At 43.0% G+C, this 1,105,144-nt stretch overlaps 13 protein-coding genes, 3 long non-coding RNA genes and 3 other non-coding genes across 68 annotated transcripts; 12 read left to right on the forward strand and 7 right to left on the reverse strand.

The window, feature by feature from the left end:
• The first annotated feature begins 1,192 nt into the window (after positions 1-1,192).
• CPA6 (carboxypeptidase A6) lies at positions 1,193-112,459 on the forward strand. Of its 3 annotated transcripts, XM_006131487.5 has the most exons (11): positions 1,198-1,956; positions 54,906-54,981; positions 63,616-63,740; positions 67,779-67,893; positions 71,950-72,051; positions 72,930-73,034; positions 85,516-85,626; positions 85,872-85,962; positions 95,325-95,527; positions 108,529-108,613; positions 110,701-112,459. In XM_006131487.5, exons 1-11 carry the CDS (start codon positions 1,841-1,843, stop codon positions 110,886-110,888), a joined length of 1,317 nt encoding a protein of 438 aa, XP_006131549.3. In that variant the 5' UTR covers positions 1,198-1,840; the 3' UTR covers positions 110,889-112,459. The 3 variants fall into 3 exon arrangements, with proteins under 3 accessions (XP_089632359.1, XP_006131549.3, XP_089632360.1); XM_089776233.1 differs by lacking the exon at positions 67,779-67,893 and having other exon boundaries at positions 1,193-1,956; positions 63,597-63,740; XM_089776234.1 differs by lacking the exons at positions 63,616-63,740; positions 67,779-67,893 and having other exon boundaries at positions 1,200-1,956.
• Positions 112,460-154,791: 42,332 nt separating this feature from the next.
• Positions 154,792-319,294, forward strand: ARFGEF1 (ARF guanine nucleotide exchange factor 1). 2 transcript variants are annotated; one of them, XM_006131486.5, is made up of 39 exons: positions 154,792-155,559; positions 205,099-205,129; positions 213,758-213,914; positions 214,862-215,008; positions 229,444-229,623; positions 233,609-233,882; positions 234,443-234,553; positions 235,222-235,394; positions 237,196-237,326; positions 251,899-252,133; positions 258,815-258,914; positions 259,071-259,210; positions 259,329-259,437; positions 260,560-260,761; positions 262,037-262,148; positions 263,320-263,525; positions 263,612-263,696; positions 265,219-265,390; positions 268,574-268,725; positions 275,593-275,721; positions 277,293-277,451; positions 279,252-279,402; positions 284,617-284,707; positions 285,983-286,023; positions 286,116-286,285; positions 287,312-287,463; positions 287,637-287,809; positions 289,354-289,514; positions 290,226-290,356; positions 293,726-293,855; positions 296,188-296,323; positions 296,410-296,548; positions 303,948-304,020; positions 305,812-305,941; positions 309,440-309,579; positions 310,280-310,448; positions 314,133-314,271; positions 316,842-316,959; positions 317,882-319,294. In XM_006131486.5, exons 1-39 carry the CDS (start codon positions 155,436-155,438, stop codon positions 318,050-318,052), a joined length of 5,544 nt encoding a protein of 1,847 aa, XP_006131548.3. In that variant the 5' UTR covers positions 154,792-155,435; the 3' UTR covers positions 318,053-319,294. The 2 variants fall into 2 exon arrangements, with proteins under 2 accessions (XP_006131548.3, XP_075776691.2); XM_075920576.2 differs by lacking the exons at positions 154,792-155,559; positions 205,099-205,129; positions 213,758-213,914; positions 214,862-215,008; positions 229,444-229,623 and adding an exon at positions 229,902-230,154.
• Positions 319,295-320,360: 1,066 nt separating this feature from the next.
• CSPP1 (centrosome and spindle pole associated protein 1) lies at positions 320,361-489,611 on the reverse strand. 13 transcript variants are annotated; one of them, XR_016348750.1, is made up of 32 exons: positions 489,347-489,611; positions 480,758-480,869; positions 470,639-470,735; positions 456,656-456,756; positions 455,630-455,653; positions 450,796-450,876; positions 448,396-448,497; positions 442,041-442,486; positions 430,812-430,903; positions 423,128-423,221; positions 421,414-421,471; positions 412,884-413,050; positions 404,436-404,554; positions 400,865-400,943; positions 400,547-400,664; positions 399,242-399,389; positions 395,501-395,653; positions 389,822-389,934; positions 386,647-386,796; positions 383,925-384,077; positions 374,290-374,394; positions 370,033-370,099; positions 366,716-366,836; positions 364,262-364,407; positions 362,799-362,939; positions 349,397-349,422; positions 345,915-345,978; positions 336,515-336,624; positions 335,642-335,730; positions 328,317-328,478; positions 327,955-328,023; positions 321,127-321,264 (listed from the first exon to the last, which is right to left on the reverse strand). XR_016348750.1 is itself a non-coding variant. In XM_089776236.1 (30 exons), exons 2-30 carry the CDS (start codon positions 480,857-480,859, stop codon positions 321,038-321,040), a joined length of 3,543 nt encoding a protein of 1,180 aa, XP_089632362.1. In that variant the 5' UTR covers positions 480,860-480,869; positions 489,347-489,611; the 3' UTR covers positions 320,361-321,037. The 13 variants fall into 13 exon arrangements, 7 of the variants coding, with proteins under 7 accessions (XP_089632362.1, XP_089632361.1, XP_075776696.2 ...); XR_016348747.1 differs by having other exon boundaries at positions 335,642-335,783; XR_016348751.1 differs by lacking the exon at positions 328,317-328,478.
• A 3,069-nt stretch (positions 489,612-492,680) lies between these two features.
• Positions 492,681-518,994, forward strand: COPS5 (COP9 signalosome subunit 5). Of its 2 annotated transcripts, none has more exons than XM_089776238.1 (8): positions 492,681-492,855; positions 493,185-493,419; positions 496,085-496,213; positions 500,287-500,352; positions 502,870-502,955; positions 508,151-508,262; positions 510,074-510,222; positions 517,927-518,994. In XM_089776238.1, the coding sequence occupies exons 1-8, from the start codon at positions 492,758-492,760 to the stop codon at positions 518,009-518,011; spliced, it is 960 nt and encodes a 319-aa protein (XP_089632364.1). In that variant the 5' UTR covers positions 492,681-492,757; the 3' UTR covers positions 518,012-518,994. The 2 variants fall into 2 exon arrangements, with proteins under 2 accessions (XP_089632364.1, XP_006131545.1); XM_006131483.4 differs by having other exon boundaries at positions 492,689-492,909.
• A 13,034-nt stretch (positions 518,995-532,028) lies between these two features.
• PPP1R42 (protein phosphatase 1 regulatory subunit 42) lies at positions 532,029-587,636 on the forward strand. 4 transcript variants are annotated; one of them, XM_025188872.3, is made up of 9 exons: positions 532,029-532,651; positions 534,345-534,560; positions 538,177-538,343; positions 541,515-541,653; positions 549,106-549,222; positions 559,633-559,750; positions 562,420-562,551; positions 567,778-567,946; positions 586,929-587,636. In XM_025188872.3, exons 2-9 carry the CDS (start codon positions 534,432-534,434, stop codon positions 587,011-587,013), a joined length of 1,056 nt encoding a protein of 351 aa, XP_025044657.1. In that variant the 5' UTR covers positions 532,029-532,651; positions 534,345-534,431; the 3' UTR covers positions 587,014-587,636. The 4 variants fall into 4 exon arrangements, with proteins under 4 accessions (XP_025044657.1, XP_025044655.1, XP_014433256.1 ...); XM_025188870.3 differs by having other exon boundaries at positions 532,032-532,464; positions 586,926-587,636; XM_014577770.4 differs by having other exon boundaries at positions 532,034-532,651; positions 586,926-587,636.
• A 2,913-nt stretch (positions 587,637-590,549) lies between these two features.
• LOC142827042 (uncharacterized) lies at positions 590,550-621,321 on the reverse strand. Its single transcript, XR_012901412.2, has 3 exons — positions 620,607-621,321; positions 593,782-593,866; positions 590,550-590,599 (listed from the first exon to the last, which is right to left on the reverse strand). It is a non-coding gene; the product is annotated as an uncharacterized LOC142827042 (long non-coding RNA).
• Positions 598,346-608,152, forward strand: TCF24 (transcription factor 24). The gene is made up of 2 exons (XM_075920586.2): positions 598,346-598,819; positions 606,930-608,152. The coding sequence occupies exons 1-2, from the start codon at positions 598,346-598,348 to the stop codon at positions 607,041-607,043; spliced, it is 588 nt and encodes a 195-aa protein (XP_075776701.2). The 3' UTR covers positions 607,044-608,152.
• Positions 621,322-621,400: 79 nt separating the features above from the next.
• On the forward strand, positions 621,401-633,242 carry LOC102452332 (uncharacterized). 8 transcript variants are annotated; one of them, XR_012901411.2, is made up of 6 exons: positions 621,498-621,512; positions 622,485-622,528; positions 626,985-627,111; positions 627,646-627,759; positions 628,857-628,956; positions 631,666-633,202. It is a non-coding gene; the product is annotated as an uncharacterized LOC102452332 (long non-coding RNA). The 8 variants fall into 8 exon arrangements; XR_001368828.4 differs by lacking the exons at positions 621,498-621,512; positions 622,485-622,528 and adding an exon at positions 621,401-621,419 and having other exon boundaries at positions 631,666-633,200; XR_001368825.4 differs by lacking the exon at positions 622,485-622,528 and having other exon boundaries at positions 621,405-621,512; positions 631,666-633,199.
• LOC112547184 (small nucleolar RNA SNORD87) lies at positions 627,479-627,560 on the forward strand. Its single transcript, XR_003090933.1, has one exon. It is a non-coding gene; the product is annotated as a small nucleolar RNA SNORD87 (small nucleolar RNA).
• Positions 628,695-628,777, forward strand: LOC112547185 (small nucleolar RNA SNORD87). Its single transcript, XR_003090934.2, has one exon. It is a non-coding gene; the product is annotated as a small nucleolar RNA SNORD87 (small nucleolar RNA).
• A 2,398-nt stretch (positions 633,243-635,640) lies between the features above and the next one.
• On the reverse strand, positions 635,641-652,302 carry MCMDC2 (minichromosome maintenance domain containing 2). Its single transcript, XM_075920583.2, has 14 exons — positions 652,113-652,302; positions 651,853-651,983; positions 651,699-651,758; positions 651,179-651,374; positions 649,423-649,545; positions 649,171-649,278; positions 647,597-647,725; positions 645,177-645,414; positions 642,049-642,254; positions 640,635-640,801; positions 639,380-639,556; positions 637,935-638,077; positions 637,222-637,331; positions 635,641-635,807 (listed from the first exon to the last, which is right to left on the reverse strand). The coding sequence occupies exons 1-14, from the start codon at positions 652,210-652,212 to the stop codon at positions 635,641-635,643; spliced, it is 2,055 nt and encodes a 684-aa protein (XP_075776698.2). The 5' UTR covers positions 652,213-652,302.
• A 13,227-nt stretch (positions 652,303-665,529) lies between these two features.
• Positions 665,530-750,841, reverse strand: SGK3 (serum/glucocorticoid regulated kinase family member 3). Of its 20 annotated transcripts, none has more exons than XM_075920590.2 (21): positions 750,458-750,839; positions 728,656-728,739; positions 725,530-725,598; positions 722,501-722,552; positions 719,458-719,549; positions 712,158-712,365; positions 707,581-707,664; positions 703,156-703,228; positions 701,897-701,972; positions 691,012-691,099; positions 685,366-685,415; positions 683,198-683,255; positions 682,239-682,322; positions 682,026-682,157; positions 675,461-675,573; positions 674,465-674,501; positions 674,250-674,336; positions 671,463-671,558; positions 670,426-670,581; positions 668,199-668,288; positions 665,530-666,186 (listed from the first exon to the last, which is right to left on the reverse strand). In XM_075920590.2, exons 6-21 carry the CDS (start codon positions 712,233-712,235, stop codon positions 666,016-666,018), a joined length of 1,473 nt encoding a protein of 490 aa, XP_075776705.1. In that variant the 5' UTR covers positions 712,236-712,365; positions 719,458-719,549; positions 722,501-722,552; positions 725,530-725,598; positions 728,656-728,739; positions 750,458-750,839; the 3' UTR covers positions 665,530-666,015. The 20 variants fall into 20 exon arrangements, with proteins under 20 accessions (XP_075776705.1, XP_075776703.1, XP_075776707.1 ...); XM_075920588.2 differs by having other exon boundaries at positions 719,448-719,549; XM_075920592.2 differs by lacking the exon at positions 750,458-750,839 and adding an exon at positions 750,124-750,412 and having other exon boundaries at positions 719,448-719,549.
• Positions 692,027-748,362, forward strand: LOC142827044 (uncharacterized). Of its 2 annotated transcripts, none has more exons than XR_012901414.2 (3): positions 692,027-692,164; positions 718,828-718,969; positions 748,226-748,362. It is a non-coding gene; the product is annotated as an uncharacterized LOC142827044 (long non-coding RNA). The 2 variants fall into 2 exon arrangements; XR_012901416.2 differs by lacking the exon at positions 748,226-748,362 and adding an exon at positions 735,384-735,517.
• A 31,627-nt stretch (positions 750,842-782,468) lies between the features above and the next one.
• On the forward strand, positions 782,469-805,033 carry VCPIP1 (valosin containing protein interacting protein 1). The gene is made up of 3 exons (XM_006131473.5): positions 782,469-785,566; positions 792,514-792,600; positions 799,391-805,033. Exons 1-3 carry the CDS (start codon positions 782,911-782,913, stop codon positions 800,263-800,265), a joined length of 3,618 nt encoding a protein of 1,205 aa, XP_006131535.3. The 5' UTR covers positions 782,469-782,910; the 3' UTR covers positions 800,266-805,033.
• Positions 805,034-827,882: 22,849 nt separating this feature from the next.
• Positions 827,883-827,968, forward strand: TRNAY-GUA (transfer RNA tyrosine (anticodon GUA)). Its single transcript is given in 2 exon segments — positions 827,883-827,919; positions 827,933-827,968. It is a non-coding gene; the product is annotated as a tRNA-Tyr (tRNA).
• A 491-nt stretch (positions 827,969-828,459) lies between these two features.
• MYBL1 (MYB proto-oncogene like 1) lies at positions 828,460-862,371 on the forward strand. 2 transcript variants are annotated; one of them, XM_006131469.5, is made up of 16 exons: positions 828,460-828,889; positions 836,397-836,502; positions 836,584-836,655; positions 842,867-842,959; positions 845,050-845,270; positions 846,039-846,222; positions 846,842-846,916; positions 847,705-847,806; positions 849,801-850,034; positions 850,747-851,112; positions 851,614-851,756; positions 852,131-852,245; positions 856,097-856,213; positions 856,312-856,416; positions 857,164-857,343; positions 859,709-862,371. In XM_006131469.5, the coding sequence occupies exons 1-16, from the start codon at positions 828,870-828,872 to the stop codon at positions 859,835-859,837; spliced, it is 2,262 nt and encodes a 753-aa protein (XP_006131531.3). In that variant the 5' UTR covers positions 828,460-828,869; the 3' UTR covers positions 859,838-862,371. The 2 variants fall into 2 exon arrangements, with proteins under 2 accessions (XP_006131531.3, XP_006131532.3); XM_006131470.5 differs by having other exon boundaries at positions 847,708-847,806.
• A 29,476-nt stretch (positions 862,372-891,847) lies between these two features.
• On the reverse strand, positions 891,848-911,214 carry VXN (vexin). Its single transcript, XM_006131468.5, has 6 exons — positions 910,869-911,214; positions 905,395-905,450; positions 898,883-899,030; positions 897,717-897,778; positions 896,339-896,427; positions 891,848-894,386 (listed from the first exon to the last, which is right to left on the reverse strand). Exons 1-6 carry the CDS (start codon positions 910,933-910,935, stop codon positions 894,200-894,202), a joined length of 609 nt encoding a protein of 202 aa, XP_006131530.3. The 5' UTR covers positions 910,936-911,214; the 3' UTR covers positions 891,848-894,199.
• A 14,626-nt stretch (positions 911,215-925,840) lies between these two features.
• On the reverse strand, positions 925,841-964,689 carry ADHFE1 (alcohol dehydrogenase iron containing 1). Of its 3 annotated transcripts, XM_075920606.2 has the most exons (14): positions 964,431-964,689; positions 962,560-962,597; positions 959,724-959,767; positions 959,510-959,563; positions 955,305-955,459; positions 954,575-954,771; positions 952,154-952,231; positions 946,843-946,948; positions 944,093-944,245; positions 940,945-941,043; positions 939,543-939,621; positions 939,319-939,415; positions 935,740-935,897; positions 925,841-929,980 (listed from the first exon to the last, which is right to left on the reverse strand). In XM_075920606.2, exons 1-14 carry the CDS (start codon positions 964,484-964,486, stop codon positions 929,897-929,899), a joined length of 1,398 nt encoding a protein of 465 aa, XP_075776721.1. In that variant the 5' UTR covers positions 964,487-964,689; the 3' UTR covers positions 925,841-929,896. The 3 variants fall into 3 exon arrangements, with proteins under 3 accessions (XP_075776721.1, XP_075776722.1, XP_075776723.1); XM_075920607.2 differs by lacking the exon at positions 959,724-959,767 and having other exon boundaries at positions 964,431-964,688; XM_075920608.2 differs by lacking the exons at positions 959,724-959,767; positions 962,560-962,597 and having other exon boundaries at positions 964,431-964,688.
• A 6,037-nt stretch (positions 964,690-970,726) lies between these two features.
• RRS1 (regulator of ribosome synthesis 1) lies at positions 970,727-972,095 on the reverse strand. Its single transcript, XM_075920609.2, has one exon. It carries the CDS (start codon positions 971,997-971,999, stop codon positions 970,947-970,949), a length of 1,053 nt encoding a protein of 350 aa, XP_075776724.1. The 5' UTR covers positions 972,000-972,095; the 3' UTR covers positions 970,727-970,946.
• Positions 972,096-1,105,144: the final 133,049 nt, after the last annotated feature.

A 1,105,144-nucleotide genomic window follows, 5' to 3' on the forward strand; every position in this document is an offset into this window, starting at 1 on the left:
GCACAAAAGGGAATAATCCTGCATTAGCAGAGAAATGGACAGGGATGACCTAGTAGGTCTTTTTCATCTCTAACTTCTATTGTAGATTAGTGTTGGATTCCAGTGCCACCATGGAAGAAAACAAAGGAAAATGTTAACTTGCCTTTCAATCATTGAGCACAAAGTATGCATAATTTAATACAATTATTTTCCAAAAGTTCCCACTTCCCCAGTGAAGCATCAACAGGGATTGAACAACATTTTTTTCATGTTCAAATCTTGACTGTTTTTATTATTTAGTTTGCTGAGCTCTCAAACCTGTGTTTCAGAAGAACTTTGTGATCTCTTTAATATTTGTATATTGACTTGCATAAAGGGACATATATTTCAGAATTAACTTCTTACCTAATATTTTGCAAGGAACCTCTGAGGTTTCTATAATTGAAAAAGATTTGAAGAGAAAATATTGTTTTTTTCATTACTTATATTGTCCATTTGATAGTTCTCTAGTTTCCACTGTCTTCTCTGAATTTCCTGTTTGAGTGGGTCCTTCCCACAAGGGAGATTAAAACAGTTCAAAATATAGGAACTGTAATGATAAAGTTTTGGCAGGGAGACTCAAGGATGACTTTTAAACTATTTTAAAATCCTCTTTTTAAAAAACTGTGGGTGACATTAATTTTACTACTGTAAGTTCTCTTCCAGACCCCAACACCTTTCTAGTCCAAGTCATCTTTATAAATGTATAATTATCCAATGCATCTCTCTGGGCCCTTCACCACCTCTAATCACCTTTCTCCGCCATTGATGCTTTATGGAAGTTTCTCTTTGAACAAACTCCCCATCAGGGAAAACAAACTCCAGTAATGACACTTCCGCTGTGTTAACCGTCTCTCTGGTTTGCAGTCCAAGCATTGCTGGATTGATTTGTGCCAGCACCCTGAGAGTAAGTTGGGGGGGGAGGCCGCATGGCAGCCAGACAGGCCTACTTCTAACACGCGGTATTGCTGCCAGCACTGGGTTCGGATCCGTCCCGCAGGAACATATCGCCCCAAATCACTCCTGACTGGGGGGCGGGCGATGTAATTTAGGCTGGTACTTGGACAGCGCAGAGAGTGAATGAACGCGCGGCCGGGCCTTGCCCAGTTGCCCTCCCCAGCAGCTCGCGGTGTTGGCGGGCCGAAATGCCACGTGCTGCGCTCCCCGGGAAAGCGCGCTCCTCCCAGCGACGTGGTGCTCGCCTTTGCCTGAGCAATGCCCTCGGCTGCGCGCCTACCGGAGCTCTCCAAAGCCGGTGCCCAGGGGTTAACCCCGCACGGCCCAGGCCTGCACCGCACGGGCCCTGCCCTGAAACGGGCAGCTCGTGCCAGGGGGACGCTCCTTCCCCGGTACCTGGCGGGGGCGCGGAGAGCCATCGCCGGCCTGATGCCGAGGCGCGCTCCGAATGGAGGCCGCTGAGATTTGGGAGGGTGAGGCAGCCCCTGCACCCCCGCACAGCCCGGGACCCTTCTGATGCAGCTGCTCGCCCCGCGCTCCAGCCTCTTGGCCCCAGCCCCGCAGCCCTCCCCCTGCACCGCTCCCTGCCTCCCCAGCTGTGGCTGCGCATCCCCTCCCCTTGCAGATCAGCGCCCACATTGGGGCTGGGCCCGCGGGCTCACACTGGCGGGCGCCTGCCTGGTGCCCCGCTCCTCTCCCGGCCAACCTCTGCCCGCAACTTTCTTCCCCGCCCGAGCGCCTGGTGCGGAGCAGCGACCCCTCCCCCCGGGGGATCGGCGCGGGCCGCTTTGTGCGCAGGGGAGCTGCCAGCCACTTGGCCACGGGGCGCTTGCTGCAGTCGGGCGCTTCGCGGCATCCTCGCACCATGAAACTCCCGGTGACTCCCACGGGCCAGAGAGCGGCTCTTCTGCCGCTGTGTCTGCTCCTCCTCAAGACCGGGCTGCCAGTGCAGAGCTACAGCTACAACAACCGCTACTCCGGGTAAGTCCGCTACTCGCGCCCCTCGTCTGTGCACTTGATGGATAAACTCCGGCCGGGGCTCGTCCTTACTGGTTAGGGTGTTCGGCTCGGACCTCTCTCCCCCTAGCCCGTACTAAGACAAGACCCCTAAAATACTCCGATCACCTTTTTCTTTCTTCCTCTAAGATCGAGCCAGGCTGGTGGTGGGAATCTGGCAGGTTTCCTCGCTGCAGTAATTTTTTGCCTTACACTGGATTTTAAATGCATGACGCCCCTGTTCTCTTTTTGGTAATAGTCCATCTTTTGGAGTGAGTGACTCTGCGTGTGTCACACTAATACTTGCATATGAAAGATGCTACCTCCAAAGCAGTAGCAGTACCAGACTCTGACCAGTCTATTTAGAAACAAGAACTTTACTTTTCCAAGAGGATTTTGAAAAACAAGAACTGGAGGCCACATTTAATTCTGAAGCAATAGTGAAGTTGGTCTTGTGAAAGTTAATGTAAATGTTTTCTGAAACTGAAATGGATAAGAGAAAGCTAAATCATTTTATTGAATGCAAAAAAATCAAATCCAAAATATCAAGAGACTGATTAATTTTGCCATAATAGGTTTTGATGATATTTTTACTCAAAGATTAGATCTTTGCTCATTTAAGGACAATCCTTGTGTTAGAAAAGGAATGGTATGGTCTAAATATAAATGAAAGACTTTGTAATATCATTGAGCCATGGGTGCTTTTACTGTGAATGACTTTTTAGTAAGGACATATACACAGCTAAATAAACTTTTTGAACAGGGTAAAGCTGAATAAGTATTTAACAAATAATGTTAAGAGATATGGTAATTAATTTATAATCAAAGAAATTAGGTAGGATGGTTGCTAAACATTCTTAGGGACCACTGGAAGCAAACATTCCTAGAGACCACTAGAAACAAAATGGTGTATTTTTCACAACTAGTATAAAATTCATTAAAACTGACCTACAAATTCTTTGGTCAGTACAAGTAACCCTGTAAGTAAATTTTATTAAGGCAATCGGACTAGGCATATTAATTCCACTACTGAAAACATAATCACTGAAATTTTAAGAGCCAGATCCTTGGCTCCAGGGAATGGATGGCCATGGGAACTGGTAACGTGATATGAAGCCTTTCACCCCTAGGTCACCAGTTGTGACAGAAAGTACTTAATGTGACAGCTGTTTTTCAGTCTTATTCCAATTGCACCTGGGGTACAAGCATCAACATCTCAAAAAACAAGCATTTTTGTTGTCAATATAAGAGAGGAATGGCCAGGAAGACGGAATCCTCTGATGCCAGGATCATACAATAAGCTGCATGGGCATGGGGGTTCCACCCACATGGTGCTCACTGAAGGATTTATGACTCTGTATGGCGGGGGGGAACCTTTTTTGGGTCGGGGACCACTGACCCAGAGAAAAATCAGCAGGGGGCTGCATACAAGCGAGAACCTTCCCCTCCTCCCCCCACCAAAAAACTCCCCTCATTGATGTGGCTCCTGACTGAGGAAGAGAAAGACACTCCTCACACTCCCCTCACATGCTCTATGGCTTCAGCCACAGGTGATGGTTTGTAGGTTATGGCTGTGTTTGTATTTGTTTGAAGTTGCATATGTTATAATATACTAGAAGATTTACCATCATTGCTTGGGTAGTCACTGATTTTTAGAAAAGAAAATGTACGTGCTTTGTCCAAGTCATTGCTCAGGGCTGGGGCTGAGGATGAGGGATTCAGTACGCAGGTTGTTCCAGGGAGAGAGGATTACCCCTGCACTTTTTCTCCACAGCAGCTTGGGGCCAAGTGAGAAGCACCTTTACATGTCTGCTGCAACTCCAGCAGGCACAGCCAGGGCAGGGGTGTTTGTCCCCCAGGATGGTCAGGTCTATGTTTGTCTGCTCCCCTGTGTTCCTCCATCCAGAGTGAGGAACCCAGCAAACTGCACTTTCCCCTCACTCCCTGATGAAGGGGAACAGCCAGCAATGTCCCCAGACAAACTGGAGGGAGCCTCAGCCCCCCCCCATCCTTCCTGCAAGGCCCCTGGGAGGGTGGGAGGCCCAGGGCTGGAACAATCCCAAAGGAAGGGGGCATGGAACCCCTTTCACCTGCCTGGTGAGTCTGTCTCTTTTCTGTATGGTTTTCTGAGAAGCAGTCCCATTCCAGGCACATCCCATTTTCCTAGCACAACCAAACCCTTATCTTGCTTTTAAGTTATGATAAGAGGAAGCAGTATACTGAATTTGGTGGTCCTAGCTCTTACAGTTTGGGAGGAGTTCTTGGACAGACAGACAAACTTAAATATATAGTAGATTGAAAATGTCTAGCTGTATTTTCTTTGCGTAAATGAGACAGTCTAGTTGAAGTTTACTCAGAAAAGAGGAAGTTAAAAGTACTGTGTTTTAGCATATATAACCTCCACTCGTGTATAACCCGCAGTTGTGTATAACTCACTGTTGTTCTTTGCTGTGTAAAAAAAAGCCAACCTTAGATTACCTGTGGATGTGTATTACCCGCAGATTCTATAGGCTAATTCACGGTAATTGCACATAACAGAATAAACTGCCAATGTTCTGCATTCCACCCATCTTTTGTTAGGTAGCCATCCTGCTGCTAGCAGGGGGAACGGAGAGTGTAGTGCAGCCTGTGGGTGGGGAGCCTCATTCATGCCCAGGCCTGCGCAGCCGCAGCCAGGCGCAACCCACCCTCCTCTGGGCAGGGGAATGGAGAGCACAGCGCAGGTGCGCTGGAAACTCGTCAGACCCTCCCTACAGCGGAGCGGAGCTGACCAAGTTTTAATGGGGCAGAGCTGCTTATGAGTAAAAATAAACTTGTATACCACAGACATGTATACCCCGCGGAGGGAGCGTGGGCGGGGTTTGTAAAAACACGTATAACCCATGGGTTATATATGCTAATTTACTGTACTTTCAGGTACTACTTGGCTTGGCAAGCCAGTCAATTGATCAGTCACATAATATCAATTGACTGGCTTATTTTTTTAATCAGTCAAATATTGTCAGATATTCCAGAGAACGCCCTGACATAAGCAGTGCTCCTTTCTGAGTGCAGCATGTCACCATTCTTTCATTTTTTAGAACTTCATTTCATTGTGTTTCACATTTTTAGGAGATACAATAATTCAGTAACTTGTGTTTTGCAGTTATGCATAAGTATCTAAGGCTAAGCCTATTGAAGACCACTACATCTTACTGTCATTCAAATAAAGTAGTGTGTTAAACTATTTGACAGTATTTTACGTTACTTGACCAATATGACTGGTCAGTTATCCAGATTGATCATTCCAAAACTAATGGCCAACACTAGGTACAGGACCCTCCCTAAGGAGTTGTAGGCCTGGGACAAATCAGCCTGTGTTTCTAATCTGACAGGGGATGCTCTCTTCAGCTTGGCCTAGACCCTGCCCCCACTCCATCCTTTTCCCCCCCCCCCCCAATGCCCCATCCTTCCCCAGGTTCTCCCCACCCCTGCCCTCTGTTGGGATGTTAAAGTTAGATTAATTGGCTATTTGATTAGTCAGTAAGGGCGCCTCCGCCTTTGAAGTGTAGCAACAGCCCTAGGAGAGCTACAGGGAGCACAGTGCCAGTGGAGGACTCAAGCAGTCCCCTGCTGGCTCCATGCTCTCCACGGCGTTTCAAAGTGGCAGCACCGCATAAAGCCCAGGGTCAGCGGGGGAGTCCCCAGCAGGCCCCAGGCTCTCCACAGATAGAGGCAGCAAAGGGGGAAGAGCGATTAGTCAACTAGTGTCGACTGTCCAATAAGCATTTGCTTATTGGATAGTCAACTAGTTCACATCCCTAGTCTTCTGCTTTGCCTCTTCCCACCGCTGCCTGACTTCTTCCTGCCCAGTTCCACTTCCAGGGAGGAGAATTTGAAAAGAGAGAGAACTCTTTTAAACCAAAAATATAAAATTCATAGACATCAGGTTGCATGAAATTTGCTTATTTCAGATTGGTGTTTTTAATTGTTCCGGATATGAGTAACTTCGTCTTACAGATGAGCAGCAGCTAGCAAGTTGGAACATTCAGTCCAAGATCAATCAGCTTAATGAGTATTACATTTCAGTACCATGCTTTGCACACAACGGTTAATGGAATTCTCTTTCTTATGGAAGAAGGTATGAGAGGACATCCTGTTGTCAAAGATGATGAGAGAAGTGTATAATTCTCTTTGGGGCATGTTTTTTCCAAATTTTGATTAAGAATAATAAAACAAACCACCTCAAACACAAGGAGTCATTACAGGGGCTGAGGTATATCCCAAATAACTATGTTTGGGTATGTCTACACTACCACCCTAGTTCGAACTAGGGTGGTAATGTAGGCAACCGGAGTTGCAAATGAAGCCCGGGATTTGACTTTCCCGGGCTTCATTTGCATCTCGCCGGGCGCCGCCATTTTTAAATGTCCGCTAGTGTGGACTCCGTGCCGCATGTAGCCGCGCGGCGCGGACATTTAAAAATGGCGGCGCCCGGCGAGATGCAAATGAAGCCCGGGAAAGTCAAATCCCGGGCTTCATTTGCAACTCCGGTTGCCTACATTACCACCCTAGTTCGAACTAGGGTGGTAGTGTAGACATACCCTTTAACAGCTGTACACAAACATGCAAGCTACTAATATACTATGGCTTTGGCAACTTTTCAATTATAGGACTCCGGGAGCACAACTAGAGGGCTTGCGTGGTATTTGAAGCATCCCCTTCTAGAAATCTGGCCTCAAAACCTACTATTTTCTCTGAGATCATTCTGAATCGCTGGGATTCACAATAGATCTGGGAGCAGTAGACACACTCTGGCTCCTAGCAACATGACTGATTTTTTATGGCTTATCATCTAGAATCCCCATGCATTGTAAGTTGCCTGACATTCAGTTAATCTTCTTCTGAAGGATGAAAGGTGGAATCAGTACAGCCAAGATTTGAAACTTTTGCCTTTAAGTCTAGGCATTTCAGATTTAATGCTTTATCCACAAATATTTTCTACCTAAAAGAGATATTTGATTAAATCAACCTTTTCAAAATTTGTTAGTGAGCTTTCGCTCCTTTGTACTGTAATTTTATATAACTGTTCAGAATACAATGCAGGAAAGTGGGGGAAGACCAAAAGTTTTATGGTTTTCCACAAAGAGTGGTTCTTTAAGAAGTATACAGTCGGACCCTGCTGATCTTCAAATGTGTCTCATTTATATAAAAAGGAATATTAAAATATAACTTTCTATGTGTGGTACTGAGCACAATATATATTTTTGCAAGAACAAGTATAAGAAACTTTCATGATGAGTTTTAGATACAATTCTAAAAAAGGAGAAACTTTTTGTTTCTTGAGCCCCAGTCCTGCAAGATCTGTGCTTAGTACCAAACCCAGCAGTTTCTGCTCTCCTTTTGTGGAAAACTGTAGCACCAGCCAGGAGGAGTTCATAGAGGGCATGTTGTGGCCTTCCCTAGAACTAGCACCAGTTACAACCAAGCCAGTGCCTTTGCACCATACCCCAACACACGCACATACAACCCTTGGATTTAGTTCCTAAGTTCCATTTTTCTAAGTTCCATTTTGTCCCACATCTTTGGCACCTGTTGCAAGCCACTAGCAAGGGAATAATTCTGAGCCCTACTGTAATATCAATGAATGTTTATGGAAATGTATGTTGGAAAAAAATAGTGTCCAAGTATTCCCCTGAAAGATATGAATCATTTCCCACTGAAGACGATGGTTGTTACTTGTAACCTGCAAGGGAAGAGGAGAATACAAGGAAGAGCAAATTTCTTTGCGGAAATCAAGGGCTTAGGACAGAGGCTTATGGAGTGAGGAAAAGAAAATTCTATGCTTTATCCATTGTTTATTAGTAAGTAAGTTGGCTACCTGTGGTGAAATAAAATCCTACTGCACAATCAGCATGAACCTGAGTTTGCGTGGAATCCTGACAGGCATAAATATGACAATCCCACTGTTGCCATAAGCCAGCCCTTGGCTATGTCGAGACTGAAGGCTTCTTTTGGAAGGAGCTTTTCTAGAAGAGATCTTCCGAAAAAACTTCTTCCAAAGGAGCATGTCCACACTGCCAAAGCGCATCGAAAAAGCAATCGGCTTTTTTGAAAGCTAGTATACACACTGAATGGACGCCATCTCGCATTAAAACTGATTACTATGGACGGAGTGGCCACCAGGGCACCTGTGCTTTTTCCTCTTCTTCTGTAAGAACTCCCCATCCGCATATGCCTTTTTCTGAAAGAGCTCTTTTGGAAAAAGGCTTCTTTCTCACAGAAAGAGGAATACTGATACCAGAAAACCCCCTCTGTTCTTTCGAAAGAAGTGAAGTTCAGAAAAACAGCCCTTTCCCCCCAAATAACCTCTGTAGTGTAGACATACTCTCTGTGTGCAGTCCAGAGAAGACCTTACACCCACAGTACCAAGAGCACCCTTTCTCATTTGAATTTCACCTGGTACAGGACAACCAACTGAGTGGTCCAGTATAGATAAGGCCTTAGAACAGTGTTTCTTAAACTATGTTCCGAGGAACACTGGTGTTCCGTGAACAACTCACAGGAGTGCCGTGACCTCTTCTTTGTCTTTTTTTGTCATCTGAATTATTTTTTGTTGAAGAAAATTCATAGCTGTTCCGCATAAAAAAATTATGGTTTGGTGTTCCGTTGTCTCAAAAAGTTTAAGAAACACTGCCTTAGAACTACATAGTGCAGGAAGTTGAAGTTTATAAATGATATCATCAATGACATGTACTCTATAAATGCAGCAAATGCAACTGTTAATCAGTTCTTAATATCTGAGAGTTAAAGCTCATCATCAACATTCTGCAGAAGTTGTGCCTTAACGTACTTCCCACCCCCTTTCACACCTTATGCAATTTTACATCTATGAATATAAAATCTGTTCTTTTTGTAGTAAAAATTTTTAAAATTAACATGTTTAATTGTATCTGCACAATGACAAGACAAAGGATGAAGGAAGAAATCAACATTGTCACAGTTTGGTGATCTGTCAAAAGGTTTACATAGCACTGGAAGCACACCGCTTTGATCTAACACTGCATCTTTTTTGCTGCCAGAGAGGAGATAGACAGACATTCCCTGCAGTGTAAGTCATGTGCACCCATGTCACCAGAAACACCCCTGATCATTCTTCTTCCCCCCCCCCCCGCCTTCTTCTCCCAATTAGCCTATAATTTTTCCCTATCAATATTGATTTTCAGTGAATCCTACATCCTTTTTTTTAGGTCAAGAAGCACTACAGTTGCCACAATGAGTGCTGACACCAGCAGACGCGCACATCAGAACCTGTCCTAAAATCCTTGTTTCAGGCAAAACTCAGTGAAGATTTTTCTGGTCTCAGATCTGCAGAAGCAGGCCTGTAATGAACAAAGACAGTTAAGCCTGATCCTGCAATCATCATTCTGGCAGAGTTTTATTGACTTCAGTACTTTTACCAAAGTAAAGGGCCTCACTGAGCATACCTGAGTGGAAGGGTCTGAGTCTGATCTCACTTTGGTGTTACACCAGTGTAACTCCATTGAAATCAACGGAGTTCCTCCTAGTTTACACTGGTGCAAACGAGAGCAGAAGCAGGGTTTACATACGCAGTGTTTGCAAAGGAAGCATCACCAGATGAGACTAATTATTTTGTCTCTCATTCCAAAGATCCCAAAGCACCTGAGGATGTGTGAGCCTTTGGACTGGAAATGAAAAGCACCCTCAGATCAGGCAGCAAAGCTCACCAATAGAAGGGGAGATGATATGTTCCATTCATTCTAATGTGTACCTTTTGAGTTTGCCAAACAAAAAGCAAGACAGGCAGCCTTGCTGCATTTTGTTGAACTGAAGTCCAGACTTTGGGCTATTCAACAGCAGCAAAAGTGCCTGAATGGTTGGGATGGGGTATGGCCCAGCAGACATAGTACCAGGCATGGTGGAAACATTCAGTGCTCACTTCTGAAGCGCAAGTAAGGACCATGGCCCACAGCTGAATACATTCCTTTTAGCAGTGTCTTCCCTCAACAGATTGAATGATTTGAGGAACCAGAATCCTCTGCAGGGAGAAATGAGAAATTGACCCCAATAGGACATTTATTTAAATGAAAGTTGTATTGTGAAGTTATTCAACCCTTCTGCATACCTTGGCACAGCATGGCACTTCCCAAGAAGAATAGCACATGTCTTCCAGTATTGTTTTTCTAATGCTTCTCGAACTCTTGAAGGACTAACATCACTTTGAATGGGGGCCTCAAAAATAGAATAATTTATCACATCAAAATATTTCCTTCTGTGTACTGCATCCTAAAAAAGGCTTTACAAAGTGCAACTATGGAGATAAAAGCTAATACAGGTACACTGTACATATGGTATGTAGTACTTAAAGTTATTCTGCAGCAGAAGCTTTTACAGTCTGCTATACCAAAACTTCAAGAGGTATTACAAACAGCTCACAGCGCTTTAATAGTCAGCAGTGGTGCCACGCAAATGACTGAGAAAGAAGAGCCAAATAGGGTGTCTTTGGCTTTGATTTAGAGTTGGAATAGGACACCACTAATGACCATTGGGTATTAAATGTCTGAAGAAACAGATAGGTAGCAAAGCACATTTAACATACAAGACAATGCAAAGGTGTTGCATGGTGAGCACATTGCATGGAGTAGGTTGCATGCATACTAAAATTGTGTACCAGAGACAGGATTTCAAATGTAAACACTATGCCTACTTTGTTTTTCTTCCCCAATGCAGTAAAGACAAAAAGCTACCTGAAAAATTAACGAATTAACAAAAACTATCCTTGTCCTGCTTGAGTCAATTGAAAAAAAACAAAACAAAAAACCAACACCAGACAAAAAACATTGTGAGCCTAACAACAAGTCCCATTTTTCAAGGATAAATTGTCACATTGTATGTGACAAAGGCAAGCAAGAGTCAGCATTTTTAAAAGGTTCATTCCATTAATTCTAAAATATTTATCAGCTTTCAGATTTATCTAAAAATATTGTCAGATAATTGCTCAATGATCAGTGTCTCTTTTAAAAAAGAGCCAAGAGTTGTATGAATTCGGGGAGGGGGAAAGACCAGCATTACCCACTTTGGCAGAAAAAATCATGGTAAAGATATACTCAGCAATTAGTAGTTTATCCATCCTGTTTGGAAACATGACTTGTTCAGAGACAAAAAACAGCTCAAGCTTTGGAGAAACAAAGAAAGAATTTTTAAAATTCACTGTTGTAAAAAGGACTTTACTGCTTGCAAAGATAGCTAACTAAATGGACAAACTGAAAGAAGGGGGTTTTAAACTTATCAAATTGCAAGTATGGTATTTATCTTTAGACTAGGTGCAGTAAAGTACCAGATGTTACACAAAAAAAGGAATGTAAGAGCAAGACAGGGCCATAATGCCCAAGAGGAACAGTCAAAGGCTTGTTTGTAGTAGTTTTCTTGCTTGTAAAAACAAGAAACTTTGCATTCAATACAATAAACACCATCAGATACATTCAAGACTTGCTGGTCTGTAGCCTGTGGGGTTTTTAGTTCTTTGAAGCTCTTTTCTTTATTGCTAATATTGCATAAAGGAAAAAAACCCAGAATGTGTGTGATGGAACCTTTAAAAATTATTGTCAACATTCTTAGCTTGTAATAGCACTAGCTGAGAAAAGTGTGTGGCTCATTGGATGGAGTAGTGGATCGGGAGCTAAGAAAGTGATGTTCTCTTAGGCTGTGTCTACACTGCACCCCTTTTCCGGAAAAGGGATGCAGATTAGACACTTTGGAATAGCAAAATCCGTGGGGGATTTAAATATCTCCCGCGGTATTTGCATTAACATGGCTGCCGCTTTTTTCCGGCTTGGGGATAAGCCGGAGAAAAGCGCCAGTCTAGACGTGATTCTCTGGAAAATAAGCCCTTTTCCGGAGGATCTTTTATTCCTACTTTGAAGTTCAGATTAGGCTTCCTATTCCCAACTACCGGTACACCTCGTTCCACGAGGAGTAACGGTAGTTCGGAATAGGAAGCCTAATCCGAACTACCTAGTTTGTGCCGCGTGTAGCCACGGGCACGGAGTCCGAACTAGTGGACATTTAAAAATGGCGACGCCCGGCAATATGCAAATGAAGCCCGGGAAATTCAAATCCCGGGCTTCATTTGCAACTCCGGTTGCCTACATTAACCACCCTAGTTCGAACTAGGGTGGTAGTGTAGACATACCCAAAGTGTACTTTAACATAGAAAGGTGAGAAAGTCACGATATAAAAAGCTAATGTTATCACCACAGAATTGGGTTGTTTTTATACATAATATAGGTTTCTGACAGGTTATATATCTGAAGTAGCTAGGGGGTATAGTCTGTTTTTTTTCTCAATTTTGAATAAGGGTAATTTTTTCAGGGACATAATAGAGATGCAAGGAGCTAGTTTCTGGACTTCAAAGCAGTTCTGGATGACACAGCCATTAACGGTTTGTATCAATCCTACAAAATGTACACTAGCTTTGTGCATGTTATCTGGGCCTCTATACCTTTATATACTGAAATGATTGCACATGGAAATAAATTAATTGTGTACATGCACTGCAGTGTGTGATGTAGTAATCAATTATGTTTTCATGTGTCTATGTTAACTGAACACTCAGATAAATGCATGGAGTTTATTATTCATTAAATTTTGCTCTAGTACCTAATCAAACAACAAAAATAAACACAGGTGCTGTATGCCTGGTTTTGAGACTGTGTAATGTATTCTACATGCTACTCTTTAGAGTGCGAAGTAGATTACTTTCCACTTTCTCCCAAATATTCATTTTATAGTTTTCTAAATCATATTCCTTTAGCCATGTGGGAGGCAGCTGTCCTCTGATAGGACAAATTCCACAGTAATCTTAAAGTTTAATATTAATATCAGCTTTGAGTAATATAAACTGACTTTGTGTGAAATTTCCTCCCTGTCTTCAGATTTAGAAAAGTCAAATATGGCCAAATAAGATTCAACCCAGTTTACCAAAAAAACCCATAAAAACATAAGAACGGCCGTACTGGGTCAGACCAAAGGTCCATCTAGCCCAGTAGCGTGTCTGCCAACAGTGGCCAGCACCAGGTGCCCCGAGAGGGTGGACCGAAGACAATGATCAAGCGATTTGTCTCCTGCCATCCTTCTCCAGCCTCTGACAAACAGGCCAGGGACACCATTTCTATTCCCTGGCTAATAGCCTTTTACCTAACCTCCATGAAATTATCTAGCTTCTCTTTAAACTCTGTTAGGATATGTCTACACTACCCCGCTAGTTCGAACTAGCGGGGTAATGTAGGCATACCGCACTTGCAAATGAAGCCCGGGATTTGAATTTCCCGGGCTTCATTTGCATAAACTGGGGGCCGCCATTTTTAAATCCCTGCTCGTTCGAACCCCGTGCCACGCGGCTACACGCGGCACGAACTAGGTAGTTTGGACTAGGCTTCCTAGTCCGAACTACCGTTACTCCTTGTGGAATGAGGAGTAACGGTAGTTCGGATTAGGAAGCCTAGTCCGAACTACCTAGTTCGTGCCGCGTGTAGCCACGCGGCACGGGGTTCGAACGAGCAGGGATTTAAAAATGGCGGCGCCCAGTTTATGCAAATGAAGCCCGGGAAATTCAAATCCCGGGCTTCATAAGTGCGGTATGCCTACATTACCCCGCTAGTTCGAACTACGGGGTAGTGTAGACATACCCTTATAGTCCTAGCCTTCACAGCCTCCTCTGGCAAGGAGTTCCACATGTTGACTATACGCTGTGTGAAGAAGAACTTTTTTTATTAGTTTTAAACCTGCTACCCATTAACTTCATTTGGTGTCCTGTAGTTCTTCTATTATGGGAACTAATAAATAACTTTTCTTTATTTACCCTCTCCACACTACTCATGATTTTATATACCTCTATCATATCCCCCCTCAATCTCCTCTTTCCTAAACTGAAAAGTCCCAGTCGTTTTAATCTCCCTTCATATGGGACCCGTTCCAAACCCCTAATCATTGTTGTTGCCCTTTTCTGAACCCTTTCCAAGGCCAAAATATCTTTGAGGTGAGAAGACCACATCTTGAATACTGTGTGCAGATGTGGGCATACCATAGTTTTATACAGGGGCAGTAAGATATACTGTCTTATTTTCTATCCCTTTCTTAATAATTCCTAGCATCCTATTTGCCTTTTTGACCGCCGCTGCACACTGTGTGGACGTTTTCAGAGAACTATCCACGATAACTCCAAGGTCTCTTTCCTGATTTGTCGTAGCCAAATTAGCCCCCATCATACTGTATGTATAGTTGGGGTTATTTTTCCCGATGTGCATTACTTTACACTTATCCACATTAAATTTCATTTGCCATTTTGTTGCCCAATTACTCAGTTTGGTGAGATCTTTTTGGAGTCCCTCACAGTCTGCTTCTGTCTTGACTATCCTAAACAGTTTGGTATCATCCGCAGACTTAACCACCTCACTGCTTACCCCTTTCTCCAGATCATTTATGAATAAGTTGAACAGGATTGGTCCCAGGACTGACCCTTGGGGGACACCACTAGTTACCCCTCTCCATTCTTAAAATGTACCATTTATTCCTACCCTTGGTTTCCTGTCTTTTAACCAGTTCTCAATCCAAGAAAGGATCTTCCCTCTTATCCCATGGCAATGTAATTTACACAAGAGCCTTTGGTGAGGGACCTTGTCAAAGGCTTTCTGAAAATCTAAGTATACTAGATCTACTGGATCCCCCTTGTCCGCATGTTTGTTAACCCCTTCAAAGAACTCTAATAGATTAGTAAGACAGGATTTCCCTTTACAGAAACCATGTTGACTTTTGTCCAACAAATTATGCTCTTCTACATGCCTCACAATTTTATTCTTTACTATTGTTTTGACTAATTTGCCCGGTACTGAAGTTAGATTTACCGGTCTGTAATTGCCAGGATCGCCTCTAGAGCCCTTTTTAAATATTGGTGTCATGTTAGCTACCTTCCAGTTATTAGGTACGGAAGCCATTTTAAAGGCTAGGTTACAAACCACAGATAATAGTTCAGCAATTTCCCATTTGAGTTTTTAGAACCCTTGGATGAATGCCATGAACACCAAACTGAGGATTGAGGCAGGGTAAAATACCAATGCCAAAGCCACAGGTGGAGCTGCAGTTGGAGTTAGGGGTCAGAGCTAGGAGTGATAGTCTGATCAGGAGCAAGGAGGAAGTGCAGGAACTGGAAAGAGGCAAGGATGAGGAGCAAATGGGGAGCTAGGAGTGAGGAGTGAATCAGACGTGAATCAGGAATCAGGAACAGGATTTAATAGGAATTGCAGAAGGCAGGCAAGAGCACGGTCCGATGTGGCAGTAACAGGAAGTTTCCATAGTTATTTGAACTGCCCCAACTCCACCTCCTTCCACCACCAGGTCTCTCTGATTTAGTTGGCAAGTGTAAGCAAATCAGCTGCCATATGCTTAAAGTGCTCCAATAGCACATTTTACAGGTTCAAGAATGTGTCCCTGCAACCCCAGTTCTATACCTGTAACCTCAGAGCCTTACAATAGCATCATGTCATTTCAGCAAGGAGACTACACAGTCCATCTTTTTTAAAACAAAAAACTATAAATACTTAGAGAAAATATTTTCCCTGCTGTTAGGGTAGCCAGGTGTCTGGTTTTCTACCGGACAGTCCGGTATTTGCACCCTCTGTCCAGTAGAAAAATTCAGAAAATACTGGACATGTGTAATGTCCGGTATTTTCTGAATTTCCGGCTGGGCGGAAGCCTGACGGGGGAGCGACTGGGAGGTGGGCCGCAATTGGCGCTGGGAGCCCTGTGGTCGCGTGCAAAGCCGGGCAGGGCGGGGGCAGTGGCTTCCGGCTCCCCTTCCTCCCAGCCAGCCCCACAGCCCCTGATACCCACCAGCCCCGCTTCCCGGCCGGCCCCACAACCCCCCCACCCCTCCAGCCCTGCTTCCCACCCCCTTCCTCCCAGCCAGCCCCGCCCCCCTCCCGGCCAGTCCCTCTTCCTCCTCCCCCCCCCCGCCTACGATCAAGTGTGTCCTGTATTTGGGGGGGGTCTACCTGGTAACCCTATCTGCTGTATCAAGTGTCTTGAACATTACAGTAATTAGTCTGAGATGATTTGGAAACAAGACATGAAATATTCTTATGGTTATTACAGAATGTCCTAGGCATTTACTCTTTACCTGCTACTATGCAAAACATGTTTGCACTACGTTTCATAAAGTTTAACTTCTGCAGAATGGAGGGTTTTCTTTTAAAGAGCACAACAGGGAATTGTATATAAAATAAATGACTTATCCAGAGCAATCATAAAATCTGATAGGAATTATTTGATATTTCAGTAGCAACTTAAGACTAGATATTTAAAGAAGGTTCCTGCGCTGTGGGGGGGATATTCTTTATCAACCATGATTTACATGAAATTTGAATTAAAAAAAAAAACAGTAACCTTGTTAATCCTTTCATTTTGAAACTTCAAACAGTATGAAATATAAAATATTAAAAATTAAAGATATGGCTCAAAGAATCAGTTAAAGATATTGTAGCAATGCATGCAAGTTAATATCTAGTTGCTATTTGGGATGTTAAAATACATTTATTTTTGTAAACGTGTAACTGCTGAAATTTGCAGTGGTTACACATTAATACATAGGGGGGCAGGCAGGAGCCAGTGCGCGTGGGGAGCAGAGGGAGCAGCACAGGGCTCAGACAGCTCGGCAGAAGCCAATATGCACAGGGAGCTGGTGTTCATAATCTGAGAATGAATAGGATTCAACAAATCAAGTACAGGGAGCCTGCTATGTTCTTCCATTTCTATGTACTCTTCTCATTCTCTGCTGTATCTGCTGACTGGCTCCAGTAGAACCACCAACCTTTGGACCACTAACATCCGTTACTCAATCCTTCTGAGTTCTTAGCCACCCCTTCAACCCTAATCCATACTTTAATTTTCAAAATATAATATTTATTTTCCATCTGGAATTCTAATGGGACTATGTCAAGGGGCAACCTACCTCAGAGGCCCCTGAATCTAACTCCTTTTTTGGAGTGACTTGACCATCCACCAAGACTGTTTACAGGTCCCCTCAATGGCCTAAGTCTATACCTATTACCCCTTACTTAGAGTAGTGCATCCCAGTGGCCTGTCAATACACAAGGCTCTTTGATTCAGGGTAATGTGGCCCAAAGGCTGGAGTTCATACAAAAGTCCCTTCTATTTGGGGTAATACAGCCCAATGGCCTGAGTCCATACACAAGTTTCTTCTATTCAGAGTAATATGGCCCAGTGGCCCGAGTCCATACACAGATCCCTTCTATACAGGGTAATGTGGCATAGAGGCCTAGTCCATATTCTAGTAGGAAAGCTCCCCTATATGGGGTAGATACGGAGAGGGTAGGGAGACCCGGGCCCTCACAGTCCACTGGGTCCCAGCCCAGGGCCCTGCTGGCATGGTATAATCCACTGCCTGCTCAGCAAGAAATCCTGCTGCAACACAGTGAGAGCCCTGGAAACAATTGACCTCCCTGGGATACTTCCTACCGTCCCTTTACAGATGTTTTCCCCACTGTCTCACTCCGAGGCTGTGGCTCCTCAGGTAGCCTCTTAGCGGCTGCTGGGTGGTCTGGCTGCATTTCCACTTTTATCTCCAGAGCTCTGTCTGTGTCTCCTTCCCTTTCAGCAATCAGCCCTGACTGAGTTGCTCCAGAGGCTTTTATAGTCAGTCTCCTGTTGGAGCATGCCCAGCAGGACTGTGGGGGTAGAACCCTCTCACCAGCTGGGCCAAGGCCGCTCCTTCAGCTTCAGTGTGGGGAGCTTCACCACCAGTGAAATCATAATCAGGTTCTACATAGAACACTTCTAAAAGAAAGTCATGAAATATCATATCTGCTTAAACTCAAAGTATTATTCTTGGACACTGCAAGTACTTTGGTCTTCTGAAGTTTTAAAACACAGCAGAATGCTACCAGTCATTGAGATCTGTCTGTGTGTTTGTTTGTTTAGTTTCTTAAAGTGAAAGATTAAGAACATGTATTATTTAACGTGGCCCGTCAATACAGGTGAACTAGGCGATCGCCTAGGGTGCCGAGATAAACAGCCTTTGGAGGTGGGGGCGCCAGTTGCCGGCAGCTCGTCTAGGGCCACTCCTGCCAACACCTATTGTCTATCCTACAGTCTTCAGACCAACAAAACACTGTTGTATACATGGACATTTTTCCTGTGTAAGGCCCATCGAGCTAATCAGTGCAAGTACTTTGCATGTCATGTATCCATTGACATAAATGGGAATTTTCTGTGCAAAACCCCTACAGAGTCAGGGTAAAAGACAACAAAGCTTCTTAAAAATGGATAATAGCTAAAAAAGAGTAAATGCCATATAGAACCTAGTGTTTTATTCCTATCCTCAAAGGTTTTTTAAAAGTTATTTTTGCTTCAGATTTCTAACTTTGCTGGTTATTGACTTATCCTTTGCTTCTTGCTACTTCTGTAAAATACAGAATTATTATTTTTGGTTGGAATGCCTGCTGGACAATCTAGGGGAAATGCAGATATTGATTTGAAAGTCTGAATTATTCAGAGGCACACTGGCTCAGAAAATTTAAGATTTGGTCAGTTGGCCGTAATAATGATTGTTCTTCCTAAAACTATAACATTCTCCAAAGGGAATGGAATTGGAATGCTTTTTAATTCAGCCTGTGACCATGGCTACTCAACTTCACCTCATAATTGTACAAAAATATAGGTATCATCTAGCCATAGAGGCAAACTTTATTAGACCAAATCTGAAAACTTCATAGATACCATGCTGCAAATTACTCCCCATAAATTAAGGACTATTAGAAATAGATACCAATCCACTGAAGTCCAGCACACCATTTAAAGCGCATTTATCAGTTTAACAAAAATAAAGGATTTTTGCAACCTTAAGCATATAGATTAAAAAATTAGATCAGAAATTTTTCGATGAACATGGTAGCACACAGACTATGGCAGGTTGTTAATACCTCAGTGTATTATGTTCCTTTTCCTCCTTAGGTGAAGAATTAAAGCACTCAGAAGCAAAGATTCAGTGTGTGGTAGGAGCGTCTTCCATCCAAGAGACATCTGGTTCCTTGGCAGCCTTCACAGGCTTTTGTCTCCTCGGCTCTAAATTAGTCCTTTGAATCTGCCATGTGCTTTAACTACTGATGGGCCCTCTGGACTGCCATGTGCTCCTGGTTGCCATTGCTTTACACATTTACCTATTACTTTAGCCTTATCCCGAATGAGAGAGGATCTCTGCAAAGGCAGAAAGTCATCGTCATATCCTGTGGCCAGAGCATTTCCTCCTCTGCCCTCCTGTCCCCCCACAAAACAGAATTACCAGGCATGGGCAAGTCAAATGCTAGATTTGCCTTTTATAGATTTCATAGATGAACAAGAGCATTCTAATCAGTCAGTGACTGGATTTAACTTCTCAGTCACATGGCTCCCTTCAGCCAAAATAGTCAACAGTGATCTTTAATTTTACATGCCCATCTTGATTTAGAGGAGCACATAGTCATCTAAAGTCCTTTGAAGGAGAAGCAGTGGTGCAACTCTGAAAATGAACTCTTACGTGTCAAGCTGGGCCACCAAAAACCAGAGACCATTTTGACCCAAAACATCTGCAGATGTTCTTGACTTGTTTTGTTGAGTAGATGGAATCAAGTTGGTGAGTTTAGAGGGATATCTTTTATATCCTATATTACACACAAATAAAAATGTTATCCTGTAGCCATTTACCTGACTATTTCCAACCATATTACAATACCAAGCCCTTGGAATAAAAATATCCAAATATAGTTATTAACCCATTCACAAGAGCCACTCACATGATATTGTTTTTTGTTGCACTTTGTCTTCACTTGAAGATGAATCTTCAGAATTAAAGTGCATAGGCTGTGGCAAAAATGAGTCTTCAGATTCTACAAAATAATTTAGTGTAATCTAAGTCATTAAGGCAGTGTTCCCCAACCTTTGGGGCTGCTGGGCACCTGGGGGCGGGGCAGCGCATGCACCGCACACCCAGGAGCGGCACTGCGCATGCGCTGCACACCTGAGGTGGGGGCCGCGCATGCACCGGGGGCCCGGGGTGCAAGAATGGCTCGGGTCGGCCCTGGTCACTAGGCGGGCGCACATAAATGCCCCAGTGGGCGCAATGGCGCCCACAGGCACCGCGTTGGGGACCACTGATTTAAGGTCAATCACAGCTGCATCCTAATTTTATGGTGAGATTTAAATTGAATTTGTGTGACTAACATAACCAACACAAGTACCAACAAGTGAAAAGGGTCATACGAGAAGGGTCAGAATTATATAAAAAAAAAAATCTTCAGTTTTCAATTGTGACGTACTTAACTAAAAATCTGCAATCCCTAAGAATAGGAAATATACTGTTCTCTGAGAGTTCCTTAAAAAGTTATGTTCTGTACTAGTCATCTAATTAAAATATTTTATTGAGAAGTTTAAGATCCATCTGAGTCACTAGCAGTCACTCAGAACTATAACAGTTCACATATGATTTTAATGTAAAGCTGACAAAGCATATTTCACTCATTTGAGTATGTTCAGACTTTCATAGCATTCAGATTTCACCACTGCTAGTCATTAACTCAGTTTTCTCTATGAACAAAACAGCTGCCAATGTCTTTTCAACAAAACAAATTTCTGCAAGGAGCTTTTTAGTTTTCCATCGAGAAAATTAGTTTTCAAAAGATTACAGATATTTAGAACCAACAAAAAGCCATGAAATCAAAACAAATATTGACAATTTTGTCAATTGTCACTTAAAATATATTTCCTGATCAGTTATTAGACAAACCAGACTAATGATAAGAGGTAAAATTCTGCTTGCCTAAAAACAAGAAGACTGTTTGTAGGCTTTGCTTATCAGGAATCAGTGGAAAAAATTGCTTTTCACAAACAATTCAAAATGGATACAGACTGGCTAACCTGATGAGGTGAGCTTTAAACTAGATCATATAGGAGCAGAAGACAAAAGCCACATAGATAACTCAAAAACATGGAGACCTTCATGAAGGCTCAGGATCTGGATGTACATGGGTAATCATAGCAGGGACAAATTAGAGATTATAGGGGGGGAAATCAAATCAGTATCTTAGATGACAAATATGGAAGAACTGGTTGAGAATTTGGAAGTGGAAGGCAGGTTGGGTGAAAATCATCATAAAATGGTAGATTATAAGGAATGGTAGGAGGGAAAACAACAGAAAAAAATGGAGGTCAGACTTCAGCTAACGCAGGGAACTGATAGGTAAGATCTGTGGGGAAGCAAGTCTGAGAGGGAAAACAGTTTGAGAAAGCTGGCAGTTTTTCAGAGAGACATTATTAAGAGCACAAGAACAAATATCTAACTGCGTATGAAAGGTAGGAAGTATGGCAAGAGATATTTATATATTAACTAGGAGATCTTTAAAAACCTGCAACTCAACGAAGTGTCATGCAAAAAGTGGAAAGTAGGTAAATGTATGAAGAATGAATAATTAATTTTAAAAATCTATAAACATGAAAGGACAAAATTAGAAAGGCCATGGCACAAAAATGAGATTAAACTAGCCAATGACAAAACGTAACAAAAAAAAATTTATAAATACGTTAGAAGCAAGTGGAAGACGATGGACAGGACAGGCCCATTACCCAGTCAGAGGGGAAAGTCAATACAGGTTGAACCTCTCTAGTCCAGAATCCTTGGGACCCGACCAGTTCTCAACAAGATAATTTTCTGGATCACAAGAGGTCGATATTTTCTAGCAGCATTACCAACACTTCCACTGCCTATTGGACCTTAAGAGGACATTTGGAGTAAATTAGACCTAAATAATAGCACTGAACACTGAATGTTAGAACAGGTGGCTGTAAAAGAACAGTTACTTACTTTGTAACTGTGATTCTTTGAGATGTGTTGCTCATGTCCACTCCAGTTAGGTATGTGCACATAGCGTGCATGCGTCGTCGGAAGTTTTTCCCTCAGCAGTACCTGTAGGGCCAGGGGGGAGCCCCCTAGAGTGGCGCCGGTATATCGCCACATATATACCCCTGCTGGCCCCCTCAGCCACTCAGTTTCTTCTTACCGGAATACTCCAGAGAGAGGGCGATGGGCAGTGATTTGGAATGGACATGAGCAACACATCTCAAAGAATCACAGTTACGAGGTAAGTAACTGTTCTTCTCTGAATGATTGCTCATGTGCATTCCAATTAGGTGACTCCAAAGCAGAACCTATGGAGGAGGGCCGAATGTTGAAACTACAGAGGAGTGGAGGACCGCCCTGCCCAGGCAGTGTCTTCCCTGGCTTGATGCATTAGCGTATAGTGATTGGCGAAGGTATGGACAGAGGACCATGTAGTGGCTCTGCAGATGTCCAGGATGGGAACCTGCGTTATGAAAGCGGTGGAGGCTACCACAGCTCTCGTGGAGTGAGCTCTAAGGGGTAGAGGCGGTACCCCGGCTAGGGCAGAGCACTCCTTGATACAAGTGGTTATCCAGGAGGAGATCTGCTGGGAGGACACGGGTTGACCCCTTTCCCGTTCGGCAATGGCCACAAAGAGTTGCAGTGACTTCCTGAATAGTTTTGTCCTGTCTAAGTAAAAAGCTAATGCCCTGTGCACATCTAAAGTATGTAAAGCCTGTTCTTTCCCAGACATGTGCAGCTTGGGATAAAAGACCATTGCCAAGACTATAATGTAGGATAGGTCCATTAATGGCTATTAGCCAAGATGGGCATTGATGGTATCCCTAGCCTCTGTTTGCCAGAAATTGGGAATGGGCAACAGGGATGGAACACTTGATGATTTCTGTTTCTGTTCGTTCCTTCTGGGGCACCTCACGTTGACCATTGTTGGAAGACAAAATACTGGGGGACTTGCCTCATGGGGAGCCAAGCCATTGGCTTATGTTCTCTTGCCTCATGGGGAGCCAAGCCATTGGGGGACATTTATCTTGCAGCAAAGAGGAACCATCATGCTTCCCCCCTCCATCTCTAAGGACAGCTGATTGGGCTAATGGACTCCAATACTTCACTCACCTCTGCTCTGGTTAAGCAAGGATATAGTTATCACTCTAAGGGTATGTCTACACAGCAACATTATTTCAAAATAACTAGTGTTATTTTGAAATAACTTAGTCCGCATCTACACAGCAGGCAGTTATTTCAAAATAATGTTGAAATACTGTCAAGCTGGAGGATGTCTTACTCCAACTCCTGGTACTTTCATTGTATGGGGAGTAAGGGAAGTCAGAGGAAGAGTGCTCTATTTCAAAGAACTGTGTAGACACTCCCAATTTTAAAATAAGCTATTTTGAAATAATCTATGCAATTGACGTTAAGCCCTGCTGTATAGACCCACCCTAAGCGTGGCCCAGTGCCAGAGAGCAAAGGCTCCTGGTATATGTTATTGAGTCTCAGCTACACTGACCAGCTCAGTGTACCCCAATTCACTTTTGTCATAATCTGTCTAAAAGGTGTCATGTAAGGCATCATATGTAAACTGGTAACAGCCTGGCTATTAATATTATAAACTTAAAAAACAACAAATGGTCTGGTAGCACTTTATAGACTAATAAAACATGTATATGGTATCATGAGCTTTCGTGGGCACAACCCATTTCTTCAGATGACCGGAGTTATGAGTTTAGGATGTGCAGACCCAAAATACATAGGGGAGAGGAAGTGGGGAGGGGAGAGGAAAAAGAGAAGGGGACGGGAAACAAGGAGCAGAGGGAATGAAAATATCAAAGGGAAAAACAAGTAGGCAGAGTTGGTGCCTATAAGCACCTGAAGATTGGATACTTAAAAGGAAGCAGATAAGGATCAAAGGGAACTAACACAAGAATCCACACAGACAGCTGTTGACACCTTCATTGAATGTTAGGTTGGTAAAGTCCCAGCCAGCCATTGTCCCGATTGAGGAGATGATGATCAGAGTGAGAATTGAATTTGTGGATGAATTGTAATTCCAATGCCTCCCTGTGTATTTGACTAGTAGAACTGGTTTGTGACATTATTATTGCCAGTTATATGTACAGGGGATATGGGAAAAATTATCAGTGTGCTGGAAATACGTTCTTAACATGTGTTTGGGACAAAGACCTTAAGGCATGCGTCCTAGACCAAAACTTTGGTTCTAGCTGCTGGAATGTGTCTCTAATGTAAACTGAGTGTAGTCCCTTACTAAAGGTGCCTCTGACTTTTTTCTGGGAGTGCTGCAGTCTAGCTCTAGGGACTACAATTACCATAAGCCCTTGAGGAAACCAGGAAGTGAAGTTTTTTTGTCTGAGGCTCTCTATGTGGAGAGAGGGTCTCAGCAGTCTGGGGGCTCTCCATTTTGGAACAAAAGGAGCCAGGCTTCTGTGGAGGAGCCTTATCCAGTCCAGGAGCTGTTATACAGACTGGGACTGAGAGCCTTTGGGACTTGGATCTAGTAGGCTGCTTCTGGGGCAGCTGATTGCCCTAGAGGGGAGAGACTCTGGCGGTGCCTGTGGCTCAGAAGGACTACACTACAACCAGCACACAGAAGGAAGCTGTAAGTAAATGAGCTTTTTGGGAAAGTACTGCCTGGGACAGACCTCAGAGATATAGACTAACTCTGGGTCCAAAGAGAGGCAGAATGGCCAGCCCGGTGAACCACAGCTGCTGGCATTTGGTGGAACCTGCTCCAGCGACAGAGGGAGTTTGCAGCTGGCTGCATAGTATAGAGTCTCTCTCTCTCTCACACACACACACACAAAACACCTACAGAGAACCTCTACTACAGCTGCAGATCTTCAAGCGCACTCACACAAGCAAGTGTCTGGGACTCTGAGGCCAGAGGAATGCACATTCTGGGGTGGAATAAATGGTGGCAGTGCAAATGCCAGCTAGATAAGTTCCTATTACTTCTGTGTACTTTGTTAATTGATGTTGTTCACTGTTAATCTGTTAAACCCTATTTCTTTAAGTTGTTAAGTAAAGGTGTGTTCATTATAATGTACCGGTAATCAATTAGATGTATATTATTTATAATTGTTGTCCTAGAGTTAGATCCAGATTATTGCTGGAATAAGTTTATTTCTGGAGGCTCCTAAGGCACACCATTTCTGGAGACTCCTAAGGGCAAGCTAGGTGGAGGCACCACCATTGTATATTCTTTATGAGCAAGGGACTGCAGTAAGGGGGAGGTGGATAGGGTTTCTCCAACTAAACAACATCACCACCGGGGTACTCAGGATCTCCTTTTATGTTAAAACCATCAGGCGCCCCGGCACACCTGTGAGTGTGACCTGCTCCCAAGTAACCCGGGGAGGAAAAAGGGGGTTACGTGAGCAAGGAGAGAAAGAGAAAGAGAAAGTACATTTATAGAAAGAAAAATAAACTAGGGAGAATTTCATACTGAAGGACACAGGAGCCGATTCCGTGGTTGCTTCAGTCTGGAATACCCACAGAAGATTAGTGGGTGCTTTGTACCCACCGGTAGCCAAGCTCCCTTCCCGCTTAGCCAGTGACCCCACCAGTCAACCTCTCCTCCCTCCCAGTGCCTCCTGCCCACCATAATCATTTATTCTGCATCATGAAGGAGGCGCTGAGAGAGGAGGGTGGAGCGCTTCCTTCATGCTGCAGAATAAGTGATTGTGGTTAGGTCAGAATAGGACTACAAGGAGGTGCAGGAGAGGCAAGGAGGGGTGGAACCGGGGAGGGAAGAGGCTAGTCAGGGTTGAGAGCTTTGGGGTAGAAGGCTGAGTGGGGTTGGAGCGTGGGGCTGAGTGGGGATTGAACACCCCTAGGGAAAGTTGGAAGCTAGGGCTTGTGCTCAGCCAAACAAGCAGGTTGGTGCAGTATACTGTCTCTTTAAAGGAACAACAAACTTGATTCTATCTATGAGTGCAACAGTGGGAGGGGCTGAACACCAGGGGAGATGGTTTGACAAAGACTTGGGTCTGGAAGGGCTGTTAGTGTCAACCTGCAAGGGATTACCAGGCTAATGGAAAACAAGGAGAAGGTATTGTGCTGTGAGCAGGTGGCTGGTGTACTGTACCTGGATTCACATAGTCACTATTACAGTCCCATCTTATTATTTATATTGTAACACCAAGGAGCCCTAGGCTCAGTCCAAGTCTCCACAGTGTGAGGCACTGTACAATCTAGAACTGTCCAGAGGATAGTTTCATTTTATGGCAACTTTTGAGGTTTCAACATTTTGTCTGTGAAAACAGAATTGTGTCCAAAAGTCCATCTTCAGAACAACACTTCAGTTTTTCCATTACCAAAGGCTTTTGCATCCAGAACTTTCTGATCACTTCTGACCAAAAAGAGAGGGATTGGCCTGCAACATGAAAGATCCAGCTTCAAGTTCCTGCTTTGCTTCATTTGTTTTCCTCTCAGATCCCTTCAAGTCAGGCAGAGCAGGGACTTGAACCTGGTCTCTTATATCTCAGATCAGTGGCCTAACCACAAGACGTCAGCCAGACACACACTCTCTCCTGATTCTTCCTCACCATTACCCCAGAGAGCCTCCCATCCCAAAAAACCTTTGATGAAAATGTTCTTGAAACTGACCCTATGACCACAAAACATATCAGCTCCAATGAAACTTATTTCAACAACATGAAATATAAGTGAAATTGTTTTAACCTGCACTAACAAATACATCATCAAAGAATGCACGGCTTCTGCCTGAAAGAGTGTTTGAAAACTACAGCTCCATTCCTGGAAGTGCCTCCAAACGTATTTAACTTTAGTTAACTAAGCTCAGTTAAATCTGCATGTGTTTTTGCAGGATTGGGCCTAATGTAAGCAAAGGCACAAGTGCAACAAACAAATGGAGGAACACGGGAGAAAAATCCCTATTGGGCACTCACCTTATTATTTTTTGTGAAGGGGAACTGATCTTGTTAAAGGATGGGTGGGTTGTTTATTTTGATTGAGGAGTAGCTGAGTATTAGCATCGCTAAGGACAGAGACAAGTGAAGAAGTCCCATAGTGCCAAAGGTCAGCTCTATTTTCATAATGCTGTTCAGTGCATACACCATCATTCCGGTCACCCTCCATTCAGTGAGCCTGTCGTTCACATATGCTGTACTATCACAGTAAGAACCAAGCTTTCAATCACTTCCTAATCTGATATGTCCAATATTTTTCCCCCAAATTAGGATTTTCAGACAGAAAAAGCCAACAGTTATTCATCATGACTAGAAATGCTATCATTACTGCTGTACTACAGAGAGATTTATTTGCCTGTGGAAGGTTAAGTGTTAAATACATACCAATAATAGACTCCTTGATTGCAGGGCAATATACATTGAGCACTAATGTCTGCAGAGCACAGTTGCCAGCAAACATAAAAACCTAAAAATCAGATTCTCACTTAAAGTAAATAGAAATAACTTTTGTTGATTTGAAGGAAGCATTGGAAATTTTCACCAGCTAAAAATCTAGTTCTAAACTCATGTAGAACATAAAATGTAAAAACAAATAGTGATGTCAATATTGAACCTTTCACTAACATTGGATTATGATTACCAAAGGGTGACACATCCTTATAGTTGTGCTGTTTCTGGACCCTATGTTAATTTATTATCTGGTAAACTTAATCTATCCCTATTTATCATCATTATATATTTTTAAAATACTGTATATACAATATAAAATCGAATGTTGGATAGGAATAAAAACCATTCTCAACTGATTCAGATAAACTTATTAAAATGCATAATGTTAGTGCAAAAATAGTCATAAAATGCCCAACAGCAGCTGGCTTTTTCTCATAAAACAGGAAGTTTGGTTTTCTTAAAGGCAGAAAAAGCCAGAATAAAAATATCCCAGAAGAAAAACTGCCAACAAAAGGGATAATAGTCTATGCACAGTTTGCAATGCAATGGATTTGGCTTCCTGAGAAGAAGCTTACATTGAAACTTCTGTTGAGCTTACTGTGATCACAGTAGCTCAAAATCCAGAGGAGTATTCTTGGGAGGAGATGAAATGCATCATCTCCTCAGTTAAACAAGGACTGCCACCTCACAGAAAGAAAAGGGAGCAATTTTCCCATACGTCCAGCAGGATTTTAGCACAAGCTAGTTATGGCATCCTCTCTCTGCCCCCCAGCGAGGCTGGTCCCTGTGCTGCCATTGCCCCTGGCCCACCCTGGGGGGCTGCCCATTCTAAATCCCTGCTGCAACAATAGTCAGTACTGTGGAGGGGTAGACTTTTACTGCTTCTACTACTGTTAAAGTCCATGGTCATTTGTCAGACTTTTTTGGCTGGCTTTCCAGCAGAGCGGGTTGTGTACCCTGAGCTTCACCCCCTACAACTAGCCAACTTTATACAGTTACAAGCATCTTATACCTGTAAGCCTCCCCCCAGGACGCATTCCTAGAGAAGCTCTGCCAAGGGCCAAGGCAGGCATCAGTTCCAATCACATGTAAGTTCTGCTGCCATTCATGAAGACTGTGCGTCTTTAAGCATTAAAATGTAAAAGGTGGATGCAAAATTAATTTCCAGATTTTCCTGTTTTAAAACACCATCACCCTGAAATGAAGGTAATGTGCATTAGGCCACATCGTTCAGAGACTCATGCATATGGTTAACTTTTACATATGCCACTAGTTCTACTAACTCGTGTGCATAAGGACTTTGGGATGTCAGAACTTATGCCTGCCTCAGCATGAGGAGAATTACACATTGGAGTCATACATCCAATTTTAAAATGATTATAATATTTCTTGCATACAGTGGTTTTTGTCTGTAGATCTCACAGACTTTTCAGAGAGGTCGGTATCATTTTTCCTATTTATAGATAAAGTAACTGAGATACAGACAGGAGAAATGAGTTGCTCATTGAAGTCTCCTGTGTACACTCCAGGTGAGTGCTTCTGAAAGTGAAGTTATGCACATGCTTAAGAATTTGCGTGATGAGGATGAACTTTCATAATGAAAACTTCCGGCATGCAAAATAATACACAACACGTTCCATTAACAGTTGTTTTCCAGCACACTAAGTCATTCATAAATCCAATATTGAAAAAGAATCAAATATTATTTAAGTGAAAGAAAGTCTGTATAACCAATTACAAATCCACAGAGCATAAAACTAATATCAGAGAGGAACGATGAATTACTTTTACATAGCAAATGAAGTCTAACTTGAGAACTAAGAGGATTCCAACAAATGGAGCACCCAAGCATTCAGAAACAGTGCTCAGGGAAAGGGAGAAGATGCTTGGTGACCAAAAATCTCCAGTGAGATTTATTTTTAATAAAAAGCCTTGTAGGAACAAAATGGGCAAACTAACTGATTCATACACGTCCTGAGAAAGGAGTGTCAAATCTGACAATATATTTTCAAATATGAACATTGTTGAATTGATTCTGCCTAAGATTGTGTAAGGTAAATATTCAGATTTAGGTACATTTGAGATGCATCATAAAATTAAGGTGACCATGCATTTGATCTCTCAGGAATTAAAGGTTTAGTCAAGCAGTTGGTCTGCACATAGATGACTGTATATGAAAGCTGTAGGATTTGGTTGTAGTTTAGGCATGCAAGCTATATTTTAGATGTACATAATAAATTTAGAAGAACTGACCAAAAAACCTTTCATCTGGAGGAGCTTTTGTTTATAACAAAAACAAATGGCATTTGTTGTCAGGCCATCTGGCAAACCAAGACGCTTATGAGGATCACCACTCATATCACCCAAATTATGGCTTATGCAACAAAAGAGTAAAACTCAAGTCCCATCCTTGCTGAATATATTCCCCATACATACAGCTATTACCAAACATCAGATAATTATTTTTAACAAAACTGTTAGAGGGTCAAATAATCTGAAACAGAAAAAATACATTCCAAAAAGCTAATGAAAATGTCAAATGACATTTCCTGATTATCTGATATAACTAGCTATTAGAAAACATCTTCAGAAAATAAATAGCTTCATTGTCATTGAAATTCTTAAATACTATTTCTTTCCCAGAGCTTCAGATGATGTGCCGTGTATGTTTGTTCTTCTGGTCTTCTGTAACTGATCTGCAAGCTTTCTTTTTAGCACTGATGTTTCCATTATGCACTTGCAGAGTTGAGCCTAAATGACCCAATAGGTCATCTCCATCTCTAAACTGTGCAGTTTCCCCTCTGCTTATGACCTGCTTTCGCCATGATATCTTGATTTCAGATAAACCGATAAGGTTTCGACAATAGTTCAGATTTTCACATACACACACTCTCTTTCTCTTTGTCTCTCTCTCTCTCTGTGGCTATGTCTACACTGCTGTTTTTTTTTTTAGAAAAATGTATGTAAATTGCAGACCGCAATTTGCATACCTCTTTTCGATTCTTTTTTCAGAAGAGGCGTTTCCGATATTTGGCCCATCTACATGGGGTCATATGTTAAAAAAATCTCTTTCAGAAAAGCCCTTTTTCCTCATAAATTGAGGAATACAGGACTTTAGGAAAAGCAGACGTGTTCCCTGGAGACAGCGGAGTTTTTCTGGAATACTGGTATCCCGGAAAAACTCCGTAGTGCAGACATAGCTTGTCTCTCTAAATTAATAGAATCTGGATACATGAAGTTATGTTCAGCACTCTTGGGCAACTTCGTGATCTTATTACGGTTGTTGTCTTCTCCCCGCCTCCCTTCCTCATAGTTGTTTTATACACTCACTTATGGCTCTGTTACCCGGGGTTCTTTCAACCCAAATCTCTCGGTAACTTTTACTCTCTGCAAGGTGGTGTCAGGAAATAATTCAGGGGAGACACGGTCGTCCGACCGATAGATGGATGGTACAAATAGGACAACACAAGATTGCTTTCACTTAAAGCTAAACTTTACTTAGTCTCAAGCACATACACACGTCCGCAACAGGTTAGTAAAACACCCTCGCCCTCAATAATTACCAAAGTTGAGTGTGGCTCTCGAATGATACCGAGCAGGCTTCCGATGGCCAATCGTTCATCTGCCGGTGGGGACGAAGATGCATCCAGATGTGAAAAGTCCTCAAGAAGCCCTCAAGGCGTTCCCCCCAACTCAAACTTCCATTCCCTATTTATCCATTAGTATTACAATAACATGTCACTCAAAAACTTGTTAGGCAAGAACTTTTTAAAGGTTAGACAAGAGGTTTTCTTCTGACCATCATTTTTCATCCTTGCTAAGTAACTTCAGGACAGCAACAGCACAAGACCAGAACTTCCTTGGCTCACCTTTTTGTTTAACATGGAACCTCCACTGACAGCACTGGAAGATTTTGAAGTCTTCCTTTTCACTTCCCTATCCAGCTGTCTAATTCCTTACTTTCAGCACAAAGAGAAATAAAACAAGTGCAGAGCCAGTTGACTGAAGAGCAGATTATGGCCCTAAAACTGCAAAGGACTTGGCCTGCGCAGACTTCCAAAGTCACCAAAATCTTCCAGTCACCAAGATTCTGCAAGAACAGAAGGTTCTACATATGGGGATTCTCTTGCAGGATCAAAACCTAAATCTGCTGCTCTAAGCGTACAAGTGCTTGACAAAATGAAGTATCCTGCTGGGACAGACAAGCATAAAAGCTAGTCAGACCCTGTGGGAGCCAACATTAATGAGCTCCATCTGCAGCAAAATAAGCAATGTTTCTTTCACATACCTACTGTTAAATACCCCTGATCTCACACAAGTTCCATCTGGTGTGCAATCCTTAACTTCATGTTTGGACAACACTAAAACGTTTAAAGGAACAGCACATTCAAAACAGAGCACCATCAAATCAAATACCTTGTTGGGGTAACCGTTATACTGACTTTCAGACCTTATTAAAAAGGTAATAATGTATTTAAAGGGGCACAACTTAAAATCACACTTCTCTGTGAATTGTTTTTAAGCCTAATATTATTGCAATTAACATCTAATGCCCAGATCCTTGCAAGCACTTATGCCTAACTTCAATTATATGGATAAAGTTACATGTGTGTTTGTTTTACAGCACTGGGACCTAAGCTTGCTTTGCCTGAGACATATATTCTGTATTTATTTATTCTGCCTTAAAACATATATTCTGTATTTATTCAGTACTTTGTGCATCTGACAGCACACTGTCCCTACATACAGAATATCCCTGCTATAAGTCCTCCCATTCTGCACCCTTATGTTGAGCAAAAAAAGAACCAGTTTGCACAAACGTAAGTCAACTGTGAGGAAAAAAAATTCCCCTCTTTACGTTGTTTCACTATACATTCCAAAACACATGGACGAATCTTGGACACATAGTGGGGTTTCTCTTTACACAAGTAACTGTGTACATGTGAGAAGTCCTAGTTAACTCAAATTACTTACATGCATACATGTCAGTGGGCTCAGATCCTTTGTGAGTAGTCAGTTCCTCTCTTAGGGTATGTCTACACTACAAAGTTAATTCGAACTAACAGACGTTAGTTCGAATTAACTTTGATAGGCGCTACACAGGCAAACCGCTAGTTCGAACTTAATTCGAACTAGCGGAGCGCTTAATTTGAACTAGGTAAACCTCATTCTACGAGGACTAACGCCTAGTTCGAATTAACTAGTTCGAATTAAGGGCTGTGTAGCCACTTAATTCGAACTAATGGGAGGCTAGCCCACCCCAGCTTTCCCTGGTGGCCATTCTGGGCACCACCAGGGAAACTCGTCTGCCCCCCTCCTGGCCCCAGAACTCTTAGAGGGGCACGGTCTGGCTACGGTGCCTGTGCCAGGTGCAAGCCTGCCAGCACCCAGCCAACAGACTCTGCACCTGGCACGGCACGAACCAGCTACCCGCTGCCACCCAGCCTTCCGCCTCTTCCCGGGACCAGGCTGGCGGCTCCCGGGAGCCTGCCCAGGTCTGCAAGAGGTGGGCGCCCACCAGGTCTAGTGCGGAGATCGTGGACCTCATCCACGACCTCCGCACTAGGCACAGGAAAGTGGCCGTTTAGGGCAGGATAGCTGCCAGCCTGGCCACCCAGGAGCAGGTTTGCATGAAAATCAGGGTGGTCTAGTGAGACCCCTGACCCTGAGCCCTGAGCTTAGAATGGCCGTACTGGGTCAGACCAAAGGTCCATCTAGCCCAGTAGCCTGTCTGCCGACAGCGGCCAACACTAGGGACCCTGGAGGGGATGGACCGAAAAAATGACCAAGCCATTTGTCTCGTGCCATCCATCTCCAGCCTTCCAAAAACAGAGGCCAGGGACACCATTTCTACACCATGGCTAATACCAACCTCCACGAATTTATCTAACTTCTCTTTAAACTCTGTTATAGTTCTAGCCTTCACAGCCTCCTGCAGCAAGGAGTTCCACAGACTATTTGCTTTGTGAAGAAGAACTTTCTGTTATTAGTTTGAACCCTGCTACCCATTCATTTCATTTGGTGTCCTCTAGTCCTTCTATTATGGGAACTAATGAAGAACTTTTCTTTATGCACCCTCTCCACACCATTCATGCTTTTATAGACCTCTATCATATCCCCCCTCGGTCTCCTCTTTTCTAAGCTGAGAAGTCCCAGTCTCTTTAGCCTCTCTTCATATGGGACCTGTTCCAAACCCCTGATCATTTTAGTTGCCCTCCCGTCTCCCACCCTCTCTCTTTCCCTCTCCCACCTCTGTTTCCCAGTCTCCCCGAGTTTTGTTCTATAAAGAGAGTTTCTATTTTTGAACACACGTGTCCTTTATTTTGTACATCAGGAAGGGGGGCTAGGGAGGAGTAAGTGGAAGGAGGTGAGGGAGGAATGGGGTACGAGCCCCCGATGGGGAGGACTGGGGTGGCTCTGCGGGCTCCTTGGGGTGGAAGCTCTCCTGCAGCCCCCCGATTGAACCTCCCTCCCCCCCGGATGGCAGCCTGCGGCAAGTGCAGCCGGGCTGATGGCCGCGTCCTGTGATATGCCGAGTGTGGGCATTCAGGGCACTCCAAGCCAGGACTGCTTTGCTGTCCCTCATCAAGTTAGACAAGCGAGCGGGGCACCCCTGAGAACTGTCTGTCTGGGGTGGGGGTCGGGTCCCTTTAAGCACAGCCCTCGGCTAGCCTGAGACAGCAGCTCCACGCTCTAAGTCCTAATCTGATGCCCTGCCGGCACTGCTTCCGGCCATCCTTAACCTCAGTTCAGGGTCCACTCAATGTAGACATGCTAGTTCGAATTAGCAAAACGCTAATTCGAACTAGTTTTTAGGTCTAGATGCACTAGTTCGAATTAGCTTAGTTCGAATTAACTAATTCAAATTAAGTTAGCTCGAATTAGTGCTGTAGTGTAGACATACCCTTAGTGTGTCCATGGCAATCATGTGTAGCATCTTAGATGGGCACATACTGGAACAACTAACCCCCTTCTGCCACTCAGCAGCTACCTGAGGGTGCTACCATTAGCACTCTAGCTTGATCAAGACTAACATAAGTAGGGTGACCTTCCGTTCCATTTTTAACGGGACTGTCCTGTATTTAAGCCCTCCTGAAGATGTCCTGACTTTTTTTAAAGAACACTATATTTTCATCTCCAGATCTCCCCCTGTTGGTCAGTTAGTGTCAGCGCAGCCAACAGCCTCCTGTTTGTGGCTGGCAGTTGAATGTGGAAGATGGTGGTAGAGGGATGTAGAGGCAGAAAGACAGGCAGCCAGTAGGAGAGGCAGCCTGTGTGTGATGGAGGGGTAAGGGTGTGGGGATGCATGAGGGGTATGTGTCACTCCTACCCATGTGAACCCTAACGCAGGCTTTCCCAAATGGGGGAGGTCTGTCAGCCCTTTCAGATTGCAGGACTGAAGCCATGATCCCTAGCTCCTGCTGCAGGACTTGAAATCTTGATTCCCAGTGGACCCTCCCACACTGAATTTCCAGCACCCCCAGGCTGAAGCCCTGATCCTCAGTGCACCCTCCCCCAGAGCTGAAGCCCCAATCCTTCACACTCCTCTCCCTCAAGGGCTGAAGCCGCAAGTCCTGGCAACCCCTGCAGGGTGAAATCAGGTGCTGTGGGGCTGAAGTGCCGATCCTACCCCTTCCCCCCCCCCCAGACTGAAGCTAGGCATGATAGTTTTGAATCCTGGACCCCAGCTCTCCCCATGCAGCAGAAACTCCCATGCCCATAGGCAGACCTGGGGGGCGCTGGAGATGTTTCAACCCCCCCCCCCCCAAACTTCAGTGGAAGAGCAGGGTACAGTTTGGAGGCAGGAAGCCAGAGCCGGGCAGGGTGGGGCAGCTGCTCCTCATGCTGAAGCCATTTCACAGGCAGTAGTGCTGTTTCCTCCTCTCCTATCACTGCCCTCGTGCAGGCGGTTGAAGTTGTCCCTCAGCTCCCCAACCCCCTTTGTTCACATAGCCGGGAAGAGTTGCAGGGGTGGAGGACCTGGCTCTATGGATTTCAGAGCACTCAGGGAACAGCGGAACCATAAAGCCCTCCTGGGGCCCAGTCCTGTCCGGTTCCAAGAAACCAGCCACAGATCCCAGGTCAATATACCCTCTGGATCTTACCCACAAACCACGCTGAGCCAATCCATTAGAATCTAAACTCTAAAGGTTTATTACTACAAGAAAGAAAAGCATGAGATTAAGGTTGTTAAGGTATCATACATTACATGCATCGAATCTCCCAGTTCTCGATGCAGGCTTGCAGCAGAGATGTTATAACTCCGTGGCCCCCGCCAGGTGCTCGGGGCTGGCCTGGCCCCGGGCACATGGCGCGGCGCTTGCGGGGAGTGTCGGCCCCGGGCGCGCGGCGTTTGCGGGGGGGAGGGGAAAGCGCCGGCCCCGGGCGCGCGGCGCTTGCGGGGGGGGGGCACCGGCCCCGGGCGCGTGGCTATGGGGGGGCCCCGGCCCCCCAGGCTCGTGGCTATGGGGGAGCCGCCCCCAGGCATGCGGCTATGGGGGGGGCCGCCCCCGGGCACGCAAGTGTCCCCGCCTCCTGGCGCCCGGCGGGCGAACGGCCACGCCCCCTGGCGCCCGACAACCTCAGAAGGTTGGGGACCACTGTTATAACTGCTGGCTTAAAAGTCTTTGGTGAACATCCAGCGTCAGGATGGGTCCATAGCTCTTTCCGGCTCTTCGATCCCTGCACTGCTGCCTCTGGGATGAATGGCAGTCAGCCACATGGCATATTTATACTTTCTTCCCCGTCTCTTCTTGGCTGCAGCAGGTCACCTGGCCAGCGGCCTATCCCTGTCTTCCCTGCTGGTAGCCCTTAGGTGTCATTCCCCATACTTGAGGTATGTTCTTGGCCTGTTGAGGCTTATTGTTCCACAGAGCCTTTCTAATTAGCATGTCGATATGCCGAGCTCTGCCCATGGCTCAACCACATACAGAGAAACATTCAGTACTCATACAAAGTACGTGCTTATAACTTCACAAACAGACATTATACAATTACATGAATAGCATATATAGAATCAGCAGACAGGAAGCTTCTATTTGATACCTCACATGGCCTCTTTTATTCTACTTTTGGGGCCAATACCCTCTCCCCCTCATGGGTCAGCAGTGATCTGGCTGCTTCCCTCAAATTCAGTAACGTGACAATGAGTTGGAAGGGTAGACATACCCCACGAAAGCTCATCACCTAAAAAACTATCTTGTTAGTCTTTAAAGTTCTATATAACTGCTTTTTTTGTTTTACCTAAGTGAAGGTTATAGTACCTGAAACTAATTTAAACATATCAGTAGTCAGTGGGACTAATCTCATGTTTAAAGTAACATACCTGCATACGTGTTTGCTAGAGCAGGGCCTTCAAGTTTTAAAAAATCCTATTCCCCAGGCGGGCTTTAAAATGTATGTCCATAAATGCAGCATAATGAAACAGCTCTTAAAAGAGAAAATATTACATTAGTCATGAAGGGTTTCCCTTTGAAATATGTCTGACCCCTATAAAATTGTTTTGAATTGGATACTTTTTAAAAAAGTATCTGTCTTCCAATCCTATCTGTATAACTTGAAACATTTCAATATTAAAACTTACATTGAGCACTAACATAAATAACAGATTTTCACTTAAAATAAATAGGAATAACTTTGTTGATTTGAAGGAAGCATTGGGAATTTTCTCTTCTAAAAATCTGGTTCTAAATCCACATAGAACATAAAATGTAAAAACAAAAAACAAATAGTGATGTCAATATTTCACCTTTCGTTTACATATGGATTATGATTACTGAAGGGCTAGTCATCCTTATAGTTGTGCTGTTTCTAGACCTTACGTCAGTCTATTATCTGGTAATCTTATCTATCCCTATTCATCACCATTATCTCTCGCTATATATAAAAAAAGTTTTTCCTGCTGAACAGAATGTTACTGCCGAGCAACAGAATTACATCATCAGCGTCAACAGGCTCTCAGCGAAGCACAAGTGTCCAGAGAGAGGGCTGTAGTGAGAAGAGGGCACAACCCCGTAGTATTTTTATATTATTTTGTTTTTTATCAGATCTACTTTGCAAATATAAAAGCCCTTATCGCAAAAGAGAGATGCCTGTGGTTAACTGTCACATAGTTACAGGGCCGGACTAAGGGGTGGGCTAGCCAGGCAGCTGCCCAGGGCACCAACCTATGGGGGGCGCCCGGCTCCCGGTGGGCTGCAACAGCCGCCAGGGGCAGGGGCCGTGTTAACTCCCGCAGCACCAGCCAGCAGGACCTTTCCCCCTGCGGCCGCAGGGCCCTGCACGGCCAGACACAGCCCGCCCCGGGCGGCCCCGGGTTGCGCGCCATCAGCGGTGGCCGGGCCGACGGGGCAGTGCATGTGCTGTGCGTCCTCCCATGCGTCTCGGGGACGGGCTTGCACATGCATCATGTGCCCGGAGGCGAGGCCACGCATCCCGGGGGTGGGTCCGTGCATGCGCTGTGCACCCGGAGGCAGGGCTGTGTGCCCCGGGGGCGGTGCCGTGTGCCTGGAGCCCGGGGCGCCAAAATAGCTCAGGCCAGCCCTGCATGGTTAGTACTCCCACTGAGTTCAATTACTTCAACTTAACCACTTACAGTGCATAAAGTGAAGCACATATGTAAGCCTTTGCAGGATCAGGATAACATAAAACCCAAGGGAAGTACATCTTATTTCCAGTCAACAGATGAAGAAAATGTGGTAGAGAGAATTAAAGGTCCAGTCTTACAAACCTGGCAAGCTTACATCCCAGTCCTGCAAGCTGTTTTGCATATGCTATTGCATGTCAAGGCAGAAGACCTACTTGGGTGCAGAGATCTGCCTGTCCAGATCAAGGATGAGGCTTGAGACCAAATAAAAAAAATGACTGCTGTACCCACATGGAATATCACAGAGATCAGTTGGGCTCTGCACAGATGTAGCAGTAATCTGATCAGACACTTTTGGGACTAAGACATTATTGTTTCCTGCCATATGGGATCCATTTAGGAGAAGTACAGTTTCCTCCTCAAGACTGCATAATTAGTATACAAGTCACTTGACCTGTATGTGCATCTTGGTTTGCTTCATCTGTAACAGGTAGATAATTCCTCCCCATTTTATTATCTGTCATGAAATTAAAATAAAGAGGCCCCATCTTTTTCTCTTACAATAACAAGATTGAGCAGTAACAACTGAAATCAGTGGTGTCCCACTCAAGTGTTAAATTAATGTAAATCAGAGTATAATTAGGCCCTTGCTTTTCTATACTCAAATCTTAAAGTAGGTTTCCTGAATGAAGTGTTGTGATGCAATTTACCTGCTTTGAAATTCATGATTCCTGTCCACTGGCAAAATTGGACAGGCAAATGACTAGATTTCCTTTATCTGTGGAGTGTACAAGGCTTTGTATTGAGTCACTGAAATAAAAACAAAATCATTCTGTTAAAGCAGGCAGTAAATTGGGTATGACAGAATAGTTTGTGTAGCTTAGCACATCTCACAGACCTTGACATAAATCATGTTTCATAACATTTTGCTTTATTCCACTGAAAAGTCTCGGCTACTATGCTGAAACTTGTGATTTTTTTCCTCCAACTGACGCTAATGGTCACTCTTAGGTTCAAACCCATGATGTTTATGCTTTTTAAAAATGTAACAAGTCGTTTTGTGGCAGCTGCGAGACTAACTAATATATCATGAGCTTTCGTGGATAAAACCCACTCCAGCAAATGAGTGGCATTACCCATGAAAGCTCATGATATAACATATTTGTTAGTCTCACAGGTGCCACAGGACTGCTTGTTTTACAGACAAACATGGCTACCCCTCTTTGACTTTTTAAAATGTGCATGACACATTTCCTTGTCCATTTCCCCCCACCCCTCATATTCACACATATTTGCCAGTGATTTATATTTCTGTGCCAAGTCCTGAAACTAATATAGACTCTTTGGTCTCAGTCCTTTAAGCCTTTAAACACACAAGAGCTTGGGGCCTTAGGCTGGAGCTCAATGACATGTCAGGCAGAGGCAGCCAGTTACCTTTAAGATTTGTCATGCTTGTGCTAAGAATTTCACAGCAGTTTCATTCTCCAACCTCTCAGCCTGGAAATGGGCTAACATCGTTCTCAAGGACTATAGTGAAAAGACTGAGTAGATCAAATCATTCAGAGTACAGGCAGTCCCCAAGTTACGCAGATCTGACTTATGTCGGATCCGCAGTTACAAACGGGGCCCGTCTCCCTGGTCTCCAGCAGACCAGGGAGAGGAAGAAAAGCGGTGGAGCATGCGGGCAGCCCAGACGCGTCTGGGCTGTCCGCTGCCCGCGTGTTCCGCAGCTTTGCTCCCCATCCCCCTGGTCTGCAGACCAGGGAGACGGGGAGCAAAGCAGAGCAAAGCCGCGGAGCCCGAGGGCAGCAGGACAGCCACAGCGCGTCTGGGCTGTCCCGCTGCCCCCGTGCTCCGCGGCTTTGCTCCGGACACCTGTGGTACAGCAGCTGGGGCGCTGCCGGTTGGTCCCGTAGTGCCGCTCTGGTCAGTTTCAGCAGCGGCTGAATCAGGACGCCTGGGGCAGAGCAGCTTGGGTGCTGCTGGGTTGGTTCAGTAGCGCCGAGGAGCGGCAGTGCTACTGGACCAACCCAGCAGCACCCCAGCTGCTCTGCCCCAGGCGTCCCCAAGTCAGCCGCTGCTGAAACTGACCAGTGGCTGACCACAGGAAGCCCCTGCCCCGGGCTTCCTGGAATCAGCCGCTGATCAGTTTCAGCAGCAGCTGACTTGGGGATGCCTGGGGTTCTTAAGTTGAATCTGTATGTAAGTCAGAACTGGCGTCCAGATTCAGCCGCTGTTGAAACTGATCAGTTTCAGCAGCGGCTGAATCTGGACGCCAGTTCCGACTTACATACAGATTCAACTTAAGAACAAACCTACAGTCCCTATCTTGTATGTAACGCGGGGACTGCCTGTAAACATTTACTAACTGTAAACTAGTAAAACAGAAACAGAAGGGGACAATTTCAAGTGACTATCCTGTGACTACCCTTCCTGGGAAACATACAGTACTAAATGGTATTGATGGGCTTTAGGAGATGCCATCTCCAATCTCCCATAGACGGTTGGAGATTAGGACTTTTTAATACACTATTGCAGCATGTATTGACTCTAAAAATAGAACCCAACTGGGCGATCCCTGCGAAAGAAGAAGCTGTCTGAGCTTAAATGGGATTTAAAGGGATATAGCCATGCTAAAAATTATATATTGCAGACGCATGCTGCAGTCCTGCAAAGACTTACCTGTTTAACTGTATTCATGTGAATAGCTCCATTAATTTCCATGGTAGCAAAGTTAAGCACATGCCATTGCAAAAGTGGGCCAAATTAATTTACACTACTTATCACATTAGGTTCTTAAAATAAGTAGAATTTTATGTCAATATTTTTGCACTGTTTATTGTAGCTGGGAGAACAAAATAATTCAATTTTGCAGAAGATTTGGATATTTCAAAGTTTGGTTTCATTCTGATTCAGAACACAACTCCCAATTTGGAAATGTACCTCTAAATGGAATGGGCGCCCATGGTGGGATGCTCCAGACCCTTCAATGACCGTCAGTCTCCAACTGCTGAGCCCAAGTTCCAAGCTAGCAGGAAATCAGACAGGTTTGTCCTGCAATTTCATCAAAATTGGACAGTCTCCACAATAAACAAATAGATAAAAGAACTGGGAAAGTAGAAAAAAAGGTTTCATCTGAATTTTTCCAACACTCTTTGTGTGTGTGTGTGTGTGTGTGTGTGTGTGTGTGTGTGTGTGTGTGTGTGTGTGTGTGTTTCTCTTTCTCTCAACTTGGAAAATGGAAAAAAAATGAAGGCATTTGCATGCTCTCATTTTCAGAGCGCAGTTTGGGTAGCAAGCTTTGCTATGCAATACATGTAATTGTTTCCAATGTAATAAAAAAATGAAAAGAAAACAAAAACTCGTAAACGCAGGAGGTAAAATGTACAATTGTTCCTTCCTTGTTTTCTGGTTCTGACCCTGACAACCTTCCCCTCCCCCTCCGATAATAGTGATTAAAGTTTACAAAGCCACTCACGGGATTTAGACACCCAATTCATATTCACTTTAATAGCAGGAAAGCATCTAAATCCTTTCAATAGCTTTGAAAACCTCTTCCCATGGGACAGTTTTACAGACCAGTAGTGCAGCTGTAAAAAGCAAAATAGTTTTTAAAAAATCTAGCAGACAAATAATGAGTTAGAGAAGATGGGTATTAGTACAATAATTGTAAGGTGGATAAGAAACTAGCTAAAAGGGACATGGCACAGATTAGATTTTAAAAAAGATGAACTGTTGGCTTGTGGGAGTTTATGATGGAGTTCTTCAAGGATGAGTCTTGAGATAATCTTATTGTATATATTTTAGTGATCTTGACTCAAAAAGTAGGAATGTGCTGTGGCGTAGTGGGGGTGCTGTCTGCTCTGTAACCCCGGGTCCCCCTGTGCAGTGATGTGTAATTCCCACTGACTCACCCAAATGTGTATTAACCCAGACACCTAGGCTCAGCCTGAGGACATAACGGGATTCCCAGGGGGAGAGACAGAGGGAGAGAGGCGGAGACCAACACCAGATTTCTGGGGAAGGGGCAGTTGCTGGCTGCAAAACATGAAGGAAGCAGCCTTAGCTGAGGACTGAGGGTCTAGAGATGACAATGAACCCCTTAGTCCAAGGGGTCTGAGGCTTCCTGGCCCTAACTCCTGAAACGGCATCACGTCTATGCTGTTCTCTATCCTGGAGGCGCAATAGTCTTTTTATACTACTGGTTGGTGGAGTCTCATCTTGCTGCAGACAGGGAGCAGGATTGGGGGGTACCTGACGTGCTGCCACATGTGCTAAGGAAGTTTGCTGGTGATTCAAAGTTGGGAAACTTTGAAAACACAGAGGAGGATCAGAGTATGTTGCTGGAAGATCTGAATGTACTTCAATACTGGAGTTACAGAAATGGAATAAAATTCAATAGTACAAAGTTCTAGTCATGCACTAAGGCAGGGGTTCTCAAACTTTGTGATACCGCGATCCCCCTCTAAGTTGCTCGCAACCTCCCTCTAAGTTGCTTGCGATCCCCCGGGGGGTTGGGACCACAGTTTGAGAAATGCGGCACTAAAGGTATGTCTACATTGCATTCCTCTTTCGAGAGAGGAATGCAAATGCAGATGAACAAAATTGCAAATGAAGCGCAGATTTGAATTTCCAGTGCTTCATTTGCATAATCGCGTCCAGATGCTATTTCGAAATACCCTATTTCGAAAAAAGAAACACTGTGTAGACACGGTTATTTCAAAAGAAAACCCTTCTTTCAAAATAACCTTTAAACCTCATTTTATAAGGAGTAAGGGTTATTTCTAGGGAAGCAGCAGTTGGCAGGAACAGAAGCTGAGGGTGACATGGGTATGTTGATTGATCCTAGGATGTCTATGAGCTATTAGTGTGATGCTGCTGAAAAAAATGAAAATGTGAACCTAGGCAGTCAAGACATTTCCAGTAGATATTGAGAAGTATTAATGCCATTGTACAAGGCACCCATTTAACATCTCTTTTGGAATACTGTTTACAATTCTAGTCACCCACATTCAAAAAAGATTAATCCAAACTGTATCGGGTACAGAGAAGCACTAGTAGGGTAATCAGGGGAATGGAGGGCCTGCCTTGTAAGAGGAGACTAAAAGAGCTTGGCTCTTTAGCCCAGTAAAAAGCAGGCAGAGAGGGGATATAACTGCTTTCTATAAAAACACCAGGGCTATGTCTAGACTGCAAGCCTCTTTCGAAAGAGGCTCTTTCGAAAGATACTTTCGAAAGAGCCTCTTTCGAAAGAGAGCGTCTAGACTGCACGTTGAACTTTCGAAAAAGCGGCTTGCTTTTTCGAAAGAAAGCATCCAGTGAGTCTGGATGCTCTCTTTCGAAGAAGCCCTATTTACATTGAAGAACGCCTTCTTTCGAAAGAGGAACTTTCGAAAAAAGGCGTTCTTCCTCGTGAAATGAGGTTTACCGCCATCGAAAGAAAAGCCGCGTACTTTCGATTTAATTTTGAAAGAACGCGGCTTGAGTCTGGATGCAGGTGAGGTTTTTTCGAAAAAAGGCTACTTTTTTCGAAAAAACCCCTGAGTCTGGACACAGCCCAGGAGATAAAAAAACAGGGAATATGAAGAATTATTTAAGCTAAAGGACAGATGATGACGCAAAAAAATGGGTGTAACTGACCACAACCAAAATCATCAGAGGAGTGAAGTTCTAGACAAGCATCACAATAGGATTGGAGGGGGGGAGGGGAGAGGACACAATTATTTTGAGAGTGAGCTGAACAAATGTACTAATATGATTGTATCATGGGGTTTCTTGTGATGGTAGAAGGCAAGGGCTGGGCAACCATAAGTTCACTTCTGTTTTATATCTTATGTTTCTAAAAGCTCGTTCCTAAAGGCTTCAGCCAGCCACATGCAGGGTCCATGAAAGGATTTCTTCTCTCTTTCATGTATCTGGTTTGTGGTTGTGTGTGTTTCTTTCCTCTGAAGTATCAGAGAAAGCCAGGGCTGGAGATGGTTCAGTGGATAGGATGAGCCAATACTCTGAGGTGACATCAAGCACACTCTCTGGTGCTTGGCTGGCTCGCATTTGTTCCCATACTGAGGGTCTAACTCGGGTGGGCAATAAAACAGTGGCGGTTCCCCAGAACTAGCCCCTGGTGGGCCGCTGCTATATTTATCTGTGACTCCCAGGGATTATTTCTGATCAACAGACCCCCCTCACCATTAGATTAAGAGATTAGCAGTTGCATATTATGTAAGGAATTTTGTTATCTGGCAGAGTAACTCATCAAGGAAAAAATTCTTTATAGGGAAAATCACGGTAGTGGTTTACTTGGGCTGCTCTATATCACAGACACCAAAGGGGAAGGGAGTTTATTTTTAGGAAAACAACTTTCTGAATGAAAAATAGTCTATCTCAAGGTCCTCCCGATCCCTCCAAAATCTATATTTAGCTCCAAGATCTCTTATGAAGTAAACTATTGCAAGCAAATGAAAGACAATCCCAGATAGTAGTAGTTTTGTGGGAGCAGGTGTTGGAAACAGCTGGTATGGAACAAATGATCCATGAAAGGACTCGTCACTCAGGTCTAATTTGGGGCCAATGTTGTGGCTATTGTTGCTAGCCTAACCTTCTATCAGGGACAAGGCAAAGGGATTAGAGGCACTTGGCTCAGCTATAGTTATTGCTAGATCAGATATTTCATTCAGATTTGAAGTCAGTGTAATTTGCTCCACATTTATTAGACATTTAAAATGAGTTCTGGCCATTTGTTCTAATTTTTTCTCATTTTGCCATGTATTTAAAATTGTATCTTGTCATAATACCATCTTGTAATAAATATTTTGGCATTACAATGTCCAAAAATTTGACATGTCAATTCTAGGGATCTAAGGGTATGTCTACACTGCAAAGTTAATTCGAAATAACAGCCGTTATTTTGAATTAACTTTAATAGTGTCTATACATGCAAACCGCTATTTCGAAATTAATTCAAAATAGCGGAGCGCTTAATTCAAATTTGGTAAACCTCATTCTATGAGGAGTAACGCCAAATTCAAAATAGCTATTTCGAAATAAGTGCTGTGTAGACACTTAATTTGAAATAGGGGGCCTCCAGCCCTTCCCAGGGAGCCCTGGTGGCGACTCTGGGCACAACCAGGAAACTTATTCTCCTCTCCTCCAGCCCCAGAGCCATTAAAGGGGTAGACCCTGGTCACAGTGCCAGCTCCAAGCCTGCCAGCCCAGAGCCAGCAGTGTCCACCAGGGCCCCTGACCCAGTGGCCCCAAAACATGAGCCAGCAAGCCACTTGCAGCCAGCCCTCCACCGCTTCCCAGGAGCAGTCTGCCAGCTCCCAGGAGCCTGACAGGGGCTGGAGAAGGCGGGCGCCTTCCTGGTCCAGGGTGGAGATCATGGACCTTATTCAGGGTTGGGAGGGATGCCCCCAGTATCCATGATCTCCACACTAAATGGAGGAACGCGGCCATCTATGGCAGGATAGCTGCCAGCCTGGCCACCAAAGGTCACCTGTGAACCCAGGAGCAGGTTTGCATGAAAATCAAGTTGGTCCAACGAGACCCTGATGGGCTACATGTGGCTCTCGGGCCGCAGGTTGCCCACCACTGTTTTAGGTGATCAGTTTGAAACACTGATCCAGCTGAGCCTCATTTTCCCACATACAGTCCTGATATTTGCCATCTTCCTAAAGACATTGTGAGACCTAACTGAGCAATGGCAGGGAATCACCACTGTCCAAGTGCAGTTTTACACAAGTGTAATGTTACGGAAAAATGGACGAAGAGATTACATTATATCCTTTTTTTCTTTTGTTACCAGCAAAAGCAAGTTTACATTTCTGTAATGTTTTACCAACAAGCAGCAGCAAGTCTTGCCTAGTCTTATAATACCACTGTAGACATGACCTAAGTCTTGCCAGAAAGTCTGAAGTCCTTATAGGCTTAAAGTATGATCTGAAGTGCTCCACAGCATCCCAATGTGTGCAGCACCTTAAGGGACACAGCATTGCATGGTTTAGTCAAGAAAATAAACATAAAAATCCAACCTTGCATGCCTTTTAAAATATATATTTATGGTTATCTGGCTGTCCGTGGTATTTATATAGCCCCCATGACATCACCAGAGTTCCTCATAATCTTAGAAGTATTATGCTGACAACACCCCTATGAGGTAGGAAAGTACTGTTGCCTTTTTACAGGTGGCAAGTTAAGTCACAAAGAGACTAAGGATGTGTCTACACTGCACTGTTATTTCGAGATAACTTGCATTTCGGAATAACAATATGAGCATCTACACAGCTATTCTGTTATTTTGAAATAATCAACAGCTTATTTTGAAATCTGTAAACCTCATTCTACGAGGAATAACACCTATTCCAAAATAGCTGTTTCGAAATAAGGCATGTGTAGACACTCCACTACTGCTATTTCGAAATAGCCCCTCACCAGGGCCATTCTAAGTTATTCCTCCCCATGTCTCCTGGGGCTCTAAATCGAGATAGCACGTCTACATTAGGGAAGCCTGCCTCAGACTAATTTTGAGGCTTCCCTGCAGTGTAGACATGTTATTTCGAAATAAGCATGCAGTGTAGACATATACCCTAAGTGATTTGTCCAAGGTCACCAGGTAATTTCCTTCCTTCTCTCCTCTTATCTAAGGCTATGTACTGTGTATGAAGGCAGAGTAGCATCCATTGGGGATTACACAACCCATCACCAAATATAGGTGAGCAGTTCCTTTGAGTAGCTTTACTAGGGCAACCTAATACAGAAGAAGAGAGAGTTTGCCTTCAGGGGACTGCTTGCCACTTTACCTGCAGCAGCAGACACATGTTCAAAGTGGAAGACAGGGAATATCTAGGCCCTGCTGGTTCCTACACACAGTGATCCCCTCCTTTGTCCTGTTTCCAGCTGTACGAAGCTACACACACACACTACAGTGTGGTCGTATATCCAAACAACAGGCACTCCTCTTGCTGCCTCTGACGCAGAGGCAGCAAGCAAGGGAAAAGGCAGGAGCTAGTGCCCATGGAGAGCCGGCTCCTATGTAGCCACTTGCCCCCTTCCACTCCCTGTACTGCTGCCTCTGTTAGAGAAGAAGCAGCCTGAAAAGTGAGGGGGACAGGCGGGAGCTGGTACATGCAGGAAGCTGGCTTTCAGTGCATACTGGCTCCCACCAAACTGTCCTCCCCCCCTCCCCCAACTCCCACTGCTGCCTCTGATAGAGAGGGAGCAGTGTGGGATGTGAGGGAGCAGGCGGGAGCCAATATGTGCAGGGAACTAGTTTTTAAGCCAGCTCCCCACGCATGCCAGCTTTCGCAGAGCCACTGCTCTCACCCCTTGCTGCTGCCTCTGAATCAGAGGCTGCAGCTTGTGTGGGGGGCAGGTGGGAGCTGGTACACGCTGCTTTGAAGCCGGCTCTTTGCATATACCAGCTCCCACCAAGACAACTGGCTCCTCCCTCTCCCCCTCCCCCCTGTGTGTAAATGTTTATCTGCTGAAAATTTCTCCAGGAAAGTCAATGATCTGGCTTCTGCTTCTCATCCACCAGCTTCATCTAGTCAGTCCATTTAATATATTGCTGTTTGCTTATGAGGGTGTGCAAATGGCTTCATTTTTGTTTACACCATTTCAATTCAGCCCATTATATCATAGCTTGAAAATTCCACTTGCCAGTTCCCACTGGTAAATGGACAACTTGTTCTGGTAAGTGTGAGGTCCTACGTCATCAATTTCTGCAAAACATAAGTCTTGTTTGTTTATTTTGTTTAAAAAATAAAGGTGTCTCTATCCCTTATGCGTACAGAGATACCCTTGCAATATAAACTGATGGATTGCTAACTTCCTGCATCACCCAACAGTTCTAGCATCTCATTTGTTCATAGACTTTTCAAATATGTAATGAACACCCTGTGACGGGGTGCAGTCACAGAAGACCCATTGGGGGTTCCCTCCCTGGAGGGCCGACAAGGCCACTGACACTCGCCTTCCTGCTCTCTGGGGCTTCTCACAGCTCGGTCCTGCTGGGCCGGCTCTGCTTGTCTCCCCCAGCCAAGGCACCAAGCTAAGCTCAATGTCCCCCTCCCCTCCCAAGCAGTACAGATGCTGAATCTCTTCAAGTACAAGGAAAGTGCAGTTTAGGGCCCAGCTTCCCGGGATACCACTCCCCAAATGGGATCAGAACCCCAAAGGAATTATTTAGGTATGCCCCCTTTAGCAATGAAAGGGGGAATGTACACACTGATTGCCCCTCCCAGGTAACATTATTTGCCCTGGGCTTGATAGAAAATAAAAGTGATTTTATTAAGTACAAGCAGTAGGAGTGAGAACAGGCAGAGCAAAGTAGATTACAAACTCAAAATCATAGAAAACGCTTAGCTAACTTTAACACTGAAACCTCAGTACACAAACTTATTACAAACTCACCCTAAAACTGTTTTTATTGTACAGTTAACCTTTCCAAACCAGGGATATTCCTCACTCTGGGGTTTTTGGTTCCTTCCCTCAGAAGTCATCTGGCCAGTTGGGGTGGACATGTGACTTCTGCAGACCAACCACTGCTAAGACTTAAGGATAAAAGAGGTTGTTTAACGGTTGGTCATCAAGACATTGAAGGTAACACTCATGCTGGCTTTCATTCACACATCTAAAAACATAAAGCACTCCACATGTCTAATTTCACACACAAGAATGATACATACATGAAAATAAGATAAACAGATCCAGATGACTATGACATGAAGATTGATAGGTTACATGAAGCAATTTGTTCAAAGCACTTCTGAGCTAAATGCATTCATGTCCGTAAGTTCTTTTAAAGCATAGGGGGAGTCTGTCACACACTCTTCTGTCCAGTTTCATTAATCTGAACCTCTCATGCTGCTGTGAAACTGACCAGAGTCATATCAATTGCTGTCTATTGTAGTTTGGGAAATCTAAGGTCAATACAGGAATTATTCATACGGGAGAGCAGTGCTCTGTCCCCAGAAAAAGACAGTAGAGACTGAGAGCCAGGAGGGCAAAGAAGGAAAAAAGCAAATGTTTTTCTCTTCCAACAGCCAGACTAGGGATTTTCACATTATCAGGCATCCACTCTCCAGACAGGGGGAGGGATAGCTCAGTGGTTTGAGCATTGGCCTGCAAAACCCAGGGTTGTGAGTTCAATCCTTGTGGAGGCCATTTGGGGCAAAAATTCATCAGGGATGGTACTTGGTCCTACTGTGAAGGCAGGGGACTGGACTCAATGGCCTTTCAAGGTCCTTTCCAGTTCTAGGAGATAGGCAATCTCCATTTATTTATTAAGAAAGATGGAACTCTCTAGTAGAGTCCCCAGATCACACCCAGATAATCACCCCTCAACACCTCCCTCTTCTCAGCAAATAGTGATATGTACTGGGAATTTCACCTGGGCATTGATTATGAAGCTTATTGAGAGATCCACTATATATCTCTCACATCAACCAATGGCTGATTGACTTTGTCATCTGGCTGGTTTGTGTGGTAGATTTTTGAATCTCTGTATTAAATGCATTGTGTTATAGTAAGGATGATTGCATAGAAAGTATTGAAAATTTTGTTTTGTTGTTAGTGTGAACGATATACAAAGGATCTGGAGTCAAAAATCAACTTCAGGACTGCTTTCTTTGATGAGTAGACACCAGGTGTACTAAAGAGTCTGATACCTGTGCTCTTTTGCAGAAGAGCAATGCTAGAATGCTTCTTGAGAGTTATTGAGCCTTTTGATGTAGCTGTAAAAACTGGTATTAAAATACTGTTTTCAGGAATTGCCACTTTGCATCTGTCAGCCGACGGTCAGGGCAGTGTGTGCGTGTGTGTTACACCCAAGTCTTCAACTGCTGAGACACAGAGTCTCGTTGCAGCGGGCAGCCTAGGAGGCTGGAGGGCACCCTGAAAAGTAGTTTAACGTCCGTGACTTTACTGCTAGGACCGAGGTCCCGTCGCAGAGGGTAGCCAAACAGGCTAACAGACGCCCCAGTGTGTACAGGAAGAGCTTATTACGCTTCAGATTTTAGCTGCTAGAATTTCATAATTCCTTCGCAGCGGGCAGCCTCGGGGAGACTGAGAAGCGCCCCAACTGAATTTTGCCACCTGGGTGTGACACAAATTCAAACGCCCAAGCTCTTCCTATACTATGTGTGTACTATACGCCTAAGACTTTAACTGCTGAGACCGGGGGTCCCTTGCAGTGGGCAACCTGGAAGAGGTTGAAAGGCGCCCCAATAAGTGTACAGGGAGAGCTTATTACGCTTCAGATTTCAGCTGCTAGAATTTCATAATTCCTTCGCAGCGGGCAGCCTCGGGGAGACTGAGAAGCGCCCCAACTGAATTTTGCCACCTGGGTGTGACACAAATTCAAACGCCCAAGCTCTCCCTATATCTGTCCCTTTATGACCGGCTGAAGTTCTTTTGTTTGTGTTCGGTTCGGGTACAGCAGCACGGGTTCAAGTCAGAAGCTTGACACGCACTGGCTTATTTATAGGAGAAAGAAAGAGAAAAGAAATAAAGAAACTTGGTTCAGTGTATATAGATATATATATTTTATAAGTGAATGAGGGCACCCCACTTGTTCCCAAAGTTTATAGCAAAATCACCTTACCAAAGGTGATTTACAATAGAAATGAAGCAGTTTGACTTTAAGAAAACTATAATAAAGTAACTAACTTACAACAGAGAGACAATTAGAGTGTACACATAAAGAAAACACATTGCAGGTACAATTCTCACCCCTGCGTTCCAGACTTGGCGTGGCCAGCGTCTTTCTCTCAATCCCTCGGGAAGAAGTAGGGCGAGGTTGGGCGTCCCATGGACCTCGGGAGACAATCAATACCTGCCAGCAGGTGTAGGTGATTGGAGCTCAAATTGGGTGGGCAACTCAACCCTCTTTATACCCCTTGGGTCACATGGGCTTCTTCCTGGTCTTAAGTGGCCAATCAGGAAAAATGGCTTTGAATGCCAAGTTTCCCACGAAGGGTGCAAAGCATAATTCACACCTGGGAAGATGCAGACAATGGGCACCTCTGGTATGTGATGGGCGAAGATTCCTCTCCCGAGACAGTGCAGGCGTGTCAATTACTGATACTAGCCATCACGGCGACGGGAGGCCTCCCAGTCGTCAGCTAGCCCATTTACTGTCTGGTTTCTGTTTATGGTAGAATAAGGGACAGGCACCACACCTGCGTTCCCAGGGCATCAAAGGCTGACTGCCTTTCTCTTGCTCTCTGGGGGGGGGGAAACAAGATGGGGCTCGTGGAAAAACAGGATGGGGTTTTGTGTCTGGCTACAGCATCTTACATTCACAAAAATGAGTCTGGATTGCTAGAGTGGATTATGCATCATTTCATAAAAATCTGACAGTGTAAAGTAGGCTAAAGTGCTTTCTTTGTACTCTCTAGGAGAAGGCCTGGCCACAGAAATTTTCAAGCACTGTGTCAAGCAATTAATCATTCACAACCAGCCATGTCTGACATTGTCTACACTGACATTTTCCCTTCTCTAGCAGATCTTTAATCAAGTCGGGCATGATGTAGCCGCTGAGGCAAATCCAAAGGCCAGTTTAGAACTCCATGAGTTAGTTCTAAAAAAGGAAAACTACGTCTATACCATGCCAGGTCACTCGGCATTGTAACAACTGATGAATCCAGGTCTAACTATTTTACGTTTTTCAGGGGGTCTATAGCTTAAAAAAACTTTAAAAAGAAAGAGTGGTTCTGTAGCACTTTAGGGTACACATCTGCACAGCAGTGTTATTTCGGAATAACTGAAGATATTCTGAAATAACATAGACCACAGCTACACTACAAGCAGTTATTTCAACATAATGTCAAAATAATGGCAAGCTGGAGGACTTCTTACTCCAATTCCTGTAACTCATTTTATGAAGAGTAAGGGAAGTCGGAGGAAGAGTGCTCTTTCTCAGACTTCCTGCTGTGTAGATAGCACCAAAAGCTGTAATAAGCTATTTCGACTTAAGCTATGCAACTGACATAGATCAGGTTGCTTAGCTTATTTTGGCTTTAGCCCTGCAGTGTAGACGTGCCCTTAGAGACTAACAAAATATAAGTATACATGGTATCATGAGCTTTCATGGGCACAACCCACTTTTTCAGATGAGTGGAGCAAGAGGCACAGAGGGGCACAGAAAACCCAAAATTTACAGCAGAACAAGAGGGGAGGGGAAAGAAAAAAAACCTGTTAATTATAGTGTCCATGCTAAATGAGGCTAATAGAGTGGGCTGTGGCCAATATTTAGCTTTTGATGTCATTTGGGTATTGAATATAATGGCCCATCCAGTTCATGTATTTGTTCAGTCCCAGGGTAAATGTGTCAGATTTGCTTTTGTCATCTGCTTCTGTTTGTCAGAAGCTGGGAAATGGGCAACGGGGTATCACTTAATGATTACTTGTTCTGTTCACTCCCTCTGCGGCATCTGGCACTACATGCTGTCAGAAGACAGAATACTGGGTTTTAGATGGCTCTTTCGTCTGACCCAGTATGGTCATTTGTACGATCTTATCATCTGACCCACTATGGTCATTCGTACGATCTTATCACCACAAAAAAATTCATTTAGTTTCTTCTCAATGGTCTTCTTGTCTTCTCTGAATGCTCCTATAGCACTTCAATCATCCACTGGCCCCACCAATTGTTTAGCAGGCTACCTGCTGCTACTGAACTTCAAACATGTTTTCCTATTAGTTTTAGTGTCTTTTGCTAGTTGCTCTTCAGAGTTTTTGACAGGGTGGGGAGGAAGAGGGCCAGACTTATTAAAATGTTATACTTGACGTGCCAAATGTGTGCGCCTTTCTATTTTCCTCAGGTTTTGAATTCCAATTTTTAAAGGATGTGTTTTTTGTCCCTAACCACCTCTTTTACTTTGTTTTTATCACATGGCAGCATTTTTTTTATCCTCTTATTTAAAAAAAAAAAGGGATACCCTTATAATTTGAGCCTGTATTATGGTGTTTTTAAATGGCTTCCATGCAGCTTGCAGGCATTACACCCTTGTGCGTGTTCCTTTTAATTTCCATTTAACTAGCTTCCTCATTTTTGTTTTGTTCGCCTTTCTGATGTTAAATACTATAGTGATGGACTTCTTTGATATTTCTGCCCCCCTAAGGATTCTTACTGCTATATTCAACCATGCAATTTCTGTCCAGAGAGATTATGTGGTACGCTTTGATTGCTTTAAGATTTTTACTATATTTGACTATATGTTTTCTTTCGCCTATTGTGCCATTCTCCCCAGTGATCTATTCTGCCATTCCTATATACTTTGTACCCTGTTATTACCATGTCTCACTGATTATCATAATTCCACCAAGTTTCTGTGGTGCCTATTGTATTAATATTCTCATTTAATACTAGGTACTCAGATTCACTCCTCATAGTATATAGACTTCTAGAATTTGTATATAAGCACTTATAGGGTTGCCAGGTATCCGGTATTGACTCAGACAGTCCAGTATTTTCACCTCCTGTCCGGTAAAAAAATTCAGAAAATATTGGACACCTAAAATGTCTGGTATTTTCTTTTTTTTTCCCCTGCCAGGAGGCGAAAATACAGAACATCTGGCAACCCTACAACACACTCAGCAACTAGGCCCAGCCCCCGGACCTCTCGCCAGGTCCCCGGACGCCTCCCCACTCCTCTGTTTACCTGGTTCTGTAGGGGTTTGTCTTGTGGCTGGAACAGAAAAACAAACTGGCCACTGGCAAAAAAGCCTCTTCTTAAAGGCGCCATGCTGATTTTTTTTTTCTTAACTGCTGTCAGGGTCCCCCCCTTTTTTTTCTCCTCAACAACTTCTGTCTCTCCCCTTTTTTTTCCTCAACAGAATGTTTTTCCTGGTTTTTTGGGGGGAGGGTGTTCGGTATTTTTGTTTAAACCATCTGGCAATCCTAAGCACTTATAAAATTTGTCATTTTTTAATTGCCTGCCTTCATATGATGCAATCGATTCAGATTCTTTTTCCTTTAACTGTTTCTCTTCAGTTCTCACCTGTATTTTATCGATGTCTATCCTCTCTTCTATACTGAGATATAGATAATCCCATGGGGCATCTCTGTCCAAACCGTGTACTCCTCTGGGCCTATCAGCTTTCCCCAAGATATTCATCTACAATCTTTTTAATTTTACGTGCCAGCAATCTGATTTCATTTTAGTTTAAGTGGTGCTGTGCCAGAGATGGAGGGAGGATGTAGGGCAGAGCTTGTGCAAGCAGTGATGCCAGCCTGAGGGAGGGAGCTCTCGTGTGGGCGACTAGGGCCATTGCTGCACAGTGTCCTGTTTTTCCTTTGGTAAGTATGGTCACGCTAAGTACACAGATCCACACCCAGCCTGGTCTGCAGCAGCCCAGGACTATAAGGAATATCATGGTCTATCCCAGCCCGGAGCATGCTCAATGCAGGTGAAATCTTCAGAAAATTAAGCTGCTAAAATCTAAGTCTGAACTGAACATGTGTGAACTGCAATTTTTCAGCTGGGCCACATTTGAGTAGATTTTTATGAGGCTGGCATAAGACACATTCCTAACACAAAGGTCAAATGTCAAGTCCCTGCTGCACAGAATGCGGGTTCTAGAGCTCTGCAAAGAAAAGGCTGCCAGAATTTTCTTAACACTGGCAAAAGAGTACGTTATTCTCTATCCTTTTTTGCAGGAATGTCTACTATTTTGGCTAGCGTTTTCCAGAAAAAAACCAGCCTGAAGCAGACACATGGCATGGGAAATTTCAGACCAAATAGTTTATAGTATATAAGCAACTGAAAAAAGGGTCTTGTGATGGGAACAAGATGCTACCATCCCCACCTATAATCAGCTTACTTTTGGGGCATGGGAGGTGCATAGTCATGGGAGGTCAGGTTTGAAAGCGGATTTCAAATTCACCTGTCATTTTAATAGTATTTAGAAAGCCAAAAAAAAAAATGAATATGGACAATGTATGATAGATTTACTTCTGAGATCGGTTGTTGAAAAAAGTCCTTAAAGCTTCAATTCAATGTTCTCTTACCAACAGTGATAAAGTAATACGACTTGTTCCAGAGAGCGAGAGAGAAGCACAAGCATTGAATGCCATATTTCACCAGCTCAAGGTGCGTTGACCCTTTGTCACTTCAATACAAGTACTCTTCTCGAGGGCTGAAATGGGTTAATCCACGTGCCTTTCACCCGGGTGACTATTTCAAGCCCTGGGTTACATTCAACTGAAAATACAAGTGGGGAGAACAAAAGGGGAGCACAAGGATAATTGGAGACCTCAGTTTAAAAGCAATAGAGTTGCAAGAATTCCCACTTCATCCAAGTTCATACTCTTCACAGTGATTAAAAATAAAATATTTCCCACCCCCTAAAAAAGAAGAAAATTAAAGTAGGGAGAACAAAGTTTCCACCTGTTTGTCCATATAGCTATTGCCTCAGCTTAGCATAAGAGCACTCTCCAGAATGCAGCCTCTCCAGCAGAGCTTAACAAGGGGCAGCCAGTGAAGGATGAAGGCATGCACAGCACCTTTCTCATAGCCCTCTGTGACACAAGGTAATTTGGGAAGAGGGCCACCACACACATGCACTGAGCTCTGGCACTATGGGTACCTGGAAGAGGATTCTTGTGAATAATCTTGGTCTGTGCCCTGAAAAGCTTACAGTCTGAGTCTGTTTATGTTTCTACAATAGTTACCAGTAGCACAATGGGGCTTTGGTACTAAATAACAATTTTGGGTATTATTGTAATATAGGTTGAACCTTTCAAGTCTGGCACCCATGGGACCTGACCAATGCCTAACCAGAGAATTTGGCGTACCACAGGAGGTCAATATTGTCTAGAAGCATTACTGACACTGACACTGCTTACAAGGTTATAAGACATTTAGTGGTAAATTAGAGTTAAATAACAGCACAGAACACTGAGAACCAGGACTGCTGGCTGTAAGCAAACATTGTAGGGCTGAAGTAAACTTGGCCACTCCAATAATAAGTGGCCATTCAGCTAACTAAAATCATGCTGGACTATGGATGTTGCCAGACCAGAGAGGTTCATCCTGAACAAATAAATGATAAATAAAGCAAATACCAACCTCCACAACTTCTTTGGACTTCTGGGGTTCCTGAATGCATTTTTTTATTCCCTTCTGTGTAAGGGAACAAATGTGTTTTTCTTTCTTCTACTATTGCAGTCCCCAGAAAGCACCTCTCCCAGCTCTCTCTCAGTACACTGCTCCCTTAGACTCTCAGAGAGTGATTCCTTCTCCCATTTCCATCAAAGAGGGATCAATAGAAATTTGAATAACAACATGCTGTAACTCTTAAAACAGGGTAATACAATTCTGGCAAGGTGCACTGGAATCTAACGGGTTAATTAGAAAGTGGTTGATTAGGACAATATAATAAGCTAAAAAGGTTGAAAGGAAGATTCTTTTTAATAAATGGAAATGTACCTGCACATAGTAATATTCACCACAGGGTTAAATCCTGGTCCCTGAACCCAGTTTGTGGAAACAAGCTAAGCTTGGTTGCTTCTGAAGCCTCACAAATGCAGCTCCCTATGCAGCTGCTTCACTTCCCACCTATCTGAGTGGTAAACTGGGGATGTCAGTGAGTTTACATGGTCATGGATATATCCTTGTCGCTGATCCAGTTTTGCCTTTTGCCAAACCCCTTTTCACAGTTGAGGGCCAATTTTAATAAATGCTGAGCACTCACAAATCCAGCAAAAGTCAGTGGCAGCTGCAGCTAGTCAGCCCCTCTGAAAATCAGGCCATAGGAATTCTGCAAACCTTCATGGTCTCTGTGTGAATTTATCATTCACATGGACAGAGATAGACAGAGAGGGAAAGCATGCAAGAGAGCATGCACTGTTTCTCAGAGCAGGGACCAATCTTTTCCTAGAAAGAAACAACTTTCATTCTTGAGCCCTGCATCTATCCATGACCATATTGTTAATACACTCAGAAATTAAAAATAGAAACCAATGTATGAGTAAACATTCATGTACAATAAAAGTAAGAACAAGACACAGACATATTTCTGTCTCTACAAATTCATCAACCCAGTGACAGATGCAAATGAAAACCCGTAAGCTAGAGCATTAATGTACAATTACTTTAATTATGTACTCTTTTATATTGGCCTTCAGGGAATCTCGTATTACAACACTTTAGACACAAGAACTCAGAAGTGTATTCAGAAGCATCTACTTTGAATACTTTTTTGGTCTGGATTGTAAATTTATATCACCCTAGCATCATGTTACTTACATCCTCTTTGCCTCAAGGGGAAAAACAAATGAAGTTGGAACCAACGTACAACATAATAAAACTCAGAATAATTTCAAGACTTAACACGCTTGGCAAATCACAACTTCCTCAGATATATTATTTATTTGAGTTTGGCCTGTGACTTCTTTGCCAGCAGTTCATTGTGAGTATAGGGTTGCCAATCTTCCTGGATTGGCTGAGAGTCTCCCAGAATTGGCCTTGATCTCCCAGAAGCTACTGAAACCAATCAGAGATTTTAATAGGCTACTACAAGGCTAGTAGTGCTCCCCCTCTACCCTGGCTCTGTCCAGCATATCCCTCTGGCTCCTAGGCACAGGAGCAGCCAGGGCATCTCTTTGCATTATCCCCGTCCCGAGCACAGGTTTGTCAGCTCCCATTGGCTGGGAAACACAACCAATGGGCATTGCAAGGGAGGTTCTTGAAAGTAGGGGCAGCGCACAGAGCCACCTGGCCATCCCTGAGCTCCAGACATGCTGGTTATTTCCAGGAGCCACCTGGGGAAGCACCGCCCAGCAGGAGTCCGCACCCTACATCCCAAACCTCTGCCCCAGCTCTGAGCCTCTCTTGTACCCCAACTCTCTCCCAGAGCCCTCACAGTGCACCCCTTCTTACATCTCAATTCCCTGCCCTAGCACAGAGCCTCCTCCCACATTCCAAACTCCTCGGCCCCACCCCTACACCTCTTCCTGCACCCCAAGCCCCAGCCTGGTGAAAGTGGGGGGTGAGGAAGAGTGAGCTACGGAGGGAGAGGGGACTGGATTCAGAGTGAATGGGGGTAAGGGCTTGGAGAAGGGGCAGGGCAAGGGTGTTGGGTTTTATGTGATTATGTGAGTATTCAGTATTGAAAACAGAGTTGGATAGCTTTGACTGGACACACAGTGTTGAGGGGATGAGCAGAACTGTTAATCAAGATTCTAGTAAGAATGCTCTTACAATTCAAAATGTGCTCGCTATAGATTCTCTAATACTTGCTTAAAATTCCCTGTTTATGCCAATAATTCCCACTAGTAAACTTATTCAGAAAGTGAGCACAAGGGAGGCCTCAATACACTACTGCTAATTCACCATTACCTCACACCTGCAATAGGATGTAGTTGAAAGTGGTTGCACTGGGGAAGTAACTTCGGCTCCCTGATCCTTGGTCAACCGGCTCCACTAGAGCAGCAGGGGACCCACATTAACTTCTGCCACTGATATAAGTTCCTTGGACCTTATGCCACTGAAGAGATAAGTAGTGTATGTGTGTTGGGGGGGTCTGTTTCGCTATATACCTGTCCTGTGCACACCTGCTGCCTAGATCTGACCTGTTTGTTCCCATCTTCCCTATGCCAGAAGTGCAGAGAGAGGTGGCTAGTGGTGACGAAGTTGCTTGCTTTAGCTTTCCATCCCTGTGTACTTTCCCTATGCCACATGTACTTTCCACTGGATGTTTCCAGCATTTTTAAATCCATTCTAAACTACTAAGGGAGCATCTGCATTGCACCCATAGCTCGAAATAAGCTACGCAATTTGAGCTACGCAAATTGCATAGCTTATTTCAAGTCAATTTTGCAATTGCTTATTTCATAACTTGGCACTGTCTACACAGTGCCAAATTTCAAAATAACCTGCTATTCCAAAACGTCCCTTATTCCTTGTGCAACGAGGTTTACAGGGCCATCGGATAGTGAGCCCATTATATTTTGAAATAAGGGGGCGCTGTTAAGACGTGGGATAGCTATTTCAGAAAACCTCCAGTATCCCAAAATAGCACCACAGTGTAGACGTAGCCTAAGTGACCTTAGAAGACTAGGGAATCCAGCATGGTGAAAGCAAATTATTTAACAATTCAAATGAAAACTCACAATTTTTGCAGTATATACCTAGCTTACTGGCTACCACTTCTGTCATCCTTCCAGCATTCTTCTGCATTACATATCTCAGTGGTTTGTCCTTTGCCATCTGCTCTCCATTGTTCAGGATAAATTGAGAGTCCTGTTGTTGATGTATAAAATCCTTCATCACTTTAATCCAGTTGACTGATTGGAACAAACGCCACATTCCAAAGTGTTTTCCAGACAATTGAAGTTTACTTTGATTCGCAGAACTATTTTCATCAGCTATTTATCTGCTTTGGGACCCTTTTGGTCAATACCATTCATGAAGAACTACTTCATTTGAAACTTTAAGGCCAATTGCTACTGTCCCCTAAGCCAATGACTGTCTAGCCATTTCTTTATCAGATATTCTGGGTTACATCTGTAAACTAAGTCCTGTAGCTGCTGTTCCATGGTAATTGTGGTATAACAGATGGAGTTGAATCTCCAACAGCTTTTACAAAAATAAACAAAGTGCACACAGATCCTCCCTCGGGTAATGGAAGGGCCCAAAATAACAGACCTAGTGGCCACACCCCCATTCTCTTCTATTTGTCTTGCCTCTACAGCAGCTGCTCACATTGTAATCCCTAAACTGATCCTGGCTCTGCTGTTCAGGGAACTTATGGGAAAAGGATCAGTTGGTACCTTACAGTTCCTAAGGCAAATGCGAAATAACTTTTCAGAGGATAAAAGCCTGCCTGAAAATGCACTCACTAGCAAAGCCCCTCAGCATAAATGCGGCTATGCCTACTTTGCCCAAGGAGAGATTTGCAGAAAAGACATAGTGTGGATCCAGCTCCCTAACAGAGAGCTGTACACATGTACACATGTAGCTAGATGCTGTAGACATCGAATTTGATTCTGATCTAAATTACACAAGTGTAACTCTGGAATCCACACCATGTTTTGCCTTCTCCTTGCTGTGTCATGGAGCCAAGGGTGGCCCTGTGCCTGCTCTGGCCCCACACAGCCATTTTGGAGTGTGTGCAGCTTCTGCTCCATGCTGCCTCACTACTCCTGCACGAACTCAACACCGAGCTCACTCTGGACTCCCTCTCCCTGGATGTGGTGCTTTGCTGTGGCATCCCTACCCAACCGTGGAAAGGCGATACTGGAGACTCAACATCAGTTCCAACTGGTGGGACCGGCTGGGCTTGACCATGCAGTGGGACGACCGGCAGTGGCTCCAGAACTTCAGGATGTGGAAGCAGATGTTCCTGAACCTGTGTGTCTGCGCTCCTGTTATGCGACACCCAGCTGTGACCTGCCATCCCTGTGAACAAGAGGGTCGCCATCGCCCTGTGAAAGCTGGCCACCCCGGACAACTACCACTCAGTAGCACACCAGTTTGGGGTGGGCAGGTCCACAGTGGGTGCTGTCTTGGTGCAGTTAAGGCCCTTGAGAGGGCTGTACTCCGTGCCCGGGGGAAGGGAAGACTCCAGGCTGGCGGGGGGCAGGGGAAGTGGGGGAAGCCCTGTCACCCAGGGGCTTGTGCCTTCCCTCCCTCACTCAGGCCTGCTGTTGTGGGGAGGAACTCTGGAGTGAGGGCATCACGGGGGGTGGGGGGGCACTCCCCAAGGGCTCATGCACCTGCCCTGCCTCATTCGGTGCATTCCCCTGTGTTTCTGTGAGCCCTTCTGCAAGTTGTCTGCACCATCAATGACATCCTGCTCAAGAGGGTCATCCACCTGCGGACGTGGACGCAACTGTGGCTGGCTTCACTGTCCTGGGGTTCTCCAACTGCGGGGGAGCCATGGATGGGACCCACATCCCCATCCAGGAACCAGAGCATCGAGAGGCCCATTTCATCAATTGGAAGGGGTACTTTTCAATGGTGCTCCAGGCCCTCAAGGACCACAGTGGTTGCTTCACAGACATCTATGTGGGGTGGTCCAGCCGGGCACATGACACCCGCATCATGAGAAACTCCAGCCTGTTCGCAGGATGGAGGTGGGCACTTCCTTTCCTCAGTGGGAATTAGCGGTTGGGAACGTCCGCATGCCACTCTGCATTGTGGGGGACGCAGCCTGGCCCCTCATCCCCTGGCTGATGTGGCCATACACCAGATGCATGGACCCCAGGCGGGAACGTTTCAACCGCCACCTGAACTGGGCCCACAACCAGGTGGAGTATGCCTTTGGATAGCTGAAGGCACGATTCTGTTGTCTGCTCACCCAACTTGAAATGGGTGAGCAGAACATCGCTGAGATTGTGGCAGCATGTTGTGTGCTGCACAACATAGTGCAGCGGAAGGGGGAGCCTTCCTCCCAGGGTGGATGGCAGGCAAGGGCCGGGCGTTTGAGCAGCCCCGCGCAGCCGCCCTACGGCAGGCGCACCACGATGGGGTACGCATCCAGGAAGCCATGAAGGAGATGTTCTCCCAGGCCCCACAGTTGGGTCACTTCTGTCTCCCGTCCACATCTTCCTCCCATTCCCAGCCTTCCCCCTTCCCCCCCCCCCCCACTTCCCTCACCTCACAATAAACAAAACAGTTTTTTATTTAAACACGAGTAAACTAATTTTATTTACAATAGGGAAGAAGGGTGGGTAGTGGGAGGGGGCTCTGAACTGGGAGGGGGAGCTATTGATGGGAGGGGTGGCTCCTGCCAGTGCCTCTGTGGGTGCGGAGGCCTCGGCATCCTTCAGGCCGGGTTGGGGCAGGCAGCATGGGGAGGTGGGAAGGACACGGTGCAGCAGGAGGGGGCACGGCAATGGCAGCAGGAGGGGCGGCTGGTGGGGTAGCAGGAATGGTGGCTGAAGGGGGCATGGGCACGGCAGGGAGGCCAGGAGGATGCAGCAAGGCCATTCTGTAGTGTGCTGCATGGCCGATGTGCGATGTGAGGGTGCAGATTGTGTCGTACATCCTGTCACACCTCTGGGAGAACTCCTCCCATTTTTGGTTAAACCATCTGGCAACCCAGTCCCGGGCTCTGTACCCACTCTGCCTCTTCCCCCAAGCATCCTCTCATCCCTCCTCTTCCCTCTTCTTCCCTGAGCTTGAGCACTGCAAATTAGTTATTTGCAGTGCTCCAGAAGCTCTGGGAGGGTGTGGGAAGAGTTGCTGAGTGTAGTTTCCCCCTTTTCCTTGTGAGTGCTCCAGCCCGGGAGCATCCACGTGGATGCCGGACCACAGATGTTGTCAGACTATGGAAGTCCAGACTAGAGAGGTCAAACCTGTACTTGAAATTTCATTTAAGAAATGATGGAATATAAAAATTCTGTCTCGTAATTTTGCCCATTTTCATTTCGCGAACACGTTTTGTTAAAAAATGTCTTAAGGATCTTGCAGTTATTTTGAGCATTTACTTACAAGTCCTTCAATGGAATTCATCACCATAGTGTCTTAAGATGGCTTGTTTTGTTTAGATCCTCATTTGTTAATTATTCTCACCAATGATTTTAACACAGCTCGAGGCACAGGGTTTTTTAAACTTGTGCTCTTTCTACTAGATCTTCAGTAGCTAAGTATAAAATATTTTAGTTTTAAATTGAAGGTGTATGTTTATTATTGTGCTTTGCTGACAGTTGACCATTATACATCAGGTTACAGAACAATTTTAATTATAATCCCTTGTTTTCAAACTTCTATACACTTCTAAAAAGTTTGCAACCTGGGATGAAACTTTCTAAGCATTTTTCAAATTTACCACATTTGCTTGCCAAAAATAGGCTAGCCAAATATATTTAAATTACAAATACTGCATTACGTTCTATTTAGTCATTGGTAGTTCCTGTGTTTAGAAAAAGATTTTTAACTATATCTGCATTACGGTAACCATCTCATTTTGCTATTTCCTCTAATGTTATTGGATGGGCCTCATCTTGCCTTCAAATATGGGTCAAATTCAGATATTCTGATGCCTCACTATCTCTTTTGATGCAACTTCTGTATCATTTTTGTCCTTGTGTACTTGAAAAAATTCAGATTGATTCTTAACCTTGTATGAAACCCTCCTTTCATCCTAATCTCCACCTTTGCATTTCTGAATCATTTTACTCTGTTTCATACTGTAATCTTTTCAAGTCCTCTCCTCAATCTGATGTTTTATATCTTCCACATGCCCATTTCTTAAACATTGATTGCATTTTGTAATCCTGGTTAATCTTCATTGGAAAGCATATTGTACCTCAAACACCGTCTTGATGAACACTTTCCATTTCTCCTCAGTTTTCTTTCCTTGTATTGCCCCATTGAAAAATAAAAATGAAAATAAAAGTTTCTGTCTATAGGGAAGCTGATACAGAGGGAATGTGAAATATTTAGAGGAATTTTGACAAAAAATTATACAGTGCATAGGAATTATGATACAGAAAAGTGATGGATATTTAAAGCTCTCTTGAATTATGATTGCCAGGTAGTTCAGACCAGCCAAAAAATTGTTAAACTGGTAGTGAAACATTTTTGTATCAAAAATAAAATTTGAGTGATCTATCTACTGAGATTAAGTAGTGTTTGTCCAGAGCACTAAACACTCATGATGCTAATAAACGACCTGCCATATTAGATACATAGAAGATAATTACAACCGTGCTATCTCCTGGATTTCCCCACCTACACTGAATAAATATGAATTACAGGTTGGTTCCTGCACTATAGGTGGATCTGTGGCAGCCCAGCAGCATCTTCCACATCTCAGTGGATACAGTCACAGATGTACATGTTCCAAGGAACAGGTCACAAATCCTGCTATCCTACCTGCAACAAGCAAACATCAAATACAAGTAAGCTTCCATTTCACTTTTTGCGAGTTAACCTGGTGGAATGTGGGATCTGATCTTTAATGAATATTTATGTCTTGTATCATGTTTGTTTCAAAAATACTGTTTCAGTACACCATATTTTCAGTTTGCCTGGCAGGTAGCTAGTCAGTCACAAGACAATCATTTTATGGCATAACAGAGACTCCCACAGGCAAACAGTTTAATTAAATGGCCTCCTTTATAGTGCAGAGTAGTGTATGTGAAATGCATGTAAAATTGCATCTGTTGTGAAAAAAATGGCAGTTACTGCTCCTAATTCTATATTCTGCTTTGCTTGTATTTACAATTAACAGGTGTTGAATTTGTTTATATGTATACAGTAATTCCTCATTTAACACTATAGATGCGTTTCTGAAAATGTTCATGCTAAGCGAAAACGTGCTATGCGGGGTCAATTTTCCCATTAAAAATAATGGAAAAGGTGGGGATTGCGTTTCAGGTGGTGGTGGCGGCAAAGTCAGTTTTTTGTTGGTGCTGGGTTGTCAACATCAACATCAGATATCTAGCGACACAAGATATCTACCAACACAAGTCGCCACGGTTTGTTAAAACACAAAGATAAACACGTGAGTGAGCAGAGGAGTGCTGTGGCCACATGTCATCCGCTCATACGTATTACCATTGTTTTAACCAACTTATACCACCGCGCGAAGTAGTCTGCCACTTGATTATTTTTGTGTTATTTCGGGGACGGTCGTGTTATTTGAAAAATGTTCCCTAAAAAAAATCGTGCTATTGTGAAAATGTGTTAAGTGGGCACATGTTAAACAAGTAATTACTGTACTGTAAATGAGAAAGCTTACATACTTCATTAATTATATAAAGGAATACACTGATTTGTCTTATAATTTCTCTGTCCTGCTCACAAACTATAGGTCATGTAGATGAAAGACTGACCTTGTAGTTACAGCCTTGATTCAGCAAGGTGCCTAAATTACATATATATAAATTTAATTGATGCTCATAGACTATTATTCTTAAGCATATGCTTAAGTAATTTGTTAAATCAGGTTCTATATGAGGGTAATTGTACTTATCTCAAATGTGGATAAAATATTATTGTTTATAAAGTGTGGTGAACAGAGCATTTCTTCTTTTGCATTAATCATTGTTGTTTTAAGAATTGAAAAGATTGAACATCACCTTCATTTTATAAAAAATGATGCCTGGGCACATTAGTTGCAATGCTAGAGCAACTCAGTTCAAGAAGGTAGCACCACAGTTCTCAAAGCCTGAATCTGTTCCTAATTTTACACTATTGTAACTCCTCTGAATTCAGTGAAGGTACTCCTGAGTTAACGCAATTGTGTGGTCAGAATCTGGCCATGAGTGTCTACTACCATGTTGGATAGACTTGTTTCCATGAGTTAGTGATCTTTCTCTGCTATTCTTTGATCTGGGCAGAAAAATAGAAAAGCTTTCTTTCTCACACCTTAGTGCTCCAGCATTTCTCTTTCAATATTAGCCTCTTTTTGCTGTCTGTGTCTAAGTGTGTGGCAGTATATTTAGTTTTATTTCACCTTTTTTGCTAGACACTTTTAAAATGGCTGACTGCAAAATTAATATTTCATAGATGAACTGTAGCATAACTATACATGATAAACCAAGGAAAAAATATACACATTCATTTTCCTTTAGGTAGAATATTTCCAATGCCCAAGTCTGGTGTTTTTTTTATGTTTTGTATCTGACCATGTATCTATATATATAGTTTAGGTGTTATGCTTAAAAGAAGCGCATGGGATCTTTTTGCGGGGGATAAGGCAACACGCTGCATTTATTGATAATATAACAAAGTAGCATATGCATTTACACATGCACACACATACAAATCCTGCTGATGGAACAGTTACCAGTCTGTTGCTCAGCCCAACTTATTAGCCAGATAGATCAGGTGCGAGGGAGGGAGCTGGGTTCTTGTCAGTCCGGACTGATGCGCCGCTTGGTCTTAGCAGGAGAGAACCTGAAGAACCATACAAGACACCCCATCCTTTATAGGATTTTCTTTCCATGCAAGTCTATGTTGTTTCCTCTATTTCTCTATTTTTATTTTATTTTATTTTTCATTTGGGAAGCTAGTATAGTGGAATGCTGTTTAAGCCATCTTATATTAATTGCAAAATTCTAGCTCTTTTACTTTTATTTCTATTCTTTTCCAAATCTCCTCTGGATCTCCTTCACACTCAAGGATAGTAGCCCATTCTCTGGAAGTAAGTGCAGCCACTTGCCTAGTAGTGAATTTTTGCCGTAAGTTCATAATAATTGAATCAGAACAGCTATGATCCAGAGGGACTGTACCTTGTTCCGGGGTTAATCTTTTTATCATACCCTGTAAAACTTGATTCTCTTTTTCTAATTTCCCCCTTTTATCAGCCAGTTCTTGTAGGTTTCCATTTAGCTGTTTTAATCTTTGACATTTATTTCTTAAAATTTTTAATTGGCTCTGTGTACCATTGCAAAGTGCCTTCTATTGTCTATTTCCTGGCAAGAAGTTGTATTCTCATCCTTACAGCCTACTAAGCAATAAAAGGTTTCATTAAAAGCCTCCGACAATAATCAAATAGTGGCTGATTCTTTTTTACTGGCTGTGGAAGGTTTATATACCAGGAAATATTTGGCCAATTTATCTTCTAAGTCCGCAAAGGTATGGACATCGGCAAGAGCCTGTCCTGTCCAAGGATTATGTCCAAACTTATGCAGAAGTTGTTTAAAAGGGGTACTTTCTTTTACAAATTCCAAATTTTCCTCTTTTTTTTTGCTTGTGCATTTTTCCTTCTGAGCATCTTTTACTCAATCTCCTACTGTCAATAACCAGTGGTGTGCCAAAAAATCCGATAACCAGAAATTCCTTCCTGCCCCGCCTTGCAGGGGGAATAGAAGACGCTAAGCCTCTACTCCTAAGCCCGGGACTCTATGGCTTGGGGTGTATACACCTTGATTGATCAATGTTTCATATTCAATCTTTAAATTATTTTCTGCCCCGACTTGCAGGGGGAATAGAAGACAGTAAGCTTCTACTCCTAAGCCTGGGACTCTACAGCCGGGGGTGTACATAACTTGATTGATATCAATAAGAAATATTGATATTTCTTAGTTTATACTGCAGGTTTTTTCCCTTTGGATGTTATCCAACAAGTTGGGCGTGATGTCTCCTTTGGCCCACATTCTCCACCAAAATGTTATGCTTAAAAGAAGCGCACGGGATCTTTTTTGGGGGAATAAGGCAGTACGCCACATTTATTGATAATACAGCAAAGTAGCATATGCACACACACATACACATCCTGCTGATGGAATAGTTACCAGTCTGTTGCTCGGCCCAACCTATTGGCCAGATAGGTCGGGTGCGAGGGAGGGAGCTGGGTTCTGTTCTGCTAAGACCAAGCGGAGCATCAATCCGGACTGACAAGAACCCAGCTCCCTCCCTCACACCTGATCTATCTGGCCAATAGGTTGGGCTGAGCAACAGACTGGTAACTGTTCCATCAGCAGGATGTGTATGTGTGTGCATGTGTAAATGCATATGCTACTTTGTTATATTATCAATAAATGCAGCGTGTTGCCTTATCCCCCTGAAAAAGATCCTGTGTGCTTCTTTTAAGCATAACACATGACTCCTACCCAAAGAGAAAACATGAGCAAGATTTTTTCAAATATAAAAGTAGACAAGCGCTGCCATACAAGCATAGCTTGAATACACGTAAAGTACTGACTTTTTCCACATAGGCTTAGTTGTTTACATCATTCTGTATCATTCACTTAAGAACAAGCTGCCTCCATTTTTAAAAGCACTGTTATGTTTCAAAGCAATTGGACTACTTATTTGGCAGTATGCATTGTAATAAGATTGAAAACTTTTATTGTTAAAATAAAAAAGAATAGTGTAACATCAGCACAGTTTTATTGTCACTGTATTTCTCTTTATATCTGATATTTATTTTGCACTGCACTGTTTATTACTCATGCCATTTAATAATGCTGCTTTCTTATTTAATCTAGAATCATCATCTCTGATCTACAGAAAGCGGTAGAAAAACAAAGTGGTTTGCGATCATATAGGCATCGTAGATCAGTACCAGGATATAACTATGAAGTATATCACTCACTGGGAGAAGTATGTTGAAAATGAAGATGAAGTCTGTTATCTAAACTCTCATTCAATTCAGTGAGGCTAAAATTTCACCCTATCTATTTAAAAGTGTGTTCTGATTCTGATGAATAGAGAGGCTAGTAAAAGTTTAAATGCATTTTTATTTTCAGCAAGTTTTCTAAATGTTTTATATAAAATAAAAATATTGAACCTTGAAAGTTTGCTTTTTAATCCATTATTATTTGTAATATTTTCTTTCAAGGCTTGGCATCTCAGAAAGATATACTGGATTGGAAAAGGTACAGAGAAAGGGAACAGAAATGAGTAGGGACATGGAACAGTTTCCATGCAAGAAAAGAGTGAAAAGAATAAGACTGTTGGCCTTAGAAAAGAGACAACTAAAAGGGGATATGATGAAGTCTATAAAATTATGCAAAAACAATGAGGAGTACTGTGGCACCTTGGAGATGAAGGCTACGTCTACACTGTACAGTTATTTCAGAATAAACTATTCCAGAATATTTATTCTGGAATAGTTTATTTTGAAATAGCACGTCTACACTGTAGGGAAGCCTCACAGTTAGTCCAAAGTAGGCTTCCCTAATGTAGACAGGCTATCTTGATCTAGAACCCCAGGAGGAATAACTTAGAATGGCTCTGGTGAGGGGCTATTTCGAAATAGCAGAAGTGGAGTGTCTACACACATTTTATTTCGAAATAGCTATTTCCAAATAGGCATTATTCTTCGTTGAATGAGGTTTACAGAAGTCGAAATAAGCCGTCCGTTATTTCGAAATTATTTCAAAATAACAGAATTGCTGGGTATACACATGCATTGTTATTTCAGAATAATGGCCATTATTCCAAAATAACTTCGCTGTGTAGACACACCCAAAGGGTACATCTACACCACAGGGCTTAAGTAGAAATAAGCTATGCGAATTGAGCTATGTCAGTTGCTTAGCTGATTTTGAAATAGCTTATTTCGAAATAGGGAGCATCTACACAGCACTTATTTCGAAACAGAGCACTCTTCCTGTGTCTTCACTTACTCCTCGTACAATGAGGGTTACATGAGTCGGAGTAAGAAGTCCTCCAGCTTGACAGTATTTCGACATTATTTTGAAATAATGCTAATTATTTCAAAATAATGTTGCTGTGTAGTTATACCCTAAGTCTGCGTCTAGATTGGCATGATTTTCTGGAAATGCTTTTAACGGAAAAGTTTTCCGTTAAAAGCATATTCAGCACAGAGTGTCTAGATTGGCACAGATGCTTTTCTGCAAAAGCACTTTTTGCGGAAAAGCGTCCGCGCCAATCTAGACGCGCTTTTCCGCAAAAAAGCCCCGATCACCATTTTCGCAATCGGGGCTTTTTTGCGGAAAACAAATCTGAGCTGTCTACACTGGCCATTTTGCGCAAAAGCTTTGCACAAAAGGGACTTTTGCCTGAACGGGAGAAGAATAGTATTTCCGAAAGAAGCACTGATTTCTTACAGTAGGAAGTCAGTGCTTTTGCGGAAATTCAAGCGGCCATTGTAGACAGCTGGCAAGTTTTTCCGGAAAAGCAGCTGATTTTCCGGAAAAACTGGCCAGCCTAGACACAGCCTAAGAGATTTATTTGGACATAAGCTTTCATGGACAATAACCAACCATGAAAGCTTATGCTGAAATAAATGTTAGTCTTTAAGGTGCCACAGGACTCTTCGTTGTTTCTGCAGATACAGATTAACATTGCTACCCCTCGGATATAAAATGATGACTGGTGTGGAGAAAATGAACAAGGAAGTGTTATTTACCCCTTCAGAAAACACAAGAGCTGGGATAACCTGATGACATTAATAGGCAGCATGTTTAAAATAAGCAAGAGTGAGTATTATTTCACACAGTGCCCACCCAACCTGTAGATCTTGTCGCCAGGGGATGTAGTGAAAGCTAAAAGTATAACTGGGCTCAAAAAAGAATTAGGTAAATTCATGAAGGCTAAGTCCATCAGTGGCTGATAGCCAAGATGGTGAGGGATGCAAATCCATGTTCTGGGTATCCCTAAATCTCTGACTGCCAGAAACTGGAACTGGACAACAGTAGATGGACCACTCAATAATTGCCTTGTTCCATTCATTCCCTTTGAAGCATCTGGTGCTGACCACTGTTGGAAGACAGGATACTGAGCTAAATGTACCAGCTAAATGTAGTCTGACCCAGTGTGACAATTTTTTTATGTTCTGATGTTCCTTTTCCTTTCTAAAATATAACTAATGACCTTAGAAATGTGTTTCTTTATAAATCAGGCACTGTTAACATGATTTTTTTTAATTCTTTTGACCTAAGAATCTGGGGTCATGGTTACTTTAGAAGTCTCATTGAAGTGTACATGTCTACTTGTGATTACAATTTGCTCACATACTTAAGTGCCTGTAGGACTGATCCCAAAGAGTTAAAAGTATTCAGATAATGATTCCTCTATAAAGGGTCCAACCCTCAAACTTTCCATATGAAGTATTTCCATGGATTTCAGTGGACCAGCAGAGAAAGTGAAACAGGCACTGTTTGTATTAATTAAGTTATTATTAAGGGTCAAATTCACTTCTCATTCAGGTGAATTATATATTGATATTAGTAAGGTTCGTGACACAATCCCACATGCCATTCTCATAAGCAAACTAGGGAAACGTGATCTAAGTGAAATTAATATAAAGTGGGTGTACAGCTGGCACAAAGACTGTACTCAAATTAGTTATAATACTGGGATGGCATATCTAATGAGCCCTCCAGTCCTGGATCCAGTACAATCAGTCTTTTTATTAATTACTTCAATAATGGAGTTGAGAGTATTCTTTAAAAAATTGTGGCAGACACCAAGGACTGGGAGGGATAGCAAGCACTTTGGAACACAAGTTTGGAATTCAAATGATTTTGATAAATTAGAAATTTGGCCTGAAATCAACAAGATAAAATTCAGTAAAGATAAGAGGAAAGTGCTTCACTTAGGAAGGAAAAATTAAACTGGAAAATGGATAATAACCAACTAAGCTGTAGTATTGTTGAATGGGCTCTCGGGGTTAAAGTGAACAATAAATTGAATATGAGTCACCATGTGATGCAGTTACTAAAAAAGCTAATGTCATCTTGGAGTGTATTAAGAAATGTTATATGTAAGTCACAGAAAGTAATTGTCTCACTCTCTGGCATTGGCTCAGTCTCAATTTAGAAAAAATATGGACAAACTTGAAAGGGTATAGAGGACAACAAAAATGATGCAAAGTTCAAATATAAGAGGACAGTAATCAATTGTTCTCCACATTCACTGAAGATAGGAGTTGTAACAGGCTTAATTTGCAGCAAGGGAGATTTAGATTAGATATTAGGAAAAACTTTGTAACTATACATGGCAGTTAAGGTCTGGAATCATTGTCCTAGGGAGATTGTAGAATCTCCATCACCGAAGGTTTTTAAGGACAATTTAGACAAACACCTTTCAGGAATTGTCTAGGTTTACATGGTCCTCCTTCCATGCAGGGGTCTGGACTAGATGACCTCTCTAGGTCCTTTCTAATGCTACTTTTCTAGGATCCTGTGATTCTATGAATCTCTCACTGAAGTCAAAAGGAACGTTCTCTGTCTAGGAGGTTTTGAAATTTCTGCTTTTTTTCTTGTGAAATTTGAGGTGTAGGTGGAAGCCAACCACGGGCTAACCCTGTCGCACCACATCTGGCCCACAGGCCAGTTATTGCCTGCCCCTGGTCTAGAGCATTTATCAGAGAACAGAGATAGTACAAAATGAAAGACCAAATTAAAAACCATACTTGTGGGCTTAGTCATTGTAGTAAAAGTAGTATTAAATAGCACCTAGGAACCCTTTTAAAGGCTCGAGGCCCCACTGTGTTAGGCATTGTACCAACATGGAACAAAACAAAAAAACAGTTCCACATGCTCACAAGCTAAGTGACAGATAGGACACAAGTGGAAAACAACATATTCTTGACAGGTCTCACTATCCTTTCCCTCCCCTCCTTCACTTTAATGACTTTTTCCCAGAAATGTTAATGACTGAGCAGTGATTTCATGCCTGTATTTTCAGATTCAAAGTTGGATGTATCATCTGAACAAAACCCATTCAAATCTTATTCATATGTTCTCTATTGGAAAATCATATGAAGGGAGACCTCTGTTTGTACTAAAGGTAAAGAAAATATAGTTAAAGTTATTATATTTAACACCTGAAACCAAAATCAAACACTTTATTTCACAGAGCACGTTTATATGAGAGGATCTGAGCACCAGATCCATTACATGAAGTCAGAGGGATTTGTGGGAATTCAGCTCCTCTCTGGATCAGGTCCTTAATGAACAATGTAATACACTTTGAGAAAATAGTTCACTTTTAAGAAAGTGAAAAGTCAAATCCTGCTGGCTTTATATCTGCAGATACTCCCATTGCAATTTACTGCATTATTTGCACGAGGAAAGCAAGCAAGATTGGGCTTTAAGGGAGTTGGAAAATGTTGTGTTTATAGCTGACTTCTAGAGTGATTACACTGAAGGAGAAATGGACCACAAGAAACCCTGGACCTCCTCTGATCATTGTGCCACACATAATTCTTGTTGAGCTATTGATGATGAAATGTAGGGATTCTATGCTCAACATTATCCAAGGCCTATAAAGGAAAAGCCACTGCTTTTAAATATGTTTTCCTTGAATCCTTTCTCATTAATTTCTTAAAACTTTGGTTTCATATCACATGCTGATATCAGGGAAATTTAAGATTATTCTCCAATTGTAAGTTGCCCTAGCCCTGCTCCAAGTGACATAAAAGGAAATTTTTCCTCAATATAAGGCTTTCCCTGTGACTTTTGCAGTTTGTAATCTTCAAATGATCGGCATGGTTGATACCTAGAATTCCAAAATAATGATCTGTATCTCTTTTGTAACTGTTTACAAGAAAAGTTCAAAATGTCTATTGTATCTCGTGAACTGTGTTCACTTCTGCTATCGTTGCTCAGTTTATGTCAGTAAGCACTAAAACCTGCTGTGATAACAGTGAACATTTACTATTTTAGTTAGGTAAAAGATCACGGCCTTACAAGAGAGCTGTCTGGATAGACTGTGGCATTCATGCAAGAGAATGGATTGGTCCTGCCTTCTGCCAATGGTTTGTAAAAGAAGTAAGTGTTCAATACCTTACAGTATTTTTTGCGTTAGAGCAGTGCTTCCCAAACTGTGGTTCATGACCCACCAGTACCTCATGGGTAGGTTATAGATGGGAGGCAGGCTCATGCAGGAGAAATAGTAAAGAGATTGCGCAGTCTGTATTCACCCCATAGCACAAAGCTTGGTCCAGCTCTGCACTCTCGGCATTGCAACCTGGTCATAGCATCATTCTGATTTAATCTTGTCACCATTCTGTCATAATAGAGGGACAGCCGAGCTAAACCTGAGTGGGACTGTGACCCCTGCACTGCTACACTAGACAAAGCTAGGCACTCACAAAACCATGCCCTGCATGTATTGGCAGAGATTTGGAATGGGAGTCTGTTCAGAAAGCCCACACTGTGGAAACTGATATGTTAATAATGGTCCAGATGAGTCCATGCCAAATGCAGCACTTACTTTGGTGGAACAATCTGGCAGTATCCATTTCCTTAAAACCTAGAGAGTGAAGAAGACAAATTCATTCTAATTTGAACTGGAGTGAATGGAATAATTAAACTGTAATTAAACTGGAATGAATGGAATAACACCAGGGATCAATTTGGCCCAAAATGATGAATTCTGAGTCCTCTGAACACTCAATGTCTCATGAATTTTTCTTTGGCCCCACTCCACATGATTTTTTCCCTTAACTCTGATTTATCTGGAGTGTAAACATCACGTACATGCTCACAAATAAACTCCACTTCCCTCTGTCATTCTTCAAACAATAAGGCAAGGAAATGAAACCAGCTAAAATTCAGCATTTCATTTCTGTGCTCCAGTACATCAGTATTTTTTTTCATGAAACTACTTACTTTTATTTTCACTCTGAGCTCAGTTCAGGCATGTGGCAAATTTGTAAGACTTTTATTTAAGGCCTTTATTTAAGGTTTTTCCTGCCAAATGTTCGTCACTTTGAATCAGCACAAGTCAAAAAGAGTCAAATAATGCTCAAAATCCTTCATATACATACATATGGGTGAGGGGAGTGCAAATGTCTTCCTATAGCACTTATTTTCCTCCTTCCTTGAGCCTCTCGAGCCCACACTGTAGCAACACTTTGACTTGCTCTGGAAAGTTGCCACTGGTTTTCTGGCCCATTAGATGGTTGTAACTCCTGATCCTGCAAGAACTAACATGAAGTCAGACCCCCACACCCACGGATTAGCCGTGGTGACTTTAAGGGTATATTCACTACACTCACTGCCCCTATTTTGTGCAAAATATATGCAAATGAGGCTAAGCGTGGACTATTGCTGCACCTCATTTGCATAATTAATGAGGCTCCGGTTTTGTGCAAAAAGCCCCTCTTGTGCAAGAGCCATTCTTCCGCATTTTTTCAGGAAGAACAGCTCTTGTGCAAGAGGGGTTTTGCGCAAAAAGGAACCATGTAGACAGCTCCTTTTTGCACAAAAGCCTCTTGCGCAAAAACGGAGCCTCATTACTTAATATTCCATGCTTCGCCTCATTTGCATATTTTTTGTGCAAAACGGGCAATGTAGACATAGCTACAATATACTCTAAACCACAATATACTTTCAGCCCACATCAGGTAACTCAGTCGGGCTGTAGGCTAAAGCCAGAGAGTCAGGCAGGTAATCTGCCCACTTTGCAGTGAGGAAGCAGGCTAAACCATTCAAATGGTGCTAGTCCTCGAGTGCCTTCCCATAATTCTCCCACATGCCTAGAAGGACAGAAAAGCTCTCCCAAAATTCCCTGGGAAAGAATGATAGAACAACTCTGCTTACTGCTGTGGAAAAAACCACGGGCTATGGCTCAAGAAATTCTAGCAGTGCACAGGAGGGAGCACAGGAACCTGTGCGGACCTGATAACACAGATATAACCTTGTAATGTTGCTGCTTATACCCAGTCACCTGAGCTTACTGTGCAGGGAAGGCATACCTTATTAGAACTCCATGCTGGTATAAGAGTTTGCAAGTGCCGAGCAGCCTGCAGGATTGGAAGCCAAGTCCCAGTCTTGAAATGAGGCAAAGCAGGGTATAGCAAATAAGCAATCTGAGGTACAGTACTCCCACCAGTACCTATCTTTTTTAATCTAGTGCTTTAAATTCATTTTACAGTCAGGAAATTAAAATAAGGTTTCTTTTAAAGTTCACAGCAGGAAGTATACTACTGGCATCACTGTTTCTCTAAATATGTAACATATGATTTCTGTGTTTAATTAAAATGTGTATAGCTCGGAATTTATTTAGAGTAAATGAACGTATGAATGTGACTGTCACTCTCTCATGCATCATATTTGTTCACATACTTCATTTCCTCTATCCCTCTTCTTCAGAGCAATGTATAATACCAATTTTTAGAAAAGCACAAAAGGAAAGGAATCCATTATAATCTTTGTTTCTGGCCAGAATAAACAAAAACAAAAAAAATCAACTTTTAAAATATTTGGATTGGGATGTTATTTTCCTCAATAAATAATTAGCCATTTTAACAAGAGCTCCAGAAGCACTGCAAGCTTTAGTAAGCAGAGCTCTGCAAATTTGTGGATATCCGCTTTATACCAGCAAATATTCACATCTGCGGGTGTGGATGCGGATATCCACGGCTCATTTTTGCAGATGTGGATACAAATTTTGTATCTACAACCCTGCAGATTAGCAAACACACATTTTATATCCATGCAGATGCAAATGTTGATAGCAATTTTATATCTTCACAGGGCTCTCTCAGTATGTTTTCAGCTCTTTGCGATTTTTTGTACGTACCCTTTTTAAGGGTGTATGCAGCCAGCAAGCCATCCCTTCTGAAGTTCAATCTGTTTTTAAGAAAACACAGTCCATTAGGAAGGAAGTTTTATGGACATCTATACGCTCTGGCTCAATACTGATTGCAGGCAGAAAGGGCCAGGAAAGCTCCTCCAACTAATGTAGCATTGGTAGAGCTGTGCCCATATCCACTTAAAGGGCCAAAAACTCTGTAACAATTTGCTTTTCCAAAAACAGAGAAGTTATTCTCTATTCTTGCAAGAGCTGAGAACACTGGAGGCAGCAAGAGCAGGCCATATTAAAGGGAGAGCTTCATAGCAACCCATGTGACCAAACTGAGAAAGACATTAATTGGTGCTGAAGGCATCTCATTCAGGCTCTCTTAGCTATAAAAAGTCAGCTTGTGGAATAGACCATCTCTACTGAGGACCGTTTAAGAATTTGTCTTCACTAGAAAATTACATTGAGCTAGAGCACAACCTTGAGTCCTGTTTACTAATGTGATGCTGCTGTCACAGTATACCGCGATAAGTTGTGTTTTAACATCATGCAGCTGGTTGTGAGTAAATCCCACTGGAACCAAGGTTTACCCACAACCCGTTAGCATAATACCATCTGTGGCTGTCTCGTGTGACAGCAAAGTTGTAGTCAATGTTGTGTTAGTTTAAGGTCATATTCTAGCTCTCTAAATTTTTAGTGAACACAAGTCTTTACTGAAGATAAAAAAAAAGTGCAAGTCATGAATAAAAGGGTCTAACCAGTGTAGATATACCAGAGTTATAATTTATGTTCCTTTTTCTAAAGCAGAAAAAAAAAGCAGAATGTGAGGAAAAGAAGGAGAGGTGTCATGTTCTGATAGCGTGGTGTAACCTGCATTACCAAGTTGCTTGCTATTTCTGTAGATAGCAGAAAGACAGATTCTTGTCATCTGCCATTTTTTGCCTCTTCTCCCCCATTTGATTTTATCTGGAAAGAAAATAAAAATTAAACTTGTATTCATGAAAGATGAAGTATTTACTTCTTAAAATGTATTTTAGTGTTAAAAAACTGTCATAAAACTTTATTGTGGTGTACCCTTTCAGTACATTTCTGATTGTATCCTTAAATTCTGGCTAAAGTGGCTGTCACAGTCAATGCTTACTAGGGCTCATCCCTGTGCTACTTAGGCACCTACTTGCATTGAGCAGATGTTGGAGGAATTCTGCCTAAAGCAGACAGACTTTCTCCTGCAGCCCTACAGGAGACTCTTCAGAGGAACTTCTTCTGCATATTCCACTCTGCCCGCTTTGCCTCTTCCCCAGCTCTCCCCCTTTGGGGTGTCTTGTGCCCAATAAGAATGGCCATACTGGGTCCATCTAGCCCAGTATCCTGTCTGCCGACAGTGGCCAATACCAGCTGTCCCAGAGGGAGGGAACACACAGGTAATCCTCAGGTGATCCTCCCCTGTCACCCATTTCCAGACAAAAGTGGAGCACATAGAGAGAGAGCTTGTGGACTACAATAGAACCTGGCTACATAAGTTGATGGATTTTTGCACCCTTCCTGCCTACCCTGCTTACGCTAGGCAGCCAGACACAATCTGGTTCTCAACAATACTAGAGTCAAAGAATACGGTCCTGTGTATTTAAGATGGTTGTTACCAGATTTGCCCAATACTCTGGGGTATGCTCATTTATTAAGGTTACTCTTATGGGGCGCGGGGGATGTTAACAATTCTATCAGTATGCTGCTTGTGCTTACTTGTGCTCTCATATGGAGCTGAATTCTCCCTGCTGCCAATTCCCCCTCCCACTGGAGCTCTCCTGCAGGAACTAGGTTCCTCAGGATGGGGTTCTTCCCACCTTAGCAACACACACAGACACTCACACCCACTAACAGAGCACGCTGAGAGGACTGGATAATCAGCACTCACAAGCTGACCCCTCATATGTCCCTGGATTCAGCAGGCTGGGTTAACAGCAATGCCACACTGCACCCTCATGAGCCTTTGCGCTCAGTGGTCTGGATTAAACAGCACTTTAAGCTGCCATCCTCATAAGCCCCCAGGTTCAGCACCCCCTATCCTCACTTTCACACCACAATCATTCACTGGTAAACCACACGATGAGCAAACCCCACAGGATTTTGTGCACTTCAGGGATCTTTAGCTTGGGTACAAGAAGCATTGTTACAGAGCGAATGGGGAAGCCAAAACAACACCCCTTGAGGAAGAGTGAGCGAAAGAGAAAGAGAGAGAAAAGCAACCAGCTTAACAACGAAAGTTATTTATTTCTGGGTAGTGATAGGAAGCTAAACACACATAACAGTTACAATATTAAATCTAAATTGAAACTGATTACAAATGTTAGGGCTAGCTAACCATATAACAGTTTACATAGGGCAGAGTCAGTAGGCTAGGCTTAGAGAGAGGTAGTGGGGGAGGGGGGAAAAGAGAGAGACCTCACCACTCCTTAGAGCTTGCACTGATTGGGGTTCCTAGATGGTGATGAGAGCTGAGGGTCCAGAGGGCAGGAGACAAGCAGAGCAGAGCCCCCAGCACAATCAGACAGGAGATGAAGAAGTCTCAATGGAACTGCTGCAGTTTAAATCCAGGTATCAGAACCATTTTTCTTACACAAGCGTAGGAGTTTTTATAGAGATAGGACTATAGTTCAAAGAGAAACAGAGACGAGACAATAGAGACTGATCACACCTGGTTATGGGTGATGTTCCTTAAACGAGATCACAATGCAACTAGGCAGTTTCAGTACTTTGGATGTCAATAGGATCATTACTAGAATTGGTCTGATAATCACTAATTTGAGCGAGAGCAGGCCTGGGTTCATTAGCATCTGGAGCAGAGATTTCCCATCAGGCAGTGCTTCTCTGCTTTCGGTATCCCATAGTTCACTGCAGTTCCTGCCTTGGAAGAGCTGGTCTCCATTCTGTATGCTAATGAGATGTCCCTCTGTTCTATCTTCAATACAGGTGTGTCTTCTCTGGCCTTTTCATTGCTTTGTCTGATTCTAGCAGAGGCCATGGGGAAGTGGAGGGTTTCAATGAGTGTCACTCCCTGGCTCCCCAAGAGCACAGGGCTGGTAGGTAACATGGTCAATATTCAGATATCCCTCTATATATAAAAAAGCTTTTCCCACCGGCCAACAGAATGACATCATCGTGCTTTCACACTCTCTGGCAGCAAAAGCCCCACCTCCCAGGAGTCAGCAATTTATGGCTGCTGAGCCAAATACGATTTTTTTGCAGCTCCAGGTCAGCCCCCCCTTACTCTCCTACAGCACGGAGCCTGTGCTGGCACTCCAGCCATCCTCTGCCCCGTGAGGGTGAAGCACCAGCACTGGTTTCCTTTGGGGGAGGGGAGAAAGCCCCAAGACTCCCCACTGGATCTAGCTTGCAGGGAAGAAGCCCAGCTAGAAGCAGCTGTGCGCGCTGCCACTTTCCTTCCCTCTCCCCCAGCTGGGGGAACAGGAGCACAGGGACATGCTTCCTGGAGGTTTTTTCCACTGCTCTGGAATCTGGCCGATAGGAGCAGTGGGAGGCAGTGCCTGGGGCAAGGTGTTGGGAGCCGCGCAAAAGCAAATAAGTAGCCACCTCCCCTCATGCCTAGACCCTGCACCCCCAGTACACTCACACTACCCTGCCAAGACCCACACCCCAGCCCACTCATTCACTATGCTGCTGAGAATTCACACCCCAGCCCGCTCACTCACTACACTGCTGAGACCCTGCATTCCCAGCCCGCTCACTCATCCCCCCCAAGCTGAGACACCACGCCTCCTCCCCCATCACGCACCCCCTCCACCGAGACCCCCACTTCCAGCCCACTCCTGCACCGTCTCCCCTGGCCAGATACCTACCCCCATCCCGCTCCTGTACCCTCCCTCCTGGCCAGACACCTTACTCCCAGCCTGCTCCTGCACTCTCCCTCCTGGTTAGACTCTTCACCCTCACCCCTCCTGTACCCCTCCTCCTGCCTAGATCCTGCATCCCCATCCCTATGCCACTCACTGTCAGCCCTGTCCCGCACTCTTAACATGTCATGTTGGCCCCACCCCAGAACCTAAGAGGGCCCACAAAATCTACTAACCCTGGAACCCCAGGAGATGTTAATTGGCCTGAGGCCTTGAAACCCCCCCGCCCCTGGCCCTCCGCTCACTATAGGGCTGGAGCACCAGGGGAGTGAGGTGTTTTAGTTGGGGGCCAAATCAGTGAGGGTTGGGGTTTTTTGGATGGTTAGAGGGGGGTTGGCGAGCATAGCAGCCAGAGAGAAGAGGGGGTTGACGACAGTGCTCCCTGTAAGATGGGTGCTTCTGCGGGTGCCCAGGAGAGATTCAAATGCCGCCCATCTGATTAGCGGAGCACCCACAGTGCCCAGAACCAGTAACAAGTGTTTCTACTGGTGGTGCACATCTGCAAATGCTTTGGTTCACATAAAATTTATTCCACACATAGATGGAGACGCTTAGCAGGAACATTGGTTGGTGAGCATAGTGGCCAGAGAGAGTTGGGGGTTGGCAAGAGTTGCGGTCAGACGGAGGTGGGGGGGAGTGGCGAGCATAGCGGCCAGATGGGGGAGATTGGCAAGCATAGTAGCCAGAAGGGGGGTGACAAGCGTAGCAGCAAGGTGGATGCAGAGCATAGTGAGCACCGGGCAAAGCCCTAGTTTATTTATATTAATTTGTGCTCTTGGGGTGTGTCTAGACTACATGGCTCCGTCGATGGAACCATGTAGATGAGGCAGGACAACAAAGGGAAATTAAGCGGCAATCCCCGTCTAGACTGCCACGCTGTGCCGACAAACAGCTGATCAGCGTAGCGCGGTGGCCATTTTGATTTAAATGAAGCAGCGATTATTTAAATCACTGCTTCATTTCCCTTTGTCATCCTCCCTCATCTACATGGCTCCGTTGACGGAGCCATGTAGTTTAGACATACCCCTAGAGACCACAGGCCGACTGCAGTTTGCTGGCAATCAGAGAATGCCTCTCTTTGTCTGAGTCTGTCTCTTGGGTGTAAAGATTGTCCCACGCCTCACAATTCAGAATACTGTCCTCTAAATTGTGTTCTTTTTTTCCCTTTGGGAAAGGCTCTTCTAAATTGTGCGTGTGTTTGTGTGTGCGCGTGCACATACCCATGTGCACATGTTTGTGGCTTTTGTTATGCCGGGTCAGAGTAGATATAAATGATTTGTCTCTGACCTTGCTCTGAATATTTTTTCTATTTGAAAATGTGTACGTATAACATACCACGTCAGCCAAAAAGCCCCATGCTATATATTTCTGCCTGATCTTGCAAACACTTCCTACAGTGCTTACCAGTGCAAGTGGATTTCCATTGAGCTAAGCTCTGTACATGGTAGCATGGATTTGCAGGATCATGCCACATTATGAGTGTAATTTTTAATGGATAAACTCTTAAGCAAATGATAAAAAAAAGTAGAGTCTAGTATCTTCTTGTCACCACAATGAGGCATTTGATGATTAAGGCATTTTTAAATAAAGAGCTATGGAAAACATTACTGTGCTTTTAATTTTTTTTTTCTCTTTGGTCCATGGTAAGTCAGTTCTATTCAACAACAACAAAAATGTGTAAAGTATTTTTCCTTTAATATGACATTTGTTCTGCAGGAAAAAAAACGGAAGAAAGAAAGAACATTTCTTTCTTAGTGCTAGCTTCTTAGTGTTGGGAGATATGCTGTTTTTGTTGTATGTTTTAAACTTGTCAGCTGCATCTTCCTGACAAGCTGCAATAATCTTCTGAAGGTAAAAATTACTCTAATTCAGATTGCCGCTATTCATTTTTTATCACATGAATACATTTTGATAAAATAAAAGTATCACTGCAGCTGTGTTGTGTCTGTAGGAGGAGTTTTCCAGTGATACTCACTATTGTAGATGTCTGTGTTGTCAATCACGAGGACATTGAAACACCAGTACACTCAGAGACTTTTCAGCTGCTGAGCATGTTTCTCTTCAATACATGTATCAACTTGCATGGAGGGATGGAGTACCACAGATAATAGGAATAAAGAGTTTAGAGCAGGGACTTGGCTGCTGGTCTGTGTCCACATGTCTGGAATAGTAGCTACAGGCACATCATCTCTGCAAATACCTCTCTTAATAAAGAGCTAGGTTAGTTTTAGAAACATAGGAAAACTCCCATTGTTGCTCATAAATGTCTCTTTACTGAGGAAGAATAGACTCTTATATTCCATGGGAATTAAAGTAACCATATGTCCTGTTTTGGCCAGAATGGTCCCTTTTTTAAGTTCTGTCCCAGCTGTCCTGACTTTTTTCTCAGAGGAGGCAATTTTTCCTATTTGCTTTTGCCAACTTGATCAAAGAGCAAATGGGACAAATGTCCACATTTGTCAAAAAAGTGAGTTGTAGCATAAAGGAAAGTGTGCGGGGGTGGGGAGAGAAGCTATGCCAGCACCTTGCAGGGGCAGAAGGCAGGACCTCAGAGAGGCTAGGCAGGGTTCCAGTGATCCCAGCCTCACATCGGGATTACAGGGGCCTTGGACCATCCCCACACAATGTCCCATTTTCCCTTTGGGACATATGAGAGCCCATTTCTTCAACTCTTACACAGAAAAGTATTTTGATAGTAGACCCTTGATTTCATTGGAACTGCTTATGTGAGGCAGTACTGCTTAGCTTCAAAGGGGGTTTCAAAATGAACTTCCAAATGCTGGACAATTTAGACAGTGAGGAAAATGCATACATTATAGGTGACTGTTTATCCCCTTTCCTATTAGCAGCTGACACTGTGTCTCAACAGCAATTTGAACAGACTCTGAAATCAAATTTTGGGGATGAAAGCACATGGGCAAACATTTCCTGGGGTTAACATAGCCAAAAAAATACAATTTAAGTGTCAAATTTTCAAAAGCTAGGCACCCATTCTGCAGAATTTTAGGTATAAATGCTTGAGTAGCCCTTCACGTGGCCACTTGGAGTACTCCTAGTGGTACAGACTAGGGATGTGAAGGAGTAGTCAACTACCTGATAAGCAGGAGTTTATTGAGTAGCAGTATCGACTATTCAATCACTCTGACACACACACTCTCTCTCTCTCTCTCTCTCTCTCTTAAAGGGACAGAGAGGAGCCGGTGTTATTTGGCAGCATGAGGGCAGCGTGAGGGCAGTGGTGTGGGGGGCAGCCAGCTGCCACTGCTTTTAAAAATGCAGAGTGGCAGCGTGAGGGTGGTCCTGAGACCCGGTGGGGGACCAGAGAATGCATGTTGGCTCCTCTCTGTCCCTTTAAGAGTGCAGAGTGGCAGCCAGCAGTTGTGCTGAGATGCAGCCTGAGTCGGAATTGAGCGCTTAAAATGCCCTTTCTTAATGACTAGTCGAGTAGTCAATGGAAATTCCATCGACTACTTGACTAGTAAATTAATCAATACTTAACATCCTTAGTACAGACTACTTATTCCTCCCTTCTAAGTGCTTCCGAGGCTTAGCTTGGGACCAACGGACCCTGAATCCATTATGGATCGTCTTGCCTTTCCTCTCAGTAAACATGTTGGCTGTGTCTAGACTGGCAAGTTTTTCTGCAAAATCATCTGCTTTTGCGGAAAAACTTGCTAGCTGTCTACACTGGCCACTTGAATTTCCGCAAAAGCACTGACGATCTCATGTAAGATTGTCAGTGCTTTTGCGGAAATACTGTGCTGCTCCCATTCGGGCAAAAGTCTTTTGCACAAAAGGGCCAGTGTAGACAGCAGAGATTTGTTTTCCGCAAAAAAGCCCCGATTGCGAAAATGGCGATCGGGGCTTTTTTGCGGAAAAGCGCATCTAGATTGGCCATGGACACTTTGCCGCAAAAAGTGCTTTTGCAGAAAAACGTCCTGCCAATCTAGATGCACTTTTCTGAAAATGCTTTTAACGGAAAACTTTTCCGTTAAAAGCATTTCCGGAAAATCATGCCAGTGTACATGTAGCCGTTGTGTATCTTCCAATGCTGCTAGAAGCTGAATTGCTGCAGAGAAATCCTGTCCCCAGGACGCTGTGCTTGCCTGCACTCAGTGGATGGCTGGGCATGCAGGCTTTCTGGATTTCTTGCATATGGTTGTTCTGGCATATCAATCTGGTTGCTGACTCTGCAACCCCTTCTCTTTTCCTCTAACCTAACTTCCATACAATCCACATGTAACTTCCCCTTCTGTTCACCATTCCAGTAAGAAATTGTTCCAAGATAGGGCAAGTCTCTCTTGTGGTTTTTTACACAACTTTGCAGTAACAGACCAGAGGTTCCTCAGTGTGCTGCTATTTTGGATCTAGTGCCTGTAGATGCTTCTAGTACATCCCCAAAATGGCAGGGAAAGTTTGTTTGCAAACATTTTTCAGGCATACTTGAAACTCCAATGCCTATATTTAAGACAGCAATGGTCAACTTAGGCTAATGAGTGGGCGGCATGAGAGGCCCTCGTTCCTCTCAATCAACCACAAGGCTATTGAAACCAAGACAGTCTCCCAAGACAGGGTAGTTTTGCTAACTGCGCTTGTGTACTTAGATTTTGTGGTGTGTGCCGATTGAACCAGAGCAGTGTTTTGATTGGATGCAGAGGGAACACACAGATTTTAAAGTCAGCATTGTGTACAGTCAGCACAGACTTCACTTCACATGCCCTTGCTTTATTTATGTGCGTGACATGTTAGTAATACTGATACCAAAAAAATGAGAGACAGAAACCAGTGGAATCTGGCAGTTCCCTAATACTGTAGCCCTAGCATTTGTGAGCAACAATAATTTAAGCTTTCAGTGGTTTTAAATAAATCCTGCTCCCCCACCACAACTCCTCTGTGGGCCTTGAGGGCCCTCAGTAAAATGGAACTCATGTGGGTACATTGCATAGCATGCCTGGGTGTTACACCATCTTCATTCGAAGTTAGGTGCATGCTTAAGCACTTTGCTGCATTGGGGCCTTAACACTGCAGTTAACACCCTGTGATGGTGGGTAGTTACACAAAGATCATACACTTCTGCATACAATGGAGGAGTCTGGCTGGTGAAATTGCAAATACATGGACCGACCAGAACTTTGTTGAGAGCAGCACATTCATGGGCTAATGAATTCTGAATCTGGCAGAGGAGAAGAATTATTTCCTCCACCTTCAATTACTGGACCAACCTAAGGTACACAGGCTTGGAGCAGGCTACAGGATTCTCCCAACATACGTGGAGTAGTAACATGGGTTGATGATTTTGAATTTGAGAGCTTTGTCTCACCTATAAGGTAACCTTTGTCATTTGCCTTTTGATATCTTTTCAAGTACCATGACAATATTAGGTGCTATCATCAGCTGTTGCAAGTTGACATAGCTCCATCAACTTGGTAGGAGCTAAACTGGTTCATGCCAGCTGAGGATGTGGCCCATTGACTTTTATCTCCTTTGCCCAAGTATCTCACCCATGCTCAGTGCACTTGTCCCTGTTTAGAGCAAATAGCTTCCAGAATTCTCCTGCCTGTCTGAAACTGATAAGATGATCTCCTTTAGAAAGTCTTTTCTGAGTATATTCTTATTACTGTGCTTCTATTTGTTTCATTTTTGGCCTCCATTCAAGCACCTTTGTTGGAATAGCAATAACAGAATAAGGCCTGTTACAGAAGTAAACCATGCAGTACTATTAACTGCCTATGGTCGTGTGATTGGCTGTCAATTACAATTCATTTTCAAACTCTTTTTATTATAGAAACTACTTCTATTTTACTTCCTCCTGTAGGCTCTTCACACATACCAGAGCGATCCCGCCATGAGAAGGATGCTAAATCAGCTGTATTTCTACATCATGCCAGTATTTAACGTGGATGGATATAATTTCAGCTGGACCAATGTAAGTAGTTTGGCCCATGTATCTGAAAACATATTAAGATCAAAAGATGGAGTGACTATATGGGAAATCTCATTTGCATGCTATAAGTTCTGATCCACCACTTTATTTTACAAGACCTCGGGATTTAAATTGACTTGTAACAAAGTGAAAATATTGCACTGAGCATCTTCAGCATTTAAGATTTGCTTTATGTACATAGTTTTATTGAGATATTTAATTATTTTCATTATTTTAAAAATAACTAGGACCGATTTTGGAGAAAAACAAGGTCAAAGAACTCACAGTTTCGTTGCCATGGTGTAGATGCTAATCGGAACTGGAAAGTGAAATGGTGTGGTAAGTCTGGAAATAACCTGAATGTGGATAACGTCATCCTGTGTTTAACTATCCAGCGCACTGAGCAGATTAGAGCATTCTACAGTGGCAGGAGCCTCTCCATGGTTAAGATTGAAGTTAGTGTCCTGTTATATCATCGGTGGCCAAACCACAGTTCACAAGTCACATGCAGCTCTTCAAGTTAAAGTGCACCTCATGGCATGCCTCTCTTCCCTCTTCTCTGTGTACCAGACTGGTGATGAGGAGGAGTTCAGGGCTTCTGCCCACCAGTGTGATTGTGAAGCTAAGGATGTCTGCTAGAGACAACTGGTGCCTCTTGAGAGGTGGGAGTCACTATTTAAAGGTTTTCTCCTCCCAGCAGCTTGAGTTCTGTCCCTCCTCCCCACCCCCATGCTCTCAGCAGTCTCTTCCTTCAGCTTCTAGGTGTTAACTCCATGTGGAGAAGCAATGGCAAACAACTGAGAGCTGCCAGAAGGGGCCACTGCTTAAGCTTTGCCCAAAAGGCAGCAGTGAAAGCAGCTGCTCCTCAAGTATCTCCCAGCTGTTTGCCATTGCCTCATTCTGCTGCAGCAGCTGTGGTACAGGGAATGGGCCCTGTGGAACCATGTGACTGAGCAGAGCCAGCAAACCCTGGCAAAAATCTTGTGGGGAAGCAAATGACCCCACACATCCCCCTAAGCATTACCTTTGGCTGCTACTGAGCAGAGAGAAGAGTTTTCAAATATGTGTGCCAGGGTTTGAGGCTTCAGGAGGAGTGAGGTTGAAGCCCCAGCAGGTGCCTCTGGACAGGGCTGAAGCCCCAGACCCCAGCAAGTAAGCCCCAGCTCCTGGGTTTCTGAAGATTGTCATATGTGGCTTGGAAGATCAGTATATTTAGCCACCCATGTATTATATTGTAGACTTGATTGTGAACGTTCTGCCTAACATCTCAAAAAATAAACCAACTTTCCTGAAATTTCAGGTCCCATATTTCACCCTAATGTAGCATTATCCCTGGGAAATTTGGCAAAAGCAGAGAAAGTATGTTCTCCTACTTAAAAACTTCTAACTGCTTTGCACTGCTCTAGTGTTACAAAGCAGCTATAAACCCAGTTTAGACAGCCAGTTAAGCCAGTTTAACAGCTTGCTTGGTGTTGCTGGAATGAGCTGGTGAATGATAGTGAATGTGGCTCATGACATTTTCTGAACTGCTGTTTGTTTGCTTGTTTGGGATTTTTTTTTTAATCCTAACTTTTTTATTTTATGTTTCTAAAATGTTTTGGTTTAGACACTTCAGATGTTTTGCTGGACTTAGTGAGACAAAGTGCCTTTTAGTATTTCAAGGGGTCTGTTAGAAGACATTTATAAAATAATTGAATAGCTGCTTCTAATTGTATAGAGATTAAGTTTAAACTTTATTAACCTAAATCTTGCATAAATATAAAGTTCAAAATAATCAGCAGATTATTAGAAATGGCTCCTTTGAACTGGAAATGGCATTTTTATAATCTAGATTGTAGTGTCTTTACTCATGTATCCCCTTGCATAATATAAACAAGTTGCAGTGTTGTACAATAGGATATTGGACTGGGACCTGGAAGACTAAGGTTCTATTCCTGCCTCTAACTCAGATTTACTGCATGTACTTGGACAAGTCTCTTGACTTGTGTTTCCTATCCTACTCTTTGTCCATATTGGCTGTGTCTAGATTGCACCCCTTTTCCGTAAAAGGGATGCAAATTAGACACAGCGCAATTGCAAATGAAGCGGGGATTTAAATCTTCCCCGCTTCATTTCCATAAACATGGCTGCCACTTTTTTCCGGCTTGAGGCTTTGCCGGCAAAAAGCGCCAATCTAGATGGGGATCTTTCAGAAAATAAAGCCTTTTCCGAAAGATCCCTTATTCCTCTTAACATCAGGAATAAGGGATCTTTCAGAAAAGGCTTTATTTTCCGAAAGATCCCCATCTAGACTGGCGCTTTTTGCCGGCAAAGCCCCGAGCCGGAAAAAAGCGGCAGCCATGTTTATGCAAATGAAGCGGGGAAGATTTAAATCCCCGCTTCATTTGCAATTGCGCTGTGTCTAATTTGCATCCCTTTTACGGAAACGGGGTGCAATCTAGAAACAGCCCAAGTGTTTTATACAGTGTTTATACAGCCCAAGTGTTTTACCACAACAGGGCCATGAGCCAGCTTGGAGCCTCTAGATCAGTGGTCTCCAGCCTTTTTAAGCATGAGATCACATTTTGAATTTAAGTGCAATCCAAGATCTAACGCAAATCCAAATACTCTGGCCCCGCCTCCTTTGTCCCCCTTCTCCGAGTCCTTTCCCCCTGCTCACTCCATACTCACTCCCTCTGCCACCCTCCCTCACATTCACTAGTCTGAGGCAGAGAGTTGGGGAACAGACTCTGGTCTTGGATTAAGGGATTTGAAGTGTGAGAGGGGCTCTGAGCTGAGCCTGGGGCAGACAGTTGAGGTGTCAAAGGGGGTTCTAGGTGCAGGCTCTGGAAGGCTGTTTGGATCCAGGGGTGCTCAAGGCTAGGGCAGAGGCTTGGGGGTTCTTGACTGGGGTAGGTTTTCAGGATGTGGGCACCAGCTCACTGTTTATCTCAGGTGACTCCTGGATGGTGGTACAGTGGGGCTAAGGCAGGCTCACCCCTGTCCTTGCACCACTCCCAAAAGCAGCCAGCATACTCCATCCCAAGTCCTGTTGTGCCTCCCTCTGCTCTGTGGAGATAGGATACAGGCACCCTGACATCAGCACCCCCACCTCTCCTTTCCCTGCCCTGCACAGAAAGCAGAGGCTCCTGAAGGGACAGCTCCAAGGCAAAGGGCAGGAGATGCGCTGCAGTCTGGGGAGAGGGCAGCTGAAGTGCTGGGCTTGATAACGTCTTAGCCAAACCAGTTAGGATTTCCTGTCAGAGGCTCCAAGATCTACCAGTAGATCCCGATCTCCTGGTTGGTGACCAATGCTCTAGATACTGCTCTAATACAAATAATAAAAATAATCTCATTGCTTTCAGTGAGACTAGTTGCATGAGCAAATACACAGTCACTGCTAGGAGGAAGAGCTCCACTGTCTGCCCTCTAGTGGTTTGTCGTTTTTATCTCTACAGATTTTATGGAGAAAAGTAAATTTAAACAAGCAGCATTAATCATGCTGATGGCAAGTCAGGAAGGACAGAAGAGAAACATTTAAAAAATGAGTAAAATACACTTACAGTTTTTTACACCATCCTTTGCATAATATGAGCACTTAAATCTATCTTTTAAAAATGTATATTGTTGCTTTCATGCCTCTTCTCTTGTTAATTCATCTTTGCCATCTCCCTCCTTTCCTCCCTCCAATCCAATTCCATTCTGTTACTTCCCACTTTCTTTTTTGGTGTTCGAGCCGAAACACGTGGGCCCATGTCCTGAACTGCAATAAAAGGGCACTCAACAATGCTCAGGAGGGACAAGGCAAAGGCCATCTGATTTTGGACAAAACTGTACTATTCCCAGAAGCAATTTAGAGCAATTTTATAGCTACTTTAAGACTTGTTTACGTAAAATTTAATGTGGTTTAATTCTCCTGAATGTCCTTGTACAGACAAGCCTTAAGTGGCTACCTGTGGCTTCGAACGGTTTTTCTGCTATCCTAGAATTATTGAGGGCTTGTCTATACTTTAAATTCTTCACCAGCATAGTGGTAGTGCCTCAGCTCTGCCATGGTAGCATGTCACTGGAGACACTACTTATGCAGGCAGGAGAGCTCTCCCATTGGTATAGGTAATGCTCCTTCCAAAGAGGCAGTAACTTCGTCAATGAAATAATTCTCCCATCAACCTAGCACTGTCTACATGGAGACTTAGGTCATTTTAACTACATCCAGCATGGGTGTGGATTAATCTAGTGCTGTAGTGTAGATCACTCCTAAGTTAGAACTCTCATTCCACTTGCTGCAGGGAGGGGGTTTGGTATAAGAGTAGCTACAACTGATCAACGCAAGGTAAGAGAATCCCCTATTTAGGGGAGAGAGATTCCTAAAGCTGGCCGCCACCCCCAGATTTAGGGTAACTTTAGAGTGTTAGGTGCAAAGCTGAATAATTATAAAGGTACAGCTCATGCTGTTTAATCATTCTTTGCTTAAATTTATGACCACCAACCTCAAACAATTTGGACAAACAAATGTATGGGCACAAAACTATTGCTTTCACATTGGAGTGAGTAGTTCTCTTGTTGAGTCTTTAGAGGGATATTTTATTGTATCTTATTAGAATACTTGTGATACCCACAAACATTTTTTTCAGTCCCCAACTGATTCATTTCAGTTTGCCTTTACTTCCTTGCCCCTTACCCTAGACTGAAATACAAATATTTGTTCCTTGATTTTGGAAGACATTTCTTTTTTCTGAATGAGCGAGATCTTTCTTTTCAATGCAGAATAGAAGCATTGCCCTATAACAGGGCCACTCAACTTTCGAAGCCCTGGGGGTCACAATGATACTCTCAGCACATGCCAAGGACTGCAACTTAATTGTGGTTACATATACATGCAAATATATGTGCAAATAGCTTCTTTCACACTGACCGGCATGAATACAAAGATTAAGGCAAGACTACACAACACACAGGACCCATTTAAGTCAGTTCAGCTGATATTAATAAAATGTAATATTTACCTGACTTCCAGCCATACAGCAACACTTTTAATGAGCAATGACAGTCCATGAATTTAACTACTACAATGCATATCAACAGAAGACCATTATATTTACTACTTTTTGGTTTGGCTCCCACTCGTGGGCCGTGTGTTGAGCCCTGCAAAACCCAAACTCACTGCAGGCCTCATGTGGCCCACGGGCCATATGATGAATAGCCCTGCCCTATAACAATGATATCTGAATGTCATTGTGTTTTATTACTATTATTTATTGAGTACCTGCAATGTCCTTTGCCCTGTACAAAAAAATCCAACATATTCCTGCCCTAATGGGTTTATAGTTTAAGAAATAGGCATTTATTCCCCATATTGATTCAGTCTTGCTCCTCTCTCTACCAAATAAACAGGCTGCTCCCCAATGAGCCTCCAATCCATACTTAAAGGGACTTTTGTAGAAATATAAACTTACTGATCTTCAAAACATCCCTTTGAAGAAAATATTTTTCAGAAACTGATAGAAGTTCAGTATTTTGCCCAAGGATACACAAATCAGTCACCTATAGAGACAGATTTAAAACTCCAAAGTTCCTTACTCCAAGTCAGATGCTCAGTTGTTTCAGTACAATGACTGAAGCAGAGGTGAGGAAGGATTATCATGTTTTCATGCTTATGTTGTCCTGATCTGTTTAAAGTTCTGTGCTGTGAAAGTTCTGTGCTGTGAATTCTCCTCTTAATTAAATCAGGTTGTTGTTTTTTTCAGTTTGCAAGCAGGGTTTGAAATTCATATGGGTGCCTCTGGGCAGGTACATTGTGAGCAGAAATCCTAATTTTGTGTAGTTCCTGCCTCAGGCTAGGTCTACAATACAGACTTTTTTCAGGAAAAGCTACACAAATTACGCTCCGCAATTTGCGTAGCTTTTTCTGAGTGCTTTTCCGGAAGAGGCTTTTCTGCCATTTGGCCCGGTCTAGACAGGACCAAATGGCAGAAAAGCCTCCTCTTTCGGAGGAGCCTTCATTCTTTGTAGACCGGGGTATACAGGGCTCTCTGAAAGAGCACTTTTGCTCTTTTGGTATCCCGGAAAACCCCCGCAGTCTAGACATACCCTCAGTGGGGAACACAAATGGCTGGGTACCAGGAACTTCTTCTTTGAGTTAAGAAAGACTTCTGTGCCACCTTCTTTTCCCTTCTCTTCTAGTGTAGCTTTTGATGCTATATTTTACTCTGTTCCTTTGTATTCTATGAAGGTTGGAAAAGGAAATTCATGCGTGATCTTAGTAAATTTCACTTTGTAGCTCATGGGAAACACAATTATTTGTTTAAAGTATGGAGTGGGCATCTAAAGGTGATACAAAAAGTGCAACAGTTTTAAATTATAGAGTATATAGATGGCAAGCTTTTTAGGACAGGGACTGTCTTATTATGTAATAGTGTCCTGATCCTCATGCAGATCCATTAGGCACTGTTTATTTGTAATATTAATACAATATTAATACAATATTAATATTAAAAAACTCAGTATGTTGCCTAAGGATACACAAATCAGTCACCTATAGAGACAGGATTAGAACTCCAAAGTTCCTTACTCCATGTCGGATGCTAAGTTGTCACACTACAATGACTGAAGCAAAAAACAGTAGGCAAGTACTTAGGGACAAATCTTCAGTACATAAACCAAACAATTTAAAGGACTTCACTCACACTTAGCATAGGATACTGGGTGGTAGGGTCAGAATTTCCACCTAAGGTCTGCCATATAGTTGGGTTGTGAAGAAGATTACCTCATAGTGGAAGAAGTAGGAGGAGAAAGGACGTCTGAGGCTTGTGCTGTTCTTTATCTCACCCTCAGTCCTACTTCAGTGCTTCTGTACAAAAATGAACGGTATTGATCTCAACATTTCAGAACTGTGAGAATACAGCATTTCCAGTTTATTTTGGGCTTTGCACATTTTCAGTATGTTCTTCAATGTTTTATTGAGACAGCAAATCTTCCAGGATACAAAAATCTGGCAGATGGTTGACATTTACTGTATTTCTATTTTCTCCTTGTGAGTATAACTTTGACTCTTGACAATAGTTGACAGTTACTGTATTTCTTTTTCCCCCTCATTCTGTCTGTAAGTCAGAAGAACTTTTAATATGGAAATTCTCAATGAGCTCATTGTATTACTCAAAGTCATTCATTCACAGGACAACTTCATTGTAGGAGAGAGTTCAGAAAAATCTATTCTTACCCACAGAAAGAAACCTAGAGCCTGCTCTCCATTCTGTTTTCTGCACCGGTTCTATGAGCGGGAGGAGCTGTTTTTAGGCTGTTCAGTCAGAATGTAGGCATTATTAAAACCAATTTGCAGTATAGATATGGCTTCATCTGGAAGCAGAGGGTCAAACCTAAGATTGTTTGAAATTTTTATTAAAAACAAAAATTACAGTAGTTTCACAAGGTTTATTTTAAAAAAAATCAGACATAGATTTTGTCTAAAACTAACTTGCCAGGGTAGACTATTGAGGATTTTGACTCAACTGGAGTATTGTGTCCAGTTCTGGGCACCACATTTCAGGAAAGATGTGGAGAATTTGGAGAAAAATGATTACAAGTCTAGAAAACATGACCTATGAGGGAAGACTGAAAGAACAGGGTTTGTTTAGTTTGGAAAAGAAAAGTTTGAGAAGGGACATGATAGCTGCTTTCAAGTACCTGAACGTTTTTTTAAAGGAGGAGGGAGAAAAATTATTCTCCTTAACATATGATGATAGGACAAGAAGCAATAGGCTTAAACTACAGCAAGGAAGACTTAGGTAGGACTAGGGATATTAAATTGTGGATAATCAGCTAATTGAGTAGTCAATTGACTAGTCGGTTAGTCTATAAAGGCAGGGTCTGCAGTTTAAATGTAAAAAGGCAGAGGCACAGTGTGTGACTTGGCGCGAGCCAGGACTCAAGCAGTCCCAGCTCATGCCGGGTCCAGATCTCTGCGGCTCTGCCTTTTAAATGTAGTCAGAGCCACTTGGCTCTTAGTACTTTTAAAAGGTAGTGCCGCTGCACCCCTGCCCCTCACTGAGACAGTGCTGTGGGGAACTGCGCCCCTGCCCCTCCCAGCTCCTGCTTCCCCACCCCTCCCAGCTCCTGCTTCCCCACCCACCCACTTGCTGCCTCTGATAAAGAGGCAGCAGGGAGGGGGGAATGTGAGTAGTTGACTAGACTACCCACTAAGCCTAGGATTATCGAGTAGTTGACTGTTGGACTACTCTTTTACATCCCTAGGTAGGACATTAGAAAAAACTTCCTGTCAGGGTGGATACGCACTAGAATAATTTGTCTAGCAAGGTTGTGGAATCTCCATCATTGGAAATATTTAAAAGCCGATCAGAGGTGATCAGACATCTGTCAGAGGTGATCTAGATGGTAATCTAGTAGTTTCACAAGGTTTATTTTTAAAAAATTCAGACACAGATTTTTGTCTAAAACTAATTTGCCAGGGTAGACTTTTGAGGATTTCCCCCTAACATACTAGAATGGCTGAGGTGGCAATGAGCTGTCAGTGGTACCTTCACCAGTCACCCCAACTAGTTGTAGGGGGACAAGGCTAGGAAAAAAGTGCAATGCCTATGGGTCCCTTATGTTAATGATTCTAAACTTCTGGAACTGCCTCTTGGGATTAAATTGATCAACCGTCAGGCTGCTCTAATTTATGCCAGAGACCAAGACGGCTGCAGGATCAGGAAGTGTGAAAGTCATTTCTGTATCCTCCCTCCTGAGTTGTACTGAGCACTTTTTAGTCTTAGCTCAGGTTCTGGGCTTAGCCTGAGGTAAATGAAATGTGTTTTTACATATAACTACACATTTTAACAGAGAGCTGCAGAGCAATAACACCATGTCTACCATATTTCTTGCTGCTACGAGGCTAATGTCATAAGAAGTGTTTCATACATTTCTTTTGTATGTTAAGTGTCTTTCACTTTAAGTGGAAGGAAACCAGGGCTTTGCAGGAATCCTTGATAATACAAAGAGCTACTAAGTTTGATACTTAAAATGTATCAACATTATTACCAAAATGATGAAGAAAACCACCAGCCCCAACTGCATATTCAAAAATAAGGATATAACTCTCAGATCATGAGCATGGATTTGAAAAGCATCTATGCTTAGGCAAATGTGGGTATGCAGTGGTTGTGGTGTTGGCAGATGGTTTGGTCCCTACAGAACAGATGGGCACCACACAAACTAATCTAAGTTTCTAGAGCATCCTGTCTCGCTCCTGTCAAATATTACAGCTACAAGAAATAGCTATTTTCCAGAATCTCAAAGACTTTGCACTTTCTTGATATTTCATCTCCAATTACAGTGTTAAATGAATCATGAAAATAAACATATCTCCTCTAATAAACAGGATAATCCCATAAGATTCTAAATCCTTATTAACCCTATTGTAAACAGTGAATTTCAGTTTGCTGTGAAGAATAAAAGTTCTGAATTGTTCAGTGTATTGCTATGTGCCAGTTACAATTTCAGTTTTGGGGGGAGGCCTGGCTGTGTCATTCTTGTGGCAAGAATATATTCCTTGTGGATAAAAATGTGTTCTGTTCCACTGACTTCTTGATATTTGCTTCCTTCAGTTATTTCCAGGTAGCACGTTCTCTGTGCAGTTCTTTAGGCTTTCTCTAGTTAAATCAGAATTGGACCCTTACATATTGTTTGTGGGCATTCACTGTTGTTTTTCTTTTTTCAATGTGTAGATGAGGGGGCTTCCCTTCACCCATGTGATGACACATACTGTGGTCCTTTTCCTGAGTCCGAGCCTGAAGTAAAGGCTGTAGCTCACTTTCTTCGCAAGCGCCAGAAACAAATAAAGGCCTATCTGTCCTTTCATGCATATGCTCAGATGTTGCTGTACCCATACTCCTACAAGTATGCAACGATTCCAAATTTCAGTTGTGTGGTAAGTTCAATAGTTCTTGGAGATTACACATCATCATGTACTATTTCTGTTATTGTTTTATAGTGAGCAGAAGCAGTTCTCTAATACTTCATATTTAGCAATATTTGTCAGCTCTATTTATAGTTTTATCACTGGTGGTGTAACCTTTATTTTACTAGAATTAATGGTGACTCACTTAGTTTCTTCCATCAATCTATATAAAGTAATTTAAAGGATAATCAGAGGGGGTTTAATAAGTTTTATCATAGTTTATTAAATATTAGGCAAGACATGAGAAGTAATTCTTCTGTTTTACTCCTTGTTGATTAGGTCTAGTCAAGGGACTAGTTGACTGTCCAATAATAGACTAGTAAACTAGTTGTTTGGCTAACTTAGGGATGTAAATGTCTGTCAGGGATGGTCTAGATGTGGCTTGATCCTGCCATGAGTGCACGTGACTGGACTTGATCACCTCTCAAGGTCCCTTCCAGTCCTGTGATTTTATGGTTAATGGAAGCTGTTACCTAGCTGAAAGTCTGTCCCTATACTTTTGAAAAAACTGAAGTTATAAATACTTGATTAAAATTTTAAAGTATCAAATCTTTTTTCTAACAAAATGAAAATCTTTCAACTATTACATTTCATCCCAAAATAAAGCTTTTAACCTTGAATATTGCAACTCATTGAGGTAATGCCATTACCTCCCTTTGATCTGAGTAATCAGCAAATTATTAAGGTTTTGTAGCTGTCTCCTTTAAGAAAAAATGATGAAGAAGTTGGGGTGGGGGGTTGATGTAATCCTGCTTATTTACAAAATTTATATAACTGTCATTTCCCTGAATACATATTCTCTAGGGAACATTTACACAGCAGGGCTAAAGCCGAATTAAGCTATGCAATTTAAGCTACTTCAGTTGTGTAGCTTAAGTCGAAATAACTTATTTCAGCTTTTGGTTCTGTCTACACACCAGGAAGTCTGAGAGAGAGTACTCTTCCTCATACTTCCCTTACTCCTCGTAAAATTAGGGTTACAGGAGTTGGAGTAAGAAGTCCTCCAGCTCCCCATTATTTTGACATTGTCAAAATAACTGCTTGTAGTGTAGACATGGGCTATGTTATTTCAGAATAACGCTAGTTATACCGAAATAACGCCGCTGTGTAGACATACCCTTAGTTGCATGGATCTAGAGTATGGAATGAGGGTCTTAGTATTTCTTTTGGAGTATTAGGATAATTAAAAGATTATTCCTGACACCATTTCTGTTAAAACTTAATTGCACCAACTCCTAAAAGTTTCCTGTATCTGATGTCATGCAGCCAGGAGCTCGTGCTGCAGTTCCAGCCTCAGCCGCACAGCGGCTGGCTGGAGCACTAGCTCCAGTTTCCTGCTGGAAGGAGGAGGGGGTCAGGAGAGGCACATGCATGTCCCTGGGGCTGCCCCTGCCCATCCTGGGGGTGCAGCTCCTAGGAGCTAAGTGATTAACTGTCCCCCTTCCTGGCTACAGGCTTCTTGCTTTGGGAGGGGGCACAGCTGGGTGGCCTGAACACATGGGGTGCCGGGCTGCTCCCCGCGGGCTCTGAGAGGGCTCGGGGAGCCCTTTCCCCAGTGCTCCTCTGCACCCAGCCAAGCTGGGGACAGTGCTGGGAAGCCCCAGGCTCTGCCTGTCCCCAGTTCCGGAGCTGCAGCCTGCTGACAAAGGGCTGGTCCATGCAAGGAAGAGACTCTACTCCCTTCCCCCACCTCTCCTCACCCAGCGCTGTTGCCCAGCCGGTGAGTGTGGGATGTGGGGGCAAAGGAGGATACAGGGGCAGGATGGGAGGGGGCAGGAGTTTCACTGAGGAGGGATGGAGCAATGCAGGGGATCAGGCTGCAGAGGCAGGATGGGAGAGGGCAGTGGTTGCACTGAGGGGGCATAGGGCAATGTAGGGGATCAGGCTGTGAGGGAGGATCATGGGACTGAGGCTGGAGCAGAGGGGTGGGAGGGGGAGATACAATTTTACTTTGCCAGAGTTGCACTTTCCTTTATTCATCACTTCTTTCTCCAACTACCTATTTGGCTGCATTCTCACCCTCTCACCTTTATCTGTGTTACTCCCCCAAACTCCCTCTCATACCTCCACCCCACATCCTCTCCTGCTGCTAAACTGCCTTCCAGATCCTGCCCTCACCCTGTCCTGCATCCCTATCACAATTGCTGGCAGCCGTCCCACACATTGAACCCCTCATTTTTGTTCCCACCCCAGAGCCTAAGGGAGGTCACAAAATCCACTAACTCTGGAACCCTAGAAGAGTTAATCTGGCTTATAGGAAGCCCTGAACCCCAGTCCTCCCTGTCCCTTCTCCTTACCCCATGGGGTCTGGAGTGCCAGAGGAGTGAGGTGTCTCAGTTGGGGTCCACATCAGTGAGGGTGGGGGGGCGGTCTGGAGGAGGTTTTTTTGCTTCTCACTTTTGTGGTCCCCAAATGATTTTTCTGTGGATCAGTCAACCCCAACCCAAAAAAGGTTCCCCACCCCTGCCATAAATAAAGAAAACATTGAAACCTTTTGTGTTGGACATAATATTTTCCTTTATTTAAAATGAAGTTGGATAAACTAACACGAGAAAGTTAAAACATGTAATCTGTTTAATCATTTAAATTAAACTATTCTCCCCAGCTGCAGCACTAGTAAAATAGCTCCAGTGTAATTATATAATTAACAGTGAGTTTCCATTAGCAACTGGCAATCCGCAGAAAGGTTTGCATTGACCCAGATTGTCCACCAGGCACACAGTGGAGAGAGCCTCTCCCCTCCCTCCCAGGAGAATGGCACAGCCCAGGGCAGGAGTGTTACATCTTGGCACCCCACTTTGGAAAGGTTTCTGACTCCTATTCTAGAGGGAATTCTGCCTAAGTAAAATAGTGATTATTCTTAGATCAAAGAACACAAAACTCTAATATTGCATTCATCTGGAGAACAGAGAAAGCAAACCTACATTCACTGGCGAGACAGTGAAGGAGAAGATATAGCATTAGGAACACTTGGTCTTCCAATTCCAAGAAGAAAATTGCAGAATATCCTCAAGGACACATCTGATATGATGTGAGAATGTATCAAGCAAAGACAGAAACAGTCAGTGTATCAAGATATTAACTCTTGAGAGAGAATCTTAAAGGCTTTCCCACATCAGTAAATCTTTAATGCAACTTGCTCTACTCATCTGGATTCTTCATCTAGTCTATGTTGGGGAATCCTGGTCCACTCTCTACCTTTCCCATCTGTAGCATTTACATTAGAGCAGTGGTCCCCAACACGGTGCCCGCGGGCGCCATGGCACCCACGGGGCCATTTGTGTGCGCCCACCAAGTGCTCGGGGCTGGCCTGGCTCCGGGCACGTGGCACTATGTATGGTGCAGGAGCCGGCCCGGGCGCATGGCGCACAGTGAGCGCCGGCCCCAGGAACGTCGCAAATTAGCCGCCCGCGCTCTGGGCGCGCGGCGCTTCGGGGGGCGCCGGCCCCAGGCTCTTGGTGGGGGGGGAGCTGACACTGGGCGCGCGGCGCTTGGAGAGGGGGTCCGGTTCCGGGCGTGGCGCATTGAGGGGGGGGCTGGCCCCAGGCGCGTGGCGCTTGGGCAGGGGGGGGCAGCTCCGGGCGCGCGGCGCTTGGCGGGGGGGGGGGAAGGGCGCACGGCGCTTGGGCGGCGGAGCGGCTTCGGGCGCGCGGCGCTTGGCCGGGGGGGGCGCCGGCCCCAGGTGCGCAGCTATGGGGGGAGCCCCACCCCCGGGCGCCTAAGTGTCCCAGCAGGCAAACGGCCACGCCCCCTGGCGCCCAGCAGCCTCAGATGGTTGGGGACCACTGCATTAGAGGAAGTTGGTTTAACTATTATGGGTCTGTTCATTGGATCAGTGGAAGCCTTTCCATTGACTTCACTGGAGCTTGGATCAGGCCCTTTGAGAACCAGTGAGATATTAAGTGGAGCAGATATTTGAAAAGCAACAAAAGGCACCTTTAACAATAATCTCCAGTTAGGAGCCAACATCTCTGGACAATTATGGCTTTTAAATATAAAGCAATCAAAATAGACTGTATTAATGTTCTATTGACATCTTGGCCTTTGCATCTCTTTGTATTTCAATCTCACTAGCTCCTTGAATATTTTTGGGGGCAAGGAGACAAAAAGTACTTTTATATGGCTGAGCTAGTTCAGCACAAGCAGAAAACCTAGAAGAGAAACAAATGTAAGCGTGAAGCAGTTGGTAGATTTACTAAGGTTCCAGTATGCAAACAGAAGTGAACCATTGCAGGAAGCCTGAGGCACCAGTATGCTGTAGTATCACAGAGAAGGGAATTTGTGCAGAATGGATAGTACTCATATGATAATACAACTTGTATTTTTAAAACCATTTTCCAAACCCATCAGCATTTATGCTCCAGGGCAAGAGTTTGACTGTCTTAATGTACGGACATCAGTGTGGGCAGCTAAAAAGACTGTTTGTTTACATAATGTGAATGTAGTTTCATATTATTTACCTATAGCTAATGGTTAGTGCCATTTTAGCATCAAGATGTATTAATTTAAAGTATCTACCATAATCAAATATGGTAAAGCTTCAGCTCACTTGAACATTTGTGAAGAGCTGTACTGTGGAGGAAGTGGAGGAAAGCAGAATTATAATGAAACTTCTATCCCATTTCCTTCTCCTGTGGTTGACTGAGCGCGCTTTATTGGTTCAGATGGATTCCATGCACTGTGGTTAGCCAGCAAGTGAAAGCTATTCCAGGGACCACCACGTACAGGTGAGATTAGGAACATTTTAGTGTAAATAGGGTCTTTAAGTATTCCTGAGCAGAAAGAAAAGATGTTTCTGTCCAGTCCACTACATGCTAGGGTGCTGTCAGTCACTGTTTCAGTTAAAGTGGTAAATTATTCAGTGATGCTTTGAAATTGGAGTGCAGTATACTGGTAACAACATGAATAAATATTCTACTCTAACTCCATTATTAAGTTTCAGCTAAAGCCCATTAAGATCTTTAAAGGGAAGCTGTACTTCAGTCATTGTTTGGTATATGTCTGAACCAGTTATTTTAATCTGTAGGATTTCTTTTTTAATTTTAATTTACTACAAGTTGAACCTCTCTAGTTTGGCACCTTCAGCACCTGACCAGTGCTGAACCAGAGAATTTGCCGAACTATGGGAGGTCAGTACTGTCTAGCAGCATTACCAACACTTCAAATGTATATCAGAAGAGAAATAAGTCTAAGTAACATCCCCACCCCCTTTCACAGATCTCAAAGAACTACACTGAGTTTCTCTGTATTTTGGGCTAATTGGTAAGGTAGGAGCAGCACTGGGAAATGGCCAGTCTACACAGGATCACTCCTACCTCCAAACCTGTTGAATTTCCCACAGAACCTCATTTTAATATTAATTTAATTTCCTAGCTCCAGGTATTCTTTCCCCCTTGTGAGGTTGGGAGTACGTTTCTTCTACTACAAACCAACAGAAGAAACTATTAGCACAAACCAATAACCTAAGGGATTCTAAATGAGTACAATGGAATTTGTTCTTGGATAAAAATTAGTTTCTGCTCAAGTGAAAGCCACATACAGACTGAGCTCCCTGCCCAGTCCAAAACAAATTTTGTATAACCCTAATTGTTGGACAAATGAAATATCAGAGCCCATATGGGGCATCATTAAACAATTACAACCGATGCTTTGTGGAGAACACATCCTGAAAGGAATCTTCACATCTTCTCAGTCCAGAATCCACAAACTCAAAGTGGTACCAGACTTTGCTAAAATAGACACAAAGGGTGTGTCTACACTGGGCCACTTATTCCGGAAAATCAGCCGCTTTTCCGGAATAAGCCGCGAGCTGTCTACACTGGCCCTTGAATTTCCGGAAAAGCAACGATGCTGTACTGTACAAAATCAGCCGCTATTCCGGAAACCGTACGATGCTCCCGCTCGGGCATAAGTCCTTTTTCCGGAAAAGCTTTTCCGGAAAAGGGCCAGTGTAGACAGCTTTTCCGGAAAAGCAGAAGAAACGTAAAAAAGCGGTTTGGACGGCGGGAGACCCCGTAGAAGCCACGGACTTCCACATTACCCGAGGGCTTAAAGAGCACGCACACTACTGGCCGCACGTGGCAGGAGGCCCTCAGAGACCTCCCTTCCCAGCTCTGCGACGTGGCAAGTGTGCTGCCCAGCCACCTCAGCGGAGGCATGGCAGCTCGAGGTGGTCAGCCACCGTCACCCGGGGCAGAGGAGGAAGCCCCCAGGGGCCGGAAGCGCAGGGCCCCATCCTGGACCCCCAGGGAGCTGGAGGCCCTCCTGGACCTGTGGGAGGAGGAGGAGGGTCTCCATGACCTCCAGTCCTGCCGCCGGAATGCTGAGCTGTACACCCGGATGGCCCGGAACCTCGCCCAGCAAGGGCACCCCAGCCGCAACTGCGAGCAGGTCCGCTCGAAGGTTAAGGAGTTGCGGCTGGGGTACGTGTGGGCCACGGAGGGGAGGGGAGCAGGGCCTGATGCCTGCCCCTATTTTGAGCGGCTGAACTCATTTTTGGGCGAGCCAGCCCCGCAAGGCCCAGCTGTCCCCGTTGACACCTGCCAGCACCCCCCGATCATTCGTCCCACCGAACCGGAGGAGGAAGACGAGAGCAGCGGCACTTCGGGAGAGGAGGCCAGCGTTGCCACCCAGCAGGCCCCCTCCAGCAGCTCCTCTGTGGCCGGGGAGGAACCCACTGGTGAGTCTTTGAAGGTTACACTCCCAGAGGGCGGGGGGCGGAGGGCGGGGGGGAGCGAGACCCAAGTGTCCGGAGGGGGGAAGGGGAGAGCATGTCACTCAGGCCACGTGAGCTGCACGCTGCATAGCATGCGGCAGTTAGCAGCACGTGCAACCACGTGCAGCCTGGTGACTGAGCGGCAGGTGGCCGTGGCAGGCAGCTGCGGGCACGGCTGGGACCGTGCTTCTCACACACATTTCAGCGGGATCAGGGGGAAGGGTGGATGCCGGCTGGAACCGGCCAGGGCCCAAGGGACTCAGCCCAGAGCCTGCTGCTCCACCAAGGGGTGCAGCACAGGGAATGGCACACTGTCCCAGGCCTGGCTGTGAGGCACAGCCAGCTGCTCCTGGGATAAGTGCAGCGTCACAGTCCTGTGACCATGGACCGCCACCGAGCCGCTCACCTGCTCCCAGTGCCTTGGCAGGTTCCCCGAGGGAAGTCCCCACTGCAGCCACACCTGTCCCTGGGCTACCAGGCTTGCGGGAGGGATAGTGGGAGGGAGATGGGCCCCTGAGTTTTGCTGCAAGGATGGGACATCCCCCCACCCAGTCACCCTTTCTGGTTCTGACCAGGAGATATCGCACGCAATGGGATCTGAGAGCCCAGACCGCCACTGACAGGTGTGCTCCCAGGCACTGCGTGGGGATGCATCTCGCTCCCTGTCAAACACCAGTGATTAGCCCTAAGCTTTTCACAGTGTCCACCGGCAGGGAGTTCCACAGGTGAACGCAGCACAAGCACCCTCCTGCCCTGCACGGAGCCAGGATACAGACCGGTGCTTACAATACTGCAGGGAGGACCCTACTCCCAGGGGTGGTCCTTCTTGCCAACATACAACACCCCCCGGGAGCAGGAGGGGAACTGAGTGGGCCCAAGCCACAACTGTGCGGTCACCTGGGGCTCTGGGGTGGAGGGCATGGAGGTGTGGGGACAGTGGATGGCCTGCCTGACTGACCCGTCCTTTCTTCTCTTCCCTGCAGCGGGACCCAGCACCAGACCCGCGACTCCAGCAGCAGCGGCACCCCCAGCTGCCCAAGCCCGGAGGACCAGGCTCCGACACCGGGACCAGCTGCTTCGGCATCATGTCACCGCGGTGGAGGGGATCCAGACCTCCATTGCGGAGCGTGTGCAGGGGGACCAGGAGTGGCGGCAGGAGGGATGGGCTGCGTTCCTGGAGGAATGCCGCGAGATGCGTGCCACAATGGGCACCCTGACGGCACATTTAATACATGCCATCCATTATGGCATGGCCGGACCGCATGCCCCCGCCATCCCTCCGGGAGCACAGCCCATGCCCCCTCCTATCCCTGCTCCTCTCCCAGCTCCTGCTCCTCTCCCTGCTCCTGCTCATGCTCCTGCCCCTGACCCTGACCGTGCTCCTGCTCCTGACCCTGCTCATGCTCCTGCTCCTGACCCTGACCCTGCTCATGCTCCTGACCCTGACCCTGCTCATGCTCCTGCTCCTGACCCTGAAGACCGTGCTCCTACTCGTGCTTTTACTCGTGCTCCTACTCGTGCTCCTACTCGTGGGCACCTCAGCGTGCAGGCTGCCCCAACGCGGTCTGCCCAGCGTGGGCAGGTCCGCCCCCAGAGGGGCGCTCGCAGGGGCCACCCGTCCCAGTAACTGCCCCTCCCTCCTTCTCCCAGTTAAAGGTCCCCCCCCTCCTTCTCCCAGTTAAAGGTCCCCCCCTCCTTCTCGCAGTTAAAGGTCCCCCCCCGTCCTTCTCGCAGTTAAAGGTCCCCCCCCTCCTTCTCGCAGTTAAAGGTCCCCCCCGTCCTTCTCGCAGTTAAAGCTCCCCCCCCCCCTCCTTTGTAAATAAAAAGTTCTGTTTTCATTTCAATCTTGTGTGGTTATTGTGTTCCTCTAGTAACTGTACAGAAATTATGTGAGATGCCAATTAGCCACTTCAATTTAAGAGGGTTACAACTGTGGACAACAAATTCATGACTCTATCACCGGGGGGGGGGAGGGGGGGGGGCTTTTTCAGTGGTCATTGGTTCGCGGCGCATAAAGAAATACTGCGACTTTTCAGTAAAGATGTAAACCAGAAACTATATTTACATAGCAACAAACAAGCAGAAAAAAATGGTTACAAGATGCAGTACAGTACAGATTCAAAAACATAAGTTAGGCGCAGGGAGGACGATTGTGGTGTTGCTGGCCACCTCGATCCTTTGGTCCTTCCGGGCCTCAGGAGAGGAACAGCCAGGAGATCCCTCGACGGATGATTGTGGTGTTGCTGGCCATGTCAGTCCTTTGGGCCTTCCGGGCCTCAGGAGAGGAACAGCCAGGAGATCCATTGAAGATGGCACTGATGTAAGCCTTCCACACAAGTCCCAAATCCTGTTGGCTGTTCCTCAGGACGGCGATGGTGGCCTAAACCCTAGCCTAACTTAAAAGAAAAACCCTAACTACACCCGACGCACCCGACGAACAGACTCGATGACGGCCGCGATGTGCTGTGACCCGACGCTTTACTATACTATGGGGGGGGGGGGAGGTAAGGAGAGGAGGTGGGGAAGGGTAGGAGCTGGGACGGAGTACTCTGGGGTGACCCAAGCGACCCTGCTACGGGGCTTGGGCAAACATGTCCACCAGGGCCTCTCTAATACGCACCGCCTCCTGGCGCGCCTGGCGGATGGCAGCTGTGTCGGGCTGGTCCAAGGTCTGTGCCTCAGCTGCCACCCATGCAGGGAGGAAGGCCTCCCCACTGCGCTCCACAATATTGTGGAGCACGCAGCACGCGGCCAGCACTTCCGTTGCATTCTGCTCACCCATGTCGAGACGGGTGAGCAAACAACGGAAGCGGCCTTTTAACCGTCCAAACGCCAGCTCCACTGGGTTTCGGGCCCGGTTGAGGCGGTCGTTGAACCGGGCCCGGTTCTGGTCCGGCTGCCCCGTGTAGGGCCGCATGAGCCAGGGCATCAGGGGGTAGGCCGCATCCCTGACGATGCAGATGGGCATCGGCACATTCCCGACAGTCAAGTCCCGCTGGGGGAAGTAGGTGCCCGCCGCCAACCTCTGAAATAGTCCTGAGTTCCGGAGGATGCGGGCGTCGTGTGCCCGGCTGGACCAGCCGCCGTAGATGTCCAGGAAGCGACCCCGGTGATCCACGAGGGCTTGCAGGACGATGGAGCAGTACCCCTTTCTGTTCATAAAGTGGGCTGCTCGATGCTCCGGGGCCCGGATGGCGATGTGGGTGGCGTCCAGGGCTCCCCCGCAGTTGGGGAACCCGAGGGCAGCGAAGCCGGCCATGGTCTCATCGACGTCGCGCAGGCGGATGATTCTTGGCAGCAGGACGTCGTTGATGGCGTGGACGACCTGCAGAAGGGTGCAGAGAAACACAAGGGAACACATTAAATACAGCCAGGGGTGAGTGTGCGCTCCCTTGGGTCCCCCCCTTGATTCCCTCTGTCCACACACACACACACACACAGGGCCCCCCACGCCCCCCCCCACCAGTGGGCCGGTGCAAGGGAGGGACGGTCGAAACCCCTGAGTGACCCAGCCTGGAGTCTTGGGTGTCCCTGGGCCTGGAGTGGAGCACCCTCCCCCCATCTCACTCCCCCTGGGACTTACCTGGATGACGATAACGCCAACGGTGGATCTTCCCACCCCGAACTGGTGTGCCACCGAGCGGTAGCTGTCCGGTGTGGCCAGCTTCCACAGCGCGATGGCAACCCTCTTGTTGACGGGGATGGGTGCCCGCAGCCGGGTGGCGGTTCTCTGCAGCGCGGGGGTCAGCCAGGTGCACAGCATCAAGAAGGTCCGCTTTCTCATTCGGAAATTCCGGATCCACTGGTAGTCGTCCCATCGTCCGAGGACCACACGGTCCCACCAGTCGGTGCTCGTTTCCAAAGTCCAAATGGGCCGGTCTATCGTCGGGTGCTGATGCCACGCGGTTGCCAGGACCTCCCTGGTGAGGGAGTCCAAGGCAATCTCTGCCTCCTGGTACATGAACACCAGGGCACCAGCCTGCAGCACGAGCTCCAGGCACCTGTACAGGTCTAACAGGGGCCCGAGCAGGTACATGGCCACCCACGGCTCCATAGCAGACAGTGCAGAGCAGAAAAAATAAAATGCCAGGAAAAGCTGCTGGGGGGCCAAAGGGTGGTGTCCCCAAAACTCACAGGGCAACCACCGACCCTGTGAAGGGTGCCAGTCTCTGGCAGAGGTCACAAGGCACGGGAGCACGAGACAAACGGCTGCCCGGCGAGACCCCTTTAACCACGCGTCTGGACGGAGCTCCGGCCCCGCCCCCGGAAAGGTCTGGTGGCCTTTGCCCTTTTCAAAATGGTTCCGGGCTTTTTGCTTTTCCGGAAAAGCGCATCGTTATCGCGGAAACTCCGTGGCCAATGTAGACGCTCCTTTTCCGGAAAAGCTGAAAACGGAATGTATTCCGTTTTAAGCATTTCCGGAAATTCATGCCAGTGTAGACGTAGCCATTAACTTGCAGATATCTTCACTGCTGCAACAATCAACACATTTCAAGATTCATGGATCCTACTCATGGCTATTAAAATATGCAGGGACATTACCCCAATTACTACTATGTGGGTGAAATCAGACAATCACTACACACCTAATAAACTCACAAATGATAAAATACAAAACCAACTTATCAGTGGGTGAACATTTTCACAAAACAGTCACTCCATACTGGTCTTTTCTGTCCTCCTCCTCCTCAAAGAAAACCAGCACAACACCTTCAAAAGATGAGCCTGGAAGCTTCCATTCATAATTTTGTGACATTAAAAATTATATGACTAATAAAGACACTGAATTTATGGTTTATTACAACAATCCATAACCTACTAACCGCACTTTTTTGTCCTATAACTTCAGAGGTGTCACAATGTGTTTTATGTGGCCAGGTAAGACCTTTCAAGTAAACTACTAGCTTTAAACAAATTATCTGTTCCATCTTGTATTTAGCTTGTGAGGTGTAGTACCATTTTGATCTGAAGAGCAGGTCAAAAGCTTGTCTCTTTCACCAACAGAAGTTGGTCTAATAAGGTGAGTGAGATTGGTTTGGGCATGATATTGACAAATCCAAGTAGGCTCTTTCTTATCACCTTATTATCCTGTAGGGCTACAACTACACTGCCATCTCTTGAGCAAGAAAATATGCAAATGAGGCAAAGCGGAGAATATTGCATGGCCATATGAGCTGCCATTTTTGTGCAAAAACCCCCTCTTGCACAAGAGCCATTCTGCTGCTTTTTTTCAGGAAGATCAGCTCTTGCACAAGAGGGGGGTTTTGCGCAAAAGCCTCTTGCACAAAAATGGCACCTCATTAAGTATGCAAATGAGACGCAATGATATTCACCGCTTTGCCTCATTTGTATATTTTCTTGCCCAAGAGAGGAAAGTGTAGATGTAGCCTAGATGTTCATAAATTGATTATTTAACAATTTCTTCAAATATCTTTCCAGGTATCAAAGTTGAGCTGACTGCTCTACAATTACCTGGGGCTTTTGTTCCCCTTTTAAAGATAAGCAAATATAGTACAGTACCTTATCCAGTACTCTGGGACTTCATGAGTCCTCTGTAGGTTCCTGAAGATATTGGTTCCGAGATTGCTTCAGCTAGTTCTTAAATACCATAGGATAATTTTTAGCAGGCCCTCCCAACTTGAATATAGCTAACCTATCTAAATGTTCATTAACAAGTTATTTCCCTATTCAAACTTGTGTTATTAATATTAATTGTGTTAAGCATCTGTTCACACTAAACTTTTTATAGAAGACTCATGTATTTTGATTTAACCTTTTGGATGTCATCCCTTATTAGCTATTTTTACCTGAATAGTAGTGAAACTACACTTCCATTCATTTTCCTGTTGATCTTCATATATTTATAGCATCTCTTCTTACTGCCTTTTGTGTCCCTTGCTAGCTGTAACTTATTTGTGCCAAAGCCTTTCTGATTTGTTTGTGTTGAGTATTGTTTTGACCTCATCCTTAGTAATTTATCTACCTACCCACTTTTTGCAAGGCTCCCTTTTGACTAGTTCCTGATGCAGCCATGTTGACCTCTTATATTTCCTTCACACTAGGATAGCAGGCTGTTGTGTTTAATGCTGTCTCTTTGAAAGACCACAAGTTCTCCTGAAAATATGCTAAGTTAGGGTCCATGGGACCATCAAACCTAGAATTGCATTAGGAGCACGTATTTTGTAGATAAAGTTCCAGCCCCATTACAGACATTAATGTGAAGTCTAATGTATCTATTTTCCCCCCCTATACACAGGAATCTGCAGCTTATAATGCTGTTAATGCTCTTCAGTCCGCTTACGGTATAAGATACAGATATGGCCCAGCTTCTAGCACTTTGTGTAAGTTCCTCTCATAAACTTTGGTCGGTTTGTTACTTTGACCTAGATATGATATAAAGGGTACTATAAAAAAGGAAGCAAATATTGTCTAAAATGAACTTTGATCAGATTGTACTAAGGAAGGAAGGAAGATGGGAGATATAGCTGATTAAATCCACCTGCACTACTGGTGGAGCTAAATTCAACAGTTTCTGGAGAGAAAAGAAGAAAGATACAAGGAATATGTCCAGTGAACTGCAGGAAATTTTAGCAAACATAAAGATCAATACAAAAGTTCACAACAAGATATTTAATAATTAAATCTTGAGAGCAAATTAGTTTACAGGAAAGACATCCATACTCTAGTTCTCTCCCTTTGTAATTGAGAGATTACTGCATATACTGTTCATTCAAAAACTGAGGTGATCTTTTTGAAAGCTGGGTTTAGAATACCCCAGTTTCTCACTAAGAATAAATAAGAGCAAGCATATCTGTATTTGGAAAGTATGTACAAAAATTGAATTCAGATGCTTATTCTTTCCCCAACAGCAAAGGTTAGAAAGAGAAAAGTTCAGTAGTTTTCTACTACATTATAAACTTTTTGCTGGGACCCTTTGATTTGTTAACCATTTGAAGACCCTTATATAGATAAAAGGTCAAATTAAAATCAATTGGACCATGCAAAGTAAGGATCCACATGGTTGGAGACTTTTGCAGAGCTGAGGCCTTTCATTGTAATCTCTTGAGAACAGGGACAGCATCTTCCTTTAAGTTCTGTACAACAGGGAGCAAATGTTCAGCAAATGAAGTAGGAGAAAAGAGAATGTAAAGAAATATTCCTGGTGTGAACATTTTTTAAAGAATAAGACAATTATTAACTTTCCCCAAATTAAAGGAAGGCCTAATCATATATGATGCTATGCCCATGAACTTCTGTGAGAGATGAGGATGCTCAGTACCATAGAGGATAAGACACTGAGTTTTAAGTATTTACTAAGGCTATGTCTGCACTAAGAAACTATTTTGCAATTATTAAATTGAACTTAAGAACTCCTGATTTAACAAAATCAATATAACATTTCCACACTATGGGGAATCCTCAAAAATAGTCTGAGGTGGGCTCTGTTAATGTGGATGCACTACCTCGAATTAGAGACCCAGGAAACCCTGGGGAGTTCTAATTACAGGCAGTCTCCGAGTTACGCGGATCTGACTTATGTCGGATCCGCAGTTACGAACGGGGCTTTTCTCGCCCCGGAGGACGGGAGCGGTGGGACGCCCAGATGTGCCGCGGTCCGCCGCCCCCGTGCTCTGCGGCTTTGCTCCCCGTCTCCCGACCAGCAGACCAGGGAGATGGGGAGCAAAGCCTCGGAGCACGCCCGCAGCGGGACAGCCCAAGCGCGCCTGGACTGTCCCGCTGCCCGCGTGCTCTGCGGCTTTGCTCCGTGTGTCCCAGGTCAGCAGACCAGGAAGACGGAGCAAAGCCGTGGAGGACTTGGGCGGTCCCGCCACCCCCGTCTCCCTGGTCTGCTGGGGGGGTGCAGCTAGTGCCCCCCCCAGCAGACCAGGCTTTTCTTGCCTACCCCTGGGGTAGAGCAGCTGGGGGCTGCTGGGATGGTCCCGCAGCGCCGCTCCGGACCAACCCGGCAGCACCCCAGCTGCTCTGCCCCAGGTGTCCTGATTCAGCCGCTGCTGGTCAGTTTCAGCTGATGCCAGTTCCGACTTACATACAGATTCAACTTAAGAACAAACCTACAGTCCCTATCTTGTACGTAACCCGGGGACTGCCTGTACTCTGGGAAGTAATTATTTGCACCGGAGTGTCCACACTTCCATTATTTCGAAATAACTATTTCGGAATGAATGTTATTCCTGATGAAAAGTAGGACTACAGATTTTGAATTCCTCAGCCCATTATTTTGAAATAACAGGCTTCGTAATGTGGATGCTCTGCTTATAAATTTGACCTGGGGGATTGGGGAGGTCTTAAATAAAGTCCTAGTGTACTTAAGACTCTTAGCCCTGGTCTACAAAATTCTTGTACTTATTATACCAGTATATTTCTTTCAACGGGACAAACAAATCATGATATTTTTTTCCTTCCCCAGATGTGAGCTCTGGTAGTTCTATGGACTGGGCCTACAAAAATGGCATCCCCTATGCATTTGCATTTGAGCTGCGTGACACCGGCCATTTTGGATTTTTACTTCCTGAGACTCTCATCAAACCCACTTGTACAGAGACCATGCTAGCAGTTAAAAATATAACTATGCATTTGCTAAAGAAGTGTCATTAAGAGTTATATTTAGGATCCAGAACTTAACTAAGGTTTTACTTCAGGTGTTCATTAAATAGACACTGTCAAGTCATTGCAATTCTAAATCTGACATTTTAAAACTGTGGCTCTCAGAAAATGTGGTAATTATTCTACCTTAGAGGGTTGGAAGGTGAAATTCCTTTCAACTTCTACGATCCAGAAGTCCTACTAAGTTAATGTGTCACATCTGTAGTTTGTTCACAGCAAAATACTCTGTCCTTATTAGCAATGTAAGGTTTTGAATCTGAACCACTGAAATAGTGGAATTTTTGCCCCTAACTTCAGTTGGAGAAAGATTCTGTCCACAATACAGTTGTGGAGCCAAATTCTGGCAGGTTCCCCACATTGAAGACTGCAAGGTAACCCACACACATAACTATGGGGCACAATTAGCTACCCTATTCCTTCCATTCTCCCATACATTACAGCATCAGTAGGAACCGTGGAGGAACATTCCAGAGTGCTGTCTATGGGTCAATATAGTTCATAAGTTTCTTACATGTATGTCCCTGAGCAAGGCATTGGACTGTCTACATCAGTGTTTCTCAGCCAGTGGTACAAGTCTGGGGGGTACATCAACCCAACTGAAATTTGGAGAAAGCAGAATTTTTGTTTTAAGTTTTACAGTGTTTCATTATTTTTGTACTTTTTACACCCAAACATTTCATCACCTGCTCTGCTACGATTAAGTTATTTAAACAACTTTGTTGCAATGGTAGAAAAAAATGTTGTGTGTCTGAAAACTGTAGGTACTGGGGGTACTTATACTTTTTTTTTTAAAGGGGGTACTTTATAAAAAAAAAATTGAGAAACTCTGGTCTCCATATATCCTTAGTAGGAATTATCCATATGTGGTACATGGTTGTTGCTGGCCAGATTATAGACAGAATACTGTGTGATTTCTTCACCATATAAGTCTGTACTTTGAAGATCATGTTATGTAGTGCCAGAATTTAACTTCTTGTTTTAAAATAGAGACCAACATATTACCTTGTATAAATATACATTTTAAAAGTTGTGTGTTCCCTGTAATTAAGAATTATAATTGAACATTAATAGATAACAGACATCCATACAGTGGAATATTATAATGAAATAATTTGCAGTGACTGTGGACTTGAACAAGTTTATCAGCTTTTGTATATGGATATAGCTGTGGGCAATGAAGTTACACCAATTTGCACCATCTGAGGATTTGTCACTTAATAGAAACTACAATTTATAGGCTATAACTTAAGTACTTCCAGAGAGTGCCCTGTGGTTACATGGCTACTCAAGGTTGGTTTTTTTAAATGTTTTAAAGGCATGGATAATAGATGTTTAACTGAGTGGGACATAAAATGTGGACGCTTTGAAGCTGACAAGTTTCCATTGAAGAAGCATGATTTTGGAAATAACAATGCTGAAAGCACAGTGTTGTGACTGTGAGATTGGTATTTTCAGAATAGTATTTTTGTTGCTAGAACTTCAAAATTTTAGGTTTCAGTATTTTTGTTTTGAGTTGAATTTTCTGCCATAAAGTTTTAAATAAATCACACTTCTTAATAAAATCTTCAGACGAATTCCTTCCATATTGCTTCCTTGCCCCTCTTTGTAATGTCATCTCTTGATCACAGAAAATATAGTTATTGAAGTCCTTGGATCAGAGAAAGGCACTTATGTGTCTACAGCATCATGAATATCTATGTTATATATAAAAATATCTACAGAACTCAAAGTCAAAAGTACTAGAAGCTGCATTCTGAAACCCTTAATCACATGGAATATAGCCATCTTCAGTGACTAGTTTTATTGTTTTCAGCTGGGCTACTTGTACAGTAAAGATGGCAAAATCTGGTCATGGATAAAATATCATTAATGATTTTTCAGATGTGTAGCTTTGCAAAATATATGTTGTATTGTTTTTATATAGCTTTGGCATGTGTATATATATATATAATATAATGCACATACATACACACATACATATATACACACACACACAGTGGAAAAGCTCTGGCTGTGCTTTCTTGTGGGCCTCACCCTACTAGTAGATAGTATTAGCCTCAGAGGCTTACTGTGTCCCTCCCCACAGCCTCTTTCTCTTTACAAGAGGCAGGGACCCCATCTTACTGAGCCATACTCATCACAGGCTAGTTTATGGTTTCAGGGTGAAAACCTCTCTTTAGTCCAGGTCTCCCTTCTTGGGGCAGTTTCTGTGTTGGTGAGGAGGAGGTTTGGGAGGCTCCTAGGCCCACCTGCCCACTACTCTAGGTTCTAGCCCAGAGACTGTAAGGCAGCAACAACAGACTAGAAGCAAAATAGCTTTTTCCCCTGCATCACTTCCCCAAACAATCCCTCCAAGTACCTTTCCTCTGGTACCTACCTGCTAGCTAGTCCTCAGTGTGTGCAGACACAGCTTGTTCTGTACCACACTTACTCCTTCTGGTCCATGATTCTTTGCCTACCCTTCCCCCCTTTAACTGGAGGGAGCCTTTTAAAGCAGCCCCCCAGGTTTTAATTGGCTGCAGGTGTTGAATTAGTTTGCTCCTACAGGAAGTCATTAATTAGCCTCAGGTGTCCACCTGCCTTCATTTCGTGACAGCAGTGTCTAGGAGCTTGTTTGGGGAAGAGAAAGCAGTTTACCCTGCGTACCTGCCCTCCATTATAGCGCAGCTAGGGTTGCCAGATGGTTGAAACAAAAATACCAACCCCCCCCCCAAAAAAAAAACACCTGGGAAAAATGGCGGGGGGGACCAAAGTTGTTGAGCAAAAAAAAAAACTCCAAGGACTTATTAAGCCAAATTTTTTTTAAAAAAAAACACACCATTAAAACAGCATATCCCCTTTAAGTGCAGGGATAGGAACAGGGGAGTAGTTGAGCACTAAGACCCAGGAGAAAGCATTGCTTCTCCTAGGTCTTTTGTCCAGCAGCCATTTTGTGCCGGCGGCCTTGTGAACCAGGTAAGCATGCGGGTTGGGGGTGTTGGAGGCCAGGTGGGGGGAGATGGTTGGGCATTGAATGTTTGTAGGGTTGACAGGTGCCTGGCATTTTCCCCTCCTGGTCAGGGAAAAATTCAGAGAATACAGGACATCTCAGGTGTCCGGTATTCTCTGAATTTTTTTACCGGGCAGCAGCCGAAAATACTGGACTGTCCAGGTGAATACCGGACACCTGCCATCCCTAAGCGCAGCAGCCTGCTGGTTTGGATCTGTCACAAAATATATATTTAAATTGCGTACACAAACACACACACACACACACACACACATTGCTTTTATGACTGGAAGCTATTTTGCTTGTTGATTTGCAGTTTTGTTTTGTTCTTTCTTTCATGTTTGCATCAAGCTGCTTAAGATGCATGATTCTGATTTAGACATTTTAGATTTAGCTTTTTACTATAGTTATAATATGACACAGCAATGCATCTGATGAAGTGGGTCTTTGCCACAAAAGCTTATACCAAAATAAATCTGTTAGGGTATGTCTACACTATCCCCCTAGTTCAAACTAGGGGGGTAATGTAGTCATTCGGAGTTGCAAATGAAGCCCGGGATTTGAATTTCCCGGGCTTCATTTGCATGATGCCAGCCGGCGCCATTTTTAAATACTGGCTAGTTCAGACCCCGTGCTGCGGGGGAATTAGGCTTCCTATTCCAAACTAGCTGTACGCCTTGTGGGTTCCGAACTAGCTGGCATTTAAAAATGGCGCCGGCCGGCATCATGCAAATGAAGCCCGGGAAATTCAAATCCCGGGCTTCATTTGCAACTCCGAATGACTACATTACCCCCCTAGTTTGAACTAGGGGGGTAGTGTAGACATACCCATAGTCTTTAAGGTGCCACGGGACTCATTGTTTTTCCAAATACAGACTAATATGGCTATCCCTCTGATAGTATGACACAGTCTCTTTGCTTAGTCTTAATTTTGCCTTTTTGTAGTAAATTGGGTTATGTTTGGGTTTTTTCCATTAGAAGAACCATCCCTTTCAAGCTCTTAAATTACATGAAATGCATTTTTTAATATTAAATACACTTTCATTATTATTATTAGCAGATGCTTCCTAAAAAGCGGTTACATATCAGACTTTTTTAATTAAATCAGCACAGAAGTGTGATCTCATCAAAGTCCAAAGGAGAGAAGCAATAAGGAGCTATCTTTCCATTCATAACCTCACCTCTGACCATCATCATAAACTGTTTTGAAGAATGCATCAAGTTAGGCATAATACTGATTAGCTGTGGAAAGTTACTCAATTCACTATCATTGGTGGAGAGTTATATGGGCCTGTGATGCTTGGGAACCAGGAATATTCCTGGCATGGGCCCTGGCTCCACCAACATCCGAGGCCGTTTATCTTCCCCAGCCCTGCTTCTGCTCTTGCCACTCCCCCTGCACATCTTCCAACCCCACTTGCCACTCCCTGATGATTTAAAATGGCCTGGGAGCCCCTGCCATCAGTAGTGCAACAAGGTTAGTGCAGCTCCCTGCCTGCCTGCTCTGCGCAGTGGCTAGCCTATCCCTTCAGCCCCGGGGGGGAGGGCAGGTATCTCAGTCAGTATTCTCCGTAAGCTATGTCCTTGTGCCACCACTCAGAAGCGATTCAAATGCTGCTCAGCTGATTAGCAGAGTGCCCACAGCTGGGTTCTTTGTTTTTACTGGTGGTACAGATTCACATATGCCTCTGGGCACATAAAAAAATGTATACCACATATTGATGGGAAAAAATCCCCACATGGTTAGATAGCCATCTCCAGCTCCTCCCTCCATGCTTCCTTCCCTGTGCCTTTTCTGAGCTAATTAGCCTTTTGGGCCTTCAGCCCACCCCACTCTATCAGTTAGGCATAGCTTTGACCCTCAGGTTTACTCATGGGAAATTTAAATAGTTGTCAAATGAGCAGAATGCTCTGACACGCAATCTCATGGGCTCTGGCAGTCTTGGTAGATCACTCAGGGAAGTAAGGGAAGGTCCTTACACCCCCAAATCCCCTACACAGACACAGAGCAGGGTTCACAATTAAGCCCTTAATAACTATTCTTTTTAAGTCAGCATCTAAAAAGCTAATTGGTCAAATGTGGATTTTTAGAGATGTGCATGATTTTCATTAGAGCTTTGTCATGGTGAGCAGATTTCAGATGAAATAATCTTTATAGCAGGGTTAGCTCAGAAAACGTAATAGGTACATAAAATGTCTAAATGAACGATGTGCAATGAAATGATTCTATATGAGTTATGCTATCATGGTTCCCCATGAAACATCTGTCTTAACACTACAGCAGCTGGCCTGAAGAGCAGTGAAAGATTAATTGAATTCTCTCGAAGAAGTATTATTTCTTCTCTAAATAAATTTAACTAAAATTGGAAATCCAGCTGACCTCTTTGGAAAAAAAAATCATTGCAAATAATTTAACATTTGTGCAAGATGCTTTGGCATTTAAAAACATTTGATGTCAAGAACAGTCCATTTTATGCTACTGTGGCTACATCCTGGAAGGTGTATGTGAATGGCCTGAATAGACAGTCAGTCCCTGTGAGTTTTAAGGGTCAAGATGCGGAGTTGTACTTCTGCCCTTTCATGCCTGCATGGATTCAGAAAAACTAAAATGCATATACAGTAAACTTCCAATAATCCAGCACCTTTAGGACCCAGGGGGTGCCAGATTATCGGACGGGGGGGCTGTGACGGGTCTGGGGTGGCATCCCCCCCACACCAGACCCCTCATAGTTCCCCGTTCCAATAGTCTGGTTCTGCCCCAGGAGTCCCCGATTCAGCCGCTGCTGGTCAGTTTCAGCAGTGGCTGAATCGGGGATGCCTGGGACAGAGCAGCTGGGGTGCTGCTGGGTTGGTCCCGCAGCCCCGAGGGGCAGCGCTGTGGGACCAACCTTGCAGCGCGCCAGTTGCTCTGCCCTCAGCTTCCCCGATTCAGCTGCTGGTCAGTTTCAGCAGCGGCTGAATCGGGGAAGCCGGGCGCAGAGCAGCTCCAATTATCCGGCTGCCCGCACTTCTTGGTTCCCAATGGTGCCGGACCATCAGGAGTGCTGGAGCATTGGATGCTGGACCAATGGAGTTTTACTGTAGAATCTTTGAAGAGAGTCACTAGCAAACCACTGAATTACAAATGATATACTTTATGATGAATCATCAAGAGTTTATTATAAATAGAATAATTTACTCTGAAGAATAAATTCAGTTGATACTGAATTTATTCTTTAAGGTAAATTATTCTATTTATTATCATATTTGTTCTTTTTTTTTTTTTTTACTCACAAATGAAAGCTTGCTGAACATTTCATCTTACTTCAGTAATTACTTACAGCTGTTCCCTTTTTATTTTTTATGGTTACTAGCATTTTATTATGTACAAGATAACTTGACTGATAACCAGCTTTGGAAACATTGATCTTACTTTGCTGTGCATGTTTTGCTGAAAATATTTTATCATCCAAAATAACATCAAATATATTGATGACAGAATTCTGCTGTTATTAATCTTGTAGTTAATAACATCCTAAACGGTGATTATGTGAAATCCTGAAATGACAGTTTTGTTGACTAACAGAATAACTACACTGATTTTGAAACTGAAAATACCGATTAGCCATGATTTTCAGTGGCATTTCTTGCAAAGTCTGCTAAATTATAATTTGTAATAATAATTTTTTAATGTTAAAAGTAATTGATATGTAGGAGACACAAAGCCATCCCTCTCATCAAAAGAACTTGCACCAAATGAGTGCCCGTACCATAACACCAAACTAAGTCAAATGCTAGACTTTAGAGAGTTCAGATAATCTTGTTTTTATTGAGAAATATCCATAACACATATTTGCCTGTAAAACACAGTGGCAATACATTAAATATACTGTATCTATGTAATGTGGAAAATAAAAAGCTTATGAAAAGCACTGCAACTAATACTTCAGATAGAAGGGGAAAGAATTATACAGAAATATATTTCAAAATAAGTTTGAGTTACCAATTTTTGAAATGGAAGCTGATGACCGCCAAATTGAATGTCACATTTATAATTTAAGACACTTTCCTAACTGCTAGAACCAGCAGAATTAATCTGAAGAGTTCAGATTTTGATTTCAGTCTTACCAGAGTAAATTTGGAATAAATTCACTGATTTCAAATTTATAACTCTTTTTCATTGTCTTAAGAAGAAACAAACAGCTAGATCAATACTAAAGTAAATGGGGTTTTTCTGGATTTGCATCAGTATAGTTAAGATCAAAATCTGGGTCAGTGGTCTGTAGGCCAACTGATCCTGTGTCAACAATCTTTTTCTTTACTTTTATTTATGCCACTGATTTTTAGTAATTATTTTAGAAATTCCATAGTATTAATGAATAATTAAGGAACAGATTCTGATTTCTCATGTTGACTAGTACTTTATTCAGGTCCCATTTAAATCAATAGCATCAGTTCTGAAGTAAAGTACTACTTATCTTGTGTAGGCTGTAATATTTATGTTCATTCTCCTTGCCTCTTGTATTGCTTTGTCAGAAGACTTTAATTTCCAGTTTTATTTTAATATAACATCAAATTATATTATGAAAAATGTTTGCCAGCCATATGGCTTACTGTTGTTGAGTTTTACAACTGAAAGTTAGATATTACGATGTCCCTTTGATTCTTAGATGACAATAAAGCACCAGATTATACCTGAGTGGCACTATGATTACCTAACTTGTGGAAAATAGGGCAATGCAACAGACAGCCAAAAAATAATATTTATATCTTTGAAAATATTAAATGGACCTCCTATAGCTGAAAATAGCACAAAGGGTCACCTGAGTAACTTAATTAAGACAATACAAATTAGGTGAACTAACATTTAAAATATGTCTAAAAAAATCCAAAACTTTTTATCCCTTCTGCTAAATTAGTATAAATTGCATCTCATCTCTTGATTTAAAAATCTTCAAGTCCTCTGAAAATGTAGATCATTTAAGGTGTTTTTGTGTTTACGTTAAATATATATGTTAATTTCAGATAAAAGTATAAGACCCATAGAGACTTAATTGTTTTCTTCAGATCAGTTATACAAGAAGAAATCAGTGTGCAGCCTTACTTCCAGTCCAGTTGATTTTACCTGCAGACTTTCATGCCACACGAGCAGCGCAAGGTTATTAATTCTGCCAGCCTATCCTGGCATGAGGTTAGTCAGCCATGGATTCCTGAGAAGAAAAGATCGACAGAGCTTGTAAATGAGTTCCCTTCCTTCTATGATCAATAGCTGAATGTGTCTATCGCCTTAAGACTGCAGCTGAAATTTGAACATTTGAAATTACATTATAATAGAAATTATATTTCCTTGAGGCTGGAGCTATTGCATATGGCCTCAAAAGGATATGTTCTGGGCCTGGCTTAACTACCAATCTTTTTCTGATAAATTATTTGTTTTATATACAGTACATGCAAATTAGAGACTGTTCCCTAACTCCAGTCACTAAAGGGCAGTGAGAAGACACATTCCTTATTGCTGACAAAAAAGTTCTGAGGATGAGGCACTTCAGCTATGTTTTCTTCAGAGAACAGGTGAATCTTTGACCCCATGGGTCCCTTGCTAATGATGGTTGATGGGCAAGAACTGAGTGGACAGGCAGGAAAATCTAGCTGACTTCAGTTTGCAGTTCATTTCAACTATCCCCTGGGTGAATGGCTGTGTCAGCCACAGAAGAATCTGCCCTTGAATTAAGACATCAGGGAATGCATTCATAATTAAGATATTCAAATGGTAATTGAAAAGATCCTGTCATACTCTCCAGCCATGCAGACAGTGCATTCATTACACATGACAAAGAAAGGCCTCCCTCCCACTGCAACAAAGACAATTAGATGCACAGCACAGCTTATTTGTCATATCCATTCTGTACATATGAGGTTTACAGATACTCTTTTCAGTGCTGAACTTACCCATAACAGTGAGTTATTCTAACCTATTTTAAGGCTGTTAGGAGTATATGCTTTACCTAAGCCAATAGGTAATCTAGTCTGAAAAGATGCTGTTATGGCCCTGTGGGTATGCGTGTGGGTGCCTTTATCCTCGATGCAGATTATGGGCCATTCTTTCTGAAAAGTCATATTCCTTTGTATACAAGTACTTCTCTTAATGTAAGTCAGATTATTGGTTTATGCTTTTTTAAAACAAAAAAGTAATGAATCAAGCATTTTTATCATTTCTGCATAAACTCAATGGCTGTGTCTAGATTGGCATGATTTTCCAGAAATGCTTTTAACAGAAAATTTTTCCGTTAAAAGCATTTTCGGAACAGAGCGTCTAGATTGGCACGGACGCTTTTCCACAAAAGCACTTTTTGCGGAAAAGCGTCCATGCCAATCTAGACACGCTTTTCCCCAAAAAAGCCCCGATGGCCATTTTCGCGATCGGGGCTTTTTTGCGGAAAACAAATCTGAGCTGTCTACACTGGCCCTTTTGCACAAAAGCTTTGCGCAAAAGGGGCTTTTGCCTGAATGGGAGCAGAACAGTATTTCTGCAAGAAGCACTGATTTCTTACAGTAGGAAGTCAGTGCTTTTGCGGAAATTCAAGCGGCCAGTGTAGACAGCTGGCAAGTTTTTCCTGAAAAGCGGCTGATTTTCTGGAAAAACTGGCCAGTCTAGACACAGCCAATTTGTGTCTGAAGAGGTTATTCAGAGACAGTTTGAGCAGGTATAAATGTTAATCAGAATTTTCCTATGTAATCAAAATACTGTATACCTATAATGTCTACCAAATATAGAGATAGTGTTACCGTCACGTGTGAAAAGTTGTTTCTACATGGCCTCTTTTTTTAAACTTGTCTTAAGTGATTGATTTCATCATTTATTTTTTTCTAGTTTTAAATAATTTGGTTTGACTGCTTTGGAGTTGAAAACGGCTAAAATATAACAAAAGCTGAGTGTAGAATATTTGTCTGTGCTTAACTGACCAAAAATAGTGTTAATACATGCAAGTTGGTATATCTTTAATTTTTATGAAGGATAAGTTACCTAGTTTGAAATAAAGTATTATATTTACAGAGCTAACGTACCGTGAAAAATGATATATTTTTATTCTCCTGGGAGACAGCCTAAGGGTTAATTCACTGAATTTGATGACATTGTGGTAGGAGAATTAGAATTACATTTGACCTTGTTCCCCAGAAACTGTCAGAAAAGCAGTCTATGTGAATGTATTATGGGGTGAAATTTGCCATATCATGCTTTTTTCCTCCTACATTTCATCCGTTTCAAAAAGGAAAAGAATACTGACAGTGGCACCTTAAAGCTATAATGTATACTAGCCCTTGGTAACAAATTTAAATAATGAATTTGTTACAAAAACATGAACTTTCCCACATACCAATGCAGATTCATTCACACGCAAATGAAATGTCTCTTTGTACAGGCTCGTACGCATGAATTTCTGCAGGGGGTGCTTTTTTTAATAAATGTGGACCACAAGGGTGTGAATGCACCCCCATAGGTCCCCAAGTAACCAGGGAAAATAGCCCCAGCCTTCCCCCAGCTGGTCAGAATATGGTGGAGGGAGGCTCAGGCAGCGCGCTGCTCCTGCCATGCCAGTTGGAGCATGTTTACTTGGGGGACAATGGGAGGGGTGCTTTTGCACCCTTCACAAACTCATGTGGGCCTGTTGTACTATGTACTGTATAGTGCCTTACATAATGGTGTAACTGCAATACTTGACACATCATACACTTGCTGATAACGGGCAGCAAGTTCTTCAAACTGTACCTAGGAGCCCAACTGCTTAGAGAGATACCTAAAGTTCCCTGATGCTAGAAGAGTGTATTTTCTTCATACAAAAATAAAAAGCTCTGCTCAGTTTGCTGCAAGATATTCCTACAGGTCATTTTCAAGGCTGAGCTGCTACTGATATTAATGATGTATTCGTATGACCACAGTGCCTAAGAGCCCTAGCCATGGAGCAGGATCTCAGTGTGCGAGGCAGTGTACAAACACACCACTGCTTTCATGATGCCCTTTCAGCTTTGGGTTGTGAGAGGTAGAGTACCTTCAGCTCCCAGTGAAATCAAAGTAATCAGACAGTGCCCGCCTTGACAGGATATATGGCAAGACTGAGCTGTTAAATGTGCTATACATTAGAACGTCATGAAAAAGCCTATTCAAAACAATGTATAAAACAGGACATAAATAATTTATTGAGTTTGACTGGTTCCTCATAATGTTCATCTGTTTTCTTTTAAAAACTTGGCTGTACTCTAGGCCTGTATTTATGTCTCTTGAAAGTTAGAAAAATTCACACCTTTGAATGCCATAATTAAGCTGACCTAACCACTAGCATAAACATGGCTATATATCACAAGATGCTTCATTTCCGAAATAGCTTGTTGCTCTTGGGAGCCCGGTTTGAAAGTAAACAATATAATCATCATCCTGTTTGGTGAATAGGCTGTTTGGTGAATAGATGGATTCAGTAATACCCTGAATCCACTCCCACAATTGGTACTAATTGGCACCTTACTGCTTGTCTCAAAAAAGGGGCCAAGGATGAAATGCATCTGAAGAATGAACTACTCTCTCATCCTCAGATTTGTTTCCTTCTAGTCAGTTTTGAAGCACATTAATGGGACAATATAGGCCCATGGTTTACCTTTTTTCAGAAGATAATACTTCAAGTCTCTAGGGCTTGCAGGCCACCACCCTATACAAACACACTTTAATGTAAAAAAATTAAAAAGGAATGAGGAAACACTTTCTTTTGCATATTGCCAGCATGTAGATCTGAGCTGGTGCAAACTGGTGTAAGTCCATTAGCTTCAGTGGAAGTGTATCAGTTTACATCGGCTGAGAAGTTGGCCCAGTCAGTGTTATGTGCCTAAACAGCTGATGAACATAGAAACTCAACACAAATCAGAAGTCATCATAATGTCACTTAAAGTGGTTGAAATCAACCTTTTTTTTCTTTTTACTCTATGTATGTTTATGTGAAATCCCATATGCTAACTGGTATCAAGGTCTCAATTTACACAAGAGAGTCCCTACCCTGCTTAGTTGTCTGTGCAAAGATACACAAAAGCTTGCAATAAGACAGTTTTCAGGGTGTTATCGCTTAATACTTATGGATGTCTGTCTTTGAAAATCTTCTTTGGATGGTGACCCGCTGAGAGCTATTTTAAAAAAGCCGGTAAGTAAAATACTTACATGCATATCCTGATTTTAAAAACTGAAAGAAAGATTACATTGCATAGTGGGGATATGCAGAATGAAAATGTCAACTAATATGTTTGGGGACTGTTCTGTCTTTTCAGTCATTATTAAGAGGATTAAGGGACAAGCACAGAGCAAATTCCTAATTAGTGGTGGTGTAAAAGATCTGGATTAAATATGAGTAATGTGTACTGAATGGAGTGGAATTAATCAGATTCTTTGGACTGTTGGAAAAAAGAACAATTTTATCAGGAGATGAAAAACTAAAAATCCAATGGATACAGGGGAAGGTGAAAGGGAAACAATGATGAGGGGTAATTAGGTGACCAAAGGGTCAGGCTGCCTGCTGCGAGAAAAAACAGGAATTAGTGGTAAAAGAGCCAACTGATGATCAAAAGTAAGAAAACAAACATTAGCAAATAAAGAATAGTAATTTTAGATATAGAAGGATTGCATGAGACTTAGAAAACAACCTCTACCCTAAAGAAGTTAAAGTTAATGGATATTAATGTTGGTAGTTCTAAGTTTTAAAGAAGGAAGACTACAGGAGAAAAAAAAAACCTAGAAAAGAATCTGTTATTTAGTATGATCAAGTTTATCATACCTAAAAATTAACGTGTCTTGGAAAGGCCCCATGTATATGATCTTATTTTGAGGAGTCCTGTGTTATTATTTCTTTTTAATGTACATAATGGGAAGGGGGGCAATGGATGTAGTGTCATGCTGTACGACCCAACCTCTCACATGCTGTGTCCCCACTGTATACAAATGTGTACATTTTTGCTTCCTCCTATTTTGAGGCCATGTCCTGAGGCTATACACATGGGCTATGTCAACACTGCCCCCTCTTGCAGAAAAAATATGCAAATGAGGTGAAGCGTGGAATAGTGCCACAGCTCATTTGCATAATTAATGAGGCTCAGTTTTTGTGCAAAAACCCCCTCATGCGGAAGAGCCATTCGTCCTCTTTTTTTCAGGAAGAATGGCTCTTGCGCAAAAGCCTCGTGCAAAAATGGAGCCTAATTAATTATGCAAATGAGGCACAGCGATATTCCATATTTTGCCTCATTTGCATATTTTCCCGCAAGAGGGGTCAGTGTATACATAGCTTTGAAAGGGTAGCTGTTCATGTATAGCTGCTTTATGGAAGAGGGGGAGGGCATAAACAAAGGAGCAAAGTATCCGTATATTAGTCTACACTGCCTGAGTAATACAGATGTTTCATCTATAGTAACACTCCACAGCATAATGTTGGAGAGAGTAAAGTAATGTCTTTCTCCTTCAGAAATGTGAGAGGTTTTGGGAGTATATATAATGAAAATGAAAAACAGTGCTATTCTTGTAGGAAATCTTTCTTATCATAAATACTGTTCAAAATAGAGACCTTGTCAAAATAAATCCACATGGGTAAAAACCCACATACAAAGGCAGCAGTGGGATGCATTTCTCCCGATATGCTGCTGGAGATAACTGTGCAATGATTTCTTTCTCCAGCCCCACTGCATTGCGGTGCATTTTTATGCGTACACACTTTTACTTGGCTTTTCTTCACTTTTTCAGGATAGAGTTGATACTCAAGATATATTTATATATTTATTTGCAATGAGGAATCCAATAAATATTAGGCAATGATGTGTAAAATTAACTCCACCCAATAAATTCCAAATAAAATACAGCCCTGGAACCCTCAATATAAGACTTCCATGGGACCACTTCCAAGCTTCAGCTGAAGGTAGGTAGTCTAAGGCATCAGCTGAAGATCAAGAGGTAGAGTGGGTCACAGTGGCTTACTAGATAAGGCACGAGGCTTTGGAGCCTGGAATTCAGGGTTTGGGCACCCACCACTAGCTTCCCTAAGATCAGTTTTTAGGCATGACAACCAGGATCATGCAAGTCCATTTATACTAAATTTACCATTCTACTCTCACATTCACCACAGTGTAAAAGTTACGGCTGAAAAGTTAAAATATGTTAAATGAAATGCAAAACTACTGGCTAGGAATCATCTTACTCACAATTAGGCATGAGAGATATTTTTAACAAGTTAGAAGCCAGACTGTTTCTCCAATCTATGATGCAAATTAGCTTTTTCTATTAAAAAGACACTCAATAAATAATATTCTTTAAACACTCAGAACTCATTGTCATACAAAACTGATATTATTTCATTGATATTTATGTATTTAGACTGATACACCCACCAGTTAAAATTAGTTCCTATGCCTTGGTCTAAGTATTCACTGTTGATTCTTAAATACGCAACCAAAAACTAGACCAATCCCATGACAGGCAACCACCTAGTATTCAGCATAACCATGGCAACCTGCAATAACCCAACAGCAAAGAACATTCTTGAGATCTTTAAAACTGCCTCCCTGAACCTTGCCATTCTGTCCCAGCTGGGAGGAAAAAAACTGACCTTATATCACATCCCGAAGGTCAATTAACTTTGATTATTATGAAGTGTTGGGGATGTTATAGTTACAGGTCTTTCTGATCTCTCTGAATGCACTCCCGCAAGTTTTAGGCCTTTACTTCTCCCATGGTGAAATTTGACAGTTCTCCCAAACCTAAACCAGGATCTGGGCTATAGTACTGTATGTATCAGGTGTTCCTATCCAGCAGGTCCCACTGACCTTAGGTGCCATCATTTTTTCACATCAGCCATCTGTGACCAATGATGTGTATAGTGATGAAATAGCTTTCATAAAACAAAAGCACTGTTTACTCTTGTAGTAGGAAACAAAGCATTAGAGAGAAAAAGGGCTTTAAAGCAGTGCACACTAGGGTTGCCAACTTGTTGTAATCACACAAAACTGAACACCCCTGCCCCCACCCTCTGCCCGGATGACCCATCACTCTCCTGCTTCTTCTCTGAGGCCCTGCCCCTGCTCACTCCATTCTCCCTCCCTCTAACACTCACTCTCCCCACCCTCACTTACTGGTTCATTTTCACTGGGCTGGAGTAGGAGGTTGTGGTGCAGGAGAGGGTGAGGGCTCTGGTTGCGGGCATGAGCTCTGGGATGGCACCAGAAATGGATTCAGGGTGCACGAGGGGCGCTGGGTTGGGAAAGGAACTTGGGGTGCAGGTGTTGACTTACCCTGGTGATGCAGGTTCTGGGGTGGGCCACGGATGAGTGGTTTGGGATTCTGGAGGGGGCACTAGCCTTAAGAATGGGGGTGAGGGATTCAGGGTGCATGGAAGGGCTTTGGTCTGGGGTAGAGGGTTGGAGTGCAAGAGAGTTGAGGACTCCAACTAGGGGTAAGAGCTCTGATGTGGGGCTGGGAACAAGGGGTTTAGGGTGTGGTGGAGGGTGTGAGCTCTAGGGGATGTTGACCTCTGGCATCTGCCAGGAAATGGTAACCTGTATCTCTGGCTCCAAGGCAGAGGCTTGACCAGGCAGCTCTGTGTGCTGCCCCCACTTGTAGGCACCACTGCCACAGATCCTCTTAACCACAGTTCCCAGCCAATGGGAACTGCAGAGTTGTGGCGTCCCTGGATCAGTTTTCTTCTATAGTTACTTCTTCTTCCCTCCTTCCAGCATATTCTCATTAAAGGCTTGCAAATCTTAAGGTAGCCTGTGAACATCAAAGAAAAACTACCATTTTATAATAAAAAAATCTGAGAACCTCATATGCTTATAAAAGTGTGAAAATTGGAAAATGAAATTAGAAATTAATAAACATAATAATCAGTTTAAGGAGTTGTCACCTTTCTGTGTACTGTTACAGAATCCAGTAGTTCATGGTTTGTGTTAAAGGAAATGATTCTCAGCACTTGAATTAATGAGAAACTGAGGTTCCATTGAAAGTTTTAAAGTGAATTCCATAAGGATTAGACCTTTTCTGATTAATTATATACAGTAGAATTTACCTTTAAAATTAGAAATGTATTCTTGGACATTCTGAATCCAACCTCCCGTGTTTTGTGCATTTGTTTTTTTACATAACAAAATAATAGTTAGACCTCACAAGGGCACAATGGGATTCCATATAATTCTGTTTACCAAATGTAATCAAAGGTGCAAGCCCCTAGCTACATATTTATGCCTGTTCTGGTTGTTTTTTTATACAATGAGTGCCATCAGAGGGCTTTCAGCTATTTTAAGGAACACTATCCAATTCCTTAAAATAGGGAATCATTCCTTAAAATACTTGCAAGCCTTCTCCTCGAACTGTGTTTTATGTTTTAGAAAGCAGACAGAGCAGTCTAATATATAAGAGAAATAACTTTATAACTGTGACTGTATCCTAACATTCTCATAAATTCAAGTGCTGAGTACCATTTCCTCCTTTCAGTGAGAACAGAATTGGATTCTATAGTAGCATATAGAACAAAGCAGAATTTCTTACTCTGAATATTTACTATGTTTACTAATTTTCTAATTCTAGTTTTCTAAGTTGCACATTTTTATAAGCATACGACGTTCTCAGACCTTTTAAAAAAATAAATGGTAGTTTTCCTTTTTTGTTTAAATTCAGAGGCTAAGTTAGACTTAAAAGCCTCTAGAGAGCTTGTGAAATTCAAGAAAGCGCATATCCAGACTTCCTACTTTGAAGCTAGTATTATGATAGACTGGGGTGAACTCCCAAATCCAAATACCTCTAAACTTGAGAAATACAAATCTGGATCCAAACTTTGCAGCTCAGGCCCATCTTTAAAATACTAGTGCAAATGTCCAGCCTATCTTGTGACTTCCTCTGTTAACTAACACTTCTGTAAACTATGAGCTCTGTTGTGAAGGCTGCTACAGGTTACTGAAAGAAGACTGAGGAGCAAACACATTAGTGCTAATGAGCACTCATATGTCCACACTGCTGTGTCAGCCTAGTGACTGGCATCCAGCTATGAGCATGCAAGTTATCCTAGCCCAAGTGTGACTGTACCCACAGCAAAACCCTACCCATGCTATTGTGAATTCAGTTTCTTCACTTGTATAATTTTTTGGGACATATCCCATGGTTCTTTGTGCCCAAAATTTGTTTTTTTCACAGTCAGTTGTCAAATGTGGGAGAAGTTGTTCTTCAGGAAGCAAAGCCTTTTCTCTGCCTGCTGTGGTTACCCCTGTGGACACCTCAGCACTCCTGCCATGGGGCCGGCCCTGCCTCCAAGTAGTCGATGGCTCTTACATCTCACGCTGCACCTCCTGCTGTAGTTACAGCAGGTTGACCTTGTAGCCCTGCAAGAGGAGGACCCCCACCTTATTGCAGGGCACATCCTCACCTCCCTCCAGGTGCAGCTCATGCACCTCGACCCTACCTGCCCTTCCCTCATACAGTGCACCCTGGCTTCTGGCGACTGGACACTTGTTCCAACCAGTGGGACCTGATTGTCATGGAGTGGTGGGACAACCAGCAGTGACTCCAGAATTTCTGCATACAGAAGGATACGTTTCTAGAGCTGTGTGAGTGGCTCATCCCTACCCTCAAGCAATGGAACATCCATCTGAGACCTGCCATCCCCCTCCAGAAGCGGGTCATCATCGCTATCTAGAAGTTTGCCACACCAGACAGCTTCCAGTCTGTGGGGAACCAGTTCGGAGTGGGGAGAGAACCGTAAGGGCCGTGCTCATGCAGGTATGGCGCTCTCGTGCTATTGTCCCAGGAGGGTGTGAACTGCTGGAATGGGGCTCTCTAGGGAAGGGATGGTGGTGGTGGAAGGCCCCTCCCTGGGAGGTTTTTCTATTTCGGCCTTCACAAAGCTGACGAGGGATGGGATAAGTTGGGGTTGCTCCTGGTATGTGTGGGGGAAGGATTGGGCTTGGGGACCTTCTGAGGGTCTTGGCAACCCTGTGATTCTCTGTGTCTCCTTCTACATGTGGTGAGAGCTGTCAACACTGTCTTGCTGCGCATAGTCATCAACCTGGGCGATGTGGACTCCATCGTCACTGGCTTTGCCACCATGGGCTTCTCCAACTGTGAGGGGGGCTATTGACAGCACCCACATCCCCATCTGGGCCCCCAGTCACCAGGCATCCAAATACATCAACCAGAAGGGGTACTTTTCAATGATCCTACAGGCCCTTGTCGACCACCGCATCCATCTATGGCCATCTATGTCGGGTGGTCAGTGAAGACACACAGCACCTGCGTCTTCCACAACTCCAGCCTCTTCCAGAAACTGCACACAAGCATTTTTTACGCTGATCACTCCATAAGGGTACATGCCCATGTACATAGTAGGGATGTGGCCTACCCTCTGCTTCCATGGCTGATGAAACCATACACCCAACACCTTGGCATCACTAAGGAACGTTTTAATGCCAGGCTGAGCAGGGCCCATGTGATTGTGGAGAGCACCTTTGGTCATCTGAAGGGGAGGTTCCGTTGCCTCCTCTCCCGGCTGGACCTTGGCAAGCAGAACATCCCCCAAGTGGTGGCTGTATGCTGTGTCCTCCACAACCTTTGTAAACATAAGGGGGAGACGTTCCTGCCTTCCTGTGGGGCAGAGACAGAGCAGATCAGCAGGGCCTTTGAATAGCCACACACGACTGCCATCCGGCAGGCCTATCGGGGCTGTGCGCATCTGGGAGGCCCTGAGAGACTCTCCCCTGGACCTCCCCACAAGGGGCCTCTGCAGCGGCCCATTGTGCCTTTCCTCCCACACGCATCTTCCACCGCTGCCCTCCCTTCCCCCTCTGTTTCCCCCGCTTTCCCTACAGAGACAATAAACTAGACATTTTTTTTGAACAATAAACTGTTTTTTTATTTGGGATAAATGTAACTGGGGAGGGACTGGGGAAAGATCCTGGGAGGAGGGAGAAGAGAGCTGGAAGGGGGAGGAGGCAGGGTCAGGAGAGGCTCCAGGATGGAGCTGGTCCCACCGTCTCTTGCGCAGGGCCCTTAGTAGCCATAGGTGGGCTAGTGAGAGCAGGAGCGGGATCAGGAGCAGAAGCTGTGACAGACCAGGCCGGGTCTGAGCACAGCTGAGGGAGTCTGCTCAGGGCAAATTGCTCAAATTCGGGGCTTCTTACAGTGCCCAGACTGGAGACCTTCCCAAATAGGCCACAAACCAGTCCCACAGAGTGCTTCAGCTACTTGCCTGAAGCCTCACGAGCAAAACCCCTCCCAACACCACAGCAATATCTGTGCCCCAGATGGCCTCGGGCCTCATACACAGGTGAGGGGTTTTAGAGCCCAATTTCACCTTCCCCAAATAAGTTCTGTCCGGTTCCAAGAAACCAGCCACAGATCTCAGGTCAATTTACCCTCTGGACCTTACCCACAAGATCACACTGAGCCAATCCTTTAGGATCTACAATCTAAAGGTTTATTACTACAAGAAAGAAAAGCATGAGAGTAAGGTTGTTAAAGTATCATATATTATATGCATCGAATCTCCCAGTTCTCGATGCATGCTCTAGCAGAGATGTTATAGCTGCTGGCTTAAAAGTCTTTGATGTACACCCTACGTCAGGATGGGTCCACAGTTCTTTCTGGCTCTTCGATCCCTGCACTGCTGCCTCTGTGATGAAGGCCTGAGCTGAGTACCAAGATGGAGTCAGCCACATGGTATATTTATACCTCCTTCCTGGTCTCTTCTTGGCTGCAGCAGGTCACCTGGCCCGCGGCCTATCCCTGTGTTTCCTGCTGGTAGCCCTTAGGTATCAGTCACCATTCTTGAGGTGTGTCCTTGGCCTATAGAGGGCTATTGTTCCATAGAGCTTTGCTCATTAGCATGTCCATGGGCAAACATTCCTGGCCTATTGCTCTGCCTCAGAGAATCTTTCAGCATCAACACAGAGTACATATTCATATCTTCACACACAGACATTATACAAGTATATGAAGAGCATATACAGAATCAGTAGAAAGTAAGCTTTTGTTTGACACCTCACATGCCCCCCTTTGTATCAACTTTTAGGGCAAACACACACCCCCATGGGTGCAGCAGTAATATGGCTGCACCCCTCAAAATCCAGTAACGGGACAGAAGCGACAGCAGGAACTGCCACCAGGCAGTTGAGAAAGGTGGTGAAAGCCGCACACATGGTCCTGCCCTGTTGCAGCAGTTCCTTCCAGGTGTTGCAGCACAGCTGCAGGTCCTCTTGCAATCTCCAGTCCTGCAGGTCCAGGGTGTGCTGCAGAGCAGACAATGTGCTCCTGCTGGAGGTCCTCCTGGGCTTTCTGCACCTGTGGGTCATGCAAGATCTGGAGGATGTCATGGGATATTGGGTTCGCGCCCCACTCGCTGCTGGTCCAGCTCTGGAGAACAAAGAGAAATCATCCCTGGAGACGCTGTGCCTGATGCCAGCCCTCCTCTCTGAGCAGAGTCCAAAAGGTCTCGGGTCAGACAAAGGTGATGTGCTTCAAGCAAGGCCATCTGTGGCCTAAACTTGTCCCCCACGTCTCAGGGACAAGTAGGCATGGGAAGGTGCCAACCACCCTGGGAGGGGCGCCACGGGGCAGCTGGGCATCCCTTCTGTGTCATGCACATACGCTGGGCCCAGCAGTAGCAGCATTCCACAGGGAGAGGACTTGTATGTCTGCCTGCTGGAACAGAGGGGGGCAGGGTGTTGGGGGGGTGTTGTGTGAGCAGCAGATGCTCCTCTGCCTCTCTGTACTGTGGATGTTGCCCTGAGAGTGCGGGTATGCCTGTGTGCTGTGTGCGGCACTGGTGGGTGGGTTTGTCTGTCTGCCTGTCTCCATGTCCCCAGCTTCCTTCTAGTGGGGGCTTGTGGTGGGTGGATGTCCTACCCCACTGTTGGGAGTAAAGCAGGCCTCTCCAGACACCCTGTGAGCAAGACCACAAAGATCCTCTGTTGCAGCCTCCTGGGGCTGTGCGCCTTGGCATAGGCCTGCTTGAGCTCCTTTATCTTCATGTGCACCTGCTCCCATCCACAGCCAGATGTGAGACTCAGCCAACAGATAGAACAGAAGGTTTATTAGGTCACAGTGATACTGTGTAGCACAGACCTGTTAGCACAGGAACCAGGAGCAGCCAGTACAATCCATCCTGGAGAGAAGGAACCCTGATCCTGGTCCCCCAATCTGCTCCAAGCCCTCTCCAAAAAAAAACCCCACACCCTCAACAATCGGTCCCAGCCTGCAGACAGCCTCATCTCCCTCTGTCTCACTTCCCAGGAAAAAAGGTATCACCTGGCCACATCCTCTCCCAGACTCCACTTACAGTGACCATTGCCTACATGATGGGCTGCGTAGTCTCTCAGGGTATGTCTACACTACCCCGCTAGTTCGAACTAGGAGGGTAATGTAGGCATACCGCACTTGCAAATGAAGCCCGGGATTTGAATTTCCCGGGCTTCATTTGCATAAGCGGGGGGCCGCCATTTTTAAAACCCCGCTGGTTCGAACCCCGTGCAGCGCAGCTACACGGGGCTCGAACTAGGTAGTTCGGACTAGGCTTCCTATTCCGATCTACTGGTACACCTCGTGGAACGAGGCAGATGGCTAATCATTTTTAAATTAGTAAGTCAACTCTTGGTGCTGTGGTGATTGAGGCTTATAAGACAGTGTAATTTACCCTAGGTGTTGAACATTGCTAATGTTCCTAAAATAATGGCTGGCTCGGAAAAAATGGGATTTCCAAACTGTGCTTGGACCATCTGTAACACACACGCCTTCTGGGTGTGGTGTACAATCCCATCTAGTGGCATTGAGACCACTTACGGAGAATAATGAATCTGCTCTACAGCTTTAACCACCAATTAGCTGACTTTTAGCTCAGGCAGTAGAGGCTGATGCACTAAGCTCCAGTGGTGCCAGGTTTGATTCCACTCATAGATGATCAGGGTCTGTCGGTGTGTCCCCCCTTGTAGTGTACTTGAATGTTAGTCAGAAAGGATATTACAGATTGGACTTCCCTGATTCCAGTCCTGAAGGAGGGATTTTAACCAGACCTGAGGAGGTCATTTCTGCCCCTCTCCCACCAGCCCACCAGCCTGGATCTGCTCCTGGCCTGTTGTGGCAGCCCATGGTCCCTCTGCTGGGTGCTCAGCGTCATCGTAGCAAACCACGGCGCCACTGCCAGTGCTTCCAGTCCTACCATCCATGTCATGACAGCACCAGCCTCACCAGCCCACAATCCCGCTTTTGGGACTCCTGCCCCCCACCTCTATGGCAGACTGTTGCTCAGCTGCTGGGATCCCCGACCCAGCCAGCCCTACTGGGGTAGCACCGACCCCACTGTTGGGGCTCCTGACTCCATCAGCCCCACAGTCCCCTGCTGGGGCTCCTGGCCACATCGCAGCAGACTGCTGCCCCACCGGAGCCTGCTGGCATTCCAGATGCCCTGCTATGGGCTCAGCCAGACTCCTGTGGCAGGGCTCCCAGCCAATGGCCTCCCTGCATCCAGCTTGGCTGGGTTCCATGCCCCCACAGGGCTCCTGCCTTCGGTCCTCCACTGGGTCTTTCTGGTCCAGCAACATCTGCGATCCTACCAGATATACATTAATTCAGTGTGTGTTACACTGGAAGGTGCATCATGCTAGGGGACTTGAGAGATCTGTTATTTATCTAGCTGGACAAGAAAAGACTTTATTCCCTCCCAAAATATTGATATCTAGTAGAGGGTGCCTGTGCCCACTATTATTTTAGGAGACCCATTCTATCCTCTACTACCCTGACTCATTAAGCCGTATTTTGATTTCAGAGTGTCTTAGGGTGTGTCTACACTGCACCATTATTTTGAGATAACTAGCGTTATTTCGAAATAACAATGTGAGCATCTACAAAGCCATTCCGTTATTTCAACATAATTTTGAAATAATGGATGGCTTATTCCGAAATCTGTGAACCTCATTTTACGAGGAATAACACCTATTCTGAAATAAGGCCTGTGTAGACGCTCCACTGCTGCTATTTTTAAATAGCCCCTCAACAGGCCATTCTAAGTTATTCTTTCTCTGTGCTTCTTGAGGATGTAAATCAAGATAGCACATCTACATTAGGGAAGCCTGCCTTAAACTAATGTTGACACTTCCCTGCAGTGTAGATGTGCTATTTCGGAATAAGCATGCAGTGTAGACATACCCCCAGAGAAGATTTGCTAAAACATTGAAGTTGCAGGATGGTGATAGAATGTGTATTTGACCAACTCAAAGCAAGCTGACACTGTCTATAAAACTATTTGGATGCCAAAGTGCCAGTGCCATTTGTGATATTAGGATGCATTGTACAATGCATGCAACCAGGACTGAGTTGAAGTCAGTGTTTGTTTACGGGTCCAGTAGAAAATACACTCATAGTAATTGGTGCTAGATCCAAGAAAGCAACAGAAGTAAGGGAAACCTTGTGTGCCCACCTTCTAGCTTTGCATAGGGAAATGTGAAAATTTGTCTGTGGTATATACATATCAATTGTTCAAATCATCAGTTTATATTTCCTACTCCCTCCCCTTTTTTTGTTTTTGCTTCCTATGCATTCACCTTCCAATGGATTGTGCAAACAAATGTTTTATTAAAAACAAACACAGGCAGCACATCTGCTACTAAACAAAGAATGCAAATGTTTATAAAAGTGAAAAGTGCAAACATAATACTATGCTGTCAATGTCACTGCTAATGGAATTGCACATTACCATTGTACTTGTTCATCCCTCATGACTGGTTGTGAATAAGGTAAACAGGGTAGTGCTAGCAGTTTCAGTTTCAGCTTCTGTGGCAGTTGGGACTGAGAGCCTGCCATTGTTCCCTTGATTGCCTCTGATTAGCCTCAGGCTCAGCCTTCCCCTGTGTGACTCAGAAGGGGGCAGGCCTGACCTAGGCAAGCAGGCTTTAAAAAGCCAGAGCAGTGCGACCAGGGGACTGCAGACAGGGGAGTTGAAGAGGGAGAGCAAAGCGACCCCACCGCCGAAGAGGCTACCCGGTGAGAGTACAAGCTGTGGTGTGAGTGTGTGTGTGTGCCTGACTGTTTGAATTTTACAGTTTGAAGTGTGAATTGAGTCTGATTCCAGGGAGTGCTAGCAGTTTCAGTTTCAGCTTCTGTGGCAGTTGGGACTGAGAGCCTGCCATTGTTCCCTTGATTGCCTCTGATTAGCCTCAGGCTCAGCCTTCCCCTGTGTGACTCAGAAGGGGGCAGGCCTGACCTAGGCAAGCAGGCTTTAAAAAGCCAGAGCAGTGCGACCAGGGGAGCGAAGCGGACAGGGGACTGCAGACAGGGGAGTTGAAGAGGGAGAGCAAAGCGACCCCACCGCCGAAGAGGCTACCCGGTGAGAGTACAAGCTGTGGTGTGAGTGTGTGTGTGTGCCTGACTGTTTGAATTTTACAGTTTGAAGTGTGAATTGAGTCTGATTCCAGGGAGTGCTAGCAGTTTCAGTTTCAGCTTCTGTGGCAGTTGGGACTGAGAGCCTGCCATTGTTCCCTTGATTGCCTCTGATTAGCCTCAGGCTCAGCCTTCCCCTGTGTGACTCAGAAGGGGGCAGGCCTGACCTAGGCAAGCAGGCTTTAAAAAGCCAGAGCAGCGCGACCAGGGGAGCGAAGCGGACAGGGGACTGCAGACAGGGGAGTTGAAGAGGGAGAGCAAAGCGACCCCACCGCCGAAGAGGCTACCCGGTGAGAGTACAAGCTGTGGTGTGAGTGTGTGTGTGTGCCTGACTGTTTGAATTTTACAGTTTGAAGTGTGAATTGAGTCTGATTCCAGGGAGTGCTAGCAGTTTCAGTTTCAGCTTCTGTGGCAGTTGGGACTGAGAGCCTGCCATTGTTCCCTTGATTGCCTCTGATTAGCCTCAGGCTCAGCCTTCCCCTGTGTGACTCAGAAGGGGGCAGGCCTGACCTAGGCAAGCAGGCAGAGAGAGGTGCATTCTGGAGGTGAATGCCTGGCTGCGACGATGGTGTCACCAGGAGGGATTTGGCTTCCTTGATCACGGGGTGCTCTTCCAGGAAGGACTGGTTGGCGGAGATGGAGTTCACCTTTCCAGGAGCGGGAAGGCCTTGTTTGGACACAGACTGGCTAACCTTGTGAGGAGGGCTTTAAACTAGGTTTGTCGGGGGCAGGTGAGCAAAGCCCACAGGTAAGTGCTGAATGTGCGGGACTGGGAGATGGGTTGGAAATAGGGGGGACTACGGCCTATAATGGCAAGGAGAAAGGAGGGTCAGGGCACAACAGGGAGGCAAGATCAAATCAGTATCTTAGATGCCTATATACAAATGCGAGAAGTATGGGTAATAAGCAGGAAGAACTGGAATTGCTAACCAATAAATACAACTATGATATCATTGGTATTACAGAAACCTGGTGGGATGGGACGCATGATTGGAATGTTGGTATGGAAGGGTACGGCTTGCTCAGGAAGGACAGACAGGGAAAAAAGGGAGGAGGGGTTGCCTTGTATATTAAAAATGTACACACTTGGACTGAAGTGGAGATGAATGTAGGAGATAGCTGTGTAGAGAGTCTCTGGGTTAAGCTAAAAGGGGTAAAAAACGAGGGTGATATCATGCTAGGAGTCTACTACAGGCCACCTAGCCAGGTGGAAGAGGTGGATGAGGCCTTTTTTAAACAGTTAACAAAACTATCCAAAGCCCAAGATTTGGTGGTGATGGGGGACTTCAACTATCCAGACATATGTTGGGAAACTAACACAGCGAGGCACAGGCTATCCAATAAGTTTCTGGACTGCATTGGAGACAACTTTCTGTTTCAGAAGGTTGAAAAAGCTACCAGAGGAGAAGCTGTTCTGGATTTGGTTTTAACAAATAGGGAGGAACTAGTTGAGAACTTGAAAGTGGAAGACAGTATAGGGGACAGTGATCACGAAATAATAGAGTTCATGATCTTAAGGAAAGGTAGAAGGGAGACCAGCACAATTGAGGTAATGGATTTCAGGAAGGCAGATTTTGATAAGCTCAGAGAACTTGTAGGTAAGGTCCCATGGGAAGCAAGACTGAAGGGAAAAACAACTGAGGAGAGTTGGAAGTATTTCAAAGGGACGTTGTTAAGGGCCCAAAAGCAAACAATTCCGCTGTGTAGGAAAGATAGAAAATATGGCAAAAGACCAGCTTGGCTTAACAAGGTCTCAAAATAAAAAAGGAGTCTCATAAAAAATGGAAATTAGGACAAATAACAAAGGATGAATATAGGCAAGCAACACGGGAATGCAGGGGCAAGATTAGAAAGGCAAAGGCACAAAATGAGATCAAATTAGCTACAGGCATAAAGGGAAACAAGAAGACCTTTTATAAATACATTAAAAGCAAGAGGAAGACCAAGGACAGGGTAGGCCCACTGCTTAGTGAGGAGGGAGAAGCAGTAACAGGAAACTTGGAAATGGCGGAGATGCTCAATGACTTCTTTGTTTCGGTCTTCACCGAGAAGTCTGGAGGTGTGCCTAACATAGTGAATACAAGCAGAGAGAGGGTAAGTTTAGAAGATAGGATACACAAAGAACAAGTTAAAAATCACTTAGGAAAGTTAGATGTCAGCAAGTCACCAGGTCCTGATGAAATGCATCCCAGGATACTCAAGGAGCTGATAGAGGAGGTATCTGAGCCTTTAGCTATGATCTTTGAAAAATCATGGCAGACAGGGGAGATTCCAGAAGACTGGAAAAGGGCAAATATTGTGCCCATCTATAAAAAGGGGAATAAGAACAACCCAGGAAACTATAGACCGGTCAGTTTAACGTCTGTCCCAGGGAAGATAATGGAGCAGGTAATTAAGGAAATCATATGCAAACACTTGGAAGGTAATAAAGTGATAGGGAATAGCCAGCATGGGTTTGTGAAGAACAAGTCATGCCAAACTAATCTGATAGCTTTCTTTGATAAGATAACGAGCCTTGTGGATAAGGGAGAAGCGGTGGATGTCATATACTAAAGTCTAGGTAAGGCATTTGATACGGTCTCGCATGATATTCTTATTGATAAACTAGGCAAATATAACTTAGATAGGGCCACGATAAGGTGGGTGCATAATTGGCTGGATAACCGTAGTCAGAGAGTGGTTGTTAACGGTTCTAAATCCTGCTGGAAAGGGATAACAAGTGGAGTTCCTCAAGGGTCTGTTTTGGGACCCATACTGTTCAATATCTTCATCAATGATGTAGATATTGGGATAGAGAGTACGCTTATTAAGTTTGCAGATGATACCAAACTGGGTGGGGTTGCGACTTCTTTGGAGGATAGGGACATAATTCAGAATGACCTTAGCAAGTTAGAGAAATGGTCGGAGGTAAACAGGATGAGGTTTAATAGAGAGAAATGCAAAGTGCTCCACTTAGGAAGGAACAATCAGTTCCATACATACAAGATGGGAAGCGACTGTCTAGGAAGGAGCATGGCAGAAAGGGATCTAGGGGTCATAGTGGACCACAAGTTGAATATGAGTCAACAGTGTGATGCTGTTGCAAAAAAAGCAAATATGATTCTAGGTTGTATTAACAGGTGTGTTGTAAGCAAAACTCGTGAAGTCATTCTGCCGCTCTACTCTGCACTAGTTAGGCCTCAGCTGGAGTACTGTGTCCAGTTCTGGGCGCCACATTTCAAGAAAGATGTGGAGAAATTGGAAAGGGTACAGAGAAGAGCGACAAGAATGATTAAAGGTTTAGAGAACATGACCTATGAAGCCAGGCTTCATGAACTGGGCTTGTTTAGTTTGGAAAAAAGAAGATTAAGGGGGGACATGATAGCGGCTTTCAAATATCTAAAAGGGTGTCACAAGGAGGAAGGAGAAAATTTGTTCCTCTTGGTTTCTGAGGACAGGACAAGGAGTAATGGGCTTAAAGTGCAGCAGGGGAGGTTTAGATTGGACATTAGGAAAAAATTCCTAACTGTCAGGGTGGTCAAATATTGGAATAAATTGCCAAGGGAGGTGGTGGAATCTCCCTCTCTGGAGATATTTAAGAACAGGTTAGATAGACATCTGTCAGGGATGGTGTAGACGGAGCTTGATCCTGCCTTGAGGGCGGGGGGCTGGACTCGATGACCTCTCGAGGTCCCTTCCAGTCCTATGATTCTATGATCTGTCCATGCACACTTCAGTTACAGGACTGCATGAGTTGGCAAATTCCTCACTTCATCCCAAACTTGTCCATTGGCTACAAGACATGGTAGCATGGAAGAGAACCTATAGGTTATAGCAGCACCAGAATGGTATGTGTATGGACAGGGCTGGGGGGCAGATAAGGGTACTGGGATCTGCTGCCTGCTTGTCAGCAGCCTAAGCAACTGCTGAAACAGTTGCACCTACTGTGATCAGTCCTGCTCCTTCATCACCCTGCTGTCATGTTCAAACTACACTACTAGCAATCTTCCTTTCGTGTCCCTCTCCATCACTTCCTTTCCCTGTTCTTCTCCATTATTTGCCTCTGGAATTCTAACTGCAGGTCTGATGTGCATCCAAAACCTTTCTGCATGTTCGGCAGTGAATCATTCCTAACCCTTTTTCTTTTCTTCTGCTTGTTCAGGGTTCTCTCCCCAAGAAGCACAGGTGGATATTTCAGTCCAGTTGAGACAAAAGGCCTTGCAGAGGCAATGAAAGCATATTATTTCTGCACCAGGGAAAGAAAGAAAATGTCTCCCTTTTTGATGATCTTAGTCACAATAAAGCTACAAGTTGCAATTTTTATCTCTTTAGTATCTATTTCTTCCATCTCTTCACATTTGCCTATTTAGAAGCAGTTGCATCTCAGGCCACTAGCCCATCAAGAGAATGGTAAATTATCCATAATTGTATTTGTAAACCCCCATCAAAATGGTCTGCGGGTTCTGGTGGGGCTCACAAACCAAGGACTTTTTTACACTGACTGTATTTCAGGAAGAAGTGGATTGGAAGATCATGTTAATTTGCTGGAGATTCCAGACTGAAAGAGGGAACAACTTTTCAAGCAAAATATCATCTATCCATACCAAAGATATATTTTGTTGTCCAGTGACTGGTCAGCAAGTCAGGAGAGGGCTAATAAACTCAGAGGGTGGCATGAGAAGTTTGCCATGCCCAGGAATCATAAAATCATAGAAGATTAGGGTTGGAAGAGACCTCAAGAGGTCATCTAGTTAAACCCCCTGATCAAAGCAGGACCAACCCTAACTAAATTATTCCAGCCAGAATCTCACTGACTATCTTGAGTTCCTCCTGTAAGAAAAGTTCTCAAGCATACTAAGCCACGAGTGGACAAAAATTCAGGCCAACATATCCAGGATGCTGAAGTCAGACGCAGAAGCTTGCTCAGAACATATCTGCCTTCCAGAAATGGACCAGCAGTACCATGGTCCCAAGTGCCAACAATACCAATACAAGTTTTAAAGAGCTCGACACTTGGTACAGCTAATGGTCATAGGCTACGTCTACACTGGCCCCTTTTTTGAAAGGGGCATGCTAATTTTAAACTTCGTAATAGGGAAATCCGCGGGGGATTTAAATATCCCCCGGGGGATTTAAATAAAGATGTCCGCCGCTTTTTCCGGCTTGTAGAAAAGCCGGAAAAGAGCGTCTAGACTGGCCCGATCCTCCGGAATAAAGCCCTATTCCGGAGGATCTCTTATTCCTACTTCGAAGTAGGAATAAGAGATCCTCCGGAATAGGGCTTTATTCCGGAGAATCGGGCCAGTCTAGATGCCAGTCTAGACGCTCTTTTCCGGATTTTCTACAAGCCGGAAAAAAGCGGCGGACATCTTTATTTAAATCCCCCGGGGGATATTTAAATCCCTCGCGGATTTCCCTATTACGAAGTTTAAAATTAGCATGCCCCTTTCGGAAAAGGGGCCAGTGTAGACATAGCCATAAAGTAAAACTTAAAAGGTAAGCTCTTTCAGCCTATGCTTCAATATTAGCGACAGTAGAAGAAAAAGTAGATTGTAGCATATAAATAAACAAATGAATGCATGCTTGTGTCACATGCATTTTCAGGCATTGCATATCTTGTACTTCCAGCTCAGCACAGAGCAGTGAAATCCAAGCTACAGTAAAATGATTTAATTTTTTCTCCTATGTAGAAACCATTTTGAATCACACATATCTGAGAGGGGAGAGAGAGGAGAAAGAGGGCCTGGGAAATGAAAACAACAGCCACCTCACATAACCTGTAGTGTTTTGCATAACAATAACTGTATCAGTCATAAACAGCAAAATCCTCCCACTTTAGCCATAATTTCCCCCTAACAATAACAAAGTTGGCAGCAGCGTTTTACCTAGATATGGCTGTGGTTTAGATAACACTTCATCAGTCCATTCCTCAGCCACTTCCCTAAACAGGTATATAGATTTTTAGTTAAGAATGTCCTCCATTCCCTTTGTCCACGTAATCTGACTCAGATCTGCTAGTCCCTTTGTGGTCAAGGTTTTTTCCAGCTACACCAGTCCCACTGAGACTATTTTAAAAATAATCCCTTTTGTTTTCAAAATCCTGCCCAGCATGAGACTGGACTCAGTGCTCATAGTAATGCTAAGCACCCTGTCATACACCTCAGAGAGAGCCAAGTTTTCAGACTTGCTGTTGGCATCTTTTGCCACATGGTATGCAGTCTTCAGATTTTTAATTCGCTGCACTAAATTGCCATCTGCTTAATCCCCTGCTTCCCTTTACCAGATCTGCTCTTAGAAGTGATGATTTTGGGTACATCTCCCCAAACCATGGACCTTACTGACTCTACCCCAGAAGACAGCAGAACCTTAGTACAAGCCCGTGGCCATCTAGCAGCACGCTAGAATAAGGATCTCCCAGATAACAACTCTGTTAGAGTTTTATTCAACAGCTGTGCAGAATTGAAGCAGGCCACATGACATTTGTGCTGTGTTTACATTGGTGCGACCTTGCACAAAAGCGGCCACTTTTGTGCAAAAACTTGCTGCCTGTCTATATTCGACGCGAGTTCTTGCGTAAGTACACTGATGTTCTAATGTCTGAAATCAGTGCTTCTTGCACAGGAACTCTGATGCTCCCACTCAGGAATAAGCCCTCTTGCGCAACTGTTCTTGTGTAAGAGGCCAGTGTAGACAGGCAACATGAATTTCTTGCGCAAGAAAGCCCTATGGTTAAAATGGCCATCAGAGCTTTCTTGCGCAAGAGAGCATCTACACTGGCATGGATGCTCTTGCACAAAAGCACAGCTCTTGCGCAAACACACATGCTAGTGTAGACGCTCTCTTCTAGAAGAGTTTTTGCACAAGAACTCTTCCGCAAAAGAGTTCTTGCACAAGATCATGCCAGTGTAGACGTAGCCTTGGTGTTTAAACACCACCTAGGAATATATAAACTGATACCATATCACAAGTCATCTGTGTAGAAGGGCACAGCTCACAGAAAATTGTGAGAAGGCCCTGTAACCTGAGTTTAAGTCTGAGCCCACACTTCAAACTAGGCAGATCAGAGCCTGTTAAAGTGAAACCTACACTGTAACTATTATCCACATTCAGGTAAACAATCCTAGATTCCTAGCAGATACGTAAACCCTGGAGTGAGAGGGTGTTCATCTCTTACAATCCTAGAGCAGGTTAACAGAGGGTAGAAGGGACCAATTAACATAACATGCTGTACCTGGAGGAGAGCTACAGCTTAATAAGACCTTGTCCCTGACCAACTTGTTTTGTACTAGAACAGGGGTGGGGAACCTTTTTTGAGTCAGGGCCACTGACCAGAAAAATCAGTCAGGGGCTGCACACAAGTGAGAAACAAACAAAAAGTGCCTCACCGGTGTGGGCTCCCCAATGCTGGGGGTGATCCCGGAGTCTTAGAGGCCAGATCCAGGCAAGCCAGGGACTACATCTGTTCCCCGGGCTTAGGTTCCCCACCCCTGCACTAGAGTGTAACTGAAATACCCTTTTCTGCAACCACCTCGGCTGTGTCTAGACTGGCCAGTTTTTCCAGAAAATCAGCTGCTTTTCCGGAAAAACTTGCCAGCTGTCTATACTGGCTGCTTGAATTTCCGCAAAAGCACTGACTTCCTACTGTAAGAAATCAGTGCTTCTTGCAGAAATACTATTCTGCTCCTGTTCGGGCAAAAGTCCCTTTTGCGCAAAATTTTTGCGCAAAAGGGCCAGTGTAGACAGCTGAGATTTGTTTTCCGCAAAAAAGCCCCAATCGCGAAAATGGCAATCGAGGCCTTTTTGCGGAAAAGCGCGTCTAGATTGGCCACGGACGCTTTTCCACAAAAAGTGCTTTTGTGGAAAACCGTCTGTGCCAATCTAGACGCTCTGTTCTGAAAATGCTTTTAACGGAAAACTTTTCCGTTAAAAGCATTTCTGGAAAATCATGCCAGTCTAGACGTAGCCCTCCTGTTTTCACTTTCTGGCTTCATAATCCAAGCTCCCCTCTTCTCTCAGCTGGGCTTCATCAGCAATTAGGCTTTATCAGTCCTTAGCTCTCCTCCAGATGCAATATATAAGTGTAATCCTCCTTTCAGCAGGGTCTTAGTACCTGTATGTTGTGTAAACAGGACAAGACTTCCTCACAGTCTTTAGACAGTTCCAAAGTTTCTGATGCCTAGGCTTATTTCACAGTGCTGCTGATAGGTGCCTGACTCTTCCTTCTCCTGGTGTGCTAAAGAATAAAGTCACTTGACTGTGCCTCTAAGGCAATGGCTAAGAGACTTGAACTTTCAAATAATTCAAAATCACACAAGTAAAGAAGAACAATAACTATAAACTATATGTAAGCATTTGATTAAAGAGAAACATGCAATCAATAAAAAGATTAAAATAATTAGACATTAATAATAAATATTAATTATTAAAGGCTATGCTGGCAAGCACACTAGGTCACATGACCACAAACGCCACACATACACACACACACACACACACACTCTGATGTTCCTACAAGTGCCCCTTTACTCCTCAATTCGGTCTGTCTCCCACATCTCATGTAGCTTCCTGGTGTATGCAGAGACATGTTGCAAGCTTGTAAAGAGATGCTGTTGATGATCCAAGAAGATGAAAGTCCTTTCACAGATGCAGTATATGAAAATTAAACTCAATCAGGTTCTTCTTCTTGCTGAGCAGTCAGAAGTCTGATCCAGACAAGTAGATTTTCCCTAGGGATCATTTTTGGAATGGCTCAGTACCTGCTGGAACTGCACTGACAGTTTTTAAAACTAGGACCTGCAGGTCAGTTCTCTGGATCCAAAATCCCAGATCCAGTGTGGTTGGCTCTGGCAAGCAGACTGCAGGGAGTGGCAATAGAGATGAGCTGTCTCCTCCTTTGCTGGCCAACTGGTGGCAGAGGGAGCAGATTGTCCCCTTTTGAGGTTTTTCTGCAGGCTGAGGTTACAGACAGGCCAATTGCTGGGCCTGGAAGGGCTGTGCTGGCAGTTTTGAAGACCTTCTTTCCCCTCCATCCCCTGCTGGTCTCTGTCACATGGATGGAAAGCTGTGATATTGCAGCAACCCTCCTGCTTTCCCAGACATCTGGGATTCTATACAGGGGCTGACCTCTAATTGGCTGCTGGGACTAATGCTGTCTCCCCTCTTCTCATTGTTTGGGAGAGAGAAGTTTGCCAAAATAACTGGGCATCTCTCACCCCTTTCCTTCTAACATGGGAGGAAATCAACAGAGCCTTGACCCCACAATGGCCCTGTCAAGGCTGTTCACCACTCTGGAACAACAAATGCAGAAGTGGGGGCCCGCAAAAGCACCCAAAACCTGGTCTCTACAGGCTTTGGTACAAAAAACATCCCCCCAAAATCCTAATACTCAGACTTTGGAGAAATCTGCTGCCACCACCCAAGTAATTTCCAGGAAAACCAGGGAAGAGATCACCTGGAAAATCTCCTCCGTAAGGTAAAACTCTTCCCCTGCCCCAACCTCCATTTTACTTGGAGTTGGAAAAAAACGGAGGGGATTCACAGACGACAATGGGCTCTGCCCTTGCAGTTAGGCACTGAGTCCGAGGACACACCAATCAACCAATTCCAGTTAATTAAAAAAAGGAACAAACTTTTATGATCAACTTCAGTTGCAAGCATAGTAAAGTGGCTAGATGGAAAGAGCCACTAATTGATAAAGATTCTCAGGGAAACCCCCCTGGCCTAACTTAGTTACAAAGAGAAAAAAACCAAACACTTTATAAACTCAGATATTATTTCCAGATCCCCAAACCAGGAAAAACAATAAAACCTGACAGACTCTCTAAACTTTGCCCTACTTACACATTATAAGAAGTCTTTTCTTGGAGAGAGACAGGCCTCCCATCTCTCTGTTACTTGAAAGAAACCGCTCTGACTCAGACAAAGGAGGGGAAAGATAAAAATGCCTTATTCCAGTTTGAAATCCCTACCTGCATTGCTATTGGCTGACCAGATACCTGGCTAGGGACAGGAGACATAGTTAACCCCTTAGTCCCCAGGTGCTGGTCAGCACTCCTGATTATGACAGGCCCCAAGAAGGTCTCTTTTCTCTTAGGGCATAGCATGGTGCAGAACTGGCAAGAGAGCAAGTGACAATGTCAAAAATTTCTGAGGATGCTCCTGTTACTAAGGGTTGCAGGATCAGGCCTCACAGGATATGTCTACACTGTGGTGGGAGTCCAGGTACACTAATTTAGTTTGAGCTAGCACACTAAAAAAAGCAGAGTAGACTAGGGATGTAAGCGACTAGTCGAGTAGTCGACTACCCAATAAGCCTAGGTGACTATTCGCTCCCCCTCCCCTTGCTGCATCTGTATCAGAGGTAGCAATTGGGGGTAGGAGGGAGAGCAGGAGCCAGTGCTAGGGGAAGCCTGCTCTAAAGTCAGTTCCACCTAGCACAGTCTTCACAGTGTGGGGGAGGGGCAGGGGAGACAGAGCTGCAGTGGTCCGGAGCCAGTGCAAGCCGGGACTGCTCAGTTCCAGCTCATGCTGGCTCCGGGAGCTACCCCACTGCAGCTCTACAGTTTAAATGTAGTAGGAGATGGGCTGCCTGCATGCCTGGCTCCTGCTACATTTACACTGTAGAGGTGCAGCGGGGGTAGCTCCCAGACCCGACACAAGCCAGGACAGAGCACCTCCCCTTATCGTCTAATCAGATAGCTGATACAAATTGTTTTGACTACACGATTAGCCAGTTACCCACTTCTCAACATTCCTAGTGTAGAAATTATGGTTCAGGCTACATGCAGCTAGAGCTCTCAAGCTCACCTGATTTCCTGGGGCTGAGCTTGGGTCACGAGCCTGAGCTGCTACCCAAGGTGCAATGTCAACATTGACAATAGTAGTCACAAGAACCCGTGTCTAATGCAGAGATTGTCTGAGGGCTTGGGGAAAAAACAAGTATCTTGCAGAGGCTGCAGTTCAGTGTCTCTTGATAGAAGCTAGATAATATCTTGGCCAGTCTACAGCACTTGTTCTCTTTAGCTTTCTTCATTTTATTGGACTATGAATAACAAAGAACTGTGCTCAGTAGCCCCACTAGTAGCTCAGCACTGCTCACTCACAACCCTCATCTCTACCTAAGACTGAGACCTTAAAATTACAGCTTTTATTGAAAGAGAGCAAGAGAATACAAAATTATAGTTATCAAAACTATCACAGGTGTTTCCAAAAACTATTCTAAAAAATATGTTAATTAATATACATTTAGTAAATATTTAACAGGGTAATAGAATGAATCACTTCAGTTTGTCCTTTAATATCTTTTACTAGGTAATAATAAAAGTGGCTTCCCTGCAACTTTCTTTTCTGTTATTCATACTCAAACCCTTTTTTTTCATCCATGAAGTCCACAGTTTATAATGTATATATTGAAATAACAGTTACTGTATTTTTTACAGGAAGAAACCAGCTATGTTTGCTGAAAGAAACAATCAGGAAGATTCAAAGATCACCTCATGGCAGTTAAAAATGGTTGTTACTCCAGTCTCATTGCTTTCCACTTTGATTCACATGACATTTATGACCTCTGTGTCTGAGCCTTTCAACACGGATATTAAAATATCTAGAAAGGAGGAACAACTGAAACCATCCGTGTTATTAATCTGATTTATTATATCTCTAGATTAAAGAGATTTTTTTTTCTACATTCCTATTTAGCATTTTCTAGATTTCTATAGTTTGAGCTCTTCTTTTGTTACTTTGAGTTTCTTATAAGTGGCCTGCAAATGCATTGGAAAAATGCATCAGTTTTAGATTGGTGAGCTGGGTTCACCACATGTCAAACAGAAGAGAATAATTCAGGACATAAAAAATAATTTAAAATGTATAGTTTTTTCCCTCACTACCACCTGAAAACATCCAGGCTATTCAGTTCCCAGTATGTGAGGGTATGTCTACACTACACCGCTAGTTCGAACTAGCAGGGTAATGTAGGCATACCGCACTTGCAAATGAAGCCCGGGATTTGAATTTCCCGGGCTTCATTTGCATAAGCCGGGCGCCGCCATTTTTAAATCCCGGCTAGTTCGAACCCCGTGCCACGCGGCTACACGCGGCACGGAGTAGCTAGTTCGGATTAGGTTTCCTAATCCGAACTAGCTGTACTCCTCGTGGAATGAGGAGTACAGCTAGTTCGGATTAGGAAGCCTAATCCGAACTAGCTACTCCGTGCCGCGTGTAGCCGCGCGGCACGGGGTTCGAACTAGCCGGGATTTAAAAATGGCGGCGCCCGGCTTATGCAAATGAAGCCCAGGAAATTCAAATCCCGGGCTTCATTTGCAAGTGCGGTATGCCTACATTACCCTCCTAGATCGAATTAGGAGGGTAGTGTAGACATACCCTGAGAAACCCCAGCATGCATTATGCTGGTCATGTCATATCAGCCACAGAACCCTATAGGAGCCTGGCGTAGCATGTAGGAGGTAAAGTACCTATTCCCCCAATGAATAAATTATTGTTTTTTTTTTCATTTAAAAACAAAATATTTTGTTTATTATTCATATATGAATATTAAAAACGTGTTTCAATCATGCACCATTTTAAACCTGCCTTACAAAAGTGTTTTGAGAATTAACAAGTTAATGGGCCAGATCCATCCCTACAGGGAACAGCAGAATGTTTTCTAGGGGAAGATAGAACCAAGGAGCATGTGTCCCCAAAGAAGGTGGCAGCAATACAATTGTGGTCCACTCTCAGGTGCTTCAGACAGAAGTCTATCTGCTGGGTTTTCCTAAGAGATGCAATACATCTACTCTTGGGAGAATTCTATTCCACTGCATACATGCAGAATTTTTTTTCTTGGCAGAAAATATATTCTGTCAGAGAGGCACTACAGCAGGGGTGGGCAAAAGGGCCTCTCCAGGCCAGATCCGGCACGCCAAGTGGGTTGATCTATCCCACAGAGGCGCACGAAGTTTCCTCCTCCCTGCCAGGAGTGTGCGGCACTTAGAAGCACCACATGCTCCTGGCAGGGTGGGAGGAGACTTTTCAGGGCAGGGCCTCTGTGGGATGGATCAGCTCTCATTGGCCTGGGGTGGAGGGAGTGCATGAAGTTTCCTCTGCCCTGCTCATGCCACAAGCTCCTAGCAGGGTGGGAGGAGACTTCACACGCTCCCCTGCCCCCAGGCTCTGATTGGCCTTGGTGTAGAAGGGGGAATGCACAAACTCTGGGCACTTAGGGGGAACGTTGGGGTGGGGCAAAGACTTCACTCGCTCCCCCACCCCCAGCCAATTATGGTCTGTGGGTGGGGAATCATGGAAGTATCCTGGCCCCACCCCTTCCGCTTGAGGCCCCTGGCAAAAAATTATTGCCCACCTCTGCACGACAGTTACATCTTTCACCTACTAAGACCTACTGTGGCACCAGAACAAAGAGCAGAAGACTTACCATAGCAGCCATGAGCTGGCTGCATTCCTCTCCACACCTGGCCAGCAGAGCCATGTTAGGAGAAATGGAATATGGGGAGGCACAGACAGAGCAGAGCACATGGGGCAGCTGGATTGAGAAGAGTTAGTAGGGTGGGACACACTGGGAAAGGAGCTAAATGGGAGTGGGAGTGCAGGGCCACATGGGAATGAAGTGATTCTGTGGAGGGACAGAAGGGATGTGTCACTAAGTGAAGGTACAGGGTAAGGGAAGTGGGGGTAAGGGAAGAGGAATGCATGGACACATGAAGATGGGGTGGAGGTGGCTCAATGGGCATGCAGGGACACATGGGGAAAGGGACAGATGTAGCTGACTGAATGGGAGAGACGGGTTGCCAGAGCCTTCTGTAAGGAGCTCCCCAACTCCCTAACAATCCCTCCACCCAAACTGCCCCCTGTTCCATATGTCTCTTACTGACATGTAACAATCCCCTGGTTCACTCATAGACTTATTACCAGCAATTTCTTCACTCTCCCTCTGCTCCCCCATTACCTCTTACTCCTCCAAGGTTTTGTACTGCTTTTGAGATGGAGGAAAATGTTCCTGTATTACAGCTTAAATTAATTACTGTAAGTTCTGTATTGATAAGCCTCATAAGGAATCTATCTGTCAAAAAAAATTCCAGAGTTTTTTGTTATTTGTATTTGTACAGACATACTTGCCAACAGGTATTTTGAAATAAATTACCAAAATAAGTGAAACTGGTGTTATTTTGAGAAATAAAATATGCAGAATTTTAAAATATTGTGTACAAAATTTTAAATTTTTTGGTGCAGAATATCCCTAGGAGTATATTACATGCTCAAACTCTGCATATAAATATAATATAATTACTAATATGAATCCTACTAGCAGGTGGATTCAATTATATCTGATCAGTTAATAGTTCCAATCCTAAAGCGTCTGGCTTTTTTTTTTTTAGAGGCAACTATGGTCTGAGACAGGGAAAATTGTACAAGTAGCCAAGCTTGTGGAAAAAATTTAGGTTTGGGTTTATATTGAGCTATTATTTGAATTACTAATAAAGCCAAACTCAGGAGAGGGTGTATTCTCTGAGAGTGTGTGTATTCTGTAAACAAAAAAGTGGGAACTTTGCAAACTGACATTTTTGCCTTTCTTCTACTCGCTTTCAAAACACGTTTTATGAAGCAAGAGCCATACTCTCTATGGTTGGCCAGGAAGTAAGCCAAATGGGAGGAAACTTGCCAATAAAAAATTCAGTTGAGGAAGTTAAAAACACTGCATGTTAAAGTCACCACTCTGTGACCTCTGTGACATTTATACCTACTTGATGCTTCTTAGATCAATATGTTGAATAAAAGAGAAATAAACTGCAGCTTTATTTCTCCTGTATTATTTAAAGAACTATTAACTGTAATTCATTTAAAAGTAGTAGAAAAGCCCAAAGCCTTTCCAGAATGAGGTCCAGCCTCCAAAGACTTTTAGTAGTGTTTTTATTTTGACTAGTATGTTTGTCTAAAGCAGGGGTGGGGAATCTTTTTTGGGTTGGGGGTCACTGACCCACAGAAAAATCAATTGTGGGTCACACACAAGTGAGAAGAAACAAAAAAAAACACACCCTAAAACCTCATTAATGTGTCCCCCCCCCCCCCACTGAGGAAAAAGACACTCCCCAGATTCCCCTTGCACACCAGAGCCTAGGGTGGCCCAGCCTAGTAGCTTTTGTGTGCTCCAGCCCTGCAGTGGGACAGTGTGGGGGCTGGAGTGCCAGTGCAGGTTCCTCAATGCTGCGGAGGAGGGGGGGGGAATATGAGCCCTGAGGGCCAGATCCTGGCAAGCCGGGGCCCACATCCATCCCCAGGGGTTGAGGTTCCCCACCCCAGTCTAAAACTACAACAGGATGATGCTCTGTAAATCAGTGAATTGAGTGAAGTTGCTCTGACTTGAAGACAGAAACTAGAGATTCAAATAATAAACCTAACAAAAAAGTGTATTTTATTTATATTGAAGTTGGAATGAAACACAGCTGGAATACAATGTAAGATTTTTTACTGCTTTCCTCCTCTCCTTCCTCCTGTCTCAGCAACAACTCTAGAGGCCAAATTTTCAAAACTGGCCAATTAAATTACTGTACATCTATAACATTTGTATAGACATCTTTTGTGTATGGAAATACACATTTACACATGCAAAATGGATAACTGATGCACATGTGACAGTTATATACAGTTGCCTTTTTTTCTTCATAGTTTTAATGGCAACCATCTGTCTTGTCTTGTAAGATGGTGATGTAAACATCAAAGCAATTCAGTTACTATGTATCATGCTACAGCACTGCAAGTGGCTAAAATGTTCAATTCTCAACCCAAAAAAGTCCTTGCAGTGATACTACTGGCATAAGGTATGAAGACCTGAGGATGAAGCCAGTGTACTTACTAGCATGTTAGGTCTGCTTCAATTTTCTCTTCTTTTTTTCTGCTTTCCAGTCTCTCAACCACCTCTCTTTAGCCTCTTTAACTGCATGAGTAGTGCTCAAGTGTAACCTGTTGGTAGTGGCTTCTTCCCAGCGTGCATTGTAAATGTTAAAAGTTTCAAGTCCCTTTTTCAAACAGCTTTGAACCTGAGCCTACGTCGACCCAGTCGCAAGTTCTCTGTACAAGAGAACCTTTGGAATGTGTCCATCATCCATCAGTCACAGATGACCAAATAAATGGAGACATTTATGTTTGAGAATAGTAAATTCGACTTGGGAATTTTGTTTTCTCAGGCCCTTCGGTTTCAGGAACTTTATTTTCTCACGTGATATTTAGAATACAGGAAAAACAGAACATGTGAAAGGTGTTTAGCTTTTTCTTGTGCCTGCTGTCAGTGGTCCACACCATATAGCAGCATGCTCAAAATTCATGTCTGGTAAATTTAGATGTTTGTGTTCAATGCTAGTTTTCTGTTGTCCCACAGAATTAAGTTTGTCATCTAGAGATAAGTTATCTCATACAGATGATCCCATATGGCAGCGCTTGTGCACAGCGTCTAGCATTATGCTAGATATTAAAACCTAAGTGGAGTCAATACATCTTGTACCATAACAATTAACATCTTTAGACTGATGATTAGTCCACATGCATCACAAGTTAATGCAAAGCCTTGTTGCAAAATTCCTGGAGCTCTTCTTCACTCTGTGCAACACACACTACATCTGTCTGTTCAGATACGTAAGGCCTGCTAAGGCGACCACATAACCTAGTATATCCTGCCAGGGATTGAGTACTCAGCAACTAAACTGGGTGATACCCATTGGAATGAAGCCTCCCTCCACCCCCACAAAGGAATAATTCCATCTGGCACTGCTGTCTTGCTGCTGGTTCTTGGTTGACCAAAGACTAGGGGAGAAAACCCTGAACCAAATCTGTTGTGGAGAAAATGTCAGAATCTCCTATAGCTGTGTTGACTTCCAAATATCTTGATCATCAAGCTTATGGACAGTCAGTACTGTCAAGAGAGGGGCTTTGGTTCAAAGTACGTCTCTGCATCCTTATTTTTTATGCCTATGTATATGCATCAAAGGTTCAGGTACAATGGTCACCCTTGTCACATGTACTGGTATGTGTACTGATATATCAAATGACCTGGAGAAGGTCAGTGATCCTAAGCGGACTGCCATTATTGACAGAGAGCTGGGGAATCATGATATCAGCATAACCACTGTCTCTAAATCAGAGTAGGTGACACAGGCTCTCTATACAAGGTGTATTGCATTGTCTTCTTGCATGGGAAAAAGCAAACAACAATGCCATGTACTGAGGGTGATTTGGGGATTTTAGCACCATTGATTGAATGTCTCATTGGACTATCTGAAATTATTATAGCACTAAGAATATATATCACAGGTGACTGCCAACATCATCAATACACATGACCCAACTCTTTCCCCCAGATCTGAAGAGAAGAATTTGTTCTATCAGCAATTCAACAGCATCATCAGTAAGACGCCACTGGATGAGAAACTCTGTTTACTGGAAGACTTGAAAACAAGAGTCAGATCAGCTCATGAGACATGGCCACTAAGCACTGGTTACAATGGAGTGGGAAAAATGAACAATGGGCAATGGCTACTGGAGCTCTGCATGCATGGAAGACTGTGCATTACCAACATTTACGGTATTTCCAAGGTAGTTGTAACTAGAAGGTCTTGTGGGGACACCCCAGCTCTGGACTCTGGTACCAACTTGATTTAATTGTCACATGTAGAAAACAACAACGGAATATTCTCCATACTCAGTTTTCATAGTGCAGACTGTGACATAGACCATATGCATGTATGCTGCAAAATAAGGCTTTTGTTACAGAAATGTCATTGTACCAAACAAAGTTGTTGCCCACACATTAACATGAACAACACAAAAGGTGTCCCAGAGCATAGTAATTTCAAGAAAATAATAGACTGTTTGTGCCAAATGGACTGCGCTAATCAATAGAAAACTCTCTTTTCTAAATACCACTTTGTCATCCATTTATGGCTTTCTAAGGAGATTTGTGTTGAGGCAATTTTTGAAAAACAAACAGTAAGGCACCTGCAGGATTTCTTAGTTTTGCCAATTGGTCACCACTGTTAGGCTTGAAAAGCCAAAGACACTTTGATATCTACAGTGAATGAACCTGTGACTGGCATATGGAGTATCCATATTGTCTGTGTAAGCAAAAGGCTTTTCAGTGAACACAAAGTCAGAAAAAAGTATAATTAACTAACACCACAAAATACTTTTATAGGGCACTGTGCTGCTATAAGTACATTCTTTTGGATGAGGTGTAAACCCAATCTTAACTGCATGAGATCATTAAAGATCCTATGGTGTTTTTGGTACAGTAAGGGTGTTAGCCATTTTAATTATCTTGCTCACTCTCCAATATATTAAATCACATTCCACTTACCTATATTTCCCTTGTGCCTTCAATTAGATACAATATTTTCATTTGTTTCATGCCCTGTACTGTAATATAATGTTTCTGTAGGCTACTGAAACAGCTGCTATGGTCTATCCCAAATTTAGATACATTTCAGTGGCAGGTGACATAGCTATGATAGTTGTAGATGTGATTTGTGATTGATGTAGCTGTGCCAACAAAAGCCTCTAGCACAGGCATAGTTATATTAGCAAAGTGTGCTTTTGCCCATATATTTTATTTGTCTGGGGGGAAGGAAGAGGGGTGTACGGGGGGAATTATACCAGCAAAAGTGCACTTTTGCTGCTATAAACTGCATCCATTCTAGAAGTACTTTGCAGGTATTATATGCTGGAATACCTATGCCAGCAAAATTCTCATCTAATGTAGATCTGGCCTTACTTACAAGTTAAATCCTACAATCAGATACCTATGTTCTAATTCTGAGCAAAATTTGAGCGTACTGTTATTTATTGTTACATAGCATTTGTTGAGAACTCAACTTATGCATGATTCTCTACAGAATATGAAGAAAATACCATTCCTAACCTAAGGGAATGAGGTCTATGATAAACATAGACAAAAATTAAAACACAAAAAGTGCCTTTTAATCACAGGAGGTTTTTTTTAGTTTAGGTTTTTTTTTCGTATCTCACCGTACACTAAAGAGAAGAGAGGCGTTAACATTGATGGCCCTTGCAAAATAACTTTAAGGAGAAAGAGGGTTTCTTTCATGTATTGTTGAGTTAATGCAGTCATGGTGAAGGAAGCTACATTGTGGGGATATTCATTTTGCTCTAGATGACTAAGGTGTTGGTTTTCTTGGCATCAATAGCAAAGAAAAAACTGTTCAGAAAGACCGTGTAAATGCTTTGAGGTCTTTGGCAAAAAGACACTTTATTTAGAAGCACACAGCAATACTATTTAATAAGAAAACTCCTGGGGGTGCTCCTCAGTCCTCATTAGAATCATGAACAAATTGAGTTAGAAAGTGGAGGGCTGAGAGGCTGGGACAGCATGAATGCAAAAGACTGCACTGTGCCATGAGAGAACACTCAGCAGGGCAAGCAGGTCTGTCCAAAAGAGTTCATCCCCCCAGGCAGTGCGAGACCTGGGCAGGCTCCCTGAGGGAAACTATGGCTGTAGTCGGGGTGAAAGTTTGGGGGGGGGGGAGCAGCTTTGCCAGAGGGAGTCTCTCCCGCAGTGACGGGGGGCGCTGCCTGAGGCAGGCTGGCTGGCTCGGCGCCCGGAGGGGGCAGTGCTGCCGCTCCCTTTGCTGAAGTAGCGCCCAGGTGGCAGCGCCTTGCTCTCCCCAGCCCGTTCCCCTCTCCCCGCACCTGTAGCGCGCAACGCGCCCAGGAGGCGAGTCCCTGCTGAGCCTCCGTAGCGCCGCGACTCGGCCCGCGCCCTCCCTCCGCCTTTCTGCCGGGCTGGGGCATCGCGCTGCCGCCGCTTCCTCCTCTGCAGCCCTTCGGCCGCGGCCCTGACGTCGTTTCCTTCCAACATGGCGAGCGCAGGTTGCTGTCGCCGCCGCTAATGGAGGCTGGTCCGGGCGGGCGGCTCCGGGGCTGAGAGCGCCGCGGTCCGAGCGACCTGCCGAGCGGGGCTGCAGCGCCCAGGCCGGGCCCGTCGCCGGGGGCCTCGCTCTCGGCGCGGCGACCTGCCCCGCTTTCTCCCCTCCCTGCCCCCAGCGGCCGGGCGGCCGCAGCCCCGGACCTGCAGCCGCCCGAGTGCCCCCGTGGCCCGGTCCCCGCCGCCTCCCCCCGGCGGGAGCGGTCGGTCCCCGCGATCGCGCCCATGTATGAAGGCAAGAAGACGAAGAACATGTTCCTGACCCGGGCCCTGGAGAAGATCCTGGCCGACAAGGAGGTGAAGAAGGCGCATCACTCCCAGCTGCGCAAAGCCTGCGAGGTGGCCCTAGGTGAGAGCCGGGGAGGGAGCGGGGGCTGGGGTAGCAGGTGCGCCCTCCCCCCTCAATTTATTTCTCTACGCCGGGTGAGGGGGGAGACATGGCGGCGGTGGGGCCAGTGCGTTGATCTGGGAAAGCTACGGGGAGTGATCTGGGGGTGCACAGGAGTGAGGGGCAGAGGAAGGAAGCTGGTGGAGGGATCGGAGGGGCAGGAGAAGGGTTAGCTAGGACTGGTGATTGAACGGCAGCATGATACAGGCCTTTGTGATCAAGCAGAAGCTGTGGCCGTGCTGGTGTTTGTGTAGCGGTGGGTCGGGAAAAGAGACGGGGGGTCCCCAAGCTGCTGATTATCACACTGCGAGCAGGTACGGGTGGGTTTGAATCTCGGAGAGAGAGAGGTTGCGTAGTTGTTCCTTTTTGACAGCGAGCGGAAAGGTGCAGTCGGTTGCTTGGCGGGGTTTCACCGCCCCACACGCCCAGGATGAATAGGCAGAGAAGAAGGTGTGTGTGTGTGTGTGTGTGTGTGTTGAGCTGACCTGGAAGAACAAGGCCGCCGGGGAGGGAGCAGGTGACAAGCAGTGATAAAGGGGGAGGGGACGAGAAAGAAATGGGGGTGATGGAAAACAAGAGACAATGACGCTCAGGCCCCGTCTAAAATTGATGTCTATTCTCAGAATTGGGAAGCTGTTTTGTAGGGAGGAAGAATGAGGACGAGGAGATTGGATCGATAGCTATTTAAAGAGACCCTCAATAGAGCATATGTATGGAGAGGAAAAATAGCTACTAGGAAAAGGGGTTTCTTTCATGTATTGTGAGTTAATGCAGGCACAGTGAAGGGAGATACATTGTGGGTTCATGTTGCTCGAGTCTCAATTAGCAAGGTGTTAGTTTTCTGGCAGTTGAGTGTATAGTGTGGTTGTTTATGTTCATGATGAAAGAAGAGTTAGGTTTGTGACACAGCTGAGTGTATAGAGCTTAGATGAAGTGATATTGAGAAGAAAAGCCAGTTGGGTAGTATGAAAAAATGCATTTTGTTTGAAACATCATGATAGCATAGGGTAGGTCCCAATCTGTGGACTTAGAAATGTCTGCACATTCATAAAGATATTTGTATTATTTATTTGGAAGAAAATCTACCTTTGGTTTGTTTGGATGTAATCATTTTTATCCTTAAATTGGCAATACTGACAGTGTTGTAGACATGGTTTTCATTATTAATTTTTGTTGGTGAGCTGTAATATGTTAAAGTAGATTTATTTAAAGGACATAATTAATCTGAAATGTATTATTAAAATTGAATTACAAATATATTAATGTAATACACCTGCTACTTTTGTGGCTTTAAAATCACATTTTCCCTTTTTTAAATAAAATATGTCTCCTTTGTGATCTATCCTGACCAATAGAGAAAACTCAATGTAGATAAACTAACTATTCACATAGTCCTATCAGACAAAGTAAACAAACTGAATAAAGTATTTAATCTCTAATCTTTCAGCTATAGTTTCTAATTTTTCAGTTTTAAAAAAAAGTGAGTCCGTTTGACTTACAACATAGATTATGCATTTGCCCTCTTAAAAAAAAAAAAAAAAAAAAAAAAGCTCAACTAGATATTAAACATGCTGTTTAAATAACTGACATTATATCTGGACTATTTTATGTGAAATTAATTATACAGTAGGAAAGCTCATGAGATTACACGTTATTTCAGAAATTGAATTATTTATTTGTATCCCTGGAGCATCCAGATGCTACTATCAGGATCTTATTCCCATTGTGTTAGGTGCTATAAAAACATAAACAGTCCTTGTTCTAAAGATCTTGCTGTCTAATGTCCCGATCATGCAGATTGATCTGTGCTGGCAGACCCACACTCTCAATGAGCCCCATGGATTTCTGTGTCTATGTTGAGCTTTGCTGAAACCTTCAACTCTGGCTCTAATTCCAAGACTGGCATCTAAATAAGGACAAGACATGCATGGTCTGAAGATGGTAAAGGACATGAGTGTGAAATAGATAAGGGCAATACAAGATTTATATATTAGCTAATATATAAAACATGAATTCATGGATCTTGTGACTAGGACAATTGAATAAATTAATGCATTATTGTTTTTACTGTAAAAAATGTTTAGACTGGTGCAATAAAAACCTTAATGGGTAATTGTTTGGGGACTCAACATTTGTATGGTCTCATCTGCTATTTATAACACTGATATTTAACTCTTGAGTAGCAGTTCACATCCATAGATATCTAAATGCTTTACAAAGGAAGAGAAATACTGTTTTCCCCATTTCACAGATGGGGAAACCTAGGCATGGAGGTGAGATGTCTCACCCACATTACATCCGTGACAATGTGGTCGATAGAAATGCTCTGACTTCTAATCTATTCCCTTGTTGGTTTATACTGCCTCCATATAGGTTGAACCTCTGTGATCCAGGACTCTCTGGCCTGGCAACATCTGTGGTCTGGAATAGGCATGTAATAGTGTAGTCAATTAACTGATAAGCAAAAGCCTATAGGTTAATGTAGGGGTTCTCAAACTTGTGATATCGCGACCCCCCCCTCAGTTGCTCGTGACCCCCTCTCCATTGCTGCAACCAGCCTTTCAGTTGCTCTTGATCCCCCTCTACGTTGCTCGTGACCCCCCGGGGTCGGGACCCACAGTTTGAGAAATGCTGGGTTAATGGTATATAGACTATACACATTCCTCTCCCCCTTCTGCCCCCCCCAAGTAAATTTTTTAGCAGGCTAGCCAGCAGCCCATCTCAGTCCTGGCTCATATTGGGTGCAGGACCTACTCCTGCTGTGGCTCTGTATTTAAAATGTATTAGTAGCCAGGTGGGCAGGCAGCCCAGCTCAGTTCTGGCTCACACCAGGTCTGAAAGCTCAGCCCCTCCCCTGAACAGGGGCTGCTGCCACCCCACGCTGCTGCCACTTGTTTTTTAAACTGGCTCCTCTTGCAGATCAGCTCCTGCCTGGCACCCCACTTGGCACACATGCTGCTGCCTCTGATACATACTCAGAGGCAGTAGCGTGGAGTGGCAGGGGACTCCTCAGGAGTGGGGCCAGAACACGCTGGCTTATGGCCCCACCCTCAGGAACTATACAATAGTTGAGTAACCGATAAAAATTCATGAGGTTAATCGACTATCCAGTTAACCGATATTTAACATCCCTAGTCTGGAATGACCACAGATGTTGCAGGACTAAAGAGCCTCAGTGGCAGAGGTTGCTGGTGACCTGGACCGGAGCCAGCTGGGGGGCAGCGGAGCCTTCATTTCACCAGAACCCACAGCCAGTGGGGCAGGAAAACTGGAGGGCAGGAAGATCTCGTGGGGCAGCAGAGCCCACAGCCAGCGGGGCCACTGAGCGCTGTGGTGGGGTGGCAGGGCTGTTGGGGGCTGCAGCGGGGCCCACTGGGAGGCTGGGGAGAGGAGCCCAGTGGGGAGGCTAGCACACACCCCTCCCCACCTCTCCCAATTCATCAAATTCCCTTGTCTGGGACCAGTCTGTGGGTGCTGGAACAGGGAGTGCCAATGTGTAGAAGTCTTTTAATTGTAGTTATGTAAATCTCAGTTTTTACTTCTTGCTTATAAAAACAATACCATCTTGAATTTTTGGATGTTGAGTGTAAAAACAATTATTAATGAAACTTTTGTGAGGCCTTGCATAGTGATTTAAATCCCTGCAGGGGATCTGTTGAGGAGTTCATTTTGTTTTTCTTAGTTAAATGAAATTTAGCTGTTACTGAATGTTATTAAAATGTATTGTGTATATTTAAATCAGCTAAAATGTTGTCAGCATGAATAGTTAATCCATGAAGATCTGGTTAAATTATTTAATGCATTTAAAAAAAAACTTTTTTTTTTTACTATTTTGGGATCTTCTCAACCACAGCAGTGTTAGTGATATAATAGGGTATTACCTATTGATAGATTTAAAGAATACAGTAATTAAAATCAGTTGTGACTGAGCCAAACATTAGGTATGTCTGGGTTCTTGTTTTGCTGGATATGTCATAGTTAATGCAAATTTGCATATTAATCAGAAGCAAAAAACATTTTAGCCAAGAGGTTTTAGAATCACCTTTTGCAGAAAGACTTCAATAACAAATACCCATGTGCTATGAAACCAAAGGAGTGTGGGGAGGGAATTATTTTTGGTTTATGAGCTTCTATCTAACTGTTCTCATTGCTAAAGTTCTCTCATGATTAGATGCCTTAGAAATATGTAACACATATGATACTGGTATAATATAAAGGTCCCTAGTTGACTGTTTATATATACTGCTCATTCACAGTGAACAACCCAGATATAAAGAAAGGGGAGGGAGATCCTGAATCTTAACAGTATTATTATAATAGATTCTATCTCTAAAGAGTTTGAAGTGCTCAAAATAGCTGCTGTTTACACTGTTTTTTCATACAGGTACTAGTGACCACTATTAGACAAATATCTTGTTTTTTTTCAATATTTCTTTGTATTATTCAAATTGTCAGGGTTGGGGGGGAGGTCCAATATTTGGTCTACTTAATGTTTCTTATATTAAATCTGTTTGTAAATTTTACTTCTTTGTTTCTAAAAACAATTTTGGTGTGTTCCTTTTGGTCTGCTTTTTTGAACAAATGCGGTCAATGTCAGGAGCCCAGCATATGTAAATAACAAATAAAAACAATTTAAAAAAATCTAGCGTAGTCATGTAATAAGCAAAGAAATTAATAATGAAATATCATTTTAAGATTTCAAGGGTATAATACAAGAGTTTTCTGGGGGCACTGCTCAGTGTCAATTCAGGGTGAATTGCTTAGATACAGGGCTGCTTTAGCTCAAGACTGGGGATCCTTAACTGTAAGGCACACCAAACCATTCACAAAAAGCACTTCTAATCACTAAACCATACAAGAAATTTCCTGAGACACTCCAGTTTTTCTGTGCTACCACCAGAACCACCGCTATACAGATGAATTTATGAAAACCAATCTTACCAAATCCAAAAAGATTCTTCTGATCCCAAAGGATGAGCCATGTTCCCAGGTCAATTTATAATTTAGAATCTTACCCAAAAAGAATACTGTTAGCAAGTCCTTTAGATTCTAAAATCTAAAGGTTTATTCATAAAAAGAAAGGAAGGAAAGAGAGGATGAGAGTTAAAATTGTTAAAGGAATCATATTACATACACTAGTTGCAAAGTTCTTGGTGGAGGCTTTCAGCAGCGATGAAATAAACTGCTGTCTTAAATCAAGTCTCTGGAATACATCCACTGTTAATGGGTCATCAATCCTTTGTTCAAGTTTCAATATATAGTGAAGATCCTCCAGAGGTGAGAAGCTAGATTGAAGACAAAATAGAGGAGCTCCCAGGACCTTTTTTTATATCCTGGGCCATGTGGAGTGACTCCCCTTGTTCTCACTGTGTAAAAGCATGTCCCAAGATTGAGTTTGTCACATGAGTAAGTTGCCTGTCTATTCATGACTCAGTTCTTTGCAGGAGGACACCATTGCTCTCATGCTGGTCTAAAGGTTCACAGAAAAGCTTGTTAGATGTGGATTGACTCCACACAAAGCCCATTGTCAGTCAAGTACTTCTATTTACTTGACTAGTAGTCCTGTCACAGTAGGCTAGCCAAGCCTACTGTTGATGTCTCCCAGAAGCAAACATTTGAAATACAAGTTCATAGCCAATACTCATAACTTCAAATACAGAAATTATACCTGATTCTTTGATTCAGTTTATACTATTCAAATGCCTCAGCGTTTTATAGATACCTCACTTGGCAGCCTGTACAAGGTTCGGTGCAAGCATATAACACTATGCTCCTTTTACAATCCAATAATGTTACAAAGGGGTTATTGTGACCAACAGAATGTAAATCTTTAAAATAGGAATATTTCACTCTTCCTTTTAATCTCTACATATTGCTTAAATTTTTTATTTACTGTTCCATTTTTCTTAGGATCTGACTTGGTAATATGTTTTGCTTTTTGAGTACTAACTATGATTGAGTCTTCTTTCTTCCAGCCAGGATTAAAGAGAGATTCTTTTAGTGTAAACATCTTCATTTACTAGTTATTAAAATATAAATTGAACCTCTTTCATGCACACACAATTATATGAATTATAACTATTCTTTGCTCAGGTTTTCTAATCCAACAGAATTAAAATAAAAGTCCAGTATTTAAATTCATCTTATTTTATTCACTATAGCATTTTTACCAGGATCTTGGTCTAATAGTCCAAGTTCTGTTTGGTTTCACACAGAATGCATTTATTATTTTTTAAAATTTTTATTTTTTTATATTCTATTGTTTTAATGCTCCCAAGAAGCCTGAACATTCCTTATATCCTTTCACATTCCTTTACTATTTCTCAAGCAACATAAGCAACAAAAGAACTGAACATTGTTTACTTATTTGTGCACCAATATCTTTTCAATGTTAGGAATGCATTAATCTTTTGAATTGTCTGTTAATTTGCAATCTAATGCAGAAAATAGAATTAGACTTCCTGTTATTCTTAGAGGGAAGTAGGCAAGTGGTTGGTACCGTTTTGTAGTTGTAATTTTCAATGCCAGATTATTGCATTGTTAAGGTACATTGACATATGCAATCTATTTAGGTATTTTTAACATCAAATTGAAAAATAATTTAACAGAATTTTAAGTTTTAATTGAAATAAAAATTCTGTATTCAGCATTTTGTGTCAGTGAGTGAGTGTGTGGGCCTGAATGGCTGGAGAGGGAGTTGACAGAAAATAAAATTCCTTTCTGGAATTTTGCAACCACAAGTTGGAATGATCTCTAGCCGTGTTCCCTATAACCATCTTAAATCTGTAAACTCCAGATAAGCAATATATAATTAAACAAAACATGAGTAATGGAACTGTTCACGTGCTTGAAATTGCATGATCTGGTGACACTGAAAACCCTGTCTAGAATTTGAGCCCCAGAAATCCATGCCGTTGCTGAGGGTGGCAAAGCCTCCATTTGTTACCCCGTTGGATGAGGTATGACATGGCTGTGGAACATCTTGCATGGAGGTTTAGTCAGCCGTGTTACATACCTACACTGTATATACATTCAGTATAGCTACCATGTCATGTAATTGTTGCAGTGATAAATATCAGCATAGAATTAAGATTTAAGTATGATTCTCTGAAAATGGTGAAAAGCTAATGTAAACCTGCATCTCACTAGTCTTGACTCACTTTCTACCTTAATCTGTTAAGGTAGAGTTCAGCAGGGTGGGTCTCCTCTGCTCTTTTTCTCCTCTTCACCTGTAGAATGTTTTCACATGCTCATCTTCTGGAGTGGGAGGGATAATTTGGATAGATGTGTAGTCATACATATAATGGTCAATACCAAAACCAAAAGGATGTGTCATGAATATGCAGAGCATTTAATAAATACCCTTAAAAACTAGTGCAGTTAAATTAAATCTTTAAATTTATGTGTGTCTTTTTGGAATTATTTGTCTTACAAAGTTATTTTATGAGCTGCAGTTTTTAGTTATTTTTCCGGTATACATTGGCAGGCTTCTTATCTTAAATGACACCTTGTTGTTAAACTTTGTGGTTAATTTTTAGATATTCAGGCCAGGTTTTTGGAGTGATGATATGCTTGGTCAGAAAGATAGTAGTTCTTCTAAATATTGTATCTTTTCTCTTCTCTTTTTGCACTTTTGTGTTGCTATGAAAAGAATAATAAACTTTGCAGTTACCTTGTTTCCATAGCGTCTTCTGATTCAGAGTTTCTTTTTAATATCTCTTAATATTAGTTTATTAAAAGGGTTAGAGACCTCTAGTTTTTATATTGCTTGTGTCATGGATAGCTTGAAGCAACGGAAAATCTCATTGATTAATATTGTCACTGTGTTCCTCCTCAACACTTATTGTTGTAATATTCTTCCAGTTGGGATGTCAAATAGGGATGTAAAATCCCTTTTAACTGATTAAACACAGCACTGGGACAGACCCCCTCTCCCCCTTCCCCCGCTTGCTGTGGATGAAAGATGCTCTGGCCGGGCTGGAGTGCCCCCTGCCCATGGTGAGCCCTGCAAGGTTGGAGCAACCCCCAGATACTGGTTAGCCATAACTGGTAAGCCTCAACCTTAGGTGAAGCTAAATGGTTAACGATTAATATGCCTAATGTCAAATAAGGAGCGTGCAATATTTACAGGCAGTCCCCGGGTTATGTACAAGATAGGGACTGTAGGTTTGTTCTTAAGTTGAATCTGTATGTAAGTCGGAACTGGCATCCAGATTTGCTGCTGCTGAAACTGACCAGCGGCTGACTACAGGAAGCCTGAGGCAGAGTTGCTCTGCCCCGGGCTTCCTGGAATCAGCCGCTGATCAGTTTCAACAGGCTGAATCTGGACGCCAGTTCTTACATACAGATTCAACTTAAGAACCCCAGGCGTCCCCAAGTCAGCTGCTGCTGAAACTGATCAGCGGCTGATTCCAGGAAGCCCGGGGCAGAGCAACTCTGCCTCGAGCTTCCTGTAGTCAGCGCTGGTCAGTTTCAGCAGCGGCTGACTTGGGGACGCCTGGGGCAGAGCACCCAAGCTGCTCTGTCCCAGGCGTCCTGATTCAGCCGCTGCTGAAACTGACCAGCAGTGGCTGAATCAGGACGCCTGGGGCAGAGCAGCTGGGGTGCTACCGGGTTGGTCCCGTAGCTCCCAGAGCGGCGCTACGGGACCAACTGGCAGCGCCCCAGCTGCTGTACCACAGGCGTCTGGAGCAAAGCCGCGGAACACGTGGGCAGCGGACAGCCCAGACGCGCCTCGGCTGTCCTGCTGCCCGCGTGCTCCACGGCTTTGCTCCCCGTCTCCCTGGTCTGCTGGTCTTCAGCAGACCAGGGAGACGGGGAGCAAAGCGGAGCAAAGCCGCGGAGCACGCCGGCAGCGGGACAGCCGCGGCACGTCTGGGCTGTCCGCTGCCCGCGTGCTCTGCGGCTTTGCTCTGCTTTGCTCCCCGTCTCCCTGGTCGGTTGGTCTCCAGCAGACCAGGGAGACGGGGAGCAAAGCCGCTGAGGACCCTGGCAGTGGGACAGCTGCGGCGCGTCTGGGCTTTCCGCTGCCTGCGTGCTCCCCGGCTTTGCTCCCCGTCTCCCTGGTCTGTTGGTCTCCAGCCAACCAGGGAGACGGGGAGCAAAGCTGTGGAGCACGCAGGCAGCAGACAGCCCAGACGCGCCGCGGATGTCCCACTGCCGGCGTCCTCGGAGGCTTTGCTTCCCGTCTCCCCGGTCTGCTTGTCTTCAGCAGACCAGGGAGATGGGCAGCAAACCCCGTTCGTAACTCGGGGACTTCCTGTATACTGTTACATCGGCACTGTGTAATTAAGACCTTTTGCTAAGACTAAAGACTATCTTATCAGTAACACTGAGATTTCACTGGCTCAGTAAAGTATCTACAAGCTTTGCTATCACATCTGAAACTTGATGTAGTATTACCAGTTGGCCAGATTTACAGGATTGAGTAGAACAAATGTGGTTGACAACAAGGCTCCATAATCTTGAACAGATACTCAGTAATTTTTTGACTGTGGAGAATGATAAAACTGACCAATGCTAGTCCTTGGAAGGGAAAAAGGAATATTAATTCCTTTTCCTCTGTAGTTACTTAACAAGGGCCGTGAATTCATCAGCCAGTGTCTTCTATTAGGTTGATTTTTTTTATAAGTATGGATCACATGTGGATAGGGAAAAATTTAACAGATAGGACATGTCCAGTCTTTTGCTTCCTGGTGAAATAAAAAGCCAGATGAAAATTTCACTCTATGTTTTTCAACTGGCACCCTACCTATATACCTGAGAGAATTTGTACTTTGTGTGTCCTTTTATCCATTTGTTCAAGAATTCCTCCTACACGGTAAAAGCTAGGACAGCCAAATTTGGTATGCAGCTTCCTGTTTTCATAACTTAAAATAAGGTCAGGGTCTGGTTGTGGCAGGACAATGGGATGTGCGTGGAATGTGATTGTTTCTCATCAAATGGAAAAGGAGACATGTGATGGTAGGGACAGTTATACTCCCAGATGACCACAAGTGGCAGCAAGCACGAGGGATAGTTATGCCCCAGAATGACTACAGGACTGCAGCATACACCCGAACCCCAGGGAGAAGCCGCCTCATGCTTTCCCTGAGTTCCCCTCTCACTTCCCAGTCCCCCCCACCCTAACTGCCCCCACTTCCTGCACTAACTTCTACACTCCCCACCCCCTGCCGTAAGTCACTCTTCACCTCCCAGCCCTGAGTCCTGCATCCCCCCACACATCACCAGCCTCCTACCCTGAGCCCCCCACATCTCCAAGCCCAACCCTGACTCTTGCTTCACCCCCCCTCCCCCACCTTTTGTCCTGGAGGACCTGAGCAACACCAGATAAGTTTTCTAGTTTACATTGTATTTACTGTCTAACACCAATAGGGATGTTAGATATTGGATATTTGAATAGTTGTGTAACGGCATAAAATCTCATCGGTTACATGACTATTCTGTAGTCCCTGGGGCGGGGCCAGCAGCTAATGTGCTCCTGGCCCCACTCCTGGGGAGTCCCCTCCCAACCCATATTACTGCCTTTGTATCTGTATCAGAGGCAAGGGGAGACAGTTTAAAAACTAGCTTTCCTCGCGGACTGGCTGCCTGCTGCCCTGTGCTGCTATCTCTGATATAGAGGCAGCAGCGTGCAGTGGCAGCTGCCCCTGTCTGCTGTGGGTCAGAGCTCCCTATGGACAGAGGCTGCTCCGTGGGATGCAGAGCAGCCTCTATCTGCAGGGAGCTTGAACCCCAACATGGACAGGGTCTGCTGCTGTGAAGCAGCCTCCCCTCCTCTCTCCCTGCTGCCGCCTAGGCTTATCAGTTAATTGTCTAGTCCAGTGTTTCCCAATTTTATTTGGCCGAGGAACCCTTTTCAGCTTTTCAGAATTTCAAGGAACCCCTAGGTTTGTCAAGCAAAAAAAAAAGGGGGGGAGGGGGAGAGGGAACGGGAGGAGAGAAGGACCCACCAATTCATGAAAATCACATTCCTTCCCCGAGACCACCCCCCCTTCCGTGAGGCCTCATCCGCTCTGTTCCCCTCCTCTCCATCACTTGCTATCCCCAGCCCTTATACCTGTCTCAACCTAGTGAGAGTGGAGTGTCGGGTGGGAATGAGGGATTTGGGTGTGGGAAGGGGGAGAAGTACAAGATCTGGGAGGAAATTTGGATGCAGGAGAAGGGGCTGTTGGCTCTGGGAGGGGGCTCCAGGCTGGGGAGTATTGGGCTCAGATGGAAGGTTGGGGTGCTGAGCAAGCCATGGGTTTGTGGATGTGAGGGTGCAGGAGTTTGGGCTGGATATGTGAGGGACTCAGGGCAAGAAGGTTGTGAGTATGATGGGCTCAGGACAGATTTGTGATGTGTGGATGGTGGAGGAACGTTGTGGCAGAAGACTGAGGATGTGGGGATGCAGGAGTTTGGGGATGTAAGAGGCTCAGGACAGGGGGTTCCAGTGTATGATAGGCTCATATTTGGGGTCAGGTGGTGCAGGAGTGTTATGATGCTGCAGTGAAATGGGGGTTTGGTCCCAACTGGGGGCTTGTTGGCCTGGCTTCATTTTTAAATAAAATATTATGTCAAACTCAAAAGGTTTTAGCATTGTCTTTATATATGAGAGGGGTGAGGAACCTGTTTTGAGTCAAAGGTCACTGATCCACAGAAAAGTCAGTTGGGACCACACAAGTGAGATGCAAAAAACAAACAAACAAAACCCTCCAAAACCCCCCAAGCCTCACTAATTTGGTCCCAAATGTGCTGGTGGGGGTAGGGGACAGAGTGCTAGTGGGTGCTGGGGCTGGGGAGAGGGTGCTGCTGGGTGGAAGGATGCTGGCTCAGGTGGCGGGGTGCTGGGGCAAGGTGCTGGGGCAGGCAGGTGGCTGGGTGCTGGGGTAAGGAACATGGTCCTGCTGGGCACTAGGGTAACTGGCAGGGTGCTGGGACAAGGAACAGGGTGCTGCTGGGTGCTAGCGTGGATGGCAGGATGCTGGGGCCAGGGTGGTGCTGAGTCCTGGGGTGTGAGGCAAGGTGCTGGGGCCAGGGCCAAGGTGGTGCTGAGTCCTGGGGTGTGAGGCAAGGTGCCGGGGCCAGGGCGGTGCTAGGGTGGATGGCAAGGCTGCCAAGGAGCAGGATAGGTATAGGATGCAGGATCTGGGAAGGAGGTGGGGGGGCGGAAGGGGGCAAGGTCTGGGTGGTAGGTAGGGTGCAGAAGCAAGCTGGATGTAGGGTGTCTGGCCAGGAGGAGGAAGCAGGAGCAGATTGGGGGTAGGGTGTCTGGCTATGAGGGAGGGTGCAAGGAAGGGACTTGGGTAGGAGTTGGACCTCCCTGATCTGGCACCCTCTGGACCTGACTGGTCCCAGATGAGGAATTTTTGGACCAGGGGAGGTCATTTCAGGGCTCCTGGTTCCCCCCTCCCCACTAGGCTTCTTTGCACCTCTATCCCCTGCAACCCAACTGAGCTGCCCACCCCTGCTGGTTCCCTGCACCTCCCCCAAAACCATTCTCCACAATCCAAGGGAGTGCAGCACCAGTTCCCTGCAGCTCCTCACAGCCCAGCTGAGCTGCCCGTCTGTTCTGTATGCCCTCCCCCATCCACCTCCGCCCAGCTGAGCCCTGTACTGGTTCCTTGCATGCCTCCCCCACAGCACAGCTGATCCCCGTTTCCCTGCACCTCTCCCAACCCCCACAAAACTGCTGAGCCAAGCGCCAACTCCCTGTCCCTCCCTCCCCTTGAGTCTAGCCCCAGTTCCGGCATCTCCCTCCTCCTGCAGCCAAACTAAGCTCTGAGCTCCACACACACACCCCACCCCGGACCTCCCCACTCTGCAACCCAGCTGAGCTCAATTTCTCTGCACCTTCTCCCAAACCATGCAGACATGCTGAGCCAGTGCTGATTCCCTGCCCCTGCCTTCCTCCCTCCCCTTGGCTGTGTCTACACTGGCACGATCTTGTGCCAAAGCGGCTGCTCTTGCACAAAAATTTGCTGCCTGTCTACACTGGCCGTGTGTTCTTGTATGAAATCAGGGCTTCTTGCGCAAGAACTACGATGCTCCCGCTTAGGAATAAGCCCTCTTGCACAACTGTTCTTGCACAAGAGGCCAGTGTAGACAGGCAACATGAATTTCTTGCGCAAGAAAGCCCAATGGCTGAAATGGCCATCGGCACTTTCTTGGGCAAGAGAGCATCCACCCTGCCATAGATGCTCTTGTGCAAAAGCACAGCTCGCACATGGCAGTGTGGATGTGTTCTTTCACAAGAAGCAACCAGTGTAGACATAGCCTAAGAGTTTCCTCACATGAACAAAATGAATTTTGTGTTGTGCACCAGTACTGAATTCATGTGGCTTGTTTGGATGTGCCACCCAAGTTATCAATAAATATTTTTAAACCTCTACCTTTTCCCTCTGCTGCCATGTCTCCTCCCCTTGCTCCATCAGCTCCCCCGGTGCCTGCTGCCCCCCCACTCCTCACCCTTCTCTGCTGTCCTGATTCCTGCTCTTCTCACTGTCCTCAGCTCTCCTGCAACCTGCTCCCTTCTACCAGCTCTTCTCTCCCCCCGTGCCCACTCCTCCAGTAGCCCCACTCTGATCATGTGAGCTACTTCTCCTCATCCCCTCTTCTAACACCTCCCTCTACAAACCTGCCCCTCCTCTCTCCTCTGGTGGTGGTCCCTCCCCTGCAGGTGTCTGCCTTTCTGCTTCACCCCCAGAATCCCTTGGCACCTGCATCTTCCCTTATCTCTGCACCCTCCTGGTACCTCCCCCTTCCCTCACTTCCCCTGCCCCCTTTGCCCCCTTTTTCCCTGATGCCCACCCCTCACCACCCTCTTCCCCCATTCCCCTCATGCCTCTGTGCCCTCACACATGACTTGCTCCATCCCGGCCTTCCTCATGCCCACCCCTTCTTTCAAGCCTTCTCCCAGCACCTCCCCCTCCCCCCTCCAGCTCCCAATGCCCTTACCCTCTCACCTCCCAGCATCACCCTGTCCCGCTCCCACTGACACCTCCCCTCCTGCCTTTTTCCTAATTGTCTGTACTTGGCTCCCTGCCATTTGTCTCTCCTCCACCCCTGTTCCTTTGGTGCCTTCCCCTCCCCCTCTGCACAAGCACCTTCCTCTCCCAGCCCTTCCCCTTCTGCACAAGCCCCCCTCTCCCTCTCCCTCTCCCTCTCCCTCTCCCTCTCCCTCTCCCTCTCCCTCTCCCTCTCCCTCTCCCATACCTTCTGCCTTCCACTTTGCGGGGCCGGAGTCTGTGCTCTGTCCCCAGACTCCAAACCCGCAACTCAGCCATACAGCACTACACAGTGCCCAGCAGGTTTAAAATCCCGGGCCGTGACGTTATGTCACGTTTGGGCATCTCCCCACCCACTGGTTTGAGCACGCTGCGCAGGGCAGCAGCAGCCAGCAAGGGGGAGCTCAGAGAAGGTTGCGCACGGCAGGGACGGGACTGGGACATGGGAGAGATGCTCTGGGGCCGGGGTGGGAGGACGTGCGGGGTCGGGGGGTTGGGACCCACTCCAGCTCGAAATATTGCTGGAGCATGGGCACCACGAGCCCACACAACTCGCTGCCCATGCCTCTGCTGGCAAGCCGGCTCTCTCTCTCTTTTTCAGAGGGGGCAGGGGAGTGCCGGCTCCTCGTGGAACCCCTAGTTTTGCTTCGCTGAACCCCAGGGTTACGCGGAGCACCAATTGGGAAACACTGGTCTAGTCGGCTACTCGTTGACATCCCTAGTCACCAATAAAAGTTGGTACAATAAAAGGTACCTTACTCACCTTTCCAATATTCTGTGATTGATGTGACTACAACTCTTCATATAATAAAATATATTCTCAATTTGAGATTTAAAAAAAAAACCTCTAAGCCTTATATTAAGTTTTGATATATTCTGAATCTAATTTTAAATTTCTTTGACTTAAATATCTTTATAACACAGAAAGCTGAACGTTTGAAGCTAGTGCTGTGTAATAAACTGCAGTAGGCTAATTGGAATGTTTAAACTGAAATGATAAAGTTGTCTTTTGACCACACTGCATCTGTTTCTTACAATAAATCATCTTTATCTAAGAAAAAGGAAATGTGAAATAATAATCTTCTTTTCTATGTCTCTACCAGCACATTTTCCCCTCTTCATACTCTTCTCTTCTTTGTTCCCCTTTTCGCTCTTATTTTTCCTCTTTTAGTCTTCAGTCTCACTATCTGCTTCTACCGCCTCTGCTTTTTTTCATTTTTTAGAATTATAGTGGCACTGATTGTGGCTATGTTGATAGTGTGTTGGGATATTTTAAATTGGAATATTTTAAAAACTTTGCTCTCTCTCTTAGTAACTGCTGAAATCAGATGTATGATGAGTCAGGTTTTCCTGGAGTTCTTTATTGGAGATAAAGCTTTGTAATAGCTTTGATTTCAAAGTGACTGGATTATTGCCTAGTGTCCAATGAAGACTGACAAACAGGAATGGTAAATTGCAGTTTCAGGTAATATAGCTGTAGCCTTTGTGTTTGGAGATATAGGGTCTTGTTGTTTGATCTGTTGTGTTTTTTTTGTGTGTGTGTGTGTTGTTTATGAGAGTTATCTAGGTGAGCTGTAGGACCTTGAATAGGTCAGAGAGTCTGATCTGTTTGTTTGGGCTGTGTGGTTGGGACCATTTGTTTCTTTGATCAGTTCCAGTGTTTGAAGTTTTTGAGTAGTTAATTCCTCCTTGTTAGTGAGGGTGTGGAGGTGAGCAACAACGAACAATGTTCTGTATATACCAATTGCCAGGAGAAATTGTGACACAGCAAATGGGGAAAAGCGACAAGGAGTCCTGTGGCACCTTATAGACTAACTGAAGTGTAGGAGCATAAGCTTTCGTGGGCAAAGACCCACTTCGTCAGTTTTTGCCCACGAAAGCTTATGCTCCTACACTTCAGTTAGTCTATAAGGTGCCACAGGACTCCTCGTCGCTTTTGCAGATTCAGACTAACACGGCTACCCCTCTGATACTTAGCAAATGGGGAGTTTCAGAAGGTATTTACAAGAGGGCACGTGAGTGGCTTTTTCTCAAGGTGCTGTTCTGTATTTGAAACCATAGTGGTTTAGCTGTGGATTGATATCTGAAACCTGTAGTGGATGTTCCATTATTACTTTCCTTTCTGAAGCTAGAATGGACTTGGAGTTTATGAAGTAAAAATTGGTGACTGTCTTGTTTGTACTTTTCCCCTTACAATCCACTATGGAATTTCAGGGAGACTGAGTAGTTCTTTGAGAGCCACATTGAGGAAACATCATTATCCTAGATTAAAGGACAAAAGGAAATGGTTATCCAGAAACCAGAAAAGAGGTATTTGGAGAGGAGCTTGGCAGTTTGTAACCACCAGAGGCAAGAGGTTGAGATGGCATCTTCACAGCTGCAGGCAGATGACAGTTGACAGTCTCTGAATGCCTGAGAAAAGAGGACCAGGAAGAATTTGACATGGCTAGAATTTACAATTTGTTACCAGCATGCAAATTTGCAGAATATACCTTAGAATATGTAACTGCTTGAATGGAACAGAAAGGTATATGGGACACACCTGAGGTTGCTCAAATCAAACAATAAGAAAATCAAGCATGCCTTCCAAGTAAGACACATTATTCTTGTTGGGAAATTTTATATTAAAAATTGAAATAACATTCTGCAAAGGCCAGGTGGACAACAGAATGCTGTGCTTTCTTTCTGTGGCCAAGCCATAAGACTCGACATTCCACGACTGGATGGTTTCTTAAATTGATGGGCAAAGATCCACTGGAGATGATGCATGTCAGCTCTAATAATGCTGCTTCACATTGTCTCACCGATTATAGATAGGTTGTGGAGTCTCCAGTGATGGAGATTAGAGGCAGGTTAAATAAACAGCTGTCAGGGATGTTCTAGCTCAGGGGTTGGCAATAATTTTTGATTGGGGGGGGCACTCCAAGATTTTGGAAAGTGGTTGAGGGCCACACTCTTCCATGGTATTAATGGAGGAGGTGCAAGGTCTGGGATGGAAGTTGGGTGCTTTAGTTTGTCTTCTAGATGCTTAGATTTGATCCCTTTCCGCAAGTTGGTTTATTAACCAATGTTGCTTCCTGTCCCATTTGTGACTTTTTGAGCATTAGTAAGGTGTTCTTAAGGAATTATTCCCTGTTATCCACATTTTCTCTCACAACTGAACTTGGCTCATAATTGTTTTTAGCGTTGTGAAACTATCCTTTTTCAAAGGTCATCAAACTATCCTTTTTCAAAGGTCATCAAGTCCAGCCCTCTGCTCTAGGCAGGACCAATTCCAACTAAATCAACCCAGCCAGGGCTTTGTCAAACCCACCCCCAGTGCACTCCTGCATGCTCCCTCCTAGACACCACACTCCCAACCCCAATAACAGTTTAAATTCAGTGCATTAAAGATTTATTTTTTGACACGTTGTACATGTACAATATTCTCTAATGGTTTGTACATACAAAAACTTTAGTAATAAACTTAGTTTACTCTTCATTATGGCGCTCACCCATCGCCCCGATAATTCCATAATCTGGGATAGCCTGTGTCCCAGTGTTGCTGGATTAAAGAAGTACAAGTGTAATAAAATTGATGCCAGTCAGCATGGATTATATTTTATCAAACTAGATATCTCTCTTTTGAGATTATAAATTTTGTTGCTATAAATTACTGATGATGTTAAAGACTTCAACAATATATTTGACTCAGTATCACGTGATGTTTTGATAAAAAAATTAGATATGGTTGAAAAACTGTCTATAAGTGATGCATCACAAAATTTAGTTTTTAATGGGGAATCATCAAGCGGTATATTTCTAGTGAGGCTCTTCATGCATCCGTACTTGACCCTGCACTATTTAGTGTTTATGTAAATGATCTGAAAGATTACTGATAAATTTATCAGAGGCCATGCAGACAGAGCTGACCTTAGATGTTTTGATGACCACGACAGAAAATATTTTTGGCATTCTATATGCTACTGAGCATGAAACAACAACCAAAAGCTAAGCATAGTGGCCTGGGGGCAAAGCTGATGAAGAGGAAGAGCATCTATTTACTCTCTCCTCCCAGATGTTGATGACAAGGGCAGCTCTCCCCTCACTCATTTTCCAAAAAGTGGTTAAGCGCCTGTCCATTCCTTTCCCTGGAAGTTGACACCAAAGATGGCTGGTCCTACAAAGATTTTTTTTTTGGGGGGGTGGTGAAAGAGGGAAATAATGAAGAGGATGGTCATTGATACATTGTGATCACTTGGTAATTTGGGCACATATATCAGTGTTTGTTTTAATTTGGCTTTATGTAAAGTTATGCATTTAGAACAAAGAACATCAGCTATATATGGAAGACTATTCTGGGAAGCCATAACTCTGAAAAGGAGTTGGTGATCATAACATATATAATTACCTGGACATGTGCCTCCAGTGTGATTCTAGCCAAAGGGGCTGAGACAATTCTTGGGTGCATAACTAGGATAATATTAAATAGGAAGAGAAATTTTATATGACATGTATTTGGTATTGTAGTGACAAACTGGGATTCTATGTCCACAATTGAAGAAGGATATTGATTAATTGGAAGGGATTCAGAGAAGAGCCATGTTAATAAGGAAAGGATTGGACAACGTACCCTATAGTGAATGACCCAATGTGCTCAATCTGTTCAGATTATCAAAGAAGTTAAGGGTTGATTTGATTACAGTGACTAAGTACAGTACTCTACGGCTGTGTCTACACTGGCATGAATTTCCGGAAATGCTTAAAACGGAATACTATTCCGTTTTCAGTTTTTCCGGAAAAGGAGCGTCTACATTGGCAGGCTGCTTTTCCGGAAAAGCGTCTGTGGCCAATGTAGACGCGCTTTTCCGGAAAAGAGCCCCGATTGCCATTTTCGCGATCGGGGCTTTTTTCCGGAAAAGACTACTGGGCTGTCTACACTGGCCCTTTTCCGGAACAGTGTTCCGGAATAAGGACTTATGCCCGAGTGGGAGCAGAATAGTTTTTCCGGAATAGCGGCTGATTTTGTACAGTAGAGCGTCGTTGCTTTTCCGGAAATTCAAGGGTCAGTGTAGATAGCTCACAGCTTATTCCGGAAAAGCGGCTGATTTTCCAGAATAAGTGGCCCAGTGTAGACACAGCCTACATGAAGAACAAAAATTTGATAATAGAGAACTCTTCACTCTAGCAGAAAAAGGGAAATATCTAAAGGCTACAAGTTGAAGCTAAACAAATTCAAACTAGTATTAAGTGAGGATAATTAGCCATTGAAACCATTTAGTGGGAGCCATGGTGGACTTTCCATCACTGTCCCCTTTTAAATCAAGTTTGTATGTTGTGTGGCTTCATAGAATTTTATTTTAAGTGAAATGAAGAAATTGTCAGAAGTAACTGTTGGCTTTTTTAAAAAACACATTCTAGTTAGTTCTGCTTTCTTCTTGTATGTCACTCAGGTGTCTCTCCTCCAATCAATCCCGTTAAAAAAATGAGGATTTAAAAAAAAAAGACGATTAAAAATTATAATTTGTATAGAATTATGAATTTGAACCAAACCATTATTTATCAGATATTGAGAGGGAGGGGATTACAGCATGTAGGCATAGAAAGAATGCAGCAGTAGCGCTGCTCAGACTTCCAAAACGCTCTTCTTAACTCCCATTTCTTCCCATTCTTTTTTCCCTCTGTTCACTTAGTTCCTCCATATATTTTTACTTCACTTAGAACAATACACACAGTTTTGCAATATCATCTCTTGTGTGGATAAGCAGTACAGTTGTAAAATTATGGGTCATGCTCTACTCATAGCAAATTTCATACATCTAGCATTGACATTGTTTGACCCAGTGCAACAGCACATGGCCCTGGCTCTTATTATTTATTATTTAGTTTTGCTGCTAGATAGGTATAATTGTTCTATCAGTATTAACTACAATATCAATTCTACTTGTTGTAATATTTGTAACTTTTTTTTTATACCAAAAAAGCTTCTATTCCTGTTTTTTAATTTGAGGGACTTGCATTCTTGCAGGTTTGCATCAAATGTATTTTTACTAAATACACTTCCAAAACGTAACCAATATTGTATTAAAGTATACACTTCTAAAATTTTATTACTGTTTGCAAATGTCAGATCTTGAAAATGGTTTTCTTTTTCAGATTTCTCTCCCCTCCACTGCTCTTATCAGTGTGTCCACACTATCATGACAAAAGGTTTCCCACGAGTGCTGGCATTCATGTATTTATCATTTCAGTTGAAAAAGCTTAAGTCACTGGTTTAGATAACTGGTTTTCATTTTGTGGTTTCCTTAAACTTCTGTGATCTTGCATTTTTCCTATGTCATCTATTGGCTTGGTTATAGAAAATGATATCAAGACAACATGACAGTGAGAGAATGAAAATTATCTTACATTACTGAGATGAGTATAGCTGCTTGGTCACATCCACCATCTTTTTATCTGTGTTTATTTCCTCTTGGTATAGAAACCTTCCATTTTTTATTGATGCTAAAAAAAATCCCATAATTGTTTTCAGTTTTCAATGTTCTGATCTCTTTGCATTTTGTTTCTTTAAAATTTGCTACCCCTCCATATTTGGTTCATGTTCAGTGTTTATCTAGATATAGAAGAAGCATCTTCATGAACTAGCAATGCAAGATTCAAAAAAGATTTTGCTGGGGGGGGGGGGGGACGTGTGTGTGTGTGTGTGTGTGTGTGTGTGGCTTTTTGTTTTTTATTTGATCTAAACAGCCTCTGGGAACCATGATTGTTCGAAGACTGACAGATGCTTCATTGCTATGACAGAAGCAACTTGCATTGTGTTTGAGAATAATTGAAGTAAATAATTATATACACTTTCCAAGAAAAAATAATTAAGTATTATTAAAATTGTGGTCTTTGTTACTAGAGCTATTTAATATGACCATCCAACATTTTGACAGATTAAAAAAAAATTACGAAGTCAATTATTCAGTGATGCTTGACAGTAATGTGGGAGAAGAGCCCAATGTATGAATGGCAGACCTTTCCACACTGGCTATAGCATTGGCTACAGGTCCATTCATCAGATGGCAGTCTGGAACACACTGCTTCCTGGTTTGCCTGGGAGCTTCACCTTAGGTTCCCCGGTAGTTCTCCTGATGACTGCATCAGCCTGAACCCAGCTTCTGTAAACTGAGTGGCTGTGGGCAGGCTCTTCCAGTGTCAGTGAGAGTGCTGAATTTCTTGAGACTTTGTTTGACCTTGTTGCTGTATTAAAGTTTTGACAGTTCCTCTGTGTCTTGAGCAGTTCTTGAGTTTTCCATAGAGCAGGGGTGAGCACTAATTTTTGATGGGGGGTGGAGGATGGCACTCCAAGATTTTGGAAAGTGGTTGAGGGCTGCATTCTTCCATGATATTAATGGAGGAGATGCAGGGTCTGGGATGGAAGTTGCGTGCAGAAGGGAGCTTGGGGTAAGGGATTGGGATGCAGGAGGGAGAATGGACTCTAAGAGGGAGTTTGGGTGAAGAAGGCAGTTATGACCTAGGGCAGGGGACTGGAGTGCAGGGGTTTGGGATATGACCTAGGTAGGAGGGGATTGTGATATGGGGCAGGAGATTGGGGTGCCAGGTTTGGGAGAGGGTATGTGTGTAAGAGTGGGGCAGAAGGTTTGGGTATGTTGATTGAGTGGGCAGAAAGTTGGAGAAGAGAGGAGCTGGGGTACCAGAGGCAGGCCCTGCCAGAAGACTGACTAGCCTGCCTGCCTGCAGAGCTAAAGACTTGCAGAGCTTAAAATGTTTTCCAGCCAGTCAGCCTGCTTGCCTGGACATGTGCTTTAGCAAATAACTGAGCCGAGGAAAGGGGACGTGGTTCTTCTTGGCTGCCAGAAATTGGCCAATGGGATTATGTGGAGGGAGGAGAAGAGCTCCTGAAGCTTTCCCCTTCCCCTCCAGTTTTAAAACAAATGGGGCCGGGCAGCTGTGTTTGAGCGGTGTGTTTGAGCAGATGATTGTGACACACATGCTCCATCTGCCTGAGCTAACAAAGCCTGCAAGCATGTAGCACAGGGGTGGGCAATAATTTTTGAAGGGGGCCCACTTCACAAATTTCGAAAGAGGTCATAGGCTGACGGCAGAAGGGGCAGGGTTGGGAGCTACCCTACTAGGAGCTTTGCTTGACCCCTGACTTCTGGCCAATGGACGGGACCTTGAGCAGAGGGGAGGGTGCTGGGAGCTAGTCTCCTCCCAGAGTTGTCGGGGTGAAGGCTTAGAATTCACATAACATGGCTGGCAGCTCCTGGCCCTGCTGCTAATCTGTTACCTGGCAGCCACCCAGTAGTTTGAATAGAAGCAGTTGAAAGGGCTCGCACCATCCGGATGCTTCCCAGGCAATGGATTAGCATGGGGCTGGGAGCCCTTTCATTTTGTTCTATTTAAAGGGCTCGCGCCTGCTGAGTGGCTGCCAGGCAACACAGCTACCAAGCAGATATGAGCCCTTTAAATAGAAGCAGTTGAAAGGTCTTGTGGGTCCCAGCTGACAGGCAGCATGCTAACAGTGGGGCTGGGACTTGGGAGCCCTTATAAGTGCTTTTATTTAAAGGGCACATGCGAGCCCATTAAATAGAAGCAGTTAAAAGCGCTTTCAGCTCCCAGCACTGCTCGTGCATTGCCAGGGAGCCGAGATGTGTGAGCCCTTTCAACCGCTTCTATTTAAAAGGGCTCATACCTTCCCTGGAGATCCCATGCAATGCATTGCCTGACAGGCACGGGGAAGGTGCACGCTCTTTAAATAGAAGCAGTTGAAAGGGTTCGCACATCTCTGGCCCCCAGGCAACGCACTAGCGGGTGGGACTGGGAACTGCCACGTGGCTGGATCAAAGACCTGGGCAGGCCAGATCTAGCACCTTGAGAGGCTTTTGCTTACCCCAATCTAGTAGAGCCTGCATAGACTGCAGCTCAGTTTTCTCAAGGATCTCATTATTAGTGATCTGTTGATCCCAAGTGACTCCAAGGATTTTTTCCCAGCAGGATGCAGAGAAATAAGTGGATGTCACTTGCAAGCTTTCTCCCCCAGCTTTTAGAAGGTCAAGAGGCATCTTATTGCATGCTGCTGTCCCAAGTGCAGTATCTTTGATATCTTTCGCTGTATCTTTAGGAGGTGGTATTAGGCCCAGCTCCTGCATCATTGGAAGTTAGGGGATGACAGCCAAGGTGGTATGAAAGATAGTAACATCCTCTGAGTGAATTCTTTTATAATGCTCAGTCTATTGTTCAAGTTGTTCTTGCGTTCAGGTTTTCTTTCTTTTTACAAATTGGACCAAGTGACTTTTTTATGATATCACAGGTACCATGAAGGTCCCCATTTTCAAAGCAGGTCTGGATTTCAGATCTTGTCAACGTAGTGTGAACATTCCAACAAGCAAGGAAAGAAGAAGATGGAAGGGAGATTTTTTTTAAACTCATTTTTTCTAAGATCTTTGCTGAGTTAGGGTATGCAGGACACCCCTAAATAGGGCTGCGTGGCCATTGAGCTACTGCTGAATGCCCAAGTCTTTTTTCACCAAGATGAGCAGCCATAGAACAAAGACATTCGACTGGTGTGCCTTGGCAAAACAAAGAAAGGAGGGGGTGTCCGTAGGCCCTCCACCTTCTCTTTCAGCAAGGGCTATAGAACTCCAATTGCAAGATGAAGTTCAAAATAATGATTATAGGTACGCTGCAGTTTCTATCCAGAACTCCATTCTGAGTTGAAGGAAATGCTCATCTTATTGCGTCCATAGTTGCGCCTTTTCTAAATCGTGAAAAGTTTCAGGGGGTAGCCATATTAGTCTGTAGCTGCAAAAACACAAAGGAATCCTGTGGCTCCTTAGAGACTAACAGATGAATTATGGCAGAAGCTTTCGTTGGCATTCATCTGATGAAGTGGGTTTTATTCGCAAAAGTTTATGCCCCGATAAAACTGTTAGGCTTTACGGTGCCACAGGAGTTCTCATTTTAATGGTTTTATGTCTCAATGAGAATGCACCTTTGGAAAGGTCGATTAAAATAAATAACTGAAATTGAAGATTTCTACTTAGTGATTTAATTCAGAGTTTGCACTATGGCAGGCAGCCCAGCTCAGTTCCTGCTTGCACCGGGTCCAGAAGCTCAGACACCCCGCCCCCCACCGCTAGACAGGGGCTGCTGCCACCCCACGCTGCTGCCCCTTTATCAGAGACGGCAACGTGGAGTGGCAGGGAGCTAGTCCGTGAGGAAAGGTGGTTTTGAAACTGGAGTGCACTGGTTGCCAGCCCCACCCCTGGGGACTATAGAATAGTCAGCTAACCAATAAGAATTCATGAGGTTAATCAACTATTCAATTAACCAATATTTAACATCCTTAGTATAGGATAAGATTGAAGTATGAGCAGCATTTCATGCTGGGGCAAAGAGGATTTATCAGACTTCAGAAGCAGGTGTCTTACTATATCTTCTTAGCATGCAGCAGAAGCTAAAATTTAGTAGTGTTGGAGGAGAGATTCTCCAAAGAGTTGTCAGCATTTTATAAAAAATTCTGAGTGAGGAGTACTTATTCAGATAGCTTTCACTCTCTCTCTCTCTCTCTCTCTTTTTTTTTTAAATCCCTTTCATGTATACAATTTAAAGGAATAAAGATAGTTGGACACACGAGTTTTTCTGCCAATTCCATATGAGTGTTTGGGACATGGTCTCATTACCATCACAAAAATGCTATATAATCCTGCTAATTCAGGTTTATTCCCTAAATTTTCTTTTCTCCCATTGTTTCATTTAATTTTAACTTTCCAAGTGACAGGAGAACTTTCACATTCTTTGGGAAGCTATTTCATAGCCTAGTGAATATCACTTCTCAGATTTTTCTAAGGACTAGGCTACACTGCAAAGTTGGATCAATGCAAGTCAGTTTACATCAGTCTAGTTTTGCATATGTCTACAATTAAGTTTGCCTCCTAAGGATGCAAGCACTCCATTATCCTGCTAAAGAAACATCACCTCTGCCAGTGGATAGAGCCATGGTCAATACACTTCAGGGAGAAAGCTGAATTAGCTTCTTTTACTGCCACATTGCTTTACAAATTCAAATCTAACTTGCCCATTGTCGCTCCTATTATTTTTTGTATCTGGCATGACTGTGTTCCAGAATTGAATATCAGCTATTTTGGATTATCTCTCCCACATATATATTCACTTGCTTTCATTTTTCCCAGGTTGAATTTCATATTGTGTTGTACCTTTGTTTCCAGTCTAAGACTTTTTCATGGTTTTTCTTTGCCCTACTTAGTGTTCAGTTCCTTCAGTATCATATGTGAGTTTTTCATTTTCTGTTTATTCCTTTTAATAAAATATTTAATAAGAGTGGGAGCAACTCAAAACACTAATATATGACATTATAAATTATCTCCTCACCTCAAATTCAGAACTTCCCCATCTATTCTTATTGCAGACAGGCCCACTCACTGGGGAAGCAAAGGAAGCAATTGCCCCAGGGTCTGGCAATTCAAAGGGGCCCCAAGCTCTGGCAGGCATTGCCATTTCTGCAGATGAGCACTGTAACAAAGTGACTGTCTTTTATCTGTTGATTGGAAGTTGTTCAGCAGCTACTTTTTCTATTCCTCGTTGGCTAATTATGTAATGGTCATAGATTAATTATACTGATTTTTTTTGAAGCAATTATCATCATTCCCACATGAATGTTCTGCCTCTCACATTTCAAAGTCTAAGATTGAGAGTTATTATTGACCCCATGGAGTGGACGAAAGCTTACCAGTGTGCCACAGTTTGCCGTGCTGATAAAATAATTTAATAGTACATTTTAAAAAAAAATCTATCTATAGGTTGCTCTTGACTGGATGTCAATATTCAAACATTTTTGCCTATTTTTTTTCTCCCAAACCAAAAAAAGTGTGATGGAAAACATTTTTCCCCCTATTCTCAGTGATGCCAAGTGACAGTGGTCTTGTTGTTCACCAAATATTTATTTCTTTTTACCTACAAGTGTTATCAGAAAGGTGGTGATAAAGAGTCAGGCTGGTTTGACATGTTGATGGACGTTTGTATAATCCTTGCATAGCATGTACAAATCATTATGGGTATTGTGGTTAAAGAAGTATAATAGCTAGAAATTAGATTTAGCAAATATGTTACTGTGATTTCACATGTCTCAAGAACCTTTAAAGACATGCTTTAAAGCTTGAGTATATTCAGCAAATGAAAAGTGACAAAACAAAAGATTCAGTAATTATTTTAAAAATATACTTTTTAAGAAGGGCATTCTGTCCAATGACAATCTTCATAGTGACTTTTCTAACCAGTGTCATTGATTCATTTGCCTTAAGTAGATTCATTTAAACGTAACTATATTATCCTAAGTGTAATTTCTTTGCTTTCGTATGACTGGAATTACTCAGTTGGAAAAAAAACCACATTTGCCAATAAACATATTTGTATTTGTAACTCAGTTATGATTAGACATGCATGTGTGGATTATGGTTTGATAGCTAGAGGTTTTATTAAAAGTTCAAGATATAAGAATATCCTTATTTTTGCTTTTTGCATACTTGGATCAAATGTAGGTTGCATACCTCACGTTTTACACTAATCTTTAACGTTTTTTATAGATTTATTTATATTTTTATGAAACAGTTTTCATCTATTGCACGGGTATGCCACTACTGGAGAAGCAAGTTTTTTTAAAATTTTTATTGTCCTCTTTAACATTAGGGATATAAGCGACTAATCAACTATCCAATAAGCTTTTGCTAGTCGACTAGTTGCTTCCCTCCCTTGCTGCCTCTATCAGAAGGAGGAAGGGGGGAGGAGAGGAGAGAGTATGGAGGGAGCTGGCTTAAAAGCCGGTTTCCCCCCGCTGCAGCTCTGTGGGAGGAGACAGTGGTGCAGCGACAGTGTTGCAACTTTGAAATGTACAAGAATCATGAACACTCTGTAACAGACCTGAAAGTTGCCATACTTGATCAAAAAAAAGTCAAAAAAGACTGTAGTGTGAAAATGCTGAGTTGAATTCATATGTAAACTTGACACTATCTGACTGGGTCTGAACAGTGACTGGCATGGCTAGCTCACTACAAAAAGTATTTTTGATATTCTCACCTTTTTATTCAGTATTGGGAGTGAGCCACATCCACCCTGACTGAATTGGTCTCCTTAGCACTTGTCCTCCACATAGTAATGTGACACTCCCATCTTTGAATGTGTATATATATCCCTGCCAAACTGAAGTTTCCCCTTCATGCATCTGATGAAGTGGGCTCTAGCCCACAAAAGCTTATGCCCAAATAAATTTGTTGGTCTTTTAAGGTGCTACAGGATTCCTTGTTGTTTTTACAACCTAAATGGAACATTTGTTAGGTGCATAACTTGTTGGAGAACTATTCTCAGAGAGTAGTTATCAGTCATTCACAGACTAACACGGCTACGTTTCTATTATTAAGCTGGAAAGGCATTATTGAGTGGAGTCCTGCAGGAATCAATCATGGACAGTGTTCCCTCTAATCCAGTGGTTCTCAACTCGTTTCAGTCCACGGACCACCAGGCCAATCAAAAAATTTTCATGGACCACCTCCTTTTTGAAACATGATACAAAAGAGCAGACAATGACCATTTTGGTTTGAAATTTATTTCTTACTAACAGATCTTTGGTGCCTGCCTACACCGTGTGATTTTGGACAATGTTCCTGTGGACCACTGAAAAACTCACCATGGACCACCAGTTGAGAACTATAGCTCTAATATGGTGGCAGCACAGCTTCACAGGTGATTCATCAGTCCTGTCCAGTCAGAAGGTGACTGACTTGGCGGGGGGTCTGATGAATCTAGTGTGAAACTGTGCCACTGCGTGGGTTAGAGGGAACACTGGTCATGGTTCCAATTCTGTTCAATATCTTCATCAATCATAGAATCATAGCATACTTGGACTGGAAGGGACCTCGAGAGGTCATTGAGTCCAGTCCTCTGCCCTCGTGGTAGGACCAAATACTGTCTAGACCATCCCTGATAGACATTTATCTAACCTATTCTTAAATATCTCCAGAGATGGGGATTTCACAACCTCCCTGGGCACTTTATTCCAGCGTTTGACAACCCTGACAGGAACTTTTTCGTAATGTCCAACCTACACCTCCCTTGCCGCAGTTTAAGCCCATTGCTTCTCGTTCTATCCTCAGAGGCCAAGACGAACAAGTTTTCTCCATCCTCCTTATGACGCCCTTTTAGATACCTGAAAACGGCTATCATGTCCCCCCTCAATCTTCTGTTTTCTAAACTAAACAAATCCCATTCTTTCAGCCTCCCTTCATAGGTCATGTTCTCTAGACCTTTAATAATTCTTGTTGCTCTTCTCTGGACCCTCTCCAATTTCTCCACATCTTTCTTGAAATGCGGTGCTCAGAACTAGACACAATACTCCAGCTGAGGCCTAACCAGCGCAGAGTAGAGCAGAAGGATGACTTCTCGTGTCTTGCTCACAAAACAGCTGCTAATGCATTCCAGAATCATGTTTGCTTTTTTTGCAACAGCATCACACTGCTGACTCATATTCAGCTAGTGGTCCACTATAACCCCTAGATCCCTTTCTGCCATACTCCTTCCTACACAGTCACTTCCCATTCTGTATGTGTGAAACTGATTGATTGTTTCTTCGTAAGTGGAGCACTTTGCATTTGTCTTTATTAAATTTCATCCTGTTTACTTCAGACCATTTCTCCAATTTGTCCAGATCCCTCCAATTTGATCCAATTTGACCTCTCCCAGCTTGGTAGCATCTGCAAACTTAATAACCGTACTTTCTATGCCAATATCAATAGTTAATGGAGATATTGAAGAGAGCCGGTCCCAGAACAGACCCCTGCGGAACCCCACTAGTTATACCTTTCCAGCAGGATTGTGAACCATTAATAGCTACTCTCTGAGCATGGTTATCCAGCCAGTTATGCACCCACCTTATAGTAGCCCCATCTAAGTTGTATTTGCCTAGTTTATTGATAAGACTATCATGCAAGATCGTATCAAACGCCTTACTAAAGTCTAGGTATACCACATCCACCACTTCTCCCTTATCCACAAGACTCGTTATCCTATCAAAGAAAGCTATCAGATTGGTTTGACATGATTTATTCTTTATAAATCCATGCTGGCTGTTCCCTATCACCGTGCCACCTTCCAAATGTTTTCAGATGATTTCCTTAATTACTTACTCCATTATCATCCCTGGCACAGATGTTAAACTAACTGGTCCGTAGTTTCCTGGGTTGTTCTTATTTCCCTTTTTATAAATGGGCACTATATTTGCCCTTTTCCAGTCTTCTGGAATCTCTCCTGTCTCCCATGATTTTCCAAAGATGATAGCTAGAGGCTCAGATACCTCCTCTATCAGCTCCTTGAGGATTCTAGGATGCATTTCATTAGGCCCTGGTGACTTGGAGGCATCTAACGTTTCTAGGTGATTTTTAACTTGTTCTTTTTTTTATTTTATCTTCTAAACCTACCCCCTTCCCACTAGCATTCACTATGTTAGGCATTCCTTCAGACTTCTCGGTGAAGATCGAAACAAAGAAGGAAATGGCAGATATGCTTAATGATAAGTTTCCTGTTACTGTTTCTCTCTCCTCACTGACCAGTGGGCCTACCCTGTCCTTGGTCTTCCTCTTGCTTCTAATGTATTTATAAAAAGTCGTCTTGTTTCTCTTTATTCCCGTAGCTAGTTTGAGCTCATTTTGTGCCTTTGCCTTTCTAATCTTGCCCCTGCATTCCTGTGTTGTTTGCCTATATTCATCCTTTGTAATTTGTCCTACTTTTCATTTTTTATATGATTCCTTTTTTATTTTTAGATCATGCAAGATCTCGTGGTTAAGCTAAGGCAGTCTTTTGCCATATTTTTCTATCTTTCCGACGTAGCGGAATAGCTTGCTTCTAGGCCCTTAATAATGTCCCTTTGAAAAACTGCCAACTCTCCTCAGTTGTTTTTCCCCTCAGTCTTGATTCTCATGGGACCTTACCTATCAGCTCTCTGAGCTTACCAAAATCAGCCTTCCTGAAATCCATTGTCTCTGTTTTGCTGTTCTCCCTTCTGCCCTTCCTTAGAATTGTGAACTCTATGATTTCATGATCACATTCACCCAAGCAGCCTTCCAGTTTCAAATTCTCAACCAGTTCCTCCCTATTTGTTAGGATCAAATCTAGAACAGCTTTCCTCCGGTAGCTTTTTGAACCTTCTGAAATAAAAAGTTGTCTCCAATGCAGTCCAAGAACTTACTGGATAGTCTATGTTATTTTCCCAACAGATATCTGGACAGTACCTACAGGCTGTGTCTACACTGGCCCCTACTCCGTAATAGGGATGCTAATGTAGCACTTGGGAATAGGCAAATCTGCGGGGGGGTTAAATATCCCCCGCGGCATTTGCATTTTCATGGCTGCCGCTTTTTTCCGGCTTGTAGATAAGCCAGAGAAAAGCGCCAGTCTGGATGCGATCCTCCAGACAATAAGCTCTTTTCTGGAGGATCTCTTATTCCTACTTGAAAGTAGGAATAAGAGATCCTCCGGAAAAGAGCTTATTTTCCGGAGGATCACGTCCAGACTGGCGCTTTTCTCCGGCTTATCTACAAGCCGGAAAAAAGCGGCAGCCATGAAAATGCAAATGCCGCGGGGGATATTTAAATCCCCCGCAGATTTGCCTATTCCCAAGTGCTACATTAGCATCCCTATTACGGAATAGGGGCCAGTGTAGACGTAGCCACAGTGTCTTATTTTTTAAATTAATCTCTGAAGTGATAAGAGCAGGTATATTCAGTAAGTTGGCCACTGTGACTACCAAATGTTTTGCAATAGCTCACATGGCATCAAACCATGAAAAGCTTACAGTCCACATATAAAATATACTGTACTTTTGTATTTATTCAAGTTAACTTTTATCTGTCACCATGCTTTCCAGCCTCATAAAAACATTCTGTATCTTTATCCAAAATTCTTCCTTTTAGTTTGTGACGGGGTGCGGTCACAGATGACCCCTTGGGGGTGCCTTCCGGGGTGCTGACATGGCCACTGCCACTCACCTTCCTGCTCTCTGGGGCTCCTCGCTGCCCGGTCTTGCTGGGCCAGCTCTGCTGGTCTCCCTCAGCCAAGGCCCTGAGCTGAGGTCCCTGCCCCCACCAAGAAGCAGTACAGATACTGAACCACTTCAGGTCCAAGGGCAGTGCAGTTTAGGGCCCAGCCTCCTGAGAGAGCACTTCCCAGATGAGACCAAACCCCAAAGAATTAGATAAGCCCCCTTTAGCAATGAAAGGGGGAATGTGCACAGTGGTTGCCCCCCTCCCCCTACACTGGGTTTGATAGAAAATAAAAAAATAAAAATGGTTTTATTAAGTTGAAGCAGTAGGATTTAAGTAGTAAGAAGTGAAAGTAGGCAGAGCAAAGTAGGTTACAAATCAAAAGAAACAAAACCGCTTGACCAATTCTACATTGAAACCTCAGTGCAAACTTAATCAAACTCACCCTAAAACCTCTTTTCCAGCTGCCACTCTAAACCAAGCCTCTCTACCTCCACTCTGGGATCTCAGGCTCCTTCCTTCAGGTCCAGCCCATTGAAAAGACCTAAGCCTCTGCTTTCCCATTCCTCTTGTTAAGGAGTTGAGGCCACTCCCTACCAACCACTGCTCAGACTTAAGGATAAAAGATTGTTTTAGCAGTGGATCATCTAGAAGTTGCAGATAACACCCTCCATGTCTCCCATTCACACATTTGAAACTCTCAAAGTATTCTCCACTCCATGTGCCTAATTTTACACACACAAATGATGCATACAACAGAGTAAGATAAACAGAATCAGCAGATCATGACATGAAGATTGATGGCTTACATGAAATAATTTGCTCAAACCACCTTTGAGTTATGTATATTCATGTCCATAAGTTCATTTCATAAAGTGTGGTGGTGGGGGGGGGGGAGGGGAGTGCTTTGTCACATAGTTCATCTAAACAGTTTTATTTTTGGCTTATTTCTTGACACTTCAAATGTCTGCTTTCTAAATAACATTAAAAATATAACTAATACTAGTCCTAGCCATTAAGGTTGCTATAGCTGAAATAATGGGTGAGGCAAAAAAATCTTTGTTTCGTCCATTTTACAGTTTTCACCATGTAGTAATTTAATTTTGTGTGTTTCTTTTGGTCTTTCATAGGGTGACTTGGGAGCGAGAAACACCTTTGAAAAAAGAAAACTTTTATTTTAAGGCCACCAAAATTAACATGGAACTTGGGCAGAAGTTGAACCTGACATAATTTAAAATTTTAAAATTGTCACATCAGGGAATAGACAATATAATACAAACTGCTGCCTGAAGACCTAATGAGTATATGATTATGTTAACTGTGGAGAACGGGGAAAATAGCTGTATCTGTTAAACTGAGGGGCATGCGATATTTATTATCTGTATGGTATTAATGAAGGATGTAAAATCCTGTTTAATTGGTTAAACCTACTGGCTAACCAATTAAAGGGGAGAGTAGGTGGGGGGGGGTAGCTTTAGTTTCCCCACCCCCTTTCTTGGGTGCAGGCAGGGACTGCACAAGCCTGGCTGGAGAAGCCCCTTTCCAAAGTGGGCTCTCTCACAAGTTTGGAGTAGCCTCACCAATTAACAGGTTGACAAACTGGAAACATCGATAGGTACAACACATACAATCAATGGACCGCTGGGGCTCCACATAAATTTTTACGCATGTAAAGGGCTCCGGAGCCCAAAAAGTTTGACAACCACTATGTTAAAGAAACAGTTGTCAAAATTCATTAAAATAAATAGTAATAGAGATGTAGCCGTGTTAGTCTGGTCTTGCTGAAACAAAAGGCTGCGTGGTCCTGTCTTTTTTGTTTCATTAAAATAAATATTTGCCTTTCTAACTTAAAACGAAGATTATATGTTTGTATTATTGTATAGAATTTGGGGACGTGTTATTGTTTTGAGAAACACATTTTTTTTGTGGTGTCCCCAACGTTTATTACTAAAACAAAATAAGTATTCCCTTTAGTTGAAAGAACAGTGTATCCCAAACAAGTGTTAGGCTCCTGTGCATAATTGTGAAAATTGTTATTTCTTTGGATTTTAATTGGGGTTACACAAGTAATGAAACAGAATAGATTTGAGAAAAATCATCAGATGAGTATCTTCTTTTTTACATTTTCTTTTTTTGCAGGCATTAGGATCCTTTGTCCAGTTTAAAAACAAGGGCATAATGTGCTTCATCATTATCCTCATTCTTTACTTATGTTGCCATCCTCAAAGGATCTTTGTTGCTTTCTTTAGCCAACAAATGCTGTATACAACTCTCCTGCATCCTGTCAGTGCCACTTCTATGGACTTGAATAAGTAATTTGAAATAGTTGTAAGAAGCTGGATTTATGTTAGATTACAATTTTGCATCATTTGTTTTTTGTTCAAAGATATATTTCTGTTCTCCAATTGCCTTTTTTATTTTTTGTAAATATCAAGCCATCATGTAGAAATTAAATTGATTAGTATTTTAAAGGAAAAAGACCTATAGCGACTTGCAATGCTCATTGGGTGGAATCAGGCCATGAAATATAATTAGTGTTTGTGCTGAATGCTTATCATTAAGGATTTCAGGTTTTGACATTTAATTGAAGAACAAATCTGGGCACCTATCTTGGTATGGTGTTCTCAATCTGTGTTCCCTTGGCATTTAGTCCTGTAATGCCTCCAAGCATGAAATTGACAGGGAGCAGCATATATCTATTGCTTCAGATTTGAAAACTAAAAGGAGCATGCAATAAATTTTTAAAAAATTCTTTGACTGTATGTTCTTTTTTGGACACCTTATATATATTAGAATGTGTTGGGCTGTTTGTGTGTCTGTCTCAGAGTCTGTTTGTTCAAGAACTCCTCCTAAACGGTGAGAGCTAGGGCCACCAAATTTGGCATGCAGCTTCCTCTTCTCTTAACTTAAAGCAAGATAAAGGTGTTGTCGTGCCAGAACAACAGGAAGTTCTGGGCAAAGGACTGTTTTCCATAACATGCAAATGGAGGAGCTGCTGTTCAGAGGACCATGATATGAGGGTGGCCACTGGGGGCAAAGAGCCTACAGGGGAGAGCTATCTTGCATTGTCTACTAGGGGCAGTTGTACCATCCAGAGAGTGTCCAGCATGACCACTCTCTGGGTGGTACGGGTGGTACAACTCTGCCATATTGTCTGCCACAAGAAAAGGTAAGTGGAGCAGAGCCCAGGAAAAAGGGAGAGAGCCTCCCCTGCCCTGGAAGGGGTCCTGGAGAGGAGGGAGAGAGAGACCCCCACCCCCCAATCCAGGAGGAGCCCAAGAGAGTAAGAGCTCCCGCCCAGGCTGGGTTTTTTTCTGAACCTTTTCCAATGCCAATATTTTTTTTTTTTTTCAGATGAGACCACGTCTGAATACAGTATTCAAGATGTGGGTGTACCATGGTTTTATATAGAGGCAATAAGATATTCTCTGTCTTATTCTCTGTTCTTTCTTAAATTGTTCCTAACATTCTGTTTGCTTTTTTGACTGCCGCTGCACACTGAATGGATGTTTTCAGAGAGCTATCCACAATGGTGAAGATCTCTCTCTTAAGTAGTTATAGCTAAATTAGTCCCTGTCATACCAAAATTATACAATGCATACAAAATTATACATTGCTTATATTAGTATTTCTTAAACTTGTTTGGTTCTTTGAATGTGTGTAGTGGTCATAATCATTGACATCTTTACTGCATCGGACTTCACTTTGCCAGGTGCCATCCAACCAATATGCACACTAGGGATGTAAAGGGTTAACTAGTTAACCAGTTTCCTGGTAAGTACCCTTACTGGTATGATTACTATGGTAACTGGTTAGTTGGCAGGGAGCTGCTCTGATAGCACAGGCGGGGATCTGCTCCAGCTTTGCTCAGAGGGTGCTCTATTCTGGCTGCGTTAACTGTGACTGAGGCCTGCTTCAGTCCAGTCATGCTGGAGTAGCCCTCTGCTGCAGGATTGTTACCGTTAATCAGTTAAACATTCTGTTTAACTGGGTAACTTTTTAGCTGGGATTTTACATCCCTAATGCACACACTTCAGCCATCCTAACTTCCTGTCTTTCCTTTCTGTGGTACTGAAGGGCTTCAGTGCTTGTGAGGCACAGCAGAATGAGTTCTCTGTTCCACACCTTGAGTATGTGAATGCTGAGAGAGTAAAATGAGCCCATGTCCAATTAGTGTGGCCTACTGCAGACTTGGGAAATGAAAACACATGAGTTGGGGACTGTTTCACCAAAGCCTGAAATAGGTTACAGGCTGTCAGAAGGTATTTTAAGAAGGGTATATCAGTCCATGTATTATGGCATTATACACCACAGAGATGAAAGGAACTAGAAAGTAAAAGGTAGCGAGAAAATTGTGGAAAGAAAATGATAGGTGGGGAATGTAGACCAGAGAGCAGATTGAGCATGTTTAGAATCTTCTGTTTCAATTTGAATAGAAAGTTTTTTTACATGTGTGTGAATCATCTGTGAAAGTGTTGACAGAAAGTGGGTGGCTGTTTAAGGAGAATTAAAGAGATGATGGCTGAGTGGCTCACAAAAAGTGAAAGGTTGTTTCCAAGGCTAACAGTTGGCATGGAAGAAGGCACAATGAGGACCTAGCACAGGAAGCCAGCAAACAGGAGAACTAGAGCAGTATGGAGGCTTTGGCAAAGGTAGGAGATTTTGCAAAAGATTACTGCTGATGATCCCTTACGGAGGAGAGAGAGAGAGGGTGGATAAGGCTAAAGTCAGTGTAGCTAATTCACTTGTGCATTTGCTGTCATATCTGCCTGCCTCTGTGGTTGGATCTGTTGTTACTATGTCAGCCCTCCTTGTCAGCAGGTTTAACTAACATTGCCAGTAACTACTGTCTGGGCTTCCGCCAATATAATTTATTTTTGTAATATTTCCTTATGTAGATACGGCTTTACTATGTTTAGGGAGGGTTAAAAAGGAATGAATCAGAGTTTCTGTGGATCTTGCAAGGTGAGAAGTTAATTGGGGAAGGATGCTTTTAAGCTTTTTTGCAGGAGGAGACCTTGCCCAATTGTCTTGGAACCCTGAGCATGTTGTGAAAACTCACCAGCCAGCCCCGAGACAATTTTCTGTAGTGATCTGGTTACTGCTCGTTTAGGACCCAATCTCTGGCCATTAGGAATTTTTGCCGCTAGCAGTTGTAGATCAGCCACATGCCATTCCAGGCAGTCTCATTATTCCATCCCATCAGTCTTGAAGCCAGTTAGGTATTTTGCTCTCACAGCTTCCCTTGCAAGCCTGTTCCAGAACGTCACTCCTCTGATGATTAGAAAATGTTATCTAATTTCAAACCCACCCTGGTGCTCTGGAGGCTGGGGAGGCTAGAGCCTTGTGGCCTTCTCCTTCCCTGGTGCTCCAGAGGCCAGGGTGGCTGAAGCCACGTGGCCTCCTCCCTCCCCAGTCTGGGAGCTGGAGGGGCTGGGGCGTGTGCACATACCCTCCCATCTCTCCCCCTCCTCATGGTGGGAGCAAGCACACTGCCCCACTTCCTCCCCTCCCTGTGGTGGGGTGGGGCTATAGGTGGGGCTAGGGGCCTGCCTCCCTCAGCTGCACTGACTGCCCATGCCAAATTGGTTGACAGCCAATTTGCATCTCTTTGCTCTTTTTCATGAGTGTATCCTGTTGGTGGCTCATAATAGATCTGAGATCAATCAATGAATCTAGGTCTTTCCTCCTCCTCCTCTGCTTTTAACTGATACATCGCCAGTTTATAGCAAAAATTCTTGTTAGTCCCTCAGTGTTACCTTTCACTTTGCTCTATTTAAATTTAATCTCATTTCTATTACTCTAGTTTTCAGGTTTGTCCAGATATTTGTGTGTTATTTTGGTCTTCTTCCATGTTTGCAATATCTCCCAACTTTGCATTATCTGCAGATTTTTATTAGCATGCTACTATTTTTGTCCCGCGGTCATGAATAAAAATGTTAATCATTTTTGTGTCCCATATCTGCATCTTTTTCATTCTTAATATATCTCTTTTGAGATGGAATGACCAAAACTGTATGTAGTGTAAGTGTGGATGTACCATGGATTTATATAGTGGCATTATGATATTACTGATCTTATTGTGTCTCCCCCTAACATTTTATTAATTTTTCAACTGCTGCTTTCACATTGAATGGATGTTTTCAGAGAACTATCCACAGACTCCAAAATCTTTTGCTTGAGTGGTAACAGGTAAGTTAGACCTCATAATTTTGTATGTATACTTGGGATTACATTTTCCAATATGCATTACTTTGCATTTCTCTATTTTTGTGAATGACTAGTCTACTGTTCAATAAGCAAATGCTTATCGGTTAGTTGACGTGCTAGTCGACTAGTTGCTTCCCCCCCCCTTGCTGCCTCTATCAGAAAGAGACAGTGCGGGGGAGGGGAGTGAAGAGAGGCTTCTTCAGAGTGGCAGTGCAGTATGGAGCCTGGAGCCAGACCCTAGGCTCCATGTAGTGCTGCTGCTTTGAAACGCCATGTGCAGCCCAGGGCCAGCTGGGGACTCCCAGGCTGCACGTGGCATTTCAAAGCGGCAGCGCTGCATGGAGCCTGGAGTCTGCCACTTTGAAACACTGGAGTCAGCTGGGGACTCCCCCACTGAGCTTGGGCTCCTGTGGCACTGCTGCTTTGAAATGCCGTGGTCCTCAGCTGACCCAGATTCCATGCGGCACTGCCACTTTGAAATGCCATGGGGAGCACAGGGCCAGTGGGGGACTTCTCGAGTCCCCCGCTGCCCCATGCTCCCTGCAGCACTTTCGCCTTTGAAGTGTAGCAACAGCCGAGGCACCCTTATCAACTAATTGAAATTTTACATCCCTACGTTTATCAGCATTGAATTTCATCTTGTTTTGTTGCCCAGTATTGTAAGATCCCTTTGCAAATATTCACAGTCTCCTTTGGATTTACCTCAAATAATTTTGTATCATCTGCAAACTTTGCCACTCATTGCTTATACCTTTTTCCAGATAATTTATGAGTATTTTGAAGAATAGTCATCCTGGTAAATACCCCAGGGGCCACCACAATTTACTTCTCTCCATTCTGAAAACTGACTATTCCTACCATGTGTTGTCTGTCTTTTGATCAGTTACTTATCCATGAGAGCACCTTCCTTTCTTGTGCCATGACTGCTTGCTTTAAGAGTGTTTGGTGAGGAACCTTGTCAGAAGCTTTCAGAAAGCACAAGCATAAGACGTAGAGAGTTTTTACCAAGAGTGGGTTGATGGTTATGTTGGTTTATAGGCTCAGTACAAACAGGAAGTGCACCTCTCATAGCTGGATCCAGAATAGTTTGGGAAATAACTGATGTCATGTGTGTCTACATCCTTTCAGGGAGACTTACCAAAATGGCTGTGTGAGCGCAGCATTACTGAGCTATATTGATGTAGCTGTATGATGAAACTGGTTTAACAATTTTATGATCACTTACGTGGTGTTAATATGAGACTTTATGAAAAGCTTTGCTTTGAAATTCCTATCTTTGTTGTTTAATCCCTTAGTGTGAGTGTATATTAAACAGCAGAAATACTATGTTGCTAATGCTCTTCCAGCTGTCACTCTTTCTATCTTGTGTCATGGTCATGGACATTGTAGCCCCCTGCCGTTTTGTCCTCCATTTCCAGCTTCCTTCCAGCTGCAGCCTGGTTTCTCTTGTCCTGTTCAAGGAGCAGTCTGACTTATTGGAAAAGTTTTTATGCATCTCCTGTAGAAGCTTATCTCTGGCCTCTTCTTTTCAATCAGCAGTTCTTATTGCTTTCATTGACAGTCAATGGCATCATAGGGGAACACCTTATTGGAGTAGATTAGATAACTCTGAAAAGCGGTGAAGCTCTATATTATTTTTCTGTCCACTGACAAGAAAATATGGCCCAGGAAGAATTGTGTGAAGGGATTGGAGGGCTCTTGGCACCTAGGCTTGATTAACCTGTGCTCTTACTGTGAAGTAGTTAGGTTGCCAGGCTGGGCAGAGTAGAAGCTTGGGCTCAAGCCTATTCCCTCAGCCATATATATACTAACCTAGTCTTAGAGCGCACTCCACTCTTGGATAAGAAGTTTTTCTGTGAAGAGGATGTAGAGGATGGAGCAACACCCAGATTAGAGTGGGGGCTATCTCTGCAGTGATATGTATGTCATCTGAAGCAGTGGACTGTGCCCATGAAAGATCATGATTCCATCTACATGTTTTGTTATCTATAAAGTGCTACCGGACTATTTGTTGTGTTTTTTAGTTTATCCTGTACAGACTAACTCGGCTACCCCCTGAAACCTCTGTACCTTGGTTATCCTAAGGAACTGTACAATGGGAATAGTGACTCTTTGGATTACCACGCTTGCAGTTTATATGCAGGTGCTGCTTTCAGCTCAGATTTCCTTTGCTAGTTCTCTTTTGTTTGGACTACTTAAATAAGATTATTTTCGTTCTTCCTGGAAGTCTCTGAGTTGCCTTTCAAGCATTAACATGACTGTTTTGTCCGGAGGAGAAAAGTTTTTAATATTGGTCTTCTTCTCTGCTAATGCTAAGCATTAGTACTCGCAAAGAGCAATGAGTTCAAATGAGTTTTGGTATCTGTTTAGCTACCTTTGCACTTCCATTCTAAAGAAAATAAAAATGTATTTAGCATAACCTGTTTTCATTATTAGTTGTGAGGGTTGGAGACGCTAACATTTTTTACAATGACTAGCATAAAGGACTTAATCAGGTTGGGCCCCATTAGAAACTACCACAGTAAATTTAAATACATAATGAAAATTGCAAGGTTTTTTTCTTTGCTTAATGCTGATGACTTATGTAAATTTTAGATTTCTTAAGTGCAGTACTAGCTGTAGTACAGTGCTTAGCACCTAGTATTGAGAGCTTTGAAATCAGAGGAATTTGCAAACTGCTAGGTCAGGGCTCAAGTATACGTAACAATGAAAAGAACTGCCTCCTACCCACTGTGGTGACATTTGAAAGCTTTCTCCTTGTTCCATAAATGCTGCATGCCAACTTGAGCAATATTGCCATTGTCAAATATTGGAAACACTAACCAGAAAAAATATAGAGGAGCCAGCTAAATCCAGCAAATGCTTTAAAATACACACTTCACAATGTACACTTGTCATGATCATAAGAGATGACCAGCAGCATGGAGACTAAGGGGTTAACTGTACCTAACTCAGGTAGAGTTGGTCAATGGGGATGTAGGTAGGAATTTCGAACAGGGACAAAGGAATGTTTGTTTTTTCCGTCCTTTGTCTCTGGGGAGTTTTTTTCTCCAGCTATTGAAGGGGGCAGGATGTCTCCCTCTAAGTAAATACTCTTCAGTCTGTAAGTGGGATAAAATTTAGATAAATCCGTTTTATTGTTTTATAGTTTGGAAAATGGGATCTAGTGTCTGTGCATTTAAAAATGGGTTTTGCTCTCCTTTTATAACTAAGTTTCTGGCCCATGGTAAATTTCTCCTCCATGAGTATATTATTTTGCTACTGTTCTATCATTATGCTTGCAACAGGAATATTGTGGTGATAATAAAAGTTCTTTCTCATTTTTCTTTTTATTAACCTGGTATTGGTTAAATTTTGTGTCCTAGTTTGTACTTTAGGGTTGAGATTTCCCAAGTAGTCTCTCCCTGGTTGCTTTATTAATATTTGGGTCGACTTATAGTGGCGACTTATTCCCAAAATCTAGGTTAAGATTTTGGGGGGAAGTTTTATACCAAAGACTGGTAGATAAGGTTTTGGGGTACTTTTGCTGGCCCCCACATCTGCATTTATCGTGCCAGAGTGGGGAAGGAGCCATGACAACACTATTTCAGTATAAATATTGTATTAAATGCTTCTTCATTGCACGTTGCCTGGAAACCACTTGCTGTAACTCAAGAGGACTGACTCAGAATTGCTCTGTCCTTTCAAACGCTCATCTCTTATCTTGGTTTTGGATCACTTGTTTGCATATTATATTCTCTAGGTTCCTTGTCCAGCCCCCCCTTCTGTACATTTAGAAACAGTTTTTAAAAAACAACTTATCTCACTTTCACACCTTCCTTGCTTAGAAATTGAGTTCTCTGGGTAACATTAGGCAGCAACCTTGCGCCTATGTGCAACTCCTTGCTGAATCAAGAACTCAGTTCACACTTTCCTTTTAAACAAGAAGGAATGCCATGTGCTACAATACCATGGTTACAGTTAGACAAGCACATCTATAAACTGCTGAACTATAATGGGGAAGAAATGAAGCATGTATCTTTTTGGAAGGAAGTGTCATAAATGAAATGTTTGATAACATTATCATTTTTCCAGTATCATAATCTGATATGATAAATGTACCCACTATTTTCCATGTTATAGTATAAAATATTTTATACTATATGGCTCCGTCTAGACTGGCATGATTTCCTGCAAATGCTTTTAACAGAAAAGTTTTTCCGTTAAAAGCATTTGCAGAAAAGAGCATCTAGATTGGCACGGACTTTTTGCGGAAAAGCGTCCATGCCAATCTAGACGCGGTTTTGCGCAAGAAAGCCCCAATCGCCATTTTCGCCATTGGGGCTTTTTTGCGCAAAACAGTTTTTAGCTGTTTACACTGGCCCTCTTGCACAAAAACATTTCCGGAAAAGGGCTTTTGCCCGAATGGGAACATCAAAGCATTTTCTCAAGAAGCACTGATTTCAGACAGTAGAACGTCAGTGCTTTTGGGCAAAATCAAGCGGCCAGTGTAGACAGCTGGCAAGTTTTTGCACAAAAGCAGCTGCTTTTGTGGAAAAACTTGCCAGTTTAGACACAGCCTACCAGTAAAAATATAGTTTCATACTGACTTGTTCAATTATTAAAATATATATAGTGTATAATATGTATATCCATTTTTGTTCTGTTTAATGTATCTGACTTTTCTTGTGATATTAACTATAGTATTAGATATATATTGTTTTAATGAAGACAGGTAATCTTCTACACAAATCAGTTCAACTATAAAAATAAGTTACTCTTGCCTTCCACTGAATCTTATTAAAATGTGGGTACTGTGCTCAGTACTGTAAAATTAAAAATAAAGGCATGGCATAGCTCTCTGTATAAATCAAAATATTTTCTTGAATTGGGTACAAATGTTTGCAAACCAAAATCGTAGACACCTTTTCAAATACTAGAGTTTGTATCCACAGGGCTCAAAGTCCTGCAAACACAGGTGAAGGAGAATTGACACTATCTTGTATTACTCGATTTACAAGCTTTTTAAAATGGTTCATGAATTGGTTTTGCAAATCTTACAGTTCAGTTAGCCTTTCTGTTGAGCTATATCACCCCTCCCATGCATGTAAAAGGAGCCTGTCAGATGATTCTATTATACCATAGCGGCTGTAGGAACTGGTGTAGAGCTGCTTGAGCTAGGACACTAAAAATAACAAGGTAGAATGGGCAGTAGACTATGGAGAAGATCGATGCCATGGTGGTTGATCTTCTGGCATTCAATTTTGCTGGTTTATTAAAGACCTGCTAAATCCAACACTGAGGGCTCTCCCATCGATGCTGGAACTCGTACTCCTCATGAGGAGTAAGGGAAGTCAGTGTAGGTGTTTCTTCCATTGACCTCACAATGTGAAAACAGCACTGAAGCTTGGCTGATGGTACATCATCTCCAGCGACATAATTTATTTATTTAAAAATATTCTTACACCACCTTGCATACCTTTAGCCAACCTTCTGCTGTAGTGCTAACCTGGCCTGAGTGTGATATCCGCAGCTCCAATTGTTGACTTGGCCTTAGGCCAGGTTTACACTACAGCAGAAGGTTGGCCTATGGTATACAATTCCAGCTACATAAAACATAGGTAGAGTTGACCTATCTCAAGCCAAGCTTTGGTGTTATCCTCAGAGTGGGAGGTTGACAGGAAAAATGCTTCCATTGACTTCCCTTACTTCTCGCAAGGAGTAGGAGTAACGATGTCGATGAGAATGCCTTCAGCGTTCTGTTTAGTGGGTCTTTACTGGACCTGCTAAATCAAATGCCAGAACATTGACTACCACAGCATCGATCTTCTCCAAAGTCTATACGTGGCCTTACAGCTGTTTGTGTGAGGGTCATGGGAAGTGGGATGTATATTTCTACCTCTCTGCCATCCTCACCATCCCATCAAAGTCTGTAGCTCAGTTATCCTCAGGTGATATATTGGACTTTTTTGGGAGCCCCTCTGTGAAGTATAACACCCTGAGGGGTTTTTCCAAAGTAATTCAGTAGCTTCACTTATACAGTGCTAGCAGGGAGTCCTAGGCTTTGTCTACACAACACAGCTCTGAATAACATGGCTGTGTTGCTAAAAGGCAGCATAGACATTTTTTGTTTACGCTTTTGCGGACAAAAAACTCTTAATACCCCACGAGTGGCATTTTTTGTGTTAGCAGGAGAGTACTTGCTGGGGCAAAGGTTTTGTCATGAGGTGGGCGGGTTAAGCACATGTGAATTAAGAAAGCTTTGTTGCTCCATCTCCAGTGTAGACAATGTCCAACAGTTGATGGCCTCCAGAACATCAGTGACTTCTGGAAACTGAATACCTGCCACTTACGTCACATTTTTTTCTGTCCTCCTTCCAACTCTAATTATGTCCACTCCCAATCTGTAATTATGTTGGAGGTAAGTTAGCAGAATTTTCCGATCCGTGTGTGTGTGTGTGTGTGTGTGTGTGTGTGTGTGTTGTCCATTATGGAGCGTGATGGGGAATTTGGCCCTTCATGATTATTAGCCTGTGTCTTCCCATACTGTGGAAATCTCACTCAGATTCATGGGGAAAGCTTTATTTCATTAGCTTCTTCCTTACCATGTCTGTCCTATATTTCTTGAAGCAAAATGCAGGACAATGTAGCACTTTAAAGACTAACAAGATGGTTTATTAGATGATGAGCTTTCGTGGGCCAGACCCACTTCCTCAGATCAAATAGTGAAGAAAATTGTCACAACCATATATACCAAAGGATACAATTTAAAAAAAAAATGAACACATATGAAAAGGAAAAATCAAATTTCAGAACAGAATTGGGATGGGGGGGGTAAATGTCTGTGAGTTAATGACATTAGAGGTGATAATTGGGGAAGCCATCTTTGTAATGGGTAAGATAATTAGAGTCTTTATTCAAACTTAAGTGTAAAGTGTCGAATCTAAGCATGAATGACAGTTCAGAGGATTCTCTTTCAAGTGTAGTCTTAAAAGGCCTTGGTAATCAAGTCGTTGAGACAATGTCTTTTCTGATTGAAATGGCAAGAAACTGTTTTTTCTTTGTGATCCTGTCTAATATCTGTTTTGTGGGCATTGATCCTTTGGCGAAGTGTCTGAGACGTTTGTCCAACGTACATAGCAGATGGACACTTTCGGCACATGATAGCATAAATTATATTTCTGGATGCTCAGGAATATGTGTTCTTGATGTTATAACTCACTTGGTTAGGTCCAATAATGGTATCAGCAGAGCGAATATGTGGACAAAGCTGGCAACGGGGTTTGTTGCAAGGGAAGGTACCAGGGTTGGTATTAGTGTGGTATGTCCTGTGGTTGCTGGTAAGAATCATCTTGACGTTAGGTGGTTGTCTATAGGAGACTATGGGTCTGTCTCCCAGAGCCTCTTGGAGTATAGTATCCTGTTCCAGAATAGGCTGTAGTTTATTGATAATGTGTTGGACAGGTTTAAGTTGGGGGCTGTAGGTGATGACAAGTGGTGTATTGTTGGTTTTCTTGGGTCTGTCTTGAGGTAGATGGTTTCTAGGTATTCGTCTGGCTCTTTCAATTTGCTTTTTTATTTCTCCAGGTGGGTAGTTGAGGTTTATAAATGCTTGATAGAGATCCTGAAGTTTCTGGTCTCTGTCAGTGGGATTAGAGCAGATGCGGTTGTATTGAAGGGCTTGGCTATAGATGATGGATCGTATGGTGTGTTCTGGATGGGAGCTGGAGGCATGTAGGTAACTGTATGAGTCAGTGGGTTTTCTGTTGAGAGTGGTGTCTAATTTTCCATTGCTGATTTGTACTGTGGTGTCCAGGAAATGGATCTCTCATGTAGAATGGTCCAGGCAACTTGCGCTACATCGATGACATCTTTATGATCTGGATGTACGGCCAAGAAACACTGGAGACATTCCACAGAGATTTTTAACAACCTACCCCCCACCATCAATCTCAGCCTGGACCTTTCTACACGAGAGATCCATTTCCTGGACACCACAGTTTCTTGCCATTTCAACCAGCAAGGACATTGTCTCAACGACTTGATTACCTGCATCCTGCTTCAAAGGCCTTTTAAGACTGAAATTAAGACTTTTAAGACTAAAAATGAAATTAATGGGGAGCAGGTTTAAAACTAATAAGCGAAAGTTCTTCTTCACACAGCGTGTAGTCAACCTGTGGAACTCCTTGCCAGAGGAGGCTGTGAAGGCTAGGACTATAATAGAGTTTAAAGAGAAGCTAGATAATTTCATGGAGGTTAGGTCCATAAAAGGTGTGACGGGGCAGGCGCCTTGCCCGCACTCCCCCGCACTAGACCGGGCACCGGGGTGGAGAGCGGACCCCCGGGAAGGTGGGCGGACGGGGGAGGTCCGGCCGCAGGGAACCCGGAAGCCGGAGTAAGAGCAGGGACAGCCAGCAGCCGGGAGGATGGGTCGGCGCGGCCGAGTGACGTCACAGAAAGCGCCGAGCCAGACGCACAGAAGGGCGGGGCCCCGAACGCCGGGAGGAGGCCCGCCCAGGAGGTGGTAGGGCGGGATATTCAAAAGGGCGAGAGCCCAGGCCAAGGGGGAAGCTCCACGAGGTGGAAGGCGGCCAGACCCCTGCCAGAAGAGCGAAGCGCGAGACGCCCCCTGGACATGGACCCCCGCCAGAGGAAGGGACTCAGGGTGAGTCTATCCCCCAGCTGGGGAATCCACGGGGATTGAGTCGGGAAGAAGTGACCCAGGGCGGGGCTGCGGACCCCGCAAGTGGAGGGTTTGGGGAACCTGACCCCCTCCACTGTCAAGGGACAGTCGTCCCTGTCTTAGGGCCCTGGGTCGGGGCTCGGAGTGTGGGAGGGCCCGAGCCCCCTTCCCGACCCCCTCAGGCCCGCTCGAGCCCAGAGTGTGCCAGAGTTATAAGCCTCGGACCGCGGACAGGCGGTCGGTCGTAAGACGAATACGTCCCTAGTGGGACGTGGACTCACCCGAACTCGGGGTGATCCCAGGGGACGCCGTAACAAAAGGCTATTAGCCAGGGGATAAAATGGTGTCCTTGGCCTCTGTCTGTCAGAGGCTGGAGAGGGATGGCAGGAGACAAATCGCTTGATCGTTGTCTTCGGTCTACCCTCTCTGGGGCACCTGGTGTTGGCCGCTGTCGGTAGACAGGATACTGGGCTAGAAGGATCTTTGGTCTGACCCAGTATGGCCATTATGTTCTTATGTTCTTATGACTACACTTGAAAGAGAATCCTCTGAACTGTCATTCATGCTTAAATTCGACACTTTACACTTAAGTTTGAATAAAGACTCTAATTATCTTACCCATTACAAAGATAGCTTCCCCAATTTTCACCTCTAATATCATTAGCTCACAGACATTTACCTCCCCCCATCTCCCTTCTGTTCTGAAATTTGATTTGTCCTTTTCATATGTGTTCATTTTTTTAATTGTATCCTTTGGTATATATGGTTGTGACAATTTTCTTCCACTATTTGATCTGAGGAAGTGGGTCTGGCCCATGAAAGCTCATTACCTAATAAACCATCTTGTTAGTCCTGTTTTTTGTTACTTTTTCTTCTAATTTTTTCAGGATATTGTGGCACAAGAAGTTAGTAGGCCCCAGTTTTAATGAGAGGGGCCTAGCAGCAAAGTGTATTCAGCGATAAATTCTTTAGATTTTTTTTTTTTTTACACAATCCATCTATCACCCACCAATCCTTGTAGTCTGTTGGTTTGGGTCCCTTCACTTTGGAGGACTTTTTGGTTCCTTTGTTTGGATATTAGTTGAAGACGCTGACTTCTTTGTTCCATATCAGGAAGGGAAGAGAGATGACAACTTGTTGAGAGAGATCACTGCTTGTTCAGTTTTTTTTTAATTATTATTATTATTATTATTCCCTACAGTACAGTGTTGTTTTTTTTTCTCGTTGGATGTGTGTTCCTATGTGGACATGAACATATTTTAATGAAAATATCAGATACGTTATTGGTGTTAGATATCACTGGTTATTCATTGGAGTTGATATGTTGTTGTTTTGCTTTACAATATGCTTGTTAACGTTCTGAAATGAGCTGGTGGATATATAAAGCATTACAGTTAATTGCTAGTAGATTTTTTTAAATTCAAAGTTGTAAAACTGCACAAATCATATAGCTTGTCTTCTGTGTAAACCAGATTTTTGTAGAGCTGGTCTAGGTTTGTTTTTAAGCCATTTTGCCCAAAACTGAATTGTCTTCTGCTTGCTCTTGAAATGTAACTTATAAAATGGTTTTACAAATTCTGTATTATAGTTCTGAAATCAATAACATGACAGTGTGGTTAATTTGCATAACTTTACAGGTCAGAACTTCTTTTCATAACGTAGACATAATTATAAAAACTAATATAGAATTAGAAACTGAACATATTCGTTGTGAAGCGAGAGAACGCTTTTCATAGGCCTTTATAAATGATTTAATCTTGTTTTTGACTGCCAAGTTGACAGGATGTCACCATTCCTTATTCTGTCATTTCACTGCACAGGATAATCACATACTTCTTCCCTAGTGTTGCTCAGATGCACACCTAGACAAAGTGGCTTGGCTTTTTTTTTAATTCCCTTGTCACAGTAGGTTAGTTTCACTTTGTATTAAACATTAGGATATTTTAGAAATTAAAAACAAATGAGAAGTACCATTTCTACATACTCAAAACTGTTCAGCTATAAAGACAGGAACTTCAGTTTGTTGTATTTTGGGAGGTTTCAGTGAGTTAGATTTTGTTTGTAAAAAGCTATAATTTAAAGTTTTGCTTTGAACAATATATATAAAATATTTAGTGTGTGCACTATTGAGGAATTCAACTTGAGAATGAATTTAATTTCATTTCTGGAGAAAGTGGGCAGCTGTTCAATTCAAATGATTCAGTGCATGTAAGGCTAAATTAGTCCATTTCTTGGTTAATGATCTTGTTCAAAGGTGAATTATGATTGTAACGTAATGTTTCTATCATTTCTAATTGAAGAAAAATATCATTACTGAATGAAGGTGGGGTTTGGTTTAGTTTTTTTACGCAAATATATGTATGTTGGATACAATTAGAACAGGAAATTTTGCTCTGATAGCTCAGTATTGTTTTCTGTGATGAATATTAGTAAGATTTTATGTACCTATCCTATACATATTTGACTGTAAGTATCTTTCTCTACTATAATCAGAGCAAATTCTGTGGAAATCAGTTTCCTTAATGCTGTAACACCAGGTGTTTCCAAAAAAAGGTGTTATAGTTTACTCACAATTCACAACAAAGTAATGGTATCTGAAGATATATATATTTCTTAAAACTAGCTACAAGCTATACCATTGTTTAATGTTTTGTCACCACGTCTAGCATCTAGACATTTAAACTTTGGCAAAATTAAGCATTGTTTAATATATCTGTGACCTGATTATATAAAGGATGGGGAAAGAATTAAAGTCTCATAAAATTGATTTTTCTGAGTTGCAATAATGAAAAAAAAATCTTTTAATATCATGTCTGAAGTGAAAATGCTACAGGAATACATTTTTTTTGCTTTTGGTCAGTGCTTCAATATGAACAGTTGTTTGCAGCCAATTGTATATTTGGAAGGGAAAAATTGCCTGTGTAACATCCAGGCATATGGCAGGTTTCTTAAGACAACAAGTGAAAGAGTTTTTATAGGTAAAACTGATGGACATTATGAATGTAGTTTTTCTCTTCATTCATAAAACAGACTTGCAAAGTTTGGATCTTGAAGACAGGATATAATGACACTTCAGTGATAGTTATAATTAGATATATTGAAGACAGGATTGATAAACAGTTTAATGTTAGAGTTGTATGTTTTCAAAGGATAAAAAACATTTTATGTATGCTTGTTTTGGTTGCAGTCTACTCCCCCACCCTTTTATATCTTTTGGTAAGCTGTTTGGGACAAAGGCTAATGAAAGGCTATGTGTATTGAAAGTGCTTAACACATAGTGGCCCTTATTTTGTTTAGTAAAACTTGGCACTACTCTTAAATATTAAATAATTTGGAAAATAGAGGTCTAGCTCATCTTGGTTTTGAAACTGAATTAATAATTATATTAGTTGCAAATCACATAAAGTTCTAGAAACGTTTAAATTGCTCATTATGGTGCTTGTTGTTTTAAACTGTCATTAGGTTATAAAACTTGGTAATAGTTCAAATAGAAGTGTGACTTTCCACCTGTTAACATATGCACAAAGTCACTTCTAATTTTATACTTTAATATTTCCATAACTATGATTTTATTATAAGAATTCTAACTTGCTGTTTCCTTTTACAGAGGAAATAAAAGCTGAAACAGAAAAACAAAGGTATGTAATAGTTCTCTTCTCTTACTGAGCAAAAATAACTTGGCTTGACTGTGAAAATAGGAGTAGTATTCATATAGACACTTGTGCAGTATTTATTATACATTTATCCATATGGTGACTCATCTTGATAGGAGCTGAACATCTCTTGTGAGATACATAATGCTCAGGACAGCGCCTGCATCTGCTGCTCCTGTCTGTTGTAGTTGTTGTTTCACTTAGTCGGAGCAGAAAGATTTGGAGGGTTGTGGGAACATGTAGACTTGGACTGGGTATGGTGGGCATGGGAGCCTGGGGTCAAATTGTGAGATTAGATGAGACTGGAACTTACCAGGGATGTAAAAATTAGTTTTAAAATGTAACCTAAATATCCTAGCGGTTACACATGCTGCAGGCTCTGCTGTATAAAGCTTTATATATAAGCTTTGTACTGCAGCGCCTGCAGCGAAGCTTCCCCAGGCTGCTGGCCCTGCTCCCAGAAAGCCAACGTGTAACTGGAATGGAAACAGATAAGCTGAGGCTTTTCAGGGCTAACCATTTAAACAACTACACTTTTACATCCCTAGAATTGGCTGGGTGAGCAGCTCAAAGGAGATGACTTATGGGCTTGAATAGGAGACAGAGGTGGAGATTAGTACTAGCTGTGAAAGGAGACTAGGATGTAGAAATTGGGTAAGCTAAAGGAAGAAACTGGCAATGCATTGAGGGGTTAGGAAGGAGTAGGGAGATAGCAGTAGGACTGGTGGAGTGCGACACATACAGAATAAGTAGAGGCAGAAGGATCTCTGACCATTAGACAGCCCTCCAGAAGTTGGAACAGAATCCAAGCTTCTAGAGCCTGTGTTCCTCTGCTGTTAGGAAATCTGCAAATCTCTGGTAAATTGGGCATTTGCTTTGATAGTCTTTTTAATTACATGATACTTAGAACTCCTGCCTCATTCAGTGCATAGCATGAGCTGTGCCCTAGGTATAAATCAGAGCAGTGTAGTAAAAGAAGCCATTGTCTGTATGACTCCTGCAGAAATTGGATGGTATTTTGTGACTGAGGCAGGGAAAGAGAGGTAATGCTATCACGATTAAAGCAGTTGAATGCTACTCAGGGGATTTGGATCCTATCCCAGCCTCTGCTATAGAGTTCCTCTTGTCAAGTGACTTGAACCAAACTTTTCATAAGCCAGTAATTGTGCATTCCTGATTTCTGGATGTCCATCTTGAGACCCAAGGGTCTGATTTTCAGCAATGTTGAACACTCAGAACTGCAACTGAAAGCAAGGGGGGAGAACTGTGCTTTGGAAGATACGATGTATTGTATATTGATTAGTACTCAATACAATACTAAAAATTAGATCCTAGGCTCCTGAAATTGGGCATCTTAAAATGTGTAGACTTCTTGCCTTAGTCTCTCTCTCTGAGTTCCCTTGCTCACCTCATAGAAATGTTGTGAAAATAAATTAGTGTTTTTGAAGTACTCAGATGAACATTATAGAAAAGTCCATGAGGAAATAATAATTCTGTTCTTATAGCATATTTGAATAGTGTGTGATAAATAAGATATGGCATTCAAAAATGAGGATAGAATAAAATATTGAGTAGCTTTTTATGCAGTGAGCATTATCCATTTTCTGCACTGAATGAGGTAGGAATCCTGGGGAAAAATAGTATATGATCATGTAATTAGAGACTATATCACAATACTGTACTTATGCACATTGGGGCCTCATTCATGTTACATGTACAACCTCAGTTCTGAAATTTTATAGCTTTTGAGCCTTCTGCTTTGCAGCTTTAATGTTTTTAACACAGTGTTTTGTGTGTAGTGGACATATAATCAATATCTATGATGAAATATTCTGAACATAGATTTTTATGTTGTTATATTTTCAGGCATATTTAATTATTCTAACAGTGGGTCTTCAGTTTCCTTTATTGCATTGGAGGCACATACACTGGTTAGCTATGGATGCAGGATGTACCATTCTGACTAGGGAGCTATCAGTTGATTTTAGGAGCAGAGGAAGTAGAAGGCTTTTTTCTGCAGAGTATTAGGACTGAAGAACATTTTATTTTTCTGCAAATTAATTTTGAAATCCTTAACTAACACTGGATATCTAGGTAGTTAGTAATTAACTCCACATTGTGATGAACCTTTTGAAAAATTGTGAGATAATGATTGGTTCTGATCTGCTTTTGTGGCAGATTGGACTGTAAAATCCATTCAAGGAATCAGGCAAGAAATGTCTGTAGTGTTCCTTATTTAAGATTGCTACTAGTCAGGGTGGATTGATTTAAGGACACAGTGTAAACTCTGAATTAAATCACCAAATGTGTAGCCTGAGAAGGAGATTTAGTAAATTTGGATGGGTTAGGCTCGCCTATTTCACCAGAAAGTCTAGGTTCGTCCTCTATCCCAGGCTACAGTTCAGTGGAACCATAATATTCCCCCTCTTGAGAGCTGTCAGGTGACCGACAGCAACCACACTTTAACTCAGGAAATGAAATAGAAAACAATTTTTTTGCCAAAGGGATGATTATGACATTTTTATTGCTAAAGGGACCATCACCGCAAAAAACAGTAGCAAGAACACATCACTTGAATTCCTTCCCAAGATGTCATTAACACAATCAAATTAAAACTTGTCTAAGCATACAAAGAGTAATAATAATACAACAATATTTCCTACACACAAGGACCTGAAGGTTGGATGGAGAAAGGTGGCTTCCCTTTCCCTGGGAGCAAGTGGTAGTGAGATTCCTAAAAGCAAACTTAAGCAAAATTAAGGAAGCAAGAAAGCAGTATAGAAATAAGATAGATCTAAGTATTTAGTTTCTGACCTGAAAGAATAAAACACTCCGGAGTAGACTGTGTTAGCAACAGCTAGGACAGCAGCCCCGATCTCCCAAATCCCTAGGCCTAAATACCCCTTTTGGTGCCAAAATGTTCTGGATGTTCAACTCCTTGTCCATAGTTGGGCCTAGCACCCTAAGATTTCTGAGGGTACCATCTCTGATTGGACAAAATATTCGGGGACCTTATGAATATTTATTAGGAATGACCTCCCAAAACCACTTGGAAAAGGCATGAGAATGCGGTTTTAGAACTTAACATCTGGACCGATTGTGCAGGAGATTTGAGATGGCAGTTATCATCACATTAGATTTTTCTCTGCAAATTCTAGGCAGAATGCAAAAAATAGATTCTTGCGCCAATCACAAACTCTTGCTTCATCCCTTTTATGGAAAATTATAAAGAAAACAAGTATTAACTAACCCCCTACTGCTATAAGCCACCTCACAGAAACTTAATTCTGCAGGCACCTTGCTTTACCTGCCTATTCAAGTCTAAAGGAAAAACAAAATGAAATAAAAACAGTTATCACTTAACTAAAATAAAGCAAATATCATTTTAGTAGGCCGAAATAAAGCAGATATCATTTAGTAGGCTACAAGTAGAAATCCTCAATTTATTTATTTTAATCAAGCTTTCCAAAGGCACATTCTTACTGTGTGATATAACCATTAAAACAATGCTGATTTACAGTTAAATACAAACTTTATGCAAGTTTTGGTATATCTTTTTGCTATATAGGAGGGTATACATTTGTTTATACCTATATATTTATTTAATCAATTTGATTAATATATTCATATTCCTAATTATACATCTTTAGTATATTAAAAATGGTGAATAGCTTATTTACTAGATAATTAACTTTTTGCTTATGATTTCTGTAAAGTCGCATTAGTATTGTAACTGAAGTTTAATTAACTCATGAAAGTGCACATTTATTTTCATTAAGCAAAACCTTTAATGTTTTGGATATATGGACTTCTCTTATCAAAACATATTTCACTTTCAAATGTTTTACTAATAGCACAGAAGGATTAATTGTAATCAATGAATTAAATTTACTATTTTATGTCAACCTGGGAAAAATTTTAAATATGCTTCTGTGAAAGTGACAGGAACAAGTTCCTATTCATCAAACTCTCTTGAAAATGAGATAACAGCCTTCTAAGTTACTTTGGATGTCCTTCAAACTTTTAAAACTAGTAGATATCCTCTTCCTTCTTGATTTATTGATAGACTGGGAGAGAGAGAGATACTTTCGTAATTTTTCACTCCCAATCAGTTTCTCAGCTTTGAATATATCAGTCCAAATGATCTTGTTTCTGTGCCTACAGAAGAACGTACTGCTGTCAAAAGCTGGATTAATACTTTAGCACCTGGAACCAGAGTTTGCTAAGCTAGAGACTTCTACTAATTCAGTGATGAGACGTTCTTTAAAACATCAGCAAATGTACTGCTTGAATGGTTCGCCTTCAGCCCTGAAAATTGATTAAGGATGGCATGTCTGATGGTTGATTATTAGATGCCCATATCATAGCAGCAGCATCTTCATCCATTAAGCATCTACACTAGCACTTTGGGTTGAGAATATTGACAAGTAAATAGATAGAATAAGCACTCAATCCATCCATTTCTTTACTGCCTGCAATTTAACTTTGTTGTTGGATATTTCTTTCTTCAGTGTCTCCGGAAGTTCTTTTCGAATTTCAGCAGCATGAGCGATATTGCAACAGTCTCTCTATAGTTTGTTCAAGGCTATGGAAATTGGTTTCTATATAGTAAGCATATTTTCTGTATTTCTCTGTAGTCCGATGTTGACTAATTATATAATTTGCCAGCATAGTAAGACATGGTAGACAGCCCATACGTTATTTTTGCACCACTGTTTACTAACCAGTTGATGCAGATTGTTCAGATATGTCCACATCATCATCTTAAGTCTTTGCTTTTTAAGGAGCATTTTTCATAACTATTTAATTATACCAGGCTTTGTGTCTTTGTTTTACTGTTTACATATGGCATAAGTTGCTTTTTTTTTTTTTTTTTTAAAAAGCCAGAGATACAGGAATTTCTTAAAATATTCCCAATAGGGTCTTTATTATGACCTGAAGCTGTGGCATTTTTCTCCAATTCTCATTTTTCTCCACTAGAGGCTGCACTCTAAAGAATGTTGCTCCTTCTTCCCATAGCATCCTGCTTTGGCATCAGTGTTGCTCCTTTTCTGGTTGCACATTCTGCTCTTTCTCCCTTGTTACATAATTCTCCCATAAAACCCCTACCACAGAAAAATAAAATGAAATAAAACCCAACATTTCTGCTTGTGTAAGCCATATTAGACTGCTGTGCAATATTTTATTTGTTTAGAGATTTCCCTGCTGGACAAGGGTGTGTGCGCTAACACCCTATAGCAGGTAGGGTTGCCAGGTGTCCGGTTTTAAACTGAACAATTCAGTATTTGAGTTTTCTGTTCAGGAAACAAATTGAGAAAATATAAATGAGAAAATATAACTGTCTGGTATTTTCTAAATAAGATGTAATGTAGATTATGATGTAATGTCAAGCGAGTCCGGTATATTTGTTGAAACCCTCTGGCAACCCTAATAGCAGGAATAGTGTGTACCTTCTTCAGAGGTGGACAAAGGAGAGCTGACATCTTCCTCTTAAGAGGAAACATCCTGCATGGGAATTTCAAATGAATTCAGAATGTGGAGGGATTTCTTAGGAAGTAGCCTCTAAGAAAACAGTAACAGGGAAAACTGCATCTCTTGCAGATTTTATAAAAATCCAAACACTGCATTTTCCTTTTGGTTCTGAAAAATGGCACAGAGAAAAAAATGAAGTCTCACACAAAAGAGCAATCCACCCTAGATGTGCTTTTGCTTTACTCTTATAATTAATCCAAGTGGGGCAGAGAGAACAATATTTCTAGAGCACCAAACTGACCAGAAAGGTTATGGTCTCAGGCCTGCTGAATGTTTTAACTCCTCTAATCCTATTTCCACACAATCAAGGCCTCTTATCTAACACTAATACTTCATCAAGGTTGAAACAGATTGAATTTTGTTCCAACTCCACCCCTTTTCTTTCAAATGAAGGAGATGAACACCTTAACTTGAAGTCATGTCAATCATGCTTTGTTCAAGAAAGATATCCAGTAACCCGCTTCACTTTTTAAATTGGTGAAGATTCAAATATTGATATGTGGACTTCAGAAGTAACCTCTATAACTGGAGCCCCTGCTGGGATTTAAAAGAAGATATCAAAGAATTGGCAACTTTGTTCTCTATCCTGGAAATATAAAGTAAAAACAATATATTAAACCTGAATATTAATTAATTCCTTAAAGCAGCTGTTTAAATAACTTCTCAACAAATGTATAATGTCCTATTCTGATACTTTAATTTAGCTTTAGAAGCACTTCCTAAATATTAATTTGAACTACTTCAAGAAATATCCGTTTCCTTCTAGTTCTGCACTTTTCCCCAGGCTAAGGTAGTTCTGAGGACAAATTCAGCTTTCATCCATAAAAATGAATAGTCTTTCACAGATCTTGGGAACTTGTGTTAACTTCTATTTTTGCCACTCAGTGAGGCCTGGTCTACATTAAAAGGAAAAGTTGACTTAAGATATGCAAATCCATCTATGTTAATTACATAGCTGAAGTTGAAGTATCTTAAATGGCTTTTTGGCATTGTCCACAAAGCAGGAGATTAATGGGAGCACATGCTCCCGTCCACTTGCCTTACTCCTTAGGAGGAACAGGACTACCGGTGCCGACGGGAGCACCCTCTTCACTAGACCTGCTAATTCAAACCCCGGAAGATCAACTGAGGCAATGTTGATCTTCTCCATAGCGTAGACAAGCCCCAGGTCACCTTAAGGAAAAGATGGAGCCCAGATTGTCAGAGAGACATGCACACACCAAAATGTTTAGAAAATCCTGCTTACTTCTTATGTCCCATCCAGCAGTCGGAGACAACAATACTTCTAAGTCTTCTAGAAGTTTAAAGTGAAAACACCTCCATCAAAGCCCAAAATTGGTAAAAACATTTTATATTCTGTATTGAAGACAGATTGGCTGGTCTTATGTGACTTGGATCCCATGGGAGCCATTTGAGATCCCTCAATTAGGGCGATCTACAAAGAATAGTAGAGCAGCCAATCCCCAAAACTCAGGGATATTCTGGTACATAGAGTTACCAAGCCAGCACAAAATAGCCTCTGTGATACCTTACTGGTTACCCAGAAGCAAACAACAGAGTTCCTTTAAAGCAGCCCAGCTGTAGGCCTCTACTCAGGCACCCAAGTCAAATGTGGTGAAAATCACTGAAAATCTTATTCGTCATATAAAAAAGTTCTACCAGTCCCAAAGGATCAGACACAGTAACTCCAAGGGCAGAGAGTATTTCAGCTCTTATCCAAATAAACACACTCAGCCAGTTCTTATTACCTAAACTAAAAATTATTAAAAAAAAAAAGAGAGTATTGGTTAAAAGCTCATATACAGACAGACATGAATATACTTCTGAGGTCAGGTTCATATCAGAGATGCTGAGCTTTGTTGTTGCAAAGAGTTCTTTCAGAATTATTCCATAGTATAACCTATGGACTAGTGTCCAGTGACCATATTCAGGGTGTATCCAGGTTAGGACTTGCAACCCAAACTTCCCCATATGAAACAATATACAATCCTGGAGACTTCCAAATAGACTATTTCCCAGGCATCACTGGTAATTAGCTAAATGGATTAACATAAGACAACTGCCCATTTTCAATCATTCGTGGATGATTTGCTATATACTATAAAGAAATATGAATATTTGATTACATAGTTAACGTCTAACAATATATATGTAAAAACACAAACATTATTTATCAGTATGTCCCTAAAGGTTGAATTTGAGTAATTTATCCTGCAGGATGCTTAAAGCTTTTCTAGCCATTTACTAAATAGTAAATATTAAATTTGTATTTAATACATATTAAATACAAATATTAGTGGATATTTCCTTCAAAAGAAGGTGTTGCATGAAGTAATTTAAAAAATTACAATTTATATAAGAAATTGGATATAATTATTGTTATCAGTTTCATGCCCTTTAAGTGGATACTGCGGTGAAAATCTCACTCTTAGAATCTGTGGACCTGCCTGAGGAAGAGAATAGAACAATTTTTGTTCTCATCTACATATTTTGTTAGATCAGGGAAGTCCACAGATTTGGCTCACATTTTAAATGCTTACATTGCCAAAAGGATATGAGAGATGATAGCATGATGTTCTAGTCATTTAATCTCTATGCTTTGCAATAAGCAATGTGTCTGAGTTATGATTTACTCTAATAGTAGCAAAGTTGTGATGTAGATAATTCTGAGGAGTATTTCCCAGATCTGAGATTTCTACTGTGCAGACTCTTTTCAGTGTGCTGCATTCAGAGCAAACAAGTTTATATGCCTCCAAATCAGCAAGAGCAACTGAAGATCCACTGTTGGAATCACTAGGATCTGTCTGATATAAGAAAAGGACTCTTTCACGTAGAACCAAAGTTTTATATTCTTTCTGAGAATATTTATTGGGTTATAACATGTATCTTTAGTTATTACAAGTTACTGTTCTCTTGCATTTTTTTCTAGAAGTTCAAGTAAATAAAAATTAGTTTTAATATATCATTTCCCTTCGTGAGCTTAAGAACAAGTGGAGAAAACTGAGAGAAATGTGTTGTAATAGAAGGATTTCTTAAGTGTCTATACTTGTAACATTATAATGATCGGACTATTCTGTTCAGTCCCCCTCATGGAGAAGCAAAGCCTGGTTCAAGCACGCTTCCACCAGTGAAATCAAAGACAAGCTTTATTGAAGCTGACAAGTACTTCTTACCATTCGAATTGGCATGCCAGTCTAAGTGCCCCAGGATTGTTAGTACATCTCTAGATTGTTTACAGGTCTGTATGTTACTGAGATTTATTAACTGTCTGAAGGAAAATCTTATTTGGTTTGGAGGGAAGGGGATGGGTAAATGCAACTAGGAAAGAATGTCTTTTTTTGCTACTGTATGGGACAAAATAACCAAAATATATATGATTTTTTCAGACAAGAGTAGACTAATTTTGAAAAACAAAGGAAGAATATCTATCTACCTATCATATTAAATACAACTAGTTAATTGTGCACACATTTTATACATATATATTATAATTTGTGATAAACTTCAGTCTTTTGTAATAATGTGCATGTATAGAAAAATTTTTGAAATACTAAACAAACTACCTAAACAACAATATTATTGTGTAAATTATATTATTAATAATTGCAGTAAAATAGTCAAAGTTTGAGGTTCACAAATAATCTTGTTTGAGCCGATGACATGTGTGTTTCTCTTGTAAGGTAGATTACTCTCTCCATTTTGGTCCTGTAATATTGTTCTGGGGATGGAACCCCTAAAGATGACTACCAGAATTTCTGCCTTTCTTCCCCTAGGTGGCCTGAGAACAATGAACAAGTGCATATATTTGTATTCATAGGCACAAGCATATTTGCCATACAGTCTCACTATGCTGCATGTCTTCTCTCTATTTGTGAGGAGGGAAATTATTGAGATTTATAAATATTCTCATTCCTGGAATTCTCAGAGAACATGAGTAAATGTTTACAGACTGTAAATTGTAATATTTTAGCTAAGCTAAACTGATTGATGTTGCAGTTGTTGGATAAGAACATGAATGCTCTTGAAGGATTTTCTACAAATGCTTGAAATTTACTGTGATTTGAGGTACATTACTGTTAATTATCCGGACTTCATTTGTCGTAAGTTTGAATCTACATATTCAATTGCAAGGTTTGTTTTAAAATTCCTTTATTTACCGTTTCCCTTTCTTTTTTTCCTCTCCAGAAACTTATAGCCTATGGGCACTTGACTGGCAATGCTCCAGATAGTACAGCTCCAGGCAAAAAATTAATCGATAGAATTATTGAGACAATATGTGGCTGTTTTCAAGGTCCTCAAACAGACGAAGGGGTTCAGCTACAAATAATAAAGGTAATTGCTATCCAAATGCAGTTTCAAATGATTATAGTAATGAAAGCAAGGAAGTATACCTATTCTTGAGGATTCAAAACATGGTATTTCTTTGGAAACACAATTTCAGTTTTTATTTTAAGTGCTTTTTCATCTCCCATGCAGCTCTGTTTCATAAAGTATTCCTTTCTATTCTTAGCATACTCATAGTACATGTCTGTTACTCTTTTTCCTCTTTCACTGCATATGGAGTCATGACATGAAACCTTGTCTACAGAGGACTGGATGGAATTTAATTCACAGCCCACGAAAAAAGCTGTGGTTGAATGAGAGAATTGCTGTAGGTAGGGAACATAAAATAGCTAATGAGGTTGGTGGAGGGTGGGGTGTCACGTGGTGCCCTTGGGAGCAATGGGCTTAAACTGCAGCAAGGGAGGTTTAGGTTGGACATTAGGAAAAAGTTCCTAACTGTCAGGGTAGTCAAACACTGGAATAAATTGCCCAGGGAGGTTGTGGAATCCCCATCTGTGGAGATATTTAAGAGTAGGTTAGATAAATGTCTATCAGAGATGGTCTAGTCAGTATTTGGTCCTGCCATGAGGGCAGGGGACTGGACTCGATGACCTCTCAAGGTCCCTTCCAATCCTAGTATTCTGTGATTCTATGGTAAAGGAGGCATCAACTTTCTGAAAGGAGGACTTTTCACTAGCCATTTTATAGAAAGATGGAGAAGAGACTAGAAGCCAAAAAGGAGGTTATGCAGGAGCGGAAGATGGGAGGGGTCCTGGACATCACAGAGAACTCTTAACTGCTCCAGAAGGCTGAGGAAACTGAGACAGAGAAGGCCATGTTGATGTTGCATTGTTTTTTCTGGATCTGCATTTTTTATGTATTGTCAGAAGCAGCGGTTCCCAAACTTTGGGGTGTGTTCTCAACAAGGATATCAGTGGGCCAGAGATTCCAAAGAGTGCCACAGTGAAAGGGCAGGATCAGAAGTTAGGATCTGTGTGAGCAGTCTGTCACTGGGAGCAGATTCCCTGCCTGCCTTGCTTGCCCACAGTCCACATCTGCAAAAGCTACCAATTGGAAATTACTTTCCTCTAAGAGGAGGCTGGCAGGAACTCTGTGAGCAGGGAGTGCAAGGCTCTTCCTCAGAATACTCACCCTCCTGCTGGAAAGAGCTCCCTCCTCATCTTGGTCCTTCACTGCAGTTTTGGGACTTATAGCTCTGTCTGCTTCCCCTACTGAACAGAGCCTGGACAGTGGAAGCAGATGGGATTTTGTTGAAAGGATATGGTTAGGAGGGGGACTCTGTTCGGAAGAGATGCTAGTACTCAACAGGTGCATCTTTTTGCTTCCCCATTAACTCTCTGGCCCTTCAGCCTGGCCCGGTTTGCTTCTCCTGTGCAGGAGAAGAGTGAGATGTGCAGGAACTGGGTCCTGGCAGCCACAGCTGTCCAGCTACTAACGGTAGTAGAAGGCTTCCTGAACTGCCATTTTGGTGAGTACACAATCCCTGTGGATACAGAGCACCTCTTCCTGTTGTGCGCTGTAGATACAAGGAGCCCCACCCTTTGCCCCCCTTAAAAAGAAGGGGCACTCATAAGACATGAATCTCCAAAGAGAAAAGTGTGGGAATCTTTGGGCTTCAAGGAAGGAGTAATTTTATAATTACAACATCTCTGTGTTTATATGCTTTCAACTACCACATGCTCCTGGAAAGATAAACTATAAATCAGTGTTTCTCAACCCCCTTTTTTTTTATATATATATAAAGTAACCTCTTTTCAAAAAAATAATTTAGAAGTACCCGCCAGTACCTACAGTTTTTAGACACGCAATTTTTTTCCTCTATCATTGCAACACATTTGTTTAAACAACTTAATCATAGTCGGGTGGACGATGAAATTTTTGGATGTAAAAAGTACAAAAATAATGAAGCATTGTAAAAAATTAATACAAAAATTCAGTTTTCTCCAAATTTCAGTTGTGTTGAAGTACCCCCCCCCCCAGACTTCTCTTGAGTACCCCTAAGAGTACTCGTATCACTGGTTGAGAAACACTGCTATAAATACACAAGGTTGTAGCTTTGGGAAAGGCTGTGTTAACAACTGGTGTGTTGTGCAGGAGCCTGCACTGAATCTGCAGGCCAAAGGCAGTGGGACTGCAAGGTCCCACTTCCATGAAGGTGTTGCGGAGTTTGTGCCTACGAACTGCACAAGAGAGGCCAAAGAAAAAACAGTACTGAAGTTTTCCCAGATTAAAGAAAGTTTAAAAGTATAGGGATCCATCATGTGAGAGCCAAACAAAGCAATGTGGTTATTTTCCCCTCAGGGAGAGATCAAATAGAGTATTACAGTTAGTGATGTGTTTCAGTGTGCCAGCTTTGTGATTGTGTGTTCAGGAAATCCATTGTTTTCTTCTCAATACTGCTGTAAACTGCACATGTATTTGTATTAAAGGGGTTGCCAAACAGCTTTTCTCATAATTTCAGTAGTCATCTAAGGAGTGCCATTAACAGTGGTGCTGGAGAAGAGCATCTCTGCTCCCATGACAATAATCTCCCATGCTGATGAAGCAAAATAGTTAAGGGGACACACTAAAGAATAAAGAATGGATTACATGTGAGCTATCTAATAGATATTTAATAGACATTTCTCAGGCATAGGCTTCCACTGGTGAAGACTCTACTTTCAATGTTAGACCTGTTCATTTGTTGTAAAGGTTACTTGCTTTCCCATTCACTCTCTGTATCTCCCAACTTCCTTTGAGTTCAAACTTCTCTGTTAAACTGTTGCAGCACTGCTGTCGGACTTGTTTGCTCTGCTATTATCTAGAGATGAGTTTTCAGTTCACCACCCTCTGTGACAGTGTGTTCATTTCCTATCCATGCAAGTAATTAATTTTTTCAGTAATTGGAACCTGTTGACCTTCCTTTTATGGTAGTATAAAGGTACTCTGTTCTGAATCTGTTTTTCTTCTGGATCTCTTGGTATGTATGTCAGTTGCCTTGTCTTCAGCCCTACTCTACTTGGGCTAAGGTAGCATTTGTGGTTTGCCTCTGAAATGTTTTCATCTTTGAAATCTGAAATTCTATTCATACTGTGCTGGGTGCCTTTGGCTCTTTCATAGCCACAATTTCCCACAGCTTCATCTGTTAGTGCATGGCTAGAAGAATTTCCTTTGACTTTTCAAGAGACCTTTTCTGTTATTAGTGATAAGCTGAATGATTAAAATGAAACCACTACCTAGTTTGAGATATAAAAGCAGTTAATGATCTATTGGGTGATAAGATTGCTGCAAAGGAATTGTGCTACATATTCAATGACCTCTGTGGATTCCTGTTGGCTTCATGGTTAGTACCTGTAGGAGGAAGAAGGCCGAAATAAATATTTACTATCAATGTATGTTACATTTTGAGACGGTTCATAGTAATATATTCTTCATGTTTCATTCCTAATAGAGTGAAAATAAATCAGAGCAGTTCATAATTGTTTTCAATAGAAGAATAATTTTGAGAGCTAGAAAAAAGATAGAATGACTGGTAGGGATGTCAGTGTGTAGACAACTACATGATTAACCAATAAGATCGGGATTATCGGTTAATCCTGTCGACTACACGCATTTCTCGCGCCCCTCCCCCCTTTCCCATTGCCTCTGTTTTAGAGGCAGCAAAGGGTGTAGAGGCAGGAGTAGGTGCCTGTGGGGAGCACTGGATCCACCTGCCTTCCCCCCACTCCTGTGCCGCTACCTCTGAAAGAGGCAGCAGTGCAGAGGGTGAGGGGGCCAGACAGGAGCCAGTACATGAGGGGAGCTGGCCTAACCCGCTTTCTCCTACAGAGGTAGCAGGGTGGAGGTTTGTATAGACAAGCAGTTGGTGACCTGATCTTCAAAAGTATTGAGCACCCAGCAGGTCTCCTTCACTTAAAAAAGAAACTGCTGGGTGGTCAGTAGACATTAGATTGACTCAGGAACTTAGCTTTGGATACTTTTTTTTTTAAAAACCTTAAGTATACCAATCTTTGCAGGATTTCTCTTCAAGTTAGTGTTTTCTGTTTTCTGTTTGCCTTTCTGTTGCAGAAAATACCCCAGACAGTTAAACTATGGTAACATAACACTTCTCCTAGACTAAAAGATCTTTTCTGCTGGTCAAATGAAGACACTACTTAGCTTGTCATATCTGATATCACAGTTTATGGGGAGATACTTTTCATAGTGAGTGTTGTTTTGAGAGTTGGGGATGTGGAATGCTCCCAGTTAAAACTAAGTAAATGCATTTTATGTATGTTACATTGCGAGAGTTTAACACAATACATATAGTTTAATTTCACAGCTGAGAATTGAATATCAAAATCAAACTAGGATTTTATACAGTTAAAACCATTTTGTAAGAGGAGCTGATACATATCGAGAGGCATTATGGCTAGTTATTTGAAAAGAATACTCCCTCACATTAGGGATGTTAGAGTATAGTCGAGTAAACAATTAACTGATAATTCTGGGCTTATTCTGATAAAAAGGCAGCAGCACAGAGGGCAAAGGGGCAGGCTGGAGCTGATACTCACAGGGAGCAAGTTTTCAAAGCAGCCCCCCATGTGTATGGGCTTCCGCAGACCCAAATGTCCCTCCCTTGCTGCCTCGTACAGAGGTAGTGAGGGAGGGCAGGCAGAAGATGGTGCTAGGGGGAGTTGGCTCAAAAGCTGGTTCTCCCTTCTCTCCCTCAGCACCAGCTCTGTGGTGCTGCCTGCCTCCACACTGCTGCATCTATTAGAGGCAGCAGCATGGGGGTGTAGGGCAGGGAAGCTTCCTCGAGCAGCCTTGGTCTGAGAGAGGCGATCCAAGCTCCCCGTGGACTGAGGCTGCTCTGCATACCATGGTCTGTGAGGGGAGCCAGTTTTAAACTGGCTCCTCTCGCGGACCAGCTCCCGCCTGCCAACCTGTGCTGCTGCCTCTAATAGAGAGGCAGCAGTGCGCGGTGGCAGAGAGCTCCCCGGCAGTGGGGCTGGAGCACACTGGCTGCCTGCTCTACCCCTGGGGACAATCAAATGGCTGTGTTACTTCGAAAGTTTCATGTGGTTACATGACTATTCAGTTACACAATATCTTAACATCCTTACTTACATCTAACAGAGGAGACAGAGGCTAGGAAACCTGATGAACTGATTAGGGTCACTTGTGAAGATGATAGGACAACTTGCTGATTATTGAAAAGTTACTCAAATGAGAGAAAAAATCATTCAGAATTGAATCAAGAAAGAGGTCTGCTCTGTCGATGAATAATTGTGTCATCCTGAATTCTGGTAATAGGACCCAGGATATGATGTCCATGATTCAATATTTTTTTTTCCTGAATAACAAGAACAATTAGGATACATGTTTTTTGTTTCATTGTTTGTTTGCTTCTACATTTGAATAATAGAATACTAGGACTGGAAGAGACCTCTAGAGTTCAAGTCTAGTCCCCTGCCCTCATGGCAGGACCAAATACTGTCTAGACCATCTCTGATAGACATTTATCTAACCTACTCTTAAATATCTACACAGATGGGGATTCCACAACCTCCCTGGGCAATTTATTCTAGTGTTTGACTACCCTGACAGTTAGGAACTTTTTCCTAATGTCCAACCTAAACCTCCCTTGCTGTAGTTTAAGGCCATTGCTTTTTGTTCTATCCTCAGAGGCCACGATGAACATATTTTCTCCCTCCTCCTTATGACACCCTTTTAGATACCTGAAAACAGCTATCATGTCCCCCCTTAGTCTTCTCTTTTCTAAACTAAACAAACCCAATTCTTTCAGCCTTCCTTCATAGTTCATGTTCTCTAGACCTTTAATCATTCTTGTTGCTCTTCTCTGGACCCTCTCTAATTTCACCACATCTTTCTTGAAATGCGGTGCCCAGAACTGGACACAATACTCCTTTGCGCTGGTTAGGCCTCAGTTGTAGAGCGGAAGAATGACTTCTCGTGTCTTGCTCACAACACACCTGTTAATGCATTCCAGAATCATGTTTGGTTTTTTGCAACAGCATCACACTGCTGACTCATATTCACCTTGTGATCCACTATAACCCCTAGATCCGTTTCTGCCGTACTCCTTCCTACACAGTCGCTTCCCATTCTGTATGTGTGAAACTGATTGTTCCTTCGTAAGTGGAGAACTTTGCATTTGTCTTTATGAAACTTCATCCTGTTTACCTCAGAGTTCATTTTGAATTCTGTCCCCTATCCTCCAAAGCAGTCGCAACCCTTCCCAGCTTGGTATCATCTGCAAACTTAATAAGTGTACTTTCTATGCCAATATCTAAATAGTTGATGGAGATATTGAAGAGAGCCGGTCCCAAAATAGACCCCTGCGGAACCCCACTAGTTATACCTTTCCAGCAGGATTGTGAACCATTAATAACAACTCTCTGAGTACGGTTATCCAGCCAGTTATGCACCTACCTTATAGTAGCCCCATCTACGTTGTATTTGCCTAGTTTATTGATAAGAATATTATGCGAGACCTTATCAAACGCCTTACTAAAGTCTAGGTATACCACATCCACCACTTGTCCCTTATCCACAAGACTTGTTATCCTATCAAAGAAAGCTATCAGATTGCTTTGACATGATTTATTCTTTTCAAATCCATGCTGGCTGTTCCCGATCACCTTGCCACTTTTCATGTGTTTACAGATGATTTCCTTAATTACTTGCTCCATTATCTTCCCTGGCACAGAAGTTAAACTAACTGGTCTGTAGTTTCCTGGGTGGTTCTTATTTCCCTTTTTATATATTTGCCCTTTTCCAGTCTTCTGGAATCTCTCCTGTCTCTCATGATTTTTCCAAAGATGATAGCTAGAGGCTCAGATACCTCCTCTATCAGCTCCTTGAGTATTCTAGGATTACATTTCATCTAACTTTTCTAAGTGATTTTTAACTTGTTCTTTTTTTATTTTATCTTCTAAACCTACCCCCTTCCCACTTGTATTCTTGAAGAAATGGTGCTCTTTAAAAATTGAGTATCTAGCTTCAATTTCACAAATCTGGAAATGGTCAAACGGAGACTGTTGTCCCATTTGTCCTTCCAATGATAATGTAGTTTGGAACACAAGCATTAAATGCAATAATAAAGAAAATATGCCATCAGCCTGTAACAAAATATCAGTATATTTATTTTTGTATAGGTTAAATTTTTGTTGTTGTGACGCTACATTTCTTTCTGAAGTTGGTCCGCAAATAGCTAATTATTGTCTTCTGTAAAGATAAATGTGCCAATTAACTAACTGAATCTCGAATAAAGATTTTCTGTGCTTTCTGCATTGTGTATAAACAAATAACCTCTTAGTTGTTCTCGCAGAAAATCAAATTGTGGGACAGGATGCCAGAAGTACTGGGTAGGACTACTTGTGTTCTATGTTTTGCATTTCTGTTGCAGAAAATACCCCTTTAAGGAATAACACTTCTAGACTAAAACAATTTTTCTGTAAGTCAAATTAAGATGACAAAATCTGTCACCAACACACCAATAATGTTTGGTGAGATTTCACTGAGAAGAAACTATGATTTCTCTGTAAAGGTTCATTCCAAGATTTTGAACCACTCTCAACTTCTGAGTGTGGGGTTGTTTTTGTAAGAGTATTAAGCCAAATCAATTAAGCACAAACATCTTTTTATGGTTTCAAGCTAAAGATTAGAGATTGCCCTTTAAAAACAGTACAGGATTAACCTCTCTTACCTGGGACTCTCTAGTCCTGTAACATCCCCGGTCTGGATGGACCACAGATGTCCCAGGACCAGAGAGTCCTGATAGAGCCCTGATCTTGGGGAAAATAAAGCCTTTTCTGAAAGATCCCTTATTCCTTATTTCATAGAGGGATAAAGGATCTTTCAGAAAAGGCTTTATTTTCCGCAAGATCAGCGTCTAGACTGGCGCTTTTTTCCAGCAAAGCTCCGTGCCAGAAAAAAGCGGAAGCCATTTTTATGCTAATGAAGCGGGGGAGATTTAAATCCCCACTTCATTAGCAATTGCGATACGTCTAATTTACATCCCTTTTACGAAAACGGGATGTAGTCTAGACGTAGCCCTCTTGTATATTTTTGTAACTTGTTTCTCCTGTCCCTGGTTATATTTCATTCTAACATAAGCATTAGGTACTTTTTGTGGATTATTAGTATATACATAGAATGGAAGTTGTACAAATCTATAACCAAATATTTAGTTACAGAAAGTTAATTTTTCATGTGGATTACAACTAGTTCAGCAGTAAACATCTAGTTTATTTACTAGATTTAAAATTGCTGCATCTCATTTGGTACTAAGAAATTGATTAAATGAGGATTAGTTAGAGGTAACAAATGTAAAAACATAGAAATGTCTAAAGGTAAAGGAAAATTATTTGGAATTCATAATAGAATATGAGAATCTGAAATGTAAGAATGATATCTGAATATTCCTACACCTGTCTCCAACATATCCCAGAAAATCTGAAGAAGTCTCTCACTAAGAGATGCTCTTTTGCTGATCCCAGCAGAGTTGAGTGTAACAGTTGCTGTCGATTAACCAGAGTGTTTTACTGCCTTTCCCCTGGTCTGCTACTCTGGTGATTTTTTTTCACATCTGAAGCTAATAATGGTTTGAAGCAAGGCAAATAAGCTTTGCATATCCTGAAGCAAGGAGCCTAGTCAAGAAAGTTTTGAGAATCCAGGCTTATTTCTGGTTAAAACCTACATAGCTCACCTGGAGCTGTTTGATAATCTCTCTCTGACTGAGGAGTTGTGTTCTGTCTGAAACCAGAAGATTATAAAGAAACATTGCTGTTTAGAGTTCTAAGGAAAAAAAATCAGATTTAAATAAGTACTTCAATAGTTCACTTATCTGGATCTGACCTGAGACTATAAATGGAAATTGACACCCATCGGACTAGTTGTATGACCAGTGTAATAAAGAAAAGATCAAGTCTGAACTCCAGTGCCCAAATATGAAGGAGTACAGGATAGAATTCTCATTTGATCAAGAATTGTGCAAGACCTTTTCATCAAAAAGTAATGATGAAAATGGCACCTTGCTCAATAGAAATCTTCCAGAAAGACAAAATTAACACCAAATACATTGTGAAAACTTATTTTGGACAGATTGTACCTCTGTTTAACAGATGTCTGAGGAGCTTTTTTTATACTTTGGCAACACTTCCATAGCTTTTCAGTCAAGAAGTTTTATTGAATTTTGATTTTTTGAACCATTCATCTTAGTCTAAGTTGTTGGTCTTTAATAACTGAGTTCATAAACTGCTTCTCAGTCAGCTTTTAAATACTAGATAAATACCTGGTTTCAGGGAGAGGACTGAAATTACCTTCAAACATCTCTTTGATCTCTGAGCGGGGGGGGGAATCCTTCCTTAGCTAGCTATTTGGGCAGATCAGGTGCCCTTTTTCCAAGTTTTGTTTGTAGATGATTACTTGAAGTGGACCTCCCTCTAGTGTCAGGTTCTATAGGAAAGGAGGGAGAGTCAGGAATTCAACTGTTTATTTCTTCAGATGTAAAAACAAACAGCAAATATAATCCAGTCAAAGCTCTGATTTCCTCGATATTTAAAAGCACCTTTAAAAAAATTCTTAACTGTGTGTGTGCATCACATGTACTACACAGCATCCAAAAGTGTCTGTACTACATTGAAAGCTTTTACACTTAATGTATTTTATTTTAAGTTAATGTTTCCTTTGTTATTGTGCATTAATAAATTCTCTTTGATATCATACACCTCTTGTTGGTCACAGTATATTTGGCAAAAACATATTTTTGCTTTAAATGTTTTTAAGATTATCTGGAGTAAAATAATCCTGATAGCATAAGTAATTGGCTATTATAGTTTAATGTTCATTGTTATATCTAGAAAACTGTCTCTTTAAAATCTTGGGTTTTTTTCTTTGTTTATGGGACTTTCTTTTTATGAAGTTTTATATAAGAACGTAAGAATGGCCATCTATCTAGCACAGAATCTTGTCTTCTGACAGTGGCCAATGCCAGGTGCCCAGGAGGAAATGAATAGAATATATAATCATCAAGTGATCAATCATCGCTTGTCCATTCTCAGTTTCTGACAAACAGAGGCTAGAAACATCATCCCTGCCCATCCTGTCTAATAGCCACTGGTGGATATATCTTCCATGAATTTTATCTAGTACTTTTCTGAACCCTTTTATAATCTTGGCCTTCACCAGGATGGATTTGATTTAAATCATGGTTTAAATCACTAGTCAGGAAGACTCGATTTATTTGTTATTTTATACATAAAAGTGTATTCTTGTTGGTTGTTATAATCTTAATACATATTCTTCACAACTCAGGAATAGATGTAGGTTCCATTTTTAGAAGGCATACACTATACATTTTTAAACTGTGATTATTCTGAAAAATATTCAGATTAGATTTACAGCTATATCAGCAAATGAATGATTGTTTGGTTATTAGATTTACTGAAGGTAATTGAAGCAGATATTTATGAGGTTTTTGGGAGGTGAACTCTCTCTAGTTCAGCAGGTTAATCATTAATATTTGGAGAATTTTCTTTCCATGCTGTACTAGGAGGAGGACATCATGAGACATTTAAATTGTATTGTTTAACTAAAACAACAACATTATATATTCTGGATTTTTTTTTCTTCAACAGAAAACATATATTAACAAAACAAGCATTTGAGATTTTTTTTTTGTTAAATCAGATTTGTTTTTGTTAAAACTGTTTAACTAAAATAGTTAAATATATTTTTTCTAAAAAATAAAAATTAAATCGACTGTCAGCCAGGTCAACACGAGAAATGCAGAATATTGGCTACTGCTGCTAACTCAGTCGTCCTCACCTTCATATTCCTGTTTGTTCATAATATGGAAAAAAAAAAAAAAGCTTTCCTGCTTTCTCAGATTGCAAATGATTTCTCAATTTGGAATGAATTAGTCCAAAGGAAGAAAATATTCTTTCTATGCTGGCAGAAGAAGCTATTAGTATTTAAAAGTGAGACTATCACTTCAACAGTCTTTGAATCCAAGTGTTTAAGTAACTTCCAGGTCACTGGTGTGACCTTTCTTTAAAACATTATCAGCAAACATATATTTCTTGAATGGTTCACCCTTAGCTTTGAAGTTTATTATTTTGGCATTATGGCTTATTGAGAATATTTGCAAGAAAATGAGCTGGAGATAGTGCTTATACCATTTGTTTTTTAATGCTTGTTATTTAACTCTGCATATTTCTCTTTTTAAGATCTCATTTCCTTCCAAATTTCAACAGAATCAGCAATAAAACAGCTGCATTTTGTTCAAGGCTTCAGAAATAAGCTTTAGCATGTGTGCAACATTTCTCTTAAGCACAACGTTGAGAACTTTGGCTGGCACAGTGCTATCTATTTTTTCCACAATTTTGTTCACAAACTTATCAGATTAGGTCAGTTCTTGGATAGTGCTTAAGAGTCCACTACTGAGTTCCATTGTACACCTTGTGAGAAAATTAGCTTTGTTTCTTTCACTTTTTTCAGAGCAGTGGCTGTAGCGTGGTTGTTACAGTAGTATTTTGCAGTTTCAACAACGTTCGCCTTTATTTCTGAAACCTGGAACTCTGTTGAGGAGGTGCATCAAATGAGCATTGTAACCGTATGTTATTAGCTTGGGACTCCCTTCTCAATTTCTTCTCATTGTGGAAACATTTGCACCATTGTCAGTGACCAAGCTGAGTATGAGGCATTTGAATTTTTTTCAGTTGTAGCTTTTACTACTAGTACTTGTAATCAGTGCTTTTTTTATAATGGTACTACCCGGTACGCAGTACAGGCATCTACAGTCAGAGCTCAACATCTTTTCTCCTGGAGTACTGGCACCTTTTTTTTAAAAAAAAAAAACAACAACAAAAAAAGCACTGCTTGTAACTAGTGTGCTGCGTGAACATTTCCTGATGTATCAGTTGTTTCTGTAAGGAAGACATTCCCTTCTTCTTTTGTCACACAAGCACATACGATAGGATCATTGTGGATGGACATTGCTCCACCCATTAAGACTCAGGTTAACAATTATACCCTCGAGACTTTTTGCACACTGCTCAATTTCTCTTTCATATACTTTATCCAGCAGCCTGCAACCTCTGCTCTGTTGGGTGGACTGTATCCTGGTCTTAATGACTGAACCGTGTTAATGAAATGTGGGTTCTCAATCATATGGAAAGGCAAGTTTATTGCATAAACAAACCAGGCAATTTTTTCATCAATTACCTCTTTCTAATCTGCTGATTTTTATCACTGACTTAACTATGGTTGATTCTGGATGATGGAGATATTTTTCTTTTTTGCGACAAGTGATATACTGTGGCTGTGTGACATACATGATGTGACTAAAACACTATCTTTGGCAGATAACTCTGAAACTGTAGAAAATGATGGTGATCTTGAAGGTCGATAGTCTTCAGAATCCTGTATCTTGAAGATGGACCCCCCCCCAACAAAATAAATCAATACAGTTATTTAATTATTATTACCAGAGTGCTCATTTAATATTACTCTTTGCATTCACTGATAGTACAACTTTAAAGGTGAAATTATAAAAGGAAGATTGACCTATTTCAGTTATTAATTTTTTATCATAATTGCATCATAAATGATAGTACCATAGAGAATGAGAATTCAAGAGTAGTCTAGAAGGAAGACAGGCAGTCCTTAGAAATAAGTATGAAATAAAGCTTACCAACCTGAAGATCCTGAATGTTCAAACATGTTCCTTCCATCATCTTCAATGCAGCTTCTTCCTGAAAAAGGAATACTTATCATAATGTTGTTTCATATGGGCAACCAGGCTTTGCATTTCTTAGTCGTATTGTTTACATTTTGCACGCTTGCCTCTCTTACCCATAGGAAGAGGAACTTCATTAAAATATTCCCAAACTGAGTCTATTTTACAGACTGTTGCCATTATACATTTTTCCTTCTGGTGAGAGAATCGTATGGTAGTTCTCAAATCAGTGAAGGGCTACACTGAGAGAATCCTCAAGACTTCTGGAATATGCTGTTCAAACAATTTCACTTTTGTTTCTACTGCCTCTCCTTTCCTCCCTCATATTTATCTCCAGACTGCTTCTCCTTGTCCCAATCTGTTCTGCCCCCAACAATCATTTGTTCATTGAACTTTTTGAAACATTGCACTTTTAGAAAGAGGTAAGGGATTGACTTTTTCATATAAATTTGCAGAGGGACAATGGGGTTGAGGTCTGTTAGTTCTCACCACTCTATATTTGTTTGTTTATTTAAAACATTTTTGCTGTTAACAAGCATGTTATCTCTGGAGACACAAATCCAGGCCTATATCATATCCTTCCCCTCTTAGTCATTTCTCTTCTAGACCGAATAGCCTTGATATTTTTAGTATCTCCTCATATGGAAGGCATTTCATACTCTTCTTCATCTTTGTTATATTTCTTTGAACCTTTTCTGGTTCCATTATATACTTTTTTGAGCTGGGTTGACCAAAACTGAATACAGTATTCAAGGTGTGGACGCATCATGGTTTTACATTAGTGACATTCTTTTTTCTGCAATTCTCCTGATGGTCTATAGTGCATGGTAGCCTTGTTGATTGCTGTTACACACTGAGTAGAAAGTTTCAGGGAACTGTTCTTCCAAGATCTCATCCTTGGGTGATGACGACAAATTTCAAAGTGATCATAATATATGTCTAGTTGAGATTATTTTTTCCAAAATGTATTACCGTGTTTGTACTTTGGCGCTACTCTACATTTGTTGCCCAGTCACTGAGTTTTATGGGTGTAATTTCACACAATTTATTTTGGTCTTAACTATTTAGAAGAATTTTGTATTGTCGGCAAATTTTCCTGCTTCATTTTTCACCCCCTTTGTAGTTCATTAATAAATATGTTGAACATTACAGGATGTAGAACAGATCCCTGGGGACCCCTGTTGCTCACTTTCTTCCACTATGAAAACTGATCCTTTTTTTTCCCCCCCTATTTTCCAACCAGTTACTAGTCCATAAGAGGACCTTCCCTCTTATCCCATTGTTACTTAGTTTCTTCAAGAGCCTTAATCTTGTTGAGTAAATGTTGCATATGTTCTGCAAAGTCATAAGGTGGATGTGGAGTGGAATGATAGTTGTAGTTTGGTGCAGTGGGCTTGGACTCAAAACTAGGGCTTTTATTCCTAGTACCGCCACAAACTTAGAGCAAATCTGTGGCTCAGTTTTTCATTTGTAGAATGGTTACAAGAATACTTCCTTATGTCACAGTGGGTGTTTAGATAATTGGATTGAGTATGGTGTTCTTAGCTATGACTTGATAAGTACCATAGAAAACGTATCACTAAACAAGAAGCGTAAATACATCTGTGTACCTGTTTGTATATAAAAATGTGCATCAAAAATATTTTAACTAGTTTAGTGCTTCAAAAGAAAGTTCTAACTTAATATGTTGTTTTTTTAGGCTTTACTCACAGCAGTAACATCTCAACACATAGAAATTCATGAAGGAACTGTGTTACAGGCTGTAAGAACATGTTACAATATCTATCTCGCAAGCAAAAATCTCATAAATCAGACCACAGCCAAGGCCACTCTCACACAAATGCTGAATGTTATATTTGCACGTATGGAAAATCAAGCAGTGAGTATCCTAATATTCCATATGTAGAAAATAGTTCTTAAAAGATCATTTTAATTATAGACTTTGAGTTGTCCATACTATAAGTTTGCATGGCATTTGTAATTTAATCCTCACCTTTTCATTCAATAAATACCTACTTAAAATTGTTATGATATTTGATCATTCAGATTGTTCTTTGATATTTTGGTATGTAAACTAGCTGATTAATTAAAAAAATTAAAGCAGAAATGTTACTCATCTATTTGGAAAACTGGAAATGGATTTTGGGCTTTGTATTGTAGTGAAGTGCAGGTCATGAAGTACAAACTACAACACATTGTCTTCCAGAATTTGAAGTAGAATGAATGACTCCTGAATCTCAACATTCCTCTGGTCTGAGCAAATAGCTGTGAAACCCACTGGTGTGTCACATCCTCCTCTAGCTGTCAGTTTACGCAGAGGATGACAACTTTCTACGGCTATCAGTTACTCCATTAGCTCAAGTGTCAGAGGTCTTAAGGATCTAAAAATTCAGTCCTGCTTCTGAACCATGTGGGTATCAATGTGATTCTACATTATAGCATTTAGTTTTTTCAGTTTGTTTCTTTAAAAGCCTAGGTAATTACACACAAAAAACATGGTACAAAAAGAATGTTACGGTTGAAAAGTCAAACTTTCAGAGATTAAGAAATGGCAATTTCACCCTGCCTTGCCTTGGGCACATGCTCTGTGACGGTCCTTAATAACATGGTCACATAGCATTTTTTTCTACAGAAAACCTCCTCCATTTGGTGTACAAAGTATAAGATGCTCTGGCTGAATCAATTACGATTATGTAGTGAAAGAGACTATTGTAGGAACCCTATTGTAAAATTTTGAGGATGTGTAGTGAATCAAACAGACCTTGTAGAAAGAACATATGGTGCCCTGGTTAAGACAGTTGAATGCCACCCGGAGGAATTGGACTCTGTCCTAGTTCTGCCACAGAATTCCTGTGATATTAGGCAAATAATTGTTCATAGTTTTCACTAGCAGTGACCTTTTGAGTATCTAACCTGAGACCCTGAACATTCATTAAGGAGAAAACAAAATAATTGAATAGCTGCTCTTTAACTGAGCACCATCCATACTGTGCAATGACTAGGCAGGGATTCTGTGGGGGTGGGGACTATGTGATCGCTTATTTAATGACTGTATCATAATGCATAAATGTAAGGGGGCCAAATTAAGAGTGCATAAGCAATCTTAATTCTGCCATTTTCTAGCTTATGAATGCTTGACTTTGCAAACTTGATGATCTTGTAATGTGCATAATAGTCACCTATAGAGTACTGCCATTGTTTGTTGGGAAAGTGAGAAGCTGAATTTTCTGCTTCTTGTGCCTCATTCTCTGTGCTACTGATAGAAAAGGGATTAATAAAACAAAGAAATGTTTGCTTAATTGCCTCAGGAAGCAGAAGGAAGATCAGACCCTAGAAATGCTCATTGATCTTTTCTGAAGGGACTGGTATTTTTTCTTTTAGTTTGTAGCCAGAAGTTTCCTTTCAGGTGTGTTGGTCATCCAATGATGGAAATTCATTAGTTTGCTTATTAGTGTTTGAAAAGAAACTGCTTATCAATACATAGTATGTCTGCAGTCAAATACTATTGTTACTTCAAGAAATAACTGAGCCATTGAGCACTTATATGAACTGGCTTTTAGGTGTCAGTTACATAATTATAGGTAGGGAATGACATTTTAGACACATGCTACCATAAGATAAAACTAAACACCGATGCTGCCTTACTGAGGTTCAGAGGAAGCACCACTCCTGGATTTAGAATCAGGTTGGGAGAAATAGGTCCTTACTTCTTGCATCAACGTTGGCCAGTTAAATGAGCTTTGTTCCCTTTCTTTCCCTTGCTGGGAAAAAGGACATCATTCCTTACTCCTTTTTCAGGTTGACCATAGGAAGGAACACTTCCTAGTCTCATCTTTCTTTTTTGCTATTGATATTGTTTCACTCCTCAATCCCATTTCAGGGAATGGATGACCAGTGCTCAGAGGCAGGCCTCTACTTCCTTGTTTGTTGAATTCACTCACCAGTGCTAATCAGGAAAGAGCAGTGTTGTGTTCTCACTATGGCTGTCATTAATATGTATGCTCTCTCATGCATATTAAGTTGCTTAAAAGAAGACTTCATATGCCAGGGAAGGTCTACATTAACATTCCATAAATGAGGGGTTTCTCTACATTCTCCATACTCTTTGTACTCTCCATTTGAATTAAACTGATCTTCTACTTCAGATCTTGACTCTTGACACAGAGCTCAACCTGTTTTTTTTAAAGTGATTACAAACAGGCAATTATTAAATCAGTAAAAAGGGGACATAATTACTTAAAACATGCATTGTGCCATAAAGAAATTCTAGGAACTGAAGATTTTGCTTATAACCAAAGAGTCTGGGATAGAGACCATTTGCTGCAAAATATAGGTTATGTTCTGTTTGTAAATAATTGTAATATTTTAAAAATCTTGGTTAATGGTTATAACATTTAGACTCAGAGGGCAGTACTAGTTCTGGACTTCCCATGGTGATTCTATCCCCCAAAAAGCAATACAGGCAGTCCCTGGGTTACGTACAAGATAGGGACTGTAGGTTTGTTCTTAAGTTGAATCTGTATGTAAGTCGGAACTGGCGTCCAGATTCAGCCGCTGCTGAAACTGATCAGTTTCAACAGCGGCTGAATCTGGACGCCAGTTCTGACTTACATACAGATTCAACTTAAGAACCCCAGGCATCCCCAAGTCAGCTGCTGCTGAAACTAATCAGCGGCTGATTCCAGGAAGCCCGGGGCAGGGGCTTCCTGTAGTCAGCCACTGGTCAGTTTCAGCAGCGGCTGACTTGGGGACACCTGGGGCAGAGCAGCTGGGATGCTGCTGGGTTGGTCCAGTAGCGCCGCCGCTCCTCGGCGCTACTGGACCAACCCAGCAGCACCCCATCTGCTCTGCCCCAGGCGTCCTGATTCAGCCGCTGCTGAAACTGACCAGCAGTGGCTGAATCAGGACGCCTGGGGCAGAGCAGCTGGGGTGCTGCCGGGTTGGTCCAGTAGCGCCCAGAGCGGCGCTACGGGACCAACCGGCAGTGCCCCAGCTGCTGTACCACAGGCATCCGGAGCAAAGCCGCGGAGCACGGGGGCAGCGGAACAGCTCAGACGCGTCTGGGCTGTCCGCTGCCCGCGTGCTCCGCGGCTTTGCTCTGCTTTGCTCCCCGTCCCCCTGGTCTGCAGACCAGGGGGACGGGGAGCAAAGCGGCGGAACACGCGGGCAGCGGACAGCCCAGACGTGTCTGGGCTGTCTGCTGCCCGCGTGTTCCGCCGCTTTGCTTCCTCTCCCTGGTCTGCTGGAGACCAGGGAGAGGGCCCCGTTCGTAACTGCGGATCCGACATAAGTCGGATCCGCGTAAGTCGGATCCGCGTAACTCGGGGACTGCCTGTACTGCTATTAAAACACATTTTTAGCACTATACCTCTTTCTGTATTTTCAGTCCTTCTGCTCTCTTGTAGAGTACTGACTGACATGGCTGTTCTCCTTGGAAGTCCGTCTTTGTTCAGTCCCACCCCCAGAGTTCTGCTCCAAGACTTCCCACAACCTGTTCTTATCCCTCCTGCAGGTGTGGTTTAGTCACCTGATCTACCTGTCAGCACTCATCTCCACCACCTGGAGAGGCAAGCTCAGTGTGGCACAGGTAGTGTAGTTTAGCCCTAATCCTTTTAAAGGGCAAGCTCATCCTGTCACAGCAGGTATACAAATACAACATAAAAGTTGATTCACAATGTAGCGTGATAGGATGTAAATAGATACAATAAGATAATATTTGAACATTAACTGTTTACTAAAGATACGATTTTATTATCCAGTACAAATTAAAGTATACTACTCATATTAAAGTGTTTTCTTCAGTTTATAATCAGCATTTTGTTTTTAATTAAATGCGTACTAATGAATACCTAATCTGTTTCTAGCTGCAGGAAGCCAAACAGATGGAAAAGGAACGACACCGACAACAGCACCATCTACAGCAGTCACCCGTAAGCCATCATGAATCCGAATCGCCTCAGCTGAGACATCTTCCAGCACAGACAGTCGATCAGCTACCCCAAGAAAATGAAGAACTTGATCACAGCACAAATGATGTGGACAAGAGCCTTCAAGAAGACACTGAAGCAGAAAATGGATCGGATATTTCTAGTGCAGAAAATGAACAGACAGAAGCTGACCAAGCTGCAGCAGCAGAAAGTAATCATTATGTGATTCAGTCTTAGTGAGGAGGAAGAGGTTGTGGAGTTTTGTGGTACTTGAGGGCTGAGCAACTTCATGGAAGATTGTTCTATTTCCAGTTAGTAAAAGATAGTTAAGAGTAGTGTGCAAATAGCAGTTGCTCTTGCTATCACTCAACATTTTATCTTTATAACATATTTTAGTCACAAATGAATTACATCTGTTACAGTCATCACAATCTAGATGCATGCTTGCATCCAGGCAGTCAGTAATGTGGAGCCACATATTGCAAAATTGGAACATGTCAGCCTTGTTTTTTACTGTAAGCCCATTGAAATATTAACATATATTCTTTAAGTATTTTTCACAGTTAGCACTTTAATTTTCTCTCAGTGTGATTAATGTACTCCTCTCTCCTTCGCTTACCTAACCATATTTGGGTCTTCTTACCTGTAATAAGAAAAGTATATCTGACCATTCAATACTGCTCTCTTGTTCTCAGTTTTTCAATATACAAAATTGTATTTAAAACTTTATTGATTTTGTCTTGTTAATATGTTTCCTGCTTTTTTTTAAAGCTCTATCTAAAAATGATGTGGGAATATATGGAGAAAATAATGAATGTGAAGAAAAGGCACAAGATATTGTACAGAGTATTGTGCAGGAAATGGTGAACATAATAGTTGGAGGTATCCTACTTTTTAAAATTTACATACTGCCAGCTTAATTGTGCAATCACTTTTGCCTAAGCAGTCATTAAGGATTCCTTTCACGTTTCTTTATGTTTAAAATAAAATACAATTCTAAACCACTTTTATTCTGTCATGTTTATTCTGAGGTAGTCTTTCAGCTGGTCCAGTTTAAACTGCACCATTTAACAATAAAATGAACTAAAGTGAGGCTTATTGCTATTTACCTTGACCAAAGGAGATTTTGTTAGGTGTGATAATTTGATTTAATTTACAGCGATAATCAGTTTTTCAGCTATCTGGCTGCATTTATATCTCCACTTCCATTTTGTTTCTACACTTCTGAGATCTTTTCAGCAGGTTTCTTCTTAAGACCATTAATGAAATCTAAACATTCAATTTTTTTGTTTTTTGTCTGAAATTGTATTAAATTCTATTCAAATTCATTGAATAGTTTTGGTATCCTGTAAAATGCAGTTTTTGGTGAATTAGTGAATTTACTATTTACTGAAAAAGGGCACTCAACTTTTTACAGCAGTTACTGTCTGATTGGGCCCTACGCTGCTTTTTAAATGAGCGCACTGAACTTCTAGTTGACGTAGTGTAAAAAAAAAAACCTTTCAAATTTTAAATATAAATATTTTACTTTGTATCCTTTCTCCCCTTAGATGTAGAAGGGATTGCTGAAAGTGGAAGTGCTGATGGCACAATTGGAACTTTAGAAGACGGCAGTGACAGTGAAAATATTCAGGCAAATGGAATTCCAGGGACTCCAATCTCTGTTGCATATACACCATCTTTACCTGATGACCGGTTATCTGTCTCTTCCAATGACACTCAGGTAATAAAGGAAATACAAGTTGAAGCATGTAAAGAAAATAATAATCTTGGGTTTTTTTAAGAGAGCTTGCTTACTTTTGTGCAGACAATGTGTCTGTATATGTATATTTTAGATTGCGTATGTGTGTATCTTTCCGCATGTCCATTGTTCAGGTAAGAGTGAGAGCTATGAAATTTGGCGTGCAGCTTTCTCTTCTCCTAACTTAAAGCAAGGTCAGGGTGCCAGGACAACTGGAAGTCCCGGGAAAAGGATAGAGGGACATGATATCAGAGTGTCCACTGGGGCAGTGAGCCTGCAAAGGAGAGCTATCCTGCAGAGTGTCCACTGAGGGCAGCCATACCTCCAATGCAGTGGCCAGCAGAACTGAGGCTGTGCCATCTTGCCTGCCAGAATATTGCTAAGTAGCTCCCTCTTTCCAAATCCTTTCCCTCCCGCACACCCCTTAGCTGCAGCACTGGAGCGGGGAGAAAAAAAGACCATTGGCAGCTGGGGAGGGTCTAGATGGGGATAGAACAAGCCCCTGGCAGGGTGGGAGGACATAGGAAGGAGAGAATAGACTGATAGTGGCCTGAGTGGAGAGGGCTTTTGGGGGAAGAGAACAGGCCCCTGCCCTGAGACTCTCCATTTACTATATTCTTCCTTGACTACTATTTAAGACTGTTACAAGTAAGTTATATGCAAGACAACTAACGTTTTCACTACAGATGCTCAAATTATAACACAGAATTTAACTTTCTTTGGCTTTATATAAATATGCCATAAAGGACACACATCTGTTCTAGGTGCTGCTTCTGTAACATAAAAATACCTTCAGAAATGTTGGAGAGTTATCAGTACCAATGTATACAATCCATTACTACCTCTGCTTGTACTATTCTCTCTTGTTTTCAAATGTTCATTTAAAAGCAAAACAAAACAACCACCGCACCCAACAGTATGCCCAAATGGTGGTAATTTGATATATGTTATACATTAAATCTATGATTTGGAGGATTTGATTTCGAATTTTCATTGGATAGGATTATTTTCATGCTCTACTCATTTTCTACAAAAGCTTAAAATGAATAGCAAAAAATAAAAGAACTCTCCCTATCTTGCATTGGATTAAAAAAATGCTATATGGGCACAGAGGTATTGGCAGTTTACTATGTGTACTAGTTTAAAATATATTCTTTCCAACCCTAATTATGTTTTAATATTTAAAAGATGCTGTTCTCTTTTAGTTGCACAGCATTTCTCTGATAAAACTTACTGTCCTGTACAGAAAGCAAAATGGCATTCATAGCCTCACCAGAAGTTGGTAAATAGAAAAAAGCGAATATTTTACTTTAAAAGTTCTTACCGTCCACTATATATAAAGACTATAAAAATACATTATAAATTATGCCAAAGGCATTGTTTTTGTGTAAATACTCTCATGTAACCCACTAGTACAGTTATAGTTGATGTCATTTCTTTTCTTTCTAAAAGTTATTCTCTTGAAGCCCTGAATGAGGGCAATAGGGTCTCAGTTGTCATCTACAAATTTGACCTTCCACCCTTTATTTATTAGCTCTGACTTAACACCTTCGAGGATGACACTTTAACTTTACTGAGTTGGCAATTTGTTTAATGTTTTGTTCAGGTCCATTTTAACTAAATTCCCAAACTATGTTTTTAAAACTTAGTCTGGAGACCATAAAGTATATTTAAAAAGTGTTTATCTTTTCATACTATCTTAACTTCTTGTTGCTAGGAGGTAAGAATTTCTCTCCATGCTGCTAAAGCAAAATAAAATTCTGAAATATGTCACCTTCTTTAGGAATCTGGAAATTCAGGGCCTACGCCTGGTGCTAAGTTTTCCCACATTTTACAAAAGGATGCCTTCCTAGTATTCAGGTCACTGTGTAAACTCTCTATGAAGCCACTGTCAGATGGACCACCAGATCCAAAGTAAGTCAACAAGATTTCCTTTTATGAAATAGATGCTAAAAAATGAAAATGATCACAAATGATAAGGGTCTTCAGCTGTTGAGAAACAAGTAGTTAACAATTTTGACAGAAAAGCCTCATCTTCTGTAAGTTTCCATGGAGGTGTACTATATTTTTAATATATCTTTTGTATGTTAAATGGCAGTATCTTTCTTTCTGCTCTATTTGTTGGTAAGTTTTAACCACTTTACATGGCTTTTAAGCCTATGCTTTTCTATCTAGTCATATTATATTGGCAGATTAACTCATTACCTTTTAATTACAAAGCACATCAAAACTATAGTGTCTAATGTTTGATTAAAGGGTTTTTAATGAATGAAAGACACATTTTATTTGTAAGTTTCTGTTACTCCTTCTAGATTGTTGCAACTTGTGAATAATATTATTTCCCTAGACAGTAGAAAGAAAAATAAACTAATCAAAATTCAGATTGTTGTCTGGGAATTAGGGCATATGATTCTCTAAGGAATACTTCGCCAAGTAGTGTCCTTTTATGCGCACACATATGTACTCTACACTGGAGATTTTCATCAGCAATGTCTGTAGGGTTACACCTGTGCCCTAGATATTCTCCTGATGTGATATAAAGGTATGTAGGTAGGGGATGAATTCATTGTCATTCCAGTTCCACATCTTGAGATAGTGTGTCATGTTGGTCTTTAGCTACCAAAGCAGATTTCTACCTGTCTTGAAAAATGACGTGATCCAGTTCTAAGGTGCCTATACATGGTTCCTCATCTTTCAATCTCCCTTCCTTGAAGTACACTCAGAGTACACCCAGCAATGCCCCACCATAGTCAGCTTATTGGAACATGTGGGTCCCTTATGTTAACGAGTACTATAGGGCCCTATGTCATAAGCAGGGACATCAGGAGTAACAGCCCACTGTCCTTTGGTCCTGCTCCACAGCAAGATCTTACACATGAGCTAGAGCCAGTGGAGGAATAAGGAACACCACTTTCCCATAAATCCTTCTCCTGACTAGATGAGATGATCCTGCCACCCCATCATCTTATAGATCTCAGTTCTTATATGCTGAATCTGTACAGTGATATAAATGGTACATATCACACTGCATGCAGATCTTTGCAGCAGACTATCTACCAGAACTGCAGAATACAGTGTCAGACTTTCTCAGCAGGCACATCTGCATTGATCACAAGTGGGAGCTGAAAAAGATACTCAGACAGCTATATCTTATTGTCCACTACATCCAATGTAATATTCTACCTGAGGGGAGGCACAATTGCAACTTTAGAGAGAATGCCTTAGGCATTCCTTGGCCTTGTGTATGGCTGAACTCTTATCCCCAATGCCATTACTGTTTAAAGTGCTAAACAAAATGAAACAGGAAAATTTATTAGTTGCTATGCTAGCTAAACAGGTCAAGGCTCTGTTAGGCCTTGTTCTTTATTGCAAAACAAATTAAATGACAGCCAGTGTCATCTAAACCCACTGTCCAAATATCTTAACCTGTTCTTAAGACTCTGGGTGTGCTTCTCCCCCTTGCCCCTGAGTATAACTGCTTATACCATCAGGAGTCAATCTGCCTAGTTTTTCCTACTTAAAAACATGCTTCTCAGACTCTCTGCAAGGCATCACATGAAGAAGGAGGTTGCTTTGTACAGTAACTGGAGTTCTTCCAGTAACTGAAGTGTGTGTTCCTATGGATGCTCCACTGCCTGCTCTCCTTCCCCTCTGCCTTGGAGTCTTTTGCTGGACTTCCCTGTCTTAAAAGGAACCAGAGTTGTGGTGGGTCTGCCTTCTCCCTATGTATCCTTGTAGTGGAGCATGAGGATGTCGAGGTCACAAGCATGGGTCCATGGGCATGCTGACAAAAAAACTCCCAAATATGCCTGGCTGTGCACCACATCCTGACATGAAACACCCACAGGGACATGCATCTCCAAGATCTCCAGCGACTGTACAAGGTAACTTTTCCCCCTAGTAATTGAGAACAAATTTCTAACAAGCAGAAAAAGAGATGATTGAATTCAGTCTTGTTCCGTACAAAGAATAATCTTCTCCCCTTTTTTTATTTTTGTCTAGGGCAGGATAACTAATAAAATTTAAGCTGCACATATATTAGTGAGGAAATTTCCTTTCTTTCTATTTCTGCTAGATTGTCATGGTACTTTGAGGATGGCACGGGAAGGAATTAAAAGAAAACCAGCTGCTAAAGGCTACTTCAGACAAAACTAACCAATCCACATGTTAATGTCTGGAGCATATACACAAAGATATCCGAGTTAAAGCCTATCAAGTTTCTACAGGTCTCGTAGAGTGAACCTTCAATTTCAGAGTACATAGTTTTGTTAGACTCTAACTACGTTGGGAGAGTAGAGCCTTAAACTATAGGAAAATGTAAAAAATGAGAGGAAAAATATATTAAATAATCTGGACCACCCAGTGTCTTTTATCTTTCATGTTTTCGAAAACCTGGAATACCTACCTGTTGGCCAAGTATTCATTAATATTCTCCTGGTTCTCATTTCTCCCCACATCATGAGTTGTCCTAATCCCATTTCAATTTATTTTTCAAATAGCCATACAAGTTGTAGAGAGCACCACTCTGAGCAGCAGAGGGTATAGAATTGGAAGGGAGTGGACAGTGCATTCCAAATTCTAGGGCTCTCTTGTGCATCTAGGCCTTGCTTTTTCACAGATCTAACTATAATGATCAACCCATAAATCTTTGGAAATGGGATACTATATTGAGTGCTTAGAAAAATGTGGTACTACTGCACCGTGTGTGCATGCAATATTCTTTGAAAATAATATCCTTTCTAATATATTCAGAAATAGGATTATGAAGCTTTGAATAAAGAGTAACTATTGACTCTTTTAAATGTCTCTTTACATGTGAGTAAGTAATGACCATGCAGTTCAATTTAAAGGAAAGGTGTGCCAAAGAAATGGACGGTCTTTGATGATGAATTTTAAATGAAGCTCTTTGGGGAGAAACAGTGTCAGCAAAAGCGGCTACCATAGTAGATGGTAAACAATACCGTCTACTATAGTAGATGGTAAATGATACCATACTGTATTCTTGGTGCCCTGCTGTTCAGTTAGGACACTTTGACCACTATACTTCAGTTGACAAGGGAAGACATTACTTGTAGTCCGTCTTGAAAACTTGAAAACTTTGAATCAATGATAAACACAAGTGATTGAAAAGACCACATTTTCAAATTGGTTCAGGGAGCCAGTTGTTGTAGAGAAATGCTTTCTTTAATCTTAGAGGAAGTCCACATGTTGATATTTGAGTTCATCATACCTGTGTATGTACCGAACTTTGGTTTTGTAACCTTGGATATAAAATTTGTATATTCTGAGCATTGAGTGTCCCCTAGAAAATTATGTGCTTTTCTTAGAAGGAGCATGTTGGTGCTTTTCTTCTTTTATAGCACAGAAAAACAGATAGAATCATAGAATCCTAGGGCTAGAAGAGACCTCAGGAGGCCATCGAGTCCAGCCCCCTGCCCAAAGCAGGAGCAATCCCAACTAAACCATCCCAGCCAGGGCTTTGTCAAGCCAAGATTTAAAAACCTCTCAGGATGGACATTCCACCACCTTCCTAGGTAATCCATTCCCGTACTTCACCACCCTCCTAGTGAAATAATTTTTCCTAATATCCAACCTAGACCTCCCCCACTGTAACTTGAGCCTATTGCTCCTTTTTCTGCCATCCCTCACTACTGAGAAAAACCTCTCTCCATCCTCTTTGGAACCTCCCTTCAGTAAGTTGAAGGCTGTTATCAAATGCCCCCCCTCACTCTTTTATTCTGCAGACTAAATAATCCTAAATCCCTCAGTCTCTCCTCGTAGGTCCATGTGCTCCAACCCCTTAATTGTTTTGGTTGCCCTCCGCTGGACCCTCTCCAATGCGTCCACATCCTTTCTTATAGTGGGGGGCCCAGAACTGAACACAATACTCCATATGTGGCCTCATCAATGCCGAATAAAGGGGAATAATAACTTCTCTAGATCTGCTGGAAATGCTCCTCCTAATGCACCCCAATATGTCGTTGGCCTTCTTGGCTACATGAGTACACTGTTGACTCATATCCAGCTTCTCATCCACTGTAATCCCTAGGTCCTTTTCTGCTGAACTGCTATTTAGCCAGTCAGTCCCCAGCCTGTAACAGTGCTTGGGATTCTTCTGCCCGAAGTGCAGGTCTCTGCACTTGTCCTTGTTGAACCTCATCGGATTTCTTTTGGCCCAATCCTCCAATTTATCTAGGTCGCTCTGGACCGTATACCTGTCCTCCATCATATCTACCTCTCCCCCAGCTTAGTGTCCTCTGCAAACTTGCTGAGGGTGCAATCCATCCCCTCATCCAGGTCATTAATAAAGATGTTAAGCAAAACCAGTCCTAGAACCGATCTGTGGGGCATGCCACTTGAAAATGACCGCCAACCAGATGCCTAACTGTTGATCATTACCCGTTGGGCCTGACAATCTAGCCAGCTTTCTTTCTACCTTACAGTCCATTTATCGAATCCATACTTCCTTAACTAGCTGGCAGGAATATTGTGGGAGACTATCAAGAGCTTTGCGAAAGTCGAGATATATCACATCCACTGACTTTCTCATGTTGACAGAGCCAGTTTACCTTACCATAGAAGCTAATCAGATTGGTCAGACATGATTTGCCCTTGGTGAATCCATGTTGACTATTCCTGATCACTTTCCCCTCTTCTAAGTGCTTCAAAATGGATTGCTTGAGGATCCCCTCCATGATTTTTCCAGGGATGAAGGTAAGGCTGACTGGTCTGTAGTTCCCTCGATTGTCGTCCTTCCCTTTTTTAAAGATAGGCACTACATTTGCCTTTTTCTAGTCATCTGTGACTTCTCCTGATCTCCACGAGTTTTCAAAGATAATGGCCAAAGGCTCTGAAATGACATTTTTCCAACTCCCTCAGTACCCTCGGATGCATTAATTCCTGACCCATGGATTTGTGTATGAGTAGCTTTTCTAAATAGTTCTTAATCTGTTCTTTCTCCACTGAGGGCTGCCTACCTCTTTCCCATACTTAGTTGCCTTGTGCAATACTCTGGGAGCTGACCTTGTCTGTTTAGACAGAGGAAAAGAAAGCATTGAATACTTCAGCTTTTCCCACATCATCTGCCACTAGGGGCACGCTTAGACAACACGCTTCTTTCGAAAGAAGCTTTTTTGACAGAATCTTTCGAAAAAGCGTCTTTCAAAAGAGTTCGTCTAGACAGCCACAACTTTTTAGAAAAAGCAGTCCGCTTTTTCAAAAGAGAGCACCCAGGCAGTCTGGATGCTTTCTTTCGAAAAAGCCCTGTTTGCAGTCAGGAACACCTTTTTTCGAAAGAGCTCTTTCGAAAAAACTCATTCTTCCTAGTAAAATCAGGTTTACCGCTGTTGAAAAAACCCGCCGCATTCTTTCGATTTAATTTTGAAAGAACGCGGTGGCAGTCTAGATGCAGGTGACTTTTTTTTTTTTTTAAAAAAGGTCTTTTTTTTTTTTCCGAAAAAACCCTGCATTCTAGACATAGCCTAGGTTACCTCCCTCCTCCAGTAAGGGCCTTATGCCCTCTCTGATTACCCTTTTATTGTTAACGTGCCTGTAGAAACCTTTCTTGTTACCCTTCACATCCCTTGCTAGCTGCAATTCCAGTTGTGCTTTTGCCTTCCCGATCGCTCTCCTGCATTCTCGAGCAATATATTTATACTCCTCCCTAGTCATGTGTCCAAGTTTCCACTTCTTATAAGCTTCCTTTTTGTGTTTAAGCTTACCAAGGATTTCCCTGATAGACCAATCTGGTGGTCTTCCATATTTGCTTTTCTAATTGCGCATTGTGATGGTTTCTTCTTGTGCCTTCAATAAGGCTTCTTTAAAATACTGCCAGCTCTCCTGGACTCCTTTCCCTTTCATGTTAGCATCCCAGGGGATCCTGCCCATCAGTTCTCTGAGGGAGTCAAAGTCTGCTTTTCTGAAATGCAGGGTGTGTATTTTGCTGTGCTCCTTTCTTCCTTTTGTCATGATCCTGAAATTGACCATCTCATGATCACTGCTTCCCAGGTTGCCACTGTCAGCCGACGGTCAGGGCAGTGAGTCCCGTATGACCGGCTGAAGTTCTTTTAAATTGTGCTTGGTTCTGTTACAGCAACTGAAGGAGTCAGGTTAAAGCTTAAACAGTTACTATTTTATTGTTACAGGGTAAACTTAGCTGTTAAATGCTACTACTGTGTTACAGATAACACAGCCACTACAAAGAACAGGACAGAAATTACACTAATAAGTCACTTACAGGTACCATGAAACTCTTTTGGTTCTCTGAGCTCTTATTAAATGCATGCAAAATAGACACCTAGCAGGTATAATTCTCACCCCTGCGTTCCAGACTTGGCGTGGCCAGCGTCTTTCTCTCAATCCCTTGGGAAGAAGTAGGGCGAGGTTGGGTGTCCCACAGACCTCGGGAGACAATCAATACCTGCCAGCAGGTATAGATGATTGGAGCTCAAATGGGGTGGGCTACTAAACCCCTCTTTATACCCCTTGGGTCACGTACGTAGGCTTCTTCCTGGTCTCAAGTGGCCAATTAGGAAAAATGGCTTTGAATGCCAAGTTTCCCACAAAGGGTGCAAAGCATAATTCACACCTGGGAAAATGCAGACAATGGGCACCTCTGGTATGTGATGGGCGAAGATTCCTCTCCTGGAACAGTGCAGGCGTGTCAATTACTGGTACTAGCCATCAGGACGGCGGGAGGCCCCGGGTCGTCAGCTAGCCCATTTACTGTCTGGTTTCTGTTTATGGTAGAGTCAGGGACAGGCAGCACACCTGTGTTCCCAGGGCATCAAAGGCTGACTGCCTTTCTCTTGCTCTCTGGGGGGGGGGGCTGAAACCAAGATGGGGTTCGTGTCTGGCTACAGCCATCTACTTCCCCTACTAATTCTTCCCTGTTTCTGAACAGCAGGTCAAGCTGCGCATGGGCCCTGGTTGGTTCCTTCAGCACTTGTACCAAGAAATTATCCCCAACATTCTCCAAAAACTTCCTGGATTGTCTGTGTCCTGCTGTATTGGTCTCCCAACAGATGTCAGGGTGATTAAAGTCCCCCATGAGACCCAGGGCCTGTGATCTGGAAGCTTCTCTTAGTAGTCTGAAGAAAGCCTTGCCTACCTCATTCACCTGATCTGAGGTTTATAGCAGACACCTGTTGCTTCCGCCTTTCAACTGAACCCAGAGACCCTCAACAGTCTTTTCTCCCTCTGTACACTGGAGCTCTGAGCAATCATACTGCTCTCTTACATAGAGTGCAATTCCTCCTCTTTTTCTCCCCTGCCTGTTCTTCATGAACAGTTTATACTCTTCCATGACAGTGCTCCAGTCACGTGAGTCATCCCACCAAGTCTCCGTTATTCCAATCAAATCATAGTTCTTTGACTTAGCCAGGGCTTCTAATTCTTGTTTGTTTCCCAGGCTTCTTGCATTTGTGTACAAACACCTTAGGTAATTAGTTGATTGCCCTACCTTCTCCATTCAAATCAGGGGTCCTCCTTTGTTACTTGTTCCTCCTTGTGTTTCTTCCCGGTATCCTACTTTCCTCAGGTCTTAGGTCACCATCTTAAGATAAATTGAAGTATTTTGAATATTTCTTAACCCCATAATATTAGTTGAAGTGTATATGTGACTGAAAAACTTTGATACCTATTGGAAATACTCATTAAACAAGAAAAAAATGTGTATATGTGTCTATAGGTGTGCAGAGAACAAATACTCAGTTCGTAGACTTTTTACTAGTCTTTATTCAGAACTTCACGGATATATAGCTTCCCTTTTTGGGATCTAAAACTTAGGAATGTATTTTAGTTTCACATGTTCAGAAGATCTTACACTATTAGCTGAATGTTTACTTTTGGATATGTTCCTGAAAGCTGAAGAATACTCAAAAGCTTGTAAAGTGGAAAGTAAATTTCCTGTTGCTCTCAGACATAAAATTGTATGGGCCTGAATTGAAGAATGCTTGCAAAGTCTTCCTCTCTATCCAGAATGAGCCTTTATATGTTCATGCCACAGGAGGTTTGAAGATCTTGACAGAACCTTGAAGGTACATGTTTTCATTAAAATAAAGTAGTCTATTTTCTAAAAACAAAACAACCGTGTCACTTACAGGTGCTCAAATGATTTCTTTCAAACTGTCAGAGCAATAGATTGGAGTACTGTAGTAAAAGAGCAATTCCCAATTTCATTTTAAAACCACTTGCTTTATTAGTAACTGACCAGAAGAAGCTCTTCATGTGCTCTAATCTGTAGGTGAAGACTCTCTACCAGAAGCATTCAAAAGAATTAAATAATCCATTATTTTTTACTAGATGTAAAGGAATAAATAGTATCAGCTGAGAATAGTGTTTAGGTTTTGGTCTCCTAGGGTGTGTCTAGACTACATGCCTCCGTCGACGGAGGCATGTAGATTAGCCAGATCGGCAGAGGGAAATGAAGCCGCGATTAAAATAATCGCGGCTTCATTTAAATTTAAATGGCTGCCCCGCTCTGCCGATCAGCTGTTTGTCGGCAGTTCGGGGCAGTCTGGACGCGACGTGCCGACAAAGAAGCCTTTCTTGATCGGCACAGGTATGCCTCGTGAAACCAGGTTTACCTGTGCCGATCAAGAAAGGCTTCTTTGTCGGCGCGTCGCGTCCAGACTGCCCCGATCTGCCGACAAACAGCTCATCGGCAGAGCGGGGCAGCCATTTAAATTTAAATGAAGCCGCGATTATTTTAATCGCGGCTTCATTTCCCTCTGCCGATCTGGCTAATCTACATGCCTCTGTCGACGGAGGCATGTAGTCTAGACACACCCCTAGAGAATTGGTCTGTATAGATGCCAGAACAAAAACTTAAATTCTGACATATGGTTTTTAAACTGTCTGAGATTGAGAAAGGAGGGTATCACTTTACCAAAGGCAGTAACGGGCTAACCTACTCCTGGAGGGCAGCAGTAGTTGCTGCAGTACTTGGAATCCATCCTTTGAATCCATAGAGTCCTTGACATGCAAATTAGGCCAATTATGCTCTCTGCATAGGGTAAATTGAAGGAAATGACATTTGGGACAAAAAGAAAAACCTGCCAAGGCATGCAGAGATGTCCAACATTTGGAATAATGCCTGGAATTGATCTCTGATTGTAAAGTGTTGAAGTCTTGTCAGACTTTTCAACATGTTTTTAATGTGGGGAGTAATGGATAAGATAATTGTAACATTATAAAAATAAATGCTTTGCGGTGTATCTAAAATCACTTACGAGAATTCCAAAGTGAAAATAAATTGGAAAATCGGGTACCTGTAGTGAAAAAGCAAGACTGAGAACACACATGCAAATATCTCAGAAAATTCCAGTAATGTTTAAAACAAAGAAAAACAACATAGGAAAAATAACTAAAATAAACTGAAAACATGTTTGCTGAAAATGAGACTTCATGTAAATCATCAGAGTTGTTGCAGAAGAAGCCTTGTTAAACATACACACAACTGGAAGTCAAGATCTGGATTCTATTCCTGTCTCTTCACAGATTTCCTGCTTGACCTTAGGCAAGTCATTTGAAACTTCTAACTCATATTAGAATGAAATGAAGAATACTTCCCTGTGATAAAAGGAAGTTCTAAAGTTTAATTGATTTGGCCTTGATCCTTAAGCTTGCTGTACACAGGCAGGTTGTTACTTCCTTTGGAGTCCCACTGAGATTGTCAAGTTGTAGGATTGCAGTTGTAGTTGTAAAGTGATTTGATATCTTTTGATAGAAGTTAATATAAAAATCAGACATGTTGCAACAAATTGCCATTTACATGTAGGCCTGCAGTAAGTGAAAATGAGCAGGAAACTCCTCGGTTTCCAGAAAAAGAGACTGAATTTTTAATCATGAGCTCTGTAGCCCAAATTTATGTTGAAAATCCCAGAATTACTGTTAGGCAATATTTGTCTTCTGTGAATCCTCTGTAAAATCTACTAGATGCCCTATAGGAGAGTTGCACTTTTCTGAAATGGTAGTATTGTAAGATGATGAAATAGGAATTTGTGGTTATTCCTTTACATTGAACCAAGAGTGAACAGAAATTCAGAGAAAATCCCTGAAACAGTCTGCAGAAATTACGTAAAAATATCAAATCTGTTAGTTCTTGGTAGCCAGGGAGATTGTTCTGGTACTTCAATGTTTCTAGAAAGGCAGAATACTTCTTACAAAGGATTTAAAAATTTGCTAACTAAACTCAAGTGGCTTAGTTGAAATTTGGTATTTAAATTATATACTTTCCAATCATATTAATGATGTATTGAACATATTAGATTCATCAGACTATTCTGAAATTAGTTTGTTTCCATAAAGACATTTTGATTCTTTCTCTGCTTTGTCAAACAAAATACATCGTTGCACTTGGTCACATGTACAAATTTAAAATAACTGCACGATTACAAAAATGAATGTTGGAAAGAAAAAAGTTAGGTGAACACTATTGTGTATTTTCACAGTAACTTTAAAGAGCAGGCAAAGGATCTTTTTTTTAGCTTCTCAATTTTAATAAAAAAAAATAGTTCATGAAGACTTGTTCAAAATATTTGTGTATTTCAATGTGCATGTGACATCAGGCACAGAATGTCTGTGTTTTCATGATGATAACTGAGGTGAGATTATTTTTAATTTAGCAAAGGGTGATATGTAAATTCATATCTACCAAAAATGTGGTGATCCAAAGTGGTTTTGAAGTTATCCTAACTTGTTTTTATAACCCTTCTAGTGGGGCAAATATGACACAGTGAAGAGGCTAGAGCAGTGTTTCTCAATGTGATCCATGGGCCTACTCTGAGAGAGTTGCTACTGGGCTGCTCCAGTTTCTTTGTTTACTGATTCAGTAGCCACAGAGCCTTGCAGCTCCCATTGACTGTGGTTTGTTGTTTGCAGCCAACAGGAGATATGGGAAGCAGTGGCCCAGGTAGCAGCTTTCTCAGAGGGGGTCCGCAGACCACTTTGAGAAACACTGGGCTAGAGCTTTTGAGGCATGGAAATAGACTGACTCTGATGAGGGAGCTGCTCTGTGTAGGGGGGTTTCCTGCCACATTTCCCCCAAAGGGGTTGAACTAGAAGCCTATAGTGTTTACAGCCATGTGGAGTTGGGGAGGAGCATGTGTAAGCAATTAGAAGTTTGAGAAGTCTCAAACTGATTTTTGGGGGACAGCAGTACTCTGAATCTCAAGAAAAAGATGTCAGGCAAGCTTTCAGAGGCTGGGAGTGTGCCTGTGGGTACTAGAAAGAGTGACGAGACTTTTCTCAGTTCCAGTTGGCCTGCAAGCAGATGGGAACCCATGATTGGGTCCATTTGCAACAGACTGATGACCATAGAGTGGTCCTGGGCCAGGTTTTAACACCAGTCTCTCTGTGAGCTCTTTGCAGAATACAACAAAATTAGAGGTATTGTGAATCTCGTATGTTTGACTGATAGACCCCTGTACCATATCTTGTTACCTCCCAGATCAGTACTATCTGGTTTTCTCTTTCTAGCATTATTCATATCTGACAAATGGCAGCTAACAACAAATGTTTCTTCAATATAAGCCATACTTTCACTTTGTCTATGTTCTTGCTTTCCATAAAAGCCACCTGCTCATTCTTTCTTGAAGACATCCAAAAATAAGGAGAAACCAGATAAACCTAAAGAGGCATGCTACAATACACGACACTTAACTGATTGAGTCCATCAAATATTCTTAGTTGATTCCCTCTCCCCCCAACAAACACAATCAACATTGTTAATCAAACTTTTCTGACATTTATCCTAAGTTACCTCAAGTTTCAAGATAGCATGTTTCTCTTAAGTATAGTATTAGTTCCCAAGGCAGTTACCAGAATGTTAATTACCACATCAGTCAGTTGCATGTTTAAAAGTCTTGGGGGTAGCCATGTTAGTCTGTAACTAGTCTCTGCTCATCAGAGGAAGTGGGTTTTCCCCATGAAAGTTCATGGTTTGGCCCACAAAAGTTCATGATAATTAATATGCGCGCACATGTGCGCGTGCGCAAACACACACTAATTTTGTTAGTCTCTGAGGCTATGTCTAAACTGCTTTCTTCTCTCGAAAGAAGATATGCAAATTCAGAGCTAATTTGCATATCTTCTGATCATGTTTTCGGAAGAGGTTTTGTTGAAAAAAAAAAAAAGGCAGTTTAGATGCAGTTCTTTTGGGGAAAAAAAACCCTTTTTCGAAAGAATCCTGAACACCTCAATCTTTTAGGAAGAAGGGTTCTTTCGAAAAAGGGTTTTTTCCCCCCAAAAACTGCGTTTAACTGCTTTCTTTTTCAACAAAACCTCTTCCGATAATGCGATTGAAGATATGCAAATTAGCTCCAAATTTGCTTATCTTCTTTTGGCAGAAGAAAGCAGTCTAGAAGTAACCTAAGGTGCTACAGGAGGAGGAAGTTGGTTTTATTTGGCAGTAGTCAAGTCTAAACCTGAAATAGGAGAGGTTTTGACTTTTTCTACACTCATTGCAGTTTATCCCTTAACTCTGTAAATTGCAGGTGTATCTCCCTTATTATATATTTTTGGTCAGCGTCCATATTTCATCTTTATAGTAGTCAAATGTGATTTACCTGAGAAGTGAGAATAAGTTGTTCTTTACTCCTAAAAAAATACTACTTAAATGTGATTGTGTGTACTGGTTTTAGATGCTTCCCTGCAGTGAATTTTGCTAATGTTGAGAAGTTTAAACTAATGGCCAATCCTTTGATCATGGTACAGTTTTCTCTTAGGTTATTATGGCAATAAACAAAGGTTATTTTCAGGGCTTGACAAATGGCGGCGAAACCTACTTGCCAGCCCCGCACTGCGCATGCGCAAGACCTGCATTGTGCATGCGCGTGCCACCAGTGAACGGGGCGATCAGCTGAAATCTACTCGCCATGGGCAAGTAGATTCAGTGATTTGTTGAGCCCTGGTTATTTTGTTAGTCCTAGCTGAGAGTATCATTCTTAACTTGACTTTCCTGTGATTGTATGTATCAGTGGTCTATGGTGGACCTCATTACTTTTCATGCTCTGAGAGTCTGTTTTATGCACATGACATAAATGGTCCTAAGAAGCTATGCCACTTAATGCACACAGTATTTCAACAACTACGTTTGTTTTTTTTCTTATGCCTTTCATCTCTACTTTCCAGAGGATTGTATAGAATAGCCTAGTCAAATTGTTTTGAAAAAGTGAGGATCTCGTGGTTATCTTGGCATTGGAAAAAGTTCAGAAAAGGGCAACAACAATTATTAGGGGTATGGAATGGCTGCTATATGAGAGGATTAATAAGATTGGGACTTTTCAGCTTAAAAAAGAGGAGACTAACAGGAGGTGGAGAAAGTAAATAAGGAAAAGTTATTTATTTGTTCCCATAACACAAGAACCAGGGGTCACCAAATGAAACTAATAGGTAGCAGATATAAAACAAACAAAAGGAAGTATTTCTTCATAAAACACAGTCATACAACACAAAGTCAACTTGTGGAACTCCATGCCAGACAATGTTTGAAGACAGGACTTTAACAAGGTTCCAAAAAGAACTAGATAAATTCATGGACAATAGGTCCATCATTGGCTATTAGCTGGGAATGGGGGACAGGAGATGGATAACTTGATGATTACCTGTTCTCTTCATTCCTGCTGGGGCATCAGGCATTGGCCACTGTTAGAAGACAGAATACTGTGCTAGATGGACCTTTGGTCTGACCCAGTATGTCCGTGCTTATAGTTGCTGCTTTGACTTTATATTTATTTGTTAGTTTTGGAGTTTTTATTGGAGGTGAGTGGGCAGTGTTATAGTTGGTCTGTAGAATTGTTCTTCAGTTTTAGTATCTAATGCAAGCATGCTGTTCAGCACTTCTGATTAATGTGTCATTTAGTTTAACTGCTCTTAATAGAGCAAGTGATGCACTGGTGACAGGATCTCTAACTCTACATATATCAAGAAAAGTGAGACGTCAATGCTAAATGGTGAGAAAAAAGCCTAAATAGATCAGGCAGTGTTGTAGCTGGCCAGGGTCCATTTTTCAGTTTAACATGCTGGAGGAGCATATGGAGAAAAGAATTTGCAGAATTCTGTAACAGTTGCATTTCTCCTGTGTTCCCATTTCTGGGAGTAAAAGCCCATCTTCCCAAGACAGAAGAGGCAAATTCTTTCTTTTCCCCTCATGATCAGAGAGTGGTGAGAACCATTCCATGTCCAGCCTCATTCAGCTATTCAGGAGTGGGAGGGATTGTGTGAGTGCATGAAAGTGGCAGAGGAGGGTCAGGACTACAAAAGGCTGCTGTGGGCTTTGCCTGACTGAAATGTGCCGCACTGTTGTTTGTATCAAAGACCACCTTTTTTGCTACTTTCTTTAACAAAAGTATTTTTAAACAATAGCATGTTATTTCAAGTACTTGAAATGAAAAATAATTGTGTGGCCCACAACAATTTTCCAAAGCATGTATCACACTTCTGACTACAAACTTTTTCATATCTGGTATATATTATTTCATTCTAGGTCACATGAACTGCGATCAAAAATTCTTTCATTGCAGTTGCTTCTGTCCATTCTGCAGAATGCAGGACCTGTCTTCAGGACAAATGAGATGTTTATAAATGCTATTAAGCAGTATCTTTGTGTAGCACTGTCCAAGAATGGAGTTTCATCTGTTCCTGAAGTTTTTGAACTTTCACTTTCCATATTCCTTACACTTCTCTCAAACTTCAAGACACACCTAAAGATGCAGATTGAGGTAAGTTATACAATTTTCAGTGACTTAGAAGACTGTTTTCTTTTTAATTGTACCAGTGTCTATAATCAAGTAGCTCTATGTTTGTTTTACTTGTGGAAACACTAAATTTTTCTAAAGATACAGCTCACCAAGTTTCTCTCTACTGAGTCTCAGCTCTCTAACATCAAAGTATCTGAATTTTTCTACCCCTACAATCCGTGCCACCCTCCAAAAGGCATTTTCCCCCATGGATAATAGAAGCTGTCACTGATATTATCTTAGCTGTTACTGATAATGCCCTTGAAATATCATTCACACAGAGCAGGCAAGCCAACATTCTGTATGGAAAGTATTCTGGAATATTTGCAGAAAATAGACTGAATTTGCAGTTCTAATGTATGTGTTTTAGATAGTTAGTATCAAAGTAACAAATCTCAGTATTTTGACTAGTTGACTTACCAAATAGAAATTATTAGGAAATCCTTTTGGTAGTGACATGATTAATTTGGAGTGACAAATGCATTTATTATTAATAAAAGATTTGTTATTTGGTGGCACTTGAGTTCATTAAGTTGATTGGTGAATTGCTCGTAGGAGTTATGAGTATTACTGATCTCACGGTTACATCTCACAAAGTGGTTATGGCCCATGAAAGCTTATGCCCAAATAAATCTGTTGGTCTTCAAGGTACCTTGTTGTTTTTACGGATACAGTCTAACATTGCTACTACTGTGAGATTAATATCACGATCAAGATAAGCAGAATCTCACATCTAAAAACCAAAATAATAAAATCAGAATTCATATAATATAATCTCAAGAATCCATGAGGCTGCTGGATCCTCTTAGTTAAATTAAGTGTAGTTTGTCACCACCTTGCTCTCTGGAGGTCCTGCTCTCAAGTTTGATTCCTGTTTTATGAACCTATTCCTTACGCCCACCTGTCTTTCAAAACCATATATGATTAAATCTTGGACTCTTGTTCATATTTGTCATACCTGCTACTTGTTTTTGGGATTCTGACAATTGACACACAGATGATTTGTGCACACAGAAGATTTTTGATTCAGTGTGGCTAAGGATGTCTGGCTAAATAAAACCTTTTCACTCTAGACAGTTTCTCACAAGACATATATTGATAATCTTCTGACTCCAGGCTGCTTAGTATTGCTATCTCTTATTAGGCCTAAAAGATACCAATGATAATTTACCTGATCACTTGAGCTCGTGTTATTGGTCAAATATCAAATTTGCTTTTACAAAAAAGCCTTCCTCGTACCATGTATGTGTGTTGATTCTCTGTAAGTCATACTTTCACTTTTTTTACATGTCAAAAGGATTTAATAAACGATAGGAATCCATCAACACACAGCATAGTATAAATGATATTTTTATGATCAAAGTGGAAATTTACAGTATTGTAAATCTTAGCTTTCAAGGGGAAGAAAGCTGTTTATAATCTTGTATTTATGCATTTATTATAAGGTAAATAATGGGTATATATAATTTATTAAATGTATTTTGTATATATTTTTTATAATTTGGGAATAATCTCTAAATTGGAATTAAATAATCTTCTAATTAGTTGTTTCCAACATGGACGGAAGAGGAGAAGGATGGTGAGATTCAGAAGTGGCAAAATCGGCAAATTCTGCTGTCAAATAAGTTCAGTGATGTAAACGGAAGTTTTACTTCTACAGTATCTGGCCAAAAACAAAAATATAATATAATTTAAAAATTGTGTTCAATATAGCATAATTGTATTTTATGCAAATAATTTTAGAATGAAATATGTGGCTTTAGATCAGGGCTACTCAACTTTGGAAGCCCTGGGGGCCAAAATGATACAGCACATGCCAAGGGCCACAACTGAAGTGTGGATGCTTATACATGCAAATATATATGCAAATAGCTTCTTTCACACTGATGGGCATGAATACAAGGCACTTCCCTCAGTGCCCCGGTGTTCCTGGCACTTCCTTTCTGGGGGCTAGAAACTCCAACACGCTGTACCCATCTGTTTCAGCCAGCCCATCCGCTTGCGTCTTTCAATGCCCACCCCACCTGGGAGATACCTCGTCGTTGTGGAGAATGTTCCCAGTGGAGGCCATGTTCAAAGGATCCCACTCCTGGGCCACATATTGAGCCCTGAATAAACCCAAACTGCACCACGGCCCACAGACAAACAGGCTGCGGGCTGAATGTTGAGTAGCCCTGCTTTAGATGGTACTTAGGTTTGAATCTGACAAAACATTAAACTGATGTAGCTACTCTCCTCAAGCATAAAGACACAAATCAGTTAAATTTTGGTGATTGAATAAGATCCCATTTCAACCATGTCTTCAGTTCTCAGCAAGAGTAGACATATTGTTTCACTCCCTGGGGCACAGATACAGAAATCCATCTTCATCTCAGCAGCAAGGGTAGAATTTTTCAAAGTCAATACAGGTACATTTTTCAAAGTCAATACAGCTATTACAATTTTCTTACAAAAGAGCAGATTCTAAGACAAATAGGAAGCAGTCATCTCTATAAGGCCTTAGACTCAGTGAAAGTATATAGTGATTCTGGTGACTTTTAGGCTTTCTGGCATTGGGCCCCTAATCTGTGTCATTCATAATACTGTCTGAATACCCTTCAGTGCTAATTATGAAAGCGCTCTGTCCATTTAAATGTCATGAATATGCTGTTGTTTGTCTTGAATATCTTGAAGAACAAAAGAGAAACATCCCCCTACCTATCTCCTTTACCGTCTTTATTGATAATCAGATCCCTCATGAGTGAGTTTATATGCTGAATCTTTCATGGCTATCTCTCAGGATTGATGTGAATATTAGCAACAATAATGGGGACCTCGTAAGTATATAATATAGATAAGAGTTCTTCCCTGTAATCAAATCTAAAACGGCTCAGTTCTGAGGGACAATGCTGTGGTGATATACCATAGCAGTTGTGAGGGAAGAGGCCAGTTTTAACAGTTCCATTTTAGAAAGCTGTCATACTTTTGAGAGTGGTTAATCTATCATTAAATCACTTTAATAGCTATGTATTTACCTGAAAAAGACATCATTTTAGAAAGCTCCTCAAGCAAGTATAACCATGTATGTTATCTCAAGGAATCAAGTCCGTATTCTCTTTTCCACAAATAGGACATATCCCTGTATTCTTTTGCCATCAGGAAAAAATAAAGGTGTTTCTGGTTCTGTTTCAAGGAAGCTTGGGAGCCAGCATTTTTGACAGATGTATTCTTTCCTGGACTTCAGCTAGAAGTTTCTTTGTGTTCTCTCTATACCGTTGATCCTACAGGTTGTCCATAAGGCAATGGACAGATTGTAATTGCTAGCCCTATATTGGGCTTGGGAGTTGTGGTTTTATGAGCTCCTGAACCTAAGAAGACTCATAAGCTATGCTTTTTATTACATTAAAACTCTTGTCTCAGGATTGGGGCAAGATTCTCCTCTTACTTATGAAATTTCTCAGACTGGTAACTTTATTTTGAGATTGAACACAATGTTCTGTTGGAAGGCTTGGAAACCTGCCTGATTAAAAGGAAGATACTCTCTGCTTGGACTATCTAGACAAAAGATCATATATTATTATCCATCCTTTTTTTATTTTGAACTATTTTATTACACTTAAACATTCAGAATGGCCTCTAGGCTTGATCAGAATTGGGATATCATCACATCTTTTTCCTACCCATGGGAGTTCTCTCTGGCTTCACTCATCTTACTGTAATAATCTTTCTAAAAGGGTCCGTATATTTCATATGTTTTCACTAATGAATGAATCTTCATCGAAGTGATAATTTGATTGTACTAAAAAGAGCCATTGGGAGTGGGAGAAAAGCACTTGAGTCTTTGTCAGCCTGTTCAAATAGCACGTCCATAATATCTTTGAGACTTAATGGGGTTTAGGCCCTGATGATTTATTACCTGTCTCTCCCCACCTATGAATAGCCATCAGGCTTTCCCTGTGATGAACAAAGATGAACTACTACACTTTCCTATCATTACATCTTCTCAGATGGTGGTTTAAAAACTCCCACAACCCTTTCAGCTGACGGTTTTTAGAAAAATAATTTCTCCCCAGACATACTTGTCCAAAGACAATCCAAAAAGCCAGAAATCTGTTCTGTTCATAGATGCACCAAGATCAGGGCATTATAGGTTTATTTCTTAATGACTGAATTCAGTGTGTCTCTTCTTCTGAGAGTTCTCTGGAGAATGGAAAAAGACAAAGTTCATTTTATCCTTGTAGCTTAGGCCTGGGTCTTGTAATTCTCATACTTAGGACTCTTACATTTAATACTGAACTCTCTGAGTTTCTCAGAGAGGGTTATTTACTTGTTCCCAGAATATCTAGTACATTCTCAAACTGCAGGTTTCAACCCCCTTTTCTTGGGATCACCAGGGCTGTCTTAGACTTCTTGGAACCTGGGGCCGAAGCCAGAAGCCCCACCTTCCAGGTTAGAGCTGAAGCCTGAGCCCCATCTCCTGGAGACAAAGCTGAATGGGGCTTCCTCCCTGAATGATAAAGCTCGTGGTACAGGCCACCTGCCTGGGACTGAAGCCTTTTGCCTGGGGGCTCTGGTGGGCTCAGGCTTTGGTCTCCCCCACCCCCTTCCAGGGGTTATGTTGTAATTTTTGTTGTCAGAAGGGAGTTGCAGTGGAATGAAGTTTGAGAACCCTTTTTCCAACATGGATCTATGCTAATACAGAACACAAGGATGCAGTTTGAGAAAATTGTAATCTTGTATGTTCTGCTCTGTTTAGATTCTGCAAAATATGGAACCACTGTGGGTATTACATTTGAAAGTGTCTGTAAATGTTAAAGCAAGCTGTCTCAGTAGGAAGGGATATATGTTCAGTGCAGTAGTGATTTCATTGATTGATTTAAAATCCTTCCAATTGGGCCCTAGTTAATGCTTTTATTGGATAAAATCAACTTCATAAAGCATGTAGTTCTTGGTCTGGTTCTTAATGTTTGTTTGATCTCTCCATATTTCCCAGTAACCTTTCCTTAGTGGGAGTAATAACTAAAGAGTTCTATTGATCTGGGTTTATATACATATACAGTAAAACCTGTGTTATCCGGCACGCACGGCGATTTGGTCGTGCTGGTTTTCTGAAAATTCTGGATATCTGAAGAGGGAGGAGGGAGAGCAGCGGTGTGGAGGCTGGGATGTGGCCTGCTGAGGCAGGGTGGTAGCCAGGAGGGGGGGAGGGAGCCGCCAGGGTGCTGACCTGCAGGGGAAGGCCAGAAGGGGCAGGGCAGGGACGGGGAGCTGCGGGGATGCCAGTTGCTAGCAACCACAGGGGGCTGACCTGCTTGGGGGCGGGGGGCCAAGGGCGAGCAGCCACTCCCTTTCGAGCCACCTGTCCCTCCACCACGGCTATCCGCTAACGGGTTGTAGTTCGCGCCCGCTTTGGGCGTCCCTTTTCCCGTTGTTCACCAGAGTTCAGTGGTAAGAAAAAAAAAAAAAAAAAAGTCCCTCGCAATGTTCCGTCTTCCCAGTTTTACTGGCAGTCAGTTTAGGTTGTGTAGGAGGACTTGGGCCCTCCCCCGCTCCCAAGGTCTAGCCCCAGGACCCTAAGGTAAGGCCGCACAGACCTTACCCAAATGATGAGCCACACGTCGGTCACTCATCCCTCTTCTCGGGGATGTTGCCGTCCTTCTTGACACCCTGTCCTGGATCCGCTTCCTATGGGTTTAGACGCTCTTCCATCGGATGTTTCCTCCAGATGTGGGAGGATGCCGCTCCGGCATCTGCAGTGGCTATCCCTGTTCTGGTGCCTGGGTTCCGCTCTCGACCACCAGGGCTTCTTGCGACCTGCCTCTGGGGCCCTCCGCCTTCCCAGCTGCTTCCTTCCTGACCCCAGCGTGTCCGGCAGCTTCTGTGTCCCTGGCGGCTCCCGTGCTCTGGCCGGCCCCGGCGTGTCCGGTGGCTTCTGCCTCCCTGCCAGCCCCGGCAGCTCTCACACTCCGGCTGGCTCTGGTGTCCCCGGTGTCTTTCCCCTCAATCAGCTGATCTGGCACCACTTTTGAATGCGGCGCGCGGCTCAGGGCACATGCGCAACAGCACCGGGAGGGGGGAAGGCGGGCTGGTCTGTTCCCGGGCCAGGAGTCTCCGGCGCGTCCTGTCCCATGAGGAGGGACGGGCCCAGCCCATCACAAGCCCCACTTCCACTCAAGACTAAGCAGATCTGTTACAGAAAATAGATTTTTAAAAAATGTTAAGTTGTTGTGCTGTACAAGAGTATTTTCTCTTGGATTAATTTGTCCCACTGTACAGCCAGTATCTGGCCTTCTGGGATTTGATAGATGTTTTTAAAGTTATTATCTAGGAATTGTTTTGGATAAGTTCTACGGCCTGTGCTGTATAGGAAATCAGAGTAGAGGATCTGAGTCATCCCTTCTGGTATTAGACTTGATGAATTTATAACTTCTTCTGGAAAGAGCTATACATTTATATGTGTAGTGACTTTTTAAGGTTATGCAGACTGTAAAACCTATTAATCATGAATAAAAACATTTTCCCTCCCAAGAGACTCTCATATATTATCTGTAGGTATTCGGTATTGCATAATCAGATTGTTAGCGTTCAGTGCCAAAGGTGTAATTGAAAAAATGTGTTTATAAGAACTACATATGGTTGAAATTTAATAGATGGCTTTTTTTCTCTTTCTGCAATATTTGCTAGGTTTTCTTCAAAGAAATTTTTCTATATATCTTGGAAACATCTACTAGCTCATTTGATCATAAATGGATGGTTATACAAACATTGACGAGGATATGTGCAGGTACTAACAGCCTCTTCGTTCTGATTTTTTCAAATTAATTAATTATTAGTTTTGTGCTAGACAGGTTGCAGGTGCAAATGTCTTTTTAATTTTGGAATTTTTATTCCTATTTCTATTGCTACCTGAGTTTACTAACATTTCACTTCATTATTACAGATGCCCAGAGCGTAGTGGATATTTATGTAAATTATGACTGTGACTTAAATGCAGCAAACATATTTGAAAGACTGGTTAATGACTTGTCAAAAATTGCTCAAGGAAGGGGCAGCCAAGAACTTGGAATGACTAATATTCAGGTAGGTATTGGGACAAGCTTTATAAAGTTACATGTTTGTAGAAATGATGCATCTTAAAATATTTAAATTCTTTTTTCATTACATTAAAATTTTCTTTAACTTTTGAAATCTCTTGCAGGAGTTAAGTTTAAGAAAGAAAGGATTGGAATGTTTAGTATCAATCTTGAAGTGCATGGTGGAATGGAGTAAGGATCAATATGTTAATCCCAATTCTCAGACCACACTTGGTAAGATGTTTTGTAATATTTATACTTTAGCACTTATTAAGTGGAGTTGTGCTGCTCAGGAGCATCACTGATTTCAGTGGTGTTCTTCAGGTGTTTGGCAGTCACACCTAAATCACAAAAATGCACAGGCTCTTGAGTTTCTAATACTGACTCTCTGAAAAAGTTTCCAGTTGTATAAGCACTTAAGAAAGCCAAATGTATCCTGTTCTGTTTAGCCACAAAGGTCAAGTAAGCTTCGTCACTTAAACACTATTTGTTGTATCAATACCAGAAGCTGCACAAACAAGTGTACAACATGTCCCATTTGCTAAATTCCTTATGAAACATTCAGTGGAAAAATTTGTTTTAAATCTCACTGATTTTGAGTTTTTCAATTCCTGGATTAGTAAAACATTCGAAGCTACTTCATTCTATTATTACACATTTTGATTAGAAAACCCATTGTGAATGGCTGTTTTATAGAGTGCTAACTCTGAGCAGAGGCTTTCAGTCTCCCCTATTTTTAAATATTGAACTTGATGTTATTTTGATTAACTCTAAATTAGGACACAGACTGCTTTTTATGTTTGTTTTTATGGAAAGCCCAGTAGTAACTGACAGAGTCATAGATGATGAAGTAAAAATAGTCACAAACAGTGTTGTATTATTATCCATGACTCCCATTGACATCAGTGGGGAATACCAGCTGCTTAGCACCTCTCAAAACCAGGAAATCTAAACACAAAATTTTGAAAATTGTACAGGCCAAAAAGGTTAAACAGATCTGCAAATTAAGGGGAAATATCTGCGATTAGAGTTCAGGAATTCTAGCACAAAGACTACTATCCCAATCCATGTCCCTGCTTTTGTCAAGAAAACTGCCATCAATATTATATTGAGAAACAATATTTTTTAATGTAAAGCTTCGTTTTAAATACATTTTATACTGTGAAAAAGTCTGTTGATCTTTCCTATGCACGGGTGTCTATTAAATAATAGTAAAGGGACCATTAAGGTTTACAAAGTTACTAGATAGATGTTTCCTTGATTTATTTTTCAGAATTTTTTTTAACTAGTTTTTTGTAGTTTTTACAGTTTAACTTTTTGAAAATAAGATGTGGTTTCCTTTTTTGCTTTTTATAGGTCAAGAAAAACCCACAGAGCAAGACAGCAATGAAACCAAACATCCAGAGACTATTAACAGATATGGAAGCTTAAATTCCCTAGACTCAACAGCCTCATCAGGAATTGGCAGTTACAGCACACAGATGTCTGGCACTGACAACCCAGAGCAGTTTGAGGTCCTAAAGCAGCAAAAGGAAATAATAGAACAAGGAATCGATTTGTAAGTATATTTTGTCATCCATGGAATGGTAGATTCTCAGGCTGCTTTTGAGCTCTGAGGACTTCCCTGGTTTCCCCTCCCCCTCTCCCCCTTTCCTCAGTTACTCTCTTTCATGATCCAAAAATCTCTGGATGTAGCAGATGTTCCTCTGATGGTACAGTGATAGATTTTGCTCCACTTGGAGGCTGCCAACAATGGTTTGTGTCTTACCCTGTTTCCTAACAGTGAGATGATGAGCATTCTGCCTCTGCCACACGCCTGGCATAAAAGCAGGGGATCCAGACTTGGATAAAAAAGTATATTAGATTTGTACAACAAATAGACCAGTCAAAACAATTAACTTACTTTTTTAGTGCTTTATTTGAGAAAAGTCTACATATTAGTTCCTTTAAAGAAAATTCTCTGTCTTATATTTCCTAAGCCTGTTGTAATGTGAACTGCCAGATAGTTAAGACATTCACTAGAGAAGGTTTGGAATTTTATGGTAGAATGATTTTCTGACAGAAAAATGACTTTCTATAAAATTAATTTTTTCCACAGAAAAATTTCATTATTCACCAGAAAATTGTTGCTATTTCTGCTGAGGCTCTACCGCTCCCATGACAGCCTGCTTAGTAGACTCTTTGGCTTCCAAGCAACTCCAGGAGCTTCAAGCATTTAGAAAAATATCAAAATGAGGGGTTTTTACATGTTTTAACTAATTTTTTTAATTTCCATTTGGTGGGAAATTTCATTGTTCCATTTCAGAATTTTTTTTATTCTGGAATTTATGCAGAACACACATTCCAGTTCCAGCCAGTTCAACTCTCCAGCAGCCTGGACTTGTATAGACAATATTGCCCCACTTTAATGTTCAATTGGTTAGAGAGGAGGAAGAATAATTATATTGCCCAATGATTTGAGGACTTAAGTATATTGAAACAATCTGTAGAGAGAGCTGCTCATTTCAATACCTCAATACTGGCAATTATTAGCAAGAGAAAGTGGTTGCAGAAGACTAGAAGGCATCCCATGATGTATGGTTGAGGGTAGGTTTTAAATCCTTCCCGAAGCCTAACCTCTTCAGTCTTTGCAGAAAAGGCAAAGGAGTGGCCTTTCCTTACATTGTGTATATTTTGGCCAGTTTAGCAGAGGAAGAAAACTGAATTAACTTTCACTAGCAAATAAAAAAAAAGTATTTTCATGTTACCTATGATAGCAGTAAGTTGACTATCGTGTGTGTGTGTGAGAGAGAGATTTATTACAGTTAATTCCATATTGACATTGCTTATGCAGATTTAATAAGAAACCAAAGAGAGGAATACAGTACCTGCAAGAGCAAGGAATGCTTGGCACTACTCCTGAAGATATTGCTCAGTTCTTGCATCAAGAGGAAAGATTAGACTCGGTAAGAAAACTGCTCTGGTAATTTTAGCTTATTTGATATTTGTGCTTATTTTGCTACTTGCTCACACTAATTATAAATTGCATAGGACTAGAATGCTCTAGAGCATGGATTCGCAAACTGGGGGGCATGTGAAGAAATTCCGGGGGGGGGGGGGGGCGCGAGGTGACCCAGTCCCCCCCCCCCCCCATCAAGTTTTTCTGCCCTGTTCAGTTCCTTTTTTGGGGGGAGGCGTGAGGGTTTTTCAAAAAGGGGGGCATGATGCCAAAAAGTTTGGGAACCACTACTGTAGAGTGTACTATGCCTATACAAAGGAGTAAGAAGAAGAGGAATTCTCACTTTGGATCTTGTGTTGCCTATTGGAATTTGAATCCAAGAATGTAGGGGTAAAAGAGAACTGCATGCCCACCTACTACACCCTTCCCTAAAGAGATTGGAGGTTGGAAATGTGCAGCTGACTTGTGACAAGGGAGCTTTTGATAATATGGGGCTTTTGCCTTTTGCATGCATGCATGTATCACATAAATGAACAGAATGGACAAGATTAAAAAACGTAGACAGAATAGTGCACGTCAGGAAGCACTGTTCTGATGTGTGTGGCTAAAATAAACATTTGCTATTTAGAGACCAGTGGAGAAACATTTAAAATATTTTTAAAGAACTGTTTTTGTTTGCATATGAACAGAATATTTACTGTGAACAAATGTAGTGTCAGTATGTCTCTCTTTCTAGTTCTCATCTGCTGCTAGCCCACTTTTCCTTCCCTGTCTTCAGAAGCTCTGCAGCGATAAATATGGAGAACTTAGGGTTTGAAGTAGGAATAAGATCCTCTGGAAAAGGGCTTTTTTTCCGGAGGATCGGGGCTAGTGTAGACGCTCTTTTCCGGCTTTTCTAAAAGCCGGAAAAAAGCGGCGGACATTTTTATTTAAATGCCGCGGGGGATATTTAAATCCCCTGTGCATTTCCCTATTGCGATTTCAAAAATTACCATGCCCCTTCCGGAAAAGGGGCCAATGTAGACGTAGCCTAGCAGTATTTTAAACATAGACATTACATGCTAGGTGCAGCAAAAGATTCCTAATGCTATAAATTGGAGATTTTAAATACGCTGTGGCAAAGTTTGCTTACTGTACATAAAAGCAGCATGTTGTTTTGGTATTCTTTCTTATTTTAGACTCAGGTTGGAGAGTTCCTAGGAGACAATGATAAATTTAACAAAGAAGTCATGTATGCATATGTGGACCAACATGACTTTTCAGGAAAGGATTTTGTCTCCGCTCTACGCATGTTTTTAGAGGGATTCCGTCTTCCAGGAGAGGCTCAGAAAATTGATAGGCTAATGGAGAAATTTGCTGCTAGATATTTGGAATGCAATCAAGGGTAAGTAGTACTTTTATTTTTAATGCTTTTGTAAAACCGAGAAATGAGTAAGAATTAGTAATATGTGGCTTTGTTGTTTTTTTCAGGCAAACCCTTTTTGCTAGTGCAGACACAGCATATGTCTTAGCTTACTCAATTATCATGTTAACAACAGATCTTCACAGCCCACAGGTATGTTGCTATAAAGAACTTTTTCGTATGACAAGTTTCTTGTAGATAACATTTCTACTTTAAATGACTAAGTGCATGTCACAGAATTTCTAACATTAAATTCAATTTTTGTGGCAATATATTTGTAATAATTTTGAGCTCCACACAAATGTACTGATTGAAGACTAATATTTTGTCTGTTTCTTCTAAATAATACCAAAAAAGTGTTACTTTTGCTTCTGAAATGTTCAGTGTAAGTCATTTAGGAAATTCTGCCACTGAGATCTCACTTTATTTACTTTAATTGAATTGAGTTATATGGCCACTGGTTTTTATATTATGCTACTCTTCTCGGTAACTGTTTTTACAATCAAAGCCAAAATTTTTGCAGCTACTAGTTAGTGTTTCATCATGATTCTGTCCTGGTTCTATCCGGTTTGAAGACTGAAAAAGATTTGCATAGCTTTACCATTTGGGAAAATTATGCTTAAAAAACACAGTCAGCGCAGCTTATTTATAAATGCAGAACTCTCATCACATTTGAAATTATTAGAGTATTTAGTTTCACCTTTGGTTGAGCTTTGGAAGAGCAATAAACTCTTATCTAAAATAGTTTAGTCTGTGTGCCAAAATAATTTTGTTTTTATGCTTATTGACAGATTTGGATCTTGGCTTATGCCCTATCTTTTGCTGATCAGTATCACATAATGCCCCATAATTTTCATCATTAGGTATACAGGCAGTCCCCGACTTATGTCGGATCCGACTTATGTCGGATCCGACTTATGTCGGATCCGCACTTACGTCGGATCCGCACTTACGTCGGATCCGCACTTACGTCGGATCCGCACTTACAAGCGGGGCTTTCTCGCCCCGGAGCTCACAGGCAGCGGTCAGCCACCTCGAACTCCGGGGCGAGAAAAGCTGCTCCCTGTGCCCGTGGTCTGCTGGGGACCGTCTCCCCAGGGGCATCGGGAGCAAAACCGCAGCCCCGGCGGGTTTGCTCGCGGTGCCCCTGGTCTGCTGGAGACGGTCCCCAGCAGGCCAGGGGCACCGCGAGCAAAGCCGCAGCAGCGGCGGGTTCCCCCGCTTCTGAGGCAAAGCCGTGGCGGGGTCCCACGCTTCTGAGGCTTTGCTCTGGCAAAGCCTCAAGCGGGGGAACCCGCCGCTGCTGCGGCCTTGCTCACGGTGTCCTTGGTCTGCTGGAGACGGTCCCCAGCAGACCAGGGGCACTGGGAGCAGCTTTTCTCGCCCCGGAGTTCGAGGTGGCTGACCGCTGCCTGTGAGCTCCGGGGCGAGAAAGCCCTGTTCGTTTGTCAGAGACTGTAAATGGGTGATAGGGGAGGGATCGCTTGATGATTTACCTGTTCTGTTCATTCCCTCTGCGGCATCTGGCATTAGCCACTGTTAGAAGACAGGATACTGGACTAGATGGACCTTTGGTCTGACCCAGTATGGCTGTTCTCATGTTAAGCCTAGTGTGATTTTCATGAACTTTGGGCCAAATTTTTAAACAGATTATTTACTTCTTTTGGGTTTCTAGGTGAAGAATAAAATGACCAAGGAGCAGTATATTAAGATGAATAGAGGTATCAATGACAGCAAGGACCTTCCTGAGGAGTATCTGTCCGCTATCTATAATGAAATTGCAGGGAAGAAGATATCTATGAAAGAAACAAAAGAATTGGCAATACCCACAAAATCCAGTAAACAAAGTAAGTGCCAGCAGTGTGTCAGTTGCCATAGAATAAATGTTGGCTCTTTTCTTTCATAATACAGTCTTCTGGTGTTAGTGTAGTACATCACATTCCTAACAACCTCTTGTTTAATGTTGCAGTAATAATTATTTGTTTAGCGCCAATAGTAATCTTATATGCCATGCTATACACAAGTTCCTGCACTAAAGAACATGAATATTAAGAGAGAAACACAGGAAAGATGCCATAGGAAATCTCAAATGGAGTTAATGTCTTCCTCTTTTCTTCTTCTTCTTGTTCTTCTTTTGTATTTAAAAAGTGAACCTATAATGATTAATTGTATAGGTTATTACATATTGTACTAAATTGTTCTTTTTGCGAACTTAGTATTTGAGAACTAGAGAACCTCTATGTCCAAAAATTCCTGCCCCCTCAACATTTAATCTTATTCTTACTTTCTGCTTACTCCTCGGTTCCTTTCTTTTTTTCTGAGACGAAGTGGGTGAGGTAATATCTTTTATTGGACCAACTTCTGTTCGGGACAGACACAAGATTTTGAGCTACAGTGATCTCGTCTTCATGTCATCTTCTTTTTGGCTTCAGTTATGTCACCTTTTCCAGTAATTGAGTGACTATATTTATTACCTTTTATCAGTTCCTTTAATTTTGTAAGTCTGTTATCCTCCCTTAAAGTCTTATCTATTAAACTAAAATGGGTTTAGCTTGTCTTGCCCCAGAATTGATATTGTTTAGTCCAGGTATTATCTTTGTTGCTCTATGCAGCACCTTCTAGGCAACATAGCTTTCGCTTTTGTACAGCGATGAATATTGTATACAATATTCCTCATGAGATCTTTATAATAAAGTAACAATCACTTTTTGTTTTGTATCCTATCCATCACCTATAGCAATATCTTTTATTTTAATGTAGTAGTGGTATTTTCCCCACAATAATTCTTCAAACTCTTGTTTTCATTATGATTTATGATTATCACAAGTTCTCTAGATTTGTTAAAAAAATAAGAATAGCCATATTGGGTCAGACAAAGGGTCCATGTAGCCCAGTATCCTGTCTTCCGACAGTGGCCAATGCCAGGTGCCCTAGAAGGATTGAACAGAACAAGTAATCATCCCAGCTTCTGACAGAGAGGCTAGGAACACCATTCCTGCCCATCCTGGCTGATAGCCACTGATGGATCTATCCTCCATGAATTTATCTAGTTCTTTTTTGAACCCTGTTAAAGTTCTCTGGCAAGGCGTTCCACAGGTTGACTCTGTTGTTTGATGAGATACTTTTGTTGGTTTTAAAGCTGCTACATATTAATTTCATTTAGCGACTTCTAGTTCTTGTGTTATGGGAACAGGTAAACAGCTTTTCCTTATTCACTTTCTCCACGCCAGTCATGATTTTATAGACCTCTATTATATTCCCCCTTAGTCGTCTCTTTTCCACGCTGAAATGTCCCAGTCTTATTTTTGTTGCCTTTTCTGAACTTATTCTGGTGTCAAGATATCTTTTTTGAGATGATGCAACCATATCTGCATGTAGTATTCAAGATGTGGACATACTATGGATTTATATAGAGGCAATAAGATATTCACTATGTTATTCTCTAGCCCTTTTTTGATTATTCCTAATGTCTGTTTGCTTTTTGGACTGCTGCTGCTCATTGAGTGGATGTTTTCAGAGAACTATACAAAATGACTCCAGGAGCTCTTCACACCAGGTTCCCTCCACCATCTGAGCCCCAGCCCCTCATTGTTTCCATTGGGACTCCACACCCCCAGTCCTCTTCTGCCCCCTCCACCTCTTGCCCCCTTCCCCCTTGGCCAGACACTCTGTAGCCAAAAACTCTACCCCCCCCCCCCACTCCAGTCCTCTCCTGCCCCCTTTGCTCCCCCCTGGCCATACACCTACCCCCAGAGAACAGCGGTGGCAAATGTTGAAACCAGGGAGCTTAGCCCCCTGTAACTTTTTAACTGTTTGTTTTCTGGACTGTTATTTTAATGATCCAGATATTCTTGAAATTTATGGTTCCTCATTGTGTGTGCACTTAGTTTTCATATATTTTACAAATATGAAGATTTGTTTTTGTTGTTCTAAAGCTACCCAACTTTTTTTGTCATTATATAGTTAATGAAAAGTTCTAAAACTAGCCCCCAAAGGCATTCTGCTCAACTTCCCAACTTCAAATGCCTCCATCTGCAGCTTTTTTTCCTTCTCTTCAGCTTGTTTCTGTCTAGTTCCTTATTTTACCTTTTATAAAGCCATTAAACTCTGATAAATTAAATGTTCTCTGGAAATGTAAGTGGTTGTTTCTTTTTATTATATTTTCTCTGAGTTGTCCCTTACTTCAAGATACAACAGTGTTTCTCAAGCTGGGATCTGGTACTCTAGGATGTCTGCCAGCCTCACTGATCAACTTTTCCTTCCCCTCCTCTCCCAGTGCCTCCTGAACATCAGGGAACAGCTGTTCAGTGGCATGTAGGAAATACTGGGAGAGAGAGGAGGAGGGACAGATGCACTGTGGTGAGGGAATGGAAAGAAGGTATAGGGATGGAACTGGGGATGGGAAGAGGTGGCATGGGATGGGACCTTAAGAGAAAGAGTTGGAGTGAAGCATGGTCTGCTGTCCACAAACATTTTAAACCAAAATGCGCATGGATGGATTGCTCAAGTTGGAAAACCACTGAGATAGAGGTTTCATTACTAGCATGGAAAGTGGTAAGGCACTTCTTCATGTACATTTGAGAGCGGGATAAATAGTGATCTCTCCACATTTAATTCTTTCTTGCTGTGATGGTAGTTTAATATAAAATCTCTGTCTACTTTGTGAAAATATTCCAGCCCATCTACCTTGCTTGGTATTTCTTCTTAAGTAAGATTGCTTTAACTAAGTCACATGCTTTCTTTATTTATAAAATAGATTACCTTAATTTTAGTCTATATGGAAATAATCTGTCATTTAAAAAAGCAAATGTTCCAATACTTGCATACTTTTGATATTAGCATATTGATACAATTTAATTTTATACTACAGTGCAAAGAGGCAAGATAAATTTGCATTAACTTTTAGATGTTGTTAGTTTCCAAATGTATCAGAATATAGCATGTAGAAGATTGAGACAAAATTACTATTTTACTTTTTGTGAGAGGGCCTTGACTGAAACAAAAACGTAATAGGAAAAACGTGTTTACAGATGTTGCTAGTGAAAAGCAGAGAAGACTTTTATATAACTTGGAAATGGAACAGATGGCTAAAACAGCAAAGGCCCTCATGGAAGCAGTGAGCCATGTTCAGGCACCATTTACTAGTGCAACCCATTTGGAGCATGTGAGACCCATGTTCAAGGTAAGATTCTCATATTTGGTATTGAAATTTTAGATGGGTGTATAATGTTAGGCTGGAACACTGTGATTACAAGGCATTGTTCGAAATATTGTTTGATTATGTATTATTTCAGTGATAATGATCGGTTTTTCAAAACTTCCAGAAAAGTAATCTAAATTGATTTGACTTAAATTCTTTTACAACATGAAAAGAAAACCTCAGTATTGTTAAGTTTTTTTTCACATCACATCTGCTCTTGCAGGATAGATTAAATATTGACATAACTTGAGCGGGGTGCTAGCTGCATGAATTTATAACCTCTTTTTGGGCTAAATACCACAGTTTTAGAACTAGGGCTCAGGCTGATAGTGCCAAATCAATAAGAAGCACCATTTAAGTGTTATTTTTCCTTGAAAGATGTTCTTGCTTATTTTTCATTTGCATGAGTAACTTTTTAATACAAATTGCACCTTTATAAATTGGGACACTCTGGTCCAGCATCATCCGTGGTCCAACAGGACCACAGATATTCTAGGATCAGTGTGACCCAGTGCGCTGTGGGCAGAGAGGGGCTGGGGAGCTTGGCGTGATGCGAGGTGGGAGCAGGAGCTTGGCATGCAGTGCAGCTAGGCTGGGGTGGTTCGAGGTAGGGATGTTAAATTTCGTTTAATCAGCTTCTCAAGTAATTGATGCAGTTTCCATCAATTACGTGACTAGCTGATAAGGGGGAAACCACAGAACCACAGCAGGGTCTGTCTTTTAAATGTAGTAACAGCTGCCTGGCTCTTACTCCATTTAAGAGGCAGAGGTGCAGTGGGGGACTGGGCGTGAGCTGGGAATCAGCTGTCCCAGTTCGCACCTGGTCCCAGACGTTGTGCCTCACTTTAAAAGCATTTAATAGTTGGAGGTGGTGCAGGGAACCAGGGTGCTGGACCAGGGAGGTTCAGCCTGTATCTATTTTAAAAGCTTCTTCCCTTCCCCTCTTTATCTCTGCCTCCCCACATTATCCATTCTTGTATGTTCTGTTAGTTTTGATGGTATAAATGGTCCCAGAGAGTCAAAGGTGTAAACTCGATTCTGTCACTGTAGTTTAAGCATAGTTCAGGGTTTCAAATATAGAGCCATTGGCCTGCTTAATACCATGGCATACATCATTAAAAATCTTTTTCACCTTTTAGTAAAGACACAAAAACAAAAGGAAAGGCGGTTAAAGGATTAGAACTATGAAGTATTGAGTAAAGCTTTCATTTTAGTAATATTCCTTGTCTCCTTTCATTTTTGCTGGATAAAGATTTCAGGGGTGAGGGGAAAACAATCCACTTTGACAGTTTCTTAGATGGCTTTAAATATGGTAATAATTGTCCTTTCTGGGTAAAAGAGAAGTTAGTTGAGATGGGCCAGAGCTGTTTGTTGCTGCTATTTAATGTGTGATCCCATTTACTTACAGGCAAATCAAGACCAATACAATTAGGGAGAGAAAAGAACAGCAAAAGATGCAGTTTCTGTCTTTGATGCTAATTTTTAATTGCAGCCACACCCTAAAAAACACAGGCATGGCACAGTTTTAGTAGCAACATAGCAAACATGTACTAGCATTGGACTGTTTAGGGTTTTGCTTTTAGCTGCCTCTTTGGTCTTATAGGAGTATTGCAAAATGTATAGTAATGTCTGGCTAAGTCAGACACAGAGGAGTGGTATAGGAAAGAGAAGAAAAAGGATACATGTGGGGGTTGAGGGGTGAGAGCAGGAGCCAAAATCTCACATCCGGGGTGGTGTTCAGGATTAGCCAAAGCCAGTGGAGTTGGCAGTGTTGACTGGTCTTTAGCCTGTTTAGTCCGAACATCTTTCAGGATCAGGACAATGAAAGCCCTGTGGTCTTCCATTGAATCATGTGGGCCCAGGACACTCGGGGGGAGGCAGCTATGACAGTGAAGTGTAGTTTTTCCAGTCCATCTGTCTTCCAGCCAGTAGATCATCCAGCCTGTGCAATTTCCCCCTGAACATTTCTTTTCTTTTAATGGCACCCAAAAGGGAGTGGTGGATTAAATAGTTCATCCTCTCATTATTTTGCCTACCAGTAAGGTCTAATTTCACATGAGGAGCTGAAGCCCTTTGCTACAGCTAAGCTGAGGAATTGAGGAGAGTGCAGGATAAAGCATGAGGAATGGTTGAGAAACCGTAAGTATTTAAGAAAATAGAGATGGCAATAAAGTGCGAGGGTTTGCATAGGAAGAAGATGACAGTGTAATAGTTGATAACTGAGGTTACTACGGTAACTATTACATGATCTAGCTCTGGTTAAGAATTCCTCTTCATTCTGAGGGAGATTTAATTTGTTGTATTTTGTGTGTTCCTTTATCAGTTGACCAAAGGACATTTTTTTTTGACAAAATAGTCTGTTGCTCTTAGTGGAATTGTGAACTTGTGAGCATTTGGCTATAATGAAGGGGTGTGTCATAACTTAAAATATTCCCTTGCTTTTTAGAGTTTGCAATGGGGGGAGTATTCTGGTGGTTAAAATGCATCTTTGCTAATGTATGGGTTTGAATTGTCCTTACCTTGGTGTGGATCTGAGTAGTCTTTTCACTCCCTCATTTAAAAACTGATCTTCAGATTAACAGCTCCCAAATGAAGAATGTATATTCAACTATGTCTTTGTCTATCATGATAGCACTGTCAAATGCAGAGCAGAGCACCAGATGTCTTTGGTAACTGAGAAGAAGAGTCCCCGAGAAGGTGGCGTAGGCTTTGTCTACACTTAAAAGGTTAAACGCAGCTGTGGCAGTGTTTTAAATTGAAAGTGTGGCCACGCATTCTGCTGGCATCAAGTTAACATTAAAATGGATATACGAACCCACTGTGTCACCAGCCGCATATTTGGCTTTTTGTATGTGGAGATGGGTTCAAATGTCAGGCTCAGTCATGCCAACGAAAGAAAAATTGATGTGTTCATCCCAGGCTTCAATAAGCTGCTGTCCACATCACTCATAAACTGATGCTGTAATAGGTAACATTGAGCAGTCAAACCTGGGAAAGGAGAAAATGGTATGGAGCCAGCAGTGCTGTCACATGAGTCAGGATGGAGACAGTGAGACTTCAGAATGGCCAGTGAGTTGCATGCACTGGCTATGTGAACACTGCACCCGCTGGTGACAGTGTGTAATGTATGTTTAGCACACTGTGTCCACATTAGGGTGTGTGGGTCTTATCAGTGAAAGACTCCAGCAAGGAGGCTGTGGGGAAACGGGTCAGCAGCTCCCTACTGCTGGAATCCTTTTTTATAGTGAGGAAGGTTTCCAGTAGTGGGTAGCTGGCAGAGCCTTTCCCTCCTGCTAGACAGTTTCCCTGTGGTGGGGGAAGGGCACCAGCATTGGAGAGCTTGATAGGGAAAGGTGCTTTCATGACTTTTCAGGAATGAAGAGCAGTTGGCATGATGAAGTAAATTTACTCAGTTTTTAATACATCCAGAGAATTACCATCCTCTGGACAGGCTTGCATAAACTGGTTCAAACTAGATTCTTCAAAGACAACAAAGAAAACTTTTTGATAAATACCCTGAGTTTAAACTGACTTGAGGCCTTTCTTTTTGTTCCCATAATGGACAGAACCTTTTATCCAGGTTGTGGTGGGCAATCTTTAGTCCTATGAAATTGAGAACAATGAGTAGTCCTGTGGCATCTTAGAGACTAATATCATGAGCGTTCATGGGCAAAACCCACTTCAGATGAGCTGGAAGCTGGAGTGGAAATAACAGGAACCCAGAATTTATAACAAAAAGAAGGGAAGGAAAAATAAAGAGGTACCTGTCAATTGTAGTAGTGGTGCTAATGGGGCTAAATTATTGGGCTGGAAATGTCCCATACTTAGCTTTTGATGTAAATGAGGTGTTAAATGCAGGTTTTGATCTCTGGTAAACTTTTCATGATGCATACAGGTTCCTTTGTTCTTTTTAATAGGTTGTCTCTGTAATGCTTTTACTTTGTGTATAAATAGATTTGCTTAGAAAGATCTGTGAAGTAACTTATAATTGTGAGCAGTTATGCTGTTCATATCCTCTGAATCAAAAGGGAAGTATAGACACTGGTCTATCTGGGGCAGTGTTTCCCAACCTATAGGTCAGACCCAAATATGGGTCTCCATTACATTTCAAAAGGGTCGCCAGGTATCTTCCCAGGTGGCTCTTAAGAAGTCATTCACACATGTTTTGAATTGCCTTGGGTCACCAAGTCTTTCTGAATTGTCAAAATGGGTCCCCATCTGTAAAAGGTTGGGAACCACTGAACTAGGGAGTCTGGCTTACTGGGAATAACACAGTGGAGGCAGGGAACAGTGCAGCTGGAGACAAGGGTTTCCACCAAAGAGAGCTGGTGGCTGAGGAGCCAGGAACCTTGAGTTGGTGCCAATACAGATGCAGTTGCCTTGAACTGTAGCAGCCTTTATTTATGCATATGCGAGTGGTGGTATAAGGATTTTTTTTAACTGAAATTGATCCATTTAAATTAAGCAATGTGAAGTCAGTCATGTAGCAAATGTAAAATAGTGAACTTCCTATTTTTATCTATTCAGTTACTTCAGTTACGATACTAACCCCTTTTATTATGAAGTTACCACCCTTTACTTTGCAGTGAATATCAGAACATCCCCAAAGCTGTAGTGTGAACTTCCAGGAGATACGTGTCATCCATTTTGAGTTTCTAATTACTTAAACTCAGTTCCAAGACATTCATCATTTTATCATTCCACGTCATTAACTAATAATAAGAACCAATAATACACTTTGTATTTAGAACCAGAGATCAGTCATAATTATCCTCTTAAGGTGGTGATTACAATGTAGTAAAGAATAAATATTTGCTCACTCCAGCCTTGCTTTTGTCATATCCACGCTCTGGGAACCTTTTCAAATTTGTATACCTATCTTTTCCTGTTAATGAAGTAGTGAAACCCTTGTGATGGTATTTATTGGGATAAAAGTACAGGTGAAATTCACCAACAAGCCTGTGCACCGATTACATCCTCAAAATAGAGTTTGTGCTTCTTAGGAGATGACTTTTACCCAAAATAAGCAAGCGGGTATTTATAAATAAATACATTCTACAAATGTATCATAGTAAGAATCCAACTGTATGTATAACACACCAAAGAGCAAAATTGTAATATGCAAACAGTGCCCCACTAGAAACACTCGTATCAACTTATAGTACTGCTGTTCATATAAACGTTATGGAAAATCCCAGTGTATTTGGGGTGGGGTATATGTGCCACTGTAATAGAAATTGAATCTGTCCTTCTTTGTCCGTTCAAAATACAAACTGAAGTATTGCAAGTGACCAATATCACTGAAGGAATTTTGTGATCCCCTTCTCTGGGGAGTAGAAAAATTCTTTTCTATCTCTACCACTTGCGCGTTGGTAGGGATGATTGTTGTACAGTAAGGTTATTCATTCTTTAAAAAAGACAAATGAGTTAATCAGTCATGCGATGTAACTAATATTAAATCTTCAGTTATATAATAATAAATACTAAAAATAGCTGAGTGGAGCAGCCTATCTTGTGTTCCCTAACAAGTAAAATACATACCATGCTAAATATTTTCATGAGTAGCTTTTCAAGAACTCAACAGTTAGATTTTTGTAAATGGGACTCTCTATGGGAACAATTCTCTGAAGTTCTATATGTAAGAATGGTGCCTTTCAGCAAATTTGAATTGCACTTTCATTGTGCGGTTAAGTTTTGAGACTTGTCAGAACTGATGTCTGTATATATTAGTCCTGGGGAATTCTGCAATTGGTACATTTTAGAGCCATAGTAAAATTGGAGAATTCCCCCAGGATTGATATATAAAATTTGTTTCTGATCATGCAAAGAATTATGTATGCATATGGTATGGAGTACTGTTATCTAAATACAAAAACAAGTTCTTCTAGATATAATTTATACACAGCTTCTCCTTTTTAGAACCCATGGAACTGCCTACAATAAACTTTTGCAATGGAAAAAAAATGCTTTGGAGAAAACTGTATTGTCACTAGAAAGTGTGTGTCAGTATTATAAAATAGTTAGTGACTACCTAGGAAGGAGCACTTCAGAAAGGTATCTAGGGATCATGGTGGACCCTGCCCCAGCCCCCAGAGCAGCGGACCGGCAAGCTGTGGCCGTTGGGAACCGCTGTGTTAACAAAAGTGTTGTAAGCAAGAAACAAGAAGTAACTCTTCTGCTGTACTCTGTGCTGATTGGGCTTCTGCTGAAGTGTTGTGTCCAATTCTAGATGGCACATTTCAGGAAAAATGTGGAGAAATTGGAGAAGGTCCAGAGAAGAGCAACAAAAATTATGAAAGGTCTAGAAAAACATGAACTGTGAGGGGAAGATTGAAACAATTTAGTTTATTTAGTCTGGAAAAGAGAAGATTGAGAAGGGACACGACAACGATTTTCAAGTACATAAAAGGTTGTTACAAGGAAGAGGGAGAAAAATTATTCTCTTCAACTCCTGTTGATAGCACAAGAAGCAATGGGCTTAAACTGCAGTATGGGAGTTTTGTGGTGCTGCCCTGAGTCCAGGGCACCTGGTTTAGTAATCTTGAGATTCCTTCCAGTGCTGTTGTTTGAGTCTATGATTATTATCTTGAAGTTGGTCCAAAATCATCTTGTCCTTGTCTTATAACTGTACTATTATTCCTTTCCCTATTTCCACCTCCCATTTCTTTTTTTTGAAAGTGCTCTCTAAAGTTGTTGTGGATTAAGCATTTTTGTGTTTTATTGTTTTTCAGCAACGTAGAGTGATGATTATTTCTGCTTTCTTGTTGAAATAAAGTATTCTCTTATTGAGATTAACATTTATCAGGTTTGATTAACAATTAATGAAAAGTGGGTGGATTTGTGTTCCAGTTGGCATGGACACCATTCCTAGCTGCATTCAGTGTGGGACTACAAGACTGTGATGATACAGAAGTTGCTTCTCTTTGCTTGGAAGGCATCCGATGTGCAATCAGGATTGCATGCATTTTCAGCATTCAGGTAATGTTACATACTAAGATTATATGAGAATATTTTATTTCAGGTGCTGTTAATGGAATGATAGTATGTTCACTATGTTCTTTACATCGTTATCTGAATATGTAAGTGCTGCAGTACCCAGTGGCTGCCTTGTTCTGAAATTATTTCTGTACCTGATTTTAACTGAGTGCATTGAGTTTATATGAAATTCTAAATTGTTTCATCTGATTGTGAAACTGTTCATGTTGCCATATATAGGATTCCAAAGAAGAGTTTCCAAATAAACTTTTTATTAAAGTTGTTATTAACAAAATCAATCTTTCTTGACTTTGCAGGGATGGAATTTTGCAGGCTAGGTCCATGTTGTGTATATAAAAGGAAAATATATGTCCTTGGATATTACACAGATCAGACTTTCCTGGAGCTATAACCACAAATTAATTGTGAAATCAATTTTAATCTCTTCATGATTACTTCCTGCAATAGATTCACATAAGAAATGGAGTTACAATGAGCTTCTTTTTTCCAAAATATTAGTTTCTGGCCTTTGGCCTTTATATGGATAACATTCACACAAATCAGTTATACAAGTGTAGAATCCTCTTCTCTTGTACTTTGTGTGTCTACTCTATTCACATGGAAGAGAGAGGTCGGTCACGTGCCTACTCATAAAGAGTTATTCCTACACGCAAATACTCTAAAGTTCAGGAATTGGGTTATATCATGTTCCTTTTCATAGTAGTTCTTTCTGAACACAGAGATATAGACTGTATGTGTCTGCCTTCATCTGAAGACTTGTTCTAGTAAAAGTCTGTCAGCAGATCTTGGCAAGGCAGTACTTGGGCAATACTACCACGTGCCTAGGAAGAGGTTGCTGGGGATTTGCATCTTTTTTCTCTACAGTTTTTCACAAAGAGTGTATATCTCATTGGGTGGGATTTCTGGAGTATATGTGTATCTTAACTTGAAATACAAAGAATAGTAGCTGGTATCAAAAGAAATGACTGAACATTACAAGTTATAGACTGCCACTTGTGACACTTTCCCTTTCTATACTTATTGGACATTGCTTTAAATTATTACAATGCTTTTGAAATTCAACTGTATGAAACCTACCTTATTTCCTTCAGTAACATATGAGTCCTCATTGAAAACACCACTGTCTTTAAGTTTCAGTATTGCTTAGCTAAGAAGTTGTGTAGATGAATTTAGCAGCAAATAGTATTTAATTTCAGGACTGTAATGTTTCCCTACTTTTAAATGTAGTTGGCATTGCAACCAACTATTTGAGGCTCAAATCTGTGCCAATCAGAAAAAGTTAGGAATATGGACCATATAAACAAAATAGCTCCTATTACTGCATAGATAGAAGAGTGGGCATATAGAACCGACATTTTTATACTGTATTCCTGATAAGTTTTGAATTGTAGTAGTTTATTCATGTGTGGATATAATAATATTACAGGAGATACAATTCCAAAAGAAAAAATAATGTCCAAATACCTCCATAATATATAAAGAAATCAAAAGCTATTTAGACATTGAGAAGCTATGGAAACTAACAGTAACAACTCATTTTTGTCTCCGTCTAGCTTGAAAGAGATGCTTATGTCCAAGCACTAGCAAGATTTACCTTGCTTACAGTGAGTTCGGGTATAACTGAAATGAAACAGAAAAACATTGACACAATAAAAACACTCATCACAGTGGCTCATACAGATGGAAACTATTTAGGAAATTCCTGGCACGAGGTACAATAGTATTTCATTCGTATGAATGTATGTACATGAAAATAGGTTGATTTTTGTATACAATGTTATTCCTGGGGGAATTTTGTGCTTCTCTGTATAGGCAGAATTCACTTCTGCCACAGATTTATTTGCTTTCCTGCAGAAAAATGACTTTCTGTGGGGAAGCAAAGGGAAACTGCAAGAGCAGCTATGCTCTCCTCCTGAGCAGCACAGGTGCATTGCTTCAGGCATCCAAATCAGTGAGCAGAGAGGTAAATTACTGCAGTGGGGTGAAGGTGGGAGGAGGCTGGGAATGTTCTAACAGGTGCTGGGTCATACTCATCTCCAACACTCATGTATCCAAACCCTACTCCCCACTCAGGTCATATCCACCTCCAGAAACCTCCCTGGCTCTGCACCTGCCCCACCACTCCTTAGCCATGATGAGAGGTGTCATTGTATGGGAAGCTGCGCCCTCATCCACACCATGTATCTGGATGTCCCCACGCTCAGGCATACCCTGCCCATCATCTTGGATTCAGAACCCCCCCCTTCAGCTCCTGACAGCTGAACACCCATCCCCCCATCTCCTCACCTCTCCTGCCTCTAGACTCCAGCTGAGCTTCACAAGCTGGCATCTGTACCTACTCCCCTGCACCCAGACCATCCCAGCCTAGCTCCACCAACCCACATACCTGGACCCCTTCCGTCTCCAAACCTCCCCCTTCATCTGTTACCCTCACCCTTGCATTCATACCATCGCCTTGTGAGCACCTTTCCCCATACTTCAACTCCACCTTTTATGCACTGGGACCAGCCCTAGAAGCATACCTGGACCTGTCACTGAACCTCCAAAACCCAGATACTCTCATAGCTGAGCTCCAACTGCCTTCACTTGGGCCCTCCCTGCAAAGTGCCATTACCCTTGCACCCACAGGCCCTTTTTGCAGTCATTCATATCATCCCTGTAACTGTACCCCTCACAGAGCCACCTGTACCCAGACTATCCTGCATAGAACCCTCTAACCCCCCCTCCCCCCCCCACACACACACACCCACAGACACACACTTTCATACTTTGATCCTATCAGGCTGAGCCTTCCAGCACACACCTGGTCTGCTTGGAGAGTAGCCTGCAGGGCTCCTGGTTGCTTCTGGGGCAGGTTTAGCCCTTGCACTGTGTAAGGGTTAGATGTAGCTTCTCTATTGAGTCTGTCCCCCGGGGTGGGAGGACTGTGGGGTGATCTTCCACCTCCATGCAGACAGTGACTGTGCTCCCCATTGCAATGCTGAAGCCTCCATATTTATTTATTAACATATACAATTTAAATAATTTTGTAAAATTTTTAAATATTGGGAGCAGAATTTTTATTTTTTGATAGAGAATTCCTTCAGGGGTACGGTGTGTTTGAGTGAGTATGTGCTATGCATAATTTTGTATAGCGTGTATGTTTATATGTAGGCATTTATATTATGTCTATAATGTTATTTTGAATATGCACAAATTTGAATATTTTGTACCCAGTTCTTCAGCTTTACATGAATAAAATTGCAGTATTGGGTCCAAGCTAGATGTTTTTCATACAATCAACTAATAGTTACTGTATTTTTAAAAAGATTACTGTTTACTTTTATCATATTCCGTGTATCCATATAGTCTGGGTGTGCAGTTCGTATGTATGTAAATGAGAATTTTATTTTTGAAAACACTGAGATCTGCCCTTTTATAAAGAGTTTTATGAAAGTTAACTGAGAGTTTAAATATTTTTTTAAAACCTACTTCTTACAGTTAAGTGGTTTCTGTGTTTTGTATTAACATAGATTCTGAAATGTATTAGTCAACTTGAGCTGGCACAATTAATAGGAACTGGGGTAAAGCCACGTTACATCTCTGGGACAGTGCGAGGCAGGGAAGGTTCTTTTACTGGAACAAAGGATCAGGCACCTGATGAATTTGTGGGCCTGGGATTAGGTGAGTAATGTGAATGCTCTACGTATTTTAGTGATCCTGCTTCGTATAGATGTAGTATATTTAAATAAAGTTTGTTTTCAGCTTTCCATTGTCAGTGACTTTTTTAAATTAAAGTGAGGCATAATTATGAAAAAGGTCATTTTAATGCTTAGTGTTAAAATGTTTTAAATACGTTAAGTTCATACAAATGCAGAACTGTGCTTGAGATCCTTACTCCTAAATTAAATATTTTAAAGTACTTTTTATTGATTTAATATCATCTTCTGGAGGATATAGGGTGAGAAATGCCATGAAATGTCTTCAGTGCAATATCTGTTAATACTGTTCATTAGCTCACAGACATTTACTCCCCCCCCCCCCCCCTTCCGTTCTGAAATTTGATTTGTACTTTTCATGTGTGTTCATTTTTTTTTAAATTGTATCCTTTGGTATATATGGTTGTGATAATTTTCTTCCACTATTTGATCTGAGAAAGTGGGTCTGGCCCACGAAAGCTCATCACATAATAAACCATCTTGCTACATAGTCCTGGTTTTTGTTTCAGCTACACCAGACTTACACGGCTACATTTCTATCACTATGTTAATACTATAGTAATTTCTAAAAGGAAATTAAAATGCAGCTGATTATAAAAGCACTTCGTGCTAAAGGTATTGTGTTGCTAGATTGAACAATATTACTAATTCACTGTACCAGATATATATGTGTTTGCCAAATTTGGGGTATAGATATGTGAATGTAGATTGATTGGTACCTGTGTGGTCTTTTTGTGAGCAATATGCAGGGTGGATTGGCTTAAATTTCAGTGACTTAAATTTTAGTTTAAATATTATTGACATTATTTAATATTATTGACATTATTTAGCTTAATCTATCACCCCCTTAACTGGTTATTTTGGTATAGAAAAGGGAAAGGTTTGAGACAAATTTGATTCCAGCAGTGAAATTCTTTATATTATGATTAAAGTGAATGTTTATATTTCTGATGAATGAGACAGAAACTTGTATTTCTTTGAAAGATGTGCCATCTTCAATGTTAGAATTAAATAAAACAGTTAAAATCTACATTTTGGAACATTTTCATATATTTGAAAATAAAACTTTTGAATTCACATACATTTCATAGCAGAAAAAAAGCCAAGCAAATGTAATAAAATGTTTGGCTTTGTGACCTGCCTCCATCCACTCTCTCCACATGGTAAGGGTTTTGCTATTGTTGAGAGAGAGTGTTTTAGTCCCTGTAAAAAAAGACTTACATCTTCACTGCCCAGGATATTCCTCTCTTGAAGCATGCAACCCCATATCAATTTACCTTCATTGTGGTTTTATTCTCTTACATTGCAGACTTGCATTTTAATTTGCTTCCCACCATCACTCAAGGTCTCTTCTGGTATAATAGCTTTCCTTCAGTTTTTCTCCTGTTAAATATGTGTGCGTTATAATAAAAATGTTTTGCTAGTATGTATGCAAATTTAAACAGGCATAGTTTTCTTTCAAGGATAAAATATTCATGTCTAAGGCTATGATTTAATCACGAGTATTTTTAGTACAAATCAGGTAGAGTCACAGGCAAGAAACAAAAAATCACAGCCTGAACCTGTCCATGACTTAAAGTATAAATAGCCTCGGTTGAAGCTCCAGATGCAGGAGGGAGTATCATGGGACCTGCAGCAGCTCCTGCCGCCCCCAGGACCGTTGCTCAAGTGGTCCCCAGGGCCAGCCCCGCCAGCTACTTCAGGTTGTCTCTTGAGATCAGCTTCTGCAGGTGGTCCTTGAGGACAGCTGCTGGGGGCCACCAGAGCAGCACACAATGCAGCTGACCCTAGGGCTATGGCTACTCCAGCAGCAACTGATGCAGCTGGCTGCAGAGCCACTCCAGCAGACACCAATGTTGCTGTCCCTATGGCCGCCCGAGCAGCACTGGGGTCAACCATGTTGACCACTGCAGAAACAGAGTAGAAGGATTTGCAGCCCAGTGAAATCAGCAACACACAGTGACCAAAACAGATTGCCTAACATTTGGCATTTACATGCAGTATTTTGATTTGAGATGCTGAGTACCAACAGTTTCCACTGAAATTAGTGGGACATAGAGTTGTTCATTGTCTCTGCAAATCAGACAGCTGCCTAAAATATAGTTGTCAAACTTTAGACACCAACATTCAAAAGTTTTGGCCACTCAGGGTATGTCTACACTACCACCCTAGTTCGAACTAGGCTGGTAATGTAGGCAACCGGAGTTGCAAATGAAGCCCGGGATTTGAATTTCCCGGGCTTCATTTGCATAAAGCCGGGCGCCGCCATTTTTAAATGTCCGCTAGTGTAGCCACGCGGCACGGAGTCCGCACTAGCGGACATTTAAAAATGGCGGCGCCCGGCTTTATGCAAATGAAGCCCGGGAAATTCAAATCCCGGGCTTCATTTGCAACTCCGGTTGCCTACATTACCACCCTAGTTCGAACTAGGCTGGTAGTGTAGACATACCATCATTCTCTGACATTGTCTGCCTCTATCCTTCACTGTTGGTCTTCCTGTCTATGCATAGAAATAAAAAACAAGTCAAGCATTTAAGCTGTGAATCCCAGGTTTAAGTCTTATTCCTTGGGTCCCCACAAAAGTATTCTGCTATGCTCAGCAGAACCAGGTTCAGCAAATAAAGCTTTCCTACAGTGTGTTTTTAGTCTTTGTTTTCAGTTATTTACTGTCTAAAATGATGTAATGGTGATCAGGTTGTTCCTATGAAAAAAACAAATTAAATGTATTTTCCCTCAGGAGCCACTTTGATGGTACTTTGGAAGGAGAACTCCCCACTTGTCTGCAACATTGCAAAATAGTGTAAAAAGCATGATTTCATATCCAAAAAGTACTCAGTTTGTGAAGTAACTTTCACTAGTCTCCAAAGAGAATTATGCCATTTCTTCATAGAGCCCATAGATCCTTATTTTGCCAGAAATTGGAACTTAAAGCCAAACAAGGACAGAGTTCAGAAGTCACCATTAGTGAAACTGACTTTTCATTGATAATCAGAGTCCCTCAGAGCTCAACTCTTCTCTGTAGTGCATCAGCATTAAACCAGTGGAATAAGTGATAAAACATTTAGCTTTAGGAAAAGACATTTAAAAGTAAACACAAGCAGAAAATATTCTGCCATGACCTTGGAGATGCACTGGGAGTTCTGAGTCCTCTTAATACCATGCAAGAGAACTCAGAAGATACTATAGAAACTCTCCATCTTCCTTATCTGTGGATGAGTGGTGACTGAATTCCCAAGTTGGAATAATGTGTTTCTCTTCTAAGAGGAGTTTTTCCTTCTAAGTGAAAACGTGGTAATTTACTAAAAAATTCTAGTTAAATATTGCATCGCAGTATCCATATATACGCGTGCGTTGTTTTAAGAAATCCTAGAAATTTAAACTTTTTTTTCCAGCATTTCTTTTATGAATGGAGACTATTCTGCAGTCAGGTGGTTCTGATGATAATCAGAAGAATGTTTGCCTCTTCCCTCAATCCTAACACATTTTGAGTTGAATCTCGTTCTTGTAAATATCAGAGGTGAACGTCAGATGCAAATACCCCTCTTGCTCCTGTGCCACAATCTCTGCATCTTGCTGTGCAACAAGTGTGGCAGTTAAGTGCTCTTTCCCTTTCCATTAGTGTCCTGATTTGTAATGCTCATTTTTTGGGGCAACAATAAGCAAAACTTGCTTCTTTCTATTTCTCCTTCTCTCTTTTGGAGAAGAGGCTTTCTTGTGCTTTGTTTGCCAAGTGGGACCATCCACTGAGCTTTTTCTTCATGTTCCTGTTCTCGTATCATGGCAGTCCAGGTCTAATGGAGTAAACAGACCACCTTCTGGGTTTTCTGTCTGTGAAAAGGCTTCTTTAGTAAAGAGAGTTCTGCTTTGACTAAATTTTCTTTTTGCATGGGCTGTTCAGCTTCTTGAGGTCCAAAACAGTCCAGGATCTTCCTGATAATTTTTTTACTGTGAAGAATATACAGTAAAGCTATAATCGCGTTTTCTTCCGAGGGGCAGGTTTTCACTGCCTCAGTTCTGCAGGAATATAGAGAGAGTCATTATAAGTCATAGTTTTTTCCCACAGAAGATGAGTTCAAAAGCTAAAGTTTTATATTTGATTTAAAGAACAAACTCATCAATTTTCTTCTTTCTGCAGTTGTATTGGGATTGCACTCTGATCAAAGTGGCACATGCAGTGTTTCCACAATCTATATCTTTCCATTAGGGCAATCAAAAGAGTTAAGCTATAATGCCCAAATTACCTCTCTTTTCTTGGCTTAGAGGGGAGTCCCTCCCCCAGGATAAATATTTGGGAGACTTTAGAAATTATATATATATATATATATATATATATATAGGGTAAATAATGCTCTACTGGAGGAATTGATGCACTTCATTCCCTCCTTTCTCCACATAGAGCCCATAATGGTTTAGTCTGCTGTGGTGTAATGTTTTGCCTGGCTTTAGCTGGTGCTTTTGGTGTGTGGGATGCTGGGTGGTCTGCAATATACAGAAGATCAGAGTACACAGTCTGGTGGATTCCTTCTGGCCTTGGAACTCTGACTCTATCCGCTTGTTTTTCTAATGGAGTATTTTAGAGGAGTTAAACACACAAATTTTGTTAGAACCTAAGAGTAGTGTCTTGGCCATGGTTTCTAGTCCTTTATCAAGAGAAGTGAAAACATGTATTTTCATTTATTTGTAGTTATTTATGTCTGTATATTTGTATAGTAGATACGGTGTACAGGGACATTGCATTCAGGGTTTAGCTTTTTATCATTCATGTGGATCCTTCACCAGTCCTGACAGTTCTTCTTCACTTGCTCCTGGTAGAATATGCAAATGTTTTCTCTAGGCACCCTATGCTAATTATGAGATTAAACACCAAAACTTTCAGAGAGTACTTCCAAAGATGCAAAAATCAGAAAGCTAACTTCAAAATCTCATTTTTTGCTGCTTTGGCAGTGTTTTCTGTGAGTTTTGGCTCCAACAGAGGTGGTATCTGGAGAGAGAATTTCCTTGAAGCAAGCTGGGGGAGTAACTCAACAAAGGATTACTTAATGGAATGACTGTTTTAACAGGTGAAGAAAAAATGGTCAACTTGCTCTTATCATAAATGCAAAGCCGTTCACTTCTCTTGATAATGACATAAATACTCTGTCCTCTCCCATTCCTGATTTTATTTGTTTGTTTCCCGTAGTTGGAGGAAATGTAGACTGGAAGCAGATAGCAAGTATTCAGGAATCCATTGGAGAAACTAGTTCCCAAAGTGTTGTTGTTGCTGTAGACAGGTACAGTATTTAATTCCTTTCCAGTTGGTTACCTCACAGACTTTTCACAATATGTGAACACCGTACATTCAGTTAGCAACAGGAAAAATAAGTAAGTTTATTTGGTTTCAATTTTTAATGACAAAAATACAGTGTGTCTCACCATATTGCTGTGCCACAAGATCCTGGTTTTTATTTGATTTTATTGTGTTACTGGACAACAGGAGCAGAATAGCAGAATGTAGAAGGAAGATAAGGAAAAGAGAAGCAGAAACTGTTACAAAATATTTAGTAACAACTGCAGAGGGAGTATTGAGGAGTTTTAAAAAGCTGCTGTTCCATCATGAAGTGTGGCTCATCTTGATTCTCTACATAAATTTAAGATTAAACACCTTAGTTAAAATGTATAGATTTTTGGTGTCCTTTATGAAGAGATGGAACTACTGGCACTAAACATGTTTGCCTCTCTACCCTGTTAGTGCAGCCTTCCATTTCCCCCAAACTAGTGCTCATTGATAAGAATGCTGTCTTTGATATTTCCAGTGCTCTAGTTTTTCCCCTAAACCACATTCTTTGTAAGTCCGCGTTTTTCAAACTGTGAGTCCCAACCCCCCCGGGGGGTCACGAGCAACTTAGAGGCTGGTCGTGGTATGACAAAGTTTGAGAAACCCTGTTGTAAGTAGAAGTGATCATGCATTATGAATATTATGGGCGTGTGATGATTTTTATTTTCAAAACTGGATCAGATAGGATTCTTTCATAAATCTGGCTGTTTTCGCATACATAGAGAGGTCTGAGGCCCCCCAATGTAAATGGTTGTTAGAATTGACAGCTGTATTTCAAAGTGGTTTTCCTTGACAGGAAAGCACCAGTCCCTAGACATAATACACAAGGCTGATGTGTGACCAGATACTTTTGTCAGTCAACATTATATCTTACTATGTCTTTTGTAACTATTGAAAATTGACTAAAACCTTTCTGGCATAATGGAAAGTATTTTGATTAATATATTTAAAATGCTATTTTGCTTGGTATACTCTACTTTCTTATGAAGCTCTCAAAGGGACAGCAATTCTAAACTCTTATTAAATACAATAAATCATGATTCACTTTTTGGTAAAACTCAAGATTTTGAGAATTTAGCTATCAAGTCTGAAATGCTGTATTAGACAGTTAGATTTAGTCATAGCCAGAAATCTGTTTTGAACAATAATACATTAGTGAAATAGTTGTAGTGTATGGGGGGGGGCAATAGAAGCCACTTAAAAAAAATCTTATAAATTGTGCATTTTGCAGAATATTTACAGGATCTACAAGGTTGGATGGAAATGCTATTGGTAAGTTTTACTGCTTTTTATCTTAATCTACAAAGTAGCTTTCTGATAAAGCTTGGAAAAAATACTAACTTTATTCTGTGATTGTTTAACAGTGGATTTTGTCCGTTGGCTTTGTGCTGTATCTATGGATGAATTGCTGTCTGCTACCCATCCTCGAATGTTTAGTCTGCAAAAGATAGTAGAGATTTCTTACTACAACATGGGTCGGATAAGACTGCAGTGGTCTAGAATCTGGGAAGTTATTGGAGATCATTTCAATAAGGTATATTTTCTAATCATTACACTATTTGAATTGCTTATATTCTCAAAATGATTATTCTTATCTATTTAAAACCTTTCCAAAATGAAATTTGAAACATTTTGCACCTAAATTCAGTTCTGACTATCCTTTTATATAGATAGAAATAGAGCACTAAAGAAGAAAGGGAAAAAGCATAGAAGATTTACTACAGAATGGTTACAGCCAGATCTATATGGCTCGGTTGGACTCCTATTTGAACTGGCTGGTTTATTCTCTGTTCACAAGGCTGATATATTCTATCCTAAATACAAAGGCAGTAATATAAATTGGCGAACTTGTTAATCATGGTTAGGGCCTACCAAATTCATGGCCATTAACAACAAGTCATGGACCTTGAAATCTGGCATCCCCCTCTCCCTCTACTGAAATCTGGTCTTTTGCATGCTTTTTACCCTCAACTATACAGATTTCACAGCAGAGACCAGTGTTTCTCAAATTAAGAGACCTGACCCAGTTGACCCCCCCCCTCCCCCCAGCAGACCAGGGAGACGCGGAGCAAAGCCGTGGAGGACCCGGGCGAGGGACCGCCCAGACGCGCCACGGTCCCCCCGCCCGGGTCCTCTGCGGCTTTGCTTCATGTCTCCCTGGTCTGCTGGGGGAGGTCCCCGGGGGGCCCCCCCCAGCAGATCAGGGAGACGCGGAGCAGCTTTTCTCGCCCCGGAGGACGCGGGCGGCGGGACCACGGCCTGTCTGGGCAGTCCTGCCGCCCGCATCCTCCAGGGCGAGAAAAGCCCCATTCGTAAGTGCGGATCCGATGTAAGTCGGATCCGCGTAACCCGGGGACTGCCTGTACTGAGTCATGTTGCTGATAGGAATTGATTTAATTAATACTGTATTTTTAATATTGTATCTTAAGTTTCACTTTTAAATTTGTGATTTCTGTTCTCCTGTTTTCATCTTCAAATGTAAAGACAATTCAGACTCATTTCTTAAATGTTGATTTAATGCCAGCATGGATATCCTGTGTTTCTACTTCCACACAACTAGGTTGGCTGCAATCTGAATGAAGATGTAGCTATTTTTGCAGTAGATTCCTTAAGGCAATTATCAATGAAGTTCTTAGAAAAAGGAGAACTTGCTAATTTCCGATTCCAGAAGGATTTCTTAAGGCCATTTGAACACATAATGAAGAGAAACAGGTAAATACCACGCAATTAACTGAATTTCTTGGGAACATAAGCACCTGCTTTTGGAATTAATTATTTTGGTTGACTTGCTTCTGTAAAATGAAATTGGTCCTTAGAAAAGACCCATGTTTTAATCAGTACTATAGCTTCAATTATTATTTATTAATGTTTTGTTTATAATTTAGGTCTCCTACCATTCGTGACATGGTTGTACGGTGCATAGCACAGATGGTAAACTCTCAAGCTGCCAACATTCGGTCAGGTTGGAAGAATATATTTTCAGTGTTTCATTTGGCTGCATCAGATCAGGATGAAAGTATAGTTGAACTTGCATTTCAAACTACAGGGCACATTGTCAGTAAGTACTGATACATAATTTACAGATATCACTATGGGGTTTGTGGAGGCAGTTCGCTCTAATTTTATTATTTTCATATCAGAACTTGCCTATTAAAATACTATTTCTTTGCTTTTACTGCTTTTTTAAAAATGTGTAATTCATTGTGAATTTATACTTCACAAAATACAGATTGAACCTCTTTAGTCTGACAATTTCAAGACCTGACCACAGAATTTGCTGAATTATGGAAGGTCAATATTGTAGTGAGGGGTTCTCTTCATTTTTATTTCACCAAGGCAAATAAATAGAACAGCGCTTGCAGTGCTGCTTAATGTGTGATGCTACTAATATACCCTGTGTAAGCCTGCACCTGGGCAAGTTGGTCAGCTCTCTTCATAACACAGTGTTAGTGTTGTCACACATTTTTACCGTATTGGCACAAGGAAATAAGTAAATAAAGCATAAAAAAAAATCTTACGCTTAGGAGAATTATCAACACTTTCACTGCTTGCTGGTCTCTTGGAAGACATTTAGGGGTAAATTAGAGCTACATTACAGAACGCTGAGAACCAGGACTGGTGGCTGTAAACAAACTTTCCAGGACCGTGGGAAACTTGGCTACACCTGTGATATGCGACATCCAGCTAACATAAATCATGCCGGATCACGGGTGTTACTGGACCAGAGTATGCCAGACTAGAGAGGTTCAACCTGTACTCTTTGTAATCTAAAACATAAGTTTTATATTAGATCTGTAACCATTTATTCTAGATTGAAGTCAACTACTGAGAGTGAATTTTTTAAACAAGTTGTACTTTTTCATTTTTGATTGTGAATTTATACTTCCCAGATGTGTTTCTTCAACTATGTTGACTAATAACATTACAGGCACACGTTGCCCTTTTTCTCTGAGTTCTTGTCTAGAGCTCTCTTTTTAAAAGAAGGAATTGAGGCAGTTGGGTCTGTATGAACAAGCTTTTATTCAACGTTTAATGCCAAAAGGGCTCACTTATGCAGCCGCAACATTCAATGCTTTCAAAAAGGTTCTCAAAGCTTTGTGATTGACAACTCAAGTATGAATATGTAAAGGCAATATTATTGAAACAAAAACATCGGGGGAGGAGAAGATCTTTTTACAGTTGGTTCGTGATACTGTGCCAGTCCTGGGGGATGTTGTCCTGCTCTTAGTAAAAATGTGCTTAAATGTAGATAATGTTGAATATCAAGCCTCGTGCCCCATTTTTAATTCTTAACGTATTTAATTGTGGGCTTTCATTGTTATGGAAGGCTACATGAGGAAATGAGTGTCAAATCAAAATATATTATAAACGTACAATGCCCTCAGCATGGGTTCTTGTTAACAGAATAGTTTTATTTTTTAAATAGTTATACATTTAACAGAATCAAGCAGTGACACATCCAGTCAGCTGTTGCGCTCACTTTTGTCTTTTTTCCTATGATGGATTCGCATCTTGGCCTTGACAAAATTATTTTAGGGAACAATTAACATTGAAATTGTTTGAAGGACCCATGTGTTAATTTTATATACGTATTTTTTCCAGCAATTGTATTTGAAAAACACTTCCCAGCCACCATAGATTCTTTCCAGGATGCAGTAAAATGTTTGTCTGAATTTGCATGCAATGCAGCTTTTCCAGACACAAGCATGGAAGCAATCCGCCTCATTCGCCATTGTGCAAAATATGTGTCAGACAGACCTCAGGTACAAATCATATCTGTTAAATCAGAAGTGTTTAATATTGTAATAACATAAAAATGTGCAGTTGTACCAGCCTTAAAAGTTTGTTGCTTTAAATTCTATGAGGGAGACTAAAGTTCAGGAAAGGACTTAGGCTGCAGAAGTGATTATAAACATCTTGATCTAGGCTTTGAACACGTTCAACTTTGGTTAGTTTTCTTGGCACCTTCAATGAGAGCTTTTGGATCATGGAACTTTTCCATATCAATTCCTATCCAGGGTGTGCTCTTGGCTAACATACCTATAGTGACAATAGGTTTAGGTGGGAGTTGAAAAAAAAATAATTATGGTATAGATTTTTATCCTCAAAGATTTGAGAGGTTAAATTAAAAGTTAAATATGAGCAGATCATCCAATTGTGTCTTACAAAATCAGTTTTTCATGCCTTCAATATGGATAATTTAAAAAATTTTCATTTACCGTGACCATATTATAGCTGCTAAATTAAATTAGTTTACCATATTTTTGTGGTATTATTTCTAAACCTTAATACCAGATAATGAAATATTGAATATAATTTTTTAGTATAATATCTATAATGATACTTAAATTGTTCTTTATTAAATAGATATACTCTAATATTATCTTAGTACTTATAAACTTGCTATTTTGGTGGTAGAACTTGTAAATGCTACTTATGCTTCTGCTAGTTTAATCCTGTTTTTGCTTCTCAAGACTTTCAAGGAATACACAAGTGATGATATGAATGTAGCCCCTGAAGACAGGGTGTGGGTGAGAGGATGGTTCCCAATTCTCTTTGAGTTATCCTGTATCATCAATAGATGCAAATTAGATGTAAGAACCAGGTAACAATCAGTATTTGCAATTTAAATTTTCAAGTGATTTTTCTTGTTTATGAGCCTTTAAAATTTAAAAGACAAGTGGAATTAATTTTCTGTTGGCAAACATAACTGATCTGATTAAAATCAGTAACTCACATATTTGACATAATTGCTGTTACTTTGGAATTTTAAACAGGTGCTGAAACAAGTAAAAAACCTCCTTTTGGTTTTCTCTGAAGAAATTTTTTACTTAAGTTAACTTTGTTACATACAGGCCTGTGGATGAGGGTGGGAGGAGGCGGTGCAAACAGGGCAATTTTCCCAAGGCCCAGCGATTCAAAAGGGTGTGGCGCTACCACAGGAGCAGTGGTGTCCAGAGCCTGGGGCCCTTTAAATCACTGCCAGACTGTTGCACAGCATCCTCTGAGTGGCTCTGAGGGCTCACTGCCTCCAGCCCTACCCTTTCTGGGATCACGCAGCCACCCTTCCCCGCCCTCCACCATGCCTAGGTGCCCAGTGAGTCTGTCAGCACCTCTGGTTACTCACATTGATGAAGATCCATTGAATATTGATTCATTCTTTTAGAATTATTATACAATTGTTGAAATACCTGACATGATATGGGGTTCTGGTGTATGGTTATTTCTCTCAGTCTGTGATAATCAATTTCAGTGTTTTTTCCAGTGTCTGTTCAGTAAAAGTAAAACAATAACTTTCCCTCCATGTGTTAGATATTGTAAATTAATCAATTGATCCATTTTAATTTTGACATATTATGGGGGAAGTGGATAGGGGTTGCTGCCGTGGAGCAGCTTCTATCCTCAACAAGCCCAGGCTCACCGCGGACAGAGGCTGCTCCATGGACTGCTGGCATAGCCTCTGTCCATGGGGAGCTTGGACCCCCTGTGAACAGGGGCTGCTGCTGTGGAGCAGCCTTTGTCTGTGGCAAGCCCAGGGCTGCTGCAGACAGAGGCGGCTTTGCAGTATCCATTCCTGCCACGCCCCACCCCCCATTCGTGGGGGGCAGGCGGCACTGCAATGCTGGTTGCTGGGGGGAGCTGACTTCAAGCTATAGGAGGCAGTGGGGGGGGAGGGTAGGCTGGTCCACAGAGCTGGCTACCCTCACGAGGAGCCTGCCTCTCCACATGTATCGGCTCCCTATCAGAGGCAGCAGCATGGGGAAAGGGAGGGGAGCAGATGGATCTGGTGCTCCCCATGGGTAGTGGCTCCTGCGGATACAGAGGCAGCAAAGGGACGGGCAGTGCATCTAATTGACAGGATTAACCAGTAAGCCCAGGCTCGTTGGTTTATTATGTAGTTGGCTATGCATTGATATCCCTATCAAAAGCTAAGTATGGGGCATTTCTAGTCCACTCAGTTAACCTCATTAGCACCAGCATTACAATTGACAGGTACTTTTTTCCTCTTCTCTGCCTTCTTTTTCTGTTATAAATTCTGAACATCCCCCTTTTTGTCTCTACACGGGCTCATCGGAGGAAGTGAGTTTTTCCCACGAAAGCTCATAATGCTATGTACATTTTTGTTAGTCTCTAAGGGTATGGCTACACTACAGCTTTATTTCAAAATAGTTATAGCTTATTTCGAAATAACGCACCTACACACACAATGCATTTCTAAATAGCGTGTCTACACTGAGTGGATGCTGAATTACATTTAAGGCCAGCCAGAACCAGGTCCGGCAGGGCTTCAGGTCAGGAGTAACTTTGTGTGGCTGCTGCCTGAGGCTATCTGAGGCCTGTGCTTAAAGGGACCACCCCCCACTCCACCGGACAGCCGGTTCTCTGGTTTCCCTGCTTACTTGCCTACCTCGATGAGGGACAGCAAAGCATTTTTGTCTCTGCATGCTCTGCTTGCCCTCACTCGGGACACCACAGCACTGCAACATGGAGCTGGTGCTGCCCCTGGGCACTCTGGTGCTTCTCTTGGACGCATTGCTGCGAGCCTGGCTGCACTTTCTGCAGGCTGCCGTCCGGGAGGTCCATTGGGGGACTGTCAGTATCCAGGATGCCCTGCGGGAGAGCTTCCACCCTGAGGAGCACTAACAGTCTCCCTAGTCTGCCCCACTGGGGGCTTGTGCCTCATTCCTCCCTCACGTCTTTCCACTCTACCCCCCAACAGCCTCCCTTCCTGATGTCAAATAAAATACATGTTTTTCATAAACACAAACTGTCTTTATTTAACAAAACTGGGGGGAGGGAAGGAATGAAACTCTGGTGAGACTGGGGAAAGGAGGTGGGAGAGGGGAGAAGAGAGGGTTGGAGAGGGGAGGGGGAAACCTGGGAGGAGGGAGCTGGAAGAGGGAAGCAAGGGGAAGAAGGGGGAGGGGAAGCTCAGGGTAGGAGGGTCTCACCAGACCAACTTTATTTTCATGAGAACCTGCTTCTGGGTTCTCATGTGGCCATTGGTGGCCAGGCTGGTAGCTATCCTGTTATAGACGGACGCATTACTCTGTCTAGTACAGAGATCATGGATGTTGGGGACTTCCCCCCCAAACCTGAATAAGGTCCATGATCTCCACCCTGGACCAGGAAGGAGCCCGCCTTCTCCGGGCCCTGGCAGGCTCCTGGGAGCTGGCAGACTGCTCCTGGGGGAGCGGAGGAGGTCTGGCTATTTATTTCAAAATAGCGGTTTGGCTGTGTAGACGCTAGGAAAGTTATTTCGAAATAAGGGCTGTTATTTTGAAATAACTTTGCTGTGTAGACATACCCTAAGGTACCACAGGACTACTTGTTTTTAAAGTTACAGACTAACATGGCGGCCTCCTGAGATTGGGGGAAAAAAAAGATGAGGCCTGAATTTCTCAATTAAAAAATAAGTAGAATTTTTTTTAAAACTCTGAGCTGTGCCTGTTCTTCACAGGGAATCAAAAAAATCACAACTCCATTTTCCCCCTTCCCACTTTTCCAAGTCACCTTGAATACTTCCTAGCTTCAGGTAACATTTGGAAAAGCTTACTTTTTAAAACATATGTGGGTATCCCCATTCATAATATTTTGCCGTAAATTCTGACAAGTTACAGAAAATTAGAAAAAGTTTATTCAGGTGAAATTTGTGCCCTCAGTTTTCTATACCTTGAAATTTAACAAATTAAAAAAACTATTTAGTTTGAGGTGCCTGTGAGTCCCAAGTGCCTGCTTTGTTTTCCAGGTGATACCTCAGTTTCTAAAACTATATTTTTAAACCAATTGACTTTACCACTCTTTCTTAATATATTGTATGAGAACCATGCAATTATAGATTGTTTTAAAGTACTGCATGGAACGCATTATATACATTTTATTTGAATATTATTATTATTGTATTAGTGTGACATTTTTGGTGTATTGTGTTTCTTTTTATGGTTCCTCATATTTGTGGGTTTTTTTATTACAGGGGCTTAACAGTAATGTTTGAAATAATGAAAACATATGGCCATACTTATGAAAAACACTGGTGGCAGGATTTGTTTAGGATTGTCTTCAGGATATTTGACAACATGAAATTGCCAGAACAGCAGACAGAGGTAAAAAAAAAAAAAAAAAAAAAAAGGCAGGGGAGGGGATTAGGAAGGGGAGAGCAGAGTCTGATGGAGAGAGATTTTCATAAGATTCCCAGCTAGGACAAAAATGTCTGAGTAGGGAAAGAAATGGTCCTCACATGTAAAGCCACACCCACGTGTCTTGTGAATGAGAGTGCTTCACGATGAGACCTATCGTAATCAGTTGTATTACTGTTTTCTTGAATATCCTCAGCATCTCTTTTCTTCTTTGTATTTTAAACTCCATTGGTATAGTGAGGCATAATAATTCCATGTACTAGATTATCATGGGAAAATGATTTAGGAATTGATTATTGCTTGAAGAAAGATAAAATAAAAGGAATGTGTTTGAACTATGTCACGAGTTTATTAATATAAGTAATCTGGGTAGTATCTGCAACAATTCATTCAATGCAAGCCATCCTTCTGTTCGTAAACTGCTTACCAGATGGAGGGCACCTGTCACATGTAGGGATGTGAACAAGTAGTTGACTATCCAATAAGCAGATGCTTATCGGATAGTCAACAATTAGTCAGCTAGTCGTTCCCCTTCTTTGCTGTCTATCAGAAAGAGGCAGCAAGGAAGGGAGGGAAAAGGGGGGTGCTTCAGAGCGGTAGTGCGGCGTGGAGCCTGGGGCCAGACCCCGGGCTCCACATGGCACTACCACTTTGAAACACTGCGTGCAGCCTGGGGCCAGCTGGGAAGTCTCCAGGCTGCATCTGACGTTTCAAAGTGACAGTGCTGCGCAGAGGCCTGACTCTGGGCTCCCCATGGTGTTTCAAAGTGGGGGAGTCCCCAGCTGACCCCAGGCTTCATACAGCGCTGCTGCTTTGAAAAGCTGTGGGGAGCATGGGGCTGGTGGGGGACTGCCCCAGTGGCCCTGTGCTCCCTGCAGCACTTTTGCCTTTGAAGCGTAGCAACAGGGTGTTGCTACACTTCAAAGGTGGGAGGCGCCCTTATCAACAAATTCAACAGTAGATGCAAATTGCATCCATTATTTTATTAGTCAGTTAATCAAAATTTAACATCTCTAGTCACATGATTCCAGCCCATTTTTGGAATCTTGCTGCACTGTATGCATATGAAGGTTATAAGGAGAAAGGATTTGTCACCTCTCTGTACCAGACTTCAGGAACTTCTGACCCATTCCCCAGTTTCATTAGGGGAAATTTTCCTCCATCTTCCAGTTCCTGTTATTAAGGAACCAGCCTCTGTATTGAATGAGTATCTGCACTGGACACCTGCCAAGTTGCAACAACTTGAACATCTAACCTACCCAGTGGGTCCCTGAGTTGCTGTAGGGAAGACAAAAACCTTTTCCTATAATGACCACTTTGGTAGAGAGAGTAAAATTCCTTCTTGGGCTTAAAAAGGCAACTAGTGCAACATCCACAGTAGTTTTAAAGCAAACAAAAACATGTCCTCTTCAAACCCCAGGTTTGGGAGCTGTTGTCCTGGACATCATAATGGTGCACTGGTTGGAGAGAAGAATTTCTTTTCTCTTCCCTTTGGGAGGGAATGCTGTGACCCTCAACGCAGCCTGTAAGCTAAGTGCTGCTTCCAACAGTAGTAATATCTCCCAAATCCTTGAGGAAGATGAGTTCCCAGGAGCAGGATAAGATGGGAGGACTTTAAAGAAGCCACAGAGCCTTCTCCCTGAAGGACAGGACAACAACTCCCACACACCTCTGAGGTTGTGGGGAGTGCTACTTGCTTTTAAAAGCACTAGAGCAAGCTTATATAGGTTTTGATAATTTAATAATTATTTACTTTATACTTTTTAGCTGTGCTATATATTTTTTACTCTAAGGTGGTAGATACAATAAGTTTATATGATCAAGTTAGCTTCTGCTTTTGGAATTTTCTTACCATTGATTTGTGAAAGACCAGATTTTCTTTTTCTTTTTACTGTTTGCTATATGCTTTTTATATCAAGTACTCATCACATTTACATTACTTAATTTCTCCTTGGATTTACATGCTTTCTTTCTTTATGCTTTTTAATGTTGTCAGTGGGTTAGTGAAGCCGATGCTCTCATAACCTCATACTAAGTAAGTAATACTGAAAAGTCTGAGTTTAAACCACCCTCCCAAATCCACTTGTAATTGTGATAGAAGTTGCAATTTAATTTAGGGATAGCAGTGGGGATTAAAAATAGAGGTTAGAGGTGCAGATGGAAGAAGTATCTAATAGTACTCCACCCCCCAGATTAACAGGAATTGCCTACAAGCTGAAATAAGACTTTCACACACTCTTAATAAGATACATTAGAAGCTTTATAGTAGTACACACCTCGCTATTGTTTTTTCTCCTAGAAAGCTGAATGGATGACAACTACTTGCAATCATGCACTTTATGCAATATGTGATGTATTCACCCAATATTTAGAAGTACTTAGTGATGTTCTTTTGGATGACATATTTGCACAGCTGTACTGGTGTGTGCAGCAAGGTAAGATTGTACCCAATTGTATTAGACAGTGCTAACATTTTATTATGTTGGACACAAACAAACAAATGCACTGTTTTCTATTCTAGACAATGAACAGCTAGCACGATCTGGTACCAACTGTTTGGAGAATGTTGTCATTCTAAACGGTGAAAAATTTACCCTAGAAATCTGGGATAAAACCTGCAACTGCATGCTGGATATCTTCAAAACTACAATCCCCCATGCGTAAGAAAACTCTTCTTTTTATTGTTAAATTTGTACCGGTACTATCCTTTTTGGATAACAGCTCTATGGGTTCAAATTAATTTCATCTTACATGGGTTAACAAAAAGTTGATTTAAATATGTTTTTTTCATGTTATTTTTGTTTGTCATCACAAGACTAAAAGTAAATGATATTTTAGAACAGAAAATTCAGAATAAGGGTATTCAGTATACTTTTCTATATATTGTAAATGTTCATCAGTTATGGGTATTTAAAAAGAATTGAAATATTATATGAAGTTTTTTAATGGCAGTTATTGAGATCTGATCAAATTTTTAAAATTGCAGCTTCACTGAAGAAGAACCATGTCTCCTGGTTTTACACGGTCCTTCTCTTAGGCTTATTTATTGGACATTAGACCTTTCAATTTTTTAAATATGCATGAAATAGCGTAACAGGAATTTTGCCATAAAATATAAGTAAAGTGGGCTAGAGTAAGCTGCTTAATTTGCCAAGGAAGCCATATATGATTCATCATCTTCACGCTTGCCCAACTTTAATCTTTTTAATTAAAAAGCAAAAAATTAGCAAGATGTTCTTAGTGTCTTGTGAGCCTTCACTTTTGTGGCCTTTAACCTTTTGCAACCCTCATCCATTTAATTGTCTTTCCTTGTTTTGATACATAATAACTCTGCTTGTAAGCACCTTGGGGAAGGATCTTGCCACTTTGACAGCAGTATGCTTCGCATGCTTTTATTGGTGTGTAAAAAATGGAAAGTCTCTGTTATCTGAGACTAAAATGCTCTAACACTCCTCCTGCCGACTTCCTCCCAGAAGGTGTGCCCTTACTGTTGGCTTTTTTCAGCAGTGTGTAGTGTCCATATCTATGTAGCTCCTCACCAGTGGTATAAAGAACAAGCCAGGCCTCCCCTCTACACTGCTATTTTTGTAGGTTAGTGTCCCACTGCTGGCGCCTTCCCTGCCTCACTGAAAGATGCCACCAGTGGGGAAAGCTCCTCAGCTCAGCTCCTCGTTGCTGGAAAGCTTCTTCCCTACAACAAAAGGTTCCAGCAGAGAGGAGCTGCTGAACCCTTCCCTGACAGCCTGCTTGCTGCTGGAGCCTTTCACTGATGCTTGTAGCCGCACACCTCTATGTGGACGTGGTGTGCTTTTTACTGCAGCACACAGCTAAACATACATTACACACTGCCACCAGGGAGTGCAGGGTCCATAGGCAGCCCATCCTTGCCCATTCTGAAGCCTCATTGTCTCCATCCTGACTCATATGACAGCACTGCTAGCTCCATACCATTTTCTCCTTTCCCAGGTTTGACTGCTTGATGTTACCTGTCCCAATGGAGGGATCAGGAATTAACAGTGGGGAACTGGAATGCATAGAGTTCAGGCTGATATGCAGTGAAAGGGGGCTCTCCTTAGAAATATCTCACTCCACCCTTCTTTTAGTGGCTAGAAAGCTCTTCAACACACCACCCAATAGCATTACGTGGCCCACAGAAATGTAGCCTGTTTCCAATTTTAATTTAATACAGCTCTTTGGGCTAAACCAATAATAATTTTCATACCCTATCATATTTGCTTATGCGTGATGAAGTGATGCGGACAGCTACTTACTGAAAACTGAACGAAACCACCACCTTTCTTTTGTTAGCATGACTGCGAGTGACATTTTAACCCCTGTCTCCGAATGTGAAAAGCCAAATATATTAACCCACTGTGACACCTACTGCGTGTGGTTTTAATATGAACTTATATTAGCAGAATATCTGCATTTTCACCAAAGTATCAAGCTCCTTGACACTTCTGTGCATTCATACAATCAGACATAGGCTGTTCTATAACAATTTCTGTTGTGGACTTCTTATGCTGATTCTTTTGTACTGTCTACTAAGCATCTGTCTCTAACGTATGCATAATGCTTCACAGTTTTCCTTGATCTGACATTTATGGGATTTTATTTTGCAGGCTGGACACACTTTCCACGAATGCTGTGATGTTCCATCATATCATGCATATTTTTCCACTCTTTTTTTTCCCTGTCTTGTCTGTTGTCACGGCTGCTTCAGGTGTATAGTTCATGTTTATTTTAGAGCTTTGGAGGTTGAAATTTTTGCTTTATCAAAAGCATCCCCATGTTTCTGTTTATACAATCCGTTTTCCCAGTGAAATATCATTGTTTCATCCATATTTTTACACACACTTTTCTGATCAGTATGTCATCTGCCCCATCTTCCATGGCATATGAGGATGTTTACTTGGTACTCATCATTGTTACTGACAATCCTGAGCAACATGAAACTGCTCAAAATGTCCAGTTCATTTTAGCCAGGTCTTCTCAGCAACATTAACACTTTCTAGCCAGGTTAGTGGAAATACTGACTCCATTTCCCTCATAAAATGAACTTTTATTTGCAGACTCCTTGTTTTAATCCTGCTTTTTCTGCTGTTTCTGTGCCCCTAAGGTAGCTTATTTTTCTTCCCCCATTCTTGTGGCTTTCTTCCTTTTCCAATGGGAGCTGGGCCTTTTTGCTGTAGCTCTCTTGTTTTTGCCCTGCGGTGCAGCTTGTCTGTAGAGTCTCCTCTTCATGAAGATCATATTTCTCATTCTTGTCTTTTTGTCCATCTCATCCTTGGATTGGGGTTTTCCTGCCCTCACAGATCTTCAAAGAGCCTCAGCTCTCTCCTCTTTCTATTCTACCATGCAGCCCTGACAACCCAGCTTGTTCTGGATGCTGCGCCAGTGCCTGGGTATGAGAAACAACCCCTCCTTGCTCTGCATAACTTCTTTCTTCCTTTCTCCTTGTTCTGACACTGTGTTGTGCTGAAGTGCAGGCACAAGCAAAGTGCTCAGAGGTGTATGTGGTTCTGTTTATTACTAATAGCCTTGAAGTGATTGAATAATTAACATTTACTCCAGATGTAATGACTTTAGTATTAACTCTCGGCGTTTTCCAGCATAAGAACTGGCTGCATTTGACCCAATGACTTAAAAATGAGTGTGCGACTAAAATGCAAGGGAAGGTATGACTGAGGCTCAGATAGATATCTTTAATTTAGATAGCTCAGCTAAAAATAGCAGTGAAGATGAGCCAACATGGGCTTCAGTGCAGGCTATAGATGCCTTCCCAGGCCTCTGGGCATGTACTCGCTAACCTGTGCTGAAGATATGCTGCTGTGATTTCACTACTAGTTTTAGCTGTGTATGTTGGATTGCAGTGGTCTCCGACCTTTTTAAGCACAAGATCACTTTTTGAATTGAAGTGCAATCTAAGATCTACATCAAATATAAATACCCTTGCCCCACCTCCTTCCTGCCCCTTGTCAGAGGCCCCGCCCCTGCTCACTCCATCCTCCTTCTCTTGCCCGTCCTCACTCACTTTCACCAGGCAGGGGCAGAGGTTTGGGGCTCAGGCTCTGGTCTTGGATTAAGGGATCTGGAGTGTGAGAGGGGCTCTGAGCTGAGCTTGGGGCAGGAAGTTGGGGTGCTGGAGGTGCAAGCTCTGGGACGGCATTTGGATGCAGAGGTGCTTGGACTGAGGCAGAGGCTTGGGGTGCAGAAAGGGGTTCATTACTGGGGTTGGAGTTCAGGATGTGGGCTCCAGCTCGGCACTGCTTACTTCAGGTGGCTCCTGAGTGGTGGTGCAGTGGAGCTAAGGCAGGCTCACCGCTTCCCTGGACCACTCCCTAATGTATCCAGCAAATTCCATCCCAAGTCCTGTTGTGCTCCCCGCCCTGCTTTGTGGCAATAAGATACAGAGTTGGAGGGGGCACCTTAACATCAGCCCCCTGCCTCTCTCTGCCCTGCCCTGCACAAAAAATGCAGGGGGAGAGGCAGCTCCAAAGCAAAGGGCAGGAGATGAGCAGCAGTGGGAGGATGGGCAACTGAAGTGCTGGTACTTGATAGCCTCTTGGCTGAACCCATTAGGATCACACGTCAGAAGCTCCAAGATCTTCTGGTAGATCCCAATCTACTGGTTGGTGGCCACTGGATTAGAGTTAGTGAAGGTATGCCTACCGCTTGGATTCAGTGTAGATCAGCGATGGCAACATAAGCTAGTAAGTGAGCAGCATAAGTGGCCCTCCATCTCAGTGGAATGCAAGATTGTCGTAACCAAGATGGTCTTCCAGGATAGGGTAGTTTGGCTAACTGCTTGTGTACCTAGGATTTGCAGGGTGTGCCGATTCAACCAGAGCAGCATTTTGGATGCAGAAAGAGCATATGGCTCTCTGTCAATGTTGTGAGCAGTCAGCAGGAACTGTGTTCTGTTACTCCAGTAAAACGCCAATTGTCCGGCATCCAGTGGTCTGGCACTCCCGATAGTCCAGCACCAATTGGAACCCGGAAGTGCTCTGGCCAGCCGGACAATTGGAGCTGCTGTGAGCCCCATGGGCACTCGCGGCTGGGAAAGGGAAGGGGAGAAGAGGGGAAGGGGATTATACCCCTGTGATGGGTCTGCTGGGACCCACGCTGCAACCAGCCGTGGGGTGAGAGGTGGGCGGGGAACGGCACAGCGAGGGGCGAAACCTCTGCCATTTTGCAGGAAGTCGGGGGAAGCCCCGTGCTGCCGCCAAGAGTTTCCAGGAGGGGAGCGGGCTCCCCACCCACCAGACTGCAGTAGTTATCACCAAGCAGGGGGGTGAGGGGCGGGGCGGCGCTGCGGGACCAACCCGGCAGCACCCCAGCTGCTCTGTTCCGCGCCACTTTCCCAAGTCCGCCGCTGCTGAAACTGGCGAGCTGGCGGACTTGGGGAAGCTGCAGAGCAGCTGGGGTGCTGCCGGGTTAGTCCTGCAGCACCGCCCCTCACCCCCCTGCTCGGTGATAACTACTGCAGTCTGGTGGGGGAGGAGCCCGCTCCCCTCCTGGAAACTCTCGGCGGCAGCATGGGGCTTCCCCCGACTTCCTGCAAAATGGCAGAGGGTTCGCCCCTCGCTGCGCTGTTCCCTGCCCACCACCCGGACGCAGTGCAGGTCCTGGAAGACCTGTCACAGCCCCCCACCGGATTACCTCCCGATACTCTGGCATATACGATAATCCGGCACCACCTGGGTCCCAAAGGTGCCAGATTATAAGACGTCTACTGTATCTTTAAACCAGTCTGCACATTATCTCAGATGGCTTTTAATGTTGGCAAGTAGATGTTGCAAAACCTGTTTTTATGTATTGTGTTTTACATCCTTCTAAGTGTGAGGAGCATAGTGATTGCCTCACAAGTTATCTAATAGCTGAGTCTTCAAACATGGTCCTGGAATATGCCAGAGCTTGATAGTTGTCTTTGGCTACTCCTGTATTTGTAGCTGGATGTGCAAGTCCCAGCTTGGCTAGAAATACTTTTGCTAGCTGTCATTTAGCTAGTATATTAAAAATAGTAGTGTAGCTACTGTAGCATAGGCAGTTGCAAGCAGTGGCCTCTATGAGAGGCAGCAACGGGGGGAGCAGGAGTTGGTTCTGGGGGATCCGGCTTAAAAGCTGGATTCCCCCAGCACTGGCTCCACAGTGCTGGGGGTATAGGGAAGGCTGCTGTGAAGCAGGCTAAGACTTGCCGTGGGCAGAGACTGCTCTGGCAGCAGCCCCTGTCTGTCAGGGTCCCAATGGGAAGTGGGTCCTACCTCAGACAAACACTGCTGCCACCAGCCATCCCAGTTTTGCAGTATCAGCTCCTGGAGGTAGCCACGCTGCAGCTCTGTAGAGCGGTCCTTATCAACTAATCGATTAGCCAGATAACCGCAATTTCACATTCCTAGCTTCCACCAGCTGATGCCCCACGTGACTCTGACTACATTACTCTTTCTAGAATGCTAGCTCAATGAGAGCTGGCAAGAGACTGTTTACTCAAGCTGGGAATGCCATGCTTATCTCCAAATGTGGATGTAGTCATGGTTTTCAAAAGTGATTGCACAGTCCTGAAATAATGCTACATGCCTTTCTTTAAGAAACTTTTGCTGAGATAATTAAGAGTTACTTACACTTTTGTGAAGAATCATGTAGGTAGTCAGGTGAGAGAGGTGTCCTCACATGCTTGCAATGTCACTGGGGCAGTATCTCAATTGCTTCTGCAGAAACCATTGCTCTGCCTTTGCTCCTAGAATTATGCAAAATGCTGACAGTAGAAGAATCCTGCAATGAGCCCAGAAGTAATTGATCTGGAGCATGTGCGACGCTTCCAGGCAAGGACCGAGCGTTGGGCAGTCAGGCGAAACGCCCCGCATATGTCAGGGTACTGACTTGGGAACTGTTATGACGCCAATACAGCCTACTGACCCGACCCCTATCTTTCCGCAAATCGCGCTCCGAGAGCATGTTTACACATCTTAGCCAAAAGGCCGAGAAGCGATCTACAATCTGTACAGTTTATAAAGTTTTAGTTGAAGTCATGCGGTCGGGTGTTCCAGAGCCGAGTTTAGCATAGCTGAGATTGAGACAGGCAAAATTGACCCTCCTCTTATTCTGGAATTGACTGGTGCTGGAAACTAGCTCCTAGCAAAAATGAGAACAGCCTAACTTCTGCAAGCATTTAATGAGCATTGCGCCAGTGAGAATGGTGAGAATTCAGCATGAAAGGAACACTCTTTTTTCATAGCTACTTTTACAGATGGTAGGGAATGGGTAACATAAAACAACTGTACTGACATAAAACAGCTACTCCTTTTATGACAACTTTCTGCCTGCTTTGTGTTGCCTGAAGACTTTTGTGACTGGGACTTTTGACATCTGCATTCTGTTACAAGCTCTTCGATAGATTTTCTTTGTCTGTTCTTGTCTTCTCAAGTCATTTAATTTCTCTAGTCTTCACCAATTCTGTTAAATAGGAAATGCTTCTCCCACTTTCATCTGTCTTGTCTGTTTAGCTAGTAATGGTCTCCAAAGACCTTATGATACACATAGACAGCACCTGGCACAATGGGGCTCTGATCTCACTTATGAAAACCAGGCACTTACTGAAATGCAAATAACTTCCTAAGATGTTCAGGCTTTTTGTTAGTGTTTGCCAAGTGATTTGATATCTTAAGGTGGAAGTTAATGAAGTATAAAGTAATACATAGCAGAAGTGATAGTAATAGTATCAGTTAGAACAGAGAACACCAGAGATTTGTTTTAAAATCTAAAAACTATACTAATTATCATTAGAAAAGTGTGTATCATTAGAAAAAGTTTAAGCATTTTTACTTTTATTTCTTGCTTATAACTGAAACAAACTATAGTTAAAAAACAATATTTAAATTATAGCTTTCTGGAAGTATCTATTAACAGTATATTTTGTCTCCATTTTTATGCCTTTTATCAATTCCATTTATAATATGTTAGACATGGGTCAACCATTGCATACGAATATGTATTTTATATGTGTCTAAATGTGTAACTTGTGTTTCATATCAGCTGAGTGTGTGCTTTTCTGTTTTCAAGGCTGTTGACTTGGCGACCGACAGGTGGAGAGAGTAGCCCTGTATCTCCATCTTCTGTGAGAGAGAAACAGCTGGTATGTTTTGCAAACTGTGTTTAAAAAACGTGCTTATGGCTTTCTTGAAGTATAAATTGTATAGACTGAGATTTTGATGTGGTTTGATTGGAAATGCTTTTTTAGGTAATGTACTTAATAAAAAAAATCAGTTGCCAAGAAATTGAAGATCCACTATCTATTTATGTGGGACTCATAGATTGTGTTGTGCAGAAGTAGGTAGCTATGTTCTAGTACATATGCACATTTCTGATAAACCCCCATATATAGTGGAGGTAAGGCCCCTTGAACAATAGCGTTGAGTTGATTTGATTTAGATCATATTTATCTTTCTAGCCAAGATGGCATAATAAAATCCATTGTATTTAAATCACATAAAATCCTTGCTCTTCATGATTTTTGGGGGTTCTCACAGATCGTATTTCATAATATAAACTTTAATTTAAAAATAAAATTTGTAGTCCATCTAATCTCAGAACCTTGATGGTATAAATTGACATGCTCTTTCTTTGGAGTTGCATATATATGTGACTAAGGGCCTGAATCCCTTGGCCAGCTTCCTAGCAGGAACTTCAGACAAGCTCCCTGCATGCGCCCCCACGCTCTACTCAATGTGGCCGGCAGCGGGGGTCATATGTGTGTCTGTGCACCATGTGCTCCTGGAGGGCTCTCCACTTGCTGCCTGTGCCACAGGCACGGCCCCAGCAGCTCCCAATGGCTGCACATAGTCCCCATAACCAGTTGCTTTGAGCTCCTTGCCGTGGGCGCGACCATCAAGGAGCCTGACTAAGGCTCCTGCTGGGCCATGGGATGGATGGTGGCTGGCTGGATCTGGCCCAAGGTCATATTTTGCCCTCCCTTGTATTAAAATAACACCAAGTTTCAGAATTATATCATAATTAAAATATTGTATTTAATCCATTGAAGTTTGTATTATTAAGCTTTTACTTAACATGCTGGTACGTGGTCCACTGAAGTATTTGAAAATGGAAAAAAAGAATGTTAGTGGAAAGTATTTCCTTGATTTCAGTATGTAATTAATTTTAGTTATTTGATTGTATTACTTGCTTTACATATACATATTTGAGAAGTTGTCAATCCTTGTCTTGGTGAACCTTATTACTTGAATTGATCTTCTCCAATTCTCCCAATATCAAAAAGGCTATACAGGCAGTCCCCGAGTTCCGCGGGTGGCGGGACCACTCTGCGGCTTTGCTCGGGGTGTCCCTGGTCTGCTGGGGACCCTTCCCAGCAGACCAGGGACACCCCGAGCAGACCAGGGACACCCGGAGTAAAGCTTTGGAGGCGGTGGGGTCCTGCGCCTCTGCAGCTTTGCTCCGGGTCTCCCTGGTCTGCTGGGGGGGGAGGGGGGGCGCACTAGCTGCGCCCGCCTCCCCAGCAGACCAGGCTTTTGTTGTGGACGCCTTGGGTAGAGCAGCTGGGGTGCTGCCGGGTTGGTCCTGGGGGGACCTACCCAGCAGCGCCCCAGCTGTTCTGTCCCAGGCTCCAGATTCAGCCGCTGTTGAAACTGATCAGTGGCTGATTCCAGGAAGCTGGGGGCAGAGCAACTCTGCCTCGGGCTTCCTGTAGTCAGCCCCTGGTCAGTTTCAGCAGCAGCGGCTGAATTACAAATTCAACTTAAGAACAAACCTATAGTCCCTATCTTGTACGTAACCCGGGGACTGCCTGTAGTGCAAATAATCACAGTAATAAAATAGAAAATTCCTCTCAAAACTGTTGTAAATAAATTAGTTACATTTTTATTGAAATTGACTACTTGGTAAGCGTCAGTTGTGTTTATTTTATTTTCAGGATACAATATCACAGAAGTCTGTAGATATCCACGATGCTGTCCAGCCAAGATCTTCTGATAGACACCAGATACAGCCCATTGTGGGGTCCACAGCAAGTGAAGAGATCAGCAAAATCAGACCTACAGCAAGTAAGCTTTTCTTTAAATAAAAAGAGCAGTGCTTGATAAGAGGATTTTATATCTGATTAAACAATGTTTCTCAGTGTGAGGGTGAGGGAGGTTTAGGTGGGTCACAAGTCAAGGTACAAAACAAATTGTGTGCCAGATCAAAGTATATTTTGACACAGAAACAAAATGTAAGTTCAATTTTTACAAATAAAGAGTCTTACGAAGTCCTTCAGTGAGACCTTGTGCTTGTTTCGTAAATTACTAATTTTTGTATGTTCTGTTTAATTGAAGAAAGAGCAGCAGGTTATTCTCCATAGATAATTTTATTTCATTGTTTTTGTTGTAACATTTTATGAGAATCCCATTGCACATAAGCATGTTGTTGCAAACAGGATTAAAACTTTCAATTAATGCTTTATTACAAGTTCGGAAGCTTATGCTTCTACACCATTCAAAACATGCAGCATCTTCTGAAAGAAATGAACCATCAAGCTTTTTTGTTAGTTGAAAACGTCATCAGTTTATCTTGCAAGCTTCCTGTAAATTTGGCAGACTCAACTACTCTTTGAACAGATTAGTTATCTCCTGCTTGCCAAGTTCTTAGTCATCAGGTGGGAAGTAGTTCTGGAACTGCTTTTTAAGTTCAAGTATATGTTCAATCATAATGTTTTTTAATTGTTTCATGTCCTCAACTCTGGTCATCAGCAATTGAGTTAATGAATTCCCAACTCAGAGGAGATGACTCAGAGTTTCCACACTTAAGCCAGCTGACCAGGATGGAGGCTTTTTTCCAAAGATCCTCACATTGTCTCCCAACACAATAATGTGTTTGTGCTGTCCTTGAAAACACCTATTCAACTCATTCATGACTGAAGATGTCTGAGTAAGGCAGCTGAATAAGCCATGAAGGATGCCTGACCAATTTAGCAAAAGGAGGCCCTTGATCCTGTGAGATCATAAGTACTTGAGCTCGCAATTCAGATAGTCTGCTTAACACTTTTCCTCATGAGAGCCACCTCAGTTCAGTAGCAGAAAACTTTATCAAGTGTGCCCATTTCATTACACAATGCTGTAAACAGACGAGCTGATAGAAACCAGCTTTTTATGAAATTCTCAACTTTTACAGACTCAAACACTGAACACAACTCAGAAGACATTTATTTTGCTGCAGTGCCTGCTGATGTAAGAAGTGATGGTTCCAAGTTGCATGTGGAATAATTGTTCTTAATCTTGCAACAATCCTGCTGTTCTTGCTAGTCATTGCTTTGGCATCATCACTGCACATAGCAATACATTTTTTCCAAAGATGTAAAAATACAGTAAAACTCCAATTGTCCGGCATCCAGTGGTCCGGCACGAACTGGAATCCGGAAGTGCTCCAGCCAGCCGGACAATTGGAGCTCCTGTGAGCTCCACGCATGCTCACAGGCTGGGAAAGGGAAGGGGAGGAGAGGAGAAGGGGTTATACCCCTCTGACGGGTCTGCCGGGACCCGCACTGCAGTCGGCTGGGGGGTGGGGACGGCGGAGAACAGTGCGGTGAGGGGCAGAACCCTCCACTGTTTTTCAGGGAGGCAGGGGAAGTCCCACGCAGCCGCCTGCTACAGACCAGCTAGGGCTGCAAGCGGTTGCGGAGGAGAGGGGGCGAGGTGAGTGGTGGCGCTGCGGGACCAACCTGGCAAGCACCTCAGCTGCTCTGCCCCGCCACTTCCCTAAGTCCGCTGCTGCCGCTTGCAGCCCCAGCTGGCCTGTCGCCAGCAGCTGCCTGGGACTTCCCCCTCTTCTCTGCAAAACGGTGGACGGTTCACCCCTCACCGCGCCGTTCCCTGCCGACACCCTCCACCCCCAGCAGACCTGTCACAGCACCCTCCCCCCCCCCCCGCCGGACTACCTCCTGATACTCCCGCATATCTGATAATCTGACACCCCCTGGGTCCCAAAGGTGCCGGATTATCGGATGTCTACTGTAATTGGGTAGCTTCAATAAGCATGTTTTCTCTCTAGAGAACTCAGGAGGCTTGTTCTTTAACTGTAGATGTTTACTGTCCAAATGCCAGTTTAATTTCAGAGGTTTCATACTTTCAGCACTTAGCACTTTACCACACACAGCACAATGAAGTTTATTATTGATTGCTATAAAATTGTACATTAAATAGCTGCAGTCGTTTTTTCTGCACTTTGCCTTCTTTACTCTTTCATTCTGTGAAGTACTTGCTTGAGCTCTTTTAAACATGTATTCATTGCACAAAAAGAACTCCCTGGTGAAGGCAAGAATTAATCCTTTTTTCAAGGAGATAAAATTTTGATCTCACAGAATCCAGTGGCAAAAGTACCATTGGTTTCCATGGAGCCAGGATTGCACCCTGTATTTAAAAAACTTGTGCTTTAGGTTGCTAGTAAACTTTTAACTTAAAGCAAGATTTTTTTAAACAGTATTTTGACTCCTTACAAAATGAATATAAATTAATAACTTAAATCTTTCCTTCCTTGAATTAATTTTTTGTAGGGCTGTAACATTATAATTTCAAATTAGCTAAGAACAATTTTTTCATTGAAGAGCTAACAAACTGCAAAGCATGCCTCTGGAACCTTTCTTGCAAATCTCTGTGTAGATCAGCTATGAGCAACATAGGTCAGTGAGTGGGCTTAATGAGTGGTCCACAAGATTGTCATAACCAAGACAGTCTTCTGGGATAGGGTAATTTTGCTAACTGTGCTTATTCATCTGGAATTTGCTGGGTGTACTGGCTGAACCATAGCAGTACTTTGATTAGATGCAGAGGGCTCTTATAGTCAACATTGTGTGCAATCAACATGCACTTCACTTCATGTGCCCTTTGCTTTAAGTGTGTGTCACTTTAGTAATACTGATAGGAAAAAAAAACATTGGATGGAAATCAGTGGAATCTGGCAACCCTATGCATGGGCACCAGTAAACAGAATGTGTCATGGGCCACACATAGAACCTTAATGGGCTGCATGTGGTTCTTGGGCCACAGGTTGCGCACCATTGGTATAGATGCTTGAAGTACTTTTGGCTAATAACCCTGTTTGACTTGCAAGCCTTCTTCAGTATAGAAAAGACAAATGTATTTTAACATTAGACTGTAAGGTTCCTTCTTTATAAGTGAGGGTCACTTTGCCTGTTGAGTTCTTGATGTTTTGCCAGTACTGTCAAGAAGAGTCCCAACATATTTGGTAGTTTTGTACTGATGGACATCTGGCTTCTGCAAAATGAACTAAAACCTGGAAGTTTGAAAATATTTTTTTAAAGCCTTCCGCATTATAAAATACATAGACGACCTTTTTTGGGGGTGGGTGGGTGACAGTTCACTGGATGGATTTTTTACATTTCAGGCTTGGTTTCTAAATATCCACACAATTACCTTCTTTTAAGTGTAGGTCTGTCTTGAAAATCTTCACTAAAATAACTTATGTACAGATTTAAATTGTATTTTATTCTTTTTCCTTGAGTAACTTTTCAGATTCCTAGAATAAGAAATGTTGTTGTTTTTTTAAAGAATTTCCGGAACAGAAGTTGTTTGCTGCTCTGTTAATCAAATGTGTTGTACAACTGGAGCTTATTCAGACTATCGACAACATTGTGTTCTTCCCAGCAACCAGCAAAAAAGAAGATGCAGAGAATCTAGCAGCAGCACAAGTAAGTTTTCATGGCTGCTGTTAGCCTTTTGGGAAGATTTTCACGGGAAACTTAAGATTATAAACTCTTGTAACTTTGTTTAGCTAATAATTTCTTAGAACAATTACATCATTTCCATTAAAGCAGACAATGTGTCTGGTAAAACTTTCATTAGCTCCCCACACATAGGTCTGGGAAGGACCCACTAAATCAAATGCTGAAAATGCACCGGTTGACACTGGCAGCCATTGATTCGCAAGGAGTAAATAAGGGAAGTCGAAGGGAGTGTTTGCTCCTGTCAGCCTCCTGCTGTGGAGACGATGCCAAACTTGGCTTCAGGTACATCAACTCCAGCTACATTATTCATGTTGCTGGAGTTGCATACCTTAAGCTGACCTTCCGGGTGTAGTATAGACTGGCTACAGGCAGACCACTTTGTGGAGTCTTAAACTTACTGGTGTGTTGCTGGAATTTCCTTACCTACTTTGTGTTGTGGTTGGTTTGATCGTTCTATCCAGATGTAAGGTAAAGGGCATAATTCATAGTGTCTACATAACATCTCTGAAAGAGAAATGTATAGAATAATAAAATTTCAACAGCTTTTCACCCTGGAGTTGGCATAATGGGTTGCTAATGACTGATATTGCAAAGCTTGACTGCCATGACCAACAATCAGTAGTCACTACAGTTCTGAATCTGACTCTAAGTCTGTTTTTTAAAGAGAGATGCAGTAGACTTCGATGTTCATGTGGACACACAAGATCAAGGAATGTATCGTTTTCTAACATCACAACAGCTTTTCAAACTGCTCGACTGTTTGCTGGAATCTCATAGATTTGCAAAAGCTTTTAATTCAAACAATGAACAAAGAACTGCTCTCTGGAAAGCAGGTGGGTTACTGCCATTTAGAAAAATATTTGAGAAAACACAAAATTACTGTGTTTGAGCCTTAATATATCACCTTAGGGAGCATCAGCATTGCATTAGTCTTAGCTATCGGTATATTAGTCATAGAGTTCAATGGAGCTTGTTTTCTGGTTGAATAAAGGTAGAGGTTGAACCTCTCTAGTCTGGTACTTTTTGGTCTGGCAACATCCGTGGTCTGGCATGATTTTAGTTAGCCAGATGTCCACTTCTCATGGGTGTGCCCAAGTTTGCTATACTCCCATAAAGTTTGTTTACAGCCACCAGTCCTGGCTCTCAGTGTTCTGTACTGTTATTTAGCTTTAATTTACCCCTACATGTTTTCTAGGAGCCCGGTAAGCAGTGGGAGTGTTGGTCATGCTGCTACACAATATTGACCTCCCATGGTTCAGAAGTTCTCTGGTTCAGCACTGGTCAGGTCCCAAGGGTGCCATACTGGCGAGGTTCAACCTGTATTTATTTGCAGCTCTGTATTTTCCACAAAACATTGTTCCTCATTCCATATTATTCAGTACTTTTTTAATTTATAAAAATGGATTCACCCATTAAAAAAATTCAGCCTTTTGTCATTTTTGTTCCCAGCTTGTAATATTTCTCTTCATTGCCTGATAGACTTCATTATTAATTATTATTATTATTATTTGTATTGTATCTCCTAGAAGCCTCCATCATAGACCAAGATCCCATTGTGCTAGACTCTATTCAGACACTGAACAAATGGATAAACCCTTTTTCTCAGAGTTTACAATCTGTGTATAAGGCAAGAGATAAGATATGTATATATGCCCCGTCACTCTTGCTGTACATGTAAAAATTGAGACAATACCAGTCAGCAGGATACACTCTGGTTTTGGTGCACCAGCAGCCAAGTTGTTTTTTTTTTTCATAGAAGTCATATTAAAGGAGAGTTTGAAGGACGAACAATGAGTTACTGTTACAGAGTTTCTGGGGAGCTGTTCCCAAATCATCATGGGCAAAAGCATGAAGGAGCAGGTTTGAAAATGTAACGAATGTGTGAGTGAAACTGGCATCATGGGCTGATCAGAGAAGGATGATGGCCTTTCAGTTCTGAATAGTGCATGATAGGTTGGGGGGAATGGGCCTTTATGGACCCTGAAGGTGGTGATAAGTAGTTGATTGCATATGAGGAGGAGCCGCCATGGGAGGGATGCACATTGAGGAGTCACATGGCTGAGGCTATTGGGTGAGAAAGGTAGGTACTTGTATCCAGCACACTAGGGTTTATTAATTTGGACCAAAAGCATCCCTTGCTATTACAATTACTGTTAAAGTGAGAAACCACAGACTTATAGAAAAGGACAATGGCAAGTTATCTTCTCCCAGGACATATGCAGTTGTTCATGGCTTTCTCCTACAATCACCTTCACATATTTATACATCTATGATGGCCAGTCCCACAATGTGTGTCTCTCTAGTTGGTTCCTGAAATTACTCTGTAAGAAGGTGGCCACCTTTAAATCCACTAGTGAGTGCCAAGGGAAGCTAAAATATTTCCCAACAAGTTTGTATGTTACCATTTCAGATATCTGATTTGTGTCCATTAATCCTTTGTCGTAGAGACTGTCCACTTTGGCCAATATACATGGCAGAGAGGCATTGCTGCCTTATCACATTAGTGGATGTACAGTTGTATGAGCCTTTGATGTGGTGGTGGCTTATGTGATTAAGTCCTGTGACGATGTCGCTTGTATAGATGTGTGTACAGAGTTTATTGCAGGCGTAGGTTCCTGGGTGAGTATGTTTGAGGTGTGATGTGAGGTTACTGGAAAGAATTAGTTTCAGGGGGATTCTCTGTCAGTGAGGATTGACCTGTCTCCCAACGCCGGTGAGAGTGATGGATCGTTTTCCAGGATAGGTTGTAGATTGTTAATGATACACTGGAGGGGTTTACGTTGGGGGCTGTAGGTGATGACTGTGGTGCTCTGTTATTGTGTTTGTTGGGGCTATCTTGAAGAAGCTGATGCCTGGGTACTTGTCTGGCTCTGTCAATCTGTTTTTTCACTTCCCCGGTAGGTATTTAAATTTTAAGAATGCCCGATAGTGACCCCGTAGATGGTTATCTCTGTCTGTGGGATTGGAGCAACTCTGGTTGAAACTTAGGGCCTGGCTTTAAACAGTAGGTCGTGTGATGTGTCCTGGATGGAAGCTAAAGGCATGTAGGGTAAGCATAACAGTCGGTAGGTTTCTGGTATAAGGTGGTGGAAATGAAGCCATCATTTAATTGTAGTATCAAGGAAGTAAGTGGATCTCTTGTGTAGATTGGTCCAGGCTAAGATTGATGGTGGGTGGAAGTTGTGTATATTCTTTTGTTAGTCTCTAAGGTGCTACAGGACTACTCCTTATTTAAGTTTTTCTTAAGCTACAGACTAACACAGCTGCCTCTCTGAGACTGGATAGGAAAGGCCGTGTCTTAGAGATGTTATGTAGACAAAGTTGGCAAGATATAGACAGAGCCAGGATGTGTGAGGACTTGGAGAGTCCAACATCATGCTAAAGTTACACACCTGACTGATTGGCAGGTTGGTGCGTTGTCCCCAGTGATCAAGAAAGGAAGTAGCAGGAATGAGTTGGATTAGAGGGGAAGAGGAGACAGGCTCTATTTCAGCCATGTGGAACTTGAGTTGATTAGGGATGTAAGCAATTAGTCAAGTAGTAAGCTTATCAGGTAATAGTCATTATTCAACTACTCCCTCCCTCCCTCCCCCACCTCCGCTGCCTCTATATCAGAGGCAGCAATGCCAGGGAGTAGGAGTCGGTGCTGGGGGGAGATAGCTTAAATGCTGGTTCACCATGGCGGGGGGGGGTGAGGGCAGGAGAGGTAGAAGCACAACCTGACAGTCCTGGCTTGTGCTGGGTCCGAGACTGCTGCTGCTCTGCCTTTTAAATGCAGTAAGAGCTGTCTGGCTCTTACTACATTTAAAAGGCAGAGTCATAGCGGGGATAGGTCCAGGACTGAGCAGTCCCAGGCCAGGTCCCAGACCTACCTCTGCTGCGGCTCTGCAGTTTAAATGTGGTAGGAGCGTACCCAGCTCCTACTATATTTAAACTGCAGAGCTGCAACAGGGGTAGATCCTGTACCCCACCTTCCCTTATTGACTAATCATGTAGTCGATACAGACTGTATCAACTACTTGATTAGTCCGTTGCCCGCTTCTTAACATTCTTAGTGTTGATGGTTAGATAGTCTCAGTGTCAGAGAGGCTGAGATTTTTAGCTTGGACAGGAGACACGTTTGGAGTGGAGAGGTAGTAGCAACCTCCCTGTAAAGTGTGTGTTGTTTTTCCCATTTTGCAGATGGGAAACTGATGCATAGAGATTGGATCTGTCAAGGACCAATGAGTCAGTGTGGATGCGAGGACTTTGGAGTTTGTGTTCAGACTTTCAGGCCTTACCTTTTTATTATAGTTACAGACTTCCAACACATTCAGGGTCATGCAGAAAAATGCCAGTCAAATGATTGCAGTAGTTCACAGAAACCCCAAACAATAGCACTACTACTTATTGCAAGATGCAAATAAATGGGTAATTAGTAGTGGCCATTTACTGGCAAAAAAATCATTTAAATAAAGTATAAAGGGAGTTTCAAGATGAAAGTAATAAACTTAGATGGATTCCTTAAATTTCTCCAGGTTTTAAAGGCAAATCCAAGCCCAATCTTTTGAAACAGGAGACTAGTAGCCTTGCCTGTGGATTGCGCATTCTTTTCCGCATGTATATGGATGAAAGCCGCACTGGTGCATGGGATGAAGTCCAGCAAAGACTACTGAAGTAAGATTAAGAGTTGTAACATGAAAATATATAAACACTAAACACATTAATTTGCTCTCCCTGACTGTCTACATGTACATTTGCTAATGTTTATGTAGTGTTTTAAAAGGAAAAAAATACAATGAAAGTTACAGCTGAAATACCCGATGTGTTGTTGAAGAGTACAGTTCTTCTGATCTTCTCCCTCTTCTGTCTCTCCCTACCTCAGCCAGCATGGATTTGTAAAGAACAAATCATGTCAAACCAATCCGATAGCTTTCTTTGATAGGATAACGAGTCTTGTGGATAAGGGAGAAGCGGTGGACGTGGTATACCTAGACTTTAGTAAGGCATTTGATACAGTCTTGCATGACCTTGTTATCGATAGACTAGGGAAATAAAACCTAGATGGGGCTCTTATAAGGTGGGTGCATAACTGGCTCGACAGCCATTCTCAGAGTAGTTATTAACAGTTCACAATCCTGCTGGAAGGGCATAACAAGTGGGGTTCCGCAGGAGTCCGTTTTGAAACTGGTTCGGTTAAGTATCTTCCTCAAAGATTTAGATTATAGCATAAAGAATACTCTTATTAAGTTTGCAGGTGATACCAAGCTGGGAGGGGTTGCAAGTGCTTTGGAGGATAGGGTCAAAATTCAAAATGATCTGGACAAACTAGAGAAATAGTTTGAGGTAAATAGGATGAAGTTTAATAAGGACAAATGCAAAGTACTCCACTTAGGAAAGAACAATCTGTTTCACAAGTACAGAATGGTAAGTGACTGTCTAAGAAGGAGTACTGCAGAAAGGGATCTAGGGATCATAGTGGAGCACAAGTTAAATATGAGTCAACAGTGTGACACTGCAAAAAAGCAAACATGAATCTGGGATGCATTAACAGGAGTGTTGTGAGCAAGACACAACAAGTCATTCTTCTGCTCTAGTGTGCGCTGATTAGACCTCAATAGGAGTATTGTGTCCAGTTCCGAGCACCACATTTCAAGAAAGCTGTGGTGAAATGGGAGTAGGTCCAGAGAAGAGAAACAAAAATTACTAAAGGTCTAGAAAACATGAGCTATAAGGCAAGGCTAAAGGAACTGGGTGTCTTTAGTTTGGAAAGGAGAAGACTGAGGCTATGTCTAGACTACACTGATGTATCGGAAAAAGGTACGCAAATTTTGCTCCACAATTTGCACACCTTTTTCTGATAGTTTTTTCGGAAGAGACTTTTCCGAAATTTGTCCCGTCTACTCTGGGCCAAATTTTGGAAAAGTCTCTTTTGGAAGAGCCTTTCCTCCTCATGAGAGGAGGAAGACCGGGTTTCCAAAGGAGTGCATCTGCTGTTCTGGGGGGGGGAAAAAAAAAAGGCAGAAGAGCAGACACAATCCCTGGATGCGGCGGAGTTTTTCTGGGATACCTCCGGCCTCCCAGAAAAAAACCATAGTGTTAGACATAGCCTGAGAGGGGACATATAGCATATCAAGTATCTAAAAAGGAGGAGGGAGAAAAATTATTGTTCTTGGCCTCTAATGATAGGACAAGAAGCAATGGGCTTAAATTGCAGCAAGGGGGGGGGGGGAGGTTAGGTTGAACATTAGGGGAAAACTTCCTAACTGTCAGGGTGGTTAAACACTGGAATAAATTGCATAGGGAGGTTTTGGAATCTCTATCACTAGAGATATTTAAGAGCGGGTTAAATAGATACCTATCAGAGATAATAGATAGTGCTTAGTCCTGCCATGAGGGTAGGGAACTGGATTTGATGACCTCTGGAGGTCCTTTCCAGTTCTAGTGTTCTATGAGTCTTAGAAAATATAAGAATTCAGAATAATTAATAAGCAACTACCACAAGAGGCTCTGTGTGTCAGTAGGTCCTGAAGTTCAGTGGCACCTGAGCCATTTCTTACAAGTGAAAGTATATAGTGAATTCTCAAAGAAAAATGGTGTTGTGCCTCAGATTTATGGAAAAAGTTGAGCTTCTGTCCCCTTTAACAAACCACAACACAAACTTTAGGTGCAATGGAAATCCTTATCTCCTCCCCCACATGAAAAACAAACCAGAGTTAAGGCTGATACCATCCTATGTTCTGCCATTTTTGCAAAGATTTTTCAAACAGAAAATGTTTAGTCTACAAAACCCTAGCAGGTACCTCTCTGAACAATACAGGATTTGAATATTGTGGTGATGATAGGCAGATTTATAGACTACGTGGGTGACTCTGAAAGACACAGAAATCTGTGGGAGGTCCGTTTTCACACCTGGAAATCCTATGAAATCTAGATGTACTTTATCTTTCTATCATTTTCTGGCACCTCTGAGAGCGAGCCTGCTACTACCATTCTGTGTAATTTGCCTGAAGAAGTCCAGCTCTGTCCTGATCTTCAGCCTCCCTGATGTTAAGTCCTAGGACTCTGTTAAAAGTACAATAGTATTGGGGTTTGAGATTCTCTCCCCCTTCCCTTCTCATTTATTTTGGCTGGGGATGCTTTCCCAAAATGGTGCTTTGCTGTTCAAAGACTCATCCAGTATTTATTATGGTCACAATTGCATTTGCAAACACCTTGCATCTTATGTAATTTTATGTTCTCTGTAGTGTCTGCAGTGAAGCTCTAAGTTACTTCCTTACTCTTACATCAGAAAGTCATCGGGAAGCCTGGACTAATCTACTGCTCCTATTCTTGACTAAGGTCCTCAAAATTAGTGATGAAAGGGTAAGTATTTGCATAAAAGATATTATAAAATAAACAGTATTGCTAATAAGAAGTGGTTCAAAATGTTATCTGAACACTGATAGGTTTAAAAAACTATGAAAATATGAAGCCGACAAAGTACTGAGATATTGTATTAATTTTGTAGTATTAGATCTTTATATGTTCATGCTGCTTTATGGACAATTGAGAAGTCCTGCGCTAAGGTGCTTGCCCTCTAATTTGAGATGGTGCACATGAGGTTTGATTACAGACAGGGAGGGAGAGGAGGAGGAAAACAGGGGGAGGGCAGGGTAGACAAGCATACTGATATAAAACATGAAGACATGATATGTCTGTGTCTCTTTAAAAGTTGCCTCCCACACACAGATACCAGGAGGGAAGCACCAATAGTTAATATATTCTTTTCTTCATTCTTCCCATAACACCTAATTCCTTTATATCCTGTGCAATGTGTAATAACAAATTCCAGAATGAGTTGTTGGACAAATTAGAATATTTCAGCAATTGTACAGCAAGTAATTGTTGTATTTTCATCCAAGACCACCTCTATAGCTCCCACATTGCACTAAGCTTTCTTGGGCTTAGTAAAATTTGATGGTATGCTGCAAATGTAAGCTGACATGGTGCACAAATCTTAAGCAAAAAAGGAAAAACTCCTTCTCAGAATGAGAAATAGTTTAAAACAAATGTAGATACATAGCCATTGCAGAATGCTTCAAAATACTTCACATACAATGAGCCTTCATTTAGCAGCCCAATTATAAAATTGTTTATACTTGAACCCCATTAACTTTTGTCAGAATTTTGTATCTCTCACCTTGATGCATAATTTTCTAAATCCTTCCCTCTAAAGAGCAGACTTGTGGAAGTGTTGCAAGAGGTTTCTGTTTAATAGAATAACATTATCTTTTCCCCCCCTCAGTTCAAAGCCCATGCCTCATTCTACTACCCTCTCTTGTGTGAAATTATGCAGTTTGACCTAATTCCTGAACTTCGAGCTGTTCTGCGAAGGTTTTTCCTGCGGATTGGTGTAGTTTTTCAGATATCCCAACCACCAGAGCAGGAGCTGGGAACAAGCAGGAGCAAGCACTGACTGAATATTGCTTTGTTACGAAACCACATCCCTCAGCTATATAAAAGGACAAGGTAGTGGAGGATTTCTGTCTGGATATCCATAAAAACGGTTTTTTTGGTATGGCAATGTGTATCTAAGGGTTAATGGTACAGATGCTTACAACTGTAATTCTGGCTTGCAAAACTCCAGTTCCTTTCGGTTTTTTGATGGATTATTGCTGTTGGTTCTCCTTCCTGGCTCATGTTGAGCATAGAGCCAGTTTTTAGCACAGTCCTGTTGTCACCATGGGCTACAATATCCTTTACTGTTCTAGATAGCAGTATAGCAACAGATGCTTATGGCAGGTGTGAAACTAAAGCCTACCCAAAGAACTATATATGTAAAGGTTTGAACTTCTGCAAGAAGTACCACTCAGGAGAGCTGTGTTTTGAAGGATAAAATGTTTATAGTGGAAAAAAGAATGGAAATTATTGTTCATGGTAAAAGGTATTTAGCAACTGTCTGATATTCTTATTCTGAAAATTTTTTGCACACTCAGGCTACCTGAGATATTTGGTAATCATCTTTCTGTGAAAAATGTACAGAGATGCAGGTCTGTAATATAAACTATTAAACACTATACAGTTCTTCCTGCATTGTTTTGTTTCTGTATTTTATTGATTTGCTAAAAACCCATAACATTTTATGGTTTACCAAATGCACTAGAAGTTTGGATTTATTTTTTGTCATGATTTTTGTTTTGTTGTAGTCCAAAAGTTAGTGTTGCTGAATTTTTGTCAAGAACAGATGTAGAAAATATCACGACTGACATAACTACCTGTAATATACTTGTTTTAGGGTTTTAAATATAAAGAGCCATTGAACTCTGATGATCCTTCAAGGACTGGAAACTTGAATCACCACAAACAGTCTAGATTGTGTCTGCTGTCACTTTTTTTTTGTTTGATGTAGATTTTTCTTGTGTACAGAATTTAATGTTGAATATATAAAAGTAACAAATCTTGGCATGGTTTGGGGATGGTTAAATTGATTGGAAATGTATTCATACTGTGAATTGTGCCCTGATGGTTAAAGACAAGGTTGTCAAGCATTCTATATTACAGTGGATGTAGAAAATTTTTTCTGATGGACAAAATGTATATGGTACAGCTATGTAAAGTTTTCTATGTAAAAATTCTGTACAACTTTCTGTACAATATTGGTTCTCATCTGGCATATTCTAATCAGGTTATAGGTCAATAAAGTTTTTGAATTCTTTCATCTGTGCAATCAAAACCAGTGTAACCTGCAGCTACTTGTTTCCTTGACCAGTGTGACCTGTCAGCTATTCCCCTCTGCCTACATAAGTTTCACTGTCAATTCTACCCTGCTCCGAGGCACCATTGTGTCTGATCCAGGATCAGCTGGGGAGGGTACTGTGGCACCAGCAGGATCACAGTGCCATCCATCCTGGACCTGTTTGTTGTGGACAGGGTCTTTACTGGTGCTCTGTGCCACCATTGCCTGCAGAAAAGAGGCAGCACCAATGGTGAAGATAAGCAGAGGCAGCATGTTGCCACAAGTTCCTATTCAGTAGTGGGTCCTTTGGTGCCACCCAGAGAGAAACTGATGATGCTGTCAGCCAAGACTTCCCCACTCCAGCACTAGCCCCAGAGTCCCAGCCCAAGACAGTGGAATTGATGGGTACTGCTCCTCCATGACCCCTGTAGGTTGACTCCTCATAATCTGAGGTAGAGCCAGGCAGCCCAGCTGGTGGCTCCTGGTGCTCAAAGATAGGATCCAATAAACAAATGAGTCTATCTCCATTTTGTTTTCAGCCCAATGTGAGCCCTCATTACTGTGGAGGGAGAAAGGCAGCATTGCAGAGTTTATTTCCATCACTCCCCTATTCCCATCCCTCTGCAAGGACCCTTTTCACAAGCAACTTAGCCCAGGAGGGAGGTATAAACTCGCCTCTCCTTGGATCACTTCCTACATTAGCATGTGCTCTGCCTGAGCTCTTAACAAGAGCTCAAACTTCCTCAGAAGCGCTTCTGCCCCAGGATGTTGCATAGCAGCAGCCTGGTTGCCAGTAAATACATTTTCTATCTCTCACCATCATCACTCAGCAGGCTAAAGATAATATGGGGTTTAGTAGAACAATTGCAATCCACATGTCTTAGCTTTCTGTAGGTGTACAAACTTCTGCTTATGGGCTTTTGAGTTAAGCCTTTAACACTTCTCACTCACATTTCCACAAAATGGGACTAAAGCTTTACCTTTGGGTAATAAAATAATTTATTTTCATCAATTGTTTGAAATCATAACCATAAATTAAAAATATTAACAATATTCACTCATAACAATATCTACATTATCAACACAAACAGGAAGAAGTAGAAAGGTATAATTAGTGTTTTAGCACACAACTGATTGATTGGGAAAAGAAAGCAAACTGTTAGTAACTGGAACAGGAATGATCAATTGTTTACACAAATCTTTTGTCCATGTAGATGCACAACAGTGATTCAGTAACTCTTGAATATTGAACATATACAGGCTACTATAACCCTCTCTTATCACTGTTTTTAGATAGCTACCTGCTGCTTTGAGGTAAAAATCACTTCAAGTACCAAGAGTAAAATGAATTCAGCTTTGTTGTTCATTCTAGTATGTTAGCAGAATCATTCTGTTTTGATATTAAAAGTTCTCTGAGCTAATGCTATACTCTCACAAGCTTCAAATCTAAGTCTTGAAATATCTGTAACATACTGACCAGTTTAACTTATAGAAAAGAGTGCAAAAAACCTCCACTTCCCTACTTTGGTTTAATAAAACATCCTATACAGTCTACAGCTTCTGCTCCTTTAACATTTTAATTAAAAACCACCTATACATATAGCTTACAGTATTTACATATAAGACTAGTCTTACAAGAAAATAAACTGAACATTTTAAAAGTGCAGTAGTGATTTACATTCTTTCTTATGATTAAAGGCACAGCTTGTTTCAATATAGATTTATTCAACCATGTGCAGTTGACAGTCCCTGCCAATTAAAAGGTAAAGTGTTTTCAGAAGACAGTTTAGCCTGATTTGACTGTCCAGACATAAATCTTTTCAGGGTCTCTGATGTTCCAGGTCGCAGCCAGGGGTCTGTTGCTACTGTGTCAACAGAAGTAGGCCTTCTGCCACTTTTAGATGGAAACTGCTTCAAAATGTCATCAGCATCTCCCAGGGAAATATCGTCACCTACAGAGGAGGAAGAGCAATAGATATATCATTTCCCTTTAACATAATCCCATCACCACCATTCCACTTTCAAGTTACATTTAATATTTGTTCTTTCTATATATTTAATGATATAAAGCATGAGACAACTGTCACCACCCAAACACTTACCAATGATATGTCTCAAATGAAACAAGTCTGTATAGGAAAATGCCATATCTGTATTAAATTAACAGTTCAATGGCTATGAAGATACTGGAAGTCTTATTTGGGGGTGAGGGTCATGATGCTATCCAATGTTCCGTAGATTTTTTGAGAAGCTGCTGCCTGATAAAATGCTCATTCTCACTAGACAGAACTGGGATTGCAAATACACTCCCTCCATACCTGCCGGTTCACCTTAAGGACTGCTTTTGCTCTCTGATATTGAGCCTGCTTTTGCAGACTGGGGACAAACCACTGAAAAGTCAATGAGTCTGATACAAAAAAAAAAAAGGAGCATTCCAATGAAAAAACAACTCTGTTGTCAAACACCATCTTTTGCCTATATTCACATACTTCTTTTCAGCTTGAGGGTGACTAAAATACCTCAGACCAGATGCAGAGTGGGTGCAAATTTCCTACATGCAAAAGGTACACATATCATCTCCATAACTCGTTACCACAATGTTTTATATATTTTAAACTAGTCTCGCAATATTTTATTAATTTAAGTCACCACGTTCCCCTCTTCCACAGAGATTTGCTCTTTCAAGCTGGTACATTGCTATCGGTACATGAAAAAAAGCATACTCCATTTAAGTATAAGGATTTCTACCAAATGGTGTTAATGTAAAAAAAAGCTTTAAAATAAAGTGTGCCTACATGAATATATCCTTCAACTAAAAATTTAGAATATTCTAAAACAAACTACAGAGATGTTTTCTATATGGCTAGTCTTAACTAAGGATGTTAAAATGTGTATAATGGAGTAATGGTGCCAACGCTGAAAAAATTCAACACAGGGCTGCAGTCTCCTTGTGTACCAGCTCCTGTCTGTTGCTCCATACTGCTGCTTCTGTATCACTTGCACCTTCATGTGTTCAGCTATAGTGATAGTTTAGGGGACTTCCTGAAGAGTTTTGTCCACGGCAGGTAGAAGGCTGGGGCCCTGCAGATGTCAAGGGAGCAAAGGTGACTTTCCTCCACCGAGCTGAGGCGCTTTGGAAATAAAGAAGGCAAGTGTATAAGTTGGGTGAGAGGAAAATTAGAGTTAACTTTGGGTACAAGTATAGGGAAACTTACAAAATGTAGTAAATGGGCATCTGCTATCATGGCCCCCAGTTTGCTAAAATATCATGCAAAAGGTAACCACCAGCAGTATGGCAACCTTCACGGAGAGCGGAGAGAGACAGCACACAAGGCTAGAGGTTCAAAGAATGACTATCAGTGTTGTGAGGACAAGGCTAAGGTCCCACTGGGACCAATGGACTTATCAGGAGGGAAGGTTTGAGGGGGAGCCTACTAAAATGTAGAAGTAAATGAGTGAGTAAAGAGAGAATGCCCCTGCAGCAGAGGGTGCAAGGTAGTGAAAGCAGCCATGTGAAATTTGATGGCGAGCGAGGCCAGAGTTCTTTAGGAAGAGGGTTTGTCTAGAAGAATTTCCACATAGAAGTTGAGGCTCACACTTCCTTTCAATAGGGCCACCAGCAGTCAATCATCAAGATCAGGGAATATAAGGACACCTTGATGTCAGAGGTGGGCCACCACTACTGAGACAACTGTGATGATGATTCATTGAGCAGTGGTGAGTCCGACTGGAAGAATCGGACTCACAGGAAGTCATGAAGTCACAGGAAGAATCGGAATGTGCAGGAAGTCATGACCTGCCATGAAGCTCAGGAAGTGTCTGGGGGAAGGATGGATAGCCACATGCATTACATATCGAGAGCTGTAAACTACATGCGGCTGCCTAAGGAGTCCTGGCTACCTAGGAGACCATACCATTCAAAAACTGGCCTTCATATAAAGCAGCTGATGCAAAAAAACACTTCTCAAAGAACAACAGTTACAAAAGGTTAGTGACCATTTTTGCTTCTTTGAATGCTTGTTCACGTATTTCCAATGAAGGTGACTGCTAAGCTGAACCCAAGGAGCTTGGGTTGGAGTCAGTTATCCACTGAATGTAGGACTACCCTGCCTACTGGGTATGCTCCATAACAGCAACAAAAAGTTGTGATGACTTCCTAAAGGGTTTTATGCGCTGTATATAAAAGGCAAGTGCTCTACAGACATCCAGCAAATGCAACGGTACATGGCTTAGGTTACCTTCCTCCTTGTATTTTACCCTAAGTGAAATATGAGACCACCTGGGGAAGGAAAACAGGGTGAGGTCCGAGCTGGACCTTGTCGTTGTGGAAGACTATACAGGGTGGCTCTGACATGAGTGCCCTCAGCTCTGAGACCCTTCTGGCAGTTAGCCTTTCTGTTGGCAATTATATCTTACACGAGAGGCAGAGAACATAAGAATGGTCATACTGGGTCAGACCAAAGGTCCATCCAGCCCAGTGGCCAATGCCAGGTATCCCAGAGGGAGTGAACCGAACAGGTAATGATCAAGCGATCTCTCTCCTGCCATCCATCTCCACCCTCTGACAAACAGAGGCTAGGGACACCATTCCTTACCCATACTGGCTAATAGCCATTTATGGACTTACATTCATGGAGGTTATCTAGTTCTCTTTTAAACCCTGTTATAGTCCTAGCCTTCACAACCTCCTCAGGCAAGGAGTTCCACAGATTGACTATGCGCTGTGTGAAGAACTTCCTTTTATTTGTTTTAAACCTGCTGCCCAATAGTTTCATTTGGTGGCCCCCTAGTTCTTATATTATGGGAACAAGTAAATAACTTTTCCTTATTCACTTTCTCCACACCACTCATGATTTTATAGACCTCTATCATCAGGGCTCGACAAATCATGGCGAAATCCACTCATCAGCCCCGCATTGCGCACACTCACATCACCAGTGAACAGGGCAACCAGCTGAAATCTACTCGCCACGGGTGAGTAGATAAACGGATTTGTTGAGCCCTGTATATCGTATCCCCCCTTAGTCTCCTCTTTTCCAGGAGTGAGCAAGAAGCTAGTGGTTCAAAAGATGGGAACATTAACTTGGAGAGGACCAGGATAAGGTCTCACAAGGGGAGTGGTTCTCTCACCTGAGGGAGGGATCTATCCAATCCTTTGAGGAAGCGCCCTACCAGGGGCTTTACAAAAACAGAGCAGGTGGTAAAGTGATAGGGAATAGCCAGCATGGGTTTGTGAAGAACAAGTCATGCCAAACTAATCTGATAGCTTTCTTTGATAGGTTAACGAGCCTTGAGGATAAGGGAAAAGCAGTGGATGTCAAATACCTAGACTTTAGTAAGGTATTTGATACGGTCTCGCATGATATTCTTATTGATAAACTAGGCAAATATAACTTAGATAGGGCCATGATAAGGTGGGTGCATAATTGGCTGGATAACCGTAGTCAGAGAGTTGTTGTTAACGGTGCTAAATCCTGCTGGAAAGGGATAACAAGTGGAGTTCCGCAAGGGTCTGTTTTGGGACCCGTACTGTTCAATATCTTCATCAATGATGTAGATATTGGGATAAAGAGTACGCTTATCAAGTTTGCAGATGATACCAAACTGGGTGGGGTTGCAACTTCTTTGGAGGATAGGGACATAATTCAAAATGACCTTAGCAAGTTAGAGAAATGGTCAGAGGTAAACAGGATGAGGTTTAATAAAGAGAAATGCAAAGTGCTCCACTTAGGAAGGAACAATCAGTTCCATACATACAAGATGGGAAGCGACTGTCTAGGAAGGAGCATGGCGGAAAGGGATCTAGGGGTCATAGTGGACCACAAGCTGAATATGAGTCAACAGTGTGATGCTGTTGCAAAAAAAGCAAATATGATTCTAGGTTGTATCAACAGGTGTGTTGTAAGCAAAACTCGTGAAGTCATTCTGCCGCTCTACTCTGCACTAGGTAGGCCTCAGCTGGAGTACTGTGTCCAGTTCTGGGTGCCACATTTCAAGAAAGATGTGGAGAAATTGGAAAGGGTACAGAGAAGAGCGACAAGAATGATTAAAGGTCTAGAGAACATGACCTATGAAGCCAGGCTTCATGAACTGGGCTTGTTTAGTTTGGAAAAAAGAAGATTAAGGGGGGACATGATAGCGGTTTTCAAATATCTAAAAGGGTGTCACAAGGAGGAAGGAGAAAATGTGTTCCTCTTGGTTTCTGAGGACAGGACAAGGAGTAATGGGCTTAAAGGTGCAGCAAGGGAGGTTTAGATTGGACATTAGGAAATAATTCCTGTCAGGGTGGTCAAATATTGGAATAAATTGCCAAGGGAGGTGGTGGAATCTCCCTCTCTGGAGATATTTAAGAACAGGTTAGATAGACATCTGTCAGGGATGGTGTAGACGGAGCTTGGTCCTGCCTTGAGGGCGGGGGGCTGGACTCGATGACCTCTCGAGGTCCCTTCCAGTCCTATGATTCTTCTCCTGGATGGAAAGATGAGATTGCGACTTCCCCTTGAATGGTTCCTTTGAAATATGTACTAATTTACCCGTGCCTATCTCTTTCATCTTCTATTTAGCTTATATTTCACTTTGACACTCTGTATAAAAGTTTCCTTGATCTGAAAAAAAAATCTCTGAAACTCAAAAGCTTCTCACCAGCAGAAGGAGGAACAATAAAAGATATTACCACACCCAACCCCGTCTCTCTAATATCCTGGGGCCAACATGGCTACAATAACACTGCATAAACAAAAGTGGAAGCAGGAAAGACACATCATGGAATCTAATATTTATAGAGCATTAGGGTTCATTTCTCATTAAGGTATCCAGGGCAAAATAGATTCTAAACCTAAGATTCTGTCCAATTCTTGTCAGGTTTAACAAGAATCTATTAAGTCACTCATCTTTAAGGCCCTGTCCTTGCTCCAGGTTCATTTGGCATGAATAGGAAATAGGACCAGCATAAACAAGGGACAGCTCCAAAGAACCATGTAGAGAAAAACACATCCCGCAAATGACGTGAACAGTGCTGGGGTTTCCCTGAGATCTTTTCCACTTGATTTCCCAAGAACTCATTTCAACTCTAGTCTGATCACTCAGGTTCCTTTATTCGGCATACCGCAAAGCTATAGTGGAGTTGATCAGACTTCAATGTATGAGGTGGGTAGAGAGCATGACAAACGATAAAGTGACACATATGGATGTTAAATTTAGATTAATTAACTAATCAAATAGTCAATGGAATTTCCATTGACTATTTGATTAGTCTATCAGGGCTCTTGCTACAGTTCAAAAGCAGAAGCCCCACTGGGAATGCGAGACCAGTGGGAGATTGGCCCAGTGCTCCTCGGGGCACCTGAACCTTTGAAACATATAAGAGGCCCAGTGGGTTCCCACTCCCTGCAGCACCTCAGCCTTTGACTCCCCCGCTGGGCTCTTGCACATTTCAAAAGCAATAGCAGCAGAAGCAGCGCGAGTGGAGACTGCTTCAGTCCCTGCTTGTGCCGTTTACCCCTCCACTGTCCCCTGCGGAGACGGTGCTGGGGGGGAACCGGCTTTTAAGCCAGCTCCCCCCAGCACTGGCTCCTGCTTAGCCCCCTCCTTGCTGCCTCTCTCTGACAGAGGCAACAACGAGGGGAGGAGGGAGAAGCAACTAGTCACATCACTAGTCGACTATCCGATAAGCTTCTGCTTCTTGGATAGTCGACTAGTCGCTTATATCCCTAGTTACACAGAAGCACTTTTCCCTATACATTTTGACCAAGACTAACAACATATGCATCTTTAACTATAAATTGCATCACATGGTTCTGGATCTGGCTTGGTTACTTTGCAGGAACTAATCCCTGTACTAGGGAATATAAAATCCCCATTAATCAGTTAAATGTTATGTTGAACCGGTTAATTGATTAAATGGGGCAGGCAGGTTGGAGTGCCTTCCCCGCTGAAGGTGGGGGATGTTCCAGCCAGGATAGAGTCCCCCTGCCCACAATGATGCTCACATCCCCACCCTGTATAGTGTACTCTAGTCACACATTGTGCAGGCACATGTATTATTTACTTCATCTTGCATTTCAGGTGTATCCTGTGCAGTCTAAATGGTACCAAACTGCTCCCCCCTTATCTTATCCAGTCAAGACAACATGGCTCTAGCCTACTGATCCAGTTATCTTTTCAGTCAGACCCACTATGGAATGAGGCAAATTACTTATGTCAAATTACTTAATATCCAAGCCTACGAAGAGAGGAGTTGTGTGCTGGAAGTCACCACAGTAATCAGGCTACAATTAAGCCTCTCACCTTTGAGCTCAAAACTCTCTCCTCCACCTGAAAGGAGAGGAGAGCACAGACCTCTGACTCTCCAGGCCTAGATTTCTCCTTAATTTGATGAAAGCACTTGTCAGAAGGGATCCTGTTGGTGCATCACACAGGCTCCATCCCCTCCAAAGCCAGAGGGAGTGGTGATGGCATGTAGTGGGAGAGGCAGCATAGGCCTTACTTCTCTTTTTCACACTGTCCATCTTGTACAGATGATCTAACAAAATCTCAGCAGGGGAAACTTTAAGAAAATCCAGGCCCCCTGGAAGCTCCAAAGATACCAGTTTCTAAAGATAAATACATTTTGAAAAAAAGACCAAGTCTGGTCACTTACTCACCCTGACCATCACTTTATAAAAAGCGAGTCAAAATAATTGAGTCCAGAAACTGGTGATGAAAAAACTAACCTATTAAAAAAAATACAGAAGTTTGTGAAAAGGACTTAGGTATCTGATTACTCTATATTAAATTCCCAGGGAAAATACTCCACCAGAAAAACTACAGAGTTACTCATTTTTGTTAATTAACAATAAACGATAGCCCTTCTTTAGTTAATTTTCTTGTTCTATTATTTCTAATCATAGGTTTTACTTGGAAGAAGACAATGTTACTACCCACTATAGACTTAGCTGCATCTCCAGGGAAAAGAAGTGATCTTTCTAACAAGTGAAGAATGGAGGTGCTAACAGCAAAAACTTACCTTACCGTAACTGTGGTTATCTGTTTGCATAGAAGTGGGAAGTAGGAGTCCTACTTAAACAATGACTGCAGGACATCTCTACCAAAGGGGGCATCCAAGCTGGAAGCCTCTACCAAAGAGTAGCATCTTGAAAAGGTGTGGACCAAGCTCCACGTAGCTGCCCTACAGATTTCAGAAATAGAGACATTCTTCAAAACAGGTGTCCAAAGCTGTTTTAGCTCTAGTGGCATGAGCTCTAAAGTGAGCAGGTAGGTTCTAACATAAATAACTCAGAACATGCTCTGAAAACCCATTTTCATAATCTCTCTGAAGAAAATGCCTTACCCTTAATCCTTTCAGCAAAGACAACAGTTTAGGTATGTTCCTTAGCAAATGTATCCTGTTAAAGTAATATGACAATGCCCTTATTACCTCAACTGTATGAAGTTTTCCTTCACCCAGCTAAGACTTGAGGGGGAAAAAAAACAAGAAAAAAATAAATTGGTTCATTTGGAACTCAAACTCCTCCATGCAGGAATCTAGGATGGGATGTGAGAGTAATCCAATCCTTACGAGACACTGTATAAGGTGTACCTACCATGAATGTCAGAATATCCTCTACCCTCAGAGAGGATGCAGTCTCTACTAAAACAACAGTTAGAAAGGTGGTTCAGGGATAAAGGTGTTGTTTTGGTTCAAAATAGGGAAAGAGGCCAATCAACACTGTTAATAATATAATTAGGTCTCAAGAGTAAAGAGGTTCCTCAATGTGGAGGGGAACATAGCTGATATCCTATGAAAGAAAGCTAACGAGTCTCGTGGATAAGGGAGAAGCGGTGGATGTGGTATACCTAGACTTTAGTAAGGCATTTGATACTGTCTCGCATGATATTCTTATCAATAAACTAGGCAAATACAACTTAGATGGGGCTACTATAAGGTGGGTGCATAACTGGCTGGATAACTGTACTCAGAGAGGAGTTATTAACGGTTCACAATCCTGCTGGAAACGTATAACAAGTGGGGTTCCGCAGGGGTCTGTTTTGGGACCGGCTCTGTTCACTATCTTCATCGCCTATTTAGATATTAGCATAGAAAGTACGCTTATTAAGTATGAAGATGCTACCAAGCTGGGAGGGGTTGCGACTGCTTTGGAGGATAAGGTCATAATTTAAAATGATCTGGACAAATTGGAGAAATGGTCTGAGGTAAACAGGATGAAGTTTAATAAAGACAAATGCAAAGTGCTCCACTTACGAAGGAACAATCAGTTTCACACATACAGAATGGGAAGCGACTGTCTAGGAATGAGTACAGCAGAAAGGGATCTAATGGTTATAGTGGATCACAAGCTAAATATGAGCAAACAGTGTGATGCCGTTGGAAAAAAAAGCAAACATGATTCTGGGATACATTAACAGGTGTGTTGTGAGGCTTCAGGAACTGGGCTTGTTTAGTTTGGAAAAAAGAAGATTAAGGTGGGACATGATAGCGGTTTTCAAATATCTAAAAGGGTGTCACAAGGAGGAAGGAGAAAATGTGTTCCTCTTGGTTTCTGAGGACAGGACAAGGAGTAATGGGCTTAAAGTGCAGCAAGGGAGGTTTAGATTGGACATTAGGAAAAAATTCCTGTCAGGGTGGTCAAATATTGGAATAAATTGCCAAGGGAGGTGGTGGAATCTCCCTCTCTGGAGATATTTAAGAACAGGTTAGACAGACATCTGTCAGGGATGGTGTAGACAGAGCTTGGTCCTGCCTTGAGGGCAGGGGGCTGGACTCGATGACCTCTCAAGGTCCCTTCCAGTCCTATGATTCTATGATTCTAAGACACGAGAAGTCATTCTTCCGCTCTACTCTGCACTGGTTAGGCCTCAGTTTGAGTACTGTGTCCAGTTCTGGGCATGGCATTTCAAGAAAGATGTGGAGAAATTGAAGAGGGTCCAGAGAAGAGCAACTAGAATGATTAAAGGTCTAGAGAACATGACCTATGAAGGAAGGCTGAAAGAATTGGGTTTGTTTACTTTAGAAAATAGAAGACTGAAGGGGGACATGATAGCTGTTTTCAGGTATCTAAAAGGGTGTCCTGAGGAGGAGGGAGAAAAATTGTTCATCTTGGCCTCTGAGGATAGAACAAGAAGCAATGGGCTTAAACTGCAGCAAGGGAGGTTTAGGTTGGACATTAGGAAAAAGTTCCTAACTGTCAGGGTGATCAAACACTGGAATAAATTGCCCAGGGAGGTTGTGGAATCCCCATCTCTGAAGATATTTAAGAGTAGGTTAGACAAATGTCTATCAGGGATGGTCTAGACAGTATTTGGTCCTGCCATGAGGTCAGGGGACTGGACTGGATGACCTCTCGAGATCCCTTCTAGTCCTAGTATTCTATGATTCTATAGTATGAACCCTAGAGAACCTTGTCACTGTAGGATTGGAAAATACGGTATGACCCTGTTTAGGAGGGAAAACGGCTTATATTGCTGCTAGATGTACCCTTTTAACACTGAAAGAAATCCCAGATGGCTTAAAGGCTAGTAGATAAGGAAATGAGTGATGTCAAGGGAGAGAGCTAGTGTGATGGACTGGGCCAGGTCTGGGCACAGCTGAGGGCATCCGCTCAGGGCAAATTGCTCAAATTCGGGACTCCTTACTGCCCCAGACTGGAGATCTTCCCAAACAGGCCACACACCAGTCCCACAGAGCACTTCAGCTGCCTGCTTGAAGACTCGTGGCTAAACCCCTCCAAAACCCCAGCAATATCTATGCCCCAGATGGCCCCGGACCTCATATACAGGTGAGGGGTCTAGTACCCAATCTGACCTTTCCTGAACAAGTTCTGTCCAGTTCCAAGAAACCAGCCACAGATCCCTGGTCAATTTACCCTCTGGACCTTACCCACAAATCACGCTGAGCCAATCCTTTAGAATCGACCATCTAAAGGTTTATTACCACAAGAAAGAAAAGCATGAGAGTGAGGTTGCTAAAGTATCATACGTTACATGCATCGAATCTCCCAGTTCTCGATGCAGGCTTGCAGCAAAGATGTTATAACTGCTGGCTTAAAAGTCCTTGTTGCACATCCTAGGTCAGGATGGGTCCACAGTTTTTTCCGGCTCTTCGATCCCTGCACTGTTGCCTCTGGGATGAAGTGCTGAGCTGAGTACAAGATGGAGATGGCCACATGGCAAATTTATACCTCCTTCCTGGTTTCTTCCAGGCTGGCTAGAGTCACATGGCCAGTAGCCAGGTGTGTCTTTGGCCTTCAGAGGCCCATTGTTCCCTGGAGCTTCGCTCATTAGCATGTCCACAGGCAAATCATATGCAAACACTTGGAAGGTAATAAAGTGATAGGGAATAGCCAGCATGGGTTTGTGAAGAACAAGTCATGCCAAACTAATCTGATAGCTTTCTTTGATAAGATAACGAGCCTTGTGGATAAGGGAGAAGCGGTGGATGTCATATACCTAGACTTTAGTAAGGCATTTGATACGGTCTCGCATGATATTCTTATTGATAAACTAGGCAAATATAACTTAGATAGGGCCACGATAAGGTGGGTGCATAATTGGCTGGATAACCATAGTCAGAGAGTTGTTGTTAACGGTTCTAAATCCTGCTGGAAAGGGATAACAAGTGGAGTTCCTCAAGGGTCTGTTTTGGGACCCGTACTGTTCAATATCTTCATCAATGATGTAGATATTGGGATAGAGAGTACGCTTATTAAGTTTGCAGATGATACCAAACTGGGTGGGGTTGCAACTTCTTTGGAGGATAGGGACATAATTCAAAATGACCTTAGCAAGCTAGAGAAATGGTCAGAGGTAAACAGGATGAGGTTTAATAAAGAGAAATGCAAAGTGCTCCACTTAGGAAGGAACAATCAGTTCCATACATACAAGATGGGAAGCGACTGTCTAGGAAGGAGCATGGCGGAAAGGGATCTAGGGGTCATAGTGGACCACAAGTTGAATATGAGTCAACAGTGTGATGCTGTTGCAAAAAAAGCAAATATGATTCTAGGTTGTATCAACAGGTGTGTTGTAAGCAAAACTCGTGAAGTCATTCTGCCGCTCTACTCTGTACTAGTTAGGCCTCAGCTGGAGTACTGTGTCCAGTTCTGGGCGCCACATTTCAAGAAAGATGTGGAAAAATTGGAAAGGGTACAGAGAAGAGCGACAAGAATGATTAAAGGTTTAGAGAACATGACCTATGAAGCCAGGCTTCATGAACTGGGCTTGTTTAGTTTGGAAAAAACTTTGGTGTCATCTGGATAGATATGCTGATTTCAACTATCCTGGAATGGAGTGTATGTGAAGTATGGCAAAACACAGTATGTTGGTCCAGGAAGCCATTTGTCCCAGAAGTCTAAGGAATGCTCTTAGAGATATCTATGGCTGAACTTGAAGTAGACCGATACCACTCTGGGTATCCCAGATGCTCGCAGTCGGGACTATATTCTCATCACCATAAATGTGGCCACAGTGTGTGACACTGTACTAGATGCATCTAGAGGTTCTTGGAGGGAAATGCAGCCACCAGATACCTTTTTTCATTAAAAATCCAACTTTTCCTTATATTCCATAGGAAACTTGTCTGTTAATTGAGATAGCTTCTCTCAGTGGAAATAATGAAGTGCTTCTCACAAAGTACAGTTATCTACTTTCATTTGGAGGGTGGATGAAAAGTAGGCTTTGCATCCAAATAAGACCAACTCTTCAGCATCCTTCTCATTAGTTGTTGGCTTGAAAGGCCCTTGCTGTTTGGACATCTCCTAAGCAGAAGATATAACCAGAGATCCTGGCATTGGGTGACAGCAGAAATACTCAAATCCCTTGGAAGGGACTTGGTACCCTCTGCCTGCTTACTTGGATGAGGATGCTAATATCTGTCACAGATCCTTTGCAGGTTGTAACAGTAACGGACTGACATTTATAGACACAATGAGCCTAGGAGGAAAGACAGGGTATAGAACAGGGGTGGGCAATCATTTTTAAAAGGAGGCCACTTCATAAATTTCTGAAGTAGCCCTGGGCAGAAGGAGCAGGGCCAGGCGTCATGTTCCCCTGTCCATAGATCCCGATTGACCTCGGGGTGGGGGAGCATGTAAAGTCTTGTCCCTCGTCCCCAGCACCTAGAGACAATTGCCAGTTGTTTGACTGAGCTCAGCCGATCAGGGCCTGGAGGCAGGAGAATGCATGAAGTCTCTCGCGCTCTGCCCTGCCAGGTGTGCACAGTGGCTAAAGAGAACCACTAGCTGTTTTAAAACTTGAGATGCAAAAATACCTGAGTAGTGGATGGCACTGGTAAGGTATCTTAGCATATTAACTGATTAAAAGACTTAGTTTTATTTTGCCTATTTAGCATTAAAAGAATCTACACTAGAGGTTCCCAAACTTCTCTTACTCCCAGATCTACCAGCTGCCCACATATCCCCCTTTCTTGCCACTGATACTCTGTATATTTGTCTTAACACCACCTGTCATTCGCTATCTATCCATATTTCATTGTTATGTACAGATATAGTTATAGTGCGGCATCTACAACAAACCCGACCCCCTCCAATTCTGAGTTCAGTTAAACTCGACAACAGAACTCAGGCTGTATAATGGTTGGAGGTGAGGGTTTAGTATGTCAATCTCTGGGTATCTGTGTTTCCACTGGTACTCCTTGAAGTAATTAACTACTTTGTTTTAATATAACTAATTCGTACAGAGTTTTAAAGCTTCATCTGAGTAGCTTATTCAGTAACAGGACAGTGTTTATTGTTAGGAAAGCAAATGGACTCTGCAAGGTTTCTATCTTGCTTTCATAGCGGGAAAGAAGGGACCATGGGACAACTGGACTTTCTCCATCCTTTATGCCAGCGGTTGCCAAAGTGGAACACAAAATGGTCTCACTAGTGGTCTGCAGCCATCCTGTAGGTGGGCCATGGCCTCGGCAGGCGCCCTCCCCACAGCAGGGAGCCCATGCTAGCACTCAACTCCCTCAGTCCCCTTGCAAGGTTGGAGTGCCAGTGCTGGCTTCCTGCTGCAGGGTGGGGAGGGGGAGTAGCCCCAAGCCTCTCAAGTCAGATCCAGCTCTATGTATTGCTGCTACCCCTTCTCTGGCTCCCATTGGGCAGAATCCTGGCTCGCCCTCCCATACCCATTCCTCCTCTGCACCCTCTAATCAAGATCCCCCATCCCTAGTCTGCTCCTGCACCCATTTTGGCTTCATGGGTGGTCCTCAGAAAGGTTTGCACGAGTGGGGACAGCTGTGGGCCAAAAAGTTTGAGAACAACTGCTTTATGCCCTGGCATGGGAAGGGGGTCACAAGGACAATGCTAGCCAAAAGAATCTGATCTTGTATGCATAAGTGTCATGGGCACCAAGAATGGAATCCACATGAAAAATCACCAACAGACAAACAGGCTTTGCTTAGATTACACTAAATGCCATTGTAAAATGCAGCTTTTTAATCCAGTAAAATACTAATAGTTAACATACATGGATAGTAAGAAGGAAGACCTCCATTCAAAGACAAGGAAGTCAAAGTAGCAGAGGAAAAAAAGGTGGAGATTGCATTTAATAAAAGGAAGACCAACCAAGCTATAGATCAATAATAGCAACTTTGTTAACATGATACTAAATGAAACTATAAGGGATGTGTCTGAGCCAGGGCAGAAAAGAAGTTGGCTAGACAGACAGAAGAGGGCTGAATATGGTGAAGATGTATTTGAACTGTATGAAGTAATGAGGGTTTGAAAAAAGAGTGTACTGTGTCCCAACATTCAGACTGGGGGACAAATCAATACATGTAATTAAAGCCACACATTCTCAGCACAAAAAGAAAATGCTTCCCCATACAGTCAGTTTGTGAATTTATTTGTGATAGCAGTTCTGAGTTCAGTACTGCAATTTGAGAATTTTAATCACCAACATCATTTGTAGGTAAATGTGCCAAGACTGGAGTAATGAAACATTATGCTTCATGGCATGTATTGATCTCTATAGAAGGTAATAAAGAATATAGCTTCCATAGCCATGGCTCAATTGGCCAGCTTCATTGTAAGTTTTCTTGGAGGGTTTACTTCTTTCCAAAGCTGCCACAGATATTAGGTTGGATACCACTATACTAGTCACAAGACAAGTCTTGAGTTGATATCCTTTCATTTGCCTCACCTCTCAAAACTTGCAACAAACTTCAATTCAAACTTTTTAACAACTAATTTTCCAGCAAAACAGTGATATATAGAGTATTACATTATGTCAAAATAATCCAAATGTCTCGGCCAATTTCTTCTTATTGTTAATATTAGTTTGATTCTTAATATTGGTTTCTTTAACATCCAAAAAAAAAAAAAAGCATACCTAAGTTAACAGATTTCTTCTGCAATTCATTCAGTCTTCTTAATCGTTCTTCATTCCTGGCTTTCAGTTGGTCAACTCTGAGACTGGAGCTTGAGTGCAAAGAGAAGGTGTCAGGCTGTGACTTGCTAAAAGGAACATCATCCTGCAGATTTAGAAAATATGGGAAGATGTCAGTAAATAAGACAAGCCTGCAGAAGGGCCATTAGGGATATAACCCATTTATACTGTGTGAACATATCATCTATAGCCATGTAATACAACTCCTATTGAAATAAAAAACACAGTAATTGTCATGTAGGTATAAAGTATTCTCTCTGGCTGTGGCCAATACCAAAATACTCCAGAGGAAAATTTAAGCCATTACAAAATAGGCAAATCTCCCTCCAATTCCTAATAGTTATAAACTAATTTGCCCTGAAAAATTAGGTTTAATATCTCTTCCAAAATGAGCACTAGCCACGGTGATTATAAATGTCTAATCCCTTTTTGCATCTTGCTAAGTTTTTGTTCTCAATAACATCCTATGGTAACGAGTCCCACAGTTTAGCTACATATCACATACAAAAATTCTTTATTCAGATTGCTACCTTTTGATTTCATTGATTGTTCCTTTGTTCTTGTGTTATGAAAAGGGAGAACAGAAGCTACCCATTTACCGTCTCTAGACTAATCATTATTTTATATACTTTTATCATGTCCCCTCTTATTAGTCTCCTTTGTAAGATAAACAATCCCAGTTTTCCCAGTCTCTAGATACAAAAGTTTTTTCATACTATTATTTGTGTTAGTCTCTCTTTGCAGAAACCCCTGAGGTTTCTCTTTTAAATGGAAGAGAGAGATATAGCAGTGGAAGGAGAAGCACTTCATACATACAGTAAATTCCATTGCTTTCTTTTTTATTCGTCGCCTCTCCCTTGCAGATTGTGATGGCTGTGAAGATAAATTAACTTCCTCTAAAGCTGGAAAGGTCTCCCCATTAGTGCCTAGAAATGGGAAAGTGAACAAATCTCTTAAGAAAATCAAATCACCACAGCAGTAAGTCTGATTACAGTTTAGTTATTAAACAAGCAATACAAATAGAGAACACTCAACTTGACACAAATAAACTAGAGAAATAATTTTTACCAGAACATCCTATGGCGAACCACTAAGTTCAGTGATATCGCGTAACAATGATTAATATCTAATGGATATTTCTAATGTTTCTTGGATACTCAGTGAGGCTCCTCGCTACCAACTATCCTTAGCATGAGGAAGCCTTGCTATACCTGTCAAAGGTCAGCTTCCCAACACTACTGGCCACTGACAACATAAGCACTGCCCTACAAACTTAACTAGGTCCCTCGCCTCTCTCTCTCTTTCTCTCCCCCCTTCTCTCTATTCCCCCCTCCTCTCCCTCTCTCTGCAACAGGCACATTCCAAGTCTCAAAGTAGGGATCTAAAATCCCTTTTAAACTGATTAAATGTTAGCAGCCCTTGCCAGCTAACTGTAACCCATAAGCATCACTGAATGAAGGTGATGCTTACTGGTTAACTAGTTAATCATTCACATCTCTAGCCTCAAACTCTCCAAATACCCTCCTGGAGCAATTAGCTGCTTCCAAAGCAACAATACACACCAGCTTCCCTTCAAAATAGGGCTCTGATAACCCCTACCACTCAGATAAATTTACATTGCAAACAAGCAAAAGTTTATTTAACAAAGACTAGACATTAAAATAATCACAAGTAGAAATACTGGGAATAAAATGGTTACATGTAAAATAAAATCGTAACATGCCTTCTAGTACTCATAAGTTATACCACAAATATCCATTGTCTTTAATAAAAAAGGATGCCCCCAGCTGTGTTTATTTTTTCCTGCAGATCTTCTCTTATGACAATGCATAATCTGCTCATTAGCAACAGGCTCAGTAATGCAAAAAGTATTAAACTATAAGCCACAAAATACATATTGATTGCCAGAGAGATAAGCATCTACTATCACCTATATAAGCAGAATGAGTTTAAATCACCTTCTAATGACCTGTCTTCACTCTCAACCCTTAAGAACATAGTTTTCAATATACCGGTAGATAACTTAAATATCATTCATACATGTATCTTGCAATGATTAGGATGACCAGTGTTTTACTGGCTGTTGATATAGACTTTACATGACATCCTCTAGCTCTGTGTTATGCAGACATGAGACCCAGGGGATCCCCATAAACAACATTACACCTCTCGTATGCCCTCTGCCAGCTGGCACTTTTGGTATTTCTGTTTATAAGGGAGATGTATTGGTGATTTTGTTCCTTAACAACATTATGCAATCAGGCTAAACTCTTGGTCACATCTCAGTTATTAGTCTGATTATATAATAATATGTTAGATCCCATTTACATTAAAACACCCCCTAGAACTATTACAAGGACACAAATGGGTGTTTATGCCCTTTGCGTGTCTCTCATGCTGATCCGGTCTTCCTTTAACAACAGTTTTCAATCCTCCTTTGCTGTGATACATGCAAAGGGTATGAAATTTGTCTCTACTGTCTGTTTCAGGCTCCTGGTTTATTCCTTCCATGCCCAAAAACTAAGTTTGGTGTCTGGTGTAGGCCATGCTAGAGCGCCAACAGTATGAACTAAAGGCAGTGAACCAAATATGCCTTATCAGAGTTGTAACATCTGGGTATCACCTAAACAATAAAGCACAATCTTGATCCGAAAGAGTGGTATTAGAACACTCAGACCCTCATAAAGATAAGGATGGGATGACAGGATAATGGATGAGGATGCTTTGTTCAAATTATAGGGCACAAGGTGGTAACAACATCTGAAGTGTCATATGTGATGGGTTTGTAACAATGTACAAAAAGAGAAGTCAAAGGAGGGGAATTTTTGTCCTGGCATAGGGGATGACACCAAGTCAAGGGAGCAACTACTTTGTTGCAGACATGTGTTAGTGTAACGGTAACCATTAAGCCAGGGCACTAGGACTGAGCCTTGTCCACAATAAAACTGGCTGAATGGCTTTGCCACCAAACCAAGCCTGTAGTCTTTTTTTTTGGGGGGGGGGGGGGGAACATTAAGGTCTGCTCTATCAGCAAGCTGTCCTCTCTGCTAGTGCAGAGCTCCAGAAGCATCATATCACCAATTCACAGACAAAAATCAGCAACACTAAAAAGATCTTGTAGAAGCTCATAATACCAGCTTTGGGCAGACTGCAGGCTCAGTCTCTATTATATTGCAGTTAGTATCTCGAACACGCTGAGTATCTCCAGTAACACAAAAGATCTCTGCAGCTCCCCAAAAAGCTGCTTTACTATTAAAATGGTAGGATCCATTAATTGTGAATTATTCTTCGCAAAAATGATTTTGACTGAAAGGATTCTACAGTAGCACGATTTAAAAAAATTAACTACAATCATGATTAATTCCATGTTTCTCTCTCTTGCATGAGTTCATATGGTTTTTCTGCCTTTCTTGGTGACATACTAAGATTTTTTAAATGCCAAAGATGTTTTTGGGATCTTTTTTCCATTTTGTAGCATTCTTTAAAACAACATGGAAAGAATTGGAACACCTGAGCTGTCAACATTTTGAATTACTTTTTGATTCCATAATACTTAGCCAGCTAACTTCAGTCTTAAATAAAATCCACAAGAGCTTTGTATAACCTTGATATTTCTCTCTTTCACCAACAAAAGTTAGTCCAATAGAAGATATTACCTCATTATCCTTGTCTATCTAAAAACATGTCATTTACAAAGTCAACCTTCAAAATACCAGTATTCAAAATACCAGTAATCGCCGCTTCATTTAAATTTACATGGTTACCACGCTGAGCCGATCAGCTGTTTGTCGGCTCAGCGCGGTAGTCTGTACGCGTGGGTGTCGACATCAAAGGCATTTGTCGACCACCTAGGTATGCCTCCTGGAATGAGGTTTACCTGGGTGGTCGACAAATGCCTTTGATGTCGACACCCGCGCGTCCAGATTACCGCGCTGAGCGGCCCCCATGTCCCCAGAGGCATGTAGTCTAGACGTAGCCTAAGAGAACAAGATTCAGTTACCACTGGGGTGGGTGCTTCTGAGTAGGAAGGAAAGTCTTTATTAAGCCTTTCCAGAATCCAGTTTCATCGGTACATGAAAATTGAGTAACTCTGAGCAGGTGAATAGTATGCACTAATCACTGCTAAGTGACTTGTAGGAAACTGACGAATACACCTGATGTCTTTGAAGACAGGATACAGTCTACAGTGAGAAGAATACCTACAATCCCTGCCTCTTTGTTGTGTCCAAGATGAGAAGCATTTCCACTTAAGTGGGTAATGTTTTCTAGTGGAGTCTTTTCGACTATTGGAGGGATGTCTCATGCAGATGGGGAGCATGAATGTTCTAAGGATCATGTCCCTGGAGCAGTCGTGGATTGGGGTGTTTTATCTTGCCACTGCATTGAGTCAGGAACCTAGGGAATATTGGGAAGGTAACACTTGGGTGAAATGATACATGCAGGAGGCTGGAGAACCACTACTGCCTGGGCCAAAAGAGGGCAATCAAGTAAAAATTTAGTGTATTGTTCTTGTTAAAAGTAATCCCTGCTCTTAGCTGCATTTTCAGATTGATTGCATGTTCCTCTTGAGAACATACTTTTTTTATCTCTAGATGGAGTATCTTCATACCAGCATTATCTAATGCAGGCCCGTATGCAGGCGGGGTGCAAAGGGTGCAACTGCAACCCCTTAGTCCCCCAAGTCAGTGAGGGGGCTCTATGGCCTCCTTGTAGGTGGTCCACTGCTGGAGCTCAGCCCCCCTCTTTTCTCCCACAGTAGGGGAGCCTGTGGTGGTGCTACAGTTTTGCCCTGCCTCATGAGGGTGGAGCACCAGCAGGGGCTTCCTCCGAACCTCGCTGTGCAATCAGGCTCACAGGGAAAGAAGCGTTTCCACTCCACCTCCCTTTCCCCTTCCTCCTCCTTGCATGGAGCTGTTGCTGCTGCTTCTCTTGCCATCATAGCTGACCTGTGGGGCGTGTGCCTGAGTGGCAGCTAGTGCACTGTGCTCTGCAGGAGCATCTCTCTTTCTTCTCCCTCCATATACACATTGGACAGAAAACCCAGACTGACCACACATAGCAGGGCCACAGGCTGAGCCCACCTCCCTTCCAGCAGGAGATGGAGAACAGGCTGTCCAAGAAGGCAGCAGCAGCAGGTGCTCTGAACCAGGGGGCAGCATAGAACCCAGCAGCAGACCCAGGGGAGCCCCCACCCCCACCCCTGCTCTGGCTGAGGGGCAGAAGGCAGCATCCCTCTCCAGGGCCAAGGAAATGCTGACACTGTAACTGCTGGAGGCAGGTGAAGTGCTCATCCCTTCTATCTCCCCAGCCAAGCAGAGCTCTAGAACAGGGCACCAAAGCCTGGGAGGAGATATTCCTGGCAAGGGCACACCCTGGGGCTTAGGGCATCTTCTCCCAGAAGCACCAGGCCAAGGCTGGCTGAGATCCTGGCAACAGGGTGGATGCCCAGCGTGGTCCTGAAGCAGATGACGGCATGTGTCAGCCAGGCACTAGCAGGACTTCACCCACAGCCCTTGTTTTGCTTTTAACCTCCAGCTCCTTTTTAAAAGCAGTTCCAGACTTCACATGCAGTCTTGGCCCTTCCCCAGATATGCAGGGCCCAGGCTCAGATCTGGGTGGTGTCCTGACCCCTCGGGGCTGACCACAGCCACTCCAGCTATCAAATATCTGGGAGACATGGGGGCCGCTCATAACGGTTCACCACCACCTTAGAGGAGAGCAGGTGCTCCAGGGCAGCTGAATACCAGCATCTCTGTTTACATGCTGCTTTAAAGAGTGACAGCCTGAACCACATGCCCAGTGATGCTGCCTATGCTTTGCCTGGATGTGCTGCCCGGACGCTTTCCCTGCTGCTCCCATTGGCCAGAATCCAGCCAATGGGAGCAGTGGGAGGCAGTACCTGGGACCAGTACGGGGCCTGAAGACAAGTAAGTGTCTCCCGCCCCCTCATGCCCAGACCCCTGCACACCAGCTCCCTCACACACACACCTCGTCGAGACCCTGCACCCCCACTGCTCCTGCACCCTTCCCCCTGGCCAGACACCCTACCCCCCGCCTGCTCCTGCAACCTCAGAGTAGGAATGTTCAATATTGGTTAACTGAATAGTCAATTAACCTCTTGAATTCTTATCGGTTACTTGACTATTCTATAGTCCCTGGGGGTGAAGCCGGCAGCTAGTGCACTCTGGCCCCACTCCCGAGAAGCCCCTTGCCACTCTACACTGCTGCCTAAGTATCAGAGGCAGCAGCACGGGGTGCCAGGCAGGAACTGATCCGTAAGGTGAGCCAGTTTAAAAACCAGGCCTGTTGCCCCACACTGCTGCCTCTGATACAGAAGTAGCAGCACAAGGTGGCAGCAACCCTTGTCCAGGGTGGGTTGTGAGCTCAAGACCTGGCGCGAGTTGGAATTAAGCTGGGCTGCCTGCCCACCTGGTTCCTAATACATTTTAAATGCAGAGCTGCCCGCAAGGATAGGTCCTGAACCTGGCACAATCCGGGACTGAGATGGGCTGCTGGCCAGCCTTCTAAAAACGTACTGGCAAGGGGAAAGAGGGAAATGCGTGTAGTCTATAACATTAACCTATAAGCTTTTGTTTATTGGTTAATCGACTACACTATTACATCCCTAACTCAGAGCTCTCCCCCTCCAGTGTCCCAACACCAGCCATTGGAGATATCTGTTGCTAGCATTTGCAGATTGCCTACACTATGTAACCTGTCTCATCGTACCATCCCCTCCATAAACTTACCCTCCTCACTGCTAACCTTGGACAGCTGTTCCAGAGTTTTCTGAGTTCTCTGTTTTTCTATGTCTGTCTTCTATAAAAGTACTCTCAACATTTGCATTTGGTACAGAACTGAGCATATTTTTAATCACTTAAATAGTAAACAATAAACAACATGAAGGGAGACTGGGTACAGACTACTCATAAAATCAAAGAGATGGAAAAGAATAATAAGATCTTGTCCATTCCCTTGCTCATGTCAGATTGTACCATGGTCTCCAATATTTATATACAACACAGTGAGTTTGAATGTATTTTCTAATTGACACACACACACACACACACACACACACACACACACACACAAAAAGTAGCCATCCTGCAACAAAAAAACCTTCAAAAACAGACTCCAAAGAGAAACTGCAGAGCTACAATTCAAATTTGACACTATCAATTCAGGATTGAACAAAGACTGAATGGCTAGCCAACTACAAAAGCAGTTTCTCCTCTCTTGGTGTTCACACTTCCCCATCAGCTGCTAGAAATGGGTTACATCCTCCCTGACTAAATTGACCTCGTTATCTCTGGCCTTCCTCTTGATTGGTACTCCCTTCTTTTCATGTGCCTGTATATTTATACCTGCCTCTGGAATTTCCACTACATGCATCTGACGAAGTGGGTCTTTGGCCACGAAAGCTTATGCTCCAATAAATGTGTTAGTTGATAAGGTGCCACAGGACTTCTTGTTGTTTATACAAAAATAGGGTTTCTTAGCTTCATAAAACAATCCACAGGCATAAAACTTCTGTATTTGCTCTTTGTCACAAAAAAGTAAATGTTGCAAGCTTTTTGATTTCTTGGAGATAGGAAAGGGGAATCTGTGGCACCCTTATGCCCAAATAACTGAAAATTATTCCTGCTGACATTTATATTGCCTAGCAACTGAAGACCCAAACAGATCACAGACTCAGTTACACTGGGTTTTGTGCATATATTGCAAAATGAGGCATTTACAAGCTAATTTCAAACAAGATGTGATAAATGAACATGACAGAGGAAAAATATAATTTCACTTTTACACATAGATATCACAAGTTTTTAAAAAGCACATATTATACTTGTAACCCTGATGTGCCTCACAAATATTCCTCTATGTAGCATCCTCCAAGATACCAATTGGAGGCATGCCATTTTAAAGAACAATGCATAAAGAGTACAAAAAGCTTGTATCTATATCTAAGCAGCTTAGAACTGCGATTGCATCCCCGTTGTTATTTAACCCTTTTGATCCAGAAATCAGGAATCCCCAAGTTTCACATTCATGCAAAATACATGAACACTGATGGAAGATCTTGACCTTTTCAAGACTATGACTTATTTAGTACTACAACAGTTCAGAATGGATGACCTGTAGTTCGAAATTGCAGCTGCTGAATGAATTGTTCTGTTTCTAGCAAAATAGTAGGATACCTCTATGTATCTGTGATTATAAAGCATTTGCTGAAGAACTGTCATCTTGCCCTCCCCCTTAGTCAAAGAACAGTGCTATAGAAACTAAGCTCATTTACATTATACACATAGACAAACATATATATCTATACCCATTTAATCATCCTAGTTTTGCAGTCCAATTTTCCAAATACAGTAATTCCTCATTTAACACGGTAGATATGTTTCAGAAAATGATCGTGCTAAGTGAAAACATGTTATGCAGGGTCAATTTTCCCATTGAAAATAATGGAAAAGGTAGGGGTTGCATTTCAAGCGCACGTGTGCTTGCAACTCCAGCCTGCATTTGTTAGCAGCTGGGACCGGGACATAAGGTTGGGGGAGAAAGGGGACTGGGTTCTAGCAGGGAGGGGAGGTGTTTGGCTCTGGGGAAGGGAACGGAAGGGAGGGGAAGGACAGGGAAGGGGACTTGCTGACAGCAGCTGGGTTTCCCAAGCTGGCCGGTCACTGGCAGCTGCGCGGGGCTTACCCTGCCTCTGGAGGTTCACTGCTCTGTGCGCCATTCCTCGGCGACCCCTCTGGCCGGACGCCTCGCTCCCTCTCCTCTGCCCCCCGCTTGCAGTGGGTGGCTGGGTTTCCCCAGCTTGCCGGTTACTGGCAGCTGCACGGGGCTTCGTCTGCCTCCTTACAAAGCGGCGGAGGTTCTCCGCTCGCCGCACAGTTACCCGGTGACCCGCTCTGGCTGGATGCCTTGGGGGTTAGGCCCTAGAGGAAATCGTGTTATTGCTGGGGCGGGTCGTGTTGTTCGAAAAATGTTCCCCAAAAAAATCATGCTATCACGAAAACGTGTTAAGCGGGCACGAGCTAAGCGAGGAATTACGGTATAAACCAAGAGCAATGGAGCTTCATGAAACAATAGTTCAGAATTGCCTTATTCAGCTCAAGAGGTTACTTTGGTCTGTTACACATAAAAAATAGATCAGTATAACTACATGGTTCAGGAGTATGAAAAACCCACCCCACTGAGTGATGCAGTTAAGCCAGCCTAATCCCTGGTAGATAGAGCTATCTTGACAAGGAAGAAGATGATCTTTGAGAGCACCTAACATCAGCACAGGTAGGTGGTTCTTCACTCAAGCACTACAGTGGTGCACAACTGCAATGCCTGATTTTTTTCTGAGAAGACAAGGCCTATGAAATCTAACAAAGGAAGTCTAACAATATCTATCAACATTATGTATTTCACTGCTGATCATTTTAGCAGAAGCATCCAGATAATGTGCTTATCCCACAATTTCAAATTGCCTTCCATAGATTTTCGAAGTCCTCATTGTGCATTACCAACTTGCAAAATATCCAGGTTCACTAAATTAATACAAACACCTGAAGTAATGAAAGTTTAACATGGGGAAAGTATAAAATAAATGGAATTTTATAACAAAATAAGCTGTAATATTTAACTCATTTTAAAACTTTGATTCTTAATGCAAATTAAACTTATGGAGAATTCTCATTCAGTGACATCACAATGCTGCAGAATCTGGGGACAATCTAATGGAATTTCAGTGGCTACAGATGTGGTTCATGTAAAAGATAATGCTAACATCCAGTCAGGGGAATCAATTTAGACTGACTGCCTTAATAGTACATGTAACAGAGAATGGACTGCCAAAGTCACATTTGATTTAAGGCCAAGCAAGAATTCTTACAGTTTAATTTTAGAGATATTGTAACCTATATAATGGCACATTAAGGTCTGACAATAGATACTGTAACAACAGAGCTAAGTAGTATAGCATTGATGAAAAAGCAAAACAGGAGGACAAAAAGGAGTAGGCGATTAACACCCATTTTTAAGTTAAAGGACCTACCTAGCACATATCATTAGAACTGACAATACCAACCCCACTGGAAAAGTCTACTGGTTTAAGCCTTTTAAAAAAAGTAGTATAAGTCACTTTTCTTTGAGAACATCACCACCATATCAAATGTAATTTTGCACATAAACATAAATACTGCTAAATACAGAGGCATAAACTCACCAATGAAAGCACTGTCAGATTCCAATTGTGAATTTTTCAAGAATTCATTGGATTCATTTCTGAACTACAAAAGTAAAACAGAAGACACTCAGTTCAGCTGTACTAGTGTCTGAGTGATTATTTTTTTCTGGGATTTTTGCTTGCTGGTTTGTTTATAAGTATTCAAGTGGTTGTGAAAAGTGCCAGATTGACAAAGCTGAAAATTAGAGAAACAAGGTGGGTGAGGTAATGTATTTTATTGGACCAGCTTTTGTTGGTAGGAGGGACAAGCTTTTGAGCTACACAGAGCTCTTCTTTAGGTCTGGGAAAGGTACTAAGAGTGTCACAGCTAAATACGAGGTTGAACAAACAGCTTGGTTCTCAAACTTTTGTATTCGTGACCCCTTTCACACAGCAAGCCTTTGAGTATGACCTCCCCTTATAAATTAAAAACTCAATTTTTATATTAAACACTACTATAAATGCTGGAGGCAAAGAAGGACTTGAGGGTGGCGGCAGCTTACAGCTCATGTCCCCCATGTAACTTTGAGATCCCCCCCAAAGGGTCCCAACTTAAAAACTCTTAAGTAGTTAGCCCATATACAAAGGGGCCATTAATGGTGAAGTGGCCCATGAAGGTCCCTGTGGTCAGAGTGATGCATTGGGGCCACGAGGGATTGCAAGCCCTCCAAACACCATAGGTGGGAGGGGCCAGCCAACAGCCAGCAGGAGGGTTAGTGTGGGGGGAGAAGGGGCTGGTACCTGTTGCAAAGGTCCGGCTTCCCTGCTCTCACCGGCAGCGGCAGAAGGAGAGCAAGGCAGCCCCAGCTTGCTCTTCTCTCCCCACCACCCCTGCACTCTCCAGCAGGAAACAGAACAATGCAGCAAGGGAATAAAAGAGGCTGGAGCTATGTTGCTTCACTTCCCCTGTTGCTGCCAGTGGGGGAAACTGGACCCCTGCTGCTGGGGGAAAAGACAGGGTGGGGGCAGAGAAAGGGCAGGGAGATGTGGAGCCTGGGGCAGAGTGGGGCTGTCCTGGCCTTTCTCCAGGCTGGGGGAGTCATGGGGCTAGTGGCCACTCTGAGTCCCCACTTATAAGACACCTCCACATGTAGTTACATGACAAAAACAGGGATTCATGGGTTACAGGCTTTTGTAGTAAGCAATAAATCCAGTGTCTTTATTAAGGGCAGATCTTCACATAAAATACGGCATTGTTGCAGCTGCACCAATGCAGCTGTACCTTTACAGCACTTAAATGAAGACATACCTACACTCATTGAAGAACTTCTCCTGTTGTCATACTTAATGCACCTTCCTGCGTTTATAGCAGGAGCTCTGTCTATGGCAGATTCAGGGCTACATAACTATGTCACTCGGAATGTGATAAATCCACAATCCTGAGTGAGATCATTATACTGAGATAAGCCCAAAACAATTTGTAGCATCTAGCAAATTTAAGCTCTCAAGCGCATCTTTTGAATGTTGTCTAGGTTCTTTTGAGGATGGAGTCAAAGTCATCTATGAAATGATTGCTTTGTTAAAAGTGTTCTCCTACAGATGATATTGGGGTTTTTTTTTTTTGTCATTTTCTGTGTAAGTTCATTCAAGAGTGTAGTGATTTTCTGGTTTCACCCTCATAGTTATTGCACTAGAAACCCGCACAACCCTTTTTAAAGATAAGCCTGGGAGCTTAAATTCTTAACTTTGTTAGACACTAAAAATCATGATCTTAATAAAGACATGGATTTATGTCTTATTACAATAATTTGTACCCCACTAGCCTCCCTTTTTGTCCTGTGAATACAGGATTAAAAGTCTACTTCACCTTGAATGGTTCCTTAAAATATATGCTAACTACTTACGCTAAACTATCTGTTTGATCTTCTATTCAGCTCTGACACTCTCAGGATCTTTTCCAGATGTGAAAAGCTCTGTGTACTCAAAAGCATGTCTCTCTCTTCAGCAAAAGTTGGTCCAATAAAAGATATTACCTCATTCTCCTTGTCCCTCCAATATCCTGGGACTGACACAGCTAGAACAACACTGCACAACACTGACAATTTACAGTGTTCATAATACAGTGCAATGCTCTGCAATATGCAAGATAGCAATATGCTTTCCCTAACAATTCAAACTTTGGCCATTTTCCACAACAATCCTTGCTACTAAAACTGTCTACATGGGTGTCAGTTGTGACTATGCTTTGTGTAACACGGACCCATGTCCATTAGAAACTAAACCCAGACTAGCAATTTACTTCAAATAAGATACTGGATAACCTTGTCACTTTTGGACTGTATTCAAAATAGCAATCTAAACTGGAAAGATTCAAAAACCTTTATTAATCCCATGACTTCAAGTCCTTCATATTACACAGTTCTAAAATTGTACTCCTATGCAACTGAAACATAGCTTACTATTTGTTATCATACTTTACTACATAATTTAAAGTCTCGGAGGGTTAGCAGTGTTAGTCTGTAACTTTAAAAACAAATCAACAAGTAGCCTGAGACACCTCAGAGAGAGAGAGTATCCTGAGCTTTTTGGGGGAAAACCCACTTTTCAGACGGTATACTTGTTGGTCTCTGAGGTGCCACAGGACTGCTTGTTGATTTGTTTTTAAACAGACTTTAAAAGGTTGAACTTATAATCAACAATATGGTTGCAACAATTTATTACAGAATTGATTTTGTAAAGGGATTTCTCTGTGTTGAAATTCACTATAATTTCTACCAATTTTGAGTTCAAAGAGGAAAGAGATGATGGGAACCTAATAATTTACTACAAATCAACATTCTAAAGGAGAATTTCAGGTATCTTTTTATAACCAAAGTTTACTAACATTATGCTGAAGGTACAACCACCCTGTTATCTATGTATCACAAGGCAGTACAACAATCTGAGTACTGTAATCATTTAAGTGAAATCCTACACACCTGATTCCTCACTCTACTTGTTGTGGCCAGTGTGAATTAGTGGAGAATTTTAATTTGCTAGCACTTGATTCATTTCTTTTCACTGAGCTGGGGAATAGGCTTTATAGCTTCTGTATATCTTGTTGGAAAATGGTGCCTGATTTTTTACTGCCTTGTACCTTGTTTAGTAATATATATCAGTGTAAAGTACTTCCGAATTAGCATTTTCTAACTCACACCGGGTACAGCATTCTACTCCTAACTTTTCATAGTTGTATGAGACTATACAGGGTGCAAGGCACTGAAGAATCCAGCCAAATGTATTAATCAAGATTGACAGCAATGGAGCTTATTTCTTGCCTCAGCAAAGAGACCTGAATAAAGTATTGTATCTGATGAACCTCTAGCTTACCAGTCAACCGATGGCAAACTTAGTTAAATGTAGGGGTTTTTTATTTTACCGGTACTCTAATATACATTCAGTCCAAAATTAACATCTTTACAAGCCACCATACTCTGCACACATGAACAAATGAAAACAGCATACTGGCGAGAAGAGGGAAGGGGAGCTCAGTTTCTTCTTACCAGTCCCATGTTTGATGGATTAAAGTCTGGAACAGAATCATCATGGTATATAGTAGCCATCCCAGCCCAGAGAGGGGAAAAAAGTAATGAACATAAATACTGGTTATAAAAGAACATATAAAACATTTTAGCAGAATATTGTTACATAAATATAGATAGCACAATGAATCACTCCTTATTAAAATATTCTCTTTAAAGTCATATTCACTATATTAATAAATAAACTGGGACTATTTTGATGCAAACTTTATTAAAGCTGTCTTAATATTATTTTAAGTGTAACTAGTTGCATCTAAAATTCAAACTGTTATTGAAATCAGGTAGTGTTGCAAATACTCAGTATTCCCCCACTTACATATTCATAAGTCTCACCCAATGAAGAATAAAATGTAATATATTTGCTTATCAGAACTACATTTCTAAGTGGCAAAAATAACCAATACCAACTAGATTATTTCTTAGCTTTGTGCAAGACATCTGTTGAATTTAAATACGCTATATGGGTTATTATAGGAAGATCTAGATTATCCAGTTTTTGTACTTACTAACAAAACCTTTAAGCATATTCAAGGTTAATCTGATAATATTGGTATTAAAAGTATCAATTTCTGAAAGCACACATCCTTTCTGCCACAGAACTCTTTGTTTGGTAACCAAAGAGCAGATTCACACTGGGTTCCTCAGAGCACATTCTGACAACCCTGGCAGTAAAAATGTGACCTTCCTATTACAGAGCATCAAAATGGACAATATGAAAAGTAACTACCATTTGGGGAGGCAGCTTAGTGTAGAAAATAAGGCAACTGAACCAGGATCAAGAAATGTGCTCTCCGACCCAAGGCTAGTCCCTCCACCTCTCTACAGGTCTGTAATCTCTCCCATCCTTTTGCCTGGCTGCTGTATTTAAAGTAGGGATGTGAACAGGTAACTGGATTACCTGGTAAGCATCACTCTAACTGGGTGACACTTGCCAAGTACCAGTTAACTGATATCTGGGAGCAGCTCCCCACTTGCAGCTCACTAAAGGGCTGCTTCAGTCCCACAGGGGGGCCAGAAGCAGGAGATGGATCCCCACCCTGCAATGGGCTGCTAGCTCTTGCTGCCAGCCACCCCATGCATGGCAGGCCAGGAGCAGAAGCCATTCCCTGCTTTACTCTACACTGATTAGGCCTCAGTTGGAGTACTGTATCCAGTTCTGGGCACCACATTTCAAAAAAGATGTGGAGAAACTGGAGAAGGTCCAGAGAAGAGCAATAAAAATTATTAAAGATCTACAAAACATGACCTATGAGGGAAGACTGAAAGACTGCAGCGCCTGACCCCAGTACATCACCTGACTGGAAGTCAGGAGGTGTGGCCAGAACTATATAAGGCCAGCCTAAAAGGCCAGTCAGGCTCTAGCTGCCAGAGGACCCAGAAGCCCCCCTCTGCGCTCTCAAGCTGTGAGTTGGACTTGAAGGAAACGGAGGACTGGCCTGGATTACAGGGCCCACAGTTGGACTATGGCCTAGAGGGACTGTTCACCTTGCCAGAGGTTCTAGCACTGCCCAGACCAGAGGGCTTGCACTGGAGTAAGGTACATGTTGAGGGGGAGAAGGAAGGAGCCCAGGGACAGTAAACAGTAGTGTCCGCTGCAGTCTGTAGTGCAGCTTTTGTCACTAGCCTCCCCTTACGTAAGAGACCCTGTTCCCCATGGAAAATTGGCTCTGTCCTCCGTGGGAAGCTTATATCTGAAGTCCACAAGCCTGGAATAGTTATTTAAGTTGTATTTCATTAACAAAGCTTAATAGTTACACAAAACTGCAGGCCACAGGTGGTCTATTTCTTAGAGCCTTTATCTGTATTAATGACCCTTTCATAATACAACCAAGCTTTTTCTGTGCCCACCTGTACCACCAGTGAGTTGGAGGCAAGATGTGAAAATTAAAAATTCAGCTTGTTTGGCAAAAACAAAATACTGCTTCTCAGTTCTTTTTGGTGTCAGAGAACAGGATGCTAGAATGTGCCATACCACTCTGGGTACTTCTTGTATGGCCTTATTTATAAGAAGGGCTACTTAATTTGGCTTGTGTGGTTGCAAGATGTCAGGAGCCAGTGCTGATGGTTCCGATCACAACTAATGGGATCTGTAGGCCACTGGCAACTCTAACAGTTTCTGGTGCTGCTGGTGCTCATCTGGCAAAGAAAGCCAAGAAGAAATTACCTCATCATTTGAGGATGAGGAAAAGGCAACCATCAGAAACATGAGTGAGTGGTTCTGGCTCCTGCTCCTTGTAAACTGATGAAACTCTTTGACAACAGGAAGAGGAGTGGTATAACTCCTGAAAAGGGCTGAAACACATACTATAAGCATCCCATAGTTCCCAATAAGCCCAGAAAGAAAGCTTGATTGGTTGTGGAGGACCCCAAGGGAACCAGCTAGGAAACTGAGGGGATCATACCTGGAGAAATGGCAAGTGTAACCCCTCAGCTGTCTGTTGGGAGATACTGGTGCAGCTATCTTCTCTGACTCATCTGAGTCAGAGAACTGTTTCATTGGTAGCAGCAGTGCTCCATTGGTACCAGGGCACTCCTGCAAGATGACTGGAGATGGAATTGCTACTTGGACACTGATACAGATTTCTGCTCTGGAACAAGGTAATTCCTCAGCAGGGCAAGATTGGAAAAAAGTGGAGACTGTGGATAAAGGTGTTCTGAACATGTCTGTATATGCTGGTTTCTGAGGGGTTCCAGCAGTCAAATCTGAAGGATCTAGTGCATCTGCAGTAGCTAGTTTTTAGACAAATGAGGTGATACTGATGAAGAGTCTAGAGCAGCACTCATAGAACAGTTACTGTCTCTCCTTACATTTGAGTACCAAAATGACTAACGGAACCAGTGGATTTTTTTTGTATGTTGCTCTCCAATTTGGGGATCTTTGGTGAAGCCAGTTCCTTAGGTTCCATTTGCAATCTCTCATCCAATTTGGACAGATTTGGGGAGGAAATACATTTTCATGGGCAGTTTCCTTGTGCCAGTGAGAAGGCCCTCTATTCCCATGGAGAGCCCTAAAAGAAGAATCATTGGGCTTAAATGTTTAAGGCACCACACACCAATGCTCATATCTGGAGGGACACGGCTGATCATTTGACGCCAATGATGGGGTGTCTCCCAGGCCCAGATCAGAGAGGGGCTTCATAGCCTTCTCCTCATTATAGACAAAGCTCCCAGGTGTCCGAGTTCTGAGTGAGAAGGAGCAACACATACTGCACTCTACAGAGATGTTCACTTCACCCAGACCCGTACAGGCACTGATGATGTTCATCACCGATGGGAAAAAGCAAAAACAGGAGACACAATTCTGGAATTCTAGACATAGTTCAGGCACTGAGGATAGCGTCACTAACCAGAGGAAAAGAAATACTCTGCCAAATATAAACTTTAGCTACTAATGACTAAGCTAAAAATATAGTACAATTTATAAATATATTCTTTCCTTGCATACAGAGGTGAGAGTTGGTCGGTGAGGGCCAGTGCAGCACACCTGTAAGAACTGGTCACTGGTGTTGATCTACACACAGCTAACTTTTTACTCCCCCTGCCAGTGGCCCTGCTGTGGCAATGATTCATTGCCCCCTTTGAGCAAAAGGCGCATCAATATTAAAGCCAAACCCTACTGGCAGGGCTGCCAACAGAGGGAAGCAAAAGGGGTAGCTTCCCACAGGTCCAGCAATTTCAAAGGGCCTGGGGCTCCCAGCAGCAACCAGGAGCAGGGGTCTTTCAAATCTCTGCCAGAGCACTGGGGACCCTGGCTTCTACCACTGCAGCCCTAGGGCTTCCAACTGCCAGCCATGAAGGACTGGTTGGTGTGGGAGTCTACCTTGAAGCCTGTGCCCTTCCACCTGAGGCCTCACCCCTTCCAGAGCCCAGAGCCACCACCCTCCCACTCAGAACGCCAGGCCCAGTACAGAGCAGCACCCTGGTAAATCCCGACATGTGCTTTCACCCCTGCTTGCAAGTTATACAACAGCATGAACAAAGACACAATTCCAACCAAAACCATGTGGCGAAGAGACCACACTTACACTCTCGCTTGGCATTGACCACACTGCCTCTTACACTCTCACTTGGGAACACAAAGAGAGCAGCAGCACGTGTCAACCACAGACATTGCTTTGAATAATTTTCAGATTCATGTGCACCATACATATAGGAAATGGCCACTCAAGGAAAATCAATATGTTTAGTTATACAAAAATTGTAAATACTTAGTATTCTTCCTCTATCCTGTTATTGTTTAAATTGTCACAGACAGACAAGTTCCTGAGACAGGAATCCGGTCTATCTATGAATCTGTACACCACCTAGCACAACAAGGCTCTGATCTTGATCCATTCTCCTCTGGGCACTAACATAATATACATAATAAGGATTATGTTTACAGCCTTAAACCTACCTCTTACACCAATCTTTTCATTAAAATCAGTGCCTACAGTTTCCATTAACAAGTGCAAATAAAATATAAACATTAAATTAAAATATGCTAATCATATAGCTCAAACAAAAAAGTCCATGTCCAAGTTAATTCAGAACCTTGAATTAGCATTCATATGGAAAGTTAACCTGCCAAGACGTGGCAGAGGACTCGGATTAATATATGTATTGTAATGAAGATGACTTCCACTTCTATAATATTACAATTTTTGTTTTCCTTTCCCTCTCTTCATGAATTAAATAAATGTGTTTTACTTACCTTAAATTAATTGGTGAATTAAAAAAAAGATGTGAGCTAGCCACTCTCAATATTTTATTAATCATTAGGATTAAACAAGCTTCAAGGCTTTAAAATCTATCTATCTAAAGTGAACAGTGTCTATATAAAAGAACCAAATGGAACATGCAAGTAATTGGGCAACTTGGAATTAATGTTCATAAAGCCTGGTTAAGTGAATGAAAGAAACATAAAATATATGTTGTACTATCAACTTCTCAAATATCAGAAAGCCAGAAAACAGTAATTTAATGTTAAATTTAAAAAAGAATGAAACTTGTCCATCACTTCCATATCTCCCCCACAGGAGCATCTTCTAATAAAATGTATTTACTATATCACATCTGGTTCATTATTTATAAAAGCAAGTACTTTGGAGGTCCAACCATATATGGGAAATTTGAAACAGGCCACAAAAATCAAATTAAAGCCATGAGAATCCTTGTATAAACCTATCCGTTAATTAAGACAAGACAGTTTATCTGGAGAAATGGTATGAGGTAAATTGGATGAAATTCAATGAGGACAAATGTCAACGACTCCACTTAGGAAGAAACGAACAGTTTCACACATACAAAATGGGAAATTACTTTCTAGGAAGAAGCATGGCAGAAAGGGATCTAGGGGTAAAAATGGACCACAAGCTAAATATGAGTCACAGTGTGACACTGCAGCAAAAAAAGCAAACATCATTCTGGGATGTAATAACAGGAGTCTTGTAAGCAAGACATAATAGGTAGTTCTTCCGTTCTACTAATTACGTGTCCATTGGAGTACTGTGCCCAATTCTGGGTGCCACAAAACAAGTGGAGAAATTGGAGAAGGTTCAGAGAAGAGCAATAAAAATTATTAAAGGTCTAGAAAACATGACCTATGAAATAAGATTGAAAGCATTGGGTTTGTTTTGTACTGAAAAGAGAAGAGTGAGAGGGGCACAACAGCAGCCTTCAGGTACTTAAAAGGGTATCACAAGGAGGAGGGAGAAAAATTATTCTCCTTAATCTCTGGTAAAACATGAAGCAATGGGCTTAAATTGCAGCAAGGGAGGTTTAGGTAGGACATTAAAAAAACTTCCTAACTGTCAAGGTGGATAAACACTGGAATAAATTGCCTAGGGAGGTTGTGGAATCTCCAACATAGGAAATATGTAAGAGCAGGTTAGACAAACATCTGTCAAGGACGATCTATATCAGGGTTACTCAACATGAAGCATGCGGCCCGTCAGTGTGGAAGAAGCTATTTGCATATATTTGCATGTATATGCAATAACACTTAAGTTGCAACCCTCAGCATGTGCTGTGACTATCATTGTGGCCCCTGGGTCTTCCAAAGTTGAGTAGCCCTGATCTAGATGGTGCTTGGTCCTGCCATGAGTGCAAGCAACTGGGTGTGATGACCTTTAGAGGTCCCTTCCAGTTCTACTATTCTATGATTCTATGATAAAAGACATAGTTTTATGTATTTTTATCAAATGAATAATACCCTTGAACGGAACAAGATTGACAGCACTGAAAGGTAAAGTCCTCTATGCAGTCACATAACAAAATAATACATCATGTGACAATACTAACTTTCCCATACTACATTCCTAATGTTTCAACCTGGACTTCCACTGAATATGATGCCTAATCCTAATTTTGATTTAGAGACATGGCCATTTTAAACTGGATGAAGACCACCAACTCATTTCACACAAGCCAGTGAATAACACTACTAAGCTAGTCCAGTATGGTGTGACATGAAAAGTTCTGTACAGGCAGTCCCCAGGTTACGTCAGTCCAACTTAAGTCAGACCCCTAGTTATGAACTGGGGAGGGAGGCCCGCTAGTGTGGGGTGCCTCCCCCACTATCACCACCTCCAGCGGCGCGGGGGGCGCTTCCCCCCACCAGACCAGGGAGACACGGAGCTAGCGCCCCACCCCAGCAGACCAGGGAGACGCGGAGCGGCTTTTCTCGCCGCAGAGGATGCGGGCGGTGGGACCGCCGAGACGCACTGCGATCCCACCGCCCGCGTCCTCCACGGCGAGAAAAGCCGCTCCGCGTTTCCCTGGTCTGCTGGGGGGGGAGGGCGCAGCTAGTGTGTCCCCCCCCCCCCAGCAGACCAGGCTTTTCTCACTGACGCCTGGGGTAGAGCAGCTGGGGGGCTGCTGGGTTGGTCCCACAGCTCTGAGGTGCGGCTCTACTGGACCAACGCAGCAGCACCCCAGCTGCTGTGTCCCAGGCGTCCAGATTCAGCCGCTGTTGAAACTTGATCAGCAGCTGTTTCCAGGAAGCCCGGGCAGAGCAGCTCTGCCTCGGGCTTCCTGTAGTCAGCCGCTGGTCAGTTTCAGCAGCGGCTGACTTGGGAACACCTGGGGCAGAGCAGCTGGGGTGCTGCCGGGTTGGTCCAGTAGCGCCGAGGAGCGGCGCTGCGGGACCAACCCAGCAGCACCCCAGCTACTCTGCCCCAGGCGTGTCCGATTCAGCCGCTGCTGGTCAGTTTCAACAGCGGCTGAATCTGGATGCCAGTTCCGACTTACATACAAATTCAACTTAATAACAAACCTACGGTCCCTATCTTGTATGTAACGCGGGGACTGCCTGTATTCTGTTATTCAAATCCCAAGACTTAGTCCCCATATACTTTTCTTTAAGAAATTTTGTCTTTTTGCACAGTTTGTGCTTTTGAAAACTATATAACAGAGCCTTCTCCTCCCAGTAAGCCACTTTGCTTCCTTAAATACACACTTGTAAAATGCTCTACATCTGACAGAGCTGGAAGAAGTCTCAGTCCCATGTTCTAATCATTAGACAATACTGCCTTCCTTCTGTATGTATCAACAGAAGAGGGAAAATGTCTCTTTATGGACACATACTTTGACATCCTTTTTTAAAAAATCTTCTCTCTGAATACATTCTTCCCATGGTTAAATTATTGTACAGACAAAGCCTATAACTGCAAAAGCTTAGAGAAAATATTTCTCTATTTTTCAACATATTTAATTCTTACTTCCAAACACCATGGGACTACTCAGTTTCACTGTTGTTCTGGAGAGTCTCTCTCTCCCGCTAGAGCGATCCAAAATTTTTCAACAAATTGTTTTCCTAAAAAAATGCACTTTTTAGGGCCCAAAACTGTTAGCCAATTCAGGCTAAATTTGACAATTTAGTTTCAAGTTAAAAAACACTCAAAAAAGAATGGAAACATTGTGTGGATTGGGCTTCCCAAATTTGAAAGCAAAACATTGTTTCTGATCAATCTGAGCATCCAGAAAAGCACAACTGAATCTGAAACAACTTTTTTTTCAAATTCACCAAAATGCTTACTGTTATTTTTTTCAGTTTTGGTTCAAATCAAAGGGGGTGGGGAATGGTTAGGTGGGGAGAGAGGTTAATTTGGGTATGGGTGATTCTTCAGTTTGTGCCATGAATTGAAAATCCATTATTAACTCAGCTCTATTGTTTGTATGACCACTTTCACACAGCAACAAGAGAAAGGAAAACAATTAAAAACAGGGAAAAGATTGCATCAGTTATGGGCAAATAGTATTTGAAACTATTTTTGTCTTGTTAGTTTCTAAATTTAGGATGCCACTAACATTTAAAATGTTTCTCTCGCATAAAAAACTAGGAAACTACAGTAATAAATGTATATGTTAAGAAGAGTTGCATCATAGTCCACATAATATTTTTTATCTGTTGTTCCTACAGCAACATTAGTAGAATGTCTAGCATTAAAGTAAAAATAGGCTGGTCTTTGCCTGTAGAGCCAATAGCAGTATAATTTTCATACTATTAAAAAAAAAAGTCATTGTTTTTCTTGTGAATGAGACAATAAGAAAAGTGTCTGCTCCATTTTCACTAGAGAAAAAGAAATTAAATTAAATTCCAAGGAAGGTTAATTGGTAAAATAAAAAAGAAAAGGTAAAGAACACATTTCCCTTGCCCAATACTAGAGTATGAAGTGACATAAAAGACTATAAGTAAGTGTAAAATAAAAGCTGGAAAATGAAAGTCACAAGACAAAGGAGGGTAACGAATTGATGGGCTGGAGAAGTGACCTTACAAGGACTATGACACAGTTTAACAATGAAGAGATTTCACAATCTAAACTGACTTGGAAATGGAAACATCTGGCTTTGTTTAGATTAATGTTAATTTTTCATTCAGAATTGACAAGAGATGAAATCGGCAATCTGTACTGAGATTAATGGAATGAGTCAAAATGGTCTTTCATACCTGGCAAAGCACACTCCTCTAAATAAATCAAAGCCTTCTCAAAGGCAATGTGGCCGGTCAATCAGAAACAATCTGATTGGGAAAACTTTACAGTTTAGAAGGTTCCTGCCCCCAATTCAAGGTAGTAAGTTTTATGTGCATTTTATATATTATATATAAACGTTATCGTATACATAAATACCAGAAAAGCCTGTGACACAAACAAAAAACCCAAGAAATATTTATCGTTTTCCTCATTTGATGAGATTGGTTTTCATTAGGGATGTCAACATGTAGTCATGTATCAGAGGCACTGCGAGAGGGGAAGGCAGGAGGTTTTAAGCCAGCTCCCCATGTGCTCCAGATCCCGTGGAACCATCTGCCCTTCCTCCATGCTGCAGCCTCTGATAAAGAGACAGCAGCATGGAAGGTGAGGGGGGCAGGTGGGAGTTGGCACATGTGGGAAGCCGGCTTTCCACGCATGCCGGGTCCACTGAGCCGCCTGCCTCCTCCCCCGCCGCTGCCTCTACACAGAGGAAACAGCACTAGGGGAGGGCAGGGAAGGCCACTCTGTGGGATGCCGGCACAGACTCTGTCCACAAGGAGCTTGCCCCCCCCCCCCACAGATAGGGGCTGCTGCCACCCTGTGCTGCAGAACCAGGTACAGAGCCCTATACCCCAGAGGATCTGCAGGGTCTCTGACCTGCCCATGACCGCAGAGAACCCCAAGCACCTCTGGGCCATCCTCTGACCCAGAGTGCCCAAGATTTAGTCGGGGATATATAGTACAAGTCATGGACAGGTCATAGGTCATGATTTTTTGTTTAATGCCCATGACTAATCCAGGACTTTTACTAAAAATACCCTTGACTAAAATTGTGGCTATACGGAGAGAAATGAATTTAAATAATATTAACCAATTAAAATATACAACAAAGAGAAACAACATTTAGCTGTCAAAGAATTTGACAGTGATTATATTAGGATGACCTCCATCTAATCTACTGTAAGCAGCATCCATTTTGGCATTTCAAGTGAATGCAGATTTGGTATAGATGCGGAATTTGAGAGAATACAACTTGCTTTCCAGGTAAGGTTGTCTTTACCATTTCACAAAGGCTATAGCTGCAAAACTACCACCATGCAGGAAATAAAGCCTATACTAAATCAATCTTTCCAGCTTTATGTATCTATCTATCTTAGGGCATTCTATAGTGCCCACTAGTGTAGTATTTAGGTTCTTCCCAAGTCTATTCAATCTGTATATTGAAGCTTCTCATGGACTTAAGTCTTTTGCTCTTCTCCTTTCCCTGTTAGAAGAAGGTCTGATCAGGATCTATTTTGTTTTTGTCTAGATCTCATTCTTTCTTCTTCCCAATTAACCAAGTTTGAGACAGCTTTTCCAGCAGAAGGAGGAGGATTTTGCAACACTGCCTGAAAGTGGCCAGACCCTGAATTCCATAGCTAAAATCTCTCACAGTACATTCTGACTTCAGTTCTCATGTGCTTTGTCAATTGCACTGTTGCAAAAAAGATGAGATGAGCAGTTTTAGAGCATTATGGAATGCAGAAGTGAACATTATGAAACTGCATCCTAACCCACTGATGGCTTTGAACGCAAGAACCAAGATATTGAAATAATAGAGGGCTGGTTCAAAGATGTTTTGTATGTTTGCACTTAGAAAATGAAGGTTGAAAGGTTTATTTACCAAACAAGAAACAGACAAATCCTCCATTGATTTTCAATAGGGTTATGACAATTTACACCAGCTGAGGGTCTGCCCCACAGTTTTCAGCACTCCAAAAGGGGACCTGCAGTGTAAAGCTATATCAATTGCTAATTCTGACACAGGGCTTCTATGGCAATGGCTAGTTTTGAGATTGAAAATAACAGAACTTTCTCAGCATACTTATCAGCAGGGCTCAACAAATACACTTGCCTGCTCGCCTATGGCGAGTAGATTTTGCCAGACGGCGAATGCAGGGGCAGACTGGCCCGGTGGGCCGTTGTAACAGGATGATTGAAGCCTGATGACTACGGGCGGCGCGGCCCCATCCGATCCGCTGGCCAGCGGAGGAGCAGAGCCTTGTCAGGGAGGGGGAACTGAGGCGGTTCTCAGTGCCAGGCTGCCACGTATAGCTGTGGCGCAAGGAGGCGGGATGCCGGCAGGCGATTTTAAAGGGCTGCGGCAGCTCAGCTCTGGCTGCATGTCCCCAGCAGCTGGCTGCGGCGCAGCCAGGCCCCACCCCGCCGGCTCCAGTCCTGCCATGGCCCCAGCCCCCTCGCCGGCGAGAGACCACTCCTGGCCGACCGCCCGGCTCGATGCGCCCGCCCCATGCCCCATCTGGCTCCCACCGCCCATTCCCCACGCCGCCCCTCCACCCTGTATCCCCTGCTCTCCCTCTGGCTCTGTGCCGCCCTTGCACCCCGAACCCTGCTCCCCCCAGCTCTGTGCTGCCCGCTCCCTGCAGTGCCCCAGACCCCGATCCCTCTGCCCCTCCCGTTCCCCGAGTCCCATTCCCCGTGCCTCCACCGCACCCCGCACACTGCTCCCCCCCACCCCGATCCCTGCGTCCCTCTGGCCTGTGCCTCCCATTCCCCATGCCATCTCTGACCCCTCTCTCCCCCCACTGTTCCCTGCACCCCTCTGGCTCTGTGCTGTCCCTGCACCCTGTTTCCCCTGTGGGTCAGGAGTGAGGGGTGCTTGTCCATTAGGTGGGGCTGGACAGGCCAGGGAAAAGGCTGCTGTGACCCAGCAGCGAGTGAAAGTGGGAGTTCACTTGAAGCGCCTTTGCCTTTATGGAAAAAAATGAATGAAAATGCTATTTGCTATTTATAGGGATAAAATGCTGGGACAAAAATGAACACAAACAAAAAAAAAACATTGCAAAATGCAAACGTGTAAAAGAAAACAAAAGGAGGGGGGAAATGTTTTACTTGGGGCAGCAAAAAACCTAGAGCTGTCTCTGGGGGAGGGGAAGGGGCTGGGCTGGGCTGGGCTGTGGGGAGAAGAGGGGAGGGGAAAAATATGGGGAAGGGTCTTGTGCTGAGGGGAGGAGGTCAGGAGAAGAAGAAGAAGAAAGGGGAAAGCACCAAGGGACAGGGGTGCAGGAGAGACAAATACCAGCGGGCCAAGTGGAGACAATGAGGAAAAGGGCAGGAGGGGAGGTGTCAGTGGGAGGGGAGAACAGGGTGATGCTGGGAGAGGAGAGGACAAGGGCACTGGTGCTAGAGGGGGGAGGAGAAGGTGCTGGGAGAAGGCTTGAAAGAAGGGGTGGGCATGAGGAAGGTGGAGATGGAGCAATGCATGTGTGAGGGCACAGGGTCATGTGGGGAATGGGGGCAGAGGGTGCTGAGGGGGTGGGTATCAGGGAAAAAGAGGGCAAATGGAGCAGGGGCAATGAGGGAAGGGGGAGGCATCAGGAGGATACAGGTGCCAGGAGATTCTGGGGGTGAAGCAGAAGGGCAGGCACCTGCAGGAGATGAACCAGCACCAGAGGAGAAAGGCAGAGCAGGTGTAGAGGGAGGTGTTAGGAGAGGGGATGAAGAGGGGTAGCTCACATGATCAGAGTGGGGCTACTGGAGGAGTGGGCACAGGGAGGAGAGAAGGGCTGACTGAGGGGGGCAGGTCTCAGGAGGGCTGAGGGCAGTGAGAAGGGCAGGAGTCAGGACAGCAGAGGAGAGTGAGGGCTTGGGGGGCAGCAGGCACCAGGGGAGCTGATGGAGCAATGGGAGGAAACATGGCAACAGAGGGAAAAGGTAGACATTTATAAGATATTTATTAATAACTTGGGTGATAGTAATTACTGTTCTTATTCTTATTAGGAATTTATGCCATTAAAAAAACGCTTTTGGGGGGGGGGGGAGGGAGAGTGGCAAGTCCCTTTTTTGTCTGGCAAGTAGCGTTTTCTATAATTTGTCGAGCCCTGCTTATCAGCATACTTTTTCAAAAATAGGGGACTTGTTAGTAGCTAGACTAACTTCAGTGTAAATAATTCTTGGTTTCCAAACTACCTGTGATGGGTGTGGAAGTACAGTTGTCTTGCAGAACTGCTCTGCTAATGATTGAAAGCGGTTTTTAATCGCTTCCATCAAGCTCCTCTTCCACAATGGGAAATTATTTATGATTCCTTAGATTTTCTTTAAGAAACAGAAACTGACATAAACTTCTCCCATATTACTCCCAAAGAACCAAGATGAAGCATCCATTTAAGAATGAAAGTGCTGAAAGATACGTTGGCTTTTTCTTTATTATGTAGTACTAAAACATATAGAACTTCGACAGTAGCTTCGTCTTTCTGTTTTCCAAAAATCTACTATGAGCTTGCATACATTTTTTCAGAGGAAGCCAATAAGTTAAAGGAAATTTTAAATTATAACTGAGGATTATTACAGTTATAGCAAAAACAAAGATAATAAAAACACATCACATTCTCGAGTCACTTTTTTCTTACCTTCTGCAGCTCTCCTCATTTTCATTCTGTTAAGTTGCTTCTGCTGCTCTCTTAGCAATGCCTGCTGTTGAATATCTAAGGTTTGGTCATCTTTTGGAGGGTCAGGATACATATATTTCACATCTGTTCGTGTTTCTGAATCTGTTGCACAAATTGTGAATTTTAAATTTCATTGCATAATACTAGTTCAGAAACATTTACTTTAAAAATATGATCTACATGGATTTAAAAGCATGTAGGACTATCAAAATAATAATAATAATGGCAAACAGTAGATACAGTAAAACTACAATAGTCCGGCACTCCTGATAGTCCGGCATCAAAATGGCAAGAGCCTAGTGAGTGAGCTTCAGCAAAAAATGAGTCACAAGGTAACAGCGGCAGCAGCTGAACTGAGCAAAAAGGGTAAAAAAGGCTTAAAAAAACTAAAATATTATAGTATGCCGTATACAGTATGTACAATAAAAAGGGTTAAGAACACTTTATATACAGTATATAATGTATACAGTATATATATATATATAACCATTTTATAGTACCTCCTGATAGTCCGGCATATCTGATAATCCGGCACTACCTAGGTCCCATAGGTTCCGGATTATCAGAAGTCTACTGTAGCTTGTAATAATGTATGTTAAAATACCACTTCACAAGGGAAGTAAAGTATCAAATGAAGAAAGTAATTATAAGCAATTTCAATTTGCCAGAAAACAAGTCACCTCAAAGATAGTGGCAATGTATATATAAATGCCTGGGATTGTTAGAAGTGGTTGGATTAGGAGTTTTGACTAATCTATTGTAATGATGACAACTAAATTAAAGGTTGACACAGTGAATGTTGATTATGGTTAATAAGAAAGCACAGATAGGTCAAGTCTAAACTGCTCTTACAAACTCAGGGATTTTAAAAATGCCTAAATTGTTTTAGAGCACAAATCCTGTAAACTTTCACTGGGACTTTTGCTCCAATGCCATTTAGGTGTTTTTGAAAATGCCCCTCAGCACCTTTATGTGAATGGATCTTTGCATGCACAAGTGCATTAAAATGCTGCTGAAACATTCTTATATTTTCTTATTTAATGGAAGTATATCATCGTTTGGGGAACCAAAATATTCCGCACTGCAAATTGATACACATGTACCACAAAAAACAACACAGAATGTGTTGCACAATGCCATTAAAAAAATCCAAGAGGTTGTTTTAGCAATTAGCAACCAGATGCATATAAGGGCTGCTCCCTGGCCTTAATCCCTATGCCAAAGTGTAGGAAGCAAGGGAATCCTCAGTTCGCTAGGTAAATCAGAATGCCAGTAAAAAAGAATATATAGCAAGAACCAGTCCTTGTCCTTACTGTTTGTGTTAAGAGCAACTGTGAAAAGATTATTGAATTTTCTTTTAAATGCTGAGAAATGATTTGGAAATGAAAAGAAACACTCAATTAGCAAGGAGAAAATCCACTTGCCTCTATATTTAAGTTCATTGAAGTCCCAGATATTCTGAACATTGACAGGGTCAGCTGTACCCTTTGATGAAGGTCGCCTGACTGGAGCTTGCATCCGAAGCCTGGCCATCTCAAATACATCCATTACATTTTTTTCTCTTTTCCTGCTTGAAAAGTTTGTAAATCAAACATTCAATATGACTAACAGTTCCTCAATCGTAACTTTTTTTAACATGTCACTTGGTATTACTCTAGGTGAAGACTATTGCTTGTATATTGTATCCTGCCACTCAAAGAATAAAACTACCACAGTTTTGAAAATAATTATATTTCTCTGTGTGTTACAAATGGAGGCAATGTGGTATGTAAATCCGGTTAAGTTCATAATAATAACATGGAGATGAGCTGGATATTTCTATGACTGCTAAGTGATGACAGCTGCAAATAAAACAATTTAAAGGAGGAAAATGCAAAATTCATTTACTTAACCAGTGCAGTTCAAATCATTTTTTTGTAAAGATATATAGTACACTGGTAACTGTTCTTGGTATATTTTTGCAAAAGTAATGAAGTATTTTTGGCATGATACCTCTCTACAGCATTAGGCTATTATTGTGCAATTTGAAATGGTAAGATTCTAATGTATGCTTGAAGAAATGCAAGCACACAATAAACCAGAAAATAGCAGCTATTTGTTAGGTCATCTATTTCTTATATTTATGACATACAAAAGGAGAACTCTATTAGTTCAATTTAAATTTAGATAAAATGATAACTAGCATCAGCAATGTACTCAATAGGAGATATAAGAAGGATGTATTTTCTGGGTGCAAATACATACTTTACTGCAATCAATGCAAATGGGAGACCTGCTGGCACCAGAGATTTATATTTTTCTCTTAAAATATTAGGTTAAGAAAGCAATGGATATAGATAATAACCAATCAGATAATTTCTTTGAACAAAAATATATTAATATAATTTATAGATTACAAGGCCAAAAGGAACCACCGATCATCTACTCTGATCTCCTGAATAACAGAGATCACGAGAAGATTTACGTTGCATTGCTCAGGTCCTTGCATATAGCAAATTACTCTCTTTCTGTTTTATGAGAAACAGTTGCATTCCAGGCACATCCCATTGTCCTGGCACAACTAAACTGTGCCCTGCTTTAAGTTATGATAAGAGGAAGCTGCATACCAAATTTAGTGATCCTAAATCTTACCATTTAGGAGGAGTTCTTGAATAAACCAACAGAAAGACAAATTCTCTCAAATATATAGTAGAAGAATGGCCTTCCCTGAATTAATCCATGTTTATAATAGAGCATTTATCTTTTAGAAAATATGTAAGATTTGAACATTTCCAGTGATGAAGAATCTACAACAACCTTAGGTGAACTGTTCCAATGGCTAATTACCTAACTGTTAAAAATTTGCTCCTTTTTCTAATCTGAATTTGTGTTGCTTCACCTTCCAGACGTGAGATCTTGTTATACCTTTGCTTGTTAGACTTAAAAGCCCTATATTATCAAGTTTCTTTTTCCACATATCATATTGCTCTTAACCTTCTGTTTGACAAGCTCAACTGATTAAGCTCTTTGAATCTTTCCCTATAGCACATTCTCCAACCCTATTCTCTTTCCCTATAGCACTTCTCTGAACCTTCTGAAATTTACAACATTTTTCTTCAATTTTGGACATCAGAACTACACACTGTACTCCACCTGTGGTCACACCAGTGCTAAATACAGGGGTAACAGAACCTCCATTATCCTACCAGATATTGCCATTTATACATCCAACAATTGCATGAAGCTGGTGGTGGGTGTCCTGCAGGCATATGTGTGGCCTGTGAGACATTTTGTTTACCATGCCCCATACACAGGGTTGCCACTTTCTGGTGGTTTCCATTCACCTAGGTTTTTTTCCCCCTTCCAGTATGGCTGAAGTGAGAACACATGAAGCAAGGGCACATAAAGTGAAGTGCATGCTGAATGCACACAAACTGACTAGGAGAGTGATGCCTCTACATCTAATCAATTCTAGGCACACAAGCACAGTTAGCAAAACTACTATACCCTAGCATGCCATCCTTGTTACAACAATCTTGCAGCACAGTAAAATGAAGGAGGGCCACTAATGCGGCCCATTCACTAGCGATTAGTGCATTAATCCCTTTTGGCCACACCACCACACTGGGAGCTTTTTAAATAGTGTTCCCCATCTTGTAAGCATGGCTACAGAACTGCCTAAATTATTCATTTTGCAGCATGCCATGCTCATCTATGGTGCTAAATAACTAACAACATATTACTGTACTATGAAACAGCTGGAACATTTTGTATGTAATCCTAATCCCATAAGTGTTTGCATATTTTTTCTTTTGTTCAAGTATATTCTGGCAGGCTAATACAGCTTTAGGCATAGTGTGAGAACTGGCTTTAGAAGTATACATTTAAAAAACTCTCACCTAGTAGTGGCTATGTCATCATCACTGGCAACATTGAGCAATTGTTCCTGAAGTCGTCGCTCTTCACTTCGGAGCTGTTTCCTCATCTCTGACAACTCATTTATCACATTCTTTCTTTCCTCTGGAATTTAACATCAATAATTTTTAAAAAACAAACATGTTAAAGGAACACTTTGGTTTGGCCACTTCAGAAATATCAAGTGCAAAAAATATAATGGTTGCTGCTACAACTAAGGTAATACACATGACAAAAATGCAGGAATGTCACTTTGTGTCTCACTATGAAGATTAAAATGTCTGTAGAATCGGTGCAAAGCTATGGAAATAGCTAAAAGCATAATCAAGAGCCATTCTTATTCAGAATACTGCCAGATTCAATCATTACTGGGTTCTGAAGTCTGTTATTGTCCAATTTTTAAGTAACCTGTCATTCTGACTCTACAAATTACACACATGACACAGCAAGGCATGAATCTGTGCTATGCCAGGAGTCCTAGACATCATGACACTGAAGTAATCCAACCAAACGCTCGTGCTCTACAGCTGATTTGCATGCAACAATTTGATTGGTTTTATGATGGTATGGTGGATTGCCTGGTCCAATTACCACAGTTCTTCAAACCGCTGACACGGCACCACAACCAACACACTCAATAAGAGCACCAAATATCAAAATAAAGCACTATTCTGACAAATCCCCTAACCCTCATAGAATTAGGGTTACAGGGATGCCAGAATAGTGTGCCCATTATTTCAAAATATATTTGAATCAGATATCCCGAAATAGCCCTGCTGTCTAGACGTAGCCCTGGTGTTCCTCTATGCTGGACACAGTCAAACCCCTGTTACTACAGTTAGCTACTAAAAGTTGCAGACCAGTACTTAAACCCTTCCTCTCTATGTTATGTCTTATGTGCCTACCAGATCTGACCTGATTAAAATAAGTTTCAGCAGAAAGTAAAAGACTATTGACCAGATTTTTAAAGGCATTCAGGCACCTAGAGATAGAGACACATCTCATCTCCATACAGCATGTGTTTGAAAATCACACTAAGCACCTACCTGCATCTCTAGGCACCTATGTATCTAGATAAAATGGGGCCCTGTGCTCTTAATATAAAAGTTAAAAAAAGTGTGCTTGCAATGAGTAACTTACAGTGAAATGTGTATACATAATATGAGTGAAGCCAAGTAATTGTAATGGGAGAGAGAACAGAGAGCTAGCTCTCAAATGAGGCTTAGTTTACACCAAAACCTAGCTGTATCTTTCAAGGCTATGAAAAATTTTGTGCTCTATGTGATATAGTTAAGTTATGCTAACCCAACCCCTATTGCAGATGCACCAAGATCAACAGAATAATTCTTCTATCGACTTAGCCACTCTCTCTCTCTCTCTAGGGGATAGATTTACTACAGCAATGTCTTCTGTCACTGTATTATGTCTCTGCACTATAATAATGTAGCTACAGATGTGCTACTGTAGCACCAGTAGTGTAGACACTTCCCTATACATATGTAAGTAATTTACACCAATGCAAATTAGTAGTAAAATGGTATCAAATGAAACAGTATCAAGTCACACCCACTTTGTGTTGGTATAAATTACTGCAAAGATGCAGCGCAAAAAATCTGTCCCTCTGCCACCAGAGCAGTAAGCACCAACATTGCAATGCTTGGTGCAGAGTCAGACAACTGCTCCAATTCTGGAGTGTTGACTCCATCAAGAGCACTTTAAAGCAGTTGCCATGCTCCTTTTTAGTTCTGGTTTGAAAGTTTTTCAATTGCAACACTTGTCACTTATACACCTTTTGCCCAAGCACCTAAAACAGATACTATGGGGATCGCTGATGGGCTCAGGCTGTTTGCAACTATTACAGGACTTGATTATAGAATGACTATGAGCCACCATTGTGACATGGCCGTGAAAAAGTCTAATACGATCTTGGGATGTATTAGGCGAGGTATTTCCAGTAGGGATAAGGAGGTGTTAGTGCCATTATACAAGGCATTGGTGAGACCCCATTTGGAATACTGTGTGCAGTTCTGGTCTCCCATGTATAAGAAGGATGACTTCAAACTGGAACAGGTACAAAGAAGGGCCACTAGGATGATCCGAGGAATGGAAAACCTGTCTTATGAAAGGAGACTCAAGGAGCTTGGCTTGTTTACTTTAACCAAAAGAAGGCTGAGGGGTGACATGATTGCACTTTTTAAATATATTAGAGGGATAAATACCAGGGAGGGAGAGGAATTATTTAAGTTTAATACCAATGTGGACACAAGAACAAATGGATATAAGCTGGCTAGTAGGAAGTTTAGACTTGAGATTAGACGAAGGTTTCTAACCATTAGAGGAGTGAGGTTCTGGAACAGCCTTCCAAGTGAAGTAGTGGGGGCAAAAGATCTATCTGGTTTCAAGATTAAACTAGATGGGCTTATGAAGGGGATGGTTTGATGAGATAACATGATCTTGGTAGCTAATTGACCATTCATTATCAGTGGGAAATAGGTCAATGGAGGGATGATAGGAGTTACTATAGAGAACTTTCTGGGTGTCTGGCTGATGAGTCTTGCCCACATGCTCAGGGTTTAGCTGATCGCCATATTTGGGGTCGGGAAGGAATTTTCCTCCAGGGTAGATTGGCAGAGGCCCTGGAGGTTTTTCGCCTTCCTCTGTAGCATGGGGTACAGATCACAGCTGGAGGATTCTCTGCATCTTTGGGTCTTCAAAGTATTTGAAGGCTTCAATATCTGAGATATAGGTGGGAGGATTATTCTAGGAGGGGTGGGTGAGATTTTGTGGCCTGCACTGTGCAGGGGGTCAGACTAGATGATCATAATGGTCCCTTCTGACCCTAAAGTCTATGAGTCTATGAGGACTTAAAACCTGGAGTTCAGTGGTGCCCGACCTGCAAGTCACATGCAGCTCACTGGGGCTCCACTTGCGGCCCACAGACACCCTCCTCGCCCTCCGCCATGTGTCTCCCACACTTGCCTCTCGCACACGGGAGCCCTACACTTCCCTCCCCCCAAACACTTTCAAAGTACCACAAATCTGCTGATACACATGCCATCCCTGCTCCTCCCCCTCTCTTCCAGATCTGGAATGCCACAAATCAAAAGATCAATAATTTTTCCACTAGGCTAAAATATTGGTTAGAAAAAAAATCAAATAAAAATATTTGTGGATATTTTTGGCATCTAAAAGCATCTGTTTTTTTTTCCTCCACAAGATAATTAGTCAATATTAGAAAAGAAAACAAGAAAGAGGAGATTAACATATAGTTATACTATCATGGAATAAAGAGAATACCAACCATATGCACGCAACTGGTTTCTTCTAGCAGGGACTGGAGGAGACAGAACCCTAGATTGTGGAATATCCTAGCAAACATAACAAATACGTCATTTTTATACTTGACAGTAAGCAAGCACTTCAGACAGAAGAGAAATTAAAATGTACTGAACTTAAAAACTATCTGGTGAAGCTACTGGCAGGATGGGGGAGAAAGAATAAGAATCTGACAGTCTCTGGTCATCTCTATTTCTTAAAAAACTTGCTGTTTAAATAAACTGATTATATTAAAAATATTAAATATATTGATGATACTAAAATCATTATCATCATTTATTTGCACTATGGTAAAATCTATAAGTCCCTATCAAGGTTCAGGGCTTAACTGTGCTATGTTACACAAACCTATAAGCAAAAGTTTGTTTCATTCTGGTTGGGAAGGGGAAGAGGGAGAAGTATCATACAATGCATCAACAACACTTTCAGACATTTAAAGCCTCGTCTGGTACTCTTTCAAAAAGTGTCTTTCAGTATGCTTTCTGAAAGAGTAATGAAAACTGATTTGTCTTGTCCACATTAACATATATACAATTTTCACTTCCAATTTGGAGAGACATATTGCTAAAATCCATTTTCAGCAATGACTCGTTAGTGTAGACTGTTTTTTAAGGTGGGCCGAGGATTAGTTTGTCTATTGCTTCATGGGAGTGGGGGGAGGTGAAATGGCAGCTATGACACAAAAGGTTAGATTAGATGGAAAATCTGAGACTCTTCAGGGCCTATTATCTTATATATAAAGAACTTGTGGATATTGTCATGGAGTGCAAATTATTTATCGTATTTTGGATGAATGTCTGTGCTGCAGTTTCCCCTATGTGTAACATGATTAACTAGGTGGTGAAGGGGGGAGTTATTTACTTTTTGTTGAGACCCAGAGACGACTGATGCCTACCTGCCTGGGCCACCTTGCCCATGGAAATTCCCAGAGGACAACGACCACTGCAACAGCCAGAACATTTAGCACCTAGCAGTGAACAAGCATGGATGCCTCACCCAGGAAACCAGCTGGGTGTGACCATTTGAAGAACAAAGGACTATGGGAGGGGCCAGGTGAGGGTGTTAAGTGTGGGCTGCTGGAGGCAGGGGAGAAGCTGCTGAACTGGGATTCGAGAGGCAATGAGGGCTCTGGGACTGATTCAGATGAACTATGTTAACTAAGCATTTTCTACGCTGTATTCCTGACAGCTCTGCATTTACTGAGTCATTTTGGAGTAAGTAAGTTGGGAGTGCATTGCTCCCTTTGGGTGTGTAAATTTCCCTCAAGTATCCATCACCATCCATGAACCATCACCTCCATACTGGGAAGTGATTATTCCCTTTTAGTCAGCATTGGTGAGGCTACATCTGGACTATTGCATGCAATTCTGGGGACCCCATTACAGAAAGGATGTGGACGCATTGGAGAAAGTTCAGCAGAGGGCAACAAAAATTATTAGGGGCCGGAGCACATGACTTAACGAGGAGTGGCTGAGGGATTTGGGTTTATTTAATCTTCAGAAGAGAAGAACAAGGGGGGAGGGGGAGGATCTGATAGCAGCCTTCAACTTCCTGAAAGGAGGTTCCAAAGAGGATAGAAAGAGGCTGTTTTCAGTAGTGAGGGATGGCAGAACAAGGAGCAATGGTCTTAAGTTACAGTGGGGAAGGTCTAGGTTGGATATTAGGAAAAACTATTTCACTAGGAGGGTGGTGAAGTACTAGAATTGATTACCTAGGAAGGTGGTGGAATCTCCATCCCTAGAGGTTTTGAAGTCCAGACTTGACAAAGCCCTGGCTGGGATGATTTAGTTGGGTTGGTCCTCCTTTGGGCCGGGGGCTGGGCTCGATGACCTCCTGAGGTCTCTTACAGCCCTAGGATTCTATGATTCTATGATAACCTTGGACCCATTATCTTCGAGGACTCATGAAGGATGGACAAGTTCCCCAAAGACTGGAGAAGGACAAACATAGAAGGGAAGGTTACTCAACTTGTGCAGTAACTGGAGTTCTTCAAGATGGTTGTCCCCATGGGTGCTCCACCTTTGGTGCGCCAGTGCCCCTGTGCCCATGGTCGGCAGATTCTTAGTAGCAGTGCCCCTCTAAGTTGGCTGTGCACATGGAATGCTGGCATGTGACAGTTGGAACTATCACCCCATGTGCACAGCCAACTGCCTCCTCAGTTCCTTCTCTGACCCAAATGTAAATGGATCTGAAGCCGAGGGGAGAGGGATGGGTAGTGGAGCACCCACGGGGACAACCATCTCGAAGAACTCCAGCTACTGCACAAGGTAAGTAACCTTCCCTTCATCAAGGAGTGTCCCCATGGGTGCTCCACCTTAGGTGACTACAAAGCAGCGTCCGTGCTTGGTGGTGGGTTCTTCGGTGTGCAAGCTCAGTAGCTGCAAGAAAAGTTTGCCCAAAGCACGCGTCTGTATCGGCAAATGCCTGAATTGCTACCCTCTTAAAAGGTCCTGGAAGGATTTTAAAATCATGTATGAAAGCTAAAAGGTATGAGGGGAAAGGGAACAACTGCTCTATGTGACTGAAGCCGGCAGCGGTCAGAGAAGAACTGAGGAGGCAGTTGGCTATGCACATGGGGTGACAATTCCAACTGTCATGTGCCAGCATTCCGTGTACACAGCCAACTGGAGGGGCACTGCTATTAAGAATCTGCCAAACATGGGCGCAGCAGCGCTGGCACACCTAAGGTGGAGCACCCACAGAGACACTCCTTGAAGAAGAACTTATATTTAAAAAGGGGGAAACAAAGAAGACCCAGGAGATTATGCTCCAGTTACCAGGAAAGACACTGAAACAAATTACCAAATAATCAATTTGTAAGCACCTGGCCTAGAAGATAGTGGAATGACAAAAAATACTTAACATGGGTTTGTCAGAAAGAAAGCATGCCATGCCAACTTACATTTCATTCTTTAACAAGATTATTGGTTTTGGATAGGGGACAAGGAAGTTGCAGGTGTGATATATTTTGAGTCAGACTTTCTATACAGTTCCATAAGACAGTCTCATAAGCATAGTAGAGAAATATGGTCTCATTGTAATTAATATAAGATGGTTGCAGTACTGATAGAAGAGGAGTTATCAGTGGCTTGCTGTAAAACTGGGGAAGACATATCTTGTGGGGTTTTGCTAGGGATCTGTCCTAGGTCCAATACTATTTAATATATTCATTAATAACTTTAATAATGGAATGGTGAATATGTTTTTAAAAATCTTCAGAGGCCACCAAGCTAGAAACAACTGCCAGAACATTGGAGGACAGGATTAGAATTAAAAAGGACTACAACAAATTAGAGGACTGGTCTAAATTCAGCAAGATTAAACTCAATAAATAGAAGTGCAAAGTACTGCACTTAGGAAAAAAATCAAATGCACAACTAGAAAAGGGGGAATAACTGGCTAGGCAGTACTACTGCTGAAAAATATCAGGGGGTTAAAAGTGGATAAATTGATGCAGTTGCAGACTACTCATTCTGGGGTACATCGAAAGTAATTCATAGGTAAGACACCAGAGGTAACTGTCTTGTCCTACTCAACACTGGTGATGCTGCAGCTGGAGCACTGAATGAAGTTCTAAGTACAGGCTTTCAGAAAGATGTGGACAAATTAGAGAGGGTCTAGAAAGGAGCAACAAAAATGGTAAATGGTTAAAAAAACCTCACCTATGATAAAAGGTTAAAAAAAAAAAACCTGAGCACACGTTTAGTCTTGAGAAAAGAAGATTGAGGCCTAGAATTGTGAAATCCTCATCAGAGGAGGTTTTTAAGAACAGGTTAGACCTGTCAGTGATGACCTAAGATTATTTTGTCCTGACTCAATGCAGGGAGACTAGCTCTCCCAGAGTTCTTTCCAGCCCTATATTTCTAAAATTCTATCATGCAAGGGAGAACTCGAGAACTTACAATTATCAGTTCAGACATAGGCTGAACTATCTTAGCAATAAAGCCATTTCATCATCTCAGTTACTGCCTGTATATATTTTATATACAATAGAAAAGTGATTATTGACCCCTTCAGAAAGAACATATCCAGAATACATATAAGAATTTAGACAGAGTAGATGATTTTTAAAAAATACTTTAGAATTCAAAAGTATGGCTATGGCAAGATCATCACCAATTATTTGACTGTTATGTCAAAACTATAAGTAACTGATTACTGATAAATTAATAAACTACCATTTGTACACTAATTATTACATTTGAAATATAAATAATCGTACTTCTGTGTAATAAGATATATGGCTTTCAACAGTAGGAGGCCTCTCTTCTTTCTGCAAAAGCTTGTTCCGAAGAGCAGGAATGACAGGAGAAGTTTGCCTTGAAAACTGGAAAAAAAAAAAATCAAGAAAATGTACAAGATTGTAACAAGTTTCCTATTAATTCTTAGTACTTCATTTTAAAAGAAGGACCTGGTTAAAATAAATACTTATTCTAATTCTACATAAAATGTTTTAATACATTCATCAGCTGTATTTTAATATCCTTTCATTAGTTTGGACTGTACTTTTTTATTTTTAGCATTTATATATTTTGCTTTCAACATTTAACCGTTTGCTTTAACACAACTATTGTATACATAGCTACACTATTTAATTTACATGATAAAGTTTTCAGCCTTTGTAATTAGTTGTTAGATGTATTTTATACTCTACTTATAGTTACTTTTTATAAAATGTATGTAAGTTCTAATTATTTAGTCAGCTAACTAAAAGGTTTAAAAATAAATCAGATATCCTTTTTTCCCTCTAGTCAAATTACCACATTTTTGTACAATATTAATTTATGACAAATTGAGACACTGTCTATATAATCTATGATTTCTGTGTGAGCTCATGAACTCTATGTATCTATCAGGATGCAAACTCAATTTTGAATGTGCAGGCATTTGCCTCCTGTTTGCCTCCACGTTGAGATGAAATTCCAAAGGCTGGTGGCAAACAAAGAACAAAAGAGGATCGATCACTTACTTAAAATGTTGACCCACTGAAACGTAATTGCTTTAGACCAGTGATACTCAGTCCACGGCTCGTAAGCCCCATGTGACTCTTTTGAGGTATAACCTGCAGCTCTTTAAGGCTTACTCCCAGAATGCTGTGAAAGTTCATGCATAGCATTCCTGGAAAGAACCCTCCCTCTTTTTTCCCCCACCTTCTGTAACTGCTAAAACTAGTATTCCAGTTAAAAAACAATTAAAATTCTTTGGACAATCATCCACATTCTTCTTGCAGACATTAATACTGCCTGCTGTGTGCATGAAATTACACATGGCAAAAAACAGTGAAAAAATGCAAGTAGAATGATAAGTGCAGACCCTTTAAAGAGGAGTGGGAACATGAGTATTTCTTTGTGGCTAGTACTGGAGCGAAATATATCTGCTTAATATGCAGCAGTTCCATTGCCCAATTCAAACAATCTCATTTTAATTAGACATTACACTACTACTTATCCGAACATCAGCATTGATTTTCCACTGGGAAGTGAACTCAGAAAAGAGAAACAGGGCATACAGTAGTCATGTGGTTCTTAATTACTGGTAGTTGCAAATGAGTATCACTGCTTTACACAATAAGATAGCCCCTACCCAGGAGATGCTGTTTGTCACAGGAGAGGATGCCTTATAGTAATCCAGGGAAGTTGACAAGACTGGAAGCTTTTAAAAAGTGATAAGCTAATTTACTGAGAGTCTTTTCTCATTTTTTCCAGATAAAGATAAGGAAGAAGCAGTACACAGGGTTTCCTGAGACCCTTCTGAATACAGATAGCTAGAAGGGATATTGGGTTTAGGATGCTTGTTGTATTACATATTATCTGCAATCTCTTGTTCTTTATCTGTTAATTAAAAGAGAAATAATGTGTTAAATGTGGGGCAAAGCATCAGTTTTGATGCAGATCCCACACAATCACATGCTTTCAGAGAGAACTAAACTATGAACCAGAATGCTTACACGTTGGGGAGGGATTCTGGGATGGAGTAGAGTCAAGGAAATCTGAAAGGTCAGTACACTACACACAAAGGGGGCTAGGCAACTACACAGAGCATGTTCTATCTCTCATGAGACAGTGCTGAGAGCATGGCAGTGACTGGATTTCCATTTAAATTCCAGAAGGTTTAAAACACCTGGGGATTCAGAGGCTTAAATTGTTATCACAGGAGTATACTGGGAGGACAGCAGGAGGCACTCACTCATAAGGCAACTCTCTTTCAATTTAGTTAATGTCCACTACTATTAAATGTGGAGGTTTTCTTACATTACTCATAGAAGAGGAAAGGAACTGACTAAGATTTTTAGACCCTAACCAATCAAATTTCAAATGTAAAAGGATAATAAGCTATTATGCCCATAATTTATCCTACTGTATTTTCACTTGCATCCGTATGTCACCGAAGTATAGACTAAGTACACTATGAAAGACTTAGTTCAACCAGGCAGCTAAGCATACAGAGTATAATGGAGACATGAAAAATCTAATCTACAACTCCCATGAGGCACCACAGATACACTTCTATTTTGGTTTTTAATATTCTTGCTAAAAAACCAAAATTGTCCATGAGGGGAAAATTTTCCAACAAGCTACACTATGTGTATACTAGTCCTTAACCATGATGGCAATACGATCAAGGCTAACTTACACTACTCTGACTCAATCCTTACATAATGAGCTCAAAGAACCCACACCACAATTCATCCAGAAATTTTAGAATAGCATCAAATCATTCCCCAAAAAACTCTAGGAGAAATTCTATTTCATCCCCCACAAATCCACCTGAGCATCCTTCTAAATGCTTCCCAAGATATACAAACAAGAGAACCCAGGCAGATCCATCATATTTGGCCATGGCTCTCTAAGGGTATGTCTACACTACAGCGTTATTTTGAAATATCTTATTCAAAATAGTTATTTCGAAATAACGCGTCTACACACAAAATGCATTTTGAAATAGCTTTTTGCTATTTCAAAATAGCACGTCCACACTGAGTGGATGCTGAATCGGATTTAAGGCCGGCCGGAACTAGGCCCGGAACAACATCAGGTCAGGAGTTAGCTTCAGGCAGCAGCCACAAAAAGTATCTGAGGCCTGTACTTAAAGGGATCCCCCCTGGACAGCCAGTTCTCAGGTTTCCCTGCTTGCTTGCCTACCTCACTGGGGGACAGCAAAGCATTTTGTCTCTGCCCTCACTCGGGACACCACAGCACTCTGCAACATGGAGCCAGAGCTGCCTCTGGGCACTCTGATGCTTCTCTTGGACGCGCTGCTGCGAGCCTGGCTGCACTTTCTGCAGGCTGCCATCCGGGAGGTCCATCGGGGAGCTGTCAGTATCCAGGAGGCCCTGCGGGAGAGCTTCCACCCTAAGGAGCACTAAGAGCATCCCTGGTCTGCCCCACTGGGGGCTTGTGCCTCATTCCTCCCTCACGTCCTTCCACTTACCCCTCCCTAACTCCCCTTCCTGATGTCAAATAAAATACATGTATTTTCATGAACACAAACTGTCCTTATTTAACAAAATGGGGGGGAGGGAGAAACTCTGGTGAGACTGGGGAAAGGAGGCGGGAGTGGGGAGAAAAGAGGGTGGGAGAGGGGAGGGGGAAACCTGGGAGGAGGAAGCTGGGAGGGGGAATCAAGGGGAAGAAGAGGGAGGGGAAGCTCAGGGCTCAGGGTTGGGGGTCTCACCAGACCAACTTGATTTTCATGCAGACCTGCTCCTGGGTTTGCATGTGGCCTTTGATGGCCAGACTGGCAGCTATCCTGCCATAGACGGCCACGTTCCTCCATCTAGTTCGGAGATCATGAACATTGGGGGCATCCCCCCCAAACCTGAATAAGGTCCATGATCTCCACCCTGGACCAGGAAGGCACTCACCTTCTCTGGGCCCTGGCAGGATCCTGGGAGCTGGCAGTCTGCTCCTGGGGAGCAGTGGAGGGCTCGCTGCCAGTGGCTTGCTGGCTCATGTTTTGGGGAGGGCACTGGGTCAGGGGCAGTGACTGCTGGCTCTGGGCTGACAGGCTTGGAGCTGGCACAGGCACTATGGCCAGAGTCAACCCCTTTAAGGGCTCCGGGGAGGGGGAGGGAGAGGAGTGTTCTTGGTTGAGGCTGGAGTGGCCACCAGGCCCTCTATTTCGATAGAAGTGTCTACACAGCACTTATTTCGAAATACAGGCAGTCCCCGGGTTACGTACAAGATAGGGACTGTAGGTTTGTTCTTAAGTTGAATCTGTATGTAAGTCGGAACTGGCATCCAGATTCAGCCGCTGCTGAAACTGACCACCAGTTCTGACTTACCTACAGATTCAACTTAAGAACCCCAAGTCAGCTGCTGCTGAAACTGATCAGCAGCTGATTCCAGGAAGCCCGGGGCAGAGCAACTGTGCCTCGGGCTTCCTGTAGTCAGCGCTGGTCAGTTTCAGCAACGGCTGACTTGGGGACGTCTGGGGCAGAGCAGCTGGGGTGCTGCTGGGTTGCTCCAGTAGCACCGCTCCTCGGCGCTACTGGACCAACCCAGCAGCACCCCAGCTGCTCTGCCACAGGAGTCCTGATTCAGCCACTGCTGAAACTGACCAGCAGCGGCTGAATCAGGTCGCCTGGGGCAGAGCAGTTGGGGTGCTGCTGGGTTGGTTCAGTAGTGCCCAGAGCGGCGCTGCGGGACCAACCGGCAGCGCCCCAGCTGCTCTGCCCCAGGGTCCACAACAAAAGCCTGGTCTGCTGTGGGGGGGCACACTAGCTGCGCCCCAGCAGACCAGGGACACAGGGAGCAAAGCAGCAGCGGGGGGTGCCTCGCCTCTGAGGCTTTGCTCTGGCCGGACCGCTTTGCTCCCGGTGCCCCTGGTTTGCTGGAGACGGTCCCCAGAAAAGGCAACCTAAACTTGCTCACAGATTTCCACTACTTTAACAACCATCTTTGACCCATCAATGTTTTCTAGTACATTTCCACACTAGCATCAACTTCCTGGAAACTATGATCAGCTTCAACAATGAAACTCTACAGATAATCATATAAAAGAAACCCACAGATCACACCTACCTTCACAGATCCAGTAACCATCCTAAGTATAGCAACAAATCTTATCTCCAGCCGCAGAATATGTTCTGAGGAGAAAGTCTGGGATATATACCTCAATATACTTAAAATCACCTTCACTGAGGATACTCCACCAGAGATTTAGATTATAGAATGGGACTCCCAAATTACCCAAAAGAACCTCCTTCAATTAAAAAAAATTGCTCCAGTTTCTTGTTACCTTATTTTTACTAAAGACCAACCGAGGTCTTTACACTTATATTGTTTTTATTAAATGCCGCTCTTGAATTAAATGGAAAAGGGATTGAACCTGATCACACACATACATCTACACCCATGGTCCCCAACACGGGCATTTCAATGCGCCCGCCAGGTGCTCGGGGCTGGCCTGGCCCCAGGCACACGGTGCACGGGCGCTTGCGGGGGGAGCGTGCTTGGCGGGGGGAGCGCCGGGCGCATGGCACTCGGCGGGGGCGGGCGCCAGCCCCGGGCACTCGGCAGGGGGAGCGCCGGCCCCGGGCGCGCGGCATTCGGCGGGAGGGGGGGAGCGCCGGGCGCGCAGCACTCGGCGGGAGGGGGCAGTGCCGGCCCCGGGCGCGCGGCACTCGGCGGGGGGAGCGCCGGCCCCGGGCGCGCGGCACTCGGCGGGGGGAGCGCCGGCCCCGGGCGCGCGGCACTCGGCGGGGGGAGCGCCGGCCCCGGGCGCGCGGCCCTTGGAGGGGCCCCCGCCCCCGGGCGTGCGGCTATGGGGGGGCCCCGCCCCCGGGCGCGCGGCAGGGGGGGCCCGCACCCGGGCGCGCTAGTGTCCCCGCCCCCTGGCGCCCGGCGGGCAAACGGCCACGCCCCCTGGCGCCCGGCAACCTCAAAAGGTTGGGGACCACTGATCTACACACTCATATACAAACAAACAACCCCCATCTTGCTTTTGCTTAAAGTTACCAATCTGTTGCTCCCATCAACTCACTGGCCCGACTGGGGAGGAGCGGAGGCGTCTCTCCATCTGGACCAACGCTCCGATCTTGACAAAACGAGACCCGGAGATTCATGAAAGATGTCCTATCTTTTATAGGATTTTTCTCCCATTCAAGTCTATACATTTTGCTGCATCAGTTCTTAATCAATCACCATTTTAACATCTGTTTATCTGGAAGTCATTCTTCTTTGCCAACTCACATCACTATGTTGATGCCTCCTTCCCAGTGGTATTTCAAGGCTGTCTTTTTATAAAAGGGTGCTTGCTCTTGACACTCCAAGGCCATCCATAATATCCTTCATCAGTCTTGTATTGGGCCTCAATTTATGGCACCTTGATGCCTCTTCTCCAAACACCCACATTCCAAACTCATTCACTTCCCCTCCCCAGAAACTACACAATCATTTCCACACATGGCAAAAGGGATACAACTGTCCATAGAAAAGGTATTAATTGATTTTAATATAAAGAGAATAATAAAATATTCATCATATTTTCTTTATAGCACAATCTATATTCTAATTACTTCTAAGAGCAACAGTGTGATCATGCTGAATCACAAGAATCCTTCTGATCACACTCACACTCACACAATGGAATATTACAGAGCTTAAAAGGTTACAAAACCTACATTCACATTATACTGAAACTTGCATTGGGTGGAGGCTTTACACAACATTTCTGATTTCACATCATTAGGTGTCACCTACCATCCCACATTGGAACCTATACATAGTATCATTAAACAATTACAACCCATAATCAATGCGGACCACATCTGGAAAGAAATCTTCTTCAAACGCCCTTTTTCTGGTCTTTAAATAATTCCCTTATCTCCAAACTCATCCTCAGAAGCAAGGCCCCCACAGACCAACACAAAGCTTCAGCAGAGCCTGCCAGAACAACAGATAAAAAGCCTACAGATATATTTCCACTACTACGAAAATCAACAACCCCCACAATACAGCTTTCAATATCAATGGGTTCTATATGTGCCTATCCCAACATGTAGTATACCTCTCCAGTGCACCAAATGCCATATGGGTCAAATGAGCCAATCGCTGCGCTCTCAAATTAACTTATCAAGAAAAATGACAAATCACCAAAATACCTGTACCTCAGAACGTCAAATTCTAAAGCCCATAGAATCATAGAATCATAGGACTGGAAGGGACCTCGAGAGGTCATCGAGTCCAGCCGCCCCGCCCTCAAGGCAGGACCAAGCTCCGTCTACACCATCCCTGACAGATGTCTATCTAACCTGTTCTTAAATATCACCAAAGAGAGAGATTCCACCACCTCCCTTGGCAATTTATTCCAATATTTGACCACCCTGACAGGAATTTTTTCCTAATGTCCAATCTAAACCTCTCCTGCTGCACTTTAAGCCCATTACTCCTTGTCCTGTCCTCAGAAACCAAGAGGAACAAATTTTCTCCTTCCTCCTTGTGACACCCTTTTAGATATTTGAAAACCGCTATCATGATTCATATTCATCATTTATATAGGTAGCTGTAATATTTCATACAAAGCATGCCATGTAAGGTATAATACAGAAGATCACAATCTGCTGAAACCCACAGTTCTGTCAAAATGTGTGTATCATTTGTGAGTATAAAGTTATGACATTGTGCTGTTTCGTTGTTATTGAAATATGCTGTAAATCTGTTAACAGGATGAAAACCATCCCTGTCCACTTTGGTGTTTCCCACCCATTAATCAACTTTGTGCCTCTATTATGCAAGCCCCACACAATGGGAATGGCTTAGTCACTGTGACTTGAGCACTGGTTGAGCACTGAGACTCAGAAAAGGCCACCAGAACATGCCTGGGCTAGTTTCTGCTAGGAATGTTAAAATGTGTTTATTTATGTAACTGTGTAACTGCTGAAACGTTCAGTTATTACACATTTACACACAGTGCAGGGGGAGGTGGCTCCTGCAGAGCCACTACCTCTTCCCCACCGCTGCTACCTCTCTATCAGAGGCAGCAGCACAGTGGGGTAGGTGACTCCGCAGAGCCAGGACGCATGGGGAGCTGGCTTGAAAGTCAGCTCTCTGCATACACAGGCTTATGCCTCCCCCTACACTGCTGCCTCTGATACAGAGGCTACAGTGTGGCAGAGGAGATGGGGAAGGGACTGTGTATAACTGTGCATGTTAACCGATGAGGCGAGTTAACTGTGTGCACAGGTACATGCTTTTATTCCTAGTGTCAGCTGGGTACATGGGACAAAAGTCTAAAATAAGGAACAGGTGCAGGATGAGGGAGCCTTTCTTTCTCCTACCCACCTATGCTGGAAACAACCAAGATTCTGAGAATATGAAGCTCAGAGGAAACTACTCCAAGCTTCAGGAGGGAAGTCTGGGTATTAAGAATTTTAGTATCTAGTGGGGGTGAGAACATTCCTTGAGCTAAATATTATCTAGTGTGATACAGTTTAAGATTTAGATTGTGCACTTAAATTTACTTTCTTTGCTATAATCTCTTTCCTTTTAGGCTTACCTCTTACAATCACTCAAAATCTATCATTCTGTAATAATAAATCTGTTTTATATTTTATAAAAAACAATGTATTTTGCTTTAAGTGCTTGGGAAACCTCTGCTTATTGTTCAAAAGCTGGTACATTTCCTCTCCACATTAAGGGAGGAACAGACTAGGTAATAAATTTATACTGATCAGGCTTCTGATCAGGGCAAGATATTATAGCTCTGGGGCCTAGGGCGGGGGGAAGCGGTATAGAGGAGGAGATTTGGCTGGTGCCTTTTTTGTGTAATTCATAAGAGGCTTTGCGTACCTTGATACAATTTAGCTGGGTGTGGAGCACCACCTACTGTTGTGATGAGTGGTAACAGCTTCCAGAGGAGTTTGCTGTTTATCACCACGGGTATGTCTATACTACAGAGAAGATTGAAGCTGCTGCCGTCAATCTTCCAGGGTTTGAATTAGTGGGTCTAACGAAGATATGCTAATTCGAACTCAGAGGGGCACTCCAGTCAATGCTGGTAGTCCTGCTTACACAAGGAGTAAGGGAAGTCAAAGGGACAGTGTAGACGGTGTCAAAAGTCGAGTTAAGGTACTTCTACTAAAGATATGCAACTTCAGCTACGTTAATTGTGTAGCTGAAGTTGCATATCTTATCCCATAGCATAGACATACCCTAACTTAACGTAGTTGGAGACAGCCCAGGCTGGAGAGTGTAGTCGTCACAGATAGTACTCCAGTTCTAGGTTGTACCCCAGGTATCCTGTCACAGTGGGATACCTCATTCAATGCACTACCCTGTCAGCTCTAAAACACAAAGGAAACCTGCACAATTCTTTCAAAAGATGAGCCTAAGAGTTTCAATTCATAACTTTGCTAGACACTAAAAAATCGTGGAGTCAAGAACAACACTGTATTTATGGATATTTACAATATCAGTAACCCACCCTTTGTCCTATGACTCAGAGGGGTTACGTCCCACTTCACTTTGAATGGTCTCTTGCAACAGGTGTTAATTCCTTATATTAAGTAATCTGTTCTGTCTTGTATTTAGCTGTGACACTCTAAGCAACATTCCCAGATGTGAAGATCTTTGTATAAGCATGAAAATAAGTCTCTCACCAACAGAAGCAGTTCCAATGAAAGACATTACCTCACTCAACCTGTCTCTGTGCATATAATAGGTTTTCCTGTCAAAACTTGCCATCATTGCTAGTATTGGTAGATAAAAAGGGAGCACTATTGAAGACAGTTCCTTCAGCAGCTGCTAGAAAATAGTTGTAGTTTCTTGCCATGATTCAACTTTTCTATCAATTGTCTTCCTAAATATAAGTTAGAAAATTATATTTAGATCTTAGAAAATCCTTAAAGAGTACCACCTTTTTTTCCTCTTCCATCTTAGCTGTTTTTTCTTGCTCATAATATTGCCTAAGTTGTTCATTCTGTTTTTCTTCCTCTTCTTTCTTCTTTTTTTCAGCCTCTTTTCGCCTTTCTTCAGTTAATCGAATTAGCTCTTCATTTTTTAATCTTTGCTGTAAAGGGAAAATTGTAGGTGAATAAAAACAAAAATTATTTTAAAGTCTTTATATTTTACTTGAGAAATTAAAATGATATCCGAGCAGCAAATATCAAAAGAAAAACAACATGGTCAAATTAACAAAGTTTTCAGTTTAGAACTTTAAGGCGTGGCTAATCAACTTGGGAAGCCTTGGGGGCCACAATGACACTCTCAGCTCATGCCGAGGGCTGCTATTTAAGTGTAGTTGCATATACATGAAAATATATGCAAATAGCTTCTTTCACACTGAAGGGCATGAATACAAAGATTAAGGCAAAACTACACAACACACAGGCTCCATTTAAGTCAGTTCTGCTACTGCTAATAAAATGCAATATTTACCCGATTTCCACCCATATGACAGCACTTTTAGGGTGCATCTACACTGCAGGGCTTAACTCTAAATAAGCTACATAAATTGAGCTACATCAATTGCATATCTTATTTTGAAATACGAAGCATCTACACAACACTTATTTCAAAATAGAGCACTCTTCCTCTGACTGCCCTTATTCCTCGTACAATGAGGGCTACAGGAGTCAGAGTGAGAAATCCTTCAGCTTGACAGTATTTGGACACTATTTCAAAATAACTGCCCAGACGGTCTGGGTGCTCTCTTTTGAAAAAGTGGCTCGCTTTTTCGAAAGAGGCTTTTTCGAAAGATTCTTTCGAAAAAGCCTCTTTCAAAAGAGGCTTGTAGTCTAGAGATGTACCCTGACAGTCCAGGAATTTAACTACTAAAATGCATATCAACAGAAGACCATTATATTGACTCACCATTGTAGAGCGTGTTCCCAGTGGAGGCCAAGCTCAAAGGATCCCACCCAGGGGCTGCATATTGAGACCTGTGTAAACCCAAACCGCACCACGGGCCACAGGGCGTAAGTGGCCCACGGTTTGTGTGTTGAGTAGCCCTGATCTAAGGTCAAATCCTGGCTCCAATGAAGTTAATGGCAGAACAGCTCTCCCCCTCATTTCAGAAAGATCAGAATTTCACTTCTTCTGCATTGGTCTCATTTAGAGCTCGATGGAGGCTCAAATAATTACCACTTTGTTCAAAAATAAGTATTTCAGGCTTGTCCAAAAAGAACAGACAACTTTAAAAAAAAAAAAAAAAAAAAAAACTTCTGCAATAATCCCCCCACTACATTTACAAGTATTTCTAAAGTCTTGTGCAACTAAAAGACCAGAGGGAAAAAAATCTGTCCATATTTTTCAGTTTATTTACTTGGTCAATTTGCCAGTACAGGCAGTCCCCGACTTACGCGGATCCGACTTACGTCAGATCCGCACTTACGAACAGGGCTTTCTCGCCCCGGAGCTCGCAGGCAGCGGTCCTGCCACCTCGACCTCCGGGGCGAGAAAAGCTGCTCCCGGTGCCCCTGGTCTGCTGGGGACTGTCTCCAGCAGACCAGGGACACCGAGAGCCAAGCCCCGCAGCCGCGGCAGGTTCCCACGCTTCTGAGGCTTTGCCAGAGCAAAGCCTCAGAGGCGCGGCACCCCGCTGCCGCTGCGGCTTTGCTCCCCGTGTCCCTGGTCTGCTGGGGGGGGCGGGCACAGCTAGTGTGCCCTCCCCCAGCAGACCAGGCTTTCGTTGTGGACCCTGAGGCAGAGCAGCTGGGGCGCTGCCGGTTGGTCCCGCAGCGCCGCTCTGGGCACTACTGGACCAACCCGGCAGCACCCCAGCTGCTCTGCCCCAGGCGTCCTGATTCAGCCGCTGCTGGTCAGTTTCAGCAGCGGCTGAATCAGGATGCCAGGGGCAGAGCAGCTGGGGTGCTGCTGGGTTGGTCCAGTAGTGCCCAGGAGCGGTGCTACTGGAGCAACCCAGCAGCACCCCAGCTGCTCTGCCCCAGGCGTCCTGATTCAGCCGCTGCTGAAACTGACCAGCACTGACTACAGGAAGCCCGAGGCAGAGTTGCTCTGCCCCGGGCTTCCTGGAATCAGCCGCTGATCAGTTTCAGCAGCAGCTGACTTGGGGACGCTTGGGGTTCTTAAGTTGAATCTGTATGTAAGTCAGAACTGGCGGTCAGTTTCAGCAGCGGCTGAATCTGGATGCCAGTTCCGACTTACATACAGATTCAACTTAAGAACAAACCTACAGTCCCTATCTTGTACGTATCCCAGGGACTGCCTGTACTCTGCATTCTTCTTATATGATCAATTTCTTCTGTGTTAATACAGCAACAGGTGAAGAAAAAAATCTTTTCTTAAAATAAGACCACAAAAACTGACATTAGGCTCAGAGACAGGTTTAGTACTTGATAATACTAAAAAAATCTTTTTTTAAATAATCTGACTAGATTTCAAATTGATGCTGTTCTTTTAAGATTAAAGGAAATGGAAGGATTTTGCTCACTACTAGTGGACCCCATCTACTTTCTAGTTTTCCAGTAGGTTCTACAAGCCATCTGACAGTATTTTATGAGCTTTCTTAAGAGTTTGCAAAATGATCTCTTCCTTCATAAACTGGAAAAATTTGAATGCTTCAGTGTGATAGTTAGGGGTAATGAAAGAAATCAAATAATTAAAATTGGATAGCTCACCTCCTCCTCTTTCCTTTTTTTCTTTTCCTGTTCTTCTTCATATTCTTTTTGAATTTTGAGTCTCTGTTCAACTAGTCGCTTTTCTTCTTTTTCTTCTTCTATTCTAATTTTCTCACGCTCTGCCTCTTCCCGGAGTCTCTTTTCCTCAATCTAGAAAGCAAAGCTAACATTAATCTGTGGATACCTTCTTAGTGATCCAATGAAGAATATTTACATGTGTGGCACTCTTGATGTTCAATCCTGTATTTGTAGCATTAAGGAGCATACAAGGCAACTGCAAAGGAATTCCAAAACCTTCCTGCACTATAGCTCATTTTATGTGTTGATTTGTTTAGATCAGCTGTTTGAATTTCCTTAACCTTTGTTGATGTATATAAAAACCTGAAAGCTTCGAAATAGCGCCATAATGCAAATATGCAAATGAAGCACGGGATATTTAAAACCCGGCTTCATTTGCAATTTCGAATGTCTGCATTTGCATCCCTCTCTCGAAAGAGGGTGCAAGTGTAGACATACCCCTCATTTATCCAACAGAAAGCCATGCCAAATTGTGATACAATTTTAAAATTGTTCAAACATTAATATCATACACAATAATAAACAACATACAGTAAAACTCCATTAGTCCGGCATCCAATGCTCCGGGACTCTTGATGGTCTGGCACCATCAGGAACCCAGAAGTGCTGGGGCAGCCGGACAGGATTCCCCCATTCAGCTGCTGCTGAAACTGACCAGCAGCTGAATCGGGGAAGCCGGGAGCAGAGCAGCTGGAGTGCTGCCGGGTTGGTCTCCTAGCACTGCCCCTCGGGGCTGCGTGACCAACCCGGCAGCACTCCAGCTGCTCTGCCCCAGGCGTCCCCAAGAGCAGCTGGGGTGCTGCCGGGTTGGTCCCGTAGTCCCAAGGGGCAGTGCTATGGGACCAACCGGGCAGTACCCCAGCTGCTCTGTCCCAGGCATCCCCAAGAGCAGCTGGAGTGCTGCTGGGTTGGTGCCATAGCACCGCCCCTAGGCACTGTGGGACCAACCCGGCAGCACCCCAGCTGCTCTATTGCAGGCATCCCCGATTCAGCTGCTGCTGAAACTGACTAGCAGTGGCTGAATCAGGGACGCCTGGGGCAGAGCCGGACTATCTAAGGGGGGGGCTATGAGGGTTCTGGGGTGGCATCCCCTCCCACCCCACTCCAGACCCCTCATAGCCCCCCCTTCCGATAGTCCGGCATATCTGATAATCCGGCACCCCCTGGGTCCTAAAGGTGCCGGATTATCGGAAGTTTACTGTACTTTTTTTCTCCATTTTCCCCCTTCTATTCTTTTTAACTATTGCGGCTCTAGTTCATTACACTAAAAACACATTACAGAGAAAAAAATTAGCAGGTGTATTATATACATGCTTTACTAAAAATAACTAGGTTCTTATAGTTATTTTTTCCCTTCCTCTTTGTCTACTTATAATCCTTTGTATCACACTGAATTTAGACAGTTAATTATTAAGGACAAGGTCTGTGCTTTCATGTTTTTATAAGGCTCCTAACAGAGTATAGGAACTCAAAAAATGTTTAAAAACACAACAGAAAATAGGCCAATCATTAATGGAATCAATTTCTGATTCCAGATGGTTTATTGGACACGATCCTACAAACCCTTATGCACGTGAGTACTCCCATGCAATTCAATGGGACTACTCATCTGCAGTAAGTCACTCAGGGTATGTCTACACTACTAAGTTAGAATTAACTTTCATAGCATCGAACTTAAATCGAACTAGTGGAGCGCTTAATTCGAACTATATAAACCTCATTCTACGAGGACTAACGCCTAGTTCAAATTAAGTAGTTCGAATTAAGGGGTGTGTAGCCACTTAATTCAAACTAGTTGGAGACTAGCCCTTCCCAGGTTGCCCTGGTGGCCACTCTGGGCCAAACCAGGGAAACTTTTCTGCCCCCCTCCCAGCCCTCGAGCCCTTAAAGGGGCATGGCCTGGCTACAGTGCTCGTGCCAGTTGCAAGCCTGCCAGCACCTAGTCAGCAGACCCTGCACCTGGCACAGCATGAGCCAGCCACCTGCTGCCACCCAGCACTCCATCTCTTCCCAGGACCAGGCTGGCGGCTCCCAGGAGCCTGCCCGGGGCCACAAGAGGCAGGCGCCCGTCTGGTCTAGTGCAGAGAGCGTGGACCTCATCGAGGTTTGGGGGGAGGCCTCCAACGTCCACGACCTCCGCACTAGGCACAGGAAAGTGGCCGTGTAGGGCAGGATAGCTGCCAACCTGGCCACCAAAGGCCACATGCAAACCAAGGAGCAGGTCTGCATGAAAATCAAGTTGGTCCAGTGAGACCCCCGACCCTGAGCTTAGAACATAAGAACATCAGAATGGCCGTACTGTGTCAGACCAAAGGTCCATCTAGCCCAGTAGCCTGTCTGCCGACAGCAGCCAATACCAGGTACCCCGGAGGGGGTATTTTGTTAAATAAAGAGAGTTTCTATTTTTGAACACGTGTCCTTTATTTTTTTAACATCAGGAAGGGGGGCTAGGGAAGGGTAAGTGGAAGGAGATGAGGGAGGAATGGGGCACGAGCCCCCGATGGGGAGGACTGGTGTGGCTCTGCGGGCTCCTTGGGGTGGAAGCTCTCCTGCAGGGCCTCCTGGATCCTGACAGCCCCCCAAATGACGCCCCCCCCGGATGGCAGCCTGCGGCAAGTGCAGCTGGGCTGATGGTCGAGTGCTGTGATGTGCCAAGTGAGGGCACTCCAAGTCAGGACTGCTTTGCTGTCCCTCATCTAGTTAGACAAGAAAGTGGGGAACCCTGTGAACTGTCTGTCCCAAGGCAGCAGCTCCACACTCCAAGTCCTAACCTGATGCCCTGCCGGCACTGGTTCTGGCCAGCCTTAACTTCGGTTCAAGGTCCACTCAATGTGAACATGCTATTTCGAATTAGCAAAACACTAATTCGAATTAGTTTTAGGTCTAAATGCACTAACTCGAATTAGCTTAGTTTGAATTAACTAATTAGAATTCAGTTAGTTCGAATTAGTGCTGTAGTGTAGACATACCCTCATATACATAAGCCTGTACAAGACTAGGGCCTTCGACAGTATGTACTAGATAAAATCCTTGAAAAGTTGTATTTTAGCAGCTGAGCATTTTTACTTAACAGGGTGATAATGAAACATGCATTCACCTGCAAACGGAGAAAATTCTTGTATGCTTCTTGCCGCATAATCTGTTGTTCAGATGGTGGCTCGACAAATATGTTCCCTCGAGCATAGGGAGAGGTTTGTGTAAATGTGTAACCTAGAGATGACAGTTTTGCAAATGTAACCAAAATTAGTTTTGAGGCAGAAAAGCAGACCAAAGAAACAGGAACACAAACATATCGCTGCCATGATACCGATTATCTAAAGATATTACAGAAAAAGTTTTCAAAAATAATGTTTACATTTTATGTGCAGAATTTAGCAAAGGTTTGCACTGTTCAATTAATATGAGTTAGTTATTTAAGCTTGGACAAAGATATTCAAATAACAAAAGGATTTTAGGATATCAAGCAACAAATAAATGACTACATAGTCACGTTAGTATTCTGATGTTTATGATGAAAAATAGTCTGCCACGACCAAATCTACATAGCTACTTTCATACATGTACCAAGGTTTATAGTTCTATATGTTTTAAATGGACAAAATATTTCTAAATTCAACATTTCATTGTTTATGATCATCATTCAAATCTAATTCAATTTTTCAAAGAACACACATACCATAAAACACATCTCCATTTTACTAATGTTCACGTAATAGGATGATGTGCAATACAAAAAAATGCACAGATTAAAAATTAAGTGAGGTCAAATTCCTCTACTCTAAGGAGCATACCATACTATGAATTTTAAATGTAACACCATTTTCAGCACAGCCGCTCTGTTGTTAGTCTGTTGAAAATAGTACCATTAAGGGTTAGATTGGCAGTTTACTCTCAGCCCCAAATAATGCGAGGATAAGGAAAGCCAATAAAGAATTTGAAGAATAGCTAGCCAAAGACTCAAAGGCTACGTCTACACTGGCATGATTTTCCAAAAATGCTTTTAACGGAGAAGTTTTCCGTTAAAAGCATTTTCGGAAAAGCACGTCTAGATTGGCAGGATGCTTTTCCGCAAAAGCACTTTTTGCGGAAAAGCGTCCGTGGCCAATCTAGATGTGGTTTTCCACAAAAAAGCCCCGATCGCCATTTTCGCGATCATGGCTTTTTTGCGGAAAACAGTACTGTGCTGTTTACACTGGCCCTCTTGCGCAAATGATTTGCGCAAGAGGGCTTTTGCTCGAACAGGAGCAGCACAGTATTTCCGCAAGAACACTGATGATCTTACATGAGATCGTCAGTGTTCTTGCGGAAATTCAAACGACCAGTGTAGACAGCTGGCAAGTTTTTCCGCAAAAATCACATTATGCGGCATAAAAAGGTCCCAGAGGTGACCCTGACAAATTACAAACTAGTAAACCTAACTTCAGTAACAAGCAAACCAACTGGAACTATACAACAGAACAAAATTACTAGACACATAGACAAACATGATTTGTTGGGGAGGAGTCAACATGTTCTTTTGTAAAGGGAAATCATGCCTCCCCAACTTACTAGAATTCTCTGAGGGGGTCAACACGAATGTGGGCAAAGGTGATCCAGTAGATATAGCTTAATTAGATTTTCAGAAAGCATTTGACAAGGTCCCTCACCAGAACCTCTGAAAAAAATTAAGATGCTATGGAATAAGAAAGTTCTCTCGGGAGATTAGTAGCTAGTTAAAAGATAGGAAACAAAGAGTGTGAAAAAATGGTCCGTTTTCAGAATGGAGAGAGGTAACAAGTGGTGTCCCCCAGGGTGTCTATATTTAGACCAGTACTGTTCTACATAATTGTAAATGATCTGGAAAAGGGAGTAAACTATGTGGTGGCAAAATTTGTAAGTGACACAAAATTACTCAAGATAATTAAATCCAAAGCAAACTGCAAAGAGTTACAAAGAGATCTCAAAACTGAATGACTTAAATGGCAAATGAAATTGAATGTTAATAAATGCAAAGAAATGCACACTAAAAACATAATCCTGTCATTACATATAAAATGTGGTGGTCTAAATTAGCTGTTACCACTCAAGAATGAGATCTTGGAGTTTACGTGGCTAGTTGTCTGAAAACATCAATTCAATGTGCAACAGTGGCCAAAAAAAACTAACACAATGTTGTGAAACTTTAGGAAAGGGATAGCTAGTAAAGACAGAAAATGTTGCATCTATATAAATCCATGGTATGCCCACATCTTGAATACTGCATGCAGATCTGATCACCCCAATTCAAAAAAGATACATTAGAATTGGAAAAGGTATAGAGAAGGCAACAGAAATGATCAGAGGGTGGAATACCCTACATATGAGGAGAGATTAATAAAGCTGAAACTTTTCAGCTTGGAAAAAGATATAACTAAGTTGGAGTTGGGCAAACCTGCATTGGTAAACCATGATCCATGGTGACAGGATCTAAAGTGAGACTGGGAGTTAGACCGGGATTTGTGATGGGAGAATCGATGTGCCATGAGGATCCTGCACAAGGGAGATTGTTGCCAGTTACCTGGTAACTGGCAATTCCATTCAAGCAAATGTTCATGTGAGCAGCGCTGAGACATCGGAGACATACAGGAACAGTCTCAATGCTCCTGCTGAAGAATGTGTGCGCCTTAACAGGACTGCGCTGGGTTCCCACTGGGCTGCACTCAGAGCCTCAGTGCCAGTTTCCAGGGACCAACTAGGTATTTGCAGAACCTGACACCCAATGTCCAAAGCATGGTGGCTTCATGCTTGGAGCACTGATGAGAATGCCCCTTAAAGGGGATGTGAAGTTGTGGGGCAGGGATGCTCAAAAGGACACCAAAGCAGGCTCACACACCTGGACTGCGACTCCACTTGAGCTGAGCTGAGGTAGGCAGCACTGGCAAAGTCAGAATTTCCTGCACTGCCTACAGGGCCTCAGAAGTCAACGACATCTCTGTGCTGAAGGCCTTCTTTGCTGCCTGGGGTGGCAAACATGTGGTGGGACAGATCAGACCACTCAGCCTGAGCTGTGGCCTGAAACCTAGATGGAGGTGGTAAGTTACCTGTCACAGGCATTGGCTCTCCTCCAGCCCGCTCCTTTACTTTATGGGAAGTAGGAGATCATCTCCACCCAGACCCCAACAGCTTTCTGGTGGGAGCCAGAATCAGTGCTGGCTCATACACAGTTCTGGCACGTGGCTTTGCACTGATCCTGCGGTGCTTGGGGACCAGTCTGACCTCTGCTTGTGTGTGAGGGTTAGTGCCAACTCCATTAGAAACACCCTGAGGTGAATGTGTCTGTACTTTTTTTGTCCAAGGCTTAAAAGACTTGCAAATACAGCATGTGTGACTAATGTGCCCTTTACCCAGACACCTCAGGCAACTACTATGAGGGTCACTGATGGGCAATAGGATGTTTGCACAAATCATAAGGGTTGAAGTTGGGAGATCAGAGCATACCCCATCCTTTGGCTGAGTTCCATATGGGACAACTACTAAGTAACACTAAATCAACTATGAAAAACTATTTACACTAGAAAAAAAAAAACAAGTTCACATAGAACACCAGATAAAAGCTGGTCAAAGCCACAGAAGTATCAACACTATCACTGGAAGCAAGAATGAACAGAGAGTAAGTGGAGCCATAGGCGCCTCTTATATCATGCCATGCACTTATCACTCCAGAGGGTGGCAGAGGGATATGGCTGAGAGAAAAACATCCCACAATGGTGCATGTGGCATGCAGACACACTTAACCTGAAATGGACATCAGCTAACACTCGAAGAATAAAACTTGTTTGACAAGTCAAACTTTATATAAACATTTCTTCTTCATCTATTCAGTTTACAAAGTAGTATCTTCTTGTTAAGGAACCAAATATCACAAAAGCATAAGAGCATTTTCTCAAGAATTTGCATAACAATAGATTTTTTTAAAACAAAATATCAAAAAAAATTCTCTCTCAAATACCCTGTTTTTAAAAATTAACGTGATAATGATTTAACTGAAATAAACAGTGAAATTACTGGTCTATAACTTTTTGTTTTCATTGGTGCCCTTCCCCCATTCTACGAAATAATTCCTTAAATCAAAATAGATATGATTTAATGTAACAGAAAGTGGAAAGCAAAAAACTGGAAATCATCCCCATTACAGAAGACACTACTTCCTAGCTTTTGTAGGGGTCTAGTGATTTCCCAAACAACTCTCAAAGAAACCATACAAATATTAATAAGAGAGAGCAGCACATGGTGGGGTGGGGTGTAAGGATGGGACATGAACAACTAGTCGAGTAGTCGACTATCCGATAAGCAAATGCTTATCGGATAGTCAACACAGTAGTTGACTAGTCTCCCCACCTCTTGCTGTCTGTATCAGAAAGAGACAGCAAGGAAGATGGGGAGAAGGGGATGCTGCAAGGCAGCAGTGCTGCATGGAGCTGCCGCTTTGAAACACTGCTTGCAGCCCGGGGCCAGCTGGAGACCCCCCAGGTGATCCCGGGCTCCAAGGGCACAGCTACTTTGAAATGCTGCAAGGAGCCTGATGCTGTGCTACCCGCAGTGTTTCAAAGCAGCAGTGCCGCATGGAGTATGAGGGGAAATCCCTTGGGGCTGTTGCTACACTTCAAAGGCAGAGGTGCCCTTATCAATTAATCGATAGTCAATTAATCAAAATTTAATATCCCAAGTGGGGTGGGGTAAAACAAACTTACTTTTAAATAATTTCCCTTTGTCACAATGCCTCTCTTTATTATCCCGTAACCTATAAAAAAGGCTTCTGTTTTGGCTTGAACATCAAAATTTCAACTCCCATCCCAGAGAAATCCCACCTAGCAAGAAGCAAATGAATACAAAGAGCCAAAACCGTGGTCTCTAACATCTAATCAGCTCATTGTCTTTAACAATATGACTACACAGCAACTAGATACCCGCAGCTGGTCCAAGCCAACCTAACTCAGGTTCATGGTATTTGGGCTGCCTGGCTTTTTCATTTCTGGGTAGAATTCCAGTCTCGGCTGGTGCTAGAGCTCTTGTACCCCAAACTAAGAGTCTTGGGGCATAAGAGACAGGTTCTGTTACCTGTAACTTATTTAAATTGATGAGACTCAAGGTGATGTGTCCCTTTAAATGTGTGCAACTTACTGTAAGTAAAATATCAAATTGATATTTGTTTTTTAATTCCAAAAATCACCTCTGTATACAATTTCTCATAACGCTTACAGACTTAAATTATATTTATTTTCACTACTGGCTATAATTCGGTAGATCCCAATTACGGATTACTACTGTAATCACAATCTTCAATGGGGATCATATAATTACATATGATCACAATACATAAAACATCGAGAGTATAATATAGGTTGCATGTTCAGCTGTAAATTTTACATTTCCTAACATCTTACATCACTGTACCATTTAAAAACAAAAGGAGTATAGAATGCCCTTTAGGGCAGGCATCATCTCTGATTATTTTGTATACAGTAATCTAGAGCACAATGGGGCCCTGAAGCTGGCTGGGGCTTTTTAATATTACCACAATATTATTAATAAAAAATAAGCATAATTACTAGTGAAAAAATACAGAGGAGTAAACTAATGTTCTGTGCTTCAACAATAATAAGGCAAGAGGACCAGTAGGAAAGAGATGAGACTGCCTCACACAGTAGAAAGTATTGACAGTTTTACAAGATGACAGAAAAGGATAGATGTACAAGAATTTGAGAATTTTAGCCATTAAAACCTAATAATGTTTATAACTGATAACATTCTTAAAAACCTGCTATTTTATTTGTAGATGCTCCTGTATTCCCAGGTCTTGGGGAGGCAAAACTTTGGTCAACCGATACAAGACCCCTTTTATCTTGATAGTGTCTTGACTCTGGATTATGATACGCATCTTCATTTTGCTTGTGCATCATATTCAAGTCAGCTAAAGGAGAGGGGAAACGGCTATTTATAATATTTTATTCCCACAAGAGGCATGTACACTATATATTCCCAAAAACAAAAAATAATTCACCAGGTCTACTTTCAGGACATACCTACTAAAGGAATAAAGATAAAATTATTGAGCTACAAATGAGAAAAGTGGTAATCTGGAACTCAATGAAAAAGGAAATTAAATTACCAACAACTTTTACTCAGAAAGCTTTTGTCAGCAATGACCCTTCACACAATAAAGCAGAAAACACCACAAAAAGGAAAGGTAAAAAGCTTGAAGCATGACACAATGTTTTGTGACTCTGCTTCCAAAGTCGTCCTCTGTTAAAAAAGTTGTAAAATATTTTATTACTGAGTATCTATACTGTTTATTTCCTAAGAATGTTGAATGGTGTACATCATTACCTGTAAATTAGTTCTTCTCACCTTCATTAATCCTGCTATTTTTATGTATGCAAACAAACATTCACAATATACAGTATGCTCAAAGTTTTATACCAGGACTGAAACTTATCTTCTAATTATTATTTTATAAAAAATTGTCAAACAGAATTTCTACACACTACATTAAATTACTACAAAGACACTTGATAATTTTTTCATGTGTGATGATTATGGGGCACCCAACAGAACACATTTTAAAGAATCTTGATTTTCAGGAAGTCCTATTCTCCTACCCTCTGAAACACTGGTCCCTCAACAGTCCCACAAAAACTGAGGCATCCTAAATCATTATTTATTTTTACAAATCTTGACTACTGTTAATATTTTTGGCTCAAATCTTGCCAATGCAAAGAATTACTACCAATATGCTTGAAGTTTTACAATTATTGTCCTTTGGTTTTTCCTAGGTTGATGGGACACTCAGATAACCGGAATTTTTACCAGAACACTTTAATCTGCGAGCGTGCCAGATAACACAGGTTTTACTGTATATGACTTTTTTTATACGACAATTTAACAAGGCTGTCATAGTGAGCCAACTCAAATATACCCCACTTCCTTTACTGGACTCTTTCGGATTTGCTGTTAGGCTATTTGTCCCAAGTAGAGGGTTCATGATTAAAAGAGATATTGTTGAAATAGTCTGCTCCTGTGGAAACATTTAAAATGAAAGTCCATCACACCAAACACACAGACATAGATATTGCAGGGCCTAATATATTAGAAACCTTTTCAACTTGCAATCCATTCCACTTTGCTTTCTGTTTTTTCTTGCCCTGTAACCTATAGCTATCAGTTTTTGCTGGATAAGTCATGCGTTCAAATTAAGACAGTAATTTAATGAACTTAAAAGGCCTGTAAAACAATAGTTTAGTGAAATAAGCATAAGCCTCAGCATAAGCAGCTTACAAGGACTCGTCTAGATCAGCGTTTCCCAAACTGTGATCCGCGGCCCAGTACTGGTCCGTGGAAAAAAAATACCGGGCCTCAGAAAAATTTTTGCAGGAGAGTCTGCCTTGCTACCCTCAACCCCCAAGGTGGCATCAGGGGGCAATTCTGCAGCTGCGCGCCAGGTCCCGGAAGTGCGCAGGCTGCTCTCCTCCTTGCCCCAACAGCAGGCGCGGTACCTAAAATGCCGATCCATTGCACGCTGGGGACTTTGTTCCCTTGCTGCCTTCCTACGCACGGGGGAGCGGGTGGGGATCCGGGACTGCGCTGGCTCTGGCTGCTTGGGCATGCTGCCGTGGGGAGCAGAGGAGCAAGATGCGCGCTGCCCAGGCGGTTGAGGCTGGCACGGTCCAGGACTCCCCCTCCTCCCTGCGCAGGAAGGCATCAGACGTGCAACAGACCAGTGTGTCAGGTACCACATAGCCCATGCGCTTCCTGGGCCTTGGCAGCTACAGGATCCCCAGGTATCGGTCCCTGTTGCCTTCCCCTCCCCCCAGCACCCACAAGCACCCTGTCCCCTGCCCCAGCACTCATTGGCACCCTTCCCCAGAACTCTGTCCCAGCACACACAAGCACTGTTGGGGCCACATGAGTGAAGTTTGAGGAGTTTGGAGGGGTTTTGTTTTTTATCTCATTTGTGTGGCCGCGACTGACTTTTCTATGGGCTAACGTTGGCACTGGGGGCTTTGGGAGGACCAGAAAATGTATTTGCATATTCATCATTTGCTTAATGAATATGCAAATAAATGTTACCAGTCCTCAAAAACCTCGTGAATGGATTTACTGGTCCCCGGTGTCAAAAAGTTTGGGAACCCCTGATCTGGTTCATAAAGTATCACAAGAAATAACGCTGTAATGACTAAACTGCAGACAGATGATCACAAGATGCTAGCTTATACCATTCCCAACCATAACTCCTGCATTCCCACATACCAACCTCCTGCTCTCAGCCCCTTCTCACCCCCACCCGACTCCTGCACCCTCACACCTCCTGCCCTGAGTTCCTCCTCATCTTCACACTGACTTCTGCACCCCCCACCTCCAGCCCCCTGTCCTGAGTTCCCCACATCCCCCAAGCCCAGCCCCCTCCCCTGAGCCCCTTCTCCTCAACCTTAATTTCTGCATACACCCCCCACACTCCCGGCCACTGGCACATCGCCAAGTCTCTGCCCTGACTTCTGCGCCCTGCCTCCCACATCCCTACTCCCTGCCCTGAGTCACTCCACACCCCCAAACACTCACTCCCCAACCCTCTGCTTTGACTCCCCTCACTGCACTCCACCCCATACCATACTTACATTTCTTACAGGTACTGTTCTATCACAACCCCCCCAACCTTCTTCCCTGAAGGCCCTTCCCAGGGGAAGGGGAACAGTTTGCAATACAATAGTATCTGTAAGAAATTTAAATTACTTTCACCCCTGAACTAAACCAAGATGAGCCAGAAAAACAGGATAAACCTGGAACAGGATTGCTTCTCTGACTTACAAAAAAGATAAAATGGAAAGTCTAGAGTAATGGTCTATTTTAGCACAGCTAAATCAATGCTTAACATTTTCTTATAGTTTTCAAACCACACTGACTATTGCCCTTTTTTGTTAAAACATAGCAAACAACAAGCATTTATTGGGATGAAGAAAAACAATACACTCAATGAAATTCCCATTTTAAACATTTACTAAAAAAATTGAAAACATTTTAACAATTCTTTTTTTTTTTTAAGAAATCCAAAATAAAATTTAACTTCATAAAAATAACACTGTATTTTTGAAAAATACAATCAGTTAAATAAAGCATGTATATTTTCCTGTTATTTAAAAAAAAACCTCCCACCTTAACTGAGTTAAGGACCCAAGCAATGCCAGGTAAATCTCCAAGTAATTAATACACAAGCAATACATCAAGCAATGTTCCTGTTATGTGTTATTTATTTTTAAATTATCCACCAGGTTTGGATTAAGTCCTGTAGTTTTTACTCAAAGCAAGTAGTTCCATGAAGCCAATTAAGCCATTCCCTTAAGTAACGCAAACAGGATTTGATCACTAAGATTGCACACTTCTAAGGGTGCTGGCCAAGTGTTCTTAGTTGCCTGTAAAGTAATGATGCAATATAAAGAACAACACTGTCAGAATAAATCTAAAAACATAGATGTCTTAACGAGAAGACCCACATTTTCAAACATACTTATCAGATTTCCTTTTGCATCTGTGAGAGGAGCACCACCGCCACCTTTTCCCCAAGGATTGTAATTTCTCATTTCAGCTTCTAATTTGGCTTCGTAACGTTCTTTTTCCTCTCTCTCTCGTCTGCGTCGTTCTTCTCTTTCTCTTATCTAAAGAAAGGAAAACAGTTACACAAACTTCTAATAAAAATAAATATATTTGGAAGTAAAGAACTGATAAAGCAAGCTGAGTGTTATTGTTTTCCATTGTGTTGCTAGATATCCACGCCAAATTAGTCACAAAAATTTCATAGTGGATTTCTCCAGACCACATACTATAAATAGCTTCAATGAACACCTCTGCCATAAAGTATACTTACAGATACATGAGACCCTCATAATTCGCTGAATTGCTTTTTGCAATTTCTCATATTCACAGGTCTCTCCCGTCCCCCACCATTGCACCCCAGACTGGAACACGACCCTGGGTTAGAGAGACCTGTTGCCAGATGACAGTGATGGTCAGGGCCTGTCCCCTCACCCCGCCCAGCACGCCCCACAGCATAGCACAGACATGGGAGATATATTTGCTGATGCCTCACTTCTATAACACCTTCTCTTTAGTTTTCTTCCCCTCCACAGACAGTAAGATAAAACTTAGTCCACTAACCTCCACAATGTTTGTGTAACAGATTTTTGAAAGATCAAAAAGACATCAATTTTAAAGCCACGCTTGCAGCCAAATGTTTTTTAGCCTATAATGTTTACACATTTTCAACTACAGTAGAACTAGAAACAGATTCAAGAAAAAATATTCTGTTTTCCAGTATGTTCATTCTGTGCATTTGACAGTACCTGTCTCACTGTTTCTCCTTTAGACAGATAACAGGGTCAGTTTAATCTTTCCATATGGGTCTTTCATACAGCAATGAGACAGCAAACATTTTTGAAGAATATGATCATGTGACTGTGAAACCACAGATATTGCCAAAGAAATGGCAATAGCTGCCTGTTGCAGTTGTATTCAAAGTCATATCTGTTCGATTTTATTAGCAAAGTCTTACCAAGAACCACAGAACTTACATAGTTAAGGGAGAGTGGGCTTAATTCTATTCCACAAAACACATTAACAACTGAATTGTAAACTAAGCCCCAACAATTATGATCAATGACAGCGGGAACAAGAACAAACATAGTTTTACCTTCAGATCTCAATTTGCACAGCTTTTACTTTTTAAGAAACTTTTTACTTGTAAACTGAGTAAATCCATTTTGGAAATCTTTACACACATACACAATTTAAAAGGAACAGTTTCAGAACTTAATACCTGCTGTTGCAATTCTTGTTGGTAAGATAAAGATGACTCTTTAGAGGGCTTTGGTTTTTCTTCAGGAAATATTCCTAGTCCTTTTGGTCTATCACTTGTGTTTCTCTGTCCAATGTTCCTGAGTTAAAAAAAATATAAAAAGAAAAATACAGTTTAATGAAAAAAGTAATTCTACTTTAAATACAATCATGAAACATGAGAATTTTTTTCCTTTCAGTTTAGACAATTTATTTTAATACCCCTCCTTCAAAGATACATTCCTGTTAGAAAATCCACCAGAAGTTAGAACAATATTCAATGAACATAGCTAATACTTACGCAGCCTGATCTGCTGGTATTTTCCCTGGAAGATCTTCAATATTAGGTGCAGGCTGTATTCCCATCATTCCTGTGCCATCTAAATAGTAAAATACAGTCATTGCAATCTATCAGAGACACAGACACATATTTCCATTACCTAAATGAAAACATAATTCACTACCCAAAAACTAAATGCACAGTTAAGGTTGAGCGTTCTTTCTAGAAGTCAAATGAGTCTAATATATAAACCCCTGAAAACCACAAAATCCAGATTTACCACCTGTCCTCAGGGTAATCTAGAGGGATCTATAGAGAATCCACTGACCACAGACAAATTGTATCCCAGCCCATATGGAGGCATATCAGTTTTCAAGACCATCTCCCTATAGATTTTAAAGCACTATTAAAATCAGTTATTTAATGAGTGGGAGTCTGTATTTGAAGAATCCCCTGACCAAATGACTCCAACTTGCATCTTCATTCTACCCCAGCCCTAATGAGGCTCAGCAGTATGACAGTATGACAGTGGGGACAGTAGCAGCATGATTTCCATTTTGATAAGAATGAAAAGGGCATACATAAATTCTGCCTTTTGGGATAGTGGTCATTTTTAAATGGCCATTGATGCACTGCTTGATTTTTATGGCAATTGGTTAAATGCTATTTTGCCCCATATTTTACATGACTAAAGTTTATGTGACTAAAGTTTTCCAGTGTCTGATATTGCTTCTGAACTCCAATTTCACAGGAACTTGAGTGAAACTGACAATTATTAAAAAATGCTGTAAATAGATTGGATTAATGATTGTAGAAATTTGTTTTTCTTTTTTAATTATATATCATAAAGTTACTGTTTTGATTTTCAAAACTATCCAGATGCCATATTGGTCAATGATGACCTTATAACAGTTCTTAGAATAGACCAGTGGTCTCCAATCTTTTTGACCACAATATCACTTTTTCAATTTAAATGCAATGTAAGATCTACCTCAAACCTAAATACTTTTGCCCTGCTTCCTTCCCACTCCTTCTTTGAGGCTCTGCCCCTCCTCCACCCCTTCTCTGAGGCCTCACCCTGTTCACTCCATCTTCCTTCCTTCCCCCATCCTCACTCACTTTCACCAGGCTGAAGTAGAGGGTTAGGGTGCAGGATCTGGTAGGTCTTGGACCAAGGGGTTTGGCATGTGAAAGGGGCTCTGGGCTTAGACCAGAGTGAGGAACTGGGGTCCAGGAGGGGTTTCAGGGTGCAAACTCTGGGAAGGAGTTTGGGTGCAGAGGGACTCACATCTGGGATAGGAGGTTGGGTGTAGGAAGTGGTTCAGGGCTGGGACTAGGGTTCAGGATGCAGGATCTGTCTGGGCACCATTTAACTGAGACTGCTTCTGGGTCATGGAGCAGTGAAGTTAAGGTAGGCTTACTCCTGTCCTGGCCCTGCACCCTTCCTGAAAACAGCTGGCATGTGGAGATGCCCTGCTCTGCCTTTCTCAGAAGCTGCAGGGGACTTGCCAGCCACTACCAGGAGCAGCAATTACCATAGAGACAATTACTCCAGCCATTACAGGTTAGGCATTTAGAAGTCACTACTGAAAGAATTAAATTTAAGTCTAAGAAAGAAATGAAAATTATGAAATGCACAGACTAGTCGAAAACTAAAAATAACCCACTTTGCAAGCAGTTACAGTACTAACAACAACCCTACCACATGTGTGTTGAGTCAAGAGATGAGAGTGAAGGACAGTGTGTTTGTGAGAATGACAGAGACACACACACAGTGTTTGAGAGTGACAAAGATTTGCTCCCTCCATCCCCTTCTCTCTGTGTAGAGATAGGATACAGAAGTGCGGGGAGAGGGACACCCTGACATCACCACCACCTCCCCTCATCTCCCTCCTACAACCTGAACAGCAAGCAGGAGGCTCCCAGGGGGGCAGCTCCAAGGCAGAGGGTAGGAGTAGCATGACAGTGGATGGAGAGGCAACTGAAGTACCAATGCTTGATAGCTACCCGGCCAAATCAGTCAAGATCACCTGTCAGAGGCTCCAAGATCTACCGGTAGATCCCTATCTATTGGCTGGTGACCTCTGGAATAGACCCGCTATTATGGGTACATTTCCTGATGCTTAGAAACCCCTTATCAGCTGATAATTATAAGAATCCTGGCCATTTGCTTTTCTTTGTTCACACTCGACCCATTGTTCAAAACATGGGTTAGGAAGCATGCAGAATGATTAAATCACTATAGTGCTGCTGCTTACTAGATTATTCCATCTTCCCTCTACATAGCCTGTTTACACTAGAGACATTACAGTGGCACAGCTGAACCAATGCAGCTGTACTGCTGTGAGGTCTCCCATGTAACCACCCTACTTTAAAAGGAACAAGTCTTCAATGTGCAGTGATAGGTATGTTAGTGAGAGATGCTCTCCCACCAACATTACATTATCTGCGCCAATACTTCTGTTGGTGTAACTTACATCAGTCAGGGGGGTGTTTTACCTACAAAAGTGCAAGAGTAGACAAACTAAATTAAAGTGATTATTCTTGAGAACACAGCTAAAATAAAATCTGAGTTTTCAGACTTTGAAATAATGGCTCTTAAACAAGAAGCTTTGCTCCCAGGAACATCTTCCAGAAGGAGTCCTTGCAGAATGTAGTCAGAGAGCAATTAATGTGCACAACACACATTTTCAGAAAGCTGCCAAGTGCAGAACTTTTACTCGTGGTACATGCGTGCTGCTGAGGGAATCACCCATTTACTGTGACCTCCAAACCCTCTGGTATACATCAAACCCCATCCCGCACAAATGACTTCCTCTGATTCAGCAATTTCACTCAAATTTCCTCAAAGGGATAAAGGGTTCTGTACAATAGTTAAAATCAATCCCAAGCAGGTGATAGGAGATTGAGAAGAATAAGAGCCAGAGTTTGAGTCCCATATGTGTAAGAGTTATAAGAACTATAACATTTTGATTTTTTTAGGGACGCTGTATACTGGGAATCCGTTGCTCTCTCAATCTTGACCACTAACCCCATATCCCAATGAGGCACAGCTGTTTTCAAGCTAATCCAAATGTGTGTGAATTTTAGAGCACTTAGATAAAATGACTGTCAAACAGTAAGCTTGTCTCAAACTTAATTATAGCATGCTATCAGTCCACAATGTAATGAAAAAGTGCTTCCAATTTTTTTAAAAAATCTGATCTCAAACACAAATGGATTTCTTGTGGAATAGTCTTCATAAATAAAATTCTACCATAAAGAAATGGCCCTATATTTATCAATATCTTAAAATATTCCAAAACCATGCACAGTCAGACTTCACAGTGAGAAGAGATTTACAGTGAAAGTCAATGGAGTTGTTCTCCTAAATCCCTCCCGCACTTTTGAAAGTCATCTACCTCTGACTGATACAAATTGATTTTTAAATCCACTAGTAAATACATGTGTTATAGGACATTTTCCTTCCTACCAAGACAATTTTTCCTACTCCAAGCTATTATTTTTCCTTTTATTTCTTCTTCCATCCAGAAAATAGTTTTTGCTTGTATTTTGGTTCATCAGTTAGATGTTTGTCAAGCAGTGAACTTACAGTATGCAAGACTAGGATCTAAAGGATTTCTAGCTCCATAAAAATAGTATGCATCATCATAAGGAGTTCTGTAGTTGTCCGTCAAAGTTGGGGGTTGAGGTAGAGGCAGTGATGCAATCCTGTATCAAAAGAAAGGGACAACGCCTTTTTTTTATTTTAAGTAACTTACTGATGAAGCAGAACAAAAACAAAATCAGCGTATGGGAGAATTCTAAAATTAGATTAGTTAAAGCTTCTGAAGGATGACTTGATTGTGCCTTATAGGCACAACCCTGAATAGTCCTAATCAAGGAGTCCTTGCATAAACATACATCCCCATGCACAAGGGCTGCAATGTTCCCTGTAAGCTGAGCATTTGCATGGCCACCCAGGAAAGAGTCAAAGGCTGCCCAACTGATTAGCAGAGCAAGTGTTTCTACTGGTGGTGCACATCCTCATATGCTTTGGTGCACATATAATTTATTCTACTCCTGGATGGAAAAAATTAGAGGGAACATTGGCTGCAACCCTATTTAGCCTTTACAAAGTCCAGGTATGAGTAATGGGAAGGCTCCCGGTACCTTCTCCATATTGCTTACCCATTTAAGAGCCAGGCACTACCTGGTCTTCAGTTAGGACTGTTTATTCCACAATCTCCAAATGAAACAGAAAACACTGAGTCTCCATTTCTTAAATTTGAGATTTATATTCTTTTTATCTAGTGCAGCGGTTCCTAACCTTTTACAGATGGGGATCCATTTGACAATTCAGGAAGACTTGGTGACCCAAAGCAATTCAAAAATGGGGGGGGAAGGGGAGCCACCTAGGGAGACACTTGGAAACCCTTTTGAAATGTAATGATGACCCATATTTGGGTCCCGACCCATAGGTTGGGAAACCCTGATCTAGTGTTTCAACAGGAAAGCAGCAATACATACTTTTCACATTTAAAAAATGGGGCTCTATCACACTGATTCATTTCACTTAAATGCCCCCACAGTATGAAAATGCCTATATAGACATAATAAATCTACAGATCATGACTAAATAACTCAGCAAAAACATTCACTAAAGAAAAGTTATGAAATTCACTAAAATAGCCTCCCAAAATTTTTCAAATCAGTAAGCATGTCTAAAAGAAAACAAAGACATACACCTAAAAAGATTAAGGCCGTGTCTATACTACAAAATTACATCAGCCTACCTTATGTCGATTTACAACCACCACATTTATTAAATCGCTTGTGCACGTGCGCACTTGGCTTATTGCCCTTGTTGGAGGAGCATGTCCTTACCAGGAGCGTTTGAACTGCTTGTACTAAAAGGGAAGGGCACTGTGAGACAGCTCCTGAAGACCATTAACAATCTACATAAGCAATGTAGTGTCTACACTGACGCAGCACTCACCTAATTACATCCAGTGTCACACTAAACTGCTCAGGGAGAGGCACTTAAGTTGTCAGGAGCCAAATTTAAGTGAAGACACTTTTACAGCTAAGCTGATGCAAGGCAGCTTACAACAACCTAACTGTGTAAATGTAGATCAGCTCTAAGTCAGACAGAAGAGAGAAAGAATGCATACAGTATGACTGTTTGTATATATGTAAATAAAATGAGCTCTAGAGACATAAGCACATTCATCATAAGCCTAATTCTTTTGATAACTAAAAAATAAAAAAATTTAAATATTTGCTTTCACTCTTAAAAGACAGTTATCTGTTCGGTAACTGGTGTTCTTCAAGATGTGTTGCTTATGTCCATTCTGCATTAGAAATGTGTATATTCACCACATGCACCAGTTTCAGAAGTTTTTCCCTCAGCAGTATTCATAATGAAACAGCTCTGGCAACCCCTGCAGTGACACTCTCATGGGGCCATTTACAGGGTGCCACATTTTCTTCCAACCACAGTTCCTTCTTGCTGGAAACTCCAACATTGGGAAAGGAAGGCAGGTCATGGAATGAACAGGAGCAACACATCTTGAAGAACACCAGTTACAGAACAGGTAGCTGTCCTTTCTTCTTCGAGTGCTTGCCTGCATCCATTCCACATTAGGTGACTCCAGAAAATACCATGGAGATTCACAGACACATTGACTGTAACACAAGTCTTCCAAACCCAGTGTCAATTCTGCAGAGTAATAGTGTAGTGAGATGTGAATGGGTAGGACTGAGGACTACATTGCGGTTCTACAGATGTCTTGAATTAGTATGTGCACCAAGGCAACCACAGATGATGCCTGCACTGTGATCGAATGGGCCCAGACAATTGATGGCAGCAAGAATTTTGCCAGCTCATAGCAAGTCCATATGCAAGGAGTGATCCAGTTGGAAATCCTCTCCAACAAGACCGGAATACTCTTTTTCCTATCAGCTGTAGCAACAAATAGGTGAGTCTACTTGCAGAAGGGCTTGGCACGTTCCAGATAAAAGGCCAAAGGCTTCTGGACATGCAGGGTGTGTACATATCTCTCATCTGCTGTCTTAAGAGGCTTGACGCAGAACACAGGCAGGAATATGTCCTAGTTCATGTGGAACAAAGAAACCACTTTTGGCAGGAAGGTCAGGTGAGGCCACAGCTAGACCTTGTCTTTGTGGAAGATCATGTAAGGCAGTTTTGAAGTCAAAGTTCTGATCTCAGAAACTTGCCTCGCCAAGGTCTCAGCCACCAGGAATGCAACCTTCTGAGACAAGTGGGAAAGGGAACAGGAAACCAGTGGCTTCACGAGTGGGCTGGTAAGCCTGGAGAGGACCAGGTTGAGGTCCCACCACGGGGCACATTCTCAAATCTGCGGGTAAAGCCACTCAAGAGCTCCCAGGAATATGATCATTGAGTCGTAAGAGAATACCATCTGCAACTTAATTGGCTGATGGAATGTGGAGATGGGTACAAGGTGCACTCTGATGAAAGAATTCACCAGAACCTGGTTCCTGCAACGCAGCCAGTAGTCTAAGACAGGCTGCACCAGACAGCATGAGCTGAAGATACTGCATTCCGATACCCAGTGGAAGTAAGGCCAGGTAAGTCAGTCTCACAGATAGCTTCGTGCTTCCCAGAAAGACCTGATGGACCTCCTCTAAGCAGGTATACTCCTCCAGGCTCCTCAATGGAGCATACACTTTAAGAGGTGCAGAAACTCAAGGTTAGGGTGTAGGAGCCAACCATGGTACTGACAGCAGGCCCAGACAGTAGGGAAGAGGCAAGGGAGAGCCCAATAACATGTGCTTGAGTGTTCCATACCAATGCTGGTGAGGCCATACGGGGGCAATCACAATAATCTATGCCTTGTCTCTTGATCCTTACCAGGACCTGGCTGAGGATAGGGAATGGCAGGAATGCACACAGCAGATCTTTGGCCCACAAAGGAGGAAGGCATCAGAGAGGGAGCCTCTACCCAGTCCCTACCAAGAGCAAAAATGATGGCACTTTCTACTTTGCCTGGTGGAAAACAAGTCCACTAAGGGAGAACCCCAGCTCTGGCAAATTGTTCAGGCCACCTCTGGGTGAAGCAACAACTCATGAGAGAAGTTCGTGCTGATATAATCCAGTAGAGCATTCCTGACCCCAGTAGATGACCAGCTTCCAAGATGGATGTCATGGCCGATGCAGAAGTCCCAGAGGCCATATTGTCCATGGAGACTCAGACCACTTTGTCTGATACGTGCAGCAGAAAGACCTCACAGGCTAGCTGACCTGCTCTCAGCCCCCTGATGTTTGTATATAACACCACTTTCAGGATGCACGGTACCTGGGTACAGAGATCTCCAAGATGCACGCTCCAGCCAAGCTCTGAGGCATCCAACACCAGCTCAAGGGAGGAAGTGGGATTGTCAAAAGAACTCCATCTCCGGTGTTCAATGGATCGATGCACCACTGGAGAGAAGTAAGAACCATGGGAGGAATACAGGTGATCCCTGGACTAGGAATATGCCAATGTCAGCCATTGCTGGAGAGGTCAAATACAGAGTCTAGTATGCTGGACTGCATATGTGCCTGCGCTTGCTCAGGTATGTGGTGATATGAACACCCTGGTCGTAGTCAGAGGAAACTTGAACATGGCCTGCAACCTGTCTAATGACAGGAACACTTTTTCACAGGTAAAACTGAGCACCACTCCAATGAATTCTATTTTTTGAAGTGGTGCTAATGTGGACTTTTTGTCAATGACCATTAGCCCCAGGGAGGAGCACATGGCTTGCAAGATCCTTGCCACTGCCTTGGACCTGTGCTTTGGAGCTGCCTTTGACTAGCCAGTTGTCGAGGTATGGGTAATGTACCTGAGCTAAGCTGCAACTACCTCCAGGCAACTGGTAAACAATGCTGCAGCCAGGCCAAATGGGAAGCCCGCAGAGTGGTAGTGGGCCAAATGCACTGTAAAAATAAAGAAAGCGTCTGTGCCCTGAGAAGATTGCCATGTGGAGGTATTTATCTTTCAGGTCAATGGTGGCATTCCCATCTTCCGGATCCAGAGAGGGAATAATGGAGGCCAGGAGACTATGTGAAACTTTAGTTTCTGTAGGTACTTGTTGAGGTCTCACTGGTCTAAGATAAGATGTAGACCTTGGTCTTTGGTATTAAAAAAAAAATACTGGGAATATAAACCTTTGTTCTGGAATGGAGTCATGACTTCCACTGTCCCCAGATGCAGGATTCCCTGAACCTCCTGTATGAGGAGACTTTTGTGAGAGGAGCCCCTGAAGAAAGACAGGGAGTGGTAGTGGACAATAAATAAACTGAAGGGTGTAGCTATGCACTACTGTACTGAAGACCCAGTGGTTCAAAGTTATCACAGAACACACAGAGGAAATGGAAAATGTGATTGCCAAAAACTGGGTCCAGGAAAAGAGCCAATATGTCATCCTCAAGCATACTCTCAAAATGACTTTTTAGCCCCTTGCTTGGGACAGGCTGAGCCAGAGTTAAGGGAGCGGGCAGGTGGTTTGAGCACCACCTGTAGCTCTTGGGCTTCTTGTGCAGTGGATCCTACCAAGACCAACTCATTTGTCCCTGAGCTGGTTGCAGTTTAAACCACTTACTCTATGGTATATAAAGGCCTGAGTTTTTAAAAGTGATACAGGCAGTCCCCGGGTTACGTACAAGATAGGGACTGTAGGTTTGTTCTTAAGTTGAATCTGTATGTAAGTCGGAACTGGCGTCCAGATTCAGCCGCTGCTGAAACTGACCGCCAGTTCTGACTTACATACAGATTCAACTTAAGAACCCCAAGCTCCCCAAGTCAGCTGCTGCTGAAACTGATCAGCGGCTGATTCCAGGAAGCCTGGGGCAGAGCAACTCTGCCTCGGGCTTCCTGTACTCAGCTCTGGTCAGTTTCAGCAGCGACTGACTTGGGGACGCCTGGGGCAGAGCAGCTGGGGTGCTGCTGGGTTGCTCCAGTAGCACCGCTCCTCGCTCCTTGGCGCTACTGGACCAACCCAGCAGCACCCCAGCTGCTCTGCCCCAGGCGTCCTGATTCAGCCGCTGCTGAAACTGACCAGCAGCGGCTGAATCAGGACCTGGGGCAGAGCAGCTGGGGTGCTGCCGGGTTGGTCCAGTAGTGCCCAGAGCGGCGCTGCAGGACCAATCGGCAGCGCCCCAGCTGCTCTGCCCCAGGGTCCACAACAAAAGCCTGGTCTGCTGGGGGGGGGGGGGCACACTAGCTACGCCCCCCCCCCCCAGCAGACCAGGGACACGGGGAGCAGAGCCGCAGCGGCAGCGGGGTGCCGCGCCTCTGAGGCTTTGCTCTGGCAAAGTCTCAGAGGCGAGGGACTCCGCCGCGGCTGCGGCTTCAGTCCTGGTGCCTGTGGTCTGCTGGGGACCGTCCCCAGCAGACCACAGGCACCGGGAGCGAAGCCGCAGCCGCGGCGGGTTCCCGCGCTTCTGAGGCTTTGCCTGAGGCTTTGCCAGAAGCGCGGGAACCCGCCGCGGCTGCGGCTTCAGTCCCGGTGCCCCATGTCTGCTGGAGATGGTCTCCAGCAGACCAGGGGCACCGGAAGCAGCTTACGAACGGGGCTCTCTCGCCCCGGAGCTCGCAGGCAGCAATCCGCCACCTCGACCTCCGGGGCAAGAAAGCCCCGTTCGTAAGTGCGGATCTGACGTAAGTCAGATCCGCGTAAGTTGGGGACTGCCTGTACAGGCATCTTTCACCCATGTAATTTGGTATCCATCTGCTCCACAAACAGAACCTAGCTATCAAAGGGAAAGTCCTGAATCAACTGCTAATCCTCGATGGACAACCCAGAGAGGAGCAGCCACAATGCTTGCCACATGGCGGATGCCATGGTATGAGCAGCAGAATCCACATAATCAAATGCTGGAGAGCCACTCTTCTGGTGGCAACGCCCTCGTCTGGGACCACCCAGAACTGCTTATGAGAGTCAAGGAGGGCACTCTCAAACTTGGCAGCAGCCTGTCACATCCCCAGGAAAGCCTAGTGATTATAACCCTCAGTTGCAGGCTAGATGAAAAATAATCTTATTATGTCCAGGTAAGTCCAGCCTCTTGGCATCTTTATTTTTGACACCCATTTAGTAAGGGAAAGGGTGATCCTAGTAAGAGCTGGGGAGGAGAGAACATCAAACAAGGAGTCTGTCGGCTCCTCCAATTCCTTCATCTGAAGACCGAGGTTGCCAGTAACCCTCTTCAATCATTCCTGGTGTGCTTTAGCATTATCCTGAGGAACAGGGTGAGGTGTACACATGATAGTCTCATCCAGTGACGACGAACAGAAGGTCAGTATTGCAGGGTCCATGGTGCCCACTGGCGGTACAGTAGTTTGAGCTCCTTCATCCACATGGACTTAAGAGGAAGTCTTACCTAAGTCTTCAAGCACTGCAGAGGGATCGGTCATTGAGAGCACTGGCCTATCCAAAACTCCTGACACTGAGCATGTAAATTTGGAGGGCTGAGTGAATCCCCATAAGGTACCAAGGTATCACAAAACTGGATACTGGAAATATTTTGGTATCAACGTCAGAGTCAGCACCTAAAGTCTGGGAGGCTGTTCCACCGAGATTGAGTCCTGCTGTGTACCAGAATGGTTGGTACTCAGCAACCAGGATCTACTGGAACGACAACTATGCATGAAGTGGTGCCCTTGGTCATGTCTAGAAGAGCAGTCTGAATGGGCCAAGTACTGCCTTGTGGATCTCAGTGACTAACAGTGCTCAACAGATCTATGGGTGGGAATCCAGCGAACCATACCTTGCATTTTGAAACCAGTACCAGAAGGAGAATAGAGGCCAAGAGATATCATAGGCCGGTTGCTGGGGGACCTCCTGGTATGTGGTGACATCCGACTTTGGAACGGACAGCAGGTGGTTTCTATGGTTTCTGTGCTCTGAACATTCCCAGGGACTATAACATCAGCCGGGCTACAACGTATGACGGTCCCAACACTCATGCCAGGGGCTACATGCCTCCAAGGTACTGTATCAGGTAACTGGCTAAATCCATCACAGCTCCTTCTTCCAGTGCCCAGAGTTTGGAGAGCAGAGAGGGCTCTGCTGCAACTGCCTGCCCTCGTCCAAGGTGTACTGGTTTCTAGCGAGGGACAAGTACTGCACCACTCAGCAAGAGCTGAGCCCAACTTCCCAAATGGGGAGGTGAGCTGCCTACCACAGGTCTCAGCTCACTCCATCCCTGTCTTTTCACTTACATGGAGTAAGAGATCAACTCTATTGGCCTTACTAACTTTCCTGGACAGAACCGCAAATGGAGATTGGTGCTGGCGAGGTGCTGCGCACCAATGCCACAGTGAGGGGAGCTAAGTCAGACCACTGTTCCAGTGCCAAAGTGAACACCGATTTCAACAAGAGTGCTCTAGGTCTAATTTCATGCTCCTTTTTAGTCTTTGTTTTGAATATACAGTGCAACCCATATCACTTAAGTGCCCTTCATCCAGACTCCTAAGACAGCAACTGTGCAGGTCACTAACGGATATAGGACATTTACAGTGACTGCAGGGTATAAATCCAGAGGACCAGGCCACGCCCCATCCCCTAGTCAAGTTCCAGGTGGGACCAACACATTCTAACTACTGCTAAGGTACAAACACAAACTATTTACAACAACTTTACAAAGTTTCTCTGAACAAAGCCTACGCAACAATAGAGAAGCAAACATTCTGTGCACCATCACTGGTGGCAAAAAGGAAATAAGAGTGGAGGGAACGCCCGGTACCCCTCATATCGCCCCATGGGGGCACAATTCCAGGGGTCACCAGAACTGCTCCCCTCTGGATATTGCTGAGGAGAAAATGTCTGGCACTGGTGCATGCAGCAAGCACGCACACCTGCTGTGGAATAGACATGAGCAAGCACTCAAAGAACTAGTTATTAGGAGGGAAAGGAAAAGCACCCAATGGTCTGCTTTGCAGATGTTCTGAAAGGTAATAATTTGTGTAACCACAAAATTCCTATTTAACTAACTTATCAAATATGCAGTCACAAAATAAACATTATATACAAGCACCTGGGAGCCACTATTTCACCAAGGGTGTTGGATAATCCTCTATGGAAGTCTTCATTCACTGGTGAAATAGTAGGTACAGGAGTTTGGAAGGCTACTCTGGGCCTTTCAGGTGGTACCTTCTCTTCAGAAGCTCTTGCTGTCAAACCAAATTGCTTCAGTCTGTTAGGCTACAGAGAAAAAAATGTGTTTGATTTATTATGTCCATAGGTATTTTAAACATCAGTGGTGTATAGTGCTAAATAGGGATGTTAGATATTATTTAACTGACTAGTGTAAGCACATGAAATTTTAGCGGTTACACAATTATTTGACAGTTTCTGGGGGTGAAGCTGGCAACCACTGCAGCCCAGTCCCACTGTCAGGGAGCCCCCTGCCAGCCTGTGCTGCTGCCTCTCTATCAGAGGTAGCAGCGCGGAGTGGCAGGCAAGACCTTGTCCGTGATGAGAGCCAGTTTTAAAAACATCTCCCCTAGCAGACCAGCTGCTCATGGCCCTGCGCTGTGATTTCCAATACAGAGGCAGCAGCGTGGAGTGGCAACAGCCCCTGTCTGTGGAGAGGTCTGAGCTCTCCACAGACAGAGGCTGCTCCACAAGATGTGGAGCAGTCTCTGTCCACAGGGAGCTGGACCCCCCATGGACAGGGGCTGCTGCCATGAAGCGGCATTTGTCTGCAGGAAGCTCGTACCCCCCGTGGACAGTGGTTGCTTCATAGCAGCCTCCCCGCCTTCCTTTCCCCTTCCCCACACAGAGAGGCAGTAGCAGTGGGGAAGAAGCTGGGGTGCAGGCAGCACCGCAGAACTGGGAGGCTTTTAAGCCAGCTTCCTCCAAGCACCGGTTCCTGCCTGTCCCCACTCGCTGCCTCTGTAGGGGGGACAGGAGGATCTGTGGGAGTCAATACATACGGGGAGGGGGCTGGCTTGAAAGCCAGCTCCCTTTGTGTATCGGCTACAGCCTGCCCTCCTCACCCTCCATGTTTCTGCCTCTCTATCACAGGCAGCTGTGTGGGAGGTGAGGGAACAGACTGATCCGATGCTCGTGGGGAGCCTGCTTAAAGCGAGCTCCTCACGGGCAATGGCTCCTGCTTCCCCTGCCTGTGATATAGGGGGTGGGGGGTGCATGTAGTCAGTAGGATTAACTGATAAGCCTAGGCTTATCGGCTAATCATTTACGTAACTATATGCTAACATTCCTAGTGCTAAACTCTCCTGTACTCTCCAGCTGTTACATTTCTAGTAGTTACCAGCAACGGTACACTTCTCTTTCAATTATTTGTAAGTAAAGGAGTACAATTTATCTTTTCACAGGATGGTTAAAATAGCTAACTCTACATTTACACACATTTTCACAGAATCTCAAGCATCAAACTTTTGTGGATTTTCTAGGAAACAAATTATTGTAATGTCCAGAATGCAAATATTTTCAGTCACCTATATTAGTATATAAAACTGCTAGATTTCTATTTTGACTGCATTTTTATTCCTGTTATGTTTCAGTAAATTCTTGAAAAAGAGCTTCAAAGAAAAATACCAGCTCTGTAACCGTTCAATTTCCTTAAATAAATAAGTAAAAAAATAAAATAAAATAAATTAAAATAAAATATTGAGACTTTTAACAATAAACATTTCAGCACACTAGCATTTAAAGAGAAAGGAATATCACACATTCTTTCTTTGTTATATTTGCAATAGATTTTTAAAACAAAAGATACAGCAATTTTTTAAAAATATATCAAAAACATTTTTAAATGTTTATTGGTAATTGATAGCCTCAGAGAAAAAATGAGGGAAACATGCAAATACAAAAAGCATGCAAGCTAGTTTCAAAACTATCCTAATACACCCAGAAAACATTTTCCTACCAGCTGCTATGCACTTTAGAAATATTTGATTTTGTTGGTCCTTAACACTGAGCTACTTCATTACACATGCATTTATGGACCAAGCAGTGCCAGCAGCTATTGAATACTATATGCCCCAAGGGATACAACCAACTTGGTATAAAAATATTTAAAATAGCAGCAATATATTAAATGTTTACCTCCTCATCACTTAGCTGCAAGACAGTATTACAATGACATTAGTACTCTCATCTACATATGAATAGAACTGGAAATTCAGGTGTAAATAAATATGTTAAATTCTTAAAACCTATTAGAATTTAACTTTTAAGCTTACCATATTTAACTTTAAAATTACAAGATATTGTTATCATACAGAAGATATCATTTATACATATTTTAGTTTTAAATTAATTGTAAAGCATTCCATACTCTTCAACACTTTTTTTTCCCCTTTTAGCATCTTGATCAGTGGTACATTTAAACAGACTTTCACATGAATAGGTTCGTTGAGAATTGTTCCTTATGTTCCTAGAACCCCATACCAAACTTATCAGATCCACATTTTAGCCAACCAGCAGCTTTTATTTTACTCAAGACATGACTAAGACATAATATATCTGTTGGCCATTCTATATCTAGAGACAATCTAAATTTTAATAGTAGACCAGGGCTCAGGATCTGCTATTGTAGGCATATTAAACTCACACTACTTAACCTCCAAACATTGAACCTCTCTCTGAGAGCTGATCTAGTAATATTTAATGGCATAGGCAATCCTTAATAAAGATAGTCATTCTATTTTATCAGGTTGCCTTCAGCTGAATTAACAGTGCTAGGGTCATCTTGTGTGTCTCAGACTCATGCTAGTTGAGGGATAGCTCAGTGGTTTGAGCATTGGCCTGCTAAACCCTGAATTGTGAATTCAATCCTTGAGGGGGCCATCTGGGGCAAATCTGTCAGGGATGATACTTGGTCCTGCTGTGAAGGCAGGGGACTGGACTCAATGACCTCTCAAGATCCCTTCCAGTTCTATAAAATAGTATATCTCTCTATATTATTATATTAGCTGTCTGCGTCAGTTTGCTCTTACAATAATTATTATTCAGTCCCTCTAACAGAGGGTATACGGTGCTTCACTACTGCAGTACTCCCACTGCTATTTTCCTGTTTCCATACCAACTATATTTAAAGTAAAAAAACCTACATTAGCACAGAGTTAAGGTTGCTTGGTGGTATGTTGTCCCCTTGCAGAACACTTGTTGAGAAAAACTCAAATTTTTGAAAACCTAGAAATGCAGAGTTGGGGTTGTACACGTGACCTTAATTTCGCCCTCTTTCAGCAGTGTCCAGTATGCCCTATTAAAACAAATTCAATTACTCTGCAATCTTACAGTTGCTGAAATATTCCAGTTCTTTACCTCCTTTTACAATCCATTCACTCTCAGCCGCATGATTCCATCAAACGCTGTTAAAGGACAAATAGGAAAAGAAAAAAAGAATTGCTCAAGCCACCATGCCTTTGGTGCCCTGGAGCTGGCAGTAGCAAATAGTCATTATTTGCATCTAGTTGCAGTTAGTAGTAAACGTAAAAGAATTTGTAAAAGGCTATTAAGAATTAAGGCCTTGTCTATAGAAATTCTGGAGGTCAATCTTCTGGGGTTTGACTTAGCAGATTTAGTAAGGACCCACTAAATCAAACGCTGAGGGCACTCCCGTCGAGCCTAGTACTCCTTGGAGTCATGAAGAGTAAGGAAAGTTGATGTGATAGTTTCTCCCATCAACCTCCCATAGTGGGGCATCCCCAGAAACTCAGTTTAAGGTATGTTGACTCCAGCTACGCAATAATCATAGCTGGAATTGCATATCTTAAATTGAATTTTTGGCGTAGTGTAGACTTGGACTAAGTTTCTCACATGGTATTCTTTCTGGGGAGTTGTTTAAGTGTGTGAATGTATGTCCGGATATGCTGAAAAAGGGCAACGTTAAAGGTTGCATTTCCTGGTTTTCAGAAGTTTGAGTTTTGCTCAACAAGCGTTCTGCAAGATGACAACATACAACCAAGCACCCTTAACTCTGCACTAATGTAGCTTTTTGCCATTGATTCTTAAAAGACAGGTTTGTTGGTGAGAGTTAGTAATCATTTAGGCAGCTGTATGAATGAAATCCTGCAATTTGCATACGAACCCAAAGCAGCCTGTGCTGAGCAGCCCTTGCATCATGCTGTACTCCTTGCTCTCCTACACACTTCATCAACTTCATATGTTTCTTTTACTTCAGTGGTGACTGTGCCTTTGCTGTTAGATCCTAAGCTCCTCAATGTGTCTTTGGAAAATGCCTCGCTAATCTGCCCCAAGATCAGGAAGTTGCAACTTACTTCTTCTCCCACCCTCCAAAATCTAATTACTTACCTTATAACTAGAGGTTCTTTGAGATGTATGATCTCTATCTGTATTCCATTGTGGGTATACATGTTCTCCATATGCCCCGAGCCACAGAATTTTGAAAGCCATGTCCAGTGGACCACACATGTGCTACACCTGTGCCTCCAACTGAGAAGATAAAGGACAGGGCCAACCAACCATCTCCCCAGTTCCTTCTGTAACATGAATCAGAGAAGATCCAAAATGGAAGGAAAAACTGGTGAGTAATGGAATGCAGACATCTCAAAGAACCTCCAGTTACTATAAAATAGATAACTTTCACTATTTCTTTCAGTGCTGGTCCCTATGTGTATTTCACAGTGGATGACTGACAAGCAATACTCAAGTAGGAGAAAGATGTGAGATAGGAAAGCCAAACGAAGGAGTACCATTCCAAAAGATTCTTCAGCAGAATAGTCCTCTACCAAAGCAGTGTCTCAAAAACATGGATGGAACTTCACATTGATGCCTTGAAATTATCAAGTAGAGTAACCTCTTGAAGCAATGCCACAGATGCTGCTTGTACTTTTGTAAAATAAGCTCTGATCCCAAATGGAGGGGGAAGATTAGACAACTGATTGCAGAGCAAAATACTGTCAGAAATGCATTCTGAGATTCTTTGAGAGGAATCTCAACTCATTCCGTTATGGTGACAAAACCAGTCTAAGAGACTTCCTCGTAGGTTTTATTCTCTGCAGGTAGAAGGTTTAGGCTAATGTGAAATTTTGAGACTACTTTTGGGAGGAATTTATGGTGTAAACATAATAAAACTTGTCCTGATGAAATATGGTATAAGCAGGAACCACTATAAGTGCCCCAAGCTCAGCAATACTCCTGGCTCAGATGATGGCTACCAGGAATGTGACCTTCGTAGATAAGAGAGGCAGGAAGCTAATGTTTCAAAAGAAAGACTTAGTGAGTACTGAAAGAACTGGGTCCCATTGATAATTAAGCTTATTTATAGGTAGAAAGGCTCTTAATAAGCCTTTCCAGAATATGCAACTCAATGGGTGCGCAAAGATCAAGTAGCCCTGTGACAGTGAATGGTATACACGGATTGCTTACCAGTGGATCCATAAGAAGATGATGAACAAACCTGCTCTTTTTAAGGAAAGACTATAGTCCAGAATGAGAGGAATATCTGCAGCTTCTGGGATTATATATCTTTAATGCTCACAAACAAAAAACTGCTTACACTTGGCTAGGTAATATTTTCTAGTGGAATTCTTCCTACTGTTAGAAAAGGATGTTCTATACAGCTTCAGAACATGATCTCTCTAAAGAATATGCTCATGAATAGAGCCCTGGTGAATACAAAATTGGTATCTGCATCCTCATCTGCAAAAGTGATCTGCAGATATCTGAATCCACATACAGTAAAACTCCAATTGTCCGGCATCCAGTGGTCCGGCACTCCCGATAGTCCGGCACCAACTGGAACCCGGAAGTGCTCCAGCCACCTGGAAAATTGGAGCTGCTCTGCACCACTTCCCCAAGTCTGCTGCTGCCGCTGCTGAAGCTGACCAGTGGCAGACTTGGGGAAGAGGCGCACAGCAGCTGGGGTGCTGCCCAGTTGGTCCCGCAGCACCACCCCTCTACCCCCTGCTTGGTGCCAGGCAGCACCCCAGCAGCTCTGCTCGGTGCTGCTACCACTGCTGAAACTGACGAGCGGCGGACTTAGGGAAGCTGCGGAGCAGAGCAGCTGGAGTGCTGCCGGGCGCCAAGCAGGGGGGTGAGGAGCAGCACTGCGGGACTAACATGGCAGCACCCCAGCTGCTCTGCCCCATGGCTTCCCCAAGTCCGCCTCTGCTGAAACTGATGAGCGGCAGGCTTGGGAAAGCCAGGGGCAGAGCAGCTGGGGTGCTCTGCCCCACGGCTTCCCCAAGTCTGCCGCTGCTGAAACTGACTAGGGGAGCTTCCCCAAGTCATTGCTGCCGCTTGCAGCCCCAGCTGGCCTGTCGCCAGCAGCTGCGCGGGGCTTCCCCCGCCACCTCCACCCTCCCGACCCTTCATAGCCCCCCTTCCGGAGTACCTCCTGATACTCCGGTATATCCAATAATCCGGCACCCCCTGGATCCCAAAGGTGCCGGATTATCGGAAGTTTACTGTATGTAGATACCTGCAGATATAAAGCAGATACCCAAAAATTTGCAGGGTTATAGATATAAAATTTGTATCCAAATTCGTATCTGCAAAAATGAGCAGTGGATATCAGCAGCCACATCCAGGGATGTGACTGTCCATGCATATAAAGTGGATATCCTTGGATTTTCAAGTCCTTACTCATAAAAAACACAGGCTCTGATATAAAGCAGACATTGATTAGGATGATTGATTTTGCCATTCCCTTGATCATGAGATTGAGAAATGGAGAATAATGATTGGTACCCAAGATGACATAGGTAAGAATTTTAGGAACCCAAACTGTCTAGGCCAATTTGGGACAATGAGAATGACTCATATTCTGAGCTGCAGAATCAGGCACAAAATTTCAGGCATGAATGGAGTGGAGGGAAGGCATATTTCAGATGGTCTGACCATGGAAGGAGCAGAGTATCATGTTTTGAGTGGCAATCTGGGTCTGCTCTGGAAGAGTATGGGTTGCATTTCCTGTTTGTTCAGGAGGCAAACTGGTCCCTGGAGAGGGCTCCCAATCTAGTACAAATATTTAGAAGCTTCAGGGGGTAGCCAAGTTAGTCTATTACAGGAAAAAAAACCAACAAGTGGTCTGATAGCACTTTATAGACTAACAAAACATGTAGATGGTATCATGAGCTTTCTGGGCACAGCCCACTTCTTCAGATTACCGGAGTTATGAGTTTGGGATGTGTACACCCGAAATAAATAGGAGAAGAGGAGGGGGGAGGGAAGAAAAAGGAAGGAGGGTGAAAGACAGAGCATCAGTAAGTATCTGAAGATTAGATAGTTAAACCGAAGCAGATAAAAATTGAAGTCAATAGACAGACTCCCATGTCAGGAAGGATACAACACAGAGAGCTGTTTGCACCTTCAATGGTTGTTAAATTGGTAGTGTCCCAACCAACTTTCATCAAGATTTAATCCATTAGCACGTGACTATCCGCTAATTCAATTCACCAAGCAAGGCACCTGGGACTTCAGGTTATGTCCCTAAGGGCTATTTACACCCCTACATTAAATATGTCTCCTCCATGATATACACTGCATGCAGCATGTTATTCCATGTATTTCCACTTTCATCCAAATGTCTTAAAATTCCAATTCCAACTTTTTCCTTTAAGCAGATTTGACAATTCTCGTATATACCTTAGACTTAGGTTTATTTTTGTTGTCATTAATGCCCAATTAGAAAAGAGAGATTTTTCTTATCATAGGTTTACAGCCTAAGGCCACTAGATCGTCATCTAGTCCAGGGTTGGGTAATCTCGGGTCTGCCTGGATCCGGGCACCAAGGTTCAGGGATTCCCCCATACTGGGGAGTCGGCACTGGCACTCCAGTCCCCTTGCTACTCCCCCTACACAGGGCTGGAACATACAAAATCTAATAGCCTGGGCCCCCCTCACCTCTGGTGTATGATGGGAATGTGAAGAGAGTCTGTTTCCTTCTCAGTCAGGGACTTCTCATTTTGTTTCTCACTTGTGTGCGGCTCCCAACTGATTTTTCTATGGGTCAATGGCCCCCCAACCTAAAAAAGGTTCCCCACTCTTGATCTAGTCTGACATAGTGTATATATCAGGCCACCATCACTACCCTAGCACCGAAACAGTAACACCCTCAACCAAACTGAAAGCAAAGTATTACAACCCACAGGGGATTATATGCTACAGACAGAGATCAGGCAGGACCAAGTTACACGACTGCACAAGGACACACAATGGCAGAGAAATGATTAAGTGAGATATACCCAAATAATTCTGGCAAGTGACACTCACCCATACAATACAGAGAAAGGTGAAAAAACTCCCCAAAGTTACTGCCAATCAGAAGCAGAGGAAAATTCCTTTTCTGACTCTACAAATGACTATCAGACTCTGAGCATTTGAGCAAGAACCAGCCAGAAAATGTCTCATCTCCAGCTGTGGCTGTTGTTAATGCTTCAGAAGGAGTTTAGGGGGGGGGAGGGAGAAACCTTCCACAATACACTGGGGAAGGAGATGGGGAAAAAAAGTAGCCTTCTGATCCTTCTTTTGCACACAATAAAATCCTGCTTTCAGTATAATGGTTCACTGATGATACACATTATTTAATAAAAGGTCTGTTTGAATAAAAAGTGGATACTAGAATTTCTTACCTCCTTTTCTGGGTCCAGAGCTCCAGAAGCAGCAACTGAGAGTTCAAGCTCCTTTTCACTATTAAAAAAATTAACAAGATGAAGTCAGAAAATGAGCTGTTGAATGACTCACTAAACTTACTCTTAAAAAAAAAAAAAAGAGGCCTAATGCACCTTACTTAGCTATATAACTGGAGTTTCTTATTGTGGAAAAGTTAACATCAGATAACACCTCATCTGATTCAAAAACAAAATCACATTTATATCCAATGGAATGCAGATGTAGCAGAATATACTGGTGTTTTATTATTTTTAGACAATATCACAATCATAACAACAGTGACTCATGCTATATGAACAATTAAATGCTTTTTGTTGAATTGTTTTTTCATTATAATCTTTCCCAATTTTTCTTGAGAGCAAACTTTTTTCAGAATTTTGATATGAAAGACTATTAAAACATATTCAAATCCAAACTGGCACACTCAAAGGAATGTCAAGCAATTGATTATAGATTTGGATCCCAGGCTTGGTGTGCCTCTACAATTTTCAATCTGACAATGAATGTCCTCAGCTCCGATAACAGCAACTTTTTTCCCCTACCCTTTCACCAAGACTTGTGCTTTCTTTGCTGACAGTCTAGATATGTGAAAAGGAAACAAAAGGAAGCAAGAAAGTCTTATGTTTAATTATGCTACATATGCCAGAAATTCTCAAACTTTTTAAAGACAAAGACTTCTTTTCCAATTTGGAAAACAGGGACAAGTATCACACATTCCTTATCAAATGTGAGGCGGGGAAAAAAAAAGGTTTTTGTGGACCTGCCACTCAACTACTACCCATTTACTTGGACTTCTGTCAGAGAACCTGACCTATAAAACAAAGGAAAAACAAGTGGCAGTGAAGTTAACAGAGAAACAAATGTTCTCATTAAGTCTCTAAAAAGAGATACTATAGATTGAACCTTTCTGGTCCAGCACCCTCAGAATCTGACTAGTCCCAGAGGGGGGATTTTGCCCCCTCCCCCTCTGCCACCAGGCACCCCAGACATAGCCTGGCTGCTAGCCTCCCAGTTGGCTCCCCCTCTGTCGCTGGCACCTCTGTGCCCAGGGATCCCAGCCCCACCATGGCACCCCTGCTATCAGAAAGCCCTGCTGTTGGGGTCCAGCTGCACCAGTAGGCAGTGTCACCACCGGGTGGCAGCTCTATTGCCTGGCTCCCAGTTTCACTGCTACAGGGTAGCCCCTCCTTTTGGGCTCCAGCCCCACTGCAGGGCTCCCAGCCATCAGCCCTCCATTGGGACTCTCTGGTACTGGAACATCTGTGGTTCTGCTGGACCAGAGAGTCCTGGTTTAGAGTGATTCAAACTGTATAAAGTAGAGGGAATCAAAACTATAAAAGGTATTTAAAGTGGTCCCTAAAGAGGTTTATAGGGTATATACTTGTATGAAAAAATGACAGTGAGAGAAGTCTAGATCAGTATAAACAACCACAAAGGGCAAAATGGGGAAAAGAGAAAATTTCCAAACAGCAAAGGAACTTAAAATATAAATTTCTGAAGGGTAAAGAAGCTTCCAAGTAAGTTTAATTTTAATGAAAATTTTTCACATTATAAATAAGCTAATTAATTTTACTTTTTTTTTTTAGAAAAAAATGTTGTATATATTTCACAATCAGTAACTCCACTTTAATTTTCATTTAAGTATTTGTCCAAATTACAATGACTTTCCATTACCGTTTCTTATTTTTCTGTTGCTCAGCAATCTGCTCCATTAGCTCTTGTCTGTATTTCTCTTTTTTCCTCTGAATAATTTCTCGATCTTGACTGCCTAATTGGAAGGAAAGGTAGCATAAATATTCCATGAAACAAATACACATCTATATCTTCCAACATCTTCAAATTTCAGGTGAATAAAAAAAAAGTAGAGACAAAAACACTTCCATGAAAGTCACAGGATGACACTGACCATTTAAAAGAAAGCAGGACCAGAGCACCTGTGACTCCTCAGCCACCTCCTAACAGAGTTTAAGAGAAGACACCTGGAGCATATAAATGGAACAGCTGACTTAGGGTCCAGTCAGAAAGACAGACAACATGGGTGAGGTAATATCTTTTACTGGACCACCTTCTGTTGGTGAAAGAGACAAGCTTTCAAGATACACAGAGATCTTCTTCAGGTCTGAGACTATACCACCTCTGCAAAACAAAAAGTCAAGGAGTCATATAAAGGAGGTTTCTGGTGAAAGCTGCAGCGTTCTCCCCAAGCCCTCCCTGGAAAGAGGGTGAAATTGTCAAGAACCCAGTGGAGGGGCTTCTGAATAGGGTTGCCAGATGGTTGAAACAAAAATACCAAACACCCCGCCCCCCCCTAAAAAAAACGGGAAAAAATTCTGTTGGCGGGGGGGGGGGGGGGGGGCAGAAAGGGACTCCAAGGACTTATTAAGCCAAAAAAATTAAAATAAAACAGCACTGAGTGTTTGTAGGGTTCCCAGGTGCCCAGCATTTTCACCTCTTGGCCGGGGGAAAATTCATCCCAGGTGTCCAGTATTCTCTGAATTTTTTTTTTTTAAACCAGACAGGAGGTGAAAATACCCGTCTGTCCAGGTGAATACCAGACACCTGGCAACCCTACTTCTGACCTTCCTGAGCCAGAGAATGCTGAAAGCAGCAGAGAAAGAAGCCTGCTAACCCTTTAAGCCAGAAAGCTGAAGTCAGAGGCCTGAAGGCTGGGAGTGAGGCATGGTGAGAGGTGCCACAGATTTACTAGAGAGCCTGAGTGTGGTGAGAGACGCCAGGGCTATACTTCGTGTCTTGCATGTACTGTTTGTGCAATGCTGGAAATTAAGAACTAGAGTCATGATTTATGCACACAGAACATTTGTTGAAAACTAATCCACATGATATACTTAGAAAGCCTTTAGAAGCTATTTCTGGGGGACTCTAAAAAAGGAACTTGAGACAGACTTCAACATCAAGCCATTGTGTGCTACAGGATGGCACTGCAGACAGGTCTACCTTATGACAAACTTCATACAAAAACTGATAAAAATCTGGTTATTATGCTTAATATTGTTTGAGATATGATCTTCTGACCGAACATAATTGGTCACTATTATCTTCTGTTTTTAAATAGTCACTGAGTGGACTATTCATTTAAACTGAACATGAATGCAAGAGTAAAAAATGTAAGAACAACAAGCAGTTTTCCCATTAAGAGTTAGTTATAGTGAAAACTAAGGATTAAAGATGTACTAGCAGATGACACATGCACACAGGAAGCACTTTCAAGGTTTTAAAAAAAAAAATCACTTAAAAACTTTGGCAGTTCCCACTCAACCTTATGCTGGAAGTTAATTCCCAGAAATGAGAATTAAGTTCACAGGGTATTTTTAAAAAGTGGAGTTTCTAAGTGAAAGTTCCTGTACACTACAATTATCAGACATATTGCCCATAAACACACTTCCCATGCCTTCCATAAGTCAACATGGTTCTCTGAGGAAGCAAAATCAATTGAAAGGGGGGGACGCTGGAGCATCAGAGAACCATGCAGCAAACCACTGCATTAAAAAAGAAAAGAAAAAAAAAAACCAACCACATACAATTTTATGTTACAACCACAAGAAAGATGGTATTATGATTAAAGCACTGGACCAGAGCTCTGGTGACCTAGATTAAACTTGCAACTCCAACAAAGACTTTCTATGTGATCTTGGCCAATTTACTTAATTTCTCTGTGCCTCAGTTTCCCACCTGCAAAGTGAATCTACTAAAGTTCCCTTATGTCAAAGGCATGTTATGAAGACAAGTTAATTGCTATTCATGAGGCACTCCAATGGGTCACAAACAGATGAGTAAGTCTGTCTAAAGAGATAGCAGCTGCAGAACAATTACATTAGCATTGTTGACCAGGAAATGTAGTCAAATGACAGCCACAAGGATCAAATTAAGCAGCAGGCTGCAATTTTAATTTAACACTAAGAGGGGGTTCTACCAACCTACTCCCTGCTGTCGAGCATTAGGTATTTAACTATGTCCAGTTACAGAGTAGACTCCTCTTTATCCTATCACTAGAACTCCCACATCAGTGTGGGGAAGTAGAGGTAACCAAGGAGGAACCTCAGTCAGTTAACACTTCAGGTCCCCCATTCTCCAGTACATTCCTGATCCACCAGTGAATTCTAAGGCAGGCCTGGACAAAATACAAGCCCATGGGCCAGATCACCAGATCCAGCCTGTGGACGCAACAGGGAGTCCTAAGCAGTCTCCCCCTGCTCGCACGGTAGCTCCACACACTGCTCAGAAAAGTGGCTGGGGATCCATTTCTCTTTCAAAACTTTTCCTGGAGGGGAGGGGGAAAGGCTGCCCATGGGAGCTATCTGTTTGAATAATAGGTAGCACACAAAGCACCAGGCCCTGCCCTCTGGCTCAGTTATTTACACAAGCACATAGCCCTGCAGCCTGTGCAGGTGCAGGGCAGGCAAGCAGGCTGGCTGGCTGGCTGGCTGAGAAACATGTTAAGCTCTGTAAGCATTTCGTTCTGCAGGCAGGCAAGCTGGTTGGACTGCTGGCTGGTAAGTCTCCTGGCCGGTAAGTCTCCTGGCCAGAGCCTGCCTCTGGCACCCAAGCCCCTCCCTTTCCCAACCCTCAACCCCCCCCACTCAAGATACCCCAAATCTCTGCCCCCCTCCTGTCCCCATGTCCTCTCCCAGATTTGGCACCCCAATCCCCTGTCCCAGATCACAATCCCCTCCTACCCTAGGGCACATTCAAAATCCCTGCTCATCAGTCCCCTGCTATAGGTCACAACTCCCTCCTGCCCTACGTCACATTCCAAAACCCTGTACCTCAGTCCCCTGCCCTAGGTCACAACTGCCTCCTTCACCCAAATTCCCTCCCAGACCGCACTCTCCCTCCTGCACCCCAATCCCTTACCCCAAGCTTCATCCCAGACGCCGCACCTCCTCCATTAATATAATGGAAGATTAAGGTCCTCAACCACTTTCCAAAATCTTGGGAGTGCCCCCCATCAAAAATTATTTTCCACCCCTATTCTAGGGTCCCATTTACCTCGTGGAGTTGGACCTTTTTAACTTTATCTGCATTAGACACCAGCTGGAAGCTGCAACAAGCTAAAGAGTCATACCCTTATTGGTACTGAATTTTCAAGTACTATTGCTAAAAACCAAGTGTGTCTACATAACATTGCAGGGAAAGTGGGGGGTCAGGAGTGGAGGGGAAAAACTGGATCTCTGCCAATTTGTCCCAGTGGGGAAAACTCATTCCTGATCTGATCCCCAAACAGGTCTGTCACAGCAATCTGAAAAACATAGCTCTTATGCTACACCTGGGGGTGAAGAGGGCAGAGCAGCTAACATTTAAAAAAAAAAGGGGGGGGGGAGGGGGGAGGGAATGCTCAAGAATCAATCATTCCAGTTCTCCCAACCACAGCTGAGGCAGAGGACTTGAAGAAGGGTTTGGGCCAGCTGCCATCTCGCCAAGCATGTGTTCTCACATTACCCCTCCCCTTTTTCCAGATATGGTGGCATCATTTTCTTGCCTCCCCTTCCTCACACATACCACACAAGAAACATAAAAACACTGTGCATAAGCATTTCACCCAAGTGTGTGCCTGTAAAATTAAATGGAGTAAGAAAATACAATTTCTTAACAGTTTCACTCTAATCTGTGCTAAAAAAATACCTTTTTATGTGTTAGCGCAAAAGGGTAACAACTCCTATCTCCAACATTAGCATAGGCACAGGACTTACATACCCGTATATACTCGAGTATAAGCCGAGTTTTTCAGCACATTTTTTGTGCTGAAAAATGCCCCCCTCGGCTTATACTCAAGTCAGCCTCCTGCTCACGGGCGGGCTCAGCGCGTCTCTGCCGCCGGCCGGGTCTAGCCGCGTGAGCCCGGAGCTCCGACCCCGGTAACCGAGGCGCTCGGGGCGGGGGGCGCTGCCGGGAGCGGGCTGGGCTCTGTGTGTCGGGGGCCGTCGCTGCGCGGGGCGCTCAGAGCCTCTGCCGACCGCTTGGGTTGCGGGTGCGCCCACAGGTGCTGCTCGGAGCCAGCGGCCTCGCCCCGGGGCCGCCGGCAGGGAGGCTCGGGGAGCAGCCGAGAGGGGCTCTGGCCTGGGAAAGGTCCGGGCGGGGGCGGCGGGGGCTGAGCTGGTTGGGCCGAGTGTCCGAGCGTCTGTTCCTGTGTGTGACTGGTGCTGGCGCTGGGCGCTTTCTTGCAGGCGGCCCTTCAGGGGCTCATTGGATTGGCGGGAGGACTGTGAGCGGGAGTTACGGTATTTTTGATACCATATTGTTTTTGTTGACCCCCTTTTCCACTTACAGAGCTAGGTTATTGTTTTTCTTTTAAATAAATATTCATGTAATTTTATTGGTATCTATCTTCATTTTTTACATTTACCAGTAGCTGCCTCATTTCCTACCCTAGGCTTATACTCGAGTCAATATTTTTTCCCAGTTCTTTGTGGTAAAATTAGGTGCCTCAGCTTATATTCGGGTCGGCTTATACTCGAGTATATACGGTATCAAGTCCCAAAAGAAGTTATATTCTTTCTAGGTCCTCATCTAACTTTAGGGACCATCATCTCAAGTACTACTACAGCTAGACATCATTGCTTTAATATCTTTTAATGTAGATGGGATTTTATTTTTCAGAGTGTAAATCAAATATTTAACTTGAGGTTTCTGCAATATTACTTATTAAATATTGTGGATATATTTAAGAAGGGAGGGAAAACATGGCAATCAAAATTACCCAATTTTAAAGCATTGATGTCAATTTATTAAACACGTTCCAATATTTTTAAGATTTAACTTTTTAACTCTGTAAAATTTCTAACGGATTTATAATGCTTAGAAGTAAACATATCTCCACTGATTCACAGACCCTTAGAAATCTGAAGATACATTTGAGCCCCATTCTCCTACATGCATCACAAGCAGTTACTGTTTATATGTTCAAGAGGAGGCAAAGGTCCAGTGAAGTTAAGTTTTATTTTTTCTATTTAACTAGATGCTTATTTATCAATATCAGGGGTATATTTAAAGAATAAATTAAAAAATTAAAGAAGAAAAGCATTAATATACTGAATGTTCATATATAAATAGGGCTCTACCAAATTCACAGCCATTCAAAAATGCATCCTCTGACGAAATCTGGCCTTTTGTGTGCTTTTACCCTATACTACATAGATTTCACGGGGGAGATCAGCATTTCACAAATTGGGCATTCTGACCCAAAAGGGAGTAGCAGGGGAATCACAAAGTTATTGTAGGGAGGTCACAGTATTGCCGCTCTTATTTCTGTGCTGTCTTCAGAGCTGGGCAACTGGAGAGTTATGGCTGTGTGACGGGGCACCAAGGCCCCGCACTGAGACCCCAGGAGTATGCGCCCTGGCTGTAGAGCCGCGGAGCCCGTACAGGCCGTGCGCCGGCTGCTCCCGGGCAGCGGCTCAGCTGGGGAGCGCCGCGGCTCAGCTGGGAGCCGCCGCGATTCACCAGGGGAAAAGCCCCACCGGACGCAGGAGGGCAGGGGGATCCCAGGTGCCGGACAAGCGACGCAGGGGGCGGGACGCATGGCAGCGTCCCGACGCCGCGGGGGTAATAAAACACTCCCATCGGCAGAGATGGAGGGAAGGCAGCAGGAGAGGGACGGACCCGCCAAGATGGGGGTGACCGCCCAGGACGGCCTTCCGTGAGGGAGTAGAGACGAGGAGCAGAGGTGAACAGAAAGGGGAGGAAGGAAGCAGCCCAGGGCAGGGCGGTGAATTAGCCCGTGGGCTGACGAGTTTAGGGTCACAACCCCGTCAGCCGGACTGAGACTGCAAGACAGTCTAAGTCCTTAGGGCCCTGGACTGGGGCCCGTGAGTGAGGGCGGGCCCAGACCCCCATTCCTCCCCTGTGTCCCCCGAGACCCCGGATTAGGGGACCGTGAGGGGGCATTATATGCCATTAACAGGGCAGGAGTTCCTAACTGAAGGAACTACAGTGACCGTGAACAGAAGTGATGGACAGGACGGCCTAGGAGGGTCCGCCCCATGCCCCCTTGCCAAGGGGACGAGACCCGAGCCCGTCACAGGTTGTAATGTTACCCAGATGCCCCACCCTGAAGGCAGCACCCCACCAGAAGCAATGCAGAAGTAAGGGTTTTACTACCATACTCATGCTGCCCTTACTTTTATGCTGCTATTTTCAGAGCTGAGTGGCCCGAGAGTGGCGGGTGCTAATTAAGAGACTAGATCTGCAGACAGCAGTGTAGAAGTAAGGGTGGCAACACTGTACCATGCAATCCTTACTTCTGTGCTACTGCTAGCAGTTGTTCTGCCTTTCGAGCTGGATTCCTGACCAGCAGCCACTGCTTTCTAATTGTCCAGCTCTGAAGGCAATGCTGCTGCCAGCAGCTGCACAAAAGTAGGGGTAGTAATACCCTACAATTACAACACCATGACATTTCAGATCTGAATATCCAAAAGCATTAAATTTACCATTTTAAAAATCCTATGACTGTGAAATTTATCCAAACAGACTGTGAATTAGGGAGGGCCCTTTCAAGGCAGTTCCCCACTCTGGCACAACGAATGCAGAAGTTGGGGGCCTGCAAGAGCACTCCAAAACCTTGCCTCTACAGGTTCTGGTATAAAATCTTCCTTCCCAAAATCCTAATACCCAGATTCTGGGGAATCCTCTGCCACTTCCCAAGTAATTCCCAGGAAACCAGGGAAGAGATCACTTGGGAAATCTCTTCCCTAAGGTAAAACTCTCTCCCTGCCCTAACCTCCATTTTGCTCAGAGTTGGGATAAACAGAGGGGATTCACGGACAACGGACTCTGCCCTTGTAACTAGGTGCTAAGTCCTAAGGACAACAATCAATCAATCCCAGTTAATTGGAAAAGAAAACAAGCCTTTATTATCAAAACAAAACTACAGTTGCAAGCATAGTAAAGAGGCTAGATGGAAAGAGCCACCAATTGCGAAAGATACTCAGGGAAACCCCCTGGGCTAAAACTTAGTTACAAAGAAAAAAAACTCTTAAGTTCAGACTTTATTTCCAAATCCCTATAAAAGGAAAACAACAAATCCTGATGGACTATCTAAACTTTTCCCTACTACACATTTTAAGAAGTCCATTCTTGGAGACAGAAGTGTCTCCCATCTTCCTCAGTCTTGTAAGAAACTGCTCTGCCTCTCAAACACAGAAGACAGAGAGGAAAAAACCCTCTCTTCCAGTTTGAAATTCCTACCTACATTGTTATTGGCAGGTCACCCGATACCAGGGTAGGTACAGGAAGCATTAGTTAACCTTTTAGTCACCAGGTGCTAGTCAGCACTCCTGATTATGACAGGCCCAAATGTAAAATATCATAATATAGCCATCATTAGCTGAGCTTCTATACATACCAAGAATGAGCCCTGTTGCATATGGAACATCATCTTTACCAGTGGCAGACTTTGCCTGTTCATTTATTGGAGAATTACTTTGTGCTGTATTTCTGTAAAAAACAAATGTTCAAAACTTAAAATATTGCAGTGTCAAGCATAAAACATACACTTAAATTACTATATGAACTATTTATGAGAAGAAGCTCTTATGATGTTGCACATTACATCACAGGTCATAGCTACTACAATGAGGAAGGGACAATTATCAAAAGTGGGTTTCTATTCTTCTGTGCTTGAAACATCTGTAGCTACCACAGGCACTAATTCAAAGCACATAGACAATCCCGCTGAAGTTGTACTATTCACATACTTAAAGTTATGCATGGGCTTAAATCTTTTGCTGGATCAGGACTATAGCTGTATCCCACTTGCATCTAGTCTGAATGCCAACTAGAGCTCAGAAAAAAAAGTGGGAAGAAAATAATCTTTCTAAAATAAACTCTCATCAAAAAGGATTTGTTTTCCATCCCATCACAAAATTAACCCTCAACCCAAGATGAGCAACAAATTATCTCTTTCTACCAAAAAGAAAAATAAAGCTTCTGCAACCACTTCAAAATAATGACTTTTTTTCTTGTTTTACCAACTTCTAGCAAGAGGACAGAATATCACAATTCTGAGAATATATTAGGGATGTACAAACAGGTTTTTTAAATCATTCATTCATTTTCAGTTCTGTGATTTCTGTGGTCTAGTTATTTGGAATCACATGTATAGAGTAATACACATAACATAATATTTCCTATAGCTGTTGAAATCTGTAGTATGTTGGAACTTCCGTGTATTTCATCTTTGTAAAAGATGTGTCTCTTACTCTATTTTGGCAAGTCCTTAAAGAAATAGAAAAAAAAATGTATCCATGTACCCTAAAAATATCTTATTCCAGCCAAAAGATCCACAAATCCTATTCAGTAATTTTTTAGCCTGTATGTAGCTCAGAAGACAGAACCAGATCTGTCAGTTACATGCAAATAGGGAGCGGCCAACTCACTGAAGCAAAGTTGTTTAAATCCCTCTGAACACTTGTCATGTAGTTTCTCGAATAGGTTCCCTCTCCAGCATTGTCAAGCTGATTTTCCACATGGGATTTGGGAGTGAAATCACAGATGTTATGTCTGCCATATAGTCTGCACCTGGTTTTGCTAGTTGAGCAGAGCTTAGCCACCCAGAAAGCGAAGTTACTCACCTTCGGTGCAGTAACTGTCATTCTTCGAGGTGGTGTCCCCTCCACTAAGGGTGCTGGGCTTGCACAGAAGCTTGTGATGAGCAGTGTTCGGCCGGACTGCGCATGTACCACGGGCTTGCAGCTTTTGCGCTCTTTTCTGTCTCGCGCGGGCCAGCCCCCCGCCAGTTCCTTGAGACCACCCCGGAGTCTGTAAGGGTATGTCTATACTACCACCCTAGTTCGAACTAGGGTGGGTAATGTAGGCAACCGGAGTTGCAAATGAAGCCCAGGATTTGAATTTCCCGGGCTTCATTTGCATAAAGCCGGGCGCCACCATTTTTAAATGTCCGCTAGTGCAGACTCCGTGCCGCACGGCTACACGCGGCACGGACTAGATAGTTAGGACTAGGAACAAGAAGTAATGGTTCCTAGGACTAGGAAGCCTAGTCCGAACTACCTAGTCCGTGCCGCGTGTAGGCGCACGGCACGGAGTCCGCACTAGTGGACATTTAAAAATGGCTGCGCCCGGCTTCATGCAAATGAAGCCCGGGAAATTCAAATCCCGGGCTTCTTTTGCAACTCCTGTTGCCTACATTACCACCCTAGTTCGAACTAGGGTGGTAGTGTAGACATACCCTCAGAGACAAGAGCAGAGAGAGAGAGGACTCCGAAGCGGGGAGGAGGGCGGGTAGTGGAGCACCCGCAGGGACACCACCTCGAAGAACAAGTTACTGCACCGAAGGTGAGTAACTTCGCTTTCTTCTTCGGGGATGTCCCTGCGGGTGCTCCACTATGGGTGACTGCGTAGCAGTAGTCATCAGAACAGAAGGAGGGCAAGGAGTCCCTATTTATCCACTATGGAGAGCACGGCAGTCGCCACTGCCCCATCTGAACGAGTGCCTAGAGAAATAGAATAGTGTTTGGTGAAGGTCTCATGTGAGGACCAGGTCGCCATCCCGCAAATGTCCTTCAGGGCTACCCCTCTATGGAACATATAGATGTGGCCATGGCTCTAGTGGAGTGGGCACGTGGTTGGGATGGGAGAAGTAAGCTTTTCGCTGCGTAAGATTGCATTGAGGTTATGAGATTGGAAATCCTTTGGGAAGATAGGTGTTGACCCTTCCACTTCTGTGCCAAGGAGACGAATAAGTGGTCTGTACTCCTGAAAGGTTTAGTGCGATCTATGTAGAATTCTAAGGCCCACCGGGTGTCCAAGGAGTGTAGGGCCACTTCTCGTGGTGAGGCATAGGGCTTCAGGAAAAAGGTTGGCAGGATCACTGGTTCGTTGACATGGAAATGGGAGACGATTTTGGGTATGAATCTTGGGTGTAGTCTCAAGACTACTCCATCCTTACGGAAAATTGTATATGGTGGCATGGCCATCATGACAGAAAGCTCGCTCACTCTGCGTGCTGATGTTATGACAAGCAGGAAAACGGTTTTCAAAGTGAGGAAATGCAAGGATACAGTCGCCAGAGGCTCGAACGGCGGCCTCAATAGGGGATTGAGGACTACATCGAGGCTCCACACTGGTGGGATTGGGTCGTGCGGTGGGGCCATGTTGGCATGGCCCGTGAGAAATCTCTTAGTAGTAGGATGGGCGAAGACAGAAACACCATCTATCGGTGATGTGAATGCTGATATTGCTGCGAGATGCACCCTAATGGAGACTAATGAGAGGCCTTTGTCCTTTAGGTGCAATGAGTAGTCCAGTACGGAGGGGATTGACGGACAGGTCAGATCGTGGTGGTTCAAGGTACACCACGAGGAGAATCTGCGCCACTTGTGAAGGTAAGTTTTTCTCATGGTTTGTCGTCTACTGTATACTAGGACGTGTTGGACTGGAATGGAGCGGAGGGATTCAAATGGAGTCAGCCAGTTAGGAACCATGCTGTTAGGTTCAGGGTTTGTATCTGGGGGTGTTTCAGGCATCCTCGGTCTTTTGTGAGGAGATTGTGGAGAGGCGGAAGGCGGATCGGTGTCCGTGCAGAGAGACGGTGGAGAAAGGTAAACCAGTGCTGGCGAGGCCAGTCCGCGGCTATGAGGATTAACGTTTCCCTCTCCGCCTTCAGCTTCTGGAGGACTTTGGGGATCAGAGGTATGGGGGGGAATGCATAGAGGGAGGGTCCGCACCAAGTCATAAGGAAGGCGTCCCCCAGGGATGCGCGGCCTAGGCCTGCCCTGGTGCAGTACTTGCGGTATTTTGTATTGGCGGCAGTTGAAAAGAGGTCGAGGAGTACCCCAACGTTGGAAGATCTTGCATAGGACGCCATCGTGCATTTCCCATTCGTGTTTCACATGGAAGTGTCTGCTCAGGAAATCTGCCATCACGTTTGTGGTGCCAGGTAAGTAGGATGCCGAAGGTGTTATTCAGTGGCGAATGCACCACTTCCAAAAGTGGATGGCTTCTGTGCATAGGGAACGGGAGCAAGCACCATCCTGGCAATTCACGTTATGCATGGCTGTGATGCTGTCCGTGAGTATCCTCACCGTGGTATTTCGAATGTAGATGAGGAAGGATTTGCATGTGTTGAAAATGGTGCGTAGCTCTAGAAGATTTATGTGTAGGCGTGTGTCTTGTGGGGACCATTGGCCCTGGACTGAGAGGGAGCCCATGTGAGCCTCCCAGCCTAGTAGGGAGGCATCCGTTGTGATTTGGTGGAGTGGCTCCTGCTGATGGAAAGGTATACCTGACAGCAGGTTTCTGTGGCTGGTCCACCATAGGAGTGATTGGAGAACGCCAGGTGGCGGCGTTACCGGCCTGTGGAGATTGTATCTGGTGTGGTCGTATACGAAAGTCAGCCAGTACTGAAGGGCGCGCAGATGTAATCTGGCATATTTCACCATGTATGTTGTAGCCGCCATATGGCCCATCAGTCTGAGGCATGTGATGAGTGGAACGGTAGGGCTGACGGTGATGGTGTGAATGAGGTCTTGGTTGGCTCGAAACCTCTGTAAGGGTAGGAACGCTCTGCCGGCAAGTGAGTCCAGGCGGGCCCCAATGAACTCAATGTTCTGAGTGGGGTGCAAAACGGACGTTTGCTCGTTGAGGAGGAGTCCAAGCGATTGGAAGACTTGCCTCGTGAGGTGAACTATCTGGGAGACCTCGTGTGCAGAAGGGCCCTTGAATAGGCAATCATCCAGGTAAGAGAAGATGAATACCCCTTGGTGCCGGAGGAAGGCCGTGACCACGGATAGAACCTTTGAAAACACCCTGGGGGGCTGATGATAGCCCGAAGGGGAGGACCTTGTATTGGAAGTGGTCCTTTGCCAAAACGAAGCGTAAGAACCGCCTGTAAACTGGATGGATAGGGACGTGGAAAAAGGCATCCTGGAGGTCGAGGGCGGCAAACCAGTCCTGTGGAACTAATGCAGGGATTATGGCAGCTAAAGTCATCATTTTGAATCATTGTTTCTTGAGATATTTGTTCAAACGGCGGAGATCTAGGATGGGGTGCCAACCTCCAGACCTCTTCTGGGTGAGGAAATAATGTGAGTAAAAGCCCCTGTTCCTGAAATCCTTTGGAACTGGCTATGGTACCCAGAAAGTAAAGACGGTCGACTTCTAGTTGGAGGAGGGTGTTGTGAGAGGGTTCCTCGTGAGTTGGAGGGATGGTTGGTGGGATGGCTATGAAAAGTATAGAGTAGCCAGATTGAACAATCTCAGAGGACCCATCTGTCTGTAGTGATTTTTGCCCATTGATGTAGAAAGGGCCTCAACCGGTGGTGAAAGAGCTGGGTCGTATGATTCGTGGTGCTGCCTGTGACTGTCTGCTCGCCCCCGACCAACGAATCAAACCTGTTGCTTGTTGTTGGGAGGCATGTTCGTCCTGCCATTTGGGTTTCGGCGTCGCTGAGGCCTCTGGCGAGAGCGTTGATTGTCTAAGGGCCTCTGTTGCTGGTGCCACTGATGTCTGATGTAGGAGTAGTCATATACGCGCTGGTATAGTGAGTACCAGCATCTCTTAAAGGGGAGACTGTACATCCCCAGAGTTCACAAGGTTGTTCGGGAGTCTTTAGAGGAGTGTAAGATTGAGTCCGTGGTCTCTGCAAAGAGCTTACCCTTGTTGAAGTGTAAGTCCTCGACTTTGACCTGTAGTTCCTTCGGAACTCCCACTGCTTGAAGGAAAGAAGCTCTGCGCATAACGGTGGCAGTAGCAGTAGAGCGAGCAGCGGTATCAGCGACGTCCATAGCTATTTGGAGGGACATTCTCGCTGATGTGTAGCCCTCTTGGATTGCTGACCTCAGGTTCGATTTCTTAGAATCAGGGAGATTATCCATGAGGGGGGTGAGGCATGAAAAGGTGTCAAAGGTGTGGTTGGAGAGATGCACCAAGTAATTGGTGATTCTGAGGAGTAGCATTGCTGAAGTGTAGACCTTCCTGCCCAAGAGTTCAAGTCTCTTTACATCCTTATCGAAGCCTTGTTGTTTGAGGTGTGGAGCTCTAGCCCTCTGTTGAGCTGCGTCAACTACTAGGGAGTTAGGTTGTGGCTGGGCAAAGAGGAATTGCATGCCCTTCGGTGGTACGAAATATTTCCTGTCGGCCCGCTTGTTGGTCGGAAGAGCAGACGCTGGAGCATGCCACACTTCATCAGCCAGTTCCAGGATGCCTTCGTCAAGAGGAATGGCCAGGCGTGACCTATGCTGCGGTTGGAGATTCCTGAAAAGCTTGTGTTGCTTGTCCTTGAGTTCCTGCAGCGGGATCTCGTGTGATAGCTACTCGTTTAAACAACTCTTGGAACTGACGGAGGTCATCTGGTGGAGAGCTGTCGCCCGGTATGAATGCCTCATCTGGCGGGGACAAGTCTGGGATGGAAGTCCCTGGTAGGTGGTCCCCGAAGGCGGTGTGAACCGTCTCTGATGGAGGATGAGGTGGTGATGCTGAATGGAGCGGAGGGGTAAGGAGAGCCAGAGTTAGAGAGCATCTGTGTGATACATAATTGTAGGCAGAATGTGATCAATAAGAGTAGCCGCTGCGGGAGTCTCAAGAGTGGTGATCGCCATGATGATATTTGTCATGTCGCAGTGAGCGGTTGTCGTGATAGTTGGAATGGGCGTAATATCGATAATGGTACAGAAAGCAGGGCGAACAGGAGCGGATGTCTGATGCCCTGGAAGAAGCAGGAGACATAGAGAGCTGCCTGTAGTGGTGTCTGTGGTGGGAAGATGCAGCAGACAGGAATGGTGAAGGCAGCCTGGAAGAGGCATGGGGGGACCCATGCCAATGGGTATAGTGGCGTGGAGAACGAGGCACTGGGAGAGGCGAGGATGGTGCCGGTGAGAGAAGGTGGGAGCGAGAGCAACTCCGGCGCGGCGAGATCAAAGGAGCAGGACTCAGAGCTTCTGATCTGCCGGTGTGTGCTGAAGAGACAGCCTGTGCGGTGTTCATTGGCGCCGGAGGCTCAGAGGCAGCAGCAGCAGCTGGCGCCGTGCCGGCAGGGAGGCGGATCGGCGCCGCATAGTCCAGCACCACGCGGAGGCTTAGGAGCGATGCGGGTGCCGTGATGATTGGCTCCGGGTCCGATCTTGGAGCTGGCTCAGCGCTGTGCAAGGGAAGCAGAGGCGGCAGCTGAGGCAATGCTGCCTGAGGAGCCTGCATATGTGAAGGCTCCCGCGGTCGCTTCGGCTTTGGAGCCGCTGAGACAGGGCGACCTGGCTTAGCTGCACCAGAAGTCCCCAGTCTTTCAGGATGGCTTTCCCTAGTGTTCAGGGCAGCTGGTAGGGATCTCACGGGAGAGATCCTGGGCTTTTTCTGAAGCCCCATAGTCAGGGAGGAAGCCCGGCACTTGTGGGGCTGTTGGTCCGCATCTGTTTGCTGGGGCTGCAGGGCTCTGTCAAAGAGAAGCATCTGAAGACGCCTCTCTCTGTCCTTCCTGGCCCTGGAGGTAAGTCTGGTGCAGTGGGTACATTTCTGGGGGACATATGATTCCCCCAGACACCGGATACATTCAGAATGGCCGTTAGAGGCTGGCATTGCCTCCCGGCAAGAGCCGCATTTTTTGAAGCTGGCAGCTGACTCTTTGCCAGGTTCCCTGAAGTCGTCATCGTTGTCTGTAGTTGTGTGACAGCTGGCAAGACAGGGGCTCATGCAGTGACCACATTTTGGGCAACCCCCCATGTGCTGGGAGAGAGCAGCTTTCCCTTCCCACAGAAACATGCGGGTAGAAGTGGGGAGAAGGTGGTCCAAGCATGGCAGAAGTGCAAAGGCTCAAGCCATGATTCACTGGGCATGAGCAAACAGAGGTTTGCTGCAGAGGCATCCATTAATAGCCTCTCCTGCTTCATCCAAGTTGCCATGAGTGATATCAGTCTTCTCCAAATCACACAGAGTTATAAGGAGTCGATACTGAATGAACGTGGCCAGAAACCTGGACTTTATGGCACGATGCTTTGTGCTACAATAATGTCAGTTTAATGGCTTGGAGTGGAAAGGTGTACTACTGTGGAGGATGAAATAAGGCAGGTCTCCCCAGAAACCTTGTGAGAAGGATTTAAAGGTTCCTCTATAAAAGCTTTATGGAGATGTATAGGCAGGATTCCCGCTCTGTTTTCAGACACATTTACAAGCTGTTCCAGGGAGTCCCCGCTATGTAGGCACAATGGCTGCTACAGATCACACTCAATTGCCTTACCCCACTTGTAGCACGAAAAAAAATGCAAACACACCAGAAGTGCACACAGTAAATGAAATTCAAATTTTCCCAGAGCTTTTCCAGTTCACCCAGAGAGCAGTAGAGTTGAAAGTCCTGGCCAGAGCAGTCATCACAGAGCACTTTGGAACACCTTCCAAAGGCTAAGAACTTTGACTTTTACAGCGCTGCATCTTTACTGCCATAGTCGACAATGCAAGGTTAAATTTAGCGTTACTCCTTGTGAAAAGCAGGAATACGGAAATCAACTTTAATAGCCCTTAAAGTCAATGGAATGAGGTTGGTCATGTGGACTCTTTGTCTGGAAAATTGACCTAATGTGGTTAAGTTTGACCTAAACTCCCCATGTAGACCAGGCCTACATTTCTACCCACTGAAGAACCTGTCTTCCAGTCTGTTGATTCTTGCGCAAGAAGAAACCTTCTGCAGTATTGGTGGTGGTCTTAGTTAGCAACAAGGCTCCAAGCAGCACATAAAATGTTTTTGGAATCCTTTCCTGGTGATTAGTTCTGTCTAGGTTTTCATAGGCTGCTCCAATGACATCCTTGTCAACTCACAGAGCCAGAGTCTAACAGGGTTGTAGATTTGCTTCAACACAGAGCCAATTAGGGATAATGTACTTTATTAAGCTTACTACTCCACTGCTATTACACTTCACAGGGTACACTCTAGCAAGCAAAATCACTACAGGGCAATGCTTAAAGGAGTAAAAAGGCTCTTTGGAATGCTTACATCCCTTCAGGTCATACTCTTGAAAAAAATAGTTTATAATGATAATGCTAAGAGAAAATTGTCTTTACTTATATAGCTACTCCTAACAACATTCCAGTGTTCTAATTTAAAGCACACTAACTTAATCCGTGGTATAACTTTCTTGACATCAAAAATTAATCTAGACCACTGACTAGGCCTATGAGCAGAACAGCACCACACTATCCTGCCAGATTACCAATCAAGCTTGATCAAGAGAATCACAAATCCAAATGCAAATCCACATGCAAAACGTCTGTGCAGAAGACAAAGCTTTTTTGGAGACTGGTCCAAGATGACAGAAAACATTCTCATAGGAACTAAGGCTGAAACTGTACCACTTTACACTCCAAGTGCAACTCTTCAGCTTTGCTTTTTCTAACACACACATAGAAGTGCATACAGGCAGTCCCCGGGTTACGTACAAGATAGGGACTGTAGGTTTGTTCTTAAGTTGAATCTGTATGTAAGTCGGAACTGGCGTCCAGATTCAGCCGCTGCTGAAACTGATCAGTTTCAACAGCAGCTGAATCTGGACGCCAGTGCTTACATACAGATTCAACTTAAGAACCCCAGGCATCCCCAAGTCAGCTGCTGCTGAAACTGATCAGCGGCTGATTCCAGGAAGCCCGGGGCAGGGGCTTCCTGTAGTCAACCACTGGTCAGTTTCAGCAGCGGCTGACTTGGGGACGCCTGGGGCAGAGCAGCTGGGGTGCTGCTGGGTTGGTCCAGTAGCGCCGCCGCTCCTCGGCGCTACTGGACCAACTCAGCAGCACCCAAGCTGCTCTGCCCCAGGCGACCTGATTCAGCCGCTGCTGAATCTGACCAGCAGTGGCTGAATCAGGACGCCTGGGGCAGAACAGCTGGGGTGCTGCCCGGTTGGTCCAGTAGCACCCAGAGCGGCGCTATGGGACCAACTGGCAGCGCCCCAGCTGCTGTACCACAGGTGTCCGGAGCAAAGCCACGGAGCACGGGGGCAGCGGGACAGCCCAGCTAATCATGTTACTTCATGGGCTATGGAAGGTGCTCAAATACTATTATGATGTCAGTATAAAAACCTATATAGAATAAAACAAAAAGAAATGTAAGAACAAAGCACAGCTAACTGAGCTAAGTGAATATTATTCATGAAGAAATTCATTTAGAACTTGTGGTTTCAATTAAAAACCTTAACTAATATGCATAAATTGCCTAAATTAGTTATCTGACTAACTTAAGATTTAATTTAAATGCCATCTTATTTATTGGAGTATTTAAGTTCCTCATTAATTCTGAGAGTTGAATATGAAGAACTTTCATATCTGTTTCTCACTGAACAGTACATAATTTTAATTATTCAAATTAAGAAGAGTTTATAAAATATTTCCTTTTGACCCCAAAAGTGACACCTGAATGTCATGCAATTATCACCTCATTAGATGTTAAGTTCATGCATTCTGTGTACCAACTATTAATGATGGTATTTTATACCTGTAAAGCACTTTTTATGCGGAAAGATTTCAAAACGACTTATAAACCACATACTCACAGCTTGGGTGAAATGCTTACTCCTGGGATAGATCCTCAGCTGATGTAAACTGTCAGAGATACATTCTGACCCAGAACAATTTACATCAGCTAAGGATCTGTCCCCTAGCACAGAAACAAGAGTCGGGCAAAGAGTCACAGGACACACAGTACAACAGCAGGGAAAAGGAAATTTTTGGTCAAGTTTGCCTTCATTTTAGGGTAAAAGCCACAGGATCTAACATCCACCAGGGATGCTCATTTTTTCCAAGTCTTATTTAAAAGATACAATCATTCAACTTATCAGCCTCAAAAGGATCCACAACAGAGCCAACTGTTCTAGAGTTTGACCCTGATTCAAGGAAGTCTAAAGTATACATTGCACCTCCCAAATCCAGGATTCTCTGCTCCAGCAACATCCGTGGAAGAGAGACCCAGAGCATGAGGGCCAGCAGCTGGGAGCCCAATACAACCCTGCAAATCTGCTAGCAGCAGAGGCCACAGCAGCCTGGGCAGAGTGTAATCAGGACAGCAGCCCAAGAGGGGAAGCCTTGCCAGGCCGCATCAGCCTGGGTGGCGGCATCAGTGGTAGCAGTATGATTGGGGCTGCCTGCCGCCCAGTACAATTTATGAGGCCAGGGCTATGGCTGCAGCAGCACGGGAGGGGAAGCCAGCTGCAGCACCCAGCAGAATCAGCGCAGCCAGGTCCACACGCTGCCCAGCAGGGGTGTTGGGACTTCAGCTGGCCAATTGAGCAGTGTGCCATTTGGCAATGGAGCTGGACCTGGAGCCTCATGCTGCCCGCCTGGCAGCAGAGCCGGGGTTGGGGCTAGCCTGCAGACAGTCTAGCAGGGAGCCGGCATCTGGGAGGGACAGCAAGCTCAGGAGCTGGTGTCAGGGGACCTCTCATTGTCCAGCAAATTCCCTCATCTGGGACCAGTCAGATCCTGAGGGTTCTGGACAAAAGAGGTCCAACCGGTATTTCAAATCTCATGTTCAATGCCATTAAAGCATAATCTCCTATCTTTGAAAAACTCATCATTTTTAGTGCTATAACCCCATAAGAAATAGATTAAGGAAATAAAGAAATGAAGTGGAAAATGACCTTAAAATACCTTTCAGCATGGAACACTCTCAGAGGTTTTTTGTCATAGTCACTTTCATATCTAAATCTAGGGTCCATTTCCTCATTTATTTCAGGATCATAGTCTAATTTGTGGTATCTTCTATCAAAATCATGATCCTCATCAAATCTGTGATGTCTTCTAGGAGAAATATCACGTTTGCTATCAAATCTGCGATGCTTTCTATTGGAAATGTCCAGTTCTTCATCAAGTCTTTTGGGCAACAGTCTCTCTCTCAGTTCAGCTTCATCATCTAGTTTGCGATACCGATCCTCCTCCAGTCGTCTCTGATTTAGTAGCTCTTCATAAGCTTCTGTGGAAGTAAAAGCATCTTTCTTGGGAGGTTCTGAATCTGTACAAGAGGGTTGTATTTGTGAACGTAGTTCTGGTTGAACTCTAGAAATACCAGTAGTTTTCTTACTTCTTTCTGTCTCATGCTGTTTAATAGAGATAAAAAACAAAATTTAAAAAGATACAAATACAAATAAAATAATTAACCTTCATTCATTCATCTCAGCATAATTCACATTTTCCATCAGTGCTCTAGCAATAAGTTTGATTCTATATTTACAATAATCTCCTAATCTTAACTCTCCCCAGATGAGGACTTCAAAATATTCTCTTAAACAGGGACTTAACTGTTGGTTGAAATTTTCCTGAAAAAACAATACTCTTCATCTTACCTGATCATTTATTTTCACTGACAATGGGATGGCCAGCGGTCCTTGGTGACAGGCCTCACACAAACTCAGTTTAGAGAAGGAAATGACTTTTAGATTTGAAGGAGGAAGGACTCAGCAGTACTTGTATATAGCTCATTTTATCTGATCACATGCACAGATATCCTGATTGCAGCGATTTAGGCATTTTGTGACACTAAATACAGATTGCTCTAAAATCATCTTCAGTGTCTCCTCAGTTACCTTATAAAATACATTTTTAATAAAATATTGTCTATGTTTCCATGTCTGCTATCTTATTTCACTAGAATCATTTTCTTCTCTTTTCCCTGTTATAATGTAAATATATTTTGTGCAATATATTTTCCCTGTTATAATGTAAATATATTTTGTGCAATCCTAGAGTAGTGGTTCTCAAAGTGTGGTTCACAGACGGTCCACACCCATCTCACAGGTGGGCTGCAGAAGATTTATAATTCCAAGTGGAAAGAAAGTGAGTGGCGTTTCCAAGACCAAGGAAATTATGCATAAAAAAAAAAAAACCCACTCAGATCTCCCTCAATAGAGTCAATTGAAAATATCAGCCTGAAAAGATGGGAAATCTTTAACAGATTATCCAAAAGGTTCTAGAGCAGCCCAAAAGACATAATGCATAATTTCAAGATACCCAAATTAGACAACAAATCAGTATAATCACTGAATGAAAGTCCTGTAGATTTTGTTGCAGGGTCTTTCAAAGGAACCAGGAAACAGGCAGATAGAGAACCACAGATTGGAATTCTGAAGCCTCAGCAGCATCAATGCCAAGTTTCAGTTCTGTCAACTATCCTACAGCATAAATAATTCTCAGAATCCAGTAAGGACTAATAGATAATGAATTCCAACATAAAAAAGATGTCTGATTGCTGCCTTTATGGCCATATCGCTTTAGACGAAGTAATATTCTCAACTAAACTCTGACCCTAGAATCTCATTCAATAAATTAGCAGATAAGAACTTATAAATATGGCCATGGTTACAAGATATCCACAGAGAGACCCCCCTCCCATAAAGCTCTCAGGAGGATAACTGTTTTGAAGAGAAAATCTTTCTTCCAGAATCCCTATATACATGGGAATTTCAACATCAAACAAGTGTTTTTCAGCTAGTGGACCACAAGTTGAATATGAGTCAACAGTGTGATGCTGTTGCAAAAAAAGCAAATATGATTCTAGGTTGTATCAACAGGTGTGTTGTAAGCAAAACTCGTGAAGTCATTCTGCCGCTCTACTCTGCACTAGTTAGGCCTCAGCTGGAGTACTGTGTCCAGTTCTGGGCGCCACATTTCAAGAAAGATGTGGAGAAATTGGAAAGGGTATAGAGAAGAGCGACAAGAATGATTAAAGGTTTAGAGAACATGACCTATGAAGCCAGGCTTCATGAACTGGGCTTGTTTAGTTTGGAAAAAAGAAGATTAAGGGGGGACATGATAGCAGTTTTCAAATATCTAAAAGGGTGTCACAAGGAGGAAGGAGAAAATTTGTTCCTCTTGGTTTCTGAGGACAGGACAAGGAGTAATGGGCTTAAAGTGCAGCAAGGGAGGTTTAGATTGGACATTAGGAAAAAATTCCTAACTGTCAGGGTGGTCAAATATTGGAATAAATTGCCAAGGGAGGTGGTGGAATCTCCCTCTCTGGAGATATTTAAGAACAGGTTAGATAGACATCTGTCAGGGATGGTGTAGACGGAGCTTGATCCTGCCTTGAGGGCGGGGGGCTGGACTCGATGACCTCTCGAGGTCCCTTCCAGTCCTATTATTCTATGATTCTATGATTCTATGAATTACATAATTCCATGCAGGAGGCTCCTCTTCCAGGAGGGAAGTCATTTAAAACTTTAAAGACTTTATGCGTCCCACAAAAACATGAGACAGGACTAGGAAAGCTCATCACCTAATAAACCATCTTGTTAGTCTTTAAAGTGCTGCACAGTCCTGTCTTTTGTTTCAGCTAGACCAGACTAACATGGCTGCATCTCTATCACTGTTCCACAAAAACATAATATTTCCAAGAACAAGTTTTATTTAGCCAAAATTCCCATTTACTACTGTGATGGATGGGAGGGGTTTTACCCGTTTCTGATCATCCCAGCATTCAGTAACTTAAGGGTTAAACCTAGAACAGTGGGTATCGGTGAAGTGTGGCCAAGGAGTCAAGAGAACCAATGGACAGAAAGTGTTGAGATTTGAATTGAAAGGGAATCTACCTGCTGCAGTTCTTTTGTGAGAGTTCAAACCAAGAGCTGGGGAAAAAAGATGAATTGAACCAGGCAGGGATATCCATGCCTAGAAAAGGAATACCATTTCCCCACTTCCTAGAAAAGGACTGAACCTTGGAACTACAGATATGTGAACAGATAGAGAATGTTTTAGTTAAATGCGATCAGGTTATTTTCCTTTGTTTTGTTGTTTGGTTAAATTCCTCTGTGCTGAGTCTATGAGCCTCCATCCCCTATTCACTGTAACTGAAGCTGAATCATAGGTAAGCAATTCTCTGTGTTTTAATCTGTTTTCTCAGTTGCTCTGTAACGCCTGGCAATTAAATATGCTTTATCAAATATATTTTTTGTTTGTTTTGTTAATAAAATCGCATTTAAGGCTATGATCTGATTCCTGTCCTACAAAGCACGAAAGTCTGTGTGCATGTGCCTGAGATTGATAGGTCAGCTATTTAAAAAAAAAAAAATCACACTGTTTCAAGCTTTTTCCTGAGGGACGGTGAGAGAGCTCGGGTGTGTACCCCACAGGAAGAATTCCCAAGTGAGTTTTCCTGGGTTCAGAAAAAGGGGTTTTGCACTTGGGTGGGAGAAGCATATTACCCAAGGTCAGGGAATCTGTGACCTTGAAGTTTTTAAGCAGAAGCCTATAGAAGCAAGGTATTTTTAAAGTCTCTTATGGGCCCCCACCTTCTGCACTTGAAGTGCCAGAGTGGGAAACAGCCTTGATAGCTACAGGGAGAGTTTTGGATCTGACATCAGAAACCTTACAGTGACACAGTTATACAGATGTAGATTCCCTGCTTTAAATCTGTATAGCTGCTCCTTGCTGAAAGGACAGATTTCTCCCACTGAGATACCGAAACCACCCACAATGAGTGGCAATAGCTACTTCAACCAAAGAGTATCTCCTGCTATCATAGAACTGGAAAGAACCTTGAGAGATCAAGTCCATCTCAGTCCAGTCCCCTTTGTTCATGGCAGTACCAAGCCCATCTAGACCATCCTCGACAGATGTTTGTCTAACCTGCCCTTAAAAATCTCCAATTATGGAGATTACACACCTCCCAAGGCAATTTATTCCAGTGCTTAACTACCCTGACAAAGTTCTTCCTAATGTCCGACCTAAACTTTCCATGCTGTAATTTAAGCCCATTGTTTCTAGTCCAAGTTAAGAAGAATACTTTCTCTCACTCCTCCTTGTAATAGCCATTTAGGTACTTGAACCTTATGTCCCTTCTCAGTCTTCTTTTTTTAAACAAACCCAATTTTTCAACTTGCCCCTCACAGGTCATGTTTTCTAGACCTTTAATTATTTTTGTTGCTCTTCTCTGGACCTTCTCTAATTTGTCTCCGTTTTTCCTGAAATATGGCACTCATAACTGGACACAATGCTCCAGCTGTGGTTTAAGCAGCACAGAGTAGAACGGAAAAATTGCTTCTCATGTCCTGCTTACAACACTTCTGCTAATACATCCCACAATGATGTTTGCTTTCTTTAGAAAGTGACATACTGTTGACTCATATTTAGCTTGTGGTCCACTATGACCCCAGATCTCTTTCTGCATTACTCCTCCTTAGGTAGTCATTTCCCAATTTTGTACATGTACAAATTGATTGTACCTTCGTAAGTGGAATACAGTAAAACTCCAGTGGCCCGGCATCCAATGGTCCGGCACTCCAGATGGTCCAGCACCATCTGGAACCCGGAAGTGTTCCGGGCAGCCGGACAATTGGAGCTGCTCTGCCCCAGGCGTCCCCAAGTCAGCCGCTGCTGAAACTGACCAGCAGCTGACTCTGGGAAGCCCGGGGCAGAGCAGCTGGGATGCTCTGCCCCGGGCTTCCCAGAGTCAGACGATGTTCAGTTTCAGCAGCGGCTGACTTGGGGAAGTCTGGGGCAGAGCAGCTGGGGTGCTGCTGGGTTGGTCCCACAGCGCTGAGGGGAGAATCCCTCCCACCCACTCCTCCCCAGACTCTTCATAGCCCCCCCTTCCAATGGTCCAGCATATTTGATAATCCAGCACCTCCTGGGTCCTAAAGGTGCCAGATTATCAGAAGTTTACTGTACTTTGCATTTGTCCTTATTGAATTTCCACACGTGTGCTTCTGTCAGCGTAATCTATATCACTCAGGGGGTGTTTTTCCACATCTCTGAGCAACATCTGTAATACCAACAAAAATGCTAGTAGGGACGAACATAGTCTTAAGCCAGGTCTACACTACACAAGAAATTCAATTTAAGATACGCAACTCCAGCTACAGTAATTGCATACCTGGAATCAACATACCTTAAATTGAATTTTTCTAGCATCCCACTGTGGGAGGTCAATGGGAGAAACCCACATATACTTTCCTTACTTCTCATGACCCCATGGAGTACTGGGTTGACTGGGATACCATCAGCGTTCAATTTAGCGGGTCCTAACTAAACCCACTTAATTGAACCCCCAGAAGAGCAATCTCTGGAGCATCAATAGCCACATAAATACAGACAAAGCCTTACTGTCCTGACTCAGGTTTAAAAACAATTTTACAGGCTGTTTCACAGGGGAAGCACCCAGATTATCTATGACCACAAACTTCACTTGAAGGGATAAGTGTGTAGATAGATCTTTTAAAAACCATATAGCTTTATATTTATTTTTACATTAATTTAACTAGTTAATTTGACTACACAAATACTTAACTGTGTCCTTAACATTGGAAGCTTACTAGTTAAGATGTCAGTCTTTATGCCACATTTTCCATTTCCACCAGAAATAATACAAACTTGACAAAAAAAATACAATTGGGGTCTACCCAAAGTGGCTATAATATTAAAATCAATAAATGGTTTAAACTTGTTTAAAATGTTTTTATCGTGCTGTGTTAGAGTAGACAATATGTACGGATATAAAAAAAAGTGCCTAAAAATGTTCAGAAATACTCTCCATTATTGTTTTAGGACAGATCTTATATAAAAAAAAAAAAAACACCTGAAAGATATATTCCTGAGATTACAATCTAAGCAAGGGATCTCACATACATTAAGAAAGGGAAGGATGAGAAATGACTTAATATAAACATGCCTTGAAGCAGTTTGTTTTAAATAAAGTTCCCCACTTTTCCCAATTAAAAAACAAAATTAAACTATGAGCAAGAATAATAGGGGGGACGGAGACCAATCTGAGACGTAAAAATGGATACTGAATAGTAAGCATTGCTAAAATTATCTTCCTGTGGGAGGAAAAAAAAAAAAAGAGAGACAGTGCTGAGAAAGAATATTTACTGAAAACGTATATTCTTCACCACTCTTCTTAAGAGTTTATCACACAAAAATCCTACAGAACAATTAGACAAATGAACTGGAAAAAAATTCTTAATCTCATTTAATTTCTCTCAGAGTAAACTGACTTCAGTAAAATGTGTATTACCTCTGCGTTTTTCTTTCCTATTTTCCTTAATCTTTCATTCCACTCTTCCTTGTCCCTGAGATACTGATTGTATTCCCTGTTTCTTTCAAGCCGTAGTTTCTCCTGAAACAGACATTGAAAAGTCTTCATAACTTTGCGTTTTAGGGAGAGGACTTTTAACTTTTCAGGAGATATTAGAAGAACAATGTATGACTTTTTTGTTTCTTTTTGATGTACAAACAAGGCATGAATGCCTTGTTTGCCAGTGGGTCAGAGTTATACCTAAACTATGCCACAGAAGAGATATAATATTTGTATACAGACAGATTCTCGTTCAGTTATAACCTAGGACATAACTCAACATGCTAAATTTGAATTAAACACATTAAAATGGATATACTTTAGAGTCAAGTGGAAATTTCAATGGAGTTAATCAAGTTAGCAAAACTGAGTTGGGTTAAAAAGAGTCTCAATAGTCACATGACTATTGAAACTATCCTGGTAATAGTACCGTACGCATCCAATAGCTCTAAATTCCTAGAATAAACATCAAATTTCAAGGAGAACAATGTTATACATCACATTAATAGTTTGCTAAAAACTTATGTATCAGGCAATTTATTATTTACTCTTTAAAAGTTACCAAAATGTTTAAAATAAAGCAATAATAAATAAGATATTCTGGTTAAATATGAATCATTAACTGCAACAGAAAAAATATGGACTTGAACTCATACCCTTCTTTGGGATGTTTATAGGAGCCTTGGAGAGATGTCCTTTTCACACTCAAAGAACAGGGCAGTTTGTTTTTTACTTTTAAAAATTAGATGTTGTCTAACCTGAAAAACTGTAGTGACTACAGAACATCACAAGAGTCAAGAGACCGAAAGCAGAGCAACTGAACGAGAAAGGCTTTTACTTAGATCACCTAAAACTAGTTATCGTAACATGTATTAAATGACTATATCTAGTAAACATTTTGGAGTAAAATGCCTAGCGAGTTAAAAGGTGAGAGCTTATACTACATGTGTGCTGAGACAACATGAGCTACTCCAGCAAACCAGGGAAAAGTAAAATTGGCATTCTTGATACTTCTTAAGGTAAAAAAGGGAGGGCAAAGAAACTTTGTTTATAAAAATACTCCAAGCCTTTTTTGTACAAAATAAACAAACACAAAAATTGTACAAACCAATATTTTATGTAATCCTATACAAAATCCTTGAAGATCCTTTTAAGCTCCACTGGAGACCCAAGATCAGTTAAATGCTAACTGGCAGCTAATCATGAGCCCTATTAGTGCATGTACCCAGATAATTACTTTTTAAATATATCTGTACTCAATTCCCATAGGCACGAATTTAATAACTGTTTAAGAAATACATTTTATATATTACATATTACAGAGACACACAAAAACTAAGTTAAAAGGATAAGATTGCAAAGTCATGCATTCAGAATTTAGGAAATGTCAAAATTAAGGTTGTGTCTATTTAGATTCTTTGATGCTAGCTGTGTCCGCTGAGGCCACTCCTACACCAACGTACCCTTGTGTGTCCCCATGCAAATGGATAAAGGGCAAAGTAGGTACAACTTATTAGAATACAATGTAAGTAGGTGCAGGGAAACAGAGTGTATAATAAAAACCACTGAGTAAATATAAATACCCAGCAGGTTTCACACATGAGAAAGGGTACGGAAATTCAAGGGTTGATATAACTGACAACTATGGTATCTGTATAAAACTTCAGTTCTATTATACAAAGCTTGCCATATTTTAGCAATTTTTGGATTCTACATCATCAAAAAAAGGATATACAATGTGCTAATATACAAACCCTTAAGTATTATGTCCTTATTTACAGTAATTGAACCACTACACCTGTAAGTCTTGCTCTACATACAAAACTATGTATGTGGAAAAGCAGGCATCTGGTAGAGTACATGAAAACTGAATAAACTATAAGATCTTTAGAGCAGGGGCTATCTTTTTTTAATCTGTGTTTTTACAGTGCCTAGCACAATGGGGTCTGGACCTTTATTAGGGCTTTTAGGTCCTATGATAATACAAATAATAACTAATACCACACAAACATGCTGGCATAATCCAGAATTATATATTTTACAAGTAAAATTTGGCTATTTCATTACCTACAAATCAATACACCAGATTACCCAGGGAAAGAGAATCTAGATAACTAAATCAACCACAAATATTTATTATAGAATTAGAAAGCTTCACCTCATTTAAAACTGACCTAATGATAAAGAAATTTGTTCATATATGAAATGGCTAAAAGATTTGACAGGATTTTCATTGTCAAGCGGAGAGTCTGTTTTTCCCACAACACTGAAAACTTCAGTGATTTTTTTAAATTTTCTAGTTATATACTATATTTACTGAGTTAATATTTGCATACCTACCTTGGCTGACTTCCTCTCACCGATAGGAAGAGAGAGCCCCAATGTATATGGATCTATTTCATTAGTTGTCAGATAATTTTTCTGTATATAAACAAACTGAATAATTAGTTTTGATCTAATTTTACTTGCTAAATACATCACAGACTCTAGTAATTACACCTTCCAGAATATGACAGAGCAATTTGCTCCACTTTATTAAAAGAGAAGCGAAAGGCAATTTCCACTGTTTAGAAATAGAGGGTATTTTTGGAATGTAAACAAACAAAAGCGAACAAAACTGCAGGTAAAAGGTTTTACTATCTCTATATTATGTATTAATGATGATCTGTTGGTTTGAATTTCAATTATTCCAATCTGACAGTTTGACATAGCTTTTATGTATTCTGTATTATTTAGATTTATAGCTATTCAAGGTTGCTACATGAATTACTGCCTCTCATTTAAAAATAGATTAAATATATTTAAATACATGAGGATGAAAGAATTCTCCAAGAAGTTAAAACTGTCTTTTTGTAAAGACAGTGAAAAGATTGAAGGAATTTCATCATCAACAATTAAAGAAAACACGCCTATGTTTCCTACTTCAGAAATGGGAATCTGTGTTGTTGTTATCTCTCTACCATTACTAATACCTACAGCAAGGAGGCAGATTACAGCCCCCAGGCCACATCCAGCCCACTGGACCCTTCTGCCAGTCTCCTAAGCTCCTGTCCAAGGAGACTATCCCTTTTCCCTCTAGCCCCTTTCCCTCCTCTTCTATTCTGCTTCCCTGCAGCCTCAGCTCTCCATGCTGCCAGCACCGATGCTCTGGGTGGCATGGCTACAACTCTGGCCAGGCAGTATTGCTGTAGCACTGCAAGTCAAGTGCTCTTGGTGATGCAGTCAGAGGACAGGGACCCCAGGCATTTGGATGGGGGTGAAGGGTCTAGGAGCAGGAGGATGGGTAGGGAAGGTCAAAGGATGGGGAGTTGGAGGTTCCAGGGGGTCAGATAAGGATCAGGAGTCAAGCTATACCTGGCTGTTTGTGGAGACAGCATCCCCTACCTAGCCCTCCATATAATTTCAGAACCCCAATATGTCCCTCAGGCAAAAAAAGGTTTGCTCACGCCTGGTCTAGAACACACCAAAATGTCAATGGTAGCCATTGACAACTCTATAGCAAACTAACAGCTCCAAAAACAAATGGCCTCCTTAAACTGAATGCAGAGTAGTCTTGGCCACATCAGTCATAGGGTACTGGAGAGACAAGGCAGAGGAGGTAATATCTATTACTGGACCAACTTCTGCTGATGAGAAAGACAAACTTTTGAGCAACATAGAGCTCTTCTAAGAAGTTGGTCCAATAAAACTTATCTCACCCACTTTATCTGGCCTCATGTAGCATATCTACAGATTGCTCTAAAATCATCTTCAGTGTCTCCTCAGTTACCTCATAAAATACATTTTTAATACAATATTGTCTATGTTTCCATGTCTGCTATCTTATTTCACTAGAATCATTTTCTTCTCTTTTCCCTGTTATAATGTAAATATATTTTGTGCAATCCTAGAGTAGTGGTTCTCAAAGTGTGGTTCACAGATGGTCCACACCCATCTCACAGGTGGGCTGCAGAGTTTGGGGTTCAGCCCTCACTTGCAACACGGAGCCAGCGCTAACACTTCAGCCCTGTGTCCCCTCCCCGCTGCAAGGCTGGAAGTGCCAGAGCCAGCTTCCCATAGCAGGAGGGAGATGAGTCTCGTGGGGCAGATCTAACTTGTAGTGGACGGAAGTGGCTCCACAGACTGTTGCTCTCCCTCCCACGGCTAGAGGAATGGTAGTGCAGGATACTGCTCACCAGGAGGCTTTTCCCACTGTTCCCATTGGCTGGAATTCTGGCCAATGGGAGCAGCGGGGGGAGGGTGGGTGCAGTGCCTGGCAGTGGGGAGAGGCATGGAGCTAGGTAAGCACTCCCCATCCCTCTCATGCCCAGACCCTACACCCTTATTCTCCTCATACATCCTGCACCTCCAGCCCACTCCTGCATCCTCCTTCCCAGTGCCCCCACTCCCACCCTGCACACAACCTCCCACCCATAGCTCCCACCCTCAGCCTGCTTCTGACACCCTCCTTCCTTCCTAGAACCCCTCCCCACTGCCTCTTGCCTCCATTTTGTCACGATGGGTAATTGGCTTGTGATCCACAGAAAGGTCTGCATTGAGCAGGGTGGGCCACGGGCCAAAAAGTTTGAGAACAGCTGCCCTAGAGGCAAAAACACAAGACTATTTCCATCTGTTCTAGTCTAAATCTAGATCAATGGTTCTCAAACATTTTGGTCCGTGGATCACCTGGCTGAATACAAACATTTCGGCAGACCACCAGTTGCTAATGGAAACTCACCATGAATTACATAATTATGACCGAGCTGTTTTTCTAGTGCTGCAGCTAGGGATGATGATTTAATTTAGATTATTAAATAGATTAAGCATTTTAACTTTCTCATGTTAGTTTATCCAACTTCATTTTAATTAAAGTAAAATATTAATTTATGTCCAACACAAAAGGTTTCAATGTGGGCTGTGCCCGCAAAAGCTCATAACATCTACATGTTTTGTTAGTCTTAAAGTGCTATCAGACTATTCGTTGTTTTTTAAAATCGGCTACCCCTCTGAAGCTTCTTTATTTATGGCAGGAGTGGGGAACCTTTTTTGGGTCGGAGGCCACTGACCTCCAGAAAAATCAGTTGGGGACCACACAAGTGAGAAGGAAAAAAACTCCTCCAAAAAAACCCCAACCCTCACTGATGAGGCTCCCAATTGAGACACCTCACTCCTCTGGCACTCCAGCCCCACAAGGCAAGGGAAAGGGACAGAAAGGACTAAGGTTCAGGGTTTCCCATAGGCCAAATTTATTTTTCTGGGGTGCCGGAGTAAGTGGATTTTGTGGACCCCTTTAGGCTCCTGGCAATTACAAGCAAATCAATTTATGGGATTAACAACTACAGAATAACCTCAAAGTTACAAATACCTCAAAAAATTGAGGTTGCTCATAACTCTGGACTGTTCTTTTGAAAATTTGCAGCTAAGCACTGAATTAATACAGCTTTGAAACTTTACTATGTAGAAGTAAAATACTGCATTTAATTATCTTAAACATAAGCAGAGAAGCAGTTTCCTTATCTTGTCAATTTATTTTAAAACCTTTCCCTTTATTTTTTAGTAGTTGACATTTAATACTGTACTGAACTATATTTGTGGGCTTTTCAGGTTTTTTGTTTCTGCTGCTGCCTGACTTCACACTTTCAGTTCCAAACGAGGTATGCTGTTGATTCCTCAATTCGTAACTGGTGTTTGTAAACCTCAAGTTGTACTGTAAGCAATTACAAAGATGCTTAGATTGTGCTAATTTAATAGAAAGAATAATATATGATAATCTTGTCTGGAAAATATTAATGAACTCATTGTAATCCTTTCCAATGTTTAATTACTACCAAATTTTAAACTGCTCTCACGATAAACTTCCCATTTTTAAAAGATGTTTATAGAAAGTCAGAATTGATATGGAAATTTTGTTTTCTAGATAAGCATGTAGTTTGGACGTTACCAAGTAAAATATTCCAAGAGCTGCTCAGAATCAAAGTATCACCTTATCTGGAGACTGAAATCAGTTATCAAGGTCTATTCTCCTCCCCAAACTTAGAAAAATTTAATATGGCTAACTTATGTATGAAACAAAGGAAATATTAATATCTAATTGAACCGCAATTAGAAATGAAGTTAACAAGCAGTAATTCTTGCAATGAAAATATTAAATACAAAAGTAAAATAAAATTTGTTATTCTATGGACATACAGAAAATAATAAAGCAATTAATTATACAAGATTTGCATTATTAGAATGTTAAATTAAAATTGTATATTACAAATTAAAACAAGAAAAATCAGTAATTGTTGTACAAAGGGTCACTTACAGATTAAAAGCCAATCATTACAGTTGCTATTGCCATGATAATTCTATTGCATTCCAGTGCAATTATTAACACTGAACATATTCAACATTAAGAGTTAGAATTTCACACAAAAATATTCTGTAATTTGAAACCCTACATAGAAAATATATTTCATTTAGTCTCTTAATGCTTAGTTTCTATCATGCTAACCATTATTCGTTTCTTTAAGAAGCTTTAAATTTAAAATTACTTCAAAGGGACCCCACTAAAATTGAAAAAAAAATCACTATTCTGTCCACACCTATTTAAATTATAAACAATGCTTAAAATTGAAAACAAATCCCAATTTGTTTACTTTGTGCACTTGGCACCAAAGTTTAATGCATAGACAGTTCCACAGTTCCCCTATGCAGTCTGTCAGTTTCACCTCACTGAAGAGCCACTTAGTGGAACAAAGGAGCAGGAAGCTCCCGATTAAAATGAAATTATTTTTCTTGACACATTGTACTGATTTGGTACTCTTTCAAAAACTTTACTAATTTCAGAAAGTCCCATTAAAAATTCTTTATGTACAGTGCTTGTCTAATGTAACTGATGAAGACTGAGGGGGTATGTTTTATAGCAAGTCATCTATCTTTAGAAACAAATTATTGAATAGTCAGCATGATCTAGCAATGATAGCAAATACAAAGAAGAAATCAATCAATGTTGTACAATATTATTAATGAGAAATAATAAGCATAGTGTATCATTTTACAATAAGCAAGCATACAAATACTATTAATCACAACAGCAACACACACACAACACAAACACTACATGATTTTTTAATGTTTCATTTGTACAAATCTGATTGTAACAAAGCAAAAAGCTAATTTGGTGGGGAAAGACACACTGCTGGCACCCTACCTTTCTTTTTGCTTGTGAAATACCCTGGAAGTCAGGGAAAACAGACTATTCATAAAGTGTCCCCCATTAAAACCATTTGATTATAACCAATTCAAAAAAAACACTTTTAAAAAAAACTCTGTATCCATCTATTTTAAACAAGCTGACAGGCAATAACTCCAGACATACACAGCTGCAAATTACATTAAACTAAATTTCTCATTTAACTTTGAAAAATCTGATTAAAACTATATTTAGAATAGTCAAAAAAGATGAAAATGATGCCATGATTCTTCCATACAAGTTTAAGTTTTAAATCATCACAGTAGCATCTCATTCAGTGTACTAAGCAGAACAGTAACAGCCTTCTTTATAATCAAACATGTAGAATTGTGAAGTCTCCAAATAAAACTGAAGCACCATATTGGTTATATGAACAGTCTTACCTAAGGTATTACATCATAACATGGGTAATCACTTGTTAAGCAAATACATGTTTGGAATATTAAATACCCAAGAAGAATAAAAAAAGATAGAGAAAATTTTAAATTACTTTAATCAAGTTGTACTACAGTAATTTGAAATTTGAAGGCAGCAGAAACTCTGGGGTCAGGTCTACACTAGACCCGGCAGGTCAGCTTAAGGTACGCAACTCCAGCTACTCAAAATGTATAGTTGGAGTTGGCTTTCCTTAAGCTGAGCCTTGGTGGTGTCCACACAGAAGGAGGCCAATGGGAGTAAACTCTTTTACTCCTCCCAGAAAGAGGAATGCTGGGAGTGCCCTCGGTGTTCAGTTTAGCAGGTATAAATAGACCAGTATAGACCAGCTAAATTGAAGGGTAGAAGATTGACCTCCTGTTAATCTTCTCCTAAGGGTAAACATGCCCAGGAAGACTACAGCATATTACTCCTCATGGTGTTGGCATTGGAAACCATCTTTATACTGGAACCAGGTATTTGAAACTGAAACAGCTCAGAATAAAGTAAGTCTTGTCCTGGTGGTTTTATTTTTTGTTAAAATCAGAGACTAATTTCAAGAGGTTTTACCTGAGAAAGATATCGTCTATAATCTTGTCGAAGTTCCTCTTTTAGCTTATATTTCTTTCTTTCATATTCGTCTCCAAGAGGCAAACTCAAGCCATGCTCATCTGTAAAGTTTAATACAATTCTTATTCACCTTCTATTAAAACAAAACAGTATAAATGAGAGTTGTATTGCTTGCTGGAAAAGATATATTTGGCTTTTTATCAGAAGTAACACAACGGAAAAAACTGAATTATTCAGACAATAATCATGAAAATTATGTTATGAAAGTTCAACTGCAAATAATCCTTTCATGTTTTAAAACAATCATGCAGAAAGCAGTATGAAAATACAGTTCCTGGGTTTTTTCCTAATTATAAAGAGTTTTCTCCTTTTAGTCCTCATATTTCATTGTCTTAGAAGCAAATTTACCACAATCTGAATATAATCATTGTTTTGAAAACATTTCTGTACAGCAATATTTTAGATTAAATATAAATTATAAATATTCTATGGAATAATCTTGAAGTAAATAATTTCTCTTTAGAAACAACTTTTAAAAACAAGTAGTCCTTGTCCTGTGGCACCTTAGAATTAACAAATATTTTATATATATATATACACACACACACACACACACATATACATATACATATACATACACACACACACACACACACACACGTATGTCCTCGGCCCACATTTACGAAGGCGCATGGCTCCTATTGTAAATGCGGGTTCGAGTTACGATGACCCCGACTTGCGACATTTCCCCCGGAACCTCATTTTTTGAGGAGTACAGGATCTTTCAAAAAAGGGTTTTATTTTCAAAACATCCCCATCTAAACAGCGGTTTTTCTATCGAAAAGCCCCGTGTCGAAAAAACCGCAGCTGCCATTATGCAATGAAGCATGGGAAATTTAAATCCTGGCTTCATTTGCCATTTCGAAGTGTCTAATTTACATCCCTTTTTCAAGAAAAGGATGTCGTCTAGACACAGACAAAGGTACTGGGGCAGGCGGGTATCTAAAGTTTCATTGTTCAATGTCATTGAGTAAGACAGTGAAGATGATAATCACAACTGGATAGAGACCTAGGAGTTACTGGCACATTTACTACTGTTATTAAAAGCTGAGGTAGGGGCCTATGCAGGGAGAGGGTAGACAGATAACACTGAAAAGAATGATTTTAGATAGATTTGGAATGCTTTCTTTTTATAGAAGCTTTTGAGAGGGACTAGGGAAGCAAAAATACTAAAACTAAATTTCTGCTAATTTTGTGGACAGTTCTACTTTGAGTGATAGGTTTGTTCTTTCACTTTTGCTGGTTTTATGCATCGTTTTATGCAAGTTTTTAAAGTGCTTGTACACAAATGCTAGAAGTCTAAAGAATAAGATATGTGAACTAGAGTGCCTTGTGTTAAAGGAGAAGATTGACATAATAGGCATCACAGAAACCTAGTGGAGTGAGGAAAATCAATGGAACACAATCATTCCGGGGTACAAAATATATCGGAAGGACAGAACTGGTCATGTGGGTGGGGGAATGGCACTATATGTGAAAGAAAATTTAGAATCAAATGAAGTAAAAATCTTAAATGAATCAACATGTTCCATAGAATCGCTATAGATAGTAATTCCCTGCTCTAATAACAATATAAAAGTAGGGAACTATTATCTACCACCTGACCAGGACAGTAATAGTAACTATGAAATGGTAAGAGAAATTAAATAGGTTATCAAAATAAAGAACTCAATAATAGTGGGGGATTTCAACTATCCCCATATTGACTGGGTACATGTCACCTCAGGACGAGATACAGAGACAAGATTTCTTGATACCTTAAATGACTGCTTCTTGGAGTAGTTGGTACAGGAACCCACAAAGGGAGAGGCAATTCTCGATTTAGTCCTGAATGGCGCGCAGGATCTGGTCCAAGAGGTAACTATAACAGGACCGCTTGGAAATAGTGACCATAATATAATAACATTTAACATTCCTGTGGTGGGAAGAACACCTCAGCAGCCCAGCACTCTGGCATTTAATTTCAGAAAGGGGAACTATGCAAAAATGAGGAAGTTAGTTAAACAGAAATTAAAAGGTACAGTGACTAAAGTAAAATCCCTGCAAGCTACGAGGACACTTTTCAAAGACACCATACTAGAAGCCCAACTTAAATGTATACCCCAAATTAAAAAACTTAGTGGAAGAACTAAAAAAGAGCCACCATGGCTTAACAAGCATGTAAAAGAAGCAGTCAGAGATAAAAAGACAACTTTTAAAAAGTGGAAGTCAAATCCTAGTGAGGTAAATAGAAAGAAGCATAAACACTGCCAAATTAAGTGTAAAAATGTAATAAGAAAAGCCAAAAAGGAGTTTGAAGAACAGCTAGCCAAAAACTCAAAAGGTAATAATAAAATGTTTTTTAAGTACATCAGAAGCAGGAAGCCTGCTGAAAAACCCGTGGGGCTCCTGGATGATCAAGATAAAAAAGGAGCACTTAAAGATGATAAAAAGTCATTGACGAGCAACTAAATGAATTCTTTGCTTCAGTGTTTACGGCTGAGGATGTTAGGGAGATTCCCAAACCTGACCAGCCCTTTGTAGGTGATAAATCTAAGGACTTGTCACAGATTGAAGTGTCATTTAGAAGAAGTTTTGGAATTAATTGATAAACTTAACAGTAACGAGTCACCGGGACCAAATGGCATTCACACAAGAGTTCTGAAAGAACTCAAATGTGAAACTGTGGAACTATTAACTATGGTTTGTAACCTCTCCTTTAAATCAGCTTCTGTACCCAATGACTGGAAGATAGCTAATATAACGTCAATATTTAAAAGAGGCTCTAGAGGCGATCCCAGCAATTACAGACTGGTAAGTCTAACGTCAGTACCGGGCAAATTAGTTGAAACAATAGTAAACAATAGAATTGTCAGACACATAGAAGGACATAAATTGTTGGGCAAAAGTCAACATGGTTTCTGCAAAGGGAAATCATGTCTTACTAGTCTATTAGAGTTCTTTGAAGGAGTCAACAAACATGTGGACAAGGGGGATCCAGTAGATATAGTGTACTTGGATTTGCAGAAAGCCTTTGACAAGGTCCCTCACCAAAGGCTCTTATGTAAATTAAGATGCCATGGGATAAAAGAGAAGATCCTTTCATGGACTGAGAACTGGTTTAAAGACAGGAAACAAAGGGTAGGAATAAATTGTAAATGTTCAGAACGGAGAGGGGTAACTAGTGTTGTTCCCCAAGGGTCAGTCCTAGGACCAATCCTATTCAACTTATTCATAAATGATCTGGAGAAAGGAGTAAACTGTGAGGTGGCAAAGTTTGCAGACGATACTAAACTGCTCAAGGTAGTTAAGACCAAAGCAGACTGTGAAGAACTTCAAAAAGATCTCACAAAACTAGGTGACAACAAAATGGCAAATGAAATTTAATGTGGATAAATGTAAAGTCATGCACATTGGAAAAAATAACTCCAACTATACGTATAATATGATGGGAGCTCATTTAGCTACAACAAATCAGGAAAGAGATCTTGGAGTTATCGTGGATAGTTCTCTGAAGACAACCATGCAGTGTGCAGCAGCAGTCAAAAAAGCAAACAGGATGTTAGGAATCATTAAAAAAGGGATAGAGAATAAGACAGAGAATATCTTATTGCCCTTATATAAATCCATGGTACGCCCACATCTGGAATACAGCATACAGATGTGGTCTCATCTCAAAAAAGATATACTGGCATTAGAAAAGGTTCAGAGAAGGGCAACTAAAATGATTAGAGGTTTGTGTGACTGGGGATCCAACCCCCGCACTGACAGCGGCCCAGAGCCAGCGGGCCGTGGCATGGGTGGAGCAGCCAGCACGGGGCGAGAGAACGCACCCGGGGACACCGTACATGCACACCCTCCCCCAGGGCCAAGCCGGCGGGCGTTAGGACTCGGGGACGCGGGGCCGAGCCAGGGGGGCGGAGGCAAGCCGGGAGGAGCAGATAAGGGAGGAGGAAAAAGCGGGGGAGAGAGAGCAGGGTCTGGTGTCGCTCTCAACCCCCCTTCCACCCGTCAGACTGAGGAAGTGGCGACCACACCAGGGACGTGGAGCCAGGGGACCCGAGCACTGGGAGCCACCAGGATTGACGGGGCAGCGGACCATGGAGGCTGGGGTGGATGGCGGCCGGAGGAGGAGGACAAACAGACGGACGCCGGGCCTCCAAAGAGACTCCCCAGGAACACGGACGCAAGCCACCAGAAGGATTGAGGGCCCGTGCTGCAGGAGCAGACGAAAGGTGGACCGAGGGGGAGGGCGCATGGGGAAAAAGGGGCTGCAAGCCCGCGGGGCCCCCACCCCAGGGTGGGGGGGAACACTCCCGGTCCCCAGGACTCAGCTACAGTTTGGAACGGGTCCCATATGAGGAAAGTTTAAAGAGATTAGCACTTTTCAGCATGGAAAAGAAGAGACTAAGGGGGGATATGATAGAGGTATATAAAATCATGAGTGGTGTGAAGAAAGTGAATAAGGAAAAGTTATTTACTTGTTCCCATAATATAAGAACTAGGAGCCACCAAATTAAACTAATGGGCAGCAGGTTTAAAGAAAAAAAAAAAGGAAATTCTTCACACAACACATAGTCAATCTGTGGAACTAACAGGGTTTAAAAGAGAACTATATAAATTCATGGAAGTTAAGTCCATTAATGGCTATTAGCCAGTATAGGTAAGGAATGGTGTCCCTAGACTCTGTTTGTCAGAGGGTGGAGATGGATGGCAGGAGAGAGATTGCTTGATCAGTACCTGTTTATTCACTCCTTCTGGGACATCTGGCATTGGCCACTGTCGGCAGACAGGGTACTGAGCTGGATGGACCTTTGGTCTGACCCAGTATGGCCATTCTTACATTGTTTACTCAATACATTTTTGAACATAATGGACAAACTTTGAACTAATAAAGAAATTAATTATAAAAAATTAGTACACAGTTACATCTTTAAGTGTATTTAAACAAACTTTTACAAATATAGTGTATTATTTTACATGTAATTTTTGACGTTATTAAAGTGTGATTGTACTGACTAGTGACTAACACACTGCTAAATGCTCAAAAGAGCAGAGAAGGAAAGAAACCTCCTCTCCCCCCCCCCCCAGTGCAATTTAAAGCAACCTCAGGGCTGTTCTAGATGACATCAATTTTATCATGGTTCCACAGGCCATAAATACATTCTCAGAAGACACAGAGGCATGACATAGAGCTGATTATGTCAGCTGTTGCACGGTTTTGTTTCTCATTTAAGACAGCTTTCAGGACACTAATGTACATTGGTACAAAATATATTCACTTTATTTCATTTTTTTAAACAATCTGAGGGACTGTTATAGTAATAAGGCACTTCAGGTCATATGGTATATAGATCTCACTACTTCTGTGCCTCTAATCTGCATGAAGCATGACAACAGCAATGACATGCACTATGTCATAACTTATTCCTTTATGACATGCAAGGTGGCCGATTCCACTATGGTCTGACATTATTTCACTTTCCTTTTCTGGACTAGAAGCATTTCTGGTATCTTATGAAGACTCCACACTTCCTTTTTAGAGTCTCCTTGCTTTTTGACCACCCCTGGAATAACCACTTCCACAGATAGCACTCTCATGCTAGATCTTCCCTCTGTGGTTCCATCAGAGACCACATTCAGGGAGCCCAGTACCCCTGTCATGGCAGAGAAGATTTCTACTGAAGGACAGATTTTGCTTCAGCCCTTAATCAGGAAGCTGAGTTCCTTATGAATTGAATGAATGTATATAAACATCAAATTTGATGACCCAGTTCAGTATCTGGAACATGAATAATTTGATCTTGCTAGTTCAATTATTTAAAATATTTTATTAAATATAGCTGATTTTTAATGATCTATTTGGAGGAAAATTAGGAGGGAGGTAAACATCAAGCAAGACACAAAAATGAGATCCTAAAATCAGTGTATTGCCCAGCTGTTGAACAGAAAAGAGTAGATTCTGAGCTTCACAAGTACAGATCAACGTCATTGTTCTCCATAAAACCAGAAGTAACCTGCATGATCTTCAGTGGAATTATTCCAAATTTACGTAGGTATGAGAGATCAGAATATAGCCCAAATGATCTGTTATGCCACATACAGCGAAAACAATAATACTGTAAGCAGAACATACTTTTATTGCACTGTCTTTGGGGCCATTTTTTTCAAACGTATCATACATAACAATTAAAGGTTTAGAAAATGTGACCTATTGGAGAAGACTGAAAGAACTGGGTTTGTTTACTCTGGAAAAGAGATGAATGAGAGGGGACGTACAGTTTTCAAGTACTTAAAAGGTTGTTACAAGGAGAAGGGAGAAAAATTATTTTTCTTAACTTCTGATGATAGGACAAGAAGAAATGGGCTTAATTTGCAGCTAGGGTGGTTTAGGTTGGACATTAGGGGAAAAAATCCTAACTGTCAGGGTAGTTAACCACTAGAATAAACTGCCAAGGGAGACTGTGGAATCATTGGAGATTTTAAAGAACAGGTTAGACAAACACCTGCAGGGATAGTCTTAATGGTGCTTGGTACTGCTGTAAGAGGAGGAAACTGGGTATGACAACCTCTCACAGTCCCTTCCAGTATTATGATACTATAAATATAACTTCTGATCATGCTGAAACATGAAATTATTAAACTGAGTTGTACCTTTTCACCCCACTACTTGGGTTGCATTCTTTTTCTGACAAAAAAACCAACAGCTATTGTGTCACTACTTACTAGAACATTAAAATAATGCCAATATATGGTCATTTAGGAATTTCACTAGTTATCACTATACTGTACAGTGTGGGCATGAAAATAGACTTCAGATCCCCCTGGATTAAAACACTCAAAGCCCTAGATACTTAAAACATAAAATCTTTACTAGCTCTTATTAGTAGTGTCCTCTGACAGATGAGCAGTTCTTAATCTATTCAATGACACATGTATTAGTCACTTCATCATAGCACATTAACAGCTCATATTACTAATACATTTAATGAAACTGAAAGGGGCTTGTCGTAGGCATAGGGATGAAGAGAAAATCCTTAGTCCACCAGTACTATTTTCCTTTAGGTTTCTACTGATAAATCCATAAAACATTAATGATTATAGTAAACTACCTTATTGAACAACAACAAAAGTGGCAAAAAATCTGAGGCACGTACTTATTCATGTGATGTCTTCCACCCAAGTTTATCCTGGATGACTTCTAGTGGCAATCAGCTCTTAATTGTCTTTTTAGGTCATTTCTAGTGATGTCATTTCACGTAAAGTAACATTAATGACAATACTACATAGCCCTCTGTTTTAAAATGTAGGCAAGATGTTTTATTTTTCTTTTTAACCTCTCTTAATACTATGAATAATATAAAGTCAACACACGATTAAACAGACCATATTTTTATATACAAGCCTTCCTACTCCTACATAAATTCAGGCCCTATTTAAATCAATGGAATTTTTAGCATTAACTTCAATAGGGCCAGGAATTCACTTAAAAAAATCAATTCAATCAATCACATTTCTGGAGTCATCACAATTTTTTGATGGTTATTTTTTTTCCCTGCTGAAATGGTAACAGTACCTATAGAAAATTAAATATAAAATAATTTATTCACTAGTTAATGTAATATGAAGCTGAGGAGAGGCATAGAAGATAGTCATTCCTCAGCTCTACTTTTTCTGTATGCATTGTAACTCACTTGTCTGCCATCAGTGTTCCCTTTAAGATGCCACAGGTGTTTAATCAGCCCTGGCCAGTCAGAGGCACAGAGCTCTGTGAATGAGCTGACCAATCTGATGGGGCTGATTAATCACCTGTGAAGCTGTGCTGCCTTGCAACTTAGAAAAAATACTCACTGTCATGTCTATTATGTATCATATATATTCTCAGAGCAAGGACCTGTCTTAAGTGTTTCTGTGAAGCCTCTAGTAGAGTCATGTCAAACACGCAGCCCAATCAGATTTTTTTGCAGCCCACGACTACATCTTTATAAATTTTCTAAGTGCGGCCCGCCCGGATACACTGTTTACAGGGGTGGCCAACCCACAGTTCTCGAGCCGCATGCGGCTCTTTAATTAAAGAAATGCAGCTCCTGCTGGTTCTGAGCCACATGTCCAGACTGCACATGGCCGGCTGCTCTGCGCACAGGTCCCAGCACCTGTTCACGGCCGGCCTTTCTGTGCACACGTCCCAGCACCTGGAGGAAGAAGCACATTGTGGCGGTGGCAGCGGCTCTAGGACCCAGGCACTAGGTTAGAGGGGGGGGGGGGAAGGGATGGGCTGGGAGTGCCTGGCTCTGGGGGAGGGGTGAGGCATTGGGTTAGAGCAGGGGGGGCTGAAGCACCTTAAACTCAAAGTCTTCATGGATGCAAATAACAATTTTACACATAAAATGATTGTAATATATTCAAACAAGACATGAAAAAATATTATGAAATATGCCTAAAACATAATCTATAATAATAAATAATTATGACTTTCCAATAGAAGTACATTTTCTCTGGTGGCCCTGAAAGCTATCAGTTTTCGTTTGTGAGGCCCTCAATAGGCTTTGAGTTTGACATGCCTGCTCTAGTACATTTAAGGCTGCTACAAAATACTTAGCACTTATCTTCTGAACATGTGAGTGAAATGAAAGCAATTGTGTTACATCTACAAAACACTTTAAAAACATCAATCCTCACAACATTTCTGAGATGGAGGTATCACCAGCCTCATTTTATGGATTAGAAAACTGAGGGAAGAGGGGTTAAGTGATTTCCAAAGCCACAAAAAACAGTTTGTGCTACAGCCAGGATTAGAAATCCCACTTATTATATGAGTTAGTATTTGAAATATACAGCATATTTTTCAATCTTACTATATATTTTAAACGTGTGTCTGTCTGTATGTCCGTCTGTGAATCCGTTTGTTCAAGAACTCTTCCTAAACGGTAAGAGCTAGAACCACCACATTTGGTTTGCATCTTATCTGAACTTAAAGTAAGGACAGGGTTTGGTTCTGCCAGGGTAATGGGATGTGTGTGAAATGTGACTGTTTAGTATCAAACAGAAAGGGAGGAGTGGGAGAGTAGGGACAATTAAACTCACACATGACCACAAAAGGCAGCAAGCTGGGGGGCAGCAAACTGGGGGGCCAGGAATGACCACGGGGGGCTGCTTTTGGCCAGTAGCACCCACCACCCCAAGCTGTCCCTAGGGCAAAGCCAGGGGCACACGTGTTACCGCATTCCCCATCCCGGGGGAGAAGTTAGTGGCCTGGGGTGCAGAGCACCCCCCCATTTTGTTCTGGCCCTGGGAGAAGCCGGAGAGTAGGGTCTGCAGCCCCTGCCGCCCCAGGGAGAAGCTGGTGTCCACCCCTACCCTCTGTCCTGAGCCCTCCACCCCATCCCCTCAGCCCCCCTTCCTTCCAACCCCCTGCCCTGAACCCCTCCTAATCCCCCAACCCTGACTCTCACCCCCCACTCACCCACAGCCTTCTCCTGCCCTAAGCTCCTCATATCCACATGCCCCGGCTCTAACTCCTGTACCTCTCTGCACCCCCATCGCCAACCCCCTGCCCTGAAAGACCTGAGCAATGCCAAGTAAGTCTTCTAGTACTAAATATAGGTGCCATTTAGGAAGCTTAACTTGCCTTTAGAAACCAACAAACCCAATTATATGACTACATCTTGAACCACTTCCTTTAGCATTATCTTGACAAGATACTTATTCCATGAAGCCACCACTGCCTATTAGACTGTGATGCACTTTAGAAATATCATTTTTTTTTCATTTTGAAACTAAAAATATCCTTGCAGTTTTTTGGAGTTATCAACTGCACACATTTTTTAAAAAGCCACACACACTAGAAATTAACACTGATAGCAGTGCCATCTGCTGGTTCAGCTGACATTAACATGCATCACTAAATAAATTTTGCAGTTTACATTCTATATTTCAAAGAAGCAATTTCACATGATTTTACTAAGACACACACACACACACAAAAAACAGAAAATGACAATAGCAGCATTGTTTCCCTGAAAGGAGCTGGAGAAAGGACATCTACACATTTTTTTACCAAGGCTTCAGGGTCTCCTCCAATTTTCCATGCTCATTCAGTCTTAATCTCTCGGCACATTTGTTGTCATATTTACAGAAAAGATGTTAAATTGCGGTTAATTGACTAGTCGAGTAGTCGATGGAATTTCCATCGACTAGTCGATAGGCACTTCTACATTTCAAAGGAGGAATGTGGAAGAGCCCCTGATGGAGCTCTGCTACATTTCAAAGGAGGAATGCAGAACTCCGTGTGCAGCCCAGGGCCAGCGGGAAGTCCCCCTGACACCGGGCTGCATGCAGGTGTGCTTACTTTGAAATGTACAAGAGTCCCTGGGGAGCTCTTGTGCATTTCAAAGCCATGGAGCCCGGGGTCAGCAGGGGACTCTCCAGCTAATCCTGGGCTCCATGGCACTGCCCCTTTGAAATGCCAACCCAGCACCTAAACAAGGGATAGACTGTTTAAAAAAACCCACAAAGAGCAATACCAGCAGCTGATGGGACAATGCACTTTGAAATGTCTTACCACAGGCAAAGTTAGGGGGCCCATACACAATGCAAAATGAATATGTTCTAAACCAGTTTAAAAAACACAGTCACATGCAAATGAAGGCCTCTAGCAAGGGTGAAATTGTTAGCTTTGCAATGCTTAATAACTCACATTTGGCAACATAAGTATTGCTGATCTTCAAAAAAAGCACCAAAAAGCACCAAATTATGTTTATGCTGACACCCTCTGTTGACATAACATAGCCACATCATTAGCTCCCCCATTGACAGAAAGAGCAAAGGTGGGCATGCATCCATTAGTGCCTGGTGTCACCTTCAGTCGCTAGACACTGTGGGAATGCACAACGTAGCACTAGGCATTTTAGGAACATGAAAAAGGTCCCCATCAGCTACCTCTTTGCTTCCCAATCCTACTGGAGCTTCCATATTACTTTCATTTCAGGTTACTTGCCATTTTAAACAATGGCAGTCCTTACTGCACACTCCACCATCTGCTGTGAGAAATCATGGATCCCAAACTTCTCTCCCATGTATTCTTCAATGTACTTAGGACATCATGCATTGTGGCAGGGCTACTTATACACTCAATAGCAGAGGGAGAAGACTTCAATGTGGGAAAGAGATGCATTTCTGTTTACATTGCTGCAGAGTAGCAGAGTTCAAACCGCTGGCCAGCGTGGTTCATCAGGCATTGTGGGAAATATTCTGAAGTTCAAAAAATGTAAAAAAAAAAAAAAAATCACCACACTACATCGGTGGTCATCAGCAGGTCGATCGCGATTGACTGGTCGATCACAAGGCCTCGACCAGTCGATCGCGAGAAGTCCTGTCCGCCCCGTCCCCATTTCCCTCCCACCCCCCAGCACTACCTACCTCAAGTGAAAATGGAGGTAGTGTCGGCTTCCCGGGGATGGACAGAAGTCCCGCAGCTTAGCGCTAATTCCAGCGAATCCGGAAGTGCGCTACCTGCTCTGCTGGGTGTACTGTGGGAGGGAGCATCGGCTCCCTGCACTGCACAGGAGGGGTGAGTCAGCCTCGGGGGAGACGCGCATGGGGTTTCCCAGCGCGCGTGGGGGGGTCGGCCCCGGGGGAGGCATGCGAGGGACTTCCCTGTGCCGCGGGGGAGGGGGTTTCGGCCCTGGGGCAGGCATGTGCTGGTGTCCCTCGGGGGGGGGAGGGGGAGAGATCCTGGGAGGAGGCAGATGCAGGAGACTCTCTGCCTCCACTGGCTCCCCAGCCCCCACTCCCCTATCCCCAGCTACAGAACACTGTCCCCACTCTCCTCCCCACTCCCCGAACGCTGTCCCCACTCCCGTCCCCAGCCACAGAATTATGTCCCCACGCTCCTGTCCCCAGCTACAGAATTCTGTCTCCACTCCTCTGTTCCCAGCTACAGAACTCTATCGCTATTTCTGTCCCCACTCCCTAAACTCTGTCCCCACTGGCACCCTGTCCCCTACTGCAAACCTATCCCCACTGGCACTCTGTCCCCTGCTGCAGAACCCTGTCCTCTGCCCTCCCAGCACCCTGTTCCCTCTCTCCTGCTCCCAGCCACAGAACTCTGTCCCCATAAAATGTGTAATTATAAATGCTTCATTTTAGATTTAAATAGCATGAATAAAAAACAGACCATTTATTTCATAACTATAAATACGTGATTTTAATTTTATATATCGCATAATTTAAAAATAAACTGTTTATCAGAGTGTGTAAGTAAGGGTTGGGGATAGCAAGTGATAGACAGAAGGAGAATAGAGACGGTGGGGCTTCAAGGAAGGGGCAGGGCTTCAAGGAAGTGGCGGGGTAGTAGATCTTCGCCTATTCTGAGATTTAAAAAGTGATCTTGGGTGTAAAAAGGATGGAGACCACTGCACTATATGATTGTTGATAGTAAAGGAAAGGGGAGAGTCAAAAAACCCTTCAAGAGGTAGAAGTTTGTCACAAAAACTGGTTGTTTGTCATGACTTCTGTCACATGCAATGTGCACACACTCTGGGTTTTGTCACCAAAAATGTTTTTTTAGCAACAAAACTTGCCAGTGTAGACAAGCACTTAGTATTAAACAGATGATATACACTAGGGGTGCGGAACCTCACACCTGGGGGCCAGATGCAGCCTCCAGCTTACCTGGATTCAGCCCCTAAGGCTCAGAGTCGTCGTCCCCCTCCCAGCATTGGGGAGCCCATGCTGGCACTCCAGCCCCCTGCCACGGGCTGGAGCACTCAAAATCTACTAGCCTGTGCCCTCCTAAGCTGTGGTATGCAAGGGAAATGTGGGAAGTGTCTTTCTCCTGCCCAGTCAGGGGCCATGTCAGTAAGAGTTTCTTTGGTTTTTTGGTTTTTTTTGGGGGGAGGGGGGGCTTGCTTCTCACTTGTTGCATGCAGCCCTCGACTGATTTTTCTGTGGGTCAGCACACACACAAACTATAACCAAGATTTTCACACTTTAAGTACCAAAATGTAGGCTCTTAAACAAATATACTAATTTTCAAAATAATGAGCACCCTCCACTGTCAACATCTTAGGTGTAAGGCACTTACAACTTCCATTTTTGAAAATCAAGTCATTTGTTTAAGAGTCTACATGTTGACTTAAGAACAGTTATGCCCCCAAATTTTAAAGTCTTGGCCCATGTTTGAAGTCAACCATGTTACAAAGTTAGCTAAAACTGTAATATGGAAAAGGAATAATTGATCATGTTAGGCTGGGAAGATATTATTTAAATAACATGAGATACAGCTTGTTCACAGAGATTAAGTGTTTCCTTTGTTAGCTGCTCTTGCCATCCCAAAGAGTGAGATATTGCAGTTCCAAGTCTGACAGCCATCAAGATGGCCTTTCTCTTTTTTTAGGCTTCTCAAGAAATGTAGTCTATTTGTTTTGAGTTCCTATTAGCCATGCCATGGAGTCTGACAGAAAAAGCCTTCTCACCTTTCTGACTCCAAGCACAAATGCAGAACTTCTTGCAGGAAGCTGAAGAGAAAATGCACCTGAAATACTACCCCAACATACAATTTTGTTCCAACAATCATGCACAAAATGAAGACAGACACAAATCCTCTATCAAAGATTGCACAATTTACATTAGCACAAGACACAAAAAAAACCTCTGTGTAAGCTTGAAAGTTTGTCTCTTTCACAAAAATAGAAGTTGGCCCAATAGAAGATATTACCTCAACCACCTTGTTTCTAGAAAAAAAAAAAAGTAAAGTTAAACTTAAAGGACAAATGCAACATCAAAAAACTCAAGCCGTTTAAAAGGTTATAAAAGCTAAATACCTGAATTACAGTGGTGCTCCTATAATTCATCTTTTTGCCTAAACTACACAAATATCTCTAAGAGAGTTAAGATGCTATCAAGGCCTAAAAAAATAATCTGTATATTAACGACATATCGTACCTAGAAGATAGGTCTGTTGACTGTTAGGTGGTATATTTTCTTTAGCCATGGATATTAACACTTTGCTGGTCTCAGAAAGCTTCTCTGCACCTTTGCTCTGAAAAGAAAAAAAAAGCGTGTGTTTTGCAAGAATAGACAAGAAAATAGCCATAAGATATTGAACCATTTAGCTTTTGAATGGAAAACAGAGGTTTGGGGGTTTTTTTTAATACATGATGTATTTCACTGATTTTAAAAATTACTGTACTACATTTGATCTCCAACAGAAGTTTAAATTAGTTGTGTGCTCCCAGGGTTTTCATAGCTTACCCATGTTAAGCATGTCTCCCAAAAGATCTGATCCACTTAACTTGGTACCAAGGTAAGCCAGCTACTAAATCAGTGGTTTTCAACCATTTTTCTTTTGCAGAGCCCTAAAAAAATTTGAATGGTGTTGTGGACCCCTTTGGAAATTGTAAAACATAGTCTGTGAACCCCCAAGACAACAGACTGAAAACCAGGTTGCTAAATTATTCTTTGGGCATGGTGGGTCACAGTTAGAGCATTGTCTTTGTAAGCCCACACCCACCTGAACAGTTCAACAGAGATGACTCATTCATCTCACCTCACTCTGTGTAACTGCTCTGAACTAGGGATGTTAAATATCAGTTAAATGAATAGTCAATTAACCTCATGAATTCTTATCAGTTACTCAACTATTCTATAGTCCCAGGGGTGAGGCTGGCACCCAGTGCACTGCAGCTCCACTCTCGAGGAGCCCCCTTTCACTCCACATTGCTGCCTCCCTAACAGAAGTAGCAGTATGGGGTGCCAGGTGGGAGCTGGTCTACAAGGGGAGACAGTTTAAAAACCGGCTTCCCTCATGGACCAACTGTCTGTCCAGAGGCAGGGCTGAGCTCCCAGACCCAGCACATGCTGGAACTGAGCTGGGTTGCCTGCCTACACTTTAAATGCAGAGCTACAGTGGGGGTAGCTCCCAGGCCAGGTGTGAGCCAGGACTGACCCGGGCTGCTGGCCAGCCTGATAAAAAATTTACTGTTGGTGGAGGAGGGAAAATGAGTGTAGCTTTTGCTTATCGGTTAATCAACATACTATTACATCTCTACTCTGAACCAGTATCACTAACTCCAAGTATTCAAAAATCTGGAGTAAAGGCCTCGAAAACCATCAGATTAATGGGGGGAAATAACCATTTGTGATTCTTTTTATTTGCTGTCTGTTTACTAAAATTGCTATAATATATAAACATAAACAGTTATTACATAGTCCTATAGCTCTGCAGGGAACTAGATGGCCTTTCAAGGTTTCTTCCAATCCTCAAATTCTATACAGCTTTAGGCTTCATTGGAATTGTGTTTTCAGGTTCTTCTCCCCCATCCTTGATAGCTAGAAATGTTGTGGGGGTTTTTAAATGAAATCTGAGATTCTCCTGTAAACTCAGGATTCAAGGAGCTGACAGTCCAAGGAAAACACTAAATACTGTGAGGTATTCATAATGAATAGCCTTGGAAGCATCTTAGAGGCGAACAAAAAATATAGATGGTATACTGATACCACCATGAAAGCTCATGATACCATCTACATTTTTGTTAGTCTCTAAGGGTATGTCTAGACTTGCACCCTCTTTCGAGAGAGGGGTGCAAATGAAAACATTTGAAATTGCAAATGAAGCCAGGATTTAAATATCCTGCACATCATTTGCATATTTGCGTTATGGCACTATTTCAAAATAGTGCTATTTTCAAAATAACAGACGCTGTTAAGACATGGTTATTTCTAGAGAAAACCCCTCTCTCGAAATAACTGATAAACTTCATTGTATGAAGAATAAGGGTTATTTCAAGAGAAGGGTTTTCTCTCGAAATAACCGCGTCTTAACAGCGACTGTTATTTCAAAATAGCGCCATAACGCAAATATGCAAATGAAGCAAGGGATATTTAAATCCCAGCTTCATTTGCAATTTCACATATCTTCATTTGCATCTCTCTCTCGAAAGAGGGTGCAAGTGTAGACATACTCTAAGGCAGGGGTAGGCAATAATTTTTGAAGGGGGGGGCCACTTCACAAATTTCGGAAGTGGCCACAGGCCAGCCCAGAAGGGGTGGGACCTCCAGCAGAGTTGAGAGCTACCCTACCAGGAGCTTTGCTTGGCCTGGGGTTCCTGTCCCCTGATCTCTAGCCAATGGAAGGGAGCTGGAGCAGAGGGGAGGGTACCAGGTGCTAGCTTTCTCCCAGAGTTGTCTGGGATGGAGGCTTAGATTTCATATAACAGAACACAGCTTCTGGCCTCACTGCTAATCTGTTGTCCGGCAGCTGCACAAGCCCTTTGAATAGAAGCAGCTGAAAGGGCTCGTGCCTCCAAGCAGCTCCCAGGCAACAGGCCAGAGAGGCAGAGCTGTGAGCTCTATTCAATTGCTTCTGTTTAAAGGGATTGTGCCTCCCAGGTGGTTGCCAGGCAATGCAGCCACTCAGCAGGTGAGCCCTTTCAAGAGACAGTTGAAAGGGCTCCCATCTCTGGCTCCCTCATAACACTCTGGTGCTGTGAGCCTTTTTAAGTGCTTCTATTTAAGGGGCTAGCGCCTTCTCTGTGCCTGTCAGGCAACGTGTTGCCTAGCAACCATGGGGAACACGAGCGCCCTTTAAATAGAAACAGCTGAAAGGGCAGGCAGCTCCCCACACCTCTAGCACGTTGCCTGAGATGTGTGATTCCTTTCAGCTATTTATATTTAAAGGGCTCTCGTGTTCCCCGCAGCTGCTAGGCAATGCTGCCTGATGGGCGCAGGGAAGGCATAAAAGCCCTTTAAATTGAAGCACTTAAAAGGGCTAAGGGTGGGGCCTGGAACTGCTTCGTTGGCCAGATAAAAGCCTTAGTGGGCCAGATCCGGCCCACTGAGAGGTTTGGGCCCACCCCTGCTCCAAGGTGCTGCAAGATTATTCATTATTTTGTAAGTCTTTTTGGCAACAACATTAGGGAGACAGATGAATGCCTGCCTTCTTCTCTCAGCAACCTGAAAATAAAGCTACTATATAGAATCAATAGGTGACTGGGCAAAAAAAAAACAGCAAATGAATTTTAATGTTAATTAATGCAAAGTAATATGCACATTGGAAAAAATAATCCCAACTAAGGATGTAAAAGACTAGTCCCCAGCTGACCCTGGGTTCCACGGGACTCTTGTGCATTTCAAAGCAGGCATCTGCGTGCAGCCAGGAGTCAACGGGACTGCCTGCTGGCCCTGGGCTGTACGCCGATTTCCACATTCCTCCTCTGAAATTGATAAGAGCCCCTAGTAGGGGGGTAGTGAAACACTGGAATTTCACTAAGAGGGTGGTGAAGCACTGGAAGGGGTTACCTAGGGAGGTGGTGGAATCTCCATCCCTAGAAGTTTTTAAGTCCTGGCTTGACAAAGCCCTGGCTGGGATGATTTAGCTGGGATTGGTCCTGCAGGGGCTTGGTGCACGTAACAAAATTGTTTCTGCACGTGGATAATCTGTGGCAGGCATAGGACCAAGGGGTTCAGAGTGTGGGAGGGGGCTCAGGGATAGGGAGGATGAGTTGAGGCTGGAGAGGAGGTATTTGGAGTAGAGGAGGGGCCTCCAGGCTGGGACCAAGTGGTTTATAGTGAGGAAGCAGGCTCAGTGAGGAAGCAGGCAACTGGTGTGAGGGTGTGGGCTCTGGGAGAAGTTAGAGTGCAGAAGGAGGCTCTAGGTTGGGATGGGGGTGTCCAAGAGGGAGCTAAGGTGGTGGAGCTGGCTCAGGACTAGGGCTGTGGGTTGGGGTGCGGAGTTTTGGAGCGAATTAGGGGCCTGCAGGAGGAGGCTCAGACCTGGGGTGCACGATCTGGGAGAGGGGTCAAAGGCTGGAGTGTGGAGCTCTTACTAGGGATGTTAAATTGCATTTAATCAACTAATCAACTTGTCGATTAGTCGATCAATGGGGTTAGCTCCTGGCCCTAAGAGCTAACCACACTGTGGCTCTGCCTTTTAAATGTATTAAGAGCTGGCAGGCTCTTAATACATTTAAAAGACTGAAGTACAGTGGGAGGGACCAGGCGTGAGCCAGGACAGCTGATTTCCAGGTCACGCCTGGTTGTTCTCACTGCACTTCAGCCTTTTGAATGCATTAAGAGCCTAATGGCTCTTAATACATTTAAAAAGCAGAGGTGCAGCATCTGGGACTGGGTGCGAGCAGGGAATCAGCTCTGATTGAGGCAGCAAGGGGAGGGAAGCAACTAGTTGAGTCACTACTCGACTATCAGATAAGCTTATGCTTATCAGATAGTCCACTTGTCGCTTACATCCCTAGCTCTTACTTGGGCAGCTCCTCTTTGTTGGGAGGAGGGAATATGTGGCTCCATGTGGCCCAAGAAGCTCCCAGTGGCCAGGATTCCCAGCAAACAGAAGCTGGGGGCAGGAGGGCAGAGCCTCCAGACAAGGGCAGTGCAAGGACAGAGATTCCCAGGGCTCAGGGCAATGCAGCTTCAGTCAGGGATGGGGCGGGGAGGAAAAGGAATGACAGAGTGCAGCACCACCTGACATCCTCCCCACCAGGAAGCACTGGCCCAGAACACAGGGACTTTACACGCTGCAGCCTTAGCTTAGGGCCTTAGGTTGCAGCCTTTTCTTAATGTGGCCATGCTGCTGCAGTCAAATAGTGATAGAAATGTAGCCGTGTTAGTCTGGGGTAGTTGAAGCAAAATGCAGGACAATGTAGCACTTTAAAGACTAACAAGATAGTTTATTAGATGATGAGCTTTCGTGGGCCAGACCCACTTCCTCAGATCAAAAAGGTTTTGATCTGAGGAAGTGGGTCTGGCCCACGAAAGCTCATCATCTAATAAACCATCTTGTTAGTCTTTAAAGTGCTACATTGTCCTGCATTTTGCTGCAGTCAAAGTGCATCTTTCCCTCTAGCCATGGCAGCTCCATGAGCAGCAGCCCTGAGCTATGCAGCCACACAGTCAGAGGGAATCCTGGTATCAACCTTATTAAGAATTTCTCTGATTAGCAACTCCTCATCTTACATTCCAAAGGAGATAGGCAAGTCCCATAGCCAGTTGGGCTTTGTAAGACAGAATTCAAAAATGCACATACACACACAAAATGCTGACTAACCAAACTCTTCTCTTTGTGAAGGACACGATTCAGGATAGCTAGAATATAGGAATGCATAAAACTCTCTCTATGTAAGTACTTCCATTACTAAGCAAATTAAAGGTAATCTACAAAATTATAAATGTTTATAGTTTGAGTATTATATACTTAATTCTAAAACAGATTAAGGGATATGCCAGCCCAAGTTTTTTAAGAGAACCTTCTCCTACATATAGCTTCAGTATCAAATCACATTATATGCACCAATGAACAATGATGGAGGTAGCAAGGCTGTCAACAAGGTAAGAAAAATCATTTCTTTTCCAACCCTTTTCAAAATAATGTATATGGAAACTTTTGAACAATATTAATGGGAAAACATTTACTGGACCTTCTCCCATAGATAGGTGCATGTTCCAGCTCACTGTTTCTCAACCTTTTCTTATAAAGTACCCCTTTTTACAAAAAAGTATAAGTACCACAATTTTCAGACACCAATTTTTTTTCTACCATTACAACACATTTATTTAAACAACTTAATTGTAGCCAGGCGGGTGATGAAATTTTTGGCTTTAAAAAATACAAAAATAATCAAACACAGTAAAACTTAAAACAAAAATTCAGTTTTCTCCAAATTTCAGTTGTGTTGACGTACCCCCCAGACTTCTCTCGAGTATCCCTAAGGGTACTCGTACCACTTACTGAGTAACACTGTTCCAGCTCATATCATCAGACGGACGCATTTCTAAGAACCAGTTCAGTCCTACTCTTGAAAACACAAGCATGTGCATAACTTTATTCATTGACTTCAGTGGGCCGTCTCACATGAGACTACTCATGTGAGTAAAATTACACATATACTTATGTAAGCAGGGGCTGAACCACTGCTTGTTATCAGCCAGCTAAGAGGAGGGAGCTGCTCTGGGGGTGGGTGTGCTCACTCCAATTGTTTAGCTCTGCAAAATAATTAACTGTTAACTGTTGATATGTAAAGACAGCTCATGCCCGGAGGGGGAAGGAATCTGAGGTGTGGTTATGTAAATCCAACTCAGTCAGGGCTAATGGAGGATCAGTGTTGGAATGGAATGTGGTGTATTGTAAATAATTTGGGGCTGTTGTGGAGGTCACAAATCATGCTACCCCTAGATGTGGGAACCGTAAAACATGACATCAGTGCTTGCAGGAGAGACACCATCACTGTAAAAGGTCTCCGAGGAACAAACCTCCCCCCTTCCAGAGTTGAGTGAACAGAGTTGGTGGGGGAAGGGCTAAAGGGCTTGGGTCAGCCTGCTTCATGCCTGCCAGAGGTGAGCTGTAAGACTGGTCCAACCTGCCTCTTTCCCCCTTTTGTTTTAAGGACAGACTTGAAGTAGACTCCATGAGGAGTCTTTTTGCCAGTCCGGTGGAAGCTGGAATCTTTTGCCAGTCTAGGTGATGGCTAAAGAGCTGAAATCACTGGTTTGGCCGGGAGACAGACCTATTGCAGCCAGTGGAGTGGCTGGTGGGAATGATCGGCGGGTGGAAATGATCGGCAGCAGGCGACCAGTGGAGCAGCCGGTGGGAACGGCCAGCGGACGGCCAGCAAAGCAACCAGTGGAGTGGAACAAGACAGCTGTTGGAGCATGGTGGAGTGACTTGTGGTAAAGGCTGCAGCAGGATCATACGGAGAGGTGGCGCCGTCAGCCTTGGACCACATAAGGTGCCCCTATCAACTCCCCTGCCCCCCTTTCCACCCAGGTTGGGAGGTAGAACGCTGCAGGTGAACTTTTAAACTCTGACCAGGGACAGAGACTTTTGGGGTGTCGGACGCTGGGAGATTTTGGGCTGCTGGACTCCAGAGACTCTTGGGGTGTTGGACTTTGCTCATGGTTTGGGCTATGAACTCTGTGGTATTTTCCCAAGTTAATGCCATATGACTTCTCTCTCTATTTCATTAAATATTTCTTTTCTACACTCAGACTCTGCGTTCGCGAGTGGGGAAACACTGCCTCTCAGAGGCGCCCATGGGTGTGTGAATTTCCCAGGCTACTGGGTGGGGGCTCGAGCTGGTTCTATGTGAGATGGACCCCTAGATATTGAACCCGGCCCTGGTTGCTGCCAGGCCTACCGGGCAGAAGGTTACACTTAAGTATTTGCAAGACTGGGATCTTTATGTAAGATCTTGTAAGAACAAGAAATGAATACAGGCAGTCCCCGGGTTATGTCAGTCCGAATGAAGTCGGACCCCTAGTTATGACCGGAGGGGGGCGCTTCCCTCCGGCGGCGCGGGGGCCGCGCTTCCCCCCCAGCAGACCAGGGAGACGCGGAGCTAGCACCCCCCCCCCCCCCAGCAGACCAGGGAGACGCGGAGCGGCTTTTCTTGCCGCGGAGGACACGGGCAGCGGGACCACTGAGACGTGCCACGGTCCCGCCGCCCGCGTCCTCCGCGGCGAGAAAAGCCGCTCCGCGTCTCCCTGGTCTGCTGGGGGGGGTCGCAGCTATTGTGCCCTCCCCCCCCTACAGACCAGGCTTTTCTCACCGACGCCTGGGGTAGAGCAGCCGGGGGGTTGCCGGGTTGGTCCCACAGCGCCGAGGTGCGGCGCTACTGGACCAACCCAGCAGCACCCCAGCTGCTCTGCCCCAGGCATCCCCAAGTCAGCCACTGCTGAAACTGACCAGCGGCTGACTACAGGAAGCCCGAGGCAGAGCTGCTCTGCCCCGGACTTCCTGGAATCAGCCACTGATCAGTTTCAGCAGGGGCTGACTTGGGGACACCTGGGGTAGAGCAGCTGGGGTGCTGCCGGGTTGGTCCAGTAGCGCCGAGGAGTGGCACTGCGGGACCAACCCAGCAGCACCCCAGCTGCTCTGCCCCAGGCGTCCCCAAGAGCAGCTGGGGTGCTGCCGGGTTGGTCCCGCCGCGCCAAGGGTCGGCGCTACCAGACCAATCCAGCAGCACTCCAGCTGCTCTGCCCCAGGCATGTCCGATTCAGCTGCTGCTGGTCAGTTTCAACAGCGGCTGAATCTGGACGCCAGTTCGGACTTACATAGAAATTCAACTTAAGAACAAACCTACGGTCCCTATCTTGTACGTAACCCGGGGACTGCCTGTATTTGATACCTCAGAGTCTCAATGCTGCAATGCTAAATACAAATTGACAAAGGGTGGTTTCTCTATTTTGAAATAATTCTGAAGTATTGTTTAAATGAAAAAGTTATTGAATAAATAGTGACAATCCCTTATTGCTATCATGTGAATAAAAATACAGCAAATAAATTTCACATGGCAAAAACATTAACAAAGTTTACCTATGACCATAGTTTTAAATAAAACCAAAAAATTGACATTGTTTTATGTCTTATTTATTTAGGAGCACACTATATACTCAAATAATCCTGGTAATAATGAACAAACCATCAGGTTAAAAAGCCTAATGGTTTAGTGTTCTTATCTGTAGTACAAATGGGACCCAATCAAATTCACAGCCATAAACAATGCATCACAAACTGAAATCTGTTGCATGCTTTAACTTTTGCATGCCTTAACCCTATACTATACATAAATCATAGAATACTAGGACTAGGAGGGACCTTGAGAGGTCATCGAGTCCAATCCCCAGCCCTCCTGGAGGACCCAGTACTGTCTAGACCATCCCTGATAAACATTTATCTAACCTGCTCTTAAATATCTCCAGAAATGGAGATTCCACAACCTCCCTAGGCAATTTATTCCAGTGTTTAACCACCCTGACAGTTAGGAACTTTTTCCTAATGGCAAACCTAAAATAAAGCCCTACATAATCATGTAGATATCCCCTTTTTATCTGTGGATAACTGCGTCCATGTAGATGTGGATATCAGTGGCTCATTTTAGCAGATACTGACATGGATACACATTTTGTATCTAAAACCGTGCAGATCTGCGGGAATCCACACCTGTGGACGTAGATCCTGTTAGCCACAGCTCATTTTTGCAGATATGGATATGGATACAAATTTTGTATCCACGCAGAGCTCTAACTATATAGATTTCATGGGAGAGATCAGCGTTTCTCAAATTGGGGGTCCTAACCGAAAAGGCAGTTTCAGGAGAGTCACCCGTTACTTTGGGGGGGGGGGGGCCCACAGTATTGCCACCCTTACTTCTGGGTTGTCATTTGAGCTGGGTGACTGGAGAGTGATGGCTACTGGCCGGGCACCCAGCTCTGAAGGCCACACCCACACAATCAACAGCAGAAGCAAGGGTGAAAATACCATACCACAGTTACTTCTGCACAGCTGCTAGCAGCAACTCAGTCTTCAGAGCTGGCTTTGGCTTTTGGCCAAAAGCCACTGCTCTCTGGCTGTCCAGCCATGAAGGCAACATTACCACCTGCAGTAGTGCCAAAGTGACAAGTAGCAGTACCAGTTGCAACCTTTTCCCCACAATTCCTTTTATGATCAGGTGCCCCACCATTAAGATACCATGACATTTCAGATTTAAATAGCTGAAGTCACAAAATTTACAATTTTTAAAATCCTATGACCATGACATTGACCAAAATGGACCTCGAATTTGGAAGGGCCCTAGATATGAATAGTACCTTCTGAATTGAGCATACAAAAAAATTGTGCTTATTTGTTTATCCTTCATCTAGTGTTTATTTTTTGCATTGCCCAAGCTTGGATAATGAAAACAGACTAATTTATTTCCAGGCAATTTCTCTTTAAGTATTGCTCTCCTGCATGAGAACTTCAATGTTTACCATGTTTGTGTTAACAGAAATAACTGCTTCCATTTGAATTTAGAAATGCCATGAAAATTTATTTTGGTCTTCACATTTGTGAATGTCTATTTAAAATTAAATGGGTAGGAAAGGGCAAGTTTGATCTGACAAAATCACTATAAGAACAGATGCAGAAAGACATTAGAAATTGTTTTACAACAGGCAACTCAGTCATAAAATACCCTTATAAAAAAGAAACTCTTATGTGCAAACTAGCAGGAGACAAGCCAAGATTTCAACAATAAAACTGTTTGAATTAGATAAATAATGTAGTAATCTTACCCTTATCTCCATGTAGGGAGGATCATTTTCAAGTTCTGCTTTGTCTTGTGCCAGTTTGGTCTTTTGATCTTCAATAAACTGGTCTAAATCATTTGTCATCATTTCTTTAATTCTAGGAAAGATACATATAATTCAACAAATATGGTTCCTATTCAGTATCAGTTTAAGTGATGATAAATTTCTGCTATCAATAGCCTTAATTAAAGTTTGACACAGTAATTCACTGACTAATCTGCCTAAGAGGTGCAAACTTTTTAATAGATTATTAAATTAAAATACACCCTTATCCTTAGCGATATCTGACCTAAACTTTTGCAACCTTTATATTTCTCTTTAGAGAGAAATTAAAAGATTCCAAAAGACAAACACAATAATTTTCCAAATACAAATTATTTTATTCTCTTAATATTTTTGTTTAACAAAATAATTCAGTCCAGTAAGAGAATACAGAGCAGCTCCTAAATATGAGATTTTCAACTGCTCGAATCTCTGAAAAGATTAGTTAGCACCAGTTAAATTAGCAATTTAAATTGGGAATGAGATCAGAGGAATGCTATGTCCTCCAACATTTTCCATCTATAGACAGAGGAGAGAAAAATAGCAACAGGATTACTAGTCAATATGATGCAAAAGGGTAGGGAATGAGGCCCATTATAGAGCTTATAGTTGATCTGATGTGTTGTAATTGTATTGTGTTCCAATAATTGATTATTTTATGAGTAATGAAATTTCAGGTCACTACTGCTGCTTTAAATCTCAATCCTGCAAACACTTACAAACACTATTAACTTCAAGTGCATGCATAAATGTTTGCAGGTTTGGGACCTTAATACATTCAATAAGCGAAGTGTTAATTTTTTAAAAGATTGTTACTAGTTTCACAAAAGTAGCTATATAACTTAGTACCTTATGAACCCTTAGTCCCAAGAAAGTCAGTTGAACAACTTGAATGAGTGTTTGTGGGATTTGACCTCAAGTGAGGCCTATTAATTCCCTTTTTTCATACTTTGCTTTTATTTAGATATCATAAAATAAGTTTTGTAGATCAAGACACAGCTGCCAATTACATCTCCTCCTCTCCCCCCTCTCCCCCCACACCAGTGTCTGTCTTGTCTGGTTAGTTATAAGCTCTTCAGAGAAGGGACCTTCTCTTACTTCATGCTGGTACAATGTCTAATACATGGCAGCCCTGATCTCAGGTGGATCTTCTACGCAGGGATGCTGGAACATTTATTAAAGTGGTAGTGCACACAGATGTTGAACCAGGCAGTAAAATATAATGGAAACCACTTCAAGCCAGGGGGTGCACAAGCACCTCCACACACTAATTCCAGCACCTATGCCTTTAGCTCGGGGTGGGTAAACTACAGCCCGCAGGCTGCTCCATACTGTTGGACATTTTAATATGGGCCTTGAGCTCCCACTAGGGAGCAGAGTTGGGAGCTTGCCTTGCTCTGCTCTGCACATGCAGCAGCTCCACACAGCTCCCAGAAGCAGGAGCAGCCAGGAGGCTCTGCATCCTACCCCTGCCCCAGTTGGTGGCTCCGCAGCTCCCACTGGTGGGGAACCACAGCTAATGGGAGTTGCAGGAGCGGTGGCTGCAGATGGGCTAGTGTGCAGAGCTGTGTGGCCCCACCTCACCTTGGAAGCCGGAGAGGGGATGGGGCTGCTGCTTCCAGGAGCCACTGCAGGTAAGCACTGCCCAGATTCTGCACTCAAGGCCCCCCTCTGCACCTAATTCACATTCCAGCCCTTATCCCACTCCCACCCCCCAAACCCCTCTATCCCAGTTCAGCACACCCTCCTGTACCCCAAATTCCTCATCCCAACTCCCCCAGAGTCTGCATCCCCAGCCAGAGACCTCCCCATGTCCCCCAATCTCCTAGCCTAGCCGAGAGCCCCCTCCCACCCTCCAAAACCCTCGGTCCCAGCTTGGAGAACCCTCCTGCGCCCTGAACTCCTCATTTCTGGCCCCACCTCAGAGCCTGCACACCTAGTTGGAGCTCCCACGCTCCTCCTGCACTCCAACCCCCAATTTTGTGAGCATTCATAGCCCTCTATACAGTTTCCATCATGAGATGTGGCCCTCGGATCAAAAAGTTCGCCCATCTTTCATCTAGGTACTATTATATACTAGGGATGTGATCGACTAGTCAACTATCCAATAAACAAACGCTTATCGGATAGTTGACACACTAGTTGACTAGTTGCTTCCACCCCCCTTGCTGCCTCTATCAGAAAGAGGCAGCAAGAGGGTGGAAGGGGGTGGAGTGCTTCAAAGTGGCAGCGCCGCATGGAACCCAGGACCAGCTGGGGACTCCTCCACTGACCCTGGGCTCCATGCAGTGCTGCCACTTTGAAATGCTGCGGGGAGCACGGGGCCACATGCCCCGTGCTCCCCGCAGGACTTTCGCTTTTGAAGTGTAGCAACAGTTCTGGAGCTGTTGCAACACTTCAAAGGTGGAGGCGCCCTTATCAGCTAATCAAATAGTTGATGCAAAGTGCATCAACTATTCATTTAGATGATTAATCTAAATTTAACATCCCTATTATATACAAGTTCAAATAGGTCACATTCATGACAATGAAGTTACAGGTGAGATGCATTTGGCCCAATGGTTAGAGGTTAGTAAATTCTTCAATATGATATTAAATAATATAAACTAAACATTTGATATCTAAATAAAAGGAAAATATAAAAAGCCAATAATCAGACCACACAAAGGCGAAATCCTGCTAATATTTACCCATGCAAGTAGCTGCAATGACTTTGTTGGGAATAAGAGTTGATAAGGTTAAGTCTAGAGAGAGAACAACATAAACGATACTTCACACCGAGGTGATAATTACAGCTCCAAATCCTTCAAACATTATTCTTTAATTGTAATTACTTTAGTAGCCACTGAAATCAAAGAAGCCACTTGAGTCAGTAAAATTAACCACATGGGTAAGTGCTTGAAATGTCTGGGCCTAAATATAAATTGCACAGAATTCACTTGGTAAGCTTGTTGATTATACTATACTTAGGGGAGAGAGAGAAAATGAATATACACCCTCTCCCACAGTCAACAGGGGGACATAACACAGTAATCTGAAGGAAGGATTGGGGATGCAAGAGCACATGCTTCAAGAAAGAGATTGCCCCCCGACATCCACCATCTTCCCACTAGCAGAGACAAGAGACCAGGTTAGCTGCTTGGCTCTCTCACCCTGTCCATCCTTAGATAAAAAAAAGTGAGCTGAATTCTATGGGTGGGCCTAAACAGGTTCACCCCAAAGCACTGGTGACAAAGTGGGAGCCCTTTAACCCTGCAGTGCACCCAATTAAATGCCTGGTATGTCAGAATTGGTAAAGGAGATATAGTACCCCTTCCCTGTTTTAAATAAATCAAGCTGTGACTTGCCACTTACATCCATTCCACATTCAGAACCTACAAATCAGTGGATATCCTACTTTATATCTGCGGATGCAGATATTCACAAACAATGTATCAGATGCAGATACAAGACTCTACCCATGTGTCCATCATTTTATGTGTCTGCACATCCAGACCAAAGGGCTAAGAGACTTTAAAAAAGAGCAAAGCTTAATAGGATAAGATGCAATATGGATATACAAAAACATGTTTGGAGAGAAAAATATGAAATGAGAAAGCCTCCTGCATAACAAAATCGCCATAGATATAAAATGAAGAGAATGTGCAGTGTAATATAATAGCAAATAAAGACTTAAAATTAAAGCATACTGATGCCTGATTTACAGAAAAGCCTTAGCATAAGGCAACAGCATTAAATGTATATTATTATTCTTTAATTAACATTATAAATTATGAAATTCATAAATGAAGCAGTCCTGGAAAAACCAGTTATCTTACTAGTGATATAGGACAACCAATTCCGAAAATAAAATTCCTCACCTGATTGTCCTAAATCCCTAAATCTTATTAGCTTTGCATACTGATAAAGTCAAGGGATAAAAGTAACCTACAAAGAACAACAAGGAGGAGCCCTGTGGCACCTAAAAGACTAAAATATTCATTAGGGTATAAGCTTTTGTGGGTAAAATCCACTTCAAAAAGGTGCCAAAGGACTCCTCGTTGTTTTTGCAGGTACAGTCTAACATGGCTACCCCTCTGAGACTAAAGAGAACACATATTCCTAGTCACATACATACATTCACCCTTGCAATGCTAGAGAAGGATCACTGAATCGCAAAGTTTATTTTAAATGGAAAAAGTTACTTTTTGTAGTAAATTCCCTATCATTCCACATCTGCCCATACCAACTATCTATTGTAGCATATTCACCTGCAAGAATACCAGTGCAGCACTATTCATGCACCAAAACAAGTTTCATTGGACTGTGACAATTGAATTTCTTATCTTCACTTAGACTAGCATATATAAACACAGAGACTGTTTCCAAAGAGTTCGGTTTCAAGTAACCATACCAGTAACAGTAAGATGCCAAACCTGGTTCAAAAGATTTTAAAAACTGGTAAATGGTATTTGTCAGTTCTGTAATGTTCTAATGTATGTATGAGCACACTGGGTTTTTTAAAACTTTTTAGAACAGACTAGCTGGAGTTACATGGTGTTGCTTGGGACAGCTGATATAACTGAGGTGAGGAGCCTGAGGGGAGGGAGGGGGAAGGGAGCCACATACCTGCTGCAGGCACCCTAGCCTGCCCTCCGCTTCCTTGTCTCTCCGCCGGCTATAGTGAGTGACTGTCCCCACCACTTCCCCTGGGAAGCTGCTTCTCCCCGCACTGCCAAGTTCCTCTCATCTCTTCCCTCCCACAGTCCCTTAAAACCTTCTCCTGGATGACAGGTTATCCCTCCACCGGTCTTAGTGAGCGACTGTCCCCACCGCTTCCTCTGGAAAGCTGCTTGTCCCTGTACTGCCAAGCTCCATGCAGCCCTGGGGAGAGGCATCCGTCTCTCATCTCTTCCCTCCCACAGTACCTTAAAACCTTCTCCTGGATAAAAGGTTATCCCATGCAAAGTTTGGTTGCGGTAGCTCTTACAGCGTGCAAGTTATTAGCACACAAACATTCTCCTTTATATATTAGTATTAGATTTCTGAAAAGCATCATGAATAAATACAAAACAAAGGTAAGATATCTATTCAGATAAATTTTAACTGCACAAGTAGTCAATATGAGGAAAGCCCAAAACACCTCTTATTAAAAAATATTAATCAGATATATTAATACTGTTGACTGAGGATATCATCTTTCACATGCCAAAAGGCAAGAACAGCTAGATATTCTACAGCTCACCTTTTCCCTTAACAGAGCTTTTTAAAAGTGTGTATGAATTCATAAACCCCCTGTGAACGAGTATGAGGACCAATGGCCAAATAAGTTACTGGAAAGATGTGTTATACTGGAGGAGAAAACGTGTGGAAGGAGAGGGAGAAAAGAGGGGATAATAGGAGGAAATACGGAGTTCACTTGAAAGCAAATTTTTAACATTTTGAAGGCTGTTGTATATTTTGATTCAGAAAATATCTGAGCTTAATAAAAATGTGAATAATTTGTTGCTATTCAATTTTGTGAGCAGCAATTGAAGAAGTCCTCTCATTTTTAATAGTTTAAAACCATACTTAGCTCCATTAACTTCAGTGGGGCTCCATGTATTTTCAGAGTTCTCAAATAGAGCTTAATCTAATTACTGTAATCCACATACACTAGAGAAAAACATCTTTTCTTTGTATAATTTATGCATTTGACATTACTTTATCACCATTGTCACTGTTTTGTTGATGACACACACACATTTTTCTATATGTTTTAGGAAAGCTATTACTAGTATGAGCAGCAGCCAGAGCTAAAAATGAAGCAGGAGCAATCAGCAGGCAGATGTGCTCAGAGAGAAAAGAGGAGAGGGGAGATTGGGAGCTGAGCATATTTCATGGGGTTGTTCTCAGATCCAACCAAAATCCCCTCTAAACATATAATAAGGAAGGAGAAAAACCTGCAACAATGTTTAAAGGATTTTTTCAATATATTTCAGATTGTATTTAAAGGATACACTTATTAAAATATCATTATTTCTTTGAAGTGCCACCCAAAGGGCACAGGACCCCTCCGCCCCCGGGCTTCCCACCCTAGGACACAGGTCTCTGGCATGCTTGCTTCTCCTGTCCAGGAGCAGCTCACAGAAACGGGGCCGCAGCCCCCGATTCTCCATGACTCAGACACAGGCAGACTCCTTGCAGACCAGACCACTCGCCCCCGGGGGCAGGTGATGGGGTAGAACTTCACAGTAGTAATGCACTATGCAAGTATTATATTAATTGCTGCTATTTTCAGTTATTTGACTAAAAACCTAACTCAATATAGTTTTATTTTGCTGAAGAGCGAAACATGTTAACATCTAAAAAGAAATTTGCATAAGTGTGATACCTAATGATAATTAAGGAGACAACTAGTGGAGTGCAATTTAAAGATATATAAAGCATGAGATGCAGCAGAGAATGAGAAAATGATCAAGAAGAGAAACACTCCAGCTGATTTTTCCTGTTAACAGCTAAGGCCCCAAATCTGAGTATGACTTTATTCCCTTGAGTAATCCCACTAATTTCTATAGGACTACACATTAAAAATTAAGCATATGAACACATCTATGCAGGACTGGTGCCTAAACAAGATCCCCTGTATTAAGATGTTGAGAAGGCACCTATATACACACTGTTTATTTTATTATGTAAATGAGAGTCTCTCCAACTAAGGATGTTAAAATGTGGTTACTTTCCTAATCAAGTAGTCGATAGATTTTTTATTAATTACTCAATAAGGGTAGGCAGTTACAGCGTTTAGTCTGGCTCACACCTAGCCCCAGCATAACCTCCCCCACTGCCGCTCTGCATTGTAAGGGACAGGAGAGCTGGCGCACAAAGACACTGGCTCAGTCTCTGATCCCGTGGGTCTCTCGTCACTCAGCATAAATCCCCAGCCGCTCTGAATTGTAAGGGACAGGGGAGCTGGGCCAGGGACTGAGCCAGCGTTCTCGAGCACCAGCTCCCCTGCCCCTTACAATACAGAACAGCAGTGGGGGAGGTTATGCTGACTGATGAGAGACCCATGGGACCAAGGATTGTACCAGAATCTTTGCATGCCAGCTGCCCAGTCCCTTAATATTGCAGAGCCACGGGGGGGGGGGGGGGGGGGGGGGGGGGGGGGGGGGGGGGGGGGGGGGGGGGGGGGGAATGCAACTAGTCAACAGTGCTAACCGATAAGCATCCCTTTCTCTCCCTCTTCCAATTCTGGGTCACAGCTTTATAAAGAAGAAAACTGAACAGCAAAATCCAAGCTGATGTGTATTTTTATTTATGTATACTATACTACCATTAGTACTGCAGAAAGAGTGTTAATACACCAAGAGAACACACAGAACCACAATTCCCATCAATTCTACGTAATATCCCCAGGAGGATGAGTTAGGGAAAAAACAGATGCATTAAAAGAAAACATGTTTATCAGTTTGATGCCACCTTTTGTCATTGCATTTACAAATTATACAGCCACAAGGCTGTTATATTAAAAAGTTATTTTAAATGTTTCAGCAACGTATTCTGGATTTTTCCAAACTGCTAGCATTTGCTTCCCTTCTATCCCTTTGAACAATCATAAGAATAGCCTTTCTTGTTGTAGCTCTTCTCATCAGTAACATGCTTCCTGGATCTTTTCCCTCCAATTCGCCACTTCTTTTCACATCTTATCTGAAAAACATGCTTTTCTCTTTTGCTTATATTCCTCTTAATTTCCCTCTCCCCCTCCGGTACAATAAAGCTCTGTAAAGCAGTTCAGTACAGCTTATATGAAAGACGCTACGAAAATAAATATGCATTACACAGATGCATGACAGTGTCTTATGAGAGGAAAGAAAAATAAAAATGCCTGGTTATTAAGACAAGCCAATGAGATACAAACTGCGAAAAACCGATAGCGCATTAGAGCGACCAGGGACACGCCGCCGCCGGGCACCGGGGGGCAGCAGCAACAGCAGCGCGGGGGGGGGTAGGGTTACAAGGCGCTGCCCCGCGCAGAGAGAGGGGGAAAGAGACACCAGAGCGGGCCCGAGTCAGGCCACGTTCCTCGCACACAGCGCGGCGGCCTCGGGCTCTGCCTCTTTAAGACGCTACTCAGCGTTGTTAGGCAACCAGGCTACAACAAAAACTGCTGCGGCTCCAGCCTGGGCCTAGCGCGCCCCCCTCCTCGGCCTCCTCCCTGCCCCGCGAGGCCTTTCCTTCCCCGGAGGGGCGCAGACACCCCCGCGCTTTCCCCCGGCCGCCACCGGAGGGGCACAGGTCCCCCCACCCCGCCCCGCAGCCCTGGGGGGCTCGCTTCTCCCATCCCGGGGCGGCTCACAGCGAGGGGGCCGCAGCCCCCGACTCCCCGTCCGCGCCTCAGACACAGGCAGGAGACCAGAGCGGCCGCCCCAGGGGGCAGGTGACGGGGCAGAATTGCGCCCCGCGCTCCCGGGAGGGGGGGGGTCCCTGCGCCCCACCCCTTAGCCTCAGCAGCCGCCGTTGAGTTCCCCGGTCCCGTTGTCCCGGCTGCAGCCAGCCCGCGGCGTCACTCACCGGCTCACCGTCGGGTTTGCAGGCGGCAGCTTCAGCTCCCGCCCTCGTCCTCTCACTTTACCGCCTCCCCCGGAGACTTGCCGCCAGACCTCCGCGGCTGCAAACAGCGCCCCCTGCTGCGCGGGAGCCGGGACCGGACTCCCGGTGTGGATGTGCGGGGACGTCTCTCGTTTCGTACCCGATGCCTGCCAGGGAGCCACTCCCGGCACGCGAGATCCTCATGCACAATTCTCCTCCCACCCGGTACACAGGTGACCATCTGGACCCAAACAAATACCACACAGAGGACATACCGTAGAACCAGACAAGGATACTGCACGGTCACGAATACCTCCATGTAGTGGACCCCATTCTCTCCCTCCCAAAAGTGACACTGTACCCAACCATCACATACAGAGGGCCATCTTCCTCCTACCCCTCTCCCACACACAAATCCTAGGACGTGGAGGGCTGTGGTTGCAGTTTGATTTTTTTTAAAGCAGGAGTGTAAACCAAGAATGAGAACTTTGCCACTATTTTATTGTCAATTGGCCTCTCTGCTTCTACTCTTCTTGCTAAGTATCAGAGGGTTATATATGGTTGTGACTACTTTCTTCCACTATTTGATCTGAGGAAGTGGGTCTGGCCCACGAAAGCTCATCATCTAATAAACCATCTTGTTAGTCTTTAAAGTGCTACATTGTCCTGCATTTTGCTTCAACTACCCAAGACTAACACAGCTACATTTCTATCAGTAGGGTTAGCTGTGTTAGTCTGAATCTGCAAGAGTCCTGTGGGACCTTATAGAATAACAGATTTATTGGAGCATAAGCTTTTGTGGGCAAAGACCTACTTCGTCAGATGCATTGTAAGGGACAGGGGAGCAGGACCAGGGACTGAGCCAGCATCTTTGCGCACCAGCTCCCCTGTCCCTTACAATACAGAGCAGTAGTCGGGGAAGTGGGTCTTTGCCCACAAAAGTTTATGCTCCAATAAATCTGTCAGTCTATAAGGTGCCACAGGACTTCTCATCACTTTTACTCTTTATGCTGAATCTACTTCCCCTGCAAATAGTGTTTCCATATGACATCAAGAATGGAGACCTTCCCAGCTCTCTCATTTCTTCCCTTCTTATAGCCCATTACAAGGGCCCAAAAATTCATTAAATGTGAGACAAAGGAATAAGTGTAATATGAAGCATAACTTTAAATTTGTTAATATAAACATTCCATATATATATATAATGACCCTGTAGCAATCAGTAGAGCTCTGCAGGGGCACAGACCTCTCACACTCATGCAGAATCAATAATAGGGCCTTGTGTAGGGCCAGACATTTGCATTTTCATCATGTCCCATTTTCCTAACTTGGGTTTTCCATGAGCAGAACCATGTGCAGGGATTCCACTACATGATTAAGATCTAGCTGTGCATGACACTTTACAGTACGGGTGGGCAACAGTTTTTTTGCCAGGGGTCGCCTGGCCCTGGGCCGCTCCGGAAGGGGCGGGGCCAGGATGGTTTCCAGGCTTCCCCACCCATACTCCATGATTAATCTAGGGGTGGAAGAGCCCCTTTGTTCCTCCTTCCCACTAAGCACCCATGCCCAATGGTAGATGGAGACTTCCCATGTCCCCCACCCTCAGGCCAATCAGGGTCTGGGAGCCAGGGCCACAGTATGACTTTTGTGGGCCCTAGGCACTTTTGCCTTCATGGGCCCCTTCCTCCATAAAAAAAAAAAATATATTAAAAAGTATTTTGATATAACTTTAAATACTTAAACATTTTTTTTCTGTTTTAGGCAAAATGTAATAGATTTTCGTGGGCCCTAAAAGTTTCATTTTTTTCTGATGTGAGAAAAATATTAAAACATTTTCTTTGACCCTAAAAGTTCATTTTTGTCTTCTGATTTTAAAAGAAATTAAAACATTTTCATGGGCCCCTAAAAGTATCATGGGCCCTAGGCACTGTGCCTAATGGATAAACACTTATAAGTGCTGCGTGCTTTTTGCAGGGCAGGGATAAGGCAGAGGAAACTTTGCGGGTTCCTCCTGCTGCCAGGCCAATCAGGAGGTGGGGGTGGGGGTGGGGGTGGAGGTGGGGGAGCATGCAAATTCTCCTCCCGTCGGTGGTGACTTTGTGTGCTTCCCCCCACACACAGAAGCTCTCTTGCCCACCCTTGCTTTACAGACATAGTCATTACCAGGGTTTGCTGAACAGCGGTGAGCCCTGCTCGCCAGCTGCGTTGTCCCCCCAAACCCGCAGATCACCCAAACCCAATTCTTCCGGGTTACAATCTACTCACCCATGTCGAGTAGATTGTATTATTTGTCAAGCCCTGATCATTACTAGGCATATTAAAATGCATTTATTTTTGTAAACGTGTGGCAGCTGGTGCTTTTAAGCCAGCTCCCCACACATGCTGGCTTCTGTCTCCTTCTTCCTTCCCCCTTTCCCCTCCCCCCCTCCACTGCTGCCTCTGTATTAGCGAGGAGGGAAAGGTGGCTCCTTGGGAACTGGCATGCCTGGAGAGTAAGCTTAAAAACCAGCTCCCCACTGCACACCAGCTCCCAACTCCCAGTCTCCAGTTCCATCCTACATTTTGAACCCCTCATTTCTGCCCCTCCCCAGAACCCACACCCCCAGTCCAAAATCTGTGCCACATCCTACACCCCAGCCCACTGCTTCAGCCCAGAACTCCCTTCCATATGCCTAATCCCTTGGCTCCACCCCACACACTAGAGTTCCCTCTTGCACCCCAAACACTTCATCCCTGGTCCCACCCTAGAGCCCACATCCCCTCCTACACTTCAATCACTGGGCCAGCCTTGTGAAAAAGAGTGAATGAGGGTGAAGAAAGCAAGCAACAGAGAAAGGAGGGATGCAGAGAGCAAGGGCAGGGCCTTGGAAAAGGAGTAGGGGGTAGAGTAAGGCTATTCCGTTTTGCAGAAAATCAGCAATCCTAACCAAGATGGCTAGGACAGACTTTTTAAAAATGAAGTTGAGCTTCTCGTGTCCTCCCATTTCAGGAGCTGAAGATTTACCTAAGAAACCAAACATCAGGAGACCCAGGATTACATTGTGAGAACTAGCAATGCTTGACCATCTGTTCATTTCCACACTGCGACATCCCTAAGTTGTTGCGTGCGCAACTACTGAGATCACCTGCGCAGCTAGCTGAGCGTGGTCTGTGTTACGCATGTGCGTTGCTTATCCATGGCCCCGCTGTCAGCCGGGCATGGTTCTGAGTAGGGCGGTACTTCTAAGACTGGCCTCTAGGGGGCGCGCTGCCCAGGAGGTTTCAGGCTTTGCGGACTGTACCATTCCCAACCCTCCCCCAGTTTCTATCGGGACATTCCAAGCCTTGGCTCCCCCCTTCTCGCGCCCGACACTTGGTTTGCGCGGCGGCCGGGTCGGGCCGGGCGGCTGGGGGATGGCGGCGGCCGGCACGTCCGGGAGCGGGATGGCGCAGAAGAGCTGGGAACTGGCCAACAACATGCAGGAGGCGCAAAGCATCGACGAGATTTACAAGTACGACCGCAAGCAGCAGCAGGAGATCCTGGCGGCCAAGCCCTGGACCAAGGAGTGAGAGCCGGGCGCGGGGGAGCGTTCCGGGCAATGGGGGCAGGGAGGCGGCGAGGCCACCCGTGTGGTTTAGGTCCTGAAGTCAGCAGCATTTCCGGCGGGTGGCGGTTAAGAGGGGCCCTGGGTAGGTGTTGATAAACGCCACCCAGCTACTTCTCCCTTCTTTCCCTTCCCCCCCCCCCCCTTGCTGTACTGTGCACGTTTCCTCTGTGTGTGTTTGCCTGCCTGGTCATGTACCTGTCCTCTCATTAATATCTCTCTGCTCTTTTCTGTAGCAACCACTACTTCAGATACTGCAAGATTTCGGCTCTGGCCCTGCTGAAGATGGTCATGCACGCCCGGTCTGGAGGCAATCTGGAAGTAATGGGGCTGATGCTTGGGAAAGTGGATGGGGAAACTATGATTATCATGGACAGCTTTGCTTTACCTGTAGAAGGCACTGAAACCCGAGTCAATGCTCAGGCCGCTGCATATGAATATATGGCTGCATATATTGAAAATGCAAAACAGGTAAATAAAGAGATCCGTTGTGCCAGAAGATACGCTATTGGTGCTGTAATAACAACTCAGTGTCAAGCATGAAATCTTTGTATTTCACAGCTATAGCAGTTATACATAATATGTATAGTTGGCTTCATTTACACACACATTCACTCTCTCTTCTTCCTCCCCCCCCCCTTATTTTCCATCAAAAGAAACCCTAAATCTCCTTTGAGAAGAAAAAATATAAATCACGGAGTATATAGACAGCATTGGCAACTACCAGTAATTGTACTTTAGAAGATATGAACATTATACAGAATGTTTGCATGAAACATAACTGAAATAGTTCTTTCCTCTACCCCCTGCCTTTCCATATAGACTTCCATTCACATGTAGGCCCTAATCCTCCAATGGGTTTAGTGCAGACAGAATTGGTGCTTTAATCTCTGATGAAACTTGCGAACATGTAGTAGGTAAATATAATAAAAAGTTCCAAGCTGGAACTTTCTATTATATTTACCTACTACATCATATACTTATTTTATATTAACCTCACACTGCAATCTTGATAGTGATGTAGTGCAGAATGAGCAGTACATCCCATACATGTTTCCAGGTTCAAATAGTTCCTCTATCGATAGTTGAATTTTTGTATTTCATTAACTATATCTAATACAATTAGAGACACTTGTTTCATTTGTGCAAAGTTCTCCTAAATTTAATGGTGAAACTCAGGTTGCAGGGTTAGGGAATAAGAATTGCTGCTGTATTTACAGCTGGATTACTTATAGATTTCAATATAAATTATGAGTTGGAATAGATTATAATGTACAGTAACTCCTCACTTAATATTTTTCAGGAATATAACTCTACGTTAAGCAAAGCTAATTTTCCCATAAGAATTAATGAAAATGCAGGTTAGGTTCCAGGATATGTTTTTCCAGCAGGCAAAAGGCAATGTGTGTCTCTAATATACACAGTATGAGTTTTAATAAATTTAATACTGTACACAGTAGAGATGTTAAATTTCAATTAATCAACTAATCAAGTAGCCGAAGTGGGTCTTTGTCCACGAACGCTTATGCTCCTACACTTCAGTTAGTCTATAAGGTGCCACAGGACTCCTCGTTGTTTCTGTAGGGTTAATAAGACCACAAATATTATTCTTTGTTGAAATAATTTAATGATGTATAGTGATCTGTTCTAGCTGTACCTATTAAGCATTTAAACTGTAAAGCAAGTACAGTAGACTTCCAATAATCCAGCACCTTTGAGACCTAGGTGGTGCCAGATTATTGGATATGCGGGAGTATCGGGAGGTACTCCGGCGGGGGGCTGTGACGGGTCTGCCAGGACCCGCACTGTGTCTGGGGGGTGGGCAGGGAATAGCACGGCGAGGGGCGAGCCCTCTGCCATTTTGCAGGAAGGTGGGGGAAGCCCCACACCGCTGCCGAGAGTTTCTGGGAGGGGAGCGGGCTCCCCACCCTCCAGACTGCAGTAGTTATCGCTGAGCAGAGGGGTGAGGGTCGGTGCTGCGGGACCAACCCACAGCACCCCTGCTGCTCTGCTCTGCCGCTTGTCCACCGCTCATCAGTTTCAGCAGCGGCAGTGGCGGACTTGAGAAAGCGGCGGAATAGAGCAGCTGGGGTGCTGCTGGGTTGGTCCCACAGTACCGCCCCTTACCCCCTGCACAGTGCCTGGCAGCACCCCAGCTGCTCTGCTCCGCCCCGCCGCTTCCCCAAGTCCGCCACTGCTCCTTATGAAATTAATGAGCAGCAGACAAGTGGCAGAGCAGAGCAGCTGGAGTGCTGCCGAGCAGCGAAGTGAGGGGCGGCGCTGTGGGACCAACCTGGCAGCACCCCAGCTGCTTTGCTCTGCCGCTCGTCAGTTTCAGCAGCAGCAGACTTGGGGAAGCGGCTGAAACTGGCAAGCAGTGGAACAGAGCATCTGGGGTGCTGCTAGGTTGGTCCCGCAGCGCCGCCCCTCGCTCCCCTGCTCGGCGATAACTACTGCAGTCTGGGGGGTGGGGAGCCCATTCCCCTCCCAGAAACTCTCCTTCCTGCAAAATGGTGGAGGGTTGGCCCCTCGCCGTCCCATTCCATGCCAGTAGCTTCAATTGTCCGGCTGGCCGGAGCACTTGCACTTCCAGGTTCCAGTTGGTGCCGGACCACTGAATGCCGGACAATTGGAGTTTTACTGTAAAAAGATTCTTTGGTTTTAAGCCTGATTCTGTTTGTTTAAAATTGGTGCCTAAACATCCATAGGTGCACATCAGACACTTTGGGTATTCTGACTTGTATTATTGTTTTTCAGTATTTTGAGTTTATTGTTACAAGATCTAAATTTGGCAAAACTGGTTGGATTCTATAAATCCAAAAACATGCACCACTGATATTGCATGTTGAAAAAACTAATTGTTGCCTGCAATAAACTTAGTTGTTAGTTTTAGTGAGGTTATAACTTTGTGCCATATGACTTCTAAACACATTTTAACTAGAGAAAGCTTAGGTTATTTAATAGATGTATGGGTTTGAATCCAGGCAAAGTAGTGCATGTAGATACTTGCATTTTTTGTTCCTCATATTGTATCTGCAGTATATTAAAAGCCAAAAGAGGGTAACTCGCACTTTCATCTTATCCAGAGACAAGAGACTTTTAACAATATGTATTTTTCTCCCCTTAACTTCAATAGGTTGGTCGTCTAGAAAATGCAATTGGTTGGTACCACAGCCACCCTGGCTACGGCTGCTGGCTTTCAGGAATTGATGTTAGTACTCAAATGCTTAATCAGCAATTTCAGGAACCGTTTGTTGCGGTGGTCGTAAGTATTAAAAGTTTGTTAGTTAAGCACTCCGCAGAATGAGAAAATCTATTTATGTATTTTAGAAATGTGCGTCTGTCTGTTCAAGAATTCCTCCCAAACAATTAGAGGTAGGACCATCAAATATGGTATGCGGCTTACTCTTCTCCTAACTTAAAGCAAGGTCAGGGTTTGGTTGTTTGAGGATAATGGGATGTGCTGGGAATGGGACAGTTTTCCAGAATATAGAAAGGAAGCAGGCAGAAAGAAGAGAGGGGTGTGATACTCAGTGACACTGGAAGCAGTGAGTACAGGAGAGAACTACACTGTAAAGTGATCACTGTGAGCACCCTTATCACCAAAAGAGTGTCCACTAGGACTGGGGCTCGTCATCTTGCCTGCCACCAGATGGATTATGCAGGGTTCCCCTGCCTCAGGAGGCGGGAAGGGAGAAAGCTCCTGCTGGCCTGCCCCGGGAAGGGGAGGGGGGGAGGAGAGAAAGTCCAAGTAAATATTTCAGCTCCACACATGAAGTTAAGTTACTGCATAACTAGAAGACTTATCTGGCGAAGGGGGCAAAAGGGGCTATATATATTATATAGTTAATGTGGGGGTAAAAACTAGATTTCAGATCGGTATCTCTTCCTTGTCAAGCTTTCTGGGTTATAGAGAAGATGAAGAAAATGATATACAAACAAATTTGTTCTCTGGAGCTGGAGAGCTTTCATTCACTGCTTCATTCCAGGTCAAATACTCTGTTTAAAATCCTTGCTCTAGTCTTAAATTCACAAACTATGCTTATTACTTCATCATACACTTTAATAGCTCATACTGAGCCTTCTGCCTCAGACCCACAAATTCTAGTTCTGTGATATTTCAGAATATTGTGTGAGGGTGAAATTGCCCACAAAACTGATATTCCTCATATAACATGCATTATCAATGAAGTCGCTGACATGGCATCAGAGTTGTGAAAAACTATCTTATGTTAATATATATATTCTCAATGAATTTACTGGGCCCTCTAGGCAATTAACCAATAAGTGTAAGTTTATAGGATAATGGTATAGCCTACACGCGTTTCTCCCCCCCCCCCCCCACCTTGCCAGCAGATGTTTTAGCACCGCGGTCACCAACCAGTAGATCGTGAGCTACCGGTAGATCTCAGGGGCTCTAAGAGCAGCTCTTGAGCCCTCTCTGCACTGCGCACCTGCGCAGTACATTTATATTAGATTTCCTCATTTGAGGAGCAGCTACTCACTGAGCAACAACACAGGTGAGTAGCTGCGAGGAATGGTGGGAGCTGGGAGGTCGGGAGGGCTGAAACACCCCAGCCAGCTGACTGAGCGCAGGGCAGCCAGGCTGGAGGGAAGAGAAGCAGCTGCCCGGCCAGCTGGCCATGGTGCTCAGCTAGGGTGCACCACACTCCACGTGGGCTAGCGCAGAGAAGCTATCTGGCCTGCTGGCTGTGGCGTTCAGCCCAGAGGAGGCTGAACCGTGCTCCAGCTGATTGGGCGGCTTCCCCTCTGCGCCTGCCCCCGTGGAGCTTGGTGGCACCCTGGCTGAGCACCATGGCCAGCTGGCCGGTCAGCTGCTTTTCTTCGCTCCAGCCCGGCTGCCCTGCAGTCAGTCCGGAGGGAGCACGGGTCAGAGGCTTCCCTCTGTGGCTGGTGTAGGGAACTTCCTGCCCCCAACCTTGTTCCCTCTCCTCTGCCCCAAACTTGTCCCCCGCCCTCCTGGCCCCCTGTTCCCTCTCCCTTGCCCCCCCGACCCCACTGCAGAAACCTGTCTTCCCCCCCCCCCCCGCAGAAACTTGTCCCCCGGCACCCTGCCCCCCCTGCAGAAACCAGTTCCTTCTGGCACCCTGTCTCCTACTACAGAAACCTGTCCCCCTGCTCCCCTCTGCAGAAACCTGTCCCCTGCTGCAGAAACCTGTCCTGGCACCCCGCCCCTTCTCCCCTGCCCCCACTGGTACCCTGTTCCCTGCCCCAGAACCCACTAGCACTCCTCCCCAGTACTGTGTCCCCTGCTCCCAAATGACTTTTCTATGGGTCAGTGACCCCTGACTCAAGGCAGGTTCCCTGCCATTCTCATAAATAAAGACAATGCAGAAACTTTTTGTGTTTAACATAGTATTCTATTTAAAAATGAAGCCTGGCCAACAAGCCCCCATCTGGCCACAACCACTCCTGCACTCCCCCTTCCCCAGGCCCTAGATCTGAGCCTATCAAACACTGGAACCTCATGCCTTCAGCCCCTCACATACCCCAACCCAAATTCCTGCATCTTCACATCCACAAGCCTGTGGCTTGCTTAGTATCCCAACACTGCCCAGCCTGGAGCCCCCTCCCCGAGCCAGTGTCCCCTTCTCCACCTCCTCCTTCATCCAGATTTCCTCTCAGAGCTTGCACCTCTCACCCCTTCCCACACCCAAATCCCTCATTCCCACCCCAGAGCCTACACATCCTGTCTCAACACAGCAAGGGTCCAGCTAGACTGCAGGAGTTTTTCTTCTGCATCCAGGATTGCATTTGTTCTTCCGCTTTTTTAGTGGACGAGCAAACAGGCTCTTTTGGTCACCCCTATATTCCTCTTTCCACAAGGAATAAGGTGGCTTCTAAAAGAAGGGTTTTTTTTTTCTGACATTTGGTCCAGTGTAGATAGGCCAAATGTTGGAAAAACCTCTTCCTACAGAAGAATAAAAAAAAAATCAGCAGTATAAGGATTGGGGATAGCAAGTGATGGAGAGGAGGAGAATAGAGAGGGCGGGGCTTCAAGGAAGGGGCGGCGGTAGATCTTGGCTTGGTCTGTCATTTAAAAAGTGATCTTGGGTGTAAAAAGATTGGAGACCACTGTTTTAGCAGGATGGCCAGAGGCTCGGCTCAGTTCTGGCTTGCATCCGGTCCAGGACCAACCCCCACTACAGCTCTGCATTTAATGTGTATTAGGAGCCAGGCAGGCAGGCAGCCTGGCTCAGTTCTGGCTAGCGCCAGGTCTGGGAGCTCTACTCTGCACTGCTGCCTCTGTATCAGAAGTAACAGCATGGGGCAACAAGCAGCTGGTCCATATGGGGAGCTGTTTTTTAAACTGGCTCCCCTAGCAGACAAGCCGTCCCCAGCATCGCGCACTACTGTCTCTGATACAGAGGTAGCAGCACGGAGTGAAGAAGGCTCTTCAGGAGTGAGACTGGAGCACAATGGCTGCCCCCCACAGACTATAGAACAGTCAAGTAACCAATAAGAATTCATGAGGTTAATTGACTATTCAATTTACCAATATTTAACATCCCTAATGCTAGGATTTATTATGTTGTACGTAGTCTCCTAAGGAAATGTTGGAGGCCTCTTCTGTTTTACTTTTACAGTGAAACAGGACAATGCACTAGTACATGTATTATAGAGAATAATCCTGCATTGTCCTCCTTCCTATACCCAAAATAGATTGGATGGTCTAATAGGTCTTTTCCATCCCTAATTTCTGGAGGATTAAAATTAAAAACAGTATCACTGATTGTCAAACTTGTACTGCACTTTTTATAGTACAGGGTTTCCCAAGACTGATACTAACCATTGTGTTAACCTAGGACACATCTACACAACAGGGCTAAAATCGAATTAAGCTACACAACTTCAGCTATGTCAATTGCGTAGCTTAAATCGAAATAGCTTAATTCATCTTTTGGCATTGTCTACACAGCAGGAAGTTGAAGGAAGAATACTCTTCGTTCGACTTCCCTTACTCGTGAAATGAGGGTCACCATGAGTCAGAGTAAGAAATCCTCCAGCTCAACATTATTTTGAAATAAAGGCTTGTAGCATAGACATGCACTATGTTATTTCGGTTGTCAGTTATTCTGAAATAACACTGCTGTGTAGACATGCCCCTAGAGAAGTGGGATTAATAGCCAGCTGTTACTCTTCTACTTTCTTTTCATGAGTGCTCCATATAAACTTATTAATTACAAAAGTATTATTCCTTATTACAGAACATAATGCAACTTTTCATGTTAGTGATTCAGTATAATAACTATAAAATTAAAATAGATCAATAAGAATGTCACGTACCTATATCAAAAATCATCTATATTTTTACAGATTGATCCAACAAGAACAATATCTGCAGGAAAAGTAAATCTTGGAGCTTTTAGAACATATCCCAAGGTAAAAGTTAAGATTAATACAGTTAAATGGTTATTATCAAGATTATTAAACTATTTATAACTAAATGTATGGATCTCATTCTTAAGAGTCACTGGTAAGCACCAAAAGCATATAATTTGACCTGGTTTTCCTTTTTTATATTATTTGGTTTTTTTCAGAAAAGATGTAATTTTTTTCTAAACTAAGAAGTACTACAATTATTCACTCCTCTTAGAAGAAAAATAACATTGGTAAATAATCTGATATACATTTCAGGATTCCATTCAATTACTAGCAGATGTAAATAATAAACCTGGGCTATTATAATGCTTAAATGGTTGTCTTTGTGATAGTTCTGTTTAGAAAAGTTGAATTAATTTTTCCTTCCACAGTTTTATTCCCTGTTGTGCTAAATGTATTTTTATGTATTGGACTTGCAACATAATTGCAGCAGTTAAATATAGTTGTTCTGCTTCTAAAATTTCTTGGCATAGGTCTATAAGACTTTGTATTGCTATGGGGCAGAGGGAAAAGGAGAAATAGTGAATTTTAGTTGAGAAATCAGCTTTTGGCCGCACATTTTTGTAAACCTGTTAATCTGTGTTGCAATTGCTTTCAGAGGCGAGTCAAAAATCTCATACTTAGATTTTTGACAGCCTTTCAAAGAAATGTTATCAGATTCATGGGATAAAACAGAAAAACTCCCACATATTGAAATTGTAAGCTGAAAATGATAATATAGCAATCTTAAGACATTTATTTTAACTTGCCATTATTTAAAGCTGAAATCTAAATCTTCCAAGTCTAGTTTTATTTTTACATTGAGAGAGAAATAAAATAATTATTTAGTTGGTATGTATTCAAGTATAATTTCACTTTATTGAATTTTAGGAAAGGCCCTTGTCCTGCAAAGACTTACACACATTCTTAACTTTATGCTCTGTGAGTAGTTCTGTTGGCTTCAGTAGGATCACTCATAGTGTATGAATTGAAGCATGTCTTTTCTGAATTGGGGCCTACTTTTGCAATGTGATTTCTTTGAATGGACCTTTTACACTCATGCAGTGTATATCTGAAGTTAAAAGGAATCTGGATGTGAGAGGCTGGGCTACTGGATCCTATTGCAAAAAAAATAAGTATTATTTTTTTATGGAAGACTCCAATCTGGCATAACACTGTAATTGTAAAAATGTGTGAAATTCCTCGCTACATTTATGCAATACTGAACAATCAATCTACAGTAAACTTCCGATAATCCGGCATCTTTAGGACCCAGGGGGTGCCGGATTATCAGATATGCCAGACTATCGGAGGAGGGGGCTTTGAGGGGACTGGAGTGGGGGGAGAGGAATGCCATCCCAGACCCCTCATAGCCCCCTCCCCCCTCCGATTGTCCGGCTCTACCCCTGGCATCCCCGATTAAGCCACTGCTGGTCAATTTCAGCAGCAGCTGAATCGGGGACGCCTGGGGCAGAGCAGTTGGGATGCTGCCGGTTTGGTCCCACAGCCCCGAGGGGCAGCGCTACGGGTCCAACCCAGCAGCACCCCAGCTGATCTGCCCCCGGCGTCCCCGATTCAGCTGCTGGTCAGCTGCAGCTGAGTCGGGGAAGCTTGGCACAGAGCAGCTCCAATTGTCCGGCTGCCCGGAGCACTTCCGGGTTCCCAATGGTGCCGGACCATCAGGAGTACCGGAGTATTGGATGCCGGACCAATGGAGTTTTACTGTATATAGACTCTTGTTTTTAAATAAAGGGAAATCAGTTTGACAACAAAAATGCATGTATGAACAAAAAAATCCTCATATAAGTACTATGAGGGCATTAAACAAGAAGAATAAATATAACCTGAACTTAAAAATCAAATCACAGTTAAACATTCATTTTAGAATAATGTAGGAATAATGGAAGTGATTCAGATGGGTAGCTTTTACCAGTTAAGTGGTTATGAAAGGTGCTATCTTGACTAGGGATGTAACCAGTTAACTGGGGGAGCAACCCTGCCCATGGGATCCCAGTTAAGCAGTTACATAACATATAACGATTAACTGGTTAGACAGAATTTTACATCCCTAATCTTGAGAGAACTGGAGATTGAAGATCTGGGAAAGGTACAAGGTTAGCAATAGTGCATGGTTGATCTTGCTACTATGCTAGTATTTGTCAATCTCGTTCTTGCGGAATCACTTCTAGGGGTGAAGAGCGTAGTCTGGTCTGCATGCTGCTTTCATCCTTGCCCTAAGAGAAGATATGACTATTTATGATGTGGCTGTCCACTCAGAACTGGTCAGAGAGAACGAACTTATTTCTGCATAGCCATCAAATAGTAATGACTTTTAACCCAGACCAGATGAGCCAGTGATTGAGAAGATTCTAAAATCCATAATAGTCTGCTGAGTCATCCATTTTCCCTATTGAAGTTGTTGTCTTGATTGGGAACTCAGAGCATTTGCAGCAGCCTTAAAATGATTTATTTCTTCTGCATGAAGAAATGTATATTACTTTTTTTACTTACTGTGATGGTTGCTGTTTAACTTTTTAGGGCTTTAAGCCTCCAGATGAAGGTCCTTCAGAATACCAGACTATTCCACTTAATAAAATAGAAGACTTTGGTGTGCACTGTAAACAGTAAGTAACTCATGAATTATTATTATTATATGACTGGTGTTATGGCGCTATTTCAAAATAACAGACACTGTTAAAACGCGGTTATTTTGAGAGAGAACCCTTCTCTCGAAATAACTGGTAAACCTCATTGTATGAGGAATAAGGGTTATTTCGAGAGAAGGGTTTTCTCTCAAAATAACCACGTTTTAACAGTGTCTGTTATTTCGAAATAGCGCCATGACACCTCTTTGCAAATGAAGCGTGGGATATTTAAATTCCGGCTTCATTTGCAATTTCGAATGTCTTCATTTGCATCCCTCTTGCAAAAGAGGATGCAGGTGTAGACCTACCGTTTCAGAACTGAGTTGTATGGTAAGTGATTCATATGTTGATAAAGGTCTGGATTTCAAAGGGATGGATAGTTAAGACTCTGGAGAGTTGTGGGGAATTACATTGACAGTCTGTGTAATCTTTCCAGGCATTCCTGTCATATTAAGAAGCTAACAATTTGATTGCCGTGCACTTAAAGACAAAGCTCTCTCAAAATCTCAGATGAAACTATTATTTGTATTATTATACCAAGGAGCAAAGTGGAAATCCCCGACAAACACTAATCATTCTATTTGTTATAAAAAGAACATTCTAAATTAAGTGTGGTTGTTTATGCTTTTCTATAGCATTAATTTTTTTAAATTTACCCATTACTTTTTTAATCTGTTCTGAGATTACACTTTTCATAAAATTGAAAAATTCTATTAATAATTGCCAAAGTATTCTTTTGCTGAGATAACCAGTTAGCAGGTGTCTAAACTATTGTCTTTCCTGAAGCTACATGAAAACAATTTATGGAAGAGAACTTCCAATCTTCCCCAGTTGAGAATAGCCACGAAGAAAAAAGAGAGGGGTTGAAATTACAGACAATAATTATGCTTTAGTCCAGTGTTTTTTAAGACCGAGGAACATCAAACAATTTTTATTTATGAGGAACACCAAAGATTTTGTTGTTGTTGTTGTTGAGCCAAAAAAACCAAAAGTCGCCTGCCCCTTAAAGGGTGGCCATTTTTAATTCTGTTCTTCTCCGTGGCACATTTTAAGAAACACTGCTTTAGTCTGTTGGGTGAGCAGAGTTGCTAACATGTTCGTTCTCTTGCATTGTGAATAAATTTTATCATGGAAGATTAAAATAGTTGGTTTCACCCCCTAATATGTGTACCAGCACTAGCAATTCTGGTTTTTGTGATTGTATCTCTAAGTTTTTCTGTCCTATCTTAATGATGAGCCTCTGGCTACGTCTAGACTGGCATGATTTTCCGCAAATGTTTTTAACGGAAAAGTTTTTCCGTTAAAAGCATTTGCGGAAAAGAGTGTCTAGATGGGCACAGACGCTTTTGCGCAAAAGCACTTTTTGCGGAAAAGCATCCGTGCCAATCTAGATGCTCTTTTCTGCAAGAAAGCCCCAATCGTCATTTTTGCCATCGAGGCTTTTTTGTGCAAAACAGTTTTTAGCTGTCTACACTGGCCCTCTTGCACAAAAGCATTTGCGCAAGAGGGCTTTTTCCCAAGCGGGAGCAGCATAGTATTTGCGCAAGAACACTGACGCTCTTACATTAGATCGTCAGTGTTCTTGCGCAAATTCAAGCGGCCAGTGTAGACAGCTGGCAAGTTTTTCCGCAAAAGCAACTTGCCAGTCTAGATGCAGCTCATATGTTTGGGTTCTGTGTTCTGGCAATGCCTGTGGGCACTGGGTAGAAAAGCAGAGTTACTGCTTTAAAAACATATATACATGTCCAATACTACTCCCTCTCCCCCCAAAAAACCCCACCCCACATGGCAGTGACTGTCTTCCAACTCCTCAGCCTTGAATCTGTACTTCAGTCCTCGTGGTGTACTTCTGCCTTATATTTGCTGTTCTATAACAATACTTAGTTGAGAGGTTGTCTTTGAGGAAGAGCATGGTAAATAGGATTTGTGCGTTATACCAAAAACCATTTCCCTTAATTGACCTGTCAATTCCTTATTATAAGCACCTCAGTTAATGCTGAAAAAGCATTTAGTTTATAATTTGACAAATGTATTCATTTATTTTTTTGTGAATATCCATGCTTTGCCATTTAATTTTAAAAGGAATTAGATTTGGCATGTTATTTCAAATTTTAAAATTTTCTTCAAATGTGTATATATAGTATGCACATCTTTGATATTTTAAATTGGGCATCATTTTATTTTATTTTCTACTAGCTTATTCACCAAGGGTATGTCTACACTACAAAGTTATTTGGAACTAACAGACGTTAGTTCGAATTAACTTTGATAGGTGCTACACTAGCAAACCGCTAGTTCGAACTTAATTCGAACTAGCGGAGCGCTTAATTCGAACTAGGTAAACCTCATTCCACGAGGACTAACGCCTAGTTCGAATTAAGTAGTTCGAATTAAGGGCTGTGGAGCCACTTAATTCGAACTAGTGGGAGGCTAGCCCTCCCCAGCTTTCCCTGGGGGCCACTCTGGGCACCACCAGGGAAACTCTTCTGCCCCCCTCCCGGCCCTGGAGCCCTTAAAGGGGCACAGTCTGGCTACGGTGACCGTGCCAGGTGCAAGCCTGCCAGCACCCAGCCAGCAGACCCTGCACCTGGCACGGCTCGAGCCGGCCACCCGCTGCCACCCAGCCCTCCGCCTCTTCCCGGGACCAGGCTGGCGGCTCCCAGGAGCCTGCCCAGGTCCGCAAGAGGCGGGCGCCCGCCTGGTCTAGTGCAGACATCGTGGAACTCATCCACAACCTCCACACTAGACACAGGAAAGTGGCCATCTAGGGCAGGATAGCTGCCAGCCTGGCCACTCAGGAGCAGGTGTGCATGAAAATCAAGGTGGTCCAGTGAGACCCCCGACCCTGAGCCCTGAGCTTAGAATGGCCGTACTGGGTCAGAACAAAGGTCCATCTAGCCCAGTAGCCTGTCTGCCGACAGCGGCCAACACTAGGTGCCCTGGAGGGGATTGACCGAAGACAATGACCAAGTCATTTGTCTCGTGCCATCCAACTCCAGCCTTCCACAAACAGAGGCCAGGGACACCATTTCTACCCCCTGGCTAATAGCACTCCATGGACCCAACCTCCATGAGCTGATAGAGGAGGTATCTGAGCCTTTAGCTATGATCTTTGAAAAATCATGGCAGACAGGGGAGATTCCAGAAGACTGGAAAAGGGCAAATATTGTACCCATCTATAAAAAGGGGAATAAGAACAACCCAGGAAACTACAGACCGGTCAGTTTAACGTCTGTCCCAGGGAAGATAATGGAGCAGGTAATTAAGGAAATCATATGCAAACACTTGGAAGGTAATAAAGTGATAGGGAATAGCCAGCATGGGTTTATGAAGAACAAGTCATGCCAAACTAATCTGATAGCTTTCTTTGATAAGATAACGAGCCTTGTGGATAAGGGAGAAGCGGTGGATGTCATATACCTAGACTTTAGTAAGGCATTTGATACGGTCTCGCATGATATTCTTATTGATAAACTAGGCAAATATAACTTAGATAGGGCCACGATAAGGTGGGTGCATAATTGGCTGGATAACCGTAGTCAGAGAGTTGTTGTTAACGGTTCTAAATCCTGCTGGAAAGGGATAGCAAGTGGAGTTCCTCAAGGGTCTGTTTTGGGACCCGTACTGTTCAATATCTTCATCAATGATATAGATATTGGGATAAAGAGTACGCTTATTAAGTTTGCAGATGATACCAAACTGGGTGGGGTTGCGACTTCTTTGGAGGATAGGGACATAATTCAAAATGACCTTAGCAAGTTAGAGAAATGGTCAGAGGTAAACAGGATGAGGTTTAATAAAGAGAAATGCAAAGTGCTCCACTTAGGAAGGAACAATCAGTTCCATACATACAAGATGGGAAGCAACTGTCTAGGAAGGAGCATGGCGGAAAGGGATCTAGGGGTCATAGTGGACCACAAGTTGAATATGAGTCAATAGTGTGATGCTGTTGCAAAAAAAGCAAATATGATTTTAGGTTGTATCAACAGGTGTGTTGTAAGCAAAACTCGTGAAGTCATTCTGCCGCTCTACTCTACACTAGTTAGGCCTCAGCTGGAGTACTGTGTCCAGTTCTGGGCGCCACATTTCAAGAAAGATGTGGAGAAATTGGAAAGGGTACAGAGAAGAGCGACAAGAATGATTAAAGGTCTAGAGAACATGACCTATGAAGCCAGGCTTCATGAACTGGGCTTGTTTAGTTTGGAAAAAAGAAGATTAAGGGGGGACATGATAGCGGTTTTCAAATATCTAAAAGGGTGTCACAAGGAGGAAGGAGAAAATTTGTTCCTCTTGGTTTCTGAGGACAGGACAAGGAGTAATGGGCTTAAAGTGCAGCAGGGGAGGTTTAGATTGGACATTAGGAAAAAATTCCTAACTGTCAGGGTGGTCAAATATTGGAATAAATTGCCAAGGGAGGTGGTGGAATCTCCCTCTCTGGAGATATTTAAGAACAGGTTAGATAGACATCTGTCAGGGATGGTGTAGACGGAGCTTGGTCCTGCCTTGAGGGCGGGGGGCTGGACTCAATGACCTCTCGAGGTCCCTTCCAGTCCTATGATTCTATGATTCTATGACTTTATCTCACTTCTCTTTAAACTCTGTTATAGTTCTAGCCTTCACAGCCTCCAGCAAGGAGTTCCACAGGCTGACTATTTGCTTTGTGAAGAAGAACTTTCTTTTATTAGTTTGAAGCCTGCTATCCATTCATTTCATTTGGTGTCCTCTAGTCCTTCTATTATGGGAAGTAATGAAGAACTTTTCTTTATGCACCCTCTCCACACCACTCATGCTTTTATAGACCTCTATCATATCCCCCCTCAGTCTCCTCTTTTCTAAGCTGAGAAGTCCCAGTCTCTTTAGCCTCTCTTCATATGGGACCTGTTCCAAACCCCTGATCATTTTAGTTGAAACTGCATGCATCAAACACGAGGGAAATTCCTCTTCAGAGAAACATGGTTGGAAGATTATGTAAATCTTAATTTGTTTTACAGTTGGACCCTAAAATGTCATATGATTAGTTACCTTAGTACTTTGTCTTTGCATTTTTGAGAAATACCTTTACTTTCCATTTATTCCTTTTACAGGTGCTTATGAATGTGAGTATTTGATTGTAAAATGCCCTACATTTTTGACTGAGAGCTAACTTTTAAACATTTCCTTTTTTTTTCAAATAGGTACTATGCTTTAGAAGTCTCCTACTTCAAATCCTCTTTGGATCGTAAATTGCTTGAACTATTGTGGAACAAATATTGGGTGAACACACTCAGTTCTTCTAGTTTGCTTACTGTAAGTAGAATAGCATACCCTTTGAGAGTGCAGGTACCTCTGACACGTTGGTACTAGAGATAGGGATCTGTTATGCAAATTGTTTAATGTGACACTGCTGAGAAAATTGACTCCCGATTTAGAATGTTTGTCAAATTTACAAATCAAATAATAGAGAAGTTTTATTTATGTTCTTGGAATCCTTTCTGTAAACATTTTTTCTGTTTTTATTATTTGACATAGTAAAAAGGTGAAGTTGAAATGAAGCTGACTAGTTTGTTCCCATTGTTTAAGCTGAGTTTGTTAAACTTTTTAGTATCCCCTTACTGCACAATAATAATGAGTATCCATGAAGAGTTGCCAGGGAGCATCACAATATTTCACAGAGCTGCTCTGCAGAGTAAAAACATTAAAAATATGTGCATTATATCCATGTGACTGACATAATCACTGCATGTTAGATTTTATTGAAGAAATAAAACAAATATGAGATTTTAATCCAAAGTAAAAAAAAAGTAGGTTTTTAACAGAAATATAGTGAATGAAATGGATGGTAGCTATCTAGCGGACAAGTAAAAATTTATACTTGAAGTACATGATTGTAACAAAAACCAGTCCCTTATTTTTTAAAAGATACTAAGTATAACTTAAAAGCTGTTATAATAAAATTAGTAATACCACCTTTGGAGTAATCGATGAAATAATTTTACATCCCTAATTGATTGTAAATTCAGTTGTGCATCTTACTGTGAATTCCAAGACACTCCATATCCCACAATCTTGTGCTCCAAGATTTAAAACCGTGCATAATCTGACATCCAGGAGGTGGAAGAACAAGCACTAACATCAGTTACTAGGAGAACGAAGGTTCTGAGCCAAGCTATCTGTTCATCATAGGGAGAGCTGAGTCTGACAGTGATGAGCCAGGCTTTGAGAGCATAACACAAAATCAATAACAAAAACCTTGTAAAATAACTGTCAAATCATAATGTTCTAACTTAGTATTTTCAACTGAGTTATGGGGGGCATAAGAAGGGGAAACGGGAATGAGGAATTATTCATGATGATAAATAATATTGACACAGTTTTTCAAATCTAGTAATGTTGGCTCTTCAGAACATTTTTCCTTCGTCAATGTCAATTTTTAATTGCACTTTGTCCAGAGGATGGTTTATTCTGATTTTTTTCAGTTTTACACAGTGCAGAATTCCACCCTGGAATGTTTGGGGGGGTTTAAAATAATTTTTTTAAATTTTTTGTTGTGTGGTGTATCACTCTGTGAGTAATTTTTTTTATGGCCAGTTAATGAAACTATTTAAATGAGCTCATAATAGAAATACTGATTGATCCTTCCCTGCTACCATGTCTCTGAAATGAAACAAAAGTTCTTAGTATTATCTGTCAGTTTGCAGGTCTTTTTTTTCTAAGATTCCTCCAAACCCCAAAGATTTCCCTCTGCAAAGTTCAACTACTATGCTGACTGTCCAGGTCTAGGATGGCTGGATGACACACATTCTGGCTCTGCTATTCCTGCAGCACTCAGAGATGGCTGCAATGCAGCAAACACTCTAAAGACCTAAATAATCTGGGTACTTCATGACCTCAACTCTTGCTAGCATGCGGTCAAAGACTGAATTGGCCTTAAATACACATCATTTGTATATTCAAGCTGTTGAGCTCCTGCTGGTCTGCTAAGCTAAGGCCCAGCATTGTTTAGACTTAAAGATATTTTGTCAGGTTGCTTACTTGTTTGTAGATTTTGTGCATAAATACCAACATGATGTACAGTTTGTTCTATCTATAGTACAATTAATGGCATTTTGTTCCAACAGAATGCTGACTACACAACTGGCCAAGTCTTTGATTTGTCTGAAAAGTTAGAGCAATCAGAAGCCCAGCTAGGCCGAGGGAGTTTTATGTTGGGTTTAGAGACACATGACAGAAAATCAGAAGACAAACTTGCTAAAGCAACAAGGGACAGGTGAGATAATACATGTCTGAATTCTCTTTCTTTGGAAATGCTATTCTGTTTTAAACCCTAAGTTTTCATACCTTGAACAATGATCTGTAGAGAATTATTTTCCAGTTCCTAAGTATTGTGAAGGAGTCAAAGTAAAAAAAATATATATATAGCTGTATTTGACGAAATATAGAAATAGCTTTTTTAAATCACAAGGCAATGTTGATTTTTTGGTATTAGTGAATAAACTGTTTATTAACTGGAGCCATGAAGAAATCCCTTTCAGTTTATTGTGCATAGTAAGGATTTTACATCTTCCTGTAAGGCATCCAGACAAGATGCTAGGGATCTCTGACAAATTTCAGCACAGTTGTTGGGGTTTTTTTTGTATGCGCCTTAAAAAAATGACATTTCAAATTACAGCGTTGGCTCCACTAAAGGTATTAACCATATTCTGTATTCCATGGTAAAGTCCACTCAAAATATAGGAAATTTGTCAAATGCAAAAGGCTAGTATATGTTGAAAATTGCTTTTCTTTTTCTTGCAAGTGGGTTCCAACAACAACAAAGAGGAGAAAAATGCACATATAATCAATATATACATTAAGAACTTTTGTCATCTCTCAATAGCATTTTATAGTTCTGTCTAAACCACCAATAGGCAAATACCAGCCTGCGGGCTGGATCTGGTTTGCCAGGGTTAGCCCCTGATGGGCCACCACCGCTACCTTTACCTGCATCTCCGCAGGTACAAGTGATTGCAGCTCCCATTGGTTGCGGATTGCCATTCCTGACCAGTGGGAGCTGCGGGAAGTGGAGACAATTGCAGTGTCACAGTCTGTAACTCTGCTTCCTGCAGCTCCCATTGGCCAGGAACAACGATCCATGACCAACAAGTTGCAAACAGCTGTACCTGCAGAGGTGCAGATAAATATAGTAGCAGCAGCCTGCCAGGGGCTAACTCGTGTGTGAATAAAACAGTGGTGGTTCACCAATGTGTACACACATACCCTGGTCTAAATCATGTGTTTTAGGTTTGTAGAAAACTGAGTGCTTGCCTTTTTGTATCTTTTGCATAAAACATTTCCTTCCACAAATGACTGGACTGCACTGCACCTGAAGTGTGGGAGATGTTGTCATGGCTTGCCAGAGAAGGGGGCGGAGGGGGAGCAATTCTTTACAGATATGGGGAGGAAGGAGATCAGCAGTTGCAACAAAAAGTGTGGATGGGTGGGGAGGTCATTGTGGGTGACATGAACTCATCCTCTGGGACTGTAAGTGCAGAAGTGGGGGAAAGCTGAGGAGTGTGGAGGAGCACATGGATTAGACAAAGACCTCTCTTGGGGCAGGTCTATTCACAGAGATGTCTGTGTTCTAGTAAAAAGGAGAGGATGGAAGATGATAAACTATGGGAAAGATCAGATAAGAAACCATCAAATGGAAAAAAGTCTAACGTCAGGAAATGATAGTGACAAATTTTTAAAGTGTTTATACACAAATGCTAGAAGTTTATATAAAGTGCCTTATGTTAAAGGAGGATATTGATATAATAGGCATCACAGAAATTTGGTGGAAAAAGGACAATCAATGGGACAGTCATACCAGGGTACAAAATAGATTGGAAGGACAGAACAGGTCATGGTAGTAGGGGAGTGGCACTATATGTGAAAGAAAATGTAGAATCAAATGAAGTAAAAATCTTAAGTGAACCAAAATGTACCATAGAATCTCTGTGGGTAGTAATTCCATGCGCTAATAATATATCCTAAGGGAGATTAGGGAGGCTATCAAAATAAAAAACTCAATAATAGTGGGGGATTTCAACGATCCCAATATTGACTAAGTACATGTCACCTCAAGACAGGATGCAGAGGTAAAAAGTTTTTGATACCTTAAATGACTGCTCCTTGGAGCAGCTGATTCTGGAACCTATAAGGCAGAGTTTCCCAACCTATGGGTCGGGACCCAAATATGGGTCGCCATTACATTTCAAAAGGGTCGCCAGGTGTCTCCCCAGGTGGCTCTTAAGGAGCTATTCACACATTTTTTTAATTATCCTGGGTCACCATGTTTTCCTGAATTGTCAAAATGGGTCCCCATCTGGAAAAGGTTGGAAACTGCTGCCATAAGGGGAGAGGTACCGTATATTCCGGCGTACAAGACGACCTCTGAAGTTAAAAAACATCCCCCAAAAATCGGGGGTCGTCTTGTACGCCGGATGCCCCGCCGCCGGAGCCCCTCCGCGGCTTTGAAAGCCTCGGGGGAAGCCGGCAGCGGGGCATCCCAGGCGCGCATGGGCTGCCCCCCCCGCCGGAGCCCCTCCGCGGCTTTGAAAGCCTCGGGGGAAGCCGGCGGCGGGGCATCCCAGGCGCGCATGGGCTGCCCGCCCGCCGGAGCCCCTCCGCGGCTTTGAAAGCCTCGGGGGAAGCCGGCGGCGGGGCATCCCAGGTGCGCATGGGCTGCCACCCCCGCCGGAGCCCCTCCGCGGCTTTGAAAGCCTCGGGGGAAGCCGGCGGGGGGGCATCCCAGGCGCGCATGGGCTGCCCGCCCGCCGGAGCCCCTCCGCGGCTTTGAAAGCCTCGGGGGAAGCCGGCGGCGGGGCATCCCAGGCGCGCATGGGATGCCCCGCCGCCGGCTTCCCCCGAGGCTTTCAAAGCCGCGGAGGGGCTCCGGCGGCGGGGGGGGGAGCCCAGGCGCTCCTGGCGGCTTTGCTCCCGGTGCCTCTGGTCTGCTGGGGACCATCTCCAGCAGACCAGGGACACCGGGAGCAAAGGAGGCGGAGGGGCGCTGGGGTATAAGATGAAACCCTATCTTTTAATTAAAAAGATAGGGGGTCGTCTTATACGCCCAGTCGCCCTATACGCCGGAAAATACGGTAATTTTTGATTTAGTCCTAAGTGGAGCACAAGATCTGGTCCAAGGGGTAAATATAACTGGACTGCTTGGAAATAGTGACCATAATGTAATAAAATTTAACATCCCTGTGGCGGGAAAAACACTTCAGCAGCCCAACAGTGAGGCATTTAATTTCAGAAAGGGGAACTACACAAAAATGAGGAGATAAGTTAAACAGAAATTAAAAGGTACAGTGACAAAAGTAAAATCTCTGCAAGCTGCATGGAAAATTTTCAGACACACCATAATAGAAGCCCAACTTCAATGTATACCCCAAATTAAACACAGTAAGAGAACCAAAAAAGTGCCACCATGGTTTAACAAGCAAGTAAAAAGTGGTGAGAGATTAAAAAGGCATAGTTTAAAAAGTGGAAGTTAAATCCTAGCGAGGATAATGGAAAGGAACATAAACTCTGTCAAATTAAGTGTAAAAATATAAGAAAAGCCAAAAAGAAGTTGTAAGAATAGCTAGCTAAAAAAATCAAAAAGTAATAGCAAAATTATTTTAAGTACATCAGGAGCAGGAAACCTGCTGTACAACCAGTGGGGCCTCTGGACAATTGAGAAGCCAAAGGAGCACTCAAAGATGATAGTCATTGCAGAGAAACTAAATGAATTCTTTGCTTTGGTCTTCATGGCTGAGGATGTTAAGGAGATCCCCAAACCTGAGCCATTCTCTTTAGGTGACAAATCTGAGAAATTGTCCCAGATTGGGGTGTCATTAGAGGAGGTTTTGGAACAAATTGATAAACTTAACAGTAACAAGTCACCGAGCCCAGATGGCATTCACCCAAGAGTTCTGAAAGAACTCAAATGTAAAATTGCAAAACTATTAACTGTAGTTTGTAACCTATTCTTCAAGTCAGCTTCTGTACCTAATGACTGGAAAATAGCAAATGTGATACCAATATTTAAAAAGGGCTCTAGAGGTGATACTGTCAATTAGAGACCAGTAAATCTAACATCAGTCCTGGGCAAATTAGTTGAAACTATAACGAAGAATAAAATTGTCAGACACCTAAAGGAATATAATATATTGGAGAAAAATCAACATGGTTTCTGTAAAGGGAAATCATGCCTTACTAATCTATTAAAGTTTTTTAAGGGAGTCGAAAAACGTGGATACGGGGATTCAGTATTTATAGTATACTTAGATTTCCAGAAAGTCTTTGACAAGGTCCCTCACAAAAGGCTCTTAAGTAAAGTAAGTTGTTATGGGATAAGAGGAAAGGTCCTCTCATGAACTGATAACTAGTTAAGACAGGAAACAAAGGGAATGAATGCTGTTTTCAGAATAGAGCAACGTAACTAGTAGTGTCCCCCAACGGTCCGTACTGGGACGAATCCTATTCAACATATTTATAAATGATCTGGAGAAAAGGGTAAACAGTGAGGTGGCAAAATTTGCAGATGATACCAAACTGCTCAAGATACTTAAGACCAAAGCAGACTGTGAAGAGCTTCAAAAAGATCTTACTAAACTAAGTGATTGGGCAACAAAATGGCAAATTAATGTTGATAAATGTAAAGTAATGCACACTGGAAAAAATAATCCCAACTATACATACAATATGATGGGGACTAACTTAGATATAACTACTCGAGAGAGATCTTGGAGTCATTGTAGATAGTTCTCTGAAAACATTCCCTCAGTGTGCAGCAGCAGTCAAAAAAGCAAACAATGTTAGGAATCATTTAAAAAGGGATAGGGAATAAGACAGAGACCCTCTTATTGCCTCTATATAAAACCATTGTACACCCACATCTTGAATACAGTGTACAGATGTGATCGCCTCATCTCGAAAAAGATATATTGGCATTGGAAAAGGTTCAGAAAAGGGCAACACAAATGATTAAGGGTTTGGAATAGATCCCATATGAAGAGAGATTAAAAAGAATGGGACTTTTTCAGCTTAGAAAAGAGGAGACTGAGGGGGGATATGATAGAAGTCTATAAAATCATGACTGATGTGGAAAAAGTGAGTAAGGAAAATTTATTTACTTGTTCCCGTGATATAAGAACTAAGGGTCACCAAATGAAATTAATAGGCAGCAGGTTTAAAACAAAAGAAAGTTTTTCTTCACACAGCACATGGTCAACCTATGGAACGCCTTGCCAGAGGAAGTTGTGAAGAAAGAGGACTTTAACAGGGTTCAAAAAAAAGCTAGGTAAAATAATGGAGATTAGGTCCATCAATGGCTGTTAGCTAGGATGGGTAGGAATGGTGTCCCTAGCCTCTGTCAGATGCTGGGAATGGATGGTGGGAGTGGGATTGCTTGACAATTCCCTGTTCTGTTCATAGAATCATAGAACTGGAAGAGACCTCAGGAGGTCATTAAGTCCAGCCCCCTGCCAAAGGCAGGACCAATCCCAATTAAATCAACCCAGCCAGGGCTTTGTCAAGCTGAGACTTAAACTACTCTAGGGATGGAGACTCCACTACTTCCCTAAGTAACCCATTCCAGTGCTTCACCACCCTCCTAGTGAAATAGTTTTTCCTAATATCCAACCTGGACCTCTCCACTGCAACTTGAGACCCTTGTTCTGCCACCCATCACTACTGTGAACAGCTTTTTTCTCCAGCCTGTTTGGAACCTCCCTTAAGGAAGTTGAAGGCTGCTATCAAATACCCCCTCCTCACTCTTCTCTTCTGCAGACTAAATAGACCGAACTCCCTCAGCCTCTCCTCATAGGTCATATGTTCCAGCCCCGTTCACTCCCTCTGGGGCATCTGGCATTCGCCACTGTCGGAAGACAGGATACTCAGCTAGATGGACCTTTGGTATGACCCAGTATGACTGTTATGTTCTAAAAGAGGCAGGTATTAGAAGACCTTCCTCCATGCAACAAGCAGGGCAACATTCATCCTCCTTCCCCTCAAGGTGGTGAATATTACATTAGTTAGGACCTGCTGTGGCCATTATGCTAGTCACTCCTTTATAAGGGGTAGGATTACCAGGTGGCAACCAGCCATCGGGAAGCAGGGCTGGCCAGGAAGGGTCGGGGGGAGTGGGGCTGGCCGGGGGGGAAGTGTAGGGGGAGAGAATCGGCTGACAGAGAGCGGGACTGACCCGGGCGCGCACAGATCCCGGGTCACTGCCCGTCCCATGCACGGTCCCAGCAAAGCACTAGCGAGTCTGGCTCCGGGGATTCCATCGCACCCTGGTTACGCTCCCCACCCTCGCCCTCTCTCCTCACATGGTTGCGTACAACCTGGCTGATAGACACACTCACACAGCGTGAGCCTGTCTGCCAGCCAGGCAGTACGCACTTACATACTGATACTCCTAATAATAATAAAACTTACCTAATTAGAAAATACTGGACATTTTACGTCTGGTATTTTCTCAATTTGTTTCCCAAACAGAACCCTCAAATACCGGACTGTCTAGTTCAAAATTGGACACCTTGCAACCCTAATAGGGGGATAGGAAAGAATTTTTCCTTCGCCATCATATTGTAAGTGTGGTGTGGCTGTCCAATCATGGGTGATGTGGGAGTTCTTGCAAGTCCTCATGCACCCTTTCAGGTGCACCTGCCCCTCCCCCCCAAAAGCAGTAGAGACTGGCCAGCAGCTAGCAGCAGGGCTAGTTACCAGAGGGCCAGCACTGACAGCGGAGTCTGTACCACATCTCCCCTTCCCCTTTCCCCCACTCACTAGTGGTGGGAAAAGCATAAGCCAAGCGGCACCAGCCCATTCAGCACCACTCCTCAGCCATGCTGCTCTGGGGGAGGGGCAGAAATACCCAGCATTCCCCAGAAGCAGCTTGAACTGCTCAGCCTGCACCCTTCAAGCTGCTTCCAGCAAGTGTGGGAGGATAAGGGAGGAGCACAGACTCTCAGGGGGAGCAATGGGGCCACACCAGCAGCAGGAGGCCATGTCACAACCCCATCCTTGCACCTTCCAGCAGTGGCAATAGGAAAGGCCTAGGCCAGGCAGCTCCAGCTCGCATGTTGCCGCTTTGCAGTCCTGCCTCTCCCCCAAAGCAGCGCAGCTGAAGCTGACCAACCCATGCCCTCCCCACCACTGCCGGGGATGGAAGGGGGGGGGCTGTGGCTAGTGCCTCCCCTCCTTCCCTAGTTGCCACTGTGTCCATTGCAGGTACTCCAAAGGGAAAGTCTTTAGTAGCCAGATAAATGGCCTGATAAAGGACTTAAAAATGAGGTGCAGGCTAAAGGAACAATATGAGGAGAGGTGCTAGATGCCTATGATTGTTACAGCTATTAGAATATTGAGTGAACAATTTCTTGTGGGTTACAAAAAAGAACACTTTTTCAATTAATTGTTCCATCTCAGTGGTAGGTTCTGTTTGAAGCACTGTGATTTCTTTCTTTTCTAATGTCAGAGATTTGAATTGATCGAATCTTTTAGAGGTGAATGAGTATGGTGTTCTTTTGTTAATCTAAGATCATTAGCAGAACATACTTAATTTCACAATACACTTGCTAATAAAAAAAGCAAAGTTTTGGAACTAAGTTTCTAAGACACGAGCTCAGGGTTTTATATTTCCTTTACAATAGTTAATTAAAATCTAAAACAATGGGTGGAATTGGGTTTCCGGTATTTTAAGTTAATGTTCTAACCTGTTAGACTAAAAGTGTATAATCTGAAATTGGTTCTTGATGTGTAAAGAGCTTGTTAGTTCACTTTTTAGATAACAAATAGCTTCTGGCAGCAATAACTAAATTGCTATGTGACTTTTCATATCTGGACAGTTGTGAAGATTCATGGGGTTATGGGCACCCCGAACTCCTAAGACAGTTGAATAACTTACAATACAATGACAGTTGGGTTTTTAGCCAGTTTTGAATTTATGCTTGTTTTTCAGTTGCAAGACCACCATAGAAGCTATACATGGATTGATGTCTCAGGTTATTAAGGATAAACTGTTTAATCAGATTAATATTGCTTGAAGTCCATCGCCAGCTGATATACATCTACAAGACAGAAAAAGTCATGGTTATTTTTTTTGGATATGTTCAGTTTTGGTTTTAAAGTAAGAATGGGAAATGATTCAGTTTAATTTGTAGTACATTAAATCATTTTTCCCACCTTTTTGCCCAGTTTTGAAGAACAGAATGTTTTGAAATCTATTGAAAATTTTGTTCTCTATGGTAAAACACAATCCTTTTGGATATTTGTATCAAAAGAAAAGTAAATGTGACGATGCTGCTCTTTTAGTATTCGTTTATCAGTCTGCAATAAAAAAATTTTAAATGAGCAAGTTATTTTTTGTAAACACTTACCTCTATCATTTCATTATTTTGTGCTGTTTTACCAGAACAATTGTGCTAAATCATCTATCTTACAAAGACAATAAAGCTAATTTGAGGAATTCCATTTTTATTTAGAACATACTTTCCAACTCTTCAATTTTAAAAACATGAATCCTTCTAGATTATTTTTAAGCAGAATTCTATTTGAAACATTAATAACTTATTTTTGCAGATTGATCCAGTGGGGTCTATTGTCATTCATGTATTGTAAAAATATCTTGCAACCACACAGTGAAATTTATTTGCTTATACACTACTGTGTTTCATAGAATAGAGTGAAAGAAAGTGAAGGGAGCGATAGAATTATTAATACAATATATCTTAATGTCATCCAGATAGGACTAGAGTTTAGAAATTAAAATGAATTTATTCTTTACATACAGTTTCAACAGTTATGAAAGAACAATAATTCAGTGTTTGGAAGTCCTGATGTAACTCTGTGTGTCTAATAAAATATCATTGACCTCCTTATGAATAAGACAATTATGACAAAATGTATGTGCTAAAATCAAAATAAACATCCAGAAAAAGATGTGCAGTTGAAATATTAGGCTTCTGTGAACTTTTTCTTTTTGTATTAAAAAGTTTAAAGTCTTAATAAATTATCATGCTTGAGAGGATTTCCCTGTATGTATTTAATGCACTGTATATCAAAGCATTTGACTAAAAATATGCTGATTTGATTTAAAAAAAAAAAAAAAAGGAAAAGCAGTGTCTTCTTGCAAATGCACAAACCTCCATTTTTTTTTGCCGAGCGCATAATTTGCATTTAAAATGCTGGAGCACCACTAGCAAACGGTTTTTGAAAAAGGGTTGAATATGTGTACCCCTTTAATTTTAATGTGTTGCTTTTTGGGATTTTTTTATACTTGTTAAGAATTCCAAACAGTAATTGAAAATGTAAAACATAGCTGAGTAATAACTAATTTGCTGTTAAGCCATCTCGTTGTACATAGATTTGTGTAACCACAGGATGATATTAGCATTATCCTTTTCACACTCTCCCTCTCTTCCTTGTCACATGTACTTGTTGCATGAGGTGGAAGAAGATGAAATAAATTTAAACTCTAAAATACATTAATCTTAATTGTATGCTTAAACTATGGTGCTGCTGCAGGGCTGATTTAAGCTTGTTTGAGTGCCTTTATGCTGCATTTTTATCATAGAATCATAGAACTGGAAGAGACCTCAGAAGGTCATCAAGTCCAGCCCCCTGCTCTAGGCAGGACCAATCCCAACTAAATCAACCCAGCCAGGGCTTTGTCAAGCTGAGACTTAAACACCTATAGGGATGGAGACTCCACTACTTCCCTAGGTAACCCATTCCAGTGCTTCACTACCCTCCTAGTGAAATAGTTTTTCCTAATATCCAACCTGGACCTCTCCCACCACAACTTGAGACAATTGCTCCTTGTTCTGCCATCTGTCACTACTGAGAACAGTCTCTCTCCATCCTCTTTGGAACCTCCCTTCAGGAAGTTGAAGGCTGCTATCAAATCCCCCCTCACTCTTCGTTTCTGCAGACTAAACAGACCCAACTCCCTCAGCCTCTCATATGCTCCAGCCCCCTAATCATTTTGGTTGCCCTCCGCTGGACCCTCTCCAATGCATCCACATCCTTTTTGTAGTGGGGGGGCCCAGAACTGGACACAATACTCCAGATGTGGCCTCACCAGAGCCGAATAAAGGGGAATAATGACATCTCTGGATCTGCTGGCAGTGCCCTCTTAATGCAACCTAATATGCCATTAGCCTTCTTGGCTACAAGGACACACTGTTGACTCATATCCAGCTTCTCATCCACTGTAACCTCCAGGTCCTTTTCTGCAGAACTACTACTTAACTGGTTGGTCCCCAGCTTGTAACTATACTTGGGATTCTTCCGTTCCAAGTGCAGGGCTCTACACTTGTCCTTGTTGAACCTCATCAGATTTCTTGTGGCCCAATCCTCCAAATTGTCTAAGTCACTCTGGACCCTATCTCTGCCCTTAAGCGTATCTACCTCTCCCCCTAGCTTAGTGTCATCCGCAAACTTGCTGAGGGTGCAATCCATCCCCTCATCCAGGTCATTAATAAAGATATTGAACAAACTTTCAAGATGTTTATACTTTCAGGATGTTTACTTTTTTTTAATTTACCTTAATCCTGAATTCTTTGTTTACAGTTTTTGTTTTTGGGACAATTTACAATATGCTCATATTATATGTTGTAAAGCTTTATGCTTTGCATAATTACGTACTCTTAATCTTAACTATACCCTTATGTCAGTCTTTTGTCTGGGAATTTTTATTAGCTATAATTTGTATAATACTTTTCATCCAAATGGATTCCTGTGTACTTTAAGCAGATGTGCTAGTTATACAATGGAATTACATCACTCATGAGGAAAATACAGGCATTTGTACAGTTATAATGCAGCAAATACTGTAAAGCAATAGTAGGCAACATTTTCAGAGAGGAAAATTAATTAGAATTGCAGGGGTAACTTAGGTAGAATGTAATTGCCTGACTTAAATTTGGTCATAGTACAGGTGTAAATTCTTCTCCTTAGGAAAAAGTGCCATGGGATCTTAAGTGATTAGATGGTCAGTCATCAGTGTCATCATGGCCTTATCCTGTGGCCTAACACTCGCAACTGGTTATGCAGGAGGAGATGCAGTGCTCAGGGCTACACTGTATAATCCCTTTTAAACAACTTAAAACATACAGCAACTGTAATGGGATACCTGGGAAACTACTTTTTTTCCTCATAGTTTCCTATAGGAGAGCTCATTCTAGCATTCAACCCTTTATTGCATAGAATAAATACAAATATATGACAAAAAGCAATACCAAGCACATAACATTTAAAAATGGGTTTTTCTTTAGGTGTATCCTAAATATCTCTTTAGAAACAATTCATGCCATCAGTGAGAATTTACTTTGTAAATCCTGATTCCAAGTTGTGATACAACATAAATATCTATATAAAATGCTAGCATAATATAGCCTTTTCAGAAATCCTTTGTATTTTAGCATGTGTACATGATATAATACTTGAGCTAACAAAGTTTTATGCTTATTTTTTAAAACTTTGATTTTAGGAATTTAAACTCTACCTGTTTAAAATGACAGCAGCCTCTGTCCATGGGGAGTTTGGACCCTCCACGGACAGGGACTGCTGCCATCCCTGTATCAGGGAGAGGCAGCAGTGCAGGGTGGCAGGCAGCTGGTCTGTGCAGGGAGCTGGTTTTAAACTACCGGTAGCTCCCCTGGTGAACTGGCTCCTTCCTGCCATCCTGGGCTGCTGCCTGTGTATCAGGAGTGGGGCTGGGAGTGCACTGGCTGCTGGCCCCATCCCTGGGAGCTATGTAATAGTCATATAACTAAGTTTTTATGCAGTTACACAACTATTCAATTACACGATAACTAACATCCTTAATTAGAACATCTCAGGAACAGAGGTTTGTAATTGAAATGTTTCTAACATCTTGTAGGTTCTTTAAAAATGTACAACCTAATATTGACTTAGTACAGCTTTAATTTCCCTTTATTTTTAATATCTTATAGCACTGTACTGTATCTGCTTTTTTTTTCTGTTGCTGCCTCATTGCATATTTCTGGTTGTAAATGAGGTGTACTTGACCACTCAATTTGTAACTCTGGTGTTTGTAACTCTGGAGTCTGTTGTATCATCCCTTCTATGTGAAATTCACTTAGATTTTTTTCCAGAACAAAAACATACAGTAAGTTTTAACTGCTCACTATCTTTTGTGAAGTTTTATGCTTGAAGTACTAATTTTCAAGACTACTTTTTATCCAACTATCTTGACTATATTTTATAATATATTGTGACCTGTTTGGTCAATATGTTATAATACAGGGGTCCCCAATGCGGTGCCCAGGCGCTCCATTGTGCCTGCCGGGGCATTTATGTGTACCCGCTGAGTGACCAGGGCTGGCCCAAGCCATTCTTGCACCCTGGGCCCCAGGCGCCCGGCACAGGCGCGGCCCCACTCCCGGGCGCCTGGCAGTCCCAAAAGGTTGGGGACCACTGCAGAATACAATTCAAGCTAAGGGACTGTTGATTTATAAAACAGTGCCTAGGCAGAGTTTCATATTTTGAACAGTCACAGCATTGCACAATAGGATGATAAACTCAAGTGCAGTACAGCCTCTTGCAGATAAACACAGCAAAGCATGACCACAGAACTAGCAATGATTCTCCATAAAAATGTAGTTTTTTAAGTGCAGATATTTTCAGAAACTGGTATGTGAATTATGAGGTACAGAAGTAGGAATCCCGCCTACGTAGGAATAAATTCCTGTTGCTGGTGTCTGCAATATATCTAAATATAGACATTGAGTTGAAAATGGACTGTTCATCTTTCAAATTTTCTTGGATTTTTTTAGAATTAAACTGCCAAGGCAACATTTGTGAAAAATATATTTCTGGTATCTGAGGCTGTTACATAAAGCAGCACTAACACTATTCTCAAATTTCATACACATCAAATATTTAAGATTATAAAGTTTCCCTCTGAAGTTCCACAAATAATGGTTTTATCAACTATTCAGTATATTTATCCTCACTAGCTTTTGATGTGATTTTGGCTGGTAATGCTTTGTCAGTCAATGATTGCTAGCAGCATTTAGCAAAACTGAAAACATGCATGCTTACGTATTCAGGATACAAAGGCCAGATTTTCAAACGGACTCTTATCTAGCATCTTCCACTTAAGCAACTAATTAAAATAGCCAGATTTGCAAAGTCTACAGCTCTCTTTGACAACAAAGAAAGTTGTTGAGTTCTGAGCATTTATTAAAATCCTGATCACTTAATTTAAGTGTGTTGGGAGCTGAGCTCTTCTGAAAATCTAGCCCCAATTGGATGTACTGAGCATTCTGGAAAATTGATCCTTGTAATTTTCGCATTGCAAAAATATAAGAAATGTCCACAAAACTACCAATTTATGATCTGATCGGTTTATTATGTTTGCCTAAGGGTATGTCTACGCTTGCACCCTCTTTCGAGAGAGGGATGCAAATGAAGACATTTGAAATTGCAAATGAATCCGGGATTTAAATAACTTGTGCTTCATTTGCATAATCGCGTTATGGCGCTATTTCTAAATAACAGACGCTGTTAAGACACGGTTATTTCGAGAGAAGTGTTTTCTCTCAAAATAACCGCATCTTAACAGCGTCTGTTATTTCGAAATAGTGCTATTTTGAAATAGCGCCATAACAGGATTATGCAAATGAAGCATGGGGTATTTAAATCCCGGCTTCATTTGCAATTTCGAATGTCTTCATTTGCATCCCTGTCTCGAAAGAGGGTGCAAGTGTAGACATACCCTAAGTTAAATCCTAACCCTACAACACTTGATGATGCAAGTAATCTTTATTAATGCAAGCAGTTTCTTTGAACTTTGATGTCAGTGTGGGTATTTTTGATGAGTAAGTAGTCCAGAATAAGGAGCAAAGGGAAAATCTCTTTAAAAGTTTTATCTCCATTTTTCATTTTATTTATTATTACAATTACAAAGCCTCTTTTTGTTATCCAAGGTTACAAAAGAGACTTCCATATTAAGAATGAATTTCTGTGAAGAATGAATAAATTAATTACTAGTTAACATGTCAATCGGTTTTTTTTATCTACTCAGTTCAGAAAACTCTTGCGAACATAAACTATTAACAATGGTTAATATTTGTTCCTCTTCTTCTTTGGCAAAGCTCATGTGACTTGATTGCCCTGTTACTTGCAATCAGGGTACATCTCTTAATATTATTTATTTGTAGGACAATAGCACACAAGCCCTAGCCAGAAATGGGGTCATCTTGTGTTTAAGATATATAAAAACTCAACATTTGATTTATTCTGTCAAAAATATAAATATACCACAAAACAACTTGAGACTCTATTTTGAGGTCACAAGTGCTTAAAAGAAGGAAATGGCTAAAATATGATTGATAAATAGTGATTGATTTGCACATAGGATTTTTTATGCCAAGACTTAGGGACAAAACTGACATCAGGGCATTTCCAGTTAATTAGGCAATATGCATATTTATTTTGGAGTTAATAGCAATTACACTAAACTTTTAAATGTCTTAACAAAATATTGTTCCTTAAGGCCACATTTTGTAATAACTGCAGTTGTGCTTTTTGCAGCCTAGGAGTTGAGGGAAATAAACTCCAGGGCTGTGTCCAGACTCAAGGTTTTTTTTGAAAAAATAGCCTTTTTTCGAAAAAACTTGACCTGCGTCTGGACTACAGCCGCGTTCTTTCGAAATTAAATTGAAAGAACGCGGCTTTTCTTTCGAAGGTGGAAAACCTCATTTCACGAGGAAGAACGCCTTTTTTCGAAAGTGCTCTTTCGAAAAAAGGCGTTCTTGAATACAAACAGGGCTTTTTCGAAAAAGATCATCCAGACTGCCTGGGTGCTTTCTTTCAAAAAAGCAGCTTGCTTTTTCGAAAGTACTGCTTGCAGTCTAGATGCTCTTTTTCGAAAGAGGCTTTTTCTAAAGTATCTTTCGAAAAAGCCTCCTTCGAAAGAGGCTTTCAGTCTAGACGTAGCCCAGGAGAGTTAAGTTTTGACTCTCATGAAATTTAAAGGATATGAAATATTTGCTGTGACATTTGGTTTATTTTCTTGATACAGACTTTTGGGACACTCTATGATCCAATGGCTAGGTCATAGGACTAGGACTCAAGAGACCTAGGTTCTATTCCAGATTTGTCCCATAAACCAATTGGGTGGCTTTGTCAAAGATGTTTTTGTGCTTGTTTTCTTGCCTGTAAAGTAGAGGTAAAGAGCATTTGCTCCCATCAAATGCTGCTGTACTATCCAACAAGTATTAACAAAAAATGTTTACTCTGTTTTGCCTCTATTTGTCTGTTTAGGTCATCATGGATAGGAAATGCCTAAGCCCTTTGAGAGGATTATATATATTGTTTTAGGAACTTTAATTTTTTTACTAAAACTTGCATTCAATTCCTATGTAATTCATCTATCATTTCCTCTCTGACTTTCTCTGTTTATTTTAGACACAGTTACCTTAGGGCTTTTGTATAACTGCAAAAGTATAACTTTATGAAAAAGGAAATTAATTTATATGCCTGCTTCTGAGGACATACAATCTGTACAATTAGAACCATCTGAATTTTCTTCCCTCTGTTGAAGGCAACTTGCCTTCATTTTGAGATATCATTTATATCTGGAATTAAGCATATATTGTTTTCTAAAGGACACAGATTGTTGTATGGTAGATGCCTGAAACTAGTGAGAAAGCTGGGAGTATTAAAATGGCAGATACGTTTCAAAAGTGAAATGTGTGCATTAATTGTATTTGTATCTTGGATCTAATAATGCAGGTTACAAATTAGCACTTCATTATACCACACTATTATGGGACATTTTAATTTTCAACTTTTAGGGTATGTCTACACTAGGAAATCATTTTGAGATAAATTATCTCGAAATAACTCCTGAAATAACTATTTCAAAATAAGTGTTATTCCTCATGGAAACCAGGAGTTATTTCAAAATAACCATCCCCTTCTTTCAAAATAATGTGCATGGTAGCATGGATGCTCCAGTTGTTGTTTCAAAATAAGTAGTTATTTTGAAATAACTCTCTAGTGTAGAACTTGGCTGAAAAATATTATTACAGCCAGCTAAAACTGCACAATTCCAGGACTTAAAGGACTAGAATTAGCTATGTAAAATATCAGTTAGCCTTAACTGAGAAATATATTTTAAAAGGTCTGATGTACATTTATAGAAACATCTATTTTAAAAATTCACTATTCATGTACTTGTGTTGGCAAAATAATCTTGCAACACCAGTGCATATTATACACAAATGTCATTCTGCAACTATTATAATAATTTTTACATTTTTCTTCTGTTATACATCTGTCAAGTTGTTAAAATGTCTTAGTGGAAAATAAGGAAGGATCAGAAAAGTTAGAAATACCTGCATTGTTTCTTTCAAATTGTATATTTCTAGTCATAACACTGATTGAAATTTAATTTAATTTCATGATAAAGAAATCGTTAAGCTCTTGTTTTGCCCAGTTTTAATTGGAGCTAGGTTGTTATAGCAACTTCTGATCATGCTCACTATCGCTTGCATTCTAATAGTCTGATTTCTTTTGCTTGCAAGTTTCTAAAATATCTTGTGAGGTAAAATTTTCCAAGATTGATCTGTTCTTGGAGGTAATTTTTTTCACAGTGCAGATAGCTGTTCTTTTTCTCCCCCTTCCCTCTCTTGCTCACACATACAATGGAGACTCACTGAATTTGCATCCCCACAAACCAGAGAGGACAGTTCTGGCCCTTAGAGACCCATCCTGCAATTGTTAAGGTGTGGGTGGACTGCTGCTCCCATCAAAGAGGTGCTATGTGAAAGTAGTCTACTAGTAGGCAGTTGACTGCAGGACTAGAGGCAGCTGGTAAAAATGCATTGAAATATATGTACTTAGACTTGAAAGTACAGATCAGGATGAGTGAAAAATGTGAAATACTTGCATGATAGCTTAGGGCTGTCCATAAAGAATAGCTATTCTGTTTTAAATTCATACCCTGACTCAATCCAGAATAAATGTAATGTGTAGACAAGCTCTTAGAGAAGATCTGTCCAATAAAAAGTGCCATATTTGACTAACTTTAGTTCTGTTTTTCAAATATACAAGTACAGTAAAATGTCTGAGATCTATCTACAAAGGTTCAGTGAATATGGTCTGTCATCTGATCTGGCACATATTGTTTTGGGAACATTCTACGCCCTCCCTCCCCCAAATCTATACTTTAAATCTATAATTTTCAGTGATAAACATTAAATTGATTTGTCATGTTTGGTTTTAAACAGGATTAAATGAAGTAATGCTGGTCCTATCTTACATAGATTTCTCACTTTCCACAAGAAATAGGAGAGAACATGTATTACTTAATGATCATGAAAGATTTTAAATGTTGCAGAATTAAAGGTTTGAAGACTGGTCTTTAAAAAGTTTAACCACATTTTCCTACTAGCTTTTTTAAAACCACATTTTCCTTCTAGCTTTTTTTTAAATATATAAGCTTCACTTCATAACTTCCCTGTCTCTGGGAAGTGTTTTAACAGTTTTCTCAGAACATATCCAGATTCTTATTTGTTATATACCATTTATAGCTGGGGGGGTTTAAATACATCAGTTCAGAAATGAAATCATGCAAAATGTATCGTCATTGTTATAAAAGAGAGATTTTTCAAAGTGTTTAATGTACTTAGAAAATGAATTTCAGTTAAAAGATACAGGCTAGAACTGTAAGAAATCCAGCTCTTGATGTTTTTAAACTATATTTCCAAATGCTTTCTTGAAGACAAGGGCTTCTTGTACTTTGCCAAATTTCTGCTACTCTGGAGAGTACACAGATGACTGTTTAATACTATGTGCCACTAGACAAGAATCTTATTTCAAATTGTAATGAACAAATATTTTCTCTTAAACTGGTCCATGTTTATAAACCAAATTAGACAGCTTTAGACACCTACAAAACATGTAGCTATGAAGGGGCAAGCTAACTACAAAATTTTTTTTTTTTTTTTAAGAAACGTTTTCCCAGAACAGGCACCTCCAGGGTACACTCAGTTTGGATTCCATACTAATTTGTAGGAATAAGGTCATCATGTATTATAGTCTTTGGTTATTTGCAAGGCAGATACAGGAAATTCCAAGTTTGAAGGATGGGAAGGTTTTAGACTTTGCTCCTGCTTCTAACAAATATTACAGGGCAAGGCCTACACATTCAATAAATATAAGTGCAGTTAGACACTTAAAAGAAAAGCTAGTTCTTAATCCTGCTTCCATTGAAAATAACTTTTGCCATTAATTTCAATGGGAAAAAGATTGGGCCCTTATGGTGGGGAAGAGGGAATCATAGAACCGTAGAGCTGGAAAAGACCTCAGGTCATCAAGTCTGGCCCCTTGCCCTAGGCAGGACCGATCCCAACTAAATCAACCCAGCCAGAGCTTTGTCATGCCGAGACTTAAAAATCTCTAGGGATAGAGACTCCACTACTTCCCTAGATAACCCATTCCAGTGCTTCACCACTCTTCTAGTGAAATAGTTTTTCCTAATATCCAACGTCAACCTCTCCCACCTAAAAGAAGAGAAACTTTTCTATTAAAATCTTTTAGGATACTGAAAAAAGTTACAATGAAGATAATTCCTATGAATTTGAGGAAATCTTTCTCCTAAAAAAGGTAAGTTCTTTAAGTGGCTATGTCTTGACTGATGTGCTTTAAGGCCCCAATTTAGCAAACAGATAAGCATCTACATACCCTTGATAAAAAGTCTTTAAAGATCCACAGGTCCTACACATGCCTCTCACAACATGCAGTGTACTTCATCCAGTCCACTGCATGTCCTGGTAACAACTAACTGTGGGGGGAAAGAGGTGAGGACAATCACTATGTTCTCAAATAATACTCACTCAAATAAATGATACAAGGCAAAAATACCATATCAACTGTGGGTGAACACTTTTTTCACAAAGTTATCACTCTGGCTGATGTATCGGTACTCATCCTCACAGAAAACCTGCACAACACTTTCAAAAGACAAGCCTGGGAGCTTAAATTCATAATTTTGCTAGACACTAATAATCATGGACTGAATTGAGACATTGGATTTGTGGCTTATTGCAGCAATCTATAACCTGCTAGCAACCTCCCAAGCTGCCTTCCGCACCTTTCCCTCCCCTCTTTTGACTGGAAGGTTAACAGCCCACTTCACCATGAATGGTCCTTGAAATGTGTTAGCCATAACAAAAATGAAAAAACATGTTCCACATAGGCGTCTGGTAGTCTAGGCTAGGGAATACATTGCCTTCCCAAACTGCCAGGCACAGCCCCACCTACACTCTGCCCTCAGAACACCTGCTGCAGGCATTCTGGGGGTGGAGTGTTTATGCCCCCAGCACCCACTCTCCCCATGCTCCAGGCCAGGGAGACTGGAGTCACGCAGCCTTCTCCCTCCCTGGTGCTCTAGGGACCAGGGAGACGAGCCTAGAGCCGTGCAACCTCCTCCCTCTCCAGTACTCCAGAGACTGGGGCACACGGATGCACTGCCTCCTCCCCACCCCATGGGGAGGTCTTCAGCAAGCGGGGGGGTTGCAGGTGGGGCTGGGGGCCTGCCTGCCTCAGCCTCAGCCGCACCAGCTGCCCAAGCTGTTCCACCTCATATTTAGCATATAGTTGAAACTATAGTAAAGAATAAAATTGTCAGAAACATGGATGAATATAATTCGTTGGGGGGAAAGTCAACATAGTTTCTGTAAAGGGAAATCATGCCTTACTAATCTGCTAGAGTTCTTTGAGGGGGGTCAACAAACAAGTGGACAAGGGGGATCTAGTGGGATATAGTATGCTTAGATTTCCAGAAAGCCTTTGACAAAGTCCCTCACCAAAGGCTCTTAAGTAAAGTAAGTTGTCATGGAATAAGAGGGAAGGTCCTTTCATGGATTGATAACTGGTAAAAAGACAGGAAAAAAAGGGTAGGAATAAATGGTAAGTTTTCCAAGTGGAGAGAGGTAACTAACAGGGTCCCCTAAGGGTCAGTCCTGAGACCCATCTGATTCAACTTATTTATAAATGATCTAGAGAAAGAGGTAAACAGTGAGGCAACAAACTTTGAAGATGATACCAAACTGCTCAAGATAGTTAAGACCAAAGCAGTCTGGGAAGATCTTCAAAAAGATCTCACCAAACTATGTCTACACTGCCGGGTTATTTTGTAGAAGAGGAAATACAAACCGTGCTTACATTTGCATATGTTCTTCCAATTCTTTTTGCAAAAGAGGTTTTTCCAATAAAAAGTTCCATGTAGACGGGGCAATTTGTTGGAAAAAACTCCTCTTTCACAAGATCCTGTAAACCTTGATTTTTGAGGAATAAGGGATCTTGCAAAAGAGGGTATTTTTTTCCCCAAAAATGGCCCCGTCTACCTGGGACTTTTTATCAGCAAAACGTCTTCCGGAAAAAAATTAGAAGAAGATGTGCAAATGTGAGTGCGATTTGCATATCCTCTTCTACAAAAAAAGGCAGTGTAGCCATAGCCTGAATGATTGGGCAACAAAATGGCAAATGAAATTTAATGTTGATAAATGTAAAGTAATGCACACTGGAAAAAATAATCCCAACAATACATACAATATGATGGGGACTAATTTAGATATAACTACTCAAGAGAGATCTTGGAGTCATTGTGGATAGTTTTCTGAAAGCATCCACTCGTGCAGTGGCAGTCAAAAAAGCAAACAATGTAAGAAGTAATTTAAAAAGGGATAGAGAATAAGACAGAGAACATCTTATTGCCTCTATATAAAACCATTGTACACCTACATCTTGAATACTGCATACAGATGTGATCGCCTCGTCTCAAAAAAGATATATTGGCATTGGAAAAGGTTCAGAAAAGGGCAACAAAAATTATTAGGGGTTTGGAACAGGTCCCATATGGAGAGAGATTAAAAAGAATGGGACTTTTTCAGTTTACAAAAGAGGAAACTGAGGGGGGAGGGTATGATAGAGGTCTATAAAATCATGACTGATGTCGAAAAAGTGAATAAGGAAAAGTTATTTCCTTATTCCCAGAATATAAGAACTAGCGGTCACCAAATGAAATTAATAGGCAGCTATAATTCTAGGCTTCTGCGTAGTCCTAGTCACTTAGGGCATACTCACACTACAAATCTAGGTCTAATTTATTTAGCATTCAAATTTATAAAGTCGAAGGTGCATGTCCTCACTGGCCACATGAAGTCAACACAGTGCAACCCCAAGTACTGTTGATTGTAACAAGTATCAGAGGGGTAGCCGTGTTAGTCTGAATCTGCAAAAGCGCGAAGAGTCCTGTGGCACCTTATAGACTAATTGAAGTGTTGGAGCATAAGCTTTTGTGGGCAAAGACCCACTTCGTCAGATGCATGTAGTGGAAATTTCCAGAGGCAGGTATAAATATGCAGGCCAGAATCAGGCTGGAGATGACGAGGTGGATCCAATCAGGGAGGATGAGGCCCACTTCTAGTAGCTGATCTGGAGGTGTGAATTCCAAGAGAGGAGAAGCTGCTTTTGTAGTTAGCAAGCCATTCACAGTCTTTGTTTAATCCAGAGTTGATTGTGTCAAACTTGAAGATGAACTGTAGCTCAGCAGTTTCTCTTTGAAGTCTGGTCCTGAAGTTTTTTTGCTGCAGGATGGTTACCTTTAGATCTGCAATTGTGTGTCCAGGGAGATTGAAGTGTTTTTGTATGTTGTGATTCCTAATATCTGATTTGTGTCCATTGATTCTTTTACGTAGGGACTGTCCAGTTTGGCCGATGTATATAGCAGTGGGGCATTGTTGGCACATGATGGCATGTATTACATTAGTAGATGTGCAGGAGAATGAACCAGTGACAGTATGGCTGATCTGGTTAGGTCCTGTGATGGTGTTGTTATAATTTTTGTACTTTTTATACCCCAAAATTTCATTGCCTGCCTGGCTATCATTAAGTTGTTTAAACAAATGTGTTGCAATGGTAGAAAAAAAATTGTCTGAAAACTATAGGTACTGGGGGTACTTATATTTTTTAAAGGGGTACTTTATAAAAAAAATGGTGGAGAAACACTGATCCAGAGGAATCCCTGATTCTCAGGAACTATGATTTTGCTTCTTTCTACCTTGCTTCTCTTCCTTTCATAAATGTAGTGTACCACTTCAATAATAATCTATGGAGGAGCAACTGGAAAGCCACAGGCTGAAGGTGGTTGTTGAATATGTGTTGGCTGTGTAACAGCAGGAGCTATGCTTCTAGTGTGTGTTATGCATGTTTTTGAGAAATCAGCGATGTCTGCAATGTCCCCGTGGTTAAGTACACAGTGCTCATGTTTCTGTATCAGGAGACTATGCGCGTGTATAAGGTTCCATTCCGGGCGCGTACAGTTGGCGTTTGAACGCTACAGTGGATGCCTAACTGCTGCTGGTAGCGCGCAGCCAGGTTTGCTGACAGAGGAAATAGCGGTTGGGACCCTGGGCTTCCACGTTATGGAAATGCCATTGGCTAGCGCACAGTAGCTGAGGTTCGGCTCCTTTTCCTGTCAGGGACTGAGCGCCAGCGGGGACATGGCAGCGGCCACAACCAGCAGAAGCCCTGCGAGACCGGGAGATGGGGCTAGTGGCCTGAGGAGAGTTTCTAGGGTCGCGCGGATCCCCTGAAAATCTCAGACGGAGGACCAGCCTCTCAACTTCAGTGCGCATGCGCGGGCCGTGAGTGCTCTTCCTCTCCCCCTCCCTTCTGCCTCCTTGCCCCTCGGGGACGGTTGAGCCAGCTGGAGGCTCGAGGCAGGGTTGTAGCTTCTTCCATTCCAGTGGGCGGAGGAACTGTCTACCCGGCAGCCTCTGCGGCTGGCTTTCGGTTACCCTAGCAACCGGCCCTGAACTAGACGGCTTGGGGAGCCGCGCGTGGTTCCGTCACATCGCTCACTAAGGCTGGTGCTGGTCCGCTGGCGGGGGCGAGGCGCGTGGTACGCGAGGGCGCCCGGGCGCCCGTTCATGCAGCTCAAGGAGGCGGGGGGGGGGGGGGTGTCTCGGGAGAAGGGTTGGCTCTGGAGAGGAGCGGGGAGGGGATCGGGAGGAGGGACAAGCCACTGCCGTCGGGTGACGGGGATGGGGAGGATGGCAGGGGAGATGCTGCAGCCGATGGGGCAAATGCGGGATGATCAGGGAGATGCGGCGCTGCCCACATTGGGTTAGCCGGGCCGGGAGGAAGTAGGGAAGTGATGGGTGGAATGAGGATGGCAGAAGGGACTCAGTGATTAGGTGGGTCAGGCAGCAGGGGGACAGCTACATGTGGCTCCATAGTATGTAAGGCCTGACAGCCTTGGTGTATGGTCTGAAGTCTATGTCCTTGCATTTCAGCTTCTGCCTTTGCATTTCAGCTGCTGCTTAGTTTCTTATACTTAATTTCTTTTTGTATTGCTGACTTGAGCCGATCATGCTCTTGGCTTAAAAATAAGATTCTTAAAGCAATACATGTGGGGTTGATTGATACTATGTGTCTTTGGGGTTGGCACAAAAAAATGTCAAGCTTTGGTCCACAACCATTAAAGCTCGAACTGGTTTTTTTGTTTTGGGTTTCATTTGTTTGTTTTTTAGTTTATAAAAAAAGCTTAGATTCTCATGTAGTCTCACAAATCCAGGAGCTAAGGATTTAAGAGAAAACACAACTATCAGGGGAGCTGGTAACAAGATGCTCTCCATGGTTTGTCTCAAGACCAGGCCACTGGTAAAATTGTAGGGGAAAGCTTAAGGAGAATCTGCTCAGCTCTTTTTGAATTGAGTGAGCAGGAAAAAGTATATTTTCCCTGTTGTAGAAAACAACTTTATTTAATTTTATTTATGTTCAACTGGACCTGGTGAACTTTAGACTTTGCATGTGGTCGGTCCTGCCTAAGACTATTCTATGGGGCAGTAGAAACAATTCCTGGCCACTTTTACATAAATAAATAATTCCTGAGAGTTCCTAACCCTAATTTCAAAAGCACTTTTATCAGCAGTTGATCAATTTAGACCAAATCTAGGAAGCTTGAATTACATCTAATATCCTAAAAGTAGGGATGTAAATACACATTAAAACAGTTAACTGATTAAACAATTAAAATTATATAATTTAACCGGTTAACTGTTGGAGGGGTGGTGAAGAGCAGCAGGGACTGCGTTCCCACCAGAGCTGCAGTACTGCCCTACAATAAATTCCAGAAACAGGAGTTGAAAATAAGGAGGCCACAATAGTTTATAAAAGTGGAGGCTTCTGTTTATAAATATCTTGCAGTAAATGTAAAAGGAATTGCATAGGAAAAATTACATTAAACTTTAATGAGATTTTAGTAAAAAAAATGTTTGACTTTTCCAGATTTTCTGTAGACAGACACTAATCTTGTTTGTTCCTTTTGTTTTTAAGGAACTTTTGAAAAGCCATTTGCAAGACTATATGGAATGCTAGTGATATCGAAACAGTTTCGGCAAACATTTGGCTAACTGCAGAATTATGGTTCGACTAACCTTGGATCTAGTTGTTAAAACTGTCAGTCACAAAAACTACAAAGAAGAGTCCCTGGCACAGTACCTGAGAAAGATAACTCACCTGAACTTATCAGATAAAAATATTGATACAATTGTAAGAGCTTTTTCATAAATCATGAAAATACTACTTTTAATTTTTATCTCAGTTTTATAGTGGGGGGTTTAGGATGTTTTAGTGCTGTTTTTTGATGACTTGTTAATTGTTGGGAGTAGGGATGTTAGCATATAGTTGTGTAAATGATTAACCAATAAGGTTGGGCTTATCAGTTCATCCAAATGATTACACACACTCTCCCCGCCTTGCTGCCTCTGTATCAGAAGCTGGTGCCTCTGGAGAGCTAGCTGTTAAGTTGGCTTCTTCCTGAGCACCAGATCCCACAGAGCTGCCTGCCACCCTTATCCCCACGCTACTGCCTCTGATAGGTGGTAGTTGGTACACTGGGGTGGGCAATAATTTTAGATGGGGGGCCACATCACTAATTTTTGAAGTGGCCCAGAGCCACCCTGGAAAGGGTGGGGCCTTGGGTGGAAGCAGCAGGGCCAGGACACTTCTGTGCTCCCCTGCCCACAGACGCTGATTGGCCTAGGGGGTGGGGGAGCACACAAACTCTTTGCCCCTGCTCTCCCCCTGCCTAGAGAGAACTGCTAGCTGTTCAGAATAGCTGGCAGTTCCCTCTAGGTACCTGCACCCCTGGAGGTGGGAAGAGACTTCATGTGCTCCCTCCATCCCTGAGTCAATCAGGTCCTGGGGGTAGGGGGAGCTTTCTCGCTCCCTGCCCCCCACCTTGCAAGGGGTGCACAGCGCTTAGAGTGGACTGGTTGGGGAGCAGGGGAGCAGTCTGGAGTCCTCAGGCTGGTGAGAACTTGGGCACGGTGGGGAGAGCCAGGTTTAAAGCCGGCTCTTCACGAGCACTAGTTTTGCAGAGCTACCTCTCCCCCGCCCACATATCATGCTGTTGTCTCTGTATTAGAGGCAGCAGTGAGCGGGTAGGGGAGAGGAGAAGGGTAGGTGTGGTGCCAATGCAGCCTCTGTCTGCTGGGAGCTTGGGCCCCCCGTGGACAGTAGCTGCTGCCGTTCCACACTGCTGCCTCTGCAGCAGCATGGGGTGGCAGGCGGGAGTCGGTCTTCACAGGGAGCTCTGATACACAGGCAGTAACATGGGGTGGCAGAGGGCTCGGGGCCAGGAGTGCTGCCAGCCCCTCCCCTGTAGATCATCGAATAATTGTGTAACTACTACGATTTTGTGCAGTTACACGATTATTAATTTAAACAATATTTAACACCCCCTGTTAGGAAGACAATGCTGATCCCTATATTTTATTTTAAAAGATTTTAATTGCCCAGATTTTTTAAAAGATGCTGTTTAGAAACATTTGATCCTGCATTGGTGAATTTTTAAAAATGTATACTCAGAGAGCCTGCATGTACTTGGCAGCACATAAGATTAATCTGGAATGTACAGATATTTGGAATATATACAGTTATAACTGTGATAGTATCTGTAGTATTTTCATATACTCACACACTTCAGTGTTTCGTAATTTCCACTGATCAAAAAAATTATTCTTCACTATTGACCTTAGGCTGTTTTCCTAAGGTAGGCATAACTCTCATTGAAGTCAGCTGGGATTTTTACCTTCATGAAATTGGGGAGTATAACCTATGTATTCCTCAGACAGGAAGGACGTATTGGGCACATCAGCTGTGTTACATAATATTTTTATTAAAAGAAAGTATATAAAAGCAATTAGCCTTTGAAGAAGACAGATGCACTGAGTCAATGACTTTCTGCCTTTCAAATGTTAAACAGTATTTTGTAGTTAAAAGGTTAAAGTAAAATCCTTCGTAACATTCCAAAGAATGGAAAAATATATAGTTATAGATTTAAAAATGAAATTAGTTTGCTATATTTTAACTACTTTTGAGATATTTGTCACCTTATTAAATTCATGAAAAATTTGAGCTGTAAAATATATACAGTGGATTGATTCTGATTAGGGGCCTTTGGGCATCGCTGCAATGCAAATAATACCCAGTAAAAATTATTAATTAATGACTAATGGGGAGAGGAACAGAAACTCGGCAGCTCATATTTTTTATTATTTTAAAGAAGTAATAGCCTCAAATGCTGCTAAAATACATAACTACTTTTAAATGAGCCATTTTAAAATACATCATTACTTTTAAATGAGCCATTTTTCATCTCTTGGGAATCTTAAGGAAAAATTGTTCACTTGTAGCAAATTCTTTGCATTTGCCCATGATTTAGTCCCTGTATTTTTGGAGAAAGATTGGGAACAGGAAGGAGAGAAACAGAATGGACTCTGGCAATTTCGAACCAGTATAATGCCTCTCCAAAATTGTACATTTAGATCTTTCATTACTGAATTAATTTGCTCTCTTTGGCCTAAGCATTTAAAATAATGGTACTTAATTTTAAAAGAGTAAATCTGCAAACTGTGAGCTCGATCCTGCCCCCTTTCAACTTAATTTCAGTAGGGCCTGGATTAATTCTGATTCCCTCAAGATATTGCATGTATTTTGATGTTGTTTGACCCTGAGTAGCTAAACTGAAATCAGGCTATGTCTAGACTGCCGCTTTTGGGCAGAAAAACGTACGCAAATTGCACTCCACAATTAGCGTACCTTTTTCCGGTTGTTTTGTTGTAAGAGGCTTTTCCAAAATTTGGCCCGTCTACACTAGGCCAAATTTCGGAAAAACCTCCTCTTTTGGAAGAGACCTTCTTCCTCATGGCATGAGAAAGATAGGGCTTCCAAAAGAGCACATCTGCTCTTCCACAAAAAATGTCAGAAGAGCAGACATGTTCCCTTGACACGGCAGAGATTTTCTGGGATACCTCTGGTATCCTGGAAAATCTCCATAGTCTAGACATATCCTCAGCAGGAGCGGCCCAAGGCCGGCTGCAGCAGCTGGCACCCCCGGCGGAATGCGCGATCGGTGCCCCTGCCTGATGTCATCGGTGGGTGCCCTGGGCGCTCCCATGACGTCATCATCAGGCACCCTCGGTGGCGGCGCCCTAGGCAGCGGCCGAGTCCGCCTATAGCCACGGGCTGCCCCGATCATCAGTGATGGATTTCTTAAACAAACACCAAACCCTGTTTTCAATAGTGAAGATATTAGGCCCCAATTGTATAACTGGATCTATGCAGGCAAATCCCTGCAGTCTAAAGGAGCACCATTGACATTAAAAGAGCTAAATACAGGTGCAGGGGACTGCCCATGAAGATCCAGTTGCAGGACCACATCTTTAGCTATCAGTGTGACGGATGCCTTAGGAATACTTTGATATAAAAATGCTAGCAGAATGTTATATATATTTTTCAGGTTATTTTTAATAATGTCTTTCAAGGAATCATCATATTCTGGTGAAATCTTAAAAGATGAAGTATAGTAAAATGCATTCAACAATTGTATATTTTCTTCACCAAGAAACTTTTCACAGGCTGGTGTGAGTCATAATTCTCAGTTTCAATACAGCAAATAATTAAAGAGAAAAACCAGTCTTTAGTTTAAGGAGTTTAATTATGTTTACTACAGATGTTGAATTAATCTTAGGTTAAAGTGTTTGCCGGTGGTGCAAATCTACAGATAGATCATATCACAGAAGTGAAGCTAAGGCAAAAAATAACAAGCTTCAAATGCTGATTATAAGAGAGCTATATATAATCATTTTATTCTTTTTTCCAGGATGACCTCTCTTTGTGCAGAAATCTTAATGTCCTGTATCTGTATGATAACCAAATTAGACAAATCCATAACTTGGGCTTTGCTTCAAATCTAACACATCTCTACCTGCAAAACAATTGCATTTCATGTATAGAGAACCTCACATCACTGAAAAAACTTGAGAAACTGTAAGTGAAAATCGTTTATTATTTTGCAAAAGTAAAAAATTCTTTATACTATGTATTAATAAGACATTTAAGAAAAAAATTAAGCATTGAAGTCCTTTCGCTATAAGTAAGATAATATTGTGTCTCATCTGTGTCAAAGTCAGATCTGACAGTTAAAAGACAATAGTGGAAGACAGGTATATCAATCCTAAAATGGTGAAGGCTCAGGTTCTTTAGAGGGACTTGAGTCCAGTTAAGACCTTAAAAAACTGCTCTTCTGGGGAGAGAGAGAAGGATGCCAAACAAGCTGCAGCAGGTTTAGGGGTATTAGCAAGAAAAGGTTTCTTCTAGGTAGAAGGCTGCTCTTGTCCCTGTAGGGCAGTGGTAGTCATTTTTTGTTGCTGTCAAAGTCCAAATTTGTTGGTCAAGATATAGTTGAGATCCATACTCCTACAAAAATAATAGTGATAATAAATAAATTTTGGGGTAGTATGTAGTGGTCCAGATTTCACCCAAGGTCTGCCTATTGATTTCCCCAAGTAATGTGGGGAATAACCAAGTTTACTTCAGTTTGGGGAAGGGCTGGCAGCCAGTTGCCAACATAAGTCAATACCTTGAGAAGGACAAAGAAATGTATTTCTTTTGTGTTGTGTGTTTGTTTTTTATGCTGAAGAGAACTACTTGGGCCTACCTTGAGGCTCACCTTGTAAGTATTGGGGGGAAATGTCCAGATCATTCAAAACCTCCAGCATAGAACTGATTTACTTGAATTACTGCTGCCAAAGGCAGAAACTCTAGCTGATAAGGCAAAGGAGGAGCCTTGCCAAAAATCATAAGTACCCTTCATTGTCTATATAATATTTTCTTTCAAGTGTTTTGTGACCACATACTTTATATAGTGATGGATATTATTTGAAATTTAACATTAGACTTATACTGTCTATACAGAAGATCTAATAATGGTATTATCTGCAGAGTAATAGAATCAATATATTGGCATCTATTAATCTATAAATAGTACAGCCAGATACAAATCTATTTACATAGGAGTTCCTCAATTGAAATTCCTCATGATATTAATTCAGGGATAAGCAAGAGAGCCTCCGCAGCCTGGATACAGCCCGCCAAGCCGATTAATCTGGCCCACGGACACCCTGCTGCTCCCCCGCCTTCAGGCCAATCGAGACTTGGGTACAGGGCAGTGTGCAAAGTTACCTCCCCCCACCAGGGGTTCAGGACACCAGAGGGAACCGCCAGGTCACCCCTCACTCTAGGGCCACATGTCCCTTGCAGGTGGATGACGGGGTGAGAGACTTCGTATGCTCCCATGCCCCCAGGCCAATCACCCCCAGGGCACCTAGAGGGAACTGCAGCTATTCAAAACTGCCAGTGGTTCTCTCTAGGGGTATGTCTAGACTGCATCCCTCTGTCGGCAGAGGGATGCAGATTAGGCAGGTCGACATTGCAAATGAGGCAGGGATTTAAATATCCCATGCCTAATTTGCATAAAAATGGCCACCACGTTTTGCTGGCTCAGCACTTTGTCGGCAAAAAACGGCAGTTTAGAGGGGGATCTGTCTAGAAAGAATGCCTTTTTCGACAGATCCCTTATGCCTCCTGGCTGGTGTCCTGATGGGTATCTGCTCCAGAGGCTGAGAGTGGGACATGCCACATAGTGGGGGAGAAATGGGGGTTTCTGCTCTGGAGGTTGGGAATGTGTATGTGTGTTTGTTAATAAACTGGGTGCCATGGTGGCACACATCCAAACCAGTGCACATGACCTCAATATTTGTGCACAAGCCAAAACTCACTCCTTCACAGTTGGAAAATCTTAGAGGGAGTACTAGCGTAGGGCCACTTGAGAAATTTGTGAAGTGGCTCGCCTTCAAAAATGATTGTCTACCCCTGCATTAATTGCTATATTTAAATAATACCCAGGAGGGATTAATTTCTATTTGAGATGTGAGTGTGAATCTGCTCTTTTATTTTTCTTTTATCCTCTGTCACGTCCCAAGTGTGCCTTGTCCTGAGGCAGTGTGGCCCAATGGCTACCATATATAACACAGTCCTGGGGTATAGGGCAGCACATCCTAATGGCTAAAATCAATAGGAATAGCCCTTGGTTCAGGGCCACACAGCCTAATGGTGAGTTTGGAGCAATAGCCCCAGTAGGGCTCCCCCCCGCCCCCGAGTCCACCCTACTCCATCAGGCTCCAACCCAGGGCCCTGTAAGTGGCGGAGTGCTCCACCACTCACTCAGCAGGGAATCCAACTGGAACCATCAAGATCACTTGGGTGGGAGATACCACTTCCCCACCTGGGTCACTTCCTACCAAAGTTGGCATGGGGATGCTCCACATGTTTTCTGGGTCCTCAAGTTCCACAGCAACAGCCTCCCTCTGGGGCTCCTCCAGAGCTGGCAGCTCAAGGCAGTCTCCCAGGTCTGTGGCTGGAGTGTCTCTGGGGCTCCCAAAAAAGAGCCTTTTCCTTCAGAGTCCTGCTCAGACTGAACTAAGCTGCTCCCTTTTATACTGCTCCAGCCCTTCAAGCATGCCCAGTGAGAACATAAGAACGGCCATACTGGGTCAGAGGTCCATCTAATCCAGTATCCTGTCTGCCGACAGTGGCCAATACCAGATACCTCAAAGGGAGGGATCACAACAGGTAATCCTCATGTGATCTCTCCACTGTCACCCCCCTCCAAAGAAACAGAGGCTAGGGATACCATTTCTAACCATCCTGGCTAATAGCCATTGATGGACCTAACTTCCATGAATCTATCTTGCTCTTTTTTGAACCCTGTTCTAGCCTTCACCGCATCCTCTGGCAAGAAGGTCCACAGGCTAACTGTGCGCTGAGTGAAGAAAAACTTCCTTTTGTTTTTTTTAAACCTGCTGCCTATTAATTTCATTTGGTGACCCCTTGTTCTTTTATTGCAGGAATAAGTAAATAACATTTCCTTATTCACTTTTTCCATACCAGTCATGATTTTATAGATCTCTATCATATCCCCCCTTAGTCTCCTCTTTTCTAAGCTGAAAAATCCAAGTCTTTTTAATCTCTCTTCATAAGGCTGGGAGTTGGGACCTCTTCTGCCCATAGAGTATTAATCCTTCCTGGACCAGTGTGGGGTATATATACCCTGTCACACCCTCCAGCTATGTTAAGTCTCATTTATATTGTTTTCTGCAGGTATCTGGGAGGCAATTACATCACTGTAATTGAAGGCTTGGAAACATTAGAAGAACTGAGAGAGCTGCATGTCGAAAGCCAACGGCTTCCTCTTGGAGAAAAGCTCTTGTTTGATCCAAGAACTCTTCATTCTCTGGCAGTAAGTAGTATCTGTAAAGGGTTAATTTTTTTCTCTCTCCATGTAACTTAGAAAAAAGCTCAGTATAAGCTGAACTGTTGCATTCTCACAAAGTCTAGCAACCTGGCTGTTTGTTTATTTATGGCATATATTTATTTATTAGCCTGAAGCTTATGTTTACACTTCCTGTATACAGAAGAAAGAAACAATATGTTGAAAAAATGTGAAAGAAGGTTTATCACAGAGAAGTCAGTTATTCAGTTCTTGGGTACAGAGCTTACAAAACTTTTTCAGAAGTGGCATGTAAAGTTAATAACCCATCAGCCAATGAATTTGACAGCATAAGGAAAATCCTTATGAAAGGTTTTTTTCAGTCTATGAAATATCATCAGTTTTTTCTTCAACCATCTTCAAAGTGATATCTTTTGTCCTTTTTCTACAAAGTTAATCACAGTATCTATTTTTGCTCTTCACTTTAGTTTCTCATCCCATCTGTTTTTGGTTGTCATGTATGGAAACAATGAAAGGGACAGAAATATGAGACCAGTCATCTCTCTGTTGATTATCAGCTATTGTTTTGCTGACCTGCAGTGATCCACGGACCACTGTTTGGGAAATATGGAGTTATTAATTGTGTGCACAGGAAGGATGGTAGAGCTAAAATTGCTCCCCTTTTCTGGAATGTAGAGCTCACTCTTCCAATCAAATTCTGGGAGGGATTTAGGTTTTGAAATTTGCATTGCTGAAAAACCAGTCAGTGATCATTCAATAATTAGCCCCTTTTTTAGACTAGATTTAAATATGTTAGTTAGTTGAAGATACCTTTTTTCCAGTTCCCAAATGCATAAGTGCTTTTTTTCTTTGACATAAAAGTATATAATAATTTTCTAATTGGGATAAATGTTATCTGGGATAGAACAGCGGGATCACCATAGGTGCTCCAAAACAGTGTTCCATGATGGATTGCCTCATACTGGTCTCCAAAAAGTTGTACTTTACAAAAAAGCCCAGGTCATGATAATTCATTGTTGGACCCATCAAGTGGATAGGTTTCAAAAGAAAGGTTAAGGCAAGAGGACTGTACATATGAAAAGGAGTATACATATGAACAAGGTTTGTGAGGGTCTGATGAAATACACCCTAGAATACTCAAGGAGCTGATAGAGGAAATATCTGAGCCTTTCGCTATCATCTTTGAAAAATCATGAAAGTCGGGAGATTCCAGAAGACTGGGAAAGGGCAAATATGGTGCCATCTATAAAAAGGGAAATAAGAACAACCCAGGAAACTAAGACCAGTCAGTTTAACTTCTGTGCCAGGGAAGATAGTGGAGCAAGTAATTAAGGAATTCATCTGCAAACATCTGGAAGATAATAAGGTGATAGGTATCAGAGGGGTAGCCATGTTAGTCTGAATCTGCAAAAGCGACGAGAAGTCCTGTGGCACCTTATAGCCTAACAGATTTATTGGAGCATAAGCTTTTGTGGGCAAAGATCCACTTCGTCAGAATCATGTAGTGGAAATTCCAGAGGCAGGTATAAATATACAGGCATAAGAAAAGAGTACCAATCAAAAGTAAGGCTAGAGATAACGAGGTCAATTCACGCAGGTTATTTCGAAATAAACTATTTCAAAAGAGTTAATTCGAAGTAGCTTATTTCAAAATAACGCATCTACATACAAAATGTATTTCGAAATAGCATTTTTCTATTTTGAAATAGCATGTCCACACTGAGTGAATGTTGAATCGCATTTAAGGCTGGTTGGAACTAGTTCTGTCTGGGCATCAGGTCAGAAGTTGCCTTGTAGCCGGGACGGCCAGCAGGGCACTCTGGGAAGGGCAGGAGGCCCCCTATTTCGAAATAAATGTCTACACAGCGCTTATTTTGAAATAGCAATTTCAAAATAGGCACTATTCCTTGTGGAATGAGGTTTACCAATTTCGAAATAAGCCCTCTGCTATTTCAAATTAATTTCGAAATAATGGAATGGCTGTGTAGACACTAGGAAAGTTATATTGAAATAACTGCTGTTATTTCAAAATAACTTTGCTGTGTAGACATACCCTCAGGGAGGATGAGGCCCACTTCTATCAGCTGATGTGGAAGCCAGCATGGATTTGTAAAGAACAAATCATGTCAAACCAATCTAATAGCTTTCTTTGATAGGACATCAAGCCCTGTGGGTAAGGGAAAAGTGGTGGATGTGGTATACCTAGACTTTAGTAAGGCTTTTGACATGGTCTTGCATGACCTTCTTATCAGTAGACTAGGAAAATACAAACAGATGGGGCTACTATGAGGTGGGTACATAACTGGCTGGATACCCGTTCTCAAAGAGTGGTTATTAACAGTTCACAATCATGCTGGAAGAACAGTTCACAAGCATTCTGGTGGGATCCTTCAGGGGTCTGTTTTGGGACCGGTTATGTTCAATATTTTCATCAATGATTTAGATCAGTATTTCTTAAACTGTGTGCCATGGCAAACCAGTGTGTCACGAGACAGAGGTGTACCACAGCCTCTTTTAACTTTTTAACACGCGGCAAAGGAGCCACGACTGCTTTTTTTGTTTGTTTGTTTGTTTGTTTGTTTTGTTTGTTTTTTGTTGCTTAAGAATTTTCCCCAGTGTTCCACATAAAAAAATGATTGTTTGGTGTTCTGTGGTCTTGAAGTTTAAGAAACATGATTTAGATGATGGCATAGAGAGTACGATTATTAAGTTTGCAGATGATACCAAGCTGGGAGGGGTTACAAGTACTTTGGAGTATAGGGTCAACATTCAAAATGATCTGGACAAGCTAGAGAAATGGTCTGAACTAAATAGGATGACATTTAATAAGGACAAATGAAAAGTACTCCACTTAGGAAGGAATAATCAGTTTCACACATACAGAATGGGAAGTGATTGTCTAGGAAGGAGTACCTCTGAAAGGGATCTATGGGTCGTAGTGGGCCACAAGTTGAACATGAGTCAATAGTGTGACACTGTTGCAAAAAAAAAGCAAACATGATTCTGGAATGCATTAACAGGAGAGTTGTGAGCAAGACACGAGTAGTCATTCTTCCGTTCTACTCTGTGCTAATTAGGCCTCAACTGGAGTATTGTGTCCAGTTCTGGGCACCAAATTTCAAGAAAAAATGTGGAGTACAGGCAGTCCCCGGGTTACGTACAAGATAGGGACTGTAGGTTTGTTCTTAAGTTGAATTTGTATGTAAGTCGGAACTGGTACATATTGTAGGGGAAACTCTAGCCAAACATTTTTTTTAGTTTTGGATAGCATAGAGAAAGGTTAACTCCCCTCTAATGTTTGTTTTGCTGTCTGTTCCCCTGTTCAGAAGATTTCACATCTATTTCTGTCCCTGTGACAAACTCAGGACTAAAGGAGTAACTCATCAAATACCAAACAGCTCTGCACCATGCTTTGAGCTAATAGCTTTATTTCCACACACCACCCAGGGTTCTAGGAGGAGGGTCCTTTTTTTGCTAACACAATGAGGCCAGCACTTTGTTTGTTTTGGTGGAGTCTTTGTTTGCCCAGGGAGCCCAGCATGTATAGGGGGAGGAGGGGCGGAGAGGCTGCTTTTGTCTGCTGTTCGGCAGCCTGTTGCTCAGGGGAGGGGGCAGCCTGTTGCTGGCAGGGGGGGAGGGGGGAGGCGTGCAGGATGCGAGGCCGCGGGGGGGGGGGGGCACTTTTCCTCTGCCCGGCAGCTCTGCGGGATCCCTGTCCCTGTGGCCAGCTGCTGCAGGCAGAGGCCAGTTGGAGCCGGCCGAAGAGGAGGAGGAGGTGGATTCTAGGACCCAGGTGAGCGAGCCCCGGGGACGCTGCTGCGCTCCCGGAGCCCAGCATGTATAGAGGGGAGGAGGGGCAGAGAGGCTGCTTTTGTCTGCTGTTCGGCAGCCTGTTGCTCAGGGGAGGGGGCAGCCTGTTGCTGGCAGGGGGGTGGGGAGGGCAGCGGGCGTGGGGAGGCACTTTTCCTCTGCCCGGCAGCTCTGCGGGACCCCAGTCGGAGCCGGCCCGAGGAGCAGGAGGATCCTAGGACCCAGGTGAGCGAGCCCCGGGAATGCTGCTGCGCATGTGCGGGAGTTGCCTCACCCCGTTCGTATCTAGGGATCCGACGTAAGTCGGATCCACGTAAGTCGGGGACTGCCTGTAATTGGAGAAGGTCCAGAGAAGAGCAAAAGAAATTATTAAAGTCTAGAAAACATGACCTATAAGGGAAGACTGAGAGAACTGAGCTTGTTTACTTTAGAAGAGAAGACTGAAAGGGGACATGATAGCAGTTTTCAAGTATCTAAAAGGGTGTTACAAGGAAGAGGGAGGAAAAAGTGTTCTCCTTGGCCTCTGATGATAGGACAAGAAGCGATGGGCTTAAATTGCAGCAAGGAAGGTTTAGGTTGGACATTAGGAAAAACTTCCCAACTGTCAGGGTGGTTAAACACTGGAATAAATTGGACATTATGGAATCTCCATCACTACAGATATTTAAGAGCAGGTTAGATGAACATCTATCAGCGATGATCTAGACAGTGCTTGTTCCTGCTTTGAGGGCAGGGGACTGGACTCGATGACCTCTCGAGGTCCCTTCCAGTTCTAGTATTCTATGATTCTGTGATTCTATGATAGAACTGAAAGGAAGGCTGCATAATCTAGTGGTTAGAGCAAGGAATGTGGCTGTCAGGAGATATGAATTTTAATGCCAGCTCTGCTGGAAACTTGGTGTGTGACCATAGGCAAGTCACTTAACTTCTCTGTTTTAGCTCTTCATCGGGAAATTAGGGTTATTGTGATGTTTTCATGATCCTCTGGCTTATGAGGCACCTCTCAGCTGCCTGTACCTTAGTACAAGGGAACCCCACGTGCAACACAAGCATTCTTCTCCAGCCCTTGCAAGCACCACTGTCACTCAGGTACAAATTGAGAGATTACAAAACCTACAAGAGAGGAAAGCAAAGGAAGAAACAAACAGCAGGGTTCCCTATTTATGAAGAACTGTTCTGGTATATCTTGGAGTTCTAAGACACATGGAATCCTTCACCTAGGAGGCAAATGGACAGCTTGCAAGTGTAATGAAAAAAGAGTCTCAGCTTGCTTAGCTGTAAAGCATTGCAAGAATTTGGGATGAGCAATACTTTATTAAACATGAGTATCTTGTTAATTAAGTTTAGGCTCTAGAATGGGTTATGATTTTATCTTACTAGCGGGCTGTGCCCCATGGTTGCTATGTTCTCCAGTCCCCCCTCTGTGGCGGTTTTTGCGTCCAGAGACCATGATGGCATCATTTTGTTGCCCAGAAGGAAAAACTTTTTTATATAAAAAATATGTAACCATTTGTTTCCATTGCTTCTACTTGAATCTTCATTTTTTATTAAATGTATCTTGATTTCACTATAAATAAATTGAAATGCTTTTAATTAAGCTCAGTGGTGATCTAAAGTGAAACTGGTAAACTGGGATGTATGTTTCTTTGGTGAGTACTGTGAGTGTCCAGGCACCTAGGGGTTGGACACTCTAGTACAGAGGTGGGCAAAAGGGCCTCCGCGGGCCGGATCCAGCTCGCCAAGCAGGTTGATCCGGTCCACGGAGGCCCTGCCGCTCCCCCTATCCCCAGGCCAATTAGGGCCTCGGGGCAGGGGAGCGCACACAAAGCTTCCTCCCGCCCTGTGAGCAGCACGCAGCGGTTTGAAGTGCTGTGCGCTGCTCATAAGGCAGGAGGAGACTTCATGTGCTCCTCCGCCCCCAAGCCTTGATTGGCTCGGGGGCAGAAGGAGTGTGCAAACTTTCCCCTGCCTTCCCCACCCTTCCCTGTGAGGAGCATACGGCACTTTAAAGTGCCGTATGCTCACACAAGGTGGGAACAGGGTTAGGGAAGCTTCGCACAGCTCCCCCACTCCCCAGCCAATCAGGACTTGTGGGCAGGGGAGTGCATGACGTCTCTTCCCGCCCTGCAAGCAGCATGTGGCACTTTGAAGTGCCGCATGCTCCTTGCAGGGCGGAAGTAGGGTGGGAGGAGACTTTGTGTGCTCCCCCGTCCCCAGGCCAATCAGGGCCTGGGGGTGGGGGAGTGTGTGAAGCCTCTTCCCTCCCTGCCAGGGCTTAGTGGGAAGGGGGGGCAAACGGGTTCCCCCACCCCCAGACCAATTATGATCTGGGGGTGGGGAAGCCCAGAAGCATTCTAGCCCCACCCTTCCGTATTAGGCATCACCCCTTCTGGATTAGGACCCGCCCCTTCCAGGGCAGCCCTGGTCCACTTCAAAAAAATTTTAAGTGGCCCCCGGCCAAAAATTAATACCTACCCCTGCTCTAGCAAGATGCTTGGTACGCTTTAGGATTAGAGTGTCCCTATCACTAATCTGCCATGTAACAATAGCAGCACCTCAAGGCCTGGAGTGGAGTGCTGGTGTTGCACATGCCTTGTGGAGTTGGAGAACTGACCCCCATTAGGCACAGACAAGGGTTCCTCATGCTAATGACAGGTGGCAGCAAGTTGTTTTACAACCTGGTTAACCCCAGGAAACATGAAGAGATAGAAATAAGTGTCTGTTTCCTTGGAGATAGTCCTTTTGGGCAGAAAGTATGTCACGCCCTGGTGGCCTGTCTTAATTGTATGACCTCAGAAACATGATTTTCAGCATAAATACTGTGGAGGAGTTTGCACGGCCTCTCTGGATTGACAGGAGTTCAGCTAACAAGCAAGGCCCTATTAAGTCTGGTGCTAGCAAGCACACAGGCATAATGTTTTTTCACAGATCTGAGCAAGAATGTCATTTTGGGAGAGCAGGTGGGGCAGCAGCCATACATACCAGGGCGTGGCTTGCTTTTCTTCCCATTTTCCTGACTGTCAGGGAGAGAGTGGAAAGTACTTGAATTCCATGAATTACTCTTATGCTCCCTCCCTTCACCAGCCAGGAGCGAGAGGCATGCTTTCTTATATCAAATAGGTGGCTACAAGGGGTCAGTGGGACTACTTGATGAATAAGGCAGGCAGGTTTTGATTGCAAGTGTGTACTTTCTTATGCCCAGATAAATGTATATGTCCTGCATAAATATATGCTGTCCTTTTAAACCCCTGCAACATCAGTACCACATCTTAATTTGAGTGTCAAACATTCTTATTGCCAACCATAACAATAATTGATTATCTCTTTCCCATGTATTTGAGAACTGCCATGTTGCACATGCAACTCATTTCTTTATGAATAATTTTCAAAATGTAATCTGTCGTTTGATCTCTTTTCTGTCTAAAATGTAAGCATTTTTGGCAAAAGCAAATATATTAGTGTACATAAATGATTTAACCTTTTAGTTGACTAACTTTGGTATAAAAAGATGTGTATTCCTGTTTCCTCATCTTAAATACACATTTCAGCCAAACATTACAAAATTCACAATGTGGTTAATTTTCTCAAAGGAATTATTATTACATTTTTGCAATGTGAGAAAATAATTATATTTTTTCTTTTTTCTTCCAGAAATCTTTGTCAGTGTTGAATATCAGCAATAATAATATAGATGAACTAGAAGAATTAGGACTTCTGGAAAATATTTCCCATCTCATAGCAGTTGACAACCAGCTTCACCATGTGAAGGTATTAAAAAAAATGTTTTTATATTTTGTGGAAATGAAATCAAAATAATCAGACTGGTTGTTGTTGTTATTAAGGTATTTTAATAGACAATTCAACATTTGTTTCATTCTAATAATTTATTATATACCCAGTTGCGGTGCCTGGCCAAATCAGATTGAAGTAAATGTGAATGTTTCCACAGACCTCAGTGGACTGTGAAACAGGCCCACAATGCAAAGGTTACATAGCATCAGAGTGTTGGATTTGGCTTGTTTTAATTAACTTGCAATTACATTTTACCACAATTACATTTTTTGTTCGCTGTTTTCGGGTAAATGCCATAAATCTCCACGCTTTAGTCAGCATTTTTAGTTTTCTTCTAATCTTCAGATTACACCAGAGTTATATCTAGGCTGCCCCCTCTTGTGCAAGAAAATATGCAAATGAGGCAAAGCGGTGAATATTGTCGCACCTCATTTGCATACTTAATGAGCCATCATTTTTGCGCATGGGGCTTTTGTGCAAAAAGGAGCCATTTACACACAAGAGCTGTTCTTCCTGAAAAAAAGCAGCAGAACGGCTCTTGCGCAAGAGGGGATTTTTGTGCAAAAGGTGCTGTGTAAACAGCATCTTTTTGTGCAAAAGCCCCTTGTGCAAAATGGTGGCTCATTAAGTATGCAAATGAAGCACGGCAATATTCATTGCTTCACCTCATTTGCATATTTTCTTGTGCTAAAGGGGGCAGTCTAGATGTAGCCCCCAGGTTTTATTTCTGCCAGAATATCACAAGAAGCAGTGGTTGTGAAAGTGCCTTCTGAATTTCTCTCGTTTGGGAGAAATGAAATCTTTAGGACAAGGGTGGGTTACCTTTTTTGGGTTGGTGGCCACTGACCCACAGAAAAATCAGTTGTGGGCTGCACAAAAGTGAGAAGCAAAAAAACCCCCAAACCAAAATACACTTTACTTATGTGGCCCCCAACTGAGAAGGACAAAGACACGCCCCACATTCCCCTCACACACCAGAGGCTATGGGGGGGCCTGGACTAGTAAATTTTGTGAGCCCCCCCTTAGAATCTGGGGTGGGGCCAAAAATGAGGGGTTCATTGTGTGTGTGTGTGTGTGTGTGTGGCTGCCGAGCATTAATTGGGCTTGGAAAGTGGAGTCTGGGCGGGAGGGAGGGTGCAGAAATGGGTTGGGGGTTGGAGGGTCTGAGAGGATAGGAGGGTGTAGGAGCGGGCTGGGGAGACAGGGTCTGGGTTAGGGATGTTAAATTTAGTTTAATCAACTAATTGACTAGTCGATGGATTTTCCACCGATTAGTTGATAAGTGGGGGAGCTATAGCTTTAAAGCCAGCTCTCCCCAGCGCTGGCTCCTACTCCCTCTCTCGCCACACTGCTTCTGATAGAAACAGCAAGGGATGGGGGGGAAGCGACTAGTTGAGGGCCTTGTCCACTATCCAATAAGTTTTTGCTTATCAGATAGTTGACTAGTCACTTACATCCCTAGTCTGAGTGATGAGGGGTGTTTACCTGGCATTGCTTCCTGGGGATGCACTTGGCTCCATGTCCCCTGCCACTCCCAAGCACCACCCCAGCTGGGGAAAAGCCTCCAGGCAGTCCACAGAACTGCTTCCTCCCCCACAAGTTAGAGCCTATGGGTTGGATCCAGCCCTGGCATGCCTGACTCTGGTCTGCGAGGCTTGGGGCTTCCCCTCTACGGTAAGGAGCTAGTGCTGGTGCTCCAGCCCCATGGGGGGTGCACACCTCTTATATGGGGGACAGGGGAGCCATGAGTCTCGGGGGATTGGATTTGGTCCCAGGGCCTTTGGTTCCTCACCCTGCTTTAGAACCCATACACTCTTTGGAGAAGTGTCTTAATGTCTTCTCTGCCCTTATCTCAGTTATAAAGAAGCCTACATAGTGAGACAGCAATTAAGCTCTTGTGTGTGTTTACAGTCTATTTTTACAGCAGTGAATGTGATTTAAATGAAATGCATTAAATGCATTTTTGGATCTATATTTTCAGTAGTAAAGTTTATCTTCTCAGAAGGCATTTGCTTTTCAGCTATCAGATTTGCAACAGATTAGATTCCATAGATTTTCTGCTTATAAAATCTTCAAGGAACTCACCAGTTATACAGAACTGCTCCATTCCTGGTCAGCATCAAAATGAAAATTCTTCCAAATACACTTGTAAGAAGTCTACTGAATAATTGGACACCAGTAGCTATTTTAAGTTCAAATCATTGATGGTTTATGTTTTTTTTAAACATACTACTATTATTACAGACAAATTACTTCTAAATGGCTACAATTTAATATATATATAGATGTCAAACTTGTCAGTTTTTTCTTTACTGTAACAGGAAATGGCTTCTTAGCCAGATCAGAGCCTTTATATGCGAAGACATACAGTTTGGGATGGTTCTTTACATTTGTGTTTTACCCAAATTTTTCCTTCTATGACTTCATGGGAAAAGATTTTTGTGTAGCCTGTCTGGTTGGGTTAAATTAGTTAGGGCGATATAGACATTGAGGCCATGACTCTCTAGGTTAGAAAATTGAAGATAGGAAACAGTAGTGATACCTTGTTAGTGATCCAGAATTGAAGTGAAAATTAACTGATAAGTTCCAATACTGTCTTTGAAATGAACCTCTATGCCTCAGTTACCACTGCAGAATGAAGTTAATAATAATTACTGCATATTAGCAGTATTCTTGATAAATTAGCATGTCATTATTTAGCTTTTGTTATGAAAAGGCTCAGCAGTGACTCTTTTCTTTTCACTGGTGTATTTTCACTGTTTCTTCAACATAAAAAAATTAAAAGTAAAGCAGATCTCAAGTCTTTACTGTACATTTATAATTTAAATCAAATAACAACAAAGTGCAAAAGTTTGGGTGGTAAATTAAAATTGTAGCCTCCCCCTATGCAGCAGAGGAAAGCAGCAAGAAGAACAGATAAGAACATCAGTTATTGTTAGATGTTTTGGGCAAAAATTGGAAACAATTTGTGTGGGCAAAGGAGAATGGGCAGATGGTGAAAAAGTCTGCGCAGTGGAGAGAAATGACAGAGAAGAGGATCAGTAGCTAGAAGGCCATCAAGGATTGTGCAAAGTTTAATAGCAACAGTGAGAACATGTAGTTGTCTCTGCAGGAGAGGGAAATGGCAGTGGGAATGGAATAGTGGTCTGTGTAGGAGAAAAAAAGTTGTAAAAGGCATAGCAAAACTAGGGAACATGTACCACCTCATGTACATCCTTCACACTGAAGCAAAATGCAGGACAATGTAGCACTTTAAAGACTAACAAGATGGTTTATTAGATGATGAGCTTTCGTGGGCCAGACCCACTTCCTCAGATCAAAAGGATCATATCTGAGGTAGTGGGTCTGGCCCACGAAAGCTCATCATCTAATAAACCATCTTGTTAGTCTTTAAAGTGCTACATTGTCCTGCATTTTGCTTCAGCTACCCCAGTCTAACACGGCTACATTTCTATCATCCTTCACACTGTTTATGAGGTTTGTCCAGTATAACTATATCAATTATCTTTTTCTTTGAACATAAAATTTTATTTCAGTTTTGTTATGGCAGCATAATAAATCCAACCCTGCACCTTTGCTGAGTGTGACCTTAAAGAATTGAGTATTAACACTAATAAATTCACATACTTGAGGTTTGGGACAATTACGAAATATTTCAGCTTCATTAATAGACAAAACAAAGAACATGACCCTGCTTCTGCTAAAAGAGGTTTGAATAATCAAGTGTAGTCTGTATTACACTGAAGGAAATTTAATAGAAAAACTTTAGATACAGTAATTGTATTTAATTCTTGCCAACCAACTATTGTTTTAAGAGCATACTATATTCTGATTCCAGGAAGCTGAAAATAAAAACAACACACAAGCTAAAACCTAAGGACAACTTTGATTTAAAATTCACATTTCCATCTGAACATTTTCTACATGGAGTTATAAAAGTAATACCTAATATTCAAATAACTGAGGTTAAAGAAAACTATATTCTCTATATTTATTTGGATTATTTGACAGGCTTTCTCTTTCTTAAGTGTAGTTAGCTAATTAGTCAGCTTCATATTTTTTGTGAGTGTTCTGACACAGCAACAGAGAAAAGAAAATCATTTTTAAGAATAAGAAAATGTTATAAAACCATCCAAACTAGCAGGAGGGAGCCAGCTTTGTATACAGTGCATGAAACTATGTGTAGCTGTTTTTTTTTTTAAATTGGCTAAATTATAAGTTGTGTGCTTAACATGCCTTTTACTAACAGCAGCCGCACTGTTGAGATATAACCACATGTTTTAAAAGCTCTTTTTATCTAAATTTTCAGTTACACCTGGGATTCTTCCAAATGAAATATTTTTTAAAAATCTAATTTACTTTTCCTGTGTCTGCTTGTTTGCTTTTTTCATTTCTCCGTGTCTGAACAAGAAAAATAGACAAGCCAATTTCACTTTTGTTTCTAGTTGGATTCTCACACACCACCAGGATGCTGTTTGGTTATGTTTGAGTGCAAATACTGAAAGGAATGTTTGTGTGTTTAAGAAAAAACTGCTTCAGTTAGAACTTTACAAAGTGCTAGAAATATTCTGATAGTTTTATAAAAACTTAAATCTAGAAACATTTATTTTGAGAAAAATATGACCTAATGTCTATGTAAATGTTATATTTGATACAGAAAATACAGCTGAAAAAACCTGTATTAAACCATCAGTATGTTCAGAATCTTTAATTTATTCAACCTCTGGCCAGTATTGATTATGACAAGAAGATATCAAAAAAGATTAATTCATTCACTTCACAATTCAGTCAGGAACAAGAGAAAATTATAGATTTTTTCTCAAATAGATTATGACAGGTAGTCAGAATGGTGACAAATTGCTGTCTGTAGATGTAGTTAGGGCAGCTGAGCTAGACATTTCCAATAAAATTGGAGCACACTGGTCAAATTCTAGTTTTTAAATGGCCATCATTAATTGTGAAGAAGGTTATTGCCAGTATTACAGCAGCCTAGTAAGGCACTCACACCTCCCATATATAGAATATAATTTGCTCTTCAATATTTTGTAGCAGACCTCAAAGTGATAGCATGACATGATCATTTATCAAATAGAGACTGCCCAGAAAAGTGTCTGGTCCCCTTAGTACAGTTTATTGAAAGCTGGAAAGTGAAAGCTCTTTATTAGAGACAGGAAGGCAATGAACAACTAGAGCATATCGAAAGGCTAATCATATTTCAGCACAGGATTAGTATGTTCTTAGATAAACATACACTAGAGTGAGTTTGTTCTGGGTCATTTATCAAGTGAGTAACTGCTCAAGAAAATCTACAGGATTCTTTGTGTACATTCATCAAAGTTTAGCTGTATACATGTTATAGTTTTAAGCAATATGCAGTTTTGTATTCTAAAAACCTATATTAACTGAATTAATTATTTAAAGTGAAATCTAATCATCTTGTTAAATATTTTCTTCAGGACAATGGCTGATTGCCCAGATAAGAACAAAATCATAAATTATGCCGGCTAAATACTTTCTCTAAAAAAAAAAATAGGCAAAAATGTTTTTCCTAAAATTAGTTAGCACTCTTTCAGAGAGGGAAAAGACAGCGGGGTTTACCCTGACGGTACTAATGTATGTTTTCACAGAATTATGCACACAGATACTGGTAGAGTCTTCCTTTGTAATTACTGTTTTGGAGCTAACAACATTTCTGTAGGTGGACAGTTCCCATGTGGGAAGTTCTATTTAAAAAAAAAAGGTTCTGCGTCTTCACATTGTAACTGTTTCCTCTCAGGCTTCAGCACTCGCTCTGTTAGCATGGATTTTCCAAGAACTGTTCTTCCATGGGCTTCCCACAGGCTGCTATTCCAGATCTGCCCTTAAGAGTTCCAAACCATGGAGGGCAGAAGTGGATTTAAGCATTAACTTACCTGCAAAAGTCCTATTGGTTTTCGTTGGGAAGGAGGAGGTTCATGCTGCCTTTTTCTATGTCCCCTTGTTCTTTCCCAATGGATCCTAAACCACCTGGTACAGTAGTAGAGAGGCTTTCACCAGATTGGGAGAAAAATGGAATGATGCAGTAGAGTATCATCTTCTGCACTCTCCATGCTAGATTTAAGTCCCTTGTACTCTCAGGCTAAGTCTACACTACAGGGTTTTTGCGCAAAAACAGTGGTTGTTGCCCCAAAACCCACAGAGCGGACACACCTCAAGCATGTTTTTGCGCAAGAAAATTTACAGTGGAATTGCAAAATGGAGGGCTTTTTGCGGTATAGGTATTCCTTTTTCTACGAGGAATAACTCCTTTTTGCTCAAGAGTTCTTGCGCAAAAAGATGTGTGGATGCTCAATAGGAGTTCTTGCGCAAAAAGAGCCTATTAGAAAAAGCACAAGTGCTCTGATGGCCATTCTGTTAATGGTAATCAGAGCTTTCTTGCGCAAGAGCATCCATGCAGTGTGGATGCTCTTGCGCAAAAGGGCATCACTATTGCGATGCATTTTTGTAGTGTGGACGTGCTTTTGTGCAAGACGTTTTTGCGGAATATCTCTTCCGCAAAAAGCTTCTTGCGCAAAAGACTGCATTGTAGACATAGCCTCAGAGAGAGTAGATGGTAAGGGCACATTGTAATTAACTTTGAAGTCTGAATTTGAAGGAGGAACTGTGAACTTGGATCAACAGATATTTGATTTTTGCTATCAAAACTTGGAAACTTTCTAAACTTTCTAGTTTATGAAATGCTGATCTCATTCAGAAGATATATAACTATGGTACAACAGGTCTCTCTTCTCTCTCTCTCTCTGTCACACACACTCACTCACTCAGGGTATGTCTACACTACAGAGTTAGTTCGAACTAACGGAGGTTAGTTCGAACTAACTTTGATAGGCGCTACACTAGCGCTCCGCTACTTCGAACTTAATTCGAACTAGCGGAGCGCTTAGTTTGAACTAGGAAACCTCATTTTACGAGGATTAAGCCTAGTTCGAACTAGCTAGTTCGAATTAAGGGCTGTGTAGACCCTTAATTCGAACTAGTGGGAGGCTAGCCCTCCCCAGGTTTCCCTGGTGGCCACTCTGGCCACCACCAGGGAAACTCTTCTGCCCCCCTCCCGGCCCCGGACCCCTTAAAGGGGCACGGGCTGGCTACGGTGCCCGTGCCAGGTGCAAGCCTGCCAGCACCCAGCCAGCAGACCCTGCACCTGGCACGGATCGAGCCAGCCACCCGATGCCCCCCAGCCCTCCCCCTCTTCCCAGGACCAGGCTGGCGGCTCCCGGGAGCTTGCCCGGGACCACAAGAGGCGGGCACCCGCCTGGGCTAGTGAGGACATCGTGGACCTTGTCCACGATCTCCGCACTAGGCACAGGAAAGTGGCCGGCTTGGGCAGGAGAGCTGCCAGCCTGGCCACCCAGGAGCAGGTGTGCATGAAAATCAAGGGGGTCCAGTGAGACCCCCGACCCTGAGCCCTGAGCTTACAATGGCCGTCCTGTGTCAGACCAAAGGTCCATCTAGCCCAGTAGCCTGTCTGCCGACAGCGGCCAACCCTAGGGCCCCTGGAGGGGATGGACCGAAGACAGTGACCTAGCCATTTGACTCGTGCCATCCCACTCCAGCCTTCCACAAACCTTGGGCAGAGACACCACTCCTACCCCCTGGCTAATAGCACTCCATAGACCCAACCTCCATGACTTGATCTCACTTCCCTTTAAACTCTGTTCTAGTTGTAGCCTTCACAGCCTCCTGCAGCAAGGAGTTCCACAGGTTGACTCTTTGCTTTGTGAAGAACAACTTTCTGTTACTAGTTTGAAGCCTGCTACCCATTCCTTTCCTTTGGTGTCCTCTAGTCCTTCTTTATGGGAACTAATGAAGAACTTTTCTGTATGTACCCTCTCCACCCAACTCCTGCTTTTAGAAACCTCTATCCTGTCCCCCCTCCGTCTCCTCTTTTCTAAGCTGAGAAGTGCCAGTCTCTTTAGCCTCTCTTCATATGGGACCTGTTCCCAACCCCTGATCATTGTAGTTGCCCTCCCCTCTCCCAGCCTCTCTCTTCCCCTCTCCCACCTCCTTTTCCCAGTCTCCCCCAGTTTTGTTCAATAAAGACAGATTCCATTTTTGACCACAATTGTCCTTTATTTTGTACATCAAGAAAAGGGGCTAGGGAAGGGTAAGTGGAAGGAGGTGAGGGAGGAATGGGGTACGAGCCCCCAATGGGGAGGACTGGGCTGACTCTGCGGGCTTCTGGGGGTGGAAGCTCTCCTGCAGCCCCCCAATTGCCCCCTCTCCCCAGATGGCAGCCTGCGGCAAGTGCAGCCGGGCTGATGGCCGAGTGGTGTGATGTGCCCAGTGTGGGCACTCCGGGCACTCCAAGCCAGGACTGGTTTTCAAGCAGGGCACCCCTGAGAACTGTCTGTCCGGGGTGGGGTTCGGGTCCCTTTAAGCGCAGCCCTCGGCTAGCCTGAGACAGCATCTCCACACTCTTAAGTCCTCCTCTGATGCCCTGCCGGCACTGCTTCCGGCCATCCTTAAGCCCGGTTCAGGGTCCACTTAATGTGGACATGCTAGTTCGAATTAGCAAAACGCTAATTCGAACTAGTTTTTAGTTCTATACGCGTTAGTTCGAATTAGCTTAGTTCGAATTAACTAATTCGAACTAAGTTAGTTCGAACTAACTCTGTAGTGTAGACATACCCTCTCTTACTTTAGGATCCCCTCTTAAATGCTGTATATAGTCTCATACTATATGGATCCATGTTCAGAGTAACATTGAAAGGAAATTCAGAAGGTAGGCTCTCTAAATAGAATAGAGCAAATTACTAAGCACTTACAAATAGCCTTCAAATCTTGTTAACTGTAATATATTGAAGTTAAAAGACAGAAGAAGTTTGATCTAGGTCGTATTGCCCTTATTTACTAGACAGAAACCCAGACGGCAGAAAGGTACATTTTAAAAGTTGGGCCAAAAATGTAACTGGCCACACACAGATATGTTGGGGAGTTACTGTATCTTGTCTAAATTATATTTTTCCAGCATGGTTTGCCAGATTTTAATTTTATTTTTAATCAATTTTTTCATGAAATTTCCACTGTCGTAGGAATTTCTGAAACTTGGACAGGTGGAATTATATTTTTCAATGACCCTTTATGATGCAAAAGACTATATATATTCTCCTTTTATGTGTGATCGAAAAACATATGTAAAGTTACTCACGTTACTGTCTTCTTAACTGGCTTTTCTTCAGTGTATGGCATTTAAAAGTTTAATGGCAAAGGCAGTTGTCTGCAAGTGGCATTATTATGTCCTAAAAACAGAAGATCTTGTGTTCATCTAACAAGTACTAACATTTGTGTTGCTTGGCATCAGAACCTTATTTTGTTGTCTTCCCAGTTAACCCAGTAGCAAGATCCATGTTCTCCTTCAAGAGAAGCATGATGAAGATAGACCAAATTTTATGCAAGTGCATCAAATACTGGTTTTCAGGCTTGAATTCTCAGCTACCAACATTGTCCTTAGCTTTCCTGTCATTACTGAAAATTGGTGTTCTGAGTTAGAAAATCTTAACTCCTCCACAAAATGCTTCTTCAGCAATCAGTTTTTCCTACATGAAAATAAAGTGAAGATGAAGTTTCTGCTCTGTTTGACTTTCCAAAGACACTGCAAAATCAACCAAATGAAACATCTGCCACCAGCCAGAACATTTGCAAAAATAGGTTCAGAGTGGAACCTGATTATGGAAATCTGATTAAGCAACATCAGCAGAGCCTGGACTGAGCATTTACCATTTTAAACATCTTACCGTTCTAGGATAATGAATTTGTTATTAGCACCACATATAGTACAAACAAAGTAAAACCATGAGACTGGTAATCCAATACCTTTACAGAAAGATTTGACCTATGGCTTGTTGCATTTCCCACTCTCTTCTTAACCCTGGTCCCCTTCTGTTACAGTACATGTGAACCTGTCCTATTTAGTATTGCTTCCTGACTTCTTTCCATAACAACATTCCTCTCATTTGGAAGTGACCCAGCTAGTTGAGGATTTTTATCATAGGAGCAAGTGCTAGACAATTGTCTTCGGATGTGAAATCCTGACTCTAGAGGGGAGTGTCAGAAATAAAGAATCAAAGCCAACAGATGATTGACATGCCAGCTTGCCATCACTCACTTTGTATTTGATTGTAAATGCTTCTGTCACTGTCTTCCTATTTCTAATATGTAAAACACTGTTCTGCATTCAAAAAGTATCATACAAAGTCCCAGTCCTACAAACACACACCAGCTTAAGTTTACACTCCTAAGTCCAAAAGAAGACTGTTTTCAGTGAACAACCAGTATTATTACTGAACTCTGCCATGTACAATCTAGAGATAAAGCAATGGTCTTTTTTTTCACTTCTGTTAATTGCAGGATTTGGAGTTTGTTTTGAACAAATGGACCAAGCTGTGCAGTATGGATCTTAAAGGGAATCCTGTTTGCCGTAAACCAAAATACAGGGACAGGCTGATTCTACAGTCAAAAACTCTAGGTAAAAAATATGATTAGAACACTTTCCACTTGAAAAGAATAGTTGGCACATTAGCTATCTTTGAATTACAGTGAAACTCCTATGAAACCAGGTAGTGGCCTCCACAATTAATCCCAGACGATTTATATAATTTTTAAAGCTGTTGTACAAGTTATATTATTTAAATTGATTAATAAGCTAAAAATCCTTGTCACTTATTATAGCTCAACTTATTTATTACCAAAATTACCGCTTACTATATAGGATTTATACCATAGTATATTCATACAATTGTGAATAAGGCTTTTCTGTGTTTGTGATCCCAAATTAAGTGATACTAATTTTTAAAGATTTCTTTCATTTTTCCCCATTGTAGCATTACTGCAGGGTAGAATTAAGGTAGTTTGGACATCTTAAATAAGCATTTTATATTCATGCTTCTTACATTGATGGAAGAGGTTTTTCTGTCAGTACAGTTAATTCACCTTCCAAGAATGGTAAGTCAGTGGAGAATTTTTCTATTGACCTAGCCATTTCTACATCAGAAGTTAGAGGTTGTCCTAACTGTGGCACTTGGTGCATAATGTTTTTTCACAGATCTGAACAAGAGTGTCATTTTGGGAGAGCAGGTGGGGCAGCAGCTATGCGTACCAGGCTTGCTTTTCTTCCCATTTCCCTGACTGTCAGGGAGAGAGTAGAAAGTACATGAATTACTCCTGTGCCCCTCTTTTCACCAGCCAGGAGTAAGAGGCATGCTTTCTAATATCAAATAGGTGGCTACAAGGGGTCAGTGGGACTACTTGATGAATAAGGCAGGCAGGTTTTGATTGCAAGTGTGTACTTTCTTATGCCCATATAAATGTATATGTCCTGCATAAATATATGCTGTCCTTTTAAACCCCTGAAACATCAGTATCACATCTTAATTTGGGTGTCGAACATCCTTAGTGCCAACCATAACAATAAGGGTATGTCTACACTACAGCGCTAATTCGAACTAACTTAGTTTGAAATAGTTAATTCGAACTAAGCTAATTCGAACTAACGCGTCTAGAACTAAATACTAGTTCGAATTAGCGTTTTGCTAATTCGAACTAGCATGTCCACATTAAGTGGACCCTGAACCGGGCTTAAGGATGGCCGGAAGCAGTGCCGGCAGGGCATCAGAGGAGGACTTAGAGCGTGGAGATGCTGTCTCAGGCTAGCCGAGGGCTGTGCTTAAAGGGTCCCGACCCCCACCCCCACCCCGGACAGACATTTCTCAGGGGTGCCCCGCTTGCAAAGCAGTCCTGGCTTGGATTGCCCGGACTACCCACACTGGGCACATCACACCACTCGGCCATCAGCCCGGCTGCACTTGCCGCAGGCTGCCATCTGGGGAGAGGGGGCAATTGGGGGGCTGCAGGAGAGCTTCCACCCCCAGAAGCCCGCAGAGTCAGCCCAGTCCTCCCCATTGGGGGCTCGTACCCCATTTCTCCCTCACCTCCTTCCACTTACCCTTCCCTAGCCCCTTTTCTTGATGTACAAAATAAAGGACAATTGTGTTCAAAAATGGAATCTGTCTTTATTGAACAAAACTGGGGGAGACTGGGAAAAGGAGGTGGGAGAGGGGAAGAGAGAGGCTGCGAGAGGGGAGGGCAACTACAATGATCAGGGGTTGGGAACAGGTCCCATATGAAGAGAGGCTAAAGAGACTGGGACTTCTCAGCTTAGAAAAGAGACGGAGGGGGGACAGGATAGAGGTCTCTAAAAGCAGGAGTGGGGTGGAGAGGGTGCATACAGAAAAGTTCTTCATTATTTCCCATAAAGAAGGACTAGAGGACACCAAAGGAAAGGAATGGGTAGCAGGCTTCTAACTAATAACAGAAAGTTGTTCTTCACAAAGCAAAGAGTCAACCTGTGGAACTCCTTGCTGCAGGAGGCTGTGAAGGCTAGAACTAGAACAGAGTTTAAAGGGAAGTCATGGAGGTTGGGTCCATGGAGTGGTATTAGCCAGGGGGTAGGAGTGGTGTCCCTGCCCAAGGTTTGTGGAAGGCTGGAGATGGATGGCACGAAACAAATGGCTTGGTCACTGTCTTCGAGCCGTGCCAGGTGCAGGGTCTGCTAGCTGGGTGCTGGCAGACTTGCACCTGGCACGGGCATCGTAGCCAGCCCGTGCCCCTTTAAGGGGTCCGGGGCCGGGAGGGGGGCAATAGAGTTTCCCTGGTGTTGGCCAGAGTGGCCACCAGGGAAACCTGGGGAGGGCTAGCCTCCCACTAGTTCGAATTAAGGGGCTACACACCCCTTAATTCGAACTAGCTAGTTCGAACTAGGCTTAATCCTCATAAAATGAGGATTACCTAGTTCGAACTAAGCGCTCCGCTAGTTCGAATTAAGTTCGAACTAGTGGAGCGCTAGTGTAGCGCCTATGAAAGTTAGTTCGAACTAACGTCTGTTAGTTCGAACTAACTCTGTAGTGTAGACATACCCTAATTGATTATCTCTTTCCCATGCATTTGAAAACTGCCATGTTGCACATGCAACTCATTTCTTTATGAATAATTTTCAAAATATAATCTATCGTTTGATCTCTTTTCTGACTAAAATGTAAGCATTTTTGGCAAAAGCAAACATATTAGCGAACATAAATGGTTTAAGCTTTTAGCTGACTAACTTTGTTACAAAAAGTATGTTTTTTCCTTTTTCCTCAGAATCCCTTGATGGGAAAGAAATAAAAGAAATGGAAAGACAATTCCTAATGAATTGGAAAGCATCCAAAGCCTCAAGGAAAAAAAGCAAGGAAGAAAGCATGACAAATGAACATGCAACTTATCCACATTTCTGTAAGCAAACTAATCAATTACTCCATTTACGGCATGCTCATTTACAACATTGTAATAGCCCTGAAATCTTATCTTACAGCAAAAGTGTTGTTAACAAACTTCAGGTAGGAGATTGGACCAAGATGGAAGGTTTAAATTTGATTAATAGATTCATAGATTTCAAGACGAGAGGGGACCTTTTTAATCCTCCAGTATGATCTTCTGTATAATGCAAGCCACTGAACTTCTCCAAAATAATTAATAAAGCATATTTTTCTTTAAAAAAATCCCACCATGATTTAAACAGTATCAGTGATGCAGAATCATCTGTGATCCTAGATAAGTTTTTCTAATAGTTAATTATTCTCACTCTTTAAAATCTATGCCTTATTTCCACTCTGAGTTTGTCTAACTTCAGCATTCAGCCATTGGACTGTGTTATGAGCTAGATTGAAGAGCCTACTATTAAATATTTGTTCCCCCCTCTAAGAATGTATAGACTGCAGCCAAGCCACTTCTTAACATTCTCTATGTAAAGGAAATAGATTGAACTCCTTGCATCTATCTGTTGCTGTGAGGCATGTTTTCTATTTCTTTAATAATTTTTGTAGCTTTTCTCTGAATCCCCTCCAATTTATCAACTTCCTTTAGAACTGTGGACACCAGAACTGGACACAATATTGCAACAGCAGTCACATCAGTGCCAAGTATAAATGTCAAATTTTGTCTCTGCTCCTACTTGAAATACCCATTTATGCATCCTAGGATTGCATTAGACCTTTTTGCCACAGCATCATACCGAAAGCTCATATTCAGCTGATTGTCTACCATGACCCCAGAATCTTTGGTCACTGCTTCCCAGGATAAAGCCCCTCATTGTGTGAGTATGACCTACATTTTTTGTTTCTAGATATAGGTATGTATATTTAGCCATATTAAAACACATTGCTTGGGAAGATTTTGCCAAGCAGTCCAGATGGCTCTGTATCAGTGACTGGTCCTCTTCATTATTACTGCTTCCCCAATTTTTGTGTCATCTTCAAACTTAAACTTAAATAGTGATTATTTTTTGTTTTCTTCCAGATCATTAATAAAATTAAATAGCATAGGGCAACCTATCCGTGTGAGACCGCACTAGAAACATATCCATTTATAGGTGATTCCCTGCTTATAGTTACATTTTTAACTCATCACCTTTTAATCTATTTAATAAGTACCATGTTAATTTTGTATCCTAATTTTTAAATAAATAGGTCATGCCACATCAAGTCAATTACCTTACAGAATTCTTAAGTTTATTACATCAACACTATTTCCTTTATCAACCAAACATACAATCGCTCATCACAAAAAGATATCCATTTAATTTGACAGGAACTTTTTTCCATATATTGATGTTGATAGTTATTAATTATATTATCCTCCTTTAATTCTCTGTTAATCAAGTCTGGAATCAGCTGCTCCATTATCTTGTTAAAATCAATATCAGACTGACAAGCCTGTAGTTCCTTGTGGCATTTCATTTACGTCTTTTAAATAGTGACACAGCATTAGCTTTCTTCTGGTACTTCCCTGTTAGTTTTAAGTCTTATTGAGAATCACCATTAATGGTCCAGTTAGTCCCTCAGTCAGCTCTTTTAAAACTCTTGGATGCAAATTATGCTGACTTTAAAATGCTTAGATTTTGTTGCTCCTCTTCAACGTCCCCTTGATATATTAGTGGAATGGAAAGTGTGTTATCATATGATTGCATCATCTGTTCCCCCCCAAGTACAAAATAGATAAATTTACTGAATGCTTCTGCCTTTTCTGTATTATATCCATACCATTTCCATCTAGTAATAGATCAAAATCATTGTCACAATTGATTTTTTTTGTTACTAATGCACTTAAACTCTTTCTTTTAGTCCTCAACTCTCCTGGCCATAGATTTCTTCTTATGTCCCTTTTCTTCCTTATCTATTTTCTACAATTCATAGCTTCTGATACATATTCCTTACTGTCAACTTCTGCTTTCTCCTGCTTTCTATAATATTTTTATAGCTGGCTTTATTCCCCTCCTAAACCGGATTGGTATTTTCAACTAATATGGGCTTCTTCTCCAACTGTGAGATTGTGGCTTTGAAGACATCTAGTAAAATGTTCTCAAGGCAATTAAAAAATATCATTCACATTTTTCTGATAAAATTCTTCCTCCCAGTTGATTTGTTTCCTAATTGTTTTTAGTTTTGTGAAATTGGCCCTTTTAAAGCACCAATGATGTATCACTGATCTGGACTTAATTCTGTTTTCACATTGTAGTCATTAATTTTTAGTTCTGTGACCAGTTTTTTCTTTATCTGTCAAGATGAGGTCTAAACTAAAGTTCCTCAGTGCTGGCTGCAACACTTTTTGAGTTAGGAAACTGTCATCTGTAATATTTTAGACATTCCAAGGGTGTTTTAGTATTGGCAGATACTAGGAGTATTGGTCAACAAATACTCCATCTTTTGCTTTATCTATGACGACACTGGTCTATTAGCTTTTAAGATCATTTTCTTCTGTGGTATCAGTGATGTGGAAATGGATAAAGCCATTTTTGACATAGAGTGTAATTCCATCTCCCTTATTGTCCACTCAGTTCTTCCTAAATAGGTTATGACCGTTAATTTTAACATTCCAGTCATAGGAAATATCCTACCCGGTTTCTGTAAGACAACTAGATCAAATTTGTGCTTATAAATGAAGATTGCACTTCCAGTTTTTGTTACCCAGTTTCCTAGCATTGGTGTATGAGCAATCAAATAATTTCTTCTCTTCGTGTCCTTTGGTTTCTTGATTTAATTTTATTCACATCTCGGTTTTGTGCAGAGTGCTCATATCCTCCCTCTTTCTTACTCTCCCTTTTTTAAAAAATTCATGTAATGCCCTCTTGGCAACTCTAACAAACCTGTCCTTGAGAAGACTGGACCTGCTTCTACTGTGGTGGAAGCCATCCAAATAATATAGCTTGCTATCCCTATAGAAAGTAGATCAATGTTTCACAAAGCCAAAACCTCCACCTCCACCACTTTCCTAGCCAGTGTTTCACTTTCAGAATCTTCTGTCTCATGCCTTCCTTTAGTCGTGGGACAGGAATGATCTCAGAGAAGATCACTTGGACATTGTTCATCAAAGGGATGTAAGTGACTAGCTAACTCTCTGGAGCGACACTTCAAAGGGGCTTTACAACGCGGAGCCGGGAATCAGCTGGGCACTCCAGCTGATCCTCAGTTCTGCTTGCGCTGCCCCTTTGAAGTGCCCCTTTGATGCTTTAAAGGAGCAGCGGATTAGGAGCCGGGGATCAGCTGGAGTCCCCAGCTGATCCCAGGCTCCTAATGCGCTGCCCGTTAGAAACGCCACCATTTCAAAGGGGAGACGTACGCGATTTATTGCATGATTAATTGCGATTAAATTTGTTAATAGTTTGACAGCCCTGGTCTATTCTATACTAACTCCACTCTCCCTGTCGATCTACTGTACGCAACTTCAGCTGTGCGAATAATGAGTAATTACATTCTGCCTACCTTCATTCTCGCTGCATTCTGAATTGGATACTGTTACTCAGTGTCATGTCATGTCCTAAACTGTTGGGCAAAGTTGCACTATGCTCTTAAGTAGATGCTATTTTTCATGCTAGTGGTGGCTACATTTCCGTGGAGGGCAAAGTAACAGTTCTGTTAGGCAAGCAAAAATGTTGTTACAGTAAACTTCCGATAATCCGGCACCTTTAGGACCCAGGGGGTGCCGGACAATCAGAAGGGGAGGCTATGAGGGGTCTGGCGTGGGTTGGGAGGGGATGCCACCCCAGACCCCTCATAGCCTCCCCTTACGATAGTCCGGCTCTGCCCAGGCGTCCCTGATTCAGCCGCTGCTGGTCAGTTTCAGCAGCAGCTGAATCGGGGATGCCTGCAATAGAGCAGCTGGGGTGCTGCCGGGTTGGTCCCGCAGTGCCGAGGGGCGGCGCTACGGCACCAACCCAGCAGCACTCCAGCTGCTCTTGGGGACGCCTGGGACAGAGCAGCTGGGATACTGCCCGGTTGGTCCCGTAGTGCTGCCCCTCGGGGCTGCGGGACCAACCTGGCAGCACCCCAGCTGCTCTTGGGGACACCTGGGGCAGAGCAGCTGGAGTGCTGCCGGGTTGGTCCCGCAGCGCCCGGCAGGACCCCAGCTGCTCTGCCCCAGGCATCCGGATTCAGCCTGCTGGTGAAACTGACGCTGCTGGTCAGTTTCAGCAGCAGCTGAATCCCGACACCTGGGGCAAAGCAGCTGGGGTGCTGCCAGGTTGGTCCCCTAGCGCCGCCCATCGGCGCTGTGGGACCAATCCGGCAGCACCCCAGCTGCTCTGCCCCAGAGGTCCCCAAGTCAGCCGCTGCTGAAACAGAGCAGCGGCTGATTCCAGGAAGCCCCAGGCAGAGCTGCTCTGCCCCGGGCTTCCTGGAATCAGCCGCTGATCTGTTTCAGCAGCGGCTGAATCGGGGACCCCTGGGGCAGAGCAGCTGGGGTCTTGCCGGGTTGGTCCCGCAGCGCCGTCCTTTGGCCCTGCGGGACCAACCCGGCAGCACTCCAGCTGCTCTGCCCCAGGCATCCCCAAGAGCAGCTGGGGTGCTGCCGGGTTGGTCCCGCAGCCCCGAGGGGCAGCGCTACGAGACCAACCCAGCAGCACCCCAGCTGCTCTGCTCCCGGCTTTCCCGATTCAGCTGCTGGTCAGTTTCAGCAGCAGCTGAATGGGGGAAGCCTGTCCGGCTGCCCCAGCGCTTCCGGGTTCCTGATGGTGCCGTACCATCAGGAGTCCCAGAGCATTGGATGCCGGACTAATGGAGTTTTACTGTAGTTCCTTTGATTGTTATTAATTCTAAAATATAGAAGATTAGATTTTGTGCTTGCACTAACAATTTTGCAACCTTTAGTATATACAATACTAATAAATATTGTTATTAGCAAAAGAGGTAAGTTTCCTGCGTTTTCCAAAAATATTGCGCTAATAGTCCTGTTAATTATTTTATCACATAACATGCATGTGTTTGTGGTATTTTTCATAGACAATGCTATCCATATGCTGTTTTCCATTTTCAGTTGTTATCAAGTTTGTCATAACTTTAAAGCTTGAGTTTATTATTTGTACATCACAAAAATATTAAAATTTGCAAGCCATATTATAACTAGCATAATGTAGGCATACTTCGACTTGAAATATTAAATTACTACTTAATTTTTTGTATCCTGCAGATGACTTTGGAACAGGCCATCCAATTGTTCCTGTTTATTGCAATCCTTCTGGAAAAGGAAAACCAAAATTTCTTATTTTATCTGATGTACAGAGGTCTCCACATAACAGAGGAAAATTTCTGCAAAGACCCCAGGAAGGAAGTAACATTAATGTTAGCAAAAAAATCAGGTAGGTTCCCTAAAGATCCTGGTTCTCACTGAAGTAGCTGGAACTAAGGGTATGTCTACATAGCAGGGCTGAAGTCGAATTAAGCTATATCAAATGCATAGCTAAGTCGAAATAGCTTAACTCTTCTTTTGGTGCTGTCTACACTTCAGGAAGTCAAAGGAAGACTTCCCTTCCTTTGACTTCCCTTACTGCTCATAAAATGAGGGTTACCAGAAGTTGTAGTAAGAAGTCCTCCAGCTCTCCATTATTTTGAAATAATGGTTTGCAGCGTAGACAAACTCTACGTCAGTTATTCTGAAATAACACTACTGTGTAGACATAGCCTAAGTGTGTCTGAGGGAAAAATTTAGCCTTACTCAGTTTGAATTATGTTATATTTGGTCACATGCTCTCTCTCTCTCTCTCTCTCCCCCCCCCCCTTTTTGGAAAGATATGATAGATTTTAACTATTGGCGGTAAACCCCAGTAAAAGTTCAAAGCAGAAATGAGTAATGGTGAGTGAAATGTCAGACATATTTTATTTGTAGGATGCTGTCTCTGCAAAAGTATCACAATATAGAGTTTAACTCTTTGAAACATATGTACTACTAACTATACCGCTAAATATGGATACGGTGCTATATAATTACATGGAGAGGTAGAAATAATAATTTTTAGTTCATCATTGTAGGTTACTCCTCGTAAACAGGTTTCATGATGTTATGCTACCATATATGTTGATGCTGCAAAAAAAATTTAAATAGTAAAATAAATTTGACTTTATCTCATAAGACCCAGTCTTATCATCTTTACTCACACATCCATTCCTTATTCATGTGAGCAGTCCTGCTGATTTCAGTGGAATTGTATAGAGGAATAATGCTTGCTCACACAAAAAAGCTTTTTCAGTTGGGGGTTAGAGTTTGTATTTCAGTACTGATATATTTTGTATCCAATATCATGATGTCTAGGCACTCTAAAGATTTTAAAACAAAAGTGTAAATATTCAATCGACAATAATGACTTAAATAAGCCATTTTACCAGTAGTCACCCCCATCTGCCAAAAACAGTTCCCTATTTATGCCGTATTATAGTTGACTATTACAAGCAACAAAGGTAGTATTTGGTAACATGTTCACTAAATATAGTGCTTCAATTCCAGATTTAAAACCAATGTAGATTTAACTAATACCACTTAAGAAATTGTATTTAGCAACATTTAATATTGTCCCATTCATTATCAACTACAATTTCCCATTCCATGAATAATTTTTCTATTGATTGGCTATTCCCACTAAAATTAGGTTTTCATATTTAAATGTGGTGAGGATCATTAGTGATTAAAGGGATATTACACGTCGTATAGTTTTAATTTTTGTCCTTTATAGGACAATAGGTATGTTCTAGTTTGACAGGAAAATTAAATTGCCACAAAATTGTTAAATAAGTAAAAACACTTAGCAGTGCAGTTTAAAAACAAGAAACCCATGAACAATTTACTTACAGTCTCACGCACAACAAAATCTATATAAAGATTATTCTCTAGTAGGTAGCTTTGAGTTGCCAAAGATCAGATTGTGGGGTTATATGAGTTTTGTGGAGCCATAGAATTATAGAATTCTGAAACACTGAAACACTTTGGATTCAAACTTTTTCTCTTGAGCTATGTTTAACTCACCCAGGCCCCAAATTTGCTGAAAAATTAATTCACAAGAACCTCTGCTACTATCACAGCATTTTGTTTTTGTATTGGGTAAACTTCAGGTCATTTTGTGTACATAGTTATAAGCAAATATTGATTGCCAGACTATTTCAGGCAGTGAGCCAAGAACATTGAGAGCAGTAGTGCCCCCACAAGATTCTGCTGAGAAGAGGCTCTCCCTGTTGTAGGGGGACTCTTCTGTGCAACACAAAGATCAAATTTCTTGTGTCAGTTGTCTACATTCTGTATTTCATCCAACAGAAAATTTCTCTTAGCTTGACTGTGGTTTTTGCAACCTCAAAATGTCCAACAATTTTAAAATTATGACATTTCAGAACCTTCTTTTTCAATGTATCTATCACGACCAGTTAATTCCTGTAACCATTACCTATTGTTTTTTCCCCATTTCCTATACAATATTCTATCTTCAAACTCAAAGCTTTCCTGCTGTGACCAGAAAACTTTTACTGTGGTCTGTGGAAATATTACTTGCCAGGGTTGTAAAATCCTGTGTAATTGATTAACTGGTTAAATGTGAAGATGCTTGAGCGGCATATGCCCATAGGCGTGCACACGGGGTGTGCCGGGTGTGCCCAGGCATACCCTAATGTCTGGGGCCAGCCAGCAGCTGCTGGAGGAAGAGGGGGATTTGTGATGGAGCACCACAGCCCCTCACTTTAAATTCCCCACAGCCATCTACTGGACACTGTGGGGCAGAGAGAGTGCATGTGGGGCGTCCTCAAACGCTGCGCAACAGGTGAGAGGGGAAACGCCGGGAACTTTAAAACCCAGCGGCCCAGCTCCAAAAGCAGCTGGGGCCCGACTACAGACGGTGGCCGGAGCCATTTTTGCAGCCCGGGCCCCACCCTACAGTACCGCGCAGTGCCCCGGGGGCGCCCCTGCCTGGACCTGCATCACCATGCAGCGCCCCGGGGGTGCCCCTCCCCGGTCCTGCAGCTTGGGCTGGATCTGACTCCAGTCCTGCAAGCTGTAAGGCAGAAGCTGAAGGTAAGGAAGGGGTGGGAGAGGAAGGGGCTTTTGCGGTGCGGGAGGGTGGAGGAGCAAGAAAGGGGAAGGGGTGGAAGGGGCTTGTATGGAGGGGGAGGGAAGAGGGGGAAGAAGGGGGACGGCACCAAAGGGACAGGGTAGAGGAGACACAAATGCTAGGGGGGAAGTGGAGACAATGAGGAAAAGGGCAGGAGGAGAGGTGTCAATGGGAAGGGGGACAGGATGATGCTGGAAGAGGAGAGGGTAAGGGCATTGGGGATTGGAGGGGGAGGTGCTGGAAGAAGGCTTGACAGAAGGGGTAGGCATGATGAAGGTGGGGTTGGAGCAAGTCGTGTGATGGCACTGGGGCATGAGGGGAATGAGGGCAGAGGGTGGTGAGGAGATGGGCATCAGGGAAAAAAGGACAAAGGGGGCAGGGGCAGTGAGGGAAGGGGGAGGTACCAGGAGGGTGCAGGGGTAAGGGAAGGTGTAGGTGCCAGCGGATTCTGGGGGTGAAGCAGAAGGGCAGACACCTGCAGGGGAGTCCCAGCACCAGAGGAGAGAGGCGAGAGAGGTGTTAGACGAGGGGATGAGGAGGGGTAGCTCACATGATCAGAGTGGGGCTACTGGAAGAGTGGGCACAGGGGGGAGAGAAGGGCTGGTGGAGGGGGGGCAGGTCTCAGAAAGGCTGAGGACAGTGAGAAGGGCAGGAGTCAGGACAGCAGAGGAGGGTGAGGAGTTGGGGGGCAGCAGGCACCAGGGGAGTTGATGGAGCAAGGGGAGAAGACATGACAGCGGAGGGGAAAGGTAGATATTTATTAATAACTTGGGTGCCACAATGGCACATCCAAACAAGCCACATGAATTCAGTACTGGTGCACAACACAAAATTCATTCTGCTTATGGGAGGAAACTCTTAGAGGGAACACTCCCCCCCCAGCCTCTCCACCCCTGCATTAATGTCACACACATTGGATTAATGCAATTGCAGGATAGTTGCATGGGGGGTTGGTGGGGGCCAAACTAATCGTTATTGGTAAGTGGATGGTGGGAAAAGTCCTTGGGGGGGGGTCAGAGGTCACATAACACTTTTTACTTTTGGTCATGTGCCCATCTTGCCCGGAGAGGGTTACCTCAAGGGGCATGGCTAATGGGGGTCAGGGGCATGGTTAACAGGAGTCAGGGGTGTGTCTAATGGGGGGGGTCAAAGTACATTTAAAAAAAATTATTTGGGTGCACATCCTAATTAAATGTGCTGCGCACGCCTATGCTTGTGCCTGAGATGCGCTAATCCCACCATGGATAGGGGCTGCTCTGAATGCCCAGTGCAGCCCCTGCCTGCAGTGGGCTTCACAGGGCTGGAGCAACACCCTACCTATTATAGGTGGGGAGCTGCTACAGCCCCCACCAGTTAATTGGAGCCAGTAAGCATCACATGTTAAGGGTGATGCTTACTGGTTAACCGGTTAACCTTTCACATCCCTATTCCAGGATAGCTAACTTTGCCACCATCCTGGTGTCAGTATCCTCTCTTTGGCAATGATTTAATTGCTCAGAAGTCCATTCTTGCAATTCAGCATCCACTGTTTCAGTGGATGAACCAGGAACATTGGTACTTCTTCAAATTATAAGTAAAGAGAAGACAGCCATCTCTTCCTGAGTACGCTTGCTCCCTTGAGCAACAAATTCCTTCCTCTCTTGCTTCGAGCACGTTTTGCAGTTACTTTCTCAATAAGGCAAGGACAAGGGTAAGTATCACCATGATTTTCCCAGGCTCATGTGTAATTCTGAAATTCTGAAATCACTAGCCAATTAGCCCATCATAAGACGGGATTTTCAGGTCTCTCCTCCAGGTTGGTCTTCTCTTCTGAGCCTCAGGTCTCTCTCTCTCTCTCTCTCTCTCTCTCTTTCTCTCTCTCTCCTTCTCCTCCTCCTCCTATTGCCTCCCCCTCTCTCTTTCAGCTTTCCTCTGCCTCCTGCCTCTCTCTCCATCTCTTTCTTTCTCTTCTCCCCTTCCTGCCTTTCACTCTCCCTTTCTCTTCTTATCCTCCTCCTGCCTCTCTCTCGCCTCTGTCTCTCCCCGCCCCCCCTTGCCCTCCCACCGTGGCGCTCGGCTGAGTGCTGCCTGCTCAGCCGGGCCGCCACAAGGGAGAGGGGCGGGGCGGTGACATACATGGACAGGGGACGGGGCCATGTACGTCACCGCCCCTCCCGTCGTGGCGCACAGCTGAGTGCGCCATGGGAAGCGCAGACCCCAAATGGCAGCTTGCCGCCGCTTGCTTCCCCACCGCCAGCCAGCTTAGCAGCGCAGCTCTCAGCCGAGTGCCATGGCAGGAGGCAAGAGCGCCACCCAGAGGCGAGTCTGTAATGCTACAGCAGCATTACAGACTCTCAGACATTGGGCTACTATATATATGATAACTGACATTTTTCCAACTATGTGGCAAGTTATCCCTTAGGGCTCCTGAATCTAAAGTGTAATTACAGGGATACATAGTCTTTCTTGAACACAGATTTTTCTTCTATACAAATAGTGGTGAAAATGTACTTTAGATTTAAACACAGTTAGTAGTTCCTTTTGGATGATGCCATATAAGCAAATGAAGCATAGCAAAAAGATAGAGGGGGAAAGGGAGAGATATTGTATTACCTTAGAAATCTGCCTATGAACAAAAAATATTTTTGAACAAATGTATGGACCTTCAAACACAGAGCAAATATTCAGACAGCAGTGATAAAAACTTCTATGTGGAATTGGACAACACCCTTCACGTTTTGCATCACAGGAAGAGCCCTCCACTCCAAGTTCTTTCAATCATTCATGATACAAAGTTGAAGGACACTTTTCCTTAAGTGTGGATAACTTTGAGGATTCTGCTCAGGCTTCTGGTCACAGTGACGTGGTGAATGTAGCTTTTCAAAGCTCAGGTTCATTAAAACATATCTTTGATCAATGATGGCTGACAAGGGACTGATATTGCTTGCTATTTTATTGTTTGAAAGTTGCATTGGACAGTCTTTGGATCTCTCTGACACTGTGAGGATAAAGGTGAGAAAAGAGACCTTTTGAACTAAAAGGCTCTGGTTAACATTCTTAGGCTGTTACCTACTATAACACTATTTAATCTTGGTCCATCCAGTGTTCATGCATAGTTCAGTTTCTTGATGCTAATGCATTTAATTTATTATTAAAATGAAAAGTTTCTATAAACTTGAGGAAACAATTTTTTAATTTGCTTATATATGGCATGAATAAATATGAATTTGAAGATTCTAATGTGCAAATTGATTATCTTATATGACAGGGATAAATTATGCATACGTAATCACTGACTTTGAGCCAAATCCTAATAATTTTACTTATATCCCTGGAAGTCAGTGAATCATGTGAATAAGATGAGGATTTGTCCACATTTTAAAATAGTATTTAATAAAAAAAATATAAACAGGAAAAGATAAACCAAAAGAATGTATCTTCTTAGAGCTATGATGAGGTATGACATAATCATAAACCCATGTATTCCCTTGTTAGACCCATAGCTTGGGTTACAGGCTAGTCATCCCCATCCAGAAAGTGAGCGTACTGAACAACCATTATTTAACTGAAATTCATTATCAGATCAAACTAAATCAGTGAACATTAATTCAACTTTATGTGTTTGACAGATGTTTCTTTTTCATACATACTAGGTGATTTTGACCTTTGATATCTTAAAAATAAACAATAAACATATATATTTTAATACTACATCAAAGATCCACTGAGGATTGTGTATAGCTTGAATAGTGAAAAAGCAAATTATTGCTTGCCTACTTACATTTGTGTCTGAAAGAACAAGGAATATAAAATGAATAATCTGTTTTGTTATGTAAAAATAATGTCAATTCTGTATAGGCTAAAATGTTAGTTTTAAATATGCATAAATAAATATGAGTATTGGGGGAGTAATTCAGAAAATAAATCATTTAAGTATTTTAAAGATACCTAATACCTCCCAAGGGGATACAGCACTATTAATTTTCCCTCTGTAGAGATGTTGTTGAAATTCTGATGTTGTAAATTTAAACTCTTTCTGCCCACATTTTCTTACTAATAGAATCAATAGTTTGTTATTCAGAAGGAGTTGAGAATTTCATATTTTGCCTACTTAATATGTATTTATATAACTAGGAATAATGGCAATATATTTAAATGATGTAACTGTCAGTAAATGAATGGTGAAAACACGAGTGGCTGGCCTTGCAGCTGTGCAAAATTAGTCCTCCTAGCAGCCAGTCATTTCCTGTGTGCCTAGTTAAAGACTTGGAAGTATCTTGGCTGAGCAGTTTTATTTTCACAGCTATTAGTCACATACTCCTTGACAAGCTCAATTGCGTACTTGCCAGTGTCTTTGAATTGTATTGTCTGTTCTATGTATTGCGGTTATTGCAGTATATAATCCCCATTATGAAATAAACTAAATATTTTTATCACCCCCTAGACCTGGAGGAAACCAGCATCACTGCCAAGCAACCTTAACTCTTCATTAACTAAGGGTTGGGGGGTTTTGTCTGCGTGTCCTAAGGGTTTCGGGTTTGTCTGTTTTGTTTGTTTGTTTATTGTATGTTTATTTTAACAGAATGAGAAACATTTTTGGTAAAAGTAGAATTCATTTAAGCAGTTGCACTTATCATTTAGGTTTGCATTTGAGATGCTACTATGGCTAGCTAAAGATAAAGGATGTTATGTGATTTCTAAGTGGTCTTTTCCTCTTTTGCATACTTTGTTAGATTTGAATAGTCGTGATAGTGGTCATGCTTTGAAATTTTAGGCAGGGGGAGTTGCTGACAGGGTAGGTCTGTGGCCCAAAATCTTGACAATTTTCATACCATGGAATCAAGGTCTTACACATGCATTTCCTCAAATTCGTTTTATATCCTGAGTCAGACAGGATGCAGCTATATTGATCCTGAGAGCTCCTTATGGCTGAAGCAGTTCTGGCTAATGGATTTCCTCTAAATGTCAACACAGTGTTCAATTGCATTTCAAGACTCTCCAGACATAATATCACTGAACAAAGATCAAATTCCTCACTCAGACCCGAAATTATAGCACCTGACAGTCTGGATGTTGGCTGGTTAAATGCCACTGATGTAGACTGTTCATTACAGAGGACAGAAATCTTATTGCAAAGCAGGAAGGCCTCCGCAAGAGAAACTTATTCAAAGTGGGAAAGATTTTCAGTATGTTGGGGCAAAATTAGAAAGGCAAAATAACAAAACATGGTAAATCTAGCTAGACATATAAAGGGTAACCAGAAAATATTCTACAAATATATTAGAAGCAAGAGGAAGACCAAGGACAGGGTAGGCCCATTGCTCAATGAAGAGGGAAAAACAATAACAGAAAATGTGCAAATGCCATAGGTGCTTAACAACATCTTTGTTTAGGTTTTCACTAAGAAGGTTGGTGGTGATTGGATGACTACAATAGTGAATATTGGAGAAAAGGAGGTAGGTTTAAATGTTAAAATGGGGGGGGGGAAACAAGTTAAAAATTACTTAGAAAAGTTAGACATCTTCATGTCATCAGGACCTGATGAAATACATCCTAGAACAGTAGTTTTCAAACTATGGGTTGTGACCCAGCACTGGGTGGCACAATGTCAGGCACTGGGTCACCTTGGTGGAGGGTGACCCAATGAGTAGTGAGGGTACTAAGGCAGGCTTCTTGCCTGTCCTGACACTGCGGACCATGCTGCATCCCAGAAGCAGCCAGTAGCAGGTCTGGTTCCTACACGGGCAGATCATAGGGCTCAGTGCACTGACCTCATCCTGAGTACTGTCTCCACACTCCCATTGGCCATTTACCAGACAATGGGAGCTGGGGGAAGGTCTGTGCCTGTGGGAGAGAGCAACATGCAAAGCTTCTTGTGTACCTCTGCCTAGGAGCCAGACCTGCTGCTAGCCACTTCCAGGGCATAGCATGGTCCACGTTGCCAGGAAAGGCAGGAAGCTTGCCTTAGCATCCCCACTGTTCCACTGCCCCGGAGTTGCTGGAGGTAAGTCCATGCCCAAACATGAGCACAAATACCATCGCCCATCACACACTATTCCATTTCCTCCTGCTATTCAAGGCATTGCTCACCTTGCTGTCACTGATCGGATCCCAGACGGAGCTGGATCAATTCTCCTACTCCAGTCGGCACACAACCTCCCTCTCCCCCACAAAGCACTCCTGAACCACCTCAACTTTCTGAACCTGAAGAAGGTCAGCTCTCTGACCACAAGCAACTGCAAAAACTTTCTCCAACGGATTCATCTTTGTCTTCTCCCAACAAGGCAGTAATCTTGGGGGAATCATCACCAACCAATGATCTCCAACAATTTCAAGACCTTTTTAAAAGACTGGTGGACAGTCAAGAGGTCCAACTCAAGTAGCTACAACAAAAACAGCATCATCTCTTAAAAAATCTATAGCCCTCTCAAAAGTCCAAAATTGCCTTGCCCATTGACGAGGCTCTCCTACAAGTGGCGGATGACATATGGAAGACTCCGGCCTCACTCCCTGCGACCATCAAGAAGGCTGATAAGAAATATTTTGTGCCTTCCAAGGGAATGGATTTCTTCTTCACACATCCTCAACCTAACTCTCTTGTGGTTGAAGCAAGCCACAATATAGGACCAACATGGCAACAAACACAGTAAAAAATTAGATCTTTTCGGTAGGAAAGTATACCCATTGGCAACCTTAACACTGAGGATGGCTAACTATGTGGCCCTCCTTGCAACCCATAATTTTGATAATTATACGAAACTGACCACACTAATAGAACACCTTCTGGATAATAAACATCAAATCCTAAAATCTGTAGTGCAGGAAGGGTACACTGCTTCTTCCCCAGCCCTTCAAATTGCACTTGATATCGCAGATACAGCTGCACGATCAACAGCAACATCAATGGTGATGCGCAGAGCTTCTTGGCTTCAATCTGCAGGAGTACCTAAGGAACTGCAATTGAAGGTGCAGGATTTCCCCTTTGATAGGCAGAAGCTATTTGCGGAGAAAACTGACGAGGTGCTCCATACCAGTAAGGACTCAAGAACTACTTTAAGAACACTGAGCATGTACATGCCTCCATACAGATATAAGCGATACACTCCATATCAGAGGTGTAGGACCTTTCCTTACTCAGCACCTCAACATAGGGCAACCAACCAGCACCGTCCCAGACAGCGCCCACAAAAATGACATCCCCAGGACACCCAACCAGCAGAATAATCAGTAGCAAGTTTGACACGTTAGGGGTCTGCAAGCCGTTCCACTGTTAGGTCATTAAGGGGAAGAGGCCCGGTTATTCCATCACCGCTAAGACCATTCCAAAGACAGGGCCACCATCACCACTGATTGATGGGTTCTCGAGCTAGTAATATCCAGATACTCAATTCCCTTCACTTCTCTCCAGCCTCCCTCCCCACACTCCCCTGTTCCTCTTTAGGGACCCCTCTCATGAGACTCTTCTAAAACAGAAGGTCCTGTGCCTCTTTACCATTGGAGTGGTAGAGAGAGTGCCCAAAGAGTTCGAGGGCAGAGGCTTTTATTCCCATTATTTCCTTACCCAGAAAAAGTCAGGTGGATGGAGGCCCATCTTAGACCTCCGTTGACTCAACCGACACCTTCACAAACAGATTCAAAATTGTGACCTTAGCTTCTGATATCCCAGTTCTCGATAGTGGAGATTGGTTTGTGTCCCTTGACCTGCAGGACACCTACTTTCATGTCACAATTCATCCTGCGCACAGGCGCTTCCTGAGATTCATAGTTGGAACCGAACACTTTCAATACTGAGTTTTGCCCTTCGGCTTGTCTTCAGCACCCAGAGTGTTTTCAAAGACACTTGCGGTTGTCGCGGCCCAGCTCCATCGAAGTGGGATTATTATCTTCCTCGACGATCAACGCCCATCTTTCGAGGACACTCTCCAATCCACCATCACAATGAGGGTAGTCTTCAAGGCTCAGGCCAAAAATCTTCAATATCACCTCAGCAATCCCTGGAGTTCATAGGCACATGTCTAGACTCAACTACTGCCTGAGCGTACCTACAGTTGCACAGATTTCAGGCCATTCAGAACCTTGTACAGATCCTTTCCACAAGCCCTACTGTTCCCATACTTATCTGTCTCCAACTCATCGGACACATGGCAGCTAGCATGTATGTCATAGCCCACGCACAACTTCATCTCTGATGTCTCCAGCACTGGGTAACTACAGTTTACATTCTGGGCAAACATGATGTCCACAGACGCGTTACCATGCCACTGAGAGTTGTAACGTCCTTGGTTTGGTGGATCGTTCCCACCAACATGTTAGCTAGTGTTCCCTTCCACAAGCTTCAACCTACGATGCAAATCATGACTGATGCATCTTTGATAGGTTGGGGGCACACCTCGATGACTATCGTGTTCAGGACTGCTGGTCCATAGATGAAACCTCCCATCATATCAACCTCCTGGAGCTGAGAGCGGTTTTCAACGCATGCAAACACTTTCTTGCTCTGATCCAGGGTTGCACCATCAGAGTACTGACCAACAACATGACTACCGTTTTCTACATAAACCGTCAGGGAGGGGCTCAATCGCATTCCCTCTGTGCAGAGGCAATACACTTATGGAATTGGTTTATACAGCATGATATAACGATCTTGGCATCCTACTTACCGGGCAGAGACAACATAGCTGCTGATGCACTCAGAACATATTTTGTCAAGGACTACGAGTGGGAACTAGATTATCGAATACTACAGGATATTTTTCATCTCTGGGGCTTCCCGACCATAGGCTTGTTCACCACACATTGAAACGCGTAGTGCCAATACTACTGCTCCCGAGCAGGGACCGGACGGGGATCCCTAGGAGATGCCTTTCTTATCCGCTGAACCGAGCAATTACTGTACGCCTTCCCTCCGACTCCCCTGATACTGAGAATCTTAGAAAAGATTATGAAGGACAATGCAACAGTGATCCTCATAGCTCCATTTTGGCCTCATCAGACATGGCTTCCATATCTGTTTCGCATGTCTCCTCACCCACATAATCCCCTACCCAAACGCCACAATCTGCTTACCCAGGACCCTGCTACTCTAGTGCACCCTCAACTCAACCATCTCTGCCTCACAGCATGGTTCCTAACTGGTTCAATAACTCAGAGATGAAGTGTTCTCAAATGGTCCTGCTACAAAGCAGAAGACCTACCACCTGAACCACTTACCTACATAAGCGGCTTAGGTTTTGTTCCTGGTGCACAACCAATGGTCTACACTCAACCTCTGCTCCAATTCACCGCATTCCCGATTATATTCTGCATCTGAAGCATGCCAGTCTAGCTCTATCATCTTTCAAGGTTCACCTTGCTGCAATCACCGCCTTTCGACACTTGGTTGATGGCTATTCAGTATTTGCTCACCCGATCACAAGAAGATTCTTAAAATTGTTGGCAAACCTCTACCCACCACTCAGACCACCACCCCAACCATGGAACTTAGAGTTGGTCCTAGATGCCCTAACACAACCACCCTTCAAATCCCTGGCGACCTGTACACTCTCTTTCCTAACTATTAAGGTTGCCTTCCTACTAGCAATAACATCGGCACAGAGAGTGGGAGAGCTCGCCGCTCTCTCAGCTATACCTTATACCCTTATACGGTGTTTACAAGTCAGAGAGTCATATTCTGCTCCCAACCAACCTTCCTACCAAAAATAAACTCCGATTTCCACATCAACTAACCTATCATCCTCCCAGCCTTTTATCCCAAGCCACATTCCTTCCTGTGGGACATTAGCCTCCACACACTAGATGTATGCATGGCGTTGGCCTTCTACATTGATCGGACAAAGGACTTCCAAAAGACTCAGCAGTTCTTGATTTCCATGGCCAATACATCCATGAGTGACACCACCCCCACCCCCCCCCCCCCCCCCGCTGAGCAACATATTTCAAAACTCATTGTCTCATGTGTAGTTCGCTGCTACTCATTACAGGATAAACCTCTGCTAGAAATGCCAATAGCCCATTTTACCAGGGCAGTAGCAGCCTCTACAGCCTTCCTCAAGGGATTGGCCCTTCATGACATTTGTCAAGCGGCCACATGGTTCTTTAACTGCACCTTTGCAAAGCATTATGCTATCCCCAACATCCTCATGAGGGACTCAGCATTTGCCTCCGCAGTGTTATGCACAGTGGCGAACCTCTGACTCAGAATCCCGCTTTCCTTATTTCAAGGCACTGCTACTAAGTCACCTACAGTGGAGCACCCACAGGGACATCACGTGAAGAAGAGGAAGTTACTCACCTTGATGCAATAACGACGATTCTTTGAGATGTGTGTCCCCGTGGGTGCTCCACTATCCACCCTCCTCCCTGCTTCGGAGTTTCTCCTTTATATCTTTCAGATACTCAGCATTTCAGAGGAACTGGTGGGAGCCAGACCGCGTGCCTCAAGAAACCACGTGAACAGCATGAGGTGCCTAATGCACATGTGCAGTCCAGCAGACCACTGCTGGCAAATCTCTGATCTGCGGTGCCAGGACAAGCCTGACACCTACAGTGGAGCACCCCCGGGGACACACATCTCGAAGAATTGTCATTACTGCACCAAAGTGAGTAATTTCCTCTTCTGGGATGTATTAACATGAGTGTTGTGAGCAAAACACGAGAAGTTATTTTTCCGCTCTACTCTGCACTGACTAGGCTTCAACTTGTGTATTATAACCACATTTCAGGTAATATGTGGAGAAATTGAAGAAGGTCCAAAGAAGAGCAACAAAGTTATTCAAGGTCTAGAAAACATGACCTATAAGGGAAGGCTGAAAGAATTGGGTTTTTGTAGTTGGGAAAAAAGAAGACTGAGAAGGGGACATGATAACAGCTTTCTACTACCTAAAAGAAGGAGGGAGAAAAAAATATTCTCTTTAAACTCTGATGATAGGACAAGAAGCAATGGTCTTAAATTGCCGCATGGGAGGCTTAGGTTAGACAGTAGGAAAAACTCCCTGTCAGGGTGTTTAAGCACTGGAATAAACTGCCAAGATACCTTGTGAAAACTGCATCTTTGGAGATATTTCTGAGAGCAGGTTAAACAGACATCCTTCAGGGATCATCTAGATAGTACGAGTGCCTGGTCCAGCTGTGAGTGCAGGGCACTGGATTTGATGAATTCTCATGGTCCCTTCCAGTTCTAATATTCTATGATTCCATGAATACGGGCAGCCGAATACATCTATTGGAGGATCTTATTCCCATGATCCTTGATTACATCCTGCACTTAAAGTTCTCTGGGTTCTGAGTGTATCTTCCATCCCTGATTTTTTTCTGAGGGTATGTCTACACTACCCCGCTAGTTCGAACTAGCGGGGTAATGTATGCATACCGCACTTGCTAATGAAGCCCGGGATTTGAATTTCCCGGGCTTCATTAGCATAAGCGGGGAGCCGCCATTTTTAAATCCCCGCTGCTTCGAACCCCGTGTAGCGCGGCTACACGGGGCTCGCACTAGGTAGTTCGGACTAGGGTGCCTATTCCGAACTACCGGTACTCCTCGTTTCACGAGGAGTAACGGTAGTTCGGAATAGGACCCTAGTCCGAACTACCTAGTGCGAGCCCCGTGTAGCCGCGCTACACGGGGTTCGAAGCAGCGGGGATTTAAAAATGGCGGCTCCCCGCTTATGCTAATGAAGCCCGGGAAATTCAAATCCCGGGCTTCATTAGCAAGTGCGGTATGCATACATTACCCTCCTAGTTCGAACTAGGAGGGTAGTGTAGACATACCCTGAGTTTTCCTTATACTGAGATTCTGAATTAGTGAGGGAACTGTGCTATTGTGGGTGCTCTGCCTTTATGCCATTGGTTGGGAAGAAGTAAAGTTGTTCAAGATGCAGACATGTCCTAAAAGACACTGCTATTCAGAGATTCTGATTTTGTTCATGGATATCTAAAGTATGATCGACATGCACAAAACATCTTAAAGAACCATAGTTACTGTATGACAGTGGTCACCAACCAGTAGCTCAGGACCTACTGGTAGACCTTGAAGCCTCTGACAGGTGATCCTGACTGGTTTGGCCAGGAGGCTATCAAGTGCCAGCACTTCAACTGCCCCTCTCCCCACTGCTGTACATCTCCTGCCCTGTGTCTTAGATCCATGGTCACCGTCAATTGCACCCTGGAGGCTCAACCAGTCGATCGCAAGGCTTTAGGGGGACCCCCTCACAGCCCCCCCACCCCCAAGATGAACACCGTGCTCGTGCTACTTCCAGGGACAACGGAGGTAGTGTGGGCTTCCTGCGGGGTGGGGGGAGTTCTGCAGCTGTGCACCAGGTCCCGGAAGTGCATTGGCTGCTCTTCCCCCCTCCCCCCAAACAGCCAGGGCAGTACCTAAAAAGTTGGTCTGTTGTGCGCTGGGGACTTTGTTCCCCTGCTGCCTTCCTGTGCACGGAGGAAGGAGTGGGGGAGGGAGTGGGAGTCCGGGACTGTGCCAGCTCCAACTTCTCAGGCAGCGTGCACTTCTGTGGGGAGTGGAGGAGCAATGCGCGCGCTGCCCGAGCAGTTGGAGCTGGCGCGGTCCAGGACTCCTCCTCCCCCCACTCCTCCTTTTCCTTGTGCAGAAAGACAGCAGGCACGTGTCGGACCAGCTTTTCAGGTACCGCACCACTGTTTGAAGGGCGGGGGAGCAGCCCGTGCACTTCCTGGGCCTTAGCGTGCAGCTGCAGGATCCCCAGGTACCGGTCCCTGTCCCCTTCCCCCCACCCAGAACCCCACAAGTACCCTGTCCCTTTCCCCAGCACCCACCAACACCCATTGGCACCCTGCCCCCGCACCCACCAGCACCTGTCCACTGCCCCGGCACCCAGTCCCCTTCCCCAGCACCCTATCCCGTCCCAGCATTCTGTCCCCTGCCAGAGCACCCTGTCCTCTGCCCCTACTAGCACAGTTGGGGCCACATTAGTGAGGCTTGAGTGGTTTGGAGGGGTTGTGTTTTTGTATCTCAATTGTGTGGCCCAGACTGACTTTTCTGTGGGTCAGTGACCCATGACTCAAAACTGGTTCCCCACCTCTCTCATAAATAAAGGCACTGCTGAAACCTTTTGGGTTTGACATAATATTTTATTTAGAAATTAAGCCTGGCCAACAAGCCCCCAATTGGGGTCAAGCCCTCATCTGGCCACAGCATCATAACACTCCTGTACCCCCAACTCCGACCCCAAATCTGAGCCTATCATACACTGGAACCCCCTGTCCTGAGCCTCTCTCATCCCCAAATTCCTGCACCCCCACATCCTCAGTCTTCTGCCACAACACGCTTGCACCATTCACACACTGCAAATCGGTCCTGAGCCCATCATACTCCCAACCTCCTTGCCCGGAGCCCCTCACACATCCCAACCCAAACTCCTGCACCCTCACAAGCCTGTGGCTTGCTCAGCACCCTGGCCCTCCACCTGAGCCCAACACTCCCCGGCCTGGAGCCCCCGCCCTGAGCCAGCATCCCCTTCTCCACATCCTCCTGCATCCAAATTCCCTCCCAGAGTTCGCACCTCTCATCCTTTCCCACACCCAGATCCCTCATTCTCACCCCAGAGCACACACCTCGTCTCAACCAAATGAGGGTACGACTAGACTGGAGTTTTTCTGGCAAACACTCTCTTTTGGCGGCCCCTGTATTCCTCGTTCCACAAGGAATAAGGGGGCTTCCAAAAGAAGGATTTTTTCCAACATTTGGCCCAGTCTAGACAGGCCAAATGTCAGAAAAATCTCTTCCAACAGAAGGATTAAAAAAAAGTGGCAGGTTAGCCTTACCCTGAGAGTGTATAAGGGCTGGGGATAGCAAGTGATGGAGAGAAGGGGAACAGAGAGGATGGGGCCTCAAGGAAGGGGTGGGGTCTTGGGGAGGGACATTTAAAAAGTGATCTTGGGTGTAAAAAGGTTGGAGACCACTGTCTTAGAGCTTCCACCCCTCCCCACCCAAGCCTTCCACTTGCTATGCAGAACAGGGAAGGAAGAGGAGGGACACTGATGTCAGGGTGTCTCCTTTCCCATCCTGTATTCTGTCTCCACGGAATGGAGGGGGTCACAACATGGCTTGGGATGGAGGGAGGTTTGTTGGCTGCTTTTGAGAGTGCTGCAGGGCCAGAAGAGGGGTGAGTCTGCCTTAGCTCCACTGCACCCCCACCCAGGAGCCACCTGAGGTAAGCAGTGCCCAGCTGGAGCCAGCTCTGAACCTCTGCCCCAGTCTTGAACCCCCTCCTGCACTCCAAGTGCCTGCCCTAGCCATGAGCCCCCTGGACCTAAACTCCCTTAGGGTATGTCTACACTTGCACCCTACTTCAAACTAGGGATGCAAATATAGGCATTTGAAATAGTCAATGAAGCGGGGATTTAAATATCTCGTGCTTCATTAGCATGATCTCGCCAGCGCGTTACTCCGATCAACAGCTGTTTCGAAAGTAAAAGTGTGCGCCGGGACGCGTTAGTTCAAACCAAACCCCTTGGTTCGAACTAACGCGTCATTGACTATTACGAATGCCTACATTTGCATCTCTAGTTCGAACTAGGATGCAAGTGTAGACATATCCTTACAGAGCTTGTACTCTGAACCTCCTCCTGTACCTCAACCCCCTGCTCCAGGCTCAGCTCAGAGACCCTCTCACACTCCAAATCCCTTATCCCAAGACCAGAGCCTATGACCCAACCCTCTGCCCCTGCCTGGTGAAAGGAAGGGAAGATGGGGGAAGGAGGGAGGACAGAGAGAGCAGGGGCGGGGCCTCAGAGAAGAGGTACAAAAGAGGTGGGGTAAGGGTATTTGGGTTGAGATAGAACCTGCATTGAATTTACATTCAAAAAGTGATCTTGTGCTTAAAAAGTTTGGAGACCACTGGTGTATGGTATGTAACTAATTGCTTTTTTCTAAAGTGTTTCCAGTGAATGTAATTGGACATGTCCATTACCAAATATTTTGGAAGTAAATGCATGATGTATATAAGGTGGAATTTGGTCCAGCTGAATGCATATTTCAGTTAATTCCATGGCTTTTTTTCTAGAATGTAATATACATTTATTTTAACAATGAGTAAGAATTATATACCTGGAAAGTGCTCTGAGTTCATATGCATTATAAATCCCTTTTTATAACATTAATTTAAAATACCGCCTTAGCTTCTGAGCACTCTGTGTTGTTCTTCAAGCTCTGATCTTTGGTTACAGTGCTGCTTCAACTTTCTGATGTAGCAGGGGAGCTAATGTCCGTGCTGAGACAGCATTTCAGTGCTGGTGCCCTGGTTCACCCAGGAGTTGAGGTACCAGTGCCATAGGTAGTTTAAGGGCTCTGCGCAAAGGCATTGGTTCTTGAAGGGCCACCAGGCAGTAGCACCAGGCAAGTTACCTGTCTGCACAGACCATTGTCACTGCTTAGACCAGTACTCCCCAACCTTTTGGGACTGCCAGGCACCCGGGGGTGGGGCCGCCTATCCACCGCGCACCCGGGGCCAGTGCCACGTATGTGCTGCGCGCCCGGGGTAGGGGCCACCCATGCACCATGCGACCAGGGTCGGCACTGTGCATGTGCCACGTGCCGGGGGCGGGGCTGGCCCAGATCATGCGGCAGGCGCACATAAATGCCTCAGGGGGCGCCATGGCGCCTGCGGGCACCGCATTAGGGACCACTGGCTTAGACCATCTATACAACATACCAGCATGTACGTGTATGTACAAAATTCAGTTCTCTAATCTCTTCATAAAAAATCAACGCAAAATTTAAATCACTCACTAACAAAATTCATCTATATGAGTTTTCTTAAACATTTCTGAAAACACATCTTGCTGCTGTTTTTAATCAGATACCATATCTCACTTACATACATGGATATAAAGCTATGCACAAAACTTACACTAATCCTGTAACACATGATAAAGTAACTAATAAATGTGGTCAAAATTCGTGAGTGCTTATTGGTTTTTCAGGATGATGGTGCATATGTGTGAGCTGTCAGTATTACAAAGGAAGTAGTCTGTGTTTCAAAAAGGGAACTGTGAATTGCAGAATAGGTTTTGAACGATGTAACTATTTATTTCCTTCCTTTCTAAGATCTTCAGTCTAGCAAGCTTAACTCAGAGTTAGAGAACATTTTTCTGCAGGATTGATACATAAGAGAGAAAAAGAGTATGAGAGATTCAGAGACAATGAATGGTAATTGTCAAAGCATTATAATTGTGACCAATACAACTGACTTTATGAGAAAAAAGTGTGATTTTGTTTAACAGTATGTTTTTATTTTGGTAGCAGTCACCTGACCTTGAAAGATGCTCAAAGTTCACAACCAAAAAACGATCTATTGGAACCTCATCTCCTCAGTCAGATACCACTGTAACCAGAGACTGAAAAGACAACTGCATCTTTCTGTTCACTTAATTCCCAGCAGAATTATTGCTACACTATAATTGGGGTATATCAGAACCTGGTATGAAATGATACAAGTAAGAGCCCAATGCTTTATTCAAAAAGAACATTTTTACAAGATTTTCCTTTTATGCTCACAAAAGAAATTGTGACATCAGTCACCACTATTTTGCATAATACATGTGTATGCATTAATTTATATCTATTTTATGGTAACATTTTCTGAAATAAAAGGCTTTCAGTTGGGTAATACAGTTTCATTTATATGAAAGAAATGCTAGGACTACCAATTATACAATTTTTCTCACATTAAAATCTAAATATTATTAATGGGTATTTGAATACAAATGTACAGTATAATTTAGAAATAAATTGACTCATCTTACAGAAAAACAGGGTATGTGGATGATACAAAAAATACAGAGGGGTCTCTGCCACTCTTCAGATCTTTCAAGAAACCTTAATATTCTGCTTCTGCAACACAGACAACAAAAACAGCTTTTGATGCAATGCCTTCCTCATACACATTTTAGATACTTTTTGAAATGTGATATTCTGTAAAAATAAATAAACAAAATGTTAAGTTTTGGGTTTTACTTGTTTTTTTGGCTGTTATTTCACAGATGTGATAAAGTGGGAAAAATTAATATTGAATTTGCCAACCTATTTGTGAATCATCTTCTAATAACTAAACTGTTGTGTGGTTTTCTAAAGTTAATTAATTTAATACTTTTATTTCAGGATGACTGCATGTATGTCCTCATATTTGAGGGTAGAAAAATCCAGATTGCTGATAAAACTCCCTTCAATTAAGATGAGGTTGGAAAATAGAAAATGTGAATCTTACCTTTTTAAGAGAGAGAGGTGGTTATGGTGTTTAAAAAAAATGTTTAGCTTCACTACTGCTGGTCAGAAAACAATCATAACTGTTTTCTGCTGGAAAAGCCGGTTTACAGACTAATGTTTTTGCAAAATCATATTGAATTAGCAGAAAGCTTCCATTAAAATATTACATTTAAAACATTAATTTAGAAAAATCTGAAAAAAATATATTTAATTTCAATGCAAATTTTTAATCTATAAATATATTTTTCACACATCTGTATTTTTCATTATATAATGACACAGCAATCATCTACTAATTAGAGGACCAGATGTTTTCACTATCCTTGTGTTAGACTGGTGTAATTTTTCTAGGATATTGAAAACAGATGCTTTGCCAAGTAGTACACTGAGTGCCTACCTTGTTTTCTTTTTGGAAGTGTCAGTGTCAAACTATTTCATTACAAACCAAACAGAATATTGAACAAAATCTAAAAGATAAAATGTTTTAATCTGGAATAAGTAGAAATCCCCCTGAATGATTTTTGTAATAAAAATGCAATACAACATTTTCAACTATTTATATTATGACATGACTTGATATGAGATACCATCTTCTGTACCAGTACATCATGAACTAAAGTAAAAAAAATCATATAAAGACTGTTTTGAAACAAAATATATGGAAATTCCAGATTTTGACCTGCTCTGATTTTCACATTACTGAACTTACCTGATCCCTGTAGGCCCTGTTCTGAGTTGGATTTGCTATGGAACTTTAGTTACTATGAGTAGGATATTTGTGCATGGATCAAAGTCAGTATATGATTTTAAGTCCCCTTTGAGACATATCTGCTTATTTTAATAAAATAGCTTTTGCTGTAGTCAGCAGAGTGGAAGTGGTATTGCTACTGTATTACCTCATCAATGGACAAATTTACTAGCTAAATCCTATTCCCATAATTGGCTGTTAGGGACCACAAACAAAGCAGAAAGAATGCTGCTTGTATTTCAGAAACATCATGCTACTTGCAAAACCAGAAGACTATTCTTTACATTGAGCAGATATATTTTAGGGTGGCTGCCATTGCTAGAAACACTATTTCTGTTAGTCCTTTTCTTACCAAAACCACAGTGTAATTGAGGCTCCAGATTAAACATAGCATTTTCTCATTTAAATGAAACCCTGGAAAGTTGTAGAGAGGCATGATTTACCTGCCCTTCAAAAGGAAGGCTGAAATTGCCTTAAATCTAATCCCTGAGCTGACCAGAGGTATGCATTGAGCCAGGTCTGCCATTACAAATTAAGAGTTCTCATGCCTGAAGAAAGCCTAAGCAGGACAAAGCCGCTGTATTCACCTGCTCCAGAACCAGGCCCGCGCTGGTTTCCAGAGAAACTCCTGCAAAGGCCGGGGTGTGCTACTGCTTTCCAGCCAGGGACCGATGCGCCCCCTACTGGCATGTCGGTGCGGCAATGAACAGTGACTGACACGTTTCCCCAGCAGCAGTGGCAGGTTTCCTTCCCAGCACCTGATTGGAAGGTGGCAAGGGACACCAAGGTAGTAGATTTTAAAACCTGCACCCAGCCGCCTCGGGCTGCCGTGACAGTGGCCCCGGGAGGCTAGAGTGTCTTTAGCAGGCATCGCGTCGGGCTGGTTCCATTGGAGCCAGCTCTGGGGACCCCTGTAAACACTTCTAGGTGATCCGCCTGTTTGACCCATTGCGCGGGCAAAGCGCCTCCACTCCCTGCTAGGGCTGGAAGCCTCTTTCGGTGCTAGGGAGGCTTGTCCTTCTGCAGATCCCTTTCGGGCTGGTGGCCTCGCTTGTTCCTCCCCTGGCTGATTCCCTCCAACCCCGGAGTCAGTCCAGCTGCAGGTAGAGTGGCCACGAATCCAGGCAAAATTTGCAACATTTTATCCAAATCAAACATCGGTGAATAACGTTTTTCTCCACCATCTCAGTTCACAAGGGAGCAGGCACGGAGTCCCCTTTCCAGGGCCCGGGAACCCAGCAAGCGGGGTGCTTCGCTGGATGCTGCTTGGCTCGGCAGCAGGCTGAGGGTTGGGATGACCGCGGGCTACAGTCTCTCATGGAAGGGAAGAGGGATTTTTAAGGGCAGGGGAGGGGTTTTAAAAGCCATTTTAGGGATGTGTTGGTCAAGTGTGAAGACTAACTTTCAGTAATGGTACTGCGGACGGCTACGAGACAATTTTCGACAAATGTAAACTCCCTCTACAAAAACTAAAACGCCAACATAGAGATTCACTGACCTACACAATAATAAATACAGGCTCTGTACTATACTGAGTGGTTAAACTCAACCCAGGCTTGTTTTCCTTGCAACAGCCTAGAAAAGGTTACTATTTAATATTTCAGATTTGCTCTAAGAGGGACTAGCGGTGATCACTGACTAGCCAGGAGAAGGTGCAGAGAATTATGCTATTTACCCGTGGTTGAACAGACTATATACAATCTAAGGCTAGCTAGTATAAATCGCAACAGCTCTGAAGTAAATGGCGTTATTGACTATTAACAGCAGCTGAGACTGTAGTCCAGCATACACAAAAATATCACAAATGCTGGAAAGAGAGGTGCCCTCATCTCTCTTCCTAGTGAACCACTTCAAATATATAGATTGTATTTGCTTAATTTAAATAGAATCATAATGAAGTAATGACTACTAACCACTCAATATTAGGCGTTTCCTTCACAAAGTATGGCTCAACCTGGAGCATCTAGGGCAAAAAAGAATGTAAATAATTATCTTTTAGCGTCATATATATTTATAGTACATTGTTAGGACTATTTTTGGACCATTCTTTCTTTAATAACTTGATTAAAATGGACTACGTCAGCAATAACATTAAAATAGACTAGCCATTTTAACTAATGGACATTGATGAAAGGGAAAAATAACAATTAACGGTATTATGAAACAGATCTAAACACCAGACTTGTTCTGTGCTATTGTACAGAAGATTTTTTTTATCAGTTTTCTCTTCATCACTTAGATCAGTGAATACTACTAGTAATGAATTTGCTGGTTCAAATTATATTTTGTAGCACATACAGAACGTCATATGTTTTATTATTTTTATATAATAGCAATATAAACCAATATAAACAGGTTAAACAGGTCTGTTTTAAACTTCTTGAAATAATCTCTTTGGATAATCAGTAAAAAGAATATTTTAAATAATTGGTCAATGACTCTAGTGAGAGTCTGATGGAAGTAAAATCTTAATACCTGAGTGCTAAGTACTTTAACTATTTTCAGATCAATGTAAAACAATCAAGTTGCAGAATGGTGGCAGGAGCATTTGCTAACCGACAGCTGCCATCCTATATCTCGCCTTTGTTCTTGAAAAGCAGATCTGGAATACGGATTGATAGATTTTCTGCATCCTGCAGGTCTCCGTCTCTCAGCCGGTTAATGTAACGTCTAGCTCATTCTGAAGGAGTTCTATTACGGTATCTTTTCCTTTCTCTTTAAAGAGCACCATCTACATATAATCTGTTGTTACAAACGGTTATCTCCACCTGCTTTTGTGGGTTAGGAATTTGGGTTCTCATAAATACTGCAGGAGCAAATACTGGAACTTTTAAGTTAGACATTTTCCCAATACATCCTGTGCACCGAGTCCTCTAAATCGTCCTTCTCTCTCCACTCCCTTCCAAATATTTCAAATTATAGCCAAAGATTAAGGTCCTAATTTTTTTTGGCTTCTAAAGCGGTAACAAATCGGTCAGACTATTTTTCTAATGGGTCTAAGATTTGATTTATTGTGTCTATGTTATCACACAATCAAACTTCATTCAAAATGTTGTTCTGGGATAATACTATACCCTGCATATTTATTTTGAATGTCGCTTCTCATTAAGGTTACTAACATTTTAATTACTAGCTATTAATGTTTCAAATCAAATATTCTGTTCCACTCTCAAGGCAAACTTCTTTCTTTCTTTCTTTCTTTCTTTCGCAATTTTAATTCTATGATTTTTTTTCTTCGTATACTGAGTATTCTGAAGAGTCATGGCCCTGTTTCCTTTGGGTTTATAATATTAATATGAAAGGGGAAAGAAAGCTTATTAAGAAAGATAGAGAGCTATGACTTTTCCTCTCCTTGGAAATGCAAGGGTCACATCGACCAAATTATAAAAAGAAACAGCGAGGGAGTGAAAAAAAAAAGAAAGAACTTATTAAAAGATTGTTTAACCTCCAAGCCCAACGTTTAAATTACTCCCCTCCAGCAAAACTGTTACTTTACCCTAACAAAAACAATATTTATAAAGAACAATTTCAGCAGTTGCACCTAGAGACTATAGTCATTCCTTTCATTCGCACAGAGACTCTCAGGGCCAGACTTTCAATAGAAAGATGATTAATTCATTGGTCTCTAAACTATTTCCTTTTCCTTGCATGAGATTACATTTTTGTTACGGTTTTGTTGAGAGCATCCATTCGCGCTGTGCTTCATGTCTCCTGCTCAGATTTAGCCATCCGTAGTTTTTAACTGGGGGTGCCAACTCTACATTCATGCTGGAAAGCTCATGACAAACTTTTCGTTCAAATACAATCTTGCAGAGGCATCATGTTCTCAGCCCTGGTTAATAACTGCCAGGTTTAGAGAAAGGCGCAATAACGACAATAGAAACTAAATCTGCACAGGAAATGATCGGTCAGGGTGCTCTAATGACAAGATGTGAACTCACACAGCTAACCCCGAAATCACCCAGTGCTGTTAGTAGGATGTAGCGGTGCTAAAACCCGGACAAATCGCAGTTCCAAGAACAAGGGAGTCGGTTTCCCTCTCCCCCTCCCCCCGTTCCAAGCAGAATTTCATTCAGATGGATTTCAAAATTTGGACTGAAGCCCCTCAAGCGCCCTGCTTTGCAATAATATTTCCTCTTGGTTTCGTTCCTTTCAAGCTGCGTTTTGATGGATAGGCTCCCCGAGACACGCCCCTGCCTAACGGACTTAAACTGCTCTGCACCTCGGCCGCGCGATGGCCTGCAACAGAGGAGACCAGGCTAGTTCATTATTTGGCTTGTTTTATATTAGCCTGGCTAGGAGGGGCTGGGAGCCATGATCCCGTTATGCCCGGGCCCATTCTGCTTAGTGCCAGGCTGGTTCCATTTGCACGCTGTGCCGGTGCCCGGCGGGGCAGGCTCCCAGTGGGGCAACGCTGGAGACTCTGCCCAGCCAGCGGGCTGCTCTGAGCCGCGCCCTCCACGGAGTCAGGGATCCGAAGGACCCGTTTGCTCGCAGTAGCCCGGGATGGCACCCCGGCCCCTCCCCCCTCGCCATTGCAGCTCCCGCCCCCATTGAAGCACAGCAGCGCCGCACTCCCTTGGCCCAGCGGCCCAGGCTAGGAGCCCCTTTCTGTCCACTGACCTGAGGGGAGGAGGGGAACTGTCCCCTGCCCTCTCTGCCCCCGGGCGGGTGTCCCCGGGAGAAGGGTGTGGCCCCACCCCCACTCCGTTGCCGCGGGACAGCAGCTTGACTGATGGCCCTCAGGTCCCGCGGGCGGCCGCTGTGTGGCGTCCAGGTGAACCCCACACGGACCGCCCCGCGCCTTATAAAAGGCTCTGCCGGCAGCTGCTAGCCGGAGTCTGCGGGGCCATGTGGCTAGAGGCGCTGGAAGGCTGCACGCTCCGCGCAGACTAGACACAGCTTCGTTCCCACACTCCGGATCGGATCGGATCGGATCGGATCGGATCTGCGCCGCCAGCCCTCGCTCCCTGCTCCGGCCCGGCAGCGCCTACTGGAAAAGTAAGTCACCTTCAGCGGCGCGCTGCGAGCTCCCTGCCCTGGAGAGCGGCTTGGCTTTGCGAGGTTTCTTCCACTCGTTCTATTTCGTGCAACACAGAACATGCCGTTTCAATTAATAGCACAGAAGAGTTAGACCTAATTTACCAATAAATCGCGTTCACACTAACTCCGTCAGACACCCAGGGCTTCCATCCTCGGGATTGCGTCGACGCTTCTGTTTCTGGAGAGCCTGGAATAAAGAGAGAGGAAAATATTTTGTTAAAAGTTTCAGTACTGAGAATGCTGTACATACAGTAAGAACCAGTGAAAACTGGAAAAACTAGCACAATCGCTAGCAACCTCTTTCTGCGTAGTGTAAGGATGAGCGAAATGATCCCGTGGGTCCAACAGACAGAAAGGAAGTTTATGAAGGTTTTTTTCTCTCTTATTTGGACACACTGAAAATAAAAGCCAAGTCTTTCAAAAGAGAAAATGGCATTAAGGAAGCTTATTTATTGAGACGAATGCAATCAGTCCCATAAAAATAGCACTCACAATTTTGTTTTTAATAGAATACTTTACATTCAATTGAATAGACTTTACTGCAGAGCTTTTCAGTTGCTGGGTTCACAATGTAAAACCAAAGTATCCATATAGTAAAACTCTTCCTAATTCATACACTGCACTGATGTATAATCAATGGAAGTTTAAAGTATTGATTAGAATGGATTAAAATGATAATAAATAGGAAAATCGCACAATTTTTAGTCAAATATATCCAGTTAGCATATATTTGATCCTTTGGTGACTAACATACACTCTCTAGAAGAGGTAAGACTGTTGGACAGATGTTTGGAGCAGGTAGGAAATGCAGAGAAAGATCTCAAGTATTTAACATTGAATACAATCCCTCCTCATTCCTTTACAATTTTCCAATTTTAAAAATCCCCTAAAGGTTCAAATCAAAATCCAAAGGTAGAACAAAATTACCACAGTAGTCCAGCCAAGAATATTTGTATGTAATTTTGTTTGATGAACCAGAAATAAAGGAAATAATTAGCATTTGAAACTTTAAAATCCCACAGGAAAGGAGTTGTCAAAAGTAACCTTGTCTGAGATGTTGATTTGAATAGAAAATAAATGCAAGTATGAGGAATTGGGATACGTCAGTTTGCAAAGAGACAGATTTTGAAAGGAAAGAGTTGAGGTATAACGATCCATAATACATTAGCCACAATTTGTACTTTTAAAAGATTTATGATAAAGAAGATATTTTAAAAGTAACTAATAGTTAACTTTTTTCTGCATATGCTATATTTATATTGTCTTAAAAATTTTGTAAGATGCTTTGAATATTTTAAATAGGGTAAAATATTTTAAATAACTAATAAAGGTCATTGTACCTGATACACAGATTTATATATTGTATCTTATTCACACATACTAGTACTTAATGTTTCATTGTGTAGGATCAAAATATTTCCATTTAAATGATCACAGAGAGGTCAAAGGGACACTATAAATTTAAAAAAATCATGGTTTTGAAATTTTGTTAAACTATTACTGTTGCAAATAACACATGAAAATTGCTATCTATTATCAAAATGTTCTCTCCATATTTTTCTAATTTGTTTACTTTACATGCTCATTTTCATTGTTTTTCTTGTACAGTTAACCAGAAATTCAGATTCCCTTGTATCTGAATGTTTCACTCATGCAGGAATAATGGGGAGAAAAATATTTTACAAATAAGAAAATGTGATTGTAAAACCACAGAAAATGGGCAGGCAGACTTAAGGATGGTGAAGTACCTGAAAGTACTTTTAACTGTTTTTTTGTTTTTGTAAATTGACTATATTTCAAATTGATGTCCCATGTAACATCATATATATAAAACATATACAAATAAAAAGATTTTTCTCTGATTACTTTCACTATTGAAGTCAATGGGATGTCTGCCATTGATGCCTATAGAGTCTGAATTTCATCCAGTGTACTTTGTGGTACTTCTAAAACAATACAGATTGTTCGCCATCTGAGAGAGAGAGAGAGAGAGAGAGAGAGAGAGATGGTGAAACTAGGTTTTTGGATATAAGCTATCGGTATAAAATATCTGGGTATAAGCTCCATTATACTAGTGTAACTATCTATGCTAGTGGGTTGTACTGATCATTCTGTTTCTAAAAAGATACAATTAAAGCAACATAAAAAGTGTGTAGATCAGCCTTTATTCATGTGACTCATCCTCCTCAGGTTAAAGAGACTATTCGCATGCCTGGGTAATATTTATGTGATTAGGATCTTCCAGTTATTTGGCCCTAAATAAGCTAGTCAATACCCACTGAACTAAACTGAAAGACTCCTATTGTTTGAAAAGGGATAGGGATTGGAACCTAAATTAGGAATTCTGCTGATAATGTATGAACCTGAAAAAATGTATCTGTCTCCATCCTCAGAGTTGAATGACTCTGTAGTGCCACCAGAGATAAAAATAGTATAAAATGATTTTTATAATTAATGTCAGATGTTCTGATCTGAACACACAAGGACAGATTTTTTGAAAATGTCATAAAAGTGACAGATACAAATTACACAATTACTGGTACTCAATTTTAAGTTAAAAGAAAACAGAGTTAAGTTAGGCATCAATTCTTCTGTGTTTACTTATGAAAAGTTCACAGGAACTACAATCAGAATTAATGACTTACCTAATTAATATTTTATTAATTTTCACAATGAAAGATGAACACCTACAGGGAGATTTTCCCCTGGATTACAAGCAGTTACAACACAAAGACAATTTTGTTTAGCATGTGATATTCTTTACAGAATATTTTTAAGTGAACAAGTATATTCAAACATTTTGATATATTCTTCTGAACCAAAAGAATTCTAAATATATCACAGTAAAATAAACATAACTTTCTTGTATGCACCCACACACATCATCATCAAATTAGAGGACACTGTTAAAAAAGCTGAACCATAAACCTCATTCTTTCCTTTCTACTTCTTTTTTTCTTTTCTGCCTTTTCCTCGCTCTCTCTTCCCCTCTCCAGCCCTTTTTTATTTTGTTCACTATTTTCATCTCCACCATAGAATATGATGACTGCAATGGGACTTCAGCATATGCTTAAATTATTTTCAGAATCAGAGCCTAAATAATATTCCTTATCATATATATCTATTAGAAACCACCATTCATCTTGTACATTATATTTATTTTTTCCCCAGAACCTGATTACACGATCTTTGAATTTAATAGGTTTATTAACTTTGTTTGCTTTTGTTTACTCAGGAGAGCACTAATGACAGGAGATCTCCAACTTAGGAGAACCATCCCTTGACATACATGAAATATCTGGCATACATTCAGTAGTATTGAATGAGCAAAGGCCACAGGAACAAGTCCTTCAGGAGGTATTATTTCACAGAGTGTGTGAGAATTGGTGAAAAGGACTGTAACTGAGATAATGGAGTCAAGTATAGTAGTAAAGTAATTTAGCAAAACTTGGGTTACTATATTTATATTTAAAGAGATTGTACTCGATTTTGTGAATGGGATTATTTGACAGTCCTTTCTGAAAATTAGGAAGGAATTTTTCACTATTCTGTGCTTCTCTCCAAATGTTTTTTGTTGTTGTTTCCAAGGGAAGGTTTTATATCTTCCTCTGGCACAAAGACAAAAATACAAACTGCAATAAAGTTTCCATTTTTTAAAATGTAGGACAGAGCTCTGATGATTAAGGCTCCTTAAATAATTTGAGACATGAAAGGATTCATGGCCTGCATCTGGTTTTATACAATAATGAGTCAAATTCTGCCCTTAGTTGAATCCCTTGCTCTCTGTTGGCTTTCCACCACCACATTGAAGATAGTGTGTGGCCCATTAAGATTAGAAAATGGATTTGAAATGGGGTCTTTCATGAGACATATTTTTAAAGTATGAAATCAGAAATTATAAACAAAAAGTGGTATGTAGTGTTCTCATAGCCATGTCAGTACGAGGATATTAAGGAGACAAGATGGATGAGGTAATATCTTTTATGGGATCAACTTGTCTCTCACCAACAGAACGTGGTCCAATAACATTTAATAGCTCACCCTCCTTGTCTCTCTAATGTCTTGGGACCAACGCAGCTATAACAACACTGCATATTAGACTAGTGATCCACAGTTCTGTAGGTAGGAAACCTGCTGTTTGCTCTAGCTGACATCTTTTAGGATTTCTATTCTATTCTATTCTATTCTATTCTATTCTATTCTATTCCTTACACAGCAACCAACTGAATATCTTCCAATAGTACAAGTGCCATTACTGGCAAGAGTCAAATGTGGTCTTTCCTCATTTCCATCTTCCCTTCCTCAGAATGAAAATTGTGCAAGAATGTAATCTGATGTGTTTTATATTAGAAAAGACAAGATTGAAGGAGTAAACCTTCGAGTTGAATGGAAAGTGCTGAGGTTTTTGGTAGTTCTTAGATCCTGTGGAAGTCATTTCCACAGTCTTGGACTAGTTCCTAAGAAACCTCTCGTCTAAAGGAAGAGTAAGGTTTGTACAGTTCCACTGTGCCAGAGGAAGGAAGTTGTCATCCACAGTTCTCGTCCTGCCATTTTAGATAGCTGATATTACATTTGAGTACATGCATATGGGGCTGGGACTGTTAGGTTTTCTACCTCAAGTGAAGAAGGTCCATTTGCTGTCTTGCTGAGGTTTTTGAGTTTTGCCATGGGTTTGCAGCACTGCTGCAGGTACAGGGGGTGGATGGTTTCAGAGTTGCTCTTGTTGATTGCAGGTCTCAGTCCACCGGGAAAGTCACCAATGGACTGTAGAAATGTATCTGAGAACAGCAAGGAGATCTCCAGCTCTTATTTGGAGCCTGACTCACTGCTGCCCCCAGCAGCTGGCAGTGATTCTTGCTCCTCTTCAGCTGGACAACGAGCTGGGGCAACGGCTGGGAGACCAGCAGCTGCAAATGCTGCCCGAGAGCGCAGCCGGGTGCAGACCCTGCGCCATGCCTTCCTGGAGCTTCAAAGGACCCTGCCCTCTGTGCCACCTGACACCAAGCTCTCCAAGTTGGATGTGCTGCTCCTTGCCACCACCTATATTGCACACCTCACCCGTAGCCTGCAGGATGAAGAAGAGTTGCCTGGGGAGGGCTTGGGCACTCTGAGAGGGGATGGCTACTTGCATCCCGTCAAGGTAAGGCAGCTGAGGGGCAGCCAGCATCTTCATATTTACCTTGAAAAATAAAAAATAGCAGCTGGTTCCAGAGGATCCATATCAGTCTTTAGACACCAACGCCCATATCCTCCAAGGTATTTAGGTGCTAAACTCCCATTGATTTTAATGGGCCTGATCCAAAACACACTGGAGTTAATGAGTCTTTCCACTAACTTCAATGGGATTGGATCACGGTTTAGATTAAGTTTGAGCTCTTTAGCATGGTTAGCGAACATAAGAACAGTAATACTGGATCAGACCAAAGGTCCATCTAACCCAGTATCCTGTCTTTCAATGGTGGCCAATGCCAAATGCCCCAGAGGGAGTGAACAGAACAGGTAACCATCAAGTGATCCCTCTGCTGTCACCCATTTCCAGCCTTTGACACACAGAGGCTAATGACACCAGTCCTACCCGTCTTGGCTAGTAGCCAGAGTTGGCACAGCTGAATGAAATGAGCAGCAGTAGAACAGTGGGGCCTAGCACATAGGCTCACTATTAAGGAAGTTATGGAAGCCTAGAGTTTGGCTCACAAAATCCTTTTGTACAAATTCTACTGACTATACCTGGAGATGAGACGATCCACCCACCATTCTACAAGGATTCCAAACAGAACAGTTCTTGGAGCTGTAAGTAGGGTTGTTCCTTTTCTCTCATTGTTTCAGTTGCACCTTTGTGTCAAGATATTAGATGGGGCACTGCTTGTCGGCTGTATATGCATTTGTTATATAAGGGCACTTTAAGATGTCTTTGTTAAGCGTTCACTTTAATTCATAACCATAGCATTAGCTGTCCTTCAGAAAAGCTAGTGAGATACGGAAGGAAGAAAAGCACTACCCGGAAGGCACAGTTTGGGATTAAAAATGTTATCAAGTGCATTGGACAGATTAATTTGTTATGTTTCTTCAGATATTTTCCTTCAACTATAATTTCATGCCTTTTGGTTTTTAAAAAAAAAAATATGTTGGTTTTGTTTTACATGTGGATTCTGGTGAATTCAGGATAATTCAATTAGAACTAATCTTGAAATGTTCTCTGATTTCCAATGAGTTGCTTGAATATTTATTCCCAAAACAATCTAGAAGAGTTCATTATTCAAGTACTGAAATTGTAATCATTCTTACTTTAAAAGTAAGCATACACTTTGAGGCTAGATCTAGACTGCAGTCTTCTTGAGCAAATAGCTTTTTTTTGGAAGAGATCTTCTGAAAAAACTTCTTGCACAAGAGAGCATCCACACTGCAAAAGCTCATCGAAAAAGCGATGCGCTTTTGCAAAAGAGAGCATCCAGACTGACTGAATGCTATCTTGCAAGCAAGAAGTGATTGCTACAGACAGAATGGCCACCAGGGCAGCTGTGCTTTTTCCTCTTCCCTCTTCTTGTGCAAAAAAACTCTCTTCCCCATCCACACAACAATTCTTGCCAAAAAGGCATTCTTCCTCATAGAAAGAGGAATACCAATTGTGCAAAACCTCTTCTGTTCTTTCGATTCTCTTGCGCAAAAATGCACTTGAGGTGTGGATATTCTGCGAGTTTTTGTGGAAAAACAGTTGTTTTTCCGCAAAAACTCTGTAGTGTAGACATCACCTCAGAGATATAGGTTACTTGGTCCCATGGAATTATAAGCACAAGGGATTCACTTAAATCAGTTAGAAAAATTAGAGACTTCTTAATGAATTTGATATTTTGTTTTCTTAAATCGAGGTTTAGTTTGAAGTTGGATATATCACATGGAACAGTAGTCAATATTTTGTATGTATTTGAGGACAAATTCTGCACCCTACTTATATGATTCAATCCACTGCTTTCAATGGGACTGACTGAGTGCAGTGAGCTGAACTGGCTGGTCCTCTTAATATTTGAAAAGCATTAAGAAAAGACAGAAGCCAGGGAAATATTTAACTAGTTTATATGGGCAGTCAAACTATGGAGATGCACAGTTCTTCGGCTACTTTATAATAAACTGGATAATTTAAACATTTTGCAATTATTTCTTTCTAATCTTAATCATATGTCATTACTTGTTTTGAGATTTGATACTACCCATCAAGTTAATGTTTATAATACTGTGAATGACAATTTTGTTTTTAAGTGGTATTAGTAATATAAAAAAGTAAGTTGTGGTCAAATCAAAGTATTCACATTAAGTAAAGTTCTAGATGAGACTATCAGAGATTATGAAATGTTCAGTATTAATACAGAAGCATAATAAATATTTACCATACACAAATGTTATAATAAAAATGTAAATACAATTTATATATACTGAATAAGAAACATGATTACAAAGATACAAATATACGTAATTTTCATACACTTATTATATAGCAATCCATTTGATAGCTCGTATCAGATTTATTTTACAAAATGTTGGGACAGATATTTCACTGCCTTTCAAAGTGAGTCAAATATTTTGTTTTTAATTGTATAAAATTTTATATGTAAAATTTAGACAATTGTAGGTCTGTCTTAATATAAGTAATTACAGACAAGAAAATCCTCATTTCTTAGAAGACAGGATTAGGCAGGGAAATAAATCAGCAGGCTGAAAGCTGACTAAAATGGGTAAGCTAAAAACAAAATACTTGAACTAACTACAAGAAAGAGAATTCCCGAGAAATTTACAATAAACCAGGAGTGGGGAACCTCAGGCCCGAGGGCTGCATGTGGCCCCCAGCTTGCCTGGATCTGGCCCCCAAGGCTCATGGCTCCCCCCCACAGCATTGGGGAGCCTGTGCCTACTGCAGGACTGGATAAAGTCTATTAGTCTGTGCCTCACTAGGTTCTGGTGTGCAAGGGGAAGTGGGGCGTGTCCTCCTTCTTAGGGGCCACATCAGTGAGAGTTTGTCTTTGGCGGGGGGGGGGGGGGGGCGGGGAGACTTGTGTGCAGCCCCTGACTGATTTTTCTGTGATTTTTCTTTTTTCTTGACCCAAAAAAGGTTCTGAACACCTGCAATAAACAAAATGAGCCTAACGCATAAAATATGCTTCAGAGGGGTAGCCAAGTTAGTCTGTAACTGGAAAAAAATAAAAAACAATGAACAGTCTAGCAGCTCCTTAAAGACTAACAAAACATATAGATAGTATCATGAGCGTTCGTGGGTACAACCCACTCTTAAGGTAAAAAATAAGTTATACATGAATATGTGTGAAGAAAGCCAGCTTCATAAAAATTCGTTCCTATGGAATAACTAAACCAAAACAATGTTGTGTGTATGTGCGTGTTTGTGGTAAACCATAATGAATTTAGCATGGTTTTGCTGTATGCCAACTAAAAAAATACGTAAGTAACAAAATCTAAAGTCAAACTATATTCTTAACAAGTCAAGTAAAAAATAGCTTTAAAAATCCTAACCTAGTGGTACCAGGAATAACATTCCAAATTTAATTAATCTGGAGCAGGTAACTTACAGTGTATTATACGTAGAGCTTTTCTGTCAAGGATCAACACCCAGCAGTTTAGCAATGTCACTGAAGGGATTTCAATTTGAGGAAATTTCCAGGCACTGGAGGAGTGGGCTACATTTAAAGGAGGTAGGTATGGACTTCAGAGGAAAGTGATAGGGGGAGACTGGAACTGGGTGGAAAATAAACTCCAGCAAACAGTATTAGACAAGAAATGCAAGAAAAAATGCATGCTATTAAAATACAGTATAAAATTCTGTCCTAAAAAAATTAGTAACAAAAATATACTTATTTAGAATACCTTTATAAAAGAATTCTTGGTAGTGCACAGCAAAGGTCTCTATAGCCCTGCAAATCTGCAGATATCCTCTTAATACCTGCAGATATCCACATCTGCAGGTATGGGTGCAGATATCTGTGGCTCATTTTTGAGGATATGGATGCAGACACAAATTTTGTATCTATACTCTGCAAAATTGCAGATATCTGCTTTATATCCACAGGAATCCATATTCCGCAGATTTCAATGTGAATATCCACGGCTCATTTTTGCAGATACAGATGCGGATGTGGATACAAATTTTGTATCTGCACAGCAAGAACGGCCCTACATGAGCTGCTGGCAACTGGCGTCCTAGGCGAAACGCGCGATCGGCGCCCCTGCCTCCAAAGCCCTCAACGGCCATTTATCTTGGCGCCCTAAGTGACCGCCTTGTTCGCCTATATTGATGGGCCACCACTGTGTACAGGGCTCTACAAATGCCTATTAAATGTCACTAAAATTTAAAAAATAAAACCCATGGGCAATCACAAAAGTAACTGCTATGAAAAATATGTGCAAAAAATAAAAAAAATTGCAAAGCCATAAAAAAAGTCAATTTAAAATTTTTGTTTAGTAAAAAGTTTTAAAAGTATTTGTAAAGTTTTTAACTTTTGCATAGAGTGCTAAAAAATTAAGCAGGCTAGAAGAATAAAAATATTACACATAATAATAAACTTTAAAATTTGATTAATTTAATAATAAAACATTGTTACCACAGTAAAACTCAGTGCAAGTTAAACCTTTCTAGTCAAACAAAGTATTCAAGGAAAATTCACTGTTTTTTTTCTCCATAAATCTATACAGCCATTCTAAAAATAAAGTGTCACTTCCTCCACTTCCAAAGGTCTGTAAATAATCAATTATAAATAACTGCTGCAGGCAAATAAAAACACCTCTAATTTAAATGATTTAATTATAAACAATTTAATAAAAATCATTAAGACAAAAGGGGGACATTACATTTTTTACTCATACATTGGAGGCTGTTTATTTTAAATAATTAGAGCAATATGAGAGGTATTAAGCAAAATATTTAAAATAAATATAAAAAACAGTTTGTAATTATGAGGTTTAAAAAACCCAAACACTCCTAGATTACAAAACACCATCTGATATGTTTAAAATTAGCTTTAAATTCCACTAACAGTCCATTTCAATTAGAGGTGTTAGATATAGTTTAATTTTATAGTGGTGTAATTGCACAAAATCATAGCAGATACACGATTATTTGATGGGTCCCAGGGTGCCTACGGAGCCCCCTGCCACTGCATGCTGCTGCCTGTGAATCAGAGCTCCCTGCACAGACTGACTTCCACCTGCCGCCCTGCACTGCTGACCGATGTAGACGCAGCAGTGCGGGGCAGGAGTAGCCACTGTCCACAGGGGGCGCAAGCTCCCAGCGGACAGAGACTGTACCAGCATCTCACCTGATACAGAGACAGCAATGTGGGGTGAGATGGCTCTGCAAAGCCGGTGCTCGTAGCTGGCTTCTCACCTGACCACCATCTCTTGCCTGCCCTCTCCCCCGCTGCCTCTGTTGGAGGCAGCAGCATGGGGGTGGAGAGAGGCAGGTCCACAAAGCCAGCTTAAAAGGTGGCTCCCTGAGTGTATCAGCTCCCATCTGCCCCCCTCACCCTCCAAGCCACTGCCACTCTATTGGAAGCAATAGTGCAGGGGTAGGTGTGGCAAGGGGCTCTCAGAGATCCAGTGCTCAGAGAAGCCAATTTAAAAGTTGGCTCCACACGGGCACCAGCTCCCGCCTGGCATCCCCCCATCCCCACTGCCTCTGATGCAAAGTCAGCAAAGGGGAGAGGGCATGTAATCATTTGGATTAACCAATAAGGCCAGCCTTATCGGTTAATTGTTTTCACAACTATACACTAACATCTTTTATTCAAGGTGGTAAAAAACACCTTTTTAAGCAGCTGCCAAGGTTGCCTGGCAAGGTTTACTGATTTTTTTTTCTTTTTTGTTTGTCGCTTTCAAGCCAAACATGAATAGCTGGTGTTATCTGGCTTTGTTACATCAATGGTTTTATAAAATTCAACATCTTTTTACATAAAACTAAAAACTGTAACAGCCAAAACCAACATAATAAAAAGCCCCACCTCTAAATTATCTTGAACTAATAAAACAGCAAGTAAAAGCTGCAGAAAAATAAATATACACCTTTATAATAACAGTGGGGAGTGTGGGTGAGGACCCACCACTAACGTAGCAATGTTAAAGTGGCTATAAATAAATAAAGAGCCATAAAGGGGTTATAAATAAATATTCCAACAACATGTATCTAAATCTCTTGAACTGCTCTGAAATATCAACTGCTAACTTTTATAATAAAATAGAAAAATAAGAACTGTATAACTGATAGTGGTAACTCAGCTTTGAAGATGAAAATACAGACTAATTTTAAAATTGAAAGATTAATGGTAAAATGTCAACCATTGCTTTGAAATCTCAATTCGTATGTCTGATATTACAAAAACAGAACATACTGGTAGTGGTACCATACACGCAACAATTGATGTTCAATGTTGTGATTAAGATATGAGAGTGCTACTCTTACAGTATGATCCCACACTACAACTTCTCATTGAAGCTATGCCTATATATAGCCATGCTTATTTTTCACTCTTAATATAATAATATTATGGAAGCACTGGTAAGAACTCCATAGTTAAACCTGAGTTCTCTTGTTGGGTTGTGGTACCATTATAAACTATTGGTAAAATCCATGCCTGAGTGAAGTCAACCTCATGAGAATGACACTGAAGGTATAGGTCTACTCTGAAAGCTTTAATTGTACAAACAACATTGTGGGATACCATATATATAGTGTCTTATCTCTTTCTATATCAAATGTACAGAAAAGGTGGATTGCTGTTTAATTCCCAGCCCTATAGAGTCAACCTAGAAGCCATAAGTCAAGCTGAGTTCTTCTTATGCATCTCAAATACTGCTCTCATTTGCATCTACGTAATGTCAATTGTCGAGCCACAGTGCCATCAGTGGATTTGTATAGTGTAAATTATCTTGTAATTAGAAATAAATAAACTCTTCTGATAATGTACAAGAAGGAATATATTCCAGCTTCCTCTTCTAGAACTGCTGGATCTGCAAGAGGAATAAAAAATCATGAGATATGATTTTGGTACGGAGCAGGCAGATATAGTGAGTTAAGTGACATTGCAAGGACGTCTATTTTCAGGCCCTCATCCAGCAATTGATAGCATGTAGGAAAACTGAAGTAATTTTGGTTCTGCATAGATTGTAGCAATCTGCCCAAGCACTAGGATGACCATTTAAGTGATCTTTCACTATAAGTTCAAAATGAAATTCTCTTTGCCATACACAGCAATTTTCTGTTTTTACCTTATATTTAGCTACAATATTTGTTGACATTCTGCACATGAATACAATTTACCATGGATTTTTTTCCCCCATTGCTCATGGGACTGCTAATAGCTCTATATCAGGGGTGAGGAACCATTTTTGGGTTGAGGGCTGCTGACCCACAGAAAAATCAGTCAGGGGCCGCACACAAGTGAGAAGAAACCAACCAACCAAGAGAATCTCTCTCACTGATGCAGCCCCAAATGGAAGCAAGACACTCTCCACATTGCCCTTGCACACCAGAGCCTAGCAGATTTTGTCTGCTTCCAGCCCCGTGATGGGGCAACAGGGGAGCTAGTGTGCCAGTGCAGGCTCCCCAATCAGAGGGGGAGGGGGAACCCTGAGCCTTGGGGGCTGCATCCAGCCCCTGGGCCTGAGGCTTCCCACTGCACTCTATATTATAATATAGTAAGATTTCATTATACAGTTTTCAATAATTTGGTTAATTATTAAGCACTTATAAGAAAACCAAACATGTTTGGAGATAACCATAGTCCAGGGGTGGGGAATCTCAGGCCTTGGGGACTGGATGTGGCTCTCTGCTTCTCTGGATTTGGCCCCCAATGCCCATGTACTGTCTCCCGCCCTCCCCCCCCAGAATTGGGGAGCCTGTACCTACTGCAGGACTGGCCCACACAAACTCCCCTAGCCTGGGCCCCTGTAGGCTCTGGTGTGCAAGGGGAATGTGGAGTGTCTTTCTCTTTCTCAATCAGAGGCCATGTCAATGAGGCATTATCTGTTTTGGGGGTGAAGCTTCTCACTTGTGTGCAGCCCCCTGGCTGATTTTTTTCTGTGGTCAGGAGCCCTTGACCCAACAAAGGTTCCCCACCTCTGCCAGGGACTTTTGCATCATTTATTGTGACTTCACTACTATTTAAAGTTTTGTATTAATTTATATTTCCTAAATCATATCACATATTTTAGAGAGACTTGCTTTTTGGACACCTTGTTTGTATCCTATCTTTCAGAAATGGCCAATGCGATCCAGGTTGTATATTGGAGCTACAGGACAGTTTTTGAATCACTCGGTGCAAACAGAAAATGCAAACCAAGGAGAAACATCAACAAATTCACAAAGCTAATCTACTATGTCCTTTTTAAAAATTATTATATTTATTACACCAGATGTATTTAAATTAAAACACATGATCAGACTATAATGTCTCAAACTATAATGTCTGAGAGATTGTTAATGAATGAGGGAATTGATCCTTAAATGTATGTAAAACCAGATCAAGTAAATGTGAAATTTAATCTGTCTCTAACGGTGGTGGAGATTGGTGATGTCTGAAATGGGTGGGCAAAGCTGACCGATAATTGCACTCAGAGCTAATTTAAAGCAGCAGGCAATGCAAATGACACTCTTTCTGAATCAATCCAGAGTAGGTTCCCTACCCTGTTGAAAACAAAGGACTCACTGAATGTTATGTAAGAACAAATGCAATATAAACTATATACAGTGTAATGCAAGTCTCAGCTAAAAAGAAAACACAAACTGTCTAAAGTCCCAAGATATATACACGTTCTACACAGTGAATGAAATTCTGGCTCCCCTGAAGTAAACAGCAGAACTCCCATTGACTTCCATAGAGTCAGGATTTCATTCTAATAATCTCAGATTATCTTAAATGTCTGAATCTTCTCTTTGAAAATGTGAATGTATGTTCATTGTCAAGTGAAAGGTGTCCTGTAATCCACCCCCAACATAAAACAAATGTAACATTTTAACAAATATAAACTGCTTTGTAGATTAAATGTAGCAGTAATATATGTTTACAATCTAAATTAAATATTGCTTGTACTGATGTATATTATGGTGTCACACATTGCATGGGTTGAAATGTACAAAACTTGTTTGAGGATTAATTCAAAATTATATCTTTGCTTAAATAGCAGGAATTATTTACTGTGTCTTTAAGTAATGTGACATATTCAAGAACACTGAGCCTTTGTTATGCTGATTCACCACATTCTGTTCAGTGTTAAAACATTTGCTGTAATTAGCAACACTATCTGAAGTTAAATGCATAGTGAGATGGCATCCAATAGTTTCCGTGATGTAAAATTTTGTACATGGTTAACACAGTTTACTGTTGATGCTAAAACTAACATTTTATTAAATACTGTTCATTAGAAACTTCTACATAAATTCAGCTGGGCTGCAAATTCATTTTAAAAAATCTGCATCAGCTTAATTTCTGATTGCATGAGAAATAAAAAAAGTTTATTATAATCATACTTTTCACCTCTATAGTAACTTCCATCTGAGGCTGTCTTAATGGTTTAGGCTTCAACTCCGTTTCACAGATTAATAAAATTAAGCACAGAGGACTTATCCATACTACGGAGAAGATTGTTGCTGCTGTTGCTGTCGGTGTTCTGGGGATCAAATTAACAGCTCTAGTGAAGACCCACTAATTCAAATTGACAGGGCACTCCCATTGATCTATTGATGCCAGTAGTCCTGCTCCCCATGAGTAGTAAGGGAAGTTGCCGGGAGCATGTGAACGATGCCAAAATGCAATTTAAGATGGTTTGAATCCAGCTATGTAATTAACATGGCTGGAGTTATGTATCTTAAGTCAACTCTACCCTTTAGTGTAGACCAGGCCTGAAGGATAAAGTTTTGTAAAAGTGTCCACTAATTTTGGTGCTTCAATTTTGGAATATCCCACTTAGGACACCTAGAATATATAAACATGGGGAAATTAGAAGATGGACAATTCAAAACTGACAAAAGGAAATATTTTTCTCACAGAATGCTCAATTAACCAGAACAGAACACTGCCAGTGTACTGGACAGAATTAAACATTTGGGGAGATGTTGCCTCTTTATTTTATCTCTGCCAAAAGATTATTTTTATCCTTCTTAGGAGAATGTATCACAATAAGCAGAAAGTAAGGCAGGACCAATAGCTCTGAATGGACAGATAACCTTGAGACAGAAAGCTGTTGTGGAAAACCTCTATCATAAGTTTCACCAGAGCTTAGCAGAATTTTAAAAAGGATTGGATATTTTTATGGATAATAAGACTATCCGGCATATAACAATAATTATTAAAAAAATAAAAGGATTCAGGGGTTAAGTCCACTTCTGTGGCAGGTTATTCCATGACTATTTATTGCAGCATTTTAAGCACCTTCTGATGAAGCAACTGGAGCTGGCCATTACCAGCAACAAGAAACTGGACTAGGGGGACCTTGGGCCTGACCCAGTAGGGCAGTGGTCTCCAACCTTTTAAAGTATGAGATCCCTTTTTGAATGTAAGTGCAATCCAGGATCTACCTCAAACCCAAATACCTTTTCCCCACATCCTTTGTGCCCTTCTCCAAGGCCCTGCCCTTGCTCACTCCATCCTTCCTCCCTCCCGCATATTTCCTCCCTTTCATCAGACAGGGACAGAGGATTGGGTGCAGGCTTTGGTTTTGGGCTAAGGGATTTGGAGTTTGAGAGGGGCTCTGAGCCTAGGTCAGGAGTTGGGGTGCAGTAGGTGGTTCAGGGTAAGGCTCTGTAAGGGATTCTGGGTTTTGCGGGGCTCAGGGCTAGGGCAGGAGCTTGGAGTACAGGAGGGGGTTCATGACTGGGGCAGGGATTCAGGATGCAGGCTCCAGCTGGACACAGCTTACCATAGGTGACTCCTGTGGGATGGTGCAGTCAGGCTAAGGCAGGATCACCTCTGCTCTGGCCCTACATCACTCTCAAAAGCAGCCAGCAAACTGCCTCCCTCCCAAACCCTGTTGTGCCCCCCACCCCTTCTGTAGAGATAGAATACAGGGTGGCCGAGGGCAACAGCTCCAAGGCAAAGGGCAGAAGCAGGGAAGTGCCAGCTCTTGACAGCTTCTTGGCCAAGCCAGTCAAGATCACCTGTCAGAGGCTCCAAGATCTACCAGTAGATCCTGATCTACTGGTTGGTGACCACTGCAGTAGGGTAATTCCTAGGTTCCAGTTTTGCTAAATGAAAGGACGTTTGGATCAGAACAGTTTTGGCAAATATTCAAATTTAAAGTAAAAATTAAAAGATTATTTGGTGATTAAAATACACACAATTTAATACATGCCATTTTACACAATGGTTTTACAGTTAACTAGCTTTTTTGTTTGCCTTGAGTCTTACAGAAACCTCAAAAGATTTGATTGTGAATTAACTCTGTAAGTTTGGAGTAATTAACAGATTTTTAAAACCCTTAACTGTCATCACCACAGTTTCTCATTCAATACAATTCTTACACACACAAACTACATATTCAAATCATACTACATACAGTCTTTCAGCCCACACATATAGCTGTAATTTCATCATGTTCTCCAATAGCTCTCCCTGTTAATATACAGGCAGTCCCCGGGTTATATGGATCCGACTTACATCAGATCCCTACTTACAAACGGGGTGAGGCAACCCCACACTAGCTGCTTTCCCCCAGCAGACCAGGGAGACGCGGAGCGGCTTTTCTCAGCAGACACCTCAGCTTGAGAATAAAGGACTAAGGGAAGTGAGGTGTGGGAGAATAAAACTGAGCTCTGGAGAAATGTTTGGCTAGAGTTTCCCCTACAGTATGTACCAGTTCCGACTTACATACAAATTCAACTTAAGAACAAACCTACAGTCCCTATCTTGTACGTAACCCGGGGACTGCCTGTATGTCCTGCCAATCACCATTTCTTCCCTTAGAAATCACAAACAGAAACAAAACATTCATTGTATTTGTGAAAATTGAAGAACATCAAAATTAAAACAAGAAGATTAATTTCCTATGATGTTTACCTATGTAAGATAAGAATTATGACTCACTGAAATTGGTCAGTGTTATTAATTTGATATAAAAACAGTCTGGGCTTGGATATTACACAGAGTAAACAGAGCAATGTCATAGCTATTCCTCTTACACCTACATGCCCAGATAGCCTTTAATTATTTAGAGGTGAGCAAATAGATTTTTTTAAGTTTGGGGGCCAAACTGAAAAATAAACAAATATATTTTAAAATTGGCTTAGTTTGAACTGAAACTGATTTTTTTCTTGCAAAAAAAGAACAAATCATTTGGGTTGAATGAAATGTTTTGTTCAACCCCTAAATAATGTTTAGTTTTTTTCATTTAGTTTTGAGTTGTTTCAGATTTTTCCACCTTTTTGCTTGTTTGTTTTTAAACATTAGCTATATATGTACTTTAAATGCTGTTTTGAAACAAAAAATTGAAACAATCTTTTGAAATGGTCAAAAACAAAACATTTCAAAATGAAACATCAACATATTTCTATGTAAATGTTCGAAATGAACTATTTAGAATGTTGTTTAAATAAAACCCTTTTTGGGGCTGAAACTGTTTGCCAAATTCAACCCAAATTCATAAGTAGTGCCCTGAAGAATGCACTTTTCAGAGAGTTCTTTGTTTGTCAAAAATGTCACCCAATAAACCCTGGGCTGTGGTTCAGGAAAGAGAAAAACTGCAGTCACCTGTTGAATTTCAGTGCAAGCTGATTTACCTGGGGACTCCCCACAGTTGTAAGATGCTGTTCATGATGCCTGGACAAATGGACCATCATTGATACTGTGGTAGTGTGGTGAAAGGATCTGCTGATATGGTCCACCAGCTTGTTCTGGGATCCCAGAAGGTAAGATGCTTCTAGCATAGGGATGTTAAGTACCAGTTAATTGGCTAATCAAATAGTCGATGGAATTTCCATCAACTACTTGATTAGTCAATAAGGAAGGGTAGTTTTGGCACTCACTCCTGGCTTGCATTGGATTTCACCACAAACCCCCCATTTCCCCCCCGCCACTCTGCATTATTAAAGGATCAGGGAAGCCAGCATGAGAGGACACTGGCTGACTCTCGGGGTGGGGGGGACTGGGGCTGCTTGAGCTGACACTTCCCTCGACCAGCACTAGGCATATGCAGCATAGAACACTACATAATTTGGGTCACAGTGGTGCAGCTGTGTGTTTGCATACACCCAAGAATGCCCCTAGACAGAGCAGCTTCAAGTAAGTCCAAGCCATCATGGTGAAGAATTATCTGAAGGCCTCTATGATGGAGCAAATGGCTTGGAAGAAAGATTCTGGTAGCAATTCCTAGGCTTCAGGGGAGTCTAGAACTGCTCCTATAACCTCTATCTTCTAGGTATAGAAGCTAGGACTGACTTCAGCATGTTTAGCAACAGGCCAAGTTTGTCAAAGGTCAACTGTATCAGGTTCACATGAACCTCCACCTGCACCGTGGAGTGATACTTAATAAGCCAGTCATCAAGATACGGGAACGGCATTTGGTAAATGGCAAGGGGCCACTGAAAGGCCAAAGAAGAGGACTCTAAATGGATAGGATGTGTGGTTCACCACAAAATGTGGAACCTTCTGTGAGACGGGACTATTGATATGTAAAAGTAAGTGTACTTCAGGTTGAAGGCAACATAACAGTTCCCCAGATCAGGGAGGGAATGATAGCTGTCAGACACCAGGCAAAACTTTAGCTTTTTCATGAATCTGTTGAGATTTTGCAGATTGAGAATAGGTCTGGATTTCCTTTAGTTTATGGGATTAGAAAACATTGGGAGTAGAATCCATTTCCCCTTAGCTCAGTGGTCCCCAACGTTTTGGGGCTGCCGGGCGCCTGGGGGCGGGGCCGCTCAAGGGCCATGTGCTTGGTGGCAGGGCCAAGCATGCGCCGCACGCCTGGGGCCGGCATCGGCATATGCCACGACCCCGGGCAGGGGCCGCCCAGGTGTCACGTGCCTGGGGCCGGCATGTGCGGCAACCCCGGGCAGAGGCCGCCCAGGTGCTGCGCGCCCGGGGCCGGCACCGGCATGTGCGGCGACCTCAGGCAGGGGCTGCCCAGGTGCTGTGTGCCCTAGGGCCGGCACTGGCATGTGCCGTGCACCCAGAGCCAGGGCCGGCACCAGCATGTGCTGCGACCCCGGGCAGGGGTCGCCCAGGCGCCGCATGTACGGGGCCGGCACCGGCATGCGCCGCGACCCCGGGGCAGGAGCCGCCCATGTGCCCGGGGCTGGCACCTGCTGCACGCCCAGGGGCGGGGCCAGCCCAGATTGCTCCGCGGGCGCATATAAATGGCCCAGCGGGCACCATGGCGCCCACGGGCACCATGTTGGGGACCACTGCCTTAGCTCATCATCCCCATTGATAGTCTTCATACTCATCATGGTGCATCATCCCCATTGATAGTCCCATATAAAGGAAGGTTAGCCTTGACTGGATGGGGGTGGGGGTAGTACCTGCATTCTGTTCAGATTCTGTAGGCTTAAAACACCTAAGTGTTCAGTGGCTGGATCCCCTTGTAGTAAGATGAGGGCTTGAAACAAAAGCCCATGTAGCACAGGCCTGGTTTGAGGCCTGAGGTCTAGCTAACAATGGTCAACACTTGGCTAATTTAAAGCAAAGCTAAGATGTGAGCAAAAGGCCCTGCTCACAGAACTTGGCACAAACAGGATTGAGAGTGTAAAACGCTAATTGGTAATAGGCCAAGGTGTAGAACAGTAATTTGTGCTAGGTATTGACTGTAAAACAGTAATTGTTACTGGCCATAAATTGAATGCACATTCCAAAATGATGTTAACACCCACTCATTAAAAAAGACCATGATACTTACACTCCCCAGAGATATCAACCCAGGTTCAGGAAATGATCTAAAATGACAGCATGATGGATAGAAATGATATAATCAAATCACAAGGTACAGGGTGATATCTAAGTAACATCAGAGGGTGGCAACCTGACACATCAGGTGTGACATGTAACCTGTTTGTACCTGTATATAAAGTGGTGTCTTGGGGAGATAGTCTTTGTCCAGCCGGGGGGGCAGCAGGTCTCCCATTGATTGAGCTGAGTCTATTGTTACAGAGAACATATGCTTCTTCATCAAGTTGTGTCCCCGAGGGTGCTCCACTCGAGGTGCTGGGCTCATCCCGGCGCCGCAGACCGGAGGAATTTTCTGTAGCAGTAACCCCCCTACCAGACCGCGCATGCGCGACTGCCTCTTCACGCCTCTCAGCTGAGTGCGGTCTGGTCCTGTCAGTTTCTCTCCAACCGTCCGCAGCCACAGATGGAGTTACATTAGGTTCCCTTTGCCTCTCTAATGGGAAAGGGAGATCTCTTAGTTAGACTTTGTTTCTTGTTATTTGTAGATTAGTTGTAGTCCCGTTTTCTTTAAAAAACAAAACAAAAAAACAACAACTTGTTTTTCTCTTCTGATGGTCAGTCCCTGCCTAACCGGCATTGACCTGACTGAAATTGACTAAAAAAAATAAAAATAAAAAAATAAAAGAAGTAGAAAGGGGGAAAGCAGAACGACAGGATGCCAGGATCACCTGGATTCAAAAAGCGTATTCAGTGCCTGGAGGCCATGCTGGTCTCCGATGGGCATTCCTGCTGTGTGAAGTGCTTCGGGGATTCTCATGTCCCGGCAAAGTGCAGCCATTGTGCAAATCTGACAGCTCGCGCTAGAAGGGATCGCGAGCTGAGGGAGAGAGTCCTTTTATTCAACAAGGCTCTCCAGCCTCCACAAATCTCCGAGCTGCGCTCTGCAGACGAACATCACACTGCACGAGAGATCCCCCATGGGATCCAGAAGACACCTGGCGGCAGAGCAGAGAAGCTGGGGACCTCTGGCTCTTTGCCGAGGTTCCCTGCAAAAAAGTCGGTCAAGGGTCGCAGCTCCTCGGCCCCTTCTGTAGCCCGCCATAAGGACTCTGCTCCGGCACCCAAAAAGGGCTTGCGAGTGGAGTCGGTGCCGGCAATGGCTCCAACGGCCGCTGTGGAGCCAACAGGGGAAGCCTCAGCACCGAGATGTTCTGCGCATGCACAAGCACAGCCAGCTGTTCCGGCACCCGCAGGGCTTTCCCTCGGTGCTGTTCTATGCTCCCCGGTGCCAGAGGCACCGGCACCAAATACAGCACCGCAGCAGGAGACTCTGCCGGTGCAGCCTGAGGCTGTGACGTCATCACCTGATCCAGCAGCACCGAGCCTGAGCTCTGCAGAGGATCAATTTACAGAACCTCCCTTGCTGCCACAAGCGGCTCCCCAGCCTTCCTTCATTTCATTAGTGCCATCTAAAAGGCAGCACAGTTCTGCACGGGTCCGGACACCATCGCTGACACCGGACCGTATGACCTTCTCACTTGGACCTGACTCACCTGCCTCTTTCCGTGCTGATACCTATTGTCATCGTCATCATTATGCATCTCCCAGAAAGCACTACTATAGGTCACCTCGTCGCTCACCACCATGTCGATACTACTGGGACCACTGTTCAAGGTCTCCTCGTTACTCCAGCAGATCCTTATCGCCACGGTCTCCAAGATGTACAGCACATTCTTGTCGCTATGACATGCTCAGAAGACACAGCCGGTCTCCGTGCTATGACAGGCGGTACAACCAATGTTACCACGAGTGCTCTTCCTTTTCGTCTCATCGCAGAAGGCATTTGCGGTCATGTTCACTGTAATTGTCTCAGACGAGTCTGCACGTTATGTCACTCCACCGTCCTCTGCTGGAGATGTGGATTCAAGCTATCAGGAAGACAAACAGGACCACACTCCTCAGCAGAAGCAGCAGTGCCATGATTCTACAGCACACCACTCCTCTTCGTCGCCTGATGATGCAGTGGTCCCTAGTGACTTGTCTCCTACGGAGGACCACAAACAATTCCAGGAGCTCTTCAAAAGGGTTGCTCAATCCCAGGACATCCAAACCATGGATGTGCAGCAGAAACAGCATCGGTTGTTGAAGAATTTACAACCCTCCCAAAAGTCGAAGCTCGCCTTTCCCTTTGATGATGCTATCTTAGAGGTTGCCAGTGACATCTGGCAGACTCCAGCTACATCCCTACCAACTAATAAGAGGTCGGACAAGAAATACTTCATAAGCCAGAAGAGTATGGAGTTTTTGTTTACACATCCTCAGCCCAACTCCCTTGTGGTGGACGCTGCACAACAAAGAGTAAAAATGTCCAAGGCCAAGAATGCTTCTTATAACAAGAAGGCTAAATGCCTTGATGTCTTGGGCAGGAAAATATATTCCTCTGCTACATCAGCTCTGAGGATGTGTAACTTTGCATCGCAACTGGCAAATCATGATTTTGACAACTATTCAAAGCTGGTCCCTCTATTTGAACACTTGCCTGATTCCAAGCGCCAGATTCTTAAGGCGGTAATCCAGGAGGGCTATACAATCGCCTGAACAGCCTTGCAGATTGCGCTTGACACAGCTGATGCAGCCGCTAGATCCACAGCTTTGGCCATAGTCATGCGTCGAGAGTCTTGGCTGCACCAGGCCGCTGTTCCGAAGGAGTTGCAGGCCAAGGTGGAAGATTTGCCTTTTGATCGCCAGTCACTCTTTGCCCAATCAATCAATCAATCAGGTCTTCCACTCGGATAGGGATACACGTACAACTTTAAAAACACTTGGAATGTACACGCCTCCCTACAAGCGTAGAAGATATATGTTCCCTACATTAGGCAAAGACCTTTCTCTTATGTGACACCTCGAAACAAGCCATATGAACAACAGAAGTCGAGACAGTGCCCCCAAAAGCGTCGTCAATAGCCTAACAAAGCGTCCTCCCAGCAGCAGGGCCGGCAGCAGGTTTGATATGTTGATCGAGGGACTGTGGACCACCCCTTTGACAGAGACTCCAAACGTCATACAAGGAGGGTTCCATCATCGTCTCAGACCCTATCAACATTGCTGGGCTCTCATATCCACCGAACGGTGGGTTCACGACGTAATCACCTCAGGATATGCCATTCTCTTCACTTCTCTTCCCCCGTCCTCCCCCCCTTCCCTGTCCCTTTTCAGGGACCCCTCTCACGAGACTCTTCTTCACCAGGAAATCTCTCGCTTGCTCACGTTAGGAGCGGTGGAAAGGGTACCAACTCGCTTTGTGGGAAGAATATTCTATTCTCGTTACTTCCTCACCCAGAAGAAGTCAGGGGGTTGGAGGCCTATCCTGGACTTACGTCGACTCAACCATCATCTCAGACGACAAAAATTCAAGATGGTCACGTTATCTTTGATCATTTCTGCTCTTGACAAAGGGAATTGGTTCATGTCCCTCGATCTTCAGGACGCTTACTTTCACATAACAATACATCCTGCTCACAGAAGATTCCTTCGTTTCGTGGTGGGGTCCGACCACTATCAGTGCCGTGTACTACCCTTCGGTCTCTTGGTGGCCCCACGGGTTTTCTCCAAAGCCCTGGCTTCCACTGTCAACGAGGCCACGAGGGGGGTGTCCACCACTACCACTCTGTTTGCAGCCCTTGGACTCATAATCAATCTAGAGAAGTCCTTCCTGACGCCAACTCATGACCTGGAGTTTATTGGATCAAGACTCGACTCCCTGACCGTGAGGGCATACTTGCCTCTAAAGAGGTTTCATCTCATACAGGACTTGGTGCAGTCAGTATCAATTTCTCCCAAGTCCTGAATACTCACCTGTTTACAGTTGTTGGGGCATATGGCAGCCACCACGTATGTGGTTCTGCATGCCAGGCTTCATCTTCGCAGTCTTCAACATTGGTTGTACACCGTGTACACGCCTCGGATGCACAGTACAAAGAGGGTGGTTTCGGTGCCAATGCAGGTCCGGACTTCCTTGGCATGGTGGGACAGCCCCAACAATATACTGGTAGGGGTCCCCTTTCATGCCCACTAGCCAGCACTACAGATCACGACAGATGCCTCCCTGCTCAGTTGGGGTGCTCACCTTCAGGAGCACCGGGCACAGGGTCTCTGGATGCCCCAGGAAACACTACAACATATAAACTTTCTCGAACTAAGGGCAGTCTTCAATGCTTGCAAGCATTTCCTCCACATCATTCAAGGTTGCTCAATACAGATTCTCACCGACAACATATGCATGGTGTATTACATCAACAGGCAAGGAGGGGCACGCTCTCGCTTTCTTTGTGCAGAGGCGGTATGCCTGTGGAATTGGGCGATTCGGTAGGGTATCACCATAACAGCAGCATACCGTCCCGGAAAGGACAACGTGATCGCCGATACTCTTGAGCAGGCATTTCCTCTCACAACACGAGTGGGAGTTACACAACATTTTCCAACTCTGGGGCTTCCCCAATGTAGTCTTGTTCACCACCCAACACAACAGAAAATGTTATCAGTATTGCTCACGAGCGGACATCTGCAAAGGCTCTTTGGGGGATGCCTTCCTGCTGGACTGGAGTCGTCATCAATTGCTGTACTCCTTTCCTCCTCTTCCACTCATCCCGAGAGTTCTGGAGAAAATAGCAGCAGACAGCGCAACAGTAATTCTGATAGCGCCTTTCTGGCCCTGGCATATCTGGCTAACACAGCTGTCGAGAATGTCAGTTGCCGAACCACGACGGCTACTGAGTCTGTTCAACTTATTGTCTCAGCAGCACGGCACAATGCTCCACCCAGCCGTCGACGGCATGCACCTGACAGCTTGGAACCTAGCTGGCTCCAAGCATCCAAGCTCTCCTGCTCTCAGGACGTGAGGCATGTGTTGATTAACAGTAGGCGGCATATGACACGTAAATCCTACCTCCATAAGTGGCATCGTTTTCAGTCATGGTGCTTGGCGAAGGATCTTGACCCTCTGTTGCTGCCTATACAACAGATCCTTGACTATGTGATGCATCTAAAGGCAACGGGAATGGCGATTTCTTCCCTAAGAGTGCATCTAGCGGCAATTTTGGCCTTCCGTCTTCCGGTGGATGGTCATTCGGTGTTCGCTCATCCTATCACCAAAAGATTTTTGAAAGGACTTGGCAATTTATATCCGGCCCATAGGACCCCGCCAGACCCTTGGGACTTGCCGTTAATATTGGACACTCTGACTCATCCGCCCTTTGAGCCGCTGGCAACATGTGATCTACGAATGCTCATGATGAAGACGGTGTTACTCCTTGCCATTACGTCAGCTCGTCGAGTGAGCGAATTGGCGGCTCTTTCGGCTGATCCACCGTACACGCAATTCTTCAACCATGCAGCAGTACCGCGTATCCAACCAGCGTTTTTGCCAAAGATCAACTCGGCTTTACATATAAATGAGCCCATAACCCTTCTGACTTTCTACCCAAAGCCTCACTCCTCATCGGAGGACACACGCCTGCACACTCTGGATGTCAGGCGAGCACTGGCCTTTTACCGTGACAGAACTCGGATCTTTAGGAAGTCTCAACGGCTTTTCCTTTCTACAGCCGAACGTTCCAAGGGCAAGCAACTCTCTGCTCAGCGTATTTCCCGCCTGGTCGTCACTTGCATCACACGATGTTATGCCTTGCATAACATATCTCTTCCAAGTGAACTTCATGCTCATTCCACCCGGGGCATAGCAACATCTATTGCCTATCTTCGCGGAGTACCATTGCAGGACATATGCCATGCGGCAAACTGGTCGTCTACCCTCACATTCACTAGACACTATGCCCTCGTGAACGTACTTACCTCTGATTCAAGGGTGGCCCAGGCTGTCTTGTCTACAGCATGGGACCTATAGGTCCGAAGCACTCATAGGACAATTGACCACTGCTGTGTACTCACCTCGAGTGGAGCACTCTCGGGGACACTACTCAATGAAGAAAAGAGAGTTACTCACCCTGTGCAGTAACATCTGTTCTTCGAGATGTGTGTCCCTGTGGGTGCTCCACGTCCCACCCTCCTCCCTGCTTCAGAGCTCCTATTTATATCTTTCAGATGCTTTCGGTTGGGAGGAAACTGACGGGACCGGACCGCGCTCAGCTGAGAGGCATGAAGAGGCATTCGCGCATGCGCGGTCCGGTAGGGGGCTACTGCTACAGAAAATTCCTCTGGTTTGTGGCGCCGAGACGAGCCCAGCATCTCGAGTGGAGCACCCACAGGGACACACATCTTGAAGAACAGATGTTACTGCACAGGGTGAGTAACTCTCTTATAGTGGTTGAATAAGAGCCTACCGACAGCAACTACTGTACGTGGCTTAACAATAAACCTGGCTGGGTGCCTTCGATCCTTATCTGATTTGTGGTCTTTGGGGGCTCTTTCAGAGTTTGCTGGGTTGACTAATTGCACAAATCAACATGGCACGCATCAGTGAGTACACATACATGCAGCCTTTTGGTTATCATCATCCATGGAGCAGGAGGTCTGTCAGGATACCACACCCGTAAATCCTGACTTACTCCATCAGTGACACTACTGCACTCCTCATAGTAGCCTGGTGAAAGGCCAAGAGCTGGTCCTCAACTGGAGGGGAGACCATATAAAATAGGAAGAATTTTAAAATATTGGGTTTATCTATTTGAGTCCTTGCTGGTTGAATTATTTTGTGAGTAGTTCTTCTAAAGACTGGTGATTGTAATTCAATTTCTAACATCAGCTGGCTTCATCAAAAGATCATCTTGTGACTAGCATATTTGTTGGCAGCCTGACCAAGAGAGGTCAAGGATTGAAATAGCATAGACTGAAACTACTCTAATATTCTAGATGAGACTTTTCCAGTTTGGGTTTAAGGTGCAATTTGGGAGAAGCATGCAATGCCAAACAATTCTACCTAATTAGTGGATAAATATAGGGCATTATTTTCCAGGGTGACCCCACCCCTCTAATATCTGACCCCACCCCTCTAATATTTACTACTTCACTGTAACTTTTAAAATGTAAAGGAAGGCTTACTAGTGAAGTTGGTTTGGATCTGGGACATACTGCTGCAGAGGCACCATGGTCAGCAACACAGCAAATAGCTGAACAAGCATTTGCACTCCAGGCCGTAAAGAGATACAGCTTACTCCTAGAATACTGAAGCTCTGGGATGAATAAGCAAGAAAATGGGGTCTGGAGAGTCTTAAAAAAGTTAGGAAATGCAAAAGTTAAGTCCGATCTTAATATTGCATTAGTACAGTTTCTAATGTTACCGAGTGGGAAGAGGAAAATAACCAAAGGGGAGCGGCAGGGAAATGTTAAGAACGGTGTAATTCCATTTTGCACAACTCCACACGCTGCACCACCATTTTAGGTTCATTAAAACTCATCTTCGGAATCAGGAAGTCGAAAGGGTTTTCCTCAGTTCTGCACAGATCAGTTTTCAATCAGTGAAAGCAGCCGGAAGTGGGAGACCTTCCTTTCCCCCCACCAAAGGGAGGGGGAACATAAAGTCCGGAGCGTGCTCCTGTGGCTCACTGGGAGACTGCACGAGGGAAACAGCAGAGATAGCCGAACACGTGCCTCCGCGACCGCAGCTCGGACACTGGGCTGGCTGCGCATGCGCAGAGCCGGCAGACGGGGAGGGGGGGGGGAGAACAAAGCGAGGCACTGCGCAGGCGCGTCTGAGACAGTCAAGTCCCTGCTGATTAATGGGGCCAACCCAGCCAGGCGCTCCGGCAATACTTCCGGTCACGCGGCAGGAACAGGAGCGGCGTTTGTCACGTGGGCGCGGCAACGTTTTAAATGGGAGAGCGGAGGCAGTTTCTCCTTCCGTTTCCCTTGTGGGTGAGCGCGCGCCGGAGCTGCACGAGGCGCGGCTCTGGTGGGAACGGGGCCGTTGGGCGGGGATAGCGCGGCGGGCTGGGCTGAGGAGTTCCTGTGAGTGTGGGGGGAGAGCGCTGTGCTGATGGGGGGGGGGGGCTGTGGTGGGCTGGATGGGTGTGCGTGGGAGACGCCGGGAGAGGAGAGAGCAGCAGTGCGGGAGAGGGGGTGCTGCATGTAACCATTGGCACATTCACATCCCTAGCTGATACTCGGGATGTCAACAATAGCTGCAACTATACTGTATATTTCTGTCACTACAGGTAATATTCAGGCAGGTAGTGCTCTCATAGCAACAGAAAACACTTTGTGCATGTGGACAAATTTCTAGTCTCGACTAAGCAAGCCCAACTTGGATGGGATAGAAGATTAGTCAGCGAACAAGTCTCGGTGTAGCTGTTCAATATCTTTTGTCCGTGCAGGCTGCATCTATGCTTTGGGGCTATGCTGGCATCCTCTTAGACCAGTGTTTCTTAAACTGTTGCATGGCACACCAGTGTGCTATGAGGCAGTCAGGTGTGCCGTGGAGAAAACAAAAAATTCTCTTCCCCCGTCCCCCTGCAGAATCTGTAGACAGCTCCCATTGTGGCTGTCCTCCCTCTCCCCCAGCCCGCAGGACGGTCTCACGTGGCCTCTGCTGCTGCGCAGCTTTCTCCTTGTGTACGGGTGGCAGTTTTTTACAACGGCTGCTGCTGAGAGAGGAAGGAGTGGCCAGACCTGAGAAGCTGCTCCCAGACCTCGGTGTTTTAAAACTGCTACCTGTGGGGAACCCGGCTCAGGCTCTCCTGCTCTCCCCCACTTGGGCTCTTCTGCCCTCCCCCCCCATGTGCTGCTGCTCTCTCTCCCCTGTGCCCCTCCCCAGCCTTCTGGGGGAAGTGGCAGAGTTTAATCTGGCAGGGATGGTTGGAGTTTCTCCTCCCCTCTCCCCTCCTGCCCCAGCCAGAAGCCTGGCCTGGTGCTGCAGCTGTGCTGGGTTCCCCGCTGCAGGGGAGGGGGACTGAGCTTTCTCTTATCCCCTTTCCCTCCCAGGAACAAGAGCATGTTCCCTGGAGGCTTGCAGGATGCCAAGCCAGGTAAACATCCCCCCTCATGCCCAGACCCTGCATCCAAATCCTCCCTCACTCTCTTCCCCCTGCCAAGACCCTGCATTCCCAGCTTGCTTTGACACCCTGCCCCAAGTCCCCTTCTACACTCTCCCTGCCCCAGATCCCCCCCACACTCCCTCCTGGCCAGACACCCTGCCCAGGGACTCTCTACCCTACCTCCTGGTTCGATGTGGGTTTTTTTGTTCCACACCCCCCAAAAAAAATCCTTGGTGTTCCCCATTTAAAAAAAATTTTTTTGGTGTTCCTCAGTCTTAAAATGTTTAAGAAACATTGTCTTAGACGTACACTGGAAAAAAAAGGGGGGGGGGAACAAAGGTAGGAGAGGTGTACATTTCTCTCCTGTTTTACCGCAATGGCCTTTTAACTTTGTTCACAAGTGATAATATACAACTATTCAGAGCTCTTTATACCAGCAATATCTAGTCAGTGCTTGTCTAGTGTCATTGCAGCTTTGCATACTTTACTGATCTAACTGAATGTGTTGTTTAACACCTTCGGATCTGATAAGCCAACCTAATTTTGTAGTTTAACTGCATTGCTCAGGAGACTGAAATATTTCACATCCTATGTGATGTAATTAAGCTGACCAGTTGCACACAGCAAGTTGCTAGATGAATTCTTCCATTGAGCTAGCTAATGCCCCTTAAGAGAGCACACATGAAAAAAGCGTACTGCCACCCCTGATTGCAGCTGGGTGCTGTAGGCAGGGGCTGCTTCGGATGCTTAGAGTAGCCTCTTGAGAGTAATGCTTACCAGTTAACCTTTTGTATCCCTAGTATCGCTAAAGCAAGTCCAACTCAGATGGGATAGAATATTGATTAGCAAACAAGTCTCTGTAGCTGTGCAATATTTTTCAATGAATCACCCACATTTTTGTAATGCTACCACTTTGTGATATTTAAAATATGAATACGGGCAAATAGAATTAGAAACAAAAAAATTTTAATGGTTGCAAATATCTGTTATCTGAGATTGGGCGTACCAACCAATTAGAATAAATATTTCAAAAGCAATTCTTTTTTATGACTTCCAATTAGAAATCTGATTTGGGCAAAAAAATCAAAACCTACTTGTTAAATCCCTGACCACAAAGGAGAGTAAATATTGTACTGTTGCATTAAGGATAAATTGTATAGCAAAAATATCTACAGGTTATGAAGAAAATGAATTAATCCCAACTTGATTTATTGGAAATTGGTTTTGAAACTAACCAGGAAACGACCTTCAGTTTTCCACCTAAGTGTCCAGTGTACTTTCAGTTAACGATAGATCTCTGGGACCTTGTGTGATGTCTGACAGAGAAACCAGAAAGTATAGTTTCAACTAGTACTTAAATTCTAATTAGGGTTTTCAGTTAATCATAGCTATCTCATCATTAACTCAAAGTGGTGATTAAAATCACGATTAATCGCAGTTTTAATAACACTGTTAAACAATAAGATGACAATTGAAATTTAATTGTTTTTCTGTTTTCAAATGTATTTTTTTCAATTATAGCACTGAATACAAAGCATGCAGTGCTCATTTTATATTAGTTACAAGTGTATTGTAAAAATGATAAAATAGTACTTTTCAATTCATCTCATACAAGTACTGTAGTGCAAGCTCTATATTGTGAAAGTGCAGTTTACAAACAAATTTTTGTTTTTGTTATATAACTGCATTTCAAAACAATATAAAATTTTGGAGCCTACAAGTCCATAAATTGATCATTGTTCAGCCAGTTTCTGTGACAGACAAGTTTATTTATGGGTGATAATGCTCCCTGCTTCTTTTCATTTTCAGGTTACTTTGTAAACAAGCATTTATATGGCACTTTTTTTGTAGCAGGCATTGCAAGGTACTTAAGTGCCAGATATGCTAAATGTTCACATGCCTCTTCATGCTTTGGCCACCTTTCCAGAAAACATGCTCACATGGTGATGACACTTGTTTAAAAAAAATAATGCATTCATTAAATTTTTGACTGACCTTGAGGGAGCAGGAATTGTAGGTCTCCTGCTCTGTTTTATCTTCATTATGCCATATATTTCGTATTATAGCAGTCTGGGATGATGACCCAGCACAGGATGTTTGTTTTAACACCAACACAGATCTGACAAAATGCAAACGCAGATCTGACAAAATGCAAAGATATGGTACCCATGTGAGATTTCTAAAGAGTTTCAGAAATTGACCCAGGGCTTAAACTGCAGTGCTTTTCAAAATCAGAGGGATGGAGTGTGGAGCATGCTTTCAGAAGCCTTAGAAGGGTATCACTCCAATGTTGAAATTACAGAATTTGAACCACCAAAAAAGAAAATCCGCCTTCTGCTGGTGGCATCCGACTCAGATGATGCATTGTCGACTGACATGTTCATTTCTTTTGATCGTTATCAAGCAGAACCCATCAGTATGGATGTATGTCCTCTGGAATGGTGGTTTAAGTGTGAAGTGACATGTATCTTTAGCACATCTGGTGCACATACCTCTTGTGATGCCAAGTATAGTAGTGCAACGTGCACATGTGTTTTCACTTTCAGGTGAAATTGTAAACAATCAGCAAGTATTATATCCTGTAAACGTCTGAGTGATTGGCTGAACAAGAAGTAGGGCTGAGTAGATTCATAGGCTGTCTACATTGGCACGATCTTGTCAGTAATGACAGGAGTTAGTTCTTGTGTGTTCTACTTTCAATAAGAGTGTCTAAATGTTGAGGCTGTGGAGGAATTAGGATGAGAGGAGTGTCGTCTTCCTTTTCCCTGTCGGAATGGAAAAACTGAGGGTATATTTACACTACAAGCTGTGTCTACATTGGTGTGATCTTGTGCAAAAGCGGCTGCTTTTGAGCCAAAACCTGCTGCTTGTCTACACTAGCCGCAAGTTCTTGCGCAAGAACACTGATGTTCTAATGTATGAGATCAGTTCTTCTTGTGCAAGAACTATGATGCTCCCACTCAGTAAGAAGCCCTCTTGCGCAAGAGAGCGTCTACACTGGCAAGGATGCTCTTGCGCAAAAGCACATGCCAGTGTAGACGCTCTCTTCTGGAAGAGTTTTTGCACAAGAACTCTTCCGCAAAAGAGTTCTTGCGCAAGATCATGCCAATGTAGACGTAGTTCAAGGGTTTACATTTTTCCATTGTTTTATTTTTGAATGCCGTTTTTAACTAACATTGTAGAAAAACATCCATAATATTTAAATAAATGGCATAAAATACCATTTAACAGTACAATTAATCACAATTTTAAAAATTGCTTAAGTCCTGATTCTAATAAAAATTTTAATCTTAAGACAGTTTTTAAAATGGAGTGAATGTAATTTGCATGTTAAAAACAAAAAAATGGGCACTACCTGCTAATGTGTTATGTACACTAATTTGAAAGGATAGAGTTTCTTGTGGAAATGAACAGAGATCATTTCCTGTTATGTCCTCAGCACAACTACTATCATTTCTGAGACGAATCCACTTATATTTGTAGTAACACATTATTTTGGAGCAAACTTACTTGATTGTAAATCACAAAATTCTTATCTAAGGCTTGCTTTAAGACACCTAAACTATTATACTGCAGTTTACATGTGTTTCGTGAAATTGAGCTGGATTTTGTTAGGCAATATAAGATATTTACTATTGGCAAATTGTCTTTATTGATTATTTTGAGTTATTTTCAGTCTTTCATGTGTTCCAAATAATGATAAATTGGACAGATAAAGAACCTTACTGCAGCTGATATGTCTTCATAAATCATTTTTCTTCAGCAGCTTGGTGTCCTAATTCTTATGATAAATTGCCACTTTGTCACTGGGGAGTTTGGTTAGAGAGATGTTCAGTGCTCCTGATCATGCCCTTTCCATAGTATAGTGACATACTTAAAAGCAGCAGTTATCTTGGGACTCCATTGTAGAGGGTATTGGTTTGGTAGTCTGAGGCAGCATAATCTTGGTAGGAGTTCTGGCCTTAAATTGAACCTTCAGGGCCTATGCCATTGTGCTTACATGGAGATGTGTGCTCCCAAAGTGAGGTACATATAACCTTTAACCTTAGTTCATCTTTTATACTTGTCAAACCCAACTGGACAAAAAAATGCAATGACTACTCATTAGGAACATCATGCCCTTGTAAAATCAATAATTCTGCATAGAGGAACATGGTTAAAAATGTAGACTTAACCACAAATTATTTTAATGGGCAAAATAGTAAATCCTTCTGTTTAGCCTCTTATTACTTAAAAATTACTAAACTTAAGCTATTTTCATTAAGAGTTCTGGGATAATATTGAGTTATCACTGGGATAAGTGTTGCATTGCTGATAATCTTCTGGGCCCATTTTCCAAGTGAGTGGTGAGAATTTCTGCAACTGAAATTGCATTAGAACTCTGAATAAGCCAAATAATTTGACTTCCTGTCAACTGTTCAAAATATCTTGAACTTTTTTCTTTAAGGTAATGAGGACCAAATTAGCTATTGGTATTTATTTCTGATGGTAGTGCAAGTTTCGTCTCTGGACTCGACCATGCTATTCCGTCGTAACCAGCAAGGTGTTACGTGAACTGTTAAAGAAATAAGACTGTGAGTACATTGTTGGGTTTTGTGTCTCCACCTCCGTTGTAAATACACAGTGCTTGGAGAGCTTCTGCAAGCTTGCAACTAGGAAACTTGTTTTCTGTTAAATACAGACCCAGCTCACTGTTTAGAGCATTTTGATTTTGAGCAGAGAAAAGAAGCAAGGTAGTGGTGAGGAAAACCCTTGCTTGTCAGGTCATTTTTTCCATGTGACTGTATGTTCTGTATTAGCATATGTAAATTATTTTAAAATATGCACCTGGATGTTGACAGACTTTCCCAAGTGGCTGAAATGCTGGGAAAAGTGCCTGGGTATGTGTGTTTTCATAAAGTTATGGCAGTAATAGCTGTATCGTAGATGGGAAGTTGTTTTGCTGGCATAATGATGATTTTTTTTTGCCGTTTACCCAACTGAATGTTTCATTGATGTATATTTCTGAATCTGAGATGCCAGTACATCTGTTAAATAAACCAAATAACAAGAAATTTCTATAATTCAGTGATCCACATGAATTTCTATTTTTTTCCCCACTCAAACAGCACACATGAGCATTCATCTCATTTTCCTGCTCTGCCCAGAACTACCTATATTGCAAGATGGCGTTTCAAATGCTGCTTATGTGAAATATACCAGCTTTAACCTGAACTGCTGAGGTAATTTAAATGCTTGTTTTGTATCTCCAGTATTTCAGCTGTAGGATATATGAAGATTTGCTGAAGTTTATTGCATAGACAAGTTATCAATTAATTAGTAGAGTTAACTCTGGTTCTCTTTAGAAACCAGAGAGCAAATATAGCCATGCTTCACCTTGCCATTCATCCCCATCCTACAGTGATGGAAACTGCATTGTACAGTGATGAGTAATTAGGCTAGTGAGTGGGCTGCAAGAGGGGGGGGAGGTGTGCTCTGGCCCAGTTGGGCTGCAATGACAGTGGCTGGGAAGCCCATCGTGTGCAGCAGGACAGTGGGTGGGTGCCTGGTGTGTGGCCCAGCGGGGCTACCAGGGGAGCTAGAAAGCCTTGGGCAGCAGGGCAGGGTTGGTGCTGGCAGTAAGGGGGGGGGCCACAAATGACCACCTCTGGTCTAGTAAAAGCCCTCATCCAAGACCACTCCGGTCTTGAGGGTGCTGGACCCTGGAGGTCCAACCTGTACCAGAAATCAGAATTCAGTAAGTCAAATCTTCATCTGGTAAAAATCTGTACAGAATAGGTTTATGATGCTTTCCCATAATGTTCCTGTAACTATAGATGACTTATACCAGCTGAGGATATGGCTTGGTGCTCAAAGGCTTTATTAGGCCAGGAGTTAGAGAGCTGTTCCTATTTTTATCCAGCCCCTGTCTTGTAGTGATCCTTTATTTCTGTACAGCAATCTAAAAATAAGTTGGAGAATGAAAGGGGGGGGGGGGCGGCGCAAGAATTGCATTTGTGCTGTTTTGTATTGCAGAAAATGATTGAAATTCAAGTTTTAAAAATGTTTTCTCCAGAGGCAAGTGATACAGTTTTGTCCAGATTATCATGCTGGACATACTGCATGAAGAAAAGTTCTCATTTTGAAATTAATTTCTTAGCATCTTGAACAACATGTTACTGGCATAATGATGATTTCCTTTTGCCGTTTACCCATCTGAATATATATATTGATGTAAATGTTGAAGTCTGAGATGCCAGTAAAGATTTGGATAAGCTCAGTAGTTTAGCTTGTCATTTTGTTCCTTTTTATACACTTTTATTTCTGCCATTTTTTTCAGTGGGAAATATCTTTGATTTGCTGAGTTCAGTACATTCAGAAATGCCACTGCCTGACTTTGTCCTACTCTTTGCAACCAGCAAGATGTTTGAATTCTCAAGGTAATTTGTAGGTGGTAATTTTTTGTGGTGTCTTTGTATAAATCTTTGCCCTGAAAGGAATGAAACCTAGCACAGCTAACGGGAGCAGAAGTCTAGGTTAAAATACACGAACCTGCACCACAAACGAGTCCGGGAGATCAATCCTTTTTAAAAAGTTGTGAGAATGGTCCTTTGGCCATTCTGGGAGAGGACTCAACATTTTGAAAAGCCTATCTTTCAGATGAGTTGGCCCACCTCAAAATTAATGTAATGGGCTGCTGCTTAATCATGATTAACTCAATAATTAATCAATTATTTTAATCACCATTAATTGAAGTTTTAATCACACGGTTAAACAGTAAAATATTAATGGAAATTGTTTACACTTCTGGATGTCTTTCTACACTTTCAAATTTGTTTGTTACAACACAATACAAAGTAGACAGTGTATGCTTTATTTTTATTACAAATATTTGCACTGTAAAAAATGATAAAAGAAATAGTATCTTTCAATTCACCTAATATAAGTACAGGTTAAACCTCTAAAATCCGGGACGCTCTGGTCTGGCAACATCTATTGTTCGACAGAACCACGGGAATTGCTGAACCAGAGTCCTGGCTGGGCTGGTGCCAGGGAGCGCACTGTCCTAGCAGCAGCGGGGCTGGTGGCAACAGGGTGCACTGCCCCTGGTCTGGCAAACTCCATGGTTCGGGACCACTCAGGTGCTGAGGATGCAGGACCAGGGAGGTCCCACCTGTACCAGTCTCTTTAATGTGAATGTTCAACTACAATTGTGTGTGTGTATGTGTGTGGGGGGAAGGTTGTTACATAGCTGTATTCAAAACCAAAATTGTAGTCTTCTCAGTCCTACTTATTTAGCCAGTTACTAAGACAAACATGTTTGTTTACATTTATGGGGAAATATTATAAAAGAAGGCATTTGAGAACAGGCACTTTGCATAGCAGTTTTGTAGCTGGTATTGCCAGGCTTTATGCCAGATATGCTAAACATTCCTATGCTCCTTCATGCTTTGGCCAGCCTTCCACAGGACGTACTTCTATGCTGATGCTTGGTAAAAATCATGCATTAATTATATTTTACTGAACCCTTTGGGGAGGAACTGTATGTCTCTTGTTCTATCATCTTTCTGCCATAGATTTATATTGTAGCAGTCTTGGATAATGACTCAAGCACATGTTGTTCGTTCTTTAAGATTTAAGAATGCAAAGAAGGTACCAATGTGAGTTCTAAAGAGCTATAGTGCACTATCTAAGGATTGAGAATCTGAGGTGCCTTCCAAAATCGGAGAGGAACAAGGTGTGGCGCATGCTTTCTGAAGTCTTAAGAGAGCAACAATCTGATGCATAAACTACAAAACTCAAACCACTTAAAAAAACCCAAAAAAAACCCAACCTTCTGATAGTGGTATGTGGGTCAATCTGGACCACTGTGGATCATTATTGAGCAGAACCAATCATTGGCATAGATGCATGCCTGTTGAAATGGTGGTTGAAGTATGAAGGGGCATGAATGCTTAGCACATCTGACATGCAAATAGCAGTGTTGGCTACAACATGTCATGTGAATGCTTGTCCTCACTTTCAGATTACAGGGTAAACAAGAAGCAGGCAGCATTAGCTCCTGCAAATATAAAAATGTAACAACTTTATCTGAGTGACTAGCTGCACAAGATGTGGGGCTGAGTGGACTTTTATAGGATCTAAAATTTTCCATTGTTTTGTTTTTAATGGAGCTATTTTTTTGTACATAATACTACAATTGGGTTGTGTCTACGGAAGCTCATGATACTATCTACATGTTTTGTTAGTCTTTAAGGTGCTGCTAGACCAGTGGTCTCTAACCTTTTTACACCCAAGATCACTTTTTAAATGACAGACCAAGCCAAGATCTACCGCTCCGCCCTTTCCTTGAAGCCCCACCCTCTCTATTCTCCCCTTTTCCATCACTTGCTATCCCCAATCCTTATACTGCTACTTTAAAAAAAAATTCCCACCATTTTTCGCAGCTACTCACCTGTGCTGTTGCTTGGTGAGTAGCTGCTCCTCAAATGAGGAAATCTAATGTAAATGTACTGCGCAGGGTGCAGTTCAGAGAGGGCTCGAGCTACTCTTAGAGCCTCCGAGATCTACTGGTAGATCACGATCTACTGGTTGGTGACCACGGTGCTAGACTATTTGTTGTTTAAGATTTTCATGATAGAGATTGTATTTCAGTACTTGTCTGAGGACTTGAAATACTATTTTTTACAGTACTAATATTTGTAATCCAACATAGTGAGCTCTGTCTGTTCTCTGTAACTAAAATTGATATATTTGAAAACTGTACAAAATATCAAATATTTTAAATGTTCTTTTTAACGTCTCAATTTTTAATTACTTAGCAGCCCTACTAATTTCCCATGAAAGCTATGAATAGAAGAGGAAAAAATGTTTGAGTTACATGTGATCATGTTAATTTTTTGAGAAGAGGGGATCTAACTTTTTGGACCTGAACCTCTTAAATTGTATTGATAGCTTCTTCCCCACATGCTTAATTGCCTGTGAGATTAACAAGCTTAGTTTTAGTCTTGGATGACAGGCTGTTGCTTTGATGGCCTAATGATTTTTTTGCCATTTACCCAGCTGATTTGTTTTTATGCCGTCTTAATTTTGAATTAGCGAGGTTACATAAAGTGTGAATTCAGTGTATTTTTATGCCTGTGTTTCAGAACAAGAGTTTCTGGTATCAACTGGTGCTAATTGCACACTAGACAACACTTGCAGCTGCCAGAAGTCACGGTTTTCAAGATATTTTGAATGTTTCAGAAGCTAATTTTCATCATGTCTGATAGTTTAATATTTTGACTATATTCTAAAGTTATCCATCTGTATTGATACAATGAAAATTGATCAGAACCTTTTTAAGTCAGATTCTCCATTGTATTTAAACATTGCCAAATACTTTTTTTGAGAGAATTATCAGCCTTCATCTTAACTCTAAAATAACATGGTAACACTGATTTTATTTCAGTTAACTTTTAATCTGCTGTTTCAAGAATGTTAAATATGTTAAAAGTAAATGGTTTTGCTTATGAAGATGGTAGAGTGACAGCTCTGATGCTTGAAGTATTCAGAGGCCAGACATTTATGTGAAGAACACAATATAAGCTTTTCTAATCCCAGTCTGAGTTGACAGGACCCCCCCACTAGGGGTGAAGAGGGTACTTGTGTTCATGCCTACTCAAATCTTGTCCCCTGCTTTGCCCGACATCAAGTATGTAGGATGTGATGGTGGTTTTGTAATGCAGAACTGCATCTGCAAGAAATGATCCTGGCACTACCCAGTTGTATGATGCTAGGGAAAATTCAAAAGCAAATTCAAGGTACTGCCACATTGGACCTCCCTGGTCTGGCACCCTTAGCTGTCCCAGGGGAGGTCAGTGCTCCCCTGCTGATTGCCTTGCTCCTGGGCTTCTTTCCTGAAGGCTCTTGGCCCTGCTGCCCCAGAGTGCTCCTTGGGGTTCTTGGCTGGGGCTGTCCATCTGCTGCCAACCCCCCTGCTGCTCAGGCCCACCTCAGCAAGCCTTGCTTCAGCTGGGATTGTTGGCGGGGACTGACTAGCTGCCAACAGCTCCACTGCAACCAGAGGTTCCTTGGCTGGGCCTCCCTCGTCACCTGGCCCTGCTAATCCCAGGTGTTCCCTGGCTGGTTCTGCAGCTTCCTGGCCCTGCTGATGCTGGGGGTTCCCTGGCCAGGCAGGTCTCCTCAGATTCTGCCTGGCCCAGTCAGGCTTCCCTAGTCCCCATTTCTCCCACCTTTGGGGTTGTTTGGTCTAGCAAAGTCCGTGGCCCTGATTTGGGAGGTGCAACCTGTATTTATCTGTTTTGCCAAGAAAATCTTCCAATCACCGGGTGTAAATTCCAACTTTTTTTTTCAATAGAATACTAGAACTGGAAGGAACCCTGAGAGGTCCCCTACCCTCATGGGAGGACCAAACACCTTCTAGACCAGTGGTCTCCAACCTTTTTACCCCCAAGATCACTTTTTAAATCTCTGAACAGGTGAAGATCTACCACCCCACCCCTTCCTTGAAGCCCTGCCCTCTGTTCTCCTCCTGTCCATCACTTGCTATCCCCAGCCCTTACTTACATACTCTGATAAACAGTTTATTTTTAAATTATGCGATATAAAACATTAAAATCACGTGTTATGAAATAAATGGTCTGTTTTTTATTCATGCTATTTAAACTAAAATGAAGCATTTATAATTATACATTTTGTGGGGACAGAGTTCTGCGGCTGGGGGCAGTGGAGAGGGAACAGGGTGCTGGGAGGGCAGAGAACAGGGTTCTGCAGCTGGGGGCAGGGTGCCAGTGGGGACAGCGTTCTGTGGCTGGGGATGGGAGTGGGGACAGTGTTCTGGGGATGGGAGTGGGGACAGCATTCGGGGAATGGGGACATTTCTGTGGCTAGGGAGTTGAGTCTGGGGAGTGGGGTGCCACTGGAGGCAGAGAGTCCCCTGAATCTGCCTCCTCCCTGGATCTCCACCCCACTTCCTGCCCCTCCCAGGGAAACCAATGTGCACCTGCCCAGGGAGCCGAGCTAACCCCCCCCCCCCCCCCCGGAGGCAGGGAAGCCCCGTGTGTGCCTCCCCTGGGGCTGACTCACCCCTCCTGTGTAGTGCAGGGAGCCGATGCTTCCTCCTGCAGTACACCCGGCAGAGCAGCTAGCGCACTTCTGGAATCGCTGGAAGTAGCACTAAGCTACGGGACTTCTGTCCATCCCTGGGAAGCTGACACTAACTCCATTTTCACTTGAGGTAGGTAGTGGGGCTTCTCGGGGGTTGGAGGGAAATGGGGGCGGGATGGACAGGATGCCTCGCGATCGACCAGTCGATTGCTATTGACCTGTTGGTGACCACGGTTCTAGATCATTCCTGACAGATACCTGTCTAACTTGCTCTTGAATATCTCCAGTGATAATGATTCCACAACCTCCCTTGGCAATTTATTCCAGTGTCCCTTGCATAAGTCTCCCTTCCATTTATATTAACATACTGGCTAACAACTCCACACTTCTATATGAGTACTGGTAACCTTTTTAAATATAAAATCAAAAACTCACTAGTCTGAGTTTACCTGCAACATTACAGGTTTCCCTAATATCACTGTCCATCTTTGCATCTTATTTCCTTCACTCTTGCAATGATTCCAGCTGTAACTATTTCTGCAAAAAATCTATTTCTCACAACGTTCTGATACCTATATTTTTTCCTTCTGTCTTATGTTTTTCCTGCTCAGCCTATACTAGGGATGTAAAAGAGTAGTCCGCTATCTGATAAGCCTAGGCTTATTAGGTAGCTGAGTGAACCACTTGCATTTTGCTTCCCACCCCATCCTTGTTGCCTCTATATCAGAGGCAGCAAGGGTGGGGGAGCAAGAGCCAGTTCTAGGGGGAGCTAGCTTAAAAGCTGGTTTCCCCCCAGCACTGTCTCTGCAGCTTGAATTACATTTAAAAGGCAGAGCTGCAGCAGTCCAGCAACAGGGCGAGCTGGGACTGCTTCAGTCCTAGCTCGTGCCAGGTCCTGGACCCTCCCCTGCTGCAGCTCTGCAACTTAAATGTGGTAGGGACCAGGCTGCCTGTATTCCCAGCTCCTACTACATTTAAACTGCAGAGCCACAGTGTCCCCTTATCGACTAATCATGTACTCCATACCAATTGTATTGAGTACAGGATTAGTCATTTACTCACTACTTAACATCCTTAGCCCATGCTTGTGTGCTGTACATGCATATGCTGCAGATATTTTGGTACAGAAATTTAATTATTTTCTTGTGGTCAAATGTCAAAATGAGTCATCAATAGGTCAATTTGTTCTAATCGGAGGCAGTGCTATTTAGTGACTGAAGTCACTGGACAAAGTCAGGAGGCTTGGGTTCTATTCCTGACCTGGGTGATGGTAGGCAAGTTACTTTACACTTCTGTTTCCCCAACTATCCTTTGTATCCTCTCTTTAGAGTATGAGGCTTTCAGTGTTGGGCTGTCCAATACTAGATACCATATAAAGAATGGGTCCCTAATTTTACTTTAAGGTCTCTAGTGCTACTGGAATACGAAGACAGTTTACGCAGGTGTATGTGCATACTAAATGTTCAGTTTTTTTATGAAGTACTCTTGACATTGTCATTGAAAACTAGCAGCAAAAACCCACACAATGCAGATGAAGTTGGTAAAATGTAATTCCTAGGATGAATAAATTGTTCTACAAATTACCTTTTTCATGTAATCCATTTGGCAGCAGTGCCTAATTTTAAACTTTTTATTTAAACATTTGTTTTCGTCTTATTCCCATAATACGTTTCTCACTGATTCACTGTATTTTAATATTTGTAGGGGCATGAGCATTCTCATCTGCTTGCTATTTCCAGCAGCAGGCATCATTAGTATAGTACTTTGCATTTCTTCTCTGGGTCATCTTATCTTTAGAGGCCGCAGCTTGGAGAAGCCACTAATCTAGTAGTATGCTTAGTCTGAGAAACTTAATATGCAATATTATTTAATTTTATCTGTAGGAGTAGCAAGTCCATAAAAATCAACTTGTATATACATTTTGCAGTAGCATCACTCTAAAACTTTAAATAGTGTGTACATTAAAAAATGAAATATTTGCTATAGAAACAAGCTCTGCTTTCAGAATGGGTTCTTTATTCTTCGCTGTTGGTAACGTGTGTTCCAGGGCCATATGTGGCAATAAACTGTAACAGCTGCTGATGGCACTGCATCAGATAACCATCTCTTCGCTGCAGTGAGTTTTCATCACTCAGGTCATATGGAAACACTGCATTAGGAGCTACACAAAATACAGAAGCACCTACACAAAGAAGAATTGAATTGAAAATATTAATAGATTCCATATACACTCCTGGAAAATCTTGACCAATGCTTCTGCTTCATCTTAGTAATATTTGAAAGGATGACTTCTAAAAAGAACACTAACCACATGTTATAAAAAGTCTATCTTGTTCTCAAATTAAAGAATGCTTCTGGGGATTTGGTATCAGATAGGAGCTTTACAGTGCTATTGAGAGAACCAGATTCAAACCGGAAATCTGAAATTCCAAGAGGCAGGTAAAACATCCCATTAGGCTGCTGCATATGTAGGTTCTGACACTCAGATCCTTTAAGAAGCTCTACCATCAGAGGGATTCACATAGAGCTGGTTGCGTGATCAGGACCCATGACAGGAAATTGCCAGGTGAAAGAATTTTTCCTAACCTTACAATGTATCATTTTGTTTATAAATGAAACCTTGAGATTCTCACACTCTTATAACCTGAAAAACGTATTGGCTACGTCTACACTGGCATGATTTTCTGGAAATGCTTTTAATGGAAAAGTTTTTCGTTAAAAGCATTTTCAGAAAAGCGCGTTTAGATTGGCAGGACGCTTTTCCGCAAAAGCACTTTTTGGGGAAAAGCGTCCGTGGCCAATTTAGATGTGCTTTTCCGCAAAAAAGCCCCGATCGCCATTTTTGCGATCGTGGCTTTTTTGCGCAAAACAAATCTCTGCTATCTATACTGGCCCTTTTGCACAAACGTTTTTCGGGAAAAGACTTTTGCCCGAACGGGAGCAGCATTGTATTTCCGCAAAAGCATTGACAATCTTACATGAGATCATCAGTGCTTTTGTGGAAATTCAAGCGGCCAGTGTAAACAGCTGGCAAGTTTTTCCGCAAAAGAAGATGATTTTGCGGAAAAACTTGCCAGTCTAGACACAGCCCTTGATATAAAGAAGAAATATTGATTTAAGTCTAAAATGGCTGGTGCTTATTGCTGTTGAGATACAATGGTATGACACAAATTTGATATCAATATTAAGCTCCTGGTGCCTCTCATTAATGGTATCTAGAGTGCCTTTAGTAGATGCGTTGTCTTTTAATAGGGAACAAATAGGAGGAAATCTGTACTGTAAAATGTTCAGACAGGTTCAGCCTAAATAATTCTTGCCTCTCAGAATGATGTTTTTCTCGTTAGCAGTCTGCCTTGTCAAGTTGACTTTGCTGATTTACTGTTAGTTAAAACGCTGTTTCCATGCTAAAAAACCCCACAGGTATTTATATCCACATTTGAGATGCCTTAATGTAAAATTCTTTTAAATCTCTGATCTAGTTTAACTGTTTTAAATTTAATGTTTAAAATGACCAATATAAAGAATCTGTACATATTTAGACCTAAAACTGTACTCAATTAATAAATATCTTGTAGGTTAAAACTTAATTATTCTACCATGTTTTAAAGTGAGAGATGATTCAAACAACAAGATTGCAATCAACGCATCTTCCTCAAGTACCTTCCTCCTTAAACTCAGCTTAGCATGTGCTTCAGCCAGTGAAACCCTGGGAGGAAAAAAAGCCAGCATTTCAGAAAAGTAATACAGTATTATACAAAACAGATTGGTATATACTGCAATGACTAACCAGAAAAATGAGCTGTAGTGGTAATATCACCACAGTAGTTTATTTTCCATACCAAAAGAAATACTGTTGGGGTATTCAAATGATTTCAAGTGGGCAAAATTACATACTGCTTATTCCATCATAGCTGAATATCTACACTCTTATTTTGTGCATCACTTTGTTCCACAATACTTTGAGAATGCATATTGTGTAACTCATGGGCTGTATCTAGACTGGCCAGTTTTTCCAAAAAATCAGCTGCTTTTCTGGAAAAACTTGCCAGCTGTCTACACTAGCTGCTTGAATTTCCGCAAAAGCACTGACATCCTACTGTAAGAAATCAGTGCTTTTTGCGGAAATACTATGCTGCTCCCATTTGGGCAAAAGTCCCTTTTGCGCAAAGCTTTTGTGCACAAGGGCCAGTGTAGACAGCTGTGATTTGTTTTGTGCAAAAAAGCCCCGATCGCACTATTACCATTTAAACAGAGAGAGAATTTGAGACATGAAGAATTTAAGCATTTAATTAGAAAAATTAAAACATACAGGATTTTCAGTGCAGATGTTGATAGTTTTGATCCATGTATAGAATCAGTTCTGACTCTGCGACTTGCTAGGTAGTAGCCATGAACGAGTCTTTCTGCTTCTGAACTGAGTTCTACTTGCAAATTCTTAGCAAATACAATAAACTAAAAAAAGCATACATTTTAAATTATTTAAGGAATAGTATTGAAATCTTACACCCAGAGCTCATTCTGCTATGTATAACATCTGCATAGTATTAAATCTAGACCATATTTTCCTTTTCACAATTTTTAGAAAGAATGACCATTTACACAGCAATATGATCACTGTCTCGGGCACTAAAACAAGTAATTTGTTCACTACTCTATTAAATTTAAACACATGCGGGAAGCACCCTCAGTCCTTTTTCATTACATTATATAATATTTATTTAAAAATAATTTAAAAAATCTTGCACAATACTGAGAGAGGTGTTCCAGTCTTGTCCATACTGCATACTGGAGTTTTAATTTTTTTTTTAAATTACATTTATCAATATTATTTCAAAAAACAAGATAAATGATGTTTAACTGTTTAGCTCTTTATAAGGAGAGTATATAAATGACTTTGACTTTTAGTATGAAAAGGGTTTAGGACACTGAACATAAGTTTTGTTACTGTCAATGCTCAGACTTGCATACTATCCTTATTTTTAATCTATGTGCAATTTAGGACATTGCAGTTGTGTATGATTTCTTTATTAGCCTATAATTATGGAACTCTGGGCCAAATTCATATGTAGTAGCAGAAGGTAAAAGAACATGCTTGCACTAGATCTAAATTTGGCTGTTCAGAGTTAAACACTTAAAACCCAGTTTCTGTTCCCGGGAATGCAAATAACTGTTTGTTTACAAATAGTTCCCTATATTGTTGGTTGCTGTCTTGTGATAACTGCTGCTGATTTCATTGCACCAGTCAAATTAACATCAGTTATTCCGAAATAACTCTGCTGTGTAAATGTGCCATAAGTGTCCAATTAATAAGTTACATTTTTGTTAAATGGAAGATATAGAAGAAAAGCTATTAAATGGGCATTGCTGTTTTGTTTATAGTCTGGTAATATATATCTACATTCTTCCTGGCAGTGGTTCTCTCCTCCCTTCTCCCCCAGAAAGCAATTCTTTTGGAAATAACATGATTAAGTCTGTTGTTTAGTATTAAATTCTGAGGTGGTGCTTGGAACAGACACAAAGAGAGTACTACTCCCACTAGAAATGTTCAGGAAACACCCACTAATTCATATTTTATCAAGGAAAATATGGCAAAATTTATATTGGCATCAGTGAGAACAGAATGGGGCATGGAATATTAAGTGAATATCTGCATGGCCAGAAATACACAAGTTTTCATCTCAGGAAAACCACATCATGCCAAAGAATAGTGCTGAATTATCAAATAAACTTTTCTTCTGAACTACAGTTCGTTACCTCTTCATAATCTTGGGTTCTGAATTGCTGGGAGATGGTATAAAGTACTTGTTCTGGATCAATGGCTTTTTTCATGATATGCTCCAAAAGAGGAAGAGCTAGTTGGCAAGATAATTCATTGCAGTGTACCAAAAGCCCAAAGGCATCTATAAGATTAGCTGATATGGATCTCAAGTCCTAAACAGAAGTAAAACCCAAAGCAATATGACTGAAAAGCTCAACTGCTTATTTTTCAATCAATATAAAACATCAATTTACTTCTGAGTGTACTGTAAGGTAGAAGGCAGGTGCTTGCTCTCTTTAATAGGTGTGCAAGTGCAAAATATTTTGAGTGACATTACTGTTGTGGAGGGGAAATAGTGTAGTCCAATATCACACATGCACACATTCTATGATGTTGCTCCTACAGCCTCAGTAAAAGCAGAATAAAATTCTTGAATAAAAAAGTTTCATGTTTAGAAAAGCTGCCCTATTTTAGAGTCTATGAAGTCACATTGGTGGCTTGTGGAGATATCGACTACAGTGAACCCTCGCTACTTCGCGGTTCGACCATCGCGGATTCACGACTTCGCGGACTTTTTCATTACATTATGTATATACGTGAATCCGCGATGGTCGAACCGCGAAGTAGCGAGGGTTCACTGTACTGTGGACATAAAATTGATCCTTACCAAAACTTTAAAAAGCCTCCGGGGAAGCCGGCGGGGGGGCATCCCAGGCGCGCCTGGGCTGCTCCCCCGCCGGAGCCCCTCCGCGGCTTTCAAAGCCTCCGGGGAAGCCGGCGGGGGGGCATCCCAGGCGCGCCTGGGCTGCTCCCCCGCCGGAGCCCCTCCGCGGCTTTCAAAGCCTCCGGGGAAGCCGGCGGGGGGGCAGCCCAGGCGCGCCTGGGATGCCCCCCCGCCGGCTTCCCCCGAGGCTTTGAAAGCCGCGGAGGGGCTCCGGCGGGGGAGCAGCCCAGGCGCGCCTGGGATGCCCCCCCGCCGGCTTCCCCCGAGGCTTTGAAAGCCGCGGAGGGGCTCCGGCGGGGGAGCAGCCCAGGCGCGCCTGGGATGCCCCCCCGCCGGCTTCCCCCGAGGCTTTGAGGATCCTACTTCGCGGATTTTCATCTATCGCGGTCGGGTTTGGAACCTATCTACCGCGATAAACGAGGGTTCACTGTATTTGTTTTGTCTCTATTGTTTTACATGTAGAATAATCTACATCCCCAGACTCTTGTTACAGTGCAGTTATTGCCGCCATAAAGTATATGTCTTACCAGTTTGCCAAGTGGAACATTATCCTTCTGTACATATTTTTTGGAAGAAGAATCCTCATCTACAAAAGACCAGAAACTGGTCTGTATTGGAAGAATAACTTGCTGATCAACATCTTCTCCATACTTCTTTCCAGGAATGAATACTGTGGTAGTTCTGCTCTCCAGCACTATCGGATCAACCAATATATGTTACATCAGAGTAGTTAGATTTAAGTAAGTAACATTAAATCTCTAATCCCAGTTACAGGATCTGAGGATAATTCCAATTACATATTATATTTACTCTTTATGAGAAAGTCAGGTTCTCTTTGAAGTAACTGATACAAAAATGTAGAAGAAATCATAATGCATTTAGTGCAGGGACATGGAGAAAATGTACATGTATATAGATTTTTTACATCCCTGTGGAAAGAACATGCCAAAGCAGGAGCTATTCAAAAAGAAGATTCAGAATAGCATGCAAATAAGTATGCTACAGGTATAATTTAAATAATTTACATCTGTGTTTTTAACAAAAGCAGTACTACCAACAGCTAATTTTAAGACATACCTAATCCACTTTACAAAAACTTTCATTTACATAAAATCAGTTCATTTAATGAAGTGTTTATAAGATAGTGTAATCCTTGCAGTCTGTTGGTAAACAAAATAGCTCTAAAGTGTTATCCTTGGTCTGTATGTAAATTAAACAAAACACAGAGTGGGTTTTGTGGTTCAGGTTTGTTCAAACTGCTGTAATACAAACGGTGTGCTCCATTTTCAAGACCAGGCTCTCTCGAACAGATTTATCAGCCAATGTTAAAATGTGCTTAGTTTGCATCAACTCCTAAACATAATATAAGGGCTCTCCATTGCCAGGACTTATATCTTGTATAAGCTAGCTTTCTATAATTTAAATAGTTATTGTAGTAAGTAGCTCCTCTGCCTTAGTAAGACTGTGATCCTATCATGCCTTGCATGAGTCAATCTTAAAGCAAAAATCTTATTAACTCTCCCCCTACCCCAGTACTGTTAATAGCCGCTCACTCTTCTCCTTTCTATGACATGTATATGAGGTTTTCTGCTGATAGAGGTGATTTTTCTCAGCAGTTAGGGAGAAATTTTAACATCCCTGTCAACAGTGCACAAGAGTAGAGCTGCAGTTAGGATTTAAAGGGCCCTGATGAACTGCAAAAACTAGCTTCCTCAAGGCCTGGTAGTCTCACCTATCCTAGGGTACGGCTACACTGTGGGCTAAAGTTGAGTTAAGATAAGCAACTTCAGCTATGTTAATTGCAACTGCTTTTGCGCAAAATCTTGCCAGTCTAGACGCACCCCTAGTGTCTTGTCCTGGCTCTACTTGTGTCTCCTCTGGCACTGATTTCTCCCCTCTTCTGATTGCTCAGCATATGCAAAATGGCTTTATACTGATTACCTGACTGCAGAAGTTCAAGTTTATCCTTTTTATGTGACAACAAGTCTCCTATGAAGCAGATGCCACCTTTGGCTAGTACAGCACTGGAAGCCTGAATGCTAGCAGTTCCAGTTCCATGTTTATCTTTGGACACAATAGGAAAAATGTCACTAGATCTTGGGTGCTGTATTCCACGGGCTACAAGACAAACACTGTAATTCAGAAGCCTAGGGAAAGAACAATTGTCAACAATTTGCAACATGTACAAATGTACTTAAATGATTTGCACACTTAGAAAAAAATTAAAATCAAATAATTTTATCCATGTGTAAAATATTTCAAACAGTTCCCCTTTTGGTGTTGTGTGTAAGAAACCAAAGGGACACTATTTGAAATAGTTGATCCCACTTATATTTAATAATTTCCTTCTAATAGATCTACTAATTACATGAAGAAGCATACATTTCCACCTATATTCTCATTTAATATTCTTAAATTGGTCTAGCAAAGTTGGGCCAGAGGAAGGAAGGAATTATCTTCCTCCGTTGCTAATGCCTGATTCTGCCCCACTGAAGGCAATGGCAGTTTTACCGTTGACTTTAAAAAGTGCAGGATCAAGCCTCTACTACAGTAGTCCTGACCATTTTGCCTTCTTTATGGTGTTTGAGGAAAGGCTTGTGGATTCAAAGACTCTAGTCTAGAGGCATAAGTGCAGGGCCCTTCCCTGTGTTCTAAGGCATTCAGAATGGACAGCCCAAATGTTGCTTCTCACCTGCAGTGATACCACATTGTACCAATTCTGAGGTGCCTTCATGCTTACAAAAGATAGAAGTGGACTTTATCCTTGTATTGATAAATGGCGTGGCATGATAAAATAAATGTGATGAAGGATGCCACCATCTTGGCAGGATGGATAAAAATTGATTATTTAAAAAAAATGGATTTTTAATTTAAGATTTTTTTTATTTTTAAAAATCATCAATAAAATATTAAATTTATCATTTAAAAATAATGTAGAGTTAAATCTTATAATAAACATGCTACACCTACACTTACAGTCTCATAAAAATGAGTGAATGGCTCTAGTCTGTTCAGCTACTAACTCTTCCTTCTTGTAAGTTCTGAGGTTTCAATTTCTTTTTCTCAGTAGACTAAAAAGTAAAATGTGCAAAGAGAGGCATAAACTGGATAGGGCTGTTTTTGTTTTATGCTTATGTGGTAGTGGACCTGGGCCTAGCTTGGCAGAGGAGTTAAGACATTGTTTTAAAGACAGATGATATAAAGGAAAGAAGGAAGAGCAGTATAGAAAGGAACAGTGCAGTGGACTGGAAAGAAAAAGAGAAGACATTATGCAGTATATAGACATCTTCCTATATTCCCCCACACTTTGCCACAGGAAAACTGTCATGGCTTTTAGACGCTGTGCTGTTCTGAGATGTAAATTACCATGTTTTGGTGATCAGATTTGCACCATTAAGAAATACGTATAGAAGTATCAGTGGGAAACTTGATTTAAATCAATCCACCCTGCCAGTCTAATCCTAGCATCCATGTCAGGCAAATCTCAGCATGAAAGACAGGAGAGTTTGTGAAGACACATAGTGCAGCAGTTAAGGTATTAGTTGGGAGGTCCAGGCTCACATTCTTGTTCTGTCAAAAATGTCCAGTGTGATTTTGGACAAGTCATTTAACACCCTGATTTATAAAGGTATTTAGGCACCTAAAAACTTTTAGTGATCTAGATCTTAGGGTGTGTGCCTCAATTCTCCAACTGCAAAATAGAATAATAGCACTTCCCTACCTCATAGGGGTGTTGTGATGATTAAAGGCATTTAAATATTGGAAGATACTTAAATATTACAGTAACAGGAGGTATATAAGTACTCGAGATGAGATTTGTAAAGTGCTTTGTTGTCCTATATATATTGTTTTAAGTAAGTTACTATAAATAGGCAAGGCCTCAGGGGAGATTGTGTAAGTATGAGACCCTATAAATAACAATAATTAAGCATTCACAGGGTGTACCATATTGTTTTGTTAAGCAGGTGTTTCCATTTTCTCACCTCTTTTTAGTTGCTCATAACTTTTGAAAAAAATCTTGCTTTAGTCCTTCCATGGTTGTCTTCAACCCAAGGTAATTTTTAAAACAAAATAGAATTAAACATGCCCAGTTAATCATTGGTGAAAGGGTGAGACAATGAGGAAAGAAGTTCTCACATTGTCTGATTACTTTTTAATCTTTGTTGTGGCCAGAAAACTAAAATGGCCGAAAACAAAGTTCACAGCTGTCATGTTGTAGTAGGCCTTTTTGAGGAAGTATAATGAAGTCCTGCTGGGGGCGTGGGTCAGAGATTTAAAACTGTCAAGCATGCACAGTAGAAAAATTGTATTCATAGTATGAATGGTTACTAAGGTAATTTGAATCCAGTAGTGGCTGTATGAGAGGATGACTTAGACATTTTTTAATCAAACATTTCCCATAATTGCTACCATCATTTCAGTTCCACCATCAGTAAGAAGAGTAGATGCACAGCCATCAGTTTTTTCACCACCATTAATGGTATCTGCTCAGGTCAAAATGACACTGTGATAAAAATACCAGCACCCATTTGGACTTTCTTAATCACTGATGGAGCTGAGCTAGAGGTCACAACAGTGTGATATTTTTGACAAAATAGCTTAGTTTTAGAAAAGACTGAAGTGCTATGTCAGAATGACTTAAAGCTTGAGAGGGGCAAATCTTTGCTTTTGTAGCCAGACTGTAATCCTTTCAACAGCAACTTTTGAAGGACTATAGTTAGGCCTCTGCTAAGCAGCACTGGAGTTAGAAACTCAGCAAGTTAATTAAAAGATTAAAAGCTTTACTTGTTAAAAGCAAAACCTTAAATTTCACCATCACAATGTTTGCTCCCCTTTCAGCTGTATAATAATGAAGACCTGGCACAGTGATGACAAAGGAAAGGAGGGTTCAGAAATTTAAAAAAATGCATCCTTTATAAGTTATTTTGCTGAGTAAAATTTAGGATGTACTTTGAAGTGTGGACTCTGTTTTCCTTTTGAGAAAATATTAAGCCTCCCGATATAAAAACTTGGAAAATCTTTTATTTAAATGTAGAAGTACTTGTACAAATTTCTAGGTGTCAGTTTACCTATCTGCTATTAGAGTGTCACTGGTCACAATCAAAAGATCCAGGTAATTTGCTGCCTCATTGTCTCTGTCACATGTCTGGACAAGACTCAACAGTATGGAGAGTTTTAGAGTATTGTAAGTGCCTGGTGGGACAACTTGACAAGCAAAGATGTTGGCAAGTATGGCTGTAAACCTCCAATACGAACTTGAAGTCAAGGACAGCAGATACTTAAAACCATCACTGATACAAGAAGTACCTAGTATAAACAAAGGATATCTTAATCAGCACTTTTTAACAGAGCTATTCATAAAACAAATCAGCATTAGGTAACACTATTATCATAAAAATTAATTAAAAACTAGGTATGTTTGGGTAACAAATTCAGACTTTGAACAGCTTAAAATGTTAGTTTTACTATTATTAAACAAGTAAAGGACACTAATATATACTGGCTACGTCTAGACTGGCATGATTTTCCGCAAATGCTTTTAACGGAAAAGTTCTTCCATTAAAAGCATTTGCGGAAAAGAGCGTCTAGATTGGCACGGACGCTTTTCCGCAAAAAGTGCTTTTGCGGAAAAGCGTCCATGCCAATCTAGACGCGGTTTTGCGCAAGAAAACCCCAATCGCCATTTTCGCAATCGGGGCTTTTTTGTACAAAACTACCGCGTTGTCTACACTGGCCCCCTTGCGCAAAAGCATTTGCACAAGAGGGCTTTTGCCCGAACGGGAGCAGCATAGTATTTCTGCAAGATCACTGACAATCTTACATGAGATCATCAGTGTTCTTGTGAAAATTCAAGCGGCCAGTGTAGACAGCTGGCAAGTTTTTCCACAAAAGCAGCTGCTTTTGCGGAAAAACTTGCCAGTCTAGGCGCATCCACTGAGTAAGAGCAAGTACATGAATTGAAATTGTACATGAATTGAAATTGTATGCCCCATCTAAGATACAATGTAAATATACTTCTGATAGACTGATAATATCTGCATCATCAAGGCCAAACCTTATGAAATTTAGGTACATTTTATTGAATTAAGTTAAATCTTACTGAGTTAGGATTGATACCTTTGGGGTCTGTTGTATTAAAAATGCAATTCTGTATGTATGTTTGTGGAGCTGTATGTAACTCCTCTAGGAGGAGGGATACGGTAATGTAATTCTTTCAGTTAGCAGCTCCTGTGAAGCTACCCTCTGGTAAATTCCTTACATAGTACAGGCTGAACCTCTCTAGTCCAGCACCCTTGGAACCTGACCAGTGCCAAATTAGAGAATTTGCTGGACCATGGGAAGTCAGTATTGTCTAACAGCATTACTGACACTTTCACTGCTTACTGGGTTCTTAGAATACATTTAGGGGTAAATTAAAACTAAATAACAGCACAGAACACTGACTGGTGGCTGCAAACAAACTTTATGGGACTGCAGCAAACTTGGCCACATCTATGATAAGTGGGCACCTGTCTAACTAAAATCTTACCAGACCATGGATGCTGGAGGACCAGAGAGTGCCGGACTAAAGAGGTTCAACCTGTAATTCAAACTGGATTCTCCAGGGACCAACAGAAAAATAAAAGATTTTTTGGTTAAACAGACTGGTTTTAAATAGGCTCAGTGTCTTCTTCCAGCTCCAGCAAACAGACAGGCTCCAATCCTTAGGGGAGGATTGTAAAAATGTGGCCTACTGAGGCCCCATGAGACTGAGTGCTTGTTCTGAGCTAATGCTGTGATGAACTGAAACAACATAGTGGGGTACTGAAGGATTGCTTCTGCCCAAGAACATGCTAATGATGGCGAGATCTCTAGTAAACATATTAGCATGCATATTGGTTCTTTTATTATTTTAATATGTTTTCTCTGTATTGCTTTTTATCTTAACAATAAAAAAGACTTAGGGAAATAACTGTGTGGTAACTTACAACTGTGGGCAGTCACACTGTTACCCATCTCTGAATAGGAAACAATCAAATGAGTTTGGGCAGCATGTCTCTGCTGGGAATAACACAGTGAAGACATGGAACTGTGCGGCCTGGAAATACCCATCAGAAGGGAGTGAGACAAAGGTTTCCAACCAAGAAAAGCTACAGCTGAGGAGCTGGAGGTGTGAGGCAAAATCCAGTTTTAATTGCCTGGCCTGAGACACTTCCCTCTAATGAAAAGCAGAGCTTACAAGATGATATTGGAAAGCACATCAATAGATGTCCTGTAGTTTCCTAAACAGAGAAGTGGACAATCGTATTGTATGTATTTCTTATGTGACAGTACTGTCAGGCAAAAGAAGAATTGGGACAAGTCCATACTCAGGATTATCTGAGGGAAGGTACCAAAGTGGTTTCCAAACCTGGATCTCCATGTATTAGCAAACTGCACTGACTGTCAAGCCTTTGGTCTAACAAAAACATTGTCTATTTTTAGTCATTTTAATTTACAGCTTTCTTACCTTCTGGACTACAGAGTTGTAAACTGTTGACTTCTATACAGACTGTAACTTGTGAACAGTTTTGTATGCAGGTCGGAATGCCTATAAACCTATACCTGTTTCCTATTTTCATTTTGTTTGACAATTCATCTAGAAATAATAAATATACACAGAAATATAAAGATGTATTTAAAAAATGAAAACTTTGTAAGGCATTTTTATATTAAACCAGTGCTTCAGATTAGAAAATATAACTGAGTGGAAGCAACATGCAACAATTTTATTTCAATGCAGCTTTAAAGAATGGGAATAGAACTTTGCATTCAGACAATTGCTAACTTAGAGCACCAGGTGAAGGAAGTGTGTGAGATGAGCCACTATGATTTTCTATTGAGAAAATGGATAGTGCAGTTAATTTTGAATTTAAACACAAATGAGAATGCTTGTATTCTCAGATCTCTGCACTGAGATTTGCAGTGTTCTCATGCTCACTTATTGTCATTTAAATGTCATGGCAAAATGCCTGAACAAAGGAAGATTAGAAAGAGAAAGTTGTTGAGGTAATATATCTTTTATTGGACCAATTTTCGTTGGTGAGAGAGACACGCTTTCAAGCTAACACAGAGAGCTCTTCTTCAGAAGCAAGGACCTAGAATGAACAGACTAAAAGGAGATGCAAAAATCGATTTGGAAATCTTCAAATCTCTGTGTATGTCATTCAAGACCTGTACTGCCTTTGGAAAAGTCTATAATGTAAAGAGCTGAGTCTGTGCTATACTATATCCTGTCAATGCCCATTTTAGCCAATGCAAATTGGGGGCACTCATTACCTTCAAGGATTCAGCCCAAAGGCTTTACTTTGTAATAATACAAATACAATGTCCCTATTTAGTTGTTTTGCTTGTTATTTTGAAGTAAGTGGATTAATAACACAATTTTCAGTAACTATAAAGAAATATATGAATTTTATAGGCATAAATAGAAAGCACCAAAGCACAACTAATCATTTTTTTTGAAAAATGGAAAAGGGTTGCATTACTGCAAAATATTTTGTCATAAAAATAGATTAGTTTTTGGTGCTGATTGTTCAGTTTAACATGAGGAATACTATATTGTCTGCAATGGATGTTAGAAATTCAGAAGCTAGAGATCAAAGGAAAATCAAGAAAATGGATAGATTGAAGAAGATATTACAAAAAACGTTAAACAAATGCAAAGCAATATGAAAAGAGGAAGGTGGAAGAATTTTACACAGACAGTGAGATAATGCTGAACTTGCCAAGATGTTTTAATTAAATAACACATCAAAATAAATATGAATTAACCAATATTTTACATGTATTGTCTTTAACTGCCTGGCTTACAACATGGGCGTTCTTTTCAAATAAAAATGACATCAACTAAATATAAACTTTCAGTATTTTCAACATTTTGTCCAGAGAAATGAATATATAAGGAAACAGTAATAATTTGTTCCAATTAAAAAGCTGTTTTTACAAAAATACCATTCAATTCTAAAACATTTCTGTTTAAAAAAAAAGAGCGCATTAAGTTTTATCATTATATAAGAATAGATGAATAAACAGCCTACTCACCTCTTAGGAAAACTGTAAAAGACTGAATCCTGAAATGTGGTTTATTGTTGGAATATCCTTGGAAAGCACTAAGAGCTTTTGCATCTATCATTTCAACTAGCTGTTTATCTTACAAAATAAACAAGTGTAGCATGTTACATTTCTTAAAAGTAGTACTTAACTCTCTAAAGAATAAGTTAAGTAAATAAAAATGTCACAAAAAATAGAAAGATAATCTAGATAGAACTATAAATAAAACTACACAATTCTTACCACCGAGTACTCTAAATTTCATATCTTCTCGCAGGGGTGAAGCACATAAACAGCATACAAAATCATTCCTCACTGTTGCAGACTCTGTAGCTCCAGGTATATGCACTCTTATATACTTAAACCCTAATAGAAAGCATTATATAGACTATATAACCAAATATTTATTCACATTGCCATAATAATTTGTAATGGACTTTAAGGGTGCATCTACACAGCGGGGCTTAACTTGAAATAAGCTATGCAAATTGAGCTACATCAATTGCGTAGCTTATTTCGAAATAGCTTATTCTGAATTTTAGTGCTGTCTACACAACACTTATTTCAAAATAGAGCACTCTTCCTCCGACTTCCCTTACTCCTCATACAACGAGGTTTACAGAAGTTGGAGTAAGAAGTCCTCCAGCTTGACAGTATTTCAACATGTCGAAATAACTGCAGGCTGTGTAGATGTGGACTATGTTATTTTGAAATAACACTGCTGTGTAGACATAGCCTAAGTGATGTAAAATATATAATTGGGTTTGAAAGCAGTTATTCCAGTTGACTATGTACAAGTATAAGCTCTGAAAACTTCCTGGCTGATTAAAAACGGTACATAGCCATCATTTTTAATCCCTACCCAGAGTGTTAGAATAAAGCATTCAACTGAATCAGGAGTTCTCAAGTGTCCTATTTTTCCGTTCTTAAGATGAACAGCTTTATTGCATGTTCTGTATTTCTCTTGAGAGTTGGGAGAATTTCTCCTGCTGCCACCAAATAAAAACCAACAATTGTGGTATACTAAATGTATTAGGTTATGGTTTTACCACTGGATGGCAGAATTGCTTATTCCAGATTCTTAACCTCATCATGTTAGTCAGGTTTTGTGAGAATCAGACAAGTGATATATGTCTATGTGCTCCATTCAAAATGGCATGAAGTCACTGTATTTATTATTATAAATATATATCTTTTTTATTAAAAATGTAATTAAAATATATTCTGCAAACAATACTGGTCCCCAGTGTACATCTCCCCCTTACATGTCATTTCACATATCAGTCACTCATCAATAGGAGAACATGTTTCAATTCACATTGGTCCCAAACTGCATATCTGTCATTTGCAACTTACTTGCTTTACCTTTTGTGTTGATTTTCGGTGGGTGCTTAGCACCCACCAGCCTCCAGAACCGTCTCCTCACACTCCCTAGCACCTCCTGCTTGCTGTACCACACCTATTCAGTGGCATGCAGGAGGTGCTGGGAGAGAGAGGGAGTGGAGGGCGCACTCTGAGGAAGAGGTGGAAGTGGGTGGGAATAGGTAGAGAAGTGGAGAGGGCAAGAAGAGGCAGGCCGGGCCATTATTTCTTATGGGGAAAAATTCACCATATCCATAAAAAGCCCTGGGGTAAATGCAGTTTACTGGGAAAATAAGTCCTTTTATCAGTATAGCTTATTTTGTTTAGAGAATTATTATAAACTATACAGGCAAAATAATTTGTTTGCCTCCCTGCTGGGGGAGAGAAGTTTGTTGGTATACAGGCAAACCCACAATAGTTTAAATCTAGCCAATGACCAAAATAAATCATATAGTTGTGAAGCATCAAAATGTGGCATGGGTGTGCAGTTCCTTTGTGTAAATTACATAAAAAGTATATAGGAAAATATTAAATTAGTCTTACATTTTTAATGTATATAATGAGCTAGAGTTAATGGGCTAATCAATCAGAAAACCTTTTGAGTCTAGAACTTTTCTCGTTTTACATTTTTTCCTACCTTCAGAAAATGGACACGTTTCCTCAGAACAAAGGAATCTTGCTCCTTGCGTGTATTTTGTTACAGTACCCATTGCAATCACAATTCCCTCTGACACGTAAAATCTTTGAGACATGTAGTCAAGTGGAAACTCACAAAGACTGAGAATGTAACTTGGCAGAGGAGGCAAGTGTGTTGGTTTCAACACTATATTAATCTCATGAGAGAAAAAGAATTGCATTAAAACAAAAATATTTTTTATTTAAAATGTTTAGTATAAATGACAAATACTCATGTACAAAACTCAATGCAGTGTACAGTTACAAAAACATTACAGGGACATGCCAAATAAGGTAAAATTAGCTTGTAGTCACATGCAGAGAATGTGAAGGTAAGAAGTTTCAACTATTTTTGTTTAGATTGATAGGTCTATAGAATGAAAATTAAAACTTAAAATTTAACACCATAAAGATATCTAAATACAACTTAATATTGCTTGAAAATTATTTTTCTTTAAACTGGAAAACAAGTATAAACTTACTTGGGACTCTGTCTGTAATTGTTCAATTAATGATAGTGTTTTAATAGCTATGAAGCAGACCTGTAATTCAATAAATAAAATGATTTTTCAAAGAAAAAATTAGTTTAAAATGTTGAGTACATTTCTGTCTCTGTAAACATACAAATTCACTTACTGACTGAAAAATCTGTGCAGCTTTCATTGGTTTATGCAGAATGTGGTTTCCAAGAGTTGCATCCAATTCAGTAATATCACAAGGATTTACCGAAATAATGAATCGATAGACAGCATAACTTTGCTTTGAGTCTGTAAGAACAGAGAGCCAGCCAATGAGCAAATGTCTCATAGCACACACATTAGAAATAAGGTATATTATTGTTTAAACCAACTTTGTTTGGTCTGTCAATATTAATAGGTTTGCCAAACGAACAGTACCATTATATAGTTTGCAATCATCCACAAATTTCTGAAGGCCGCCACTTCTGTCAAGGTAAATAAGGGCAACCTCTTTCATTTTCAGAAGATCTGGTCTCATCTTCCAGTGAAGCTTTATTCTCTCTTTTATCAAAATATTAGAATAAATTACTATAAATCATAGGTGGTAGAATTAGGGTCAGAGCTCAGGAATGCTGTAATAATAAAACACATAAAAGACGTAAGTCCTATAAAAATGAAATCAGGAACCAACAAATTAAACAAAGATAAATATTGCCTTCTATAACATCACAAGCAATGTAATTCTTTTAGGAATATTTTTGTTTGAATTCTCCTTTAAATGAAAAATCCCTTGCTAAAAAAGAAATACAACATTATGTTCAGACCATAAGAATGGCCATATGGGGGTCAGACCAAAGGTCCATCCAATCCTGTTTGCCGACAGTGGTCAATGCCAGGTGCCCCAGAGGGAGTGAATCAAACAGGTAATGATCAAGCAATCTCTCTCCTGCTATCCATCTCCACCCTCTGACAAACAGAGGCTGGGGACACCACACCATTCCTTACTCATACTGGCTAATAACCATTTATGGACTTAACCTCCATGAATTTACCTAGTTCTCTCTTAAACCCAGTTATAGTCCTAGCCTTCACAGCCTCCTCAGGCAAGATCCACAGATTGACTATATGCTGTATGAAGAAGAACTTCCTTTTATTTGTTTTAAACCTGCTGCCCATTAATTTCATTTGTTGGCTCCTAGTTCTTATATTATGGGAGTAAGTAAATAACTTTTCCTTATTCACTTTCTCCACACCGCTCATGATTTTATATACCTCTATCATACCCCCACTCTTAGTCTCCTCTTTTCCAAGCTGAAAAGTCCCAGTCTCTTTAATCTCTCCTCATATGGGACCCGTTCCAAACCCCTAATCATTTTAGTTGCCCTTCTCTGAACCTTTTCTAATGCCAGTATATCTTTTTTGAGATGAGGAGACCACATCTGTATGCAGTATTCCAGATGTGGGCATACCACGGATTTATATAAGGGCAGTAAGATATTCTGCATCTTATTTTCTATCCCTTTTTTAATTATTCCTAACATCCTGTTTGCTTTTTTGATTGCCGCTGACACTGTGTGGACATATTCAGAGAACTATCCATGATGACTCCAAGATCTCTTTCCTGATTAGTTGTAGCTAAATTAGCCCCCATCATATTATATGTATAGTTGGGTTTATTTTTCCCAATGTGCATTACTTTACATTTATCCACATTAAATTTCATTTGCCATTTTGTTGCCCAGTCACTTAGTTTGGTGAGATCGTTTTGAAGTTCTTCACAGTCTGTTTTGGCCTTAACTACCTTGAGCAGTTTAGTATTGTCTGCAAACTTTGCCACCTCACTGATTACCCCTTTCTCCAGATCATTTATGAATATGTTGAATAGAATTGGTCCTGAGACTGACCCTTGGGGAACACCACTAGTTACCCTTCTCCATTCTGAAAATTTACCATTTATTCCTACCCTTTGTTTCATGTCTTTTAACCAGTTCTCAGTCCATGAAAGGATCTTCCCTCTTATCCCATGACAACTTAATTGACGTAAGAGCCTTTGGTGAGGGACCTTGTCAAAGGCTTTCTGGAAATCTAAGTACACTATATCTACTGGATCCCCCTTGTCCACATGTTTGTTGACCCCTTCAAAGAACTCTAATAGATTGAGACATGATTTCCCTTTACAGAAACCATGTTGACTTTTGCCCAACAAATTATGTTCTTCTATGTGTCTGACAATTTTATTCTTTACTATTGTTTCAACTAATTTGCCCGATACTGATGTTAGACTTACCGGTCTGTAATTGCCAGGATTGCCTCTAGAGCCCTTTTTAAATATTGGCATTACATTAACTCTCTTCCAGTCATTGGGTACAGAAGCTGATTTAAATGATAGATTACAAACAGGGCCAGATTAAGACCTTTAGAGGCCCTAAGCACTGATTATGGTGCCCCCCCATATGCAATTCAAAATAAAAACAATACTATATCATACAATCTCCTTTTTTTTTGGTGCCCCTGCTTTGCTGGTGCCCTAAGCACGTGCTTAGTCTGCCTATTGGGTAATCCAGCCCTGGTTACAAACCATAGTTAATAGTTCCACAATTTCACGTTTGAGTTCTTTCAGAACTCTTGGGTGAATGCCATCCGGTCCCGGTGACTTGTTACTGTTAAGTTTATCAATTAATTCCAAAACCTCCTCTAATGACACTTCAATGTGAGACCAGTCCTCAGGTTTGTCACCTACAAAGGACGGGTCAGGTTTGAGAATTTCCCTAACATCCTCAGCCATGAAGATTGAAGCAAACAATTCATTTAGTTGCTCTGCAATGATTTTATTGTCTTTAAGTGCTCCTTTTGTATCTCGATCGTCCAGGGGCCCCACTGGTTGCTTAGCAGGCTTCCTGCTTCTGATGTACTTAAAAAACATTTTGTTATTACCTTTAGAGTTTTGGGCTAGCTGTTCTTCAAACTCCTTTTTAGCTTTTCTTATTACATTTTTACACTTAATTTGGCAGTGTTTATGCTCCTTACTATTTACCTCATTAGGATTTGACTTCCACTTTTTTAAAAGATGGCTTTTTATCTCTGACTGTTTCTTTTACATGGTGGGTAAGCCACGGTGGCTCTTTTCTAGTTCTTCTATGTTTTTTAATTTGGGGTATACATTTAAGTTGGGCCTCTATTATGGTGTCTTTGAAAAGTGTCCATGCAGCTTTCAGGGATTTTACTTTAGTCACTGTACCTTTTAATTTCTGTTTAACAGTTCCCCTTTTTGAAATTAAATGCCACAGTGTTGGGCTGCTGAGGTGTTCTTCCCACCACAGGAATGTTAAATATTATTATATTATGGTCACTATTTCCAAGCGGTCCTGTTATAGTTACCTCTTGGACCAGATCCTGTGTGCAGGACTAAATCGAGAATTGCCTCTCCCCTTTTGGGTTCCTGTACCAGCTGCTCCAAGAAGCAGTCATTTAAGGTATCAAGAAATTTTGTCTCTGCATCTTGTTCTGAGGGGATGTGTACCCAGTCAATATGGGGATAGTTGAAATCCCCCACTATTATTGAGTTCTTTATTTTGAAAGCCTCTCTAATCTCCCTTGGCATTTCATAGTCACTATTACTGTCCCGGTCAGGTGGTCGATAATAGATCCCGACTGTTATATTCTTATTAGAGCAGGGAATTACTATCTATAGCGATTCTATGGAACATGTTGATTCATTTAAGATTTTTACTTCATTTGATTCTAAATTTTCTTTCACATATTGTGCCATTCCCCCACCCATACGACCAGTTCTGTCCTTCCGATATATTTTGTACCCCGGAATGATTGTGTTCCATTGATTGTCCTCACTCCACTAGGTTTCTATGATGCCTATTATGTCAATCTCCTCCTTTAACATGAGGCAGTCTAGTTCACCCATCTTATTTTTTAGACTTCTAGCATTTGTATACAAGCATTTTAAAAACTTGACACTGTTTAGTTGTATGCCCTTTTCTGCTGTGTCAGATTCTTTTTTATGTGAATGGTTTCCATCTGATCTGGCCCATACTTTATCCTCTTCCATCCTCTCCTCCTGACTAAAACCTAGAGAATCTCTATCAATAGATTCTCCTCTAAAAGACGTCTCTGTCCGATCCACGTGCTCCTCCGCACCAATCGGTTTCCCCCCATCTCTTGTTAATGTAAGTTTTCTAATAATAATGTTTCAGTATTTGGAGACAATTAATGTTTAGAACTTGGAGAACCCAGAAAGGTATGCCATTCTTTAAAACAAATTTTAAAGTTTTTGGGTAATATAGTTATTTAGGGAAAAAAAATCTCACAGTATTTCTGTGCATTAAATAGACAATGCATTATGAGGAAAGGCAGTACAACCAGTCAGCCACAAGTGTTTACTCAGAGTGAAATTTTGTTATCTAGATTAACATTGAGATTAATGACATCATTTCCTTTATGTAGCCTAATTTAGGCACTGATCTATGCACATGCTTATGCTAATTCTCTCATATGCATAAAGTTAAATATATACATGTGTTTTTCAGAACTAGGATCTTAATTTGTAAGCCTGCAGCATAACCAAGGCTGGTGAGAGCCAGAGTGTGAGTGGCAGGGGTAGTGTGCTTGCACTTTTATTTGGTCTATATATTGTACATTACATACATCAAAGTTATTATACAAATACATTAATACAAATAATATATATTATTTATTACATTAAATTCGCCTTTCTCCAAGTACCCAGGTCCACAAATTCTTCACTGGATCTTCATGTCCCCTGTAAAACGGGGAGGTGGAGTCAGGTTGGTCAGTCATTATGGGCCTGGAATTAAACTCTGCACCAGATGTGTCTATTTCTTACGCTCTTCTGCATCCACAGATCCCACAGTGTGGTTTTCACAGGATACAGAACAGTCAAGAAAAGCAACTTAGTCTAAACCCTCCTAAATAGTTACTATGTTTTTAATTTAGTTAATTTAGTCCAGTTTGTATGGCTAGTTTGCTTCCTTACAGATCTCATCTCCATAGAAATTCATTGTGATGGAATACACTCCTGTGTTCACACTATTGTAATAATATTTGTACAATGCCTCATGAGGTATCATTTAAAAAGTTGTAATTTGATAAATAGTGATATGATAAAAGTGTGTATCAGCTTTATGCATTATTATACATTTCCTCAGTTATCAAACAACTGTTTTGAACAAAGGAATGTATGCCTATCTTAATTTGCATTTACACACTAAATATAGTCATTGAGCAGAAAAGGGGAAAGGAGAAAACAGACTTCACTCAGGTGAAAAAGCCCAGCAGGGAACATCCTTCCTCCAAAAGACTGCCTGTCTTTGGTTCTCAGCTGGAAATGCTTAGCAAAGAGGGACTGAAACATTATAAAAAGACAGGGAAACACCCCCAAAACATCCCTTTTCTCCTACCGCATTCTCTGCAACTTAAAAGGCAAAAGCAACAACAGTTCTTGGACTTCAGGGTAGGTGCCCTTACCTGAACAGTTTGGTCAGTAATGCTGCTGGAAGTATACACTGAAAAACGATAATTGAATCTAATATAATTTGTTAAATTGACACTTTCTAGTGCCTTTATCTTTATTTTTCTTGTAATTGTTTCTGACTTCAATGCCTCATTACTTGTACTCTCTTAAAATCTCTATTTGTAGTTAATAAACCTGATTAATCTAATCCAGTTAATTTATATGAAAATGTCTGAATAACTCTATTTAAGATAATAAACTGTTGTACTTTTAAAGGAATACAACGGACTTATATATTTGGACTATCCCAGGAGAAAGCTGTGCAGTACAACATGTACATTCTGGGGGAAAATCTGCAAGTGGAGTTTGTTGGGCTTATCCTGCAGCATAACCAAGGCAGGTGAGAGCCAAGGTGACCAGCAGGCTGCAATTATATATAAACATCTGGGAATGACCTTTATGCTGTTGGCTTTTTCTGGAAAAGGCATTGGAAGGTGTCCCAGGTAACAGACAGGGATGACAAAGTCCCTTCCAGGTCTGAATAGCACTCTGATTTATCACATTCACCTTGTGCAGATGACCAACAAATTGCACTACTTAACTTAAGAATCTCATGCATTGTTACAGTTGGGACCAAATGGATAAGCAACAGTTCTGCAGAAAAGGACTTGGGGATTTCAGTAGGCAAGAAGATGGATGAGTCAACAGTGCACCCTTGTTGCCAAGGCTAATGGCATATATGGGCTGCATTAATAGGAGCATTTCCCTAGATCTGCTGGCAGTGATTATTTCCTTCTATTCTAGGGATGGGCAATAATTTTTTACCGGGGGCCACTTTGAAAATTTTTGAAGTAGCCCCAGCCCGCACAGGAAGGGGCGGGGCGGGGCGGGGCGGGGCATTGAGCAAAAGGGACTGGGTCAAAATATTTCTGGGTTCCCCAATGATTGGTCTGGGGGTGAGGGAGTACCGTTGCCCCCACCCCAAGTTCCTCCAAGGTACCCATGCTCCTGGCATGGGAGGAGACTTCCCTCGCTCCACTGCCCCTAGGCCAATTAGGACCTGGGGAGTGCGCAAAGCCTTCTCTGCTCTCCCTCTCTCCTGCCAGCAGCTCGCAGCGCTTTAAAGTGCCATGTGCCCGTGGCAGGGTGGGAGGAGGCTTCGCACACTCTCCCGCCCCCAGGCCAATTAGGACCTGGGGAGCATGCAAAGCCTTCTCTGCTCTCCACTCCTCCCCCACAAGCAGCATGCAGCGCTTCAAAGAACCATGTGCTTCTCACAGGGCGGGAGGAAGCTTTGCGCTCAGGTTCTCCGCAGGCTGGATCCACCCACTTGGCGGGCTGGATCCAGTCTGCAGAGACCCTTTTGCCCACCCCTGCTCTATTCAGTACTGGTGAAGCCACATCTGGAATATTGCTTCCACTCCCCTCTCCCACCTACAGGATGTGGATAAATTGGAGAGAATCCAGCATAGGGCAACAAAAATTATTAGGGGGTAGGGTTGCCAGGTGTCCGGTATTCACCCGGACAGTCTGGTATTTGTGGGCTTCGCCTGGTAAAAAAACCAGGAAATACCGGACGTGTGAAATGTCTGGTATTTCCTGTTTCCCTCGGATGGAAGCCCAGTGGGGACAATTTCCCTCTGCAGCATTTGGCGGGGGAGTGAAGAGCGCAGCAGAGTCATAGTGAAGGGGAGCTAAGAGGGGGCACTTGCCAAGTGCCATGCTAGGGGAGCGCCGGGCTGGGGTGGGAGTGGAGTGCACTCTGCTCTGGCCCACGTGACCAGCAGAGACCTGGGAGTCGGTCACGTGATGCCTCCCTCAACACCAGCCGTGGCCAACCCATGGCTCTTGCCCCTCAAACGTGCAGCTTGCGAAGCAACTCCTGGGGCCCCTCAAATGGCCTCTGCCTGTGCTTACTGGGTGGAGCTGGTGGATGGGGTTTTAAAACCTGGATGGGGTTTTTAAATGGCACCCAAGATGGTGACCGTCTTAAAGGGGCAGCCTCCTTTAAAAAATTTTTTGTTTTAAACTTTTGCTCCACAATTCTGTTCTGGCGGGCTTTTTTTCCCCCTACAGAATTTTTTCCTGGTTTTTTTTGGGTGTCTATGTGCGGTATTTTTTGTTTAACCATCTGGAAACCCTATTAGGGGGCTGAGGCTTATGACTTGTGAGGATAGGCTGAGGGAACTGGGCTTATTTAGTCTCCAGAAGAGAAGTTTCTTTTCCCACCCCACCCCTGGCACTATACTGCTGCAGAAAGAAGAAAATATGAGACTGATGAAGTTTAAAATAGTGCAGCGGGGTAGCCCAGTTAGTCTGCAACAGGAAAAACTTTTAAAAATAAGAAATTGACTAGTAGCACCTTAAACACTAACAAAACATGTACACTCCGGTCATCTGAAGAAGTGGGCTGTGCCCACGAAAGCTCATGTTACCATCTACATGTTTTGTTAGTCTTTAAGGTGCGACTAGTCTATTTGTTGTTTTTTAAGGTTTTTTTTTAAATACTAGTGATGCTAGATAAATGGTTTGAACACTAGCAGGATGCCCAGGCATGCTGATCTCCCTAGCCAGACAGACCCTCCAATTATCCTCCCTGCTGGCACCACTATACCCCCCCCCCCGCACTGACATATTAACCCCCTTCCCCTCATCACTACCTGCCCATCTCTGCTGGCACCACCACACACACACACCCGCACTGACGGAAAGTTCCGCGCTAGCGGGTGGGGCGGGGAAGAGGGCGGTGAGCGCAGGGATCCCGCCCTGTCTCCCCTCTTTTCTGCCCCCCCCATATAATTTTCTGCCCAGTTTTAGGTGACATCTCAAAAAGTAGACGGGGGAACACTCAGAAGGGCAGGAGGTTGGGGGGGGGGGCGAGTTGCGTCAAGTGTGGGGTGGGGTGAAGTTTGGGATGCCCTGACCTGTGTATTCAACAGGCCCTCTCTTCCCTCCCTTACCCACTGGCACTGCGACCCCCTCACCACTGAACTCCCCCTTACCTCTGGTTCCACCAGTAGCCTCCCCAGGAATTGAAATTGGGGGAGTGTTCGAATTTACAAGGGGGGGGGGGTGTTAGGGCCGATGAGGGGTGACACGGTGAAGGTGAAGGTGAGCTGTATGGCACCATAGTTCACACACCTAGAGTGTGTTGGGAAAAACTCAGGGGGGGCATACACCCCCCATGGGGAGGTAGGGAAATTCCTGGGCACCACTACCCCCTCCATACCATAGCACCATTGGCATCACTAAGCCTGCTCCCGTTGCCTGCTGGCAGGCACCACCGCCCCCAGTGACTCGCCCCCGTACCCGCTGGCACCGCCACACACCGGGCCAGGCAGATACAAGCAGTCACTGTGTAGTCACCGCCCCGCCACTGCCCCCGCCCGCCCCGCCGGCCGCAGCCCCGCCATGGCGCTGGCTCACGACGCAGGTGAGGGAGGAGCGAGAGCTGCCCGGGCCAGGCAAGGGGCGGAGAGCGGAGCCCTGGCCCCCGGCCTCTCACCCACAAGCCGGCGGGGCCTTGAGGCGCCTTCCCGCGCTGAGCTGGACTCCGTGGGCGGGAGGGGCAGGCGCGGTCCGGGGGCCACAGCGGCGCGGAGCGGCCGAGGCTGCTGTTGCGCGGGGAAAGTTCCGCGCTAGCGGGTGGGGCGGGGAAGAGGGCGGTGAGCGCAGGGATCCCGCCCTGTCTCCCCTCTTTTCTGCCCCCCCCCCATATAATTTTCTGCCCAGTTTTAGGTGACATCTCAAAAAGTAGACGGGGGAACACTCAGAAGGGCAGGAGGTTGGGGGGGGGAGGGGTGGGAGTTGCGTCAAGTGTGGGGTGGGGTGAAGTTAGGGATGCCCTGACCTGTGTACTCAACAGGCCCTCTCTTCCCTCCTTGTCCCCCAGTCCTCTGTGGGTGGCAGCAACGTGTCCCTCCCTGCCTGCACAGTGTAAAAAGGCAGCTAACATCTCCAAGCTACCGCATGTTCCCCGGCTAAAGTGCGGGCAAGGAAGGGTTAAGCTCTAAAATAATCATCTTTCCAGGGACTTCAGCTAACCTGGCCAGAGAGGTAGCTCAATAGGGGAGATGCACAGGGGACAGAGCCAGGGCCTGCCTGAGCCATTTTGGCGCCCCTGGGGCGCACGTGCTGCCCAGCTCAGACCGCGCTGCTGTTGCGCAGCCTGGGGCAGGCTGCACCTGGCCCTGCAAGGCCCCCCCAGCTGTGGGGGAAGGACACTGCTGGACGGCACCATGGGGATGGGGGCGGAGGGCGCTGCGGGAGCTGGGTGCGCTGCGCCTAATGGCAGCTATAAGAGACACGACACACCCCTTACAGCTGCCATCAGGCACCCCCCATCAGTTGGCACCCCTTAGTCTGGCCCTAGCCAGAGCAGCCCCACAATCAGGACCTAAGGTGGGGGCACTGTGTGAAAAGGGTGTTATGCCTTTGCGTGGGGGGTGCAGGGGAGAAGGGGTTGCTGTGGAGCCTCACCGCATGGTTTTTAAAGGGGCCACACTGTTTTGCTGTTCTATTTTTTTGCTTAACTCCCAGGACCTTCTTTTTGGGGGGGGGGGGGGGGAGAAGAGGCTATTTTTTTTTAAACCATCTGGCAACCCTAGTTCTAGCTTGCACCATGGCTAGGAGCTCAGATCCCCCCTAAACAGGGGCTGCTGCCACTCTGCACTGCTGCCCCTGTATCAGAGGCAGGAACAGAGCAACAGCCAGCCAGACCATGAGTTTTTAACCAACTCCTGCCTGGCACCCACACTGCTGCCTTGGATACAGTGAGACTAAGAGTGCAATAGCTACAGTACCTCATGGGGACTATAGAATAGTCCACTAAGCGATAGGAATTCATGAGGTTAATCAACTATTCAATTAACCAATATTTAACATCCCTACCCCCACAGAATTTCCTGTGTAGGGGCTTGCCAACCACCAGCTTTGCACCCTATCAGCAGCCACTGGACACCTTTCCCCCAAATCCCCTCATCACTTACCACTGATGATCATCCAGCCAGCAGCAGGACCCATGAGTACTGATAGGAAGGGAAAGGCAGAAAATATGGGACAACTGACCCTTTTTTAAAAAAACAGGGACACCAGCAGGAGGGCTTTATTATGGGACTGTTCCTTTAAAAACAGGATATATGGGCATTTTTTTTTTTATCTAGGATATTGAACAGCAAGCTACAACAACCAAGTGGACCCTTCTTCCTCCTGCCCCCCGCGCCCCATGTTTAGTCTTATAAAACTATCAACCAAACCAACCAACCAAAACAGCAACAAAACACCCCCAAAACCCATACACTAAGATGCAATTGGCCCTAGAAAAGAGTGTCCACGTTCTGTCGTCAGGTATGTTTGAAATTCAGATTGTTAATCAATGAAAACTTCTTGCAAGTTAGGAAGGCAGCATTCAAGCTACAATAAGGAATGCATGATGATTTGTATGTTTTGCTAAAGCTTGTTATTTCATAGGACTTTGTACTTTATTTGGGGTATTACACTTTTACTCAGTATATTAGTTAGTTTTAAAAGCTATGAAGACATCTTAGCATGGGGGGGGGGGCGGGGGCGGGGAAGAGAGGAGAGTAGCTTTTGTCTTGTGTAAGAAAGAGGTGCAAAAACAAGAAAGATTTACCACTGGGTTCAGCTATACATGATGGATATTACAGACTCCTGTTCTACAACTACAAATTTTCCTTTTAAGGCTGAAGTGAAGGGCTATATAATTTGACATTTCACTTTTCTTTAAAGTCCTTAAACTGACACATCCTCTTAATAAAGCAGTGATATCACAATCCATTTAACATGAGAAGGTTTGATAAAAATAGACAATGAGAGACTCTTTAAAGCTAACACCTCCTGGAAAACATTTTATTGAAAAGAGGACAGCGGAGGCTACAATCAGAAGAATGGCTCATCAGTTCTCTCTCCTTTGATTACTACATTAATTCCTCATTTAACACTATAGATGTTTCAGAAAATGATCATTTTAAGTGAAAACTTGTTATGCAGGGCCAATTTTCCCATTGAAAATAATGGAAAAGGTGCGGGTTGCGTTTCTAGCGGTGGTGGCTGTTGGGGGAGAAAGGGGACTGAGTTACAGCAGGGATGGGAGGTGTTTGGCTCTGGAGAAGTGAAGGGGAGGGGGATTGGGTTGGGAGTATGCCCCTGTGACAGGTCTGCTGGGACCCACACTGCAGCTGGCGGGGTCGCTGGGGAACGGCAGTGAGCAGCAAACCCGCCGCCGCTTTGCAGGGAGGCGGGGGAAGCCCCGCGCAGCCACTGGTGATGGGTCCTGGGGAAACCCAGCCCCCGGCCTGCAAGCGGGAGTGGAGGAGGGGGGCAAGGCGTCCAGTGAGGGGGAGTTGGGGGGAACAGCGTGGCGAGCGGCAAACCCGCCTCCGCTTTGCAGGGAGGCAGGGTAAGCCCTGTGCAGCCACTGGCAATGGGCTGGCTGGGGAAATCGTGTTATTCCAGGGAAGGTTGTCAGGGGCAGCCTGTGAGCCTAGGCGAACTAGGCAGTTGCCTAGAGCACCCCTGCCCCGGGCGCCCGATAATGACGTCACAGCCATTGATGGCTGAGCAGTCGGGGGCAGTGATTACGCCACCCGCCTGGGGCGCCAGTTGCCACAGCCGGCCTTGGGCCGCTCCTGATGGTCATGTAATTCAAAAAAATGTTCCCTCCCCAAAAATCGTGCTATCATGAAAATGTGTTAAGCAGGCACGTGTTAAATAAGGAATTACTGTACTTTAGCTAACAGAACACATGAGCAAACAACTTGTCAATTCTTCAGCATTGCATCGGTGTCAAATCACTGCACTGGGGACATACAGAGGATTATTGCTTAAAGTGAGAAATTCACTTTGCTCTGACTTGAAAATCTTCAATTGATGCATCATTCTAGCTATATTATTTTTATTTACAGGTATCCTATTAGGAATGCTACTTACAGTAGAATAGAATCCATTGTGAAGATCAGGGTAACAAGATGAGTCTATAGATGAATGTTTGTCTTGCTTAGGTTTTAGTTTTGTTAGCTATGACACAAGTTGCATTGTCGTCAGAGAAACGTCAATACTTTAAGTCAGGGCTACTCAACTTTGGAAGCCCTGGGGGCCACAATGATGCCAGCATGTACTGACGGCCGCAACTTAAATGTGGTTGCATATACATGCAAATATAGATGCAAATAGCTTCTTTCACACAGACGGGCAAGAATACAAAAATTAAGGCAAGACTACACAACATGCAGTCCCCATTTAAGTCAGTTCTGCTGATATTAATAAAATGCAATATTTACCCGATTTCCACCTGTATGACAGCACTTTTAATGAGCAACGACAGTCCAGGAATTTAACTACTAAAACACACATCAACAGAAGACCATCACACGTTGACTACTTTGTTGCTTTGGCTTCACAACAGTCCAGAAATTTAACTACTAAAACACGTATCAATCCAAACTGCACTGTGGGCCACAAACAAACAGTGTTGAGTAGCCCTGCTTTAAGCAGTTGCTAGTGGTTGGTTTTTTATTTTTTAATTTCCTTCAAGGAGTTAAGTTTTCATGGCGATCTAGTTAAAGTATTGTAAAAAGCATGCATGCGCCAATGCACCCACTCTCATGAAGTGGCAGACAAACCTATTATTTACAAGCAAAATGAATCACAGGTATAATACTGCTATAAGTGGCATTAAAACTGCAGCCAACTTTTAGGATGTATGGTATTTAAAAGAACCTAAACAAGTTGATCAATGTTATTAGCATTTTGGTTATGTGTGTATGTCACAAGAGTTACACACTATGTACAATCTCTTCACATTCTTAAAAGTAAAAAAAAAGTAGTTATTTTCCTTTCTAGCGAAGATTCAAGAGCTGATACATTAGAATATAGAAAGACAAGAAACTATGAATGTTGATATTTTAAATGAATTGTATTAGATACACACAAGAAATCAGATTAAATAACCCTTGCTTTTGGGGCCCTTTCTTTATAGGGCCCCAGCAAGACAGCCTTTAAAAGTAGAAATGATTATTGCTCTCTAATTCTTTGGAAAAATACAATTTTAATGCAAAAAAATTTAGTGCAGTTGAGAGGAAGAAATATCTACTGAAGTTTCTCAATCAGAAAAGCTATAGACAATGCAATTTTAGTGTTACCAAATATTTTGGGCTGGTTTGTGCTACTTTTACTCACTTTTAGTACTTTATTTCTCAAATAATCCAGTGGAAATTGAGAGTACTTCAGAAATAAGGTATCATGAAGCTGAGTCGGGATGGGAATCTGGTCCTAAATGAGCAACTTTTCAGTTTTCAGATCCTTCGAGTATCTCTACTTATTCTTAAATGAGAAATTAAATTTGAAAGTAAGTGCTGTAAAGTAATGGACTTGTATTTCAAAAGGTGATATAACAGGGAATCATTTATCTATTTTAAACAATGATATACAAAAGACAATTGCATAGTTACAACTCAAGCACAAAGTCACTGTAAATAGTTACAAAGGCATTTATAAATGTGCTAAGTTTGCTGTTGCTGAAAAATCCTGGATAGGTATTAATGTAAACCCGGAGAAAAAACAGTCTGTGTTTGTTTAAAAACAGATTAATGGAAAGGAACAGCTTTTAAGGATCTTCATTTTAAAAATACTGTTATGCAGCAGGAACAGCTTACATTTCAAAGAATGCCATCTGAAATGCCCAATTTCCTCATATACAGCAGAAAAGGTTTGTTGATCGGTTTCAACTTTACATATAAAATGAGGCACTAGTTACACATAGTCTGGACTATGTTCACACTCATGTTTCAGTTCATCTTCCCACTTGTACTTGTGTAGCATACGTTGGCTCACAACTTCCTAGGAAAACAAGTCTTCAGAAGGTGGTGCATAAGAAAAGCCAACAAATGCATCATCTGCTTCAAGCACGCTGGCATTTACAATGTTATAATCAGAGGAAATGCAAACTGAATAAGGAACCATTTCTTCTGTAAAAGCGGCATCAAAATTCCTTATATCATCAGGGCCAGCCTAGGAATGAGACACACAAACCATCATTAGTTATATTCATATGGCATTTGTATTTTTAAATGCTTTTCTCTATTAAATATTTTTTCTTTTACTCAAATTCAAAGTTATCTAACATTATGAAATTCTCCCTTTCATAAGGACAACCGTGAAGTAAATCCCATTATTCTGCCCCAGAAAACAGGTACTGAAGACAAAACAGCTTTATACAGAGAGGATGGAAAGAGATTAAAAAAAAAAAATCAAGACTCAGAGGGGTATTCATGTTAGTCTGTATGTGCAAAAACAATGAGTTGTCCCATGGCACCTTGAAGACTAAGGGATTTATTTGGACATAAGCTTTTTCATCAGGCACGCACGCACGCACAAAGAGCTCAAGCATAGGACCTGTGTTAATGAGGCCAATTCAGTCAGGGTGGATGTGACTTCTTCCCCACAGCTGATGGGGAAGTGTGAATATCAAATACTGGTGAAATTGTCTTTGTAGTGAGAACCATTCTAAATCCTTAAATTCTTATTTGGTCCTAATTTGATCATGTTAGCCAAACTGCACAGTCTCTGTGCTAAAGAATAAATAGACACAAAATCAGACATCAAGAAAGGTAACATACAAAAAACAGTAGGAAAACACTTGACCCTTCCTGGACACTCAGTAAAGGGTTTAAATGTAGCCATCTTTTTTTGGGGGGAGGGGCGGGGGGGGGGAAGGAGGCAGGAGAGAAGACACAAACCTTCAAAACCAGACTACAAAAGAGAAACAGCAGGGCTGCAACTCATATGCAAATTTAACACCATCAAATTAGGACTGAATAAGGAGTTAGAATGGTTCTCTCATTACAAAGATACTTTACCTCTTAGTATTTACACCTCCCCATCAGCTACTGGTAGTAAGTCACATCAACCCTGACTGAACTGGCCTCAAACTCTGGTCCTATACAAGTACAGACAAGTAACCCCTCCTTTTGATATACTAGTACATCTCTCTCTCTAAATCCATGTATCCATACACACACGCCTCTGAAATTTCCACTCCAATGCATCTGATGAAGTGGTTTTTACCCATGAAAGCTTATGCCCAAATAAATCTGTAGTCTTTAAATCTTCTCTTCTGCTTCCTTCCCATGCATGCATTCTCCTTTTAAAAAAAAAAAAAAAAAAAAAAAAAACAAACACACCACTCCCCATCCTCCACTCATTTTCCTGGTTTTCTCCCCATTCTCTATTCCTGCACCCACTTCCCTTTAGAAACCTGTGTAATGTACTAGGGTTGTGGAGTGTGGTTTTTTTAAATTTTTTTTTATTAAACACTGAATTTGTGCTCACCTAACTATATGTCAAATGGCAGCTGTCCTGGAATCAGCTTAGTAATGGAGAAACACTGATTCCACTAGTGGCAATTCTGCCAGTAGACTGCTACCTTACTACAATAAAGCAGCAACTGCAATATGACAATAATTAGACAAAACAGTACCTTTTGCACTTATTATTGAGGCCTCAAATTTAAAGAATGCAACACAGAGCAATGCTACCCTCACGGCCCAAGTACAAACAATTCATGAAGCCTACTGGGCAGAAGCTACCCATCACCCAAACAGTTGGAAATATACGGTAAAAGAAAGATCTCCCTTTCCCAGTAGCCAAGAGTGGAGAGTGGAAGATCAGCAAGGAGGAGGGTCTTAAATAGATATGTAAAGCAAGGAACAGGGTCAGAATACTGCACTGTGACATGACATGAAAGTCATGAAAGAACAACTTTATCATATTCTGAGGCAACACTAACACAAGCATAATGCAATGTCAGGATGGCATACTGTGGACTCATTCAATGACTTTCTAGCTCTTCTAATTTCAATCCCACTGCTCTATGCAGTTCAGAAATGGTGACCAACATTGTCTGACAGATGTTGGTGTTGCCATTCTCTGCAACATTTAGATAAATATTCTCACCCCATAGTTTCTGCCCCAAGACATGAAGAGATTTGGGAGATTAATATAACTGGACTTATTGCACCTACCACATTAGGATTAAATGGTGGTGGAATCTTCTTTTGGAGAAGATCAGTCCAGTTGAGAGATTCAAAGAAAGGATGCCTCTGAATTTCAAGCTATAACAGAGAGCACAGATAAATGTTATTTCCATGATATACCTACAGCATTAGAATACAATGTTTCAGAGATCCTTCCAGCATGCTAAAGTGAAAGTGTTTCTTGGTTCTCCTCCCCCATACATTACCAAAAGAATGTGGACAAATTGGAGAGAGTAGAGGGCAATGAAAGAAGAGGGGGGGGGAGGCGAGGGATTTGATAGCAGTTTTCAGCTACTTGAATGGGATTTCCAAAGAGGACGGAGGTAGGCTATTAGTGGTAGCAGGTGACAACAAGAAGCAATGGCCTCATGTTGCAGTGTGAGAGGTCTAGGTTGAATATTAGGAAAACCATACTTCAACTAGTGAAACACTGGAATAGGTTGTCTAGGGAGGAGACGGAAATCCATCCTTAGAGGTTTTTAAGGCCACGTTTGACAAAGCCCTGGCTGGAATGATTTAGTTGAGATTTGTCCTACTTTGAGCAGGGGGTTCATGACCTCCTGAGATCTCTTCCAACCCTAATCTTCTATGATTTGGTGAAGTAGAAAGGCAGAAATAAAAAAGGTCAGGCCCATTATTTGATTAGTTTTGTAATTTGTAGAAGGAGGTGTGTGACTAAAATTGGCTGGCCAATACATTTTATTTTCTGCTTAAATCAATGGCTAAGGAAAACCTGGTTTCCAGAAGGGTTTTCAAGTTGTATTTATGTTCATGTTCCTGCTCCTAGCTAACATAAATTGATAATATGAACACTATTTCAGATTAAACGCCTCCAGAAATTTCACAGTAGGTTTTCTGTTTATGTCTGTAGTAGAACAGTTATGTTCTTACAAGCATAAACTGCCTTTCATTAACTGCAACAAAAAAAAAAATCTAACTGTACTGGAACAATCAAAGGGTACGTCTAGACTACAGGCTTTTGTCAACAGAAGCTTTGTCGACAGATACTGTTGACAAAGCTGCCGAGTTCTGTCGATGTCCACAGAACTCGGCGGTAGTGTACACGCAGGTATAGTTGTGTCAACAAAAGTCCTTTTGTCGACAAAACCCTGTAGTCTAGACACACCCTAACACAGTGGTCCCCAACGCAGTGCCCGCGGGCGCCATGGTGCCCGCTGGGCCATTTCTGTGTGCCTGCCGACTGATCAGGGTCGGCCCCACCCCCGGGAGCACAGCACAGGGGCGGTGTTAGCCCCGGGCGTGCAGCACATGGGCAGCCCTGCCCCTGGGTGCGCGGTGCATGGGCTGTGCCGGCCCCGGGAGACCAGCGTATGGGATTCCCCACCCCTGGGCACACGGCACAGGAGCAGCGCCGGCCCCGGGCATGCAGCGCATGGGCTGTTCCGGCCCTGGGCATGCGGTGTGTGGGCGACCCTGCCCCTGGACATGCAGCACAGGAGCGGTGTCAGCCCCAGGCGCATGGTGTACTGGCGGCTCCACCCTTGGGCGTGCGGCACAGGAGTGGCGCTGGCCCCGGGAGTGTGGCGCATGGGTGGCGCCAGCACCGGGCATGTGGTGCATGTGCGGTCCCGCCCCTGGGTGCCTGGGGCGTGAAAGGCCCCGCCCCCGGGCGCCCAGCAGCCCCAAAAGGTTGGGGACCACTGCCCTAACAGAACTTTTGTTGTGCATAGTAAGACTATGCCTATAGACATCAATAGGGGGTAAAACTGCAAGATCATTTGCTATCCTGCCTGCACAATTATATGACAACTTCTCTATGCATCTTTACGCAAGGGAACAGTATCAAATATTTTGACAGAAGTTTGCTAAATCATAACCATGATTTGTAAAGCCATTCTAAAAGCATGAAAAAAAAATAATTGTTTGTGCCTTTTTCCTCTGTTGAAGCTGAATTTTCCAGAATTTAGTTATTTTTGTGCTAACTTCCCTGTACAAGTACTAGCATCATCAATTATATGACCACAGCCCAGGGAGTATGTTAGGAAATAGATTTCCTTTGCTGGCAGGTACTGCAGCAGTGAACCTCAAAACATTGTAAGACAATCAAGATATTTTGTTTTAAAGTTGATATTTAGCATTCAAAGGACTTTCTGTACCCATTTCTTACAAATAATTTTGTCAAACTGAATTGTGGGCTTAAATGTTCCTTTAATAAGTTAGTTCCTGATTTAGTTACTGACAGGAAATTACATACAAAGTCTTCTCTTGCTCCAAGTCTGTTTTGCCTGTCTTTCTCCAAGAGTTCTTCCAGAATAGACCAGGCTGTAAGACTGACTCCTGGGCGCACATAAAGAGGTTTGTGAAGAATATTTTCATACATCTCAGCAACATCACGGCAGTAAAATGGAGGCTGAACAAAAATAAAATGTGGCTTTGAAACAGTACTGTTCAATAAAAATATTGAGATGCAAGAGCAAACTGTGCCAACAGAAATGCCAATGACCAATACTGAAAACTGATCTGATAGAAAAGATAGACATTTAATTGTTTAACTGGAATTTCCACTCCAAACATACTTCTTCATGAATGAATCAACTTGTTTACTCTTGCACAATGCAGGCAAGAACACGAGGACTGCATTCCTCTTTTAGCTCTTTCCTGCATCTCCTGTTCTCTGCCCACATGCTCTCACATTCACTAGTAGCTGAAGAAGCTAGACATATTTAAAAATCCTATTGAATGTGAGCAAAAGAGCATGAGTGGGTGAACAATGTTCTTCATGTCTTCTCAGGTGAAAGTAAGGAAACTTGTGGGCATGCAAGGAAGGAATGTAGAGTTTGTAAAACACAATGCTTCTGCTTTTAGCAAGTTACAAAAAAAATAAACCCTAGCTGAAGTGTGGAAAGATTTGGTTTTTTTACTGCTGTATTAAGTAGTAATCTGGGGGAGATTGGAAACGTTAGGGTTAAAATGCTTTGTGAAAGTCTATAGTACCACTTTTGTCTGGTAGTACATTACTTTTATTGGGCAGCACCATGCTGCTTCAATAGACTGCTGCATTTTTTCCTGTATACAGTCTTCTTGTCTCCACTGGTTAAGAGTTATTCATGTCTCAGAAGTTTAGACATCAAAAAGAAAAACAAACTTCAGGAGACAAACCCAAATGGTAAGTTCAAAAGTTACTTAACAAGTTATTCAACCGTTTAAAGTGTGCTTTAACTGTTTTGAAAAGTTACATATTATTAACTACTTGAACACTATGAAGCGTTTTAAAGGAAAAAGAATGCTTACCAAACCATAAAGCATTTCATACAGAACCGCACCAAGGCACCACCAGTCTACTGTGTTGTCATAAGGCTGTTTTCTGATCACTTCTGGGGCAAGGTACTAAAGAAAAAAATACATTAGGCTGCTTATATTAAAATCAAGCCTTTATTCAAGCAAGTATTTTATAATACATCTTTAGGAAAGTTACTATATAAATGACAAGAGAAATCTTTAGTCCGTTAAACTCAGGGAATCTCTCCAATATCCAGCTGATTATTTAAATGGATGGCTGTTTTCCAGCTCAAGTTATCCTTTATACCCACTGACAATTTGCCAAATTACTCTGACATCTCTAAGTGACAATACTTTCAAGTTTCAAGGAAAGATCACTGCACAGTAGCTTCAAAGACAACTAACCAGCAGCTCTGATCTGCAAAGCAGCAGCTTCCCATTGCCAATGGCATTTCTCTCTCTCTCGCTCAAAGAGAAATTGTTCACTAACCAATCCTGTTGCCCCCTTAGGCTTGACTAGTGAATGAGGAATTTAAAAAGAGAGAAGTAAGTGGAAGCAGCTCATTCTGCTTCAAACCAAAAAAATGTCTCTTACTCTTCCATACTGTAACTGCATAATCACATGATTTATATTTTAAGCTTCAATGTGGCTTTAGACAAATCAGTTGTACAATTATTCCGATTTTTTGGTCACAAATTAGTCGGGGACACAGATCTGAAGAACCCATCCCATACCACGGCTTATGCCATTCTTTTATATCAGTTAATGGATGCCAACATGACACCAATAGGTTTCTAGGTGCCTCTCAAAAAAGTTTATTCAGAATGTAGGCACTTTTATGGTTCATAGCACCATAATTTGAAGAGATACATTTGGTACACTGTTATGGCTGGATCATTATTGTTGTGACAGTCAGAACCTACAATGATTTAGTTCCTTCAGTCCTTGTCTCTCCTCCATCTTCAGCAGAGATCACTGACTCCTTTAAAATCAGTCAGGTTGTTGTGATGTGGACAAATATAGGGACCAGAGAGAGATCATATGGATGCAGGTACCATTGTAATGAAGGAAGTTTAAATATTAAGCTAAATAATTAAATTTTTCAGGGGTGACAAGGGGCCACATGCCCCCCAAATGCCGTGAGTGGAAGGGGCTGGCCAGCAGCCAATGGGGGAACTTGTGGGGGAGCTGGTGCCTGCAGCAGGAGTCCGGCCCCCCCACACTCACCAGCAGCGGGGACGGAGGGAGGAGGAGAAGTAGAGCAAGTTGAGCCTCCTAATTTGCTCTCCCGGCCATCCTGCTCTGGGAGATATGATGGGATCGCCCTGCACACTCTAGTGAGAAGCAGAGCAACGCAACAGTCGGGGAAACAAAACAGGGGCATCTTGCTCTGCTTTCCCCCCCGAACACTCAAACTTAGTAAAAGGTTTTATGATGTGTTAAAAAATTTGTTCTTAGCACAAGATGAAGTTTTTTCTTTGTAATTCAGGTATCACATTGCCACAGAAATTCCCTATATTTTGGTATAAAATTTTCGAACAAAGTCCTGCAGACACACAATTTCCCTTCAGGTTTGTTTACTATATGAGTTTATGGAATCCTAGATTAACTCACATAAAATTGCAGCCACAAGTATTTGGACTGAGGCACTTCACCAATTCTACAATCCTTGTCAACTACAAAAAGTAACCTAATTGGTGCAAGATTCTCTCTCTAAACAACAACTTCAAAAACTCGCAATACAGGCAGTCCCCGGGTTATGTACAAGATAGGGACTGTAGGTTTGTTCTTAAGTTGAATTTGTATGTAAGTCGGAACTGGCTTCCAGATTCAGCCGCTGCTGAAACTGACCAGCGGCTGACTACAGGAAGCCCGAGGCAGAGTTGCTCTGCCCATGGCTGCCTGGAATCAGCTGCTGATCAGTTTCAACAGCAGCTGAGTCTGGACGCCTAGGACAGAGCAGCTGGGGCGCTGCCGGGTAGGTCCCCGCAGGGGCGGCGCTGCGGGGACCAACCGGGCAGCACCCCAGCTGCTCTGCCCCAGGTGTCCCCAAGTCAGCCGCTGCTGAAACTGATCAGCGGCAGATTCCAGGAAGCCTGGGGCAGAGCAACTCTGCCTCGGGCTTCCTGTAGTCAGCCGCTGATCAGTTTAAGCAGCAGCTGACTTGGGGACACCTGGGGAAGAGCAGCTGGGGTGCTGCGGGGTTGGTCCAGTAGCGCCGAGGAGCGGCGCTGCAGGACCAACCCAGCAGCCCCAGCTGCTCTACTCCAGGCGAGAAAAGCCTGGTCTGCTGGGGGGCGCACTAGTTGCGCCCCCCAGCAGACCAAGGAAACCCGGACGGCAGGACCACAGAGATGCGCCGCGGTCCCGCCCGCATCCTCCCCAGCTTTGCTCCGTGTCTCCCTGGTCTGCTGGGGGGTCTTCAGGAAGATGAGGAGCAAAGCTGCGGAGGGGCTCGGGCAGCGGGGCAGCCTAGGCACTTCTGGGCTGTCCTGCTGCTGGCTTCCGCCGAGGCTTTGCAAAGCTGCGGAGGGGCTCGGGCAGCCCCTCAGACCAGGAAGACGCGGAGCAGCTTTTCTCACCCCTGAGTACACGGGCGGCGGGACCGCGAGGTCCCGCAGTCCGTGTCCTCCAGGGCAAGAAAAGCCCTGTTCGTAACTGCGGATCCGACATAAGTCGGATCCGCGTAAGTTGGGGACTGCCTGTACTTCCTCCTCCCCCAAATAAATGAAACCTTCTCTCCCAGTTTGTGGTAGCAATTTGCTTGTGCTGACTAAAATTCAAGAAAGTTAACTTACTTCTGGTGTCCCACAAAAGGTTGCAGTGGTGTCTGAGGTAGCAATCCCTTCTTTACAGAGTCCAAAATCTGTTAAGACAACATGTCCCTGGAGGCAGAAAAAACAAATCTTACTGAAAATGAAATAAATTTAAGATTGATTATAATATTTTGAATTTACACAAAGATAAGTGCTCATGTAAACAAAGTTCTGGATATTAGATAGGATATGCTTACCAGTGAGTCTAAGAGAATGTTTTCTGGTTTCAAATCCCTATTAAAAACAATTTTTTATATTAATCCTCCCATAAATGTAATGAAAATGAAGACTTACAGTTTTATAGTACAGGTTGGACCTCCTGGTTCAGCACCCTCGGGACCTAGAGTGTCCCGAACCAGGGAGTTTGCCGAAGCAGGGGAGGTAAATGCTCTCCTGCTGGATGACCCACACCCTGGGGCTCCCACCTTGCAGCCGCCAGAGTTCCCCTGACAGGCTGCTCGGCCACTGTCAGCCCCACTGCCACTGGAGGTTCCCTGGGGCTCTCTGGCCAACACTCCCCTGCCATTGCCTGGCCATCCTTTCAACGGGGATTCCCCAGCCCCACCTGGCCCTGCTGATGCGTGATTGGGGGATGGGGTTTCCCATGCCAGGGTGCCCAGCCATCGCTGCCCACTGCCACCAAGTGTTTCCTGAGGTTTCCTGACTGGGGCCACCAGCCCCCATGCTGGGGCCAGTCCTGCTCCTGCTGGTGGTTCCCTGACCCAAGGCTCTGCAGCTGCCACCTGGCCTGGCTAATACCAGGGATTCCCTGGCCAGGAGTCTCCACTGTCTGCCTGGACCCACTGATGCCAGGTTCCTCAGCTGGGACCAGGGCTTCCTAGCCACTGCCTGGCTCAGAAGCTGCTGACCCAGCCAGCGCCCCCCAGCCCTGCGTTCTCCTGGCTGGCTCCAGCTCCTGGCCTCTGGGGCTCTTCATTCCAGCAACATCTGTGGCCCTACTGGGCCATGGATGTTACTGGACCAGAGTCCTGGATTTGGGGGATTCAACCTGTAATAAATAAATAGTCACTTATTTTTACTCAAACTTTTAAAAAAAATGTGTCTATTAAAAAAAGAGCAGGCTTAAAATCTACATGTGTAAATAGGCTGAATAAAAACCATGAATGCAGTTTTTCTAGATTTGCTACATTTATCTTTATGCAGAATAAAAGTAAGTTTTAGGAAACAGTTACCTGTACACAATATTTATGGAGTGCAAGTAGCCCAATGCACTGGCTATTTCAGCAGCATAAAATCTGGCTCTGTGTTCTGGAAAGGAGCGTTCTCTTTGTAAGTGAAAGAACAGCTGCAAATATACAAGAGATGGAAATGATAAGACAAACTGGCATAAAGTATCAAAGTTACAAGGCTTCATTCTTTACAGGAACATGCAAGTCATTTTCAGTTAGCTATCAAAATTGTTAAACAATTATTTTCCTTTTACAGAACCATTTATGCCCTCCCATCCTGTTCTCACTTGTGTTATACCAGTAGCACTTGGAATACAAAGAGTTAATATATATGAGTACAGGATATTTTCCAGAAAGTCAAGTCCAGCTAATATAAATGATTATACTGATGACAAAGGCTGGCTGGGAAGTATCCTGTAGGCTGATCTCTAGCCTCTTATTTTGGAAGATAATAGCATTATACTAAATTGACAATTTGAGCGCGCTTCAGTACAAGTAACTGAAATACTCTCAATGGTCAAATTAGTATTTATTGCGTATTATTATTTTATTACAAGTACTTGCATAACAGTGATATGATATTACATTACACTCTATTCAGGGACGAGTTGTATATTATGAGGCTATATTTGTCAATGCTATAAGTTACTTGGTACAGGTGGATATCCTGGATGCACAAGCTTCTATTAATGTCTGCACAAGTGCAGGAGTCTATCACATATTGTAGGGATGGAGACTACATTGCCATGCACAAACTAAAAATGTTTAGAAAGAAAATATTTCTGTAGTCAAATACTGTACTCTGTTTGAAATGAATAAGCAGTAAGCAAAATTCTAAGCATTCCAACTTCATTGCAAGGAAAAAAGTTTTGTATTTTATTTATTTCTATTAGTTTTGGTGGCAGATTTGCATACGTCTTATTGAAATTAAGTTGCCAAACAGAGTTCAGAATACAGCACTGTGGTAGGTTAAGGTGGGGGAACAGGAGACCATGGAGGCCACAACTTTATTTAAAATATCTGGGAGCACCCAGCAACAAGTTGTATAGTGCAGGCTGTCTTCCTTTCTCTTGACCATTTCCAAATAATCCTCACCCACATGCAGCTGGGACGCTGCCATACTCCCCTTGCATAAGAACAAAGGGGGCTATAGAAGGAGAGAGGGGTCAACTCCCTTCTGTAGAAGACATGGGAGTCCCAAGGTCCTTTTATTCAGCTCCATTAAGGGAGGATTTCCTTTAAATCCTCTTCGAAACCATTTTATCTGAAAATTACATCCCTTCCACACTGAGTAGCTGCACAGGGCAGACACCTGCCACAAGTTTTACATATTAAGTTATGACATTATCACCTAACTCATCACACCTGGTCCTAAGACTGGGGAGAAATGTGAAAAAATGCATCCTACCTTGGTTACTCTGGTGTAGAGGGAAAAACTCCCCCAAAATAAAGGGAGTCATTTCCATTGCAAGCCAAAGAGGAACCCAGTTCTTTTGCCAAGTTCATGAGTGGTGGGTGCTACCAGCCCAGTCCTGGTGAAAAATGGCCTCTCAGAGGATGCATAGGGTATAAATCCGTCCCCTGCTGTTCCAGTCATGCAGGAAGCGCAGTGCAGTGACCTTCTCCTGATCTGGGCCCAACTGCTTCCTGCCCTTCTTGTCAGCTTTTGCCCTTCTTCCCACCTGTTATAACAGATCCCTTAAATGGGAAGCTCCCCTTTTCTTCCAGCTGGCCAGACAAAGCCTAGATCAGAAGCATCCAAGACCAGGGTGAGCAACTGAGACGGGGACTTGCAATGGACGTAACTCTCTTGCTCTTGGGAAACTTGGAGGAATTTTTCCCTCAACACCAGAGTAGCCACTCTATCATGAATTTTTTTTCCACATTCCTCCCCCCTCCCCCCCCACTGGTCTTGGGACCAGTAGGAGGTTAGGTGAAAATGTCACAATACTGACTTGGAATCCTGCCACAAGTCCAACGATAGCACGAACGATAGAGCTCGTTACCAGGACTGCTCGGTCTAGGGAATGCCTGCTGGGAATGTGAACCGAGCCAACCACATTTGCAGAGGCCTCAGATGAAATTGGGCATGTCTGAGCATGTACATGCCCACAGCCATGCGACCCTCCAGTCATAAATACATGTTGGCCAAAGTGACCAGGTGGGTTTTATGTGGGAAATTAAGTCTGCCATGGCCTGAAAATGTGCTTCAGGAATAAAAGCCCTGGCCTGTGACATGGGCTGAGCTGGGTGCCGAGAGCATATTAAAGAATGTATCTGTTGGCGTCTCCATCACCTCTGCCTTGAAGCCCAAGTTCAAATCCACCCTACAGAGCAGCTCCCAATACTCCTTGAAATCGTTCAGTGGGCTAGCTCTGGAGAGACCCATCGCCACTTCACCTGGAGAAGGAGAAGAAGGATGATTGCCCCACTGAAAGAGGGGCAGCCTTGGGGTGGGTACTGGTCCTCACCCACAACTGGCACTAAAACATCAAGTATTAAAATATCCTGCACTAAACCTGGTGCTGCAGGTGTGGACTTCCTCCAGCCCTTGGTTGCCAAATTGGACAGGGTGGAGTGGGACAACAATGTAACAGGAACCCCCCAGTCATTCCAGTAAGGCCATAGGGCTGGCCACTGGATCTACTGCAGGCTGGCACTGATGCTGTAGATTTGCCTGAGGAGCCCAGTCCCACTACTGTCTGGGAGAGGGGCTGAATGGTCCTCTGATCTAGAGAAGTCATTGCCCTCTGGTGACCAAAACAGGGCCCTTGAGGCTTGGGTCTGGCAGCTGTCACCACCAGTGACTGGTGTCAGGAGTGTTCTGACTGATGCCAGAAGTAGGGAGAGCAGTGCTGTGTTGGGGAGTGGCTTTGAGGTCTCCGTGCTGGCAATTGATAATGTGACAAGGACCGGTGCTGGGGAGATAGCTCATCCAGGTGTAGACTTTGGCATGGAAACATGGATAGGGAGTGCAGTACTGATGACTGGTAACAGCAGGCCAGAGACCTTGCCCAGCATGGAGACCAAGAATATGACAACCTAGGGCTCGGTCCTGGATCCACAGACTTGTGGTGCTCGCTCATTTTGTGAGAGGCCTTGCTGGCAGGCTTGCTCTCATGGGGAGCCTTAGCCAGTTTCATTGCCAAATGTGGCATCGGCCTTGGCAAGAACTCTCCTAGTTCTGCATGCACCAAAAGCTGAGCAGGTGTTAACTGCCCTGCTGACTTGGACCTTGTCCTGCTCTTCAGAGTCAGTAGCAGATCTTTTCTGGGGAAGGAATTCCCCTGAGCAGAGCCCCTGTGCAGATCCAAAGTAGGCGTAATACCTGAAAAGGATTCTTTGACCAGAGAGGCCAGGCTTGATTGGTGTAGTCTTCTTTGGCACCAGTGATGGGATCAGTGCCAGAAGGAACTCAGTGCTGGGGGTGCACTATGCACTGAAGCTGAAATGCTGGGTGCTGTTTCTGGCCATGCTGGCTCCAAAGCTAGGTGCAGGGCAGCTTGTATCGGGAGGGCCCTGTGGCATGTGTCACATTTTCTATGGGTCTGCGAACTAAAGTTCTTACAGATGTGACAACACTCCTTCAAGCGGGATTCCCCAAGGCACTACAGACAACTACTGTGTGAGTCATTAACATTCAGAGACCTGTTACATGTGGAGCAAGGCTTAAAACTGGGAAAGGGGGGCACTTCCTGCCTGGACCAAAAAGTCGTCACTGGGACCTTGACTGAACACTTAATAGAACTATTTACAACTAGAAACACAAAGCTGGAGACAAGAAAAGGAACCGCTGGCCACTTGTGAATCCAGAGACAGAGGCATTCTGATTGAGCACCCTGGGTGCTAAGAAGGAACTCAGGATGGCGTAGGGCTGGTGGCACCTGATATACTGGAGCATGAACACAGTGCTCCAGAGGGCACCACAGCCAGCTCTAAACATACAGTTAGGGCAAAAATCTCCAGTGATGGTGCTTGTGGGCGAGTTCACACCTACAATGGAATCAACATGAGCAAGCACTGGAAAAAGATTTGACAAGGTCAGGAAACTATTTCGTTTTGCTTTGTTTAAATTAAGATGGCCAAAAGCCCCCCCAGAATTGTCAAGCAAAAAACCCCCAAAAAACCAAACACACAACCTTAGGCTTTTTGGCCATATCTGGCTCCCGTCAACGGCCACCATCTTGGGCGCCATTTTGAATCGCTGCCTTGAGCGACTTCGCAAGCCGCACTTTTGGGGGAGAAGAACTGCATGTGACTTGCGAGCCACGGGTTGGCCACCCCGGTCTATATTGTAAGATGCATGAGTAGCTTATTTTTTTCCCCGTCAAATGTACATTAGTTTGCCTCTGTCAACATGAAATTCAATTTGCCATTGTACTTGCTCATTCACTGAGCTTCTCTGGGTGTGTCTGATCATGATTATAATCGTGATCAGGATCATAAATAATGATCTAATCAGCAAGTTTTTCAACCTCACTTCCCACCACCCTCCAAATTATTATGTTGATCTATTCAGATCTAGAACAGAAACTTAGAGACACTCCACTACAAACGTTCTGACACAATACGAATGGTTGATTTTCACTTGACTGCTCCTAATCCTCTGGACAGATGCTAAGCCATTATCATTTTTCCAGGTGTTTTGTAATTTCATTTGTAAATAGTAATTTCAAGGTAAAGACTTAAAGCTTACTGGTCCATATTTCCCCATATTAATTTAGAGCCTTTTAAAAATAGAATACTTGCTACCCTGCAATCCACTGGAGCAGTGGCAGTTAAGGAGATTGTGTACTTTAATTAGCAGCTCAGCCTATTCATACTTGAGCTTCTCCAGAACGCTTAGATGTGTGTTAACTGGGCCTAGCGACTTACTGTTTGTTTGTTAAATCAATTTACTCCAGCATCTCTTATTACAAATAAGAGAACATCCATCTCTTTTTTAAGTTCTTCCTCAACTTACTTGCAGTCTCATCAGCTTCAATGCTGGTACTCAGATAAAACAGTGCTGCAGATAACAAGGCTATTTTAGCAAGAAGTAACTATGGCATTTGAGGCTATGGTGTACAACCAGAAGCACAGTGATAGAAATGTAGCTGTGTTAGTCTGGTGTAGCTGAAACCAAAAAACAGGACTATGTAGTCTTTAAAGTGCTAACAAGATGGTTTATTAGGTGATGAGCTTTCGTGGGCCAGACCCACTTCCTCAGATCAAATAGTGGAAGAAAATTGGCACAACCATATATACCAAAGGATGCAATTTAAAAAAAATGAACACATATGAAGAGGACAAATCAAATTTCAGAACAGAAGGGCGATTGGGGGGGGGGGGGGGGGGAGGAAGGTAAATGTCTGCGAGCTAATGATATTAGAGGTGATAATTGGGGAAGCTATCTTTGTAATGGATAAGAATTAATGTCTTTGTTTAAACTTAGGTGTAAAGTGTTGAATTTTAAGCATGAATGACAGTTCAGAGGATTCTCTTTCAAGCGTGGTCTGAAAGGTCTTTGAAGCAGGATGCAGGTAATCAAGTTGTTGAGACAATGTCCTTTCTCGTTGAAATGGCAAGAAACTGTTTTTTCTTTGTGATCCTGTAGTTTCTTGCCATTTCAACGAGAAAGGACATTGTCTCAACGACTTGATTACCTGCATCCTACTTCAAAGACCTTTTCAGACCACACTTGAAAGACAATCCTCTGAACTGTCAATCATGCTTAAAATTCAACACTTTACACCTAAGTTTAAACAAAGACATTAATTCTTACGCATTACAAAGATAGCTTCCCCAATTATCACCTCTAATATCAGTAGCTCGCAGACATTTACCTTCCTCCCCCCCCCCCCCCCCCCCATCGCCCTTCTGTTCTGAAATTTGATTTGTCCTCTTCATGTGTGTTTGTATCCTTTGGTATATATGGTTGTGACAATTTTCTTCCACTATTGATCTGAGGAAGTGGGTCTGGCCCACGAAAGCTCATCACCTAATAAACCATCTTGTTAGTCTTTAAAGTGCTACATAGTCCTGTTTTTTTGTTTCAGCCAGAGGCACAGTAATCGTAAAGAAAGAAATTAAATTATCTAAATCTGCTCCTCCTCTTACACCCCTACCACCCTCCCAAAAAAAACCCAGACACCCTCTTTCTCCTGTTTGTAGATCCTGGCATCTAGGCTCTTGTTTATGTCACAGAAAAGGAAGAAATACCTTTAAGTGCTGAAGGAAACATCAGTATTCAGTGAATTCATATTGGAGGTATATTTCATTTACAGCCATGTCCAATACAATGGGTATATAAGGCCAGTGAAATATGTGCATTAAAATGGTGTATTCAGGTTTATATTGAGTTTAATAAAAATCGGTTTGATAAGAAAGAAAGAAATTCTACACTTGTGGCAAAGAAGTTTTTGAATGCAAGTCTACAGCAAATTCTTAAACTGTAATTAGCAGGTAAAGTCAACAGAATTTTAAATTACTTACAGAAATATTAAAATGAGCACATTTCACAGTGGATTTTTTTTCTGTAAAATTAGCTGAAGAGGAGACAAAAACCTCAATTATGAAAACTACTTACCTCCCCTCCATTAACAAAATCCAGAACAAAGTAAAGCTTTTCTGTTGTTTGGAATGAGTAATGTAATCCAACCAAAAATGGATGTTTCACATTTTTCAACAGTACATTACGTTCAGCCATAATATGTTTTTGCTGCAAGGAAGTGAAAGGTCAATAAGTAAATAGGAACAATTTTGTAATTGAAGAGGAAAAGAAAAATGTATTTCCTCTCACCTCCTTCCTGTTGAGAACAACTTTTTTCTGCAGTACTTTGACAGCATAAAATTTCCCATCCAGTTTTCGTTTTGCAAGAACTACCTGTGAAATTTAAGAGGAGAGGAGATATGGTTAGCATACATTCTCATTCTGAAATTTCAGAGTAATTGAAGAATACTGGAGAAACATGGTTAAAAAGATCAATACAGTTACTTCACTGTACAATTTCTTGGCCACTGAAGCAGTCATAATTATTACTAGTGTAATCAGTAACAGGAGACTGTTACTAGAATTTGGAGTCTAAGATCTTTCACAGTTTCTGCTGAACTGTAATGTCACTATGGAGAACTCACGCAAAGCCAAGGTATGGCATAGGCACTACAGGTCCATGACTAGGGCCCCAACTCCTGGAGTCACATGATGAGTGTTGAATCTTGGCTCTTTTTAAAATATGCATATATTTTATGGTCTTGTGGAGAAGAGTTTGGAAATATAAGTGAAGAATTTCAAACACTAGTGCCAAAATGGGTGAACTGCTCCATCTATCCATTTGTTTTGCCACAAAGATCAACTGCTCTGGGGAGCCCAGCCAAACACCACCCTAAGAGAGCTGGGTGTGTAGCAAGAAGAGTTGAGTAAGCCCAGTGTACCCGCCCAGCAGATAACACAGCAGCAGGCGGTGCCTCCCTGCTGCTACCCTTTCCCCTTCCCTTGTGGGGAAGAGGAGACTCCCCCTACTGCTCCAATGATAAGAATCTTATTGCTGCTCTGGGCCATGAGTTGAGGGGTTCTCATGCCACAACTACTTCAGGTGGAAAGGACAGTGACTTGGCATGGAAGTGGGGCTGTAAGGTTGGAGCCACAGAGGGCCCCAGGTTGCCTCAATCCAGACTCGAACTTGTACTATTTCCCCATATTCACCAAATCTAGTGCCACTGTGAAATTAAATAAGGATGAAAAACGGTAAGAAAGCTGACCTTGCCAAAGCTGCCTTTTCCAATAACTTTCAGGAAGTCGAAGTCCGTTGGCTTAGCGCTGAAAGTGATTCAGAAATGAAGAAGGTTACTTGGAGAAGAAAATATCTTTACAATTTTACATAGTCCTCCGCAGTATATTTAAACAAGTGCTTGCACTGCAAGTGAAAAGTGCTGATTTGAGCCACTATTTCCCTGCATACCATGGCCTACTAAGGGCTGCTAGTAGCTTGAAGGCTCTCTGTTTCCATCTCCTCTTTTAGGGCCCACAATCAAACCCTTCCCTATTTTCACTTCCTATTTTCTGCCAGAGAAATATGATGCAAGCGTCTGTTAGAATTTAAACAAAACAAAACTGACAAAACAGACTCAGCTTGAAGATTATTTCCCACACTTCTCTGCTCTTTGTTCTTTTCTCCTTCTTTCCCCATCTTTCAAGTTCATTCTAGTAGACTTTTTTGTGTAAAAAAAAAAAAGTCTAAATCTCCCCCATCTCCTCCTCTTGGGCACAATCTGCTTGAAAAAGGATGTTTGACTCTTAAGGAAGTACATTCCTTGTTCTGCCTCCATTCTCAAATCTCAGTTCTCCCTTCCCCCCCATCCTTCCCCATTCTGTTCTTTGCATCCAATTTTTTGGCATTTCTTCTTCCTTTGTCTCATTCTATACTTTGCCTCACCACTGGTCTTCTATCTTTCCTAGCTGAGTTTTTGATATCACAGTTTTTTCGTCCTATTCTTTGGCCTCTCCACCTCTTTCCCTCATTGCCCATCCTACTTTTTTTTCCCCCTTAGAACTCCCTCTCTCCCCCTTCCTTCTTTCTGGGAGGCACATGTATTCAGAGGCACTGGCATTCAGATGCTGCTCCATCTCTTGGCCTTCCAACCTTTCTTTTTCACATGGCTCCTGCCCTTCAATTCCACAATAAACTTACAGGGACTACCATCCGCTCTCTTTTTGTTTCCCTTTTATCAACTGCACTACCAAAAAGTATTTGGGGCACAGTATATAAACCTCACTCTGAGTGGCATAGTACAAGCAAGAAGGAGACAGACCAACACAGGGAGAAAAGGCAAAAAGGATGAGGGAGGTGGGAGATGAATCAGCAGTTGGAATGGAAGCCGCATAGAATATGTCTGAAGGAGAGGACAGAAGTATTGACTGCATGAACCAGTTTGTCACTTCAATGCTGTAATTATAGTTTAGAAGTTTGACATTAACGCAAGTTCACACCAACAGAAAATAGGCTTATTTGGTTGACTAGTTTTCATCTTCATAGAATCTGTTTTTCTTGAGTAATGAAACAGTCCTTTTGCTCTCTAGACTAAGAGAGGCTGGAAACAATGCTTAGTGTTTTTCCCCTCTGAGAAGTCAAGGCTCCAAACCAAATTCTTCTAGTGAAGGAAGAATGGAAAAACAACAATTGCAAATGAGGACCTCACAAATGGAAAGACAGGGAGACAATATGGCTCTTCAGGGCTGTGTGAATGTTATGGACAAATTCTGTCCCCTCAACTCTTCCCTCAGTTATATAATAAGGGGATGGAACAAACTGCAGTTCTGGACAAGCTCTGGGATTTGATGACTTCAAGAACTTTCTTCATTGGGATATATTTTAAAACTGTTGCATGGAATTCCAAGGAACAACAGTCAACTTGCCTGCATATCATTTGTGCCACCCCTGTTTGAAACTTAGTTGGTTAAAAAAAATCCATTAGATAAGATAATGGCATGGAAGGGGAGACTAGAAAGGAAAAAAAAAATCCGTAAAGGAGTCTCTCTCTTCTGGATCTCAGCAACCCTGCTAGTAGCTCTGAGGTGAAAAGAGGGAGGCACTTCATTGCACATTTTAAAAATAAACCTTAGAATAGTCATATATTCCTTCAATTTTGTATATGGAAGTTATTTATATAGACATTAGTACACATCTCACATTTGTTTGGAGTACATTGCTGGTAAAGAATCTGCTGACCATACTAAAAAAAAAAAAAAAAAAAAAAAAATCACACTGCATGCAACTAATTTGCATGATGGTATTTACTTAATTCTAAGTTAGAACCTTTGCTTCATCTCAAGTTGCACAAAGTAGCAAACAAAGGCACGTATCTGGAGATCATTTCATATACTTAACAATTAAAGTCTAACTTTTAGTTTATATTTAACTAAAACCTACTGAGGATTTCCAGATGGTCCCAGGTTGATATTTTGTGAGGTAGAGTTTAGCTGTAGGGGGAGAAAAAAAAAGTAAGCCTCAGATGGGTAAATACATTCAAACCAATTAAAAAGGAAATCCTCACCTCATTTCCTTCAGCTAATACTCATTTAAAATATTCAATTAGCTCAAACCATTTCTACATTTATATGTTATTATGTAGTATATTAAAACATTTATAAAGCACTCAATCTAGGTGCTAAGTTAAAGTATCAAAATACTATTTTTACTAGGAAGGGTTATACAGTTTCAAAGCATAACAGTAATACAATGTTATGTTAAATACTGATGGCAAGGTTATGAACACAATTTTAAGCCTCAGCCTTTTTAACAAGTAATTTAATGTTCAAAAATTCAACCCATTTTCAAATGGTTACACTTCAGGAATAATCTCTGAATATTTATTTAATTTTTTAAATCCACTGCATGCTTGCCAATAATATTAGCAAAACAAACATTGTTTATGCCAGCCCCAATAAAGACATTGTGTTAACCTGTTGACAACCTTTGATAATCTGACACCAAGTTAATTATTCCAATTCCAGTAACTGCAAGGATGTTGCCAATGCCAGTATACACCCACAGCATATAAATTAGAGGGAGAGGAAGATGCTCTTCTCATTTCAAATCAGTTTCCCCAAAATTTGTTTCCTTGACTGACCCAAGGAAAAACCTACTTAGTTTGCAACAAGTTTTGGGGACAGGGGAAAAGACGAAGTTAATAGGAGAGTCACAAAAATCGAAGGTGCTGTAGGAATGTAGAAATACAGAAGAGGACTCTGGAAATAATTACAATTCAGCACTGAATTATAAAAAAAAAAAAAGTTAATTATGCATTGTATTTACATTTTTATGAAAACTAAATTTGCCATTTTTATGAGTTACCTGTAATTTTCAAAAGAGTTGCTACATATTTTGTGTGTTCTACCTTTTTCTTAATTTATTGGTTAGGTTCATCTAGTAAGCAGACTAGTTACTGGTTGAGTTTTAATTTCTACCAGAAGTGTGGCCCAAACTGATCTAAACTAAGCACCTTGAACATTTATTGACTAGTCATGCTTACAACAAAAAAACAAACAGAGCCAGACAACCATTTCAGAGCTTTCAACAACAAGCTCTCAACTAAATTATGATGTTTGAAACTTGCTTCAAGCAGCAAAAGGGAAAATGCTACACTAAATTATGGTACATGATTAAGAAAACGTTTCTGAAATACATTAGAAGCAAAAGGAAGACCAAGGATAGAGTAGGCCCATTACTCAATGAAGAGGAAAAAAACAAACAGAAAGTGTGGAAATGCCAGAAGTGCTAAATGAGTTTCAGTTTTCGCCAAAAAGTTTAGTGGCAATTGGATATCTAACAACGAAAGCCAATGAAAATGAGAATCCCTGCGCAAATACTAATGTCTACCCAATGATGAAGATATCTGCTGATCTGTACGGCTCTATTCCTAAGAGACCCTCAGCCAACAGAGAGGAATGTGGTCCTACTGCTGCCAGGATCCACAGCCCCATGTTGGCAGTCCCTCTTCACCATGAGGCGGTACTGCCTCTAACCTCATCGCCAACAGGGTGGTAAGACCCCAGACAGAAGTTGCCGTGGTTGGTGGCAACATAGCCACACAGCTGGCAGGAGCTGCCAGTGCGGGGCACTGGCTCCCAGCAGTAATGGGAATCACATTCCTCCTAGAGGAGAGCCCTACAGATCAGTAGATACCAACGTGGGTACCCTAATGGAGCAAATAATGATGAAATCAACTTTCAAATACCTAGAAGCTAAGGTGATAAGAATCAGCACTGATTTGTCTAGAACAAATCATGTCAAAACAACCTGATAGCATTCTTTGACAGGGTAACAAGCCCAGAGTATGGGGAGAAGCAGTAGATGTGGTATATCTTCTTTTAGAAAGGCTTTTGATACTGTGACATGACTTTTTCAGAAAAAAAATTAGGGAAATATGACCTAGATTGAGCTACTCTATGGTGGGTGCATAACTGGTTGGAAAACTGTTCCTAGAGTTCAGTCAAGCTGAAAGGGTATAACAGGCGGGATCCCATAAAGATCAGTTCTGGGTTCAGTTCTGGCAATATCTTTAGTCAACGATTTAGATCAGGGCTACTCAAATTTGGAAGCCCCGGGGGCCACAATGATACTCACAGCACATGCTGAGGGCTGCAACTTAAGTGTTGTTGCATATACATGCAAATATATATGCAAATAGCTTCTGTCACACTGATGGGCATAAATACAAAGATTAAAGCATCACAATACACAGTCCCCATTTAAGTCAGTTCTGCTGATATTAATAAAATGCAATATTTACCCGATTTCCACCCATATGACATCACTTTTAATGAGCAATGAGAGTCCATGAATGTAACTACTAAAACATATAATCAACAGAAGACCATTCTATTGACTACTTTTTTTGTTTTGGCTCCCACCTACAGGCCACAAACAAATGAGCCGAGGGCCGCACGTGGCCCATCAGATGCGTGTTGAGTAGCCCCGATTTAGATACTGGCATGGAGAGTACACTAAAAGTTTGTAGTTGATACAAAGCTCGGAGGGATTGCAAATGCTTTGGAAGATAGGATTAAAATTCAAACAGGAAAATGGTCTGAAGTAAAGAGGATGAAATTCAATAAGGACAAGTGTGATGTACACCACTTAAGAAGGAACAATCATGCATGTATATAAAATGGGAAATGACTACCTAGGAATGAGTACCGTGGAAAGTGATCTCAGGGTCATAGTAACCACAAGCTAAAATATGAGTTAGTGTAATACTGCTCAAAAAAGCAAAATAAAAACACAAAACATCTTTCTGGGATGTATTAATGGGAGTGTTGCAACACAATAAGTAATTCTTCTACTCTACATTGATTAAGCCTCAACTAGGGATGTTAATTATCACATATCTGGGTATTTAGCTGCCATACCTTTACACACAGGGGGTCAGGCAGCTCCCCATGAGCACTGACTCCTGCCTCAGAGGCAGTAGTGGGGGGTGAGGAGGCTGTGCAGGAGCTGGTACATGCACGGAGGCAGCTTGAAAGCTGGCCTCCAATGTGTATTGGCTTCCACCTTCCCCCCGACTCCCTGCATTGCTGCCTCTCTATCAGAGGCAGGCAGGCTCTGTAGGAGCCTGCATGCACGAGGAGCTGGCTTAAAAGCTGGCTGCCCATGGGCACCAACTCCCACCATGCCCCCCCCTCTTGCTGCCACTGATACCGAGGCAGCAAAGAGCGGGATGTGTGTAACCGTTAGAATTAACCAATAAGCCTGGTTCATTTAATCTTTAGGGAAGTGTCCTGCAGCACATACTCAACATATGCCTGTATTTAATTTAAGGACTGGAAGAAAGCTCAAGAGGTCTTCTAGTCTAGTCCCCTGCACTTGAATCAGGGCTAGGTACTCTAGACCACCCAAACAGGTGTTTGTCTAACTTGCTCTGAAAAATCTCTAATGATGGAGATTCCAACACCTCCCTAGGCAATTTATCCCTAACATCCTGAGCCTCAACTGATGTACCATGTTCATTTCTGGCTGCCACATTTCAGAAATCATATGGACAAATAGGACAAAGTCTAGAGAAGAGCAGCAAAAATAATTCAAGGTCTAGAAAACAACCCAGGAGGGAAGACTGAAAGAAACTGTTTGTTTTGTCTGGAGAAGAGAAGACACAGGGAACATAACTGCTTTCAAGCACATAAAAGATGGTTAACAAGGAGGAGAGAGAAAAATTTATCCTGTCCTTGGAAGCCAAGGAGAACAAGTAGTAATAGGCTTAATTTACAATAAGGGCAGCATAGGTAGGGCATTAGGAAAAACTTACTGTCCGGGTAATTAATCAGTGGAATAAATGAATATTGCAAGAAGTAGTCACATTTTCACTACAGATATGATCTGATCAGTTTTCCCTCTTTTTAAAAAATGTATAGGATATTTGTGCCATGATAGAACAGAAGACTGGAGAAAATAATAAAATATTCCACTTATGATTAGTGCCCATTAATTTTTCATTCATCATAAAATAAAGTAAGCAGAAAACATACATCCATTATTGAGATTGTTAGCATTTATCACCACAACTGTAATAGAAATCTTAAGATAAATAAAAATCCAAGAAATTAAAAAAAATGAAGCCCTCATTTCTATTGAGAATGCACCAAAGTACCCCTCTGATACAAAGTACTATTGTAAATTTGATTAATTCTTCTGCCTACTAAGTGAAAAGTAGGGGGTTTATGCAAGGAACAGTGTAGAAAGAAAATATACATTTATTTGTAGATTTAGAAGATTCCAAAACTTTGTGCATCACTGAAAACTACATCAGGAAACTGATCTTATCAGTTAGGGCCCAGGAAAATTCATTAATGTACAATTGTAGATTCCATGCCCAGTGAAATATATTGGAAAAAACTGACTCTGTGGATGCTGAATCCAGCCATAAGACTTTGGCGTGCAAACAATTCTTTGCTATTAGGACATGACACAGAAAGGATGAAAATAATTTAATTATTCTACCCAGCAAGAGAATTGTTCCTACCAATTCTTAAAGCAGTACATTGTAACTAGAAGTTCTTAAGATAGCAACTCCTAAATGGACTTTGAGAGACTAGAACAATTCTAAAACTAATATAGTGACTTTAAGAAAAGACTGAGGTTTGAAACCTCACAGTATTAAAGGTGAACTGTGAACCAAATTAATTTTTTTGCACTATCATAATACAGGCAGTCCCCGGGTTACGTACAAGATAGGGACTGTAGGTTTGTTCTTAAGTTGAATCTGTATGTAAGTCGGAACTGGCGTCAGCCGCTGCTGAAACTGATCAGTTTCAACCGCGGCTGAATCTGGACGCCAGTTCTGACTTACATACAGATTCAACTTAAGAAACCCAGGCGTCCCCAAGTCAGCTGCTGCTGAAACTGATCAGCGGCTGATTCCAGGAAGCCTGGGGCAGAGCAACTCTGCCTCGGGCTTCCTGTAGTCAGCCGCTGGTCAGTTTCAGCAGCAGCTGACTTGGGGACGCCTGGGGCAGAGCAGCTGGGGTGCTGCTGGGTTGCTCCAGTAGCGCGGCTCCTCGGCACTACTGGAGCAACCCAGCAGCACCCCAGCTGCTCTGCCCCAGGCGTCCTGATTCAGCCGACGTAAGTCGGATCCGCGTAAGTTGGGGACTGCCTGTATATTAAAATGACTTCAAACTTTAAATTAGAGTCTCCTTTTTTAGTAATTAAATGTTTAACTATTTGACCCTTCAATTCTTCTCTTAGCTGATATCTCCGGCAAGGTCTTTGGAAGACCTAACCAGTGATGTTACATGGACTGTAACCTGAGCTGCAGCTCTTGCAGCCCCAACAAATGAGAGAGATGGAGACTGTTAACACTTGTTGGATCTAACAATCATGTCCACTCCTGTCAGTGGTATCTGTCTTTGTTGTTCATATTTTAGGGGACAACTGAGAACCTCATTGGAAAGGTACAGGAGAAAGTGCATTTTGTTGAAAGTTACAATACATATGAAACTTCTCTTAGACAGCTACAGTTTGTCTAAAAGTGCATGATTACGGTTCTTCTACTCAATTCTAAAAGACTTTTGTTACCTTCTGATTGCTCCTTTCGTCTTCATCTTCAGATGGATCTGAATGATGCTTTGGATTGTCCATCTGAAGAAATGCTCTGACATCTGGGCTAGAAATACAATTAAAACTATTAGGAAACAAGTAATCTAAATGAATTTGCTACACATTGCTACAGAATGAGAATTTCTTGCATAATAATACAAACTTACAGAGAATATGAATCTGATAATTAACAAAAACCCTACCAGCAAATTGGTTTTATGGGGAATTATAATGCAGGATGTTCACTCTGCCCACATCACAAGATACAGGTATAATACCCAGCTCATATAGACATATAGTTATGCTAACTCCCACCTGTGCCGACACACGAAAAACAGCATAGCTTGTTAGGATTGAAAGTTTATCCTTTTTATATTTGTATTTTTAGGTTTAATAATGTAGTAATGTAAGGTAACATATTATTACATTTAAATTAGTAAGATTTTTTTTTTTATAGATAGATAAAAGTTTAGTAAGTAAAGAGATAGGATCTTGTATTGTGTCTATGTCACTGAGATTAGAGGAGTGTTGAAGGCCCGAGCCTTCAGTGTGAATTGTTTTAATTACAAAATTTAGTAAGGCAATTTACGATGCTGTTTGCTTTTGTTTAATATAAAATTTTGCTGTTTGTAACTCTGTGAATGACTGTTTGTATGAATGAGATATGGTGTGAAGGTCATCGTTAGAGCCAGATGGTCAAGAGAGAAGGGGGAGAATGCGGGGTGAAGACAAACCGTAAAAGACAGACTGCGAAGAGACATATCGGTATCAGAAGAACCATCAGTGCGTACCCACGGTCAAGAATTGATCAGATTGGGAGACTGACATCTCTAAAGGTGAAGGCATCCCTACAAACAACTGATGAACAATCCAGGACAGGATGAGCCTCTTGGAGACGTTTTGGGAATGATTAACATCACCAAGACAACAGTAACTGGTCACAGACTGACACAGCAAAATCCAGAGACTTCAACAGAGAAAAGGATTGTAAAAGCAGGGTGCCTTGCTATGGAACTTTGGGTTCATCTTGCCACCAACTCTAGAGGAGCATCAGATCGATTGACAGACAAAGGCCCTGTTCCCCTCTGTGTTCAATCTAGCTGGCCACGAGATTGATACAGACTCTGGACTGGTAACTATGAAATCGTCTGGCAGGACTGTGTATGCATGGTGTTTGTGTGTGTGAGTGATTGAAAAGCATATGCAACTGTTGTATTCTCAATAAATGCGGCGTACTGCCTCTTCCCCTATAAAAGATCTTATGTGCTTAGTTTAAGCATAACAAGCTGAGGGTAGCTTGGGCAGTGGCAGTACAGGTTACAGGAGCTGAATATATATCCATAGGATTCAGGTGGGCTTGTACTCTGTACAGGTAGCTACACATGCTGTTGCAGTGATGTTATTTAGTGCATTAACCCAGATGAGAGAGAGCACAGGTATGTCTATGAACATAGGAACAGCCATAGTGGGTCAGATCAATTGTCCATGTAGCTTGAGTTTCCTCTCTGACAGTGATCAATGCCACATGCCCCACAGGGAATGAACTGAAGAGAAAAACATCAAGTGATCTAACCCATGTCACTATGCCCAGCTTCTGGCAAACAGAAGCTATGGACTCTTCAGAGCATGGTTTTGCATCCCTGCTAATCTTGGCTAGTGGTCATTGATGGGCCTATACTCTATGAACTTAACTAGTTCTTTTTTTAACTCTGTTATAGGCTTCGGCCTTCACAACATCCTCTGGCAAAGAGTTCCACAGGATGACTCTGTGTTGTGTGAAGAAAATACTTTTGCTTGAAACATGCTGCCTATCAATTTCATTGGGTGGCCCCCTAGTTCTTGTGGTATGACTAAGCACTTCCTTACGTTCTTTCTCCATGCAAACAGAAAAACACTTAGCTCAGTGTAGACATAGCTTCTTTTTAGCTGAGCATGTACACCAACACATGCAGTACATTATTCAAATACTCGTTATCTAACATCCCTAGTTGTGTAACCACATGAAAACTTAGCAGTTATACAACTATTTGATAGTCCCTGAAGGCGGGGCTGGCAGCCAATGCGCTCCCAGCCCCACTCCTGGGGAGCCCCCTGCTACCCCACGCTGCTGCCTTTGCTACAGCGGCGGCAGCAGCACAGGGTGGCAGCAGCCCCTGTCCATGGGGGATTCAAGTTCCCTATGGACAGAGGCTGCTCTGCAGAATGCGGAGCAGTCTCTGTCCATAGGGAGCTTGGACCCCCTGCAGATAGATGCTGCCTTGCAGCATCCTCCCCTGCCGCCTCTGATGGGGGCAGCAGCGTGTGTGTAAGGCATCACTAATTTCTGCACCTGCTCCCAAACAGAAAGCTCACATACTGGACTGTTCAGTTCAAAACCAGACACCTGGCAACCCTAGGTTTATTGGTTAAGAGTCTAGTCAACTACTTTTTGACATCCCTACAGTACATATAATTTTTTCATTTGCAATGACTTGCCATATTAAAATATAAATGAATGTGAAAAGACTGCAGGTGTTGTTCAGTGAAGACACTTAACTACATGAATGGAAACTAAGCTTTACACCTCCTCCACCAGCAGTAATTGTAATTGGTTGTTATCTTGTGCAATACTGCGGAAAACCAATTTCCTTTCTAACACCTTCAGTATAATGTGTCATGTTCAGTTATGTAAAATTAATGGGAATTTGTACCTTACAAATAATGTCAGTTTATTCTATATAACCTAAAACAGTGGTTCTCAACCAGGGTTTAGGGCTCCCTGGGAGCGCCACCAAGTAGGACCAGCATTAGCTTTCTGTCCTGGGCTACAGGAAGTCTAAAACAGTGTTCCCTAAACTGTGTTCCCAACACACTGGTGTGCCATGGAGAACAGAATTCAAAATGGCCACCCTTAAAGAGACAGGCAAACTCCCCCCTCCCCCCAGTAACTTTCCCCCTGACCCTTTGTCCCCCTGACCCTTTTTTTGGTGTTCCTCGGTCTTAAAAAGTTTAAGAAACAGTGGTCTAAAACCTCCTGCTTAGGGCTGAGTCCCAGTTCCCTGTCATTTGAGGCTGTAGCTTAGGGCTGAGTCCCAGTTCCCTGTCATTTGAGGCTGTAGCAGAAGCCTGAGAAACGTAGCTTCATGGTTCTCCCAATGGTGTGAAGCCCCAGACAACTGCCCTGCTTGCTACCTTCTAAGCTAGCCTTGGCTTTTATATGTGGAAAATCATTTGCTATGGCACAGGTGGACTGCTGTGTTTTTTATAGCATGTTGGGTGGGGAGTCAGAAAGAATAAAGTTAAGAACCCCTGTTCTAAAGCACATCCTGGATAAGTGGTATTATATACTTTATCCCCCCCTCCCCCGCCATGCATATGGGTAAAATCCTGTATTTTAACTGCATTTTTGGTGCTGGCAAATCTCTATGTAAAGAAATCCCTGCATTCAGTAGCAGACAAGGATTTCTGTCTTCTGAGACTGTCAAGTCAGATCCTATGCTCCTCTCAACATTCTGTACTTAACAGAGAGAGTCACATGTACATAGTGTTTAGTACATAGCGTTGAATACATGACATCTGCAGCAAGATCCCATCAGCACTTCCATTTAGTTCCCTCAGCCCTCTTAAATTTTACACCATTTTATACCACCCAGAAGTGTCATTGGCATTTCATACCAGACATGGAATGACAAAGTCCCCATTTGAAAGAATTTATCTTAATATGTCAATACCCCAATTACCTTTATTCTTTAAAACAACAACTGAAAGCCTGCTAAAAGGCATTGTAAGTTATTGATATTAACATTACCTAACCTATGTACCAATGCATAGCACACAACACATTCTTTTATGTCACAGTGAATCTATATTGTGCACTCATGAAATAACATGGAAGTTCAAAATTGCACCAAACTACTAGTTTGTGTTGATGACCAGAGGCTTAAGTTGACCCATGTTACAGTCACAAGACATTGTAACAATTCCAGAATTGTTACTGCATGTTATATATTAGTTGTGTCACAGTACCACCTTCAGCCCTTAAGCAAGACTGGAGCCCATTTATCTAGCTACTGTAAGTTTTACTGTATATTTGTACAATATATGAATTTGTAGACTTATGTTACAAAACAACTATACAAACTGCTCCTGTAGGCTCAAATAACTAAATTAACCAAAAGAATTAAATACTCAATTTAAAAAAGGAGGCACTAAATAAATTTAACATAATACACTAGCAGAATATCCCTCTGGATTTTAAAACAGGGTTAAGGTAACAATAACTGCAGAACCACTAGCATCAGAGAGTCATCTTTAGATGGAGAAGTCCCATGCATTATCTTCTGTGCTTGTTTTGCACCAAGCCTCCACCTAAATACCTTACATTAGCCACTGCCTTCTGTTAACTATTTGCCAAGTCCAACACTTATAAAAAATGTTATGCAGAAAAAAAGATGTCTTTTATTGTCAGTGATGAGCTCCCACAGCTCAAAATAAATCCTTCTTGAATATGATGAACAGTGAAAAAGCAGGTAAGCTGACCTGTGGTATTTTAGAAAACATGAGCCTGAAGCAGTACGATTTAGCAGTGTAGGAGATGGACAGATCACAGCTATGTGAAAGCAGTAAAAACCCAAAGACTGGGATTCTATGATGTAGTGGTGTTAAATGTTTCTCACTTGATGCTGGAACCATGAGGCCCCAATGATTCAATTTCTTTTCTAGAATGCCTATTGTTCATGTCTCTCACTGCAGAAATTGGCAGTTTAATTCACACACAGAACACTGCCATCATGAAGTAACCTAGAGGTGGTATGATGTGTTCTAGTTTTCCTTAAGGATCTATTAGAATTATTTTTAAACTATGCTAAGCCTTTAATGCATTCTATTTTATGCACTTGGTTTTAAGCTGCTTCTTAAAAGAATGTTCAGATAGACTATTGCACGTATTATCTTTTCAGTAAAGGCCTACAGCTGAGGGGGAGGACAGCCCAATTTAAAGAGCTGCTCAATGGATTAGGGCTCTACTGTATGAACAGAAGAATTCCTTGCTTCCTATTCTAGATTAAGAATCAAGGCAGAAATATTAGTTCACATTCTCCATATTTTCTGAACCTTTATGGGGGGGGGGGGGGAAGACCACCTGTAGTCTGTGGGGGAGAGAATTTTCTCTCCAAAAGCTGAACAGTACAAATTGGGAGTCTGAAGATAATCCTCATAGGAACTACATATTAGCTCAAACCAACAGTCCATATAGCTTGGTGTCCCATCTTTGGCAATGGTGCTAGTAATCAATACTGCAGAGAAAGATCCACAATTGATCACTATGAAATTTCTTGCAAGTATCTTTCTAACTCACTTTACATTAATTGGATGGCTAATATGCGGAAACAAGGAGGTTTGCTTCTGGTACAAGAGTCAAAGAACAAAATAACAGACCCAAAATAAGGACCTGCTGGAACAGGGAAAAAGTTCTCCATATTCCCCATACTACTGGTGTTGCTGGGTTTGCCAAAGCACTATTTGTTTTTTGGGAGAGGTAGGTGAGTGCAAGCCCACCCACTTCTAAAAGTTTCTCCCCCAGGCTTGTGGGAGGGACCACTGGACCCAGGACTCAACAGATTACAGGGGACAAATGATGAAAAACAGGGCCAGGGGTGCAGGTTATAGGTTTAAAACAAGGGAACTGGATGGGGACACCAAGCAGAGAACTTCAGGCAGCACCCACTACTCCTTGAAGCTGTCCAGGGAGCCAGTGAACACCGCCCAGAGGAATGCTGCCTGGATATGTGATGCTAGGGAAGAGAAGAAACAGGCCCCACAGTCGCAGAGCATCCCCTCATCCAGCATCCTCCTCCCGGTGTTATAGATAGAAGCTTTTTCTAGGGCCAGGAGGAGATTGGTCCTTGTCTTAATGCATCATGTGGCATACAGATTAGAGCTGCAAAGTTTATTGGAGTTCACACAGCATCAGGGACCTCCCACAAGGGGTATGTGGTCTAGGCAGGGCTGGCCCGAGCCATTTTGGCGTGCGACACTGCCCCCGGGGCACATGGCGCATGTGCTCCCCGGCCTGGCCCGGTCACCACTGCTGGTGCACAGCCCAGAGCAGGGCGGGCCTGGCCATGCAGGGCCCCGCGGCTATAGGGGGAAGGGTGCTGCTGGCCAGCGCCACGGGGACGGGCCGGCGCTGCGGGAGCCGGGCGTGCTGACATCAGGCACCCCCCATCAGTTGGCGCCCTGTGCAGGTGCCCAGCTTGCCCACCCCTTAGTCCGGCCCTGGGCCTAGGACAAATCAGGCTTCCCGCTAGGCTCCTCACTATCTGCCCAGTGCACCCACCCAGTGACTGTTCGCCTCATCTTCCTCCCTGTTGTCTCAACAGTTGTTCTCCTCCATGCGGTCTGCCCACCTTATTTCCTCCCACCTGCTCACCCACCACCTCCTCACCTGAACAGCGAGACAAATGGCTTCCCAATTGTACTTTGGTCGGGATGACAAAGGGCTAAATATCAGGACAGTCACAATTTAATCAAAGTGCGGGGCCCTCCAAAGCCATGAGCAGTCATCCAAATTCGCTATACCAAGACTATGCAACACAATACTTAACATTTTTCTATATTCCCCCACATACTAGCTCATTTCATGTTACTAATCTACCTCATTGAGAGTACACTTCACAGATTAAGAAAAAAGTGTCTAAGATAAGTGTTTAACAGGCCATTTATCAGGACACATTGGCCACATTTTCCCCCTAGGGTAATAGTTTGTTTCCAATGGGAATACAGGCAGTCCCCGGGTTACATACAAGATAGGGACTGTAGGTTTGTTCTTAAGTTGAATCTGTATGTAAGTCGGAACTGGCGTCCAGATTCAGCCGCTGCTGAAACTGACCGCCTGTTCTGACTTACATACAGAATCAACTTAAGAACCCCAAGCGTCCCCAAGTCAGCTGCTGCTGAAACTGATCAGCCGCTGATTCCAGGAAGCCCGGGGCAGAGCAACTCTGCCTCGGGCTTCCTGTAGTCAGCGCTGGTCAATTTCAGCAGCGGCTAAATCAGGACGCCTGGGGTAGAGCAGCTGGGGTGCTGCTGGGTTGCTCCAGTAGCGCCGCTCCTCGGCACTACTGGACCAACCCAGCAGCACCCCATCTGCTCTGCCCCAGGCGTCCTGATTCAGCCGCTGCTGAAACTGACTAGCAGCGGCTGAATCAGGACCAGAGCAGCTGGGGTGCTGCTGGGTTGGACCAGTAGCGCCCAGAGTGGCGCTGCGGGACCAACCGGCAGCACCCCAGCTGCTCTGCCACAGGCGTCCGGAGAAAAGCCTAGTCTGCTGGGGGGGGCGGGGGGAACTAGCTGCGCCCCCCCCCCCACCCCAGCAGACCAGGAAGACATGGGCGGCGGACCGACACGCACCGCGGTCCCGCCACCTGGGTCCTCCGTGGCTTTGCTCCCCGTCTCCCTGGTCTGCTGGAGACCAGCAGACCAGGGAGACAGGGAGCAAAGCCTCTGAGGATGCCGGCAGCGGGACAGCCGCGAGGCGTCTGGGCTGTCCCGCTGCCGGCTTCCCCCGCGGCTTTGCAAAGCCGCGGGGGGGCTCGGGCAGTGAGGCAGCCCAGGCGTGCCTGGGCTGCTCCGCTGCCGGCTTCCCTGCGGCTTTGCAAAGCCACGGGGAGGAGGCTGGGGGGGGGGGGCTCGGGCAGCCCAGGCGCCCCTGGGCTACCCGAGCCCCTCCGCGGCTTTGCTCTGCGTCTTCCTGGGCTGCAGACCAGGGAGACGCAGAGAAAGCCCCAGAGTACACAGGCGGCAGGACCGCGAGGTCCCGCAGTCCGTGTACTCTGGAGCAGCCCCGTTCGTAACTGCGGATCCGACATAAGTCGGATCCACGTAAGTCGGGGACTGCCTGTATATTTTACGAGAACTTCACTAAAGGCTTGATTTTTGTTTAATATTAACTGGTAGACAAAACTAAGGCTGTGGACTTCTTAGGTTAATCAGTAGGTGAATGATCACAAGGAATCAAATAAAGTGGCTGTTGATTTAAAATCATTAAAAAAAAATCACAGCAAAGAGAGAGACAGTGAAATATTTTACATCTAATATTTGAATCAAAGCATTACAAGAACACTACATGAACAAATCCATTTCAATCACATTCTATCTACAGTACAATGTCAATGGCTTGATCTTTCTCCCAAAGAAGTCTCTGTTTACTTTAATGAGTACAGGACTAAGCCTTTATTCTTTGTTTGTTCATTAAATACATTTAGTAGACAACTAGCTATTGGTGGAGTAGAGGAATGGCAAATCTTAAAATCTTCAGTTTCTAATAGTGGCTTATGCTCATCTTCACTTGACTACAATAGTTCATACTAGATTAAAGTATTTAAAATTGATTACAATGCAATATATGTCCTGTTAAACCTTCATGAGCTTTTTACATCACTTTCAAGTCAAAAAGTTTGTTCCAACACTCAAAGAAAAGTTTATGATCCTCACCAGTGTTTGGCTTTGGAAAAAGATACATATAAAAAGCTATTAACTGAAATGTTTTACAACTAAATGTTTCAGTAACCATTGGAAAAAAGTTTGAACTATTAAATAGGAAAACTTTAAATAATTTTAAACACATTGACAAGACAGATTATGTTCCAGCGATTCATTATTTGAGAACTGCTCTTTCACTGTTTTGCAGCTGAGAACAGTGATACAATCCATTATGAGCCAACACTTTTTCCTTTACTGGAAATGTGTGTCAAAGATTTTCTGTTAAGTATAAAAGCTTTTTCCACTTGTCACTAGGAAGAGTATACAGAAAGCTCTTCATAAATGGATGTGCATGTTTTAGGATTATGAAACCTCATAATGCAGTTCACGAAGCAGAAAGAGTACCTGATACATACTGCAAATTGTGGTATGTTCCCTGTTTAAGAATGTTTGTTTTCTGACTAAAAGCAGAACAATTCCATGGGCATTGCAGACCAGCGTAAGTGAATGAAAGCAGCAATTTAAATGTACTCAACACTGAGGGTTTGGTTGCATTCAGATCTGCATCATTTTAACTAGTGGATGATTGTATACATAGTTACTGTAACTTAGCAAATATAACACCCACGGGTTATATTCGTTTTTACAAACCCCGCACCGTACCCCTCCCCCCTCAGCGGGCTATAGTCGTGAGTGGGTTATATAGGGTTTGTTTGTTTTTTTAAAAACAGAAATAGCAGCGGATCCCCTCCCTCTCCCCCTCCCCCTCCTTTCACTACCTTTGGCGGGCTGGGTACCGAACAATGAGGGGAAACTTACAGGGGGCGCAGCAGCCGGGAACTCTCCAGAGCGGGGGCAGAGGCATCCCCAGCAGAGGCGCAAGGCAGGAGGCTCTCAGCCCGGGCTGACAAAGGGAAGGAGCCCGGAGCAAGTTGCGGGCACGGGGCAACACATTTAAAAACATTACTTTATTGTGCAACTAGTAAAAGAAGAAAAAAAAGGCTTCGCATTCTCATTCACTATGATCTAAAAGCTTTAAAAGTTTGAAAAGCTTAAAAAGGGTAAAGATTTAAAGTTTTTAAAAATTTAAAATGCTACAAGTTAAAATCAGTTACTGAATAAGTGGTGTTGTTCAAAGGGGTTATATATCCCTTAGGGTATGTCTACACTGCCACCCTCGTTTGAAATAGGGTGGCTAATCTAGTCATTCGAACTTGCAAATGAAGCCCGGGATTTAAATATCCTGGGCTTTATTTTCATGTTCCCGGGCGCCGCCATTTTAAAATGCCCCGTAGTTCAAACTACCTGCCCTCAGCGACAAGCGACATGGGCTAGGTAGTTCGAATTAAAGCTCCTAATTCGAACTGCCGTTACTCCTCCTGCATTACGGGGCATTTTAAAATGGCGGCGCCCAGGAACATGAAAATAAAGCCTGGGATATTTAAATCCCAGGCTTCATTTGCAAGTTCGAATGACTACATTAGCCACCCTAGTTCGAACTAAGGTGGCAGTGTAGACATACACTTACTGCTCCCCGTTATCAGCTGTGGCTCATTAACAGCTTATTACAGGAACTTTGCATTACCATCATCAGCTGCTGCTCATTGACAGGTGATTAAAGGGGCTTTGTAGTACCATTATTCACTGAGTCTCTCCTGCGGGCTATAGTCATGTGCTGCGCGGGGTATACAGGGATTCCTAAACTCAAAAGGGAAAAGCCATGGGGTATACTCGGGTTCGGGGTTTATTTGCTAAATTACACTAATTGAAGCAATGTTGAAGATTGAGGTCACATTTATTTTGGTTTAACTTAAATTGATTAGGACCAGATTTAAACTAACTTTGGTTTAAGAATAGCATCTCAGGTAAGTGTTCTCATGGGATTTGTACTGCTTTAGCTAAATTGGTGTTTAATTAAAAAGGTGTCAATTCTGTACATAAAAAAGACCTATGAAAGCAAGCCAAGTGTTTACATTACAATTGCATCATTCTGAATTTTTTTTTTAAAGAAAGAATTGTCATCTTGCACAATTTAATATTATAGTATTTGCTTGCCGTGTTGCTGTAGTTGTGTTGGTCCCAGGAAATGAGAAAGAAGGTGGGTGAAGGGATAGCTTTTCTGTTGGGGGAACAGAGAACTTTTGAGCAACACAGAGATCATGAAGAAAAGCTCCAAGCATCTCGAAAGCTTGTATCTTCCCACCAACACAAAGTGGTCCATCCAGAAGGTGATTTACTACAGTTATTACCCCACCCACTTTGTCTCTATTATAACATTTTACATTTATTATGGATAACACATTTTGTATCCAACTATTGAGTACTTAATGTCAATCATACATATTTGGAATGAATTTGGTGTCATTTACATAGCCATTACAAAAGCAGAAGAGAAACTACTTACTGGTTGCATAGCTCTGGCTGTCTAACTAAACTTTGAATGAATTCATTCAGTCCTGCTCTTCTCTGTTTAATGAAATCTGAGAAGGAGGGGAAAGTAGTTAGAAATAATAATTCAAAGAATTGATACAAAATAAGTTTTTAATTTTTACATCACTAACTTCCATTAAAGTAAACTGGAAAGTGTCTGACTAATTGGGATTGCACATGATATTGTATGGAAAAATACATAAACTGGGAAAGAACAGAAGCTCTAGTCTCTATGTAACTTTTTCAGTATTTCGTGTATTTTAAAAAGCAAAAATGTACTCAGCCCAACACATGCACATGCCTCAAGAATTCAAAGTTTGTAGTCACAATGGCTTAGATGCGTGCCCTCCAACTGAGTTCCCTTTAAGCTGTGCAACTGTTTATTTAGCCTCGCACAGGCGATGCAGTAGGCCACGCCTTTCAACTGGATACAGCTATGCCCGCCCAGCCCCATCATCCCCATTCCCCACCCTGCTATGGCTGGAGTGACCAGGTCCCTGACCTCCCCAGTTTCCTCTACACACACCTGCACCCCAATCTCTGCTCCAGTACCACATGAGCACCCACACCCCCTGCCAGAGCCCTTGCACCCCAACCCTCTGTCCCAGCTAGTGCTGCCAACTCTCCCAGACCACATACCATTTGTAACAATAGCATATGGTCTGACCAAGTTGGCAACCTTAGTCCCAGTCCTGAGCCCCTCATCCCTGGCCTTATCCCAGAGCCCACACCCCCACCCAAACCCAAACCCCTTCTACTTTAAACCTCTGTCCCAGCCGTGAGCCCCACAACTCCAGTCCCACCTCAGAGCCTGCTCCCTCAGCTACAGCCCTCACCATGCCTGCATCCCAATTATCTGCCCCAGGCCTGAGCCCCCTCCCATACCCAGAACCCTTTGGCTCCAGCCCACCACATGAATTGTTATGTGCACCAATGTGGAGGACATGTGTTGCAAATCACCTCCATATTGGTGAACAACAAAATTCATTCCCCTCAGGGTGGGAAAAAGAGGAAACTTGAAAATTTTTATTTCTTGTTCCACTTTTGATGTAGTTTGTCTTGCACAAAATAGCTAGCCTAATCTGAAAATAAACAAAAACTTAACTTTGGTTCAATAGCAAGGAAAGGCCCTACTATGGCACTGCAGTCCTTGTTGGATAGATTTAAATTTAATTCCATATAAGACAGACAGATTTAAACCTAAATAAAGAGCAATATAACGTCGTAGTTTACCTGGATCAAAATTGTCTCCAAATATCCTTTTAGCTGGAATCTTCAGGTTCATAGTAGGAAATTGTTTCTTCAGCTAAAAAACAACCACCATATGGGTACTTAGATATTTGGACTCCAAGAGGAAAAAACCTTATAAATAATTGCTTGATGTAGGCCTATTTTACTCTCAGTTTAAGGAGATTAAGTATTGGGAAACTGACTACAGGCACTCCCCAAGTTACGCGGATCCGACTTATGTCGGATCCACAGTTACGAACGGGGCTTTTCTTGCCCCGGAGGACGGGAGCGGCGGGACATCCAGATGCGCCGCAGTCCCACTGCCCGCGTCCTCCGGGGTGAGAAAAGCTGCTCTGCGTCTCCCTGGTCTGCTGGGGGGGGGGGGGCCCCCCCCCCCCAGCAGACCAGGGCGACGGGGAGCAAAGCCGCGGAGGATGCGGGCGGGATCGCGGCACGTCTTGGCAGTCCCGCCACCCGCGTCTCCCTGGTCTGCTGGAGGGGGGGTGTGCAGCTAGTGCATCCCCCTCCCCCCCAGCAGACCAGGCTTTTCTCGCCGACGACGCCTGGGGTAGAGCAGCTGGGGCGCTGCCGGGTTGGTTCCGCAGCGCCGCTCCTTGGAGTTGCTCTGCCCCGGGCTTCCTGGAATCAGCCGTTGATCAGTTTCAGCAGCGGCTGATTTGGGGACACCTGGGGTGCTGCCGGGTTGGTCCCCACAGCGCTGAGGTACAGTGCTGCGGGACCTACCCGGCAGCGCCCCAGCTGCTCTGTCCCAGGCGTCCAAATTCAGCCGCTGTTGAAACTGATCAGCAGCTGATTCCTGGAAGCCCAGGGCAGAGCAACTCTGCCTCGGGCTTTCTGTAGTCAGCCGCTCGTCAGTTTCAGCAGCGGCTGAATCTGGACGCCAGTTCCGACTTACATACAGATTCAACTTAAGAACAAACCTACAGTCCCTATCTTGTACGTAACCCGGGGACTGCCTGTAATTAAAGAGTCCAAGCTTTTTGCATTGACTATTCAATTAGTCAAGTGCTGCATAGAGCCTAGGGTCAGCTGGAGATTCCCCCACTGACCCCAGGCTCTGTGTGACGCTGCCAGCTAATCCTGGGTTCCATGTGGCACTGCCACCTTGAAACGCCATGTGCAGCCTGGGGACACTCCAGCTGGCGCCAGGCTGCATGCATCTGTTCAAAACAGCAGCGCCGCATGGAGCACGGGGTGTCAAATGGCGCTGCCGCTTTGAAGCATCCCCGCTTCTTCCCCCCTCCCTTGCTGCCTCTATCCGATAGAGGCAGTAAGGGGGGAGGAGCAACTACTTGACTAGCCTGTTGACTATCCGATAAGCAAATGCTTATCGGATAGTCAACTAGTTCTTCACATCCCTAGCTCAGTTTGCAGAAAATTTGGACTCCAGACTACCAGCACCACTTTTTCTGCCCTGAGTCTTGCCTTTGTTGGGATTAGTACAAAGGGGAGTGTGGAAACAAAGCTGATCTGCATATAAAAATGTCCAGGCTCAATTTACCAGTGTGTTATAATTTGTAACCTGGGTAGGAGACAAGTTCAACTGGAGGGCTCATTATACTGCCTCTCCTTGCCCAGTAGTGATAGAAATGTAGCCGTGTTAGTCTGGTGTAGCTGAAACAAAAAACAGGACTATGTAGTACTTTAAAGACTAACAAGATGGTTTATTAGGTGATGAGCTTTCGTGGGCCAGACCCACTTCCTCAGATCAAATAGTGGAAGAAAATTGTCACAACCATATATACCAAAGGATAGAATTAAAAAAAGTGAACACACGTCCTTTTCATAGGTGTTCACTTTTTTTTTTAAATTGTATCCTTTGGTATATATGGTTGTGTGACGGCGCGTTGGGGGTCCCCCGTCTCCTGCACCCTGAAATGGCACAGACTGCACCTGCCGGTGGAATAGAGGAAGTTTATTGCCTCTCCAGGATACAGCACAGCACAGATGTAATCTGGTCACAGAGCTGGGCTAGGATGCCTCAGGCCCCCTTGAGTTGGGGGGAAACTGGGCCCCTAAACTCCAGCCCCTCTCCCTAGGCTGTCTGCTCCATGCTCCCAGACAGCAACTAAACTCACTCTCCTCCAGCCCTGCCCCCCAGCCAGGGCAGCATTCCACCTTCCTTTGTTCCTCTCCATGGGGGGTGTCTGGCCGTACTGGTTTGCATAGTGACTCATCCTGTTTTGCTGGGTCCTGGTACCCATGGCAGCCAGTGGGGGTTAGTTACCCCAGAGCCAGCAGCATAGAAACCAGCCAGGTACCCCCACTACGTCACAGGTTGTGACAATTTTCTTCCACTATTTGATCTGAGGAAGTGGGTCTGGCCCACGAAAGCTCATCACCTAATAAACCATCTTGTTAGTCTTTAAAGTACTACATAGTCCTGTTTTTCTTCTCTTTGCCCAGTGTGCTTTTATCTGTCTTTCCACTCCCATTCCTCCAAACAAAATAGCTGTCTTCTGGCTAAGAAAACTGGTATTGACAAACTCTGTAGATAAGTCTATGACGATAGAAGTCCTTGGGGTCCAATGCATTTCCAAACACCTTCAAACTATCCAGGGCTTGGATGCTGTCATGGCTTATGAAAAGAACAAACTGGCTTATGAGAGTGAATCCTTGCCCAAATCGAAATTCAACCACAGTGACCTAAAAAACAAACAAAAAAAATCTACCCACTCATCACTGTTACAGAATAACCTGGTAGAACGTTCACTCCAGGTTCACTCTCAGACTTCTTTTAGTCACTCCTTGTATATGTATAGTCTGAAAGTCAGGATACGGGTTTACACCACAGCAAAGCAACCTCCACAACGTCTGCTAAACTTTACAGCAAGGAGTCCCTAAGGTGATGGCTGCAATTGAGACACTTTGCTCTAGCTAATGAAGAGCAAACTAACCTACCAATAAAGGACACATAATGGTAACATGCCTTTGAGAGGCACTGAGTAAACTTAATTTGAAAAAAGGACTTCCAGTGAGGTCGGTAGATACAGAATTTATTACTATTATGCAGGAAGCCCAAAAAAGGGGGGGGGGGATTGAGGGAGCAGGAAAATACAGTGGTTTAAACAGAAAGAGTGTCTCCTGGAAAACTAAGGCGTTTATAATAATATTGTTAAAAAAAAACCTTATCAAAGATACGTATACATTCCCATTTGTTCTTCTTGTTCTCCACAAAGTCCAGGTGTTTTTAGATGGTGGAAACAGCAGTAAATACATCTATATCTGTTTTGGATACCATTTCTTCTCTTCTTCTAAGTTAAGAGTAGATGGCCCCTTTCTCCAGTTACCTCACAGGCAAGTTTCACTATCAACTCCATTTGGCATTACAAGTTCCTCTCTGACATGCTATGCACAGTCCTTTGGAATGTCTCACGTCCTCTATTCTTTTCAGGAGCAAGGAAGAGAAATAGAGGCAGATGTCCCTTTTCACCTTTGCTAAGGTCTCTAAGAACCCACACTTGCATTATACAGTTCTCATGGGGTTCTCATGATAGCAGTTACATTATCTGAAAATCCAGGCAGGAGAACTACATGATGCCTAATGAACATTTTTCAGCCACAGAAGGGGTGATACTTTACACTCCTCTTCCTGGATCCCATGGGTAGTGTGAGAGAAAATATGACAGATGGGATCCCAGGCAGACTTCAGTCACCTAGCCTAGATAAAACAAGATGTATGCACAGAACAGAGTGCTGTTACCTTGGGTGCCAAAGACGGTGGTTTCAGAAGCTGAAATGGGATTTAGCTCAAAACACATATATCTGAAGGCCCATGGGAGGTCAGTGTCTCTTGTAAGATTAGGAGGCAGTGAGTTTAGGTGTGCATACCCTAGGAAGGAGTGCAGACAGTAGGGTCCCAAGAAGCACAGAGCCTTGGAAGACAATAAAATTGGCACTGTCCTAGGACTGACCCTTCTTGCTCTCCTTTAAGTGTGCATGGCAGCAGACTCTATGACACAAACCCAAGAAGTCTACTCAACTTCCACAAGTCTGCAGCTACAAATAATTATTTTATGTGGAACAAGTCTTCCCCTGCAGGAAATCATGGCAACTCCTAACTGACTTGAAGGTCAGATAAGAAAGTTTTTCAAGGAAGTACAGGAACCTATATACTAGTTTCCTTTTAGAATTTACTTCCTTGCAAAATAAAGTGATTAAAGAAAAAAGTAAACAAAGACATATCAAAAATACTCACCATGCACTTACTTATCCAAACATCTCAAAATAAATTTAAAAAAAAAAAAATCACATACCTCAAACTATTCAACTTGCAATTAGTGAAAAACGGTCAGTTTAATGTTGAACAGCTATACAGCATGAAAGAATGAATTCAAACCACAACATAGCAAACAATCATTCCTTTGTGTGATTTTAGTGCAACTCTTTAGAATGCATCTTACTCACTGTGTTGTACAGTTTATCAAACTCAGCATATCGCCTGAAGACAAACCACTCATTTCTACCAACAGAAACCAACACTTTGTAAACCTGTAGGAACACAAAAGGCAGAGTAAATGCAAAAACAAAACAGAAAAGGGAGGGGGGAGGAACGTTTGAATACAGATTTCTCACTAAGCTACATGTCTTACTACAACTTCATGAAAGCATCAACCCAAGATTAACAAATCCTGCTTTGTTAGTTCCACCATGCTCATTTTTTTTAAAGTGGTGCGTTAAACATCAGTAAAACTACTAAAACTCCATAAGATTAATTCACATTCAGTAAAAAGCATCTTGCTACTAGATACTGAAACACTGATACAGGTCCACTTTGTGTGGGGAGGGCGGGAAATCAGGAAAGCCTCAAGTCCAGCGCAATGGTACAAAAATTAAAGTGGCCTCCTTTTACAGAAATATAGTCAGGAAGCAAACCTTCATATTACTGTTAGCCCAAAAAAATCCCACCCAAACCCACGTGGTTATCACTGAACACCATCTTGACCCAGGTTTTGTTGAGTAGCACATCTTCAAGAAAATAGGCAAGCGGGAAAAAGCTGTACATTCAGCATGTAAGCAATCGCTTATCTGTAAAAGCAATCACTTATCTGTAAAAGCAACTCCTCTGCAGGTAACATCTATTGCAGGGGGACATCTCAGGCCTGGGGGATGGATGCAGCCCCAGGGCTCCCCCCTCAGCATTGGGGAGCCCATGCTAGTGTTCCAGCCTCCTCTACCCGCAGGGCCCGAGCAAACAAAAGCTACTAGCTCGAGCCCCCCTGGGATCCAGTGAGCGAGGGGAATATGGGGAGTGTCTTTCTTCTTCTCAGTCAAAGGCCACGTCTGTGAGTGTTTCCGTCCTTTTTGCTTCTCACTTGTGTACGACCCCCAACTCTAAAAAGGCTTCCCACTACTGATCTACGGAGGTAGGCTGCCTAAAAGTGTTTTTGGTGTGCATCGTTATTGGACAAGGTTGATAATCAAGTCTAGCAAAGAATTAGTTTGCCATATGTGCTTCCAGAAAGGAATAAACTCTAAGCTTGTTTACATAAACATCAATTCTGCTTCAGCCATGCTCAAACTAGGGATGTTAAAATGCATGTAAGTAAGTAAGTGAGTAGCCGCTGAAAATTTCAACGCTTACATGGTTACTTGTGGGATGGCAGTTGGCTCCCTGGGAGCCAGCATGTAACTGAATTTTAACCGATAAGTCCAGGCTTATCAGTTAACCATTTTCATGGTTAAACTTACCCATCCCCATCTCCAACCAAAAGAGCAGAATTAGACATGAGAGATGATGCACTCACAATTACTATTTACAGTTAAGTGATTATTCTTCTCAAGTATTATCTTTGGCTTTACTCTTACACTGCCATGACTAATGAAAGCATATGAGCTAGTGTCATGGGCTATAAACACTCCCCTGGAAGTCAGGCAGGGAGGAGTTATTTTCCAAGGGAGCCAGGCAAAGAACCTTCTACAGACTAAAGAAACTAGCTGGCCTGCCAGCTGGAAAAGGGAGGATCCCCAGTTAGGCTCACCATGGCACAGAAAAACAGCAAGACAATTCTGAGAGGGAAAGAGGGAGCAGCCAGCATCACTCCTCCCAGATGTAGTGCTGCTCACGTAGCCTGAAAATTCTAGAAAGTAGCTGCTGAACTCACAATCAGGACTGCTCTTTGTTCCTGCCAACCCCAGGAAGGTAATTAAGTCAGGAAACACTCAGACCAAGATGTAACCTGGGGATCCAGTTGGGATTGGCCTGAATTGGGCAGCACTTGATGACCTCCTGTGGTCTCTTCCAGCTCTATGATTCTATGATCCAATGAAGCCTGCATGAAGGGTTATTCCTTCCTTCCCCAGATTAGGGATAGAGAGAAGAGCCAGCAACTTCCGCATTAAGTTAGGGTGGTGGAATGAACCTGGGAAACAGACTGATTTAACCATGTCAGCCAGAACCACTCTTTTCCTTTGATTACCTGCAGATGAAGTGAGTCTGATCCGGCTCAGCCACAGGCATTATCTGGGGAACCAGCTGAGACGAGCCTTAATTTACACATGTATAAATGGGCCAAAGCAGAGAGGCTGAGGTTTTCAATGGACAGTATTGTTTTTCCTTTGTTTACTGGTATCTGCTACTATAGATGGGACAGCCCTCATGGCTAAGCACAAAAATAATGGCTAGGCAAATGTGTTCCCACAAATTCTAATTTAAGTGGAGCACATGCAGATCTCTGTTCCCACTGGGATGGGGTCAGAAGCTGACTTGAACATGAGTTTTAAAAGGAAAAGTCAAACCTCTTTGCAAGAATTATTAATCATGGTAGAAGAAACAGGGACCCTTACTTATAAAGGATCCTGATTTAGAATTCTTCACCATGCAGCTCCCTGACATTAGATCTGCAGTGGAGGCCTCCAACAGTCACAAAATCAGCTAGCCAATCAAGTGTGGGCAGTTTCTTTTTCTTCTAAAGACACATCTGCCTTCATTACTAAGGAAGCAACTCCTGTATTTAACTACAAAGGTCAAAACACTCAAACTACAACTATGCAGTAGTTTAGCCTAGTGTTCAGCACAACCAATTGGCACAATCTTTTTACTTGAAAGGACACCCCACCATTTTCTGTGGACATCCTTTTTTGTCCACATTAGTGGCAACTACAGTGTTCAATTCTTGTGAGGTGGTGGATGGGAATACCAGGGAGGTGACATCCTTCAAGGTTAGAGCTGAGACACATTGTCTTCATCTGTTGGGTGTTCAAGCCATTCAAGAAAAGAGGTACCTCTAAGTGCCAGGATCCTTTACGTTTTCCCTATGCATTTTTACAATGATTGCCCCGTGTGTCTGTCTCTTCTTTTAGTAATCCCCTCTTGCAGTCTCAAGGAGTAATGACCATAGGCTCCACAGAGTCATTCCAATATAGGTTTGCAAGAAGAAACTAAACACAATATAATAGCCATAAAAATACTCTGGAGGATGTAGGTCTATTATTGAAATTATTGCACCTATCACTTCTTGGCTGATAGTGTTATTAAATCCTAAAATATACTTGACAAGCCTACAAGCTTTTCTGTGAAAAAGTTTTAATTCATCAGGATGCTAATTATTCCTTGATATAACAATATGTTTCTATAGGGAATATTCACCTGGTTAGACAGTGCCTACTGTGTCTCTTCTCCCTAAAATGTCCCCAATGTTGCTAATACTGGAGCAGCTCCACAGGCAGGAATGCCAGGGAGACAGACAGACTCTGGGCTACAGCTGGGTTTCTGCCTAAGGATTTATGTGACCTGGTGCTTAAGAGTCTGGGGACTGTCACTGCCTTGCATGCTCCAGTGCTCTCTCCATTACTGTCACTGATGAACATACCACAGCAGGAAATTTCAAACAAACATCTAACCGTTGACAAGGCTGTAAAGAATTAACATTTAGGCAGTACATTGTCCTAGTTTTGTTGCAGGAAGATCAGAGACTTCTGAATGAGCTACTTCTTTCAAACTCATGAAATAAACTTCAAATGCACACCACCCCCATGCATTCTCAAACTTTAACTTCCAGCTTTAGAGCTATGCACCTTTTCTTTTCCATTTTCCCTCTCCCCAAAAAATAGTTACATCATGATACACTTGAATACTTGCATTGACTACATCAGATAGCATTCTTTCCCTTCTGAAGATAAAGAGAATAACTCCACTAGTCTGAAAACAGACATAGCCTTGCACTTTCATCGATAGCATATTAACAACCTGGAGAAAATAAAAGAGAATTTTTCTAATTCTCTAGATAAACTAGAAAAAGCTAGCCAACATCTCAGTTTCAGGAAGAAACTGCACAAGAGAGTAATGAATCAGATCACATTTTTGAAAGAAATCATAAAGATGCAGTCTTTATTCTACATCAGACATAGAAGACAAAAAACAACCCAAACCACTTTATTTCCTATTTTAAGTAAGATTCTTTCTACCATTAACCAAAACAAATAGGTATTGCCTGCTGCCAGATTTTTAAAGGCCTCTATGATGTACAAAATGTGTCAATCAGGACACTGCTGAGAACATAAAAGTCAGAGAAAATGGTGGGCAAACAGGTAGCGATGAGTTCTCTTTAAAAACATAAAGCCAACTGTAAAGATATAGAAGAAATGTGGACTATCTGTACTCAGGAACTCAACTTTTTCTTAGGACATCGTACTGTTTCTTAGGAAAAAAAGTCCCCCCACAATTATATCCTAGATGCCAAATATGAAAAAAATGCTCCAAATCCGTTTAAAGAAATAGCAAGAATTTATAAAACAGAACTATATAAAAAGAGACACTCTAGAATACAAGTCCTAGCAGTACACAGTGACTATTGTGTGTGAAGGTTAATTTTGTAAAGAATTTTGTTTTCTGTGTCCAGTACATATCATTTGCAAGTGAGCAAACACTAATTTCTATCAATCTTGGAGAGCACAAGACTATTAAAATATTTAAGATGTATGCTTTGTATACATTAGCACACAAGTAACTTAAGTAGCCTGTTGAGAAATGCTTACATACTTACAGTAAACCTCTTTTTCTTCTCTCTATGTTCATCAGAGCTTGGAATGCTAACACTTGGGCAGCTTTCTTTGAGATCCATTTTGTGTCCTCTTTGGGCAAGCTTTTGTCAAGAGTCTCACACAATGTCCAACAAAGCAGAAGAATATTTCAATGATACTGATCCAAAATGTGCAGCTTTACTTGGGAAAATTTAAATTCCATCATGCAACCTTAAATGTAATTAAAAGATAATATTAATAAAAAAATATTGTTCATTTGCATGGTTAGAACTAGGTTGCGAGCTCCTTCTCTGAGCAGGTATCATAGCTTTCTATGCATGTATATAGTACACAGTGCAAAACTGGTGTCTGAGCCTGACTGGGGCCTTTGGACAGGGAGGCTAACAGACATCACTCAGGTCTGCAACATACATACATTCAGGCCCAGACTACACAAGCTATTCCATGCTGGTGGGCTTCTACAGAGCCTTATTGACTTCAGAGGGCAAAAGAGGGCTCTGCATTAGTTTAAGACCCCTCTTTAAAAACTAGCTTGCAGAATCAGGGCCATGGGATGCAATACAAAATTAGGGACAACAAGGTTACAGGAAGATATTTATCAGAGTTAAGTCAGCTGTAAGAGTTGCATTTAGGTAGAAATAATTTATTCAAGATTTCTAAATATTTTCATGCATGCATCTGACGAAGTGGGTCTTTGCCCACGAAAGCTTATGCTCCAACACTCAGTTAGTCTATAAGGTACCACAGGACTCCTCGCTGCTTTTGCAGATTCAGACTACCCCTCTGAAATATTTTCAGATGTACAAGAATGCACCTCAGGATACTGAATACTTGCCAGAACACACAGAGTATATTTAACTTTCACATGGCAGGAAGAAAAGGAAAGATATGAGGAAAAATCTTTCAAGTTTAAAGGAACACAGTTAATTTTTAAAGAGAGTCACTTACATCTGAACATTCACTTGCAGTTACAAATCAAGCAGAAACTCAGATTAGGGAGAGATTTTCCCCTGCTTTGCTTACTTTGTGCTTTTGACAGCACATGGTCTAGAGAGTTTCATCATTTCCCCTGTACAGACAGTTAGTCAACCTCACCTCTCTTCATGTAGGTCTGTCACACAGTAATAGGGAACAGGGACATTTCAAAAGACAAGAAAATGAAAAACCGATACCCACAAAAAATAGGAAGGGGACACGTTAGTATTTAACTGGTTTTCTGAAGTCTAGATTTCAAGTTGATTTCACTGACTTTTGCTGGGTCAGGGAAAGATATTTTGTTGTGTTTCTAGCACAAAAGAGCCTAAAACCCAACTGGGCCAGCTAAAAGTTGCCACAGTACAATTTTGAAATAGCACACAAGAGAACCATCAATAGATGCTCAAGTTTAACAAAATTCCTGTTCAGGAACACATTGATATTTGAGTTTTTAGTTTGTTTCATTTTGAAACCAAATACAGTTCAACCCTAAGGCACAAACAGAAAAGTAGGTAATAGTAAAATATTCGAAAACTAGCTTGTTTCATATCCAATTCTACAGGAAGAAAACTTTGGAGAGTGCAAAACTCAATGTTTAACTGCCACTTTCTCAAAAGAGAGAAGTTGAAATGCATATTCAAGGGCAAGACCTTAAAACAAAACACAAAAAAACAAAAAAAAACAACCCAACAAATTTGATACAATTTTGCTGTAAGAGACACATCTATATTTGTGTCTCAGTATATTTGAATATATTTGGACTAAAAGCCCCAGGAATCCAACTGAGGAGATTTTTTAATATCTAACTAATAAATAAATCTTAGGTGGTTCTGGTTTACTACTTCTAATCAAAATCTAATCAGCTTCCACTCTACCAATTCTTCTCTAGTTTCTCCTTAGATTTTGAGGAACGTGGCCATTAACTATAATTTACAGTTAAAAGAATGGTAACAAATATGGTGAAAATATTAAAAGTGCAGGAACAATTGTACTTGCAATGAAAAAGAAGGTCATTCACTGAATAGCTATACAGAGCAGTCAACATTTGTTTTAAAAAAATTGACTCATTTGCCTTAATGTTTGACTGTTCCATACTTACTGCTTACTAACAGAGTATGTTTCCAAGTTTAACTCAGATATATTAATAGGTTGCATAACAGAATTAGATTATCTTACGCATATCAAATCAGCTAGAAATTTGTGTCTCTGATGAGCTACTAATAAAAAGAGTGGTATTATACAGTTAACCATAATTACTACAGATTGAACCTCTCTTGTCCAGCACCCTGGGATCTGACTGGTGACAAACCAGAGAATTTGCCAAACCACGTGAAGTCAATATTGTCTAGCATCATTACCAACACTCCCACTGCTTACAGGGCTCTTAGGGTACAACTATACTGCAGTTTTTTCAAAATAAGCTATTCTGGAATAGTTATTCCAAAATAGCTTATTTCAAAATAGCACATCTACACTGCAGGGAAGCCTCAAAATTAGTCGAAGGCAGGCTTCCTACAGGTAAATACAAGGTAAATTTACTCATTTTGATCGGGTGGAAGAGAATGAACAGCTGAAGATGACTTCAGAAAAGTCAGTGAACAAAAATATTTATACTGCAAGTTTCTTTGAGTTTTGCATGATGCAGTTTGCACTGCACAGGTTTCCCTGAGGAGACTACATTTACAATACCATATTTGCACCAGATGACTAAAAATAGGTGATAAATTTGTAAAAAGAGCAATTATTGCTTACTTGTGGAACTCCAGAAGAAACATCATGCCGTTTCTATTCAATGGCAATATTCAACTATCATGGTAACTCAACTGTAACAGAAAACTTCATTTCAGAATTTTTTTTTCTTGATTCCTCCATCGCTGTAATACTGAAGATTATCAGGTTTATTTATTAATGTTAATAGTGCCTCGCAGTATGGTGGCTAAGTGATTCAATAAGGAACACAAGTTCGATGTATCAACCATTAAAACAAGACAGACATTAGCATACAAGTTGAAGCAAGCACTGCAGTATGCCTCAGATGGCCAGGCTCAGGCATACGGAAAGGGGTGAATTCTATATAGGAGCAGTCAGCTGGGAAAGCTCTACCAATTCTTAGAGTGCTCCCCTATAAGAAACAAGTGCCTTCCTGATAGTCTCAACACCGAGGACAAATAAAAGGAAAGATGAAAGTCTCAAACAACTAGACCATGCATCTTGAATTGCACTCAAGTATACACAGGAATCCACTGCAGAGACTTAAAGATATGTCTCCACACCTGACAACCCACAGCACTTGGGAGACATTCAGTATCAAGTGGAGCTCCCAAACACTGAAGAGGGAAAAAAGGTGCAGATGACTGTTGTATGGAAAAATTTTGTCTAACTCTGTACAAAGAACATTTTTCCACTGGAAAAAAAAATACAGTTTTGAGTTGACTGGATGTTTTATGAACTAGGGCTGATTTCAGTAAATTGTTTCTATTTAAATGTAAAAAAAGAGCAAAAGTTTAGAGGAGGTGGCCATTCCCCCTTATAAACATTCACGTAGTGATCCACCTGGCATATGAGAGACTCAGTGTAAATCCCTTCTGGAAGAGGGCGCTGAATCCAGGTTCTCCCATCCTAGTGAGAGAAATATCTTATTTGCACCTGTTGAAGCTGTTCCACTTTGTATAAAATGACTGAAAAAGTCACTGGACCAGAGAGCAAATATGACTGTTGCCCTCTGCTTAGGACTCCCTAGTGGGAGTAGGAACTCCTGGATCCTAGATCCTACTCCAGGTGACAATTTACACAAAGAGTAACAGCTTAATCAGGAGAAGAGAACAATCCTGACTGAATACCCTATAACCTGATGGTTAGGGCACTCATCTGGGAAGGTGGAGGCCTGTGTTCAAAGTCCCAGTAAGGATTCAAATTTGGGTCTCAAATATCTCAGGTGAGTGCTCTCTCTAACCAAGAGGTGGTGACACCACCACCAGTTTTGTACATCAAGACCTTCATTTTCTTTGCTAAACTACAACAAGGCAAAATGACCAAAGCTGAAACAAAGTAGAGTTTGACCGGAAACAAAAGTTAACCCATTTTTCTCTGCTGAAGATCCCCAAAAAGACTGAATATGGTACAATCTGATTTTTTTGTAAGAGATTTTTAGGAACTGCCAGTGAAATGAAAGTAGCTATTTGCATAGCTCTCTGTTTTGAGGTTTGCATTAGAGAAGAATGGGGCAAAGTCTTCTTGGAAGTTTCAGATGAAAAATCATCAAAAGCAAATGCCTGTATGGATCCATTGCTGCTCTTGTGACAGAGACCAGAGACCATGAATCATTTTGACAAAGTTAAAGAATACATCCTTGTTAGATAGTAGTAGTGGACAACAGGTGTCTCACTGTCTTATACCAAAAAGCATGTCTTTTGTTTTCTTCTGGGTTGAACTATATGACCATTTCCATTTTATCCACATCTTCCCTCCCACACAGGAACTGTGAATGGAAGGATAACAGAATGTGGAGGTTACAAATAACAGACACACAACAGTCCAGTACAGACACATCTGACAATCTCCTCAAATGACCTATTATAAAAACTGAGCAAGGTGGATCAATATATACATACAATGTGAATTCCATATTCGGATTGGATTCCTGACTGACAGGAATCCAAGAAGTTTTTTCAATCCACCCTCTGAAGTTGACTCATCTCTACCTTCAAAATAAACTTCCAAATCTTCTGGTTTTAAGGAAGAGAATAGTAGCCAGTGAAGTTTCAGCACTCAAAATATGGTTCCATAAGCAAGCTCCTAAACATTTTTTAACCCTGGTTAGCTGCTTGTACTTTTGGAAAAAAGTATTAAATAACTTAATCAATACCCCCTTCCCAATGACTCCTGCTGCTGACTTTAATCCTTCACCATGGAGAAGCTCTTGCTGAAGAGAAACAGAAATATTTCAAGCACCCCCAGAATGCCCTGTAAATTAGTGAAAGTCAGCCCCTTCCTATTCCAATACTTTTCCATGGGGATTAGAAACTTGGCCCAAACTGTATTATGAAAGGCTTCTCAAATTTTGTATCTAATAAAAAAAGAAACACTTTAGTCTATTGGTAACTATTTTAAACTAGTTATGACAGCACTCAAGGGACCCAATCAGGGTCACAGTCCCATTGTGTAGAATGCTGTGCAGACATACCGCAAGGAAACAAAACTCCTAGTCCTTCAAAAGCTAAAACTAGATTAGCCATCTGATGCATAATTCTCATGTTGGCTATACAGCTGTAATTAATAACCAAACAGCGTACTCAAAGTCCCACTGACAATGCTGTTATTATTGTTCCCACACAGCAAAGGAAGAGTACTTTCTTTTTCCTCAGCACTTTGAGCAATAAGCAGCAGACAGGGAAAGGGAGGGCAGGTGAAAATAAGATGACTTTTCCATACACTTTTTTGGAAAAAAGAGTCCACAGGAAAAGAATCTGGCATGTACCTTTCAAGACAGGAATAAAAACAGGTGACCACACATTTGGTGGCTCCACTAACCTTTCACCTCTGGAAAGCTAGATCTAAATCCAGGGCTGGGTCATAAGTGAACTCAAGATCTGGAAAGCTCCAGCTGAGACTGATCCTTGTGCTGGAGGGACTTGCAAGAAATAACACTGGCTAAATAGAAGATTTCATTTTTTTGTTGTGGGTAAGAGTTAAGAATAGGCTTCACGTTCTCTTTAAATTTGGCCAGAGTATCCATTTCAGTGCATCAGGATAGGATAAGCACAGGAAGAAGAGAGCCAGGGATTCTCAGGGATCATGAGGTTACAAAGTATTCAATTTGTCATCGCTAACTTAAATTCTGACAAAGCTACTAAAATTTCAAGAGGGACCCAAATCCACTTGGATCTGTTGACTGACCCATGAAAACTCATGACACCATTTACATGTTTTGTTAATCTCTAAGGTGCTGCAAGACTATTCATTGTTTAAGTTACAGACTAATTCGGCTACCCCTCTGTAACTTCAAAATAATTCAAGTTTCAAATAGATCACCCTTAAATAGCACGTACAAAAAGGTCTATACAAAAAAAAAAAAAAACCTTTCGTTTTCATTATAAGTTTATCCCGGATGATGTTTACAAAAATCTTTCCAGCAAAGGAGATTGCAAAGCACTTCCCTACATGCCTGGGCCCACTCCTCCTCCACACATTCCCGCTGGTCACCATTTCAGCTCTGCTGCCATTAGTGGTAAATACCCTAGGACAGCTTGCACTTGGATCTCCTTCAGATAAGAGATGATGAAAGCAATGCTAGTTCATAAGATAGGGAGAGCAACATCGGCCTTCTACAAAAAGTGATAAAAGCAACTAAACGAAGACTAAGTGCTGTCAAACCGGAAAAAAAAATTTGTGTATTGCACCTCCCCCAGCACCACACTCACTCCTACCTTAACAGTAAGAGTGCTGTTGTAAAAACAAAACAGTCTCTAACCCCATGGGGGCGAGGAGAGGGGGAACCATCATTCTGTAATAGTCTGGTGCAATTTAACACTCTGGTCATCTGAAGAAATGGGCTGTGCCCACGAAAGCTCATGATACCATCTACATGTTTTGTTAGTCTTTAAAGTGCTACCAAACTATTTGTTGTTTAAGTTTTTCGCATTACAGACTAACTCGGCTACCCCTCTGAAACTAACTCTTTTGTTATTAACACTTCAGGAAAGAAAGGTTAGAGGTGAGTGAGAAAGATTAAAGAAGAATGAAGAGGAACAGGAAAAAGGGGATAATCAACCTAGTCTACATCCACTACTTCCCTCGCTGAAGAAAGAGGAAGGGGAATATTCACTATTTATACTCTCAGGTACGATTACAGGTCCTGTAGGACAGAAACACTTTATCTGGTCTGGAACAACCACTAACTGTTGCATGTGAAATTTCAATATTTCTATCGGAAGTCTTTACTGAAAGAGACTGCTGAGAACTGCAGGCTTCGCCCCATAGTATGGATCATTATTAAACAGCCGAGCATGCAGTCAGCAAGCTCCTAGCCTTGCCTTAAGAGCAGCCCTCTAAAATTGTTAGTGAACTTATTTAGCCACATCTATTCCTTAATGATTAGTCTAGAGAATCTGGATGAAGGGATACAATTGAAAATGTATAAAGTGATTAATCTGAGTGATGAGCTATGCACAGTAAAATCAGTTAGTGCTGGTCATATGCCAACCACCTAGGTTTTCTGCATTGTTTTGCTGTGCCAAATTAATTTAGGCCAAAGTTTTCAAATTTTGATTGCCTAAGGACAAGCTCATAAATATGGATTAAAAGTTTTGGTTTAGCACCTTGAGATACCTCTGACAAAGTTTATAATAAAGCCTATCCCACTTCCTTTGCTCCAACCACTTGCAGTGTGTCAAAGTCTGCTTCAGCAGGCAGCCAGGCTTCTGTAAACAAAAAGAGGAGAACAATCCATCTAATTTATGACATATATTCTGTCATATCATTTAAAGAGGCAAGATAGTGTAGTACCATGGTCAACAACCAGTAGCTTTATCTTGGAATCTACAGCTAGATCTTAGAGCCTCTGACAGGTGATCCTGACTGGTTTGGCAAGGGGGCTATCAAGTGCTGGCACTGCAACTGCCCCTCCCCACACTGTGGCACATCTCCTGCCCTTTGCCTTAGAGCTTGCCCCCCCCATCCAGAGCCTCCCACTTGCCATGCAGAAGAGGGAAGGGAAAGGAGGTGGCACTGATGTCAGTGTGTCCCCCTCCCACCTTGTATTCTGTCTCCACAGAACAGAGGGTGGGGGAACAACAGGGCTTGGGATGGAGGGAGTTTGTTGGCTGCTTTTGAGAGTGGTGCATGGTCAGGACAGCAGTGAGCCTGCTTTTAGCCCCACTGTACCACCACCCTGCAGGCACCTGAGGTAAACAGCACCTAGCTGGCACCAGCTCCAGACCCCTGCCCTATTCATAAGCCCCCTCCTGCACTCCAAGCCCCTGCCCTAGCTCTGAGGCCCCTAGACCCAAACTCCCTAACAGAGCCTGAACCCCCTCTTATACCTCTATCCCCTGCTCCAGGCTCAGCTCAGAGCCCCTCTCACACTCCAAATTCCTTAGCCCAAGACCAGAGCCTTTGCCCCAACCCTGTGCCCCTGCCTGGTGAAAGGGAAGGAGGATGGGGGGGGGGGGAGAAAAGAAATGAGCAAGGGCGGGGCCTCAGAGAAGGGGCACAAGGGAGGCGGGGCAAGGGCATTTGGGTTGAGGTAGATCCTGGATTGCACTTATATTCAAAAAGTGATCTTGTGCTTAAGAAGGACAGAGACCACTGGTATGGTACAACAAATATGGGATTATGGGTCACAACTGCGAACTCCAATTCTGACTGTACTACTGGTTTATTTTTTGGAAGGGGGGGCGCGCTTTGGAAAAGCTAACTTAACTTTGTCTCCATTTGTAAAATTATAAACATTTAGTGCTGGGAGAGACATCAGGTCATCTAATCCAGCCCCTGCACTGAGGCAGGATCAAGTATATCTTGTACACCATTGAGAATACTAACCTATTGGGGGGGGAGGGGCAGCGAGGCAGATGCTACAATATTTGCAAAGTTCGGAATAAAAGTTGCAAAATGTAATAATCAATAAGGTAATAGGTCTGGAAAATGGAATGTCTCCAGAACAAAGATAATGGGACAGAAAGCATCAACTCCAAGCATAGTCTTCAAATTTAGGTATCCTAATTCTGCAGAAGTCAATGCTGTCAAATTCCAACAATGACAACCGGTGAAGTAATAATTTTGAGAAAACCATCTTGCTTTCCAAGAGAAGCTGGTCCAGGATATTAGTTGCAAGGTGCTGGACTGACACAGCAACAAGAGCATTAAAAGAATATAACAGATAAGTAGAACAGAGTCCAAAGAAACCAAAAAGAAAAAAGCAACAGTAGTATTGTGGGCTCAATTCCCCCCCATACCTCACACTTTGTGTAATCACACCAGTTCAAACTCAGAATGGTAGCATTTTTACATCTATTGGCACTGATCCAAACATCTACATCACTGTGTGTTTTGGACGATGTCCAACATCACAGAATACTGATTTGATTGTGGCCTCTAGGTACCACTGCTATATTAACGATGTATAAGCCGGTTAGCTCATTTTTTGAATTTTCACATTTGACTTCAGTAGATTCATGTTGTTATTATTGTAAACGTGACAGCTATTGATCAGTACTGCAAACCAATGCTTACTGGCTACCTGATATCAGTGTATGAATGTATCTGACTCAACATGTATAATATTGAAGGGATTGGAATGAAATGAGTAAATGGACTGAAATAATGGAAAAACAACAAATAGTCTGGTAGCACTTTAAAGTCTAACAAAACATGTAGATGGTATCATGAGATTTTGTGGGCACAGCCCACTTCTTCAGATGACCAGAGTGTTGGATGTCCAGAACTAAAATAAATAGGGGAGAACGGAGGGGGTGAGGGGGAAAAGGAGAGAATGAGGAAAAAAAATGGGAGGGGGGAAAACAAGAAGTGGCAGTGGGTATAAAAATATCAAGGGGAAGCCGAGCTGGAATGTAACTTTTTTTTTTTTTTTTTAAATACCCACAGCGTCTTGTTTCCCCCCCCCCCCTCCCATTTTTTCCCCCTTCTCTCTTCCCCCCGTATTTATTTTCGCTCTGGACATCAACACTCTAGTCATCTGGAGAAGTGGGCTGTGCCCATGAAAGCTAATGATACCATCTATGGCTACATCTACACTAGCATGATCTTGTGCAAAAACTCTTCCAGAAGAGAGTGTCTACACTGGCATGTGCGTTTGCGCAAGAGATGTGCTTTTGCACAAGAGCATCCATGCCAGTGTAGACACACTCTTGCGCAAGAAAGCTCTGATGGCCATTTTAACCATAGGGCTTTCTTGCGCAAGAAATTCATGTTGCCTGTCTACATTGGCCTCTTATGCAAGAAGAGTTGCACAAGTGGGCTTATTCCTGAGCGGGAGCATCAGAGTTCTTGCGCAAGAAGCACTGATTTCATACCTTAGATTGTCAGTGTACTTGCGCAAGAACTCGCAGCCAGTGTAGACAGGCAGCAAGTTTTTGCGTCAAAGTGGCCGCTTTTGCACAAGATCGCACCAATTTAGACACAGCCTACATGTTTTGTTAGTCTTTAAAGTGTTACCAGACTATTTGTTGTTTAAGTTTATCCTGTACTGACAGACTTGGCTACCCCTTGAAGCTTTTGAAATTATGAAAATTTTCAGATATAATGTGAAGAATTGCACAGCTAGAGAGAATTCCTGCTTATCTCAAAGTGCAGAAAATCAGTTGCTCTGCATTTAGGTTGAGAATTCATCCAGTTGTATATTTTAAGTGCTTACTTCAGGAAAGGATCTGAAAGTTGAGGGCTCTCTAAGATTTGATGGCTGGAATCTGAAACCAGACAAATTCAGATTAGAAATGTTACACATTCTTTACAGAAAAGGTGATTAGTTATTGGACATTTTACACAGGTATGCAGTTTTTTTCCCCTAAAATGTATGTTTTCTGCTAGACAACATGGCTGCATCTAGACTGGCATGATTTTGCGGAAATACTTTTAACGGAAAAACTTTTCCGTTAACAGTATTTCCGCAACAGAGCGTCTATATTGGCAAGTGCCTTTACGCAAAAGATTTGTTTTTGCGCAAAAGCATCTGTGTCCAGTATAGACGCGGTTTTGCGCAAGAAAGCTCCAGCAGCCATTTTCGCCATCGGGGCTTTCTTACACAAAAAATTCCTGTCCCTGTCTACACTGGCCCTCTTGCGCAAAAACACTTGCGCAAGAGGGCTTTTTCCTGAGTGGGAGCGTCAAGAGTTCTTCCGCAAGAACACTGACAATCTTACATTAGATTGTCAGTGTTCTTGTGCAAATTCTCGTGGCCAGTTTAGACAGCTGGCAAGATTTTGTGCAAAAGCAAATGCTTTTGCACAAAATCTTGCCAGTCTAGATGCACCCTAAGAGAATGGTGCAGGAACTATTTGGTGAAATTTTATTATATGTATGATGTAATAGGTCAGACTAGATCACTGTAATGGACCCTTATGGTTTATGAAATTTGAACTTTTAAAGTACAAAGACAGAACTTAGAGTTCGACCATAAAAATATGGCCCTTTTTACCAGTGTTTTTACTGGTGTTTAGGGGTATGTGTGTGTCCCCTTCCACTTGAGGTGTTTTAGCAGGTTTTATATTCCCCTCACTTTGGGGTCTTGTATTTTACTTTATACACACACACACACACACACACACACACACACACACACACACACACACACTTATCGCGTTGAAAATTTTTTTGTAAGCTGCCTCCAATATTTTAACAAGAGGTGGGGTAAAGATATTTTCAATACACACATACATGACAATTGTGAACAACAGAATAAGATCACAATAAACAGGTTTTTTTAAAGCTAAGGATATAGAAACATTATTATGCCTACAATGTGAGTTGGTATCACAATTTCTAATGTGGCAAGGTTGTGATTTATAGTGAAAGGTGCTTATGAAAGCCAGGCAACAGTCAGACCCCATGTATTAAGACTACCATCAAGCAGAATATAGCTGAGTTAAATTTACACAGCTTTAAAAGAGTATCATAGTAGTAAAAATAGCCATTCTTTCCTGCTACATACAAATTAAACTTGGAAAAATGGCTCTACCACAAATCTTACATACTGCATTCTTTAAAAAGAATACAAATGGCAACTGTGAAAAGCACTATAAACTCAGCAGTTTCAAAAAGTTAATATAAAAATATTGAGTTTGTAGGAGGCCTATATGAAAAGTTGGAGTTAAAAAGTTAATGGCATTCTTTCTTTAGTTTCAGAAGGATCTTCAAGAAAATAGCTATAATGAATTATGCAGTCTCCTCTAATTTTGAATTTTCCTGTTTTATTAATTCCTGTTACAAGCTTTTAAGATGTATTATTAAATTTTGTCATTTAGAGAAGTAAACAGCAGTTGCCTGAAACATCCAATTAGTGTTCTGATGAGCACAACTTAAAAACTAACCCCCTATGTTTAGGTACTCATAAGACAAGAACAATTTCAAAGTATTTTTATTTTACCAGGTAAAGGGCATTTTCAGTTTAAACAACTGAAATGTATCAAGTCAGCATAACACAAGAGTTTCTCCAGACTCACACTTGGGTGCCCCTGTGTATAATCATATTATGTATATCTTCACTGAAAGCTACGAAGCACCTGATGGCATGAAAAATGAAGATGGTGATTTATCTGTGAAATTCCTAGGAATGTGGTCATTGTTGGGAGAAGCACAAAGGTCTTGAAACTGCAGACAGGAGGTAAATATTGTGTTGTAATAAGTTTAGCAAGTGATAACACAAACCTCAAAAATAGAGAAGTGAGTGACAAACCACATTCCATGTTGAGGAGTTATGGCATGTTTAGAAGTAGATACTAGAAGGGTATCTTTTGGAAGTGTAGGAAGAGAATTTACCAACCTTCCCCTGACATTTGTATGAAAATAAATTAGAAAGCTCTAGCATTCACAGACACAAGTCTTCAAATATTAATGGACGTTAATTACATTCTCCCAGGAGATCCAAATTTATATTATGCAGTAAAGGGATGGGGGTGCAAAGTATCACTTTTTATTTTAGAAGGAGCAGTCTCAGTGGAGTTCAGACACATCAACTCCTGTACAACTATTGGCTTTTCCCCCTCTATACGTGTTTTCCCACATACTTAATTTACACAATTTTGAACAACACAAAGTAATCTGCCAAAGACAGAGTTTTATATCATTACACAGGATGTGGCTTCACTTCATCATCCCAGGGACTGACAGAACAGAAGGGTACTTACTGAACAGTAGATCCCATTCCCTCCCTCAAGTCCTTGCAGCAGGGGCTCAAATTCATTGCAACTTGTTACAAGGTGAAGAAATGACACGATGTGCTTATCTTAATAGGAAAAGTCTAGATAAATTGACTAGTATCTCCTTCACTTTAGGACTCCTCTTCCACCTCCATCCCCCTGAGCCCTTGAAGCTCCAAAGCTCCTAGAGTACATGGCTTGAAACCTCTCCTCTCTTGCCCTCTGTACCCAAAGCTGTATCAAAGAGACAGACACCTGACTACTTGCAAGACAAAGTGTTCGGTTTCCTCTCTCTAGGTATGCCCACGAGAGACCTCTGTACACATACTTGATCTCTTCCAACAAGGATTAGAGGGCAATAGGAACGGTCCTCTTTCTGATCATCACATAGAACACAGTACTCAGCTGTTAGTGCTCTCAGCCAGAGCAGCTCATACTCTGTATCACAAGTCACTAAGGACTAAAGGAGAACCAATGAAAAGCACCACCCACTCCTACTACATTCAGCCCAGGCCTCAACAATACTAACCTTAAGGTGCAAATCTCCTTATTCAGAAGCAGGATGTTAGCTTTGGGCCAAGGAACGAGACACCAGTCACTGCGGGGGAACAGCAGATCAGAAGCCACCCTTACTAGAGCTCCTCGGCAGCAGATCCGTGAGCGGGCAAAGCAGGCAGCAGACTGGCTCTGGACGCGCACCACTGCACCCCACACTAAAGCGGGAGGAGCTCCCCAGGCGCTGCGGCTGGGTCAGGCGCATCTTCTGCGCTGGAGCCCAACACACCCGCCAGACACACGGACTCTGAGGATGAGCCACGCATCGCCCCAGCCCGCCCGCAGGAACGCGCTCCCCGGATGGGGAAAGGGGGAGGGGGCATTAAAATATCCTTACAGGAGAGGAGAAAAACTAGGCACAACACCTACCCCTCCCCGCGAGCATCAACCCCCTTCTGGAGGGGGCCAGTGAGGACCCCCAGCGCTGCCCCTCATCCCGTACCGCGCATCCTGGCACTGGGCAGGCAGCTGCCCCGCCCCAGGGCGTCGGGCCAACGCAACGCCCGGCGGAGACGGAGTTAACCCCCGGGGCGGCCGGGCGGAGCCCCAGCCCGCCTCCCCCCCCAGCCTAGCCGGGCGCAGCAGCCCCGACGCCAGGCTAGCGCTTCCCCACGCACCTGGCTCCCTCGGGGAGGCAGCGAGGCCCGCAGCTCCCCCGGCCCACACGCAGCGGCCCCGCCAATCAGGGCCCGCGGCTCCAGGTGGCCCCGCCAGGTGGAGGGCGGGCCGGGCGCCGGCAGAGCGGGTGGGGCGGAGGCGCCCAGCCGCGCCCTGCACGGTACAGCACGCTGGTGCCCAGAGCAGGGCGGCTCCAGGGCCCCGATCCTTCCCCCTCCGCCAGCCTGGAGAGCAGCACATTCCTCTCCCTCCCGCATACACTTGGGGCGGGCATGGACCCCGGGCCTACTCCATCCCCGGACTCCTTTCCCTTAGTGCCAGCTATAGGGGACGGGCCTCTCTGCACGTGTCGCCCGGTTCTTGCCCTGCTGCTCCCTGCTTGTGCCAGCCCCGCCAGGTTAGCGCAGCTGCGTCTCTGGACGCCATGCTGCAAACTGTCCTAGCTTCAGACGGCGCAGGTGGATTAAGAGCAACAGGGGCAGGGCGCTCCTACAGCTTTGCGGAGCAAGGGGAGAAGAGCTCTGCTAGGGAAGCGTACTCGTTAGGAGAACCTGGTCTGTATAGAAAGGCTGCGTGTAGGCCACTACTGCCTTCAAACATAAAAGCAGGAAACGTAGGTCCTGTAGCTCGAGAGAAATAAGTGGGGAAAAGCCGAATAAACTGATAATCCTCAAAAAGGATGTTAGGCAAAAAGTTAAACGATTTAGAGTGCAAGACAACTCGATTAAAATAGGGATGAAAAACTACTTTAATTTTTCAGGTTTACCCCTTGACAACTTTTATACACACCCCTTCTCCCCCCCACAATTTAGCAACACAAGTTATATGATTTACCGACTAGGATAGTAGGCAAGATAATCACCCAAACTATCAATTACTTTTAACATGAAAATCTTCTGTAAGGCTAAGTCTACACTGCAGTCTTCTTGCACAAGAACTGTTTTGCTCAAGAGTTCTTGCACAAACATTCTTGCACAAGAGTCTGTCCACACTGCCATGTGCTTTTGTGCAAGAGCATCCATGGCAGCGTGGATGCTCTCTTGCACAAGAAAGCACTGATGGCTATTTTAGCCATAGGGGTTTTCTTGCATAAGAAACTGCTGTTGCCCTATTCCTCGTGGGGAGAGGAATAACTCTTGCACAAGAAGCCCTCTCTTCTGATGCTTTACTGTAAATTGACTTGCACAAGAACACGCATAGGCAGCATCTAGACTGGCATGATTTTGCGGAAATACTTTTAATGGAAAAGTTTTTCCATTAAAAGTATTTCTGCAAAAGCGCATCTAGATTGGCACGGATGCTTTTGCGCAAAAAGTGCTTTTGTACAAAAGCACACGTGGCCAGTCTAGACGTGATTTTGTGGAAGAAAGCCCCAATCGCCATTTTAGCCATCGGGGCTTTTTTGCGCAAAACAGTTCTTCCCTGTCTACACTGGCTCTCTTGCGCAAGTATACTTGCACAAGAGGACTTTTTCCCGAGCAGGAGTATGAAAGTATTTGCGCAAGAAGCACTGGTTTTGTACATTAAAGTCAGTGCTCTTGCGCAAATTTAAGCGGCCAGTGTAGACAGCTGGCAAGTTTTTGCGCAAAATCTTGCCAGTCTAGATGCACCCATACGGTGTAGACATAGCCTAATAGTAGAAAGCTCAGAGCGTTTTGTGTAAATTTGGCACCAGTTTGGGCAGGAACCATTGCCGGTCTGGTTCTTTACATCTGCTTTATTAAAGCAGTGTGGCTGTAGACAAGTGTGCTTAAACACTATTTATACCTCCCAAACTTAAGTGATAAATTTCAACATCCGAATGGAAAGGAGTTACACTTTAATTTATAAACAATCCCACTGAATGTCAGGTGCAACTCATAAGGATATCAGAACTGGGGCTAAAAGGTAGGTCTGCTTTCAAATTGTTTTAGCAATGCCATTGTTCTTGTTTATTCTGTTTGCTAGCTCTAGACATGCAGGTGAACATGAAATTAGACAGCAGGCTAAAACCAGGAAAAAAAAAACTAGTTTCTATAAATGGGAATAAATTAGAACGTGTCAGCCATACAGGTAGCCAACAATCAACATAATTGTATGAGGGCTTACATGAAACAGTTGTAGGGAAAGTGTTAATTCAACTACATTGATTAGTGACTTAAACCACAAACTGAAATGAGTATCTACATGTGTCTGAATATAATTTCTAACTTAAGAAAATGTAATTAAATAGGTACAGTTGTATTGTTAATTTGTTAAAGCTTAAGAGGCAAAAGTCTCTTTCAACAGTAACTATTAACGTGAATGATTGAAGGGACACCAGGAACCCAGACCTAAATCATCTCTGTGGTGCTCTAATTTGTGTGTGTGTCTCTCACACACCCAAAAGCTGGTTGTTTCAATAAAATAATGTTCACCCACTTGTCCCTCACCAGTGTAAATACCTGTTCTTAATTATAATTTAACAAAGATCACAATTTATAATGTACTCTTTACATTATACCTGGATTGGATGTAAAATTTCCCTAGTCCATTTCACTTTGTTTGGAGGAAGATATGTAGAAAGATGCATTGGGTTCCAGAAACACTGTAGGGAAATATTAAAGTGCCAGTCAAACAAAAAACAAACAAACAAAACTGTTTCCATCAGAACTTAAAAGTCTCAGAAATGTTTCTATTAACCCTAGTTCAGATTTATTTTTTCCATGCCGTGTTTTTAACCAGCCTAGATTTAACCCAACTAGATATGATGTTTAACAGTCTTATCGTGGATTACACAGCAAATACGTCAATTTGAGATATCCTGTTTTTGAATCTGCCCGCTGAAAATATTTCACCAAGCTGTCACTCATCAACAGTCATCCAAAACACAGAGAAAGTCTGGCACTGAAATACAACACGTTAATCAAAACATTGACGTTAATACATGCACACAACAGCTACAAATCAACTCACAATCCCAGTTTCTCTGCTTTTTCTGTGCTTGTTAAAAATGGCAAAGTAAACAGTTATGGAACAATTGCTTTTTTCCTCTTGGTGTTTATTTTAAAGTGGATATTACAGTGTCTCCTGACTATCTACCCTTTAGCAACAGTTTGCTTTTTATTTATTCTGAACTGTGAAGATTTTATTCCATGTCACTAGTTCCTAAATAATACCTAAAGAAACCCTGCCACTATTCTAATTCTGAAGTCCCTTTGCAAGAAAGGACTTCTGAATTTGTCAGTTAAAATAACTTGTTACACCCTTGAGATTGTCAAGTAATTCAGTTGTGTTACACACATAAAATAGTTTATTGTACTGCTTTTTTAGCTAGCTAGTAGTTTGAGTTAATTATTTACTCATTAGCAAAAAACACAGTCATGAGACTGACCTCCAGAACAGAGGTGTCAGCTCAGGGAAGGTTAGTACTACAACATAACTGGAGTTGGAAGGGGCAGAAGAGAAGACCCTGGACAGGACTGGAAACTACTTGCTCCAGCAACTGCAGGGATGGAGAAAAATGCTCTAACATCTCTTCCAAGATATACAATAAAAAAAATGCAGTCTACAGAAGACTGTCCATGGTTGATGGCACCACACTAGGTATTGAGTAGTGAAGTTCTCACAGCTACAAATCTGCAGGGCAGTCCCATAGGGTGTGCCACATTGTGCTCTGATCCATGCACCCTTTACACAACAGTGGAGAATATGAGAATCATGTGCTGGGGTGTTTGTCTCATTCAGGCTATGGATGTAAGTGAGTAGTGGACTACTTCACTACCCAATAAGCCAACGCTTATCAGGTAGACAAGTTGACTACTCGCATTCCATCCCACTCTGAGGCAGCAAAGGGAAGCAGGGGGGCGGGGGAGGGGTGGAGAAGGGAGCCAGTGCTGGGGAGAGCCAGCTTAAAAGTCTGTTCCCCACAGCATCATCTCTACAGTGCCACCTGCACACACCCCTCGCTGCTTCCTTTATCAGAGGCAGCAGCGCAGGGGAAGGGTGACCAGGGGCTGCTACCATGAAACAGCCCCTGTCCATGGAGGGTCCCCAATTCCCTGCTGGGATCCCCACAGACAGGAGCTGTTGCCAGCTGGGCATGCAGACTGTCTCAGTCCAGGCTTGCGCCATGTCTGGACCAAACCCCGCTGCAGCTCTGCAGTTTTAAAATGCCCTCTCTCCTCCTCCCCCCCCCCCCACTCCACCCCTACTGCATTTTCAATTGCAGAGCCACAGCAGGGTTTGGTCCCGGACTCACCGCAAGCCAGGCTGCCTTCCCCTATGGGCTAATCAATTTGTTGATAAATATTCTATCAACTACTTGATTAGTAAATTAACCTCAATGTAACATTCCTAATTCAGACAACATGGCTGAAGAGAATGCAGTGCCACTTTTGAAAGTATATCAAAGTTGGCCAACCTGTCAGTATCATGGTTAATCACTGGAATGGCAGTAGGTTATTCCTTCTATGGTATTGGTAACTTGATTGCTTAGTGGCAGATAGGCCTGTTGACACCGGTGATTATGATCTTGTATGAGTTCTTTAACAAAAGCTATCATGTACCACATGTCATTCAGTGATAACACATCCCATGTGATATTGAATGCACCTCTAAGGTCGGTTTTGGACTTACAGAAAGTTGGGATCATCAAGGCTACAACTACTCTGCCTCATGGGGATTATTTTTGGGAGACACCTCTCCCAGGAGCCTTTCTGCCAGATGCTGTTGGTTCCTGAAAGCATGGGTAACAGTTATAAAGATCTAATCGTTCGACCCTACACATTCCATGTGTGCACAGTTGTGGCCCATCCACCTTCACTACTGTTGGAGAACTTGGCCCTGATCCATTGACTCTGTTGTTGGTCTCTCGTTACTCTAAGTGGGGGTCCTTTTGGGCCAAAGGTTTACATAGGTATGGAGAACCACACTCTGAATTAGAGCAACTTACACCACAACCACTCACATAGGGCTGGGTCAATCCTCTCATTATGCAAAAACTATGCCATGTGCTATTTAGCTTAGCACAGGGAAAGGGGGGGGCAATCATTTTTTATGTGAGGGCACTCCAAGAATTTGGAAAATGGACAAGGGCTGAACTCTTCCATTAAATTAATGGGTCTGGGATGGAGGTTAGGTGCAGAAAGGAGCTTGGGGTAAGGGATTGGGGTGCAGGGGTTTGGGTTGTGACCTGGGGCAGGGGATTGGGGTGAAACATCTGGGAAGAAAGAGGACTGGGGTGAGGGAGGAGTTAGGGAGCCAGAGGCAGGCTCTGGCCAAGAGACTTACCAGGGCTACTCTTAGCCATCAGCCCAGCAGGTTTCTCAGGCAGGCTACAGGGGCCATGTGTATCTGTAAATAGATGCAAGCCCAGGGGGCGGGGGGAGAAGGGGACATTGTGTGTGCTGCCTGTTCTTCATGGCCAATGGGACTGTGCTAGGGGCGGGGGCAGCAATCAAAGTTTATCCTCCTCTTGCCCCGGTCTCAACTGTTCAAAGACTAAACAGGGCCCTGCAGCTGCTTTTCTGAACTATGTGCGAGGCTTTGAGGCGCCATGCTGACCGGATCCAGCACAGTCTGGAGCTGGTTCACGGGCTGTATTTTGCCCAGCCCTGGCTTAGAGGCACTTCTCATGTCTTTAGATTTAGCTATTCACTTTGAACAAATTTAAATATTCTGAACAATGTAATAGGAAATACATTTGGGAATTTTAAGTTTAAAAAAAACCTTATGGATATTGTTCAGACGAGTACTATGATTTTAGTCTATTCAGGAGACTTTATTGAAGATTGTTTAACAGATCAAGACATATACAAAACTGAACTTGCCCTTTGAACTGGATTACACATTTCAACATTCACATTAATCTTTTGTCCACAGTAAATCCCCTCAAGTCAGAGTGTGTTCCTTATTTATGCTCCCATGCTATGCACTCAGTTATTCTAGAATATACACCAGTAACTGTTGATGTGTATATCAGAGTGCACTGCAGCCATGAACCTTCTACTTATATTTATTTTTATACACACACACCCACCCACCCAATGATCATGGGATACCTCTCCATTTTCAGGTTCTTGCCTTATTTTACACATTGCCAGTATATAAAAAAGAAAATATTTCCAGAATATTTCTCCAACCCCAGCAGAGTGAGAAGCAATAGTTAAAAAATAACTGTGAAGGAGAAACAATATGTATTGACAATATGCGCTTAAAATTACTCCCTGCTGCTGCTGCTACTGACTGAGCTAAAAATCAAAATGAACAGCAGCAAGGAACTAAAATGCAGCATTTTTAAGTGTATTCTAGAAGCAGAAATTAGGGATACAGAGGATTTAGGACATAATCAACCCCCTTCTCAATTAAGAATTATTCCCAACATGTTCTCTAATATTTTGTAGTATGGTATTGACTTGCCCCTCTGTGTAAGAAATTCAGAAGTTACACTTTTACAAAAATAAATGTTTGCTAACATCCCAACTAATTACCTGGACATTTAGGAACAAGTGGGGAATCCAACAATCCCCAAATTTGAAACAGGAACAATAAATCTCACAAAGCAATGATGGAAATAGGTTGCTAGTATTTCTTCTGGATGCCTCCTGTAGATTCCCATAATCTTGTCTGGGTTGGACTTGGTTTCACCTGGCTAGTCCAAATATATGCCTAGTAACTGTGTAAGCCACTCTTAATACTTGTAGGATTAGAAATGATGGAAAAACAAAAGCGGTGTTCCACACATATGCTAATACGTATTCCAAGCTGTGTTCACAGTGAAGCAGTCAGAACTCTGCTTGAGAGGAATCTCAAAGTAGATCATCAGTTTCCAAATATTACACGCTTTGGGATTCCCCCCAAAACCAACAGATCAGGGCACTTAGAACAACAAGAGACAAGCAAAGTCAGGTTACCATAGAGGCCAGCGTCAGGCAGCAGGAATAGGTAGTACAGAGGGAGGAAGCCCATATAACCCTTAGCAGGGGAAAACCCAGTTACAGGAATTACCTTCCTTTTCCTCTACTTTGTTTAAATAGAAGGGAATCAATCAGGATTCCCATAGTTTTGACAATCTGATCCCAAGACTGGAGTCCTATGCCAGAGTTGTACTTCTAGTTCTGACAACTATTAACAGGTCACTTCTTGGTGGATCAGAACGGCAGCCCTGACATAGGGTCTACAAGTACAGCAAATAGTATCTTAGAGTAACATGTCAAAAACAGGTGATAGGCATAAAATAATCAACATGAACACATGTTCTCCATCCATTTTCCATAGGACACAAACCACCAACATCACTGCAGTTTCTGTACCAGACAGATCTATGCTTAAATTCACTGAGATGAAAGAGCCTTAAAGACTTTGTTTGGAAACAGCCTTCTCAATAGGCTTCACTAAAAGAAGTAGCTTCAAGCTAGTTGGAGAGATTGTGTCACTTAAAGTTGTGGCAATGGCAGGGATGGGCAAGGCAATAAGTGGCTCATGGACTGGACATGGATCACCAGGGTTAGCCCCTGGAAGGCTGCCAAAAGCTTTATTTACCTAAGTGTCTGCAGGTATGGCTGCTCACAGCTCCCATTGGCCATGGCTCGCTATTCCCAGGAGCTGCAGGGAGCATTGGGGCAGCTAGAGAGCTGTGTGTGCTGCCTCTGCCCCAAGCACCAGTGGCTGCAGGGGTGATGGCTGCAAAGCGGGTGGAGGGGGAGGAGCACACAGAAGATGGCCAGAAGGGAGACATGCTGCTGCTGCTGCCGCCAGGAGCTGCTTGAGGTGGAAAGCACAGCCCAGAGCCTGCACTCTTGAGCACCCCTGCTGCAACCCTCTGCCCCAGCCCTGATCCCCTTGTCACAATAAAAAACTTTCAATCCCAGCCCAGAGCCTCCTCCTGCACTCTAAGTCCCCTATCCCCAGCACTACTCCAGAGTCCACACCACAACTAGGGTGGTGTTGAGGGCTGCCTAGCCCTAGCTCTGACCCTTCCGCCTGAGGCTCTGCCCCTTCCAGGATTGTGAACAGCCCCACTGCCTTGCCTAGGGGCCCTGTGCAGCTGTTGGCCTAACTGTCTGGCTACTAGGATCTTAATGTGGTAGCAGTAGCATGCCTAGCTTCTGGAGAGAAGAAATTGTTTTGCGGTGGCCAGCTAAAACATAGCTCTACCAAAGAAAGGAATTATGGAATCCCAAATTTATCAATGATCTTCATATCAAATTTGCTCCACTACAAAATCTTCCCACTCCCACACTATCACATCTGCAAATTTAGCCTGGTATCTGAGATGGTCACACTTGTTCTGGCATCAGCAAACGTGTGTAGTTGAAACACCATTGGCAGTTCAGTTGAACTCTCCAAGCCAGAAGACAAACCAGCTCATTCTAATATAAGTCTACAGAGTGTATACAATAATGGGAGGAAACAGTAATGATTAAAAAAAAAAATCCACCACGAAAGCAAGCAGCTATATCTCTGATGATGTAGGGTGACAAAGGAGCTGATCTTTTGATTAAGAAAGTACCATTTTTAGATTTTATACTATAGGCACTTTTCCAACCATAATTATATAATCTAATGGGCAGTGCATTATACCATAAATTATATAATCTGTGTCCAGTCCATGCATGAAGTGTCCTACCTCTCAGCTTCAGAGCTTCCCCAGTGTATTGAGAGCATCTACTAAGATTAAAATACAGCCTTATCAAAAGTCCTTGTGATCATATAAATAATTGAGATGGATTTTAACATAAAAGAAAAATAGTGATATGTAGCTGTATTTTTATTTCTTAATATAAAAAGTAAGAATGTTTCCATTTACATTAATTATTGCTCAAAGTGATAACTCAATAGTTAAACATCACAATTTCAATTGTTAACATTTTGTTGTCCAATATTTTATTATGGATTATTCAACAATGGGACACAAAGAAACAATATGCATAGATGAGTATTAGTGGCTCTTATTTTGACACACACGTTTGTGTTTCATATTTTACATGGAATTTCAGGAAGCAAAGTAGTGCTAATATACATTGTTTTGAGGGATAGGAATATACTGTAGGTTGCTCCAGTCAACACTACTTGTCTTGTTTCAAAACACTGCATCACAAAACTTCTAATCTATTTTTAGTTTTGATGTGAGTGCATACAAATAGTTTTAAAAGGACTTAAGATGAATGGATTTTTTTAGCAAAATTGTTTAATGTTATTAATCCTTCCTACAGCCAATATTTGAGTCAAATCCTTGCTTCTCTCTCACAGGATCCTGAGATGAACCTAGTCAATTCTCCTTCAAATAGTAAGAACAAGAATTTTTCTATATTCCAGCCAGAGTTTTCTTCAACAAGCAGATGAAGATTAAAAGCAATTTGTGTGATAGAGTAATTGTTTTTTTGCTTACATATAAATTTTCAGTCTTTGTTAACTTCAAAACAATTTTTAGTCAGTGTCAAAATTGATCATTTTCCAAAATGTACAAATCTAAACTCAGCATTTTATGAAAATATTTAAACATTTTTGCTCAAAAAGTTCATCTGATTTTCATTAATTGTTCATATTGTAATTTAGATCATAATTGAAAACTGAATTAGACACTATTTCAAGTCTCAGAGGGGTAACCATGTTAAGTCTATCTGCAGAAACAATGAAGTATTCTGTGGAACCTTACAGGCTAACAGATTTATTTGGGCATAAGCTTTTGTGGGTAAAAACCACTTTGTCAGATGCATTTGTATTTTATCAATATATCCTTATTAGGTTAATTGGACAACATGGGAGCTCTCTAGTGGCCTGTAGAATGTCCAGAGACATACAAGTTATTAACAAATGACAATGTAAGCTATTCAAAAGTATATCTGCTTTAAAATGTTCAGGGTTCAAATCCTATTAAAGTGTCTATTTTCCCCTCCAGCAATGGGATTAATTGCCATCAGATTTCTAAAGCAACTAACCAAACATCAAAGACATTTCTCATTAAATTATATAACTAAAACCACACACACACACACACACACACACACACACACCTCTTTGAAATAGCCCTGTCAGAACAAAATTTGTAATTTCAGTGGTGAAATTAAACAAGACAGAGAAAGTTCTCTTTGGCCTACATTAGACTGCTTTTTCTTAAAATTCCCAAATTATTGCATGTTTACACAAATAGTGATTAAAATGTGGGGTGTGTATGTGTTTGCACTAATGTTCCCACCTTTGCTAGCTCCCATAGGAAACTTAGGGTGGGTGTCAGGTTGGACGCAGCCTCTTGCTGGCAAAAGAAGGGTGTGAGAATAAAGGAAAATTGCTAGGGGAACAAAAGAAGCAGATGACCAGAGTCCCAGCAAAAACCTACAAACAGACCCTGAGGGGGAAACTTGGGGAGAGTCATCTTGTACCTGATTAAGATGAGGCAGGTTGCTGAAGGAACAGAGGATCCTGCTTGCTAGAACACAAGTAGTCCCCTTAAGATCTCCCATGGGAAGGATGAGTGAGCGAAGGATGTGGCGTTTAGCATATTTTATTGTTTTGTATGATCTGTACAGTATTGTTTATGCTCTTACCTTTAATCGTGAAGATATTAGTATACATACACTTTGTATAGTCTGACTGATTCACAACAGCTGTATGCCCCTGAAAGTGTTAAACTGTAAGCCAGAAAACAATGAGTAGTCTTGTAGCACCTTAAGGACTAAAAATATATATATATTTAAAGTATCATGAACTTTGATGGGCTAAACCCACTTCCTCTGCTCATCTGAGGAAGTGGGTTTTGCCCAGGAGAGCTCATGATTACATACACACGCATTGGACCTCCCTGGTCTGGGACCCTGGGGACTTAAGTAGTCCCCAACCAAGGAGTTTGCCAGACCAGGGGACAATGCTTCACTGCTGGCTGTCCTGCTGCCTGCTCCTCTCCCTGGGGCTCTCAAGGCTAGGGTTCTCCACCCAGCCGCTGCCCTGCTAATGCTGGCTCGGCTGAGGTTCCCCGCCCACTGCTGCCAGGTTCCCCAGCCAGGGCTGCCAGCCCTGTTCAGCCACTAGTGGGCCCAGTACCTCCAGGGGTTCCTAGGGTTTCCCGGTTCTGAGGCCACCCAGCCGCTGCCTGCCCCATTGCTGTGGCCCGGCTCCACTGCCCTTGTGAGGGTTCCCAGCCAGGGTTGCCCAGCCGCTGCCAACCCCACTACTAACTGGGAGGGTTTCCTGGCCAGGGCCATCAGGCCATCCCTGCTGCCACTAGGGACTTCTCTGCTGGGGCCAGGACTCTCAGCTGCCACCTGACCCCATTGCCAGGGTTCCCTGCCTGGGGCTCCTGGGTCGCTGCATGGCCCCGCTGGGGAGGTCTCAAGGTTCTCCGGCTGGGACGCCTGACCCCACTAATGATGAGAATTCCCTGGGAGCATACGCCCAAGGCAGATGAACTCTTCTGGGGTTCTTTGGTGCAGCAATATCTGTGGTCTTACTAGACCACAGATGTTGCCAGAACAGAGAGTCCTCCATTTGGGAGGTTCAACGTGTATGTATGTATATACTATAGACACACACACAGACTGAGCATCTCTTATCCAGTACCCTTGGGACTGGACTTGTCCCGAACCACGGATTTTAAACATACTAGAGAAGATTCGCTGCTACAACCCCAGCTGCTGGCTTTGCCAACTATGAGGGGGCGGAGGGGAGAGGAGCTACCTCCAGCTCCTATTGGGCTGCCTCCTGAGTTGCTGTCCCTGCTGCTCCTGCCCCGGCCAGACAGCCTGCTGAGCTCCAGCAGCCCATGCTGCCACGGATGCTGGAGGTTGGCTCTGGCCCTGGTCAGTCTGCCAGGTGCTCTGGTCCCAGCCTAGCGGTAATCTGCGGGCTCTAGCCCTGCTTCCGTGGGCTGTTCGGGCCTCTGGACCTATGCTGCCATGTGTTGCTGGGGGGTTGCTGCCAGTCCCAGCCCTGCTGCCACAGGCTGCTGAGAGCACAGGCTCTGGCCCCACTTCCACAGGCTGTTGGGGGCTGCTGCGGGCTACCACCAATTACAGCCCCAGACCCATCCACTGCTTCATCCCAGCCCCTCCTGGGTTGCCCTCCTGCACTAGGCTACTGGGGGGGGGGGGGGTTTCTCTGATCCTGGAACATCCGTGGTCCTATTGGACCATGAATTTTGCCAGATCAGAGAATTCTGGGTTTTGGGACGTGCAACCTGTATATATTTTTGTTAGTCTCTAAAGTGCTACAGGACTAGTTGTTTTTAAAGTTACAGGTTAACATGGCTACTCCTCTGAAACCTGTAAGCCAGATGCCAGGGATGACTGGTGAGGAGGGATCACAGGGGGAAGGCACCAGCCATGTTACTGGTCCCCAGGCCTCCACCCCAAGCCCAGCCTCCTCCCATCTCTGCTCCAACCCTCTCCCCCTGAACAATGCAGCCTGGGGGACTGGCAGGGCTGCAGGGCGGGGGAGGGAGCCAGCAGCAGGGATTCAGCCCTCCTGCACTCATCAGCAAAGCACAGGAAGCAGAGCAACATGGCTCCAGCTCACACTGCTCCTCCCACCATGTTGCTTTGCTTCCTGCTGGTGATGGGGGGCTGCCTCACCACTCCCCTGAGTGACAGCTGGGAAATCAGAGTGTGCTGGGACTGCATTCCTCCGCTTCTCCCACCCCGATAGTCCCCTGGGCTGCCGAGAAGTTTAGGCCCTGTCAGCTATTGACCAGCCCCTTGCTCCTCCCACCCATGGTGTTTGAAGGGGCATGTGCCCCCTCATGACTTCCTGCATGTCGCCCCTGCCAGCAGCTTTACATCTTTGGGGTGGAGTTCTGGGAAAGAGGTGTGTTGAAGTACTGGGGAGTCTGGAGGGTGAGTGCTGCAGCCAGAGGAGCTAGATAGCTGGGCAGTGTGTTCCAACAATCAGGACACCTATCTGGGACTGTTCTCAGAGTCCTGAGTGTGCGTCTAGGGAACTTGAGATTGGGGAAGAGGTTGGACTCCGTTCCAAAGTTTAAACTCACTCCTTAGGATTCAGAGCACAGCAGCTTGGATTCCCTTCACAGAAGTCCTAGTGGGTAGCCCAGGAAGGGAACTATGACAGACAGTCCTTTTACTTAGGGTCTTACCAAATTCATGGTCATGAAAAACACTTAATGAACTATGAAATCTGGTCTTGTGTGCATTACACTATACTGCAGCAGTTTGCACAAGGGAGACCAGCGTTTCTCAAATTGGGGGTCCTGACCCAAAAGGGAACTGCAGGGAAGTCAGTTATTTATGAGGGTTTTGGTATTACAACCATTTTTCCTGTGCTGACGTCAGAGCTGGGCAGCCAGAGAGCAGAAGCTGTTAGCCTGGCACCCAGCTCTAAAGGAGGAGGGGGGGGAGTAAGGGAGGGCAGCCCATAACCTGAAATATTCTTCTGGTTGATAGTAGGGATGTGAAGGACTAATTGATTATCCAATAAGCAAATGCTTATCGGATAGTCGACAAGCTTATCAACTAGTCACTCCCGCCCCCCCCCCCCCTTTGCTGCCTTTATCAGAAAAATAGAGGGCTGCTACTACACTTCAAAGGTGGAGACACCCTATTGACTAGTCAATGCAAAATGCATCGACTATTTGATTAGTCGCAATTTAACATCCCTAGTTTATAGGAAAATCAGGATCCTGTACAGAACAAAATGAGGTCCTTTCTAAAAAAAATTACATATTATTATGCAAAGAGGGTATGACAGTAATGTGTAATTGAGAGAAATAACGAAGTCTTGTAGCATCTAGAAAAGAGGTCAAACAACCAATTAGTGGAATCTTAATCTGTACAGACTTGAATTTGAGAAGTCAGTCATTTATTGAAGAGAACACAGAAACAGCAATCCTATATCCTGCCAAACTTGTGATGTTCAACAACAAATCTTTCTGGATGCATCAGTGTCACCTGCTTCACATTTAGTAAGAGTCCTGATGAAGAACACAGCTATAGAACCAGTCCAATTTCTGAAGGAGAACAAGCTATTATATATCGGGGGGAATTATGGCTAGTGGGGGGGACGGACCCCAAGGTCTAATCTCTGTTAGAGAACTAAGAGTAATTGGTGTGGCAGGGAAAAAAAAAGAATACTCTGAAAGTTTAATTCGTAATTTCTCATGCTTGAGCTGTAAAATACTGTGTTTTTAAAAATTAAAGATGTAATAGTATAGTCGATTAACCGATAAGCAAAAGCTTATCGGTTAATGCTATAGACTACATGCATTCCCCTCCATCTTACCTTGCCAGTACATTTTTTAACAGGCTGGTCAGCAGCCCAGCTCAGTCCCAGCTTGCATTGGGTCCTGGACCTACCCTCAGTGTGGCTCTGAATTTAAAGTGTATTAGGAGCCTGGCGGGCAGCAGCCCAGTTCAGTTCCAGCTCGTGCCAGGTCCAGGAGCTCAGACTGTCTCCCCTCAGACAGGGGCTGCCCAGGGACTACAGAATAATTGACTAACCAATAAGAATTCATGAAGTTCATTAACTATTCAATTAACTAATATTTGACATCCCTATTTGAAATTCAGAACAGAAGTTATTTATTACTTTGTATTATAGCAGCTCCTGGAGACTCCAATTATATCCGAGCCCTCCCATTAGGCATTGTAGAGAAACATAGCAAGAAAATCCCTGCCCCAAAGAGGATTTTATTTAGACAAATCATACAAAGGAAGTGATACCCTCCTTTTTAACCGATTAGGGAGGCAGGCAGGCAGAGTCTTGATCAGAGAGGTCATTGCCATCTCTGATGATGAACAACCTGCAACCTTAAAACATTTTCTTGCCACACATTCGTACTCTCTTCCTGAACAATAAGATCAAATAAAAGTATACACAGTAGGAAGTGAAGAGATATGGAATTTTCATATACTTATTGTTACCTCATCCTCTCAACTGAACTGCAGTTTGTTTTGTCCATGTGCTTCATTCTGCCTTTCAATGAAATTAAAAGCTCCATGGGATAGAAAAGTTTAGTTACTTTTGTGTAATGTACCTAGCACAATAAGGCCCTGATTCTTGACTGGGTTCCTAGATTCTACCCCACAAGTATAACATGGACGTTATGATACTATATCAGTATTTTTGGTCATTTCTTTTGAATGGGGGAATTAACTTAAAACATCTAGAAAGATCATCATTATGGAATTTTTTGATGGAAGAAATTTTGGAAGTTTACCATTTCGTCATGAATTCCTCCCTCCCCCCCCCCCCCCAATTCCAGTTTACTGTATTCCACTCAAGATAACTGGCCTCCTTTTAGGAAAGTGGCATTTGTAACTGTTTCAATTCAAAGGGGAAGTTTGGCAAGTACTGACTTCCTAATCAGAGAATTAAAAAGAAATCCTCACGTTGTTTGCTTGACTTATTCTGCATTCAAACAACAGGTGCAGTGTCATCACCTTCCTTCAGGTTGCACTTACAAGAGATTAGTTTAATTCTGGTATTGGAATGCAGCACAACATTCTCTTTTGAACAGGAGCAATGTGAAATAAGTCAAATGTTCAGGTCATCCAAAACAGAATAGTTTATTCTAATAAGGTGCTTTTGTAAATCTTTTGCCTTTTTATAGTCACAAGTATTGGAAATTGGGTTTGGGCTCAGAACTCGGTACACCTTAGCTTTGGAAAAACCTGGGGGCTGCATCCAAACTTTGTAACTCATGATTCTTAGAAATTACATCAGCATGTGGTAAGACGTGGCACAATTGCTCCTGAAGAGATGCCTACATTAATAAGTAGATGCTTAAACTTTTTTTTTTTGTGTTAAATCTCCTACCAGGGCAGATCCACTAGTACAGTACCAGCAACAAGTGAGAAAGCAAGTGCTGACAGGCTGCCAAAGTTGGCATATCAAGCCTAGCACAGCATTTTGAGGAATGTTGTATTATTTGTCTAGTGCCAAGAAATATACTCACTGCCTCAAAGACGTGGGCTCTGCTGTAAAGTGTTTATGATACTTCTAATTAGTTTACACAAAAGGCTGCCATTACTTAAGTGTATTAGATAATGAAAAAGTTTTTAAAAGACATTCGCTAAAATATTATGGAAAGAAACATGTACGCTGACACACAAGCAGTGTTTCTCCCCATAACACTGGAGCGGATTTGGCCTGCTCTAGGTTCTTCCTCCCATCCCACATGGATCTTGCTACTATGCCCAGTACTCATCTGAGGATCAGTCCTTATATGCTTCCACAACGAATCATCAAATAGCTACACTGGTTTTAAATAAAGCTGTTTTAAAACACTGTTGCACATTTTGTTTTTAATCTGGAACTTTAAAAAGTCAGAAAGTGCTGCATACATAGCTGTGTTAGACCAAGGGGGTGGGGGAGGAAGACTCCTTGCCCTATAAACCTTGTCCCTATTTTATACATACCAAAAATCCAAATAAGATCGTTCCTAACTTCAGCTCCATTTATGTAATGTCGCTCATGAGGTCTTATGTCTTGAAGCATCAGACTATATTACACAATAGGAACTAAATGGCTGTAGCTAAAAACAAAAAGTCTGCTTGAATTTAAAGATAGCAATTCTTCTGCTTTTTATAGTTTATATGAAGCTTCTAGTTTATATTCAACCAGTAACCTAGACTTCAAATAGTGGTCGCAAAGAGACTGAATTTTTAGGTGGTTTAGGGGATCTCAAGTTCACTCCTTTTAATCTAGCCTCAGATTTTAGTCAAAAAAGTTATTGTGTAGCTTTTAAATTATCACAGATGTAAAACAGATAGTGTGAGAATATTGGAAATATAAGTTTCAGAAACACATCTAAGATACTGCTCATAGCTTCCATACAGCACCTTAAACACCCTAAAAAGCACTACTGAATATAAGCTCATACTCTGAATATTTGTACTATTGTTCTAGTTTTAGCTGAGAAATGTGTTTAGTTTGCTTCTGTGCTGAAGTTACATGTCTTTAATAGTTTGACAATTTCTAGAATAGATTAGTAGAAGTTATATCATCTGTCAGGCTTGATTTTCATTTCATTACCTACCTATTGTAAGAAGAGTAGACTTGGAAACTTTTGCAAGTGAATTTAGAAAAACTCTCTCACCAGAGTTTGAATCTCTGGTGAGCAGTTCTTTGCAGCACTAGACGCAAGTACAAGAACATCACTGTTCTCTCATTTAAATGTAGAATAATTCTAGGATTCATGGCAATGCCAGCCTAAACTTTGCTCTAAAGAACTCTTTGTTTTCAAATAAATCAATGCCTGGCTTTAGATAATTCTATAAAGAATCCTATTCATCCAGCACACAGCATACCAGTTAACATGAGAACAAACCCCACCCCTACTAATGTCTCTAAAAATTTTAATCTACCTTCATTGTGCTTCAATATATCAGATAAACACTTGTAAAATGTGGGATACCATTATAGCTAAAATACAGTTTTCTTTTTTTCCCCCACATAAAGCAATGTTCTCCACGCAAGTCTATATAAGTCACCATTTTCTTCATTGCTATTGCAAGTATTACCAAAACAATACATACCTTAAAGTAGGGGTGGGCAAACTATGATCTATGGGCCACATCTAGCCAAGAGATGTGAATGGTTAACTGGTAAGCCTTATCCTTAATGGGTGAGACTTACCCAGTTCTGATTAACTGGTGGGGGCTGGAGCAGCGAATCCTCACCATAAACAGAGCACTCTGGGGCCCACCCCCCTTGAATCGATTAACTAGTTAAACAATATGTTTAACTGGTGAACCAATTAAATGGGATTTTACATCCCTAATCTGACTTAACAGACCCCTTTTATCTGGTCCTCAAGCTTCTGCCAGCAGGGCTCCTAAGAGTCCCTGGTACTGCCCTGTCCACTCTACCCCATCTTGATGGCATTGCTTATGGAGTCTTCCTCCCTTGCCCCCACGCCATGAGTCCTCCCACCCCACCATACAATTTCCTACCTGCCTTCAGGACAAAAAGTTTGTCCACCCCGCTTTAAAAGGCCACTATTACAGTCTGATTCGACAGTGCCTCGTGCACAATCAGTGGGAATTCTGAGGCTATGTCTAGACTACAGGGTTTTTTTTTTTTTAAGTGGCCTTTTTTCGAAAAAACTTCACCTGCATCTAGACTGCCACTATAGCGGTTTTTCTGACAGCAGTAAACCTCATTTTACGAGGAAGAACACCTTTTTTTGAAAGAGCTCTTTCAAAAAAAAGAAGTGTTCTTGACTGCAAATAGGGCTTTTTCGAAAGAGAGCATCCAGATTGCCTGAGTGCTCTCTTTTTGAAAGAGAGAATCGCTTTTTCGAAAAAAGTTGTGGCTTTCTAGACAATCTTTCGAAAGAAGCTTTTTCGAAAGATTCTTTTGAAAAAGCTTCTTTCGAAAGAAGCATGTAGTCTAGATGTACCCTGAGAGAAGAGCTGCAAGAGGAAGTCATGTATGACAAAGTCTAGGTTCTGTAAAACCCAGTATGTTGGGAATTGTTTTTCTACATTAAGTGTAAATATTTAAATGTTCAAACATTTCCCTAGTGTCCTGAGAACCTAAGTCACATGGTAGTTTTAAATTAGTCTGATCAGTTTCACTTTGTAATTCTAACTTAATTGCTCACGTGGGAGTAAAATGCAAAAGCCAAGCCTGCCATTTGATCCACGTGGATAGATTCATGCACCCAAAACCACATGCATTTCTAAAGGAGCAGGTAGAGTGCAGCAAGCTGAATCATAGAATCATAGAATAATAGGACTGGAAGGGACCTCGAGAGGTCATCGAGTCCAGCCCCCCGCCCTCAAGGCAGGATCAAGCTCCGTCTACACCATCCCTGACAGATGTCTATCTAACCTGTTCTTAAATATCTCCAGAGAGGGAGATTCCACCACCTCCCTTGGCAATTTATTCCAATATTTGACCACCCTGACAGTTAGGAATTTTTTCCTAATGTCCAATCTAAACCTCCCCTGCTGCACTTTAAGCCCATTACTCCTTGTCCTGTCCTCAGAAACCAAGAGGAACAAATTTTCGCCTTCCTCCTTGTGACACCCTTTTAGATATTTGAAAACCGCTATCATGTCCCCCCTTAATTTCTTTTTTCCAAACTAAACAAGCCCAGTTCATGAAGCCTGGCTTCATAGGTCATGTTCTCTAAACCTTTAATCATTCTTGTCGCTCTTCTCTGTACCCTTTCCAATTTCTCCACATCTTTCTTGAAATGTGGCGCCCAGAACTGGACACAGTACTCCAGCTGAGGCCTAACTAGTGCAGAATAGAGCGGCAGAATGACTTCACGAGTTTTGCTTACAACACACCTGTTGATACAACCTAGAATCATATTTGCTTTTTTTGCAACAGCATCACACTGTTGACTCATATTCAACTTGTGGTCCACTATGACCCCTAGATCCCTTTCCGCCATGCTCCTTCCTGAGGCACAAGTCTACAGAACTCCAGCATGCCACACACTAATTGGACCTTCCTACCATGTACTAGAAGTTCTCAATTGTGCATTGACATATTGCAGTTAGTAGGGCAGTGTGCACTAGGAAACTTTTAGTGTGTGATAGAGTAGCCAGTGTCACATGGACAAGACATGCACAGGATGCTAGAGCACTCTAGCTTTACACTATAGTTTGACATACAGTAACAGCTCGTTTGGACAATCACATACTGTAGATAACCCTTTTTAGTGCAAATCTGAAGCATCATAGCCTATATTAAAAACCAGTATAAACAGATAATAAGGCTTGAGGTTTTCCCGTATAAAGCAATACGGGACATAATCCTGCAATTAGTCTGCTTTGGCATTATAAAATTGGAGATAACGTTATTTGTGTAATAAATCCTAAATCCTGGATCCTAAGGGAGACAAGTCACCATGCACCTATTTTTCCAATGCTTTATATTTTCAGCCATATATACTTTACTTCCTTGTGGTAATCCTCTGCTATTAAAAAAAGCCTTTTTGCCAGGTCAGACCAACTATGGAGGCTAGCATTGTTAGTTAAACTAGCTACCTATAATGTGGCAGAAATCTGCCTATTAAAAGCCAGGACATGCTGACTCTAATTTCAACTGTTATTTTAAACACACACCACCACTCAAATTGTTTACCCACTTGTGGTTTGACTTTAAACAAGTTGAAAATGAACAGATTCAGTAATTTTAAAGTACACACATCTTAAAACTTTAAATAAACTAGCTCCTTAAAATATGGATGACTAGTGAATACCTTGCAGCAGATTTTGCCAGTGGACTGTCACATTGATTTAGGAAGTGAGAGCATTACTACAGTATTAAGGTAATATTAGTTTCTACCTTTAATTGCTGTACATTAATTACATACCACAATGACAGGTGCCTTAGGGAAAATCTAAGGTATGGAATAAGACTTCTTTTGACTGCTGATGGGATTCTAATATTTTGGGGGAGGGGGAAATCAGTCCTCAGATTTAGCCAGTATACGCTGGTGCAGCTTACCAGCACGTGTTTCATGCTGCCTCTTATTCTTCAGAATCTAAGCTTTCAGTTTTAACAGCTAGAGATTTACCTTTTAGTCACTGAGACAGCTTCAAAGACGTGAACTAAGTGTAACAGATATAGTGATGTTTGTCTTTGTTTGCCCAGTTTTAAATGGGTGAACAGTCCCATTCATCTCATGTTGGGATTGGTGCTGCTTTGGACTCGATGACCTTCTGAGCTCTCTTCCAGCACTATGGTTCTATGATCTCAGTGGGGACTAACTCAATAAATGTTAACATTTAAAGGACTAATTATTCCACATCTCAACAAGAGGTATAAGAAATGAGAATGAGGATTTTACTACAATGAGCTGTGCAGTCCATCAAGCAACAGGTCATTTTAGATCCACAAGTGAATGGACTGGGGGGAGCACCTCAGCTTTTCCTCCAACTAACGAGTCAAACCCAAGGCCCATAAAAGGGAAACTAAGCATGAGATGCTCAGAAGGACCCATTTGTGTTTTTGGATCCTACCGAGGGGGAGCTGAGCCATAGGACCCCAGAATGTGCATGATCACATATAGCAACTGTTTTATCTGCTATCAGCCGGGAGTGAGGCTTGTTTTGTGGGTGGAGTTTGGAGAGTACCACCACTTTCCCCATCTGACTGCTAAACAATATTAATCTCAGAGGTTTAGAGTGTTGCCCACCACATCTGCACAGAATCCCTGCATGCAAATCCTCCCTTGTGTGGAAGATAGGCTTAGCCACGCCTATATTGTCTGCACTCTTCCCCAAGTTGATACAGTACAGGCTTCTGAGGAAGAGAGATTCAGGACAGGTCTACATTACAGGCCGGATCAACAGGGCAATAATCGATTCAACAGGGGTCGATTTAGCATAGATGCAATAAATCAACGACCAATCGCTGTCCCACTGACTCTAATAATCGACCTCAACGAAAAGCACAAGGGGAGTTGACAGGAGAACATCTTCCATCGACACACTATTGCAAAGATACCACCATAAATAGACCCCGAGTACATTTAACTTCAGCTTGGCTATTCACATTGCTGAAGTTGCATAACTTAAATGATTTATACCTGAAGTGTACACAAGCCCTTAGTGTCTTTCAGAAGGAAGGCTAGGAAAGCAATACAGGGGCCACTATTTTCTTAAAGCTTTGTAGAAGGCCTACTCAGCCACTTTCAATTGCCCTGCATTTAGTCATTCCATACCTCTTAAATGTCTGTTGCTGTCACTTGGCACCAATATTTATTCAGGTTCTTGTAGTGGTATCATAACATTGGGGTTGTCTACAGTTTCAATTCACACCCCCAAAAGCCTCCCAACCAGACAAACTACGCACTGGACATACAGGACCAAGATCTAGTGGCTTACATAAACAGTAGGTCAAGAAACTAAAAAGGGAGTGAGAGACACTGTCAGTTTGGTGCGGGGGGGGGGGGGGGAAGGCGGGCGGAAGAGGGAGAGAAGAATGTGAGAGGAAAGCTAACTCTTACTGAGATATACCTACTATTATTAGCCTAAAATTACATTAACTGCAAGAAGTTAAATGAACAGAAAAATTCTCCATTTTTCTGCTTGTTTACTTTGTACATTCGACAGCATTTGGGCCTGAATTGTGTAACTGGATCCTTTTATAAATATATTTTTCCATTTCTCCCTCGTTACCAGACTACACAGATGGAGGAGGAACTGAAACTTTCATACTGAATCCATGTGAGTGCAAGATTGCCTAGATGGATCTGATTCCAAGACTGGGGCCAAAATGCTGTCAAATACAGAGTACACAAGCTGAAAAACGGAGAAATTTTCTGCTCATTAACTTTCTTCAGTTAAATGTAATAGCAGGTACAATTTCAGAGAGATTAGGCTCCTTCTGCCCCTGATCCAAGCTGACAGTGTCTCTTGTTTCCATTAAGTTTCTTGTCCTACGATTTAGAGATTGTTAAATCCTAAACTGTTTAAAATAAGAGGTTTTTTTGTTTTATTAAAGTTGACCATCTCCTTTTAAAATGAGCCTCTTTTTAAAGCACGCTACATGAATCATTCTAGCTTGCAATTCAATTCACTTTTCTGAGACACTGTGGCTTGCTCAAACAGCCTGATTTTTTAAAAAAAGAGAAAGATTTTGTTCCAATCTATTATAGCATGGGTCCCCAAACTGGGGGGCGTGAAGAAATTCCAGGGGGGGCACGAGGTGACCCAGGTTCCTCCCCCAAATTTTGCTGCTATTTTTGTTGTTTTTTGGACCCAGTTAGTTCCTTTTTATTTTTTTGCTCAACAAGTTTTGCTGCTTTTTTTGGGGGGGGGGGGGAAGGGGGGAGTGAGGGTTTCTCAAAAAAATCGAAAAGGGGGCATGATGCCAAAAAGTTTGGGAACCACTGTATTACAGGAAAGTTCAACAAATCCCATATCACAGACTCATCTAGTAAGTCAGTGGCAGAATATGCACAGGCTAGAAGAACAGTTTCAGGCCCTGAAGAGGCTGTTACAGTGGTGTAGTCAGAGGTAAGCCTGAGTGGGCCTTGGCTTACCCCCTTATCATCCAGGCCCACCCCCATCCCAGCTCATCTCCTGTCCCATTGCTTACTCAACTCCTCCCACCTGACTCTCTTGCCAAGGAGTGAGATTAGGGAATGGGGGCTTGCAAGCCCCTGACTCCCACTTTCCAGCTGGAATGCTGGAGTGGGGCAAGCCACCATGGCCCAAACCCTGCTGGAGTTGGGGAAGCCCCACTTCTCTGACCCCACTCCCCAGAATGAGTACCACATGGATTGGTGCAAGCCCCTGAGCCCACTTCCCAGCTGGAGCACGGGTGGTAAAGCAGTGCAGGTTGGGGGGTGTGTGTATTTTTCTTCACACCTCATTTTTCCAGAGCCCCTGGCCAGCACGTCAGTTGCCCCCCCATGGGACCAGAGAGGGAGGGAGTTGGCTCTGATGGCTCCTGCCCCACCTTCCGGTCATTGCCTGTCCACCCTAAACGGGAGCATACACAAGTGTCTCAGTCTGCCGCTGCTTTGTCAAATTGCCAAAAAAAAGTATTAAGCCAAAAATGTTGTTGCCTCAATAAAACCGAAAGAGTTTTAGAAGCCCTTTTACTTTTCACCCTATAGTTGGCTGTTTGCATTCTTCTTTCACTTTTAATCAGTTTTCTCGCATTCAACGTGCTGCAGCCTTTTCACTACACACCCTGCAAGATAATTTTACAAAATGCACGCGCGGACCGCACGAGAATTTTAACAGAAGTGCAAGTAACAAAACCCACCTTTCCTAAAGCGGTGCCACAAACAGAAGACCTGTTCCAAAGCTCCATGAGGACATGGAAGAGGAAGGATCTGCAGCCTTAAGGTTATGGAGGAAAGTTATCTTGCCCTGCGATTTTTTCCCTCGTTATTGCCTCCTATCCCCCATCAAGTTAATAATCAGCATGGGCAGACGCGCGAGGTAACTGCAGACAAGCCGATCTGACCTGTCACTGCAACGCCTCGAAATAACCCCGAAGCCAGAAACGTGAAGCGGAGCACACGGTACCACGCTTTCTAACGCCGGGGAGCGAGCAGGATACGTACCACGGGTTTGCACAGGGCGTTTCTGCCGGGCAACTTCCTCGCACTATCCCTTTCGAGGATTAAACCGAGGCACCTCTCTCGCCTCCCAGAGCTCCAGGCCCCTCCCCACGCGGGGGCTTTCGTGCACCCGAGCCGCGCGGGCGCCCTGCGGCAGACGGAGTCAGGATTTTTCAAACGCGGCTTATTTCTAAGTATCGCAACAGCCACGCGAAAACCGAGCAGGGTGCAAGGCCCGCGTCCTCCCCGGAGCGGAGCAGCTCCCGTTCCGCGGCCACACGCAACTGGATCACAACTTCGAGCCCCCCCCCCCCGGCTGCGCCGCGGCCGCACCTACCCCAGAGCGCCGGGCTGAGCGAGCCTCCGCCACTTTGCACTTTCTCTTCCTTTTTCCTGCAGCCGGGCGAAGGCTTTCCCCTGACGTGTCAGCGGAGCTCCTCCCGGGCCGCCGCCGGCCAGGCTGCCCCGCCCGGGGCTCGTGCCGCGCAGCGCTTACATGCCCCGGGGAGCGCTCGCAGGCCGCCCACGCATCCGGTCCCGCCTGCGGGATCCCACCGGTCTCCACCCAGTCGCCGGGAGCCGCGGCCAGGTGCGGCAGAGCCACCACCGAGCCCTGCCCAGCGCCCTCCGCTACGCCCGGCTCTGCAAGCCGCTTGGCCCACAGGCCACGCGCCGGGGAGCCCGCTCACCCCGCCGGGAGGGTCATTTGAGGACTAGCTGAAATGTGAGTTTCATGTGACAGGGGCGCGGGCAGGATAGCGGGGCGCCGCGGCCTCTAGCGGGCCCGGGGGGCAACTGCAGGTTGCTCCGCTGCGCCTCCTACCGAGAGCGGGGAGAGCCAATGAGCGCTGTCCGCAGAGCATGCCTCTCCCACGGAGCCCAGCCTCTCGGAAAGGCGCTTGAGGTGGGTCCTGCTGGAGCCTTCTTACAGCGTGCGAGGCCTTATTGAAACTCGGAAGGCGAGATGGGCGAGGTAATGGCATTTATTGGACCAGCTTCTGATGGTAAAAAGAGACAAGTTTCCCAACAACAGAAGCTGGTCCAGTCTCTGGACGTTACCTTACTCACCCTGTATCCCTATAACCTGGGATCAACACTGCTCCAAGAACACTGCAAACCATCACTGGAAAATGAAAAGTAAGACTTTCGTCTTAAAACAGAATATGCTAGAATCATAGAACCAACCATAGAGCTGGAAGAGACCTCAGATGGTCATCAAGTCCAGCTCCCTGCCTTAGGCAGGACTAGGGAGAGCTAAAACCCACAGTACCGTGTTAAACATGAACCAGCAGACACAAGAGGATTACATTGACATCCCATCTCTACATAAATTTCTTCAGGTATGGGGGGGTTTAAAAATACTAGCAGCAAAATCAAGTCATTAAAATACAAAGAGAATTCACCTGAAAACTTTGTAACTTTGTACAACAAGTTTGAGCATGGGAAATAATCCAGCAAAAGATGAGACACATCTGTTAAACAAAAGAGGGAGAGCCACTTGTTTTGTGCCAGTTTTAAGCTTAGTAAAATTCGTGTAGTTTTATGTCTTGTTTTACTCCCATGTTTAAGGTTTTTATCCTCTGAAAGCTGCAGCCACTTTATACTACATTTGTGTTTCTTCCTAAGTTTTAGAACTGCTGTCCTTTAAGGGGAAAGAAAAATAAGGCTATCTGAAGTGTACTGGATAAACTAGTGTCCATACAGCTTCTGTGTAAGTACTAGTGTAGTAGCCAGTCCAAAAAGCATGAATAAGAAGTTTCTATTGAGAAATTATCTGTAAACTAATACAACTCTGACAACCCTTTAGATTCTAGAAGTATATGTTGGCTGTATGGAATGATCACACCTCAAAGACATAGGTACAATCTGAGACCCAATTGCAATTTAGAAGGTACGGAGTACCATGCATCTTCAACTCCTGATTGCCTGGGAGGAGTTTGGGTCTGTCTTTTCAATATATTTAAAAATAAGTAAAATTTAACAGAATCTGACCAGAAGCTGTGTACTTACCAGCATATGCACAGCATAAGCTGTGTACTTTCAGCATAAGCACATCAGTATCACTTTTTTCTTCCTTCTTCCTATTGTTTATTAAATCCATTTGTTTAAAATTCAGCTTGAAGACAGAATTAAACTCCAGGACAGGAATTCTTCTGTAGGTTTGTACTCTACCTAGTACTGGGCTTGCTGGACAGTAGCACAATGGAAATAAATCAGAATGCTCATATTGTTTCACCTGTGCCTGCAGACTGCAGCAGGCATTTGGATGCCTAAGCCCCAGTGTGATGCATGAACCAGGGAAAGATAATTGTTTCTGTTCCTTAACTTTCACGTTAGATTCATTAAGCCTGAGTTAGGCACCTTTTACAACAAATGGGAAGAGAGAGGCAGCTCAGAATGGGATTTTCCAAAGTCAGAATGCCTTAACTAGCCAATGGAAGATACCAACACAAGAGTGTGTGCTAGGTCCCACCTTCTCAGGGAGTTTGACACCTGGCTGCTGAGAGGTGCCTTCCCCCTGCTGGGGGGGGGGGGGGGGAGAATCTCAGCTTCAAACCTCTGGGGTTAGGCACTATGTATTTTTTAAAGGAGCAGGTCTTCCCTCATAACTTGTGGCCTTGTGGTTAGGGTATTCATGTGGCTATGAACCAGGGCTGTCCCCTCTTCTGCCCAGAGAAGAGAAGGGATTTGAATAGAAATGTGCTACCTCTCAGGTGAGTGCTCTAGAGTCATTGGGCTATGGGGTAGTTTGATGTGGAGAATTCCTCCACCTCTCATGCTGGAGCTTCCTTCCCTCTTCTCCTTCCAGGCTATTTTATGTAAGCTTGCCTATAGTTGGCTGATCTGGTGGGTGGATTCTGGGCATGCTTGCCAGAATCGGCACCACAGATCAATGTTTACAGGCTTAAGTTTCTATGTGAATCTAGTCCTCAGTGACCTTTCTCCCCAGCCTCTCACTGGGTACTTGCTCCTACTGACTTATCACTGGGAGTGATAAATATTTAGCATCTTTGGGGAAAAAACAACCAACCTCCCTTCCCCACACAGGCCTCTTATTACTTAGATGTCTAACTTGAAGCTCCGACATTTGCAAAAAAATTGGCTTGCAAGTAGGTTTCAGTGGGGAGTTATGAAAGATTACGCTTTCCAGGCATTGCTTTACCTTGTGTTCTTTGATAGCCATTTTCTGTGAGGTGATTTTGGGGGTGAAGTGGCAGAATGATAAATTTGTCTCCAAGTAATGGTGTTGTTTTCTATCGATCATTTTGTATTACATCATGCTCCACAATTTCCCTTTCTCTTTTGTTATCTCAGCATGCAGTGACACACACACACACTCTCTCTCTCTCTCTCTCTTTCTCTTCCCCCGCCCCAGTCCTACCTCGAGGACGATGCAATCTAATTCAGAACCATAGTGAAAACAACAGATGGATACAAGCTGAAAAAACACATTGAAATTATACAACTTTTTAGAACATCACAAAATAATTGACTTTAAAGGAGGTAGGTGAGGGAACTTGGCACAGAAGATGTAGGAAGTTGCTCAGAGCAGAGGGCAAACACAAGAGAAGACACACAAATGTTTTAAAAAAAATGAAGGGAACAGTTAGAAATGAGTGAGGCCGGGTCTACACTTGAAAATTAGATTTACTGAGCTACATTGTTCAGAGCTGAAGAAATTTTGTGCCCTGAGTATGAAGTTAGTCAACCTAACCTCCCATGCAGAGTCAGCTAAACTGATGGAAGAATTATTTTGTTTGCCTAGCTACCATCTTTCTATGCATGGATTAACTACTTGATCATCTATGGAGAAAAATAACCTTTCATTGAGGCAAGAAGCATCTACACTATGACATTAGTTGATGCTGTACTATGTTCTATAAACCAGGGATAGGGAATCTATGGCTTGTGGCTTGCTTTGACCTGACTCTCAAAGGTCAGGGCTCCCTCATCCCAGCAGCACGAGCCAATGCTGGTGCTCCAGGCATGGGGAAAGAGGAGATGCTGTGGCTGGAGTGCGCCAGCCAGCTTATGCCACTGCAGGTGAACCCCAAGCCTCAGGTGATCAATAAAGGCAAGCTATGGGCAGAATTGGGGCTGCGAGCTCTGCCTGGCAGAGGGGAGGAAGCGGCTTTGCATGGCTCTGTATGCTACAGGGAATGCTTCCCTGCAGCACACCATGTAGGTGTACCCATCTCCTGTACCCTCCTGCCCAGACCCCCACCCTGCTCCTATATCCCCTTCTACCCAGACCCTGCACTCCCACGCCACTCCTGCAGCTTCCCTCCCAGACCCCCCAGCCTGCTCCAGCACCCTCCTTCTTACCCAGACTCCACATTCCTAGCCTGCTCTTGCATTCTACCTCCCTTCCAGACTCCATGCCTCCCAACCCATTCCTGCATCCCTCTCACAGCTCTCTTGCACTCTCCCTCCCACTCAGATCCAGCTTCCTCACTCCTGACAGCTCCCTCCCGCACACTGAGCCCCTCATTTTAGACCCACCCCAGAACCTCAAGGGACCACAAAAGTCTACTAGCCCTGCACCCCCAGAAGTGTTAATCCAGCTGTGGAGGTAAGCCTTGGGCCTTGGTGCCTTGCCCTCCTCCCTCCCACCGTGGGTCTAGAGCTTGTATATGGTTCTTGACTGATTTTTCTGTGGATCAGTGGCCCCTGACCCAAAAATGGTTTCCGGCCCCTTTAAACTGTGCTAAATTTGTGCTATGGCTGAATCCCAGCCTGTCCAGTCGCAGTAGTTGGTAGACCTGACACCTCCGCACCTGCTGCAACAGCTACAAATACAAAAAAATTGCTGGAGCCCTAGGACCTCTTTCATTACACTTTAAGCACTGCCTGTAAACTTTCTTTTCACTCCCATCTGGATATAAAATTTTTTAACAAGTTTCTTGCAAGAGTGTCATGTCTTCCTTTTGTATTGTGTCGCCACTATTCCCAAAGACTGACATGTACTTGCAGTTAATTTTGGTCTCATCTTTCCTTATCGAATGTACTGCTAATTTCTGTAATTTTCATCTTGAGCTTACTCAAAGTATAGTTCTTTCCAGTCTGGGCTATGGCACATCACTGGACATGTCTACACTGGGGAGTTATTTAGAAATAAGTCCCCTTATTTTGAAATAAAAAGGCAAGTATCCACACTACCAAGCCTTGTTATTTCGAAACAATAACTCCTGTTTGTGAAGAAGAAGAATCTTATTTTGAAATAATTATTTTGGGAGTTATTCATCGTTCCAGTTTAATTTGTCAGCACTCTATTTCTTACATTTAGAAAGTACAAAGGATAGAGCTAGCAAACTGTCAACTGAGTGGGGGAGCCTGTAAAGAGTTGTCTGAGAGGGGTAGTCATGTTAGTCTGTAACTTTAAAAACAAGTAGTCCTATGGCTCCTTAGACGCTAAGGCTACATCTACGCTGCAGGCTTCTTGCACGAGAACGGCTGTTCTTGTGCAAAAACTTGCAGAGCGTCTACACTGCGTGCACGTTCTTGCACAAATAAATTTACAGTTAAGCATCGGAACAGAGGGCTTCTTGTGCAAGAGCTCTGATGCTCTGTACGAGGAAGAAGCCTTGCGCAAGCGTTCTTGTGCAAGAGGGCAGTGTGGACAGGCAGCAGGAAGTATATGAGCAAGAACTGGCCTCCCAGAAAAAAAACACAGGTGGCCACTTGGACACTGCGTACCGCAGGGGTCACCCGTCCATATAGGCGAACTAGGCGGTCGCCTAGGGCGCCAAGTTAAATAGGGCGCCAAATGGTGGTGCAATATCATTGAGGAGTTTGGAGGTGGGGGCGCCGATTGCATGGTTCGCCTAGGGTGCTAGTTGCTGGCATCTAGTCTAAGGCCGCCCCTGCGTACCCACACTCACAGCTCGCTACTTCCTGCTTGCTGGACCCCCCGCCCCCCGCCTTAAAGGCCTAGGCACCCTGCAGACACCATGTGGCAGCAGCAGCATAGCTGGCAGCTCTCTACTACGTGACTCTGCCTGCTGCACCCAGGAGCCCCAGATGTCTGCTCTAGAGCCACCCCATGATCCTGCACCTCACGGATCAGGGACATCCGGCCTGGACCCTTGAACCGGTCCAGGCCAAGGTCGAGGAGCTGCGCCTGGGCTATGTCAGGGCCACTGGGAGAGGGGGGGGGGCAGGAGCCGACACCTGCCCCTACTACAAGTGCCTGCATGCCATCCTGGGCGAGACGGCAGTCCAAGGGCCCTCGCGGGCGGTCGACACTGGACTGTGCACCCCGGTGGTCAAGCCGCCTAACCTGGAAGAAGAGGGCAACCTGACCACCGCATCACTGCACCAGCACCATCACCCTTCACCTGGAGCCAGTGCCCAGCAGCCAGGATGTCTCCCAGGCCTTGTCCGAGGCCGATGACAGATCCTCCGGTGAGTGTTGCGGTTCTCACTCGCAAGGGCGGGAGAGCTGGATGCCCAGAGAAGGGGGGAGGAGTGTCACTCAGGCAGTTTGATCTGCACGCTATGCAGCAGTACGCAGCATGTGTAACCTCGTGCAGCCTGACTGTGTGGCACATGGATGCAGTAGATAGCTCCAGGGCACGCTGGGGACCCTGCTGCTCACACACGTACTGCCTGGGGGGGGAAGGGGGGATGGCGGCTGAAAGCACCCAAGCCCCAAGGGCACAGGCCACACCCCACACATCCCGAAGGGTGCTGCACACAGACAGCACGCAGCCATGCCTGCCCATGTGACACAGCAGCTGCTTCAGGGAAAAGTGCAGTGAGCCACCCGATGACTGCAGCCCCCACGGAGACCCCAGGCTGCTCCCGACCCTTCTGCTGCCCCCGCGGGAATCTCCCCACTGTGGCCACACACTTCCCTAGGCTACTTGTCCGAAGGCTGAGGGAGGGGAAGCAGGAAAGCGGGCAGCCTGGGCCTGTGGCCCACTGAGTCTTGCTGCAGCGATGGTACACTCCCAGTAGCCCTGGCTCCATCTCCCAGGAAATCAATGACATTGGTCCAAGAACCCAGACCTCATCTGCCACACTTGCTCCCATGCAATGTGGATGTGTACTCAAAACATGATTACAGCATCAACGGTGTGTGCTCACAGACAGAGACAAGAGTAGAAGCCATGTGCTCTACTGTGGGAAGGGAGTGTGCACAGTGCTAGACAGACGGACACAGCATGCCAAGTGGCTACGATACAGACAAGGGGTCTTCATTCACAGTGATGTCTCCCAAGGGTTACAATCCATGGAGGATCACTTCGCTCCCAGGATTTTGAGCTAGTCCTTTAAGTGAACACACACACAGGGCACCGATTGGGCCCAAGCCACAGTTGTGTGGTATCACGTGAGGCTCAGGGAGGAGGGCATGGGGCTTAGGGAAGCTGTGGGCAGGGCTGACTGATCACTTCGCTGTTTTCTGTGTTCTCTGCAGCAGGACCACCCAGGAGTGAGGGACCCTCCAGCCCTGCAGCGGTGGCACTGACTACCCAGGCAGTCTGCACAAAGCTGTGGGCTGACCAGGAGTGGCGGCAGCAGGCGTGGAGCCAGTTCCTGCACCACTGCAATCGCATGCGCGACAGCATCACTGTGCTGACCTTGCACATTGGCCATGCTGTGCACTAAGAAATGGCTTTGCCCCACCCTGCTGCCCTCCCTGCCGTAGCCATGGTGCTTCCTGTCGCCCTTCCTGTTGCCCCTCCTTCTGCATCCATGTCCCCTCCTGCTGCACCCCATCCTGCCCATCTTCCCGTGCTGCCTGCCCCAACCAGGGCTGAAGGGCACCGAGGCCTCCGCATCCACAGATACACTGTGAGGAGCTGCCCCTCCCAGCAATAACTTCCCCTCCCAGTTCAGAGTCCCCTCCCACTGCCCACTCTTCGTCCCTATGTAAATAATACAGTTTCTGGTTTGTTAACTAAAAATAGTTGTGTTTATTGAGAGGAGAGGGAAGGGGGGAGGGAAAGGTTGGGGATGGGAGGGAGATGTGGATGCCAGACAGAAGTGACCCTAGTGTGGGGCCTGGGAGAACATCTCCCTGAGGGCCTCTTGGATGCGCAGCCCATCGTGGTGAGTCTGCTGGATGGTGGCTGTGCAGGGCTGCTCGAACGCCCAGTCCTCGCCTGCCATCCACCCCGGGAGGAAGGCCTCCCCCTTGTGCTCCACTATGTTGTGCAGCACACAACATGCTGCAACAACCTCCATGATGTTCTGCTCGCCCATGTTGAGACGGGTGAGCAGACAACAGAATCGCGCCTTCAGCCGTCCAAAGGTACCACTCCACCTGGTTGCGGGTCTGGTGCAGGTGCTGGTTGAATGTTTCCCGCCTGGGGTCTATGCGTCTGGTGTACGGCCGCATCAGCCGGGGCATGAGGGGATAGGCCGCATCCCCCACGATGCACAATGGCATGTGGATGTCCCCAACCATCAATTCCCGCTGGGGGAAGAAAGTGCCTGCTGTGTTTCACAGGCTGGAGTTTCAGAGGATGCGGGCGTCGTGTGCCCTGCCTGACCACTCCACATATATGCCGTGAAGTGGCCTCGGTGGTCCTAGAGGGCTTGGAGCACCATCAAGAGGTACCCCTTCCGATTTATGAAGTGGGCTGCTCAGTGGGGTACCCACCCCAAACTGGTGTGCCACCGAGCTGCAGCTGGGTGTCATGTCTGAGAAGCATGGGGCGAGCCAGCCACACACCTACAGCAATGTCTGCTTCCACATCCTGAAGTTCTGGAGCCACTGCTGGTCGTCCTCTTGCTCCAAGATCAGCCTATCCCACCAGTCAGAACTGGTGTCAAGTCTCCAAGAATGCCTCTCCAAAGTGGGGTAGGGATGCCACACTGAAGCCACAACATCCGGGAAGAGGGAGTCAAGATTGGCGTTGAGCTCGTGCAGGAGTAGTGAGGCAGCGTAGAGCAGCAGCTGCACACACTCCAAAATGGCCGTGTGGGGCCAGAGCAGGCACAGGGCCATCCCTGGCTCTATGGCACAGCAAGGAGAAGTGACAAGTCCCCAAAGACACTAGGGCACAAACTGTGGTGTCAAAAAGAGGCTCAGGGTAACCACAATAGGCACTGCTGCAACTTTCTGTCCCAACCAGAGGTCCCTAAGCACACAGCAGCAGAGAAACGGCTGTGCAAGGAGAACCCTTTAAGCACGTGTCTCAGCCGGGTTCCAGCCCCAGCCCCAGCCCCCAGAAGGTCCTGGTGCCCTTTTGCCCTGTCTGAAGTGGTTCCAGGGGGGAGGTCTTTGCACAAGAGCATCCCGCCAGTGTGGACACTCTCTTGCGCAAAAGCACTTCGCTTTTGCAATGCGCTTTGAGCAGTGTGGACACGCTCTTGTGCAAGAACATTTGCGCAAGAACTCTTGTGCAAAACAGTTCTTGCACAAGAAGCCTGCAGTGTAGACGTAGCCTAACTGTGAGTGCATGCGCACACACATACACGCTGTGACTTTTGTGGCCAGAGAACGTGAGAGCTCCGCTTGCCAACCACCCTCTCTCTGGGGGTAGGTGTCTGGCCAGGAGGAAGGGGACAGGAGCAGGCTGAGGGCAGGTGTCTGGCCAGGGGGGAGAAGGCAAGAGCAGGGGAGGGGACAGAAGCAGGCTGTGGGGGGTGGTGCAGGAGTGGGCTAGGGGCATGGAGTCTTGGTGGAAGGGGTGTGTGAGGAGGCTAGGAGTGCGGGGTCTCAGCAGAGTGCTGGCTGAGGGTGTGGGGCCTCAATGAAGGTTGTGTGTGAGGGGGCTGGAGGATGCAGGGTCTTGGCAGGACAGTGAGTGGGTGGGATGGGGTCTCAGCAGGGTGGTGAGTGAGGGGGCTGACAGTGCAGAGTTTTGGTGCAGGGGATGTGTGAGGGGGCTAGGGATGCAGGGTCTTGGCAGGGTGGTGAAGGGGCTGGGGGTGCGGGGTTTCAGCTTGGGGGGGGCATGAGTGCGGGGCTGGGGGTGCAGGGTCTTGGGAGAAGGTGTGTGAGAGGAGGCTGAGTGTGCGGGGTCTCGGCAGGGTGGTGAGTCTCCAGCCTTGTCCCCGGCCCTTGCAAGGCTGAATCACCAGCACTAGCTTCTTGTGGTGGGGGAAGAGGGGGGGACAGAAAGCCCTGAGGCTCTCCACATGCTGCCACTTCCCTTTCCCCTCCTCTGGCTGGGGGAACAGCAGTGCAGGGACGCATGTCAAGAGGCTTTTCCCACTGCTTGGCAGGGCAGTGAGTGAGGAGGATGGGAGGTAGGGTCTCGGCTTGGGAGGGGGTGGCGAGGCTGGAGCACTAGTGCAGACACCCTGCTGTGGGGACAGTGGGGGGCTGAGCTGGAGCTGGTGAGTGAGGGGACTGGGTGGAGGGGCAGGAGTGAGGAAGCCGCTAGCAGGGCAAGTGGGTCTCCTTGCGCTTCGGCTTCGCCTGTGAGGAAGTTGGGCAGCACACAAAGAGCTGCTACCCCACATCCAGGGCTCTTCCACACTGTGCCCACTGACAGTGCAGGTGGGCTTTCCCCTGCCCTCTGCAGCTCTCCAAGCTCCCTCAGCTCCACCAGCAGTGGAGCACCACGCACTCCAGTCAGCACTCACTGTAACAGGCCGTCCCGAACTGAGCCAGGGGCCTGCCTCACCACCGCCTCCTCTCCCAGCGTCGCAGTCTCACTGGGGGGAATCTCTCGCACACCTTTCCCCCCAGCCTGTTGATATTGACATGATGATGTCATTTTGCCGTCCTGCAAGAATTTTTTTAAATATATATATATGGGATTATAGATATAGTGTAAAGAATTGTGTTATTGCTAGAACTTTCCTCCTTCCCCCTTCAAAGACACATATAGGCAGAAGGAGTAAGGGCAAAGGAGTAATAAGACAGAATGAGGAAATAAGAGGACGCCAACAAACCAACCTGTTAAACTTCTTTTATCCATTTGTCAATATGTTACTAAGACCTTCCTCATGAAACATTAAATCACCGTTCCCATATCAGGCTTAATGTGAAATAAATGCAGACCATTTGAAGGAGACAGTATTCCTTCTCCCAATCCATAGTTTGGCCTAGAATGCCCCTCCCTCAGCCATGGATCCAGCCTGAGGCTGGAGTAACAGCCACAGCAGCCCTGCACTTCTTCTGCAGAGTGTTGGGGCCACTAGGTTCATGTTTGTTCCCAGTTGCAACCTTCTGCACCAGCCTATTTATACTTTTATAGAGACCTCTGTATAGCTACTCTGACCATAGTTCTCCTGTGCAACCCCAATACATGTCTTAAATAATATGGAGAACCTCAGCTACCTCTTTACAGTATGAGGGATTTTCACTCCATGTAAACGCCATTTTATTAATAGCTAGTGTTCAGAAAGCATGTACAAAGAACAGTTTTTCTTTTTAAAGCTAAAGTTACATTGTGAGGGGCACAAATACACACACAATTTCTAGATTTGCCTCATCTATAATAAACTCTATGGCTACATCTAGACTGGCATGATTTTCTGCAAATGCTTTTAACGGAAAAGTTTTCTGTTAAAAGCATTTGTGGAAAAGAGAGTCTAGATTGGCACAGACGCTTTTCCGCAAAAGCACTTTTTGCGGAAAAGCGTCCGTGGCCAATCTAGACGCGCTTTTCCGCAAAAAAGCCCCGATCACCATTTTCGCGATCGGGGCTTTTTTGCGGGAAACAAATCTCAGCTGTCTACACTGGGCCTTTTGCGCAAAAGTTTTGCGCAAAAGGGACTTTTGCCCGAACGGGAGCAGCATAGTATTTTCGCAAAAAGCACTGATTTCTTACAGTAGGAAGTCAGTGCTTTTGCGGAAATTCAAGCGGCCAGTGTAGACAGCTGGCAAGTTTTACCGGAAAAGCGGCTGATTTTCCGGAAAAACTGACCAGTCTAGACACAGCCTATAGCTTTGAGTTCTACCAGTAATGGTTTTTATAATCTTGAGGCTGAACAAACTTAAAGCAAATAAAACTGCCTGGTCTATTCAGTCTTCTGTTTGCTTTCTTTTTTAACATACATCCTTGATACTTGCAGGTATGTTTCATTTTTGTTATTTAAATATACATACATCTATGTCTATCCACTTCGCATGTACCTGTCAACAATGTGATAGCATAGACAGGCATGTCAAACAGTCTCTTGAGAGGTCCAAGTTCCATTATTAATTATGGTCTGAAAGAATGGGCAGAAACCTAGGTCCACTTGCTCTCAAATCACTGCCAAGCTCCCACTAATGTCAGTGGACAGGATGCACAAAGATGGAGTGGAAGGATAAAGTCTCCATGTAGTAACTAAGCTTTTAGTTATTTACTCTTTCTGCCCTATCTTTCTCTTCTCCCCTTTTCTCTATGTCTTCCTTTTGCATCTCTCCAATGTCTTTCCTTTAGCAGCGCCTTCTCTGAAGTAATTCCTTTCACCTGCTTGAAAGCTTCACCCTCTTCCTATGCAATTAGATTAATAGAAATAAAATAGTCTGGGAGCTAACATTTATGGGAGGAATTTTTGATGGCACAAAGGGTAGTTAGGTGCCCAGTTCCTATCTGTATCCTTGAAAGCTCCTCCTGTTGTGTTTTCGCTAGACTTTACCTGAACAACTCAATGAAATTAAGGAATAGGGGGAATTCACACATTTCTCAGAACCTGAAACAGTGTCTGCGTGCATGCTCAGGAAAACACCAAGTAAGTTACACTCCCTGGGTGTGTCTAGACTACATGCCTCCTTCGACGGAGGCATGTAGATTAGCCAGATCGGAAGAGGGAAATGAAGCCGCGATTAAAATAATCGCGGCTTCATTTAAATTTAAATGGCTGCCCCTATCTGCCGATCAGCTGTTTGTCGGCAGATCGGGAGAGTATGGACGCGATGCCCCGACAAAGAAGCCTTTCTTCATCGACACAGGTAAACCTGGTTTCACGAGGCTTACCTGTGTCGATGAAGAAAGGCTTCTTTGTCGGGGCATCGCGTCCAGACTCTCCCGATCTGCCGACAAACAGCTGATCGGCAGATCGGGGCAGCCATTTAAATTTAAATGAAGCCGCGATTATTTTAATCGCGGCTTCATTTCCCTCTTCCGATCTGGCTAATCTACATGCCTCCGTCGAAGGAGGCATGTAGTCTAGACACACCCCCTGTGACTTTCATTTACAAAAAGAGACCTAACCTAGAGTAGATAATACAGAATGTGAATATGGCATACAGGCCTGAAATATATGAAACAGGCAGAGCTGGACCAGGTATCAAACAACATAGTTACACTAAGAAAAAATTGGTTTGAGACTTTGAGCATCTCTGTTGCTACTAAATTACAGTCTATAGCAACCATATAATGAAGCAGTTAGTTCAGTGGCTAGTCACCTCAGGTAAAATAACCCTGTATATGTTTAAACCTAATGGTTCAAAAGACCAATGGATAGGATATGTGCACATTAGGCCTTCTGGTACCCATCTATTGTACACCCCCAACTACTGTAATATTCAATGTCTGCTGAAGAAGAGCTATATGTAAGCACAAAATCTTGTCTCTCTCACCAATAGAAGTTAATCTAATAAAAGACTGTTATCTCACTCACCGTGTCTCACTGCTGTCAGTTAGGCATTAAAAATCCTCCTCTGTCTTCATTTAGCTTACTTGCTTCACTGTTGTTAGCCAACGTGGCCTAAGATGATGGCTTCTCTGTCACACCAGCTGTGGTTGCAAAACTGCCTATCTATGTGTGGCAGGATTTTAACTGGGGATTGATGAGTCTCCTGTAACAGGGCTATAAAACTATTGACTTGACAACCTTTTCCTGTCTCCAAACTGTAGGGTTTAAACCCATTTTCTAAAGGAGTTCAGATTTTGTGAAGTAGGGAACCTTCCCCTTGCATTTGGATTTATATTCTGTATTAGAAGTAGGCCAAAGCTACACTGATATGATGGGGTACTCTTTATGTAGTGTATATATACTTTTTTTTCCATCTCCACCCAAACACCTCTGTATGCTCATTGCTCCCTTTTTTCACATTCTCATGTAGAAGTTAATATTTATGTCATTATTGTTCAAATTTAAAATCAAGAATAACAGAGGGGTTCAAAGTCAGGCAACCCAGCCCAAACTTTTAACTTCTTCCTTGTTGGGTGCTCTAGAGGTTTCATTAAGTCCCATTACAAGCCCGTTCCATATTTACATTTAAAAACAAAACAGATTTTCCATTCAGATTATACCTGTATTCAGGGCTGACTATCCACTGTAAGATATTATTCAATAAGAATGCTTGTGGAGTATGATACCATCTGACTCCCAGTTAACTGAATCTAAATAAAATAATGAAAAACTACATCTTTAATGTCTGTGGAAAGATTGTTGCATTGTTTAAACCATATACCTTTAAAATGTTAAATAATTTCTTAAACATCCAAGTAAGGTTCAAAGTTAGTTTCCTGCTTAAAAGATTTATAGGGGGTACTGTGACAGGTGTTACTATTTCTGTTGGTAGAATTGTGGCCATAGCTTTTCTACAACCTAATTAGAAGACCCAAAATTATAAGAAAGGGAGAGTATTAAGGACTTACTGGAAGCTTACTGTGGACTGTATAAAGTCAAGAGAATTATCTGACCTGCCACGGAGTATAATTTTTAAGGACCTAGTAAATTAGAGAGCCTAAATGAACGACAAATTCCTTCTTTGTTTCCCAGAATATCTATATGAAAGGAGTAAGACCAGATACTACAGGCAAGGAAAAGCTAAATTTACCTGGAATAATGGTGGAAATCTCAGAGTGCTCAGGAGTTGAATTAGTTAATCAGGAGTCCAGAATGAGAGACTATTTTCACAAGGTAGTACCTTTCATCTAGTTCCACAGGGGTTTTTTCCTCCTATGATTTTCAGTGCAGCTATTTGGGGGCGAGGGGAAGGCAAAGACTCAGCTATTAAGAAGCAGCAAGGATGAGATACTAGTTTTCCCTTCAGTAAGGTTTTTATATAATAAAACCACAAATGCTACCATTCGTTCGAATGAATCTCCAGAAGGAGGTTCTATTGTAAGAAGTAGAACTCAGGCCCTCTAAAAGGAGATTAGAAGGCAAGAAAGGAAACTCAGATTTTGAGCAGGTAGGAGCTCAGGGCTATGGTACTGGGAACTGAATCTTGGTAAGGTTTCTACCCATAAAGTCTAGGAAAGAGGGTGCTGCTGCAGAAGCTCATGTTTTGTTATGCAAAGGCAGTTGGAACTGGTTATTGAATAAAGTCTGTTTCCAGCATCATGGGCCCTGAATAATTCCTGAACACTACATGCTCCCAGGAGTAAATTGAAATTAAAGAATAACTGGAATGGAGCCTCTAAAAGCTCCCTCAGAGCAGAAACTCTCTAGAAATGTGGGATTCAGATGTAAGAGATTTAGTCAGTGCTTCATTTTGTGGCTGCTAGCATGGTGCCAGTGGAAAGGCAGACATTTATAAGGTAGCCTTTCTGATAAACCTGATGTGTTTGACAGTTTTCAGTTAATTGAGGTAGAGGAGGCCAATATGAAACAATTGTGTTACAAAAAATTGAGAAGTGCTGCACTCCAGTTACAAATGAAACCTATGAATGATGTTTTTACCTAAAAGACAATGAAACTATTGAAGAGCTTGTGATTGAGCTAACTCTATGAAGCTAATCTTGCAAATTAGAAGGCTGAGTCCCTATCAAGGTATGTCTAAACAGCATTTTTAAGTGATCAAAGCAAGCAGCCCAGCTCAAGTCAATAGACTTAGGATAGTGGAGCTCATGCTCAAGTTCTAAAAACCCCCCACTGTTTAGACAATACTTTGAAGTTGTGGTTTGAACTCTGAACCTCACCCCTTCTTTAAACTACCTCTGGATTTGAGATTCTAACTTCCGGCACATTCATTTCTTTCACAATCACTGACATATCTCCCCTCTCTTTTCCTCTTCAATTGGCTATAGTGGAAGAGCCAGCCTGAAACTTGCCTTGATTTGGTCAATAATGGGTGAGGAAGAGGGACTGAAATTTCTAGGAAGCCAGCTTACTTCTTTATTTTCAAAAGTACCACTGTGTTTCATTAGCAATAAACAATGCTGCAGGCAGGCAGAGGAGTATAAAAGAGATCTTTATTCAACATCTGTAGAGGTGATTGTTTCTTCAAAGAAGCCTGGCCACCAGTTTGCATTCCATCCTGCGCTCCCAGGTTCTTTCTGAAACCAGAGCCTCTTTGTTACTGATCAGCAGCGCACCACACAGTCTTCCACAAGGTTGGAAGTTGTGAAGAACATTTAATTATAGTGTAGCCCTGATTATCTGAAAATCATGAGAGACACTGAATAAGTTTGGATAATCAAGGGAATTTTCACTGTACGGCAATAAATAGATGTTGAGAGACATGATCTTTTTTGGATAAGAATAGTCATTCAAGGTTGCAAGTATAATCAAATTCTCTTATAATTTAGTATATATGTAGCTAAGTTAACACATACTCATTCAAAACTTTAGATAGCTGGCTGATAGCTATTGGTACATGAAAATAAGGAGAAAGCCATTGTCTATATGAATAATACTAAATATTTTTTAGTTTCCTTATAGTGTGCATGGAACTCACAGATCAAACAAATACTGAGGCGAGTCCTGCCCCAAAGAAAATATAAATTAAAACTTGCCATAGCACAACAAGGGAGCAGGGCCAGCCTTAGGCCAATTTGTCCGATTCCCCCGAATTGGGCCCCTGCACCCTGAACCCAGAAGTGTGCCGGGTGTGCTGCGGGAGGGGGTGTCAGCCCTGGAGGAGGAGCGCAGCGGCTGCCTGTGCCACAGGAGGTGTGATTTGAGCACAGGGTTTCCCTGTGCTGCAGGAAGGGGGGGAGGGTGTTAGCTACCTCTGGGGATAGCTAGGGGATTTTTTGTGTGCTCCCTTTTTTTTTCTCAACCAAAGTTGCTGGAATTGGGCACCGCACTTCCTAAAGCTGGCCCTGCCAGGGAGGGGCCTAAACAGTCAAGAGAGAAGTGAAGAAAGGCAATAGTGAGATACGGGGTCATGCTTCCTTGTTTCGCTATCTGTCTACCCTTTCATTTGTCATACACAGAATGTCAGAAGTAAAATTTAAGGAGGACATTGAATGTAATGAAGGGGATGGCATTCCAAGTGTAAGGGAAGCATGGCAGAAGATACACAACACATTTCTCAAATGAAGTCACTAGGGGCTTTTCATGAAGCCATGACAGCCTCCTGGGCAGGGATAGAGGAGGGAGCAAAGCACTGACCCTTATATTTCCCTTCCTGGTACTCTTGGATGTGTTGTCCTGAACTCTCTCTGGAGACAGCTGGGGTACAAGCAAGAGCAAGGTGACTCACTTTGTGTAGGAAGAGAGATAGTGGGGCTCAGGCTTCAGCTCTGGGGTGACTGTGCACCCATTCCAGCCCTGTTCATGTGGTTTCAGCGAGCCCTCACTTCTGACTCCAGCCATGTGGTCCAACCCTTGGTTCTGGCCACACAGCCACGGGGTTCTCCACCAATCCCCGCTGCCTTCCCCAGATCTGCGTATTTATTTATTTTCCCTAAAGTTAATTAAGTATTTTAGGGAAAAAAGCATCAATGTGGTCATCAGCAAAAGATGGTAGCCACACTCTGAGACCAAAACATTGTTATGTGAACCACTTCACTAGCGGGGAGGGCATTTTGTTGTTCCTGTAGACTGAGTGCATTGCAGAAGGGCATCAGAGGTGAAAGTAAAATCAATATCTTCCCAGTATGGTGGAGTACACCAGCTAAGGGGGAGAGAACCATGTGATCTCATCACATGACTATTCACATGATCCACCCTGCCCCCTGGGGTCTTCATGCCCTTCCCCTATCCTTCTTATCCCACATTACCTGGGGGATAGGTGGAGGGGGGGCAGTGGAGAGGGAACTGGGAGCAGTACACCAGCCAGAGAAGTTGCCTATGTTCTACTTCTTTCCCTACACGCTGCTGTCCCTCCCGGAGGGGAATGGGGCAGAACCCCTACACCTTACCCTTCCACAGAGATCTGTCTCCTCTAGCTCTGTACAGCAGCAGCACTGCTGGGGGACAATGGCTAGAGTTGCCAGATGGTTTCAACAAAAATACCGGACACACTTGACATTACATCACAATCTACATTGCATCTTCTTTAGAAAATACCGGACATTTATATTTCTCATTTATATTTTCTCAATTTGTTTCCCGAACAGAAAACTCAAATACTGGACTGGTCCGGTTCAAAACCGGACACCTGGCAACCCTAACAGTAGCTCTTCTCCTTTCCCCCTTGTGAGGAGCAGCAGCGTGTGGGCAAAGCAGCACAATGTCAGCAACTCCTCCGGCTTCTGTAACACTCCCAGCTTCACCCCAAGCTTCTGAAAGGCAGCTCCATGGAGAGAGAGAGTAACAGTTGTCTTTTGGACATGCTGTGCTGGCTATAAACAGCTTAACTGTATAGCATACCAAACCTTGCTGGCCACTTTCTTACCATTATGGCATACTGCACTGGACTGGCATACTTTCACCTCTGGAGGCATGGATAAGTAGGGTGGCCATATTTCCTTATGCTGAATATGGGAGACCTGGTAAAATTTCTCATATTCTAGTCAGTTCAATGGCAATCAATCAGAACTATGCAGTACAATGTTTAAATTAACATCAAGCTAACTGAGCCCCTGTTAAAAAGAAAGACTGTGCAGTTGGATTCTTTTTATTTGCCTTCCTATCTTTAAGGCTTTATAGTTCACAGTGGGAGGAGTGACACATACACACCTAAGCTCCCATTCAGGGACGGCCCGTCCATATAGGTTGCCTAGGGCGCCAAGTTAAATGGGGCGCCAAATGGTGGCACAATATCATGAGGGGTTTGGAGGTGGGGGCACCGATTGCATGGTTTGCCTAGGGCGCCAGTGCTGGCAGCTAGTCTAGGGCCGCCCCTGCTCCCATTCATACATGAGGAGAGGTGACACACACAAACTTCCACACACCTCTGTAGGCAAATACAACTTATATGGGGCTACTGTAAGGTGGGTACATAACTGGCTGGATAACCATTCTCAGAGTAGTTATTAATGGTTCACAATCCTGCTGGAAGGGCATAACAAGTGAGGTTCCACAGGGGGTCTGTTTTGGGACCAGTTCGGTTCAATATCTTGATCAACGATTTAGATATTGGCATAGAGAGCGTGCTTATTAAGTTTGCAGATGATACGAAGCTGGGAGGGGTTGCAACTGCTTTGGAGGGTAGGGTCATCATTCAAAATGATCTGGAGAAATGGTCTGAGGTAAACAGGATGAAGTTCAATAAGGACAAATGCAAAGTACTCCACTTAGGAAGGAACAATCAGTCTCACATATACAGAATGAGAAGCGACCGTCTAGGAAGGAGTACTGCAGAGAGGGATCTAGGGGTGGACCACAAGCTAAATATGAGTCAATAGTGTGACGCTGTTGCAAAAAAACAGTAAACACGATTCTGGGAAGCATTAACAGGAGTGTTGTGAGCAAGACATGAGAAGTCATTCTTCCACTCTACTCTGCACTGATTGGCCTCAATTGGAGTATTGTGTCCAGTTCTGGGCACCACATTTCAAGAAAGAAGTGGAGAAATTAGAGAAGGTCCAGAGAAGAGCAACAAGAATGATTAAATATCTAGAGAACATGACCTATGAAGGAAGACTGAAAAAGCTGGGCTTGTTTCGTTTGGAAAGGAGAAGACTGAGAGGGGACATGATAGGGTTTTCAGGTATCTAAAAGGGTGTCACAAGGAGAAGGGAGAAAAATTATTCTCCTTGGCCTCTGAGGATAGGACAAGAAGCAATGGACATAAACTGCAGCAAGGAAGGTTTAGGTTGGACATTAGGAAAAACTTCATGTGTGTCAGGGTGGTCAAACAGTGGAATAACTTGCCTAGGGAGGTTGAGGAATCTCCATCTCTGGAGATATTTAAGAGCTGGTTGGATAGACATCTATCAGGGATGGTACTGGGTCCTGCCATGAGGGAAGGGGACTGGACTCGATGACCTCTCGAGGTCCCTTCCAGTTCTAGTATTCTATGATTCTATGATTCTTTCACATGGGGAAAAGAAGGCTGACCAACTGACTCAACCCTCCCAGCCCCCCCAGTGATGAGTCCCAGGAGACTAGGGGGGTTATGGTGGCTACAGCAGGGTCACCCCCCCCCCCCCCAGACTCACCGGTGGTGGCAGGGGGAAATGGAGCAACATGTCTCTGCTCCCCAGCTGCCAGATACATTACTCCACTTCTTGCTGGTGAGTGCAGGGGCAGTCCCACTGCTTCCCTGAGTGACACGCCAGGAGCAGGGGAGTGGAGCCACATTGCACCGCTTGCCCCCACTGCTGCTGTTGAGTGCGGAGTGGCTTGACCCCTGCTGTGGTCACGAGCACCCCCCTAGTAGTTCCTCACACTGCCCAGAGGCTCTGGTTCCTGGCCCCACCTGCCTGCAGCTCTTGAGGGGTACATGGCCCCCTCAAATCTCCTCACGTGTCACCAGTGTTGCTAGGGGTATCAACATTTTAAACTCTACTGAATGATGGACAGGGCTGAGACGGGCTTGTTGTTATGCTGGAAGGTATTAATGGCTGCCATCCACAATTCTTTGCTCTGTAGACCAATGGTGTCCAACCAGTTCTGAAGCAGTAACCGCTATAGAACTCCACTGATTACAGTGACTACTGCTAAAGCGAACTAGCCACACTCAACTGGCCAAATAGCCACATGTGGCTAGTGACACCACAGCTTATATTTTATTATTTATTTAAAATATTTTTTACCCTACCTCTCTATTTGAAATATTCAAGGAGGCTTACAAAATTTTGTAAAACACAATACAAATATATATATACATTTAAAATACAATTTTATAGACTATTACAAAGGTGGCTGAAGCTGGTAGCACTGCCAATCAGATGCCAGGGCTCCATATTCTCCCCTTTTTCCTCTTTAATTTTTTTCTTATTTTCACTATAATCAGTGGAGTTCTACCCATTGTTGCCTTGAATATTACCTGAAAATGTTTAATTAATTCAAAACAGAGGCTGCTCCTGCACCAGCCCCTGACCATGGCCGGCCCTGGCCACCGCGAACAGAGGCTACACCGGCACCAGCCCGTTGGCGATGGACAGGGCTGTCTGCTACGAACAGGGGCTGCTGGATTCAGCACGAGCAAGGATCAAGCAGTCCTGGCTTGCACTAATTGTTGTGCCTCTGCATTTTAAATATAGTAAAAGCTGAGTGGCTCTTACTATATTTAAAATGCTGAGCTGCAGCATGGGTGGCTCCTGAGCTGGCATGAGCCAGGACTGCTCAGTCCCGTCTTAAGTCGGCTCCTGGAGCTATCCCCACTGAGGCTCTGCAGAGCAGCGCTTATTGACTAATCTGAAAACATCACATAATCATATAGTCCAGTGTTTCTCAATCAGTGGTACGAGTATTCTTAGGGGTACTCGAGAGAAGTCTGGGGGGGGGGGTACATCAACACATCTGAAATTTGGAGAAAACTGAATTTTTGTTTTAAGTTTTGCAGAACTTTATTTTTTTGTACTTTCTACACCCAAAAATTTCATTGCCTGCCTAGCTATAATTAAGTTGTTTAAACAAATGTGTTGCAATGCTAGAAAAAAAAAATGTGTGTCTGAAAACTGTAAGTACTGGGGGTACTTATAATTTTTTTAAGGGCACTTTATAAAAAAAGGTTGAGAAACACTGGTATAGTCGTTACAAATCGTATCAACTATATGATTAGCCAGATAATCACATTTTAACATCCTTAGTTGGAATAGGTAGATTATTCCCAACAGAACTGAACTTGATTTTTCAAAGAGTATCAAGGGACCAAACTTTAGTACAGGGCTTGAAAACCTAAGCCAGAGGCTTTGACCAACCAACAGTACGCCAATATAAATGACTGGAGGGAACATTAGTGGTGGTTTGTGGAAACAGCTTCAGAGCTGTGAATGTTTTCCATAGTTTTCCCAAGAAGCAGCAATGGTTCCAAGCACATAAACTCTATTTCTTTCTCTGGTTACACTATTGGATTTGCTCTTATACAAATTTGTCATTAATCAGACACATTTGTTGTGACATACATTAGGAAGTCTGGATCAAGGTTGTTACCAGAGTTTGAAATCAGCAAGACTTAATTGGCTGGGTTCTGCTGACACCTAGTGCCAGGGCTAAAGTCTAGAAAAATGACACAAAATACAATTTTGCCATTGTAATATCTTATGTCCCAAATGATTCTTCGTGCAGTCCTTTGGAGTTAAATTAGTCATCATTACTCCTCTTAAAGAGTTATATTCTATCCATAATTTTAAGGAATTAAAAGAAATAAAGGTCAAAAACTGATGGCTCCTGCTATTCTTTCATTAGTAAATTACTGCAGCATAAGAGTTCATTTTACAGGAGAAAAACAACACAATAAATGAAATTAATTTTATGGCTAGAAATAATCTATGAAAAACGAATGTTGGAAAACCTTTGCCTTTTTACACAGAGAAAAGAGAAAACATGATCTAAGTTCAAGGAGATAGGAGCCCTTGAGTAGTAATCTTGACTGTTATTCTTTGTCTGATCTTGGAAAAAAGTCACTTAACTTTTCTGCCTTGGTTTCCCCATTTCTTAACAAGAGATAAGATGCCTAATTTCCTCATGGGGTGCTGTGATATTTATTAAAAAAAACTTTGAATGATGCAAAGCCAAGTATTATGAATTAAGTATTAAGTATTAACTAGGGGGCTGAGCCCCCTGCTCGCTATGCTCATCAAGTCCCCTCTCTCTGGGGGTAGGCAGTCCTGGCTTTCCCCCCCGGATGCCCGAGAGGCCCAGGGCCATGCCAGTGCTGGTCTCTTGGCGCCCCCAGCTGCCGGGGAGGGCCAGGGTCATGCAAGTGCTTGTCTCTCGGCCCTCCCTCCAGCCACCAGGGAGGGCTGGCTCTCCCTGGAGCACTGGGGAGAGTGGATGCAGGGAGGAAGCCGCGCAGAGGGGCAGCAGAATGAAAAGTTTTCCTACGGAGCACAGAGTGATGTGATGATGTCATTCTGTTATCCCACAGGAAATGTTTTATATATATATATATATATATACAGAGAGAGAGAGAGAGAGAGATTATTTAAAAACTCTAGTATTAGTAAACTTAAAAAACAACAAATGGTCTGGTAGCACTTTATAGACTAAAAAACATGTAGATGGTATCATGAGCTTTTGTGGGCACAGCCCACTTCTTCAGATGACCGTCAACTATTGGAGACCGGCAACTATTGGAGAGGGAGAATTTGCGTAAAATAGATGGATTAACACTGCACCTTTTAAGGAAAGTGCTAGGTGATCTTTACTTAATACTAATTCAGTGGCCCATAGTTGCATTAATACAAAGTTATAGCTGCCTGCTGATGTCTTGTGTCCTTCTAGAATGTTGAATTCAACTATAGCTAAATCCAAGATAACCAGGAAATTAGGAATTAAGGTATGTCACCCCTGCAATGTACCATAATAATATGCTTACCATTCATTATAATAAGGGCTGTGAAAGTAGAAAGAATTATATTGTAAGAAAAAGATGAATTATACTGTAATAATTGAATAAGTTGAAGGAACACTGTTTGTCTCTGAACAGGAAAGAGGAAAGTATGTTAATGTTGTTTGTAGGTATTCAGATCAGAGTGCTAGCCAGGTGGGCCTGGGATAAAAGGAAAAGGAACATTAGGGCTGTGTCTTGAAAGTAGGAATAAGAGATCCTCCGGAAAAGGCTTTATTTTCCGGAGAATCACGTCTAGATTGGCGCTTTTCTCCGGCTTATCTCCAAGCCGGAAAAAAGCGGCAGCCATGTTAATGCAAATGCCGCGGGGGATATTTAAATCCCCCGCGGATTTGCCTATTCCAAAGTGCTACATTAGCATCCCTTTTCCGGAAGGGAGGCCAGTGGAGACACAGCCTAGGTGTGAGGCAGAAAACAATTGTGATAACCAGGGAGATATGGACAGGAGATTGCTGTGTGCTTGATGTGGAAATGAAGATACTTGACTAGCCTCATACTAATCATGTGAAGTTTTGGCTCTCTTTTAATCTTGTTAACTTGGCTTTCTTTTGACTGTATAAATCAAGGAGTTTGAACCTTGTATGGTACTCACATTTTCTGGGTGCATTTGCAGAGCGGCTTTGCTAATAAACAGAGCAGTCTGACAAATCTGTGAGTCCTGTCTGACTTTGAAAGGGCCCAAACCAAATCCTATCAAAGTTAATGGCAGTCTTTCCTAAAACCTTACACAACTAAATTAACATTTGGAAGTTAATGGCATTACTGTATTGAGGGCACAATATACATGAGTGCTCTGAAGAATATTTGGAAATTGCTGAAAACAAGTACTTCTCAGGAGCTTGATTACAACTAAAGAAAGGGGAATTTTTTTCTTTTTGATCCATTGGGCTGACTTTTTTAAACTTCTTGTGAACTCCTTAGTGCTGAAGGTTGATATAAGATCTGAATATTGACTAGTAATTACTGCTAGCATCTTTGAGTTAGGAAGTTAATAAAAGAGCCCAAATAAGCTTTACAAATTAGTTTTTTAATGACAGGATAAGAATGCATAGTTAGTTCAGAATGAGCTAAAATTACAAGGGAGCTATATAAGAACACTTTTTTGAGACTACTGACAAGAGATTTAAAAATTCAAAGGTAATCATCTAGGTTCAGTACAGAACCGGGAATGCAATCTAAAAGGTATGTAAATATGATTCCAGAGTACTTCATGGTGTTATCTCAGGAAATTAAATCATTGAAGATTACGATCTTGAATATCTGCAATAAAGAATTTATCAATCTACCGTATTTAAACATAAGAAGAGCAAAGAAACTGGAATTCACCAGCCCCAAATGCTTGGGTTATCTTGTTTACTGTTATGTCTAGACTCCCTACCTTTGCATAATTTGTTGATAGCAATATAGATACCTTGTCAGAGGCTATTTGAGTTTTGTGGAAATAATAGACTTTTTCTTGCAAAAAATAATATTGCTGCTGAACTGTGCTCCTCAAATACTGAAATCTCAGGCTACAAAATCTACACTGGGAAGGTTTGGTGACAAAAGTGCTATCGACATGCAAAAGTCACCAAAAGTGAAAACTAGTTAAGCCAGTTTTTCTATCTCCCATTGTCCACATTTCATGGCCACATTGCTAGCCCCTGTCGACAGATAGAGCAAAGCAATGTGGGTAAGCATCCCCCATAGTGCAGTGTTGTGGGAAGGCAGACCTGATCCCTGTACTTCTTGGGATTCCCTTAGCACTCTGAGTTCTCCTTGCTAAGGAATGTCAAAACAGCACAACAGTCTCTCCAGCCTTCCTGAAACAGCAGTCTGCCTGCTACTGTGTTGTTAGTGCAGGGCAGAATAGAAGAATTCCAATTATTTGCTCTTTGTTCGTGAAATAGAGCAGCTCACTTAACTGTCAGATATTTCCTGGGGCTTTGAAAGGGGATGGGTGCATGCCTGCAGGGCAGCAGAAATCACAAAACACTGAGCACAACCATCAGGGCTCAGTGATGGGATACTGGCAGAAGCCAGTTCTCTTGACAAAACAAACAGCAGAGTCCAAGCTGGCTCGACAATAAAGGGAGGGGAAAAGATACAAGTGTCTTGCAGGAGTGAGTTATTTGTCACCAAAACTGGGTGTTTTCCTGACAAAAAAGTTGCATTACAGTGTAAATGCTCTCATTGTTTTGTTACCAAAAGGCAGTTTTGGGCAACAAAACATGCCAGTATAGGTAGACAAGGCCGTACTCACAAGTGGAAAATGTATTGCAACAAACATTCAGTCTGACTCACTGATTATCATTTTCCATGTGCATACCCTTTCATCCACAGCTCTCAATCAAGTACGTCTACAAATGCCTTAGTTTGTCCACCTGTAAAATGGACATATTAGTAGATTAACACTATAGGATCCATTTACTTAGCATAGTATTCTTAGAGAATGAGATATAGGACATGTTGGCCATGCAGTTCCCTCTAAGCCATGTGGCTGTGTAGCTTCCCATTAAGCCCTTCACAATGGCTATTAAGACCTGCTCAGGGACTCAGAGCTGCATCAGTGAGAGAGGCCTTTCCAGAAGTTCTGAAGCGGCTGTGGCCAGGTGTGAGGTGCCCCTTCCCATCAACACCAGCACAGAACTACTGCAGCTGGGGAAGAGGCTGCTGCAGCCATGGAAAAGCAGGCAGCAGCAGGTCCAGCTCCTAGTGTTATGTTTATAAGAAGCACACGGGATCTTTTTCAGGGGAAAAGGCAATACGCTGTGTTTATTGAGAATACAGTAGAGAAGCAGTAGGCATATGCTTAATAAAGACAAACCTACATACATACACACACAGGTCCTGCAGATGGTGCATAGTTACTAGTCTATGGTGGCTGAAGTCAGTCTTACTGGCCAGGCAAGGCTGACTGAGTGAGGAGTCAGGGTTCCTCTGAAACTCCTCTGAGGCTTGGCTTGTAGGACTGAACCCAGAGTCCCATGGCAAGAGCTTCCTTTCTTATACATATAAGTTCCCATTTGGGTCTATGGATATTGCAGTGTCATGCTACAATCATCCACCCTTAAGAGGTGTTAATCTGTGCTCTCCGGAGTTATCCTTTGATGGTGATTGTCAGGCTTTCTATCATTGTCTCTCACTCTTGGTGGGGTCTCTGCCTATCTCCAAGGTTGTCAATGCTGCCAATTTAATTCAGCCTCAAGACACAATGCATGTTTCCTTGTTATATTCAAAGTTTCCACTTCTTCTTGATCACCTAGGCATCTATGATGATCGCCATTTTAGCCATCGGGGCTTTTTTGCACAAAACAGTTCTTTCCTGTCTACACTGGTCTTCTTGAGCAAGTATTCTTGCACAAGAGGGCTTTTTTCTGAGCGGGAGCGTGAAAGTATTTGCGCAAGAAGCACTGATTTTGTACATTACAAAGTCAGTGCTCTTGCACAAATTCAAGCGGCCAGTGTAAAAATCTTGCCAGTCTAGACGCACCCCATATGTATAGCCTTATAACCAATACTAAGATATACATTTTTGCTACACTAGGTGGGGAGAGGGTCACAGAACTCTGCACAATTTGCCCATCCTCAGTAGGGATGTGAACAACTAGTCAGCTAATTGACTATCTGATAAACAAGTGCTTATCGGATAGTCGACATGCTAGTCATAAGAACATAAGAATGGCCATACTGGATCAGACGAAAGGTCCACCTAGCCTAGTATCCTGTTTTTCAACAGTGGCCACTACCAGAGGTCCCAGCGAGGGGGAGCACATCAGGTAAAGAGGCAGCAAGGAAAGGGAGGGGGAGGGGTAGAAGGAGGTGCTTCAAAGTGGCAGCTGCACGTGGCATTTCAAAGTGCCAGCACTGCATGGAGCCCGGGGTCTGCCGCTTTGCAACATCACATGCAGCCCCGGGTCAGTTGGGGACTAGAGTCCCAGCTGGACCCAGGCTGAACAAGGCATTTCAAAGTGGCAGAGCTGCATGGAGCCTGGGGTCAGCTTGGAACTCCCCTACTGACTCTGGGCTCTGTGAGGTGCTGCTGCTTTGAAATGCTGCTTGGAGCCTGACACCAGGCTTCCTGTGGCATTTCAAAATGGCAGTGCTGCATGGAGCCCAGAGTCAGCTGGGCATTCTGAGTCCCCAGTTTATCCTGGGCTCCATGTGGCACTGCTGCTTTGAATTGCCACGTTGAGCACAGGGCTAGCAGGGGACTGCTTGAGTTCCCCACTGGCCCTGTGCTCCCTGAAGCGCTTTCCCTTTGAAGTGTAGCAACAGCCCTGAATTTGCATCGACTGTTCAATTAGCCAGTTAATCTAAATTTAGCATCTCTAGTCCTGAGCATCAATTCCTGTTGGTTGGTTCCTGGCAAATGGGAACTGGGGGTGGAGGTGCTTGCATGTGAAAACAATGTGTGCAGCATGCCACAAAGCCTCATGCCCACCCCTTAGGATCTGGACGTACTGGCTGCTTCCAGGGTGCAGCATGGTGCCTCAGGTCAGGCAGATACCAGGCAGTTTACCTTAGCATTGCTGACAAGGAGTTGTCCACATAATCTTGAGTCCCAACTAGTGATGTGAATGGGTAATCAATCATCATCTCACCTTTCACAGGGCATCAAAGACTGATGACTATGACCTTGGATTAGATTTATATCAGTAGCAAGGTGCATAGGGTTTTGCCAATCACCTAAGCCATTATAATGTGTTTTTATTTTCAGTTAATGTGCAGCAATGAACATTATGGCCCCAATTTGGCAGTAAGACACAAGCAGACCTTTGGCCCACACGAAACTCCAGGGTACCATGTGGGTTCATTTTGTTGCAGGATTAAGGCCGAGGGGCCTCATAAAACAACCAGTGAAGTCAAATGGGAGCCCTTTAATTTAATTTTAATGGGTACTGTATCAGGTCACTGCAGCATACTAACTGAAAAGAACATAGAAGGGAGGATTGAATTAATTAAACCACGAATTCTCAACCTGGGCATCAGAACCATCCTCCTATTCATGGCTATGTGGAGGGGGATGCTGGTATTTTTTTCTGTTACAACATGAGATTATGGAAATGAAAAGTTAAGAATAACTGGCTTAGACCATTGGTAAAGGGCTATACAACTTCTTTTGAGTCATGGATTCAGATCCAGTTCATTATGCCGTATGAAAAATGAATGATTTTTTCAGTCCAGTTCCTAGTAAATAGATGTCCATATGAATCAGGGCTGCAGAATGAGGCCCATTAACATAGGGCTACAGAATTGGGCCCCAATGATACAGGAAAACCTGTTCTGCTTTTCTGGAATTGATTTAGTTCTTGGTGGAACTGTGATAACCTTCCTCCATGGAGTAGGACACCATGATACAGAAAACATTCATAAGTTGATTACAGTGATCCCAAAGGAACTGCACGGGGTTACAATATATGTCATAATTCCAAACTGGGTGAGTTAGAAGGAAATAAATTAAGTGGAACAGGGAGGGACTGACACCAGCTACTTCTACAGAGGAGTCTGGGAAGAGGGATAATAGTGGTCAGGTGCAAGGGAGCAGCAGCCATGCGCTGTGGGTCCTGGCTTGCTTTTGATCCTGTTCCCTGGATGCTAATGGAGAGAGGGGAAAGTGCTTACCTCCAAAGCATGCCTCTCACACATCAGCCAGGTGTGGGAAGCATGCCTGTCATGCAAGCACTTTCCTCATGCTTTCTTAGCTTCTGGAGAACAGGATCAAAAGGAAGCCGCTTCCCAAAAGCTGCTGCCCCCTCTCCTGTGCTTCGCAATGGGCCTGATCTTTACTTTTAAAAACTTTCCATGGACCCCCTGCTAGGCCCTCACAGCCCACAGGTTGGAAACCATTGCATCACATCAAAGCTCCTTCCTGCTACCGATTGCTGCATTGCCAAATGGACCTGGAACAGTAGTCTGAAATTCTGCATGCTTTTGATTGATTAATGCTTGAAGCCTACAATGCTGCATTAGTGTCATTTTAATATATAAACAGAAGTGAAAACATTTAATAATGAAAACTGAAATATGAGTCCTAACCTATATAACTTCCTTGAGAAAATACCCAACTAAAACATATAGGCATTCCAATGTTCAGTATTAAAATTATATATATGTGTATTACACCCAATGCAGTTTTATTTGTATAAGGCTAAATTAATCTTTGAATGTATTGCCTTATGTATCCATAATTTGACTATGTAATTAAAACTAAGTATAATGTGGTATGTGAAATGAAATTTTTAAAATAGAAAAAGACCTAAATTAGAACTAACTAGTTTTCCCCCAGGGCAGTAAATGTTACCTCTGGTTAAATAACAGTTAGCAGTGCCATGTACTAGCACCTCACTGGAACTGTCATCTTGTTCACCAAAATCTCAGCTTTCAAATTTTGAAAAAAATAGTTATTTAGCTGTTTGTGAAGAAAACTTAAAAATGTGAAACAATTGTAACTCTAGAACAGTGCTCACCAACCAGGAAGTCAGAATCTAGTGGTAGATCCTGGAGCCTCTGACAAGTGATTTTGACTGATATAAAGAGCCATGCTGCTCCTGCTCTCTGTCTTTGAATTGCCCCCAGTGCCTCCTGCTTGTTGTGCAGTGTGGGGGAGGCACTGATGTCAGGGTGTCCCCTTGCTCCTGCTCCCACCCACCATCTCCAGAGTGAGCAGGGTGGGGCTTTAGAAAAAGGGCAAGGCAGGGCTAGAGTATTTCGGCTTGAGATAAATTCTAGATTGACTTACATTCAAGAAGAGATCTTGTGCTTAAAAAGGTTGGAGATCCCTGCTCTAGAGATATCCCCATGAATCTGCAGAGCCAGTACAATAGCTCAGAGAGGTGTGAACTGTCTCTTTTATCTAAGCCATGTTATTTCAGGTGTATAGTGATGTTAATTTTTAAATGTGAACCCTCTTTAACTATTTCACTTCTTAGAAAACAGGGATGCAGTCACAGACATGCACAGCTTACTGGGGTATCCTATTTTGGTGTCACAAATAAGTGGCAAATGGAGATACCATCTTTTATTTGTTCATCTCCCATAATCCAATCAAGAAGGAGCCAAGCTCAAGGGCTACGTCTACACTGGCATGATTTTCCGGAAATGCTTTTAACGGAAAAGTTTTCCCTTAAAAGCATTTTCGGAAAAGCGCGTCTAGATTGGCAGGATGATTTTCCGCAAAAGCACTTTTTCCGGAAAAGCGTCCGTGGCCAATCTAGATGCGCTTTTCCGCAAAAAAGCCCCGATCATTTTCGCGATCAGGGCTTTTTTTTGAGGAAAACACTACTGTGCTGTCTACACTGGCCCTTTTCCAGAACAGTTTTCCGGAAAAAGACTTTTGTCCGAACGGGAGCAGCATAGTTTTTCCGGAAAAGCACTGATGATTTTACATTAGATCATCAGTGCTTTTCCGGAAATTCAAGCGGCCAGTGTAGACAGCTGGCAAGTTTTTCCGGAAAAGCGGTTGATTTTCCGGAATAACTTGCCAGTGTAGACACAGCCATGGAGTCTACCATGACACTGAGTTGGGTCTGAATATGCCTAAACAAAGCATGCATGATTGTATTTTTACTATCAGCAAAATCTACTGTGAGTAGTGTCTCATTTTGGTGGCAGAACTACTCTTGGTGGGGCAAAAGGCAGAATTTGGAAGAGTACAGTCACCTCCCCACACTCTAAATCCCACCTGTTAAACTGCATTTAGCCTTTTAAAATATTGATTGTAGCTTTTCCTAGCACCCAGAAAACTCTACCCTAGGTCTAAGCTGCAGTGATTCTCATCTCCTGCTAAACCAGTTCAGCTGCCATCTGCCTCACCATACCTAGATTGTGAGATGCTGTATACCATGGGTTCCCAAACTGGGGGGCGTGAAGAAATTTCAGTGACTCAGACCATTCCCTTAACCCCCCTTAAGTTTTGCTGCTATTTTTGTTTTTCGGCCCCAGTCAGTTCCTTTTGTTTTGTTTTGTTTTGTTTTGCTCAACAAGTTTTGCTGCTATGGGGTGGGGGCAACGAGGAATTCTCAAAAATCAAAAAGGAGGCATGATGCTGAAGAGTTTGGGAACCAATGCCCTATACAAATTTTGAGACACAGGCACATTCTTGTCCATTTCTGTCTAGCGCCTTGTCCTTCTAGCCTAGTGTTTCTCAACTTTTTTTTTTAATAAAGAACCCCCCCTTTCAAAAAATAAGTAAATTATAAGTACTCCCAGTACCTACAGTTTTCATACACACCATTTTTTCCCCCCCATTACAACACATTTGTTTAAACAACTTAATTGTAGCTCGGCGGACAATGGCATTTTTTGGGTGTAAAAAGTACAAAAATAATAAAACTCTGTAAAACTTAAAAACAAAAATCCAGTTTTATCTAAATGTGTTGTGTTGATATAACCAGTGGTCTGAGTACCCTCAAGGTACTCGAGAGAAGTCCGGGGGGTGAGAAGCACTGCTGTAGCCACCCTGTTTCCCGCCTTGCCTTGTCCCTCACCACGTCTCCAGGATGCCTAGTGGCGTATGGAGGGGGGGGGACACGCAGAAGGACGAGAACTGGGGAGTCAGACCAGTTTCTTCCAAGTGTCAGCTCCCGTTTAGCGTCGTCTCCCCTGTTGCACATCTACAGACTATTGCACCAGGCTTTAGAGCAGCAGCCCTCGCTTCTTCCCGTGGCCCAGCTGGCTGGGGGCACAGTCAGAGCCGCCAGGCGTTCCTGGCTGTCGGCGATAAGGAGCTGCTCACTGGAGGACCATCCCCCGCCCTGGCTGGAAACCAGGCTCTGAGTCATACTGGGCGTGCGCCACCTTAAATGCAGCAGCTGCCCTTCCCCCACCCAAGAGAAAACAGGAAGCAAACAGGTGGCCGCAAAGCATTCTAGGAATTGCGTCTTCTTCCGCTTGCTTCCTCCCTAGCCGGCCCTGTGACCAATACAAAAAACTGCATCTCCCAGAAATCATTGGGGGCTAATCTCCCCTACCTCCTTTCTCTCTCGTCCCTTTCGCAATGCATGGCACGATGGTACTTGTAGTTCCGGAACAACGCACTCTCTAATTCCCACCAGGCAGGCTCGGCGCCTTGAGAAGACTACAATTCCCGGCTGGCTGAGCAGCGTCGCGCCTGCGCCGTCCCTGTGGAAGGCCGTTGCATTGCGGGCAACGGCCGGGGCAGAGAAGAAGCAGTAAGCGGTGGTGCCGGTCGCTTCCGCGTTCCGCGGGGGGTTCGTGCGCCGCGGTTGGGAACAAGGGTGGAATCCGTCGGGCTCCGGCCGTTACCCGGGGCGAGGGGATGAGCCTGTGAGGGGGGCGAAGCTAGCGGGGAGACTGGCCACTGCGGAGAGATGTCCCAACCGCCGCCTCCGCAGCAGCAGCCTGTCGCCAAGAAGCGGGACCGGCGCATCTTCTCGGGAACCTGCCCGGACCCCAGCTGCCAGGCGCGCCTCTTCTTCCCCGCCCATGGGCCGCTGAGCAGCGGCAGCATCGAGTGCACGGACTGCGGGCAGCGCCACGAGCAGCGGCAGCTGCTGGGCGTGGAGGAGGTGACGGACCCGGACCTGGTGCTGCACAACCTGCTGCGGAACGCGCTGCTGGGGGTGAGCGGCGGGGCCCCCCCTAGGAAGAACACGGAGCTGGTCAAAGTTATGGGCCTGTCCAATTATCACTGCAAGCTTCTCTCCCCCATCCTGGCCCGTTATGGCATGGACAAGCAAACGGGCAAGGCCAAGCTTCTCTCCGAGATGAACCAGGGGGATGTCTTTGACTGTGCTCTCCTGGGCGACCGTGCCTTCCTCATCGAGCCTGAGCATGTCGACACAATGGGATATGGCAAGGACCGTTCTGGCAGCCTCCTCTACTTGCATGACACCCTGGAGGATATCAAGAAAGCCAATAACAGCCAGGAGTGCCTGATCCCTGTTCATGTGGATGGTGATGGTCACTGCCTGGTCCATGCTGTCTCCCGGGCACTGGTGGGCAGGGAGCTGTTCTGGCACGCGCTCCGGGAGAACCTGAAGAAACACTTCAAGGAGAACCTGAGCCGCTACAAGGCTCTCTTCCACGATTTCATTGATGCGGTAGAATGGGAGGACATAATCAATGAATGTGACCCTTTGTTTATACCTCCGGAAGGCGTGCCATTGGGTCTGCGAAACATTCACATCTTTGGCTTGGCCAATGTGCTTCATCGGCCCATCATCCTGCTGGATTCCTTGAGTGGAATGCGTAGCTCAGGAGATTACTCAGCTACCTTCCTCCCTGGGCTTATACCTGTAGAGAAATGTATGGGAAAAGATGGCATGTTGAATAAACCTATTTGTATTGCATGGAGTAGCTCTGGACGTAACCATTATATTCCTCTGGTTGGAATAAAAGGTGCTGCTTTACCTAAACTGCCTTTGAAATTGCTTCCTAAAGCTTGGGGAGTTCCTCAGGATCTCATCAGAAAGTATATCAAACTGGAGGAGGATGGTTGTGTGATTGGAGGAGATAGAAGTTTGCAAGACAAATACTTACTGAGACTGGTTGCTGCAATGGAGGAAGTGTTCATGAATAAGCATGGTATTCATCCTAGTTTAGTTGCTGATGTACATCAGTATTTCTACAGAAGAACTGGTGTAATAGGAGTTCAACCTGAAGATGTTACTGCAGCTGCCAAAAAAGCAGTGATAGACAACCGCCTTCACAAGTGTCTAATCTGTGGTGCCCTTTCAGAGCTTCATGTTCCTCTGGAATGGCTGGCTCCAGGAGGGAAACTGTATAACCTGGCCAAAAGTACTCATGGCCAGCTGAGGCCTGACAAAAATTACAGCTTCCCTCTCAATAGTTTGGTGTGCTCTTACAATTCTGTGAAGGATGTCCTGGTGCCTGACTACAATCTGAGTAGCTTGACTGCTTGTAACTGGTGTCATGGTACTTTGGTTCGTCGTGTCAGAGGAGATGGGTCTGTTGTGTATCTGGATGGGGACAGAACTAATACTAGATCCACGGGTGGTAAATGTGGCTGTGGATTCAAGCACTATTGGGATGGTAAAGAATATGACAATCTCCCTGAAGCCTTTCCTATTACTTTAGAATGGGGTGGAAGAGTGGTGAGAGAGACTGTATATTGGTTCCAGTATGAAAGTGATACTACTCTTAACAGTAATGTGTATGATGTTGCAATGAAACTTGTTACCAAACATTTTCCTGGTGAATTTGGTAGTGAGATTCTTGTTCAAAAAGTTGTCAATACAATATTACATCAAACTGCCAAAAAGAACCCTGATGATTATACCCCTGTAAATATTGATGGTGCTCATGTACAGAGAGCTGATGATGTACAGCAAGGACAAGATGTGGAGTCACAACTTCCAACCAAAATTATTCTTACTGGACAGAAAATGAAAACGTTGCACAAGGAAGAGTTGAATATGAGTAAAACTGAAAGAACTATTCAACAGAATATTGCGGACCAGGCTTCTGTAATGCAGAAACGGAAAACTGAGAAATTAAAACAAGAACAAAAAGGGCAACCTAGGACTACTTCCCCTGGTGCTATTCGTGACGGACCGTCATCTGCTCCTGCTACGCCTACAAAGACCCCGTATTCTCCAACTTCTACAAAAGAAAAGAAGATCCGAATAACAACAAATGATGGGCGACAGTCTATGCTTACATTGAAGTCCACAACAACATTTGTGGAGTTGCAGGAAAGTATAGCCAGGGAATTTAATATTCCTCCATACTTGCAATGTATTCGCTATGGCTTTCCTCCCAAAGAGCTTCTGCCACCCAAGGAAGGCCTGGAAAATGAGCCAGTTCCCTTGCAGCATGGTGATAAAATAACTATAGAGATCTTCAAAGGTAAGGTTGAAGGCGGCAGTCAGCCTGCTTCAGCACCCTCAACCCATGCTGTGAAACATGAAGATGCTGCAGTAACCAGTAAAATAGCTTCCAAGGAATTGCAAGAGCAGGTTGATAAAGAAATGTACTCTTTGTGTCTTCTTGCAACACTAATGGGTAAGACAAAATTTAATTTGTACTTAATTTGTGTTGTGTGGTATCTATAGCTCATACATTTTTTTTAACACAATACAGAAAATACCTTATACTCTGTGTCTTTGTGGAGCTCTCTGAGCTTATTTTGGTTTTCTTTCCCCAATGCCTTAGATTAGTCTACCTATGTATAAAAACATCTTCCACCCAGACCTCAAACCATGCAGAGATGGATGCAGGCAAAGGGGACAAGAAGAAATTACATAGACTGCTGGGCTATGTCTACACTGGCATGATTTTCCAGAAATGCTTAAAACGGAACAGTTTTCCGTTATAAGTATTTCCGGAAAAAGAGCATCTACATTGGCAGGATGCTTTTCCGGAAAAGCCCTTTTTCTGGAAAAGTGTCCGTGGCCAATGTAGACGTGCTTTTTTGCGGAAAAGACTACTGTGCTGTCTACACTGGCCCTTTTCCGGAACAGTTTTCCGGAAAAAGGACTTTTGCCCGAGCGGGAGCAGCATAGTTTTTCCAGAAAAGCAGCTGATTTCTTACAGTAGATTGTCAGTGCTCTTCTGGAAATTCAAGGGGCCAGTGTAGACAGCTCGCAGCTTATTCCGGAAAAGCGGCTGATTTTCCGGAATAAGTGGCCCAGTGTAGACACAGCCCCTTTTGTTTAATTGGAAGTTTGGATGCAACCAACTCTTAATTTTGTACAGAGATAAAGCCTTACAGTTTGCCCCTCATAAGGTTTCACTGGTCATTTAAGTCAATGCAATATTGCATCTTTGTCTGAGTTGGTGCAACTTTATATGTAGACTGACAGCGAGGAACAGTAATTGGGTGTTGTAATTTGCTTAAAGTATACAGTGCATCAGTAGTTACCAAAGGAAGAAACTGAATATATTTGAGTTCCAGCTCAATCAGTAAGTTGGAGAAGTTTCCCTTGAAAACAGTTTAAAAATGTGAAATTAAGGTCATCATAATACCAGAAGAAGTGACACTTTTTAGCTTCCTTTCTCTTGTCATTTTCTTTTAATTTTTCCTACTTTGGCTCAGATGACTCAGGCCTTTTTTCAGTGCTTCTTTCACTTCCTGATGTCTAGCCTTACTCTTCTGATGGTTGAAAAGAAACTTTTTCTAGCACTGTTGTCTTTTATTTTTCCTCTATCCTATTTATTTTTGTTTTTCTCTTGTGTTCGGTCTCCTCTTTCTCATTGTTTCTGCTCTGTTTCTGTTTCACTAATGTACCAGCGTGCTAAGCTGAAATGGCTTTACAGGGCTCAGTGCAACAATTCCTGACTCATTTATTGCAGGAAGTACATTCGTCGGAGAAGCACACAGAATAATAGTGTGTTTTGTAGGAATGGGCATTCTCCTTTTCTTGAGGGAAGTAGTTTAGCCAAAACAAAGTAAAACGTGGTATTTTAAAAACAAAACAATTTCATAGAGGGTGGTGACACAGGCTCACACTTTATTTTGATTTCTTAGGAGATCTGGTTGTAGACAGACTCATATCTGATAGCATTTTGAGCTACCAGCCAACATGTTAGCTGGATTTGTGTGCTACAGCCTCAAGGGACCATTTTGGAATAGTCTAGTTTAAAAGTTCTTTCCTTTAAAATGGAGCCTTAAAATACACACTCAGAATGTATAATAGAAAATACTCTTGAAAATGCAGTGGTAACACACTAAAAACCACTCTGATTATATGTTTGTTCTAATGACTTCTGTATCAAACTTGCTTTGTTTACATGTGAATACAGTTAAATTATGAACACTGCAGATCAACCTGGTATTTGAGACTCAAGTTAATCTATGACTCTCACATCAATAAGTGTCAAGATTTTGCATTTGGAGCTTGATTTAACAATTTTATTGATGCAGAAGCTAGAAAATCTAACTCACTTACAGCTGTAGTTGCTTTTCTAGGTTAATAGAACAAATGATATTGCACACTTTTTTCTGTAAGAAAACAGCTATGACAGATTACACAGAACAGAGCCATTGAGTAAAATGCTATTTTTACAGTCATTCTTCTGATCAAAACCATACCTCATTCTAATGACTTCTGGAGAGAATTTGTGCTGGCAACTGGCTGCTTGCAACTGTATTACAGCTAGATAGTTCCATTCATTAATTGATCAGGAAGCTAAGACTTCAAACAATTGTATGAAAACAAATAATTTCTCACAGTAAAAGGAGGTAATATTCTTGTGATGCAGGGAATTATGAACTTTTCAGATGCAATGCTTTCAGCTATCATGCTATCTAAATGATAGTTTCTCAGTTGCCACCTAGCTACAAAGTCTGAAGACTCTGTGCCTCTTAATACAGAGGTTAGTGTAGTATTTGTTTTTACCAATAAAATCCTATAGACATAGGGGTGTAAGCAAGTAGTCGACTACCTGATAAGTCTAGGCTTATTGGGTAGTCGAGTCAACTATTTGACTACTCTTTACCCCTCTCTTCCCCCTCCCCCCCACCTCTGTATAAAAGGCAGCAAGGTGGGGGAAGCAGGATCTGGTACTGGGGGGAGCTGGCTTAAAAACTGGTTTTCCCCCTCCCCCCAGTACTGTCTCTGCCATGTTGCCTTCTCCTCTCCCCCACACTGCTGCCTCTGTCAGAGAAGCAGTCCCTGCCTGCGGTGGGCCCAGGCTTGTTGTTAGCAGAGGCTGCTGCCATGAAGTAGTCCTTGTTTGCGGTGGTCTGGGCTGGTCACAGGTAGAGACTGCTCTGGCAGTAGTCTCTGTTTGTGGCCCGTCCCAGAACCGCCACTGACAATCCTGGCTCAGTCCTGGCTTGTGCCGGGTCCAGGAGCTATCTCCGCTGTGGCTCTGTGCGCCTGGCTCTTGCTACATTTAAACTGCTGAGCCACTGTGTTCTGGACCCAGCACAAACCAGTATTGAGGAAGCTTTCCTTTACTGACTCATTGTTTAGTTGATAAAATTTTTATTGACTACACGATTAATGGATTACCCACCTCTTAACATCTTTAATATACTTGTATTAGAAGATGTAGAGAAAGGACATGCCTGAAAATGTTTTACATTTTCATGCTTACAAGGAAAATCTGTTTCTAAAAATCTGTTACTGGTCATTCTGGGTGCTAGAAAACTTTTCTTTGACACTGGGGAAAACCTTGTCTAGGCTTTTTAACAGAAGAAGCACCAGTTCAGCAGACTTGAGTGACTTTAAGTTGTCTTTCTGGTGCAACTATTTCTGTATCAATAGTTTAATTAAAAACCTTGATAAACTCTCTAGAACATGTATGCTGTGTTCATCTAACTTCTAAAGTGTGATTTTTATTTAACTTTGCATTAAACTGGACATTTTATATTTAGTTTTTGGACTTCTGCTTTACACTTTATATCTGATCTTAAAAAAACTTTGTCTTTCTCCCTTGTTTTTGCCTTGCTCAAAATTTAGAAGCTCCTTCCCCCCACAGCAACTATTTTCTGTTCGTGAAGACCTATTCTAAACACAGTTGCACCAGCTATAGATGTCTTAAATCAACTTAGGTAAACCACTGCAAAAACCTTTGTGGACTCTTACAAGCTAGTCTTAAACCTGTTTTGATCAGTAAGGCTTGTGCTGGTAAGTTAGTATTGGATAAGCTGATACAATCAGGTTTAAATTGCTAAGTGTGTCAAGAAAGGGGATTGCACCAGTTGAACTAAACTGATTTTAAAGTTGATTTTAGTTAAAACAGGGTAACTTCTTTTTGAAGACTGGCCTAAACTGAAAGCTCAGGTAGCAGATTCTGTGTTGTGTCCTCTCCTCCCAGTGCTTGAACTGACCATGCTGTTGTTATATAATTAAAATATATATTAAATAAATATAGATTACACTGTCTCATTCCTATTATTGGAAGAAAGCAGGTGTTTATGCTTCTTGTAAATACCACATTGGCATTCTTGCAGCCATATCTGAAGTTAAAGTACTGAAGTCTACTCTTAAGGAATCTATGAAGCACTCTGTAATCATCATACTCCCAGTGTAATCATCATACTCCCAGTGTATTAATAAGAGTATCATCTCTGGTTTGTGGAGTCCTGAGGGAGTTTCTAAATCCTATTGCATGAATTGCCAGATTAATAGGTTGTTTTATTAAATACATTGAAAAGAATCTGGACCAGCAACATAAGATAAATTTGTAGACACCCAAAGGTAACTTACTAATCTGTACTTGAATTTCAAAGAGCATTACACTATTGCTGAAGTAAGTTTATGTCCAGATGTGATTGTATTTTCTTCCTCTTCTGTTCTCTAATCTGATATCTCTTAATTTAAACATCACAATCCTTTCATAGTTTTCTTCCAAGAGCTGACACTACTATGGTGTATACACTCTTCATCTTTGTTAGTTTATATGCTGTTTTATGTAACATTAAGAGGCTCCTCTGCTGCAGTGCTTCAAAAATCCACTTGCTTAGGGCAAACAGGATTTTTTCCTGGTTGAATGCCATTTAATTCTGTAATATAAAAGCTTTAGTTTTAAAAAGTTTCTAGTTCTTAAGACACAGTGGAAAGAAGAGAACTTTCCATATATGAACAGAGTGTAAAATGATGCAGTTTTTTCTGATACCTTACATAGCTGCAGTGCCTACATTGCTGTTGCTCATAGCATCCCAAAGGTGCAATAGTCAAAATTATATTTAATTAGTTATTAGTATCTTAGTTACTCAGAAACTTGGGGGCAACAATGGAACTTCAGCTTGCTGCTTCTTGGGAAAGCTCTGAGCAGCAGAGTAGTGTTCCAGATCTATAAAAGATGTCTACGCTGCAGTTGAACATTTGCGGTTGGCCTGTATAGGATGACGTGGCTGGCTAGGACTAAGGAGCTCTCTAATTGTAGTGTGGATGTTTGGACTCAGCGTCCCACCTCTTCACCGGATCCTAGAGCCTGGGCTTCATTCTGAGCCTGTATGTCTACACCACAATAAACAGCCTTTTAACTGGACACCTGCAAGCCCAACTCAACTGTAATATAAGAGATACAGATGTTTGTCAAAATTATTTAAAGAAAAATTAAATTCTGCCAAACCTAAATACAATACATGATGAGCAGTGCACAGATATTCCTGCAGCACCTTAGAAAGTACCAGAATAAGTGGATGGTATCATGAGCTTTTGGGCACAGTCCACTTCTTCAGATGAATGGAGTTTAAGGGGTCCAGGTTCCAGATAAATAGCAGACTCCTCGATCCCCTTGCTTTCTCTGCTGTTTATTTGGAACCTGGACCCTTTGAACTCCGTTCATCTGAAGCAGTGAATTGTGCTCATGAAAGTTCATGATATCATCTACATTTTTGTTATTCTCTAAGGTGCTGCAGGCCTATTTGTTGTTGTTTTTAAAGTTTTTTTTTTCTATTACAGACTAACATGGCTACCCTTCTGAAACTAGTGCACAAATTAGTCATTTTAAATTGCAGGAGGTATGGTAACAAAAGTGTAAAATTCACTAAATGTGCTATGATTCAGAGAAATTCATACTTATTGCAATCAATCTAAATCTTTAAAAAAAGAAATAAAAATGTTAAATTTAACATGAACAGAATTGTTAGGAACACATCTTAATTAAACGGAAACAGAAGTTTTGTTTCCTGGCAGTGTTGTGAACTCAGGAAGAATGCTATAAAATGTAATATCCAGGAAGCAAAACTAATGAGAAACAAAAGTGAAACTGTTTTACTCACCAAGATAATTAATATGTAGAAAGTAAATGCAGCATGTCACCAGCATGAACAGTAAATTAAAAATGTTTCTCTTTTAATAATGTTAGTGTTAGTAACGTCATTAAGGGAACATTTAAATGTTGTTTAAATTTTTATAAAATGAAGAGCATCTATTTGAATTGAATTTTGCTTTTCTTCATTGTGGTGCATTAAATAAAACATTAGTCTGTAACTTCATGCTTAGAGATTTTCAAAGGCATCTCTGGGAAACACATTTAAACCCTTTCAGTAGGATTTGGGTTCCTAACTCCCTTATTTTCCTTTAAAAACCCCAGCCTAAATGAAGGAAGAATATTTCCTGTATTTTTAAAATTTGTCCAAGGTTTGGCATGCACTTAATGAGGTGAGCAACCATCTATAAGATGGGTCCATGTCTTTAAAACTGTTAAACCAGCCACAGACTTTGGGCCCATTGACAGTCTCCATCAGTTCTTGAATTATTGAATTTTGGAAGACTAGATTGGCTTCCCCTGCTTATTGGCTCCAGCCTGCCCCCTATACCTTGCGCATTTCTGCCTCTCTATCAGAGGCAGCAGTGTGGGAATGGCAGGGGCAGGTGTATCTGGTGCTCATTGGGAGCAAAGGGGGGGAAATGTGTGTAACCTAGGCTTATCGGTTAATCATATAGTCAACATCCTTAGTATGTAAGTGGTTGACATTTTCATTATTTTGAAGATGGGGAAACATGCAGAAATATTAACTGACTTGTGGGGTCCCCTTGATAAATCATTGGCACGGCTGGTACCAGAAGCCAGGGTGTCTGGGATTCCAGACACTTGCATGGTCCGTGCTAGACAGTACAGTGTTCTACAGTAAAAAGAGTTTAAGGGTGGAATCCTTTGAATGACACACAGTCGTACCATCTGAATAAGAGATGCCTGGGACACGTGGCTCAAGGTTTCCTTTCTGCTTGTGTTCTTAACTGTGAAGAGTACTTGTGTCTGGAGGGACTGTCCTGTAAACTTCAATAAGTCTTATGTTCCTGAATCACTTAGTCTTTCTGGCATTGTTTAATTTATAATGAAAGAGGTGCTGAGATTAAGCAATTTTTTTATATTCATAACTGATGCAGTAAGTGTAGAGGTGCTGGGGCTATGAACTGCTAAACCTAGAGGTGCTGGGACTCAGCCCTCAAAAGCCATGGCAAAAATTAGCACTGACTCTTGACAATTTTACCCTGTATCATTAAATATGACTATTTGTTTTTAGCATTAACCTTGTTTTTGTCTTACAGGCGAAGATGTTTGGTCATATGCTAAGGCACTTCCTCACTTGTTTCAGCAGGGTGGGGTGTTCTACAGCATAATGAAGAAAACTACAGGTACAATTTGTTTCTAAGTTTGAAGTTGAATGTTTTGAAATCTTGGAGCGTATTTTTTTTTTCAAATTTTTAAGATTGAGAAAGTTGATATTGGGATGCTTGCACTTAAAAACAAAACAAAAAATAGAGATGAGTTTTTAAGGTATAGCCAAGATCTTAGGTTGTACTGCCATAACACATTTTTTCAGTTTAATAATGCCATACCAACTTCTAATGCTCCCTCATTTCTTAAATGGAAAAAATAAGTAAAGAACCAAAATGGGGGAAAATGAAGTAAAACATGATATTTGAGAAAACATATTAAGGTTAAAATTATTAAAATGTTGTAGGACTTCACACATCAAAAATTTACAGCTTTGACTGCTGAACCATGGAAATCCAGTAGGCTTGGAACTCATGTAGTTTGATGCTGATTGTATCCCAAAACCCATGGGTTAGCAAGTGTCTCTTCACTTGCTCTATTTTTAAACACTTTTAAAATGTACCAGGTATGTATTTAGTTTCTTTCACTTACTTCAGTGTGAACTCCAGTCATACAGGTGGAACCTCCCTGGTCTGGCACCCTCAGAACCTGACTGGTCCTGAATCAGGGGAAGTCAATCCACCAGGGACTACCCTTTTCCTCCTTGGCTGCCCTGCTGCCACTCGGGGCTCTGCTCTCCTCATGGGGAGGTGGGAACTCCGCTTTTCCCCCATGGCTCTGCTGTCACCCAGGGGCCTGCTTTAGCTCCATGGCTTTTGTACCATTGGGGGGGGGCTCTGCATTCCCCCAGTGGTTTCTGCTGTTGCCTGAGGCTCCCCGCTGCCCCCCAGGGACTCTTCCTGGTGGTCCAGCTGCTGCCTGGAGCTCCACACTCTTGCTGGGTGGCTCCGTTGCCAGACAGGACTCTGTTCTCTTGACTCCCTAGGCTGGCAATGCTCCTGGACCCATGGGATCATCCCAATGATGACAGACCAGATTGCTGGACTAGGGAAATCCGGATTAGAGTTTCAATTTGTATTAATTGGCTTGTTTTCATGTTAGCTTGTATTCTATTTCTTGAAATACTATTTTGTCCCTTTATAGAGTAGGGGTTCTCAACATGCAGGTTGTGATTCACACAGGGCTTACCAACAGTTACTTGTGGGATTACGAGCTGGCTCCTGTTCTTTTTAGTCCTGTGAAGCAGATTTTCTTAGCCAATCTTTCTTGGTCATGGAAAGGACCCTTCTGAATTTCTGAAAGAAACTTTCTCTTTAAAAATGGCATGGCACTTGGCATGATTCTGAAATTCTTACAGGGGGGAAACAGTTGTAAGTGATAAGAATAAGAAAATCCTATTGAATGAGATTTCTTAGATTACAGGGGGGAAAAACATTGGATCTCTGCACATCTGAGATACAGGAATTAGAATTTGTGTAGTGGAAGAACACTGCCTCCTCATGCCGTTTTGCTGAATTGGGTCATTAGCCCTTTCTATATAGACTATCAGAATTGTTGCTGACTACATCATTGCTTCCTCAGTTTCATAGAATCTGGGGTTTTATGTGAGGCCCATAAGACATTTTATTTACTATTGTCCTATGTGCAAGGTTGCCATATTCTGCTGTTTTCCATCTGTGTAGTTTTTTCCTACTGGTATTGTTAAAGTGACACAAATAGGGCACGTGAAGTCCAGGGCATGCTGATTACACGCAACATTGATTGTAAAAGCCATGTACTCCCTCTGCATCCAGTCAAAGCACTGCTGCAGTTCATTCAGCACACCCCACAAATTCTACATATGCAAGTGCAGTTACAACAGTTTTGCTATCCTGGGAGACCATCTTGGTTAGTACAACTTTGCAGCCCACTGAGATGGAGAGCCCATTCACTAGCCTGAGTTGCCCATTGCTGATCTGGAGCAAAATACACCTGCATTCTTCCCCCTCAAAGTACTAAGTCACTGGAATGTCAACAATTCATAGTCTGCCTTTGCATTTTATACTACTGCTTAGGTTGCAGAAGAAACCAGCAGTGAAGAGGCAAACCCCCCACATTGATGGCCAAAAGAAACCTCAAGAGTTTTTGGTCTTTTGTATATGTACTGTGCTCAAATGCCATCGTGATGGGCACAATGTAGGAACTTAAAAATAGTTTACATGACTTACTTTTTATACCCAGATTAAATTTTAAAAGAATTAACTTTTTAATAGCAGTAAACCTGGCGGTTCTGAGGCCATGAATGTTGGCAGCTGTTTCCAGGCAAAGTCATGAAGGAAAGTTACCCTGAATTAAATTTTCATTCTAAAATTGTCTCTCTTATAGCTATACATTTCCAGTTAAGCTTTCTGAGCCATATGAATATGGAACATAGTTTTTGTATATTAGCTACTATTTTTGCTGAATACAAGAGAATTGGGTTTAAGTGCCATAGTTTTCATAGCTTTGCATTGCATGAGGCTACAGACAGAGGAAAATATGAAAAAAAATCACTTATAGAGACTTCAAAAATTCTGTTCTTCGTGCTCTGAAATGCATAGGTTCTACTGTTAATTCATTTTCATATACAAAGTGGATGTTCTTGCATAGTTGGAAAATGCCAGTAATTTGACATGTGCAAAAGACCCAAGGAAGCAGATGGATCTGTCTTAGGGTACGTCTAGACTACATGCCTCTGGCGACAGAGGCATGTAGATTAGGCTACCCGACACAGTAAAATGAAGCGGCGATTTAAATAATCGCCGCTTCATTTAAATTTACATGGCTGCCACGCTGAGCCGACAAACAGCTGATCAGCTGTTTGTCGGCTCAGCGTGGCAGCCATGTAAATTTAAATGAAGCGGCGATTATTTAAATCGCCGCTTCATTTTACTGTGTTGGGTAGCCTAATCTACATGCCTCTGGCGACAGAAGCATGTAGTCTAGACGTACCCTTAGATATACTGTACTAAAACTAACTTTAGATTCTGAGAAAACAGTTGTCTACATGTGAAATAATGTTTTCTTATGAGAAGTTTTGTTGTTGTTAATATCTGATTCTCTTTAAGTTCCCTCTCTGAAATATTAGGCTTTTCTTACCCAAGTCTTTGCACTACAGTTCAACTTAGTTCTTGTGGCATCATCTAGTCAGGCAGATGTTCTACTGCTTTCTCACCATTTGATTTATTTATAGTTTCTTTTTTACCGATCTCAAACTCTTGATTCTGGCTTGCAATAGCTTTCTCACATCAATCCTCTTTTCATTGTATGTTAAATACTATGATAAAAATGTATTAGAGAATTAAGTTCTCTAGTGGAGTGTAGATATTGTTAATTTCTTAGATTGTGCCCAGGGCCTTTCAAACTGCAGAACCACCTATTCAGAGGAAATAGGCTGTTATGGAAACACTCTTAAAACTAGCTGAATGTTGCAGAACCAGTGATAATAGAGCTCCAGCATATAAGCAGTTGTTTGTATTGCACAGCTCCAGATTTCATCAGGTTTACCTATGGAAAAATCCTGTTATCGAGAAATGAGAAGTAATGTCTCTGGGTCCATTTCAGATGAATGATCTTCAGTGTGTTGGGGGGTGAGTGGGATTCATATGGAGAGATTTGAGAAACATCCTGAGCATGTTCGTTCGAGGCCTCTTATTTTAATCTGAAGTAGTTGATGCTATTGGTAGGAGGTGTGCATGTATACCTCCAGATGTGATAAATCTGACTGCGCTGTAGGAAAGACAGAGAGGTTTAATTCTTGAAGCACTTAAAGGCCACTAAGGTGGGTAGCAATTTGAGGCCAAATTCAGCTTTAGGATGAAGGTGTGCATGTCCCATTGGCATCATGGGACCTATGTGCATGTAACTCTTCTGACGACCAAATTTGGTCTGCCATCTCTTTGCAGCTCTCTGTAGACCAGTAGCCATGGAGGCTATTGCCAGCCAAATAGTCCCTTATATTGACTAACTTGATCTGTAGCAATTGATCAACTTTTTATACTTGTCATTGTCCTTTCAGTGCTCAATGTTAAATAATGAATTTAATAGATTTCAAATGATTTAATTACCTTTTTTCTTGAGTCCCAAAATAGTTGCTTCGCTTCATTCAAGTTTACACAAAGAAACTATAGTTTTCTGTATTTTTCTACACTTGAATAATTTCTGCTTTTTTTTTTCATTGAAGAATTGCAGGAATATAAAGATTAAGGATGTTAAGTAATGGTTAATTGACTAGTCGAGTAGCTAACTCCGGGCTCTGCTGCGTTGCCGCTTCGAAATGCCACATGGAGCTGTGGTCAGCTGGGGACTCCCCAGCTGACCATAGGTTCCATGCGGCATTTCCTCAGAACCTGGGGGCTGCTGGAGCCCGGGATCAGCTGGGGAGTCCCCAGCTGACCCTGGGCTCTGCACAGCTGATCCTGGGATCAGCTGTGCGGTACCCCCGTTTTTCCCCCCCTTTGCTGCCTCTATCTGATAGAGGCAGCAAGGGGGGGAATCGATTAGTCAACTGACTAGCCGATAAGCATTTGCTTATCGGATAGTTGACTAGTCCTTAACATCCCTAATAAAGATATCACAAATGTTCCCATTCTTGCTATTTTTCTGATATTGAAAAGTTTATAGGTCTATTACAAGAATTGAACAATTGAACTGGCTCAGACAATTCTACAAAGTCTTCATTGGCAGATGGTCTCTAGGCCCCATCAGCACTAAAATACTGTCTTACATGCCATGCTGGAGTACGAGCAATAACACATATGGCTCATGCTAATCTGTTCAGTGATGACAGCTGAAACCCTCTGAGATATCAGGATGTATCCTTTTCTTCCACACACTAACTTGGGAGCGCAGTCAAAATGACTGCATCGCATTCCAACCTTGCTTGAACCAGCCCTGCAGAATCAGATGGGCAGCAGAGTGGTAGATCACCAAACATAGTTTTCTTAATAAAAAATCATGTTTTTTATAAACAAGCAAAAATAACCCCCACAGTTTTGTAGGCTCAGTGCATGTAGTGGACTGAGACATCATTCTGTGTCTCAGTGACATTTCTCTTTCTGAAAAGAAGATAAAAAGTATTAAAATACACATTTAGTCCTCAAAAATGTGGATCTGACAGCAGCTTTCTAAAATCCTTCCACAATCTCAGTAATATAGAAGCCTTTCTACTAGCAGGCACTCTTTGATGTAGTGAGTGAGGGTATGTCTGCAGTGCATTTAAAAATCTGCAGCTAGTCTCTGCCAGCCAGTTAGAGTTAAGGGGATGTTTCATTGCAGTGTAGATGCTGTGGCTCAGGCTGGAGCATGAGCTTTAGGACCCTGCAAGGTCCTCTCGGTCCCAAAGCTCAGGACAAACTGGAATGTCTACACTATAATTAAACAGCTCATTAGCCCAAGCTCCACCAACTTGAATCAGCCGGCACATGCCAGTTTCAGGTGTCAAACTGAAGTGTAGATGTACAAAAATCTAAAAACTGAGAGTATCTACTGCTGGTCTACATGACTGGAAATATTTGACTAACATTTTTGACATCTTACCTCTGTCTGGCCTTAGTTTATAGTTAAATTGAAATAACAAATGTGTTGCCTTCTTGTAGTACTTATTTGGAAAATGTGGCATGTTCTTGTGGGCTTTTGCCATTCAATACTGAACACTTGTATGTTTTAATCCAGAGGTTCTCAACCTTTTTTGGACCAGGATCCATTTTGTAAATGTTGATGGCAAATGCTGATCCAGTCACTAGCTTAAGTTGAACATGCAAGTATTTTGGCCTCAAAATACTTATTACTCATTACCTGTAAATAACAATAATTAATAACAAGTCAAAATCACTGCCACTAGCAGTGCAGAAGCAAAGATGGCAATACTTTACTATGCCATTTGCCAGCAGCTGCTGTTTTCCATCTGCCCAGCTCTGAATGCAGCAAGTTTGTGACTCTTTCATGCATTCTTGCAACCCACTTTTGGGTTACAACACATGGGATGAAAAACACTTTTTTAGGCTATCCCGAACACAACCCTGCCTTATTAGTTATTTATGCCCTAATACATTTGTTAGTCTTTAAAGTGCCACTGGACTCCTTGTTATAATTATTTAATGTTAACATATAAACAAGAGCAGTATTAGAATCCTGTAGATGCTTTTATGAAACTGTCTGCTTCAATCTCAGCTGTGCTGCTTCTACTAGAACAGTTTAAGGTAAATTGGATCTCTTCAAAATTGCTAGAATGTCAGAAAATGATTGTATGTTGTGATCTAGTATAATTCCCTTCCTTGCCCTTTGAAGATGGCCTTCTGATACTTGATGTTGTGATAACTGTTTGTTTAGTGCTGACAGTATGATCAGTGCTGTCTCATGTATGAAGAACAGAAAAATCCACGCTCCAAAAGTTTACAGTCTGGGAGTGAGAGGACCAAGAAACACCACATCAAATTTCTAAAAACATCTAAGTCCCATTTTCAAAAGTGATTAGGCATGTAGAAATCTGCCATATTGACTTTAATCAAAATTCAAGATCCCTAATCACTTAAGTGCTTAGAAAACTTATACGTACACCTTTGAAGTAAGCAAACAACATATTACAGGTGTATATCTTGCCGTGTAAACTTTGTTCAAATCTGTAATGGTGCATCTTTGTGTGTTTGCCGTAGACCAGTACTGAATAATTACTTGTAATACGGTGGTCATGGCCTGAAAAGTCTTCTAGTATTACTTGAATATGTCTACTGTAATCACTTTACCACTTTCTGATATAACAACTAATATTTTGAATTTGACTACATATTACAAGTATGTTTTTAGAAAAAATGGTCTTAACACTATTGATTTCCCCCATCTTTTCCATAGGTCTGGCTGATGGCAAGCACTGTACTTTTCCATACCTGCCTGGTAAAAACTTTGTGTACAATGCAGCGGAAGATAGATTAGAACTGTGTGTGGATGCTGCTGGGCACTTCCCTATTGGTCCTGATGTTGAAGACTTGGTTAAAGAGGCATTAACTCAAGTACGAGCAGAGGCTACTTCAAGAAGCAGGGAAGCAAGCCCTTCACATGGACTTCTGAAATTAGGTAGCGGTGGTGTAGTAAAAAAGAAGTCTGAGCAACTGCATAATGTAACTGCATTTCAAGGAAAGGGCCATTCACTAGGAACTGCATCTAGTAGCCAACAACTTGATCAAAAAGCCAGAGAAACAATGCTTTTAAGAAAGCATAGCACAGAAACAGACTTCAGTCCCAATCCTGCTAAAATAGAGCCATCTATAATCACATCTGCTCCTGGTAACAGTGAGCTTATCCGCATAGCTCCTGGAGTAGTGACAATGAGAGACAGCAGGCAGCTTGACCCTACTTTGGTTGAGGCACAGCGAAAAAAATTACAGGAAATGGTTTCTTCTATTCAGGCATCAATGGACAGACACCTGCGGGATCAGAATGCAGAACAATCAGCATCAATTGATCTGTCGCAAAGGAAAATAGAAGCAGTAAGTTCATCACCTAAAACTGGGAGCATTCAGGCTAATTTGCCTGAATCTTTTTCTGTAATAGGTGGTACTGAACTTTCAAATACAGAAACAACTGCTGGCAATGTGGTAAATTCAATGGGAGCAACATTCCACACAAGACCTAAAGCACAAAAAGGAAATTCTGTTGAGGAAGCTGAGGAGATGGATAGTCAAGATGCAGAGATTTCTAATACAACCGAGCCAATGGATCACTCTTGATTGGTTAAAAGCTGATAAATATAGAGATTACTGTTCAAATGTAATGTTTGTTGGCTGGGCCACATAAAATGATTAGTCATTAAATCTTGTATGTTTCAAAGATTATATCGTCTTATCCAGTGCATGATAGCAAGTGTGTGGTTGGCAATAGCTTTTAATATTCCATGCTGCTGCCCAGGCTGGCTCTCAGTTAGGTGTAAATTAGCTATTAGAAAAAACACTGAGATGAATATCTGCTGTAGATGTGGGTTATTGAAAGTTTTTTGTAATTTTAATTCCATGAAAGTCTTAAAATTTAAACCCATGTGAGATTCTTTGTGCTAGTTTAAGATTACCAAAAAGGCTAGAACAGAGTAAAAATACAAAATTGACGAAGATAATGTTACCCCAGAAGTCTTGTGTCCAATCAAATTTATAGCGTAAACAGACATTTACATTAATTTCAGAAAAGCAACTGAAATTTAAATTGTATGTTTACTTCATAAAACTATATATACAACACTTTAATTACAAGACACTGACATTCCCTTAGATTTAAACACTTTCATCCATATGCCTGTATGTGCTTGTCAGAAACTTGGAATATAAGTAATTATAAGTAAGCTCTCTTGAACTTCTGCATATTGTCAATTTGAGCAAGATTAGGAAAAAAGGTTATTTAGCGTAAAACAAAGACAAAGCGAATGTGGTGCAGTTATGCATGGCTGTCTGAGCCAACAGTCATTCTACTGCTCTGTGATAGCATGCACTTTTTTGCCATGCAATGTTTTTGATAGTGGGATGGAGGAAAGACAGGTTGGAAAATGTTGTAAGAAGTTACAACAGATTAATAGCAAATTAGTAAAGATTTTGATTATTAGCACTGGTAAATGGTGGCTATAGTTAAGTAATGGCTAATTTTCAGAGCATGAGGAATTAACAGAATTTACTAGAAAAATAGCTCTTGAATGAGTTGCATTGTTCTAAAAAAAAATTTCAGTGATAGTTGAGCTTCTCAAAGCTCATTTTTTAAATTACATGGAAACAGGAGAAATATACTGTTATAAAGGCTACTGTTTCTATTGGCTTCACTTGTTTGTGATGCAAATTTCCCTGCGTCAGTTCTTGATAAAGCTGGTATCTGCCTAAGAACCTTATTCATCAGGTCTACAGTGATAGTTCTTAAGAAGCAGCCGCTGTGCGTGCTCCATTAAGATGGAATGTTTATCTATATTGATATTTCACTTTGCCTTGTATATTCATATTTTAAGTGCATTATTGCTGCTTCCTCTGATTTAAGCAAAAATGGATTAGGCAAAAGATGTTAATACAGCCTCAAAGGAATTTAAAACATTTAGATCTTGAAGTCAGTGTTTGTGTACACATGGGATTTTACTAGTTCCACAGATATTAAGTTTTTATTATAAGCAAGTTTGTATTCAGAAAAATATTTCCTCACTTTTTACATTTATAGTCACATCACCAGAAACAAATTCTAAGCACTGTTATGATAAAATGCCCTAATTAAGGGAGAACATATTTTTTATATGGAAAAGTACCTGAAGCAAGTCACTTAAAATATCCAAATTTACTTAAATTACTAGTAATTAAAACATCATATATTGGCTTTGTCTTTTCATACAGGGAATAAATATTTCATAAGGTAGTGCACTACTAACATGTAAAACATACAAATCATCTTTTCATGAATGAATGCTAATTTAAAAGATACCCGTTGCTAATTTAATCATTTGGTTGAGAATTGCAATCCATGAAGTAAACTTAGTACCAAAATTGATCTCTCTGGTGCATTGATTAACTGACATTGCTTATTCAGTGAGAAATAGGATGCACACACAGCAGCTGGAAGTTTGCTATAACCTCAGACTTTGCATTAGTGTCCAGTGCTGCAGCCTCGTTGTTGGAGGCTAGAGATAGAAATAGAATGTGGAGACAGAAAGCACAAGCCTCTACATGGTGACAGATGTTAGAAAAAGGGACTCGCAATAGTATAGCGTTTCCAGAAATCACTATAAATGAGCAGGGATTGAGAGAGGAGGTACCTGGGTGGTTCTGAATTTTAGTGAGTCTAGCTGATATAGGAATTTCTTAAACACACACACTAAAATCTCTTCAGTGAAAAGGAGAGAGAAACCTTCCCCATAAGTATGTATAGGGTGTTGGGAGAGTCTGAAGTATTTCCATGCATTTTTAAATTTATTACACCTCCCCTTCTTCCTTGGTTCTGCTTAGAGGTATGGTGTGTATCTGTCAGCTACATGTTGCGTTTTCAGGGGGACTGCATAGATATGTATGTGTGCACATTTTATTGCTTGAAGAGGAAGATTCAGAGCAGTTTTAACTTGTATTTTTTTTTGTGGTTTATTCTGTTAAATCTTTCCACACACCTTTCCTTTATGAACAGAATTTAAAAAGATGCAGCTATTCATTCTTTGTATTTTGGCCCACAATTAGTGTCATATGCCTGGGACCTATCACAAATCATGTCTCTCAGAACCTTTTACTTTGTGAAATAAAAAAAAATAGGAAGGAGGTATAGTTAAATGTTCATAACGACAGGATGCATGAGAACTGGAATTGAAGCTTGTTTTTTTAATTTCATGTGAGCACTCCTATTTTCATGGAAACTTGCAATTAATGTGTGTATTTCTTTGCAGTTTTCCTTGAGTTAACTTTCTGATGCACGTAAACATCAGTGTTTTAGTGATATGACCCTACAACATAACCAAAGTGAAGTCAGATTTCATTTGCACCTGAGGGAGGTGTATAGCTGTATGAAAGAAATTCAAGGGTACTTTTAAGTTTGGGCAAATGTTGCATTTGAACTCTAGTGGACATATCAGAAGCAAATATAGTATACTTGTCTTTCTACCACTTGTGTGCTTGGCATATTTCCCAAAAGAGGGTCAGGAAAAAGGTGTGTGTGGGGGGGAGAGAGGGATATGTTGGTGGGAGGAGAGCTTTAGTAAAGTAATAAGTGGTTAATAAAACTGTGTGAGCAGGTTTATCTAAAAAAGTGCAAAGATTAGTCAGTATAGTTTATCATCAGGCCTACTAATACTTGCTACAGAGTCACCAGTTTGAAATTCAGTAGTAGTTCCCACTGTTTGGGGCAGCTGTACCAGTTTCTAACCCTGCCAACATTTGCTTGGTGTGCCCGACAAACGAGACTAAGTTTTGGAGTTTTTCAAGCTCCATTGCAGGTTAGTGCATGTGATTTGGACAAATCAAGTAGCTACTGTCGGTATGCCAGAGCCCAACACAAAGACTTGCTAACATAGGGATTGGAATCCAGACTATTGGGCAAATGCGTTTGAATCAATATCAGTGGATACTGGATACCACTGGAGTACAGCATGTAGTTAGCTTTCCAGCCAAATTACAGATTTTAACAGTATTGTTATAAAGGTTGGTGATAAATAAGTACTCACTAATGTTTTATATTTCTCTGGGAATTAATATTTGAATTTCATTGTGTGAGTGAAGTAGAGGTTGACGTTCCTTTCTTAAAATGCTGCATCAATTACTATAATATTCTTTGGGACAGCTTCTCTTTTGCAATCACAAAGACACTCATTTATACAGTTGAATTTTTTTTGAGCTTTTCAAGTTTAAATAGTATCTATTAACAAATGTAAAACATAGCAGCAGAGCTTAAAAGGTTCTGATACTATTTGAAATTAAAGGCAGTCCTTTATTTTACATACCTATTGTGTGGTTTAATACTGATGTGGAAGTTGTTTTAAAACCACAGATCAAGCATGTGAACATAAAATAGCTCTATGTAAGGACAATATGGCTGTGTTAATGTCTTAACAAGGTTTCTGTAGCCTCCAAGAGAATACTCCGGCAAACTTCACAGAAGTACACTGGCTCAGAGCTATGTGCTAACTCCACACAAAGGGCACATTTTTAAAACCAAAGTGTTTAATTTAAAACCTTCAAAATATATTTTAAAAAAGGGTGAGGGCAAATATACTACCCCCACTGACTAATTCTGCCTTTTCTCTGGAACACACTGAAATGCTGGATATTACAGTTCAGAATTTGATATTTAGAAGTGAGAGTTTCAGCACTATGCTCTAACAGATTTGAACAAAAGTGAATGATTGAGGAAAATGCCATTGATATTTGTACAGTTGTTTGACCTTGACCATTTAAAAAAAAAAATTATGGAGTCTACATACGTTTGTAGTACAATATTAATATGAAGTCAAGCCTGCATTAGAACACCAATAGTGATTTGTTTAATGTTGTTTTGCTTGTGAATATCAGTTATTGAGTATTTTCAATTTTAAGATGTTGCATAAAATCTGTAGAATGCAGAATTCCCTCTGAGCCCTTATGCCTGTGGTAGAGCAATAAAAGATTGAAACATGATTGGTATTTTCAGATTTATTTTATTTTTAATGAGGATTATTGCCAAGAAACAAGAGTGCACTATTTGGAGGTAATGCTATTTAAAATATGTATAAATAAGCATTAATAGTGTATATATTTAGAAAACAAATCTTTTTAAACAGTAAGTGCTTTACATGTTGACTTTAAAAATAAATTAGCGTAAAACATTGTAACATCTTCACAGCTATGGCTGTTATCCAGAACATTTTGGTTTGTTTTATTTGTGATTCCTGTACTAATTACATTTGGTTTTTATCTGTAATGTAACAATAGTGTATTATAACAGTATATAGTGTACTATACTACACTTCACTGTACAGTATTTGGAATTTTCTTTGATTGCTATAATTAAAACTATAAGTTAAAATGTCGTCTGCTACTTTTTAAAGTACAACTTTTTGCCAAGCCTTTCACACCTCAGATTTTGTTACTTTTTAAAAAATTAAAATTGCCTTAAAAAAAAAAAAGTTGGGGGAGGGACTCGATGCCATTAACTAATGGACACTTAAATCAGGGCTACTCAACTTTGGAAGCCCCGGGGGCCACCATGATACTCACATCACATGCCACAACTTAAGCGCGGTTGCATATATATGCAAATAGCTTCTTTCACATCGATGGGCATGAATAGAAAGCACTTCCCACAATGCCCCAGTGCTCCTGGCACCCCCTCCCTGTACTGGTCTGTTCCAGCCAGCCCATCTGCATGTGTCTTTCAATGCTCACCCCACCTGGGAGACACCTTGCCATAGTGGAGCATGATCCCAGTGAAGGCCATGTTTAAAGGACCCCACCTACAGGCCATGTGTTGAGCCCTGCAAAAACACAAACTGCACCGCGGGCTGCAAACATACAGGCCACGTGTTAGTAGCCCTGATTTAAATCACATGCTACTTGCACCCAGTAGTAGTTATACATAAAGGGAAATAAACTTCTCTTGTTGTCCTGTATTAGTTTTAGTGACACTTCTGATTTAAGGAAATGTTTCTCTTTAGAGTGAAAGTGGGACTTTTCAACCTCTTACTTGTTTTGAATACTTGAGTAACTATTTAACACAGCTACATTTATGAAGCTATCAAAGGCTCTTTAAAGATAGAATTTAATGTGCACTAAAACTGAACTCTGAAGAATTAATTATTTGAACATTAGAAGATGTCACTTGGAGAGGAAAGTAATGAAATAAACACAAGACCAAGATAGATATTCAAAGTAAACATGCAACCTGGGATATGAAGTGTAGTGAACTTAAAATTTAAAACAAAATTTACAAAGACTGTGTTTCTATAGGTAAATATTAAATAATAGCAATGGATTATTCTAGGTCCCTCCCAACCTTTAGAAATCCTACCAATACTTGAATAATACTGTTACATCTCTAATGCTTAAAATAACTCTCCTAGTTCTACTTGCTGTAAGTCAAATTTTCCTCTGAAGACTGTTGGCAAAAATGGCATTATAAGGTTCCATTTGTGTCTGAATTGGAGCTGGTGCACATATCTGAGGTTTTTTATGTTGAGTAAAACATTTTGATTGACCAACATTTTTAATGCTTTTTAATGCAAAAGGAAAGGAAGGGCTATATTTACAAAGCTGTCAGAGGAGGTATTTATGCTGGTGACAAAATAGTTACAGAGCTAATGATTCAGGGGTTTCACAAGTTTTCATCATCTTGGGCAAACTCAAGAGGTTGAAACTTCCCATTCTTGGTCTCTGGCCGAAGATGTATTATTTTGGAAACGGAAAAATCTCTTCAGTCATTTTCAAATTTTACGAGAGTGGAAAAAACAGCCATACAGTTAGCTCAAAGAACTCTGAAGAATGGCATGTAAAGTCCTTTCTGAGTAGGTTCAGAATCAAATTTGAAGGGAAATTAATTGCATTTTAAAACTACGAACAACTAAAAACTGTCCTTTTATAGAGTTGTATTTCACAAGTGTGAACAAACTACAGACAATGTATGTTAGTGGTTTAAGCAGCTAAGGCTAAGTTGATAATACTTTTGAGTTGGTATCAGACCCGAGGTTGTGTGTGTCTGCAAACTGCCTGTCTGTTCTGGAAAGGGAGGGACGGCACTATCCCCTATAAATAAGCCTGTAACATCAAGTATGATTCTTTTCAGGAAAATAAAACATTTTTCTGTTTGATGGAATAGTAACTAGCAAACACCTTGTTTTAAGAAAAAGTTTCTGTGGAAGTAAATCATTTGAAGCTTCACACATTAAGCCTGATCTGTAGTTCAAGAGGGAAACTAAGGCATGCCACCTTTAACTTAATAATTGAACAATGAAGTAATTCACTTAAACCCTCTGAAGCTGGTGTGCAGAATGAAAGCATATCATTGGGTAACATTAGGCTGATCAAAATTAGCAAGAACATCTGCAAAGGAAAAGTATTCTAAGATATAATGTGTCACCCCCCCAGGGTAGAAATGTTTTTTTTGTCTTTCAGATCAGAAAGTGCTGGTACCAGCTGAAGAACAGTTGAACAACTAAAGAAAAAAACATGGTTCTGTGTCATGACATAATAAGTTTGTGTTCTGTCTTCTGTCCAAGTTTGTCTTGTGTGTCTTAATTGTAATATGTATTGCAATTGTAATTGTGTGTAGGATATTAGTGTTTTTATGAAAGGATATTTTAAATAAAGCAGAAGCATGAATTTAAACAAAAACAAAATTAATAATTGGGCCCAATCAATCAATTGACAATCAATTAGTAACTATAAAGTTTAGTGAAAAGATAATAGTGTAGTAATTGTTAAGCTAGGAGAATGTTAACAATGTCTTCACAGGTGAACAAAAAGAAACTGAAAAGAAGCAAGAAGTGTGCCATGTGAACAGAAAAACTAGGAGTGGGGTACCAACCCCTTCCCACCGGATTGGCTTTGTTTTAACAGCCACACTAAATTCCTTTTTATTAACGTCACCTAACAACAATAGTATGGAATCTAACCAGTATTTTGTATTATGATAAGTATCAAGAAACTAATCCACAGGTTACCTCTACCCCTATTCCCTATCCCTTTTTGTTTGCAAACAGGAATTGTGTGTGTCAGACGGAAAGTAATCGCCACGATGATGGTGGTCTGCGCATTACTCCATTTTATTCATTGCCTGGTGCTTATATAACCATCGTAGATGTAAACGATGAACTAGCTCCCTGGTGCAGTAGCCATCCTCGCCTCCAATCGTTGTACCCGGGACACTTCTGGCTTTGTGGAAATCAAGCCCATTCTCGGTTGCCTATTAATGCAAGAGGACGCTGCACTTTTGGCCATGTAGCCGTTCAAGGAGGAGGCATTTATGTATAGGACTCCTCATTGCCTCGTTTTGTGGGGCGGGAAAACCCGTGATTTGTCCTCACTCTGGCAGTCGGTAGGCACCTGGTTTGGAAAAGCAGCTATAGCAATATCCACCTGGAATCCTGTTGGAAATCTGATAATGCGAGAACAACTTGAATTGAATGCCCTGGCTATTGAACGCCTCGGCAACCAAACAAGCAAGGGACTAAAACTACTATCAGATAAAATTGGAGAAATACATGTGTATGTTATACAAAATAGATTAGCTCTTGATTACTTGTTAGCAAAAGAAAATGGTTTTTGTAGTTGGTTAGATGAGTCACAATATGGTTCTATGTTTAAAGATAAATGTTGTATGGAAATTAAGTCAATTGAACAAAATGTAAGTGATGTAATTGAGAATATTGAGCAAATTGTAACAGATGTCAGGAATTGTGCACCTTTTTTAGACTGGAATGGCTAGCCTCATGGTTTGGTTTAGGATGTTACAAAGAACTTTTTGTTTCTATTTTCATCACATTCATAACATGTATTGTTTGTCTTGTTCTAGGATGCGCTGTTTTAAAAGCCTGTACAAAACGCATTGTTGTGCAAGTGCTTCTCGTTGAAAGAAAATCTTTACTTGGCGCCGATAAAGGCGTTGAGGACAAGGAGGAGGTATAATCAGTGGCGTTTGGGCCGCTTGGCCATGGCCACGGGGGCATGTTGTAAAGCAGGCTTTTTCTGTCCACGGCCTTCGCGTATAGCCCATCCTGCCACACAAGGCCCCTCACACAAAACCCAGATACTCAGAGGAGCATGGGCAGCACAATGCAGTTTTGTGAATGGAATTTGATCTTATAGGCATTCTGGGACTCTCAGGCGCCAAAAAAATAGGGAGGTGAGCATGACTAGATAGTGCTTACAGATAAGCCTCATTTGACCGTAGCTTGACCAGTCTTAGGGGCAAGGGAAAAAAGTAAACATAGGGTAATAAAACATAATTGTCTAACACTAACTATGCCCCATCTGGTCCTGTCCACGAGGGGATCACGCATACATCACGAAAATTTCTATAGGGCAGTATTGTCATACTACCTCATCACTAGCCTATCAGGCCCTGCCAAATGCAGACCCTAGCATGGTACAGACACCGAAGTTTTGTATAAAAGACCCTCAATCCCTTTGTTCGACGGAGGTTCTGTGTATTGAGGGCACATGTCTTTTTTTTGCCCGGCTAAAGGATTGATCACCCTGAGGCTGCCTCCCCACCCTTCGAATCAAACATAGGGGTGCACGAGTCCTGAGTATGCTCCGAGTTCTAGTGTGTCTTTATGTTGTTATCGTTTCTGGATTTGTAAGTATTGCTTAAATTTATTAATTGGTGGTTTAGTTAATAGTTAAGTTGTATTAATTATATCCTATAATCCTGTGAAGTATAAGTAAGTCATATTAATTGTATTGTATAGATAGTGTGATTTTGTGCTATGTGAAAGGGTTAAGCTTTAGCCCAGGTATTAGTGTTAGAAGAAAAACCTTTGAGTTGTCAACTTGTAACAGTAAAAAATCAATGACTAACTCCACCAGCTGTCCTAAAGTGACATTGGAGGGATTGCTGTGGGTGGTTCTTTTATTATCATTATTTTGGCTTTGTTTTTTGTATTTTCCATTTGTATGAAATTAGGGATAGTGATTTGATATAAGTGAATTGTAATCAAAGAATTGTAATCAGTTGGGTATAATTGTGCCCAAGCTTTTCTACGCAGTAAAAGTACTAAGCAATTGCTAGTTTAAACACCTACTTGTTAATTGCTGGTTTTGACCACTTAATAAAAATCATTTGTTTCACCATCAACTAGTAGTTTTCACTGGATAGTCGGCTTTAACCCTTGAGGCTCACATCACATCACCAAACCAAGGTGTAACAGTAACCTGTTTAATTTTGTTCCAGCACTGAAACTTACTTCCCTGTGGTCCTCACTCCAAAGAGCCAATAAGTCCGTTTTACTTAAAAAATCAGTGTTAAATCAGTTTGAGGGTCAAATCTGAATACTATCTGATTCAACAAAAGTCAGCTGCCCTAGGTCAGAAGCTTTTATTTAACAAAACAAATCAATTAAAAATTAACTTTTTTGGTAACATTACCTTTGTCAATAATGACGGGAGTTAGTTCTTGTGTGCTCTACTATCAATAAGAGTGTCTAAATGTTGAGCTCTTGTTGAGGCTGTGGAGGAATTAGGATGATAGAAGTGTCCTCTTCCTTTTCCCTGTTGGAATGGAAAAACTGGGGGTGTATTTACACTACAGGCTGTCTCTATATTGGTGCGATCTTGCACAAAAGCAGCCGCTTTTGTGCAAAAACTTGCTGCCTGTCTACACTGGCCACGAATACTTGCGCAAGAACACTGATGTTCTAATGTATGAAATCAGTGCTTCTTGCACAAGAACTATGATGTTCCCGCTCAGCAATAAGCCCTCTTGCGCAACTGTTCTGGCGCAAGAGGCCAGTGTAGACAGGCAACATGAATTTCTTGCACAAGAAAGCCCTATGGTTAAAATGGCCATCAGAGATTTCTTGCGCAAGAGAGCATCTACACTGGCAAGGATGCTCTTGCACAAAAGCACATATCTTGCGCAAAGGAACATGCCACTGTAGATGCTCTCTTCTGGAAGAGTTTTTGCACAAGAACTCTTCCACAAAAGAGTTCTTGAGCAAAATCATACCAGTGTAGATGTAGCCACAGAGTTTTGTGCAAAAACGGCCGTTTTTCTGACAAAATTTGAGTAATGTCCACACTGTAATCGCTTTCTTCTGAAAGTAAATCAAAAGAACAGAGGGGTTTTTCCAGCTTTAGTAATTCTCTTTCTACAAGGAAGAAACCCGTTTACGAAAGAGCTCTTTTGGAAAAAGGCATGTATGGATGGGGAAGAGGGAGTTCTTTCACAAGAAGAGGAAAGAGGAAAAAGCACAGGTGCCCTGGTGGCCATTCCGCCCATAGTAATCACAGTTTACATGCGAGATAGCGTCCACATTGAACGGACACTATCTGTTGAAAAAGCAGATGGCTTTTTCAATGAGCTTTCACATTATGGACATTCTCTTTCAGAAGAAGTTTTTTTTCAGAAGATCTCTTCCAGAAAAGCTTCTTCCGAAAGAAGCCTGCAGTCTAGATGTAACCTGGGACTGTCCAGCAAAGGAAAGGGTGGCAAAAAAGTAGTATTTGTTCTGCTGTATGTGAGACTGCTTTCTGCTAGTCTCACTCTCTTTCCCATCTAGCAGTTATGCTACCATCAAACTCATCCCATTAACTGTCTGTCTGTCTCCCCTGGCTGAACACTGCCAACCCAGCCCATTGCCTTTTTAGCTCAGAATCTTCCCAACCTTCTCGGCTCTCTTCAGTCCACACTCATCAGCTCAGAAACAGCCCGTGATGGGGGGAGGGAAGAAGAGGGGGAGTGTCCTTCCCACATTTGCTCTGAAAGAGTTAGGGCAGGCTAGAAGGGCCAGTTAGTCTATTAGCCTGCAAGCTGGGGGAATTAAGACAGTGACAGAAGCTTTAATTAGAAGTTCACTTGTGCAGAAAAAGGTGGGGCCAATATATACCAGGAAGTGAACAAACAAAGGGGCTGCTGGAAAAGGCTGCAGATACTGTGGGTGTGAAGTGATTGGAGGCAGGAGATGCTCAGTGGAAGTGGTGAAACAGGCGGATCCAGAGAAGGGAGAGAAAGTCAAAAGATTAGGAAAGCGATCAGGGAAATGCAGCAAGATACGGACAGGAAAGACTTTCACCGTTAACTAGCCTAGAGGGTCCCTGAGCTGGAATCCAGAATAGAGTGAGCCTGGGAAGTAGTACTGGTTGGGCAGTATGCAGGATGACTGCCTAAGCCTGTTTTTGGAGAAAAGACCCCCTCCTCAATGGAAAACCACTGTATTGACCTAATTGGAGGGCTAAATCATGAAGAGGCTTCAGTAGCTCCTGCAGTGAGAGAACATGCAAAGAGAGGCAGAGGGGTGGCTTGCAACTTCAGGGAGAGGTGTTGATCTGGTGAGCTATTTTTTAGGAGGGCCAGGAGGAGGTGCCATACCTGTGGTGAGGCAAGCATTCTGTTACATAGCTGTATGCTCTAGTCAGAGCCCCTTTCTCATCAGCTTAGAACATAGGTGTGAAATGGCTTGCCTAGATCTGGCCACTGAGGCTCAGGGGCCCCCACGACATCGGAGTCCTGCACTGGTGCTTTAGCCCCACCCAGCCCATGGGACTGGAGCACCAGTCCTGGCTCCCTGATTCTCACTTTCATGCAGTCCCTGATTGATGTTTCTATGGACTGGTGGTCTCCGACCCCAAAAAAGTTCCCCACCTCGGCTTAGAATTACGCCCTTCACTCTGAACTATTTTCTACTTGATGTTTTAGACTCAACTCCCCTACATGCTGCACATCTTTTCTCCTGGCTCAGAAAACCCAGGCTGAAAAACTTTTCTTCTGCCAGTTAGACATCCACCGCAATCAGGATCTAAAACCCTATTCCACCCATCAGCTCTACATGAATCTATTGCCACGTCTGTAAATACAGTAGTAGAGGCAAGCAGCAAATGTGCAAGCAGCTCAATGCTCTGCTGACGGGCAGCCTGGGACTAAATATGCCCTCTGCTGCTAGGTGGACGCACAGTTCAGGCAGCCCAGGGTGGTTTGGTATATGGTTGATTTATGTAATGTGCTGGAAAGGGAATGTAAAGCTCATCATTCTAATGCCCTTAACCCATCTTTCTAACAGGGTGCATGGATTTGGTAAAAGTTTCATCTTTTTTAAACATTTTTTTCTACTTTCTGGTATCCATTTTGACTCTCATATGCTATCAGCAAAGGTGGGGAGCAGGGCTGTGAGGGATGTGATCTGGCTTCCACCCTCAGTGGAAGCACACTAACTTTCCATGCTTGAAATAATAATTGAATTGGGCATAACAGAAATTCTTCGCATTCTTATATTAATAACAAGGTGGGTGAATCATAGGCTTGTAGGGGATGTCTACACTGTACATTTATTTCAAAATAAGCTATTCCAGAATAGTTATTCCAAAATAGCTTATTTTGAAATGTGTACACTGCAGGAAGCCTCAAAATTAGTCCGATGCAGACTCCCTAATATAGATGTTGTAGAAGCTATTTTATGTTTAGCTAGAAGCCATCTTGTATATCAGAAACCATTTCAGCTTTTCTCTCAAGCATGTAGACCAGAGTGAACTTTCTGCCACCCCGTGAGAAGAGGCCTACAGGATGGGCTATTGGTATGTGTTAATTGGGCTGGTTGGGACAGGAGATGTACTCCTTCGTACCTGTCCGCCATCTTGTTGATAAAGCTTTGTTTTTCCAAATTTAATTGAGGATTTCTGTAATTGGATGCCCTGACGTCAGACTGTTTGGCTAAGGGTATAAAGATACTAGGATTGATTGTATTAGCAGCTGTACTGGGTCCGACTTTGCTGGGACCACGTTTGGCTCACTTTGCTTTACTGATCAATAAAGCAATCAGTTGTTAGCCGCCTAAACAGAGAGGAGCGTGTTTTTGCTTCGACAATGTGCTGTCTTGATTTAGAGCCCTAGAAGGCACTGGGGAGGAATAACTTAGAATGGCCCTGGTGAGGGGCTATTTCAAAATAGCAGCAGTGAAGCGTTTATACACACCTTATTTCAAAATAGCTATTTTGGAATAGGTGTTATTCCTCGTAGAATGATGTTTACAGATTTCAGAATAAGGTGTATATTATTTTGAAATAACGGAATGGCTGTGTAGACGCTTGCATTGTGATTTCGAAATAACGCTAGTTATCCTCGAAATAGTGCAGTGTAGACACACCCTAAGAGAGGTTGAGAGGTCATGTAGTTCAGTCCCCTGCACTCATGGCAGGACTAAATCTTATCAGACTGTTAGGAAGATATTGCTAGCTTTACTCTACCTCAGGCTGGTGTTGACCATCTGTCTGCTCGTTTCCCCATGATAAAATTTGGTGGGTTCAATCCAGTTTCTGTTCAAATGCTATCCACAGCTGGAACAAACTGCTTACTTGCAGTCTCAGCAAAAGAAACCAGGCACTGAATGGGAATGGGGACTGAACTGACTTCATATCCCAATCCAATTGATCCCTCCAGGATGGGGTTGAAGCATATTCCCAATTCAGTATGGGAAAATGTGCACTGATAGTGTCTAGGCTGTACATCAAACAGCCCCTTCCTTCACCAGAGCTGTCAATTTGGTAGCTTTCACAACATGGTACACACTTTCATTTTTTAAAACATTTGTCAGTTCCTGCTGACAAATAATAATAAACCAGTAAAACCACTCCTCCCATGGGTGGGTATAGCCAGTGTAAATAAAATGACATTTTATAAAGGAAAAGCCTGCTGTGTTTTCTCTTGTGAATTACTAACTTAATCTCAATTTCATTCCTGCACTGATGTGGGCTTTCAGAAACAGGGACTGATTGTCTCCTAGGTGAGGTATTCTCATTGGTGAACCATTTCTGGTAGTTCAACTAAAAGAAATTATTTACCACTTGCACCTTTAGTGAGGCCAATGATTGTGCATTGCATCCCAAAGTCTAACATCTTAGGATCCTTATCTTTAAGAGTGCCTTTTGGGATCTTCAGTGTTTTTCATACTATAGAAATTATTTAGGACTCTGGTTTTCAGTGGGCACAGAAGAGCTTGAAAGCCTTTTGGGAGGGCACTTTTTTTCTCTTTACTTGGAAATTGCAGGAAGTGTAGCCAGTGACTGCTATACTCCTTTGGCCAGTTCCAAAATCCCTTCATGAATTCGGAAACTGATCCTGGAAAGCACTGCTGTACTGAAATGTCAGGAAGCCAGAGATTTTTCTTGTCTGTATGTGGTCTCAATGTTCAGGGGCACTGCAATTTGAGAAAGGAGGTCCTGGAAGTCTTCAAAACATGGCTATTGGTTAATTACAATTAACTCACATGATTAACTAAAAAAAATCACAAGTAATTACAGTTTTTTATCATGCTGCTAAGCAAAATATAATACATTTATTAAATATTTTGATGTTTTCCACATTTTCAATTACAACCCAGAATATGAAGTGAAGAGTGCTGACTTTATATTTTTATCTACTATATATTTTAGAGAGTTTGTCTGGCTGTTCAAGAAATCCTCCTAAATGGTAAGAGCTAGGACTACCAAATTCCGGATACAGTTTCCTCTTATCATAACTTAAAGCAAAGTAAGGTTTTGGTTATGCCAGGAAAATGGGATGTCCCTGGAATGGGATTCCTTCTCACAAAACTATATAGAAAAGAGATAGAATCACCCCGTGTCCAAGATTTCCCCAGCCCTGAACCTCCCACACCCCAGGTGTACTTTAAGCAGTCTGAGGGGGACAAACCTTCCCTCCTCCCCTGATTCATTCAGGAACATTGTTGGTTGTTCCCCTTTGGCAGGGAGCAAGGGGAAAATGCAGTTTGCTGCATTCCTCAGTCTGGCTGGGGAGTGCAGAGGGTAGATGAACCTAGACCTGCCCCAGCCGGGGGACATGCAACTCTCCCCTGGCTGTGCCTGCTGGAGCTACAGTGGCTATGGAAAGGAGCTTCTCACCCGGCCCAAAGCTGCTGCTGGGGTAGCTTTCTCTCCCCAGGGTATCCTGTATACTAAATGCCTCATTCCTAGCCGCAGCCCAGAGCAATGATTTAAATGAAGAAAAACAAAAATTGAGTTGAGAACTTGAGCAACTCTGGGTAAATCTTCTAGTTACAAATATTTGACCTCTGAAAATGATAAACAAAAGAAGCAGTGTTTTTCAATTTACTCATACAAGTACTGTAGTACTATCTCTGAAAGTGTAACTTACAAATATAGATTGTTACATAACTCCACTCAAAAACAAAACAATATCAAACTTTGGCACTTACAAGGCCTCTCAGTCCTACTTTTTATTCAGCCAATCACTAAGGGCACATCTACACTGTGGAGCTATTTCAGGATACTGGAAGTATCCAGAAATAGCTATTCTGTGTCTATTAAAGCAGCCCGTTATTTCAAAATAGATTTTGAAATAACGGGCGGCTTATTCAGATGTCCCGGTAACCCTTGTGGGTTAAGGGACATTTCGGAATAGTAAGTTATTTTGAAATTTGGCACTGTGTAGACAAGCCAAATTATGAAATAAGCTATTTTGAAATACACTTGAAATAAACTATGTAATTTGCATTAGCAAAATTTGCAAATTGTGTAGAGCAAATTTCGTAGCTTATTTCGAGCTAAGGGTGCTGTGAAAATGCACCCTAAGAGAAACAAGTTTGTTTACATTTGCAGGTTATAATGCTGCCCGCCTCTTGTTTGCAATATCACTTGAAAGTGAGAATAGGTATTCCATGGCATTTTTATAGCAGGCATTGCAAGCTATTTACCTGCTCATATGCCCTTTGTGCTTTAGCCACCATCCCAGAGGACATACTTCCAAGCTGATGATGCTCATTTAAATAATAACATGTTAATTAAATTTGTGACTCAATTATTTGGGGGAGAATTAATTGTATGTCTCTTGCTCTGTGTTTTACCTGAATTCTGTCATATATTTCTTGTTAGAGCAGTCTCCGATGATGACCCAGCTTTTTAAGAACACTTTCACTGCAGATTTGACAAAACACAAAGAAGGTAGCAATGTGAGATTTCTAAAGATAGCTATAGCCCTTGACCCAAGGTTTAAGAGTCTGAAGTGCCTTTCAGAATCTGAGGGGAAAAGTGTGGAGCATGCTTTCAGAAGTTTTAAAAGAGCAACACTTTGATGCAGAAACTACAGAATCTGAACCACCAAAAAAGAAAATCAAACTTCTGCTGATAGCATCTGACTCAGATGATGAAAATTAACATACGTTGATCTGCACTCCTTTGGATTGTTATTGTGCAGAACCAGTTAGCAGCTTGGATGCATATCCTCTGGTATGGTGGTTGAAATGTGAAGGGAATGTTTAGCGTATCTGGCACAAATATTCTGAGATGCTGGCTATAACAATGCTATGCAGACACTTGTTTTCACTTTCAGGTGACATTGTAAACAAGAAGCAGCCAGTATTATTTCCTGCAAATGTAAACAAACTTGTTTGTTGGATTAGACAGGAGGTAGGACTGAGTGGATTTGTGGGCTCTAAAGTTTTACATTGTTTTCTTTTTGAATGCTGTTAATTTTTTGACATAATTCTACATTTGTAAATTCAACTTTTATGATAGAGAGATTATACTACAGTACTTGTAATGAGGGAACTGAAAAATACTATTTCCTTTGCGTGTTACAGTACAATTATTAAAAACAAGGAGTCTGGTAGCAATGTAAAGACTAACAGATTTTTGTGCAAAGACCCACTTTGTTAGATTCTTCCCCAGATATAAAGCATCTGATGAAGTGAGTCTTTGCCCACGAAAGCTTATGCCCAAATAAATCTGTTAGTCTTTAAGGTGACACAGAACTTCTTGAATACTTCATATTCTGTGGAGATAAAAATATTTGAAAAAGTAGAAAGCACTCAAAATATTTAAATAAATGCTATTCTGTTATAGCTTAACAGCATGATTAATCACAGGATTAATAATAATTAATTTTTAATTGCTTTGACAGCCCTACTTCAAAGTCATTGGCTGCTAGTGTGGGACTGGTGCCACTGCCTTGTCCAACACAGGATTTTTCTGGGTGGAGATGGGGGTTTGTTGTGTTCCCCCTGGGGGTTGTTGCTGATCCTGTGGGCCTATTTCTGGTTCTAGTGAGAATGGCTTAGGGAATGATGCTGTCAAGGAGAGAGCGCACTTTCTCCTCTCTAGACTCATAAGAGGGTGTCTTTTTCTGTGAAAAAAAACCCACAAAACAACAACAACAGAACAATTTCAGCTTTACTGCTCCACCACAGCTTTACCAATGGACTTTCAGCACAGCTGCTGAGAATTTAGATTCTTATTTGAAACTGTAGAGGGCATTGCAAGCTAAGATATCCCATTTCTTTTGGCACAATACTGATAGAAATGTAGCCGTGTTAGTCTAGTGTAGCTGAAACAAAAAACAGGACTATGTAGCACTTTACACTAACAAGATGGTTTATTAGGTGATGAGATTTCGTGGGTGGTTGGGGCTTGGGAGGGGCCTAGGCTTGTGGGCGCTAGGGTGGAGCCATTAATGAGGGGTTCTAGATGTCGGAGGAGGCTCTGGACTGGGCACAGGGTTGGGGGCCAAAGAAGAATAGGAGGAGGGGGAGGGCTCCCGCTGGGGGGGGGGAGGAAGGCAGGCTCTGGAGCGGGGCTTGGGATGAGGGATTTGGGGTAAGGGAAGGGGCTTTAGGATGGGGCTAAAGAAGTATGGGGGGGGGGGGGGGTCAGGGCTCAGGCAGAGCATTGGAATGTGGGGTTTGGGCTCTGGGAGGGAATTTGGATGTGGGATGGAGTTTGAGGTGCAGGCTCCAGGCAGCTCTGACTGGTGTGGTTCCTGGGGGCTCTTGGGAGGCACTGACATCAAGCAGCCACTTAAATAGCAACCATACCAATCCTTCCCTGGTATTTCCCAGAAATGCAGGAAGCTGGGTGAGGCTGCAGCGTCCCAGATTAAGGATGTTAACTAGTGATTAATGTACTAGTCCAGTAGTTGATGGAATTTCCATCAACTACTCAACTAGCTGATAAGCACTTCCACGTTCTGCCTTTCAGGGGGCTCATGTGCATTTCAAAGTTGGAACTCAGTGTGGAGCCCAGGGCCAGGGGAAAGTCTCACTGACTCCGGGCTCCATGCAGGTGCTTCTGCTTTGAAATGCACAAGAGCCCTTGCTGGGGACTCTTGTACATTTCAAAGCTGGCACGCTACACGGAGCCTGGGGTCTATCCAGCATTTAAAAACGGCAGTGCGGTGCTGAGTCCGTGGTCATCTGGGGAATCCCAAGCTGATCCCGGGCTCCAAGCTGCTTTGAAATGCTGCACAGAAGCCAGGATCAGCTGGGGAGTCCCCAGCTCCCCAGCTGATCCTGGGCTCCACCCAGCATTTCAAAGCAGCAGCGTGCACGGAGCCCGGAGCCCGGGGTCAGCTGGGGACTCTCCAGCTGGCCCTGGGCTCTGTGCAGTGCTGCTGCTTTTAAGTTCCCCCTTCCTTGCCACCTTTAACTGATACAGGCAGCAAAGGGTGAAAGGGGAAAGCGACCAGTCGACTATCCTATCGATAAGCATTTGCTTATCAGATAGTTAACTAATCCTTTACTTCCCTATCCAAGATTCCTGTAGATCCCTGGCCAATGGGAGGGTAGAGTCAGCTCTTAGGGTGGCACTTGCAGGTGGGGGTAGGACATGGTGCACCCTTGGTTAGCCCTTTGCCTAAGAGCTGGATGCTCTACTTCTTCCCAGGAGCCAGGCAGAGATGGGCAGGGAGCCTACCTTATTCCCATTGCCCTCTCACTCAGCCCAGCCCCAGCCTAATGCGGCCAATTGGATTTTAGCTGTTGGATCAGCTGTGCTGACCTACACTGCCAGGGTCACTTTTTGTCCAGATTGAGAGACATGCATTATTTTCACAAGCATACATTGATACCGTCCTCTTCCTTATCCTTTGTGCCTTGTGGGACTTGGGTGTCTTATTTCTGTTCAGCCCAGCCCAGCCCTCCAAATGCATATTGCTATGACTGGGATCTGATCTTTTATACCTTAAATTTATGTGTATTTTGCCATTGATAGGAGTAGGCTCTGATTCAGGGTGCCTGCTGCACAGAGTAGTTCCGGTGATGTACTGCCAATAGGACTAGGCACAGTATGAGGCACTTTGCTTGGAAGAAATGTTTGCCGTTAAATTCCCTGTCCAATAGAGCTAACAATCCATCTTTATCTGTATTGTATTGTAAAGCACCATGGTATTAGATTAGACAGTTATAAATTATGTATACACATAACTTACCTAATTACTATATAGATACATCTCATAATAATGTCTCTCTTCAAAATGTTAACAATATGTGGTGTCACAGATTATGAAGTATAGGAGCTAAATAAATGGGTTGTTCAACCCTTAAATAGCAGAAATAAAGCATTTTATTGATCACAAAGAAATCAAAGGCCCCAGTCCTAGGGTCTCCAGGTCTCTGATTTTCGACCAGAAAGTCAGGTTAAAAATGGCACCTGACAGTGTCCAATCAGAAATACTAACTGGACACCCCAAATCCAGTTTCTGTTGGCAGAAGTTGGTGTGATGCATGGGGGGAGGGGGAAAGTATGCAGGTATAAGTGCCTCTCTAGTCTGGCCTGCCAGGTAAGGAGATGGGCTCTGTCCTCCCACTGCTGCCACCTCCCATGGGAAGGCTCTTTCTCAGAGGCAGCAGCTGCTCCACCACTGACTGGGCTCTCATGCCAATCCAGAACAGTGCAGCCAGTGGGAAAAATAGGTGATCTCATCCCTTCCCCTGCCTACACAGGCTCAGTTACCGGGGGCAGAGGCTGAGTGAGTCAGAAACATGCCTGGAAGTGGAAGGAGCAAGGGGTGTGGCCAAGGGGCTCAGAGTGTGGGAACGGGCTCCAGGCTGAGGAAAAGGGTTGAGGTATGGGAGGGGTATGGGCTCTGATTTAGGATGTGGACTCTGGGGTGGGTCCAGAAATGAGGGGTTCAGAGTGTGGGAGGTGGCTCCAGGCTGGGACTGAGGAGTGCAGAGTGTGAGAGGGATTCCAATCTAGGGCAAGGAGGAGCTTCGGGAAGTAGCTCTGGATGGAGCTTCTGGGAAATGGCTGGAATGTCCCTCTATCTCCTAGGCTGAGGAGTGGCAGGGTGGCTCTGGGAGCTGTCCCCTGTCTTCACATATTACTCCCACAGCTCTCATTGGTCACAATTCCCATCCCATGGAAGCTGCAGTGTCAACACTCAGGGTAGGGACAGCATGCAGAGTCCCTATGGCCAGCTCTATGCTTAGGAGCTGGAGGGACTTTCTAGCAACTTCCTGGGAGCTGCACGGAGCTGGGTAGGGAGCCTACCAACTCCACACCAACTAAACTTTTAATGTCCTAGGCCTTGTATACACCAAGAGATAAGGTCAAATTTATTAAGGTCAATTTTTTAGCACCAGATTTTGTAAAGTCGAAGGTGCATATCTTTGCGGTGTGCAAGAATTTAATGTAGTTAGAATGAACATGTCCCCAATAGTGTGGCTACTGTCGACTTTGAAATCGATGCACTGTGGGTAGCTATCTCACAGTTCCTATGCACCTTTGCATTCTGGGTTATGCTTCCAGTGTAAGCTGGGACCAAGACTGTGCAGTGGGTGGTGCTCGGTACATGTTGTCAGCGCCCCATCATGCACTTGCCTCCTCCCTTCCCCACTCCCTGATTGAAAGCAACAGTAAACAGTCTTTTCATGCCCTTTTCCCTGGTTATCTGCATAGAGCCATAGCAGGGTAAGAATGGAACATAAGAACTGCCATACGGGGTCAGACCAAAGATCCATCTAGCCTAGTGCCCTGCCTGCTGACAGTGGCCAATACCAGATGCCCTAGAGGGAGTGAACACAACAGGTAATCATCTCGTAATCCCTCTCCTGACATCCATTTCCAGACAAATAGAGGCTAGGGACACCATTCCTACCCATCCTGGCCAATAGCCGGGGCTTGACAAATCGCTGTTTCTACTTTCCCGTGACGAGTAGATTTCAGCCAGTTGCTCCATTCGTCCCATTCACCAGTGCTGCACGCATGCACAGTTCCGGTCTGGCGCAGGCGTGGTGCGGGGCTGGCGAGTAGATCTTGCCACGGTTTGTTGAGCCCTGCCAATAGCCATTATGGATGTAACCGCCATGAATCTATCTAGTTCTTTTTTGAACTCTGTTAAAGTCCTAGTCTTCACAATATCCTCTGGCAAGGAGTTCCATAGGTTGACTTTGCACTGAGTGAAGAAAAACTTCCTTTTGTTTGTTTTAAACCTGCTACCTATTAATTTCAGTTGGTGACCCCTATTGGGGAACCCATCACAGATCCCACTGAGCAGGAAAGCATTATGGCAGTCATATTAACCATAGTGAGCTTTATGCTGGAGTATATCCAGATTGTATCCAGGGCCTTTTGGAAAGAGGAAGAACCCTGGGAGCCTATGAACATACTCTTGCAAAACACTTGAGGTGAGCAACTGGCAAATGCCACCAGGATTCAATCCTCTGGACACAGTGTAATGCTTGTTCTGGTACCATAAGACAAGCACAGATTGGTTAGACCATGCAGTGATGCAGCTATGGGAAGATCAGCAGTAGCTACAAAACTTTTGCATGCATAAATCGACTTTCATGCAAGTTGGCAAATTGCTCCCCCCGCCCTTGAAGTGCAAGAATACCAGAATGAGACCCACTCCAAGAGAGGAGAAGTGAGTGGTAATTGCCCTGTGGAAGCTTGCAGTGCTTGATAGCTATTGGTTAGTTGGGAATCAATTTGGAGTGTGGAAATTCATAGTGGCGGCTATTGTGATCCTAATAAGGAAACAGAGTGGACACAGTGGAGGGCTTTGCCACACTGCGGTTCCCTAATTGCGGTGGGGCAATAGACGGAATGCACATTCCTATCTTCGCACCTGACCACATTGCCAAAGACGATATAAACTGCAAGGAGTACTTCTCAGTAGTGCTGCAGGTGCTAGTGGATCACAAGGGTTGTTTCACCGACATCAACGTGGGATGGTCAAGAAAGGTGCATTACACATACATCTTGGGAACTCCAGTCTCTTCAGAAAGCTGCAAGCTTGAAATTTTCTTTCCATACAAAAAAATTACCATTGGAAGTGTTGAAATGCCAATAGTGATCCTTGGTGACCCAGCCTATCCCTTGTGCCCGTGGCTCATGAAACCATATATGGGCCATCTGGACCACAGTAAGGAGCAGTTCAGCTACAGTCTGAGCAAGTGCAGGATTGTGGTAGGATGTGCTTTTGGGTGTTTAAAGGGAAGGTTCCACAGTGTATTGACTAGGTTAGACCTCAGTGAACACAACATTCCCATTGTTGTGGCAGTCTTCTGTGTGCTCTATAATATCTGTGAGAGTAAGGGGGAATGTTATATGGCAGGGTGGGGGATTGAGGCACAGTGATTATGAGCAGGCAGACACCAGGGCAATACAGAGAGCATAGCAAGGGGCACTGCAAATCAGAGAGGCTTTGAAATACAGTTTTGAGAGTCATGTATGTTGCTCTTAACAACGTTCTCCTGCATTAAGTGTGCTTGCCTGTAAACTACGCCCCCTTCAGCACAAGCAATAAAGAGACTGTTGTTCAGAACTCATGCATTTTTATTTAGGGAACACAGAAGGGACAGAAAAGGAGTTTATGGCAGGACCGGTGTGTTTGTGTGTGTGTGTGTGTGTGTGTGTGTGTGTGTGTGTGATCACAATTGTGAGAAGGACAGGTTTTGTTTTGGGATGTATTCCTGAGGGTTGAATATGAAGCTGCCCTTCACTTCCCTACCCTCCCACGTTGTAGAGCCCCTCAGAGAGGATGCTATGGAACTCAGTGAGGAGGGAATGTGGTTTAACAAGGGCTGGAGGGGTGCCCATGCATGCAGCTGTCCTGGAAAGTTGCCATGTGGTTCATCACATCTGTCATGGTCTTCAAGACTCTGTCCTAGTTTTTCACTTCTAGCTCCCTGTATGCTCTCCTGTCACCCTTCTCCGCTTTCATCTCCAGCAGCAGCATATTCCTCCACTCAATTAAGTGCTCCCTGTCCACATTGGCAGATTACATTTCCTCCTTGAACATGTCATTCCTAGTCTATTTTTTCCTGCACATTTTTGCCAGCCAGCTAGCTGGTGGAGTCAGGGGAGTGTGTAGCATGCTTACTGCTGTTTCCACTGTAACAAAAAGTGAAGGGCTGGGTGTAGGGTGTCCAGCCAAGGGGGAAAGTGCAAGAGCAGAGGGTGTCTGGCTAAAAAGGGAGGATGCAGGAGTGGGCTGGGGATGTGACATCTTGGTGGAGGTGTGTGAGAGGGGGTGGGAGTGCAGGGTCTGGCCATGAGGGAAAAGCGGAGGCACTTACTTGCTTTCATGTCCCATATCTGTCCCAGGCACAGTGTCTCAGGCATGGCCTTTCGCTGCTCCCACTGGCTGGATTCCGGACAATGGGAGTAGTGGGGAAAGCATCAAGGCAGCGTGTCTGTGAGTTGCTGTTCTCAGGTGGGGGAGGGGGAGCAGCAGCACACAGAGCTGCTTCTGGCACCGCTTCTTCCCTGTGAGGTGGACCCTTCCTTCTGAGTGGTTTGGGGCTTTCTTCCCCCCTCTCTAGCAGGAAGCCAGCGCGGGCTCCCTGCTGTGGGGAAAGAGAGGGACGGAGGAAGGAGGGGCTGAGCTTGAGATGCAGATGGTCAGTGGGCCGCAGTTAGAACCACGGTTCTACAGGATAAAGTGTTTAGAGACATCATCATCTAAAATATTTGTAAAATCCTTATCTATGTGATAGAAGTGAATCTGTTTATTAAGTGAAACAATCTTTAGAATTTGATCCTTTATATACTTTCTACTACAGTAGAACCTCATAGTTATGAACACCAGAGTTACAAACTGACCAGCCAACACACACCTAATTTAGAACTGAAAGTAAACAATCAGGCAGCAGCATGGACAAAAAATAAACAAAGCAAATATAGTACACTAAACCACTCTGGTCATCTGAAGAAGTGGGCTGTGCTCACGAAAACTCATGATACCATCTACATGTTTTGTTAGTCTATAAAGTGCTAAAAAAAACTATTTGTTGTTTTTTAAGTTTATCCTGTACAGACTAACTTGGCTACCTCTCTGAAGCTTTTAAATATTTCAGAGTTACTAACACCTCACGAATGGAGATTGTTCGTAACTCTGAGATTTTACTGTACTTTCACTTTTCTCAGTGTAGACAATAATGATAAATTAGGGTGTGCCTAGACTACCTAGTTTTGTCGACAAAAGTGGACTTTTGTCGACAAAACTATACCAGCGTCTACACTACCGCTGAGTTCTGTCGACATAACGTCGACAGAACTCAACAGTTTTGTCGACGCTGGTATACCTCATTTTACGAGGCATAACACCTTCTGTCGACAGAACTCTGTCGACAGAAGGTGTTATTGCCTGTAACGTTGCGTCCAGACTACGGAGTTCTGTCGACAAAGGAGCTTGCTTTGTCGACAGAACTCAATGTGTCTGGACGCTCTTTGTCGACGGAAGTTTTGTCGACAGTATCTGTCGACAAAACTTCCGTCGACAAAACGCGGTATTAGGGTGTCTCTAGACTACAGAGTTTTGTCGACAAAAGTGGACTTTTGTCGACAAAACTATACCTGCGTCTACACTACCGCTGAGTTCTGTCGACATAACGTCGACAGAACTCAGCAGTTTTGTCGACGCTGGTAAACCTCATTTTACGAGGCATAACGCCTTCTGTCGACAGAGTTCTGTAGACAGAAGGTGTTATTGCATGTAGGGTTGTGTCTAGACTACAGGGTTTTGTCGACAAAGCAGCTTGCTTTGTCGACAGAACTGAATGTGTCTAGACGCTCTTTGTCGACAGAAGTTTTGTCGACAGATACTGTCGACAAAACTTCTGTCGACAAAACCCTGTAGTCTAGACGTACCCTCTGTTTTGTTTTTAATGTCTAGTCATTTCCTCTTCAGGTTTTTATAGACTACTAGGTTTTTACCTGGCATTGTTCAGGTACTTCAGGGCAGGGTGCTGGAGGTGTGTGGGTGGTGTAGGAGTCAGGACTGGGGGTGAGGAGTGGCTCAGGGCAGGGAATGGGGAGTGCAGGAGTCAGGACAAGGGATTGGGAGGTGTGTGTGTGTGGGGGGGAGGTTCAGGGCAAGGAGTGATGGGGTCAGGACAGAAAAGTGGCAGATACAGGAGTCAAGGCAGGGGTTTTAGGAGGTATTGGGGGCGCAGGCCATGGTGTGGGGATGTAGGAGTCAGGGCAGGGGATTGGAAGGTATGGGGGTTGAAAGCTAAGGGTGGAGGGTGCAGGAGTCAGGGCAGGGAGTGGGTGACTCAGGGTAGTGGATACTGGCAGTCAGTGGCTGCTCCCTGAGGCTGGTCTGGAGTGGCAAAGACCATGCTGGCACTGGCCTGTAGTGGTGGGAGCTGCACTGGCTGGCTGATGGCTGCTCCCTGGGGCCAGCCCAAGGCTGCTGTGCTGCTCTGCTGGCATCTGCTCCCCAGGACTGGGGCACTTTTTGCTCCCTGTGGTCATTGTGACGTATAACTGACCCTGTTATCAGAGCCCTCTCTTTCCATTTGATGAGAAACAATCGGATTCCAGGCACTTCCCATTATTCCTAGCATAACCAAGGTTGCATATCAAATTTGGTAGTCCTAGCTTTTACCGTTCAGGAGGAGTTCTTGAACAAACATGAACGCATGGACAGGCACTCCCACACAAGTTCTCTTAAATATATAGTAGATTTTGCTTAGGTTGTAAGGGGGGAGGAAATGTGGTAGAAAAGTTGCTTATTTTTAGACTAGGTTGAACACCTATTATTGGTGTTTGATTTGAATAAAAGGCAAAAGATAATATCAGTTTGACTTTCATAATTAACCTCCCTTCCCCAAAACAAAAAACCTTATAATTGAGGAAGCTTATCTTCCTCTTTTCCTTACTCCTAATCATTTTTCTGGGGAGTAAGGGAGAAAGTTATTCCTTAGGCTTGTCTATACTCACTGTGCTGCAATTGCATCTGTGCTGCTGTAGTGGTTAGTGAAGCTATCTACACTGATAACAGAGCATTGCCCCTTGTTGTAGGTACTCTAATTCCCAAAGAGCCATGTTAATGGGAGAAGCCCTCCCATAAAGTATTTTTGCCTATAGCAGGGGCCAAGTTAGTACTAATGTGTCACTCATCTAGGTGGGCATAGTTATACCAATATACATTTGTGATGTAGACCAAGTCTCAGATTATACATTATATCAGACTGTATTGTAATGTTAGGCAATTACTAAGGGGCAGTGCCCCCTGCTTGCTATGCTTGCCAACTCCCCTCTCTGAGGGTTGGCAGCTCTAGCTCTCCCCCACCCCTGGCTGCCATGGGGCTGGGCCAGGCCTAAGCTGCACCTAGCCTGGCTTTCTCCCTTCGGCCACAGGGAGCCCGGACCAGGCTGAGGCTGCAACTGGTCTGACTCTCTTCCTCTGGCTGTCGGGGGGCTGGGCTGAGGCTGGCCCAGTTCTCTGACTCCAGCCGCCCGAGGGTTAGGCCGGGCCAAGGCTGGCCTGGCTCTCTCCCTCTGGCTGCCACTGGCAGTGGCTGGCGTGGCTTTCTCCCTCCAGTTGCTGAGGGACTGGGCTAGGTTGAGGCCATAGCTGGCTAACTGGCATCCTCCCGTGAGGGGAGAGGGCATGTGGCTCCCAGTCCCATCCCACCAGGGGGGAAAGATACACAGGTGGCAGCTCTGGGTCTCCACGGTGACGGGGAAGTCCACGTGGCTCTGGCCCCCTCCTGCTACAAGGGGGAAGGCTGCTTCGCTTTCCCCCCACGAGGGGGGAAGGCTGTGTGGCTCTGGCTCCAGTCCCCTGTGTGAGGGGGAAAGGCCACATGTGCCCAGGGCTCTTCCCCCTGGCCACAGAACACTGGGGAGATAAAGGGGAAGAGGAAGGGACGGGCTGCAGGATGCAGAGTGACATGATGACATGACTCTGTCATCCCTCAGGAAAATCTTTTTTATAGAGAGATACATGGGAGGAAGGCAAATACTTGTTTTTATAGAAATTTTTTTTTTTAAGTCTGCCTAGGACTGTATTGCATTAATAGTGAACATTTGGCCTCTCCAAAGCTCCATTTCTCTCTCCATTTGTTTTGGTACAAAAGCTGCTCTCACTATATTTTTTGCTATTCCATACTGACAGCTCTTTAATTACAAATTAAGTCAAAGTACATTGGATGACTCATGAAAAGGAGACTATGTAGAAAGGAAACAAGAACATTCAGGAAGTCCCTTCGATAGCTCAGCTGGTAGAGCGGAGGACTGTAGAGGAGCTGCGGGAATCCTTAGGTCGCTGGTTCGATTCCGGCTCGAAGGAGACATGATTTTGTAATTATACTCTATGCCGAATGTGAGAAATCTCTGTATCGGTAACATTTGCACTAGGCGAGATGTGTTTCCCTCCCCCTGTGGGCTGTTCGCCTGCATTTTGTCCTTAGTCAGTAATAGGTGAGTCCGGATTCCAAGTGATCTGCTCACTCAGGACGCCTCGCACAGGCACAATGAAGGCGGAGAATAAGGCCTTGGGCTGGGAAGCAAGAGCGGCAGCAGCACGTAGCAGAGCCCGTGGGGCTTCTTACAAGCTGCCACTGTTGAACACCGTCAGGCTTGGCGGGAAGAAAAACTCGCTCTCCCAGGATGCAGCGCGCTATGTCCTGCCCCCTTCATCCCTACTGCTCCGGGTCCGCCCCCGTCTGGCTCTATGCCCCGCCCCCTTCATCCCTACTGGTCGCACCCTTTCTCCCTCTGGCGCGGTGCCCCGCCTCGATCGCGTGCGGCTGCCTCAGCCAATGGGGTTGCAGTCCGCGTGCGCAGATTCAAACGGTGGCTCTGGAAGGAGGCTGGGCGCGAGATTCGGCGGCACGGACAAAACCTGTGACGGCAGCGCAGCGGCAGAGGAGGCCGGGCCAACGGGGGACGCAGCTGGGAACAGGGGCCTCGGAGCTGGGCAAGAAGCGTCCGCAGCCCCCGATCCTGTCTCCGCAGCCGGGCCGGGCCATGATCTGTGTGCGGGGCGCCGGGCCAGGCCGGGGCTAAGTGAGGTGGACGCGCTGGAGTCTCCGGGAGCGGTAGAGGCAGCCGCCCCCTTTTCTGCTGTGTGACGGGGCGGGCCCCACGGCCGCCACAGACTCCCCGGGGCAGTGTGAGGAGCCCGGGCAGGGAGCCGCGCAGCGCCGTCCCCAGTCCGTCTCCGCCTCCTTCTATGCTGCGCCTCGAGGATGGCGAAGAGACCGCGCAGGTGAGTAACGCCCCCGGCCGGCCGGCCCGCCTGTCCTGGCTCGGGTATCTCCGCGCCTTCGTCCCGGATCCCTGCTCCGATCGCAGCGCTGTTCCCTTCGCCTGCAGGGTCTCTGTCCCCTTTCCCTCTTTGGGACCCTCCCCCGGCTTCGCTCTCAGCTGTGCTACACCCCCACATCCCGCTTCGTCTTTCTCTCCACGCCAGAGGCTCAGGCTCTCCTCCTGTCCGGCCGCCCTTCCTCGTGCTCCACTGTCATTGTCCAGTCCCTCCCCAACGCTGCATGCGCAGAGCTAGATCCCGGCCCCATCATCCCCCCTAAGTCCTGTCACCCACCTGTCGCAACACCGGTGTTCCCCGACTTCTCCATCTTCCCTGTGTGTTGCATCTCACCGGAGTTGCTGCACCCATGTCTTTTCCATGTCGCTCCGTACTACAGACATAAGAGTAACCTCGTCTTCTCTTTCCCCTGGGCTACTAGTTTCTTCCTACACAGTAGTTCTTGCCAGTTTTCCCTTTCTTCTAACTTTCTGGTCCTTTACCTCTCTGACCAACCACGTGGTTTTAATACTTTGACTTCACTAATTCTTATTTTTTTAAAGACTGTGTTTTTAGTCCTGGTACATCCATTGATTGGGGGGGGGGGGGAGGTATATGTGATTCTTTCCTGTAGCTGGGAAATCTGTGAGTGAAAGTGCTTATTCAGCTGCAAACATTGAGCTGTTGCAGATTTATCTTCTATTTTGCAGGAGCTTGTGTGTCTCATTTATACTAAAAATCTGGATTTTTAGGAAACTACACTTAGTAATTTAGTTACTACTGTCTTCTGTCTTTCTAGTTGTGGATTTTTGTAGAAAGGGGTTTATGAGATTGATAAAGGAAGAGCAGGGTAAATGGTCAATATTAGTTATGAAAGCTATTAGGTTTTGACCATCTCTATTATTTGGAGACTGCTGTGTATGCATATTGTTCATGGGAGTGAAGAAATTGTAGTTTTGTGGTTGGTACATCAGAATTTCTTCTGTATTTTTCTTCCAGAGGAGATCAGGTTTATTACAAATATACTATAAATTCATAGTTCTTGTGGGAAAACCACAGGAAGGAAAGTAATATGTTTTCCTTGTAATTGTTCAGTTGTTTCAAGGGGAACAAGAAAATCTCATTTGGAGAACTGGGTTTTGCCCAAGAAAGCTCACAATTATATATGTATGTAAATAGGGATGTGAATGACTAGTCTATTATCCGATAAGCAAAAGCTTATTGGATAGTTGATACACTAGTCCAGTGTTTCTCAACTAGAGGTATGAGTACCCTTAGGGGTACTTGAGACAAGTTTGGGGAGTATGTCAACACAACTGAAATTTGGAGAAAACTGAATTTTTGTTTTAAGTTTTACAGCACTTTATTATTTTTGTGCTTTTTACAGCCAAAAATTTCATCGCCTGCCCGGCTACAACTAAGCTGTTTAAACAAATGTGTCGCAATGGGGAAAAAAATGTGTAAGTCTGAAAACTATAGGTATTGGGGATACTTATAATTATTTTTTTTAAAGATACTTTAAAAAAAAAAAGGTTGAGAAACACTGGACTAGTTGACTGGTCACTTCCCCTCCCTTGCTGCCTCTCAGAAAGAGGCAGTGTGGGGGAGGAGTACTTCGAAGTGGCAGTGCCGTTAAAACGCCGCATGCTGCTGGGGAGTCCCCTGCTGGCCCGGCTGCATACAGTGTTTCAAGGTAGCAGCACTGCATGGAGCCTGGGGTCTGCCGCTTTGAAATACCATGTACAGCTTGAGTTCCCACCTGGTCCTGCTCTGCATACAGCGTTTAAGAGCAGCAGTGCTGCATGGACCCTGGTGACAGCTGGACACTCTGAGTCCCCAGCTGACCCCGGCCTCCATGTGATGCTGCCACTTTGAAATGCTGCAGGTGGCCTGAGGCCAGCAGGGGACTGCTTTAGTCCCCTGTGCTCCTTGCAGCTCTTTCGCCTTTGAAGTGTAGCCCTGGGCCAATTAATCTAAATTTAACATTTCTAGTGTGTAACAAAAGTTAACAAATATGTGTGTGTATAATGTGTGTGTGTGTGTGTGTGTATTTATTTTATTTATGTATTGTATATGTTTGTTAGGCCTGTGGCACCTTAGTGACTACTCGTTGTTTGGAAACTAGAGAGGATCAACTACCTTAATGTAGGTAACATGAGACATTCCAGCTACATATTGCACCCAGAATGCCATCTGGAGCATCTCTCTTTAACCAATACAAGTTGGTCCATTAAAAGTTATGACCTCATATTACCTTGTCTTTCTGGAGTCAGGAGCTAAGGAAGACTTACTAGTCTTTCTGGAAGTGCCAATATTGCTGTCAATGAATATTGAGCTGTGAAGAATTCACATTTCTTGCTAGATTATTAAAATAGGTGTGCATAGACGATGAGCTCATTTGGTACATTCTGGTTACAGCAGAACAAAAAGAAAGTGTTGGTATATACAGGCAGTCCCTGGGTTACGTACAAGATAGGGACTATAGGTTTGTTCTTAAGTTGAATTTGTATGTAAGTAGGAACTGGCTCCAGATTCAGCTGCTGTCACTAAAACTGACCAGGGGCTGACTACAGGAAGCAGGAGGCAGAGTTGCTCTGCCCCCAGCTTCCTGGAATCAGCCTGATCAGTTTCAACAGCTGCTGAATCTGGAGCCTGGGACAGAACAGCTGGGGCGCTGCCCGGTAGGTTCCCACAGGACCAATCCGGCAGCACCCCAGCTGCTCTACCTGAGGCGTCCTGCAACAAAAGCCTGGTCTGCTGGGGGGGGAGGGGGCGGCGCACTAGCTGTGCCCCCTCCCCCCCCAGCAGACCAGGGAGACCCGAGCAAAGCCGCACAGGCGGAGGGACCCCGCTGCCCGTGCGGCTTTGCTCCTATCTCCCTGGTCTGCTTGGGGGGGTCCAGCAAAGCCGCTGGACCCCCCCCCCCCCAGCAGACCAGAGACACCCAAGCAAAGCTGCCGCCTGGGCGGCTTTGCTCGTTTGCCCTGGAGCAAAGCCGCCCACGCAGCGGGACCCCCGCCACCTGCCCGGCTTTGCTCCTGTCCCCCTGGTCTGCTGGGGGGGTCCAGCGGCTGCTGAAACTGACCAGGGCTATAGGTGGAGCTGGGGATGCGTCTGGGCTGTGCAGACCAGGGGGACGGGGAGCAAAATAGAGCAAAGCGGCGGGACACGCGGACAGCCCAGACGCAACTGGGCTGTCCGCTGCCCACGTGCTCCGCCGCTTTGCTTCCTCTCCCTGGTCTGCTGGAGACCAGGGAGAGGGCCCCGTTCGTAACTGCGGATCCGACGTATCCGCGTAACTCGGGGACTGCCTGTACTCTCTTCTGTCTCTGAAATGTAAACACTGGATCTTAAGGGGTTTTGGGCTTTGTAGAATGCATTTATCTTTCTGTAGAACTTTCAAGTGAAGAGTTCTTAACTGTCACTGTAGGTAGGGCTGTGTGTTTTATGCACTTCTGTGAAATCCACTGCTGGCTATGATATTGTGCTCCATTTCCACAATCTCGATATTAATTGAAAAAAGATCCTCTTAGCACATGGGAACTACCCTATTCATCTCAGTGATGTTAATTCTGAATTTCAATTATGACAGTTCAGATGTAAGCATTGTGTATTATTTCAGTGCTAGCTGTTTTAATAGAAACACCCAACTAATGTAGTTGTATAATTCCACTCTCCATCACATCTGGTGCCAGCTGTGCCCTAACCACTTGCCAAAACATCCAGCTTATACTCTTAGAAACTTCTCTCTCATGTGACTTTTGTGTTTCTTAAAAACAAAAAGACATCTGCCTTTTGAGGTCTGTTAAGAATGTAAAATATACCACGTTTTTCAGATAACAACTGATTATATTCATTTTCATATTTCATTTAGGAAAACATATTTTAAAAAATACTAGCATTTCCCATCCCATTGTGACAGTAGATGTACATGTGGCCTCCTCCCTCCCCGCTGTTCCTGGAGGCAGGGAGGCTTGGGCCGCGTGGTCACTTCCTTACCCACTGCTCCGGGGCCACGGAGGATTGAGCCACGTGTCCTCTTCCCTCCCCGCTGCTCCTGGTGGGGAGGGGTTGAGGCCGTGCATCCTCTTCCCTCCCCACTGATCTGGGGATTCTGGGGTGCGTGCTCTCCCCCTCCCCGTGGTGGGCGGTGTACAGCTCCTCCTCCTCCCCTCCCCGTGGTGGGGGCAGGGCTATAGGTGGAGCTGGGGGCCTGCCTTTCCCTAGAAACTTCTCAAATGTTCTCTGTGACAGACAGTGTGATGGACGTCCCTCCTTTTGTAATAGTATACATCAATGTTTCTCAACCAGTTGAGAAACACTGGTGTATACTATACTAAATCTGGGGGTATGTCAACACAACTGAAATTTGGAGAAAACTGAATTTTTGTTTTAAGTTTTACAGTGCATTATTAGTTTTGTACTTTTTACACCCCAAAATTTCATCACCCGCCTGGCTATGATTAAGTTGTTTAAACAAATGTGTTGCAGTGGTAGGGGAAAAAAATTGTGTGTCTGAAAACTGTAGGTACTGGGGGTACTTATAATTTTTTTTAAAAGGGGTACTTTATAAAAAAAGGTTGAGAAACACTGGTGTAGATGTCAAAATCACTAGACTAGATTGCCACAGCAACCAGAAACTATGGTGTTGTATAGTTTTTGTCAGGCTTTCCACAATGTACTGATCCAATCTGCAGGTGGTCTTAGCACAAAGCTTTCTGTTCTTTCAAGTCAGAATAATACTTTAAGGGGTTAATATTAAAGGCTAATATGTCCTGTTCATTGTAAACCATTTCACTAGTGAGATGTTTGATAACTTATCAATATTTTAAAAATTAATGTTCGTAAAATAATCATTCAAATGTGTAAGGCATTTAAAGGATGCATTTTTTATGTTGAAAATGAGAGAAAGTTAGATTCACTGTACTGTAACATAATTGGGAGAAATACATACTGTTTTATTATTGTCTGTTACATCTGAATCAGGTAATGAATTGGCCCTTTTTGATAGTCTGCTCTTTGTAATAGCTTCAGAGTCCTTTTTCCAGTTGTTAACTTAATTTTGGTCCACTATACAGTGCTTAAATCCCAGAGCTCAAGTTGATGTAGTATAACCACATCGAGACAACTGAGTTGTAAATTTAAGTGTATTTTGTGGCTTGCTTGAGGTGAAAAAGGGAAGTATAATATCAACATGTGATTGCTCAGCCTGTGTGTGAAGAGGTGGAGTATATGTAGGGGTTGTGATGTGGGCAGGAAGAAAAGAGAAATTAAGACTTGTGGTACAGCTTTCAAAAGCACTTAAGTGTCTTAGGAGCCTAAATACCATTGCAAATGAATATGCTTAAGTTGAAAGTCAATGGGACTTACAACTTTCAACAGAACGTATCCCAAACATTTTTTTCTTCACTTCGGGTACAACTTTCCGAATGACCGAAGTGAATTAGGTTTCAAATTCCCATTGACTTTGAATATATGTACTTTTTTGTGTATTTGACTTTTTTGGGACTTAAAATGCAAAACTTTCAAAAGTGTCTATCTTTTTATATTCTGAATATTTCTTATTATAATAGAATTGAAAAACAAATAAGGAACGTCATTATCATTTTACAGTGATGACTGTACTGAGTATAATGTACTTTCATAAGTAGTGGAAAGGAATTTCTGTAGATCATTAAGCATGAACATTTGTAATTAAAAAATCAAGGTATGTAGTGACAAATTAAAAGGGGAAAATAATGCTGCCGTAAAAGAGCAGGGGAAAGAATGAGTTTAACCATTACACACTTGGCTACGTCTACACTGGCGCGTTCTCACACAAAAACTCTTTTGCGGAAGAGTTCTTCTGCAAAAACTCTTCCAGAAGAGAGCATCTACACTGGCATGTACTTTTGCGCAAGAGCATCCATGCCAGAGTAGACGCTCTCTTTCGCAAGAAAGCTCTGATGGCCATTTTAACCATAGGGCTTTCTTGTGCAAGAAATTCATGTTGCCTGTCTACACTGGCCTTTTCTGGAAGAGCTCTTGCGCAAGAGGGCTTATTCCTAAGCAGGAGCGTCAGAGTTCACGTGCAAGAAGCCCTGATTTTATACATTAGTGTGTCAGTTTACTTGAGCAAGAACACATGGCCAGTGTAGACAGGCAGCAAGTTTTTGTGCAAGAGTGGCCATTTTTGCGCGAGATCGCGCCAGTGTAGACACAGCCACTTTTGTGTGCTCCTATGTGTAACTGAGCTTGTTTGCAAAGTTAAGGTTGTGAAGTATTATGCCACTTCTCCAGTAGATCGAGCATACTGGAGGCACCTGTTTCTGCCATTCCTGTCCTCTGATTATCAGGTAAGGAGCTCAGCATTGTAGTTTCAGTTCTGTCTGCTTGCTCAACTATATTCTGTTCATCTGAAATCCTAATTTGTCTTTAGTTCTCGTGCCTTTATTTTTGAAAGGAACCCCTACTCAGGGCCTCAATTTGACTTCTCAAGATTCAAGATTCCATCGTTTTTTCTTTTACTTGACATTTTCCCTTCCTTCAGTTTGTCCCTATATAAGGGTGTATATTATATTTTTTTTCTGCCTCCTGCTTTTAGATGGTGAATTATTCCTCTCTAGCCCTTCCATTCTAATACGCACAGTAAGAAGATTCAGGCCTTGTTGTGAGCTCTGATACACTACTTGTAGCAATCATTTTATCTAGGTTCTGATAGTGACATTGTATAGCAGAATCTATTTTTGAGGGTCTGGTTTTAGTGTGCACAAAAGGATTTAAAAAAAATTGAATCTAGAACACATTTCTTCCACTAACATCCTTAAATTAAACAAAACTTGGGACCTGCCTTAACTGATAGTGTGACTGTCAGATACTCTGTTAATTCCCAAGTGTATTGAAAATGCATTCTCTTTAATTGGTGTTTTAGCCTTGGACTTGCACTTATGTATATCAAAGTACATGTCATGATCAGTGTACCCTCTAAACAGCGCGGAAGCTCAGCTTCACAGGTGATTAATCAGCCCCACCAAGTCATTGAGCTCTGTGCACAGAGAGAGCCCTGAGCCTCTAACTGAGTGGAGCTGATTAATCACCCATGGAGCTGATTAATCACCCATGAAGCTGTGCTGCTGTGCAGATTAAAAAGAACACTGGTCATGGTATGTGCGTGTGAATTAGAAAAATTGAAACATGATATTAATCTATAAGCTTTGTAAAATTGACTATGTTCCATGTGGGGTTTATTACTTACTTTTGAGGCATAGGATGTGAGTCATTTCTGGAGGACGAGTACTATATTTAATAAAGCAATCGTCTGATGTTATGTTCCTACAAATTTTATACTTCATTATAGGTTTCTTCCAGAGATGCATTGGACGCAGAGTTTACAACCAAAATCCTCTCTGGTTTCTTGAACTAATGGTGATGATCAGTATTAATTCAAAATGTATTTCTGGTTTGTTTAAATTATTCTGTTTGTACACTGCAGTGAGGAAGAAGATGATGACCTTCAATATGCAGATCATGATTATGAAGTACCACAGCAAAAAGGGTTGAAGAAGATATGTAACAGAGTAAAATGGACACGTGATGAGGTAACACTTGTCTCGGTTAGCTTTACTTTTTTTGATCATATCAAAATGCTATATTTCTCAACTGATATTATGTCTTTACAGGATGACAAGCTAAAGAGGCTGGTAGAACAAAATGGTACAGATGATTGGACTTTCATTGCTAGTCATCTACAAGTAAGTGTGAAGTATAACTTTAATTAAAAAGTGTCTATCATGATGATATCTATGTCTAACTTGCAGATGACTCGCTATAAAGCAGTTTATATGGGGAGACATACATGATTGCTATGTTTGATTATTCTGTGGTAACGCATAGCTTGGGCTGGGCCTCAAGGCTAATTGAATAAGACCAAGGATTTGACTTCCTATACATTTCAGGAGTGAAGCCAGCAGCTTGTGAAGCACCAATGTCCTATGTTCATGTCTACCATTATATCTGAAGTGGGTTGCTGCATTTTGAATCGTTTGCTATCTTCATGTAAGATTACAGTCAAGTCAGTGCTGTAGATTGAAGTAATTTAACCAAGAGGTGATAAAAGTGCAGATCAAGCAAACTTCTCCCTTCTTTCCTTTCGCATTTGAAAGGTTAGTTTTTTGGCCAAATGAGGATTTCTTATCACTGTGGCAATCTGTGTCTGGGAGCAATGTGGAGATTAGCATGAATTTAGGGCTTTGTACCAATTTGGCAATCTGTGGCCTTGCTCCTTCAGTTGATGAGATTAGAATAATGTCCAATTTCTGACTTACCCCTGCCCTTCCTACTAACCCCCACTTCTTTTGTGAAGCTGAGTGTAACTTACTAGCTTTATCTATCTTAGGATCTGTTCCATGCATTGGGATATAGTGGTGGGCTGCATTAACAGAGAATAACTGCCACATGCATACTGATGGCACCAAAGTCTATGCTGTCCTATTTTTCCCAAGTTTCCTCATGAAAAAGAGAGGGGGAGGGAGAGTTTTGATTCTTACGGGCTGTGTTGTGATGGGTCTGCTTGAGGTAGAGCTGGTGTTCATCTTGGTATTGGGATCTGTGTGGTCATCAAATGATTAAAGAATGAGTACTTTGTGAATTTCTTCTCTATGATATTGCATGTTAAAAGCACCACATGGACACTGGTGTCAAGTGACAGATGTATACAATACCATAAGCTTAGGGTAAATCTACACTGCAGCTAGAAATAAGCCTCCCAATCCAGGTAGACAGACTTGCATTACAGGGCATGAGCCAACGCATTGAAATTGCCGTGTTGATATTGTGGTTCAAACTGGCATTCAGGCTGTGAAACCCACTTGACTCTCTAGGCTTTGGATTCAGAACTGCAACAGTCACATGACTATCTTTAACATGCTAACCTGAGGCCCACTAATGTGAGTCTATAAGGCTGGAAGGCTTGCTCTCAGTTGCAGTATAGACATATCCTTTGGCACTTGTTTCCTGCCCAAGGATAGAAAGGTTGTCCTCCAGTGCCGGAAGGGTTGAATTTGTGAGGTACTTTTCAGTAATCTGATTGTGGTGGGTCAAGGATGATGATTACGATGCTGTTGGAATTCGGGTGCCATTCTCAGTGTCTTCATCAAGAAAATGAGGGATTGGAATATATTCAATAAGAGGAAAGGTTATTGGTGCCAAGAGCAGATTTCAAGGTTGACCAATCCTTGGCCTTCTAAAGTGAATATAATAGTTAAACCTTTTGAAAACACTGATGTTTTTAGTTATATTGCTAATGGGAGAGTGGCACTGTATGTGAAAGAAAGCATAGCATCAAATGAAGTAAAAATCTTAAATGAACCAAACTGTACAATAAAATATAGATAGTAATTTCATGCTTGAATAATACGAGTATAGTGGTAGAGATATATTACTGACCAGGATGGTGTTAGTGACTTTGACATGCTCAAGGACATTAGAGAGGCTATTCAAAATCTCAGTTCTGTTCAAAAGCCATTTTAAATATCCCCATATTGACTGCTATATCTTGTCCCAGGATGGGATGCAGAGAGAATGTTTTTTGATGCCTTACATGTCTGCTTTTTGGAGCAGCTAATCCTGGAACTCATAAGAGAAGAAGCAGTTCTTGATTTTGATCTTTGTGGAGTACAAGCTCTTGTCCAAGAGGTGAATACAGTGGAACTGCTTGGTAATAGTGACCATAACATAATAAAATTTAATATGGAGGACAGAAGGGGGTGGAGAAAAAAACAAAGCAGCTCAACATAGTAACATTTAATTTCAAAAAGGGGAATTATACAAAAATTAGGAAGCTAGAGAAACACATTCAAAAGTATGGTTGCAAAAGTGAAATGCCTGCAAGATGTATGGAAACTTTTTAAAGACACCATAACAGAAGCTCAATTTAGCCCAAAATAAAAAACATAGTAAAAAGATAAAGTGCTACTGTGGCTAAAACCAAGTATAAGAAGCAGTTAGAAGTGAAAAGGCATCTTTAAAAGGTAGAAGTGTAAAATTATAATGGGGAAGGACAAAAAAAGCATTTGAAGAACAACTACACAAACATTCAAAGTAACAGCAAAAATTAAGTAAATCAAAAGCAGGAAACCTATTAAACAACCGGTGGGGCTATTGGATGATCAAGATGCTAAAGGAGCATTAAAAAAGATAAGATAATTGTGGAGAAACTACATGAATTCTTTGACAGGTTTTGGAAGGATAGCTGTGTTAGTTTGTATCTGCAAAAACGAGGAGTCCTGTGTACCTTAAAGACTGACAGTTTTATTTGGGTATAAGATTTTGTGGGCAAAGATGCATTGCATTTGACAAAGTGGGCCTTTGCCCATGAAAGCTTATGCCCAAATAAATGTCAGTCTTTAAGATGCCACATGACTCCTCATGAATTCTTATAATCAGTCATTACCACTGATGATGTGAGGGAGATTCCTTAAAGTAGGCCATGGGCCAGCTTTGGGAACGCTGCTAGTGGGCCTGCACGGCGTTTTTTACTAAAAACATAGCCATGGAGACTTGTGGCTCCCATTGGCTCCGATTCACTCTTCCCAGACAAAGGGAGCTGTGGGAAGTGGCGTGGCTTGGGCCACCACTCACTGTGGCTCCTATTGGGTGGAATCGGCAAACTGGAGTCAATGGGAGGGGTGAGGCTCCATGGCTATGGACCCTTTAAGTAAACAAAGTGACATGGGCCTGCTAGTGGCTTTCCCAAAACAGGCCCATGGCCCTCTTTGAGAAACACTGCCCTAGTTTCAGGCTTTCTTTCTCTAGATCATAACGGTTGGCTCACAGCCTCAATCTTTGGAATGTATACTTCCACATAATGTAGCTGTGTTACCCAGCACTAGGAAATTCCTCCTATTTGTCTCAGAAAGCTGACATTGTCAGTATATGATACTCCCCTTTAACCTGATGCTGCGACCAGATGGGCTCTGGGCCCCAGTTGGGGGCATGTTGGCCAGGCTTCATTTTTAAATAAAGTAAAATATTATGTCCAACACAAAATGTTTCAATATTTTATTTATGGCAGGGTGGGGAACTTTTTTGGGTCAGGGGCCACTGACCCACAGAAAAATCAGTTGGGGGCCACAAAAGTGAGAAGCAAAAAACCCCCCAACCCTTACTGATGTGACTCCCTATTGAAACACTTCACTCCCCTGGTGCTCCAGCTCCATAGTTGGGGGAAGGGCAGGGAGGGCTGAGGTTCAAGGCCTCAGGCCAGATTTACTCTTTTGGGGTTCCAGGGTTTGTGGATTTTGTGGGCCCCCCCACTAGGCTTTGCATTGGGGCCAAAAATGAGTGTGTGGGACAAGGATGCCAGTGAATGGGAGAGGGGCAGGAGGTAGGAGTATAGGAGGGGGGTGAGGGTGCAAGGTCTGGGCAGGGGGCAGGAGCAGGCTGGGGTCTGGCTGTCTGGTCAGGGAGCGGGGGAAGGGATTGGCCCAGGGGCTGGGGACAAATGGGATTTTGGGCAGGAGGCAAGGGGTGTCTGGCCAGGGGGCAAGGAGTGTCTGGCTGGGGCCAAGGAGCAGAGGGGGATTTTAGCCAGGAGACTGGGGGGGATTTTGGACAGGGAGCAGGCTGACAGGTCAGGGAGCAGGGGGGGATTTTGGTCGGGGGACTGGGAACAGGCTGTCTGGCCGGGTGGGGTTAGTGAGAGTAGGTGTCTGGGCATGGGAAGGGGGGGCACTTGTTTTCATGCTGTGTGGCAAGCACCATGTAACATGCCTCCTACTGTTCCCGTTCCCTGGCAGGAAGCCTCTGGGAAGGGTTGGCAGTGGAGGCTGCAGTAAGTGTGTCCTGAGGGAACAAATGAGCAGTACACAAGGTGCCATCTTTGGTTCCTGGTTTCCCACACGCTGGAGGAAAGGAAAATACTGTCGTGCCCAGTCATTTTTAGCTCTGCTTTGTTCCCCACATGCCGGATCTGGCAGGGAACCTCGGGATTTTCTTCTCACTGCTGGCGTTCCACTGTTGTGGAGGCCGTAAGGCTGTAGTGCCAGCGCTGGCTCCCTGCTGCAGGGAAGCATGGGGCTGTTGAGTTAGGGCTCCATAAGAGTCATATCTGACTCCCTAGAGCAGTGTTTCCCAATTTTATTTGGCCACAAAACGCTTTTAAACTCAAAAGAATTTCACGGAACCCCTAATAAACAGTCTTATTTATGGAGCTGAAAAAGTAGACCACAAATAAGTAAGGATAGTAATAAACAAATGCTAAACAAGGTCATGAGATCAACATTTAGTTTAATTGCACATATTTAAAAACAAAAATCACATTTATTGTGTTCAAAAAATAAAGCTAAAAAACTAATATGCATTATATTGGCAGTTTTCAATGCAAACAGTGATTTTTTTCTTAAGGATGTTAAAATGCCATTAATTGACTAGTCAATAGGTACTTCTGCATTCCTCCTTTGAAATGTACAAGAGCTCCTCCTGGGGCTCTTGTACATTTCAAAGGAGGAATGCAGAACTCCGCATACAGCCTGGGCCAGGGGGAAGTCCTGTTGACTCGGGGCTGCATGTGGTATGCCTACTTTGAAATGCACAAGAGTCCCCAGTGGGAGCTGTTGTGCATTTCAAAGCCAGGAACTCAGGTCCCCTGCTGACCCTAGGCTCCATGCTATGCTGCATGCCACTAGGAGCCTGGGGTCAGCTGGGGAGTCCCCAGCTCACCCCAGGCTCCACTTCCTCTTCAAAACGCTCAGAGGCGGCATTGCAAAGGAGCAGTGGAGCTTGGGATCAGCTGAGGACTCCCCTGCTGATCCCGGGCTCCACACGGTAATTTTCTCACGGAACCCTTATTTTCACTTCACAGAACCCCAGGATTCCGCGGAAGACCATTTGGGAAACACTGCCCTAGAGAGCCATATTTGGCTTGCAAGCTATAGGTTGCCAACACTTGTTCTAGACTCTGAGTCCACCTTCAGATGGTCCTGTTTGTCACTCACCTGAGTGGAATACATGTTTGCATCCACATGAAGAAAAAGTTCTTCAAAATACGGGTGCAGATGTGTATTCTATGGCCCACCCTTGATCTCTTCAGATATTCTTTCTTGTGCAAAGGAACTGAGGATGGATGAGGGCAGTGTTGCCTTTATTAGGGATGTTAAAAAGCATTTATTTTTGTAAACACATTTACATGCAGTGGTCAGATGGGAGCCAGCTTTTAAACTGGCCACCTGCGAGCACCAGCTCCTATCTTCTGTTCCCTTGCCATACTCGCATGCTGCTGCCTCTGTATTAGAGTATGCAGTGTTGGGGGTGAAGGAGGAGGCTCCATGGGAGCGGAAATGTGTGGGGCGTACTGGCTCCTGCCTGCCCCCACACACTGCTGCCTCTGATAGAAGCAGCAGTGTGGTGGGGAAGGGCAGTTGGCTCAGTGTACCGGGGAGCCAGCTTGAAATCCGGCATCCCCTGTGTTCCAGCTCCTACCTCCCCATGGTGCTGCCTCTGAAACATCAGCAGTGTGTGTGTTTAAAAGTGAGATAACCGTGTACACGGGTACACGTTCACATCCCTAGCCTTTATATGATCTCTAGTGGGCCCACAAGCACATAAAGTGAGCGTGTGCTACCTTAAAAGGTGCTACTGTGGTTAAAAAAAGTCTTTAGATTTTTGTGTGTAAGTTAGCAGTGTACTGCACTGGAGTGCATATTTGCATCTACATCTCAAAGAACAAGTACAAAATGGGTAAGTCTCTTTTTCTTAATGAAAATAACTATTACAGAGGTTAGAAAGGTCAGTGATTAAATCTTTTCTACTCTGGAACAATTTTGTTTAGTTCTAATTACCTATAGTTTGTTGTTTAGTTTTACATTTGGTATCAGTCAAAAATACTGCACTCTGCAAGGAAAATGGTCTGGAAAACTATCTAATAAAGATAATCTTTAGCAAAATCATTTTTAAAAACTGTTTCAGAATCGTTCGGATTTTCAGTGCCAGCATCGCTGGCAGAAGGTTCTGAACCCAGAATTGATTAAAGGTCCCTGGACTAAAGAAGAGGATCAGAGGGTATGGAACCTATTTCACATTGTATTTGTTTATTTTTTAACTGCAGCAAAAATACATCAAAGCTTCTTTCTGTGTTACCTCTTCCCCAGTCCTACCATCAAGGTTTTGGCATTTCAGCTCCCACATAACACACACAAGCTAGTTCAGTGTGTTATGCTGGATATGTGCTGCTGCCCTGGATGACATAAAATGTCAGACCTGCTCAAGTTTTTATCATTTCTGTTTGCTAGTTGAACAGTTTCTCTAAATCTCCGGGTAAAGGAGAACTTTGTTTTTGGAACTAACATTCATAGGCCATAATCTGACCTGGTTGATACCTTGTACTCCCTCAGATCGCCAGACTGAACAGGTGACCTACCATAATGAGGGAAAATGGATTTGTATTAGTCCTCTACACATTGACATCCCTACACTATTAATTGATAAGCCTGGGGTTATCGGTTAATCCTTTTGACTACATGTACTCTTCCCTCCCTCCCCCCTGCACTGTATCAGAGGCAGCAAGTGGGGGGAGGCAGGGGCCCGTGCCTGTGAGGAGCCAGCTTTTAATCCAGTTCCCCACAAGCACTGGATTCTGTGGAGTCCTCTCTCCCCTTTTCCCCCCTCCTCCACCCGACGGTGCTGCCTCTCTATCAGGATCACCAGTGTGGGAGTGGGCAGGAGGGAGCCAATACGCACGGGGAACTGGCTATGAAGTTGGCTGTCGACGCATGCCGTCTCCGTGGAGCTGCCTCCCGGCCACAATGCCAGTGCACCTTCTGTCTGCAGAGAGCTCAGAGGGCTCCCTCAGACTGCTGCCACCACCTCGCAGACTGGCTCCCCTCACAGAAGCATCAGTGTGGGATAGGGGGGGGCTCCTTGAGAGTATCGAATACCCATGTAACCATTAAAATTTGATGAGGTTACACAACTATTCAGTTACAAACTAGCGATGTTAGATAGCATGTATTCTTTTGTGAAAAAGGCTTATAAGGCTTTAAAAAAAAATCAAAACCCTCTTCTTTTTCCATCTGTTAAATATAATATTATATCACATCTTCTCTATTTTCTGTGAAAACAGAACTGGAAAACTAAGAGGATTCACGTAACAGATACTAAACAAATGAAACATGAGTGAGAGTGGAAACTGGTTTTATGCAGACTGTTTAAAAAGGGGAAAAGACACCCTCCTTTTAAACAGTTGGAATAGAAAATCATTCTATACCTGCTTTACTTGCCTAATATCTCATGATGATGATCTCAGTTCTTCGGTTACATTTAGCCCTCTAGGAAAAACAGACAAGATATTTCATTACGTATGTTTAGAACAAGCAGTGCCTGTGCACAGTCTTCTTCACAAGAAATAAAGAACCATAGAATTGGAGGAATGCTCGAGAGGTCATCTAGTCTGGTCCCTTGCACTCAAGGTAGAACTAAGTATTGTAGACCTTTCCTGACATGTATTTGTCTAACCTGCTCTTAAAAATCTGTGTTGGAAATTCCACAACCCCATTAGGCAATTTATTTCAGTGCTTAGCTACCCTGACAGGAAGTTTTTCCTAACATCCAACCAAAACCGTCTTTTAAGCCAGTTGCTTCTTGTCCTATCCATGGACATTAATTAGAACAGTTTACCTCCCTCCTCCATATAACAAGCTTTTAAGTACTTGAAAACTGTTATGTCCCCTTTGAGGTGTTTTCTTCAGACTAAACAATCCAAGTTTCTCAATCTTCTCTCAAGGTCCTGTTTTCTAGACCTTTTAATCATTTTATCAAGTAATTTAAGTATTTCTGTGAGTGAGTTGGCAGATGATACTGAAATCTAACTTGGTTAGCATATACTTTTCTATAGCTAGTATTTCTTTGACAACATAGTCTTTTTAACTTTAGGAGCAGAATTTTATACATAATTCTGTAACCTGGACTCCTTTCAATGATTATCAGGGATCGTCTATCCACACATTCTCTAATCCTTAATTTTTAATATATCTGTTTTATTATTCATCTCTTTTCCAATGTTAATTTCACAAGTGCTCTGTTTGAAAAAATTGGATTTGAAATCCTATTATACTAAATGGTCTGCCATTGCTACTGTTTGATTTTTGTTCCAGGTTATTGAATTAGTTCAGAAGTATGGTCCAAAACGTTGGTCTCTAATTGCAAAACACTTAAAAGGGAGAATAGGCAAGCAGTGCAGAGAGAGATGGCATAACCACCTCAATCCTGAGGTAAAGAAATCTTCATGGACAGAAGAAGAAGACAGAATAATCTATGAAGCTCACAAACGTTTGGGAAACCGATGGGCTGAAATTGCAAAACTTCTTCCTGGAAGGTGCTTTTCAAATTTTTTTTTAACTAAGCATAAATTCCAGTCATTACATGGATTTTGGAAAGACCTTGTAACTTTGTAAAGATTATCTAAATGTAAACAAAAAAAATTCACATAAATTCATTGTCTCCCTATGGATTTTTCGGTATTTGCCAAAATTTAAGTTTACCTAACCCTCCTCCCCAAACAAATAAAATAAACCAGTCACCCTAAAAACCAAGCTTATGTCTTCTAGTTAAAGATAACTCTCATCTTTAAACCATGTTTTCCTCTCTGTTGGCAGATCCACAAAAACGTAATCAGCTGGAGTAATATGAGCTTCCTCCATATATATTGTTCAAATAACAACACTGTTAACCATTACTAATACAATACCATACCCATCTCATCCTGAATTTTTTCCCCATCTCTTGTTAAGGAATACTGCAAGGCAAAATGTAGGAGATTTTAGATCTAAAAATTGTCTAAAGTTCTGCAGGAGTTAAATTGTGGGTGTGTTTTTCTTACAGTTTTATATTTGATAAATAAGAGATGAAAACAGTATGGTCCTATAACATATTCAGCTGTTGAGGTTGTCCAAACAAGAAAAAAGATATTCATCACAAGTTAGGGAAGTGGTGAAATGTATGTGGTAAATGAAGAAAATTGTTGGTGTTATTTATAAATGTTTGCAATGTGGTGATTTTGTAAAATGGTGTAATTTACATTATTAAAAATGGCTCTTGAAATACAGAAACCAAGTTATCTTCCTACAATATTATTTTATTTTAGGACAGACAATTCAATAAAAAATCATTGGAATTCCACTATGCGAAGAAAAGTGGAACAAGAAGGATACTTACAAGATGGAATCAAGACTGAACAGCCTAGTTCATCAAAACTTCAGCACAAACCTTGTGCTACTGTAGACCATTTACAAACCCAGAATCAGTTTTACATACCTGTTCAGGCACAAGTAAGTTTTTTAAATGTACATGCCAAAATTTATTCATTGCAGTATATATTTCTTCTTTACTGTGGGCATATTATAAAATAGAAGTTAGCCTCTGAAGAGGCCACCTGTCAACTTAATTTTGACGTAAAAACCTAATATCAATAGAACTGTTTCCTTGATTTGTTTTAAATTCATTGTGGCAGTTGTTTTCCAACTAAAATTTCCCTGCAGAGTTCCCCACTCAAACCCTGCAACTCCTAAAAATTTGAAAGTGCAATTGACTTTCATTTTTGTTTTCACACTGAGTGAACTGCAAAGTAGAGAAGCAGATTGTTTTAAATTATATCAAGTTTTAGTAACATAGGTACATAATTTTTTTTAAAACTGAATGTTACTTTAAAATGTGGCCTCAGTGCAAAGTTTAGTCTTTTGCTTATGATAAAATCATGTTATATAATTATAATTTGTCTTTTCTAGTTTCAAAAATATCAAGTTGGAAAACAGACATTCATCCATAAAATTAAAGATGATTTAATTTGTCAGTTTTCAGCCATTTAGTAGTTTGATTTGAAAATGTTTGGCTCCCAATCAGTCTCTAAAGTTTTTTATAATGTGCAAATACGATATTTTGAATTTTTAGATTCCAGGTTACCAGTATGTGACATCAGAAGGTGGTTGTATAGAACATGTTCCAATTTCTTCTAACTTTATTCAGGTAATTTTCATTGGCAATTGTAGATGAAATAAGGTTAGCTTATTATGGTTCATTTCTTAGCCTTAAAACACAAGGATTCTGATTATAGGTGTTGGGTGTGGGATCATATACTGCTGTGCCCCCTCTACTCCCTCCTGGATTTCTGCTTGGCCTATGAAGGGGTATATAAAAGGGGCTCTGTTCTTCTGATGGCCTGTCCTCTGATAGACAGACAGTAGTGCATGGTGGCAGGGGGCTTCCCACTCTTGGGACCTGTCGAATAGTAGTGTAACCAATAATATTTTATGCAGTTATGTGACTATTCAGTTACATAATATCTAAACATGAGTTTCAAACTAGGGATGTATGTGGATTTATTCTGAATATTGTTAACCAAGCATGTGCTTAAAATGCCGGTGGTCATCTGGAGTAGGCTTTATTTAAATGTTCTCCTGGGTACTTCCACTAGAGAGAGAATTGGGGAATTTTTGTTATAAAAGCTTAGTATAGCATGCTGAATGTTCACAAATAGTACTAAAACTTATTAGAGAACTAGCATGACTTCTGCATGCATAGATTGAAAATCAGACAGATCTCCTGTGTAAGCTGGGCATTGAAATCCTACCAAAATCATGTAACTGACAGCCTTATTCTAAAATGGTTGTCAAGCATGGCTTGGTAGCTTACATAATTCCTCTCCTAGCATGTGCAAGATGTAAGAAAGTAAAAGTCTCGCTAGTAAAAAGAAGTGTTACATTTATTGCATTCTATTAACTGCTTTTATCCTGTTTTCTAAATACCCTTTTCAGCAGCCATTTGATGATGATCCCGATAAAGAGAAGAAAATAAAGGAACTTGAGTTGCTTCTTATGTCAGCTGAGAATGAAATCAGAAGAAAGCGAGTATCGTCTGTAAGAACTGTACATTTATATAAAAAGTTCTTTTTGCTTTTGCGTTAAGATCAGTCAGCCGTTCATTAATGGATGCTAGTATTTCTATAATAGCACTGTTATCTTTAATATGCTTTTCCAAAATTGATCAAATTTGGTCAACTTGAGGGAATGTGCATTTGGTTTTTTTTCTTATATAGTATTTTTATCTGGAGGTAAATACTATGGTATAGTCAAGAGCTTTTTTTCATAATGTAGATCAAGCTCTTAAAATGGTAACTTTACACTCAGCTCTAATTTGAGATCTACTCCAGCAACTTCTAATTTTTGGAGTAATTGTGTAACTTTCAAAGGGGTAACCATATGAAGAAGGACTGCAAGATTTTGTTACCTTAAAAACAGATACTTAAAGTCAGATACAGTTGACTTAAAAAAATACTTATTTTCTTAGGTAAACCATTTAGTTGATCAACATAGATGATGAAAAAAGCCCATATTTTAATATATTTCATTTTCTACCATCATCTCACAGAAAAGATAGCAAAAGAGACCTATGGCTAGGGCCTTCCTAATTTCAGGGTCTATTTTGGTCAATGTTGTGGTCCTAAGATTTTAAACATTGTAAGTTTCATGGTTTCAGATAGTGAAATCTGAAATGTCAGTGTTGTAACTGTTGGGATTGTGCTGCTGCCAGCAGCACTGCAAAAGTTAAGACTAGCATGGTATGGTACTGCCATCCTTCTGCCCTGCTGCCTTCAGAGCTGGGCCCTAGATAGCAGCTGCCACTTTCTAGCTGTCCAGCTCTGAAGGCAGCAATGCAGACATCAAGATGGAATAGTATGGTATTGCCACCCTTAAATCTATGCTGCTGGTGGCAGGATATACTGCCTTTGGGATCTACATGCCCAGCCAGGAGCCACTATTTTCTGGCCACCCAGTGCTGAAGGCAGTGTAGACGTAAGGGTGGCAATGCTGTCACCCTCCCTACAATAACCTTGCAACCCCCGTCTCCTACTCAGTGCCTTTTTTGGCTCAAGACTCCCAGTTTGAGAAATGCTGGTTTTCCCTGAGCAACCTGTATAGTATAGGGTCAAAATACACAAGACTAGATTTCATGTGAGAGATCAGATTTCATGGTCCATGACACATTTTTCATGATTGTGAATTTGGCAGGGCCCTATCAATGGTTCTGTGGAACACAACTGTCTTCTGCAGTTCCCACGATGGTGTTCATAAGGGGACATTTATTTTAAAAGATTACTTTCTTCTGCCATGCAAACTTGAATGATCTGTAAAGGCGAAGTGAATAGTGAAGCAGAACAATTTGCAGATGAGAAAGTTAGTCAGAAGCAGTGAAGACAGAGAGTAACTTCAGGAAAGACGGAAACAAGCTACATGAGTAGGCAACATAATTACATATGAAATTCAGTGTAAAAAGATGCCAAGTAATGCACGTTGAAGGGGAAAAGAGAAAAAAATATATATGGAGATATACTTCTCTCAGAGAGAGTGGGAAGGGACTTTTCAAGGTCATTGAGTCCATCCAGTCCCCTGCCTTCACAGCAGGTCCAAATACCATCCCTGATAGATTTGCCCCAAATCCCTAAATGGCCCCCTCAAGGATTGAGCTCCCAACACTGCATTTAGCAGGCCAGTGCTCAAACCACTGAGCTATCCCTTCCCTCTCTGAGTAAGGTTAAGGATAAAGAAGATAACAAAATAAATTTAAGAGAAGGGCAATGTTGAATGTGTGTCCTGTAAACTTAAGTGAAATAAACGTGTAATTGAATTACTTCCCAAGTTAACTTTTGGTGGAGAAAGGTGGGGAGATTATTGAGCTGAATAAAACTGTTATAGAGTACATCCACTGGAGAATGGCAAACATTATTTCTGAAAAAAATATTACTATGCAATGTGTCCGTAATAATGTTTATGTAACTTGTACTAAATAATGTTTCTGACTAATTTTCAATTTCTAAATTGAATAAAACAACACATTTCTATTATACTACTAGCAAGCTGGAAGTTTCTCTAGCTGGTCTGGAAGCTTCATCATGGAAGATAGCATGTCTAATACTCTAAATAGTCTTGGGGAACAAACAAGTGAGTTTTACAGTATAGATGAGACCCAGGGTGCATCTGCCCAGCAGAATTCACCTACCAAGTATCTGGCTGTGGAGGCGAATGCAGTGTTGTCATCTCTACAGACCATTCCAGAATTTGCAGAGACACTAGAGCTTATTGAATCTGTAAGTTTGGAAGTGTGATGTTCTCTAGATTTCAATAAAAAGTAATCCATTTACTTGAAAAATGTTCATATTTGCCAGCCAGCTTGAAATTACCTATCTGGCACCGCGTGAAGTATAATTTCACTCTGTTTATTGTTTTGTGTTTTGTTTTGTGTTTTGTTTTGTTTTTGTTTTTTGTTTTTTTTTGTTTTGTTGGAAGTCATGAGAGAATTGTACTGAAAACAAAGTATATACAATTGTCTGGTTGTGTAAGAGAAGTAGGTGAAATATTTAATCCAGAGTGAAATGCCTTAGTTAAAAGCTTGATTTTAGCTGAGTTAAATTGACATTTTTATGCCAGAAACTGAGGTAGCTGGTTGTCCGAGCCGAACAACCAATCTTAAATGCATCAAGTTACTACTGTTTAGACTGTAAATGTATGCTTAAATCAGATTGTGTGATTGAGTGGGTAACACTCAATATTATTTTAATAGTGTTTAAAAGATTAGTATTAATACTATTTAACTTCTCTGGATGCTTTCAGTGAATTATAACTAGTTTCTAAAGTTCATATGTAGATGCAATATACGAAGAGTAACTGTTGCTGACATGAAATATTCCAAACAGGAACTTTGCAATCCACAGCTTCAATTTGGAACATTTCAGATATGCAAAAATTAAGATAAAACGCAAGTACATCCATGCCTGAGTGTCTTGTATCCTTATATTGTAGGATCCAGTAGCATGGAGTGATGTCACCAGCTTTGACCTTTCTGAGGCTGCTAATTCCCCTGTCAAAACTGCTCCAGTAACATTAATGAGGATTCAACATAATGAAGGGGCAATGGAGTGCCAGTTTAATGTTAGTGTTGTTCTTGATAGCAAAAAAAATAATTGTAGCAGTGGAGAAGAAGCAATTCTTTCAACATCCCCTTCCATAGCTAAGTTCAGCACCCCACCTGCTATCCTAAGGAAGAAAAAAAGATTGCGAGTTGGACAGTCACCAGTCAATGAGCTGAATGATGGGTCATATAATGATGCTGTCAGTGTTTCACTGAAACAAACACCAGTGAAAACACTACCCTTTTCTCCATCACAGGTATGAATTTCCTAATACTGCTAGACAGCTGGTAGTGCAATGAACTGACACAAATTGCAGGATTCTTGAATAGTACGTGGTAACTTTAATTGAAATGTATTAAGCAACTGGTTAGAAAACATGTTAAAGGATTGGCTGAATCAAAGGGTGAGCTTTAATACAAAAGAAATGGGTTATCAGACTTGCTTTCTGGGATTGACTTCCGCTGCAGTTTTACATTTGGTCAGAACTTTTCTTCCTGCACATACTAGAGGTGGTTCAGATTTGACTGTGTAGCTGCAAGGCCTTGCCACATCCCTTTTATTTTTTTTAAAGAAAATTCAAATTCAGGTTTCACTAGTAAATTCAGCTCATATTGTGGGGCTAGAGGTGTATACATTTTAAACAAGTTAGTAGAGATTTTTGGTGCAAATCATGTGGAATAGTAGTGGGGGTGTTTTTTATTATTCAACATAATGTGAGAGTTCATGTTCTGTAAGTTGACTTAATTTTTTCTTTTAGTTTTTCAACACATGCTCTGGAAATGAACAATTTAACCTTGAAAACCCTGCATTTACATCAACTCCAATCTGTGGGCAAAAAGTCCTTATTACAACTCCTCTCCACAAGGAAATGACACCAAAAGACCAAAAGGAAAATGCGGGGTAGGATGACACTAAAGATTTGATGTTAAAATAAGAGAGAATCTGAGACTATGCAAAGTCAAATCTGTATATGTGACTATTAATCTTTTTAAATGAAGTCTAAATATTTGCATGCAAATATAAATCAGCCTTAATATTTTTCCTAAGAAATTACTTTGTTTAATTTTAGTTTTCCCTTAATCTTTTTAATATTGAAAAAAATGAAAATTAGTCCAGATATACTTGGGACATATGCCTAGTGACTTATTACTTCATGTATGTGTGTCTATGTTCCCTATTGTATAAAGCAGTAAACAGAAAAGCTAATTTTTCTTGAATTTGTCATATAACTTTAATTCTATCAGGAATCATGAACTTTTTCTCTGCTTGGATAGTTTTAGAACTCCAACAATTAGAAGATCTTTACTGGGTACCACACCAAGGACTCCAACTCCTTTTAAGAATGCTCTAGCTGCTCAGGAGAAAAAATATGGCCCTCTCAAAATTGTGGTATGTGAACTCTTTGCCTGTTCATTAATGTTTCTCTTATTTAAGACTGATTGATTCCCTTCATCATACAAAATACTGAGTTATAAAGTGAGCCTTAATGTGAACATTTTAAAAAACAGCTAAATTATTAGTGCTGTTGGAAGGTTCTGTACTTTCCAATGCTGGAAGATTAGTCTTCCATTTATCTAGAGCTTCAGAGAGGTAGCCAAATTAGTCTGAAGCAGGAAAAACTTCAAAATCAACAAATAGTCTAGTATAAGGATGTAAAAGACTAGTTGACTATCCGATAAGCATTTGCTTATTGGATAGTATTTTGACTAGTCAATATCCCCTCTGCTCCACCCCCTTTGCCGCCTCTATAAGATAGAGGTGGCAAGGGGAGGAAGGGTACTTCAAAGTAGCTGCGTCGCACAGCGGCACTGCCACTTTGAAACCCCCAGGCGGCTTTTCAAAGGGGCAGCTGCCGCACAGCTGATCCATGGATCAGCTGTGCGGCAGCTGCCCCTTTAAAATGCCTCCTGTGCACCTTTCAAAGGGGCAGCTGTGGAGCCCAGGATCAGCTGGGGACTCCTCAGCTGATCCGGGGTTCCGGGGAAATGCTGTGTGGAGCCCGGGATCAGCTGGGCAGTCCCAACTGACCCCAACCTCTGTCCGGCATTTTCTCAGAACCTGGGATCAGCTGGGGCCACTGACCCTGGGCTCCATGGTTTTGAAATGCACAAGAGCCCCCACTGGGGACTCTTGTGCATTTCAAAGCAGGCACTCATATGCATCCCAGAGTCAGCAGGAGTTTCCGCTGGCCCTGGGCTGTATGCTGAGTTCTACATTCCTCCTTTGAAATGTACAAGAGCCCCTGATGGGCTCTTGTACATTTCAAAGGAGGAATGCGGAAGTGCCTATAGACTAGTTGATGGAAATTCCGTCGACTAGTCAATTAACCGCATTTTAACATCCTTAGTCTAATAGCACCTTAAAGACTAACAAAACATGTAGATGGTATCATGAGCTTTTGTGGGCACAGCCCACTTCTTCAGATGTCCGGAGTGTTGAAAGTCCAGGACAGTTACAGCCTGGGGCAGCAACAGCACAAGCTTCCCATTTATGCCCCACCAATGTGCTCCAATCATTTTTTGAAGGGACCATCTCTAGGGGGAAAAGATTCAGGCCCCATGCTCATTCTGCTGATATCCTCTAAGAACTTGTCCTCTAAGAACTACCACTTAAGTTTCATATATAACTTACATTGCTCAGGTGGGTGAAAAACTCATCCCCCTGAGTGATATAGACTACATTGACGTAAGTTGCTCTGCAGCCTAGTAATGAAGAGCAGTTCTAAGAATACCAATAAGGCTTAGTCCGTTCGCATGCATATAGTTTGGTTTATGCATGTTAATGCCATGATGCAAAAATCTTAATACTTTATTTGTTTTTATTTTGGAATCAAACCATGTTTTTCAAGCCAGAGGGTCTGAGCATGTTGTGCTTCTTCAGTTAGATAATAGATAATGCAGATAAGTGTGTGCCTGTCTCTTTTTGACACTTAAAAACCAAGTTCAGCCCTGGTGTAAACTGGTGCAATTTCTAGTCAGCCATCTCACATGAGTGAATTTAGTTCTTATACTTCCCGGAGTTAGCCACTGGTCAGTTTCAGCAGTGGCTGACTTGGGGAAGTCTGGAGCAGAGCAGCTGGGGTGCTGCTGGGTTGGTCCCGCAGCGCTGAGGGGCGCATCCCCCCCCCACTCCACCTCAGACCCTTCATAGCCCCCCCTTCCTATAGTCCGGCATATTTGATAATCTGGCACCCCCTGGGTCCTAAAGGTACCGGATTATCGGAAGTTTACTGTAGTACATTCTTAAAATAAAATCTGGAATATTCTAGAGAAAAGGGAGCTTTCATGAAACCTCATATAAAACGACAGTGTGTTTTCTTTGATTCTTCTGACTTTTTATGGGTAGCTTCTTTTTGCCATTATAACCATAAAATAGCTTTACGCCTATGCATTTTCAAATAGAGTGCTCATATTAGCTGTACTTCTTCATGCTGAATTACTTGTTGACGCACAGGAATTGAAGCCAATGGATTTACAGTGTTTGGGTGTTTCTTTGTTTCCACAAACATTAAAGGCACCTCACATTCAGCTAAGGGAATTGAGACCACCTTTGCTTATACTTCACTCTGGATTCTAACTTCTGCTTATCACCCAGCAAATAATAACTTGACACTCCTGCTTTTACCACTACTATCTTGGCTTTTAAAAACAAAATTTTGGACTTAGTGGAAACCCACCCCCTACCTGGTACATAAAGGGATGATCTGTATGTGAAATTATATACAGTATTTGTATATAGTACTCATCTGAAGTGGGTTTCCCCCAAGAAACTCATGATCCTATATATTTTTGTTAGTCTCTAAGGCTATGTCTAGACTGCAAGCCTCTTTCGAAAGAGAGCGTCTAGACTGCACGCGGAATTTCGAAAAAGCAAGCCGCTTTTTGAAAGAAAGCACCCAGTGAGTCTGGATGCTCTCTTTCTAAAAAGCCTGTTTGCTTTCAAGAACGCCTTCTTTCGAAAGAGTACTTTCGAAAGAAGGCGTTCTTCCTCGTGGAATTAGGTTTACCACCGTCGAAAGAAAAGCCGCATTCTTTCGATTTAATTTCGAAAGAACGCGGCTGCAGTCTAGACGCAGGTGAAGTTTTTTTGAAAAAAGGCTACTTTTTTCGAAAAAAACCCTGAGTCTGGACACAGCCTAAGGTGCCACAGGACTGCTGCTTGTTCTTGTAGTATTTTATGGTTATTAGTTTCTTAAGCAAAGATCTATTGTTATTGTCAATACAAATTTCTCCCCAAAAAGGATCACATTTTTGTAATACATAAACCATAGTGCCATTTACAGGGGATGAAACATCCCGATTGTGTGTATAGTCTGAATTTGCAAGTATAAAATAAAATTGGACATTCTAATCCAATAATGTATATGTTCAGTTTGAAATGTCCCCTGCAAAAATAGTATAGGTTTGGACCTTCCTGGTTTGGCACCCTTGGGACCTGACCAGTCCCGGATTAGGGATTTTGCTGGACCAGAGGAGGTCATTTCTGGTCCCCCTGACACCAGCCCCCTACCAGCCCTGGCCTGATTGCTGGCCTCCTGGTCCCCTTCCCGCTCTCACTAGCCCTCACTACCTTGTCAGATCCTGCTGCAGCACCTGGCAGCCCTGCCACGTCCGCACACCGGGCTCCTGCTCCACACTGTGCAGTTCCACTACCACATGTGGCGCTCCCACTGCCCTGCTGGGATTCCTTGCTGCAGTATGGCAGTTTCCCACTTGCCAGCCTGCATGGCTCCCATGTGCTAGCTCTCCATTGGGACTTTCTGGTCCTGGAATATTCATGGTCCTGCCAGACCACGGATGTTGCTGGACAAGAAAATCCCCGTTAAAAGAGTTTCAACCTATACAATGGCTTGTTCTACTACGATGCGATTCTTCTCAGGGAAAATTAATTATTCTTAGTTCTGTTGGCTAATAAATACAAACTGGTATGTAGTTTATATAAAAACTTTCCTTGTTTAAGATTAAAAATGTTTATATGCTTGATGGGGAAACAAGCTGGCTAAAAATAACTTGGAATAATATAGCATTGTTAAAATCTGTGCAGCCTTGAAATGCTGAACTGTAGTTATCAAATTAAGTAATTTGTATTCCTTGATTTGTTGATGTATTTTACTGACACTTATCTTCTATGGAAGAGATTATACCTCCTTGCTGTAGTAAACAAAATGGATGTAAAATGTGGTGAAAGCCAGCAACTCATACATTTTCTGTGCCTTTCCCTCCACCTCCGATTTAAATCAGTCACAGCCACTTGCCTTCTTGGAGGAAGATATTAGAGAGGTTTTAAAAGAGGAGACGGGAACAGACATATTCCTTAAGGAGGAAGATGACTCTGTTTATAAAAGCTGCAAGCAAGAGGTGATGGTGCAGTATATTGCCATTTTTTGCTACCACTATTGTAATAAAACAACTCTTAAATTGTAGTAATTATTTTCTTTGTAAAATGTTGATCACAGCACACTTCTGCTAAGAAAGTCAGAAAGTCATTGGTATTGGATTCTTGGGAAAAAGAAGAACTTGGCGCCCAGCTCTTCAATGAAGATAATGTTTTGGATGTACAGGTTGGTACACTAGTAAATAATGGAGCTGGGAGAAATTTTGATGAAAAATTTAACAAATATTTCTCCATTTCTAAAAAAAAAAAAATCAGCTTTAATTAATAGTCACCCTAGTTCTAACTATTGACAAGTAAGAGTAAACTTCATGCAATTAAAAAAAAAGTTGTCTCCAGTTTCTTCTTGGGGAATGCTCCATGCAGTGGTATGTGGGAGTGTGTTTTGGGAATGTCTGGATTGTATTGCAAGTGTGGATCTTTTGTTTGTTGGACCACTGAGTTCTTGGATGGCAGTGGACAGGGGAAATCTTGCCTGTTTAGTCAATTTTAAGGACGGATGGTGATGAGTAGACCTGTTCCATCCTTGGGAAGAAGGCCACTGGCTGTAGTATGGTGGTTATAGGATGGGAAACTTTTGAAATAAAGGGGGAAAAGGGAGAATTCCAAGGGTATGTCTACACTGCCACCCTAGTTCGAACTCGGGTGGCTAATGTAGGCATTCGAACTTGCAAATGAAGCCTGGGATTTGCATGTTCCCGGGCGGGCGCCATTTTTAAATTCCCATAGTTCGAACTACCTGCCCGCAGCTACATGCGGCACGGACTAGGTAGTTCGAATTAAAGCTCCTAATTCGAACTACCGTTAAACCTCTTTTTTCCCTTTTTTGTTTTTTTTGGAAGTAATAGTTAAAGGTTATTTTACTAAATACTAACTTTTTATTCCTCTTCCCCATTTCTTGTCTTTTTGCCATTAGTCAGAAAATATCTATACTACATCTTTACTAATGATACCGTTATTGGAAATACATGACAACAGATGTAACCTGACATTGGAGAAACAGGCTATGACTTCAACAAGCAAAACAAATGCAGTAATTAAAAAGAAACAGAATTCTTGCACTTCAAAAAATGTCAAAACAGAAAAGTCTCTTCAGGTCTGGATTCAAGATACCTTTTTGTTAATTTCATTACCAATGTCAACTGTTAAATGGTCTCTAGTCCTTTTTTTTTTTTTTTTTAAGTTTGTACCTCAGTCTTTTGGTAGCTGATATTTTTGCCATCATTATTATTTGGGTCAGTATTTCCATGATTCCTGTCTTTTGAGCTTGTAATTCAGCCAAAGAAAGTTACTTTGTGTCTGAACTGGACAATTTTTAAGTAAACTCTTTTTATTTGGATTACAGGTAGTCCCCGAGTTACGTGGATCCGACTTATGTCAGATCCGCAGTTACGAACGGGGATTTTCTCGCCCCGGAGGACTCGAGCTGCTCCCCGTCTCCCTGGTCTGCTGAGACGGGGAGCAAAGCGGCGGAGGACCGGGGCCGGACCCGCGGCCGCTTCCAGATCAGCTGGAAGCGCTGCGGGTCGGGCCGGGTCCTGCGCGGCTTTGCTCAGCGTCTCCCTGGTCTGCAGACCAGGGAGACGCTGAGCAAAGCGGCGGAGGACCCGGGCCGGACCGCGGCGCTGATCTGGAAGCGCCGCGGTCCAGCCCGGGTCCTCCGCCGCTTTGCTCCGCGTCTCCCTGGTCTGCTGGGGGGGACGCAGCTAGTGCCCCCCCCCCCAGGAGACCAGGGAGATGTGGAGCAAAGCCCGGGGCCTGTGGTAGAGCAGGTGGGGCGCTGCTGGTTGGTCCCGCAGCACCGCTCCTTGGCGCTACTGGACCAACCCGGCAGCACCCCAGCTGCTCAGCCCCAGGAGTCCTGATTCAGCCGCTGCTGATCAGTTTCAGCAGTGGCTGAATCAGGACGCCAGGGGCAGAGCAGCTGGGGTGCTGCTGGGTTGGTCCAGTAGCGCTGAGGAGCGGCCGCGCTACTGGACCAACCCAGCAGCACCCGAGCTGCTCTACCCCAGGTGTCCCCAAGTTAGCCGCTGCTGAAACTGACCAGCGGCTGACTACAGGAAGCCCGAGGCAGAGTTGCTCTGCCCCAGGCTTCCTGGAATCAGCTGCTGATCAGTTTCAGCAGCAGCTGACTTGGGGATGCCTGGGGTTCTTAATTGAATATGTATGTAAGTCAGAACTGGTGTCCAGATTCAGCGGCTGAATCTGGACGCCAGTTCCGACTTACATACAGATTCAACTTAAGAACAAACCTACAGTCCCTATCTTGTACGTAACCCGGGGACTGCCTGTCCTTACATTCTGAAATTAGACGTATCAGTTTTATTTTAGGATTGAAACACTTGGTAATGTTAAATGGCTAACATTTATCAGAAAAGTGGTTCTGTGTAATCACAAATTTCCTTTGGGACAGATTCTGGTTTGTGGTTACATGGCAGTAGATTTCTCACAGCTCCTTATGCTAGCTCTTTAAAGGACTACGACAAATCAGGCCTGAGGCAGAGACATTCTACACATTTGCTTCCCATGCTTGAATGTCAGTCCACAGGATTTCTGCAGAGTTGGGGAGGGCCATATCCACTACCATCTTCCACTCATCCCACAATGTCTAATTCTCCCCTCTTTCACAGCTGGCAAACATTGCTGTGTTTTAAAAAAAAAAAAAAAAAAAAAAAAAAAAAAAAAGTACCTTGCATCCTTTCAAGACACCATGCCCCTCCCAGTTGTCAAAGCTTCCCCCTGAACGGCAGTTACTGGGCATTGTTAATACTGCATTTGCTGCCTTTTGAAACTTCACCAGAGTAAAATAAATGGGAAAACATTCTAAAAGATGGGTTTTACTCGATTGGCTATTGCAACATCAATTACAATGCATATTTCATTTTAAGAAAGCCTCTCTTGATACTTCACTTCTGTTGCCTTAGAGCTTTCAGCATGGCACATAGGGACTGCTAGTGGCCTGAAAAAATCAGTAAACTTTGTCACGCAATTTATGTATTGGGTATTGCAGAATACATGAACTCTAACAATAAAATGTGGTATTACAGGTTGGACTTTCCTGGTCCAGCACCGTTGGGACCTGACTGGTCCCAAACAAGAGAATTTGCTGGACCAGGGGAGGTGTCCTCTGCCACCTGTCCTGAGCCAGCTAGGCTGTTAGTTGTGCTGTTACTGCCCCTAGCCCTAACCATGTTGCTGGCCCTCCTGTCATTAGGCTCCCGGGCTCTATGATCTAGGAGCATCTGTAGTCCAGCAGGACCACAGATGTTGCTGGACCGGAGTGTGTCAGTTTTCAGAGGTGCAACCTGTACTTGAATTTTTATGATTAATAAACTGTTGTGAAATTTAGTGTGGATAGCATTTAAAAGAGAATCTGAATTGGGATTGTATTTAAATTCTGAAGTATTCCAAATACAACTATTTAAAATGTATAATTTTCTTTTAACTTTTTTTTAATATAGTCAAATTGTGAATGGGAAGCAGTTGTTTATGGAAAAACAGAAGATCAGCTTATCATGACTGAACAAGCAAGAAGATATCTGAGCACATATACAGCTTCTGGCAGCACTTCAAGGGCTCTAATTCTGTGAGGATCGCTGCAACTTATAAAACCATACCTTCCCCTTACAATTAACACTAAACTGAAGGAGATTTCAGTTAAATATATGTGAATGAAGTCTTTGGTTTTTGAGACATCCTTGTAAAGGAAAACTTGTCTCTTTAATTGGCAAAAGGCTGACATATCATGCTTTTCCTTTGGAAGTAAAGGATAGCACAAACAATCCTGAAAGTAACTTTTTTCAACATTAAAAAAAAAAATCTAAAGCAAGGTGTAAATAGTATTTGAGTAAATGTCAGTGTACACTTTTTTTACCCCAATTTTTCACATTTTTCTTCATGACATACGTTGCTACTCTCCAGTTAATACATTTTTTTAATGTAGGATAGGTTTACAGGTACTTCTGATTTCTGAATAAGCAACATACATAGCTGTATGAAAATGCTTTTGCTTAAGTGCTCAGTTGCTTATGTAGCATTTTTTTTCTACATATAAAGAAACACGATGGAAAGGAGTCTAAAGGAAGGATAGAAAGTTGCACTACTAGTTTTTGGTATGCTGCAAAAACAATAAAATTAACTACAGTGTTAAATATATTTATTTGAGAATGGTACTAGAAATATGATAGTAGGCAAATGGGATGAATTAAGTTTTTCATTAGTGTAAAACATCAGTATTCATAAATCTCAGAAACTGAGACAATTGTTGAATGTATTGTACAGTATGTAGGAACAGGGAAACTTTTGTAAATTGGAAGGGATTCTGTCTTTATAATTTATTTTCATTTTAAAGCTTAAATGTAGATATTTATGTGTACATAGGTTGTCTAGAAGCCAATGTTGTTTCCTGTTATAACAGCTAAAATGGTAAAGGACAAGTTTTAACCTTGAAGTATTGAATAGCTGCATCATTACAGTCTGTGAAGCATATAAATCTATACTGTATGTTACATCTACCTAAGGATTGCACTATATACCCTTCAAATCATGTTGGTCGGCAAAGTAGTTTATAAACTATTCCTTTATAATAATATTACAGGTATTCCGATAACATGTTTTTAATTAATTATATGTATGAGAGCAAGCTGGAGGTCCTGTATGTGACCCTATTCATGAATTAAAAATGAATGAATTTTATTACATGTTTAAAAAAACTTGGCACCTTTGTTTTTAAAAACAGTCTTATCTGCACTTAGAAGTTTGACCATTGTATATTTACATACTAAATATTAGAAGAGGGAAGAGAACATTTTTATTTATGAAAATATTTGTCCTTATTTAAACCTTTACAGGTTACAACAGTTGCTTCAGTTGCCTATTTTAGGTATTTGCACTTACTTTGTCTCTTTTGAAGGAATGTTTTGGTTTGCTTTTGTTGTAGAGATTTTTATGTAGTTAATTTCTTGCAGATTATATAATTGTGTGCTATCAACAATACTGACAAGTAAATAGAATTGTACACTGTAGTTTTAGCTATTTATAATTCAGACACTCTTCCTCTCCACTCCCGGGTGTGCTGCTATTGATAATAGCAGAATCGGCTTGCTGCTATGAGAGATGGAAAGAGCGGGCATCATATGCACTGTATGTAAAATTTCCCAAAAAAAAATGATGGCAGGTTCTCCAGTTATCTTAATGAGATCAACCATTACTATGCCGGATATAGCAAAATTTATGCCACAGAATTTATACCACGTAATACCAAGATCTTCAGAAAATGGTTTGTTATTTAATTTGAACACTTGGTATATGGTATGTTGAAAAGCAATATGTGGTTATTTAAAATACTTTTTAAAACAGCTCATGGGTTCCAGTATTTTTAAAGAACTGTTTAAATATTGAATGTTTTTAAGCCTACTATAGAATCTAGGCATTTAAAAGTTACATCCATTTTAAATCAGATTAAAAGTAAGAGAAATGCTTATAGAAAAGAGATCTAAAAATCCAAGATGTGCGAGGATTATTCCTCATTCGTGTCAAATGGGAGGAGCCGATTAGAACCCCTTGGCATGGTGGTTTTGGTGTGTTCATTGCTAGCAGTAGATTTCACAAGGAGAATCCAATTTGTGGCACAAAATGAATGAAAGTGATTAAGTTGCATAATATGTAGAGAGATTCTTGTAATTCTTTCATGCCAGGAACTGGATTTTTCCCCCCCTGGATTTTTTTTAGAAGAAATGGTTGCACCAAAGACACCAGTACCAAGGTTAAACTTAGTTATGATAAGTAGTATTTATTTGAATTGGTATTGGTTGAATCATCTAGTTAACTGCTTCTTTATTGCTTTAGCAAGAAGGTTTTAATCTTTTTTATCATCTTTTGAATGTTGTGTGCATTTGCATTTCTTTCAGTTTATAAGTAGACTATACATGCAGCAGCCAAACATGCATGAAAACTGACTACATATATAATTCATTTTGTTTTAAGGTTTTGATAAAATGTACAACAAATGCCTTGATGAAGTTGTTTTTTTGTTGTACAATGAACTTTGTTTCATGTAAGAAAATCTTGCATATAATGCAGACCCATATTAACAGCAGAAATAAAGCATCTATGTACAAGGTTACTGGAAAGGCTCTTGTTTCTTATGAGAAATAAGACTAGTTTGGTTTGTTTATTGTAAATGTTCTAGTTACATATTTTGAGAGAGTCTGAATGGAAAGCTGCAATAATTCCATAGCTGTCGATATGGAGAAGGGAAAACGTCTATGGGAATTATTATTTTGGTAAAGTGATTGTCAAGCAGAGGCTGTAGTGTGACTTCCATAGCTTAATTTTTCAGCTTACCTTTTAATATTCAGAAGAAAACTATTTTTGTTTTCCATTTCCCACTTATGTTTATTACAGAGATTGTCACATTGGATCACAGAATGCATCACTACTTGTTATTCGCTAAACGACTTACCTTTTCCAATTCCAATCTGGGCACACTCCACAAGAGCAGTTGCCACGTCTATCGCTTACCTGAGAAGAATTCCACTGCATGACATATGTTCAGTGGCCATGTGGTCTTAAGAAAACACTTTTGCAAAACATTATGCACTTGCTTCAGGACCCCTCCAGCATACTAAACTAGCAAAAGCTGTATTATAAACAGCATACTTACCTGATCCGAAATCCCTACCTCCATAAGAAAATATTGCTTTGAAGTCACCTAATGTAGAGCACTCCCAGAGATGCTGCTCGAAGAAGAAAAGGAGGTTACTCACCTTCCTGTAAATGATGTTCTTCGAGATGAGTGTGCCTGAGGGTGTTCCACTACCCTCCCTTCCTCCCCTCTACTTTGGAATGCCCTTATGATAACATCTATAACACATTGTTTGCCGGGTTCCAGATAGAGAAGGAACTGAAGGGGGGGGGCGTACATGCGCGATGGCTCCGGGGAAGGCTCGTGTGCACTGCGCATGCGCGGCCCCCAATGCACTGCTAAGAAAAATCTGTTGAGAAGCAGTGGGATGCTCAACATCTTATGTGGAGCACCCCCAGGGATGCTTATCTCGAACATCAGTTACAGGAAGGTGAGTAACCTCCTTTTTCTTGCTTTTTGCTAAGAAGTAGTTCATTCCTATCTACCTTTACTCACCCTCCCTTTCCTGGAGAAGGCCGCTCTATTTGAGGGCTATACAGGCTACTTGTAGTCCCCTTAGTGTAAGTGAAATTGCTGCTGCATTTGTGACTATAACTTTTACCCAGATTTGCCACCTCTTGGACCATGGATTCAGTCTTACCTGTTATGTTTGATAGTTTTCAAAACTGTTCCATGAAGGGTGTTCAGGAAAAACAACCCTCAGTAAATACAGAAGATTACATTAAGTCAAAATCGCATTACCTGTTTGAGTAATTGAGAACTTGGAAGAAAATGATCATCTGGGCCATCCCTAAGTGGGGAGTGAGGCCTGGGGTTACTCCTTCCTGCCATAATTGTGGGGAAAACCCTCTGTCACAGGCCCCGCACCACCTCTTCCTGCCCTTGCTAATCAATATGGGCTTAAGAAAAATAGATCACTCAAACTAAACTGATCTCTTTGAGATTTAAAGTTTGATTAATAAAGATAATATTCATATAATGCATTATAGGGCATTTGGTGCCACATGACATTTTGATTAGAAAGATACAAAATTAACAGCAATCATTAAATGGATTGAGAGATGGCTAACTCATAGATCTCAAAATGTAATTGTAAATGGGGAATCCTCGTTGACCAGATGTGTGTTTATGGGGGATCTCCAAAGAAATGCATTCTTGAGACTAGACTGTTTAATATTTATGAATAGCCTGGAAGAAAACACAATTATTACTAATTAAATTTGCAGGTGACACAAAAAGTGAGGAAATAAATAATGAAGAGGATATATCACTGATACAAAGCGATCTGGAACACTTTAAGTTGGGCACAAGCAAACAATATGCATTTTAATTGAGCTAAATACAAATTTATATATTCACAAAGAGTGTATACCATATTTACATGATGGGGTCTCTGTTGTGAGAAGTAGTAATTCTGAAAAAGACCTATGGGTTGGGGTGGATAATCAGCTTATATGAACTTGAAGTGCAATTCTGTAGCCATGATAGCTAAATGCAATCCTTGGATCCGTAAACAAAAGACTCTTGACTAAGTTGTTTTACCTCTGTATATGACACTGATGCGACCATTGCTGGAATACTGTGTTCAGGTTTACTCTCTACAATTCAAGAAAGATGTTGATAAATTGGAGAGGGTTCAAAGAAGAAAGACTAAAGGATCAAAAAATGTGCCTCCTAGCAATAGACACAAAAAGCTCAATGTGTATGTAGCATAACAAAGAGCAAAGGTTGATGTGATTACAGGCTATCAGTACCTACGTGGGCAGCAAATATTTAGTAATGGATTCTTCTTCAGGTGATGTCCCCGTGGGTGCTCCACGTATGGTGACGGGCATCCCTAGAGCTGCAGATCGGAACTTTTTCTAAGTAGTTGCTAGTCGGGCTGCACATGCGCAGCAGGTGTCTTGTGCTGCCGGCAGTGTGACAGTTGATTGCGGCCCAACCTCCTCCCCTCTGTTCCTCTTCAACTGCCTGTGGTAACAGGCGGACTTGTAACCTCTCTTGCCTCAGGTGTTGTTTCTTCACACTTAATTGCCTTCCCTTATGGGCTATTGCCCTTAATTGATCAATCAACTTCAAAGTAGCAGGGTGCCTAAAGAGTTACAGACGAAAGTAGAAGATCTCCCTTTCAATAAATAAAAACTTTTCACCATGAACATAGATGAGATCCTGCATAGCAGCAAGGACACTCACACTACACTTCACACCCTTGGCATGTACACACTACCATATCGGAGAAAGAGATACACTCCTTATAGCAGAAATAGGGACAACTATTACAGCCTCATGATGGGCCCACCATATACTATATTCACAAAAGACAAAGTTACACTAAGACTGCACCCATCGTTCGTGCCTAAGATTAGCTCCTCTTTCCATGTTAACGAGCGCTAATGGAGGGCCTGCACTATACAGTGCTTAGTAAGGACAAAGTGACTTTGAGGCTGCACCCGATGCTCCTCCTTCAGCATAAGCTTCCACATCACTGAACCCATTATCTTGCCTACATTCTTCGCAAGACCTCATGCTTCATCCAGAGAGGCAAAGCTGCATTCATTGGATGTACTTTGGCTTTTTACAGTGACAGAACTCGGAGTTTTCTCAAGACCCCATGACTCTTTGCTGCTACGACTGGCCTTTCAAAGGGCAACCCTTTGTTGACTCAACGAATTTCAAAATTGGTAGCGACTTGCATTCTCCAAGACCATTTGGAGTTTACAGTTAACCACTCTGGTAAACTGCTGCCAACTCTACCAAGAGCCCATTCTACCCGGGCTATGTCAGCATCCACGGCATTCTTAAAAAATGTGCCTCTACGAGACATTTACTGAGAAGCAACGTGGTCCTCTGACCACGCATTCTCTAAACCATTATGCAATAATTCTCCAGTTGGCAAACGATACAGCGGTGGGTACAGCAGTTCTGTCCGCAGACAATAAGCAGTAACTCTGAGTCCCACCAACCGCATGGGACACTGCTTGGTAGTCACCATACGTGGAGCACCCCTAGGGACATCACCTGAAGAAGAAAGGGAGTTACTCACCTTGGGTATGTCTACACTATAGCGTTATTTTGAAATATCTTATTTCGAAATAGTTAATTTGAAATAAGTTATTTAGAAATAACACGTCTACACATAAAATGCATTTCAAAATAGCTTTTTGCTATTTCGAAATACCACGTGCACACTGAGTGGACACTGATTTAAGGTCGGCCGGAACCAGGTCAGGGTTAGGGCATCAGGTAAGGAGTGTCTTTGTGTGGCGGTTGCCTGAGGTATCTGAGGCCTGTGCTTAAAGGGACACCCTCCCCCCTTGCCCCCGGGCAGCCAGTTCTCAGGTGTCCCTGCTTGCTTGCCTGCCTCGGTGTGGGACAGCAAAACCTTTGTGTCTTGGAGTGCCCTGGTTGCCCTCATTTGGGACACCATAGGACTCTGCAGCATGGAGCCAGAGCTGCCCCTGGGCACTCTGGTGCTTCTCGTGGACGCGTTGCTTTCGGCCTGGCTGCACTTGCTGCAGGCTGCCATCTGGGAGGTCCATCGGGGGGCTGTCAGTATCCAGGAGGCCCTGTGAAAGTGCGTCCACCCTGAAGAGCACTCACAGCCTCCCTGGTCTGCCCACTGGGGGCTTGTGCCTCATTCCTCCCTCATGTCCTTCCACATACCCCTCCTTAGCCCCCTTTCCTAATGTCAAATAAAATACACGTATTTTCAAAAATATCAATTCTCTTTATTTAACAATACTGGTGGAGGGGAATGAAACTATGGGGAGACCGGGGAAAGGAGGTGGGAGATGGGAGGAGAGAGGGTGGGAGAGGGGAGGGGGAAACTGGAAGGAGGGAGCTGGAAGGGGGAAGTAAGGGGAAGAAGGGGGAGGGGTAGCTCAGGGGGTAGAGGTTTTGCCGGGCCAACTGTCTCCCCGCACAGCGGGTGTGGGGGGCTCAGCGTCCCCGAGGGGATGGGGAGGAGGGTATGGAGGTTGAGGTGAGGGTGTGTGGAGATTGAGGAGGGAGAGACAGGAGCGGGAGAAGGAGTGGGAGGATCAGCGGGAGCTGAGGAGGCAGCAGGTGCTGGAGTGGCATGAGGCAGCACGCTCTGCACCAGCGTCTGCAGGGCTCGCAGGGCCCCCAGGTGTTGGTCTCGGTACCCTTGCAGTGTTGCAGTGGACCTACTGAGCCCTCGGGTGCAGGAGGATGTCCCGGGCAGGGTGGTGCGCCCTGCACACGCAGTTGGTGCAGCTGTGGAGAAAGAAGAGAAGTCGTCAGTTCTTCCTGGGGACACAGTGGGTGAATCCCAGCCCCCCCTCTGCGAGGTGAGGATGACCGTGCCCTGCACCGTCAGAGCGCTGTGCTGGCACAGAGACCATGGTTGGAATGTCCGGCTATCCCCGGGAGTGGGAGCTTCCCCGAGACCGCACCCATGCCACTGTGCTGTGTATAGTGCGGCCAAGGTGGGGGGGAGATGTCCCCTGCCTCTGTGTAGAGGGGACTTGTGAAGGGAGGGTGTCCTGCTGTGTCCCACCCTGGGTCAGGAGCATGTCCAGTCTCTTCGCACATGTGTGTGGCTATCAGGCCACGGCCCCTGTGTGGCATGCAGCTGAAGCCACCTGCCCAGGGGTGGCATGGTATGTACTCCCACGTGCACAGGTTGCTGCGTGATCCATGGTAAACAACGCCCATGCGCGTGGTCCCTGGTCTCCCTTCCCACCCCCCTGGGAAGGGGACAATGCTGGCACTTGCATGGTGTGGCCTCCCCGGACGACCCTGGTGACTCCCTGCTGGGACAGCTCGGGGGTCTGGCCAGCGTGGCACCCTCCATGGCACCCTCCATGGTGGCTCCTCCTCTGCGCCCTGGTCATGGCCCTCAGCTCCCAGATCGCTGCCCCCTGGGCTGGCATGGACCATCCCGCCCCCCAGGATGTGGTCCAGGGCCTCGAAATAGGGGCAGGTGTGTGCCCCTGTTGGGGAGCTGCCCCGTGTGGCCCTGGAATATCCCTGCCTCTATTCTTTAATTTTCTTGAGCTCCTGTTCTTGGGTGTGCATGTGGCCTTTAGTGGCCATGATGGCAGCTATGTGGCTGTAGATGGCCGCGTTCCTCCATCTAGTGCAGAGATCATGGATGGTGGAGGCCTCCCCCCAAACCTCAATGAGGTCCATGATCTCCACACTAGTCCAGGATGGTGCCTGCCTTCTCCGGCCCCTGGCTGGCTCTTGGGAGCTGGGGGACTGGGCTGTGGAGGGCTGGCTGGATCTGGCTGCCCAGCTCATCTTGGGGCCACTGTGTCAGGGTCAGTGATTGCTGGCTGTGTGCTTGCAAGCCTGTAGTTGGCACATGCAGTGTGGCCGGAGTCTACCCCTTTAAGGGCTCCAGGGCTGGGGGAGAGGAGAGGAGTTTTCCTGGTTTGGCCCAGAGTGGCCACCAGGCCTCCCTGGGAAGGGCTGGAGGCCCCCTATTTCGAAATAAGCGTCTACACAGTACTTATTTTGAACTAGCTATTTTGAATTTAGCGTTATTCCTCGTAGAATGAGATTTAATGAATTTGAATTAAGTGCCCCGCTATTTCGATTTTATTTCGAAATAGCAGTTTGCCTGTATAGACGCTATTAAAGTTAATTTGAAATAACGGCTGTTATTTCAAATTAAATTTGATGTGTAGACATACTCTTTGTGCAGTAACATCTGTTCTTCGAGGTGTATGTCCCAGTGGGTGCTCTACAACCCTCCCTTCCTCCCCGCTACTCGGACTGTCTGCTCTGCGGTAGACGAGGAGCTGAGGGGAGAGGATCAGGTCGTGCTCAACTGTCAAACTGCCGGCAGCACGAGACACCTGCCACGCATACGTGGCCTGACTAGCAACTGCTTAGAAAAAGCTCCAATCTGTGGCGCCGGGGATGCCCGTCACCATACGTGGAGCACCCACGGGGACATACACCTCGAAGAACAGACGTTACTGCACAAGGTAAGTAACTTCCTTTTCAGTCTAGCAGAGAAAGAAGGGATAATACAATTTCAAATGGGAAATAGGGTGTAGATTTTCAACAGTGAATAATTAATCATTGGAACAATTTATTGAGGGTTGTGGTGGATTCTCTATCAAGGACAATTTTCAAATCAAGACACTAAGGATTGCATCAGGGACTGCTAGAGCTGAAAGTCTGAGGTTTTTATGCAGTTTGGGTTAAAGAATCTGACTGTGCAGCTGGGACTGTAACAGATTTATCCTCTGTGGATCAGGCATATAGGTGAACGAGTAAACATGATGGTGCTCTCCTCAATTCTAGGATGAAATTTGAATCCGAGTCTAGAGAGGGAAAGGACCTACTTGAAGCCATCTTCCTGCCAGTATAGACTTGTTTCTTAGGGCTTGTGCACACTGCAAGTTTTGTCACCAAAAACACCTTTTTGGCAAAAAACCCCAAACAAACCCTGGAGAGTGTTCACCTTGCAACATGACAAAAGTTGTGAAAAGTGCCCAGTTTCAGTGACAAAATACTTCCACCCAAACCAGGGACTTTTGTCTCTCTCTTTCCCTTTACTGTTGATAGTCATGCAGTAGCCTTTTTTTTGAGTTTATTGAACTTCAGAATGTTTCCCATAATGCCCAATTAGTCACTCTGGCCAGCGCTTTGAACTCTGCCGCTCTGCAGCCATGTAAACAGAAATGCACCTCTCCGCATTACAAACCCCAGGTCTTTAAAGTCCATTTCCTGCTGTTTGGCTCAGCACCTAAACATAATGCTCCTCTTGGCATCTCAGGGAAACAGGGATGGCTATTGCTCAAGACACTCTCCTGCTTGGAGCACCCCAGAGATTTTGTATCTTATCAGTGTGTGGGGTGAAGAATTGATGCAATTGCAACTGTGAGTGACCCATAGGAACTGGGACATGTACGGTCACATTTCTTGAGCCCTTTGTGTGAGGGGGTATGATTGAGACACCCTGCAGTGCCGAGCCAAAATAAAGGAACTCTGGCAGGCATGCCAGAAGGCAAAGGAGGCAAACAGCCGGTCTGATGCTGCACTCAAGACATGCCGGTTTTATAAAGAACTGGATGCAATCCTGGGTGGGGACATATCTGCAGGCAAGGACCCTGTGGATACTTCCAAAGGCAGAGAATCAGCAGAAACAGGACTTAACCTGGAGGCACCATGGGATGCATACCCATCTTGCTTTGTTCTTTTTGTCAATGGGGGAGCTAATACAGTGGTCATGATATGTCGACAGAGGGTGGTGGTGTAAACATGATTTGGTGACTTTCATTTTGCCTACTTTTGAATATGGACAGTACTTTTGTCTCCAAAACTTTCCTGGGTAGATATAGCCCTAGAGTATATTTTTCTAGTCATTTGTATCAACAAGTTTTAAATGTCTCAAGACTAGTGTCTGGCCTACAGTGGGGATTTGCTCTGATTTCAACCAGTAGCAGCCAATTGCCAGTGGAAATGCATTGATGCAATTGCAAATGTAGATAGACAAGGTGGACCATAACTCTCGCTCTTAAGCAGGGGTAAGATGTAGCGATGCAAGTCATAGTGCTTATATTAGTTTGACATTCATATCTGCACTTGAAAGGGAATCCTCTGAACTGGCATTCATGCTAAAATTTGACACTCTCCGCAGGGGACTTAACAAAGACTCCAGCTATCTTACCCATTACAAAGATAGCTTCCCCAATTATCACCTCTAATACTATTAACTCACAGACATCTACCCTTTCCCACCTCTAATATCATTAACTCACTGGCATTCACCTTCCTTCCCCCCCCTCCCCCCTGCATCCCCCTTCTGTTCTGAAATGTGATTTGTCCTTTTCATATGTGTTCATTTTTTTTAATTGTATCCTTTGGTATATATGGCTGTGACTATTTTCTTCCACTATTTGATCTGAGGAAGTGGGTCTGGCCCACGAAAGCTCATCATCTAATAAACCATCTTGTTAGTCTTTAAAGTGCTACATAGTCTTACACAAGGAAAAGTGAGAGAATTATTTCTCCACCAGTTGTGCCAACATATCGCACCTTCTTGAAGACGCGGTGCATCGGAATATGTAGTAACCAGTCTTTCTCCCTCTGTTTGGCTGGAATCTTGCCTTGCCATTGTATGAGGGTAGGAAGGAATAATTCTCCCTCTCATGAATGCATCTGTACAGGACAGGGTAAGATTTAGCTTTTTGTACATATTTGCATGTCCTGTATAAAATAAAAAACTATTAATGTTTCCTCCCACTACACCAGTGGTCCCCAACGTTTTGGGGCTGCCGGGCGCCTGGGGGCGGGGCCGCTCACGCGCTGCACGTATGGGGGCGGGGCTGCTCACAGGCCACGTGACTGGGGGCGGGGCCAAGCATGCGCCGCACGCCCAAGGTCGGCACCGGCATGTGCCGCGATCCTGGGCAGGGGCTGCCCAGGTTCCGCGCGGTGCCCCCGGGGCCGGGGCTGGGGCTGGGGCTGGTGCGGCGCCCTCGGGGGCGGGGCCAGGGCCGGCCATGCGCCCGGGGCTGGCACCTGCCGCATGCCCGGGGGCAGGCCAGTCCAGATTGCTCCGCGGGCGCATGTAAAGGGCCCGGCGGGCGCCATGGCGCCCGCGGGCACCGAGTTGGGGACCACGGCACTACACTTTTTACTTCCCATTAAGCATTGCTTTTATTGTAGGCTAAAAAGAGTTGCTGTTGCCTGCAGCTAGTATAGAGGGCACATCCCCAACAATAATAATGTAGCTGCAAACATGCTTCTGCCTACTCCCTGCTACGTTCCCTATACTGCATTTATTTCACCAGCTGCCTTTGTAATCCCAGACTTTGTTCAAGTTTATTTTAAAAGCCTTTTCTAGACTATCTATCAGATGTTTGGCCTGCTGTGTATGGTAGCCACATGGCCTCTAATTGCAGAGGTATGGATTTGTTGAAGCCTACAGCTTGCAGGAGCAACATGGAAACTGTCTGGGTCTTTAGAGTTAATAGCCTGGGGTTATGAAGTGTCCTCTGTTTCCAATCTGGGAGAAAGAATAGTTCTGTCATTAGGCATTGTATTGGGAATAAGATATGGGTTCTACTAATTGCTCTGCCACATACCTCCTGTTAGATCTTGAACAAATCACTGAATCTTTCTGTCTCTTAATTTCCCTTTGATAAGTGGGAGATAGTTACTTACATACATCACAGGGGACTTTTGAGTCTTTGTTAATTTGTGTAAGGTGCTAAAGGCCTGGTCTACTCTACAGAAATAGTGTTGACCTAACACTGTACATGTCCACACTAAAATGTATCTCTCACCAGTGAACTTGCCTACTATGCTAGCTTACTATCTCCACCTCCAGGAGATGTGAAGCACGTAAGTCAATGTACTTAGGTTGATGCAGTGTCAGTGTAGAAGCTATATTGCTACATCGACTGTTACTATCTTTCAGAAACCATCCCACAATGCCTCACGTGGACAGTTGAATTGGTGTAAACTCTCCTGGTAAGGATGTGTACTGACTGTACAAGGAGAATAATGTGGATGTGTAAACCCGACTCAGCTACTGTATGTCAGCATAATTTAGGCCAACCTAATTTTGAAGTGTAGGCTTGTCAGTGGCTTAGTGTCCTATCCTATTGATCAAAGCCAGTGTATTGTGATATTTAATATTGAAGATTACCAAATTCTGTAATTATAGGTACTAGTAAAAGCTTGTTATGGGAAGAGAGCACTGCGTACTGGATTGGTGCAAGAATTTAAGCTAATTTGGTCAAAATTTTATAGGTGATCTAGAAATTTGACATCACTTACTTTATGTCTATTTAGTTGATGATGCTCAGCACATTACAGGATTAAACCCTCAATCTATGTTTAACTGTAAAGTGCTTAAGATACTTTTGTAGTTTGAGCTATCAATTATTATACTTCTATTAACTCCTGGTATTTGTTTTTCATTAAAGTTACTATTGAACTAACAGGGGAACAGCTGAGATTTGATCTCATGAATTGGTGGAGTTTGAGTGTTCTGGTGTGTAGATATACACCCTCTCTCTCTCTTACACTTCACATAGGGATTAACGTTCCTCCTGTGGTCTGTGGGCTGATCAATTTTGCAGGAGGTGATTTTTCCAAAACATACTCTTCCTTGAAAAGAGGTCAGAGTTCTGCTGTCTGCTTCTCTGAGCATTGCAAACATTTGTCTGCAGCAATATGTCACTGAGCTCATCAGAGCGAGTTTATATTTTCAGTTGAGTGCATGTGGTGATTCCATGCAATAGTATAACATATGGAAGCATGCAGATGTGTTTCAGTTTGCAGCATATAGCGAATATCTGAGGCACATTAGGCAGAAGCGTGTCCATGGGGCCAGAATAGCCTTATAAATCAGTTGACTGCAATTTACAAATGAATGAAAAGTTCTCTGTAGCCATAAGGAAATGAGCAGATTAACAGTGTCTGGAGAGCCTGCTTCACCAGAAGTGGGCCAGTTTGTGAGTCGTCCTGCTCTGGCGAATGGCCAGGCTTTGTGTACTCCAGACACCAGATGGGAAGCAATTATGGATGTGACAAGCAGGTCATCTGGCAGACACGCTGTGAACCTGCTGCTGCTGTTGCATAATTTTTGGCGGGAAGAAGAAAACTTTCCTTTAAAAAAAACGTCTTGCTAGGTAATGGATTCTTCACAGAAGCCTCTTATTTACTGTGTCTGTAATCCCTTCCTTTTGTTTGGAGTTTGCTTCCTAGCACTGTCTCTAGCTCTGGCTTTTGCTTTACAAAGGAGCGGGCATTTTTACTGGGTCTGCAGTAAAAGCAGGTTAGACTGATTTCTGTTTGAACCCATGCCGTTTGCAAACATTGGTCTACACGGGTTAGCATTTGGCACAAGCAATGCAAATTGGCCCCTCAAGAGACCAGAGTTTCTTTTTAGGCTCCTGCACTAACTTGGCAAACCTATATTGATTGCCAGTCCTTTCAACAGCAGTCCTGCAGCGAAAGGAAACTCCTGTCCGGATCTCTCCCTCCAAGGGGCGGGGGCGGGGGGAGAGATTCAGCACCTATGCAGATCTCCCCATCTGATAGCAGGATGAGATGAAGGAAACTCAGTGTAAGTCTAGATCCCCCCTTTTGGGGACATATTAAATCTGTGTACAGTTGTTCTTTAGTTGTAATCATTGGCCTATACAAGAGGAGCTATGTCACATGGGACAAGTTAGCTTGGCTGACTCTAGCTGAGTTCAGCAGTAATGAGTGGCAGGTATCATAGGCTGGGTTTGGTGATGCCTCCCCAAACAGCCACATGTGGACCTGCCTATGCTTCACCTCCAGACCTTCTCCCTGCTAGTCACAACTCCATTCTCCGTGGAGGGGGTGGCCCTGGTTCAAGCCATGCTGCCTGCTCTCCTGGTGCTCCTGGGCTGGGGAAGCTAGTGCCATGCTGCCCCCACCCCCACCGTGCTCCGGGAATGGGGCCACACCATCCACTTGCCTGTCATGTCAGGGCTAGGAAGGCTGTTGGTGTGCTGCCTGTCTCTCTGGCGCTTGGGCTGAGGGGAGGCTGCAACTATGTCGCTCATTCTCCCAGTGGTCCAAGGGGCTAGCCAGGAACAGGTACTGGAGGCTATGATGGGGTGGGAGCTCTGGACTCCAGCGGAGGGTGGTGATGGAAGGGGCATAGCCTCAGGAAGAAGGGGCAGGGCTGGAGGCTAGCTTCCCCCAGCTGGCTGTTCACAGGCTACCCATGTCAACAAAAGGGACTTTTCAGGCTACCCATGTCAATCCTCCAGTGAATACAGGTTACTAATTGCATTACATAAAATGTATTACATGTTCTTTTGCTTTCTTCTCTATGGCTGTGTCCAGACTCAGGGGTTTTTTCGGAAAAAGTAGCCTTTTTTCGAAAAAACTTCACCTGCGTCTAGACTGCAGCCGCGTTCTTTCGAAATTAAATCGAAAGAACGCGGCTTTTCTTTCGACGGCGGTAAACCTCATTTCACGAGGAAGAACACCTTCTTTCGAAAGTGCTCTTTCGAAAGAAGGCGTTCTTGAATGTAAATAGGGCTTCTTCGAAAGAGAGCATCCAGACTCGCTGGGTGCTTTCTTTCGAAAAAGCGGCTTGCTTTTTCGAAAGTTCCGCGTGCAGTCTAGACGCTCTCTTTCGAAAGAGGCTTGCAGTCTAGACATAGCCTATGGGTTTGTCTACACAGCAAAGAAAAACCCATGGCTGGCCCATGCCAGACGATTCAGTTTCTTTAGGGCTCAGGTTCAGTTGTGCAAGATCAAGCAGGGCCTCTATAGACATCTGTCAGGGGTGATCTAGAAACTGCTTGGTCCTGCCGTGCGGGCAGGGGACAGGACTTGATGACCTCTCCAGGTCCCTTCCAGTGCTAGTGTTCTATGATTCTATAAAGCCAGGTACCTGTCAATAGACGGGGCTGCTGGGAAAGGCTGCAGGCGGGCAGATTGTAGTTGCCAAGTGGGAAGCAAGAGGAGGGGTTTGGAGCGGGTGCAGCCAGAGGGGAACATGGCATTGTAGGGAGCAGTTCAGGAAAGGAGCAGTGAGGGCTGAGAGATGGAAGCCTAGAGCAGCTGAGTTGGGGGTCCTGGGGCTGGAATCCAGAATAGTGGCTGGGCCCCACCATTTGCTGAGAGAGTGACACCATGGAGGCAGTGAATGGGAAGACTGCCTGGGACTGCTAGGTAGAAGGGACTTTGCTACCCTGAAAAGGGTGAATGCAGAGTGACCCAGCCAGAAAGGCTGAGTCACAGAGGACACTGTGATTCCTGGGCCTCCAATCTGTGCTTGATGTCTACACAACAATGAAATAGCCCCGCTGCTTGAGCCCCTTGAGCCTTAGTTGCTGTGTGAACATACCCATCAGACCTGAGAAAAAGGGAAACTAACTTGTGTTGCATGAGGTTACACGTTCAGGGCTATACCTCAAATTTGCAAAGTCCTCAGGGAGCACACACAATCTTTCTGCATGTCCAGAGAGAGGGCAGCTCCTTGCATCGAAGGCTTTTGGTATCTAAGAGGATTTTTACTGTTGCGTCACCCCCACCATGAGGGGAATGGCACAAATAGTCATAGGTTACCCGGACTTAATTTCCCTACCCCCTGCCTTCATTAATGACTCATTAGTGTATGTTGATAGAATGGCCTAAAGGCTTTGCAATTTGATTCTCCTGAGGTGAGGGCTCATGGTGTTCATATATCACAGTTATAGAGAATGGTATATAGTAAATGTCTAGGTAGCTGCAAAGTTTGAATTCAGATCTGTTCAGGAGAGTTCAGATCAAGAGCCAGAGCTGCCCCTGGGCACGCTGGTACGTATCGTGGGGTCATTGCCATTAGCCCAGCTGCATTTGCTGCAGGCTGCCGTCCGGGGGGTCCATCGGGGGGGCTGTCAGTATCCAGGAGGCTCTGTGGGAGAGTGTCCACCCCTCTGAGCCCTCAGAACCACCCCGGTCCTCCCCACTGGGGGCTTGTGCCCCATTCATCCCTCACGTCCTTCCATTTACTCCTCCCTAGACCCCTTTCCTGATGTCAAATAAAAGACACATTTTTTTCATAAACATGAATTGTCTTTATTTAACAAAACTGGAGAGGGGGAATGAAACTCTGGGGAGACTGGGGAAAGGAGGCGGGAGACGGGAGGAGAGAGGGTGGAAGAGGGGAGGAGGAAACCTGGGAGCTGGAAGGGGGAAGCAAGGGGAAGAAGAGGGAGGGGAAACTCAGGGCCCAGAGTTCGGGGGGTCTTGCTAGATCAACTTGATTTTCATGCAAACCTGTTCCTGGGTTTGCATGTGGCCTTTGGTGGCCAGGCTGGCAGCTATCCTGCCATGGAGGGCCACGTTCCTCCGTCTAGTGCGGAGATCATGGACGTTGGGGGCATCCCCCCCAAACCTGAATAAGGTCCATGATCTCCACCCTGGACCAGGAAGGTGCCCGCCTTCTCTGGCCCCTGTCAGGTTCCTGGGAGCTAGCAGACTGCTCCTGGGGAATGGTGGAGGGCTGGCTGCCAGTGGCTTGCTGGCTCATGTTTTGGGGCCACTGGGCCAGGGGTGCCGGTGGCCACTGCTGGCTCTGGGCTTGCAGGCTTGGAGCTGGCACAGGCACTGTGGCCAGGGTCTACCTCTTTAATGGCTCTGGGATTGGGGGAGAGGAGAGTAAGTTTTCCTGGTTGTGCCCAGAGTGGCCACCAGGGCACCCTGGGAAGGGCTGGAGGCTCTCTATTTTGAATTAAGTGTCTACACAGCACTTAATTCGAAATAGCTGTTTCGCATTTGGCATTACCCCTTGTAGAATGAGGTTTACCAAATTTGAATTAAGTGCTCCGCTATTTCGAATTAAATTAGAAATAGCGGTTTGCATGTATAGACGCTATTAAAGTTAATTCGAAATAACGGCTGTTATTTCAAATTAACTTTGTAGTGTAGACATACCCTATCTGTGTCTGTATCTTAGGCTGCCTTAGCAACTTACTCATGACATCCTCTCTTCTCGTAGTTCTACAATCTACTTCCACGATAAAGATTTCACTACAGTACTTGTGTGAATTGAATTGAAAAATAATTTCTTTTGTCATTTTTAGTGCAAATATTTGTAATAAAATAACAAAGTGAGCAGTGTGCACTTTGCATTCTCTATTGTAATTGTAATCAATGTATTTGAAAATGTAGAAAAGCATCCAAAATATTAAATACATTTCAATTGGTATTTTGACTGTGCAATTAGTCACGCTTAAATTTTTAAAAAATGGTCAATTTTCTGAGTTAATTGTGTGAGTTAACTGTGCTTAGTAGCTGACAGCCCTAATAATTTCTAAAATGTTCAAGGGAAGCCCATCAAGCAAATTTCCTTTTTTAGAGTCTGGTATCTGTATCAATTGTGCTCTGTTCAGTAAAATTGCCTACAGGCAGATTTTCCCAGATAAATGAGTTTGCTTATGGGCAGATTGGATGCTAATGAAGGCTTTGATGTCATGTCTGTGTTTTCTGATCATAAGTAAAAGTGAATATAACAAAATCAATTTTATTTTTGCAATTTTATTGTCAAGCATGTTGGTGGTAGATTGATCATAGGCTCAGTCCAAGGCCTGACTTTCACAGAAGGGAAAACTGGGAGCCCCACAGCCTTTCACAGAGGGAAAAACAAGGACAACTTTCTCTGCTTAGTATTTCATAATGTTTTCATATTTGTTTGAAGCCCAGAAAGGGGGGATGTTAGGATCAATGCACAGTTTCATAAAATATGGGCAGTAGCCATGACACTTTGTCACTTACTGCGTCCTGCACTTAAATGTCTAAAACTTCTGTCCGTTTGCAGAAATGGCAGCGATTTTTTCTTGTCATTGCTGCAGCCCGAAACAGACTGTTGCACATCCTGCGCTCTTTCCAGGATACTTTATTTTGTATTGTGTGCCTTAATCTAAGATTCAAGCCAATCATCCTGAACATGTATGAATTGCCCTTGCTCTGGGGAATTGTCACAACATATTAAAGTACCACCTGCTGGAGTTTCCTTTCCATCCATGAGGCTCCAGGGAATGTTCTCTAATTGCTGTCACCATGGCTGTTCAATGGTCTATAGATTTTTAAATTCAGAAGGGGCCATTATGATAATCTAATCTGACCCGTCCTCCTGGATAGCAAAGGCCACCCAATAATTTCTGCCACCTCACCTATCATTTCTGAGAGTTACAGCATATCTTTCAGAAACACATCCAATATTCAACTTTAAAAAGCTGATTAGAGGATTAGTGAGCGGGGATTATTTATTATGGATCAAGTAGTGGGAGAGTGATAGAGGTAGCTCTGTTGAAGCTGTGTCACAAAATCCAGGCTCCACCAAAAGTACTTGAATATTGCTTCAAAATTTGCCAGCAGCTAAGTACTTAACAGTATTGGCATGAACACTGTTAATGTTAGGACTCAGATTCCTTCCTTCCTGTGTTTTGAATGAGAGCAGTTCAGACCTGCATCTCTGCTTGCATGGGAGATCTGGAGGGCCCCTGATTTTCGCTGGTGGAATCTGGCTGGCTTATTGTTTCTATTTTCAGGCTCAATACCAGGGAGCTCATTATCTGGTCACATTTGGAAGATTCTTCACACACCTAAGGGCTAGAAACTTCATGTTTTTGTTTAAAAATTATTTTTTAACTTGTGCATATGAGAGGATTCCTTTCACTTTGTATCCGCTCAGTCAGATCCTAGGATTTTATTTTCCACTGCTCTTTATTAATGCTTTTAAAGAGTTAGGTACAGTAAAACTCCAATTGTCTGGCATCCAGTGGTCTGGCACCAACTGGAACCCGGAAGTGCTCTAGCCAGCCGGACAATTGGAGCTGCTGTGAGCCCCACGCGTGCTTATGGGTCAGGAAAGGGAAGGAGAGGAGAGGGGAAGGGGATTATACCCCTGTGGCGAGTCTGCTGGACTGTACTGAGTCTGGCCGGGGGGAGGGGTGGGCGGGGAATGGTGTGGCGAGGGGTGAACCCTCCACCGTTTTGCAGGCCAGCTGGGGCTGCAAGTGGCAGCGGTGACTTGCGGAAGCGGCAGGGCAGAGAAGCTGGGGTGCTGCTGGGTTAGTCCTGCAGTGCCGCCCCTCACCTGAGTGGCGCTGCGGGACCAACCTGGCAGCACCCCAGCTGCTCTGCTCAGCTGCTTCCCCAAGTCCGCCACTGCTGCTTGCAGCCCTAGCTCGTCTGTCGCCGGTGGCTGTGCGGGGCTTCCCCCGCCTCCCTGCAAAATGGTGGAGGGTTTGCCCCTTGTCACGCCATTCCCCGCCAACCCCCCGCCGGTTGCAGTGCAGGTCGCGGCAGACCCGTCACAGCCCCCCTGCCGGAGTACCTCCTGATACTCCGGCATTTCCGATAATCCGGCACCCCCTAGGTCCCAAAGGTGCCAGATTATTGGAAGTCTACTGTACTATGAAAGGATCATACTGAAATTCCAAGTTTACTAGAATCCAAAGCAAGTTTACTAGAATCCAAAGCGCTTTGCTCAGATTATGGAGAAAGTTACAGGATTTCAAACAGTAAAATAGTTTTGCATCATTCCACTGTTAGGCAGATGAATTAGCTGTTCATGCGAAGTGACATCTGTGAGAAGTTATTTGTTTGAGATATGCACTCTTTTTTGCAGGCCTCAGACAGCTTTCCAGATTAACAAACTACAAGTTTACACAAAAGACAGAACTATGTAGCACTTTAAAGACTAACAAGATGGTTTATTAGATGATGAGCTTTCGTGGGCCAGACCCACTTCCTCAGATCAAATAATGGAAGAAAATAGTCACAACCATATATACCAAAGGATACAATTTAAAAAAAATGAACACACATGAAAAGGACAAATCACATTACAGAACAGAAGGGGAATGTGGGGGGGGGGGGGGGAGGAAGGTGAATGCCAGTGAGTTAATGATATTAGAGGTGGCATTCACTGGCATTCACCTTCCTTCCCCCCCCCCCCCACATCCCCCTTCTGTTCTGTAATGTGATTTGTCCTTTTCATGTGTGTTCATTTTTTTAAATTTGTATCCTTTGGTATATATGGTTGTGACAATTTTCTTCCATTATTTGATCTGAGGAAGTGGGTCTGGCCCACGAAAGCTCATCATCTAATAAACCATCTTGTTAGTCTTTAAAGTGCTACATCGTCCTGTATTTTGTTTCAGCTACACCAGACTAACACGGCTACATCTCTATCACTATTCTACAAGTTTACAGGGATCCCTTCTACTAGTAAAATGCAGCCACCTCTGGAGTGCAACATGACAGCCAGCCAACATAATAGTACCAGCAACGTTAGACCTCATGATTAAGGAGCTGAATGTGAGCATACTGTGTATAGCTAAGAACATAAGGATGTAATTACCCAAGTTGGAATTTTGCCTGAGGTGATTACCCCTCTTCTTGCAAACAACCTCATGGGATCTTTAATAACCAGTTTAGTTTTGTCTCTCACCTGGTGGCAGTATAGTGCCCCCAGTGCTGGGGCACTGGTTCCTCTGTGAATCAGAGGGCCAGACACAAACACACTTTTAAGAAGCATGGCAATAGGTATTTGGAAAGTGTAAATATTGAATACTCTTTCAGCAATGTTTCTAACACCTTTCAGAGGTTTTGGATCAGAATTGTTCATTCCTTAGAAAAATACCAGTGAAGTTGCAAAAGAATGAGAAGCCTGCAGGCTCATGAGCATTGCTCAGAGCAGCTATGTTAGTGTTGCTAAGATGCACAGGAGTTAGAAAAGTGGTTTCATTTCTAATGGAAGCGGACATTGGCATTGCACATCAAGGCAACGATGGGTGAAACAATCAGCTACAGTTAAGTATTTTTAACTCTCATATTTCTGAGGTAAAGTTAAGTGGGGCTAGAGACGAAGCTATGATATAACACACACAGCTGCTGTGGCTGATATGCAAATTGCATTAGAAACTTCTGTGTGTTTGCACAGGCATGTGCGCACTGCATATTTTGCTGCCTCCTATTAAGAGGAAATACCACTTCTTATTGAAGTTCTTAATGTTATCACCCCTCCCCCATAGTTATTCTATTAATTGGACCTTGCTCCTGTGCTGGAGATGAACGTAGATGATGGGACATCTAGGTGCTTTTAGAAAAAGAGCATCACGCATGCCAACCAACCAACCAGGTTAGCGGCTTGTGCTTCTCATTGGCTAAGAGGACTAACGTGTAAACCAAAGAGTTGTTGGGAGTGATATGCCAGGCAGGTTTTGCTGGTTTGCTATGCATATGCAGCACATGGTGCACATCTCCTCTGGGGACAGTAGATGAGTTTCTCCTCTTTCTTTTGGTTTCAAAAACGTCAGAAAAGGACATGTCATTTACCTGAGGTACGGTACACTTGCTTCACTGGTGGGATTACCAGCTTTGTGACCAGGCGATGCAATTTGGAGGCCCTCATTTTTAAACAGTTGTCAAAAAGAGACAGTTTTCCATGCCACAGAGTCTTGCAGAGGTGGTGGCTGTCTCAAGCCATCACAGCAGTGGACTGCGTGAATCCCCATCTTCTGTTAGAGCTGTCCACGCAGCAGCTGAGGGGGAAGATTGTACACCATGTATGGACCTGTACTGTGTTTGACTTTTACATAAGAAAAGGGATAACCCAAAATGCCCTCTTTAAAGGTGAATCTCCTGTTCAACATAAGAAGCCAATCTGTAGTGGGAGGTGTGAAGTATTCTTTCCACCACCAGACTCAAATTTTCCAATATTACCTTACATAAGGCATTTCACATTATGTATATTCCAGTAATGTCAGATTCATATTTATAAAGGGCATTCCACATGCTCTATGATTCTATGATTGATCATTTTCCATGCCCCATGTACTCTGTAGAGGCAGAAATACTTGCTCAATGTTATTAATGCTCAGGAAGCAAGCACTACAGGTGTTATTCCAGGTGACAAGCAAACATTGCCTGGCCAAAAGGAAATCATGTCAAAATGGTCCTTCAAAGCTTCCTTAATTTGACTAGCCACCCTCAGTTTCTCTCCAGGGGTACGTCTAAACTACATGGCTCCACCGATGGAGCCATGTAGATTTGTTTGTTCGGCAAAGGGAAGTGAAGCTGCGATTTAAAGCTGATCAGTGCGTGAAAAATATTCCAATGGTCATTGCAGTGGAAGTTTTCCCAGGAGTAGAGCATGAGGTAGATCAGCTGGCTGCTGATTTTGAGCAGCCAAATGCCAGGGCTACTAGGGTGTGTCTAAACTACATGGCTCCATCGATGGAGCCATGTAGATTAGGCTGATCGGCAAAGGGAAATGAAGCCACGATTTAAATAATCGCGGCTTCATTTAAATTTAAATGGCTGCTGCGCTGAGCCGACAAACAGCTGATTAGCTGTTTGTCGGCTCAGCGCGCTAGTCTGGACACTCCCCTGACGACATGAAAGCCCTTTATCGATCTCCCCAGTAAACCTCATCCTACGAGGCAAATGGGGAGGTTGATAAAGGGCTTTCAGGTCGGCGCAGGAGAGTCCAGACTAATGCACTGAGCCGACAAACAGCTGATCAGCTGTTTGTCGGCTCAGCGCGGCAGCCATTTAAATTTAAATGAAGCCGCAATTATTTAAATCGTGGCTTCATTTCCCTTTGCCGATCAGCCTAATCTACATGGCTCCATCGATGGAGCCATGTAGTTTAGACACACCCTAGTAGCCCTGGCATTTGGCTGCTCAAAATCAGCAGCCAACTGATCTACCTCATGCTCTACTCCTGGGAAAACTTCCACTGCAATGACCGTTGGAATATTTTTTTTTCTCATTGATGTGTAACCTGCCGAAAGGCACCTCCAGTGACTTTTTAATCAGACTAAAGTGTAGTCAATGGTCATTCAACAGCTTCTAAGCTAGGGGTGGGCAAAAGGGCCTCTGTGGGCCAGATCTGGCCCACCAAATGAGTTGATCCAGCCCGCGGAGGCCCTGCCGCGCCCCCGCCCCCAAGCCTCGGGGGCACGGGAGTGTGCGAAACTTCCTCCCACCGTGCGAGGAGCACGCTGCACTTCAAAGTGCTACGTGTTCCTTGCAGGGCAGAAGGAGATATCATGCGCTCCCAAGCCCTGATTGGCCTGGGGGCAGGAGGGGCATGCAAAGTTTCCTCCACCCTTCCCCCTCCCCTCCTGCAAGGAGCAGATGACACTTCAAAGTGCCGTATGCTCGCACAGGGTGGGGGCAGGGCGAAGGAAGTTTTGCACAGCTCCACTGCCCTCACCCTGGGAGGAGTGTGTAGCACTTTGAAGTGCCACGTTCTTCTTGCAGGGCAGGGGTAGGGCGGGAAGAGGCTTTGGGCACTCCTCCCACCCATGGGCCAATCAGAGCCTGGGGGCGGGGGAGCTGCACAAAACTCTCTTCTCCCTGCTCCAGCCCTGCAAGGAGCGCACGGCACATCAAAGTGCCATGTGCTCCTCGCAGGGCAGGAGGAGGCTTGAATGCTCCCCTGCCCCCAGGCCCTGATTAGCCTGGGGATAGGAGGAGCACCCCAAGCCTCCTCGTGCCCTAACCCCGCCCTGCGGGGAGCATGCAGCAGTGTGCGGCATGGGTGTCTAGTGGGAAGGGAGGGGCAAAGGGGCTCTCCCACTCCCAGACCAATCATGGTCTGTGGGTGGGGTAGCCCAGAAGCATACAGTCCCCACCCCTTCCGGTTTAGGCCCCGCCTCTTCGGGGCAGCCCAGGGCCACTTCAGAACTATCTGAAGTTGGCCAAAAATTATTGCCTACCTCTGTGCTAAGCCCTGTTGTTGAAGCTGGGTGGCCTGCCAGCGGCCGCCACTCTCTAGTTGCGCAAATGGGAAAACAATGCTGCCATCAATAATGGCACAGAAAGAAGGGTGGCAATAGGAGACCTTCTGCGCTGCTGCTAGTGGCAGTCTGACTTGAACACTTGGCATCCACACTCGCTTGCTGCCCGCTTAAATGTTAGAGCAGTGGTCCCCAACCTTTTTCACCAAAAGATCACTTTTTCAATTTAAGTGCAATGTAAGATCTATCTCAAACCCAGATACCTTTGCCCCACTTCTTCCTGCCCGTTCTTTGAGGCCCCACCCCTGCTCCATGCTTTCTCGGAGGCCTCACCCTGCTCGCTCCATCCTCTTTCCTCCCCCATCCTCACTCACTTTCGCCAGGCTGGGGTAGGGGGTTGGGGTGCATGCTCTGGTCTTGGGCCAAGGAGTTTGGAGTATGGGAGGGGCTCAGGGCTTAGCTCAGAGTGAGAGATTGGGGTCCAGGAGGAGTTTCACGGTGCAAGCTCTGGGAAGGAGTTTGGGCACAGGGGGACTCACATCTGGGGAAGGAGGTTGGGTGCAAGAGGAGGTTCAGGGCTGGGACGGGTTCAGAATGGAGGTTCTGTCTGGGCACCGTTTAACTGAGATGCCTTCTGGATGGTGGAGCAGTGAGGGTAAGGCAGGTTTACTCCTCTCCTGGCCCAGCACCACTCCTGAAAGCAGCTGGCACATACAGCAATGGCTCTATGGTGCCATATGCTGCATCTACAGGCTCTGAACCCATAGCTTCTACTGGCCACGGCTCCCTGTTATAGATCAATGGGAGCTGAGGAGTGCTGTCTGCAGGCAAAGAGGACATGTGGAGACCCCCTGCTCTGCCTTTCTCAGGTCCTGTAGGGGAATGCTAGCCACTTCCAGGAGCAGCAATTACCATGGAGAGAATTACTCCAGCCACGACAGGTTAGGCATTTAGAACTCACTACTCAAAGAATTACATTTAAGCATACGAGAGAAATGAAAATGATGAAATGCACAGACCTGTCAAAAACCAAAACTAACCCACTTTGCAAGCAGTAAAAGAAGTAACAACAAGTCCTCCATGTGTGTCCTGGGTCGGGAGATGAGCGTGAAGGACAGGGTGTGTTTGTGAGAATGACACAGCGTGTGAGAGTGACAGAGATTTGCATTGCTAAGCTCCCGCCATTCCCTTCTCTCTAGGATAGGGTACAGAAGTGGGGGAGGAGGGACACCCTGACATCAGCACCCCCTCTTCTCCCTCCCACACTCTGCACAGCAAGCAGGAGACTCTCAGGGGGGCAGCTCCAAGGCAGAGGCTAGGAGCAGCAGGACAGTGGGTGCAGGGGCAACTGAAGTGCCAGTGCTTGATAGCTTCCTGGCCAAACCAGTCAGGATCAGCTGTCAGAGGCTCCAAGATCAACAAAGTAGATCCTGATCTACTGGTTGGTGACCACTGTGTTGGAGCCACCACTGTGTTAGAGCATAGAAGGAAAGGTGACAATACCATAAAATGCTACTCTTCCTTCTGTGCTGCTGGTGGTGGTTGGGTTGCCATCTAGACTGGGCACCAGATCAATTGCCACCACTTTCTGCCCCCGACCCCCAGAAGGCAATGCCACTGGCACACAAGTAAGGGAGGCAATACCGTACCATGCCACCCTTCCTTCTCTGCCTCTGCTGGTGATGGTGGTACCTTTCTGGCTACACCAGAAAGGTAGAGCCACTGCAATGGCATAGAAAGAAGAATTCAGTCAATAAAATTCAGTGATACCCTTCCTTTTGCGCTGTTGCTGGCACCGCCTTCTAAGGTCGGAATCCACAGTGTAGAAGGAACGGAGGCAATCCCATGTCATTCCAACCTTCCTTCTGTGCTGCATTGTACAATATCAATGTGTCTATTTTCACCTTCCAGTCACTGGTCTTGTGTTCCTTTTTCTGCGATATTAAATAGCCCTTTAATACCTGAGATTTTCTCTCTAGTAAGGCACTTAGGCTATGTCTACACCTTCAGTATCCCGGAAAAGCTATGCTGTGTCCAAGGAACGCATCTGCTTTTCTGAAAAAAAAAATTTGGGGATTTTTTTTTTAAAAGCGGACGCATTCTTTCGCCATCCTTGCACCCCTCGTTGTATGAGGAAAAAGAGATGTGCCAAAAGAGGAGGTTTTTAAAAATTTGACACTGTGTAGACATTCCACATTTTGGAAAAGCCTCCTCCAAAAGAAAAGCAGAAAAATATACCCAAATTACGATTTGTAATTTGCATATCTTTTTCCAACTTTTCTTTGTAGTGTAGACACAGCCTTTGACACGTCAATGCAGTCACCTCTCAGCCTTATTCTGCAGAAGTTAAAGAGATTGGGCTCCTTTCAACAGATCACAAGAAGGCATTTTTCTTCAGTCCTCAAAACATTGGGCTCTTTTCTGCCCCATATCCAATTTTTCAACGGCTTTTTAAAATGTGGCCTGTAAAACAGACTGCAGTACCCAGTCTCATTCTCACTGTTTCTGTGTCATCTTCCTGCCCAACTCACTCTGCTCATATGTCTGATGGTGGTTTTATCCGTATTCACCACAGCATCGCCCTGGTAACTCCTGTTGAGTGGCTTGCCCAGCATGACCACTAAATCCTTCTCAGAGTCACTGCTTGCCTGGGTACAGTTCCCCATTCCAGGGGTGTGTCACAGATGCTTTGGGGCTAGGATAGGACTTTGCATTTAGTTATGTGAAACCCTGTTTTGTTTACATGGGTCCTGCTTACCAAGGGATCCAGATCACTCTATATCACTGTCCTGGCCTCAGCCTTATTTACCACTCAGCTAGTATTTTGTCACCCACATGTTACCAGAAGTGATTTAATATTTTCTTCCAGTTCATTGTTAACAATTATTTAAACAGTTAGTTCTTGATAGCCCTGTTAGACCTCTAGTACCAAGCACCTGCCCTTGCAATCTTTTCCAATTCCACTGTCTGCTTTTTGAGATGTCACCCAAAACTGGACAGAGTATTCTGGATGCAAGTGTTACATGGATTTATATAGTGCACAATGGGATTTTGTCTTATTTTCTAGCCCTTGCCGAATAATTCCTAACATACCAATAGCCTTTGTGATTGTTGCTGCACAAGTAGAAGATGTTTTCATAGAATTACCCATGGTGACCCCAAGATTTCTTTCTGGCATGGTATCAGTTAATTTAGAATCCATCATTGTGTATGCATAGTTGGGATTATCTTTTCCAATGAGCATTACTTTGCACTTCTCAATGTTGAATTTCATCTGCCATTTTGTTGCCCAGCCACCCAGGTTTGACAGATCCCTTTGTAGCTCTTCTCAGTCTGCTTTGGACTTAACATTCTTAAGTATTTCTGCATCATCTGTAAACGGTGCCACTTCCCTGTTCACCTCTTTTTCTAGATTATTAGTGAATATATTGAAGAGTGCAAGTCCCAGCACCAGACCTGTCTCATCCAGGGGATGGGGAGGCTGCTCCAGGCCCTGTGCTGCTGCAGCCATACTCTGGAGTGAACTGTGATACAAATTGGGAGGTCCAGTGACCCTGCATGCCCTATGTTGCCTTGAGAAGATAAGGCATCAGGTACCAGGTGAGGCAGGTCCTTCCTGGGGGCCCAGCCAGTCATGGAAGGTGGAGAGCACTGGGCAGTGATATGAGAGATGTAGAGAGTGTGTGTGTCAACTTTCCCCATACAAACTTTAAAGACAAGAAGGTAAATGAAAAGACTTCATCTACGCAGTATTTCTTTTTAACAGGGGTTCAGTTAACTTAATGTTAAGGTGAACATTTATACAGCATAGTTCTGATTGATTGCTGTTGAGTTCACTAGAATATGAATAATTTTACCAGGTGTCCCATATTCAAAATGGGGAAATATGATCACCCTATACTTTGGAAGAAATCAAAGAGGCAGGTGCCCTTGGGGTGAGGCATGAGTGTTTGACACACTGAGGTGATGAGTTCAGCTTGGGCTTTATCTCTGTGCGCACACACGCCCACACACACACACACACACACACACACACACACATTGCCAGAATATGTTGGCTTTAAGAAAAGGTGTTGTTAGGGGGAGGGGAAGACACTTAGGAATCCATTGTTCAAATGGCTCAACATCTGAATCCGTAACCAAACCCCCCAACTGCATGAGGCACTTAAAATTTCAAGGCACTGTGACTGACATTACAGGTTTTAGAGCACAGAGTCACACTTTAAACAGGAAAGCTGATGGTCCCCTTAATTATAGCTGAGGTGACACCCTGCTACATAATAACTTACCGATCAAATAAAAACTCACCAAAATTAGTCCTAACTTGCCAAGCTTGACTAGACTGTGTTCACTGAATGTTTAGTGACTCTTGTTACTAGGACAACTGGTTTGACAATGATATCACTGGTTCCGGAGGGCCACCTTGCTTTTACTGGCATGGTATGACAACAGGAAACATCTCGAAGGGCTGTGTTTGTGAAATGTCAACTCTCTGCTTAGTTACTCTCAACTAAGGAAGTGAAATTTTCTTTGAGGTTCATTTCATTTAAAAAGTGCACACTTTGTTATATGGGCTGGGCTATTTGTGCACTTGCTATTGTCTTGGACACTTCTTTTCTATTACACAGCACATGCACAACCCAAGAAAGAGAGGCCTCAGGCCTAGGTGGCCCTTTGCCATTTCAGTGATACAAAATGTGATGAGGCAGCAGAAAAATGCAAGTCTGAAATAAAGTGAGGAACCAAGTAGTTTGGCAGAGCTTGCAGATGAATGTACAAATGTGGTTCAAGAACACTCAGTCTCCAACTCAAACTGTGGCATTCAGGCCTCATGATCTCCACTGAGTTCAATGGGCTACAAATCAAGTCTGAGCCTACCAACAAAGGTACTAACCATGATGTTGCCTTTTGTGATGAAGACAACCTGCCTGCCTCCTTGGAATGCATAAGAACTAGTCAACTGCTTTTACATGGGCTGCCATGGTAGTGTATGGTGCCAAATTGTTCTGTTCCATCCTAAACTAAAGCCCCAGTACTGCAGTCAAAGCCATTAGCATAGGACCCCCTCTCCATGTGAGCTCCATGCTGGTGGATCTGACTGCAGGATTGGGGTCACAGAAAGTTTTGTGGTTCAGCACAGCTCAGTATGCTTCGCTATGGTTAAGGCACAGAACCAGGAGTTTTTTATACTCTGTCACAGTCTTTGTGGAACACTGGGAAATCTTTGCCTTGATTTTTCCTCATCTAGTGCATGGAAAGGCTGATACTTTCTCACAAGGCAATTATGAGGCTAGATTAATTCATGTTTGTAAAGCACTTATCATCCTTTACTTAGGGATCCCTAAGAATAAAGAATTATTTATTACTAAAATATCAAAGTCCATTGATCAGGCACACATGGGCTACACCATCAAATCCAGCGTCTTCTCTAGAATGGAAGGAAAAGTTTGGGTCCTTTGCTGTTAGCTGCTGATGTATCGAAAGCATCACCAGAATTGCCTGTACTTTCCATGAAAGGCATCTAATTTTTTTAAATAATCAAGACTCACATGTTGCCATCTGCTACCTATTTGTTTTATTTTGTATGAAGAAGCCATACTTAATTTTAATCAATAAAATAGACACTTGTTAAAATACAAAAAAAAAAAAATCACAGTACAGTTTGGAGTACAAACAAAATAATTTACATTGTAATTCCCCCACTGTCATACGGTTAAAAGAGACCATAAATACAACACATTTCAAGATATAGTCGTTCTTAGGTAGAACATGTCATCTGTTCGTCTTGGTCTCGCCTCTTTCCCATACTGCTTAAAGCTATTATTAACAGAATCAATGCTAAAAAATAGATATTTTAATAGACACATTTTTATTCTTTGAAGTGGTGGCTAACTTAATGGAGCCATTTGAATCAGGTTACCAGATATTCAAGCATCACAAGTAAGCATTAGACCTCTCCTTTTCCCCATGGCCTGTTAGTCTCTTCTTTCCAAGGAGGTGGATTTTTGTTGTTATGTTATGTTGTTGTCACTGTTGCCACAGAGGATTTTTGACGTCAGGTGGGTAATATGCTCCAGGAGTATTACAGTGTGCTGTACTCAGAGGGTGTGTCTACACAGCAATGTTATTTTGGAATAATGGCCGTTATTCCAAAATAACTATGCGAGCGTCTACACAGCAAGTCTGTTATTTCAAAATCATTTTGCAATAACAGATAGCTTATTTTGACTTCTGTAAACCTCATTCTACAAAGAATAACGCCTATTCCGAAATAGCTATTTCGAAATAAGACGTGTGTAGATGCTCCACTTCTGCTGTTTCGAAATAGCCTCTCACCAGGGCCATTTAATTTATTCCGCCTGGGGCTCTAAATCGAGATAGCACGTCTACAGACTCAGACTAATTTAGTGGCTTCCCTGCAGCATAGACATGCTCTTTTGAAATAAGCTATTTTGTAGTTACTATTCCGGAATACCTAATTTGAAATAATTGTGCAGTGTAGACATAGCCACATTGTGCCAGCTGGGTGCTTTACAAAGGGGATGTGCCTTTGTAGAACAAAGCTTGTTTTCATACAAATCTCCTTGAGCCTAAATGCTAAAGGCATCCCCTGCTGTATTAAATATATGGAGGAGAAACTGCACTTAGCTTTCATGAACTATTGGCAATAGTTCTGCTCCTCTACAGCCATGGCCCCTGATATCAGGCCCTCATTGCTCTAAGCATAGGCATGATGGGTATGGCACAGAGGCTAGGGCCACTGCTACAGTTCTCTAGCTAGGGTGCTCCTCTCTGGTTTACAGAGCTTCTGCAGCACAAAATGCTACAGAAATTGCTCAGCAGCAATGTTCAGCCATAGCCCTCAGCTCTGGAGACAGCTCCCTTCATTCAGCATCAGATGTCCCCTCCCATTGCATGGACTGGCAACCTACCCTTTTAATACCTCGTTCCTATTTCAGCAGAGCCTGGGCCTTCTTAAGCAGGGCTCCAGGCTCTCTTCACATCTTACTTGAAGCATACAGAGAAATCTGCTTCTTTCCCACGTGGAGATCCACTCTTTTGCACTGAGCCCATGTGTGGATGCTGGCCCAGAGAGCATTTTGCCTTCGTGAAGAAAGGCAAAGCAAAGAAACACAGGAAAGATAATGACCTACTAGGCTGAATTGTTTCTAAACAACGATTTTCAAAGTTTTCCAGAGCAATTCAGTACCTCTTTCTAAAATATGTAGCTGTGGAATATGTAGCTGTAGTTGTGAAGGCCAAGTGCATTGGCTAACAGAGGTACATTATAAAGATCCAGTTTTCCCTTTCTTGTTGCTAAAAGACTACTTGTTGATATAGGCCACTGGAGAGGGCTTTGTCAAACTGCGGAAATGGCAACACCTTGGTAGAGAGTTTTTAACAAGCAATTTCAAGCTGCTTCATGTCACTCACACAATTTTGTTAAAGACAATAGATTGGTTGGATTTGACTAGTTTGCTGATGGCTTGGTAAGCTTGACCTGTATATCGCTACCGTCTAGGTGGGATGGTGTTAAACAGTAGTTAAAATATTTGAAAAAGAATGGAGAGCTCTGACCACATTAGAGGCTACGTCTACACTGGCATGATTTTCCGGAAATGCTTTTAACGGAAATGTTTTCCGTTAAAAGCATTTTTGGAAAAGCGCGTCTAGATTGGCAGGACGATTTTCTGCAAAAGCACTTTTTGCGGAAAAGCGTCTGTGGCCAATCTAGACACGCTTTTCCGCAAAAAAGCCCCGATCGCCATTTTTGCGATTGGGGCTTTTTTGCAGAAAACAGTACTGTGCTGTATACACTGGCCCTCTTGCACAAATGATTTGCGCAAGAGGGCTTTTGCCCGAACGGGAGCAGCACAGTATATCCGCAAGAACACTGATGATCTTACATGAGATCGTCAGTGTTCTTGCGGAAATTCAAGCGGCCAGTGTAGACAGCTGGCAAGTTTTTCCGCAAAAGCAGATGATTTTGCGCAAAAACTTGCCATTCTAGACACAGCCTAGCTGAAAAGGGATGGGATGGGGAAGAGATGCTAGCTCAAGGCAGAGAAGGAGAGTTGCCCAGTTTTCTGCACCTTCTTGCATTGGCTCCTGGCTGGAGGAATCATTCAAGGATTTAAAAAACAGAGGACATTTTCCTCTATTAGCAGTAGTCTGATCACATATTGCTGGCACTGGACATCATCTGCTGATAGCTTTCTTGCACTTTCTAATTCTCTTTGCAACTCTAGGCAGCCTCTAGCTTGCCTCCCAAGAGGTGCTCCTAGAAATGTTCTTTGAAGGGTAGGGGGATGAAACCATTATCCTTTTATTTAAATGTAAGTTTTAAAGCTTCGAGATTTAGGTGCAAAAACTCATCTGTATAGGTGTTAATTTATGTTCACCGGCAGGGGCATATCAGACAAATTCATGTTAGAGTTCTGCACTGGGCCAAATTTAAATCCCTTCTTTCTGGCAGACGAAGAACCTGATCCTGCAATAACCAATAGGAATATTTCTATTGTGAGTAAGGGCTGCAAGTTTGGCCCCAAACTTTGTCATTTTATTCTATTTTTTGCATGTTTCTGGAAGAGAGACAAGGAAACAAAGGCAGTAGCTCCTGAACGGCAAGAAATGTGTAGTCAGCAGTTTTTTCTCCCTTGAGCAATTGCATTAAAGTCATTGGCTATAATAATGTTTCTCAACGAGGCTCTGTCTACACTGCAGTGTTATTTTGGGATACCAGAGGTATCCCAAAATAGCTATTCTGCATCTTTTGAGCACACCTGTTATTTTGAAGTATAATGAGTTCGCTAGTCCAACATCCCTGTAAACCTCATTCCACAAGGAGTAAGGGACGTTCGGAATAGCGATTTATTTTGAAATAAGTTCTGTGTAGACAGCGCCAAATTTTGAAATAAGCTATTTCAAAATAGCATTGAAATATGCTATGCAATTTACGTAGCTCCAATTGCATAGCTTATTTCAAGCTATGGGTGCAGTGTAGATGCACCCTGACAGTCCATGGCCCAGTGCTGGTCCCTTGACACAGTTTAGGAAGGCAGCAAGATGATTTCTGGTATAAAAATGGTTGAGAATCACTGGCTTATAAGATCGGGCCTCTTGAGGGCAAACCTACTTTACTGAATAGTCCAGTTGTGCAATCTGCACATCCTTTGCCTCCTAGCCTCTCATGCACATGGTGAAATTTTCTGTCCCACAAAGTTACATATTACATGTATACTAGTTATAGCTAGCACTTGAACAGGCTTTACAGAACAAAATGTCCCTTGAGTGTCTACACTCATGGGTAATATAGTTTGAGCTAGACATTAAATGTTAATAGACTGATCATGTGTCCAGGGTTAGAGTTTTATTAAATATGCATCTGGAAGTTACTCATGCTCAGATTCTCACAGGTGTTTGTGGGGGCCTAACTTCCATTGAAATCCAGGGGAGTTAAGTATATAAATAACCTCAGTTCTGTCTCACCCATTCATTTAAAATTCCTCCCTTTCTTTAGTCATGTCTAATAAACATCAATACTGAATAAATATACAATGGTGCATAGCTATCAGCAAAGTGTATCTGATTTAAGGTTTGGTTTTCAACTCTTGTACCTCAGAAATAATGACATTGGGATGGGCATGAATTACAGACTAATTCATTGGTAGCAGTGGTACAAAATGAACAGCAGGGTTGAATGGCACATAGTAGTTGATATGAAGTCTCATAGGAATATACAAAGCTAATTGTAGGCTTTTGTCTTTATGACTCCACGTTAATTAGGACAGAACAAGTATAATGGTGAATGAGTCAACAGTAGTTTTAGCATTAGCAAATCAGGTGGAATATATTACAACTGTACTGGTACCAGAAATATTCCAATAAAATATGGCTATTGAATTAGCTCACAGTCTCCTTTTTCCGTATTATCTTTCCATCTTCCAAGGTTCAGCAAATTCCATGAATAGCACAAGTAATGTCTTCAGATTTTCATCAACAGAGTTGCAACCATCCCCAGGGAAATCCTAAAGCATCCTTCCCTTGCTAAAGGAATATTCGTCCTGCAAAAGCAAAGCTGAGGCTTGTCAGTCGGCCTCAAAGGCACTGTTTGTTGCCCCCAGATATTCTGATTTCTTCTTGTGCTTCATCCACATTTTCCTTAGGATGCCAGGAGTTCCACACAAGCTGTTGCCCGTCAAAAGTAAAGAGGCATCTGCTTCTGAAGCAAGGGATAAGTCATGTCCAGTGTTCTTCCTCGAGTGCCTTCTGTAGCTAGAGAACAAAGCAGGACACACTAAAAGTTTCTCTTATGGCTCTTTGCCAGGTTCATTCACATCTTCAGTGGGTAACTAAACAAGCTGAAATAACCTTGGGTTAGCAGAAGGAAGAGAGCTGCTCACACTGGGGTGTAACTGAATTTGTTATAAGTAAATCCCTTATCCAGCCGCCCTTTCTTTCATCCCTCTTCCCAGTGTTGACCTTCGTACCAAGTGAATAAAGTACCGGTTAAATGTGAATGCCATTAACAATAGTGAAACGAACACTGCAAAAGCTGAGCTGTGCTTTGTGCAAATCTAAGATCTTCCCTCTTTGACCGTGTTGTCATATGTAAAGGTTTGAGTCCACAAAACCCTCTACTCAGTCCCAATGGGCTACTAGACTGAGCCTTTAGACTCAGCATGCGATTGGTCTGCCCCACAATTCCTTGTCTGTTCCCCTCTTACTCCCGGAGAAGTAACGACAACTCTGGAAAAGGTACAGAGTATTTCCTCTTTACGCCTGGCTTTCTGCTCAAATTGGCAAAAAGAGAGATTCTCCCCATTCCTTTCTCTGCCCTCTCCTCCCTTGTTTATTTGCCAGATGGGAGTATCCAGAGAGCATCACTTCCTTGGTTTTTTATTCATTAGAGAGTTGGGGTTGCAGGGTCACACCTTATATTAGGGCCCAATTTTGAAAATGCTGATGTCGGTTTAGAGTTTGCTATTCCCCATTAAAGCCAATGGGATTATGGGTATGCCTACACTGGAGCTGGAGGTGTAATTTCACTCTCAAGGAGACATGCACACACTAGCTCTGCGCAAGCTAGCAAGCTAAAATTAAACAGTAGTCATAGCAGTGTGAGTGGTGGGAAGGGCTAATCACAGTGAGCAATATCCTGACCAAGACCCTATGTATGTGCTTAAGAAGCTCGCCACGTCCACAGTTTATGCCACTCTGGCTTCATATTCTGTTTTTGGTTTACTAGCTTGAACAGAGCTAGTACAGGTATGTCTATTCCAGCTGGAATTCACACCTCTAGCTGCAGTGCAGACAGCCCCGAGGTCTTGTGGTAGGCACTAGGTCTAGTAGTGTTTGTGACACCCCTAGATTGTAATTGTAAGATCTCTGCAGCAGCAGGGACTGTAGGACTGATCCTTTGCTGATGTATACTGGGGTCACTGCATCTATTTCAGTGGAGCTACAACAGAGACGCAGGCCTCAGGTTTTTAATCTGAGTGTAAAGTGAAATGTACACCTATGACATGTCTAAATAACAATGATAATAAATATGGGCTAGTTGTACTGCTCCCAAAGAGCAATGTATTCATCTTTGGTGTAACTCAATTGACAAATGAATTTATGTGAGGAGTCCAATTGGCCCACAGGAGCAATTTTCTATTTAATAAAATTATTAGTTTAGAAGATATAAGGAAATTGCACCTTCTAGTGCCTAAGTGCTTGGGCTAACTTCTGCATATTACTTCGGGGGGTCTGAAGGGTGTGATCAAAAGCAGAACTTTGCCCAATGTATCTCCAATGTGGCTATTCCTTTTCCTTTCTACAGGAAAGCTTGGCTTGAATAAATTGGACTCATGATGACATGCTAGTTAGATGTTTATAAATAATTACTCAGTCATCATTCATTTTTTTCTAATTAAGGAAGAGCAGTTAAGTTGGCAAATGTCTAACATTTTAAATAGTCTTAATCTAGAATCTAGATGAATAGTGTATAATCAATAACATCATACTTCAGACAAATATTCTGGAATTTAATTACTCATCTTCTATAGATCATTGAGGTTTATTACTCCATTCATGAGTAATCTGCTACTGACTTTTCGTATGTGTGTATATCAATTGATGACCTACATCCTGGGCCTTCTGCTACTTTGCCTTTCAGACAGAGCCTTGAAGCACCAGGCACAACAGTACTGGGATGGTGGATGTACAGAAAGGGGACTTACTCTTCTGCAAAAGCACTGTCTGGTGTAGCTGGTTCTGAAGCTGCAGCCTGTTTTACTGTGATATGTCTGACTGGAGATGCTGAAAGTTTCTGGGGAAGAAAAAGATGATTAAGAAACTTTTACACATCTCTCTAATGAATGGGACCTGCATGTTACTTGGGGACTTAAGGTGAGAGGTTATAAAAAATACCATAAATTGCTGAAAAGGAGAGCAAATCATGGGTCTGATTGCTAAACCCTTAACCACAAAATAATCTTTACTGATGTGAAGTCACATCCATGGAGGTGCTCTTGTGAGCAAGGATTATGGTACTCATGTGAACAAGAATGGGAGGTGTGTGAGACAGATGCCTAAAAACCCTTCAGGTTTCATTACTTTTTGGTAAATCATGTCTTCCGTGTTGAGGGGCAACTACTCACCTGCTGTTAGTAGGTGCAACTCCATATTGGGCCCTGACTGTGCCTGTTAAGTGGGGATAATGATCCTGGTCTCCTTTGTCAAGCACCTGGAGACCTACTGATGAAAAGTGCTAGATAAGAGTGAGATATTATTACTACTGCTATGTCAGGCTACAACTAGAATGGCTAGTTTTACTGAGGGGGTTGGGACTTACTTCACTGTAGTCTCTTTTACTTAGTGATTTCACTTTTATGGAACCAATTCGTAAGTATCACATAGGGTTAAATTTAGAAGAACATCCTTGTGTTTTCAAGGGTTGTTCCAAGAGGCAATCATTAAAAATGTCAGAAATTGCTTTTGCAAATCTAGTTTTGACCTGCTTAAATGCAGTAAGTGAAACAATTTTTGTATTGGGTAAAGGCATAAATAACACTTCTCTATTTACTTTTTCCACACCATTCATGATTTTATAGACCTCTACCATATTTCTTTTTAGTGATTTCTTTTCTAAAATTAACAGTTTTTATTGTTTTTAGTGTCTCTTCATATGGAAGCTGTTCCATATCCTTGATCCTCTTTGTTTCTCTTCTCTGAACCTTTTCCAGTCCTACTACATCGTTTTTGAGAAAGGGTGACCAGAATTGGAAATATATGAAACTATGGTATGCCCACACTCTGAACATAGAGCAATGATCATATTTTCTGTCTTATTTTTTATTTCTTTCCTAATAGCTTCTAACATACTCTTAGCCTTTTTGACTGCTGCCGTGCTTTGAGTGGAAGTTTTTCAGAGAGCTAGCCGTGATGATTCCAAGATCTCTTTCTCTGATTGTAACAAGCATTAAAAAAACCCCATTATATGTATACCTGGGATTATTTCTTCCAATGGGTATTAGTTTGCACTTTCAACACTGAATTTCATCTACTATTTTAAAGCACCTCACATACAGATAGCTGATCTTACTGAATTTTACTTACAGAAGATTTTCCATCCAACTGGTTATCACGGGATTTTGATGATTCTTGTTCAGAAATTCCCACTGCAATGCATAATTAAGATGCAATTATTGGTAATTATCGTTACCCTGGACTATATATTATTAAAAGACTATGTGGAAAGAGGCTGTAAGTAGACTTATATAGTCATATTAGATTTGACTATGACCAATTGCAAAGATCTATATCACAAAAGACCTGACCACCTTTTGTTATGTAGGAATGAGAGAGCTTGGAATTGCTAAAGGAGACTTGTAAGTCAACCCCGTAACTTTAGCTATCAACAATGGGTCCAGCTGTCGGGTCTTACCCCACACTTCATTGTGCATGGCCTTGTGTGGGGGCAAAAAAGGAAGCTGCAAAGAACATTTCCCCCTACCTCCCTTAATTCAGCCATTTCCATACTTATGAGAGCTTCACTTTGCTGCCTCAATAATGTTCTTTTAACATAGGGTTTTTGTGTGTGTGTGTGTGTGTGTGTGTGTGTGTGTTATCCTAATTTTATAAAAAGCAAATAGAAACAATGAGATTCAAGTACATGGCATCACATTGACACCCACGTAGTCATTGGATCTCCATTTGAGCTATGGAGTAACCAATTAGAAGTAGACGATTGTCATCCTGTGTGGACCAGGTCAAGAGAGGTATAAGACACTTTGCTCAAGTGCAGATATATTATTTTGGGGGCAGAATTCCCACAGGAATCATTTCAGCAGCAATTTTCCAAAGCAATTTGGCCTGAGGCAGATATTCAGGATATAAAATTTCAGACCAAATAGTCTGTCAGAATTTATAAGCAACAGACGACAGGGTTTTATAGGGCACAGTGAAAGGCAACTTCATGATAACAGGCACCACTACCAGGGCTGGCCAGAATATATCTTAAACTTTTGGAACAGAAGAGTATGAGTTTGGAAAAAAAAAGTGTTATGTGATATTAGCCCAGTCTCTTACTGACAAATGCTTTGCAACCTCATGATCATCATCATATTCACCGCACTGCATTTTTATGCGGACAGTTTTTGAGATACGTACCAAAGTATCCATTTTAATGAAAACTTCATGAAACTAGAAGGCTGCATTATCAAACAATGATCTAAGCAATTAGCAGAGATAACGGAGTAAGGAAGTCATAGCTGAGAACTTACTGTGCTTGGTAGGACAGAATCCTTCCTGTTCATTCTGCAAATGACCAAAGTTCCACATTGCATCTTTGTACGGGACTTGGGTGAAATCCTGTGAGCTTGGAAGCAAGTCCTCTGCCCTGTAAGGCTGATAATCAGACACTGCTACCACCTGCAGGAAAGAGACAAAACTGTCCAATTATAAAAACCTTCATTGGAGCTATGTAAGAATGTAAGGCAGTGATCTCCAGCCTTTTAATATGTGAGATCATTTTTTTAATTTAAGTGCAATCCAATATCTACCTCAAACCCAAATACCCTGGCTCCTCCTCCTTTGTGCCCGCTCTCTGAGGCTCCGCCCCTGCTCATTCCATCCTCCCACTCTCCCTTTCACCAGGCTGGGGCAGAGGGTTGGGGTGCAGGCAGTTGAGGTGTCGGGGGGGGGGGGGTTCTAGGTGCAGGCTCTGGGAGGGCACTTGGATGCAGTCCATGGTTCTCCGGGTAAAGATGGGGGGTTCATGACTGAGGTAGGGTTTGGGGACGTGGGCTCCAGCTGGGCACTGTTTACCTCAGGTGGCTCCCGGGTAGGGGTGCAGTGGGGCTAAGGCAGCTCATCCCTACTCTGGCCCTGCACCACTCCCAAAAGCATCCAGCAAGCTTCCTCCATCCCAAGCCCTGTTGTGTCCCCTCTCTGCTCTGTGGAGACAGGATACAAAGTGGGAGGGGGCAACTTGACATCAGTGCCCTTCCTCTCCCTCCCCTGCCCAGCAAGCAGGAGGCTCCTGTGGGGACAGCTCCATGGCAAAGGGCAGAGTTGCGCAGCAGTGGGAGAAGGGTAACTGAAGTGCCCACACATGATAGTAGCCTCTTGGCCAAACCTGTCAGCATCTCCTGTCAGAGGCTCCAAGATCTACCAGTAGATCCCAGTCTACTGGTGGGTGACCACTGATGTAAGGCATTCAAGTAATTATACTGGAACCACTGTCATTGGCTCTGTAGCATTTAATCTTTCAATTTGTATCCCCATAAATGAAGGAATATTTTGATTTTGAGGTGTGAACAAGAGGAATGATAAACATGTTGAATAATGACCTGCATTCTCTCTGCTTTCATAACCCTGCACTCTCCTGGACCACAGACACATTATCCATTGCCTCACTGGCCCCTGCACTTTTGCTTTTCTCTGGGGTGGCGGTACTGCCTATACGAGACAGAACAGTAGCACGAGGAGAGACTTTCTCTTGCTTAGCCCTGCTTTCCTCTCTTGGAAGATCAGGAGAGAATTCAAGAAGAAAGGCAACAGCGGGCAAAGATGAGGAATGGGGCGGGTTTAAATTTGTTTAGATTATTTCCTGGATCATCCTCCCTGCCACATTCAGGGCTTCATGTTTCAGTAGCAGTGCTGGTGCTCAGGGCTTCAACGTGCAGGGCACTCCAGTATTCAGGGCTTCAATCCCACAGGGGTGCTTGGACTTCATCCCCTTGAGGCAAGCTGGAGACTGGGGTTCCAGGGCTCTCCCATGGGGCCCCATAGAGCCCTGAAACTGGTTCTCAGACTTAGCTTCCCCCAGGCATTTCAAGATATTTACCAGCACTTTTCTGCACAGTTCCAGCTGTATTAAACCCCCCATTCCAAGGACGACAGTAGCTGTTAGCCTCTAGCTGCTGCTCAAGCAGTCTCTACTGGCTCTCATCTAGCTGTGGCTGCACTATTTCAGAATCGCCTAGTCCCTCTGTAGTGGCTACTTGCACTCTGCAAACTCCCAAATGCGGGGTCCACGTTTTAAGCAGACTCTGATTGGTTTAAGCAGACATTATTCACACTCTCAAGGATCTGCATCAGCTATGACTAAATGTGCATGCAACCCAACTGGTTACAAAACCCTGGAGGGTTTGGAACCTGGTTATTGGAGGGCCCATCACACATTGCCACAATTTGGTCAGGAGGCACACTCAGAGACTGCACCACTATCAATTGGATGAGGCTGCTGCTAGCTTGGCATTCTCCATACAGACCCTCAAGTATGGATTTTGCTTTCCTCTGTGCTCTTCCAGAGGCCAGACGTGTTAATTTTATGACATGCAAGTGGGTAGTTGCATCTGCCCACATCCTCCCTGACTCAAGGAGAGTGCTGACTTGGCCCAGTGGTACACCCATGTCTTGTAAATTTCAGGTGTCAGTGTGTGCATGGGTGCATGGTTTGTTGTCAGTTCTATGCTCAATGCAGGGTTAATTTATTTAGCCATGTTACCTATGTTTTTAAAGATTTCTAGTTACTTATATTAGGTACAAAAGGTTCTTCAAGCATGAAGAACCATTGCAATAAATTATGACATTTCTGTCACGGTGCTAGCTCAACTGTCACAGCACAATCCTGACTGAACATCTCACATAGACCTACATTTATTTGCTACAGCTAATTAATAACAGCAGACTTCCAGTGTTCCTTATCCCTAATGCAGCGATTCTCAAACTGTGGGGTGGGACCCCAAAATTGGTTGTGACTGTATTTTAATAGGGTTGCCGGGATTGGTGTTAGATTTACTGGGGCCCAGCTGAAGCCTGAGCCACACTGCCTGGGGCTAAAGTCAAAGCCCAAGGGCTTCAGCCCTGAGTGGTGGGGCTCAGGTTAAAGGCCCCCCCATCCAAAGCTCTTTGGCTTTGACCCCCATTGTCCACAATGGTGGCGGGGCTTGGGTGGGCTCAGGCTTCTGTCTGCACTCCTGGGGTCATGTAGTAATTTTTCTTGTCAGAAGAGGGTCGCGGTGCAGTGAGTTTGAGAACTGCTACCCTAATGCGTGACTTCATCATGATAGGGACTACCCAACATGTTACTGTAATAAGTCAAGACATATGTAGGTCAGAAAACCAAACCTGCCGCAGGCAGCCCACATAGAGCTAAACAAGATTTGACACTTCTTTAGGTCATCAGAAACAAGTAGGGTAAATCACATGGATTATCTTGTAGTCACTTTTCTTTTCTAAATGTAACAGCAAAGCTAAATCCATGTGAGTTTTGCAGTTATTCAGGTGAACTGCCAATTATTGGCAGTCACCCACATAATCAGGCTGCTTTCTAAATGTTTGATTACTGTTTTTACTGTGCTTTACCGGGTTATCCTGTTCCCATGCTGTTGGATCCTCATTCAGAGGCCAATTTCTAGTAACTTTTGTTACTAAGTTCAACCACTGATTTTAAAAGCAGCAAGGCCTTACACAGTGGTGCTGTCTCATAGCCCTAGTGTTAAAATTAGCTTGAAATGAGGATGAAAAAGTGGGCAAGCTAGGGTTCAGGAGTGTTGCACAATGATGTATGGGCTATAGCACAACATACAAAAATGCTCTTGAAACTAATAAACCATTCCCATTCCAAAGAGTCAAGCAATCAAAGAAAGAATGAAGCAATTAAATGCATGACTTTGATTGTGATTTTGTGGCTTATCCTCTAAAGCGGGGGTTCTCAAACTTTGTAATACCACGAGCCCCATCTAAGTTGTTCATGACCCCCCAGGGGTTCGGGACCCACAGTATGAGAAACATGGCTCTAAAGAATCACACAGCTAATGGAAAAATGCCATATTTTATGAGCTACATTCTTATCACTGGGCAGGTTGATCTAATTTTAGCAGTGTAAGTGCTAGAATGTACAGCAATATTGGCTATGTAATCAAATGTCAGTTTCAATTAAGACTATTTTTATATAATTCCAGTCAACATTTTGGGGCACAAGAAGAGAGAATGGGAGAAAGAGATGAAGGGGAGGAGCTATCATGAAAATGAGCTTATTGAGGGACCATCTGAATGTTTAAATCGTGCACCTTTTAAAAAGTTTCCTTGATTACCCTCGTGGCAATGGAAAGGGTTAATTTTAAAACGACTGAGGTAACCTCACAAGGCCAGTCACATGAATGTATAAATCACTTAATACTGCACTGGCATGCTCAAGTGCTGCTGCTACGAAGGAACCTGGCAGGTTTCCAGGTTGTTTGCTATTTTTGCTCTTGTCTGGGATTAACGTTGTGCATCCACTGTGGTTACCAGGGTGGAAGACCTCATGCCATTCTTGACAGAACTGCATTGCTAACAGCAGGCAAATGTGCAAATGAAAAAAATATAACCTCTCATTTTCTTTGTAGAAGAAAAAATTGACCATTACAATATCCATAAAGGCTTGTCTTTTCCAGCATGTGCAATGCTATTGGATGATTACACATTAGCTGCAGTCAGCTGAAACATGGACATCAACATCTAAGGTTTGTGTGGTTATTTTTGAAAGGCCAATTGATTTCCTTATTTGCATTGCACACATGATCCTTTTGCCATGATGCTCCGATTGTAAACATGGGATCATCAGCACTGACAAAAGAGGACAATCAAGGATATTATTCATCTAGGAGTAGAGGGGAAACCCCCACAAAAGAAACTATAAACGTATTCAAAGTTTCTTTAAATAAGTGACAAAGATAGGCACACACACCACAAATTAAAGGTTGCAGAAGTCACTGCCAAATAGTAGCAATAACTGTATATTGAGATTTTAATGATCACACTACAGAATAAAAATAGCAGAACAGGATTATGACTAGAGCTGTTTTCTGTCAGAAAATGCTGATTTGGTGAAAACAAAACGTTAGGCAGGAGCGTATTGATTTTGTCAAAAATTTTAACCGATTACCTAAACATTTTATTTCGAGAAGGTTTAAACTGATTTGGATGTATATTATTTCGACTTTAGCTTTCAACTTTTATCGATCATATATTAGAGAGAAAAAGTCTCAGAGGGGTAGAGCTGTGTTAATCTGTAACTTTAAACACAATGACCAGCCCCGTGACACCTTAAAGGCTAACAAATATATACGATCATGAGCTTTTGTGGATAAAACACACTTCATCAGATGAGTTTTCAGAAAACCGTGCAGAAAAAAGGCAGAATCATCAGGCAGGCTGGCTGGCAGGTGTCCCCCCCATCTTGGACTGTCCCAGCCTCAAGACTCCCACCCCACAACCACACTTTAGGGAGGGGGGGGCTGAAGCACCCCTCCCCCATTTGTATGGGGACATTGCTGGCTATTCCCCTTTGTCAGGGAGTGAGGGTTAACTGCACAGTTTGCTGTTTTCCTCATTCTGTCTTGGGAGCACAGGGGGCAGACCAACCTGGACCTGCCCCAGCTGGCATACATGCACCTCTCCCTGGCTGTGCCCACTCAAGCTGCAGTGACCATGGAGAGGTGCTTCTCATCTGGCCCCAAGTTGCTGCAGTGAGAGAGAGCTGGGGTTATCCTCTCTTCCCCGGGCAGCTTGCATATTGAACCTCTTATCCTCAGCCCCACAGCAGAGCAATGATTTAAATGAAGAAAATAAAAAATTACTTGAGTTAAGGACCCGAACAATGCAGTAATCTAATACAATAATCTAGTATTGTATATTAGTCAACACAATGATATCCCAATGAAATGAAGAAATCCAAATGAAGTTTGTCACAATATTTTCTTTTCTGAAAATTTTTGAGATTTCAACTTTTTTGTCCGGATTCAGGACAAACCCACATTTTGAAATCTCAGCATTTCCCATGGAGTAGAAATTACATTTTTGGCCATCTTAAATTATTATTTAAGATTGTAGGAGATGCATCTTTGAGAATGTTTTTACTCATTTAAACACCTTGAATGTAGAATTTCTGGGGTACAGATACATAAGTAGACACAATCACTACCATGGAGAACTTACAGGTTAAGTAAGAGAAAGCTGCAATAAATGAGCGAAATAAACAGTGGGAGGGAATGGATCATAAGGGCAAGATCATGCAGCTGCACAAGCTGGTGAGGGTTTTTCACAATCACTGATTAAGCTTCTGAAAAGTTAAAAAGTTTACTAACTAACTGCTTGGATGCCTTTGGGTTCACGTGTTAGCTCTCCTTCACACCCACACAAGGGAGTCAAAAGGCATTAGAATCACTGAGAGCTTGCGTGTGTGTGTGTTTGGTAAGGGGAGGAGGTCAGCTGTTGTTAGACAGTTACTGTCTTTTGCAGCTGCAGGAGAAGGTGGTAGTCAGGACTGTGGGAGTGGTGCAGCCTTGGCTCCACCACTGTGCACAAGCCAGTGCTCACAGTGCAAAGCCAATGGTCCAGAACTGGCACAGAGGGGAAAGCAAGCTGTGCTAGCAAAAAGGGCTGGCACAGATTAACTCTCAGAGCCTCAGACTGGTTCCTGAGGTGAACTATCCCCCCAAGCTCCTTCAGACTATGTTTTTCTGACAGGATATTGTCATTTGTTTTGTTAGAATGTTTTAAACTATTTTTGAATAGTTTTGCTTGACATACACTCTCCTCCCCCCAGAAATCTTTTTGAGGAATTCAAGACATTTTTTTCTAAATATGTGCAATTTTCCAGACATTTTCTAAAAGCTTTTTCCAGCTCCAGACCACCATTTCAGTTCTGTGCTCCCGAGACCCCAGCTCGTTGCTTTCTCAGCTATGAGATTTTCAAGGATAAGTTCAGCCAACTCGAATACAAAAAAATGGATGTTGTTCTTACTCTCTTGGATAGCATGTTTTGTGTGCTTTTGGCTTTTCTTCTCGCTGGACTACACGCTGCAAAGAGAATGAAAGAAACCCAGTCAGAATGTAATAGTGGCAGACATCTGAGATGACAGCGTTAGACATGAATTTGTTAATTAGAAATAGAAACTGGCAAATCTCAGGTTGGAGTAATTTGTTGTGAGATCATCACAAATGCAAGCAAAATTTGTTTAAAATGTCGTTACCAGCTCTGATTCTGTGTCTTCACTCGGCCGACTAGCGTGTGCAGTGCTGGGACATGTTTCTTGTTCCATTGAAGGAACCATAGAGCAGTGGTCCCCAACCTTTTGTGGCTGCCGGGCGTCTGGGGGCGGGGCCACTTACGCCCCAGGCATCCGGGGGCGCGGCTGCTCACGCACCGGGCGTCCAGGGGTGGGGCCACTCACGCGCCGGGCACCCGGGTCAGGAGCCGCTAATGTGCCCTGCGCCCGGGGCTGGCACCGCACATGCACCACATGCCCGGGGCCGGAGGCGGGGACAGCCCAGATGTTTCGGCGGGCGCACGTAAATGCCCCAGCAGGCGCTATGGCGTCCACGGGCACTGCGTTGGGGACCACTGCCATAGAGTATCAAGCATAGTTGGCAACAGTGGAATTTCTAGCTCTTGTAAATCAGGGAAGAAGATGGAAAAAATGTGGCCACGATGCCCCCTAAAGACTTGAAAACTAGAAAATAAATAAATAGAACCCAACTGTGGCATTAGTAATAGCTCATGTAACTATTTTTTAGCCAATGTCATGATTTTTTAAATTGTGGTTTCTTTACCCACCTGACACTCAGCCTAAACTAAAGGCTAAACATTTAGGTGAACTATGCTCTTGAAAATAGTTTGTGCACATTCCTTTTATTACCGAAACTTAGGACACAGATGCAAAGTCTCTACAGTAGTAAATGGAGCTCCTCCAAATGAAGCTGATTATCGTAGAGGAGAAAATAGGGACTCTTTTGGCTCTCAAAGTCTACAATGTCTTTACTTCCATCAAATGCTATCTATAGGAGATCTTCAATTCAAGTGACCTCTGCACAAAAAGACACACAAGCTCAGGCTTCTAATTGGTGAATAAAAACAAGAAGGGATATTGTCTGGAAAACCACCTCCCTCAGATTTTAGCACAATGGTATAGCTGCCATATTGTGAAGTAAGAACATAAGAATGGCTATACTGGGTCGGACCAACGGTCCATCTAGCCCGGTATCCTGTCTTCTGACAGTGGCCAATACCAGATGCCCCAGAGGGAGGGAACACAACAAGTAATCTTCACATGATCTCTCTCCTATCACCCATTTCCAGACAGAGGCTAGAGACACCATTCTTATCCATCCTGGCTAATAGCCATTGAGGGACCTAGCCTCCATGAATCTATCTAGCTCTTTTTTGAACCCTGTTAAAGTCTTAGCCTTCACCACATCCTTTGGCAAGGAGTTCCAGAGGCTGACAGTGCACTGAGTGAAGAAAAACTTCCTTTTGTTTGTTTTAAACCTGCTGCCTATTAATGAGAAGTCCTCATTAATTAGAGCTGTATGAAAAGTTCTTTTCAACTCTCACCTGGTTCTTTACCCACCTGACACTCAGCCTAAACTAAAGGCATGTTTGGAGAGGGCTTAGGCCCAGTCTCAAGTAAACATGGGCCAGTTTATAGTTTTATATGGAGTTGAGAGGTAGATTTGATCTGGGGACTTCAGATCCAGGTAATTTAGCTATGCTGATGGAACATATTTGTGAAACACCATATCTCAGAAATCAGAATGACACGCTGTTATCCCCATATTCATCATTCGTATACAGCTGTAATATTTTGTACAAAGCATGCCATGTAAAGTATCATATGAAAACTCATGATCTGCTGACCCTTATTGTTCTGTCCAAATATGTGCATCATTAGGGTATATAACGTTATGAGATTGTGCCAGGTACATGGGCCAAGGATATAAAACAAAAAGCAACAGCACCATGTATTGGCCTTTCTCCTCCACTTACACTGGATACAAGCAGGACATTTCAAAGACAAAGATCATCTGAGAAGACTTGTCCAGGCTTCAGGGAGAAGTTTGTGCATTAAGGACTGTAACATTCAGTGGGGGAGGAGGGAAGGTGAGAACATTGCTTGAGCTAAATGCTGTCTAATATAATAAGATTTAGATTGTACATTTATTTTAATTTTCTTTGATAACCATCTCTTTCCTCCTGTGCTTATCACTTCAAATGTGTCTTTCCATAGTTAATGAATATGTTTTATATTTGACCTAAAACAATGTATTTTGCTTGAATTGCTTGGGAATTCTCAGCTCAGTTACAAAAGCTTGTGTGTGTCCTCTCTGTATTGAGGAAAGGGCAGATTGGGTTATAAATGTACATTGGTCAGCGTGTGACCCAGAGAGGATAGTGTAGCTCAGGTATGCTGTAGTTTGAGGAGGTTTTGGGATCCAGGGTTCCTGTTCAGGCTTAAACTTGGGTCAAAATCAAATGATGTCTGCAGTTTTGGATGGTTTTCATAGCAGTGCATCTACTAGGCAGTGGAAGGCTGTGCCAATCCAAACAGCCCTTCGTGGCTCCACCCACACTCTGTCCAGAGGCCCCCTCTTTCCCTACTGAGAAGGGAAGCCTGCTGGAGCTGGAGCTATAGCTAGGGCTGGCCTGGGAGTTGGAGTAACTGGGGCTGCCCAGTGCTGGGGGAGGGAGCTGTTGTACTGGGGTCGCGCTGCCCAGCCCTTCAGGATCTGTGTGCTGTCCATCCACCCAGTACTCTGGTGGGCCACATGCCACCTGGTTCTCTGGATCTGGGAACCATACATTGCTTGGGCTGTGCACAGCCCACCCGCCCTGTGTTCTGGGGTTAGGGGGCTGGCAGCTGCAGAGACGAACCTCTGGGTTGGGGGAGGAAGAGGAGTAGAAGGGGGAAGGGACTTAGATGGAAAAGATGGGCTTGGCCAGGGGCTAGCCTCCCTGAGTTAGTGGTTCACCCACTGCCCATGATGGCTTTGTTGAGAAAGGAAATATAACTCTTAATCTCCAGAACAAAAAACAAAAACATGTAGATGGTCTCATGAGCTTTCGTGGGCACAGCCCACTTCTTCAGATGACCAGAGTTTTGAGTTAGGATGTACAGACCCAAAGCTTCTTAATCTCCAGTTGAGTGTTGCTTTGAGTTCTTGGGCTCATTGAAATGCATGGGTTACCAACACAAATTAATGCTTGTAAGGTGCTTTGAAGATGGGCTAACTAAGGTATTATAATTTGACTAATTAAACACTTAATACTAAAATTTTTGACTCCTCTACGCTACTTTGCAGTGTTGTTAACATTGGACACTCATCTCCCATTAATAATCCTTTGCTTTTAAACAGAGGTTTTCATCCAATCATCTGAAAGGGCTTTGCAGAGATGAATGTTTCTGGCCATGCAAAGTTTACAGAGAGGGAAACTGAAGCAGAGTGAAGTTATGATCAGGGCTTTCAAACTTGAGTGTCTAACGTTGGGCACTTAGACCCATATTTAGCCATTTAAATAAATGGCCTAATTTTAGAGTTACTGAGCACCTGCAGCTGCCACAGAAAATCAGGCCACTAGTTAGATGTCTTAATATGGATTTAGGTGTCTAACTTTAGCAACCCAGGTTCACAAATTTTGGCCTGTATTTTGTGCCCAGGGTTATACAGCAAGACAGTAGCAGAGGCAGGAATGAACAGGTCCAGATTCCTCTGACTTGCAGGTCCATTCTGTATTCTCTAGACAACTCTGCCTCACTATAACACATGGTGCTTGCTCACTACACTGTATCACCAGGTAAGAACTAGTGTCAGGTATGTCTAAAATGTGACACGGTGCTCAGTTGCCGGAGTTCCACAGGCATGGAAGGTGGGTGCGGTGTCACTATCAATTAAAATAATTCATATGCCATAAAATGGTTTCACCAAGTTCATGAAGTGGGAAGGAATCCACAAGCAACATGGAAACTTTTCACCTCATGAGGTTTGTATTTGCAAACAGTGCAAAGGGGGGACAATTAATCAGAATGAAGGGGTTTTTCCCTAAATTGTATAAATAAGCTATGACTCATTTTCAAAGCTGGCATCCACCTAGATGTGACCAATTAAATGAAGAAACAACCCTCCCCAAACAAGCCTAGATTTCACTGTATAAGTGATGACTAAATTCACTGATGCCTTACAAACAAAACATGTAATTAAAGATGGGGGCAGAAAAGTTTAATTGACAGAAAAATGACATGTGTCTGTCAGGGCAGTTAACCTATTTAATATCTTCCTGGACAGTGCATGGCAGTGTCGAGTGTCCATATTTTTCCTAATTTGAGAAAATACTTTGTTACTTTAATTATGCTGCTGATGTCCAACTACTACATGGTGAATGAGTAACAAACATATCTAATCACAATAACCTTGCACGTTTTCAGCTTGTTTGTGAACCACTGGCCAAATCGCTGCATGTGTTCAAGTCACTGTAGGCAGCAATCAGCTTACAGGAGCTGAGGAAAGGAATTGCATGAAAGGGAAGTCACAGCACTGGCAAACCGACAGCTACTTGAAAAACCACTGAAGTATTGAGTGAATCATGGAGCTAGACATTAGTGACCCACTTGTACAGGAATACAATGACAGCAGTGAAAACAGCGCAGAGAACATTGTGAACATTTTTGTGCCTGATGGGGGGATATAAATTCTAGCAGAAAGACACTTCTGTAAGTTGCCTGCTAGAAGGATGTTTATGTGAATGATCCACATAATTTAAGAGAGGGAAACAATAACAATGCTGTCCACATCAGTGCTCCTATTCTTGGCCTGAAAATAAGCAGCTGAGTGCCCACGGTTACAGCTTGCAAGTGCAGATTCGATCTGTCCCCCACAAATAGCTTTTCATGCTTTTACCTGGCTTCTTTTGTATAAGCAGTTATTGAGTTTATACTATGTCATTCAATCAAATGCACACTGCATTCTACCTGATATTTATTCTTCAAATCATCAGATGTAATTCATGTTAATACACTTTCATTTCTAGGAGATGGTTTTGGAGATGCTCCCTTTATTGATTCAGCAGACACTTATTCAATGTATAGCCTGTTCCAGTGAGTGAATAACTCTTCAAGAAATGACATTGTAATTTTCTGTGTCATAAATCAGCTGTGCGGTTCTGAGCTATGCCTTATTGATCACCTCAGTGATTCATATTATAAACAAAATCACATGGAATCAAGAACATTCACCTCACATTTTTCTCCTATGCAAATATTTCATATCTCTGCCTTGTTCAGGCATCTGCATGCATTAGCATCAGAGCAACTAGAGAACACAGAAGTATGAGTACAATACAGTAGAACAAAGAGATGAGTTTATCACTTGAAGCGATTTCTTTGCTGGTCAAACATTCTGTATAAAAGACAACACTGTCTGTTACTCTGCTTAACATGTACTCACATTTGGATGAAATCACGGTGGTGAAAACTTGTAAATTTTCATCGCTGCAGCTGTAAATCTGGTGCATTTTTCCCTTCTCTCTTCTGGCTGCCTATCGGCTTCATGCAACTGCTCTGAACTTCTGGTAAATAGGTTTCACTAATCCAGTCTGGCTCTGTGATCATTGTCCAGGTCTACAAAAGGCAGACTGATGCTGTGATCTCATCTCATTCCATATTCTTAATTGCAACATTTTCTACTACCATCTGTCTTTCTATGAATTCTATTCATGCTAAGATTTAATTTAGCTGTTACCTACGCCTTTGCTACATGAGTAGCATTTTGTTTTATGTGTCCTTCTTATAGCTTGCAATAACCTCAGGAATAAAAGTGGCTAGCAGACTGGGTCTGTTTTGTACAGCTGGTGAATTTGATATCTGCTTTTTGCAAAGCTACTGCTAGGCAGTCTTTTATGATTTTGATTAGATTCAATATACATTCTTTGATATTTTTATAAATAAATGTCTCTCCATATAATGGGAATCCAGTAGTTGACACACATACTAAGAAAAGTTTATTGCACTTCAAAGAATCTATAATTGTGTATATACAGACAATAGGGCCTAGATTCTTGATATCTTGATCAAAATTTTCAAACATTGGGTGCCAAAAGTTGGGACTCTCAATCCATATTTAGGCTCCTTAATAAATGGCTAATTTCCAAAGTTGCGCACGCATTTAAAAGTGGAAGACGTTTTTGGCTCTTCAATGGCTCTGAAAAAAAAGTAGGTGTCTAAGTACAGATTTAGATACCTATATTTGAAATTTTGGCCCTACATACGACAAGCGATGGGTGTTGCCTTACAGCTGCTAGAGCACTCACATAACTAGTGTAATAGTTATCCCTAATTACTATGGTACTATTCTATCAGCCCGGTGGGAGGCACATTTGCTACCAGCATACACGTGTAATTGACACAGAAGTTAAGCTAGCCTGCTGCCAGAATTGTTAACATCCATTATTGCATGCAAAGCTCTTCGTAAGTTTGAAAGCTTCTCTCTCTCTCTCACAACAGAATTGGGCCAATAAAAGATGTTAGCTCACCCACCTTGTCCAACATCCATTACTGACATTAGCTAGGGATAAAAGATGCTGTCCCTGTCATTTTAATACAATCTTTTTTCTTTTAAATCAGTATTTGACAAATTATAATCCTGGACCAAGAGCCATTTCATCTTTAGAGGTTTCACTGTTTCATAACAGGATGAAGAACAAGCTGGCATCACTTGTTACCTTCCAGGGTAGTTTCCTGCTGTTTCTGGGAAGCAAATCTATTAGGCGATCCATTGTTACTGAAAAGACTGGAGTATTTAAAATGATCAGTGGGACAGCAATATAATCAACCAAAAGTTCAATTAGTTTTTTATTTATTGCGCCACATGTGTTGCTTGCATGACTGATGTCATTAACATCAGGCTTGGCTGGCGTGTTCATCTGTTTCTGCCTGACTCTCTCAGAACAGGAACACACTTAACAGATGGGGAATTTCATGGCCACAAATGGAATTGTTTATCTTTCTATTGTTCATGTGTCAAGCAATCAAACCAAATCCATTACCCACCAATACAAAGATCAGCCCACCATCCATTCAGCCACAGGGGAGGTTATGCAGTGGGGATTTAAAGCTTTTAAAAAGGATAGAAAAATAATCAAGCCCAACACTGACGTGTAGACAAAAACTGAAAGCTAGAACAAATTTAGCCTTTTTTTTTTAACCTGCAGATTTTAGGAGGCCTAGTACAGGAGAGGCTTCCAGATTGTAGCCATTAAATGTTTTTGTAATTTGGAATTATACTTGAGATCTAGTTTTTGGATTTGATTGTTTTTAAAATCACAGCTATTCTTTGGCTTTGGGTGTATTTTAAAATAAAACAAATGATTGGCATGAATCTATTTTCCACAGGGCTTAGGTGCGGAAACAAAATGTCAAATTTAAGCACAAAAAGCTTGTTGCTGCTTATGAGTTGGCACCTGTCTGGGTCTTGAACAGGCAGCCTGTCCTATAAGACACTGCACACAATGGATAACAGTTAATCAGGTACAAAAAACTAGCACAAGGTCTATGCACCACCTAAGATCACACAATTGGAGGTTAAGTGAGCCTTAACAAGTGCACAAGCTTTGTGCTGGAGCTCATAGGGACTGATTTCACCCAGGTTCAGAAAATGAGACTGCTGCTGCTTTATCCTCCACTCCCATAAAAAGATGGCCAAGCATTAGGTACAAGGTCTTAATGTGGCCTCCAGATCTGAGGAATGGTAGTCAGAGTTTATGGCTTCTACCCCTAAGTCTTACTGATCTTGGGCAACTCACCTCTCTGTGCCTCAGATTTTCTAGCTGTAATGGTGGTAGGATACTATCTACACAAGGTTATTGTAAAGCTTGACTGACGTCTGTCAGCAGCTTTGAGATCCTTAAATGAAAACAGTCACAGTAAATTAAATGCTAGGAAAAAATTGCCCATACTTACTATTTGAACATTAGAAGTCTGTTAGTAGAACAGTGTCATAGGACACTGTATGACTCCCCATAAGAATAGGTCATTCAGGATAGGGATATAAGTGAGTAGTCGACAAGCCTAGGCTTGTCAGGTAGTTGAGTTGCCTACTCATATTCCTCCCCCCTTGCTGCTTCTGTGTCAGAGGCAGCAAGGGAGGGTTGGAGCAGGAGCTGGTGTTGCGGGGAGCTGACTTAATAGCCAGTTCCCCCAGCACCAGCTTTGCTGTGCTGCCTCCTCTGTGTCGAACTGGAGGGGAGGGAAGGGGGAAGAGGGCAGGGGAAGCTGCCTCAAAGCAGCTCCTGTTCATGGCAGCCCCTGTCCATGGAGGGGTCCCAGCTCCCTGCTCACACAGGGTCTGGGAGCTTCCTCTGCTTCAGCTCTGCATTTTAAATGTAGTAGGAGCTGGACTGCCTGAGCACCTGGCTCTTACTACATTTAAACTGCAGAGCCACGGCAGGGGTAGCTTGAGGACCTGGCACAAGCTGGGATTGAGCACCTTCTCTTATCGACTAATTGTGTGGTCAATAAGCCAATTACCCACATCTTCACATCCTTTATTCAGGATGGTTTTTAGGACCAAATGAAGAATACTGACTGATCTCAAAATGCTACAGTAGAAGGTTCCCTTCCTTTGGGAACCAGCCACAAGGAACTTGGGAAGGATGAGTGTGTAAGTAGGATTAAAAAAAAACCCAGCCCAACCCAGGGTGGATAAGCTCTATAGGTCAGGGCTCATGTTTTTGTTGTGTGTTTGTAGGGTTCCTAACTAGAACTACTCAGTGCATAGAGGTGCACTCAGCTTCCCCATACCCAGGGGCTGAGCCCCCTGATGATCCACCACCAACTTAACCAAACCTGGGTTCCAGACTTTGGGCAGCTTCCACAGGGTCCCACTGAGGTTCTGGGGTCCTCCCGGTCCCACTGGCTTTGCCGTTGCCTGCCAGCCTCATAGGCTCCTCGGGTTCCTATTGCCTGCTGGACATGCCCCCATGGGCTCTGCTGCCCACCTGTCCTGGGGTATAGGCCACCAGCCCTGTAGGCTCCATTGGCACCTGGGGTTCCTGCCGTTGGGCCAGGGTGCTGTTCCTGACATCAGCCCGAGGCTCAGCCCTTGCTCCCAGCTGTGGCTCCAGCTTGGGGGCAGCGAGTGGCTAGTGTTGCCAACTCTCCCAGACCATATGGCCTGAATGCCATTGCTGCAAATGCGTCTGGGTGGTCCAGTGTGGGAGAATTGGCATCCATCAGCGGGATGGTGTAAGTGAGAAGGCATAACTCAGCACCATCACCTGCAAAATTGTTGCCAGCAGTGCCACTGCCTTGATGTGCCTATAAAACACACACAGTATAATAAAGTATTAAGTTCCTGATTCTTCTAGATTTATACCAAATATGTTTTCCTTACTCTGTATGTAGCTCCCTTGAACTCTCAGGCTTTCTGTAAACATTGGGTGGAAATCTCACAAGAATTAATTGATCAGAACCAAAAACAGGCCTTTCTGAGTTCTAGATTTATCCTGGAACCCATTTTATAGGGACAAGCTCTGATGCAGGGATATGAATCTGTATCTCCCAAATTCAGAAGTCTAGAAATAAGGTTCTGTTTTTTGCCCATTGCTAATTGTGCTGCAGGCCAATCAGATGCCAAATCATGCCAAGGTCCCCTTGTCTCAATTGAACGCTGACAAATACATAGCTGGAATCAGTCTGGCTCACCTTTGTGTTAATATTGTCAAAACAGGTATTGGCATGAAAAGAGTGTTTGAAGTTTGGACTTAAGTGCATGCTTCTGTGCTGCTGCCTTTGTTAACCTCGCTTATGACATTTGTATCCCATCTTACAATGGAATATTTGACTATTTCTATTGTGCACCTTTTCAGATTGTAAATCACCAGACAGGAGATGGACATTAGTGAGCGTGAAAGGTTGATCTTCAACAGAAAGCGTTACACCAGTCCCAAAAGGAAAGGCTTGTCTGTATCAGACTGACTATTGTGAGATCGTGCATTTGGACTTCCTCTATGCATCATTAATAAGAAGACAAAAGACTTTTTGTTGTTCTTCTTTCTGCCCATGAAGATGAGTCATGGAGATGGATTCCTCCCATCACCTGAGTTTGCTGCTCAGAGCACATCACAAGAGGGGGATAAAAATCCAGAACAAAAGAAACTTGGTATCTCTATGCTACTTGGCATTGAGGGAACAAAGCTTTCTGGGCATGAGCAAGAGATCCCCAGATGCTCAGCCTGGAGTAGCCCTATAGGACATAAAGGGCTTGCTGCTTTCGTTACCATTTGAAACTTAAGTTTGTATCTCATTTGTGTGTGTGTGTGTGTGTGTGTATATGTTTAACCTTGTAAATAACTCATTTCCTTTTCCTAGTAAATAAATCTTTATATATTTTAGCATAGGGTTGGCTACAAATGTTGTCTTTGGTGTGAGATTTAAAGAGCAATTGCCCTGGGATAAATGACCAGTACTTAGAGATTGGGAATAACTTGAATTATGCTGTGTTTCCTGATGTAAGGACCATATGCCACAAAGGTAAGCTCGCTTGGAAAGTGAGATACATTGGAGTACCCAAAGGCAATGAATGTGACTCCATGTGAAAGCTGTACTTGAGGGCTGTGTCTACACTGGCATGAATTTCCGGAACTGTTTAAAACGGAATTCTATTCCATTTTCAGTTTTTCCGGAAAAGGAGCATCTACATTGGCAGGCTGCTTTTCCGGAAAAACCCTTTTTCCGGAAAAGCGTCTGTGGCCAATGTAGACGCGCTTTTCCGGAAAAGAGCCCCGATCACCATTTTCGTGATCGGGGCTTTTTTTCGGAAAAGACTACTGGGCTGTCTACACTGGCCCTTTTCCGGAACAGTGTTCTGGAATAAGGACTTATGCCCGAGCGGGAGCAGAATAGTTTTTCCGGAATAGCGGCTGACTTTGTACAGTAGAGCGTCGTTGCTTTTCCGGAAATTCAAGGGCCAGTGTAGACAGCTCGCAGCTTATTCCGGAAAAGCGGCTGATTTTCCGGAATAATTGGCCCAGTGTAGACACAGCCGAGGAGTTTACACTTGATAATGAGTTGGTGAAATCTAAGTCTAGACCGCAAACTCAATTCAGGATTTGTGCTCTGCTTCCTAGCAGTCTGCCCCAAGATTGGTACTGACACTCTTGAGTCTGTGTTATAGGCAGTATCACACTAGCTATATTATTAACCTAATAACTTAATTGTGGATGGTTCTGCTGCCACCAGCAGGGGACCCAAGGAAATGAACTATTGGCTTATAACATATCTTCCATGACTGAAGACTCAAAGTTCAATCCGGAGCCCAGTGGGCAGGGTTTAAGTGTTGATAATTGTGATGGCCCATCCATTCTACAATGTCAAGAGAGAGCCATTGTGACACTGGATGGTGGCACACGCATTATCATGCAGTTTGATTAGCAGATGTGTTGGTGGTGGGGGCAATGAGGGAAGCCATGGGGCTCTCAAACCTCTTTAGATCAGACAGCAGGGGTGGACTGGCCTGCCGGGCTACCGGGAATTTCCCGGTGGGCCATCATGTCCGCGCACCATTGGCCCTCACTGCAAGCGGGTCTGCGTCTGCGCTGTATGCGGCACGCAGAGCCCGACCCGCCACCTGTGCCACATGCCGGACATGACGCAGGGCTTGAGGAGCACGTAGGGGTGACGTCATGGGGAGGGCCATTCTCAACCCATTTCCCGGGCCTATTTTGATTGCCAGTACGCTCCTGTCAGACAGTCTCAGAGTTCTTTGGACCACAGCCTTGCACACAGACTAAGGGTGGACAAAGCGCTTTACATTGGGTGGGGGAGGATCTAAATATGCATAAAACTCAGCTGCAAGGCTGATTTTGATTTTTTACAAAATGCAGATTTATATTCCTCCTGAATAGTTTGCCTCTCCTCCCACTCTGGTTTCTGGCACCTTTCAGGCAGTGGGGCTTAGACTGTATGAAAGGCACTGAGTAGCTTCATGGCCAGTGTGTCTTACCAATCCTTTGTCAATAGGGCATAGTTTACAAATAAACCGAGGGTTTTACCCTCACTCCCTTGCAAGCTCATCCAGGCCCCTAAAACTCAAGGGAGGTTCTTTGAGTGGGTAATGATGATTCTGCAGGTCAAATTAAGCTCTGTATACCTGAGCAATCTCATTGTCTTACAGTTCTACTCTCTGTGACACCAAGGCTGCTCCATTGTCTTCAGTGGCTGTTCACAGGGGTAATTGATTTGACCTTAGCAAACCATTCTGTTGGAGATGAACAAGCAGGGACAGAACCCAGCTCACGCTCTCTTGGCTGTGTTGACACTGCAAGGGTGACCATTACTGAAAAGCATGACAAATGTCTTTTTCTTGTTTGTTTGGCTGTGGAAGTGAGTTGTTATCAGGCTGAACACACACCACTGCAGATCTGGTGAGTAAGATGGCATAATTTTTACTGTTATTTTTCAGAATAGGGACACATTTTAAGATCCCCAATTCCACCTCTCTCAAAGGGGGCATGTTAGTATTATTGATCATCTTTACACTTTCTGGCTGTGTCTACACTGGGCCACTTATTCCGGAAAATCAGCCACTTTTCCGGAATAAGCTATGAGCTGTCTACACTGGCCCTTGAATTTCCGGAAAAGCAACGACGCTCTACTGTACAAAATCAGCCGCTATTCCGGAAAAGCTACGCTGCTCCCGTTCAGGCATAAGTCCTTATTCCGGAACACTGTTCCGGAAAAGGGCCAGTGTAGACAGCCCAGTAGTCTTTTCCGGAAAAAAGCCCCGATCGCGAAAATGACGATTGGGGCTCTTTTCCGGAAAAGCGCGTCTACATTGGCCACAGATGCTTTTCCAGAAAAAGGGCTTTTCCGGAAAAGCATCCTGCCAATGTAGATGCTCTTTTTCCGGAAATACTTATAACGGAAAACTGTTCTGTTTTAAGCATTTCCGGAAATTCATGCCAGTGTAGATGTAGCCTCTGTGTCTAAGGACCAAACAGATAGAGTAGCAGACTCTCCATGCCAGAAAGCGCCCACAATCTAAGTTGGTAAGACAGACCCAAGGAGGGGGGAATGGATTTAAGCAGACTGAATGATGTGATGGCAATACATGTTATGTGAATTCCATGATTACTGTCTCTTTTCTGGGAGGAAGGGAAGGTGGAGAGGATCAGCTAAAGAGAAAGAAAAATAAAGGGAGAGATGTGATTGGAGTGAGGGGAGGAAGCTGATGGGGACAGGGACAAGAGAAGGGTGAGAGGGGCAGGTGAAGAGACTGAGGGTACGTCTACACTGTGCAGCTTTTTGTGACAAGTTTGTGTCGACACAATCCCATTGTTAAAAGTCAGTGGGTGTGAATGCTGTTTGTTGGCACTTTTGCAGACCAAATACTTCCACCCCAAAAGGGGGGTTTGATTTGTCAGCAGCAGAGTGCTCCTGTGACAAAGCAGCATTCACAATTTCACTTGCCTCCGTAAAACTTTGTTGTTCATGGGGTTTTTTTGCAGCACCCACGAACAACAAAAGTTGTGTCGATCAACTGCAAGTGTAGACATAGCCTGACGGGATGGGGGTTGGAATGAAGAACCAATCTGCACAGGGCAGTCAGAACTAGAAACCTCTAGCATCACAGAAACTCTCAAAATTGTCCCATTATTACACTCGGAACCCACACAGAGCAGCAAGGGGACTTCTCTGTGGAATTGGAGGGAAACTTGTCCTGTTGAATGGGTTGGTGTTAATGATGTAGAAGGGAATCAACTTCCAAAAAATATATATATTTTTAATTTCACTATTTAAAAAAAATGAAATCTGTTAGTAAATCAAAGATACAGAAACATAAAAATGGCCATACTAGGTCCTTCTAGCCCAGTATTCTGCCTTCTGACTGTGACCAATGCCAGGTGTCTCAGATGGAATGAACAGAACAGGTAATCATCAAGTGATTCATCCCGTCACCCATTCCCAGCTTCTGGCAAACAGAACCTAGGGACACCATCAAAATTTTTCTGGCCTTATTTATACTGGCTTCACAACACATGCTAGTAGCTCTCTAGCAAACTCAACACCCAATCCTTCTCTCATTAAAGTCTATAGCAAATATCTCTTTGGCTTTGGGGTGAGTGTGTGCAAGGCTGGGCTCAGGGTTTCCCTGGCTTGTATAGAAAGGAACTGTTACTTTCTCAAGTCTATAACCTTACTGTTCCCATTAGCTCAGATACTCTGTTGCATAACAGGTAAATCTAATCCCCACTGAGCCACCTGAGCCTATTTCTTACTGTTAACTTGGCAGTATGATAAGGATAAACTACAAGTATTTTTGGAATGGGATTTTGAACTCAAATGTATTTGCAATTAATCACTTAAAAATAAACTGGGACAAAACTATATATATGCCCTTTGCACAGAATCTCTGAAACGTGCCTCTGTAGGCTAAAATACAATGTTAGCACTGGGCATTTTGCTGGAAAAGAATAGATAAGAGTCATCTAGTGTCCACCGACATGTGGACAAACAGCAACAAGAAGAAAAATTGTAACAAGAGCTTGAAGCAATAATAATAACACATATGGTTGTGGAAAATGAAGCTAACCAATACTACTTACTAATGAATCAGTGGCTAGTCTGGCAGTCTGCTTCTGTCTCTAAATAAATGATCATACTAAAAAATTAACATGTGGTAAAACAGTCTTCTCTTGTTTCTACAGTGGCCTACAAAAAAGTCTTTCATGATCATAGTAAAAATTCCCAACTTAAAGATTTGTGAGTATAGGAAAGGTTATAAGGTGAATATTTAAATTTGCACTGAGCTGAAACTTGGTGTTATGGGTCTTTCCCCAAATGTGAGTAAGAAAGTTAATGAGAAATTTAAAAACCATTCTGAACTTCCTAGTCTGCAACAAGAAGCTGGGCAGGATAGAGCAGAAATGCTAACATTTTAAAGGAAAATACAATTAAAAATACAAACAAAATCCCAACCAAAGCCTCAGGGCATTATACACAATAGTTAAATGAAGATACTGCAGGGTTCTAGAGAAAAGCCTCTAGTTGGGTCATCTGAGAAAGGAAGAAGTATAATTAGGTAATCAATGTGTTTACAGATTATAGTTCCATATGACTGTGCGTTGTAAGAAGCACTATGTAGTTGCAAGTTCAGATTCCTAATAAACCATCCCAGCAATGCCCACATCAAGTTTCAAGTTAGTTTTAACAAAGCTAGGATCCCAAAACCACATAACTTTGGGAGCAGAAATCCAAGGAGTTTTACATAGACCTTGCAGGGTCAACGGCCTGCACTGGTAACTGACTAAAGGCATATATAAAAAAAATCAGCAAAAACTTTGCTATATTCAAATAATGCTGTACAGGTACTAGCTGTTCATTAAAATGCTGTTGGAAAACAAACTCTGATTATATCTTTTGAACTTGTTTCGTGATTTTTAAAGCAGCTTGATTGATATTGAGTCAGTGATTTCTTTTGCCCTAGTCAGCAGGAAATTGGGATCATTTGAGCACCTACTGGAAACTCTTTTGTACTATTCTACTTAAAGGTTAAATGACATTGAGTATTAGCTCATACCGTGGATGATGCCATTTTTAAAAACACCCCACAGCTGGAAAATGTGGTTCCTGCAACTGTGCAGTTGAAGCTATTTGGCATGACTATGCATTGGCCCCATACTACCCCCTGCTGTAAAACGTACTGCTTTGATACCTATTGCTCTCCCAGGGCACGTCTACACTAGGAAATTATTTCAAAATAACTTATTTCAAAATAATAATTCCTGAAATAACTGTTTCAAAATAGCATGTCCACTCTATAGGGAAGCCTTGAAATTAGTCTGAGGCGGGCTTCTTGTGTGGATGTGCTACCTCGACTTAGAGCCCCAGGAAGCACTGGGGAGTAATTACTTTGAATGACTGTGGGGTGTAGTTATTTTGAAATAGCAGCAGTGGAGCATCCACACTACCGCTTTTTTGAAATAACTATTTCAAAATAAGCGTTATTCCTCATGGAAAGCAGGAGATATTATTTCAAAATAACTAGCCCCTTATTATGAAATAACGGGCTTGGTAATCTGGACGCTTCGCTTGTTACTTCGAAATAACTCCCTAGTGTAGACCAGGGCCCATGGACAAACCCCAAAGATGACGTCACGTGGCATGAAACTGCTACAGCTTTGAACTTACTGCCTGTGCTGCCTTTCCCTTAGGCTATGTCTAGACTGCAGGCTTCTTTCGAAAGGGGCTCTTTCGAAAGCATCTTTCGAAAGAGCCTTTTTCGAAAGATCGCGTCTAGACTGCAGGCGGATCTTTCAAAAGAGAAATCCGCTTTTTCGAAAGAGAGCACCCAGCGAGTCTGGATGCTCTCTTTCGAAGACGGCCTCTTTACATTGAAGAACGCCTTCTTTCGAAAGAGGAACTTTCGAAAGAAGGCGTTCTTCCTCGTGAAATGAGGTTTACCGCCATCGAAAGAAAAGCCGCGTTCTTTCGAAATAATTTCGAAAGAACGCGGCTTGAGTCTGGACGCAGGGGAAGTTTTTTCGGGAAAAGGCTACTTTTCCCGAAAAAACCCGAGTCTGGACACGGCCTTAGAGTGCAAGATTCCTGAGCCATGTGCTGGGAGATGGGCACACGGCCATCAGGATGAGCAGATACGTTGGGAGTACTGAGGCCATTCCCATGGCTCATGGGTCTCTCTTCCATCCAGCTGTCCAGTTTCCTACAGGGGAGAATGGCTTGGAAGGGAGCTCAGTTTCACCACCTTGTGGCCCAACCTGCTCTCTTCCCTTCAGCCCATATGCTATGATGCAGCACAGTTCACGAGAGGCGTGTTGCATACAGGAAGGGGTCTCATTGGATCACACAAGGCCATATTTCTTTAAATGTGTCCACATGTGGCTGCCGCTTTGCTGCCCTGCACAGGTGCAAATAAGGGAACAGATGCACATTTTAGCACAGAATAAATAAAAAACTAACTACAGAAAATAAACAGCAGGATGCCACTTCCTGCCGCTTGGCTGCCTGCAACTAGCCTATCACCTTATTTGTGCCCATGCCACACATGTTCTCCTGTAGCAGCTGCATGCCCTCTGCGCAATGACATGTAGGGTCAAGAACGATGTCTGTCTAGGACTTCAAAGCATGTCCCCCCTTTTTGTTTATATTCCACTGTTAAAATGAGACACACTGAAAACAGGGATGTGAAAAATACCATTGAGAATGTCACTGTTGGCATCAGCACTTACACATCAAATAACAGGCACATTAGAAAATACCTACTATGGAGAGATTCATTAATCCTACTAAAGGGTTTCCTACTAAGGCTACTATTCCATCATTAACTCACCTCATGATATCTGGATAGTGCAGCACAGAGGGCATGAGAAGAGCACCCAATGTTATCTAACCCCCGCAATACCTAGGCACAATTGGCTGAATTTAAGACAGATTGGTAGAGAATTTCCTTGTTTTTGAAACAGTATATTCTTGTGGTAGTGTTTGCGTAGTTTGTATATAAATGCCATACATCATACCACCATCAACTTGGGAGGAATTCCTACTGACATTACTAAAACTATGCTGTTCTGAAAAGACTGAGATTTCTTCACTCATTCAATCCTTAGTGCCTCTTCTGAAACTGCCAGTGAAGGTGTCGAAGCTCTGACTACTTCAAGTATGTGACTTGTTTCTAGGAATCTGATTAAAGCTAATCTCCTCCAACGAAGATTTATTAATGCTGCCAATACGTACCAAAGAGGATTTTCAAGATCATAAACTGGATGTGAGTTAGTCCCTTTCAAATCTCCCAGTCCCCAAGATTTTTGATTTACAAAGAGCTGATGTTCCCTATTTGGATATCCAGGGTGGTAAAAGAACAAAATATAAATTTCTCTGTTTACCCACAGAACAAACACAGATTTGTACTTATGCTTTAATCACACTATAAAAGGACCTGATGATTTAATTTTGTTGGACTAAAGACACACAGAGAGTCAAATATGTTAATGAGATGCTGTCACTGTCCTATACCAAATAGTGACAAACAAGGTTTGGTATACAGAAACATCAGTTTGCATAATACCATGGCAAACACATTAGGAAATCCATGTCAAAGGTTAGAAATGTATTGATTGAAACATACAAAAGGAGAGGAATCAAAATGAAGCAAAGAGCATTGAAGCTGAAATAGAGTGATTATGCAAAATAATCAATCAATTCCTAACAAAGTCCCTTTCTGGAGATGGTGAATATTTGTTATATTCTCTTATTCAGTCAAACAGGCCTTGGTAAGGAAAAGAGGCTTAGTTCTATTGTTCAGTTCTGAGTCAGGAAAGACACTAATTTCCCTGACTGGAACAAATTGATAAACTAAACAGTAATAAGTCACCAGGAGCAGATGGCATTCACCAAAGAGTTCTGAAGGAACTCAGATGTGAAATTGCAGAACTACTAAGTGTGGTATGTAAACTATTATTTAAATCAGTGTCTGTATCAGATGATTGTAGGATAGCTAATGTGATGCCAATTTTTAAAAAAGGCTCAAAAGACAATCCTGGCTATTACAAGCTGGTAAGCCTAACTTCAGTACTGGGCAAACAGATTGAAATCATACCCCAACAATCCACTAGAATTCTTTGGGGGCATCAATAAGTAGATGGACAATGGGGATTTAGCAGATATAATGTATTTAGCCAGGGCTAAAGTTAGTGGGGAATGGAGAAGAGCACACAAGGGAGGAAAACAGGATGCCTTATGTATGAGGCTGGGGTTCTTGCTGGTGCAGTGGGGATGTCCAAACATCCCCACTGGAGTAGCAAGGTCTGGTGTCATAATAACAATCCTTGCAGTGATGGTAAAAAAGTTTTTGTTATGGTCTTTCCCAAAGTCTCTTCATCAGGGTCCCCAGAAAAGACTGAAATATCTGAGCCCCCTCTCAGATTTCTATAAAAAAGGTGATTTTTCCTCAAAAAGTTTTGAATAATATTTTTTATTTGCTTTATTAGTCTGAAAATGGTTCCATTTAGACTTTGAAATTAACACTGCATTGAAATGAATGGGATTATGAAAGGCTGGTTCTTAGCTTTTTTTATTGTAATTTAGCAGTAAAAAGTTTTCTACCAGTTTGTATTGGGATGGCAGCTTCATTACAACAGGATTCTTTTGAATGGAAGCTTAGAATTTACAGACTACAGAAAATTGTCAAGAAATGTTGCACTATTCAGTTCTCACCCCCTTCTGGGGGTACCAGTAGTCCTCAGTCTCACCCCGTCACCATGGCCAACTGCAGCCCCAAAGTCCAGGCCTCTTGCCTCAGGAGCAAGATGCAGTTAGCATAAGCTGTGCTTTGTGGTGGCTAGGTGTTGAAGAAAAGTGGGACCCAGACATGTCCACTACTCCGGGTCCCAACCCAGGGACCCTCAGGTGGCAGCCTTGTCTTGCCTTCCTTCTCTCCCTTCTTGGCCCATGTGTGAAGGCCAATAGTCTGGGATAGAGCCTCTCTACAGCTCCCCTGAAACTGCTCAGCACTGCTTTCTCCAGGTGCTTCTACTCCCTTCCTGGCCAGCACAAGAGTGAGCTCCTCTCAGCCCTGCAGTCTTTTATAGGACCCAGCCTGGCCATGATAAGAGTGTTCTCTGCTCTGTTTGACTAGAGTTGCGCAAGCCTCCTCTTGCTTGTCTGTAACCTCTCCCTGCTGGAGTGCGCTATAGCACCACTACATCCTGTCCCTCTCCTCCACCCAGTACAGTGAGGTCTCGGGGTTTTATTGCTCTTTGCAGGAGATAAGAGGGTGGTGATGTCATACACGAGTGCTGGAGCACCAAGGTAACACACAGATTTAGTTGGGGGAATGTCTACTTAGCCTTGGTATATGTCTTTTAATTAACAGCTCTCCTTCCTGTTTTTCAGACCATGGAATGTGGAAATATTGCTGACTCATCACCTGACCAGACACTCACAGCTCTTGCAGTCCTCATTAATGTAAATACATTGTAATGATTAAGACAGGTCTACACTACTGCATAAGTTGATAGAACTTATGTCACTCAGGGGTGTAAAAAATCCTCCCAGACCCAAAGCGACCCAAGTTTTCACTGTCCACACTGGCCCTATGTCGCATAGCTTATTCTGTGCTAAGTATTTTAAAATAAATAAAATAAATAAAGTAAAAAGTATTTTTCAATCTACTTTTGTCTCCTTTGCTGCTCTGGGTATTGGATGTGTTTTTAAAATAAAGATCTTCAACGTACCCTGTGACTGAAATGTAAACTATCCATGAGAAAGCCCTTGAATTCATATAAACATCCATCAAGCTCTACTAAAAAATATGCTGGTTTTGTAACCATTTATAATAAGCTTTATGCTCAACATATTCAGAATCCATGCGTACTGAGATTTGCTAGTGTTCAGACAGAGACAATACAGTAGACAGGATGCTCTTTATTTCTGGAAATTGGACATTCTTTTCAATTATCCACAATGCAATGGTGTGTTAACATACTGTCAGCTCATGGAACAAGCATCTAATAAGGAATAATCATACTGCCCAGTGAAGCTAAGGAAAGCTTATTTACTCTGTATAGTTTGGATTCACAGTTGCATTTCAAGATTCAAGTTAACATGACAGTTAAAGCACAGTTCTGAAACATTTTCACAAGCTTATATTTATAAGAAATATATCATTACTTATTTGTAATTGCAACAGCTCCCAAAAGGACCATTCAAACTCAGGAAGATACATTATGGAAGGCTTCAGTATTTGAGGCATTAACATCTGTATAAATCATATGAAGAACAAGTGGCTCAGATTTTCTACATGTGCCCAACCAATAAGTGAGTGTTCATGAGTTGTAACCACACATGCACACGTTCCATATTCATGAATGCAAACTAGACCTACGTAGATGTGTGCCTTCAGGTACAGAACAGTGTATTTTGTTAAATTAAAAACCATAATTCAAGGACAGATTAAAAATGGCCAATAAACTATACTCATTCCCTGGATCCCATTCAGGATTTTAACACCACTAGCACTGCCAAACAGTTACTATTTCTCTTGATTCTTCTCTCACAGTTTTCAGTTTGGCTAATAATTAACAGTAGAAGAATGATTGTATGGATAATTTGTAAGACTAGGTGCCAGGAGACTTGGGTTCTAGTCCTGACTCTGTCACAAGCTTCCTGTGTGACTGTAGACAATCACTTAATAGTGCTGTTCCTCAGTCTCCTCATCTATAGAGGCAATGATATTAGCCTCTCACACAGTATGTTGTGAAGTGTAATTCATGAATGTTAGTAAATTACTTTGAGTTCTTTCCATGCAAGGGGTTAAATGTAAAGTACTATTCGTAGTGAAGGCTGTCGACTAACCTGCATACCAATATAAATGGTAAATAAGAACCATGCTGGGGTGAAATAGCCATCTTCCTTCTTATTTATCAAAACACTCAGGAGCAATGCCATACTTAAGACACTCATCTGCTACTCAACTGGAAGAAACTACATCTCCCCTCCCCCAATCCCAAAATGTCTAGCTAGAAGGTAGATTCCCACAAAAATTGTCTTCTCAATGCACTGCACCCTTGTTATTGCACAAGGATGAAACTTCACTGAGAGAGGGAGGGCAGAAGCTATATATGAAAGATGCAACAAAAAGGTTAAGGGCTGAGTTAGTCTTTGTTGAGATAACTTAGTGTAATGTAAAAAATAAAATCCACACATTGTGAAACTAGCTTTCACAATTGAGGCTCTTGTTGGCATTTTCACTAGAATGAGCAAGGAGGTAATGGATATGGAATGACAGGGAAAATGAATTAGCATCTCAAAACAGGCAGACGGATATTGACAGAGTTGTCTGCATAACCACTGCCCATGCTGTTCCCATTCATTGGATAAACTTCAATCTCCATCGCTATCCATCCAGCCTTTTGCACTAAAGGGACCTAAAACCACCATAGCCAATATACTTTTATGATAAGGTCTTATGTGGCTGAAAGGCACCCCTCTTATTGAGTCAAGATTAATAGTCATAGATGTGCAAGATATCATTCCTCTACTCAGGCATATCTATGCTAGGAAACTATTTAAAAATAACTAAATTTGACAACTTCCGATTTTACAAAATTGAAATAGCATGTTCCACTATGGGGAAGCCTCAAAATTGGTCCAAGACAGGCTCCGTTAATGAGGATGTGGTATCTCGACTTCGAGCCCCAGGAAGCACTGGGGAGTAATTAGTTCAAATTATTCTGAGGAGTACTTATTCTGAAATAGCAGCACCAGAGTGTTCATACTAATGCTATTTCGAAATAACTATTTTAAAATTAGCGTGATTCCCTGGGAAAAGCAGGCGTACAGATTTTGAGCTAAGTGGCCTGTTATTTCAAAATAATGGGCTTGGTGGTAGTGTGGACTCTCCGCTTATAAATTTGACCTAAAGGGGGATTATTTTGAAATAAAGCCCTAGTGTAGACCAGGGCCTTCAGTGGAAGAGTTGCATATGGGTTGATTGCAGAACAGAATCAAAATTAGGCAAAGCGTAAAGGTAACTGGATATAGGAACTAGTATATTAGGCTTTTCCTACACTGAGCTGGTTCTGTGGTAGCTGCTCTAAATTGGTGCCTGAACAGAATTTAAAAACCTCATCAGAATTTGTTTTTAAGTTAGTACAATAAGAGCATTGTGTATACTGTCACTGATGTACTCTGATGTCAATGAAATCTATGCCTAATAGAAATACTTTTCAATTTAAAAAATCCTTGTTTTCTCTTCTGTTGCGTGATAGACATATGCCAACTTCCAGAATTTGCTGCAGGAAACTGTGAATATGATATGACATTAAAGCCTTGTCTAGTACAGAGAAAACATCTGACACTAGTCATATATTTTTCTTAAGAAATTTTTTGGAACTGACCTTTTCTGGAAAACTTTCTGTGAAATTTATCGACATTATCAACATTTTATATTTTGCATGACATACTTCCTGCAACATTGTAATTGCTATTTTAATAAGCATAGTCATAAAATTATTAATATTTTTTCTTTTACAGAAAGTCCATTTTTCAATAAGAAAATAAGGTTTTCAATAAATACAAATTTGGTAAAAAACTTGGTAAAATATTGATTAAATAGCAATGCTAAAAGTTAGAGTATTTGTGAAAACCTGTACATGGGTTCATTTAAAATTTCACAAAACAGAAATAACTTTAAAAATCTCTTCAAAATAATTTTCCCGTTTTTCAATATTCACTGTGTGAGGCAGCAAATGCTATGCTACCATAGGCAGCAAAACTCATTACCCCAATGGTGCTCACAAGATGGTGAAAAATCCAGGAAAGTTTTAAAAGATTTTAATACTTACATTTGAATTTTATCCCCCATCTGCTAGTTCACTTTTTCAGTTGATTGGTTACCAGCTAGCTGCCCTGTTGGAACAAGTGAACTTATTCCCAGGCATAACTTCCAACTAAAAAGACAAAAATGCCTGGCAAGCCACTTTAAAAAGAAATTAAATGAGACAAAACGTTTGTGAAGCCCTTTCCAGGCTTGTTAAAAAGCTATATATTTTTTACCCATGATATTTACCATCTTTACATGATGCCCCAAATTAAATGAGAAGGTAGAAAAATCATAAGGTAAACCTTCTGAATTAAGCAGGTTCAAATTTTCTGTTTGAGAATATTGCTTGAGGAAGAGTGGCCTGTTTATCCTAAACAGTTCATAGATTTGTTGGGTTTTTTTTAGACAAAACATAGTCATAGAAAATTAAAATATAAGATTTATCCCATGAACTTGTACAAAAAATTTCCATGACAAATTATCTCCATTTTTGTCCATCTCTCAAGCAAGGAAAAGTCCCCTTCAAAGTTTAAGATATGAGCCAACAAACTTTATATGAGTGCAAGTTGAACCTTGTTGGTCCAGCACCCTGGGATTTGCTGGACCAGTGAAGGCTCAGCAACCGCCTGGCTCCGCAGCTGAGGCTGGAGCTGCACAGCCAGGGCTGAGTAGAGGGCCAGGGACAGAGTTTCCTGGCTGCCGCTGAGGCTGGAACTTCACGGCTGCTGCTGAAGCCAGAACTCCCCGCTGTGCTGCCCGTTCCTCAGGCCCCCACCCCATTGGGTTGCCAATGTCTCCTAACACACTCTTGCCCCACCACCAGACCTCCCTTTTCCTGGACTCTGTGGTCCAGGAATATCCGTGGTCCATGTCAGACCACGGATGTTGATGGACCAGAGGGTCCCGGGTAAGGGAGATACAACCTCTAGTCCCTTTGATTATGCAATCAGCCCCTAAATCACAAAACAGTGTGTCGAAGTGTGAAACTGTACCTGAATTACCTGACCTTTAGACAGTAGATAGTAAAACACAAGCATAAGGTTCAAGTTCCTTCATTATCTGAACTTGTTTAGACTATGTCTGTGGGAAATTACCTCAATCTTAGTTTTTATTATTAAAGAACACACAAAATGTTTAAACTAATAAAGTTTCATGGATGCTTCAAACAGGGCAGATAGCTCTTCTTCAGTCTGGGGACGAGGTGATAGTTTAGTCACTCTTTCCTGAAAGATTAAAGTAAAATTAGATTACATAAAAGCTTTTTGCCAAATAGTGTTAAATATACAGTATAGAATGTCACACATTACTCAGCACTACTGACTGAAATCCATACTATAGACTACACAAGATTTTGCAAACTAATAAAGCAAGTGTTCAATAGAAGAAACAAGGCTAATTCATCATCAACTGTACGGTAATCAGTTATTTTAACAAGTGTATTTTAGTTTACATTATTTATAAACACACATACACACACCATCAAGGTTGCGAAGTCAAATACTCAAAAGTTAGGAAATGCAAAAATAAAGTTGCCTTTATAACCTTCTTCCACATATGACTGATAGATCACAAGGCCAGAGGAGACCATTGTGATCATCTTTTCTGACCACCTGTATAACACAGGCGAGAGAACGTCCCACTAAGAATTCTTTTTGAACCAGAACATATATTTAAAACAAATCCAAACTTGATTTAAAACTTGCCAGATCTACCAGAAACCTTGGCAATTGTTCCAATCGTTAACTACTGTTAAAAATGTATTCCTGGCTCTCAGTGTTCTGTGATGTTATTTAGCTCTAATTTACTCCTAAATGTCCCATAAGGATACATCTACACTGCAACACTATTTCAAAATAACTAGCGCTATTCCGAAATAACTTAGTACACGTCTATACAGCAGGCAGTTATTTTGAAATAGTGTCAAAATTCTGTCAAGCTGGAGGACTTCTTACTCCAACTCCTGTGACCCTCATTGTAGAAGGAGTAAGGGAAGTTGGAGGAAGAGTGCTCTATTTTGAAATAAGTGCTGTGTAGATTCTCCCTATTTTGAAATAAGCTATGCAAATGATGTAACTCAATTTGTGTAGCTTTTTTTTAGTTAAGCCCTGCAATGTAGATGCACCCTGTGAGACCAGTAAGCAATGGAAGTGTTGGTAATGCTGCTAGACAATACTGACCTCCCAGGATTTAGCAAATTCTCTGGTTTAGCGCTGGTCAGGTCCCAACGGTGCTGGACTAGAGAGTTTGAACCTGTACCTGTCAATGAAGGCCCCCTGCCTGCCAGATTTTAAGCCTCTGTTCCAAAGCACAAAGGAATGAGAGCTTTTCAGAGAAAAGGTTGCCAGAATTTACTCGGACAAAGCCAAGATATTTTTCCATTGCTTTGTTCTTGGAAATGACTGGACTATTTTAGGTAACATTTTCCAAAACCATTTGTCTAAAGCAGACACCCAGCAAGAAAAAATAAACTCAAAAGTTAGCAAAAATTATAAGTAGAACTGTGCATTCGGTGGCAAATCAAAAAAACTTAAAAAAAAAACCTAAAAAAATGCTGCAGGGCAACAGAGTTTTATTTGTGTTGTTTGTTTTGTTTTTTAAAATAAAATTTGAGTAAAATCTGAAATACACAGCTGTTTGAAATCAAAATGCTTCATTTAAAAAATGCTGAAACAAAACATTTCCATTTTTTGAGTTTTTTGATCAAAACAATTTGTCATATTTGACATGAATTTGTAATATATTTCAATCAACTCAAATCTATATTTTTTTCAGTGAGAAAGAGTTCGATCTGGAAAATTTTGCCCACCATTATTATAAGGACTTGAGAGCATGGCTTCACAATGGGAAGTGCTGGAAACCCCTAATAATAGGCAGGGCTACCAAGTGCACATATATACTTAAGTATATTTAGTATTCTGTGCAATAGAGCACTACTTTGTTAAGTCCTATAATACAGGACCTCATTAGAGCAACCCGCTGTTAAACACTTGCTGGAAAGGGGGTATGAAATTGCTGGCTATGTGTGGAATTTTTAGAGAATCAGACAGGTTTTACTGTAACATTTATAAATATTGACAGCAACATTTTCACACTTGGATGTTTGAAGATCAGCTCCTAAATAAAAATGATCTATTTTTAACGTGGTTGAATACTTGGCCTCTCCGCAACTTCAGAGGGGCTATGTCTAGACTGCCAATTTTTTTTTTGGAAAAAAGTACGCAAATTGCACTCCACAATTTATGTACCTTTTTCTGATTTTTTTTTTGGAAGAGGCTTTTCCAAAATTTGGCTCATCTACACTGGGCTAAATTTTGGATAAATCTCCTCTTTTGGAAGAGCCCTTATTCCTCATAAAATGAGGAATACAGGGATTCCAAAAGAGTGTGTCTGCTCTTCCATAAAAAATGTTGGAAGAGCAGACACGTTCCCTGGACGTGGCGGAGCTTTTCTGGGATACTGGAGAAACTCCGTAGTCTAGACATAGCTTGGAACTTTTAATTTTTTTTAAAGTAGGCTGTCAAATGCAGATTTAGGAGCTTAATTTTAAGCACCCACCTTTGAAAATGTTAGCTTCAATCCACAACATGGGTCAAAGTCTATGAGCTACTGAATGCCTCCCAAGCTCTCATTGAAATCAATGGAAGTGGAAGCTGGTTAACTCTTAGCAAATTAGATGATCAAAAAACAACCTTTAATTTAAATATCCCCAACAGGTCTGGCAGGGCCAAACAGTGAAGTTGTTTAATGAACTAGCTTTTTACCTGTGGGGAATTATGTTCATGTCCACAAATCAGATTACAAAATGGATGTTCAGGAAGAATGTTTTGATCTACATGAGGATTCAGCAGAGCATTAAGAATATACTTAAATCCTGCTGACAAATTAAACTTAAACACATGCTTTGTGCTTTGCTGATCTGAGCCCTAAACCCTATAATTTGTCTCAAAAGTTGCTAGACTAAGTGAAATTATTAGATTGTTAACTTGGGAGTTGTGCATTATTGGAACAGCGGTGTTGCAAAAGATAACTCCACTTTAGTTTTTGTTGTTGTTATTTATAGCAGGTTATGACTAGTATTTCTACTCTCCCATATTCAACAGCTTCATGAGATTTATTCCCAGATTATGCAGAATTAAGAATAGCTACACTATAGAGAAATAGCTAACAAGACTTACATCATATTACAAAAAGGTTTCATGTACTTAGGACAAAAACGCAGGTTGTACCTAGGCTTAATACTATTTTAACACTAAAAAAAAAATTAGCTATTTAAGGTGCTCAATGGTGTCCAAATTTCCTGCCAGTCAGTGGAGTGCACAGATGGGCTAGGAACAACCTGTTTAAGGATGATGGGAAACATGACAACTGCAAAGGTCCACAATGTTTTCAAGGGCTCTGGATGGAATATAATGAATAGAAAAACTTACTATACCTTTGAACATGTGCAGGTTGCTTTGCCTTAACATAGGCTTGGTGATATTGCCAGTAAAGGGGAGTGAAACCATGTCAACCATGTCTCAGACACTCTGAGCTGGTAAATTCTGGTGCCAAGGCTAGTCATCTATACTCCTTGTGCTCATCAGTAGAGCCCTGCAAATCCGCAGATATGTGCTTTATGTATGTGGGTATCTGCATCCATGGATGTAGATGTAGATATCTGCGACTCATTTTTGAGGATACCGATGCAGATGCAGATGCAAATTTTGTATCTAGAACTCTGAAAATTTGCAGATATCTGCTTTATATCCACAGGTATTTATATCTGCGGATGTGCATATCTGCAGCTTATTTTTGTGGATACAAATGTGAATGAGGACACCAAATTTTGTATTGACGCAGGGCACTGCTCATCAGTGGTTGGAGTCAAATTATGGCTGCCTCTTACATGTTTACATGGAGGTCAAGTGGGGTTAGGGTATAGATCTTCTATGACTTCTACTTCCAAATCCACCCTTTCCCACCCCCAAACCAGAACACCTATACAGGACCAGCAGTTATCTGACTCATGGAACATAAACTTCTTCTCCAGATTTCCTTGCTGAATTGCAAGCAGGATCATTTTCAAAAGACTTATTAAAAATGCATTATTTCAAGTGTAACTATGTGCCAAGGTTTCAACCCTCCAAACCAGCTCACTAAAATCTGTCCATCACTTTATTTCCTTGCGGCATGTGTTCTATGTTTGTTTATTTGTGGTCTCAATCTGCACCAAGGTATTTTGCGATGATTAATAGGTGGTGATAGCGTTTCAAAAACTACTCATGAGAGTACTGCATGGAAAAAAAATATCAACGAGTTATTGTTTGGCAACTTACACATTGGGCAGGCAGCAGCAAATGAGTTCTGACATTATACTTTATATACTCAAATAGAGTTTGAAAACTCATTACCTCGCATCATTAGACATGCAATCAGTAATTACTGATGCAGTAAAAAGACAGTAAATTAAGAAGAGCTTCTGAATTAATAATCAGTTACAGATGAGAAAAACCCTAAGCCAAGGTTAACTTAAGTAAAGCAGCAACAACAAAAATAACTCCTTGGGAGGTTGTGTTTCCAATTATATGTAAAAAGTAATATTTTGAAGGACTAACACATTTATCAACACAAACTGTCAAAATGTCCTGTCACATAAATTGGGTAGGGCATCAGATCTCAGTCTTATTTCACTTCTGCAATGGACCAGTGACACACCTTAAAAAGTCACTTCCCCCTCCTGTAAAACGGGGAGAATTATTTTTTTGGTAATATATTTTGAAGTTTATAAATGTTGTGATAAGGAAGTGAAACAGTTTAATTTATTTCAGCATGATAAACTTTCATAGTATTTTCTCACTTACATCGGAATTAATTATTTTTCCTCTAATTTCATTTGATTTTACTTGAAATGTTGTTTGTGAGTATAAAAATATCAAGGGTATTACAAGTGTACATTTTTTCATTCCAGGATGACATCAGTTCAAATTCAATGGAAGGCAGTGGAACAAATCCATCTAAAACAGTACTGAAAGTCCTTGGTAGGGAAAATATAATGCAAAGCAAGTTTGATCATTCATAGCAGTCTTAATGAAAGCATTAGACATACCTTACCTTCCTGTATAATTTAGTAAAGCTAGAAGAAAGAAAGGGAACATTTTTCACAAAACATTCTGCAAAAACATGTTCCTTTTCCTCTCAAAATCTCTCAGAAATGTATTAATTGAAATATTTGACCAACTACAGTAAACTTCCGATAATCCAGCACCTTTAGGACCCAGGGGGTGCCGGATTATCAGATATGACGGACTATCAGAAGCGGGGGCTATGAGGGGTCTGGAGTGGGGTGGGAGGGGATGCCACCCCAGACCCTTCATAGCCCCCCCTGCTGCTCTGCCCTGGGCTTCCTGGAATCAGCCGCTGATCTGTTTCAGCAGTGGCTGAATCGGGGACCCCTGGGGCAGAGCAGCTGGGGTCCTGCCGGGTTGGTCCCGCATCGCCGTCCTTTGGCGCTGCGGGACCAACCCGGCAGCACTCCAGCTGCTCTGCCCCAGGCGTCCCCAAGAGCAGCTGGGGTGCTGCCTGGTTGGTCCCGCAGCCCCGAGGAGCAGTGCTACGAGACCAACCCGGCAGCACCCCAGCTGCTCTGCTCCCGGCTTCCCCGATTCAGCTGCTGGTCAGTTTCAGCAGCAGCTGAATGGGGGAAGCCTGTCCGGCTGCCCCAGCGCTTCCGGGTTCCTGATGGTGTCGGACCATCAGGAGTCCTGGAGCATTGGATGCCGGACTAATGGAGTTTTACTGTATAGCAATTAGCCTATTCTTTTGAAGATGAATGAATGATAGATGGAGACCAAATGACACATACACTTTCTCTATTTCTCTGCAAGGAAATACTTGAACTATACTAGAGCCATGATTTAAAACTGCTAAATGGAACATTTTTTTTAAAAGAAAATATTTTTAAAGTTTGCTTTTTAAGAAAAACTGCCTTTGCTTTCTGTCTTACCTGAGGAAGAGTGCCTTTGACTAAGGCAGGAATATCTGCTTTAGAATAACCAATTGCAGCTAAGCCATCATCAACATTCAGATCAAATAAGAATTTCCGGAGCGTGTCTGCCAAAATAAGCCCAGCATCTTTGATTCTAGCAGTGCAGATGTCAGCTCCTAAAGTAAGACAAAGTCTTGACTGTAGGGTGAAGAGAGAGGAGGAAGCCATTCTGGATTTAATTTGATCATAATATCAGCTGCAAATATAGCTTCACATAAAAGCCTACTTGCTACAGGCAACCCCAAATAAAAAAGGGGAATCTCTGTCTTCATTTTGCAGTTAGATTAATTAGCAGTGATGGAATAAAACAAAACCAGGAGAGGAAAATGCACTGCTGCTAGGAAAAACTAACTGCTATGCCAAATCAACTTCCTTTCTCACTGTGCTACCCTGGAAAAGCATTTTTCAGTCAGACTAATTGCTGGAAGCAGCAGTGGAAAGGAAGTTAGAGCAGGCCAATGTCAGTGGATAGCCATAATATTCATTCTTAGCAATAGTGCCATACACTCGGTTTTCAAAGCCTTGAGTTTGCTGACATCTAGAGGACATGCAAACAAGTGACTAATGATTTCCTTTGCCTTCTTAATTTTATGATAAAAACTCAATCAGAGGTCAAGAGTGTGTGTGGGGGGGGGGAGGGGGAAGAGGGAGCTCTATGGGTGTTTGGATAATACATTGGTTAGTATCATATAATAATCCAGATTAGAATAATTAAGTAGATTAGACAGAAGAGAAGGAATGCTAGTCCTAGAAACAGCTATGAAAAGGAGGTAAGACAGTCAATATTTAGGAAAAACGCGACAGATGTTTCTTATAAAAAGATTACTCTCTCTCTCTCTCTCCCCCCCCCCCCAGAGGACAGGTGGTGGTGGTTGTGGTGGGGAGGGTATAGATTCATTAGCAATTGAAAAGATGTACATGCATAACGGTAAAAAAAAACACCCCAAGTTTTATTTTTAACCAATCGGGCCAAGTTTATTCCTAATATAAATCCAATGAAGTCAATGAAGTCATGCCATCACTGAACTTCTCTCATGCAGTTTACTGAAAAAATGAGTAAATGTGCAACACAACTACAACAAAATGCACTTTGGTTCTCTAACAACACAGTGTAACAGTTAAAACAGTTTGAAGTTCATGCAGGGACAACAAACTCCTGTCAGGGGGCTTCGGTGTTTGGATCGTAAAGTAACAAGATGGCTGTGGCTATAATGGATTAAGTGACAAAATATGATGAAAACCTATCTGTAGGGTGACCAGATGTCCTGATTTTAAAGGGACAGTCCCGTATTTAAGCCTACCTGCACGTGTCCCAACTTTCTTTAACATGGGCAATGTGCCTTATATTTTCTGTCTCTTCCCATCAGTACTGGCAGGTCCCCTTCTAGTGCTGGCTGTATCCCTGCTTGCCAGCTGCCCGCCACCAGTAATGAGTGGGACAATAGGGATGGGTGTGCAAGACTGGTGACGAAGTGAAGATGCAGCACAAGGAGCTGGCCGCTCCCTTGCTGGTCCATCAGCGCAGCCCCTACTGCATGCCAGTACTCAGCCAGCAGGGCCTGTTCCCTGTTCCATTTCTGGCCACCACTGGCTGCCTGTTGTGAGCTGTGGTGGTTGAGCAGGTGCCAGGTGGCAACCAGGTACGCATCATCTCTGCACCCACCCATCAGCCCTTCACATGTTTCCCCTCACTGCCCTCTCCCCTCATATACCTCGTTGCAGGGCATGTCCTACTCCCAATGCTGTACAGAGACCCAGCCACTGCTGGGAGCATTCAGTTCACCAACAGCCTGGCTGGCAGGCTCCTTCCTTTCTCATTGCCTCTGGCTGGGCCAGCACTCCTGGACAGCCTAAGACCATCTAGCCCAGGGCACTGGCCTGGAGGAGCCAAGCCCTGCATGTGCCAAAGCCGCATACAGCAGTGAAAGCCTCTCTGCCCCTCAGCTAAGCTCTGGAGTGGTGAGGGAAAAGCACTTTCCAGCCTCTTCAAGCCCCAATCCTGCAGGTTCCACAGCAGCCCTCTGGCAGGGGCTTGGCAGCCTCTTCATCTGCATGCCCCATGGATCTTGCCCCCAGGGAGTGAGGGCTGCTCTGTCCTTTAGGCACCCTCTGCTACTGAGCCACTTCTTTGGCTGGGTTCACTGATGCCCCTGCAGACAGATTCTCTGAGCCCAGTGCACAATGCATCCGTAGGGCTTAACCCCTTCCTGCCCATGTGGTAATCAGTGGATAGGAGGCAGCTGGATTATATCAATGGTCAGCAGCATCCTGGCGGTGTTAGCAGCCTTTGAACACTATGTGGGCAGGAAAGGACAGGCTGCTTCCAGTCACATGAGGAGAGTGGGGGGAAGAAGAGACGAGTTCTGCAAGGACATGAGTCAAAACATCCCTTGCTCCTGGGGCCCTCCCCGGATGCTGGAAGCAGCTCATGTCCCTTCCCCCCCACATAGTGCCAAAAGGCTGCTGCTGGCTGCCCCTTCTGGTGTGAATCCTGGCAGAAATCTGGGGTAGGGTCATGTGTCCCCACAGATTCCCTCAGGAAGATGTGGCACCAAGTATCAGGAGATGTGGCTCCATCCTGGGGTCCCAGCCAGGCATGAAGGGAGGAGAGCGCTGGTAATGGAGGCTTGGATCGATTGGGCCCTCTCCCTTGTGTGAGAGAGGTGTATGGGAGTGTGCCTGTGTGTCACTTCTCTGTGTTTGTGTGGGGGGGGGGAAGGGAAAAGGAGTGTGTGTCACCCCTCCCTGTGAGAACTCCAAAGCCTTAAAGATAAGAAGGGAAATAAAAAGAAGTTGACTATGTAGCATCTCTTTTCAACAGGGGCTCAGTCAACCTTTGTATTGCATAGTTCTGATTGCTTGCTGCTGAACCTGCTTGAATACGAGTATCAGCTGTCCTGTATTCAGCACAGGGAAATATGGGCCCCCTATACATGAGTTGTTTTCAATCTGAGAATTTTCCTAGTTAGAAAGAAGATTTCTAGCATCAGCTCCTCTGCTGTCATGTGCTATATTACCCGTGAACCCTGCCTGCGAGTCAGCATAACCCAACTGCCGGATGATCACCTCAGAGCAAAGAGGAAACCTGTGGGAGTGCAGAGCTAGAACAGGCTCTCTCTTACATGACCTCACCTTCCAGCGTAAGAAGGGTGCCCAGAAGAAAGGGGAGCATAGCTGACACGTCCCTATGCTGCACCACTTCCTCTCTACAGTTTTGTCCTCTTGGGGGGTAAGTTACAGCAGTTTAAAAGAACAGAGGATGAAGCTTAAAGGGTCCTTTAACTTCTGCCTAGAAACCCCTGGATGCAGCACTGAGGGAAGTAGCAAAGGTGAGCTTTAGGCAGTCTTTACACAGACCACCTCCCACCCTTGTGCTGTGTATGGCTCAGCCAGACTCCAGGACGTAGCCCTACATTTTAGACTCTGGGCTATCACAATCCTCCTTTTTATCCAGTATATGCAGAGATTGTTTTCCCTGTGGAAAACAATTTTGAAAGGTCATTTGTACCGGTAGGTTTTATGAAGAGAGATTCTTACCTAGTATCTCTGCAGCCTCCAAGTGCCGTTCAGGGCACATCTCTGCTGTGAAGGTAAATACTGCTGGGGAGGTAAGCACCACAGAAAGACCATGTGGCTGGAGAAAAAAAAACACAGCGCACAGTAACTGGCTTCTCACTGCTGCTACACGTTTGTTAGGCTAATGTAAGTGAAGTACAAGTGCTGGGAATAACTGAAGGAAAACAAAAGGAATCAGCTCTTACCACCAGAGGATGATCGACATTATAGTCCTTTGCTTTGTAACTCTTCACCAAGCCAGAAATAGGGTAAGACATTCCATGGCTGGGGGAGAAAGAAAGTGGTCAGGGAACTAGCTTGGGACTTGGGAGACCTGAGTTTAATTCCTTACTTTGCGACACTTCCTGTGTGACGTTGGCCAAGTCCCTGAGGGACAGATTTTTAAATATATTTAGGAGCCTCCTGACTAAAGCCAATGGGATTTAGGAATCAACAACTTCAAAATCTGGCCCTTAATTGCTCTGTGCCTCAAGTCCTTATCTATAAACAGGAGAGCACATCATTTTTCTGTCTCACACAGGCACTGTAAGGATAAACGCAGTAAGAGATTGGGAGGTGCTTGGAGACTTGGATGATAGGGTCAGCTCAAAGTACTGTAAGCAGACTTTCTTCACCTCACCGTGGGAAAAACTTAAAAAACAACAAATGGTCCTACAGCACCTTAGAGACTTACAAAAAATGTAGATGGTATCATGAGCACTTCTTCAGATGAATGGAGCAAGGGGTCCAGAGGTACAAATAGTTTCTTACTATGCTTAAAGGACATAAGGGAAAATTTTGGAAGTTTATTACAAGGGGGAATTTACTTGATTAAATCAAAGGAGTGCAGAGAGGAGTTCTGCATAGATGAGTATTATATAAGTTGCAATAATTTTTTGTGGAATTTTGGGGATAGGCCTCAATTCAGCACATGAAGCCCATACATAACTATTGAACATGGGAGTAGTGCCATTGATTTCAATGGGAACATTCATATTATGGAACTATTATGGAGCTCATTTGGATAGGCATTACTTTAAGCTCTTTATTTATATTTACAGAAACATTCATTAGAGCTCATTTTAGCTTTCAAAATAATTAACTCAGTAACGAACTTACTGCATATGGTCTTGATTCAGGAATGGCAGAAGATTTTTCCTCTGTGCATGTTCACTAGCTTCTTATTGCAGGGGTGTTATTGGTATTTATTGTGGAGCTGCCCAATTGAGGGAGTTACAAGTTTTATTTATTTTTAGAACTGTGAATGCTGACATATAATTTTTTTAAAAGACAAACCTTATGTAGCCTGTATCTCCTAGCATAGTAAGATAGGTCAAATTTTGGTCTTCCTGTTTTATAAGACCAGACTCTATAATCTTTATGAACAGAAAGAAGTACTTGACTCAGCAAACAATCCTATCAACTTCAGTAGAATTATCTGAGGTGTAAGGAACTATTTCAGATGAAGAAGGGTACGACAATCTGTCCCAACGCATTTTATCACGTCCCTAGCTCAGGGATTACTAGTCTGAAAGATTCGTTGGCAATTTGAAACAAATACGAAAGAAACAGGGTTTAGAAACTGGCTGACACATGTTCTCTACTCACCAAAGATGAACACCTGCGTTTCCAAAGCCAATACCAGCAAATGCACTTGCTAGGTGCATGTTAGCCCTTGCTTCATGATCATCAGGCATTCTGACAGCTCTGTGCACAAACACTGAACATTAACAAATCCACACTGCACTGACACACTCAGGAGAAAGGGAAAATGCTCATTTGGGGATAAGTGAGACAATCAGAACTAAAAAAAAAATGTCAACAAAGCTGGACAGAGGATCAGATAGAAAGATAATCAAAGAAAAAGTCTGTTTACACTAAACTGCATCAGTAAAGGCAAAACTCACACTTCTCTGTACAGCAGGTGTATACATGGGATACAATCCTCCATGACTGGTGTGACGATCAGGGTCCAGACCCTCCAAGGGGAGACCAGGGACCAAACTCCCCAAAATAAGCAGTTCTTACTATGCTAGAAAAGTGTATCTAGTAAATCTTTTTCTGAAATATGGTGATACACTAGTGATTAACATCATTGTGAAATATGTGTATTCACACGGTATGAAGAATTATGGATACTATTGATATTATGCTTTGAAGTCTGTGACCAAAGAAACGGAGAACAAGTTATCTTGCAGCTAGGAGTGAAGGCAGGTATCTACGTGTCTCCAGTGTAAATTTAGCTGTAGGGAATCAAAACAATGGAAGCCCCATTGACACATAAATGAGCAGGGGGATGGGAAATCAAGAGGAAGGGGAGAACAGCAGGAGGTCGTCCTGATGGTGGGGACAAAACAATGCATTCTGAGTAATGTAAGAGGGACAGAGACATTTAAATTGTCCATCACGTAGGGAACAACATTCAGATTCTGTGAAGGTTGGGGACCACTACTCTGGAGGGCTGGGGCTGCTGGCAAATTTATATAAGTAAAAAAACTGCTTAGACAAAGGCTGTAACATGCTGAGATTGTTTCAGTCACTGGAAAGTGTATTTAATGTTGGTTTTATTTGTAACCTTTCCTATCTCTTTTCATTCTTACTTGTAATTACTGAAACCTATATACTTTGTTAATGCATATAGCTTTGCTTTTATCACAAAACTGTCTCTGCACTGTGAGTTAAACTGAAATGTGGGTCTTCAGCTAAGCCACCAGCCTGGTGCGCACCTCTGTCTCTTAGGGGGCAGTGAACTTGATCACGTCTGTGAGGGTCCAGTGAGAAGAACTGAGAGCACGGCAGGGGAGAGAGACTGTTTAGTGGAGACTTGAGACTGGAAGGGCTGTTAGTGTCACCCAGCATCAAGTAAACAAGGTTAGTGGAAGCCAGGGTGAGGCCATTATGCTGGAAGGAGGCTGCTGGTATCAGAACTCTGAGCACACAGCACAGCAACACTCAGGGTTGTAGGGAAGGTGGTTACACAAGTTCTTAGTGGTTTGAATGATCCCCAAAGCATCATAATCTTTATTATAGTTCATAAAGGGGAATTACAGCCACTGTCCTATGGGTGGTTGGTGAAGGTAGGGTTAGGGGAAGCAAGTGCTGGACCCCGACGCCAGTCTTGCCCCTTCTGCCCAGGCTCCCCCACCTCTGAACCATGGGGAAGTGGGGTGGCACCAGCCTCCCTGGTCCTGGAGCATGGAGAAGATGGGTAGCATGTGACCCAAGGCCCCCTCCCCTAGAGCACGGGGAGGGTGGGTGCTCAGAGGCAACAATGCTCCTCCCTCAGTAGTTCTACAGTAGGCATTCTGGGGGCAGAGTATGGGTGGGGCAGGCTGGTGGTTTGGGTAGTCAATGCCTTCACCTGCCAATTATACCCGTTGTCCCTGCACTGTCCCTTCCCTCCCCCCCCCCCATGCAGGGGGGTTCCTGTCTACTAACTCAAGTGCTGATCACAGGCCTTCCTCAACTCTTTCCTACAAAGTTTCAGGGGGTAGCAGAGTTACTTTGTTACAGAAAAAGCAGCAAGCAAATGGTCTGGTAGCACTTTATAGACTAACAAAACATGTAGACGGTATCATGATCTTTCATGGGCACAGCCCACTTCTTCAGATGACCGGCCTGTGCCCATGAAAGCTCATGATACCATCTACATGTTTTGTTAGTCTATAACGTGCTACAGACCATTTGCTTGCTGTTTTCTTCCCTCCAAAGCATCTGATCTGGTGCAAGCACAGAGCCTGCCTTCAGAGGTCTTAACCACTCCCCCTCTGCCCAGCCAGTCTGCTTCAGGAGTTTGATGATACAGAGACTCTGTCATGGGCAAATTCTATCCTAAAGGAATAATAAATAGGATGTCAGGATGTGTGGGTGCTATAAAGCCTTTTAGGTAGAAAAGTCTGTAGATTGTAAAACAGAACAGCTGAAATTTACTCACAGGCTAGACCTTCATCTCACACTGATGTCAACAAAAGACTCTCCAGTTAGGCTGTATCCTAAATGAGCTACTTTTAAACATACATATATTTTAACCCCTCACAGGTGAATAGGGACACCTACTTGACGTATTTACATAGTATTTTGCATAAATGCCCTTTCACTATATTGAAAGCCATCTAGACAGATGATAGCAGTACTTATGTGTCATCTTACAATTTGTTCTTCTTATGGTGGTTATGAAGTATTAAGAGGTACATTTTCAAAGCATTGCTCTCTGATGTAGGTGTGTGACTCTCATGATTATGCATTGGGAAATGCTCAACTAAACCCTCATGCACTGTTTTCAGAAGTGACCTCCTGAAGACCAACTTTGCTAAACCCAACCTCATTCTGATTTTATTTGATGGTTTCTGCCTTGCTAAGGACAAAGCCAGGGTCTAAGATAGAAAATGGTGTCCTAATAAGGTGAGGAGTCACCTCACCTCAGGATATGTTTACACCGCAAAAACCTTTGGTCTGCTATGACGGCTGAATTGGATTCATGGGGTTTGGACTTCAAGGCTGTTGCATTGCTATGTAGACGTCCAGACATGGGCTGCAATCTGAGCTGTGGCACCTAGAGGGTCCTAGAGCCTGGGTGTGTCCACGTAGCAGTGAAACAGTCCTGCCCTGTGAGATCCTGAACCAGCTGACACAGACCAGCCCTGGGTTTTAATGTGCCATGTAGACAGATCCTCAGAGTCTTGCACCAGCATTCTTCCTGACAGGTGTTCAGAATCAAACTTATCATCGACATGAGAAGTTACTAGATGTACATTACCTTTTCAAATACTTGGCCACAATGCGCAGTGCGTGGACAGCCCAGACATCACTGATGGGGTTGCTGCCTTGGTAAGCAGGTCGATTGACTGGATTTGAAGGGCAGGGACTGCGCATCTTGTAAGGAAGGGCTGTGTATGCTTCTAGTGCATGGCTAAAAGGAAGAAATACTTAATTTAAAAGTTCAATTTTTCTCCTCCATGCAGTCTGTTCTGCAGGGGATTTGGCATTCTACAAGCTCTGTTCCCCTGAACAACATTGAAATTCCCTTCCTATAGGACAGGAAGGATTTAAAGATTCCAGGACCATAAATATGATAATCTACCTTCTCTTAAAGGTTTTGACCTTAAAAGAAATGGGAGTACATTATTCAAGAATACTGGATGGAACTGACTGTGCTCAAAAGGCTCTTATAAGAACATACTGAGTCAGACCAAAGATCCAGAGAAGCCCAGTACCCTGTCTGCCGACAGTGACCAATACCAGGTGTCCCAGAGGGAGTGAACTGAACATGTAATGATCAAGCGATCTCTCTCTTGCCATCCATCTCAACCCTCTGACAAACAGATGCTAGGGACACCTTTTCCAGACAAACAGAGGTTAGGGACACCATTCCTTACCTATACTGGCTAATAGCCACTAATGGACTTAACCTCCATGAATTTATCTAGTTCTCTTTTAAACCATGTTATAGTCCTAGTCTTCACAACTTCTTCAGGCAAAGAGTTCCACAGGCCGACTATGAGCTGTGTGAAGAAGAACTTCCTTTTATTTGTTTTAAACCTGCTGCCCATTAATTTCATTTGGTGGCCCCTAGTTCTTATATTATGGGAATAAAGTAAATAACTTTTCCTTATTCACGTTCTCCACACCGCTCATGATTTTATATATCTCTATCATATTATGTATGACTAGTTATGGTAGACATGAAACATTAGCATTATTTACATTTTAACTAATAGATAAACATAGCCAAACATTTTAGAGCTTAAAAATAAATAACTAAACTCCATAAAAATGCTGCACTTTCCCAGACACTGAAGTCAGCTAAAAGTTTGAGAAATACAACAACTATAATTTTCAATACATTTGTCATCCTATTTTAACAGCTGCAATTTCCTTGCTGTATCAATAAGCAGCCATATAAGTGAATCTAATCTTCTGCATATTTTATGCAGTTAAAATCCTTAATCTGTGATTATTCCAATGTATCCTTCAAAACTTTGAAGGGCTTTTGTATTAAGTGATGTACTAAAAGCACTGGTTTGGAGCAACCATAATTCAAATGCAAACTGGTCCAGTTTTGCAAGCTGAGGGGGATTAAGACCTTGTCTGTAGCAGCCACTATCTCTCAGACTTCTAGAGAGAGCTTTGTCAATGCACTTCAGTCTTGACCTCTAAATCCCTGCTATTGTAGTCTCTGCTCATGAGAGGCAGGTGACTGTCAGATAGCGTAAATTCTGTAGTAGGTTTTGTGATGGGGTGCAGTCACAGATGACCCCTCGAGGGAGCCTCCTGGGGTGCTGACACGGCTACTGCCACTCACCTTCCTACTCTCTGGGGCTCCTCACCACCCGGTCCTGCTGGGCCAGCTCCGCTGGTCTCCCCCAGCCAAGGCCCCGAGCTGAGGTTCCTGCCCCCACCGAGAAGCAGTACAGACACTGAACCACTTCAGGTCCAAGGACAGTGCAGTTTAGGGCCTAGCCTCCTGAGAGAGCACTTCCCAGATGGGCTCAAACCCCAAAGAATTAGGTAAGCCCCCTTTTGCAATGAAAGGGGGAATGTGCACGCTAGTTGCCCCCGCAGGTAACAATCGCTTACACTGGGTTTGATAGAAAATAAAAATGGTTTTATTAAGTTGAAGCAGTAGGATTTAAGTAGTAATAAGAGAAAGTAGGCAGAGCAAAGTAGGTTACAAATAATCAAAAGAAACAAAACTGCTTGGCTAATTCTCCACTGAAACCTCAGTACAAACTTAAACTCACCCTAAAACCTCTTTTCCAGCTACCACTCTACACCAGGGCTGTCTTCCCCACCCTGGGGTCTCAGGCTCCTTCCTTCAGGTACAGCCTAGCAAAAAGACCAAGGCCTCTCCTCTCCTATCCCGTTTGTTAAGGAGTTGAAGCCCCTCCATACCAACCACTGCTCAGACTTAAGGACAAAAGATTGTTTTAGCAGTGGCTCATCTAGAAGTTGCAGGTAACACCCTTCATGTCTCCCATTCACACACTGGAAACTCACAAAGTGTTCCCCATTCCATGTGTCTAATTTTCCACATGCAAATGACACATACAACAGAGCAAGATAAACAGAACCAGCAGATCATGACATGAAGATCGATGGGTTACATGAAATATTTTGCTCAAACCACCTTTGAGTTATGCGTATTCATGTCCATGAGTCTATTTCCAAAAGCATGGGGGGGGGGGGGTAGTCCATCACAGGTTTGCTATGAGTTGTCTATGTTCTAGCAAAACATTTAAACCTTCAAAGCTGATCTCAAAAGAACGGACTCTTCTGATAGATGGTATTTTGGCCCATGCATCTAATGTACATTTATTCTTAAACAACTGAATGAGGCACTTTGATTTGTTTCAAAAGTTTAGACGGACTGAGAGGATTGGTGTATTGAAGAAACAGAAAAGTGGGACACGTTAGGGAAAATGGTGTTTTTCTCCCTCTAACAGTATTTGTTTTGCTAAATTAAAATGATCTCCACCCCAAATCCAGCAGCCCACATAGATTACTTACCAAAGCACATCAAAGCCACTGTTGGCCACTACTCGCTCTGGCATATGGAGCGTATGCAAAGGATCAATCATACCCAAAAGGGGCTTAATGGCTCTAGAAGCAATGCCTAAAACAGGTGAAATATAAAAGTGTGTTAATAAAAAGGATTGTTGGCAATGAACAACACAGTCTTACTCCTCAAATTGTAAAAGAAAAGTTCATGAGGTAAGGTTGAATTTAATATGGTCGATTTCTGGGCACCTGATTGTGCAAAGTTGAAGGTGCACGTCCTCACTGAGGAAAAAAACTGAATATAGTACGAAGTAGCACATCTCCAATAGGGACCCTACTGTCGAATCATAAAGTGATGCATTGTGGGTAGCTTTGCATTCTGGGCTATGAATCTGGTGCCTGCTGGGACCAAAACTCTGCCAGCGGGTGATTATGGGCTCATGTCATCAGCATCCCATAGCACACTTGTCTAGTCCTTCCCCCTGCGTGAGATCAATGGGAAGCAATGTGCTTGTGCCTTTTTGTGCCCTGGTTTCCCTCGCATACCTCATAGCAGTGCAGGCGTGGATCCTGATTTGCAGCAAGCCATACTGATGCTGATGTGTGGTGTGTTGCGCCTAATAACACACTACTACAAGAGCACACGCATGTCACTCCACCAGGAAGAGGAGGATGAAGAATTTCAGGTTGGCATGGATACGCTGCTCATGCAAGCCCTGATGCTGATGCAAATGGAGCCACCAGTCAATCCTGAGGACACAATGGTATGCTGGTTCTAGTGCCGTGAGACAAGCACAGACTGGTGGGACCGCATTGTGATGCAGAAATGGGACAATCAGCAGTGGCTGCAAAACTTCTGAATGCGTAAGGCCACTTTCATGGAACTTTGTAAATGGCTTTCCCCTATCCTGGGGTGCCAAAATACCCAAATGAGACCTGCTCTGACCATGAAGAAGTGCATGGCAATAGTCCTCTGGAAGCTTGCAATGCAAGACAGCTACCGTTCAGTAGGGAATCAGTTTGGAGTGGGGAAATCTACAATAGGGGCTGTTGTTATACAAGTAACCAAGGCAATCAATACCAATCTGCTATAGAGGGTTGTGGCTCTGGGAAACGTGGATACCATAGTGAATGGCTTTGCCACGATGTGCGTTCCCTAACTGCGGTGGAGCAACAGATGGAACCCACATCCATTTTGGCCTACAACCACGTTGCCATGGAGTACATAAACTGCAAGGGGTACTTCCCTATGGTGCTGCAGGAACAGGTGGATCACAAGGGACGTTTCACTGACATCAGCGTGGGATAGTCGGGAAAGGTGCATACTACATGCAACTTTAGGAACTCTATAGTCTCTTAAAAAAGATGCAGAGTGAAACTTTTTTCCCGGACAGAAAAATCAGAATCAGAGATGTGGAAATGTCTATTATGATCTTTGGTGACCCAGTCTACCACTTGCTCCCGTGGCTCATGAAGCTATACACAGGCAGCCTGGACCCCAACAAGGAGGAATTCAACTACAGGCTGAGCAAGTGCAGAATGGTGGTTGAACGTGCTTTTGGATGTTTAAAGGGCAGGTTTAAGAGTCTCCTGACTCAGCTGGACTTCACCAGGTAGGAAGAAGTGGAAACCCCAAAGTGGGAAGGGGGAGGCTCAGAAATGTGCATGGGACCCCCTTTTACCTCCACAGTCCTGGAGGGTAAGGCTGCCCTTGAGTCCCCTTCCTTCGTGTTCTTAAGCCCTGGTGGACTTTTGTGACCATGGGAGTAGAAGCAATGGGGTTGAGAGAGAAGGGACTGGTGTTGTCATCGGGGTGAATGGGATTCTAGGAGGAGTCCCTCTCCAGATATGCAGCCAGGCACTCCATCACAGCTGTCAGGGAGGCAAAGAGGGTCTCCTGCTGCCTCACTTGCTGCTCCCTGGCAGCTCTCTTCTCCTGGAGTTTAGTGATCCACTCCTGCTGCTCTGCCTGTATGCGAGTGGGGCGTGAGGACAGGATAGAGTGCAGGGAACTCAAACTAAAAATAACCAGGAGAGAATCTTGATGGTTATGGCGGATATGATGACCCACATGTTGGCCTTCCAGGAGCACCACATGCACAGGCACCTTCCCCAGCCCTTGAGGACATCAAGTTCAATAGCCTCCTCTTCCAGAGGCCCTAGGATGTGGAGGTGAGGGACGGAAGTCAAGGGCAGCCTCATACTCAACTCCCAGGGATGCGCTCTGAAGGAGCTGACCTTCTCACACCTGTTATCACCTCCTCCCCCCTCTGACGCTCCCACCATGAACTCCTCTTCTGTCCCTGCTGTGTTCTTGAAAGAAAAACACATGAATTCTGAACAGTCTTTTTATTGCTTGTATTGAAGGAGGAGGGGGATTATAGCATTTATAGGCAAGCACACTTAATGTAGGGGCACCTTTTTAAGAGCAACATGCATGACTTTCAGATCGCTGTCCGGCCTTTCATAAATGTTTTTCAAAACCTCTCTGGTTTGCAGTGCCCCTCGCTGTGCTCTCCTTATTGCCCTGGTGTCTGGCTAGGTGCTGTGCCTCCACCCACCACCCTGTCATTAAGCTTTCCTCCTTACTCTCACAGATATCATAGAGCACAAAGCAGGCTGCCACAACAATGGAAATGTTGCATCAGCTGAGGTCTAACTGAGTCAGTAGACTGCAAAATCTTCCCTTTATACACACTAAAGCACATTCTACCCCCATCCTGCACTTGCTCAGCCTGCAGTTGAACTGTTTCTTACAGTGGTCCAGGATGCCTATGTATGGCTTCATGAGATATGGGAGCAAGGGGTAGCTGGGTCTCCAGATATCACTATTGGCATTTCAACACCTTCAGTAGTCATTTTCCCATCTCAAAAGAAAGTTCCAGCATGCAGCTTTCTGAAGAAACAGAAGTTCCAAAATATGGCACATTATGCTCATTTCCCAACCATAAGAACAGCCATACTGTGTGAAACCGAAGGTTCTTCTACCCCAATATCCTGTCTGCTAACAGTGGCCAATACCAGATGCCCCAGACGGAAGGAACATAAGAGGTAATCATCATGTGATCCCTTTCCTGTCATCCATTTCCAGACAAACAGAGGCTAGGGACACCATTCCTACTCATCGTGGCTAATAGCCATTGACGGACCTAACCTCCATTAATCTATCTAGCTCTTTTTTGAGCCCTGTTAAAGTCCTAGTCTTCACAACATCTTCTGGCAAGGAGTTCCACAGGTTGACTGTGCATGGAGTGAAGAAAAAACTTCCTTTTGTTTGTTTTAAACCTGCTACTTATTAATTTCATTTGGTGACCCCTAGTTCTTATATTGTGGGAATACGTAACCATCCCATATTTATGTCCATGAACAGCCTTTCTGATCCAGTTTAAGTACACCTTGGCAATACGGATGGGGACCAAGATAAGGATATGCCTTCTGTCCATCACCCCACTACAGTTAGGGAACTCCATTACAGCAAAGCAGAAAATTATCTATTGCCTTGGCTACTTTGATCACAACAGCCCCTGGTGATGATTTCCCCACTCTAAATTGATTCTGAACTGACTGACAGCTGTCTGGTGTTGCAAGCTTCCACAGGGCTATTGCCACTTGCTTCTGCACTGTCAGAGTGGGTCTCATTCTGGTATTCCTGCACATCCGGGTGGGATAAAGCAATTGGCAAATTTCCATGAAAGTGGCCTTGCGCATGATAAAGTTTTGCAGTCACTGCTGATCGTCCCATAGCTGCATCACTATGTGTCCCACCAGTCTGTGCTTGTCTCACGGCACCAGAACCAGTGTGCCATTGTCAAGAGGATTGAATACCAGTGGCATTTGCTAGTTGCTCACAGAAGAGTATCTTCAAGTGCTTCACAGAAGAGTATGTTCATGGCCTCCTGAGATTCTTCCTTCTTCCAGTGGATATGCTTTGGATATACTCCAGCACAAGGCACACTGGGATTAATATGACTGCCAGAATATTTTGCTGCTGAACGGGTTCCATGATAGATTCTATGCTTACCCTGCTATGGCGTTTGCATGGATAACCAGGGGGAAAATGGTGTGAAAAGACTGTTTGCTGTTGATTGCAAGTAGGAGGGAAGGGGGAGGGAGGAGGAGATGAGTGCTGATGATATGTACCCAGAACCATCTGCTGCAGTTTTGGTCTCAGCATGCACTGGGGTATAAACTAGAATGCAAATGGATGGCAGGAATGGTAGGATAGCTATCCACAGTACATTGCTCTCAAAGTTGACGATAGCCACACTACTGGGAATACCCTACTTTGAACTACATTGAATCCTTTCACACAGTGGGGACATGCACCTTCAAATTTACAAAATTGGGTGCTAAGAAATCCACCTTATTCAACCGTATCTTGTAGTGTAGATAAGATCAGTTTCCCACTAAGCTTTCAACTAATATTCTGTTACACTATGTGTGCATTCTTTCATTAATATACTATAACATTTCATTCAAGAGAAAAAGCATTAATCTGCTGAGATTTGTCTGCAGTTATTGAATATCATTCACAACTGCGGTGGGTTCCCACACCACGCTGTGGTGAAGGCTCAGCACTGGTGATCTGGGATACACCAAGCAGAGGTATTTGATCTCTACCTGCCTCGGACCATCACATTGTCATCGTCCCTGAAACACTCCGTTGTGGTGAAGGCCCAACGAGAATCATATCAGAACTGCGAGGGATCACTTGCGGTGCCTCCCTAAGGGCTAACCTGAGCCCAAAGGTAGAAGGTCGCAAGCAGCAATACTACCACTGATGACACAGAGACTTTTGTAACGTATAAATACCTTACCTGTATTGGGGATCTTTCTGTCTGTCTTCTCTTCTGTTTTGGGGTGGGGGTTGGATTTGTTGGTTATTGTTTTTGTTCCTGTTCATGCACTTGTCAATTTAAATTCTTACAATATATTAGTGAACTTTAATCTGGATTCCAAGCATGGTTTTTTTGGGGAGAAATCACCGATGATCAGATACGGTGTCAGGGGCCTTCCTTCTGGTAACCAGAGTATTTAACATAATCAATCAGATCCCTTATCCTAAATTCTAAATTAATTCAAAAGATTATGCTTGTTACTGAGACTCTGGGGTAACAACCATGTGTGCATTCCATCATTAATGTACTGTAAAATTTCATTCAAGAGAAAATGCATTAATCTGCTGAGATTTGTCTGCAGTTATTGAATACATTGATGTGTCACAACTGAAATTACACAAGGTATTTATCTTATGGCAGAGGAAAATAATGAAAGTTTGGCAAAAAATCTAGTTAAGTACCAGACAAAATTAACGTCTTACCAGTTTTTACTTTTAGTTTTTTGTAGTCAAAAATGGCAATGCCAGTGGTTTCACTTCCTGTACCAGCTGTTGTGGGAACTTAAAAAGAAAAATGGACAATTACTATAATGCAACAATAAATGTTATACACCTGCCACCAGACTTCCTGGAGTTGGACTCTGTGCAGTCGCACTCTTGGGATATGCTGGCAGTGCAGCTAGGAGCCCTAACAGCATATCGCAGGAGTAGTAACAATGTTCTATAATGAGTAGCACAGCATTCTTTTATCAATTTTAGAAGTGTTTTTTCTAGCATAAGCACAGTGCAGGATTATTATATATTTGTATTGTGATAGCACCCAAAAGCCATAAAAAGTATTGTGGTCCCCTATACCTATGTGTTGTACAAAGGCATAGCAAGTCAAGGGATGCTACAAACCATTTAAATAAAGCATTAACATCTACTGCTGCACATCCAACCTTAAAATAGGCTGCATTCATCACCAGTGGAAGCAAATGCACATTTTGTTAATAAAATACTTGGAAGCTGGAATAATGATGATTTGGGCTTAATCCGCCTCCATCAGGGATCAATTGTACATGGTTTTACTAATGTGAAAGAAAGGGAGGACTGTTTTAAATGGAAGATAAAAAAGGTTGTATAAACAAAGACATGTGTCAATTACTAAGAACTGATTCAAAGCCCATCAAAATCAAGGAGAGCTTTCCCATCACTTCAGTGGGCTTTGGCTCAAGCTCTAAATATGGATATAATAGATAATTAACTGTTAGATAAATATTCCACAAATTATCATATTGGGACTAAGAGGGGGTAGATCAGTGATGATGCTGATATATGCTATCCTTAAAACACACAAGTGAGTGAGTAAACAAAACAAAAAAAGGAAAGAAAACACTGTCCAACTACATAAGCAGTAAAACATATTCCATATAACATAAGGTTTTATATAATGCAGGGTTTTTCAAACTCTGGGTCAGGAACTTGTAAGGGCAAGCTGCTAGCTGGCTGTGAGATGCTTTGTTTACCTGTACCTCCAAAGGTACAGGTGATCACAGCTCCTGTTGGCCACGGATTACCATTCCCGCACCCAACAGGAACTGCGATCGCCAGTAACTGTGAAGGTGCAGATAAACAAAGTGTCTTACAGCCAGCTAGTGGCTTGCCCTAAGAAGCTGCAAACCAGAGTTTGAAACCCCCTGATATAATTAATAGTGGGGTGTACAGATCAATATTTTATAATTATATAGCTCCCATCATGATGTACAGATTGAACCTCTCTAATCTGGCACTCTCTGGTCTGGCAACATCAATGGTCTAGCATGATTTTAGTTAGCAGGATGCCCACTTGTGGGTCTGACTAAGTTTCCTTCGGTCCCATAAAGTTTGCTTACAGCTACCAGTCCTGGCTCTCAAGTTCTGTGCTGTTATTTAGCTCTAATTTACCCCTAAATGTTTTCTAAGAGCCAAGTAAGCAGTGGAAGCGTTAGTAATGCTGCTAGACAATATTAACCTCCTGTGGTTCAGCAAAGATCAGGTTCCAAGGGTGTAGGACTAGAGAGATTCAGCCTGTACTTTGACATTGTATTTCAAAACTAGTTAGCAGGTCTAGGTCCAACGGATCAGACAGATGTAATCATTTTAGAATGTTGTGAAAAAGACATGAGAAGTCATTCTTCTGCTCTACTCTGTGCTGATTAGGTCTCAATTTGAATATAGTGTCCAGTTCTGGGCACCACATTTCAAGAAAGATGTGGAGAAATTGGAGAGGGCCCAAAGAAGAGCAACAAAAATGATTAAAGGTTTAGAAAACATGACCTATAAGGAAAAATTGAAAGAACTGGGTTTGTTTACTCTGGAAAAGGAAAGACTGAGAGGGGACATGATATCAGTTTTCAAGTACCTAAAAGGGGGTTATAAGGAAGGAAGGAAAAAATTGTTCTCCTTGGCCTCTGATGATAGAACAAGAAGCAATGGGCTTGAATTGCAGCAACAAAGGTTTAGGTTGGATATTAGGAAAAACTTCCTAACTGTCTGGGTAGTTAAACACTGGAATAAATTGCTTTGGAGATTGTGGATCTCCATCATTAAAGATATTCAAAAGCAGATTAGACAAACATTTATGAGGGATGATTTAGAGGGTGCTTGGTCCTGTTCTGAGGGCAGGGGACTGTACTTGATGATCTCTGGAGGGCCCTATGATTCCATGATCCTCTGACTCGCAAACAGAAGTAAAATAACTAACTCAAAGAAAAGAAGCTGGTGATGAATAACAAGATCCTGAATTCAAATGGAGTGGAAGCAAGCCTAAGTGGAGGGTTAGATGACCAAAGATACATTTATTTTGATTGGGAGACCTTACACAGAGCCTTGAAAGAAGAAAAAACTAAAACAAAAAAATCCACCACACTTCTGCTTCTTTACCTGCAATGAGTGGCTTGAGAGGCATAGTAACAGACTTTCCTTTTCCAATGGGAGCATTGACGTAATCTAAAAAATCTGACTCAGGACTGGATGCATATAGGTTGGCAGCTTTACATGTGTCTATTACAGAACCACCTCCCACAGCGACGTAGGCATCAAAATCCCCCTTTTTAGCAAATGTGATGGCATCCATGAAACTGAGAAGGAAGAGAAGATTTTGTCATAAACAATGCAATTTGCAAACTTAACTATTAAAATCAAGGTACATGTCACTGACACAGAGGCATTACCAGAGCATCTACAGAGGGAGAAAAATCCCCAAAAACAAAACAACCCCCTCCCCCCCCAAAAACCAAACCAAACAAAAACCAACCCACTTAAAAACAAAAGAACCACACAAAACAAACCCTACAGCAGTGAGTCTAAGAGCCTGAGGTGAACTGACTCAATTCATACTTGGGGGCTAAAAACAGCAATGTAGATGTTTTAGGTTCAGGGTAGAATCTGGACTCTGAGATGTTGGGCTCCACTTTACTATTTATACTGCTACTTTTAGCCCTGCAGCACAAGCCCTATGTACTTGCATTAGGTGATCTAGGCTCTAAGACTCAGCTCTGCTGGTCTCTTTTTCCAGGACTGATGTACCAATGACACTACAGTGGTGGGAATAAGAGTCTAAATAGATACTTTGAGAATATGTGTGTTCAGAAGTATATAAAAGAAACAGTACCTCTGATCTGTTGGCTCCACCCGGACATCATTATACATTTGAAAAGTTATACCATTTTTTGTCAAGGAATTTAATACTGCTTTTACTGGAGGAAGCTGGCAGAGGTTCTTATCTGTCATCATGCAAACTTTTCTAGCACCCAGATTCTGCAGGTCCTACAATAATCAATTAAAAACAAAGTCTGAAATCTTAAACTACATTAAATTCCAATCCAATTAAACTGAATTATTTGATACTAAATACTAAAATTTGCAATAAAGTCTTTCATCACAAACGTATATAATATCAACACAGTAAAATGAAATGTATCACCCACGCATACACAGCTATAGACAAAGGTGTAGTTTAAAACATAACTCAAACACTTAGGCTACGTCTACACTGGCGGCTTCTTGTGCAAGAACAGCTGTTCTTGCGCAAAAACTTGCCGAGTGTCTACACTGCATGTGCATTCTTGTGCAAGTAAATTTACAGTACAGTGTCGGAAAACAGGGCTTCTTCCGGAAGAGTTATTCCTCTCCCCACGAGGAATAAGCCCTCTTGTGCAAGAGCTCTTGCGTAAGAGGGCAGTGTAGACAGGCAGCATGAATTTCTTGCTCAAGAAACCCCTATGGCTAAAATGGCCATCAGAGTTTTCTTGCACAAGACAGCATCAACACAGTCATGGATGCTCTTGCGCAAAAGCACATCTCTTGCCAATGTAGATGCGCTCTTGTGGAAGACTGTTTGCACAAGAACTCTTCCGCAAAACAGTTCTTGCGCAAGAAGCTGCCAGTATAGACGTAGCCTTAGAGTGAAGGACACATGCAAGATACTGGAAATACACCTGCAGCTGTCCCATGGATAGCAAGCAAGCCAAAGCCACACAGGAGTAGTCAATTGTATTTTACAATTATATTTATTTACACAGTCCAGTAGATATAAGAGGGCAACACCAGAGAACTGAGCTAGCCTCGATTTCCAAAAATTGACTTGAAACCAGAGGGGTTTTCAAACTCAATTTACCTTAGGGTCAGTGCCAGTTCTCAAACCCTCCTAGCGGGCCAGCAGACACCACTCTCTGGCAGGATTCAGGGAAGGTGGAGGGTAGCTGTGTGTTCCCACCCACCTGCGCATCTCCCGACCTCTCCTGCTGCACCGTGCACTCCTCCCATCCATGCATCCCCTGTCCCACCTGCTGCCTGTGGGTGATTTAAAACACATTGTAGGTCCCCGCTGCCACCACCAGCAGTGCAGCAGGGCCACAGTGGCTTCCTGCTGCTAGCTCTATGCTGCTGCTGACATGTCCTTGTGATCAGTGAGAGGTGTGTGCAAAGCTGTCCCATCCACAGTTGTAAGCTGTGAAACTATTAACTCATTTTGTGAAACTGACTAGTTATCAGTGATGCTAACTCTCCTGATTTGATCATAAGCTGAGAATTGGGGCCTTTTTTTATTATGCCAGATCTGGGAACTTCACTACCTGATGCTTCAACCACCGCAGTTAACAGTGATAGCTCTGATTTCTTATATTATGCTTTCTTGGTTCATGGTATTAGAAGAGAATCCCAGCCCTTTTTTTTTTTTTTTTTTTTTTTTTTTTAAAGGAAGACTTTAGGTCTCAGGCTTTCTGGAGAAAAGCTAGAAAACATGTCTCATGTCCAGCTAAAGACTTCAAACACCAGAAGCCAAATAAAAAGATCCCCAAATGAATTGTTATCTGTGATTTCAAGAAGCCATTCTCTTTTTGGGGACAACATACACTCATTTACACTAGAGTAAAATGGTTGTAAAATACCATCAAATCAGAATGTGTTCAGCGGGCTCACCCTGAGCAGGAACTCCACACACTATAGGGCAAGTGTGGGCAATAATTTTTGATGGGGGCCACTCCCAAGATTTTGGAAAATGGTCTAGGGCTGCTTTCTTCCATAGTATTAATGGAGGAAGTGCGGGATCTGGGATGGAGGTTGGGTGTAGAAGGGAGCTTGGGGGAAAGGATTGGCATGCAGGAGGGAGAATGGAGTCTGGGAGGGAGTTTAAGCAAAGAAGCTGGTTGTGACCTAGGGCAGGGAACTGGAGTGCAGGGTTTTGGGATGTGACCTAGGGCAGGAGGGGATTGTGATCTGGGGCAGGAGATTGGGGTGCCAGATCTGGGAGGAGTATGTGTGCATGTGGAGTAGAGAGTTGGGGAAGCGAGGGGCTGATGTGCCAAAGGCAGGTTCTCGCCAGGAGACTTACCAGCCTGCCTGCCTGCTAGCAGAGCTAAAGACTTGCAGAGCTTAAAATGTTTCTGCCTGTTCGGCCATGTGCTTGAGTGAGTGAACAGGAGGGTTGAGCTCTGTGGCTGCCTGTTATTCAAACAGACAGCTCCCATTGGCCAGTGTCTGTCCAGAAACTGGACAATGGGATTGTGCTGGGGGTGGGAGCGGCATCTGAAAATTTCCCCCTCCCCTCTGGACTCAAAGAGAAAGCTCCCCACAGTCGCGTATCTGAGTGGCGTGTGGGGCTCTCCACTGCCTCCACAGGCTGGATCCGGTGGCTTGGCAGGCCAGATTAGGCCCTCCAGCTGTATTTTGCCCAGGCCTGCTATAGGGGGTATACACACTTAATGCACCATGTTTAGTATGGTCTCCTGGTCTTTCCCTTTAGGTTCCATTATTGCATGGGTACTGAAATAACTGTACAGGTTGAACCTCTCTAGGGCTCTTACTACAATTAAAAGGCAGAGGTGCAGTGGGGAATCTGGGGTTAACAGGGACTCAAGCAGTCCCCACACAAACCAGTTTCGACTGCTGCACCTCAAGGCAGAGGCACAGCGGGGAAAATGGCGCAAGCAGGGACTGTTTGAGTCCCTACTCACCCTGGGTTTTCTGCTGTGCCTTTGCCTTTTAAACATAGTAAGAGCCCCGTGGGCAGCTCTTACTACATTTAAAAGGCAGAGGAGCAGCAGTAAGGACTCGGCACAAGTAGGGACTGTTTCAGTCCCCGCTTGCATGTTTCCCCCGCTGCACCTCTGCCTCCCCGGCTCCCCCAAGGAGACGGTGCTGGGGGGAACTAGCTTTTAAGTCGGCTCCCCCCAGCACTGGGCTCCTGCTTTCCCCCCCTTGCTGCCTCTGACACTAGACTTATTGGGTAGTTGACTAGTCGCTTATATCCCTACTACTTACTGGCCTCTTAGAAGACATTTGGGGTAAATTATAGCTAAATAACAGCACAGAAGACTGAGAGCCAGGACTGGTGATTGTAAAAAAACTTTATGGGACTGTGTGAAACTTGGCCACACCCATGATAAGTGGGCATCTGACTAACTAAAATGATGCCGGACCACAGATGTTGCTGCACCAGAGAGTATAGCACTAGAGAGGTTCACTCTGTATATTCAAATAGCTTCATTAATATCTAATTGTAGAACTGTATGTGCTATATTTTTATACCGAAAATGTATATTTCTGTATGTCTGAAAAGCTCAGAAGTATTTTAAAATCTCCTACTTATTGTTTTTAAAAGGTTTCTTACATTTTCACTTGTAGGCTGAAGACTGAGAATTTTCAGCACCAAAAAGTTTTTCCTTTTTAATCATTAAGAGCAGGGGTGGGGAACCATTTATGGGTTGGGGGCCGCTGACCCACATTACAATCAGCCAGGGGCTGCATGCAAGTGAGAAGTAAAAACAAAACAAAACAAAACCAAAAACCCCTCACTGACGTGGCCCTCACTTGAGAGGGAGAAAGACACTCCTCATTTTTTCCTCCCACACCACAGCCTATGGGGCCCAGTCTAGTAGATATTTCTGTGGGGCAGTTGGAGGGTGGCTGGTACACCAGCGTGGACTCCCCAATGTGGGTGGGAGGAGGCCTTGAGCCTTGAGGGCTGGATCCAGGGGCTGCATCCAGCCCTCAGGCCTGAGGTTCCCCACCCCTGATTAAGAACAACAGAGCATATGGGTTTAAAATGAAAGTTTCAATACTATTATCTTGGCACTACTGCAAGACAAATAATAATTTATGACACCATCACACGTGAGCTTACTACTACATATTTGTATATGTGCAACTCATATTATAACTGTCTCACAAAAATATATTTAGCCTTAAATCTTTTAAACGTGATGTATAATGCAAACATACCTATAATAACCTAAAATCAATGTCACTTGATGGTAAATATCATTTTTTTGGAAAGTAACATTTCATAGGTGAAAGATGTATCAGATAAAAGCTTACCATGCCTACTTCATTAGTAACTCCTTCTCCGTATCTAATATTTGACACAGCCATCTACAAATAAAATTAAGCAATAGTTGTGTTAGAAAAATAACTACATGAAGCTCAATCCAATTGCCTCAACTGTGAATGTACCTTTTAAATAATTGAAATATCTTTTTCAACATACTAAATCTTCTCTCTGAACAGAAATATACTTATTTATTACATCTACCTCAAAAGCATAGTCTGTTCTCTTCAAAGCAGCATGTTCAGGAGCTGGAATGGAAGTAAAATATATACTTATCAGGAACTTTGAAATGTAAAACAAATCTTTATTACAACTTTCAACAATTTCAGCTTAGCAACTCGCTGGCTTTAATATGTGATTTTTCAAAAATGTGTTTACATTTGGTTCCTTGTTTGACATTTAGATCCATTTTTAGTTGGGATTTGCTTGCTTTGAGTTTGGTTTTGCATCGTTTACTCATGCTGAACACTGGATCAGACCACTATTGATCCTGCACACCTATCCATATAAATAGTCCCAATGATGCACTCCTTTAAATTATGAACTGTGCTAGTTTGATATATGTTGTGACAATTGAATGAGAGTGGAATTTTAAACAAAGAGTTATTTTTTTTGTTCCGAATAAGCTCTGAATAAGCTCTCAGCAATTTTGCATGCATTTATAGCTAAAATATTTGCTCAGAGTTGGAGTTGGTGGAGGAGGGAGAAAAATGTTTCTCCTTTGCCTCTGATGATAGGACAAGAAGCAATGGGCTTAAATTGCATCAAGAGAGGTTTAGGTTGGACATTCGGAAAAACTTCCTAACTGTCAGTGTGGTTAAACACTGGAATAAATTGCCTAGAGAGGTTGTGGAATCTCCATCATTGGAGATATTTAAGAGCAAGTTAGATAGGCATCTATTAGGGATGAGCTAGACAGTGCTTGGTCCTGCCATGAGCGCAAAGGACTAGACTTAATGATCTCTCGAGGTCCCTTCCAGTTCTAGTATTCTGTAATTCAATGTATTCAATGATTATGAAAGGACATTTCATATAAAAAAATGGTGGAAGCAGATCACATTTACTACATATACATAGGACCCTACCAGTGTTCCCGCTAAGCTGCACAGCAGCACAGGTGATTTAATCAGCCCTGTCCAGTCAGAGGCTCACCTGTGAAGCTGTGCTGCTGTGCAATGACCCTACCAAAGTCATTGTCAATTCTGGTCAACTTCTCAGTCATAGGATTTGAAATATCATAAATGTAATGATTTCAGCTATTTAAATCTGAAATTTCTCGGTGCCATAGTTGTAAGGATCCTGATTCAGGAGATTGTGGTATTACTACCCTTACTTTTATGTTGCTGCTGGTGGCAGCACTGGCTTCAGAGCTGGAGAGCCATGGCTGTTGGTGGGGATCCCAGCTCTGAAAGCAGAGCTGCTGCCTGCAGAGCTATGCCCTCAGTCAGCAGCCACCACTCTGTGGCTGCTCAGCTCTGTAGGCAGCAACAAAGAGTGAGGGTGGCATGGTATGGTATTGCCATTTTAACTTCTGCACTGCTGCTGGCAAGGTTCCGCGTTCACTACTGGGGGCCCAACCAACAACTGCTGCTCTCCATATGCTCAGCTCTCAAGGCAGCGAAAAGTAAGAGTGGCAATAGCGCAACATTCCTAATGTAACCTTGCCACCCTCTGGAGCTCCCTTTTGGGTGAGGACCCCTAATTTGAGAAGCACTGGTCTCCAATGTTCCTTTTAATTTCTTCCATCCATTTACAGAATAAATTTTTACATGCACCGAGTCAAAAATAAAACCTAGCTGTGGGCCTTTTGCTAATCAGCTGGGCGGCATCTGACTCTCTCCTGGGCGGCCACATATGCACCCAGCTTACAGAAAATACTGCTGGTCTTCCCTGTGAAATCTGTGCAGTAAAAATAAAAGCACGCAAAAGGCCAGATTTCAGAACAGATTTCATGGCCTGTGACACATGTTTCATGGCAGTGAATGTGGTAGGGCCCTACTTATACAATATATATGTTTCACTTTTAATTGTACCTGTAATAATAATAGTTATGATGCTCTTTTATACATGATTGGGGGGAAAATGTCCAATATTGTATTAAAATTAGGGCTGTCAATCACACAATGCATGTGAGTAGTACAAAACAAATTACGGTAAGTAGATTAAAGAGTCTTGATTAATTGCAGCTTCAATTTCATTGTTAAACAATAATATAATACCAATTTAAATTTATTATAAATATTTGAAAATGTAGAAATATATCCAACATATATTGATTTCAATTACACAAAATACAAGTATTTTTCAATTCACTTAATAGATATCCACTCAGTCCTATTTCTTGTTCAGCCAGTTACTAGGACAAGACAAATTTGTTTACATTTACAGGAGATAATGCTGCCCACTTCTTATTTACACTGGCACTAGAGTGAAAACAAGTATTATTGTAGGCAATGTTACAAAGTATTTAAATCCCAGACACACTAAATAGTCATGTTTCTACTTACAGGCTCTGAAATTTTATACTAATTTGTTTTTGATAAAAGTTATGTTAAACAAAAATTCTATATTTGTAAATTGCACTTTCACACTAAAGAGAGTGCACTACCGTACTTGTATAAGATGAATTGAAAAATACTATTTATTTTGTTTATCTTTTTTTACCGTGCAAATATTTGTAATAAAAATAGTATGACATGAGAATTATAGTGTTCTGTGTTCTAACTGAAATCAATATATTTGAAAAATGTAGAAAAAACTCAAAATATTTGTAATAAATTTAAATTGGTATTTATTATTAACAGTGAGATTAACTGCAACTATTTTTTAATCTCATAATTAATTGCTATGTTAAAAAAATGTTTTATAGCCCTAATTAATTTATAGTCCTTCTCTTTGGCATAACATTCTTTTTAAGTATACTATATTTATTATCATTTTACTTTTCCTTTGTTGTATGTTTTATTGAAAGCGAATTTGTGTTTGAAAATGTTAAAATGCAGAATAATTTGGGAAACGCACACATTAAAAATAATCGTACCTTGAGAGTAAGTGTGGGAATGAGCTGGACACAGGCATCTAATTAAATGAGAAAAGAAATGTTTGTTTAAAAACAAAACAGGAAAGCAAAGAGTTTAACAAGTCTACATGTAAGAGCCACTGTCATGTTTTATAAGACAAGTCAATTTGTGGAACTCCTTGCTAGAGGATGTGGTGAAGGCTAGGACTTTAACAGGGTTCAAAAAAGAGCTAGATAGATTAATGGAGGTTAGGTCCATCAATGGCTATTAGCCAGGATGGGTAGGAATGGTGTCCCTAGCCTGTTTCTCCAGAGGTGGGTGACAGAGGAGGGATCACGTGAGGATTACCTGTTGTGTCCCCTCCCTCTGGGGCATCTGATATTGGCCACTGTTGGAAATCAGGATACTGGGCTGGATGGACCACTGGTCTGACCCAGTGTGGCTGTTCTTATGTTATTAAGTAAATAATCTTGTTACCATATCTTACAAGATTTGTCACATATAGTTCCACATAGGTAATACCGCTCATTATTGAAATGCTGAATTGTCAGGCTCCAATTCAGGTGGTGATTTTTATGCAGAAACCTGGGAAATATATGGGTTCAGCTATCACTTAGGGCTTGTCTGCACTATTTAGTGGATCTATGCTGCACCAATCGATCCACCGACAGTCGATTTATCACATCAGTAGTGCTCTCCCATCAACTCCAGTAGCCAAAGTCGATGGGAGAGCAGCCCTCTCTGACCTTACTGCAGTAAATAAGCTGAAGTTGTGTAAATCAAATCAACTGGGAAGAGGGGGAAAAGGAGAGTGTAGATTAGGCCTTACTATTTCAGCTGCTACTATATTTAAAAAAAGAAAAAAACGCACAGAATGTCCAATATTGTGTTCCTTGCCCTTCTCCAGATCAAATTCATGGTGTTAAGAAAAACCCAATCAATAGCGCACAGAGGTTGTGTATTTAATCTGTACAGAAAAGGCTTGCTATTTGCCAGGATGGGCAGAGATGGCATTCTGTTTTGCCAGAAGCTGGGAATGGGTGACAGGGGATAGATCACTAGATTACCTGTTCAGTTAATTCTCTCTGAGGCATTGGCCACTGTCAGAAAATACGATACAGGGATAGATGGGCCTTCAGTCTGACCCAGTATGGCCATTCTTATGTACTTTGGCCCACATCCACACTGATTTGACAGACTACTGAGAGGTAGTCAAAACGGACAGACGCATGATTCGATCAAGTAGATCTGGCTGTTTTGAGACAGCTTTTTCTTCAGATGATTGTGTATTAGTAGTTCATAACCACGAAAGCCTTCATCTGACCCAAAAAAAAGCTACATTTTACTACTTGGACTGTCACTGCAGTGCCCAGGCGAATGTCAGCAGCAAGGCTTGCACACAAGGGTTTGAGGTAGCTGTGAGATATGATGCAGATTTGAATTAAACAGAAAAACGAGTTCCCCCCATCAGCGTACCCTGACACAATATGAACAAAGACTTTCTCCCTTCCACTGCAGCGCGTGTGGAAGCAGCGCCCTTCACGGCAATACATGGCATGAGAAAAGGCAGCCGCGGTGCTGGTTATTTCCCAGGGCAGGGCAGAGAAGGCAGCCATGGTTTGCGTGTTGCTAGTCAGGGGTAGAATTGATCCTGTGCATTCACTTGGCCCCCAGAAGACACACGACACCAAAGGCACAAGCTCCTCAGAGGCAAAGTCCTGCCTCCGCGCAGCCTGTCGAGCTATGGAATCGGCGGTAGGAGCAACGTCCTCGGGCTCTTACGAGGCTCCCAAAGCTGACTGGTCCGCCACCCCCGCCCCGCCATGTCCTCGGCAGGCCCAGGGAACCGGACGCCGACGCTAGGAGCTGGTGCCCAGGGGCAAACACTCACGCTGTGCGTTGCAGCTGGCTCAGCAAGTGAACGATTCTCTCCCGTCCTCCGGCCATCGCGGCGGCTGCGGGGGGGAGCCAATGGCAAGGCAGCGGGGCCTACTGGGATAGCGAGCCGCAGCAGCTCAGCTGCACTGAGGGAGCGAGGGGGGCGGACGGGACTGCAACTTGTTTTGCTAAACTCTCTCCCCTCCCCAGCCGCCACATGCCAAAGCCTGCTGCAGGGCCACAGCTCCCTGCGCGGCCGCACGCCGGGGCTAGCTAGATCGCGTTGAACGCCCCCTGCATTCGGCTGCTCGGTCCGTTTTACCTCGGGGGAGAGTCTGTCCCACGTATGTGTGTACACGAGGATTTTCATCCTTTTTTCATTGCGGACCCCTAAACAAATTTTAAGTGCAGACCCCTTTGGAAATCTTAGCCTGCAGTCCCCTAGATCACAGCTTGAAAAAAACAGCAGCAGCAGGTCTGGTAGCACTTTATAGACTAACAAAACCATAAAGTGCTACCAGACCATTTGTTGTTTTTTTGTGTAACAGGCTAACTTGGCTACCCCCTGAAGCTTGAAAAACATGTGTTGAACTACTGGGTCAGTTCTCAAACTTTTTGGGCTCTGAAGCCCTTTACATGCGTAAAAATGAATGCAGTGCCCCAGTGGTCCACTGATTGTATGTGTGGTACCTATCGATGTTTCCAGTTTGTCAACCCCCTGGAGGGATCCGTGGAGCAGTTTGAGAAACACTGTACTGGGTCATTCACCTCTAGCCGAATAGGGCACTTATGTAATTTAAACAAGTTTATAGCATTATAGGCCTGGCTGGATAGATGCTTAAGTTTTGTTTCAATGTATCAATATAGCAGGGGTCCTGAAGCTACCAAAATGTATTAAGCAATTTAGACAACTCCTAGCTGAGAAATCATCCCCCAGCCAGAACAATAGTTATTCTTGCACACCCTGCCTCACTTATTCATTTCATAGTGTAGCAAGCATCTCCTCATGTTATTTTCCCCCTCTAATACCCTGCTTAGAATTTGCCTATACAAAAGCAATTACCAAAAATGGGCCTCCATCCCGCAGAACCTGAAGCGCCTCATTATTCTACCTGCATTAGTTCTATTGACTTTGATTTAACAAATACGTATGCATATGCAGGCTTGAGGCCTTGAACTGCTTGCGGCAGAAAGCATTTTTTAAAAAAATACCTAAGTATCTCTTCCTTTCATATGAGATTAGAGTAAAAACGTAAAGCCAACATAAACGATAAATAGCAATCTCCCAGCTCAGGAGACTAACTTGAACATGAAAAGCTTCAGAGGGGTAGCCAAGTTAGTCTGTAACAAGAAAAACTTAAACAAATAGTCTAGTAGAACCTTAAAGACTAACAAAACATGTAGACAGTATCATGAGCTTTTGTGGGCAAAACCCACTTCTTCAGATGATGGGAGTATAAGAAATCCAGATCCAAGAATAAATAAGGGAATGAGGGGTGGAGAAGAAGAAAGAGAGGCAGTGAGTAGATAGTTCAAATAGTTACAAGAGGCTTTTAAGAACCATTAGCACCTCCATTGGTTGGTTGGTTAAGTCATTAAAAGACTGAAGATAGCATGCTATATCCCGATTCAGATCATTTGCATAAGAATTAAACTTGTGAATGAAGTTAAGTTCCAATCCTGTGTATTTGGCATGTGGAATTGGTTTGAAATAAAGTGGCTGACTTGGAGATCCATTAATAAGTGTCCTGGAAGATTAAAATGTTCTCCAACAGGTTTTCGTGTATTGCCTTTTTGGATATCTGATTTGTGTCCATTAATTCTTTTCTCTAGAGATTATCCAGTTTAGCCAATATAAATTGCAGTGGGGCATTGCTGGCATAGATCACGCTAGTGGGTGTGCAGTTAAATAAGCCTTTGATTTGGTAGCTGATGTCACTGGGGAGGTGCTAATGGTTCTTAATAGCCTTTTGTAACTATTTACCCATGAAAGCTCATACCACCATCTACATGTTTTGTTAGTCTTTAAGGTGCTACTAGACTACGTGTTTTTGAACAAATGTTCAAAAACATTTACTTAGTTCAAAATGTGGACTAGTAATTTTTAAAACCATGGCTAGTATTTCAATGGTGGCATGGTGAGAGGGCAAATGGAGATGTTACATTAGACCTGATTATGGTTTGGATATCCCCTCCATTTCCTTCGTATGGTATCCCAAAATGCATGGATGCATTGTTGGTTACAGAAATCTAACTTTAAAAAAACAACAACAACACACCTGTCAGTTAAAAACTGATACTGGAAAAGAAAGCCAGCATGTGAAATCATGGAGGTGTACTTTTTATAATACTATTTGCTTAAAAAAATGCCTCCATTTTAACATCCAAATCTCACAATTAATTGGTAATGACCTGAAAATAAGGCAGGTCTTTTAATTATGCATATTAAGGCTTTCAGTGAAAAAAGTCTACCCTAAGAAAAAAACCAGGGGTACATCTACACAGCAATATTATTACGTTCAATTTGTGTAGTTTATTTCGAGTTAAGTCCTGCTGTGCAGATGCACCCCAAGAGACCTTAATACTTCTCCCATTTATTTTTGAAATCTTCAATCATTTAAACACTCCAATTTTCACAAGTAGCAGCAGCACTGAAAAGTCTCACTTCCTGTCTTTTCATTGTAAAGCCTCTCAGTCATATCATGAACATTTAAGTTCTATAATGCCAGTGATTTATGGCTATACCATCCCTCCAAAAATCTTAAGACTGTCAAAAGGAAGATCTGTTGCATTCTGGCTGTTGTAGAATTCTGGTAACATAACCTGTCAAATTCAAAATTAAAGCAGTGGATCTCAACTTTTCCAGACTATGGTACTCTTTACAGCACTCTGCTTTGTCTTGTGTACCCCCAAGTTTCACCTCTTAAAAAAAAAACTTGCTTATGAAATCAGACATAAATAAGACAGAACAGAAATAACCAAAATCAACTTAATTTTCTTTTGCAGTAAACACCATCCAAACCCAATTTTTACTGGCTTGTTTTTAATGTTTCTTGCTTTAAAAAAAGTTTGAAAGAATTCTAAATAGTAATTAAAGATGAGCATGTGAAGCATTCACATCTGTCAAAATTGTATTAGCCTCATCCACAAAGTAGAGGGTTTGAGAAAGTTTTTTTTATCCCTTTTACTTAAACATTGTTGACGTGGCAGTGTGAAGATTTATCTGTTTCTTTGCACGACTGAAAAAAATTGCTAACTTTCTCAGTTTTATCTTGTAATTATAAAATAAAGCAAACGGAATATAAATATTGTACTTACATTTCAGTATGTAGTATATAGAGCAGTATGAGCAAATCATTGTATGAAATTTTAATTTGCACTGATACACTACTGCTTTTTATGTAACCATTAAAGTAGGCCAGTGGTGGTCAACCTGCAAACCATGACTAATGGGAGCTGTGGGCACCAGTATCTGCAGATGCAAGGTAAGCAACCTGTCTGGCAGCCCACCATTGGCTTACGCTAGTGAACTCCATGGTCCACAAGTTGCCCACTACTGAACTAGGCAAATATCTACATGAGTTGATATACCTCTTGGAAGACCTCTACATATACCCCGGTTGTGAACCATCAGACTAGAGGTTAAACCTGGGTTTACAATAGTTGTCCCTTTTACATGCCTGCAAGTGCTGACTTACCTGTTGTTTGGCCAATGGCATAGCTTCAATTATTATGCCCAAAGGATCTCTACATTAGGTGGCAAATTGAAAAGTAGTGATATCCTTAGTTCCAGCCACTTGACACCAGAATGATAGTATTTACAGTAAAACTGCTGAGAATGTAAACCCTTCCAGTAGGTGGTTTCATTTGATTTTTCAATTGAAGAACAAATTAATAAAAAAAACAAGTAGCTTGCCCTGTGGAAACAAGGACATTGTGGGAACTAAAGTTCCTATTACCTCATTTAAACCTTAAAACGTATCACTTAATTCCTGCATCTCCCCAAACATAAAAAAGTTCCCTACAAGTAGGTGAACCTGTTAATAAGGCCACAGCTTTGTTTTCAGTCAGTAACAAAACAGGGTTGCAGAGCACAAATAGGTTTCAGAGAAGTGTTTGTTAGACTGTTTCAGCAAAAGTGAGTCCAGTGGCACCTTAAAGACTAATTTATTAGGACATTAGCTTTCATGAGATACAACTCAGTTCCTCAGATGCTTGAAGTTAAAGGCAGGGACACGTGTATTCAGGAAGGTTAAAGTGCTCCCACACTGGTTTTTGTGTTACCATTGTTGATGTCTGATTTGTGTCCATTTATTCTTTAGTGTAGATAAGAGTCCCGTTTGTCCAATGTACATGGCAGAGGGGCATTGCAGGCAGATGACAGCATATATCACATTAGTAAAAGGACAGGTTAACAAGCCTTTGATAGTATGACTAATAAGGCTAGGTCCTGTGATGGTGCAGATGAGTGGACAGAGTTAGCAATGGGGTTTGTTGCAGGGATTGGTTCCTGGGTTACTTTCTGTTGCGGGGGAGGGGGGGGGGGAAGTTGGTGGTATTTGTTTCAGGTTGGGGGCTATCTGCAAGCAAGGACGGGCCTGCATCCTAAGGTCTGTGAAAGCAAGAGATTATCATCTAGGATAGACTGTAGTACATCCTTGATGTATAGAACAAGTTTTAGCTGGGAGCTGTAGGTAATGGTTAGTACTAACAGAAAACACTGGTCTAAAGATAACTTTCAAAAGGAAAAGAGTGGGCTTGTTAATTTTTTATCTTTATGATAAAGGAGACAAGAAGAGATGTCTGCAACCTCATGCCAAATATGGTTCTTTTGTCATTGCCAAAATATACCCAACTTTTTAAATTAAAATGAAAAATTCAAAATTTTAAAAACACATTACTCATGTAGCTTGAATGCACGCATGAACCTGAATTTGACCAGTTATGATGTAAATGCCAAAGAAATGTGCGAAAAGATCAACGGAAGTCCCATTAAATGAAGTCTGTGATTATTGTGTTTCATGCATTCTATTATTAATCATGTCAATCATCAATAGGGATATTAAATTTAGATTAACTGATTGAATAGTCAATGGAAATCCCATCCACTAGTTGATTCATCTATAAGGGTGCCTGCCTCCACCTTTGAACTGTAGCAAGAGTTCCGTAGGGGGCTTCCTTTTGAAAGGGGCCCACAGGGGGCTTCCTTTTGAAATGTACCAGTGGGGCTCTTGTACACATTTCAAAAGGAAGCTCCCAGCAGAGCGTGGAACCACCAGGGGACCCTACTGGCCCTGCACTCCCTGCTTCACTTCAGACTTTGAAATGTACAAGAGCCCTGCCAGAGCCCTTGTATACCCCCTGCAGTTCCTGAGCCTTTGAAATGTACAAGAGCTCCATCACGGCTCTTGTACATTTCAAGAGTAGAATCACAGCAGAAACAGGGGGAGCAGAAACTTGCTTCAGTGCCTGCTCGTGCCATTTCCCACTGTGCCTCTACCGCTCCTAGCCCCTGCGTAGATGGTGCTGTGGGGAACTGTTTAAATGGCTACATTATTACATCCCTAGGTCCCAAGAGCCTGAATCTATCACCTGCATCTACTGGTGGAATTCAAAGACTAACAGTAACAAGAGTCAAGACAAGGTTGAAAGGAAAGTATCTGTAGTTATTGTTTGGTAAAAAGCTACAGTATTTAACAACGGCTAGTGAACTTTCAGGATAAAGAACTACTTTTGTTGAGAGTCACCCTTTCAACTGATAAAGGTGTTAAATGTCACAACTATCCAGGAGCTTCTACAGCCTTTCCATAGAAACCAGATGTTTCTGCTGTTTCTAAAGAAGTTACAACAGTAGAAACACTGTACACATTAAGTTAAGGAGTGCTAGAGAATGTTCTACAGAGTTAAGCTTTTTTTGGCAGATCACCTTTTAAATATGGTCCATCTTTCTCTAGAAAGTGAGAACTCTACAGCTAGGTGAAGATGTGTAATTTCTACATAATCCAAATCAAAGAAAGGGAAACACTGCCTTCTAGTCAAGGAGTGTTACCTATTTTGAGTACAGGTATTATTTTAGTTACATCATATCTCTTCTTATCCAAGTCAAGGGTTTGCTTCCACTCCCTCTATCTGGAATTCCACTTCCCAAATTCTCTCTGGCTAGGCTGGATGGTGGTTTATTCTCTGAGCCCAATCCTTAGGGGCCACAACAGGTAGCTCAATGGTTGCAGGTCATTAGGGACTATATCCCAGTCCCACCTCTCCCTCATGCCTTTGATGCACAATCCTGGTCACTGAGGAGCAAACAGCTACACAAAGACACATTTTATTGATAAATAATGGACGGGAAAGGCTACCCCAAGCCTGGCGCATCCCTAACCCACCACAGGTCTCCGGTCCTTAGCAGCTAGTTTGCGCTGCAGCTCAGTGTCCCGCCAGCTCACCAGGGAGCTCCCGCATAGCTGTGTCCCCCACAGGCTGAGGCAGCACCCAGGAGCCTCCGAGGTCAGTCTCCAGGTGCCATAGGGACTCAGTTCCTCTTTCTCCCTGCCGGGCGCTGCTGCTGCTGCCGTCGGGGCCCGGCTTTCCTGCCCTTGCCCGCCGGCCCCTTGCCGCCTCCCGGGCGCTGCCGGCCCCGCTTGCCCCGCTGCCCGCGCTTCTTGCCCCTGTTCGCCGCCGCCGCCGCGGCGTCCTCCTCGCGCAGCTGCTTGTTGACGGCGCGGGTCAGGTCGAGCGGCGCCTTCTTGCTGCCCAGGCCCCGCAGCAGCTCCAGCTGCCGGCTCCTCTCGGCCGCCAGGTCGCCAAGCAGCGGCTCGAAGTGCCGCTTCTTGCCGCCCCGGGCTGGGGGCGCGGCGGGCTCCTTGGGGAGCCGGGGCTGGAAGCGGCCTAGGGAGGCGGTGGAGACGCGGGCCACCTGCGCGGCGCGGCCCAGCTCGTCGCGGCTTTGGTGGCCGGTGGGGTGGAGGCCGCGGCCGGGCAGGGCGCCCCGGGCGATGTTGCGGAGGCGGTTGAGCTCGTTGCGCGCCACCCGCTCGCGCTTGTCGCGGAGCCGCTTGGCGAACTGGTCCTCGTTGGGGTCGCCGCCGGCAGGCACCTCGATGAGCCAGTCCCGAGCGGGGTCCCCGCCGGCCCGCCCGTAGCCCCAGCGCCGCCGCCACTGCTTGGCCGCCTCGTCCCACACCAGCGACGTGCGCTTCCGCCGCCGGATGCCCTTCAGCCGGGCGAACTGCTCCCAGCGGGTGGGCGGCCGCGGCCGCGGCACGGGCTTCTCCCGGGGCAGGCGGTAGGAGGGCTCGGGCAGCTGCGCCACCAGCGGCCCCGTCGCCCCCTCGGCGCGCTCGGCCGGCAGCGCCCACAGCTGGGCCACCAGCAGCTGCGTGTTGCCCCGGGCCAGCGCGCGCAGGCGGCTCTCGCGCTGGGCGCCCGGCAGCGACGGCGGCGGGTTCCGGTCCAGCGCCAGCAGGTTCCCCAGGTCGAACTCGGGTTCCAGCTCCTTCTCCACCGCCACGCTGCGCTGCTGCGGCGACGCCGCCTCGCCCTGCCCCGCGCGAGCAAGCAGCTCCTCCACGCGCAGCGCCGCCATGGCCGCGAGACACCCGGCCAACCACCTGCCCACGTGCGGCCGACTACGCCCGGTAGAACGAAAGGTTAAAGGTTTAGGTTCCGGCTGGCGTGGGCGTGCTGGATGCGCGTATGGACCAATGGGCTCGCCTATAACCCCCCCCCCATTCTGCCCGGAACAACAACTCCCAGAACGCATCGGCTCCTGATATGCCTAACACCATGGGTCTCTATGCTGCACTGCCTCCTGGGAGTTGTAGTCCTCTACGGATGGTCATTCTGGCCAATATAGTGCATTGCGCGTTCAGTACGCCTTCCCAATATAGACGCGTGGTTGGAGTTGTAGTCCCCCAGCCGCAGTCTGGGAAGCTGGTAGAGCTTTGAATGCTGGGTCCTGAAGTCTCCCTTGGTCATACTGGCTCCTGTTAGAATCGTAGAACACTAAAACTGGAAGGGACCTCTGGAGGTCATCGAGTCCAGTCCTCTGCCATTATGGCAGGACCAAGCACTGTTGGGTGAATGGGAGACCATACGCAATGCCTCCTTTGTTGTGGCCGTGCTGCCTTTGGAAAATTGACCAAACGCTTATGGAATGATCATGGTGTGACACTTCACATGAAGGTAACAGTTTATCAGGCAGTTGTCCTGACTATCCTGCTATATGGTTCGGAGTCATGGACCATATGTTGCCGTCATGTACTGACACTCAATCAGTTATATATGTGCTGCCTCAGGAAGGTTGTCCATGTGAATCGGTTGGACAAAAGTTCTAACATGGAGGTCCTGAAGCTGTGTAGTGTCATGGGCTTGGAACCAATGCTATGAACAGTTTTGCTGGACTGATCATGTTATAAAGATGGATGATACCTACAGCCAGCTTGTTCATTGAAAGAGGTCTATTGCTCATCAGTGTAAGCATTATAAAGATATCTTAAAGGCCACCGTGAAGTCATGTAGCATATCTCCCGGTGATCTGGAAATCATAGCTCAGGGCTATGATTGTTCTAGTGGCAAACTATCATACAGGCTGTCAAATGCGTCACAAGTCAATGTATTCAGACATTACAAGAAAAGCATAGGATCCGAAAAGAGCATACAACACCCAGGGTATGTCTACACTATCCCGCTAGTTCGAACTAGCGGGGTAATGTAGGCATACCGCACTTGCTAATGAAGCCCAGGATTTGAATTTCCCGGGCTTCATTAGCATAAGCGGGGAGCCGCCATTTTTAAATCCCAGCTGCTTCGAACCCCGTTTCACGAGGAGTAACGGTAGTTCGCAATAGGCACCCTAGTCCGAACTACCTAGTTCGAGCCCCGTGTAGCCGCGCTACACGGGGTTCGAAGCAGCGGGGATTTAAAAATGGCGGCTCCCCGCTTATGCTAATGAAGCCCGGGAAATTCAAATCCCGGGCTTCATTAGCAAGTGCGGTATGCCTACATTACCCTCCTAGTTCGAACTAGGAGGGTAGTGTAGACATACCCCCACAGAGGCTGGATTTTTATGTGACATCTGTAATTGGATTTGCCGATTGAGGATAGGCTTAGTCACTCACCAATGGTGTCATAGAAGATGAGATCCATCAATTGATGACTCAGCCCATACATACATACAGACATGTGGCTGCTAAGAGTGCTCAGAAACATAGAGCGAGCAGGGTGGCTGTAGACTGCCTGAAAGGGCTGCTTGGAAATTTAATTTTGAAGGCAAGGGGATTGGGACCTAGAGCCCCCCATTCTACCTTGGTCTGCTCCGGACAATACTCACATGGCATGGGTATGCTTTTATAGTAGCAAGTATGCCTTCCTCATGCTTTTCTCAGGACTATCCCTGTTCTGCTAGCTGACCTGGAATCACAGACACATCCCCCGTTTCCATTCGGCCTCTCTAAAAGGATTTGTCAAGCCATCTCTCCCTAAAGAGGCAGTCTTCTCTTACTTAATTGTTAACACATGTTAATTCCATGTATCACAGCAAAAACATTATGGCTACGTCTACATTGGCCCCTTCTCCGGAAGAGGCATGTTAATTTCCAACTTCAGAATAGGGAAATCCGCGGGGGATTTAAATATCCCCCGCGGGATTTAAATAAACATGGCCGCCGCTTTTTTTCCGGCTTGGGGAAAAGCCGGAAAAAAGCGTCTAGACTGGCGCGATCCTCCGGAATAAAGCCCTTTTCCGGAGGATCTCTTATTCCTACTTTGAAGTAGGACTTTGAAGTAGGAATAAGAGATCCTCCGGAAAAGGGCTTTATTCCGGAGGATCGCGCCAGTCTAGACGCTTTTTTCCGGCTTTTCCCCAAGCCGGAAAAAAAGCGGCGGCCATGTTTATTTAAATCCCGCGGGGGATATTTAAATCCCCCGCGGATTTCCCTATTCTGAAGTTGGAAATTAACATGCCTCTTCCGGAGAAGGGGCCAATGTAGACGTAGCCTGTCTGTATATCCAAGCTGGTGGACTCATATTTATTTAGGGACAGCTTCTTCTGAGTTACACATTTCCATTTCATTTAAAGGAACTTGCAATTGTGTAACTAAGAGCAGACAATGGACTTAAAGTCTATGGGAGGATCCACAATGAGGACTAAGGGGGGAGGGAAGGCACATGTAAAATAAATCAGGGTGTATATAGAAACTACATACACACAAAGAATCATGCACACACTCTTCTTTTTGTAGATTACAGTAAACTCATCTGCTCATATTAAAAATAAATCACTTTCCCAAATCATTTAAAACACTAAACTAGCATGTAGTTGTTCAGACTCGTGACAGGTAATTCAGATTTGTTTCTATTGTCTTGTCCACCTTTCTGTCTTGTTGCATGAGTGGAGGACAAGGAAAGTGCCTACATGCTAGTGAAGAAGAGCGTTTTTATCCTGACATGAGAAAACACAGAAGAATAGAAGATAAGCAATGCCAGTTATTAGAGGCATGGTGTAATTGCGATGGAGTTTTCTTTCTTTTTAAATGAACCTGTGTCTCACACCTAACAAACATGAGTAAGGCAATGGTTTAATCACTACGGTCATGGCAATCACAGATTCTGTGACTTCAGCTGTCAGGAGCTAAGCTGGGGCTAGATGCAGGACTGTTCTGAAACTGGGGCTGGGAATCAGGACCCTGCAGCCCTGGCCTGTGGCTTGTGGCAGGGGCTACAGCTGGGCCTTTGTATCCCTGCCCGGCGGTGGGAGCTGTGTGCCTCCACCCCTCTAGCTGAAGCAGGGGCTCAGTGGAGGCTGCAGCTAGGGCCACACACCCCTATTCTGGCTTGAGGGAGCTGCACCCCACTCCCTGCTTCTTCCTCCAGCAGCCGCAGCTGGGGGCATGCACGCCTGTCCTGTGGCCAGCTCCAGAGCTCCTGTCAGTCTCCCTACTCCATTCCATGGAACTCCTTTCCCCCCCTCTACCTAGCCCTGCCTCCTGGTTATTTTTAATAAAGTCAGTGTCACAGGCTCCATGATTTTTTGTGTAATGCCTGTGGCCCGTCTATGACTTTAACTAAAAATAACAATGAAAACCTTAGCCTTGAGTATGATAACTGCTGACATACATATCAACACCTCTCCAAAGTTTTTCTTAGTTACCACAGGAGGGCACTATCTTGCCTATTACATTTTGTTCACTTCCCTAGACAATTGATATTTTCAACAATAATTACAGATTCAAGTGACTTTAAAGATGTTCCCATCTTTTTGAAGTCTTGTGAGCACTATTTCCGAAATATGGGAAATACTGACAGCTGCACACTGCATATGAAAGTTCCAGTGTCATGTTTTAATTTAATCTGTTTCACACTGTGAAATACTAAACACTAGAGCAGATTCTGTGGCAAACTTTGTTTTGTGCTGTTCCAATGACACACAGCTGTTATAAACCTGACCTAACAGAGTATATGGGTGCTTTGTATTGCTGGAACAGCATAAAGCACCAAAAGCATGTCTGAGTTTATCCTGCTTTTGAAATGGTAGCAAGAATCAGCTTGAAAAAAAATTAAAATGAAATCCTGAAGTCAAAAACTCTAGTTTTGGCAATTCCTATTTAAAATTTGATTCCAACATTCCTATCTACTCTGAATAATACCAGTGAAGTCAATAGGCTTGCTTATCCACTGTATTAGTCCAGTTTTACACTGGTGTAATTGCATTGTATTGCGGGACCAACAAGGCCATTGTTGGGACCTTCCTAGGTCTCATGCACCTCTGAGCAACTTGGGATTGTTGGCAGCATAATTTATGCCGGCACACAGCTTGAAGGTGCAAAGGTGAGCTTTGTACCCTTTTTTTCATCTTCCCTCTGGTTTGTACTTTGTCCCTTTGACAGAGCCTAAGAACTGGTTTAGTTTGTAAGTCTCTGAATACATGATTACACAGTAACCATCATAACCACTTGTGATAACTTGTAGGAACTTTAACAAGGCCTCTGCCTATTTAAAAAGAAATTACGTCTCCAGCAAATTACATGAAACTTTGAAGTTGTGCCACAAATAGATCTAAAAGTGTAACAATCTTTTCTGGAAATAATACATGCCATGGCTTGGTAATAATACAAGTTTTTACAATGATCTAAATATGTATTTACACAAAGGCTCTGAAAAAGCTGTTTGACTTTTTTAGATAATCAACATTGTTAAAGTCTCTAGGTCAATGGAGTCAAATTTCATACCCTATATACATTTTAATATGATGATTCCTTAGTGTAATGCACATACCTGCTCCCTTTGTGCAGGCTATATGTCAGTTTAATTTACTGACATACTTTTAATGCTGCAAGCACTGAAGAGCCTGTGTAATGTAACTGAAGTGCAAGCTGTATTCTACTCTGCCACAAGTATCATCAACTGAATTGCTAGCTGTTAAGTCTGTGACTACAGAATCTTTATTGGGTTTGATAGTGATGATGCAGAAAAGAAAAAAAGTTTGATTTTGTGATAGCAGGATGTGAATGCAATCATGGCTGTTGGAAAGTTGTTTGACTGATTTGTAAACCAAACCAAATTGGAGAGAGGAAGTCATTGATAATGGCCATAGAAAATATGAAATAATGAGATGTAATTTTTAGAGATGGTCATTTTTTAACCACAATGACATTTACATTTTCAAGTTATAACATAACCCCCCCCCCCCCACACATAATTCCTCTTAAAGTGTATAGGAACCCATCCATATCAAAGGGAAAAAATCTGGCTGCTTATAAAAGAGGGACAGATAATCTTGTGATTAAAGGATGGAAATGGTAGCTAAGAGATGTGAATTCCAATCTCACTTAGACCCAGATTTCATCTGGGAACTATCCAGGCTTCTTGGGCAAGTTATTTAGGTGCACATTTTCAGAAGTGCCTACTATTTTTAGATGTCTTGCTTTTTGGGAGCCCAGCTTTAGAAACCTAGGTGTAATATCCAGAGGTGCCAAGCATCCATATCTCCTAATGAGTGCAACTGGATTTGTACATATACTCAGCACGTATGAAATGTGGCCTCAGTATCTCAAGTTGGGCATCCCAAATGGGAGACCCTCAAAAGTAATGGACACTTAAAAATTTTGGCCTGGACCTTTCACTGCTTGAGTTTCTGCATCTATACCACATGGATAATAATTGTTATTTCACAGAGTATTGTGGGGCTTACTTTGTTACAGCTGGCTAGGTGGTCTGGGATTTAGAGGCTATGGTGATTCTGTATTTATACATTTTTACTCACTCATTACCATGATATATATCTGGGCACCTGTCCAAAACCCTAAGATAAACATACAACATTAGACAGATGACATAGATGGAAAGTACTATAGCTATGAAAAGTATAATCATATTTTTAAACATACTTTGTTATAGTGATGTATTGTATCTAGTTTCCTAGTCACTGAGGCTGGAATTTTCAAGAGGCCTAATGGGATTAGGCATCAAATTCTCCTTGAAAGTAATATGGAGTTGGGAATCGGACTCCTTTAGGTTCTTTTGAATATCCCTGGCTGATTTCACATATCAAGTCTAATTTTTAGATTTGGGCACTGAGTGCATTTGGCAAATAGGCATCTAAATTAGATTGAGAATCTAGATGTTGAAATGAAAATGCACTAGCAAAATTGACCACTTTGCTTAGTAAGTTTGAAAAGTTTGGTCCACTGTCCAATGCCCTCAGTGTGGAGGATGCTCAGCACCTTGTAGGAAGAATTCAGCGGTGAACTGAACTGATCTCCAGGTGAACCACAACAGCTAGGTTGTAGCCTGGGGTTAATCTAGGGAGCAAAGTGCTCCAGTCACAGGTAACAGATTCTTTACCTTTCTAGCTATGTAGGATATTTATTGTGAGCCTGGTGAAAACACACGTAGAGACATGACGTTTTTATTTAATACTTAGATAAAAGAAATTGTAGAAAAGCAAGATTCATACAAGAACATGTACATATTATAAAGCACCAGCTAGCTCCCAGCATTTCACTGGGCATACTTATAGCTTAGGCTGGCACAAGATAAAGCAAGCAATGTCCCAATGTTGACATACTTACAAATTGAAGGAAGCCACTGGAGATGAAGATGAAACAAAGTAAGTGGAGAGTTCATTATAGGAAGAAGTGACGGTCCTGCCTTCTTATCACCCAGTGGTGTGCCACTGGTATATGCTAGGCATGGATGGCATGCTCCAGTTCCAGCTGTGCCTGTGGAATGATACCATCCAGCCCCCAAGCAAAATGGCAAAGTGAAAGATCATGCCGCATAGGATACACCACTTTACAACAAATGCATGCCTGACTAAAAACACAGTGGCTTGTCACTCTTATCGCTGCAGTGTGCCAACTGGGGGTCTTAACAATCTTTTGTACACCTTTTTCCATTCCTCCCACATGGTATCCCGGGGTTGTATCGGATAAGTCTCAGTCCCTCTTTATATTTATAAGTTTGGGAAACTTAGGCTTCCTGTTGTCCATATGTACTATTCCAGTTGTCTATAATTCTATTCCAACTGTTAATCCAATCACTGGCCTTAGTCCCTTTCCCAGTAATTTCAATATGTCAACATGGTTAGCTCTTATTGCAAAAAGCCCCTAAAATGTTATAATCGGTTTATGGTTTACCTATTTATCACAAGGTGCATTGCTAAATTATCACAGGTTACATATTACTAACTTCTAAGCTTCACTTTAAGCCCTTAACATTTAATTCTTAGGACTGATACCTGAGCCTATTTTTAATACGCATATGCTGGTTCTTCTACTTGATGTTACAGATTAAATCATTTCCATAATTATTACCCAAACTATAGACCCTCCAACATCTGGTAAAGGGTCGATGGTCAAGAAGCGATAGGATGATAAGATGTCCCATATTTTAAAATGTTTTTTTTTCTCATATTTTAAAATGTTTATCCTCAAAGAGGAAGAGAAGAAACTTAATCTTAAATTTATTAAGACATAACTTAATCTTAAATTTATTTCCTTCTGTTGGATTGTGTTACAATTTGAAAGTTGCTATACAATAGGAATTTTTTTGGTATAAATCATAATATTCGTGTTCATTCCCTCTCCCCCCTCCGGTGACACTGCACTAACTTAGATTTACTTTTCAAACTATCTTTGTCAGTTACCTCTGGATGGCAGTAGATATAGTTACAAGAGAATTCAATCAATTCTGAAGCTTGCTGTGGGAATAGTAACAAAGTATTTTTGTCAGGAAAGCTCAGTTTACTACTAATTTTGTAAAACAGCAGAAAGGGGCTCCTTAAAATACTTACACTCTCTCCAAATAATTCTTCTTTATTGATTTATGATTTTAATTCAACATTGCTTGAAGTAAAATTTTACGTTTAAGGATTCTTTTATATGACAGACTGAAATGATTTGCTCTTCTGGATCTAGATTAAGTGCTGAAGTCTGTGGGCCAAATTCTGTCCTGCATAGCAAAAATATCTTAATTTACTACACTATGCAGCTCCTAACACCAAGGGCCAGTAGGTACTATTACAAGCCAAATAAATAATAATAGTGATTTTGGCTTGAGATAATACCTTTTTTGTTCACCATAACCTCTAAGTACAAATACATTGACAGACCAAAAAAAAAAAAAAGTGGGCTATGCGAACTGGGATGATGATTTTGCCTGAGAAAGGACTGTAGGACTAAGTCCTAAATCAGGACAAACAAGGAAATACATTTGGTGCCAATTTTTGCCATGATTTATACCCTCTGCTGTCTCCTTAATTAATGGAGTTGCAGAGGGTATGAGTCCTCAATAGCTCTCTTTCTCTCTCTATATAAAAATAGTTTTTCCTGCGGCGCGACAGAATGACATCATCAGGCTCCCTGGCCATGAAAGTGAAAGCGGCCAGAGAGAGTGGGGTTTTTGTAGCTAGAGAATGGCGGGGGGGGGGGGCAGATTTGGCGAGTGTAGAGAACAGGGACCTTCTGCGGTTGGGGGGAAGGGGGGTTGGAAAGCTTAGTGAGCAGGGGGCAGCTCCCTAATGGTCTATAAAAAATGAGGATAACAATATTTCCCTAATTCCCATGAAGTATTTTGAGGATAAATTCATTAAAAAATTGTAAAGCATTTTGCAATCCACTGATGAAAAAAGCTCTCTCTCAGCTAGGTTGTTATTATTATTTTGTATTTAAACTATCCCTGCAAACAGAATTATTAAATACACTTTCAAGACAGTGTGATCAGTGGAAGGAAATATATGCCCAAGTCCTGCTCACAAATAGCAAAATGTTCCTATGTGTGAGTGTACCTCCCACACGCGACTTTGATAATGCACCCTGTAGGTGTCCATGTAAACATAATAAGTGCTATGTTATCAATGTGACGTTTCAGCTACATCAGTTATAGTCACATCAAGGATATCGCTAACTGTTTTCAGTTGACAATTATCAATGAAAGGAAAAACCCACTTGCTTTAAACCTTTTTGCGTACAGTATTGCAGTATTTTGTGTGTCTAATCCAAGTTATTAGGCAGAAGACAAGCAGGGTTCCCATTCACACACAACTACAAGTGACTCATGTAAAATGAGAGTCATTTACAAACAGTTGTAGGCTCCTGTGCCAAGTACATTTGTTATTCTCCACATTAGCAGAAGAAGAGCTTGTGTTCACATAAGTTATTCAGTTTTAAACTGTACAGCCATCTAACTGCAGTCAGTCTGGCAGGGAGCTCTCCTGATCACCATTCAGTGCTCTTCAGTCCTGTTTAAAGGAGACTCTCTGATCTCAACAACTAGCCCTCCCATTCTGCCATTACAGCATCAGCTATTCTACACAGTGATACTTATTCCAGGTTCCTTCCTCTGTAACATGCTTTTGCTTCTTGCATTGTTCTCATGTACTGCTCCATTCGGAGTATGCTGGCAGTACAGGAAAATGGACTAACACCTCAATCTTTGTAGTGCTCTACATGTATGCTTCAGAAATTGGGCTCTAGCTATTTCACTCAGTTACTTGCTCATTCAGTCCAGAGCAGGAAGTGCAAGCACTGAGTAGTAGTAAAAGGAGCAATACAAGTATGGGATGGTGGGAGACAGAACGTAGAGTACTTAGACCCCCACAATATGGGTATAAACAGCAAGTAGATGGCAAGATACAGCTTAGGAGAGTAAGATCCTCCTGAAGTCCATGAGTATGTGTCCAAATATTTACTCAAGTCCCACCTCCCTGTCTACATGACTACTTTTAGCAGTGTAGTGTCTCATTCTCCCTTGCTGGGGCCGCCTTCTGCCTTAGGTCAGGAGAATTCACCTGAATGGCAAGGTGGTCAGTTTTGCTTAGTAGCTGCTGACTCACAGGATATAGTTACAATGACTCCACTCTTCTCAGACAGGAGATGGTTCCTCCCCTCCCCCGAGCCGTCACCTCTTAAATCAGAAAGAAACCTATTTTTTTCAATTTCCATCTGAGCCCACAGGGCAAGGTTGGTGAGATGCCATAGGCTCTCCTAGCAGAAACACCTCACTAACATCCAGCTGCATATTTGTGTCTTAAATACAATCAACTCCATTAGCAAGGTGCGATGAAGCCATAATGCCCCTTTGCTATCTCCACCACCACCTTAAAGTCACCTGATTGTCAATTTTGCCTCTGCCCTCTACCAGACTTTGAATCTCTAATCCATCCCCATTGGGCAAAGCACTTCCGTGTGTGCTTAATGCTAAACACGTATTTAACTTCTATGCTGAAGCCATGCCTGTGAACTCACACAGCTAGGCTATGTCTAAATCTCCCACTCCTACCTTCAGAACATTTGAAAAATCTGCCTTTTTCTCTCCATTCATGCAGCTAAAATTCTCTTCCAGGGCTTTATCATCTCCTCCTAACCGCTACAACCTTTTTGCTGGCCTTCCCAACAGCCGCCTTGTCTGCATCAGGTCCATTCAAAATACTGCTTCTAATATACTCTTCTTAGCCCATCATTGTGATCTTGTTACTCCTGACTGCCTTTTAATCCATTCTTCACTGCATTCACTTCAAGTTTCATGTCCTCACATATAAGCCCCTTCACAATTCAGCCCTCCCTACTTATCCACTCCCATATCTTACGTTCCTCCATCCTATGTTCCCCAATGAGCACTGGGCTGTGAATGTCATTTAATTATCTCAATAGGGCAGGGAACCTGGATCCTACTGTCATCTCTTGCATTGACTTCCTGGGAAAACTTGGGCAAGTTGGTTAGTCTCTGCATGCATTGATTTAATAGCTTTAATTCAGATACATACTGCACAGAAGCTTAATGAACTTAATAGAATCATAGGGCTGGAAGAGACCTCAGGAGGTCATTGAGTCCAGCCCCCTGCCCAAAGCAGGACCAATCCCTTATTCATGTTTGTAGAGTACTGCAAGATTCTTGGTTAAAAGGCAGTACAGGCATAAAAATGTCACTACTAAATGCCCTGTGTGGGCTGGTTCCCCTTTCCCCCAGGTCTTTGTGCAGAAGAGCAGGCCAGAATGGGTTGCCTATCATACAGGGCTTTCTCTGATGAAAAGAGGCCTCCTTTTAATATGGCCATGCTGGCCTTTCTCTTTCTCTTCTCCCCTCACGCTTTCTTCCTGTGCTGCTTTTCTACTTGTAACCCTTCTGCCAGGTATCAGCCAGGGCCAGGATCAATATCTAGGGGTTCGTCTTCATCCATACAACACAGAACTAGCTCGAACCCCCACCCAGTAACCTGGGAACACACCCTGGGCACTTCTGAGAGGCAATGTTTCCCCACTCGCAAGCACAGAGTCTGAGTGTAGAAAAGAAACTTTCAATGAAAGAGGGAGAGAAGTAACATGGCATTAACTTGGGAAAACACCACAGAGTTCATAACCAAACCACGAGTAAACATCCCCACTCAAGTAAGTCGGGCAATGTCCTTTGCCTCTCAGACTTACAATTCCTGTCCCATTCACATGCCCAATTCTTTTCTGCATCCCATTCATAGTTGGTGTCCTTGGTCAGGGCAGACCAGAGTTCAGTGGTGACCTTCAGCGCTCACTTCCCATCCTTAGAGAGGGCAGGGTGGAGTAGGAGGCATCTACTCTGCTGGTCACTTGCCATCCACCTGCTCGCTGCTCTCTTGCACCACTTTGCTGGCCGCCTGCTGGCCACTACCACCAGCTGGCCACTCGCTCCTGCGCCAGCTGATTTCCTCTCAGCCGCTCCCTTGGGAGCGGATTCCCTTCTAACAATCTCGGCCTTGGGATGGATTTGGCTCTAGGCCAAACCTAGTGATTTCAGCTCTCTGTGATTTTAGCTTCTCAGTGATATCAGCTCTTGGCCCACAGCACAGGCCAGCCAGAATATTCCAGCATCCACTGGAATAACATTTTAAAATAATAAAGAGACTTCTTATGGAGTCTGTTTTAGTTCTATCATTAGATTGGGCAGGGACAGGGGAGAGAGAAACAAGTTGAACCAGTCTTACAGCTCATGCTTGGAGGGCATGTAGCCTACTGGTTCAGAGCTCTGCCCTTCCCCCCAATTGACTTCAGAGTCTGGAAGAGAAGCCTTGTTCATCCGAGATTCTTTACAATGATAGCGTCTCTCCTGCATGCATTGGTGGCCATATTTTATAATTCCTGCATTTAGGGTTAACATGGTTAGTGACCCCATAACAGCCAAATTGGTTACAATAGGCTAAATTTCCTTCTAACAATCCAATATCTATTAGCCTAAGCAACTAAGTGAACTGTATTTACATAACCACACTCAGGATTTCTTTTCCATTCTAGTGTGAACTGTATTTACATAACAGTGGAATACCTTGCAGGGCGAAGATTCTGAGGGAGCATAACCACACCCAAGATTCCTTTCCCATTCCAGCTGGCTACAATGGAAGCATTGATTCAGACCCTGATTACATACTAGTGCAATTAATGGGTTAATAATCTCCTTAGCTACCCCCAGTCTAGCCACTTCTTCCCTCAGCCAGACCTTCTCTGGGGAACTAAATGGATTTACAGTGACCAGAGTGATGGTTCGGAGGCTGGCTCTCAGCACGCTGCCTCAGATGCAATCAGGTTAGATGAGAGGGTCACAAACAAGGTACAAAGCCCTGGCTGTACACATGGGCTATGTCTACACTTGCGGCTTCTTGTGCGAGTAATATGCAAATGAGGCTAAGCGTGGAATATCGCTGAGCCTCATTTGCATGCCTAATGAGGCACCATTTTTTTCCAGAAGAGGCTCTTGCGCAAGAAGGAGCATCTACACTGCCGCTTCTTGTGCAAGAAAAACCCTCTTATGCAATGCCATTCTTCCTGAAAAGTAATAGGTGTAATGGCATTGCGCAAGAAGGAGCAGTGTAGATGCTCCTTCTTGCGCAAGAGCCTCTTCTGAAAAAAATGGTATGCAAATGAGGCTCGGCAATATTCCACGCTTCGCCTCATTTGCATATTACTCGCACAAGAAGCTGCGAGTGTAGACATAGCCATGGTGTGGCTAGAGCTATAGATTGGAAAGCAGTTATTTTTACTTACCTGGTAAGCTCTTGCTTTTCTGAATTTCTCATGCTACTATCCATGACACCAGAAACGTGTCCAGGCATAGAGAGTATAGGAAAGGAGAAGAGAAGCCAAATGGAAAAGTACTTTATAAAAGAGTTGAAAAGCATCAGTAGGGGAGGAGGAGGAGAACAGCATCTCTGAAAAATGAATGGTTTGAGTGATTGCAGCATTTCCTTCATTCCAATTTACTCAAGCTGTGCAAAACAGCCCTAACTAGAGAACATTCTCATTACATTTTCGCTGATTAGTGCAGGAAAAAAAAATTGTAGTTTGGTATCAGAGCAGTTGTGGATATTCAAAATCTTGGGATGTAGTTTTATTCACATCACAGGTTATGATAAGAACATTACCTGCTACTCACCTAGTCTTCTAAATTAAACCTCTAAATTCAAGCAATTGAGTAAAGAGAAAAAAAGAAATGGGTACTATCAATCTCTTATTTGCTAAAAACGTTAGTTTCTGATTGGAAATTTACAGATCCATGTTTGTAATCTTAATGGATTCAACAGCAGGCTTCAGTGCCACATAAGAAAGAACTGTTGTATATGTACATGGCTAGACACAGGGAAATTTGTATTTGCGCTACAGACTTAATCACTGTACTTTGAATTTCTTTGAAAACAATTTATTGTATTGTTTTTATACATCATTCACATTTGATTTTCACCTATGTTAAACAGCACTTCAGATTCTACTTTTTTAAAGAAACATGTCTGAAAGAATGTGCTTTCCTATTGAAGCCCACTCTGAGCAAGATACTTATGCATGTGCTTAACGTTAAGCATGTGAATAGTCCCTTTGATTTCAAAGAGTTTTCTTACATGTTTCAAATTAAGCTCATGCTTAAGTACCTTAGTGAATCAAAGCCTTAATCCAGGGGTGGGCAATAATTTTCGAATTTTGAAAGTGTTTGTGGGCCACCTGGAAAGGGTAGGGCCTCGGGATGCTGTTCTAAGAAGGACTGCTAAGCAGGGATGGCATTCACCTTTCAAGGAAGGGAAAGGCCATATTTGGATGGAGACTGGCTAACCAAGTGAGGAGGGCTTTAAACTAGGTTCGATGGGGGCAGGTGATCAAAGCTCACAGGTAAGTGAAAAACAGGGAGACCTGGGAGATGAGTCGGAAATGGGAGGGAGCATGGGCTATAAGAGTAGAGATAAAGGAGGAAGAAGGCAGAACTGGGAGGCAAAATCAAATCAGTATCTTAGATACCTGTATATAAATGCAAGAAGTATGGGTAATAAGCAGGAAGAACTTGAAGTGCTAATAAATTAACACAGTTATGACATAGTTGGTATCGCAGAGACCTTGTTGGATAAAACACATGATTGGAATATTGGTGTAGAAGGGTACAGCTTACTCAGGAAGGATAAGTGGGGGGAAAAAAGAGGAGGTGTCACTTTATATATTAAAAATGTATACACTTGGACTGAGGTGAAGATGGACATAGGCGACAGACTTGTTGAGAGTCTCTGGGTTAGGTTAAAACGGGTAAAAAACAAGGGTGATGTCATGCTAGGATTCTACTACAGACCATCTACCCAGGCAGAAGAAATGGACGAGGCTTTTTTTAAACAACTCACAAAATCATCCAAAGCACAGAATTTTGTGGTGATGGGGGACTTCAGCTATCCAGACATATGTTGGGAAACTAACACAGCAGGGCACAGATTATCCAATAAATTCTTGAAATGCATTGGAGACAATTTTTTATTTCAGAAGGTTGAGAAAGCTACTAGGGGGGAAGGTGTTCTATATTTGATTTTAAAAAATTGGGAGGAACTGGTTGAAAATTTGAAAGTGGAAGGCAACTTGGGTGAAAGTGATCATGAATTCTTAGAGTTCGTGATTCTAAGGAAGGATAGAAGGGAGAACAGCAAAATAGAGACTATGGATTTCAGGAAGACAGATTTTAATAAACTAAGGGTATGTCTACACTTGCACCCTAGTTCAAACTAGGGATGCAAATGTAGGTGACCGAAATTGCTAATGAAGCGGGGATTTAAATATCCCATGCTTCATTAGCATAATCTCACCCACATGCTATTCTGATCGCCAGCTGATTCGAACCAGGAAGTGTGCTCCGGGCCGCGTTCGTTCGAATCAAACCCCTTGGTTCGAACTAATGTAACTCCTCAAAAAATGACAAAAAATTAGGAGTAACGTTTTATACCAAAGCCTGGAAAGATAAGGTTTTGGGGTACTTTAGCGGGCCCCCACTCCTGTATTTATCGTGCCAGAGTGGGGAAGAAGCCTTGACAGAGGAGGTAAATGGAGATCAGGGTGGGGAAGACAAACTGATTGGAGGAGCCAGAAGAAGGTGGTGGGACTGGAAATGGCTGGATAAGGAGATTGGATTTGGGAGGTGGATGTCTGGAGAGGTCAGACTGGATTTGCTGAGCAAGAAGATTGGGATGAGAAGTGGAGAAGTGAAGACTGGAACTGGCTGAGTGAGGAGAATGGCAAAAAGATGAGAAGGGAGGGCAGAGAAAAGACAGAACTGGGAGAGAGGCAAATTGGAGAGAAAGGGGCACAACTGAGAGGTAGAAGGGCAGAAGAGTCTCTGCCCACTAGATCACAATCTCCTGCAGAGACTAGAATAGACTCAAGAAGTCATTTAATGTCTATGAATTCATTGGCACAGTGGTAGAATTCAAGCCCAGCTCTTCTTAACAAGCAACATGTAAACAATACACATGTTCATTTGTTTAAATTAATATACTTTATTATTTTTGTAGTTTCCAATCATCAACTTTCTATTACTTTGTTTGTAAGGACAATGACTTTACTGATAATACCTGCTTGACACTAGAGAATTCTGGTGTTTGCAAATCCATTCAAGCCCTCAAGTGCTTTTGAAACACATTAGGGCTGATTCTGATATCACTTAATTCAATTGATGTAGATGGCACTGTCCCAAAGGTGTCTGCAGAATCTGCAACATCCTTTTGAAGAACTCCAAGCTTTTGATATATGTGTAATATTTTTAATTCCTCTTTTACTGCTCACCTGCACAGTTGTTAGCTGTCAGTCTGCTCTTGATGGTTCATGTACTTGTCCACATTCTGCCATTTACTTCTTGTTCTTGCCCCTAATTCTTGTCCTGATTTCAGAGTTCATTATGTTATTAATGTCAGCCCTTCCTCCAAGTCCCAGTAACCATATTCCACATCTCATGGCAATGCTGTGGAAAATACAACATGCCAGAAATAGTCTGTAATCTTCAGGAATGTACAGTGCAAACACTTTCATATTATTTTGAGAAGGCCAAATGCCCTCCTTATGACCACTGTGGTAGGTCCAGTATTTCTATAGTGCAGAAGTGGGGAATTTAAGGCCTGATATGGCCCACAGCTTTCCTGGATCTGACCCCTGAGACTTGGGGCTCCCCCCTCAGCATTGGGGAGCCTGAGCTTATGTGCTCCAGCCCCCCATCTCTCCTTCCCTCCCTCTGGTGAGCCAGAACACACAAAATCTTCTAGGCTGGCCTCCTAGGCTCTGGTGTGCAAAGGGAATGTGGGAAGTGTCTTTCTCCTTCTCAGTTGGGGGTTATTCAGTGAGGGGGGGTTGTTTTTTGGGTTTTTTTTGTTTCTCATTTATGTGTGGCCCCTGAGTGATTTTTCAGTGGGTCAACGGCCCCTAATCCAAAAAATGTTCCCCACCTCACTGTAGTGTTTGTATTGTACTCTTATTTGAGCCCTGTTAGAACTCTCATGCCCCTTAGGTACTACGGGTCCCCGGGTTATATACAAGATAGGGACTGTAGGTTTGTTCTTAAGTTGAATCTGTATGTAAGTCGGAACTTGCGTCAGCCGCTGCTGAAACTGATCAGTTTCAACTGCGGCTGAATCTGGACGCCAGTTCTGACTTACATACAGATTCAACTTAAGAAACCCAAGCGTCCCCAAGTCAGCTGCTGCTGAAATTGATCAGCGGCTGATTCCAGGAAGCCTGGGGCAGAGCAACTCTGCCTCGGGCTTCCTGTAGTCAGCCGCTGGTCAGTTTCAGCAGCAGCTGACTTGGGGACGCCTGGGGCAGAGCAGCTGGGGTGCTGCCGGGTTGGTCCGGAGCGGCACTGCGGGACCAACCCGGCAGCCCCCAGCTGCTCTACCCCAGGGGTTGGCAAGAAAAGCCTGGTCTGCTGGAGGGGGGGCACTAGCTGCACCCTCCCCCAGCAGACCAGGGAGACGGGGGGTGGCTGGACCGCCCAAGTCCTCCACGGCTTTGCTCCGTCTCCCTGGTCTGCTGACCTGGGAGACACGGAGCAAAGCCGCAGAGCACGCGGGCAGCGGGACAGTCCAGGCGCGCCGCGGCTGTCCCACTGCTGGCGTGCTCCGAGGCTTTGCTCCCCATCTCCCTGGTCTGCTGGTCAGACCAGGGAGACGGGGAGCAAAGCCTTGGAGCACGCCCGCAGCGGGACAGCCCAAGCGCGCCCGGGCTGTCCCGCTGCAGGCGTGCTCCAAGGCTTTGCTCCCCGTTTCCCTGCAGACCAGGGAGACGGGGAGCAGCTTTTTTCGTCCCGGAGGACAGGGGCGGCGGACCGCGGCGCATCTGGGCGTCCCGCCGCTCCCATCCTCCGGGGCGAGAAAAGCCCTGTTCGTAACTGCGGATCCAACATAAGTCGGATCCGCGTAACTCGGGGACTGCCTGTATTTACTTTATCTGCCTCTTTGCCTGATAGTCTCTGACGTGTTCTCTCACATCGATGTTCTCCTACATGTTTGGGGTTCTTTTACAATCAATTTGGAATGAGATCTCTTTACAAGACATATGAGGAAAACACCCAGTGCCTGGCTGGTGTTTTAGGGCGCGTGTCTACACTGTAGCATTTCCAGAAAAAAGGCCAGTTTTCCAGAAAAACAATACTTGTATCCACACTGTTATTAAGTTATTTCGACAGAAAGTCGAAAGAACAGAGGGGTTTTTCCAATGGTGGTAAACCTCTCTCTATGAGGAAGAAGCCTTTTTCCGAAAAAGCTTTTTCAGAAAAAGACATGTGTGGATGCAGAAGAGGGAGTTCTTTCAAAAGAAGAGGCCTCTAAGAAATAACACAGGTGCCCTGGTGGCCACTCCACCAGACAAATTACAACCTAAATGCGAGATAGAGTCCAATCAATGTGGACGCTATCTTTCGAAAAAGCACATCGCTTTTTCGTTGCACTTTTGCTGTGTGGACACTCTCTTTCGAAAGAAGCTTTTCCAGAAGATCTCTTCCCGAAAAGTTCCTTCCGAAAGAAGCTTGCCATCTAGATGTAGCTTAAGTGGCTTAACTTCCACCCTGACGTAGTAGGGCCTTTGTGACTATTGGTCAAGAGCAACTTGTGGAGAGGGCCCTTCAGTGCTTTTGAAAACACTAGTCCTACCATCTTGGGGTATGTCTACACAGCAAAGTTGTTTCAAAATAACAGCCCTTATTTTGAAATAATTTTCCTAGCATCTACATAGCCAAACCGCTATTTTGAAATAAATTCGAAGTAGCGGAGTGCTTATTTTGAATTTGGTAAACCTCATTCTACGAGGAATAACGAGCAAAATTCAAAATAGCTATTTCAAAATAAGTGCTGTGTAGACACTTATTTCAAAATAGGGGGCCTCCAGCCTTTCCAGGGAGCCCTGGTGGCCACTCCAGCCTCAGCCAAGAATACTTCACTCCCCTCCTCTCCCCTCCCCGCCACAGAGCCCTTAAAGGGGTAGAATCTGGCCACATTGCCTGTACCATCTCCAAGCCTGCCAGCCTGCCAGCCCAGAGCCAGCAGTCACTGCCCTGACCCAGTGGCCCCAAAACATGAGCCATCAAGCCACTGGCAGCCAGCCCTCCACCGCTCCCCTTATTCAGGTTTGTGGGGGATGCTCCCAACGAACATGATCTCCACACTAGATGGAGTAACGTGGCCATCTATGGCAGGATAGCTGCCAGCCTGGCCACCAAAGGCCACATGTGAACCCAGGAGCAGGTTCACATGAAAATCAAGTTGATCCGGCAAGACCCTCACCCCTGAGCTTCCCCTCCTCCTTCTTCCCCTTGCTTCCCCCTTCCAGCTCCCTCTTCCCCCTCCCACCCTCTGTTCTCCCCTCTCCCGCCTCCTTTCCCCAGTCTCACCAGAGTTTCATTCCCTCCCCCCCAGTTTTGTTAAATAAAGAGAGTTTGTGTTTATGAAAGTACGTGTATTTTATTTGACATCAGGAAGGGGGGTTAGGGAGGGGTAAGTGGAAGGACGTGAGGGAGGAATGAGGCACAAGTTCCCAGTGGGACAGACCAGGGAGGTTCTTAGTGCTCCTCAGAGTGGAAGCTCTCCCACAGGGTTTCCTGGATACTGACAGCCCCCTGATGGACCTCCTGGATGGCAGCCTGCAGAAAGTGCAGCCAGGCTCTCAGCAGCGTGTCCATGAGAAGCACCAGAGAGTCCAGGGGCAGCTCTGGCTCCATGTTGTAGAGTGCTGTGGTGTCCTGAGTGAGGGCAACCAGAGCATACAGAGACAAAATGCTTTGCTGTCCCTCATCAAGGTAGACAAGCAAGCAGGGAAACCTGAGAACTGGCTGTCCGGGTGGAGGGGGGTCCCTTTAAGCACAGACCTCAGGCAGCAGCCCCACACAGTAAGTCCTGACCTGGTGCCCTGCTGGAACTGGTTCCAGCTGGCCTTAAATGCGATTCGTAGTCCATTAAGTATGGAAGCGCTATTTCGAAATAGCAAAACACTATTTCAAAATGCATTTTGTGTATAGACATGTTATTTCGAAATAAGCTATTTCGAAATAACACTGTAGTGTAGACATACCCTTGGAGTGATCAGCACTCAGAAACAACCCAGGGGACTTAAGCAGCACCATCTGCTAGTTCTGAGAATTTCCTGAATGTCCAAGCATGATGCTCCCCTCCTGGAACATGCACCAGGCCACAGGCACTAGAAATGCAGAGGCTTTGGAATTCTTGGCTTTGATGTTATAGGAACTCTCAAGATGAGTGGAGATTTTTAGTAGTCAAGGCACTCACAGGAACATGGTTAGTGTTAGGGTGTGTCTAGACTACAGGGTTTTGTCGACAAAAGTGGACAAAACTAAACCTGCGTCTACAATAACATCGACAGAACTCATAACGTCGACAGAACTCAGCAGTTTTATCGACGCTGGTAAACCTCATTTTACGAGGCATAACGCTTTTTGTCGACAGAGTTCTGTCGACAGAAGGTGTTATTGCATCTAGGGTTGTGTCTAGACTACAGGGTTTTGTCGACAAAGCAGCTTGCTTTGTCGACAGAACTGAATGTAGTCTAGACGCTCTTTGTCAACAGAAGCTTTGTCGACAGTATCTGTCGACAAAACTTCTGTCGACAAAAGCCTGTAGTCTAGACGTACCCTCAGTATATGTTTAAACTGCTAAGTATTACACTGTATTGATGGAGGCGTCTTTGAGCATACACATTACATTCTGAAAAATGAATCTGAATTATCTTTGTTAAAATAATATTTCATTAATGTGAAAAAAGATTAAAGGTCAGCTGTCAAATGTAGCTGTTAGAAAAAAAATCTCTTATGGTTTTGTGAAACCTTTTAAACTCATGACACTTTTGATGAACAGAGAAAATGTGATTGATGAATCATTAGGAGCATTATTCCTGATAATGAAAGCCAGGCATTTTACTGGGAGCCTTTTGAGTTTTTCTTACTCATGAATTTGATGCGCTTTTGTTAACCTGTAACATCATTGTTGATAGCTTGCTAATGTGAGGATACTTCATCCTGCATTCGTATTTTAGAATACTTAAAGTCCTATATTGGGAAATGCTTATTTAAAAAAATAATTTATACACTATTGAGATTCAAGATCATTCTTTAATACAGTTGGAAAGCCTGCTCTTGTTCTATTCAATGATAATTAGGATAAGTATAATTAGTTGCAAAATATCCTGCTATGCATGAATGTGGAACTATCTGGGCTTGATTCTCTTGTCACACCAGTTTTACCTCAGTGTAATTCTACTCATTTCAGTGGCATTATTTCTGATTTACACTGGTATGAGAAGAGAATGAAATCAATCTATGCTCAGATCCAGGGGATGAAAACACATTTCACTGTTAATTCTCATTTAGACAAATAGCATTTACAACTCACTGGCACTATAAGTTACATTCATGTTCACTTTAAAATGTAGTGGAAGTGTAAAGTGGTCTTTTTAAAAATGAGAATGAGGGATCTTTAGCTTTGAACTGTCCCTGTGTTTTTTCAACTGGTGTTTAGGGCATGATTCTAATCCCACTTAGACTAATGTAAATAAGGAATAAATCCACTGAACTCACAATAAAATCACGTGAGTTGGAAATATAGACAATTGCCAGCAGCTTGTTACCTTTTCTTTATAATTTCTTAAACCTAAAATAATTTTTTTATAAGCATGATGGAATAGTCACTGTCTGGGATTCAAAGTTCAAAGAGCACAGTAGTTCAGATTTTTGGAAGAACAGAATGTGGTATACTTAGTAAAACAGCTGTCAATGTGTGAAAATTGAGAAACTCCTCCTCCTCCGCTTGGTTTAGCTTACCAGTTGTCCGATACTTTTATGCAGACAGATAACAGAAATGTGGAATCATAAAAATGTAGGGCTATAAATAACCTTGAAAAATCAAGTCTAACCCCCTACATAGAGGTAGGATCGTATATCCTAGGCCATCTCTGACAGGTGTTTGTCCAACCTATTCTTAAAAACCTTCAGTGATGGGGATTTCACATTCTCCCTTGGAAGCCTATTCCAGAGCTTTATTACCCTGATCATTAGAAAATGTTTCCTAACATCCAGGCCTATTGACTGCGGGAGTGGGGGGAAGGAGGGGGGTAGAAAAAGAAGGTGCAAAGGGGGCAAATGCCCTGGGACCTGGAGATTCAAAGGTCCCAGAACTCCTGGCCACCACCAACCTACTGTGGTAACAGTGGGAGCTAGAGCTCTGGGCCCTTTTGAATTTCCACTAAAATGCCACTCTGTGCAGGTGCGAGGGCTGGGGAGGGGGCGCAATGCAGTCTGGATGATGCTAAAGGCTGACTGACCTCAGCCCCACCCCTCTCACCTGAAGCCTCTCCCCTCCTGGGGGAGAGAAGCCAGTGCTCCCCTCCTTGCCCTGCAGCCCATGGTGGCTATCAGCCCCACTACAAATATCTAAACTAAATCTCCTTTGCTGCAGATTAAATCCATTATTTCTTGTTCTACTCTCAGTGGACATGGAGAACAATTGATCACCGTCCCTTTATAACAGCCTAACATATTTGAAGACTTATCAGGTCTCCCATTGGTCTTCTTTTCTCAAGACTAAACATACACAGTTTTAAAAAATCTTCTCTTAAATCAGGTTTTCTAAACCTTTTATTATTTTGTTGCTCTCCTTTGTACTTTCTCCATTTTGTCTATATCGTTCCTAAAATGTGGTGTCCAGAATTGGACAAACTGTTCCAGTTGAGTCCTCACCAGTGTTGACTACAGTAGGATAACTATATCCTATGTCTTAACATACAACTCTCCTGTTCATACCCCTAGAAAAATGTTAGTCTTTTTTGCAACTGCATCTGACTTCTATTCAGTATTTGATTTTCTATATATCCCCAGGTCCTTTTCAGCAGTAATGGTGCTTAGCTAGTTATTTCCCATTTTATAGGTGTGTATTTCTTTGTTCCTCTCTAAATGAAGTACTTTGCAAGTGTGTTTCCTGAAATTCATTTTGTGAAATTCAGATTGATTCATCAAGATCATTTTGAACCTCCAGCATGCTTGCAAGCCTCCCACCTTGATGGCATCTGCAAATTTTATAAGTATACTCTCCATTTTATTATCCAATATTGACTAGTACTGTTCCCAGTGTGATCCACTAGATACAACCTTTCAATTTCATAGTGAACCATTGATGACTATTCTTAAAGTAAGATCTTTCAACCATCTGTGTACCCATGTTATAGTAACTTAATCTAGATTGCATTTTCCTGTTGCACCTGGGACTGTGTCAAAAGTCTTACTAAGATCAAGATATATGACATCTACTGCTTCTCCCCACCAATAATCTTATCAAGGAAAGATATTAGGTTGATTTGGCAAGATTTGTTCTTGACAACTTCATGCTGGTTATTCCTTATCACCCAACTAGATCCATGCAAATAGATTTTTAAATTATTTGGTTTGTGTGTTTCCAGGTATTAAAGTTAAGTTGACTAGTCTATAGTTTCCTGGGTCTTCTTAGTACTGATCTTTAAAAAGAGGAACAAAGTTTACTTTTCTTTAGTCCTCTGAGAAAATCTCAGGCTATGTCTAGACTGCAGGTTTCTTTTGGAAGAACCTTTATTCGGATGAGATCTTTCGGAAAAACTTCTTCCAAAAGAGAGCGTCAACACACAAAAGCGCATTGAAAAAAGCAATCTGCTTTTTTGAAAGATAGCGTCCGTTCAGTGTGGACGCTATCTCGCTTTTAAGATGTGATTACTATGGACGGAGTGGGCACTAGGGCACCTGTGCTTTTTCCTCTTCTTTTGAAAGAACTCCCGCTTCCCCGTCCACACATGCCTTTTTCCGAAAGAGCTCACAGAAAGAGGATTATCAATGCCGGAAAACCTCCTCTGTTCTTTCGACTTACTTTCAGAAGAACACGATAGCAGTGTGGACGTAACTCAGGTTTTGTCGGAAAAATGGCTGTTTTTCTGACAAAACTCTGTAGTATAGACATACCCACAGAGAAAAATCATGAATGGTTCTGAGAGTGCTTCTGCTAGAGCCTTAAGGTACCCTAGGATAGATTTCACCAGACCCTGGTGACTTGAATACAGGTAACTTACCTAAATATTCTTTAATCTCTTCTTCCCATATTTTGGCTATCTTTCCTTCCCCTTTGATATTAGTTGTGTTGAATATCTGATCACTATTAATCTTTTGACGGAAGACTGAAGCAAAATAAGCATTAAACACCTCGGTCTTCTTGGTGTCATCTGTTAATTACTCTCCTTCCCCTCTAAGTAGACAATCTACATTTTCTTTTATCTTTCTCTTGCTTTTAATGTGCTTGATAAAACCTTTTTATTTTCCTTCTTAGACATAACTCATGTTGTGCCTTAGCCTTTCTGATTTTTTCTTCCTATATACTTATGCTATTTCCTTGTACTTCTTATTAGGAGTCAGTCCATGTTTCCACCATTTGTGATTCTTTTTTGATTTTCAGGTTACTGAAGATCTCCTGATTGAGCCATATTGGCTTCTTACTATTCTTCTTTTCTTTCCTTCATATCAGGAGAATTTGTAGTTATGCCTTTTAATGGAGTAGGGCTGTCAATAGTTTACCAGCCTTCTCTGACTCACCACTCCTCTACTGCTACCTACTGCTCTGGCACCTTACCTATTCTCACACCCACCTGCAGCTTGTCCTATGCTGTGCTCCTCTGCCTCTTATAGCCCGCAATCTCAACTGGGACATCAAGATTTGACTGCCATATGAAGGGTGAATCTACACTTAAAATGCTATAGCAGGGTTCTCCTGTATGCCATGTAGGTAATTCACTTTTGTGAGAGGCAGTAATTAGGGCAAGGGGGACTTAGGTCAGTTTCACTACCCAGCTCAGGGGAGTGGATTTTTCATACCCCTTGACTGATGAAGTTAAATCAAACTCATTTTCTAGTGTAGACCACATCTAAGTACATCTGCATCTGTTCCAAGATTTTTCCCACCTAATTTTTTTTTCCAGCAAGGTAGCCCAATTGCATTTTTTTCATCAAGAACCCAAAAGAATAAATAATATAAAGCTATTATTTTGGAAATTCTGACATTAAAGATAAAAAGTCTGATGCTGCAAAACTTTACTCATGCGGTTAATCCTATTGCTCAAAAATACGTGGTCAGAATCCCAGTGGGTGTAAACTGGCATAACTCCATTGGTGCTACTTCAGTTTACATCTTCTGAGGCTCTAGGCCATAAACCTCATAGTATGAATGGGACTGCTCATGTGCGTAAAACCTTGTAAGAATTAGGTCCTCTGTAGCCATCCTATAACTTTTTCAAATAACTTTTTTCAGATCCTGTGAAAAGTAGTTCATACTGTGCTGAAAAAGGTTACAACAACACTTACTTTTCAACAAGTGTTAATTAGCATATTATTTGGTTCTTCATTTTTCAAGTCTCATTAAATAATCTATGCTGCTAGTAGTTATACAAGTGTTGTGCTAATGCTATCAGAGAAAAATTATGTTAAGAAACTAAGAGCTGCATAGTGTAGTTAGTAAGTGATTTGTGAATTTCTGATTTTCTTCCTTAAGGCTTACTCTCAGGCTGCAATAAATTGTCTGAGTTTAAAAAAAATTCAATTTGGGCAGTTAATAGGAAACATCTCTATAAAAGCACACATAAGAATATCATTGATATATATTATTTTAAATTATTTATATCTTATTTTTGCCTAGGTATTGAATCATACAATAGCTGAAATTGACCGAGACTGTCTTTTATTCCAGACATTTTTTTCCCCTGGAAAATGTAATTGCTCCCAAAATAAGTTTATTATTTTTATTTTACACGTGAATTTTATTTTTTCTGTTCATGTTACAGCAGAAATCAAATCAGAAGAACTTTGGCCACTAGTTTGTTAATAGATAGGGCAAGTAATGGCTAAAAAGCTTTATGTAACAAATTTGAACAAGCAGAATGGCAACAAAAATAAGATATTTGGAATAGCTTCCATAGGAGGAAAGATTAAAAAGAATGGAAAAAGTGGTCTATGAAAGAAGGAAAAAGTGGTCTATGAAAGAAGCCTACAAAATCATGGTGTGGAGGAATTCTTCTTTGCCTCTTCAGATAAACACAAGAACTTACAGATACCTAATGAAATGAATAGGCATCAGGTTTAAAACAAATAAGGAAATACTTCTTCACACAACACAGTGAACCTGTGACATTAATTGCCAGTTGCTGTTGTACAGAACGAATGTATAACAGGGTTCAAAGAAGAATGAGGTAAGTCAACCAATGGCTACTAGTCAAGATGATCAGAGATGCTCCAAGAGTCTCTAACCCTCAGCCTGTTAACAGCTGGGAGTGAACAGCAAGGGGGTGGATCACTCAATAATTGCTGTTCTGTACATTCTCTCTAAAGCACATGGTACTAACCATTGTCCAAAGACAGGATACTGCACTAGATGGGCCACTGTTTTGACCTAGAATGGACATTCTTATGTTCTTTAATTTCAATTCATGGGTTAAAACAAGTAGTAGCTGAGATTTGCTAGAACTTATCTGTTGTTTGAAATTATTTTTTGAATAATTCTTGCTCTGAAGCTTGTTTGTGAAAAATGTGTTGTATTTCATATTTAAAATTAATCTGGTCTGATTGGGTCACATGATATTTTTGTTTGATAAGAGGAGAAAAATTACTAATAGCATATGCCTTTGTAACCCAGGCCTGTTTGGTGTATTACTCTGTTCCTTTTAGTGTCAGATAGAGATCGATGAGCCCATGACAGCCTTGACTAAGAGGTCTTATATCTCATACAGTAGAAGTTCATGCATTAAGGTCCTGAGTTTGATACTAGTTGCAACAGACTGGGGTCTGTCAGCATCAGAGCCATCCTTACCCAAACGCACAATATGCAGCTGTGTAGGGCAGCTGAGAATTTGGGGGCCCCATTGGGTCTTAATGTCCACCGACCTGTCTCTTCCTATCCCTGTTCTTTGGCTCTGCTTCCTCCAGAGAGGATCTAGTTAACTTAAAAGTGAACTAGGGGCTGCGCCCCTTGCTCGCTATGCTTGCCAATCCCTCATCTGTCTGCTGCAGCTGGATCGTGACCTCCCCTCATGCCTGTGCCGTAGCAGGAGGGGGGCTGCCACCAGCTCTTCCTGCAGCCTGGTGTGGGTGCATTTGCCAACCCCAGGTATATACTGTCACTTTCTGAATTTGCTGTGTTAGTCGACAGGATGTTAGTTTAAAATTGGTTTTAAAACTATTTCATGAGGGTGTAGCCCAAGGTCCAGTGTGCCTCAACAGTAGCCCTGGGAGCTATAAGTTGTAGACTACAAACTGCGGCATGTTGAGAGAACTTCCTGCAAGGATGTGCCTTCTGCCCCCAGCAGGGTCTGAGCAGGGACTGAACTAGAAGCAGCAGGCAGGCTGTATGCAGAGCGGAGGGGCTGCTGAACTGTGATCTGGTTCTATGTTTTTTTAATGAAGAAAGCCTGTTCCTGGTGGTTTGTCTGAGTGGGTCTGGTCTGAGGTGCACACACATAATACACAACACAGAGCACACCAAGGAGCCTCAGGCCTAGCCTCCCACAGTTGTGTAAGAAGTCACAAGGCTTCCCCTATACTGAATAACCTCACACTGGGCTAGTGAACAGGACGGGTTACAAGTGTATTGCTGAAGATTTAAAATAACATCTCTAAATATCATCATTTCCCCCAGCTGTCATTGGTATGGGGCACCAGTTTAATACAGTAGTATTGTGTGGGCTTCATAAATCCTAAGGATGACCCTGGTCAGCATTAGAGCTACCCAGCAACCTGGTCAGGTTTCACCCCCACTGGAGACTGCATTTCAGAGGTGGGTGATGCCGTCTTAATAGCTCAATTCACATTTAGAAACATCAGCTGTTGCTCCAAATTTAGGTGAAGAACTGTAACTTGCCTTTGCTGAATTAAGAGCCAGTCTAAGCACACTAAAGTCCACGGAAAGTCTTAAAAACTTCAATGTGCTTGAAAGCACGCTCTCAGGTAGGTGCATTCTTGAAAGGGACATTCAGTGTATGTCAGCAGTACAGCTAGGGTGCGTCACCCTTTTCACGAAAAAAGCTACGCAATTTGCATAGTGCCAATTTTCAAAATAAGGCGCTGTTCCAAAATGTCCCTTATTCCTTGTGCACTGAGGTTTACAGGGATGTCGGAATAGCAAGCCCGTTATATTTTGATATAATGGGCTTGTTCTTAAGACGCGGAATAGCTATTTCGGGATACCAGATGTATCCCGAAATAGCTCTGCAGAGTAGACTTAGCTGTAGGTACCTATAAGTGGCCCCTGCCTTCTAACTTGGGTTTGTGGGGCTCAGGGAAAGCTATATGGATCTTTTTATCTCACAGGGTCCTAGGCTCCCAGTTCTAGCCCAAGCCAAAACATCAACGTCACCATGAAAACTCTCAGCCTGAGCCCTGTGAGCATGAGACAGCTAGTAAGGGTGTCTAACTGCAGTATAGACTTATTTACTGTGCTCTGCTGTGGTTGTCAGGCAGGTCAATAGAGTCTTGCTGCTGCAGCTTGGGAAACATTGCAATGTAAACTGTATAGTCTGGACCACTGGCATAATGGTGGAGCTAGTCTGTTACATTAAAAGTACTAGTCTGTTAAATTAGCAGCTGTGAATGGCATAGAGAATGGGGATAAAGGTAAAGACGTTTTACTGTATTGTATTCTCCTGTTTTTCTGTGCAGGTCATTTTCTCAGGTATCCTAATGTTAGCTGTAGCTTGCAACATGGTTTAGCATGAAAGGCGATAGTGATATACAGATATAAGTATTTACTATTAAATAGCAAATAGCGTATAACAGTGTATCTATCATAATGTATATTTACATTATTTAAAAGAAAACATACAACTTTTTTTTAAACAAGCCAAAGTGAATATATCTTGGGAACTAGTTTTAGCCAAAAAAAATTAAAATCTTAATTTGACAAGAAGTTGGATGCTCAGGGACTGTGACTTACAGGAAAAAAAATGAATACAGGAGGAATCTCGAAAGGTAGGCACAGTATTATTAAAAAAAAAAAAAAGCAAGCAACCCATACCCATACAGCAAGTTAACTACCAGATGCATTTGAAGTCTGCTTGGTGATCATGTCCATAGTGTGGCCTAGATTGCAAAATCTTCTTGTCCAGCTACAATTGTTTCTGAAATGTATTCACACTGTCATATTCCTGGTTTGTTGTTTTCATTATTCCTGACAGAAAGTTTGGAGAGAGCAGCAGAAGAGAGAGGGGACAGTGTAGTAATTTGACAGACCTAATTATGAATATTTAAGAGCTATTTAAATATGCTCTCTTTTATCACCTAATTTCCTATCAATGACAGCACTTGTCTCATTTTTCAAATCAAAGCTTCCTCAAGCAAAATGCTTAGAGATTAAATAGCTTGTGCATTCTGTTAATCAGAGAGGGTGGGAAAAGATCCATCAAGAATTTCAAATAGTTGAAAGTGCTCAGTTCATGCAATGTCTATGCCTCCCATGTTTCACATATGAAGCTATTTGCTTCCTATGAGTGCTATTTTTAATTTTAATAAAAAATGGTTTCAGACTTGCCTTTCTTCAACTTGCAGGACTTCTGTGGGCCTTTCCACCTCCCCAAGAGCTCCGTGCTGCCTGCCAGCGGGGGTGGAGGACAAGAGAAGCCTCTTTCTCAGAGCTAGAAGTTTGTCCTCTGGCCCCACCCCAAGGCAGCCTGCCTGCCCAATTCCTCATCCCTGGCAAGTAGTAAGTAAGGAGTAGTAAACAATGTGCTAATTTAGTAGTGGCTCTCATGGAGAAGGTTTGTTTTGTTTTGTTTTTTTGCTGCGGCCCCCATTTCAATAATAGTGAAGAGCACGGGTTTATAGTATGAGTGTTGCTGAATTTTATGCTTAATGCCATTTCTGGCCTATATTACACAGGGTCCTAAAATGGGCTTAAATGAATGCTACCCAAAGCAGTTATGGTGCATTCATGTTGTGAATAGCAGCACCCACTTTCTCAGGCTACATCTAGACTGCAGGCTTCTTGTGCAGGAAGCTTTCTGCGGAAGAGATCTTCTGCAAAAACTTCTTGCGCAAGAGCGCGTCCATACTGCAAAAGCGCATCCAGACTGCATGGATGCTCTCTTGCAAGAAACCTTTGATTGCCATTAACAGAATGGCCATCAGGGCCCCCGTGCTTCTTTTGATAGGTTGTTTTTGCACAAAGCCCCCGTTTCCTGTCCACGCACACCTTTTTGCGCAAGAGCTCTTAGTCCTCGTAGAAAGAGGAACAACTATTGTGCAAAAACACCTCTCTTCTTCTGATTTACTGTAAATGTACTTGTGCAAAAATACGCTTGCAGTATGGACACTCTGCGCGTTTTTGCGCAAAAACTCTGCAGTCTAGACATAGCCTCAGAGAGCCCTCTCCCTCTCCAGTAGTAATGTTAACAATAGGCAGGAACAGAAGTGCATGATTGCCAGTGCTGGAAAGGAGGTGATGTGCCTAAATGTGTATATCATGCTCAGTGACTGCCAGCCCTTCTCTAGTAATGGCCCTCCAGCATGCCTCTCATAGACAGCTGCAGAGAACAGCTCAAAAGTTTAGAAGGGAGCCGTATCTCCAGTCAGTGCTCCCTCTTGTTATTTTGACATCAGGAACTGATGCTACATCACCAACATAAAGGAAGTATTACATGACACTGGAATGGCTCAAAATTTCAAGCCACAGCCTCTCTCATGGGATTTTCTAGTGTTACCAGAGGAGACTGGACAGCCTGCAGGCTTCAGTGGGTCTCAAAGCTTAAAAACAAGGATTACAGTGAGGGGAGCCAGTTTTCAGCAACTTTGAGAAAGAAGTATCGCCTATCCTCACTCCGCTGAATCGAGAGTGGAGATATTTACTGAAGGATGTGTCTTTTTTCTTGCTATAGGAGCAGAGAGGAAACTGGAGCACAGGATGAGGAAGGAGCTAATGTATTGGACTGGAGAAAGGAATTCATCTGTGAAGAAAGGATTTGGGAGTGAGGGATTGGGAAGGAATTTTTGGAGAAAAAGGAAAATAGTTACATCAGGATGGACTGGGAGGGCCCAAAGATAATAGAAGAAAAGGAAACATGGGAAAAAGGAATAATGGATGAGGGGAGGAGAGGGACAAGGGAAAAAGACATGAATTGTGAGGGGATGATATTTAAAAAGAGAAGGGGGAGATTTGTCAGCTGGCAAGCTAATGGAAGAGTCCTATAGAGTGAAATCCTTGCCTTGTTAACTTCAATATGGCTAAGATTTCAGTCACAGAATTTTATAGGGATCCAACCAATAGGATGCTTAGATTTAGTAGGTTTCTTTAGAAATTATTTGAAAATCTCATAGCCCTGATCTACACAAGGGAGTTATTTCAAAATAACCCTCTTATTTGGAAATAATAAGTGGAGTGTCCACACTACCACACTCATTATTTCAAAATAACAGGCTGGTTATTTCAAAATTTGTACTCCTGCTTTCATCGAGGAATAACGCTTATTTCAAAATATTTATTTCAAAATAGCGTGAATGTGGACACTCTGCTGCTGCTATTTTGAAATAATTACTCCCCAGAGTAATTAGAAATCATTACTCCCCAGTGCTTCCTAGCACATCCACAGTAATGGCGCCTACCTCATACTAATTTTGAGCCTCCCCCATAGGGGGGGAAACTCCATTTCAATTTTGTTATTTTGGGAGTTATTTAAAATTTAGTTATTTTGAAATCATTTCCTAGTATAGACATGCCCATAGAGTCAGATTGCCAGCAGTTAGATTTGGGCCACATGATTGAAAAGAACACAATATTCTTTCTGTGGGTTTTTTAAAACTTCCAATAGAATTCTATAACTAGGATATAATTTTCTATGCCACATGAAAAAAGTGACCTTGCTCAAGTGCAATCTAAAAATTTAGAAATTAGCTATTTAAGAAAACATCTTTCCAACCACTGAAATATCTTCAGAGCCATGCATACTATATATAAAATAATACTATCTACACAATCATTGAATCATAGAATCATAGAATACTAGGACTAGAAGGGACCTCGAGAGGTCATCGAGTCCAGTCCTCTACCCTCATGGCAGGACCAAATACTGTCTAGACCATCCCTGAAAGACATTTATCTAACCTACTCTTAAATATCTCCAGAGATGGGGATTCCACATCCTCCCTGGGCAATTTATTCCAGTGTTTAACTACCCTGACAGTTAGGAGCTTTTTCCTAATGTCCAACCTAAACTTCCCTTGCTGCAGTTTAAGCCTATTGCTTCTTGTTCTATCCTCAGAGGCCAAGATGAACAAGTTTTCTCCCTCCTCCTTATGACACCCTTTTAGATACCTGAAAACAGCTATCATGTCCCCCCCTCAATCTTCTCTTTTCTAAACTAAACAAACCCAATTCTTTCAGCCTTCCTTCATAGGTCATGTTCTCTAGACCTTTAATCATTCTTGTTGCTCTTCTCTAGACCCCCTCCAATTTCTCCACATCTTTCTTGAAATGTGATGCCCAGAACTGGACACAATACTCCAACCAGCGCAGAGTAGACTTCTCGTGTCTTGCTCACAACACACCTGTTAATGCATCCCAGAATCATGTTTGCTTTTTTTGCAACAGCATCACACTGCTGACTCATATTCAGCTTGTGGTCCACTATAACCCCTAGATCCCTTTCTGCCGTACTCCTTCCTAGACAGTCGCTTCGCATTCTGTATGTGTGAAACTGATTGTGCCTTCCTAAGTGGAGCACTTTACGTTTGTCTTTATTAAACTTCATCCTGTTTATCTCAGACCATTTCTCCAATTTGTCCAGATCATTTTGAATTATGACCCTATCCCCCAGATTAGTCGCAACCCCTCCCAGCTTGGTATCATCTGCAAACTTAATAACCGTACTTTCTATGCCAATATCTAAATCGTTGATGAAGATATTGAACAGAGCCGGTCCCAAAACAGACCCCTGCGGAACCCCACTTGTTATATCTTTCCAGCAGGATTGTGAACCATTAAGAACTACTCTCTGAGTACAGTTATCCAGCCAGTTATGTACCCACCTTATAGTAGCCCCATCTAAGTTTTATTTGCCTCGTTTATTGATAAGAATATCATGCGAGACCATATCAAATGCCTTACTAAAATCTAGGTATACCACATCCACCACTTCTCCCTTATCCACGAGACTCGTTATCCTATCAAAGAAAGCTATCAATTGGTTTGACATGATTTATTCTTCACAAATCCATGCTGGCTATTCCCTATCACCTTGCCACCTTTCAAGTGTTAACAGATGATTTCCTTAATTACTTGCTCCATTATCTTCCCTGATACAGAAGTTAAACTAACTGGTCTGTAGTTTCCTGGGTTGTTCTTATTTCCCTTTTTATAAATGGGCACTATATTTGCCCTTTTCCAGTCTTCTGGAATCTCTCCTGTCTCCCATGATTTTACACAATCCTATACAACACAGTCCTACAGCATACTCTCTTCCCATATACAGTTCCAAATCTTCACACAAGTTTTGGTCTTAATTCTGTGCTCATCAAAATCAGTGGCAAACTCGCATTGACATTAATAGTACAGGATTAGGGTTGTAAGCCATAAATCCAGTAACTCAAAAAAAATTAACCTTAATGCTGATGTAATTTTCTTCTATGAATTTGCAGTCTGATTCTCGTCTACACTAAGGTCCTTTCATATAGTTGTGGGGTGTATTTTAAGTCTCTTAAACAGTGAGAGAATGAGAGAGGAGCCTTTTTGATTAGAAAAGAGTTACCCTACCATTAATATGCACTCACTGTTTGATGTTAGCAGCAACCAATCCTCTTGTTTCTGAAATATCTTCAGTCTGTCATTCTTATAGTTTATGCCACTTCTCAGGCATTCTCTATAAACTCTTCCTATAATATAGGAACTTTTGTTTCCTGTTGAAAACACTTTTTATTTACTCTTCTGTCTTATCTGTACTTTAAAACAAACATTTCTCAAAGTCAAATGTAATGAGCTCTGCAAGTACTTCAAAGTCAGAATTAAGAAATTGGCTTAATTGGTGGATGTGATTGAGTAATAACATGGGTGGAGGCGCGAGAACATGCAGGTTTATATTACAGTGCTAGGGACCTGTTATTTTCTAAGAAATCTTTCACCTTCCCTTGGCATAAAAAGCCTGTTGATGTATATTACTAAAAACATTGGACGAAGTGTTCAAATTGAGGTTCCTAAAGTTAAAAGCCTATATCTATGTTTAGGCAGCTAGGCTGAAGTGACGTGCTGAGTACCAGTGAAGTTAGTGGGAGGGGAGCTGCATGCACTCATCATCTCGGGAAATCAGGGTGCCTATATGTAAGCACCTAAGTGTGGATATAACTATTCAACTTTGACAGTTTGGACCTTTATTGTCATTAAAATATTAGCCTGTGTCTGGTATTAAGACTGCAGCTTCACGGATCTAAAGTTGGAAGAGTTATAATCTGGCCATTTATTAGCTCACAAAGTCAAGAAAAGGCAAGACCGCACAATTTCTAAATTGAGTTACTTTTAACTGCTTCTAACTGTTAAATCACTGCATGGGCTTTCCTGAAAATTCATTTTTTACCCTTTGCTCACCCATGTTGAGTTTGGTGCAATATGCTGAGAAGTAAATCACTTTGCGTATGAAAAAATAAATTAAAATCTCAGCACAGCATTAGCTATTAAAATTGCAACTGACAGTTCAATAATTATATTCTGTAGGACTGTCAGTACCCCATCCCCAATTACATTAAAGCAAAGCTATAGTTTTAAATTCCACGGGAATTTTCCATAAGCAAAGAGACTAGCTGTCTCAAAGGGAAGATGGAAGAACAACTTGTCTGTCAAAACAACTCAGTTCTGGATGTTGTTTGGGGAAAGATGAGGCTTTGGAGTAGAAACAAGGGTCAAGCCCAACACTAAGGAAAGGCGTCAGTCCTAACTTTACTAAATTAATTTTAGTTTGAAATAGAGACTCAGCACATTTGACTGTTAAGTAGACAACTATGAGTCTGATTACATTTTTCAATCAAAATTGTTACCTTTTTTTAATTGAAATGATTATCACCCAAAGCATATTAACTGTGCTGTTAGATCAGTGTAAATGAGCTCACCAAATCATGTCCTTTATACAAAAGGTTAAAATGGGTCAAAAATAAATTGAGTCAGTGACCTTTTCCAGTATTTTCTCCCCAGGCATATCATAATGTGATGTGCTCCTAAGCAATGTGTTTTCTCTTTACAATGGTTCTATGTACTGTCATGATTCGCAGCTTTGTCAGAACACTAATTAATTTGGCTGAGCACTGCTAATCACTACTCATGAGAGCATGGAAGCACTTAAGGTGCAGTGGTGAAACAGAACCATATTTCAAGTGTCACAAAGCAGCCACCGCTTCACCACACCAACTGAATGAAATCAAGTCATGCCAAGAGATTGCATAAAATTAATCACCTTTACAGCCTCCTGGGCCTGAAGCCTGGCTGGGTATGGATCAGAAGGTAGGGAGACACATTTCATTACCTTTTTTATGAAGTGACATGTAAAAAGGGTAATAAGTTACACAGTTATTTATTTTTATTAACTGGAATTCAGGTCTCGTTAGCTATAAGAACAGGGACTGCTTGCACCTGTAATGATGGCTTGATTTCTTTTACATTCAGGCTACGTCTAGACTACAGCGCTTTTCTGGGATACCAGAGATATCCCGGAAAAACAATGCCACGACCAAGGAGCATGTCCACTTTTTCAGAAAATTTTTTCAAAAAGCAGATGTGCTCTTTTGCCATCCCCGTAAACCTCGTTTTATGAGGAAGAAGGAATGTATTGAAAGAGGATTTTTTTCTGAAATTTGGCACCATGTAGATGCGCCAAATTTTGGAAAAGCTTATTTCAACAGTAAAGCGGAAAAAATACGCAAACTGCGTTTCTTTTTCTGATTTATCTTTGCAGTGTATACCTAGCCTTAGATTCTTTTGTGCTGCTCTATCAAACTTTACATTAGTGACCCTTTCTTCTGCTCTGGTAACATAAATGAGAAGCAGGGTGTACATTTAAGATTAAAACTTCAGAAGTTATAGCTGTAAAGAAAAGACCCTGATTCTCAGCTGCTTTACACCTTGAGTGGATATTTATCTCTGTGCAAAGCAAGAGGAGCAAGAGGAGCAAGCTGTGTTGAGAGACAGACCTGTAGTGTCAGAGCCAGACACACACAGCCCAAGGAGAGCAGACCCTCTGGTGAGCAGCAGACCTGCAATGACCAGAGCCAAAGGGGTCAGAGAAGCAACACAAGGAGCTGGAGGCTGGCAAAGCAGCACAGTCTGTAGCTGGGTGTGGTGAGCAGCTGGGACCAGCAAAGTGGGGGAGGGGGAGGCTCTAGGCAGGGAGACACCACCAGCCAAGAGGCCCTGCAGGCCAGATTTGGAGAGGGATTGTAACTCCAACTGGGAGAGGGATCCTGCCACCTAGAGCCTGAAGTCCTGTGGTCAGAGCAAGTGTGTCCAACCTGCAGCCCCCCCTGCAACACAGCCAGGGCCTGAGAAAGAGCCCTGGGACCTATGAGGAACAGACTGTGAAGTGTCCTTACACTCTGCAAACTGCTGTTTGTGATGTCCCCGTGCTACAGAGCATGGCTGTGTGTTCTCATTTAACCTTTCTTGTTTTTTCCTTATTCTTTTCTTTTTAATCAGTTACTGTTTAATACATTGTATTTTCTTTGAACTGTATGTAATGATCAGTGGGTCAAGAAAGCATCCAGTGTGAAGAGAGCATCCCGGAGTGGGGACACCCTAACCCCTGCCCCAAGTGACTACAAGGTCGGGGATTAAGCACCAGAAAACCTGGGCCCAGCCTTGTTGGGATTTCGAGGACTCCGCTAATCAGGAGAGTGGAAGGGGATCCCTCAGGATCAGGGAGGCTTTGGGTAAAAGAAGTGGGAGCGGGGACTCAGATCCTTTCGTTGGTCCATTTCACCGGGGTAGTATAGAAGCCAGGAAAGTTCCTCACAATAGCGGGACCATTCCCCTGCTTACACAAACATCACGATCCTTCTGCATCTAATGATGCTTCAAAATTCACTCTAAAATGCACCCATACCAAATTTGAATTCATTAAAATTTAGGGGTTTTTTTCCAATTGGGAAAATTTGGTCCTGGGAATTTAAAATTATTTTAGAGCCATTTTATTCTTACCTAAGGAAGCCTCTATGACTACAGTACAATACAATAGGTGTGTAAAACAATGTATGGCATCTGAATTATGTTTTATGGAGACAGATGTGCTCTTGTTTTTGGATGCAAAAATACTGTCAAAGCTCAATTTATTTTAAAACCTCCTGCAGACCCTTTAGTTTGCATATGATGCTTTGCTACATCATTAGTGATTTTTTGCAACAATTACTTGTCTGAAGATGCTCTTAAAATAACTGAATGGAATGTTGTCTCTTATCTATAGCAATTCAATCACTGCAGCAGGAAAGGCTTAAAAGGGTCAACAAAGGTGATGGATGAATTTTAATATCTAACTTGTTAGTACTCTGTAAGACTATTACAGACCTCTCTGAAAAGGTCATCTCATGCTTAGTTTTTGTAATGGATTTATATTATGGCTAAGAAGACTAGACTAGAGTGAGAAGTTTACCTAGTCATTCATCAGAAGCAATTTGTGTGCCTCTTCATATAATTCCTTCCTCTTTATGGGTAGAATAGCACCTTCTCTGCCAAAAATACAGTTTCTACAAGTCATTAAAACATTTTGTCTACCCCCAGGAGTGAGAAGAAACCACTGGGGAATTTTGGATTTAAACCATTAAATACAACTATTAATTGAAATAACTAGGGCATGTGAAAATACTCAAACTAGTATACAAACCTTACATAAAATTTCACATTTTACATTTTAAAGTTTCCATCTTGATGAGTTTTAAAGTATTTTTTTCTGTCAGTGTGTAGACATTATGGGTACGTCTAGACTACAGGCTTCTGTCGACAGAAGTTTTGTCGACAGATACTGTCGACAAAACTTCTGTCGACAAAGAGCGTCTAGACTACATTGAGTTCTGTCGACAAAGCAAGCTGCTTTGTCGACATGGTAGTGTAGACGCAAAGGACAGTTTACATGCAATAACACTTTCTGTCGACAGAGTTTCTGTCGACAGAAGGCATTATGCCTCGTAAAATGAGGTATACCAGCGTCGACAAAACTGCTGAGTTATGTCGACGTTATGTCGACAGAACTCAGCGGTAGTGTGGACGCAGGTATAGTTTTGTCGACAAAAGTCCACTTTTGTCGACAAAACCCTGTAGTCTAGACACACCCTATGTTGTCTGACCTATAAACCAGTTCCAAAATAGGAATTTGTACTCCTGTTTTCATTGGGTAATAACGCTTATTTAAAAATATTTATTTCAAAATAGTGTGAATGTGGACACCCCGCTGCTGCTATTTTGAAATAACTACTCCCCAGAGTAATTAGAAATAATTACTCATCAGTGCTTCCTGGGGCTCTAAGTTGAGGTAGCACATCCACAGTAATGGTGCCTACCTCGTACTAATTTTGAGCATCCTCCATACTGGGGACATTCCATTTCGATTTTGTTATTTTGGGAGTTATTATTTCAATATTTAGTTATTTTGAAATAATTTCCTAGTGTAGACATGCCCATAGAGTCAGATTGCCAGTAGCTAGATTTGGGCCACATGATTTAAAAGAACACAATATTCTTTCTGTGGGTTTTTTAGAACTTCCAATAGAATTCTATAACTAGGATATAATTTTCTATTCCACATGAGAAAAGTGACCTTGCTCAAGTGCAATCTAAAAATTTAGAAATTGGCTATTTAAGAAAACATCATCCAAACCGCCAAAATATCTTCAGAGTCATGCATACTATCTACACAGTCCCAGTCCTGCAGCATACTCTCTTTCCATATACAATTCCAAAGCTTCACACAAGTTTTGGTCTTGAGTCTGTGCTCATCGAAATAGTTATTGAAATAGCTAGGGCATGTGAAAATACTCAAAAATAGTATGCAAACCTTACATAAAATTTCAAAATGTATATTTTAAAGTTTCCATCTTGATGAGCTTTAAAGTATTTTTTCTGTCAGTGTGTAGCCAGTTTCAAAATACCGTATTTTCCAGGGTATAAGGCGACTGGGCGTATAAGACGACCCCCTAATTTTCCAGTTAAAACATAGGTTTTGGCCTATACTCGCCGTATAAGACTACCCCCCCTTCTGAGGCAATACCATTTAATAACACCAGCCCGCTGGATGTGCCCTAATACAGTACTGTAGCTTCGGCTACGTACAGAACGTCCCTGTGCTGATACTGTATGTACCGCGCTGAGCCAATCCCGGCAAGCAGTGTATTCTATTAATGCATACAAAGCCTGCTCGAATTGGCAAAGGTTGTAATAGCCTGCCTCTCTGACTCAGCCAATCCGAGCAGGCTTTGTATGCATTAATAGATGACACCACTTGCCGTGATTGGCTCAGCGCGGTACATACAGTATCAGCACAGGGACGTTCTGTATGTAGCCGAAGCTACAGTATGTTTATACCCGGCGTATAAGACGACCCCCGATTTTTGGGGGATTTTTTTAGTATAAAAAGTCGTCTTATATGCAGGAAAATACGGTAGGAAGGTTATTCTAATTGCCGGTTTATAAGAACATGTATCTGTTTTTACATTCTCAGAAGAGAAAGTGGAGATGATGAAATACATGATGTCTAAAAGTTTTACTTTGCTGATGAACAAATTCTTGAGTGACTGGCTTTGTTAGGGTAGGATTTTTCCCATTAGTTATTATATAGGGTTTTATATTGAATTTTCTGTAATCTGATGACATAGGGCCAGACTTTAAAAGGTGTTTAGGCAGTTCTAGCTCCTACTCTATGGGCATATCTCCACAGCAGCGTTATTTCAGAATAACAAAGCGAGTGTCTACATAGCAAGTGCGTTATTTCAAAATAATATAGAAATAATGGGCTTCTTATTCTGACTTGTGTAACCCTCATTTTACGAGGAATAACACCTATTTCAAAATAGTTAATTGAAATAGGGCGTATGTAGGCAGCGCAGCGGGAGTTATTTCGAAAAAAAGTGGCCTCCAGAGCTTCCCAGAAGTGCCCTGCTGGCCACTCTGTTCACACTCATCAGAACTCTGTAGTTCCCCTTTACTTGCAGCCTTTAAAACTGCAGCCACAGGGGAAAAGGCTTGTTGCACACGTCAGGCCCTGCTATTCCTGTGCCACACTGCAGCACCCTGCTCCGCCCTACCTCCACTATGGCAGACGCAGCACACAATCTGAGGCCTCCACGGCTGCCAGCTCAGCTGCAGCCAGCTCTCAAGCCCCTTCACAGGGCCGAAAGAGGAGGGCACCTTTGTGGACTGATGTGGAGATCCTGGATCTCATTGAGATCTGGGGGGAGCAGTTCAACGTCCTGATGTGTCAGACAGCAAATCACAGGGTTGCCGGGGCCCTCGAGGTCTCCAAGCCCAACCACAGACACATCAGGACCAATCCCATACTTCCCCATCCCACAGCAGAGCTTTGTCAAGGGGGGACTGAAAACCCTTCCAGGGAGGGAGCCTCCACCCTTCCCTCCCCCTTCCCTAGGGGCCCTCATGGTGCCCAGGCTCCAGCAATATTTAGAGCTGGGGGCCCTGCTCCACCAATATTTGGAGCTGGGTCTCTCCCCCGGCTCTGAATATTGTTCCTTCTCCTCCCTCCGGCACCAGAGCATCCCCCGAGGAGAAGAGGAATTGTAACGGGGCACCCGCAGCCCCTATTGCAGCAGGCTGGCCCCGCCCCCGTGCCCTTGCAGCGCATACGCACACAGACCGCCAGACAGGGGTGACGGAATTCAGAGGCCTCGCCCCTGGGTGGACACTGCAGCGAGCGGGAGCGGCGGGCCAGCCCCACCCCGCCCCCACACCTTTGCGGTGCATGCTCACGCCACGTGCCGGGTATTTTAAATGCCAGCGGCGTGGCAGACAAGGGGGAGGGAGTCCACCGAGGTCTGAGCCCGTGAGGTGAGCTCAGCTCAGGGAAGCGCCCACTCCTCCTGCAGCAGCCGGAACCCGGCAGGCAACCCCGCGGGGCGGACGCTCAGATTTTGCAGCCCCAGAAGAAACAGGCAACGGACGCCAGAGTGGCCTATACCCCCGTTATGGACAGAGGGGCGGCAGGGCCTGATCGCAGACTCCAGCCCCACTTCCCTGCAAACTGGAAGGCAGAAGGTAGGGGAGGGAGAAAAATAGGGGGAAGGAGTGGGAGAGGAAGGGGCTTGTGCTGAGGGGAGGGGGACAGGTCAGGAGATGAAAGAGGAAGGCACCAAGGAACAGGGTGCAGGAGAGACAAATGCCAGGGGGCCAAGTGGAGGCAGTAAGGAAAAGGGCAGGAGGGGATGTGTCAGTGGGAGGGGGGACAGGGTGAGATTGGGAGAGGAGAGGGTAAGGGCATTGGGAACTAGAGGGGGGAGGGGAAGGTGCTGGGAGAAGGTTTGAGCATGAGGAAGAAGGGGTGGGCATGAGGAAGGCGGGGATGGAGCAAGTCATATGTGAGGGCACAGGAGCATAAGCGGAATGGGGGCAGAGGGTAGGCATCAGGGAAAAAGAGGACAAAGGGGGCGGGGGCAGGGGCAGTGAGGGAAGGGGGAGGCACCAGGAGGGTGCAGGTGCCAGGGGATTCTGGGGGTGAAGCAGAAGGGCAGACACCTGCAGGGGAGGGACCAGCACCAGAGGAAAGAGGCAGGTCAGGTGTGTAGAGGGAGGTGTTAGGAGAGGGGATGAGGAGGGGTAGCTCACATGATCAGAGTGGGGCTACTGGAGGAGTGGGCACAGGGCGGAGAGAAGGGCTGATGGACGGGGTCAGGTCTCAGGAGGGCTGAGGGCAGTGAGAAGGGCAGGAGTCAGGACAGCAGAGGTGGGTGAGGGGTGGGGGGGGCACCAGGGGAGCTGATGGAACAAGGGGAGGAGACATGGTAGCAGAGAGAAAAGGTAAAGGGTTAAAAATATTTATTAATAACTTGGGTGCCACAGTGGCACATCCAAACAAGCCACATGAACTCAGTACTGGTGCACAACAAACACAAAATTCATTCTGCTCGTGGGAGGAAACTCTTATGCTATGTCTACACTGGCAGCTTCTTGTGCAAGGGTTCTTGTGCTGTGCTTCTTGTGCGAGCTGTGCTTTTGCACAAGAGCATCCATGGCAGAGTGGATGCTCTCTTGCCCAAGAAAGCTCCGATGGCCATTTTTGCCATAGGGGTTTCTTGCGCAAGAAATCCCTTCCTAGCATCCACACTACCCTCTTGTGCAAGAGAGCTTACACCTGTTAGAAAAGAGCATAGCTCTTGCGCAAGACGCCCTCTCTTACCACGCCGTACTGTAAATTTTCTTGCGCAATAGCAGGCGGGCAGTGTGGATGCTCTGTGGGTTCTTGCACAAGAACGGCTGTACTTGCACAAGAAGCTGCGAGTGTAGACATAGCCTTAGAGGGAACACTTCCCCCAGCTTTCTGCCCCCGAGTTAATGTCACACACACTGGGTTAATGCAATTGCAGGATAGCTGCATGCGGGGGGGTTTGGTGGGGGCCAAACTAATCCCTGTTGGTAGGAGGATGGTGGGAAAAGCCCTTCGAGAGGGGTGACATGACACCTTTTACTTCTGGTCATGTGTCCATCTTGCCCCGAGCATGTTACCTCCATAGGCGTGGCTAATGTGCTCGGGGCCGTGGCTAATGGGCTCAGAGTGGTGTAACTAATGGGGGTCAGGGGGCGTGGCTAATGGGGCACCACCAAAAATTATACTAACCTGCCGCCCATGCCTAGGGAACCCTATTCCAGCAATTTACCACCCTCCCGGGACAATAGCACTAGAGCACCATACCTGCACGAGCATGGCCCTCATGGTTGATCTCCCCATGCCGAACAGGTTCCTAACAGAGCGGTAGCTGTCTGGTGTGGCGAGCTTCCAGATAGTGATGGTGACCCATTTCTGGAGGGGGATGGTGGATCGCATGTGAGTGTCCTATTGCCTGAGGGCAGGGGCGAGCTGCTCTCAGAGCTCCAGGAAGGTACCCTTCTGCATGCAGAAATTCTGGAGCCATTACTAGTCATCCCACAGCTCCATGACGATACAGTCCCACCAGTCGGAACTTTGCAGGGGAATAATGGTAGTTCGAATTAGGAGCTTTAATTTGAACTACCTAGTCCATGCTGCGGGTAGCCACGGGCAGGTAGTTCAAACTACGGGAATTTAAAAATGGTGCCTGCCCGGGAACATGCAAATGAAGCCCGGGATATTTAAATCCCAGGCTTCATTTGCAAGTTCAAATGCCTATACTAGCCACCTTAGTTCAAACTAGGGTGGCAGTGTAGATATACCCTAACGGATTTTGAAGGCAAGTGTAGATAATTACTGCAACTATAGGGTAGCTTCCTCTTTCACACAGGCAGCTTTACATACCAGTTTACTCTGATATTGAACTAACAGATTAAGGGTGAAATATGAAGAATGTAGGTGAATTTTTAAAAGTTTGATATTTTGTTTTCCTGGGGTTTGTGGGGGAGGGGGAGCAGGGTGGGAAGGCTGCTGAAAAAGAAAAGGCAGCCTTATGGTTCTTTTTATTGGGCCAGAGTGTCCTTCATATTTATGGCTTCCACACAAGTCCACCAGCACAGGGACCCCACAAAAAACAGCTTCAAAAGTGTTATGGAGTTCTTTATACGTTCACAGCAGACACTCAGAGAAATGAGATAACTCTCTCACTGGAAGTTTGCCTCATACCATTGTACTTCCTTAGAGTTCAGGATGAAAACACACAAGAACAAAAAAAAAAAAAAAAAAAAAAAGAAGAAGAAGAATAGAGAGAAATAAGAAAACAGACTGTTTCCGAAGGCAATGAGGCACAATGCACCCACCTTATCTTTAGTTGGCTGATTGCAGAGCCCCTAGTCTGCCTGAAGGACCAGGAAACCCATCTCTCCATCCCTAAAGAGACAGCCTGCAATTCCAACACATTCCTCAAAATGCCACTTACCTAGATATATCTGATATAACTATTTCCTCCACCTCCCTCCCCCAAGGTTTGCAAAATACTTTGAGACCTGCAAAGGAAAGACAGGATAGGTACAATGTCTTAATATCAGTCTCTGCTCAGCTCAAGAAATGCTAGTAAATATTAGAGGCACAGGTGATGTTGCCACAGTATGATTCTGTTCATCATTACTTTTTTACAGTTATTTTCTGTTTGGTAGTTTAGATTAAAAAAGAATCTTAACACTTACTCAAGCACGCAGCAGACATTGCTAATCATTGCTGAGTTCTCTATAACTAGTTTGTTATACCTGTCTGCTGTTATCTAGCTTGAAATCAATAGTTCTCATATATATATATATATATATATATATATATATATATATATATATATAAAGCAGGAGGAACCGGATCTAGCTCAATAAACAGAGATCTACCTCTCATACACTTCAGATTTAATTACTTTTGTCTAGAGCGGGTAGATTTGCAGGTATATTATTACTTATGGGTCAGAGCTCCAAGTTTAACTTTCTCAGCCATCTTCTCTTAGCATTTCTACTTTCAGCTATTCTTGTGCACTGAAAACAGGAATTTTCTAGCTGTGTCACAATCTCTCAATGTGAACTGACAGTTCCAATGATGCATTGTCCCACTCCTCTTCTTGATTCCTTCTCCCAGTCTTGACTCTGTGCCACTCCCTAACACCTGAAATAACCTGACTGTTCTATAAAACAATTTTACTTCTGAATCCTCACAACAATTCAGTGAATTCCCACTCCGGTGTTTAACTATTAAAAATGATTGTAACAAGTGATGCAGATATACATAGTTATGAATGTTTAGGGACAAGTTAACAGAATTTTTGAGGAAGAAGGGATCTTGTGCAAAAGGGGGTCTTTGTGCAAAAAGGCCCTGTCTAAACAGCGCTTTTTTGCGCAAAAACCTCTTCTGCAAAAAGGATCGGAAGAGAATATGCAAATGAGAATGCAAGATATGCAAATGAGCGCTCCGTTTGCATTTCCTCTTTCGGTAATAGTTTGTAGTCTAAGGGTACGTCTAGACTACAGGGTTTTGTCGACAGAAGTTTTGTCGACAGATACTGTCGACAAAGCTTCTGTCGACAAAGAGCGTCTACACTACATTCAGTTCTGTCGACAAAGCAAGCTGCTTTGTCGACATGGCAGTGTAGACGCAAGAACAGTTTACATGCAATAACACCTTCTGTTGACAGAACTCTGTCGACAGAAGGTGTTATGCCTCATAAAATGAGGTTTACCAGCGTCGACAAAACTGCTGAGTTCTGTCACCGTTATGTCGACAGAACTCAGCAGTAGTGTAGATGCAGGTATAGTTTTGTCGACAAAAGTCCACTTTTGTCAACAAAACTCTGTAGTCTAGACACACCCTTAAGTGAAAGAACCAAGAGGGAGCTAAGAGTGGAGTAAATGCATGGCCATGCCCTGCCACAAGAGGGCTTGTTCAGGGATGTCACTCTGCTGCCCTGTATATGCAGATACAACTCAGGGAGCTGGCTACCAGTATGCACATGCTTCAGACATTAACCTGCCTCATTGCTCCTTAATTGCAGTATCTTCACAATCTCTCAAATTAGCCACAAAATGAGCCTTATTCTGATATCACCCGTGTAAAGTGGTAACTCCTAAAGTCAATGAGCCAGATTATTGGCAGGTGTGAATCAGCCTAATTCCACTTCAGTTGAGAAATAGATTTACACCAGTTGAGAATCTGTTTGTAATAGAAATAGAACCCACACTGGTTTAGAGTGGGCTGAGTCATATCCACTGAAGCAAACACAGTTATATATAGTAGCCCATGGTATGTCTACACTGCCACCCTAGTTTGAACTAGGGTGGCTAATATAGGCATTCGAACTTGCAAATGAAGCCTGAGATTTAAATATCCTGGGCTTCATTTGCATTTTCCCGGGTACTGCCATTTTTAAATGCCCCGCAGTTCGAACTACCTGCAAGGAGGTTTAACGGTAGTTAGAATTAGGAGCTTTAATTCGAACTACCTAGTCCGTGCCGCGTGTAGCCACGGGCAGGCAGTTCGAACTATGGAGCAATTAAAAATGGCGGCGCCCGGGAAAATGCAAATGAAGCCCAGGATATTTAAATCTCGGGCTTCATTTGCAAGTTCAAATGCCTACATTAGCCACCCTAGTTCGAACTAAGGTGGCAGTGTAGACATACCCTGTAACGGTGAAATGCGGCGCTGTTGCCTGAGTCATGTCCTTCTCCTCCCACTGTGGTGCTTGGCTGACTTCTGCGCCACTTAAAGGGAGAGGCAGGAGGGGAAGGAGAAGAGAAAAAGAGAGACAGAGAGAGAGACAGGAGGCAGAGGAGAGCTGAGAGAGAGAGGTGGGGAGGCAGCAGGAGGAGTAGAGAGAGACAGAGAGAGAGACACTCGGAGTGAGAGACCGGAGGCTCAGGAGAGAAGACATACATGGAGGAGAGACCTGAAAATCCCATCTTATGATGGGCTAATTGGCTAGTAGATCTATATCGAACTGTATGCTAGCAAAAGATTTGATAACAAATCTGTTTTATTTACTTATCAGAGAGAGCTCCATAGGTGTGGATAGCTTTTATAGTTATAAGAGAATGTCTCTAACCCAAGGATCTGACCATCTATATATGATTAATACAATGAATAAAGACAGCATCCAAGTGGGATGGAAAGGTGTTAATGGGATGACAATAAAAGGAGTAAGAGTCAAATGTATTTATTTTTTAGGTTTCATATGCTGGACATTTGGTATAATTTGAATTACTATCTAACACTAGCTTCTCAGAATTTTTCACTTTTATAGTCCAGCCTGACCATAGGTTGGCATGGAAGTGGTAAGAACCTGAGTGGAGGTGTGTGGCAGAGTAGTAGCCAAAATAAGTTAGTTTTGAGTAGGGATATGTTGGAGGAGAGTGAGGTCACGAGGCACATTTGAGGAGAGAGGCAATTCATTATTTTTTGTCTTATCATAGCACCTATGAACCCCACTCTTGCACCAGGGCCCTGCTGTGTTAGGTGCCTTACAAACACTGAACAAAAGACATCCCCTGCCCCCGCAAGCTTATATTCGGAAGGTCTACATACACTGGAGCTGGGAGACGTAATTTCCAGCGTGAGTAGACATAACAGGGGCTAGCTCTCATTCAGCTAGTGTGCTAGAAATAGAAGTGTGGCCATGGCAGCAGAAGCAGTGGGAGGGGTTTAACCACCAGAGAACTATGTCTTTGAGGGAATTTACTGGTGGCTGCTGGCCCATTCCACCACTCATGCTGCTGTGGCTACGGGTCTATTTTTAGCATGTCAGCATATGTATGTCTACTCAAGCTGGAATTTATACCTCCAGCTTCAGTGTAGACGTCCCACTAATAGGCAAAAACATAATGTGAAAGAGGGATCATAGAGTGGAAGGAAGATGATGAGTGGTAATAGCAAAACAAAAGGAGATTGTGTGTGCATGGCTGGGAAAAAGCCATGTGGGGGAGGGGATGGAGATAAAGGCAAGAACAGACTTGGGAATAGATTTAAACAAGGGATTTGACTGAGTAACTAAGTCACTTAATTATGCTGAAGTCAATGCTGGCATGCTGGGTGCATGTCTACTTATGCCAGGGGTGGTTGTGGTTGTGGTTCCCCAGGGTTAGCCCTTGGCAGACCACCTGTGCATCTGCAGATATAGCCACTTGTAACTCCTGTTGGCTGCAGATTGGCATTTCCTGCCAATGGGAGCTGCAGGAAGTGGCATCGGCCAGGTCGCCGCTTCCCGTGGCTCCCATTGGCCAGGAACAGTGATCCGCAGCTAACAGGACCTGCAAGCAGCTGTCCCTGCAGATGTGCAGGTAAATAAAGAGCCTCTGACCTGCCAGGGGTAACCTTGTCAAAATGCATCTGGTCTACAAGCTGCTTATTGCCTACCCCGACCCTATACTCAAATGTCTACCTAGCTTCAACAGCTTGCCACGTTTCAAGCATTTTAGAAGCATACAACTACAAGGCAAATGGTGAATCTCTCCTGGCCTGCCCTTCTAGCCGCAGTGAGCTAAAATGAGAATTAGAGAGCAGAGGGAGCATGCAGAGAAGTACTGAATTGGCCTTCACATGGAGAGGAAATATGGAATCATTGAAGTCACGCTGATAATATTTGTCCCCCTGGTCATGTTGAGTCCTTGATCTAAAAATAGAAATTCCATTAATTTAATTAATACGCAGCTTATGTTTAATACAATCAAATAAAAGTATAAGCCTCGAACATGGACTATTGAAATAATGTTAATTCATAAGACTCCAGGTAGTCTCCCTGTGGCGGGTATTATTTCATACTGTCACTCATTAGTAACTTTTTCCTGTCACTTCTGATGTGACTAATTTATAGAAGCGTGTAGCCATTGCTTTTCCCCTGCTCGTTAACAAACTTATTATACATCAGTGCATAAGGCAAGACAGGATAGTGTCAAGCCTGAAGCTAGAAGTGATTTCTGATTCATTGAGGTTGAATCCTGCCCATGTTTTTCACGTAGCATTTTGATGAGTCTTGCTAGGTTGATGGGTGTGGCTACACCAGGTAGTAGATTTTAATGTGCATGTTTAGAGCTATATTTTTAAACAAAATATTTCAAAATCAGTTCTCCCTTCACATGGTGCCATCTGATTTGGGTCTATTGAAGCAATTACAGATTTACACCTGGTGTGGAGGTGACTGTCCATGTTACATGTGTCACTATTTATATTATAAGCACCCAAAATAGCACAAGTGATGTTCTACTGGGTTCTAAGGTTATCACTGCTTTTAAAGTGCAAACATATCGGTAAATTTAGTGCACAGATGCATGTTGCTACTAATTTGGGACCTCAGGCAGTATGTTTAAAACTTTGGGATGAAATTCTGGCTCCATTCAAGAGAATGGCAAAGCTCTTGTTGGTTTCATCCCTGTTTGCTTGTGTCTTCCCTCCACATGCTGGTTATTTGTCTCCACCCTGTCCTGTGCTCGTCATCCCAGTTCCAGCCTCCTTGGCCAGAATCTCACTCTCTAGCTCTCAGTGCCACTCCTCTACCCTCCATTTTTCACAGTCTACTCCCTACTTTCCCTTAATCTAGATCTTATCCCCTCTGCATTTTTTTTCAGTCAGGCTAATTCCTTCTCCTCCCCTACCTAGGTACCAGCAGAGGCAACACTGAGAACACAGGAGAGAATCTCATAGCTCTCAGTTCCTATGTCTGGTGCTCTAGTAGTTTCTGGCAGCTGACGGCAGCCTTTTCAAGGAGAGTCCTATTCAACTGTGCTGTCTGGGCTGGAGCATGCTTTAGAGACTTTATCTGTTAAATGCTCACAAATATCTGAGCATGTGCAAAGAGAGATTGAAAGTTCAAATTTGGTCACATCTTTTTCATGGGAACAGCAAAAAGACATCCCTGACACAAGCTTGCCCACTCTACCACCAAATTTAAAATCTTTGCTCAAAAGCTTAGTGACACTCAGTGAAAAGGACACAACTCAGTGAAAAGGGTGAAACAATTAATTTTCCTTAATCTTATTCTCAGAAACAGCCAAACCTTTCTATCTGAAACATTTCAAACAATTCATCTTGAGACGGACACTCAGCATGGAATAGTTCGACTGAAATGGTTGAAGTTTGGCAAAGTTATATTTTAGTGAAAATAGTCTTAAATGGGAAATCCTGGGAAACTTCACTGTAGCTGGCACGACTAGCTGTGCTAGTCGTGCCAGGGAATTGTGGAACAGGGCTGAAATTCATGGTGAGAGCCCAACTCTAAAATAAGCACACTGAAATATATTGTAACAAGTCAATGAAAAATTACTAAGTAGGCATCCCAGAACATATTTTAAAAGGAATTTCAGTGCAATCTCTAAGTCTTTGGGTGCAGTTTTACTTGATCAAGTTGAAACTTGCAGAATTTATCTACTTTTGAAGATGGATTTTTTTTTCTGATTCACAGTCAGAGGTGAAAATTGTACATAAAAATAGTGCACACAGTTTTTGTAGGTCAGTCTGGAAGATTGTCCTCCTGAGGCAGAACAACAACAAGAAGAAGCAGCCGAATCAAAATACTTCTCTGCTCACTAAGTCCTTCTTCTACTCAGTAGTTAGGGGAAAAGCCAAGACAGGGAGTATTTCAAATATTTGTATATGTTTTTCCTGAATTCTGACTGAAGAGACTCAATGAAATAATTAAATACCAAAAATAATGAAAAATGATGATTGCTGGAAGAAACGATTGAAATAAACTACATTAATACATTTCAGTTAGGACTAAAGAAATCCCCAAGGTCACCTGAAGTTCTAGGCTGCTTGTATGAATTACAGAGATATGCATGTGTAGTGGACCATCTGCACGTGTCAGCAAGGTTATTGGGCCCACTTGCTTTGTCAGCTGGGAACTGAGTAAATGCCACCACCTAGCAACAGACAACTCTCTCCCCCCATTTCCTTCCCTTCTCCCCAGTAGTGGAATTAGCATGGCACACAGCAAGAAAAGCTCCCACACTGAAACTCACGAGCTCATGCATGAAACGAAATGAGATGCAGATTGTCTGTCACCTGTGTATCTGTAGAGATGACACATTTGAGGAAACTGCTCCTTTTTAAAAGAAGGTATCGCAAGAGCTATGAATTATTTATCAGTTCAGTTAATCAGCATGGACCAAGGATGGTGAAGGCTGTACAATAATTACTTATTGATTTGCCTTTTCTCCCTCAAATAGCTTCACTGTTTTGGTGCAAGAGGGCAAAAAACGTAATGGGGTCCCGTTGCCTTTCAGTTTTGGTTACAGCGGAGCGGGCATTACTGATAATCAGGCTTCAGCTTTGGACATGTGCAAATATTGGTGCTGGCACTACAGATGGAAAGACTTTATTTGGTATTGCACAGAGGCTGTAACCCTGTTATTTTCTACAGGCGTTGTAGGTGACAATCATTAGCTCCTCCTCTACTTTTGGCATGTCAGTGTCTCTGGGGACTATTTATGATGCTCACTTGTGTTTTGTACTTGCTATTAAGTCATATTCAAAATGCCCCCAAACTTTTAAACGATGGCAGCATAATTGTCCTTCATATTAATAATAATAAAAACTCACCCAGCTGCAACATGTGACAACCTGTCCTGCCACTTGCAAGGAAGATGACACAGTTAATGGCTGATTTATAGATTGTTTAAAAAGCTACATAATTGCTGCAAATGTCCAGAGTCATATAATCATAAATTGCCAATTAATTTGAAAATAAATATCAGGTGTTTATTATGAGTTGGACCAATGGCTGTGTCATGATCAGTTTCCTGGAAGTAAATAGGAGACAGCTTGAGGGGGATTTGCACTACCGGGTTGTGATTATTTAGATGTCCAGTTTCCAAACAAAATGAAGTTTTAAGCACTGGAAAAATTAGCAGCCAGCAAGCTTCTTGCATTAGCATCCTAATTTTAAGATTTTGAGAGAATTTTCAATTTGATCACACACTAAACAATTATCTATTTCAAACAGATCAGAAACTTTAATACCATTATTAGGAAAAAAGTCCTTCAACTGCTGGAGATGCTTAAACAAATTGTACTGCTCTTCAGACCCTCACAGGGTCAAATATGACTGTTACTGTCAAACACCAAGTTTGAATACAACATATATCCTGTCTTTAGTCATTACAGGCTCTGGTCAGGAAAATGTCAGGCCAACACAAGATGACAGATTTCCACGCACATAAGGATATGTACACACTTCCATCACTGGACTCGCTTGAGGCAGACAAAAGCTAATATGACAAGCACTGACATTTAAACTTTGAATTGACATTACAGATTTTTAAACAGAGGAGCAAATGTTTTCTCTAGCTGGTGACTACCACATACTCTACTATATATCCTCAGGTTATTAAAACTCCTAGCTTCACTATAATAGGCAGCGACGGACCATTTGCTTCCTTGTTTCCTTCAGAGAAGTGATCTGATCAGATTCAGCCCTATGCCACTTGCTTTACACTGGTACAGCTCCAGTGGTTTAATTTGTGTTATTCTTTTTACTTATTCTGGTGTAATTAGAAATCACTCTGTGGAAAACAGATACAAAAGCACTGTAAATGATAGGAGAACCAGAGCCCTAGATTGTGCGCGCGCGCACACACACACACACACACACACACAAAACTCTCGCTTGTGAAGAAACCTGGAGCTCCTGCTAATATTACTCCCACTACCCTATCTCTGTTGAAGACTCTGGCACGGGGCAGAGTCATAACTTTGCCAGGGAAAGGGCTCACACTGGCCCAGGAGAGCGTGAAACCGCCTTTGTATACCATCAACTGGGATGAGTGGAGGTCTGGCATAGCCAAGGATGTGGCCGATGCATTTAGCCTGACATTGGGTTGGAATATTCAGCTAGTCATTACTAGAAAATTCATAAGCATAAATTCAGGCAGCTTCATAGTTATATATTCATAGTCATGTATTTTTGGCAGAGCTGGTAGTGCTGGCTGTGATTAAGGTTGCATGACACTTCCCACTATAAGACTGTTTTCAGTTGCTTATAACTTTGCTAGTCTTTTACCATTTGGGATGAAATTTGCCATGCTGGGAGAAGACAGACTGGATAAGAAGTCAAGGAGCATGGTGACTCATCGGGCAAAGAATCTAGAAAAGAAACCTTTGGAGGAGATAGGACTAGAAGTGGCAGGGGAAGACAGACAGAGGAGAATGAGGTTAGAGAGAAGAGGGACTGGCTAGCAAACAAGTATCTGCGCTCTGTCAAAGGGTCTCATACCGCTCTACAGCTGATCCACATAGACACTAACAACCTACTACATCATTAGCTCAAATGGTAGAGTCCTGTTCTGCCTGGATCTATAGATTGCTACCTTGCTGGCAGTCCCTGTAGAAGTCAATATGATAACACATGACAGAATTTTCTGGTTGCATTAAAAAAAACCCTAGGAAATTACACAAAAAATATTAGAAGAGAAATGCCAGAACTAAGTTTGCCTTTGTTCTGTCCCACTCCCATACATTTGTATTTATAATACAATCTTTAATTACCTGATAACATCCATGATTTGTAAGAATAAAGTTGTTAGCATAGCTTTTTGTATGTATAAACTTTTTCTCTTCCTTTCAAATAAAATAGGAATCAGAATTGAGGAACTGGAACACTATTCCAGAGAAGGTCAGAAGTAGACAAATCAAGGGTTATTAATAGCCAGTAATGTGATAATCATTTAGCTCAGTCAGTGTGTCTCTTAAATATTTTCTAGCACTTCATTTGGGATGCATCTTCAGGAAGTAATTGTCAGCAGTGAATTAGGGACAGTTGCTGACAGTTAAGGGTACTTACGTTTAAGTGTTATTTTGAAAATATTTTTGGTTAAGTGCTAACACTCATTTTGAAGTGTCATTTAACAGCTATGATGGTATTTCATGCAGGAGGTGATCCTATAGAAGCAAAGGTGCTACTCCTTCAGCATGACACATTCTTTTTATGCAGTGGAATGGGAACTGTGCTAAGGGTTCTTTGTCAGTACCCTGGGTGGCATGAGTCATAAAATAATGTGTTGTTCCCCTGGGTGGTATTCCCAGCAGAATTGTAAATTTAATTATTGCCGACACCCAGAAAAGTCGTCACCAGACCAATGTTAAACAACAATAAAAACAATCCCTAAATAAACATATATTACAGAATGACTAATTACAACATAATGCAGTTATGTGATGATCCATGGACTAGCATAAGAAGGGATTCCTATACAAAAGATGAGGTGTCTTGAATGGTTCTTTGGATTCTGTCTTGCCAAGGTGTGGAGCATCAGTCTGGACTGACAGAATCTGGTTCCTCCCTTGCCCTGAGCCCAGCTGACCACTAGGCTGATGGGAGCAACAGACTGGTAACTATAACAACATTGGCAGAACTGGTGTGCGTGTGTGCGAATGCATATGCTTTTTACTTTGTATTCTGAAGAAACATGGCATATTGCCTTTTCCCTTAAAAAGACCTCATCTACCTCTTATAAGCATTAAGGATGTTGAAACAGTTATTCGTTTAACCTTGTTAACTCTAGGTTCACTGGTTGGCCCACTACCGGGCCCTTCCACGGCTGCGGGGTCCCACTTCCTGTTCCACCCTGGCTGTGGGATCCCACCACCAGTCCTGCTGGCCTGTCCATGGCTGGAGCTGTTCCAGCCCAGTGCGACTGGCTGCTGTCAGAGGTCACTGGCAGGGACCTATTAACCACTTAACTTGTTAGCTGGCAGGATCATAGATATTGCTGGATTAGAGAGCCCTGGCTGGCCAGGTTCAGGGGCTGGGCTGACAGTGGGGAACACAGCCCTAGTGGCATCAGCTGGCGTGGTGGAGAGCAGAGCCCCTGGCTAGGGCTGGTGGCAGCCCCAGGTCTGCAGGCAGCGGGACCAACACCCTGGAGTGCAACCTTGGCCAGGGCCAGCATAGCGCAACAAGGAGCACAGCTCCGTCTGGACCAGAGGCAGCAGGCCCTGGCATCCCCAGTGCAGCAGAGAGCACAGCCCTGTCCCCAGATGGGAGGGTAGCCCTGGCAGGGCTGAGGGCAGTGGCACTGGCTGGGGATCAGAGCCTATAGCCAGGAGGGGAGGCTTGACCTCCCCTGGTCTGGAAAACTCCATGGTCCAGGACTGCTCAGATCCCAAGGGTGCTGGACCAAGGAGATCCAACCTGTACTAGTGCCCCCTGCACACTTAGTTGCTTAATGGTAACATCCCTAATAAGCATAACACTCACCGGTATGTGTATTCATCATATCAAACTAATACTACATTTCACTCTGTGAAGAAAGACACTCTTTAGCAGAACTAACTCTGTTGTTAGATTCCTGTAATCTATCCTGGGCCCTGCCTAGCTATCTGGGTGCTTCTGTGGCTCTCACCACCAGAGTGGCTAAATACTCTGCATACAGTACATTATGAACACAGCTAAAGGACCCACCATAGAATGCAGATGAGAAAAGTATGTTCCTCTAGTAAGTTAGGGCTTGAGCCTGCTCCAGCGAAGTCATAATTTGAGTGTGGACAGGACTGTCTTCAGAGCACTTAGTATTTGTGTATTGCTCCAAGGAGAGTCAGATTTTACCTGGAGTATTAGTAGGGGATACAAGTGTGTGAGGGGCACTTTACTCACCACTAAGATGGCACCTCCTCCTCCCCATTCCAGGGATTAGCTTCTCAAGGTCAAAATCCCTTCCCACAATTGCACACCCTCTCTTCATCCTTCTTTTGTTCCCCCACACTCTTCAGGAGCTGCTGCTACATCTCTGTGACTCAGCCTTTCAGCCAGGTCACTAGCCATGTTTTTGCCTTCCAGGGTATCAAAATCTTCCTTTAGTAATCCCAGTTTGTCTCCCATTCACTTCCTCAGTGAAACTTCTTCTTCACTAGCTGGCTGGCGAACCAAGTCCCACTTTGGAATCCAGGTTAGGTAACCCCCTGAAATGGAGCATCCACAGAGACACTCCTTGAAGAAGGAGTTACTCACTTTGTGCAGTAACTGGATTTCTTTATGATGTGTCCCCCTACAGGTGCCCTGTCCGCCCTTCTTCCCCCTGCACTGGAGTTTCCTCTGTGGGACTTTGAGGCACGGAAGGAGCTGAGGGTATTTCACTTATGCAGCTTATATATCCTCAGTATGGTGCACAAGGATGCACCATGTAGAGCATGCGTGTGGGCTGCACGATCACTGCTACCAAAAATTTCTGATCGAAAGCACTGGGGCATGCACAGCTAAAGTGGAAATCTGATAGGAACACATATCTCAGAGAAATCCAGTTACTGCAGGAGAGAAATATCTTATTATGGTGCATATGCTGTACAATTTCTTGCAGATAGAAAAAGGAGTCCTTGAATGAGGACACTCTCAAAATAGAAGTGTTTACCAGTGTTCAAAATGTCTTCTAACTTTATGGCATTTTTTGTAGTAAACAATAGAAAACAGGAGAGAAATTAAATTCAGGTATTAAACTGCCTTAATTGAGATCTACTGCACATAATCTATGTCTAGCGCAGGGATTTGAAAAGGGCCATTGATGCTCAACTAGAGTCATGTGCTTAGCTCTCTTCAGCCCCTTAGAAACCATGGTCTAGTAGCTGAATAAAGTATATTTTCAAAAATTATTAAGGATTTTAATTGGTAACATTTCTGGGGGTCCATGGCTCTGACAATCTTAACATGAATTATTATCATATATATAGTAGCCCAGTGTCTGTGAATCTGTAACGCCGAAATGCTGGCTGTTCCCTCTGGGCGGCGCTGTTGCCTGAAATGCTGGCTGTTCCCTCTGGGCGGCGCTGTTGCCTGAAATGCTGGCTGTTCCCTCTGGGCGGCCTGTGTTGCATGGGGAGTGTGGGGCCCAAACGGCCGCTTCCTCCCCTGTGGCAGCCTGGCTGAGTGGCGCAGAAGTCAGCCGAGTGCCACAGCGGGAAGGGAAGGGGGGCGGGGCGGTGATGTGCGGCATGACCACGGCTCCAGGCCCTGCCCTCCTTTACCTCCCGCCATGGCGCTCGGCTGACTTCTGTGCCACTCAGCCAGGCTGCCACGTGGGAGCAAGTGGCGCAAGCAACCGTTTGGGCTCCACGCTCCCCGTGCAGCACAGGGAGCACAGAGCCCAAAAGGCCATTTGGGCTCCGCGGTCCCCCGACTGAGAGGCAGGAGGGAGAGGAGAAGAGAAAGAGAGAGACAGAGAGAGAGGCAGGAGGCACAGGAGAGCTGAGAGAGAGAGAGAGAGAGGGGAAGGCAGTAGGAGGAGGAGGAGAGAGAGAGAGAGACCGGAGGCTCAGGAGAGAAGACTGACATGGAGGAGAGACCTGAAAATCCTGTCTTATGATGGGATAATTGGCTAGTTATATATAACAAACAAACACAAGTCTAGTCCTTATTCTTGTAGAGATTGAGCAATTGGTGGTACCTAAACTCTGGATAGAATTGTCAATGCAAAAGAATGTTTCCATCAAACCAATTGTGAGATCCACCAACCTCTCCCTTCATGTGAGTGAGTGAGTGAGAGAGAGAGAGAGAGAGAGAGAGAGACTGAACCTTCAAAGGGTCATAGAGCATGACCCAAAATTCATTGAAGTCAATGAGAATCTTTCAATTGATTCAATGGGCTTTGGATCAGGCCCTATGATGAGGGCTAAAGTTCAATCTTTTCACATGCTCTAGTACCTAGAAATAGTCTGGGCAATATTTTCAGGCATTTTATGCTATGAACTTTATATATATGGTACATCAGAGGAAATGTGAAGTTTATTGAAGCCAGTGGTTTTATTTCCTCTTTTGTTAAACCTGTTTCCCACCAGTATAAGGAAATCAGTGGTGTTACCCAGGTATAACATTTGTGTAACAGAATTAAGAATCAGGCCCACTGAGGGCACATCTACTCTGCCTGGCAAAAGTTGAATTTAAGATACACAACTTCAGCTATGTCAATTGCGTAGCTGAAGTCGAAATAGCTTAATTCGGCTTTTGGTGCTGTCTACGTAGCAGGAAAATGAAGGAAGAGCACTCTTCCTTCAACTTCCCTTACGCCTCATGAAATGAGGGTTACAGAAGTCAGAGTAAGAAGTCCTCCAGCTCGCCATTATTTCAAAATAATGCTGCTGTGTAAACGTACCCTGACTGATTTATGCTGGTTTAGCTGAGAGCACATTATGGTTTGCTCTCTACTGACACAGATAACTTCCTTTGTCTTTATTTCATACATCACTTTGCATTCAGACATTCATCAGCATAAACCCCAGAGCATAATTTTGCATGAATCCCTGGTCATTTTTATAGCTTAAATGCACACACATGTCATGATACAATTTTACATAGGGTGTGTCTAGACTAAACCTTTCTGCCAACAGAGAGATGTAGATTAGGCACATTGAAATTGCTAATGAAGCAGGGATTTAAATATCCTGCACTTCATTAGCATAAATATTGGCCGCTGCTTTTTTTCAAAACAGAGTTTTTTCGAAACCCCCCCGGCAGTCTAGACGCGGATCTGTCGAGAATAAACCCTTTTTCAACAGATCCTGTAAACCTCATTTTTTGAGGAATACAGAATCTGTCAAAAAAGGGATTATTTTCAACAGATCCATGTCTAGACTTGTTTTTTCCGAAAAAACTCCCTTTTGAAAAAAAGGGGTAGCTATGTTTTTGCTAATGACGTGCGGGATATTTTAATCCCTGCTTCATTAGCAATTTTGATGTGCTTGATTTGCATCCTTCCATCGACAGAGGGATGTAGTCTAGATGTAGCCCCAGGAACTAGCTTTAAAAACATCGACACTAGTATAATTTTGATAACAAAAATATTCCTGTATTGAAGGACCCAAATCCTTTGTTTTGCTTACACATCACTGTTCAATATTTTTGTTATTTCTCTTGAGGGTTACCTCTGTTCTGTGCTATATTCCAGTCTAAGCTATATTCAGGAGCTCTAGAACAGACACAAATCTTACGTAAGTCAACTTAATTCACTTACTTACGACTACAACATTATCAATATTTATCATGTCTATTGCAATAACATCCAACGGGTGCTTGATTCTTTCCAGTCTACAAAAAACAAAAGATGGGGGGAAACGATATATTAGGTAAGTGATTGAGGTGACTATTGGCACATATTTTAGTTTAACATGGCTTTGTTGTTGTTTTTAAGCTAAACACATCAATTTCCTCTTGCTATGTTCTCTCTCTACCATTCAACCTCCTTGTCTTTTTCCCACAGTGATCCCCTAATACCTCTCCTTCCCAACATTCACTCCCTTGCCTCCATACATATGAGCAGCTTGCTCACCAGATAAGATGATGAGTTAGGCTGATTCTTGTAGGTGTCATTGAATTAGTAACTTTGCAGTAACATTTCACAGAACATGTGGAGACGGTTGTGAGAGAAGAAGGCAAACTGGATGTTGAGATTGCTATTATTGATGGAGTGGTGAGTTCAGGGACATGATAGGAGACCAGGGCAACTAAATAGGTCAAAGTACAGTTATGTGGGGACTTAAATATAAGCTCAAGAAGCTAGAACTTAATGTGATGGAGGAGAGCCAGTGGAGAGAGGGGCACATGATAAGAATAGCAGGCAAGAAATATGCAGTGTTTTTGTTGCTCTCTTGGTCCCAGGATATGAGATGCAGAAGGTGAGCGAGGTAATATCTTTTACATATGAGATGGACAAGCTTTTGAGCTACTCAGACCTGCATTTGTATTATAATTTTCAAACAGGCTTATAACATTTACAATCCCAATGCCGGCTTTCTTTTGCAGAATCTTATTTGGTACTACTTGCTTATATAAACTGGAAAAAAAACTTGTTTGGGTAGTTTAATCCCCAAATTAAGATATTTTTTTTAAGTGTGCATATGCTATTCAGCATGAGTAAAGAATTAAGGATCATCCTGTCAGTGAGGTAAAGACCTCTTCTGTGTCCTGTCTCATTCCAGACATACTTGGAAAGAGTGTACACAGAGTCCTTCCTTAGTCATTACAAACCTGCACATTGACTGAAGAAGGGTACAAATGACTTTAGTATGTACCAAAATTATTTATACAGTCCTCTTTCCATCAGAATGTTAGGAGATGATTATTAAAATATGGCTACTGGGTAATTAGTGTGCATGCCTGAAGTGTGACCGTTAAAATGGATCCATAAAAATATCCAAATAACTTGTAAGCATTGTGCAACAGGGCACTAAGGCCTGGTCTATACTGGACCAGGAAGGTAAGCTTAAATTATGCAACTCCCGTTATGCAAAATGCGTAGCTGGAGTTGGCTTACCTTAAGCCAAGCCTTGGTGTTGTCCACACAGCGGGAGGTTGGCGGAAGCAAACGTTCCTGTTGGCTTTCCTTATTCCTTGTTAAAGGAGGAATACTGGACGCCGGGGGGGCTGCCCTCGGCATTCAATTTACGTGTCTATACTTATATAGATATATTAATCAACGCTAGGAGATGGCCCTCTGGAGCATTGATCTTGCTGTAAATATAGACATGCCCTAAGTAAGGCATGTACTCAGCAGGGTGGATTTCCGCAGGGGTGGTTGGCTTGAGTATAGGGTACTCAATAGAATTATTCCAAATTTCTGCTGCTAAAAAGAGAGCGGTATCTGGTCTTTGAAACCAGCGTAATATTGGATTGTGACAATGGACTCAGGGCAATGCTGGTTTTTATAGTTGAAAACTATATTAGGTCCTTGCACAAAACAAAAATACTTAGAAAGGGTGATATGACAAGTTTTCACACCTGCTAAACAGATAGATGAGAAACAACCATCAGGTCATTGGATCCATTAAAGCTAAAGGCCACTGGTTTGATTTTTGTTTAGTAACAAATGCTTTCTCATCCAAAAACACTTATTACAAAAGTCAACCAGTGCCTTACAGGGATAGATATAGTACATCATCTTGAAAAAGGTCAGAATATGCAACACTTCCCTTTCTTAGAATAAACCTAGAGAAGCAATGAAGATTTTATCGTGGATGTTGTTGTTAAGATTTCTTACACAAAGTTAACCCTAAATTTTGTGAAAAGCTATTTTAAAATGACAAATGTACCTTTATTTCTTTCAGTTAAACCATATTTCTCTCGAGTGCAGCGAGATCTATGAATCTGTTTTATTAGACAAGGGCAGTACATTGATAACCTATATATACCAATCTTAAATAGAGAAAGAGTTAAATTATTTGTCCCCAATACATTGATTGGGAGGCCAATTGGATATTTGATTCAGATGGAATCATAAATACTGAAAGTTAAATTTATGTTACTCTGTGTTTGATTTATTTATAAGGATTTTTTTTCCATTTGTTTCTGAATCTGTAAATATTTATTGCAATGCATGAACTATTTAATACTTGATGGCTTTAATGGTTTATTCAGTTTTTTAAAAAAAATTATATCTCCAGTACTGTCTTTTAAGAGCATTAAAATTAGGGGGCAAATCAAAGGGGTCTTGAAGTAGCTAAAGGGAAAAGCTGTCCATGGTCTGTGATGTACAGATGCCCTGTACATGGAAATGGTATCCACCAATTTAAAAAAGATCTATTATATCAAATTTCATTTGGTATTCTATAAAGAGAGTTTCTCATGAACAGATTAGATAATTTGATATGTGATAGGTGAGAATGACCAATGTACACTGTGACAGGTTGTAGTGTCCTATAATATCCTGAAGAAATACAATGGAATTAAAACAAGATTTATTGAGAAATTAAACCTTACTGAATTAGGGATAACACCTTTGAGGGCCCGTTGTATTAAAATGCATTGCATGTGTGTTATGATGGTATTGTATGCAACTTCACTAGTACAGAGGTGGGGTGATAATATATCTTTATCAGCCCTCTGCTGTCTGATGGGGATATAGGCATAAATTGGTTCAAATGACATTCTCTAGACACAGACAAAGAAAAATGTTTAGATTTATACAAAAGTTGGGGGTTTAACCTGCCTCTCAGTGCTTTCTTCCTGATCCAGCAAGCAGAGAAGACCCCTGGTCCATGGAGTGCCCTCATCCTTTGGGGGAGATTGGAAATAGATGGCCTAATGAGGCCTCATAAGACTGTGTATTTGTTCTGAGCTGAAGCACTGATGAACTTGCAACCACAAGGACACCCCTAGGGTGAGATAGAAGGGATAAAAGACAGCACTTGCCAGAGCTCTTGAGATGGGCTGATCTCTGTTGAGCTTATTAATATGTGTGTAGGTTCTTTTATTGTTTTTAATATGTTCTCTCTGAATACTTTTTACCCAAAGAATACAGTAGGCTGGCTTAGAAAGAGCTGTGAGGTATCTTGCACCTGTCATAATTACAGTTATTTGTTTCTTCTGAAGAGAAAGAAAGCAGGTGTTCCAGCAACCTGTGTATGTCAGGAATGATGCAGTAAAGGCAGGCAACTGTGCAGCCTGGAAATGCTCTAGCTGGAAAGGAGCAAGACGTCTGTCAATTCACCACCCAAGAGAAACAACAGTTGTAGTGATGGAAGCCTGGGAGTGGATGCCCTCCTCTTAAAAAAGATACCTTAGCATTGGAAACGGTTCAGAGAAGGGCAACAAAAATGAGTAGAGGTAAGGAATGGCTGCCATATGAGCAGAGATTAAAAAGTCTTGGATTTTTCAGGTTGGGGGATATGATAGAGGTCTATAAATCATTACTGGTATGGAGAAAGTGAATAAGGAAAAATTATTTACTCCTTCCCATAACACAAAAACTAGGGGTCACCAAATGAAATGAATAGGTAGCAGGTTTAAAAGGAACAAAAGGAAGTATTTCTTCACATAATACACAGTCAACCTGTGGAACTCCTTGCCAGAGGATATTGTGAAGGGCAAGACTATAACAGGGTTCAAAATAGAGCTAGATAAATTCATGAAGGCTAGGTTCATCCATTAGCTAGGATAGACAGGGATGGCATCTCTATCCTCTTTTGGTCAGAAGCTGGGAATGAGTGACAGGAGATAGATCACTTGATGATTATCTGTTATGTTCATTCCCTCTGGGGCACCCAGTGTTGGCCACTGTTGCAATACAGAATACTGGGCTAGACGGACCTTTGGTCTGACCCAGTATGGCTCTTCTTATGCCTTTGCTGGACCGTTGAGGGGAGATATTAGTGCACTTGCTCTAACTGTGACAAACACTTCTGTTACATATGCAGAATATTCAACACCTGGATCCAGACTGAAAAAAAAATCAGAAGTAGGGGAGTCCCCCTGCTTGCATTGACTTGTACAGCCAAAACAGGCAGTAATCCCATCAGCTCTCATGGAGCTGGTAACTGAAAGTTCTGTTTCAAAATGGAGGATAACTCTGAGGAAGACCCTCGGGGCCCAATTCAGCACAACCCTGCCCCTTGTGTTCTCATTCATACTGACTCAAAGTTGATGTAAAATGGTGCCACATCAAAATGATAGGGCACATGTCTCAGCGGATGTGATTCAGCATAGCTCTGCTGAACTGGGTCTCTGCATAGGCACAGCAGTCTTGCCACACAGCACAAGAGGCAGAGCCAGGGATAAAGATGGTGAACTGTTCCACTTTGTGAGTTTGCTTAGAGAACACAGTTTTATTCTACAGCCAATTTGCTTCAGACAACATACAACATTTCTTGCAAAGCAGATGAGGGATAAAAAATACCCACCCAAGAGTTGTAGCTACTGTGACCTAACCTATGGTGTAGACAGCACTAGGTCGACAGAAGAATTCTTCTGTTGACTTACTACTACCTCCCAGAAAGGTGGATTGACTACAGTCATGGGAGAGCCCCTCCTGTCACAACAGTGAATGGCAATACTGATTAGTGCTACAGCAGCTGTGCAGTGTTTTAAGTGTAGACATGCCCTAAGTAATTGTTAACTTGTTCTTTCTCTATTTCAGCCTCAGATCTTACTTCATTTACACTGATGTTCACAATGATCGTCATCTGCTCACTGTTAACCTTTTTGTTGAAAACTGAAACAAACTGGTATTTATCACTTTGTTCACTGCTGGGTTTTCCTTCTTGTTGAGTAATGAGCCTACTTTATCCTCGTTCTTTCTCTTGCTTCTAATGTATTTGTAAAACATTTTTCCTGTTCTCCTTTATGTCCCTAGTTAGTTTAATCTCATTTTGCACCTTAGCTTTTCTAATTTCATCCTTACATGTTTGTCAGACTATGAAGGATTAAATACAACCACAAAGTTGCTCATGTGCATGTGTGTTTTTTTCACCAAATTTTAAGTGTCAGCCAAATTGAATCTAGTTCACTTTGTTAGAGTCAGCAGTGGCTCACTTCCTCTTGGTTATTCCATTCTTATTTTTCTGACTAAATTACATGCTCAGAATTAAAAAAAACCCTGAAGATTATATCAAAGCTCCTTTTAAAGCAATTATTCTGGGAGCTATGATGAACTTTGTTAAGGGTTCATCTGCATTATAAAGTTTTTTTGCTTTAACTACACCAGCCTAATTAAAGAAAACAAAACAAAACAAAACAAAACAAAAAACTAACAGAAAATCCAATTCCCACCCCAAAAAAGAACCAAACTAAAAAAAACCTAAACCGGGAGCGAGGGGAAAGTTATACAGATGTAGCTTATTCTAGTTTGAGAATCAAAGTAACCTGTAGTAGGACAAGGCACCTTTATAGTGCTAGGACTGTGTCTGCAGTAGAGAAGTTTGCCAGTATATCTATGTTGGTAAACCCATCCACCTTCCCACCCCAACACTGGAAAAACTTAAGTGTAGAGATGCCCTAACAAACTAGTGACTTGTCAATGGCCGATTGCAGGCTAATACAGGCCATCACTCTGGGGGACTAGTCAATAGAAGTGGCTTGAAGGTCAGTATCTGAGCGACTGTATATAAAGTATGTTAAAACAAAATCCGCCATGGGCGTAAATTCCTGTAGTGCCATTGAAATCAATAGAGCTATGCTGATTTATCTGAGGGTCTGTGTCACTGACTATAGCAAGCTTCTTTTGTTTGCCACATGGATAGATAATTACAACTGAATGCTGTGGGTCCCACTCTGCACTGCCATGCTTCACACACAGGCGTTTACACCTCTGCAGCAGAGACCATCTGTACCTGGTGATTATGAGGCCTGGGGGTATAAGTAAGGACAGAGCGAGGGCAATGGCTTCAGCACACGTTACTGAGTATGCTCAGTCCATATGAGCATACTCAGGCCAAACCATGAAGTTAAATGGGGGAGGGGAGAGAACATGACTCCACATCTCATCCGCATCCCCATACACACACACACAGCCATTGTGCACGTTGTCATTGTGCAAAGTGAGATGCAACAGCGGCTTACATCTACTTTGCAATCAGCTTGTACAAATGCCAACTGAAGTTTTCACAGTAATCAGAGTGAGTTAGGCACCTCACTCCCACTTAACTTCAGTGAAAGTTGGGCACCTAACTCCCTTGGGGCCATTTGGCAATCTTAGGCATAAGTGCTACACAAGGTGCAAGGCAGCGTAGAACCAGGCCCTTAACTGGCTAATAACGGCAGTAGCTGCTTAAGTTACTTCATGCGAATAAGTACTTCAATATATTTCCATTTTGACAAAGAATCGACTGCCAGCTCGACATCCATCATCCTCCTGAGCCAGCTCCGTGAACTGAGATCCTTTCATCATGGATGACTGTAATTACTCAATGGAGTGATGTGAATGTCTGTCACATTTATACTTAGAAACAGTGGAGGTTGGTGACATCTGAAAATGATGAGGCAAGCCTGATGTGCACCCCCACTTAAGGCTGCATTTCCTCACTCTCAATGGCTGGTACAACAGCCCGTCAAAACTGTGAAGCCTTTGCACACCATAGCGAGGTGAAGTCTTAGGCTAGTTTCTGTCTTGAGGACATGGTATTTGTAGTAAGTACCTACCTGAAAGATTAGACAGTGATAGCTATACAAGCCTGTTTCACGTGAGTCAAATGTAGCTGCTGCCTCTTTAGGCTTTGGCACTTTTAAGTCAAAGTTATTAAAAATAAATCAGTCATTGGTGAAACTTTCATGACCGTGGCTATTCATTGGCCTTGGGTATGCTTGTTAATGATCATTATTAAACATTCAAATGGTGCGTTAGAGACAAAGATACACCCAAGACTGAGGAGATTGCAGTCTAAGAGCTGGCCTGGCACTGAGGAACACAGCCCAAAAAAGTGGGGAGTGAATAGCTGTGTGGCTGCAGGAACCAAGTAGGAGGAACCAATCTTTGGCCTGGTCTACTCTGAAAAGTTTTATCAGCCTAGTTACATCAGTCAGACGTAGCTATACCAACCTACCCCCCTAGTGTAATGCAGCCATGTCAATGGGAATGGGCTTCCAAAATCATCACTAGCATTGTTCAGGTTTTCTACATAGACAAAAAAACTGTTTCTGGTGGTGTAGGTTACATCAACACTTTAAGGGTGTGCTGTCATAGTCTCCATACTGCAGAGATGCCCCGTGATCTCCTCCACGCTGGTGGAACACCACTATCTGGAGCATTGGGAGAGGTGTGGAGGAGACAAGGCAATAGTCACTCCTGTCTCAAAGGCAGAGGAAAAAGAGAAGACACTTAGTAATGGCTGCTGTCCTCCTCCATGTGGCTACATATAGCAGGTGCCATTTTACACCTCTGTATAGAAGTGTACTCTGGTGTCATGGGGTGTACCATGCCCTTGTTGCCACCTATCAGAAGCCTACAGCCTTTGAGCACCCTACACTGATAAGATAATTTACTGCAGGGGGAAAGCAATTAGTTCAAACCTCCAGCAATTGCCTAGACAGTTTTCCCATGATCAGTTGTGGGCAGAACCTGCAGGAACTGGTCCTCTAGCATCTTAAGGGCTACAAGCAGGTGGAGGCCAATCAGGGCCAAGCAGACAAGTTAAAAAGAGCTGGTTTGCTTTTATTAGGGACCTGCTCTGGGTGAAGTCAGGTCAAGCAAAGAAGGCTGTCCCTACTTTAACGAAGTAACTGGGTCTAGCCAGGGTCTAAGCCTGACAACATTGGCCTTGAATCTACATAAAGGTGTAGCATTTACGTTATGGGGTCACAGGATAGGCACATCCTATCCCTTCAGGTGTGGGTACCCACGGGTGTTGATGCTGCCTGGTCAGCTGTCGGATCATCAGCAACCTCTATCAGTCTGTACCTCAGTTCAGGGCAGCACAGCTTAATGGCAAGAGTGAATAGGGGTAGCCTGCAGTTCAGGGTAGCACAGCCTAATGGCCAGAGGGGTAATCCTCAGTTCAGGACAGCCCTACCTAATGGCCAGAGCCAATAGTTTGGGGCAACAACCCTATTCCACTGGGTCCTGACCGAGGGCCCTGTGAGTGGCAGAGATCTCCACTACTCGCTCAGCAGGGAATCCAGCTGTAACACGCCGAGCTCAGTCAGGCGGGAGATACCACTCCCGCATCCTCCCTCGGTCACTTCCTACCACAGTTGGTGTGGGGACACTCCACATGGTCTCCAAGTCCTCTGGTTCATCAGCAACAGCCTCTCCCTGGGGCTTCTCTGGCGCTGGCAGCTCAGGGTGGTCTCCCAAGAATCTAGATCCCATCGTCCGGGTCTCTGACTGCGGTATCTCTGGAGGTCCTGCAGGAGGTCTTTCTACTCCGGTATCCAGCCCAGACTAGGCTGAGCTGCTCCCTTTTATACTGCTCCAGCATTTGGAGCATGCTCAGGTTGGGTGAAGAAGCAGCACTTCCTCTGCCCACAGGGTTTTAACCCTTCCTGTCTCAGTGTGGGGTAGGCACCCTCCCTCCCCCCCCGTCAAACACCCTCCCGCTTAAGAGGGATCCCAGCTGGTGTTCTCTCTGTCTCCTCTTCACCCAGCCTAGAAAAGAAATCCGTGTTGGCTTGGGCCTTGCCTGGCCAATGAAACAGACAGAAATCGTAGGGTTGTAGGGAGAGATACCACCGCATGACTCTGGGGTTGGTCTCTTTTATATTATTGAGCCACCGGAAGGGTGCATGGTCTGTCACCAGCTTAAAGTTCATTCCTAGCAGGTAATAACACAAGGCATCAATAGTCCATTTTACTGCTAATGCCTTTTTATCAATTGTGGAATACTTTGTTTTCCTAGGGAACAGCTTCCAGATTAATAAGGGTATGTCTACACTTGCACCCTAGTTTGAACTAGGAATGCAGATGTAGGCATTCGAAATAGTCAATGAAGCGGGAATTTAAATATCCCGCGCTTCATTAGCATGACCTCGCCGGCACATTACTCCGATCAACAGCTGTTTCGAAAGTGAAAATGGTTCGAACTAACGTTATTCCTCAAAAAATGAGGAGTAACGTTAGTTCAAAAAATGAGGAGTAATGTTAGTTCAAAACAAGGGGTTTGGTTCGAACTCAAGTGTCCTGGCACACACTTTCACTTCCGAAACAGCTGTTGATCGGAGTAACGCGCCGGCGAGATCATGCTAACGAAGCACGGGATATTTAAATCCCCACTTCATTGGCTATTTCGAATGCCTACATCTGCATCCCTAGTTTGAACTAGGGTGCAAGTGTAGACATACCCTAATGAAACTGGGTGTTCTTCCCCATCCATTTCTTGGGATAGAACTGCCCCAAGCCATCAGTTTGGAGTATGAACTCCTTTGAAAAATCAGGGTGTCCCAGGACTGGTTCTTGTGCTAACGAGTCTCTTTCGGTTCTGAAAGGCCCTCTCACATTGATCTGTACATTTCACCTGATGCGGTTGGGAGTTCTTTGTTAAATCTGTAAGCGGAGCTACAATTGTCGCAAAATCCAGGATGAATCATCTGTAATAGCCAGCCAGACCCAAAAACTGGTATACCTGTCTTTTTGTTCTTGGTGTTGATGTCTCTATTAAAGCTTGTACTTTGGCAATCATTGGCTGTAACTTCCGGCCTCCCACCAAGTATCCGAGATAAGTTACCTCTTCCTTTCTAAAATAGCACTTTGCAGGGTAATAGTAGTAACACCCAGTCTCTTGGTTCAAAGCGACAGATGCAAGTTCCCTGATTGTTTTGCTTTTCTAGTGCTTGTTGAACTTGTGTTAGGTTCTCCCATGCAAAGGCGCTTAATGTCTGAAGTCACTCTCGGAGATGTAACTCATATTGGGTGGTTCTTTGCACCCAAATCTCCTGAGTCGCTCAATCTTCCCTTAGCAGTCAAGTATACTTCAAGGTTGTCTCCCATAGAGGCGCTCAAAAGGAGAAAACCCTGTTGGGGCTTGGGGGACTTCCCTTATAGCTAAGAGAAGAGCCGGTAAGAGCACATCTCAGTGCTGTGGGTTGTCTTCTACGAATTTACGTAGCATTGATTTAAGGGTGCTATTAATTTGTTCTATGAGTCCGGATGAGACACTGATGTCTGGAGGGTTCAAATGTGCCTGAGCCGACACAGCTCCGCGATTAGTTTGGATGAGATGTTGGTACCCTGATCCATCAAGATTTCCTTGGGTATTCCTGATTTTCCTTGGGCATCCACTCCTTTGCTCCTGTAGGGAGCACCCGTACAAACTGCTCCAGGGCCACTATCTCCACAACCTGGGGTCTGGTTAAGCCCTCTGGGTTCAACCACGTCCAGCAGTGGTCTCTAATTCTTTGGGCGACAGCCTATGGGCCATGCCCCAGCAGGATACCCTTCTTTGCGTAGCCTCTGCCGGTATGTCTCTGGGCTGATACCAGTACTGTCTAATATGTCTGCCTTCACTCGTGGGTACTGCAGCACATCTCGAATGCTCAGATTGTGGTGTGCTGTCTGTGCTGGTGCTGTTAGGTAAGGGGCCAATATGGTAGCCCAATGTTTCTGGGGCCAGTGAGTGGCCACAGCGACCTATTCAAAGGTAACTAAAAATGCCTCTGGGTCATCCTCTGGACCCATCTTTGTCAGCTGAATGGGCAGTCTTAGTCTGGTGTCTTCTGCAGATGGTGTTGGCATGTTAGATGCTGTATCAGCTGCATCTTCTGCTATTGGTGTTGGGTAGCTCGTTGCTGATGGTTTTCCACCATCCATTGTAGAAACTTCTCCATGTCCGTCTTCTCCCCTGATTACAGGGACAAAAGGGGCTCCCCTGTCCCAGTCTCTCTGCCTTGACCTCTGAGCAGGTCCTGGATGTTTCCCACTTTCTCTACCACGTGTCACAACATAGGCACACCCCGTCCCTTGCGGTGCAGGTATCCAGGGGCTTGGACGCTGCCTGGTTGGCTGCTGGATCATCAGAAACCTCTCTCAGTCTGTACTGACAGCCCTTACTTCAGGGCAGTATAGCCTAAGGGCTAAAGTCAATAGCAAAAGGAGTCAATGGTAACAGCCCTCCATTCTGGGCAACACAGCCTAATGGCTAGAGTCTATAAGGTTAGGCCTTGGTTCAGGGCACCACAGCCTAATGGCCAGAGTCAATAGTTTGGGGCAATAGCCTGAGAAGGGGACCCAGACCCACCGTACTCCACTGGGCCCTGACTCGAGGCCCTGTAAGTGGCAGAGTGCTCCACCCCTTGCTCAGTGAGGAACCCAGTCGCAACATGCCGAGCTCACTCGGGTGGGAGATACCGCCCTCCTTGGGACGCTTTCTACCACAGTTGGTATGGGAATACTCCATGTGGTCTCTTGGTCCTCCAGTTCCCCAGCTTTAACACCTACATGTCTATTTCTGACTTCATCATTAATTTGCTTTCTGCTAACTCTGAAAGAGGTGTGCATATAGAGCTGACTTCGCTGGAAAGTGAGGCCACTGAAGGAGGTGACTATTGCAGAACAAGAACATGAGGTGGGGTGTGTTGCTAGAAGGGATGAACTGCTGCATACCATGCCTTGACATGGCAAGGGACTCTGGTGATGAGTGCACAGGATAACATTGGATTTATGATTTGGCCCCCCTAAGGAAACAAATAAAGGAAGCCGGCTGTTGAAATATAACAGCAGGCCAATGGTGGATGCTGGAGTTAGCATGCATCTGGTTAATTCCAAGATATTCATTTATAATTTTTTAAACACACTCTTATTTATTTGCTTTGTTAAGAATTCTTTGAGGAGGGGACTAGGAATTTTAAAAGGATAGTTTTCAGTGTATATCTGATGCTCTATAAGAGGCAGGCCTGACATTATTTGGCTTTGCTCTTTGGGCCTGTAAGATATCACCTGTCATGATATTCATCCATCTCATCTATCCCTCTTGGTTCTTATATGCTGTCCATGAAGACTTTACTTTAATATTTTCACAGCTAAGACACATGAGAGCAGATTTTTCACTCATTTACATTAGTGGAGTTACTCTGGATTTACCCCAAAGTCTGTGTCATAAATGAAAGGAATCTGATCCATCAATTTTTGGAAGTGTTTTCAAAACTTACCAATGGACTAAAAAATAGCAGATAGCTTCTTTCTTACAGCCAGAAACATTCTCTATCAGCATGCTGCTTTAGTCTACTTTGAGTTGATGGATGGTAGCTTAATAATGCTGATCGATTACCTCATCAGTGTCATCCTTTGGAAGAATGTGCTTTAGTTAATGACACATGTTGACTAATAGATTCTTGTTTAAATGTCAAGAGGCCAGAATAAGATGCTCCAATAAGTACTTACATTTATACCGTTGGGAAGATCACATCTAGAGATGCTTCATAAATAAAGGATTTTTATAACATAATTATAACTCTTCTACCTGCCACAGCAAGCCAAATTCTGCCCTCAGTTACACTAGTGTAAATATGGGAGTTACTTAATTTGTTTCCAAAATTTGGCTCAGTATCTCCGGTAATAATCAGATGTAAGCCCTGAACGTCTATATTAATTTTAATTTCCTTTTTATAATGATGGAGGCTGTGCATATGCTCTGCAGCCCTGTAACCAGAAGTACCGAAGGCAGGTTCTCCTTAGTAGTGATCCCTTTTTAGCTGTATCAGAGAACTTTTGATTGAATTTTCTCTTTTTCAATGTCATTTATTTCCGAACAACCCAAACTTACTTTCCTTCATTAGATTACATTCCGCTTATTGGACATCTTGATAACATCCCTGTACCTTTGCTGCTGGACGGATAGAAGATACAATTCTGTTAATTTTTCCTCCAAGCATACAAAGCTGAATGAACTTCTAAAATGTTATTATATTCAAATAAATAAATCCAGTGGGCCATATTCACTATCAAATTTCCAAACATAACTTCTACTTGATTTTTCAATTACCCTTCAAAGAAATGCTTGGGTGATAACAGCAAACTATTATTCTTAGAAGCCATCTGAGATACAGTAGGTCAATCTATAGAGAATGAATAGAAATATATTTCTACTAGTGCTCTCTCTTCTGGAGTGGTACATTTTTATGTCAAGGTTTGGCTTACAATATTCATTTTAATGTAAGTAGGCGTTTGAACGGGGGCGTATTTTGGTATATAAAGTTGTATAATTAGACAATAGAAGTTATTTTTGTATATTGGACTTAAATCAAAATGTTCAGGATTCCCACAGTGTGGTATGCTAAGTTTTTATAGCATATGTAAAAATTGACTTCTATTGTTGGACAGATTTATTACACTCTTTGGCAGATAATTGTTCCTGCTGTGTTTCTTGCTATCAATTTTGCGGAGCTGACATGATCAGCACTGCAGACTGACACTGAAATGCTCATGTTCAAATGGATGAGTGTATTAAAAAGCAGCAGCACATTTGCAGGCTAAATCTGTGCCATTTTCATAGTGGGTTGATTAGGTGTGCCTAAGAAAATGAGCTTTTGCTTATGCCTCAGCATGGGTGTTTTGATGTGAGGTAAAGTAGATAAAACCTGCCTTACTTTCAGAGCAGCCTGTCCGTAGGCAGTAACTATGCTAGGCAAACACTCATAGTGCATTGGTCTATGGAGAGCTGCCATTTGTTGGGTGCAAAGGCATATTTAAATCTGACAGAGGCCTGCTGTGGATTTTAAGATCGTTCAAATAACAGTTAAGCATAAGTAGAAATGTGTGTGTGTAAGAAATTAGAGTAATCGTGTTTGTGAGAACCAGAAAAGATAAAGTAACTAGGATTTTGGAAAGCCCAGTTTGAACTTAACATGTACTGAGGGGCAGAGAGTCAATATGGAAATGACAGGCTAATACGAACATATAAGATAATAAAAAGTTGTAAATAAGTGTGTGTAACAAAGGGAGGTTGGAGGTGTGTTGTCCAGTGCTGGGCCTGATTGTCAAGAGATCATCTTGATGATGTTCCCAGTTATGAGTAACAGATAACTATTGTTAAGGCAAAGCACTCAGCAAAGCGTTCAGCAATAGGCTCATCTGCCGAGTAAGTGAAACTCAGTCCAACACTGCTAGTGTGCAGTTCATTCTCACATGACTGTTGGCAACTGCCCATGGCACAGGCTGCCCTACGACAGGACTTTTACATTCAGCAGTTAGAAACGAGGGGCTGAGTGTGCTGACCCACAAGGCTAACAATTTATCATAGCTGTACAGAGATAAATGTGAGCAAGATGAAGTCTCTGTAACTGCAGTGCAAGCTTTATAGGCTGCAGAGCTAGCAGGGAAGGGGTGTGGTCAGCAGTTTGAGTCATTCCTGAGAGAGAGAGCTTTCGCAAATTTATCATTGTCTACACTTGACCAAGGAACAAGTGTTCCAGAGAGACTGGTTTGCAAGACGAATGTTCCATCCTTCCTGAATTTACTTAAAATGAGGGCTCGAGAGACTCATACTGCATGTCATACTATACTAGTAAAGCCTTAGAATTTTTCAGCAGAAAGAATCCTTCCTTGGAGGTAGAGTAAGGATATTTTCTAATGATAGTGTGAATTTTTCTTCCCAATAGGTCATGCTTTTTTTACCACCACCCAGCCACTATCCAGGTACAGAGATCTCACCTGTCCCTTGCCCACCCCCACCCATTAATCTCTGTACAGTTGTGATAAGCCATTTTCTTATCCCATGTCCGACACATGTCTGAATTATTCACCCTATGAGTACCCAGAAGGAGGGCAAGATATACAGCACCCAATGTTGAATTTAGTACCTATGTTCCACACCTACTTTCCTGAACGTATATGCTATGGGAGTGCAAAGCCTCCTTGCCTCTTGTCTGCACTGAAAAATGTTGGTGCTTTAACTGTTCTGGGTATAGCTTATTCTGGTTCAGCAAAGCAAAATTAGCTAAAAGTGTATGAACATTAGAGCTTTTATCAGCATAACTGTCAAAATCTTCCTGATTGATATAACTATGTTGCAACAATTTAGGTGCATTTCAATCCTGAGTAACCCAATGTAGGGTCATCCACACCTAGAATTTTATTGGATTGGCTTCCGTGGAGTAATAGGTTGAATTTAGGAGATCCTTTCTCTTTTAGTGGGCCTCGTGGTTCCCCCAAACCCTTCTCCCTTGGAGGCACCTGAAGCTTGTGGGTCGTGGGTTACTGCTCCATGGCTGGCCTCTATGTTGTGAAGAAGGACCAGCAGTCCTTCAAACGGAGCCTGCAAAACACCTCCTTCCTTTCCAGCAGTCAGCCAGATTGAGCCACTGAACCACTCCCTCTTATACTGGTGTTACACCTCAAGCAGTCCCAGTGGGAAAATATGGGCATGGTGTCCTCAGCCCTCAGTGAGACATTAATCCATATGGTCCCACTGTGAAACATGCACTCCCTATCACACAGCTCTAAGGAATTTAAAGGTGCACTGTACAGGACACTGAATGATGAATTACATGGCTATCCATGCCACAATTTTCTGACTCAATTCTGAGATCGTTATTCCTGGGAAAAAACAAAGTTGAGAAAAAGAAATCAAGCCTGTTAATTGATATGATTTTGAAATTTTACCAGGTATTTTCAGGAAGAAGAAAAACAGAGCAGATTAGGGTCAGCACAAAATTATTTCCATTATAATTTTCATCATACCTTGGCTGTAGAGACAGAGACATGTAGACATCTTCTCAATTCATTTTATATATAGTTTGTTTATTTTACCTTCAATCTTACCAAGACAATAACATTTATTGAAAATGAGCTCTCTTAGCAAAAACAAATGCAACTTGAAAAGGTACATTCTGCCAGAACATATCCATTAATTTAAGTCCCGAAGAGACAGCATTATATTATTACAAATATTCAGGAAGACTGAATGAAAAGGAAAAACTAGGAAGAGTAGTTGGCCTTTTGGAGCAGTAATTTTTTCACATTCCCAGACTGAAACCCACATTCCTTTAATCATAAGTTTTCTGAGACATCTTCTTAAATTTCCTGGCTAATACATCATAGTGTGAGTCATGGAACTAAGTTGTGTAGGTCACATCAGGCTGTTTTGTATAAGACTACATGACGTCATTAATGCAGCCCAATGCGATGTGCCACAGCATGTCGGATGTTGCCTATGAGCTATGACAGAATGATTCTCAGATTGGCTTAAAATGTAAGGTACAACAAAGTGTAAGGGAGTGAGAAGTCGTGATCTTACTGCTACATATACCACCGTCACTATTTTTTCACTTATATCATCTTTCATCATGGAGGATATCATCAAGGTGTGCTACATATAAATACTCACCATCCGCTAAAGTAACTTCCCACCTTGTGCTAGTGCAGAAAGATGAGAGATGGCAGTTATAATGAATAACCCCTTCACCTCAACCGCTCCAGAGCCCCATTCACTTCCATCCCCATTCTCCCATAACCCTTACACTCCCCTCCTGCGTCCATAACCCCTGTACTGTGCTCCCTGCACTTCTCACCCTCCATCCTCCACTCCTATTTCCTTCCCCTGTTCTGTGCCCCTTAACCCTGCTTCTCCATCCTGTGTCCCTCAGCTCTGTAGCTCTTTCCTGTGCCCCATCCTGCACTCCTCACCCCTGCTCCCTCATCTTGTCCTCGAGGCGGTGGGGGAAGGGACACATTCAGGGAGGAGCAGTATCTCTGCATCACTGCTTGCTTCCCCCACCTCATGTTCTTCCGGAGGGAGAAATCTGTGTCCTTCCTTCCCACATTGCCTCTGTGAGTTTGCATTAGGAAAAGCATAGATAATAAGACAAGAAATATCATAATGCCACTATATCAACCCCTGGTATGTCCATACCTTGAGAACTGCACATATTTCTGGTTGCTCCATCCCTAAAGAGATTAGACCTCTATAGGCTGGACATCTGTCATCCATCAACATCTGTCATCCGGCATTGCTATGGGTGCTCCTGGGCCCTGCACTCAGCACCTCCTATCCCATCCTCCCAGAGCATCGCATATTGCTCATTTGCAGTGCTCAAGCTCAGGGAGAGAAGGGGAGCAATGCTTGGGCGAAGAGGCAGGGAGTGCATCCCCATGGCTGGTGGTGAGGGCCAGGAGCACAGCCCAGTGGCCACAGGGGTCAGTGCAGTAGTGTTGCACTCCTGACCCCAAGCTGTGGGACTCTGCAGGCATCCTGCCTCTTCCCATAAGCACCCCCTAGCAATGTTCTCTCTAACCTTTTCCACTCATGTGAAGATTTTTTTCCATCCATGTGCAGAATATGTTTTTATGTGCAGCGCAGCATATGCAGATGTGCACCATCAGTAGAAACAAAACCTAGCTGTGGGAGCTCTGCTAATCAGCTGGATGGCATTTAATCTCTCCTGAGTGGCCACACAAGAGCACAGCTTACAGGGAACACTGCCTCCCAGTCTCTGGGTCAATGCCGGCTCCTCTGCTGCTGCTGGTGCGGAGCCCCTCAGCTGGTGGCCACAGAGGGGCCAGCATTGACCTCCCCTGGTTCGGCAAATTCCCTGGTTCGGGACTACTCAGGTCTTGAAGGTGCTGGACCAGGGAGGTACAACCTGCATTAGAATTGGAGAAGGGCAACATAAATGATTAGAGGCATTGAACTCCTTCCATATGAAAAGAGATTAAAAAGACAGCTAAGGAGGCTATGATAGAGGTTTATAAAGTCATGGATGAAGACTAGTTATGGAGAAAGTGAATAGAAAAGTATTATTTTCCTCTTCACATAACATAACAGCTAGAGATAATCCAATGAAATTAATAGCAGCAGATTTTAAAAAGAAACAAGGTGATATTTCATCACAATGCATGGGCAACCCAGGAAACTTATTGCCATAGGATGTTATGGGGGGTTCAAATAATGTATGAAGGCATTCAGAGAACAATTAGATAAATCAGAGAGAATAGTGGCTATTAGCCAAGCTGGTCAGGGATACAGCCCCAAGCTTTGGGTGTCCCTATACCTTCTACTGCCAGAAGTTGGACCTGGACAACAAGAGATGTATCACTCCAAATTTCCCTGTTCTGCTCGTGCCTGGAAAGCACCAGGCATTGGCCACTATCAGAGACAGGATACTAGGCTAGGTGGGTAACTGGACTGACTCAGCATGGCCATTTTTTATGTTCTTATGTCTCATTGTTTTTCATAGCACATTGATTTTTCAATTTCCAAATTTTATGTGGGATTTCTTTAACTGACTATTTCCCCTGGGTAATTTTCAAAAATTAAGTCATTCTGTTTAAAAAAAATCAACAAACACAAAACCAACTCTGAGCCTGAATTTACCAATGAAAATGGGAGTATATTTATAAGAATTTTTTTTTCTTCCAAAAAGGCCATTCTTCAACAACAATTAACTTCAGTTAACAAATGTCAACCAGCTGAATTCAGAAATGATGAGAAAAGTTGCCTTTTAGTTGTCCCCAGGTCTACCTAGCCAGGGTCACTGCACTATACAGGACAACAGTTTAGTTAGTCTGCATATGATAATTAACATTTGGCCTCAGTTTCTCCTCTAATTTAGAGCCAGGCTACATTGGTGTACTGCTGGTGACTTTAAATACAGTCACTTCTTATTTAAACTACTGTAAATGAAAGGAGAATCATGTTCCTTGTCCACAGCACTGTATGTGAACTGATTTATTTACATCAAAACACTTCACTCAGGATTTCCAAATATTCATTAACATAAAACTATTTAGCTGTAGTTGATGTCAAGTGAAGTGCTTAATAATCTTGTTTACACTATACATAAAACTTGTTGAGAAAGCTCAGATTAAAGAGATTGTCTCAGAGTTCAATGCAAAAATTAGTAACAGAGAGAAACATCTTTTGCGCAATTAATTGTCCTTTGATATTGAAAGTCTTCATTGTTCTACAGAGTGCCAGGTTTTTAAGCCAGACAAAAATACCTTTGATTTCTTTGTATGAAAAAAATCTTTAATTTCCTGACTCTTCTGGGAGAACAAGTGTAGTTAACTAGGACTGATTGCTCTGCTAGTGCAGTCATTGGACTTTGTTCTAAGGAACCCTGAAGACATTGTTTCTTCTCTTCCTGAACTGACATCAAACATCACTCGTTAGTAGCTGTGTCAATATTTGTAACTACAGAAGCTGAAGCGTTTAGAAGAAATAGTTCTTCAAAGTGTCATTTTGCTCCCTGTCCTCAGTAGGGTTAGCCTCCTGGTTAGTACTTCTGCATGGGCATTCTCAGGGCTTGTTATGCACAAAAGTTGAACTGCTTTAACTGTACTGGTTATATATAAGGTGGCTAAAGTGTTATAACCCACCCCCCATACACAATACTGGTATGACTGCACCCACATAAAGGGATTGTACTGCTATAACTCTGTCCATTACAAAAAATAGTTACATGGCTATAAATTCTGACTATAGACAGATCTAAGGTGCGAATCCTGATCTTTCTTCAAGAGCCATGAAGTGCCCTGCCTGCAGTGTACGTTTCAATGAATGGGAAAGGCAGGGGAAGCCTGTCTCTGTGTAACCTTGTGCAGTGGAATTTGGGGGACAGGGCAGAGGTAGGCTATGGGAGAAGCAGGAGTGTGGGTCTGATGTAGAGCCACTGGCCATTGTCACCTGGAAAATAGAGGTACAGCAGAAGCCCTAAGAGAGAAAGGATTCCTTTCCCCTCAGCCCTGTGGAATCTCTATCCAATTGGCAAGTCCAGCCAATTGGCTCTGGTGGCAGAAGGTGGCTCCCTAAGAACACTGAAAGACAAACAGGAAAAATATTTGTTGAAGAATGTCAGTTGGTAAGGAGAACATCTTGAATACCGTTTCATTGAAGGGAGTCTGCATTCTCTATTACTGAAACCATAATATAAAGGCAGTTTATTCTTTGTTCCCCAATGGAAAATGTTTATTGATTTCTTGAGTGGGTCACAGCAGATTATGTAGTACTGGGAAGAAGGATCAAGGAATTTGAAGTGCAAATGGTGTTCTTGCCCATGTTTCCGGTTGAAGGAAAAGGTCCGGGTAGCGATTGTCGAATTGAGGAAGTAAATGCGTGGTTGCGCAAGTGGTGTTGGAGAGAGAGCTTTGGTTTCTTCAACCATGGGACTCTGTTCCAGGCACAAGAATTGTTAGAAAGAGATGGGACTCACCTAACAAGGGGTATGTCTACACTACCACCTTAGTTTGAACGAGGGTGGTTAATGTAGGCAACCGGAGTTGCAAATGAAGCCCGGGATTTGAATTTCCCGGGCTTCATTTGCATATTGCCGGGCGCCGCCATTTTAAAATGTCCGCTAGTTCGGACTCCATGCCTGCGGCTACACGTGGCACGAACTAGGTAATTCGGATTAGGCTTCCTATTCCGAACTACCGTTACTCCTCGTTGGGGGAGGGATGCCTCCAACGTCCACAATCTCCGCACTAGGCACAGGAAAGTGGCCATCTAGGGCAGGATAGCTGCCAGCCTGGCCACCAAAGGCCACATGCGAACCCAGGAGCAGGTTTGCATGAAAATCAAGTAGGTCCAGTGAGACCCCCGACCCCGAGCCCTGAGCTTAGAACATAAGAACGGCCGTACTGGGTCAGACCAAAGGTCCATCTAGCCCAGTAGCCTGTCTGCCGACAGCAGCCAACACCAGCTACCCCGGAGGGGATGGACCGAAGACAATGACCAAGCCATTTGTCTCATGCCATCCATCTCCAGCCTTCCACAAAGAGAGGCCAGGGACACCACTCCTACCCCCTGCCTAATATCACTCCATGGACCCAACCTCCATGACTTTATCTAACTTCTCTTTAAACTCTGTTCTAGTTCTAGTCTTCACAGCCTCCTGTGGCAAGGAGTTCCACAGGTTTACTATTTGCTTTGTGAAGAAGAACTTTCTTTTATTAGTTTGAAGCCTGCTACCCATTCATTTCATTTGGTGTCCTCTAGTCCTTGTATTATGGGAACTAATGAAGAACTTTTCTTTATGCACCCTCTCCACACCTCAGGATTTTATAGACCTCTATCATATCCCCCCTTAGTCTCCTCTTTTCTAAGATGAAAAGTCCCAGTCTCTTTAGCCTCTCTTCATATGGGACCTGTTTCAAACCCCTAATCATATTAGTTGCCCTTTTCTGGACCCTTTCAAAAGCCAAAACATCTTTTTTGAGGTGAAGAGACCATGTCTGTACACTGTACTGAAGATATGGCGTATCATAGTTTTATACTTCCTCTCCTCCTTCTTCCCCTGGCTTCCCCCTTCCAGCTCCCTCTTCCCAGGTTTCCCCCTCCCCTCTCCCAGCCTCTCTCTTCCCCTCTCCCACCTCCTTTTCCCAGTCTCCCCAGAGGTTAATCCCACCCCCCAGTTTTGTTAAATAAAGACAGTTTCTATTTTTGAACACACGTGTCCTTTATTTTTTACATCAGGAAGGGGGGCTAGGGAGGGGTAAATGGAAAGGGCACAAGCCCCCGATGGGGAGGACTGGGGTGGCTCTGCGGGCTCCTCAGGGTGGAAGCTCTCCTGCAAGGCCTCCTGGATCCTGACAGCCCCCCCAATTGACCCCCCCGGATGGCAGCCTGTGGCAAGTGCAGCCGGGCTGATGGCTGAGTGCTGTGATGTGCCGAGTGTGGGCGCTCGGCACTCCAAGACAGGACTGCTTTGCTGTCCCTCATCGAGGTAGACAAGCAAGTGGGGAACCCTGAGAACTGTCTGTCCGGGGTGGGAGTCGGGACCCTTTAAGCACAGTCCTCGGCTAGCCTGAGGCAGCAGCTCCATACTCTAAGTCCTAATCTGATGCCCTGCTGGCACTGGTTCCGGCCAGCCTTAACTTCGGTTCAGGGTCCACTCAATGTGGACATGCTAGTTCGAATTAGCAAAACGCTAATTCGAATTAGTTTTTAGGTCTAGATGCACTAGTTCGAATTAGCTTAGTTCGAATTAGCTGTAGTGTAGACATACCCTGAGTTATTGTTTCAGGCCCTCTGCAAACTCAGAAAGATATCTCTGCATCAGATACACTCATTTAATCTTTTTTTGAGATTGCCTTCACCAGAAACATAGGACTGGATTTTTAGCTGATGTAAATTGGTGTGAGCACTATTGAAAAAAATATGTCAATGTGAAATCAGAGTCTGGAGCATAATTTTATGGCAAAATTCTGTGGCTATCAGATAGCTGAATATAGGGTTCCTCTGTATATATGTAGGCTTAACTGAATTTCATTATATTAATTATACTGACATGTTCAAATGCCAAAGCTGTGACTTTGAGCAATGCCAGGAATCAAACCAGGGGTGTCCAGAGCTAAGTACACGAGAGTCTACAGTTTGGACTAAACAAATAAGCACTCTGAGAACTGAAACAGATCAATATTCTTTGTGAATCAGACACTGAAGGGTATCTATAACTTACACTGTGTAGTCGGTTACACTGGAAAACAGAAAAAAAGTTTGAGGAAAATAGAAAGGAACATAAACCTTAGCAAGTGAAGTGTAAAAATAAAATTAGGAAGGCCAGAAAAGAAATTGAAGAACAGCTAGTCAAAGACTCAAAGTAATAGCAATTTTTTTAAAGAACTTTAGATGCAGAAAGCCTGCTAAACAACCAGTGGGGCTGATCAAGATGCTAAAGGAGCACTCAACATGTATAAGGCCGTTGCGGAGGAAACAAAATGAATTCTTTGTATCAGTCTTTATGGCTGGAGAGATGAAGGAGATTCCTCTGTCTGAGCTGTTCTTTGTAGATGACAAATATGAGGAACAGTCCCAGATTGAGGTGTCATTGGAACAAATTGATATATTAATTAGTAATAATCACCAGCACCAGATGGTAGTCACCCAAGAGTTCTGATGTGAAATTGCAGAACTATTAACTGTGATATGCAACCTAACATTAAAATCAGTTTCTGTACCAGTTTCTGCCAATTAAAAAGAATGTCTCTAGAGAGACGATCCTAGAAATTACAGGCCAGTAAACCTAATTTCAGTACCAAGAACATTGCTTGTAACTATAGCAAAAAACGCACATAACAGAAACGTAGATGAACACAGTGAGTTGAGGATGAGTCAACCTGACTTTTGTAAAGGGAAAGCATGTCTCACCAATCTATTAGAATTCTTAGAATGTGTCAACAGCATGTGGACAAGGATTATCAGTCAATATAGTGTCCCTGGACTTTCAGAAAGCCTTTGATAAAGTCCCTCGCCAAAGTCTCTTAAGCAAAATAAGCTGTCGTGGGACAAGAGGGAAAGTATTCTCATATTAGCATTGTTACAGGCTGGGGACCAACCAGCTAAGTAGTAGTTCTGTGGAAAAGGACCTGGGGGTTACAGTGAATGAGAAGCTGGATATGAGTCAACAGTGTGTCCTTGTAGCCAAGAAGGCTAATGGCATATTAGGTTGCATTAAGAGGAGCACTGCCAGCACATCCAGAGATGTCATTATTCCCCTTTATTTGGCTCTGGTGAGGTCACATCTGGAGTATTGTGTCCAGTTCTGAACCCCCCCACTACAAAAAGGATGTGGATGCATTGGAGAGGGTCCAGCGGAGGGCAACCAAAATGATTAGGGAGCTGGAGCATATGGAGCATGAAAGTTAAAGATCTGAGAACTGATGACTGAGAGGTGCCGGTCTTTAATGACAGATTAGGCATAGACAGATTAGGCATAGAACAGGACCAGGGTTCCCTGTAAAATGAGTGTAGAGTTGGCAGCACGTGTTTCTATTGGTGGTGCATGTCCATACATGCCTTGGTGCACATAAAATTTATTCTGCCCATGGATGGAAAATAACTAGAGGGAATACTGGCTAGGACCAGTGCTGGTATAGAACCAAGGGACCCTCCAATGCCTTGATGTGCCCATACCCAATCCCTGAAGAAGGCTGAGAGTGAGGATTGGTCTTCTGACCTTTCTGCTGTTTGATCTGACTGACTTGGTTGTGCACTAAGCAACAGCTTAGATCATACACAGCATGTCAATTTAAAACTTAGGAATACAGAGAACAGGAAGGGAGTTGAAATGGTAGGCTCAGCACTAAGGCAGCTGGGCACCCCCAGGGTTCAGAAAATGCAGCAAAGCCACCTACTCTCATCTGCAGGGAGAAGACTCCATTCCTATGCTAGAAACAAGCCCTGGATGGCAGGTTTGCAGAAATTTTGGTGGTGCCCAGAACACCCAGAGCCTGCTCTCCTCTCCCATTCAAATTCCTTCCTCTCCACCTGCCTAAGGTTCTAGGAGGGAATTTAGGTGAGGGGGAAGAGAGCGGGCTCTGGAAAGGAGTTTGGGTGGTGGGTGCAGGCTCTTGACTGAGGTAGAAGTTTGGGGTGCAGGAGAGGGTGAAGGCTCTAGAAGAGAGTGAGTGTAGCAAGAGGTGCAGATGTTTTGGGACAGAAGTGAGGGTTGGAGAGAGGGAGTAGACTCAAGGAGGGAATGTGGTTTGTGATGGGGTGAGGGGGCAGGTGTTAAGGTTCTGCATGTACCTGGGGCACCCCTCTCTTGCAGCAGCTCCTGGGAAGTAGGGTGGTCTCCATACGCTGCTTCCCAGGAGAAACCCAACTCCAAACTTTGCTGGAGCAGGGCCCCCAGGCCAGAAGTATTCCTGGTGCCTATGGTGGATGGTGGGAAATAAGTAGCCTCAATATGTAAATTCGGCCATGAAGCAGTGAGTTCGCCATCTCTTCTATGGGCTTTAAACTGAGAGCTGCTTCTTGTGCAACCAATCCAGCCACTGCTGTTTGCTTTTAAAAATATATAGTGCCACCAAACCTGGAATCATGGAAAGAAACAAACAAATAGAAACTCCTTACTCATTCAATGTGTGCACCAACCTACTTCCATAACAACTAAAACTGTGGTTGAGTTCTTTCCCTGAACCTATTTATAAACAGAAGAAAATAGAAGCAATCTTCTTAAACGATTCATATTGCATCTTGTTCAGCCATATAAAATTCTAAATGTAGCTTGCCCCTCTCCACCCAAAGTCACAAAACATTCTTATTAGAGATACTTTCTTTTGCTTCCCACTTTTGGGAAGGAAAATAATTATTCTGAGTTTAGATGAAAAATTAATGCATAGTAAATTAGCAATTCACTCTATTATCCACTCCAGCGGGTGTCCTATTAACAAGGGCAGTCTGTGGTCCCTAGATTACATGGCCAATCAAACTGTTATTTTTTTTAAATGTCATGAATTAAGCAAGTATTAATGAGCTAAATGCTACATGTTGGACTTGATACATTTATATTTGCACAAATGATTTAGCTCTATCCCACACTCACCTCCATTTATTTTCTGAAATAGGGGTAATTTATGTTTATATTAAATCTATTCCATGTGTTTATAGAGGGCCCCATCCCGCAAATTTGATGAGGGCAAAACTTCCATCTGTCTGTCAGAGCTGTGTCTAGAAGGCCTTTGCACACTACAGACCAGAAGAAGGTACTCAGAAGTTACCTCAATGATCCCCATACAGAGAGGGGGAGGCTCTTCCTTCTACAGAGCCTGTTCTGGGAATTTAACCAGTATAGTCTCTTTACCAAAGAGGTATGTGGGTAGGTATGCTAGAGGGGAGAGTCACCCGCCAGGGCAGATTGAGTAAGGCCCCAAATGCCTGAATCAAGTCTCACAACCATTTCCCTTTCTCACAACCCAGGTTTTATTAAGCGGACAAGGCTCAAAGTAATACAAATGCTTAGCACCAGTGACTTTCCTGCTGTCTGCAAGTTGAAAGTTGGGAGGACACATTTATCCCCGTTTCCCATAATTAGCCCTTCCTAGCTACCATAGCAACTTCCTGCCAAGTCCTTTGACCTTGGGTCTCTTGTCTGCTGCTCCTTTCTAAAAGGCCTTACATTTGGCTTCTTGTAGGTCATATCATTGTCATTAGTTATTTACCCTGTGACTTTGGGCCATTCAAGCCTGTAGTCAAAGTCTGCAACAAGTGACCTGGGATGTGTGCCTGCATCCAAGTCTTTGTTATAAGATGGTGAATTGATATAATTAAATATACAGGGCTAGAGTCTGTACATGGTGCAGGAAAGCATAGGAGATATGCCGGGCATGGAAGAAAGCATGGATGGAGCAGGCTGTCTCTAATGATCTCTGCTGGGATAACAACCCTGAGAAGATAACTAGAACCTAGAAGAACTTAGAGCAGCTCTGAGAGTGCTCTAAATTATGCCACAGATCACACTGGCTCCCAGCAGCTACAGAAAGAGGAAAAGTGGCAGTAAGTCATGTGGAACAGAGTGTCTGGAGCATACAAGTATCTTTCTTAGGCAGGTCGAGGGCCAATGAGCTTCCATGGAAATTACATCAACGGTCAGCTGCACTGATTAGTCGAGTTGCTATATTTTTGAAAATTAAAAGTATTAGATGGCTGAGATATAAGTATATTTATACTACATAACATCATGAAGACATACAATACACCTACTCAGAGAATTAGATGAGTCACTCAAAAATTCAGTACTTCAATACATTATTTTTAAATACAAAATCTGAATTACTACTGCATTTGAGTATTGAAAAGTTATGAACAAGCATATGATTTCTTTCATCCCCCTGTGACAAAAACATGAATTAGTAGGAGGAAAATGAAAGCCAACAAACTGGTTTAATGAAAACATACAGCTTCAGGCGCGATTATCAGAAAAGAGGCTGTAAAAATGGTATCACCGTACCCATTTAGACCTACTTTCTGGCCATAGTTCTGGTCAATATAGTTACACTGGCATACAAGGATGTAACTTTCATAGAGTTTTAGAGTAGGAAGAGACCATTATATCATTTAGGGTACGTCTACACTACAGCGCTAATTCGAACTAACTTAGTTCGAATTAGTTAATTCAAACTAAGCTAATTTGAACTAACGCGTCTAGAACTAAAAACTAGTTCGAATTAGCGTTTTGCTAATTCGAACTAGCAAGTCCACATTGAGTGGACCCTGAACAGGGCTTAAGGATGGCCGGAAGCAGTGCCGGCAGGGCATCAGAGGAGGACATAGAGCGTGGAGCGTGGGCTGCGCTTAAAGGGTCCCAACCCCCACCCCGGACAGACAGTTCTCAGGGGTGCCCCGCTTGCAAAGCAGTCCTGGCTTGGATTGCCCGGACTACCCACACTGGGCACATCACACCACTCGGCCATCAGCCCGGCTGCACTTGCCGCAGGCTGTCATCTGGGGAGAGGGGGCAATTGGGGAGCTGCAGGAGAGCTTCCACCCCCAGAAGCCTGCAGAGCCAGCCCAGTCCTCCCCATCGGGGGCTCGTACCCCATTCCTCCCTCACCTCCTTCCACTTACCCGTCCCTAGCCCCCCTTCTTATTGATGTACAAAATAAAGATAACGTTTCTTCCAACATTGACTCTGTCTTTATTGAACAAAACTGGGGGAGACTGGGAAAAGGAGGTGGGAGAGGGGAAGAGAAAGGCTGGGAGAGGGGAGGGCAACTAACATGATCAGGGGTTGGGAACAGGTCCCAGATGAAGAGAGGCTACAGAGACTGGGACTGTTCAGCTTAGAAAAGAGGAGATGGAGCGGGGACAGGATAGAGGTCTCTAAAAGCAGGGGTTGGTTGGAGAGGGTGCACACAGAAAAGTTCTTCCTGAGTTCCCATAAAGAAGGACTAGAGGACACCAAAGGAAAGGAATGGGTAGCAGGCTTCAAACTAGTAAGAGAAAGTTGTTCTTCTTGACAAAGCAAATAGTTAACCTGTGGAACTCCTTGTTGCAGGAGGCTGTGAAGGCTACAACTAGAACAGAGTTGAAAGGGAAGTGAGATCAAGTCATGGAGGTTGGGTCCATGGAGTGGTATTAGCCAGGGGGTAGGAGTGGTGTCCCTGCCCAAAGTTTGTGGAAGGCTGGAGAGGGATGGCACGAGACAAATGGCTTGGTCACTGTCTTCGGTCCATCCCCTCCAGGGTCCCTAGGGTTGGCCGCTGTCGGCAGACAGGCTACTGGGCTAGATGGACCTTTGGTCTGACCCAGGACGGCCATTGTAAGCTCAGGGCTCAGGGTCGGGGGTCTCAGTGGACCCCCTTGATTTTCATGCACACCTGCTCCTGGGTGGCCAGGCTGGCAGCTCTCCTGCCCTAGCCGGCCACTTTCCTGTGCCTAGTGCGGAGATCGTGGACGAGGTCCACTATGTCCGCACTAGCCCAGGAAGGTGCCCGCCTCTTGCGGTCCAGGGCAAGCTCCCGGGAGCCGCCAGCCTGGTCCCGGGAAGAGAGGGTGGGCTGGGGGACATCGGGTGGGTGGCTCTGTGCCGTGCCAGGTGCAGGGTCTGCTGGCTGGGTGCTGGCAGGATTGCACCTGGCACGGGCACCGTAGCCAGCCCGTGCCCCTTTAAGAGGTCCGGGGCCGGGAGGAGGGCATAGAGTTTCCCTGGTGTTGGCCAGAGTGGCCACCAGGGAAACCTGGGGAGGGCTAGCCTCCCACTAGTTCGAATTAAGGGGCTACACACCCCTTAATTCGAACTAGTAAGTTCGAACTAGGCTTAATCCTAGTAAAATGAGGTTTTCCTAGTTCGAACTAAGCGCTCTGCTAGTTCGATTCAAATTCGAACTAGTGGAGCGCTAGTGTAGCGGCTATGAATGTTAGTTTGAACTAACGTCCGTTAGTTCGAACTAACATTGTAGAGTGGACATACCCTTAGTCTCAATTCCTTACATCTCAGGCCATTCAGTTTTACCCATTTATCTCTGTATTGAGCCCAATAACTTGTGCTTAGCTAAAGCACATCATCCAGTCTTGAGTCACATATTTCAAGAGAAAATTCATCACTTCCCTTGGCAGTTCGTTTTAATGGTTAATCATTTGCACTGTTAATAAATATGAAAGAAAAGTTTTGGTTTTGTTGTGCCTTTCTACACTACATTGAAAAGTCCAACAGATGAGAGGATTAGATATCCTCTGTGTATTCAGTCAAAGTCTCTTGATTTACTAATTAAAATGATCACTATATCTGCTGGGAATTCCCTCGCTGTGAGACTCCTCAGCTATTCCATTAAGGCAACTTTACAGCTCCTTTGTCCAGTCAGAACACAGAGAAGAGATTGTATTGCTGGCCAGAATTTGACGCTAATTCCTTAGCTGGTATTTCTCCTGCAATGAGGTTTACCAGCTAATTCGAATTAGGGGCTTTAAATCAGACTCCCGTTTCACTGCCGTGTGTAGACGCAGGCAATTACTCCAGGCTAGTGAATCTCTAAAATGGCGACCAGCCGGGAACATGCAAATCAAGCACGGGATATTTAAATCCCGGGCTTGATATGCAACTTCGGTATGCTTCATTTGCCTCCCTACTTCGAAGTAGGGGGCAAGTGTAGACATACCCTAAGAGGCTGTCTTACTTTTGCCCATTAAGTTTGGGCTGTCCCTAGATGTTATGAGATGCCATAAATATGAAAATGAAATGATTTTTAAAAAATGTTTGACCCTTAATAACTGCACATTAGGAAAAAGATTGCCTATTGCCACTTACCATGTTGCAAGAAAGTTATGAGAAATGTAGGGCTATTATTTCAATTTTAACTCTCCTGATATACAGATAAAAACCAGAAATAATGCAGTGGTGAATCAGACCTTTATTGTTCAGGCCAAATTCTGCTATCAGACCCCATGTAAGTCTGAGAAAATGTTGACTTCAAAATTATTTATCCAGATTTGTGCTAGTGTCAATGAGAACAGGATTAGGCCACTGAACTGGCAAAAGAGGCATAGACTTCCTGAAGGGTGCTTAATCTCAGGCTCCACCACTGCCACACCGCCCCTTTCCCAAAACCTTGCCCCACTGTGATGGGTTGGATCTCAGAAAGCCCCTTGGGGCTGTCCCCTGGCGTACTGACTATGCCACCAATGCCCCCTTCCTGCCCTCTGGGGCTCCCCACCATTCTGTCCTGCTGGGCCAGAAGCTCTGGTCTCCCCCAGCCAATACACAGAGTTGGGATTACTGCCCCCAGCAAAGCAACACAAATGCTTAACCAGCTTAGCTCCAGGAGGACTCAGCTATAAGGCTATTGACAGCCACTCAGGAACCCAAAAGGGACCAAAATAAATCTGCTTTACCCCGAGTAAAAGTTTTACACAAAAAAAGCTAATAAAGATGTCCACTTCCTTTATCAATGAACTGGAAATACATGCAGTGATTGCTCTGCCAAGTTAAAGATTATTTACACTGGGCTTAATAAACAAAAGCATTTATTAAGTATAAAAAGATGTAATAAACACTTTTGTTTATTAAGACAAAAGACTAATTGTTTTCCATTCCTTAAATAGACTTTTCCCCACAGTGGGAACTCTTTGTTCTGTCTCCACCACCCCATGGAAGAGTTCCAGAGTCAAGATGGACTCCAGTATCAGGTGGAATGGGCTATGTCTAGACTACGGAGTTTTATTGGAAAAAGGTACTCAAATTGCCCGTCTACACTGGGCCAAATTTCACCAAGGAAAAATATAACCATTTTACAAGAAAAATATAACCATTCATCGGTCGTTGGTTAGAGTACTGAGCCATTAAGTATCATTAATGGCCCTCATTCGCACATTTAGAATTAGAAACAGATTCACCCTTTATATATCTAACTTCACATACAAGAAAGATAAATGCACAAAAATAGGATATACAGATTCAGCAGACTGTAATTTTAAAAAGGATGTATTACATGACCTGGTTTGCATAAAGCATTGTGTTATGCATATTCATAAACCAATTTTGATAAAGTATGGTGGAGTTCTGATTCCCACCCTTCCCCAACCCATTCCACCCCTCCCCTCCTCACTCCTTTCCATCCCTCCCCTGCCTTTTCTTGTCCCAATCTCCCTATCCCCCAGAGTGCCTCCAGCACACCCCTGAACAGTTGATCTTGGTGGGCAGCTGGTCCTGGGAGGGAAGGGGAGGAGCTGATCAGCAGGGCTGCAGTAGTTGCTGAACACCCATTTTTTCCCCTGTGGTTGCTCCAGCCCTGGAGCACCCACAGGGTCAGTGAAATATAACTCTCTCTTACTGCTAGAGTCAAAGATTCCAAGTCCCCTTTCTGATGCTCTAATAGTGTAAAGAAGCCTTAAAGTGAGAGTCATTTACATTACATTGGCTTACTTTGGAACCTACTTTCAGGTACCTTTACACTGCCCGAGTAGCATGAAGAGGCTGTAGGGTAAATGAGAACTGAGGTCTAAAGAGTGGGTCCTCAATCTAGCATTTAAATCAGTATGTCATATTGTTATACTCAAAGTCTACACTGGGAGGTTAGTTCGAACTTAACTGCATTAGGTCAAATTTCTAAACAATGAGTCCATACCACCAAGCCCGTTCTGTCAACTTTAAAAGCTGTTCAAGTCAATTTCTGTACTCCTGAGGAGTAATGGTAAATTTGACCTTGCATGGTTGACTTTACGATAGTGTGGATGCTGCACTGTGAAAATCAACTTTCTTGATCTCTGGGAGGTGTCCCACAGTGCCCCACTGTGACTGCTCTGGCCAGGGCTTTCAACTCTACTGTTCTCCAGGTATGCAGGAAAAGCCCTGGGAAAATTTGAATTTCTTTTTCTGTGTGGCCAGCGTGGCAAGAAGGCCTCAAAACAGGCAGCACACCTCAGCAGCACACCTGACCAAATGAGCACCAGCATGGAGCATACAGTAGATCCTGGACCTCATTCTGTGTGGGGACTGGAATCTGTTCTTGAACAACTACGAACCAGCAAAAGAAATGCAGATATCTATGCCAAGATCGCAAAGAGCACAGAGGAGTAAGGATACACCAGGGACACCCAGCAGTGAAAATAAAGGATCTAGGACAGTCTTACCAGAAGACAAAGGAGGCAAACGGATGGTCTGAATCATTGTCGCAAACATGCCACTTCTGTGAGCAACTGCATGGGATCCTGAGGTAGGGAGGAACACGACCAACTTCCCTAGCCAGTCCGTGGATTCCTCTTGAGACACTCCTCTAGCAGCCTCATGGAGGACAGTGTAGATGAAGACGAGCAGGAGGAGAATGGTTAGCAGGTGAGTGGGGTAACCACCTCACTGACAGCCAGGACCATTTTATAACTTTGGGGAACAATCCCTTCCTCTCAGGACATCTTGCAGCCGGGCACTGATGTTGGGGAGGGCACTTCTGGTGAATTCACATTTTTTGTCATGCTACAAGTGGCTTAAAGCAATTGAGTGTGACTACAGAGGGTCCACAGGAGGCTGACTCTCTCGATTGCCCTGTTAAAGGGCAATTGCAATGTCACAGTCTATAGACAAGCAGTTTATAAGGCCCAGCCTTGGATCAGGGTGGGGTGGAAAGACAAAAATTTACCGGGGTGATTTGATAACAATTTAAGGCTCTGGCCACCCCCAGCATGAAACTGGTGGAAAGCTGACAAACGCAGGTGTTTTGCTTCCCTCCCCCAGGCACACCCACTCCACTGCATCCCAGCCCAGGGCCCTGGCAGTGGCAGTGTGGCAGCATCAGCACAGATCCAGACTGCAACACGCCGACCAGATCTGTGGGTCAGTGGGGATCTAAGCTGCAACATGCTGCCCACCCGACCTCCATCTCATCAGTCACCCCGGGGTCGGCTGTCCCTGGACCACTTCTCAGTTCCCCCTGGGGGTGTACCTGGCTTGGGTGCTTCTCTTCGGGGTCAGCTGGGGATGGAGGTGCTGGCAGTGTGTCCATCAGTTCCAGTTCCGGTTCAGGCAGGGTCTCGGCAGGGGTCTTGGAGGCCTCGGCAGGTCTTCAAGCCATGGGGGCAGTCTGGGCCAGTTGTCGGGGGTGGCAGGGGCCCTCTTGGCCCATCCTGGTCCTCCTGTTGGGCGCAGGATAGCTGGACCCTTCGCTGTGGGAGCTGGGGCCGAGCGTTCGGCCTGTTCGGCTGCTGGGCTCCAACTGGGCACTGAGCTCTTATACCTTGGGTCAGAGGGTGGCCGTGTTGCTGACCTAGACTCCTGACAGTGACCTATGGTGGCCACTGTGCCTATACAGTGAGGGCTCCCCAGAACAGTTTGTTAACCTGTCTAGAGATGGAGTGGGAATCCTCCCAGCTCATCTCCATGAAGCTCTCACAGAAGAACTCTTTAATCCTTCTCCCAAGGTGTCTGGGGAGGCCTGCTTGATTCTGTCCTTCACAATAAGACACCTTTCCATGCCAAGCCAGCAGTAAGTGGTCTGGCATCATTGCAGCACAAAACGTTGCAGCATAAGGTCCAGGTTTCCGGCCACATTCAGTCAGCATCTGCTCCTTATAACTCTGATTCAGAGAAGACCGATATCTTACATGGCAACCTGGATGAAGCAAGGGAAGGTATTAGCTGATGCCTCTGCAGTAAATATCCATGTGCTCATTTGCAATGAAACATGGCTTGAGCCCCTTCCATGCCACCATGCCCAGACCCTTTCCCCCCTCCCATGAGAAGGGAAAGTGGTACTTGCCCTGCAAATGGGGGAAGGGCCAAACACATGGTGACCCTGTGAGCCTCTGCCCTGCTGCCATTCCTGTACTTCTTCCCCTCTCCCACCTGCATGCTCCTGTGAGAAGGGAAGATTGCACTCTTCTGGCAAATGGGGTTGCTGAACACATGGTCACTGAATGAGCCTCTGCCTTCCCCTACAGGCTTCTGCTCCCTGCAGGTCCTTACCAAGCCTGCCACAAAACAGAGTCCAGCTACTCCCCTAAGATCTCTGTGGTGTATCTGATGCTTTTAAGCATCCACTATGCAGAACTATAGCCTTGTATGTAACACACCCCTCTTGCCTTTAGACAGACCTTCCTTTTATGCTCAGAGATTAGGTTTTACACTCAACAATTTATCTCCTGTAAAATCTGCCCTTCACTTTTCATCATAGCAGGTGCAGTAGCAAACATGCTGCACTCTCTCCTGGCTCTGCTAGCTATCTGGCTAGCACAAATCTGCAGGCAAAAACATGCTAGGGACGACAAGTTCAAGGAGCAAATACACCCACCCACTTGGATAGGGAGTAATGAAGTGAGTGGAGAAATATGCTGCTGTGGGAATGTGAGGACAGAAGAGCATGCAGGAAAATTGAAGTGAAGAATTGGGAGACAGTCTTGAGGGTCATGGCAGATGTGATGATCTGCCCGGCAGTCTTCCAGGACAGACACATGCACCCGCACCTTCTCCAGCCCTTGTGGATCCACATTTCAATCTCACCAGGTTCCATAGCCTCCTCTCCCAGGGGCTTGTGACGGACCGAGCCATCTCTGGGCACAGCTGAGGGCATCCGCTCAGGGCGAATTGCTCAACTTCGGGGCTCCTTACAGTCCCCAGACTGGTGACCTCTCCAAACCAGCCACAAACCAGTCCCACAGAGTGCTCCAGCAGCCTGCCTGAAGCCTCCCGAGCAAAACCCCTCCGACACCCCAGCAATATCCGTGCCTCAGATGGCCCCGGGCCTCATACACAGGTGGGGGGTCCTAGCACCCAATCCCACCTACCCCAAACAAGTTCTGTCCAGTTCCAAGAAACCAGCCACAGATCCCTGGTCAATTTACCCTTTGGACCTTACCCATAAATCACGCTGGGCCAATCCTTTAGCATCTAACAACTAAAGGTTTATTATCACAAGAAAGAAAAGCCTGAGAGTAAGGTTGCTAAAGAATCATAAATTACATGCATCGAAACAACCAGTCTTCGATGCAGGCTCTAGCAGAGATGTTACAGCTGCTGGTTTAAAAGTCCTTATTGCACATCCTAGCATCAGGATGGGTTCACAGGTCTTCCGAGCTCTTCGATCCCTGCAATGCTGCCTCTGGGATGAAGTGCTGAGCTGAGAACAAAATGGCATCGACCACATGGCCTCTTTATCTCTCCTTCCTGGCCTCTTCTGGTATGCAGCAGGTCACCTGGTCCTCAGCCTCTCTCTGCTGGCCGCTTTTAGGTGTCTGCCCTCATGCTTTAGGTGTGTCCTTGGCCCATTGAGTGCCATTGTCCCACAGGGCCTCGCTTCGCAGCGGGCAGCCTTGGGGAAAGACTGAAAGGTGCCCCAGTGGATTTTGCCACCTGGGTGTGACACAAATCCAAACGCCCAAGCTCTTCCTATATCTGTCCCTAATGACCGGCTGAAGTTCTTTTAAATTGTGCTTGGTTCTGTTACAGCAACTGAAGGAGTCAGGTTAAAGCTTAAACAGTTACTATTTTATTGTTACAGGGTAAACTTAGTTGTTAAATGCTACTGCTGTGTTACAGATAACACAGCCACTACAAAGGACAGGACAGAAATTAGACTAATAAGGTACCTGTAAGTGACATGAAACCCTTTTGATTCTCTGAGCTCTTATTAAATGCATGCAAAATAGACACATAGCAGGTATATATTCTCACCCCTGCGTTCCAGACTTGGCGTGCCCAGCGTCTTTCTCTCAATCCCTCGGGAAGAAGTAGGGCAAGGTTGGGTGTCCCACAGACCTCGGGAGACAATCAATACCTGCCAGCAGGTATAGATGATTGGAGCTCAAATGGGGTGGGCTGCTGAACCTCTTTTTATACCCCTTGGGTCATGTAGGCTTCTTCCTGGTCTCAAGTGGCCAATTAGGAAAAATGGCTTTGAACACCAAGTTTCCCATGAAGGGTGCAAAGCATAATTTACACCTGGGAAAATGCAGACAATGGGCACCTCTGGTATGTGATGGGCAAAGATTCCTCTCCTGGGACAGTGCAGGCGTGTCAATTACTGGTACTAGCCATCAGGGCGACGGGAGGCCCTGGGTCATCAGCTAGCCCATTTACTGTCTGGTTTCTGTTTATGGTAGAGTCAGGGACAGGCAGCACACCTGTGTTCCCAGGGCATCAAAGGCTGACTGCCTTTCTCTTGCTCTCTGGGAGGGGAGGGGGGAGAAATAAGATAGGGTTCGTGTAAAACAAAATGGGGTTTGTGTCTGGCTACAATCACCTACTTCACTTTGGAACACTATAGCTAAATAATAAATGTCTCTGTGGAGCATGTACCTGTCTTGGCCTGACGTAGCAAAAAGAAAAAAAAGACAAATCCAACTCAGAGTACATTGCAATGTAAGGACACAAATGAGCTCATGTGTTCTAAGGATCCAACAGGTTAGTATCCCCTTGGGGCAGTAAACATCAATCACTGGTATAGTGTGTTCTCTCACACTGGACTCAGGAAGAAACTTGGCAGCCATAGAAATCAGCACCTTAAGGCCACAACTCAATTACATTTCTTCTACCTGCTGATTTACATTTAGTCAGCTAGGAAAGAACAAGATTGGTTAAGGTAGCAGGAAACTTTCTGATCCCAATTTTTCAAAGCAAGAGACAAATGAGGAAAGTCTAATTAGACAACCCATAACTTTTGGAAAGGAACAATTCTCCAGGATCAAAGGTAGTGTTGGTGACTACAGACTTCCTTGAGTCAAAAGGTCTTATATTCCCCATTCATGCAAGGCCTAGAAATGTGTGAAAAGGTCTTTGAAACAGATGTATAGTAATTTGCTGCAATCTATGGGTATGTTTATACTACAGAGTTTTGTTGGAAAAGTGGCTATTTTTCTGACAAAACCTGAGTTACATCCACGCTACAATCATTTTCTTCCAAAAGTAAATCAAAAGAACAAAGGGGTTTTTCTGATGTTGGTAATCCTCATTCTATGAGGAAGAAGCTTTTTTACGAAAGAGCTCTTTCGGAAAAAGGCGTGTTGGACGGGGAAGAGGGAGTTCTTTTGAAAGAAGAGGAAAGAGGAAAAAGCACAGGTGTCTTGGTGGCTTCTCCATCCATAATAATCACAGCTGAAATGCAAGATCGCATCCATTCAGTATGGATGCTATCTTTCAAAAAAGATCTTCTGAAAAAAGGTTCTTCTGAAAGAAGCCTGCAGTCTAGACATAGCCTATGGGCAATCTGCAGTATGCCTGCAAGAACAGAATAGGTCATGCTGGTAGGGGAGCAGCAGTGTATGTGAAAGAAAGTGTAGCATTAAATAAAGTAAAACTCTTTAATAAACTGTATCATGGAATCACTATGGATAATAATTCCATGCTCTAAGAATATAGCAATAGAGATATATTACCGACCACCTGATCAGGATAGTGATAGTGACTGAAATGCTCAGGGAGTTTCAAGATGCTATAAGGGTGAGGGGTATGACAGAGGTTTATGAAATTATGATTAGTGTGAAGAAAGTAAATAAGGATGTTTTATTTACTCCTTGTAACACAAGAACTAGAAGCCTTCACATAGAATTAATAGGCAAAAGGTTTAACACAAACAAAAGTAAGTATTTCTTCACACAACACTTTGGCTATGTCTACACTGCAGAGTTTTTGTGCAAAAACAGCTGTTTTTGCACAAAAACTCATGGCATATCCACATTACAAGCGTGTTTTTGCACAAGAAAAAGTACAGTAGATCATCAGAAGACAGGGCTTCTTGCGCAAGAGTTAGTCCTCTTTCTACAAGGAATAAGCCCTTTTGCCCAAGAGCTCTTTCTCAAAAAGACGTGTGTTGACGGGGAACAGGGGTTTCTCATGCAAGAAACCCCTATCGGAAAAAGCACAGGTGCTCTGTTGGCCATTGGCCACTGTCAGATACTGGGCTAGATGAACCTGTGGTTGGATCCTGCGTGGCTGTTCTTATGCTCTTATACAACTAAAAGGGTTGGGGAATTGTAATATTTGCTTATAGAAATCACTGGGGTTTATTGAGATGCTGCAAGTAACAATTCCAAGTCCACAGGCAGGACTTAACTCCCTCTCCCACCCACACCTGCCCCTATCACAGTGGTTCTCAAAGTGGGGTCCTCAGAACACTAATGGTCCATGGGTGCCTTACAGGTGGCCTGTGACTTGAGCTCAACCCCTCTTTCCTCCCCTTGCAGCAGGGAGCCTGCGCTGGGGCTCCAGCCTTGCATCCCCCACATGGTTGAAGTGCCTGAACTGGCTGCGGGTGGAGGGGGTGGGAGGAGGGAGGAGGAAGAGAGAAAGCCCTGAGCCTCACTGTGTGATACAGCTCATGGGAGGAAGTGGCTCCTCGCTCTGCTGTTCCCCTTTCCCATCTGGGGGAACAGCAGTGCATGGACATGCTGCTCCCAGTGGGTGGATTCCAGCAGAAGGCCATGTTACACGGTGTCTGGGAGTGGCAGGGGACACGAAGGCAGATAAGTGCCCCCCTTCCCTTCATGCTCAGACCCTGCACTCCACTTCCCTCACCCCCCCCACTGAGACCTCATACCCCCAGCCTGCTCTTGCATTCTCATCCTAGTCAGACACCCTACCACCAGCACCCTCCTGCACCCTACCCCTGGCCAGCCACCTAACCCCAACCTTGCTCCTGACCCTCCCTCCTGTCCAGACACCCTCCTCCCAGCCTGCTCCTGCACTCTATCTCCCACCCCAAGCTTGCACGTCACCCCTTCCTGTACCCCACTTCTGTCCAGATCCTGCACCCTCATACCACTCACCAGCAGCCCTGTCTCAGACAGTGAACCTCTCGTTTTGGCCCCACCCCAGAGCCTGGGGGGTCTTGAATCCTGGAACCCTAGAAGAGATAATCAGGCCTATGGGAAGCCCTGAACCTCAGTCCTCCCTGTCCCCCCATGGGGCTGGAGTGCCAGGGGAGTGAGGTGTTTTAGTCGGAGGCCACATGAATGATGATAGTGAGGGCTGGGGGTTTTTGGAGGGTTTTTTAAAATTTGCTTCTCACTTGTGTGGGGTTTTTTTATTTGCTTCTAACTTGACTGATTTTTCTGTTGATCTGTGGCACCTGACTCAAAAAAGGTTCCTCACCCCTACCATAAACAAAAACAATGTTGAAACCTTTGGTTTTGGACATAAATTAGTATTTTACTTTATTTAAAATGAAGTTTGGTAAACTGACACTAGAAAGTTAAAGCGCTTAGTTTGTTTAATAATTTTAATTAATATTTGCTTTCTTACTGGTTAAATTAAACATTTCTTTCTAGCTGCAGCACTAGCAAAATGGCTCAGGTATAATTATATAATTAATGGCGAGTTTCCATTGGCAACTGGTGGTCTGCAGAAAGGTTTGCATTGAGCCAGGTGGACCATAGACGAAAAAGTTTGAGAACTACTGCCCTATCAGATACAACTTATCATACTGAATTACAGTGTAATTAAGGGATAGCACCATTTATTGCTGGAGGTGATGTCTGCAACAGACTGACAATATCTTGTAATATCCTGAATGAACTTTATTGAATTAAGTTACACCGTATTGAATTAGGGCTAATACTTTCAGAATACTTTATATTAGAAATGCAAATATTTACTTACTGTTGTGAGTTTACATGGAATTTCTTTAGTAGGAAAACAAGATTAATGCAATCTCTAGGCATTCAAAAGTCTTTTTGGAGCAATTCATGTGAAGTAGATTTCCTAAGAAAGTGAGGGGAATGTAAATTCTCTCTTGTCACTTACACCTACTATTTCTATGGAGTTACTCCTGATTTACACCAATTGAAAGAAGAGCAGAGTCTGGCCCTATGAGGTCAGGAGGTCTAAGCCTTCTTCAGAAAAGATATATATGTACACAGTACTGTGCTCTTCCAGCATTGATTATTATAACAATACATGCATGAACAGGAAAGCATTATGCATGTGCATTTCCCAGTGGCTAGTTTAAGGACTAAAGGGAGATTTTACATTAGCATTCCTTAAAGAACTGATTGAGATTCTAAAAACAGATTGGAAACTTAATAGTAAGAAATGCACAGCTTGAAAGTCTTTACTTTTTGGCATGAAAGCGTGGACCAGATTGACACAATCTGTGACGTAGTTTTTAATGAAGTATTTGTAATGAGACATTTAAAGCCGCTCGAGAGGCCTTTCTATCCCTTTGGGAAAAGAACCCAGGGAGCACATATTTGAAATTCATTCAACAGTGAATACATAAACTGATCTTGACGTGAATTTAGAGTAGGATTCAATTGTGAGGAGGTTCTTTGAGAAGCAGATGCTTTTAACAAAAAATAAATGAACTAAAATAGTTGTAAGAACTCTTGGGGAAATGAACAAGAGGAGTGATGGCGTTGTTTGCTTTCTGAACAGCATGTTAAACCTTTTCAACTGGAAAACTTGATACCTGAAATTTACCCTTAAAGTTTTGTTCTGATTCTGGGGTTGAGCCCCAGGAACTCCTGAGCTGTTACTGATTCAAATCTTTGTCTTGCTCAAGTTGACTTTTTAAAAATCCCTATTTTAGACAAGACACATTGTAATTAACCCTACTTGTTTTGTCTAAAAACATTGTAGCTGGTCACGGACATTATTAGGACAATATTAGGCTCTCCAGTAGGTTAACAGGTTTTAAAACTACAATTTACTTTGGCCACAGTAGGATTTTCACATATGTTGAATACACACTTTTCTCCAGAATGGAAACAAGGCCTATACGTAGACTTGGAGGAAGGACGCAGATCGGCATTCACATTGTACTCTCTGACAGTTCCTGGCCAACCCAGGGAAACTAATGATCAACCAGTGGACCAAATTTAGTGATGAATTCTGGCCATGTGATACCTGACTCATATTGTGCATATGCTAAGAAAATGTGGACTTGAGAAAGTCACTTCTCTTCTATAGCTCTGTTTTCCAATCTATAAAATAAATGTGCTTGTCTACCTCACAGAGATTTTATGAATCAATCAGCTAGTTAATCAGTTTGTGTAGTACTCTGAAAGTATTATCTCTCAATTATAACATAAGGGCTGGGTCTACACTGCAATGATAAGTTGGAAAAAGAAACGCAATTTGCAGTACGCAATTTGCATATCTTTTTCTGCTTTACTGTCGAAATAGGCTTTTCCAAAATTTGATGCGTCTACACGGCGCCAAATTTCAGATAAAAGTGCTCTTTCAACACATCCCTTCCTCCTCGTAAAACAAAGTTTACAGGGATGGTGAAAGAGAGTGTCTGATTTTTCAAAAAAATTTCCAAAAAAGTGGACGTGTTCCTTGGACGCAGCATTGCTTTTCCGGGATACCTCCAGTATCCTGGAAAAGCACTGCAGTCTACACGTAGCCAAGATAATAAAGTTACAATTTAGATGTAATTATTTCTCTTAAGTACATACTAAGGGCTCATTTCTGATCTGATTTACACCAAAGATACGTCTGATCTACAGTGGCACAGCTGTTGCTGCTCTAATGTCATCAGCCAAAGGGTTTTTTCCCCATCAGTGTAGAATGCAGTTAATCCATGTCTCTAAGAAGCAGTAGTTACGTCAATGGAAGAGTTCTCCCAGCAACCTAGCCAAAGTGACACTGGGGGTAAGTCAGTCTAACTATGGAACTCAGGGTGCAAAGTTTTTCATAGCCCTGAGCAATGTGGCTAGGTCCATCTAATTTTTGGGTGTTGATGAGGCTTCAGTAATTAAAGAGTAACTCTACTGTTGTCAGTGGAGTTACATTGGTGTAACTGAGGGCAGACCAACGCCTAAAAAGATCAAGTCTTTAAAGTGCATGAATAGTCTGAGAACGGACTGGTATAAAAGGTACCATTTTGCTCAACATGTGAATTACACAAGGGAAATCCTGGTCCTTGGGTCAATTTTTTCATTGAAGCTATACGGGTGTCAGTCAGGGAAGACTCTGAACCCCAGCCTCTAAGATTAGAATTGGGATCTCTGAGCCAGATTGTCAGGCTGTGTTCTTTGCACCAGGACATTCCACTGATTTTGATGGAGCTATATTGATTTACATCGGCTCATGCTTTTTAGTGTAATAAAGCCAAGTGTTCGCATGAATTTGCTAACAAATCAAGGTAATTGGGTTCTTTAGTCAGGAAGGAGATGACAGCTTTTACTGTACTTCAAATCAGTCCCAATTACTGTAAATACAATCATGTTGAAAACGTTAATTAGAAGAATCTGAACCATTAGAGATGTAGAGTCCCCAGTGAATGATTAAATACATGCCAAAAAAAAAAAAAAAAGAAGGCTGATTAGAAGCATTCTCTGGTGATATCCATCTGTGAGCTCCAAGAGACACCAAACAAATATGGTACAAGGAAAGAAGAGATCAGATGCAGAAGGACTGACATAGGGCCACATTTACATCCTCCCTATATACAGGCCTGTGGGATACACTGGGATGGAGAATAAGTGCACCCTACAGAAGGACTTGGTAGTGGCTAAATCACCTCTACAAATCCAGGAACTAAAAGATCACTTCTGGCTCCCTGTCATGGGGTAGAACTCACCACTGTGGCACCTCCTGCTGGTAGCTCCAGGGAATTAGTTCTGTCATCAACAGGGTGCCTCCTTCTAGTTAGTGTTTCCCCTGGCCATGCTCCACGCTTGTGCACCGGACCAGCGTTACTCCCAGACCACGGCATCCTCTTTGGGATGCTGCCCTCTGGCAGTGCCCACTATAGTAGTCTCTTGCTCCTCTTTCAAGGATTTATCAGCAGTCTTCAGTTTTCTTTGCCACTCTATGGCCAACCATGGCCTCAAAGCCTAGCCCGCTACAGTCTGTACAGGCCACTATACTTAGTGGTAAGGTGAAGTGTAAGAGAGAAGAGGGGGACCCAGGCCCATTCACTATACTGGATCCTAGCCTAGGGGCTCTCTGGCTTCTCCAGGAACTAGCCCTGCACCCTCACTGGTCAGGACCCAACTGCCCATGGGTGGCAGGTATCATAGGCAGGGGAGGCATTGCCTTCCCAAACTGCCTCACCTGGCCCCAACCATGCTCCACCAGAGTCCGCCAGACCTACTCCCTCAGCCTACTATTGTGATGCCAGAGGCTGGGGCAGGAAGATGGGGGCTGCAACCACTCTGGCCATCCAGCGCTGGCACTGGTGTCTCGGCTGCAACAAGGTCTTTGCTGGTCAGGGGTGCAGGCGGTAGGGCCCCAGCCCTGTGCCATGCCTGCTGGCCAGCTCTCCAGACTTTCAGACCTGGGGCAGGCTGCAGCCTCTCTGGAGCTCTTGGGTTGGGGCAGGCTATGGCCTTGTAATCCGCTGGCTCTCTTGGGCTCTGGGACTCGTTGCAGCCACACCTTCCACCGGCTCTCTGGGGCTGAGAAACGCTACCGTGGGGCATGGAGGGAGCACTCACACTGGAGTTAGGGGTCACCCACCACCTATGCAACTACCTCTCTGCTGGGCAGCTTCTTATATGCATGGCTGCCCCAGTAAGTTAGATTTGGATAGGCTATTTAAAAGCCTGTCTCTGATTAGTCAGGGTTTTATGCATTCTATTTCCAGCCTGCTTTCACCCCTTCCCCGTCAGCGTGGGGTAGACACCCTACCACTCCCTCTCGGGTGGCCTTGGGCTATAATAGACTAAACTGTACGGTCCTGTTTGTAAGTGTTAGTCCAAAACACTCCACAATATTTCATCATGATACAAACTTTTATAGGTTGCCCTAGCCTGAGTCTGGAACAATCCCTAAATGGCTACAGAGGAGGAATTGTCTATCTGAACACTGTGGCAAGCCTGGCAGTAAATCTACCCCACACTAGCATGTCAGGCACTCAGTATCCTTAGGAATGTTGCTTCCATGCACTAAAAGTTCCCTAGTGCACTTTAGTCTAGCCCCAATTTTTGAAGCACACTAGGGGCATGTCTACACAGCAGTGTTATTTCAGAATAACCAATGTTATTTCAAAATAACAGAGTGCATATACACAGAAAGCCATTGTTTTGAAATAATGGTGAGCTGGAGGACTTCTTACTGCGACTTCTGTAACTTTCATTTCACAAGGAGTAAGGGAAGTTGCAGGAAGAGTGTTCTTTCTTCGACTTCCTGCTGTGTAGACAGCGCTGAAAGCTGAGTTAAGCTATTTTGACTTCAGCTATGTAGTCGACATCGCTGAAATTGCATGGCTTAATTCAGCTTTTGTCCTGTTGTGTAGACGTGCCTTGGGGAACTTTTAATGGGCTGCAGCAAAGTCAACCCACATATGTAGGGCACAGCAGGCTCAGGTGGGGGAGGTTTATAGCAAAGCTTGCTATGAACTAAGTGTTCATTTGGACAAGCCCCATTTCCTCAGTTTCTACAAAGGCAAAGTTTCATTGGTGCCAATAATATTTCACCCTAATAAGCTAAACACTGGGCAAGGCTGTTGCCATTTGGTCCAGAAATAGAGCAGATTTAGAAGTTAGCTCCAGGTCACTGAAATACATGATTTCAGGGGGAACACTTACTTGTAGGTGTGTGGTTTGATTTTTTTCTTGTGTGTTTTGTGGCAGAGGGATGAGCCTTAAAGGATCAAAAGACTCTGTTGCAAGACAGCTCTTCTGTGCTGAGGTGAAATGTGTTGGTGGCTTCATTTCAGTCTTTGCTGGAGATGAACTGTGCTAAAGAATCTGTTATAAAACTCTCCTGTGTACTGCCAGATGAACAAATGCCAGTGAAATGTGGCAAGGCACCTCCTCTGTCTCTTCACTCACACTTTGCACTTTCCCCTTTGGTGGTGGTGGGGTAAATCAGCCCTAATTTGGGGAGTTTTCTCTTCCTCCCTCCCTGTATTCTCTGATCAGCATTTTCAAGGAGTGCTCCTCCAGCAAAGGAAGAGAAACAAATTGACAAACACAGTGCACAGGGGGATACCCTGCCCTGCTCCCTTGCCGCAGGGGTGTTGTCCTGCTATTGGCCCCAGAGTGTCAGCGCTTCACCTAAGCAGGCACTTGGCTTTGACTGCTTCTCACTGCCGGGAGGAGAGCTACCTGTCTCCCTGCAGCAGCTTGTATCACCTCTTCCTCACCTACCACAGGTGAGGCTTTTCAAGACCTCAGACAACCCATAATGGGACTCTCAAGTGTCCTTAACTAACCTGAGGTGACCCCTCTCAGCTTATAGAAAAAAGGACCTTTATCATTCTAGAGCTAATGCACCTGCCCACCTCCTAGACTTCCACAGGGCCACCCTCTTGCAGCTGTCCAGCCTGACTATAGCACACTACAGATAAAAGCATGACACAATACAACATATTTCGTAGTTTAAACACAGTGGTGCCCTAGCATTCTGTCTGCTTCCTGAAACAAAACCTGCTATGGTATATGGGAAAGTAAAACCAGGCTCACTCCTCAGCTGCTCATGAAAATTTCATTTGGAGTGCACTATCACCTGATTGTTCAAGAGCTCTCAAGACAATTCCCTGACCATTAATCATGATGTTAGGCCCTATTAGCTTGCTCAGGGTCCTTGAGTAGAAATCCTTAGAAGACTGTTTTTGTAGAATAAATAAAACTTGTGATGGAGACTTCACACATGAAAGTGATCTTTCCTTCCAAGCTCCTCTTTGAAACCATCGGCTGATAGCTGGTACTGGTAACTAGTCACCTAGGGTGCGTCTAGACTGGCAAGATTTTGCGCAAAAGCAGCTGCTTTTGCACAAAAACTTGCCAGCTGTCTACACTGGCTGCTTGAATTTGCGCAAGAGCACTGACGTTCTAACTTAAGAATTTAGTGCTTCTTGCGCAAATGCTTTGACGCTCCTGCTCAGGGATAAGCCCTCTTGCGCAAGAATACTTGCGCAAGAGGGCCAATGTAAACAGGCACCTTAATTTTTTGAGAAAGAAAGCCCGACGGCTAAAATGGCCATCGGAGCTTTCTTGCGCAAAAGCGCATCTATACTGGGCACGGATGGTTTTGCGCAAAAGCACTTTTTTCCGCAAAAACATCCGTGCCAATCTAGACGCTCTTTTGTGGAAATACTTTTAACGGAAAAACTTTTCCGTTAAAAGTATTTCCGCAAAATCATGCCAGTCTAGACGCAGCCCTAAATTTGTCAGCTAATGGTTGTTCATTTTCCGCTGCAAGTGTAATGTGCGATCTCTTCCCAATTTGCTCTGGACAAATCCATGTCACAAAGCTACTCCCAAAGCTTGCCTTGTTTGCTCTCAGCAGAGAAATAGCTTCCCTGTTCATGGTAGTTTGAGTTCCCTTAGTTCCAGTTCCTGTGGAAGGGTGTCTTCTGGGTGGCAGTTAGAGGAATGGAATCAGCTCTAAGAAGCTAAATTACCCATTTCCATTGGCCTCTGCAGGAACCAGGCTAAGGCAGGAGCAGATTATCATATTAGCTTCTTGTGACAATATCCCTGCTATTGTTTCCCTGTAGTGTTATTTCCACCTTCTTTCCAAAGCCAAGCAGAAACAAGGAATAAGCAAAGCAATTCCTTTACTTCTATTCTGGCCTACAGTTAACTAGTATCCAACATCTAGTACATTTAGAAATGTAGCTGGCATAGCAGCTAATAAAAATAGTTCTTTAGCCAAAAGTCTGCTAGCGATGGAGGTCTGGTTCTAAGCATGATATGATTCAGGCATTTTTTGGAGTGTATTGCTCTAATGTTCAATTTAGGAACAATGAAGGAAGATTAACTCATGAATATTTGTGCTTTATAGCTGTTTTGATTATACATTTGGGAGAAGCAAGTGGTTCTGCCTCCAGCTAGGGTATACAGTGTTTCAAGGATGCCAGAAGGCCTTAGCAAGAAGACTATGTTACTGCTGTTATAAAACATTTGACTTTTCAGAACACAACAAAGCTTACACTCTTCCTTACAACATGTGGATTAGGTAAAATAGCCACATTATTTTGTTAAAAGACAGAAAGAAGCATCCCAATCTATAATATTTAAAAAACAGTCCTTTTGTAGTTAGCACTGGGAGCTGATTTACTGCACTATAACTTGCCAGTGTAGAGGTGGCCTTAGAATGATTCAGGTCAAAAATATCACGCACAGTCAGCCTGTCCAAGGGCAGAGTTTCAGGAAGGCAGGGAAGGCAGCAGCCATGCGCACCAGGATGTGGATTGCTTTTCTTCCCGTTCCCCTTACTATCAGGGAGCGAGGATAAAGTATTTGCATTCCGTGAATTACTCCTCTGCCCCCTCCCTTCACCAGCCAGGAGTGAGAGGCATGCATGGAATTGAAGTATTTTTCCCTCACTCCCTGAAGGTATGTCTACACTACCCTCCTAGTTCGAACTAGGAGGGTAATGTAGGCATACCGCACTTGCAAATGAAGCCCGGGATTTGAATTTCCCGGGCTTCATTTGCATAAGCGGGGCTCCGCCATTTTTAAATCCCCGCTAGTTCGAACCCTGTGCCGCGCGGCTACACGGGGCACGAACTAGGTAGTTCAAACTAGGCTTCCTAGTTCGAACTACCGTTACTCCTCATTCCACGAGGAGTAACGGTAGTTCGAACTAGGAAGCCTAGTTCGAACTACCTAGTTCGTGCCCCGTGTAGCCGCGCGGCACAGGGTTCGAACTAGCGGGGATTTAAAAATGGCGGAGCCCCGCTTATGCAAATGAAGCCCGGGAAATTCAAATCCCGGGCTTCATTTGCAAGTGCGGTATGCCTACATTACCCCGCTAGTTCGAACTAGCGGGGTAGTGTAGACATACCCTGATAGTCTGGGGAATGGGATGAAAAGCAAGCCATATCCTGGTGTGCATGGCTGCTGCCTACCCTGCTGCCCCAAAACTCCACCTTTCAGGCTGTCACTATCCATGAAGAGGGCAGAGTTTCCTTAGCAAGAGTTATTTCAAAGGTTTTTTTTTTTAACTCTGTCACATTTAAAACTAACACTGCAAGTATTTGAACTTGAAGTCTAAGATTGATGGGATGGCTTTGACTGGCCTTATGCCATTGTCGTTGTTGGGATTAACTAAGCAGGAAGTCACTTTCTACAGAGGCTGAGAGAATTAAGTCTTTTCCATTTAGGCAAAGCTGGATTCTTCCCTCCCTCCTCCCGAAAAAGCCAACAACAGTAATAGAGACACTTTTCTAGAAGAACTAGGTTCCCAATAAATCCTACAACTTGCCTTTCACTCTAAGTCCAATTTTCTCATCATCTTACACAGTACAGGTGAGGATCTTGTTACCAGATTTGCCCATTGCTTTTGGGGATGCACATTTCTCAGGTCTCTAGAGGGAGGGGTTGATAATTCTATCAATGTGCTGCTTCTGTTACTTGTGTTACTTGCTGTCTCCCTGCAGCAGCTTTTATTGCCTCTCCCTCACCCACCATAGGTGAGGCTTTTCAAGGCCTCAGACAACCCATAATGGGACTCAAGTGTCCTTAACTGACCTGAGGTAACCCCTCTCAGCTTATAGGAAAAAGGACCTTTATCATTCTAGAGCTAATGCACCTGCCCACTTCTAGAATTCAACAGGGCCACTTTGCTCTTCTGCCAATTCCCTTCCAATGGAGCTCTTATGCAGGATCTAGGTTCCCCAGGGGTGGGTCTTCCCATCCTAGAATCAGATAAATACACACTCTCACACCCACGAGAGCATGCGCGAGATGACCACAGTTAATCAGCACTCACAAGCTGCCCCCTTAAATGTCCCTGGACTTAGCAGGCAGGGTTGCACAGCAATGCCAAGCTGTGACCTTCATGTACCTTTGGACTCAGTGGGCTGAGGTAAAGAGCACTTTAAGATGTCTTTCTCATATGCCCCCAGGTTCAGCATCTCCCTATTCCTACTTTTACGCCATAACCGTTTTGCTAATAACCCATGAAATGAGCACACTCCATGGGATTTTGGGGCAATACAGGGATCTTTAACTTAGGTACACGAAGCATTGTTTCAGAAAGACTGGGAAAGTCAAAACAACAAGTGGGGTGGGGGAGAGAAAGGGAGGAAAAGAGAGAAAAGCAACCAGCTTACCAATGAAAATTATTTATTTCTAGTTAGTAACCATACTAGGGGAGCCAAACAAACAAAACAGTTAAAATATTAAATCTAACTTAAATCGCATTACAAACATCAGGGCTAGCAAACCACAACTGATCACATAAGGCAGGCTCAGAAGGCTAGACCTAGGGGTACGTCTACACTACAGCGCTAGTTCGAACTAACTTAGTTCGAATTAGTTAATTCGAACTAAGCTAGTTCGAACTAACGCATCTAGAACTAAAAACTAGTTCGAACTAGCGTTTTGCTAGTTCGAACTAGTAAGTCCACATTGAGTGGACTCTGAACAGGGCTTAAGGATGGCCGGAAGCAGTGCCGGCAGGGCATAAAAGGAGGACTTAGAGCATGGAGATACTGTCTCAGGCTAGCCGAGGGCTGCGCTTAAAGGGTCCCGACCCCCACCCCGGACACACAGTTCTAAGGGGTGCCCCGCTTGCAAAGAAGTTCTGGCTTGGAGTGCCCTGAGTGCCCACACTGGGCACATCACACCACTCGGCCATCAGCCCGGCTGCACTTGCCGCAGGCTGCCATCTGGGGAGAGGGAGTAATTGGGGGGCTGCAGGAGAGCTTCCACCCCCAGAAGCCCGCAGAGCCAGCCCAGTCCTCCCCATCGGGGGCTCGTACCCCATTCCTCCCTCACCTCCTTCCACTTACCCTTCCCTAGCCCCCCTTCTTATTGATGTACAAAATAAAGATAACGTTTCTTCCAACATTGACTCTGTCTTTATTGAAAAAAAAACTGGGGGAGACTGGGAAAAGGAGGTGGGAGAGGGGAAGAGAAAGGCTGGGAGAGGGGAGGGCAACTAACATGATCAGGGGTTGGGAACAGGTCCCAGATGAAGAGAGGCTACAGAGACTGGGACTGTTCAACTTAGAAAAGAGGAGACGGAGGGGGACAGGATAGAGGTCTCTAAAAGCAGGGGTTGGGTGGAGAGGGTGCATTCAGAAAAGTTCTTCCTGAGTTCCCATAAAGAAGGACTAGAGGACACCAAAGGAAAGGAATGGGTAGCAGGCTTCAAACTAGTAAGAGAAAGTTCTTCTTCTTGACAAAGCAAAGAGTCAACCTGTGGAACTCCTTGCTGCAGGAGGCTGTGAAGGCTAGAACTAGAACAGAGTTTAAAGGGAAGTGAGATAAAGTGATGGAGGTTGGGTCCATGGAGTCCTATTAGCCAGAGGGTAGGAGTGGTGTCCCTGCCCAAAGTTTGTGGAAGGCTGGAGAGGGATGGCACGAGACAAATGGCTTGGTCATTGTCTTCGGTCCATCCCCTCCAGGGTCCCTAGGGTTGGCCGCTGTTGGCAGACAGGCTACTGGGCTAGATGGACCTTTGGTCTGACCCAGGACGGCCATTGTAAGCTCAGGGCTCAGTGTCGGGGGTCTCAGTGGACCCCCTTGATTTTCATGCACACCTGGTCCTGGGTGGCCAGGCTGGCAGCTCTCCTGCCCTAGACGGCCACTTTCCTGTGCCTAGTGCGGAGATCGTGGACGAGGTCCACGATGTCCGCACTAGCCCAGGAAGGTGCCCGCCTCTTGCGGTCCAGGGCAAACTCCCGGGAGCCGCCAGCCTGGTCCCGGGAAGAGGGGGTGGGCTGGGGGGCATCGGGTGGGTGGCTCTGTGCCGTGCCAGGTGCAGGGTCTGCTGGCTGGGTGCTGGCAGGCTTGCACCTGGCACGGGCACCGTAGCCAGCCCGTGCCCCTTTAAGGGGTCCGGGGCCGGGAGGGGGGCATAGAGTTTCCCTGGTGTTGGCCAGAGTGGCCACCAGGGAAACCTGGGGAGGGCTAGCCTCCCACTAGTTCGAACTAAAGGGCTACACAGCCCTTAGTTCGAACTAGCTAGTTCGAACTAGGCTTAGTCCTCGTAAAATGAGGTTTACCTAGTTCGAACTAAGCGCTCCGCTAGTTCGATTCAAATTCGAACTAGCGGAGCGCTAGTGTAGCACCTATTAAAGTTAGTTCGAACTAACGTCCGTTAGTTCGAACTAACTTTGTAGTGTAGACATACCCTAGGGGAGCAGGGGACACAGAGAGATCTCACCACTCAGTGAAGCTTGAATAGATTGGGCTTCCCAGATGATGTTGGTAGCTGGGGGAAGACAGGCAGAGCAGAGCCCAGATCAGTGTGGAGAAGATGAAGTCCCAGTGGAACTGATGCAGAATTTAGATCCAGGCATCAGAACACTTTATCTGAGCATGGGTAGGGGTTTTTGTAGGGAAACATCAACAGTTCCATAAGGAACACTGATTTGTTTATGGGTAATCGGATGTTGTTCTGCTCTGTTAGGCTAGAGAATAGTAACTGGCTATGGGTGATGGTCCTTCAAGGGAACTCATAATGCAATTAGGCAGTTTCAGTATTTTGGATACCAACAGAGGATTTATTACTAAAACTGGTTGATAATTACTTGTCTGGATGTGTGCAGGCCTGGGTGTACCCCAGTTCCCCAAGAACACAGAGCTGGTAGATAACTAGGGGTAAAAGTAGCTTAAATTTCTTACAGGTACTGTCCTATCACAATCTTGCGAGGGCTTTGGGGAATTTGTGAAACAACAGTATCTGTAAGAAATTTAAGTGTGGGTGGAGTACAGGGGGCTCAGGGCAGAGGGTTGGGGTTGTGGGAGGCACAGGAGTTGAGACAGGTAGCTGGGCATATGGGGGTGCAGAGGTCAGGGTTGCAGTGTATGAGGGGGTCAGGGCAAGTGCGCTGTGAGGAGGGGCTCAGGGCAGAGGGCAGTGAGTGTGTTGGGGGTGAGAGCAGAGGAGATATGGGAGGTGCAGGATTCAGGGCAGGATGCTGGGTCTGTGTAGGAGTGAGAGCAGGGGAGCAAAGGTGCCATTTTGGAGGTGGGGCTGCAGCTGCTGACTGCCCAGGGGAAGAACAGAGGAGGAACACAGCAGGTTGGGCAATTTCCCCTTGCTCTCTAGTCAGAGGAAGCAGGAAAAGCAACAGGGGCCTAATATGTGCGGCTGCAGTCCCTTTCCCCTTCCATTCCTCTGAAATGATGGCAGGGGGGAGGCTCAGGACTGGGGCAGTCCTGGAGAGGGAAAGGTGCAAACCCTCAGCCAGCCCCTATGACCTGTGTGGCTTCTGCTGCTTAGCACAACAGCCTATTGGAAGCGGGGAGCTGGGCTGGGAACTCCCTGCCCCATCCCACTGCAGCCTTGGCTGGACGGCTTCTTGATGGAGCACTGCACTGGGGTGCACTGGCTTACTTTCTCCTCTGTAGGCAACAGTCTTCATTGGAAAGGATATGCACAGGCAGAGCCCAGCTGCCTCTTTTATCCTTGCTGTGGGTTGGTTCCAGAGAGTTTTGGGAGAAGTGGCCCTTTACTATGTCTCTTACTGCTGCATCTCATGAAGGATAACCCAATGCAGTTGTGGACTGGAATCTTCATGTAGTCACTCATGAAAGCATACGATTTGTTTTCCATGAAAGCATGTGCTAGTAGAGCCTCTTGCTCAAGTGTTAACACATTAAACACAAATCTGAGAACTCATCTGAACCAAGTATGAGGGGATACTCACTGACAGTTGGGGTTTCTGCACAGTGGTGTTAGGTCATTTGCTAACAGTTTTTAGATCTTTGGTTGGAAAGTACCACTGAAGCAGCAGCTACTCTTATAGGGTATGTCTACACTAGCCCCCTAATTGGAATGAGGTGTAACAGTTAATTCGAACTAAGGACTTAGTTCGAATTACCATTTCACTGCCGCGTGTAGCCACGGGCAGTTACTTCGGACTAGTGGAATTTAAAAATGGCGACCAGATGGGAACATGCAAAGAAAGCCCGGGCTATTTAAATCCCGGGCTTCATTTGCAACTTCGAATGCCTACATTAGCCTCCCTAGTTCGAACTAGAGGGGCTAGTGTAGACATACCCATAGGTAGTAATTGAAGCATCTAATCAGCATAGAAGCCACAACGAAGAAAAATCAAGTGTAGATGTAGTTTAATGTACTCAGAGAAAGAGCCCAGCACTTTAGATGATGGCATCCCAGTTTGTGCTTTGAGACTCTAAGAGGCATTATCTCTTTAAGGGTGTATAAAATCTGTACCAGTTGTCTTACTAAATTCCTGCTGAGTGACAGCGTCTAGATCAGGCATGTCCAAAGTCCGGCCCGCGGGCCAATTGCGGCCCGTGTTCCGGTTTAATATGGCCCCCCAGGTAATTTGGCAATATCTATCTTTTATGGCCCCCAACGAATCCATATGTATTGAGATGAATACATTGTAAAATCTCAGTTAATGTCAGTTGGTCTAAATCAGTTATAAATATATTTGGACACAACATGTATACTTGGTGTTATGTTCCTGTTCATATTTTTTGAACTTAAAAGTTGACAGACAACCTTTATTACCAATAATATGTAATGTACTTTACAATGTTCCTGACATATATTTCAGCTTCCTGGATTTTTTTTTTCATCTGGCCTTCAGATATGAAAGGCAGAGTGATTTAACACCTGTTTAGATTTGTCATCCATGTGACGAAATGAAAAGTATGCCGTTTGCAATAAACTTTGCATAAAATAGTTAATTTGCATTTAATTGTAATGGTTCAAAGAATGTCAGGCAAAATGGTCGGCCCTCACGCATGTTCACTTCATCAAATCTGGCCCTCTTTGAAAAAAGTTTGGACACCCCTGGTCTAGATGCTACCAAAAATGGCATTAGTGGTACCTCACCAAATAGATTCCACCCTCTAAGGGACTTAGGTATTTAGAAAACAAGTGTTATGTTCACAGCAGGCGCACAGAGAAGTTAGAGAGAAAAAAACCCTAGATACTCTTGCTGGAAGGTTGCTGGGTAACAACAATTTTCCTAAAATTCAGAACAATAGTTCACAGTATCAAAAACAGAGAAAAACAGGTTGCTCCCTAAAGCAGGGAGATACAATTCACCCACCTTGGTTTAAGCTAGCTCTTTTCAGACTGACCCACCCTGCTAGCAGGACCAAGAAACTAATGCTTCCACTCTTAAAGTGATAGATTTCAGTTCCAACAATCCCTCAATATACCACAGCAGAAAAAACACAGGGATCCATAAAGTCTAGGGAGAGATAGGTATCAAAGAATGAGATCCATACAAGCCAGCATCCTAGACAAGGAGCTGCCTAAGATAGCAGATGGGACATGCAAGCAAGGAGAATGTGTCCTAAAGCCCCATCCCTCTTAGCAGGGCCAGAGTAAGACATGCTGAGGTCCTAAGCTATATCATGTTTAAGAGGCCCCTTAGCATTACCAAAAATGTGTATTATTCTAACAGGAAGGACAATGAAAACAGAAATAATGAAGTTTTACATTTGCATATATACCAGTTTGTAGGTGAATATGTAACTAAAAACTAGTATTTTTTTTGTAGATAGAGGCCCCTCATAATCTGAGGCCCCAAACTGTAGCTTACTTAGCTTGTGCACAAAGCTGGACCTGCATCTTAGGGAGTTCAGCAACTAAATCCAGGCTGAAGGGAGGCACCTATTTCTGCTTGTGATCAAAAGCTTGGAGTCAGGCAGCTTAGGCTCCTGAGTTGTTCATTTGGAGAATGAGGCACCAGCCTCATTCCACACAAAACTGCTGCATATTCTGATGTAAGGCACCCTTAGCTTCTCCTGTCACTTTGGATACATGTGTAAAGCGTCACTGGACCAGAGAGAAAGTGATTCCCTAGTGTGGTGGTTAGGACACTGTGGGTCTAGTCCCATCATTCCAATGACTAATTTTGTAAACAGTGAAGCAGTTGCTCCTGCTGCAGCTTCACCTCAGAAAATCCCACAGCCCAGTGGTTTAAAGCACTCGCTCCTGAGAGGGGGAAGACCTTCTGTTTAAATCCTTTTCTTACACTCTGGCTGTGGAAAGATGAATTGAACTTATCTCAGAGGGGTAGCTGTGTTAGTCTGCAACTTTAAAAATGAGTAGCCCTGTGACATCTACACTGCAGTGAAAGGTCGAAGCTGCCGCTGTCAATCTTCCAGGGTTTGAATTAGTGGTTGAGTTAAGTAATAGAGATGTAGCCGTGTTAGTCTGATAAGACAGCTAATTCAAAGTGAGAGGGGCACTTCTGTTGATGCCAGTAACCTGCTTTCAAAAGGAGTAAGGGAAGTTGAAGGGAGAGTGTTCTCTCTTCACCTTCCTGTAGTGTAGACAGTGCCGAAATCGGAGTTAAGCTATTTTTTGAGAGGAAGTGCATGCCTGCCCCACAATTGCATCTCATAGCTCCTTGGCTGCTCTTCACCCATACATGCCAGACTAAGCCAATAAGCATTACAGATGTTGGTTTGCCAGATGCTGTTAACTTCTTGGCCTGGTACTTTACATGTGATTGAATTTAGCTTTCACTTGAGTACAAGCTAGGAAACCCCTGCTGAGCAGCAGCTGATCCCATGGTGTAACAATAGTCAGTCTTATGATCTTGCAGTGGGTTAGCCTAGATCACCCTGCAGTGCCTTGTAACTCTATTATTCTCTTCCTAATTCAGCCACATTCCTCCTCCCTGGTAATCAGACCAGTGTTTATTAAGTCCTTTGTGCCTTTGACTGTACTTATTTAATGGAACATATGCTCCCAGTCAGACAATTTGGATGTCAGAAGCCCCTAAAATGTTGGGCTGTTCAGAGCCTGCTTCTTAGATTAGGGCCAGGCCAAGTTCAGTTAGCAGAGTTAAGTACAAGAACTCAGACTAGGACTAGGACAAGCCTTTGCACCCCATTTAAAGATAGAATACAATTTCACCTCTTCTTTCCCAAAGAGCCATGATACAGAAAAGAATGGCTAGGACAAGGCTGTCCCTACCAATGGGCAAAGCACGCAGACACACAGGACACCATGAAATGTGGGACACCAAATTGCCCCAAATTCTGTGGTGCTCTAGGCAGCTGCATGCTGCTTATGGGGCAGCTCTGGCACCAGCTCTGGTGGCCAGCCCCATCCTCCTGTCAGCCCCCTTGCGGGATGGGTCATCCCTGGAGAGGAGGGCTGCGGGACTTTAGACATTCCCCTGCTCTGCCCCTGTCTTGCCCCCAATCCACCTCTTTCCCCAGTGACGTGGCCTGGTGGACTGAGGAGAGGGGCTGGCACTGGCAGCAGTGGTCAGCCCCGACTCCCCCCGCCCAAAAGCAGCAGCAGCAAGCAGAGAAACCCTGCACAGCCCACATCACCCCCCCCCCCCCAGCTCCCAGCCATGTCAGTCCACTTTCCGCTGCTGTGAGTGTGGGAGGAAGTTCTAATCTTTTCCCCAAAGACCCCTGCCTGGCTCCTGGCCCCATGGCCCTGAGCTCAGCCCCCAGTCCCTTCCATGGAGGAGGGCACCAACATTTCTAGGGAGCAGGATGTGCTCAATGAATAAACCCCAGGAACAAGAACAAACTCATCTTCTCTCTATAAAGGGAGAGATCTTACTAGTTGCAAACACAAGAGCATTTCTCACTCAATACTTTCATGTAGGTTTTCTCTGAAGACAAGTTTCCAGGTTCATTATAAGCACTTTCATCTATGGTCTTGCCAGGCAGATTTCCTGAAGACAGAGACTTTTGGAAGGATTGTATGAACTACCTTGCTGAGCCAATAGGTTTTAAAATTTGCCCTGACCACATGACACTTTGAGAAATCCACTAAGGAGGAATAAACTCAGAAAATCTAGTTGCTAAGTCCAAGGATTACTGCCGCTTGTAGTACATACTTTAAAGCTAGCAGCTCTAAAATCTAACCTTTACCTAAAATGCAGGGTTGTTTTTTTTTCAGACAGGCCTATGTTAAAAAAACAAACCAAACAAACCAACCAAAACCAGCAACAAGCAACTCTTTGCTAACAAGAGCTGCAAAGTCTTAAAAGGATGCTGCCAACCTCTAGTAGCCCAGAAAAGCACTTGCCTTAAAGAAACACCATCAGCTCAAATAGGAATTAACATTAGTATTGTCTAAGATGGAAATCAATGATACTTTCAACATTCTTTTTGAAAGGGAAAAAAAACCGTGGCCACTTTCTCAGCTTCCAACCCACCCATCTCAGGACAAAGGCCTGATTCTGGAAGGTGCTGAGCACATCCAATCGGGAACTGAGCAGTCACAGCTCTCAGTGACGGGAGCTGAAAATGTTCAGCACTTTCTGAGATGTACCCGTCACCTCACATGCCCAATCCAAAGCTCCACCATATCTCAGGAAAGCCCTCACCAAAAGAAGGAAGGCTGATTCAGATACCTCAATGTACAGGACACCTCTGTGCTCTTCACATTAAACCAGGGGTCCTGGCCAAGTTCTGGCTCCATTGGCATCTCAATCCCCTAACCATTTCAGTTGGATACAGAATTCATTTTCATTTCCCTGTCTAGACTTACACCCATTGTAGAGGGTTTGATGCTGGGTCAGGTAGGACATGCTGCCTCTCTTTGACCATGATGGAAACAGGATAGCATCTTTCTGGGAATAGTCCACACCGTTCTGGGGATGCTCAGTTATTTGCAGGATTGGATCCTTCTGCATCTGCTGTGTGGGTACAGAAGTGAGTAAATTTCATGGATGGGTAAAGTTAACCTTCTAGGTCCCTTCTGTACCTCAAAGATATAATTGATTAATATTTGCAAAACAATCTGAGGTCCTCAGATGGACAGTTACTATATTCAAACTTTTCTGAAAGAGATCTTTTGGAAAAAGGCGTGTGTGGACGGGGAAGAGGGTGTTCTTTCAAAAGAAGAGAAAGAGGAAAAAGCATAGATGCCCTGGTGGCCACTCCGTCCAGAGTAATCACAGCTTAAATGTGAGATAGCATCCATTCAGTGTGGCCACTATCTTTCAAAAAAGCAGATTGCTTTTTCGATGCACTTTGGCAGTGTGGACGCTGTCTTTCAGAAGAAGTTTTTTTGAAAGATCTCTTTTGGAAAACCTCCTTCCAAAAGGAACCTGCAGTCTAGGCGTAGCCTCTGTCTAACAGCATCATGTGATTACCTTTGCCCTAATGTTATAATTAAACTGTTTGAGGCATTAGGGAAAATTAGGAAAGCTATTATACTCATTAAACACAAGCGTGCTCAACTTTCTAGATTTTCTAATAATGTGAAGGTTTTAATCCACAGCAGAAATATTGTATGTGTGTGTGTGGGGGGGGCGCGATTGGACCAGAAAAAAAGTTTGCAAGGACATTAGGTCTGCTGAAAATAGCAGAGGAGAAGCCAGATGGGCTCAATGACTGTCATTCCTGATACAAGAGTTAGGATATGCCAGGGACAAGAACTGTCATGTGAAACTGTGTTAACATCAGAGAACAATCACTGTAGTGGTGAATACACTTAGTCACTTTCTGTTTAATACTAGCAAAATGAATGACAAAATACTATTTTCTAATATGTTACTTAGTGCAGTCCTTCCCATACCCCATTGTTTTGCCACTGACTTCAAGACTGGGCCCACAAATTATTTGTTATTGAGTTTTAAATACTTTGACAGCAGCACTATATTGATGTATCAAGTAAAGGTTGGACCTCCCTGGTCCGGCACCCTTGGGACCTCATCGGTCCCGAAGGAGAGAGTTTGCCAGTCCAAGGGAGGTAGGCCTCTCTGCTGACAGACTTGGGGCTCTCTCAGGATCTGTCAGTAAATTGCCAGGCTCTCGTTTCCCTGGGTCACCTGGCTCCCAGCTCCTTGGCCAGCCCTGGGCTTTGAGAAGTTTGTGTGTGTGTTAAATAATGGACAATGATAATTTCTTTCTATTTATCTGCTGCTCTTTTGGTTTTCTATATTGTAATATGTCTCTGGTATGCTTTCATTAATTGTTTCCATATTATAAGCTACTCCAATATTTCAGATGTCAAAAGTTCTTGTTAAAAAAATCCCACAAAATCCCTTAAAATAGGATCTTCAAATTGTGCTAGCTTTGTTTTCTTTTAATAAAAAATCAATGTTTCAAAATAAACCTATTGACTTTTACATGGGCAACTGGCTTAAGTAGGTGTCTGATGATCCTCTACAGTAGAAACAATAAAGCAGTTACCGGTTACCTTCCTGCTCCTCAGTTTATATATGTATTCTTATTCTTGTGTTTGTACTGCAATAGCATGTAGTAGCTCCAGTCATGACCTGGGACTCCATTGTACAAACAAGGAACAAAAAAGACAGTCTGCTCCCTAAAGAAATTACAGTCTGAAGCATGAGTGGGAGCATCTTAAAGATCATCTTTTTCCAGAAATGTCTTGTTCATGGTCCTTTGAAATTAGTCTCCTGAAACTCCACTTTCAGCAACATGCACCTGTTGCTGAGTGCATGCTATTCTGAGCACAGAGAGTCTTTGATCCTCCTATTTTTTAATAAGAAAAGAAATAGTGCATCAGAGAGGTTTGGTCCTTTCAGTAAGCAGGCACCTGAAAGTATAATTGCTTGGCATTAGTCATAAGTTAAGTGGAACAGAGGAGATGCTATATAGAGTTCATTGCTTAGCCATTCCAAAAAGATAGCGTGTTCATATTTCCTCCTATATATGACCATTTCAAAGAAATGAGATGACAGTTACAATATTGCCACCCCCAAATGTTCAGAAATCAAGATTCAGCCCCTCCCCTCATAATCATGAGATAACTTAGAAATCCAAAGATTTTAAAAAGTTGATAAATTTGGGATTTTTTTATTTGCCCATTTGAGGGTGCACTCTTATTATGTTTTCAATCTTTTTGTTACAATCATGGAGGCTAGAAAGTGATCAGGTTTTGTAAATGAAAGCTGAGATTCCCACATAATTACAAGACTGCAGGACCTGGAGCTTTAACGAAAACAACACATTTCCCGAGGTTTGCAATAAAAATCACAATAATTAGCAGTGTGCTAACCTATATTCACTTCTTTACTTCCCAGGCCATGCCTAGACTGCAGGCTTCTTTTGGAAGAAGGTTTTCCAGATGAGATCTTCTGAAAAAACTTCTTCTGAAAGAGAGCGTCCACACTGCCAAAGTGCATCGAAAAACCGATCTGCTTTTTCGAAAGATAGTGCCCACACTGAATGGACGCTATCTTTCATTTAAACTGTGATTACTATGGGCGGCCTGACCACCAGCGCACCTGTGCCTTTTCCTCTTTCCTCTTCTTCCGAAAGAACTCCCTCTTCCTCATCCACACATGCCTTTTTTTTGAAAGAGCTCTTTCAGAAAAAGGCTTCTTTTTCATAGAAAAAGGATTACCAATGCTGGAAAAACCCCTCTGTTCTTTCAATTTTCTTTCAGAGGAACATGATTGCAGTGTGGACATAAATGAAGTTTTTTCGGAAAAACAGCCATTTTTCTGAAAAAACTCTGGAGTGTAGACATACCCCCAGCCGTTCTACCTTTTCCTGTGTGCACTCCATTGCACATGTCTATCACATATTACACCTCAGCATGAAATCTTGACCCCACCAAAGTCCATAGGAGTTTTGCTGTTAATTTTCAATATAGCCAGAATTTCATCCCATATGTATTTACAAGGCTGTGGATGTGTCTGGGTAAATGTCATATTGTTTCCAGAATCTTTTTCCATCTTCTGCTACACTGGGGCTATGTCAGAGTTTGGAACCCTTCAAATTCCCGTCTGAAATTTCCTTACCTGCCAATTCTGAGCTGTTGTAATTTTTCTTTCAATGCATCTTTAGCATATGCTAAGCACTCAAGAGGTATTTTAGTAGGTGAGAAAACACAGCTCAAGCAACTTATTCAGAATGAGTTTGCTTGGCTTCTAGAAAACATGAGGTCACCATGACCATGCTCAGAAGCTTATCATTAGTGTTAGCAAAGTTACTCCCATACAGGAATATCATCTCAATTGCATAGTCAATCCCACATTTGTAATATGACAACCTGTCTTAAAAGTAAATATAATACATGACCCTTTTACTACTAACTAAGGGTATGTCTACACTACCCCGCTAGTTCGAACTAGCGGGGTAATGTATGCATACCGCACTTGCTAATGAAGCCCGGGATTTGAATTTCCCGGGCTTCATTAGCATAAGCGGGGAGCCGCCATTTTTAAATCCCCGCTGCTTCGAACCCCGTGTAGCGCGGCTACACGGGGCTCGAACTAGGTAGTTCGGACTAGGGTGCCTATTCCGAACTACCGGTACTCCTCGTGAAACGAGGTGTACCGGTAGTTCGGAATAGGCACCCTAGTCCGAACTACCTAGTTCGAGCCCCGTGTAGCCGCGCTACACGGGGTTCGAAGCAGCGGGGATTTAAAAATGGCGGCTCCCCGCTTATGCTAATGAAGCCCGGGAAATTCAAATCCCGGGCTTCATTAGCAAGTGCGGTATGCATACATTACCCTCCTAGTTCGAACTAGGAGGGTAGTGTAGACATACCCTAAGAGAGCACTGTCATATGCTTGGTTCTGAATACATATGCAAAAAACTATAGTACCTGCCCCAGGCCAGAAAAGGAGCTAATAGAGCAAATTATTTTCCGGAAATTAGGTAGGCAAGGATACATAAGTATCAGGGAGGTAGCCGTGTTAGTCTGAATCTGCAAAAGCGACGAGGAGTGTGGTACCTTATAGACTAAGGGTATGTCTACACTACAGCGCTAATTCGAACTAACTTAGTTCGAATTAGTTAATTCGAACTAAGCTAATTCGAACTAAGCTAATTCGAACTAACGGATCCAGACTAAAAAACTAGTTCGAATTAGCGTTTTGCTAATTCGAACTAGCATGTCCACATTAAGTGGACCCTGAACCGGGGTTAAGGATGGCCGGAAGCAGTGCCGGCAGGGCATCAGAGGAGGACTTAGAGCGTGGAGATGCTGTCTCAGGCTAGCCGAGGGCTGTGCTTAAAGGGTCCCGACCCCCACCCCAGACAGACAGTTCTCAGGGGTTCCCCGCTTGCAAAGCAGTCCTGGCTTGGAGTGCCCTAAGTGCCTGGGCACATCACAGCACTCGGCCATCAGACCGGCTGCACTTGCTGCAGGCTGCCATCTGAGGAGAGGGGGCAATTGGGGGGCTGCAGGAGAGCTTCCACCCCCAGAAGCCCGCAGAGCCAGCCCAGTCCTCCCCATCGGGGGCTCGTACCCCATTCCTCCCTCACCTCCTTCTACTTACCCTTCCCTAGCCCCCATTCCTGATGTACAAAATAAAGAAAACGTGTGGTCAAAAATAGAATCTCTCTTTATTGAACAAAACTCGGGGAGACTGGGAAAAGGAGGTGGGAGAGGGGAAGAGAGAGGGTGGGAGAGGGGAGGGCAACTAAAATGATCAGAGGTTTGCAAGAGGTCCCATATGAAGAGAGGCTAAAGAGACTGGGACTTTTCAGTTTAGAAAAGAGGAGACTGAGGGGGGGATAGGATAGAGGTCTATAAAAGCATGAGTGGGGTGGAGAGGGTGCATCAAGAAAAGTTCTTCATTAGTTCCCATAAAGAAGGACTAGAGGACACCAAAGGAAAGGAATGGGTAGCAGGCTTCAAACTAGTAACAGAAAGTTGTTCTTCACAATGCAAAGAGTCAACCTGTGGAACTCCTTGCTGCAGGAGGCTGTGAAGGCTAGAACGAGAACAGAGTTTAAAGAGAAGTGAGATAAAGTGATGGAGGTTGGGTCCTTGGAGTGGTATTAGCCAGGGGGTAGGAGTGGTGTCCCTGCCCAAAGTTTGTGGAAGGCTGGAGAGGGATGGCACGAGACAAATGGCTTGGTCACTGTCTTCGGTCCATCCCCTCCAGGGTCCCTAGGGTTGGCTGCTGTCAGCAGACAGGCTACTGGGCTAGATGGACCTTTGGTCTGACCCAAGATGGCCATTGTAAGCTCAGGGCTCAGGGTCGGGGGTGTCAGTGGACCACCTTGATTTTCATGCACACCTGTTCCTGGGTGGCCAGGCTGGCAGCTCTCCTGCCCTAGACGGCCACTTTCCTGTGCCTAGTGCAGATGTCGTGGACAAGGTCCACGATGTCCGCACTAGCCCAGGTGGGTGCCCGCCTCTTGTGGTCCCAGGCAAGCTCCCAGGAGCCGCCAGCCTGGTCCCGGGAAGAGGGGGAGGGCTGGGGGGCATCGGGTGGGTGGCTCGAGCCGTGCCAGGTGCAGGGTCTGCTGGCTGGGTGCTGGCAGGCTTGCACCTGGCACAGGCATCGTAGCCAGCCCGTGCCCCTTTAAACGGTCCGGGGCCGGGAGGGGGGCAGAAGAGTTTCCCTGGTGGTGCCCAGAGTGGCCACCAGGGAAAGCTGGGGAGGGCTAGCCTCCCACTAGTTCGAATTAAGAGGCTACACGCCCCTTAATTCGAACTAGTAAGTTCGAACTAGGCTTAGTCCTCGTAGAATGAGGTTTACCTAGTTCGAACTAAGCGCTCCGCTAGTTCGAATTAAGTTCGAACTAGCGGAGCGCTAGTGTAGCGCCTATCAAAGTTAATTCGAACTAACGTCTGTTAGTTCGAATTAACTTTGTAGTGTAGACATACCGTAACAGATTTATTGGAGCATAATGCATCTGACAAAGTGGGTCTTTGCCCATGAAAGCTTATGCTCCAATAAATCTGTTAGTCTATAAAGTGCCACAGGACTCCAAGGATATATAAGTTATGGGTCTCCAAATCTATTTTAGGACCTACAACTAATTAATTACTAAAAGAACATGGGCCAAATTCTGCCCCATTTCAATTGGAAGTCACAGAAGTATCTGGTGGCACAAACCAGCCCAATGTCCCTTAAGAGATGACCATTTTTCATCCAGATGTTTTAACAGGATAGAAAACATACCTTTTCTCTGTGGTTTTATAATGTTCACTTATTTATCTTGCTTTCCCAGGAACAATTATACAGAACATCATTAGCATGATTTGTTTTTGCAATGTGGGAACTCTATTATGTCTACACTATGGCTACGTCTAGACTGGCCACAAATTCCGGAAAAGGGATGCAAATCAGGTAAGTCAGCATAGGGAAATCCGCGGTGCATTTAAATATCCCCCGCGGATTTAAATAAACGTGTCCGCCGCTTTTTTTCCGGCTTGGGGAAAAGCTGGAAAAAAAGCTTCTAGACTGGCGCGATCCTCCGGAATAAAGCCCTTTTCCGGAGGATCTCTTATTCCTACTTTCATTTTCCCTTGAAAGTAGGAATAAGAGATCCTCCGGCAAAGGTCTTTATTCTGGAGAATCGCGCCAGTCTAGACGCTTTTTTCCCGGCTTTTCTCCAAGCCGGAAAAAAAGCTGCGGACACGTTTATTTAAATCCGCGGGGGATATTTAAATGTCCCGCGGATTTCCCTATGCTGACTTACCTGATTTGCATCCCTTTTCCGGAATTTGTGGCCAGTCTAGACGTAGCCTACAAGTTTTTGAGGCAGGGAGTATGCCAACGATCGACTCATTAGCAAGAGTTGTGATGTCATTAGCATATTTTTTGCCGATGCTTTTTGTGCAAGGGCTTTTTGTGCAAAAAGAAGCAGTGTAGTTGCTTCCGTTTTGCACAAAAAACCCCAAGATCCTTCGGGAGAGGCATAAGGAGCTTGCACAAAAGGGTTTTTTTGGGCAAAATGGATGTGGCTACACTGCTTCTTTTTGCGCAAAACCCCTTGCGCAAAAAACGTCGGCAGAAAATATACTAATGACAATGCGACTCATGTTAATGAGTCCATCATTAGCATACTCTCTGCCACAAACTTGTAGCGTAGAGTTAAGCCTGGGTTTTTCTCTTACTCATCCCTCCCCAGCCACAGTGGTGTAGGTGGGTGGGACTTTTAGGTACCCTTTCCTCCATGTGTTAGAAATTTAAGATTTTGATAGGTTTGGGAGGAGAACATTTCAGTTTTTCATCTAGCTCTTCATTTCTGGCCCAGAGTTCCCCATATTATTCCACCTGCCCTCCCGCTTAATGGATGCACATGCTCAAAAATATTTAAAAAAAAATACTGCTCCCACTTGTTACACCTGATGCCTTTTAATGTTAAAACATTGATCCAAGATCAATGTCTAGCACAGAGGTGGGGAAACCTTTTTTGGGTCAGGGGCTGCTGACCCACAGAAAAATCAGTCGGACACCACACACAACAAAACAAAAAAAACAACAACCAAAAAAACTCCACCCTCACTGATGTGGCCCCTGACTGAGAAGGAGAAAGACACTCCCCACATTGCCTTTGCACACCAGAGCCTGGGGGGGCTCCGCCTAATACATCTAGTGTGCTCAAACCCCACAATGGGGCAGTGGAATGTCTGGAGCACCAGCGCAGGGTCCCCAGTGCTGGGGAGAGCCTTGAGCCTTGGGGGCCAGATCCAGGCAAGGTGAGGGCCGTATCTGGCCCCCGGGCCTGAGGTTCCCCACCCATGGTCTAGCAGGTACTCAAAGCACTGTAAAGGGCACCTCCTTTCTCACCCTGAGCTTAAGAACATAATGGCTGATGTTCAGGCCTTGCCAGGAAAAAAATGAGAGGATGAACTCAGTTACATGGGTGTACACTGGAATGCTAGGAATTTCAGAGGTGTTGTTCCAGATTTACCTCAGTGTAACTGAAATTAGAATTTGGTACTTAGTCTTTATTCTGGGATCTATGGGAGTGCTGCCCAACAAAAGTCTGATGGATTGGCCCCTGAGGCAGCAAACATGCAGAGAGATTTGCTTTATTATTGTAAAATAACTGCAGACACAAAAGCAAACCCAGAATACAAATGACTGTAACACGTTCACAGGACACTTACTTGATGGATACTTTTGCTATTATCAATAACTGTAAAATGATTAGTTCCTGCAGAATTATCTGTCACCTCACAAATGTACCCTCAACATTTTCCCCATCCATCATCTGAGAGCAAGAATAGCAAACAAAATGCCTTCTGAGGTAAATATAAAGGTCAGCTGCTGCCTCTCTAGTTAGGAGCTGTCAAGAGGGTTAAGACATATCCTTTTCCAAAGCTCAGAGACTCAGGCTATGTCTAGACTACGGAGTTTTTCCGGGATACAGAAGGTATCCCGGAAAAACTCCATCGTGTCCAGGGAATGCGTCTGCTCTTCTGACATTTTTTACAGAAGAGCAGGTGCGCTCTTTCAGAAACCCCGTCTTCCTCATTTTATGAGGAAGAAGGGGTCTTCGAAAGAGGAGGTTTTTCCAAAATTTGGCCCAGTGTAGGTGGGCCAAATTTCAGAAAAGCCTCTTCCAAAAAAACAATTGGAAAAAGGTGGCAGTCTAGATGTAGCCTCAGTCTTTTCCCCCACCAAATTCTACATCCTCCTTTTGGCAGTCAGAATTAGGTGGGCACTGAGAGGCCCGTGCAGTCTTTCCTTCTAGCAAGGAAACAAGACATATAATTCTCATGAACACTAAAAGGAATTGCATATAGAAAGAGTAACCCTTCTGTCCCAGTGGCTCTGTGCACAGGGCATACTAGACATTATGGGCTTGATTCAGCAGTTCCTGAATGAGGTTATCTGGCCAGACTAGATGATTTTAATGGTCCCTTCTGGCCTTCAAGTCTATGTACTGCAGCAAGGGTTTATCCTACCCAGCAATTACTTCAGCTGTCATGGGATCAAGTGGGCTTTGGGTCTGATTTTCAGTGGGGGCTCCACCAGACTTCTGTGGGCAAATTATAAAACCATCAAAACAAATGTCATTCAGTGAGGAAGGGCCATCTTTTGGTCAAGACACTGGACATAGGCTCAGGCAATGTGAATTCTACTCCTGGGTCTGATACAGACCATGTGATCTTGGATAAAACAATTAATGCCTCAGTTTTCCATTGAAAAAAATGGGGATCATAGTTCTTTACCTGGCAGAGATATTGTGAGGGTATGCTGAAACAAAATACAGGACTATGTAGCACTTTAAAGACTAACAAGATGGTTTATTAGTTGATGAGCTTTCGTGGGCCAGACCCACTTCCTCAGATCAAATAGTGGAAGAAAATAGTCACAACCATATATACCAAAGGATACAATTAAAAAAATGAACACATATGAAAAGGACAAATCAAATTTCAGAACAGAAAGGGGATGCAGGGGGGGGGGGAGAAGGTAAATGGTGAGCTAATGGTATTAGAGGTGATAATTAGGGAGGCTATCTTTGTAATGGGTAAGATAGCTAGAGTCTTTGTTGAGACCCCCGCATAGAGTGTCGAATTTTAGCATGAATGACAGTTCAGAGGATTCCCTTTCAAGTGCAGATTGGTATGTTATTTAAATATATGAGGGTATGTTATTTAAAACAGAAAAGAAGCTCAATACTTTCCCAAAGGAAATGATCTTAAATTGGCTTTAAAATGAATGAGAATTGGACAAGAAGGGGAGTGCTACCAAACCCCTAGCTCTCAGATGAAAAGCCCTTGAGCTGAATCCTGAGGTCCTGACTCAGGCTATGTCTAGACTGCAGACTTCTTTCAGAAGAACCTTTTTTTGGAAGAGATCTTCAGAAAAAACTTCTTCCGAGAGAGAGCATCCACACACAAAAGTGCATTGAAAAAGCAATCTGCGTCCACACTGAATGGATGCTATCTCACGTTTAAGCTGTGATTACTATGGATGTAGTGACCACCAGGGCACCTGTGCTTTCTCGTCTTACCTCTTTTTTCAAAAGAACTCCCTCTTCCCCGTCCACACACGCCTTTTTGCAAAAGAGCTCTTTCAGAAAAAGGCTTCTTCCTTGTAGAAAGAGGATTACCAATGCCAGCAAACCCCTCTGTTCTTTTGATGTACTTTTGGAAGTATGTGATTGCAGTAAGACTGTAACTCAGGTTTTGTCGGAAAATGGCCGTTTTTCCGACAAAACTCTGTAGAGTAGATATACCCTCTGTCTTTATCTTGACAGTATCTTTTAAATAAAATATTAGCTTGGAAAGCTCCTCCCCATAAGCTAAAATGTGAAGATTGGACAGATGTGGTTTTCAGGTATCTAAAAGAGTGTCTCAAGGAGAAGAGAGAAAAATTGTTTTCCTTGGCCTCTGAGGATAGGACAAGAAGCAATGGGCTTAAACTGCAGCAAGGGAGGTTTAGGCTGGACTTAGGAAAAACTTCCTAATTGTCAGGGTGGTTAAACACTGGAATAAGTTGCTTAGGGAGGCTGTGGAATCTCCATCTCTGGAGATATTTAAGAGCAGCTTGGCTAGACATCTATCAGGGATGGTCTAGACAGTACTGGGACCTTCTATGGAGGCAGGGAACTGGACTCGATGACCTCTTGAGGTCTCTTCCAGTTCTAGTGTTCTATGATTCTATGTCCTCCCTGCTCCTTTAAAATGACTTATTACCCTCACTGCATAATACAATATTTTGCATTTTAGGGTGCGTCTACACTGCACCATTATTTCGAGATAACTAGCATTATTTCAAAATAACAATGCAAGCGTCTACACATCCATTCCGTTATTTTGAAATGAATTCAAAATAATGGACGGCTTATTCCAAAATCTGTAAACCTCATTCTATGAGGAATAATGCCTATTCCAATACTCCACTACTGCTATTTTGAAATAGCCCCTCACCAGAGCCATCCTAAATTATTCCTTATCAGTACCTCCTGAGGCTCTAAATCGAGATAGCACGTCTACATTAGGGAAGCCTGCCTTGGACTAATTTTGGGGCTTCTTAGACGTGATATTTTGAATAAGCTATTTCAGAATATCTATTCTATTATAGCCATGCAGTGTAGATGTACCCTTAGTCTTTTTTCCTAATTTGCTTTGAAAGTCACTATATTTTAGATTTGTAAGCATTAATTTCAATAGTGGATAAAAAAGAACATGAGAAAATTTAGCTTGCTCCTACATCATTATATATCAATTCATGCAGCCACAATAAAACGTGGAGAGATATGCAGCACTCACCTGCAAGTAATATGTCTTCTTATTGGATATGATGCTTTAGAATTGCCTCCTTGTCACTCACCTGTGTTTTGCTGCATGTTAGAGATTTGCCTGTATGGACTTAGGGTGACAATGGAATATAAAATTCATGCTCATGTGCCATAGTAATATAAAATGTCATGGAGAAGTTTGTTATGAATAATGGTATCTGAAAACCAGCTTTACAGCTAAATTCTGCTCCTAGATTTGTAATGATAAGGAATGTACAGGCAGTCCCCGGGTTACGTACAAGATAGGGACTGTAGGTTTGTTCTTAAGTTGAATCTGTATGTAAGTCGGAACTGGCGTCAGCCGCTGCTGAAACTGATCAGTTTCAACTGCGGCTGAATCTGGATGCCAGTTCTGACTTACATACAGATTCAACTTAAGAAACCCAGGCGTCCCCAAGTCAGCTGCTGCTGAAACTGATCAGCGGCTGATTCCAGGAAGCCTGGGGCAGAGCAACTCTGCCTCAGGCTTCCTGTAGTCAGCTGCTGGTCAGTTTCAGCAGCGGCTGACTTGGGGACGCTTGGGGCAGAGCAGCTGGGGTGCTGCTGGGTTGCTCCAGTAGCGCGGCTCCTCGGCGCTACTGGAGCAACCCAGCAGCACCCCAGCTGCTCTGCCCCAGGCGTCCTGATTCAGCCGCTGCTGAAACTGACCAGCAGCGGCTGAATCAGGATGCCTGGGGCAGAGCAGCTGGGGTGCTGCTGGGTTGGTCCAGAGCGGCGCTGCGGGACCAACCCGGCAGCCCCCAACTGCTCTACCCCAGGGGTAGGCAAGAAAAGCCTGGTCTGCTGGGGGGGGGGGCACTAGCGGCATCCACCCCCCAGCAGACCAGGGGGACAGGAGCAAAGCCTTGGAGCACGCCCGCAGCGGGACAGCCCAAGCGCGCCTGGGCTGTCCCGCTGCGGGCGTGCTCCAAGGCTTTGCTCCTGTCCCCCTGGTCTGCTGGGGGGGTCCAGCAAAGCCGCTGGACCCCCCCCAGCAGACCAGGGACACCAGAGCAAAGCCGCCGCCTGGGCGGCTTTGCTCGTTTGCCCGGGCGGCAGCTTTGCTCGGGTGTCCCTGGTCTGCTGGGGGGGTCCAGTGGCTTTGCTGGACCCCCCCAGCAGACCAGGGGGACAGGAGCAAAGCCGCCCAGGCGGCGGGAGTCCCGCTGCCTGGGCGGCTTTGCTCCGGGACAAACGAGCAAAGCCGCCCAGGCAGCGGGACTCCCGCCGCCTGGGCGGCTTTGCTCTGGTGTCCCTGGTCTGCTGGGGGGGGTCCAGTGGCTTTGCTAGACCCCCCCAGTAGACCAGGGAGACTGGGAGAAGCTTTTCTCATCCCGGAGGACACGGGCGGCGACCCGCCGCCCGTGAGCTCCGGGGTGAGAAAAGCCCCATTCGTAAGTGTGGATCCGAGTCGGATCCGCGTAAGTCGGGGACTGCCTGTATTCATTTTTGTAGTAAATTAAACAGTTGAAACAATTGAAAGTCAGATCAGCCTTCTAGCATATGTTCAGATTGACTTAAATTCTACCATTGTGGGGTCAGATCCATCATTACTATGACACTACTAACTTCAGTAGTTACACTACATTTAAATGTGTTCCATGTATTTTCAGATCCATGTTTTTTAGACCATTTCACTGTGTCTGTGCTTATTGAAACTACCCAAAAGTGGACTAGATAACGTATTAGGTCTTTTCTGTTTGTAGATTTTTTTAATAATTCAGAACTCTGAAAATGGCATGTCTGACCCCAGAATGGGCAGAATTAGTAAAATGCTACAGCTTCTCATATGCTAACTATAGAGGGAAATGGAAACTCATGAATGTGATGTACCTGATATTTGCCTTGCTCCTATATTTGAACAGTCCAAATAGTATCCAGGAGGTTTCATGGACTAATCTTTTTAAGAATTAACTGTGGAGATCCATATATTTCACCCAGGAACTAATTAATCTCCTGATAAAGCTATTTGTACTAAGGAAGCCAATTGTGTATTTGAAGGACTGAAGAAAGTGGTTTATTATCTATCTTAGGTACTTTTATGATCTCCATCATGGTAGAATCTTCACAAACTTTCATTTATTTAAACATTTGCAAGACCTAAAATACATAATTAAAGAGCCATCTCAGAGAGAAATATGGGTTAAATTTACCATATATTTGAGAGAGTTTGTCTGTCTGTTTGTTCAAGGTCTCTTCCTAAATGGTAAGAGCTATGACAACCAAATTTGGTACCCAGCTTCCTCTAATCATAACAAGGTTATAGAAGGTCAGGGTTCGGTGGTGCCAGGAAAAAGGGATGTGTGTGGAATGGGATTGCTTCTTATAAAACCATAAGTAAAAGAGACAGAATCACCAGGCCAGAGAAAAGGGCTGGCTGGGGGTGCACCCCCCATTCAGGATCGGCCCAACCCTGAGCCTCTTACCTCCTCCTCACCACTTATGCCCTTTAAGGAGAGTGGGGAGGGGCTAAAGCTCCCTCCCAGATTCGTACAGAAATGTTGCCGGCTGTTCCCCTTCATCATGGAGTGAGAGAAAAGTTTACTGCATTCCTTACTCTGTCTGAGGAGCAAAAGGGGAGATGATCTGTACACTTTGCTTTCACTTGTTGACAGGGACAGGAAGGGGAAGAATAAGCAGCCTTGGTATGAATCTTGGGGATGGGGCTCTGGCCCCCTTGCCCTCCTTGCCCACCCCCTACACATGCACAGAGAGAGTATGTCTACACTACGGGACAAAGTCTAATTAACATATGCAATTTCAGCTACGTTAATTGCGTAGCTGAAGTCAAAATATCTTAACTTGACTTCTAGCGCTGCCCATACTGCAGGAAGTCAAAAAGAGAACACTCTCCCTTTGACTTCCCTTATTCTTCACAGAAGCAGGACTACTGGCATCGACTAGAATGTCCCTCTCAGTTTCAATTAGCTGTCTTAACTAGACCCACTAATTCAAACCCTAGAAGATCAACAGTGACAGCTTTGATTTTCTCTGTAGTGGAGAGGTACCCACAGAGTTCCCTGTCCAGAGCCACCCCTCACTTCCAACCTTCACTTCTGCACCTCACCCCCCATACTCCCAGCTCTCTTTCCTGAGCCCCTCCTTAAGAACCCGAGCAACATTAGGTAGATGTGGTACTGTGATCATATTTACTCAGTAGCAAGTATGTGTAAAAATATTAACCTTACACAAAGGAAAGAGTCTTCTAATACCACCTTTGTAAACTACTGTACCCCTTTCTGGAGTCTGATTTTCCTATGTACTCCCAGGTTTCACGTCACTTAAAAGAAATTGCTTACAACATCAGACACAAAACTACAAAACTTCTGGAGCGCCGTACTACTACAAAATAGCTTACTTTCTCATTTTATCACATAATTATAAAATATATCAATTGGAATGTAAATATTGTAGTATATAGAGTGGACTAAACAAGTCAGTGTATGTCATTTTAGTCTGTACTGATTTCACTAGTGATTTTATGTAGCTTGGTGTAACACACGGCAAATATCTGAATGAGTTGATGTAATCCTTAGAAAACCTGACTGAGAAACATTCATCAAAAGAGCATGCCAAGGTGGAGAGCTCTTGCAAGGTGCAGGTTTATGCCAAGAAATTGAGCATCCTTTCTAAACCTAGCTGCTATTTTCACTATCATTATCATTAACATTCTTGGGGGGGGGGGAGGGCAGGAGAGGGGTATAACTTTGGTTGCAATATCTATCTTAAAAGATACCCAATATGAAATGTCTTGGCTCAGATCTTGAGCTGATTTCAATTTGCATAGTTCCATTAGTGCTCATTCATTGTACTTGGAATGTCATTCATATCATCACTTCAGTTTCTTTAGTTCTGTGATCACTCTACAGTAGGCTGTGTCCTTTTCAAATATATCACAGACTGAAAATGGTGATGTTATGACAACACCCCAGGCTGCATTTAGAGTTCCATTTTAATGAGTGCATCTTACATCCGCTATCATTTGATCAAATTTAGCTCCTGTTTCTGTGAACCACTTGTAAACATCAGAGCAAGTTGTGCCATCTTCACCTAAAAACATCCAAGTAGCTCTCCTTCTATTTACAAGATGTGAACCTTTTTGTTTTTGTCATAATATGTATTTCAGTTCATGACTGCCTGAGTTAACCCACATTAATGGACATGCTTGTGCTATGTTGTTGTTTCTGTTTTTCTGGTTATTTATTGTATACATATTTTGAAAAATAGCAAAGTGAGTAGACCAATGGGAGCTGGAGGTGCATTGTGGGTCTCAGATATTCAACTTCTTGGTGGATAGACCTCATATAATAAACCTGCTATGCATTGCTCATTATTTTACAGACTAACTTTGGGGACATGATATTTCTATTGTTATGAAATTTGGATAAATGGTTATATGAGTTATTAATAGTAATATCTCTGGAGGGCAACTAAGATTGGGTGCAGATTGTGCTAGATGCCAGCCAAACATACAGGAAAAGGTAGTTCTTGCCTCAAAGAGAATACAGTCTAGACAAGGTAAAGAAAAACAGAGGGCTGGCACGTTGCAATTCTGAATTATAATTATGGATAGGCCCAAGACCTGATCAGCAGTTTGAGCCGATAACCATTTCTTGGATGTAGTGTGGGGATTTGATCCTACCCATTGGAAAGGTACTTGTAAAATTTGGATTCAGGTCTGAGTTTGAATTTCAAACACCTGAAAAGTTCAGGAATGTTCCTCTAGGGTGCAATGGGTTTGAAGATGCAGTGACTGGAATTCTAAACTCCGAGGGCTAAATAATCAGCTGGCGAAAATCAGCACAAGGCAACTGATGTTAGTAGAGCTATGCCAATTTACACCATCAGAATATGCCTTCTATGTGTATGTCTCATGGGCTTTTTCATATATTGAGTTGACTTTAAATCCATGTACCATTCAGATGTTTTTCAGAATGTTTCCATCACCATTGCTAATTAAGACCCCAAGGCTATGTCTACACTGCGAGGGGGTTTTTCAGAAAAAGATATGAAAATTGTAAACCACAATTTGCTTATCTTTTTCTGCTTATTTTTTGGAAGACACTTTTCTGGCATTTGGCCCATCTACATGGGGCCAAATGTCGGAAAAACCTCCTCTTTTGGAACATTCCTTACTCCTCATAAAACTGTTCTGAAAAAGTGGACGCATACCCTGGACATGGCAGAGTTTCCCCATAAAAACTCTGCAGTCTAGACATAGCCTGATTCAGGAAAGCATGTGCTTAAGGGCTTTCCTGTGTGGAACCCAATAAAGTGATTTGGGGCAAGTGTTGCTCTCATTCATGCATTGATTCCAGCTGGGCTCTCCAAGCAGTTTAGAGGGCTGTCTTTGGTCTTTTGCGTTTAGGTCTCTTGCAGCCCTACTTCACCTCCAATGAGATTCTGAAATAAAGTGATATGGCCAAAATGTGCCGTCAGTGGGGACTGAATTCATATACATGAGCTCAGAACTGAACCCAAGATGACTTCACCAGTGAATTGGAGACGCTTCCATAAGAGGGAGTTGTGTTGCTGAAGGATTGTGCAAAACGAGAATTCGGTCTATGAGGAAGTAGGTGAACCCCCAACAACACGAAACAACAAGAAAATATTCGCCAGTATCTTTTTGGGCCAGTGATCCATTTCTCCACATTGCTACAGTATGTAAGTTCTCCCTTGATATAATATGAATAGTGTGGTGTGCGCTTTAATCTCAGTTGCCATTCACCAGATGTATTCCGATTAGAATGCTGACCCTTCCAGTCTTCCTTTCCTACAGCTTTTGTACAGCGCCTCGCATCGCGGGGTGCTGGTTCGTGATTCGGGCTCCTAAGTGCGACAGAAACACACGCAACAAAATAAAAGAATACGCCAGGGGACTGAAGGAGCTCCCTGACTCACGGACCGAAATCGCGTTTCCCCAGTGGGGTGCTAGTTGACACCACGCAGTTTTGACGTGCTTCGCTCACATGCAATTGGCTTCCAGACGGAGCGTCCGGTTGCATTTTACGCGCTGAGTGGAGTTTCACAACGATGCCTAGAGCACATCCCCGCCTTTTGGTGATCAAGCTAAAGAAATGGATGGCGTAGCCCGTTAAAACGACGTTATTGTCCTGTGTTATGAAGCAAGGGGGAGAAACCTCCACCGAGCAAATGTTAGTTGCAGCCAATTCTGCCCAAGCAACAGTCCATCAACTGCGGCATTTTTAAGCACGAGGTCATCGAGGCGTCTTGTTCTTGACAGACCTTGGTGGGGCTCTGGTTTGTTTGGGGCATCGCCCCAGCATGCCTCCCCGGGCTGTGCCTGGGATGAGCCGTCCGCCCCATCGCTTCGCACCCCTTCCCTCTAGCCCGCCTG

Source organism: Pelodiscus sinensis, chromosome 2, assembly GCF_052426305.1.
Source record: "Pelodiscus sinensis isolate ZL-2025 chromosome 2, ASM5242630v1, whole genome shotgun sequence".
NCBI classification, from domain to species: domain Eukaryota; kingdom Metazoa; phylum Chordata; order Testudines; family Trionychidae; genus Pelodiscus; species Pelodiscus sinensis.

Excerpts from the sequence above, each read along its gene's own strand:
- CPA6 (XM_006131487.5), top strand. The coding sequence starts at position 1,841 with ATGAAACTCCCGGTGACTCCCACGGGCCAGAGAGCGGCTCTTCTGCCG. Across the intron at positions 85,627-85,871 it reads ATAATTTCAGCTGGACCAAT|GACCGATTTTGGAGAAAAAC; the intron begins GTAAGTAGTTTG and ends AAAAATAACTAG. Across the intron at positions 85,963-95,324 it reads CTGGAAAGTGAAATGGTGTG|ATGAGGGGGCTTCCCTTCAC; the intron begins GTAAGTCTGGAA and ends TTCAATGTGTAG.
- ARFGEF1 (XM_006131486.5), top strand. The coding sequence starts at position 155,436 with ATGTATGAAGGCAAGAAGACGAAGAACATGTTCCTGACCCGGGCCCTG. Across the intron at positions 233,883-234,442 it reads CCAAGCTGCAGCAGCAGAAA|CTCTATCTAAAAATGATGTG; the intron begins GTAATCATTATG and ends TTTTTTTTAAAG. Across the intron at positions 277,452-279,251 it reads TAGGAAATTCCTGGCACGAG|ATTCTGAAATGTATTAGTCA; the intron begins GTACAATAGTAT and ends GTATTAACATAG.
- CSPP1 (XM_089776235.1), bottom strand. The coding sequence starts at position 480,859 with ATGATGACAAATGATTTAGACCAGTTTATTGAAGATCAAAAGACCAAA. Across the intron at positions 450,877-455,629 it reads TTTCACAAGCAAAAAGAAAG|AAAAATTATCTGACAACTAA; the intron begins GTAGGGTGCCAG and ends GTTTATATACAG. Across the intron at positions 400,665-400,864 it reads ATACCAGCAGATCAGGCTGC|GAACATTGGACAGAGAAACA; the intron begins GTAAGTATTAGC and ends TTTTTAACTCAG.
- COPS5 (XM_006131483.4), top strand. The coding sequence starts at position 492,758 with ATGGCGGCGGCCGGCACGTCCGGGAGCGGGATGGCGCAGAAGAGCTGG. Across the intron at positions 493,420-496,084 it reads ATATTGAAAATGCAAAACAG|GTTGGTCGTCTAGAAAATGC; the intron begins GTAAATAAAGAG and ends TAACTTCAATAG. Across the intron at positions 502,956-508,150 it reads TTTGGTGTGCACTGTAAACA|GTACTATGCTTTAGAAGTCT; the intron begins GTAAGTAACTCA and ends TTTTTCAAATAG.
- PPP1R42 (XM_025188870.3), top strand. The coding sequence starts at position 534,432 with ATGGTTCGACTAACCTTGGATCTAGTTGTTAAAACTGTCAGTCACAAA. Across the intron at positions 534,561-538,176 it reads ATAAAAATATTGATACAATT|GATGACCTCTCTTTGTGCAG; the intron begins GTAAGAGCTTTT and ends TCTTTTTTCCAG. Across the intron at positions 567,947-586,925 it reads AATGTTAGCAAAAAAATCAG|CAGTCACCTGACCTTGAAAG; the intron begins GTAGGTTCCCTA and ends TTATTTTGGTAG.
- TCF24 (XM_075920586.2), top strand. The coding sequence starts at position 598,346 with ATGGGTTTGCAGCACTGCTGCAGGTACAGGGGGTGGATGGTTTCAGAG. Across the intron at positions 598,820-606,929 it reads GCTACTTGCATCCCGTCAAG|AAATGGCCAATGCGATCCAG; the intron begins GTAAGGCAGCTG and ends CCTATCTTTCAG.
- MCMDC2 (XM_075920583.2), bottom strand. The coding sequence starts at position 652,212 with ATGAGACCAGATCTTCTGAAAATGAAAGAGGTTGCCCTTATTTACCTT. Across the intron at positions 651,759-651,852 it reads CTGCACAGATTTTTCAGTCA|GTCTGCTTCATAGCTATTAA; the intron begins GTAAGTGAATTT and ends ATTGAATTACAG. Across the intron at positions 640,802-642,048 it reads ACTTGAACTTCTGCAGTCAG|TGCTGGAGAGCAGAACTACC; the intron begins GTAATCAGTATA and ends TTGATCCGATAG.
- SGK3 (XM_075920587.2), bottom strand. The coding sequence starts at position 712,235 with ATGGATCTCAAAGAAAGCTGCCCAAGTGTTAGCATTCCAAGCTCTGAT. Across the intron at positions 707,665-712,157 it reads AGAAGAAAAAGAGGTTTACT|GTTTACAAAGTGTTGGTTTC; the intron begins GTAAGTATGTAA and ends GTGTTCCTACAG. Across the intron at positions 668,289-670,425 it reads TTGGAGCAAGAGAAGACTTT|CTTGAAATTCAGAGGCATCC; the intron begins GTATGTAATTTC and ends TCTCTGTTATAG.
- VCPIP1 (XM_006131473.5), top strand. The coding sequence starts at position 782,911 with ATGTCCCAACCGCCGCCTCCGCAGCAGCAGCCTGTCGCCAAGAAGCGG. Across the intron at positions 785,567-792,513 it reads TCTTCTTGCAACACTAATGG|GCGAAGATGTTTGGTCATAT; the intron begins GTAAGACAAAAT and ends TTTGTCTTACAG. Across the intron at positions 792,601-799,390 it reads CATAATGAAGAAAACTACAG|GTCTGGCTGATGGCAAGCAC; the intron begins GTACAATTTGTT and ends TCTTTTCCATAG.
- MYBL1 (XM_006131469.5), top strand. The coding sequence starts at position 828,870 with ATGGCGAAGAGACCGCGCAG. Across the intron at positions 847,807-849,800 it reads GAAGAAAGCGAGTATCGTCT|CAAGCTGGAAGTTTCTCTAG; the intron begins GTAAGAACTGTA and ends TTATACTACTAG. Across the intron at positions 851,113-851,613 it reads TACCCTTTTCTCCATCACAG|TTTTTCAACACATGCTCTGG; the intron begins GTATGAATTTCC and ends TTTTTCTTTTAG.
- VXN (XM_006131468.5), bottom strand. The coding sequence starts at position 910,935 with ATGCACCAGATTTACAGCTGCAGCGATGAAAATTTACAAGTTTTCACC. Across the intron at positions 897,779-898,882 it reads ATTCTGTCCTACCAAGCACA|TGGGAATTTCTGAACAAGAA; the intron begins GTAAGTTCTCAG and ends TATGCATTGCAG. Across the intron at positions 896,428-897,716 it reads AGTTGGATGGAAAATCTTCT|AAACTTTCAGCATCTCCAGT; the intron begins GTAAGTAAAATT and ends TTTCTTCCCCAG.
- ADHFE1 (XM_075920606.2), bottom strand. The coding sequence starts at position 964,486 with ATGGCCGGAGGACGGGAGAGAATCGTTCACTTGCTGAGCCAGCTGCAA. Across the intron at positions 959,768-962,559 it reads TTCCCACACTTACTCTCAAG|CTCCTGAACATGCTGCTTTG; the intron begins GTACGATTATTT and ends CTTCCATTCCAG. Across the intron at positions 954,772-955,304 it reads GTGGAGCCAACAGATCAGAG|TTTCATGGATGCCATCACAT; the intron begins GTACTGTTTCTT and ends CTTCCTTCTCAG.
- RRS1 (XM_075920609.2), bottom strand. The coding sequence starts at position 971,999 with ATGGCGGCGCTGCGCGTGGAGGAGCTGCTTGCTCGCGCGGGGCAGGGC.